Here is a 995,852-nt window from a genome sequence, read left to right on the forward strand (position 1 = left end):
GCTCTCCGCACTTTCCCGGCTCTGAAGCCTCGAGAACACGGCTAGGCAGCAGTAGTTTAATGGGGAGTTTGCCTGCTGGGGTCTCAGTTCTTAGCTGGCCCTGGAACATGAGGTTGCCAGGCGTGTGACGGCAGCAGGTAGGAGTGAGCCGCTGGTGCAGCGATGAGCAGGGAAGGAAGGACACTGGCTGTTGGCCTGTGAACCTAGGCAAGAACGACCAGCCAATACAATCCAGACCCGGTTCCGTGGGCCCAGCTCGGTCCTGGGCGGCTGGTCAGTGGAATAGACCTGCAGGTGTGGCTCTTGTCACTCTAGGACTGGCTTCGGGACAGATCCGCAGATGAGCCCAGGGCACCGTCCTCAGTTCTCCAGGAGAGCGCCCCGGAGTGGAGCCGGGGTGGGGGGTGGGGGGTGTGCCCGACTCAGCACAGCGCCGCGCAAGTCCAGTCTGCTGTCAAGGGCAGTGGGGAGCTCGGGAAAGTCGTGGCCTTGGGAATGTCCTCTGATGAAAAAGAACCTGAAGGCTTATAAAATAACTTTTGTGTGGAACGTTGGTGTGTTGAAAAGCAGTTCTGTATGCTTTTCCCCTTTGGTGTGGATCAGCGGTGCTGAGGCAGCAGGCGCAATACAGAAGCGTAAGCAGAGACCGTTTGGGATCCCCAAACTCCAGGGAAACTAAAGGTGACAGTCAGCCTAGTGAAGAGGACAGGAGGCGGTGTGGGGAGGGGGGCGGTGGCAGCAGCCCAGCAGGCGCCCCTTGTCTCAGGGCCCTAATCCTAGCTCCAGCCGGGTGGTCAGGGAAGCTGCAAGGTCTTCTGGGCGAGCAGAGCCCACAGTCCTGAGCTGTTCTTCGCTGTGTTTGGGTCATCTCCCCCCATCCAAGGGGAGAAATCTAGATGAGGTTTAAGAATCAGTGCTTCAAGAATGTGGATCTCATAGCTGAAACCTCAGAACACGTGTTTTCAGCACAAGGTGTTAAAGTGAACAGAAGGATTCAACGCTTTTTCAAGGAGGTGTCTCCATGTGGGCAGAACTAGAGAATAAATGGGTCTTGAATTTAAAAAAAAAAAGTTTATATAGTAGTATGTATTGTTCTAAGTGCTTTACATGTATTTTTACTCTTGTAAAATATCATTTTTAAAGATATAAGTAGGATTTTAATATATAACTACAGAGGGAAGAGCATAAGTCAAAGCCCAAAAGGCTTATTCATAAGTTCTTTCTTAGCTGTAAAAAAGAAAGGTTGGACTAATATTATCTCATTCTCAAACTGACTATTAAATGATCTAGATTAGACTGATTGGAGTAGAATATGTGGCTGAAGAGAAGTACCCAGAAATAAGATCTTTTACTAGGTTTATCCCCTGTGCTACAAAAAGCTAGATTATGGAGCTACTTTACCTACTATAATGTCAACCTATACTTATTTTTCTTTTTACAAATCTCAGTAAGTAGTAAAAAAAAATTTTCCCATTCAAAGAAGATAAGTATTTTGAGGGTGTGTTGCTACAGACAATTTAAAACAAGGAGAAGTACAAGAGAAAAGAAGGGCTACCTTCCCAAGCTGTGAACACAGGAAGAAGCCTTAACCTATTGGGTGGTGGCAACAAAAGCAGGAGCTTAGTATTTCATCACAGAATGCAAGAGTGTAATCTCCATTTATATGTGTAGAGAAGACAAGACGTTTAAACAATTTGTCTATTGCTACACAAGGGACTGCTCTTGAACAATGGATTAAATCTAGCTCAGCTAGTATACGTAATCAGATGCAGTTACAATAACCTTTCAGGTAGCTAAACAAGCAGGAGGTAGAATATATAGCTCTTAATTTTGGTTAACGTCAAACTACGGTATTCTGCCTGTAACCAAGCAGGCTGTCATCTTAAGACCAGGGCCAGCCCCTCTATATACAGTGCTGTGAATCCCAAGGTATATAAGTTAAAGCTGGCCACTTATGGAGATCTCTTTGAGACTATGTACATGAAATCAATTATAGGGTTAAAATTTTAAAAATTAAATCCAGAGAGGTTTCCCAGAAGTTATGTATAAACCTTCATTAGGTAAAATTTCCATTTTGAATTCTGATGAGTGGGAGCCAATAGTTGGTGAAGCCAGCACCACATACTTCAGTATACTCAATACTTAAATGCTCAGTATTTTCGGCTGAGTATAAAGCAGCATCTTTCAAGCCAAGTGAGAATAATGAATGAGAAAGTTTTCATAGGTAAAAACACCGATTTTAATAAGAAACTAGAATCCCATGATGCTTTGACATTTATCCCCAATTTTTAAGTGCATGGGAAGAAAATGTATTTATCTTTGATGGCTTTGGAGAAGACTCCTTTGAGAATCCAAATAAAATAAATATATATATTTATTTTTATTTTTAAATCTTCAGACTTAAGCAGTGAGTATATATATACACATATATATTTATACATACACAAGTATATATAAAACAAATAAAACAAACATATAATTATTTATCTTTTTTTGTTGTTGTTGTTTATTTTTTTAAAAATTTTTTTATTTTTTGCAGTATGTGGGCCTCTCACTGTTGTGGCTTCTCCCGTTGCGGAGCACAGGCTCCGAACGCGCAGGCTCAGCGGCCGTGGCTCATGGGCCCAGCCGCTCCGCGGCATGTGGGATCTTCCCGGACTGGGGCACGAACCCGTGTCCCCTGCATTGGCAGGCGGACTCTCAACCACTGCGCCACCAGGGAAGCCTCCTTGTTTACATTCTTCCTCACTGGTTACATTAAAGGGAAAAACTTGATACAATTGGAAAACAAAATCTTCAAGACCTTCATAAATTCAGACTTTATAAACTGAGGAGGAGATTTCAGAGCAATGACAGGAGTTTTAACAAAGAAAATCAGAATTCCAAACGAGGAATATCGAGCAAATTCTCAGAGTTGATGAAATGTATGGATATGGAAATTTAAGGAACAAAAGGAACTGATTTCCCATGAGAGTCTGAGAGCCTCCTGGAAGCATTTTTTCCCTGGCCTCCATGTTGAATACAATTCCTTTTTCGTTTTATTCTGTTCTTGAAATTCCTGGCACAGTGTCTCATTTGGCAGTTGAGACTAATTTAAATTCTCTTGCTCATTGAAATTAGAAAATTTTGTCTCATTTTGAAGCACAAAATTAATGTTTGTCCAGAATTATTATATTCCCACTATGAACCAATTTGCTGTCATTAGGTTTAAATCAAAGTATATCTGTGAGTCATGTAATTTTAAATCAAATAGAAATTCCATGACTAAAATTTAATTTCTCAAAAGATGATGATGTCGGGCTTCCCTGGTGGCGCAGTGGTTGAGAGTCCGCCTGCCGATGCAGGGGACACGGGTTCGTGCCCCGGTCTGGGAAGATCCCACATGCCACGGAGCGGCTGGGCCTGTGAGCCATGGCCGCTGAGCCTGCGCATCCGGAGCCTGTGCTCCGCAACGGGAGAGGCCACAACAGTGAGAGGCCCGCGTACCGCAAAAAAAAAAAAAAAAAAAAAAAAAGATGATGATGTCAATCAGTTCTCAGGTCCTAGAATACAAGAAATAGAAAATTCACTAGATCTGGCTATGGCTCAATGGAAAATGCTTGGGGATTTAGATTCATTTTGTTTTCCTTACTTTTGCATTTGCCTAGGTCAAATTGGGCAATATGTTGTAGGAAGAAGAAGAGAAAACAAAGGAGTCAAAGAAACCTGGGTTCTCATTCAGAGTGCCACTTATTAGCCAAGTGATATTGGACAAATTATTTAACCTTACTGAGACTCAGCTTTAAAATCCATATAATGGGGATAATAACGCCTATCCTGCATTCCTCATAGGCTAGTTAGTTGTGAGAATCAAAAGAAATAATGTGATTAAAAGTTCTGTGTAAAGAGTTAAGAAGTGTCCAAATATACTATGCATTGCCATATACAAAGGGGTATATAACTATTAAGTAATTACTGCCAGAATTATAAAATGTAAATCTGATTGTGCTATTTTCCCTCTAATTAAGTGCTAGTGGTTCCCTGTTGACTGTAAGATAAGTTCAGAATACTTTGTCGTGGCATAAAAAAACCTTCAGCAAATTTTATAGCTTTATCTTTCACCTCTTTCACCATCCTCCACACAGACATTCATCAGCCACACCAGCCTTCTCAGTGTTCTGCAAGCAACCACACTCTTTCACATTGCCAGTTCTTTGCTCATGCCATTCCCTCTGCTTGCCAGGAATATTCTCTACTTGTCAAGACTCAGATGGAAGATCGTAGAGAGCAATGGTTAAGAGTGGTTGGACTAAATCAGATGTGTGTTCAAATTCCTGCTCTGTTTCTTGTTAGCTAATGCGGCACTGGGCAAGTTAATTTACTTCTCTTTACCTCAGTTTCTTTATCTGCAAAATGGGAAGTATAATATCTCCCTCATAGGATTGTTGTGAAAATTATATGAAATGATATAATTAAAGAGCATATTATAATGTCTGACACATTGTAAATGGTCAATGAATGGTAGCTAATTATTTTTATTACTATTTTTAAATGCTTCCTTTTCTGCAAAACCATTCCTGACACTGTCAGGCAGCGTTGTTCCTTTAGCTTCATAGCACTTTTATATATACTCTGATAGCACTATGGGAACATATCATACATAGCATTTGAAATGACACTCTTGTTCTTTTATTGCTTGATTGACTACTTGATGGTCTTTTCATTGTGAATTATAATACCTTCAGAAAGGTGTTTAGCCATAAATGTATATTATAACAGATAATTATAAAGTGAAACTCATGTAGCCACCTGGGCTGGACCATTTTATTTTCAGATTGTTAATCTGGGAACTGTATTTCCCAGAATCCCCTTCCCTGAATGGCTCTGGTATAGAGTTGGGCAAAAGAGCATCTTGTGTGAGATTTGGGAGATGGAGGTGAAGCAGCATCTATTACTCTCTGAAGGCCTTTGGTTCTAACCTGTCCTTGCTCTTCTCTGCTCTGCATGCAGCTCTTCTTCCCAACAGTGGTCCCAGGTTGATTACCAGATGTTTTGCTGCAGACCCTCAGAGGCAATAGCTTCTCATAGACTTCTCCACTAGTTATTTCTTTGCAGTCACATTTCAGCAGCTGGATGAGCTGGGCTTCATAGATAGATTGGTTGGTAACGCTTCCATCCTCCAACACCCTCTTAAAGAACTTCACTTCCCCAGCTCCTCTTACAATTACCTATGGTCCAATTTCTGTAATAAATTCCTCTCTCTAACCCAAAGTGGTTCTGCTTCCCTGATTAAACTATGACTAAATACACCATTATCCAGGTCAAGAAACAGAATATCACTGGCACCCCAGAAGCGCCCCATATGTCGCTTCCTGATCACACTTGTTTCCTTTCTCCCAGAAGTAACCATGACCTGACCTTTACGGTAATCACTCCCTTGCTTTTCCTCATATTTTATCACATATATGTGTATGCACTCTTAAAACATATAATTTAGTTTTATCTGTTTTTGAACTTTATAGAAATGTAATTTTACTATATGTCCTTTTTGTGCCATGCCTCTTGCACTCAACATTAAGTTTTTAAGATTTGTTCACAGTACTGTGTGTAGCCCTAGTTTTCACAATATGCCAAAATTTATACATTCTGTTCTTTAAAACAGCAGTCCCCAACCTTTTTGGCACCAGGGACCTGTTTCTGGAAGACAATTTTTCCACGGACGGTACGGGGGGTGGGGAGGGGGTGGCGGAAGTGGGGGGTGGTTCAGGCGGTAATGGGAGCAATGGGGAGCGGCAGGTAAAGCTTTGCTCACTCACCTGCCACTCACCTCCTGCTGTGTGGCCTGGTTCCTAACAGGCCGCGGGCTGGTAGCGGCCCGCGGTCTGGGGGTTGGGGATCCCTGCTTTAAAAGTTATTTGTTTATATGTCCCTATTCCATTTGATTAACAGGAACTATGTCTTATCTATTTTTGCATCCTCCTTCCATTACAACTCTATTCAACCCAACATATAACACAGTGCTTATCTATCTCAACTGGGACCTCAACATTGAGTCACAATCCTACTGTGTTTCTTTAGGGATCATTTCCTCCCTCCTATGCAACAACTATTTCAAATATTTTACATGGTCCATAAACCTTTAACTGTCTTGCCTTCCCCTCACTTTCAGCAGATGGTTCCTCTAACTTTGCAGAAAAAGATACATGTTATCAGATATGAACTCCTTTGACTTTATGCCTCCAAACCTAAAACCTACCTGCACCTATATCCATCTTTTCCTCCTTCTCTCTTATTACAATGAAGAAAATGCCTTTCCTATTATTCAAGATTGATTATTTTATGTGTTCACTGGATTCCATTCCGGCCTAATTCTCAGAGCCTTTGTTGATCATCGTCTCCCTTTTCTTTATATTTAGCTACCCCTTCTAATATTTAAACTTGCTGAAGTCTCTTCTATCTTAAGAATAATATGTATTTATCTATCCACCAACTATAGTTATGTGTCAGTTACTGCACTCTTCTCCCTCACAAATTTCTCAAAAGAGTTGTCTAATTCAATTTTTCCATTCCGTCAACACCTATTTCCTCTTTAGCCCACTGCAATCTAACTTCCTCCTGATCATCTCCTGGCTCTAAAATAGAAACTCTTGTAACTAACTTCCATTTAACCAACATAATACAAATTAACTGGTACTCTCCATTACCTTTATAAAACATACCAACTGATGCCTACAGCACACTGAACGCATATGGGTAATATTCTGCTGGTTAGTATACTTAAGGATTTTTGTTCTCACTAGATAGTGGTAGGCTTACCAAGAATCAGTTGTGTTTATTCAATCTGTTTATGCTAGGTAATTATGGAAGTTGATTATTATGTAAACCATTACTTATTGTTATATGAAATATAAATAGGAAAAAGAAAATGGTTATTTCTATGAAAATTGAATTAAATGTTTTGGAAAAATTCATAAAAGGAAAATGGCTTTAAAATTTTTCATTGGATTGAGGTGGGCAAAAAATGATCGGGGAAAATCATATCTAGGGTTCTTCACTCAGATTGCTTTACAATCACTTTTTTCCCATTGTTTTGTTTACTGTGGTGAACTACACATAACATAAAATATACCATCTTAACCATTTTTTTTTCTTAACCATTTTTAAGTGTACAGTTTAGTGGTATTAAATGCATTCAAAATGTTGTGCTATCGTCACTACCGCTCATCTCCAGAACTCTTTTCATCTTGTAAAATTGAAACTCTATACCCATTAAACACTAAATCCCCAGTCCCTCCTCTCCTGCAGTCCCTAGTAACCACCACTCTGCATTCTAACTATAAATTTGACTCTTCTAGGTACCTCATGTAAGTGGAATCATAGAGCACTTTTCTTTTTGTGACTGGCTTTTTTCGCTTAACATAATGTCCTCAAGCCTCGTCCATGTTGTAGCATGTCAAAATTGCATTCCTTTTTAAGTCTGAATAATATTCCATTGTATGTATATAACACATTTACGTATCCATTCATCTGTCAATAGACATTTGGGTTGTTTCTATGTTTTAGCTATTGTGAATAATCTGCTATGAACATGGGTATAAAAAATCTCTTTGAGACACTGCTTTTAGTTCTTTGGGGTATACCCAGAAGTGGAATTGCTGCATCACGTGGTAATTTTATTTTTAATTTTTTGAGGAACTGTCAAACTGTCTTCCACAGTGGCTGTACCATTTTACTTTCCCACCAACAGTTTACAAGAGTTCCAATTTCTCTACATCCTCATCAACACAACCATCCTAATGGTGGTGTCTCACTGCAGTTTTGATTTGCATTTCCCTAATGATTAATGATGTTGGGGCTTCCCAGGTGGTGCAGAGGTTAAGAATTCGCCTGCCAGTGCAGGGACACGGGTTCGAGCCCTGGTCTGGGAAGATCCCACATGCCGCGGAGCAACTAAGCCCGTGCACCACAACTACTGAGCCTGTGCTCTAGAGCCCGCAAGCCACAACTACTGAGCCCACATACCACAACAACTGAAGCCTGCGTGCCTAGAGCCTGTGCTTTGCAACAAGAGAAGCCACCGCAGTGAGAAGCCCGAGCACCACAACGAAGAGCGGCCCCCACTTGATGCAACTAGAGAGAGCCCGCGTGCAGCGATGAAGACCCAACACAGCCATAAATAAATAAATAAATAAGTTTATTTAAAAAAAAGAGAGTTTACAAAAATGATGTTGTGCATCTTTTCATGTGCTTAATAGTCATTTGTATATCTTCTTTGGAGAAATGTCTGTTCAAGTTCTTTGCCAATTTTTTTATTTTTATTTTTTATTTTTTTGCGGTAAGTGGGCCTCTCACTGTTGTGGCCTCTCCCGCTGCGGAGCACAGGCTCCGGACGCGCAGGCTCAGCGGCCATGGCTCACGGGCCCAGCCGCTCCACGGCATGTGGGATCTTCCCGGACCGGGGCACGAACCTGTGTCCCCTGCATCGGCAGGCGGACTCTCAACCACTGCGCCACCAGGGAAGCCCTGTTAATAGTATCTTTTGATGCACAAGATTTAAAAATTTTATGGAGTCTAATTTGTCCATTTTTCTTTTTGTTGTCAGTGCCTTTGGTGTCATATCTAAGAAATCACTGCCAAATCCAATGTCATGAAGATTTTGCCCTGTTTTCTTCTAAGAGTTTTATAATTTTAGCTCTTATATATAGGTCTATGATTCATTTTGAATTAATTCTTGTGTATGGTATTAGGTCAAGTCCAACTTCATTCTTTTGCACTTAGATGTTCAGTTTTCCCCAGCATGATTTGTTGAAGACTGTCCTTTCCCCCACTGAATGATCTTGGCACTCTTGTCAAAAATCATTTGACCTTATATGCGAGGGTTTGTTTCTGGCCTTTCTATTCTATTCCATTGGTCTATATGTCTGTTTTTATGCCAGTACTACACTGTTTTGACTATTGTAGCTTTGTAGAAAGTTTTGAAATCAGTAAGTGTGATTCCTCTAGCTTTGTTTTGTTTTCAAGATTGTTTTGGCAACTTGGGGTTCTTGAGATTCCAAATGAATTTTAGGATGGATTTTTCTATTTCTGTAAAAAACATTGTTGGGATTTTGGTGGGATTGCATTGAATCTGTAGATTATTTTGAGCAATATCAACATCTTAACAATACTAAGATGAACAATCCATGAACATAGGATGTGTTTCCATTTATTTGTGTCTTTTTAATTTCTTTTATCAGTGTTTTGTAATTTTCATTGTACATGTCTTTCATCTCCTTAGTTAATTCCTGAGTATTTTATTCTTTTTAATACTATTGTAAGAGGAATTGTTTTCTTTTAAAAAAATTTTTAATGACATTATTTTTTTTCTACTTTTACAAGCAATATATGTTCATTTCAGACAACTAGAAATGCATAGAAGCATAAAGTAAAAATTAACGCTCACCCACAATCCCCACCCCCAGAGATAACCATCATTAGCCTTTTGATGCATTGGAATTGTTTTCTTTTTGGTTGCTCGTTGTTAATGTAAAAAATGCAACTGATTTTTGTGTGTTGACTTTGTGTCCTGCTACTTTGCTGAATTCAATTATTAGTTCTAATAATTATTTTGTGTGTGAGATCTTTAGAGGTTTTTACATATAAGATCATATCATCTGTGAACAGAGATCATTTTACTTCTTCCTTTCCAATTTGAATGGTTTTAAAATTTATTTTTCTTGAGTAATTGCTCTGGCTAGAACTTCTAGTACTATGTTAAATAGAAATGGCAAAAGTGGGCATCCTTGCCTTATTCCTGATCTTAGAAGAAAAGATTTCAGTCTTTCACCATTGAATATTATGTTCACTGTGGGTTCAATGTGGGTTTTTTATATATGGCTTTTATTATGTTGAGGTAGTTTCCTTCTATTCCTAGTTTCTTGAGTGTTTTTATCATGAAAGGGTGCTGAATTTTATCAAATGCTTTTTCTGCATCAATTGAGATGACCCTGTGGATTTTTCCTTCATTCAGTTAATGTGGTGTATTACACTGATAGATTTTCATATATTGAAACATCCTTGCATTCCAGGAATAAATCCCACTTGGTCAGTGTATAATCCTTTTAATATGTGGCTGAATTTGGCTTGCTAGTATCTTGTTGAGAATTTTTGCATTGATAAGTGTTGTTGAACCATAGTTTTCTTTTCTTTTAATGTCTTTGTCTGACTTTGATATCAAAGAATAACTTAGGGTGTTTTCTTTCTTCAGTTTTTCAAGAAAAGTTTGAGAAGGATTGATGTTACTTCTTATTTAAATATTTGATAGAATTCACTAGTGAAGACATCAGTTTCATTGATTTTCTTTGTCAGACTTTTTATTACTGATTCAATATCTTTACTAGTTATAGGTCTATTCAGATTTTCTATTTCTTCATGATTTTGTGTTTCTAGGTTTTGTGTTTCTAGGAATTTGTCCATTTCAACTAGGTTATCCAATTTGTTGGTGTACAATTGTTCATAGTACTCTCTTATAATCCTTTTTATTTCTGTAGAATCAGTAGTAACATCCCCGCTTTCATTTTTTTAGTCTTCTCCCTGTTTTTCTTAGTCCATCCAGCTAAAAATTTGTCAATTTTGTTCATCTTTTCAAAGAACCAACTTGGTTTATTGATTTTCTCTATTGTTTTCCTATTCTTATTTTGTTTATCTCTGCTTTCATCTTCATTGTTTTCTTCCTTCTGCTAGATTTGTTTGTTTGGATTTCATTTGTTCTTCTTTTTCTAGTTCCAAGTTGTAAAGTTAGGTTGTTGATTTGAGCTTTTTGGTTTTTTTCCTTTTAGCCCTTTAAATATATCAGCCAACTACCTTCCAGCTTCCAAAGTATCTAATGAGAAATCTGCTGATAATCGCATTGAAAAGCTCTTGTATGTGACAAGTTGCTTCCCTCTTTTTGCTTTCAAGATTCTCTCTTAGTGTTTATCTATCAAAAGTTTAATTATAATGTGTCTTGGTGTGGTTCTCTTTGAATCCATCTCTTTGGAGTTCCTTGAGCTTCTTGGATATTTATTTTTATGTCTTTTTTCAACTTGGGGAAGTTTTCAGCCATCATTTCTTCAAATATTCTCTCTACACCTTTCTATCTCTCTCCTCTTGCAGAGAACCACACAATGGGTGTGTTGGTCCACTTGATTGTGTCTCACAGGTCCCTTATACTCTGTTCACCTTTCTTCAATCTTTTTTCTTTCTGTTCCTCAAACTCAATCATTTACATTGTCCTATCTTCAAGTTTACTGATTCTTTCTTTTGCTGGCTCAAATCTGCCTTTGAATCGTTCTAATGAATTTTTAATTTCATTCATTGTGCTTTTCAGTTCCAGAATTTCTTTTTGGTTTCTTTTTAGGTTTTCTGTCTCTTAATTGGTATTTCCATTTTATTGATACATTGTTTTCTTGACTTTCTCCACATCTTCCTTTAGTTCTTTGAGCATCTTTAAGGGAATTGGTTGTTTGTTTTTGTTTTGTTTTTTTGGCTGCACTGCAGAGCATGTGGGATCTTAGTTCCCTGACCAGGGATAGAACCCCACCCCCTGCTGTGGAAGCATTGAGCCTTAACCACTGGGCCTCCAGGGAAGTCCCTTAAAGTCTTTGTCTAGTAGATCCACTATCAGGTCTTCTTCAAGGACAGTTTCTGTCATTTTATTTTTTCAATTGAATGGGTCATACTTTCATGTTTCTTTGTATCTTGTGGGTTTTTCTTCAATACTGGACATTGAATAATGTGGTAACTCCGGAAATCAGATTCTCCTCCTTCCCAAGAATTGGCTGAGTTTTGTTTTTGTTTATTATTATTATCATTATTATTATTATTAGTGTTTCTCTGCCAAGGATTAGTCTGAGGTGTTTAGTTCTTCTCAGGTCTTTTCTGAGCCTGTGCCTTTCCCTGCCCATACACAATGACTTTATGTTTTCCCTCATATCTGCAGTTCCTTTTGAATGTCCTAGTTTTTAATGTCTGGCTACCAAAAGGGAAAGAAAAATGAAGGGGAGATAGAAAGGTTCCAGTCTTTTAAATCCTCTGGAAGTCACTTCAGCTAAAGGGATGGAGGTTGCAACAATTGGGGGAGGTGCAACAACAATGGCCACAGATCCCTGATATTTTGTGGACAGAGTTCTGTTTGCTACCTTGGCTCTTGCAAACTGCATTGCAAGCTGCTCCTGGAATATGTGCACAGCTGCCTGCCAGGGGGCTGAGAGGTGGGGAGATGGGTAAGTGCTACTGTGCTAAGAGCTGAAATTGATCAAGATTAACCACAATTTACCATCCAAACCTTCCCTTGGAAGTTGCAAGTCTCCTGTAGACTCTTGAGTTCCAAAATAGTTACATCAAACAGATTCTGTCAGTGTAATTTTGTCTAGATGGGAGAGAGATTCCTTGTGCTTCCTACTTCACCATCTTCTCAGAATCCTCTCCATGAGTATCTTTAATTTCTTGATTTACTTTAAATAATTCCCCCAAACAGGGAATCATAGACAATGCATTTATGGATATTATTTATGCGAGAAAACTGAGACTGATTTCAATACACATATACCAACAACAGATCATAAAGAAAGGTTTAGGCCCTGTATCAAAGATTGGCAAAAAAATGTACAGTTATATGTTTCAGATTAAAATAACGTGAAAGAATGTGATTTTGTTTATGATTATCCAATTTAATCACTTTTTCAATGAATTATTGACCAATTTCCAGGTCCCACTCAGAAAACATTAATTTAAAGTGTTTCTACTGTACTCTGGATAATCTATACCTTATATCCTGTAAATCCAGTAGATACTTTTCATTGCCAACCTTACCTGACCTCTTGGCAATATTTGACACTATTGACATCTGTATTTTTTAATGCTCTCTTTCTTTAGTCTCCATGCTACCACATTCTTCTGGTCTTCTTTCTGTCTGACTTACTCCTCAGTTTCCTTTGTGGGCATCTCCTCTTCTGCCCAGCTCTTAAACATTGGTATATCTCAGGTGTTTTTCCTAGCTTTGTGTTCTTTTCAGTCTGTACACTTACCTTAAATGATCTGATTCATTCCTGTTGCTGATGACTCACATATCTGTAATTCCAAGTCCAATCTTCATCCTGAGGCACACACTTATATATCCACTGCCTACTTAACACCTTCACTTGGATAATTCTCTGGTACCTTAAACATAGCATATTCAAAAATGAACTAACCACTTCTCCCCCACTGAATGATTAGAGCTACTTCTTCAGTGTCCCGAGCACAGTGAGTGGCACCATCACACCCTCATTTTCAAACCAACAACCTAATAATTGTTCTTAACTCTTCTCTGTCCTTTTCTGTGACATCCAATGAATCATCAAGTCCTGTTGTGTTTTTTTTTTACCTTCTGAGTATTTCTCAAACCCATGTACTTCTCTCCATCTCTACTACCATCATTCTCTCCTAATTTTTGTAATAATAACCTACTAAATGTTCTCCCTACCTCCAGTCTCTCTTCTTACCAATTTATTCTGCAACTGAAGTTGCATACTCAAGCTTCAGTGTGTGTACAACTGAATTAGTAAAATGGCTTATTAAGCTCTGCATGGTCTGGCCTCTGTCAGTCTACTCTTGCTATTCCACCAAACACTCTAACTCTACTGAATTTTTTCCAGTTCCTAGAACATCATCCTTCCTTTCCCTCAAGCATTCCCATGCTTGTCCTCAAGCATTCCCCCTACCTGGAACACTCCTACTCATCTTTCAAATCTCAGCTTTAAAGTCATTTTCTCAGGAGAGTTAACCCTATCCCTAGACAGATCTCCCTGAATCATGTTCCCATTACACCTCTCTTTACTCTAATTACTTATTTAATATTTGTCCTCCTGACTAGATGAAGTTTCTATAAGAGTAGTGGCTATGTTTGTCCTACTCACTGCTGGATCCATAACCCAATGCCTATCACATAGTAGGTACTCAACAAATACTTGGTGAGCAAATGAATGGTTAGCACTCAACAAATGTTTGTTGAATGAAACAGTTAAAAAAATACACTACAACTTTCTATTTGGAGCAGAATTGTCCTCAGCGAGCTCACTGACGTGGAAGATGTTATTCAAGTATTTGTAATTCTGGAATTGTTTTTGGAATTACCTTCAGAAATGCAATATGTTCTCTTAAATACCCTAGACAGTGGCAAATATTTACCCTTTGAGGTTGGATTTTATTTTGGAAGTAGAAAATCACTCAGAGCCGAGATGGGTAATTAATCTGGGTAATACTATCAGAGGTGAAAAATTATGTGTGACTGTAAATTAATGAGTCTGACTTTTTTGTATGACTCATAAACTGGGTCTTAAGGCAATTCCAGAAGAGAAATTTCAAAAATGTTTTGAGCAATGGCAAGATTGTTAGAATGTTTGTATAGCTTCCCAAGGGAACTACTTTGCAGGGGGCACTGCTCATTTAGATATATACAGTCAGGAATGCTTTGTTTTCTTTAATAATTCTTGTTTCCTTTAGACACAGTTTCTACCAATGTATGAGCTTTACTCAAAGCTTCAGAAAGAGCATGATATGGTAGTATACAGAGCCCGAAAATGTTACTTATCATCACCATTATTGAGAACATTTAATAATGAGCAAAGCACTTACAAATTAATCATCACTGTAATTTGGCCCATATCACCACAAAGAAAAGCTACTTTAGCCCACATACTTAACTACCTCCCCCAGCAAAAATGTTATGAAATATAGAGTAATCCTTTGCCAAATAAGATAGCTCTCAAGGGTACCAACCACTGTGAGATTTGGTTGGCTCAGTTTACTGAAGTTAATGAGTGAGACCAACTGCCACAGATGGTGCCTTCAGATTCTGGTCAGACATCTCAAAAATATGTATTATTGGTCACAAGGGAAATCATGGGCAAGACCAGAACTACAGAAATAAATCTATCTTCCCTATTAAAAGGAAAAATAATAAATCTCATTTAGATCCCCCTCTATGTGCCAGAAATTATGCTAAATTAAGCACTTAATATACAAGTATTATTTTTTCATTTCAGAAACCAAAGCCAAGAGAGGTTAATTAATTTGTTCATTATCATACATCCAGCAGTTGGAAGAGTTAGACTGGGAACTCATGATCTACATAATTCCAAAGCCCCAGTTTTTTCCACTTTACTCAAAGTACCTAATGAACTAAGGCCACATCATATGCAAAGACAGTACATTTTGAATCCCACCACTATCACTCTAATTCTTTTTGTGGCCCATCTTCTTACCAGTGTCTCAGTCTTCTGGTGCCTCTACTTTCTTCAAAATGAGCATCAAGAGTTTTCTATTAAGTATATTTTTCTCAACTTTTTACTGTAAAATTGAGTGTTTTCTGACTGCATTCTCAGTAACTGTCTTTGAAGAATTATGCCTAACTTCTAACTTCATTGCCCCAAAAGTTGTTACTAAGGCTCAGATCCTGCTTCTATGACCTGCCCTATGGAAACTAACTTTCCATGATCTCTGCTTCCTATAGAATGGTAATGCACCAATCCTTTATGGGGAATTTTTCTTGTCTCCTGATATTGAGTCTTCTATGGGAAATGGGGGTGGTGGTTGATGGGACATTTCCAGTTACTAATCTGATGTCTATACCTTGTCCAAGCAAAGACTCCAACTTGGATGTTTACCTTGCTACAGACTGTCAGTTTCCCACAGAATACATTGACAGTCATAACATTTTTGTCATATCTCCATCTCGATTGTGCCATTATGTAGATGGAACCAAATTCATTTACCCCCTTTTTTTTTAACATCTTTATTGGAGTATAATTACTTTACAATGGTGTGTTAGTTTCTGCTTTATAACAAAGTGAATCAGCTATACATATACTTATATCCCCATATCTCCTCCCTCTTGCATCTCCTTCCCACCATCCCTATCCCACCCCTCTAGGTGGTCACAGAGCACCAAGCTGATCTCCCTTTTAACTTGATGCCCTTGGAGGAAAGTATTTGTCTTGGATAGGTAGCTTGACACATTATCTCTGTCTTCTAGCTTAAAACTAGCAAAAAGACTATGATGCAAGAGCCTTTAGTGCCCAATGACAAGGAAACACCCAACTAAAGGAAATTAGAAAAGAGTAGTAAAGCTTTGTGTCATAAAAATCAGCAGTACATTCAAATATATACCAAACTATAATTTTTTTTTTTTTTACAAGCTAGCATACTTTAACCCCACCTTTTTGTGTTTCTCCTCTTGTCTCTATTGCTGACTGATTTCATGGCATTTATTTTAAGGTCAGTAGAGTCTGTTTCCAGCACCTCATAAATTTTAACTCTTCATCTGTCCTTCATCATGATTTAATTATTTATTATAAGCATCTCTTAAGTCACATCTGTTCATAGTGCTCTTTTCTGGCCCTTAAAATGATATTGAACCTTCTAAATCATGCTCTATATTCTCAAAAAACTTCTTGGATTGTAATAGGAAGATTACACACATAAAAAAACAAACTTGGGCTTCCCTGGTGGCGCAGTGGTTGAGAGTCCGCCTGCCGATGCAGGGGACGCAGGTTCGTGCCCCGGTCCGGGAAGGTCCCACGTGCCGCGGAGCAGCTGGGCCTGTGAGCCGTGACCGCTGAGCCTGCACGTCCGGAGCCCATGCTCTGCAACGGGAGAGGCCACAACAGTGAGAGGCCCGCGTACCGCAAAAAAAAAAAAAACTTACCTAAGACAAATATTTTTAAGGATTGTTTTTAAGGAACAGTCAAAAAGAGAATATGCAATGAAGAAAATCAATAAGGGCCTTAAAATTGCTGTTTTAGCAGTTCTCTCCATCCATATATTTATCCTACTCTCGCTCAGAGCAGCCTACAGTATTATTAGTCTGCTAATATTAATTTTCCAAGGGTTCTGGAAAGTAATTTAGTAGTAGGAATTATTCTTACCAAATATACTAGGGAACTAAATCACAGCAGGACTTGTACAAGGTCTCCTGACAATCATAGAAATAATATTTAGATGTCCTGACTTCTAGTTAATTATTTACTAAAAATAAGATGATTTCTAAGGAGGTTTAACTACACATTCCTTTGTTATCTGTTAGTATACAGTATTATTATACGTTAGAATACTAATATATATGTTAGTATATGTTATCTGTTAGTACACCTATTTCTTCCTTCTGCAAAGCTTTAAGTGTGAAAAATAAATTCTAGCATATGATAATTAGTGATAAAAGAGTCAAGGGTTACTAAGAAGAAAACCAAAGAAGAGAAACATGTACAAAATATTAAAACTAGTAATGATTTTCATAATTATTTTACTCTAGCTCAGTGCCTTTCAAACTTTTAAAACCATGATTCACATTAATAGATACATTTTATCTTAAGACTCAAAGTAGTTACCCTCACTATGTATAATGCACCTTTGATGCTATTTCTATTTCATTTTTAAAAATTCTGATCAGGACCTAATAAATGGGTGAAAATTCATAGTTTGAAAATCACTGCTTTAAATTGTCCATATCTACCAAGGGGGAGATGAAGAAGGAGGAGGAGGAAAAAAAAGGAATATGTTAATGATGACATAGGCTAGTCGAAGTCAAGTTTAGTACGAGATATTTAATATGATCATTTTTTCCCTCACTGACAAATATTTACATTTTCTTCCAAAGAAACCTAGTGTACTTGAATTCATATTTTACTATGACATTCATCTGGGAATGTAGAACACTGTGTTTACCAGCTATAAATCATACAAGAAACATTTTTTTCTGAATTTTATACCCAATTTTTGAAACAAAAGACATGATACAAAAGATATTCTAACTCCATTAAAAAAAATCTTTTCCAAAGAAGGAAGTTATGTTCCATATTTTTAAGATGCCGAAGAATCTTTACTTAGGTTTCTTGTTCATATTTCAAGTGATAGCCCAAAAGCAAAGATGTATTTGCTTTTTAAAAAAATCAACTAGTGTGAATTTTGAATATCAGATTTCTGCTTTCACAAATAAATCATTTGTGTCAAATTCATCTGTTCCTCTTCATATGGCATATCACAAGTGTATTGCAGCTGGCTGCTTTACAAACTGGAATTTGGATTCTATTAACAGCTCTGGTGAAAGTTTCCTCTCCAGTGTCTGGGCTTCTTCATTGCTGCACACACTGAACATGACTTTAGCACAATTACTTAAAGCTCCTTCAATTAGAAATTACAAGACAATTGTCATCAAACTTATGTAACACGGGTCAACCAAGCATCTGGGAGAATTCGTATGTGCAACAGATCCAAACCCTGCAATGCATTCTCATCTTGAAGGATATACATTGATTTTATAGCTAATGGAAAAATCAGAAGTGTCTCTGTTTCCCTGGTTTTAAAAATACACATACAACAAACCAAATCTCAAAGTAAAATGCATGTTTTGTAAAAATTGCAGTTAGGAGGTACATAAAATAGCTTTATTTTCATCAGAGTGAAATTTTAGCGTTACTTTTAAGACATGAAATATAAAAATCACAAGAAATTGATAATTTTTGAATAAGTAACATCATTGCTAAGCATTTTGAATTTTGCCATCTGGAGAACCCATTTAAAAATTCACTCTAGGGGCTTCCCTGGTGGCGCAGTGGTTGAGAATCTGCCTGCTAATGCAGGGGACACGGGTTCGAGCCCTGGTCTGGGAGGATCCCACATGCCGCAGAGCAACTGGGCCCGTGAGCCACAATTACTGAGCCTGCGCGTCTGGAGCCTGTGCTCAGCAACAAGAGAGGCCGTGATAGTGAGAGGCCCACGCACTGCGATGAAGAGTGGCCCCCGCTTGCCACAATTAGAGAAAGCCCTCGCACAGAAACGAAGACCCAACACAGCAAAAAATAAATTAATCAATTAATAAACTCCTACCCCCAACATCTTAAAAAAAAAAAAATTCACTCTACTTCTAAGCAATATTGTGTCATATAGTAGAACAGACAGTATAAAAGGCCTGGGATTTGGGCTTAGCTCATCCATTAACTGCTAATGTAAATTTGGGTGATTTGCTTAACCTTTCTAGGCCTTGGTTTCCTAATTTTAAAAATGAAGGTATTAAACCACATGGTTTCTAAATTCCATAATATCTTGGGAATAGTGAGGTGTGAGATAATTTAATCTACAAACGTTAACAGACAGAAATTATCCACTTTTTTCTTTCTGCATTAATTAGTGGGTACCCCTCATCATGTAGATAGGAAGTAAAGCAGTATCTTTGCTTGAATGTAAGAGGATTTAATAAACCTTTTAAAAAAAATCTCTGACCCCACTTAGGAGCTAAAAGAAAAGAGGTTTCCGAAAGTCTGTTCTGTTTATCTAGGCAAAGCTTGTGATCACTACAGTAAAAGAATAAATCCTGCAGAAAACACATTAGCAAAGACTGAAGTGAATAATAAGATAAAACAGTGTGCTCATCCACCCATGTCAGTGAGAAAAGGCAATGTGTTTTTATACAATTGAATTGAACAGAAATTATACTAACATATGAATCCTAGGGCTGCCAGAGACAGAGAATGGCGACCATCTGGAGGTAAGAAGTTTCTTCTTCATGGAATCACAGTGATGACATCATTCACAAGGGGCAGAACATAGTAAAGTATTTATCTTTCATTCCACAAGGTGGTGTGTTTTATGTATAAAATATTTGAGGTAGTGTTTTTATTCTGAATCTAATGATGTGCTTTTTAAATGGTTTTCTTATTTTTGCCTTGTTAGTACATCACTTAATATCCTGCCTCTGGATCTAACAAATTGCCTGATGCCAATGTAGATACAAGTACTTGTTCCCAAATTGATAACATATGCCAAGATTTTCTGTATTGCCCTCCATAAACACACTTCTGGGGGCATTCTTGACCCTGATCTCAATGAGAACTTCAAATGTGTTCCCTCTCTGCAAGATCACTTTCTGTGTGCTTTTCCCCCCGTGGTTATGGCTTTAAAAATTAAATATACTTTAGAGAAATCATATGATCCTTTACTTAGAAATATTATTTGCATATAGTATAGGACTGAATGAGATTTGTGAAATAATATTAGAAGTTATTTAAAACAAAAGTTGAAGAATTGTTGGCAATAAAGTTCACCAACTTTAACCTAAGAATCTACTTAGAGCTTTCCAAACACCTAGGATTCTGCCTTTCTTCTCTTCCATAATGACTTCTTCAACCAAACCCCCTCCCAAATACTCTCAAAAGAGTCTAAGATTAGTTTCAAAGAGTCTGGGTTAAAGGTGTTTGATTTCTGGTTCTTTATGTTTGCCTCCTAGATCTTTGTTTCAGATACCTCTGTAAACTGAACATCAGTGGGTAAGGTAAGGTACAGACATTTACAAACTGCAGTGTATATTTAGAGTACATTTGCCATTCATTCATTCATTCATTCATTCTCTCACTCATTTTTCAAATATTTATTAAACGCCTTCATTGTTCCAGGCATTGTATGTTAAGACTGAGGGTACACAAATGTAAAATAGATAGCTAGTGGGAAGCAGCCACATAGCACAGGGAGATCAGCTCGGTGCTTTGTGTCCACCTAGAGGGGTGGGATAGGGAGGGTGGGAGGGAGAGTCAAGAGGGAAGAGATATGGAGATATATGTATATGTATAGCTGATTCACTTTGTTATAAAGCAGAAACTAACACATCATTGTAAAGCAATTGTACTCCAATAAAGATATTAAAAAAAAAAAGACTGAGGGTGCAAAACAGAATGAACTCTCTCTTAAGAGTAATATTATAGTAATGATAGCATCAAACTTAATATCCAGCAAGGTAAATGAGAAAATAACTTTATTTTAATAAAATCTTAAAGATTTTCTCTATTTTTTCATTATGGATTTGAAATCATTTTTTCATTTATTTCCTGCTTTCCTGTCTTCAATGTAGTTTAAGCTAAGAATTATTTATGGTTTAAACACCACAACCTGCCAGGAAAAAAAAATGACCAGTAAATGCATATGAGTTTTTAGTAACTCCTAATTGTTATTCCACTCTAATGTTTGCTTTAAAATAATTTTAGAATCTCATGGTATACTTGGGTCTTAAGATACTAGAAAAATGGAGGGAAATGTTCTCTGCCAGCAGGTCTATGGGGATTGGAACTTGGATATTATTTATTTAGAGAGGATTATAATAGATATGAGCTCAGAGATCAGGAGATGGTACACACTACAAAAACAAATGTAGTTACTAATAGGATACATAATAGAAGGTTTAGCTGTGTATAAAACAGAAATGAATAGTCACTTTCCACCCTGGGAGGGAGTGGTTGTCTTCTTAAACAGTGTCCTGGTTCAAAAAGTAAAACAAAGCTGGTGATCAAATGCTTTCCTAACTAGAGATTAGCTAGGTGTTTACCTTTGACAGTCGTCCTACTCAGGGCATAAAAAATGGCATGTTAAAATGAAAAAACATTCTGTACACTGAGAGAAAACGATGCTGTTTAATGGTAAGATCATTCTTATTCAAACCAAAAATGTCCTTTTTTCTTTCACTCAAATTGAATCATCAGAATGTTCAGTATTATGCTTAAGCCAATAAAAGGAAGAAAGACTAAAATATTCAGAAGTTAAACATGTCCATACTTACACAGTTTCGTGTTAGAAATGGTTGGTTAATTATCTTATTAAGTTGCTATCCACTACAATAGTTAGTGCTTTATATTTCTGAAGTGCTGCACAAATACTAACAAACTGATTCCGTAACACTCTGTAAAGTTTGTTAGTGTTGTCCCTGAGATTTCTAAAGCAAAGAGAAAAGAGATCATTTCAATGAGTGTACTTTGGGTTGAGGGGACTATAGCACGTTCAAGACACCCTTAAAATTAACCCTGTTTTGGAAGTAAGATATGCCCTTCTGGAACATTTAGGGAATCTTCAAGATTGAACATGATTATGTACCAAAATAGACAATAAATGCTATAGATCAGAGTAGAGAAAACCAGATCTACAGTTTATCTTAGAGCAAAGAGCATTTTGCTTCTTAGAAACAGGAGGAAATAATATACCATGCTTTTGTCTTCCACCCTAACTACTTCAGTAGTTACTTTGAGACCAGGGAAGGTAATTGCCCTCCTTCAGCTAACTCTGCACACATATGGAACATACTAGCCTTGTACTCAAAGTCAGTTACTTTAGCATCTAAGATGGGTGCAGCACTGCTTGTCAAATTTTTCTAAAACAAGAGACAGTAAAAACTAGCCTTTCCCCAGGAGCAGAACTTCAAAATTAGAAGCGTGATCGGAAACTTGGAGGAAAAAAAAAGAGTTGAGGCAACACTGTACCGTTTTCTACATGAGCTCCCCGCACCCCCGGCCTTTTTAAAAAATAAATTAACTCATCATGAGATTTTCAAATGCATTCTTTTAACATATGGTAAGAGTGTAAACATACTGGATTTATTTCAGGGGAAAAAGTAACCTGATTGATTCAAACAGTACCTCAGAATTTATTCAGTAATGTCAAAAGTCACAACTTCTTTTTATCACTTTGGATTCACAAAATTGCATCAGGGGAAGATATATGCTTGAGTGTGATTGCTCCCAGACATGCATTTTTTCCTCCATCAAGGATCTGAAATAATACCAAAAAGCCAACTTGTATTTGTGTGGGTTTTGGCGGCACTCATCCAGAATGATTTCCCATTGAATGTTATGCCAAACCTGTAAAACAATAAGGATATATCCTGACAACAGTAATTTTCTCTCTGGCATCCAAAATTCAGATCCTTCTGTTGATAGAACTGTTCTCCGAATAAAACTATCCTGTATTGCCTCTGCTAGGTGAGGGGAGGAGTGCTGAGCAGGCAAGTATGGGAGTGAACATGTGAGAAATTAAAAGAACGTGAGCAATTGCTTAATAATAGACGAGCTCTAATAGCAGAGATAATGGTATTCTTACACTTAGAAATGAGCAATGTGAAATTCAAAGCACAGTTTAGTTGAATGTAGAGAAAGTATACATTGGAATGAAGTCAAGTACTGCCAAGGATTAAGTCTTCATTCCTTTTCACTAGGACGAGTCCCTCCGGTGCACACGTGTCGCCACACTAATAGGCAGCAGGAGACACTGTTGCACTGTTTTCTCCCCAACGTGAGAGGCCTGAGGATGAAATCAGAGATCATCTGCTTGTGAATGTGGGGAAAAGAACCCATTTTTACTGCAAGGATTTAATGTGATGTTGATGGTAAGTGACATGATCACTGAAAACAGATGCCATCTGGAGTCTCGTTGATTGATGTGCAAACCTCTGACAGCAGAAACCCATGTTGCCATTTTGCCTTCATGATTGTCTTATTGAGATCTAGTCAGGAAAGGATCCTCTTCATTTCAAATGTTGGGACATGAATCACGCTGACAGAAAAATAAAACGTCCTTCTATCTGGCCTTATTATTCCAAAGTGTAAGCAACAGAGGGAATTTTTCTAAAGGTGAGACTCAGAAATTTTGAAATCCCCTTTAACAAATTCTCCTCTTTAAATGAAGAACATTTTCACTAGAACCTGTTTTCTTGTTTAAAACAATGTTTTATTGTCCTTTCAGATGGTTGCTATAACTTTTATAGTGTTCGCTATTTTTCCAGTTCTATATGTGACAACTTTGATTAACTTGCGAAATGAGGAATTATGGCCCCTCATGCTTTTGTGTGAGTTTGGATGCTGCCATAGTACAAAGAGAAAACATGACTTCACCATGTGCAGTAAAAGAGGGACTGACTTGAATTAGGAAACCTCTCAGGAAGCAGCCGGAGAGCCTCTCCACCTGAACTAAGTTTGGGAGACGTGCAGTTTGGTTTTAATTGGTGCGGTCTGACCAAGCAAATCACAAGAATGAAGTATTTATAAGATCTAGAGTGAATGGTATTCTTTAGAATCTCAAAGAACGACATATTATGATAGATACTAATCGTACGTGATTCTGTAAAGAAAAGCACTTGGCAACAACATGAGAAAAGATGGCATTGGATAATATGTTGTAGTGAGTGGAAAGGCATCTGAACCCAAACCTATAAATACTTCATTCCAAAGGTAGATCCTAATTATATTTTCTGAATTCGTTTTTGATTGGTTGGCCCATTTTATGTTTGTTTTAATAATAACATCTATTAAAGATTTTCTACGATAAAAGCAATACATTTTTCTCTTTTAAAAATTGGATAATTATAAGCAAAACCACCCATATTTTTACTACCCAAAGGCAACCAATATACTTTTCTATGCAGAAGTTTTTATATTTTTAAATATACACCACATATAATATTTTGTATTCTGCTTTTAAAACTTACTATATCACATAATATTTTTGTATTAAATTCTAAATTTTCTTTTATTAGCTACCATGATAATCATCAAATGAAAGTACTATCATGTCCTTAATCTTTCGATCATTGACGTTTACCACTTCTTCTCATGATAACGAACGATTCTCTGCAAAGCTGTGTCTCTGGATCTTGGTTTATATTTATTTAACTGGCTTCCAGATATAGAATTATTAGTTTAAACTATAAAAAAATTTTAAAGGCTTTTGAGAGACACTGTGGTTGTTTCAATTTACACTCTCTCTAGCAGAGTGTGATATTATTCATTTTCATGGTTCGTTCGAATGACTGATTTTTTTAACTCTTTTGGGATTCTGTGAGGCACAGTGGAATTTGGAAAGAGATGTGATTGCAGTTTGGCCCCTTGCTGAACCCCCTTAATCTCTCCATGTACAATTTTCTTCATCATGAGATGAATTACAAAATGTCTCACAAAATTATTGTATGAAAAGACAGTAAAAATCAATGGAAAATAACTCATAATTTAAAAATATCCCTTAAGCACCTGCTGTGCATGAGATTATTCTACATACAAGTATTTCTTTTACAAGTATTTTTTTTAACAGGGAACACCTAACAAATTTTTATTTTCTCCAGATGATAGTAGTTTAGGGAAAGAGGGGATGAAAATTTTTGGTTAGAGAATCAGGAGACCCACTTTCTATTTTACTCGTGCACTAACTTACTGTGTGACCTTTTGCACAAATTACTTAACTTCTTTGGGTCTTTATTTCTTCATCAAGGAGGGCAGTGGATTTAACCAGATTATCTCTAAAGTGCTTTCTGACTCTAAGATTCTTTGATGCTATCAAAACCATTTTTCCAGAAAAGAATGACCTTTCTAACTACTCCTCCTTCCGAAATCCAAATGGAGAGTGTCTGCAATATTTATTTCCAAAACCTTTCAGTGAGTTCAAATCTATATGTCTATACTGGCGTAACTTTCATGTTCCTATCCAAATTTACTTTAAAGAAATATCATGATGAGAGCATAACCTTTGTGTGATCCTTTTGTCAGTTAAACAAAAACAGAAGAAAGTTACAACAAAGAATCCTTTAAAAAATGTAAGTATACTGCAGAATATGCCAAATTATTTCCTAAGTTTTGTAGCATAATGGTCACTGGTTTCAGTGGGAATTTCATACAGACCTCTCAGATTAGAATTTGGGGGTCATGACTACAGCACAGTAGATATCCTATCTCAAAAGATAGTAACACCTTATCTGGGCTGCAGGAAACATTTATCTTGTTGATTTCACTTTTGTATACACTCTTAAATATGATGCTGACAAAGAAAAAAATCATATATCTTTTTCCTAGCAGGATTTTGTTACAGAACACTTAGCTAGATTATTTTAAAAATAACAGCTTTATTGAGATATAATTCACATATCATAAAATTCACCCTTTAAAGCGTATAATTCAGTAGTTTTTAGTATGTTCACTGAGCTGTAAAACCATCACCATCGATGTGTTTTTAAAACAAAATGAAAGTGTGTAGACAGTACACCAACTACTACTTGTTTATTGGATTTGGTATTACTTGTAGATTTTTTTTTTCACTCAAGACATGGCTCAGTTGTAAGAATTTAAACTCTTCAGAGTTAATGAAATAATTGCTGTGTTGTGGGCACATTTTCAATTTAATTCAAAATCCACCATCTATCAAATCATACTTTGAAATCTTTTATTTACATAATATAGAAAAATTGAAAGTGTGTGTGTCTGATGGTTTTGCAATAAGATGAAGGTGAATAAGAGGCTGAGGAGGATTCATGTGTTTTTCAATTTATTTAAAATATTTAGAGTCATTTAAAAATTTTGCCTCCCTCTGTTGACTTAGAATTCTAATGGATGATTAAATATCAAGGCCAGAGGTGGTGGGGACGGGGAGGGGAGGAACATCTGAAGGTGATGGAGGGATAATAATTGTCTTTTCAAGCCATGAAAAAAACCCAGAACAGGGCTTCCCTGGTGGCGCAGTGATTGAGAGTCCGCCTGCCGATGCAGGGGACACGGGTTCGTGCCCTGGTCCAGGAGGATCCCACATGCCGCGGAGCGGCTGGGCCTGTGAGCCATGGCCGCTGAGCCTGCGCGTCCGGAGCCTGTGCTCCGCAACGGGAGAGGCCACAACAGTGAGAGGCCCGCATACCGCAAAAACAAAAAAACAAAAAAACCCCCAGAACAACGAAACCCTTCTTATATTTTGAGAAAGCATAGGTATGATTCAAAGTGATAAATAATAATAACTGAGACATTTATATTTTTATCCTAAACATTTCATAAGATCAATTATGAAAGAGTTAACTAGATTTTTCTTTTACTTAAGCCTTTGCAATAAGCTTGCTAGTAATCTTTTCTTAACTATTTTGTAAACAAGCTGAATAACTTACTACTGCATCGAATGACTTTTTAGTAACTTGTACTACTGATGCTATAAAAAACACAACACTGCCTTTGTAAATGTAGATAAAACCTTTTCTCTTTAACACTCCACTATAAACTTTTCAGTGTAGCATCTCATTTTTCTTTTCCAGCCCATCTCTTCAGAAATGAATGGGTTGTCATAAATTATTCTCTCACTGTTAAATTCTCTCACCCATGGAAAATTTGAAGTAAATCTCTCACTAGAGAGGTGAAAAAGAAGAGGCCTAACATTCTTGCTAGGACCTCAGGACAGACTGTAATGATAAGAGCCTCTTCTCTAAATGTTTATGCAAATTACTTGAAATGACCTTGAATAAGTCATTTAACATTCACATGCCTTATTTTCCTCATCCACCAAATGAGTTAGGTGGTTGCTTATGATGATCAAAATATAACATCAACTAATTGTATATCTTTTGTCCCTCAGAAAGACATTAAAAACTAATATTTTCAATATGACTAAATTTTCTATGATACCTTTATCTGTATTTGGGGAACTAGTTGAACTCAATCTAAAATACACTGAAATATTGGAAGGGTATAAATAAACTAACTCATATTACGGTATTGTAGAGACATTATAAACCTTGATTTTTGTTCTTGAGTTTTTAGGTGAGCATTGAGATATATAAGACGCAAAGTTAGCTTGAGGAAAATAAAATGACTCATAATGAGACATAAATATTCAGCAAAAGTGTGGGACAGTTAGCAGAGATTAAATACTTAGCTGAGAAAAAACAAACTTGGATACAATAGACACTGGTAATATTGGGCATGATTTTCATTTTTGTAAAATTGGTTGGTTATTTCTGGGAATGTTCTGTATTTTATAAATATGATTTATATCTTAGTTGGATGCTGCTTACTGAGGCAGCATTGTTCTCTAGAAAAAAGACTGATGCCCTCTACTGTCATCTTATTTCCTCTGCTTGCTGTCAGAACAGGAGGGAAAGGGCAAAACCCAAGAAAAGTGGTCATGGAGCAGTACTGTTAGTAGCACGCCATGGGCTGAATCATCTGCCTATGTCTGACTGTTTTATAACTTCACTCTGAAGTGAGTTTCACATCATCATTAGAGGAACAAACATAATTGTTTTTAAAAGATGTTTTTAGTAATACCATCTGATAGAAATATATGCTGTGGAAATTCAGGAAAACTCATATGACGTGGAAATATCTTTTGTATGAGATTTCTCTTGAAGTGAAACTAAAATGGATTCCTTTGGTAATCAGAAGAAACCTTAGCCAAAAATTCTTTTGGAACTAATGAGTTTTGGAACTTACTCCACGAAGTGACCAAAAATATTTAAAGTGTATGCTGACCGGACAGGCCTAGAATTGTTATTTTTTATTATTTTATCAAGGCCCATGGAAAATTCTGGCTGTAGATGGCAGCATCACACTAACACATCCATTCTAAAGCCTCCTAGGGTGAATTTGCGAGAAAGATGCTAAAAGCTCTGGTGCCTGGAGAACTATGGTTCGTTCACTAGAAACCAGCCACAATTTTTCTTTGTCAAGGATGAAAACTTTCCTTGACTCTGCAAGCATCCACCTCTGAATTCACTACATTTAGATTTATCCTCAAGGTTGTGAGTGTGTTCCTTTAGTTGTGGGGTTTGGCAGACACAAAGGATATTAATTTTATTAGAGCTTCTGAAAATACCAGTTGTAGGGCCTTTGAAAACCCAGAGTTGTCAGCATTTCACATTAATGGGTCTTTTATTTGTTTGTTTTTCTTCCTGATTTATAGACAGCACCCCATTATAGAGGTAATATATCTTCATTTAAATAACTTTCAAGTTATTTATGACTGGCAATGACTTTGAGGCTGGGGTGTTTTACTTTGTTTTATTTTTGTTAACAGGTTCATTCCGGTGCTAGTGATAATAGTATAGCCTAAAATAAAGGCAGTTTTACAGAGTTCTCTGGATGATTGGAATAATCTAGTTAATTGCATTAAAGACCCAAATTTTTCGTGAAAAGTCCTTTTCATTTCCAACTATGTTCGAACTTAAGTTTTTAACCAAAGCAAATAAGTAATCAACAAATGATGAAAACTCACTATGTGGCACATACTAAGTATGGCTCTTTTATATCTTATTTTCATTTAATCCTTGTTACAAACCTATAGTTATTCTTATTTTGCGCATAGGGAAGCAAGCGCAAAGAGCTCAGTGACTTGCCCAAGATTTCACATCTAATCGTGGTGGAGCCGAGCTGCAATACAGGTTTTTTATTCTCGGGTCAGTTTCTTCAGAGCCATTATAGCTGCTTCTCTGAGGAGACTGGTAAGACATGAGAGATTTAAAACAGGAAATTGGATATAATTTGTAAGCACTTGGAATGGGTAGGTGGGTGATTTTTAAAATTTGCTTCTTCATTCAATAGATATTTATTAAATGTCTGGTATGTTTTAGGCCCAGGATAAGAACTGAGGAAACACTGACATAGTCTAACATACATAGTTCTTGCCTTTTTGTAGTCTGTAGGGAGAAACTAACACACACATAGATTATAACATAACACAGTGTAGTCTATCATTGCATTTAGTACATTGTAATATGTGGTAATGTGGTAACACAGAGAAGGCAAATCTTACCTGGGATAGAGGGGAAGAGAGTTTTCTTGAAAGAAATATTTCAGTTGTGTCTTATAGGCTGGACTAGACAATTGGAAGGGATAGAGGAGGGGCATTCCAAACAGCGGAGAAGCATAAACCAAAGACAGCATGGTATGCACATTAAATAACAATCTAGCTCTAATACTAAAGTGCAAAATTTAGAAAATAATTTTATTGAGTTCAAAGGGAAGAATCAGGGTCACTATTTTCTTGTCAACACTTACTATAACCTAAAACCTATTATAATAATGCTAAATCTCAAGGACACTTACATTACAACCTTAACCATCAAAAATATATTTAAGTACCTGGGAGAGGAAAGAAAATAAGAACATTGACAGTTCTTGAATAGCATTCATGCTGTCTCAACACTTCACATTAACTCTGTGATATTAATATTAATGTACCTGTTTTATGATAAGACTTAAAAACATTAAGGAACTTGCCCTTGGCAAGCTAGGAGAAGGTAGAGCCAGAGTTGGTGGTGCAGTGACTCTAAAGCCCATGCTTTTTTTATGCTTTTGTAGGAAAGGAAAAATATCTTTTCCCCCCTACCCTTCCAAGATCTTGACTGGGATCCCTGGAACAAAAGACAGATGAACAAGAGAAAAGCATACAGATTTATTTAATATGAGTTTTATGTGACACAGGAAGCTTTTTAAGGAAATGAAGACCCTAAGAATGATTTTATGCAAGTGTAATGAAGAGTGGAAAGTCGTGGGAGAATGTGATAGGACAAAAAGAATATAAGGCAAATGTAGTAAACTGGGGGAGACTTAGTAGGGCCTATTTGGTCAGAGTCCTCTCAGTGTCCCTCTGTCTTCAGAGATAAGGATGCTCCTTTCCTCCAGGCACTGGAGGGGAGAACCTCTCATGTGAGGGTCTTATGACCTGCTTCAGGGAGAGGTCAGAAAGTTCTTCCTGTACTTGCTGCGTCTCAAATTCCTTTAGCTTAAGATATTCACTATGCCAACAGGTAGCAGGTCCTGAACCCCATCACTTTCTTTCCTCATAGGAGCCAAGAGTTAAGCATTGCTAAGTCTAAACACTATGACTTCCTACACACTTCACCCGTAAGACAAGTTCCTTGAACTCTGACTCTGGTGGTTTACTTTCATAAATCACAAATCCAGTTTCATGCCTACTGCTCAACATCTCAGACACAGATTAAAAATTAACTTCCTCTCTCTGCCTCAGTCTTACCATCAACACTACACTGCATACAACTTAAGTCATTTTCCTAAAACAGAACTAGTCACATCAATTACCCAAACAAAAACCTTTACTGCCTTCCAGTTTTCTTCATCATAAAGTTCAAACTCCTTAGCATAGTATTCAAGGCTATTCACTTAGACCCGGCTTTGTCTAGCTGTCTTTTTCTCTCCTTCCCTCCCTCTCTCCCCTTCTCCCTCTCCTTTTCCCTCTCTTTCTCTTTCTCCCTCTCCTTCTCCCTCTGTCTCTCCCACTTCTTCTGTCTTTCCCTCTCCATTTGTCTCTTCTTCTTCCTCTGTTTCCCCCCCGCCATCTCTGTGTCTCTCTCTATCTCATCCCCTTCCCTTTTACCATGACTCTTGTCACACCAGAGTATTTATTGTTCCCTGAACATAGTATGTTCTCTTCCCCTAAAGTGTACTTTTCTATCTGATATGATTTGACAAAATCCAATTCATCTTTCAAGGCATATTTGAATGTCAGCAACCCTGTGACGTCTTCCCCTCTCCCTGTTTAAATTAATAGTTCTTCTTCATACTACCACAATACTATTGTCACCTTTATTAGTGCACTTAGTGTTTAGTTTTACAATTAGCTGTGTACATATATGCCTGTTAAATTGTGAGTGTGTTCATGCTCACCTTAGGGTATGAAAGTCATTAGCAGTACCTCAGAAACTAAATTGCTGGACACTCAGAATGTTTATTGAATGAATGAAGCTCAGTTATCTGAATTCACAGCGGCATTAAATATAATGAATTAGGGTAGGAGTCAAGATGGTGGAGTAGGAAGACACGGAGTTCTCGTCTCCTCACAAGTAGGGCATCTGCCAGGTGCTGGTGGGGGACCTCAGACACCTAAAGTGATGGGAGGAATCCCCAAGCGACTGGTGAGGAATCCCCGAGGATGTGGGGGCCAAGGAGGAGGGGAGGAAAAGTGGAGGCTGGATGGGACAGGCACCCCTGAGGGGCAGCTGGGGGAAGGGAGGGGTTCCCACACTCAGAGGGGCCCACCCATGGAGTGGGGATTAACAGGAAAGGGGAGAGACCTTTGGGGTGTCAGGGGATCAGAGGGGAACGAGGCTTGGGTCTCCCCCACCCGCTCGAGCCCCAGCGAGACTGTTGGGGTCTCAGGCCTAAATCTCAGCCCTCCAGGGCCCTCTGTGTCCAGGCTGAGCCTAGGCCCTGCCCCCTGCCTAAGCCCCGGCCCCCAACCAAGGCCTTTTCTGGCTTTTTTTTTTTTTTTTTTGCTCTTGTGGTTCTGTTTTGCCTTGTTGTTGTTTCATTTGTACTTTTATTTTTTCTAACATATTTTTTATTTTTCTAATTTTTATTTTTTTATTCTTTGTTATTGTTTGGCTCTTTTTCTTTTTCCTGCCACACAGTGCCACTTGTGGGATCTTGATTCCCACTCTGGGTGTCAGGCCTGAGCTCCCGTGGTGGGAGCACCAAGTCCAAACCTCTGGACTAACAGAGAACCTCAGACCCCAGGAAATATTAATCAGTGTGAGGTCCCCCAGAGGTCCTCATCTCTGCACCAAGACCCAGCTCTACCCAACTGCCTGCAAACTCCAGTACTTGACGCCTCAGGCCAAACAACCAGGAAGACAGGAATGCAGCCCCACCCATCAAAAAAAAAAAAAAATGAGAAGACAAAAAAATAAGTTACAGTTGGAGGAGCAAGGTAAAAACCTACAAAACCAAATAAATGAAGAGGAAATAGTCAACCTACCTGAAAAAGAATTCAGAGTGATGATAGTAAAGATGATCCAAAATCTCAGAAATAGAATGGAGGCAGAGATCAAAAAAATACAAGAAATGTTTAACAAAGACCTAGAAGAACTAAAGAACAAACAAAGAGTGATGAACAACACAGTAACTGAAATGAAAAATACACTAGAAAGAATCAATAGCAGGATAACTGAAGCAGAAGAACAAATAAGTGAGCTGGAAGAAGAATGGTGGAAATAACTGCCGAGGAGCATAATAAAGAAAAAAGAATGAAAAGAATAGAGGACAGTCTCAGAGACCTCTGGGAGAACATTAAACTCACAAACATATGAATTATAGGGGTCCCAGAAGAAAAAGAGAAAGAGACAGGGCCTGAGAAAATATTTGAAGAGATGATAGTCAAAAAATTCCCTAACATGGGAAAGGAAATAGCCACCCAAGTTCAGGAAGCTCTGAGAGTCCCATAAAGGATAAACCCAAGGAGAAACACACCAAGACGCATATTAATCAAACTAACAAAAATTAAATTCAAAGAAAACATATTAAAAGCAGCAAGGGAAAAGCAACAAATAACATACAAGGGAATCCCCATAAGGTTATCAGCTGATTTTTTAGCAGAAACTCTGCAAGCCAGAAGGGAGTGGCAGGACATACTTAAAGTGATGAAAGGGAAAAGCCTACAACCAAGATTACTCTACCAAACGAGGATCTCATTCAGATTTGACAGAGGGATCAAAATCTTTACAGACAAGCAAAATCTAAGAGAATTCATCTCCACCAAACCAGCTTTACAGCAAATGCTAAAGGAACTTCTCTAGGAAGGAAACACAAGAGAAGAAAAAGACACACAAAAACAAACCCAAAACAATTAAGAAAATGGTAATAGGAACATACATATCGATAACTACCTTGAATGTAAATGAATTAAATGCTCCAACCAAAAGACACAGACTGGTTGAATGGATACAAAAACAAAACCCATATATATGCTGCCTACAAGAGACCCACTTCAGACCTAGGCACACATACAGACTGAAAGTGAGGGGATGGAAAAAGATACACCATGCAAATGGAAATCAAAAGAAAGCTGGAGTAGCAATACTCATATCAGATAAAATAGACTTTAAAATAAAGACTGCTACAAGAGATAAGGAAGGACACTATATAATGATCAAGGGAACAATCCAAGAGGAAGATATAACAATTATAAATATTTATGCACCCAACATCGGAGCACCTCAATGTATAAGGCAAATGCTAACAGCCATAAAAAGGGAAATAGACAGTAACACAATAATAGTGGGGGACTTTAACACCCCACTTACACCAATGGACAGATCATCCAGACAGAAAATACATAAAGAAATGCAAGCGCTAAATGACACAATAGATCAGATAGATCTAATTGATATTTATAGGACATTCCCCCTGAAAGCGGCAGAATACACTTTCTTCTCAAGTGCACACAGAAGATTATCCAGAACAGATCACATCTTGGGCCACAAATCAAGCCTCAGAAAATTGAAATCATATCAAGCATATTTTCTGACCACAATGCTATGAGATTAGAAATCAATTGCAGGAAAAAACCTGTCAAAAACACAAACATATGGAAGCTAAATAGTGTACTGCTAAATAACCAAGAGATCACTGAAGAAATGAAAGAGGAAATTAAAAAATACCTAGAAACAAATGACAATGAAAACATGACAACCCCAAACCTATGGGATGCAGCAAAAGCAGTTCTAAGAGGGAAGTTTATAGCAATTCAATCTCACCTCAGGAAATAAGAAAAATCTCAAGTAAACAATGTAACCTTACACATAAAGCAGCTGGAGAAAGAAGAACAACAACAACAAAAAAAAATTAATAGAAGGAAGGAAATTATAAAGATCAGAGCAGAAATAAATGAAATAGAAACAAAGAAAACAGTAGCAAAGATCAATAAAGCTAAAAGTTGGTTCTTTGAGAAGCTAAACCAAATTGATAAACCTTTTGCCAGATGCATCAAGAAAAATAAGGAGGGCTTCCCTGGTGGCGCAGTGGTTGAGAGTCCGCCTGCCGATGCAGGGGACACAGGTTCATGGCCTGGTTTGGGAGGATCCCACATGCCGTGGAGCGGCTGAGCCCATGAGCCATGGCCGCTGAGGCTGCACGTCCGGAGCCTGTGCTCCGCAACGGGAGAGGCCACAACAGTGAGAGGCCCGTGTACCGCAAAAAAGAAAAAAAAAAAAGGGAGAAGACTCAAATCAATAGAATTGGAAATGAAAAAGGAGAAATTACAACTGACACTGCAGACGTACAAAGGATCATAAGAGACTACTACAAGCAACTATATGCCAATAAAATGGACAACTGGAAGAAATGGGCAAATTCTTGGAAAGGTACAATTTTCCAAGACTGAACCAGGAAGAATTAGAAAATATAAACAGACCAATCACAAGTAATGAAATTGAAACTAATTTAAAATCTTCCAGCAAATAAAAGTCCAGGACCAGATGGCTTCACAGGTGAATTCTATCAAACATTTAGGGAAGACCTAACACCTATCCTTCTCAAACTCTTCCAAAAAATTGCAGAGGGAGGAACACTCCCTAACTCATTCTACAAGCCACCATCACTCTGATACTGAAACCAGACAAAGATATCACAAAAAAAGAAAATTACAGACCAATACCACTGATGAACATAGATGCAGACATCTTCAACAAAATTCTAGCAAACAGAATCCAACAACACATTAAAAGGATCATACACTATGATCAAGTGGGATTTATCCCAGGGATACAAAGATTCTTCAATATATGCAAATCAATCAATGTGTTACACCATATTAACAAACTGAAGGATAAAAACCATATGATCAACTCAATAGAGGCAGAAAAAGCTTTTGACCAAGGTCAATACCCACTTATGATAAAAACTCTCCAGAAAGTGGGCACAGAGGGAACCTACCTCAACATAATAAAGGCCATATATGACAAACCCACAGAAAACATCATTCTCAATGGTGAAAAACTGAAAGCATTTCCTCTAAGATCAGGAACAAGACAAAGATGTCCACTCTCACCACTATTATTCAACATAGTTTTGGAAGTTCTAGTCATGGCAATCAGAGATGAAAAAGAAATAAAAGGAATCAAAACTGGAAAAGAAGAAGTAAAACTGTCACTCTTTGCAGCTGACATGATACTATACATAGAGAATCCTAAAGATGCCACCAGAAAACTACTAGAGCTAATCAATGAATTTGGTAAAGTTTCAGGATACAAAATTTATGCACAGAAATCTCTTGCATTCCTATACACTAACAATGAAAGATCAGAAAGAGAAATTAAGGATACAATCCCATTTACCAGCTCAACAAAAATAATAAAATACCTAGGAATAAACCTCCCTAAGGAGGCAAAGGACCTGTACTCAGAAAACTCTAAAACACTGATGAAAGAAATCAATACAAACAGATGGAGAGAAATATGATACAAACAGATGGAGAGATATACCATGTTCTTGGATTGGAAGAATCAATATTGTGAAAATGACTATACTACCCAAAGCAATCTACAGATTCAGTGTAATCTCTATCAAATTACCAAAGGCATTTTTCACAGATTTAGAACAAAAATTTTTACAATTTTTATGGAAACAAAAAAGACCCCAAATAGCCAAAGTAATCTTGAAAAAGAAAAAGGGAGCTGAAGGAATCAGGCTTCCTGACTTCAGACTGTACTACAAAGCTACAGTAATCAAGACAGTATGGAGACTTCCCTGGTAGCACAGTGGTTAAGAATCTGCCTGCCAGGGGACGTGGGTTCAATCCCTGGTCCAGGAAGATCCACACGCTGTGGAGAAATAAAGCCCACAAGCCACAACTACTGAGCCCACGTGCTGCAATTACTGAAGCCTGTGCACCTAGAGGTCATGCTGCACAACAAGAGAAGCCACCACAGTGAGAAGCCTGTGCATTGCAAGGAAGATAGCTCCCGCTTGCCACAACTAGAGAAAGCCCGCACACAGCAACGAAGACACAATGCAGCCAAAAAAAAAAAAAAAAAGAAAAAGACAGTATGGTATTGGCTCAAAAACAGAAATATAGATCAAAGGTACAGGATACAAAGCCCAGAGATAAACGCATGCACCTATGGTCACCTAATCTATGACAAAGGAAGCAGGTATATACAAGGGAGAAAAGACAATCTCTTCAATAATTGATGCTGGGAAAACTGGATAGCTACATGTAAAAGAATGAAATTAGAACACTCCCTAACACCATACACAAAAATATACTCAAAATTGATTAAAGACTTAAATGTAAGATGGGGCACTATAAAACTCTTAGAGGAAAACATAAGAAAAACACTCTTTGACATAAATCACAGCAACATCCTTTTTGACCCACCTCCTAGAGAAATGGAAATAACAACAAAAATAAACAAGTGGGACCTAATTAAACTTAAAAGCTTCTTGCACAGCAAAGGAAACCATGAACAAGATGAAAAGACAACCCTCAAAATGGGAGAAAATATTTGCAAACGAAGCAACTGACAAAGGACTAATCTCCAAAATACACAAACAGCTCATGCAACTCAATATCAAAAAAACAAACAACCCAATCCTAAAATGGGCGGAAGACCTGAATAGACATTTCTCCAAAGAAGACATACAGATGGCCAAGAGGCACATGAAAAGATGCTCAACATCACTAATCATTAGAGAAATGCAAATCAAAACTACAATGAGGTATCACCTCACACAAGTCAGAATGGCCATCATCAAAAATCTACAAACAATAAATGCTGGAGAGGGTGTGGAGAAAAGGGAACCCTCCATCACTGTTGGTGGGAATGTAAATTGATACAGCCACTATGGAGAACAGTATGGACGATCATTAAAAAACTACAAATAGAACTACCATATGACCCAGCAATCCCACTACTGGGCATATACCCTGAGAAAACCATAATTCAAAAATACACACGTACCCCAATGTCCGCTGTACTATTTACAATAGCCAAGATATGGAAACAACCTAAATGTCCATTGACAGGTGAATGGTTAAAGAAGATGTGGTACAAAATATACAATAGAATATTACTCAGCCATAACAAGGAACGAAATTGGGTCATTTGTAGAGATGTGGATGAACCTAGAGTTTATCATACAGAGTGAAGTAAGTCAGAAAGAGAAAGACAAATATCGTATTTTAACGCACATAGGTGGAATCTAGAAAAATGGTACAGGTGAACCTATTTGCAGGGCAGGAGTAGAGATGCAAATGTAGGGAATGGGCATGTGGACACAAGTTTGGGGAAGGGGCGGGTGGGACAAACTGGGAGATTAGGATTGACATTTATACACTACCATGTTTAAAACAGATAGCTAGTGGGAACCTGCTGTATAACAGCTCAGCTCGGTGCTCTGTGTTGACCCAGATGGGTGGGATGTGTTGGGGGGCGTGGGAGGGAGGTCCAAGAGGGAGGGGATATGTGTATACATACAGCTGATTCTCTTCATTGTACAGCAGAAACTAACACAACATTGTAAAGCAACTATACTGCAGTTAAAAAATAATAAAATAAAATAAAACCAGGCCACTTTCTCACTACATTAAAATATATATATATAATGAATTAGGAAGGGAAAAATGAGATTACAAATTATGATAGGAATCCTGATTTTAGCAAAAATGACAGCTCTCAGCAAGGGGAAGATAGAAAACCATATAAAACACAAATAACTAAGAATACCAGTCTGAGACCGTTTCCTGTGGAGCCAAACATCCAATTTATTTCAGTGTACCTTGAGTGGCACTATTACTACATAATACAATATAATTGTTACTAAGAGTAATGATCCTGTATCATTGTGAAAGCATTTACAGTTTGTTCTCTGTAGTGTGTTTAAGAAAGCATGGTAGAATAAAGATAGGTGTATAGATATTAGTTCTAATGGAATAGAACTAAGAGTCCAGAAATAAACCCATGTGTCCATGGTCAACTTATTTTTGACAAGAGTGCCAAGACCATTCAATGAGGTAAGAATAATATCTTCAACAAATGGTGCTGGGACAACTGGAAAATAATTAAGTTGTGCTCCTATCTTACACCATATACAGAAATTAACTCAAAGTGGATCAAAGACCTAAATGTAAGCACTAGAGCAGTACAGTTTTAGAAGAAAACTTAGGTGTCATTCTTTATGACCTTGGATTTGGGAATGGATTCTTAGATATGACACGAAAAGTACGGGCAACAAAAGAGAGAATAGATAAATTGGGCTTCATCAAAGTTTAAAACTTTGTATATCAAAGGACACTGTCAAGAAAATGAAAAGACAACCTAACGCATGGGAGACATTATTTGCATATCATGTATCTGATAAGCGTCTAGTATCTAGAATATAAAAAGAACTCTTACAGGACTTCCCTGGTTGCACAGTGGTTAAGAATCCACCTGCCAATGCAGGGGACACGGGTTCGACCCCAGGCCAGGGAAGATCCCACATGCAGTGGAGCAACTAAGCCCGTGCGTCACAACTACTGAGCCTGTGGTCTAGAGCCCGCGAGGCACAACTACTGAGCCCGCGAGCCACAACTACTGAAGACCGTGCACCTAGAGCCCGTGCCCCACAACAAGAAAAGCCACCACAGTGAAAAGCCCACACACCGCAATGAAGCGTAACCCCCACTCGCCGCAACTAGAGAAAGCCCGTGCACTGCAGTGAAGACCCAACGCAGACAAAATAAATAAATAAAATAAAAGTAAAAGGTATCAAAAAAAAAGAACTCTTACAACTCAACAGCAAAGGACACACAGTTCAATTTCAAAATGGGCAAAGGACTTGAATAGACAATGGTCAATAAGTACATGAGACGATGCTCAAAAAAATTTGTCATTAGGACAATGCAAAGCAAAACCGCAATGAAATACAACTTTACATTCATTAGGATAGCTATAATTTTTTAAAAAAGGAAAAAGAAAATAATAAGTGTTGGTAAGGATGTACAGAAATTGGAACACTGTACTTTGCCTGTGTGAATATAAACGGATGCAGCTGCACCATTTTATATTAAAGCAGTTTGGTGGTTCCTCAGAAAGGTATAGAATTACCATATGATCCACAAATTTTAGTCCTAGAATAAAGAATTGAAAACATGTGTTCATAAACAAATCTTCAAAGCAACAAAACGTAAACAAATCTTCAAAGCAACACTACTCATAATAACTAAAATGTGAAAATAATTCAAATATCCATCAACTAATGAATGGATTCAACAAATGTTAACATTTTGCTGTGTTGGCTTTAGTTTTGTTTTTCAAGAAATAAAATATTACAGGCAAAGTCCCTTTTGTATCCCTCCTTCATCCCATTTCCCTCCCTCTTGCTCCCAGAGACAGCCACTGTCCTGAACTTTGTATATGTGACTCAATCCCATTTATTTTAAAATATTTTTTTACATGTTGAATCCATAAACAATATATAGTATTATTTGATGTGATTTTTAAACTTTATATGAAAAGTATCACACCTATCCAGCTGCATTTTGCTTTTATCACTCAACTTTTAAAATATATTATAAAATTTATGTAATTTTAATACATTAAAAGACTGTCGCAAATGTCTCCTAATTTTGTCTCCCTCCCTTTAGTGTTCCACTATCTCCAGTGCAAACCTGTTTAACTATTTCATCAGTTGAAAATTCTGATGAATCAAGGTAATATATGACATAAAAACCAATTCTGTAGTCCAAAAATACAGTCTTACTATGTTATACATATTTTTCTGTTATAACTAAAATTATAGAATTTAAGCTATAAGACATAAACCATTCAAAGAAAATCATAGTTAAAAGGTTCAACAAGTACCCAAGAATCTTTGTTTAATTATATTTCAATTTCTGGAGAACATTGGCCATATATGTAATCCAAGTATTTATTAAAAAAATTAACACTATTGAGAAATGTAAGTATATTCAAAATGTTCAAATGATTTGGCAATAAAACCATACAAAGTCAAAAGTATGGGCTAGATCATAACTATATTTAATGTCAAACACACACGGTTCTGTGTGTTTGTATCTTTAAATCAGAACTTGCAAAGTTGTATTCTCAGACCAATACTTCAGCTTCAACCATATTTGTTTTGAGAAACTAATTTTATCAAGGGGTGAACTTTGGTGTTTGATGGTTTTATACATCCTTCAGGTACCCCTACACCCCACTGGAGTCTGGCTATTTTTCATTACTGAGTATGTGACAAAGGCAACCTCTCTTTTGACTCAGGAAATACATTTATTCTGACCTGGAGTGTGATGTAAGTCCCTGATCTTCTCTTCCCTCTCCCATCTCATATTGTGCTCTTACTGTCAGCTACAAGAACTCAAAGATGGACCAGAGGTTTAGCTCCAATTAATATCCTCTGGTACCTGAGCATTAGGTTGGCAATTCATTTATGCATCTTTCTGCCTAATGCATGATCCGCCTCAGTAACAGTATTTTCCTGGGTGGTATTTTTTTTTGTTGATCATTATGCTTAAATATGGGTTCGTATTTTTCCCTGTGAATCATTATATCAACATAGGTGTGGTTAGGTAAACACAAAGGAGATAAATGAGCTAAATCTGAACCTGTAGAAACACTTTATTTTCAGTGCTTATAGTAATGACTTGCACATTTGTAATATTTCTTTCTGGCTTCTTTTCATGGGGCGGGGGAGGGCGGTATTGAGTGTGCAAGCAAAAAAAAAAGAAAAAAGAAGAAGATAGGTGGAGGTTGGTGGGGAATGCTTCCCACCAAGAGCTCAAGACATCTAAGGTGAAAATTGGCTTTTGAGTAACAAATATGCACATGAAACACTTAAAAGAAAACAAAGATACCTAATAGTTCTCAGGTAGAATTAGTCACCATAACTTTGTAATACCTTCCAAAGTGTGCTTCTTTGAACTTTCAGTTGAAATGAAACCCGTGTCAATTAGCATGCAGCTTCTTGTCTTGGATATCAACACGTTTTAAAACCGGGTAGAGAAGTCAACTTCAGTGTTAATCTAGGAACACCCTAGATTAACCTTGAAACTTCTTTTAGCTTTAAAACATACAACCTCCCAACTCTACAGAAAAGTAGGTGTTCGTTGAGGAACTTTTCAGCTTGTTTGTGCTTCATCTTCATTGTTGGTTTTCATAGAGATAATAGTTCCTAATAATAATTGTTTCCAGTGAAAGGAAGTTCAAGGCAAGTTGAAAATACTTTTGAATGAGCTCAAACAATTTACAATTTCTATAGAATGCAGCACTCTCCTACTCCTAGGTAATATTGTTTGATCATTGTTAACATGTTAGGTACAAGATCAGTGATTTCTGCTTGATAATACCTTTCACTTTAAAGTGTATTTAGTGTTTACTTATCATCTGGTTTTAATGTGGTAGAGTCATAATACATAAAAGAGTATTTTCACTAGGGACATCTTTTGGGTTACACCCATTAACACAAAAGTTGTAATGTTTTCCAAAATGCCTTCCTTTAATTACCAGTTATGCTGAACTTCTCACAAGTTGCATCAATGATGAATCACTTAAACTAAAATCCACGAATGTGTACAATAGAACAAAAGAGAGGCGCAAAAGAAGTTTCAGCCTCTAGACAAAAGTAGAATTTTTCAAAAGGTACAAAGAAATAACCTTTTGTCAACTTCCCATCCTATAGAAGAGCTGTAAAAGACTAAAGAGCCTAGCACCATGTAAGCATTAATAGAAAACTAATATTTCAGCAGGTGTGCATGTTGCTTTTTAAACTGAATACAGTTATCCTTTGATCATATCTCTGAAAAGATTTTCTTTCCCAGATACGTTGCAGCAACTTTTCTTAAAGGTATAGCTTTCCTTTCTGGAAATTTCTTGATATCATTATTAGTTTTTGTTAAAAAAAAAACTCAATAAAAGTAATTTGGAAAGAAATTATTGGCCATTCTCTTTTAGAATTTCTCCTCTTTAGAAAAATTTACTAACTTCTGCTATTAGTCATGTCATTAACTGATATTAAGTTTTAATATAGTCAGAATTATACTTTTCTTCATAAGCTCACATTATATTAATATAATAGTTAAGCACACTAATCAAGTATTTATAGTATTCCTATTACATATTTAGGATTGGACTATGTACTGTGTTAGGTAAATATAAGAAATGGTTACTGCCTTCAAGGAGCTTACAATCTGAGGGAATGACATTAACATATATTAATATAGTATGTGCGGGATTAAAAATATACATGACACCAAAATAATAGCCAGCCAAACTTTCTACAATTAGAAAAGTCATTTAAAAAAAATATAAAAACTTCTTTAAGCTATAAAATATATTAACATGTTTTGAAGGTACCACCACTGCAAAATGCTTTCACCAAGTTTTGTCAAGGCCCTATAGACATAGCCTAAGGACAAACCTCTCCATCTCTGCTACAAATACTTTAATTCAAACCTGCATCATATCTTGCCTACAAGCTAGACTTCCTGCCTCTCTATAACCTTATCTTCTCTTAAATCTGTCATCCATATTGCACCCAGAACAATCTGCCTACAACTGCTTGCTTAAAACCTCAGCAATTTCTCATTGCCAACTGAATAAAGCCCAAGTTCTTTAATGTGCATGTAAGACCTCCGGCCCCTCATTGCCCAATCCTTTCTTCTGCATCGCTCCATCTAGACTTTTATGTTCTAGTTATACTGGATTTTCTTTATTGTTGCAAATACACACATACTATTTCATACCTTTGGTGCCTTTTTTTCTTATGTTCCCTCTACCTGGATTGCCCTTCCCATGAATCTTTGTTTGTCTAATTCTTACTCATCTTTTAAGACTGCAATTCAGGCATCACTTTCTCCTGAGGTCCTAGGTTGAACTTAAAAGTCCCTTTCTCTGTGATCCCATAATGATCTCTGAAAATCTCTATCAGCATATAATGTGTGTTGAAAGCATTCATATACGTATATAGAGAGGAAATGTCTTCTCTTTTATGTCATCAGTGCCTAACACTGAACTTAATGCATACATTTGTATGTTTTCTGGAGTAAACATATAATAGTTTAGTAGGTGTTTTCTTTCTTGTATATCGCTCTACTATTTTTTAGCTAATTGCCTAGGGCAAATCACTTGCCTCTTTGAAACAGTTTTTTCATCTTTAAAATGAAGATAATAACTTCTAATATTTATTGAACACCTGCTATGTTACAGGTATTCTTCTAAGTACTTTGCATGTGTGCACATCAATGCTGTGAGGTAGATACTATTATCATCCCTATTTGACAGATAAGCAAACTGAAGCATAAGGAAAGAAATTTAACCATTTTGCATAGTTAGTAAGTGGGGAAGCTGGCCTTTCAGCCTAAGCAGTCGGATTCCAGAATTCAGACTTTTAACAGCTGTGCTACACTGCAACACAGGAGCAAGGTTATCAGAAGGACCGAGTGAGATGCCAGTAAGGACACTTGGTAAAGCACATAGTATTATGCAAATAATAATAACTATTGTTTTTGAAGCACTAGTATGTGTTGTGCATAGTGCAAAGAAACTTACACATAGTATTAATTAATTTAATCCCGGGTACTGTTGCAATCTCCTCTAAAGATAGACAATCAGGGCAAAGAAAGACTGTACAGCAGTAGGTGATGCAGCCTGCATTCAAGCACAGCAGTCTGAGTCTACAGCCAAGCGTGCTTAACAGCGATGCTGCGCTGCCTCTCACATATTAGTTATTTTAAATGAGTTGCTCTGTGCTCCCTACAGGGGAATTTTGTCACATAAATCTTCCCATTTACATTGCATGTATCTGAAATTATATATGCTTTAATCAAAGTGGGTTTATTCCATTTGGAACCAAAAGGAAGTGTTACAAAGCAGAATATACCTGTCATGCAAGTGAGGACTTTCAGGATTGGCACCTTTAAAGAACTTGCTTACCTTCTTAAAAGGCATGTATTTAAAGATGGAATAACGTATATACTAAATGTACTTATGCATATGGTTTTTTTTTGCTTTGTTTTTTTTGTTTTTAGCGGTGCGTGGGCCTCTCACTGTTGAGGCCTCTCCCGCTGCAGAGCACAGGCTCCGGACGCGCAGGCTCAGCGGCCATGGCTCACGGGCCCAGCCGCTCCGCGGCATGTGGGATCTTCCCAGACCGCGGCACGAACCCGCGTCCCCTGCATCAGCAGGCGGACTCTCAACCACTGCGCCACCAGGGAAACCCCTTTATGCATATGTTTTAATCAGTAGAGGAAATCAACAAAAAATTCAATTGTGATTTAGAAATCAAAGTCTCCAGTTCATTATTATCTAATTCGTTACTTCTTAAATAAATACCAGCATTATATCCTCTTCTGAAGAATTATAGCATATGAAATACCCAGACACATTTTTTTTAAATCCTAAATTGGGATCCACTACTTAGTGGAAATAGATATGAGTTCCAAACACCCTGACTTTAGTGGGGTTAGGTGACAAAATAGAGTGATTTCATTTTAATGCTGGTTTTTAACATTTAATTTCCTTTTATAAGAGTAGTTTGACCTTTGCGGAACATGGGAAATCTAAAAGGACTGAAAGAAAGCCCCAGGGTTCTCTCCAGAACCAACTTCTCCAAAGGATCTCTCAAGCAGGCCACCTGCTTTAGTATTACTCAGATGGATAGGCTTATATCTTTTAACAGCAAAACTGCGAACTGAATCTCCTACATGAGAGACCTGCTGGTTAATGTCCCTAGCAGCTATATACCCGGTATAATATGGCATGTTTACCTAACGGCTTGCTACGTGCTTAACATGTGAAGTCCCTTCTCATGGCTGTTTGTTTCTGTTGGACTGTATGTGTTAAAAATAATATAAGGTCAAATTCCATAGGAAAGCATGGTTCTGATTGAATTTCCAGTCCCAAACTCTGGACCTAAGCCAGTAGGATCTGGGAATGTGTCAGGGAGAGTATGCCTTACATGGCAGTGCTCAAAAGTGACTAATAACGTTGATTAACTAGTGGTGAAGATAGGTTTGGAAAGATATTTCAACCAGACTAATTAGCAAGCAGTCAGATGTGACAGAAAAGTGAGTAAAATATATGCCACCTCTCTGGAAGGGAACTAAAGAAATTGAACTGGGAAAAGATGGAAATAAGTAAGATGTGTGCTGGAGCCATGGTGAGAAAAGTTAGCTCCATTGCCTGCCTCATGCTGTTTAAAAATAGAAGTGAGAGCTCCAAAACGTGATTTGAGTTAGACTAAGAGTCCAAGCCCTAAGTATATGTATTTAGCTATATAATTTTTGGTGTAATTTATTATAGACAATGTTGCCTTTAAGTCCATTTTAGAGTTTGAAATAGGACATAAAATCTCAAAAAAAAAAAAAGAAGACTTTATGATGTCCCTCCAAACTGCATTAGTCTAAATTTAAGCTCGGAAAGGATCAGTTTATTATCTTTTTAATTTCCTTTGTAAAATGCCCAGCAAAACACATGTATTCATGCTGACACTTTTTGGAGTTAACAATACTTTTATATGAAACCATCTGCCCAAGAAAACCGCCCTTTAAAAAATGGATTATGATTGTGAAAATGATGACTTCTCTCACATGGCTCAAACAACTAAAACTTTAACCATTGCTTGGTCACCCTCACACTCAATTTTTGTTTCTTGGATTTTGATTCTCATTTATATTTCCACTCTGGGACACTTTCAGCTGTCTGCCTGGAATGCCTTTCTCAACTTTTTTTTTTTTTTTGTGGTACGCAGGCCTCTCACTGTTGTGGCCTCTCCCACTGCGGAGCACAGGCTCCGGACGCGCAGGTTCAGCGGCCATGGCTTACGGGCCCAGCTGCTCCGCAGCATGTGGGATCCTCCCGGACCAGGGCATGTCCCCTGCATCGGCAGGCGGACTCTCAACCACTGCGCCACCAGGGAAGCCCTTTTTTCAACCTTTTTAGCTTAATAAAATCCTGTTCATCTTTTGAGGAATATTAAATATTATCTCTTACAGAAACTTTTCTCTGTTTCCCACCCGCCATTCTTCCCCCACAGAATTATTTCCCGTACTCTGTGGTTCTATAGGATCTAGTACTGCTTCTATTACAGCACTTGTCGTATTATATTACAGGTAGTATGTATTTGTCATTCTCCCAAATTAATTGTAAGCTCTTTGATGGCAGGAACTGCTTTCTTTATGGTGGAACACTTATTCTCCATGTTCAAGAAATTAACAGAAAGTCTTTCACATGGTTGACAATATATTTTGAAACCAAAGGATCTTCAAAGTAGAAATTCTGGTGAGAGGCAAGCATCTTTCCAAACATTCTCCTGCTCTGTTATTGAACTAGGCTTCCTATTTGTCCACATTCTCCACAATGTAGAGATGAGCTTTCCTTCTTACACCGGCAGATCTGTTTATCAATTGTTTTCACTGTGAGATTGGACATGTTACTTTGGATCCGTTTATTTATTCAGAAAGCATGTTTTGACTACCTACTATGGCATTGCTGAAATTTCCACCAACATTAACGCCTCGATTTTCTAAAATGCTGATAAATAATAATATCCACTACCACCACTGTTTGTACAGCATTTTGCTGCTTCCAAAACTCTCTCATTTCATTAAAATTTCCAAAATGGATGGAGTGGATATTATTATTATCTCAACTTTTAAGGCCTTTCTTAGATAACTGGCTAACTTCATTGAAGAATGCTTTTGTTTAATCTAATTACAAAATTGAAGATCTGTAAGGGACCTTGAAGGGTTCTTCCCCTTCCTCTTACAGATAAGTAAAATGATATCTGGACAGATGAATTGGCTTCTCTGTCACATATTCTTAATAAATGGCAGAGTCTAAACTGCAATAAAACCTGTCTTCTGAGTCCTACTTCTAGCCACTACCCTTACTGCCTCTAAGACAAAAAAGTTTGAGTACATCGCCCTCATTTTTGAGAAATTCTCTTTCTTCATTTTTGGGGAGTGTCATTTCTGACACAGTTATGTAAATCTCGGTGTTCGTGTCATAGTCTTCTGCCTGGACTTGTACTCTCTTTTTCTTTTCTTTGTCTACTTTCACTCTCTGAAGTGTAACTCACACGCACACCTGCACCAGGTATTGTTACAATAACCTTTTCTATGCAATTTTCTCTCTCTAGTGGGTTCTATATAACCATCGTGTTTTTCAAATCTCCTAGTTTCTTGGCCTTTAGTTCCTAATTTCAATATTCAGATAGCTAGTTGGGTCATTTTATAACATTTACCCAAAGGTCTACTGACAAAGCTGGGTGATGTGATATGTGGGCACCATTGTCTGGTACTCCTCCTTTGCTGAGAATTCAGAGAGTTTTAAACTGGAATGAATTATTAGAGATACTTGGTCTAATTCTGTTGTTTTCCGGATTAGGAGAATGAGCTCCGGTGGGGGAAAAAAAAACTTGCCTAAAGTTATATAGCCTGGATCCAAATCTAGGATTCTAACAATGGTCCTTCTACTATTTACATTGCTTGTGGAATGAAAATAAGATCTCTGAACAAGGGCAAGGGCATTAGTTGAGTACAGAGAAGGGAAAGCGAAAAGTTTGTGCTGACAAGGCTCCCAAACTCGATAATCAGCAACTGTTTAAAAATTTTAAAAATTGACCTTAATTTGCAACTAAACCTGGAGAAGTCTTCTGAAGAGCCTGACAAATCTTATTTTCCTATTCCAATTAATCAAATTATTAGAAATGTGATCATTTTTTTCCTAAGGAAAATGATCGTCGTGTGACAATTTTCTAGCACTTTATGTCATCTTACCTCTAAAAGCAAGCCCTATTATTCTCTTCATGGCACATTATAGGGAAACACTGATAGTGTCTCAGCTGAGACTAGTTGAACTTAAACATAGTACATGAACCCTTTATAACTTATTAACAAGATTTGAGCATAGAGGCTGATTTTTGTAAAATTTGGTTCTGTGAGACAGAGTATTTTGCATTGATTTGGGATACTGACATTCAGACTGACACTTTCCAGGCTTGAGTGTGTTCACATCTTTCATAGCTTAATTGTAAATCATCTTTCATTTAGAAGATTTAAAAACAGGCTAAAGACCTAAATCTTTTCAGTCACCCTCCTAACTGGGAAAAGCCTCTAGATGAGCCTTATTATGTTTTTTTCTAATGGATTAGAACAAATGGTTTGATACTGTTCAAATAGAACAAATACCATCGCCAGAAAAACAACTCTTTCCTCCAAGAGTTAAATGTAAAATGAGGTGTCATTATAGGGCACTTGGAAGATGTTTGAACGCCGTCTAGCCCAAGCAGGCCAAACCGCTCTACTGTAATGGGCAGCAAATCAAAACCAGAGTGGGAGGCTTGTTTTCCCCTATTTGTTTTGCTTCATTCTGCTTGATTATCTTGGCAAAGTTAAACTGAAATGGCAATGCTCTGAAGTTCTGTAAAGTTAAGCTTTTAATTAGGTAAAAGACTCTTTTGCAGCTCTTGTTGAGTGCTCATTTTGTGCTTGGAATGCTTTATTCCATACTTTGGTATGTTTTGAAAAGAGTTGTGGTACTCTGTGCCGACTCCCTCCAGTAGCCGTGAAAACCCTCCGTGGATCTTTTCCAAGTTTTATCTGCTTGGAGGTTGCTCTGTAGGTTCCTCGTGCATTTGAACATCTCTGGGATTTTCTGCACATTTGCACTGTTAAAAGAAAACTGATTTCTGCTTAAAGTTAACTCTTTAAAGATCTTCTGTTTTAAATCATTTTTACATTTTAAAAAGTTTTAATTAACCCTGCCTGTAAATGGTAGATTTTTCTCAGAAGCTTTTCTACTTTAAGCTTTCACTAATACTCTCTTAAGGGTTTAGCTGATATGCACATGTTTTTATACCTGTGGTTTTAACAAATAAATGGAACGTAGGAGAAAAACAGTTATCAAATGATGGTACAAGGGCTTCCCTGGTGGCGTAGTGGTTGAGAGTCCGCCTGCCGATGCAGGGGACACGGGTACGTGCCCCAGTCCGGGAGGATCCCACATGCTGTGGAGAAGCTGGGCCCGTGAGCCATGGCCGCTGAGCCTGCGCGTCCGGAGCCTGTGCCCCGCAACAGGAGAGGCCACGGCAGTGAGAGGCCCGCGTACCACAAAAAAAAAAAAAAATGATGGTACAAGACTGTGGCTGTGTGTGTGTGTGTGTGTGTTAAGAAGAAAATATGGTCTTTACATTAATATTTTTCATCTGGGTAAAAATATCTTTAAATAATACTCTCATGTACTAGGACTTTAAAAGGTTCAAGTCTCCCGTATGAAGAATTCATTTAAGCAATGTAAGGATCATGAGGAAAATCTTGATCAGAATCAAATAAGTGTGTGTGTAGAAACATTAAGTCACTTTTAGAGTTTTTTAGAGGAAATCTTGAAATTGGCTTCGTTCTGAAATAGGAAATATACTGTTTCTGAATTAGTAACCACAGTTAGAGGTTACTCTATTTTTGATTAGAATCTGGTCTGCTTTTTTCCTGGAATTTAACACTTGTCTACATTATAGAAAAAGCAGCCACCATTGTGAAAATAAATCCTAAATTATGTGTGTCAATATTCAAATGTTAAGACTGTCTACAGAAAAGAAATTGCTACCAACAGACAATCTTATCACACTTACTCTTGGGAAACAGGTGTCTGAACTGATTTGGGAGCTTTGGTTTTATTTTTGTCAGTGTTTAATTTCCTGCCATGCAGATTGCGCTTCATGTTAAGGGATTTATGTGATTAAGTGGCAAAATGACAAACAAGGTTTGTCTGGTTTGGTGCTCATCTTCTCTCTTTAGTTGACTAATCACCTTTGGATTCTGGGCTCTGTCAGTGAGTACCTTATGCAAGCAAGCCACATGTATCAATCTAGACATTTGATCTGTCCGTGACCACATTGTTAGAGGCGAAGTCCAAGATAAAAGTTACAGTTTGGATTTAGGAAGACATTTTATAATCCTGGGTTGGAAATGGTTTTCTTGGTTAGTGTAAGTATCTTTCCTCCTGGTTATGTTGACAGCAGTATCCTGCACATGTACTTCAGCTTAAGTGGGAGTCACAACACTGTTGCCAAGATTTAAAGCCTCAAGAGAGGTAAAGTAGTCAAGATCATATCTTCTCATAGCAATTCAGAATCATTTTCTTAGAAGCGAAATGTTCACAGTGAAGGCTTGAGGCCTATACAAAATCATTCTGACACCAACACTATAGTTTGCATGTCTCTCGCTTGCCCTTAACTTGACACACAATTTGAGGGATTTAAGGTGATTAACAGCTCTCCCCCTCTCTTTCTCCAAGGTGATGATTACCTCCCTGCAGCTACTATCATCCTAGTGTATTAGTGGTAGTAATGACCGGGATTTATGTAACACTGTCTTAAGGAAGACTGCAAAGTATTTTATGCTTCTTGCATCCTCCCTTTGAGGTATAAGCCAGAATTGCTATTTAGAGCATTCTGACGGGGAAACTGAAGCACTGTATTTACAGGACTTGTCTTAGGTCCCACTGACAGGCAGTGGCATAAGCAAGGCTTAGATTTTTGATCTCCTGATTGCTAACCCACTATTTCTCTAACAAGATTGCTGCTCCCTCTTCATTTTTCAAAGTGAATAGGAGCCATCAGCTTTCACATTTCACCCCAAGCACTGAAAACAACAAAAATATATCTATGCACTACCTTGAATTTGTATTGTAGCACACCATTCTCTGCATATGGCTTGACATACCTTGTAACAAAAAAGTTTGTGACAGAATGACCTGACTTTGAGCCGTCAAAGGTGAGGCATGGCGCTGCTGAACTTTCTTTGTATAGGCTGCTCAAATACACGTGTTGCATGTTGTGAATGTGGTTGGATGATGCTAGAGGTGGTTTGAGCCTCTTTTATGTTTGGGGCTTCAGTTTCTCTTGTTTTGAACTTTCATTGGATTCTTTCCCTCATCAGCCCCTGTACCAAACCACATATTCACACATGACTGTAGGAGGTGACTAAGCTCTTTTGCAATTCTATCGAATTCCTTATAAAAAATTTGGATTATGCCTTTGGTACTTATATGTACAACCAAACCCTCTAAAACCCAGTTCCTTTGGTCAGCATCAACATTTAACTGCCTTTCTAGTGATAAAAACACAATCTGATGAAGAGAAGAATTTGGTTTGATTCACATTTGGCTTGAAAATATGTTGTTGATAAAGGATCCCACCTAGGCATAGTTTTAAACACAGATAACTCTAACTTTAAAAAAATTTTTATTTTATATTGGAATATCATTGACTTACAATGTTGTATTAGTTTCAGGTGTACAGCAAAGGAAATCAGTTATACATGTATCTATTCTTTTAAAAATTCATTTTCCATTTAGGTTATTACAGAATATTGAGCAGAGTTCCCTGTGCTATACAGTAGGTCCTTGTTGGTTATCTATTTTAAATATAGCAGTGTGTACAAATCAATCCCAAATTCCCAACCCTTTCCCCCCATAACCATAAATTTGTTCTCTAAGTCTGTGAGTCTATTTCTGTTTGTTTGTTTTTTTTAAATATTTATTTGGCTGAGCCTAGTTCTTATTTGGGCACACAGGATCTTTTTTTAGTTGTGGCATGCAGGCCCTTAGTTGTGACATGCAGGATCTAGTTCCCTGACCAGGGATCGAACCCAGGCCCCCTACATTGGGAGTGCGGAGTCTTAACCGCTGGACCAGCAGGGAACTCCCCTGTTTTGTAAATAAGTTCCTTTGTGTCAGTTTTTTTTAGATTCCACATATGAGCAATATCATATATTTGTCTTTCTCTGTCTGATTTACTTCACTTAGTATGATAATCTCCAGGTCCATCCATGTTGCTGCAAATGGCATTATTTCATTCTTTTTCATGGCTAAGTAATATTCCAGATAGCTCTTATTTTGAAGTGATTATTATGTGTTCTTTGTAAAGGAAGGGAAGGGAAGAGAAGGGAGCCTTAGATACATTGAGCACTGATTTTGTGCCAGTCTCTGTCATGTATGTTTTCATAAATGCTGTCTTATTCAAACCTCCTAAAACCTGCAAGGTAAACACTATTTTCTCCCATTTTAACAGAGGAGAAAATGTAGAGTCAGAGAGGTTAAGTGACTTGGACAAGTTAGTTAGTAATGAACTAATAAAAAGCAGAGCTCAAATTCAAGCCCTAGTGTGTCTGATAGTTATTAGCTAATCTATACTGGAGAGGCCCTTGGGTTAGTTTAAATGCTATAGATGAATAGCGTGGAAATAACGGAACTAAGGAGTTCTTAAAAAGAAAGGCCACTATATAGAGAACTGTACCTATGCATATATTAAATATAAACACAAAAGAAATCTTTCCCAATCCTATAGGTTGTGGCAGTTGAGAAATCTTCTCACAAAACACCGCTTTTAAAAATAACTGTACTGGGCTTCCCTGGTGGCACAGTGGTTGAGAGTCCGCCTGCCGGTGCAGGGGACATGGGTTCGTGCCCTGGTCCGGGAGGGTCCCACATGCTGTGGAGCGGCTGGGCCCGTGAGCCATGGCCGCTGAGCCTGCGCGTCCAGAGCCTGTGCTCCGCAACGGGAGAGGCCACAACAGTGAGAGGCCCACGTACCGCAAAAAAAACCAAAAAAAACTGTACTGTTTTAAAATCTTCTGAGATAACTATGAAAAATCAGGGAAAATGAGTGTCAGAGGCTCAATGACTTGAAAGAATCAAACATTTTTTGTATTCAGACTTTGTGGGGGAATAAATAGTAAGAGAATTTGGTGTTTTCAGTCAATATTTCAGCGTCTGGGTAGAGTAAAGGAAAAATTATCTGAAAAGGGGACTATTTCTATTCACCATCTTGCATTTCTAAGCACTAACCATTTTAGATGGAGCACTTTTCTCTAGAGGCAGGAATGGATGTAAGAAAAAAAAAAAAACACCCTCTCCCCTTTCTAAAGGGATCTAAGCATAGACTGGGAGACATAAGATAATAGATTACTTCCAACTCTTCGCATCAATGGATTTAAGTTGTGTAAACATTAAATTTGCTTGTAATTTTGCCTTGATAAAAGCCTCAGAAAAGATGTAAGCCTCAAAAAAAGAAAAAGAAAAAAAATAGTAATCGGACCCAATACAGACTCGGCCAGAAGATAGCAGTAGGACAGGCACCTGGAGATGAAGAAGTAGTTCCAGGAACTGGGAGGAGACCGAGATTCTGCCTTATAAGCATATCTGCAGAGACTCCAGTGACACAACTATCCGTGTGCCTCTGAAAATTATTTCCAAACTTTGGCAGGCTGTAGACTGCACATGCTTGGTTGATGTTTTTCCGAATGTTTAATCCTAGAGTTGAAGCCATTCATATTCTTAACAGTAGAGGTCCTCAGTGCCACAGTTCTTCAACTAAGATGCTGAAAAATTCTCCCACCCTTGAATTATTTGGCATTTGTAGGTGCTTGTGGAATTTAAGTCATTTTGTGGATACCGGTGTCTATTTTTTTGTCATTAATCAGTGAAAAAATTTTAGCTTGCATTGTCTGATCTTGGCTTAAATTTTCACAATCTTTTGTAATAGCTGAAATGATGTGTCAAAATGAGTTGAGCCAATAGTGGGATATTTGAAAAAATACATAAATTTATTATATATATAATATATAAAAATTTATTTATATATAAATATATAAATCTTTTTCTTGAAATTTTGGAAGGACCATGAGAAACTATTTAGAGAAAACTTTAAAGTTTCTTGAGATGAAGGACAACAATGATTGGGGGGGTGTGCCGGTTTAGGGGTTACCAGTTTGGTTTTCTAAAAACTGCCGAATTTTTTATTGTCCTTTGTGTTAAGAACTATATATCTACAAGATCCTTGAGGAGGGAGGGGGTAGGTTTTTTGGTTTTTGTTTTTGTTCCAGGGGTTTTTACTTGAATTTACTGCCCATGAACACAATTCATTGAGGACATCCCCACTTATCCTCTCTTTTCACCAAAATCTGACATTATCCTTAATTCCTCCCAATTCCTTACTCTCCATAGCTAAACAATCAGTACATCTTTCAATGCTATCTCCTGAATATTGCTTGCACCATTTCTTGCTTGCACCTTTAACTTAGCTATTGAAACTAACTTCAAGCTAATCTATTTCCATTCTCACCTCCTTCTAAACCATTCCCTGCATATTTACAAAACCACCTTTCTGAAATGCCATTTCCCTGCTTAACATTTTCAGTGGTTTGCCATCACTACTCAATAAAGCCCAAATTTTCTTAGCATAGCCTGCAAGTTCTTTTATAACCTTGTCCCTAACAACTCTCCAGCTTTATTGCTTCCTTCTCCCTTCACCACAGCACTCAAACCTATGTTCCAGCCATGTACTGAATTACTTAGGGTTCTTCAAATGCATCAAATTATTTCAACCTTTCTGTCTTTACATGTTGTAGTTCTAATACTACTATTCTTTCTTCTCTCACTCCTTGTTTGCCTAACAAACACCTAGCTCTTCCTTTAAGATCCAGGCCAAGTATCTTCTGCTTTGAAAAGCCTTTCCTGAACCCCAGGCAGGGTTAGCCCTTACCCTCTTTGTGCCAATACTCTACTGTATATATTTTTCCACTAACACACTCCCCATATTATATAGTTACTTCTCCTGCAAGACAAGTGGTTCTGGAGGGAAGCAGGGGCATTTGGCAATATGTGGAAACATTTTTTTTATTGTCACACAGCGGAGAGGGAGTGTTACTGGCATCTAGTGGGGTAGGAGACAGAGACTCAGCTAAACATCCTATAATGGCCAAAACAATCTCCCACAACAAAGAATTACCCAATCAAAAATGTCGGGCTTCCCTGGTGGCGCAGTGGTTGAGAGTCCGCCTGCTGATGCAGGAGATACGGGTTCGTGCCCCGGTCCAGGAAGATCCCACATGCCTTGGAGCAACTAGGCCCGTGAGCCATGGCTGCTGAGCCTGCGTGTCCAGAGCCTGTGCTCCGCAACGGGAGAGGCCACAACAGTGAGAGGCCCACGTACCGCAAAAAATAAAAAAATTAAAAAAAAAAAATGTCAATAATGCCAAGGCTGAGAAACTCTGCCAGACTATAAACTTGTGTCTTTTTTCAACTTTAGATCCTCAGGATGTAGAACAATGTCAACCAGAACTATACACTAAATAAATATGGTTCAGTGAGTAAAATATTTCATAGGATTCTCTGAAGGGAATTCATCCAAAGGTGGAAAAATAAGATTCTTTGAGAAAATTGCCAGAGCCCAAATTCAATCACATTCAAAGATGTAATTTGAAATTCATTAAAAAATTCTCTTTGTAAGGCATAGAGGCTAGATTAGAATTGTGCTCTGATTATGTGCCTACTTCCTCTCTTAAAAAGTCATGTAAAATGTAAGAAAACATGTTAAAGGAAGAAAAATTCATCAGATTAGATATTTTGAAGAATACCTACAAGAGAACACAGAGGATAAAAGGAAGAAAATAATTAAAGAAATAATAGAAGAAAGTTTCCTAGATCTAAATGAAAATAGAAGCCTTCAGACAGAAAGGGCTTACATCAGAATACCAAGGATGAAGAGAAATCTCAGAATACCAAGGATAAGGAGAGGAAAAACAATTTATCTACAAAGGAATAGATATCAGTTGGGCATTATATGTTTCATTACTAAGGCTGGATGCTAAAAGACAATGAAACAATATCTCAATGTAAAGATGTAAAAGCATTTTAAAGCTAAACTCTTATTCCCACCCAAGTTAACATTTAAATGGGGGTGGGGTGGAGGTGCAAAATTAAACATTTTCAGACATATTAAGACTTGAAAGTTAATCACCCACAAACTTCCTCTTTAGAGAATTACTAAACAATGTAACTCAACCCCTCCTCCCCAAAAAGGAATTCATAGGAATATGAGATATAAGGAACAAATGATCAGCAAAGAAACAAAACCTAAGTAAGTCTAATGATGCTCATGAATAATAAGAAATAATTAACAACAACCTGGAATAAAACACCAGATAATTTCAGTATGGGCAATAGGAGGGAAAAGATGAGAGCAGAGGGAAGTGAATGTATGCTTGCTAAGACTGTTCTGTTGTTGGGGGTAAGAGATGTATTGATATATAGACTAATCATTAGGAAAAATGGTAGAAAAATAAAAATGTTTAAATCAATATTTAAAATGTAAGAGTAATCGTTAGAAAAATAAAATATAGCTTTAAATCAATCCAACAAAAGGCAATAAATAAGAAAAAAGAAGAAATCACAGTAAATAAAAAACATAAAGTAGGAAGATTAAGTCCAAATATACCAGTAATCACAATTAATGTAAATAGGTTAACTTCTCCAATCAAAGGATAAAAATCTAATTGGGCTTCTCAAATCTTGCTGTATGCTATTAAATATATATATATATTATATATATATATTATATATATATACATATATAAAATATAAAATGATAAACACAAAGAAAATAAAATAAAGAAATGGAAAAATATATCTTATGTAAATGCTAACAGAAAGAAAGCAGTATAGGAATATTAATTTCAGACAAAATATTAGTTTCAGCCTAAAAAAAGTGAAAAGCAACAAAAGGGGCAAAGAGGGACTTTTCATATTGATAGAAAGTACAGTCCACCAAGAAGAAATAAAATTTTTGAACTTTCATCAACTAAGAACATAGCTTTGAAATATATAATATTAAGTGAAATTTGATAGAAATACAAGGAGAAATTGACAAATTCACAATTAAACTGGGAGATTCTAACAACCCTTTCTCAGAAATCAGATAATCAAGTACACACACAAAAAGTAAAGATAGAGAGGATTTAAAGTACACAATCAAACAACTCTGTTTTAATGATACACATAGAATATTATACCCAACAAAGACGGAATACAGCTATTTTTAAACATGCATGAAAGAAAGATTCTTAGAATTTAGCAATGTATTAAACTACAAAAGAAATTTTAACAGATACTAGAATAGAAAAATCTCTCTATGTTCTACAAATCTCTGACCACAATGCAAAAAAATAATGATTTGGAATTAATAATTAAAGGAAACCTCCCCGAACCTCTCTGCATGGAAAAAATTTAAATGTCCTAAATGCTATTGTATCAAATCACAGACTATTTAGAAATGGAAACCAATAAAAGCACAACATATCAAAATCTGGTGGATTAGGCAAAGAGATATTTGGAGGAAATTTTCGAGCCTTAACTGCATTTATTAAAAAATAATAAAGATTTAAAATAAATTAATTTAGCATTCAACTCAGAAAACTAAGGGAAAAAACATAAAATAAACCCTAAAAGGAAGAAATAATTAATGAAGATGAAAGCAGATATTAATAGGAAGATCAAACTAGAAATCAATAAAACCAAAAATTGGAGGTGTTTTTTTTTTTTTAAAGACCAATAAATAATACAAAACTTTGGCAAATCTGATCCAGAAAAAAGAAAGCACAAATAAACTCATTGGAAAAGATTTAAAGTTGTACTTACATACCCCAAATTTGAAAATCTAAATGAAATGAAAGACTTTCTAGAAAAGTATAACTTAGCAAAATCTACTCTACAAGATAAACAATTTAATATATCAAAAATAAAAAAAATTATAAAAGTGGGAAGAAGTCTTCCTCTAAGAAAGCATCAAACCCAGTTTTTTATAGATGAATTCTACAAAGCCTTAAGGAATAACTGTTTCTTTTGATGGATAAAATGCTCTAAAACACAGAGAATGAGCTCAGGCTTTCTAACTCAGCCTCCTAGGCTGAACCCAAATCTAGACAAGGGACAGTATACACTTAGATATACACTAATGTCATTTATGAAAGACTCAAAACTTTAAGTAATATATTCAAAAATCAAATCTAATGATTATTAAAAGGTAAATGCATTGTGTCCAATTAATATTTGTCTCAGAAATGCAAAAATAATTTAATATTCTATAAATTATCAGATTAACAGAGGAAAAAAAGATGTTCTTCAAAGTCCCCACCTCAGAAAAGAACATTTAATATAACTGAGCACCATTCCTCATTAAACAAATAAAAACCAATAATTTTCAGTAAATTTGAAATAGAAGTAGACTTCCTTAACTTGATCAAGTTTATCAGAAATATACAGCAAAATGGTTCTGAAGAACCTAGTGGTAGGACAGGAATAAAGGCACAGACGTAGAGAATGGACGTGAGGACACGGGGAGGGGGAAGGATAAGCTGAGATGAAGTGAGGGAGTGGCATGGACATCTATACACTACCAAAGGTAAAATAGCTAGCTAGGGGGAAGCAGCCGCATAGCACAGGGAGATCAGCTCGGGGCTTTGTGACCACCTAGAGGGGTGGGATAGGGAGGGTGGGAGGGAGGGAGACGCAAGAGGGAGGAGATATGGGGAGATATGTGTATGTATAGCTGATTCACTTTGTTATACAGCAGAAACTAAAACACCATTGTAAAGCAATTATACTCCAATAAAGATGTTAAAAAAAAAGAAATTAAAACTAAAAAAAGAAATATACAGCAAACATATAAGCATTCCCTTCAAAATCTGGAACAAGGTAGGATGCCCACTACAACTACTGTTTAATGTTATAACCGAAAGCCAATGCAATATGAAAAGGAAAAGAAATGAGAATAATAAATATTGGAAACAGAGACAAAAGTGTCATTGTTTGCAGACCACATGAGAATCTCCTTAGAAAAATCAACAGCTCTAAAAACTAAGAGAATATAGCAAAGTAGTTAACTAAAGATCATTATAGAAAGATCAATAGATTTCTTATATTCCAGAAATTACATGTAATGGATAAATTCCTAGGAATAAACCTAACAAGAAATGTGTATGACCTATATAAACTGCTGAACTTCAATGAAAGCCATAAGAGAAGAATCAGTGGAGACAAGTACCATGTTCTTGTATTGGCAGACCCTAAATTGTAAAGATGTCAGTTCTCCTCACATTGCCTATAAGTTTAATGCAATCCCAATCAAAATCCCAGTATTTTTCATGGAACTTGACAAGCTGATTCTCATTTAGTGAGGGGAAACTGACTGAGACCATAAGAGGACGGTTTGATACAGAACAATGAGGGGGGAATTGCCTTACCAGATATGAAAAAATACTGTAAACCTATGATAATTAAAACATTCTGACACTGGTGCAAGAATAGGCAATTAGGTTAATGGAACAAATGCAGAGCTCAGAAAAACACACTCATATACAGAAACTTAGTTTATGATAAAAATGGTATTTTAAATGAGTGAGAAAATACTGCTGAGGTAATTAACTGTCAATTAGAGAAATAAAACAAAATCATATCACAATCTCACACCAAATATAAAACTAAATTCTAAATAAATTAGAAAGCTAAAATAATAAAAATATCAGGAGAAATAGAAATGAATATTCTAAATTTGGTCTGCAGAAGTCCTTCCTAAGCATAATGAAAAATCTAGAAGCCATAAAATAGATTGACAGTAAATGAAAACTACTGAAACTGAAAACACATAAAGTTTTAAAAAAATGACACAAGTGTAAACACGTATAAAAACTTTTGAACTCTATACCTACCATATGTAAATTATACCTCAAGTTTTGTTAAAAGGTAAGAAAAATGACAGGGAGAAAATAATTGCAGCATATGTAATAAATTTATTGAATGTACGTTCAAAATATAGAGTAATAAAAAGCAATCAGAGAAATTAGAAAACAAGAGTAAAAATGGCAATTGACAGAAGAAATAAAAATGACCAATTATCATCTGAAAAGATGTTCAAATGTGCTGGTAATCAGGAAAAGGCCAACATAAGCAACAACGAAATGCCACTTTCTGCCCATCTGATTGACCAAAATTTTTAAAAAGATAGGTAATATCCACTGTTGATGAGTATAAACAGTAGGCACTCGTATGAATCACTGAGAACTAGTGGAGTTTGAAAGGTGTTTTTAAGTTCTCATCAACCATTTCATCAACCTGTCTCTGCAGTTTCTTGGTTTTTAACCTAGATAAATCCTTGCACCTATAAATATTGAAATATATATGAGGATGTTTATTGAAGCTTTGTTTATAATAGCAAAAAACGAAAGAGAAATAACATAAATATTCCCAGAGCTAAGTAGACTAGGGCTCTATGGATTCATGGAATATGATCCCACTTATAAACAAAACCAAATATAAAAATATATAAACACACGTATATAAGACATAAATATGTAGAAAAATAGTCAAGAAGGATATACCAAACTGTTAAGAGTAGTTACATCTTAGGGAGGGAGTAGAATTGGAGATAGGGATGGGAGGAAAGAACTTTCTGATATTTATGCTATCTACTTGTGTATTTTTTTAAATTTCATGAGACTATATTTCTCACATAAATAATTTTAAATTTACATAAATGTTTGAAATGACACCATTATTATAAAAGCAATACCTTTTTATTATAGAAAATTCGGAGAAGGAAAATAGGAAAATAAAAATTAGCCTGTAATCCAGAAATATCCACTATTAACATTTTGATGTATAGCCCGCCAAATTATTTTATTCATATACATGCATTTTAAAATAGAAATGGCATTGTATATTGTGACCATCTTCCCTAATATAAAACTACTTGTGTTCAGTATCCTTTTTAAAAGGATATATTTTCCTTCATTTGTTCGGTAAGTACTAGGAATACAATTGTGAGTTAAAGTATAATGTATTTAATTAATCGTCTATTGTACTTTTAGATTTCTCCCAATTTTTTGCAGTGTTGAAATACCTCTTTAACTAAATCATTATTGTGATTTTATTTCCTCAGACTAATTCTTAAATTGCTGGAAGTGTTGTTGCTGGATCAGATGCAATGTGCCTTTTCTAGGCCTTGGTTGTGTATTTCTACAAGACTTTTGGTAAATTACTGTTTAATACTCACCAGCAGTGCATGAGAGTAGCAGTTTCCCAGTTCCCTGACCAACACTGGATATTGCAATTTTTAAAAATATGAATTTAATAAGTAAAGTCTGGCATTTGTTTTTATTCATGCTAATCAATTCTTTGATTATGAATAAAGTTTAATACTAAGGACATTAACCCTTTGACAGTATATTGCAAACACACAAACTTTTTAGCCCCCAGCTGTAAACTAAGGTTACATTTGATTGCCTTTAGAAGTCTCAGTAATATTAATTGCTTAAACATGCTATTAAGCAACTATTATGTATTTGTGTGTGTGTGTGTGTGTGTGAAATACATCACTCTACATACAAAAAAATAACATTACCATCTTGGCTTGTGATTGACTCATATTCCCTTATAGAAAAATTAATTTATTTTCAATCAGTTAACAATGTTTTAAAAATTAAAATGTTTTCTGGAAAACTACATTCTTTGGTAAAGCTTTCTTCATGAGAGATTGAAATCTGCCTTAGACTTTTACATGGATTAAGTTTTAAATTAGCATAGAAGAATAACAATATGAATCAATTTGATCAAAGAAAAAGTGTCACTAATTATTTAAACAAGACACTTACAGCAGGGATTTAAAGGCAAAGCAGCGGATTTCCCTTGCATGTGGATCAAATCAGAAGTATCCCATAATTGACTCTTTACAAGACCCTGCTTCAGTATAATGGACTAGATATTAAAGCTCTAAGTATTTAAAGCTAGTTTCCGTCTTTCTCTAAATGGAGGCCCGCCACTAAGAGCTATTTTACAAGTCTGACACATTAGCTGCATCGCGGGGAAATACACTGGCTCTGCTTCTAGGGCGTGGAATTTCAAGTGCTTTCAATAGTTAAATGGTGTGAAATGGGTAACGTTGAACCTGTGAGAAGCAATGAGCGCCTAAAAAATAAATTCCAGATGGGAAGTTTGATGGAAAGGGATATAGATACTGTAATGGTTCTTTCAATGAATTAATTCCAAAAAGAGCTCATATGTTTTGTGGGGGGTTTTTTGTATTTTTAGCCAACTTATCTGTGCATGACTTTGAGGGGGAAGAAACTGTAATTTTCCCCTTCTATTATTTAACATTGTTTGGAAACAAAGCAGGTTTTGTAAACTATTACTGTCAGATCAAACACAGGAATAGAATAAGACGAGTCATATAAGGAGTATTTTATAACTTTCTTAGACCAGTAAAGTCAAAGGGTCAAGTCCAGACCACAGCTCTTCCTTACAGGGTAACATTAGACTAAATAACTAACCGCTTTGTATGTTAGGATTCCCACTACAGAATAGAGGTTGTGGTATCTACCACTGCGGTACATTATTCATCAGAACAGGATGTGTTTTAATGTTTTGATCTCATAGCATCTTTAGTAGTTCACATAAAGAACAACTCTGAAGAAGAATTATAGTGTAGTGAAAAGAGTTTTAATGTTTGACTAGATGTGGGTTCAAATCCCCACTTAGTAAATGATCTGGGTCATTTTACTTAATCTCTCAGGGCCTCAGTTTCCTCATTTATAAAATAGTCATATCACTAGGAATGTTGAGGGGATTATACAACGCAATGTCTGAAAAGCACTAAGCACTAACTTGTAAGTCCTCAAATATCATAGCTCTTATTATTCACAGTAAATGTTTATTGAATTAATTTTCTTGTAATTTTTCTTACCAATAATCAAAATAATTACTAATTGGTATTCAAAAGACGGCCCATTTTGACCCTCAGATATTGGCCATTCTTTCTCCTGTACAGTATGCAGAATGTTGGAAAATATATTTGTGCTTCTACCACCCAATATAATGAATAGAATGGAGCCAATGCAACACGCTCAGAATGGGTTTTTGAAGTTCTAGCTTCACAACTTACCAACACAACTGCAAAAACCAATAGCTCCAAGTTACTGCAGTGTTCCATTAGTGTGAGAGTCACATCGGCCAGTGAAGGGGGGTTCACTCTGCAACCCCTCCTCTCCATTTGGCAGTAACTACTCGTAAGTGAAAGGTGCTGGAGGAGTCAGGATAGGGATCTGGCTCTGACTCTAGTTAAAGTTTTCCATGTTTTCATTACCAACTCCATTTTTATGGTTTAGATCTTGGCTGTAGTAAACTCCAGACTGAATAGACGCCTCACATATACATCTGAGACCAACATCCAGTCTTAAATAGCAGCCAAGTTGCCTGCAGATGCATTTTTTGAAATGGGGCATAGAAAGGGGGTTTTTTTGTTTTTTTTGTTTTATGTCAGGCATCAAGCAGCCTCACAAATCATTTTTACGTGGCTTCCTGGACCTTTGTTTTTAGCAAATCCTTTAACGGGGGATTGACTCATTTGTGTATTTCTTCAAAGGAAGGATTTTGCAGGTAGCTCTTCATGAGGTCTGTCACCTTCTAGGATTTGGGAGAAAGAGAGTTTTAAAAGAGTTGAGATGTTTACTTCTGAGAAGTCATTGTTTGGTACCTGCAGCCATTAGCTCAGGAACTAAACCACTGGCAATCTCGGGAGTAAAAGTAGGTGTCTACGCCACAGGTCTGAGGTCCCAGGACTGAGCTGGAGACAAAGCAGTGATGTTTCAGAAACTCATTAGCATTTTTCAATATTACCGTTTCTTTTTTTCTCCAGCTTTATTGAAATCGCATTAGCGTTGCTAATAAATGGACATGGTTCCATGTTAACCTAAGAGCAGATTGTGGCCTATTCATTTTATAAACATGAATTCTGTTGTATGATGCCTGCTTTGAAAGCAAAATCATTTAAACATTATGAAATTATTTTTCGTCCCTTCATGTTGGGTTTTTGAAATAAAAATATATATATAATTTAGGTGGCTTGTGCCTCTAAGTTAAAACATAAGCAATTCTACTTAGCCAAAAAGCCAAATTTATTGTCATTTTATTAGGCAGGTGGTATACATATTAGATGATTTCCCTCTCGGGTTTTACATTTATTTCATGTGTTTCTCTCCAAAGAACAGGAATTATTCTGTCAAAAGTGGGGAGGTGAAACCTCGGTTAAGGGGATGCTGCAAATTCTACCCTTTCAGCAGAAGTAATTTATAGTTTCATAATATTCCAGAGTTTCTCTTTGTCTTTTACATGACAATTTATGACCAAGGTATTTTCATGTTTCCCTTACTCCTTGCTACAAGCCTGAACAAATAAACTGTGTGAATACAGCATCTTTTTCCCTGTGCTATTTTCCAGGTATCATTATGTTTTCTTCCCCTGACCTCATATGACATAAGCTGGATTCTGCATTGCATTATTTTAATCCAGAAAGCACATAATGTGAAACTAAACTAGTGAGAATGAGGTTTTTGTGTTATTTTGTCTAAAAGTATTCTTTAAATCAATCCAATTGTTAAAATCCATATCCTGAATACTAAAAAAAAAAGTTCTTGGCTGCCTGGATATATATATTTGGTATACCTAAAGAACGACTTTCTTCAGGCATCTGCCCTAAGGTGTTTTTTTTTTTTTAATTGTTGTTACAGGTACAAAACTGGGAGAGGAAATAATACAACAAATACCTTTCTACTCACTGCCTAACTTAAGGGATGAAACATTAGCAATAAATAGAGGTTCTCTGTGTGCCCCCTCTCCTTAGTTGCATCCTCCTTCCAATCCTCTAGATGAGGGAATCTGGAGTTTATCATTTCGAGGCATTTCTGTATATTTTTACTGCATATGTATGTATCTCTAAATGATATTTAGTATTAATATCCATTTTTAAAACTTTATATACACGTTATCCTACTCGCTTACGAAACTTGCTTTTTTCTTTCAACATTTTGTGTCTGAGATTGGTCCACATTGATATATGTGGCTCTGACTCATTAAGTTTCACTGACGTAAAGTATTACTCTGCATGGTTATACCACAATCTATTTAGACATTTCCTGTCAATGGACATTCAGCCTATTATTGTTTGCTGTTATTAACATTGCTGCTATGAATATTCTTGTGCATATATTTTATGCACACATGTAAGGATTTTTCTAGAATATATCCCCAAAATAAATTCATATTCACTTTTTCTACTTATTGCCAATTTTTTCACCAAAGTTGTTGAACCAAATTCAACCCCCACCAGCAGGTTCTGCTTCACTATTTCACCGACACTTAGTATTATAAGACTTTAATTTTGTTAATCTGATGGATGTGAAACAGCTCATTTCCCTGATCACTTAGTGAGGTTTAATATCTATTTGTTTATTGGCCACCCATGTTTTATCTTCTGTGAAATATAAGTTTATGTCTTTTGTCCTTGTGGGGGGGCAAGGGGATTATTTGTCTTTTTCATACAGATTTGTAATATATCCTGAGCACTTATCTTTTGTTGGTTTTATGTATTACAAGTACGTTTTTCTAGTTTGTGTCTTCTCTTTTCACCTTTTCTGTGGTGTGTCCTTTGATAAGCTGAAGTTTTAATAGTTAAAATAGTCAAATATATCAATCTTTTCTTTATAGTTTATGCTTTTTATGTCTTGATTACTATAGCTTTATAATAAATCTTGATTTGGGGTGGGACAATTTTCTCCACCTTGTTTTTGGAGATGTCCTTGGACAAAATGATGTCCTTGGATTTTTAAAGTGTGATTATTCCTGCTTTTCTAATAGTAGGACTTTATTTGAATATCCTTTTCTAGGCTTCTGATCATTTCCACAAATGCACTGATTATATCTTTCCTGCCTCTGCTCCTCCCTTACTCCATCTCCGTCCCAGTCTTTCTTCTGCCCGCTCTGATTTCCAGAAAAATGTAAAAAATAGGGTTATCTCTATGCAGATTGCCAAATAAATGATCAGTTGCTCTATAAAAAGCCAAGATTCATACACTTTTAATGCTATTTAAAAATTTTAATACTAAAAGGAATCAGAGATTATTGATTTAAACCTCTTCATAAATGATATGAAGATGAGAAAATTTTTAACGAAATCAAATTTCTCTGAGTGATGGAAAACTAATGATCAAATACAAAGAACACGTGCTTTGGATTCAGCTGTTCTTCCTCTTACTAGCTATGTTATTCAGCCTCTCTAAACTTTGTTTCTTCATCTACAGAATTATCTCACAAGGTTTTTGTAAGCATTAAATGTTAAATATCCTGCACGATACCTGAAGTATGGGAGGTACGTAATAATGTTGTTCTCTCCCTGCCCCCATGCTAACCTTTTCTCGTGGTGGTGAGCACAATACTAGGGGAATACAGTTTTAGGGGATTCAAGAAAGCTTCCCAAAGAGGTGATGCTCAGCTGAAATTTGAAGAATGTGTAGTAGTTAGAGGGGTAGGGAAGGGCCAAGGACACTCCAGGTCCAAGGAACAACATGTGTTTGGGAACAGTTCACAGTCTAAGTTTCTCTATGTAGACCACAGCTATCTTTTTGTTTGTTTGTTTGTTTGTTTTGCGGTACGCGGGCCTCTCACTGTTGTGGTCTCTCCCGTTGCGGAGCACAGGCTCCGGACGCGCAGGCTCAGCGGCCATGGCTCACGGGCCAGCCGCTCCGCGGCATGTGGGATCTTCCCGGACCGGGGCACGAACCTGTGTCCCCTGCATCGGCAGGCGAACTCTCAACCACTGCGCCACCAGGGAAGACCTATCTTTTGATAATTAATAGAGAAAAGGACTTCCAGAGGCTTCCCTGCAGGTTATGTACTATGGTGATGTGTTGGAACAAAGGGTTTAACTTTCTTTAATGAGTTTTGGATTTATGTTTCTTGCTAAGCATTTCGATTGGTTGTGGGTGTGTCAGCACAAAGGCCGTATAAAGCAGTGTACTTCAACTTGAACGCACCTCTGGGAGTTCCCAAGATCCCTTCATGGGGTCCACAAGGGCAAAACTATTTTCTTAACAATACTAAACATCATTTACCTTTTCCACTATGTAGGTATTTGCACTGATGTTTCAAAACAACGGTAGATAAAACTGCTGACACCAAATTGCAGTAGTAATCATTGCATTCTTCACCACCACATGCACACACACACACACACACAAACAGCAACAAATAAAAACAGCCAGTTTTGTTTAAGAAATCCTTGATGAAGCAGTAAAAATCATTAATTTTTATTAAATCTCAACTCAAGTACAGGACTTTTTGAATAGTCTGTGTAACAAAAAAACGCATAAAGCTCTTCTGCTGCATGCTAAAGTGTAATGGCTAGCTCCAGGAAAATTACTGTGCACTGGTTTGAGTTTCAAGTTGAACTAGCTGCTTTTTTCACAGAACCTTATTTTTACTTGAAAAAATGACTGAGAGACAAGTTGTGGTTACTCAGATTTGGCAGATATTTTCTTTTCTTTTTTTTTTAAATTTTATTTATTTTTGGCTGTGATGGGTCTTCATCATTGTGCGTGGGCTTTCTCTAGTTGTGGTGAGCGGGGGCTATCTGCGTTGCAGTGCATGGACTTCTCATTACGGTGGCTTCTCTTGTTATGGAGCATGGGCTCTAGGTGCGTGGGCTTCAGTAGTTGTGGCGCACGGACTTAGTTGTTCCAGAGCATGTGGGATCTCCCTGGACCAGGGCTCGAACCTGTGTCCCCTGCCTTGGCAGGCGGAATCTTAACCACTGTGCCACCAGGGAAGTCCCAGATTATTTTCTTTTTTTTTCTTTTTTTTTTTTTTTTTGCGGTACGCGGGCCCCTCACTGTTGTGGCCTCTCCCGTTGCAGAGCACAGGCTCTGGATGCACAGGCTCAGAGGCCATGGCCCATGGGCCTAGCCGCTCCGCGGTATGTGGGATCCTCCCGGACCGGGGCACGAACCCACATCCCCTGTATCGGCAGGCGGACTCTCAACCACTGCGCCACCAGGGAAGCCTGATATTTTCTTAATGATGAAAAAAGGGAGCCAGTCATTTCAACAACTAATATAGTATTTGTTGCCAATGATAAAAGCCCAGCTTCCAAGCAAGAAGAAAATTTTGTAAAATTTTAGATATTTTTAATCACATCAGTGGTGATATTAACGTGTGATTTTTTTATATTATATAATGAAATGTGTCAACATTTGGAAGATCTGAATAACTCAGTGAACCAATATTTTCCAAATTACCAACGAATGATGTTAAAAAAATGGGTAAATGATCCATTCTAGGTGCATGAGAGACCAATGATTTTAATGTAACGGAGTACAAAAAGTTCATTGATAAGGTTGCAGATTCCACCTGGCAACTAAACTTTAAGAAATTACCACTTGTCAATTTTTCGTGTAGCATCAAAGAAAAATAGCCACAACTATCTCCAAATCCTACTTAAAACACTTTTTCAACTACAGGTCTGTATGAGGCTGCTTTTCTTTGTATACTTCAATCAAAACATTTCACAACAGATCAAATGCAGGAGCGGATATCAGAATCCCCTGTCTTCTATTAAATCAGACATTAAAGAGATTTGCAAAAATATAAAACATTACGACTCTTCCTGCTATCTTTTTGTTTTGAAAATATAGTTTTTTAAAATAAATGTTACTTATATTAACATATAATGACATTAGTTTTTAATGAATTAATAAATACCTATATATAATTTTCCTCAATTTTAGTTTCTAGTACAGTAAATACTGATAGATATAACTTACATACATAAGAAGTCTTTGGGGTCCTCAATAATTTTTAAGAGTAAAGGGTCCTGAGACCAAAAAAGTTTGGTCCGCTCATATAGACAGAGAAGAAACTTTGAGATTTAAAGAAAAAAGTAACCAGTATGTTAGTATGGTTGATGCACTGTGTTGAATTAGGGCAAAACTATGATGTATTACAAGATAGCACAATGTATTAAAAAAAAAAAATCACTGGAGTCAAAACTGATTTCTCCTAATTCTACCGTTAAGCAACAGTTACTTCAAGTCAAGTAACTAGAAGTCACTTCCTTTTAGGGTTGCTAGATTTAGCAAATAAAAATACAGGCGCTCTGTTAAATTTGAATTTCAGATAAACAATGAATAATTAGTTAGTATAAGAATGTCCCAAATACTGCATGGGATTCATATTTAACCGAGTGTCCTGCATTTTTTCCGGCAGCCCTACTTCCTTTTCCAGGTCTTAATTTTCTCGTCAGTAAACTGAAGACGCCGGTGAAACTCCTATATGTCTACTCTTGTATTGATGCTGGTCTTTGATGGTAAAACAAGAAAATTTAGGAATATATATTGCACCTGTATGCATGTATTAATATAAAGTTGTAAACAGTCCTTTATTGAAAGGATTATCACTTATTTTGAGGTTATTCTTCTACGATATTAATTCATAACTTGAGTGCCTACCATCTTCAAACCCACTTCTAATTCTAATTCCATTATTCCAAATTCTACTACTTTCTGCTCTAAAGTCCAAAATTTCTTCTCCCTCTATATCAGCAGTTATCAAAATTTTTGGCCTCAGGGTGTTATAATATCCCTTTTTTCATGAGATGACTGGTATTGTTTTTCTAATGTCCTTTTGAGGCAAGTATTATAGTTAATCCTTAAAATTGTTTTTGAAATTTTACTTGTATAAAATCCAAAAGATTGGAAACCACTGGACTAGATGGGATCTAAGTTTTCTCCTAGCTTTTACATCCTATAGACTTTGCTTTGGGGAGTCAGGGGAACACGAGAGGCACGCAGACTTTTCCGCCTATACACCTAAGCGACTCTAGCATAATTTCTTTTCTAAGCCGCATTTCCTCACAATGTAATATAAAGAGAACAGCTCTCACTCCCTTCTCCTGCACTGTTCCCTACTGGGAGAGTGAATGAAGTCATGTCTGGAAAGTGCTCTGAGCTCTTCAGAGAAGTACCTAGAAAGGGAGGGAGGTGTCGTTACCCTCTACTGGGAGCAAGAGTTGAGTTTTTAGGATAAACTGAAAAGCTGAGAGTATGTTTAAAGTATTGTTTTTGATTTGCACATCTTCGGTTTGATCCCTAACAACATGTTTTCTATGATTCCAGGAATTTTGTGATCTTAGTTCAGTGTTGACATTTTACATCCTCCCTAGGACTCTAAGTACTCTTTAAGGAATGCGTGGTTAATGCAGTAGAAAGAAAAATCCAAAATCGCACTGTATCTGAGAGCCAAAAAGTCCAGCCTTTTTATTGGCTTCCAATACTGGCCTTAAACAAACATGACTCGTTTTTCTGGAAACACCTGTCAACTTAAAACAATCAAAAAGGACAAAGCCAGAATCCTCAAGATTCACTGAATAGCTGTCAGCCATGATTTCTAATCTTCCAAAGGTTGTGATTGTTTATTTTTCCATACCATTTCTTAGACTAACTTTTCCCCCTAAATATGATGCATCATGGGCAGAGAATCCTTGATCCAAAGCCCCAGAGATAACCTGACTCGATTATTCCACACGCTCTGTATTCTCTACCAAAATAGACTTCTTTTTAACAAGAATCCAATTTCCAATGGGTTTAACCTAGAAAAACAGCAAAAAGCTAATAAAAGCTCAGAGGCTGGTCCAAGGAAAGCATCGTGGCTGCTACACGTTTGGAGGCCTGGTCCAGTGGAGAGGTTTACAATAGCTGCCAATTCCTCCAGTGAATTTGCTGCTCTCTGGGATGTGGCATGGGGTACCTGGTAGACTCCTGTTAAGTTCTCATCCAGGAATAAATTATACTTGACTTCTTTCCTGTATTGCCAAAACCTATAATAATTGTGATACTAGAGTTGCTAACAGACTTGATCTTTGAAAAGAAAGAGGGAGTGTGCAGATAACTTCTTCTACAGTTTCTTTCTACTCACTCTTCACCCAGATTAGGATTGTGACAGATTCATCTTTTGTGGCACATCTGAGAACCATATTTCATCAGAAAAACATATTTTAAACACCTGGAGTAATACCTACCACTCTCCTATTCATTCTCTACCATAGTATCCCACACTGGGGGGTTTCAGGAATTTTACTCAAGAGGTATAACTTACAGTCACTCACTATTCAAACTTGAGTCGATTTCTCTGTTATCTGTAGCTAGGTAATCTCAGCCAGCATCAGATGGGTAATGACCTTTCTTCCCCCGCTTCCCACGCCCTCCCCGCCTCCCTGTATTTATAAGATCTCTGAGTTTGGTGCTCTAAGTCCTATTGTCAGGTTTAACCTCTTGTATCTACATGTATTGTATAGTACTGAATGGTAGATTTTACATCTGCATATAGTGTAGGGTCTGATCAGGAATTTCTTCTTTCTTTCCTGCCGAGTTTCAAAGTCTACTTGTTTTCCTCATTCTCAGCGATTGACTAAAGACAAATAGGTCGTACAAGTTTGGCTGTCAAAACTATTAAAATGAGAGGGTTTTTTTGTTTTTGTTTTTTGCTGGATTAAGGACCTAGTATGTCTTAACATTTCTCTGAGTTCCAGGTTTCTTTGGCAGCTTCTTCTCCGTATTTTAGAAAAATTGATCGTACACCCTCTAGATGACAGAACTTCTACCCAGTAAGTAAAACAAACAATTATGAAACATCATGATTGTCAAGGAGGAAAGTAGACATCAAATACAAAATAGTAAATATCATTATGTAAAAAAGTCTCCTTGAGGCTCAGATTGATGTTACCATAAGAGGTCTCATTTCTAGTATACTATACATGTGGGATCCTAATATCAGTTAGTGGCTTGGGAGGGCAAAGGCCAAACAGAGATGAACTCAGCCTGCTGGGTTATGATGGGCCTGAACCACTGAGAAAGTCAAGTGATTCCAAACCAACTCCTAAAACAGCTTCAGAGAATCTGACTCTCTGCTGCCAGGGTGAGTTTACTAGATCTCTCTGCTGGACTGTAGGAAAAATTGATAACTATCATCATTGAAAAACAAAACTCGGGCTTCCCTGGTGGCGCAGTGGTTGAGAGTCTGCCTGCCGATGCAGGGGACACGGGTTCGTGCCCCGGTCCGGGAAGATCCCACATGGCGCGAAGCGTCTGGGCCCGTGAGGCATGGCCACGGAGCCTGCGCGTCTGGAGCCTGTGCTCCGCAACGGGAGAGGCCACAACAGTGAGAGGCCCGCGTACCGCAAAAAAAAACACCCCAAAACAAAACTCATTTATTGAGAGCTTAACATGTGCTGTGACTATGCATATGTTATTCTATTCTTAAGACAATTCTGCAAATTAAGATGTTATTGTCCCCATTTTAGAAATAAGGAAACTTGCTTCAGAGAGATTAAAGGATTTACTAAAGTTAATGAGAGAACTGGAATTTAAATTCAATCCTCTAGCCTTAGAAGTCCTTTGGTCTAAATTGGTCCTCTTTATACAAATAGGGAAACTGAATCCCAGAGAAAGAAAATGGACTTTCCAAGTCCATATTGTTGGTAAGTAGAGAAGCCGGAGTTAGAACCCAGTTGGATTGTATGATTGCATTTATAGGAAGGTCCAGAAGAGGCAAATCTATAGAGACAGGAAGCGATTAGTGGTTGCCTAAGGTGGAGTGTGTGAGGTATAAGGGATACAGGGCTTTTTTTGAGGTGATGAAAATGTCCTAGGGTTTATTATGGTAATGGTTGACAGCTCTGTGAATATCCTAAAAATCAGTGAGTTGTATGCTTTAAATAGGTGAATTATATGGTGCATGAATTATATCTCAAAAAAGCTTTTAAAAAATGCATTAGTGGCAGCGAGTATTATAATTAGAGCACCTACTCCTGTTAGTACTAGGTCAAACAAAGAAGGAACAAATAAAAGTTTTCCAAGTGTTTAAAAAGACGAAGCTTAGGGACTTCCCTGGCAGTTCAGCAGTTAAGACTCTGCACTCCCAATGCAGGGGGCGCAGGTTTGATTCCTGGTCGGGGAACTAAGATCCCACATGCTGTGTGGCACAGCCAAAAAAAAAAAAAAAAAAAAACAACGAAGCTTAAATCTGAAAGAAAGAAAAAAGAAAAGTTAAGTAAGGTGCAACTCTGAAAGGTCACAAAATCAAGGCTGGCTAAAATCAAATCACCTAATGTAGGTTCTCACCCCATGTGTTGAGATCTTTCTGTATATCACAAGGGCTTCCATTGTCAGTTTCAGGTCCTGTGTTTCTTCACACTTCTTTTAAAATTTTTGACCAAGAAGTAAAGGGTTTAGTTAGTGATAACAAAGAGAGAAGAGGGAGAATGCCTTCTCGGGTCATGGAGTGGGTGGTTAAAATCCACAGAGGCGTATCGAGAGCCTTACTCTATGTTTTGTTCTAGGCTTCGTAGGAAACACAAAGATGAAAAAAATATGATATCCTTGTCCATCAGGAGCTTGCAGACTCTCGGACAGATTCGACAGAGTAAGTGACCAAGCTCTTTGAGCTGGAGAACTGGAGGGAGGAGAGAATAGCTACCCTGACGTTTCCTGGCAAGTTTCATGTTTCACAAGGTTAAAAAATTGAAAAAATACTAACCCGACTGGTTATGTTCATGACAGTGTGTGATGCATGATTCTTTTTCACTTGTCTGGTCAGGTCAGTCTAAACTTTAGAGTTCAGATCCTCCAACAAATGCAACAATCTGTCTGTCTGCATTATGTGGTTTCTCATTTCCTCCACCCTTTTTCCTTCATCATCTCGTGTTGAACTCCCCACATCTAAGCGGAGGGCTCAGAGCAGAGTTCTTCCTGACCTTAATGATAGCAATCTCTATCTCCTGCAACAATCACAGTTTACCTGTTGGAGCCCCAAACTGGCCACTTGTTTCACACAAGGTTTCTGTTTTTTTTTTTTTTTTTTTTTTAAATAGAGCCGGTAATGTTCTGGATGACTCTGCAGTTAACTCTGGTCTGACCCTGCACCTCAGTGGTTTTATTAGCTGTGTGTTTGGCTCTGGGATCCTCTCTCTAGCTATTGTCGTTATTGAGACTATTTGTGTCTCCAGTGAATCTCTCCTAAATCCCTGGCTGTTATCTGGCCTGGGTATGTGTGTCTAAGAAGTGAGTGCATTCTTGTCTGAAGTATGTCCTGACTGTCTCTGATAGCAGCCATTTCTGACCTAACTTTACTGGGTACTCAGATTGATATGATTAAGATTAACGAGGCTTACTCTCAGTCATGAACCTATTCAAGGATAAACTTGTAAATCCAGTGAGTTCTGAAGATGACTTGTTACTACTTACCTTTCAACCTTTAGGGGATTTGAGGGATGATTTATAACTACTCCTTCCCCCTCCAACAATATCATTAGAAAGATGTCGTGAAAGATACTCTGCTCCTGCAGCCCACAGATTATTTTTCATGAAAAATATGCTTTTATTAATAATAATCCATAAATTATATTTATGTGTTTGTAATTAATAGTGGTTCAATGAAGTCATTGCCACAAAGACAGGACAACACATACACCAGCTGAAAAGTATACAGTTCTCATGATTTCTATGACAAAATCCTTCCTGGGTTGGATTTTCTTCAAAATGTCCACTGAGAGGACCATATAAGATCATCTACTAGAAAGACAGACATGAAAATTACAAAACTGCACTAACACAAAGTTGGGAAAAGTGTAAGGAGCCTGGTTATATGGTAGGTCCTGTGGCACTATGTATGTGGTCATTCCAGAGAGCTAAGTTTTCCAGGTAGCTGGGTGCTTGCCATTTAAGTACACTTTTCCATTAGTTTAACCAATGCAATTTCCCTGGCTTTTTTTTTTTTTTGCGGTATGCTGGCCTCTCACTGCTGTGGCCTCTCCCACTGCGGAGCACAGGCTCCGGACGCGCAGGCTCAGCGGCCATGCCTCATGGGCCCAGCTGCTCCACGGCACGTGGGATCTTCCCGGACCGAGGCACGAACCCGTGTCCCCTGCATCAGCAGGCGGACTCTCAACCACTGCGCCACCAGGGAAGCCCCTTCCCTGGCTTTTTAAACAGTTATAAGTTAATCTTCTTTTAGTGACTCAGAGCCAGGCCTATGGATGTTGAGGCAGCATGACAGTGGGAAAAGCACAGGCTCTGGTCTGCAGACCTGCATTTGAATACTGGCTCCTGCTCTTCATAGCTATGTGATCTTGGGCAAATTTCTTGAAGTTTTTGCGCTCCAATTTCTCATTTATAAAATGACAATGGTAGAATGAAACTTAACAGTGATGATTTGAGGATTAAGTGATATAATGCAGTGGTTTTTAAGTATTTCTCATCCTAAAACTCTTTTTACAAATGAAATCTTACGCAGAGCCCCATTGTGAACAAATAAAAGTGGAAATGCTCTGAGTTTTAAAAGTCACTGCATCTGGTACAGAGCCTGACATGTAGTAGATACTATTGATATTTAAATGATAGCAGTTTAGTATTGTCATCACTTCATGTGAAGATTTTATTCATATTTGTGCTTTTATTCTCATATCTGGTTTTTTAAAATTGAAGTATAGTTGATTTACAATATTTTGTTAGCTTCTGGTGTACAGCAAAATGATTCAGTTATATATATATGTATGTATGTATGTGTATATATACATAGATATATATACACTTTTTCAGATTCTTTTCCACTCTAGGTTATTACAAGATATTGAGTATAGTTCCCTGTGATATACAGTAGATCCTTGTAGATCTATTTTATATATAGTAGTGTGTAGCTGTTAATCCCAAACTCCTAATTTATCCCTTCCCTCCCCTTTCCCCTTCGGTAACCATAAGTTTGTTTTCTACGTCTGCGGTTTTGTAAGTTCATTTATATCATTTTTTTAGATTCCACGTGTAAGTGATATCATATGACATTTGTCTTTCTCTGTCTGACTTACTTCACTTAGTATGTTGATCTCTAGGTCCATCCATGTTGCTGCAAATGCCATTATTTCATTCTTTTTTATGGCTGAGTAATATTCCATTATACATATATACCACATCTTTTTTATCATCTATATCATTCTTTATTCATCTGTCAATGGACACAGGTTGCTTCCATATCTAGGCTATTGTAAATAGTGTTGCAATGAACATGGGGGTCTCTTTTCAAATTAGAGTTTTCATCTTTTCCAGATATATGGCCAGGAGTGGGATTGCTAGATCTTATGGCAATTCTATTTTTAGTTTTTTAAGGAATCTCCATACTGGTCTCCATAGTGGTTGCACCAATCTTATATCTGCTTCTTAATGTGGTCTTACCGTCAAGCTGTCATTGGTCTCTTCTCACTGTAATCATTGTACTTGCTCACGCAAACCCTTCTCCCATCTTTTAATTCACCACTTCTTTCTAATCAGCTCTGGACTTAGACACCAGACAACCATGACTTAGAATTACGTGTAAAGTAGAGCAACCAAGTTCTGCATGAGGGTTTCAGAATCCTAATATGAGTAAAATATATGATCACATTTTTTTTTTCCTTTTTGTGGTACGCGGGCCCCTCACTGCTGCGGCCTCTCCTGCCACGGAGCACAGGCTCCGGACGCGCAGGCTCAGCGGCCATGGCTCACGGGCCCAGCCGCCCCGCGGCATGTGGGATCTTCCCGGACCGGGGCACGAACCCGCGTCCCCTGCATCGGCAGGCGGACTCCGAACCGCTGCGCCACCAGGGAAGCCCTGATCACCTACTTTGAGCTCATATTTTGTAACACAAGTCTTGGCTATTCAGAGACCTTTTCAGAAAATAGTGTGTACAGTGGAAAGAATCTGAGTTTGGGAGTAAGACCTAAATCTGAATTTTAACTCCTCTACTTGTTAGTTATATGACCTTGGGCAAGTTACTTGACCTCACTGAACCTCAGATTTATCAGCTTTAAAATAGAGAAAATAGGGCTTCCCTGGTGGCGCAGCGGTTGAGAGTCCGCCTGCCGATGCAGGGGACGCGGGTTCGTGTCCCGGTCCGGAAAGATCCCACATGCCGCGGAGCGGCTGGACCCGTGAGCCATGGCCGCTGAGCCTGCGCGTCCGGAGCCTGTGCTCCGCAACGGGAGAGGCCACAACAGTGAGAGGCCCGCGTACTGCAAAAAAAAGAAAAAAGAGAAAATAAAACCTGTATCATAGAATTACAATGATTAAATGAAGATATATACATATATATATACATATACATACACACACGATGTAGGGGAGTCCTAGACACATAGTAGGTGATATGCAAAATTTCATTCTCTTTCTTTACTTCACCCTTCATTTTTCCTTTTTTCCTGGTTTTTCACTGTGTTTCTGGATAGATTAAGTTGCTGACTGGCTCAGGTGAGATATAATGGTATAAATTTTGGAATATGTTAGGGAAGGGGTAGCAGTGAGACCAGAGAAGAGTGAAGACCATAAGAAGCTGAGAGATGGAGTGTGGCTATCATTTCTCACCCATAAAAGTAAAAAGGAAGAAAAATGGCAAGATGGTAAGGCAGTTTTTCAAAGATCATAGCATAAAACGTCAGTAGCACGAACATCAGTACAATATATTCAGTTACAGGATGCTGCATCCTTAAGCAGGCACTATTCTGAACTATCCTCTCTGCTCATTTTTGACATAAAATCTTGCCTGGAATCCTGTTGGTTTGAGTAGCATCAATAGTTAAAGGGTTTTGTCTGTTTGAACTCAAGTCTTCATAAAAACTTTTAGAAGGATCTTTTGAGAATAACTATGTGTTACAGAATGAACTATATTTTATCAAATAGTTAATTTAAACATAAATCTATAAACACAACTATAGTAATAAATAATACATTTCCGACATTAAGCACTGGCGGAATGGCTCTCTCTTGGTCCTATTCAGACCCTCTTCTTCCATTGCCTGGCAGTACACTCTCTGCACATCTTCTGCGTCCCATGCTGTCTCGTAGCCCTCACTTTTCGACCTTGTCCAAATGCTTTTAGCTAATCGCAGAGAATTTTAGGCTTCTCTGTCTGCAATGGCTCAAAGTTTAGTCTTTAATTACAATCCTTTTGAACTGTATTTCCATAGCACTAGCAAAACTGTTTTGCATCTGCTCCTGAGCAGAACCATTTAAAGCTCTTACATAGGAAGGTTCGTTTTCTTTCACGGTGCTCCTTGCAAAATGCGTGCCACCACTGTCCACTCTTTATCTTGCACAGCTTTGATATCTCTTGCTCTTCCTCGCTTGCTTGCATTCTCTCTCTTTCTGTGTCTCTCTGTTTCTTCTTTTAAGGATGAGACTAGTTTTCAGGTTGAAACAACTTGAAAAGTCTCCACTGTGCAGAAGAAATGATAGTCTGGCTGTAACAAACCAGAGTTTTGTTGTCTAATTATTTCAGGCCCATCTCTATGGGAGCATCAAATATCTAAGCACATTTTACTGAGTTATGCAAAATTTCCTAGTTGTTTCCTTTGTTTTATTGTTGTTTTACCTTACTGTTTTCCAATTAAATTCTGATCATGGAACAAGAGGTTTTATAAAACAATCTCTGAGGAAAAGAAAATTACTAAAACTAAAATTGGAGAAAGTGTAAAAGAAAAAGGAATTGTTAGACAACTTGTTTTAATTCCTTTTAAAAACTTATACGCTCATTTGAGCCTTGATTGCACCAATTCCAAGGTACTTTCTGAGATTCTCAGTAATAAAGAAATGATACATGCTTTCTTTAGATAGTGAGTCTTTTTAAAAGTATAAAATCAGTCTTTTATACTGAGAACCCATAAGGTGATGAGGATTCTACCATCTCCACCAGTCCCTCTTTCTTGTTCCACAAAATTCATGGAATAGTGAAATGAGCACCAAACTTAGAATCAGGACATGGTTCAAGCCCCAGCTTTTCACTTACTAGCTATATGACCTTGGCCAAGTCACTTAACCTCTCTGAGTCTCAGTCTGTAAAATGGAGATAACCTACCTTATAGGGATGCTCTGACTAAATTATGACACCATACACTATAAAGCACCATGCAAATAAGTCATCAGTTTTGAAGTCATCAATTTCCATTCTTCTCTCCCTTGGGTTCAGTCATGGGCAGTCCTCCCAGAGCCAGTCCTCATAGGTCCTGATCCCCTCTCTTGGTTCAGGAAGAAAGAGCAATGCCCTCACTCAATACTCACCTAGTGAGTGTCAAGCACTTTGCATATATTACTTCATTTAATCTTCAAAACAATCCTGTGAGGTAGGTGCTGCAAGTATTTGAATCCAGGCAGCCTGACAGTGTCTGCATGCTTAAAGCCATGCTGATTTGAGGTACGTTTCAGGCAGGCATCATTACCTGTCACTCTTGCTGCCATGAAGGAAAAAGCTTCTGATAGAGGTTTTCTTTCAGGAGGATGTAAACTCAGCACCAGCCAAAGCCATCGGTAAATCAGGGGGAGCCCTGGATACTTCAGGAATGGTGCCCTTCTGCATCATGGGAAGGATTCACAGGAAGGTGGTAGCTGGACCTAGGATGATAGCTTGATGCAGTACCACTCAGGGCCACTTGGGAGATCTGAGGCTAGGAGGGCCTGGTAGAGAGCAGTCCAGGGCGGCACCAGAGAGCTTTGAAACCAGTAAGGCTTCCACAGGCTGGGCTCTGCAGCCAGCCAGGCTTCACACTGAACATCTCCAGATGGGCCTGCATCTGAGCTGCTTTCTTAGCTGGGCCAGAGGGAGGCTTGGGAGATCTGAGAGGAGAACAAGAGGCCCCAAAGAAAGCTGGACAGGAAGTTTCCTAGCACAGCAGAGGCCAGCAGCAGCAAGAGAATAGCACTACCCCCACCAGCACGCAACGTTCTACGAAGTGCAAAGATTGTGTCAGCGTTTCCATTTTAAACCCTTAATTTCATAGGCTTACAGCTCAAGTCATAAAAATTCACTCTGGGCTGAAGTTTGGCATCCAGTCTCTTAGTTGTTCTTGTGTGCTCAAAAACAGAGACGTTTCCAGTTTCATACATTTGGGGGACTTCTATAAACACCCCCAAAACTTCATTTGATAAAAATGGGTTTCTAAGCTGTCGGCCTATATGCAGCGAAAGTCTGACTCTGTAAATATGCAGAAAATCTGTTTTGAAATAGTAATATTGTCCCAGTAGAAATATCGATTCCCTACACACTGAACTAGGGCAGTGGAAGTAAGTGGAATCTAATGTTATTGCATATTTAGAGTAAGATGTCATCTGACACTGCCACTCACCACCAGGGGCTGAAGCTGTCCTCTCCCTAAAAGACATTTGGATTTCCAACTGGAGACAGTTTGGTAGAGGGTTGAAGTCAGCGATGGATTCCAGTTTTTGCAAGTTATTGGGTCTTGACATATTTACACCTCAATTAGACTTTCCTTGCAGGTTTAGGTACAGACAGAAAAGATAATATATGTCAACACAGCCTGACATATAATAGACTGACCTTTATCGGTAGCAACTTATTGGTAACTCAGGGACATGAGTATATGGTAGTCATGAGTGAAAAGTCCTCTAACCTCTTCATTTTAAGATTTCCACCCATTCTGCTCTTCCCCTAATACCTCTCACTGGCCCCTGAAGCTATAAAGACATTCAAAATATTAGGTAAATTGAAAAATAAATTCCCAAGAGAAAGCTCCCAAGAGTGACGTTATAAACCTCGATCTTTGAAAAATCAGACAAGTGACTAGGAGATAAATAAGTCTACAGGTATGGCAGGGGTCTCCAAGACTTGTGAGAGCTCGAATCAGATAACTTAGCTCTGTAAGTAATGCTTGGGCACTTTGGCTCCTTGTAACAGTCAGCCTGATTGGAGGGAAGTTAGAAGAGGCTGGTCTTCTCAAGCGCTGGGACTTTGGCAGCTAAGAATAGGAGCAATGACAGTCACTGAGGCAGATGCCTCAGCTGGAGAGAGGGCAGGGCAGGAGCAGGGCAGCCACCATATGGACCACCCATTCCTGGGCAGGACGTTGCCCTGCTTCCCAAACACGCTGAGAGACTTGGGGAGTCAGTGCTAACCTCAGGGGAGAGAGAGGGAATGTCTGGCTGTGGGGCCTGGTTTGGGAGCCAGGAGAGGAATCCCTGGCTCTGAGCCCCAATCCCAAGCTGCCAACGTGATTTCCATCTCTGGAAACAAGTTTTCTATCAACAAAGGGATTTTTCAGAAACATCTTCTTCATTAACGGAGGCACTACTGAAATGTCCATGGAACATTTAGGGGTCAGTCAAACCTGAAGTTTAACTTTTACTTTTTAAATGTCAAAAGCAAACTGCAGATCTATGAACAGTTAACAATTTTACCTACTGCTGTCTAATCCTTTTATCCACTGCAAATTCCATTCCGAAGGGAGTCATCAAGGCAAAGTAAAAGTGTTTGGTGAATACTAACTGATTAGGGAGGGGAAGTTAGTGAAGTTTCTATTAAAACTAATGTGTTTCTAAGCCCTTCATACTCTTTCTTTCTTTATATTTTTAAATTATGCATTCAAAAGAATGCATATAAAGTATACATTAGGCAGAAGAATAAGATAAATGCTGGTATACCCAAAACACAGGCTATGAAACGAACGCCATCCATATCCCCAAATACTCCTGTGAGCTCCTCCTCCATTTCAAATTCTGCTCCCTCTTCCCTGGAGGTTACCCTATCCTGGTTGTCATGTTTATTACTCCTTGACTTTTCTCTAGCATGTAGCTCAGCTATGTGAGTACATATCTCTAAACTATACTGCTCAGCTTTTTCTTTTGAGCTTCATAAAAATGGTGTCATACTGTATTCTTCCACAATTTACTTCATTCATTCAACGTGCTTGCAATATTCACCCATGTTGATCTACATGGCTAAATTCATTTTCACTGCTGTGTAATATTCCATTGTTTGACCATACTAAAATGTATCCAACCATTGTCCTCTTAGATGTCTGGGTTGATTCCAATGTTTTGCTATCACAAACAGTTCTGCTTTGAAGCTCACTGTACCTATCCCTTGGGGAACATGACGAGAGTTTCTCTAGAAATTTATTTCTGCCAGGTCATAGAGTTTGCGCATCTTCAACATGCCAAAAAATGCCAAATTATTTTCCAAATGTTTACACACAACCACCAGCACTGTGTATTTGTTCCACTTGCTCCATATCCTTTTAAATTCTTGGTTTTGTTTGACATTTTAAGTATTGGCAATCTAATGTATGTGAAATGTTATCCCTTTGCGATTTTAATTTGCATTTCACTGATTTCCAGTGAGGTTAAGCATCTTTTCATATATTTATCAGTCAACTGTATTTGTTCTTTTGTGATCCAGGTTTTCTATGGGATTGTTTGTCTTTTAGTAATTGCTAGAAATTCTTTCTATGTGCTTTATCCTTGTCACTTGATGTGTTGCAAATATATTTTCACTTATTTATGCTGACATTTGATAGGCAGAAGTTTTAACACAGTTTGTTTTTACTATCTTTGTTCCTTTCTTACATGGTTGCTTCTCACAGGAGGAAATATAAGCTGGAATTTAGTTCACCCTTAGTGAATGGCTCGCCTAGTCCCTCTTGGGTAGTATTGGTTGGGATGGATCTGGAGTTGATTCGGTTTATTTTACACAGTTTTTTTTCCAAAGCAGGAGCATGTCTCTAGAGGCTCTCAGAAAGTACAGGCTTTTGTTGATAACTTTCACCTGTTTGGGGGGAATTCTGCTTAGTGTCAAACAGCCATCAGAGTCTCAGAAAGATTCTTCTGTTCCTAAGAATCAGTAAGAAATTGGAAAAAGGAATCCTTATCCTTACTTAGGGTTCGTGGTGGTGTGGCGATATGGAGCCACCAAACCTGGCATCTAAACCCTGTTCCAATCCTTATCCACTATGTAAGCTCTCAGAGCCTCAGTCTTGTCTGTACATGAAGACAATTACACTTGCCTTCCTCCCCTGTGAGACCCAATGAGATGATACACATCAAGTGCCTACATGACACACAGCTCTCAAAAATGTATGTCCCCTTCACCTTAGGAAGCATAGTCCTTTGACAGCAGTCCACCTGTTCAGCGCGTCTGTGATCTTTGGCCAAAAACCTTTCCTCCACTAATCTCGCCAAACCTGCACCTCACATTTGGTTTACGTGAAGACTAGAGTAGACAAATAATTGTTGTCTGGGGCTTCTGATATTTTTCTCTTATTTTTATTTATCTATTTTTAAAAACTTAATTTCTTTCTTTTCTTTTTGGCTGCGTTGGGCCTTTGTTGCTGCGGGCGGGCTTATCTCTAGCTGCGGCAAGTGGAGGCTACTCTTCATTGCGGTGCCCGGGCTTCTCGTTGAGGTGCCTTCTGTTTGTTGCAGAGCACGGGCTCTAGGTGTGTGGCCTTCAGTAGTTGTGGCACGGGGGCTCAGTAGTTGTGGTGCACGGGCTTAGTTGCTCTGCAGCATGTGGGATCTTCCCGGACCAGGGCTCAAACCCATGTCCCCTGCATTGGCAGGCGGATTCTTAACCACTGCGCCATCAGGGAAGTCCACTTCTCTTTTTTTTTTTCTGTGCTTTACGCGGGCCTCTCACTGTTGTGGCCTCTCCCGTTGCGGAGCACAGGTTCCAGACGCGCAGGCTCAGCGGCCATGGCTCACAGGCCCAGCCGCTCTGCAGCATGTGGGATCTTCCCGGACCGGGGCACGAACCCGTGTCCCCTGCATCGGCAGGCGGACTCTCAACCACTGCGCCACCAGGGAAGCCCAGTCCCCTTCTCTTATGTTTTTAAATACTCAGAAATATCAGCACCATGGGCTTAATCATTCCAACTCATCTCTGTCACCATGTTCCATATATTTGTCAAATGAAAAGCCAGTTTTATTTTTATAAGCACATAATCTTAGGGAGGAACACTTACAACAAAGTACAATTGGACATTCTGATTTTCATTTTGTCAGCACAAAGTCCACTCACAAATGCCACATAGACTTTCATTCATATTCTCTCTGCCTGTCTGTCTCTCTCTGTCTCCAGCTATGATCAGAATGACTCAGGAGCAGTTGCAGTGGTGTTCTGGTTAAAAGCTTCCAATTCCATCTTTACTACCTTTTATCACAGAATTTAAGAAGCTTTGTAAGGCCTTTCTCCTTGATCAATCTTTTCGTCAACTGACCCTGCCCTGGCTAGTACCAGCAATTTTGATCTTGGTAACGAGATGACCTAGCATATATGCGGCTCAGTCTTTCTTTAGTCAAATTTAATTTTTAGTAAATGTACCAGTTCAGGATCAGATACCTTTTGTAAGCCATTCATTCTTTTATTTTATAATCTTTCCTGCTTGATCAGTTGCACTGGTTCATTTATCACTTTCCCATTTTGAATTACTTTAACAAATTCTACATTCATTCATTCTTCATTTAATCAACATGTGTTGGGTGTTATGTTTTACTTTAAGAAACGTGCTCTTAAATTTACTATTGCAGAAATCATTGCTACAGTTTAAAGTAACTCATAGCACATTTATCTGTTGTTGATATGCACAGTGCTTTTATTACATATACATTCAGATAATTCTATCTCATTCTACTTTCATTAATATCAAAGCCCTCCCTTGATATGGTGATTTTCAGTGTTTCTGTTTTCCTATTCTGTTCTTTGTATATACCACTCTTACAGGGTGTATTTTACAATGCTTTGTATCATAGTTATGATTTTACTTGTGTTATCTCCCCTTCTAGATTGTAAGTGCAACTTAAATGTCTGCCTGGTGCCCCCCCCATTCTTTTTTTTTTTTTTGGCCACACCATGCGGCTTGTGGGATCTTAGTTCTCCGACCAGGGATTGAACCTGGGCTCTCAGCAGTGAAGCGCGGAGTCCTAACCACTGGACCACCAGGGAATTCCCTGGCTGCCCCCTTTTAAAGATCACTTTCTTCTGATATCCTGAGGAAAGAGGGTTTCGTTTCAAGGGCACAATCTTGAATTGTCTTCCACACACTGCTGCTACCAGTCACGCTGCCTCAAGGGGGGTGATGTGGAGTAGACTTCATTTCTTTTATTGCCCTCACCCTTGGTTCCCTGCAACATCACTTATGCCAGGCTGTTATGGATAGCATATCTTTATGGGGGACACAGATAGGTTAACAACGCAGTACAGCAAACAACTTAGAAGTGAACATCCCTGTCCCAAAGTCCCCAGGCCATCCCCATTACAGAGAATTTTTCCCAGAGAGAAAGGAACTTTCTTTCCTTCGGTTCCTGCTTCTTGTCATCTTCTTAGACCCTCTTTTCTCCCTAGTCCCTCCTCATCTCTCCAGACATCTCTACCTTGTGGTCCCACCCCATCTCTTTCACAATGATGCTTTACAGAATTTCAGACCTTCTCTCTTTCTTCCACAAAGAACTTCAGTTCCCCCTGTGTCTAGCACATCTAGGCTGATCCTTTCTCAGCCAAAAAGTTCAGCCAAAGAGTTTTCCTAAACAATAATGTTATGTACCCTGAAAATCAGTTTGGCAACTTCCCTATAGTAGAAGTGGCTGCAGTCAGGTGTTTTTTTTTTTTTTAATAGCGTCATTTCGCATCACTACAAACATGAGGACCATATCTTTCACACATCATACCATCATGCATATGAGAGGCTCTGATCTTGCTGTTTCACTCTTTTGGCCTTATTTAACAAAACCAGCTGCATTTCAACTGTATGCGAAAAGGAGAGGTAAGATAAGAAAGGAGATGACTTTCACTCCAAGTTTTCCAGCTTAGGTGACCAAGTGATTGGTAAATCATCAGCCTTTGCTTAGGACACACAGGAGGAGGAACTTTTTTTGTGGGGAAAAGAGTTCAGTTTTAAGCATGTCAAGCTTCAGGTATCCATACGATCAGATATCAGATAACAATGCAGATAAATATTCAGGTATCAGATAATATTGCCAAACAGCAATAGGAATGCAGATGTTGGTCCTCAAGAGAGAAGTAATTTGTCTCTCTCTTTTTAAAAAATTTATTTATTTTATTTTTGGCTGTGTTGGGTCTTCGCTGCTGTGCGCGGGCTTTCTCTAGTTGCAGCGAGCAGGGGCTACTCTTTGTTGTGGTGTGCAGGCTTCTCATCGCGGTGGCTTCTCTTGTTGTGGAACGCAGGCTCTAGCTGCACGGGCTTCAGTAGTTGTGGCGCACAGGCTTAGTTGCTCCACAGCATGTGAGATCTTCCTGGGCCAGGGTTCAAACCCGTGTCCCCTGCATTGGCAGGCAGATTCTTAACCACTGCGCCACCAGGGAAGCCCATTTTCTCTTGACTTGGGAATCATCGGTGTACGGGACACTGGTTAAGCTATAAGAGAAGTCATGCAGAATGACAAGAAAAAGAGAAAAACTACATTGAGAGAGACCATGACAGATATAAAACTCAGTGGATAAATGTTGCTCCTGGAAAGAATAGAACAAATGGGAACAGATGCAATAATCAAATATATAATAAAAAACATAAGGATAAAACACTAGGAGGATTTCTGTAGAAGTCAGGGTCAGGACAAGAAGGGCCGCTATCCCTACGCTTATTTATCATTGTTGTTAAAGTTAATTCTATCCAACAAAAAAATAGAAAAGAAGGAAGGGTTGTGGGGGGAGAGGTGGGAAGATGATCAACATTTGCAAACGATAAGATTATCTAACTAGAAAATCCAAGAGAACCAAATAATTACTGCTAGAACCAAGGGAGTAATAGTATCTATTTACGAAATAAAAACTGTTTTCCTACTCTTTTTCAGAAACAACCACTTAGAAAATCTAATGGAAAAGTAATAAATACCATGTACAATGAAAATGAAAATAAAGAAAGAGCTACATTTGGAGATGCAGAAGAAGAAAGTTAAAGGAACTCCTTTCTTATGGTCCCTGTTACAGGTGGAGATTACGCTTCACTTTTTTGCTGTTGCTGCACGTGTGCTAGCTCTGAGTCCCCAGTTAAACCACAAGCTTTTGGACCACAGGACCTGTCCTTCCTTCTGTTTCTCATCTGAAATCTACTAGAAAGCTAAGCACAGAGGAAAAGGGCTGAAACTACCTTATTCATCCTGTTTTTGTGCATTTTTCTCAGTTTGACATAAACTTCAAGTAGAGACTTAACAGAAGGAAATAACCACTTTGTGAACTAATGAAAAAATACCACTATATCAAAATCATTCATCTAACTCCTTTCCTCCAACTTGAAAACTAACAGTTCCACACGACAAGATTTAGTGGCCACATTCCTGTTCACTTTCTTTGCTTCAACTAAGTACGTTTTATAAAAAGACCTTTTAAAAATGAATCTGCTGGAATAGCCATAAGACAGCCTTCTCAAGCAGACTAGGGTCAAGGGAAAGAGAAAGCAAACTCTTTCAAACCAGAGTCTCCTCTCTCCTGTCACTTCTCTCTCCTCACCTTCTTGCTGGCAGATAGATTACCTGGAGCAACAAGGAAGGTAATTAGTACATGTAAATCAGACATAGAAAGACAAATACTGTCTGATCTCACTTATACGTGGAATCTAAAAAACAACAACTTCCCCAAAAAACAAACTAATAGAAAAAGAGACCACCAGACTTGTGGTTATCAGAGGCATATGTGGGGGGAGGGAGAACTAGATGAAAGTGGTCAAAAGTTACAAATTTCCAGTTATAAGTACGAGGATGTACTGTAGAACATGTTGACTAAAGCTAACACTGCTGCACAGTTGCTAAGAGTTCTCATCACAGGGAGGAAAGTTTTTCCTTTCTTCTTTTTTTCTTTCTTTTCTTTTTAATTGCATCCATATGAGAAGATGAATGTTAGCTGAACCTATTGTGGTAATTACTTCACAATGTATGTAAATCAAACCATCATGCTGTACACCTTCAACTTACACAGTGATGTGTGTCAATTCTCGCTCAATAAAACTGGGGTGGGGGGTGGGATCCAGGTGAATCCAGGGTGATATATGAAGAATCATTTAAGACTATTCTAAATCACTGGTCTTTAACCTCATGGTTGACTGAGCCTAGATCCCTGCTTCGTTAGAACAGGGTCACTTGAGAAGTAAAAATGCTTAAGGAATTCAAACAAATGGGGTATCATAGTATTGTATTGTGGTTATAATCTGCATTTCCCTGATGACTATTGAAGTTGAGCACCTTTTCATAGAAGACTTTTGATGTTGACAATATTGTGACTTAGATAAACTGAAAATGCTTCAGCCCAAAAACCTCTCGAAAGATGGATAAAACGTAGCAACTTTCTGCTAAGAGAGTGGATCTTAAAAGTTCTCATCAAGGAAAAAAAAAATGTGTAACTACATGTGTGTTGGACGTTAACTAAACTTTATTGTGATGATCATTTTGCAATCATGCATATATCAAATAATTAATTTGTACACCTAAAACTAATACAATGTCAATTATATCTCAATAGAAAAATACATAGCAATTTTCACTTAAATATATAGCTGAGCTTTTAAAAAAGTAAGAAAACCCCTCAAAAATGAAAAATGTAAGAGGAACTAGAAACAGTCAGTTGTAAATTTAAGCTGATGCTGGGACTACCTGGGGTTAAAGAACCTATCTTACTAACCCAGGGGCTTGAGTCTTTCTCTTTTTAATTGGTTAAGGATTGTGTTTTTTAATAAACTTTTTCAGTAAACTTTTTTGAAGTGTAACATGCATAACAGAAATTTGCACAAATCATAATTGTACAGTTTGGTGCATTGTAACGAGTGAACACACCCATGTAAACTAGTACCCACACCAAGAAACACATTTTTTTCCTGGCACTTCAGAAGCCTCCCTTGTACCCCAGCCAATCACTACCCACCTCTCCAAGGGAAACCTCTATTCTAACTTCTAACAGCATCAAATTAGTTTTGCCTGTCTGGACTTTGTGTAATGAAAACACATGGTATGTACTCATTTAAGTCTGGCTATTTTGTTTAACGTTATCTTTGTAAGATATATCTACAATTTTGCATTAAGTTGCCATTCATTCATTCTCATTGCTGTGTAATAGTCCAGTGTATGAATATACCACAATTTGTTTATTCTTCCTATTGCAGATGAGATGGTGTTGTTCTCACTTTTGAGTTTAATGAATAGTGCGACTGTTAAGATTCTGTACAGACCTTTTTGTCAGCACACACATGCATTTCTTTTCTGTATGTACCTAAAAGGGGAATTGCTTAGCCATCTGGTATGTTCCCATGTTCCTACTAAACATAATTGTAGGATACTGACAAACAGTTTAGTAGATACTGCCAAATATTTTTCCAAAGCAGTTATGCCAATTTATATTCTCACCAGCTGTATTTGAAAGTTCCACCAACGCTCTGTATTTTTTTTTTTCTTTTTTTTTTTTGACCCCGCCTCGAGGCTTGCAGGATCTCAGTTCCTCCACCAGGGATTGAACTCAGGTCACCGCAGTGAAAGTGCCCAGTCCTAACCACTGGACTGCCAGGGAATTCCCTTGTCTTTTTCATTTTAGCCATTCTGATGGGAGTACAGTAGTATTGCATTATGGTCATAATCTGCATTTTCCTGATCACTATTGAAGTTGAGCACCTTTTCATACATTTCCTGGAAATTTGGATATCGTTTTTTGCAAAGAGCCTGTACAAGTCTTTTGCCCATTTATCTATTGGTATGTCTGCCTTTCTCTTATTGATTTATGGGAGTTCTTTATTCTGGAGTTGAGTCCATAAATATATACAAAAAATATCTTTAGGGCTTCCCTGGTGGCACAGTGGTTGAGAGTCCACCTGCTGATGCAGGGGACACTGGTTCGTGCCCCAGTCCAGGAAGATCCCACATGCCACGGAGCGGCTGGGCCCATGAGCCATGGCTGCTGAGCCTGCGCGTCCGGAGCCTGTGCTCCACAACGGGAGAGGCCACAACAGTGAGAGGCCTGCGTACCACAAAAAACAAAAACAAAAACAAAAAATATCTTTAATATCTTCTATTCTGTACTTAGATTTTCATTTTCTTAGTGAAGTCTTTTGATAAAGATAAGTTTAGGGACTTCCCTGGCAGTCCAGTGGTGAAGACTCTGTGCTTCTGATGCACGGGGCTCAGGTTCCATCCCTGGTCAGGGAACTAGGATCCCATAACAAAAAAAACTGTTATCATGGAAACTGACACTTATTAAAATTGACACTTATTACAGCTTTTTTAAAAAAAGATAAGTTTACAGTTCAATATAGACCAGTCTATCAGTTTCTTCCATTATGGTTAGTGATTTTTGTGTTCTTTTTAAGAAATCTTTGCTTAGCTCAAAGTCATGGAGATATTCTTCTATGTTTTCTTTTAAACATTTTATTGTTTCATATTTCATATTTCGATCACAATCCATCTGGAATTTACTTTTCTGTATGGTGTGAGTCAGGGGTCAAATACCATTTCGTTCCACATGGATAACCAATCAACACAGCGCCATCATTTTCCACTGCAATGCCATGTTTTTCATAATTCAGGTATTATATATGTGTGGGTCTGTTTCTGGACTCTCTGTTCTGTTCCACTGGTCTATGAAATCTGTCTTTGCACCAGTATCATACTGCTTTAATTGTTCTAGTTTTATGACAGTTCTCCTTACCTTATAGTAGAAGTCCTCCAGTTTTATTCTTCTTCAATGTAAGGGACTTGAGCTTTTAACTGACATATAATGATAGGAAAGTAGAGAAGTTGATACTGAGACTCAGGAATAGCTAAAACCCTAAAAACTTCCAGCCAGCACAAGACAAATTTTTTCCTCCTTTGGGTTTCAGTGTCTGAATTTATTCTTCCTGCATAGTCTAAGAACCCAAGCTGAAAAGTCAACATAAAAGGTAATCTTCAGGGCTTCCCTGGTGGCGCAATGGTTGAGAGTCCGCCTGCCAATGCAAGGGACGCGGGTTCGTGCCCCGGTCCGGGAAGATCCCACATGCTGCGGAGCGGCTAGGCCCGTGAGCCATGGCCGCTGAGACTGCACATCCGGAGCCTGTGCTCCGCAACGGGAGAGGCCACAACAGTGAGAGGCCCGTGTACCGCAAAAAAAAAAAAAAAAAAAAAAGGTAATCTTCAAATGCAAAACCAAAACTGTTCTTGTTGTGAAACATCAGTAGACCCAATAAATAGCAGAATTAGCTCCTCCTCCTCAAGGACCTCAGATAGCAGAATTATCATCTAGAGATGATTTTAAAGCATGTTTAAGATAATTAAATACATAAAAAGAAGAGAGCACAAACAGAAAAGGCAATATTGTTTTTAAAAAAAAGACTAAACTGACTTGGAGAAGAATCAAATAGAATTTCAAGGAATGAAACATATACTCCTTAAAATTGAGAGTATTCATTGCTTCCATGAAAGTGGAAAGTCTTAGTTAAATAAATGACAGGTTTTAATCATAGAAGCATTAACATGACCCCTGATTATTGTCCTTTCCAACTGCAGGCATCAAGCAACCTTTCATCTTTGGTTGTGACATGATTAATACCAGAAGACATGGAATAAGCAGGAAATGTTCGGAATGGGCTGGGCATCCCAATTCATCTTCAGGGTATTTGTCTTAAATGTTAAAAGTGGCATTTGTAGTGAAACACCACCAAGAAGGTCATGCTCAAAAATGACCCAGAGAAATAGAAATTCAGAGGACGATTTCCTGGTGACTAAGTAGTTAGCGTTGGAGGGGGTTTTTAATGCCACATAAGCAAAATAAGTCCCATCTGGCTGATTCAGGCTTGGATTGTGTTGCAGGCAGCTGACATAATTCTCCATATTTAATTTCCCCAAGCTGGACAGTGGAACCAGGCTTTGGAGTCAGATCTGGATTTAAATTCTGGTTTTTGGTCCAGAGTTGGGCATCCAATCCCTAAGGCCTCCTTTCCCCTCCCACTTCCAGAACCCTTAACAAAAGCCTGAGTACTGTACGCACGATGATGGTGCTTTTGCCTCTCTGAGTCCTAAGGACCCTCACAAGGTAGTACTGATGGCTATTTACAAACATTCGAGTCTGCCGTGGCCCTCGATGTTTTATATACATCCTTTCATTTCAGTCCTCACAATAACCCTGGGATAGTAACAGAGATAGAGATATAGAAAACAGAAAATCGATAGAGATATAGAAAATTTCCCCCATATGCTAAATTGGGCCGGCGATGAGATTTGAACCCATGTCTGTTCTAGGTTCTTTCCATAACACTAAGTTGCCTAACTCGTGGCTTATTTCAATACTTTCTACATTCAACTTCCTTCTGAACAACGCATTTTCATGAAATCTCCAGCACTGACAAGGAAACAAAAGGGCTGCGCTGATTTTCTCCCAGGCGGCTCCGTGGTCTTCACAACAGCCATGTTCTGTTGCAGGGCTGGCTGTCCCCCTCAGCTGTGCGCTGCTGCCTGCTCTTATGTAAACCCCTCGTCCAGGACAGGCTTTACTGATGCCGCCTTCAAAGGCAAGGCGGCCATCTGAGAGGACGAAAGAAACCAGTAAAAGATGGTATTCTGGGGAGCCATCCCAGGTAGAGTTGTGTTTTTATGCACCAGCACACTTGGGAAGCAAATTTGGTGCACTCATAAGGGCAGTTAATGAAGTTCAGTTAATGAAGTTCATTAAGTTCAGTTAATGAAGTTCAGTTCTTTGTGTAAACAAGGGAGAGAGCATGTGTCTGAACGTAATTCCGACTGCATCAAGGTCATTTTAGAGCTCGTGGAGCTCTATTTGTCTTAGGAAATCTCGAAAACTTTTATAGGGAATTCGGAAAATATTTTCTGCCAGCAGGAAAGATAAAATCCCTGCACACAAAGTACAGGCATGGGCCCAGAGACTGAACAGACAGACTGCTGTAAAACCCCCATTTAATAAGGCATTAAAATGCCATCGACCTGGATACATTTTAAAAAAAAAGAGAGAGAGAGAGAGAGAAAGCTATGAAAACAAATACCATTCAAATAATTAGGATCTTATGCCTGAGGCCCGCCTTGATGCCAAGCAGAAACTTCCCTGCAGGAATTGGAGCTAAGCCTGATCCCCAAAAGGACGAACTGGCCAAGACAAAGGCAGCTCTGCACCCAGGTTTTTCCCAGTCCCCCTCTACCGCCTGCCCCTTGATGCTGCAGGCAGTGCGTTTGAAATTGTTTCCCTCGCCGACATCTTGGGTGACTTTGCAGTCCAGTGACTCGAGTGGGGAGTCCGGGCCCTGGTAGACTGCTGGCCTGTCTTCAGGAAGGGCCAACAGCGTATTCCCTAAAGAGGCCGCGAAGCTGGGAGCATGGGCGCTTGTGCCACCTGCTCTGTAAAGTCAAGGAGGCGTTTTAAGGCCACTCTCTTGGATAAATATGCTCCAACTGGGGTAGGGGTTGGAGAGTGAACATTTGTTTGTGAACGTAGCTGTGAGGGGAAAAAAGGTATCTTTTCACCAGCTCCTGCAAATACGGAAGCTGCCACAGACCTATTTCCTGCCACCCAAGCTTCTGAATAGTTGAAGGCCAGGTGCATAGCTGCATGTTTCATTACCCACCTCCCTCAAGGTAGTCCCCAAGGGCTCAGCCCCAGAAATTTGAAATAAAGGATTTGTCATTATTTCTGGAGTGATTGTTTATTGGGGGGCACCCAGTGTTGTGTACAGAACTGCCTGTTATGAAATGATGCTTAGCAGGTCTAATTGAAGGAGCTTTCCTAAAATTGAATTTTAAATCAGATTATGTCTGTGATACAAGTTGAGGGGACCTTGTATTTACTCTCACATGCATTTGTGTCACTGATCAGTAACTTTCCTTAAAGAATCCTGTAGAGAAACTCGTGACTATCTGAATGTTTCTCATATTTTATTTCTTCTTCCTGTTGTACGTTCCTTTTCTTCCAATAGATTGTAATCACCAGCAAAATTTGAAAATGAGAGCGTGGAGAAAGGGAGAGAAAAAGAAAGAGAGAAAGGAAAAAGAATGAAAGAAACAAAGTCTATGCATTCGCTGGGGTTGATTTGAATGGACCAGTTGGTTTCATTTTGCAATACAAAAGAAAAATTCAGGGCTTAGGGCCTAACACTTTCATTAAATTAAGCTTTGGTGAGTTCTAATAATATAGCGGTTTATTAAAAGTGTGAAAAATGTCACTGCAGAGGCCTTCCCTAGGCAGCAGCCTCACCTCATGACTCATGCTTCCTCCATGGCTGCCTGAGCTGTAAAGTTGTGGGCAGGATATTTAAGGTCCAGTGAACCAGCTTCTTGAGTCTTTCTTGCCGTTTGGCTGGGATCGTGTCCCGGTTAGCAATCTTGCCATCCAGAGGGGTAGCTGGACAGCAAACGTGAGAGAGAGGCTGGCTGCCTAGGGCTGTTGTAAAGGATGAGCCCAAAAGAGTAGTGAAAAGCTCAGAACTTAGTCCCCAGCAGGGGTCGGCTGGAGGAAATGAAAGGATCAACAACACAAGAGGAGCGAGGAGCGCTGTGGCCGATTGTTCCTGATCACAGCCGCAGGCTTTCCCGCATCAGCCGGCAATCGACCTCGTCAAAAGCTGAGGATGCAGGCGAGGCAAGGATCGTGATAAGGCAGGTGATGATGCGAAATCATCCACGTCTCAGAGCTGATGAGATTGCGCAATACCTCACCAACCATTCTTCTTCCTTATTCTATAAAAAAAGCAATGTTTGGTTTTTTAATGAAAATGGAAAAATGAGCATGGATCGGTACTCAACTAGACCAACAGGAAGCTTAATAATTGCAATCCCATCCATTTCTTACTAAGTATTTCTATGCAGAGCATCTCATTTGGCCCATGAACCGAACCTAGGAGGTTGGTGGCACAGGTATTACCCATATCTTTTTGTAAATGGGGACCTTGAAGCCAAGAGAGACTGAGAGACTTGTCCAAGGCCTCCAAAAATATAGTGGCAGAGTTGGGACTTTCTTTTAGGAATAGATTAGTTCCCAGTGTCACTGAGTTTGGCTATGGGTTCTGAATGAAGGGGCAGAAAACGCAACCCGTCCCTTCCTGGAGGCACTGGTAAAGATGGCCGGCTTCTCCTTTGCAGGGACACCCTTTCCTAACTGTTCTTGAATGTCGTCCTTACTGCTGGATGAGCCCCAAACCCTTGGGGTTGTGAGGTGCTCAGAGGGCTGGGAAGACCGAGCAGGATTCTTCCCGGCATCACCCTCCCACCCCCCCTAGCATTGTATACCTAACTGCACATAGATCTAGGCTTTGGCATCTGTTAAAGGAGGCTTAACTGTGAGACAGGAGAAGCAATAAAGTCCTGAAAAGCAATAAAAGGAATTTCCTAGAAAAAAAAAAGTCTCACATCTTTTTTTTTTTTCTTCTTTTTGCGGTACGCGGGCCTCTCACTGTTGTGGCCTCTCCCGTTGCGGAGCACAGGTTCCGGACACGCAGGCTCAGCGGCCATGGCTCACGGGCCCAGCCGCTCCGCGCCATGTGGGATCCTCCCGGACCGGGGCACAAACCTGCGTCCCCTGAATCGGCAGACGGACTCTCAACCACTACGCCACCAGGGAAGCCCTAGTCTCACATCTTTTAAGCATCAAAAATAAAATCTGCGTAAACTGGCATTCCATGTGGGGGGAGGGGATCACACTTTTATCTCTATTATCTTATTTAATCTTTTCTATAACCTTGGAAGATAGGTAGCACTTCATTTCTCCTAATTAACACATGGGGAGATGTGGCAAACATCTAATAAGTGGCGGAGCTCCAGGCTCACTCTCTCTCCACTACCTCCCTGTGCCTCTCCATCCAAAGCTCTGGTAAACCATCTCTGGAAGGTCATGCAGATCAGAGCCTTATGGCAATTCCTCTATCATCCTGTAGTCGCCATACTTTTTCTTTTTTCTTTTTGGCTGTGTTGTGTCTTTTTTGCTGCGCACGGCTTTCTCTAGCTGTGGTGAGTGGGGGCTCCTCCTCGTTGCAGTGCGCAGGCTTCTAATTGCGGTGGGTTCTCTTGTTGCGGAGCACGGGCTCTAGGCACGCGGGCTTCAGTAGTTGTGGCTCATGGGCTCAGTATTTGTGGCTCGCAGGCTCTAGAGGGCAGGCTCAGTAGTTGTGGCGCACGGGTTAGTTGCTCCGCCACATGTGGGATCTTCCCGGACCAGGGCTTGAACCTGTATCCCCTGCATTGGCAGGTGGATTCTTAACCGCTGCGCCACCAGGGAAGCCCTCCATACCTTTTTGATCTCACCTCCGTTTAGCAAAAAGTCTTAAAGCACATACTCCCAATATATTTATATTATTTATTATTTATAACCTTATTTATTATATATATAGATGTACGACTTACTAACATAGACATTAGATACTTGGAAAAGGATGAGATTAAAATAAATAGAAAAAGAAGTTCTAGTATTTCCTTCTGTTACTCTCCTTTGGAGAGTCCTGCTATAGATTTAGACAGATTGTGGAATATAAGTAGGGAATTCACGATTGCAGACGTTATTCACGGAATTCAGTGCTGCAAAGGATATGAGGAGACTCAGAGAGAGGGCAAGTCACACAGCCAGCATGTGACAGAACTGGCGGTAGGGTCCACATCTCCTCACACCCAATCCCAAGCCCTTTTCACTTCTCTACACTGATGTAGATAGAAGCCGAAAGTTCATTTTCTTGGGCTAGAAAATGCACCGGGGTCTCCAGCACGACAGGCCAGAGCCTAAACACAATGCCTAACCCTTCAGCGCTGTGTCTGCAGTAAATTCAGGTCCATCGACTGCCCTAAAAAGGCAGCCCCGGGCTTTTCAGTCCGGGCCGCAGAGCACATGCGCCAGGTCATCAGCGCATGCGCTCTAAGGAGAAGGAAGATTGTGCTATGCTGTATTTGATGCTATTAAAAGCAGCTCACAGGGCTTCCCTGGTGGCACAGTGGTTGAGAGTCCGCCTGCTGATGCAGGGGACACGGGTTCGTGCCCCGGTCCGGGAAGATCCCACATGCCGTGGAGCGGCTGGGCCCGTGAGCCATGGCCGCTGAGCCTGAGCGTCCGGAGCCTGTGCTCCGCAACGGGAGGGGCCACAGCAGTGAGAGGCCCGCGTACCGCAAAAAAAAAAAAAAACAAAAAAATCAGCTCACATAGTTTCTATCATTCCTAATGCCACAAGTTATTCACTGAATTATGTTTAGAGGGGCCTCCGAATTCCTTAGAGCCAAGCCTGAAGAAGTGTCACATTAGAGCACACGGAGGAGCCCATCTAGCACCACAGCTTGAGCTCAGGTAAGATGGTGAGCGTCTCAACGGCTGCTGTCCCACAGTTCATACAGGCACCTGCTCAGGAGAGAGGTCGAGGTGTGAGGGGACGCAGGACTGAGGAGCACCGTCATTTCCCAAGCGTGCACTCTTCCCAGAGGCTTACACAGGGAGCCATGTTTGGGGGCTTCTTGCCTTGGTTTGGTTTGGTCCTCTCTTCTTAAGAGAGAGACAAGGCCAGTCCTTTCTTGGAATAGGCTGAGTGGTCTCACAGAAGGGGGTGGGGGAGGGGATAGTTTGGAATCCCCAGAGGAGAAAGAGATGTAGGGACATCGAAGGCAGTTGCTGGAAACAGCCCCAATCTAGTACCGCTGGGGCTTATTTGCCCCTAGGAAGCAACTGGATAAGACGACAGAGAGCTGTCAGTGAGAGCATCACACTCTGGGTGCAGGCCTATCAGGGCAGGAGGTACTCAGATAGCTCAGGACCCCGGGAGCTGGTCTGTGACCCTGAAGCTGAGCTGCAGGAGTGCAGTGCTTCCTCATCACACCCATGACAGCAGCCAGAGCAGAGGACGCAGGCCACACCAAGCTGCAAACTGAGTCCCTGGTGGAGGCAGCATTCCTATCCTGTCTCCTGCTTGGGCAGTTCCCTGACTCATGTGTCCGAACAGCCGTCACCCCATGATGGACACTTCACAACAGCCCAAAACTCTGCAGCCTCACGCGGCTGGCGCTAGAGGGCGGGCAGCCCAGACCCAAGGCTTTGCTGCTAGGCAGATATGCCGGGCCTGATGGAAGAGAGGAAAGTTGCGCAGATGTGAGCGCTCTTTACGAAGTAGAATCTGCATAATTCAGCAAGCATTTGGGGTGGGCAGGTGGGCAGTCAGCACTGAAGCCCAGGTTTCTGAGTCGAGCAACGGGACGTTGGCTGGTGGCTCCATTTACCCAAAAGTAGAAGGCAAGGGGAGGTTTGGAGGGGGAGGACGGGTTCAAGTTTGAACAGGGGGAGTTGGAGATCCTGACATTTCTTAAGTAGAACGGTCCAGGAGACAGACTCAGGAGAGGGAAGTGAAATTAGACTTGAGATGCATTGGCATTTGTCGGTGAAAGAAGCTGTCGGGAACAGACGGCATCACCAAGGGAGAGAAGCTAGTTAAAATCGATAAACAGTAAGGATTTACTTGCTGTACAGCACAGGGAACTGCACTCAGTATCTTGTACTAAACTATAATGGAAAAGAATCTGAAAAAGAATAGATATAGATATATGTGTATATATATACAGATAGATACACATACCTATAACTGAATCATTTTGCTGTACACCTGAAACTAACACACTGTAAATCAACTGTACTTCAATAAAAAATAAATAAATAATGAAGAAGGCTAAAGCCCCAGACCTTGAACAAGACCAACATTAAAGGCCTAGGCAGAAGAAGGGGTGTCTAAGAGGGAGACCCCAGAGTCAGGAGGCAAACAAGCAGAGAGAGGGGGCCCAGACATCAGTCTCGGGCCACCTCACTAGCAGCCATATCCACCTCCCAGAGTTACCTCTACAGCGTTTGGGCCCAGTTTCTTTCACTCTTTCTTCTTTTATTTCAGGCACTTCTATAATCTTACCTTATTTATCTTTTTCCTTTAATTAAAACTTTTCATTTCAGAAGTAATACATGCTCATTGTAACAAGTCAAACAAAACAGAGATGTATGAGGGAACTATTAGAAACAGTTCCTCCTAAATCCTCTGTGCCCCTACTGCGCGTGAACGCACGTGCACACACACACAGAGATACACGTCACAGGCTCACACATCACACACCTTCATACATACTCACACATCATGCATATATACTGCACACCCATATGTGCAAACACACACAGAGGTGTTTTTTGTTTTATATTTCACACAATTGGGAAACCATACATATTACTCAGAAACTATTTTTCACATAATATATCATAGAAATATATATTTATATATTTCATTCTCTTGTTGATTGCTATTTAATGATCTATAGTTTGGCTATGCCAATTCTTTTTTTCATTTTCCAATATTCTTGAGATCATACTCTATATTACGATCCTCTTTTTTCACTTAGCTTTAAATCAATTCCCCATGTCATTAAACACACTTTGTAAACACAGTGTCAGTGACTACATCATATTCCAGAATATGGGCATATCATAAGTTACTTTCTGCCAATTTGGGGCTATTAAAAATAATACCACAATGAACATTATGGAGCATTAAGCTATGTCCACATTTCTGGATATTTTCTTTAGGATATGAACATTTTTAGAGTTTTTGTCCACACTACCAAATTGCTTTTTCCAGAAATAACAATCTGTGCTCCCACCAGCAAAGACTACAAGAAGCTGCCCACATCTTTTCTTAAATGTTGATTAATTTGTTAGACACAAGTGGTATTTTGGGCTTCCCTGATGGCGCAGTGGTTGAGAGTCCGACTGCCGATGCAGGGGACACGGGTTCGTGCCCCGGTTCGGGAAGATCCCACATGCCGCGGAGCGGCTGGGCCCGTGAGCCATGGCCACTGAGCCTGCGCGTCCGGAGCCTGTGCTCCAAAGCGGGAGAGGCCACAACAGTGAGAGGCTCGTGTACCGCAAAAAAAAAAAAAAGTGGTATTTTATCACTTTCCTTTGCATTTTCGGTTATTAGTGATGTTAGTCTTGTTCAGGTTAATTATCCATTTGCCATCCTTCTCTTAAGAATGATCTGCTCACCATGGCTCTCATTTTCCACGTCAGTCCTTCCTCCTTCCTCACCCCCCTGCCCCGGATGTTTACTCCTCGCCCTGGGCTCCAAGAGCACCCTGCCCCTCCTGGTTCTGCATCGCTTCCCATCTGCTCACAAGTCTCTCCTGTCCCCTCCACAGTCCGCTAGCTGGTCTCTCCCGGCTTCTATGCCTGTGGGTACCCCTTCTCTATCTTCCCCAAACCCCAGCTCCCGAGAACCAAGCACGAGCCTAGAATTCTCGAGCAGGCTGCCAGGGTTCACCATCGGCCTGGGGTCCACGCGGACCGCGGACACGCGTGGCAGGGTCCTTCCTGCCCTGCGCTGGGTCCAGGTAACTGGAGGGCCCCGGCCGGGCATAACCAGCTGGGACTTTGCATGACCCTGTCTCATCTTTCCCTTTCCCATTTTCCTCCTCTCCCCATGATTCCAACTCAGGCTTTAATTTTCACAAACGATACAATTTGGCGGTTTGGGGTTTCTGCAGGAGAATTTCTGTGCTCCTGAGAGCACTGGGGCCTGTTTGCTCTTGTTAGAGAAGAGGGACTCAGGACGCTCTGCAGACCCCGTCAGGCTGTGGTAATAAGCAGGGGCTGTTTGAGCGGCAAAGTGTAAACCTGGTCCTTCTTAGTGAGACTTCGCAGAAATCCCACTGGAGATTTTTCTGCCCCTGCCCTGTCTACTTTCCTTCATAATGATAAATGGCTGAAAAGAAAACTATCTAATCTCCAAACTGCTGGCTTTTTTTCGACTCTTCAAGGAGAGAAGGAAGAACACCGTCACATAAAACAGAGTCCTTCATCGCCTGCTCCTCAGGATGACGGTTCTTTCCCTTTTCATCCGGGCCTGTTTCTGATCTGTGATGGGCTCGCACTGAAAGCTCCAGCAGGGCCCTCTCTAATCAGCTGTGACAGACGCGGCAGTTGCTTGGGTTGCCCATCGAAATTGAATTGATTACCCGGCCCCTTTGCCATTTTGTTCTGCACACAATTGCTTAATAGCTGTCACCTTGGTTTTCAGTCGCAGCGGGCTTCAGGCTGACTGGTTCCCATTACTCAGGATGGCCAGTGCAAGTTCATCACCTTTACAGGATGTCCCTGATTGATTCCGTATGCCTTGGAGACCTGTAATATATTTGCATAGGAGGGAGGAGGGCGTCGTTGGGGGACCGAATAGAAATCTCTTGGCCTCGGGAACTGCCAGGTTTTGCTGTGGGGCTCACCGCATTTGAATCATTACCAGGCCTTCTTGTCAGGAGTCTGGCCTCTGCTGACATAGCTGCTAATGAATTTGCAGATTTTTAAAAAATACAAAACAATCCAGCCTGTCCTAACCTTTGCCGTCGCCACCTGCCGCCTGTAGGGTGCGGGCGGCCAACAGGACCCACGCTTTTCCCGCCTAAGTTCCTGCTGGTTTTTGAAATGATGCCCTGTCTCTTCCCACCCCCTTCCCCGGGCCGCCAAGCAGGAGAACCCGGGCTTGGAGGGAGACATCTTTCAAGTGAAATCCTTTGCGCTGGGAACTACTTCAATTAGACAGCAGGGGGAATGTTAACATGCCCTCCGGCCTTTTAAGTGGGTTTTAATTTTATGTTGTAAGATAAGACACTGCAGGGCTGGGACTGCTACTCCTCCAGCAGGCTCCATTAGTGGGGAGAGGCGAGGCCTCTTGACCCCCTGAGGCCCAGTGGAGGCTGGAAGTTGGTTTGGTTTTTTAACAATTTGTCAGTCTGACCCAGCTTCTCTTTTCATTCTCCCTTTGGTTATTCCAGGCTCTTCTGTCACTGGAGGGGCAGCTGGGTGGCTGAGCTGTGGCTGGGAGCCTAGGCCAGCTTACTCCAGGGGCCTGGCCCTGGGCTGAGGGCAGAGCCCTGGGGGCGGCCTGCCTATGGCTCACAGTTGAACGTTCATCGTTTCTTATTTCCCTTCCCAGGCAGGGCACAGCAGCAGCAGACACTTTTCATGTGGCAGGTTTCTGGCCCCATGATGTATGACCTGTTGGTGCTACTGAATGGTGCCCTTTGTTCCAGGGTATCCCATGTGCCCCCTTTTTATTGACTTGTTGATTCAGAGGGGCAGGAAAGTTCCACAAATCCCACTGTAGGCCCTGTTCTAGCCATGTCCAGCTGGGGAAGCCCACGGACCTCATGCTTCCCAGAAAGTTGGTAGGAAGCAGCGGGCTGCCTAAAGACAACATCTCTCTTAAGAAGCGGCTTTCTTTACCTCCAAGTCAGGCAACTGTGTGTCTGGAGAGAGCCTGGGAACATACATCTAGCTCCCAGCCCCCTACACGTGGTTGTAGAAGGTATAGAGTATCCCAGAATGCTGTCTTCACCCAGAAAGAAAAGAGCAGTACAGGTGTGGGTTAGGAAGAACCCCCCTCTTCCCTATCTCCTGAGCCAAGTTAAGTTTTTCTCTGTGACCAACAAGCCCAAGGTGGGAGCCGACAGCAAAGGGAAAAAAGGAGCTTGGCCTCCTTCTGCAGGGAGGAGTCCAGCCAGAGAGCAACCCAGGGCCACAAGGGCAGGACCCTGGGGAAACAGGAGACAAGGTTAACTTTTTACCCAGCAGGAAATCCCATCTTAATCCTGGTGAGGACCAGATTGAAAGGGCATCCCTTACCCTTGCCTTCTCTTCTCATGGCTCGCTCCTGGAGATGGTGGGTGACAGGGAGCAGCTTTGGAAAAGGAGCCATGAGGGGAGGGGGCAAGAGGCAAGGGGTTGTGAGGAGGGAGACCCAACATGCCTTCTGACACCAGCTTCTCTTCTCATCTAGGAGGGTGAACCTGGACTGGACTTTGTCTCCTTTTATCCCACCCCCATCTTGAGGCCAGCGTCAGGGATCTGGCAGAGGGGTAGACAGGCGGAGGTCTCTGCCAGGCCTGGATTCCTCCCCTGGGGGTGCAGGTGGTTGATGGGCTCACATAGCTGACTGCTTGCTCCAGGAAGCCCTGGGCTCTGACTCCAACCTGCTCTTCAGTTCCTTCTCTGAGGCAGCTGCACAAATCCCACCAAGAACTCCCCACCTGGGAGCCCATCTCCCCCAAACCACCAGGTTGCATGTCCACTACTAAAAGCTGACAGATTCTTGAGTACTGTCTGCCCTGCCCGTCTGGGGTCTTTGTGGGCCCTGGAATCCAGGTCCATCGTCTGGGGAGTAGCATGAGATCAAAGGTACAGTTGCTCCGTTGGTCCTAAATGACTTCACTCTGAGCTCAGAGGCTCCATGGAACAAATGCGCAGAGGCACTAAGGGCTCCACCTGGCCCTTGAGAAAATATATGAGCAAAGGGAAAGCAGAGACCATTGCTGAGCCAGGAAATGACAAGTCAGGAGTAAAGAGCATCCACACACTTCACAGTTGTAAAATGGCTTTATGTTCTGATATGTAAAATAAAATGTCCATGCTATATAACAAAACACTTGAAGTTCCATATCCCGTTAGCTAATGTGTCTTCTAATAAAGTGTAATCTGTAGTGTGTGTGTGTTTATATATAATTATTTGTATGTTTTATCTAAACCATTCTTTGTTTTTAACATCAAATGTGTAATAAAGATTTAAATAGATGTCTTTCCAAACACCCTCTCCAACGTTCATTTTATTAAGTTTATTCATTTGTAAAAAAGCAAAGCTGAATTGGACATGTGGCCTGCATTTGTGAGATATATATATTTATATATTTTATTTTATTTATTTATTTATATAATATATAAATAGCTATTCAGCATGCAAAGAGTTTAGTGATTTCCCAAATTTGATTACAGAGTTCACACCAGCCACAGGGACGGTCTGGTGACTTTCAATGCTAAAGAGCTGAGCTGAGGACGAGATCCACCTCCCTGGAGAAGAATTATCCTTGCTCCTCTGAGCTCACTGGCTGAATTCACTGGAAGAAATGAATGTCTTCTGAATTCTCATTTTTATTTCTGTTGGGCTTTCTTGCTCCAGAGGCGAGGATTTTCTGGGAGCAGAACGGGCTCTAGAGCTGCTGGGCAGCAGCTCCAGTGTGGTCTCCTGGGGACACTGCCAGGTCAAGTGTGCTTCCTACTGGCCAGTCGTAGGACGCAGATGGGGCCTGAGAGGTGAGTCTTGTGCACCAGAGAGGGTGAGGGGCTGTATACTGGGGACGGAGGGGGAAGGGCTTTGTACGTTATAAGAAAACCTGAATGATGCCAGAGATGCTACTGGTTGTGTTTTCCCTCTTGAAGGAAAAAGCAATGTTTTAATACCCATCAGGTGGCACTTAGCCCATGACTCTCTAAAAATTGTCCCTCAGACCTCAGAGCTCCGGGGATCAATTTCCGGGCCACTAACTGAGCAGTCAGCGCTCCTCTCCCAGAAGGGCTTCGTGGCTTAGCTGAGCCCACCTGTCACGTGGTCTCACAGAATCTCCGGAAGCCAAAGGAATGGGCCTCCTGCTCCCAAAACAAGATTCTCAGCTCCCTTGCAAGGCCAGGGCTCTTAAGATGTGCAGAGACCCCTCCCACCCCGACTTCCCCTGCGGGAGAGACCTCACCACCTGAACTCTCCACTCCCATCCCACCCATGGGCATGTCAAGAGATATCAGATAACAGTGGATCCAGGTCCTGCAGCCAAAATCACTTCCGAGATAGTGTGTTTTTTCCTTTGTCATGGCCTCAGTCTTATGTCAGAAGATAGATGCCCTCCAAAGAAACGCTCACGCGCACTCACACCCCACCCTTTATGATACCTTCCTGTGTTTCTTGGTAGTGCACGCCACCCTCAGAGGTTAATGCTGGGTCAACCCGGTACTGGGGCTGTGGGCGGGCCCTGAGAGTCATCCGTCAGTCCAGTTCTCGACAGTCCCCATTCCTGAATGATACTGTAAGGAGGCTTCCCGGGATAAGGAGAAGCTCTGCGAGTAGAGAAACTCGTTGGCAGCATTCAGGTGCGGCGAGGGCGGCTTCCGCTCGCACGCGGTGCCGGTGCCAGGGAAGCCGCGCTCCCTCGGGAAGGAGGCGCCGGGCCCCCGCTCTCGCTCTCGGACCTGAGACTGTGAGAGCTGATTGTAGACGCTGAAGTGGGCACTTCCGGGTGGCTGGGAGCTCGGAGCCGAGATGGCGGGCAGCCGGGGCATCATAGTGGTGGCGGTGAAGTGCGTGGGGAAGGACTGGTAAGGCACAGTCTCCACGGTCTGAACGCTGTAGCTCGTGTACGGCGACACTGACGTCCACATGTTACAGCTCAGTGGGGGCGGGGGCAAGTCGTCCACCCCGGACACACCGGCGATCTCGGTCCCTGAACCTGAGTACATGCAGGCTTCTCGTGGGGTCACCTCACTGCAGTAGGAGGGGCTCAGCATCTGTTGGTCGTAGGGAGGGGGAGACCGGAAATAATGATCCTCCCCCACTGCAGTGGGAGCTTCCAGATAAGATCTTTTGCAGGGTAAGTCCAGGTGGCGGGCGCTGTCTGCCGGAAGACAAAGAAACCTCAGGAAGAGCCATTTCCGCCAGCCCAGGGCCCCGAATACCCCCGCTGGACGCTAGGACAGCCCATCCTTGTCATTCAGGGCCCCCACTGCCCCACGCTACCACGGCACTCCCAGAACCATTTTAATCAGCTACAGCTTTTCAAAGGCGGCCGCAGCCAAGAAGTGGTCCGATCATGGACCATGCTCAAAGGCCACGGGGCACACTGCATCACTGGACACTAAGTGATGTGTTTAGCCAGGCAGTGTATAGCTTTGATCCTTTGCCACCCTGACTCTTGGGGATGGTAAGAGGCCTCAATGTGCACTGGCGCTCTTAGGCTAGGCCCACCCTGGCCAAGGAAAGTGCAAGCCACTGCCAGCCCAAACCGGGCCCGGAGGCTACATCTGCCTGAATTAGCCAGAAAAGTAAAGCCTCGATGCTTCGGCCTCAATCCTCCACTCCCAGGAAGGCTTTAGCAAGACAAAGCTACTCACAGGCACGCTCCTATTGCTTTTAGAGGAGGAAGTAAACCCTACATGTGTTCAAAGAAGTCCCATCAGATTGTAATTACACAGATTCCAACATAACAGCGTTTACACAATTAAGAAATGGAGCTGTTAATAAGTAAAAGGTGACTAGTACTTTTAAGGCTAAGCTAATACTGTGTCTCAGGAAACGTGACATTAACTGCTCCAAACCACGGATGTGTGTCTTTCAACATCCTTGAGCATGAGGGCTTGAGTCTCTGGACGAGCACGGGCTCCCCTGGGATACAGGGATGACCCAGGCCTGAGGACTTGGGCGACAGCCCACTCAACGAATTCAAGAACACTTGTCGGGTCGCTTGTCTTGGTCTCCCTCCTTCTGTTTTCTCTAGGGATTCTCAGCAGGAAAGAGGCCACAGACAGTAGGTAAATAAATGTGTTTGGCTGTGTTCCAATAAGACTTTATTTATGGATACCAAACTTTGAATTTCATATAATGTTCATGTATCATGAAAGAGTCTTGACTTTTTTCAACTATTTAAAATGTAAAAACCATTTTGTATGACTCACAGGCTGAACGAAAACAGACAGCAGGCCAGATTTGGTCCAGAGGCCGCAGTTTGCCAGCCCCTGCTCTAGGTCACTCGTTCTACTAGACCTGGTGTGGTGGGTACTCAGGGGCCTGCCTGGCTGGTCCCTAGGAGCTGGGCTGAGAGAACATTCTGGATTGCAAGCAAAAGTCCCCAAACTCATTCCCAAGACAATTCAGTGGCCCTGTGAGGACTTCTGGTGTAATAACACTGATCATTCATATTTTATAGAGGGAAAAATCGAGACCTGGCACCAGAGCACATCTGGTTCTCGGCTCAGGGCTCCTCTTCCTCACAAAGAAGCCAGCACGGACAAGTCTGTTGCCTGTCTTCCTGGTCCCCGGTCTGCATCCACAACAGCTCCCTGCCACTTTCAAGAAGCCTTTGCAGATCTGGTGTGATGCGGTGGGGAGCCTGTGCTGGGGACTCCCTGTGTTAGGATGGAGGTCGCCTCCCTAAGTGGAAACCTCGGGATTGTGACGCTTCCACCTCCTCCCACACCTAGAGACAGAGCCTGGCTGACTCGTGTCCTCTGCCCACCCCGCTGAAAGCAGCACCTGGGGCCAGGGAGGGGTACCGGTGTCTGGGGACACCAAGGCCGCAAGCTGCCTGTGAGGGTTCGGAGGGCTGCGTGGAAAGCAAGAAGCGTATCCCTGTACTGAGCCTGGCCACGGTCCCCAACGCTTCAGGCTCGCTCTCCCAGGCCACACAATAACCAGGTGTGTGTGTGTGTGTGTGTGTGTGTGTGTGTGTGTGTGTGCACCCATGCATGATCACATGTGCAGTGGGGAGTGTCTGTGGGGAGAGTGTCACCCCCCGACCCTCCAGGGCTTCTAGACCAGGAGAGAGGTACCTCGTCTTTTCAGGCAGTGATAGAAGAGGCTGGAGTCCCTCTGGGCTGGGAAGGTGTTGAGGGGAAGGTCCTGGGGCTCAGCCGCAGCGAACTGCATGTGAGCCCCGTTCTCGTACTGGTAGTGCTGGAGCGCCTGGTGAGCCCCATGCAGGGGGCTGACGTCAGGCTTGGATGCCAGCTGGGTGGAGACGAGCCTCTGCCTCATGATGCTTTTGGAGATCACGGGATATTCTTTGCTGGAGGAGAGGGGAGGACAGTCAGCGGGACACGGGAAGGGAGTGGAGATACCTTGAGGGTTACGGAGTCCCTGTGCTTGAACCCGGGCCACCCGGTCCACCCGCCCCACCCCCAGGCCGGAGCAGCCCCACCTCTGCAGCCGGGCCACGCGCAGGTCACTGTCGTCACTGCCCCGGAACCCCTTGGCAAAAGGGTTGTTCTCAATTTTCAGCTGTGTGATCTGTCAGGACAGGATACACGGTAGAGTCACTGCGGGGAGAGGACTGGGCTGGCCTCTGGCCCTCCTCCCCGACCCCAGGCACATTCGGAACCCCCGGCAGTGTCTGGGGAAGTTGCGTCTTGCTGAGGCCTCCTTGGCCTTGCCCTTCACGTGGCCGGCTCCTATCCCTTCCACTTGCAGCAGAACCTCTGGTTCTGTCTCCCGCTCTCCCGCCCGCTGTGCTACCTCAATTCAGCCCCTCATCATCCTCTCCCGGCGGCCTGTAGCAGCTTCGCCTGCACATCATCCCCCTCCAGTGCAAATGCCACATCAGGTTCTGCGTGACTCTTCTAAATGCAAACCTGACTCTGTCACTTTTCTGCCTAAGATCCTTCCCCTGATCTGGCCAGTCCCACTGTGCAGATGTGAAAGCCTTCTGAGAAGGATGGCGTGGGCAAAGGCGGGGGCAGGGGAGAGTGGCCCGGGAGGGGATCGGGAGGCAGTTTGGGGTGGTCGGCCTGGGGTGGAAGGTGGGCCAGGACATGCCAGGACCCTGTGACCGCTGCCTGGGAAGGGCCTCCAGATGGCTCAGTCACCTGCTCCCACACAGCTGGCTGTGCCCCAGGGCTCCTCTCCCTGTTCCATCCCCTTCTCTCTGCAGGTGCAGAATCCCACCCGGGAGAAGAAGACTGTAGAACGAAAGGGCCCAGCACTGAGCCACAGGGCAAGCTCCACGCTCCCGGTCTTTACAGTTGCCAACTCTGTCCATCCCCAGCACAGAGACCACAGTTACTTTGTGCTGGGGGTTCAGGAATCTGGTCTCCTTTCCTGCACATCACTCCATTTCTCACTGCTCTGCAGGGCTTAGCAGGTTCCTGAGGCGCCTGCCCTGCCTGCCTCAGCCCTGCTGCATCGGGGCTTCACTTCCTGCCTCTGTGGTGGTGCTGTACCTTGTGATTCTGGTAGGAGGTCACAGAGATGAAGGAAGTTTCTGGGAACACGTGGGTGCAGAAAGCTGTGTTTTTGGAGCCAAAAGCATTGTTCTCGTCAGCCTTCACGATGTGTAGCCGCGGCTGGTACTTGTGCATGGAGTTGAGGATGATCTGGAAGAGAAGGGTCTCTTCTGAGCTCCGGGTCCCCACCCTCTTGTCTTCGGTCTCATTCAGCTGGCCTGGGGCTGGCTTTCCTTGTCCTAAACACCCGGGTTCCAGGGCCTGACCACAGGGGCTGAGCCCAGAAAGGTCCAAACCTCCCTTGAAGGTTGAAGAACCAGGCCCCTGGCCCCACTTGGACTCTCTGCTCCAGCACCAACTCCTGGTCCCAGGACCTCCCAGATGCTACAGACCCTTCAGTGTGGAAATGGGGACATAACCATTTAAAAGCCCCCAATGAACTCAGCACAGTGCAGTTGGTGGAATTCTGAGTTGTAGGCGAAAGTCCAGGTGCCACTGACTCACTGTGTGACCTCAGGCAAGTCCCTCGACTTCTCTGAGCCTCAGGTTGCAGCCCGGCAGGCTGACTCTTCCCCGGGCCTCCCCCTGTCCTATCCAGCTCTTCTTCCCCTGCTCACCCCTCCCCACTTATTAGGGACCTGCCTTTCTGGAGAGTTGTCAGCGGTGGGCGCTCAGCCCCTCCTCTCACATTTGTCAGCAACAAAAGCAGCTTCACAGCCCAGGGTTTGCAAGATGGGGGAGGGGGGATGCTGAGGAAAATGGTGCCCTCCGACCTGTTCCCTCGGGGCACTCCTTTCTTCATTCACAGAGGCCTGCTGAGGGGACACTGGGGACACCCAGAGGCACTGTGCCTTCAGACTTGTCCCAGGCAGCTCTCAGCCAGGAGGGGAGTGCCATCAGGGACTAGAGTTCAAGGTACCAAGGTAGGAGGAAGCCCAGAGGCCCCAGGCACCCCCAGCCCTTGAGGATGCCTGGGGCAAAAGGCGAAGAGCCCAGGAGACTTGGCCCAGAGCCCTGGGAGAAACACACGGTAGTTGTGGCCCCAAACCCACTCCATTTGGCTGTGCCCCACGGTAGCGCAGCATCACGTGCCATTAAAATGTATTTTTTATCGTTGACATTTACCAGACGCCCTTCCCACTGGAGGTAGGACCAGGCGTTTGGGGCATTTTATCAGCACCGCTACTTTTGTTAACCCTTTGGCTCCTGTCCTGGCTGGGTGAGGCTGGTCCCCTCTGAGCTCCTTTCTCTCCGCAGGGAGTGCCCCTCCCTTGGGCTGTCTCTGCTGACTCCTACCCTTCCAGGTTCCCAGGGGCCACGCCTGGGGCTGAGGCTTGGTGAAACATTTAACCCCTGAGTGACCAGAGTGCCAAGCAAGGGGCCCAAGCCAGGCCCTTCCGTGGCAAGTCTGGGCTGAAGCCTTCGCCTGGCGAGGTTCTGCTCTCCTCACACCCTGGGGACAGAGGCAGCCCAGGGAGAGGCTCAGCCAAGGGCGTGGGTAGCCCAGGAGCTGGGCTGTAGGCTCTGACGTTCCCTGGGCTCCTCGGTTTGGCTGGGCAGCTCTGTCCAGCAGAAACTAGCTCTTCTGCACAGGCCACTCCTCACTCAGACCTCAGTGACAAACCTCTGGACCCTCTTGGGGCAAGTACAGAGCTCCCCAAATCCCAAATCCCATCCTGCAGCTGGGGACCCACTGCCCAGCTGGGAGCCTACCAAGCAAACCTCAGGGCACAAGTCCTGCCCGGGGAGGCCTCAACGGACTTCGTATTCCAGGAGCCTGGGAAGGGGCCCCTCGGGAGAGGGGCTGGGGGTTGGGAAACACCTCCCAGACCCTTTAGGTTACTCTGTCACCCTGCACTGTACCCACGCTGCAGGAGCCCACAAAGGACCCCAGTGCCCAGAAGACCCAGCACCTGACTACCCGGGAGGTAGCCTAGATGCCAGATTCCCACCTCTGCACCTTTGCGCAGGCAGTTCCCTCTGCTGCCTTGATCTCCCTTTCCCATTCTCCCTCACCTTCTAGGCCTATCGTCTCAAGGCCCAACTCTTCCAGGAAGCCTTCCCACACTACTAAAGCCTGCTCTGAACTCCCAGTTCATGAAACTTCCTTTCCATGCATTGTCTACTTGGCTGTTGTGCTGCTTCCTAGCGGCTTCCCATTTCTTCTTGGCCCTTCAATTAAATTATAACTCCTCAAGAGAAAGGGCCATATCTTTTATACCTTTTGTACCTCCAGGCTCCTTTACTTCAAAACAGGAACAAGTAAGTGCGAGACCAGGATATGGGAGGAGAAAGACCTGGGCCATGACCACGAACTCTCTGTCCCCTCCTCCCTTGTCTTTCTTTGCTCACTAGAGACAGGATAACCTCTAAGGCACTTTTCAGGTCAAAAATAGTGATCAAACATGTGCACAGACAATCCTTCCATGATCACTCACACGCTCCAGCCCCCTGACATGCAGGGCTAACCCTGCATCAGTCCAGCTCTCCTGGCAGGGGGTGGGGGGCGCCCAAGGGGAGAACACAGACAACGGGAGGACAGAACCCAAAGGAGAGGTTGCAGTCACCATGCAGTAAGGCTGTGCCGTCCCTTAAGGACACCTTGGGACAAACAGCAGCACCCACCCTGTTCCTCTGCCAGCTGGGCAGTCACAGGCTGTGACAGTCCAGCCAGAGCCCTGGGCATCATCAGTCCCCTCCCCCTCACTGTCACCCACCTCCAGGTCCAATCAGTGACCAAGGCCTGTGACTCCACCTGTAAAACAAAGGCTCCTCCATTCCCCCTGCGCAGCCCTGGCTCAGGCCCCGCCGCCTCTCACTGGGCTCTGTGGCAGCCCCCTCCCTGCCTCCAACTACTTCCTCTCCATTTCACCTGCTACACATCAGATCAGGTCACTCCCTTGCTTAGAACCTTCTGGCTCATCCAGGAAGACTGTACATTGCTTGAGAGCAGGGCCCTTTGTATTTCTTCCTCTTGCCTCCCTTGTCCGCTGGTCGCCAAACTCCTGCCAGTATTTAGGGCTCCGTAAATATCTTAAGTTCATGATGCCACCTTTGACACCTGTGATGGCTCCCTCTTGCCCCCTGGGATAAAGGCCGAATCCTTAGCCTATCAGACAAGGCCCTGGATGACAAGGGTGGAGAGATTGCCAAACACACCTTCTAGGAGAGGGAACCAGACAGGCTGGCAGGGAAATCTGGGAAGAGAGTAACTGCCAGACTTGCAAGGGCAGGTAGGGGCCACTGGGGAGTCCAGTCCCAGCCACAGAGAAGCCAAGCGAGGCCCGGAAGCGTCTATGGATCTCTGCCCACCAGCTGCAAGTCCTGAGCAAGCTCTCCCCCTCCAGTCATCGGGGTCCCCCATCTGTAAAGTGAGGCCTTCGACTAAGTGGTCCCAGACACCCCTCCCGCCTCTGACAGTCTGGAACTTGGACAGGTGTGTGGAAGAAAGTCCCACCCATTGAACCAATGCAGACACAAAGTACAGCGTCGGTCCCGACGGCCTGGGAGAATGGGAAGCTACCTCAGTGACTCGCGCCTGGCTTTACTCGGAAGTTCCTCAGGCGCCGCGTTAAACTGTTTAGCCAGAATCTCACATCCATATTTCTAGCAGAGGATGTTGGGTCAGATAGGCCAGCCACGCCAGAAAAACCCCACTACATGGCTGGTCCCGTCGTCATCACTGTTCTACAGAAATGGGATTCATTATGTTCTGGCTACAAGTCAGAGGCCTGTTCTATTTTCACAATTGTGATAGCGCCAAACATCCATCTCCTCAAGAGATCGCCATAGCGTGCTTGGCTAATGAGGCCCAGATTTATCTGTGTTGGAATCCCAGCACATCAGGGCATGGAGGGACAGACCGTCGAGATCATTCTAGTTCACCTCCTAATCGTAAAGACGGGGAGCAGGAGGCGGGTAGTGGGAACGTGACTTGCCCAAGGACACACAGCTGGCTGGAGATTGAATCCGGGAAGATTCCAGATGGCCCTTGAGACAGCACACACTGCTCTCAACAACAAGCTTGGTAATTAAGGATAAGGTTTCAACCAAACACCTCGGGGGATGAGGATGCACCAGGCCCTGTCGCCCATGGTAGGGCACAGCGTATCTGGATGCTAGCCACACGACAAGTGGGGCTAATGTCCGTTTGTCAAATATTAAAACCAAATTTTCTCCTGCATCACATTTTTACTTTCTAAGACGACCTTCTCCATCATCCTTCTTACCCCCTCCAGCCCTGTAAAGAGGTTTAGGGAAGAGATAGGATCTGCAATTTAGAGAAAAAAGAAAAAAACGCAACAAAACTAAGACCGGAGAGACCCAAAGATTGGCCCGAAGAATATCTAGACTAGAACTGAGTCGGACAACCCATCAGCCGATTCAAGAGGCCTGGGCCAGACAGGCCTGAGGCCTCACGCCCAGGGCAGCAGCCTTCCCACCTTCTCTCCCAGTCGCAGCAATGACAGCCAGCGTTGACTGAACACAGCCTCTGTGCCAGGGCCTGCGATGAGTATTCTACACACATCACACAACTGACCTTTACAACATCCCTGTAAAGGAGGTATCCTTATTAGCCCCATTTTAACAGGCAAGGAACTGAGGCTCAAGCGGGCGAAGGCATCTGCCCCACCTCAGACAGCGATGGGAAGCAGAGCCGGCATCACTGCTCTCTGAGCCTTCGCTCGTACCTGCACCTGCACCCATGTGGCTGGGGGGGTGAAGCCCAGTCTGGAGCCGGACGGGTGGTCTATGTCCCAGAGCGCCCGGCAAGGCGTGGCGCATTGTCAGGGCTCAGCAAACGTGGGAGGAAAAGAGGGAGACCAATGGTTCTGGGTCCCTGCTGGCTGGCATATGCTTTGGGGGGACATCAGCCTCCAGCGGAGGAAGTGCCTTCTCTGTCTAAATAATCCCCCCGTCAGCAGGCTCACTCACTCACTGCTCACCACCACTCGCACTGCCAGGCACCAGGACACAGTGGTGATGGAAAACCTCACGGTTTACCGTCCAGCGGGGAAGTCACACGGCAGTCCAAAAATCAAGCAAAAATCAGTGGTGAGAAAAAGTGGTGGACCCCAAACTGCATTGACAATAGTAACAAACAAGATGAAACAGCTCGCAGCAAATGTGTAGGACCTCGGGAAGAAAACCTGAATACGCCTTTGAAGGACAAAAATCAGACTTCAACAAAGACAAAGGCATCCCTATCAATCCTCCCTAAGTAAATTTATAATTTAAAGTGATTCTAATAAAAATACAAGCAAGTTTCTTTCTCAACACTACAAGCTGATTCTAAAGCTCATATAAAAAAATAGACAAGACCAGCCAAGAAAACTCTGAAAAAAAAGAGCAATGCAGGGGGACCAAGCCTGCCAGACACTAAAACCTATTATGAAGTCTCAACAGTTAAGGCACTGGCACACGAACAGACACAGATTCAGAAGGGGATTTAGTGTACAGAAATAAGGCATCCTAAACCAGAGAGGGAAGGGGACTAGTCAGTTATTGGTGTTGGGAACCACTGGATAGCTCTCTAGAAAAAAAAAAAAAAAGTTGGATTCACACCTCATATAGAATGCCAGAATAAATTCCAAAAGGATCAATGGTTAAAGTGTAATAATAATTCTGTAAAATACTAGAAGAAAACACAAGCAAACTCCCTTATAAGTAAAGAGTGGAGAGGGGCTTTCAATTACTCAAAATCCAGAACCCACAGAGAAAAGACCAACACATTCAATCAAAAACTTCTGTGTAGGAATACCGCTATAGGCCAAACCAAAAGACAAGTGACAAACGGGGAAAACATATAAGCAATTCGACATCCCAGAGTAGGAGCGAAATCTTCCTAATTTATAAAAGCTCCTAGAATGGATAGGTGATTGAAAAAAAAAATCTAAGAGAAAAACGAGCAAAGGATAAGGACCGAAGAGGAGATACATATAAAAAAGATGCTTAGGAGCTTCCCTGGTGGCGCAGTGGTTGGGAGTCCGCCTGCCGATGCAGGGGACGCGGGTTCGTGCCCCAGTCCGGGAGGATCCCACATGCCGCGGAGCGGCTGGGCCCGTGAGCCATGGCCGCTGAGCCTGCGCGTCCGGAGCCTGTGCTCCGCAATGGGAGAGGCCACAGCAGTGAGAGGCCCACTTACCACACACACACACACACACACAAAAATGCTTAATCTCACTCATAATAAAGGAAATATAAATTGAAACTAAAACTGACATCTATATTTCACCCATCAAACTGGCAAAGATCCAAACCTTTCTCTCCCACCATGTTCGTGAGGCTACAGTGATGGTGGGAATACACATCACTGGGACTCCAGTGGAGGGCAGAATTACAAATTGCAAATCCAAGCACCCCTTGAACGGGCAATTTATCAGAAACAATACTTGCCATAGGTATAAAATGACATATGTACAAGTTTAATCAAAAGAGCAAATATAGGAAAACATCTAATTCCTTCAATAAGGACTGGCTACATAATTAATGGAACGATCACGTGATGAAATTCTATACAGCTGTAAGAAAAGGAATGAGGCAGCTCTACGTGACTGGAATGATCTCCATGATACACTAAGTTTACAAAGCAAGGTGCAAAGTGTTTACAGCATGTTACCTTTTGTGTGGAAAAGAAGGGATTTGAGACTCTGTATTCTGTCTGCATGTGCAAAAAAGAAACACTGAGAAGAAATTAGTAACAATGGTTACCTGTGGCCAGAGCTGGAAAAAACTAGGTGGATGGGGAACCAGGGGACGGAAATGTCTCATTGCAGACGTGTTTTATTTATTCATTGATTGATTTTTAAACCATGTGAATGTATTTCCTATTCAAAAACAAATTTGACAAATAAGTATAAAATTATAACTGTGGTAAGTACTTGGACAGAAAGGTGCATGGTGCTCTGAGAGCATATAATGGGGACCCTGAACTGTCTCCCTGAAGATGTGGCATTTGAGCTTGGATTCCAAGGCTCAGCAGTAACGAACTAGGCTAAGAGGCCTGTGGCTGGAGAAGGAAACACACTGAGGGGATGGTGCATATGCCACTTTGTGGCCTGGGAGCCCACACCCCCAGTCCGGGGCTAATTTTGCCTCTGGAACAGTGAGACCTACTATGCCCAAAATCAAAAGCTAATCTTCAGGCTTCCCTGGTGGCGCAGTGGTTGGGGGTCCGCCTGCCGATGCAGGGGACACGGGTTCATGCCCCGGTCCGGGAAGATCCCACATGCCGCGGAGCGGCTGGGCCTGTGAGCCATGGCCGCTGAGCCTGTGCGTCCGGAGCCTGGGCTCTGCAAGGGGAGAGGTCGCAACAGTGAGAGGCCCGCGTACCGCAAAAAAAAAAAAAAAAAAAGCTAACCTTCTACCTCGGCAATCTGGGAGTCCTGAGACACAAGAGGTGGTGAAGACGGCCATTCCCCTTCACACACACACACACACACACACACACACACACACACCCCTCACTGCAGCCATCCCCTCCCTGCCTCCAGGTCAGGAGAAAAGTAAGACCCACGTGCCAGCCACCTCCATGTCCCGCTGCAGGACCCAGGCCCCACCCCAGTGAGGCCCTCTTCAATTTCCCGAAGCAGCTTCTCTTCCCATCACGTGGTCACCTGGCACAGGACCCTGCTAGGGGTAGGAGGGGTTGGCAAGTAGGAGGGGAGGATGGCAGGCGTCCTCTGTAGCCAGTGGAGCCACAGCAGTGGAGCTGAACTGGAGCAGCCCAGCCCGGCCCCAGCCCCCTGATCCTTTCTGCCCCTTCCGCCTGCCCGTCCTCTGCCCCTAGGCTTACACCCAGAACCCAGGGGTCACACCCTGAACCCACCCCTCAAGAACAGAGGGCTTTCCTGGACTCACAGCAAAAACCCACAGGAGTTTTCTAGTCAGAAGCCAACCCTGTCTTTTCAGAGCATGTGGCCCTGTGGCCAGAGGGGTTCCTGGACTCTGGGCCCTTCTCCTGGGGGAAGTCTGTAAATGGGAGACAGCTGCTAAAATCTCTGAGATACTGTGAGACCCAAGGGGAAAGTCCACAGTCCATTTGGCTGGAGAAAGTTCCCTGAGGTCTGGAAGCTTTTAAGAAAAATTGCAAGTGTGGAGGTGAGCTGTGCAGAAGGACTTGTCTGGGGCAAGTTCTCAGTAGAAGATGGCTCTTTCCCAGGCTCCTGCACCAAGAAGGGCGACTGGGAGAGCTCACCACTCCAGGTGGCACAGACCAAGGAGCAGAAAGCCAAGGTTCAAATGGGCCACTTTGCCTTGACATGTCGAGGAAGTTAGCTCATTCTCCACAGCCCTTGCCTGCATGGTCAAAGGCTGCTCCCTCTCCAGTGATGCTCCAAATTGCTGAAGACCTGACAGCTCAAGCCCTGGGTACGGGAAGACAGGTGGAGAAGCCAAAGGAGCGCGGGACTAGGCATCAGAAGGCGGGGGTCCACACTCTGCTTCTTTACTCCCAGCTCCTGAGACAAGCACCTCATCTCCCTGAGCCCTGCCACCCCACAAAGGGTGTTGTAACCAATAGACTGCAAATGCTGGATAAATTCGGGGATGGGGAGAAGGAAGATGCTCTGCACCCAAACCCTCCAGGCAGGAAGCTGAGTTAGTATGGGGAACGTCCCTCCTGCCGAGGAGAGGAGAGCCCCAGGCAGGCACGGCGAGTGTAGCCAGGGGCACCTCCAATGTCACGAGCCCAACAAGCAGCCCCACTGGCCCAGACTCAAGACTACATGCAGGGTTATTGCAAACCTCTTATGGACTCCAGTAGAGCCACCAGACACAAGGCAGGCTGGGAAACCTACTGCTGGGCTATGAAGGCCAGGTCTCCTGATTCCTAAAAATCCCAGCTTTTCAACCACCTGACTCTCTCCCCTGCCACATTCTGCAGGGGCCCAGGGAGGTGGAGGAGTCTTCAGAGGCATCCCTGCAGCTGGGAACCATGATAGCAAGCTGTGCATCCAAAATTCTCCAGAGCTTCGATTCCCTGGGTACTTCTGGTCACTTACCCAAAGATCCAGCTTCCGCCAAGCTCTGTGTTCACCCCAGTGGTCTGTCCCCTGGGGTCTGCGTGTGTGTGCAATCATGGGCAGAGATGTGGCTTCCCACTTCCCACCATCGAGGCCCTCGCTAACCTTTTGAGGTTGATCCCACAGCCTGGCCAAGCAGAGGAGGCCAGGTAGGAGCTGACCAGGAGCAAAGTCTTGGCCAGAATGGGAGGCCCCTCTGGCCCTCGGTTAAAAGACCCTGTGCTCTGAGAGGTGGGGGCTTGGCTGACCCTTCCCATTGGATGGTGGCTTGTCTCTGCCCCCTGGGAGAGGCTGGGGCTACATGAGTACACGTCACCATGCACACCTGCAGGTCTCTGTCACACACCCAACGGCATCTGCCTGCCCTGCACGGGGAAGCCCATGCCGCTCGCAAAACAGATAAGTCAGGAGTTTATTATGTTAATGAAGCATTCTCCTAATTGCTGGTTTATAGATCACCAGTGACCCAGAAGAGAACTGAACAGACTCTGAGAAAATGAGAACTGAGAGCTGCTTGCCAGTTACACACCAATCAATCAGAAATGAAGCATCACTGGCACTTTCCATAAGGAACTATGATTCACAGAATTCTGATTTGCACACAGCTCCCCAGAAATAGAACTGAGGCACAAAAGAGGCACACGCCTGCACAGCGCCCACCCCTGCTTCCCCCACCACCATCCACATGGACAGTATGAGTGTTATGGGTGCAGCCGGGGCAACTGCATCTAGGAGCCTCGACAGCACCCGCTCCACCACACCACGCCCTGCATTTCCAGGGTAACCATGGGTAGCCTAGAGGGGCGAGGCCTGCTCCCTGGCAGATGACACCAGGTCCCTAGGCTTCTGTTTGCCACACACTTGAGCTAAAAATTTCCACATAAAAAGCTTTTGTGGGCCTGCCAGGGACAGACGGGGGAAAGAATGAGCTTCAGCAGCCTGGATGGGGCATCAGCGGCAGGATCCCTGGGGCTCCAGAACCTCTCTTGTGACAGCCAGGTCCCGGGCAAGGCCAGGAAGGCGCTGACACAGGAGCCAGAGCGAGGCCTTCCCTTCCAGGGCAGGTGGCTGCCGGGCCAGGCAGACGGTACACGCCAGAGACAGGCTTCGGAACCCATCAGTGACTCTTTCTCAAGAAGGTTTACTTGTCTTAGGCTCCAGCAAGGCCAGATTTGGGGAAACTGAAGCTGAGATTTGGTCCATCATCGTCGTTGTTGCCATTTATTTGGAGCCTCTTAGGTACAAAGTACCTCATGCGTAATCTCTCATTTAATTCTCACATGGTCATCTCCGTGCTCTAGACAAGGAAACCAAGGCGCAAAAAGGCTAAGAGACTTGCCCAAAGTTACCCAGCCAGTAAGTGCTAGGGGAAGGATGTTCTGCTGTGGGACTCAGACCCTGTGCTCCTTCCACAAACCGGCCTGGAGCTGGATCCCGAGAATGGCTTCTCCAGAGCCCAGAGCCCAGATCCCCGGACCGGCCCATCCCCAACACTGCCCCAGGACTCGCCCTCAAGGCCAGGCAGTCCCATGCTTACATGGCCGAAGGGGTCCAGGTGGTTGTTTGTCAGCTTCAGCTTCTGGAAGGAGACCAGCTGCCGCATCCAGTGGGCCCCAGTGGCAGGAGAATCCGGGTGAACGTAGAGCCTTCCGGGCATGGCCGGCTCAGCCTTCCCTGCCACCATCCTGCCAACAGAGCACGGAGAAGCCAGAGCAGTTGATTGCCCTGCAGCCTGGGGGAGCCCAGATTCTCTGTCCCCTCTGAGAGCAAATCCCCAGAGACCTGAGAGACAAATCACCGATGGTCCTATCAGACTGTCAATTTAGGGCTTTGGGGGTAAGAGGGAGGGACAGAGGAAAGAGTGCTGGGGAGGGAGAGCGTTTCTGAACCTCCTGTATTTCACTGCAATAAGAAAGAGAAAGTGAGATTACAGAGACATGTGATGATTTACTTGAAGGAATGGGGCTAATCACAAGTATGCTGTGGGGAGATTTAGGCACTTTCATGTATGTGTTATATTTACAATTTTTAAATGTTATAAGTTTGGAGGTAGCTTCTCAGAAGATGTAGACAATTTTCAAATTGCTTGCCCCCAAAACAAACATAAGAAACGAACTGGTAGCTGTCCCCTGAGCCAGAAGCTGCTCTGAGTGCTGTTCCAGCCCAGAGACAGAACAGAGACAAGCCCTTGGCAGGACCTGACCACCGAATCTGGCCTCCCGGCTCCAGGCTCTGCAGCCCTATTACTCATCCACCGCTGAGCCCACGTCCCGGACTGTGGATTCATTCATCCCTCTCTCTCCCTGGGCGCTGTCCTGGGCTCTGGGGGCAGACAGGGTACTAACGGGATGGCCTCAGGAAAAGCAGCCCAGCGTTTTTTCACCCAGTCCCAGCTTGGTTTCGTCCTTCAACCTGACTGCTCTCTCTGGATGGGGGGCACAGCATAAGAGGGAAGGCTCTGCGGCCAAAGAGCAAATGAGTGGAGGAACAGGAGAGAGATGCCACAGCCCAGGTAACTGGGCCCCAACTATGGAATACCAAAGGCCCCAAGGAAAGTGGCTTCCATCTTCTGCCCCCCTCCCTGAGCACAGCACTGCTAGAGCCTAAACCTGCCCAGTGCTGGGGCTCATCTGTCATCCCAAAGCACAGGCACCCACCCTGTTCGTCCACAGCTGTGGGGAGAGCACAGACCCTTGAAATCCACCAAAAGCCCAAACACTGCAGCTCATTTTCAGCCGCAGCCCCTGCCCCACCAGCAGCAGGTGTGCGAACATTTGATGACCCTGTAGCCTCAGCAGGCCCGGCGCCCAAGGCTGCGGATCTGGCCAATCACTGGGACTAACTGGTAAGTCCCTGGGCCAAACGTCAGATGGGGATGGGTGTGCGAGTGGGAAGGCGGGTGATGTGAGGGTCCCGGGTTCTTACCATTTGTTGTCACAGAACTTGTAGCGGTGGTCATCCGCAGGGACGATGTCGATCAGCAGGATGTACTTGGTCTTGGGGTTCATGCCTGTGACTTTTACCTTGTAGCTGGGGAACATCCTCCTGGGGGAAGCCGAGAGATGACGCAGAGGCGTGGACAGAGCACCAGGAGAGGTGGCACAGAGTGGGCGAGGGGACAGAAGGCCTTAAGAGGCACTGCCCCTTTAGCAAGAGGTCTCGGCACTGGTCAGAGCTTTGTGACCTTGGGTAAGTTGCTTCCCTCCGTGGTCAGCCTTCCCCTCTACGAGGAAAGGGCTGCACAAGCTGCTCCCTCTGAGCCCCTGCAGTTGTCAGTCTGTGGCTGTGAGCAGCTAAAGCACAGAGACTCTGGTCAGGATGTGAGAGAGGATCTCAACACCAACCAGGCTGCCTTAATTTCCCTCCTGTCTGTCATCCATACACAACGAAAGTTCTGGGGTGGGGGTGAGGGGGCATTACAGGGGCCCAGAGCAGAAGACCTGGAAGTCCCTGTCAGCTGCTTCCATGATCAATGAGATGCCTACTCTGGGTCATGTCTCTATGGAAACCCCCAGGCCTCAAACCAACTCGTAGCAGAGCAGGAGTGCTGCTCGCTCTCTGGATGCCTCCTGTGTGTTTAGCAGAGGTGTTTATCCCTGTGAATGCCTTGCCTGGGCCTGTGCGCACTAACTGGGTGTCGGGGAAAGTCAGTCTAGGAGCCCTGAGGAGTAGAGCACGGATTCTAGAACCTCCCTGCCATGGTCCACAGCCTGGCCCCATCACTGACACAGCATGCTGCCTTGGCCAGCTTGCTTGGATCTCTCTATGCCTTGGTTTCCTCATCTCTAAAATGGGACTACCAATCTCATAGGTTGCTGTGTGGATTAAATGAGTCCACTTACAGCTCTTACCACTGACCCCCACTGCACTCCTTCCTCCGCAGACCAGTGGTATGACCTACCTCTATGAAAATGGAGTCAGCAAAAAAGCAGAAAGTTTTCCAGGTCCTGCAGCCCATGATGAAACTGTCCAGGACCCTGAGGCTCAGGAAACATTCTAGAGAAGAGCTTCCTCAGACCTCAGCACACCAAGCATACAACAGCATGTACCCATACCCGTGGGGTACCCTCCCCTGGTCACCAGGTCCCTGACACCGGACTTCCTCAGAGGGGAACTTCCTCAGTCGTCCTCAGATGCTCCCACCCCCTCCTAGCTGATCTCCCCCAAAGATGTCCCCAAGAGAGAGGCAGAAGCCAAACCTAACTGAAGACACTAAGGCCACTGGGAGCCAAATCCCCCGAGCTGGTAGAAGCCCAAGCAGCTCTGGGAAAGCCATCAGGGGGTCCTCCGGCTCTCATGAAGCTGAGAGACAGCACGGGAACCCTCAGGAGAAGCTGTCCTAAACACCTCAAACAGGTGATTGGAGTCCCCCATTTTGTCGACAGGGAACCAGCTTACCTTGACAGAGCAGGGCTTCCAGAGGGATCCAGGCCCCCACAAGGTGGCAGACCCTACAGCAAGCCCAGGCCAGGACCCTGAGGTGGAGGGTGCCCCAGCCCGTGCACCCTCTCTCGCTGGAGGGCAGGCCCATGAGTGCTGCGGCGGGCCAGGGGTGCGGGAGCTGTGTGACCATGCGTGTGCACGAGCACATGTGCTTGCGTACACGGTGGAGTGCGCGCGTGTGCGCCTGGAGAGAGGAGGGCAGTTCTAGCGGCAAGTCTAGGGACTCATAAACCGTGTGGAAGAATTTGTCTCAGATGTCAATTGAAAGCGTTTTCAAATGTCCACCCAACCCCCTCCCCAGGAACCCAATGCTGCCTCCTGCTTACCAGCCCCCTGCCCAGCCGGCCCTGGGGCACAGCTGGAGCCTGCACCACCCCCTTCCTGGCCCAGCCTCTCTCCAGGTGGCCTCGGGCTGAAGGAGAGGGAGGCAGCAGTTAGCTCAGCTCCCGCCTCCCCGGGGGAAGGCCAAGAACCCCGTCCCCTGCAGGCTATCATTTTGTAACTGCCACAGAAACAGCCACAGAGTGGGGCAGCCCTGGCTGGGCTTAGGGTTGGCCTGGTACCAGTGCCCTGCACTCAGCCTGCTTCTCCTATAATCACTCCAGGTGGCGACAGCAGAGGGCAGGCACAGCTTCCCCCCGCTCCCCTCAGCCAGCGTCCACAAAGGGGGCCAGGAGAAAACTGCTCGCTGCCACTTCAACGGTCTTCATAACCTAGGCTGAGAGCGGGGTACGGGGTCCTGCCCTTGCCCTTCTACCCCCTACCGTACTTCACCTCAGCAGCTCAGGAGGCCAGGCGGACATGACTAGTGCTTTTGAGAAGGCTGGCAAGGAGCCTGTCCTCGGCCTCCCAAGGCATGGGGCTGGTGTCCCGTGATTTGGCCTCTCCTGGAAGCTGACCGTGGACCAGATTCCTGACGGATAACAGCCTCCAGGAGGTTTTAAGGAAGTTGGGGCAGGGAAGGAAGGTGTCTCCTAGCCACTGCCCTGCCTTTCCCTCTTCCTAGGGCAACTGCCCTCAGAAATCAGGAGGGACGATGAGATCTGTGGTTTGAATGGGGAGCTCAAAAGTCCTCTGTTCCAGACTGAGCTGGCCTGAGCTGGCCAGGTGAGCACCGCTGCCTTCATGGAGACAGGTATCTCCGTCTCTGTTAGCATCCAGTTTGGTGGCTCCTTCTGGGCCATGGAGAACACACCCAGTGGGGACCCTGGGCACTATCATTTCCCCACCTAGCGGGCTCCAGAGGATGAAGGTCCTGCCTGGTGTGCGGGAAAGGCTATGTGTGCAGCTGAAGCACACACTCCTCCAGCCTTGCAGGCCTCCTGCCCAAGCTGAGGGCATCTGCCCTTGGTTCCAGAGGGTCCAAGGTTGGAGCCGAGAGGCCTGGCATGGGAGTGTTCACCAGGAGGGCAGGCCTCAGGAAGCTGAACTGGGAGCTGTGGCTTCCTCTGGGCTCACCCCGCCCTGTAAAGGTCTTCTCTATTGAAACAGATGAAACCATAGAGTGAGTTGTAAATTGCTTCTGTGATTTAGGACCAAAAGAAAATGTACCTGAAAACCATCACCTATGGGGGGGGCGGAAGTGAACACCTCAGTGGGACAGGGAGGGAGGGCCAAGCAGGGAAGTAGTGACTGCGCAGCCCGTATCCCACTCAGCCGGGCCACCGGCCAGCGCTGGTGGCCGTGAAGCCCTGGCTCCCTGTCCTCAACACCCGGCAGCCACCCAGACCCCTGCTCGGCGCGCCCCTCCGCACCCCTTCCCCGTGCCCTGCGTGCCTTCTCTCTGCGGCCCTGGCGCCCTCTCCCGGCTCTGGTTCCCCGCCCGCCTCGGACTCCTGGTCCGCAGGCATCTGGGGCGCTCCCGGCCCCCGCGGAAACTGCTCCGCCAGGGAATAAACAAGCCGCCGGCCCCGCCGGCCCTGGGAGGAGATGAAAGCCGGGGGGGGGTCTCTCCTCTGATCATGAAACAGGCTCTGAAAGGGTGCGGGCGTGGGGCCTTATCTACTTCATACTCGGAAATGGTTTTAGAATGAACTGCTAAGATAAGCTTCCTTGGACGTTTCTCGGTGTTGGAGGCTTGCGGGGCGCCGGGCAAGGGTTTGGGGCATTTTGATTTTGGCAACAAACCCGTAAAGACGCACTGAGAGAGAGGCCAAGTAAGTTTCAACTGGGCTCAGAGAGCCGCGGGGCGCCCGGTCCCGGGCCAAAGCGGTGGCCAAATTCAAGGTGCTGACCTATTCACTCCCCACCAATCCATGGGGGTGGGGGGCAGGAAAGAACGAACCGAGGGGACCCACCAGATTCTCTCCAGTTAGCAGAGCCCCCCAACCCCAAATCCACCACACCCCCGGCTTCCTCAGGGGGATCCGGAACCCCAGGAGCGGCTATATGTGCCTTCCCTGAAATGTAGGTGCAAAACCAAATCGAAGGGGTGAGAAGTCTGGAGAGGGGATTCGAGGTGGGGAGAGGCGGTGACTGGGAGGGCAGACAAGAGGGATTCTGGGGGCCGGTAACGTGCTGTTTCTTTATCTGGGTGGTGCTAACACCAGTGTGTTCATTTTGTGAAAGTCTGTAGAGCTGTACAATCAAGATTTGTTCACTTTTCTGCAGAAATGTTCCACTTCAATAACATTGATATTAAAAAATTATATGTGTGTGTATATATCATAAATATGTGTACATAAACACATACAGAGGCCCGTGGAGGCCAGAGTTTGAAAGGAAAGGGATGCAGGAAAGGGTAGGGGTCCACAGAAAACCCCATCCATTTTCTATCCCTAGTGTCTTGGGGTCTTAAAGAAGAATTCTGGGTGTGTTGGAAAGAGGCCAGGGCCTAGCAACTAAGGCTAAGTTTGGGGGTGGGAGGTAGGGGTGCCGTCTATACTGAGACCAAAGCTTTTGTGGCCAAATGGTTTCTGAGAGCAATGACAGAGCTATGTAATTTATTTCCACTTTACACACACACAGAATTTTCTACTTCACTCAAAGCATTTTTAAGAAATACTTTCCCTGAGGTGGGGGGCAGGATAGAGGGTGTGTGGAATGGATGCTGTTTTGGAAGGCCAGTTGCTTCTCTCAGATTTTTTTGAAGACACTTCCTTCTGATAGACTTTTGCTTTCAGAAAATACTTTAGAAAGAGATCAAAGCACTCTCTCCCCAACCCACTTTCCCAGTGTCTTCAACCCTTACTTCTCTTATCACCCACGCCCCTGGGCTCTGACGCTCTGTATACAGAGCAAGGGCAACTGGCTTTGAAGCCCCGGATTAAGCCGGGCCAAATCCTTGCCTCAGAATAACAAACAATACAGGTTCAACAGGAGTTCTCATCAGTAGTTCATTTTTCAAACACAAATTCACTGTCACTAACACAAGCAACATTGAACTCAACAGGCTATGAAGGCTGATAGCACTGAGATTTATCTGGTGGCAAAACCATGACCTAGGAGTAGAGCAGTCAGACGGTTAGGAAATTTTCATATTGGGGAGGTTTATATTTAAATTTTGTAGAGCTCACTTTTATCTGTGTTTGGGAGAAAATGCAGTTTCTCACATGTATCAAGCTTGGCAGGGATGTGAGGAAGCAGAGAGGGCTCTGTTCTCTGCAGTTAAGGGCATAAACTCTCTGGGTGCAGGGGCCTAAGAGAGACAGAGACTGGCTAGGGAAGGCTGTGGCCCCATTATATACCGGACATCGGGGGACCCCGAGCATTCAGAAATTGATGGCTTGAACTGCGGCTGGCATGTTATTCACCAGCTCAAGTTGTTTGAGAATTCAAAATCGCTATCCAATGAAGGGGACCCTTCTTTCCTTTGGCCTTCAGCTCTTCAAGGGCTTAAGGCCGAGGCTTGTGACTAAGGACTCATACTGGCTTGAGAACATTCGGGCTCCTTTTCTCCAGCCCCCGCCCCCCCCACCCCACCCCCACCATGCCTCCACGGGCCAACCAGAGAGCAATCATGCCCCTAACCAGCCAGGGTCTCTAGGGCAGAGCAACAACTCCACCTTGCGCAGGCCCCCATAAACAAGCAATCAAGGGAATTTCTCAAAGTTAGGGGTTTGTTCTGGGGGGAGGGGCATCATTGCTCGGCTTGTGTAGACCTGGCAGCTGCCTAACCCTGCTTCTATGGGCAAGGGCCAAACGCCTTCCCTTCTCAGGGGCTGGGTTTATGTTCTCTTGGTTCTCCTCCAGCTCAAGCGGTCTAGGAATCTGTGATTCAAGGTTCAGGAGAAATGTCCAGGCCATCTGCTGAGAAATAGAAGTGTCCCAGGAAGTTGATGGTAGAGACACAAAGAAGAGGACAGGGAGAGGCATTGGACAGGACGCTGAAGGGCCACAAGCCCGAGCAAAGCACAGTGCATTCCAAGGCTGCCATGGGAAGGAGGCAGCGGGGAGGAGGGGGACACGGGGTCAGAGGGGTGAAAGTTGTCTCTGAAGCCAGTGGGCAGCTATGCAGGAGGAAAAAGGGTCTGTGAGAACCGTGCAGGCAGGGGATAAGGCTAGTGATTTTCCTAAGGACTAGACCTGGTGCAAGGATAACTTTCTGCCAGGGAAGGACTGCGATGAATCCCTAATGGGCCAACATCGTCATGGTCATTTAAAAATTATTATCATCATTCCCTGAGGCCTGCCTCTAAGCCTCTAGGGATGTGCCTCTTCTGTCACTAGGATCAGGCACAAATACCTGCTTGAAGCCCGTCACCTCTGGAAGTGTGTGTGTGTGCGCGCATGTGTGCGCTCGCGTATGTGTGTTGGGGAAGGGAGGGAGGAGGACCCATGCAGGTGCAGGAAACCCCACTGAGGAGAATCACAAATGCCTTGTTTAAAATGGCAGGGGCCACACATGCCCAAAGAACATGCTGGTTCATTTTCAAGAGACAAGGTTATTTCTGCTGCCTCAAGATGGAAGTTCTGGATCCTTCTCTTCTTTTCTTCTCTACATCCCAGCAGTAACAAGAAATAAATCCCCTCTTCACATCTATAATCCACTCAACAATTTACCAAGCACTGCTCATAAGGTCCCTGGTTTGAGTCTCAGAGTAACTGAAAAAGGAAGGATGGCAGGTAGGTCGACAGTCACCATCCTGTTTTACCTGACACCTCTGAGCCACAGGAAGCTTGGGGACTAGCCCAAGTGCACACAACTGGGAAGAGGCAGGCCTTGTGACACCTGATCCCCACTGTCCTCAACGACTGTTCCCCCACCAGGTTCCCCAGTGCATCCTGGGTTCCCCATCCCCAAAATGCAGCAAACTCCAGTCCTGACATTTCCTTGTTCCTTCCCCCGATAGAGGCCCTGGGTGGCCCTGCCACCTCCCTGACTTAGGCAAGAGGGCAGCCGAGTGCCCAGACCCCCTCCCCCAACAAAACAAAGGAAAATTTGCAAGGCCTCTCAGTAAGCAGACTGGAAGGACCCAGCAAACTGCCGGCTTTTTGTTTCCTCTGACCCATCATTCCCTAAGCAGCTCAGCAGAGCTCTCTAAAAAGTAGAACAAAACGCTGAGTAAATGCCAGACATTTCTCTAATTATGATGAACAGTATTCGCTAGCATTTATTGTGTGCTTACATGTGCCAGGAGCTGTGCTAAGGGCTTTACATGCAACTGTATAAAGAAAAACCTATTATTTTACAGATGGAGATGAGGAAAGGGCATAGACTCTAAAGTACCTGGCCTGAGGGTTGCACAGATGGAAGTAGGTGAGCGGAACGGGTAGCCTGCCCCCCCACCAGGTCTGACTCCCCATCCCCGGCCCTTGAAGCGTCACCATCTTATTCCTCAGAAAACCCAACTATGGGTCCACTGTCAGATAAAGGGACATTTTCACACCTAAACTGTACCCCGGGAACCAAAATCCAGTGTGAGTTTGTGGAGGAGGCAGAGTAGGGGGGAGAACGTTTCTGAACCTGAACCTGAACCTTCCAGCTTCTCCATCTGCAGCCATCTCCCTTCACCTGGTAACCGCTCTCCTTGCGATTCCAACCCCACCCGGGGTGCACCGCCCCAGCGAATCTCTCCATCATGCCCCGTTCTGCATCTTCCTCCTCTTTACCTCTCCTCCAGGCTCTCTCCCACAGACACCAGCACATTTTAAAGATGGTTCCACTTTATAAATCATCCCTCTCTGGCAGCCACCCGAGGGCTACTCCCCGAACAACACACACACAGGGCCCAACGGTGCCTTCCCCTTGGCCGAGGAGGGTGCTGGCAACTGGCGGAGCGGCGCCCGTGGGATGAGAGGCTTGGAGTTCGAGCTGCCCCGGGAAAAGCAATGGAAATAGGAAAACATGGTCCCATTACCCTTTCCTCAGTCTGTTGAGGGGCATCTCCGGGTCCCCAGTCAATACAATCCTGAGAAACCCAGCAGCTCCCCAAAAGGAGGAGGACAAAGCAGCCCCCCAGGGGCCAAAAGTGCTGGAGTGGGGACCTCCAGCAACGCGACCCTGTTTGCGTTTCATTTGCATATCACTGCCCCGCCCCTCCCTCCATCCCGTGCCTCTCGATTGTGATGTAGCCCCCTGCGGGCTTCCGAGGTCAGTTCTGATGCTGTGGCGGGACTTGGAGCTAAGGCCAGAATGGCGAAGGGGACTCCAGTCGCCCCCTGGGCTGAAGACCGAGAGGACTGCTGAGGGAGCCCCTGGGGCTCCCCACTGCCCCCATCCGTCATCCCCACCCCCGAAGTAAAACCAGCGCTGACCTGCCCGCCTTGGTGATGATCATCTCGGTGCCCGCCTCGTGAAACTTCTTCCAGAGCTCCTTCTCATGCAGGCCCACCTTGATGTTCTCGATAGTCTAGGGATGGGAGAGAGGGGACTTGTGTCGCCCTGCCCACGGCTCCATGCGGAGCCATCAGAAAGGGGAACACAGACCCAAGGGACCATGCAGGACACTGCCAGCCCCAGGTGCCCACGCCTCGAGATGTCGTTTCAAAAAATTATTCTGTACCATTGGTGAATTTTTAAAAATTTAATCAGTGGCTGAAATCCCCTTCTTCGGAGCTGCATCTACAGACGGGCCCGCAGAGGACACACTAACCGACCGTGCCAGGGTAGATGACACACTCTTACACAAACATAAACACTGCACGTGGCCCGACATAGCCACAGTCTTGCGGGCGGACACACCAACACAGGATGGGCACACACACCCTCGGCCAGAGGCGCGCACCCGCAAACACCTCCTGCAGATCCACACAGGCAGAGGGCGTGCACATGGTCACGGTGGTGTCCCCTCGGCCTCGGAGCTCGGTGGCGGCTCCCGCAAGCACCCGGCCAGGGGCTATTCACCCCGCCTGGTCCCAGGCTTTTGTCCCCGCCCTCTCAGGGTCGTCGGAGCTGGACTGTTTTCCTGGGCTCGCTCCGCCGCGGGCTCCCCTCCCCGGCCTGTCTCAGAGCAGCCTCAAGGGCTCGAGGTGGAGGAAGGACGAAGGGCAGAAGGCGAGCCCTGCCCAGGGGAGCGCGAACAGGCAGACAGTCCTGCCCGCAGCGGGGCGGTTGACAGACACTGGCGGCCCTGCAGACAAACCGACGCCCGACCTCCACCCGACGGCCTGCCCGGCCCGGCCCTACCTGCTCGGCGGCGGCAGCGGTGGCGATGTCGGCGCCGGGGCCCGGGGGGCTGCCAAGCGCGGCTCCGCTGAGGCCCGGCGCGGCCAGCGCGGGCTCGGGGGCGTTGGCGGCGTTGGCGGCGCTGGCCTCGCCGAGCACCGAGCCCGGGGCCCGGAAGGCCTCCTCGCTCTCCGACAGGCCCTTATCCTGCAGCATCTCCTGTGGGCACAGCACACGCGAGTCATATGCCCATGTCCACACGCGCCTGAGACCCGGCAGCCCTGGAGCTGAGCCGCGGGTGGCGGTGGAGGGTGCTTCGGGCACTGCTGGGAGGCCGCCCTGGTGCACGTGGACCCCGCCCCCTCCTGAGCTGGAGGAGGGAGAATAGCGCGGGCAGGACCCTCGCCTCCTCCCTCTGGGTCTGGACCTGGGAGGGTTCGTGTGCGGTTCCAGGTCCTCCTGCCCTGGGTGTGGGGCTGTGTGACGAGTAGGTCTGGGGGAAGGACCGCCCTCTCAGCATTGCCCCAGCTGCACCCCCAGTGCCTCCTCCTGCTGGGCTCCAGTGGACCCTGGAGCCTGAAGCCTAGGTCTTTTTCGTCTCTTCCTAATAACTGGGGTCCAGGCTCACTCTTGGCCCAGGGCAGCCAGGACACCTTCTGGGTAGGGAGGAGAGGAGAGTCAGCCCAGGAGGGCAGGGCCTGGGTTCCCAGGGCTCCACAGTGGCAGAGAGGGCCTTCGGCTGAGCAGCCTCTCAGGCCCCTGGTCACTCATCTGCCCAAACCCATTCCCTCAGACAGCAGTCAGGTAGAGGCTTCCTGAACCAAAGGTTTTCCTTCCTGTACGTTCCCACTCCCTCAGATACCTGTGTGGCACCCACGCAGGCACCCACGTCCTCACACACAGACACAGCACCTTCTCATAGCCTACAAGTCACCCAAGTAGCCACATTTTCCTAGGGCCACTCTGATTCAGGCCCCGAACTCAGCCAGGGGCCACCCCAGCCTTGCCCTCACATGCACACTGGCTGGCTCACTCACTCACATTTTAGATTTTAGCTTCAAAGGGCTCTGCTTTGAGGCAAAGGACTCAGACCCTTCCCAGCTAAGGACCAGGCCAGTTGAGTCCAGTTGACAGGCACAGCCTAGTCCTGCCCCAGGGCACAGCTACCCTTCCCCAAGCGACTAGGACTATTCACACGCCTGCTCATGTGCCTGCTTCCTTCTGGAAGCTGGTCCTGGGATATCAGGATGAGAGTCCCGCCTGCAAGGACCTGCCTGTCCTGCCTCATCGTGGGTGCAACCCTGCATTATCCCTGCTTCTCCTTTCCACCTCCTAGCTCTTCTCCCTTCATTTGGATCTGGGCAAGTTCTGGGGAGGCTTTCTAAATGTCTGGCTGCCTTTCTTGCAGCTGAATGTTCCCTCTTTCTCCCCCTATCTTCTTTCTGTCCTCTCCTGGCTCTCCCTGGGCATTCCAAGGCCCAGGCCCCTCACCATTGGCCTCCCATCCCAGGCCTAGACATGGGCTCCCAGGGCCTCACAAAGTAAACAAGCCAAGTGCAACCGAGGAGATAAAAAGGGGCCGGGGCCAGTTGGGGCTGGGAAAAGCCCATAAAGATAAGGCTGACAGGCGGGTCGGTCCTCCAGCCACAGGCACTGAGGAGGAAGACTCGCCGGGCATGGCCAATGCCAGCACCGGCCTTGGGCCACACGCGGGTTCCGGGGCCGAGCCTGGAAACCCAGGAGACCCCAGGCAAGGGGACATTGTGCAACGGGGGTAGTTGTGCGCTCTGGCCCAACGCGCTGGTTCCGAGTATATCTGGGGTCAGCCGGGATGGGCACCCGCGATCCGCTGGTCCGGATGCTGCGGCCCGCGGGGCCAGGAGGGGCCGCCTGGCCCGATGCTGTCTTGGCCACTAGGTCCTCTGCGGGCACTTGTCACACCCGGAGCTGTGCAGCGGCTCCCCGCGACTTGCGCCGCGCGCTCTCAGTCCTGCCCGGTGCTGAGCACATCCGCGGCCGGCGTCCACTGACGCCAGTCCCGCCGCTCCCACGCGGGACAAGGGCTGCGTTGTGCTTTCACTCCCCAACTCGAGGTTCGCCTCTTCCTTTTCTCTCCGACACGCAGCCACATCCCGACATCGCGAAGATTCGCCTTCGCTGGAGCTCCCCGCTCGTTCCTTTTTCTTCCCGCCCGGCACGGCCATCCCCGCTGTCCGGTCCCGTCGGACCCCGAGCCCCGGCGCGCTGGGACGCCAGTAGAGCGGGTCCCGCACCAGTCGGGGTGCGCGGCCCGCGCTCGCCCTTCTTCTGGAGCCCTCGGCGGACGCGGCCGGCCGGCTCCGCGCCCTGTGCGCTCGGGTCCGTCACTTTCAGTTGACTCGTTTTTTTAAGAAGAACAGCATTTTTCTTTTCATTTCTAGATTACTGGTGATACTTTTCTAGCACTGGGGGAATTGTTAATCTTTTATACTATTTTAATTATCTCTATTATCAGAGTAGTATTCTGGTCAATTCAATAACATTAAGACTACTTATTCTATCACACAAGCTATTAGTACATGTTATTTTTAATACTGTATGGTTAAAGGACTGGTTTGATTTGTTAATTCATCATTATCAAATATGTTGTTATTGCTTTCCTGTCACTGCTCCATCATTCTAGGGCCTCCTGGCACATTCGTAATACTATTACTAATACCTAGGCAATTATTAAATATAGTCTTCCAATAGGTCACGTTAATCTCTCATTATTTTTATTTTTACTCTGTATCCCTGAAATGTTTCCGTGCTGCCTCCTCAGTCTGTTTGTACTTTGTCACAGTTTCAGTAATTTATTTACCATAACTTGTAGTATTATTGTTCTCAATATTCACGTGCATTTCCTTCACATCCTTATAATACTTCTCGTTATTTTACCATTATTTGTTTTGTTAGGATTGTTCATAATACTCCGGGTATTCTTCATCACATCGTTACAATATCTTGTTACTTTGTCATTATTTGTAATGTTATGGATCTTAATTCGCTACTTATTTTTCAATGCATCATTACTTCTTGTTACTTTGTCATAATTTGTAATATTGTTTTAGCTCTTAATACTCTGTTTTCTCATCACATTGGTACAATACTTATTACTCTACCATTATTTATAATGTTGTTGGGACTATTAAAACCTTGGTCATAAATTGTCATATTACTCCAGTAATTCTTGTTGCTGTCTTTATTTATATTACTATTGCTCTTAAGATTTTGGTTAACATTTATTTTAATAATTCACTATAGTATCAATAATAAGTTATATGATAGTATTCTGTCAATACTACTAATATTAGTATTTCCCTTACTAGTATTTTCATTGTTCACCTTTTCCCTACAGTTTTATCATTTTTACACTATTACTATTTCTTATTCTATTGATTTTAATACAATAGTTCTTATCACATTGTTCCATCACTGTCTATGATTCTCTCAAATTTGTGATTACAATTTTCACTTGGTTTTGAGAGTGACTATTATTTTATTGTTGTTTTAAAGTCCGAGTACTGTATTAGTTATGCCGCTTAGCCCTGCTTTTTGGGTAATTGCTCATATTTTGATAATTCTTGATCATGGATCATTATTTATATAGTATGCTCCTTGCTTTAATTTTGACGACCCTGTTGCATCAAAGGCACTGTAGTCTAGTGTTCTGATCACGAACATTTCCACATCGATATTCGCCAAGTACCTGGGCCCTCCTCCTTGGCCTTTCTTATTCTTCAAACACCAATTTCAAGGCCACCGCTCCACTTGTCTCGTCCTAACCTTGTTCCTTTGGCGTTGGCGCGGTCGTTTCTATGTTCTTGGGCCCTTAGACCCAATTCGTCCGGTTACTAGGAGGAGAGAAGGGCTCGAGCTCCGACCGATTGGAGTCGGGCGAGGCGGCAGCCGGATTAGAAACTCTTCTCGCCGCCCTCTTGCCGCCTTGACTGTCCCCGAGGTTCTTACCCAGGTCCTGTTACTCTCCCCCTTTCCAGCTCATCCTCCCTGGTTTCGGGGTTGCCCCTCTCCCGCACTCCCGACTCACCCCCACCCACGCCGGGACCCTCACTCACCCTAACTGCGCTGCCGCATGCGTTGGCGCCTGCGGCCCGAGGTCCGCTGCAGGCTCGGGTCCGAGGAGCCCGGGTCAGCCGGGACTCCGACTCGGGGCAGCTGGGTCAGGGTTCCGCTGCCCGCCGCGCCCTCGTGGCCGGACACATCCCGGTTCTGGAGCGGGCCCTTGATCTCCGAGGCTGCACTTTGGGGCCTCAGCTCCCTCCTCTCCTTCCCTCCCTCCCTCCGGGGCCGCACCCCCCTCCCCGCGCTGACGTCGCTGCTGTCAATCAGTCCGCGCCCGCCGCCCCCCGGGGAGGGTGCTCGAGGGTCCCCTGGCTCCATGGTCCGGGGACCCCGAGCTCGGAGTGGGCTGCCGCTCCACCAGCGCGCGGCCCGGTGCCCTCTCCGCGGCCCTCGGGCCCCGCCGGCCGGCTCGGGGTGGGAGCCCGCATGGTTTAGATTAGAGGGGGGGGGAGAGAGGGCGAGCGGCCTGGCGGCGCCGCGCGGCTCCCACCCGAGGCTCGACAACCGGAACGGCCGGCCAGGGGCGGCGGCGCGGCCCGCAAGCTGGGTCGCCGCACGCCGGGCCCGCGGGGCCGGGGCCCACTTCCAGACGGCCGCCCTCCGCCGAGCCGCAGGCCGCGGGGCCCGCCTGCCCGCACGCACCGCGGTCCGAGCCCGCTCCCGGCCGTGCCCGCTTTATTCGTGAGCCCGCTCGGCGGCCACAGCGCACACGCGCCCCACCAACCCGCACGGTGGCTCCCGACCTTGCCCGCCTCACATTCTCACACCTCCGCGCGCCGGCCCGCGCTCGCTCCTGCTGTCGGGTTCCGGGCCCTCTCGCGACAGCCGGGCCGGGCCTCGTCTGGGACCGACTCCGCTGCTCACCGGCCCGCGCTCGTCCGGGCCCAGCGGGCAGCGGGCGCTGGAGTCGACCGCGGGGGTCACGGGTTAGGGCAGGCCCTGCGTGCGCTAGGGCGGGGAGGAGGCCGGCGGTCCGGCCTGGAGCGGCGGCGGCGGCGGCGGCGGCGGCGGCGGCGGCGGCGGCGGCGGCGGCGGCGGCAGCAGCGGCGGGGAGGTGCGGCGCCGGCCTGAATCCGAGCCCAGGCCCAGGCTCCGAGGTGCCAAGGCTTGGCAGAGCCTCTTGGGGAAACTGCGGACCAGGGCCAGGACTCTGCCAGCAGCTCCCCGAGATCTCGGAGGGCTGAAGAGGAAGCCCAGTGCCTGCTCGAGTCTAGGAAGCCCAGGCGGCTTCGCACTGAGCCAGACAGCCAAGGTGCCTCTGAAAGTGAGTGCCCCTCAGCCACCTGGACCTCCCGGTCCGGCCTCTGATTCCCTCTGTCTCACTTATCTCTATTTCTCTGTGTCTGACTGTACCTCCCCACAGGCTCCTGCAGCTGCACAGGCACACAGACCCATGTGGACCTCAGCCCATGCCCAAGCCTCACAGCCTGTAACATGCCCAGAACACTGGGGCCAGGATAGGTCTGCCTGCCCACCCATCTGCAAAGGCCCCAGAGTCCTCTGTCAATAGGATTCCCAGATTAGCCCCTCACTTCTCAGCATGGGCTGCATCCCTCCCTCCATGGTGTCCCAATCTCTCCAATCAGCCTCTGTTCCTTTCCAGATTCTGACCTCAAAATCAGATTGACGGGAACAGGACAGGGAAAATCCTGGATGGCTCTGTCCCTTTTATAATGCTAGGAAATGGAAAGCCAGAATCAGTGCTTTCTCCAGAACCCTGCACACAAAGGGGGAAGCAGAACACCACCTCAGAAAAGCCAGCTGCTGCTGTCAGGAGCCTGTAACCCAGCTCCACAAGGGCCCACTGCTCAAGAATCTTCATCTCCCCCAGCAGTACCAGATCCCACTGCCTCATCTTCCCTTCATGACTTGTCTCATGGAGTCCCAAACCAGGAAGGGGAAGTAAGGTCTAAGAGGGGTGGAGAAGCTGAATCCTCCCCCAATCCTGCCTCCTCCTGGTGTGGAGAAAGGGAAGGCCCTGGTGTTTCAGGAGACGCCTGGGGAGTCATGTTTCCTGTGTTAGGGAGAACTGGATGACATGCCCACTTCTGCACCCAAGCCCCCTCCCATGCCCTCTCCAACAGCCTGGAGGGAAATCCCTTGCAAGTAAATAGTGTACAGACCAACCAACTACTGTGTGGAATGGTGAACAGGGAGGGCAGTGAATCACCAGTTACCATGGGAAAACTAGACTTAGGCCAGACTCTGGAAAGAGTTTGATGACAGCCACTGGAGGAAGTTCATAATAAGATCATCTAAGGTAGCTCTTTAAAAAAACTAGAGTGGAAACCTCCTATGAGTGCAAGGCTTTCTGGAGACTCACGCGAGATAATCCAAATCAAAACTGACAGTTCATGATGATGTGGAGAAATGCGATATTGAAGAGACAGGCAAGGTTTGGGTGATGAAAAGGAAGGGGTGGGGGGGTTTCCCTGGTGGTGCAGTAGTTGAGAATCCGCCTGCCAATGCAGGGGACACAGGTTCGATCCCTAGTCCAGGAAGATCCTACATGCCGCGGAGCAACTAAGCCTGTGCGCCACAACTACTGAGCCTGCATGTCGCAACTACTGAAGCCCGTGCACCTAGAGGCTGTGCTCCACAACGAGAGAAGTCACCGCGATGAGAAACCCGCGCACTGCAACAGAGAGTAGCCCCTGCTCGCCGCAACTAAAGAAAGCCCGCGCGCAGCAACGAAGACCCAACACAGCCAAAAATAAGTAAATAAAATAAATAAATAAATAAGAAAAGGAAGGGGCAAACCAGTGAGCAATTGAGCAAGAAAAGAGGGGAGGTTATGTACACAAATTCTCCATTAGTAGAATGGAATACATTATTTTGTTGATTCTAAGACACACATTTTTCACATTTTGACATCTCTGAAATTAGGATGCATCTTAACATCAATGGTGTATCATAGTTTAAGTAGCAGGGTTTTTTTTTTCTTAGTGGTACATAAAATAATAGAATAGCATACAATTGATGAAGTATAGTATTTGTTGATAAATGGCCTGTGGCGAAAGGAAAAAGACCAATTTTTCCCCCAAGACTTATTTGAGGAGTTCAAAGTACAAAAACTCTCCTCAACTAGCTAAGTAAATAGTTGACCATAACCAAGCATCTATCACACCAACTTGGGTTGCTTAGGGGAAAGGTCTCAGATTTGGTGTCAGACTGGCCTTGGTTTTGAAATCTGGTTCTGAAATCTTAGCAGCTGTATGACCTTGAGCAAGTCCCTTGACACCTACATAAAATGGGGATAATCGCACCAACCTACTAGCTATTTGTGAGATTTGGCTAAGTCAATACATGGAAATGCCTGGCATGTGGTAGGTAGATAATAAAGGTTAGTTCCCAAGTATTTTAAAAATTAATTTTACCCCACCTCTTTCCCAAAAAGGCTTGAGGTGGTTTATAACCAAAATAATCTAATAAAAATACAAGTAGAAAGACAAAGTAGGGTCAAGGAAAAAGGAGAAAGAATATATGCTATCGCTAAGTGTTGACAAAGTTGCTATAATTGAGAGAGAAATCTGCTTACTAGCAACAGGGCAAAATGGTAGTTCTCCATTTCAGAAATGTGGAAACACTATTTCCTTGGTGAAGGATGGGGGGAAAAACTTTACTCTGGCCCTAAATTTTAAAGTAGCTTCTCATGTAAATGTTTATTCTTATATCTTTACAGTGTTCTATCATTTACAAAGTTCATAGCTACTATCTCATTTGATGCGGTATTAACTCCGTTTTATCTCCATTTTATGGATTCATTCACCCAAAGAAATATTTATCAAGTACTTACTATGTGCCAGACACATAAACAAGAGGAAAGGCCAACTAACCATTCTATTAGTTAGCCAGCTGATTAGCTAACCGGTTACTAACTGCAAATTCACTAACAAATGACCTACAAATGTACTAATTAATCACCTATATAATCAGTTCCAAAGGGAGCAGGGGCTACAGGATAAGCTAGAGAATCCCAGTCAGTACAATAAGGTGGCTTGTCCAGAACCTAGGGTGGGTTTGGTTGAAGATGATTACTTGAGTTGGCGCCATACTGTAGTAAAAAGCAATTACAGTTTTTTTTTAAATCCTAGGTTTTTGGAGAATTTAATAAATACCAATGTCAAGCCCCAACCCTGACCAACAGAGTCAGAATCTCTGAGAAGAGAGCCGAGGTTGAGAACCACCGTTCTGTGCCAATCATGGAAATCCTGTTCCATGCTCTCATGGACTCCCTTCCTTGTAGCTAGGAGCGGTCATGTGACCCAATGTTGGCCAATGAGGCCTAAGCAAAAGACTGGAGAGGAGAGAGGATGTGGAGAATTTTTTGCTTTCTTGAAAAAGGGGAAGACATAGTCTTCTTTTCCCCTGTGGATGAGATCCTTGGAGTTCTCACTCTCTAGAGACCTTGAGGCAAGAAAGATAAAGGCTAATATGCTAAGGATATCGGAGCAAAAAGAAAGAGTCTGGGTTCCTGATGGCATCACTGAGCAGGTAAACCTGCTCTTGTAATGTGAGAAAAAATAAACCCTATTTCTTTACATCATTGTTAGTTTGAGTCTCTGTTACTTACAGTCTTACTCCTGAGGCATATGCAAAGGTCCCAGCTCAGTGCTGAGTGAGTCCTTGGGCATTTCATAATGAAAGATACATATCTTAGTGTCCATATGTGTTCTTATGCACGTGCACATACCTTCTCATTCAAATCCAGGAAAGAAAATCCCTCCACACTCCCTTCCCAGCCATGTTATTCTATGTGTGCTATAACCTAAGGCCTGGGATCCTTAGTAAGTCCCCCAAAGAGGAAAGATGGGTGAGGCAGCAGGGAATTTACCTGTCCCCTGTGGCTTTATTGTTACCCAGTAACCCCAAATCTTGGTTCCAGATTCCCCAGCCCACATCCCGTTGAGATTATCAAACTCAGGACAGCTGGAGTTGGGGCAGGAGCTTGAGCTCACTCTGGAAATTGGAGGATTGAATAAGGAGAATGGGTAGTGGGTGGCAGCTACTGGTGCAGGTGCTTCTCCTCTTACCACACGTGCAGCTCTGCACACCTGACCTCTCACCCTGGCCTCCCAGGCCTTCTCCCACAAAGAGAATTAGGAAACTTCCAGTTAGAAGGAACTGAGGACTGGGCTGGCCTGATCCTGGACCTGGGTGAGGTAAGCTGGTCTGAGCCCCTCCTCAGGACTGAGGACGGGGGCAGTGATTCACCAATAACACAGGTGGATCCCTACTATAACTCTCACTTGAGGAACTACAGAGATAAGGAATGAATAATCACATCTGGGTTTTGCACAGTCACAGGTAGCGATATAGACCTTCTGTTCCAGAGTCCTTATCAGTAGGTGGATTCACTGTAGACGATCACACTTTCTTCCCCATTACACTATATGCTCCTGAATTGCCACTTCCTTCCATTTCCTCCAGTAAGACTTCTCTGAAATACACATTTATTTTACAATCTGTCCGAGGAAGGTATATCCGCTAGGGTTGTGTTAGGTTAAAAACAAAATCCTAAGTCAGAGAAATTATTTAATGTTTCAATCCCCCCTGCCCCTTCTTTCCTCCTCTTTCTCCCTTCCATTCTTCCTAAGCATAGATTATCCAAAACTGGCTTTTAATTTGGGCCCTCAAGGATTTCTTTGAACCAGGGGCTGAAACAAATTAGAATTCAAGAATGAAAATATGTGGACTATTAGAAAGCCCTTGGAATTTGAAGTTTAAAAGCCTGAATTCTGGTCCTAAACAGGCTGTTTATAGAGGGACCTAGAGCAAAAATCTGCTTTAAACCTCTGTTTCCTCATCTGTAAAATGAATTTAATAATAACAGCCACCTTACAGGGTAGAAGAAAGCATGAAGTGATATCACATAGATAAAAGTGCTTCCTGAGAAAGAGAAAAAAAAAGTGCTTCCTGGCTTCCACCCGTCTTGCTGCAGTTGGTCCATTTTCTGCTTCTAAGCAATCAGAGGCGTACCCCCGCTGTTAACTGGTCAGACCTCCACACTAAGTTGCCATTCCCTCACCCAAAGCTGGGCGGATGGAGCTGCCCAAGGAGCCCTGTGCTCAGGTGCCATGCCAACACTGGCACTGAACAGGGCACAGACCCCAGCCTGTGCGTTCCTGGGAGGTAGTGCCCCTGACTGTGGCTCTTCTAGAATTCAACAAGACCTAGAAGGGGAAGGCTGGAAGAAGTCCAGAGGCCCGACCCCCACGTCCCTGCATTTTCTGAAGTTTCTCCTTTGAACACATTCCTTTATTTATTGGGACTCATTTAACCTCAGCCATATCATTTATTTGGTAACTGTCACTCAGCCTGCTCTGGCATTAACCTCATAATCCTATTGATTTTCTCCAAGCTAGTTGGGGGCCTTCTCGACTTCTCCTTGGGCCAGCTGGGGCTGATTCCCAGTTCCGGTCATTACCGAGAAAGAGGCCCCAGACGGGTAAGGACCTGCCTGGAGGACCATCTGGGGGTTCCTCGTTCCCACCTTGGCCCTTCGAGGCTGCGAGGGACAAGATTGATGAGGCCCTGGTTGCTTAAGCGTGAGGTAAGGCGGCCGAGCGCTCACCTACACCACAAGGAGTTCCCTGACTGGCTACTGAGGCCGTCTTTCAGCACAAAAGACCTGCGCTTCACCAGTCGCAGTTTCGCTTGGCCAGGAACCCCGCCTCTGTCCGCCATCTTGGATTCCGGAGGGCCCAATCACTGCGGGGGAAGCGGGGAGGGTGGGGCCGAATCTGCAGCTGGCACCCAAGTGGCCACAGGCTTGTGCCTTCTCGCCATCTGCAGCCCGAGTGTGGCCCATCACAAGTTGCGGCTGCAGCTCCCAGACACCACCCCTGCACGTCGCCAAGGGATTAGTGTCCGTCTGTCGTTTGGGACAGCCTTAGTGGGGGTTGTCCCAGACCAGGGCCTCCCCTTCGCCACTCCCCAGGACCACTCTCTCAAGAGTCCAGCTTGGGCAGAAGGGATTGTGTTGGGGGGTCCAACAGCCTGGGGTGCTGTCTCTCCCAGAGCTGAGTGGGGTGACGGGAGTCCCCTTCCCCACCAGGCCTGAGCCACATGTGCTGGGAAGTTCATTTCCCCTTGTTTTGCAGAACGGGCTCAGGGATTGACCCCAGGAGTGACCCCAGTGTCAGGAGGTATTAATGATCTCCATACGGGCAATAAACAGGCAGACCGGCTGGCTTGGTGTGGAGGTGCCCTTGAATGGGGCCGCCTTATTAGCCTCACATTCGCTGCAGGGTAGAGGCTTGATTAGCGAGGGCTCCCTCATCTGTCTCTCCTCCCCCAAACATCCTTGAGCTCCATGGGTACGTGGTTGGAGACACTGGAGACCTCTGGCTGGTTTCTCTGCTCCTTGTAGGCCTCCTCAAGAGGCAGCCTCTTCAGGTGTCTGCTCAGCCATTTGTCCACTTCTAACAGGACTTCCAGCTTGCTCCTGATAAAGTCTCTCTTGTTTTAAAAAGCCTCCAAAGGCCAAATCCATGCATTCTGAGTCACCTCACTCTTTTGTCTACAAGAACCCAGGAACAAGAAGACCTTCCTCTTCTATAACTTAAATCTCTCCAAGCCCTGTTTTCCCAAAGAGCAAAGGGAATAAGTAGGTGGTTACCTGCCTTTGGTGCGGGTGGGCAGTCTTTAGCCACTGCCTAGACTATGAAAAACACAATCTGATTTATCACATCTCCCTCCAAATTCATTTCCCTCAGGTTTGTTACTTGTTCTAGGTGTGTGACTTAACCTCCCAGTCTCATGGGATAGACAGACTTGTAAACAAATGCAGTAATAAAACAGGCCCAGGGCTATAATCTATTTCCATATTGGGTGTAATGAGACTACAAAAGAGGGAATAACCAATTCATCCTACCTTGTTCCACAGGGTTCCATGAGGAGATGACATCTGAGTCCATCTTTGAAAGATGACTATGTATGGGATCCTGAGAGACAGAGGATGTGAAAAGGGACTCCCAGGAGAGGGGAAGCACAAGTACAAAGGCACAAAGGGCATATCTGAGGAGCAGCGGGGCTGCAGTGGTGGAAATGAAGCTTTGTAGAAAGGTAAAGTTTGGAAAGGGTCCTGTAAACCCTGTTAATAACTTTATCTAGACAGCCATTGCAGGACACCGAGCTCCACAGAGACAGCACCAGGGCAAGTGAGAGCCAAACAGGTACTAGGTAACTCTGAGCCTCGCTGAGGAAAAATAATTAAACACGGGCAAGGAGAGCCTAAGAAACTGAGAGGCAAAATGTCGTCATATGCATCCTTTGTGCAAACTTGCTGGGAGAAGCACAAGAAGAAGCACCCAAATGCTTCAGTCAGCTTCTTGGAGTTTTCTATGGACCATGTCTACAAGGAGAAAGGAAAATTTGAAGACATGGCGAAGGTGGACAAGGCCCATTGTAAGAGACATGAAAACCTGTATCTCTTATAAAGGGGAAACAAAAAAGAAGTTTCAGGATCCCAATGTACCCAAGAGGCTTCCTTTGGCCTTTTTCTTATTTTGTTCTGAGTTTCACTCAAAAAATCAAAGGAGAACACCTGGGTCTATCCATTGGTGGTGTTGCAAAGATCCTGGGAGACATGTGGAATAACACTGCAGCAGATGCCAAGCGAGCAGCCTTATAAAAGAAGGCTGAAGGGAAAATATAGAAAGGATATTGCTGTCTACTGAGCTAAAGGAAAGCTGACGTAGCGAAAAAGAGAGTCATCAAGGCTGAAAAAGCAAGAAAAAGAAGGAAGATGAGGAAGATGAAAAGGGGGAGGAGGAGAAAGATGACGATGATGAATAAGTCGGTTCTTTCTGAATTTTTTTTCTTGTCTTGTCTATAAACCATTTAACACCCCTGTACACAACTCACTCCTTTTTAAGAAAAAAATTGAAATGTAAGGCTGTGTAACATTTGTTTTAAAACCATACAGTGTCTTCTTCTGTATAGTTACGCTGCTGAATGTGTCTCTAGATAACCCCGTCCTGGTGGTATTTTCAATGGCTACTAACCTTGCGTGATACAGCGTGGGGATGTAAATTGGCACGGAAATTTTTTTTTTTTTTTTTCGGTACGCGGGCCTCGCACTGTTGTGGCCTCTCCCGTTGCGGAGCACAGGCTCCGGACGCGCAGGCTCAGCGGCCATGGCTCACGGGCCCAGCCGCTCCGCGGCATGCGGAATCCTCCCGGACCGGGGCACGAACCCGTGTCCCCTGCATCGGCAAGCGGACTCTCAACCACTGCGCCACCAGGGAAGCCCATGGCATGGAAATTTAAAGCAGGTTCTTGCTGGTACACAATACAAATGAGTTATGTATAGGGATAGTTTCTTCATCTTCAGTTGTCTCTGATGCAGCTTATATACGAAGTAATTGTGGTTCTGTTAACCGAATACCACTCTGTAATTGCAAAAAAAAAAAAAAAGTTGCAGCAATTTTGTTGACAATCTGAATGCCTCTAAGTAAATACAGTTTTTTAAAATCAGTATTGTCCTTTTCCTAGGTCTGAAACTTTTCTTATTGAGAGGAAGCTTGTATTTTGCCTTTGCCCATTTTGGATCACATGAACTATTACAGTGTTTATGTTTTCAACATAGTTAGCTGATAAAAAGCTTTTGTCTACACACCCTGCATATGATGAGGGTAATAGAAGTTGAAATGAGACCCAAAAAACTCCACAGACCCCCCCCAAAACCAAACCAAAACAAAAACAACAGCAAAAACTTTATCTAAGGGCAATGGGAAGCCATAAATGGTTTTTAGCAGGAAATGGTTCTGGACTGATCAGATTTGTGTTTTAGACAATGATTGCTGGTAGGGTGGGAAGATTTGGGAGTGAGGGAGAGTAGCAAGGAGACCAGTTGTGAAGGCAGGGAAATTATTCAAAGGATATTTGGGAGAAGTGGAGTAGGAAAGAGGCTGGAGTTTAGGATGTCTCTGGGCAGGAATATGGTAGACATTTGTGATTTTGCACGTCCTGGGTCCACTCCTCGTTTTCAGGTTCAGAACCCCAATTTAGTTTTAGGGGAAAGAATCATTGCCATTGGTAAAGTTTGGTGGGAAGAGTTTCAGTGAAGGCGCTCTGCCCATCCCCAGCCAAGAACATGTTAGATGCTTTCTCCCTAGAATTCTGATCTTGAGCGTAAGGGCGGAAAGAATGGAGGCAGAGGAGTTGAATCATCCTTTTTGGGTCTCAGCTTCCTTACGCATACAGTTGATTTAAGCTTCAACCAACACTGCGTGGTAAGCAACATTCCTTTTTTAAAAAAATTATTTTATTGAAGTACAGTTGTTTTACAATGTTGTGTTAGTTTCCACTGTGCAGCAAAGTGATTCAGTTACACATATATATATTCTTTTTCAAATTCTTTTCCGTTATGGGTTATCACAGGATATTGAATATAGTTCCCTGTGCTATACAGTAGGACCTTGTTGTTTATCCATTCTATATGTAATAGTTTGTATCTGTTCATCCCAAACTCCCAGTCCATCCCTCACCCATACCCCTTCACCCTTGGCAATATGGTAGGTAACATCCTTATTCTAGATTCTCCAGTCTTCATGCCCTGAAGGAGCCATTCACCTGCACCCACCACTCAGCTCCCCAGAGCTGCTCCGGCCTCCGTCATTTCTGAGCCTGGATTTTGAGGCTTCGCTTCAAGTTGGTGAGTTGCTTCATCCTTCCAGTAAACCCCTCTCTGCTTAAGCCAGCCAGGTGCATTTCAACAGCTTTGACAACAGAACCCTATCTGGTCCTGAGGACATTAAGTGAGAGAAGAGGCAGTGGGTGTGGGCAGAAATAAGTTTAGTTTTAGTCGTGACAGGACTTTAGTTGGAAATGCAGGGGCTGAAGATTTGGGACACATCAGTACACAGTGGGGTTCACACTGTCGCTCATGAGGCCACTAAGGGAGAAGTTATTTAAAAAAAAAGAAAAGAAGGAGTCCAAGAAGAGAATCTGGAGGGTGTGGAAAAGAAGATAGGAAACCAGCAAAGTGACCCAAGAAGAATCAGTTAAAGGGCTGGCCAAGAAGGGGTGCAGTCCTGGCAGAAAAAGAACTTTTTCAGAGCAAGGGAGAGGTCAGTATAGTGTAAAATACCGGCAAGAGTGTCAAGGAGGAGAATGTAAATGATTGGCAAGGGGAGCACTAGGGACGTTAGAAAGAGCAGACTGAGGACGGGGGAGAGAAGAGACTACCTCCCTCCCAGACTGTTGGAGGCTCAGATGAGCTGGCTTTGGTGAACTGGGAGGGGGCCACCAAATAAGAAGCTTGCACTCTGATTTCCCGGGGCTTCTGGAAAGAGCAGTAGTGCTTGCCTCCTGTACCATCCTCCCCTCTCACGGGCATTGACAAAAATATGCTGGCAAATCCCTACACCCCACTGGAGCCCTCACCCACCCAGAGGGCCTGTCCCGGGGAGCTCTGTCTCAGTCACCTAGGAGCCCAGGGCCCAGCTGAGAGGCTGGAGACAACCCTGCCGTGGCCCTGGGTTCCTGCAGTGGACTCTCCTTCACAGCCCACCCTTCCACCCCGCTGTCACTAGCGTCCAAACTCATGCAACTCATCGTCTGACATTAAAGCCCTCCAAGACCAACTCCAAACCCCCTTCCACCCCCGTCCCGCTTCTCAGAAACCAAAGTTCCCTGAACACAGCTCTCTCGAAATGGCCTACACAGTCCTGTTTCTGCACCTTTGTTCACACGACACCCCTTCTCTCCTTTGATCTCCTGCCTACACGCACACTTCACAGTTTCCGAAGCATCTTCACGTACCTGTGTTCACAACAGCGCTGAGGAGTAGGAAAGGAGGAAGTGGTATAGTTACGCCCCTTTTACAAATAAGGAAACTGAGGCTGGGGGAAGTAAAGGGACTTTCCCGAGGTCACACAACTAGGAAGTGGCCTGTGCAGACTTCTGGAGTCCAGTGGCTTCTAGAAGCCAGGCCCTGGAATCGTGAAGGTTAGTGCAATTGTCGCCTCCTTGCCAGCACCGGGCAGGCTGTTGGCTCCATGCAATTTGGCTAGAGGTGTTTGGGGAGCATCATGGGTGCAGTGGTCAAGAGCTGGCCTCTGGGTCCATAAGGCTTGGGTAACTTAGCCTCTCTGGGCCTCAGTTTCCTCATCTATAAAATGAACAAAACCCATTTACATCATCAGGTCATTAACTATTTGGGAAGCATTTAGAACACTACATAGTAAATAGATTTACTTGAAAGAAATCAGTGAACCCAGTGATTTAGGCAAGATGGCAGCTGGTTGCAAAGGACTAGACCCAATCACTTGTTGTCCACAGCTTTACAGTAATGTCCTCCTGGTAGGGAATCTGGCAGTCACAGCAGGCTGCAGAGGAAGCAAAACAGATAACCGCTGTCAGCATCTTGCCGTATTCCCTTCTCTTCTCTTTTTCTTAACTTAAAAAAATTTTTTTAATCTATTAAATTTTAATAAAACAGACCTAGAAAAGTCAGTCATTAACTTTTCAGATGAGAGTCATTCTGATGAGCCATTGAGCACCTTTTGTGCATATTTAAGCGCTGTTGCCCAGTTTTTATAATTTTTCAGGGTTTTATTCCCTTCCCAACTAATATTTAGTCCATTACTTGTGCTCTTGACTACTTGTAAGAGCAAAGAGGTGGAACAACAGAAATGTTACTTACTTAAATGATGGCCACTTACCAAACTGTATGTGTGGTGTGATCCAAGTTTTATAAAAAATTAGACTAGAGAAGTTAAACACTTTTTTCGTATGTTTAATTGCCGTTCGGTTATCCTCTTTGGTGAGATTTATTACCTTTTTATCCATTTTCTTCTGTCCATTTCTCTATTTATTTCTCCGCTCTTTTCTTGCTGATCTGTAAGAGTTTTCTGTATATTATTTATACCAGTCTGTTGTATTGTATATACCAGATATCTGTGTTGCAAGTAGCTTCTTTCAACCTGGGGGTTGTTTTTTCCCTCTATGAATGGATCTTCCGATGATCACATGTTCTAAATTTTAACATAAATTACTACAGCAGATATTTTTCTCTCAAAAAACAATTAGTTATATCTCTGCAAGGGTCCATGGCAAGGTGTGACCAGTAGTTGTCTCAGGGAGGGTAGGGTTGTGGGTGTTCTGTTTTGCTCTTCTGTGGCTTATGTCTTCCTTTGGCTCATCTGTAAATTTTTCTGTAATGGGTATGTATTGCTGTTTTCATAAGAAAACTAGAAATAAGAGCAATAATGATAAACAATAGCTAACCTTAAACCCTTACCGTATGCCAGTGCATTAAATGCTTGATATGAATTCCCTTCATGGGTGCAACAACATAATGTAGACACTATTATCCACTTTCTAAAGTAAACTTTTTATTTCAGAATAGATTTATAGGAAAGTTGCAAAGATGTGCATAAACTCCCCAGATAGCTCACACCCAGTCTCGCCTACTGTTAACATCTCACGTCACGTGAATATCGTGTAGTTGTCACAACTAATGAACGAATATTGATCGATAATATTAACTAAATAAAGTCCGTCCATACTTTATTCAGATTTCCTTAGTTTTTACCTAATGTCCTTTTTCTGCTCCAGAATCCCATCCAGGATATTACATTACATTTAGTCATCATCTCTCCCTAGGCTCCTCTTGGCTGTGACGGTTTCTCCAACTTTCCTTGTTTTTGAAGACTTTGACGGCTTTAAGGAGTGCTGGTCAGGTATTTGTAGACTGTCCCTTGATCAGGGTTTGTCTCATGTGTTTCTCAGGATTGAAGGAATCTCAGGATTCCTTCCTTTGGGGGAGGAAAGCCGCAGCTGTGAAGCGCCCTTCTCATCACATCCTATCAAAGGGACGTGTTATCAAGATGACTTATCACTAATGATATTGACCTTGATCACTTAGCCGAGACAGTGTTTGCCAGGTTTCGACTAGACTAAACGTTCTCCACTCTCTTTTCACACTGCAGTTGTCGGGAAGAAGTCGCTGAGCGCGGCCCTCACTTCAGGAATGGGGAGTTCTGCTCTCCTCCTGGAGGGAGGAGTATTTACGTAAATTATTTGACGTTCTTCACAGTAGATTTATCTATTCTCCTCAAATTTATTGATTTTTTCAATCATTTATTTATATCAGTATAACCTCATGGATATTCATTTTGTACTCTGGGTTATAATCCAATACTGTGTTATTTATTTTGTCACATTGTTGCAGTTTTGGCCATTGAGAGCTCTTTCAGCTGGCTCCTGTGTCCCTTTGATATCCTATCATTAACATCCACCTTTCACAGATGAAAAAAATAAAATTGAGAGAAGATGAATTACAGCGTTGAGTCACACCACGTATGACCATTAGACACCATTGTCTCCTCTACACACACACACACACACACGCACACACACACACGCACACACGTTTTAAGAAATTTTGGAGTTTGGACCAATTTTGCCCTGCTTGCAAAACTTTTCTAATTTCTCTCAATCCATAATCTTTGCTATGGTTTCCTTATCATGCCTCTGTGTGTGTGTGTGTGTGTGTGTGTGTGAACATCTAGTTTGTTCCCACAGATACTTGTGGTTATATATTAATTCTGTTTCAATAAATAAATACTTTATTGTTGGGCATTTCAGTTATTCCAAATTTTTGCTAATATATACAACACAGAGAAGAAATACTTAGCTATAAAAAATTAGAAATTAAAAAGTAGATTTAAAACGCCTTCAAAAGATGGGCAGAAATGCTTAAAGACATCTAAAGGTTGCAAAACCACTTTGCAAGCAACTGAAAATTCAACGACTTTCGAAACACTGGCTTTGGATGTGTGTTCGTTTCCAAGGCCATCCTGCTGATCGGCCTGTTTTGGGCCAACTGCAAGGAGCCCATCTACCAGCCCCTCTTTCCCGGATAACCTCCTACAGCACATGTGGCCTGGACGCACTTCCAGACTCCTGTACGGTTCCTGCCCCCTCAGTCTGAGAGCTGCAGGGAAGGGCTTCCTCGGAGGAAGGCGCCACTGGCCCAGCACCGTGATGCCAGCCACTCCCCCTCCTTCCTCCCGGAGGCCCTGTGATCTCGGCCAGGTGGGTGGTTTGCACCCTCGTAGGTTACACCCTCCATCCTCTCCGCCCAGAGTTACCCTCCCTGCACCTGCTGCCACCTGGGTCACCCCTATATCTGCACACACCCTCCCATAACAACCCTGTGAAGGAGACAAGCACAGGAACCTGTGCCCAGAGGAGGGCCTGAGGAAACCGAGGCACAGAGGTTAAGTGAGCCAGTCAGAAGCAGAGTCAGGCAGAGCTAGAACCCAAGCGTCTCCCTCAAAATCCAGGGCTCCTTCCTACTCCCTTGCTGCAGGGGGTCTCTGCTCTGGAAACTCTTCTGTGATGGGAGATACTGGCCCGAGACCCTGCCTGTCTCTCCCTGTGCTTGGCGTGGTGTCTTCAAGGGCAGTTGTCTCCTTGCTTCTGCCAACAGAAGAGGATGCAATGGAGAGCGGAGGGGTCCCCAGCCTCTCCCCTCTGACAACAGCATCAAGGCCAGGACCAAAGTAGGTAGGAGGAAACACAAGTGGCAGGGCTGACATCCTGGGGTGCACCCAGGTGCAGCCCCGGAGAACCTAGACCAGGGTTTCTCAGCCTTGGCACTATTGACATTTGGGGCTGAATAATTGTTTGTTTCAGGGGCTGCCCTGTGATTGTGGGACATTCAGCAGCATCCTGGCCTCTACCCACATCCCTACTCCACGTTATGAAGACCCAAAACGTCTCCAAACATTGCCAGATATCCCTGGGGGGGGGGGGTCAAAAATCACCCCCGTTTAGAAACACTGGCCTAAACAGACAACCACTGGGTTTTCAGGACAGTGTCGGCCTTGATTGCATTTTTTCCAGAAGTATAATTTATTCAATATGTAACCAACTGTGACTTGATTTGTATACATTTAAAGAACTTTTTGCATCGTTAAATAACAAATTTTTATCAAGCATGGTGTTCTGATTTGGGGGGTTTAAAATATGGTCTCCGTAGCATGTTCTCAAAGAGAGGACAGACCTGAACTCTGGTCCTTGGCCAAAGGTCCAGATCCTGGGGAGGAACCCGGCCAGATTTGGGAGGGGGTGGAGCTGCTGACCCAAGGTCCTGGGTCGTCTCTGGCTGTGACACAAACCCTTTCTGAATGTTGTGTCCGCACTGCCACCACACAGCCTCCTGGTGAGCGGGCTTTGCCCATGAAAGCAGGATGGCTGTCTGCAGAATAGTCAGAGCTCACAGCAATGGTGACCTCATCTCCCTGTGGCCTGAGTGAGCACAGGACGGAATTTACCCCACCCTCACATCCATCTTCCTACCACCAGCAGCGTGGGTAATGTGCTCCCTAGGTTAGCACTGAGTTCTCAGGCCACAGGAGAAGAAACACTGTCTCATCAAAGGACCAATATGTTTGGCCCACGTTGCAGACCCTTTCAATAAAACCTTTGACCTTCTGAAAGATGGTGGGATTGAGGGAGGGCGGGGGCGTCTGTTTTTTGTTTTTCCCAGGATGGACTGAGTCAACTAGAGAGGGTCACTTCTGGCAGACGGGCCGAGGTCTGGGACTGGAGGGAGAGGAGGCGCCGGTGAACTTGGACTCATTGGCCAGAGGCAGGGTGGGCAGGTGACCCTCCCTTCCAGTTCAAAGTCATCTCATTTAGCTTTGTAAGGTATTCCCACCTATGCCTGAAATGGAGATCCAGTCAAGCACTTTCTCTAAACTTACCTGATCTGAAGATTTACCTGGGGCCCTTGTTAAAAATAAAGATTCCTAGGCCCTTTCAGCAATTCTGACTCAGTAGGTCAGGGACTGAGCCCAGATGTTTTTAGTGCCTATAACAAACACCTCAGGCAAGCTGGGCAACACAGAGGAGGCAAATTCCTATACTTCGCCCTTGGCGTGTTATTTTCATCTAGCTCCTTTCTCTTTCAGAACTTGGCAAGTTCTCTTACAGCCCTGGGTCTCCTGAGGGTGGAACTTACCTTATCCACCTCTAGGGTCAACCAGATGCCTGCAGTGATGGATGTTCAGTACACGTTTGTGGACTAAGTAAGTTCTCAAATAGGCCTCTCCACATGCAGGTCACATGTACTATTTTTCTTGGAGTAGAGGATGCCGTATTTAGGATCCAAAGCTTTATAGAATTTTCTTTTAAATCTACTTTATTGAGATATAGTTTACATACAATAAAGTGTACCCATTTAAAGTATCAGTTGGATGAGTTCTGACAAGTGTGTGCTACATCGGTATAACCACAACCACAAGATACAGAATATTTCCATCAACCCCGAGTCCCCTCCTGTCCCTTTGCAGTCAGTCCCCGCTGGGCCCCGGCTCCAGACAGCTTCTCTTCTTCCTGTCACTATAGGTTAGTTTGCATCCTCTAGAATTACACGTAAACAGAATCGTACTGTATGTATTCTTTCGCATCTGGCTTCTTTCGTTCAGCGTAATGATTTGAGATTCATCCATACTGGTGGGTAAATCAGTCCTTCATATTGCTGACTCGTAGTCCATTATATGGATATGACCCCAGTTTGTTTATTCAGTCACCTGTTGATGGGCGTTTAGATTGTTTCCAGATTTGGCTGTTGTAAAGAAAACCTCTATAAACATTCAGGTACAAGTCTTTGTGTGGACATATGTTTTCATTTCTCATGGAATTTTTCTAGGACTGGGGTAGAGGTAGCCAGGAGTAGGGACCATCAGAAAAAGCCCTCCCTCATCTATTAAGTCAATAAACATTTACTAGGATGATGATGTGCCAAGCCTGATCTACAGGCTAAGGAAGCCAGGTCAAAGAGAGCTCTCATGACCTTTCAGTGTGGTCAGCATCGTGGCAGAAATGCCCTCTGTGGAAGGGGCCAGCCCAGCCAAGGAGACCCAAGAGGGCCTCAAAAATCTTCAGACCACGTTCCGCTAAGAAGGCTTAATTTCGAATGCAGGTGTGTGAGGGAACATTTTTAATGGCTCAGAGGGAAAGACTCCTTAACTAAATTATCACATTTTTTTCCTCTTAACGCCAAGGTAAATTTCCCTAAATGGGAGTTTCCACTGGGAAGAGAAAGAAATGTGGACAGACTCTTCTGGGAAAAGTGAGCCTGGGTAAGTTTTCTGGACAATCAGAAAGAAAAGTATATTAGTATATCACAAACTGGGTGGCTTAAACAAAAGACATGGATTCTCTCACGGTCCTGCAGACCAGAGTTTGGAATCACGGTGCCTGTGGAGCCGCACTCCCTCTGGAGGTTCTAAGGGAGAATCCTTCCTTCCTCCTTCCAGCTTCTAGTGGCTCCAGGAATTCTTTGGCTGTGGCAGCATCTAATCCCTGCCTCAGTTTTCACATGACCTTCTTCCTTGTGTCCTTTTTATTGTAAGGACACGAGTCCAGTAGATTAGTGTCCACCCTAAATCCAGGATGATATCACCTTGAGGTCCTGATTACATCTGCAGAGATCCTATCCAAGTAAGGTCACATTCACAGGTACTGGGGGATAAGGATTAGCTATATCTCTCTCAGGGTGGGCAGGGGAGGGGACACAATTCAACCCACCGCAGAAGAAAAACTACCAAGAGTTTAAAAGACTCTGGGCCAGAAACTAAATAAAATAAATAGAATAAAAGTCAATATTATTTAGAGTTTCCTATGTGCTAAGAACTGTCCTAAACACTAGACATAAATTATCCTATTTAAACTCCTTGGCAGTTCTGAGGCAGGCGAGATCACTTGCTGCAATATGAGGACGGAGGAAACCACAGGTGGTACCAGGTGCTTCATTAACATGTTCACGGTTGGTCGCACAGCCTACAGATAAGCGGCCCAGGCCAGAGCCACTGCATCACTTTACCTGCAGCAGGTGTTGAGGAGAAGTGCGTCGCAGTGCAGACTCTGCCCTTAAAGTTCTTGGAGGTCTTGGACATCTTTCTCCTTTCAGGGCTTGGGGGAGTTCTGTGTAAGCGGTGGGAGTGACCTCTCAGAGCCTAGACCTTGGGAAGCGAGCAGAGGTGGTGGGTGAATCTACTGCCGGCTGGCTCTGTCCACGACTTCTTTTAACCCTTGAGCCTGGGGGCCACCATTGAGGCAGAAGAGCCAGACAGAAACCAACACAGAATCTTGGGAATAGAAGTTGAGGCAACATGTCAGTTTTGAAACATGCGTTTTAAGAGTAGAGCAGCAGGTCCAGCATCCAAGAGGCAGCAAGAATGAGGGTGCGCAGGGTGAGTCTGGCTTGCAGCTGGGGGCTGCCTTGGGAGTCCCAGCCACCTGGGGAAGAGGTTTTCCCTGCCTCGGAGCCAGGATGGGCCAGGCACCACCTTCTTAGCCTGGTATCTAGGAATGGGCTGAGGAAAGTAAAATTCTGAAAGCACCGCAAATGACCAGCTAAGAGGAAAAGAGGAAGCAGTGGATAGAGGGGTCCTCTCCCAGTTCAGCCAGTCCTCCTTCCTCCCACTTGAAGGATTTATTCTCTTCTCCCCGTTCTTCCTTAATCAATCTACTTTCTTCAGGTAATCAATGATCTACCCATTACCCAGATCAACCTAGGAAAAGCTGAGGCCGGTAACTGACCAATCCCAACTCCAGTGTGGAGTTGAGCAGTTTAGAAAAGCAGTCAGCACACATTCATTCATTCATTCATAGCCCAGCCGTCACCCTCCAGGTGATTCTGATGCAAGTTTGAAAACAACTGCCCTGCATCATCCTACCCCCTCAAAGATTCAGGCAGGCCAAAGTCATCTCATTTTCTTTTATAATAGGGTGCCCAGGCTGGCAGATGAAGGAAACAGCCTCTCTCTGGAGTTTAGTAAAGGCTTTGAAAACTTTGAGGACAATGTGGGAAAATGTGGAGAAGACCAGTGAGGAAGGAGGCTGGATACAGCACGACAGTGTGCTGTCATTCCAGAGGCACAGTTAGGACCAATGGCAGTTGGACGGTCACACCCAAAGAGTGTTAGTTAACAGGTTAGTTACAAATCTGGCAGGAGGTCTCTACTGAGGAGCCACAGGATTCTGCCCAGTTTGACCTTTTTAATCAACGCTGTGGAATATGGCATAGCATCCGCTCGGTAGGTGGCACAAACTAGGGGAGATGGCAAATACACTGGATAACAGAATGAGGACCAAACATGATGTTGACCAATCAGAAAGAGATATAAATATAAAATCCAGCACAAAGTCGCCATGTATGGCTGCGTAGGCTGTTGACTACCCAAGTGCATCTTCCGAGTTGAGGAACTAAATGGGGGCTGAAATTCAGCCAGCTCTCCACTCAATTCCACCCAAAAGAAGAGGACCCTTTTAAAATTTCACATTGAAGGTATTTTATGAATTTGCAGCAATGCTGGCTTATCATTTTTTCTACTGGGGTAAATATATATATATATAACATAAAATTTGCCATTTTAATCATTTAAAAATGTTAAATTGTGGTACAATATACATAAGAGTTACCATTTTAATTTTTTTTAAGTGTACAGTTCAGTGGCATTAAGTATATTCACATTGTTTTGCAACCATCAGCAATATCTATTTCCAAAATATTTTCATCACCTCAAACAGAAACTGTACCCATTGAGAAACAACTCCTCATTTGCCCCTCCCCCCAGGCCCTGGTAATATCTGATCTACTTTGTCTCTATGAATTTGCCTGTTTTAGATATTCCATGCAAGTGGAATCACACAATATTTGTCTTTTTGTATCTAGCTTATTTCACTTAGTGTGATGCCTTCAAGTTTTATCCATGTTGTAGCATGTATTGGAGCTTCATTCCTTTTATGGCTGTATAATATTCTATTGTATGTATATACAGGCATACCTTGGAGATATTTTGGGTTTGGTTTCAGAGCACCACAATAAAGAAAATATCTCAATAAAGCAAGTCACACGAATTTTTTGGTTTCCCAGTGCATAGAAAAGCTATGTTTACACTATAGTGTAGTCTATTAAGTATGCCATAGCATTATATCTGAAAAAACAATGTACATAACTGAATTAAAAAATACTTCATTGCCCAGAAATTCTAACCATTATCTAAGCCTTCAGCGAGTAATAATCTCTTTGCAAGAGTAACATCAAAAATCACTGATGACACATCACCATACAAGTATAATAATAATGAAGTTTGGGCTTCCCTGGTGGCACAGTGGTTAAGAATCCGCCTGCTGATGCAGGGGACACGGGTTCGACCCCTGGTCTGGGAAGATCCCACATGCTGCAGAGCAACAAAGCTCGGGCGCCACAACTACTGAGCCTGGGCTCTAGAGGCTGTGCACCACAACTACTGAGCCCGTGCACCTAGATCCTGTGCTCTGCAACAAGAGAAGCCACAGCAATGAGAAGCCCGCGCACAGCAATGAGAAGCCCGCGCACCGCAACGAAGAGTAGCCCCCACTCGCCGCAACCAGAGAAAAGCCCATGCACAGCAACAAAGACCCAATGCAGCCAAAAATAATAATAATAAATTTATTTTTAAAAATAAATGATGAAGTTTGAATTACTGTGAGAATTACCAAAGTATGAGACAGAGACAGGAAGTGAGCAAATGCTGTTGGAAAAATGTCACCGATAGACTTCCTTGTTGCAAGGTTTCCACAAACCTTCAGTTTGTAAAAAAATGCAACATCTGCAAAGTGAATGAAGTGAAGCACAATAAAACAAAGTATGCCTATACCATACTTGATCCACTCATCTGTTGATGGACACGTGGGTTGTATCTGCCTTTGAACTGTTGTGAATAATGCTGTAATAAACACTGGTGTACAAGTGTTGGTTTGTGTCCCTGTTTTCAGTTCTTAAGGGTATATACATAGGAGGGGAATTGCTTGATCATATGGTAATTCTATGTTTAGATTTTTGAGGCACTGCCAAACTTGTCCACAGTGGCTGCACCATGTTAGATTCCCAACAGGATGGACAAAAGTTCCAATTTCTCCACATCCTTGCCAACACTTGTTTTTTATTTTAATTAAAAAAAAAATTCTAGCCAGCCTTGCAGGTGTGAAGTGGTATCTAATGGTGATTTTGATTTGCCTTTCCTTAATGACTAGTAATGTTGAATATCTTTTTAATGTGCTTATTGATTATTTGTATATCTTCTTTGGAGAAATGTCTATTCAAGGTCTTTTGACCATGTTTTAATTGGGGTGTTTGTCTCTTTCTTGTTGAGTTGTAGGAGTTCTTTATATATTCTGGATATTAAATCCTCATCAGATAAGTGATTTGCAAATATTTTTTCCATTCTGTTTGTTGTTTTTTCACCCTCTTGATAGTGTCTTTTGTTGTACAAAAGTATTTAATCTTGTGAAGTCCAACTTATTTATTTTTTTCTTTTGTCACTTGTGCATTTGGTATCATATTTAAGAGACCATTGTCAAACCTAACATCGTAAATATTTTCCCTTATGATTTCTTTTACAAGTTTTATAGTTTTAGCTCTTAAACGTAGGTCTTTTTTTTTTTTTTTAAATAAATTTATTTATTTATTTATTTTTGGCTGTGTTGGGTCTTCGTTTCTGTGCGAGGGCTTTCTCTAGTTGTGGCGAGCGGCAGCCACTCTTCATCGCGGTGCGTGGGCCTCTCACTATCGCGACCTCTCTTGTTGCGGAGCACAGGCTCCAGACGCGCAGGCTCAGTAGTTGTGGCTCACGGGCCCAGTTGCTCTGCGGCATGTGGGATCCTCCCAGACCAGGGCTCGAACCCGTGTCCCCTGCATTGGCAGGCAGATTCCCAACCACTGTGCCACCAGGGAAGCCCAAACGTAGGTCTTTTTGATTCATTTTTTAGTTTATGTATGATATAAAGTAGGAGTCTAATTTCATTCTTTTGCATGTGGATATCCACTTTTCCCAGCACCATTTTTTGAAAAGATTCTTTTTCCCACTGAATGGTCTTGGCACCTTTGTGGAAAGTCAGTTGACCATGAATTTGAGGGTTTATTTCTTGGCTCTCAGTTCTGTTCCTTTAGTCTATATATCTATCCTGATGTCAATACCACACAGTTTTGATTACTGTAGATTTGTACTATGCTTTGAAATTGGGAAATGTGAGCCCCCCAACTTTCTTCTTCTTTTTAAGTTTTTTTTGGCTATTTAGGATTCCTTGATATAGAATTCCTTGATATTCTATATGAATTTTAGGATGGGTTTTTCCAAACACGGTTGACCCATCGTTTTTGATTAAAAAAAAAAAAATCGGTGTCATCTGTCCACAGTGGGGAGGGGATCTGGCATAGAACCAACTTGAGCCAATACTGCTCTGTGGTTGCCAAAGAGCAAGTGATGTTGGGCTGTGTTTAAACCCGTGCAGGAGGAGAGAGGGCCCTGTCTCCTGTGCTCTACCCACTGAGGCCCACATTTTTCCAGAGGATTCTTGAGACCATAGATGATGTTTCCAGAGACAGGATAATATATATAGTGAATAAATTCAATTGAGGAAACTTGGGATATGACTGGGTGGAGTTAGAGGAAGAGGGTGCATGGTAACTTTCAAATATTTGGACGGCTCCACCTTCTACCCAAACTTTCTCTCTCCTCTTCCACCTATAAAACAAAAGCTCCCCCTACAGATGAATGAAGACAAACAAATGATCAGAAGCCAGCCAAAGCTGCCCTGTTTCTAACCATTGGTGTGGTTTTTAACTACTAGACCAGTTCAAATCTCTAACAGGCTGCCTACCTTGGGAGCGGGTGAGTTCCCTGGGATGAGCAGTGTCCAAACAGAGCCCAGGTGATGGGTTACTGAATCAGTACGGCAACAGGAGTCCATAACCCCAGAGACTCTTTCAATCATGGAGCAGGGCTTGTAAAAGGTCTTGTCTGAGCGTGTGGCCCCCTCTCCTCCCAGGGCGTCCTCTCTGTGACAGCTGTTACAAAGTGTGCTGGGAATGATGTGGCTGCCAACAGGAATCTACCTCTTCAAGTGATGTTTCAATATCACTTTAAAGGAGGCAGGGTGATGTTCTGGGAAGAGCAGAGAGACGTAGGTTTGAATCCCAGCTGGGTCTCTAGCTATATAGCCCTGACAAGTTACCTAATCTCTGCAAGCCTCAGTTTCCTAATCTGTACACTGGGAAAATTATACCAACTATAGCTGACCATATGCAATCTGTCAGCCCCCAGCCAGTTCTGGGGACACCAACCCCCACAGCTCTGTCTCACCCTCTTGCTGCAGGCAGGGGTGGGCATGTGGCCTGGCCTGGCCAATTATGGTTGCCTTCCCCCTGTCCACTGAGTAGATATGGAACCCTCATAGGAGCCAGTCAGAGTCTCCCCAAGTGGTCTGCTCTACACACAGAGAGCAGGCCTCTCTCTTCCTCTGGGATTGAGTGATCTAAAGGCCATCTGGGCCTCAGCTGCCTTGGGCATCTTTCCTGCTTTGCAGGGAGAATGTGCCTGAGAGCAGAGCCAATATAGAGGGGAGTCAGGTTAAGAGCTGGAGCTAATGAGAGACAGCCCAGACTAATCTGACTCCCTGGACCCAGCTATGCCTAAAGTCCACTCCTATTTTTATCAATTATGTGAGCAATAAATTCCGGTTTGGGCTTAAGCTAATTTGAGTTGGGCTTCTGTCAGTAGGAACCCAAAAAGTCCTAACCAGTATATCTTTCTGCAGGGCAGTTGTGTGGATTCAAAGAAATACTGTCAAGCACCTGGCACTTAGGCAGGCATTTTGTGAGAGCCCAGCAAGCCTGGTTTTCTGGTGTAACCATGATGGACAACAGTGGAACAGGGTGTTTGTTTGGGTGTTTGAGACAAGCGAGAATATGATCCCCATTGCGCCAATCAGCGTTTCCCTGGGTTGTTCTGAGGGGGGCAGTGGGGCAATTTCTTCTCCCCTTGAGCCACGAAGCTGGATTTCTGTAACCACAGCTGTCCGCAGCCAAGCTCCCTGTCCCCTGAAGAAGCCCACATGCGGTGGGAGAGAATGACACCAACCCCCAAAGGGAAGAAATAAGAGAGCAGGTCAAGAGTGAGAAAGGGCTTCCCTGGTGGCACAGTGGTTGAGAGTCCACCTGCTGATGCAGGGGACACGGGTTCGTGCCCCGGTCCGGGAAGATCCCACATGCCGCGGAGCGGCTGGGCCCGTGAGCCATGGCCGCTAAGCCTGCGCGTCCGGAGCCTGTGCTCCGCAACGGGAGAGGTCACAACAGTGAGAGGCCAGTGTACCGAAAAAAAAAAAAAAAAAAAAAAAAAAGAGTGAGAGAGTTGGGGACACGTGTGCCCAGCCGTGTGCCCAGCCACCAGAGTTCTGAAGGCGGGCTGCCCCCTCCCCTGCCCTTCCAGGTACCACATAAGCCAACAAACTGCTTTTTTCCTTCAGCCTGAGCTGTATTTCCATCCCTTGCCAATGAAGGATTCCTGACTAACGTGCCCAGAGGCCAGCTGAGGTGAGTCCATAAAAGACCCACTGGGTCAGCTCTGCCGCTGGGACAGTCCGTCCCTGGCTCCCGGCGTGGGAAAGGCCAGCATCCTTTCCTGTCAAGCAGCTCTCACATCTCACGTCCCTCCTGGAGGGGACAGATAGGGCCGATGCAGGACGCTGATGTCAGTTGAACGCCCTCCCCAACTGCCACCATTTAAACCCTTTGACTAAACTGTTGCCTTGTCTGTAAACTGTGTCCTATCCAGTAGGCAGGCCTGTTGTAATGACTGCACAGTGTCCCGCCTAGTTTAGGGAGTAGGTTGGGTTCCCCTTTGCCCCTGGTGGGCGACGGTGAGAGCATGAGTGGTCTGGGTTGAGCCCCCATGACAAGTTTGACAGGCGGGGGCCTCGGTGATCCTCGGAGCGCCCTCACCCCAGGCCTCACCATGTTCTGCCCTGTGTGCCCAGCACAGTGCCCTCCACCTCTTCATTCATGTGACCCCAAAGTGGTGAGAACCAGGGACAGCAGATCCCTCTGGGCCTGGCTAGTTCAGGTTTCTGAACAGGTGAGGATTCTCACTCAAATCCCTCCTACTTCAGGGGACAGATGGATGAGCTCTGGGGAGGAGGGGGCACCTGATCCAAGGAGTAGGCCCGTGACATAAAAGGAAGGATCCCAAGCTCCACGTTCTGCTTCTCTGGGCTGGTCCTTCACTTTTTCCCACTTGTGGAACCTGCGCTGGGTTCTCTGGACCTCAGTTTTCCTGCCCATCATTGGGGGAGAAGGGAAGTTAGCGCTCAGCCCTGGCAGGGGGCCTGATGGAGGCACAGGAGGAAGTGCCTTCGTGTAACGGGGGAGGGGACTTCTGAGCCTCTGAAATAATGCCCTGGGACTCAGACCAGAGTCTGATCCCCAGGTGTTGATGGAAGCTGCCAGCATGGCACCTGGAAGATGGAGCACTAACTCTAACCCTAACCCTCACCCTCACCCAGCCTGGCCCCGGGGGAGGGAGTCCTGGGGAGGGTAAGTTTCCACCAGTGAGCTAGGAAAGTGGGGAGGACCTGGAAAACAGGGTGCTGTCCAGAAACATGGGGGACTGGGCAGCCCTGGGCATTTAGGAGGTCACCGTGCAGGGCCAGGGAGGCATCCTGAGGACAAGCCACACTAATGCCACACACCAGCCTGAGGCTCAGGCTCAGCCAGGGGCAGGGCCCAGCCTCGATGTGAGGAAAGGCAAGTTCTGCGTGCAGCTCAGCTGCTCTCGTGAAGATGCCCTGTGGCAGCAGAGTGGGGGGAAATAGGGACCACCGTGGGAGGCGTTGAGGGGAGCACTGTCGGGGGCAGAGATGCATCAAACATAGTCTACTCTTTGGGCTTCCCTGGTGGCGCAGTGGTTGAGAATCCGCCTGCCAATGCAGGGGACACGGGTTCGAGCCCTGGTCTGGGAATCTCCCACATGGCGCGGAGCAACTGGGCCCATGAGCCACAACTACCGAGCCTGTGCGTCTGGAGCCTGTGCTCCGCAACAGGAGAGGCCGCGATAGTGAGAGGCCCGCGCACCGCGATGAAGAGCGGCCCCCGCTCACCACAACTAGAGAAAGCCCTCGCACAGCAATGAAGAGCCAACACAGCAAAAATTAATTAATTAATTAATAAACTCCTACCCCCAACATCTAAAAAAAAAAAAAAACATAGTCTACTCCCAGGCCCTCAAGGGAGGAGAGTTGCTGATGGTAAAACACATTGTCTCCTTAAACGTCAGGAGAGGTTGGGTGAGGAGTGGGGGAGGGGGACAACTTACTCCCATTTCCCAGGTGAGGAAACCAGAGATATGGAGCCATTTGCCTAAGGTGACCCAGCTGAGAGGTAGCAGAGCCAGGCGGAAGTCAGGTCCATCTGCCAGTCCAAGCTCTTCCTACGGTGGCCCTGCTGGAAAGCCGAACTGGGGGAAGAATGGAAAACCGCCCCCAGCAGGGCACCCAGCCCCATGGCGGGTTCTGGCTCCACTGGATACGTCCGAGGTGGTGATGGAGAAGGGGATGGGGTGTGGTGGGGTGGGAAGGGCATGACCCTCAGAGAGGCTAGACTGGGCCCGGGCCCTGCTCCACCACTGTGGCCAGACAAGCTGCAGGTTTTGGATTTGGGGCTCCAAGTAGGCCCTCTCAGGGCCTCTCTCTCCAGGTCCTCTCCCCAGGACCTCTCTGCCCAGGTCTCCCAGCCACCTCCACCCTCCGGGACCTGCCTTCCTCTCAGAGGCTCCTAAGCAGAGGCCCCTCCCCCCTCCCCCTTTGAAATGCCTTCCCATCTTTCAGGTCGCCTCTCTATGACGTCCTCCTCTTCTGGCAATGTTCCCGTATGTTCACTAAGCATTTGCCCTGTGCCAGAAGCCTGAACCCAGCCAAAATTCTGGGTTTGGGGAAAGGGACGTACCAGGATTGAGGGAGCCCAGACTGGAGGGAGGAGCCAGATGAGGCACCCGGAAGGAAAGGACTTTTGACCTGAGACTTGGAAAATACTGGTGCATTTAGAGAAACAGGAGAGGAGGGACAGAGGGCCATTCCACGCAGACAGGAAGTGGGGTTTCCCTGTCGTGGAAGATGAACCGCCCCAAGCTCTTCCTTCCTACCTCCCTGTGGACCTGCCATCTTGTCTGTTGGCAGCCTGAGAAAGGGGACCAGGCCATGCTTCCTGGGGACCCCTCAGAGCCCTGAGAGCAAGAAGCTCCGGAGGGAGTATTGGATAGGACAAACGGAGATCACTTTCGCCCCCTCCTCCTGGGTCCGCTGGTCCCACATCCTACGCGAGCATGAGGCAGAGGCTTCAGCACACTTGCTGGTTCCCCCAACTCTGTGTGACCATCAGGGTGGCCCCATTTCCTCTCGCCCTTTGCAGGATAAATAGACGAGTCTATTTCAGAGATGAAGACCCTTGAGGCTCAAGGGGTCAAAGCCACAGAGCTAGAGGTACAGCTGGGATTTGCACTCAGGTCTCTCTGGCTGCATGAGGTCTTTGCTCTTACTTCCCTCAGTGTCATTGCCTGGCAGCGGGACTAGCCAGAAATTAGGATGGAGGCACAGAGAGGAGGCCTGGATCCCCCCAGAGGCAGCAGCCAGCAGGCTGGGAACCCCTGACCTGAAACAGGCCTGCAGCAGTGGGTGCGGGGGCTCCGGGCCCCAGACTCCAGGCCTGGATGACTCCAGATCCCCACCTAGTGGTAGCAGGGAGCTACTGCCACACCACCCAGGCAGCTCAATGAGACACAGATCTAGCCAGGTCACCAGTAACCCATCCTCCAGCAACAAACACCCTCTCCCTGGGCGTAGGTTCTTAGGAGAGAGAGGAGGTCCCATCAGCTGGCACTGGGGTTCATTGCCCTCATGATTTCTCTGTAGCGACCCAGTCGCATGCCGGAGCTCTGTGCTCAGCCGCAGACACTCTATCACACAGGCCCCTCTGGCTACATCTAGCCTAAACATCCAGGTCTAGGCCAGATTCCCCAGGCTCAGGGACTTGGCAGCCTGTCACCCCAGACAGCAGGGTCTCACTGGCCTGCACTGGCCTCCAGGGTAGAAGGGGTCACCCAGCTCTGGTGGGCTCAACCCTGGCTGCTGCCCAGACCAGAAGAGAATTTGCCCTGTCCCCAGATGGCCCCCAGGCCCCCATCCTCAGGCTCCTCCAAAGGGGCAAGGCCTCCTCAGGAGGGGCAGGGAAGCAGAGTTCACTGTGCCAGGCACTGTTCTAAACAGCACCTCAGTTAATCCTCAAACAACCCCACGGGCTAGGTACTATTATCTCTGGTTTGAAGAAGTGATGGGGGAGGGGTAAACTAATTTGCCCAAGTCACACATTCATTAAATACTAACTATAAAACAATGTGCGTGGGCACCACACTCAGAAGGGAGAAGGCCAATGGGAAGCTTCCTGGAGAAGGAAGTGATTCCAGGCAGAGGGCAGAACCATGGGTGTGAGAAGTCCCTGAGGCAAGGTCAGAAAGGTTAACCTAGACCTGGGCAGGTGGACAGCAGAGCGGGCGGGGGTGGGGGGGGGTGGGGGGTGGGGGGGCAGGGGGGAGTAGGCAGGACTCATACAAGCCCCACTGCCAGGCTAAGGAGTCTGGACTTGACCCCAAGAACACAGGAAGCCTTTGGAGGGCATTAAACAGGGCAGCGACCCCATCTCACCTGTGTTTTGGGAAGGTCCTGCTGGCAGGAGAGATCAGTGGGGAGACACACTGGGAGGCTCCCTACCCGTCGCAGGTGGAGGGGCTTGCCCTGGAGTGGGGGGTTGGAGGGGCGCCTGTTGCTCAAGGCAGGGACTCAGTGGCAGCAAATGCCCAGAGGCCAGAGAGCCCCAGAGCCCCTAGGGAACAGAGAATCACCCAGCACAGCTGGAGAGCAGGGTTTGAGGGCTGGGAGGGCCCTCAGTCCATTCGGGCTGCTGTAACAAAATTCCACAGACTGGGTACCTTCTAAACAACAGACATTTATCTCTCCCAGTCATGGAGGCAGGAAGTGTGACATCAGGGTGCCAGCATGGTCCAGTGAGGACCTTCATCCGTGTCAGAGGTGTCCCATTGTATCCTCACATGGTGAAAAGGGGAAGGAGTCTCTTTTATAACAGCACTAATCCCATTCAAGAGGACTCCATCCTTAGGATCTAGGCTCCTCCCGAAGATTCCACCTCCTAACACCATCACCTTGGGAGTTAGGTTTCAACATGAATTTGGGGGGGACACAAATATTCAGACCACTGCAGCTTTGACCCTTCTCCTGCAGAGGCAAGTCCTCAGGCAAGATATACGTCCTCCTCCCTGGGCCTCAGTTCCTCAGGAGAGAGAGGAGGCCCCATTGGCCGGGACTGAGGCCCTTGGCCCTCAGGGGCTCTCTGTGCCGACTCCAAGTGAACGTGGAACTTTTGGTCCAGGGCCTGGCAAACATATCCTGGCGGGGCCAGGTGTGGGCCCTGCTTCTGGAGGGTACATTTCACTTATTCATTCATTTATTCAGCGAATGCTTTTTGTACCCCTTCCGTGTGTTGAGCAGTTTCAGGTCTGGAGACCCAGAAATAAGCAAAGCAGACGCCAGCCCTTCCTTGAGGGAGCCAATGATCTCATAGGAAACAGAGACCTTAAGCAAATATATCCCTTCCCAGAGGAGATGTGGCAACACAGAGGGGTGGGGTGGGAAAGGGCTTGGCCCCAGCAAACTGAGGGCAGAGGGAGAGCCTCAGAGCCTCAGAGAGGCTGGGGAACTGGTTTCTCCATGGAAAATCATCCCCACCAAGTGTCTCCATGTAGGCTTGTCTCTGTGTGTTTGCATGCACCTGTGTCTATGTGGTAGGTACAGGTATATGTCTGTGTCCATTTGTGAGTCTGAGTGTGTTTCTCTTTATGTCTCTGTGTGTTTGTATGTGGTTGTTAAGGAAGTGCCTCTGTGTGTTTGGGGGGGGTGTCCATATATGACTACATTTGTGTGTCTGTGTGTGTGGGTGTTAGCATGCTATGTATGGGTCTCCAAATACATGCATGTGTGTGGGTGTCTTTGTGTGAGTGACAGGGTGACCTCCTGGGTGATTTGCTAAGATCTAAGGGGTTTCTCAGAACTTGATCTAGCGATACTAAAGTCAGAACTGCTATGGACACACCATGACAGTTGCGGGAGACCAAAGCTGGGAGAGTGGACAGCCCCTCCGAGAAGGAAATGAGACCCAAAGTGGGGCAGGGCTAAGTAAGGACCAGTCCCACAAGAGTCCGCCATGGGGGGCTGGGCTGAATGCCCAGTGGCACTTGGAGGTCCTGGGGCTGTCACCCCAGACAGCAGGGTCTCACTGGCCTGCACTGGCCTCCAGGGTAGAAGGAGTCACCCCTTCTACCCTGTAGGAAAGAGGGCTCCAGGAAAGAGATTAGGCTTAGGGTTGGCCAGACCTTGCCATGACCCGTGACCTGCTTCTTAGCAGCTCTATAACCTTGGGCAGGCCTAAGCCTTGGTTTTCTCTTCTATAAAATGGGGATGAGCATACCCACTAACCAGCTGAGAATGCAATAAGAAAAAGCACGCCCAGCGTTGAGCACATGGTTGGTGTTCCACAGCTCCTCCCCTCCAGCGGAGGAGAAGTTGTGGTGGGGCCAGAGGATACCTTGTTCTCTTGGGGACTGAAATCAACAATAAGGAGACCAAACATCCCTGAGCTTAGCACTTGCCACGTGACGTCCCCCATGCTATGGTTTACACAGAGGAAGCCCCTGCCCCCACCAGGGGGTCCTGCCCCCTGCTGGGCTGACATGAAGTGGGGAGGCCACCCTTCCCCTGGTGTCCTGGTCTTGGGCTCCGAGTCAGGCTGCTTCTCCCATGGACACGCGGCCTGGCGGGCCACAGAGGGCACCCGGCCCCTTTGCCCTTTCCCAGCCATGAGGCTGACTCTCACCCATCGTCACTTCATCAGCTAACATTTCCAAGGACCAGGCCCGTGGGATTGTGAAAGAGCTCTTCCTTTATTCACTGGATGGCCTGGGGCACTTCCCTTCACCTCCCTAAACCTCCTGTCATCAGCTATGAAGCGGGGATTCGCAGTCAACAGCCTGCCAATGAGGGTTCAGTGAAAGCCCATACGCAGAAGCGCTTTGAATGCCCCCAAAGCCTTCCACCAGCTAAGGAATTAGCCTGCTGGCTATCCCAGGGCTGGGGGGCACCTGAATGCCCTCCATCAGTATCCCCTTCTCTCTTTGGGAAGAAGCCACAGGCAGTGGGCAAACTGTGGTGCTGGGTGCCAAACCCACCCTCCACCAAGCTGTGCCTCTCCTCCAGTTTGTGCCAAGGTGGAAGGGGGTTGCAGGGCTGGGGTGGGGGGGAGGGAACCACATCCCGCAAGGAGTGGAGGCAGCTGGAGCCAGCCGGTTCCCTGAGGGTTTCAGGACCTGGAATGTGATTTCCTAATTGTGAATTCATTCTGGCCACCAGCCTTACCCCCAACCCCAGGAATCTCAGCAGCAACAGCCTGGGTCTGTGGATAACCCCGCCTACCCTCCAGGCTTGGGTTCCTCAAACATTAAATGGAAGCAGAGTCCCAGCCTCTTATCTGAAGACGTTGAGACTGGGGGTCACTGGGAATTGGAGAGCGAGGTCACCTGGTCACTCACAGACCAATGTGATTTTACTCCAAACCACTTATCTTCAGGAGGAGGATTTGGCCCAGAGAAGAATGTCACATTGTCCAAGGTCACACAGCAAGACTCACAGCTTGACTTTATACCTGTCTCCCCAGCTTCAGCGGTAGATGGACATGCAGATAACTACTAAATTACCATAGGTTTGACTCTATCCTGTGTTATACATTGAAGGGGAAAGAGCTGGAGGCCTAGGGCAGGAAGGACACTCGGCTGGGGTCACACAACAAGCTGGTAACTGTGTCGCAGCTCTCTAGCTGTGTACCCTTAGTTAATAATAAGGGAGGTAATCTCAGAGAGTGCCAGAGCTCACCTGGGGACTTTAAGCGTCAGCTGGAATCAGCCTTCCAAACCTCGGCCCCGAATCAAACTGGCAATAGGACATTGGGCCTCACACTCGCCCGTCCCCATTCAAACCTGACCCAGAACCTTGGTGGATTTTAAACCCGAGGGAGAGATTCTCAGGCTGACCCCTGTGCCCTCTCCAGTCCCCACCACTTCCCACTGGAACAACGCAGACCCGAAGCCTCCCCAGGGCTTCTGGCACCGGGGCCCACGGAGGCAGGACCCTGGGGAAGCAGCTCCGCAAGTCTCGCCCCGGGGTGGCAGTGGGGGACCGGGGGCCCATCCTGCCCTTGAAGACGGGTGGGGGAGGAAGGTGCCTCGGTGCACCCCCCGGCGGGAGGCCCACTGGATCAAGCCCAGCACCCAGGAGCCGCCTCAACCTGCTATCCCCCAACCCCGCACCCTCGTGGGGGCCCCGCCGGGCAAAGCAGTTCGTCCGGCGCGCGACGGGTCCAAGCCCACAGCCCCGCTTCTGAGACGTCCGGAAGGCGGGAGTCAGGCGGCCTCCTGCCCCGAGAGGGATCGCAAGGGCCCTAGCCCGCCCGGCACACAGAAGGCGGCCGGTGGGTGTTTGCAGCTGGGGCTTCGCAGGTCGGAGAGCTGGCCCGGCAGGGGCCCCGAGGAGAAGGGAAGCCCCCATCCTGAGCCTAGGGCAATCCCATCCTTGTGTCTGCAGCCGCTGTCCAGAGCTTCCTTCGGGCTCCGCGGAGCGCCTCTGTCTCTTGGCTGGCTGCCTGTGCCCGTCTCTGGGCCTGGATCGACGGTAGTCTGTGGCTCTGCCTCCGTGCTGCTCTTGCTGCGGCTCTCGGTCCACCCCAGCTCTAGCCCGGGGTGGGCTGTCCGGCTGCAGCCCGGCCCCTGGCCTAGAGCGCCATCTGGTGGGCATGTGGAGAGTTGCCACGGTCCCCGGACAGGGCTCGCTCCAGGTCCGTTCCTGGCCGGGAGCTGAGGAAGGTACCAAAAGGAGGGGCCTGGAGAAGAGAGGCGGCCGCCGGCTCTGGGAACCTGGTGCTTCAGGAATGAGTGAGAGGTGGGGTGAGCGGGTCCGCGCCTCCAGAGAACCCAAAAGGAGCTCCAAGGGCAAATCAAAGTCCCCGGCGCGTTCAGACGGAGACAGGAACGTATTCAGTGAGGGTGACCAGGCTGCACTGCCAAGGGCCCTCCTGGGGGAGTGCCCAGAGAGGACCCGGAGCTCAGGGTCCTCAACCTTTGCCCCCTACCCCGGGCGCTCACAGCTCTCCCCTCTGCTGCCCAGGCCCTAGAGCACGGAGCCCTTGGCCCCTCGACGGACCTTGTATGCCGGGCTGGTGCTACAGACTTTGGGGTCCAGAACGGCGAAGGAGAGGACAGAGTGGGATTGGATTTGGGGTACTTCCTAGAGCAGTGAGGAAGGCAGGCTCAGAGTTTAAACCTCGGTTTCATCGAGACTCTGTCCCTTGAACCGTCCTATACCCGGGAAACGGGGGTGGGGGTGGGGCGGGCGGGGAGGGGCCTGCAGCTGGGGCTTTCACCTGTGGGTGTCATGTGGAGCACCAAGCTGAACGCGCCCCTCTGTCTGCAAGGTGTGGCCTGCGTGGGCATTCGCGGTAAGCTGCGGAGGCGGGTCCCAGTTCTGGGCCCTTGGGGAGGACAGGGCGGGGCCCCTGATGCTCAAGAGTTTCCACGGCAGCCTTTTTGGGGGTTGGGTTGGCGGGGGTGGGGGTAGGGGTAGGGGGATGACTTGAGGGCTCGGGAGACTGGGATTGGCAGAACAGGAAACGAGTCCCCTAGGTCTCGCACTCCTCGCTGCCCATCCGCTAGGGGTCTCACGGAGCCCCCGACATCCACACCCCTAGCCTCCAAGCTCCCCTGTGAATCACACTCACAATCCCACGCCGACACGTACAATTCCCTCTCACACCCCGCAGTCCCAACGCACAGGGCCTCGCGGCGACACACCAGGTCAGCAAGCCCTCCACACTCGTCCGCTGGGGATTCTGCCGTCTAGGGCGCCTGGTGCCAGGCCCTGAAGGGTTAAGGAGGCCTTGGGACACCGGAGCGGCGGGACGCGGGGCGCCTGGGCTAATTGGCGACCCCGGGAACAATGAAAGCTGGGAGGCGGGTGGCTTAATTGGGCCAGGGAGCGGCCTGGCCTTTGTCTGGGACTCGACCGCGTGGTTCCCGCAGCCGAACTTAGGCTCGCAGCTGGGACCCAGCGCAGAGGCGCGAGGGAGACTCAGGGAGGGGACTGTGCGGTTGGGGGTCAGGGGGGAAGGGGGGACGACTCTCCAAGCTGCGCTCGGGGCCCAGGGCCTCTGGAGGCCCTGGAGTATCACTCCACCCCACCCGGGGCGCTGCAGCCACCACGCGGTGAGAACGCGGCCGCAAACTGGCCGCTCTGCCCGGCTTTGACAGCGACCCTCCTCCGGTTTCCCATCTGCCCGCGGGCCTGCCCGCGGGCCCGCCCGCGGCTCCGGGTTGGTGCTGCCCCCTGGTGTCAGCAGCTCGCTCTGCAGCCTCTTCCCAATTCTTCCTAGACGGGCTGACAGTGAGAAACCGGAAGAAACCAACGCGCCCCTCTTCGAATTTTAGAGGCGTTTTTAGCCCAGAGCGACCTCGAATAAACACACTGTCCACAGAGGATTTTATTTGAGCTGAGAAAAGGGCCTTTCTGCCCCACCTTGTTCCTGAAGTGCCCGCCTCGCTGTCCTGCACGCCCGAAGGTCAGAGGCACGGAAGCCGGAGCCCACCATCCGAGAGTGGGACAGTGTTCTGGCCCTCCCACCGGTTCACTGGCTGAGCCCCTCGCCGAATTCAGCGTGACCTGTGGCCAGCTCCCTACCTGGAAGAGGCAAACATGATTCTCTTCCTTGCAAATGTGTCGGCCCAAGAAGGTGTCCTGGGAGCTTGGAGGCCAATTCCACCTCCGCCTTCACCCTTCCTCCATCTCACCATCCTTGATGGCCCCGGTGAACAGGAAGCCAGAGTCTCTCGTCCCCCGAAGTACCCAAGTTGAGCGTCCTGCTGGGCCAGGGTGTTATGGATCTCCAAGGCTTAATGAGGAAGGAACCGGGTTTGAAAGAGTGACCGCCCGTCTCCCATCCCTTCCACTGCTAGGATTTGGGGCTGGTGACACCTGTTGGCTCGGTGAAGAAGAGAGAAGATTCCGCCCTCATGGGATAGGGACAGGAGGCAGCTGTCCTCGCAGACGTGGGCCACGGGGAAGGAGGCCTAATGGAGACTGACGCAGTGGGGCTCCCTGAGAGACCACCATCTGAACCCATTACTATACAAGGGGAAAGTGAGGCAGGAAAAGAAAGAGCCTAGTGACCCTCACTCCCCACACCCCCAAGAGGGATTTAGATGATTTCCACGGGAGAACTTTCAGGCTAGACTTTGCCACTCTAGTCAACAACCCTGATACGGAGAGAACGTTTCTTTTTGAGTTTCAGGAGACAGAGCGATGGAAAAGGATTCTAGGGTCCGCGGTATATGGGGGACCATGGCCAAACCCCTCCTCCGAAGGGAAAGAGGGAGCAGGCAGCACCTATCTTATCAGCCCCACCTACCCACAGGCTCTGAAAGGGGGTGCAATTCCACTGTGGTGCCCCGGACTGGGAGCGGGAGGCCAGGCGCGGAGTGGCGGGAGAGGCGGACAGAGGCTAGCGGCCAGCAGAGGGAGCCCGGCCCCCGGCCTGGGACGCGGACGCGCTGGGAGCGCGGGGGCTCGCGGTGGCTCGGCGCCGCCCGGCCCAGCCCGCAGCCCGCGCCGGCGCCGCCCGGCCTCGCAGCTCAGCTCGCTGCCCCAGCCTTGCAGCCGCCCCCGGGGAGCAGCTGCCGCCGAGCCCGGGGCGCCCAACCTTCGGTCCCCGCCTCCAGTCCCGCCTGACGCGCTTGCGGCGCCCCTGCCCCACGCGACCCACAGAGCGCACTGCGCCGTTCACTTTGCATTGTAGCGTTTTATTGTTTTCTCGAGTTTTTGTCGTTTCGTCTCGCTCCAGAGCGAAAAGTGAAAACCTGAGGTGGAGCCCGCGGGCCGGAAGAGCAAAGCCCGGGCGCAGGGGCCGAGGGGCTGGCGGGGTGGGAGCTCCTCCAGGGATCGGGGCCCTCTCCCGCAGCCAAGGACCCCCCCCAAGCCCTGTACAATATAGATGCTCATGTAAAATGAAAAAAAAATTAAATGCTATGAGTTAATCTCTAAATATTATGTACACAGCAATGTACACCTTTGAATAAATTAATACCAATTTGCATATTCTGGGAACCTTAAAGCTTATTTACACAAATTACCATTTATTTCATAAATATCTTTTTTTTTTCCCCCTGGGGACTCAAGGCAGAAGTGCCACTCCCTCTGCTGACCCAGGGGTGGGAGGGGCGCCTGTCTGGGTGAAGAGGTGGAAGGACTAAAAGAACAGGTTCCTCTCAGCTCAAGTCTACACTGACTTGAATCTTCACTGACCCCAGCACCCCTCACCCCAGATTCTCAAGCGGTCCCAGCCCGAGGCTAGGGGTTCTGGGGCTCCCCCGCCTGACGCCTGCACCTTCTGGCTCCCGAAGAGCCAGCCTCTGGCTGGGCCAGGGACGAGGACTCCCCACAGCGCTGGAGGACCCGGAGAGGGCCCCGCCGATGACACCTTGACACGGGAGCAGGCTTGGACCAAATCCAGTGGCTCCAAAGCGACTGCGTTCCTGGCAGCTGGATTCCTTCTGAAGCCCAGGGAAGTGTCCCAGGCCCTGGCTGGCTGATCGGGGCTTCATTCCAGCCTCTGCAGCCCGCTTTTTCTCCTTTATTTAAATAAATACCCATTCTGTGCTGTACATGTCCCAAGCAGCAGGGGCAGGCAGCTCAGGAGGCCTGCGCGGCAGCGGAGCAGCTGAGCAGCCCCCTCACTTGGGCGACTCCCTGCCGGGGGAGAGGGCTCGCTGGCTCTCCAGCCCACTCACCAGCCTCTGGATGCTCTGCAGTTCACTGGCTGCCTCTTTGGCTGAGCCGCTGGGCGACAGGGCCCCGCGGGGCGGGGCCGCCGCTTTGCGGAGAGCCAGCTCGGGCGGCGGGCTGGGCTCCCGGCTGTTGCCGCCTGCAGCCTTGGAGCCCTCGGCCGCCAGCCCAGTAGTGCGGAGGCTAGTGCTAGGTGGGATGGTGACGGGGATCTGGTAGGGGCTGAAGCGCAGGCGCGGCCGGGCACTGCCCAGAAAGGGACTCCGGGATAGGGAGCCTGCGGCAGCAGCGGCAGCCGCCGCAGCACTGGTGGCTGGCAAAGCGGAGGCCGCCGCGGCAGCAGCAGCCATGTAAGTGTAGGGGTAGGGGAAGAGGCCTCCGAAAGTGGGCATTGGGATTCCCTGGAAGAAACAGAACAAGACAAGGGTTAGGCATCCTGCCTGAGGTGTTTCTGCAGGTGATCTGGGCTCTAGGGGTGGTGCTACAACTGGAAATCCTTGCCCTACAGTTTTTAGGAATATGAGACCAGAGCCCACATGACTGTAATCCCAAAAAAGCACAGGTAGGCATGAGCCGGTATGCCTATGGCCAAACCCAGTCAGAAGGGGAGCTCACTTCAGGTTATGACGCACAGACCTGGTGCCATCAAGCTCTGTGCCAGGTATTACAATCGGAGTATGGGAAGGCCATTACAGGCAGCTGAACCAGCATGGGCCTTGAGGGAGGAAACAGGGCTGGCACAGGGCCAGGTGGCCAGTAGGCATCTTTGGCTGTGTTGGGAGGGAGGTTCTGCTCACTTAGAACAGTGTCCTCCCCAGCCTTTCTATCCGCAGGTGCCCCGCGGGGCAGGGGAAGCACAGGCGAGGGGCGGGGCGGGGGCCGGGGGTCTTTGTAAATTCTCCCTTTGCCTGCCCACCTGCTCAGGGGTCTCCTGCCTGGACCAGGAGAAGGATCCAGATGCCAATCAGTTTATAAACTGGCCTGAATACAAAGAACTCCTGGCGGCACCTAAGTGGCAGCTGAGGAAGGAATGCAAGGCCTTTGCCTGTGGAAAGCACAGTAGCTGGGAAACCCTGGACAAACACTGCCTGAGTCCCTGAGGCCCGACTTTTGGATTATCTGACCTTTGAGATAATGTTCACTCCACAGAGTATGTGGGTATGGGGAGGAGGGCAGGAGCTGACTGGGCTGGGCTTCCGGGGGGCCTCAGGCCTGGCTCAGGCAGGGAGAACGAAGAGAAGTAGCTTAGTCAGGAATGAGAAAATATCCTTCCTGAGAAGGTCAAGCCCTACTGAGCATTCAGACATGGTGTCTCAGAGGAAGGAGGGAGGCTTCAGATCTCCCAGGTTTGGGCTCTTCCTGATGGCCAGAGGTGAGCTATCCTGGCTTGAGAACTTAACCATTAGCCGTCCACCAAGTGATGCGTCCTGAGTGCTGAGTACTTCTGCCCTGGCCTTACACCTGTGACCAGGCTGTGTCTGGAAGCCCTGACTTCCCTGTGGCCTCTCTGATGCCCACGCTTATCACTAGAATTTGTCTGAGGAGGAGGCATCACATACACACCGACTCAAGGGTGCAGATTAAGCCTCCAGGCCCTGAACTCCATTTTCTGGAGGCTTCCTTGCCAGCTCAGATCCCCAGATAGGTGATGTTAGTGCCTCAGACACTCACTCCACACACCCCTGACGCGGAGCTCTATTTAAAACTCATTTCAGAATCCCCTCCCCCACTTTAAAAATATTTGCTTCTGAACCAAAGGAGCCTTCTCAGATCTGAACTCCTATTTTCCTTCCCTTAAGATAAGATCTCACGGGTTCAATTTGCCAGAAACCTCAGAGGGAGGAAAATGAATGTAGAGATTCCAAATCTTTCCACAGGGAATATTCCACCCAAGCAACCAAAGAGGCCGCTCTCCCCATCAGATCTTCTTATTTTGCTGCTGGCCACAGTTTCATAAACTTTCCCCTGGGAGCTCAGAATTTCAACTTGGGCCTGGGGAACCGAGCCCCTCGTCTCTGAGACCATGTGGCTGGGAGAGTTGGGAAACCCGGTGTGGGGGAAGGGAGAACCCAATCCTTTGTCAGGGCAGAGGACTTCCTGGAGGGTCTGAAAGGGGCCAGAGACATCTGGGAGGTGGGTCATTTGGGTGGTCAATTATCCAGAACATATTTCAAATTTTCCTACTCCTTTTGTCCAGCCACCTTAGCCTTTCAGGGACTGACAGTGAGGCAGGGATCTTTGTTCCCAAGAAAAATGTCCTGAGGCAGGCCAGGCAAGGGGACTTACAAAAGCCCGTGGCAGCCCCAGTCTGCCATAGCAGAAAGAGTCTAACGGGTACCACTCTATGCTAGGGTTATAGGGAAGGAAATAGGCCCAGAGAGGGTTAGGGACACAGGAGTCAGAAGCAGTGCCCTTGCAGACCCTGGACCTACAGTCCTAGTCTCCCTGAACCTAGGTGTGTTCCAGAGGGTCCATTGGGTCTCCCCAGGAGGGAGTCCTTGCCGGCTGGAAGCACTGGAGCGCCTATGGCATCCTCAGGCCCTATGCCTGCCTCCTCTGCCCACCTCAGTCCTCCTCCCTCCATCGTGCTGCCACCAGCTCACAGGCCTTACCTGAGATGCCAGCATGTGCTGGGAGAGGTGGAACGGGAAGGGCCCGGCGGTGCTTGCCGCGCTGGCTGCGGGACCCAGCCCGCCTGCGTCCAGCCCGGTGGCTGTCCCTGGTCCGCCACCTCCTCCACTGCCGCCGCCTGCCACCGAGGCCAGTAGGTGGCCCATGCCCATGGCGGAGAAGGCGCCGGGGCCCATGGCGAACTGTCCCGGGTGCAGAAAGAGCGGCTGGCCGGCCCCCAGAGGCCCGAAGAACTGCTGCCCGTGCAGGTGGCCGGAGAAAGCCAGGCCCGGCAGGTGTCCGGCGCCCAGGGGGGACGCACTGTCTGTCTGCACCACCAGTGGCGCCAGGCCGGGATCCTTGCCCTCGCCGGCCTCCTTGCGCCCCTCGTCCTTCCGCCGGGCTTCGGCGCGCTCCTTCTCTAGGCTCCGCAGGCCAAACAGGCCGTCCCCGCCGCTCTCGGCCGGCTCCTTGGCCCTCTCGGGGCTGCGCCGCTCCCGGGCGCGCTCGGGTTCGGTCAAGCGAGGGGGGCTGCCGCCGTCCAGGGCCGGGCTGCGGCCTAGCGCCTGCCCCGCGCGCTCCTCGCTCAGCCTCTCGGGCTCTGGGTCACTGTCCGCGGCGCACGACTTCTCCTCGGCTGCGGGGAGAGAGGGCGCGCGGGGTTACGGCCTGGGAGAGACAGGCGCGAAGCCTCTCCCGGTGTCGGCGCCGGGCCGGAGAGACGTGCGAAAGCCTGCTCTCGGGGAGGCCAAGTCGGAGGAGCTTCTAGGGGCTCGTCGGGCTAGGGGCAGTTGTAGGTCACCTCATCCAAGACCCCTTATGTGCAGTGGGAGAAAGTGAACCCGGTAGAGAAAACCTTACTGCGCCAGAGTCACCCAGCGCCAGGGCCCTACCTCGGAGCCCAGCAGGATCTGCGGGCCACCTGGGACCGCCCTCACAGGAGAGTCCTGGGTTAGAGGCCTCCCAGGCTCACTGCTGACGCTTCTCCCACGCCTTAAGTTAGCCGGATGTGGAGCACCGAGCCACCTGGCGCCCGGTGGACACCCGCCCCTTCTCTTCCCCGCCAGATCCGCACCTCTAGTCCGGTGCAGGCGCAGGGGACTAGGCGCTGTCCCCGGGGAGGGTGGCGGTTCCCGCGCGGGGGGAGGGTCGCAGGACGAGGCGTCCGATTCGGCACCGTCGCGCTCTGGCTTGCAGTGCTCCTCGTACAAGCGCAACGACGGCAGCGTTAGCTGCTTCCTGGGGATAAGCGGACGGAGCGGGTCAGAGCGCAGCGCAGCACCCCCACCGCCCCCTTCCACGTCCTGTTCCCCCAGGCACCGCCATAGGCCGGTCCCGTACACCCTCACCTTTTCTCCCGCCGGCCATTCCCGGTGTCCCGGAAGCCTTTGGCAAACGGGTTGTTGTCGATCTTAAGCTGCGTGATCTGCGGGGACCGAGGGGGTGGCGCCAGGTCAGGATGCGGCTCTTCCAGCCTGGCCTGGGGCACCCGGAGGTCAGCGGCTGCCCACCCAGAGGAGAGCCCGGGAAGTGCACACTTGGTACCCGCCCACCTGGGATAGGACGCTCCAAGCCACAAGGCAAGGTGAGGCCGGCGGGCGGGCCTCGAGGAAAGCGACCTCCAAAAACCTTATTCGAGGCATAATCCCTCAACTTGCACACACAAGCCCAAAGCTCTGCGTCCAGAGTCGAAATCCGTCCAAGCGTGCACACAGGCCCACGAGGCCACTCAAGTTAAACTAACCCGGAACCTGAGCAGGGCGCAGACAGCAGAGCACACGCAGGTCAGCAGACACACACAAAGTCAACCACACTCACGGGCCGCGCACATGCAAGTACACACGGGCAAAACAAGTGCCCAGGAAACCAAACGAATTCACACGCCTCCACACGAATCTAAGGCACTCCAAATGGTGCACGCATATCCGCGTGGGACAGACACATCGGTTCACAAGGACGGAAAAAACGACCCGGCAGGACACTCAGACACTGTCGTTCACCCGAGAGTCGTGCACACGGGCACAGGCCTAGTGGGGTGGTGATTTGCCTCTCTAGAGAGAGGGTGTAGAAGGGCAGCAAGCAGAAAAGGCCCTTTCACTTGAAGGAAAAGTCTCTAAGCACCTCCCAAGGGGTCCCGGGCCTGGACTGACCCAGAGAGGGACGGCGGGGTGGGGGCTGTCACCTGTCCCGCCCTCTGGCTCCCCCAGGAGAGTGAAAACTGGGCCCCCTGTTCCTAGCGTTGGGTTCCTAGCAGCAGGAATGCCTGGGCAGATTGCCTCCAGCGCCCTCTTTTCATTTCAATTCCCATCCCTGAGCCAAGAAATAAACGAATAAAATGTAAAAATGTCAGCACGGCCCCGGAGTCTCTGCTAATTGCTAAGTAAATATCCCCACCCCAACGAGCGCCCAGCTGCTCGCGCGCCCGGGGGAGCTCGTGGGTATGTGTCGCGGGCTTGCGAGAGAGCCTGGGGGATTTCGGTGGCTGCTGCGCTTACAGACGTCAGGCTTGGTGCTCGGGAGTGGGCCGTGAGGGAGCCGGGGGCTGCGGGCAGGTGTGAGTGGAGGGCTGGAACCTGCACGTGGGGAGGGCGTCGGTGGAGGGGCTGGGCCCGCCACCGGTCCCGCGCACCTTGTCGTTCTGGTAGGCAGTGACCGCGATGAAGTCGGTCTCGGGGAACACGTAGGTACGAAAGGTGCTGTAGGGCAGCTTCAGGATGTCGTTGGCTCGCACGATGTGGAAGCGTGGTTGGTACTTGTGCATGGAGTTCAGGATGGTCTGCGGGGAGGGCGCGGGTCAGCCGACAGCACCCCCCCCCGCCAGCCTGTGACCCGAGCATTTCTGTTCTCTGGGGACCCGACCTCTTTCCATCTCTCTCTATCTCTCTCAGGGTTTTGCCTTCCCCATTCCAACCCCCACCCTTCCCCGTTTTCTCCTGTCTTCTCCGCTTCTTTTCGCTCCTATATTACTTTTTCTTTTTTCTCTCAATTTTCTTCATCACAGTTTCTCTCCATTAAAAAAAAATTTACCCCAGTTGAAAACAGAAATAAAACAAAATAAAAATCCCTACAATGCCACTCCTAACCTCTCTTCCTGGGCTCACTGCTAAGACCCTAGTAACGCCACGGAGAGAAGACTGGGACCTTCGAGGGCTCACCGACTGCCCTACGTCCGGACAAGGAGTCCCTTCTGCCCCATGAACTTCCCCCCTCCCATTCGCTGGGGCCCTCGCTCAGGCAGAAACGATGAGAACCCCAAACTCCCTCCTCCTGGTCGGGCAATCTGCCTGTGGGAGGAGGGAAAGGAGTCTCAGAAAAGGTATGGAGGGGGCTGTTTTAACTTTTAAATCTCCTCGTTTGGGGAGAGGGATGGGAACCCAGGTCTTGTTCACGGGGAAGGGTGAGGACAAGCTGAGGTCCTGGGCAGGGCTTCCAAGCTCAGAAGACCAGCGGCTGCACGACACAGTTCTGGCCACACCTGCCTCCCGCTGGACCCTAGGAGGGGCTTTGGAAGGCCTGAAGAGAGCTGAGGCTGTGAGCAGCCTGGAGCTTAGCGGTCCCCAACCCCCCCATTCTCCAGGCTTGCAGAGCAGAGCCCTCTGGGCCCAGGCCCAGCCGGCATGGGCCACAGGGCAGTGACCTGGGCAGGGGCACCCTGCAGGTTCGGCAAGCGTTCCCCTCTGGGGAATCCTGCGGTCTCCTCTCCTCCCCCCACCCCCTGCAGTGCCCGGTGCTCAGTGTCCGACCCCCATCTGCACATCCGCCCTGCACTCACGAAGCCGTGCTTGTCGGAGATGTTGTTGGTCAGCTTCAGCTTATGGAAGGCCACCGGCTTGGCCATCCACTGCTCTCCCGTGGCTGGGCTGTCCGGGTGGATGTACATCCGTTTGGGCATCTCTGGGTCGGCCTTGCCCGCCACCATCCAGCGCGAGTTATGGAATTTATACCGGCAGTCGTCAGCGGCCACGATGTCCATCAGCAGGATATATTTGGCCTTCTTGTCCAGGCCGCTGACTCGCACCTTGAAGGGAGGAAACATCCTCCTGCAAGAAAGGGAAAGATGGAGACGTCATGGGACCCGGCTCTCTGTTGGAGGACCCCCCCACACACACCATTGCCTGGAGCTTCCCCACCTGTGTTCCGCTGTTGTCCCTGCTCTCCCCCTTAATACTGCCTGGGAGACACCACCTGCGGTTGTTATTCCTGGGAGGCCCCATTTCTGCCTGTCAAGACCCTCTCCTATTATAAGGCTTCCCATCGGCCCTATGCTCAGATCTAGTGACCCTCTTTCTCCCTCATCTGAGATGAAAGCTGAGGTTTCAAGAAAGAAATCCAGGGCCTTTATAAATACACCCGCTTCTCTTGACTCTCCCTGAAATCCGTGCAGGGGATATATCCACTTGGGACCGAAGCTCTCAGAAATAAATTCGGATGTTGTTTGTTTGGGGGAAGGAACTGGGTTACAGCGCCGAACAAGGACCCTGACCCTGAAGTTCGGGGGAAGAGGGTGAGCCTGAGGCCTGGATTCTCCGTATCTGAATCAAAGGCTTGAGTGGCTGGGGATTGTAGTTTTCTTCCGGCCTTAAGGCCTAGGGCGACGTGAGCATCTGGAGGTCCTCGCTCCTCGGCGCGGACAAGGCTCCAGGCCGGGTCAGGCTGCAGCTGGGCCGGTTCGGGGCTCGCTGCCGAGAACGCAGCGACCGGCGGGAACCAGTGGGCCAGCCTGGGCCTAGCAGGGTGCGAGTCTCATTCTGGGCTCCAGGGTCGGAGAAGAGTGCGGGAGACGCTGCATCTGCCCGGAGCACCGAGCCAAACTCGCAGGCAGGAGAGCGAGGCCGCGGGGCTGAGTTGCAGCCGAGACCGCTGGAGAGCAGCCAGGGCCGAGCCGCGGGGCCTCCTCGGCTTTGAGACTCATAACGATTGGGGCTATTTTGCAGGAGCATATTTTCGTTTTCATTTGGGAGATTTCGATGCTTTGGTTTAAAAAAATTCGTTCGCTGCCAAATAAGAAAAGTCAACTTGGTTGTCTAAGCGTGGTGCGGGGGCCCGAGCGAGCAGGGAGCCGCGAGCGGCGGGCTCGGCGCTGGTGTGTGCCGTCGGGTGCCCCTCTCGCCCACCCGCGCGCCCTCCGGCCAGCCGGCTGCCCTACCTCCCGGACTTGGTGATGACCATCTCGGTGCCCAGCTTGTGGAACTGGTCCCACAGCTCCTTGGCCTCCAGCGTCACCTTGGGGTCGTCCTCCACCTCGTCCTCGGGCTCCAGGCTCTTAAGCGAGCGCAGATGCGCAGCGGGCGGATGCGGGCCGAGTGCCGAGACGTGCAGCCCCGCCTCGGCCGCCGCCGCCGCCGCCGCAGCCGCCGCCGCCGCCGCCCCCGCCAAGCCGGGGTCGGGCAGAGGCTTGGCCAGCGCGCCGGGCGGCAGTGCGAGCGCCGGGAAGAAGGAGGGCTGCGCCGCCGCCAGAAAGGCGGACATGGGGAAGTCGGCCGGCCGTGGCGCGTGAAACGGGTGGTAAGCCATGGCGCTGGCCGCCAGCGCCGGCTCTCTCATCGGGACATCCGGCCCAGGCGCCCGGGGGCCGGGGCCGGGGGCGCGCGGCTCGGACCCCCGGCCCGGGCGGCGGCGCGCGCGGAGGAAGGGCGACCCGGGTGGCAAGCGCGGTGGCAGCTCCTCCCGGTTCCCCGTCCGGCGCACGGCGAGGGACGCGGGGCTCTGGGCGCGGGGGCGGCGGGGGCTCTGCGCGGGGCTGGGCTGGGCTGGCCCGCTCCGGCGCCGGGGACCACGCGCGACTGGTTAGATCTTGTCGTGATCTCTGGAAAACTGTGACTATCTCACATGTCCTGCCCTGCTCGGATCCCCTGCGCTAACGAGCCAGGCCCCCCTTGATTGCTGATTTTACGCTTTTTGGACCAATTGTGGGTCTCCGGGGGCGGGGTTTTGACAGCTCAGGCCAAGCTCCGGCCGGGAGGGGGGGCCGGGGAGAAGGTGTCGGAAGCCTCAGCAGTAAGAAAACATGTCAACAGAATAAAATATTAACCAATGACGGGCCAGCGAGCCCCGAGACCCCTCCCCCTGCCCCGGCCCCCACCCCGCCGCCCGCGCCCGCGGTTGCCTGCGCCCGGACAGGAAAGCGCGGCGGGCCGACCCGACTTGCCGAAAGGGCCTGAGGCGGGGGGCGCCCGGGTCCCAGGGCCCTGGGGAAGGACCCCCAGCCGCAGGCCGCCCCAAGTGCAAAGCATTGACACGGCCCAGAGAGGAGAGGGGGCGCCCTTCTTCTCCCGCGCCCGGCGGCCCGGCAGCTCTGGCCCGCGCCCCAGCTTGGCCTCCGACCCCGCTCCCGGCCGTGGCGCCGCCCGGGCCCCTGCACTCCGGAGGGAGGCTGCGGGTGCTGGAAAGAGAGGCCGGTGGGCGGGCGAGTCGGGAGGCGCTGGCTGCCGAGGTCCCGGAGCGGAACCCAGGTGGCGGGAGCCGGTGAGTGGAGCCGTGGCAGAGCCCTGGAGGGGCCGGCGTGGGCGGGAGCGGGACGCGGCCTTTCACTCGGGAAACGCGGGGACCCCTTAGCCTGCGCCTCCCCTCACAGGAAGACTCAGGAGGAACCGGGAGTTCCGGGAAAGCCCTGGACTCAGCCCCGTATCCCCCTGCGTCCCCGACCTAAGCAGAGCTCTCCCACTGCCGGGAGAGCGGGTCCTCGGGGCTGGGAAGGTGTGAGTGCACCTTCCGCCGAGCACAGGGCGGCAAGGCGCGGGCGGATCCAGCCCCCAGGTTCTTGACCCGCGACCCAACGAATTTTCGCCGCATCCGGTACCAAAGACACAAGTATCCCTCATTCCAAACACCGGCATCCTCTCTCCTCCACTTTCCTAGAATTTGTTTCCAGCTCTCGAAAGCTCACGACTCCCAGGTTCAGTAATGCCGAGTAACGAGTGTGGGGGTCTGAGCGTCTGTGCGCACCTGCGGTTGAGCCTCCACCCCCCACCCCCTCCTACCCCCGCCTGCCGCAGTCGTTCTCAGGCACCACCAGTATTGCCTCCCGCCCTTGGGGTGTGTATGTGTTTGTGTGTGTGTGTGTGTTTCGCGCCCACTGTGGTGGTGCCGTCTGTGCGCAGCGGGAGCCGAACTTAAGGCGTGCGCCCAGTGAAGCGGCTACACACCTGCCTCGAATCAGTCTCAGGCCTGACACTGATTCCTGGAGGTCGCGTTCTGAAGGCAAGACGGACCACGCACTAGACACGGGTGACACTCCTGCCCGCACAACCAATGCAAAGGCGGGTGAGTTCTGCCGGAGCGGGTTTGCGCCGGCGTTGTGGGCGCGTACAGCCCACATCAAACAGTGTCCCATCCGCTGCGCACACCAGTCGCGGGGAATCCTGTCGCTGCACACGCAGACCTGCCGTGTAAAATCTGATCACCCCGGCAGTGCGGGTTGGGGACCGGCCGGAACGGTTTGGCCTCCCCGAACCTTTTTTCTACTTTTCTGAGCCGACCCCGGAGAGCTCGCTACCCCCCTACCCAGCGTGCAACAGGGCGCCGCCCCCAAAGGGTTTTTCTTCACGACCTCACTCTCTACTGGGTCGCTCCTCTCTTAGTGCCTCCTCTCTGTCCAGAACGAATCTTCGACTCCGCGCTGCGCAGTCTATGCAGCCGGGGCAGGATCCGTTGCAGCTTTGCACAGGCGAAGTCCTGCCGGCTCCGTCTTAGGCGAGATGTTGCCCCTGGGGATGGATGTGTGTGGACAGGTTTGAGCAGTTGGTGAGGTGACCAGATAATAGCCAGGGCAGCGTTCCGGAGCCAGGAATCCGGGCACAGGCCTGGGAATCCGTGCATGCACTCGCAAAGTCGTGTGTGTACACGTACTTTCGAACTTGCAAGAATGGCGTGTAGTACACCTAAGTGTGTGCAATTTGGACATTTTCCTGGAGAAGGTCTGTAGCTGGTCCGGGGTCCAAGGCCCAGGCAGTCTGAAACACGCTGGTACGGGTTGTTCGCCCAAGAAACCCCGCGGAGACGATGCAGCGGCTGCATTTGGGGACCACAATCCCACCTGGCCACAAGCACTGGGCCACGGACCTGCCCTCCGGCGGCCACAGGCTCTTTCCCGGCCCGGACCCCATCATCTGCCCTGCCCCGTCGTCCCGCAACCAACCCGAGGTCGCTACAGCCGCTCTTAATATTCCGAATTTCCATCCCCCTATCCCCCTACCCCCAACACCTCCAGCCAAACTCTCCAGCGAGGAATATCCTTGGCTCAACGAAAACCCGCGAAGGGGAGGCCCAGGAGGCCCTGGTGCTGCGCCGTGCGGCGCCCATGTCCCGCTCGGCCCCTCCCCCACCACCCCCCGGGTCTGACCCTCCTCTTCCCGGGGACAGGCGCCTCTGGGGGGTCCCCGGGGGCTGAGAGTGCGTGTCTCTTTAAGAGGCCCTGGGGGGCGCCTCGCGAGCCGCCCGGGGCTGGAGGGGGAGGGCACGAGCGGGGGCGGCTGGCGCCAGGCGGCCGAGGCTCCACAGCAAAGCTCCGGCCCCTGTCACTTCGCATCGGCCGGGCCCCGCAGACAGGCGGGGGACGCGCGCTCAGCCGCCCCTCCCTCTCCCAGGCCGTCCAGGGCCCGGGCGTCGGGCGGGCGTGGGCCTCGGGCCTCCGGCCCGTTGCACGCGCTCAATAAGCGCTGTGCTTCCCGCAACCCGGAAATCGGGCGGGGGCGGCCTGGGCCGGGTGTGGCCGTGGTCCCGAGCCTGGCCGGGCCGCTGTCCGTCCTTGGCCCCCCGTAACCTTTCGCGAGGTCAAGGGCCACTGCTGGGACCTTCCCGGAATTGGTCCCCGCCCGGTGTCTTGGTCTGTGTGACTGGGCGTGGATCTGCGTGCTCCTACGTGGAGTGATGGCTTGGTGTGTATGGTCCTGTGGCAGAGGGGACGTGCGTCCGGGTAGCGGGGCGCTGCCGTGAGACTGGTACTGAGTGCGCGGTGGTTTATGAGTGTGCCCGGGCTAAGCTCGGGTGCCGTGTGTGGCCCTATGCCGGTGACCAGTAGTGGAGGTGCCACTGCGCGCGTCCATCCTCGTCTTGGCCTGTGTGTGTAGGAAGAAGGGGAGGGAGAATAGACAGAGTTGCTCCCCATCCCCGGCTTCCCGGCCGGACCCGCGCCTCCCGGAGCCTTGGCGCCAGCCAGCCCCGTTTAGTGGCCGGCCCGGCTCCCCCGCGGTCCCGGGTCTGGCTGGGGTGGGGGCCGCGGCCTCGATGACCCCGGCCCGCAGCGGCCCGGCCTGTCCCGTCCACTTAGACAAATTGCGGCTGACAGGCTCGCAGTCTCTCTGGAGTCGCCGCCCGTCCGTCGCCTCCCTCCCGACCCAATTACCCCGCGCAGGGTCGGGCCAAGTGGCTGGGATGGGGCGGGGGGGGGGGGGGGGGCTCGGGGAGAGCGGGAGGCGCGACCTCTTCCCGGCTGCGTTGTGGCCCAGGCCTTGCGCCGGGACAGGCGGCGGGGCCACTTCTTCGGATCATGTCCCTGGAAGTGCCTGGGCAGCACGGCCTCTGCGGCCCAGTCCCCAGTCTTCCAGGCTGACGCGAAAGCAAGGCCCAGGCTGGCAGCTCTGGCGCGGGACAGCCCTGGCCCTTGAGGGTCGTCGTTGTGCACCTGAGGGCAAGCAAGGTCACAGGGCCCGGCAACCCAAGACTCATTCCCGCCGGATTTGGGACGACTTCCCCAGAGTTCTGGGGATCCCATAACCCTGAGAGCTCCGGACTACTCTATGCTCTGGGGTCAAGGTCCTCGGTTCGCAGCAGTCTGCTTGGGACGCAGGGGTCGGTAAAAGTGAGGTGCACATCTGTGAACCTGCCAGTGCATGGACGAGCACGGGTGTGAGGTCATGGGTGTGGGTACCTGGGATTGTGGCAGAGTGAACAGGCCACGCTGCTGTGTGGCTTGAGAGAGGGGGCAAAGCACAAGGACCCCCCCCTAGGACCAGCCCACCTGCGAGAGAGGGGCGGGGCTGGCCTGCGCACGCTCACCAGGCTCTTGATTAGCTTTTGCAGAAATGCTTTCGCCTGGAGCAGGGCCATGATTCCCTGGAGCAGCTTCGGGGGTAGTTCTTGACGATCCGGGCGGGCTCCAGCGTCGCCTCACCTGCCCTCCCTCTCCCCGCCAAAGAGCTACCTGGCCTCCGGTCAGCCTCTGGGCCTCTAACCAATCTTTCGCTTTTTTGACCTGCAGCTTCCTCTTTGCCTCCTTGGACCTTGTTGCTTTTCTCTGCTGGGTGTGCTCCCCTCCCCCCACTTTACAGATGAGCCCAGAGGTGCAGTAATTTACCCGAGGCCACACAGCTACCGGTGGCAGAGCTGGGATGGGACCCAAGGATCTTAAGAAACAGCAAGGCCACTCCTTAGAAGCTGGTGATGTCATTGCTGTCCCACTAGCTACACCTGCTCCTGCAGCAGTGCAGTACTGAGACTCCAGGGCCCCACCCTCAGGCTGGGCTCTGGCTTTGAATACAAGACGGTACAAGATGCTCTTCCCTTTTGCCCCTAGAGTTCCCAGCTCTAGGTCTGCAGGAGGGTGCTGCCTTCTCAGTTACACGGGGACAAAGGAGCAGCTATGAAGCTAGCCAGGGGCCAGGGCTGGATGCTCTTAGGAGTAGGGAATGGGGGTGAGTGGCCTCAGAGTCTTGGACTGTGTGCGGGCCCAGGACAGGGAGGTCAGTGCAGAATGCAGTTCCTCTGAGGGAACTGGCCTGGGCATGTGAGGCAGCATGGAGCAGACAGGGGTCAGCAGATTAGCTGTGTGACTTCTTAACCTTGGGCGAGGCTTCTTTCAGGCTCAGGTTTCTCATCTGCAAAACGAGGACCAAATAGCGCTCTTTTGGGTGCCGTCTAGTTTAGAGATTCCCTGATCGGTGAAAATCAGAAAACTCAGCAGTGAGAAACCATTTCCAGTCTTAGACCGGCAGCTGCCTGCTCTGGCCTCTGCTTGCTTCCAGAGGAGCCGACACTAGTGTTTGACAGAGCGCCGTGCACCTGAATTTACCTTGGGACCACTGGGCCATTTCTCCAGTCAGTCCCAGACAGTGCCCTCCCTCCCTGAGCTGCCACCCCAGCTCCCATCAGCCTCCTCGCAAACCGTGAAGGTATTTTTTCCTCCATCAAGTTGAGAGAAAGTCCATAGTGATTGCCTGTTGAGCAGGTAGGGCTGTAAGAATCAGGGAGGTCACATGGCTTCCTCAAGGTCACCTGGTCAGGCCACAGTTAGATGCATGTTCCGACGGCCTCCTAGGGTGATGCCATCATGGGGGTCTGCTGGGGCTGCTCGGGGTGAGGTGGACCTTGCCCTGGGTGTTATCTCTAGAGGACAGGAGGCTGGCTGCTCCCGGGCCAGTGGGCAGTAAAGCCCCCCACCCTGGGGCCCAGTCTCACTTCCAGCTGATTACAGGCTGTGGCAGGGTCTATAACCTCTCCAATTAGCCGGGGGCCAGACCCAAGGCCTCTCTGATAACCCCAGCTCCAGTGGCAGCCGCCATGGGGCCAGCTTATCTGGCCTCTCTTATCCTCCCCTTCCCCCACATACTCAAAGAGTTGCCCTAGCTGTGAGCCGATGAATAACCAGATTGTCCTGCAAGCTCAGCCCTACACCCACCACTTTCCCTGACTCAAGGAGGCCACAGCTGTTTTGCACCCCCTGGAGGGAAAGGGCTGAGCCAGGGAGGACTCCTGGCTCTAAGCTGACAGCCGGTCCCCTGTGCGGTTGGAGAGCGCTCCTGGCTGTCCATCTTTGCCCCATCCACGTGCCTTAGGGTGGGTTCAGAGGGCCTGACCCTTCCTTGAGCTCCTTCCGTGGCCAGTGTGCATAGGCAATCTCTGCTCTGGCTGGGGTGGGGGTATGCCAGGCACATCAGTGTCTCCAGTTGGGCTGGAACGGGAAAGGCTGCTGTTCCTCCCGCAGCCCCAACTGGGCCCAGGCCTCCTTCCGTTCCCAGCATGCCTCACTCTGGCATGTGATTCCTCACCCCGCAGGCTCCCAGGCAGGAGGGACTGGCTTCAGCCACCCTATGCAGGGCCATCTACTCAGCCTTCAGAGCCGAGTGTGATTCAGGTCCCCCTTCTGCTAGCATGCCCAACTGGTCGGGTGGAGGGCACTGAAGATTTAATCTCTCCTCAGGCGCCAGGGTTGGATGGGGTGCGTGCAAAGAGGGCGGGAGCCCTGGAGCTCCCCCGCTCTGGCTGGATGGCTGGATGGGAAGGCCTGCTTGTTTGTGAACTCAACTCTTCTGTGGCTGTTACATTAAACTTCACCCCAAACCACACCTGGATCAGTGGGTTTCCTTCAATCCTCCCAGGCCTCTCTGGGGTCTCAGGGAAGGCAGGACTGGGGCTACCCCTTTTCACTCCCCCGGCTCCTGTCTCCTTCCTGCCATTCACTTCAGGTCCAGAATTGGGAGGTGGGAGGGGAACCACATCAGGAACTTGTCATCCAAGGTTCCAGCCAGGTTTCCTGGGAGACCCACCTTCACCTGACCACCCGTCACCTTCTGAGTCTGAGGAGAGGTAATGACGGGGAGCCTGTCCCAAAGATGAGGCCAGAGTCTTCATCAGGCTCTCCTTCCCACAGCAGCCTAGAAGCACATGCCAAGGACCTGACCAGCCCTGACTGCCACAGCCAGGGAGGGTCCGGGCCTGGGGTGCCCCCAGAACTCTATGGCTCTGGTAACAGGCAAGAAGGTCAGAGAATGGATTTAAGTCAGACCCTACCCCAGTTCAAGAGTAAACACCCTCATTCTCCTTCCTCCCCCCTCCCTGACTCCCCCTCAGCTGCACGTGTGGAGCAGGGACACACGGTCGGGCCCACAGGACTCTGCTCAGCGCCTGGAGAGGACCCTGACCCCAGCAACTCAGGGATGGACACCAACTGCGTGATTTATTGAACAAGACGTGCACTTTTTGACAGGGCCTCAGTAACCAGGGTTTCCTTCACTGAGCAGTACAGGACCAGGGTAAAAGGGCTTACAGACAAGAAAGACAAATCCTTTCCATGAGCCAAAGGGGAAAGAAAAGAGGAAGGGGGGTTTCTTCCTCCCTCCTCCTTCCCTAATACGCTGGGCCTCAGTTCAACGCCAGAAGGACGTTGGCCAAGGGAAGCTGGGCAGCGCGTGCCAAAGCCAGGAGTGAGCTGGGGCTGTCGCTCAGGGCCGAAGTGCCCGCCGGACCACCCACCCTCGCCCCACCCAGGCCCCCGAAGGGTTTGGTTAGAAAATACAAAAGTGGGTCCAGTGCAGGACATCACGTGCAAACGGAGGAGGGGACGGAGCTTCTGCAGAGTCTCTCTCAGCCACGGCCCCGTTGATGGGGGGCAGAGGTCATGGTGAGCCGAGGTGCTTTGGAGAAGGGTCTCTTCTCAATCCAGGGAGGGTGGGCGGCTGTTGTCACGAAGCTTGGGGATGGTGGTTGGTAAAAGACGAGCAGAGTCCGAAGGGCAGGACCAGAGGGGGGACTTCTCCCCTCCCTCTAGCAGGTGAGTGGGCCAGCCAGTCAGAAGCAGGTTGCTGGTACCTACGGGAAGCTGGTAGGGAAGAGGCTGAGGGGCTGACTCTCATTGGTGGGCAGTGGAGATCGGTAGCCATCGAAGTTTCTCGGGATGCTGCCGCTGGTGGAACCTGAGCTGTTACTCAGAGTCTCGATGCTTCCCTCTCGCTGTAGTTCTGCAAGACAGAAGAGCGGGCCAGGCCCAGTCAGAGTGCAGTCTTGGGGAGGCGGGGGTAGCCCCTGGGCCGGGCTGCCTGCCTTGAGGCACCAATCTGGGTCCATATACATCCTTCTGCAGGGGGAAGGACGGGCCGGGTGGCAGCTCGGGTCACAGGGAGGCTCACCCTGAGGAGGGCGAAGCCCCCTTGGCTGGCGGGCTCCAGTTACTCCCTCATTGTGGGAGCCCCTTTAGCCAGAAGTATGGCCGCCCTGATGATTTGTCTGGACCACACTGCCATACATGGGGCATGTGCTCAGCCAGCATACTCCCCCAACTCCATGAGAGGCTCCTGTCCTGGAGCTACAAGTCTGGCAGGAGGGGAGAAGCCAGGACATGGGAAGGACCGATGCTTCCCTACCTGATCTGTCTCCCTCCCCTCCCCTGCCGGGGAGCGTCAACCCTGGCTTAGCCACTCGCTCACTCGTTCTCACCCACACAGTCTGCCTGCTGGCCAGGCCCCGGTCCATCTGTGGCACCTCCTGGAAAGTGACCTGTTTCCCTTCAGGAGGGAATGCCAGGTTTGAGAGGGGCCTACGTGCCTGGAGTGCCTCCTTTCTCCCTTCCTCTGGGCTCCCAAGTGTCCTGGAGGCCTCCCAGAATTTCTATGCTCAGAGTCAACCTGGCAGGGAGGCTCCCATCTCCTCCTCTGCCCCTTCCCTGGCATCAACACAGCCACGCTACCATCTTGGATATGGCAACTGGCTCCATCTCATTCAACTCTGGGCAGCTTACCCAACTGCCCCACCACCTCTTGATCCAAGACAAGTACTGGGGTAGGTGGGCTGGGAATAGACTTCCTGGCGTGCCGAATGCAAGGAAGAGAGAATTACTTCTTGGCTTTTTGAAAGTGGCCAGTTCCTATACCCTCTCCCTCACAGTGGGCTCTGAAATGTGGGCACACACATCCCTGGGCAAACTCTGGGCCCCAAGCCAAGATGTGGTACCTGCAACCTCTCCTTCCCCAAGGTACACCTGCCCGGGACTGAGGGGGTCTTGCGTGTCCACCCCAGGAGCCCAGGACCTCAAAGCAGTCATCTGAAACGGCAAGGTGTGCTCGAATGTTACACTTGTCTGGTCTCTTTTATCTCCAGCCTGCACCTGCTCCCTGGCTCCCTGCCACCGTACACACGCAGCACAGCTGGCTTTGGTTAGGGAATGGGTCATGGCCTTTACTCCTGGGCCGGCCATCACCAGTCGGCCAGGAAATAACCACCGACCCCCCCCTCCCTGCGGGCGACCCCCAAAGCATCGTGGTGACCCAGAAGAGGCAGCCACAGAACGGGCTGGGTCTGTGCTGCCCTCCTTCAGAGCAGGCTCCTGGTCCTGTGTGAGGCGTGAGGGGCCCTCAGGCTGCACCAGGCACCACTCCGGGGCCCGGGCCCAGGCTGGAAGGGTGTGTGTGCCTGGACACCAGAACCCCTCAGCAGATGGGGGCTGTGGACACAGGCTACAGGCTTGGTGATGGCCCCTGATCTCCAAGAGACACTGGCTGCCCCGTTGGGCCCAACCCTGAGATAAGTCGAGAGTTATCTAGATGTGGATCGCCCTCTAGCCTCACCCTCATTTGGGAGTCCAGGCCATTGTGCCGAGAGAGGGACAGGACAGGAAAGCAAAGAACAGGCCCCGGAATTTCTGTATGGAAGCGTCAGGCCGAGGAGTCTGTGGGAGATCTCTGATTCCAGAGGCCCTGGCCCTGGTGCAGGCTGTCCCAGCACTAGGGGGCGCTGGCAGCAGGGCCAGGAGGGCAGGAGACAGGAGCAGTGGCCGCAGCAAGAGGAGCAGGGGCTTCCTGAGCCTCTGGACACCAGGTCCAAGGAAGAAAGCCCCACATGAAGGAGCAGAAAAGGCCACCAGCATGGGGAAGGTTGGCACCTCTCCGGAGCTGGAAGACATGCCTGACGTTCTGGAGGCCCAGCGCCGGCACATCCCCACTAACGAGGAAGCCGAGGGGCCGGGAGCCCAGGACCGAGCGTGGCACCCCCTCTGCCCCTCAGCACAGGCCCGCAGGGACCCCACCCCACGAGTCTGGGCGGACGCCCATCATCCCATCCTGTGACAGTGCAGGGACAGTTGCCAAAGGGACTTACAAGATGAGTTTGCTGCTCTTGGGGGCCAGGTAGAGCCTGAGCTGTCCTGCTCATGTTTTCTCTTTACCAGTGAGGCCTGGGACGTGAAGGAAGTGGCCCCATCTCCCAGGGCGACCGAGCTCTGGTGAATTTATGTCCCGTATGTCTCCCCGGGCCTCCTCTCTCCTCTCCATGCCCACGGCCACTGCCGGGTTAGGCCTGTGCTTCCTGCCTGGATAAGTTCCAAAGTTCCCTACTGGTCTCCTGCCCTCCAGACCCCCCTCTCCAAGCCACCGCATCCCAAAGCCGGGGTGTCCTGTCTGTAGCACGAACCTCATCTTGCTTTTCCTCTGCTTAAAAATCTTCATCAACTCCTAAGCGTCCTCAGGATAAGGTCTAAACCCCTCAGCTCTATTGAACTGCCTTCCATGACTGACCCGTCCCCCGCAAGACCTCACTAACCTCTCCTGTTATTGGATTTGAGGAACCAGTAATGAGCTTGGGCAGTCTGGGGGCCTCTCCAGGCTGCCTTAGGCCTCTGGGCCGGTGCTCATCCAACTTCCTCTGACGGAAAAGCTCTTCCCAGGCTCCCTAGGCCCCTAGGGCGCCTGCTCGTCTTCGAAGCTAAGGGCAAGCACGAGCCTGTCTGTTGCCCTGGCAGAGCCGGCCAGGCCCCACTGCGCTGTGTACCCACTCCTGCCCCGGGCCCTCTAGCGCACTGTGCACCGCCTGCTCACACGCGTGTCTCCATCCAGGTGGAGGGTCTCTCGGGGGCCAGTTCTGTGCTTTCTCTCTGTATTCCCTAGTGCCAACCGCAGGGCCTAGAAAACAGCTGGTGCTCAAAAAACATTTCTCGAATGAATGAGTGAATGATGTGGTGAGATGTGGCGCTTCTTCTGCGCATGACTACCAGTACAAGAAGCAGGGGACCGGCTGGGCCTGGGCACTTTCCTACATGCCTCTGTCAAGTCCCTCTCTCTTCTTCTCGCTGAGACAGGATGAGCGTGTGCAGAAGTGGATGTGTACGTGTTCGAGGGGTGCACACACGGTTGCCCCTCAGGTCACCCAGCCGCCCAGCCCTCAGAGCAAGCGGCAAACGGAAGTGTGTGGCCTTACCTTCCTCCATCCTGAACACATGCTTTGTTACTGTTGGGTTGCTCATGGACGCTGGGCTGTTGGCATTTTTTTTTTTTTTTTCCCTTGTGAAAAGAACAGCATTGAGGAACCTTTTGGGAAAAGACCCGGACAATGATGGAGAAGTACACTGATCTCTGCAAGCAGGGGGAGAGGGTATCGGGAGGTGTGGGGAAGTCACACTGGGAGGAGGGTAAGCTTGCAGCAGGATTCTGCAGTGACATGCATGTGTAGGGGCCTGGGGACCAGTCTTGGGGGTCCCAGAGATGGAAGTGTCGTGACACAGCCGAGACCCCCTTTGGTGAGGGTGACGGGTGCGGGGGGAGAGGGAAGGAGCCTCTGGCTCATGCAGTGCCGGCTGCGCCCCATGCACGTGGGATGCCAGGAGAGGAAGAGGAGACAGACAAAGGCTGAGTTTTCGGGGATGCCTCCGGATGTTCTGACTCAGTGGCCCAGTTTCTGGCTGCCACCCTCCTCCCCCAATCCCTAGACCCCTGGGTCTGAACAGCTCTCCTGCAGCTGAGGTGGACCTGTGGGGAAAGCCCACCAGAAACCTGCCAGGGCTGCAGGAGAGAGAGCTGGGGGCTCTGTGGTGGGGGACTAAGCAAGCATCCCGGGCAGCCTCCCTACTCAGCAGAAGTAGGTGGATTCTGGCCGGTGGGAAAAAGCTAGCTCTAAAGGAGGCTGCTCTCTAGGCCTCAAAGCGAGGTAGGGGATGAAGAGTAGCTCCTAGACAATGGACTGGACTCGGACAGAAAATCTTATTATGACCTCACATTCTCCAGCGCCTTTGTGCACCTGGGAGGTGGGTGCTGGTCTCCCCATCTTGCAGGCAGCAAAACCAAGGAAGAGCAGGAAGCCATTGGCTCTGGGTACACAACCCCCCACGAGAGAGAACTGGGCCACTGCAGGCCCCAGGACGGTGATGTGACAACTCCAGAAACCGCTAAGACTGGCTCCAGTGCCCCCCACTGGCTGTGTCCACCCATTCCCTGCTGGCTCTTTTTGGAAAATGGGCCTGCTGCCCCTCTATGCCCTGGGCCAGGACGGGTAAGCCACAGCACGTAGGGGGGCAGTGGAATGAGCAGTAAGCAAAAAGGAGGCGCCTTGGCTCTCATGAAGTAAGCAAAGGACCGAGAAAGCTCAGCCCTCGTGCTGCCCTCACTATGGAGCCTGGCAAATTTCGAAGGTGTCAGAGGTGGGCAAAGAGGTGGCTGGCCTTGTTAGGGAGAAGCAAGCCTCGTTCCCTAGGCGTGTATGCCAACGGAGACCCAGGGAGCATGTGAGGAGGCAGGAGCTTGGCTGCCCCATCTTGGGCTGGGCCACGCAGGATGAGGGAGACTGTCTTCCGTCCTTCACTCCACCATCACCCCAGCCCCTCATCTCCCAGCAGGATCCTGAGGCCCCTTTGCAAAGGCAGGAGCAGCAGGCTGGCTCCTGCGAGCTGTGGGTGGGTGCCGATGGGCAGGGCAGGGCTCCACCCAGGCAGAGGATGAGGCAGGAAGGGGACCTTACATGGCACAGGAGATGGCACGGGGCGCAGGGCACGAGGAAGCCCCTCTCTCTGGTCCTCCCCGCTGGACTGCTGGTCCCCAAGGCTGCTTCACCCTGGAGGTTCTTCTCCCTGGGACCGTCCTCTCCCCTGGGTACAGACCCTTCACTCCCTTGAGGCCGTGCAATGCCTGGTAAGGCAGGGACTTTTGGGGACAGACTGGGCGCAGGTCTCTCTTCACAGGAATGGTCACTTTACTAAGCGCTATGGTCTTGGTTCCCTGATCCCTGGGGAGGGGGTGAAACGCTGAGGACACAGGGTCTATGTGAGCTTTGGGAGGAGCTGGGGGAGCCCAGGAGGGCAGGAGACCCCAGGGGGAAGGTCAGGAGTGAAGTCCTACTTTGGGCTTGACCTTCTCCAGGCCTCCTCCAGGCCGGATGCCAGAGACCCCGAGGGAAGCCCCTTTGGCTTCTGGTGGGTGAGGGCACTGTGAGAGCCCGTCTCAGGACTTGGCTGAGGAAGGTCTGTTTCCGGGACCTAATGGGGTCAGTGAGGGCAGTTCTGTGTGTGTGTTTGGGCGGAGGGTCCCTGGGACCCCTGGGGTTCAGTCCCCAGGCCTCCCTGGCACTTCCCTTGCCACAAAAGGAGTAGCATTTACTGCCGGGCCCCTCTGGTGTGCTCAGAGGCTCCAGCCGGCCCAGCTCTGCACACTCAGCCTCGATGCTGCTCATTAAAGGGATTAGCAGAGCACTTCTACTGGGCCCTGGCTGCAGCCACACACACACACACACACACACCCCCCCCCCCCGTCCCAAGCTAACCACCCAGGCGGCCTGCGGGGAGTAGGATTAGGCCTTGGGGTGGAGTCTTAGGTGGCACCCACCGCCCACTTCCAGCAGACAGGAGGGAGAATGCCCCCCACCCTTACCCCTCAGCCTCAAGGGCCTGAGGAGTGGGGGCGGGGGGGGGCAATGTCGGCCCAGGCTGGGGAGGCAGATGAGGGCAGTGGTTAAGAGCACAGGCTCTGGGCCCTGCGACCTGGGAGATCTGGGGCAAGTTACTCAACCTCTGTGCCTCAGTCTCCTGCGCAGGAGGGTAACAGTGTCTCTTTCACAGTGCGGTCGTAGAATTAAATTAAACAATGCACGTAGAGCGCGTCATGAAGTGCTTAAAGCTTCCCGTCAGCAAACGTGAGTTACTCTCATTGCTGCAATTGTATTAGCACTTGTGATTATCCACAGGACCTCGGGGTCCCTCTCCATCTTCCCTCCCCAGCAGGTGTCTCTGCCATCCAGGCCCCACCGGTTCGCGCTCCCCCTTCTCCACTGGATCTTGGGAAAGAGTCTTTCTTTTTAATCAAGAAATGGCCTGAAGAGGAAGATGGCAGATACGTGTTTACAGCTTTTCATTTCCCTCCTTGCCTCTTTGAAAATACCTTCTTCCGAGCTGGAAAATAAATTTCCAACCCTGTTGACGTGCATTGATTTTTCCCTCCTGCGTCCACCTCCCAGTTCTTCCCCGTCAGCAGGGCCTGTGGTTAAGCCCCGTGTCTGGGTTGGGCTCAGTGGTACCCCAGGGGAGTGGGTGGCCCCAGAGCACGGAACTGTCAGCCAAACTGCCCCATCTTGCCCAGTGCCTGGCTCAGAGGTCTGCAAACAGAAATGGCTTCCACCCCCTTCTGCCGTGAGGGTTCTTGGCTTGGGGGTTGACGTCAGGGAGTGGGGTGGGGGGAAGGAGGTCCTCTGAGCAGATTAGCGATTTTTAGCATCTTCCCTGAAGGGGATATACAGAGAGGAGACCAGGGGACCACAGGACTGCTTCAAGCTCAGCAAGTGGATCTCAACGGGGTCTGCCCCAAGCAATTGACTTTGTCAGCAAGGGGCCTGCCAACAAGGGCCTGGGACCAGCTATGCAAGCTGGGGCTTGGAGAGAGAGGCGCTAAGGAGGTGGGGGGCTTGGCTGCATCCTGTGGGTTCAGGAGGTTTGTCAGCTTCCTGGTGCTGGAACCCGAAGAGGTGATCTGGAGGCCAACTAGGGGGTGGACACGGCGAGGGGCTGCTTGTCTTACACCAGCCCTGGGCCTGGAAACTACTGCTCTCTCTTCCAGAGAACAGGAGTGGCTCACGGAGGTGGGGGTCTCTTCAGGGAGACAGAGATGGAGTTGCCTGAGATGGCTTCTGGAAACCCTGACAGCTCTGTCACAGACCACACTCTGGGGTGGAGCCAGCCTCAGCCCCAGGGCACTTTTTAGGAGGTTAAAAGGGCAGCAGTTAAAGGAGGCAGCCTGTAGGGAGGCCTTGATCTTCCTCCCACCCTGACACACCGAACTGAGGCTGCACGGCCCCCCTGCACCTTCCCTTTTCCTGTCCTCTCAGCCCTGCCGTATCCCACCCTCAGGCACCCTCCTCAGGCTCCAGAGCCCGCAGAGAGGCCAACAGACCAGGGATCCTCTTCTTCCACCAACACCAGGTCTTGGAAGGATGGGGGCTGGGGGGTAGGGCTGAGAAGGTATCACCTTTCTCCTCCAGCAGGGGTTTTTATTCCCCTCCCAGGCACACTTGTGGAAGGAAGGAGGGCAGTTTCTCGAAGCTGAGGGGCTGAGGATGAAAAGGGCCTTCGGAGTTCAGATAATGGGAATCCTGGTCTGGGTGATGGAATGAGGGAGTGGAGAAGATAGCTAACAATGGCCTGGGTATCTCCAGGGCTTCACACCTGTGTCTGAGCACAGAGCCCTGGCCCACTGATTCCACCCGACTTCTGGTCATCTCACTGCACACTCAGACTGGGGTCCCTGAGAGCTTGTGCCAACGGCCCGAGTCCTGCAGCCCGTGGGCAGGTACACGCCTTCCCTCCTGGCAGGAGTCTCTTCCAACCCACAGGGCTGCCACAAACACGCTTTCTTACCTCCTTGCCCAGCTCTTGTTCCTGACCCAGAACGTCACAGGATGAGGCCAAGGCCACGTGGCCTGCCTTGCCCCTCGCTAACCCCTCCCCTGCTGCCAGCTCCAAACATGAAGGGCAAGTATCTGCTGCTCGTGGCTCAGGCACCTGGACGTGTGTCCCTTGGCCACTGGGGCCACGCACCGCTGCCTAATAACCTCAGGGTTTTGGGGGGAGACCTGAGGCCTCAAGGAGACCTCAGACCCTTCTGGGCATCCACTGGCCCCTCCCTGGAAGGTGAAAGTCACGATCAATACCTGGAAAGGATGGTTGAGGAAACTGGCAAGTGGAGAGCCCTCTCTGTGCCTTAGGCTCCACCCAGAAAAACTGGGGAAAAGGCACATCACCTTTCTTCCCTCCAACAGGAAAGGTCCTCAGGCCTCTGGAAACCCTATTCGTGACAGCAGGCCAGTCTGGCATTAATACATGAGACAGGGGCACAGAGGTAGGCTAGGTCCAGGATGCGTGTGTGTGTGTGTGTGTGTGTGTGTGTGTGTGTGTTGGGGGTGGAGAAGGGAGCAGAGCATCTGAGTTCCAGGCAGAGCAGCTCACAACACAGCCCCGGATCCCTTCCCAGACTTAGGTGGTATTGGCCAGAGGGTAGGCTGGCCTGTCTGGGGGCTGGAGCCTTCCCCCGGGTCCCTCCTACAACAGCCATGATAGGGCACCAACCCCAGCCAGGGAAAGACCAGGAAGGCTGCCACAACCCGCTCCCAGGCAACCCATGTGACCCAAGCCCTCTCAAGTCTTGGCTTAAGGAGAAGAGAGCAGGATCACCCACCCAGGTCACCTTGACCAGCACCCCATGTGTGGGGACCCTCTCGGTGTCACTACATCTGTCTAACTTTAAATCCTGACCCAGGCAGATTATGTCCTGTCACAGCATATTATACTTGGGGATGGCAAAGGCTGAGCTGACCTGGCTCACGGGTCCCTGGTTTTGAGTTATGTGATAAATCTGGCTGAAACCATGCTTGAGATCAGCCAGATGTAGAAGCAGCCTTGAGCTGAACCTCCCTGTGGGTGTCGAGGAGGACTCGCACTAGCCCCAGTGCTGCCGCCGACGTGCTGAATGACCTGGGCAGGTTGCTTCACTTCTCATCGGCATCACCATCTGTCAGGCAGGAGGGGAGGGGCTGCTCTGCAGACCTCACAGGGCGTGTGAGGCTCTAAACAGAAGAGGATGTGAAGGTGCTTCAAGAAGCAGGATACGCCCGGAGCGCATGGGAGAGGCCACTCTCACTGCAGTGGGGTCCTGGGTAGAAAGCTGGGGCTGCCACCTCTGATGCTTCAGCAGGCTGAGGCCCTTGGAGAAGCGGTCCTCACCCAGGAGGGCCCAAAATGCCCCCTCTAGCTCCAGGCCAGCAGCACAACACGGGGGGCAGAGCTGCAGCAGATGCCATCTGAGGTAGATGCAGGGGGGCAGCGTGGCGGTAGAGGACGCCCAGCCAGGTGCTGGATGGGCCTCCTTTGTGTGCGTCTGCATATGGGGCCCCGCGAACATGCCCACTCAGCATGGCTCTGGGAAGGACACAGAGCTTGGAAACTGTCCCAGCGAACCAGGTGTTCGGCAGCCAGCCTCGACTTTCCTGCCTCCTGAAGTCCAGCCTTGAAGCTCGGAAGACCCCACCGAGCTCCCGGGCGGGGTCTTCCCGAGCCGCCCTCCGGGGCTGTGAGACAGCACAGGGGCCCATGGACCACAGGAGAGATGCTGCTCCTTGAACACGGCTGGCCTGATGGGCTCGAGCCACATCCGGTTCTCATTCAAACGTCCAAATGTAATTAAATTCTCTCCGATGCAGCGGAAGAGTTTGGTAAGATGTGGCTTTCCGCCTTCCATCAAGGTTAAGAAATCACCATCATCTCTCATTCCATGGGCTGACCCAATCTGCTCCCTGCCACTGATCTGTCCCGTTCTGTACAGTTAAGGCCTGTGCTCTGATCTGTTTTCTAGAGCTGATGGGGCTGGGGCCCATGCCGCGCCCTCTCCCCCACCATCCCACTTACCCACCTGAGAGGACGGCCAGCTGAGGCCAAAGCAGCAGGCTCGCTTTGACTGAACAAGTCAGTGCACCGTGGGCTGGGCAGGGGCGGGGAGGTGAGCGGCCCTGGGGACACGGCTGCTGAACCCAGGCTCGCCTCGGGGACACACCAGTGTCCTCCTTCCACTGCCTAGATGTGTCTCGTCACACCCTGCTGAGGGATCCCCTCTCTGTAGTTTCTCACAACAGGATGCACTCGAGAGCCTCTGGCCTGGCCCTAGAGCCCTCTATGGGAAATGGAGCCTCTCACAGTCAGGGCAGGGCGAGGCAGCCTGCCTGCCCCTACGCACGGAGAAGAGGAGGGAGGCGTGAAGGAAGCAGAGGAATGGAGAAGGCCTGGGAGCCGTCTCCGGGAATCCCTGGGACCTCCACGTCTCACAGGATTGCTGGTCATTTCTGGCCTGTCAGGGCTCCGAACGGGTTAACGGGCAGCACGGTCCAAGGTGCCGGCCTCGGTGAGACGGAGGGTGGCCCACTCAATAGAAAGGAGGCGCACTCACCCGAGGCTTCGGTGCCTCTCCCCAGCCTCCTGTTCAGGACTTCCCTGAATTCAAGCAGAACATCCCCTAGACAGGCTGCCTTTTCCAGCTTCCCTTCCCAACTGAGTATCTCTAGTTTACGGCTTATTTTTACTTAGGGATTTATGACTTTCATGGTAATGGGTTCCATTCTACTTCCTCTATGTCTATTTTTCTGATCTTTGTGGTATAGGCTTTACGAGAGTTTCTTAATAAGTCGGGGTAGTATTCTTTTTGAAACAAGCTGTCCTGCGAGTTAATGACTTACAGTGGGGGTGGATGCTCCCCAGAGACAAATGGGGGCTGGGGAGGGGATAACCAGGGTGGGGGTAGATAAGACTCTTCTAGATTAAATACACGTCCCTTTAAGACTCTTGGTCAGCTCCTGGACCAGAATCCCCCAGGCTGCTCACCAACATCCCTATCTGAGATCTAGGACCACTTTTAGGCACACGTGGCACTTCCACACCAAAGAGTGCTCACCCTGGAGATGGGCACAGCACACAGCAATCCCAACATTGCTGACCTGACTCTAAATAGGAAACATTTTGTATATTTGTTTCCAAATGGTAAACTTTAGTTTGGTAATGGATTTAATTTAATTGCTTGGTGGCATTACTGCCAAGGCCATAGGGCTGGTGCCTTCGTATCAGTGAAGGTTTTAAGGAAATGAGCCTAGTTCTTAGTTCAGTTGTTCTAGGCCAAGCTTAGCTAGGACAGTGGTGATGGGGTCAAGGTCTCTGTTGCCTCTGTTAGGGTCCCCAGCCTATGATCTTGACCCCGTAGTCACGAGTCTCGATTAATTGCCGCGGTGCCGCCCGTCCAGATGAAAAAGCTGGGCGGATACACAAAGCCGGATGCTGCCTTTGTGCTCTGTCCACAGACTGGCTGCTGGTGCCGGGCCTCTATTCATTATTCAATTCAGCTCGCTCAGACGAGCCTTTCCATTTGCTCCTCCAGGAGAAGTAACAAATCTAGAAATGCAATTCCACTTTGCTGTATTACAATATTGATTTGCCCGTCGAGTGGGAGTGCATTTGTTCTGTCAGCCCCCCTGTGGGCAGGAAGGGGTTAACCAAATGTTTATCACAAGGCTGGCTTCAGAGTTGAAAGTAATGTGATCAGTAATGAATTTTGTGTTACATTAGGTTGTATAAATGGACAGACAAGCGCAGACAACAAGTGGCCAGGAGTCGGGGCTAATCTAATGATGTAAAAATAGAGACAGCACCAATTATACTAGGGGCCAGCTCCAGGCTCCTGCAGGGACTGCAAATGAATAGGTACAAATCAAATTACTCACTAATAGACGCACTACAAGAGGGGCAGTCAATGGTAAATGCATTAGAGCCTAGTGACCTCTCTGCTCTGCACAGCAGAATCCGAAAATTTGACTTCCATCTTAAAAGTGGGGGGCAGGGAGTGAGGTTCTCAAAGAAACTCTTGTTGGGGGAAGCACGGCAGCTACTCCCCACCCCAAACCAGTCCGTCGCCAGAAGGTACCTCCTGTCTGAGCCGACCTCTTGCCCTCACTCCAATGCCTCCTGAAGCCTGAGCACCGGGGCAGGGGCGGGGGGCCTCTTGAGGGACCAAAAGAGCAGTGGATGAAGCCCTGCACGTAGGCAAAGACAGGAAGTTACATACCAACACACTTCACAGCCATGTGCCTCTCAGGGGTGATGGTTTTTGCTGCTATGTCAAGGGCTGTGTCCGTATTGAAAGTAAAATATTTCTTTAAAGAGGATCACAACATGGACCCTTCAGAGAGCAGCGGTGCCAAGATCAAAGGGAGTAGATACGAAAATCTGGTTTGACCACTGAGCGCTTTGCGGGGAGTGCTAGTGGTCTGTTCCGAGGCACAGCACAGGCAGGGTTTTGTTGTTTTTTTTACATCTTTATTGGAGTATAATTGCTCCACAGTGGTGTGCTAGTTTCTCTTTTATAACAAAGTGAATCAGCTATACATATACATACGCCCCCACATCTCTTCCCTCTTGCGTCTCCCTCCCTCCCACCCTCCCTATCCCACCCCTCTAGGTGGTCACAAAGCACTGAGCTGATCTCCCTGTGCTATGCGGCTGCTTCCCACTAGCTATCTGTTTTAGGTTTGGTAGTGGATATGTGTCCGTGCCAGTCAGGCAGGGTTTTATCTATTTCTCGCCAGCCTGAACTGGTCTGTCCTTCCCTCTGTTCCTTCTCCCAGTCCTGCCTTCGCCCTTACAAGGGAATGGGAGCAGGGAAGGATGTGGAGTTACCAGTGGCACCGCAGCCCCTCAGGTTTTCTTCCTCCCTCTCGGGTTCTATGAATGTGGAAACCAGGCCTTAAGTTCCAAGCTGCTTGGCAGTGCTGCTGGGCTGCTCAGAGAAGGCTCATGGAGACGTGCTTAAACGCATGAACCGTATGCTTAGATTCAGCTCCCAGTGGCTTGGGGAGGAATAAAGTATGAAACCAAAGGACCCAGGCCCATGCCTGGATGGAAGCGGGGGCGGGGGGTGGGTCTGGTAGGCTTGGCCCACCTGCTCCTCCCCACAACCCACCCCTAAGGCCAACACCAGTCACATACATCAAAGTGGAGATGGCAAGCTGGTCCTGGCCAACTGGAGATGATGGGAACCGGCCAGAAAAATGAGCCCCCTGGCCCCAACCTGGCGGGGGGTGGGGGGGCAGGCAGGCACAGAAGGGAAAAAATCATCCTGAACAAATGAAGCAACTGGATGTCAATTCTCCCCAAACTCAATTAAGCACACAGAGGGGTGCGACTGCAAGCTATCGGGCTACACTAAATAAAACATATGTGGGGGGAATCGGGGTAGGTCTGGGAAGCCTGGTGCCGGGAGATTCTACCAGGACATTTAAAAATGCTTTCTGTGGTGGGCCTGCAGGTCCCTGGGGGCAGGGGTGGGGTTCAAAGAGAAGTGGGCAGGAAGCAATCACCAAATGTCAGAGGTTAGACAGCTGACTCTGGGGTGGGTACTCGGAAACGCCTCCCTCTGTAAATTCAATCTGATGGGCACGGCTTGGCTTCCTTTGTCCAGGACTCTTTTGCTTCAAGAGCCCAGGCTCTGGACTCCTAAAGGGTCAGAGGGCCATTTCCAACTTTCATTTTCTGTGTGTCTGTTTGTCTTTCCTCTGTCACCAGCCATCCCGCCTGGGGTGGGGGCAGATGGTGGTCGAAATACCTCAGGCCACCTTCTGAGGCAGTAGAGGGGCAGAGGCAGGGGCAGAAGGGAAAGATGGGTATTTAACCATCCATGACTGTGTTCAACTTTGTTCAGATCTCACACCTCGCAGAAAGGTCAATGGTTAAAGGTGAACTCTCTGGCAGAAGAGGAGGAACAGAGAGAAATCCTCCCGTTTGTTAACCATTTACCCATGTTCATGTCTTCAGAGAAGGCCCCTTATCTGGGGGTCCAACGGCCCTTCTCCACCCCTTGTCCAAGCCTGTCCGTTTTCCACAGGAATCCCTGCCCATGTGGGGCAACACCTGGAAAGGGGACTCTGAAGATTCACTGATGAGGTCACATGGGCACTTCCTCCTTGTCGACAGGAATCAGTGTGCTTTGGTTAAAGAATTCAAAGAAGACTTTGGGCAACTGAGAAATGTGCAGAGGAGCTTCTCAGCCCTAAACTTCCATTACAGCTCTGCCTTTGCCTGGGGCTTCCAGCGGCCTTAGGGGAAAAGGAGAGAGGGATGGAGGAGGCAGAAACTAACTATCTAGAACTGGCCAGAAACTGACAAGTGTGCCTTTTAAACACAATCCTTCTTTCCATTGCTCTGACTGGCTTTCATTTACCTCTCAGGAGCCACGAAAACCCATCCAGTCATTCAGCAAACATTAACTGGGGCTCAGCTTGGCTCTTGTCCCAGTGCTAGATGCTGGGTAGGGAAAGGCTGGTGGTTAGAGGTAACAAGGAGGAAGCGGACTCAGTCCGAGGGACCAGAGTTGGGCTAAGACACACAGTATGGCTGACGGAGGGGCTGAAGAGATCACCAGAGCTGAGCCTTGCCCCAGCGGGATGGAGAAGGGAATCCGCCATCGCTAGTTAGTGGAAACGGCAACACGTACTACCTGCCCAGGGCCAAGTGTCAAGTGAGTAGGCGATGCAGAAATTCAGAGGAAGCTTCAGACAACGTGAGATTTGAGCTTGGTCTAAAAAGGTGACCGGGCAGTGGGTGAGGGCAGCAGGCCCCTGAACAGAGCCAGGTCAGCAGTGCCATGTGCTGGGGGTGATGGGTGAGGGTGTCTGCATGGAACATGAATAAGGGGCGACTGTGGAAGGGAAGTGGGGGAGCAGGCTGGAAAGGAAGGTGAGAAAGGCCTGTAAGAGACTTGAAATATCACAGCAAGGAGCCCAGGCTGTCATGTGTGGGCCCTGGGCTCTTGTGAAGAGGGAAACAGGACAGGCAGAGGAGGCCCCGACAGTAAGGATGCCTTCCTTTTCTGGGTCTCCCTTCTCGGGAATAATATGTAGGAGTGATTGATAAACCCCTCGGACCAGGTGACAGGATCTTAAGAACTGGGAATTCTTCCTGGAAATCTCCTTTTTTTGTTTTTTTTATAAATTTATCTTATTTTTGGCTGTGTTGGGTCTTCGTTGCTGCACGCAGGCTTTCTTTAGTTGCGGCGAGTGGGGGGCTACTCTTCGTTGCGGTGCGCAGGCTTCTCATTGTGGTGGCTTCTCTTGTTGCGGAGCACGGGCTCTAGGCATGCGGGCTCAGTAGTTGTGGCTCACGGGCTCAGTAGTTGTGGCTCGCGGGCTCTAGAGCGCAGGCTCAGTAGTTGTGGCGCACGGGCTTAGTTGCTCCGCGGCACGTGGGATCTTCCTGGACCAGGGCTTGAACCCGTGTCCCCTACACTGGCAGGAGGATTCTTAACCACTGCGCTACCAGGGAGGCCCTGGATATCTCCTTTTAATCCCACATGTTTTAGTTATGATTTCACTTCAAAGCTTTAATTTTTCCTCCTTTGTACATGGCAGAGAAGAACGTCTACCCGGCGGTGCTGTGACAACTGTAGGATGCTCACACGGTTAGCATGGCATCGGAGGCGTAGAAGCCGTTTGGGAGGTGACGGCCGTGAGGACAAAGGAGAGGAGGAAACAAGGCAACCAAAGCGCTCGGCACAGGGAACAGCGGCCAGGACATCACGGGAACAGGAGGCCGACATTTCCTGCACCTCCTGTCTTCCCTCTCCCTTGGACTTAGAGAGGAAGAAAGTGAGCTGAGAGAGGGAAAGTTTTATTCCCTGGAGGGCCAGCACCGTGCCCAGGGGTTCCTCCAGAGAGCCCGCCTGCCTGCAGCGGCCCCGGAGAGAAGGTGAGGGCCTACTGAGGAGGTGGCTGACAGGAGCCCCTGAAAGCATTTTGTAGAGGCACTGAAGAAGGCGAGAAAATCCAGGGCCCGACTAGGTGAAGCAGAGGAAAGTACCTAAGGGACTGGCTAAGTTGCTTCCATGATAGTGCTTGCCTGAGAGTAGGGACGTCTAAAAGGTAAGAGAATTAATTCACTGCCCCATGCCTGCAATTACTGTCACGTGATCATGTGGCACCCTGAGATGGAAGGGGGCGGACACGGCTCCTACTGGAAATGCAGCCTTAGCACGAAAATGTTCCCAGCCCTCAGCAATGAGGCAAGCAGGAGTTCCAAGGCCCATTGGAAGAGCTAATCCTAGAGGTAGGATAGAGGGCCCAACATGGTCCAACATACTGGGCTATTTGTTTTGGGGTGCCCATCTGGTCAACTCCAGGAACAATAGCTAACATTTATTGAGATCTTAATTCTCACAGTCCTGAAATGAAAGATATTAGCACGCACACACAAAAATAGTGCTTTTAGTTCATCTTTTTGCAAAACGTAGGTAGTCAATGGACTTTGTTAATGGATATTTGTTAATTCACTTATTGAACCCTTCCTATGACCATTTAAAAGCTGTGTATACTGTTCAAAATGTGCTTTCCATATTAAGGAGGAAAAAAGGTACAGCCCTTTCAAAAAGTAAAAGTAGTTTCTGACAGAAATCTTTGGAAGACCTTTAGCTGAAAAGAATCTCACAGCCTTTTCTGCTGAGTAATTACCATACACACAGGAAAACTCAGAGGATTTAGCAGAGTAAACTAGAGCACTGCTTTCCAAACTGTAGATCACAATTCACTGATGTATTGTAAAGTCAGTTTAGTGAGTCATGACTGCATTAAAAAAAAACGTATACAGCTGATTCACATCATTGTACAGCAGAAACTAACACAGCAATGCACAGCAACTATACCCCAATTAAAAAAAAAATGAAATAAAATAGTACTAGAGTGTACTGCCTATACTATTGTTTTCTGAAAGTTTTATATATTTGAGCAAGGAAGTAAATGTATTTCTCATGGAAGGTAAGAGGTAAAGATTGAGCCCCCAGTGTGATCCCCAAGAGTAGCTGCTTCTGGACTAGGACAGAATCTGTTAAAGAGACTCTAGACAGAAAAGGATGAGCATCTTTCCTACCCTTAGTGCTGTGATCATAAAGGAGAATGAAACAGCATTCCCAGGACTGAAGGAAGCCACAGTCATGGGGAAGAGTCAGTCCCCCTTGACCTTGACTGCTGACTTAGTGAGCTCTTAAGAGTCAACAGCAGCAAAGGGAGGCTGCCTGCAACAGAGATGTGTCAATACTTTAAACAGCTGGTCAGGACCTGTGAATTAGGCCTAGGGCTTTTGCTATTGGATGTGGGAGAAAGCCAAAAAAAGAAAGACAAGGTTTAGCTAAATAGTGATTGAAAGAGTTAAAGTGAAAATAAACTTAATATGTGTCCAGGTGTTTATGAAAATTTTTTTGGTATTAGGTTATACCTTTACTTAGACACAAAACAACTGGAATAAGTGAATGTTTTGCTTATCGAAAAAAATCCTATTTTTCTAGAAAAGGCAATATTGAAAGGCATGTCTACTAAGCAGGAATTAGTCATGTTATTTTGAGGGGCTGAGAGAGGAGGGGCTGTAGGAGACAGCATTCCCGGCAGAAGGAGAAGTTTGTGCAGAGGCCCGGCAGGCAGAGGGAACACGTGTGCTTAGGGACCTTCCGGGGACTTCAGCTTGGCTGGAGCTCGCCCAGAGCAGTGAGAGAGGAGTCCGCAGACAGGGCAGCGGCTGGTCATGAAGGGCTTTGTATGTGATGAGATGGGGTGAATCCAGGAGAAGGACAGAGCTGGCGGGAGAGAAGTTCAGTTTTTGGACATGTGGAAACATCGACAGGTGACTGGAGAGATGGTCTGGAGATCAGGAGAGGAAGCCAACTTGGAGAATCTTTGGAAATCATCGGTTTATGGGTAGTAATTGAGGCCGCGGAAGCAGAGGGGATGGCCCTGTTCGAACTGAGGGAGAGGAAAGAGGGCTAAGAAAGGGCCTGGAGAAATACATTGAAGGCCGACAGAGAAAGCAAGCCCAGGGAAAGGACGGAGAAGTAGCAGAGGCAGAAGAAAAACCATGAGAGTGTGGTGAAACAGGAACTACAGGGAAATCACTCCGAGATCACAGGGCCTGGCTCACCGGGCCAGCGCTGGGGCAAAATGGACATTCGGTGGTGACTCTGGGTATCGTGGCCGGGCAGGCTGGGGGTAGGAACTGCTCCTCCTCTGGACAGCAGGGGAGGGGACGTTGCTGCAGGGATGTTTAGGGTCTGGGTGCAGGAGGCCAAGGGATTGCTCAAATGGTGACCAGCATTTTCTGAGGGTGAGAGACAAGCTGATGGGGTAAGAGATTTGAGGGGAACGGGAAGTTTGACAGAGCGTCCATGAAGAAGGAAAGAGACTGATTTCAAGATGCCGGGTGGACAGAGCACAGGTCCCATACCGAATAAAGCGCAGACTAATTCATACCAAATAAACAGCAATAATATGGAAAAAAATAATAAAATACAAACTCTTAGAGGACCAGAGATCTGGGGAATCTCTAAGAGAATGAAAACGGGCCAGAAGCCACAGCAGTAAAGCAGGGGCTGCAGCAGAGCTGCTAACACCTAGGTTAAATGTACAATCCATTCACCCAGTAGTTACTGCACACCCCCTATGTGTCAGACACTGTTCTAGGCATTGGGATCTGCTGCAAAAGATGAGTGCAAACTGAGAATCGGAAAAGGGGGCACTGGGAAAATGCAGAAGGACTGCCAGGGCTCACTGGACAGTAGAGGCCGTACGTTTGTAGAGGTACCGATCTGAACAACTTATGATTTTTCTTCAGCAACCTAAGTGTACGAGCAGAGTTGACTTGACCTGGATTTTGTTTTCTTGACTGGGGACAGTGGAAAGGTAACAGGGGCAAGAGGTGTGAGGATATTAGAAAGAAAGCAATTCAGTCAGTTATTTTTGAGCTGGACTTTCAAATTTAATTTTGATCCAATTAGAGTAACTGGTCACAGCCATCCTGGAGGACAGAGCTAATGTCCGCCTCACAGGTCAACTACGTTTTACAACGGACCTTCTCAAACTTTAATGTGAATAGAGATCTTGTCAAAACGCAGGTGCTGATTCAGTACGGCTGGGTGGGGCCTGAGATTCTGCATTTTTAATCAGCTCCTGGATATAGACAGTGTTGCTGGTTCACAGACCACTCTGCGAATAGTAAGGTTTTGAAAGGTTTTGCTTTACTTTGGGGGAGAGTTGTTTTGCACTATGGCACAGCTTACCAGTGGGGTGCTGGGGCTGGCTGACTGTTACATTTTCAGGAATTCTGCTAGGTGACTGACATCATGTTGATAGCTTGAAATTGGCTGTAATGGGAGGTTCTGTCCTATGGCAATGCCCAACTGCTATAAAGCAGGGCTTTCCTGCTTCCCTTTGGAGAGCTGGTTGTTAAACATTTACCGGCATATCACTAGGTAAACCTGTATAATAGTGAAGCATGGATACAATGGGCTTTGGTGTCAGGGGTCATGGAGCACCCGTCCCGGGTACTACACTAAACAAAGAGCCTGCTGCAGGCATTACAGAAACTGATCATCTCTGGTGCCTCGGAGGAACCAACAGAGGCACATGCTTGGGTCACCCTATCCCATGAGCACCTAGAGGAGCAGGTTGTGGAAAGCGAGAGCGGGACTGAGAGGCTGCTCTGAGCAAAGGGTGACTTGCTGGAAATTCTCACCCACGTTGCCTGGCTATCTCTGGGCAGCAGGCTGACTCTGGTGTGGGTGTGTCAGGCTGCCCTTTCAAGGCCCTGGGCTGCACGACCAGGCTGATACTTTATCTGGATGGAGCTGCAAAATGCGAAAACTGATTCTCAACAAAGGCAGGGGGGAACAGGTTAACTTCCATGATATCTGCTTAACTTATTGGCCTTTAAAATCGAGGCAGAGTTTAAAAATAACAACAAAAACATATATATGTGTGCACACATATAGACCGATAGATTTAATTTGGTCAAAGAAAACCAAATGAATCCCATTTGGTGACAGTTTGGGGAGGAAAATGAAATCCCTCTGCTCAAAAAGGGCATCTCCTATTTTCTGACCTATGGGTCACGCAGTTTTAATTTCCTCTCTCTCTCTCTCTTTTTTTTTTTAATTTCATGAACCTGCTTAAGGCCACAAAGACTCTCCCGAAGCCTTCAGCTGTCTGGCAGATGAACGGCTGCCAGATTCGCTCAGGTTACTAATGGTCTGTGCCAGACTGAAGTTCCCCAACTCTGCCCGAATGCGCCTTCCAAGACTTCCAGTCTGTTGCTGGACGACACGGAGGTGCTCTAAGCGGCTTCTGAGGAAGGCGGCTGGGGAGGAGAGCTGACCCAGAGCTGCTCTGGTCCCTAGAAGGGTGGCTCCTTGGGAGTGTGTCTGGTGCCACCGGCTCTGGTTTGTGTGAGCTGGGGCTGGCCAGGGCCCAGAGATGTAAGGGAAAGCTGTGCTACGAGCAAGGTTCAGAAAGGGAAAAGATTTTCTCCCTTTGGCCAGCTTCCAAGCAAAATGGGGTTAGAGCCCCTGTAAATGGCAGAGCTGCTTCTCATCTCCGGATCCAGGTGGGAGAACAATGGCATGATGACCTGCCATTCACTAGTTGGATGGCTTTACAATGGGGGTGGAGAGGTGGCGTGCCCATGTCTGTGCTTGTGGGAGTCGAGGGGGTGGGACATGGCTTGTTGCAGCTTCCATGGTGCACGTCTTCCTTTCCAGGGAAGAAGGGGGCACGGAGGGGGCCTGGTCCTCAGAGACGGCTGTCTCCTGTGGCCAGATAAAGCACCTCTCCATCTCTAGCCAACTCCCTCTCTTGCATCTATTCTGTTCATTTGCCAATTATCACACGAGAGCTATGGGCAGGCATGAAGCTAGTGCTGTGGAGAAAGAGATGAGGACAATGTATCTCTATCCTGTTAGTGTAGGAACAGAGGAACTGAATGGGATGGGAAAGAAGAGAGGGAAAAGGTTAACTGCTAAACCCAAATATCTAAAAGACCTGGAGGATCTGCAGGAAATTGGGACTGTGTAATAATGTCAGGCATTTTGAGCCCTGCCAAAAATGCTTTTTTTTTTTGCAGAACGCGGGCCTCTCCCGTTGCGGAGCACAGGCTCCGGATGCGCAGGCCCAGCGGCCATGGCTCACGGGCCCAGCCGCTCTGCAGCATGTGGGATCTTCCCAGACCGGGGCACGAACCCGTGTCCCCTGCATCGGCAGGCGGACTCTCAACCACGGCGCCACCAGGGAAGCCCCTTTTTTTTTTTTTTTTTCCAAAAATGCTTTGACTCTCGATCTTGCTTGTCCTGATTCCTGCCCCAGGGTTGTAAGTTTCTCCTCCCTGGAATCCCCTCTTCAGGTAGGCACGTGGATGGAGCAGTTCATGGTAAGGAATAACAGGCTTGAGGGGACTCAGGCAAGCAAGAGTGAGAAGGCCTGCGGCCAGGATTTGCTCCATCCCCAAACAAAGTTCCTGTTGACCTCAGAACACTGGCAAGAGGCCTGTGGGGCGGTCTTCCTCAGGGATAAAAGCCGGGCTAGAGCTGGCACTAACAGCACAGATGTCTAGAAGGAAGGGGTACTTTAGAAAAAAGGAGAGGCAGAAAAAAAAAAAAAAGAAAAAAGGAGAGGCAGGCTGTACTGTAATTCTGCAAAGATGGAAGGGTTGTGGGCTTTCCTAAGTGCACACGTGTGTGTGTGTGTGTGTACACCTGCTTGCCTGGGGCAGGGCTTACCCATCATCTAAGGATGTCCCTGCTCTGTGGATGTGAGAAGCTACCCCAGGCCCCAGTTGCTGCACCGTCTCAGAGACAAGAGTACAGAGGCAAAAGGCAGTGTGAGAAAAAGCTGTCTGGGGGATCACACCAGCCTTGCCTGCTGCATCCTTGCTCCCTCCCCGGCTGGCAGGGACCACTGATACTCTCCAATCTATAAAGCCTGCAGCAGGGCAGAAGAAGGTGTGCTGCCTCAGTGTTCAGTGCTCAAGGGCTGCTGAAACCTTAGGGACACCAAGGCTGTCCCTTCCCCTGGAGAAGGTGTCCTTCTGGGAGCCACCTAGACAGTACAATTGTGTAACCACAGCATGTTCGTATGCAACAGTCCATGTAGGAGGGGTCGTTTCCCTGGGAACCCCCCTCTGCACTGGGTTTCCCAATATCAGAAACTTCCAAAATGGATGGCAGAGTACTAACTAAAGAAACAAACGGTGAAAACACACCCTCTCCCACCAGAGGAGCTCCATACCCACAGGAGCTATTCACGACCAAGCCAGGCTAGGAGTGTGAGGCCACCCTTACCTGTTCCGGATCCCACCACGTCCCGGCTCGGTGACTCGGCCATGGCATCGGCCAGCCGCTCCCGCAGGCCCTCCTCCGTGTGCTCCATGGAGGCCATGTGCCGTAGCCCGAAGCCCTCCGGCCAGCTCCCACACACCTCCAGCAGGGTCACGCTCCGGTCGAAGGTACCTGCAGCGCACAAGGGACATCTGACGCTGAGTCACCTTGCAGAGAGCGGGCCGTTCTCTATGTCTGCTCACCGCCAACTCCCCGCCCTGCCCAGGGTCCATTTTAGCCCTTCCACAGGACGGATGAAGGAGGGAATGCCATGAAACATGGATGTGCAGGGCAGAACGAGACCACTCATGCCACCAGATCAGAGCATGTAGACCTCCGCGGCGTTGGGCTAGTGGTTTTTGAACTGTTTTCTTTTTCTGTTATTGTTGCATGGCTTGTAGGATCCTTGTTCCCCCACCAGGGATTGAAACCGGGCCCTCAGCAGTGAAAGCACAGAGTCCTAACCACTGGGCCGCCAGGGAACTCCCCCGAACTGTTTTCTGAGGACCTACAGGGTTCTCTGAAGTCTTCAGGGACTGCTTCAAGATCTAGGTCAAGGGTAGGAAACTTCTTTCCCAGGTTCAAGCAAACTGCCCTTCCCACTTGTCTCTGTTTGAGGCAATAGGGCTTCGCCTAAAGATTCTTTTTTTTTTTTTTTTTTTTTGCGGTACGCGGGCCTCTCACTGTTGTGGCCTCTCCTGTTGCGCGGAGCACAGGCTCCGGACGCGCAGGCTCAGCGGCCATGGCTCACGGGCCCAGCTGCTCCGCGGCATGTGGGATCTTCCCGGACCGGGGCACGAACCTGTGTCCCCTGCATCGGCAGGTGGACCCTCAACAACTGCGCCACCAGGGAAGCCCTAAAGATTCATTTTTAAAAGGGGTTACATAGCTTAAATTTTTTTTAAAAAAAGCATTCTAAGTCACTATATCCTATCACCTATACCAAATGTCCTCAGAAAGGTTATGTTCCAAGATCCAACGGCAAGTTTGTGGCAGGCTTGGTTCAAGAACTCAGATCTTCCGATGGCTCAGTCTAGAACTCATTCTACTCCACCGCATACAGTCCCCCAGCTGCCCCAGGACATGTGCACCACTGGGGCACCATTTTCAGGACGGCAGCATGAGACTTGGGTGATAGCACCTTCAGCAAAGACCTTTCCTCGATCTGAAGCTGCTTCCCAATTCCAAAAAGTACACGGTGCTCTGCTGAATGCCAAGATTAGATTTTACATGCAAGATCACTTCAAAGGCTAAATTTAAATTATTCTCCTTTATTATACAGCAAGTCTCCTGTGAAAGCTTATTTCATCCACTCTCTCTTGGAAGGAGATTATAGTCATGCTCTGTTGCTTTAAGCACATACCATTTCCCCAGCGATTAGGTAACTGAATCCACTGCATTTATTGGGCTTGGTTCCTGCCAGCACCAGGAAGATGGGGAAAAAATGCAAATGCCAATGTTTCCCAAAGTTAAAAGTACACCACCACACACTCTTTTTATCAGGTCTTGCTTCTCCTCTTTGATCAGCCGTCAGAAACTATCTTCCCTCGGCAGTCAGGACTGAGCAGCGTCAGGGCACACTCTCTGCCAATGACAGGTGGTAATAGAGAGGGTGCGAGCCCCAGCCCCGGCAGGCGGCCCTGCCTCTGATAATGGCCAAAGCACTGAGGTGATAACCGTTCGTAAACACTCCGACAGTCGGTGACTCCATACATCAGCAAAGAGGGCCAGATAATCCTGAGCTCTCCTGACCAGACAAAGGCCCCTGGCCAGCCCGCTGGGATTTCTATGTGTGGCAAGGGTCACTCCTGGTTCCTGGATGTCATCAGCCAAGTTTGGCTTTGATTTATCTCTTGCCTAACTGGAGGGTAGATTCCTGGTGCCGGGGTAATGGGCAGCGTCTATAAATGCATCTCCCCAAGAAGAGGCCCACCTTGGGAGTGGGTTGCTGGGGATCAGCCTGTCAGGTGGGACTCAGGGACGGGGAGCTGCCCTATACCACCTTCTCTCTCCATCAGGTAGGGTCAGGCGGTGGGTCTGGGGAGCCAGGTGCTGGGCAGTGGGGGAGAGGTGCTCTGAGTGTCAGCCCTCTAAGGGCCTGGGCTGTGCTAGTGTTGCCCTAGAGCCCACACTCAACCGGCATCAGCCACGACTCAAAGGTGCCCAGTCCCCAAGGACACACAAGGAATGAAGACACACAGTGGACTGTTGATTCCAGTGCCCACTCACTAAGTGATGTGAGGCAAGTCCCTCCATCTCCTTTTTCCATCTCTGAAGTACAGCTAGTAACTCTTTGCCCTGTCTCAAAGGAGGGAAGAGATTAAGTGAGGTTCCTGCCGGGAGTCTGAGTTCTCCTCTAGCGCCACCCTACTCTTAGTTGACAAGATCAAGAGCTACAGCACCAGCGTTCCTGGTCTGCCTGGGGTCTGCCTGGGAAGTCTATGCTTAGTAATTTCCAGAACAGGAGATCAACAATAAAATGTGGGCACTCCTCCACCCTGTGCGCTCAGGGCTGGGGCGGCAACTTTTTTTTTTTCTTCTTATGGACAGAGATGTCCCAGAGCCTGGGGAAGGGAAGAGAATGATCTCAATTCACAGGAGCAGGGTGCCTGCCTCTAGAAAGGCGCTCAGTCAAGGGTTGTACGTACTGTGTTTAGAGGTCAGGGCAGGTAAGCTGACAGCAGGGCCAAGAGATGTATCAGAAGCCAAAGCAGGAAGAAAACGAAACAATCCAGCAAGATGTTATGGCAAGAAGTGTGCAGGTAAGAGGCCCGGTCCATGAGAGAGGGTAAAGGCCAGAGGAGTACGTAATATTGTAAGGGACAGAGTGACAGTATACAGGAGAAAAGGATCATGAGCTAGTGTTTTAGTGGAGAATGGAAACAGAAACACAGGCTCTAACACATATTACTTGTATGCGTATAGCTCTGGGCAATCCCTTTACCTTTCTGAGCCTCTGATTCCTCATCCATAAAAACGGAAAAACAATGCAATCTTATAGGGGTGTTATGGGGTTTGCATTAGATAAATAGCATATAGTGAGTGCTCTGCACATAAGGGGTAATGCTCGTGTATATGTTAATAATAACAAATATGTACAACTTTATACCACTTGAAGCGTCATCATAAATGTTGACTATCACAGTGATCCTGAAAGGCAAGATGGGTACCACTCCAATTTATGGGAGAGGAGCTGGAAGCTCAGAGAGATTCAGTGGCTTGCTCAAAGTCTCTAAGTGACAGATCTGGAACACAAGCTCCTAACTCTCACCTTGGAGATCATTCTATCAGCTGCATCTGGAGCTGCATCTGGAGAACTGGAGAACTGTTATAGGGAGAAATCACCTCTATCTTTCCTAACTTGTTCTGAGAACTCCTGTCACCTTCAACCACGGCCTTTTAAAAATCTTTCCCACACCCAACCGGCCCAAGTTTCTTGGAGTATCCTGGTAACGTCGATGAGTCATCCTGTCTGTTAGATGGCACACAGGAGAAAAGAAAAATTGATAGAAGATCTAATCTGTTCTCTCTTAGCACGGGTACTGCGAGGAAGCTGTGAGTAGGAGGCTGGGGATACAAAAAGTGCTCAGCAAAGGAGCATTTGATCATTTCGACAGTCCTGAGAGGTCACAGAGAGCACGCAATCAGTGGTCCTGCTTGCAGTGCTAGAGGGAGTCCCAGCAGAGGCCCAGTGATGCCCCCCTTCCTGTCCATCCTTCCACCCCTGCCAGTGCAGATGAGGGCAGCAAAGGAGCTCACGGGGTCTCCTCGTCTTGGAGGGAGAAAAGGGCTGCAGGTGTGTGCGTGTGCCAGCAGGGGCTGGGGTTAGAGGCTAAGCCCTTGGAGAGTGAGGTCACCTCTGGGCTCTTAGGCAACTGCGCATCTTGTCAGCGTGATCGGCACCACTATCATTCATCTGGCCAGCCTAGAGACACTCCATCAGATGGGCTGGCCCTTTGAGCCCCATTACGGGGGAAAGGGTCAGTTTCAAGAGGGAGAAGACACTTAGTGCAGGCTGCTTGCAAAGCACAAAGTATATGTACTTAGCAACAAAGATCTTTAGCTGAAGCAATGCTCTGCTGTTTACCAAGCCCTCTCACGTTTATGATTTCGGTTAACTCACACATTCATCAAATATGGATTAGTGTCCACTGTGATATGAGTCAAGCCCCGTGCGGAGGGATGGGAATACAAAGTGAGAAAGAAAAAAAAAAAAAGCTCAAGGTCCACAAAACTCTGGGAAGCAGCAATGGTCACCATTTTACAGATCTGCATTTTTCTGAGACTGAGGGACGTGAGACAACTTAAGGTCACCGGTCCTAAGTGCGACAGTCTTCCCATGATGCTCCCTGGGGACCCCTTCCTTCAGGGCTGCCTGCCACCCCGCTATTCTCTGAATATATTTTCTAAGATTCAGTTCAGGTCTCATTGGCTCAACAAAACCTTGTTATAATGATAATCTAAGTTATCATGAGCACTCTTCTACAAAGTCTGACTGTATGCGAAGTTCTTCACCTCTTGGGATGAAGCTGGTGAAAGCTATAAACTTACCCCCAAAATGTGTATTGGCAAACATGAAATGATACGAACAGTTTCAGGGTGTTGAGGGATGCCTCCGAAGCCCATCCTCAGATCCCAGGTTAGTGAGGTCAGTGTCCTGGTGTTCTCCCCACACTGCCTTCTATGATTCTCATGATCTGCTCTTCAACCTAGTTTAGAAGCTGCTTTAGGGCATGGATTCCTCCACAAGCCATAAGTCTGTAATAAGCACCGGACTTTGCGCATTGTGCTTGCTCCAAACATGTTTATTGACTGATTATGAACATCTGAGAAATCTGACAGTCACTCTGGAGTCAGTACCCTTTGGGTGCATTGTCCCAGAGACTAAACATCTAGGGCCAGGGCTGGGAGGCGGAGATGGAGGAAAGCAGGAAACAGAGCTAAAATTAAATAAGAGGAAGGAGACAAATTGTAAGTGAGCAGAAAACAATGTTGCAATATCATTCTACTACCCCCTGGAGACTTATTTTACGGTGAGATTCTGGGAATTGGAAGAACCCAAACAATCTGCCTTGGATGACACAGAGAGCCAGGTTCATACAGGTGAGCTTCCCGAATCCTGCTTCCCAGCTTGGCATCCTGCATTACACTCTCTCCCCAGAGGAGAAATGGGTCAGGTTCTCGGGTTTCACAAACGCATTAAAGGCATGCCATGACAGCTGGTGAGCCAGCAAGCTCCAGGGGGAGGTGAGTGGCACACGTGCTCTGTCTTTTGTGCACCACTGTCAAGGGGCAGGGAAGCCCAGCGGTGGAGGCAGCATGGGGGAGGTGGGATGTTCCTCTGAGCTGATAGTGTCTAATCACACCCTCGCTGTTTAGGAGATTGTGGCTCAGCCTCTGCTTTGCATCCATTAGATTCAGCCCAGGGTTTGGATGCTGATGAGAGCCTGTTGATCAGATTTCCAGCCACCAGGGAGGCCAGGTACCAAGAGCAAAACTTGTCATTAAACAACGCTCTTCAAGACAGAAGCCTTCCTGGGTGAGAGTTTGTGATGATAATGATGTCCAAGATAACTAAGAAATGATCCCAGGCATGATGAGCGCGGCCACTGGAGAGTGTCCCCACCTGATCTGCAAACTAGGTCACCAAACTGAGCTTGAGACTGGTGCTTTCTCTGTGCTTATATGAACAGGTTGCTTCATATAAGCACAGGCTGAGGACATTAGCTTTGTGGTTATTAGATGTGGCCACAGGCATGTTTCACTGTCTCAACATGTGCTATGTCATGGCTAACAGACATGGGAGAAGGAGGCCGAGAGCATATGAGGACCCCATCTGTCCCTCTCAATCCTTTACGTTGGTTCCCAAGATAACCGTAACCCACATCCACAAACGTAGTACAGAGCAAAGAGGCCTAGACCCCAGCAATCTTTTATGACTCCGACTATCTAATGCTCACCAAGCTTGTGACCATGTACCATGTTTGTCCCATAGTCATCCATTTGGCTGCGGGGTTTAGATTTGGTGGTTAGGTAATTAAAGGATCTACTATTCCAGTTCAGAAGTAAACTTAGCAATAGAAAGGAAAGGTACCAGCAAAGTACAGAAACACCCTTAGCTAATGGTGGCAAGCGAGGAGATGCTGGCGAGCCAGATGTGGTGATGCCACATCTGTCCTCACAGGCCCTCGGGGCCACTAGTGGGAAGGAATTAGTCATTGTTCATCAGAGGTCCATGAACAGACTACCATGTGGGGCATGTCAAAGGCACCTGAGACAGGGAAGAGAAATTCAACAGTAACTGAGACACTAAGAGTTTATGTGCTATTTAAAATAGTCATTTTGACAACGATTTTAACTGCAATATATGATCACAACTCATACTTTAAAGCTTAGGATATAGATTACAAATCCAGACATCCAGGCTATAATTGGAATTCTCCCATTAACTTTTCTGGTTACTCTAGGTCTTAATTTCCCCACTTACCACATGGAGAATAAATGAGCAACTCTCATTAAGGGGTTTGCTAATATTTTCAATGTAATGAACAGTAATACACTAGCAGAGCAACGGTGACATGATGTTTGAGGTTCCTAGGGTATCCAAGGGTACCAAATTTCATTTTCTATGAACCAGTTCCATAATCAAGCAGCCACCCTGTAAAGGAGTCTTGGCTGGAAGAAGCAAGGAAGGATTCTCTCGTGGAGACTTTGGTGGAAGCGTGATGCTGCTGACACCTTGATTTTGAACTTCTGGCCCCCAGAAATATGAGAGAATAAATTTCTGTTGTTCTAAGTTACCAAGTTTGTAGTAATTTGTTACGGCAGCCCTAGGAAAATGATACACCTATAAAACAGGGAAATGAATGTTTGCCTTCCAGGGCTGTCACGAGCATCTGATCAGATAGGACATGAAAGAGTGCTTTGTAAAACTGCACGGGGCCACTCCAACATAGAGGACTACCCCAGGGCTCTGTGAGCAGCTCTTCTTAGGGGCAGTGGGATTCTGTGACAGGCTTAGAAAGTGAGTAGGGACACCTCTAGGCCAGAAGACAAGCAGCTTGAGGAGGATACTGGGTGGGAAAAAGTCACATCAGCTCCCAATCTGGGCAACTCCATCGTGAAAGCTGAGTGGTTCTGTGTCATTACATAGCCAGAGCCTTTGATAGGGAGTTACAGCATCTACGTTGGGTATGTATCCTCCACTTCTCTGAGGATGACTGCAGAGGGTCCAGGAGAGCAGGGGAGGTGGTGTCTTAGCTCTGAGGTCAGGTCCCTCACATCCCCTGATCTCCCCACATCAGAGGGTGGGGATAGGACATTTCTGTTCCCTAAATTCTTTAATGAATAAACAGAATCGTACTCAACACAGGTAAGGATGAAATGAAATAGACTGTTGCTAATGGGAATATTATTGTTATAAACTATCTAAAGGGCAATTTGGCAATATGTATAAAGAGCCTTTTAAAAACATGAAAGGCCACTTCTAGGAACCTAACCCAACCTAACCCTAAGCTAAGATGCCAACAACCTTCATGCATAAAGATGCTTGTCGCTACTTGAATGCAGCCTTACAATAGGGTATTTGTTAAGTAAATTATGCTTCATAATGGCAGTAGAATATTAGGTAGTCTTGAAAAATGATACTTATAGCAGGAGAAATTCTATAAGAGATGATGTCAAATTATTTGGGATTAACAGGCATACACTATTATATATAAAACAGATAAACAACAAGGACCTACTGTATAGCACAGGGAACTCTGCTCAGTATCTTGTAATAATCTACAATGGAAAAGAATCTGAAAAAGAATACATGTGTATATATAAAAATATGTAAATTTATATATACCTAAATATAAATATATATATATATATATATAACTGAATCACTTTGCTGTACACCTGAAACATTGTAAATGAGCTATACTTCAATTTTTAAAAAAATAAAACACAATTGTACAGTTAGTATTACCGAACAATGTAAAGAAAGCATTAAAAAAAAAACATTTTAGGGCTTCCCTGGTGGCGCAGTGGTTGAGGGTCCGCCTGCTGATGCAGGGGATGCGGGTTCGTGCCCCGGTCCGGGAAGATCCCACATGCCGCGGGGCGGCTGGGCCCGTGAGCCATGGCCGCTGAGCCTGTGTGTCCGGAGCCGGTGCTCCGCAACGGGAGGGGCCACAACAGTGAGAGGCCCGCGTACCGCAACAAACAAACAAACAAACAAAAACATTTTAAAAGAGTCATGACAAAATGTTATTAACCATGGTTGCCTCTGGGCAGTTGGGTTATATGGAACTCTCCTGTTACTTTAAACCTTTCTATTTGTTTCTTGTAACTTCCATAATCAGCATAAAGCAAACCAACAAATACTAAGAAAAAATTGGAGAGAAAAAATGCCTATGGCAGAAACAGTCATGCTTGGACCTGGATCACAGGTGAGCCTGTGAAAAGCATTGGAGGGGAAGCCCTGACTCTGCTGAGTTGACTCCTTTGCCAAGCTCTGTGCTTGACTCAGCCAGGGCAGGTGAGCCTGTGGCTCCAGGGCCCATATCTGACTTTTCTCCCAGTGGCCGTGGTTGGCTGCATGCGATGTTGACCCATCCCTGTGTACATTTGGCATATTTCTTATTAATTCATATCAGGAATGTGCACCAACTTGTGTGTGAAAAATGGCAGAAACAATTCCACCTCTGTACAAATTTCATACATCAGATCAGAAAGGGCAGGTAGAGCAACTCTGGAAGGAGCCGATTTTTACATCAAGTCCTTTTACCTGTCACCTTTGTCCCCACCCTGCCCTGCCTCCCACACTCCCACTATCCTTTGGATAAACAGGACACAGCTTCCTAGGAGATACCCTTCCATGACTGTCAAGGAAGGTCTGAGCCCCTCGCACATCATTAGGAGGTCACTGAGCAGGGCCCTGCCTCTTGCCTGGGAGCCCAAGAAATCAGTCATCACTGCAGGTCCCAGGGGAGTTACCACTGGCTTCACACTCAGACCAGACCCGAAGGTGCCTCAAACAGGAGAGCTTTCTGAGTCAGGTGGACATGGGCATTTCCCAGACAGGATCCCAGAGACCCTTTCCTCCTCTGCTTGAAATGTGGCACCATCAAGATTTCTCGCCGTCTAGGTGAGAAGAGAAGAATCATTTTGCAGCTAGGCTAACCCTCAGCATGCTTGGCCTGCTTCTGAGGGTGGAGAGGAAGTTTACACACAGCCCTCTGTCATAGGATTTCTATGGTAAGGCTCAGAATACACCGCAAGACAAACGGTATCCTCAGAAACCTAGCAACTCCTTGAATGGAAAAACTTCACGGAACTGTTATCTCTCCAGACAGGTAAGCGCACAAACTAGGTTTTCCAGGACAGTCCCGATTCCACATAATTAGTCCTGTGATCAGATCAGGTACCAGGAAAGGCAAGAGAACGGACATTTGTCAAGTGTCTATTTTGAGCCAGGCATAGCCACTTCACGTGCATTACCCCATAGGAATCACCCCAACAAGTCTGATGTTGGTATCAATATTCCCATTTTACAGATCAAGAAACTGAGGCAGAGAGGCCTAACAGTTTTGCTCAAGATGACAATATCAAAGGTATGGTCAGGATTCTGGTTCTAGGTTCATCTGCCTCCAAAGCCTGTACTTTCCCCATGAAAATCCAGGCTGAATTTTGATTTTGAAAATATGGCTGCAGGACCAGGAAGGGGGTTTTCAGCTCAGTCTTCCCAGTCGCGAATTATAAAGTGGTTCTTGCCATTCAGCTGTGGTGGGGTGGGGGCAGCAACCCAACTAAAACCCTGTGTTTGTCTTGAAAGAGATCACAGTGCTCCACAAATAAGCCAAATTTGAGGCTCTCAACTGAGGAGAACCTTGAAGTCTGAAACCTGGGGCTAAGATGTCCTCTGTTTTTATTAATTAAAGAAGATGTTTCAAAACCATCAGATTCATCACAACCGGATTTCAGATGTGAAACCCAGTATACACATAGACGAGCATGGCTTGCCCTTTTGGGTTATTTTCGCTCCTCCCTGAGGATCTGCATTTCCTCAGATGACAGTGCTCTGCTTCCCGGTCTGGCTGAGGTGAATGGAGGCCCAACTTTGCAGGCCTGGGCCCTGCTGGCCTCAGGAGTTTTCAAAGGCCAGAGAGGGATGAGTGGGCAAAGTGGGTCCTGCTGCCATTTGCTCCTCTAAGCCCCCGGGGGCAGTGGCTGTGGGGAAAGGGAGGGACCCACCCTGTGCCGAAGGAGGGTCCTGGATGTGCGTACGGGCCCCAGAGCTGACTGGTTTGATACCCTGCCCATTTCTGGTTTTATTATTCTGGTAGACCCCTAACTCTGTGGCCTTGAAAATGGCGCCCCCAGCTTGGGCAATAGGCGTTTCCATTTGTAATGTGTGGTCAGCCTTCTACCAATCTCTGCCATCAAAACCCATCAGTACTGACTCCACGGGGTAAACCTGAACCAGATTTTCTGCCGCAGGCATCTTGGGATGAAGATCTGGGCCTGGCCTGCCATTCTGACATGGGGTCTATTATATAACAGGATCTCTACTTTCCAGGCCCTTCCAAAGAAGTTGTTTGGCAGAGACTTGGCCTCAGGGCCTGCAAGGAGGAAGATGAAAACCAGCACTGTTTGGACAGTGCGGGACCCCCAGTGCAGCTGGGGTCCCTGGGGATGCTTTCCATCGGGCGTGGAGGTTGAGGTTGGTGGAGGACAACCCACACTAGGGAAGGCGGCGGGCGGGGAGGTCTGAGCACAAAAATGAAAGCAAGGATGTCCCTCATGTGGGGCTGTGAGTCAACTCCACTGGAGCAGGAAGTCTCTCATGAAGAATAACAGCTCACATAATTTCACAGAATCACTGCATATTTTCACACAGTTATTTCACTTTGATTCTAGGATCACAGCAATTTGTACCGTAGGCAGGACAGACACTGTCGATTCCATTTTACAGATGAGGATACTGAGGGTCAGGGAGGGTCTATGACTTGCCTCAGTCACCTTAGTTTCTTGCCTCACAGGGTAGCTGTGGAACCATCTGTGAAGGTCCTCAGTGGACAGACCAACACACTTCAGAAATATCATCGTGGCTGCCTGCGGTGCACAGAAGTGGGATCACAGCGTGGACTGGTGACCCATCTTGCTGAAAGCCTGGCTAGTGCTTTGCTTGGGTCCCTTGTCCTACAGGGACCTCCTTGACTTCTGGCCTCATTTCCTGGCCTGGCAGCCATGGGGGAGGGGGTGGGGCTCAGCCTGGTATCACTTGAATTTATCACACAAGGTGTGTTTGGGGCTTGTTCTGCACCTGAAACAGTGGGGTGCCCGGGAACTGTCATTTCCTGCCTTGACATGTCCAAGTATTTGTTTAGCCCTGGCTGGTGACACTGACTAGCCGCCCAGGCATGGAAACAAAGGAGGATGTAGGGAAAAGTTGAGCCGCTGCAGGAACACACAGGGGGGAGCACTGAGGCATAGAAATTTCACAATGAAAATAATCCCTTACACTCACACTGCCTTACCCTTCACAAGGTGCTTTCACAGGCCTTTCTCTCCTTAATCCTCACAACACCCCTAGGGAGGAAGGCAAGGCAACTATTACTAGTCCCTGTTTCACAGCTGACGAAATAAGTGCAGGGAGTTAAGTGGGGGGCAGAGCGTAGACTGGGGAACCCCATCCTGTGCTCCACACCTGTGCTACTCAAAGTGCGGGCCCCCAACCAGCAGCAGCAGGAAGCCCATTAGAAATGGAGCCTCTCAGGCCCCACCTGAGAGGTGAATGAATCAGGATCTGCGTTTAAGTCGGATCCCCAGGGGATCTGTGTGCGCAATAAAGCTGGAGACTGTTGCTGACACCGCCCTCCCCTCCCCTTGTCCTGTCCCACCAAACATTCTTAGAGTATGCTTAGAGAAGCATCTTAGAGATGCTTCTATCTACTCATTTCAAGACAAGGAAATTGGTCCAGGGAGGGGACGGGTCCTGGCCCCCGACGGCAGCAGGAATAGACAGAACCTTGATCTTGCTGATCAGTCCTGGGTCCCTTACATCCAGCTGACATTCAACTGGTATCTCCTTTGCCTTTCCATCCCCCTCCACACGCCACAGGTCAACCCTCAGACCACCCTCATCTGCCAGTCACTCAGCCTCTCCCCTTGGTTCCAGCCTTGTGCTAAGTGTTGACACAAGTTCTAAGGCCCGGGGTTAACCCTCTATGAAAGCAAACAGAGAAGTTCATACCTCGTGCTAAGTCTAGGAGCCGAGTAGAGAAGTGTGTGTGTGTGTGTGTGTGTGTGTGAGCTGGGGAGGGCCAATGCTTGGGTTGTCTCTGCCCTTTCCCCTCCAGCCTTCTTGCCTACAGGAGAAGGCTGGGGAACTCTTGCTTGCCTGTGAAGGAGATTCTGCTTAGGCTTTGTAAGATGCCCACTTCATTAGTTAAGTGTGAAAATGTCCAAAAAACTGTGTTAATCTGCTTATGATTTCCCCTCCACTCACTGTCTGGCACCTGGGTAAAGTGATTCGTATGCCGTGGCTGGAGCTCGGGGCCAGGATTTCCCCTCCTTTTCCTCCGCTTCTGCTCCACTGGGGCCAATCAGGATGTTATTCATTTCCCTAGTTGAGAAGCAAGTTCAAAAAGTTCAAAAAGTTCAAAAAGTTCAAAAAGCCTCCTCTACCCCTTCCCTGTGTAAGCAATGCCAATCCCTCCCACGAGGAGGAAGCGACATATTTTGTTTCTGCTACACTCACGCAAAGAGCAGGTTTACAGAGTTAGCCCAGAACGAGTGTGTTCGTGTGTTTGCTGAAACCTATCTTTTTATCTTTGGACCTAGGGTACACAGTGAACTAGAGGAAGAGCAGAGTCATCCATAAGGAGGGAGAGAGAGAGAGAGAGAGAGAGAGAGAGAGAAAGCCAAGGCGCCAAGAGGCCCTTAGGAGGGGCCTGGACACCTCCTGTTACCATGTCAGACAGACACGGCGGCCCTGTCATCTAACCGTGAGTTAGAGCTAACAGCTGAACGGAAGAATTAATTTCTCATTGTGCTTCATCTGAGTTTTAGAAATGCCTTCAGGGTAGAAAAGTTACTAGAATAGCTTTCTCATATGTCTCAGACTGTTAAAAAAAAAAAAAAAGGTAAATAAAAACCAAGTCATCTTTCTTATATAAATACCTACCAAACAACTCAATGAACTTGCAAACTCACCAAAACCCTCCCAGGCAAGTCATTAATGAAGAGGCCTGGATATGAGCTCTATCATCATCTTCTAATGTAGGAGGTGTCTCTCCTGCTCTCAAGAGTCAAGATGGGTGGTGGTACATCCCAGACTGGGTGAACCACCCCTCCTTCTCCTACCCCTGCCCGTGGTGTCTATCTTCAAGGCCCGAGTTGCTTGTACCCTTTGAATCTAGCAGCAATCTCTTCTCTTCACCTTATATCTTATTTTTTAAAGCATTGTGAGATGGGGCTGGGGGTCAGATCCTTTAGACAGACAAGGTTCTTATAAGGTCGATGAATTCTGCTGGTAGAAAGAGTACGTGGGTAAGAGTGGGAAAGTAAATACTAGCTTTGACTCTGGTCTGTTGTGTGTGACCTTGTGCAGGTCACTCAGCCTCCAGGCACGTCAGTTTTCTCTACTGGAAAAGAGCAATAATAATGCTAGCTATTCTGGCTAGTTATTCGTAATTCTCAAAGTTATGTGAAGATTCAAATGACAGGGTACGGGATAGAAGCTTCAAGATTACGATGTGTAATCTGCATGCAAAGTACTGATTTTGCCCTGAGAAGCCAGATGGCCCTAGGCTGGTGCTTTCACCACTTCCCTCCAGCTCCTTTGAGACATAAGGAGGATGTCTAAATGGTGTGGCTTCCTGTGGCATGGGAACATCCACATAGCTTAGCTCACTGCTCATTTCTAAACCGGGAATGTGAAAGTCACCAGTAACGTCTTTACTGTAGCTTTCGTGTTGCACAAGATCCTCCACTGCTGCCCTCCAGGATCAAACAGGCTCCCCCCGAAGTTGTTCTGATGTCCCAGAGATACCTGAGAGCCAAGAGCCTGCAGCACAGATCTTGCCACATAATAGGTGCCCAGTAAATATTTATTGAATGAATGGATGAAAGAACAAGACTTCGTTATCTTTCAGTCTGAAGTATGTACGTGTCATGGGTATGAAGGGAGCTCCTAAGGGCATTTCTCAGCCACCCTCCTACCTCCAGGCAGCATCAGTCTTTCATTTTAAAATAACTACAAAAAGAAGAGGTCCCCACGCTCCTTAGAGGGACACTCCCGAGTTCTCTACCTCAGCAGGTACCTTCTGCCTGCAATATTAGCATAAGTCTAATTAATATCTCTATTTATCCTGGAAAGATAATGTCCCAAAGCCAATTGCTTAGGAAAGATGATCTATCTTGACTATTCATTAAAGACAATGTTTGAATTTTATAGATTTGCAATTTCACACAAGGGGTGCAGGCCCTCTGAACAACTTCTATGCCTAATAAATACCTATGGTAGAGTCAAAGGCCTTATTTACAAAGACACTCCTGAGAATAGATGTTTTAAACATACTTCATGAATTTCACCGCTGGGACAGTGAGTGGTCTTAGCTCCTAAACATACAAATGAGTAGAGTCAGCTCCTGCCATGGCAGTAACTTTAAAATGTCTTCTTTGTCTACACGTGGTGTCTCTTCCAAACTACTTTAATAGTCAGCTTTTTAACATATGGTGGGTTTTTTTGTTTTTTGTTTTTTTCATGCTGGATTACATTTAGTTCCATTATTCCACAAAGTGGAATAGGCAATGAGACTGTCTACACCAGAGGGCAGTGAGGGTGTTCCAGTCTAAACGCTTTCAGAGAAGTAGCGCTAGATCAATTATCTGTCTAAACGCAGGATTTCCATTGGATTCCCGAATACTCAGACAGTTGTTCAAAAACTCTCCATTAGATCAGTGGGTTAGCATTTCCATTTCCACACATTTGAGGAGTTCTACCAGTCACAGTGGCTCATAACTAACTCCAGGGGTTCTCCAGAGCCTTAGGTCAGAATTTGTGTGTAGGGTGGGAGGGTGGAGGTATGGCTGGTGGAGTCACAAAGAGCCCCCAGGTTATGATGGAAGAACCTTCGGTCTGGAGCATCATTCTCAGACTTCCCTAATGAGAAGAATCACCAGGGTGCTTATTGAAGAACAGATTCTCAGGCCCGTCTCCAAGGTGTCCTAATAATAGAGTGGTTCTGGGATAGCGTCTGATTCTGACCTGGGAATTTTGGGAACCACGGCTCTAGAGCAGCCGGTGCTCAAATCTAGTCTTAAGAATCTCTCAAGATTGAAAAAGCATGTGACTGTCCCCCCATGACCGTGGTAGCTCAGTTACAACCATGTGGCAACTCAGATGCTATAAAGGAAAGCTGAGTGCATCGGGAAGTTGCAGACTGCTCCCACTCTTTCCCAGTTTCCTCTGATTCTCCTCCTCCCTCTCTGACCGCCCCAAAGCCTCTCCCAAGGCCTTGCTTGGCCCCTTCTGCTTCTCAAATGTTGGTGCTTCTAAGGGTTTCACCCTTAACCCTCCTCCTTCTCTGCACACTGCGCCTGGGTGAGCTTATCTGCTCTTAGTCACAACTATCATGGACATGCGACTTGACTTCCAAACTGCACTTCTAACTCGGTTCTCTCTTGGCCGCCAGGGCCATTTGTGTCAGACTAAACACGTTCCCCAGGCACCTCCAAGTCATGTCCAAAACCAATCCATTACCTTACAGCTCCAAAGTGTGTTCCTCCTTCTCTAGTCCCTAAACCAATGGCCACACTGTCTTCTTGGTACCCTCTGCCAGACCCCTGCTTTGCCTCATCCCATTCCCAGAGCCAGCTGGTCAGGAAGTCCGGTGGATCTGACGTCTCAAACTCTTTTTTTAAAAATAAATAAATAATTTTTGGGGGCTGCACCGCGAGGCTTGCGGGATCTTGGTTCCCTGACCAGGGATTGAACCTGGGCCCCAACAGCGGAAGCACCAAGTCCTAACCACTGGATCGCCAGGGAATTCCCTTCTTAAACCCTCTTGAGTCTGTCTCCTACTCCACAGCCACTGAGTTCAGTTCTCACAGGGTCATTCCAACAACTTGACACTGGTCTTCCCGCTGCTCAGTAGACCTTCCCCCTTCTTTTCATTCTTCTTAGTGCCACCAGACTGATCCTCTCTACAATGCAAATCTGAATGTCTGCCTCATGTAGCCTCAGTATAAAGCCCAATCTCCTTAGCACCACCGTCATCACCTGGCCCTGGCCGGCTCTCCACGCTCTACACACCATACTCGCCCTGGCGCTTTGCCCACTGTGCCATTGAATCTGCGGCTCCCTCTGCCTGGGATGTTCTTCCCTGGCTAAGTCCTATTTATCCTTGAAGACTCAGATCAGCTGGGGAGTCTAGCACTCTCCTTCTGGGTCTGATTCAGGTTTTCCAGCAGGCGCCACAGCACCCTGGGCTTCCCTTCCCGAGAGCCCACATGTAGTCAATTCCACAACAGACCCTTACTGGGGGTCTATTATGGTCCAGCTACTGTGCTGAGTGCTGGGAGTTTTGGTAAAGGTGACAGGCTACAGGAAAGAACAATAAAGTATTTTCTGGTCTATCTTCTCACTAGACTGTACGTTCCTGGAGGGCAGCATCTGCTGCTTCTTTTTTTTTTTTGGCTGCGTTGGGTCTTCGTGGCTGCACGTGGGCTTTCTCCAGTTGTGGCATGCGGGCTTCTTATTGCAGTGGCTTCTCTTGTTGCGGAGCACGGGCTCTAGGCGCACGGGCTTCAGTAGTTGTGGCTCGTGGGTTCTAGAGCGCAGGTTCAGTAGTTGTGGCGCATGGGCTTAGTTGCTCCGCGGCATGTGGGATCTTCCTGGACCAGGGCTCAAACCCGTGTCCCCCGTGTTGGCAAGCGGATTCTTAACCATTGCGCCACCAGGGAAGCCATTCTTTTTAAAAAAGATCTCTGTATCCTAAACGCACAGCACGGTGCCTCAGTTCCTGGCACCCAGCAGGAAGGAAAGAGGGAGGGAAGAAACTGAGGCTGTTTAACCTGGAGAAGAGGTTCAGAGAGCTGAGATTCTAGAACTCAAACATTTGAAGAGCAGTTTTACAGAAAAGGGAATAGACGTGTGTGTGTGTGTGTGTGTGCGTGTGTGTGTGTGTGTGTGTCTGTCTGTCTGTCTCACCAGGGGGCAAAACAGGACACAGAGGGAGAAGACAACACGCTGCCGTGTCTCAGACCAGCACGAGGAGAGGTGCCGCCTGCAGCTGACACGACACGAGGCTCGGCCCCAGCCTGAGCTCCTCCGGGAAGCCCTCCTGGAGTCACCTGCAGGGAACGGTCCTCCCGCTGCATCCCCACAGCACACGCACACCCTCCGTGGTGGGACTGTGGCCAAGTGAGCTGTTTCCATGCCTTTCAACAGCACTGTGAGTGTTTTGTCTTATTTTTGTATTCAGAGCCCAACAGAGGTAGAATGGGAAATGGTGAAAGGCTCAGACTTTTAGGGCCCTTCTTCTGTCATTTATAATAGTTGTATAAGTTGGGGAACTTAGTTACCTCTCCTGGTTCAACTTATACATCTATAAAATGGGAATAATTAAAATAGTAAGGCTTAAACAAATGTGCCTTATACACAATAAATGCTTAAAGGGACCACTATCCCACCGATTGTCACAACGACCCTGCATTATTCCGTTCTTCTGAGAAGTTCTTCTGTTTCAGAAAGAAGCTGAGGTATAAAGACACTCTGTACTAGGCCACAGAGCTAGACCTCGGGGCCAGGATTTGAGACATCTCATACAGTATTCCTTTCAGGCATTACAAAAACACTTTCTCCCTGATTTTTCAATCATACTAAAATGATCTGACAATAAAAGGAAGTACAGTCTTCTCCAAGGGAATGCAAATATTCTTTGTGAATGACATCACCTCTTCCAAAGGAATTGTCTTACCCAGCGGGGGAGAAGCTCAGAGCTCACACAGTCTCTAGAATAGGGCTCCACATCCTCGTCACTGGACTCTACAGACCAAAGCAACAATCCCTCTACTTCAAAGAGGACTGTGGTGTTACACCCCCGTCACCTTCTCAACAATTCCTGCCAAATGCTGAGAAAGTGTGGCGCTCAGGTGCCCGATCAAACCAACCTCCTTGGCCTCGCGATTCACCAACCTCCACACACCAGTGACCTTCCCCTTCATTCCAGCCATTCGCTCACCTGGATCTTGCAATTGGCCCTTCTAGTATTTGAAGCAAGAAACCCCACATTTTGATCGTGAAACTTCCTATTTGTCTCTCCCTCACACGTCCTCATTTCTACCAATGATGATTTTCAACTTCACTGAGACTGCCAGCCTCTGGAGCCCTCCACAATATCCCAAGCCACCAGCTCCCTCCTGGTGGCACTTCTTCACCATCCATCCCAGCTCACAGGTCCAAGAACACTCTCGCCGAGCCCCCGTCACCCCCCACTCCTGGTCTATCCGCCCCTCCCGCTTTGCCAGACGCATCAGGGATGGTCCAGGCAACCATCGAACTCCTCTGCTCCTGGGCTGCTGAGCTGTGCTGGAGAAAAACCATACACTTGGGTCAACTGGCGCCATGACAAATTTATCAGCCAGGCCCTCCCTGTTCCTCAATCTTTTTTTTTTTTTTTTTTTCCCATTTGTTCCTGGTCAGTTCCCTCCTGTATTTTCCCCCTCTTCTCAAGCTCCCCAAACCTGTCACAACTCTCTCCCTCGTTCTCAGCAGATGACCTGCCAACTCACTGCCTTTGGGATTTCCTTTTTAGTTCTTTCTTTTAAAGATTCAAAAGTCCATGCATCTTAAAAGCAACCTGGTATAGGAGCGACAAGCCCAAAACACAGCCCCTGAAGAATCGTCCAGCCAGCCAGTCAGGCAGAGTAGAAGCGGAGTCTCCTCCGGAACGAGAAAGCGGGAGCGGGGGGTGTCGGCTGGGAACAAGAGAACCGCTCTTCCCGCCTTTCCTTTCCCACTGAATACGTTCTGGAGAGTTTTTCACTTTGCCCTTGTCACTTCTATTCTTCCTCAGCAGGCTGGTGCTGTGTGAGGCTGAGTGCCATCCTAAGGTGGAAGGAAATATGATGACAGCAGGCGGGTGAGCCCCTGCCCCAGGCGGACGGTTTATAATCCAGATTACCCTGTGGTGCCTCCAAATGAGAAGGGACATAGCAGTAATCATTCCTGAGAGATTTGTGTGCACGTGTGCGCGCGTGCGTGTGTGTGTATCCATTTCAGAGTCATCCCAGGAGTCAGAAAATACCTGTCCACAGTGGCAGACAAGGGGCTAGAATGTTGCCTCAACTGCTTGCCACGGTGGCCAAGTTCCTTGATGACCTGGCCCTGCTCACTCCTCCAGACTCATCGTTCCCCCCGCTCCCTTGTCCCTTGTGTTAAGCATAATGAAATTCTTCTTCTTCCTCCAGTGGACGGCTCCCTCTCCTCTGGGCCTTCACATCTTCCCCCTGATGACAGCTTAAACAGAGCTTCTTCTGAGCCTTCCCTGACCCTCTATAGGTTAGCTCCAATGCCCCTCCTGTGTGCTCCCACAGCAGAGACCCCTGAACCTACCTTATCACACACACTCCATGGGCACTGCTGGTTTGTCTGTTTTCCCTCCTACAGTATAAGCCCACGAGGGTGGAGAGATCATCCGTCTTGCTCTTTACCGTATCCTCAAAACTTAGGGTCCACATTCCTAACGTCTTGATACCGATCCCTGAGAATCAAGGGTTTTAGAGGATAACAGAACACTAATATCAGTGCACAGAGGGAAGAAAGTCCCAGTGGAAATAACGCTGGGCCTAAAGGGGGAACCAGTCTCAACCAGAAGACCCAGAGTCGACCGTTGCTCGTTTCATGGTGCAGTGGCTCCAACTTTCAGCTCAGGGTCTTGGATGAACAGGCCCATGTCTCTGACAAAGCAGAATAAACTGGTAAGAGGTTGGCCCTTTAAGACCCAGGGGATTTGATGTCAAAGGATGACGTAGGCAGGTGAACTCAGGTTCCTCTGTGTAAAGAGGGTTCATGTGTTCCAGCTCCTTGTGGGTTATCGATGAGCCTCTCTCAGACTTGATCGCGGGGCTCTTTGGGATCAGAGTTGGGTGCTGGTCTGGTCTGCACCCTCAGCCTGCTCTCCAGGCCCCTGGCCCCCGTCTCCTGGTCTCTGACTTGTCTTAGCCCACCCAGGAACCTTCTTGCCAACCAGATTTCACCAGGCCATCTATACCCGAGTCTGTATCCAGCCAGGTGCCCCGTCCTGCTAGAACGACCTGACTTCACCAACCAGGCACCAAACGAAGCACGGGACTTTGTGGCAGGAAGAGAAAGCGGGGAGGGGTACGAACAGAGAGGGTGCCCCATGGCGGCTGCAGAGCTGAATCGAGCGAAGAACACTGCCACAGATTTGCTTCTCTCGTTCCAGGCAAAATGCCCAACTGGCACTGTTTTCAGAGAAATTAAGCTGCTTTTGACTTAGACTGAGGAAAATCACAAGTTCCTGGAGGGTCACGCTGAGGAGGGAACTGTCAGAAGAGACACGTGATCACGCTGAGACCTGGCAGAGGAACGGCAGTGGGATGTCTGTTGTCCTGCCGTCCAGCTGTCTGGCACAAACCCCTGCATACGCTTCCTCCAACAGTGCTTCTCACCTGGGGCAACACATCAGAGTCCACTGGGGAGCTTTTCAAATATACGGAGGTGCGAGCCCCGTCCCAGATCCTAATCTGAATCTCTGGGGCATAAGACTGGGGCCTGGGCATCTTTATCTTTGAAAAGCTCCCCTAACCCTGACACTCACCTTCACCCTAACCCTAACCCAGGTGACTCTGAGGTACTCCCTGTTGCCATAAAACACGGCCAGGTCTCTACTGCTGTCTAAGTCAGTGCGTCTGCCTGAGGCCATTACTACGTAGAGAGCAGGGCACACACCTGCATAATTCTCTCTACTCAGAGGCCACCCTGGTGCCGTTTCCAACATGAAGCTCCACGGAAGGGTTTGTGCTTCTGCTCCAGATGACATTTGTAGAAACACTACCGTCCCCACCCTGCATGGCAACAGCCTTGGCCAATGTGCCCGTGAAGGCACACATGGACTGACGGAGGGATCTGGTGCCAACCCTCCACAAAACAACCCTCCTCCGTGGCCCAGCAAGCTGGGAAACTAGGGAGGGGTGGCTCAGAAGAGGTCACTTACTAGAGTATGAAGGAACATTCTCCTTTTCCTTCAGAAGAAAAATTTCTTCATACCGTGCATGGGTGAGAACCTCTAGCCCTCCACGGCATTCATTTCTGTAGTGTGCTGTTGACTGCTGTATGCCCAGAACTGCAATAGAGGTGATCAACACACGCTTGCTAAGTGAATGAGCAACAGAGACCCCTTCATCTTGGGCTCTCTGGCCCAGTGAGGGAGGAGGGACGGGGTAACTCGGCAGTTGTGAGATTCCTCAGCGGCGATACTGCCCCACTCACTCTGCCTGAGAATCGAGAACGAAACATTTTTAAGAACCAAGCTCTGAACCACCATCCTAGGTTCATGATTTCCATCACGGCCAACTGCCTGTCTACACGTCATAATAACTTTTCTGTCCATTGTTGCTAAAAAGGCACTTTCTAGGACACCTAAATTCCTTAACACTAAAATATTGTGTTATTTCTATTTGGAAATTGTTTTCCAAATCATCCCTGAAAGGGAATGTCCACTTGTGTCTCACTGCTGGCTGCTAAGTTTAAGATATTTGGGGTACTACGGAGAATGGTCCTTAATATCTAGGTGGATCTGAGAGGGCAGAGTATAGGCCAAATGATCACCACTTCCCGGAACCTGTCTCTGGGTGCTGAATCTCAGGCTACGGGGGCAGCACGGGAAGAACAGTCATGGCTTTGGATCAAGTGTGATTTCCTGGGTTCAGTGATAGGACTGCTGGCCTCCTGAAGGAAGGCAGAACCGTGTGGTAAAAAGAGCACTGGACTTGGAGTCAGGAGGCCTTGGATCCATCACCAACTAGCTGAGTGACACTGCACAAACCTTTCACCTCTGTAAGCTTCAGTGTCCTCCGGTGTGAAATACCTGCCCTCCCTACTTGAAGCGTTGTTGAAAGGATCAAATAAAATAGGAAGTGTATATACACTCGTTCTCTCTGTAAATTCTAAAGTGGTATATTTTGAGAAATGCCAGGCTCTCGTCTGAGGACCCTGCCCGCCCAGCAATCCTCTCCTGATTCTCTCCCACATCCCTTAGCCCCTGGGGTGGAGCTGGCGTCCTTCCGGCTCCTCACAGAGGCAGACGTCTCTTCTTTGTTTCATAAAAGCTCCAGCTTTGACTCTGGTGCCATGAGACTAAACGGCCCCTCACCCCTCCTTCTCCAATTCCTGTCCCTCCATCACACCCCCCACTCCCCAGAGATTTTAGCTCCTGGTTGGTTCACTGCCACCCTCTCCATCACGAATCCTGTCATAAGTCACACAGATGGTCCTTCCGGCAACTTGGCCTCTCAGTTCCTGAACTTCACTTGTAGTTTACCTCCGTCACTCAGTCTCAGCCGTTTCTTTGATGTGATTAACAGCATCTGCAAACACTGTCACACGCTCAAAATCAAATACCCACCCTGACCATCACCTCCTGTCTTTCTGGGTCTCTCCCTCTAGCACCCCAGCTCCAACAATCCCTCAGCACCCCTCCAAGGTCTCTAATCTGCTGGTTCCACTTGCTTTTCATCGCCCCTTGGTCCCCTCTGTCCTTTCCTCCCACACGTGCGCTGTTATACTCACCCCCGTGGATGAGTATAAGAGTGCCCCTCTCTCCCTCTGCTATACTTGCCTGGTGAAACCACGATCTTGTTAAACCCACTCTCCACTTACTCCCTGGCCCCATGCAATTACTCATAGCTGGAAAAAAAAGCTCACTGTGCTAACCGGTCTTACTTTTAACTTGATGATCACTAACTTCAAATGGGCCTTTAACGCTGCCCTCTAATCATATTTCCTCAGTCCATCTGCCCTCCACTCTCTTGGCTGATGACTTCATATTTGCTCCTCTAGCCTCAAACCTCCAATACCTTCTCCATCCTTCTCACCTTCAGCCGAGGACGTATTATGACTTTGCCAAGAAAACGGAAGCAGTGAGAAGGGAACTGAAAGTCCCTCTGCTGTATCTATCCACCTACCTCCAACTGAGTGTATGTACTCACTCATCAAGGCCAATCCCTCCACCTGTGTGCTAGACCCCGTATCCTCTTGCCATCATTCTGCTAGTTTTTCTTCCATTAAGAGAAAGGAAGACCTGGGCTTCCCTGGTGGTGCAGTGGTTAAGAATCCACCTGCCGGTGCAGGGGACATGGGTTCGAGCCCTGGTCTGGGAAGATCCCACATGCCACGGAGCAACTAAGCCCGTGCACCACGACTATTGAGCCTGTGCTCTAGAGCCCGTGAGCCACAACTACTGAGCCCGCGTGCTACAACTACTGAAGCCCGTGCGCCTAGAGCCCATGCTCCGCGACAAGAGAAACCGGAGACAAGAGAAACCGCAATGAGAAGCCCGCGCACCGCAACGAAGTGCAGGCCCCACTCGCCGCAACTAGAGAAAAGCCCGCGTGCAGCAACAAAGACCCAATGCATTCAAAAATAAATAAAATGAATAAATTAATTAATTAAATTTAAAAAAAAGGAAGACCCTGTTGACCCTCCTCCCTCCTCTAGCTGCCTCCCCATTTCTGTCCTTCCCTTAAAACTCCTTGAAAGAGAGGTCTGGACTTGCTGTCTACAAGATCCTTCCTCCCGTTCGCTCTTCGAACCCACTCCAATCAGGGTGTTGCCCCCACCTCTCCACTGAAAAGGCTCTTCCACAGGCGGCAACCTTCACGTTAGCATCCCATGGCTGCCTCTCAGTTATCATCCGACCTGACTGCTCAGCAGGTCAGGTGTGCATTTGACGCGGCTGATCCTTCTCTCCCCTTGGCTTTGACAGCACACTCACCTAGTTTTCCTCCCATCTTTCTAGCAGCTACTTTCAGTCTCTTTTGCTGACTCTTTTACTCTCCCCCTCAACCTCTAAATGTTGAAATGCCCAAGTTTACATGCAAAGCCACGGTCTGGTCAAGGAAGGATTACAGGGCAAGGGAAGCCCTCGTTTGAGCTCCTTCCCGTCCTCCCACTGTATCCTTATCACCGGGGGCTGAAGGGTGCCAGTGCCTGAGCACTCTCCCTCACTGCACCAAAACCTCTTCTTCGTTAGCGGTGCAGGTGTGACCTGGGGATGAAGGGGAGGCGGACACTGGAGGTGAGGCAGTAAAACAGACCGAGGGCAAGGGCAGCGGCCACTGTTGAATCAGTATTCAGGCTGAGAGCTGCGGCACACGACGGTTGCCAGCCATCAGTTTCTGCAACCTCCACCGAACAACCTTCCCAGGAGGTCACGTGTTGCTTCTTGAATAGGCTGATTGAGTAACAGAGTCCAAGAGAACATGAGAAAATGGGAGAATCAGACAGGTTTTTGCAACCTTTCTTTTTTAAACCAAGATGTTAAGCTGTGGCTCACTGAGAAACTGAATACGAAGAGGGACGTGACTGCCACGAAGGAGAGAAACAAGGGTTCATTTTATTTGTTATTTTTCCTTTTTTGGGGTGTGTGTGTGTGTGTGTGTGTGTGTGTGGGTAAGGGCACCAGACAGGCTTCCCATTTGAGGACTGGTAAGGATTTGCTTTGGGACACTGAAAAAAAAATAACTTTTCTCATGTCACAGGGGAAAAGGCATTCTTCCTGGGAAATGGAAAAGGCATTAGTCAGGGTGAGGGCAGAAGGATCTACTCCCACACGGGCCTGATTTGCCAGAGCCAATGGTGTCGGGCTGCCTCCTACCCCTGGGAGGAGCCTTCTCCTTTCAGGCTGGGCTTAGCTTGACTCACAGCTCAAAAGCCCCTACCTCCACTCAACAACAATGCCAGAAAAACATCTGCTACCCCTAACTCTCCACTTCCCAAAAGAAATGATTAAAAAGTTAGAGAAACACTTCCATATGGAAGAATCCACTCCCAACAGGTCACCACAAAGATACTTCAAACACAATAAGACAGGAAGGGCTAAAAAAAGCAGAGAAGTTCACAGAACCCACACAATCTTTTATACAGGAAAAAAAAAAAAAAGCCACCCTGGTAACTTTACACAGTTCAGAACACCATTTGGCAGTTAAGTATGTCCTTAATCTGCTCAATTTGCTTATTACAGTGAAGGGTTAGAAGAAGTTGAGAGTGGTGGCCAAAAATACTGCCATAATCTCTATTCCTAAAGTAAACTCGCGAAGTGAATTAACTTCTTCAACTGAAATATTTCAAAGGTGAAAGTCTCTCCCCTCCCCCGCCCCACCTTCCGACATAGAGACGGGCCACAGGGAAGACACGGTCACTTAAAATCAGAAGCACGTTCTTCATTCAACAAACACTCACTGGGCATCTAAATCAAACAAGGTCCAGGACTAGTCACCGGGATACAAAATGAAGCACGACATTCAACCTACCTTGAGATGCTTAGTAACCACAGAAGGGATGCTGCAGTTTCCGAATCAGAACTCAGACCTTCCATAGGAGAAGGGGTCGAATGCAAGCAGTAGGGGGAGGAGACAGACAGCCCTGGCTCTGGAGTCACACCGATCTAGCTGCTTAAACCTTAGCCCCGCCGTGGCTGTGTGATACTGGACGGGCCCTCACTGAGCCTCGGCTTCCTTCACTATAAAACAGGGTTAGAACTAGCTTCCTTGCAGGGATGATATACTGATTAACAGAAATATACACAGGCACACCACTGACTGTTGATACGAGGGAGACTTTTTCCGTCTCTAAAGCCCCGTGGCGCGCCAAAAGGCTTCGGCTAAGGACCTTGTGGATCTATAAGGCCAGAGGAGAAGGAGTGGACAAAGAAATGACTTTTAACGAGTGAAAGCAAAAAAGAAAAATGAAAAAAAATAACACCACAACCACCAAACAAAAAAGAAATTCCACCGATACTCAGTTTAGGTGGACTAGAGATGGTCATTTTCTTTGGAGAGAAACAAAACCGGAGGCAGCTCACGCGGAGCTTGGCAGGACGACGAGGGGGCACTCTGCTGCTCTGAAGGGAAGACGGGTACGGGAGGCGCCGGGCAGAGCCGGGCCCCCTTTCCAGGAGGCTGCGAGCTGACTTCTTTGGCCACCTCCCCTGGGCCTTAAATTGCTTCCTGAGGCGAGGACCTGGCTAATGGTTTATTTACAATGGGAAGAAGCGATTACCTTGGAGAACACGGAGTCATATACTCCCCATCAGCCAGGAACACGGGCACTCTCCACCAATAACCCCAAAGATATACGGAGCAGCGACTGCCCCCATTTAAAGACACGGCCACCGCTCTCCTCCCCACGCCACCCCGGTGAGGTGACTGAGAATCAAGTATGAGAAGGGGAGCCCGGGGAAGCAGGACCAGGCATTGGGTTGGGAAAGTATAAAGTCATTTTTGGTTCTGCCGCTGCCTTTTTGTGTGATGTTGGGCCTTTTTGGTGAGACCCTTGCCCTCTCTGGGCAAAAAGACATGACACATTCATGCCCCAAATCTAGCTTCCCCCAAAGAATGCCATCGGTAACGTTAAAACAAACAAAAAATCCTTGTGGGTGAGTGGAACGAAGCACTAGGACGAAGTCCTCAGGCCTGGGAGCGTGGGCAAGCCAGGCTTGGAATGAACGCATTGCACCTTGAAACTAGAAGGCGAGATGACCTGCTAGGGAAAAGCTGGCAAGGCTGCCGCCAGGGTAGCTTACCTGCGGGGTGGGCATAGGTGGGTAAGGTTTCTAGCAAGCCCCAGAGAGAACAGGAGGAAAGCTGGAAGCTCTCTGTGGGAGGAGGCTGACAAAGACAATGAGAAAGAAGCCTAAGGGAATGCAGGTTGTCTGTTCTGATACTTAATAACCAAGAACGAAAAAGGCAGAAGAGGTGCAAAAAGCTTAATAGTATTTGTAGTTCAAATTAAAGTGTTCAAAGCCCCATTATAGCGCAGGGTAACGTATGCAATGACATCTGGGACTGTAAGCAGCAAAGTGCTTTCAAGAGCTGCCAAAGCAAACAGCCAAATAACAAATCCACTTTACAGATCATCAATCTGGTCCTGGACTTGCCAAGGTAAATAGTACAAGGCTGAAGTTTGCTTTGCAAACCAGGGAGCTGGGAGTTTAGCGAGGCCTTGATCCAGAGCAGCACCGTTGGGGCAGGGCCTCTGGAGCTTCCCTCCCTCGCATCAGGGAAGTTCTACAAGCCCTGCATCTGAGCAGAAGGCAGTCAGGAGGCCGGCAGAGCCCTCTGGGCCGGATGTGAACACCTCCTTGGTCTGCAGGCAGCTACAGCTGCCAGGCTGGGCTGTGCTCTCTCAGGTGCCCACTCTCCAGCCCAGACTCTGACCAGGCTGAAGTTTGTAGATTTCTGAGAGAAAATCCAGCCTAGAGATGCTTTTGCTCCTGTTTCCCCTGTCACTGTGAACGGCCCTGAATTCCCAACATGGGAAAGGCATCTCTCAGGAGTCAGTTAGCGTTCAGAGGAGATGTAGCCCTGGGTCGGGGATCAGGGGAGACGCTCTCCAGCTCAGTCATCTGGACTCCTTGCTGCTTCCGAGTCTGGAGCAGCCCTGAAGGACGGCACAGGGGTCCCCTGCGGGCACCGCTCAGAGTGTTAGAACTGGAGAAAAGGGGCCAGACCTTCTGGTCAGACCCAGCAGACGCCAACCTCTCCTTCATTTCTGTGCCCAGCTAACCTCAGCAGCCTAGAAATACAGCCGTTTCTCTCCTCTCTCCTCCACCCAAAGGAGGAGAAAAGCCGTTGAGGGAAGCCCACGTTCTCCTTCCCTCAACGGCTTTTTGTCTTGATGCAATCTGCCCTCGTCCCTGAAGGGCAAGAGAAGGGAAATTTGTAATTAGATATTTATTTATGTGATTCTTTGTTTAATGTCTCTTTCCCCTGCTAGACTGGGCTAATGACTTCCTGGTTGCCTGGGTCTTCACCAGGATGGTATCTCCAGGGCCCCCTGCAGAGTCTAGTCCACAGGAGGCCCTCAATAAATATTTGGGAGCTCTAAGGGCAGATGAACGAGAGCTACCATGTACTGAGCACCTCATCTGGGCAACTCATCTAGGGACACTGTTTAATTCTTAGCAAGAGCTATACGAGGTATTATCACTATGGCCATTTTCCAGATGAGAAAACTGAGGCCCACAAAGCAAAATAATCATTTAATTAAACTTCACTCAATGTGCCAACATTAATTACTTGGCAATAAGAACTCCTTTGGGAGGGAGACAGCCGCTTAGATGGTCCCTACACCTTGCATCTTTGCATTTCTCATAGTGTGAGGTTCAGAGAAGCAAGGAAAGGAGTATCTGTTGAATGACCGGCAAAGAATAGCAGAGTCCACTCGCTTACATCTTACAATGCTAAGGATGTAGGGCAAAGACAGCTGTTTTGAGTGAAAGGGGATGAAGAGGTAGTCCTGAAAAATCAGGTGCCTTGACTGAGGGCACATTGTAAGTCAGCCCTGGAAAGTAGGACTCAGCGGCTAGGTCAGAGGGGAACGTCCCCGTTCCACCCGAGAGGAATCTGCTGCTCTGAATTTACATGGTTTTCATGGAAGCAGACTTGACTAAAATGGGGCCTCCTAAAGGGAGGTCTGCCTATGTCTACTTGATGAGAAGAAGCAACGGGCTGACAATGTTACAAGGCCATGCGGGTTGGGCAGTGATGTGCCTGAGGAAGAGCTCCTCGGCCTGGTCTAGGACCTTCAGAGGTAACGAGAGTGCTGGGGCCATCAGAGCTTTACTTTTGAGTGACTGAGGCCCTGCACGGGATGCAGGCTCAGGCTCTTTCTATCCAGATGCCAACGTCTGCTCAGGAACCCCAGATCACAGCAGACGTCTCAGCCTCAGGTACAGGCCAAGGTCCACAATGGGTCAGGCATCTACTGGGCACTAATGAATACTAGTTGCTGTTATAATGAGTCATCTCTGTGACCCTTATTTTTCCAAAAATTACAATTCAGTAATCTCTGTGGCTCTTTTGCTTTCTATGACCTATTATGTGTAGGTATTGGCTCGATCCTTGAATACATTCTGTACTATCCTTACATTAAAACTCTGTAACATGGGCTTTATGATTCTGCTTCATAGATAAGGAAATTGAGCCTCAGAGAAGTTACAGAACTTGTCCGAGGTCATCCAGCTCACCTTGTCTCCCACATGCTTTTCCGTGACTTCTAAGGAATGAAGCCCACGTTCTCCTTCCCTCAACGGCTTTCGGTGGACACAGCTTTGACATGAGCTGGGAAACACTTTGTTGATGTCCCTACTGTATCATGCTCATCTGTTTACACATCTGTCTGCCTTGCTAGACTATGAACGTCTGGAGGGCAGTGAGATTGTGTCTGATCACTTTCTGAACCTCTAGGGCTTGGGGCCCTAGAATCTGAATCTTGGGGACTCATCAAATTAGAAGTTGAGTTAATATAAATGAATGAATTGATGCATGTGTGCTGACCTCATCTCTCAACCAGGGAAACAACGACCAGAAAGGTTCAGGAACTTGATAAAGCTGTATAGCTAGTCTAGCGGGCACAAAAGGGGCTCTTGGGCTTGGAGAGGAAGTAAGAGCTGGCATGACTGCATGGTATGCACGGGGTTGGTGAGGGCTGGGGGCAGCAGAGTGCGGGCCGAAAGGAAGGTACGCTATTGGTGATGGTGAAGCAGAGGCCCACCTGGCTCACAAAATGCCTTCATTCTGACCAGGGTCTGGCTTGAGGTCATGGCCAACTATGGCCTCATGAGAACTGGTACCCTCTGAAGATTACAGGTGGAGATTAGCAGTCGGGCACAAACCCCTTTGCAGATGGAGCTTTCCTAAGATCAACAACCATAGCAGCAGTGGCTGACACAGTCTGAGGCCCTGGGCAGTAACTGTACTTGTTCTTTTCACAGGGATTTCATCTTTCTGCCCACACGGGCTTCTCTCCTGGCCCACATGCCAACGAAGGTCCAGAGATAGGCCTGAGGTGGCACCAGGGAGACAGGAAGAGCCTTGAAAGAGCACCTTGATGGGGTCTATGCGGAAGGGGTAAGGAGCCACTAGGCTGCAGCCTGTAGGTCTGGGGAGGGCAGAATTCTAGAAGAGAACTCTGAACCTGGAGTTAGGAGGCCGGGATTTGGTCCTGGCTCTGCCTCTTACCGGCAGCAAGACTTCTCTGAACCTGCGGGAGGTTAATTCCCACTTCAGAGGGTGGCTGTAGGGATTAATAAAGGTAATGACTTTGAAAGAACTTTGTAGAATTGCAACATTACCCTTCACATGAGGTTTCTTTTTCTGCTGTCAAACTGCTTCCCTCCTTTCAACCTGCAGCCATAAATCCTATGGATCTATTTGCCCTTCAGAAACATGGTGAGCAGGGGCTCCATCCAGCTGGGGAGGGAAGCTGATTTCTAGGATGGTGAAGGGAGGCGAGAAGAGGACGTTGGTAGTCAGTGCAGGGAGTTCAAGGCCTAGAGGACTCCTCACCTGAGAGCCACACAAGGTCTGGCCAACAGCCGGGCACACCTTAGGCCCACTGTCCTGGCGACACTCTGCTCTGGCTGGGTCACCAGGCAGTAGCTGTTCAAAGGATGCCTTCTTCTCATGCCCCACTCAACCCAAAAGAGAAGCCCATCTGGGTGCCTCTCCACAGAGCCTTTCCAGAGAGAAGAGGCCTAAGGGGGGCTGCCCTCTTCAGAGAGCCAGACAGTGGCCCAGCTCCAGAGCCTGGCGGGCTGGGCAGCAACTCTCCGCGTTTGTCTGAGGCAGCCTCGCCATCTCATGGGAGGTCGAGATGCACATGCCAAACCAGACACACATATGGAGAAGATTAGCCCAACGTGCAAAAGAGACAGACCAGCACAGGATGATCCATGGAAAAGGCTGGTTTGGTGCAAACCCAAAAAAGTACACCACCCAAGCTCATCGTAGGCTCGGGTACGGACAAAGCTCTTGTCAGCCCCGGTGATGGGCTGAGGGTTCAGAACGGTAGTCGTTTCGGGCTAATAAGCACAAGCCGTACACCTGCCGTGTGCTGAGTACACGCTGACAAGCCCACACGGGAAAAAAGTGACAGACATGGCACTGAAATGTGTTCCTTGTTCATGGTTTTCTTGACAGGAATTCCCCTTTCATTTTCCCTTAGGACTAAGAAGGGTTATATTAACTGGACCTTTTCTTTCTGCCAAGGTGGGCAGGCAGGGCATTCTAGAACAAAGGGAGAGGGGCGTCTCACTGCTTTCCAACCCTCCTTCACCCCTAAGGAAATTTCAAAAGCTCCAGCGTGCGTTCCCTGTCACAAAGTGATTCAGAGTAGGATGTTCTGGAATGAAACAAGACAATGGGATTGCCACATACCTTAAAAAGGGGCTATTTCTCTGGAGATCAGTAGGAACCTTTGAAAACTGACCAAAGAACCCACCCCTCACTCCCAGCCTCCACCATTTCCACCCCTCCACCCCTTTGTCCTGAGGGTTCTAGGGGTTGCTACTGTTCCACGGATACTTCTCTTGCCTTTCAGAAAGACTGGAAGCTCCTAGAAGGCAGGATAAAGTCTTATAGGCTTCTCTCACCTCTACCACACCCAGCACCCGTAGTAGGCTGGCAACAACAAACACGTGTGGAATACCTACTGTGTGCCTGACACTGTGGCTTCATGTGACCCATCGGGGAGATGGCAGAATTGTTTCACCATGATTGCAGGATGTCAAAGTTAGCAGGGACCACTCAGCACCAGCTGCTGATCTTGCAAATGAGGAAACTGAGGCCCAGAGAGGGAACGTCATCTGTCCCCGGTCACGCAATCAGCAGAGTGCGAGTGCCGGCCTTGCACTGTGCGTCCCCGAGGGTCCCTGTGCACATTAGGTGTCCCCTGGGTGCTCACCAGCATGTGTTGCTGATGGACGAGCAGGCAGGCTGGGGGACTCTCCTTGGGCCTGAGGTCTGAGAGGCTGTCAGGTCATCCACTCAGCCAACTGGCCACTGACTCGTGCGTCTGCCTCCCACACAAGGCCTTGTGCTGAGGGCAAGAGCCTGCTGCCCAGTGAATGAAGGCCCGCATCTGGGGGCCCAGGACAATTCAGGGATGAACACTGCTCACAGCACATTCCTCCCAGCCTGTGAAAAGAAGCCAGAAATTTTGGGGACTTTCTTCATTGAATTGCAGGCTTTTCAACTTGGAAGAGACCCCAGGGCCTCTGGACTCAATTCTGTACTGCAGTCGTTCGTTTCCTTGGTGATCTCTGCCCCTCCAGAGAAAGTTTCTTAAAGGCAGAGACTATCTTATTCACTCTTCTCCATTAGGCATCTCCAGTGCCTCATGAGGGCTGATAAAAGGAAATTCTCAATAAATGCTCATTAAACTGACACCCTGAATTTGATTAGCAGGAACAGAATCCTGGAAGAGTTGGCATTTGAGCATGGTCTTGCAGGATCCATAAGCAAGTGCAGCTGAGTCACACAGGTAAGCCTCGAGAAGGAGAAAGTAAAGGGCCCTTCCCCCACCTCATCACCATCGTCCAGAAGAGCCTGTTCCCAGCCAGTAGCTATTCTTGCCCCCTTACTTGTGTTCTCTTGGTAAAAGTCTTTACTGTTATTTCTGATTAGAAAAGTAACATATGTTAATTGCAGAATATATTAACTATAAAAAACCATGTAAGAGTGAGAATTCCCTTTTTTTTAACTTCCCCAGATAGCTACTATTCACTGAGTTTTGTTTTTATGCTAGCAATAGAATTATATTATACACATTGCTTTTCAACTGCTTTTTTTTAATCTAAAAATGTTCTTTTTTTTTTTTTTCGCGGTACGCGGGCCTCTCACTGTTGTGGCCTCTCCCGTTGCGGAGCACAGGCTCCGGACGCGCAGGTTCAGCAGCCATTGCTCACGGGCCCAGCCCCTCCGCGGCATGCGGGATCTTCCCGGACCGGGGCGCAAACCCGTGTCCCTTGCATCGGCAGGCGGACTCTCAACCACTGCGCCACCAGGGAAGCCCTAAAAATGTTCTTTTTAATACCTACATGCTATTGCTATGATACGGACATACCAAAATTTACTGTTACCCGTGCCTCTATTGATTGACAGCGGTGTTACTTATTATTAGTTTTTCTTTGCTATTACAACAGTGCTTTTCCCTATACCTTAGAAATTTTACCTATATTTTTATAGAATAAAGTCCTAGAAGATAAATTACTGGATCAAAAAGAATGAATTATTAATATATAATGGTTACTACCAAACTGCCTTCTAGAGAGGGTTACCCAGTTTACACTCCACTGCCAGTGTCTGAACAAGCACTACAGGCATTCAATAAAGTCAATGCCTACCGCTGACCTGCCGTGAACTGAACCTCATCTGCACAAGTCCTTGGTCAGTTCCCTCATTTTCTATGGGTTCCACCTCTTCATTGCTACACACTACACACTTGGCTGTCATCTAACTCTCAACACAGTCTCATCACACTTCTACAAAATCATGAACATTTACACTTATTATATTAATTTGTAAATGTCTCCTTGCCTCTCCAAATAGATCTGAGGATGTCTCAAGGGAGAGGGGTATCTATTCTACCTTTCTGTCATCTCCCTTCCCTCTTTCCCCATCCCTCTCTGAGGAAACACCTAACCCAAACATCTCTTCTGTGCCGAAGACCCATAGATTCAACCCCACAGATGTGGAGTTTGCATCCTGACATCTCAATGGAAACTCAACGTGTCCAAGCCGCCTTCTCCATAACTGGCAACTCTCCGTGAATGAAGTGAATAGAGAAAAATAGGTCAGAAACCTGGGGACCACCCTCAACATCTCCTCCTCTCTCGCACCCATATTGATTCTATCACAAAATCCTTTGATTGTACCTCCTAAACATCATTGGCATCTGTCCGCTTCTGTTGGTTATTGATACCAACCTAATCCATTCCATCACCTCCTACTGGACTTCTGTAAAAGTCTGTCTTCCAGAGTGATCTTTTCAAATCTCAAATATGATCCTATCATTCTCTGCTGGAAATAGATTCCCCACTGCTTTTAGGATGAGACTAAAATCCTTCACAGGAGCAGCAAGTCCCCACAGCCTCACCCATGCTATTCACCGCCCCTTCCTCCCCTTGGGCACTGAGCTGCAGCCACGCAGGCCCTCTTTCACCTTGACCACTCCCCTGACCTCTTGCACCCCTGCCCCCCTGGCTGACTTAACTCACCCCCTAGGGCTTAGCTTCAATGTGACTTCTCAGGAAAACTCTCCCCAAAGAGCCCTTTCAGATGCTCTCATACCACGTGGAATTATTCCTTCATAAGACTTCACACAATTTGTAATCATGTTTATTTGTGAGACTATTTGATTAATGTCTTTCCCCCTCCCTAGACCATAGACTCACAAGCCCCACTGTGTTCAAGCATAGTGCATGTAACAGTACCCACAGCAGCACTGAATAGCTATTTGATGGATGCTGAACTAACGAATGGCGGGTGCTCAGGAACGTATGACAACACGATTTCTCAATTATTTTCTGTCAAGGTTTCCTTGCTGGATATTTTAGCCAGATTCAATCACACATAGTGAGTCTTTTGGTGGGAGAAGTCTTCAGCATGACTGGTTCCCAGCTGACAGTCCCTAGGGACCACCCTATACTGTTTATCCTGCCACAGAGACCAGCAGAAATGGAGACACTCTTTTCAAAAACACCTCCTTGAAAGAGCCCCAGCTTTGGAGAGCTGGCCCATCTCTCTCTCTCTTGCCAGTCAAGCCTGTTACTCCTGGAATCCAGCCAGTCATTTTTTGAAAAAGAACCCCTGTCACTTTAAGATTTGAGTCCCTTGCTTGGGCCATATATCAATGTTCCTCGCTGCAGTGGCTCTGCGGCCTGCTGTTCAAATTTGTCCAATTAGACACAGCCCCATGGGGTGGAATTCAGTGTGAAATCTGCCTGCCACTGACCAACAATGAATTGGTGTGTAGCTCCTCTGCTTTGCAAAGCCTTCGGGGAGCGCCAGCACAGGTCTTCCCGGAGACGGCTCACCACCCCCCAGGCAGTGCCCAGTGCCTTGAGGCTGAGGGTCACCCTTCCCACCCCAGCGGGGCCTGAGGACTGCACAGAGCAGGGCAGGGCGGCACGAGGCTGCCCAAGCAGGTTTGGGATGGGGTGGAGGTTGGGAGTCAGTTCCCACAGACGTGAAAGGGTCAGGGCACCGCTGGTTCTGCTCAGAGTTCCTTGTCATGGTCGCTATTCAAACAGCACAGAAACCAGGATTCTCTCACTCCCTAAATGCAACTAAGCTACAGTCTGTGTCCTGTGCTGTGGGCCGCGGAGACACAGTCAAACACTCAAGCTCTCCGACCAGTAACTCAGCTGGCGACGGGAAGAGGGCCGGGCGTGTCTAAAGCACAGGCGAAGTGCTCATGATGGGACCCTTGTGGAAATGGGTTTTAAGGAAAGAATTTTTAACCAAAACCCTCCTTTGTAGTAACTCTCTGATTTTTAAAAATGTTTTAAAATTTGTCCTCAAGAAGCTAAAACTTTTAGAAACTCATGAAATTCTTAGAGCATTAGACTTCTGAACATGGAGAGACTCAGGAGGTCATCTAGTCTACATCCTTATTTGATAAACTAGGCAACTGATATGAGGGAGAGGAAGTGACGTCATACAACGTCCAAGGTCATACAACCAGTCACTGGCAGGGCGGTAAGCCAGGCTGGTGACTCCAAGCATGGTTCTTGCCTTCCTATTCGGTGCTGCCTTCCTTTCTGGGCTATTTCAGTTTGCTTTTTAAACACATGGCCAACTCTGAGTCAGGACATACATAGATATACTAGAGTCAGGCTATGGTAGAACTGAGATTACTTACGGGTATCATACACAATATATAAATATATGTATTTGTTATAAATACATATTTAATCCCAGTTCTAGTTTTCTCTGCATGATCAATTCACATAGGAGCCGTGGGCTTTGGTTCCAACAGTGTGTACAGGGAAGGAAGCTGGGGGCTGTAAGTACTCCAAGGTCTCCCATTCATTCATTCATTCATTCATTCATTTACTGAAACATTTACTGAGTGCTTAGCACGTGTTGGGCACTGGGAACACAGAGGTAGAGAAAGGAGTCCTGACAGGAAGAGAGAGCCACAAAAGTGCTCTAGCAGACGCTTGTGAGGAGTGCCCTGGGAACACAGAGGAAGGAGGCCTGAGCTGAAGCAGTGTGAGGATTCCAGCTGGAAGCTAGGGTGAGCATGATGAAGGGACCCCAAACATCACACAGACACTAGCAGCTCGAATCCTGTCTCCCACCCAAGCTCTGACAGTGAGTTATCATTCTCCTCCAGGAAGAATGTACAAATGGGAAGGGAACAGGTAGTCTAGGAAAGAGGGGAAACAAAGAGGCAGCTAACCCTCACGGGGACCAGGGGGCCCAAGGAAAAGTAGGGCTGCCTTCTTCTGCCAGATAGCTTACGAGCAGTGGAGCACAGCAGATGGGCCGCCTGCTTCCTGGGGATTCTGCACCGTGGTGATGAATGGTCTCTGGGTCCTCGGAGGAAGTCGGGGCTACTAAGGAAACAGAGACCCAACTTTTGACTGAGATGCCATATGGAGGAAGGAACTGGGAAGCGTGGTCACCATTCTCTCCCCAAGTTCGCCCCCACCACACACCTTCAAGTGTGTAATTTTAAGATTTTTTTTTTGCCACGCCACGTCGCTTGTGGGATTTTAGTTCCCCAACCAGGGATTGAACCCAGGCCCACGGAAGTGAAAGCACAGAGTCTTAACCACTGGACTGCCAGGGAATTACCTAAGATATATCTTTTTTCTTTTTCCCTAAGATATTTCTGAAAGCACTTTATATTATCAACTAATTTTCTCCTTCAAACCAATCCTCAAGGTAGGAAGGATTTGTTTTATTGCTTCATTTTACAGAACAGAAAACCCAAGGCAGCTCAGGGCCATTCCTATGGCTACACAGCTTTCTAGGGAGTGTCAGAGCTGAGACTGGGGCCCAGGGCTAGAACTCCCTGAGGCCAAATTCTCACTGCATTACTTATTTTCATGTTGTAGCAGAGTGCTCCACATATATTCATATTTAACCAGTGAGATTTCATAGGAAAAAATAATCAGAATGGGTTATAAATGAGTCCTTCCCCCTGGGGAAGTTTGGGCTCTAGACAAAAGTCTTCTCATCTTTAAAAGACTCCCTTTTGTGAAATGAACAATCTGGCCCGTGGTCATCAGCTGTCTAAAAGACCGCTGGGTTACAGCGAATTTCCCCATGTGATGCTAAATCCATGTGACCATTATCCTTTTTCTTTTTCTTTCTTAATTCTTCTCTTTCTTTCCTTCCTTCCTTCTTTCTCTTTGTTTCTTTCTTTGTTTCTTTCTTTCCCTCTCTCTCTCTTTTTCCTTCCTTCCTTCTTTCTTTTTTAAACCAACTGCTTAGCAGCTCAATCAAATTAACTGTGGTGCTTTCAAAAGGCATCAAAATAGCCACGACTCTCCCTGAGAAAAAAAGGAAGGCGCCTTGTTTTCAGGAAAAGATGTAAAGTCCTCACTCTAGAGTACTCAAACAGATATTCATTCCATGACAAATCCTCCCTTTCTCCCAGAGCCTTTTTTAAAATTTTTTATTTTAAAGAGAGACTTAAAAATATCAACACCAATAATGAGACTATATTCTCAGCTTACTTCTGGCCAAATTTTATTTTCAGCTTTGAGTAACTGGGAGTTCTTTATGGTCAAGGACAAAAAAACAAGAGGCTGGAAAAACCTCATTAAAGAGCTGAGCAACACAACTCACTTGTTCGAAATGAAGTGGAGGCCGGAGAGGGGGAGGAGGAAGGGAAGAAGAGGGGGAGGCACGGGGAGGCCATGCACTTGGCCAAGCCTCGGGCCTGAAGAAACGTCCCAGCTGAATCGTGGCTGAGTTACAACCTCACTCCTAAGAGGCTGGCGGAAGGCTTGCAGGGATGGGTACAACCCCAGGAGGCAGTCCTGGCCCTCACCAAGAATGAGGAGAGGAAAGAATTCTTTCTGTTCCTATGAACTGCTCAGTTCGGCAGCTCCCCTAAAACAGAACTTCCAGAGACTAGCACCTTCCCTCAGAGTGAGACCCTTTCATTTGAGTGGGCTTTACAATGAGCAAGCTGCCTTTACACGTGAGCTCATTCATTTTTTTACGTATTGGAGTATCGTTGATGAACAGCGTTGTGTTAGTTTCAGCAAAGTGAATCAGTCATACATATGCACGTATCTATTCTTTTTCCAATTCTTTTCCCTTTAGGTTATTACAGAATATTGAGCAGTTTCCTGTGCTATACAGTAGGTCCTTGTTGGTTATCTATTTTAAATATAGCAGTGTGTCAATCCCAAACTCCCAGTCTATCTCTTCCCCCACCCCTTCCCCCCGAATAACCATAAGTTTGTTCTCTAACTCTACACATGAGCTCATTTTTTCTCATCACTGTAACCTGAGGAAATAAGCGGGAATTCATGTTATCATCCATGTTTTACTGATGAAGAAACAAAGCTGAAACGTAGAGAGGTCAAATAACGTGCCTAAGGTCACACAGGCTGCAAAGCCTAAAATCCAGCTGTCTGGGGCTCTTCATGCTACTCTCCCTTGTCTCCCAACCAAATCATACACCAGAGTGGAGAACACCAGGCCAGGTGGGATCTCATAGTCTAGAGTGGCCACAAGGTAAACTCGCTGGTCGTTCTTCCTAGGGCTTGCTCCAGCATGAAGAATTTCTGATGACAAAGGCCCAAAAGCCAACCTAAGTGACAGCAGCGTGAGGTTCCCCAAAAGCACAGGGAGCCTAGTGGTCCACAGGGCTACCCGGATGCCCGTCAGGAGTAGAGGGCTTCCTGGCCAGAGCCTCACACCGCCCTAGGCCAAATGGCCTCTTCTTGGGGGTCATCAGCCATGCACCATCACTGCGTTTGCTCATGTGTTTCCTCCTGGCCTAGGACCGCCACAAAGCCCTTTGAAAATGGAGGTCATGAGCTGCCCAAGAAGCTAAAGGATGGATGGGTACCCGGAGAGGGGGTGGGAGAGGAGGGGTGTGAGTCCATCTCTTAGTCAATTATTTGTTTTTTTTTTTTTGCGGTACGCGAGCCTCTCACTGCCGCGGCCTCTCCTGTTGTGGAGCACAGGCTCCGGATGCGCAGGCTCAGCGGCCATGGCTCATGGGCCCAGCCGCTCCGCGGCATGTGGGATCTTCCCGGACCGGGGCACGAACCCGGGTCCCCTGCATTGGCAGGCGGACTCTCAACCACTGCGCCACCAGGGAAGCCCTCTCAGTCAATTATAACCAGCATCTTGCTTCTTCTGCTACTGCTCTGTCCTTCCTTGGGTTAGTAAAGGGTGACCATTTAATTTCATGCCACATCTTTCCAAAGCACTGGGTGCTGCAAGGAACTGAGAGCCTACTTTAAACAAATAAGCAAAAAAGGGAAATCGGAGATTTTTAGTTATGTTTGTAAAGCTCATAAGAAAACAAAGCTAGATTAAGGATTCAGAAGACTTGAATTCTAGTCTCTACGACTTACTAATTATATGATATGGGAAAATCTTAAATTCTTGAGGCCTCTTTTTTTAAAATCTGTAGTATGAACTGATAGCAATAATCCCTGCCTATATCACCGCATACTTAAAGGTTCATCGGGGATAAGGTATACGACAGCTATTTGTAAATGTTATAGTATTATACACCTGTGATGTATTATTATTTTTATTATGACTGAAGAGCTTATTACACATGTTTCAGGCAGATTGAAGAAGGCCTCTTTGCCTGTTAAGAAAACATATGGAACATCCAAAGCAAATATTAGAGAAAGTCTAATTATATCCTCTGGGTCCTGTCACTAAAGCAGGTGAGTGTTTTGTGACTTAAGAAAAGTAAAAGAACTGCACTGAAAAAAGAGCTTGCAGTCAAATACCTTCTTTCACCTGTGTCGCCTGGCTGAGAGTCCAGGGACAAGTGAGGAACCCAAGTCTTTTTGGCTTGAAGTGTAGCTCTCTAGGAAGAAATTGCTTGGTGCAGAAGAAAAAACTGGGTTTTAGAGTCAAAGCGACCTGAGTTCAAATTCTAGCTCTGCCAAAGTCTAGCCATGCACCTGGAGCAATTTATTTAACCTCTTTGGGCTTCAGCTCCTGACCTGAAAAATGGGGATGAGAATCTCTATTCGTGCAGAGTCGCCATAAGGATTTGGAATTATGTATGTAAAGTGACTGGCCTGTAGCAGATGTTCACTGGTAAGTGATCTTATACCTTATCTCCTAAAATGTCATAAAATTCTAGTGACTCGCTGAAGTAGGTAGATATGAGAGAAACAATGTAAAGACAATAGCATGGTAGCATGGAAAACCCAGGCTTTGAAGACCTGGGTTACTAGCTGTGAGACCACGGGCAGGGAACAGCCCAGATGTCCTCATCTGTAACACGGGAAAAATACTGTACTGTCAATGTAAAGACTACAAGACACAAACTAGGAAAAACTCTAAAATGTCAAGCATATAATAAGAGATCAATAAATATCAATTATAGGGCACAATTCATTTTCTCAATTTACCCCTTTTCAGTTCACTATGTCTGAACTTTCCCTGGGCAGGTATCATCATAACATATTACATGGACTTCTAAATTTCATTTGCTAATTGTTTCTCTAGACCTATACGGACAAGCATATATGTACAAAAGTGGCCAATTTTTTTTCCTGGCCCACCACCTAGAAGATGTCTTGGTTTTTCCTTCTTTTGGCAAACATCTGGGGTCTTGGACTTAAAATAATGGATAGCTTTATAGGACAACAAGAGTGTAACAAACATTTGAGGATGATCCTAGAGAGTAAACATCAGAGATATAGGTGTATCTTGTGTACCTCAGATGTTTTCCCGTCTCTCATTTCCTATTCCTCCTGTTGCCATCCTTGGCCTCTTGTGCTCTTGGACAGCATTACATACACCTTTGCTGCCATATCTGTTCTCATAAATCTAATCCAGAAATGCCTCTTGTCTCTCAATTCCCATCTTGCCTACTTATCATCTTATTAGAATCCATCTCCTTAGCTGGACCAGGTCTCATTTCTAGTATTCTTAGAAATATAGTAGTTGACGAATAAACGTATGTTTATTTGCTATTTCTGTATTGGAAGAATGGAACTAAAGTCTAGAGAACCAGTAAAAATACACTTTTTCCTATGGAAAATTTCTCATAATAAATGCATAGAAAAAACAGACTTCTTTTCTGAAAACTATGAGTTCACACTGAAAAAGACATTTGAAATCCACCTTCAAAGATACACACTACTCTTCATTTTAATGGAATTATAGCTATTAATCTGATTAACGGCTAACAGAGATAACAATACTGCACAAGAGAGGAAAAAGAAATTACTTTAGTCAATGTCAAAATGACAAGCCATCAAAAATTTGTGGTTTATTAAGAAAAAAAGAGAAGATCTCTTAAACAGACCTAGATGGCCTGGCAAACTTTTTAATTTAATCTTGTGATATACTGTAACAACAAAAGGCCTCTATAGCATATCAGGCAAATTTATAAGAATATGATCAATACATCTGACATATTATTTAATTATAATCTCTAGTGACAGAGACAATATGAAAACCTAGCATCAATATTCTGACAGTGGAATAAATAAATAGATATAATTATTCCTCATACCAATCCCAGCAGAATTGTAAATTATCAGGCCAGACTGTAGATCTGAGTTCTAAGGTTTCCTTAATATGATAGAGTTTGATGTAGGGGGTGTCATATCACCAATATCATGCCTTTTTATTAGAATGTAAGGGTCTCTGAGGATTTCAAATTCAAACGGTCAGAACGACCCCAGGTTCTCTACATATTACTAGTATTCCCAGATCATGGCTTCCTACTGGGATAGGCAGATGGGGGAGAATTCTGGGGAGGGAAGAAGGCCACAGGCAGGGGCAGAAGCAGGAGTCGAGAATCACTGTGCACCCTCTGAATCTTGGAATCTAGACTCAGAGGCAGGAGCCCTTACCCATCATTTCACGGAGCATGACAGTGAGAACCAGAGAAGAGAATGGACTTGCTCAAGGTCACAGGGCCTCCTGGCAGGACCAGGTCCAAACCCAAGTTTCACGATGCACAGTACAAAGCTCTTTCTATGTCACCATGGGAGAGAAAGCAATTGCTGAGGTGGTCAGCTAGAACACGGCCAATATAGCCATGGCTATTATCATACCGACAGAAGGAATGCACTCTTCAGCGAGAGCCAAGAGAAATTATAGTTAACATTTAACATTATGGGACCAACTTCAAAGGTACTCCAGCTGGACTCTAATAATGGGAGATGAAACTGCTAACACTAGCAGAAAGTTGCAGGTGGACAACTTGGGCTGGAAATAGCGCACGTCCTTGGAACAGGAGTGCTCTGCAGAAACCCCACACGAGGCTGTCGCCTCACCGCAGGGCGGGGAGAAATACGGGAATAATCTTTTGTCTGTTTGCGGTTCAAAATGTTATTAAGCTGTTCATTCCTTGTTAATGCTACAGGACACTTAGAAATGGCCACACTTGCCGTTTGGGGGAGCAGGGCATGGCTGCTGATGGCAACGGGAAAGGGAGATGGTGCTGCCTGGTGGGCGTCAAGAAAGACTACATTTTGCTACAACTAGAGGAGAGGAGGAGAGGAGACAGCTGCTGCTTGGATGCCCCCAAGGAGTAGAGATTGGACACTGCAAATCCTGGAGCCTGAGAAGGGAGGTTCCAATGTAGAAAAGTCAGTTAATTCTGGCACCTCTACTCCTGCCTCAAAAAAAGGGCAGAGTTCACCTGCGGAACCCTTACTAACTTTTGGCCACAGACAGTCTCTTAAATGAAGGGTTGATCCCACCTGGCAGGGAAACTGTCCATTCTTTTTCCAGCAGGTTCTAGTCCCTTCTAGCCAGGGGTTTGGTCCCCAGTGTGATGATGGAAGGGGAGGATGGGAAGGGTGGGACAGAGCTCTGGCAGCAGAGGAGGTCTCTGCCCCAGCGTCCTGTACATCCTGGGACGCCCAAAGCACAAACACTGCCCTTGTTGCCCCTCCACCACTTGGTTTGACTTGTCAGGCCTGCAGAGCCGTGTCGGTCAGGGCAACCTGGCACGTTCTACCTGGTTCCTCCCACCCTCAGATCTCACCCAGGTTCTTGGTCCAAGTCTGCCCTCAGGTGGGTGGAGGGGAAGAGATCAGCAACTGGCCCCCCATGGCAGGCTGTGCCTCTGCTCTAATAACTACGCTTCTGTTCCCTCCCTGAGGATGAGTCCCAGGGGTATCTGTGCACTGGATCCCTGCCCCGAGCAGCGTCAGCTGTCTAGGAACAAGACCGTGCCTTACCCTGCCAGCCACCATTCTCCCGCCTCACCTAGGAGAGTCTTGCTGGAGTCTCAACCTGCTACAGGGCTCCACTGCCAGCTGTCCCTGCTGCTGCTACCAGCCCACCAGGTCAGGCCTAACTCTCAGCACAGGCCCACAAACAAGCAGGTGTTTGAGAAAGGCTGTTTGCTGATAAGGAAAATAACATCATCCATAGATGAATGAATGAAAGCATAAAAGCATCTGACCTGGGCTTCCGCGGTGGCGCAGTGGTTGAGAGTCCGCCTGCCGATGCAGGGGACACGGGTTCGTGCCCCGGTCCGGGAAGATCCCACGTGCCACGGAGCGGCTGGGCCCGTGAGCCATGGCCGCTGAGCCTGCGCGTCCGGAGCCTGTGCTCCGCAACGGGAGAGGCCACAACAGTGAGAGGCCCGCGTACCGCAAAAAAAAAAAAAAAAAAAGCCTGGCAATGGAATGCGCATATCAATCGAATACCTGGGAGGAAACAGCTAAATATAATATAATGGATATAATACATACATATATTAAGTTTAGAGAGAAGAGACTACTCTTTGGAAACCTGAACTTTTTAGGAAAATAAAGCAGCGAAAGCAACTTTTATACCTGCTGTACCCAGCTCAGACTTGCATAGGGAGTCTCCCTAAGTCTGATGGCATCTTCAGTGTCTGCTGTGAGGAAGGAATTTTGGTTCCCCCAGTAGCAGCTCCACGGAAGGACTGGCAATGGCCGGGGTTTGCTTCTTATACCAGCCGATCGAATGCATGAGGAATTCCTTAGGGGAAAACAGCTAAACGTAATTTAAGTTGAAACTGTTAATTCAATAAACCCAAATGGCAGGAATTGGTGGCTATTACCCTGAGGAATCGAGCACAGCATACAGAGTCTTGGTGAGCGTGAGTAGGTGTCGGGCTTGAGAAGAGGGCCACGCCATTCAGAGGGCCTGGGTTTCTTTTCTGAAGAATCTGCCTCTTCTTTCTATTTATTTCCTCTCCCTCCCTCCCTCCCTCTCTCCTTCCTTTATTTCTTGGATCAAACACTAAGTATATACACAGCTCCATGACCCTATCTTTGTTGCTCTAAGAATGACATCTTAGGCTCCCCTCCCAAACAGCCCCCATTCAGTACACATTTGCTGAGTTCCTGCTGTAGATCAGACATGATTCTAAGCACCAGAGAATCCCAGATGGAAAGATCAAGTCCCATCCCTGAAGAAGTACAGTAACAGATGAGGGGGGGACGATGAAACAGATGGGGGGATGATGGAGGTAGAGTTGAGATACTGGCCATGGGAACCACTGAGCTTACTGAGGGGTGAAGGACAAGGTTGTGCAAAGGTGCTGCCACTTGAGGGGGCTCCTGAAGGAGGAGCAGGTGGCATCTGGCAGATGGGAGGGAAGAGGAGGTGAGGCGAGGGGACATCCCAGGGACCGGCAGGAGCAAAGGCAAAGGGGCATGAGACGGGGGTCAGGGAACGACAAGCCATCTGGCCTGTTCAGAATCCAGGTCCCACGTGGGGGAGGAGTTAGGGGTGTGGGTGGAGAGGCTCGAGGTCAGAGAGGATCGCTGGAGCTCACTGGCCTGTAATCCTGGGGCTGTTATTAACCAGGGACACTGTGCTACCCCTCCCATGGGCTTCTCTGCTCTGAGGTGAGAGCACAGGCACCAAGGCTGAGGGTCAGGTTCGCAGTTGTTCTTCAGGCTCTCCTGGGCCTCGCTACAGGGAGTGCAGGCTGAGATGGGCAGGGGTGCAGAAGGGCACGCCACTGGAATGTTTGGGAGAGGATTAAAGGCATTTTCTAAGCAAACAGTTGCTCAGATGGGTGAAGGGGAGCTCCAACATCAGACAAATGCGGTGCTTACTAAGAGCATTCAAATCTGGAATTCCCTCTGGTGGCTGAAATCAACATCTCTAACAAAGGCAACCTGGACAAGCCGGATCTGTAAAGAGCATTATCCACTCCCTGGGTACGATTTATTGGCCCAGAATATCAGGTTAGCGAGCTCAAATAATTAAACATCAGGCCAGCTGTTTTAGGCAATTAGGTAACATTTTTCATTTAGGAGACCACACAACAGAGAGGAGAGAATCGAGAGATAAGACCTGCGTTTTGATTTACGGAGTCTCTGCTGCAGATAGAGCCCAGCTTTTTGGAATCCTTCAGGCAATTACTATTTCAGGCTTGGCAAGAAATGGAGGCTGAAAGTAACTATTGGGCTTGTCTTGGCAAGACTCAAAGTCACTGTAGTTGTACGGTTGTCCCGGGCAGCAGCAGAGGGGAAAGTCAGTGGCAAGAAGAAGCCAGGAACCGTAGGGCCATTAGGAGGGCTGTTGCAGGCTGGGAGCTCAGGGGAGGCCAAATCTAGCCTCCCACAACACGTTCTTAGAGAGGGAATGTGGTCAGATGGAGAAGGCCCAGCCCTGCTAGTCGGGACCCTGTGGTTCCCTTTCTGGCATCTGCTCTTGTCAGTTCTGTGGGTACTGCTGACACTCCCTGCCTTAGCATCCTCTCCTGTAAAAGAAGAGGAGGGCTGAGCGCACTTGTGTTTCGGGGGGGAGAAGGAAAGAAGTGCGACTGGCAGGTTGCCCAATGGTGCTGGCTTGGGACACTTGGAGGGGGAGGGGCGGGGGTGGATGCAGACATCAGAAGACCTAGACTTTAATCTCCTCTCTACCCCTCACCTCGCTGGCAAAGAGACTTTGCTCAAGTCACTTCCCCTGTCTGGACCTCAGTTTCCACAGCATTAAGCCCAGCAGCTGGATTCGACGACACTCCTTGTTCTCACAGCCTACTCTTCTCAGACGCCAAAGAAGATAAATGGCTGGGCTGAAGGCATGCAAGATTTTCTCTGAATGGAAAAGAGAAAAGGCCTGTGTGCTCCAGCTGACGTTCCCCACAAAATCCTGGAGCCAACGCTAAGTATGGGGCGGGGAGCGCGGGGCCGTCTGAGGAGACAGTGGGCCCGCATGTGGTCACTGGCGACACTGGACTGAAACGTCTCTTGCGCGAGCTCTTCCACTTAATTGGGAGCTTGCCTTTCCAGTTGTATATTTTTATCCTGCACCCTGGAACCCAAACCATGAGGTCTGCTGCCAAGGGCTGCTTCTTGTTTAATCGTTAACTGCCTCGGCCCCGCCGAGCTCTACCCCATCCGGAAAGGCCGCCTCCGGAGGCCGCACCTCCTCGGCAAGCGGGACTCGAGGGAGGATGCAGCGCTGGACCAGAATCCCAGCTCTGTCCTGCAGCTCTGGAAGTAAACCCCCTACACTGTCTGGCCCACACAAATCCCAGTTCAGCCGGGCCTCTCCGGTGGGGTTATTCTGGTAACAAAATGCTGGAGATCAGCAATTCTTTTCTACTCTTACCCACCCTCAGCAAGGAGCCAACTGGGCTATTCCTTAGGCTCCACTTTCCGTGTCTGAAATGTGGTTGAAAACTAATATTCCAGATGTTTCCTCATATTTTAAGTGGAACCACAGATTACGCTTCCTGCAGGAAGGCAGTGTGGCACGGTGGAAGGAGGACAGGCTTTGGAGTCAGACAGGCATCTGAATTGGGGCTCTGGCCTTTAGAGCTGTACGGCCCTGAGAACCTCTCGATTCTTTGAACCTCAGTTTCCTCTTAATATGGAAATAACAGGATTCCTGTCGACTCGGTGGCAACCTCCATGAGCACAAAGGCTTGTCTGATTTGTTCATCATTACGTAGTCTATGCCTCACACAGAGTAGGTTTCTCGATTAGTACATAGCAAGTCTGTGATTAAAAACCTCACAGGATTTGGAGGAACCCAACAGGATTAAAGATGTGAAGTGCCTAACCTAGTACCTGGGCTTGGAAAGTGCTTATTCACTAGTCTGCAGTGCCTGGAGACATATTCCTTCTACTGAGTGAAGTGGATGCTCAAAGAAGAAGACAAGTCCTTGGTTATGCTCATCGAAGTAATAATGAAGAGGCCACCTTCCCTTGTGGGAGAAAAGACAGGCACTTAGAAGCCCATAGATTTGGGGATCTTTTGCTAAAAGCTCACTCTCTGGCCATGGAAAAAGGAGCCAATCTGATGCAAAGCCACTGATGTCACGGATGGCGGTAGGAAGGCATCGGTAATACCAATGGCTTCCTGGCCTTAGGGTCTTCCAAGGAGATTCACACAGGCATGGAAACCAGATTTTCAAGGGCCCTGGGTACACTAGACTATTGTTCCAGGACAGAAACGACTCAGAACAAAATGATGAGTGGGATTTTCCTTGCATTGGCCACAATACATATGTTTGTTCAAGAAAAAAAAGTTGGAGTGAGAAGACATGAATGTCTGCTGCTAAAGAAAAGCCTGTTTGTGCCAGCCACAGTGGTGAGATTGTTCAGGGAGTTCATCTTGAAAGTCCAATTACCCCAACAGCATGGCCAAGGTCAGTGCCATTTTGGGGTGTGGCAACACTCCAGCCTCTTCAGTATCAGATGTCAATTACACAGGCTATCTGCCTTGTGGGAGAATTGGCATCCGCTAGATGGTCCAGCCCATCTGGCTGATACCACGGTTCTCCTTGCTCCATTCCGTTTCCTTGGACAGACCTGTCTAATGGATATGCCACAGGTTCTGTAACATGTAGGATCCTGGACTGGGATTTGGAGCTACTGTTCCTAGGGGGTAAATCAGGGAGAACTCTCCCAAGGGCCAGCACCTCTTAATGACGACCCAGGGCTCACATTTAAGGAGCAAGAGATCAAAAGATCCTCCAGGGCTTCCCTGGCGGCGCAGTGGTTGAGAGTCCGCCTGCTGATGCAGGGGACACGGGTTCGTGCCCCGGTCCGGGAAGATCCCGCATGCCGCGGAGCGGCTGGGCCTGTGAGCCATGGCCGCTGAGCCTGCGCGTCCGGAGCCTGTGCTCCGCAACGGGAGGGGCCACAACAGTGAGAGGCCCGCGTATCGCAAAAAAAAAAAAACCGAAAAAGATCCTCCGGCTTCATTTCTAACTGCCAGAAACCACGTCAGTTTGGAGAAGTACAAGTCTCAGGAGGCTGAGATGTGAAATGACCTATGTGCCCTAACAGCTGACTTAAAAATCTATCTTTTCAATACAGGATGCCAAGGTCCCTTCTGCCCTATATTTCAGGGGGATTTAAAAGCAACAATTTACCTACAAATTCTTCAAGCAGCCTAGGAATTAGCATACGGTGACTCCTTCAAATAGCGGATAATGTGTCCTGATGTGGATTTAAAAAACAAATATCTAAAATGTTCACAGACCAAACAGTTTGAATAGAGATCTCAAATTTGATCACTGAAGAATGTAATTCCATTAACCAGAGGAAGATCCGTTCTCAGAGAGGTGCCACCACATAGAATCTCCAGTCTCTGAGGGGTTAGTTATAAAATTTCCCCAAAGAAAGTTAATTTTAAATCAATGTCATAAGATAAATCTGTATGTGCTGATATGGAAAGCAAGTTAGGCTCTCTGTAGAGTAGGAGCTTAAAGAAGAAAAAAAGGATAGGTATACATATATCACATTTATATACATTCACACAAAATATGTGAAAATAGTAATAACAGCTAATAATTACATACAGCATTTACTGTCAGGCAGTATTTTCTGTGTGGTGGGCAGGCAGTATTTTAAGTGTTCTACACGTATTAACTCACTGAATCCTCACAACAACCCTCGGATGTAGGTATACTATTTTATGGATGAAGAAATGAGGCCCAGAGAGGTTAAGTAACTTGCCCAAGGTGACACAGCTAGTAAGAGGCAGAGCTGGGAACTGAAGTCAGAGCAGACTGCTCCAGAACCCATGTTCTAATCCACTGAACTGCCATGCCACTAACATCCTGGAAGATCCTCAGAAGCCATCTGGAACACAGCCTTCCCTCTTCTGCATTCTACCTTCCTGCCAGCTGCCTCCCCAAACACACACAGGTCAACAGAATTGGGAGTCCTTTTTCTCTCACAGTATTTGCCACTAGAATGATCTGTTTATACAGAACAAGACGGGGTGCTCTCGGAGGGCAGGGCGTGGAGGCAGGATCCTCATTATGTCTCTCACACCTCTAACTTTTTGTTCATAGCTTGGTTCGGTACCTGGGCTCAGGGGAAATACTGGTTTCTGAGAGATGGTTCACATGCGGGTCAGCGAGAGAGATTTGGGAGTTCTTTCAATGGTCTCATTTCTGATTATTCAAAAGACCCATCAAAACAGAGATGGATGAGTGGGTCAAAGAGATGGGAGCCCAATACATATATGCATAACAGGGAAGAAGGGCTGGAAATCTGGAAGCTGGGAGAAAGAAGAAATGTGATCTCTTTTGGTCCATCCACCCGGCAAACCTCTGGCAATCCCCACTGATAACTGAGAGCCAGGACCATGTTCATTAACCCCCGAATTCTTATATTTATTACTATGAACCATATGGACGGCAATAACTAATTCCCACCACATGGCTGGGATTCGGCTTCCTTACTAAGGAAACAAAAGGTGGTAGCCTAAATGCTGTAGGTTTTTATAAGGAAAACTGCATTAAGCATAAGCCTTTCCTTTAACTTTATACCTTCGTCTTGAACCACCAACGTTCTCATTTGCCAGTGTTCACGGCTTCCTTTTACAAATTGCCATTTGACCTCATGAGCTGCTTCTTACAAGGGCGTGTAGGTACATGGGAGCCTCCTGGTCTCCCTCTTGTCATCCCGTCCTTCCTCCTTAACCCATGAACCCATAAACAGGCCACTGCTTTCCCACAGAAGCTACTTCACAATCCAAAAGCGCCTGGGTCACCTCTCCAGCTCCAGACGTTGCTCAGTGTGCCTCACATATGGGTTTTCCTTGGGAAGAAGGATGCAGCTCAGGGGGAGGAGGCGAAGCCTATCTGAGATGGGACTCGTTTTTTCTCAGGGAGAACAAACACACGAAAATGTTCTTTCATGCTATGATGAAGCTGGGATGCAGAGGGGTAACTGAGGCAGGGAAGGGTCGGGGCCACACTGGCCACGCCACGGCCCATCTGACACCCACTTCAGGTCCACTGATGCCCCTGTAAGTGGCTCCCTGCTATGTCTCCTACAAAAGGGCAATTTGGGGAGCAATGCTCTAGAGTGTAGTACCCCCGAGTTCTCCCCACACCAGTTCCCTCAAAAAATTTCTATTACCTCTACCTAATCCCTCATTATCAGAGAATGAATGGGAAGGAAAAAGGAGGCTCTAGATATCTCTTCCATCTTGAAAAATTTGAGATGTTTGCAGATCGGTGGAGAATTATCTAATTCCCCTATAAACATTCTCACACAGGCTAAAGTTCTTTCTTTCCCCCCATTACTAAACCCAGGGCTGAAAGGAACATTACTCCTTGTGGGGGAAAAATATTAACCCTTGTTTGGGGCAAGCATCATGGAATCCAAAAGGAAACAGGATTACGTGCTTAAAACACTCAGAGGATGGGACAGATAGGTCCTCAGCATCTCTGCCGGAGGAGTCCATGTAGCCGGATGGAGGGGACACATATAATACTCCCCCAACCTACTCATACTTTGGTACGTAAACTTTATAAGTACAATGCTGCCAGATTCCGGTGCATAAAAAAGTAGCTGAAAAAACTCAAACCATAAATAATGCCAAGTAATAAAGGAGGTGAATGTTTCTGTTATTAGATTCTTTCATTGTATAAATCTGTTTAATAAGCTGGCTAGGAATCACTGATAGAAAACAGACTCAGTATGGTGTTACAGACCAACCCGTTCCAAAAGGCCAGCACGGGAACTCGTGCCAAGTTATATTTTTCTGTTCTTAACCAATGCAACTTAAAATGTAATTGCTGTTTCCTTGTTCAAAAATGGAAAATGTCTTATGAGGCTGTGTTTGGAGGGAGCAGATGGCACGCGTGCGTCGTGTCACACACACAGTGCTGGCTCCCCCCCCCCCCAAGAATACTCAGCATTTGAAGGCACTTTACCGTATTTATAGATCGTGCTGCCTTTTGTCTTACTCACTGAGAGGGACTGGGGTCTGTGTATAACTCCTACTTTTTAGAGTCCTATTTCTCAACATTTATATGTGTGTGTTTAGAAAAAATCCCTCCAAATATCCTCCTTTTGACCCAAGAACCATGGCAACCACTCTGGCTAAAGAAATTCACTGAACACTGAAGGGGGTGGGATGGGATGCGGGTGGTGGATAGAATGGAGGTCTCTGAGGTCACATTCATCTTCCAACACGATGGTTTCTAACGGCTTGATGTTTTTCTGGGGTTGGTTACTATCATCGTGATGGGCTGTAAAATGAAATGTTATAAACTAGCTGAGGGCTTGAGGGGAAATATTTGCCAAATGGCATAGACGACAACACCGGGAGTCCCCATGCACTCAGCCATGTTCACAGGGCTTGGCCACTTGTACCCCCTCCACCGCTGGCCTGTCTACTTTCTGACCCTCATTCCCAGGTCCCTTTTCAGGAGGCCCACATACAGCTAACTAGATAAAACAGAAGGTAATTGGATGAAATAGGTATTTATCTGTCCCACTTAATTAGTGTTTGGAAAATTTAAGTCTCAACAGTACAAAGGTACATCATTTGAAGATGCTCATAAAACTGTGTTACATTTGTAACTCTGTATCGGATGTTTTGCTGTTAATTTTACACAGGTCATATGGAAGTGCCTAAAGAAGGTGTTCCCAGCAGTTAAAGTTAGAGTTAAACACTTTTAATTTGGTTATTTCCCAATGAGTTGGCCATTACGTTCTTAGTCAGGAATGTAACTCCTTCTAGAACACTGTTTACGTGGGAAACAGTAATTCAATGTAGAGCACTCGGACTGGAAATTAGCTAGAGCCTTCTCTGTAGTTTCTGGGATTTATATAGTTCTTTTTGTTCTGAACACTATTTGGTGGGGGGTGGCAAATCCCATTGAGAAAGATTGGGATTATTGCTGTTTTACACAGGTAGATGCCAAACACAGAAAATAAAGTTTAAAGGGGCCACTTAGTAATGTACAACATGACAACTATAGTTAACAACGCTGTATTGTGTATTTGAAAGTTGATGGAAGAGTAGACCTTAAGAGTTCTCATACAAGAAAAAAAAAATTGTAACTATGTGAGGTGATGGATGTTAACGTGTATCAAATCTTTATGTTGTACACCTTAAACTTATACAATGTTATGTGTCAATTATATTGCAATAAAACTGGAAAAAAAAAACGAAAGGGGATGCTCGCATGTTGGCTAGAGGCTAAAGAAAGATAATTCCATGCTTATTATGCTTACATGTGGGAAATGCAATGGGAAAAAGAAAGGGTGGGTACGATGCTACTCTGAGATTACTCTCAAAGAACCTGAGTCAAACTCTAGTAAATGCTAGTGACAGTAAGGGAAAAATGGGGAAAATGACAGGTAGTATTCACTGTTCTCCAAAGAGCAAACTAAAAACTGACAGAAAAATTTCTTTCCGGGAATAGTCCCAGAGGAATGGCGTGGCTGAGGAAGACTGGAATGTACTCTTCAGACAGAAGGGAACCAACATTAGGTGCCAACCCAAGCCCAACAGTAGGCTGGGCTCTTAGCTTCATCTCTCCTTTTCTAATTCTGTGGCTCATGGGGAAGAAAAACCACAAGGACTCAGCAGAAATGACTCTCTGACGAACACTGTCAGACCTTTGAGAAAATCACAGAAGCTGAGGAAACTGGCCCAGAAGCTCTGATGCCAAATTGGCCAAGAGATCCAGAGCTGTTCCTAGAAAGATCTGACGCCAGGAAATAGCAGACTTAGAAATAACCATTCTCCTTAAGCCTGGGGAAAAATCCAAAGTTCCGTTACAGAACGATTAATAAAAGTGAAGATCTACGGGCTTATTTTCCAAGAAATGTTTTAAAGAAAAGAGCTTCTTGAATTATCTTTGAAAATTAATACTTGGTGATACTGATTATGTTCTACTTCTCAAGGTGAGTTTTGTTTTCATTTGAAGACAAAGCAAAGCCTGCTCATCTCTAATAGCTAAATATAAGGCTGAAGTCTGGCTCCTATATAGTTATAACCAAACCACTATTACAGTGCCAAAGTACTTTGACTGTGAGCAAAGTGTCCACAAGGACGTTAAAAAAGCACATCCAACAAACAGAAAGTTCCATGTACACTTTAACCTCATGGGATCTTTACAGCTCAGGGGCAGAGACTCTAAGGGTTCTGTCCAAGATCACACAGCTCCCAAGAAGAGAAACCAGGGCCAGGACCTGAGTGTACCTCCTTTTTTATACCACACTGCTTTCCCACATATAGGATTTGGGGCTTTATAATGCTCTCACCAACTGTTTGAAAACTGGAAACACATACTAGGGTGTTTGAATCAAAAGCCACCCAATGACGTGGAATTGGAAGTTAAGCCTCAGGGCCAAGTTAAGAGAAACAAGAGAAAACACACATAGAGCTCAGAGATTATGGCGTTCTCAGTACACAACAACCTCCGTCTGGCGGGAGTGAGACAGGGAAAGTAACAACAAAGGCAGCCATCATTATTGATCACCTGCTACGTGCTAGTGACTCTTCAAAGCATATAACATATATTTACTCACTTAATCCTTATCGCAATTCAGTGTGTACGCATGTTCAACAGAGGAGGAGGGGGTTTAAGGAACTTGCTCAATTTTCCACTGTTACGTGGCAAACAATGGATTTGAACCCAGGCTTGTCAATCTTTCAGAGACCATGCCGTTTCTACAATGCCAGGCTTTTTTCTGGTTGGGCTCAGCACTGCTTTTGGCTCACGGCCCCCCTTCACGGTATGTGACTGGCGCTCCACTGCATTCTCCATTCCTCACTCTATAGTGAGTGCAAAGGCAAGTGTTAACCCAACTGAGCAGCCGAGTCAGAGTTCAACGGATTCGTCATTTTCCTGGGATCATCTGGCAACCCCAAGAGATGCCTCCTCATTCACTAAGGCCAGTATCCCACCTGTAGAGGAGTAGGGCTCTATAAAAATGGCAATCCTCCTAAGAAAGGTCACACATACCTGTCACTTTGATCCTAACGTGAATAAAAACTTTAGAAAAGGATTGGGAAGGAAAATGGAGAGAATTTGAGGGTATTAAGCAATTGGAAGAGGCATGTTGGAAGTTCAATACCCTATGGAAGTGACTTCCCGTGCCTGGGACATTGAGGTGTATGTACAGAGTTCTGTAAAAGCCCCAGAGGAGATGCCCACTCTCTCCCTCTCCCTCACTCCCTTCCTTCCACGGGGAGACAGGATCAGACGGGGAAGTGACATATGTCCTGAGTTTCACAGTATGACTGAGAATGGAAAAAGCAAAAGTGAGAGAGGCATCCTAGGCAGCAAACAGTATGACTCATATGGGGAACCGTAAGAATTCAGGTGCCGCTGAAACATAAAATTCAAGGCAGGAAGTGGTCGGAGCCGTGGATGTAGAGGCAGGCAGAAGCCAGAGCAAGGAAAGGCTCTGCAGACGATGCCAAGAGCCGCTGTGGGCAAACAGGGAGCCTCAGACAGACCTCAGGCAGGACAGTGACAAGGTCAGAGCAGCAGTGTCACAGGACAGATAAATGGAAGCCAAAGTGAAGGTAGGAAGAGCAGACAATGACAATACCGAGGAAATAACCAGGCGGTGGTAATAGGAACGAAAAGGAGAAAGGACAAATTAGAGAAATTTTAGGGAAAAAGAAAATCAGCAGGAATTGGTGATTTATTTGTGTGGAGAAGGAGGCAGCAGTGAGGATGACCCCATATATTTCTAGTTCTGTTGACATGATGGGTGGTGGGGCTACCAGCCCCGACTGGAAAATAATGACAATGGTACTGTTGGAAGTGGAGCAGGGGTAGGATGGGTTACGCTAGGAGAACGATGCCCACCCTTCATCCAGCCAGCCAACAAGTATTACGGAATACCTCTTTAGTGCCGGGCACAGAACTCGGGGCTGGGATCACAGAGATGACTTTTCAACCTCGACTGTTCAGGAGCTTACAATCCAGAAGGGAGTCAGAAATGTTAGCCGAAAACTACAGCACGTTGTGATACATGCTCAATACAGACGGAACAAAAGAGGACAGGGAAACACGGATTCCACCTCAATCCACGCAGAGCCAGAGACGGGCGGCGGAAAAAGGGAAGCACCGTCCCGTACCTGGGCCCTCTTCCTGCGGGCTGGTCACTCCCCATTGCCCCCATACCCCTAAAACGAAGTCAAGGACAGAAATGAGAAATGACAGCAGGAGGAGAAAGCACCAAAGTCCAATTAACAACAGGTGGTAAGGCTGTCAGTTCAAATCACTGTCCTGGAAGCCAAGCAGAGTTGGGGCTGAATCAGACCAGGGCTAGATCAGAATTCAAACTCTATAGAAACCTACGGCACCGATCACTCAGTGAAGCCCATGTGTTCCTTCTCACACACTGTACGTTTCTCTGGCAGCTCAGAAGCTCCGGGCGGCTGCTGTGTGCCCACACACAGGCGCTTGTTTACATTTTTTCCCCCACTCTCATACATGAGGGACTGTTTTTTTTCCTTTTTTATTTTTAGGCCTCCTGCAGCAGTGTGTGGCTCTGCGTCCCCATACATTCTTTTCATTTTGTCTCAATAAGATGATATTCAAATACTATTTGAAAAATCAATAATATCCCCTGCTTTGCTGTATCAGTAGAGCTGTTCACCACACAGGACGGTGGCTACGGTGCTTACGAATCCATCTCTGAGGTCCCACTGCTGGACTAGCCTTTGCCTTTAATGACCCACCTGAAAGGCAGGCTGGGAACTCATCACAAGCTGGGCTTCCTCAACATCCTTTCCACTGAATATCCTAGAACACAGATGGTTAGATGACACTGGAAGGGGCCTTAAAGATGGTCTCCCTCAAAGCCCTGAGTGCACAGATGAGAAAACTGGGAAATGATCTACAGCCTAGACCCCGAGTCTACAGTCAGAACTATTCCATTTCACTGTCTTTCTCTACAGTGTTTGAACTACTACAGGATTCTCTTAGATAAAAACACACCCAGGGGCCATAGCTGATCCTGAAAGTGAAGGGTCATATAAAGTAACGTCTTTTCTCTCCAAGTTGGAAAAAGAAATACAAGAATTCTGGAATTCTGTCACTTACCAGTGTAACCTAAACTCTCTCTATATTAGTTTTCTTCACAGTAAAATGGGAGTAACAATGACATGGACTTTCTGGGTCTGTTTATGTGTGGAACCTAATTTATGGCACAAATGAACCTATCTACAAAACAGAAACAGACACAGAGAACAGACTTGTGGTTGCCAAGGCGGCGGGGGTGGGTGGAGGGAGAGGAATGGACTGGGAGCTTGGGGTTAGTAGATGGAAACTATTACATGTAGAATGGGTAAACAAGAAGGTCCTACTGTACAGCACAGGGAACTACATCCAATCTCCCAGGATAAACCATAATGGAAAAGAATATAAAAAAAGAATGTGTACATGTGTATAACTGAGTCACTTTGCTGTACAGCAGAAATTAGCACATTGTAATATTAAATTAAATGAAGTGTAAGAAACTCTGTACCTTTATTTCTAGTTTTCAATTCATAATAAAGAGGATATTCCATTCCTCAAGAGTCTAAAAATGACCATACTAAAAAAAAAAAAAAAAAAGAAACAACCCAGAAAAATTTGCATTTCATTATTGGAATGGTGTGGTTAGCATGTTGAAGATTCTATTAGATGGTACCAATTTTCACATTAAGTGGACATGAGTTATTGCTGAATACTTGAAGCTATCTCTGGAGAATAAGACATCATAGCCACATAAATGGTAAAGTCGGATCCCATGGCGTGTCTTGATGTGACATTAAAAGACAAGATGAGAAAAGTCAAGGTATGCACCAGAGAGGACGGAAGAAGCATAGGAGTGGGGGAGGGGAAGCTTCTGGCTCTTTCTCCTGTCAGGGTGGGATGGGGCAGGGGTAATGAGCTGATTGCGCAGAGGATCTCAAATTTTTCTTAGCATGAGCTGACAGAAATAACCTTTCCTCAGCAAGACACTGGGTCTTTACAGAATGGTAATAAGAGTCCAAGGTGGCGCTGGAGTCCAAGGAGTCACCTAATTCTAGGGATGATCTAGCTTCTTTTTCATTTATCCCTTAAAAACCCCTTATATGAAAATATGAAATTACAATACACAAATTTGTGCGAGGGGGTAGAAAGGGAGCAGATTTTTCACACTGCAAAAGACTGATTTCTTTCTGACGAAAGGTCTTTTAAATTTTAATCCCATCCAGAGGTTACCAACGTGGGGTCCACAGGTCCCCAAGGGATCCATGGTTAACATTCAGGTGGTCTGTGGAGTTGGAAGGAAAAAAAGTTCCACCTATATTTTCAGTAACCTCTAACTGAAATTTAGCACTTACATCAATTATGAATGTAGGCAGCAAACATTAGTAGCGCCTACGACTGTCGTCAACAGAAATCACATTTTTATTGCACATTACTATTATTGCAATTTACACAAGGGATTGGGAAACTTTTTCTGTAAAGAACCAGATGCCCGATATTTTAGACTTTGAGGGCTATATGATCTCTCTCCAGCTGTTTGACTCTGCTATTGCAGCATGAAAGCAGGCAGAGATGACATGTAAATGAATGAGCATAGCTGTGTTGCAATAAAACTTTATTTACAAAAACAGTCTGTGGGCTGTAGTTTGCTAATCCCTGGTGTACACACATTATGACTTTATAGTAGCGATTAGTTCTGGTTATTTAGTATGCTAAAATATAAGTATTACTATATCATAAATGTGTAGGCATATAAAATATGTTAATAATTATGTTGCTATACATTTTATGCATTGAAAAATATCCTGTGAAGGGGTCCACAGGCTTTACTAAATTACCAATAGTCCATGGCAGAAAGATTTAGATGCCTTGTCGTAGATATATGTGCTTGCTGACAAATGACTGCTGGGCAGACTAGAGGTACTGGGGAAGAGGAATGCTGGAGGAACAAAGTCAGCGTGGTAGAAGACACTGTCAACTTGAAGCTAATCAGATATGAACTAAATACCTCCCTGGTCTTTCCATGGTAGGTGATGAGAAAAAAAGGAATGATTTTCAGTGACTACATAAAGTGAGTTCCACTTTCTGTACATTTCTTCTCTCTCAGTTTAAGAAGCACTCACGGACTTCCCTGGTGGCGCAGTGGTTAAGAATCCACCTGCCAATGCAGGGGACACGGGTTCGAGCCCTGGTCCGGGAAGATCCTACATACCGCAGAGCAACTAAGCCCGTGCGCCACAACTACTGAGCCTGTGCTCTAAAGCCCACGAGCCACAACTACTGAGGCCACGTGCCACAACTACTGAAGCCCGCGTGCCTAGAGCCTGTGCTCCACAACAAGAGAAGCCACCGCAATGAGAAGCCCGTGCAGCGCAACAAAGAGCAGCCCCCGCTCGCCACAACTAGAGAAAGCCCGCACAAAGCAACGAAGACCCAACGCAACCAAAAATAAAATAAATAAATTTATAAGAAAAAAAAAAAAGAAGCACTCACTATTCCCATCTTGCCTCCCCACGCCATCACTTCTTGCTGCCATGAATTTTTCTGAAGAGTTTACAGTGAAAATCTGTTCCTTAAGCACAATGGGTTTATACACCTCCAGCTGAAACTCGCTTTCTGATGATTTCTTCCCTCAAATGTCACCAGAACAATACCTTGTGGATATTAGGGAGCAAGTGCTCTCTTAAGCTTTTTTTTGGCCATGCAGCGTGGCTCGTGGAATTCCCGGGCCAGGGAGCCGACCCCAGCTCTGGCGGTGAGAGCGCCGACTCCTAACCACTGGACCGCTAGGGAATTCCCTAGAATTTTTGATTTAGAAACTTGAGGTTGAAGGGACAGGGAAGCTGAAGGGAAAAAGGGGACAAGAGGACAAGGCCTCCCTGTGCCTGATCAAGGTCAAAGCTCTAGCAAAATATCCTTCCAGTCTCAGAACAGTGAAACCGACTGGGAATACACATGGCAAGTTACATACTTCTCATAAAAGACAGGCTGTTTTGTCCTTCAAGTATAAGCCGTATTTACTTCTAATGATGCAACAGCAAAATAGAATGTGAGTAGAAGCGCCTTCTGCTTAGTGCTGTACTAAACAGCTCTGGGTTACATTTACGGTTTAATAAACTGATTTGTCAAAACTGTCAGAATCAAGGGAGATCATCTGGACACCAGATGAACAAAAATATCTGTAATTATAAGCTGTCCATTTTTCTCTTTCATCTTCTATATACGTATCTGTGAGCAGCTACATATTTTCATGCACATACATACACATAAATTTTAAAGCATTTTTAAAAACCTGTCATAATAGAATTCAGGAGAGTAGAAAATACAGTTCTCCTGGGAGAGCAATGGGACTTGAAGGCTGAGCTACACTCCCCATTTTAGGACTAACATCCTTTTGCTGAACTATTCTGTCAGAGCCCAAACATTTCAGTTTCATTACCACCTGGATTGTTCCTCATCCTTCCTGAGCACTCACTGTGTGACCACACGCAAGTAACTAAACCTCTCTGGCTCTCTGATATCTGAATGTGAAATAAACATTTTGATAGATGTTAACTGCCCTACAAAAGTGGCATGAGTACTAATGAGATTCTTCTGGTAAAGAAGCCCAAACCCTCTGAAGAATGCTACGAAATTGCCATGAATTTGTTATGACATAATTAATTCATACAGATACTTAACCCAAGTTAAATCAGAATCCCATCTTTTGCCATGTGAGTGTTAAATTATATGTGACTACTGGGCTTCCCTGGTGGCGCAATGGTTAAGAATCCACCTGCCAATGCAGGGGACACGGGTGCGAGCCGTAGTCCGGGAAGATCCCACATGCCGTGGAGCAACTAAGCCCGTGCACCACAACTACTGAGCCTGCGCTCTAGAGTCCAGGAGCCACAACTACTGAGCCCACGTGACACAACTACTGAAGCCCGCATACCTAGAACCCATGCTCCGCAACGGGAGAAGCCACCACAATGAGAAGCCCACGCACCGCAACGAAGAGTAGCCCCTACTCGCCGCAACTAGAGAAAGCCTGCGCACAGCAACGAAGACCCAACGCACCCAAAAAAAATTAAAAATAAATAAATAAAATTATATGTGACTACTCTCAACTGGAAGGTAGCCCGTATTTGAGGGCACTGAAATCTCTATTCCCATAGGAGGGGTGAGATGGATGAGTGGAAAGATGGAGGGATGCAGCCTGAGACACAAAAATTGAAGGAGCCTGAGTGCCATCCCCTGTGGGGGCTTGGATCTGACTCCCTTTTGGAAGTAGTTTGGAAAGACAGTGGGATAGTCATCAATGATCTTTTTCATCAATATTCTCGGGGCAGAGGATTTGAGCTGGAGAGTCAACTCACATGGAGAACGAAGTTGCTGAAAAGAGCCAGTGTTAACAGGGACAGAAAGATCAGGACATTTGGAAGAGCTTCCACATATTACAGCTCAACTTCCTTTTCATTTTAGTTTGCTTTTATTTGAAGATCAATAAGGAATGCAGCCTCTAGATGAGGCCAGCTAGGAAGCTGACTTTTTTAGGGAGAGGGACGCATGGATAGTGGATTTTTAAACGTGACATTCTAAATCACCCCTGCTGGGTTAAGGACTACAGTGAGTGTCTCTGTGGCAATTTTCCAGCCTTGCTACACACCAGGCACAGAATGTGCTGGGAAGTACCATTTACTGAAGTATTTTGCTGATGTCCATGCCTGTGTCTTTGGTGAGTGAGAAGAATGTGCCATTCTAAGCAAGACGTGTGGGCTTTCCAAATCAGAAATGGACACAGATATAGAATGCTAATGCTGGAAGGGACCCTAGAAACAAGCTGGGATACGATACTTAACTTTCTGAAGGCAAAGGCTAAGGTCCAGAGAGGGTGAGTGATGGGCTCGATGCTCTGCAGTGGGCTGCTGACGAAGCTGGAGACGGGGACCCGAGTCAGTCTCCAGCTGCTGGTCCAGCGCACAGGCAATGGCAAAACGTGAACCAATGGTCCTTCTCTGAAACTATTCTCTCTGGATTATTTAGAAACAGTCATTTTGAGGGCTGAAACACTTGACTATAGAGAAAAGTGGAATGTATTACCAACAATGGATAGAATAAAACATTTTTGAAAGCCTAGCCATTGGGCAGAAGTTTCTCAGAATGAACGCAAACATCTGTACTTTTTCTAGACCGCCTATTTTACCCTCTCCATCAGACTCAGGTCGCCTTGTTTTCTCTCTGTCCACCAACCCCTGGGGACCCACATCACACCGATCTTTCTGGCAAGAACACCTGGGCTTGGCTTTCTCTGTAGCCTTTGCTCCCTTGCCTATCCCTACAGGGGTCTAGGTCTCTGCCGACTGCTGCTTTAATCATTTGTTTGTTCATTTGCTTAAACATCTGGTCAAATTTTGGAAATAATCTCAACAGGAGGGTTTATGCTAACTTCTCTTGGATGTTGAGAGCTTCTACATGCCCCCCTCTCCCCTTCCTCCAGCCCCAAGCAATCACCAAGGGCAGTGAGACAGTCTGAGCCAAGAAAGAGAAAGTCAAGGAGTATGACTTGCCCCTATTTCTCTTGGCTGTTTCTTAGGTTCCTTAAACTCAGTGTTACAAAGTAGATGTATCTCCTCTCCTCCCTCCCCACCCTCAATCCCTATGAATGGTATTGCTTTCTACTCAGTTGCCCAACCAGCCCTTGAGTATCACCCTGGACACTTCCCTCTTTATTACATCCTGGGCACAATATGGCATTTAACCCTCATAAAGCCCTCTAACTGTCTCTCATGTTTTGCATCTCCTCTCTACTCCCACTACCACTACCTTACTTCAGGCATTCCTCTCTTATCATTTAGATTAATACAGTTATACTTGATGGTCTTCCTGGATCCAGCCTCACCCCACTTGAATCCATTTTCCACACTGTAGTCAAAGTGGTTTCTCGGAAACACATATCTGATCATACTGCCTTGCTTAAGCTGCCACGGGAGCTCCCCAAAGCCTTCAGCCTCTCTACCGTGACACACCTCAACTCCTCATGTTCAGCATTCTATTTCTCCCACCTCATCTCTCATTTATGCCCTACAGCCTGGCCTTCCTGAACTAAATGAAGCTTATGCTCTGGCCTCTCTTGTCAATGGAACTTTGCCCCTCTTCACTGCTGCATGGCTAATTCCAACTTGCTCTTCAAGACCTGGTTCAAGCAATCATTCCTCCAGAAAGCTTCCCCTGGCACCTGGTGGGTGCTTAATAAATTTGTTGAATAAATGAATAAACTGAACAGATGGTAGGAAGATGTTCTGGTAAACACACCTCTCTCCTACAGAAGCACAGTAATAACTGCAAAGGGAAAGGAAGGAATGTAGGCTGGGGAATAAGAACTTTGGCTAAATGTGATGTCATTATCATGGCTGGGGCAGAAGCATCCTGTTTCAGGTACCTTTGTCAGAATTGCCTTTTCAAAAGTGAGATGGAATCCTAAGGAACAGTCTCTCCTCAGAAGACCTGGAACTTAGAACAGTAACATAACTGCCTGCCTTGGAAGCATTAGGAACCATCGAATCAGAGTGATCATGTTATTTGCCTTCACTGACTTTGCCAGCAATTGTCCTATTAAACTGTCATTAAGTCTAACTCAAGGTAACCACGAAGAACTTGGAGTATCCAAATGACCTCTGGGTCGAGGCTATATAATCTGATTGGGGGGATGAGGGAGTGGTGGAGGCAGATACGGTGATGATACACATCTAGATTCTGTTTCCCTAGGAAATATTTTTGGGAATATTTTACTAAATAACATCAGCAAGACAAAACTCATGTTCAAAGAAGAAAGGGAAACTTTTCAGGACCCCCCTTGGGCCAGTGCAGGAGCTGTCTGAGCAACTGTTAGTGTTTAAAATTGTAATGATCTTTGGAAATTTCCAATGCAACAGACATCTCAGTAAGACTGGTCTTGACCTGAGTGGTAGCAGAAACAGGCTTTACCGTAAGCACGGAAAGAACTGGACAAAAGAACCTTCACCTGGGAGCCACTGCCTTGGCTCCTGGAGGAAACTCACAGAAAAGCAGCTCCCCCATGGCCTCAGAGACAGAGAGGCAGCTACTCTTCTAAAAGACACTCTCAGTCTGCCCTTGTGCCTTGGGGATAATGCTGGGCACGGTTTGTCTCGGAGATAGAGGTTCTCTAGCCCTTTGTTCCCCCCAGGAGCCAGACTGCTCTCTGGTAGAAGTCTCCATCACCAACACCTCCTTGCCGCCATCACCTGCTTGTTGTAAACCACTTCACTTGAGAATTCAGTTTTGGGAAAGGAGAAAGGGGTTGCTGGCTAGGCTGCCTAGTAATCCGGCACGACCATTCCAGATGTTGTGACTCATTGAAAGGGAGTTCCTTGTCTGCATTGCCCATCTCAGGCAGCTTATTAGGGAGCGTGCCCTCCAAAGGTTTAGAGATAAGTCTCAGGGGGAGCACATTCCCCGATCAAGACTTCATCACCCAGCAGGGGCTATTTAGAAGCTGGGCTTCTCAGCTTGTCTCCTCCATAAAGTGACACCAAGACCTTCCTGTCAGCCACAGTCTTGAGTAGTGATGTCATCAAAGGCTTTGGTCATGTGGGTGGAGGCGGTCTTGGTTTTCTAAATTAGTGAGGGGGCTAAATGCTTAACTGACCTGCCCTACTCATAGCACCACAGAAGCAGAGAGAACTGTCTTAGGGGCAAAGACCTCAAGGGTAAGAAACGAACCAGAAGTCTCAAGAGAAACTGTTTGTGAAAGACTGAGCTTATCCCCAAGCCCAGCTGTATCAAATGCAGGCTAGATCCCAGTGACGGCAGCTGGATGGAGCCTGGCAGAAAGGAAAGGAGCTGCCCAACTGCGTTTAAGTAACAACACTGTCTTGAAAAATCTGACAAATATAGGGACAGGAGAGATGTAGCAGAAGAATTCCCAACGGGATCAGGCATCTCTGCCACTGAGCCTAGGCCTGAAATCTCTTCTATACATTTATTTCATCACTTTGGATTTCTCTATTACTTTGCATCTCTGGGTATCCTTCAGTCTCCATTCTAAAACTCTGGAGGGGCTTCCCCAGTGGCACAGTGGTTAAGAATCCGCCTGTCAATGCAGGGGACACGGGTGTGAGCTCTGGTCCGGGAAGATCCTACGTGCCGCAGAGCAACTAAGCCCGTGTGCCACAACTACTGAGCCCGAGCTCTAGAGCCCGCGAGACACAACTACTGAAGCCCGCGCGCCTAGAGCCCGTGCTCCACAACAAGGGAAGCCACCGCAATAAGAGGCCCGCACACCGCAACGAAGAGTAGTCCCCGCTCGCCACAACTAAAGAAAGCCCGTGCGCAGCAAGGAAGACCCAATGCAGCCAAAAATAAATAAATAAAATAAAATAAAATTCTGGAAGAGGATTTCTCAGACTCAGGCATTTCTGCCCACAAGTACCTGAAGGAGTACATTAAAACAGCCCTAGACAAAAGCTCTCTATTTCTTATCCCTCCTCAGGCTTCCTGAACTCATACTACCAGTGTGGAATTTTTTAGTAACAAAAGGAATTCCAAATACCATGCTGTAGGTAGCATAACTCCGCTTGTTCCTTGTATGGCTTAATCAGATACTTAAAGATACTCAGGATGGGTGATTCCTCCTGGGCTGGTGAGAAGTTCTGTGCCCCTCAAATACAGAAGCAAAGGACCAGTGAGCATGGGGACATGACAGCGCTACTATCCAGCTGGGGGCCTGGAATAAAAACATAGGCTATTCCATTCCAGTCTCTTTTCAAACGTAATAAGTAACTCTTTTATGAGTTTAACTATAGTAGCTGGGCATCTCTTCTATACATTTATTTTCTTTTTTAATAACCACTTATGTTGGTGACTGCAAGATATAAGAATGAAATGCTGTAATCTATCACTCAACTCGGTGGACTGCAAACACAATGTACTTTCTAGCAAAATGGGTTGCTACTTCCAGTAGCTCTCTTGAATCCTGCTGCACATAATGGAATTTGAGCTTATGACCATATGTAGCTCCTCACCAGCATCTCACCAGCAACATGGTCTTTTCCTCACAGCATCTCACCAGCAACATGGTCTTTTCTCTTTCCTACTTGACCATTGTGGATCCCCGGTTACCTGGTAACTGCATGAGGGTTGTGACGATGTCTTAGAAATGCCCGATTTGAGTTATGACAGAATACGAAGACCTTGTTCTGTTTTTTTCTATAGGAGTTTTCTGAGTCCTAGTTTTCTGATCTTAAAAATGAGTCAGTCTGGGACTTCCCTGGTGGCACAGTGCTTATGAATCCACCTGCCAATGCAAGGGGCACAGGTTTGAGCCCTGGTCCGGGAGGATCCCACATGCCGCAGAGCAACTAAGCCCGTGCGCCACAACTACTGAGTCTGTGCTCTAGAGCCCGCGAGCCACAACTACTGAGGCCACGTGCCGCAACTACTGAGCCCGCGTGCTACAGCTACTACAGCCCGTGCGCCTAGAGCCTGTGCTCCGCGACAAGAGAAGCCACTGCAGTGAGAAGCCCGCGCACCGCAACGAAGACCCAACGCAGCCAAAAATAAATAAATAAATAAAATTAAAACAAAATATGAGTCAGTCACAGACATAGAAAACAAACTTACAGTTAACAGATACACACTATATAAAACAGATAAACAACAAGGTCCTACTGTATAGCACAGGGAACTATATTCAATATCTAATAATAACCTATAATGGAAAAGAATCTGAAAAAGAATATATATAGGTATATAACTGAATCACGTTGCTGTACACCGGAAACTAACACAACATTGTAAATCAATTATACTTCAGTAAAAAAAAAAGAAGTCATGAAGCTTCAATTAGTGGTTCTTAATTTGTTTGTCTCCATCTCAACATATCTGAGAGACATGCATATCTCAGAGGAAGAGAGGGAATGATTTTTAAATTGGGGTGAGGAAGGTAAGAAAGAAAAGTTACCAGGTTGGAGGGGCAGGGGGATTTTCTCAAACTGTAAGTGAGATTTTCAGCTTAAAGGATTTCTAATATCCCTTCTCATTTTAAAACTTTGACTACCTCCACATCCCCTAATTTTCTCTCCACTGGGTCCCCAATGAGGTGAGGGTCACATCTCTTTCAAAATTGCATCAGTAATATTTTTTGCTAACATACTAGTGATCCCTGAACTTGCCCACAAAACACGAGTTCAAAGAAACTCTTCTGGTTGCCAAATTTTAGCCATAATTGACATTTACACTTTGAGAAATCTTTATCAAAAATCTTATTAAAAAATCTTATACATATATCAAAAAATGCATTTGTCAAAAATAACTCCCCATAAATGATTTTTTTCCTGGCATATACACTCATAGGTTATTGCTAAAGTTTATATGATTTAATTGGAGATTTTTAATCACCAACGGTTCAACTTTGCAAATATTCTGTATGTACTGATGAAAAACAGACATCCCGAGGCTGATTTTTAGAAATGAAATCCACATACTTTGTTACTTGCATGACATCATGTAAGTGATAGTTTGCAAGGCTATGGTAACTCATTCATCAAGGACAAATACTGGGCGCGTGACTAAGAGACCCTCTGTCTTCTCCCACCCTGGCCTCACCTACCCAGTCCCCAAGCATGCGGGACCAGCCCCACCCCCGCCCATCTCTTTTCAAACTAGGGAACTGTCTTTTTCTTTTAATTCTCTGCAAACCTACCTGAAAAAAAAAAACACAGGGAAATACAAGAACTGCTGTGAGAAGGTTCAGTGGCAAAGAAGGCAAGTGGGGGTAGGTGGGATTGGAACTCATCTAAAGAAAACATTGGGGTGATCCTCGAATCCTTTCTCCCAGAGGGGTCAGTGGGTGCCAAGTTCTGCATTTCTCCTAAATGATCCCAGCAGCTGCAGCACATTATATGTGGCAACTCTTTCAGGATCTGAAAGGGTTTTCAAAGTCATGCGGGCAGCTGCCTCCTGTCGCCCCACTCTGTAATCATTGGACCTCTTGTTCCTTTTATAGAGTTGTTCTCTCCTAATAAAACACTAAATGCTGGTCTGAGCAACTGTTCCCGGATCACTAGCTGCACTCCTCCCTCCCTCTTCCTCCTCGCCCTACGTGCCTTTTCTTCTCTGGCCACAGTGGAGCCCTATGTAAATTGCTCCAGCGCGGACCTGTGGCGGCACTGGCACTCGCATGGCTCACACAAGCACCACCAAGCCCAACTCCACCGGGCCTGAACTCACATCCATTTCCAGCTATTTTCTGAGCTGCTACTTTGAAACTGGGCAACCATCCTAAATATATGAAGGCATACGAGAAGCACAAACTGCTGTAAGCGAAGAGCCACAATTCATCGTGTCAGGAGCCCGGGGAGGTGACAACTCCAAGCTGTTCGTCAGAACCCAAAGCTGCGACTTGTCAGCTTTTGGATGACAAGCACTACAAAATAAACTGTTTTTGTTGTTGTTGTTTTGTTGTTGTTGTTGTTGTTTCCTGGCCAATATGAACCATATTTTAAAGGTGTGAACTCCTTCCAGACTTCAAAATGCGGATGGTAAGAACACCGTCCCAATCTAGGAATCAGCTCAAAGAGGGTTCTCTGCTCATCTCAAACCTCACAGTCCTCCCAGCCGTGACCTGGGAGCCACAGAAAGCAAGCACGACTCCCTTTCCCACATCAAGTACAGCGACATTTAAAAGTGGCCTTGGTTTTCAAGGTTTCATGCCTACTTTAGTTTGATCTGTGTTTTTACATTCCCGTTTAACGTCGTAAGCTTCTCAAGAGTGGGAACCCAGGTTATTCAGCTTTTTAGCACTGCCTGGGATGTAGCAGTTGTTCAGGAAATGTTTGCTGAATAAACAAGTGAAACCCTGAAAACAAAATTGACTCGGCTTGTGGGTGCTTGGTTAAAATAGGCAAACTGAAAAAGTCCCTTGATCACATTTGTTCCCAAGATTCTGAAGGCTTTTGGCTGAGCTTTTAAGTGAGGAAATCCCACCTTCTTGAAATAATTCTATTTAAGTAAGGGCCATTTGACTATAAATGAATATAACAGAATGAATCTTCAAGCCCTAAGGGGTAGTAAACAAATTAGAGGCGCCCAAATTCTCTGTGCAGCTTTTCTTTATCTTAAGATCTCTCTGAAAGTATAAATAAAAATGCTGTAATTGGTGATTTAATGCTTTAGCTCATACTGGTTAGCACTTTTTTATTCTTTACATTGAGTGCTAAGCATTTTATTTAAACTGATTTATTTGTTTTCTATTATGAAAATTTTTTTTAATATATAAGCAGAGAAAATGGTGTAATGAACCCTACCTACTCATCACCAACTTTAATGACTATCAATTCATGGCCTCTTGTTTCACATATATAAATTAGTTTTTGACATAAGTTTTTTGACAATCAGACTTTTGCCTAGAGCTCCCCAATTAGTTTATAATTACTACCAACTTTTTAGTTTTGAGAAACCTCCCACTCAGAAGGTGGAAGTTTTGAGCCAAAATATGACATTTGACTTGGGTGCAGCTGCTTAAAATATGTCTTCATTAAAGTCAGATGAAGGAGATAAGCTTAGTCTTGGCCTCCAGTGGAACATAGTCAAAGTTTGCATTTTTTCTTTTAAGTATAAAAGTAGAACTGTTTCCACCACCACACTCCCTCCCATGCTCCCTTCACACACACACACACACACACACACACACACACACACAACTAATACCCTACGTTCTGAACAGTTCCATGAAGAGCGTGTTCCCAGACCTTTGGGTCATGAGCACACATGTCTCCAGTTCCCAGGTTCTGTGCTCACACTTTGAAAGAACCTGAAGGCAAGGACACAGGGCAAAATAAATGCTCAAACAAATTGATTTTAAGGAACAGACCTTTATACATCTTTTCATTTTTATGGCTTAAGATGGTGCAAAAATGTTACTTACTCCCTAAACAGTTATTAGTCTCTGTAATGTAACATAGCAGATACTTTCTAAATCCTTTTAGCCTTCTCCCCCTTACTGGAAAGATCATCATTTTTTTTTTTTATTTCAAAGTGGATTTAATAAAGAAAAGGAGTGTGCTGTTAAAGTAATACGTGAGGCTTTGACATTAAGCAGTGCAACCCCAGAGAGTCGGCAAGAACAGGGTCTCTAATCTCCAGTGATTTATAGAGGCTCTTCCTTCATCTCTGTACTTGGGGAGGGCCAAAAAGTTTAGAGACAGCCTGGCGTCCCTCTTACTCCACACCACTAACTCCTGCTGGCCAGTTGGCCTGCTAAAACTTTTAACCCTTTAGCTGCCAGCTGCCAGCGCATGCATTAAAGCCAGTTTATTTGCTTTCAGAGGATGGAGGGGTTTCATATTGCAGTAATGCACACGGAGGTAAACACTGATGTCTGATACTGCGACATTATAAGCCAAGAGCAGGAAAAGAAGCTAAAAACCAAATTTGGTTCATCTGAAGATGTTTGGAAAAGGTCCGAAGAGGAGCCCCTTTTCGTGGGTGAATGAGAATTTACTGGGTCACATCCACACCCCAATCCCACCACTCTGAGTGAGCCCACAGAGTCATGGCGGCTGCATCCTCTCCTATGTAATGCTTAGTACTTGGAAACATAACTCAAGGTCAAAGTTCTAGAACACGATTATAAGGAGACAACATGAAGAGTCTGAAACAAGTTGTTCCAACAAGTGGACTAAGGGGTGGGAAGGAAGGGAGACTCCTTGGTCCTTTCGGAGGTCATATTCTGTGGCTGCCTCAGGCTTGGTTCCTAGTCTCTGTCACTCAGACAAGGAAGCAATCATCCTAACCCACCAGAAGTATAGGAGAAGTCAAGGTCTTGGGCTGAACTGCATCTTTTAAAAGATCAGAGCACACCATTTGCCAACAAGGCCTGACAGGGATCTGTGGTAGAAAGCACATGCCGATCTAAAGCCAGGACAGTCTGCAGCAGAGATGGCCCTGGGACAAAGCCTTTGCACTCCCTAACCTTGGGACCCTGCCGCCTGGGCCACTCCTGACAAAGGAAAAGAGACAGAGCCCTACTTTAAGGGGCTTTCTGGAATCAAGTACCCAGGTCAAGGAGACTAACAGAGATCAATATCACTTACTCGAGGGCTGGCAGATGGCAAGTCGAGGCCACAAAATTCACAACTGACGGCAGTAACAGCAAGCAGCAAAAGACCTTCCTCTCTCCCTAGCCACAGCCCACGTGTTTTCTGTGACTCAAGAAGCTGGCTGAGCATCTCCCTTGATGGTGAGGCTCGGGAGGGAACTGAGGCAGAGACAGGAAGCAACTTGCTCACGAGCTGGCAGCCAGAGGGGGAGAGTCAGGACCGGAGCCCAGAGTTCCCGACTCTGATGAAGAGGAACAGGGGTCAGTGGGCTGCAGAGACGTCACACCCGAGTTCAAGTCCTGCTTCCTATCTTTGGCATCATGTCAAGCTTCGGTTTACTCCTCTTAAAATAGGAATAATAACTGTATCTATCCAATGCTGTGAAGGTCCCACTGAGAGCATGAACTAAAAGCCCTGAAATGGCACCTGGCATGTGGTGCACACTGAAAACGTGTTCTTAATTACTGGAGTTGTTGTTATTACTGTTTTTTTCCTTCAGAAATTCATGTGCTGGTCCCACTCAAGTGAAAAGGATAAGAAATGCATTTCTGTGGGACAGCACGTGGCCCAAGTTGCTCTGAACCAATGCAGTATGGCCGACAATTTCCCCCATGACAGCCGTCACCATATGCTTCCTTACTTCTGCCATGGCACACACCACATTTGGTTGTAATTTAGCTCTGTGCGGATCTGCTCCCCAACTAGATAGAGTCCTCCTGGGGTAGAGTCCATAGCTTATTCCTAGTCACATCTCTAGGGTCTGGCTCCGTAGGTGGCCCACAAATGTTTATCGAATGAATAAATGAATGAATGTAGTTTAAAGGGCGTAGAAACCCTTCTGTCTTTCTTCGCTCTGGCCAGAGTGTAGCCTGTCTAAATAGTCTGCCTTCTCACTCAAGTGGGCCCAGGGTAGAGCTCAGATACCACATGTCTTTGCAGTCCAACCTTCTCTGAAGGTGACACGCTCAAGGAGTCCCTCTGTGACTCTTTCATCAGGCCGGGAAGTGAGCGTTGAACACATCACGCCTCTTAACAGCATCCCTTGGATCCTAGCCCACTGTTAGAGGTTAGTGTGGAAGTCCCTATTTTGCCATATTAGTTTCTGGTCCCACACCAAGTAGGAGCATGCTAATGTGAGAAAATCTGGAGAAACCCCTTCTAGGTTGAACTGTCGATGGCCTACAGGGTCATATACACCACATCACGGTCCTTTTCTGTACTCGCCAGACACTTCACCAGCCCAGGAGTAGGCGCCGACATCAAGACAAACCCAGCCACTGTTGCTCCATCTCATATGATGACTTTCAAATGCAGATTCAGAGGATTTATGAGCAAGAAGGAATTTGTCACACTCCCCATCCAGGCTCACCAAGGGCCAATGGCAAAGGCCTTCCCTTCAAATATTGCAAAGCAATCCAGGAGGAAGATGTGTGTAGAGTTAAGCTGCTCTGTAAGCAGTCTTTTGACTCACACCCACACACTGGGAACTCTTTGGAGACAACTTCCCACCAGGTGTTTCCTTTCATGAAACATTTCTGGTCAACGAGTAGCCAAGGTGTCACAATATTCTGACAGCCACAGCCTGGCGCTGGTTTTAGGTCTAAGATTCCACAAGGCAAATTCCAATAGTCACTTGCCTTTTTATTTTTTAGACAAGCTTCCCAAGTTTTGAAAATCAAAAAGTTAAGTGGTGGAGCTCTAGAATTCGGAGGACTAAGCTGATTCGCCCAAAGTAGGGCCCAGAAACGGGGAAGTAGGTGGCAGAACTCGGCATGGGGGTGGGGGGAGTCTCGGCCGCAGGCTCTTTACCTCTGGAAAACTGCAGATCCCCAGCTCCGAGCACTCTGGCACCCTGAATAAACAGCCTGCTTTATCGGCCACCCACACTCCTTCAGTGAGTAAAAGGGCTTAGGAATGTAAATCACACTGGAGTGAAGTGTGATCCTAATTTGCACTTAATCAAAGCCAATTAGAGGGACATTATTTACACAAAGCCCATGCATCTCAATTATGCCTAGCACAGCCCAAGACAGTTTTGAGTCCAGACCTTAATTTTGCTTAATTAGAGACGTAAACATTTTCACTGAGTCAATCCCCCAGTCTCGTCTACAGCCTATGGGTAAACCGAACCAAACACGCGGAGCTCCGCGCTTTAGGGCCAAGAAAATATAACTGACACCTGTTGGAAATCAGCAGAAAACAAAGACAAGTATTCAGACCTGGGGGCTCCTCTGGGCCAGACAATGGCACTGGGTTCTCTCTTTAACATACACGTTTTAGCACCTACTCGGCCAGGCACCAAGTAGCATAATTGTGTCCCTTCGTTTCTGCATTTTAGCAAGATAAACCACAACCCAGGAGGATGGGAAAGCAAAGGACCCCAGTTCAACTCTCAGCTGATACTTTTTTTCTTTTCTCTGGTTCTTGTGGTCCCTGGTCTACTGTGGTGGAGGCAGATTCAGGGTAGTTGGTTTGAGTCACCAGGGGGCAGAAGAGGCCCCAAGGTCAGAGCCAGGCAGTAGGTCAGGAGAGAGCAGCTTCGTCTGAGTAGAGACTGAAGAGAGGAATTTAGGACAACAAGGCTTCCAGAAGCCTACAGACCAGATGGCCCGGAGAGGGCCTTGGTGACAACTGCTTGGGAACATCACTCACCCATCCATTCTACAAATAGGTGCTGGGGAATCTTCTACTGCTCTTTCTGAGGAGGCCTCTCTGTGGTCACTGTGCTAGGCCCTGTCCTATCTGGGCAAATCCCCCTCACTTTTTGGTGAGCGGGGCATGGGGACTCTCCCAGCAGAGGCCCTGGCAGCTAGCTCATCTGAGGGTCCCTTCTCTCTGTGTTTACAGCCATCAGCACGGCCTTAAGGGAACAAATCAATGCCCAGGCAGGTTGAAAAGCCGGTAGAGCTGAAGTCTAAACGGCATCCTCCAAAGCTCAGTTGGAGAAAGCAAAAAAGAAATGCAGCGAGAAAAGAAATGCAGCTGCATACTGCACTGCTGCTTCCAAGGAGCCCAGAGGCGGCAGGGGTCAACAGATCATAATAGCAAAGGTATGATTAAAGCTGCCCAGGTGAGGGAGTTCAAGTTCCAACTTGAACTACAGTTCTCAAGTTCTAACCGCTGAAAGTCAACTTACTTTTTTGAACCTCATTTTGGTACAAATCCCCTCTAAATTCACCTGGCCATCCCTTTGCCACCTCTGCCTCCTTCCAAATACGGACAGAGAAGGAGTGAAATAAATATAAAGTACCTGGCATGAAGTGGGTGCTTAATAAAGATCTGGTGGATCAACTGTAGGAGACCAAGACTAATTAGATTCATGGGTACTTTTCCAACACTAATGGTCCTATTAGTCCTAAAAAAAATAAAATAAAACAGTAAAATCTCTAAAGGGACTGGGCAGCATCACTGAACATCCCAGCAGCCCAACTGTTTCCACCACATAAAAGAACAAAGTGAAATAGCCATCACAACTTCTAGTGTTATAACATCACAACATTATAGTATTATGTAGATATAAGATGTCATGAGTTGCTTTATTTTAAATTTTAAAGAGGGAAAAATCATAGTCAAATCTACATACATAAAATTTACCTCAATAAAAATGTTTTTAAAATTCACATTTTAGGTAGATAAAGGGATAACATAATTTGTCCAATTCGTTAAACCAGGATAGAACCAAAAATAATAGTGTTTGATTCTTCTCAAACTGAAGTATAGCAACTTTGGGAAGAGTTTGGTCCACAGCCCTCTGTGTTCACAGGCTTCCTTCTTTTTCATTCAACCCAACTCTTCTATTTTATTAACAGGGACCAATCTAAACACAACTTTCTATAACTTAGGCACTTAACATGTCCTTGGAGCCTTCATAGGTCAAGCAAGGGAATTTTCCCTTGCTGACACAGGAAGTCACATCTAAGAGTAAACCAACTTTAGTTCTCCAAAGACTTTGCCTTTGAACTCTTTGAGCACGATCCCAGTGACCTGCATTCTCTGTCCTTGCATATTAACCAAATGCCCCACCCACTTTTTCTAACCATCCAACTCTTAGAAGTTACCAGTTTGGACACTTGGGGAGAACATCTTACCAAGGGCTCAGTCCTCCCCCTCCTTTGTCAGCTCCCAACCAGGAGGCTCAGGAAAGACTTCAGTTTGGTAAAATATTCCCAAAGAAGCACTAAAGGAAATTTCAGATTTATGAGGTTTGCTTTCTCCTAGAGACAAATTTTATTTCAAACCTGAGACCAATTAGGGAGAAAAATAGCAAAAGCATGTATGGACGTGTTCACTGAAATTAACCCAAATGATTCCTTTACAGTTTAAAAAGTCTCACATATGATTTCATTTGATCTTATTAGATATTTACAAAAATCTGAGAGGCAGGTACACAGTAGATAACTGGTATGTATATGTTACAGTGAGTCAATGAGGTATTCTGAATCCAAATTCAGTGTTTCTTCCACTAGATGCAACAGCCTGAATGGAAATAGTTGTTTAGGAAAAATGTTCCTGAGCATCTATTATGTGTACAACCTTCTTGCAGAAAGGGAGTGACAGAAAGAAGAATGTGAAGATTTATCATGAAAACATAAGAGAATTTTGTAATCGATAGAGAAGGGGAGAAAGTTATTCTAAGTATAATGCAAACTCCCAAAACTGTTAAAAATTACTGATAAATTCAAACACATAAAAACTTAAAATATTGTATGGCAAAAAGTATCAAAAACATGTTAAAAGATATTGACAAAATAAGCAAAATATTTACAATACACCCACAAAATGCTAATTTGCTTAATATGTAGAAAGCTTCAGCAAATCAATATGTATAAAACTAATCCCAATAACCAAAGAAAAATGAGCAAAGAACATGAACAGAGAATGCACAAAATATAGAATGTAAATATGTGAAAAGATACTCAATGCCAATCTAAGAGAAGTTCAAATTAAAATTACAATGAGGGCTTCCCTGGTGGCGCAGTGGTTGAGAGTCCACCTGCTGATGCAGGGGACACGGGTTCGTGCCCCGGTCTGGGAAGATCCCACATGCCGCGGAGCAGCTGGGCCCGTGAGCCATGGCCGCTGAGCCTGCGCGTCCGGAGCCTGTGCTCCGCAACGGGAGAGGCCACAACAGTGAGAGGCCCGCGTACCGCAAAAAAAAAAAAAAAAATTACAATGAAATATCACACTGAATCTATCTGATTAGCAAAACTCAAAAAATTTAATAACATGCTGTTTTGAAAAGGTATAGAGAAGCAAGCACTCTCATATATTGTTAGTGGGAGTATAAGTTAGTATAGCAACTATGATGGAAAATTAGGCATTAGGAAATAAAATTGCTCACAACACTGAAACTAACACAATATTGTAAATCAACTATACTTCAATAGATATTTTAAAAAGAAGAAAAACAAACAAAATAACCCAAATGCACATACGCTCTGATTTGGGAATTTTATTTCTAGGAGCTAACTGTATAGCTACAATTATACAAATGCTCAAAGATGTAAAAGGATATTTACTTTAGCTTTAGTTTATAATGAAAAAAGACTGAAAACCATCTATATGTCCAACAATAGCGGTTCTAGGTAAATTATGGTACATCATTACAATGGAAAACTATGTAGTCTAAAAATAATAAGGAAATTCCATAAATACTAAAAAGAAAAAGGAAAAATATCTGAGATATATTGACATATAAAACTAATGTACAAAAGAGTATGCATACTAGGGTGTCCTTTTGATGTAAAGAAAAAAGGTTATTTGTATGTGCACAGAATATCCTTGGAATGACACACAGGAAACTGGTAACAGTGATTACCTCTGGGGAAACACTAGAAGATAGGGGTGGAAGACTTTTCACTACATACCATTTAGTGCCTAATATCACATGGTACGTAATACTGTTCAAAGAGCTGTGATTGGGCTTCCCTGGTGGCGCAGTGTTTAAGAATCTGCCTGCCAATGCAGGGGGCACGGGTCCGAGCCCTGGTCCGGGAAGATCCCACATGCTGCGGAGCAGCTAAGCCCGTGCACCACAACTACTGAGCCTGCGCTCTAGAGCCCGTGAGCCACAACTACTGAGCCTGTGGGCCACAACTACTGAAGCCTGAGCGTCTAGAGCCCATGCTCCACAACAAGAGAAGCCACCACGATGAGAAGCCTGCGCACCACAACGAAGAGTAGCCCCTGCTCGCCGCAACTAGAGAAAGCCCACGGCAGCAACCAAGACCCAACACAGCCAAAAATAAAATAAATAAATAAATTTATTAAAAAAAAAAAAAAAAGCTGAGGTTCCACGTGAATAAAGTAGGCCAATGAGTTGAGACTTGCTGGAAAAAGGCTTTGACCTGTTAAAAGTCCAAAGATACACATATGGCTCCATCTTTGCTGCCCAAATGAGCAGGCATGTGTGAGAATAGCTGGCAGAGTCCTCTGCACTGGTGCTGCCCAAGTAAACACTACTCTGTCATAAGAACGTACTTGGAGGGGCCGCGTCTTAACTGGGCACAGACACACAGACACACAGACCGCCTACCCCCACCCCCCACCCTCGAATGATATCAGTCTTTTCATGTGAATATACCTTTCCTTTCAAGTTACAAGAAGCTTGTATACCCATCATTTCATCAAATCTTTACAAACACATTCGAAGGAAGGGACACTTTTTTTTTATACAGCAGGTTCTTATTAGTTATCCATTTTATACATTTTAGTGCCCTCCTGATATACAGATCTGTACACTGAAGCTCAAAAAATTTAAGTCACTCACCCAAGTTGCAAAATCTAAGTGGCAGACCTGTGACTCAAACCTAGATCCCCTGATCCAAATTAGATGTTCTTTCTACCTGGTCAACTACTTCACATTCCCTTCTGAAAAGAAATCAGTGACGACCCCTCCATGCTGAAGCTGTGGCAATTAAAAGCTATGAAGTAATTATTTTGCCTGTACAACTCCCTGTATCCTGAGGCACCCAATAGCCTCCTGGACTTTAACAAACTATAATTGCCTTTCTCTGGACATCCACGGTGCTCCAGGGTAAAGTAAGGAGATTGGGCTATAAGAATTCTGAGATCCCTTACAACTCTACTCTTCAGTGAAATGGAGGATTTCCTGGGTTCTGCTGACAGTGGGGAGAGAATTACCCCAGGGGTGAGCGTTTAACTAAAAAAAAAGTACTCAGAGCTCTGGAGCTAAGCTAAACAAAGAGTTAACATAGAGAGAGACTGGGGGAGGGAGAAAGAGGGAGCCATATAGGTGCTTTAGCAAAACTCACACCGTCTCAGACACCCAGCCGGTCTGAAGAAGCCAAGTCCAATGTGGCTTGTGGTTACCTGGCCGGCTTTTTTTACTCAAGCAGAGGAATCAGGGCCACCTCACCATGGAAGCCCAATGGCTTGGCCCACTATTTTAAACATGGTTTGTGGTCTATACCAGGATAGACTGAACAAGTCTGTGTCCTCCAAGGGATTAAGACTGAATGTAACATGTGCTTGTCCCAATGGCAGTGATGGGGACAAGTGAAGAGACACTGGGCAACGTCAACATTAGACACAAATTTTTGCTAAAAATATCATCTGCAAGGCCTCAGGGAGAAGTCTGCGCCCTACAGACACTGCCTAGTGAACCGTTAGCCGCCACAGGCTAGGCAGAAGCTGCCATTCAAGAAGAAGCCAAATGATAAGGAACAGAATGGAATTCCCCATCTGCTCACACACCTGCCCACAAAGGGAATCACTGAGAAGGAGAGAAGAAATAAGCAAGAGCTTCTATTCTGTTAAGAGTGTCAGTCCTAGGCTGCACACATTTTAAAAATGACACAGCTTTACTGAGATATAATTCACCTACCATACATTCCATCCATTTAAAGGGTACAATTCAACAGCTGGTAGTATATTCATAGAACATGTAACCATCTATTTCAGAACAGTTTAATTACTTCAAAAACAAACCCTGTACCTCTTAGCCATTACCTCCCAAACTCCCCATCCCCCAGCCCCAGGCAACAAGGAATCTACTTTCTGTCTCTCTAGATTGGCCTATTCTGGACATTTCATATAAATGGAACGATACAATTGGTGGTCCTTTGTGACTGGCTTCTTTCAGTCACAAATGTTTTCAAGGTTCATTTATGTTGTAGCATAGATAAGAACTTCATTCCTTTTTATGGCTGAATAATAACCCATTGTATGGACATACTACATTATGTTTATCCATTAATCTGTTCATGACACTTGGGTTGTTTCCTCTTTTAGCTATTGTGAATAGTGTACAAGCATCTGTCTGAGTTCCTGTTTTCAAGTACTTTGGGTATATCCATTAATCAGTTGGTAGACAGTTGTTTCTACTTCTTGGCTATTAATGGTTATTAATTACTACTTGAGATTAATGTTGCCACGAACATTTGTGTACAAATTTCCATTTCTGTTGGTTTCATTCTCTTTCATTTCATTCTCTTTTACCTAGGTGTGATATTGCTGGATCATATGGCAACTCTATGTTTAAAAATCTGAGGAACTGGCAGACAGTTTGCCAAAGAAGCTGCACCATTTTACATTCCCAAGGGCAGTTCCAATTTCTCTACATCCTCAGCATCGCTTATTATCTTTTTGATTACAGCCATGCTAGTGGGTGCAGAGTGGTATCTCATTGTGGGTTTTTTAAAAATTATTTATTTATTTATTTATGACTGTGTTGGGTCTTCGCTGCTGCGTGCGGACTTTCTCTACAAGCAGCGAGTGGGGGCTACTCTTCGTTGTGGCGCACGGGCTTCTCATTGTGGTGGCTTCTCTTCTTGTGGAGCACGGGCTCTGGGCGCACAGGCTTCAGTAGTTGTGGCATGCGGGCTCAGTAGTTGTGGCATGCGGGCTCAGTAGTTGTGGCTCATGGGCTTAGTTGCTCCGAGGCACGTGGGCTCTTCCCACACTAGGGATCAAGCCTAGGTCCCCTGCATTGGCAGGTGGATTCTCAACCACTGCACCACCAGGGAAGTCCTCATTGTGGTTTTGAGTTGTGTTTCCCTGATGGTTAATAATGTTGAGCATCTTTTCACATGATTATTGGCCATTTGTATATCTTCTTTGGAGACCTGTCTATTCAGATCCTTTGCCCATTGTTATTGGGTTATCTGTCATTTTATTGCCGAGTTGTAATAGCTATTTACGTTGTAGAAATAAAAGTTCCTTTTTGGATATATGATTTGCAAAAATTTTCTCGTATTCTGTAGGTTGTCTTTTCACTTTGTGATATTATCCTTCAAAGCACAAAAGTTTTTAATTCTGATGAGGTCCAGCTTATCTATTTTTTATTATGGTTCTGCTTTTGGTATCATATCTAAGAAACCATTGCCTAATCCAAGGTCACAAAGATTTACACCAATGTCTTCTAAGAGTTTTATGGCTTCAGCTCTTGTATTTAAGACTTTGATCCATTTTGAGTTAAGTTTTGTATATGACATAAGGTAGGGGTACAACTTCATTCTTTTGCATGTGAACCTGTAACAGTCCCATCACCATTTGTTAAAAAGACTATTCTTTTCCCAAAGAATTGTCTTGGCACCCTTGTTGAAAATCAATTGACCATAAATGAGGGTTTATTTCTAGGGTCTCAATTCTATTCCATTGATTTATGTGTCTGTCTTTATGCCAGTACTACACTGCTTTGATTACTGTAACTTAGCAGTAAATTCTGAAATTGGGAAGTTGATGCCTATAACTTTGTTCTTCTTTTCCAAAATTGTTTTGACTATTCTGCATCCTTTAAATTTATATATGAATTTTAGGACCAGCTTGTTGATTTCTGCAAAATCAGTTGGGATTTTTAAAGGGACTTAGTCGAATACAAAGATCAATTTGGGGAATACTGTCATCTTAACAATATTGTCTTCCAATCAGTAACATAAGATGTCTTTCCATTTATTTAGGCCTTCTGTAATTTCTTTCAACACTGTGTAGTTTTCAGAGTATAAAGTTTATACTTCCTTTGTTAAATTTATTCCTAAATATTTTAATCTTTTTGGTGCTATTATAAGTAGACTTGTTTTCTTAGTTTCATTTTCGATTTGCTCATTACTACTGTATAGACATACAAGGTCTGGTCCCTACAATGAGACCCTTATTCTATAAAACTGGTTCTGCTTCTATGATCAAAACCTATTTATGTTATTATAAACAATGCCACTCTGTGTGGGATCTTGAACGTTTGTCGGGACTGGGGTGTACGGGAACTCTCTGTACTGTCCACTCAATTTTTCTGTGAACCTAAAATGGCTCTAAAAAATTGTCTATTAAAAAACAAATTAAAAAAAATTTTAAAGGATAAATACTGCATGATTTTACTTACATGAGGTAGGTAAAGTAGTCAAACTCGGAAACAGAAAGTAGAATGTGGTTACCAGGGGCCGGGGATAAGGGGAAAATGGAGAGTTGTTCAACGGGTAAAGAGTTACAGTTTTGCAAGATGAAAATTTCTAGACATCCGTTGTACAACAATATGCATAAAGTCCATACTACTGTACTAGACACTTAAAAACAGTTAAATTGGGGGGAAATTGGATGAAGGTGGTCAAAAGGTACAAACTTCCAGTTATAAGATAAGTAAGTACTGGGGATGTAATATATAACGTGATTAGTATAATGAACACTGCTGTATGTTATATGTGAAAGTTAAGAGAGTAAATTCTGAGTTTTCATCACAAGGAAAAAAGATTTTTTTGTTTTTCTATTATTTTGTATCCATATGAGATGATGGATATTTACTAAACTTATTGTGGTAATAATTTCATGAGGTATGTAAATCAAATCATTAGGCTGTATATCTTATGCTTATCCATTGCTGTATGTCAATGATATCTCAGTAAAATGAAGAAAAAAGGGGAAAAAATTTTAATGGTTAAAATGGCAAATTATATATATATATATATATATATTTTTTTTTTTTTTTAACCATGCACACAAAAATAATTTGAATCTGGTAAAGGGAAAGCAAAAGAAAACTTTAAAATGTGGTGGAGTGAGAGAGTTGGTGGTGGAGATACTATCATTTACTACATAATTCTGTCTTTCCATCTAGAATGAGGATATACCTTGAAGATAGAGTTCATGGCTTATTCATTTTCATGTCTGAGTAGTCAAGATTTCCTTTAGTTAGGAAAAGTACTTGAATGAATGAATGAATAAATAAATGCAGAACAGGCAGGGATGGAACAAGTAAAGGTGTAAACAGTGCTCAAGGTCATAAATGACTGGGGAGACTGACTCTTTAGTGAGTGACAGAAGATCTGCGGCCTGAGGGACATCTACAAGTGAGTAACGGTTTCTCTCCAGGCACAAAATGTAGGACATGATATTAAATATTCAAGAGATACATGACCTAGTTTTTTGGGGGGCTGGGGGTATTGGGTTTTCAGTGAGCTCTGAGCATACACAGACCTATGTAGGACAGGTCCGTGGACACAGAGGAGAACAAAGCAAAGGAGAGCAGCCTTTTACCCCGTGGTCATGTTTCAGGTCAAGCAGTCCTCTCTTACATAACACTTCCTGGCTATGCTCTGGAAAATTCCATGTTTCATTCACCTCCTTGCCACCTCCCTCTTTGAACTCAGAATCAAACTGTAAGCCTGTGGGCATCTCATGCTTCTTGACAAGGATAATACATTTTGGCAGCATGGCATTCATTCATTTATTCACTCACTCACTCACCCACCCACCAACCACGGCTAAGATAATTCCTACCACTGTAGCTGTTGGTCAGGCCCCTGAATATTTTTGAGGGACTGGTCAATCTCTTGTTTAAGTTTCCAAAGAAATAAAAGCCTTGACATCACTACTTATTATCTCTGAAGGTACCAACCACCGTGGAAATTTAAAAACTAACTTTGCTATCCTAGTAGAGATGAGACAAGAAGAAAAGAACCTTACTCTTGGAATTCTGGCTTTATAAAGAAAATATGGAATGTCCCCATTTGAATGCATCCCTGGTGGGAGATAGTTAATCTCTGGCAATGGACGATATGCGTGTGTGAGGACACTGTTTATTCTAGACTTTCTGCAATTTACAAACTGAAACAAATAATGGTGGAGACATTTGCAACTATGGGAAAAAGGGTGTTTACAAAGTGGGAGAAAATAGACTAAATAGGCTTCAATTACAGAAAATTTCTAACACGGCAAGGGATGGACTCCATAACAGCAGAAGGTGCAAAGGGTTATGAGTCATACTTGTTGCAGCAAGTATGTCAGTTTCAGAAATGAGCGTCTACATGCAAGGTCATGTTGGTAAACCCTGGGGACACCAGACAGGAAAATTTTCCTAGGCCTCTTGTTTTATCTCTCCAGCCTTAGATAGAGCTTCTCAAATACCAGGTCTTAGTTTAGTGTTAAATCATTCAAGCTCAAGGGGCTTCTCACACTTTCCTTTGGAAACTAATTCTCCTTTCCTAAATCTTTCCTTAAATGGCATTGCTCACAGCAAGTTTCCTTGTGAGAAGCCTGCAACAAAGAAGATCTCCTTTCAAAATCCCCACACAGGTCATTTTCTTTGTCCACTTAGGCTTAGGTCTCTCTGTCTCCCTCTTTTTAAAGCCATCTGTCTCCTTTGCCTATTGCACTGCTTCTATTTTTAGCACTGAATGTCATATCTAACTCCCCAAACACTAGAGTAAAAATGAGGTCCAACTCCAAAGCACAATCCCTAATTTGCTATCTTGGTTGTTACAGAAGTGTTCATATGAAAAACATCAAATTGTTTGTGAATGGTCAAAAGGGATCTGCCTAGAATAGAGAAATTTTAATGAAAGTGAGGACAAGTTTCCCCCATGTAGAAACTGATGTTGACTACACGGGCTTTCAAATGGATTTCATGTCTTTATAAAAACAATAATCAAACAGCAATTCATTAGAGATGAGGAAGGGAAACAGTTTAGTATCCATACTGGTTTTCACGAGAAAAAGGCACTTATCTGTTATGGGGGGAAAGAATAACTATTCTCCAGCTCAGTTAGCAAGAGAAGGTGTAAGTTCACAAGTGCATAATAGTCGAAGATTTTTTTAGGATAAAGGGAAGGACCATGGTCATTTGCTCTTTTTTATATAAAGCTCAAGACAGCAGTGCACACCCAAACACTGGGAAATATACCACTTGATGGAAAAAAAAAAAGAATGATGATTTTATGCAGTGAGATTCTGCAGTTCATTTCTTTATCAAATGAGCTTGTTTCACTAAGTTTGGTTATGACTTGGCAATCCTTACTTAAAGTCAACATGAATTTGAGCCAAGAAAAGATTGTAGAAACCAGGCCCACGGAAGCAGAAATTTGGTCTAGAATATTTTCCAAGGAAAATACTGATTGGACATTTTTCTTCCTTGTACAAAAGGAAAAATAATGGAACAATTATTGAATATTATGTATCAGGTCCTATGCTATATTATATACAGTATCTCATTTAATGCTCAAAATAGCCCAGTGAGATAACTAATGTTAAGTTGCTCTACGAAGTTACACAGCTAATTTAAAAAAAAAAAAAAAAAAAGTGGAATGGAACCCAGGGCTCTCTGCCACCAAAAACTAGATCCCTCTACAAGGTGGTTTCTTTCTATCATATTTCTAATAGCCCTTTTATATTTTTAAAACCTGACCATAACTCACCACATAGCTCTCTCTCCCTCTTGTTGATTCAGATTTTTAAAAGTGTTTTAAAAGATATAAAATATTACAGATACAGCTGAAATCTCTGTGTACCTTAACCCAGTCCCATTTCTCCTTCTATACCAAGTGTCATACTATTCTTATTCCTCTGCAGTGTTTTTTTCCCCCACATGTTTTTAAGATTTATCTATGTTGCTACATACAGCTTTACTCTATATAAGGAACATATCACGATTTTTTAAAAGATCCATTCTTTTGCTCATCTGCAATGAACATTATTGTAGGAGTCTTCTTTTACATGAGTCAGAACTTTCCCTGGATTACATACCTAGGGATGGAACTGTAGGATCCTAGAAATTATAATGATAATAACTGACACTTAGTGCTTATTTTGTGCCAAACATTGTTCTAAATGGCTTATATATATTAAGTCATTTAATTTTCACAATAACCTTATGAGGATTCTGTTATTATCTCTATTTTACAGACAGGAAGTAGTTTGACTCTAGAATCTATGCAACTTTGCTAGACATTGCCTAATCTAATCATTACCTCCTAAAATGATTCCATCAATTCATATTTCCACCATCAGTGTATGAGTTTCAACATCCTTGCCAACACTTTTGGTCAAAGTTTTTAATTTCTGCTACCCAAATGTGAAGTACTAAGCTTTTCCTACATGGACAACCATTTGTCCTGGCACAATTTATTGACTAGTCCATCTTACAGCACTGATTCGTAGTGGTATCTCTATCATATTTCAAGTTTCCACACACATGTGGATTCTGTTCTACTGGTTGCCTCTGTAACGATACCATTCTGCCTTAATTATTATAGTTTATAATACATTCTAATATCTGGTAGGACAGAAATTAATTGAGATTCGAATGAAAATCATAATAGTCTGTTGTTCTCCAAAATTGCTCTTTGATGATTTCAACCCTTTGGTCTTCCACGTGAAGTTCAACACCACCTTGAAAATTTTTATGGAAAGAAATCTGTGCTGGATGTTCTGATTTCTCCTTCAGACCCCCTTTCTACTCTTCACCTTGCTCCACCCCCATGAGGCTGTCCTCCAGATGGACAGCATCAACTGGGTCCCTTCATCCTGGATTCAGCCACTGAGAGTCAATGACAGGAGAATGAAGAACAAGAAGGAAAACAGGCATTTTCCCCCACTGGCTTTCTTGCCACAGGGCCCAATCAGCAGTGGCTGTTCCTCTACCCAATGCCTGGCAGATTTCTCCTAGATCTACAGCTACAGCACACTCTGGGGTCTGACAACTGCTCCACCTCTTGCTGTTTCAGGCCGGGGGATGCTAAAGACTTCTTGCCTTTGATAGCTTAGGATGCTTCGCCTTCCTTTGTTGGTTTCTTGGTTGTCCAGACCTTTGTAAATAAGCCCTTCATTGCCTCTCTTCAGTAAACACTTTGGTGTGTGCCATTGGTGTCCTGCCAGGCCTTTGACTAATTTAAAATCTATTACGACTTTGATTAAAATTTCATTTAATTTCTCAATTAATTTGAGGATAATGGACAACTTTTATATACTGAGTCTTCTTATCCATGAACATGCTATATCCATTTATTTAGGTCTTCTTTCATCCCTTCAATTTCCTTTTTTTTTTTTTGCGGTACGCAGGCCTCTCACTGTTGTGGCCTCTCCCGTTGCGGAGCACAGGCTCCGGACGCGCAGGCTCAGCGGCCATGGCTCACGGGCTTAGTTGCTCCGCGGCATGTGGGATCTTCCCCAACCAGGGCACGAACCCGTGTCCCCTGCATCGGCAGGTGGACTCTCAACCACTGCGCCACCAGCGAAGCCCCCTTCAATTTCCTTTTATAAATTTTCTGTAAACATTCTGCATATCTTTTCTAAGGATTATTCCTAGCTTCTTTGTGCTTCACTGCTTTGGCAAAAAGGGTTGTTTCTTTAATTGGTTATTGCTGGCCTGTAGCAACACCATCAATTTCTGTATCCAGCAACAATTCTAATAGTTTGTTGATTCTCCTGGATTTTCTATGCAGCAAATCCTATCATCTACAAATAAGGTCAGCTATGTCTCTTTCTTTCCAAATCTTACATTTCTTATTGCTTGTTCTTACTTCATTGCATTGGCTAGTACTTCCATACAATGCTGAATAGAAACGGTGTTAATGGGCATCCTTGTCTCATCTCTCTTAGCTCTCTCTTCACTGAGTAAAACCACCATAAATCCTAAAGCTATGCCTCCCAGCTTCCATTTGCCTTTAAATAATTATATTCAAATTAAATAAGTCATATTAGCCAAAAAGTCATGTGACTACCATATGCCCTGGAGCATACGATGTAACATTCTAATATAGAAATGACAGTCGCAGTCTACACTGAAATAGCCTTATGTGAGTTGTGAGCCTTGGCTTGGGTATAGCTAATTTAAACAATAGGATTCAACCAATTCCTGTATAAGCCACCATCAATTCATATACTAGAAATTGCAGAGGTGATCACACCAAACATCACATGATTTACCATGTTAGCTTTTGAAACTGGGGGGAAAACATGCAGAAAAGAAATAAAGAGCTCTCTTTCTCTTTTTTAATGGATGTAATAACAGAAGAGTAATGAGGTTGGAAAACAGATGTGGACAAAAGAAAAGCCCATGCTACAGTGTGGCCCACACAATCTGGAAAGGAATGATAAAAAAAAAAAAAACAAAACTTTACAAGCTGTTTTGAGTCTTGAATTAAAAGGAGTAATCAAGCAAGGCTGACTTATAAAGGGTCAGAGGGTAGCATCCTGCAGCAGAGAATAAGCAGAACCCCTCTTCCTGAGCCGTCCCCTGCCCAGCTGAGCCCAGGAAGGAGGATTTTCCCGTGTAGCAGCCTCTCTGAACACATTCTAGATTCCGGGTTTAATAGCTGCCATCTAACCTCTTTCCCCTGCCCACCCGCTCCCCAGGGAGGTACTTCCCTAATGGGTTGGCCCTTTTCAGTCTGGTTTTAGTCTCTGGCTCTTTATATTCTGAATGGGGACACCTCAGTCTCTTTCTATGACTTCCAGGCAAATTGTGTCAAATTAGATAAGTGTGTTTGATGCTGCTTTGGGAGCTCTCATTCTCTGATTTCTTCCCACACCCTGTTCACCACGTTTGCCTCCTAAATTAGAATGTGTATAATCAAAGAATTCCAACTCAAATAGAGGGTTTTTAAAAAAAGAAAACAGAACTTTACCAGTATACATATAGTAAAGCAATATCAAGAGGCAGATGCAGCATATTGATAAAAGGAAGATAAAGCCTTATCCTGTTTCCAAGGAGATTAACCACACGAAGATAATTTTTTTTTCTGCTCCTGTGGACACTGTTATTAATGGTGTTTTATGGAAGAATTGTCAGACGCTCATCAGTTTACCAAACTATGTTAGTCTGTACAAAGCGTCTCTCAAAATGGTCCTGTGAGAAAGCAGTCTGCTGCAGTTGTCTGACTGGGCCTCTGAAAGCTTTCAAACTCAGCTACTGAAGTCCAGCCAGCATCTAATTTTACCCGTGAGTTCCAGGAGAGAGGAAAGCTGGTGGGAAGATTACAGAGTTCCTTGAAGCTCTGACCTACAACAGGAAGAGAGTTGTCAGCCTTCATGTCTCTCACCCTAAATCCCAAGGCAAACAACAGTGGCGGGGCGTTTTATAACACGTTCCCATTGTAAAATTGCATATTTCAGAAACACGATGCTGGCTCCCTCATTTTCCATAGACCTCGTGTCAGTATAAATAGATGACCTTCAAATGAATATTTTTACTTAAGCTTTTCAATTTGAGTTTTTCTAATGTACTTGGGCTTCTCTGGGTTTTCTTATAAAACGGTAGACATCTACTGCTTTTGAACTGGCTAATGCCCCTACACATTCAAGTCTGATCACTACATTAACGTCCCGGGAATTTCTGGTAATGTTAGTGTGAAATGCCACAGTGATTTCAGAGTTTCAGGGGCATTTTGAGCTTTTTGTAAACAGAGTGGAAAAATGGGGCTTTGAAGTTAAGTCTCGGCTTCTGCAGTTAGTAATCTGACCGAGTTACCTAATTTCCCCAATACATATCTGCAAAATGGGTGTAATAATAATACCTTCCTTAAAAGGTTGTATGGGGGACTCGTGACCATCAAGGTTAAGCAACCTGCCCAGTGCTTAAGGCACACAGTTCAATGAACGGTAGCTACTGCCAACCTGAAGTGATAGACGGCAAATCCACAGTTATCTTCAGTAAAGACGGCACACAGTGACACCTCCTAAGGAAAGAGATGACCTCAGGCGCCCCTCAGAGCACGTGGAGGATCAGCCAACGGGAGAGCAGAAGCGATAGCCAGTGTCTGGTGTCAGGGAGATCTCCAATATGATTGTCCCAGGCCAGTAATGGACAGCTGCCTGCTCCAGGACTGGTGCCCTGGGAAAGAACATGAGCCTCTTCTTGCTGGTAGGCTGATGAAAGGGAAATAAACAAGAGAACCAGCTCCCGTGGGTAGAAAACTTAAATGGCTTCATTAAAATTCTTATGCTGATAACTTGTCTTCTGGAGCAGCAGTTCACACAGTAGCCAGTAACCTAAGGATGGACCATGACTTAGGCCACCCTCAGCTTCTCCAGAGTTAAACAGATGATCTGATGTTCTCAGCTTCTGTGGATAGGAACTGACAATTGCTATGCTATTAAAGTCAGAGCTGGACTCTAATCAGAACAAAGCACAAACCATACCGGAATGCTGACCATAACTCTGGGTCGTTATCTGGCTGAATTTCAGTGTTCTCAAATTCTACGTGCCCTTGAGAAGAAGAGATATCAACACAGATTAGTTCTGTGAGTTCTGCTTACTGCCCCCAGCCTCTTCCGATGTAAATAAAAAGCAAAGATCGTACTACTGTTAACTAAGCAACTACAAAGTACCAGGAACTACTGCTAATCTACCCCCATACCACTCTTCTGTCTGCTAGAAAGAAACGTTTTAGAAGGGGCTCAGCTACCAGAAATCTTCTTCAGTATCCGATAGACAATAACAAGGTTACTCCTGACATTCAAATAAGCTGTTTAGGAGAGAAGGGAAGTGTATACTTAGACCCTTGGGTTTAAGAAGGAAACATCTTTTAATCAGAAATGAAATAAGAATCCCCAAGAGCTCAAGGCTTGCTGCAACATCTGTCAGTTTAGAATGGATTAATAAAATTAAGAGGGACGGTAAAATCTTATCTAGAGGGAATTACAAATACAAATCCATATGCTGGAAGGGGATGGAAGAGTCAGTTAATATTTAGCTAGCATTCTGTGATTCTTCCACAGAGTAACACTTGGCTTCCCAAATAAACTATAGAGAGTGTATACCAATCTTCATTACATTAGATGAGCCAACTAAAATTATTATCAATAAATCCCCTGTTTAGAAAATCATGGCAGAAAGGGTGAGCAGCAGAAAAGGCTACGAGGAGGAATGGTATTTGATCTAAAATTGGAAAGATGAGTAGCACTTCTATAGGCGTGTACAAAGGGATACTGATGACAGAAGGGCTTTTCAGAGGAAGGAGACAATGTGCACAAAAATATGAAGGTGGCAAGGTGGAAGGCATGCTCAAGAGATGATAAATATTGGGTTGGCCAGAAAGTTCACATGAACTTTTTGGCCAACCCATTAATTAAATTCAGCACAAGCAAAGGGTTCATCTAAGCAAGGAGCAGGAGGTCAGATAGAAAAGATCGGTTTGAACCAAAGTGAAAATGGGAAGGGAGCCTCCAGTTTATCATTGTGAATATGAGGCACTGTGCTGTCATTTCATCTAGATTCATAGACTCCTTTGAGGTGGTTTGCTATTCACATTTGTATAGAAGAAGAAACAGGCTAAGTGAAAGTCCCACATTTACGGCAGAACAGTCATATTTTCGAATTATTTGATTGCTCCCCAATTCCATGTTCCCCCCACTACACTGTGTTACCTGCAACAAGAAATTAATGAATCTGGATTTCTATTATTTGAAGGTGACAACACTCAGTAAAGTTTTTGAGGGGAAAAATATTTTGACATGATCTAACTATTTGCTATTTGGGGATACGTAAAGACTCTCCTGGGGCCACTGAAGTCTTCCATTCAAAGGAAGGTAACTTGGTAAAAAGTTTTCTTGAAGGAATGACTGAGAATATGGGTTGAAGGCCAGGGTTCTGGCCTTTTTTAGCAATGTGATTTTAGGTGAGTTTCTTTCTCTAAGCCTTATCGGCAAAATGGGGATGAAAACATCCATCTCACAGGTTTAGATTTAAAAGGGGGAAATGCTCTATAACTAGAGCATAACGTAAAATTTTTAAAAATCCAAAATTCTTAATTTGGTAGAGAAAATACCTAAATAGAATTTGAGTTCACCCCCAGAAACAGTTCAGAGGCACACATAAGTGCAGTAGTAAGGCCTACCCCTTACTTGTAGGCTGTTCAAAGACCATCTGCAGGGGTTTCCCTGGTGGCGCAGTGGTTAAGAATCCACCTGCCAATGCAGGGGACATGCGTTCGAGCCCTGGTCCGGGAAGATCCCACATGCCACGGAGCAACTAAGCCCGTGCGCCACAACTACTGAGCCCACGTGCCACAGCTGCTGAAGCCCACGCACCTAGACCCTGTGCTCTGCAACAAAAGAAGCCACTGCAACGAGAAGCCCGTGCACCACAACAAAGAGTAGCCCCCACTCGCCGCAACTAGAGAAAGCCCGCACGCAGCAACGAAGACCCAACACAGTCAAAAATAAATAAATAAAATAAATAAATTTATTAAAACAAAAACAAAGACCATCTGTAGCGTTTGGGGGTTGGGTTTAAGGCTAAGGAAATTACTTTGGGTTCCTGTGCCACAGGATACAAACAACCCTAAAAACCCTTAGGTCCCTTTTTTTTTCTTTAACACTTCTTTTTCTTTTTTTTAATTGGAGTATAGTTGATTTATAATGTTGTGTTAGCTTCTACTGTACAGCAAAGTGAATCAGTTACACATATACTGTTGTTTTAGGTTCTTTTCCAATATAGGTCATTACAGAGTATTGAGAAGAGTCCCTTTTGTAATGGTTATTTTTGTGTGGCTCTGTCTCTTGTTCACCTTTGTATCCTACTCATCTCTCTCCGGGCCCCAGACTCAATGGTTTTAAAGGCAAGAAGTGGGCATCAACCTCAAATGCATAGCACTCCACGGACAAAGACATTCTGTTTAAAGAAATCATGAAAAAAGAAACTACCTCTTGGCTTGAAGAAGGAAGGCTTAATGACCCCATGTCGTCTGGTCCAGCTCAGGGTCACTTTGAAGGCACTTTGAAACACAGCACTTCCATGTTAAAAAAGAAGCCTCAATTATGAGTCATTAGCCCGTTTAGCCTATGACTATGAGTAGAGGTTGACAATGGGCGGGAAACATTTTATTAAGTGTAAAAAGTAAAGATTAAAGTCAGAAAATAGATATGATATACTTGTGACTTGGAGTTTCAGAAAATAAGCTTCTGGTTTGATCAGACTCAATTTTCAGGGGAAAATGGATAATGTGGCAACTCCCAGTCCTCAAGTCTAGGAGCAAAGTTGCATGTAAGTAGCTTGGCAAGGAAACTAGCAAGGCCCCCAAATTCCTGAGAGCCAAACGCCATCCACTTATTATTTTATTAGTTGTTTTTCACTGAACATATAAACAAATTGCCAGGACTTTACTATAAATAGCTCAGGGAAAGAAAGCTGTGGCAAGGTTCTCCACATGAGCAGCTCAATCAGGAAATCTTTAGTCCCAAAACTCTACACACGGTGTGGTCAAGCAAACACGTGTTTAGAAAAGTCTTCCCAAAAAAACGATCATTCTGATGGAAAAGCTTCACTCAATACATGCAGTTGGCACTTAAGCCAACTACCAAGAAGCACAAAGTCAAGTCTACCCTGATTGCAGGGCCCTCACTCACACCACAGGGTGCAATGATGTGCCCACTGGGGTTCTAGAGAAGGGTGGGAAGGCTTATGGGTGCTGATGATATTCAAAATCTCTGACCACTGGAAGTCACCACCAGTTTCCCACGACGATTTCCAGACACTGTCAAACTAAGAAGAAATGTAGGGAAGTGGGATGTGGAAACTAAAGAAAGTGTATCATGGATGTCTTTTGGAGGCTATAAGGGAAAGGAACTTGGGCGCACTCATCCAAACTCTTCTTACCTTGTCAGATGACCTTGAGATGAAGAGTTACCTCTTGAGATTTGCTTTTGCTCTTTGGAAAATTAGGAACGTGATTAGCTGCTGGGAAGGGTATGTTCGACAAGCATCAGAGAAGGGAAAGCTTTGCTATTTTCATCCAACTCTGGGGCAGAGATGAGGATGGAGAATCGGTTCCAATCTATGGTAGCTCCAAACAGAGCAAAATCTGAAACTTCAATAAGTCTTTGTGCTCTTTCTGTGACAATTACAGCTCTTAGAAAAGCTGCTTCAGTGCCGTCAGAACAAATTTAGATTAATGAAACTAAAAAGAGTCCCAAAGAGGAAGGTACCAGGTGTTTCAATGTAGCCAGGCAATCCCAGAGCTTAAAACCTTAAAAGCGAAAAGCTAAAATATTCTTACTGAGAGCTGGGATGAATTTATGGTTGATTTTTCTAGGTAAATAATAATCAGTGTTGTTGTAGTACTGTTGTTGCTAAGTATGCAAGACCTTTCCAGCAATCAAATACTATACTTACCTGCTATTTAAGCAGTGTAGTTAAATTTTCTAATCTTACCAACTACTTGGTCAATCATTTTAGAAAAACAGGAAAACTGATTTGACACAAGGGCGAAGGAGAGATAAAAGCTCAAGGAGGGCTTCCCTGGTGGTGCAGTGTTTAAGAATCCGCCTGCCAATGCAGGGGACAGGGTTCAAGCCCTGGTCCGGGAAGATCCCACATGCCGCGGAGAAACTAAGTCCATGTGCCACAACTACTGAGCCTGCGCTCTAGAGCCCATGAGCCACAACTACTGAGCCCGCATGCCACAGCTACTGAGCCTGCGCTCTAGAGCCTGTGCTCTGCAACAACAGAAGCCACCACAATGAGAAGCCTGCGCACCACAAGGAAGAGTAGCCCCCACTCGCGGCAACTAGAGAAAGCCCGCGCACAGCAACAAAGACCCAATGCTGCCAAAAATAAATACATTTATATTTTAACAAAAGCTCAAGGAAAAGACAATTGATGCATAAACTAAGAAAGTAATTTTACTTTTTAAACAGAAATGTGCTTCTCACAGTTTTTAAAGCAACTGGGAAAGTAAGTCTTCTTTCAGGTAGTACCATATGAGGCCTCAAAAGACAATGCTTGGGGTGAGGCAGTAGCAGCCCAACAGGGTTAAGTCTCTTCAAGGTTTTAAATAAAAAGCAAACATCCAAAAAATAAAAGCATGAAGCACAAAAAACAAAGCAAAACACCTCCCCCCCAAAAAAATCCACTTAATTTTTATAGGGATTGTTGTCTAATACCTAAGGAAGGGGTTGGTTCTCTTGAATTTTTCTTTAGGGTTGTCTCTGTGCTAAGGAATAAGGTCACAACTGGGGTTTTAATAGGGTCTCTGTGGGCCTAAGGTAGAAGAAAAGCTAAAGGATTGAGGTCTTGTGGGTATTATCCTCAGGCTCTTTCTCCTCCAGTCTTCTTTTATATATAAATAAGACAAGAGTTCCAGGCAATTGTGAAGTTAGGGCAGCAAAACATAAGGCAAATTTTATCTCTCTGAGCCTCAGTTTTCCCACATGTAAATTGAGGAGACTGAACTGTAATATATAATCACTCAATCATCCCCAAAGTCCCTTTCAACTGAAAGTACATAACAAAGATAAAAATGCAAAACAAAAACAAACATCAACAACAATCAAAGAAAAAAAAAACAACCCACTTCTAAATCTCTATTCCTCAGCTGGAACCTGATGGTAGGACTTCATGAAACACCAGCCCAGAGGTATTCATGACCCCTCAATCCTGGGTCTGACAGCCTCCTAGTGATAGAGCTCATGTTCCATCCCCCCAGGCCCAAATTCCTGAGGGTGACTGTTGATTTAGCAACTGTCGAAACAATAGTGGTAACAATGACATCACAATGATAGTATTGATAATAAGGCCAATAAATGCTATTATTAATGATAATAACAGCTAACATTATTGAGTTCTTATTAAGGGCCAGGCACTAGAAACGTCACATCTATTTACTCAGTCAATCCTCGTAACAACTCTATGAGGAATTAACCCTGATATTATCTCCATTTTGCAGATGAAGAAACTGAGGCTGAGGCACAGAGCAGTTAGGCAAGTAGCAGGAGCAAATGATGCAGCAACAAATCACTGAATAGCCAAGATCCAAGGGGGAGGGGGTCCACAGGGCTCCTACACAGCACCGCAGGACGCTAAGGACAGGACAGAGCTCCCAAGAGAGAAGACTTAGCCCACCGAGGTGGAGCCAGTGGGGTTAGCCGACTGAGAACTGAGAGCTACGGGTTGCATGTTGACTCTGCCACTGCAGTTAAGCCAAGTCAATTTCCTTGTCTGCAAGACAAGGGCAGAAGATGAGATAACCTTTAAGGCCCTTTTCAGCTCTGACATTCTCCATGAGGGACCATGTTCCATAAGGACTCAGCAACTGTTTGATTCCCAGGCTTTTTTTTTTTTTTTTTAAGTTCTTCATTTCTATTTTAAAAAATTGCATGTTCCCGTGGCCCTGGAATGCCTGCCTCTGGCCCCTCTGGAGCCCTGGGTTATGTGAAAGCAGCCGTGCCAAGCTGGCCCATGGGCGGGGCCGAGTCTTCCTGGCTGGCCTGTGACATGTTCCTGACGTACTGTGTGGTCAAGGAGCTGGAACTGGGGGGGCTGAACAAGGGCCAAGCCTTGCACTTCAGCTTCCTGACCTGGCAGCCATTCAGAGAGACCCTGCTAAGTGCTATTTCCTAAATACACTCTCTTTTCATAACAATCTTACCACATTGCTTTCCTTTACAAGCGCTCTTAAAAAAGGGAACTGGACTCCTTCTGCTTAATCTACACAGACTACATTTGGAAACCATCAGAAACTGAACTCTAAACAAAACGTTATTAATGTGTTGTAATCTGCCCTCTATGCTGCAGATGAAAAGAAAATGTTTTATAGTTTCAGAGCATACGTTTTAATTGCCTTTTAAGAGTGCATATACTTTTAGTACTTAGTGTTATAAAACTGTAGTATCTGTTTCTTGATAACTGTTGAGTGATCTCAGCTATTTTTATTAGTTTTTTTTCCTTATCCTTTTCTCCCTTTTTCTCCTAAACTGCCACCCATCAAAGTTCCTTTAGATCAAGCTTGATAGAGGGCTCACATATTTGAGATCTTCCATTATAAATAGCTTCTTAACAACATCCACCTCACTATAAAACACTTGTTCCTGAAAATGAGTTCTATAAACAAAGATGGAGTGGGTGGCTTTGTCTAATAAGCCAGTATAGCTGGGAACTGTGCAGTCTAGCCTTTTCCCAGTTTGCTATTGCTTTTTTATGGGGGCCAGATGACCCACGGAGATCTGATGCTCTTGCTACTTTTCTCAACTGTACAGCCCTGTCTCAAGAGACTAACATATCAGTCATCAGCCCAGAGGTTTCAAGGGCAGAGTCTTGGACATACCAAGATCCAGTTTGCTTTTCAGCAAGGAATCCCAAATTCATTAGAATTAGGCCTGAAGTTAACAGAGGATTGGGCTCTCCACCAGCTTGTCACCAGGCTGACAACTCCCCGGAAGGCTGGGTCACTGGACAGAGTCTGAGGGGCTGAGGTCTCCATTGTCCCACCCTCCAGATGGACAAATGATGCCCAGCTCTTGGACCAGTGATATAAACCTGAATCACAGGCTCACAGGAAATGAAATGACCTTTCTGAGCGAAGGGTTTCTTGGGGCAGGGCCGGGGGATGGGAGCATTTGGCCATCTGGATTCCTGGCCAGGAGGAAACTGTCTCTTGAGTGGTCCAAGTATTAAGTACTCCCAGTGACACAAAGCACCACAATGGCAGCCACAAATGATAAAACCTTTCCAGGAACATCTAATATAACACAATGTTCAAAAACCAGATTTACAGAGACTCCTTCTACCAGAAGGATCCATGGAGATGATGTAGTCCATCACTCATTTTCAGGTGAGGAACTGAAGCCAACATGGGCAAGTTACTTACGGGAGCTTAGAAACCTGGTTTCTAGTTCTCCACCTGGCTCTTCACCACCTACAGGATGACCATCGGTGAGTAAAGGAAGCGTCACTGGAAGGAATTCCCTTTAGTCATCTGAAAATGGGACCATGTGCCCTTTAATTTCAGTTTCTTTTCAGAGATAGCCATCTTCCTTAACTCAAACATTAACTCAAATGTTTCTTATGATGTCTCCAGTGTTTCCCTAATGTCTTCATGACTCACTGGATATTACGGCTTGATACAGTACAGAGCAGTGCTCAGTTACAACCTTAGTTTCTAAAGCAATTTTTTTTTTATGAAAAACAAGCCTTCCTCTCAGTTCCCTTGCCATCAAAACTTGCACAATATATTGAGAATTCTTGCAATGGCTCAGCAGGGCCGATTTTCATAATGTGTCAGAATCCACAATGTGAAGGAGCAGTTGTTTATAAATCTATCAAAACTGATTTTTTTTTTTTTTTTTGTCTGCATTGGGTCTTTGTTGCCGTGTGTGGGTTTTCTCTAGTTGCAGTGAGTGGGGGCTACTCTTCATTGCAGTGCTCAGGCTTCTCATTGCGGTGGCTTCTCTTGTTGCGGAGCACGGGCTCTAGGCGCGCAGGCTTCAGTAGCTGTGGCATGCGGGCTCAGTAGTTGTGGCTCGCAGGCTCTGGAGCGCAGGCTCAGTAGTTGTGGCACACAGGCTTCATTGTCCCGCGGCATGTGGGATCTTCCTGGACCAGGGCTCGAACCCGTGTCCCCTGCATTGGCAGGCGGATTCTTAACCACTGTGCCACCAAGGAAGTCCCCAATTTCTGATTCTTAATCTCTGGGGCAGGTGACATTTTAATAACCTAAAAAAATCAGCTCAAAAGAAAGCTTTGAAAAATTGGGTCATCCTATTTTCATACTCTAGGGGTCTACCAGCTAGATATGGCAAGTCTTTCTCTCTTTTGACAGATCATAGGTCAAGTGGTTATAATTATAAAAAGACTGGACAGAGAACAGCTACTTAAACATCCTGGAAATAACTTCTTCTACCACCATTTTATAACCACTTCTAAAGAATTCTCTTCTGGGATGAAACAATGTGAAACCAAGAGTTTCCCTTAGACAGGTTAAGGGAAAGCCCTTCCATTCAGTCATTTTTGCATTAATTGGTGCTCCTAAAACAAACTGGGCTTTTTTGTTTGTTTCTTTTCCGCCGTGCCATGAGGCATGCGGGATCTTAGTTCCCCGACCAGGGATCAAACCCGTGCCCCCCGCAATGGAAGTGCTGAGTCTTAACCACTGGACCGACAGGGAAGTCTAAAACAAACTGTTTCTCCACCCAGGGAAATAATTCTATGTTGGGATACTGGAGTCCATCTCTGCTGCCGAGATCTCTCTCCTTAAGATCTCAGCAATATAGTTTTTGGGTGTGTTTCATGACCTTTTGTGCTAGCAAATAAGCCTTTGGAGGATTAAAATTAACTTTCTCATCCTAGTTTAAAGAGTGCTCTGCTCTGGGAACATGAAAAAAAAAAAAAAAAAAAAAAAAAAGCCCGAGTCCTGTGCCAAACACCCAGTCTAGCAGTGCTGATATTGGTTTCAAGGCTCTTACTTTAAAAATAAATTTTTACAGGAGTAGCAGAGAAAGTAGCAAAAGAATATACAAAAGCTCCTCTTTTTAAGATCAAAGAAGAATCAAGTTTTGTGTTACAAGTATTTGAGAATATACTACTACTTTAAACTACTCCAAGTGGTTTAAAGCATGAAATGTGCCTCAAACTTCCTGACCTATAGATCTAAAAGTAATCACTCACCTTGACCTATGTATCCTAATATGGACTAAATAGAATATTCAATGAAGTCCTGGTATCATATGTGTCAGGAGCCTTAAAATCAGGCTATCAGAACTGGTCATCTGCCCACAGAGCTGGCTAGATAAATTTCCACAATGACACACTCCTGGAATGAACATTGAGGGACTCAGGTCAGGGCCACTTCCTGTTACGAAAGCACAAGGCAGACAAATTCTCACCATATGGCCTTTACCCTCTGATCTTATATCTTACCTGTCCTCCCTAGGCCCAAGGCTCTGTGGGAATTCATGCCAAGCTGGGGCTTAGAACCTCAACTGCCATTATCTTTATGAGTTGATTTCTTTAAAAGGTCCTGGGAAATAGGCTGGAATCATTACAGGGAGTGATCCTTTAGATTTCCATTAAAAAAAAAAAAAAGTAGTATCAGCTTCAACTCAAAAATCTATTCCTTTACCTCTGGACAAGCAACACAGGGAAACTGTATTAAATCATCCAAAGCAAAATACAGGCCTTTAAAGTGCTTCAACTTTCAGACTCAAACAGGGTGCCACCCTTGATACGTACAATCAGGAGAAGTTCCCTTGGCTGCCTTCGTGGGGCAAGGATTCAAGAAGTGTTCGGGAAGGCAGAAAGCTCTCCAAAAGAAGCTAATTCAAAAGAGATTTCCAAGTCAACATCCAAACCGAAGAGATGTGGAAAAATTCAGAAAAGCATCCTAACAAAACATCCCAACAAAGTACCCTAACTCCTTTTTGCAAACCCACAGCTGGTAGGAGCAAAGTTCTAATGTGACAGCCTTTTAAAGCAGCAAGTTGCAACCACAAGTGTGGTTGCTCTTCCAACATTATTTTCTTTGGGAAAATTACATGGGTGGGTAGGGAAGCAAACCCAAGAGGACTGCAGTTTACAAGTCCCGAGGCCTGGGAAGTAGGATGCACAGAACCTGGGAGTGGGGACCTCATGGTAGAGAGGGGAAATCTAACCTTCTTGTACAAGGTGGCTAAGATCTCTGGCCGCTCTTCAGGCAGAGTATACTGCTCTCTATGTGCAAAACTGCTCAATAAAATTTTACTGGCAAGGCAAAAGGAGAAACATCTGCTCTAGTCAAGAGCAGCTGTGGTCAGCAATAAGGCAGCTGGCACAGGGTCAAGGCTGTTCTTGCTGGTAGGTGGTATTGTGGTCACCAGTAATTACTTTGGAGAATTTCACGGAGTCAAGGATAACTAAACAGACAAAGAACATTTTATTTTACTTTCTATCTTTAGCCCAGGAGCAAAAATCGTGACATGTTGTATAGAATTCAGAAGCCCGATGCAGTCCATATTTTTCATGGCAGAACTTTTTACCTCGAAGACTGGAAACCCTTAAATGTAAGTATTTCAAAAAATATGTTCTTGACAAGTGACCTCTCCACTCATTATTTCTGATTGAACAGTTCCTGTAGACTGCATTACTCTTTAAGTGTTTCCTTCTGAAAGATATATTATAGAATACTTTAAAGAAAATGTGAAAATTATATTTAGCAAATCAATAAATGGTACAAGTTTTTAAAAACCTCATCTTTATCAAATTTGCATGATATCTTCAAAGTTAAATAAACCCTACAGTGAATGGGAATTTGGAATGTAAATAAAAATCTGTTCAATGCATGCAGTTGATAATTTTTCATGGAATGATGAATGTCAGAAAGTAGCAGTTACATTAATATACACTGTACTTAAAAAATTAAACACTTGGGAAATAACCTCTTCAGCCGCTGGAAAATGACAAAGTCTAAGACATTTCAATCAAGTTAATTTCAGTAGGAAAGCAATGCATTTTTCCCACCAGAAACTATATGAAAAAACAAATTAACCAAAATGGGTCTCTGAATGATGGGATAACATCAGCCTCAAGGAGAACTTCATGACTGCTTGTCAATTAAGTTATTCTACACACATATTCATAGGCAAAACTAGCCACATTCATTTTAAATCATGTCAAGGCTGAATGGTCGATATTATATTAAAACGAAAGCATGATTTGCATTAAAAAAGAAAAGGAAATTCTCTTGCCAACCAAGAGAGCTCACCTGCAGCAGCTGGTATAATTCAGGTATTCAATCTCCAATCAGGCCATGCCAGGTAGGTCATGTCCAAAATATTACTGGATATACAATACTACCCCTAGTGTACCCTCTGACGGCTGGGGCTCCTCGAAATCCTTAGACAGTTTTGGAAGTGGAGGGAGAGACCCAGGGACCAATTTCAACCTACTTTAGACCTATTCCTAACTCAACCATCTCTAGAATGCCACCTTAGGCCAGGTCTGGGGTCATGATAGGTCCAGGGTTCTCCCAGGACAGAAAACAATCCTTGATCAGTATGTAAGGAAGGCCAAATCCAGGTGCTAGAAGGCCGGGATTGTAAGTGTCAGCCCTGTCAATCGCTGTACATAGATCACTTGAACCCTCAGAGTGTCAGGTTTTTCACATGTCAGAGGAGGAAGCCTTCCAGCTTTGACATTACATTGAGTCCACAAAGAACAGGTCTCTAGACCTAAAGAGGTGCCCCATCAGCTCCATATCCCTCAGGACTAGGCAGTAAGAGGTCCCCTAACAATCTCCTGTTGTTTTTTCTTTCAATGAGACTTTCACTACCATTAAAAAGGAGTACTAAATTTAGGTGTTCCCGGAGGAACTGGTTTTTATGATAGCCCAACATCTCACAGTTGTTACGTTAAAGCCTACCATCTGAAACCACTGAATAGTAGGCAGAGGACTTCTATGACTTTGAGTTTTACATATAAAATTTCAACCAGAGAGAAAAACTGATTGACATCAGATAATATGGGAACAACTTTTACATCTTCTAAAATAAGCAACTTTAGGACTTCCCTGGTGGTGCAGTGGTTAAGAATCCACCTGCCAATGCAGGGGACACGGGTTCAATCCCTGGTCCAGGAAGATCCCACATGTTGCGGAGCAATTAAGCCCATGCACTGCAACTACTGAGCCTGCACTCTAGAGCCCACGAGCCACAACTACGGAAGCCCGTGAGCCTAGAGTCCGTGCTCCGCAACAAGAGAAGCCACTGTAATGAGAAGCCCGCGCATCGCAACGAAGAGTAAGCCCCCGCTAGCCACAACTAGAGAAAGTCCACAGCAGTGACGAAGACCCAATGCAGCCTAAATAAATAAAACAAGCAACTTTATTAATTTATCAGTAATATTTGCTTAAATACTGCCTAAAATTATAGTCTATTACACTGCGTTTAGGAGGATGAATAATGAAATCACAAATCCTATGGAGTTTCAGTTAAGTCTTAAAAAGCATTGCTCCTTCCCTGTATATCCCGTTTTGTAAAATGTAGAATAAATGAAGTCTGTGAGCATCAGGCAATTTTAATAATAAAGTAAAAATCTTCTGAATTTTACCTATTGTTTTTCTTTTATGACACGTTTTTGCTAACTTCTAGTCACACTGTTTTCAAACTGATGCCTTTGCCGATGCTATTTCCACAGACTGAATGGACTTTCCTTAGTTTTTTTTTTTGCTTTTTTTAGTGTGTTGAAAACCTACTTATTTGTCTTCTAAAGACACTATCTTCTAAAGAACTGGCAAAATAAATCCTGATATATCCAATAATGAGATAGTATGCACCCCATTATATGACATTATAAAGTTCTCAATCTGTTTGGAAGAAACTGGGATTAGGGATTAGTTCATAAAGGCAGCGCGGGACATGACAATCTTTGGAAAACTGATCAACACTATTCCTCCTCCTAAACGTCGGCTCAGAAGTGGGATAAACCTCTGTAAAAAAGCAGGCTGACTGGCAGAAGTGAGGCTCTGAAGGTGAATTTTTCCTTTAGCTTCCTGAATTCCAGGTTCTTTTCATCTCAGGAGATTGTTAACTGCAGGTTCTGTACAGCAGCTCTGTTAACTGCAGGTTCTGTACAGCAGCTCTTTGCTATAGCTTGCAGTCAGTGATGTCCTTCTAATCGGAGGAAGGGTCTAAGCGTCACAGGCTAGTCAGTGAAGAAGTTCTCATCATGTCTAAAGCATCAGATATAAAGGGAGGATAGCTAGAGTCTGGGTCTGGCAACATTAACCAAATATGGACTGAGTCCAAAATAGACATGAAAGTTATTAAAACACCACTCTAAATGTCTTTATGTGTTTTAGGTATAGTGACTTAGGGCTCATCGGGACATATCTAAGAGTCTCTTTTGGTTTCTGATATTTATACTGTCTTCTTCATGTTCTTGGCTTCTTCATCTTGAATAACAAGAGCCATTCTGGTCCTAGATATACTTATCCCCGAGAAACCATTCCTCTTTAATTAAAACATACACACACACACACACACACACACACACACACACGCTGAATCTTATTCTATTATCCTGAAGGCTCTTAGCCTTCTTAGAAAACTTAAGCATTTACTCAACAACCCCTATGTGTTTCAACCCCTATGTGTCACATGCTATGAGTAGGGGAGGAAGTACAATTTTAAACTGGTTTTATCTCAAAATTATTATTTTATTAGGCTTATTTACTTTCTCTTCTCTTCTGTTATTAGCATAAGGAGATGGCTAAGTCATTTGGGGTGTGTGTGTGTGTGTGTGTATTAAATCCTGGCACAAGACAACAAGTAGAGAACAGCAGAGCCAAAGGGAGATACAGGCGCTGGGTGGTCAAACAGGCTGGTTCACTGGCTTTGCCACTCTCTCCTGTATACCAACCTACAAATCGGTAGAAACAGCAAACTCCTTATTGATATCCGGAATCACCTTCAAATAGTCAAACCTCTAATGTCAAATCCACCTAATTCAGTGTGTCTTTCGTATTGAGGCCCCCCAAAGAAAGCCTAATTGGATTGTAATTTCAGGTTGGCCTCTTCTGAAGGGTGAGAGACAGGGAGTGAGAGTTGTCAGGGAGGGAGCGGACAGTTTCTCATGGCAAGAGTCCTCTCCTGTCCAAACAGAGGAAAGTTCCCAAGTAAGGGCGGCATACTGAAATCTAATCAAATGGCTAGACTATTTTTACCCTTGAATTCATCAAAATCCTCTCAAGAACAACCACCCTTGGTACTTTTTAAGAATGCTTCTTTTGGGGGAAGGTTTTAGTTAAGACTTACTTCAGTGTTTTTGAATTTAATTTAAAAGAAATGAGCCCTTTACAGTCAGTCACAGGGCTGAAAGACACAGGTAAATGAATCCAGTCTACTGAATAAGATAAGATCGGTCTTGAACTTCTCAGAGTATGTGTGCTAAAATGGATAAGTTTTAAACGAGCATCAACTACAACTCATTCCACTGTAATATCATGGTGCAGTGGAAAGAATATGGACTTTGGGGTCAGATAATCCTGGGTTCAAAGCCTGTCCCTATCACTTATCTTGGGCTCAGTTCTCTTAAAAATATAAATACTATTCTACCTGGCAGGACAGTTGTGAGGATAAGAAAATATGCACATAAAGTGTTTATCACACACACGCAAAAAAAGTGTCTATCACAGGGTAGGCATTCGATAAATGGTAGTTACTGCTATTATTATTATTATATGAGGTGACATGCTTACAGTTCCCAAACATCCAAATACCCACACCAAAATGCAGGTCACAAGGAGAATGTAACTGTTCTCACAGAAAATCCCAATCAAAATATTTTTATCTTATACATATTTAAAACTCAAGTATAAGACTTTTAGGCCTGCGAACTTCCAATACAACAGTATGGCTTCACACACCTGAGTGTTCTTTTAAAAAAATATATTCACATTTAAAAGGTCAAGTTGTAAAGCCATTTGATTAAAATAGTAATAAAAGAGTAAACATTAACTCACAATTTCTCCTTTGGTCTTTACTATTCCAAGCGGTATCACCTGCCGAATAAGTTGCACCTTAAGACATTGTAAGATTATCTTGATTAAAATCTTTAAGTTCTTAATTTTAAGTAGGGAAAACCTAATCTCCAAAAGCTAAGTTTAATACTTTTAGCATGATCTAGATCTTAACAGTAGCATGTTATCCTCTGCTACTCCTGAAACATGACTGCCCAAAGTAAATGAAGTTCCCTTTTTATATTAATTTTAGAGCCACTGATAAAAATACAAATGATTAACATCAGAAAGGAAGAATTGCTCATCGTTAGGCCACCCAAATTTCCAAAGGCATCATAAGTCATAGAAAGCTTGTCTCTGGAATTTCAACAGTTTTCTCAAAGGTGTCAGAGCTATCTACTAGAGGCCTTGCAAATTGAATTAAATAACAAAATAAAGCAAACAAATACCCACCCCCCTAATCTGTCAGTATTTCAAACCTAGGCTTTCCTCTTGGGTATGTAACTATCCTTGATGATAATTCTGTTCAAGCTAGTATTTCCTCTCCAAATTCACTTTTAACCCAAGCTATATAAGGATGTTGGTGCCAATCAACTCCCACTATCTACAATATGGTAACCCATTTTATTCACTCTTGCTTTTGCTTCTCAAAAATAAACTCACTAAATCAGCACCTGATCTTCCCCTAAGAACTGTAAACCCATCCTATACGTAGGAAAAATTGACACAAAGATAGGTTATATTGCTTCTGTTGTTATTAAAAATCTGAAGTACTCAAGCATTTCGATTTCTTATTTGCTTGTCTGGGCTATCTGCAATACCCATTTCGATTTTTGCTATTTCTAGCCACAAAGCCATCACAGGAGTTGGCCTCAGGGCCCGGAGAGGAAATCTGGCTTCCACCTCTGGGACACACGTTTCAGCGCTTATGTCTGACTGACCCTGCCAATCACCCCTGCCAGAAGCCACAAGCCTGGCTTACAATAACAGAGTATATCAAAGAGGACAGGAAAGAAAACAAGACAGTGGCAGGGTCAGCAGAGGATAAGAACACGGTGAAGATGCCCTGTGGAAGCAGGGAACGGGGAGCCATATATTCATCGTATCGAGTGTGTTTCTCAGAAAAGGCAAAGTCATAAATGCTTTGGACCTTGACTGCCAAAGTCGGCCCTGTACTACCATAAAATTACTGCCAGACGTAACTAGGAGAGCAGATTGTCTCGTTATGATGGGATGGGTCAAGAAGAAACACTCTTGTTCACACGAACTTGTAATTACAACCCATATGCTTAAACCAACTCAGAGTGGTGATCGTGGTAACTGTATATTGACCTCTGATATAAAGATCATCCATGTAAAGTGACTCTTTTCACTAGAACCATCCAGTTCAAGAACAGTGATAATCCATGCTTGCCTCCATATAAGAATATGCCTAATCCATCGTGCACTGTGATCATAAACTCAGCAAATTTAAAAGGCATAGAGAGGAGAATAGAAAAGTAGTTAAGAGCTGGGGAGAGGGTTTATAGTCAGTCTGGGTTTGACCTTGACTCTGCTACTTATGAGCTGTGTGATCTTGGGGAAGTTACTAGTTTCCCTGAATCACAGTTTTCTCAGAGAATTATTATGAGCACTCAATGTCCAAAAAAAAAAGGTAAACTTTCAATATATGTTAACTTATTATTAAAGACAGCTATGTATTATAAAAACAAAAGATAACTTTTAAAGGCCGCTCTCTTAGGCCTGACATTCCCAATCTACTTTTAGTCTCAATCAACTTTTTCAGCCTTCACTTCTACTACTTCCCTTCACATCCACTATCCAACTTTCCTGCCTCTACTCCTTTATTTGTGTCGTGCCCTCTGCATAAAATCACCATTAGAGTCACCTTTGAAGATTCAAGCCTACTGTTCAAATAACACCTTCTTCAAAAAGCCTTTTTTTTTATCTTCCCCATCTCTCTTCACTAAATTACTCATAACATCTTGTAACCTTCTGACAACTGACTATTTTATGCTGTCTGTTATAGGCATTCGTATATAAACAGAGTACCTAGCACAGGGCTTTGTCCACAGTAGCACTTAGTAAAGGTTAATTAGAGGAATAAACAAATAACAACAATTCTCTCTCTAATAAGAAAATGAGCAACTTGCCTTCACACTCCCACTTCCCTACAGAACCCCACGAAAACGCCGATGCCTCATTAACTCCGGCGGGACGGGAGAGACAGAGGTTGCCAGGAGCCCAAGCTGTGAGAGTTGGCACTTCTCTCTTTGCATCCAAGGAGTTAAACTGAGTCCCGGGGAGATAAAAATCTCCGGTTTTATTGTTTAGTGAGGCTGCCTGACAAACGAAGATCCAGCTGCAATTGTAACATTCCAAGCTCAGAAGGCGCCAAGTTTTACTAACTATAATTTAACTGGTCCGACTGCTGCAGTCCAAATTCTTGTTTGGATAATCAGTCTTTGTTTGAATATGTTCAAAAACAGCACAGACTAGCATTAGCCTCTGGGTATGTCATGTGAGCTGATTACCCTGTGGCTCCCAGTAGCAGAAACTCATACACAAGAGGAGGATTATTTTCCTACTATTACTGTTACGCTAACATATAATCAGTCCTTTTCTCCCAGTCTCCACATCTCATCCACAGCCTCCCCCAACCTTTTTTTTTCCTCCGTTCTTTTTTCTTCTCTTTTTTCTCCCTCTCTCTCTCTCTTTTTTTTTATAATTCAAAAGTCTTCTTTCCAAGTTCAACCAAAGTTTAAAGGTGAAAAGGTCAAGAAAGTTTCATGGCTGTGGCTGTTTAGAAAAGGGTAGGACTAACTGTGGTCTCTAGCTCAGCCTCTACTAAAGGCTCAAGAAGCTCATATTTCACTGTACTTCTGCAGCGCCCAGTTGCCTTGACACAATCTGTTTGGAATGAAATTAAGCCCTTGTTAATCATTTTTAACATAATAGAATAATAATAACTTCACCTGCCAAACAATCATTTCATACTTAAGCAACTCAAGTGGCTCATTTGTTTGTTAAAAAAAAAAAAAATCCAAATTCTCCAAGTTGTACGTTTTAACTGGAGGACACTCGTTTGGGATCTACCCACCCTGCCCGTCTGCAAGTCATTCGGCTCTCTCTAACAAGCCAAGAAGGATTCTGGAAACTCTGCACCTATCCTGTCACTTGGGCCTTGCTCTGCCCATTCTCAAAGAGCCCAAATGAGTTGACAGTGCCTGGCTGACAGAAAATGCTAGACAGTATTTGCCATTAGTATTTTGGAGGGGAAATCCTGACTCAGAGGTACAGTTCTAGCAATCAGTGGAAAAACTGCTGGTGGGGAAATACCATGGCTCGGAAAAGGCTGGAATGATTAGCTATTGGTACATGGGTTGGCGAAATGCTGCAAACTGGGAAATTGAAGTGGGAGCTCTCAACTGGTCTGGAATTGTAGGTGTAAATCTGGTCCCAGCAGCTCCTGCATTGCTAGAGGGAAGGCCACCAAAGGAGAAGGAAACTCTGCTCCCTGGGAGGGATACCTGTTTATTTTACAATTAACAACAGCAAAGGAACGCTTTCTGAAATTCTTCCTGGAAGGCACAGAATTTAATCCTATACAACAGTTTGAATCTGCAAGGTCTTAGCTGAGATGACAGGTAGAAATCAGAGTACTTCAGAGCTGGCTCCAGTTACAGAGAGAGACACAAGGAACCAAGAAAAGCCCCTTCTGGGGCCAAAATTCTAAACTGTGCAGTGATCTAGGATTTGAGAGAGGAGGAGAAGAAAAAAGACAGCGCTGTGCATTAGGGCGCAGTGGGAAATGGATAGGAAATGAGGTCTAATGGTTGAAGGTTTATCATTTATCTACTCCTCTGCATCCTTGCTCCATGCATTCTGGAGCAAAGGAAGAAGGTTTCTATTGTGAATTTCCACAACTTCTAATAGTCGTATGTTAGACATATACTCATCTTTAATATCAATGAATTACACCTTCTACTAACTTAAATCATGCTGAAATTTAAGACCATGTTTTTCCTCCCTTCTGTGGGTACTGAGTGAAAAAAAAACCCAGGCCCACTGATATTAATAGTGCTCAATTCACATTAATTAGAATTATAGAATGCCACAGCCGGAAGAGCTCTTAAAGAAAGGTTAACGTAGAAGTGTCTCAGGGGCCAGAACTGAGGCCACACAGGGATTTTCCCTGTACCCTCCATTAACAAAACATCTCCACCTGTATCTGTTTTATATATTGGGGTCCTGCAAAAATTTCACTAGAAGAAAAGGCTCTGCTGTTGGGGAGGAACGGGTAAGAGGGAGGTTTGAAAACCAAAGAGCTGGTCCAATCTTTCATTTTAAAGTTAACGAAACACGGGACTGTGAGGCTGTGACTTGGCCAAGGTCCCTCAGTGAGTAGAGAACAGGGTTAAGACAAGAATTCCTCTGCAGCCCCCAGTTCAGTATGTGCTCCATCTCCAAACCATGTCTGTCTGCTCCACCTTTCAGGGAAGCCCTGCCTCCATTTACTGTGTTTGCATCACAAGACTGCAACCTAAAAAGAAACACTTTTTAGAAATATTTAACTGGCACAAGAAGTCAAATTAACAATCATTTTTTAGATCTGGACAATGAACTACGGCAAGCCTGGTTGATGGCCATCTTTAGTTGTAAAATCACTTCTGCTAAAGCCATTAGCCACGAAGTGTTCTGGGCAGCTCGGATTTTACAACAAAACCTGTAAAAGCTAGGGGTCAAAACTTTTCCCTGGGGCTCAAAGGTGTGAAGCTTCTGAAATGAAGCTTGGGTACTCAGAACCTTCCCAATCAGCTCTAATCTTCACCACCTCCTTTTGATTATCCCTTGAAGAGTGTTGCTAGATAATATGGAGGGGGGAAAAAAAAAGCCCAATAAAAAAAGGAAGTATTTTTAGCCTCTTTTTAAGCGGTGACAAAGTTTATCACACTCCTACTCAAATTAGTCACACAGGTTAGTCCCAAGGGAGAGCAGTCTGGCTACAGATCATTGCAAAGGAATGACTTCTTGGAGGCCTAAAACAAACACTTAGGCACATGGTTCCATCTGGAAATATAGTCAAATAGAAGCAAATTCCACAAAATTCCCAACTGATGCAAGCAACATAATTTTGTATCTTACAATACTAGCTTGGACTAGCTGCTGTGGTCTGCTAAATAGATACATGACTCTAAAATGAGGATAAAGACAATAGTTATTTTAATAATGATAATAATAATAATTATTTCCAATATGCTTATTCACAAGGGTTGAAGATGCCAGTACAGCAGCAATGGAGAAGAGAGAGAACAACTGAGGAAAAAACAAGACTTGCAAAGAATTTCCCACCATTTTGGTTCTTTCTCCTTTTAAGAAAGAGAAAATTGGTCCTGAATCCTCACGATGAAACTCAGGGACTTGAGGTTTTTTAAAGTTTTTCTTCACAAGCAAGAGGGTTTTCAGGGAAGGACTAGCACGTGGGCCATGCAATTGGTTATCTTCAAGGGTCTGTCAAAGTGCCATAAATGCAACAAAGATTCCCACATGAGTCTCTGTTTCTCTGTTCAAATATGAAAACCACCCCTTCTTACCCTGCCAGATATAGCCCCCTATTCTTTTTTGCCAAAATGCATTAGTTATGAAGCATTACTGCCAGTAGGTACAGTTACATGAAACATGCATGCTTACCCAAAATTAATTGTTTCCAAGCTATGTGGGAAACTAAGCACCCGGTACATGAATAACTCATAGTCACTAACTTCGTGGAATATTTTAAAACTTACCTTCTTATTTCTTTTGAAGACAGGGTTGCCTTAATACCCAGCATGGTTTTGTATTATAGATTTGTACAAGAAATTTCTAACTCGGGTTAGAAATGGCTTTGCCACTCATGAACTTCATGAGTTTATGACCTTGAACAAGTAGCTGAACTTTAAAAAACCTGTTTCTTATCTGTAAAATGGGAACAGAAGACAGCAATAAAAAAATATAACCTTTATCAATATTTGTGTTATTGTAGAATTTCTGGGGTTATCTCGTGGTGGGCCAGGGAGAGCTGCATTGCTTAAAATTTTTAGGGGAAAAAGTTAAGTAATTTGACAGACAAATAATTCATATGTTAAAACAAACATATACATTGTGGAAGAGAATACAATATCAACACTAATTTTAAGATAAAACCCTAGCTTCAAGAAAAATTTTAAGCCAGTAGCAGTCAAGGTTGTGGGTCCAGAGTTGGGGAATGAGCAAAGGGGACACATAAGCATACCTCTTCTGCTATTCAAGGTACTTCAATGGAAAAGTTTTAGAAGCACAAGAAGGTGGTTCCCCAACTCAGACTGGGGCTGCTGAGGAGAAGAATTATTAAATTTAGACAGGAAATTGACGTGTGACTTAAAAGGTGACAGCTTTCATTCTTTAGGATAACATGCAATGATTTGGGAAAATACTGTAATTATTGGACCTATTACTTTAGTGCTTTTAAATCCTTTAAAAATACACTATAGGGGGGACTTCCCTGGCAGTCCAGTGGTTAAGACTGCCTTCCAAAGCATGGGGGGCAGATTCGATCCCTCGTCAGGGAGCTAAGATCCCACATGCCTCGCGGCCAAAAAAACAAAACATAAAACAGAAGCAATATCGTAGCAAATTCAATAAAGACTTAAAAAAAAGTACATTATAGGGCTTCCCTGGTGGTGCAGTGGTTAAGAATCTGCCTGCCAATGCAGGGGACATGGGTTTGAGTCCTGGTCCGGGAAGATCCTACATGCCATGGAGCAACTAAGCCCGCAGGCCACAACTCCTGAGCCCGTGTGCCACAACTACTGAAGCTTGAGTATCTAGAGCCCGTGCTCTGCAACAAGAGAAGCCACCGCAATGAGAAGCCCGCGCACCACAACGAAGGGTAGCCCCCGCTGGCCGCAACTAAAGAAAGCCCATGCAGCAACGAAGACCCAACACAGCCAAAAATAAAATAAATAAGATAAATAAATTTTAAAAAAACACTATAAATTATGCTTTCTTGTTAAAGGCAGCTTCTCTGGTTAAAGAGTTCAACGTGTCTAGTCTCCTTCACAATTTCTCAACACTATCGGGGCTTAAAGGAATCTCAAAGCAAGATAATAAAGTGCTCCTGAAGCCGTTCAAGGCTTCTTTAGTGAAGAGCCAGGTGACTGGTCCCACACACATGAGTCTCACTTGCCAAAATGAGGAATTTCCTACTGCTGGATTCTACTGGGCCTGGGGGGATGATGTAAGAATTTGTGGGAATGAGCGTAAAAGAACAGGTAGAACAAGATGCAAAAATCTTTAGGGCTAAAAATCTAAAAGGAGAGTCTCCAGGTGGGAAGGGAGTCTGTGTCTACACCTGTGGCTGAGCCTTTGCACTTTATCTCCCTGGGGTTCACTCTCAAGGAAGAGGAAAAGTACTGCTAACGCCACTGCACGAGCTGTTATTCCCTTTATAAAGGCTCAAGGATTTATTTGCAAAACTCCCTTTCTATATTGACCACAGTGCAAATTTTACATAAAGCCAGGGAGAGAGAGAAAAAAATCATTACAGAAAAAATGAGCAGCATAAAAAGCTATGTTTCCCAAGGTTTCTTTTTTTTCTTTTTCTTTTTTTTAACATCTTTATTGAAGTATAATTGCTTCACAATGGTGTGTTAGTTTCTGCTTTATAACAAAGTGAATCAGTTATACATATACATATGTTCCCATATCTCTTCCCTCTTGCGTCTCCCTCCCTCCCACCCTCCCTATCCCACCCCTCTAGGTGGTCACAAAGCACCCAGCTGATCTCCCTGTGCTATGCGGCTGCTTCCCACTAGCTATCTGTTTTACGTTTCCCAAGGTTTCTGATCCTGAAAATCTCTCCTCAGAGCAGCAAGGGCTTTCCTGACATGGCGCCAGGTGCTCCGCCCTGCTGGACCCGTATATCCCTACAGGACCTTTGCCTGGTTTCTTCTCTTCTGGATGCTGGCCCTTCTCTCAGCCAGGTGACCTCAGGCACACAAGGTCTCCCCAGCATCCAGGACTGGCTCTACTGTCCACCTGCTCATCTCACCTTGTAATATTCAAGGGCAAACACAAATTCTCCCCTTTTCTGTTTCAAATCTCCCACAGTCCCAAGGGTTCCTCTGCCATCGTATCGTTTCTGGTCTGAGGGACATGTTCAGGTTATAACAGCATCAGTGACAACCACCCACCTGCAGAGGCCAAATCAATTATCTTAATCTGGGGTCCAGGGATGGATGTCAGAGGATCCCCAAATCCCTGAAAACATACAACACTGTGTGTCTGAGAGTGTCTGCACATTTCTTCTGGACCAGACTCACAAATTTCACTAGCTTCTCAGTGCTATGACCCCAAAATATTAGGAACCACTGACTTAGCTTTTCCATATTTAGGTGGTGGAACTTGTGCCCCTCTGGAACAGTCTGTGAGGACTCATTCATGTCATTCCACTACCCCTAGACAAAAGACAGTCTAGTCAAAATGTATCCATCCTGGCTAACAGTGTAACATTAGCTTAACATAGAGCAACCATAACCTATATGAAAGGGGCATTAGCACCCACATAAAACATCTCATAAATAGCCAACCTGGAACCCCTCTCCCAGTCTTCATCATTCTTTCCCTGAAGGAAAGCATATTCTATTTTATGCATAATCTAGTTACCTGGATTTCTGGTCCTCAGAAGTAGAAGCAACACATTTAAAAAGGAAAGGGATGATATAAGTAGATGCACGGAGAGCAACAAGAAAAAACTTGGTCTCTCTAAGACTCAGTTCCCTCACCTGTAAAATGGATACAGTGAGAGCTCTCTCAGAGGGTCACTGTGAAGATTAAATGAAGTATCCAGTGGAACACTATGTGCACCTGGCATGTATTAATTACATAGTCAGTAAAAGATTTCTGTCTTTCTCCTAAGGTTGTCAGTCTTGATGGCAGAAAAATAAAAGTTACAGTTAATACACATCAGTGCTGGAGCTATTTTGCATCTGAGCAAAGAATATGACATAAAAACCCCTCAACCTTTAATATGTAAGACCCAGTACAACATTGTACGCTTATAACAATGAGTCATTCAATAACATACACGCAAATGTAGAAAAGGTATGAAATCATGAATAAATAGGATGATACATACCAAATTGAGGCTAATGATTACCTCTCGTAGCAGTAATGAGTTAGGAGGCTCTAGTTGTTTATTTCTTTTGGGAAAAATATAAGAACAAATATTAAATTGTTATTAAGTTTTAAAATTTGCACAATGGGTCCATGGGATGGTGAATACACTGCTGTTGTTACCATTATGTTCTGTACTTTTCTGTATGTTTGGAGTATTTCATAATTAAAAATTAAAAATAGATAAAAAGAAAAAATATGAGTCATTCAACAACTAAGAACTGCATGTCTAGGCCCTGTACTAGATCAAAGGGTACTCAAGAAGTAAGCAAGCATGAATCCACTTGAGAAAGAGCTCCATACAAAGGGTTAAAACATTAAAATAATTATCTGAACACTTTCTTCTCCAACTATGCACAAAAAGACAGTGTTAATATAAATGCTTCAGATATTGCCCTTTTTTTCTGACATGCTGGAGTCACCCGAAAAGTTGATATCACAGGACAAATTTTCCCAAATTCTCTATAAAAAGGATTATGGACGTAACAGCAAGAATGTTAAAACGCGTATGATTGACACTCTCGTGGTCAGCAGGCGTTTTAGAAATCACTCTGTATTTCTGAATGTATAAATATTAAATCAGAACGAGCATGTGAGAGAGAAAAAGGTGAACCTTAATTTGCAAAAGGACAATCGTATGTTCTGTAGCTGAAAATATGAGTAGTCTCCGTAATGCCATATGTAAAGAAGACAGACCCTCTGAACAATCACGAATAATTAAGCTCTCACCCTCCCTTCCTTGGCTGTGCCCACTGGAAACAGGGATAAATAGCCCCTTCAGCACTACGCTAGACCACGCTAAGGTCTTGGGTGGAAAGGAAGCGGGGAGAGTAAACTGGTTACACTGCATCAAGTACAAGCACATGTAAGTGTTTCTGGATTGCGGGGATAAGATGCTCTGGGCTTATTACTGCTCCTTGATCCAGAGAGACTTAAGGATCTGGTTTCAATTAGATGCTTTAAGCCAGTAAAACTCTATCCATAAAGACACACTTATAGAAGAACTTTAAGATAATTAGGATGCTGAGGAAACTGACGAATTCCATTCCTTTTCCTTCTCCTCCTTTATTTGCCATCCAGTTGAAAGAAGAAAAAAAATAGCCGTATGATTTTATGAATTAACCAATGGTGGCAAAATTAAATAAACGAATCCAGAGGGATCTTAACAAACTGAGCACTGATACAGCGAATCTTTGGGGAGGAAGTGTACAAGTTCATGACCTTTGACACAGTGTCCACTGGCTAAAACCAGCACAAGTGTAAAAGGTAAACTTCAGGAGCAATTGGAATTAGATCAGTGCTGGGAATTCAGACGGCCACTTATTAAGTGAAAAAGGGTAACTATTATATTTAGCAAATAATCTGTGTTCTTCTAAGGTCGTTAGACCTGAATACAAAGGCAGGCTGAGTCAAGAAAGAATAAAAGGAGAGATGAGTCTTATTTCTTTAAACAAATGCCTGAGCGAAACTCACATGTCGGGACTTCCCTGGTGGCTCAGTGGCTAAGAATCCGCCTGCCAATGCAAGGACACGGTTCAATCCCTGGTCCAGGAGGATCCCACATGCCGCGGAGCAACCAAGCCCATGTGCCACAACTACTGAGCCTGCGCTCTAGTGCTCGCGACCCACAACTACTGAGCCCGCGGGCCACAACTACTGAAGCCCGCACGCCTACAGCCCGTGGTCTGCAACAAGAGAAGCCCCCACTCGCCACAACTAGAGAAAGCCCACGTGCAGCAACAAAGACCCAACGCAGCCAAAAATAAATAAATTAATTAATTTTAAAAAATAAACAAACAAAAAACCTCACATGTCCACCAGGATGGACTTGCTACCAGTGATTACTTTCATTCTAATCATCATTGACAAATCTCTTGTGGCCAGCTAAGAACAAAATTTATTTGGATTAACTTCAGTCATGTCAAAAACATCTGTGAGTGGTAGCTATGGATATCAGCATGGCATGACTTTTGAGTTCAATTCAAATGTTTCACTCTTTGTGTTCATAAAACCCAAGGTGGTGGAGTAGCAGAAGGGGTTCTACATGTTGCAGATCTGTGCTGACAAGGTGTGACTGTCGAGCACAGGAAAGACGGCTAGTCCGAATCAAAATGTGCTGTAAGGATGAAATATACAGCAGATTTCCAAGACTAAGCATGGGAAAAAAGAATGTCAAATACTCCGTTAATCATTTTTATACTGATTAAACCTTGAAATGGTATTTTAGATATACTGGGTTAAATAAAGCATATTATTAAAATTCATTTCAGCTGTTAGTTTTTACACACCAGGAAACCAAAGTGCAGAGAGGATAAGGAATTGCTCAGGGTCACAGAGGTTAAGAAGTGGTGGAAGCAAGATTCAAATCCGACTGGCCAACTGACTCCAGAGGTAACATTCAAAACCCTATACTCTCTAGTCTAATTCACTTTTCAAACATTCTCTCCTTCTCCTCTCCTTGTCACACCCTGTCCTACAGGCAAACCAAACCATCTACTTTCCCTGTATGCACATCATGTTTTCTGGGCATTGTTCTCCCTACCGGGAACGACTTCCCTTTCCTATTTCCATATAACGAAACTCACCTCAAATGATACCTCTTCCAGGAAGCCTTCCCTGAACTTCCAGTAGAAACTTACTTCCCTTTCTTCTGAATGTCCCCCCCTATTTCACCTGTACTTCTGGTATTACTTGATAGTTACAGGTGTACTTATAGTTTATCTTCCTGCTAAGAAGAACTTGGCATTGTGCATCTTTGAATTGCCTATGGTTCCTAGCACAGAGATGCACATGATAGGTGCTCAAAAATTCCTTTTATAAATGAATGAGTAAATAATAAATATATAGGATGAAAATTAAAACCGCTTTCTATCCTCAATAGGTTTATGATTGAGTACAGAAGGAAAGATGGACTGCCCAAGTGATATAAAGCAAATGCCTTTTTTTGCCCCCAATTAGAGGTGGCTGAAGGGAATTGAAGAACGGCAACTTCACTGTCACCTACGTCCTTCTATTCAAATCCTAGCATGTGATGACGCTTGGCAGATATCCATCAGACATGATCAGGCTACAACTGAGTTCTAGCTATAATGCCTGGTTGACATCTGTAGAAACAACTTTACACACCACAAAGAACCCAGGCTTAGGAAATCAGATGTTCTGAAAATACCTGCGTTAACTCTTTCATCATCACGTGGCCACCTCACCAAAGGCTCTCAGAGATGCAAATATAAATTACTCCATATCGTGTTCTAAGAAACCAAGATATTCCTCCTTTCAAGTGTATCCTAATTGCTAGGTTTTAAAAAATTTTATTTAATTAATTAATTTATTTTTGGCTGCGTTGGGTCTTCGTTGCTGCGCGCGGGCTTTCTCTAGTTGTGGCGAGTGGGGGCTACTCTTCGTTGGGGTGCTCAGGCTTCTCACTGAGGTGGCTTCTCTTGTGGAGCACGGGCTCTAGGTGTGCGGGCTTCAGTAGTTGCAGCACGCGGGCTCAGTAATTGTGGCTCACGGGCTCTAGAGCTCAGGTTCAGTAGTTGTGGAGCATGGGCTTAGCTGCTCCGTGGCATGTGGGATCTTCCTGGACCAGGGATTGAACCCGTGTCCCCTGCACTGGCAGGCGGATTCTTAACCACTGTGCCACCAGGGAAGTCCCTAACTGCTAGTTTTAAATTTTTTAAAACTTGACATCATGAAAAGACACTATGCAGCCCTTCATAATGACTCACGGTTAAAGACATCTTTTAGCTAGATGTTGGCAGGTGGTATATAAAATAAGGAAATGCATGAGCATGTAGAGAGACAGTACCCAAGGCAGAGAGGAGAATGACTAGATCAGGCAGCTTGCAAGCCATCCAGGACCTTATTAGAGGTGTCTCTACTAAGTGACATTTTAAATATCTATAAAAAACAGCTCTGAATACTGTCACATATGGAAAGCAAAATAAATATTTCTAAGAAATCTATTCCACAATTACCATCTGCAGTTATGATTAAGGAAAGGGAGATATTGCATTGGTGTTCTTCAAATGTGGAGGATTAAACTACTGAATTTGGGACCAACCAAACTGGGAAATGAGAAAAGCCCAAGGTGGAGTAATACTATCACTGGGGGAAACCTAAAGGGCTAGCTTTAGGTTATGCAGCCCACAAGTTACATTCCCATCTTTCAGAGAGGGCACAAAGATGAAAGTAGAGGAAGCACAGGGAGCAGCAAATGATTTTACTCAAGGCAGCCGAGTGAGGCAAAAGGGAGCTTCAAAGCAAACCTCAAAGCCAACAGGCATAGGAATCAACCTGGACTTGTGGACCGGCCAATGGCCCACCTTGACCAAGACCACTCATCGCATGATGTAACTTACAAAATCAGCCATAAAACAATAAGTTAACCACGTTGCCTACTGGTAAGCTATAGACATAAGGCAGGAGTCTGAAATTTCACAGAAAGATCTATCAGGGCAGATCCACAAAACATCTTTACCTCAGGGAAAATACAGTTGAGCAATTGTGAAAAGAGGAATGCCACTACTCTTTCTTTTTCAACAAACCTATAAAATTTTAGACCAGAAAATTCTCTGGAGACCATCTATTCCAATCTCCAACTTTAGAGAAAACTGAGGCCTTAAAGAAAGGAAAAACCATCCTAAGACCACAGTAGGTAGTCAAGCCTAATCTTGATTTTAGACTATAAAAGAGAATATAGAGTCTCAAAATCGAAATCTGTAGTTTGACAAGTTGAGGGGTGCTCTTTCTTTCAAAGGTTTGTGCTGAGTCTTTATCATTTATTTACAGCTCCCCACCATTCTTTCATATCTTGGTTAACTGATTTCATTCTGCCATTCTATGTCCTCTACCCCTGAATCTATATCTGATTGTATCTATGACTGCTAATAAATTCCCTAAATTAGGCACTTTGAACATATGCAGAGATTATTTATTGAGTACATTTATTGAGTACCAGGCATGTGTATTCTTAATAGAAATAGTAATATCAACGCCTGTTAACCAAGCACTTACCTATGTGCCAGGCACCGTGCATTTTCATATTTAATCCCTAACAGTCTTATAAGTAGGTTACAATTCTCATTATAATTTTTATTTTATAAATGAGGAGGCTGAGGCAGAGGGAGGTAAATCCACCAGTTAGTTAGTGATGTGGTTAGCTTTCTCCCCGACTCTAGAACTTATACTCTTCATAATTACACTCTCCCACAGGCCATATTCTTGTGGTTTTCCCCTTTATATTATGTAGCCTCCTGCAGTTTTCTTTATTCAGGGCCTCGCAGAAGACCCCAAACACAGGCACATCGAATAAAGCCTTTTTTATGATCTAGTTGGAGGAGCAGTCCCAATAGCAACATATCTGACAGCAGCTTTAGGAAAGGTAGCCAGTGGTAAGAAAGCAAATGGTAGACAGGCTTGGGCCTTCCCAAGAATCCATTTCTGAACGTGTCCCAGAGGTGTACTTTTTTTTCCTCTTACAACCTTGATAATCAAATTTATCCCTTGATAGCTAAAATCATGCCTCTGCTGGTGACAAGAAGAATCTTAAATCTCTGAAGGACAGATGATAACCTAGTACTATCAATTTGATTTGGGAAGAGAAGGCTGTGAAATGGCCTTAAGTGTCTGATAGGAGATTTTTCTCAGGCAGCCTGAAAAAAATCTGTGGAGGGTGATAATGATAAAAACCAATTCTAAGCAGGTAGAGCCTGAAGTGAAGGCGGTCTCTCTGTGACATTAGAAGGAAGTATTCTTAGATCTCCTTTAAAAAGAGCCAGGCAAACTACTGTTTCTATGTCCCTGAGAAGGGAAATGATGGAGAGAAACAATCACAGCTGCTGATGTCTGTACTGATACTTCCAGACCCCGGGATTCTACCAGAAACCACACTTTTAAAATGAAACACAGACATATTTTCCCCAGGGTTGGGGACTGGGGGTGGAGGGAGGAGTAGGACACGTGCCCTCCTGATTAGACTGAGTTCTTGTACCCCACTAAAAACTTTATTATTTCGGCCACTCTATTTTTTCTTCCATTTTTATCACCAGTTCCCTTTTGGGTACCCTGTTGACCTTGGGCACAGATATCAAGAACTTTCTTTGGTACCACAGCTGGGAGGTCTATGTCATATCATGTTTTCACCTCACTGTCTCTGTAAAGAGAATTCTTGGAAGGGTCGTTTTCCATCCCCTTTCGCCCTAAGATTTGAGGTTTTAAGTTACTAGTTAGGAATTCAGTCACTTTGTTGCATCTAAAGGTCAAGTATAGAACCCAAGCTGAAACGTCATTAATTCACTGTGCTTTAACTCTGGAGATGTATTTCATAAAAGCCCAGAGTATCATGAAATAATCAAAAATTGTCTTCATGTGTGGAAAGGTGTTTTCCTCTTTCGTGTGCCTGTCAGCCATTAAATAAAACTCTAAAATGTGGGAAAGCTAAGAAACAGGGGCTCTGGGCATGGCATTCTCCAAATAGATTCTTGTGACTCCATCAAATGAGGACACTTTTGTTTTAACGATGCACCAGGAATTTTCTCTGAAAGGTTCTGGGAATGGCAGACTCATTCCTGGTTAGACCCCCTCTCTCCCTAACTCCCACAACCCGCCCTGCTCCCAACAGGATGGGAAGAAAACGTCCTTAGGAGACCTTTCCTTTTTTATATTACACAATCTCATCTCTGGAATTCAAGTCCTAGTACTGCTCAGACCAAATAAGAAGTGCTTGTCACCAGGAAGGCGGCCATCTAAACAAGCAGCAGCTAGATGAGAAAAGAGGGCATGTCAGCCCAGAGCAGCAGAGAGGGTTTCTCACAGCAGCTATTTGCAACCCTCCAAGGAGCTTCAGAGGCTGCCCATTAAAACCCTGTTAAAACACTTCTGATGTTGTCAGCAGCAGAGAGCTGAAATAGCACAGCGATCACTGAGATGCTATCTGCCTTGAGCAATTCAATGGTGCTGTCAATACTATGAGCAAGGAGGTACAACATAAAGCAACAACCTAATTTCTACATCAAAATTTCATAAGCTCCCTCAGCTGGCAGCACCCGTCATGGGGGCACATAGAGACCAAGCCAGTGGACCACCCTAGGGAGAGAAAGACCTTTATGTTCAGATCTGGCCCCAAAGTCCTGAACCTGCACACGACTACTGAACCTGCAATACTCCTAGGAACTTTGCCCAGAAAGGAATTACTGGAATGAATGTCCCTCTCCAGGGCACCACTGGGCACCAGTTAAGGCATGGGATTTCTGGATCAGGTTCCTTTCTTGGAGGTTGTATGTTCAGAAGACAGTTTGTTCCACCGACATCTACCCATGTTTGTTCCTCACGAGAAGAGTCCAATTGTATTGAAAAGGCTACAGAATTTGCCTGATTTCATACTTCACTGCTCTGTTTCTGATTTCCGATGACAATATTAGTTACAGAGACCAGAATCCTAATTCTAGAGCACCTTCCCTTGTCAGCAAACATAAAGAAGAAGGTATCTTACGACTGTTTTGGATGCAAGTTGAAAACAGGAGGTAATACAGGAGAATTCCCACGCTTTAGAAGCACACAGCCTGGTATCGTTCCATTTGATGGCTCTTTCTTTTGGCTAACATAGGGTGATAAATAGGGAGGCTGTCACCCACATCAGTGCACTTTTAAGGGTGAAATGAGCACCGCTAATTAAACTGACACGTGCAAGCAGGAGCTGGGTAGACTGGGACCTATGATTAGCCGAGCTAAGTCCTCGCAGTAAATTGAGACTTGAAAAGTTATGTGATGGGATAGGAAATGAATAAGTGGCTATTTCCTCACAGAACGAACAGCAGGATGGAATGAAGATGCTCAGCCCACCAGCTGGATGTCTTACTTGCCTAATAACAAACGTCAGCCTGTTTGATCCACGGTGTCCATGCAGACAACTGTGCCGACTCAGCCCTGACCCCCCCTCCCCGCCCCCCCCACCCCACCCCACTCCCAGGTGAGAGGAAGGAGGCATTACCATGTGACTACAACGCAGTTACAATTATCCACTGCAACTTCACACGCAGGGTGCTGGGACAGCTAGCGAGCTGTCTCCAGGAAATTTACCTGAAGCCAAGAGCATGCTGGTCTCAGGGTCCTTTTCTCTGGCCCCAAGGACAGACCCAAGAGGACAGGCAGAATGGGGTTTGGGCATTTTCCACTGTGGTAGAATTTAAGGTAATCCCAACACACTAAGGAGAATTCAGACTGTAGTCTTTCGGGTAGAGTCTTTGAGGGAAAGGAGTATTACCTAACCTTCTGGATGCTTCTAACCACTGTGATAATGGGCTCACAGGGTAATGGGGTAGGAGGGGGAGACTTCAGACGGAGAAAGCCAGTGCAGCAAGCTCCACAAGGAACAAGAGATGGGTGCTCGATTCAATTTCCCATGACGCAACACTTCGCATTTCTTCTTTTAACCATCTCAGTGGGTGTTCTGCCTGAAGACCATGATAGCATAACCAGACTATAAGCAAAGCAATATTAAGTGAAGAACTACTTGGAAAAGATCAGATAATCCCAAGAATTCTGGCAGTAACTAGTCGACTTAAATTATCAGTGGCCAATTATAATTGTTCATTCAAAACACGAAGGCCTCTCAGAGCAATAAACTCAGTAACCAAGACTTTTCAGAGGAAGTCTGACAGTTTTCTTGTATAGTTTATTTTGTGCCTGGCATTAACGCTTTTTTTTAAAAAAAGCATTAGGCTTTTTTTAAAAGGCATTTTGAGGAAGGGAGAAAAAAAGGCTTCAAGGAGTTTAAGCAAAGCAATATGGGTTGCTACACGATGAAGAAAAATATTTCTCAAGCAAATTGACAAGTCAGAGGAATCTACCTAATGATATCAGATGTGCAAAAGTGAACTTGGGATAAAAGGGGGGTAATTTTGGAGGGTGCCTAGGTCCTGGGAATATGCCCTTCATTTATTTGTCCATTCTTTCAATAGCTCCAAATAACCACGACAGGAGGAAAAGCACTTCTGCTCTCAGTTCCTGTTTATCTTTTTCAGGAAAGATTTCCTATAATTTACATTACTAAGGCAAGCCAAACTAAGCCACAATGATTCCTGGGTCACAATATCCTCACCAAACACTTCCAAACCATTTTAAGGACTGGAAATCATCCAGGTGGGAAAAGAATCTATTCTTTTCAGGAATCCAGATTTTTTACTATCACAAAAGGCAGAGGACACTTTAAAACTAGCGCTAACTTTAAACTCTACAAGGTAGGCAAACAACTTTGCAGACTGAGGACTTGATATTTAGATAAAGGAAAACCTGCACAAGACTGTACAGACTAGGGACTTCCCTGGTGGCACAGTGGTTAAGAATCTGCCTGCCAATGCAGGGAACACGAGTTCCAGCCCTGGTCCAGGAAGATCCCACATGCCGTGGAGCAACTAAGCCCGTGAGCCACAACTACTGAGCCTGAGTTCTAGAGCCTGCAAGCCACAACTACTGAGCTCACGTGCCACAACTACTGAAGCCCGCATGCCTAGAGCCTGTGCTCCACAACAAGAGAAGCCACCACAATGAGAAGCCTGTGCACCGCAACAAAGAGTAGCCCCTGCTCGCTGCAACTAGCAAAAGCCTGCGCACAGCAACAAAGACCCAATGCAGCCAAAAATAAATAAAATAAATTTTTTAAAAAAGAGTGTACAGACTCACTGTTAACAAATGCACATTTTAAATTCTGTATCTTAGAAGAGTGTGTTTGAAAATTATCTTTTTAAAAAAAATTTTTATTGAAGTATAATGGATTTACAATGTTGTGTTAATTTCTGTACAGCAGAAATTAACTTTGCTATACAGCAAAGTGCCTCAGTTATACATATATATATATTCTTTTTCATATTCTTTTCCACTATGTGAGAATTATCTTACTTCATACAAAACCAACAAGTATTTATTGAACTGCCTAGTTCATAGATACGATGACACAGGCTAGAATCCTACATGTGTTTCAATTTGGTATCTCCTTTCTGAACTGTTTTGTTTTGTTTTGCTTTGTACTTTAAACTTCCGTTAAGCGTAGGGTCAATTCTGGAAGAAAAAAGCTTCTCCCTCAATACTTTGTAAACCTGAGTTAAGGCAAATCTGACGAAACAGTGACATAAATCCCAATAGTGGTATCTTCTGTAGTACATAAACACATATCGACACCACTCTAAATCCACTCATATGTCCCAGACTATGCTCAATTTCTTGACATCCCATGATACACTAAGGAATCTCCCTCCTCACTTACTTAGAGCTTATTCCTAGGAAATGGGAATAGACAATTCATGTCATGCTGCCTAATCTGAAACGATGCTATACCTCCAAAGCAAGGGAAATGGCTATCAGAGAGATTAGTATGGAATAAAATATACAGTAAGATATTCAGCAAAATGTTCTGGAATATAAAAAGACCTACTACTGGGGAAACCAACATAAATATATATTTTAATAAATTAGAAAAGTGAACCTATATATTACACTCTGAAAAGCAAAAGAGATCCAACTAAGACAGAGGTTTTCAAGTTCGGCCGTACACTGGAATCATCCAGAGAGTTTGAAAAATACTGATGTCTGTGCTTCAATCTCAACTGATCTGAGCGTGGTCTGGAGATAGGGATTTTTTGAAAGGTCCCCAAGGAATTCTAATGTGCAGCCAAGGTTGAGAACCACTGCACAAGAGCTGTTGGTGTCCACATCTAATGGAGCCTGGATATGGTGAGCTGGGGGGGTTAGCAAATTAAGGAGGTGAATTGGAAAGAGATGGAAATTGGGAGAGGCTAATGTTAAACTTTCACTCTTCTTGTAAAAGATTACAGTTTACTTTGCAATTAAGTAGCTTTAAAAAATATGTCAGGGGCTTCCCTGGTGGCGCAGTGGTTGGGACTCCGCCTGCCGATGCAGGAGTCGCGGGTTTGTGCCCGAATCCGGGAGGATCCCGCATGCCGCGGAGCGGCTGGGCCTGTGAGCCGTGGCCGCTGGGCCTGCGCGTCCGGAGCCTGTGCTCTGCAACGGGAGAAGCCACAACAGTGAGAGGCCTGTGTACCACACACACACAAAAAATATGTCAAAAGATATTCCTCTGTATTCTAGAGTCTGCAGTGTAATGGACATTGGTTCCCACTTTATGCAGGGGGAGCAATGCATACACGTTTGGAGACATATTCAAGTGTCTGCATGTCTCAAGTGATGAAGCAACAGAATCACTACAAATCTGGGGGGAGGTCAGGAGTCATCTAGTTTAGATGTTTCACAAAATACCAAACTGAAGTATAGAAAGGTAAAGTATCAGAAGAGATAACTAAAAACCAAAGACATCCAGATTCCCCATCCAGAGAAAGAATCAGCCAAGCAAGTTCTTTTCTCTTGTACTATGATGCCTGAAATATTTTCTCTAACCAATGGGTTTCAAGAGACTTTTGTTTCCCTCTCAAAAGAGTTAAAAGCATTAGACATCAGTGAAATATATCCTTGTCCATTCTTTTTTTTAGTGGTACGCGGGCCTCTTACTGTTGTGGCCTCTCCCGTTGCGGCACACAGGCTCTGGACATGCAGGCTCAGCGGCCATGGCTCACGGGCCCAGCCGCTCCGTGGCATGTGGGATCTTCCCGGACCGGGGCACGAACCTGTGTCCCCTGCATCGGCAGGTGGACTCTCAACCACTGCGCCACCAGGGAAGCCCCTTGTCCATTCTTAAGAAGCTAGCTCCCTGAACTGAAAAATATTAGACCAAGCCAAGAAGTAGACTAAGAAAAATCATAATAATAGACAATATGTGAAATTAATCCTGGTTAGTTATATTTCCTGCTTATCTGCTCCAGCTATCGAAAGAGAGAGCCTGATTGGTTCCTTAAATTTTATCAGGTGGATGTAAGAGAAATGTAGGTTGTACTTACAGGGTAATCCTGTGCATTAAGTATATGCAAGTGGTTAATTTTCTGAGACGAAACCCCCAACAAACTTGTTATCACTAAATACTGCTCAGCATCTGTATGGTACATTCATAGCCAGAGAATACCCTTTTGAATAGTTATCTTTCAGTATTTTCCAGGAAAGCCACAGTTAATTCCAAGGAGTAGTTCCATTAGTATATTCCTTTACTTGGAATGAGCTTTGAAACCGGCCCTACAAGGAGTCCTGTGAGGTTAGTTAGCATCTCCAGCCCACTTTAAATCAAGCAACAGCTCTCAACAATCATTCTCTTGCCTTTCACTTTAGGATGCATTCGGCTGCCAGAATTCCTCACTCACCCCTTTGCACTACATTACCATAGACCTTTCTCTGCCATCCTGGGACAATTGCAAAAGGGCAGAAGGCAGAGTTTAACATCTCATTCAGTTCTTCCTTGCCTGCCTCACACGCTGGGAGCTGCCATGGTTTGGAATTCATGATGGACTAAACCACATCCAGAAGACTCAAAACCTGTGAGTTCTAAACAGCTACCTAGGGACTTCCCTGGTGGTCCAGTGGTTAAGACTCCACGCTCTCAGTGCAGGGGGTCCAGGTTTGATCCCTGGTCAGGGAACTAGATCCCACATGCATGCCACAGCTAAGAGTTCTCATGCCACAACTAAGGAGCTGGAGAGCTGCAACTAAGGAGCCTGCCTGCTGCAACTAAGACCCGGTACAACCAAATAAATAAATAAATTAATAATAATAATAAAATAAACAGCTGCCTAGCACAAATGTCTGTCTGTCCATCTGTCTATCTATTCATCCTCCATCTTTCTTTCACAATTTTCAAAACAACTGTATTTTTCAAAAAGGAAAACATGTAAATATAAGACAGTTAAAGGTCAGGAAGAGAGATGAGCTACAATGCAGAGGTGGCAAAAGAAGATCATCCTTCTTGGAGCTTGAGGTAAGATGGTTATTGTACTACTTTTGCTTTAAATTCTCATCATGCCTTACTTTTCTCATATGAAAAATTTATGGATAAGAATTAAACAAGGGAAGGAAACTCACACTTACTGAGGCACTGAACAGTTGGCTAGGTTCTGAGGAACACAGAAAAAGTATTAACGTAGGTACTGCCTCAAAGAAGTTAACTACCTTGTTGGAATTCAATTCTAAAACATAAAAGCACTTGCACACAGTATAATAAAAAAAAAAAAGGTATTAACTAAATAAAGGAGGAACTCTCAAGAGAGACTTTTAGAAGGAAGGACCAGAAGGACATATAGATATAGGCAAATTTTGCCAACGGAGCCCATAGATACAATGCTAATCAAATGCCATTGCCCAAAAATGGGACCTCCACAAAGGCCCCTTCATTTTCTAGCGTGGTTTCTAAGAGAGGCTGAAAAACGGAAACTGGAAACTAACACCAGTGCGCCTAATAATCACCCTGGTTATAATTAAGGCTGGCATAGTCTCTGCCTAAAGCAAAGCAAATATGAAGGCATCTTGGCTAAATCCACTGACTTGCATAGACACACATACTTATATTTTATATACTTATATTTATTTATACATATATTATTATATATAATTTTTATATATTCAAGTGTACATATAAAAATAAAGTGGTAATGTGTGTGTATGTATATATAAAACTTTTATTCCATGCCTTGTCTTTTGCTAATATAGCAGACTTCGGATACCTCTTTGAAGGTATAGACAAATTCTTTGCTATAAACAAAGAATTTAGGGGGTTAGTACACATATCCTCTTATTTTTAAACTTGTTGATCTTCAAAATAGGATATCCTTCCAATGGAACAGATCTTTTCGCAGGTAGGCTTTTTGTAAACAGGATATGTATACTCTTTAAGGAGCAACAAGTTGAGGATATAAATCTGTCAAGTCTAGAATATTCCTACTGAGTTTTACAAATGGCAGAAAACAATAGTGTACCAGTTCTTTCTAACATTAGCTGCTTTGTTCCTCTCACAGCCTTACAGAAAAGTTGTTTGCAACTCTTCACATCCTTACAAAGTATTCAGATTCTTCAATGAAATGAGGTTCCCACATTGTGGATACACCCACACAGCAAACTGCTACAGTGAATGAAACGGATTATAGTCAGATCTTTGACGATACTAACTTTACGCTAAGGCCGTACTCTGGTGGGCAGCTTTCCCTCCAAATCTATGCCTGAAAAATGTTACCCAAGAAACGACCCTAGACCTTCAGAAGAGCTGTTGAGTGGTTATTTGAGTTGAAACATTTCCTGTGTGGGAATAGACTGGTATAAGTACAATGATGGTTCCCTGGCTGAAATGTCAGACGCATTTTTTTTTTTGGATGGAGAAACGACCTGGATACAAAGAAAAGATCCTGAGTCTAATGATGCATAATTCCTACTAGACCAATGCACATCTGCAAAACCAACCTCAGGAGAGCCTGCCTGCCTTATGCAGCCACCTCTGCTGCTCTAGATAGCACTCTTTTCAGCCAACAGCTCTTCCACGGAGCAACACTCACTTTAAATCAGCTTCCAAACAGCTATTCAACCAAGGGAGGACAATTCAAAGGGATCAAATTGGGCAGCTCAGAAATCTGTGGCTAGAGACATGACAAAAGAGGTCAGAAGGGACCCAGAGGGAGGGTGGCTCTCAAAAAGGGAGGAGAGTCTCTGGATGTTTACATTCTTGTTTGAAAAGTCTTCCAGGGCACAAGTACAGTCAGTAAGGAAGCACAACCACCTGGTGGCCAACTGGGCTGTCGTATGAACTAACCAGGCAATGATTACTGATGACAGAGGGGAAAAGTGAAGGGGGGCTGGTTCCAGCAATTTTGAGGGGAGTGGGGAGAATGTTAATGTCATTCCATTTCTTCTGAAGAAGTGAGAATACTCTCCAGGACAGTTCCTCCCACCCCCACCCCAGGCTTTTTCTCCTTTCCTCCACCCAGGGCAGAGATCCTGGCTCAGAGAAGGCTGTGGGCAGCTAAGACTCTGGCTCACTTCCACCATCTCTGGGGGTGTGGGTCAAGCTTGGCCTGGGATAGACTGGAGAGAGAATCCTTTCAGTTCTGCTGAAGGAGGCTTACACACGCCTTCATCTCCCCATGATAACCTACACCTACCTGTGGAGAGTAGATTCCCTGCTTCTTCTGCACGATTCCTGACTCCCTGAGATGGGAGAGTGAGTTAGCAGCTGGAAGAGTCCCTTCCCTTTCGCTCTCTGTTCATGTCTGTTATAACTCAGAGTTAGGCAACCACTTTGTGATCCTATTTAAAAGCTATCCCTGAAATTGCCTCTGCTAAGTAGTTTACTACTACTATCACCACACAGGGAGGATTCTATGCTTAGCATCTGGTCACAGAGCAATTTCAGCAATAGGTCCTAGATTAGAACTTGGTGAACCTGAGGCTTTCACTGGTATTATTCCTAGCCACCAGGTATGAATCAGGGAAGAAATTCAGAACCTGGCCCTATCTTTCAAGACTTAACTTCAACATTCACTCCCTTAGGATTTCTGGATATCATCTAACAGACCATAAAGGTAAATCTCTAAACGGCTCCAAAGGGATCTTTCAGAGTTAAAAAGCCACTCCATCACAAAAGCTACACATGTCCTTATTATACAACAGGAACAAATCCACTGGGTTACTTCACCTGCCAAGGGGTAAATTCGCCCTCTGCCTGATGGGAATGACATTAACTTCCACGGCAGTGATGTTGTAGTCACCTATCAAGTCAGTAGGTGCCAATATTCCTGATGAGAGCTGGCTCAAGTTTTAACCTTCCTCACATTCTATCCTTTTATGAACCCTGACACTTCCTCTCTGCAACTGATGGAATCAACTTCCAAACCTGGTGGATTTCGTGTCTAATCAGAGCATTCTCCTGACCTTTTTTCTGTATGGGGTGAAGGCTGGACCACTGTTCAAGTGGCTTTCTGTTCAGCCTCTTTAAGAAGCAGTGGCAGCAGCTCTCCTACAAAATGGTCTAGGGCAGCCACCTAAAAGGGTGGGTGATCTTCATAAATGGACAGGAAACAGAAAAGACGAATATTTGGGTGGATGACAGATGCCTTAACTGGCCTTCAAGATACGAGCTGTTCTATTAAACATAGGGCCATTATGCTGGCCGGCCATCCACTTTAAACCCCAGAGTGATTAAAATGCTGGCAGGAAATGAAAGCTCTCTATTGAAGGTCCTTCCCTGAGGTCCTAATTTCAAACCAAATTTTACAGCACCGCACAGGAACAAAGGAAGCCCAGTCTTCCAAGTCTTCTTTTTGTCACTTTGGACAAAGACACCCCCTCATACTCTTCAAAGAACAATGGCCTCTGCAGAGCCACAGCCATGCCAAGAATGGGCACAAACCATACAGAAACACATTTTAAAAATACATTTTACACTGCCCTTGACATTTCGGATAAATAGAAACCACTGCACTGAAATTCCAAATATTTCATCCTTTCCCTCCTCCCTTTGCCTCTATAATGAGAATTTTCCTATTCTCCCAATCTACTTGATCTTTGACATTTTGGCCTCTGTGAATGGAGGACACAGTCGAGTAGCCAAATAAATTAATTATTCAGATAATTGCGTTTTATTAAAATAATCACTGTCACTGAGGCAATCGCATGATTTTCACCGTCAGAAGACAACATGGATGGCTACAAATCTTTTTTAATTGAAACATCGCCAGAGCCTTTCCTGTTCCACAGTCCACTACAAGCAAGCCAGGGAAAATATGTTATCAGGACAGGATTTCTTATTTCTTTACTAGCTGTTGTTTCGGGGTGGCCTTTTTTTTTATTTTTTTATTTTTCCTTCTTCTTCTTCTTCAGCAAAAATAGCTTTTATGTTTTTACTGAACCACTTCAGATTCACTCTTCCACACAGTGGATGTTTACTTGGATTTGGCAGGCTGAGAACAGCTGGTTGTTTCCTAACGAATGGAACACGAGACCATATGTTTCAACATTTAAGCAATTTTGAACCAGAGGTATAATTCTGAGTGCCCTTTGTTGAAACTGTACATTAAATACCCAAAGGATCCAAGCTATACAAGAGATATGGCACCTCCCCTCCCCTTCCTTTTTTAGCACATTTCCCTTAGCAACAAAACCACTCCACACCACTTATATCACACACTCGCACCACAAGTTTGCAGGAGCGCTGGTGAGCTGACGACGGCTCTGCTTCAGGGGCAGCTGTATTTTAAACAGGGAAAGACAGCTAAGCAGACTTTTTCCTTCTAATTCTGTTTGGGAACGAAATGTGTCTGAGCCCCTCTGAGGGCACATCAACAATATGGATACCTATTTTTCTTCACAGAAGCATGGACCTAACAGATGTATAAAAGAGGAGGCTCTGATATTCGCATTTAGGATGACCAGACGCTTTGTCTCTCCCCTTTCCGTTTTAGAACATCCTCACGTGAAGCTAGGCTAGTGAGATTCAAGTTAAACTCACACCGAGGATGAGAAATGTCCTAAACAGAAGAACTTCTCATGAAACTTACTATCTCAGCTCTCTAATGAAACTTACTATATTTTTTAAAAAATTTGGTGCTTCAATATTAATCAATAAGAATGTTAGAAAACGAAACTATGGCTCTAAAGTCAGGCTGAGTCAGAGCATTAGCAAGGCATTAGCGGTGCACCAAAAACAAGATTCTCTTGTTCCTGGAAGATGAGAGCTCAGCTTCAGAAAAAAATGAAATACTGTGAGAAGTCAAATATATGTAAATAGGCAACACAATAAGTAAAATACCAAGTGCAGGGGAGTGGAACAGGAAGCCACCAGCCTCTAGAAAGTCTGAGAGTTCATGAAACCTCCCTATTTTGAGTTTAGATTTTGAAATAATAAATTGAAGTCAACACATTTTTAGACACCATTTTCTAAAATACTAAATGAGTTATTTATTAAGGTATAATAGGTAAGAGGTAAAACTGTAAGTGAAAACAGGTTATTTCTACCCTAGCTTCAGAGAGGCATTTCTTTAACTTCTTTCTGAGTTCCTAAATGTCCCAGTCTCTGTAAGTTTCTGCACATGTGGTTGGATATATTTTTCGAAGGGGATTTTTAAAATAGCCCTACTTACTATCATTACTATACACTTTAAAGATAACTTAAAGAGGTGATCAATATTACCTCCTAAGATTTTTCTTCTCCATCCAGGTTCTTATATGAAAGGAAGATTAGTAATACTAACAATACTTTTCTTCCTCTGATTCCACTTAAGTGCAAGAATCCTACTGAGAGTTTTACAAAGCCATGTTACTAATAAAATCTCAGCAAAACCAAAAACATTATCCCGCCCCACCACTTTCACCAAACAAGACACAAATACGTATATGCATTGTTTCTACCTTAGTTTAAATCTCACAGCTCCAAGAAAACTTGGGAAAATGGACCCTTTGACAGTTGAATTTCCTTGAGCCTTGTGACAGGGCAGATTTTCTCCTCTCCTGGGTTTTGAAGCAACACAGGGATTGCTTGGGGTAGGAGTGGTTGGAGAGGGCAGTTATATCCATGCTTTTAAGATGCTACTCAGTACACAAGGAAATAGGTACAAAGATGTTCACTGCAGCTTTGTTCATAGAAGCAAACATTTTTAAACCACTGCCACAGGGAGGCAGTTAAATCGATTATAATACCGCCATACAGCAGAATGCTATTGGAAAGAGCTCAGTGAACAGGAACACAGGCCAATGAGTCAGAATATCTTGGTTTGAATCCAGCCTTGGCTTTTACTGTCTCTGTAACCTTGGGCACATCTATAACCTTTTTTAAACTCAATTTCCTCATCTATCAATACTTATATCCTAAAGTTATAGTGAAGATTAAATGAATTAATACACAGCTGCCTCTAGAAATATTACCCATTATTATTAATATACAGACAGTAAAAAGAATAAGGTAGATCTATAAGTACAATATATACTGACAGGGAGACGGTATCTACCACATAAATTGGTGAGAGGAAAAACACAGGTTGGAGAGCAGTAGATATAGTAGTATGAGAACAGGGAAGAAAATGGAATTTCTATGCTTTTACGCATGTACAGATAAAAGTTTAAGAAACATCCCTGCTCCATTGACAGATGAATAGATAAGGAAGATGTGGTAAACATATACAACGGAATACTATTCAGCCATAAAAAAGAATGAAATAATGCCATTTGCACCAACATGGATGGACTCAGAGATTATCATACTAAGTGTAGAAAGCCAGACAGACAAATATCACATGATATCATATGTGGAATGTTAAAAAATGAACTTATTTACAAAACAGAAACAGACTCACAGACATAGAAAACAAACTTATGGTTATAAAGGGGAAAGTGGGGTGGGAAGGGATAAATTAGGAGTTTGGGATTAACAGATACATACTACTATGTATAAAATACATAAACAACAAGGACCTACTGTATAGCACAGGGAACTATACTCAATATCTTTTAATAACCTATAATGGAAGAGAATCTGTAAAAGAATACACACACACACACATTACTGAATCACTCTGCTGTACATCTGAAACTAAAACAACATTGTAAATGGACTACTCTTCCATGAAAATTTTTTTAATAAAACAAAATAATTAAAAAATAAGAAGAAGCATCTCTGCTATCTTTGGCATACTGCAAGAGTTTATATGCAGAAAACTTGAAAAAGGTCTAAGAACAAATATTAATATTGTGTCTTCATATAAAAAGATACTTGAAAAACATACTCCTTTGTAGCTTTCATGTCAGTTGTTCCCCTAATACTCCTGTTCTTTCAAAACAAAATTATTTTGGGTCTACATTGAATTCTTCAAGTTAAAAAAAGAACTAGATAGGGACTTCCCTGGTGGTCCAGTGGCTAAGACTCCACGCTCCCAATGCAGCAGGCCCGGGTTCCATCCCTGGTCAGGGAACTAGATCCCGCCCGGCGCAACTAAAACCCGGCGCAGCCAAATAAATAAATATTAAAAAAAAAAAAGAAAAGAACTAGATAGAGCCAAAGTAAAACCTGCTACGTTCATAGGGAAAAACCACCTCATGGCTTTCTAACATTAAAAAGTAGTTTTAGTTAATATTATAGTTATTCGTAGTGCCACAAAAGAACTAGCATAATGTATAGATCTATATACACAGATATACATACACACACAAAGCAAGATAAAATATGCCTACTTGTTGTAAAAATAAGTTGTTCCCAGAGCTCAAGAATCATCCAGACAGCTCTGATTCAGAACATGGGGAAGGCTGTGCATGCGATGCCCAAAAAATGCCCCAGGGTGCCACGAGCATCCCAGCTATTCCGACAGACAGTCACTCCAGTGTATGTGTCAAGGCATACGGCACTGCAAAAGCTAATGGATCGGTCTTAAGCTAAAAATCAAAGGTGTGATTTGATTTTAAGTTCCTGTTTCAAAGGTGATGATTTGATGGTACTAGGTAAGGCTTTTGCCTAGATTATGACTTACCCGACACATCCTGAATTGTGCAAGACTCACTCATTCAGCAACATTTATCAAGTGCCTATAACTAGAGTGCTAGAAACAGTCCTCTAAAACTTAGGCTAAAACCTATGTTACCCAGATACGTGAAAAACCTACAGAAGTAAAAGAGAAGTATAATTCAGGAATATGCACATCTCGCCCTTTAGGTGGGAAAAGAGATATCATTGTTTTTCCTTTAAAAGCTCAGATTCTACTGATCTGATGGACACAGATAGCATAAAGGCCTTTGGGGCAAAAATTATCTTCCTAATTGATAAAAAAAGCTGTCCTTCTGATTGTGTCTGCCTGAAACTCTGCCCCTGATACAGTTCACACCCTAAGAATACCAAGACTACTCGTCTGTTAAGTACTTGGGTAAAACTAGGTACACTCCACAGGTCCTAGAAAGCTTAGGCCACTTTATTTATTAATTAATTAATTTATTTATTAATAAATGTATTTATTATTTATTTTTGGCTGCATTGGGTCTTCGTTGCTATGCACAGGCTTTCTCGCAGCGAGAGGGGGCTACACTTCGTTGCGGTGCGCAGGCTTCTCATTGCAGTGGCTTCTCTTGTTGTGGAGCACGGGCTCTAGGCGCACGGGCTTCAGTAGTTGCGGCACGTGGGTTCAGTAGTTGTGGCTCACAGGCTCTAGAGTGCAGGCTCAGTAGTTGTGGCACATGGGCTTAGTTGCTCTGTAGCATGTGGAATCTTCACGGGCCAGGGCTCGAACCCGTGTCCCCTGCATTGGCAGGTGTATTCTTAACCACTGCGCCACCAGGGAAGTTGCTTAGGCCACTTTAAATTAGCCATTTTCAGACTAACCAGAGTGGGAAAAGCAGCTGAACAAGGGTCTAGAGAACATAAAAGAAGCACATTCTCTGATGAGCAGCTCTCTTTCCTGCCCACTTCCCTTTAGACCAATGGTGGTGTAAGAAAGCACGACAGCATGTGGTAGCAATCACAAAGCCCAATTTGTTCTGAGCATGTCAAGGTCAATGACATTATGGCTGAGGAGACTGTCTTGAGCATTGGAAGTCTGCAACAGTTCCTGAATGTCACACAGGATCACCTACGGTGTTTGTTTGCCATTTCCTCCATACTAGCTCTCTTAACAGCTATCTTTCCTGTAGACTTAGAAATACGCAGAAATGGAAATACCTCATTCTGGCGGTCCTCTGTTGGTCAACAGATAAATGCTATTGATGTTGACAAGGTGGGAGGCCCACCAGGAAGTCCAGCTGGATTTGTTGAAATAAAACAAATTTTCCTTCCTAAAACACATTTTATCAGGAAACTGGTCTCTGCCTGTATCCCTCTTAGGATATACTGTCTGTTCTGGCTCTAGAAGACAGAAAAGGAGGAAAGAAATGATAGATGTTTGGGTTTTTTTCTTTCACTTTCAACCTTTTTTTTTTGACAGGTAGAAAAGAGAAAAATAATACTTCTTGTATTTCCCAGACAGGTAAGTTCCAAAGAAAGTCACTTTTTAATAACAAGAGAGTCTGAAAATTCTCTCCATTTTAACAGTGGACTGGAAAAATGAGCAGAGTAGGAGTAACCCATTGCATATTTGTCAGAAATTGCTACTTACTTAATTTCTTCTTAGTGTGAATCAGAAGTTAGCCTTTGATTTCAGATGGAATGGGACTTCCTAATTTTTTATCCTATTACTCTTTAATTTTTCTTCAAATTATTCTTGATGTTTAATAAGTTCCAAGACATTTTTTCATTCTCAGCCAACGCAAAGATTGAATAATACAATGGGAATCAGATTTAAAGAAAAAAGCCCTGGTACTGTGTTTTCAAAGGTAATCGTATTCCAGAAATACTTAATGTAAGGGCTATAAACTCTGTTTTAAAGAAAGTTACAGTGACGAAGCAACAACAATTTTTGTTATTTTTAACATGGGTATTTTAGTTTAAAAAAGATTCCACTCAATGTTTCCCAAATTCAGTGTTTCGCATAATGGTCAGTCCGATATGAATGTGGGAAAAAAAGACAAATCCAAACATGGAATATTATTTTCAAAAAATAGTTATAACTAAATGTAAAGGTCCAGTAAAATGTGATATTTAGATTTTTCTGAACTCGTTCACATGACCTTCATTCTATTTATAGAAATGCAGCAATTCCCATTTGAATATAGAGCAATACCTTGTAGGAGAACTTGGTTTAGCCAAATAAACTTGGGGAAAGTGTTGACTTAAAAATAAAACACTGGAAGAGGAGGGAGGGGCTTCCCCCACCCCCCACCCCCGCCCCTGTGAAAATTTCCGGAAAAGTTGTAAACAAAGGCAGGTTTGGCTCAGACCCTGAGTGACTCTGGTGAGCTGAGGAGGATGAAGAGTATATCAAACCTCCCAGAGTGAGGAAATGTTTGTAAAACAGTTAGTAAATCACAGGCAGCCAGGGTCACCATGCTGAACAAGCCAAGGGACATGCAGCCAAAACCCCAGCTGTGAAAGAAGGGGGCCGGCATCCTTCACAACTTGAACCCCATTTTAAATGATCTCTTGGTTCCATTCTCTGCCCTTTCCCCTCTGTCACTTCGGAGCTTGGAGGGCTCTGCGATTAATTAGCTCAGGGCCAAGGGCAGGGCTGACTATCCCTTACTGACTGCCAAGGTGAGGATACTAGTACATTGAAAACGGAGTGATACTGATGGAGCCTTTGGTCCTAGGGACAAAGCTGAAAGTTCCAGCTGGAAAAAAAGAATCACACTCAACCTGGGAAAAAAAAAGTTTACAAAGATGAACAGAAAGCAAAATATGTAGCTGGAAGTTTCCATGTATTTCGAAATATCTTTTCAAGCCCTTTTGATCACTATTCTCCCTAACTACTCTGTGGTACATCTGTTAATTATTCTTTGCCTGATTTTACACAGATGACAATGTGGAAATTGTTAAGTTCTTCATAAACTGTCTTTTTTGTGCCCCATTGTCCCCCAGAAGTCAGGAAGACAAAAATAAAATAAAAATAGTAATGAAGGGAGAGAGAGAAAGGAAAATACACTCTGCAGGACTCTTCTCAACTACTCAGGGCAGAAGGTTCTTCCTGGCTGGACTGACGTTTAGTTCTCTTCATTAATCTTTACTCTCTAAAAATGACTTTTTAAAGACTGCCTATTCTTTCTCTACACCAAACTCAATCTGCCCACGCAGAAACTGTTACTATGCACTTAAACTATGGAATGATTGAAGGATAGTTGTTAATGGTTTTTAAAAATTCTTAAAGTGAAAAGTGTGATGATAGATGAAAATGTTTATTTTTCGAATACTGAATGAAAAGAAGGTGGGACAGACAAAAGCATGTACCCCTGATCACAACCAGCAGAGACCAAAGATGGACAGAGCAAGGTGCTTACATTTTAAAAATAACTCAAAAAAAAAAGAAGTCTTGAAATTGTAAGAAAACTGTTCCCTTTTAGATTTAGCAGGCACCAAAAAATTTTTTTTTGAAACGAGAGGTAATAAGCACAGGCATTAGCAAACTTCTCCAGCAATTATACATAATTTAATATAAGCCCTAATTTACAACAGAGGGCTAAGACCACCTTCGTCATGATGCTGATACTATAAATATAAACCTGCTCAGAGAAAATTCAGTATCTTGATTACCTAAATTGAAACAAGACAGATACAAAAGAGTCAGCTTTACTGTTGAAAAGCTACCGACTTGGTATAAGTTATTCAGGCTGTTTATTTCTACTTCTGATGCATTACTTTTACTCCTCTTTTTTTTTTTTTTTTTGCGGTACGCGGGCCTCTCACTGTTGTGGCCTCTCCCGATGCGGAGCACAGGCTCTGGACGCGCAGGCTCAGCGGCCATGGCTCATGGGCCCAGCCGCTCAACGGCATGTGGGATCATCGTGGACCGGGGCACGAACCCGCATCCCCTGCATCGGCAGGTAGACTCTCAACCACTTGCACCACCAGGGAAGCCCTCTTTTACTCCTTTTAAATAGTCAGACCCTGTGAGAGCAACAGGACATGTGCTTTTGAGTTGCTTTTCTGGGTTGCCATTGAGTCAGACACACTCTCAGCTCATCTCTCACACTTTTGTCACAACAGCAGCCCAATGGTGATGCTATGAAATCCTCAGCTTTGCTTTATAAAAAATTCATTTGGCCCATCCAGAGATCAAACAAGATTTGGGGCCCAATGTATTCTTATTCTAACTAATGGAGTGATTAGCCCAGATAGCCTAGGGCAGAAAAACAAGGAAAATCAGAAGGAAAGTAAACTCGCTGTTGAGAGTTCTAGTGAATGCTTTGAATAATATTTCAAGGCAATTGAGAAAAGTATGGGTTTTGGAGCCAGATCTGGGATCAAATCCTGACCCCCAACCTTGATAGCTCTGTTGGACTGGGCAAGTCATTTCACGTATCATGTTTCCTCCTCTGCAAAATGGTGGTAAAAATCACTACCTACTAAAAGTGTTAATAGAACTAAATGTGACACTTCTGGAATGGCATCCAACACATAAAAAGTACTCAAAAATGTGAGCTTCCTTTCCCCTACCGCTCTCCTTCCTCTCCCCTACCTTCCCCCTCATTTCTTCGGAGTATACAGAAAAGCCTTTAAAAGTCCCTGGCTTTTTTGGATTGCACATGGACTGTATGTCATGTACATGGAGCTGCACCATTCTCTCTCACCATCAACCACAACCTGGGCAAACTCTTTAGGCTTCCAGTCTCTCACCTCCACCAGCACCACATCTGTTATACTCTAAGTCAAAGGGACTCCTTTAAGTCTCAAAAAAGAGAGTGTACCCCCCAAAATAAATGGACCTGACTCAAACTTTGGATATTTAGCGATTTAAACATGTTGCTCACAGCTCATGTTCTCAGCTTGAGGAATTCCTCTTGGATCCGTTCACAGTGGCAATGGATAGTTTCCACATTACATTCTTTGCCCCCTTATTCAGCTGGCAAGCCAGATAAAACAAAAATAAATTCAGAATACACACACACACTTCAGGGCTATTGTGAGACAGACAAGTAGGTGATTAACACAGTTTGGAGGTATGAGTATTATTCACAGGCCTCCTGGTTCTGATTTTGCTACTAGTAGATATTTGCCAATGTCAGGTAGTCTGCATTTGAGAAAAAATACTGCTGTCATTGTTTGATTTTAGGTTTGAGTTACAATATATCTTAATGTTTTTTAAAAGCAAGACCTCATTTTTTTTTTTTTTTTGCGGTACGCGGGCCTCTCACTGTTGTGGCCTCTCCCGTTGCAGAGCACAGGCTCTGGACGCGCAGGCTCAGCGGCCATGACTCACGGGCCCAGCCGCACCGGGGCACGTGGGATCTTCCCAGACCAGGGCACAAACCCGTGTCCTCTGCATCGGCAGGCGGACTCTCAACCACTGCACCACCAGGGAAGCCCTCCTTTCCTTTCTAATGGGGATATTACTGGGCTCAGGCAGGGGTGGAGGGAGGTATTCCATCAAAAAAGTGCATTTTCCAATTCTATTTGTAGTTTCAGTACTTGATTATTAGGCTCAAAGAAGTTTCTTCATTTGGAGAATTAAAAATTCAGTCTAATCGTACCTGGCACCATGGGTGTGGCAAAGAAACAAAACCCAAATATTGGTTGGAACAAAAGCAAGATAATATAATAGTAAATAAACAATAAAAACATATTAACAAAATGAGAGAGCCAGCCAGGCAGCCAAACAACTGAAGATATCTTACCACCACCCTAGTTGAGAATCAAAAGAAATTTGCTCCACTCCTAAAGCCTCTCCAGTAGGAACGTTTGGTTGGCTGCAAAGGATCAGGATCCAGGAGGCTAACATTCCACACCAGCTTTGCCATTTATTTTCTATCTGGCTTTGGGCAGGTCAAGGACCTTTTCTGAAGCTCAAGTTCCTTTACTGTGAAATGAAGATAATCTCTCTCTCTCACTAAATTGATATGGCTATAAAATAATAAATGTGATAATGCTTTGTCAACAGTAAGTACCATATTGATGTTAGTTATTACTATTATCAAACAGCATACTGACCAGTAGGGCAAGAATATTAAGTTAACCAACCAATTTTATTAATCTACTTCTTAGTCACTCAAACCTTTCTGAATCTCTCTGATGTCTCAAGCAAGCTGTGTTGTGACCTAAATAAAAATTTTACCTACTAAATCAACAGTAAATTCTAAGTTGTTGTTGCTGGTTTTTTGTTGTTGTTTTGGAGGACAAGAAATGAAGGGGCCAATTCAAACTGGCTTAGACAGGATGCTGTAGTTAGTTTTGTTAAGTTTTTTCCCAAGCATGTTTCTATTTAAAATCATCTTTTTGCATTATTCTGGAAGAGAGGGTAACTCTTATCTCATCCAAAATTGGTGTTTCCAATTTCCTTATATAACAAGGCTTGAATGTTGTGGAGGAAGTAGGCAAAAACTAAGGAACCAAGAAAGATCAAAAAGCAAGAGACCTCTAACCTGTAAGGTTAAGAGGTTATGACCCTAGGGCCCTGAAGTAAGGTGGAAGTCTAGAAAGATGTTTTCAGGTCCTTTTGGGCAACTAACTTTATGGGGCTTTTTGAAAAGTGATAGAGATAGAATCTAATGCTTAGGACAAGATTACAGGCATGAATACACTTTACAAAGATCATAGGGATCCATTCAAAATCAACCAGTCACTGTTTGAGAAAGGAGCTTCACCTTCTGTGTATGCTGTTTAAAAATCAACATTTGTCCACCCTGAAAGTCCTTCTTTTGACTTGTTCATCATTGTCCTAAACCTTTGATAAGGCACAGTCAGACCACAAATTACAAGGAAAAGTATATATGATTAGATAACCACACTGAATCACATACACACCTAAACAATGGTATTAATCGCACCCTAAATTTGGTTGTGACAGCTAGTATTCACCTCTAAACTAAGAGAGGAAAGTTCAGTCAATATATTGTCATTCATGTAACACCACACGCTGGTTTCCTCCCTCTGTTTTTCTAATGTTTGGTAGAGAAGGGCTGGTAGCTTCTCCACAGGCAGCTTGGAGAGGAAAGAGTAAGGTCGGCAGGTTACACATATATTCTATACAATAGAATAGATATAAACACATGTATTATGTGGTTGTACATGGTATACAAATGGCTAAAAGAGGGAAAGAAAATGGAAGGAAGAAATACCTTTCTTATATATCCCAGCAAGGCTGCAATGTATTATAGATTGGGAAAGTTTTAAGAAACATAAAAATAAGATGCAGAGCTGCATTAACTAAATTCAGGAAGGACAGCCTCCACCAAATACTTTTATTCACTAAGAATTACAAGATATAGAAAATGTTTGTTTCAGTTGTATATTACTAGTAATCAGAGTATGGTAAAATATATTAAAAGTCTTTGGAGCTTGTAAACATCTATTAAAGACATTAGTCATCAGGGAAGAATCAGTGATTTCTAAGTATCATTATCTTAAAAGCTTTAGAAACATGCACCTTTCAAACCTCCAATTAGGTTAAACTAATCTGCATCAATCTAAGGAAACATTTAGACTCTCAGACTCAGGAAATTAAGCCACTAGTTCTTGAATTCTGAGCAACCTCTAAGCCTGTCTTGCTTTTGTACTTAATGTTTGTAGGTAAATGCTAAGAAAACGTTCGAGACAAATTGAACAGTATATTAAAATCAAATAGAAGATTAACCAAAAGTAAGTGCACAGGAACTAAAAAAGGGCCAGGTTAATGGAACTGAAGGTGGCAGGAACAGCAATGATAACTTGTCAAAAACAACTTTTCCATACTCCCTCTCTCTCCTGCAAAACATAACTAACTGATCTACTATATAAGTTAAGGTAATAAATAGTGCCTATCCTCCCCCCCCCCCAAATTTAGCATAAAATGGATGCAGATATTATAGGAGAAAACATTTAAATGACTGAATGATTCAGAAATCAGCATTTCCTACACTTTAATTTCACAGCAGCAAACATCTACTGGGTACTTTCATACGTGCAAGACTCAGTGGATACAAACGTGAATAAGACCTAGTTTTCTTGCCCTCAAAATGCTTAAAAGCTAGAACTACCCAGACAGAGAAGACAGACTCCTAACACACGCCTAACACACCTAACTCACTCACCTTATTAGTTCTCCAAGGAAATATGACTAAAACAATCTAGAAACCGTCAAAATATCTAATAAAATGTTGATGCTTCAGTGACACTTGCTTTGACAGTCTAAGGCTGTAGTAAAGTAGGAAGTAAGTACAATTACACAGCAGATGTGGGTAAATCTTGGATCAACAGATAGAGCTGATAATTCAGGTCTTCTGCAGGCCTTTGTCCAGCTTGGCTTAGCACTATTCTTCCTCAGAACAGGGTCCTCTGTATAACTGCAGCTGGGAAATGCATAGCTGATGAGGGGTCCACATCATCCTCCAGTCGTACATTCTACCTTTGAGATCTCTACTACTCTGGCAGTAAGATGAGAGGAGGTATCTGAGATGATCACTGAAGTTCCTTCTAGTTATGACATTCTATGAGTAAAGCTAAAATGTTTATTTTAGGCCGATCATTACAAGAAGAAAAATACATTATTTAACTTCTGTGTCGGACCAGCACATTCTCTAAGACAATGCCTCAATTTTGGCAAAAGACCCTAATTTATGTCTCTTTATGGATTCCAATATCATGAGTTCATCCTACACCTAAAAAATGTATTCATTATGTAAGCTTTCTCTTAAGCAAACATAAGGCTGGAGAGGAGGAAAGTGCTGCTTGCCATTCAATTTGGCTTCAGCAGAACTTTCCATTATCAGGAGGAAGCTGCCCATTTCTAGATAATGAGGACAAATTTCTCATCATCACTGTGGTGTCTTTTATTTCACTATGTCCCTCTGGAAGAGTTCGAAAGTCATATACTCTCCACCTTTGCCTCTTGTAGCATCAACAGGTTATAAGAATAATACTTTGTCTCATGGTATGCAACCTTAAGATGAACTCAGGAAAATGGTATTCGTTATTGTGTAGGATATATTAGATGTGCAATAACGATGTATTATAAAGTAAATCAAATTACAAAAATGAACCCCATCCCTTGGATAAAGTTCTGGGAGTGAGCCAACACCACAATTATTATCTTCTCTAGCACTGAATGTTCTACATAAGTGTTTGGAAGATGTAAACAGGACATAAATCTGAGATCGGTTCTTCAATCTGTCTACAAATAACCATGACATTATATATAAACTATGCTTTAGAGCATATATGCTTTCTGTTTAAGCAGTTAAGAAGTGTATTAGACACTATGATAAACAGAAAAAACGGAGCGTGAATACCGATAAATGCAAGCCTTCCGTCTCGGAAAGTCTTCACTTATTTGATTAAGTTAGGTGAAAAACAGAGCAGTCATGCTTGTAGCCTTTCTTCCTTTTCCCTTTCCTCTCCTCTTTTCATTTCTAATGCGAATCGGAAGTCTATGTGGAGCAGTCTGGCTAGCCCCAGTCTAACCTCCCCATCTGGAAGGGGACTAACCAGCCTTGGGGCTACTTCCAACCCTTCCCAGCTGTTGGGTTGGGGTTTTTTGTTTTTGTGGGCTTGAGAAAGCATATTTATATAAATGATTGCCATATCCTTTGCCAGCTGTTGACCCTGCTCTTGTCCCGGCTGGGGCATGGTTTTCATTTTTAGCGGCCACAGACTGGAACTGACCCTGATAGAGTTAGCACGCTACACAAACAGCTTTACGTGCTATTGCTGTGACAGTTCAGACAATGGATGCACAGTGTAATCCAAGGGACCGGTGTTTCCCTTTGGGCAAATGTCACAGAGTCCAGAGCTGGAAGTATCAGTTGAAAAAATAAATTCTGAGATTCACTGTGTTATGGAATAGCTTCTCTTTAGTTATTCAGACTGCAGTGATTTCAGCTATAGTCACAGCAAGGATGTATCATCAGCAACAAACGAGTTTTCTCATTTACATGTATGAATCTGAAAAGTGCCCTAGATGGATCTGCAGAGGTAATTGTCCCTACAGTTATGTGAGAGGTTAAAAAAAAAAGCTATATTTTCAGTTTCAAAACTATGTATAAATACTTCTGATGGTAATGTCCATAAATTTTAAAAAATGAGATCCTTGTACCTCAATAGGACAAAAAGATAAAAATCAGTTTGGGCTTTTGATCATTATTACAGCCTGCAAATAAAATCATTCCTAAAGATCCAATCAGATCATTTCTTATGCACATTACCAACCAGAAAAAAAAAATCTATGTTTAATCTGTGGATAACTGTAGTCACAGCAAACTAGAAAGTTTAGAAATATTATTAGGGAGAGTACAATTGGGAGAGGGGCCCCACAGGGATGGGAGGGAAGAATATTCCATTAAGGATAATTCATCCTGAACAACCAGTTTTCATCTGTAGTTAAATGGGAATAAGAGCATAAACAGCAACTTTTTACAACTTTCATAAATTTTAAGTCCTTCTGTCCATAAGCACAAACGCATATGTGAAGAATAAAGAAATTTAATTGAAAAGAAATAGATTGCTAATGCTTAAAGTCATACACTTCCAAAAAATGAAGATTTCTAATATTTGATAATTTATAGGGTCAGTCACTGCAACAGATTATTATTTAGAGAGTCTAATTGTAAAGGGAAAACAGCAAGATATCTAGCTTGTCAGAAAGAAGTCCTGTATTACATTCTCTCTTTCCCTCTCTGCAAGCCTGCATGCTGACTGGCTATGGCAGATGGAGACTGCCATACACATAACTGTAATTAAAATGTGAACCCCATCTTAGAGGTCAGAATAGAAGAGTTGACAAACAGGGAAGCCGGGAGATGGAAAGAGAAAATATTTCCTGACATAAGCATTTTCAGTCTTTGAAAAGTAATCCAAAAGGAAATTTAGCCTATGAATTTAAGCGTCACATACTTAGTATAACTTTAAAAAAATCCTCAGAAGCTTGAGGTCTGGAATTGCTGTAAAGGCAGCTCAGAATTTCAATCAGCTTTAGCACAATGAAAATTTCAAGTGCTGGGGGAATTAACTGATGGGATATTTGAAGCTTCTGTGAACTCTGTTGATGACAAAATTTGTGAAATTACAAGGCGATTTTTTTTTTCTCTCATGCAAATATATTTGTAATAATGAGGAAAAGAAAATAAAGCCATTTGTTGCTAACAGTAGATTCTGACTGAAAATTTCACACCATTGGTACAAGCTAACAGCACAATCTCCAGATGTACTTTTTTTTGGTAAGCAGAATATGATTAGATTTTTAAGTTTAATATTATATCCCCTTTTATATTTATTTTGATCATTGATGTATTGGGGCTTATTTCTACCATCTTTATTTTGTAAGATCTGTTCTCCCTTGCCTTCTATGGCACTGATAGTTTTCTATAATCATTTTTCTCTATATGTTTGGAAGCTATAGATTATGTTTCTGTTAATGGTTTACCCTTAATTTTTATCATAATGTATACAACTATAAAAATCCCTAAGTTACACAATATCACAATATTTGTCCTAAATATGCTTTAATTGCCACCGAACATCCTCACAGCTTCTTTGTCATTATTGTCTGGGATTTAAGTTCCATGAAACGTATTGTTATTATAACATTCAAAGTTAATTGCCAAAATAATTCTGTATCTTGCATATCACTCTTTCCCTCTGCACTCACATTTTCATGGTGAAGTACATCTTTAAAAGATTTTTTTTCCAGCAAGAAAAAGTTGGTAGTAAACGCTTACTACCCCATGAAAGTACTGAATGATAATATTAGCTGGGTATAGAATGGTAATTTAAGAGTTATTTTTGCTCAGCACTTTGGTGTATTACTCCATTGTCTTCTAGCATCTAATGTAACCAAACAGAAGTCTGCTAGCTATCTAATTTTCATATCTATGTAGGTAATATAGCTTTTCTCTCTGCTAACTTTTAAAAATCAGGGATCTTCAATTTTACAATAAAATATGCAGATACGAATTTATTTATATATTCAGCTCAATACTCAAGTTATACTTTCAATCTGAGGACTAAATCTCTTCAATTCTAGAAAACTCTTAGTTATTATGTGAGCATCACTTCTTGGTCATTTTCTCTATTTTATTTTGGAACTCTTACTAGATATATATTGAAGTTTCTGAACTCCTTATTTCTTAACTATTTATTTCTCTTTTTTATATCTCTGTACTGTTTTCTGAGAACTACTACCAAAAATACAGTCTAAAATTGTTACTGAGTTTTAAGTTTTCAATGTCTTTATTATTTTGTTACTACTATTGTTCTTTAGCTTTGCCATGTCTCCTAAATTTTCTTTTCTTTTTTTTTTCCTTTTATTTTTCCAGTAGTTTGTGATCAAAGTATAGACTTACAACATCATCTTTACTGAAAGAATTCCCCCAACCAACTTGTTAGTAATCTCTAAGTCATTCACCTTTTGATTTTCCTTGAAGCCAAACCGGCCTTATTATTGCTATGTCACAGATACTTACATACGCAGGCCATGCTGAAAATTTCTTATACTCAAACAATTTCTTATAATTCATAATAATAATTGTAATTAATTTCTTATACGCTTAATTATTCAAGTAATGAGTGAAAGTACTCAAAAATATTCACTTAAATGATCAAAACAAATGAAAAATAATCAGCATCAAAGAAATGCAAACCTAAAGCGAAAGATACCTAACTTTTGCATATTGTATTATCAAACTCTCTCTTTAAAAGTTGCGAGTAAGAAGAAATCATTCTCTTATATGGCAGTGCAAACCTGACAATCTGAAATGTGATTAGGCAAATATACATCAAAGCCCAAAGAGAACCCCTACTCAATAGACAGCATTTCTACTTCTAGAAATTTATTGTGAGGAAATGAACAAAAATATATGAAAATGTACAAGGAATTCATTGTTTATAAAAGCAAAAAAACAAACTAACAATATCATAACAAACAAAAGCAAAGGAATAAACAAAATATTCATTAACATGAGACTGGTTAAATAAATTATGGAATACTACACAGTCACTGTAAAAACGCACCCATATACACAAAAGAAAGGTGAAACTTTATACCAAAATGTTACCTCTGGAAGTATGTTAATGGGTAACCTATATTTTCTTTTCTTTCCTTTTTTTTTTTTTTTTTTTTGGTATTTATGGTATTATTGCCACAGGACTATGTATGTATCTCTCTGTAAAAAGTAAAAATTAAGTAGAGATGGGGGGAATAATTACTCTTAAATGCATAGAAGGCAAGAAAAGAGTCATAATATGAGCTTGAGACCAAGGAACTTAATCCCTCAGCTGATTGTCTATAAATGCAAATATATCCCCACATGCCTAGAGCTATTTCTTCTTATTACACAAATCTGAGCTCTCCTTCCTTCTTTTCAAGGCCTCCAAACCAATCTTCTCTTCCTTGTTTGGGATCTTGCTCTGTCAGGCATCCAATCTCTCTTCCATTTCTAACTCATTCCTTATTTCTGCATTTTCCCCTTCAGACCATGAGTATGCTCAAGTCTTTTTAAAGGAAAATAAAAAATCCGCTCTTTAAAATGACATCAAAACAGAGACACCCCATGTCCTGTTTTCTCACCTCCTACTAATTCCTATTCACTCCATAATTTGTGGTAGTGTGGCTCTCACGTTTACTGCTATGTTCAAATTGCTCTTGCTAACACCTCTCGTGATTTGCCAATTGCTCAATTCAATATATACTTCTATCCTTGTCATCCAGGATGATTGCACGATCCTATATTTAAAGACACTGCTGATCGAAACCCCCATGCCCACACCGCCACGACTTCTGGTGGCACTGCACTTTGCGGGTTCTAGTCTTGATTCTTTCTCAGTTCTTTCTGAACAAATCATCCTTTGTAGGCCTATGGTATTTTGCTGATTTTCGGGGTCTGCCCTTGACCCACCATTTTTCTCACTCCATACACTTTCTCTTTCGTCTGCACTGATAACTCCCAAATTTTTACTCAGGTCCAGGTGGTCTGCCTTGGTTGTCTCAAAAGTACATCAATTTCAACATTCCTAAAACTACAAGTATTAAGTTCCCCATTAAACTGCTTTTTTCCATTCAGTTAGCACAGGTAGAAACCTGGGATTCATATTAAACTCCTCCCTCTTCCTCATGCCTAATATCCAATCACTATGCCCGACAATTTTTACTCTTAAACACTTCTCAACTTTCTATCCTACGTCTCTCCATTCTTCTCCTTTCATTTGCATTTACCACTGCCCTAGGTCAGGTCAACACTCTAAGTAGTCTCCCTGACTCCGGTCTTAACCTTTCTTCAAATCTGCTTTCTCTGCAGCTACCAAATTGCATTTGAAATGCAAGCCTCTTCTGCTTAAAATCTGTGTCCATACCTTATAAGATAAACTCCAAAATCCTCAACTAACACACACACTGCTCTGGATTCATCTCTTACAACTCCCTGCCTAGGAATTTATATTACGGCAGCCTCTGTATGAGCCCATGGAACATACCATGGGTTTTCTTGCCTCTATACCTTCACTTAGGCCATACTGTCTACCTGGATTGCTACCGACGCAACTCATCCTCATCCTGGGTGTCATATCTTTAGAAAGCTTTCCTTAAATATTCTTTCCCTTCCTCAACTCCAAGCACAGAAAGGAACTTAGCAACAAAGACCATGCCCTTTGAAGTTTGCTGTTCTTTAGAGTATAATATTATTAGAAATCCAGTTGATTTTCATCTCTCCCTTATCAAAGGTTTCAAATGTTTGAAATTTTATGTATATACTTTACTTTCCTCTCCTTCTTTTACCCACTAAGCTCAATACTGCACTCTGAGAAGTCTGCACTAAGGACTTTTCCCTGATTGTTTTACCTTGTACCCATAGGGTATTCATTATATACTTATTCACAGGCTAAGGCCGACTGATAAGGTTAGAGACAAAAAGAAAGCGAATCACCGACAGCAATTGTTTGTTTGTTTGTTTTGGCTGTGTTGGGTCTTCGTTGCTGAATGCAGGCTTTCGTTGAGGTGTGCGGGCTTCTCATTGCAGTGGCTTCTCTTGCTGTGGAGCACGGGCTCTAGGGCACATGGGCTTCAGTAGCTGTGGCACGTGGGCTCAGCGGCTGGGGTGCATGGGCTTAGTTGCTCCGCGGCATGTGGAATCTTCCTGGACCAGGGCTCAAACCCGTGTCCCCTGAATTGGCGGGTGGATTCTTAACACTGCGCCATCAGGGAAGTCCCAGCAATAGTTTTTTAAAGTTAAGTAAAATCTCCTTCTAGTAATCGAATGAGAAACAATTTTGGTATAAAAGACCTAACATCGACTTAGCTTCTAGAGAGGGCTTGTGGTTCATACCAGAATAAAAACTAGGAATTGTGTGGAAATTCTCATGGAGACATTCCACAGGGAACACTTGCTACTGATACATGATGACTAATGAAACTACATTATAACAGGTGATTCTTTTTGCTGAAGGGTGGAGAGAAAAAGAATGTTTCAGATATCATGGCACCAACTAAATAGATACCTAAAGTTAAACAGCAACAAGAAAACTTGCTAGTTTAGGAGTTGGGTGTTGTTTATTAGCAAGAATAGCAAAAGAAAATCAACCAACCAACCAAACAAACAAAAAAGACGGTTTAGGGAAGAATCCATCCCTGAAATCCTAAAATTCTGCTGTGTATTGGTTTGTATATTTTGGGTTTTTTGGTATGTATATATGTGGGGGGAAAAAACCTTAAGACTTCAAAAATAGAAGAAATAGCTGTTATTTGTACATTGGGAAATGGATCTTAAATATCTGAAAATTTTTAAATCTTAGAAAAAGTTCACATTGCTTCATGCACAAGGAAAAGGGACTAGAAAGAGATCTGAATAGAGAAAAATATCTTTAATAAAATTTAAGAAAAAATTCAGATCAGAAAGGAGAAATTCTAAAAATGGGCAAGATTAATTTGGCATGTTATACAAATAGGAGGAAATCTGCTAAAAAGAAAAAAAAAAGAAAAAAAACTTCGCTGCTAATCTTAGGTTAATAGTAAATGACCCCATCCACTCTTAACCTCAAAGACTGACCTCTTGACCCACAGCCAGTGGCCCTGTTCAGAAACATGTTGCCGCCAGAATAAATAAAAAGAGAACATAATGTGCTGAAATTGTTACTGCTAATGACAAGTGACACATACTTTATACTGCCAATGAGCAAGCCACCAATAAATAACCCTAAACATGTTTACAAATATTCTTCTAGGTTTTAGTTTCCTGTCCTGAATTTTTACATATTTATTTATTTATTATGGAAGAAGGATGGTAAAATTATTATTCTTTTATTATTATAAAAGTAAGGGAAGGGCTTCCCTGGTGGCGCAGTGGTTGAGAGTCCGCCTGCCGATGTAGGGGACACGGGTTCGTGCCCCGGTCCGGGAAGATCCCACATGCCGCGGAGCGGCTGAGCCCGTGAGCCATGGCGGCTGAGCCTGTGCGTCCGGAGCCTGTGCTCCGCAACGGGAGAGGCCACAACAGTGAGAGGCCCGCGTACAGCAAAAAAAAAAAAAAAAAAAAAAAAAAGTAAGGGAAATACCACATGGGTAGATGTGCCGTTGATCAGCGTTACACAATAACTCATATCCATGCTCTTTCTAACTGGCATGGTCCATGCTAAAAGACAAGTGGTAAAAGACGTATTTCAGACATTCCAGAATTCTAGCCTAGAACACAGGTCATAGACATAAAGTCTAGAGATAAAGTCTAGAGATAGGAAACTCTAAAAGCCTGATATTCAGAATATTTTGAATAAGTTCTTAAAATCTCTTAGTGAAAGGTCTGTCATGATGTCCCTGATAACATTTAAGTCCCTGAGAGTTGGGACTTCCCTGGTGGCACAGTGGTTAAGAATCTGCCTGCCCATGCAGGGGACACGGGTTTGAGCCCTGATCCGGGAAGATCCCACATGCCACGGAGCAACTAAGCCCGTGCACCACAACTACTGAGCCTGTGCTCTAGAGCCCACACGGCACAACTACTGAGCCCGTGTGCCACAACTACTGAAGCCCACGTGCCTAGAGCCCACTGCAACAAAGAGTAGCCCCCACTCGCCACAACTAGAGAAAGCCCGCGCACAGCAATGAAGACCCAACGCAGCCAAAAAATAAAATTAAAAAAAGAAAAAGAAAAATCTGAGAGTTGATTGATGTTGGCAAGTTGATTGTATAAAAACCAACATGTGGAAAGTGATAGCACTTCAATAGCTTTGAAACTTTGAACCCCCCAATTTATAAATAAATTTTGCTTCAGTTTTTTTTTTTCCTCCACCCAAATAGATATTGTGTAAAACACTTCTGGAAGGATAAAGAAACTGATAATATTGTTGGCCTCCAAAGAAAGGAATTAGGTGACTGAGGGACAGGGGTAGAAGAAAGATTTTTCAATTTTGTATCTTTTGAATTTTGAACCTATTAAAAATTTAGAAATATTAAAAGTAAAACAAAAATTCAAATGGACAAATAACACAAATTATGAGCATAACTATGGCCAAATTCAGAAAGCAGGAAAAAACATATTCAAGTGTAAAAAGATATGAATTACGAATGGGAAGTAGGCTCTAAGTTAAGCAGTATAAATTTGCATGTGTATACTAGTGAAAATAGAGGTAAGTGTAGGGACAGATAACTAATTTTAATAAAATAAACCTTAATACACAGGTTAAAAATGATTGTATAGAATGTGTATGAATCCACACATAAGATACAGTACAAATAAATAATAACTTAAGGGAGTAGAAAGAGCCGGAAAACTACATTTTTCAAAGTAGTTGGATATTAGCTGGAAAAATAAAAATTATACTTCATCCTACATCCCACTCCCACACCTCTCCCCAAGAAATACTATTTAGTAAGTGTACAGACAAAACCAAATTGTGTACACACAACTGTGAATTGTATATTTTCTTACATTTTGTACTTTCTTGTTATTAGGAATTTTCAATTTGAAGATGAAATGAAAAATTAAGGCTTTTAGCACAAAGTTATAATCTGTAGCCAAACAAGAGCATATAAAATAATATAATCCACAATTCTCATAAATAAAATTAAATTGTATTTAACTGTAAAAGGTAACCAGTTTCTCTCAATTTCTCACTCAAATTTTTTATTTCTATAAAATGTTTTCTGCTTTAAAGTTGTTCAAGAGTAAAAGATGCTTTGACATGCTTTTAATTGATTCGTTTTACACTCAGAGGGAGGATAACAGTGATTTGTGAAAGGATTTTTTTCTGTCTTGCACACATCTCTCATTTGTCCATCTTAATTCAATTAAAGGAAATAAGGACAGTTTGACCGATGAATGAACCATATTTTAACCGAGGACACTTCTATTTAAACTGGAGTGTATCAACCACTGTAACTGTCAGTTAGTTACATCCGATCTCTAACTTTTGTTTTGAGAGGTCACAGCATGGTCATGAAAGAAGAACGTATTAGAATATGGATAAGCATTTAAACCATTAGTCCATTAGCCATTTTAAGAAAGAGCATTTTTAATTCTTACTGGCTTATATGGTGATAACTCAACCCCACTAGTAGCTTTTGTTGTGCTGAAGGTCTACGAATACAAATACAATAAACTTTTATACTTGTAAGTTGAAAAATTAGGCACAAGTTTTATTATGCTAGGCCTTATAGGTTTTGGTAAGGAGTTTTGTTGTTGTTTTAATTAGCTTTACAGGGGCATTAATTTACCTTTAATTAAGCCTACCCATTTTAAGTGTTGCCTTTGAGGAGATTTTTGTTTGTTTGTTTCTGTCTTTAATGTATATAGTATGTAATCATCACCACAATCAAGATATAGAACATTTCCATCACTCCAAAAGGTCCATTCACACCCCTTGGAAATCAATCTCTTTCTTCCAACTCCTGGTCCCCAGCAATCACTGATCTGCATTATAGCTCTATAGTTTTGCCTTTCCTAGAATTTCATGTAAATAGAATCATGCAGTATGTGGTGTTTTATGTCTGTCCTTTTTCACTAAGCACAATGCTTTTGTAATTCATCCATGTTGCTATGTGTATCAATCAGTAGCCCCTTTCTTTTTATTGCTAAGTAGTGATACAACGCAATTTTTTTTTTCTCTCTTCACAAACAGATGAACATTTGGTTTGTTTAAAGATTTTGGCTATTATGAATGAAGCTGCAATAAACATTTGAGTACAAGTCTTTGTATAAACATATGTTTCCATTTCTCTTGGGTAAATACGTATGAGTAGAATGATGGAACCATATGGTAGGTATATGTTTAACTTTATAAGAAACTACCAAACTATATTATAAAGTGGTTATGCCATTCTGCATTTCCAACAATAATGTTTAAGGGTTCCACAGTTTTTCCACATCCTCATCAACACCTGGTATTATTAGTCTTTTAAATTTTAGCCATTCTAGTAGTTCTAGTATCATTTCCCTAAGGACAAATGTCAGAGCATCTTTTCACATACTTGTCACTTTTTTATCTTCTTTGGTGAAGTCTCTGTTCAAATGCCCATTGTTTAATTGAGGTGTTTTTCTCTTTACTGAGTTATAAGAGTTCTTCACATATTTTGCACATGATTCCTTTACTAAATAGAGTCAATTCTTGTTATCTGTGGTACTTATGTTCTATAAAGTCACCATGAATACTGAATTAATGAATACTGAAATTTCCTATGGGAGAAACAGAGTGAGGGACCTGTGAGCCTCTGGTTACATCATTTCCAACAAATAAATGAGAAGAGGCCTGTAGTGACCCTTCCCCATCTCAAACAGGCAAGGGAACTGAGACTTTTGGAACTGAGTTCCTTTTGGAGCTATGCCACTGTGGAGAGTGTCTCCTGGCCCCATATGACCAGAAGGGATAGGAGAACACCTGGAAGTTGCATAAGTCCAGCAACGCTGGAGCTGAGAAATGGCCAGGCAGAGCTGATAGTCTGCAGAGCTAACCCAGTGGCCCTGTTCAGACAGGAAACTTGGGGTGCAGGTCAGCTTGAGGTAAGACAACAAATAAACAGATTTACCGGCTTTGGAGCTGCTTCTCCCACCACACCTGGGCAGGGAAACTAATTCATAGCCCTGCTCGTTGCTGAAGGTAGTCTTCAGCCCGCCCAACCAAGGAACCTAACCAGAGTACACGGGAAACTGCGTAGCCCATCGAAAAGCCCCACTTAACAGTGGCACTTGAAAAGAGAACATAACCCATGGCTTTCCCCATCTGCAGGGCAAAACTGGTGGCCTCACCTGACCAGGGAATTCAGTGCACACTCTTGCCTGATTCCAGTCCCCAAACAATGAGCCATATAGGCCCTGGGTCCCATCCTGTTGTCCTGCCGGAGCAGGGAAGCTCATTCATAGCCCCATCTACTACTGAATATAGTACCCAGTCCTGACCATCTAGTAAGCCTGACCAGAGAATCCAGGCAAACATTGAGCCTCTTACAGCCTCACTTGAATAGGAAACCAAGCCAGCAGTCCTATCCAACAGTTCTCAGACAGCGGAACACCTGCCCCCCCATCCCTGACCTCAGCGCTCAAACGGCCGCTGCCCCCAAAACAGACCATAATAGCAGGCCCCACCTGCCCAAGAACATTACCAGCAGACACACCCAGAAACCCAAACTGAGCTGACTAGTAAAGATCTGTCTCTGCCGAAGTTAACCTGTAAAGTCTAGAAGAGGAGACTGATCACTCAAATGTGCAGATATCAACATAAGGAATGAAGGACAACAAAAAACCAAGTAAATATGAGACTGCCAAAGGAAACTAATAAAGTTCTGATAATTGAGCCTATACAAACAGAAATCTACGAACTGTTAGACAAAGAATTCAGAATAATACTCTTAAGGAAGTTTAGTGAGCTTCAAGAACACACAGACAACTAAAGGAAATTAGGAAAACAGAGGATGAACAAAATGAGAAGTGTGACAAAGAAACAGAAACCACCAAAAACAAACAACCCAAATAAACAAATCAGAAATCTTAGAGTTGAAAAATACAATAACTGAACTGAAGAATTCAGTTCTTGAAACTCTCTGGAGTTTCAAAAGTGGACTCAACCACACAAAAGACAGAATCAGCAACCTGGAGGATAAGACATTAGAAATTATCCAGTCAGAGAAGCAAAAAGAAAAGAGAATGAAAAAGAGTGAAGAAAGTCTGTGGGACTTACGGGACACAATGAAAAGAAGCGATTATGGGAATTTTAGAAGGAAAAGAGAAAGAGAAGAGACAGAAAGTATATTTAAAGCAATAATGGCTGAAGACTTCCCAAACCTAGAAAGAGAAATGGACATCCAGAGCCATAAGGCCCAAAGGACCCCATGTAGGTTGAACCCAAATAGGGCTACACTGAGACATATGATAATTAAGTCCTTAAAAGTCAAAGGCAAAAAATAAATTTTAAAAGCATCAAGAGAAAACAGAGAAGTTATATACAAGGGAACCCCACAAGACCATCAGTAGATTTCTCAACAAAAACTTTTCAGGCCAGGAGAGAATGGGATAAACATCCTCAAAATATTGGGGGAGAGAACTGCCAACCAAGAATTCTATACCTGGCAAAGCTGTCCTTCAGAGCTGAAGGAGGAATAAAGACTTTCTCAAACAAACATGGCAAATCCATACTTTGTCCTGATCTTCTTAGAATCCTTCATTTGACCACAACCAATGGGCCTGCAATGTTTCAGGTCTTACCATAGAAGCATGGGCTCAGGTCAGGATCAAATCATCTCTTGTCCCTCACCAGTCATGCCAATTAATTAATTAAAATTTTATATCAAACTGCCATTTTCTGCCAGGCACTGTTCCAACTTCTGGAAATTCAATGACAGAAGATAAGGCCTGGCCTCATGGAGCTTAAATTCTACCCTTGGGCTCTACATGGCTATGTTATTTCCCCCTCATTTCAAGGGCTGCATGGCTAGGATGATTTTATCCTGTGCCTAAAGCACAAAGTCTCCTGCAGGCAATGCTGTCTGTGAGGTTGAACTGCTGCTTTCTGTTCCACTGCGGAGACACACAGAATGGGGCCAACGCCCCCTGGTAAAGGTAGCAAGTATGAGCCCCCATTTGCTATCAAGGCCCATCACTTGCTACAACAGCCCCTCTGAGTTGTTTCCTCACAGGTGTAAGGCACACCAGTTCTCCAAGTGACCTGACAATCAACTCCTGAATACCCTGGAGGCAAGTGACAACTTTCACTAATTCTTTCACATCCTCTGACAACACGGGGTCAAACTTTAAGCCAAATTATTTCTACCCAGTGGCTCCCAGTTTAATAGTATATGGGCTCAGTACTTATCACAGGCTTATTGGCTGAATAGCTTAATCGCTTATCCGTGGCCATGATCATTTTCTGTCTTGGCTTATCTGCCAAGATATTTTTAATGAAATGATATATCATCTTCTCAAACCACTCATTATAAAGAGAAAAGGGAATATGGTAAAGCTCTTGGGATTAATATAAAAACGTACAAGGGCTTCTCTGAGCTTTTAATCAGTCCTTCACAACAAGTCCCCAAAGCTAATGACTTAATGACGTTTGGCAAAACGAGGAGCTCTGAATCTGGTCTCAGACACTAGAATATCTTTAATACTGAAAATTAATTACATAGCAACTCTTTGCTAGTATCTATCTTTAAAAAAATCCCCGAGAGCAAGAGCTTGCAAACATATTTTTACAAAATATCATAGCAAACACAAAGGGCTCTCCGTGATATACGACTGAATATCCTGCTGAAAGTATCTAAAGGGAGTTTTTCTAGAAGATAGATGCTGCCAGGCCTTGAACAAGTTGGGCTACATGAAAAGGACAGTATCATTTCACCTGCAAATTTCTAGTAAGTACAGACATTCCCGGCTGCCCTCTGGAGCTCATAAGGTTGTTCTTGTGTTAATGACCTCACACAGCAGACAGATCCAGTCTTTCTGCTTTTCTTTCTTGTAGAATGATTTCCCTAAAGCCAGTGTTGGGCAAAATGCCACTAATACTGCCATAAAGCTCCCACAGTGCTTGAAGGGGGAGGCAAGAGATAGAGGGGTTAGGAGGTAATCAAGCTTACAGATTAAAGCTTACTAAAGCTACAAGATGAGCACAGCTCTTGGTGTTTATTAACTCTTCTAGTACTGAGGACTCCTCCCCCACCCTCATGGCACAAAACACAAAGGACTTTTCATCAATGGACCTCAAAGGCAGGTCTGCTTTAACTTTCAGCTTCCAAGTACAGCATCTCTACTGAAGTGTTCTTTGGTATCCATCAGTCAGGCAACAGTTCCTGCTTTTCCATGTAACATTGGAGTTATTCACACCTGAAGATGGTGAGGTTTTTCTATACATACACTGACATCTGTGAGGGCTGAGTATTATAAGCAGTATATTCTAGACTTCTTTTGAAAAAGGCCTTTTTCTAGACACACAGACACACAAAAAGCCTTTTTCTGTGACAACAGGAGGCTGCAATAGGAAGAAGTTAAATAACAAAAAACAAAAATAGTTCAGAGCAAAAAAAAGGACTAAATTTGATTATAATTCAATGGTCAGGACCTGCTCTACTAATCCACTCAGGTGGAGGTGTTCTCAAGATTAATTCTTTTTTTTCATAAAACATGCTGACGTTAGGCAGATCAACCCACTTTATCAGTGTCGCATCTCAGTCTCTGAGTGCATTAAAACAAAAGACAACAACTCCTTTCTCCCTCCAATTCCACAACCTGAGCCCAAGAAAAACAGTTACATAATTTTTAGAATTTAATCAACTATGGGATTTCTGTAATAAGCTAATGCTTCTTATTTTGCAAACCTCCAGCATCTTCATGTAGGGTATATAAACTTCATTTATTATTTCCACTTGTGACATCTTGAGGGCTATACCCAGGTTGTTGAATTTGGGGGTACTAATTCCTGAGGGATATTTATTTGATTTGAAGCCATGAAAAATCTCCCACCTCTATTTGATAAATTATATGCCTTCATCCTCCCAACTAACTTAAAAGTTATGTAAATTATCCAGACGAACAAAAACAATTTACGATTATAACATTGTTAAATGAATTAGATAACAATGACTACAGCTTCCCAATTATAGTTTGAGACAGATAAATTTATACTTTATTGATAGCAGGAGCAGAAAGCCCTAATCACTAAACACCAGCACAGTCTGGTTTCTGTAGGGTAATGACCCATCTCTATATTCATAACAAGAATCTCATTCATCATAATTCACATTAAAAAAAAAAAGAAAGAAAAAGAACTCTAGTCAAGCTAATGGAGGAAACGTGTGAAAAGTGATTGGCTGGGAAAAACTCTGTATGCAGCTGGAGGGTCCTAATTGATTATATTGTGCTGCAACTAAGCCTTCTGCTAGTACAACAGATCTTTATCTAACCGCATTTCAATTGATTTTCACTGATAGCCTTCTTTCTTATGTCTAAGGCTTAAAGTACTAAACTAATAAAAGGATAAAAGACTTTGTAATACAGATTTCAAAATATAATGTCCAAGCAGGACTTCCATGGAATAAGATGGCAGACCGGGTGTGTATAACCCACCAAACATCTAAGAGCCAGACTTGTGAATTTGGGAGGTAATTAAAAAAAGAATGTTTAGGATTTTAGTCTGTATTTCAGAGTCCAAAAGCAAAACACTACCCTAAACATTCAAAGATACAGCAAGTGTCTAATGTTCACTTTATTTTAGGATGTAGACATGTACGACATTTAGTAGCTGTTATACGTGTTCTCATGTAATATATCCTTTCTGTTGGTTTAGTACAGTATCAAGAGTTGGTTTCCTCATTAAACAGTGGTCAGTTTGGAAACAAGTCAGGTACAATGACTAGACAATGTTCATCTTTCAGATGAAAGACCTACTGGATTAACTGGAACGCTAAACCAAAAATCTCAAAATAGCATTGCTGTACAGAATTTAGAATGAGAGTGTAAACTGTCATCCTTGAGAATTTAACAGTTTAACTGACATGCAATAAACTGTGTATGTTAAAGTGTACAGTTAGATGTTCTGACATACGTATAAACCTATGAAACCATCACCACAATTATCAAGATAATGATCACGTCCTTCCCTGCCAAAGGTTTCCTCCTGCGGTAATCCATCTCTCACTTTGCCCGATCTCTAAATCCAGGAAGCCGTTCATTGAATTTCTATTACACAGATCTGTTAGCATTTTCTAGCATCTTATGTAAATGAAACTATATAGTATGTATTTGTTTGGTCTGGTTCCATTGACTTATTTTGAGATCCACCCATGTTACTGCATTTATCAAAACTTCCTTCATTTTTGGGGACTTCCCTGGCAGTCCAGTGGTTAAGACTCTGCACTTCCAATGCATGGGGCGTGGGTTCGGTCCCTGGTCAGCTGGTCAGGGAACGAAAATCCCACATGCAGCACAGCCCACCAAAAAAAAAAAATTTAATTCATTTTAACTGCTGAGTAGTATTCAATTTTACAGATAAATACCAATTTGTCCACTCATTTGCAGATGGACATTTGAGTTGTTTCCAGGTCTTGGCTACTACAAATATGGCTTTTATTGAATTCTGATACATGAAAAAATTAAGGAACTGCCAGATTGTTTTTCAAAGTGTTTTGTAAGATTCTATATTTCCAACAGTAGTGTATGAGAGTTCCAGTTGCTCTATGTCCTTGCCAAGACTTGGTATGGTCAGTATTTTTAATATGAGACAATCTAATAAGTATGTAGTAGTATCTCATTATGGTTTTATTGCAATTCCCTAACGACTAATGATGTTGAACATCTTTGCATGTCCTTATTTGCCATCTGTGTTTCTTCTTCAGTGAAATCTGTTCAAATCGCCCCAATTTTTATTTGGTTGTCTTATTACTGAGTTTGAGTTTTTATATATTCACATATTCTGGATACAAGTCTTTTATCAGTTATGTAAATTGAAAATATTTTCTCTCAATGTGTGGCATTCCAGTATCAGCATCAGTAAAAGAACACATGTTCCTGATTTTGATGAAGTCAAATTTTAATTTGTTAATTTTTTCTTTTACGGAAAACACTTCTGTTACCAAAACTAAGAAATTATAGTTTCATTGATTTTCTCTATTGTTTTCTGTTTTTATTTGCTTTCTACTTTGATCCTTACTCTAGTCTAGGATGGGAGCTGAAGTCATGGATCTGAGACCTTCCTTCATTTCCAGTTAGGCATTTAGTACTATAAATTTCCTTCTAAGTACCACTTTAGTGCATCCTACAAATTTGTATATTCTGTGTCTTAATTTTTATTCGGTTCAAAATAATTTCCAAAAACAAAAAATTCTTCTTAGAACCATGAGTTTTTTTTAAATGTTAGTTTCCAAATATTTGGGGATTTTCCAAATATCTTGTGGTAATTGATTTCTAATTTAATTGCATTGTGGTCAGAGAACAAAGCTGTGTATGATTCAACTCTTTTAAATTTATTGAGGCTTGCTTTATGGTGCAGAATATGGATCATCATAATAAATGTTTTCTGTGCACTTAAAAAGAATGTGGTTCTGGGGACTTCCCTCATGGCGCAGTGGTTAAGAATCTGCCAGCCAATGCAGGGGACACGGGTTTGAGCCCTAGTCCAGGAAGATCCTACATGTCACGGAGCAACTAAGCCCATGCACCACAACTACTGAGCCTGTGTGCCACAACTACTGAAGCCTGCGTGCCTAGAGCCCGTGCTCCACAACAAGAAAAGCCACCACAATGAGAAACCCACGCATAGCAAGGAAGAGTAGCCCCTGCTCACCACAACTAGAGAAAGCCCACGCCCAGCAATGAAGACCCAAAGTAGCCAAAAATAAATAAAAATTAATTAATTAATTAATTTTTAAAAAGTGAGGGTGGTTCTGGACTTCTCTGGTGGCTCACTGGTTAAGAATCCGCCTGCCAATGCAGGGAACACGAGCCACAACTACTGAGTCCATGTGCCACAACTACTGAAGCCCGCGCACCTAGAGCCCATGCTCTGCTACAAGAGAAGCCACCACAATGAGAAGCCTGTGCACCACGATGAAGAGTAGCCCCCGCTCACTGCAACTAGAGAAAGCCTGCGTGCAGCAACGAAGACCCAATGCAGTCAAAAATAAATAAATAAATTTATTAAAAAAAAAAAGAAGGTGGTTCTGCTGTTGGTGGTGTTTTTTTTTTTTTAAAATAAACGTATATTAGGTTAAGTTGGTTATTAGTGTTATTCAAGTCTTCAATATCCTTGCTGATTCTCTGTCTATTGGTTTATCAATTATTGAGAAAGGAATGTGGAAATCTCCAACTATGTGTTTGCCTAATTCTGCTTGTAGTCAGTTTTGTCTCATGTGGCTTGAAACTCCATAATCAGGAATATAAACCTTTAGAATTGATATGTACTCTTTATGAATTAACACCCTTAACATTATGAATGTCTTCTTATTCTGTAATATTTTTTCTGATGTCTATTTTGTCTATTAATATAAGAGTTACTGCTTTCTTTAATCTTATACAGTATATTATTTTCATCCCTTAACTCTTTTTAAAATTTAATTTAATTAATTTATTTTTTATACAGCAGGTTCTTATTAGTTATCTATTTTATACATATTAGCATATATATGTCAATCCCAATCCATCCCTTTACTTATATTCTATTTGTATGCTTATATTTAATTGGATTTCTTGTAGACATCCTATGGTTGAATCTTCCCTTTTTATCCAATTAGACAACTTCTGTCTAATTTTAATTGAGTCTTTTGGCCATTTACATTTAATATGATTTTTGTTATGTTGGGTTTAAATGCACCATTTTGCTATATGTTTACTATCTGCCTATATATATATTTTTTGGGGGGGCAGGGCTCCTTTTTTTTCTCCCTGACTTCTTTGTCATTGAATATTTTTAGGATTCCATTTCATCTCATTTGTTGGCTTATTAGCTATATAATTTGTTATTTTAGTAGTGGCTTTAGGGTTAATAGCATATATTTGTTACTCATCAAAGCCTACCTTTTAGGAATATTATACCACTTCATGGGTAGTATAAAAACCTTATAACTTTTAAACACTGGCTTAAAGCAATTTAATTATGATGTGGGTCATGCTTTTAAGTTATGTTAGGCAGAACTGGAACAGTATAGTGTAAGAGAAATTTTGCCCCACTGTGGAGGAAAAACTTTCTGCATATTATCCTCATTTGCCTGTAAATTATGAGATTTTCCACTCTTGCTACTGGGAACAGAAACTATTCCCAGCCCTGTGTGAGTTCTAGTGAATGTCTGCTCTAACCCTTGTTGGTGGTTCTTTCCTGGGCCCTGGGTAGTTTCTCATGTGCTGATCAGTACTCAGATGAAGGCTTACAGGATATCCTCTGCAGATCTCTAGAGCTATTTATCTGGACAGCTCTCTCCTCTCTGGTACTGTGCCCTGTGACTACGAGACACCTTGGCCTCCCCAAACTCCCAGCTTCGTCTTTTCCACTCAGTGAGAGTGCTGTGCTCTATGTGGATTCCCCTTCCCTACAATATGTCCTGGTAATGAGCCAGGACAATTGTAGGACTCACTTCATTTGTTTCCCATCTCTCAGGGATCACTGTCCTTGCTGCCTGATACCCAATACCTTGAAAATCACTGTATCATACAATTGTCTTGCTTATTTTTTTCAGGTGGAAGGGTAAGTCTGATGCCTGTATTTACTGAAGGCCTTGTAAAACTCAATGGATGGAGTATCCAATTAATGTTTATAAAATGAATGTTAATTATTTCACCTTTATGAAAATCAACTTACAGAAATTGCAAGGAACAAAATCTATTTTAAGTTAAGTTAGTGAAGGGACTTCCCTGGTGGTCCAGTGGCTAAGACTCCACGCTCCCAATGCAGGGGGCCTGGGTTCGATCCCTGGTCAGGGAACTAGGTCCCACATGCTGCAACTAAGAGTTCGCATGCAGCAACTAAAGATCCTGTATGCCGCAACTAAAGATTCTGCATGCCACAAATGAAAGATCCTACATGCCACAACTAAGAGCCGGTGCAGCCATATAAATAAATAAATATTACAAAAAATTAAAGGAGTAAACAATGATCCAACGTCCACAAATATCCTTAGCTTAAACTCTAATTCATTATCTTATCACTAACACCAATTTCTGCTTCTCAAATGGTCTTTAACGTCTATATAACAAATGAAAAAGTAGATTGATTTTTCTGATTTTGTGTCTATTTTTGAAGATTGGTGTTGAGAGTTTCTAACGTATACTGAGGAATTCTTAAACAAAAGAATCCTCTTATAGCAGTTAGGTTATCCATGTGCAAAACCCCAAACCAAGTTATTTCACTTCTGTGCAAAGGACTGGGTACACAAGATGTTATCTTCATTCTAGACTTCACAAAAAAATCTGCTAAGCTTAAAATGATTTGCTATTCTGCTTCAAGTAAAATACTTTAAAAGTCACTTAAAAGGAGGCTTGGGCTTCCCTGGTGGCACAGTGGTTAAGAATCCGCCTGCCAATGCAGGGGACACGGGTTCGAGTCCTGGTCCAGGAATACCCCACATGCTGTGGGGCAGCTAAGCCCATGCTCCACAACTACTGAGCCTGCACTCTAGAGCCCGCGAGCCACAACTACTGAAGCCCACGTGCCTAGAGCTTGTGCTCCGCAACAGGAGAAGCCACCGCAATGAGAAGCCCGCGCACCGCAATGAAGAGTAGCCCCCGCTCGCTGCAACTAGAGAAAGCCCGCGTGCAGCAACGAAGACCCAAAGCAGCCAAAAATAAATAAATTTACAAAAAAAAAAAAGTAGGCTTATTAGCAATTTATGGTCAAAACAATATATGGTACTGTCTAAACACAGAAATGAAATTGGGTATTAGAATTGTTGAAAAGACACATATCTTGATTGTGAGGTCTTAAAAATTATCATGAAATACATTCCAGGGACTTGCCTGGCGGTCCAGTGGTTAAGAATCCACTCTTCCACTGCAGGGGACACAGGTTTGATCCCTTGTCGGGAAACTAAGATCTCACATGCCCCGAGGCGCGGCCAAAAAAAAAAAAAAGAAAAGAAAATACATTCCAATTTTCAATGATGTGTTAGCTGAAAGCACAATAAGAATCCCTTATATTGCTCTTTAATATAGATGATGGTTTTAGATGATTAGGTTAAGAACAGGCTCCTGCCTATTGTGCTCAAGGATGGGAGCATATTTATCCACACTAATATCTTAAGAGGTGAGATTTTCTGTTGTGGGCACTAAGAAACTAGGCAAAATGACCAGAAATCAGCTTACACTACTCTGGATCTTTCAACATTCTATATTACTCTAGGACATTACTGAAGTGAACATAAGTCATTGCAAAACCATACAATATTGTAATTAGAATATAAGGTATAGGCAGTTATATGTATAATGACTATAAGCCCTCAAAAGAAGTTAATGAACTGAGGCTGACCTTGATCACTGACTCAGATCTTGCAGCACAGGGCATTACCTGCTCCCTCTCCCACATTGGCCAACCTTTGCTACAGCAGTAATCAATTTGCTGTCTTGATCTCTCAAGCATATCATACATTTTTTGATCCATCATTAAGCCTCAAACTTGTGGCCTAATTAAATTACTGAGGAAAGACACTTTGGAATTCTAGACTTCGGCAGGAGAAAAAGTAGAGATAAAATATTTGAATATGGTGAGAAAATTACGACCTAATCTCCATGCAGTTATTAATATTCAAAGTTGCTGTTCAAAATAAGCTTTTATTCGGCTGCAGTTTTTAAACACAAAATGATGTCAAACCATTTGTAGCATGGTAATTAAATGCCAAATATAAAACGTAGGAGAAGGAAGAAATAGAAAAGGCTCAAGGGACAAGGCAGCTCCACATGATAGGTGTGAACAGATATGGAGGGACTGTCTGAGAGTCATCAAGGTGATTTCCAGAGTGTAGAAGTTACATGGGAGAAACTGTGGAAGGACAGAAAAAAGCCTAGAGATAGAGAAATGAAAGACAGAAAGACAGAGACAGATCGGAAGAAAGAAAAGTCAAGCTTGACCCAGCAAATAAAATAAGCTAATGATGAATTTTGTCAATAGGCATTAATTTCAATTGTTTCCAATGAATGATAAAAGCCAATGGGGAAGTCAAATTACTTCTAGAATCAAAAGACAGGCAGTGCCATATTATGCCAGAGAGGAGAGAAAACAAACCTATAGTTACTGCAAATATCAAAAAGTAGGTTTTAGCAGCAAGGTAAAATCCCACGTAGACGTGGCTAAGATGGTGAAAAACAGGTATGGGGAACAGAGATGAAATTAGAAAGAGTAAAGGGGGGATTCCCTGGCAGTCTGATGGTTAGGGCTCTGCACTTTCACTGCAGGGGGCACCGGTTCCATCCCTAGTCGGGGAACTAAGATCCTGCATGCCCCAAAAATAAATAAACAAAAGAAAGAGTAAAGGAAAATAGGAACTAATTGTGAAAGCACTAAAAAACAGAAAATAAACCCTAGCATTTCCCTTTGCACCTAATGCCCTTCCAAACACTGCCGCACGTTCAAATATATCCCCTACAAGAAGTCCTAGTCCCCATTAACCCGATTTCTGCCCCCACCGCTGGGCACCCACAACATTATATTCATGTAAGGCTCTTCTGTAGCACTTAAGTTTATCTTGTAGTCCAGTTAACTGTATATATTCCTGCCCCAGTAGACTGTAAACTACTTGAGTCAAGGACCATTTTTTATAGGACCAGTACCTCCATGCCCAGGACACAGCAGGGTGCTGGATAAATATCCACTATATCATGTTGGAAACTTAAAAAAATACTGAGGGTGAGGTTTCACTTCTATCTCAAAAAATCTAAGTGATTACAGGTCAGGGAGGGAGTATACTTCCGGCAAGAGACTGGCAATGAAAAGATATGAATTTGAATTCCAGATATGACAATATCCTGCTGTATAAATTTATGCCTGTATATTAATCTTGCTGAGTTCTACCTTCTCTTAAGGTGGTAGGATTACACGTTCTAAGACTATGATTCTCTCTTCCCTGAATGCAAAGCATTTACTATCTGTACTATTAATTTTGCAATTGATCATAGAATGTATTTCTTCATCTTTTAAGTAATTCAAGTGCTATGTCTCATCTTTCCCAACTACAGCTCCGTGAATTGAGAAAGGAACAAAGTTTTCTCATCTCCCACACTGCTAAGAACAGAAAGACAGAGAGAGACAGAGAGCATTCAATAAATACCAACCTATTTCACAAAATGAATCGATTCTTTAAGAAAATGCTCAGAGTGCTGTCACCTAGCATTTGGAGGCTCTATTGCAAGTTGCCTTTTAACTGGAAGGAGTTGGGAGGCAAGGCTAATGAAGCCATCAGTTACAGAAGCTTCTTTATAGGACAAAAATATGCTAGGAAGGAATTCAAGGCTTTTTGCTTGTTGATAACCTGCCAAAAGGAGCTCCTGGGAAAGGTGTTTTGTTTTGCAAGGATGAAAAGGAACTGAGCAGGGACATCTCCTGAACCAGTGATAATAGGGGAAAACTTATCATGAGACTTAGTTTCCTTTGTTCATTGATAAGCCCAAGTAGCAATTACCTACTTTAGCAATGATCATTACCATCACAAAGAATTAGGCAGTGTCACATGGTGGCAGTATTTGGATTTACAGGACCTCAGTTTGACTCTCAGCTCTAACACTTGGTCACTATGCTGAAATTACTTAAATCTCTAAGTCTCAGTTTGCTCATTTATAAAATATAAAATAATAATTCCTGCCTGAGTCCATTCAAGAATCGAGGATGCAGCAACATGGATGGACCTAGAGATTATCATACTAAGTAAAGTAAGTCAAACAGAGAAAGGCAAATACCATACGATATTGCTTACATGGGGAATCTGAAAAAATGATACAAATGAATTTATTTACAAAACAGAAACAGACTCACAGACATAGAAAACAAACTTATGGTTATCAAAGGGGAAAGGTGGGGAAGGATCAGTTAGGAATTTGGGATTAACAGACACACCACTATATATAAAATAAACAACAAGGACCTACTGTATAGCACAGGGAACTACTGTAATAACCTATAATAGAAAATAATCTGAAAAAGAATATAGATATATCTATAGATATATATGTATCTGTATAACTGAATCACTTTGCTGTACACCTGAAACATTGCAAATCAACTATACTTCAATTTATAAAAAATGAAGGAAATGTAAGTGATGTAAGTGAAGAGTTCTCTATAAATTAGAATGTTTTTTTAAAAATCACACAAATGCCCTCAGAGTGCCTGACACTCTTGAAGTAGGTGTGGCCAAGCTAAAGAATGGTGGGCAGTAGGCTGCTACTTTCTAGAGAGCATCTGGGTGCTTAGGTGGGTTTGTTCTAATTCCTTCGTATCCCGGGGCTCCCTTTGAGACAAAAGTCTCTAAGTACTCAGGGCCCTAACAAGGCTTCCTTTGCAACAAAACAGATAACTAAAGAAACTCTAAGAGACAAGGGCAATGAAAGTGAACAGGTAGAAACTGTCACTGCAGACACTCTCCTGGGAGTTCTGCTCTGCACTCTGCTTCCTGGATGACACCTAAATGGAGAACCAACTAGGGTTCAATACCTTTCAATCTGAACGCCGCTGGCTGTGGGGTCTCTTTGGTTCAGCTTTCTTATAACCGACAAAGAGAGTGGTCTAACCAGGAAATTCCACGTTGGGGTTAACAGAACATTCTTCTTAATGAAGAGGTATCATAGCTATCATATACTATCAGTAAGATACTAACTTGTAAGGAACTAGAAAATTATGAAGCATGTTTAATACAAAACTATACTGAGCATAATTTTTCTTTGATGATTTAGAAGACAGTTCAATATCTTGCCACTGTTTCCGAATCACTATATACACATGATTCCATGGTACTTTGTTTATTTATTTATTTTTAATTTTATTGATTGATTGATTTTTTGGCTGCATTGGGTCTTTGTTTCTGTGTGCAGGCTTTCTCTAGTTGCAGCCAGCGGGGGCTACACTTCATTGCGGTGCGTGGGCTTCTTATTGCTGTGGCTTCTCTTGTTGCGGAGCACGGGCTCTAGGTGCGGGGGCTTCAGCAGTTGCAGCACGTGGGCTCAGTAGTTGTGGCTCACGGGCTCTAGAGCGCAGGCTCAGTAGTTGTGGAGCACGGGCTTAGTTGCTCCGCGGCATGTGGGATCTTTCTGGACCAGGGATCGAACCCGTGACCCCTGCATTGGCAGGCAGATTCTTAACCACTGCGCCACCAGGGAAGTCCCGACTTTTATTGCTTTCTCTTAAGGGTTTTATAAATTTTCCAATATCAACATCTCCCCCACCCCCCTCCCCAAAAAGTCACGTCTTTATCACTGATTTCTGTGACTAACTGAAATATGATCACTTCAATTAAGTCTTTGGTTTATTTGAGTTTTGTTTGTTTATTTTGTTGACTCCTGGACAAATGGAATATGACCACTCCTTAAGCTATATTCCAGGAAGATTATGGAATGAAAACTTTAAACTGCTGAAGAATCTGAGCAATTCTGCATTGGAAGAACATACTATAGTTATTCCTTCAAACATAAAATACCTTGGCGTCAAGTGTTAAAAGAAACTATCCCATTTCTTGAGAGTTTAGAAATGTTGACCCCCTACATTTTAGTAAGAAATGTCTTAGTCAGCAATATTTATCATGTGTGCTGCAGTGCTTTGCTCTTACAATAGAAACAACACCACCTACTCTGGCAGTAAACACATTCTAAGTATTCACTATTGTATTGCCCAATAGGTGTTCAACCAAAATTTGTTGAATGTGAATAAAATGTTGCCCTGATCTTTCACAAAGTAAGACTAAACTTACAGACCTATGACTACAACTTGAACAAGACATGTATGTATATAATTTTTTATACCATGTTGATCCTCTTGAATGTCTCAAATAATAAGACCTTAAGAATGTAAGTAATACCGTCTTTTCTCTCACATTCCAACATGAGTGGCTCCTTAGGCTCCAGCCTTGGCTAGAGAGACAGCTCCTCCCCAAGGAGGGCACTATGACAGGGAATCAGTTTCAGAAAGAGAAATATATCCCTAAACTGGTTTACTTATTATTTTTGTTTTCAACAACAAAAAGCTGAAAACTGCAAAAAGCTATTGGAGAAGTCTACTAAAATAAATGCAGAGTCCAAAAAAATCAGTGAACCATACCCATAAGGTTTATTACTGGGATCATCTTGGTCTTGCTGCTGTATAACAGACTGTAACATGGAAAAAGGCAGGGAGGAATTCTGTCAGGACATCTCCAAATAAAATATGGTGTGTGTATCTGTCTAGAAAAATGGTACAGATGAACCAGTTTGCAAGGCAGAAATAGAGACACAGATGTAGAGAACAAACGTATGGACACCAAGGGGGGAAGCGGGGGATGGGGGGTAGGGATGGGGTGAAGTGGGAGATCGGGATTGACGTATATACACTAATATGTATAAAATAGGTAAGTAATTGAAAAAAAATGAAGTTGCTAAGAGAGCAGATCTTAGAAGCTCTCAACATAAGAACAAAAATTTGTTAACTGTGTGGTAATGGATGTTAGCTAGACTTACTCTGGTGATCATTTTGCAACATATACAAATATCAAATCATTTTATTGAACACCTGAATCTAATATAATGTGGTATGTCAATTATATCTCAATAAAAAATGGTAAATTAAAAAAAATTAAAAAAGAATATGGTGTGTGTATCTGTCCTTTCTCTATAACCATATAATAGGAGAAAATTCTCTTTCTGTGGAGGCAAATGCATTTGAAACATCTCCTTCTTGGGAATTAAAAAAAAAAAACAACAGGTGTCAGGAACACTTCCACAATTCCATTGCAAGCCCTCCCTCACAAAATGATTCTCACCTATCCCTATCCCACAGAGAAATCAAAATCTTCCTGAACCAGCCTCTTCAATAAGTGGTGCTGGGAAAACTGGACAGGTACATGTAAAAGTATGAAATCAGAACACTCCCTAACACCATACACAAAAATACACTCAAAATGGATTAAAGACCTAAACGTAAGGCCAGACACTATCAAACTCTTAGAGGAAAACATAGGCAGAACACTCTATGACATAAATCACAGCAAGATCCTTTTTGACCCACCTCCTAGAGAAATGGAAATAAAAACAAAAATAAACAAATGGGACTTAATGAAACTTAAAAGCTTTTGCACAGCAAAGGAAACCATAAACAAGACCAAAAGACAACCCTCAGAATGGGAGAAAATATTTGCAAATGAAGCAACTGACAAAGGATTAATCTCCAAAATTTACAAGCAGCTCATGCAGCTCAATATCAAAAAAACAAACAACCCAATCCAAAAATGGGCAGAAGACCTAAATAGACATTTCTCCAGAGAAGATATACAGATGGCCAACAAGCACATGAAAGAATGCTCAACATCATTAGAGAAAAGCAAATCAAAACTACAATGAGATATCATCTCACACTGGTCAGAATGGCCATCATCAAAAAATCTAGAAACAATAAATGCTGGAGAGGGCGTGGACAAAAGGGAACACTCTTGCACTGTTGGTGGGAATGTAAATTGATACAGCCACTATGGAGAACAATATGGAGGTTCCCTAAAAAACTAAAAACAGAACTACCATACGACCCAGCAATCCCACTACTGGGCATATACCCTGAGAAAACCATAATTCAGAAGAGTCACGTACCACAATGTTCCTTGCAGCACTATTTACAATAGCCAGGACATGGAAGCAACCTAAGTGTCCATCGACAGATGAATGGATAAAGAAGATGTGGCACATATATACAATGGAATATTACTCAGCCATAGAAAGAAACGAAATTGAGTTATTTGTAGTGAGGTGGATGGACCCAGAGTCTGTCATACAGAGTAAAGTAAGTCAGAAAGAGAAAAACAAATACCGTATGCTAACACATATATATGGAATCTAAGAAAAAAAACAAAAAAGGTCATGAAGATCCTAGGGGTAAGACGGGAATAAAGACACAGACCTACTAGAGAATGGACTTGAGGATATGGGGAGGGGGAAGGGTAAGCTGTGACAAAACGAGAGAGTGGCATGGACATATATACACTACCAAACGTAAAACAGATAGCTAGTGCGAAGCAGCCGCATAGCACAGGTACATCAGTTAGGTGGTTTGTGACCACCTAGAGGGGTGGGATAGGGAGGGTGGGAGGGAGGGAGACGCAAGAGGGAAGAGATATGGGAATATATGTATATGTATAACTGATTCACTTTGTTATAAAGCAGAAACTAACACACTACTGTAAAGCAATTATACTCCAATAAAGATGTTAAAAAAAAAACAAAAAAAAAAGGTGTCAGGAACACTTCCACAATTCCATTGCAAGCCCTCCCTCACAAAATGATTCTCACCTACCCCCATCCCACAGAGAAATCAAAATCTTCCTGAACCATACATACTCCTATAAGAATGGCAGCTCCATACACATTGCAGTCACTGTCAGTTTACTTACCCAAGATATTTTCCAATGAGAGGTCTTTAATTTTTACTTAAGAAAAAAATACTGCACGACCAGGATACATATGTATCATTTGGGGGAGTAAAACCATCTACATACTGACCAAATTTTATATTCTGTGAACCAAATCTACAATCAGCCTGTAAATGTAAATCAGCTCTACATTTATCTGGCTATTAAGCACAAATTTAGGATTTCTTACTAGAAGGAATCCAATTTGGTTATGGCATTAAATGTGTGCTTTTTTCCTCTCTGAGAGACAGTAATATAATTGAATTCTGTCCATCACAGCAGATCAGGACTGCTCATCTTTGTGCAGCGATCATGTCTGTAAAGGCCAGAGAAGGCAGTACTGATACTTTTCCAGCACAAACTACTAGTTAAATATCAGCTGAGGAGAATGAGTTCAACCAACCAAACAGCAAGTCAGGCACCATGAAACTGGATTTGCGGAGGCTGGTGTGTGTGTTGTAGGCGAAGGAGCAGATGACTACCCTCAACCAGCAAACACCCTTGCCCTCAGCTGACATCACCTTTCCAGATGGCTGGCTCAACCAGTGCTAGATTGTTTAAAATAAAGACATCGTCTGTGTTTTCACTTAGAAATGAGTACACTGAGGTGCAGAAGGAAAGAAAAAAAAAAAAGTCACGGATATAATCACGTGATCGATCAAATACTGCTTAAACCTATAGCCACATTTGGTAGCACTGTGTCTTTTAAAGAATTGAAAAGCACTGTGCTCTGGGATAATGATATAAGAACAACTGCTTTAAATTAAATGCAACAAGTAGACCTTGTAACATGACCAAAATCCATCCCAGGCTTTTTCTAAATTCCAAAGGCACCAAATTCCTCTTTAACAGTATTTGATAAGAAATGCTTAACACTTTTCTTTTCATATATTTCCTGTAATTACACATTTATAACAAAATGTGGATTTACTTGGCAGCCAAACCAAAGTGTTTCATATTGCTCTTAGATTGCAACCCTTGCTGCTGAAATACAGTATACTAAAAATGAAATAACTTTTCCATTTTATTGTGGTTATAAGCTTCCTGCTAGGCAGCAACCTAATTGATACTTTTGATGTTAGCTTTTTTTAAGACACGCTATCCTTCATCATCTACAGAGTATTTTAACTATAGATCTCTTGCAGTCTTCCCAAAGTTGACAGAGAGAAGGGGGAAGGGGTGGGAGGAGGAAGGCCACTTTATCAAAGTCATTGGAAATACAAGGTATTAATTATGTTAAATGAAGAAATATGGGCATTTGGTTACTTTTGTGGGTCAGAAATATTTTAATCTGACACTGCCAGCCAGCTGCCTCTCCCTGAACAGCCCCCCCTGCATTTATATCAGTTGCAGGGACACATCAAAGCTCCAAAAAGTGAGGAAAGCCACCACCAGTGGGGCCTTTCCCCCTCCCCCCACCAAGGTCTAGTTTTAACTAGAGCGACCGCAGTGTTATCCACTACAATGAGTAATAAGGCCATGACCTTTTTTTACATTTTGTAAGTATGTATAGATGTTAGAAAAACTGGTAAACCCTTAGCCCAAAGGGTGGGGGGGAAGCCCCAGTGGATGGAAAATAAAACTTTTGTGATATTTAGAAAAGAAAACAAATGGTGTTCTCAATTGCTCCCAGTCAAAGCAGAGTTGGCTCACACAGATGCAGCTGACTTCTAAGCTTTGCTAAATCGGCCAAGCACACGGTCCAGGAGCAGAGTTACAAGGAGGGGAAACATAGCCCCGGTGCCCGAACGCGCTTTATTAAAGCGACGCATGGAAACTTTGGATATGAACAATCAAAGAAGCCAATAGCAATTACGTAAATGCAACGTATCTCTTGTATGACCAGGGCAGGGACTTCTACAAGGTCACCTAGTAACATTTTAAAAATCCATTCTGACCATTTCATAAAAGTTTTCTGATCAAGGGATCAGATAATGTGTTAAGAAGTCAGGTCACTACAACGTGTAATAATTGTGCAAAACAAAACAAAAAACAACAACCCTGCTTTAGACGATAAAAAACCACCTTTTCGTGAACTGTCCTTTATTTCTATTTTTGATTCCAGTAGCATATAAACATTTTGGGCAAATGTATTCATAGATGATTCTACTTTCAATAAATTTTTTATTTGAATCATAGATAAGTACCACATTTTTTCTTCTTTGACTTCAACTGCAGAAAATTCTCAAAGGAATTAATTGAACTACGGGTACTAATTTTAAGAAACTAACCCTTTGCATGTAATATTCAGGCAAACAGAACTTATCTATTCTAGGATTGGGTTTTGAGAGTCCTTATGGTAGAATTTTTTAAAAATAGGAATTAATCAGCATAAAACAAGAATACACCATGCTTGTCTTGAACCTTATACATCACAGGTAGAGAGTGCGGCATCTTTTAGGTAAAAACACAACAAACAAAACACAATAACTAAACCCCACAAGAGACAAGTGAAAAGACAAAGGCCCTCCCTTTCCCTGCCTCTGAAAAGGAACAGATGAAGCCAAGGGCCTTTTCACTCTTGTTGACTCATTTCAACCTTACCCACACGTTTGTGTTTCACTATAGCTCTCCCACCTCCTCAAGGATGTTAAAAGTGCACAAGATCTCTGTATAAAGATATTCATTACGGAGCTGCCTGTACTTTTTCTAATCTTAATTCGATAGAAATCCACATATCATGAGTCAGGCTTACAAACTAATTTTAGGTCAGGAATAAAAGGATTTAGAAATACATTTGCCTGCAATCACTTTACAGTTTTCTTCCTTATTTCAGATACTACTTCTTGGAATAAAAATGGAGTGATAAGAAATTTCACTTCTTTTGATAGTTCATTGCTGTTAGAGGTGACAGCTACCAGCACAAGGAATTTAAAACTAAACCGAACAGAACCCCTCTCAGCTGACGCTGGGTATACCTTCTCTGAAATTAGTACAGAGCAACGTTCAATTTTGAAAATAAGCAGAAGTAAACATATTGATTTTCTGTTCCCATGTTTAATTCTTATTAAGTAATCAAAGGCAGCAAAAAAAAAAAAAAAATCCTAGCTGAGACAGTGAGGACTGTAACGCTATTCTCAGGCTTTTAAAGGAGAAAATGTATTAATACGTATGGATTCATAAGTTTGTGCTTTAAATGAGAAAAATTATGTACATATATTTGATTTGTTGATGTCACATTGTGTCAAGAAAAAATGCAAGCTGATATAGAAATAATTTTCCCTTGTATACATACAAGAAAATACATTTCTGACAGTGAAACCTGTGAACTTCGTATCAATTTTCTGAGCTTTTAGCATTTTCATTATTTGCTAACTTCTACATTTTCTAAATACGTAAGACCTTTATTTTAAACAAGTGTAGTCAGACTAGTCTGGTTTTTCCACTGATGTCTAAATAAAATTCCTTTACTAGAGTTTCCTTACTGCCTCATGTACTATGCCTCTCTCTCTTTAAGCAAATATCAGAATCAGGCTGTTAGTGCAACTTGAATTTCATTGTTAAGACATGAATGTGGAAATTATTCAAAAGTCTGGATGAAGATAGCCTGATATCTGATGCAGTATTAATGCAATCTGTCTAATCTCAGCTAAAGATTCACTACCAAAATTACCAACAATTATAATAGCTACATGAATTCAGTAAAATACTTTTGAAAAAGTTACCAGCCTTGTCGGTCTAATCTGATTTTTCAAAATGACTCAGAGATTTAGCTTAATTACATGAAAGCAGTCGATGTTGGATTAAAACAAATACCAACCACAAAAAGTCATGTACATATTCTAGCACGCTTTCTAAAAAATGACCGAAACGCTTCAAAAACTTGGCATAAAGGTGCAGGTACTAACGTTACAAGAGATTTGATGGGTCACGTAACGAATAAGAAATCATCTCCCAGAAGTTTGAAGGACAAGAAAATAAAGCTTTCTGTGAATGTAGAAAAAAATATCTGACTATAAGCAAAATATCCATGATTAAATAAATTGTAGGTGATTGAAATTGACTAGCATTTTACAATATTAATGCTAATGGTTCTTCATAGTCTTGTTTGCACGTTTAACAGCTCCCATTAAAAAGAAAAAAAAAGACTTGTACACAGGAAGGAGAAGCGAAGGGAAAACTAAAGCCATACATGGTAAGGATGGAGATAGAAGAAATATCGAATCAGCTAGAAATATACAATAGCAGTTTCCAATGTTGAGTCAGGAAATAAGGTAGTTAGAGAAAAGTTGCAATCCAAAGAGAAAACACTTTTAGGAAATGGCAAAATTAAAACAGAAGTAGATATGTAAAATAGATGAATGAAGACAAGGTCTTCCTGCACCAAGGGAGTTGTTTAGGAGAAACAGTGTCCGTTTGTGGCCAGCGATAATACTTTCCATTCAATAGAGTTTGCAGCTTGCTGATTCATATGATTGCAGGCTGGCGCCCTGCTGGCGAGCCTCTCCACTGAAATTAAATCCACTCTCTTCAGTTATAAATTATAATGCTCTATAAACAACACTCCCATTGGGAATGGGGAGAGAGAGAAAGAGAAGAAGAGAAGGAGAGGGAAGAGTGGAAAAAAAAGAGGAAGAGAGGAAGGCAGAGAGAAAAAAAAAAGAGCCGGAGAGGGAGAGCGTTTCTGCACAGTCCACTCACTGTTTAATGTTCTGCTCTTCTGCAACAAACAAGGGGAGTAGCTCTTCCCCAGATATCACTCCTGCTGTAATTCCTACACTGTTTGATGTAGAGCCCAGAGAGGAACGTGGGACAGTAATGTGAGTCTATAAGGAAAAGCACTTAGGAATCAATGAGTATGCAAGAAGATAAAACCATAAAATAGATTTTATACATGGATTTTTCAAATCCATTATTGAATATATCTTTGGAGTCCCAGGGGAGAACCAAAATAAAATAAAGTTCTTGATTCTATTTAGATAAATTAGATCTACACATGGCACATCTTTTGATATCCAAATCAATCAGAGATATTCCCTCAAAATGCCCGGGCAGGCAAAGGAAACATAGGAAAGCAAAGATAAAAAGAATCATGCCCAAACGGCCACAGACAAGGAGTCCAGGACGAAAAGAAAGTTCAATGATTTGATCACCCACAGCACGTAGAGATTAAACACATTTTTTAAAATGAATATCTATCTCAGAATTCAATGTTAAACTTATAGGAAAGTGAAACCTCAATTGTTTAATGCTGAAGAGTTTCTTGGTTGTTTGTTTTTTTTATAAAGGTGGTTTCAGAAGGAAAAAATTAGAAAATATTCAGTTTTGTCAATTTCCTAAATAACTCTTGGAAGAGTCCATCGTAGAGTTGGTTTGTATGCATCAGTTTCAGGGCATTAAATTGTATCTATATTCCACATTTCTTTTGTGTGTCAGTCTTTCTTAGGACTGATTTATGCCCCAAAGTGGGGTAGAAACAATTACTGTCATATGCCAATTAGTATTCCAAAGGATCACGTCCACAGGTTACTCATCAACTACAAAAGGACACAGTTCCGTATGAAAAAACACCTTTGAAATTTCTTACTAAACGATGAACCTGCACATAAAAAATGTCAGGGGAGGCAGGGGTTGGAGAGGATGAGAGAGAGAGGGATGGAAGAGGCGGGGAGAGAAGCAAACCCGGTCAAACCTAGGTTTGAATGTGATTTAGGAAAGCAGCAAACCTGCAAACCCAAGATGCGTTTCCAGTGAGGAAACTCAAGGCAAACAGAATCCTCCACAAATCCCCGATTCCCATTTCTCTTTTATTTACGCAGACCCAGTATTACTCCCATTTTCCTTCCAAAGTAACAAGATGAAAGACAACTCCAGTTTCCTACTTTAGTCACAGAGAGAAGAAAGAAAGGAAAGGGGACTGAGATTTCAGTTTTAGACCTGAAGGAACTGTACCAAGCTAAATTCCAAACTGTGAAAAAACCCAAAACCCAAAAACTTTAAAACGGAAACATTGACCCAAACCTTAACCAGAGAATTAGGTTTAGGAACAACTCTGATTTTGCTCGCGCTCTCTCTCCTTTTTTTTTTTTTTCAAACGTGTCTGGCTGACTGTCTCTCTCTGTCTCTCTGCTTTTGGTTGTGGTGCATACCAAGTAAATTATTTGCTGATAGGTGAATCTCAGCAAATGCTTTTCTTCCTTTGAATGCCTGGTGAGCTTGTTGGGAAAAGTCATTTAAGTCACTTAAAACAATCCCATGAAAAGTAAAACTCAATTCTGAAATAAGAGTATAACTTAGAGCTTAAAAATAAATTAAATAAAGGAAACATTAAAAGATAAATGGAGCAGGATGCTCTGTGGCTGAGGTAATCTGAGTGGAAAGGGAAGAAGGAGGGTTACGTTAATAAATGATTAAAAGGCCTTAACAAGGGCCTATCAGGTTGACCAGGAAAGCATTCTTCTCTTGGGCTCCTCCTCGAGACCACCTTTTTTACATTTGTTCTCAATGGTGATCAATATGGTTTTCATTTGCTGATTTCCATAATGCCATATGTGATCTGCCAGCCTGACATAATGAAGCTAGAAAGAGCTGAAGTCATTTGAGCATTCTCGCTTGCATGACTGTCGCCAGTTCACCAAATGCCTGTTATCTGAAAGTCAGTATTTTTCTTTTGCTTATTGACAAATACCAGCAGTGTTTGCCCATAGACAGATGTAAAACCTCAGCATTGGGTGACAAATTTAAGTTAAGATTCAAGTTAAATAATACACTTTTTCTGGAGGTTTTTTTTTTCTTTTTTTTGTCACCACTCAACCTGTAATTTAAGTTGGATTAAACACAGAAAAACAAGATTTAAGTGTGAATTATCCATTTCTGAACACAAATGCTCACTTCTGTTGATAAACCAATAAATCACGAAGAATAAAGCACACATACTTGATGATGCCACCAAAGCCTCAGGACATATTTATTGCCCCAATTCAAGCTTTCCTATAAAGATATCAATTTAGTTGGCCCACTACTACTTGTCTCTGATAACGTTCACAGAAATTCATATCGAACGATGTTTATTAAATTTTTACTCCCTGTTAAAGTTTCTTTAATCTATGCTCTAGGATGGAGAAACTTTTTTTTTTTTTTTTTTTTTTTTTTTTTGCGGTACGCGGGCCTCTCACTGTTGTGGCCTCTCCCGTTGTGGAGCACAGGCTCTGGATGCGCAAGCTCAGCGGCCATGGCTCACGGGCTCAGCCGCTCCGCGGCATGTGGGATCTTCCTGGACCGGGGCACGAACCCGTGTCCCCTGCATCGGCAGGCGGACTCTCAACCACTGTGCCACCTGGGAAGCCCCCTGGAGAAACATTTTTATCACATGTAAGCCTCTCACGCCTTTTTTTTTCATTGTACAGCAAAATGAGTTTGTTGAGGTCATCTCACATGAGGGAGCTATGCAAGAACCTTCCATGATGCCTGAAATGTCTCATTACAAATTCTCTGTATTGTGCATTGGTCACTTTCCCATATTCAAAAGACAATTTCAAGGAAAAGTGCCGACAGGAACACATTTCTGAAATGATTTCTTTTGTCTTTTGCAAGCCAAAAAACCCCCCCACAAAAAACAGTTGCATTCAATCAAAAGAACACTTCAAGTTTACATTTTAAAAACAAAACTATATTTAGTGACAGTAACTTCATTCACAATAGATTTTATTCCTTTTTACATTAAACACATTAAATAATGAATAATCTGGTGATTAACTGATAAAGTCATGTTTTAGTTCTCAAGAATGTGAAAGTCTGTGGTGGTAGTTTTGTCCGGGAACTATGAAAACAAAGTTACGGAGTTTTGCCAAAAAAATCTCCCTGAGTTTTCCCAAAAAGGTGAATGTGTCATGGCTGAGTCAGCGCCCAAAGTTTTATAAATAGTTCTATCTCCAAATATTGCATTTGCTCCAACACGCAGTTCAAAATCTCTGCTTTATTACATGGGTTTTCTTTTTCCTTCGTTCCTTCCTTCCTTCCTTCGTTCCTTCCTTCCTTCCTTCCTCCCTCTCTTCTGTCTGTCCTTCCTCCCTTTCCTTCCTTCGTTTCTTCCCTCCATCCTTCCTCCCTCCCTCCCTCCCTCCATCTCTTTTCTTTCTTCCTTCCTTCCTTCCTTCCTTCCTCCCTCCCTTTCTTCCTTCCACCCTCCCTCCCTTCCCTTTTTATACATGCTTATCCAGCAAAGGACATAACTGGCTCAAAACAAAACAAAACAAAACTGAAGGAAGGCAGTGTGACATATATCTACAGGAAAAATCCTTCAAGAGAACCAAGCAGTCCCAGGGGATGAACACCAAGCTTACTCAGCCCTTGCTTCCTTTCTTTAAAATGGATTGCTGTCTGTTTATTCTCCTTTCTCATAATTCCTTTATCACCAGTAAAGGGATACTTAAACGATGAGATCTTTAAACTGGCTAGTTGCAGAACATGGACTGTTCTGAAATGTTTGTTGTTGGTGGTGGTTGTTTGTTAATTCCTTTGGAAAACACTAGCAGATTCTACCCACAAATGGGAAGATAGGAGTTCAGATATCACCATGTTACTAAAGAATCTTATAAATGCCGTTGCGTTCTGATACTAAAGTTGATAATGAAGTTAAATAGTGAAGTTTAGCAAAAAAATCAGAAAACAACAAGCTAATACAAGGATTCTAAAGGCATACAAAGGTGGAAAGAATGCATTTCAGGGACCTTTCCCTGGGACTCTGAGATTTGGGGCTAATGAAAAAAGCAAAGGCTAAAGAACACGTGGTCTGTCTAAAAGTACCAAGCTACCTTCTCTTGTGAATTCCAAATTAAGTAAATAGGAGCTGTCACATTACAATGGGGGGGTTGGTGAGGTCAGATCTTTTAAGTACATTGAGTCATCTCTTTCCTTACGATAGTCATAGTAAAAACCGTAAGCAATAGAAAACCAAGAGAAAAGGTAATTTTGCCTAGATGTGAACCAGGGTGAAAGGCAGGAGTGATATTCTTAAAGTCTAGTGGAACTGGTGGCAGACTACCCTATGGGGTATTTGGCCACTAACCTTTACGCTTTCCTTGAACATGGCCTCAGTTGCCTTAACTCTAAAATATCAGCCACCAAATCCAATTATTAGAAGTTATACAAGTAACTGCCACACTGAGAGGTCAGATTAACACTCCTACCTCATAACACGATGATGACAACAAGTTAGTCAGAATAGTTGAAAAGACTCACAAAAGACGGAATCATAATCAGAAGAGACTTCTAAAGTGAGGTAATGAGGTGGAGGGCATGGCAGGAAAGGGCCACTCTTATTTGCAGAAGCAACAAGAAGACAAAGAAAGTTCTATGGACAATGGACAGACGAGAAAACTATCAAGGTTCTTCCGAGCTCTAGTGAACTCAGGAGGATTAGGAGAAAAACTGTTAGAGCAAGATGATGGAAGAAAAAAAAATTTTTTATAACTGTATATTGGTTTTTAATTAATTAATTATATTTTTGGCTGCATTGGGTCTTAGATGCTGTGCGTGGGCTTTCTCTAGTTGCGGCGAGCGGGAGCTACTCTTTGTTGTGGTGTGCGGGCTTCTCACTGCGGTGGCTTCTCTTGCTGCGGAGCACGGGCTCTAGGTGTGCGGGCTTCAGTAGTTGAAGCACGCAGGCTCAGTAGCTGTGGCTCACGGGCTCTAGAGTGCAGGCTCAGTAGTTGTGGCGCACGGGCTTAGTTGCTCCACGGCATGTGGGATCTTCCTGGACCAGGGCTCGAACCCGTGTCCCCTGCATTGGCAGGCGGATTCTTAACCACTGCACCACCAGGGATGTCCAGGAAGAAAATTTTTAAAAGAAGGACCAAGGAAAGGCATTATCTCCTGCAATGTCAAGACAGCATAAATAAGAAAGTTCAATAATAAGTGGTTCACATATAGAAAAAAATCTCTGTGAGGCTGTTGGTAGTTCCTCTGCCATGTGGGGCAATCCTATCTTTCACCGCTTTGTAGAGGGAGGTGTACCCACCAAACTCAAGGGCACCTTTCTCTCCAAAAGGAAAATGACCAGGAATCTGCAGTACTGGGATAGTTTTGGTTTTTTTTTTTTTTAATGTAACCTCAAGATTTTACACTCTTCATAATAAAATGAAACATGAAGTTTAGAACTGGACCACTTGATTCTCTTACGTCCTTCCAGTTCAAGGAAAGGATAACCTAGTCTGCCTACTATAGCCTCTGCTTCTTGTCATAATGCTGCTCTCTGTGGGCAGAGGATCCTTGTCCTTCTTGTACTGGGTCACATAGTGGGGTTGGTGCTTGCCACACTTTTTACAGGAAGTTCGCTGGGTTTTAGCAACGTTCGCCACACTCGGGGTAGCATGATCAGCTCGGAAAGCTGTGGTCTACTGTCATCGCCACTGTATCCACAGTACTTGCAAGAGCCCCCGAAATGGGGCAGTCATTCAAAACGTGGATGCTGAATGATGGAGATCTTTAGAAGCAACGAGAGGATCTGCAGAAGTCCTTAACGTGTTTTGTATTTTTTTAATAGCAGTAGCAAAATTAAAGAAGCAGGAGAAACAGGAGGCGGTAGCAGCAGCAGCAGCGGTAGCTGTGGTTGTCACGGCCTGAAGTGACAAGCTGGCAGTGCAGGTGAAATCTGGTCGTCTAGATGTGGCTCCCCAGAAATCTGTGGCTCAGGACCTTATCATCAGTAGAGATTTACACCCCTTCAATCGGGCTCCCAGGAAACTCTGAACTACAAAAGAAGGTTTGAGCAAGGGTGGAAAACCAAGATCTTGAGTAACGGAAGGATTTATAGTCAAGTTTGGCAAGTGAGAAATGAAATGATGAGGTTAAGTACCTTATTAGTAATGCTCGGGTCAGGACCAGGTCAGGATGGGTTAAGACAGAAGAGCCACGTCACAAGCTCCAGAAGCAGTCTGGATGGTGCAAGTCATTTTTAAACATGGCCTCAGTTTCCCGAACTCTAAAACAGCAGCCACCAGATCCAATTATTAAAAGGTCTACAAGAGCAAATCCAAGTGTAATCAAGGAAGGCAAAGGAACGGGGAGAGTTGAGAAACCTGTCTGTGGAAGGCAGATAAAAGAGAGGACTGCATTATTTTATCTCGTGATCAATGGGGAACTCTATGCCAGGAGCAGAATTTCTATTTCTAGAGCAGGTAGGGCTCTATCACACAGCTTGTCCAATGGTTCCCACTTTTCAGTCCACGCGGGTGGTGGTGATTATTTTTAATGTATTCCTCCTTCAATAAGTCATAAATAAGCTTACCTATTCAAATGACCACAATAAATGATGAGAAATAGCACACTGACCCATAAGCAGCAAAGACCCAGAAGGCAACACTTAAAACATAAACTGCCAAGAGCAACTTGATCGGGTTTCATAAATCAGAGCGACCATGGCCCTAAAACGTGGGACTGAGAGCTCCAGTAATTGCAGCCTTCTGTCTGGAAGCATACAGTAAAAATAGCCACAGTAAGCACTCCTCCTGACCAATCAATAGACTCCTATTAACCTCCCGGCCAATTACAGGATGATTGGCTAAGCAAACAAAGAATTATTGGCTGTTTAGCTGGGACTTTATTCAGGCCTCCCTCTTCCCCTGTTTCTCATTCTGTTCCTCTCCTCCCCACCCCCTTTCCTGTGAGGAAAAAAACTTCTGCAAACACCTGATATTCATCTAAGTCTCTGCAGTTGTACAGTCTTGTTAAATTGTTACCACCTTTTCCACAAGCAGTTTTGGCAATTAACCTCATGGCCAGGGACTTCAAAGAAAACAACTGTTGAGTTTAACCTCTCTGAGCTACCATAGATTCTTTTATGATTTTTCCTGAAACACTTTCATCCAGAGAGGAAAAAATGCAGACTGATAAAATGAATGTTTATTTTAATATTTGGTTAATTAAGGAGACGAACGCCTCAGACATGCGCCATAAAGTGGTGTGCTCGCTTCTCAAAGTCTCCACAAAGCGAGGTTTTATTTTAATTTACATTCCCAACACATGTGTGCTTCTCTGCTTGTCCACAAATCCTACATTTGCTGGAATCCAAGGATTTGATACATTTGACCCTCTCTTGCCCCTGTTCACAAATCTCTCATATGTTTCTCTAAACTGTTTATAAGTTCAGAATGAAAAAGGCATGTAAAATTAATGCTAAGGACCAAAGTTGCCATTAAAAATCTATTTTCATTTTATATTTTTACCCTCATAGATACACTTTTTACATTAAAAGCAAGGCTAATCCCCAACTCTCAGGAGAATAAACTACTAGCAATAAAGATCAAAATATATGACTGAACAAGCAATACAATTCTTCTTGAGTAATCTTGTGGCCTAAGTGTTTCAATGCAATTTATGCTATGTAACCAGCTTTTTACAGCTGTATATAATAATAATCATGGGCCTGATCTTACCAGCTGAAGGCAGGTTTGTGAAGGTGTGTTAACTCCTTCAGGCCACAAAGTTCATATTAGAATTTTAACAAAAGTGATTGAATATTTAGTAGATCCTGAGAACTACAGATTTCTCCTCTGTCTCTGTCAAGGTCAGGCCTTGTAAAATTGCCACTAACACTTTTGCCACTCTGTGAAATGAAGAACTCTACAAACGGTTTAGAGTATTTGTGTAGCTCTTCTAGAAGTACAATGAGGTTGAAATAATAAATCTGCAGCCAAGGCAACAGAGCTTTTGTTTGATATTTATAGTCACCAATACCTTCTTGTTATAATTAACTCCCCTCAAGCCATACATAACTGTTCTCTGGAAGATGACCCTCTACGGTACAGTACTACAAGATGTGATAATTTTGTTAAGGGCCTGGCTTTAACCAAACAGCACTTTTCTGCCAAAACTATCCCCAGCTCCATCCCCACAAATCTAGGGGAGAAAGGAGAGAGCCCAGTAACACCTTAGTTTTTGGAGATAGGCCTGGGGGTAAAGCTCTACTTTTGCTACTTATTGGCTATACTGAAAGTGGCCAAATACAAATAACTATCCCTATCTTGTAGGGATGTCGTGAGGATACAATGGGGTTGAGTATATAATGCAAAAGTCACAAACTTTTATTTGGCCTGTACCGGTTTAAAAATCAGGAAATATCCATAAAAATGTGAATTTCCTGTCTCTCTTGACTAAATGGAAGGTCTGGCAACAGCAACATGGAACGGAGTAGCGACAGAACCTTAACTGCAGGTAATTTGCTATATATAGTTCCCCGGCTTAAACCAGGCCATCGGAACATCTGAGTTTTTGAACCCTCCATGGATAGCTTAAAACAGAGTTTGGAACTGTGTTTGGCGCACAGTGTTTGGTACATAGTAAGTACTCAGTAAAAGAACTACTACACCAAATAAAATCCGTTGACTCCAAAATGGAGAGAGGTTTCACAGGTATCAGCTAAACATTTTATGTGGCACAGAATACATCAAGTTCTGGAAATAATTTTTTAAAACGTCCATGTATTTTGTTTTTATATATATATTTGGAAAGTTTTTTGAAAACAGCATATATATGTATATGTGCTGTCTTCAGACCTTCCAAATATCTCTACGATCTAAAGCTCCTATAGCACTTACTTTTTATCAAGCTTCTTCTGGAATTTAGCACATACGATTTTGTATTGGTATTTGCATCCCTAACCAACTTGTAAGCTCAAGTGTGTATTCCCAAAGCATTGTTGAGACATAAAAATACCTCTAAGTCAGGCAACTCAGGAAACCGCTAGTCTCAAACAAGGAAACAGGTGAGTGCTACTTCAGAAGAATACTCGCTGAGAGGTAGAAGTCTGTTAGATCTACGTTGATAAAAGAAACACCTGTAATTAGGAATGCTGTACACAGCTAACTGTATCAGCAGAAGTGTTTGAAAAGTTTTCGTTTCTTCAGTAAACTAATATTTAAGATACCAATTTGTATAACAAAATTTACTTCCAGATAGTTCAATTCCACATCAGCGTACATTTTGAATTAGCGGGATCCAAATTAGGGACTTGATGGTGTTATCACCCTTTCACTGGGATCATGAGGATTACAAGGAAAAAAATTGAAGAACATAGTGGAAGAGCGAAGGCTAGAATTCAAATCTGCCTCTCTAGCGACAGGATTCTCTCATTTTTACTTTAATTACAGTCCCATACTCAAAGCCAGGCAAACAACCTACCATTTTGATTAGGTTGTCTCAGACAGCTGGGGAGGGAGTGGGTAGAAATAGGCCTATGAGGTCAGTCATTATAAACAATCTGTGTTCAAAAGCAATTTTCAGACCGACCCAAACTGGTTCACAAGTACATAAGTGATCTTGTGCTACAAACAGTAACGCACCAGCTGCCTGTCTGGGGTAGACTGTGCAGAGAGGGATGAGTCCTCTGTAGAAGAGCTGAGGGGCTGCAGGGAAAAAGACAAAAATATGTCTCTACCAAGAAGAAGATAAAAGGCAACCTCAAATTTCAGGAGCATCTTAGCAGCAGCCAGGGAAGGTTTGGCAGTTTCTGCAAACAAGTGGCCTGGGTTGAAATTTGTGAAGGAAGAAAAAAAATGAAATCTGTCATGAACATGAAGTTCAGATCAAACCTAAAACTTCCTCTGTCCACTCTTGTTAAGAGGACTTTCCTATTCAGCAGAACTCTCCAGAGAGCCAAGTGATTTCTGGTCATTCTCACGGCGATAGTTCGCCTTTTCTTCCTTTTTAATTTTTATATTCTTTGTCAACTTGAGTCAAAGGGGGAGGGATATTTTTGCTGAGCATTTAAGAACGGTTTTAAGAAGGAACATTAAATGACACGAGGCTCTGGTGCTATGCTGTACAGTTCAATGAACTCCCGCGCAGATCAGCAAGATGGTTGGAAATGCCTCTCTCCGTCTGTTTTTCATCTCCAAAGTCTGTGTACGCAGTAGAGTGTGAAGAGAGCCTCTCTTTTCTTCAGAACATTCTCCCAACGGTCCTGCCCCCACCCCCACTCCCTCTCCGAAGCCCCTGCAGCAGGGAACAGGAACTAGAGCAAATGCTTTTGTGAATTAAGAGATCTTGTGAGCGTAAATTTGGTCAGGCTGCTCCTTTCTGCAGGCCAGACCCCGCTGCTGCCCCAGGATGTGAACTGTCAGTTTGCATAGCTGGTGATGAGTTGCAGAACCATCAGCAAAGGTGAAGACGGCAGAAACAAGAAAGATTCAAGACTGGTGGAAATCATTTCACAAGGAAAATTTCAGCCATCAGTGGGAGGAAGCTTTGAAAAATGCTGCCATTTCCGAGTCAGAATGAAGGAAAAATTAAATTACTGCCGGTGAGGCGAGCCAAAGTTGCATCTCCCTCCAGGGAGAGTTCTGATAATGGTAAACATTTGACAGCTGGCCTGGAGTTGTTATCTTGTTCTAACAGTTGTTATGGTCTAAATGAATATTTCTGATAAGGAAAGAGAAAGAAAAATTTAAACACTTTTATATTTTTTCTGTTTTAAACCTTAGGGGGTAAGCCAAACAAGTTTAGAGCCACCGAGAACGTACTCCAAATGCTGGAATGATCCTGGCCTGGAAATCTCACCAGTATCATTATTTCCATTAATCTAGATGATGTAATTCTTTGATGTAAATCAACTTACTAAGAAATTATCTTTAACCTTTAGCTTCCTCCGCCACTCAAAAACCATTCCAATTGTTGACTTGAAGTCAAGAAAATAAAGCGTTAATAAAAGCAAATGTAAAAGTCCAAGAACGGAAGCTCAAGACCATGCAGAGAAATGCTGTATTGTTACAGAATCGACTTTTTAGCTACTGAGGATCAACCATCAGAAAATTTTAATCTCTCACTGATTTTATTATTTTATGAAAGCTATTGGGCCAAATATTTCAGAAAGGTAACAGAAATAAAGCAGCCAAAAGAAAGAATTTTAAACTTAAAAAGGACTGTTTACTGGGTGTCTGAGGGTTTTGCATCACCAGGAGATGCAGAGTGCCTGGAGGGATATTTCATTATAAAACACTTGCTCAATTCCTATATATAGCATAAGAAAACAAGTCTGAGTTATTGTCTGAAATGTTCCAGGTCTTCACAGGCACTGGATCTATCACGGTATCTAGACAAGAGCGCAGAGGGCTCGGAGGAGATGGGAAGCAGTCCGGCTACCTTATATGGATCTGCTGATAGTTGTGTCCTCAGAGAAAGCACTGAAGTCCTGAGAATACTATAACCCTCTCCATCTACGTTAAAAAAGAATATCTACACTCCTGAATTTATTCTGCCTCTGACATGCTACCAGATGGGAGTTTACCCCGGGTCAAGAAAAGAGGGACCATGGCAAAAAGCAAAGAGAAGGAAGGAATCAGAACACTGTCCTCCTCTGGAATGAACAGAAACGTAGAAGTTATTTTCAGCAAATTTTATAAAATTTGTACTTTATTTGCCTGAAGTATAACTGGCGTGAAGTCTGGGAAATTTAGTATAATATTTAGCATTCAGAAACAAATTCTTTGAGCATCTGCTTGGCGCTACAAATTGAGCATTTGGTCTCCCATCTTCACACGCCAAGGGAATCAGCCCACCTAATCTGTAGGTAGCCTATATTTCTGTCGCTTGTATACTCAGAATGCATTTTTGCAAACATCATGCCCTAACCAAAGGAAACCTTTACCCAAAGTCTTTCCCTATTTTTCTTTAAAAAACAAAACCAGAAAAATCTACCTTGATTCTTGTATTTGTGGGAAGTAAGAGTTTCATTATTTTTTTCCCCAGGGACCCTGCCCTGCCTTAGTAGGAAAGTATATAAATCGATATTAAAGTATGGTATTTTGAGAATGTTTCAAAGTAAGGTCAAACTGGTGTTAAAAACCTTACTAGTGAAGGCTAAAATAACAGTCTGGCTGAACAGTCTTAAGTGCAGCTGACTCCAATTACTAAGTACATCCTAGCGATTTTTTTTTTTTACTAACAAGAACAATGCAAGCAAGTCTTTGAGTTCAAAAATAATGTCAAAGAGAAGTTACTCATAAGAGAAATTAGATGAATTATCCCAACACTGCAGCCATATAGGCAGCTGACAGTTAGCTTCAGCACTGGAAAAGTTGAGTCCTTTCTTTAACAAATATTCAGAAAAAAGAGAGGAAGGAGATTCTAAGAGGGAATAAACGCGAGGAAAAAATGCTTCTCTTGACTAAAACATCCAAGAGACTTTTGGATAAGAAAACATATACATAATCTAACCACTACAAAATCATGAAAACAGGGCTTTCAAATTAAATTTCTAAAACATTTTATTATGAAGGATTTTGAACATACACCAAAATAGACAGAAAAATATAATAAAACCCAAGCATCCTTCACACAACCCAACAACCATCAAGCCATGGCCAATCCTGCCCCATCCACATCCACCTCTCTCCTCCTGTATTATTTTGAGGCAAATTCCAGATGTCATCAAATCAGACACAGTACATGGAAAAGCAGAGACCCTTCAAGTACACTATTCCACAGTGACGCCTCTTTCGGCCTTCACGTCCACCCAAAAATCATTTTTTTCTGATGATAAACTTCTCCCCTTCCCCATAGGTCGTTGTTACTAGTACTAACTACCCAGGGCACTACCTGAATCTAGTTTGATTTTTGTTTTAGCCATGTGGCATGCGGGATCTTAGTCCCCTGACCAGGGATTGAACCCCTGCCCCCTTCAATGTAAGCACAGAGTCCTAACCACTGGACCGCCAGGGATTTCCCTACATGAATCTAGATAAACCTAGCATGTCTCAGATACACAGGACTTTTGTTTGACATGAGGGCTGATGACCTCCATATACCCTTCCATTCTTAAAAGTCTATGACTCCTCTATGCAAACAGACGTTTTGGACCAGTGTTCCTCCATTACCAAAACTGGGGTCACATCATCTGGCACCAAGGAAGACACTCTACAGTGGTCAAGGAAGTACAGTGGTGAAGACATCAGCTTCAGTCATACAGACCTGGTTTTAAATTTGGCTCTGCCAATTACTAACTTTGTATCCTTGGGCAAGTTCCCTGTCTCCTCATCTCTAAAACTGGAATAATAATTCCCTCATAGAATTGTTGAGAAGATTAAATGAAATAATACGTGTAGAGTGCTTAGCCAAGAATAATAAATAATAAATGGTAGCTTACTTTTAAGAATTAAGCAAGAGAATCTTACATGTGATAAATACCAATAAAGAGAGGAGGTTATGTATAAGGTGGAAAGGAGGAAGTGAAGGAAGAAATGGGGGTAAAAATATTCCATTTTTGTAAATCATAACCCTCAACAAACTTCTTTTAAGATCTTAAGTATTTCAGTATAATTGTTTAATGGGAATTTTCAATAAGCTCATAATCTAAAACAAAGGTGCTTCAACCTGTTTATAACTGTCGATCCTTAAAAAATCGAATGTCACATACACAAATGTAAGGAGCCTTGGTTGAAGAATGTAATATTAGGGCTTCCCTGGTGGCGCAGTGGTTGAGAGTCCGCCTGCTGATGCAGGGGACACGGGTTCGTGCCCCGGTCCGGGAAGATCCCACATGCCGCGGAGCGGCTGGGCCCGTGAGCCATGGCCGCTGAGCCTGCGCGTCCGGAGCCTGTGCTCCGCAACGGGAGAGGCCACAACAGTGAGAGGCCCGCATACCACAAAAAAAAAAAAAAAAAAAAAAAGATGTAATATTAATATATTACATTATATTACATATAATTATATAATTAATTATATTAGTATTAATATATCGGGGTAAGGACTCAGGATAGAGGATGAATGCTTGCTGCCTTATCTAAATGAACCAGCCCAGTGCATCTGTACAGGTGAGCCACAGCAAAGCCAAGAAGTGACAGTACTGATAATGCAAAGTAGCAGTGGTGGCAATGGTCTCTCACTTGGCTTCAGCCTGCACCATTTCAGTATTATACTTTTGAAAAAAATCACTCAGATGAACAAAGGGCATGGAGAGGCATGCTTTTCGTTCACTTAACATTTGCCAGGACACTTGCAGATTGGGACAAAATGTATCTTAAATCATGCACTACCAAATTACTACATTACAATCTGTAATGTGCCCAATGTCATACAGTCATTTAATAAGGAAAAGAATGGACATCCACATTTTATGTAAGAACAGTCTACCTAATTATTAATTAAAAAATCACAAACTAGAAGCTTTTTGCTGACTTTATAATGAGAGTATTCTTTTCTTTCTCTCTCTCTCTCTATTTTGCATTCCAAAGTTGTACAAAAGTTATCCTAAGATGGCCAAATGCCAGAGCACTATTTCTTGGGGTCGAGGGGCGGGGGTGGAGAGGAAAGATTAGCCACCTTTTTCTCCGAATTTTATTTTATTTATTTTTATACAGCAGGTTCTTATTATTTATCTATTTTTAAATTTTTTATTTATTTACTTTTGGCTGCGTGGGGTCTTTGTTGCTGTGCGCGGGCTTTCTCTAGTTGCGGCGAGCAGGGGCTACTCTTTGTTGTGGTGCTCGGGCTTCTCATTGCAGTGGCTTCTCCTGTTGCGGAGCACAGGCTCTAGGCGTGCGGGCTTCAGTAGTTGTGGCACGTGGGCTCAGTAGTTGTGTCTCGAGGGCTCTAGAGCGCAGGCTCAGTAGTTGTGGTGCACGGGCTTAGTTGCTCTGAGGCATGTGGGATCTTCCTGGACCAGGGCTCGAACCCATGTCCCCTACATTGGCAGGTGGATTCTTAACCACTGTGCCACCAGGGAAGTCCTAGTTACCTATTTTATACATATTAGTGTATATATGTCAATCCCTATCTCCCAATTCATCCCACCACCACCACTACCACCCCCTACTGCCCCACTTTCCCTCCTTGGTGTCCATACATTTGTTCTCTACATGTGTGTCTCTATTTCTGCCTTTCAAACCAGTTCGTGTGTACCATTTTTCTAGATTCCACATATATGTGTTATGTGGCTTTACAAATCAAGCCTCTCTTGGTGTGATTACCAGGTAAATGGCTGACTGTGATAACCACTTAACAAGGTTACTTTTCTTTAGCCTTTACCACACCTATTCAATCCTGCTGCTAGGACAGTCTTCCTAAACAGATCACTCATCACCTCAAACACTTTTCATTCCTTGTCCTCTATTCCAACTCTTCAACCAGCACTTTCCTTTCACTGTCTGGTCATAACCTCCCTAGACAGCTGAAGCTCCCAAACTTCCCTGCACATATCCCCTCCTATATATTCAAAGCAGACTCCAGGTTGTCCTCAAATTATTCAGTATGTGTCTGATTTGGTGCCTTTGCTTCTTGCCAATAGGAGTCCATTTCTTGAATCTTTACCTGTCAAAATTCTACCTATTTCTCAAATTTTAGCTCAAATGGCTTTTTTTTTTTTTTTCCACACAACTGTCTCTCATCGCCCCAGTTAGAACTCATCTTTCCCTTATTTGTACTCTAAGAGGACTTGATTGGTCTTGTACTATGGTCACTAGAGTTTGATTTTTATCCCCTGAATTCCAAGTTTCTAAGGGTCAGGGAGCATACCCTTTTCATTTTTTGTACCCCTTAGAGCATGGAGCACAGTGACTTTTAATCACACTGAGCTATGCTGCATATCTGATATCTAGGAAACCATCAGTAATAACATTTACATCTTTTCTGATAAGCAGTCCACACAAGGAATTCTTTGAGGGAAATTTCTTAACTGGCTCACCAACTCCTGGACTTTATGGTTTCTGCTACAAAGCCCCCACTGAGCCCATCTGATATACGCACAGTACACAGAAAGAGCAGCCAATTCTCTCCTGACAGAGTGAGTAAGAAACTGAAGAAGGAAGACACATGTGTAGGAGGAAATACCAAAACCACAAATATGGAAACAGTGTTTGTGAACCTCTTTCAGCCAGATCACAGACATCTTTAATTTCATCACACTTCCTTAAAAGGAGCAAGTCGGGAAATGGGGAAGGGAAAAAAATATCTTTATGCTTTTTTTTTCTTTTAAAGTCTTCCAAATTTTTAGATTAGGTCATCTGTAACTCTAAGGAGAATAATGTATAATCTTTGAGAATGCACCTTACGTTTCTTGGCCTTTTGGCTAAGATCAAGTGAAGAATGCACCTAGACTTCAGAATTTCAACCACTAGCAATTAATACAAGGTACATGCTAGGGCAAAATAAACATAAATAAAAAATTAACAGGAACTCTTGTTGGTTATCCATTTTAAATGCAGCATGAAATGCACATACTATTACTTTTAAAATATAACCACGGGACTTCCCTGGTGGCGCAGTGGTTAAGAATCCACCTGCCAATGCAGGGGACATGGGTTTGAGTCTGGGAAGATCCCACATGCTGCGGAGCAATTAAGCCCGTGTGCCACAACTACTGAGCCTGTGTGCCACAACTACCAAGCCTGTGTGCCACAACTACTGAGCCTGCACACCACAACTACTGAAGCCCTCATGCCTAGAGCCTGTGCTCCGCAACACAAGAAGCCACTGCAACGAGAAGCCCGTGCACTGCAACGAAGAGTAGCCCCCACTCGCCGCAACGAGAGAGAGCCCACGCACAGCAACGAAGGCCCAACGCAGCCAAAAATAAATAAATAAATAAATAAAATAAAATATAACTACCCTCGGGGGAAATCTAAGAGTTAGTACTACAAACACACATATGCCAAAGCACACGTGCAGGCCCCAGTCCTTCCAACACCACGGACCCCTTTCTGTCCCCACGTCCCAGTTATATTTCTAAAATGGCACTTGGGATTGACATATACACAGTGCTATATTTAAAATAGACAACTATGGGACTTCCCTGGCAGTCCAGTGGTTAAGACTTCACCTTCCAATGCAGGGGGTGCAGGTTTGATCCGTGGTTGGGGAGCTAAGATCCCACATGCCTTGTGGCCAAAAAACCAAAACAAAACAGAAGCAATATTGTAACAAATAAAGACTGAAAAAATGGTCCACATCAAAAAAGAAATAGTAATACAAATAAAAAAAATAACATAGATAACCATCAGGACTTACTGTATAGCACAGGGCACTCTGCTCAATATTAACAATAGTAACAATCTAAATGGGAAAAGAATTTGAAAAAGAATAGATACAAGTATATGTATAACTGAATCACTTTGCTGTACACCTGAAACTAACACAACATTGCTAATTAGCTATACTCCAATATAAAATAAAAAGTCAAAAAGAAAATAATAACTCTTGAAAATCCAAAAATAAAACTCATCTCTGTCTCCTTATAATTGAGTTGCTTTTTTCCTAGATCTAATAGATGCAATGAACACACAAGCAAAGGCAAAAAATGAGTTTAAATATAACTTGTCAAAGATAACAGCTAATTTAGGGTGGCATTTGAAATAAAGTGTTTCTCTCCTTTTTGTGAATGTGTTGCTGATGAAAATTTTACAACTTAATATTTTTATACTCATCATCATAATTAAAATATTATGAATATGAAAAGTATTCCAAAACACTACCTCTTCTTTTCTTTTTTTTTTTAATTTTTACTGCATTGGGTCTGTTGCTGCGCGTGGGCTTTCTCTAGTTGTGGCGAGCAGGGGCTACTCTTTGTTGCGGTGCACAGGCTTCTCATTGTGGTGGCTTCTCCCGTTGCAGAGCACGGGCTCTAGGTGTGCGGGCTTCAGTAGCTGTGGCACGTGGGCTCAGTAGTTTTGGCACACGGGCTTAGTTGCTCCGTGGCATGTGGGATCTTCCTAGATCAGGGCTCGAACCTGTGTCCCCTGCATTGGCAGGCGGATTCTTAACCACTGTGCCACCAGGGAAATCCCCCAAAACACTACATCTTCTGAAAGCAATATCCCCAAAGAAGAAAAATTTTGTTAGTTTTCTGCTGAATTCCTAAATATAGTTGTCATTTGGACCAAGAGCCAAAAATCAAATGTTATGATAAAAATTCCTAGCATTTCAACAAAGCAAGACTCTTACTCCAACAAGAATTCTTAAACACCTAAAACAATCAAATACACTACATTCTCCATTTTATTTCTCAATGTCTCAACATTGCCCCTGGATGGATAATTTATTTTATCACTATAATAATCAAGTCAACAGAAAAATGCAAAATTGCTTACTAGAAAATGTTTGTAATTGTTGAAGTATATCCCCTACAGAGTAAGCTTGTCCTTCTACAAGTCACATAGCTGTAGTATAACAATAACTTATTCAATTGTACTGTGAAAGTAGATATCCCTACACTCTCCATATGTATTCAACACTGGTCATTTATTCAATCTAAGACTGGGCTCCCTTTACTCAATCTGAAACTGGGGCCTCTGACCCCTAAGATATTTTCTGGGGTTAAGCTTAGATTTGTGGTTTTATCAAAGTGAAGACTTCTAAAGCTGTGCTGTCCAATCTGATTGTCAGTAGACACAAATGGCTATTTAAATTTCAATGAATCATAATTAAATTTGAAATACAGTTCCTTAGTTACATTCATCACCCCTCCAGTGCTCAAAGGCTACATGTGGCTCTCATACTAGACAGCAAAGATCTAGCACTTTTCCATCACCACTGAAAGTTCTATTGCACAGTGCCATTCTAAGGATGACCGGTCTTATAGGTCATATTTGCTTTAGTGCCATGGCTTCAAGACAAAGCGAAAGATAGAACTGATAATGCCACCTATCAAGTTTGTTCTTTTATTTCTAGGCTGAGAATCAAATCGTTATGATGTTTCGGACTAGAGTCCCCACCACCTCAGGATCTAAAAACATGAAAGAAAAAACGTGGTCCCTTGGCAGACTCAAAGAAAACCAACCAACCAAAACAACTACAACTACAACAAAACAAAAACTCCACCATGGTCCATAGAGCATATGGGCTGTTCTACTGATGAGAAACTCAGTGCTAAGCATTTTGGACAAAAATAGTGTTCCCCTTATTTAAAAAATCCTCACATCTGCTATATACACATATTGTCCTCAGTAGGTACATGCATTTTCGCCTAACCAAGAAGACAGGCTTCCTCTGGCTAATAACTGGCTTGCGGAAGCAACATGGTCAAATGATACAAGCAAAGGTTTTGAAACCAGATAGGAGCTAAGTCCTGTATCCCTTCATACATGCTCACTAGTTACATGACTTTTGAGCAAGTTACTGAATCTCTCTACATCTGAATTTGCCAAAAAAGAAAGAAGCAAAAATCAGGTCAACTTCCCAGGCTTGTTCAGTATTAAGAAGATAATGTACGTTTGGCATCAACTAGCACAGTATGTGACACAAGGAGTTGCATCAGCAACTATTCTAGAAGACAAAAAACAAAACAAAACACTCATTCACAGTACACAATAACAGTGCCACTGGTAACAGCTATTAGTAAACCAAATCTTTTTATTTAAAAACAGCTTTATTGAGCAATATCTGACTCATCATACAAATCACCCTTTTGAAGTGGAAAACTTCCCTAACATGGGAAAGGAAATAGTCACCCAAGTCCAGGAAGCACAGAGAGTGCCATACAGGATAAACCCTAGGAAAAACACACCAAGACACATGTTAATCAAACTAACAAAAATTAAATTCAAAGAAAAATTATTAAAAGCAGCAAGAGAAAAACAAAAAATAACATACAAGGAATCCCCGTAAGGTTATCAGCTGATTTTTCAGTGGAAACTCTGCAGGACAAAAGGGAGTGGCAGGATACACTTAAAGTGATGAAAGAGAAAAACCTACAACCAAGATTACTCTACCCAGCAAGGATCATATTCAAATTCGAGGGAGAAGTCAAAAGCTTTTCAGACAAACAAAAGCTAAGAGAATTCAGAACCACCAAACCAGCTTTACAACACATGCTAAAGAAACTTCTCTAAGCAGAAAACACAACAGAAGAAAAAGACACACACAAAAAAACCCCAAAACAATTAAGAAAATGGTCATAGGAACATAGATATCAATAACAACCTTGAATGTAAATGGATTAAATGCCCCAACCAAAAGACACAGACTGGCTGAATGGATACAAAAACAAGACCCATATATATGCTGTCTACAAGAGACCCACTTCAGAACTAGGGACACATACAGACTGAAAGTGAAGGGATGAAAAAAGATATTCCATGCAAATGGAAATCAAAAGAAAGCTGGAGCAGCAATACTTGTATCAGGTAAAACAGACTTTAAAATAAAGACTGTTACAAGAGATAAGGAGGGACACTACATAATGACCAAAGGATCAATCTAAGAAGAAGATATAACAATTATAAATGTTTATGCACCCACCACAGGAGCACCTTAACACATAAGGCAAATGCTAACAACCATGAAAGGAGAAATCGACAGTAACACAATAATACTAGGGGACTTTAACACACCACTTGCACCAACGGACAGATCATCCAAACAGAAAATAAATAAGGAAACACAAGCTTTAAATGACACAATAGACCAGATAGAGATCTAATTGGTATTTATAGAACATTCCACCCAAAAGTGGCAGAATACACTTTCTTCTCAAGTGCACATGGAACATTCTCCTGGATAGATCACATCTTGGGTCACAAATCAAGCCTCGGAAAATTTAAGAAAACTGAAATCGTATCAAGCATCCTTTCTGACCACAACGCTATGAGATTGGAAATCAATTACAGGAAAAAATCTGTAAAAAAAAACAAACACACACATGGAGGCTAAACAGTATGCTACTAAATAACCAAGAGATCACTGAAGAGCTCAAAGAAGAAATAAAAAAAATACATAGAAACAAATGACAACAAAAACATGATGACCCAAAACCTATGGGATGCAGCAAAAGCAGTTCTAAGAGGGAAGTTTATAGCAATTCAATCGCATCTCAAGAAACAAGAAAAATCTCAAGTAAACAATCTAACCCCACACTTAAAACAACTAGAGAAAGAAGAACAAAGGAAACCCAAAGTCAGTGGAAGGAAAGAAATCATAAAGATCAGAGCAGAAATAAATGAAATAGAAACAAAGAAAATAATAGCAAAGGTCAATAAAACTAAAAGCTGGCTCTTTGAGAAGATAAACAAAATTGATAAACCCTTAGACAGACTCCTCAAGAAAAGACGGAGAGGATGCAAATCAATAAAATTAGAAATGAAAAAGGAGAAATCACAACCAACACTGCAGAAATACAAAGGATTATAAGAGACTACTACAAACAACTATATGCCAATAAAATGGACAACCATGAAGAAATGGACAAATTCTTGGAAAGGTGCAATTTTCCAAGACTGAACCAGGAAGAATTAGAAAATATAAACAGACCTATCACAAGTAATGAAATTGAAACCGTAAGTAAAAATCTTCCAACAAACAAAAGTCCAGGACCGGATGGCTTCACAGGCGAGTTCTATCAAACATTTAGAGATGAGCTAACATGGATCCTTCTCAAACTCTTCCAAACAATGGCAGAGGGAGAAACACTCCCAAATTCATTCTACAAATGCACCATCACCCTGATACCAAAACCAGAAAAAGATATCACAAAAAAGAAAATTATAAACCAATATCACAATATCACTGATGCAAAAATCCTGAACAAAAAACTAGCAAACAGAATCCAACAGCACATTAAAAGAATCATACACCACGATCAAGTGGGATTTATCCCAGGGATGCAAGGATTCTTCAATATATGCAAATCAATCAATATGATACACCACATTAACAAATTAAGAAATAAAAACCATATGATCATCTCAGTAGATGCAGAAAAAGCTTTTGACAGAATTCAACACCATTTATGATAAAAACTCTCCACAAAATGGGCATAGAGGGAACCTACCTCAACATAATAAAGGCCATATATGACAAACCCACAGCAAGCATCATACTCAATGCTGAAAAACTGAAAGCACTTCCACTAGGATCAGGAACAAGACAAAGGATGTCCGTTCTCGCCACTCTTATTCACCATAGTTTTGGAAGTCCTAGCCACAGCAATCACAGAAGAAAAAAAGGAATACAAATTGGAAAAGAAGAAGTAAAACTGTCACTATTTGCCAATGACATGATGTTATACATAGAAAATCCTAAATATGCCACCAGATAACTACTAGAACTAATCAGTGAATTTGGTAAGGTTGCAGAATACAACATTAATGCACACAAATCTCTGGCATTCCCATACACCAACAATGAAAAATCAGAAAGAGAAATTAAGGAAACACTCCCATTTACCCCTGCAACAAAAAGAATAAAATACCTAGGAATAAACCTGCCTAAGGAGGCAAAAGATTTGTACTCAGAAAAGTGTAAAACACTGATGATAGAAATTAAAGATGACATAAACAGATGGAGAAATATACCATGTTCTTGGATTGGAAGAATCAATATTGTGAAAATGACTATACTGCCCAAAGCAATCTACAGATTCAATGCAATCCCTATCAAACTACCAATGGCATTCTTCACAGAATTAGAAGAAAAAATCTTACTCTTTGTATGGAAACACAAAAGACCCCGAATAGCCAAAGCAATCTTGAGAAAGAAAAATGGAGTTGGAGGAATCAGGCTCCCCAACTTCAAACTATACCACAAAGCTACAGTAATCAAGACAGTATGGTACTGGCACAAAAACATAAATATAGATCAATGGTACAGGATAGAATGCCCAGAGATAAACCCACGCAAATATGGGCACCTAATTTATGACAAAGGAGGCAAGAACATACAATGGTGAAAAGACAGCCTCTTCAGTAAGTGGTGTGGGGAAAACTGGACAGCTACATGTAAAAGAATGAAATTAGAACACTACTTAACACCATACACACAAATAAGCTCCAAATGGATTAAAGACTTAAATGTAAGACCAGACACTATAAAACTTTTAGAGGAAAACATAGGAAAAACACTCTTTGACATAAACCACAGCAAGATCTTTTTTGACCCACTTCCTAGAGTAACAGAAATAAAAACAAAAATAAACAAATGGGACTTAATTAAACTTAAAAGTTTTGCACAGCAAAGGAAACCATAAACAGGACCAAAAGACAACTCTCAGAAGGGCAGAAAATATTTGCAAGTGAAACAACAGACAAAGGATTAATCTACAAAATATACAAACAGTTCATGGGGCTCAATATCAAAAAAACAAACAATCCAGCTAAAAAATGGGCGGAAGATCTAAATAGACATTTCACCAGGGAAGACATACAGATGGCCAAGAGGCACATGAAAAGATGCTCAACATCACTAATTATTAGAGAAATGCAAAGCAAAACTACAATGAGGGGCTTCCCTGGTGGCGCCGTGTTTGAGAGTCCGCCGGCCGATGCAGGGGACACGGGTTCGTGCCCTGGTCTGGGAAGATCCCACATGCCGCAGAGCGGCTGGGCCCGTGAGCCATGGCTGCTGAGCCTGCGCGTCCAGTGCCTGTTCTCCGCAACGGGAGAGGTCACAACAGTGAGAGGCCCGCGTACCCAAAAAAAAAAAAAAAAAAAAAAAACTACAATGAGGTGTCACTTCACACTGGTCAGAATAGCCATTATCAAAAAACCTAGAAACAAAAAATGCTGGAAAGGGTGTGGTGAAAAGGCAACCCTCCTACACTGTTGTTGGGAATGTAAGTTGATACAACCAGTATTGAAAACAGTATGGAGGTTCCTTAAAAAACTAAAAATAGAACTACCATATGGGGAGTTCCCTGGTGGCGCAGTGGTTAAGAATCCACCTGCCAATGCAGGGGACACAGGTTTGAGCCCTGGTCCGGGAAAACCTCACATGCCGCAGAGTAACTAAGCCCATGTGCCACAACTACTGAGCCTGTGCTCTAGAGCCCGTGAGCCACAACTACTGAGCCTGAATGCCACAAATACTGAAGCCCATGTGCCACAACTACTGAAGCCCGCACGCCTAGAGCCCGTGCTCCATAACAAAGAGCAGCCTCCGCTGACCACAACCAGAGGAAGCTGGTGCGTGGCAACGAAGACCGAACACAGCCAAAAATTAATTAATTAAGAATTATATTAAAAAAAAAGAACTATCATATGACCCAGTAATCCCACTACTGGGCATATACCCTGAGAAAACCATAATTCAAAAAGAGACATGCACCGCAATGTTCACTGCAGCACTATCTACCATAGCCAGGACATGGAACCAACCTAAATGTCCATCAACAGATGAATGGATAAAGAAAATGTGGCACATATATACAATGGAATATTACTCAGCCATAAAAAGAAACAAAATTGAGTTATTTGTAGTGAGGTGGATGGACCTAGAGTCTGTCATATGGAGTGAACTAGGTCAGAAAGAGAAAAACAAATACCGTATGCTAATGTGTTCATATGGAATCTAAAAATACATACGTATATATATGTAGGTTATATTCTGTTGGACAATATATCCTTATAGCTTTTTTTTTTTGAATTTTAGAATTTTATTTATTTTTTTATACAGCAGGTTCTTATTAGTTATCCATTTTATACCTATTAGTGTATATATGTCAATATAGCCAATATTTTATAAAAACTATAAATGGAGCATAACCTTTAAAAATTGTGAATCACTATATTGTATACCTGTAACTTATATAATATTGCACAGCAACTATACTAATAAAAATTTTTATTCCAGAAAAAGAAATGGTACTGATGAACCTACTTACAGGGCAGTAATAAAGAGGTAGATGTGGAGAATGGACTTGATGACATGGGGTGGGAGGGCGAAGCTGGGGCGAAGTGAGAGTAGCATCGACATATATACACTACTGGATGTAAAATAGTTGGCTGGTTAGAAGCAGCCACATAGCACAGGGAGATCGGCTCGGTGCTTTGCGACGACCTAGAGGGGTGGGATTGGGAGGTTGGGAGGCAGACTCAAGAAGAAGGGGATATGGGGACACGTGTATGCAGATGGGCAATTCGTTTTGTTGTGCAACAGAAAGTAACACGGTATTGTGAAGCAATTATACTCCAATAAAGATCTATTTTTTTAAAAAAACAGCTTTATTGAGCAATATCTGACACATCATACAAATCATCCTTTTGAAGTGTACAATTAATTCAATGTGAATCAAGCCTTTTTTAAAAATTGAAAATTTTTGGCTGTGTTGGGTCTTCGTTGCTGCACGTGGGCTTTCTCTAGTTGAGGTGAGCGGGGACTCCTGTTCGTTGCAGTGTGCGGGCTTCTTATTGTGGTGGCTTCTCTTGTTGTGGAGCACAGGCTCTAGGCATGCGGGCTTCAGTAGTTGTGTCACGTGGGCTCAGTAGTTGTGGCTCCTGGGCTCTAGAGTGCAGGCTCAGTAGTTGTGGCGCGTGGGCTTATTTGCTCCGCGGCACATGGGATCTTCCCGGACCACGGCTCGAACCCGTGTCCCCTGCATTGGCAGGTGGTTTCTTAACCACTGAGCCACACAGAGAAGCCCCTGAATCAAGTCTTTTAACACATAATTCAACATTACCCAGTACCCAGTATGGGCTACTGACTATGTAAGGCTCTAGAGCAGTGGCTCTCAAATGGGGACAATTTTGCCCACCAGGGCACATTTGGCAATGTTTGGAGACATTTTTGATTTTCATGATGGGTGGAAGCTATTAGTATTTAATGGATAGAGGCCGGGGATACTGCTAAACATCCTACAATGCACAGGACAGCCCCACAACAAAGAATTATCCAGTCCAAAATGCCAGTAGTGCTTAGGTTAAGAAACTTGTTCTTGGCATACAAAGATGAACAAGAGACAATATCTGTCTGCCCAAAGCTTACTGTCTGGTGAAAGAGTGCAAGGTGGAGATAGCACAGGATGCTAGGGTTGCAGAGAGAAGAGGACGCTTAAGCCAAAAAATATTGGAAGACAAACAGGAATTTGCCAGGGGTGCTCAGGATGGAAAGGAGTGATTTCATGCAGAGGGACTAACGTGGAAAAATACTGATATGCAGAAAGCATGTTGGAGTCTAAGAAGTTCCAGGAGTTCAGAATAGTTACAGCTCAGGAGAGAACAAGAAAATAGAAGATTACACAGGAGCCCGATCATCATGGTTTTGTATGTCATGCTAGGAAAGAACTTGGACTTGATCTTACAATCAGTGGTCAACAAACATTTTCTGTAATGAACCAGATAGGAATATCTTTAGGCCATATGGTCTCTGTTACAACTACTCAACTCTGGGATCATAGTGAGGAGAAAGCAGCCATCGACAATCCCTAAGTGCATAATGAATGTGGCTATGTTCCATTAAAACTTTACTTATGGGCCCTGAAATTTGAATTGCATGGAATTTTCAGGGTTAATAAAATATTCTTGTCCTTTTGATTTTTTCCTACCGTATAAAACTGTGAAAACCATTCTGTACCTGTGGGCTGCAGCTGTACATAAGCAGATGGTGACAGTAGTTTGCCAAGCCCTGCTATAGTGAATACACAGGACTTCAAGGTGACAAGTCAGCTGATCAGATAAAAAATGAAGCGGGGCATTTTTCTTGAGATCTCTGGAAGGACTGACCATCTTCTAGCCATTCCTGCTAAAGAACAAATGGACTTGGGCCTAAATTTTGTCAATAGCTTGCCTGTAATACTTACAATGAGGTGGTATGCTAACTAAAGGAAAGGAAAGCTCATTTTAGGCTACTGTGGTGAAATGACATTTACCTAATGCAGATATAAATTTCTTCATAATTAGTGGGCACTTGACACTAATGTAATCTGATTACTGCAGCAAAGTCATCTTTAAACTAACTCCCCAGTACTGACAAGAGTATGTCCTTGAATTAAGCAAATTAGGGCTAAGTGACAGAAAGTACCAGCTATTAAGAAACAACTCCATATTTATAATCATGTGTTGTAATGAAGAGAAGACCAAATACCTCATAGTATCAATATGAGAAGTATGACACAGACCGCTTGACACATAGGTAAGGTGTCCTCACTGTCTTAGTCCTGATATTATCCCAATTCAAATTCTAGAAACTTCAAGCTACTGGAAACCTCTTACTTTTAATTTGGAGCTATTTTCAAGAGAGAGGTCTGATAACATGGATTCAAATTGTGAAGACAGTATGTCACTTTTACTCAATTTAAAAATGTTTTATTAAAAAATAAACTGTGTAAGAGAAAAGTACAAGAATACTGATCTAGAGAAACATTTCTTTAAAAAACTTGTTTCTTTCTGATTCCAATTTTGTATGATTTATAATAGCCACAATGGTGTACTATTATAACTAAAGCCATTTCAAATCTAAACAACTGTCTTTTACATCTTTGATGTGGCTGACTCTTTATGAATAATTACGATCTTTCTTAGGGACAATAAACATACGTCAAAAGGATTGTTTTGAGGATTAATTGATCTGTTTGTAATTTAATTACATAGTGTCTGGTATAGAGTATATGCTCCATCGAGGTTAGGTATCATTAAACACGAAATGTATTACAATCACTACTTCAACTTCTCTCTAAATGTTTCACCACGACAGAGTTCTCACGACTTTAAAATACTTTTCAAAGAATTCAAGAATCGAAAGAACCTAGAAATTGCACGGTCCAGCTCTCATATTATATAAATGGATTGACGGACCGAAGTCACACAGGGAGATGATATATCTTGGTATAAAGAGCAAGGGCTCTGTAGTTGAACATGCCTGATTTTGAGTCCTGGCTCCACCAGCTGAGTTAATTCAGCCAAAACCTCAATTTCCTAATTTATAAAAATGTGGATTAAATGAGATGATGCTCACAAAGTACTGAAGACAGTGACTAATGTATTTTTTTAAATCAATAAATGTTCACTATTATTATTGATCTTAATTTTCCTACCATGAAATTATATTTCCTCTGTCCATCTTTTGAAGAAATGTGTGTAAATTGCTCCTGTATTTGTTCTGAACTTGACTCCTAGCTAACTATACTGACAGGCCACACCAGACTAAGGCAAACTATTTAAAATATTTATTTTCCAAATCCAGCAAACGCTACCTCTCCCTTTCTTTGTACAATTCCTTCGTTAGTATATACCTCAACTTCAAATTATTTTAGTAAGTCTTCCAATGCTTCGATTTCTCCAACTCTGCTCCATGGGTCCTGGGAACACATATGTAAAAACTGTGCTAAATATATCTGTGAAATGCCTTGTTAAAGATTACACAATAAGGAACAAAAGATGGTGTTTCTGGAGATTCCAAGCAGTTGTGGGCCAATGAACATCACAGAAAGCATCCTTCCAATTCATTTGCTTAAAAGGCTAAGGAAATAATCTATTTCCTTTTCTCTGTTTTCTATCTGGTTTCTCTGATGTGTTCCCAGATACTCAAAGAAAGATTCAGATATCCATGAAATCTTAATATGCCTGTTTGAAGCCAGGAAAAATAAAGAACAGTACGCCAATATTGAAGACCAGAAAAAGTCCATCAGTACTTGAGGGGGAATTTTGTTCAGTCTTGGAAATTACTGAAAGAGTCTACTTCCATGGTAACTGGGGAAGAAAATGCCAAACGGCTTAAATTTACACGGCATTCCACGACCCTGAAGCATGCTCCTGAAGTGATCCTACAAACTTGGCAATTACTCTAGCAGCCTAAGTCTTCATCTGTTGCCAGATGAGCTGCAGCAATTTTTGGCCTTGCCTTACAGCCCTTGCACTTGACATCATTTAGCCTAGACTCAGCCCTTGACCTTGCCTTTATAGTTGGGGAAGAGTTCAGAGGGACCAAACCTCGATAGAAATAACCTAAGTGTGAAAGGTTTTACCCCAAGGCTTCTCTCAATGAGTGCTCTTTAATATTTAACGTTGATCTTTAATCTCATATGTTCATCAGAATGGGATAACTGCAAGCTCTCCCTTCTATCTAAGAAATATTAAGCTCCTAATTTGTTGTTCTTATTTGTTTCTTTGTTTTTGTTTTGCCTTAAGGCAGAAGTAGAAGGCCATAATGGTAACCTGAAAGGCTCCTCTCACACTAAGGATTGTATCTTTTTTTTTTTTTTTTTTTTTTTTTTTGCGGTACGCGGGCCCCTCACTGTTGTGGCCTCTCCCGTTGCGGAGCATAGGCTCTGGACGCGCAGGCTCGGCGGCCACGGCTCACCGGCCCACATGCTCCGCGGCATGTGGGATCTTCCCGGACCGGGGCACGAACCCGTGTCCCCTGCATCGGCAGGTGGACTCTCAACCACTGCGCCACCAGGGAAGCCCAGATTGTATCTTTTTATCAGCTTTGTTCATCTGATTGGATTCTATTTAAATTTTCCTTTAACCTTGGATGTTTGACAGGTTCTTGAGCACACTGAGACTTTCTCCACAAAAAGGAAACCCCTTGATTGGATTAGAAACCACTACCTGCCTCTGGAAATCAAACCTTTCAGTAGGGTCAGATCAATCTGAACTTAAATTCTTTGATGTTTTCCTGTTAACCCAAGTAGATCTGCTCAGGAGCTTCTTATTAAGAAGGGCTGGGCTGGGGCTATATCTCCTACTTTTTGTCTTTCCTTCTCTCCATCTTGCCTTCTCAACATTGAACAAAGTATTGTGGACGCCATGAAGTATTCTGGTGAACGAGAGCAGACTGTTACGCATGTACCTGGTTAATGTGCTGCATACTTTCTTCAATGCTGAGAAGGCAAGATGGAGAGAAGGAAAGACAAAAAGTAGGAGATATAGCCCCAGCCCTGCCCTTCTTAATAACACTAGATTTGGAACTTTCGACCTAGTTGTGATTAAAATTACCAAGGGAGTAGGAATTTGCTCTTTCTACTGGCATTCTGTCTTGTAAAAAGAAGAAGGGAAGGTGATTATAGGTACCTAACATCAAATTTAGTAAAAATCACTGAATAGAAAACCAGAAGTGTGATTTAATGACCTAAGAAATTAGGCAAAAGTGTCAAGTCTGAAGAATTTTAAAATGGTTATAGGTCAAAGCATTAAAAACTTCTTTGGGGATGGAGTGGCTATAAGGCGAACCCGGTTAGGAATCTGCCAGGGGTTAATTGCAACCCTGCATGAAAAGCAGTTAACAAGTGAGAATTAGAACACCCAGGAGGAAAAGAAAAATGTTTCCAGTGCCATAAGAAATAAACAACAAAGGAGAAATATTTCCTTTGGCTACCACTGCCTCCTTTTCAAAAGCTCAGAGGAGCTACGGGGAATGCCAAGGACTGGTTTTCTCTCAACTCCCTCTGAAACATTTGTCTTCATTACCACTCTTTTTAATCAGGGCTCCTTCATGAGTGTTTCTGCTCAGCCCCTAAGGGGCAGCTCTGGTCTGCGATAAATCAGAGTCCACGCCGCAAGTCACTAATCAGCACTCCCAGGGAAAGAAAAACAGAGAAGTGCAGAGACCGCTACACTGAAAAGGACTGGCGGCTCACAGGCCTCAAGGAAGAAAGGCCTTTATGGAGAAATAATAAATTAGTGGAGGTGGAATAGCACTCCAATGTCTAGGACTTATTTTAAAATCTCAAACGCAAATTGTTCACACTTAATCATAAGAGTTTAGAAGATAATTTCGTTTTAGCAATGTAAGGCAGATTATGAGTTTGCTTAATGAATCGAATTTGTACCCCCAGCTCAATGATTTTCATACCTAACTCAAAACTTAGTAAGACTCAGAGATGTCACTGAGAAATAAAACAAAAAATTCCAGGTGAGAACTCTAATGTCTATAATATGACTGTTACTTTGCTTAAATGGAACTAGGATCATAAAATTATGAACATATTGTATTTTTTCTCTGGAAAGGATCTTAGAAATAATCTAAGAAAAAGACTAAATGGAGTGGCTAGAAGTCAGCAGAGTTTGTTAGTAGCAGAGTTTACTCTAGAAACTAGGATTCCAAACATCTTACACAACTATAGATCTCATGCATGAGTCAATACTGAAAAATCACCACTTAACAGAGAAAAGTGAAGAGTAGAATATGAATCAGGAAATGTGGGCTACAGTCCTATGTCTACCACTTACTCGCTTACCTTGGCTAAATCACTGAACACTCTGAGTTTCAATTTCTTCACCTGTAAGACGGGGTTTACATATTTCCTGCATATATTATAGGGCTGCTGCAATATATATACAAGGTATTATTAAATTATTATAAACGACTTTTCTGAGAGCTGGAATGGGCAGAAGAGCTAACGGGATTCAGGTAAAGTAGAGAAAATTCACTTTTCAGAGGAAGACAGATACAGATTGTAGCAAATACTACTAGAATCCTAGAATACAAGCTTAGATATGAAATCACCCCTGAGACACAAAATCAGACCATAGTGTGGCACGCAAATTAGCAAGCCAAGAGTTGAGTCCATGGCTTCCAAAATAGATGCTAACTTTTCTAATGGCAAACCTAAGACCTACTTTATATCTATCTGCCTATGACAAAGTGAGGATGGCATGGACTCCAGAAAGAAATCATAGGAGACACTTAGCCAAATACATGATGCTGTGTGGCAGTAAAGGCAACACGCCTGCCTAGGAGCCAAGACCTACTGCTGTTCCAGCTTTGTTGGTATGTTATTGCTTGTTGTCTGTGAAAGCTGAAGCATGATAATGTCATCTCACCATGGACTGACAGATATGGATATTGTCCTTACACAGAGCACAGAGGAGCACCCCTCTGAGGCAGAGTCATAGGTATGCAAAAATGCTAGTTTTCCTACACTCCAATATTATTAAAATATAACTAAGGAACTAGCATCCGTCAAAGTGATGAACACTTCCTGAATCTAACTGCATAAAACAGCCTCCTGTTTTTCCTAATGTAACCAGAACCTTTGTCTGTCATTGACTTTATGAAGAAAAACTCTCATAAGACCTCAGGAGAAACACTGTTTGATACTGATCTTAGGAGCCAGGATCTGAACTGCTTGGAGCCCAACTGAACTAAAAAGAAGGACAATTTGATTAGACCGCAGGTGTTTATAGAAGGGATATACAAGAAGCATGGCTAGAATTTTGAATCTTCATTCAAAATACTAGACTTCATATTGTAAAACGGGAGCAATGAAATGATAAAAGCAGTATTTGAGGAAGAAGTTTCTATCAGCATTATGTAGGATAAACTGGGGGAAGTGGCAGCTTCAGAGAGACTGACATTTGGGGGACCAAGGTTGACACTGCTGCAGTGCTCCAGGCAAGAGGTAATTAAGAATCAGTTTTGTGGTTATTCTGATGAATGGGGGGCAAGGGGTTTCCTTGGCTTGTATTGACTATTCTCTTGGATATAAGAGAATTAATCACACTGTAATAGGGAAGAACAAATCTCACTCCACATTAGATCTGTTTCTTTTACTTTAACCTCTGTATTCTATTGCTTTAAGAATGTTGCCTATAGCCTGAAATATACAGAATAGCCCATTCTCAAGGCTCTGGTCTTTAAGGGTATAACACTTTTTCATTCACATAGAGATAAAAAGTTGCAGAACAGAGAGTAACATTTGTCTTGTTGGAGTTTTACAGGAACATTGAGACCTGACCTACCTAGACAGCTGCAAGAACAAAGGATTCCAACACCAAGAAGTGTGCAATAACCAACCATGCCCCTTCCCTCATCTTGCCTTTAAAAATACTTTGCTGAAACCCTTTAGCGAGTTCAGGGATTTTTAGGGCATAAGCCACCCATTCTCCTTGCATGGCCCTGAAATAAACCTTTTTCTGCTCCAAATGCTGACATTGTTTCGGTATTGTTTTGTACAGACTAATTGCTCATAGTTAACTGGGAAGATATTTTATATTTGTTGGTTTTTAAGAAGCTCTGAAAGTTAGAACTAAGAGGAATACTTATGCAATTATTATTAAATACTATTAAGAATTTGAAAGAGCTTTAGATTAAAAAGTATTGACAGTAAATTTAGAGTTAGTCATATAAGCTCAGTAAAGTTGAATGTGGGTCTTTCAGCTATCTACCAAATATGTGATTAGAACAGCTGGGCAGATGCTATTAGGGAATCATCCATATGCTCTCGGGGACCTGCCAACTTTCTGAGCCACAGAAGCAGAGTGTGGGTGATAATGCTGAGAATCCAACATGGCCTTTACAAACAACAACAGACCAAGAATCACTCATGGCCTAAAGAAAAGCACCAGCAGATTTGTCAAGTACAGATACGGATTTTATTTTGCTTTTAAATGTTGGAATTAAACCAGATACAATTTCATGATGTGCTATGAGAAATGAATAAGTCTACCTTATACACAAAAATGGCTTCCGTAGGCCCTGAAGAACAGCTCAGCAGAAGAAATAAATCAAGGTATAGTTCCTAAATATGGGCAGAGAAGAACATAAAGAAGTTCATGGGACAATGAAAGGTGTCCAACAAAGGCGCTAAAACTGAGGATCTGCACCTCCCTGTACAGGACCTCGGGGTCTCCTCAACCTCACACATGAGAGCAAAGCTCCTCCTCTCTGTTTTCCTGAGTACTGTAAGGAAATGAGGCTCAAAGTCTTGGAGGTTGAAAATCAAGTCTGGCTGCTATAAAGCAACCCCTCTCAGATATATTCTCATTCCCGACAAATACCCACACACCGGCAGGCCTGGGAGACACATGGCGACCAGAGCAAGTTGTCAAAACTTATCATTATAAAACGTCCATCTTCCCAAAGTACAACCTTTGCTCAACGCAGTGTTTTCCTTGGAAGACAGCTCTTCTGAGAGCTATAAAAAGGTGGTTAGAATTGATGAGGTAAGCTCTTGTAGTCAAGCTAACCATCATGTTAAAAATGTAAAGGTGAATAATGATGGTGGAATGCTTAACCAAAACCAAAAACTAATAACAACAACAAAATTCATTAATTATGTCCCTCTACTTCAAAGAATTTCATAATTCTCAGCATTCCTCTTTTGAGAAAAGAAAACTGCATGCAAATTTTATGGCCCTCCTACTTCAATTTCCTTTCTTACGCCATACCCTCAGATGGCTAGCCCGGTGCTACGTGGCCTAGGCTACATACAAAGTTCACAGCTCTTTGCCTGATCTCATGATCCTCTATCAAAAAACAGCACTTTCAAAAGTGTTTCCTGTCTAGTTCTGCCATTGCGTGAGTATTGCCTTGGCTGGATCCGCTGCCAAATTAAGTCCCTTTGGTAAAAAAAACTGCAGGGAACTCAATACAGCCCTGTCCCCCCTCTACCTTAGGTTTGACATCCGGAAGTGACTTAGGAAGTACTCTAATGGTTACCAAATTTTTGGAAACTGATTTAACTTTCCTGAGCTAAACATGTGTTTAGGAGAGACTACATCACTAATCATCACTTGACCCTGTGAGAGACCAAAAGTTGCTGATTTTTTTTCCCTTAAAAAAAAAAGAAAGAAAGAAAAAAACAACTTTTATCAGCTAGCACAATGATGTAAATGAAAAATCATGTTGTGAGATGACTGCAAACATGCTGATTTCCAGATGTTGGACAAGATAGTGCAGAAACACCGAAAAGGACGGTTAACAGTTTCTGTCACAAACTCTGCTGGGTTACTTGCTTTCTGGGGACTTTACACAGCTGTCAGACCATTTAGGATACAGAAGAACTGAAGATTTCTTGTCAGTTGGCAAATTCTAATCCATCGACTCTGGGTAAAAAGAACTTTGTCTCTGAAAACACAGACAATTTTCCAAATCTATTATTATTACTGTGATCAGAAATAACTACAGTGTGTAATTTACTCAAATATATATTTATTGTTGCCATACGTTTTATTTAAATAAGCTTGTACACCAATCACAGAAGGTACAAATCTAGAGCAAAGCTCTGCACATTCCACTAAATATCCCCTCCATATATCAGCCATAGATAAAATCATGTCAAAACAGAATATTGCTCAGGCTGTTCCTGCTGCATGGGCTTCTTTTTTATGGACTCATCCTTGACTCACACTATTCCTGGTGGGAGTCTTCCCCAAAAAATCCAGATTTAGTTGTCAGATTTACACTATCAAAAAATCTCTAAAATGAGTGGGTTCCTTAAAAGAAAAGCCAAACTCTGGGTAATTACATTCAAATTCCTTAATCACATTTTCTGAGCTCAATGGGAATTGTGGTGTTTCTTTCCTGAATATCTTCTCCAAAGCCACATAAATGCAATACAGATTCTTCCTCCAAAGGGATATGGAACATAAGGAGTCCCCCTTGGCAAAATGTTAGTTTCAAGTGTATGCTTCTTGTCTTTTTCATGCAGCTAGAAACAGTATATGTGTATGTATATATTCATGTAGGTGTGCATTTTTATCACCCTCCTCACATTTCACCCCCCCCGAAAAGAAACAAGGGGGAAAAAAAGGATACAGAGCATCTCAGGAATATTTGCAAGCATATAGTTTACCAACAGTGTTAGACATTATTGCAAGTCAGTAATATTTGCTTCTTTCCCACCTCTGGGCTAATAAGAGGATTGTACTTCCCCATCCCCTTAAAGCTCTAGTCCATTAGTCTCAAACACAACTTTCTGTGATAATGGAAATGTTCTGTATTTTGTGTTGTCCAGGATGGTAGATTTATAATGCAGCTAGTGCCACTGAGGAACTGAAGGACAAATTTTGTTTAATTTTCATTAGTTTGAATTTAGATAAGCAAATGCAGCTAGTGGCTATTGCACTGGACAGCACAGTTCTAACCCATGAATTGTGAGCAGAAGTGACCAGTGTGAGACCTCCAGTGTCCCCTTCCCCTTGCCATGGTCACCTGCAATAATTTGATGATGACGCTTTAGTTAATCGAGGTCCAAGAGTGGAGACAGCATGGAGCAGAGACTCCTGCAACCTCTGATGGACAATAATTTAGCCAGAAAAGTCACAAAATATACAAGAAAAAGAGTAGAGCAAGTACTGATCTTTGTTAAAACCCTATGGGTCAAATATTACCCACGAAAAGGTCAAGAAGCTCCTACTTCGCATGTGCAGGTGGTGGTGGAATGAGGAGGAAATGTAGCTGCTCAAGCAAACTAAAACTATTCCTTAAGATGTAACATAATATAAAACCTGTGATATAAAGGTACAGATGATCTTTTGTACCTTACTATATTTTCATAATATAATGCCTGTGATAAAGGGTGGATGATTTACGACATCGTACTAACTGCTCAGAAAAACAACCCAAGAAGAAATCTTAACACATTTTATGTTATTGTTGCCATGGAAGACATTTTTGTATTCCAAGTAGTAAAAATATGTTTGTGAGTAATATTTTTCCCACAAAGAGAAAAATCCCCTAGTCATGGAAGAGTTAAAAGAGACCAAAATTAGACACAGTTCATGTTAAAGGTTAGAAGAATAATCAGTCATTTGAAAAACACTACATAAACATTTTTCCGGATGCAATTTTCAGTCCAAGGATACATTTCCCAGTAGAAATCAGCAGCTAAAAAGGAAATCATTTCGTCTCCATAAGTGCCAAATTGTATCCTGATTTTTCCTGGTCTGGCTCAACTTTCAAAACTAGTGGTTCAACTTCTGCAATCTTTCACCCAATGACTATGTAAACACATCTTTATAAGACAGACATAATCCTTGGGTGGGCCAATTTATGTTGGATTATGAAAATACTTAAAATACAAAATCATATAATGACTGTTGTCCTTTGGTTTTTCACGAAAAGGAAAGGAAAATCCAGTTAACATAGGCAGTGCTTACTGTGAAGATAATATGACACATATACGTTGCTTTCTCTTTTTCCAATATCTTTGAAAATAAATATTACTGACAAATCAGTAAAGGACTGCATCATATTTTGGGAAGGTGGTATGTAAATTAAGAATCTGCAAATATACCTCTGATGTGCTCCATCACATGCCACACTGTACCACACAATTGGAATGAATTAAACTACTCACACGAGGCCAGGAAAAATTCTCACCCTTGGAAGTACTTTGGATCTTCTGTATTCGGTCAGAGGTTATAGAAACATTAGTTTTAAGGATAAAGTAATCTTAAGTAAAAACCAAAGATTCATTCAGAATTTATTACTGCCTCTGATTCATATATATCTCGGATTATTCAGAACTCTCCATAACACAATTCAAGCAGAATATCAAGCCTATAGCTAGGAAAAATCATAAATTTAAAATCTGCATAGAAAGATAAACTCTGCTTTTTCACTCCTCCCTTGAAATTCTAGAGCTCTTATAGTCAACTACAAAATGCATCATGAAAAGCCTATCTTCAGTATTTAGCATGTGGTGGGGAAGAATTTTAACTTTTCCTCCAATGAATAAAGTTATGTAAAAGAAGACATTTGGGGAGTCTTCGGAGAGTGCAGAATAAATTATTGCTGTAAGATCTGGAAAAGTTTGGTAGAATGTTAAGAGATTTCCACATCTGTGTCTATACATTCATGTCTTGGGAATAATGTATCTTCAAAACCATTCACAGAAAAATGTTGTAAAGTACTCCTCCCTTCAGTAAGCAAAGCTTATGAGTTGCAATCACAAAGATTTCATTTCACCATACGTCATTGAGAATTAATCAAATATCCATGATTATATTCACAAAAATGATTTCTGTAAATATTGTTAAAAGTTATAACAAAGCAAAGAATTTTAAGTAGCTTAATTCTACAAATTTTTGACAATTTATAGTATAACTCTATGAATAATCTTCTAATGGCTATATTAGCCCTTCATCTTTGCTCCTGAGAAAACAAATAAATATGTCACTGAAGCAGCATGAACAGACTATAGAAATGAACACAGCACAATGCACATTTTCTTTCCTGTGCTAGGAGAGGCTGATGAATGATATAATTTTTTAATTCACAAAATTTTAACTGAATGTAAGAACATATTAGAGTTGCATTTTCCTGTTCAAATGACTCATTCTGTCCAAACCAGCATGAAGCATTTAATTAAATATTTTCATTTAACTCTAATTTGAAAGACACAAAAATTTTAACTTGTTTGCCAAAATTAGAAAATCCTTAGTTCTTCTGAAAAGAATATACATATATAAACGTTCAAAACTAAGAATTAAAGGTTGATTATTTAAATCTTGCTTTTAAATTAAAATATTTTGCATTCCTTTCTGATTTAAAACACTCTCCAATGAAAGCCACCATTATTTATAAGTGAAGAAAGAAAAGGGAATTTGTCTTACTTCTCCCCACTCCTCACTTTGCCATTGTCACCTGTATCTATTTCCAGGAAGCCAATATTCATTAGGGTTAATCTGCCTACTAAATGAATAAACAAAGGATTTCTCTGTCACTAAGAGGCCAGGTGAGCCGATAGCATCTTCTAACACAGAAAATCATCTGTACCATACAGCTCAGGAAATTACCTGCTGCAATCCCACACCTGGGATCATTTGGCAGGTAGATCTCTAATGTTGAGTAATACATGGAAAATTGACTGTAACGATTTTTTCAAAGGACTGAAAATCTTACATATTTTAGAACAGAAGAACATTTTTATGAAATTAACTTTATAAGTCACCAAGGAAAACTAGTAAAAAAAAAAAAAGAAAAGTTTTCCATGATTTTCCCCTAAATACTAACAGTGGATGTAAGAACTAATGCCAAAGTGCCAACATGCAATGAAATAAGAACCGATACAACACCAATATTTTCATGAATCACATGACCTTAAAAAAATATATACATAACAATTCCAGAATAGAATGCAGTCAACAAACTAAATTTAAAAAATACATTATCATAATCCCTACCTGTACAGACTGATAAATTCAGACCAAATAAAGCTACATGAACGCAGTGGTTCATCAAGATGCCAGGAAAAGAACCCAAGGCCAATTATTTGTAATACATTAAATTGATAACATTGCCTCTCCATGTTTCCCTTTATGGAGTAGAATCCCAGGTCTTACTTCTATAAAGAAATCATTTTTCCAGCTAAATAATCCAACAGGAAACCATTGGTAACAAATAAGCAAAACAAAGGTAAAAGAAATGAGGTAAAAAGGTAAAAAGATATGTGACCTCTCTCCAAATGTTGGGGGTGGGAGAAGAAATATATCCTAGATATTACTTTTAAATAATATTTGATAGCTTAAAAACCATGTGGTATAAGCAGATAGAAGAACCAGAGGACTCATTTGATTAGGTACAAGACACTGCAGCAACAAAACTCATTTACAAAACATGAAAACAAATAGTGGTTAGGGATTATTACCTTCTCACATAGGTTCAATCCTACAAGTGGGCCTAGCTGTGATATAGAATGAAGTAAGACTAAATCTATCAGCTTTTGTGCCAGTGAGAATCAACCAATGTGCGACCCTTGGCACAAGAGGCCATTACGTAGCTGAAACTGGTGCTATATTTATTCAAGTCTTAATAATACACTCGCTGAGAAAAGGAGCCAAACTACTAGGCAGATAATATATCATTCTCTAGAGGGAGTAGAGACTGAAGAATGAAAAGACTTAGGAAAAGGGTTAGTCAACATTTAATGAGTACTTACTGTTTGTCAAACCCCATAGGAAACAGGAGTGGGTTTGCTCAAGGGTGATAAAAAACAGATACAGTCTTTGTACACAGTATGTGTTATCAATATTATTATCAATGCATTTGAATTTCTTAGCTTCACAAGCGTTCCCTGGTTGTTTTTTATACTGTATATGTCGGGAGAGGTGTCCATATAGGGTAGCAGTGCTATCAGTGGGAAACAGTGACAATGAGGACTGAGCCCCATGCACACTGCACCTAAGGAAGTGCAGAGTAGAAAAAAAGAAAAAGGACTTACTCAAAATGTGGGATCTTTCATAGTTTTTTATCTGTTGGGCCAGGTTTTCTGAAATCAGCCATTTAAACATAAGTCAAAGTAAATGCAAACTGTCTGCGACTCCCAATAGCCATCAGCTTATATTGTTGTATTGACAACAGCTGCGAAATATATGAATGTCATATATACATATTCCTGAATTTATTTTAGCTGAGAGGGTTTTTTGGTGTATGTGGGAAAATTCAGCATGTCAGTTTAAGGAAATGTATATGATTTCCCTTTCAAGATCCTACAAAAACATATGGGAGCAAGATAATGTTTGTCCTGACCTGCCAAAATCCTGGGGAGATCATCTCAAATCCACATCACATTCCTGAGTACTAATGCTCACACTGGGGCTTTTGCATTAGCAGATGTGTGAAAATGCATGTACTCAGAGAACTCCCTCATGGCTTCACATCTAAAGAAGCTCTTCTACAACAGCTATTCCAGCCAAAAGCTGAAATGATATTTCCAAGTTAAGTATACCTTCATTTAAGCCAGTGTCTGGACAGAAAAATTCAACTGAAGGGTTTGTTATTTGGCTCAGAACCAAGAGGAGCCTGAGCGAATGTTAGACAGATTTTCAGGAGGCCCCCCCCCCCGCTCCATTCCCAGTCCTTGAGTTGCATCAAAGACTCTGGGAATTTTCCTTCACTCATGTAACAATTTCCCATTTCAAACCCATGCCTGAAAAAGGCATGCACTAGATTTTCGTTGTGATTAAAATAGGGGGCAGGGTCTGTTCGATACTGTCACTAGTTCATTATTTAGGCTGTGGCCAAAAACATACTAAGAACATTAACAAAACAAAACTACCTTTGCATACTTTCTTTAAAATTTTCCCTTGTAAAAAAATAACAGATTTTTAAGCCTTATATAAGTAACACAAGCTCACTGTAGAAAACTTTGGAAAAACTTTAAAGAAGAAAGTTAAAAATGCCCCATATCCCACCACTCAGAGGTTAAATACTATTTATATTTTGCTCTGTTTCCTTCTAGTTTCTCAAATGTATAAAATACAGTTCTGTTATCCTTCTACACATTTATAATGGCAAAATGAAAAGCAGTGGTCACAATCTGAGTTAGAGAAAAAGCATTAAACAACAAAAAAAGCATTAAATCTAGAAATGTTAAAAAGGACACATAGTACATTACATTCTACAATGAAGCCTTAGCAGTTATGCATATTTGTATATCACATAACATGGACATTATATGGCAAAACTACAGAAGTATAAGGAGAAATAAAGAGAAAAGTATTAGTAGCATGAGAGTTTAATTCACCTTTCTAAGTCCAGGATAGGATACATATGGCATCAGAAGACATAATTAATGAGGTAAATCTAACTGATATAAACACAACTTTATATCTTGAAAACAGAGAATATATCCCTTTTCAAGTGCGCATAATAATATAAATTCACAGAAAGTATTTTCGCCACAAAATAAAATCTGATCTAAACAATCTTCCAGATCTAATTAACAATTTATAGGAAATTTCAGGGACAAAAGAACACCATGGGGATACAGTCAGCAAAATCCTATTTGTGGGAAGGGAAACACTACAGGATACATGTTTCTTTAAAAACTGATGGAAGAGAACCCTATATTTTAAGATAGTCTTATGAGAGATATCAACCAATTGGAATGTATGGGTCTTATTTGGAACATGATTTTTAAAAATGAAACAATCAGGGAATTTAATATGAATTGGAAATTTGATATTAAAGCATTATTATTTTTTTCAGGAGTGACAGTATTTTGCTTAAAAGAAGTTTATTTTTTGGAGATGTGTGTGGATACATTTACAGATGAAATAATGTCTGAAATTTGCTTCAAAATAATCTGGTGGGGTAGTGGGGTAAGATATGAAACTAGTCTGGCCATGAGTTCCTACTTGCTGAAGCTACCTGATTGTTAGGGGATTCGTAATGTTATTCCTTCTATGTTTGCATATATTTGAAATTTTGTATAATAAGGTGTTAAAGGAAGAGAGAGCGTGTATGTGCGCATGAACGCACGCATGCACACACACATGCGCAGACCCACAGAAACTGATGATAGCAAGTGTAGATAATTCTTTTGAGGAGTTATACTTTAAACGAAAGAAATGGGTCTGTAGTTGATATTGCTTTTAAAATGGACCTCATGGTTCATTCATTTTTATTTAAAGTTCTACTTTGTGTAGAGAGATATCAAAAATATTATCACTTGTTGAAATCTAGTGACAGTGTTTAGATATTTGCTATATTATATATTTATTTAAATTATTTCTATAAGTTAGAAAATTTTCACAATAAAAAGTTACGAATTAAACTTCCTACTCATTGCCAAGACAAAAAATTATCTTAGCAATTCTTGCCTGTTGATACTTTCAAATGCAGTGTTAAGAGTCAAATAAAATCCACTGCTAGGGCTTCCCTGGTGGCGCAGTGGTTGAGAGTCTGCCTGCCGATGCAGGGGAGATGGGTTCGTGCCCCGGTCCGGGAAGATCCCACATGCCATGGAGCGGCTGGGCCCATGAGCCACGGCCGCTGAGCCTGTGTGTCCGGAGCCTGTGCTCCGCAATGGCAGAGGCCACAACAGTGAGAGGCCCGCGTACTGGGAAGAAAAAAAAAAAAAAATCCACTGCTATTTTGACTGGGATTGTAAAAAAGTTCAGAACTAATTTTGGAATAACTGCAATTTTTGCAATACTCAGTTTCCTTCTTCAGAAACCTGATATATTGTTAGTTTATGCAAATTATATTACTCTGAAGAGTTTCACCCTTTTTTTTTTTCTTTTGGTACACTTTCTATATTTCTTCTTAGGGTTATTCCTAAGTACTTTATGTTTTCTGGTATTATTATGAGTACATTTTTTAAAGAATTAGATTACCTAATTAGTTTTCACTGTTTTACAGAAAGAGTATAGATGTTTTACATATGAACTAAGTATCTGATCAGTGTAATAAGTTCATTAAAACTTGATGCTCTTGAATTCTCTGTCAAAAAAAATTATATTGTCTGAAAAAATAATTCAAAATCAATCTGTAAATGATTTTGTAACTATATCTGTTCCTTATGTTTTATATATTATTACTGCATTGTCTGGAATTTTCAGAGTAATTATATAAAAATGGTCACTGCATGATTGCCTTTTTCATAATTTTAGAAGGAATGCCGATAATATTCCACATTAAATATGATGCTGCTGTTTGGTTTAAGATTTGGTTTAAGATTCCTTATTATTTACAGAATTTACCTCTCTATTCCTAGTTATCTCAAGAGTAAATCTCATAAATAACTGCTGAATTTTATCAAATGCTCTTTCAGCAACTAGTGAGATTATCATGTTCTCTTATTGGACCAATTAATATTATATATTACAACAACAGATTTTTTAATATGGGAATAAATCATATTTGGTCATTGTAGATGATTCTTTTATCGTAGTGTTCAATTTTTTTTTTTTTTTTTGCGGTACGCGGGCCTCTCACTGTTGTGGCCTCTCCTGTTGCGGAGCACAGGCTCCGGGCGCGCAGGCTCAGCGGCCGTGGCTCACGGGCCCAGCCGCTCCATGGCATGTGGGATCTTCCCGGACCGGGGCACAAACCCGTGTCCCCTGCATCGGCAGGCGGACTGTCAACCACTGCGCCACCAGGGAAGCCCCGTAAATGTTCAATTTGGTTGGTTGGTATTTTACTTGATATTTATGAATCTGAATTCAAATGTAAGAATGATGCTTAGTTCTCTTTATTTTAATGCTATGTTTGTTAGGTTTTACTCATTCATTTTTAAAATGCTCTCTTATAGGGGATTAGAAAACTCCTGTCCTCAATAGGTGTTAAAAAGTTCCTGAATGCTAATGCTACTTATTATGAAATAGGAAAAGGCAAGAGGCCACAGTCTACAAGCACAAAGATGAGATAATGGCTTCCACATCACTTAACTGTCAGCCTTCCTTAGTGTGAAGTGTTGTACCTAGAGACTCCCAACCAAGCAACTGTTTAAAAATATTAAAGTAATTGACAAACAAAAGAGCTGTCAACTTTTTGGAAGATAACTTAAAAACTTTTTTTTTGGCAAGGTCACTATGGAATAAGAAACGAGAAAGCCAGATTAGAAACAAACAATATTCATTTCAAATTGTAGCACCAAAATCTTGAGAAGTTAGTGCTGATTTTGATAAATGTTACTGAACATTTCTATAACTCACTGGAGTCCTTAGTACTAGTTTGCTACAGTTTATGATAGAATCTACATAGTGACCTGGAGAAAGGATAGTTTCTTTATTTTATAAGGTGCATTACATCCCTGAGGAATGACATTTCAATTGCAAGATATTCAGAACACAAAGGAACTAAATGGAGGCAGTAACTCAAGCCACCTACCATATGAGAGACAACAGTAGCTTATTGAGCTATGTGCTCATCTCTGCCTCTTTCTGTAGAGAAGCCTAAGTTTGAGGTCTCTGCAGATTTACTAGTAAGGTCTTTAGCAGAGAAGAGATTGGTCTACAAATTCTATTTGTAAATGAATGAAGCCAGGTAAAAGAGATGGAGGGGAAGCAAAGCTGTGCTCCTACTTAGCAAGACTCAAGATTCCAAAGCCCATTTCATATTCAGTCAAGGCATATTCTGTGTCCATCAATGTTTCAGTGTTTTTCCCTCCCAGATTTTTGCAACATGTTTCAAAAAGAGAAACAATGTTGACAAATTTTAGTTTAATGTACATGAAATGTCTAGCTTGGCTTTAAACTTGTGTCATATTGAACATGATGCTCTAAAAATACTGGTAAAGTAAAAGCAAGCAAGGAAGAAATGAAAAATTCAAATGTACCTACCATTACAGTATGGTTTTCAAAGCCTAAAATATTTACTGTGGAGGAAAAGCTTATTGACTCCTGATACTGACCAAATCGGGGACAAATTGTTCACGTAAGATATATTTTCATACACATACAGACAGAAAAATGCATATATATTTTTGCTGAAAGATTTGAGTAAATTGCACAAACTGATTCCACTTAGTGGAAAATAGAGTAGATGTACGTTTCTCTACCTAAGTACAACTAAAAACCCTGGACATTAATTACAGCTGACCCTTGAATAACAGGAGTTTGAACTGGGTGGGTCCACTTACAGAGGAATTTTTTTTTCAACAATAAATACTATAATACTACGCAATCTGCTACGCAAAACCATGGGCATTAATTGCAGCTGACCCTTGAATAACATGGGCTTCAATGAGGTGGGTCCACTTATACGGGGATTTTTTTTTTCAACAGTAACTACTACAATACTATGCAACTTGCAGATGCAGAACCGGAACCGGGGGTATGGAGGGCCAATTATACGTCATACATGGATTTCCGACTCCGCAGAGAGGAAGCACCCCTAATGCCCATGCTGTTCAAGGGTCAGTTGTACGTACAAAATAAGCATAAGACTCTGGAGGGTGAAGAAGAGGCGGCAGGACAGCTAGGACCTTCAGGACACAAATAATAACACAAGGAACGTGAGGTCCTTGGGGTTTGTTTTTGCCTCAATATCCCAGCTTTGGAGGTGAAGAGGCCAGCAACCTGAAAATGCCAATGGAAAAGGACAAAAAGAAGTCTGAACAAAAGCCTGATCTCTCTAGCCAAAGGAATAGGAAAGGGGCAGCCTTGCAAGGCAGAGACTTTTAGAAAATAGCTGCTTTACTCTAGACAAACACCAAAGGAAAAAACTGTGGCTCCACCACCACCCATGCCAGCAAAAGCCAAGTGGGGAGGCTGGACTTCCGCCCTCCTGAGACCATAACGAGATGCCCAACACCCAGCTGAGGCGGTGCCAGAAAAGGCTAAGTAGGTTGTCAGGACTTGAATTCCTTCCAGCCATTAATAAGAACTAGCCCCCAATCCACGCAGTGGTGGTACAGAACAAACAGGGAACTTGGACTGCCCTCACTCGCTGCTCCCAGCAGTAGAGAGGCGCCCCTGCTCCTTCCCACTCGTGAGCTGTGAGTACAGGCCTAGAAGAGGGTCAGGGGGACTTCTGTCATCATTCAGCAGTAATGAAGCCACATGGTGAGCTGAACTACCATTTCTGCCCAATAGTCCCCTGACCTTGAAGAGTAACGTTGGCCAAGCAAGACTTCTACCTCCACTTGGCAGAGCGAGGCACAGTGCTCAACTTCCCCTGCCACGGTGGTGTCAAGAAAGCCAGTTAAAACAAAAGCTTTAAATAAGATCCAAATCTTAGGAAAATGCCTAGGTTCAAACTGAAAATCACCGGACATACCAAGAACCTGCAAGATGTCAAACTGAATGAAAAAAGGACAATCAATAGACACTAACACCAAGACGACCAAGATGTTTAAATTATCTGTGAAAGATTTTTCAAATGCCATGATAAAAATGTTTCAAAGAGCACCTATGAACATGCTAGAAACAAATGTAAAAATAGAAAGCTTCAGCAAAGAAAAAGAAACTCTCAGCAAAGAATTACAAGATGTAAAGAAAAATCAAATGGAAATTCTGTAACTTCAACATACAATAAAATCAAAAGTTCAGTGGATAGATTCAATAGCAGAATGGAGGGACAGTAAAAAAGAATCAGTAAACTGTAAAAGAACAGTAGAAATTACCCAATCTGACAAAGACAGGAAAAACAGACTGAAAAATTAACAGAATCCCAAGGATTTCTGGGATTATTTTAAAAGGTCTAACATGTGGGTCATAATGGGCCCAGAAGGGAAAGGGAAAGGAGATGGGGCTGGAAAAGTATTTGAAAAAACAATGGCTGAAAACTAACTAAATTTTGCAAGAGACATAAATCTACAAAATAAAGAAGCTGGGTGAACCCATAACAGAACACTCCCAAAGACACCCATGAAAAGACATATCATAATGCAACTTCTGAAAACTAAAGACAGAAAAATACCTGAAGGCAGCCAGAGAAAAGTGACAGTTTACCTATAGGGGAAACACACCTCAAATGATAGCAGATTCCTCATCAAAAACACACAGAGGCTGGAAGAAACTGACACGGTATTTTTTTGAGTATTGAAAGAAAAGAACTGTCAACCCTGAATCCTGTACCCAGAGAAAATATATTTCATGAATGAAGGGGAAATCCAGACTTTCTCAGATGAACAAAAACAAAGAGAATTTGTTGTCAGCAGACTTACTCTAAAAGAATGGCTAAAGGAAGTTCTCCTAACAGAAAGAAAACAATAAAAGAAGGAACTTTAGAACATTGGACAGAAGAAAAAACATAGTAAACAAAAATATGAGCAAATATAATAGGTTGCGCTTCTCCTCTTGAGTTCTCTATATTATGTTTAAGAGTTGAAGAAAAAAGTAACACTCATGGATGTGGCTCTAAATATATAAGATAATTATATTACAAATAGGGAGTGTAAAGGGACATAAAGGGAGGAAAGGCTTCACTCAATCTGGTAAAATGACACCAGTAGACTGTGATAAGTTATGCATAGTTAAGGTAATACACCTACAGCAACCACTAATAAAGCTATATAAAGTGGTATAATAAAAACAGGAAGGCAAGGGAAAGAAAACAAACAAAAACAGAATAGAGAATAAAAAATAAAAGAGCAGACTTATGCCCTAACATATAAATAATTACATTCAATATAAACTGTCCACAAACATGAAATAAAAGACAGAGGTTGGCAGAGAGAATTAAAAACATAAACTGTATGCTGTCTATAAGAAACTCATTGTAAGACATAATGATATACACAGACAAAGTAAAATTTGGAAAAAGGTATATGATCTTAAAATCAATGAGAATAGGAAAACTCCAGAAGGTAACAATGAATGGCTAATTAACATTTTCTCAAAGTCCAACATCAAAAGTAATCAAATGAGTATAAGTTAAACTTACTTTCCCCCCCAAAAATAAAATGTGTTTATTTTTGATCTTTTAAGCATTACATCATTTTTAAAAACTGAGGTGGTCAAAAGGTACAAACCTCCAGTTATAAGATAAATACGTACTACAGATATAATGCACAACATAATTAATATAAGTAACACTGCTGTATGTTATGTATGAAAGTTGTTAAGAGAGTAAATCCTAAGACTTCTCATCGCAAGGAAAAACATTTTTTTTTCATTTTCTTCTATTTTGTATCTATATGAGATGATGGATGTTCACTAAACATATTATGATAATCATTTCATGTAAGTCAATTATGCTGTACACCTTAAGCCTATACAGTTCTGCATGTCAATGATATCTCAATAAAATGAGAAGAAAAAATATTTTAATTGAAATATAATTGACATATAACATTACTTTCAGATGTACAACATAATGTTTTGATATATGTATATATTGGGAAATGATCACAATAGTCTAGTTAACATCCAACACCAACTTATAGTTACAATTTTTTTCTTATGATGAGAACTTGTAAGATCTACTCTCTCAGCAACTTTCAAATACACAATGTAGTATTTTAACTATAGCCACCATGTTTTAACATTCCCAAGCCTCACTTATTTTTAAATTAGGATTTTGTACCTTTTGACCACCTTCACCCATTTCATCCATTTCCCTCCATCTATCAATACATCCCCCCACCAGCAACTACCAGCCTGTTACCTGCATGTATGAGTTTTTGTTATTGTTTTTGTTTTTACTTAGATTCCACTTATAAAGTAAGGTCATATGGTATTTGTCTTTCTCTGTCTGACTGGCATAATACCCTCAAGGTCTATCCATGTTGTCACAAGGGGCAGGATTTTCTTCTTTTTATGTCTGAATATTACAGTGTGTGTGTGTGTGTGTGTGTGTATCACATTTTCTTTATCCATTTATCCATCGACGGACACTTAGGTTGTATACATGTCTTGCCTACTGTAAATAATTCTGCAATGAACATGGGGATGCAGATACCTTTGTGAATTAATGTGTTCCCCAGAGTGGACATTGCTGGATCATATGGCAGTTCTATTTTTAATTTTTTGAGGAACCTCCATACTGTTTTCCTTAGTAGCTGCACCAGCTTACACTCCGTAATCCTAGTTTACAGTACACAAGGATTCCCTTTTCTCCACATTCTTGCCAACACTTGTTATCTCTTGTCTTTTTCATGACAGCCCTTCTAACAGGCGTGAGATATCTCATTGTGCTTTTGATGTGTATTTCCCTGATAATTAGTGTGCTGAGCATATTTTCATGTACCTATTGGCCATTTGTATGTATTCTATGGGATTTCTCTTCAGATCCTCTGCCCATTTTTTAATCAGACATTTTTTTCTATTGAGTTGTATGAGATCTTTATATATTTTGGATATTATTCCTTATCAGATACATGATTTGCAAATACTTTCTCTCATTCTGCAGGATACCTGTCTTTTGCGGGGGGGTGGGGGGGAGGGTTCTTTTGCTGTATAGAAACTTTTTAGTTTGATGTAGTCCCACTTGTTTGTTTTGCTTTTGTTGCCTTTGCTTTTGGTATCAAATAAAAAACCCAGTGTCAAGGAGCTTACCACCTATGCATTCATGAGTTCAGGTCTCATTCTGAGGTCTTTAAACCATTCTCAGTTGATTTTTGTGCATAGGATAAGATAGTGGTCCATATTCTTGGCTTCTTTGTTGTAAATTAATTGACCAGATATGCGAGGGTTTATTTCTAGGCTATCTATTCTGTTCCATTGATCTATTTTTTTATGTCAATACTGTATTTTTTTGATTACTATAGCTCTGTAATATAGTTTGCAATCAGGAAGCATGATGCCTCCAACTTTGTTCTCCTTTCTCAAGATTGCTTTTGCTATTTGGGGCTTCTTGCAGCTCCATACAGATTTTAAGATTGTTCTCTTCCTGTGAAAAATGCCATTGGAATTTTGATAGGGGTTGCATTAAATCTGTAGATTGCTTTTGGTAGTATGGACATTTTAACAATATTAAATCTTCCAATCCATGATCATGGTATATCTTTCCATTTATAGGCACACCTCGTTTTATTGTACTTCACTTTATCGCGCTTTGAAGATACTTTATTGCACTTTGAAGATACTGTATTTTTTACAAATTGAAGGTTTCTGGCAAACCTGTGTCAAGCAAGTTTACCAGCACCATTTTTCCAATAGCATTTGCTCCCTTCATATCTCTGTGTCACATTTTAATAATTCTCACATTATTTTAAACTCTTCACCAGCAAAAAGATTACTATTCCTTGAAGGCTCAGGTGAGGGTTAGCATTTTTTAGCAATATTTAAAAATTAAGGTACATACATTGTTTTTTTGGACATAATGTTAGTGCACACTTAACAGACTACAGTATATTGTAAACATAACTTTTATATGTACTGGGAAACCAAAAAGTTCATGTGAAACACTTTATTTTGATATTCACTTTATTGCAGTGGTCTGGAACTGAAGAAGGTATGCCAGTATTTATGTCTTCTTCAGTTTCTTTCATCAATGTCTTAAGGTTTTCAGCGTACAGGTCTTTCACCTCCCTGACTAAACTTATACTTAGGTATTTCATTCTTTTTCATTTAATTTTAAGTGGGATTGTTTTATTAATTTCTCTTCTGATAGTTCAGTATAGTGTATGTAGTATATAGAAATGCAACTGATTTTTGTATGCTGCAACTTTACTGAATTTGTTTATTAATTCTCACAGTGTTTTGGTGGAGTTTTTAGAGTTTTCTATATATAATGTCATGTCATCTGTAAATAGTGACAGTTTTGCTTATTCATTTCCAATTTGGATGCTTTTTATTTCTTTGCCTTGCCTGATAAATGGCAAGAGTGGGCATCCTTGTCTTAATCCTGACCTTGGAAGAAAATCTTTCAGCTTTTCACCATGTTGTTAGCTGTCGGCTTGTCATATATGGGCTTTATTAGGTTGAGGTATGTTCCCTGTATACCTCCTTTGTTGAGAGTTTTTATCATAAATGAATGCTGAATTTTGTCAAATGCTTTTTCTGCATCTATTGAGATGATCATATGATTTTTATCCTTCATTCTGTTAATGTGGTGTACCATACTGATTAATTTGTAATGTTGACTCATCCTAGCATCCCTGGAATAAATCCCACTTAATCACGGTGGGTGCTCCTTTTTGTGTATTATTGAATTTGGTTTGCTAAATTTTGTTAAGGATCTCTACCTCTTGTTCATTAGGGATACTGGCCTGATTTTCTTTTCCTGTTGTGTCCTTGACTGGTTTTGGTATCAGGATAATGCTGACATCATGAAATGAGTTTAGAAGGGTTCTCTCTGCTTCTGTTTTTTGGAATGGTTGATAAGTATTGGTATTAATTCTTCTTTAAGTGTTTGGAAACATATAAACCAAAGATCTCTATATAGGAATTTTATTTATTCTTAATTAGTAGGGCAAAAAAAAATTAGAAATCGAAAAGTTTAAGGATAGAAGACTAGACAAATAAATGATTCAGAGAATATAACCATTAAAATATCTATGCCTTGAAAAATATTTAATGATTTGAAGGAAATATGCTGATGATAATAAATGAGGTAAGTTACAAAATATCATTTAATATTTTGTCAATTTAAAAAATATTATAGTTTTTAAATTTTATTCTTAATACTTTTCTGTATTTTCAAAAATTTCTAAGTCTAGGACAAAATAAAACACCAAATAAGTGACAAATGAACTCAACCAAGTTTCCCTAATCTCCTTTCTTTCCCAAAGTGGACCACTGCTAAAGCTCTTCCATCTTCCTTGTTTTTTCTTTTCTCCCCAACACTGAAAGCAGGAAGTATAAGAATTCTGTAAGTTTTTCCTCTAGTGTCAGCATAAGCATGGCTTTTCATGGGTCTGGTTTTCTAGCCACACTCAACTTTTACTGAAAACCTCACAAACGAAACTAGGTTCATCCTAAGTTTTTGTGTGATCATTTGGTTTAAAGAAATTAAAGGTCTGAGGAAAGGAAAGTCCAGGTTTTTGGGTAAACCACGTCGGTGGAAAACTGGGCTGGTGCAAGGCAGTTTTCAAAGTGCCATGCCCTGTGGCAGCATAGTTTTCAATAAACATAAGTAGGAAATATTTAAATAGCACCCAATTTACATTTTAGTCTCATAAAGAGAGAGGGTTGAAAGAGTAGAGGTGCAGGTATGGCTCCAGTAAAAGCCCTAGCTGAGCCAACAGCAGGGAGGAAACCCATGGAGGCTGCCTGAAGTTTGTGTTATTCAACTTGTGATGATAAATGATTCACAACTTTTCATCTTCTCAGCTACGTCTAGGTTTATGATAATCTGGTACCCTACTGAAGGACACTGCTTGCTTTGGACAGGAAATCCTTAAGTTTCTTCAATGGTTCCTTGTAGAACCATCAGAAGCTAAGATTCACTGGCTCACATTTAAGAATGCTCAGGTCCAGGTCTGGGCAAAGCTACTCGGATAAGCAAAACTTAAGATAAAAGTTTTAAGTATTGGGCTTCCCTGGTGGCGCAGCGGTTAAGAACCCGCCTGCCAATGCAGGGGACATGGGTTTCAGCCCGGGTCCGGGAAGATCCCACATGCTGCGGAGCAACTAAGCCCATGCACCACAACTACTGAGCCTGCACTCTAGAGCCTGTGAGCCACAGCTACTGAGCCTGCGTGCCACAACTACTGAAGCCCGCGTGCCTAGAGCCTGTGCTCCTCGACAAGACAAGCCACTGCAATGAGAAGCCCGTGCACAGCAATGAAGAGTAGCCCCCGCTCGCTGCACCTAGAGAAAGCCCGTATGCAGCAACAAAGACCCAACACAGGGACTTCCCTGGTGGCACAGTGGTTAAGAATCCGCCTGCCAATGCAGGGGACACAGGTTCGAGCCCTGGCCCAGGAAGATCCCACATGCCACAGAGCAACTAAGCCCGTGCACCACAACTACTGAGGCTGCACTCTAGAGCCCGCGAGCCACAACTACTGAAGCTCGCGTGTCGCAACTACTGAAGCCCGCATGCCTAGAGCCCGTGCTCCGCAACAAGAGAAGCCACAGCAATGAGAAGCCCGCACACTGCAATGAAGAGTAGCCCCCCCTCACCACAACTAGAGAAAGCCCGCGTGCAGCAACGAAGACCCCATGCAGCTAAAAAATTTAAAAATTAATACATTTATAGAATAAAAAAAAGACCCAACACAGCCAAATATAAGTAAATAAATTTATTTTAAAAAAAAAGTTGCAAGCCTCAGAAGAGGCACACACTTAAAAAAAAAAGTTTTAAGTATTATTTTTATGAAGAGGGCAAACATTTTTCATTACACTGAAACCCTCAGATACCCAGCAAAAATGAAGATGCTTAAATAAAGTCCTATAAGGAGGGAGGGCTGGAGAGGGGCAATGCAGAGAATCTCTTACAAGGTGACATATAACAGATAATTTGGATTTCAAGGTGCTGACACGGATCCTAAGTAAATGAGACTGTTATTTGATCCAATAAATGATGAAATACAAGATTAAAATAACAGCAGGAAAGTGTGTCTTGCTTGCTCCTTGGTAAATGATTTGTCTCCTAGAAGACTGGGATTATGCTTCAAGCTCTTGGCATCTCTACCAACATGAGTGTGTGGGTGGGGAGGTGGAGTGGGAGAGAGGACATCAAGCCCACCCAACTCCTGGAAATTTTAAAGAAAAGACAAAACTTTCCAAGAGTAATAGTCATTTTGGTAAGTGAAACCATTTGTAACTTTAGAGGAGTTTTTTCTTTCCCTCCAACATATCATAAAAAAAAAAATCCACACTGTGCTGTAATAGGCTATAAAGCTTTGGTTTAAAGAAGGGTCAACAAGAGCTAAAACCACTAATGTCATACTTGAAGAAGGAAGAGTGGAGGGCAGTGATGCCTCAACACTTTCATGATCCCAATGAAAAGTCTCACCGAGGTTAAAAACTATCTGCCAAATTTATGCCAAGGACAAATTTTACAGCCAAGCTAAATTCTTCTGTGCATATAAGGAGTGTTATAAAAAGAATGAACTATTCAGCATCCCTGGGAGAGACTTTCATTTAGAGAAAAAAAAGGGGGGTGGGATTATCAAAACAAGAAGATAGAACCTAGGAGGGAGAAACTGAAACACAAGACAAACTGAAACAGAGACATAGGGAAAAAAGAGTGAAAGGGAAACAATGACAGATCAGGACAGAGCCAAAAACGTTTAGGAGAATGACTCCTCCTCTGGCAAACAGAACGGCTCCGTGTCTTCATCTTCTGTAGGCAGAACAAAATGTATTCACATGCAAAAACTAATATGACCAAAGTCAAATCCAACTGGGCAGAATTATTTTAAGGAGATGAAGAGGCTTGAGGAGGTAACTTGCATTCTGTTGTTCCCACCAAAAACCCCATGAAATGGTTAATTTCAGTTCACTACTGAAGTCAACATCTTCCCTATTTGGCCACGGTGATGAATACCTTTCCCTTAAAGGACTGTCAGAGCTGCCTCAGAATACTGCAAATGTATCCAAACAGCATAGCATCACAGATTTTAGAATCAGACGGGTCTTTGTGAACATCTAATCGAACAAACTTATGGTAGGAATCAACTGAGGATCAGGAAAAGAATTGTCACACTGTCACATCTAAACCTGGAAGAAGTGGATGAGGGAGAAGGATGGGGTGGGAGAATAATTTCTAAGATTAAGACCTAAAATATCAGAATCTCATCTGTTGTTATTGGAACATATCCTCCAAGAAACTTATATATTAGTTAAGAAGGCAAGCTCTTTTATAAATCAACTATACTTCAATTTAAAAAAAAACAGCGGAGGAGTCGAGATGGCAGTGTGGGAAGACACAGAGTTAGCATCTCCCCACAACTAGGGTACCTGCAGGCTACTGGTGGGGGACTCTGACCCCAAAGGAGATGGTAGGAACCCTAGAGTGAACCGGTAGGACGCAGGGGGACCGAGGGGGGAGGAGAAGTGGAGGTCAGACAAGACTGGCACCCTGCTGAGCTCCCAGGCCTGTCCCCTGCCCTCCAAGGCACCCCATTCCCCACCATCAGCTGCATTGGTCCTGGGGGCATAGGAGGGAGGCCCGGGAGATCAGGAGAGGCAGGCGGGAGGGGCCCTCCCAGACCGCAGACCGGAGGAGCAGGAGAGGAGAAGAGGGCATTTGCCGTGCCCACTCGATCCCAGGAAGCCTGCTGGGCTCCCAGGTGAGGTCCTATGCCCTCTGAGACCAGGGATGGGGGGCATGCCTGGGGCCCTTCTGTTCCTTGAGCCTAAGCCCCACCCCCCACAGACCCTAGGGCCTTTTCCAGTCCTGTGGGTCCTGAGCATTGGCCCCACCCACTGCCCAAACTTCACACTTGCTTAGGCCCCGCCCTCCACAGCCAAGGCCTTCTTCCCCCCCGCCCCGCTTTTTTTTCCCTCCTCCCCTTTTTCACTACTGTGGTACTGATGCACCTTCTGGTTGTTGATTCATATATATATATATATATATATATATATATATATATATATATATATTTTTTATTAATTAATTTATTTTTGGCTGTGTTGGGTCTTCGTTTCTGTGCGAGGGCTTTCTCTAGTTGTGGCGAGTGGGGCCCACTCTTCATCGCGGTGTGCAGGCCTCTCACTGTTGCGGCCTCTCTTGTTGCAGAGCACAGGCTCCAGATGTGCAGGCTCAGTAGCTGTGGCTCACGGGCCTAGTTGCTCCGCGGCATGTGGTATCTTCCCAGACCAGGGCTCAGACCCATGTCCCCTGTACTGGCAGGCAGATTCTCAACCACTGCACCACCAGGGAAGCCCCCCATCTATACTTTTATTTTTTACATTCTTTCTAAAATATCTGTTAGTTTCCAAGTCTAATTTTATTTTTTACTTTGTTATTGTTCTCCCTTTTTTTTTTTGCTGCCCCACGCAGCTTGTGGGATCTTGATTCGCGAGCCTGGGTCGGGGGAAGCTCCTGCAGTGGGAGCTCCAAGTCCAAACCACTGGAGTAACAGAGAGGCTCAGACCCCAGGGAACATTCATCAGAGTGAGGTCTCACAGAGTTCCTCATCTCAGCACCAAGACCCAGCTCCACCCAACAGCCTACAGACTCCAGTGTTGGAAGCCTCAGGCCAAACAACCAGTAACACCGGAACACAATGCCACTCATAAAAAAACAAAAATGAGACACCAAAAAAATATATCACAGATGAAGGAGCAAGGTAAAAACCTACAAGACCAAATAAACGAAGAGGAAACAGGCAATCTACCTGAAAAAGAATTCAGAGTAATGATACTAAAGATGACCCAGAATCTCGGAAATAGAATGGAAGCACAGATTGAGAAAATACAAGAAATGTTTAACAAAGATCTAGAAGAACTAAAGAACAAACAAACAAAGATGAACAACGCAACTGAAATGAAAAATACAATAGAAGGAAACAATAACAGAATAACGGAGGCAGAAGAACGAATAAGCAAGCTGGAAGACAAAATGGTGGAAATAACTGCCAAGGAGCAGAATAAAGAAAGAAGAATGAAAAGAATTGAAGACAATCTCAGAGACCTCTGGGACAACACTAAACGCACTAACATTCGAATTATAGGGGTCCCAGAAGAAGAAGAGAAAAAGAAAGGATCTGAGAAAATATCCGAAGAGATTATAGTGGAAAACGTCCCTAACATGGGAAAAGAAATAGTCACCCAAGTCCAGGAAGCACAGAGAGTTCCATACAGGATAAACCCTAGGAAAAACACAACAAGGCTCATGTTAATCAAACTAACAAAAATTAAATTCAAAGAAAAATTATTAAAAGCAGCAAGGGAAAAACAAAAAATAACATACAAGGAATCCCCGTAAGGTTATCAGCTGATTTTTCAGTGGAAACTCTGCAGGACAAAAGGGAGTGGCAGGATACACTTAAAGTGATGAAAGAGAAAAGCCTACAATCAAGATTACTCTACCCAGCAAGGATCGCATTCAAATTCAATGGAGAATTCAAAAGCTTTTCAGACAAACAAAAGCTAAGAGAATTCAGAACCACCAAACCAGCTTTACAACACATGCTAAAGAAACTTCTCTAAGCAGAAAACACAACAGAAGAAAAAGACACACAAAAACAAACCCAAAACAATTAAGAAAATGGTAATAGGAACATATATATCAAGAATAACCTTGAATGTAAATGGATTAAATGACCCAACCAAAAGACACAGACTGGCTGAATGGATACAAAAACAAGACCCATATATATGCTGTCTACAAGAGGCCCACTTCAGAACTAGGGACACGTACAGACTGAAAGTGAACGGATGAAAAAAGATATTCCATGCAAATGGAAATCAAAAGAAAGCTGGAGCAGCAATACTTGTATCAGGTAAAACAGACTTTAAAATAAAGACTGTTACAAGAGATAAGGAGGGACACTACATAATGACCAAAGGATCAATCTAAGAAGAAGATATAACAATTATAAATGTTTATGCACCCACCACAGGAGCACTTTAACACATAAGGCAAATGCTAACAACCATGAAAGGAGAAATCGACAGTAACACAATAATACTAGGGGACTTTAACACACCACTTGCACCAATGGACAGATCATCCAAACAGAAAATAAATAAGGAAACACAAGCTTTAAATGACACAATAGACCAGATAGAGATCTAATTGGTATTTATAGAACATTCCACCCAAAAGTGGCAGAATACACTTTCTTCTCAAGTGCACATGGAACATTCTCCTGGATAGATCACATCTTGGGTCACAAATCAAGCCTCGGAAAATTTAAGAAAATTGAAATCGTATCAAGCATCCTTTCTGACCACAATGCTATGATTGGAAATTAATTACAGGAAAAAAACTGTAAAAAAAAAAAAAAAAACCCAAATACATGGAGGCTAAACAGTGTGCTACTAAATAACGAAGAGATCACTGAAGAAATCAAAGAGGAAATAAAACAATACATAGAAACAAATGACAACAAAAACATGATGACCCAAAACCTATGGGATGCAGCAAAAGCAGTTCTAAGAGGGAAGTTTATAGCAATTCAATCGCATCTCAAGAAACAAGAAAAATCTCAAGTAAACAATCTAACACTACACTTAAAACAACTAGAGAAAGAAGAACAAAGAAAACCCAAAGTCAGTGGAAGGAAAGAAATCATAAAGATCAGAGCAGAAATAAATGAAATAGAAACAAAGAAAATAATAGCAAAGCTCAATAAAACTAAAAGCTGGCTCTTTGAGAACTAAAAGCTGGCTTTTTATCAAACAAAATTGATAAACCCTTAGCCAGACTCCTCAAGAAAAGACGGAGAGGATGCAAATCAATAAAATTAGAAATAAAAAAGGAGAAATCACAACCAACACTGCAGAAATACAAAGGATTATAAGAGACTACTACAAACAACTATATGCCAATAAAATGGACGACCATGAAGAAATGGACAAATTCTTGGAAAGGTGCAATTTTCCAAGACTGAACCAGGAAGAATTAGAAAATATAAACAGACCTATCACAAGTAATGAAATTGAAACCGTAAGTAAAAATCTTCCAACAAACAAAAGTCCAGGACCGGATGGCTTCACAGGCGAGTTCTATCAAACATTTAGAGAAGAGCTAACACGGATCCTTTTCAAACTCTTCCAAACAATGGCAGAGGGAGAAACACTCCCAAATTCATTCTACGAAGGCACCATCACCCTGATACCAAAACCAGAAAAGATATCACAAAAAAAGAAAATTATAAACCAATATCACTGATGAACATAGATGCAAAAATCCTGAACAAAACACTAGCAAACAGAATCCAACAGCACATTAAAAGAATCATACACCATGATCAAGTGGGATGTATCCCAGGGATGCAAGGATTCTTCAATATATGCAAATCAATCAATATGATACACCACATTAACAAATTAAGAAATAAAAACTATATGATTATCTCAGTAGATGCAGAAAAAGCTTTTGACAAAATTCAACACCATTTATGATAAAAACTCTCCATAAAATGGGCATAGAGAGAACCTACCCCAACATAATAAAGGCCATATATGACAACCCACAGCAAGCATCATACTCAATGCTGAAAAACTGTGCATTTCCACTAGGATCAGGAACAAGACAAGGACGTCCACTCTCACCACTCTTATTCACCATAGTTTTGGAAGTCCTAGCCACAGCAATCACAGAAGAAAAAGAAATAAAAGGAATACAAATTGGAAAAGAAGAAGTAAAGCTGTCACTATTTGCCAATGACATGATGTTATACATAGAAAATCCTAAATATGCCCCCAGAAAACTGTTAGAACTAATCAGTGAATTTGGTAAGGTTGCAGGATACAACATTAATGCACACAAATCTCTGGCATTCCTATATACCAACAATGAAAAATCAGAAACAGAAATTAAGGAAACACTCCCATTTACCCCTGCAACAAAAAGAATAAAATACCTAGGAATAAACCTGCTTAAGGAGGCAAAAGGCTTGTATTCAGAAAACTATAAAACACTGATGAAAGGAATCAAAGATGACATAAACAGATGGAGAAATATACCATGTTCTTGGATTGGAAGAATCAATATTGTGAAAATGACTATACTACCCAAAGCAATCTACAGAAATCTACAGATTCAATGTAATCCCTATCAAACTACCAATGGCATCCTTCACAGATTTAGAAGAAAAAAATTTACAATTCGTATGGAAACACAAAAGAGCCCGAACGGCCAAAGCAAGCTTGAGAAAGAAAAATGGAGCTGGAGGAATCAGGCTCCCCAACTTCAAACTATACCACAAAGCTACAGTAATCAAGACAATATGGTACTGGCACAAAAACATAAATATAGATCAATGGTACAGGATAGAATGCCCAGAGGTAAACCCACACACATATGGGCACCTAATTTATGACAAAGGAGGCAAGAACATACAATGGAGAAAAGACAGCCTTTTCAATAAGTGGTGTGGGGAAAACTGGACAGCTACCTGTAAAAGAATGAAATTAGAACACTACTTAACACCATACACAAAAATAAACTCCAAATGGATTAAAGACTTAAATGTAAGACCAGATACTATAAAACTTTTAGAGGAAAACATAGGAAAAACACTCTTTGACATAAACCACAGCAAGATCTTTTTTGACCTACTTCCTAGAGTAACAGAAATAAAAGCAAAAGTAAACAAATGGGACTTAATTAAATTTAAAAGCTTTTGCACAGCAAAGGAAACCATAAACAAGACAAAAAGACAACCCTCAGAATGGGAGAAAATATTTGCAAATGAAACAACAGAGGATTCACCTCCAAAATATACAAACAGCTCATTGGGCTCAATATCAAAAAAACAAACAGTCCAGTTAAAAAGTGGGCGACCTAAATAGACATTTCACCAAGGAAGACACACAGTTGGCCAAGAGGCACATGAAAAGATGCTCAACATCACTAATTATTAGAGAAATGCAAATCAAAACCACAATGAGGCATCACCTCACATGGGTCAGAATGGCCATTATCAAAAAACCTAGAAACAATAAATGCTGGAAAGGTTGTGGTGAAAAGGCAACCCTCCTACACTGTTGGTGGGAACGTAAATTGATATAACCACTACGGAAAACAGTATGGAGGTTCCTTAAAAAACTAAAAATAGAACAACCATATGACCAAGCAATCCCACTACTTGCATATACCCAGAGAAAATCATAATTCAAAATGAGGCATGCACCACAATGTTCACTGCAGCACTATTTACAATAGCCAGGACGTGGAACCAACCTAAATGTTCATCGACAGATGAACAGATAAAGAAAGTGTGGCACATATATACAATGGAATATACTCAGCCATAAAAAGAAACAAAATTGAGTTATTTGTAGTGAGGTGGATGGACCTAGAGTCTGTCATACAGAGTGAAGTAAGTCAGAAAGAGAAAAACAAATGCCGTATGCTAACGCATATATATGGAATAATTTTAAAAAAAATAGTGGGCTTCCCTGGTGGCGCAGTGGTTGCGAGTCTGCCTGCCGATGCAGGGGGACGCGGGTTCGTGCCCCGGTCCGGGAAGATCCCACTTGCTGCGGAGCGGCTGGGCCCATGAGCCATGGCCGCTGAGCCTGCGCGTCCGGAGCCTGTGCTCCGCAACGGGAGAGGCCACGACAGTGAGAGGCCCGCGTACCGCAAAAAAAAAAAAAGGTACCGATGAACCTAGTTGCAGGGCAGTAATAAAGAGGTGGGCGTAGAGAATCAACTTGATGACATGGGGTGGGAGGGCAAAGCTGGGGCGAAGTGAGAGTAGCATCGACATATATACACTACCGAATGTAAAATAGTTGGCTGGTGGGAAGCCGCATAGCACAGGGAGATCAGCTGGGTGCTTTGTGATGACCTAGAGGGGTGGGATAGGGAGGTTGGGAGGGAGAGTCAAGAGGGAGGGGATACGGGGACACGTGTATGCAGATGGCCGATTCGCTTTGCTGTGCAACAGAAACTAACACAGTATTGTGAAGCAATTATAGTTCAATGTATTAAAAAAGAAAAAAAAAGAAAATAACTAAGCTCCGGAATTAGACTACCAGGCCTCCAACCTGGCATCTACCAGTTCTCTTCTTCCTCAGTTATAAAATAAGGACAATAGTATAATCATTCTCCATAGGGAGACTGAGGAATAAACATAATATACTAAAGGGCAAAACAAAAACATTGGGACGTAGTAAAAATTACCCCTCCTCCCCCTCCTGCTCCTCCTCTTACTGAAATAAAGTAACAAGGAGAGAACTAACATTTAATGAGTCTTTGTTATGTATCCAAACAGTGGCCAGAAGATATACAAATGTTACGCCTATTAATTCTCACAACACAGTAGACAGGTATTTTCATACTATTCTTAAGGACAAAGAGACTGGAGGTAATAGAGCTGGCTGGCTACAGAAATGGAAAGCAAACCTACATTTGATCACAAAGTTCATACACTACACACCTGTCTATCCCAAAAATGCATTTATCAAAAATATATTTTAATAAATATCTGTGTAAAACATGTTCACGATAAAGAAATTCAGATGGCACTGTCAAAATGGGAAGTAGTATAGTGTCCACAATTTCTCTTGAGCCATAGCTCCTTATTCTGAAAAAAGGAAATTATAACAATATGTTTATCTCACAGGATTTCTGTGAAGAATAAAGAAGGTAATGCATGTGAAACTCTTAGCACAGCATATTAAGCAACGAACTGTTACCAAAAACCACTATTATTCATTATATATGGAATTTAATATGCAGCACAGAAACTATATGGGCTGCATGTAACTCAAGATTTAAGTAGAGATGTTAAATATCCTATTTATTTCCCCTTACTTCTATAACTTTCCTAGAATAGTGTAGTTTGGTTTTCTTCAGAAGTAAGGAAGTGCATAATTCAAAATTATATTAATTTACATTGATTTTGATGATCACAACCTCAAAATAACTTTGTCTCAGCTAAGTACATCTACTAATTTACATAGAGCTATTTTTGTGAATGTAAATGGTACTGTATTCATTGAGATTTTTTAGTAATTTTTTTTCTTAAAACCATATTATTAAAATTAAACCATAATGAACCACTGTTTATTCTTGACACCACAGTATTAAAGCAAACTACAGTGAAAATTCCACCATCAATAGCAGGAACTGATAGAAGTACCATCTTAGTACCTTTCAATTTATCAGTATTTCGATCATATTAATGAAACAGAAGGCAAAATTTAGTTACCATTTTGCACATGAAAATACAGAGGGATAAAATCGGTCAGTTTAAGACCCTGTAGTCCCTAAACATTAATGGACAAGAAAAGCAAAGCAAAAACATTTTTCTCTCAGGTATACTTTCATATCTGAGCTCTACTTTTTAAGTTTATTGAAAAGCCTAATATTATTATTCAGAATTTGACCAGTGTGGTACTTCTGAATGAACTATACTAAACAAACCAGAATAACTGTAACATGTAAAAACACAAGTCCAGTGGATGGGATCTGAACAGCTCTTTGCAAGTTTCAAAGCGACTAAAAACTCTTAAATCTTTATAGGAATAAATATTGTAGTGTGGAAAGGTCCATTGGGAACCTCCACTCATATGTTATGCCATGATAGAAGATCAAGGTGTCAGGTCCATTTAGAATCAGAGGGTTCTTTTTTTTGGCTTCTCTTATGCTTTTACCCATATTTTGAAAATGTAATTCACAATATTTCCAAGAGAAATATAATCACTCTGCCTCTCCCACCCCTCCCCCGCAAATACAGAATAAATTGTGAGTTTCAAACACTAGTATTCCTTTAGTTTGTGTTTTCCCACAAGTAGATGGGTAAAGAAATGTGACCTTGGGCAATCACCATTCTTCAGTGAAAGCCTTTTTCAGCTTGAGAAAACATTACCTGATTGATGGTGGCTTTCCTAGCTGAAAATAAATGTTTACTGCTTAAAGGGTAAGAGTCTGTGAGCTGCAGGGATACCTAGGTGAGTCATGAGCACAACAGTCTTCAATCATCAAAACCTCATCAAAGAGGTTGGGCCAATGGCCTCTTAAAATAAAGGTGCCACTCAAAGAGTGGAGGTGCTGTATTTTGTGGTTTCTGTGATGTACACAGTACATGTATAAGAAGTAAGTAAGGACAGTTCCTAGGTCAGACACCTACCCTGCTCCCTGCTGATTGTATGAACAAAATCAAGGTAGGCTATTGTGGCCGAGAATGGTATTCAATATCCTGGAGAAAGTAAAGGTCGTACTGTTTCATACTTTGCTCTATCACCTACTAACTAGGTAACAATACACAAGCTATTGAACACCCTTTAATCTCAGTTTCTTTATTTGTATAAATAAATAAACAATAATGTCTTGTTGTTGACAGTAACCTGTCAAATTCTGGAAAATATGTCAGGTGTTAAGAAGAGCTTCATTTATGTTTTGCAAGGATACTGCACCTTCATGTTCTAAAAGGCTACAATGAAAAGAAAGTCTTCTTTTCACTTCTGTTCCCTAGCCATTCAGTTCCCCTCCTAGGAGGCAACTACTGTGCCCACTCAAATTCAAAAGTTTGGTTTCAATATTCCATGCTAAAGCGCTGAATTCGTTAAAATTTATTGAGTGCCTATTATGTGTCTGAACCATTCAGCGTGCTGCGGGGAGTTCAAAGATGAGCTCACAGTTTTGAAAGGGAAATGGTTCCCAACGAACTTTAATATGAGGTGATAAACACAATAGTAAAAGTTTAAGAACAGAGGAGAAAGTAGTTAATTTAATCAACGAGGTGGACTGGAAGAAAAAGTAAAATTAAGAACATGTTTCAAGGCAAATGAAAAGTTTCAGACACCACACCAACATTTTTCTAAAGTCTCTCTGGTGTAGGCCCTCTGATTCAGGAACTGGGAACCTACCACGGGGATAAAAACTCTGATTAGAGGTATTCACTTATGGCTCAAAATCTCTGACATAGGAAAAGTCAGCCTGACAGGAGAATTTCAAAGGGATTATTGTGGATGTTCTAAGTGTCCTCTTTAGGTAGAGAGAAGCAGAAGGGTGAAGGAGTCTTTTCTCTTCCCAATCATACAAACATTCTTTACTTGAAAACTATATAAACTCATCTAAAAAATGGATGACTATGTGGAGAGTTCAAGTTTCAAGTGCATCTTTTGGTATTCTCTACAATCATAACACTGAGCATTTATAGCATAAATACCATCTCTCCACTATTCTTAGAAAGCAAAGTAAAACAGGTTTAAGACTCAAGATGGCGTGTTGCATAGGACTGCCTAGAGCATAAGTACAAGCCACTGGACTGTAATGGCATTACCAAAATGGTAGCAATTCAAAACAAAACTTTTTCATTTAATGGAATTTAGGTCAGATCCCTATATGCCAATATCCTGGGCCCATGTATAAGATGGGCTAGACTTAAAAGATAGTCCCAAATGTCCACAACACCATTTCTGGAAGCTAGCCTAGTATGACCAGAAGACAAAAGCAAGTCCATTCCTTTCAGTGGATGTTTGTCAGGCTTGACAACAGATCCCAGGAAGCAGGAATTTGCCAATTATTGCTTTATGAAGATAACCTTCAAACACAAATTTCCATGCCAGCCTAATAAGACTAAAGCATGACTAAGTTGAGGGCCATAATTTCTTTCTTTTTATTGTCCAGTTATGTAAAAGTATCAAAGGTGAGAAACATACCACTCAAACATAATGCTGCTTTTAAAAAAAAATGACACGAAAGATCATTTGAAATGCTCTACAAAATATTTCAGTGGATTACACAGTTTACCAAGGACCCAAGCAAAGGAATAGTGACCATAAACATAATAGCAACCTAATAACCACCTTAATAATGGACTCTAGGTCAAGGTTACATTTTCTAGGTTTAAGTGAGGTAATGTATACACAAAGATGTAACATTATTAAATTTAAAACATTTTGTGGTATATTTAAAGACTTAGGGACTTCCCTAGTGGTGCAGTGGTTAAGAATCTGCCTGCCAATGCAGGGGACACGGGTTCAATCCCTGGTCTGGGAAGATCCCACATGCCAAAGAGCAACTAAGCTCGTGCACCATGACTACTGAGCCTGCACTCTAGAGCCTGCGAGCCACAGCTACTGAGCCCGTGTGCCACAACTACTGAAGCCCGTGTGCCTAGAGCCCGTGCTCTGCAACAAGAGAAGCCACCACAATGAGAAGCCCCCGCTCGCTGCAACTAGAGAAAGCCCGCACACAGCAACGAAGACCCAATGCAGCCAAAAATAAATAAATCAATTTACAAAAAAGACGTTTTATCAGAAATCAACAATGTGACAAATACTGATTATCTGCTCTGTGGCAGACACCAATACCAGGCATGTGGAAATACAAAGACAGCCCTTGTTTTCAAATAGCCTCTATTACAAGGCATTACTTTTCCCCTCTTTTTCAAGGCATCCTACGCATAAGGTAATCTAATAATAACGCCAGCCAGAGATTATCTTAAGCCAAGCAGTGACAGAGCAATCAGGATCCACATTGACTGTTAAATGCTTTTATAACTCCACTTCTACTATTTTCTCATGGCAAGTTAATCTCGATCACAATATACTTAAACACATTGGAACGTAAAGTAACTTAAGATTTGCTACCAGTGTCACAGCCTTCTACTCACTCCCACCCATGGATCATGGATGCCATAACATCTGCTTACCCAATTTCTTTTCTCAGCATACACTTAGCTTCAGGAAAAGATCAAACTCAAATGTGTTATTATTTAAGCTGCACTTCAAATCCAAGTATTTGTTTTGTTTTTTAATAAATTTATTAATTTACTTTTTTGGGGGCTGTGTTGGGTCTTCGTTGCTGCGCGCGGGCTTTCTTTAGTTGCGGCGAGCAGGGGCTACTCTTCATTGCGGTGCGCAGGCTTCTCATTGTGGTGGCTTCTCTTGTTGCAGAGCGCGGGCTCTAGCTGCGCAGGCTTCAGTAGTTGTGGCACACAGCTCAGGAGTTGTGGCACACGGGCTTAGTTGCTCCACAGCATGTGGGATCCTCCCGGACCAGGGCTCAAACCGGTGTCCCCTGCATTAGCAGGAGGATTCTCAACCACTGCGCCACCAGGGAAGTCTCTCAAATCCAAGTATTTAAATCAATGAAAAGAAATTCTACTTTGGAATTTGAAAAATCACAATCACAAGCTGCAAACACTGAAGACACGACTTTCGCATCAGAGGTAAAATTTAAACTTCAGCACCCAAAATCCTAAAGATACAATGTTCTAATCCTTTAAGAATACCCTGATCTGTGATTATTATGATAGCCTCTTAAATACTAGGAAGTAGAAAGAGAGGGACAAAGCCTCTATTTTTCTTCACTTCATTCACAACTTAGTCCCAAAGTTCTGAATATAAGCATTTTCTTTAACAATAAGCCACCTTTACAACATACAGATAATTACAGGTTCAGGTCAAGAACTCTAGACCATATTGATTACATCTCTATGCAATAAGGACCCTCCAGCACTGTCTGTATGCACTCTAACAGGGACAGCTTTTAAGTATCTGTGACACTAAGAATTTTCAGTCCTATCAATGCCAGAAATGGAAAGCCAATGACCAGTCAGGCCTGTCAGTCGTTGCCTGAAGCAATAAGGACAAGCTGGGAATTCATCACGCTGGAACTTCATCTGCCAGCTGCATTCACACATTTTCACCACCTGAATGGTTGATTCTCTTCAACTCCCACGTGGCTCATTTCAGCATACAGTGTTTTGAAATGAATATTTGATCAGGCAGGGTAAAAAGAGGTCTGGACTTATCTGAGGTGTCACCATAATGCACTTTAAGTATTTCTAAGTATCAGGAACTAGGTGTCTCGAAGCCCACTCTTTGCATATTTCTGAAATGGACCTGTGATCCTGATTAAATGAGATAAGCCATGCGAAAACACCTACCACAATGTTGGGCACATAGCTGTTTATAAGTAAACACTGGTTCCCCATTTCTTTTACTTCTGTCTAATGGCAAATATCCTGAAGATTCCTCACAGAGCACTGGGAGACAGGGATCTCATACTGTCAAAGAAACTTAAAATCACCCTAATTTTGTCAAAACTTTAGATCCTCACCCAAATATGAACCTAAGAAATAAAGAAACATGGTAGGCTTGTTAAAATTGCTTCATGATTTTTGGACTTCAAGATTTTGGCTCTGATATGCTCAGGTACGGTTTTCTTTATATTTATCCTACTTGGGGCATGCTAAGCTTCTTGAAATTTGAGTTGATGTCTTTAATTTTAGAAAATTCTCAGCCCTTCGTTTATTTCTTTTGCCTTATCCTCTCCTTCTTTCCATCCATGTGTAACAACTGCACATATGATAGACAGTTAAACATGACCCCACACACTTCTCACACTGAGTTCTGTTGCATTTCATTATTTTCTTCTTTCTCTACTTCAGTTTTGATAAGTTCTGACTTGTTTTTGAGTTTCTAATTCTTTCTTCCTATGCATCCAGTCAGCTGTTAAGCCCATTCAATAAATTATTTAATCAATTATATTTTTCAGTTTTAGAATGTCAGATTGGTTCTTTTATGGATTTTGTCCATCTTTTTGCCATTCCAATGAAGGAATGATATAAGAATGTAGGAGTTCCAATATAGGAATAATACAATAGAGGAATGTAGGTTTTCATTTGTAAAAAAACACCCAAAACAACTACATCTAACATTATATTTAATAGTGAAATATTAAACACTTCTCTCTAGGATTAAGAAGACAAGAATGTTCAATATCATCATTTCTACTCAGCATTGTACTAGAGATCTAAGCAAGTACAATAAGGGAGGAAAAGAAATAAAAGGTATAAAGATTGGAAAGAAATAAAACCATCTTTATTTGTAGATGACATGACTGCATAGCAGAAAATCCAAATGAATCTATTAGAAGTAATACATGAACTTATAAAGGATTCTGGATACAATTTAAACATACCAAAAAAAACCCATTGTATTCTATATACTATGGAAAAATCCTGAAAAATAAAACATGCTATTTATAATAGCATCAAAACATCAAATATTTGAAATAAATTTTACAAAATATGTATGACTTTTACATTAAAAGTTAACAAATATTAGGAGAAATTAAAGAAGGCCTAAATAAATGGATAGCTAAAGAAGATTCATGTATTGAAAGATTCAATATGGTTACAATGTCAAATCTCCCAAATTTGATCCACAGATTCAATGAAATGTGAATCAAATCTCATCTAAATTTCTGTAGAGATGAATATACATTTAATATGCGTGTGTGGGGCATATATATATATACACACACATATAATCTGTCTCTCTCTCAATAGTTTTCAATAGTTTTCACTTTTGGGAATCAAGACCCCTTTGTGCTCTTAAAGATTGAGGACGCTGGGCTTCTCTGGTGGCGCAGTGGTTGAGACTCCGCCTGTCAATGCAGGCGACATGGGTTCGTGCCCCAGTCCGGGAAGATCCCACATGCCGCGGAGCAGCTGGGCCCGTGAGCCGTGGCCGCTGAGCCTGCGCGTCCGGAGCCTGTGCTCCGCAACGGGAGAGGCCACAACAGTGAGAGGCCCGCGTACCACAAAAAAAAAAAGATTGAGGACTCCAAAGAACTTTGGTTTATGTGATTATATCTATCAATATTGAAAATATTTATGTATTAACTCATTAAAAAACAACAAGAATCACTTTATGTATTAAACTAAGTGACATTTTAATTTTAAGCCATTACAAATAATGACATTCTTTCTTTCTTTCTTTGATGGTATATTACGTAAAATTTTATCAAAGTATAGCTGATTTACAATATTATACTAGTTTCGGGTATACAACATAGTGATTCAGTTTTTTTATACTCCATTTAAATTTATTACAAAATAATGACTATATACTTGTTGCTTATTTTATACACAGTAGTTTGTGCCTCTTAATCCCCTACCTACCTCTATCTTGCCCCTTCCTCTTTCCCTCTTCCCACTGGTAACCGGTAGTTTGATCTCTATATCTGTTAGTCTGTTTTTGTTTTGTTATATATTCATTTGCCTTATTTTTTTGATTCCACATATAAGTGATAACATGGAGTATTTGTCTTTCTCTGTCTGACTTACTTCACTAAGCATAATACTCTCCAAGTTCATCTACATTGTTGCAAATGGCAGAATATCATTCTTTATTATGGCTGAGTCATATTCCATTGTACATATATACCACATCTTCTTTATCCATTCATCTGTTGATGGGCACTTAGGTTGCTTCTATATCTTGACTATTGTGCACAATGCTACTATGAACATTGGGGTTCATATATCTTTTTGAATTAGTGCTTTTATTTCTTCAGATATATACCCAGGAGTGAAATTGCTGGATCATATGGAAGTTCTATTTTTAGTTTTCTGAGGAATATCAATACTGTTTCCCATAGTAGCTGCACCAAATTACAATCCCACCAACAGTGTACTAGGGTGCCCTTTTCTCCAACATTTGTTATTTGTAGACTTTTCGATGATAGCCTTTCTGACAGGTGTGAGGTGATATCTCATTGTGGTTTTGATTTGCATTTCTCCTTTGATTAGCAATGCTGAGCTTCTTTTCATGTGGTTTTTGGCCATCTGTATGTCTTCTTTGGGAAAATGTCTATTCAGGTCTTCTGCCCATTTTTTAATTGGTTTTTTTTTTTTTTTGGATGAGCTATGTATATATTTTGGATATTAACTCCTATGGTCATATCATTGGTTAAGTTTATTTTATTCTTTTTAATCCAATTCTAAATTAACTGTTTCCTTAATTTCTCTTTCTGATAGTTCATTATTAGTGTATAGCTAAGCAACATATTTCTGTATATTAATCTTGTATCCTGCAACCTTGCTGAACTCATTTATTAGCTCTAATAGATTTTTGGTGGAAACTTTAGTATTTTCCATACATAATATCATGTAATCTGCAAATAGTGACAGTTTTATTTCTTCCCTTCCAATTTGAATGCACTTATTTCTTTTTCTTGTCTAATTTCTGTAGCTAGGACTTCCAATACTATGTTAAATAGAAGTGATGAGAGTGGGGATCCTTGTCTTGTTCCTGATGTTAGAGGGAAAGCTTTCAGCTTTTCACAGTTGAGTATAATGTTAGCTGTGGGTCTGTCATAAGTGGTCTTTATTATGTTGAGATATGCTCTGCTGTACCCACTTTGATGAGAGTTTTTATCGTGAATGGACATTGGATTTTGTCATGTGCTTTTTCTGCATCTATGGAGGTGATCACATGGTTTTCATCCTTCCTTTGTTAATATGGTGTATCACATTGATTGATTTGCAGATACTGAGCCATTCTTGCATCCCTGGAATAAATATCAGTTGATCATGGTGTATGATCCTTTTTATATACTGCTGAATTTAATTTGCTAATAGTTTTTTGCATCTATATTCATCAGAGATATTGGCTTATATTTTTCTTTTTTTGTAGTGTCATGGTCTGGTTTTGGTATCACGGTAATGATGGCCCTATAGAATGGGTTTGGGGGGTGTTCCATCCTCTTCAGTTTTTTTAGACTAGCTTGAGGATAGCCCTTATATGTTTGGGAGAATTTCCCTGGGAAGCTGTCCATTCCTGGACTTTTGTTTGCTAGGATTTTTTAAAAAATACAAATTCAATTTCACTACTACTGATTGGTCTGGTTCAGTTTATTTCTTTCTGATTCAGTTTTGGAAGGTTATATGTTTCTAGAAAATTTTCCATTTCTCCTAGGTTGTCCAATTCGCTGGAATAGAACTGTTCATAGTATTCTCTTACGATTTTTTGTATCTCTGTGGCACTGGCTGTTTAAATAGTATTTTTATTAAAAATAATTTCCAAACTAATAGTGAGAAGAGTGACATTTTTACTTTTTTGGAGAGAAATCTTTATAATAGATAACAGGTAGACTCTCCTATCAGCTTATGTATTTGATCTGTTGTGATACGTTGTTTTGGTTGAAGTATGTGAAGACAAGTTGGCCTCACTGAGAAATGTGATTGGAAAAGGATGTAGCATATTCATATTCTGAGCCTTTGCAGATTCTGGGGATATTCGTCTTTGATATTACACTTAACAAATTAGTTACAATGATATTTGAAACCATACCAATTAACTTTTGTACTCTGTCATATTAAAATCCTTTGTCCTATCTTGCACTTGGAATGAATCCATTACCCAGACATAATTTTATCATATCATAAGATTGGTCATTTGGAATATACATCAGATCTTCCAAATGTTGATTTATTTTTGATATAAAATATCACACTAGTCAATATCACCACCTATCTCATCAGAAATGTGTTTAAGTACTGGGAACATGTTAAGTAGACTGGCTGGTACGTGGTTTCCAAATTTCCAATCTTCAGTTGAAGACTAGAATTTCTATCATTGGTAGTAAATACTGTAAGTTGTCTTCTTTGAAATGACAGGCTTACTTTATTTTTGAGAAAATTTCTGCCAAATACCAATGTCTGAATAAACATAGTTTGTCAGCTGTTCTTTCAAGTAAAATTGCATTCCATGAAAACAGTTGCTAGTTCAGTGCACAACAAACACACAAGTGCATTTCCTCAAGACAACATTGTGCATTAATTCGACTGTGATATATAGAACATTAAAAAGAAGTACACAAGCATGAAAATTTAATAAAATGTATTAGATTTTAAAATTTAGTAAAATTAATAATGTTTACTATATCAAAGACAGCCTTAAGTAATTATATCTTTTTTTTTTTTTAAACTGTGAGTGAGTTGCATTGGCTACAAGCATAGTTTGGTGCCACTGCTTTTAACTATGCTAAGATGCCATCAGTTTTATCTACCATTGCTTCAGCACAATCTATACTAAATGTCAAGACAGTATAAAAAAGACAAATAATGACTTCATATTTATAAAAATAGTTTTCACGCACTGACCCCTTGGAAGTGTACTGGGGACTTCCAGATGTCCGTGGACCATACCATCCACCAGTATGTATGTACATATGCATGTGTGTGGAAATGCAAAGATAAATTGATACATGAATTTATATTCTATATTCTAGAATAGCCAAGATATACTTGAAAAAAAAAGTAGAGGGCTTCCCTGGTGGTGCAGTGGTTGAGAGCCTGCCTGCCAACGCAGGGGACACGGGTTTGTGCCCCGGTCCGGGAAGATCCCACATGCCGCGGAGCGGCTGGGCCTGTGAGCCATGGCCGCTGAGCCTGCGCATCTGGAGCCTGTGCTCTGCAACGGGAGAGGCCAAAACAGTGAGAGGCCCGCGTACCGCAAAAAAAAAAAAAAAAAAAAAAAGTAGAGACATTAATCTGCTACATTTCAAAACTTACTAAACAGCTCCATTTTTTAAGATAGTACGATAGTGGTATAAAGACATATATATATATACATATATATGTGTGTGTGTATATATATATATATATATACACACACACACACACACGCACATATGTGGAAGAAAATAGAGAGCCCAGGAAAAATATGATTCTTTTAAAAGGAATCATCGGGACTTCCCTGGTGGTGTAATGGTTAAGAATCCGCTTGCCAATTAAGGGGACACGGGTTCGAGCCCTGGTCCAGGAAGATCCCACATGCCGCTGAGCAACTAAGCCCGTGCGCCACAACTACTAAGCCTATGCTCTAGACCCCGTGAACCACTACTGAAGCCCACACGCCCTAGAGCCCATGCTCTGCAACAGGAGAGGTCACTGCAATGAGAAGCCCACGCACCACAGCGAAGAGTAGCACCCGCTCGCCGCAACTTGAGAAAGCCGACGCAGCAACGAAGACCCAACACAGCCAAAAATAAATTAAAAAAAAAAAAGAAAAGGTAGGCTTCCCTGGTGGCACAGTGGTTGAGAGTCCACCTGCCGATGCAGGGGACGCGGGTTTCTGCCCGGGTCCGGGAAGATCCCACATGCCGCGGAGTGGCTGGGCCCGTGAGCCATGGCCGCTGAGCCTGTGCGTCCGGAGCCTGTGCTCCGCAACGGGAGAGGCCACGATAGTGAGAGGCCCGCGTACCGCAAAAAAAAAAAAAAAAAAAAAAAAGAAAAAATCAAAGGCATCATCAAAAGGCATATATTTTCAATGAACAGTGCAGGAACAACGAGACATTTGTACGGAAGAAACTGAACCTTGATCCTTGCCTCATATCATAATAAAAAATAATTTGAAAAGGATAATAGACCTAAATGCAAAGGCCAAAACCATACAATTACTAGAGAAAAGCATCAGAAAACATAAAAGGGAAAACAATGGAAAGTTTGGGTTTCTGCTTTGTCAAAAAACACCAATAAGAAAGTGAAAAGGCAATGAACTGAAAGAACATACTGGCAAAATATCCAATGAAAGACCTTACCCAGAATAGTTAAAGAACCCTTGAAATTCAATAAAGACAGTAGACCCAACAAAAACTGGCGAAAGACTTCACAAATACATTGCAAAAGAAGATATCCAAATCGCCAGTAAGTATATTCAAGGTGCACAACATCAGTATTCATCAGAGAAAAGCAAATTAAAACCACAGTTTACATTCACTAGAACGGCTCCTACATTGCTGTTCAGAATGAAAAAATGGTATAGTCATTTAGGGATACTTTCTTGGCAGATCCTAATAAAGCTAAACACATGCCTACCTTGTGAGCCAGCACTTCCAATCCTAGGTATAGGCCCCAAAGATATGAACGTATATGCACCCCCCCAAAAAAAACAGACTTATACAGAAAAGTTTATAGAAGCTTTATTAATAATATGCCAAAAGCTAAAAACAACAGGGTAATGGATATATAAACTGTGCTACATTCAAACCACACTGCAATGTAGAAAAAAATGAACTAGTGACACATGTAATACCTGGATGAATCTCGAAAACATTAAGTTGAGTAAAAGAAGCCAGACACAAAAGAGTATGTACAGAATGATTCCATTTACGCGAAGTTCAATATAGACAAAGCTAACTTATGATGATAAAAGTCATAGTCTAGGCCAAAGGTAGTCTTGACTGGAAGAGAAATAAAGGAACTTTCTGGCGTGATGGAAATATTCTAACTTGATCTGCCTGGTGATTACACGGGCATAAAAACTGATCAAGCTGTATGCTTAAGATATGTGCGTTTTTGCTATATGTAAACTGTACCCTAATTTTAAAAAATTCTTCAAAGGTGATCTGAAGTACGGATGTATCAATTTTTCAAGCTGGAAGGGACTTTGCAAATAACCTACTTCAATTCTTTTCTTCATTTTATAGAAGCAAGCCTTGGGTTTTGAAGCAAATTCTTAAAGAGGTAGTTCCAAGCAGAGCTGAGACTAGAACCAAAGATTCGTAAGTGACTAGCCACTATTCCTTCCACTGCACCAAGCTTTGAAAACAAAACTGTTCCCGGGAACAATTATTTCCACTTTGATTATTTGCTTTAGTTTTTCTCTGACAGTTTTCAACAATATCCAGGGGAATATCAAGAGCTCTGGTTCCGACTAGTTGTCCGGGTGAGGTCCCAGGCTGCTTTTTAATTGCTCACTGGGCTTTCATATTCAATGGAGAGAGGCTCTTTTGTTTGTTTCTAAGTTTATAGATGGCACCTATAAGCATAAGCCTCAGGCTCTTGGACACAATTTAAAATAGTGTGGCACTAACAGTTTGACACTAATGTCACTAAGACAGATGGAATTCCCGGTTCAGACTTAAACAAATTCTAATACTGCCCCCAATATTGTCCCTCTGCCACCACAGTCTCAGGCAACAGACTACATAAACAGTCCAGCCTTGTATTAAAGATGTAGTAATAAAGGTACAAAAAAGAAGTGTTGGGTTTTTTGGCCCAAAAGTCCCATGTAAATATGTGGTAACCTGGTATATCAACAGTAGGGAGAATTCCATCAATTCCTTCTCAAAATGCTTAGGAAAGACTTAAAGTCATGTCAAGGGCTTGGTGCTTGAAACAGAGAAAGCAAAGGCGAGGTTTCAGTTGACACAAAGATTTATTCAAAGAAGTAATGTGTCATCAGAAAAGACTTTCCCGGCAGCTTCTTCTACTTCTGTTTACAGTTTCTTCATTTTCAAGTGGGGCAATGAGTTTTTCCTTAATTATGCTGAGCTAAAATTTTCCACATTGTTAACTTGAATTTCATCTTCTAACATCCTATAAATATTAGAAAGAAGAATGAGAGGAATATTTAAATCAGAAGGAGAGAGATGTGACTGAGCACTTTTCTGATGAGAAATCTAGGTCTTTTCCCTATATTCTTAATCTCTAAAATTTATTTTTGATTCTCTACAGGCAGTAGGTGTTCATTAGATTAGAGCTGAAATAATGCACAGACTTCCTCATTTCTAATTAAAAAGCCAATCTTAATATCTTAGTTTGAATATTTACTGTTTAAAGTATAAATAGTGTCAAAGTAAAAGTACTGACCTCTTTCTTCCCCTCTGAGGGACTCTGTTCACAGGTCAGGACTAAGCCTTCTTTTAATTTCACCCTCATCCATAATCCTCTTACTGATCCCACATAGGCTTTGAATACCCAAGGTACAAGTATGCCTGGAGTTTTCGTCACCTTATAATCACAAAGAATATCTGGAACTCTATTAAATGAAAACCATATTGTTTATTCAAAGAAATATCTCAACATTTCAAAAGAACTTTATATCTGGGAATTATTTTAGGAAATAATTTGAACACATTCCTGCCAAAAGAGGTGAAATAAATTTTTACATAGGGAAACTTAAAATTCTTTTTACAGATGCAGAGAAGAATGGATAGGTAGGAAACATGACTTGTTGAAGGTTTCAGCAAAAGTTCAAGACCATGATTATAACATCATGGCTTCTGTCACTCAGTTCTAGTTTTAAAATCATGGAGCTGGATTAATCTCCCAAATATATAAGCAGCTCATGCAGCTTAATATCAAAAAACCCAAACAACCCAATCCAAAAATGGTCAAAAGACCTAAACAGACATTTCTCCAAAGAAGATATAGATTACCAACAAATACATGAAAGGATGCTCAACATCACTAATCATTAGAGAAATTCAAATCAAAACTACAATGAGGGGCTTCCCTGGTGGCGCAGTGGTTGAGAGTCCGCCTGCCAATGCAGGGGACATGGGTTCGTGCCCTGGTCCGGGAAGATCCCACATGCCGCGGAGCGGCTGGGCCCGTGAGCCATGGCCGCTAAGCCTGCGCGTCCGGAGCCTGTGCTCCCCAACGGGAGAGGCCATAACAGTGAGAGGCCCGCGTACCACAAAAAAAAAAACAAAACAAAACTACAATGAGGTATCACCTCACACTGGTCAGAATGGCCATCATCAAAAAGTCTACAAACAATAAATGCTGGAGAGGGTGTGGAGACAAGGGAACCCTCTTGCACTGTTGGTGGGAATGTAAATTGGTACAGCCACTATGGAGAACAGTATGGAGGTTCCTTAAAAAACTAAAAATAGAATTACCATATGACCCAGCAATCCCACTACTGGGCATACACCCAGAGAAAACCATAATTCAAAAAGAGTCGTGTACCACAATGTTCACTGCAGCGCTATTTACGATAGCCAGGACATGGAAGCAACCTAAGTGTCCATCGACAGATGAATGGATAAAGATGTGGCACATATATACAATGGAGTATTACTCAGCCATAAAAAGAAATGATATTGAGTTACTTGTAGTGAGGTGGATGGACCTAGAGTCTGTCATACAGAGTGAAGTAAGTCAGAAAGAGAAAAACAAATACCGTATGCTAATGCATATATATGGAATCTAAAAAAAAAAAAAAATCGTTCTGAAGAACCTAGGGGCAGAACAGGAATAAAGACGCAGACATAGAGAATGGACTTGAGGACATGGGGAGGGGGAAGGGTAAGCTGGGACGAAGTGAGAGAGTGGCGTGGACATATATACACTACCAAATGTGAAACAGATAGCTAGTGGGAAGCAGCCGCATAGCACAGGGCAATCAGCTCGGAGCTTTGTGACCACCTAGAGGGATGGGATAGGGAGGGTGGGAGGGAAATGCAAGAGAGAGGGGATGTGGGGATATATGTATACATAGAGCTGATTCACTTTGTTACACAGCAGAAACTAACACACCACTGTAAAGCAGTTATACTCCAATAATGATGTTAAAAAAAAAAAAAAGTCACGGAGCTAAGTGGCCTCACCATGGTAGACCAAATGGCGTTTCTTATAAATCTCTTGCTTCTTACCACCAGCAGCTCTTGTGCCTCTGATGGCTTTAAGATGCAATAACTAAGTTTGTCTGCCTCAGATTGAAACGGCAACTGTAGATACAGTGAAATACAGTCCTTAGGAATATGCTTCCCCCAGCGCATCAGAAAAATCTCTGTAAGATAAAAGCATGCCTCTATCAGAATGTCCCTCCAGCAGAAATGTGACTCCTCAAATAATATCCTTGTTGCCTACCCAACCATACTCTTCTAATGAGTATTATTTGTTCTTTTAAGGGTCTGATGCACCAAATGCCAAATACACAAAGTAGGCACAGTTGATCATTATAAAATCAATCAAATCAAACCAGTTTCCATTTTCTTCAAGCAAACATATTATTTCGCTTTCCAGAAGAATTGGTGCTGGAAGCCTGAATTAATTAATTCCTTAGAAATCATTTAGATGACTGCAATTGTACAACAAAAATAACATTTCTCTTGAGTCAAGAACAACAACAAATACCAGGTCTGCAACTCTGTCCCTATTTAGTGGAATGCTTGAAGTAGCACCAATACCTTATGTACCAAAAAGCCTGCTCTAAAGAATAAGAACTCACTTTACTTTATCTGTCACAATTTTCCCTCTCCTACTGTCATCTGCCTCAGGAATGTACATCAATGCTGCTCTTACCACTTCTAATAACATTTTCTCTATAAAATGTTTACTTTAGTGGAGTTTGACAAAGATGTCTGCTCTTCATACAAGTCAGGCATAAGTTTGTCTTTAAATCTCAGTTGCTTTGAGTTCTTCCTTGGTAAACACCAATTTCCATAGTAAAACTACAAACGAGGACAAACAAACTTAGGATGAACCAGATCTTTCTAGGCTCTTTGTGTGGATGACTCAAAAGCAATTAGAGTTGTTATTAAGTTATCCAACAAGTACAGCCTGCAAGGCCTGGAACAAGTACTTCAGTCACCAATGTGGGAGACAAGTTTGAACAGGACATTGACAGTATTTTTTTTTTTCTCTTCAGGTCCTACACTTTTATCAAAAGAAGGACACATGTTATAAAGGACAAAGGGAAGAAATTCTTAGTTACCTAACCAGGAATGTTAGGAAAAAAAGGAATGTACAGAGGGGGAAAAAAAAAAAAGTAAGTAATCCATGCATTGTTTTGTCTAGACATGCTAAGATTCCGACACTGATGTCAATCAGTTGGACCGGAAAGATGGAGCAGTTCATTCAAATCCCATTTGTTCTGGGTAGCTCGTGTGTATGGATAAATCCTATAAAGTCCGTTTCCAGAATGGTCTTCTCCTCAGTCAAGAAGGGAACCTCATACAATTATCTAAACTCAAAACCTGAGGTAGGACAGTATCTTTTGAAACTCCAAAGATCAGATGAAACATGTCATGGGAAGCAACATCTACATATAAAGCAGTATAGATCTGCTGAGTCTAAAATACACATATACAGAGAGAGAGACAGCAAGAAGCTGGTTCATAGGTATCTAAAGGCATGGAATTTACACTGTGCCTAAATTATCAAAGTTAATAAGTGAAAAACCTGTAGTTTAGGTAATATATTTCCATGTGAAGGAGTGAAGCACAAACATATTAGATGATCAAGAAAAAAAAAAATTTGCTAGCAAGAGTGGCACAATGCCCTGCTGATCTCTTTTAGTTTCAGTAGAATAACACTGCAATATACACATATACCTAAAACAGAACATACAGACCCAAGGTTTAAGTAATATTTTCACTTTGAAAATTGTCACGGCCATCAAAAGATGTGATAGTGTCACATTAAACTTTTAAATACTATGCCTCTGAAAAGTAATTAGATTAAAAATAATTATACTACCACTGGTTTAGACAGACAGAGCAAGAGCTGCCACTAAAATAAAGGTAACCAGAATAAGGGTTACCTTTCACAATTGAAAGGGATTATAAACACATGAAAGTCTTTTCCCAGAAAGGTGATGTTGTTAAAAGAGAGATTCAAGAATATTTCAGATAACTTAATTAATGGCGGATGCATGTCAGGCTGTCAAAGGAAGATCTTCGGTGTTAACGTTTTGAGACAACACTTACTGGAATGCTTAAATGATTGAGCTGCTCCAGGGTGACATTTTTCTCATACTTTTTACACTTTTACTGGTAATGGAGAAAAAAAATATGCCATAGGAACAATTAAAAAGACAATACGTTTAGTCGTATAAATTGCTTGACGGTAAGACAAAGCAATGAACCCTGATAAGAGGAGATGCCACACTGGTCATATCCCTCTAAGCAAAGGCAATCAAAACTCCAGATTAGCATTTTCGTAATATGCAGCTGCCTCCAATGCATGGGTCATAATCAGAGACGCACTTCCTGGCTTAGGAGCAATTATAAAAATATGTTATACTCTTTTTAGTAGAAGAATCTAAAATGGAATTTCCCCATAAACTTCCTTTCATAAAGAACCCAAATCAGAGTTTGAGATTAGCAGATGCAAACTATTATATACAGAATGGATAAACAATAAAGTCCTACTGTATACCACAGGGAACTACATTCAATATCCTGTGATAAACCACAATGGAAAAGAATATGAAAAAGAATGTATATATGTATAACTGAGTCACCTTGCTGTACAGCAGAAATTAACACAACATTGTAAATCAACTATACTTCAATAAAATAAATTTCAAAAAAAGAACCCAAATCATCTAACCTCTATCTTGTTATCTCTATCTTTTCTCAATAGAAAGTAAGACTGTTAAATAAGTGGTCCTACTAGATAGAAGTAGATGAAGTTTCCCCAACAAAACATCATTCACCCACTTAAAAAACATGTTCAACAAAAGGGATGCAAACCATTTGAGAGGCAGAGGGTAATTCATAGAAGTCTAATCCCTCATTTATGGGGTTTCTTTAGCTCAGCTAGAGAACGTAGCACACACATTTCATTTCTCTGGCTGTCATTCTGAAAGGAGCTATAGTTTTCTGGAATGAAAAGAGGCCGAGAAAAATAATACAGCTTGGTCACCAAGAAGTCCTTCTCTACTCCAAAGATTAGTACTGTCAGGCAGAGGCTCAGAGTTGGAGAACAATATCCTAGAAACTCCTACATGTTTTTCTGATGGAAATCTGAGTAAATCAAAGGCAAAGACTGAATCCCCTGCTCAAACATCAACTTAAAAACTCTCCTTGCAACAGAGTAAAACAAAACTATGGTTGCAATAGTTCACTGAAGTTCCTTTCTGTGGCATGAGAGAACTTTACAAAGAGCTAAAATTGAGATAATGATATGTGATAAATACAAGTCTTAACCCAGAATTGTGCACTGAATATGGCACATTTAATAACACACATGGGAACTGCTTTAGTGACATGTGTTTCACTTGACCCATAGCTAGTTACCTGATGCTAAAACATTAATAATATGGCAGTTTAATAACGTAAAAAAACAAAAAACCAATACCCCCAAACCAACAAAGCCTACTACTGAAATCTTGAATAAAATACTTCAGGTTAAAATACATCATTTCCAGGATTCACAATTGTAAATGATAATTTCATATGAGCAGGATCTGTTAGCATTGACAGACTGAAACTATCAAAAAGATTTATTGTTTAAGTCACCTATCTCAATATCTCATTCAGTGCAAGGCTAGAGACCTTAGATTCTGTGCTTGTTTCCAGGGGACTACCCTGGTTGCCAAGTTAAAGCAGAGGAACAAGTATGAGTTCTCCAAAGTAAGAGTTTACATTAAGAATGAAAGCACAGCCCTGGAAGTGGATAGCTCAATCAGACACAAGGTACAATCCACTGACAAATAGTTCAGAAAGCCAAGAAAACGTACGAAACCCATGAGCTTTCGAACTTCGAAACACATCCAGAGACAGAATCAGAAACAGAAGCTTTGGTCTTTTAAAAGAGACCTTCACAAATCAGGTTTGTGTTTGTTTCCTTTTTCTTTCACATTTTAAGCCTCAATCAAGTCAGCTGTCTCTAGGGATTTTGAAATTGCTATAGATTAAAATCTTCTCTGACTCAACTGTTTGACTAATGCCGAGGGTTTAATAATTCTACTTATAAGAGACTTTTTTGATGAAACCCTGCCGTATGCTGTCTTCAGATGCGCCACAGATGCACCATATATAAAGCATCACTGTCCTTATTTTCTTTATGACTGCATTTAGAGATGAGAAAATGTATTATTACGAGCAGTTCTATTATTTGGCAGACCTGGCAGAAAACAGTTTTACAATACTAATGTAGCAACTATCACCTATAGAGACAAAGACCTACTTCCAGGTACTGATGACACATATTCATGGCTTGCTTCCAAGGACAGGAAGTTAATCATTGTGATAGATAGAGTTAAGTTAATGAATTTCTAAACTTTATGCTTTCAATAATAAAACCATTTAAGCTATAGCATTTGGACTCTCTACTTCCACAGATCAGGCACTTTGATACTCAACAGGTTGAGTAAATTGAATCCATATATTGTATTTACGTTCTCTGTCAAGGTTGCTTCTCCACATTTGAGAGATCAAAGGCAAAACAGTCATCAAGCTGTAGCCTTCAATACTGTGTTCATGACATTTAATCAAGTGCCAACTCCACCTCATCATTCACCAACCTTAACAATATTTAAATGCATGGCGTCGTTTAGCAGCAAATGTAGGCACAGTACTGTTTTAATACACACACACACACCCCTCACACACACACGTGCACACACAACTGCATGTGCACACGCAGCCAGCCCTCCCCACCACCCCCGAAAAAGGAAGAGGAAGATGGCAAACAATATATACTCGCTACATTGTGCAAGAAAAGAAATTAAAAATGCACAGAAATACCCAGTAAACACTTTGGAGGTAGTTTTCTACCTGAGGCAGCATCAATCACGGTGGAAATTCCCCTTCGATCAGACACTGGACGGGATGACCCTGGCATGCTGACTGGGTCAGAGCGGACTGGCTGGATCCTGCAATGCAATTTAATTTAATTCACGTATGTTACTGGCATCAAAACTGTCGCTGGCTACAACAGATCTTAAATCAGGAACGCTGGAATAGCCCAATCCATTAAAGAACCATTCATTCTAAAACAAGGCAAACAGGGGAGCTGCAGTCCCTTATTCTCATAGAAGGCTAAAGCACAGCATTCTCTACACTCTAGACCTCTTCTTCTCTTTGTATGTTTTTAATAGGTTTTAAGCAAGGGACTGAAAAACTGAAATTAATTTAAAGGGATAAATGAAGCAGCATGGGAGAGGACACAAAACACATTATGCTGAAAACTCTGGCATTTGCAAAGGAGATGAAAAGTTTTGAGAATCTTCAAATTCATGAATAGAACCATGCCTTCCTTAAAAGATAGCATTAATAGATACTAATTTTGAGTCACTCCCTTAAAATCCTTAATGAAAGTTACTTTATATATGACAACAAGCATAGGATAACAAAGCTGTGCTGGGACCTGGCTGCCAGGGGGTTAGCTAGGATTACTACTATCTAACTGAGTTACCTCCATAAAATCATCAATTAGCATTGAAGAATCAATTAGAGTCTCAGCAAAATTGCAATTTACTACATACAATTTCAAGTTGCTTGGGAATGGCAAATCTATAAATGCCAAGAGTCTATTTCCAGTTGTATTAGATTAATACTATTCACACAAAAATTTCTGTATGGCTAAAAGACTTGAGAGGCCCAGGCAACTTAAAGGACTAAAGACTTGTTATAACAACATAAGCATGCATTTTTGGCGATTCGTTCATTCAGTAAGTATTTGCTGAATATTAATCATGTGTCAGTATTATTCTAGGAACAAGCAGAAACAAAACACGAAATACAAAGTCTGTGTGCAGATATATATTATAGCATATGGACACTCAGGACTGATGCAAAAGAAAACTGGAGTGTGAAAATGAATGAAATAGGTAGTGAAAGCTCAGAATGAAGAAATGGGGGGAGGAAAGTACAGCCCACAGCAGATCGAGATGATCTTATGGCGCTATAACAGAAATTGGCCTGGAGGGGTGGGATGGGGAGGGTGGGAGGGAGGGAGATGCAAGGGGGAAGGGATATGGGAACATATGTATATGTATAACTGATTCACTTTGTTATAAAGCAGAAACTAACACACCATTGTAAAACAATTATACTCCAATAAAGATGTAAAAAAAAAAAAAAAGAAATTGGACCTGTATACAGTCTTAGGATGTGTATATATGCCAAGGGGCAAGAAGTGCCCTTTAAACATAGAACTAGAACAAGTGAACCCTTGGAATTGTGACCAAGCATGATAAATGGAGGGCATCTTGAGGAGCATGATTTGGCTTAAGCATAGGGTTTATAGTGGATACTGGTGGAAGATAAGAATCGATAAGCACCATGGGACAGATTATAGAAGCCTGACATACCAATTATGGACTACAGAAAAAGAGTCCTTTTTTTTTTTTAATTTTGCTTTTTACATTTAGATCCGTGATCCATTGAGTTAATCTTTGTGAAGAGGTATTTTTGTATGTTTTTTTAATAAATTTATTTATTTTTGGCTGCACTGGGTCTTCGCTGCTGTGCGGGGGCTTTTTCTAGTTGCAGAGAGTGGGGGCTCCTCTTCGTTGCGGTGCGCGGGCTTCTCATCGTGGTGGCTTCTCTTGTTGCGGAGCACGGGCTCTAGGTGCACAGGCTTCAGTAGTTGTGGCACACGGGCTCAGTAGTTGTGGCTCACGGGCTCAGTAGTTGTGGCTCACGGGCTCAGTAGTTGTGGCACATGGGCTTGGTTGCTCCGTGGCATGTGGGAATTGACAGGCGGATTCTTAACCACTGCGCCACCAGGGAAGTCCCAAAAGAGTCCTTACTGAAAGCACAGCTCGAATGTATATGCATTTGTTGTATGAAAGAAAGAAATGGGGCGGGGGGATGAAAAATGATGCATTTGATCTAGTACTGGAAGTTGGAAATGTTGATGATCACTGCTGTAGTGGACGATAATGGTGCCCTAACCAGTATGCCTTCTGCACCAGGTCATTTTCCCAAGCCAGTCATGGTAATCCCATCATCTCATGGTGAGATTAATTAGCTCAGGGATGGGCAGGCCGAAGCAAATGAGGGCCAGTGAGAAGAGAGGAAGAGTTTATTTGAAGTTTCTAGAAGAGATGTTTTCTGGGTCTTATAAGAAACAGGAAGCTAGCCTGTTAGACATGCCCAGTGCATGCAAATCAAAGCCCCTTCCCGATCTAAATAATTTATGTGGCCTAATAATTTTCCTATTATTAATTCACTTTATAGCATTGGAGTTTCTGAATCATCCAGAGTTGTGGGTGGGGTATGGACTGGGCTATAGATGAAAGAAGATTGGCCAAGAATTGATGTGTTGAAGCTGGGCAACGGATACACAGGGGTTAATTCTATTATTCTCTTTAACTTTACATATTTTTATATATGCTTGAAATTTTTCCATAATAATAATTTTAAAAAGACCAAAAAAAAACTGGTGGGGGTGATGGAAATGTCCTAGAATTACACTGGGGGATGTAGCACAACATAGTGAATGTAATAAAGCCACTGAATTGTACAGTGAATTTTATGTTATGTGAATTATATATCAATTAAAATAATATGATTAAGGTGTGAAGATCTAATGTATCACACGGTGACTATGGTTAATAAAACTATATTATATAACTGAAGTTTGCTAAAAGAGTAGAAGTTAAATGTTCTCACACACAGAAAATTCACAACATACATATATAAAATACATCAGTTGATGGATGTATTAATTAACTAGATGAAAAAATAAAATGATAAAATGAAACTGATTTCTTAGAAGCTAATCTTGAATGAAAAACTAGGTTCTATATTTCACTTTCTTTTACATTATCTATTTCTCAGGTCTATTAATAAATATTTCATTGACCTTTTTAATGAGTTAAATCCCTATTCCAAATAAGGAGCTGGTAATGAGGTTAGCCATGCCTAACAGCCATGCCTGTTATAGATATGACAGCCACCTGACTGCTGCCATTTTGGTTAGGATACAGGGAGGCAGAATACCACAGCATCCAGTAATCCTTAGCAATATGAGGTATAGGACAAGGTACCAGGTGTAAAGGGTCAGTTGAGCCAAAAAATCTAAACAAGTCTTCACAATTTAAAGGAGAAGGTACGGGGCCGCTTCCCTGGTGGCGCAGTGGTTAAGAATCCGCCTGCCAGTGCAGGGGACACGGGTTCGAGCCCTGGCCCGGGAAGATCCCACATGCCACAGAGCAACTAAGCCCATGCGCCACAACTACTGAGCCTGCGCTCTAGAGCCCACGAGCCACAACTACTGAGCCCACGTGCCACAACTACTGAAGCCCGCGTGCCTAAAGCCCACGCTCGGCAACAAGAGAAGCCACCACAACGAAGTGCAGCCCCCGCTCACCACAACTAGGGAAAGCCCGTGCGCAGCAAGGAAGACCCAACGCAGCCAAAAATAAATTAAATAAATAGAAAGAAGAAGGTAAAGTCAACAGACATACTGCCATTGTGCATAAGCCTAAAGAAATGTAGAACCAGAGGTGAGGAGCTGGGATAAAGTGATAGTGGACAGGAGTGAGGAGAATATAAAGAGTGGGATTTCTAACTGGATGCTGGGCAGGAAATGGTACTAAACAGGACACATAATTGAAATGATGTGAGGTAAATCTGAATTTTCCACCAAAACTGTGTTCTAATGGGGTTAAGGTCATAACCAAGGGCCTATATGCTTAAATGTTTAAATATAAACTACAAGTGAAATAAAAAAAAATTATAAACCTGGGACTAACATAAAGGTTTCTAATATTTATTTATTTATTATTATTATTTTTTTTTTGCTGTACGTGGGCCTCTCACTGTTGTGGCCTCTCCCGTTGTGGAGCACAGGCTCCGGAAGCGCAGGCTCAGCGGCCATGGCTCACGGGCCCAGCCGCTCCGCGGCATGTGGGATCTTTCCAGACCGGGGCACGAACCCGTGTCCCCTGCATTGGCAGGCGGACTCTCAACCACTGCGCCACCAGGGAAGCCCGGTTTCTAATATTTATATGTTCCCAACAAATAGGACAGAAACAATTTAAATACCGGGAGCTCTTTAGTATAAGAAAAAGAAAAGTCCCTGAGGAAATTTCTGGAAGGATTTCAGGAATAAAGCTCTGTCTGAAGAAGCAAGTTAGAGAATGAAGAACTGTATCTGAAATAAAGGGTAAGAAAGCTAGGGGAGGTCAAAAACAAAGGAACAGGGGTAAGAACAGGGATAAGAAAGCTAGGGGAGGTCAAAAACAAAGGAACAGGGGACTTCCCTGGCAGTCCAGTGGTTAGGACTTCACCTTCCAGTGCAGGGGGTGCGTGTTCGACTCCTGGTCGGGGAGCTAAGATCCCACATGCCTTGTGGCCAAAAAACCAAAACAGAAAACAGAAGCAATATTGTAATAAATTCAATAAAGACTTTAAAAATGGTCCACATCAAAAAAAAAAAAACTTTAAAGACAAAAAAAGAAACAAACAAAAAACCCAAAGGAACAGAGCTGTGTATACAGGAGCTGAGGATGTCCTCCAAAGAAAAGGGACAGGGTCTTATCAGAGTAGCGGGTGACAATCAACAGAAAGAAAAAAAGGTGGGGGGAGAATCTTGCGAATACTTTAGTAAAGAGAATAAACATAGTTTTATGGGTCTATTTTATTAACATTTAAGTAACAAAATAACCTATAAAAACATTTGAATATGCACTTATTCACTAAGCTGAGGACTGACTCTACTTGATTTTCTGAAACTGGATCATATTTTATAATTAGTACCTATGAAAAATGGTCTAGCACCCACTGTATTGTCACTATTGCCTCACATCTTAGGGAGAAGTGCCACTTCTAGAAAGCTGAAGAAAATATACTGAACCAAAAAAAACAAAAATGTATGGAAGAAATAAAATACAAAGAAAACTAAAATAAAAAACTAAAATACTGGGCTTCCCTGGTGGCGCAGTGGTTGAGAGTCCACCTGCCGATGCAGGGGACGCGGGTTCGTGCCCCAGTCCGGGAAGATCCCACATGCCGCGGAGCGGCTGGGCCCGTGAGCCATGGCTGCTGCGCCTGCGCGTCCGGAGCCTGTGCTCCTCAACGAGAGAGGCCACAACAGTGAGAGGCCCGCGTACCACAATAAAAAAAAAAAACAACACAAAACTAAAATACTTAGAAAGGTATTGCAGGAGACATGTTTCATTATATGAGTTATTCTTAAAGAAGAAATATCTAGGCCTAATCCACCTCTGCAACAGCTTTTGCATTGTTATAAAGATTTGTTGTTAATGTTGACAAAGAAGTAGAATAAAAACATACTTCCAACATAGGATTGGGACACATATTTCCACAATTTTTAAAAAAGAGATGCAAGGAAAAGGTCAGAGGGCTATTTTAGATTCAAATAAAAATACACTGTAGAATTTTTTTTTAAAAGAACACAAGGAAAGGGAGATTATATTGCATTAGACTGAGCCCTTCACTGTCTGTTGTATCCTAATGTGTCAAGTCTTGGTGTAACAAATTAAACTGCTAAGCAAACAGAAGAGCACAAAAGTCAAAAAGTTCTTAATTACATTTAAAAAAATGCTAATAATAAAAAGCATACTCTGTAAACTACTGTGATTCTTACAAGTAAGAATCGAGAATATATATGATGAAAATATAGCAAGACAGATAAAGAGATAGATATTAGAAATATGAGAGAGGCATCATAAAATAAGACGGCTTTAAAAAGTACACTGAATATTAGATTTAGGGAAGTACAATCCAGAACACAAATATTTATTGGATGTGATAAGATCTCACATAAGATCCCCAGTGATAATGATGAACCACATGTTACACTGCATGTATTCTGCAATGTGATACAGCGTCAAAAGGGGAAATGCAAATATTATCTAAGATGTTAACGACAAATGAACATATTAATGTGTTCAAATCACTCTCTAGTTCTTATTTCTTACCTGAGACTGTTGAGATCAAGATCATCTGTATCAAAATCCGAAAGGGGCTGTGGAGTATCACTTGGACCATGAGACTGCAACACAGATGAACTGGATGATATGACTGTGGTTTGGCCTGAGGGATGGATGGTTTTGAACTGGAACTGTGGACCCATCCACAGACGTCTGTGGGGTCCGGTGTGCGTTACAATTTCTACCTGGAACAGATTAGGAATCATGATTGAAATGTATTAGGCTCTCCCTTTGAGAGCCTTTCATGATCCACCCCCTCACCCCAGTCTCAGCTCTGAACACTCACATTCTCCAAGAAGCCCATCTTAACCAAGTGGAAGAGGGACAGGGCATCTACAATCAAAAGGTGATGACAGGGACTTCCCTGATGGTCCAGTGGTTAAGAATCTGTCTTGCAACGCAGGGGACACTGGTTCAATCCCTGGTCGGGGAACTAAGATCCCACATGCCGCAGGGCAACTAAGCCCGCATGCTGCAACTGGAGAGCCTGTGTGCTGCGACTACAGAGCCCATGTGCTCTGGAGCCTGCACACCGTAACAAAAGGTCCCGTGTGCTGCAACTAAGACTAGGCACAGTCAAAAAATAATAATAATAAATAAATATATATATATTTTTTAAAAAGGTGATGACAGTAGCAACCTATAGAGACATTCACTACATCCCTCTACAGGTTCTCACCAAAATATATCAATACCAGAAACTCGTTTTGTGTATGTGTAAATATATGTGTGTATATGTAAACACAAATACACACACACACACACACACACATGCACCCCACGTATATAACACAAAAATCACATGAGAATAAAAGGATCAGTTGCCTGCCTCATATACTGAGCACTGGCTCCCTAGGGACTACGTTTTTCGCTCATTCTAGACAGTACTTACCACTTTGTGGGCATGCAGTGAATACTACACCTATCAATCCACAGATTAAAAGTAATTCCTTCATTGAGGACCAAGCTCATGACAAATGTGAAGTTGCTCTTGAACTATCCAAGGAAAAGAAAAGGTCTGAAATAATTTAATACCCAAAGCCAGTTTCTTTCCACAATTAAACACTATAATATTTACTGCCCTCAAAATCCTCCAAATTTCATTTTTAACGTAAGAGAGGGCTATATATTTTCCCTCAAACTAGATTTGTCTTCAAAATACCATTTCTTAATTAGATTGTTTTCTCAACTACCATGAACATTCACATAGGTATTTTAAATGCTGCAAAACAGTAATAACAGAATGCTTTATGAACTTCATGCTCTAAGGAGGGGGTATGGAATGTTGCCAATATTAGACAATGCAGAGAGTAAGACACAGGGTAAAACCTAAAAATAAACATGTGATTTTACAAATGAGCGACTTGAATAAGAGACTAAATATGCAAACCTTTGGTAAAACACTATTTCTCAATGTCTTGTAATTGCTACATCCACGTCCGTATACATACTTTATGGAACTGACTTGCCATGTGCCTTAGTTTTGCCCTGAGTTCTTTTATATTTAATCACATTTCTCTGATTGCAGTGATTAATTCTTAACAAAATGTAACTGAAAAGGTTCACGGAGTGCAGCTCTGTGTTTGTAAGTCCTAAGGGGCAAAAGCATCACGGTCTTGGAACAATATTCACATTCCCACTAATCACAGGGAGAAAACTACTCAGATTTAGGACAGTGATTTCTCATTCAAGAAGTTGTATTCAGCAATGTAAATGAGGCCACAGATAAAGCATTCTGTGTATTTTAAGCTCAAAACCATCAGTGTCACAGAGCCGAGAGGTAAACAGATGCCTGTGCAATTTCACTGAGGCAATGGCCAGATGTTCCTGCTCACTCTCCTGTTGTATGCAGTACAAACATGTTGTAGATACTTTCACACTGACAGCACACATTACCCCTTTTTCTAATTGAAAAGTGGAAGTGAAGGACAGTGGTTTCTTTGCCAGCATTCTTTTTTCTTTTTTAAATTTATCGTGGTATCCTCAAGAAATGATGTATCTCCATATGCATCAAGCTCCTTCAAGGATCTTCCTGGGAGTATTTTTGATGTGATGAAATGTATGTCACCTAGAAACAATTTGATTCTCCAGTTCCCAGATTCCCTTTAGTTTTTCGGGCTCCCTTCCCTGAGAAAGCAATGAAACTGCACCCGGCCTCCACTGAGGCACCTGTCTGATGAAAAGCCGCTGGATTGGTAATCTGAGACCAGTCATTAACTTCACCAAATGATGTCAGACTTGAGACAGACATAACAGCATTTGTAATGAAGTCACTTGTAATCTCATCATTTTGAAATCTGCCTGAGTATCTTTTATTTCAAAGCCCTTGAGACGAAGACAGCTTCACCTAGCACGGAGAGGAAGGGTCAGTCGAAGCTGTTACAGGACTGGTTTTGAGACCGCTAGAAGCGGCATTACAGGAGCTTAGGAAAGGAAAGCCAGGCGGGCACTTGTGTAGATTAGAATGCCTAACTTTCCTAATCAAAGTATGGGCCCAATCTTCAGAAATTGTTGCCTCCACAAAAAAAAAGCCCAAAGACTGTTGAAAGGCTTCACTGTTTTAACAAGGCTAATTCTTATTTTAATCCAAACAGTCCATCTGAAATCCAAGGTCCTGGGGGATATGAATGGATTGTTTGAAAGATAGCATATTTTATGCTCTCTGTGTGAACGCTAATGTACACACATATATACATATGTATATGTGTGTGTATAAAATATATGTATCCCTGCAGCAATATTTATGAGAAATTCTTAATATGGAAAGACAATTGATTATTTCTTGGGGAACCTAAAAAAATCCCAATTCTGCCCATTTTCCTCTAAGGAAAATAATTTTTAAAATTCAAGAAAAAAAGAGCTAATGGATCTCTGTTTTCTGTCACTTTAATAGACCCAGTGTTTCAGAGTCTTACCTGAGACAGCCACTCTTCATCTTCCTGTCCACTATGGTCAGAAGCTAAACTGTCATAGGACCCATGCCGAGTAATGGGCCCAGGACTTCCAGGGGGAACCACTGCAGGAGAAAGAAAATGTATTTAAACAACTTTAATCCATGCAGTGAAAAAAATGAATGCGGGCATAACCATCCTGAATACTGTGGTAATTTATAAGCTAAAATAAGACATTCAATGCACAATTCAAATAATTAACGAACAAGAAAGACTGAGTTTCTGAGGAATAAGAAAAATCTCCAAATAAGAGTACACTTTAAAAAACATCTGCAGGAATTTAGTCATTACATATATCACTGTTAAAGAAATACACAACTAATTTCATCTGAACGGCACAAGTACATTAAGGAATAGTGACAATTCGATTGCCCATGCACCAATATAATTCCTAGCCTTTAGGACACTTCAGTCCTCTCCATCTAACAATGAAATTAATTTAATGCAGTTCCTATAATTCAGGAAGGGGTTTTTAAAACAAATATCAAATAAGATTCTTTAAGAGTCTATTTAATAGTTCATATAAAGGGAAGGCATTAAAATATTTTTAATTTTAAAACACTTTTAGTTCCTAAAACATTTCATTTATCCAAAGAAATGTTTCATTTTTTCTGGATACTTCAGTAGTTTCCCTGATTCTCAGGTGGTAGGATATAGGCTTTAAAACACAAAGAGGCTGCTTTCTCATAAAAAGAACAACCTTTGCTTAGTCAAAGCAATAAAATGATTCAGCAAACATTTATTGAGTTCCTAATGAACCAAATACCATCCCAAAAGAAACTTATTTAAAGTCCCATACTATTTGTTTTAATTTAATTTAATTTATTTATTTTTGGCTGCATTGGGGTCTTTGTTGCTGAGTGCAGGCTCTCTCTAGCTGTGGCTTTCAGGGACCACTCCTCGCCACGGTGTGCGGGCTTCTTATTGCGGTGGCCTCTCTTGTTGCGGAGCACGGGCTCTAGGGCGCGCAGGCTTCAGGAGCTGCAGCACTAGGGCTCAGTAGTTGTGGCTCCTGGGCTCCAGAGCGCAGGTTCAGTACCTGTGGCACACTGGCCCCGCAGCTCCGCGGCATGTGGGATCTTCCCAGACCAGGGCTCAAACCCATGTCCCCTGCACTGGCAGGCGGACTCCCAACCACTGTGCCACCCAGGGAAGTCCCTAAAATCCCATACTATTTATTTGCTTATTTTTATTATAAAATAGACTTCATTTTTAAGGACAATTTTAGGTTCAAAACAAAATGGATGAGAAGATACAGATTCCCCATATATTCTCTCCCTCTGTATACATTTTAATACTAAGAGAAATAAAGCAATAAAGTACTGAGGGGAAATAGAGAAAAGAAAAGGAAGAGAACAGAAGAGGATGGAAAGTTGGTGAGTATTAAAGAAACCTAGAAGAAACAGAAAAGAATGAGAAAAAGAAAATAATCTCAGAATTTCTACCACCCAGAGATAGGTATATATACTTCAGTATGTGCATTTTCCTTAGGCTACATTCCTAAAAATGAAATCAAAGGATATGAACATGTCTAAATTTCTTAATGCATATTCTCAGAAAGAGTTACACTTCCATGAGCAGTGACTGAGAATGCTAATCTCACAGCTCTCTTGCCAGAACAAGGTATTTTGAAGAACTAAATCTCAGTGAAACAGATATTAGTGAAGTAGACAGAGCAGAACATAGGACAAGATTTTAAAGAAGACGTACTCACAAAAACCTTATCTTAACTATCTGGGAGAGGAGAAATGATACCAGTCAATTACTCATCAGAAGGAGATAAATAGTATTAAAATACAAGATTTGCAGTGGTTAAAACTATTAGCTATCAGTTCTTCAGATTCATAGTTCTACAGCTGAGAGGCATGCTGGCATCTGGCACAAAACACAAGTTATCACCAAAGCATAACACCTAATTTCTTAGGATTCTGAATATCATGAAGAAAAGAATACCATAATAATCAATTAATATTTAAGCATCCTTTTAAATAATTTTGGTGTATATTGCAAAGATGATCAGTAAATTTATGTTTGCAAAGGCTGAGTTGTTCCCCAACCATTTGTATTCTTTTTAATAAATAAATTTGATATTAAATTCTTAATAAAGAACAGAGCAAGAGTATGCCTCAAAACCCCACTCCCTAAATACTAGTCAAGAAGGCAACTATGGACAAATGTCTAGAGGTCAGGACACACTTTGGAACGCAGTTGAGGTGAGAGAAGATTTTAAAGAGGTGAGGTATGAATAGGCCATGCAGATATCTGAGGGGAAAGTGTTACAGAGAGAATATCAATTACAAACATTTTGAAGTGGGAACATAAAGGAAATGTTTCAGTAATGTCAGGAGGCCAGTGTGGTTGGGTGTGATGAGGCAAGTTGGGAGTGGAAGAAGAATCAGGAAGGCAAACGGGGCAGGGATCAGCAGATGGTTTACGGCCTTCTTTTTTTAAAAAAAATAAAGCTAGGGTAGACAGAAAGATATTGGAAAAACTTAAGAAGAAGTGAGAAATTATACCCTTGTGTTACCAACTAGTACCTAATGTGAATTTTTTCCAGGAGTTTACAATGTACTTTACATATGCTGAGCCTAGGCTACTACCTGTTGCAGAATAAGCATTCCATAAGTATTACGTGAATAAATGGAGTTTTGCATTCTGGAATAAGTAATGATACCAGAATGGTAGAACACTTATTCATCCATCATCAAAATGGGATAAACTTGGGAATTCCCTGGAGGTCCAGTGGTTAGGACTCCATGCTTTCACTGCCGAGGGAGGGCCTGGGTTCAATCCCTGGTGGGGTAGCTAAGACCCTGAAAGGTGCAAGGCACAGCCAAAAAAAAGAAAAAGGCAAGGGGTGGGGTGGGAGGGGGGATAAACTTAAAAATAATCCAGGGCTTCCCTGGTGTCGCAGTGGTTGAGAGTCCACCTGCCGATGCACGGGACACGGGTTCGTGCCCCGGTCTGGAAAGATCCCACATGCCGCGGAGCGGCTGGGCCCGTGAGCCATGGCCGCTGAGCCTGCGCGTCCGGAGCCTGTGCTCCGCAACGGGAGAGGCCACAACAGTGAGAGGCCCGCGTACCGCAAAAAAAAAAAAAAATAATAATAATAATCCAATGGGACTTCCCTGGTGGCGCAGTGGTTAAGAATCCACCTGCCAATGCAGGGGACACGGGTTCAAGCCCTGGCCCAGGAAGATCTCACATGCTGCAGAGCAACTAAGCCCGTGCGCCACACTGCTGAGCCTGGGCTCTAGAGCCCGCGAGCCACAGCTACTGAAGCCCGTGCGCCTAGAGCCCGTGCTCTGCAATAACAGAAGCCACCGCAATGAGAAGCCCACGCACCACAACAAAGAGTAGCCCCCGCTCGCCACAGCTAGAGAAAGCCCGTGAGCAGCAACGAAGACCCAGCACAGCCAAAAATAAATAAATAAATAAATAAATTTTTAAAAAATCCAACGGCAGAGAATGGTGAGGAGTAGGATTATAGGAGAAAAAAGGTTAGTTATGAGTTGATTATTGTTGAAGGTGAAGAACAGGTACATGAAGAGTCATTATACTATTGTTTTTTGATTGTGTGTATGTTTCAAATTTCCCACAGTGAAAAGTTTCTTAAGAAAAAGAAAAAGAAGAAATCTCTTCCTCCTCCTCCTCCTCTTCCCAGCCATTCCCTGTTTCCCAAAGGAAGTGGTAAAAATACCAAATGTATATCTATGAAAAATTAAGTCTGAATCCTGAATTTCTAAATTGAGATTGTAAGAAGAGTTTCCATACCTTATGTTCACTAAAAAACAGTATTCTTATTAAGAAAGCTTTGAAGCATTCAGAAGATTCACACTATAAAAATACAAGTGTGGTGGAATAATATTTTTCAACATAAAATAAATGTCCTTCCCTCTCTCTCGTATTTCTTTACATTTAAAAAATTTCTCCAATCCAGGTAGGAAGAACATTCCATGTTTACTATCTCAGGGAAGCAATGATATACCTGCTCACAGAGAAAAAAAGAATTCAAAAATTTGACCCTGGGATAAGAAAAAGAGAGTGAAAGTATGATAGTTAAGAAGAAAGTTTCCGTGCTCTCCAAGCAGCTAATTATTAGGAAAGATATTTTGAGATTGGAGTGAGAGTCCCATAAGCAGAAAGGGGGGAAAAGAGGGTTCCCAAGGAAGGGTATGAAATGACAGAATTCAGAAGGAGTTTTTGGCATGAACAGCTGTGAAAAATCCTATCTTCATTCTTTTTTATTTTGCGGTATGCGGGCCTCTCACTGCTGCGGCCTCTCCCGTTGCGGCCTCTCCCGCTGCGGAGCACCGGCTCCGGACACGCAGGCTCAGCGGCCATGGCTCACGGGCCCAGCCGCTCCACGGCATGTGGGATCCTCCCGGACCGGGGCACGAACCCGTGTCCCCTGCATTGGCAGGCGGACCCTCAACCACTGCGCCCCCAGGGAAGCCCTTTATCTTCATTCTTGGGTAGAGTTCAAGGAAGTAGCAGGAGATTCCACATGTGCAACAGTAGAGAAGCTGTGCACATAGTGGGTCTGCACAGCTGAGCCTGTGACAACCTCTCTAAGTCCCCTATGGATGGGATGATGACTATTTACTATGTGTCCAAGAGTAATATGGACAAGGTCCAGGGAACTGTCAGACTTTGAAAAGGCTTTGAAACAAGGACGGATGTTGCAGAGATCTATATGAACCAATAGCCAATGATCGGGCAGGGAACTGGGACATCTCAGTGGTGAAAATAAAGATAAAATGATCCCTGGTCAGGGAACTAAGATCCCACATGTCACGTGGCCAAATAAATAAATAAATACCAGCTATTATTTAAAAAAAGGCTATAGCTGATGAGATTAATTTTTCTGTACTTGTTAGGATGGAGGCACAAAAGAGGACTTAAGAGAGTTTATTTATAAAAAAAAAGTTACATATATTGCAAGCCTGAGTTTAATGGACCAATATACCTACCTTCTATCTAAAGAAAAATGGTTAGTATCTTTTACTTTTACCAACTGTTTTAGATAGTTAATAATCTTGGGTTAGGAAAAGGATATGGAATTTTGAAATAAAAATCTCTGCCATGTTCTATCCCTACCTTTAGTACAGTAATTTAAAACAAGCCTATCCATCTAACTAAAAAGGATACACTGTCAATTTTCTTTAGAGAATACAGCTTCAAAAGTACTGCCTGTACACACAGGCATTTGATAAGTATAGATCAACAACCAAGGGCAGGATGAGCAGATCGTTATGACGTAACTATGAGCTAGACTTTGTTTATATTGTGTTCTCAGGAAAGCAGATCATGCTTCTAGTGAGTAAATAAAAGCTAAGAAAAAAATCACTAAGTGTATTTTGCTGGCTTACAGTGATATATGAGTGTGTGTGTAGGTATGTGTGTATTCCTATGAATATATTTATATATTTTATATGTGTTTATGTGCAAAGCAAACAAAAACAAATCTGCTTCAGCACTGACCTTTGCAAATTAGTCCTGTTAATCAAAACTCCCAAAAAACTTCCAAGTCAGTAGAACAACCTAAGTAAAATTATGAACAGAAAGATTAAATGGCCCTCTGATAATACCCCTACGTCTGAATCCCACGTAACAAAATTCTCAATTTGAAAATGGAAAATGTCAATTCATAATATAACATCTCAAATCCATAAGTAGTCAGGAAGCGGATCAATGAGTATAGAATTTTTACAAATTACCCACATAAAATATAGTAATTAAATAGAGTTATAAACATTGTATTAACAGATACCTAAAGTGACACGCTGAAATCTCCTTTTTTTTTAAAATTTTATCTGTGGTATGTGGGCCTCTCACTGTTGTGGCCTCTCCCATTGCGGAGCACAGGCTCTGGACGCTCAGGTTCAACGACCATGGCTAACAGGCCCAGCCACTCCGCGGCATGTGGGATCCTCCCGGACCGGGGCACGAACCCATGTCCCCTGCATCGGCAGGCAGACTCTCAACCACTGCGCCACCAGGGAATCCCTGAAATCTCCTTTTTAACACTAGTTAATGGAATATTTGAAGGTTAGGATATGTAGGTTTGAATCAAGGTTCCAAGAATGAGTTATTACTAGTCCTGGAGAAATGTAAAGCTCTCGACATTTCAGGGTGTTTTACCCGAAGTAGTAACAGTGTACCCTCAATTCCAGGGAATCAAATTCTTTCGAAAATCCCCAGAAAGTAACAGCTAGATCTCAATAGCCTAAGTTCATCCACAACAAATCTAGCCTTCTAGTTGAAAGAGAGAGATACATTTTTACCATTAATATATTGAATACACTTTATATTAGAGCAGGTAATTACTTTTCTCAGTGTTTTGGTTATGGTTTAGATACTCCAGAAAAAATCAGATCTCCTAACTACGGAGTTTATAACAGGGCACACAGGATCTAGATATTCCATTAAGATGAAAGAATAAAAGGAATAATTATTTGCTCCCAGCATCATCTGTCCTTAAAACAATGAAAGAAAAGAGTTGACAACGCATATGAAAGTTAAAAGACTAACCACATACATGTTATAAGCATCCTTTTTATATAAACTGACACAAAGCATAATGCTGAACAATGAGCAGTGCTTATTTATGAATCCAATGAAGGGAAAATCTATTTGGTTCTGTTATGTTCTTGTTCTAGTCTTCCCTGCATCTCTTGAACTCCCAGTAATAAATTCTCTTAGCTTCAGAGGACACAGCTGCTAGTCAAGCACAGGCTCTCCTGGAGTGAACTCCACGCTCCCAACTTTAGGAGATGCTAAAAAGCTGCTCTACTCCCTGAAATGAATCTTGGTAGTACTGGAATCAGGGAAATCTACTTCTCAAATAAGGGGGTAAATGTTGATCCAAACGGTATCTCACTTTTTATGTGAGATGTAGCTCTCTGCTTTAGCTTCTATTGCAAAACCTAAAATATGTTCATATGCTGAATAAACAGCTCTAGAAAGAAACGTAGAGAGTCTTTTAATATGAAGAAGCAAAAATGGATCCAAAGGTTTTTATTTGGAGAAGTGAGTGAGAGCTGGGTCATACCGACAGCAGAGTGGGCGGTAGAATAAAATATTCTTCAGATTCAGGACCAGACACAGCTTTTGTTTTCTCCTACTCCATACCATATCCCCACCAATCCTCTGTGAACAATAAAACCCTTACCATGCTGAAGTCTTTAGTGGAGACCTGAGAGGTGAATAATGTTGTGCCAGCATTATTCAGTCCTTTAAGTTATTTAGGGGAACAACATTCCTTTTTCTAGCAACAGAGAAATTTGTGAGTTAAGTGACATCATGCTGCCTTGAATGAAACAGCTCAGGCTCAAAGTTCACCCAAAGGCCAACAGTGATAAACTCTCATCCAAGGACAAACTTCAATATATTTTTGGTACTTATTAAAAACAGCATTTATATAGCAGCCATACAGTAAGAGAGGGTTCTTTACCAAACTCTGTTTCTGATCAGAAAGCACTCAGGATCTCAGGAAGAAATTCTGCTTGGGAATGTAGTTTCTTAGTACAGAAAATAAAATTTGCCTTTCAAGAAGAAAGGCTCAAATAGAAATAATCCGAAAGCAAAATAGTCTAAGGCATTTCCTAACGAACAAGCAATTCACAAAAGAGGAAATACAACAGCCGACAAACACACATAAACGGTAGTAATCAGAGATTTGCAAAATTTAAGAAGTTATGCTTTCATACTATCAAACTGACAAAAATTAAACCCTGGTCTTTTTAAAAATAATTTTTTAAAAAGGGAGAAGGCTCTCAGGTCAAAAATACCACACCTAACTACCTTAAGATAAAGGTACCTACTTATATTTATTGAGGGAGTGACTCTTACCTCTACTGAGCTCTGTAAGTTTTCTCTGTAATTTATAAATGTTTCCATTTAAATGTAAAGGAATTCATTGGATTTCACACACAGAGTAATCAAGCAATAGCACGATATATTACTGGCTAATCTGTTTATTAGGAGCCATCTCCTGTATCCGTGCAACAACTGAAGTGTTACAATACATAAAAGGGAACAGGCTTTACCTATGTTATATATTAAACGGATCAATGATCTTCCTTGCACCCTGACCCTGCGGTACCATAGATGTTCTCTAATTAATTATTAAAGTTTTCTAACAGTCAGTCATTGTACATCTCTGGTTTCACTTTCCTTTTATTCCACATTCCCAGAAGAACAGTCACAAGCAATATATAATTAGAAAAATGACATACCCTCATTGTTTATGAGATAATAGATTTCACTGGATAACTGACAACCCTAGGTGCATCTCCTCCCTACCGTGCTCTGTCTCCCTTGCCCTACCCCTAAAGCATCATATAATATTCCCACAGAAGACATAAACTAAGGAGCTTTCATTTGTTATTCTTCCTACCATAACGGTCATTTGCCATTTCGTATCTGGACAAGTTGTACCTGGGGATAGACTGGAAGGGGTCACAATTTAGTTTTGCTCCTCAGTGTAACTCTAAATATCATAAAATGAACAGAAAGAATAAAACACAATGGCTTCAGGCTGTCAGCAAGATCAGCTACTCCCCTGAAAATTTCGAACTGTCCCAACTTAATAGGCTGCGACAGTCCCTTCAAAACATCTGCAATTAAAGTCACCTGGAAAGATGTACACAATTTAATGTGTATTATGGCAACTCAATTCATAGTACAACTATATTATATATACATTAAACCAGTAGTAGGATAACTAGAAAAGTGAGTCCACCCTGACTATTTTAAAGGATCATACTATGTCTGTATAATACCTTGCTTGCAGCTTAGAGATAACAACTTTGTATTACCAAGGGTTAGATAATCTATCCAGAAAAATAAGTCTAAATAACAACAAAACCATTCTTATCAAAGCTCACCTTTACATAACTGTTACCTCACGGGAGGAAATGAACGTGGTTGGGGACAGGGGTGACTCAGTTTCCACTAAATATTTCTTGGTACCTTTTAAATTGTGTATACCATGTACCTATTTAAAAATTTATAATTATAAAGTTGTGGAATAAGCACACTACAGTTAATATGGTTAGCGAAGTCAATCCAAGAAGTTAAGAAAGGAAAACAAAGAAATAAAATGTGTAACAATAAATGATGGAAACCAATGCATGAAACAAAAGTTGAGCTTATAGCATATCGAGTCATACATTTCCCCCGTTTTCTTAGGTTTTGTGGCGTTTTCTCTAAAAAGGGAAATAGAAGTGCTTATATACACTCTTTCTCACACTCACTCTACATGTATCTGTTTATCATTATCTCTGTATTTACACACACATATCAAATATAGGACCAGCTTTTAGCAACTGCTCAAGTACACATGGTAGTGTATGTTTCTGCTGAGGGAAATGACTATTTGCTGGAAGCTAGAAGCTCTTTGGTGCTAGTTCTCTGTAGAATTATGAGCTGTAATCTTTCGATAGTGGCAACTGTATTCTCACAGCTAACCCTGTATGTTAGAGGCAGCTCTTTCAGGAATAATCAATTCTCTAAATTCAAGGAACACTCTAAAATATAATATCCTCTATGAGATTGAGATGAGTAGAGGTTAGGCAGAAAGTATTGCAAATTGATGTCTTGAAGGTAAAAAATCACTGTTTTGGATCATTAAACCACATTCAGTCATCAATGTACCAATCTGTACAAGTAGGCAATAGGCCAGTTATTGGAAACGTATTGTTCCCGATCTAACCTACAATGGCACAGTTGAAGGGCAAAGAGTCTAATGTACTCAGTCCAGCCTCCACAACAAGGTCTTATAAAACGAATATAAAGGGGAGGGAGTCGTTCGGAAATGTAAAAACGGCAAAGATCATTTTTTGCAAAGAGTTAATGCAGCTTCTTCCATGCTTCCCTTATTTATTATCTAGTTGCATACCAGATAAGGCCAGATTATTATACAGCAGGAAGAATTAAGTACAGATTTTCTCTTGCCTAAGCAAAAGAGGCAAAGTTCTCTTGGCATGGAGAGTTAAAAGCTTTTAGTTGTGGAAGACATCAACATTTTCAACCTATACTTAAGAACATAATTTAAAATCTTTCCAAACAATCATTAAGGATCCTTGATATGTTCCATAAAATAGAGAAATTAAATGTTTAAGATTTCTACCTCTAAATAAATCAGAAAAATCATAGAGCCAAGAGGACTGGGGAAAGAATGAGATGGAGAATACTGCCTTACAACCACCGTATGTTTTTCTCTCTTTCCAAATGCAGGAGAACATTTTCCAAGGCTTGCTCTTCCCTCTACTGCTGCACAATGTACAACTACTAGAAAGAGGTATCTCCTTATTATTAAGTCCTTGTCATTAGACACATACTAAAGTATTAATAGGTAAAAAGATACAAGAGTGGGTGGCTTTCTCACAATACTTTTATCCACCATACATTAAAAAAAAAAAGATTTTAAGAGAACGTAAGAAACAAGAGTGGCAGAATGTTGTTAATTCTTCAAGCTGAGTAATAGGCAGACTCATTATACTATTCACTGTACTTCTGTGAATGTTTCAACATTTCCATAATAAAAAAAAATTTTAAGTCTGTTGCATGAATGAAAAAAACAGCAAACATTTCTTGACCCGCAGTTGGACACAGAGCCATCTTGATTCTTTTCTTGGCAAGACTAGGAGATCTATGAAGTATTCAGGACTATGTTGTTTTCCCACAGCACCATACGTGTGAGGATCATCCATATTAATACCTTTAGCCTTAGTATAACATTTAATTTCTATGCTCTATAACAAATTGCAATAGTCTGTCCTTCCGTCTCCCCTTCTTTCCCTCTTTCTTTTTTTTTAAAGATTTTTTTTTTTGGTTGCGTTGGGTCTTTTTTGCTGTGCGCGGGCTTTCCCTAGTTGCGGCGAGTGGGGGCTACTCTTCGTTGTGGTGCGCGGGCTTCTCATTGCAGTGGCTTCTCTTGTTGTGGAGCATGGGCTCTAGGCATGCAGGCTTCAGTAGTTGTGGCACGCGGGCTCAGGAGCTGTGGCTCGCAGGCTCAGCAGTCGTAGTTTGCAGGCTCTAGAGCGCAGGCTTAGTAGTTGTGGCGCACAGGCTTATTTGCTCCACTGCATGTGGGATCTTCCCGGACCAGGGCTCGAACCCGTGTCCCCTGCATTGGCAAGCAGATTCTTAACCACTGCGCCACCAGGGAAGTCCCCTCTCCTTTCATTCTTTTTCTTTCTTCCTTTTCCCCTCCCTCCCTCTCTTCCTCTCTCATTGCCTTTAAAAAAAAAAAAAATCACCTAAATAATATTATATGAACACATGTTCACTATAAACTTCAAAAAATATGGAGTAAAAAACAAAGGCTCACTGGAATAGTGAACAATGATTCTAATGACAAACTCAGAAAATCAAATGCCCTTCTGGCATTTCAGAAGTCTGGGGGTTGAGAATCTTACCTTTTATGTAAGTTTCAGAGTTTTAAGGCAATCATCCAGAGTAAAGCCTTTCAGAATGCAGTGGACAGCAAGAAAAATCCCAATTCCTATAAATTACTAAGGTATTGAAGATGCTCAAAACAAATAGGTCTAAGAGAAATTTTCATTTGCATCAATAAATTAAAATTGCTAAGAAAAATTTCTTTCTATAGGTTTGAAAATGCTCAGGTTAGAGCCATACTTGTCCAGATGACCACTTAAAAACAGAAGAGATAGGATTTACCACAAATGTTTTCTCTTCACTGTTGTTTGTTAACAACAAAGCTGTGCCGACTAATAGTATCTCAGTCATAAAGCTCTTGGAATGGATAGAGGCAAGAAAGACCTCAAAGGAGAACAAGAATACTATTTCTGTTAACACCACCTACAAACAAAAGTTAATCTCTGCTAAGTTTTTATTCTATCCAAGATAATGTGTAAAGCTTTTTGGATGAATTACCTCATTTAATCTAACACAATCTTGTAAGGTAAGTATTACTCCCATTTTAATGGCAGGTAAACTAAAGCCCAGAGAGGTTAAGTTATCTGCCCAATGTCACCCAGCCAGCAAACAGCAGAAATGGAATTTAGAACTGCAAACTCCAAAGACCATGTTCTTAACCTGAAGTATAAACTGTTTCAATTCATGATGTCTCTACCTGGTAAGTTCATTATTTTAAATTAAAATTTTCATGTGAAACATCTGAGAGTTATTTATCCCCAAATATAAACTATATCACCGATTTAGTCTCCATGATTCCTTTATTTCATGTCTTAATATAATCATTTTTCTCATCTTAATAAACATCTATGTATACTGATCAGAGATACCATATAAAGCTATGGAATAATGGGAAAAAATGACTGTGAACAGAAGTCCCAACACAAGGAAGTTACAGGCATTCAAGGAAGCCTTACATGTAGTAACAGAAAAGAAAGTACTTTGGACCACACTTTACATTCTCTATAATACCCCTGAGGAATTAGAAGATTTCATTTTAGAAAATACTGGTTTGGTTTTATACTTAAAGTATAAGTGACATAACCATGGGAGGACCACTGGTACCTAGGAACAGCCTTGGAAGGCAGCAGAGTGCCCAAGAGAAGAAAAAAACAGTAAACGCAAAATATTCTTAGAAATCTCAGCTCTGGAGCTTCCCTGGTGGCGCAGTGGTTGAGAGTCCGCCTGCCGATGCAGGGGACAAGGGTTCGTGCCCCGGTCCGGGAAGATCCCACATGCCACGGAGCGGCTAGGCCCGTGAGCCACGGCCGCTGAGCCTGAGCGTCCAGAGCCTGTGCTCTGCAACGGGAGAGGCCACAGCAGTGAGAGGCCCGCGTACGGCAAAAAAAAAAAAAAAAAAAAAATCTCAGCTCTGACCCAGACTTGACACCATGTAAGGGAGGTTCTGATGCTCTTCATGTGGTCATAAAATACAAAGAAAGCATAGTAGAAAAGGCAAGAAACTAATGGTATAAAAGCACTCCAGTGTTTCTCGTCTCTCCACCAACTTCCACAAAATCACATGGCAGAAAGCCTCCTGTCATATGTCAACAATAAGGAGAACAGACTCAAACTGGAGAGAGACAATCCATGGCATTCACCCACCTCCCTTCTGCCTTGGTCATTCGGGTGGTTACCTTCAGAAAGAAAGACCATGAGAAAAAGAAGAAATTGAGTGATGATAAAAGCTTATACACCATCAAAGCAAAAAGTAAAGCTTTTGACTTAAATGAGACTCCAAGGGCAAGATGGACAGACAGGGGTACAGCTGAGAACCAAGCAGAAAGGCTGAGTTTCCCTGGTATTTTCTACTTTTCTGGAATAAGAACTAAAAACTATTATGCAGTCAGGAGGGCCTGAAACATATAACAGAGCAGAAATTATTATTTTTTTATGATTATGTAAAGGGCAGTGGCCAAGAGCAGCCCTTCTGTTAACAACAAAGAGGTGTAGGTAAACACATAAGCAATGCTACCATAAAGTGGAGATTTTTGTTTTAACAAAATCTATATTTATATGATTATATTTCCCATGGTTGAGAGCGGCTATAATTAATGGATTTCCCTCGTTCTCCTAATGCAGCCATTTGTCAATTCAAATACAGAATGTCCAATCAATTTTGATGTATTTAGTAAGCAATTTGTCAAATGGTGCTATAATCCAGTTAATATATTAATTCTTGTCATGGAGAGAGTTCTGACAACTACATGGTTTTCCATAACTGGTCTGGAGAGAAAAATCTGAGCTGGAACTCAACGGTCATTCTTTGGAGGTGACACCTCTGTGTCCCGGGATCTGAGAGCATGCCACAGTACGTCATTTAATAGGAAAACTGCTTTGCTGAACTAGACACCTGGGGTCTACTGGACGGTGTGGCTGCCAGTTCATTGTAATACTGGTTTTCTTTGAATGCCTGTGTGTTTCATATATTTTAAATAAATTGATCAAGCCAATATATGTGACACGAAAAATGCAAAGTATGTAACCTTCCAAGAGAGGAACAAGGCTTTACCAATGAAATGTATGCATCTTAAACTTAAAAAGTACTCTTATAAACACTTTCCCCTATTCTTAATGTTTCTTCATATGAACTGCTAAAGAAGTGTCTCTCAATCTTTTATTTTCCTACCCCAACATCCTTCAGGTAAATGACTGGCTCCTAGCAGTACTTAACAGGGCACTGTACTGTTAGGGCCACATAGTTAGTCACCATTAGACAAGACTCTTAGAAGGCCACCTTCAGCTTACACAGTGCGAAGCTCCGGACATGACAGTTTTCTTACTTTATATTTCATCCAATAATCACTATGTTATCTCCATCTTTTCCCCAAGTCTATCTATGCACTGGGGGCTGGAGAGAGAACCACGGAGATTTCGAGTAGGTGGCCCAAATTTATATCACAGAAGAAATCTGGACTATAGTGATCAAGGAAGTATCAAGTTCTTTCTCAAACTTTTCAGTGGGATATTTAATCACTACCAGTTTGGGCATGGCAGGAAACAGAAGATAGGTTTTTAGTGTACCACAGATAACCTCCATGGGTGTATTTCGCAAATACTTTCCAAAGATGATGGCTCTATCCATTCACTATGTCCAAATCTTTCCATATTTCTCTATCAGGAAATGCAAAAGCAGACATGAAGGCAAATCCTTTCTAGAAAACAATACTGAAAAACATGGCAAAAAAAATTTGTTTTAAACAGAAGGAAAAGAAAGAAAGAAAAGAGGAAAGGAACATTACATTCATCTTCCAGACATTAGGCTCCCCTTAGCACATTTATGAACCATGCAAGAGCAAATTGTCAGAGTGATTTGGCACAAGGCTGTGTATTTAAAAACCTGCCATGTGCACTAGTCCTCCAGACTACCAGACGTCCCATTGTTTGATGTGTCTGCTGAGAAAGGTGCCCTATGTGTCAGAAGAGCACACTGAATATTTTTCAATGACCCAGGGGGCAGAGGTCGCTTATTATAAATGGATAATGAGACCTAATGCAGTGCTCTGAGTATGGACAATGAAAGGGTCTATCCATAGCCCCTGGTGGATTGGTCATTCAGGCTTTTATTTCCTCTGCACACTTAATGGAGTCAAACAATTGACAGAAATTCTATAGAGAAGGCTGAAACTGAGAGAAACAACTGTATTCTAACTCTGATAGACAGATACAAATAGTGACCCTGAAATGGCGCCAGAACTCCCATCACCACTAACGTAGCAGACAGCTGTAGCATTCCCCCTAAATTCCCATTTAGTCATTTGTTAGCAATTAACCTTACTGATGGAAGTGATGGCACATCAAACCACAAGCTCCTGCCAATATCAACCCATTACATTATTGCAGGTAAGCAGACACAGACCATTCTTTTAGTTCCTTATTTTTGGAGAAAAAGGCAAACAGATATCCCTGTACCCTCCATCTTATATCCCCACTACTCAACTAACAAAATGAATATTCAGGGGTATCAGTATCTGAATATAAGAACCTTAAACTCTGGTGGGTTAGAGTAAATGACAGCAGAAGCAGAGGTACTCATGGACTAGAGGCTTTATGACCAATAGATTATTTTTCTTTAATCTATCAGAATCAATGTTCTATCCCAGCCAAATCTGCCAATCTGATGGCAATGAATATTAATAGCATAAATGGAAAAGAATATACTGTCAACTGTACCTGAAAAAAAAGCAGGTCATAAAGCAACCTACAGGGCTTCCCGGTGGCACAATGGTTAAGAATCCGCCTGCCGATGCAGGGGACATGGTCCCGGAAGATCCCACATGCCACGGAGCAACTAAGCCCGTGTGCCACAACTACTGAGCCTGCACTCTAGTGCTTGCGACCCACAACTACTGAGACTGCGAGCCACAACTACTAAAGCCCACATGCCTAGAGCCCGTGCTCCGCAACAAGAGAAGCCACTGCAATGAGAAGCCCGCTCACCACAATGAAGAGCGGCCCCCACTCACCACAACTAGAGAAAGCCTGCTCGCAGCAACGGAGACCCAACACAGCCAAAAATAAATAAATAAAATTTAAAAATTTATTAAAAATAAAGCAACCAACAGGAACAGTAAGTTGTGATGTCACACAGTTGTGTAAAATAAAGTAAGCAAGATATTTAAAAGTACCAAAAAACCCTCTATAAAAACGTTTTTGTTTCATTTCAATTTTAAGAACAATTATGACAGGAAGGTGGTTTGACATGTAATTATGACAGGAAGGTGGTTTGACATCATTTCTCCAAATGATAAATACTAAAGCAAATGACAGAAATGCCAAGACTTACTTCAGAATGGAGTATAGGTCACTATGTTGTAAAAGAGAGGACTTTTGATGGTGAAACATCTCAACAATAAATCAACGATGACAGAGAAACCCAATGAACTATTCCATAGGTGTGAAGATCTATGTAAAGATATGGGTATCAATAAAAAGCATGTATCCCATTAAACACAAAGGGAAAGAAGAAGGAAAAGAGGGTACTCTAATCTAAACTTTTTGATTAACTATATGATATTTTTTCATTGAGGAAGACAATGTATTCAATTTCATAATGTTCCCCAAATTATACAACATATATATGGCTAAATTCAGGGTCAGTATGTCTCAAACTTCTAGTCTCCTGAAGAAAAACACCATTCATTTCACTAAAATCATTTCTCTATGGAAGGACATGTCAGTGGATAAAATTAACTATAAATAAGAGAATCCATCAAATATAACTCAATATGAAGTGGTTTCTTAAGTACCTCAGATATTCAGACCTAGATAGAGCAGTATGACACACCCAATGACCAACAATGGACTATAAATACTCTATAAATAAGTCCTACATTACAAGTTTCCTCTACAGGAGAAAAACATTTCTTTCTTTCCCCTTCCACCCTACCCAATCTTGGGCAAATATTTATTATGGACAATGCAAGGAAATAGTGTTGAGTACCTCCACCATACTTGGTACATACCACAACAACGATGCAATCCAGGATGTTAGGTTAAATCTAATGTGACACTCCAAAGAGAGCAGCTCAGAAAACTGCTGCACATTTAACTGCTTTGCCAGGGTACTGATAATGACCCTGGTAGAGGAGAGCAATACTTTTTTCTTCCTTTTTGTATCAGTATGTTCAAAATAGATCACCACTGTATTGTAAAACCAATGAAACAAGACAGTAAAATAGGCTAAAAATGTCTTCAACTCTAAACCCAAAAGTGTGACTTTATATTACAAGGAAAAATATTTCCTATTTTTACTCTCACAGTTGTAGCCAGTAGGCCAGCAGCACAAAATTTAGTTGAGAATTAAGATCTCTAGAATCTAACCTTAAATATGCTGCCTACTTGTGTTTTTCATACTTCTATGGGTAAGACAAATTTCAATACTAGCTTTAGGTATTATCTACTTCATTATATATACAGATTTAAACAAAAGTGCTAGTAAAGTCCAAGTGATCAGTAAAGCAAAAACATTTTTAAAAAGCTGATATATCAATAGATAGCCCAGCTATTGAAAAGTAAGGTTTCAGGTGGAGCTTTTAGAATGATTAACACTGTCTTCTTACATGTTATGCTGTCTGTACCATAATGGAACCTCATCTCTCCTCTCTAAATTCTCTCTAGGATAAAATTATTTCAGAGAAAGCTTACATCAATTACTAATTATATATCCAAACAATCTCAGAAAGGAGCTCAAATCTATAAATACACACATGGAAGGTTCTGAGTTATTTCCAAGAACCTACTGAATATTACCACCAGGATACATACTGCATGCACCAAAACAGATGCAACACTGCAATCAGCAACTCTCTCTCCTACTCTAGGCAACATATTTTCTTTAATGTTTCAATGAGTGGCATAACCTAGTGTTAAGCTAGTTATCCATTCCTCCTCACTTTTCTTCAGTAGCCTCATATAGTCCCAAATCCTACAGAGGCAACTTGCTAAATTTCTCTGAAATTCAGCCACTTCTCTCCATCCCACTAACAATTAACTTCTTCCTTCTTTGAATTTCTTTTTTTTAAACTTTTTATTTTATATTGGAATATAGCCGATTAAAAATGTTGTGATAGTTTCAGGTGCACAGCAAAGCGACTCAGCCATACATATACATGTATCCAGTCTCCCCAAGACTCCCCTCCCATCCAGGCTGCCAGATAACACTGTGTGTACATGTCAATCCCAAACTCCCTAACTATCCCTTCCCTCTACTCTCCCACCCCTGGTAACCATAAGTTCATTCTCTAAGTCTGTGAGTCCATTTCTGCTTTATAAATACATTCATCTGTATCACTTCTTTTTAGATTCCACATATAAGCGATACACGATATTTCTCTTTCTCTGTGTGACTTACTTCACTCAGTATGACAATCTCTAGATCCATCCATGTTGCTGCAAATGGCATTATTTCATTCTTTTTTATGGTTGAATAATATTCCATTGTATATATTACCACATCTTCTTTATCCATTCCTCTTTCGATGGACATTTAGGTTGCTTCCATGCCTTGGCTATTGTAAATAGTGCTTCAATGAACACTGGGGTGCGTGTATCTTTTCAAATTATGGTTTCCTAAGTCATTTCTGTCCCAGCAGCTATGGCTTGAATTCTCTGTACCTCCTTCATCCTTCACCATCCTTTCTATACCAATTAATTCATGCTATTAACAAGCACTTATCACAATGTGTTATAGATACTCATATACATGTTTTTTATTTCTATTTATGTTAGGGAAGGTAATGAGTCAAAAGTAAAGGCAGCAGAACTGGTATAATGTAATATCAAGATAATACATAGGATTTAAGGACAAGAAATGTAAAAAACAATTAGGGTCACCCATATCTACTACTGGCCACATAAAAGAGACTAGATTTACATTTCTCCTAAAATAATTAAATTAGTCCTAAGCAAAAGGTTATTTTGAACCCTCCATAACAAAGCTTAAAAATAAACAAAGAAAGAATCAAATTTTTTCCAAGTAATTTGACTACATCCTAGGAAAACAGAATAATCCACCACTCAACAACATGAAACCAAAAATGCCCAGCATCCTATCAAAAATCATTAGGCACATAAAGAAGCAGGAAAGCACACCAAGAAGAAAAATCAATCAATAGAAAAAAACCCCAAGCAATACCAGGGTGAAAAGAATTAGCACACAAGGACTCTAAAACAACAATTACAAAATATATGTCTCATATGTTCAAACAGGTACGCGATGTGGAAAGAAATGAAAGATATAAAAGAACATCCAGATGGAACTTATAGATGAAAAATATGGTATCTGGAATGAAGAATGTGTTGAATAAAACAGCAGATTAGACAGCAGAAGACAATATACATAAATACATAGAAATACAAACTATACAAAATCAAACAGAGTGAAGGAAAGAGAATTTTTTAACTGAACAAAGAATCAGTGAGCTGGGAAAATATCAAGTTGTCAACAGACATATAATTGGAGTCACAAAAGGAGAGAAGCAGAGTGACAGAAAAAAATGTGAAGATGTAACTGTATTAAAATTTTCAAATCTGATGAAAATTAAAACTTCATAGATTGAAGAATCTCACAGACTCCAAGCAGAAGAAAACCACACCACAACGTTATGGTTTAAATACTTTTTCCTATTTTTCTATATTATTTCTATTGTTTTTATGTTTTCTATTTCCTTGATTTCACTCATCTTTATTATTTCCTTTTTTGTGCTTTAATTCACTCTACTAGTTTCTGAATGTGAAAGCTGAGTCACTGATTTCATTTTATAACATGGGCATTTAGTCCTATAAATTTCACCTTGAGTAGTAATTTAATGCCATCCCACAAATGTTTCATTTTTCTATGAAGTTTTTATTTTGAAAGAATTACAGATTCATAAGAATTTGCTAAAATAGTAATCAAGATACAGAACGGTTCCATCACCATAAAGATCTACCGAACCCTTTATGGTCATATTCAAAACTCTCTGTCGTACTCTGTTTCTCCGCATGATGTTCTTAAGAATCATCCAACTTGTTGCATGTATTTATACTTCAATCTACTATTTTTTTCCCTGAATAGTAGTCTAAGATAGGGATGTGTTCTGTTTTCATTTTCATTCAGCTAAAAATAATCCTAATTTCCCTTTTGACTTTTCCTGTGAACCATGTATCATGTAGAAGTGTATTGTTTAGTTTCCAAATATTTGTAGATTTCCCAGAGACCTGTTAATCATTTCTTATTTAATTCCACTGTGGTCAGAGAATATACATACTTTGTATAACTTGAAAGCTTTTAAACTTATTGAGACTTGTTTTATGGCCCAGAAGAAGGTCTCTATTTGTCAATGTTCCCTGTGCACTTGAAAAGAATGTACGTTCTACTGTTGTTGGGTGGAGTGTTCTACTTAGTCTTATATTAATGTAGCAAGCGAGGGTTTAAAGTGGGTTTCTCCAGACTGGTGGTTGCCAAGGGGGAGGAGGTTGGGGTTAGCAGATATAAGCTTTTAGATATAGAACGGATAAACAACAAGGTCCTACTGTAGAGCACAGAGAACTATATTCCATATCCTATGATAAACCATAATGGAAAAGAATATATAACTTAATCACTTTGCTGTACAGCAGAAATTAACACAACATTTTAAGTCAACTATACTTCAATTAAAAAATGCTGATTAAAAAAAAGTGGGGGCTTCCCTGGTGGCGCAGTGGTTGAGAGTCCGCCTGCCGATGCAGGGGACACAGGTTCGTACCCCGGTCCAGGAAGATCCCACATGCTGCGGAGCGGCTGGGCCCATGAGCCATGGCCGCTGAGCCTGTGCGTCTGGAGCCTGTGCTCCTCAACGGGAGAGGCCACAACAGTGAGAGGCCCGCGTACCGCAAAAAAAAAAAAAAAAAAAAAAGGGTTTCTCCTAAGCAGCATATAGCTGGGGTTTATTTTTTGATCCATGACTTGTTTAGATGTTTAGACCATTTATAACTAATGTGAGCACTGACATGCTTAGGGTTACATCAACTTGCTTATTTGTTAACATTTTATTTCCTTTTTGAGCACTTAGGTTTTTTAAAATTTCATTATATACATCTTTAACAACCTTCAAATGATGCTGAAGTCACATATACTATAAAAACTTACAATAGTATAGTTCCATTTCCCACACTCCTGGCCTTTATGCTACTGTTGTCTCACACAGACACACACACACACGTATGTATGTGTTTTAAAGACCACAATACATTGATACTATTTTTGTGTTAACAGTGAATTATATTTGAAAGAGAGTTAAATAATTAACAAAAACCCACATATATGCTTTAAGCATTTTCAGTGTTCTTCATTCCCTTCCATCTAGTGTCAAAGGCTTTCCCCACCTTTCCTATAATGCCTTTATAAGTAGAGAAAAACAATTATATCCCCAATAAAACACTGGGAGGGGGTTCTATGGATCCCAGTCACCTTTCTATTGTGTATCAAAGCTATATTTCTGTTGAGTGATCCTTTGTTACCATTTAACAAAGAAAATTCAGTAAGCTTAGGGAGGAACTTCTCACAAACCCATGGATTATCTTGGAAGTTCAAAGTCTGACCTACCCCCAACAAAGCTAGTTAATGTCAGCAACTTAAAAAATACTGCTGCTGCCAAATTACCTGAAAGAAAAGGAGGAAACATTATTTTTGCCCTAAATAAAACGTTCCCAAGTAAGCCCTGTTTCTAATTTACAATTTGGGAAGCTCTGAAGCAGACTAAAGAAAAAGCATTGTCTACTCCGGATCACATTCAAAGCTGGCTGATATTTGTTAGTCTCGTCTAATGTTTATCTTTGTTTTTGGCAAAGAAATACACTGAAATAAAAAGCCTATTTTAGAAAAGGTAACTATAGCATGCATTTTTTTTTTCAGAAGGAAGAAAATATACCGTTAGCACAAAAATCACTAATCACCACTACTATAATCTTTTTATAAACGATTCCCAAGATTTCGACCCAGGCAAAACTTTTTTTTTATATTAGATTCTTGACTTTTACCTTTACTGAGCTATATAGCAAGATTAGATTACCATCTGCATATCCACTTTGCACACATAAACTAGTCAATCTACTCAAACCATATGACGTTTTTTGCTTATTCTAAACAGCAGTTTCTTATGGCTTATCCTCCTAATGACAAAGGAGTGATTTCTACCTCCATAGTGAGGAGCTCTTGTAAGGAGCAGGCTACTATGAGTCAATTTATGATACACCCAAATTGCTCAATTTTGTATCATTCCATTCATTTAATATGGGTAGAAAGTGTGACTACAGTTAATACAAAATTTGGAGTTTTAACTTACTTCACTAAATTTAGGTAAGAAGTCTTTAGCGTTCAGGCAGGTTTCCCTTTCCCTTACCACCAGTCACCCTTTTGCCACATATGCAGAACTTTGTTTACAACTAGTGGTGTATTTATTATGATTACAGGGCTGAAAGGGGAGTGGGGATTCCTTGCTAAACATCCTGCTCTCCTACTCTCCTCTCCCTGAGACAAAGTCTCTTTCGCATTTCCATTTACATTATTCTTTGTCCACTATTATTATAATTTCCGGAGTTTGTACAAGTCTGCTTCACTTGATCCACAGATCCAGATACAACCAAAGAAAATACTGACAACGTTTGTGAAGTTTGCATTACACTTTTACTACAAATGGTTATATTTGAAAATACCTTCAGTAATATATTTATCAACAGTTTGCAGGTTGGGAAGTAAGAAGTGATTTTCAATATGGTTGAATAAAACAAAAACTTCCTGCCACCAGGTACAGTATACACGTCATCTTTTCAAATGGCTTCAGTAAGGGAAACCGGAGAGAAAGTCAAGCAAGAAGGTAATAAGAAAGTTTTCTTAACGAGGCTCTAACTTACAGAGAGGGCTCAACAGATGGGTAGGCAAAGGCATTCTCTCTAAACTGGCCCCAGCATTGCTTTTACCAATTATATTTCAGCTCTTACTCCTCTGATGCAGATGTCCATGTTTTGCATATTTAATTGCTTCAGTCATGAAATATACTATCTTGTTGAGGACTCTCAATCAAATAGCCTTTCTTTTTTTCTTTTTTTTTTTGCGGTACACGGGGCTCTCACTGCTGTGGCCTCTCCCATTGCGGAGCACAGGCTCTGGACGCGCAGGCTCAGTGGCCATGGCTCACGGGCCTAGCTGCTCTGCGGCATGTGGGATCTCCCCGGACCGGGGCACAAACCTGGGTCCCCTGCATCGGCAGGCGGACTCTCAACCACTGTGCCACCAGGGAAGCCCCATATAGCCTTTCTTTATGTTGAAAACATGACTTTAAAAATCCAGGCTAAATCTGTGTCTCTACTGTCAATGTAAAGAAGCAATATAATAATTATTACAGAATTACCTGCCTCTTAGGTATTTTTTAACTTATTAAATTATATCTATACTAACATTTCACTAGATAAGAGGAAACATAATAATTATGTCAGTTAGATATATGACAGACATATTAAGTCTATCACTTAGATGACAGATCTGGCAACATCGTCAAAATCACATATTCAGAATAGGGATTCCATTGTTAAGTCCCTGAAGTCTATTACTTGAAAATATGCACTTCTGAGATAAGAAACAAAGGTTCAGAATGATGCTTAAATGTATAGATTATTTTAAAGTTTTTAAAGGACTTTAGCATCACTTCACTGACCATAGTAACACCTTCGTAAGAGCAAGTATCATTACTGATACTTTATATTTTCCAAGTTATTGAGAGGTGGTCTAGAACTGGAAACTAGGCCTTTTCATCCTTATCCCAATGCTAGTCCATCGGGAATTCAAAAGGTCTCACATAAAATGCATTATATTATGTATTTTATTTAGAAACCATAGAATCATCAGTGACTACCTTTCTTTCAAATTGTCTAATTCTGTTCTAGTCCAACTGTGCAACATCTCACAGGTTTGTCCTGTCTTCTCTGTAAACAGCCTTAACTAAAGCCCTCTCATCTTGCTCCAGGATCACTGTGACTCCACTCCCCCCACCACCCCCACCAAACCTCTTATTACAACACTGCCAGGGTGATCTTTCTAAGATGCAGTTCTGATGGTGCCGTTCCAATGCTTGAAAACAACTGATGGCTTGCTACTGCCTACAGTGGCGGTTCTTCAACCGTGCAAGTAGAGCTGCTAAAATAAAGTCATATCCATCAGCTTAATTCACTGGAACAAAAAAATTAAGGAATAGAGACAGTTGCTTTTTTATTATTTTCCCCCCATATTTTTTTCTCACATATCTGGGACTTGCTACTGTTTGTCTACTGAGCAGACCTATCAAAATAACTAAACAAAGAAAACCAGTATTAATTCTGAAAAAGTTACCTACACTTAATCCAACAATTAGTTATTTTCACCCCTATTGAGAAGTAGGGGGAAATGTTCTCGTGAACATTGATATTACATAAATGTCATGTATTTTCCAAGTCATATGATAGAGTTAAATATATGCTTAGATGACCTAGACCCTAACAACTTTTATGTACTCTGCTTCTTGGAACCAGAAAACCACTTACCTATTATCCCTCTGTGAAGGCTTTGGCAACTTAAGTCACTGCCCTCATAATTCAATGTATAACCCTTCACTGATGCACCTGCCTCATTTCCTTTTATCTTTTAACTCCTGTCTCCTGAATTAGATACTGAATTCATTGAGGACAGAAGCAACATACTATTCTCATTTAAACCACAAGTTCCTGACACATAGAAGTCACTCAATAAATACATGAAGAAGAAGAATCAGTGAGTTCTATTATACAAGAGAATGAGACTGTCAACTATTTGTTACAATTACAGAGTTTCGTAACTTTAGAGCAAAGTCAATACACTTTCTGTCTCCAGTATAACATATAACACACTATAAACATAAAATAAAATTGTTTCACAAATATTTTACTTCATGCTGCATAATACAGCTAGGCAAGAAATGAAGTCTGATTCAACAAAACTCCATTAAAAACATGTCTGTTGATTTTTAGAAAGTTTCTTAAAAACATGCAGTACTCAGAGCCATCAAGTAAAATTAAGGATCCAGTGAATTCTACAAAACTGAATTATAATTGTAAAGAATTTTTAATTCTATGACCATAAACTGGATAATAAATATTAAATTATCTTTTCAGGCCTCACCTACAAAGAAGGCTGTTTCTAGTTCAATCTACATTTTTTCTCCTTAAGTAAAAAAAGAATCGAGATCAATCTCTACAAATGTTAGGGCTTAGGTATAAAAGTAAACAAACAAAATCCTGATGGAGCTGGAATCACTACTTCGTTATTGCAAGTAAAATTCTACAAAGCGAAAAGCCTGCTGATACAATTTTCACAATGAAAAGTGCTTAACTTTTTTCATGTCAGAAATAAATTCCAATTTCATGAAACTTTATTATATCCTAGTATCCTCATTTTTTAAAAGAAATTTTGAGCCCACCAGATATCTCACGGCCAGGGAATGTGAACAGCTAGAGGCATACTTAATGTGTGCTAAAGCTTATGGTATACATTTGTATTAAATATCTTACTTGCCTCAGTCTGGTTACTTATGGCCTCTGGCCTATGGACCAGTGGTAATATGCATGGTCGCATTAAAGGTCAGCATATTAAAATGAAAGCTCAAAATACTCTATGGAAGGAAAAAAAATGAGAACTACTCACGGCCAGCAAGCAGAAACTGATAATACTGTACTGCATCTGCAGCGAGGAGCAGAGGGTGGTTTGCGTTAAATGGTGGTTGCAATTCATTCCATTGAGGAGTTCTAAGGAAACAGCAGAAGAATATTAATATTCAGGCTTAATAGATGGGATGTAAATCACCATCACTGTCACCACTTACAGACATTGATATAAACTCACACTATCTTTGTAATCATTAAAATGAACTTGTTGGAGTGCTGAAACCTGAAACACAAGGCCATCTGCTTAGAAAGAATAAAAGGTGGCAGTGAGTCATACAAATTACATACAGCCAATATTAGTTTAAAGCAGACGACCCTTCAATACAATAGACAAGACATTCAAAACACTGAACAGAGAGGAAGTGTGGAATTCAAATGTCACAACTAATTTTTACCTAATTTCTGACACTTGTTAGAGCTCTCTATTCTTAGAATATGTATACATTTTAAAATAAAATAAAAGCAGATAAAAATGGCTTAAAAAAACGCAGTTAATGGTTGGCTTATTAAAGACCTAATTAGCATCTGAATGCCAAAATAAGCCACTTATTTCAATGATGGTGCAGTAATTTTAATTAGATCTGCCCATTCCTAAAAGCTTGATAAATAAGATATTGATCAGATCAATTCAGTGCAGTAAAGTACTAGTAAAGAATGGTAGAGCCTCCAAAAATCAATATAAGAATATTTTAAAATGTCATAAGGAGAGAGATCATTTTCATACCCATTTTTGTCTGTTTCCTTCCATACATGTCAGGACCAATTTTTTGGTCCTATAGGTCCTCCTATACTATTGTACACTATATTGAACGGATTTTATCCTAGATCTTATTTCTCCATCTTTATACTAGATTACAAAGGTTCTAATGATTATGTTCTTTTGAGAAGGACTCTAATTGTTAATAAACATTTTTATAGTGATAAGCCATTATATCTTGGGGAATCACTTTAAAGGAAACCTTCCAATCTATTTATATTAGTTTCCATTCCCCATAATGGCTATCTCAATGTACTTTCTACTTGCAGTGAGCATGAGACTGGAAATAGGGGAAGCACTAAAGCTCTTTATGTGGGATAGGAAAAAAAAAACAAGTCCTAGAAAAGGTAACTCAAAGATGCGAGGAGAAAGAAGTTCAAAGGGAGGTCTTCTCCAAGGCATACACCAAAGACAACTGAATACATAGGACCACACAAAAATTTGTACATGAATATTCTCAGGAGCATAATTCATGACAACTAAACTGTGGAAATGCCCATCAACTGATGAATGGATAAACAAAATGTGGTATATCCATGCAATGGAATATTATTTGGCCATAAAAAAGGAATGAAGTTCTGCTACATGCTGCAACATGGATGGACCTTAAAAACATTATACTAAGTAAAGGAAATCAGATGCAACAGGTCACATTTTGCATGATTCCAATTATATGAGATGTCCAGAGTAGGCAAATCCAGAGACAGGAGATAAACTGGTGGTTGCCTAGGGCTGAAGGGTTGAAGGAAAATGGGGGCGGGGAGGGGATGACTGCTAATGGGTACGGGATTTCTTTGGGGGGTGATGAAAATTGATTGTGGTGATGGATGCACGACCTAGTGAAAATTCACTTTAAGTGGGTGAATTGTATTATATGTATTACATGTAAATTATATCTCAATTAGAAAAGGAATGAATTATAAAAAAACACAACAGGGATAAATCAAAATAATTTTGCTGGGAGAAAAAAGACAAAAAGACTATGCACTCTGATTCCATTTATATAAAATTCTAGAAATTATAAACTGATCTATAGTGACAGAGAACAGACCAGTGCTTGCCTGGGGCTCAGTGGGTGAAGTAGGGATAAAGGGGGGCAGGTGAGAGATTAGAAAGAGGCATAAGAAAACATTTGAGGTGATGGATATATATATAATGTTACTTATGGGGATGATTTCACAGCTGTATACATACGTCGTCAAACCTTACCAAATTGTACACTTTTAATATTTTATATCTCAACAAAGCTGTTAAAAAAACCCCAAAAAACAAAAAAACAAAAAGAGATACTACCTAACCAGAGTCCAGCTGGCTCGGGGAGATGTCATCATTTCCAGTGGGGTGTCATCGCTGATCTTGGGTGCAGTGCTAAGCGGTCGTGGCTCCATCATGTGCTCCACTAAGTTCCCGTAGCAGCTAATAATGTAGAGGGATTCAACTACAACTTGTTTGGACTGATCTACAAAACAGGAAAACAGATCCTGGATATGTGATATTGGCATAAAAGGAGCACAGCATCATTTTTACAAGTTATTGACCCTTCAGTCCGTTCCTGAGGTTGCTGAGAGAAAATAAGAAGGCAGGAACTTTTTCACATGGTGCCTGCTCCTTGCCTAAAAATTGTCTCTTATAAGTAGATGCTAACGAATATGAAAAGTTCTATGCTATCAAAATGTTTTTAAATTTAAGCATTTCAAGAATGACATAAATATACTCAATATTCTAGTATGCTCAAACAATATTATACAGTCTTTTGTATTTGCCTGCAGTGTAGTAATTTGTCCCACATTACGAAAAATGAACGGTATCAGGTGGGACAGGGAAGGACTGACAGAAAAGGAACCCTGTATGGACTAAGATTTAGTTACACTGGATGCACCAACTCAACTGCAGGAGAGACCCTTTGCCTAAATCAGCCTAACTTCTCATCTACTCTCTCTCAGAAAACTTCCTCCTTTAAATTTCTGGATTAAAACAAACAGACAAATGAAAAACACACACACGTCCTCCTCCCCCAAATCCTTGTCCTTCTTTCCTCTCAATCCTCTTCCTTCTTTCCTCCCACGGCAAATGAAGACCAGTCATAGTTTGAGGTCAGGTGCTGAATATGGATCTAATCAAATGACTTTATAAGGAGTACACATGTCCTCACTACCAAACCAGGTTTAGTCCTCTATCTTGGGTTTTACAGTAAACCTAGGAGCATATAAAATCCCTCATGAATGCTGGGTGGGTTACCTTATCTCTATGCCAGAGGACTGGATTACAGCTGCTTTGAGAAAATGGCTAATGACCAGTAGTGGGACATAAAGGGGTAGCAAGTTAAAAGGGTAATTAGAACAGAAGCGAGAAGCATTTGAAATCGAGCTTCACAGAGGGTTTTAACTAGTAACAAAAAGTCATTTCGATAGCATCATTAAAGCTGAGGAGGTAACAAAAAAATAAAGATGGGATAAGAAAATGGAAGGCTTGCATACTTTACTGTATCCTCTCCCACTTAGGTAAAGAGCCTGCTGTGCCTGGGATCCTATTTCCAAGGAAAGGGCCACTGAAAGGCGATAACAAGGGAAAGGGCTGACGTCTGACTGCCAGTATTAAGCGTAAGGGAGAGCCATTTTGCCAAGAACAATACAGCCTGTGGAACCTGTCAGAAAACTGCCTCGCTAACAACTCGGTTTCTGACCTACTTTAATAGTATCACAATAATAAGAGGAAATTTTTAACACTCAAAGTTAAACACTTGGTCCACGAATGCAGGCACTCTTTTCTAAACAGAAACAATGAGGAATCACATACTAAAAGAGTAATTATATAAGTTGACTCTGGTGGTCAAAGGAGAGATTTAAAAAAAAACAACAACACTATATAAGTTCAAAGGGACAACGGTCACCATAAAAGATGATTCTTATTTCTGAGTGGGAGCCTGTTTTTATCTTTTAATTTATAACATGGCAGAGCTGTTGTAGATTATTTTTTAAGGACAGATTTAGCATTAGAAAACCTGGGTTCAAACTCTGATACCATAACCTACTAACTAGTGATCTTAGCTAAATTATTTAAACTTACTGATCTCAAATTCTTCATCTCTAAAATAGGGATAACAACGTTTTTCCTCTCCACACTTTATAGACAATGGCATGAAATTAGTTTGAGAAAAATGTAAAAGCTACATATAATGGTATGGAATTGACAGCACTGAGAACACCTGTATATTGTCACCAGCAAAACAAAATAAAAACACTCAGTGGGCAATTTATTCCACATTTACAGTGAGAGGATAGCCTGTCTTCTTGAGACTTGAATAGTTGAGGAGAGACATGCTAACTGAGTGGGAAAATTTTTTTCTATTGTTGGGCTCAAGATTATTCAAAGAGAACTGCTCCGAATTTTCCTCAAGAAACAAAAATTACAAATGGCAAGTTTAACTTCAATAAAAATACGTACCTTTTTCTCTTTTCAGACCTGCATTATTTGCAAACCACGATCGGGATGTCCCAAACGTCGCAGCCACGCAAAATTCTCCGCCCATTGATTTGCTGGGTGAAATTTGTGGAGGTGGTTTAACTTTGCTTAAAAAATAAAATGATAGTAAAAAAAGAAAAATTACCATGATAAAATCATGGTCCTTGATAAAATGACATATTTCCCTTAAAATTTGCCCCTAAGTATTCAAACGCTCCCATGTGGACATGCATTTTGCCGTAAGTATAACTGGTGGTTGTGAGACTGTGATCTGCAGTAAAAGTAAAACTAGTTCAAAGCTCCATAGTATTATCGGAATAGCAACTTAGACCAAGAAAAATTAGCTTCTTTTTGAAGAATGTGCTGGCAAAATCCAAGTCAACCCATTTGAGATAGATAACATTTCCCTGGATATTTCAAAGTGGAACAGTAGAACCAGCAAAAACATGTCATAATAATAGAATAGTTTATCAGTTCACTTCAATATGTAAAATATGGGACTGACAATACAGTTGAATGGAGACAGCATGTATGAAAACACGAGATGGTACAGAATGGAATCCTGACAATGCTCTCAGACATGTATGTATGGTTAGACAACGTCTGGTAAGTAGACCTAAAGATCTAGGGCGATTACAGTCACTGATCTTCCTATTTCTTGTTTATTTTTTCTTTGTGGATTTGTGAAGATGATAGGTCAATTTTTATTCTGCTTCTCCTATGTTTGAAGACACATTAAGTAACTCCTGCTACTTCACATAACTACCATAAAAAAGTACTTGCTGTCCTCTTTGTTTTCCCCAAATCAGCTTTCAGCTTCTAATACCATTGACTTCTGATATCAACCTTTCATATTCTTGCAAATCCTGCATCTCTCTTCTCTCCCAATTTGTCAAAGACTGCCCCAAAGTTCCTTAGCAACTTTGTCAGGCACCTTAGAGAAATGGTGTATTGTCTCTGACTCGTAGACCAGGAAATAACCCCGCTGTACACTGGTCAAGATCACAGCCCAGTCGGAGCACAAGAATAATGTTTCGCCGCTGCTAGTCAGTCTCCAATGTCAAATAACATTATTTCTACCTTCGTTTGCTCACTATCCTTTATCTCTTTATCTTTTAATGAAGTACGGTTAGACAGAGAAAGACTGGGTTTTGGAGCCAGGTGGAAAAATCCGAATCCCAGTGCTGCCACTTTTTTACCTGTGTGAATTTTGATTAGGTTATTTAACCTCTCAGTGCTCAGACAACTAATATATAAAATATATAAAACAGAAAGGCAGCAATGCCTACCTCTTAGGGTTATTTTAAGGTTTACAGCATTTTATTTGTTCTCAAAGTGTGGTCCCTGGCTAGTAGCACTGAGAACCTCTTAGACATGCAAATATTCATCAGGCCACACCCCGCTCTGGAGGTGGGGCATGACAATCTGTGTTTTTAATAGCCCTCCAGGAGATTCTGGCACACGTTCAGGTTTAAGAACCACTGTATTAGGTAACGTGTAGAAAGCGCTGTGAATTTCCATATCACAGAACTCAACGCTATCTCCTGTATAGCACACAGGCTTCAACTAATTTTCAAAAAATCAGACTTCACTTTGGCAATCTCATTTTCCAGGTGTTATGACACCTGAAATAGTCTCTCACATATTTTATTTCCTGAGCCTTCTGTTTTGATGCCTTCCTTGTAGGGAAAGCAAAAAGTCTGGATCAGAAACCACTCTGCTTGGTCTCTCTGCCTTTGACCAAATTCATGTAATGCACATTGCCATGTACGCAAAGGCCTCTTCTTTCCATCATTAACATTTCTTAAACACAAGTTATTACCCACAAAAATCACATCCATGCCTAAATCACGAACACTAGTCACAGTCAGACTTCCACTGATAGGGAATAAAATGACAGTTTTTTTATTAAAAGTTTCTGTAAGAAAATGCATCTGTTTCTACCAACAATTTCACGTTTTCCTTGCTGCATTTGCCACAGCTGCAATAACCTTTGCAAAACCAACAGAAGAGAAGACTCCCCTCCACCTACACCTGAACAAACAAGCACCTTCCCTTGGTTTCTGGGTAACCGGCACCAGAATTGTTCTTTCTGGTTATGATGCTCTCTGTTGTACTACCTTAGAATGTAAATTTTCCTTCAAAGCCTTTATTTCCATCACTGAAATGCTGTAAGTTCCTGTAACTAGCATCTTTTGACTTCCATTGGTCAGTTTTTGGAGGCTGGAAGGCAGAGGAGAGAGGAAAAAAACATTCCAAAATTTTTTGAAAGGTGTTTCAACTGTGTGACTATGTTTTTACTAGAATCATCATCAAGCAACAATGATCCCACAAAATGCACAAGTTCAAAGTTCTTTGCAAATTAATGAATGCTATTTTTGTTTTTGTTTTTAAATCATGTGGTAAGCAACAAGGCAGAAAACAAGTAGCATGCCACTTCTTAAGAGAGTCTATGGTGCATCTACGGAATGCATCCTAAATAGATTTTAAAAGTTGCTACTGGGCCACTTAGCTACCTTTGTAATATAATAATCAATTTAGTCTTTAGCCAAGCAAATATATATATTTTGTATGTTTATTAGCTTACAGTCTAATCAGTTAATGTCAAAAGCTAAAGTCTTTTAGGCTTCTTTAATGTTATACATAACTCAGCTTCTGAACACACAACTAAAAAGCACCAACACAGTATCAATTTACATAAACTCATTATCTCCTGCAGAGAATAAGTATCTTAGGTTAAAAGTATTCTTAAAATTATGAAAAAATGTTCACTTTTATTCTTATACTTCATTATTTCTTCTTGTTCTTCTGATAGGGCCTTCATAAATCACATTAGTACAAGTTTGTGTTTAATAAGTAATTAAAAGGTTTTTATCCCTGAAAATAACTTGCTACCTCCTGCAAGACACAGTGCTGTGTATTGGGTATTTAGCATATTTGGTGAACATATTCATAACAAGTTATTTCTATCATCAACCTACCTTTGGAATGACTGTGGTATTTAAGCAAAATAGAAATTTAAAATATGTGCTTATGTGTACAAGATTTTCAGAAAAATAAAAAGGAGAAATAATCTAAAGAAAAGATTATTATTATTAAAGTATTTTCTATACAAAATACCCAAAGGGAGAAAATTTAACATTGATTCAATTTGCCCTTTATCCTAAAATTTTAAAAGACCAAGACCAGGAATGTTGGGTGGAAGCAGAATTGAACTTTTTCCACAATGACCCAGAATATTTCTATTGCAAAATCACCTTTTGTCGGCAGAAAGATAAAACATTGAAAAATGATACATACGTGAAAGGAACAAAAGAGAAAAGTGCTAGCCTTGCAAATCATGCTCACTTATAGACTGGTGACCCAACCATTTTAGGAAAGCATTCCAGTACTAGCCTTTTTTTCTTTCTTCCTCTCAATATCTCCCTTTATCCTCTGAAAGAGACAATAAATCCTATTACAAGACATTTGCAAGTATAAACGAATACCTCTGGGTGTTTATTAATTTATTAAATTAATAATTGATATAAAAAATAAAAATTTTCAATGTATATGGGGGTCCAGAAATTCAACTGTGTTGTGGTTATAAATGAGTACAAAACATACTGATAGTGCTGGTGGACTCCTTTCCACTGAGAACTCCTGCTCTTTACCCTCCTGAGCCATAAATAACCCCATGTTCAAAAATTAAAAGAAAAATTTGCCTTAACTTGTGAGCAAAACATAAAGAACTATGGAATGAATTCAACCTTCGCCACATCAGAAAACATCACATTTACTAAACTTGATACAAGAGACAACATAATCAAAAGTAAAATTAATGTACGATGAAAAAAACAACAACAAATAAGGTGCTGAATTAAAACTCAGGAGTTTAACATTTTGTCATTTCTTCTGGGAGACCTAACCATCTAACCATAGAATGAGAATCATTTTTAATGCCATCAGATGTTCTACGGACATTAACATGATGACATCTTTAAAAATATTTACGAAGACTATTGAAGTTACCCATCGGCTTTTTCTGTATTATATAATTCAGTCAGAGAAACATATTGAATTTCTCTTGCCTGTTTTTTTTTCCTCCACACTCTACTGCGAACAGAAAAAAAAAAAAAAAAAAAAAGCAAAACTCTAACGATATCGGCTTTAAAATTATAGAAAAATTATGTCTATCTGGATAATTTTACTATGTTCTATAAAATAGGATACAAGTGGTGAATCTGTGGATGGCATGAAAAGCAACGATGAGGTCCAGTGCCTTGTTTAGGACACAAGCATGGAAAAGAGCTAAACTGAGATAGAAGCACCGTTTTCTTTCCTTCTCTAAAACATAAGGGTACAGTCAATATTTCAGTTTAAATCTTAGACACAATATTGATGTAAGAATTACAAGTGGTATTACGTCTTTGTGTTAAGGAAGAAAAACTTTTCTTTATGCTCCTCACTATGACTGGGCTTTCAAAAGGAATTCAGCAGTTTTCTCTCATTCTCAACTGTGTATTCTAAAATAAAAACTAAGAGGGAAAATGAAAGTATTTATTTTTAAAAAAGATATTGATAATATATCTAAAATTATTCTATCACAAATTATTCTTAAAGATATGAGATTTCTGTAAACCTGCCAGGTAAGATTCTCCTCTCCACATAAGTCTTTGCTTCTAAAAAGGAAATTATATTATATTATTTTTTTCAATATTCTCAGAATAACAAGATTAATTTAAATTAGCTATTTATAAGCAGATTGAAGACTCGGTGTTAATTAAAACTTTAAACATAATTTGACATGTAAGTTTTAACTCTTCTTTAAAATTAACCTTATACACTACAAAGATATAGTCAAATGGACTACTGGACTACCTCTTGTCTACACTGTTGTGCATATATTTTTTCTTTTGCTAAGAAAATCAAAAATAGCAATAGTTTAAACATGATACTACATGTCGACTAGGAGCTCGATAAAAACTTGTTACTTATTTGTAATATTGAAAGCAAAATTCACTTTTAAAATTTCACAATGGCTATTTCTCTTAAAATTTCTGCATTAAAAACTGTATCATGTGTGTGATTCTTACATCATTTTATGCCATTATTTAAATTCATAAATCCTAGAGAATACATAATCTCCAGAATGTAGAAAATGGCTAAAGTGTCGAAGATGGTCTGCATAGTTAACTTTCCAACAAGCTTATTTGGTTGTCAAAGGAAAAGATATTATTAGAAACTGACTCATCTGAAACTGCCTGAATTTGCATAATTAAAACAGTTTATCAAAGAATGAAGAATTAGTAGAAACTGTGATCAAACAAAAGCAAAATCTTAGCTAAATATAAATGTTTCAAATGAAAATTTATAAAAAAAATTTGTATGAAATTTACATAACATTTTAAGAGGAACTATAAAATGTTCATATTCTTCCAAAATACAAATATTATCCTATACTGGAAGTCCTATAACCCTGATGAAATAAATAACTTTATTTAGCATAATGTTTTATTTCAAACAGTAAATAAAAACATTCTCAGGTTGAATGATAAATAGCATGAAAAAATAGTAAAAACTCTTAAAACAAAGAAGCTCTTATAAACAACATGGAAGAAGTTGTCAAATTTATATTCATTTTGCTGCCTTAATTTGAGGTTTCATTAAGATCTTAATGGGAAAAACATGCACCACCAGTAAAGGAACGTATTTTAAAGGAGGCTCTTTTAGGCTAGTATAAGTGACTAAAAACGAGTTTCTTGTGAGCTAACGATGGCATCAAACAAACCACAAAGCAGTCTTCTAAAAGACAAGCAATGATTTAAAAGTCTACTATATTTCATATATCCCTTTCTTTAATCTGGCTCTTTTAATCTTGTTTCAACCTCAAATCATTTCTGGTTGACAAGTACTTTTGCTTAAATTTGAGGAGCACATAAGCTGTTGAAGGCATGGGCTTTTCTTATTTCAAATACAATGTTTGTCATTCTATCTTTACTTCTACGCTAAAACTTCAATCTTTATTAACATACTAAAACTTTTTTCTTTGTACTTAGAATGAGAAATTTATCCGAAGATGGAATTTAATTCTAAATTGCGTCTACAAAGAAATGTTGGCATATGTTGAATCTGGCATTTAAAAATCAACTGTTCACTACAAGCTCCTGAGTAAGATCCATGTATTTTATTTGTTTTGGAAGAAATCCGGTTAACACAAAGAATGAAGGTTGACTTTCAGGGAATTTTTATTCCTGTATACCCTGATTTTGTTTACAATAGTTTCACAATCTATATCCTAATTTTGATGCTGCATTTCAAAGAGGAAATTTTTATGATGATTTATCACCCTATTCTAATACGACAATGACATTTTCAGATGTTCCTGTGGCAATATGAACACTGAAATTAGCTTGTGTCAAATTTTTAAGTTTCTTTTTGTCCAAGAGAAAAATGATTGGAAGGTTTTCTCCTAGTATAATGGGACAGTATGAGCAAGTCCCAGGAGCAGTTATGAGAACTGCACATACATGTATTCTGACTAAATTTATAAAATTGATATAACTTACATTAACCAAAACTTCTTTTTGGACTCACTCACTCTTAAAAGCAAAACAGACAAAAACAAAAACGAAAAACAAAACCATGATCTAACTTAAAGAAACTACTTTTCAAAAATGGAATTTTCCCCTTAAAGCAGAAAAGAAATCATAGCAGTAGCAGCAAGCATTTACTGAGCTCTTATTATGTGCCAGGCACTGTTCTAAGCAATTTATATTGTTGGTTCATTAACTCCTCATAATAAACCTATGAGGTAGGTGCTACTTGGTAACTCCATTTAATGGAGATAAGGAAACTAAGATAAAGAGGTTTTAGAAAATTGCCCGAGATCATATAGGCAGTAAGTAAGTTGGGATTTAAGACCTAGGCAGTCTGATTCTGGAACCCTCTTTTTTTTTTTTTTAAGTTTTTTTTGATGTGGACCATTTTTAAAGTCTTTATTGAATTTGTTACAATATTCTGTTTTATGTTTTGGTATTTTGGCCATGAGGCATGTGGGATCTTAGCTTCCCGACCAGGGATCGAACCTGCACCCCCTGCACTGGAAGGTGAAGCCTTAACCACTGGACCACCAGGGAAGTCCCCTGACTCTTAAATATTGTGCTAAACATATTATACCAGGTTCTAAATATATTCTATTTCATACCTTTACATAAAAGTATTAAACATACTGTTCTTTTCTATGATCACCATGTCTAAGACTGACAAAAGCTGTATTTTATGCAGTCTTCCATAAGAGTTTACTAAATAAGTTATGGTGGGGAGGTGCTAATAACTCGAAATAATAAGTTACTTAGGAGGTTTTATATGAAATACAAATTTCCTCATGTAGCTCCATAACTACCTAAACTATTCAAAACAGAACTGACTCTTGTTCCTTTGGCACCAAATAAAATGCAGTAAAATTTATAGGGTATTTTTAGTATACCTTAAATATATTTACATTTCAAAATAAATCTTGTCTGCAAATGTTCAGCATGTCATGTAGGGAATTTCTATCACTAAAATACTCAAAGCTTTAAACTTGGGTGTTAGCCTTTGTCTTTGATATATACTAGCATTATTATGAGAATTCTTCTAATTTCTATTTTTTTAAATATTAATCTATGATTTTTTATGTGACTTTTCAAGAAATGAAGTGAAGCCAAGAAAACTAATCTTTTAAAGCTTAAACACCAACATTCACGTCCCATCTACAAATTACTCAGTAATTCGGTGCATCTATCTGTGATCAGGCCATGCAACTGAAAACAAAGTACAAAACAGAGTTACTTTCTGAGAGTACAGCAAATGAATTAGGCATGCTGGACTGAACTGGGACTCACCATGGAGCTTTTATGGAAAAACACCCCGCTCCAAACAGATAAGGCCTTCATGGAAAAGGGGGGAAAATGCACAAAAAATTAGAGGAAAACTCATGTAACATTAACAAATACATGTTTATTATACTGTTAAAGAGTATGGATAAAATAAATTAAAAAATTAGTAATCGTTTGCAATCCTGCCATAGATACTAACAAGTCTGATATAACCAATAAATAGAATGATGTGCAGTAACAAGGCCCTTAATTTTCATAGGGTTAGAGATTTCAAAATGCTCTATTTCTCCCCCTTTTCTGGAGCACCCCTGTAGGGTTCCTAAGGTAAAATAAAATAAAATCCACTTCAGAGGCCCTTTAAAACAAAGTACAAGTTAAATGGAATAATTGGATGGAGAAAAGAGTGGGACCAGTAGCGATAGATGTGTGGTTGTGTGACACGAAATGTTTAAAACTAGCGAAAGGGGACTCAATAAAAATTTGATAAGCATTGTTTGCTGTTCACCAGTTGTAGTCTCAGAGCCACAGAAAGAAAGTACATATTTTCTAAGCTGCTTAATTACAGTAAGTTGAACTGCATATTGCTGGTCAAAGGAACTAACACTAAAACCAAGTCTGTGGTATGATTTACTTCCATTTTAGGGTCACATTCCAGGAAATTAGCATTACTCTTAATAATGATAGAAGAGGTTAGCTTCCTCTATCTGGCCTACACTGAGCTAGGTTGGAATACAGGAAACTAAAGCCACAACTGCTTGCTTTAAATACAGCTGGGGATACAAAGGCAGACTTCAATGTTACACATACTTCTTAATATTCTGTTCACAGCATTTAAGACATGCTATGCATATTTGCACACAGAACAAAATATCGCTGTTGCATCTGACATTTGGAAGGAAGACATAATAAACTGAGAAGGAAAGAGCACTGCATAACTTGGTAATTTTCTTCTTCAACTTTGGTGCTAGGAACATTAAAAAAGAAAAATCATGCTTATTAGCACCAATCTCCCAGTGAACTGAGCATATTCACAAAACTGAGTACAATTCTGAGGACTAAAGAACAGAAGATATGAAAAAGGGAACAGAAAAGCAAGATACTATTAGAAGAAAGAGTGAGTTGGAAGACAGAAATATTGGAAAAGAAAACTTTAGAGATGATGTCAATACAAAGCAAGGAAATCTCTCCCACAGTTAATGATAAGACCACAATCAGAGAAATGTCATCATTCAGATGTCATCATCCACATCTAAAACAATGTATTTCAAAAAGTTTTTGACTATGACCCACAGAAATATACAGTTGGCCCTCCATATCCATAGGGCCCACATCCACAAACAAATATAGATCAAAAAAAAAAAGAAAGTTCCAAAACACAAAACTTGCTGTGCACCAGCAACTATTTATAATTTAGAAATGATTTAAAATATATGGGTAGATGTGTGTAGGTTATATGCAAATACTAGGCCATTTCATATAAGGAACTTGAGCATCCACGATTTTGGCACAGGGTGGGAACCAACCCCCTTTGGATACTAAGAGACAAATGTATTAACGTGTAAGCTGGTATGTACATGAACACACACAAATTGAAACAATTTAATGAATGTGGGTTTTTTTGGTGTGTAATCAACTTTATTATTCTCTATTTCAACGTTTTGTAAACATTAATGTTGGGATTTAGTTACAGTGAAGATTGTTGCATATAATGACAGGGTAGATAGGTCTGAGTGGGGCCTTGGATTCTATATTTCTAACAAGCTCCTAGATAATGCCAAGGCTGTTAGTTTGCAGAACCAGTAGCGAAATTACATTCTATTATATTCTATTTCATTAATGAAAAAAAAGTTAGCCATGATCCCCTTGTCTTGATTTCATGATTCACTAATTACATCAGAAACAAAATGTTACTGGAGCTCACCCGGAACTTTGAGAAACACCATTTTAAATAAGTGTGACCACGTGAAGACTCCAATGTCTCAACAGCACCGTGACGCCATAAAAAAAGGATCAGAAAATGGAAAGTTCAACACATTTCCGTATGCCCACAAAAAACCACCAAAATGAAGAAGTTATTGTTGGCACATACTACCCAACTCCCTTTCATTTTCTTCCTTAGGCAGACACCTGAATTAATCAAATAGTTCAAACGATTCTGACAGAAGCACTTGTCTGGAACATCTGGGCATGAGTCGCTCTTTAGCATATATTGCATAGAAGCTAGACAGTCTCCCACCTCATTCCAAATATCAGAATACAACTGATTCACTGTAAAGAATTTGAAAGTTTTATCTTAATCCTTTATGACTTAAAAGGCTTCTGATTGACCCCCAAAATCAAACAAAAATGAAACAAAATTAAGTTTCTACATTTCGAAAGACCAGCTGATGTTCCCACCTACAGAGCTAGTAAATACCTTTTTCCAAGTTTAAATTTCCTTATATATAAAAAAGAAACATATTAGCCAACACAAGTTTTTGGTGTTTTTTTTTTTTTTTTTTTTTTTCAAATATCGTAGATTTTCCTTCCCGGACAGTAGCAGCATGTTACCAACAAGATTTCCACAACCCCACAATCTCAAAATGCACTGTTAACCCTCCAGACACTGTAGCAAACAGGCCTGCACTAAACAGCAGTGTGGTCAAGTTTAAAGACAACACAGTCCTCACTGTTCACAACATAACTCGGTTGTGTGAGTTACAAGCCATCCTTCTTTAGCCAAATAAGGATCTACGGGCTGACGCAGCTCAAGGAGAAAACAGGGGTTGGGGAAACAGGGTAAGGACCCGCTTCAGCACGTACATTTGGCACGGTCCCAATCTGTACTCACCCACTTCTTACTCGTTCCGACAAACTGGACCTCTGCCACATACATGTAAAAGAAAAGCCACAAACTCCAACGAATTAGAGCGACTGACGTAACTACTGACTTTGCATGGGTGGTGTCAGCTGTTCTTTTGAAATGTGCCCGCTTCATCTTTCCTCAGTAGGGAAAGAATGAAAATATAAAGTCACAAAGGCCAAGTCCATGATCCAGCTGTCTTCACCTATGACTTTCCGCTCCTCTCCAAAATCCCGCAGCTGTAGTTTTAAAGGGCGTGACTCGAAGGAGGAAGAGAGCGTGTGAGTAAGAGTGTATAGGGAATTTAAATGGTCTGAATTAACAAATGCAACTCAAATTATCATATTCAGGTATTAAGAATTTGTGTGTTTTCCACACACTATTAAGTTTCAGCAGGTTGAACAATCCATATAAAACCTATCCACTTAAGTCATGATTATGTCCTTTTTAAGCTGAATTCTGATTGAAAAACATCAGGGCTGGCCAAGAGACTAAAAATACAGAAATGCTAGTCCAGCATAGAGTGACTTTGCCTTTGGCTCTCAAACGGTTTCTTCTGGAGACTGTCAGAAGACAGGAATTGTGCTTTATATCAAATCATTAATGCTATGTAACTCATTAAACTCTGATTCATTTTTTTCAAAGGCCACACAGTACCACAAAAGCTTTGGTCTTATTAGCTGAAAACAAGACAAATGTGAAGACTTTTTTTTTTTATATGTAAGGAAAAAGTAAATCTAGATTTGATTTGAACATGGTAAAATCTTTTATAACTTGACTCTAGTGCTGAAAGGCATTAATAATGATTAGATTTCATCATCTTCAGAGTTATAGAAACTAAAAAAATCTCTGAAAGTCCTATTTTCCAATTGATCATGTCCTATGAGAATTCAAGCACTATCACTTAACAGACATCAGAAAGAGCCCATATAAATATTAAACATACTGAACAGAGAAAGGGCTATACAACATTATGTGTAAATTGTAAAGTAAAGCCGTATACTCTAACAAAATATTCCAGGAACCCTAATGGCTCTGCTACACTCTCTATGCCCCCTGTTAAGCAGCATCTTTGATGGACACACATTTCCTACGTGCATGCAAGCAGATCAGTCCTCACATCATTTTCAAGTATTACTTTAAATTTTTCATTAATTTAATTTTAACCACTCACTACTACAGAGACCTATGGCATTATTGGCTCTCAAATTATTGATCTGAAGGCAAATTCAAGCTGAAATATACAGATAAATTGTCTAATCTGAGGTACGTTCAACATGCAAATTTAAATTACAAGGTCAAGATTTTCATTAGAAAAACACTAATGTTCAAATTCTGCCAGATGTGGCAGAAGAGAGACTAGAATAGTACACACAGATTGTCAAATTTCTATAGAAAGTAATGCTTACTGACTTGTAATACAGTATATAGGAGACTTAATCCCCTCACCACTCCCATCCCCCCCAAATCCACAGATTTATGGTAAAAGGGAACAAACTATGGAGTGGTTTAAGGATTCTACTGATTTAGTACAAAAACTGAAAACTCAAACTATATATGTATATTGCACATGTAGACATATCCACCCTAATGAAAATACATTATCAATTACTTTATATCTGGAACCAAACATACACAGCTTAGCTATCAAGAAATAACACATAGATAAGACAGGGCTGGGAGGTGGAGAATTACCATTTGCTACTGTATCTGGGGAATCTTTCTCCAAATCTTACCCATTTAACTCTTAGAACTTCACCTATAACATTTGGGGCTCAGGTCAAAGCGTCTAAATAAGCCAAGGCAGACCTAACTGAATTAGGAGGAATAGACCTTCCTCAAGGACTATATGCCAATGTCATTTATTCACTTAGCAAGCTCTGACGGCAGATTTAGTCTACAAATTTCAATTACAGATAATCAAATAAATGCTATTAAATGCTTCCATTTCTAAATAAGAATAATCATCTATGTCTTCTAAATGGAGCTCTTGCGAAGCACTGGCCTAGGGCACAGCAATGAATGAGGCTTAGAAAGTAGGTAACAGGATCAAACACCTGGTGGGAATTCATACACTGTAAGTATGACAGATAATAATCCATACATACAAACTTTCATTTTTCAGATGAAGAAATTTACCTAGGACAACCAAGATGTGAAACCAGAGCTTCAGACTCCTAAGTCAGTATTCTTTTACTACATTATATACTTCTACAGGATCAGGCCAAAAGTTCCTAATACCTAGCTCGAATTGCTCACACAGAAATGAATAAATACAAAAATGGGGGGGAGGGAAGAAGGAGCAAAAAGCTGCTCAATTTAAGAAAAAGGAAACCTATGAAAGACAAGAAGTCATACCAGGTTTACTTCACCAAAAACCTCAGCTAGTTAAGGGCAAGGAAGTAACTTCATTCCCAATTTCTATATTTTTATTCCCATGAAATTACTCTGACTACTCTTTTTTTGCACAATTCCACATATGCTGTTCTTTTTATTAATTAATTAATTATTTATTTATATTTATGTATGTATGTATGGCTGTGTTGGCTCTCGAACCCATGTCCCCTGCATTGGCAGGCGGATTCTTAACCACTGCACCACCAGGGAAGTCCCCTGACCACTTTTTGAAATGTACTGTTCCCTGCTTGTGCCCACAAAATGATGTGTATATGTTAATAATTTTAGACTTGATGTACAAAAAATTAAGCATATTGATGAAAAATTATCTATTTAGTAAGTTTTTACATAGGAAGCATTAAAAATAAATGCAACCAAACATCTATGGACTATTGCTTAGTAAATCCCTACTACAAAAACTTTATACTCCAAAACAATGAGCAATCCCTTAGCACCCAGTTTCACTTTTAGTAGCTGAAAACTACACTTATTCACACATGATAAAAACATGATGGAGGTCCTTCCAATCCTCCAGTCTCAGACTGGAAGAAATGGGTTTTGTTTGAATGAGTGACTGTTAAACCAAAAGATTCTTAGCACGTCTTTTGCCTTCACCAGTGTGTACTACAATCGGGTTAAGCAACAGCTGTTGCCAAAACAGGCCTTATTTCCTCCCAGTGCTGCTTCAAGGTACAGAATGTGAAGGTGCAAATACATCTGTCTTTTGCCATTTGTAGTTCTACTGGCCTTGCAAATGTCTTCGAATAAGACAGATGGTCCCTGACACTGCACAGGCTTTCAGGGATCTATATTTCCAAAAATAAGAGGGCAGACATGAAACACGGTAAGTACACGTCTATCCCCTGAAGGTCTGAGTTAAGGCTTCCATCTAAATTTGGTTATTTAAATATAGGATCCTAAGCAATCCTTGGAAATCTCTATGCTAGAAATATGATTTTTAATGTTTATTTCATGCCATTATGCCAAATATCTAGGACATGGAACAAATAATATATATTTTACTAGATATATTATCAGGTATATTTGAACTTACATGTCTATAAATGAGTCAGCTCTGTGTTCTCTTTCTACATAATTCATGTCAAATACTTCTGTTAATTTTATCTTTAAAATGTTAGGAAAGGCATTTCACTGAAGCGCAGAGTAAATCAGGATTTCCACAATGACCTGGAAAATTAAAAGCCTGTTTGCTCCTCACTCTAGTGACCTTAATGTGGCAAGCAAAATTCTCAGTGAATATATAAAATTTGATGGAAATAACGCAAGTGAGCTAAGGGCAGCTTGCGAACTGGTCACAGTAAAAAAAAATTTTTTTTCTTAATAAAAATGACATAAATATAACCTTACTACCTAATGGGAGAAATCTAATGATATAAAAATGTCTGGGATGTGCTTCAAATCTCAGCATATGTCAAAAATGGAAATTTAGGGAATATATCTTACTCTCGCCCCCAAAATATTACTTTTGGTTAGGCAAAATACATGTATTTCAATGAAAATGCTAAATGTTAAGATAATAAAACCACAAACTATATTCTAAAAATTCTATGACCAAATGTTTGGGTGACTTACAGTAGTACTATAAGAATTATAAGTAAAGTCACAATAGCAATTTCTAAATATAATCAAAAACCCTTCAGAAAATGGCTTAAGGGTATTAAGTCTTGTAACCTAGCCATAGGCAAGCATAAGTTATGAATACTATCATCAAGGTGTTTTTGGTCACTGTAATCTTTGTTAATAGGAAGGGGAAAAAAGAATAGTAGGAGGGGTGGGAAAAAAAGAAGAGTGGGTGGGGTAATTTATGGAGCACTAAAGCTCTGCCATAGTAGAGAATTCATTACAGAAAACAACCATGTAGAAGAAAAAAATACTAATAAAATGAGCTTTTGGTGGATGTGTGTGTGCATGTGTGTATGTGTGTGCCGAGTGAGAAAAGATAAATGATAAGGCAAATATGTTAAACTGCTAACATTTGGGAAATGTGGGTATACAGGAATTCCTTTTACTGGTCTTGTAACTTTTTTTGGTAAGTTTGAATGAATCTCTATCAAAATGTTTAAAATTTAAAAGCCAAGGACTCACTGTGGGACAAGCAGTAATTATTCCTTCTGAACACTCCAAGATAGGGGACATGCCAAAAAGAATTCAAAAATTTGGAAAAAATAAAATGGTTTGAGATCTGAGATTAAAAGCCCAGTAAAGAGGGAGGAGATATGGGGATACATGTATATGTATAGCTGATTCACTTTGTTATAAAGCTGAAACTAACACACCATTGTAAAGCAATTATACTCTAATAAAGATGTTAAAAAAAAAAAGCCCAGTAACTAATAAGATACATGTATCTTGAACTAATATTAATTTCAAAGCACACAATTCAAATTCCTATCACTTAATTCATTAATAAATAATTATTAAACTGTCTAGAATATAAGGGAACATAATACACGTGCTCTGAAAATCTAGGAATTGTGACCAAGTTTTTTTTTTTTTTTTTTTGCCTCTCCTGCTGCGGAGCACAGGCTCCGGACGCGCAGGCTCTGCAGCCATGGCTCACTGGCCCAGCCACTCCGCGGCATGTGGGATCCTCCCAGACCGGGGCACGAACCCGCGTCCCCTGCATCGGCAGGCAGACTCTCAACCACTGCGCCACCAGGGAAGCCCTGTGACCAAGTTTTTAACAAGAAAAGGAAACAGAGAAGTTATCTAAGTTCATAAAGTATGGTAGCACAGGAAGACACCAGATGATTAATAGTTTCTACCCAACTAAAGACAGAGAGAAAGAGTAGCAAGAGAGACAGTGAAAGAGTGTGTGATACAGTTTATCTTTTTATTATGGAAAGTTTCAAATATATACAGAAGTAAACTCACTTTTCAACCTCCCCACAAATATTTCGAATTAAACTCTTAAGATCACGTGATTTCAGGCATAGAACTTCATTTAGGATCTTAGTGGTAAAATTAAAATCAAGAGGAACAATTTTGAGATTAGATTCTTAGATTCAGGAAAGACTGACAAACACTTTGTAGAATTCTACAATGCTGGGTTGGATCAAGAAGGTATATTTATGTACTGACTGACTTCTGTGAGTGAAAAAATAACTTTTAAGATTATGATTCAAGATTTAGTCTCATTTTTATTTGATTCTACATCCCAGAAATGTATCATTACACAAAGAAAAAAATGAGCCACCTGTAAATATAAGTTCATAACCCCTTTACTATCCATAGCCACTCTTATTTAACTTATTTTAAAATAAAGAAACGAAATAAGAGGAAAGGGAGGTAAAAATTCTATTTAAATTACACTACTAATGAAGAGTTAAAAAGCTGATATCAATTTTTAAAAATACAGGCAAATGATTTGTATCATAAGATGTCTGATTTGGGAGCTCGGTTTGCTGTATTTTTCCCTTAATACACCACAACCTCAATTTCTGCATTCAGAAACAGGAATTTATAGGCAAACACAACTCCACTAGGTAGAGGGTCAATTTCAGTGTAATGGTGAAATCTGGAGCTAAAAGGCCTCATCCTGGAGAATGAGTATTTCTTCTTACAAAAGCAGCTTCTGTCAACACTTCACCACCTAGCACAACAATATTAAAACATAATGATACAGCAGCCACATAATTAAGTCTATTCCTCTTATTGGAAAGACCTTGAAGACTATTTGAAGCCAAGAAGGAGTTTTCTCTTGACTACCAAATACAGAATTTTAAGACAGTTGTTCCATTTCAAATTAGGCTAAACCTCAGGATTGCTTATTGATGAAAATAGGTAATTTGGCTACAGACATATATTTTGGGGAACATAATGGAGTTTCACAGTTGTTATACAATTGAATATCTAATAATCTTATATCTTAGACACAGCACTTTATTTTCAGGAACCCAAAGAAGTGATAATTTTATATTCCTAACAGGTAGGAATTTGAAAATTTTTTAAATAGCTAAAATAAGCACAAAGATATCAAGTGAGTCATCAAGAGTCTCTGAGGATGTTAAGGACCAATCTGAGTAAAGCCTAAACCCTAGGACTCTGGATTTTGAAAACTATCCATAATATCACATTGTCCTGATACTAACAATAGATTATTATATGTAAATTGTACCTCAATGTAGATGATTTTTTTTTAAAGTATTAGAAACATGGTTGTCATATTAAGTTCTCTCCCTAGTATTGGTGTCAGTCAAAATTTGGGGGTCATTATAAATCCAGATCATGTCCACAAAAGCAAGAAAATGCAACTGCACTACTTTCAGACAAAGCCACAAGGCAGCAACTACAAGCCTGAGTAAATGGATCTGGTTTTTATTAGCCAATACTAGTTTTCACAACTTGTCACTGCTTTGTTTTTTCTGTGAATGTGTGTGTACATGGCTATGTATGAATGTGTTTGTGTATGTTCTATACTTTGTATTTAATGTGCTGCCATTAAGTCTCATGTGGGCTGTAAATGAAGAACATAATCAAAACCACCCAAAGAAAAAGTATGTTTTATTTTTGTGTATTTAATCCTCTAAAACAGCTACTAAAAAAGCATCAAGCCTGAGGCCTTACCCTGTTCGTTTGGTGATGGTCCCCAATGTCATTGGCTGCTTGATTTGTGCAAGAGGCATCAATACCATCAGGCTGGGGAGAGGAGAAAGCCGGGGGTTGCCAGGATTGTTGTTGGCAAAATTATTGTAGGAGTCTTGGCTGTTGAGTTTCCCTACAAAGAGAAAAAAGAAAAGAAAAGCATCACCAAGCGAAGTTTCCTTCTCTGATAGGATTTGCACTGACTCCACTAATCTTTTAAGAAAGTTATTAAAGGCAGAAGGGATTCTAAAAGAATCATGGCTATATGGATGGAAGAAAAACAAAGGACTCTGGTAATACCAAATGTGCATTGATTATAAACAGAGACTGTAGTGTTTGAGGATGGAGGATTGGAGGATACAGAATTGGATAGATGTTACATGGTTATACAAATAATTGGTATAAAACTTAATTATAATTTTATGGTGCTATAAAGAAATATAGGATAGTAAAAGAAAATAAAATGGCAAGATCTAAATTAGTCTAGAGGAAGCATGGAACATTTCCCTAAACAAGCTTGAGAGTAAGTGGGGAGAATATTCCAGCCATGGCGACCTGCAAAGGCTCAGAGAGCAGAAGAAACATGAGTCATAAGGATGTGTATCCACAGAATGCACCACAGTAGACATAGGGTGAGACTGACAAAAGTCAATAGGCAAAAACATTGCCTTACTCCCAAAATGTACCACTCCCCATCATAAAATTAAAAAACATAAATCAACCCTTTATTTTATGATGGTATTAATACCAAAAAAAAAAAAAAAAGAATAGGCATTATGGCTCATTAACAACCAGGAAAAACAAGCTCTGTGAAATAAAATCCGATCTGCAGTGAGAGTAATTACTCTGCTCTCACCAATAAGCCAAATTCCTCTCATGCACTTATCTTTTCTCCCTCTCCATGGCTTTGCATTTTCCGGAACATCCTATAAATGAAATCACAAAGTATGTACAGTATTGTCTTGCTTCTTTCACTTGCCAATAAGCATCTGAGATTCATCCACTCTACATTTTCCTACATGTATCAATTCTTTCCTTTTTATTCCTGAGTATGATCACATTGTATGGAAGTACTTCAGTTTGTTTACCCAGTCATTGGCGAAAGGACATTTGACTTGTTTCCAACTTTTGGTTATTACAAATAAAGCTGCTATAAACATTTTTGAACAGGTTTTTGTATGAATGTAAGTTTTTAAAAAACATATAAATAATCTAGGAATGGAGTTGCTGATCATGGTAAATGAATGTTTGCATGGACATAATAATTGTATGTTTAAGGTTATGAGAAAATGCCAAACAGTTTGACAAAGTAGCTGATCTTCATACTCCCACCAGCAAAGTATGACAGTTCCAGTTCTTCTGCATCCACACCAGAATTTGGTATTGGTACTCTTTGATTTTAGCTATTCTGGCTTTTATCTGGATTTCTCTAATGGTCAAAAACGTTTAGCTTGTTGTTGTTATTGTTCATGTACTTATTTGTCATCCATATATTTTCTTTGGTAAAGTACCTATGTAAAGCTTTTGCCAATTTTAAAAACTGGGTTAATATTTTTGCCGAGATGTAATTCCTATACCATAAAATTCACCCTTTTAAAATGTACAATTCCATGGTGTTTAATATATTCTACAGAGTAGAATCATATACTATGATCACTATCTAATTTCAGAACATTTTCATCACCCAAAAAGAAAGCCCATACCCATTAGTAGTCACTCTTCCTTTGCCCCACCCATCGGCTTTTGATACAGGAATCTTTTCTGTTTCTGTAGATTTGCCTATTCTGGATATTACATATAAATGAAATCATACAATGTAGCCTTTTGTGAGTGTTTCTTTCACTTATTATGTTTTCAAGGTTCATCCATGTTACCAAGTATCAATAGTTCAGTCCTTTAACTGGTTGAATAATATTCCAGTGTATGGATATACCACATTTATACCAGTTGATGAATATTTGGGTTGTTTTAACAGGCTACTATGAATAATGATTCTATGAACATTAGTGCACAGGTTTTTATGTGGACTTGTGCTTTCAATTTTCTTGGGTATATACACCTAGGAATGGAACTGTTGGGTCTATATTTAACCTTTTGAGGAACTGCTAAACTGTGGCTGCACCAGTGTATGAACGCTCCAAATTCTCCACATCCTCAACAATATTTGTTATGGTCTATCTTTTTTATTTTATCTATCCTAGTGGGTGTGAAGTGGTATCTCACTGTATTTTTGATTTGCATTTTACTAATGACTAATGATGTTAAACATCTTTTTCATGTGCATTTTGGTAATTTGTATACCTTCTTTGGAGAAATGTCTATCCAAAATGTTTACCCAAAATTGAGTTATCTTTTTATTGTTCAGTTGTAACAACTAATTATATTCTCAGAACATAAGTCCCTTATCAAATACATGATTTATAAATATTTTCTCCCATTCCATGTGTCATCTTTCACTTTCTTCATGGTATGCTTTGAAACATAAAAGTTTTTAATTTTGATGAACTCTTTATATTTTCTTTAGTTGCTTATTCTTTTGTTGTCATATCTAAGAAACCACTCCCAGTCCAAGGACACAAAGATTTAGAGCTATGTTTTCTTCTAAGAGTTTTATATATTTTTAGCTCTAACATTGAGGTCTCTGACCAATTTTTTTTTGCGGTACGTGGGCCTCTCACTGTTGTGGCCTCTCCCCCATTGTGGAGCACAGGCTCTGGACATGCAGGCCCAGCAGCCACAGCTCACGGGCCCAGCCGCTCCATGGCATGTGAGATCCTCCCGGACCGGGGCACAAACCCGCGTCCCCTGCATCAGCAGGTGGACTCTCAACCACTGCGTCACCAGGGAAGCCCTCTCTGACCAATTTTGAATTAATTTTTATAAATGGTGTGAGGTAGGGGTTCAACTTCATTCTTTTGAATGTTGAATATCCACTTGTTCCAGCATCATCTGTTGAAAAGATATTCTTTCCCACACCAATGGACTGTCCTGGTACCCTTGCTGAAAATCAAACGACTATAAATGTAAGAAATCATTTATGGATCTTACTCCCATATTTCAAAAGTTCTTTATATATTCTGGATATAAACCTTTTATAAGATACATGATTCTTAAATATTTTCTACCCTGCTGCGACTTGTCTTTTTCTTCTCTTACAGATCTTTTAACAAGCAAAATATTTTTTCATAAATTCCACTTTATGAATTTGTTTCTTTTGTACATTTTTTGCTTCAAAAATTCAATTTAGGGGCTTCCCTGGTGGCGCAGTGGTTGGGAATCTGCCTGCCAATGCAGGGGACATGGGTTCGAGCCCTGGTCTGGGAAGATCCCACATGCTGCGGAGCAACTGGGCCCATGAGCCACAACTACTGAGCCTGCGCGTCTGGAGCCTGTGCCCCACAACAAGAGAGGCCACGATAGTGAAAGGCCCATGCACTGCAATAAAGAGTGGCCCCCGCTTGCTGCAACTGGAGAAAGCCCTCGCACAGAAACGAAGACCCAACACAGCCATAAATAAATAAATAAATAAATAAATTTAATCTAAAAACTTTTTAACTTTTATATTTTACACTTATTTACCACAACCTTACAAATATGCATTTCAAATTTTTTTGTTTTTTAACCAGTGTCCTCAAAATAGTACCTATAATGTCTATTACTTCAATACTCTGACACTTGAAATCTGAGGCAAGTCAGGATCCATGATCTCTTTTGCTTTTTCCATTTAATGATATCCTGGCCTAATGACAAACTTAAAGCTAAATTTTGTTAAGCAGACATGTTATGTCAATTTGTACTGCTATCTGAAAATAAATAGAAAACACATATAGTCACTGAAAAGAAAGAAAGGAGAATAGCAGAAGGGAACATACTATACTGTAGAGCAGAAGCACCCATTTGGACATTTACTATTTCTATATTATTTGATGTCACCACCTTGTAAGCCTACCACTACAAAATTCAAATAAGTTACACATCTCCCAGAGAGAAGGTTATGAAATATAAAGACAGAAGTTGAGATGACATTATCAATGTCCTCTTCAGATACAAGCCACATGGAATTAAAAAATTTAGATCAGTGTGTTTGTTGTTTTTCATTTCCAAATTGTTTTGAAATTCTGCCATATCGGGATGACTTCTAAAATAGCCATTACATAAACCCTTACCCAAATACACACATACAGAACTCACTGAAGACAATACTTTCAAAACTCCTGTAACACTTATTCACTTTTTTCCAGGAAGAATAAGGACTGTGAAGCATCTCTGTCACTGCAAATAATGGTTTTTCAGAGGAACTTAAGATAGAAAAAAAACAGAAAAATCATGCTGAATTCCTTTTCTTTCTAAGACAGTCAGTGGTCTGTTATGCTTCTTTGATGGATCATTATATCCAACAAAACTTGCTGCTTCCACCTATATTTTGTCATTATCTGCAAAAATGCCAGTGGGGATTTTGACAGGGATTGCACTGAATCTGTTGATCAGTATAGGGAGCACTGACATCTTAAGAATATTAATTCTTCCAAGCCAAGAACATTGGATGTCTTTCCACTTATGTAGGTATCCTTTAATTTCATTGAATACTGTTTGGATCTGAATCTAATTTGGATCTGAAATCAGACCACAACCAAGCCAAGAACATGGGATGTCTTTCCACTTATGTAGGTATCCTTTAATTTCTTTGAATATTGTTTGGATCTGAATCTAATTTGGATCTGAAATCAGACCGCAACACGAAATATGTCACAAGCTAATGAAATTCAAGGACTATGTTTAACACACACATTTCACAACGAGCAGTCAAATATTTGTTGAGTGCCTTAGCCTAAGATCACACACTGTGAGGACTGCATTCTTCGCTGTCACAAAGCTTACAGTCTAATATGCATGTAACAGGAATAATTAAGTGCTAATTGCCTAGCACTAAAGATAAGTACACACGGGATCAATTATTTGGAGAAGAGATCATAGAGCAGATGAGACATAACCTAGGCTTTGAAAGATGGGTATAATATGGATAAGAGCAGAAGAGTAGAAATATTCTGAGGATAAGGATAACATGAAGAGGAGAGCATGTAAAGTGATGCCACAGATGTGAGCAATAGTAAGAAATCTCTAACTAGGAGAGAATTATAATGGAAAGCAATGGGAAGATAATATATTTCAGTTTTAGAAGAATATTTCAATTGAGGCAGAGGAGTAGGAACTTAGGTACCTAAATTATTCAGCAAGGGAACAGAACAGATTTTGAGATCACTGAACTTTACAGATAGGATCCGTAGTCTAGAAAAAGGAAGTGATTTCACTGAGAAGCTCCAAAGCTTGTGGTTTAGTTAGCCATAACTTAAAACCCTTCGCTGGCTCACCAAGATAAAACCACCTAAAGGGAGCATACAAGGTACATCACATCTATCCCTCGCAGTCTTCTATCTTATTGTCAAATAACACTCAAGTATTTATGAGCTTTTATTCTTGGTGTCTGTGTTCATGATGTAGCCTGTGAAACCCAGTGCATCTGAAAGAGTAAAATAAGTTGGGTATATTTCATAAGAATTCATAAGTGTCTGACATATTTTACTATGTGGTAAGCAATTTATAAAAATAGCTTTAATTAAAGAATAAATAAAATGGTCAACAATGACAAGGTTCAGAAAGGCAAACATAGAGAGAAAACTAGTAACTCTGGTAATCTTCAATAGGGTAGCTTCACTAAAGAGGTGACAAATCATATGGAAAGGGATAAGTAAAGGGAGCGTTGATAGGAAATGATTCCGGTAATGGATACAGAACACAAATTTAAGGACTTTGGAGCTGAAAAGAAGCCGTTAACAAGATGAGATACTGTACCAGGCAAAGGTTTCATTCAACATTCATTCTTTCAACTCACACTTTTTGAGCCTTATTGGTCTGTTCTAGTCCTGGATAAATAAGTCCAACGGACTCCTAAAGAGGTCATAACATAATGAGACAGAAAGACTACAGGTTTTTAAAGAATTTAATGGGAGAAAAAGTGCTAATAAAGATATCTGCAAAATGTCTCAGGAACAAAAAGGAAGGAGACGTTTTTCATTGTTGTTTTAAAGGGACGATATGCAAATTTTGAGTATAGAGGAAGGAACTTGGATCTTCTCATCTTCACTTTTCTAGTAGAAAATAAAGGATGAGAGCTGTGTGAACAATTAATTCAGGAATTAGCAAAATGAGGGAAGTAGCTTAGACAAGAAATCTCATTAACTCACATGTAATGATCTATGTATAAAAATATATGTTAAAAGCACAAAATTTAAAAATGAAAGTTCATACTGAATCAATCAAATACACAAAAATAGTATAATGATCCTTTCTTCCCTTTTCAATTGTTCAAAGTCTTTGTTTAAAGACAATTTTCACTATCTCTTTCTTGTGTCATGGATTTTCTTTGAAAATGAAGCTAGAATCTAACAAACCCCCAGATTTACCCTCCACAAAAACTGTTAAGACTCCTCCAGAGTAGGAGTAGTATCTTACTAGTTGTTGACGGCTCAGTAAATGCTGAATGAAGGGAGGAAATATATTTTTTCTCATATCCAGGAAGTACAGGAAAATACAGCCCTATGATCTATAGAAAAAAAAATTAATTTTGGAGGGGACACCCAAAGTCCTTCAGAAGATAGCCAGGTGCTGGAACCCATGGCTTTCACTAGTCTCCTTAGTCTTAGGTTGACTCGGCCAGGAGCCTAGACTTGGTAACTTTAAGAATAGATCTTCAGGGCTTCCCTGGTGGCACAGTGGTTGGGAGTCCGCCTGCCGATGCAGGGGACACGGGTTCGTGCCCTGGTCCGGGAAGATCCCACATGCCGCGGAGCGGCTGGGGCCGTGAGCCATGGCCGCTGAGCCTGCGAATCTGGAGCCTGTGCTCCGCAACGGGAGAGGCCACAGCGGTGGGAAGCCCGCGTACCGCAAAAAAAAAAAAAAAAAAAAAAAAAAGAATAGATCTTCAGACACTTCCTTATGGATATATCAAACCTAAATTTCTGGGCCAGGATTATTTTTGAAGCCTGAAGCTTCTTAATACAATGAGGCTCAGCAGAAGGAACTCGTAGTATCCTAAGTCTTGGACGTGGATTAAGTCTGTCCCTCCATTTTACACTTCAATTTCCCTTTGGACAGACAGGGAGAGCAGCACTTTCTTTGCTCCACCTTCTAGGCATATATATGATTGTAACAGTAAAATTAAAAATTTCTGAGATCAGTGGACAGTCACTACATCAATTCTAAATGTCACCTTCAGCAACCATTCTTTACTATGCTTTTCTCTTTATTGTATGAGTACAGTGAAAACAGTGGAGGCTGTTTAATTGCAATTTTAGTAGTGGGCTTCATAAAACCTTAAAATACATATAATATTTCACACAGCATTATACTTACAAATTCCAGCTGGGAAAAGACCTGTAAGTGACAAATGCCATGAGAATGGATATTCTCACAGTATTTCTGGCACATCCAAACAGAGGAAGTCTCAAAAATCTCATGAGAAAATAAGCTCTTCTAAAACTCTCATCCCAGTTTTTTGGACTTACTCTATATAGATAAACTTCCATAAGCCTTCAGGCTTTTGGGTCTTTAACCAAATCCACCAGAGCTTTGATCCTTTAGAGGTTTACCAGTCCCCAAGATAGACAAGAGCTCTCTTGGGGTGGGGGAAAAATCCCAAGTTCCAATAAAATGCTTTCTCAATAAATTAAAGCAGGAATTCTATTTGAGAATAGAAAATCATTTAAAAATCAGAATTTTCAAAACATCCTTTGATGTTTAAAGCGATATTTTGTTTTCAGTTGTTCATTTGTTTACGGTTATTATTGTTTTTAATGTCACAATACAAAGCCCGAAGCCAGAACAGTTCACATCGGGGTTTAACCACTGACTTTTTGTATTTACTTGTACAAGTTTGCATTTTTGAAAAAGGAATTATGAAAACAACCTCATGTGGTCCTTTTTTCTCCCCCGTTCTGCCTTTTGGATGAAGAATACCTGCAGGTACGTTGGGGAAAGAAACTTTCAATCTCCACATTAACGCACAGCACCTCTGTCTGTGTGTGAGGCTGATGTGGTGTAATCTCTGCTTACTAAAAATGTTTCTAACTTCAAAATGCCACCTTATCATGTATGCACTGTCCCAAAGTATGTTTTCCCAGACTTTCTATACTATAAACACACAGGGGGAAAATGGATGAAGTTGAGGATAAAAGAGAGAAAATAACAATGGGCTTTGTTGCTGTGCTGGAGGAACAGCCTGTCAGGTCAGCTTTGCAGAGGCATATTCCCAAACCAGTCATCATTAACGGACTCACTTCCACAGGAAAAAAAAAAAAAAGACAGAGTCTGAAAACTCCGGACAAAAGAAATCCCTGCAGACAAAGTAAAAACAAATTAAAAGACCCATTATAAAACACAGATGCTACAAGGAAAATAAACTTTGCAAGATTTACTGGGCTTTGACAAACTTGAACATTTGTGGAAAAGACATCAGCAACAACTCCCAGGTAATGTGGCTGCAAAGCTAGGCTCCTTTCTGTTTTATTTTTACCCTCCCTGCAGAAGCTGCCAGGTTGGTATTCTTAGCTTCTGAATGCATGATGTGAGAACATGTGAATGCGGCAAAGTGCCAGCCACAAGAAATCTCTAAAACCCAGCAAGGTCCTGAGATTATTGCCCATTTCAGATTATGCTAAATATTAAAGCTAATACCAGTGTATCTGTGTGTACACCTTCATTTCTTCTTAAATGCAAACCAGAAGAGGAAAAATAAGACGTAAATGCAATTATAGGCCTCCTCCCTCCCCTTTAAAAAATTTTCCTATCTTACCATACTGTGAAGTAAGATGAATGAGATCAGTTAAAATAACATTAAGCAATCAAGGGATCAGAGTTGTAGGTGAGAAAGTACCTTAAAACGGTATTACTTCAGTGAAAAAGAGAAAACTTTTTGTTATAGGATTCTAGAGGCACAAGCTACAAATTACTGCTAATGAGGGTCTGAGGAAGATTCTAGGAACAGAGGTGTAAGAAAATAAGAACTACAATGGAATCAAGGGGACCAAATGAAGAGTGTGGAGGATAAAGAAGCATTGTCTTTTGTTGTCATTAGGGATGCAGGGATAAACATAAAAATGGCAAAGATTCATGTGGAAAAAAGCAAAATGACACTAGGCAGTGTTGATGGTGTCCTAAGGGAGAGCACAGCTTTTAGGAGGTCTGCATTATCTTCTCACTTTTTTTTTTTTTTTGTGGTACGCGGGCCTCTCACTGCTGTGGCCTCTCCCGCCGCAGAGCACAGGCTCCGGACATGCAGGCTCAGTGGCCATGGCTCACGGGCCCAACCGCTCCGTGGCATAAGGGATCCCCCGGACCGGGGCATGAACCCGCGTCCCCTGCATCGGCAGGCGGACTCTCAGCCACTGCACACGAGGGAAGCCCATCTTCTCACTTTTTGACCCTTAACATGGACACGGACTTCATTCCTTTAGGCACTCCATTTTTTCTGAAGGTTTACTAAAGAAACATATAGAAATGAGACTCCTACAATAGTTTCAAATTCTGTTCTCATCACCCTTCCACACACCTGTCCACAAGATCCACTCTTGTTCTAGGATATAAACCTCTCAGTCAGTGTCCTTGGTCTGCTAATATTTTGAACCCTTACGTTTTGAAACTGGAGTAACGAGGCACACTAAGAGGCAATGTGGATGTGACAACCTGGCACCCCTGAGAAGATAAATATATAGAAAGAACCCTATTCCCAAATATCCCATTATTATCCTACTTCAACCAACTTCTTTACTCTAAGACCTCATGTAGATGGTCTACTCCCAACATCATGTCTTTCCAAAATAAAAATCGGGTAACAAGTTCATATGGGGCTTTTTTGGTGCTTTTTGCTTTCCACAGAAGACCAAAATGTTCGGTCTGCTTTTAGTATCCTGCTGTGGAATTGACAGGGATAAAAATCCAAAATATACCAATGAGTTTAACTAAGTTAACTCTGTAGTTGAACAGCTCCCGACTTCTTGACTCTGTCAAAAAGGGTACAATGGTAGCTTGTTTTGTAACAATCCCTGGAAATGTAGGCTCTGAAAACCTAAAAACACTGCTTAGCACTTGCTTGCCATCTAATTTAACATTAAAGCTTTCTCAGCCAAACACTCAATAATTATTTAATCAAAACCAAATAGAGTCCTTTTGGAATATATAAAAAGTATCCTGTGCAAACTGGAATTTCTTGAATGTGGGTTGTTTGGGGTTGACACTGGAGTCTCTGTTTCTCTTTTTCTTTCTTTCTCTTTTTTCCCCTTTCCTAGATGAGAATGACAAGCTTCCCAGCTGCAGTTCCAGGACTTTCACCCTCCTTTTTGACCTTTTCTCAGGCGTATTCCAGTATAATCTGTAATCTACTCAAGTAGGAAGAGGAAACAGCAGCGCCCTGGTGAGAAGCAGTGCCTTCTGACCCACATACCAAACTGGGCGGAAGCAATGCTTGTTCACAGAAGCCAAGGAGAGCAGAACACACACAATTAAAAGAAAATGAATAATACATCCCTATTTTTTTAAAGACTGTTAACAGAACAACCAAACAGTTTTGGTGACAAAGTGCAAGATAGGAAGCGTTCAAGGACAATTCTGACTAGGCACTGACTTGTTTCTCCCTATAAAATTTTTGGAGAGTAATAATAGGTGGTGAAGCAAAGATACTGCAAAAACATATATGCATTTCAAGCGAAACACTTGTTGCTTTTTCAAGTAAACAGTTCACAACACAACAGACAGGTACTTTGGGGGAGGGATGGGAAGGTAGAAAGATAAGAAATATCCCCCACAAAATTAACTTGAAAACAAGAATCCAACTTTTTTTTTTTCTTTGCAAGATGGGGTTGAGGTTTTTAATGATACTGTCATTACTCTTCCCACTACATACAAAGTAGATGCACGGAACTTTGCACTAGTACTAACTAAATGTCAGTAGAATTAAAACTTCACATTCTGGAGACTTGAAACTGCACTATTTTTCAAACATTAATCAATATATAAATTTATAGGGGCTCCCTGGTGGCACAGTGGTTAAGAATCCGCCTGCCAATGCAGGGGACACGGGTTCGAGCCCTGGTCCGGGAAGATCCCACATGCCACAGAGCAAGTAAGCCCGTGCGCCACAACTACTGAGCCTGCACTCTAGAGCCCACAAGCCACAACTACTGAGCCTGCGTGCCACAACTACTGAAGCCCGCGTGCCTAGATCCCGTGTTCTGCAACAAGAGAAGCCATAGCAATGAGAAGCCCGCGAACCGCAACAAAGAGTAGCCCCCACTCGCTGCAACTAGAGAAAGCCTGTGCGCAGCAACGAAGACCCAACGCAGCCATAACTTAATTAATTAATTAATTTAAAGTATATATATAAATTTATAAATATTCAAATACACAATGTGCTAGGTAGTTTCCTTTTCTAGTCTGAATACTTTTTTACCAGTTTATTATCTTAATGTGTTCACGACTGTTACACGTAAATGTGTTTTTCTTTCCTTAATCCAAAACTAAATAAATTTAGAAAATTTACACATAAAAATAAAAAGTCAAAAGGAACTAACTAACTGTTGCTAAAACTATATGTAGAACAAGATCAGTCTACACTACTCCAAAAAGATACTAAAGCTGTCTGAGAACAAGGATCCTTGGGATGCAAAAATAAGCCTAGAAAGGGAGATAAGTCAGAAACAACTTTCAAAAAAATACAAATAAGAGGAAATAGGAAATATTTCCAAAAAGTTTCAGAGATAAAAAGTGTATGGGGACAAGCACTGAAATAAACTGCATGAAAATCTTCTGTCTGCATCTCCTCTCCACTATACTTTTCGCACAATTTGTTCACACAGCTAACCCAAATTTACAAGATGAAATTTTAAAATCTCCTCCCGTAAGTGGGAAGTTCATTACCTTAGTTTATTATTCTTGCAGCATTCCAAGATTTGGGATGAAGACAATTTGTAAGAGCTGGTGCTCTTAATATTTAAGAAGTTTCAGCAATTTTTAATTCATTTTAAACATTAGGATTGTAGTTTACCACTCTTTCCACAATGAAAAATCAAGGAAGACAGTCAATGGACTATATTTAACAGTAGAGGGAACAATGCAAACTGTTTGTATAAAGAAGGAGAATAAATGAAAAAGATCTTGGGATTTTACTTTAAGAATCAAGTTATTAAAAAAAAAAAAAGAATCAAGTTATTCCTAAAGACGTAAGCAACCTCAAAATTCCCCACTCTTCTGAATCGAAGAGTAGAGTTTTGGGACTAAGTGCTCAGAAGTGAAGACATTTAATAACCCTAGTGCAAAATCCCCAGAATTAAAAATCTCATAATCTAGCAGCACTTAGACCAAATCTGTGATTAAATGAGTTCCCCAAAGTATAAATAAATCCTCATTAAAATTCTTTTTTGAAAATATTCCACATCCATATCTCCCATGCTTATCTCGCAATGAATTCTGTATCATGTCAACAGATCAAACAGAAGCACTTCACTGTTCAAGGAAAAAAAAAAGGAAACTTATCTGCATCATTCAATAAACATAATGCTATTACTTAAACTGTTGAACCTATAAGATATGGAAAAATGGGAGCTGGTACTGAAATAAAAAGAAACACTGTAACAAGATTAAATACTGAATAAGTTGCAAGATTTAAGGTGTAATGTTTTTAGACTTGGAGGACTCAAAATAATTTAACATTTGCAGAACTGGTCTTTTTCCAGTACATTAAACACTGTATACTAAGGAAAAATTAAATATTAAAATCAAAGTATTTCCTGCTGAATAACAACGATTGTAGTAAAATGTAAGCAACTTTCATAATAATCAAAAAGATATAATTCAAAATAGCAAAGATGCTCCCCACAACCTCCTTCCCGCTCCCTTACCCCCACTCCACGGAAGCCTTCCTTCTTTTTACTTATGACTGTTAAGGATATTTTCTGGCTCTATTTCAGCATCATGACTCAGGTCATGAGAAGTGTCAAAGATGCATTTCCTTCAGATGGGAAAGAGCAACAGATTTTAACAACCATACAAAGATGGGAGTACTGTGCAAAAGAGCCAAATCAGCATTTTTGACAGCAGGGAAGATAAAACCTTTTATACTCACATATATTTTATTTCCAGCTTAAAAACATTTAAATATCATTCTATCAAAATATGCTCACATGTTCTGCTCAAGAAGAAAACAGGAAACCCATTCTCAATATAGCTGCCTAAATTATCAACAATTTGTGAGAGAGTATTGTTCACCGACAAAAAAAGAAAAAGAAAGAAATCAAAGTACACATATGAACATTAATAAATAGTTCGAGTCCTTGTCTTCCAAACTTATTTTTCCAAAAGCAAAACCATGAATTTACCTGTATGCATAAAAACTCCTTTGACAGAAAGTCCTTGAGAATGAAAATCACAAAGAGGAGTGATACCATGACCATTATCTGGGCACCTGAGAATGACGACTCTACTTCTTTCCCTGTAATTCTTCTGCCTTAGCAGAAACACTTATTCTTAATCAGCTGGATTATTGCCAGAAAACCATAATCATTTATCAGTACTGTTGTTTTATATTTTCTTTCATCCATGATTTTATCAAAAGCGTACACATTTCAATCCATTCCAAATTGGACAGGAGTGAAATATTATTGAACATTTGTTAAGAATTCCCTACTCATGATGATTCTCAACACTGAAAAGGGAATGGCCTGTCTCTTCTGAAGCTGCCAACAACAACAATGCCCACACTAAATCCACTCTATCCATTTTGAAATAGTTTCACTCTTGTGCCTCATTCTAGCTTCAATATTCTCACCTGCAAAAACATATCATCCAATGTTAATACCTCTTTCAATGAACCTTAAATCCCTTTCCTTTTCTCATCCTCTTCCAAATTCTAAATGTCATTTTATGCTAAGAACCTATGATGCTAAGAACCATAACGGTTTCTATTTCTCAGTATGTGTAACGCTGGCACAGCAGCGACTTCACTCTCCGTACCCTTTTGTAGTTTACAAACTATAAGCCAGCAGTCATATTTTTACTTCCTGCTCAGATTTTTAAGTTCAAGACTGCTCATGGCTGCTACTCCCAAGTCTCATAATTTCTAAATCTGTTTATTTGGGTCACTCATGAAGACACTGGTCATTGTGTATCCTAAGAAGCCCAATTCCTTCTCTCTTCTCCCCCTCCAATTTTTCTAAAACCAAATTTTGAAAAAATATTTCAATGGAACCTGACCAGAATTTTCTTACTTAATCGTCTTCCTCACTGGAAAAGTAAGGCTAACTTAACATGCAAACAGATAAGCCAAATCCTCTTGTAGTTAGTTATTCTAATCACCAGACTAAAACAATGTTGAAGGATCAACTCCCTGAAAACTAACTTGTAATTCTATTGCCAGAACGTTTCTAGAGAATTCCTTCATGGGGAAACTGACCAGTCAAAGTGAAAAGATCTACAAATACTATTGATTGGGGGGTACCCTAATAAAACTGATAGACCAGTTGGACCTATAAACTGGTATGAGCTACTTGTGCTCAAAGAGCTTCCAATCAGTTCTTTAGTATGGATGTGAATAAATATGAAATAACAAAATAAATCAAATAATAATAATTTTTTTAATAAAATAAAAAGTAAGAATGATCAGCCAAGGATTCCTACACATTCCGGCCAGTATTTTAGTTTAATCAGTCTGAGATTGGGCCTAGGCATCAGTACTTTTTTAATCTATCCAGGTAAATTATAATGTACAATCAGGGTTGAGAGTCCAAGATGAAAGATAATGATGACCACAAAAAAAAATGAAAAAGGAACTCAGAGGAAATAGAGATACTACCAGGAGCAAATAAGTGCATCAAAAATTATAACTATCTTTTAAAGAGATAAACAATTTTACATCTGTGAAATAAGAAAAGGATGTGAAAATAAGAGAAACATTTATAGAAAAGGTTATTAAAGACATATTGCACAAATAAAAATCTAATAAGAAGGTTAGGAGATAAAGTTGGGGATATTCTCTTAAAGTAAAACAAAAAGACAAAGAGACAGGAAATAGAAAAGAAAGTTAGGGGTTCAGTGTAGGTGATCCATTATCCAACCAAAATGATTTCCAGAAAGGGGCAAAAAAAGAAAACAGCAAGAAATAAATTATGAAGAAGTGAAAGAAGCAGACTCTGAGTGGGAGAAGTGGGTGCAAGAGAGTGCAATTTTTCTTTATAAAATTGTGGCATTATTTGACTTTTATAATAAATGTATGTATTGCTTTGATACAAAAATTATATTGAATAGGTAAACAAAAACAATAAAACTACAATGAATGTTAACAGAAAAGAGAAGCAGAGATTAAGTATAAGGCCTAATGATGCCTCAGTAGTAGAGTGTAATCACTCTGGTCCCATAAAATACAGAGACAGGTCCTTGAATAGCAATGTACAGAGAAACAAAGAAAGGATCTTTTAGAACATACAGAAACCACTTACTCAGATGATTAACTAAAAGAGTTCCCTCCATTCATTCATAGGAGCTAGGTACCTGGACGGGGTACTAAAGCTAGACAATAATTGATAGTAATATATTTCAAAAGTCCAATTCTCTAATAAGACTTTGAGGAATAAATCATAGAAAACATCATGAAAAGGAAGCTAGGTTATTATAAAATCTTAGACAACATCAACATCCATAGTACACCAGGTTCATGCCAGGGCTGCCATGATTACCATAACAGGAAAGTTTAGAAAAGATCGCCCTCTAGAGGCATGTCTCATTAACCATTTAAAAACAAAACAAGAAACCTGGAGTCTATGATGTGCCAGTGTTAAAAATACAGAGAAAACACAAAATATTTCACGAACAGTAAAGAGGAAAACAAAGAATGACAGTTTAGCTCCAACTGCTAACTACCTGAGCCAGCACTTATTTTAAGGAATAAAAAAAAGAGAAAAAAGTGTAGCATATTCCAAATAATAGACAAGAGATAAAGTATTCAAATAGACTTTAATCAGTTTTTATAGTATTAAATTTAACATAAAGTATAATTTAGAGACAATATAAGAGTGTTAGAAGATACTCCACAGGTAATTTTATTGTCCTCAAAAACTATGTTATCTGAAACTTCCTCTCAATTTTGCTGTGAACCTATAACTGCTCTATAAAACCATCTATTAAAAAAAGATGCTATCTTTACTTAGTAGATGGTTTCTCCAATTAGGGCTTCTGAAATAAAAGAACTTTTCAGGATGGTATTAATTATAAGGCCTCTCTTTTCAATCCACTTTCCCTAAAGAACTCATCTGTTCTGAGAAACAATAGGAAGTGACATGAAAATATTTTAAATATGCATGATTTTGGTGTATAGATGTAAAGACACAAATTCACTAGGAAAACTTTAACAGACTTCAAAACAATAGATTAAAAACTTCATCTGAACTACAAGAAAGTACATGCAACCAGTAAAAAACCCAGGTACTAAACTAAGATAGCCTAAAAAGATTTTTATCCATTTACATGTATATACTGTATATATATATACTCTGTGTCATATGAGGCATAAAATTTAAAGCAGAGCTACAGTGCACATGATTGATTTTTCTTGGCAAAAATTAAAACATACAAATGGAAACTTCAATCCACAAGTAAACAGTGATGTGGAAAGAGAAGTCAAAAAACATCACATTATTATTGACTGTCTTAAGTAGGTGAAACTATATAAGGCTGAAATGGGTGGTTGCTTTGTATTTACAGTTGTGATGTGGTCTGTATCAAGAAAACTACTGATCAACAAAAGTAATTACAAAAAACCAGCAAATGAAAGCTATAAACACAGTTTCTGAGTGGTAAAAAGAATGCCTCATACAGATGCTAGGAAGAAAAGTGATGCTACCAGTTACTTAGAAGCAGTTTATTAAAATAGTGAGGCTTCAAGCCCAAGAAATCAGAGGCCCCCTCTACAGGGCCCAGAGTCTCATCCATTCCTTCCATTTAGAAGAAGTAGAATCTGGAATTCAGATGCCTAAAGCTGTGACTCAACGATGGCTCCTCCCTTCAGGACCAATGAGTTAATGGGAAGGCAACACTTCCGAGAACTTTAGAAGTAAATCCAGAACCCCTCTGTTAACGCAATGGAAATAGGAAAAAAACAAATTCCTTAAAAGCCCTATCACATAGTGACTGTCATATTCTTGAACCTAAACTGGAAAACCAATTTGCAAAATAAAGAAATGCAAAGGCTAGAGAATAGGTAGATTAATTTATCCAACTATATTTCCTCATGTATGGTATTACAATGAGTAAAAACAGATGAAAATGAAAAAATAATACTACCTTCACTTTCAATTTTGCGTTGGGTGTACCTTCATTTCAGAAACAATGTCAGAAGTCAACTCATCAATATTGAGTCTAATAATGCTACAAAAGCCTATGCACAATAAGGTCACGATTATATTTCAGTCACCTATTATTTGGTGAATTCTTCATTTATTCTCTTTTCTGCATAAGAGCCACTATACAAAAATATGAATAATGAATCAGTCCTACATACCTCCTTAGTAATAAACAGTATCAATAATGAAATTAATCATAGCAGCTAATCTTTTCCTGAGTTATTTCATGTGTGCCAGACACTATTCAAAATGCTTTGATCCTCACAGTAACTCTCTAAGGTAGGTAATTTTATTATCCCCATTTTACTGACAGAAAATTAAGGCACAGGTAGATTAAGTAATTTGTCTAAATTTACACAGCCAGAGAGTCACAGAGGTTCTACCACAGGAAGTCAGACTCCAGGTCCTCCAACTGCCTCCCCAAGGAAGTTACAGTTAAAAATGGAGATCATCGAAAATAATAGGTAGAAGGCAGTAACCGATAAGTATGGATAAATAGCTTACAGAAGAAACAAATACCAAAGTTAGACACTTTATGTTAAGAGGGAGAAAAGCACACTGTGAGCTGAGCTGAGCTGAGCTGAGCTTCAAAGATTCATTCCACGTTTACCTGAAGAAATAAGCGGAAAACAATTCAGACGCAGGAACAAGGTGTTGATTGAAGCTGAAAAGCAGAAGCAAGTAATTAAATTTGCTTGGAGCATAAACAATAGTGGCAGAAATGGTTTCTTCATTCAGCAAAAATTTACTAACTGGTAAAGGGAATGCCTCATCTCCTAGAGGACTATTCGCCTGCAAACATGTTCACCTCCTATTTCTATGAGAAACAGAGGCAATCTCCTCTTTGCCCTCTAACTTTTCCCCATTTTCCTGTTCCTCTTTACATCAATGCTCATTGAAAGGCCTGTCAATACTGGCCTCCAATTTCTCTCTTCCCGTCCTTAATAAAATCCTCTCTTATCAGGCCCCTACCGCTTCAACAAAACTTGCTCTTATCAAAGTTACATGTCCTCTACATGACTAAATTTGATGGTATTCTATCTTTTTCTCAGTCCTTATCTTAACTGACCTATCAGCAGAATTTAACACATTAATCATTCCCTTTTCTCAGGAAAAAAAAAAACAATGTCTTCATTTGGCTTATAGGATTTCTCATGTGTGGTTTTCCTTCTATGTCACAGGCTCAGTCCTGGGACATCTTCATCTTCTTTTCATACTCATTCACTTGCTAGGTGATCTCATCCTGCTTTGGCTTTTTTTATCTATGCCTCCCCAACATTTATTCTCAGCCTATTCCTTCCCACTGAACTCCAGATTCATAAAACCAACTACCTACCTAACATCACTAGGAGGTCAAGACACATCTTAAACTAAACATGTCCAAAAGTCCTGATCTGTCTCTATCCCCAGAGCTGCTTTATGCTCGCAGTCCTCATTTCATGTGATGGCAGTCGCACCCTTCCAGCTGTTCGGGCCGAAAGCCTTACTGGTCACCCTGACTCCTCTCTTTTCTCTCCTGGATTTCTGCAATGCTCTCCTAACTGGTCTCACTAGACTTCTACTCTTGTCAGACTGCAGACGGTGCGTTCTCAATACAGATCACCATTCTGCTCCTGTCAAACCACAATCTGACCCCATCACCCAAAACCCTCCACAGCTTTTCCACTTTACTCTGAGTAAAAGTCAAAGGCTGACATGATCTGGCCGTATTCCCTCTCCGACCTCATCTTCTACTCTGCACCTTGCACACTGTTCCTTGGCCACATGGGCCTCCTTGCCTCTCCATGAACACTCCAGACACATTCCCAGCTCAGGGATTTTACACTGACTGTTTCTTCTGCCTGGAACACGTTCCGCAGACATCTGCATGACTTTCTCCCACACTTCCATCAGATCTTTATTCAAATGTCATCAACTCAGTAAGGCCTGCCAGGAGCATCCTAATTTCAAACTGCAATCTTCTCTAGGCATGCCCTATTCCCCTTCCTTTACTTTACTCCATAGCATATAAAACTACCTGTTTATCCATCCATTTGTCCATCCATCCATCCATGAATCCATCCATCCATCCATCCATCCACCTATCATCTATTCTATGCATCATACATATCCCTCCACTGGAAAGTCAGCTCCATGGGAACAGGGATGTTTTCCTCTTTTATTCACTGCTGTATCCTAGAGCTCAGGAACAGTGCCTGGACATAGTAACACTAATTAATTGTTCTTGAATAAAATGAAAGAATCTTACAGATGTTAAAATGAAAAGCAATGTTACCATGAATGAAAATCTCTTCATTCTGACAAGTAATAAATTGTTTTTATTAGAACTTCTAAGTTCTAATAACTTTGAAAACTTTGGTTTGAAGCCTTAGAATCTACATTTTACCAAATACTATATGAGGTGCCAAGATACAAATATAAACAAGAAAAAGACCCTCTCTTCATGGAGGTAAATCTACTGGGAGACACAGGCATGTCAATGAACATATTAACATATGTTAATATGAACAACTAACATTAAAATATAATAAAATCACATTCATAGTGCCAATACCAAGACTGATACAGAACATACAACATAAAGAGGTGTTTAAAAGAGGCTGAAGAGGGACTTCCCTGGTAGCACAATTAAGAATCCACCTGCCAATGCAGAGGACACAGGTTCGATCCCTGGTCTGGAAAGACCCCACATGCTGCAGAGCAACTGAGCCCACGTGCCACAACTACTGAGCCCGCGCTCTAGAGCCCACGAGCCACAAATACTGAGCTCGCACACCATAACTACTGAAGCCCACGCACCTAGAGCCCATGCTCTGCAACAAGAGAAGCCACCGCAATGAGAAGCCTGCGCACCGCAACGAAGAGTAGCCTCTGCTCACCGCAACTAGAGAAAGCCCACGTGCAGCAACGAAGACCCAACGTGGCCAAAAATAAATAAATAAAAAACAAACAAAAAAAAGAGGCTGAAGAGATAAAGTGATACTTTTAGCTAGATCATAATGAAGTAGGGTTTCAGCAGGCATCCAAGGGAATAAAAATTATTTTGAGAAGAGTATGCAAACTTAAAAGGTGTCAAGAAATGAATACATGTGGCATTTTCAGGGAAGGGTACAGAAATGTAGGTGTGGTGGAACAAGAAGCTGAGAGTGAGATGGAACCTTCCCTAACATCCTAAAAGCATGGTGAGACACTGAAAGACTGAAAGCAGAAAAGTGGAATATTATCCTACTTACGGTTAACAAAGAAAATGCTTGCGATAGTTAAAAGAAAAAAAGAAGGCTGGAGGCTACAGAAACAGATGAGGTAAGAAATGATGATAAGAGGTTCTTAATCACTTTTGTCATGGACTACTTGGACAATCTGGAAAAGCCTGTGGACTCTTTCTCAGAATAATACTTTAAATGCATGGGATACAATACACAGAATTACAAAGAAAACCGTATTATTATACTGAAGTATAGCTATCAGTTTATTTTAAAAATTAAGTTCTGCTATAGTAATATATGTAATATTAAAATCAGTAATATTATTACATTTTATATATATATATATAATTTCCAAGCAATGGTGAGCATAAACAATATTTCAAAATACATCTCGACAAAACACTTCAAGATTTCTTTGTATATAATGTGATACAAAAACATCTGTGTTTTTATTGGTGACAATGTCACAAGTACTGCTGCTATAACTGTCATGTGTTGTCTATATTCATAATGAAAGAAAACATTTACTTTTGGGTAGAGGATAGTAATCCTAAAGATGAAATATTTTCCTATCCATGTTCACGGATCTTAAGAACCCCTTAAGACTAAGGTCCAGGCAACAAGACCAGAAATGAAAGGGATATTTAGAGAAAGTATATTTCAAATAAATAAACATCCTCTGTTAAGTAAAAATGGCGAATAGATAAAATAATCCTAACCTAAACTGGACTGCATCCAGAAAGTAAAAAGGAAATATCCTTATATCAACTGTTATTTAACAGTTTCCTTTACTTTGCTAAAAAGAGCACAGACAAACAACAGCAACAACCGCCAAACCATGATTCATTTTCAAGATGAATCCCTCCCTGTTCAAACATTTACATTGTTTTTGACTAGCATCAGATTGTTTATCCACACAAACTGTAAATACATCATTTTTAGAACTAACCAACAACAATGCCCATTTTGTTTTGACATGTAAGGTACAAAAAGAACATAAAGAAAAATGACCATCACTCTAATGTCTGCACTTTAAAAATGAAAAAACTACAGAAAAAGGGGGTGAAATCCCAACATAATAAAAATTTAGCATGTGTTATCAGGAGGAAAACGTCTCCTGAAATTCCTTGCTTTCAAAAGGGAATTTAAGAACTGCAGTACTGCTAAACTGTCTATAATCTCCTCTCTGAGATGCCTTCTCTTAGCTTTATGGGAAAATATGAAGAAAGCTGTGAAAACAATAATGCTGAGAGAAAATAATATATTTTGACAATATTACTCTTCAACTGTTTGATCTTTTACAAATGACAAATCCTTAACTGACTGGCACTTTGCACCCTTCAGCAAAAATATATTGAAAGGTATTCATTCAGTCAACAAAACATCCGTTTTGTTCCCTTAGACAAGGGCAGAGATGACCTTAATTTCTGTGCACAGTATGCCCAAAGCCTAGCACAGAACCTGGTATGTGGTATGCTTATTAGAGAAGGAAGAAGAGGAAGAAAAAAGGAACTCAAAAGAATGCTCTCTGAAGGTGTATAAAGACTATAAATTCTTCCAAATTTTTCTAATACAGCTGGTTCTCTGGCCAACCTAGCTGCCCAATGTGCACACTAAATCTCGCTCCATAAACTGTATGGTGAAATTCAAGTTAAGAAAAATATTTAACACAAAAAGCAAGGCCCTCAAAGAACCTATACTACCATTTAGTTATATGACAAAATAGTCACACCTAAGAAGGTAAGTAATTATTTCTGAAGTAAAATTTCTTGCAAATGGCTGAAAACATGAATATCTCATAGCTTTCTAAACTTTTTTTTAAATTTTAAATACTTTTTTATGATTTTTATTTTTAAAAATATTTATTTATTTATTATTTATTTCTTTTGTCTGCACCGGGTCTTAGTTGCGGCACATGGCATCTATGTTACGGCCATGGTATCTTTGTCGCAGCATGCAGACTCTTAGTTGCGTCATGCAAACTCTTAGTTACAGCGTGCATGTGGGATCTAGTTCCCCAATCAGGGATCGAACCCAGGCCCCCTGCAATGGCAGCGTGGAGTCTTACCCGCTGGACCACCAGGGAAGTCCCAATACTTCTTTAAATGACAGTTTTCACCCAGGACTTATTTCAAACTCAAAGATCATGGATCACTAGTTAAATATACATGAATAATAACTGTTCTTATAAAAATAATAGGGCCAGGGACTTCCCTGGTGGCGCAGTGGTTAAGAATCCGCCTACCGGGCTTCCCTGGTGGCGCAGTGGTTGAGAGTCTGCCTGCCGATGCAGGGGACACGGGTTCGTGCCCCGGTCTGGGAAGATACCACATGCCGCGGAGTGGCTAGGCCCGTGAGCCGTGGCCGCTGGGCCTGCACGTCCGGAGCCTGTGCTCCACAACGGGAGAGGCCCGCGTACTGCAAAAAAAAAAAAAAAAGAAAGAAAAAAAAGAATCCACCTACCAATGCAGGGGACACGGGTTTGATCCCTGGTCTTGGAAGATCCCACATGCCACAGAGCAACTAAGCCCATGCACCACAACTACTAAGCCTGCACTCTAGAGCCCGCGAGCCACAACTACTGAGCCCGTGTACCACAACTACTGAAGCCTGTACACCTAGAACCCATGCTCCGCAACAAGAGAAGCCACCGCAATGAGAAGCCTGTGCACTGCAACAAGGAGTAGCCTCCGCTCGCCGTAACTAGAGAAAGCCCACAAGCAGCAACGAAGATCCAACGCAGCCAAAAACAAATAAATAAATTAATTAAAAAAAATACTTCTAAATAAATAATAGGGCCAGGGACTTCCCTGGTGGTCCAATAGTTAAGAATCTGTCTTCCAATGCAGGGGATGCGGGTTTGATCCCTGGTTGGGGAACTAAGATCCCACATGCTGGGGGGCAACTAAGCCCATGTGACACAACTAGAGAGCCCCTGCGCCACAACTAGACAGCCTGCGTGCCGCAACTAGAAAGCCTGCACACAGCAACTACAGAGCCAACGCGCTCTGGAGCCTGTGCACCACAATGAAAGATCCTGCATGCTGCAACTAAGAGTCAATGCAGCCAAACACAAATAAAAATAAATATTAAAAAAATTATAATAGGGCTAAAGCACAAAATATCATCTAAGCAGAAAACAAAGGTCCCAAACTGTTTTGAGTTGCAGAATTTCTCCCCAGGATTCTATTTACCAATATATTTTTTCAGTCTATCTTAAAACTTCCTCCAGAAAAAATACATATGTTGAATTGATTAGGTATTACAAAAGGATGTGTGTTCAAGCAGAAGCATTTTAGCTTCTTTAACTTCTTAGGGATATAGCCAGAAGAACTGCAAAGATGCACTCAAACAAGTACTTGTACACACATGTTCATAACAGCACTATCCACAAAACCAAAAGGTGGAAACAACTCAAATATCCATCAATGGATGAACGGATAAAAAACTGTGGTACATACATATAATGGAATATTATTCAACCATAGAAAGTAATGAAGTACTGACACATACTACAATGTGGCTATACTTTTAAAACATTATGCTATGCAAAAGAAGCCAGAAACAAAAGGTCACATATTTTATGACTGCAGTTATATGAAATACCCATAACAGGTATAGATTGAGATGGAAAGCAGACTGGTGGTTGCTAGGGGCTTGGGGACAGAGGGGTGGGGAGGAACTGCTTAAAGAATATGCAGTTTGGGGGATTTCCCTGGCGGTCCAGCAATTAAGACTCCGCCCTTCCAATGCAGGGGACACGGACTAGATCCCTGGTTGGGGAACTAAGAGCCCACAGGCCATGCTGTGCAGCCCCAAAAAAAGAAAAAGAACATGCAGTTTTCATCTGGGGTGAAGACAATACATTTGGAACTAGACAGAAGCGGTAGTTGCATAATATTGTGATGTAATAAATCCCACTGAATTGTTAACATCTATGTGGTTAATTTTATGTCATATGAATGTCAAATCAATTAAATAAGGGTTGTTTTCTGTAGGAACCATAATCTCGCTCTATAAAATTCCCTATACTTAAAAATCTAAATTGGTCATCTGTCAAGGAGAAACTGCAATGCTCCAAAAAACAAAGTGTCATCTAATGTCAACGAATATCTTCTCTGATTCTGGTGGGTACAACCATTCTGATATTATCAAGGCCAAGATTCACATACGTTGTTATCCAGCACTTCAATTCAAAAATAAAACAAAGTGAGAGAGTGGCATGGACATATATACACTACCAAATATAAAACCAATAGCTAGTGGGAAGCAGCCACGTAGCACAGGGAGATCAGCTCGGGGCTTTGTGACCACCTAGAGGGGTGGGATAGGGAGGGTGGGAGGGAGACGCAAGAAGGGGGAGATATGGGGATATATGTAGATGTATAGCTGATTCACTTTGTTATACAGCAGAAACTAACACACCACTGTAAAGCAATTATACTCCAATAAAGATGTTAAAAAACAAAAACAAAAAAAGACAAAAATAAGCACACATCTGCACTAAGAAACAAGGACAAAACTTTTCATCTCTTCATTATACATAATAGCTCCACATCAGAAACCACCCAAATATACATCAACAGTAGGAGAAAGGATAAATAAGTAAAAATATATTTGTACAATGGAATATGTAAGAGCAATGGAAATAAATGAATTAAACCTACATAAAAATACATGAATTAATCTCACAAACATGTTAAAGAAGTTGAATATATGAATATCTACACACTCTGTTTTTTTAAAAAAGTGAACAGTTCACTTTTTTAAAAAGTAAGGAAGTGATTACCCTAAAAGTCAGAATCACAGCTTGCTTTTATGGAAAAGGGGCACAAAAGAGTTGTAGTAATGTAGTAATGTTTCCTTTATTGGTTGGAGTGATGGTTACACAACTATTTGCTCTAGATAAAATGCTGACTAATACGTGGGTTTTTTAGAAATCCCCCAAAGATGTATTGGGTTGGCCAAAAAGTTCGTTCGGGTTTTTCCATAACATCTTACGAAAACCCAAATAAACTTTTTGGCCAACCCAATATTTTAAAATAAAATGCAAATGCTGCTCTAAAATACATACGACTCAAGATTATTCCTCTCCAACAATAAATATTTCTTAATGAACTACAGCACTGATTCTGGTTAAAGCCAGAGTTTTCTGGAAAAGATCTATAGATATGAGATCCGATCTCCAAATTTATGAAAATAGTCTTGAACATCATATTCCATATGACATCATATGACATCAAGTAATTCTTATATACTGAAAAAGTTAGGGAGTTAGCTGAGCGTGGCAAGTGAGCTGAAGAGATCTGGTTCTTCCCCTGGGGCCAAGGAGAGTGGTGTGGCCTCTGCTAGGGTGGGGGAAGGGGGCAGTCATTGGGGAAGAAGGAGAGAACTTATCAAAAAATAGAAGGCAGAATTCTCAGCACAACGGGAATGTTGAAGCCTGGGGACTGCTGTTTCCATATTCGCTTACTCACACACTCCTCCATCCATCCATCCATCCATCCATCCATCCATCCATCCGTTCATTCATTCAACAGATCTCCATTTACTCTGTGCCTGGCAGGCACTGTAATAAGTTCTGTTCATACAGAATGGGCATTTAATAGAACTAATAGCCTGGTGGCAGAGACATATTTAAAACATAATCACACAAATAAATATTTAATTTAAAGTTGAAAAAAAAAGTTAGGGAGTTAATGTAGCATGGTAATGGTCACCATTACTATATTAACTTCAATTTATTAAATGATTTAATAAATTAAGAATGTTCCCGGGCTTCCCTGGTGGCGCAGTGGTTAATGACAATGCACGAGACATGGGTTCGATCCCTGGTCCGGGAAGATCCCACATGCCGCGGAGCAACTATGCCCGTGCACCAGAACTACTGAGCCTGTGATCTAGAGCCCGTGAGCCACAACTACTGAGCCCGCACAACACAACTACTGAAGCTCGCGCACCTAGAGCCTGTGCTCTGCAACAAGAGAGGCCACCGCGATGAGAAGCCTGTGCACCACAACGAAGAGAAGCCCCCACTCGCCGCAACTAGAGAAAGCCCAGGCGCAGCAACGAAGACCCAACGCAGCCAAAAATAAATAAACAAAATAAATAAATTTTAAAAAAAAAGAAGGTCCCCAAATGAGCCCAAGATCTATCTTCATATGAATGAATTAGAAAAATGGGTTAATTTTATTCCAGATCTCGAAAATGAAAGATAAAGGGAAGAAGAACTGTTGGGAATAGTGGAGAGAGAGAAAACTGGGTTTACCGTGCAGAGGAGATCCAGAAGGGCTGCTGGATAGACCTGGAACAGGGCTACAGCGACCTCCTTGCTTAGACGTCAGTTCCTGTTCAATCTCTTCCAGCCCAGCACTCTTCTGGAAACGGCTCATACGATTTACCACTCGTGGTGACATATGTGTTCGAACACAAGGCTGGCCACCATAAGGGTTGATTGGGAAAACGTGGGAAGTCCCCCGGAGTGTACTGACCACAACCCAGCGACAGTCATGGCTGAAGCATATGTCTTGTACCTAGAAATGAAACAAGGAAAAACAAAAAAAAAGATTGAAACTATTTGGATTTACCTAAGAATATCACAAACATATTACTAAATATGAACAGAAATGCCTGCCTGCGGACTTCCCTGGTGGCGCAGTGGTTAAGAATCTGCCAAAAAAGACCCAAAGCAGCCAAAACTAACTAACTGAATAATAATAATAAATAATATAATTAATTAATTAATGATTTTAAAAAAGGAAATGCCTGCCTGGTTACCAAATTTACCTAACACCAGATTATATTTTCAAAATGTTTCTTCTAAAGATTAGATTCATGGTGAATACTGATCAAAACTCCACATAAGGGATTTGATAAGATTTACAAGAGGGAATTCTGTCCCTTGCTGTATACAGTGCCAAGTCAGAAAATAGGACCTAGGTGGTTTCACCCTATAGAGCTATATTTAAAAAAAAAAAAAAAAAAGATATATGGATAATGTTCATTTATTTAAAGAAATTTACCTTCCAAAAAAGCATAGAAGAGTAAAAATTAAAACATACGTTATACAAAGCAGGTGAAGTTATTAATCCAATCATTCACTCAATGAATACTCACTGGGTACCCTGCTAATAAACACTAGGAACAAAGAGGTGGATAAGAAATCATCCTTGGGCTCACAGCCTACCAGGAAGAAAAGACATAAGAAATTTGCAAAAATATAACATATAAAAATGAAATAACTATTTTACATTTGAGGCACAGTGGTAACAAAAAGGAAGGAAAATATGAACTCTGCTTCTGAGAGGTGAAAAGGAGATGTTCAAGAAGGTAGAAGGTTAGGAGTGGCACCAAAAACACATGATCTGAATAGCTCTGGGTTCTGGAACTGAGTTTTGAAGTAGGATATATTTATAAAGAAAGGAGCGATGGACATTCTAATTTAGATATATGCAGATATTCTACTTTTGATATAGATGCATAGACATAAGATGGAAATGATGAGCAAGTAGTTCAGTATGTCAGAAACAACATGAGAGTGAGCAAAAGCCAGCGCAAGAGGTGTCTGGATTTTATTTAAGAAATAAAATAAGGAGTCAAGATTTCAATTCTGGAAGGGTGATTGTGGGAGTGAATGCAGGGGAATGGATTTGCAGTGGAGATGAGGGTAACTGAAGGAAAGTTAAGTAGAAGTTTCTTCAACAGACACAGATATAGGACCCTAAAGAGAGGTGGGAAGAGAAAATGTCTCAAAACACCCAAATGACAATCCAAATGTCCATCAACAGATGAATGGAGAAAAAAGATGTGGCATGTATATATATACAACAGAATATTTCAGCCATGAGAAAAATGGATATCCTCCTAACTGTGACAGCACGGATGGACCTTGAACACATAATGCTAAACGTGGTAAGTCAGACAGAGAAATAACTTTACAGTATCACTTATATGTGAAATCTAAGAAAAGCAAACCTGTAAAAAACAGAGTAAAATGGTGGTTACCAGGGGATGTGAGGCGGGGATAAGACTGACAGTGTTTAAGAGTACAAACTTATAACGAGTAGTAAATAAGCCATAGAGATCTAATGCACAGTATACTGATATAGACAATAATATTGTACAGTTATATAATGTGATAAATATGGGTACAATGGCAATCACATTGCAATGTATAAATGTATCAAAGTAACAAGCTGTACATCTTAAATTTACACAATGTTACATGTCAAACTTATTCAATTAAAAAAAACCACTCTGATAACAATGAAAAATAAAAGAAAAAACTTACGTATTTGCAGTGGTTGGCAAACACTACAGGCCATACGGTCTCGCTCAGCTATTTCCCTGCCCTTCCAGTGACAAAGTAGCCATAGAAAATATATGTAAATCAATGAATGCAGCTATGTTTGTAGAAAAAATTTTTACAGAAAAACTGACTGGCCACAAACTTGATCTAGGTAAAGTTAGTCACTAAATTGTATGACATTTATCAGGTACTGAAATACAGAAGTCCCAGTATTTTCAAATTAGCAAACTGAATTTATTACTTTCACCTTGATTATCAATCTAATGATGACAACTTGAACAAAAATGTCTCTGTAGGGCTTCCCTGGTGGCGCAGTGGTTGAGAGTCCGTCTGCCGATGCAGAGGACACGGGTTCGTGTCCCGGTCTGGGAAGATCCCACATGCCGCGAAGCGACTAGGCCCGTGAGCCATGGCCGCTGAGCCTGCACGTCCAGAGCCTGTGCTCCACAACGTGAGAGGCCACAGCAGTGAGAGGCCCGCGTACCGCAAAGAAAAAAAACAAAAAGTCTCTGTTTACTTTTATACTCAAAAAAGACAGCTAAGGGCTTCCCTGGTGGCGCAGTGGTTGGGAGTCCACCTGCCGATGCAGGGGGTGCAGGTTCGTGCCGCTGTCCGGGAAGATCCCACATGCCGTGAAGCGGCTAGGCCCGTGAGCCATGGCCGCTGAGCCTGCGCGTCCGGAGCCTGTGCTCTGCAACGGGAGAGGCCACAGCAGTGAGAGGCCCGCGTACCGCAAAAAAAAAAAAAAAAAAAAAAAAAAAAAAAGACAGCTAAGAAAAATTCCATATTGTTCTAACCAAGCCTTTTAAAAAAAAGGCAAATCACAGATACTTAAGAAAGATTTCTATGTCGACTAAATGATAAACTAAAATAATTTTTCATCACGTAAAACAAATGTCAAACCGTGCTTTAAAAAAAATAACCCAGGGCTTCCCTCGTGGCGCAGCGGTTGAGAGTCTGATGCAGGGGACACGGGTTCGTGCCCCGGTCCGGGAAGATCCCACATGCCACGGAGCGGCTGGGCCCGTGAGCCATGGCCACTGAGCCTGCGTGTCCGGAGCCTGTGCTCCGCAACGGGAGAGGCCACAACAGTGAGAGGCCAGCGTACCGCAAAAAAATAAATAAATAAAAATAAATAAATAACCCAGACAAAAAAGTATAGTAAAATAAAGATATTTGTGAGTAGGATTTAAAACTTGTGAGTAAAACTCCTCAAGCAGTCAAAGAAGCCGATTTTCAGTGTATTAAATCTTCAAATAAGCCTAAATTCTGCTTAAAATCTTGACTAATACTTCAGAAATATTCTACAAGCAAAAGCTATAAGTATTCATCAAAGTACAAGAGCCTGGAATCTTTGAAATAAAAAAGAAATTTTAGTCTTACATCAAAACAGGATATTTCATTGCTAGACAACTGACAGACCAAAATTATCAATACATGGATAAACCCCAAACTGAGCCCCATGCCTGCCCATTTCAATTACTGTGACACATCCAAATGACACATTAATGTTATAATTAAAGAATCTCCTGATTCTTTACACTGAGAAATTTAACTCCCAGCAATTCTAGAATTACGAACAAAAAGTCATTCCTCAAGTGCTTTACCTCTCTACTTCACTTACACTAACTTTCAGCTAAACGACTTACAGAAAAGCAGGAGAAAAGGAAGGGGTAGGACAAAGAAAAGTGTAAACAGCAGAAGCAAGTTTTAAGAAACACAGTACCAGACAAATTTAATATTATAGTATCAAATGCATTAACATAAGCCAGAATCAAACATCTAAAGAAAACTATTTTTAGGCTTACTGAGTAACTTATGTTCCATCCACAGCGGAACTAAACCATGTTATCTAAAACCTTTTTCCAAAACACTTATAATCAAGATGACTTCCTGGTCTGTCAATGAAAAGAAGTTTCCTAATTTCATTTTAAGAATACTTCTGATATGAGGTGGTACTAACAAACAGTATCAAGGCAAGAAGACAGAATTCCACCTAAAAGCTTACTTAGAAAACTGCTATTAGAGAAGTGATTCTGCTCTGTGACCTTAAAGACACATCAGGATACATAAATAAGCAGAGAAGAGTTGCTAAAGACATCAGCTGTCAAGAAACTAGAGAAAGTTTAATCCTTTAAATAACATTACAAAGGATAACAAGTTGCCTATCCACAAAATGCAAAATGATACAACTGTTCCTGTTATCAAACAAGTTGGGTGGTTTTTCATACATTATTAAAAATAAGAAAGACTGGGAACCCTCATTAGGACACTCATTATTATCAATTTGGAGCTTTTAAATAAGCAAATGTCAGAATTCTTAACTAATGAGATATAAATAAGAAATACAGAGTGCTTAATTAAATGTTTTGCAAATTTGTATTCGGTTATATAATTTATTGCTCTTTAAATGTATTATTTGGCATATTTATAACATCTCACACTTGCTTCTTATTGTAATGATGTAAAATTTGGTTATGAGAACCAGTTAGGCCTGTAGAAAGCTGAAGCATTTGTTCCTTAAAACATACTGCAGCTATATGCCAGTAATTCTAGTTTATACAAGTATTTTTTTCAGCAATCTAAATCAATTTCATTGATTTACTCATCCAAACAATATTTGGGGCAACCAAAATCTAATATAGCAGACATATATGGAATAATTACGTCCAACATTTTATCAAAACAAACAACCAAAAAAAAAAAAAAAACTCGAGTGTATATTTCATTCACAGAACAGGCAGAATTCAAATTACATATAAAACAAGAGTAATTGAGCACTAGAATTAAGTGTTACTACATTTAAGCATCTAAGATACAGAAATGAGCATCACACAAGGCTCCAAATTTATGCCGCAAATTTACCCCCCAATCCCAATTAACTAATAATAGCAATTTTAAAATTCATTGTTATTTTAACATCCTAAAATCTAAAGCAGAGATTCTCTAACTTTTAGTAGACTAAGAAGCACCTGGATTATTTGTAGGAAATACAGATCCTTTGGTCCCACCTTCAGAATTACAATTCAGGAGGTGTTGGGAGGTCTTGGGGGAGACGTGACCAAGAAATCCGCAGTTTTAGAACTCAGATAATGACTCTGATACTGGCCTGAAGTCTGTAATATGGAGCTAGAAAAAAAAAATAAACTTAACCAGAAATAGCAGTCCCCCAGCCCCACACCAAACCTCAGAAATTACATAAAAGATACTCTTTTTTACAAATGAAGTAATGGCAATGATTTCCTAGGGTGTGAGTGGGGCAGAAGACTGACTGAAAAGGGCAGGAGGAAACTTTCTGAGATAATGAAAATGTTCTGTACCTTGATTTATGGTTGTATAGATGTAACTAGTGGATGGCAAATAGAACACCCAACCTCCAACCTTCACTCCCTCACCTGCCACCACTACAGATACTTCCTATGTGCTTCCCAAAGCCTCTCTTACAGCAGGTGTTGAAAAGTATCCACTTTCTTGACAAAAGGAATTAACATCACTGAAGCTGTCCTTACTCCTTGAATTCACCTTACTGCTTTGAATTCACCTTACTGCTTTGAATTCAGAAATGATGCCCACTGGAGCGGCAATTATAAAGCGATCACAAGAAAAAGAACAAAAAAAGTCACTGAGACACTGTGCCAAAACTGGCAGCAGCCTTCTTGTAAAGTGAGAAAAATAAACCCTGGGTTGTTTTTTTTTTAAACCATTGTTTTTGGTTCTGTAGGCAAATACATGCCTAATGATTCAATTACTAATTCCCTTTCCAACTCTCTTTTAAAAAGAAAGAAAACCCGAAAGCAGAGAGTACTTGGATAAAAAGTCTCAAATCCCAGAGTACTATTCTTTCACAAGCCTGTAAGAATGGCAATCAAAACCATAAAGACAAGTCCCATATCACAAAAACTAACTAGCCAAGGTCCTAGCCTTCAGATGAGGTTATGTTAATGGCAATAAGTTTCCTTGAGAATAAGATGCTTAGAATGGAGATGTGATAAAGACAGATAATCCACACACACCCTCTATCTCATCTGTCTACTCCCTCCCCATATCAATTCTTCAGATTCATTTATTTATCCAATAATGTATTCATGGGAACCCTATTACATGTTTTGCACTCTTCTAGGTGCTAGAAATTTGAAAATGAGCTATCAAATAAACAGCATGCTGAACTCTTGGGCATCTATGCCAGAGAAATGAAAACTATGCTCACGTAACATGCTCATAATATCCCCAAACTAAATAGTCTGGGTGGATGTTTAAACAAACTGTAAAAGTTAGGTTACTTATAAAAGGGTAACATGAGGGAACTGTCCAGTATCTTGACAGCAGTGGTGGATACACAAACTGACACGTGATTAAATTATATACACCTAAACACACACACATACACAAACACACACACACAAACACATCTGGTAAAATCTGAAAAAATCGGTGCATTGCGCCCATGTCAATATGCTGGTTGTCATATACTCTAGTTTTTCAAAATGTTACCATTGGGATAAACTGGGTAAAGTGTACATGGGATCTCTTAGTACAATTTCTTACAAGTGCCTATGAACCTATGATTATTTCAATAAAAATCTAAAAGTACAATTTCTTACAAGTGCCTATGAACCTATGATTATTTCAATAAAAATCTAAACAAAACAAAAAAAAGCAAATGTGACACTTTGTAAACACCACAGAGCCAGCAGTGCTAGTGCAGCCGGCTCCTGCTGCAGCCTGAACTTGAGTGGAGACAAGGATGAGGGATGGCCCAAAATGCCAAGGAGTGCAGTGTGAACCGTGGCAGTGGGGGCAGAAAGGGGCTGTGATGCCTGGACACTCGCTGGAAGCCGGTGAGCAGCACCACTGCTCATCAGGAAATAACTGGCACCAACACTTGGCCAAGTGAGGAAAAACGGCTAACGCTCCTGGCTGCCCCCATAGTATCTACAGACTAGCCTCCCCTGCCACCAGGACAAGGGATAATGAGATCCCCTGGCAGCCGTCACTGGAAAAACTGGCATGTGCACCTTAAACACATTTGTCCATGTTCTTGTGTAGGGGGAAACAGCCCATGCCCTCGTAGGAGGAAAAATACCCTGGAACGAAGCGTAAGCACAGTGCACAGTAGGGAAGAGGAGCTAAGATGACCTTGCGGGTGTACTATTGTTGTCGTTTATGTTGATAAATGTATAACTAGTATTAATGGCTTAATTGATTGTACTTACATGCTTTTAAGTCAGGGGGTATCCTCTGCAGATCGAGGTGACAGTGCGACAAGCCCACAACAGCTCACCTACTAGGCTTCCAGTTCCTTCCCATGTTATGTAATAGAAACAACAGAATCCCAGTAGGAAAAAGTTGAGGTAGAGACTTAATGGCTGCTGAAGTACACAGCGGTGTTATCCCAGTACAACATCGCCACCTGCCTGATCCAGCAACCAAGTACGCTCCCTTTTTTTAGTTGGCAGCTACTAACCTGCTACCAGGTTCTTGTAACTGAACTGACCCATGGAGGCTTTGTGATTTTCCAGGCCCACACTGGGATGAGTCAACTCAAATCTGATGATGAGCACGGTGGGAAGGGCCCGACAGGGCTTGCTAGTCAAGTGGGAATGGTATATTCCAGAATATGTTCCAGAATGGCCCTAGGAGCACCTTGTTTTTACCACTACTTTATCACCCACTCTGCTGCCTGAAGCAATGCCACTGGTTCTATAAGCCCCTGAATCGCAGAGTTTCCTTTAAATGCCTGATTGATGGTTTGGCTAAAATAAAAAGTGATGGTGTCCGCTGGCCCAGGGCAGCTGCACAGCACCAACAAAAACTGTGGATGGACAAATCTAAGGACCAGTCAACACAGCAGGATAATGGAAAGCTGTCACCTCTACTTTGAGGGGTCACTATAACTGTGGACCAATCATGCCCATTCATTTATGTATTATCTATGGATGTTTCTGCACTACAATGACAGAGGTAATACATGTAGAATGCAGAGTTATCTTACAATCTGGCCTTTTAAAGAAAACTCCTGCTTTAGACAAATACTCCAAAGGACTAGAACTGTTAATATTTATACCGAAACTTGTCATCTGCCGATGGCCTTGCCAATGGTCTGTTTGCCATGAAGTAGACTATATACTGGCAGATTGCAGATGTCCCTGTTTTAGGGCCATGAGCTGTGCAAGCAAATCATGGCTGGTAACTGAAGAATCTGGGTCACTAATGCCCAAGGTAAGAATCCACCCACTGATGAGAATGACTGGAATCAAGCCACTGATCAGGCCTGCTTTTTGCCCTGCCTTGTACAGTGATTTCCATCTAAATCCATCAATTATAAATCTTTGCCCCATCTATTATCCATTGTTTCATATCACTCAAAGTATACACGATGTCATAATTTAAAAGCATAAATATACTACAGGTGCTGGGGTTAGTTGCTGAACTATCTATTAGGACAATATAGTTGACAGGATTGCTCAGATATTTGCCCTTTTTTCCTTATTTGTCCTATCAAATGTTGAGAAAGTGTTATTAAACTCAGTTTTAGGTGCATAGACATTTAAATCCTTCTGATAATTTGACTCGAACATTATGAAATATCTCTGGTAACAGTCTTTGTCTTAACCTCTATTTTACTTGATATTAATATAGTCAAATTTTTAATATTCTTATGTTTATTATTTGCATGACATACCTTTTAACATGCTTTCACTACCATCATATTAAAGATTCAAAGAAAATCTTTAATAGATAACTTGTTCCTTTAGTTTGAAGTTCTTTAGATTGGAATATATTAAAATTTAATATAATTATTTATATGATTCAACTTTGATGTACCATTTAATGTTGTTTTCTGTTTATCCCCTCTGTTTCTTGTGCCTCTGCTCCTCCCTTTCTGCCTACTTTTGAATTAATTGAACATTTTTTAGAATTCCATTTTATATGAAGTTTTGTCTTTTTAGGTGTAGCCCATTGAACCTTGAAATAGTTCCTTGCTCCCACCAAAGCACCAATGGTCCATTATGCTATAGCTATATGCATTACATGTATACAATATAAACCTGAGAAAATGTTAAAATTTCTTACATATAAAAATTATTTTAACATTAAATTTTAACATTCCTACATATTTTAAATGAATTAAAAGAAAGAGAAAAAAGGCTCTCTAATAAGAAATTGATCATTTCTCACATACTTCATTACTTCCAAGATATCTAAGTTTGCTCTGGTATCATTTCCCTGTGCATGATTTCTAGTGTGGATGTGCAAGGTTTATTGCTCACTCCTTCATTCTTAAATGATACTTTTGCTGGATGGAGAATTTTTGATTACCAGTACTTTTTTCTCTCAGTCCTGTATACATGTTATTCCACTGCCTTCTGACTTCCATAGTTTCTGATGAGAAGTCAACAGTTTGTTCAAATGTTATTTCTCTGTATGTAATGTGTTATTTTCCTCTGGCTACTTTCAAGATTTGCTTTGGTTTTCAGAAAGTTTACTATGACATTTTTGTTAAACTTGTGTTTTGTCATATTCAATATTTTTTTTCAATAAATTTGGAAAGTTTTCCATCTTTATTTCTTCTTCTTTTTTTCTGCCTCATTCTCTCTGTATCCTCTCCTTCTACACAGATTGAGAGGAATTTTGCTCCAGGGTGGATCATATGCAGAGTCTCAACCATAGCTGATTTGTATGATTTTGATGAGGAGATCTGAACTTTGGAGCTGATATTTTAAAGAAATTTTAGAGTTAGAGGAGATGTTGTAATGTGTTGAGATCTTCAGGGATGTTTGTATGGAGTAAATACATTTTACACATGAAGTAATCCTGAATTTGAAGGGTCAGAGGGTAGACTGTAGTGAGGTAAAGAGTGGCTCTAAAAAAGACACATCCAGACAGATCCTAATCCCTGGAACCTACATACAGTACATTATAGACCCCAAGAGTGACTATTACCTTATATGACAAAATATGTGATTAATTTCTAGATCTGGAGAAGTTATCCTGGATTATCAGTGTTGACATTAAAAGGAATCACAGGTACCCTTATAAGATACAAGGAGGAAAAGACACAGAGAAGAGGAGGAGGAAATGAGACCATAGAGGCAGATACTGGAGTGACGTAGCCAAGGCAAGAAATGCTGAGGGTCACCAGAAGCTGGAAAAGGCAAAGAACAGATTCTTTGTTAGAACTCTAGAGGGAGTGCAGCCTCACCAGCACCTTGATTTTGGACCTTTGCCTTCCAGGACTGTGAAAAAATAAATTTCTGTTATTTTAAGGCAATTTGGTTTTGTTCTGTTATTTTAAGGTAATTTGTTATGACAACCACAGGAAAGAAATGTGGAGTAAATCTGTATATCGTCCAGAACAATGTGAATTTAATGTTGTGGACTGCCTGTAACTGAGGTTGCTGGATGGAATGGCAAGCTTATGTTAAGATTTTCATAAACTGCCAAACTATCTTCCAGAGTGGCAGCACCATTGTACATTCCCAACAGCACTGTACGGAAGATCGAGTTCCTCCACTCACTGACTTTTTGAGAGTTCCTTAAAATGTGTTGTAGATACCAGACAACTTGTATCTAATCCAAAGGGTTCCTCCTATGTTTTCTTCTAAAAGCTTTATAATTGTAGATTTTATATTTAAATGTGATCCAATTTCAGTTTATTTTTATATATGGGATGAGATATGGATTAACTTTTTTTTTTTTTTGGCACATCAATACCCAGACAGTCTATTACTACCATTGTTGACTAACTTGTCTCCACTTTGCACCTTTGTCAAAAATCAATTGTACATATGTATGGAAATGTTCCTGAATGTTATTTAGCTTTAATAAGTCTTATTATCAGGTAGTGGTAACCCTCCAACTTTGTTTTTATTTTTCACTATTATTTTGCCCAGTATAAGTCCTATGTACTTCCATATGAATTTGAGAATTAGCTTGTCAATTTCTATCCAAAAAAATTTTTTTTAAATCCTGCTGGGATTTTGATGGAGATTGCAATGAATATATAAATCAGTTTGGACAGAAATGATATTCTAACAATATTAAGTATTCCAGCCCAAGAATATGGTTTAACTCTTTTATTTATTCAGGTCCTTACTCTCAGCAATGTTTTATAGTTTTAGAATATAGTCTTGCACATGGAATAGTCACTATTTTAAAATTTTAACTAATTTTTTTTAAATCACCAATTATTTTTTCCTAATATGTAGTACCCTGAAGCCTTGTTAAAATCACATATTAGTTCTAACTTTTTTTGTGGTATCCATTAGATTTTCTACATGTCATCTTTAAATAAACATAATTTTACTTCTTCCTTACTAGTATGATGTCGTCCTTCCTGTGGCTGCAGATTTCTCTGCAGATCTCAGGGGTTCTTTCTTTGCAGCTTTCATCTCTCTGGTGCTCTGTCCTGAGAACTCGATGATCTTTGTCTCCCTGGACTCTCATCAACAAAGGGAGTCTACTAGGCTCCATCTGGGTTCCCCCTTCCTGCATCATGGACTCTTTTTTCCTGAACTGATCATCAGCTACTATCAATTAATAATATTAAATAGCTAGATACTTTCCCCCTTGAGTATTAAACATACTAATCATACCATTTTGCAGGACTGCTCTGATAAAGTAAAAGTAACACGTATGCAGAGGTTTCAAAAGCAAGTTTACCATTTATCAAAATTAACATGTTAAGTACAAAAACTACTTGTGTCTGCTTCAGTAAGACTTTACAGAAGTATATTTTTAAAATATTGTAAGGTCTTACTATATACAACTTCATTGATGAAAACTAAGAATATTTTTCTAACTGCATATGTACTTTATGAGGAAAATTACTGTCAGATGCAGAGGATATCCCAAGTCACAGATCACAAAACAAGTTAATTCAACATAATTAGATCCACATATTTGATTTTTTTTCTTGCCTGATGAAAGTGCCCTCAGAATCCTTGGAAGATTCCAGAAGGACATGATTTTAAAATACTCAAAGACAGATAGATCACTTGCCATACAGATTTCAACATCGGTGTTAAATTTTATATATCATTTCAAAATTACTTTCAGTAGAAGTTTATAAAAATTAATTTTATGGTCATTAATTGAGTTTCCTTAGATCTTGATGTTTGATGTTTAAAATTTCCAGTCTCCTAAATTACAGGGTGTGAAATAGAAAAACATAATTTTAATAATGTCTATTTGGTTTTCCTACCTGTTAAACAGGAATAGCATTGTCACTAGCAAACATGATTACCTACAAACATTTGTCCATGTGCAGGGCACTGTTCTACAGATGAGAGACACCAAGAAGCTTAAGCAAGATCTCTATTTCCGGTTGGATATAAAGGTAAATTAAGTGACAAATAATTCTAATGCAAAAGAGGTATCAAAAATAGGTGTAAAATTTTTTTAAAAGGTGTGGGTGCTTAAAATAATTCTAGTAGATTGTAGCTGAGGTACAGCATATCAGTAAGTAGGGAGGGCAGGACAGGGATTAAAAAACCAGAGTTAAGAAATAAAATGTGCCCTGTATTGTACAACACAGGGAATATACCCAGTATTTTTAGTAACTATAAATGGAACATAACCTTCAAAAATTGTGAATCACTGTGTTGTAACATATAATATTGTACATCAACCATATTTCAACGAAAAAGAATTTTTTAAAAAGAAATAAAATGTGCCCAGCAGCATGTAGAAATAGTAAATCTTTACCTAAAATGCTCACCTAATTAAAAACTTCCATGCAAAAGAAACAGAAACAAATGGTTACTAAATAAGAGTAAGCAAGTTCATTGTACCAGAAAGTTAAGGACAATGTCAAAGAATAATGGAGATAGGTCAAAAGTACATAGATGTCAAGCTAATAGGCTCCAACTGGTCAAATCTGGGATATTTTGAGTATTAAAATAATTATTGAATGACTATAACTCATTTAATAAAGAATCTATTCAATCAAATGATATATGTAAATAAAAGAAGTAATACAAAGCTTGATGAGGAATGGGATATTTACATAGTTTTAACTGACTTCCCTTAACCCACTATCCGCCCAGGGCACAGCATAGAGGCAGCAGACTAAAATGTCCTTCTCCCAATCTTCCCCTGAAAGAAGTACATTTGCATACTTTAAAGACCACTGCCAGCTTCCCATCAGTCTGCATCTAGGTGCTGAGACACACCACACTAACAAAATGAAATATGATCATCCCAATAGATGCAGAAAAAACATTTGACACAATTCAACATCCATTCATAATAAAAACTCAATAACGTGGGTATAGAGAGAATGTACCTCAACATAATAAAGGCCATATATGACAAGCCCACATCTAACATCATACTCAATGGTGAAAAGCTGAAAGCTTTTGCTTTAAGATGTGGAGCAAGACAAGGGTGTCCATTTGTGATTCTTTTATTAAACACAGTACTGGAAGTACTAGCCAGAGCGCTTAGGCAAGAAAAAAATAAACAAATAAAAGGCATTCAAACTGGAATGGAAGAAATAAAACTGTCTCTATTTGAAGATGACATGATCTTATATATACAAAAACCCTAAACAATACACCAAAAAACTGATAAAACTAATAAACAAATTCAGTAAAACTACGGGATACAAAATCAGTTCTGTTTCTTCACACTAATAACGAACTATCAGAAAGAGAAATTAAGAAAGTAATCCCATTTACAATTGCATCAAAAAGAATAAAATACGTAGGAAAATTTAACCAATGAGGTGAAAGACCTGCACACTACAAACTATAAGACATTGATGAAACAAACTGAAGACACAAAAAAATGAAAAAATAATCCATGCTCATGAATTAGAAGAATACTGTTAAAATGTCCATACTACCCAAAGCAATCTACAGATCCAATGCAATCTCTATCAAAATTCAAATGTCATTTTTCACAGAACTAGAACAAAAAATCCTAGAATTTGTAGGAACTACCAAAGACCCCAAATAACAAAAGTGATCATGACAAAGAAGAACAAAGTTGGAAGCATCAAGTTTCTGGATTTCAAACTATATTATAAAGCTAAAGTAATAAAAACATCATGGTATTGGGGTAAAAACAGAAGCTAGCAGTACAGCAAAATAAGAAAGTAAAAAAAAGGAGGTATTATTAACAAAGAAAAGACTACAACTATCACTTGTATAGGTATACATTGTTTTAGAGTTCCGACCTAATGTAACAAGAAAAATAAAATTGAAAACAGTCAAAAGTTATCATAATTGTCAGAAAGTATGTTCTACTTATAAAATCCAAGAAAATGTTACAGAAGAAGTATTGGATCTTACAGTAGAGTCTAACAAAGCAGGAAGATACAAATTACAAATCTAATACAAAACAATCTATAGTTTATGATACCTCAGCAATAAATAACATTGGATGCAAAAATTCTATATTTAATGATGTGAATTCTAACTGTATTAAAATGTAATTTCAATGCAATCCAAATAAAAAACTTCAAAATATTCTTTATATAACTCAATAGGGTTACTCTAAAATGCATTTCAATGAGAAAATGCCAAAGAATAGCTGGGAAAGTTTTTGAAAATGAACAATAAATCTGCTAAAGTAAGTAAAACAGCATAATGTTGGTAAAAGGTACTGATTTATTTTTACTTTCTATTAGAGGAATTTTTTTTGTTTTTTGGCCACGCTGCACAACTTATGGGATCTTAGTTCCCCAACCAGGGATCGAACCCAATCCCCCCGTGGTGAAAGTGCTGAGTCCTAACTACTGGACCGCCAGGGAATTCCCTAGAAGAATTTCCTGATATACACTAAGTGCAGAGATGGCTTTAATGAACCACTAATATCAGCATCACCCAGCTTTGCATATTGTGTTCAATCTATCTCTTAGTTTGTTTTGTTTTACCAGAATATTCAAAGGCAAACTAGAGATATCATATCATATTGTTTCACCAATAACTACTTCAGCATGACTTCAGGTTATATGCCTAATAGATGAGGGCTTTAAAAAAAAAAGTAACACAATTACAGACCCAGCAAAATAAACTGGTTAAAATCATGTAACTCCCAGTTCAAGGTCAATTTTCTGTGTCTCAAAAATGTCTTTTTTATACCTTGTTTAAATCAGGCTCTAAACAAAGTTCACATATTGAATTTAGTTGGTAAATTGATATGTCTTTTAAGACTCTTGTAATCAATATAACCATATCCCTACTTGTCATGTATTTGTTCTTTTATCTAACCAACACTCCCTTATGTCTAGATTATTTTAAAGCAAATTCCACACTCTTGTATGAATCACAAAAAAATAAGGATATTAAATTCCTTAATGGTATCTACTAAGCCAAATGTTCAAATCTCACCATTTGTATGAAAAATGTATTTTCATACTTGATTTGTATGAAACAGGATTCAAACAAGGTCCACACCTTCTACTTAGATATTATTCTCTAAAATTACTTCTAAGCCCTGCCACACAGCCTGGTTTTTGTAATGAACTTCCCACATTTTAGATTTCACTAGTTGCACTCTCATGGTATTTAACTTGTCCCTCTATCTATGTATTTTGTTTAATGTGCTAATTAACAAAATTAATTAGCCGGTTTGCAAGGCAGAAATAGAGACACAGATGTAGAGAATGAACGTATGGACACCAAGGGGAGAAAGTGGGATGGGGTGGTGGTGGGATGAATTGGGAGATTGGGATTGACATATATACACTAATATATATCAAATAGATAACTAATAAGAACCTGCTGTATAAATAAATAAATAAATTTTTTTAAAGAAGTGCTCATTGTATCTAGTGGCTGAATTAAATTCAGGTTGAATTTCATAGATGATGTTGTATACATCCTAATTACATCATATTGGGAAGCACATGATATAGGTAAGACTGTTCCACATTGCTAACATTAAGACTCATTAGCCAAAACCACAGAGATGTTTCTTGCCTAGGTACATTGTTTCATTAGAAATAGCAACACAGTGATTCTTATATTTCTACCTTTTTTAAAAACTGAGGTACAACTGACAGTGACATTAGTTTCAGGTGCATACCATAATGACCAACAAAATAAGTCTAATTTCCAACATCTTTTATTCTGACATGCTTCAATAAGGAAAAACCTTCCCTCATCAACTACTTGGTCATCTTATTAAATTGATACAAGAAAGGCAGGGTACTTTCTCTTTAATTATCAATTTTTAGAATAATGAGTTTGCAAACAAGCAACATACAGTAATGTCCAATACCTTGTTTTTAAGTATCATTATAAATCATGGGTTTATATATATTAAAGATGTTTCATTCTATTATAGAAAATTTAATGCAAAGTCATGAAAAACAACATTTTAGACTACTGGGAAAGAATGGACTAGTCAATAAATGTTGCTGGGTCAATGAGCTATCTTTCAGAATAAACTATATACAGAAGTGTACTGGTATATGCATACCCACAGGCTCTGTGAAAGAGTATTTGGGATTTAAGGCTATTAAAAAACATCTCAGTATCTACCAAGTGATACTAAGAGTATTAAATACATGTAATACACTCGGCATGGTACTTAATTCAAATGCTCATTAAATTATATATATGGATGTGTGTGTATGCATGTGTGTGCGCATGCACGTGCATGCATATGTGAGCAGTGATGTGCTGGTAAATGTTAAAAACTGGCTCCCTAAAGAAAAAATAGCCCTGATTTTTAGTGTTGCTAATTTCCATTGCGTAACCACTCCTAACGTGGATGATTTCAATCTACCAATATAATGTCACTACATCCAGAATTGGGGCTAGATGTGCATAACTGATTCTCACTAGCAACTGTGAGCTGGCTCCAGCATACCACTGAATATTATGCATATAAGTTATATACATTATAAAACTCGATTATTTTCTGGTATATGTGAATATGTATGTATTTACATGTATGTGTGTGTGTATGTATGCATGTATAGAATCAAAATGCCTAGGAGAAGGTCTGGAGAGATGGCTATCATATGGATGACAGCGTTTCCTCTGAGGCTAGAAATGGTATTACGGTAGGGGGAGAAGGAAAAATGGAACTTCTGTCTTATCAACATTCATTGAATTGTTTACCTACTGCCTATATATTTACTGGATCAAAAAAGGATAAAAACTCTTAATTATCTGACCCAGTCCAAAGAACAATATGACCTCACTAACATTAACGTTAACCTCCAATATGATACAAATAACCAGCTGGATTAGATGTCATATTACACAAAGAAAACATCTTCTGAAAAATATACAACTTACTTTGGCTTCAGTTTCTCCCCTGTGAAGAGTATACAGATGATGGACAGCACTTTGTGATGAGGACCAAGGATGAGTCAAAATTTGGAAGACATGGAAGTCATGGCCAAGGGTATCTGTCGTGACTAGAAGCATTCCTAAAGGACACACCAAGAAAGGGTAAAAATATAAACCATTATGTATGTGGATGAAATATTTTCACAAAGCATTAATCATGATTTAAAATATTACCAAAGGGAAAAAAATGACCAAATATATAAGAAACTTCCCAAAATAAAAAAATTAAAACGCAGGATCTTTTTCCTACGGGAATACAAAACCTAACACCACATCAGTATACAAGCATAGTGACATACTACATATCCAGGTTTTGTGATGTTCTCATACAACTGGTAGAGAAAAGTTTAAATGCCTGAATTTACAGAATTCACAAGCATTTTCAGATAGCAAATCTGATAACAAAGAATGCAAAAGACTTTCCTCCATGGAATTAAACCCACTTCCACTTTTTCCATTTCTCAAAACCTGAATTATAAGTTCCAATTTATCTACTACTACAACTAGTAATATCCTACTCAATTCACCAGTTTAAAACTTGTTTCTACTCTAGCATAATATTTACCTAAATCCCCAACAGTGTCTTTCACAAAGCAAATTTTGATGAGATGTCATAGCTAAGAATTCTGTGCCCAACACAAGGTCACAAAAATTTTGTTTTCCTGTCCAATTTCTCAGTTTTGTATTTAACCTTTAGGTCTATCATCCATTTTGCGTTAATTTTTGTATAAAGTGTGAGGTATAAGACAAATTAAATTTTTTTGCAAATAATGTCCAATTGTTTCAGCAGGATTACTTGAAGAGACTATTCTTTATCCATTAAATGTTTAATCTACTCTAAATCCACTGTCAACATGCCAAAGGTCAACTGGCTATATTTGTGTAGTTCTTTTTCCGGAAGTTCTATTCTGTTCCATTGATTTCTATGTCTATACTTTCATTAACACCACACTTTCTTATTTTACGGTAACTTTGAGGGAAACTTTGAAATCAAGTAAAGCAAGTCCTCGTTTTCTGACCTTTTTCAAGATTGTTTTAGCTATTTCAATTCCTTTGCCTTTCCAAACACCGATTTAGCTTTTTGATATCTACAATGGTGATAATGGACATCTTAACAATATTGATTCTTCTGATCTATGAACACCTCATATTTCTTTAATTTTTTAAAAATTTATTTTATTTATTTATTTTTGGCTGTGTTGGGTCTTCGTTGCTGTGCATGGGCTTTCTCTAGTTGTGGCAAGCAGGAGCCACTCTTCTTTGAGGTATGCAGGCTTCTCATTGCAGTGGCTTCTCTTGTTACAGAGCACGGGCTTTAGGCATGTAAGCTTCAGTAGTTGTGGCATGTGGGTTCAGTAGTTGTGGCTCGCAGGCTCTAGAATGCAGGCTCAGTAGTTGTGGTGCACGGGCTTCTTTGCTCCATGGCATGTGGGATCTTCCCAGACCAGGACTCGAACCCATGTCCCCTGCACTGGCAGGCGGATTCTTAACCACTGCACCACCAGGGAAGCCCCAACACCTCATTTTCTTGATATGTGTGTTCTCTGACTTCTTTTTTCTTGTTCAGCACATTGATTATACATATATTTTCTTAGAGTTACTATAAATGGTACTCTATTTCAATTATCAATTTTTCCTTGTTAGTATATAGAGATATAATTGACATTTATATATACATGTGTGCATACCTATATAGTCTGCCAATTCTAGGAGTTTTTATGTAGATTACATGGAATTTTCTTTCCAAACATATAATATGTGAATAGACATAGTTTGATTTTTTTCCTTTCCAAACCGCACGCCTTTTTTTTCTTTTCCTTGACTTACTACATTTGCTGAGGTAAACAGGAATGGTGAGAAGCAATATTCATGCCTTGTTTCATATTTTAGGAGAAAGTATTCAATCTTTAAGTATGATGCCAGCTGTAGATTTTTTGTAAATGCCCTGTATCAAGTTAAGGACATTCTTTTCTACTTGTAATTTGTTGAGAGTTTTAAATAATGAACAGATGTCAAATTTTTCTAGTGCTTTTCTGCACCTATGAGATGATTACCTCGTTTTTCTTCTTTGGTCAATTAATATGGTAAATTTTAATAATGAAAAGTTATCAAGTGTGGAACAATCTTGCATTCCTGGGATAAACTCCACTTGGTCAAAATCCTTTATTATATGCTGCTGCACTGAATTAGCTAAAATTTTGTTGATTTTCGTGACTGTGTTCCTGAGGGATATTGATTTGTAGTTTTCTTTTCTAATAATGTGTTCGTCTATTTCTGGTATCAGGGTAAAGCTGGTCTTGTTGCAGAATGTTCCTTTTATTTTCTAGAAGAAATACTTAAATAAATTTCCAGTAGAATTTGCCAGTAAAACTATTTGGGCCTTTGTGTGTGTGTGTGTGAGGATTTTTAGATATTTATAATAATTTAATTTCTCTTTAATTTAAATTTTGTTAATTTAAAATGTAAAATGTAATTTTTCTTCTTGGAGTAATTACTCTCTATAACTCAAGGATACCGTCTGTAGGGTCTTTAGCACACTTTTTCATTCACGATACCGAAAATTTGTGTCCTTTCTCTTCTTTTCTTGGCAGTCTAGCTAGATCTTTTCAAGGAAACCATTTTGGTGTCATTGGTTTTCTCTTTTCCATTTCACTGATTTCTCTTATCTTCCTCCTTTTGCTATAATGACCTTCTACTACTATATCCTTCATTTTACTTGCTTGAGTTATATTTCCTCTTTCTTTTTTCAAGTTTCTTAAGGTTGAAGCTTAGATTACTGTGTCAGGAAGATATGTTTTTTAGTTTCCAAATGTTTGGGTATCTTCCAGGTATCATTCATATATTGATTTCTAGTTTAATTCCATTACGACAAGAAATTAGTTTTATGTCTCAGAATGATATATCTTGGTAACTGTTCAATGTACACTTGAACACCTGGTGTGTCTTATCAGTGTCAATTTAATTTAATTGATAGTGTTATTTGGATCTTCAACATCCTTACTTATTGATTGCCGGCTTTCGTGTTCTATTACTGCGTAGAAGTCAACATCTCCAAGCATAATCATAAATACGCTTTTTTTTCCCAGTTATATAAGCTCCCTAAATATCAGACCTTTTTTTTTTAATATAAATTTACTTATTTATTTATTTATGGCTGTGTTGGGTCTTTGTTGCTGAGCGCAGGCTTTCTCTAGTTGCAGTGAGCGGGGGCTACTCTTGGTTGTGGTGCACGGGCTTCTCATTGTGGTGGCTTCTCTTGTGGCGGAGCACTAGGCTCTAGGCATGCAGGCTTCAGTAGTTGTGGCACGTGGGCTCAGTAGTTGTGGCTCGTGGGCTCTAGAGCACAGGCTCAGTAGTTGTGGCGCACGGGCTTAGTTGCTCCGCGGCACGTGGGATCTTCCAGGACCAGGGCTCAAACCTGTGTCCCCTGCATTGGCAGGCAGATTCTTAACCACTGTGCCACCAGGGAAGCCCCAGACCTACTTTTTTTTAAGTCCATACACACTTAGGATTATTATGAGTTCTTGGTGAATTACCTCTTTTATCATAATGTCCCATTTTAACCCTAATGTTTCCCTTGTTCTGAAGTAAACTTTTTCTGATATTGATATCACCACTTCTGTTTTGCTTTGATTGGTATATGCATGGTATACACTTTTTAATTATTTTGCTTTCACAATCAATATATTATAAAATGACTGTGTTTTGGACAATCATCGGGATCTAGTTCTGGGTTTTTTTATTCCAATCTCAGACTTTTAATTACTGTTTGCACATCATTCACATTTAGTGTGAATTATGGTTAGGGTTGAATTTACATCTACCATTTTGTTATTTTTTTATTGTACCCTTTTTTCTGATTATACCCTTGGTTTTTTTTCCTTTTTTAAAAATTTTTGTTTTATATTGGAGTATTGTTGATTCACAATGTTGTGTTAGTTTCAGGTGTACAGCAAAGTCATTCAGTTATACCTATATATGTATCTATTCTTTTTCAAGTTATTTTCCCATTTAAGTTATTACTGAATATCGAGCAGAGTTCCCTGTGCAATATATAGGTCCTTGTTGGTTATATATTTTAAGTTGTACCCTTGTTTTTGATTTTTGTTTATTTATCTGCTCTTGCTTCCTTCCCATTTTTGGATAATTTCACTGTTTTTAATATCCAATTTTAATTTGTCTATTGGTTTTTACTAGTTGTTCCAGAGATTATAATACACATATTTAAATTTGTGTGTGTTTGTTAATATTTTGTCCAGAATTTTTATTTGTTTTCTGTGGGAAACAGAAGCAGAATCATATTTTTTAATTCCTAAAACTTTTCTTTGCTGAAAGAAAAGATTATGAAAGAATATTAAGCACCTGTGGAAAGATAAAATAGGCATTTATATGGGAAGATGAAGTATATTTGAGTTTGCTATTTATTGGCTAATATAAGGTATAGCTCTAGTCACTACATTAGATGAAAACATAGCAATATTAGATGACAGTGTCTTGGCTATTTCCAAGAGAATACATTTTAGATGATGAAAGTGTCATTTATTGAGATCTACTTCAAATCTCTTTAACATTTTATATAACACTGCCACCCACTCTATGCCTAGCTATCATCATGAGGTCACTGACATACTTAATATTCTTTCCATATTGTTGTTGTTATTCAAACAATAAATTTCTAAGATGGGACATGTTCTTTTTTGTGGACAGTATTTGACTCCTACTTTTTGCTTAGTTACGGTAAGTTTGTATTATCACAATTCTACTGCTATGTTCCAATTCCATATTCCCACAAATTATTTTCTGCATATGACAAACAATTCAGTGGAAACATTCTAACAGCAAATGTGATGAACTTATATTTATATATTACTCATCTACTGAACATAAACTTCACTTGGTTTCTTTTATTAGCATATCAATATTTTACTCATAATTAGCATTCAAATAGTAGTCCCTATTAAGCAAATCAAAACTATTATTGTCTTGCATATGAAAAATAATCACAGATGGAAACTTTTCAACGTGCTCCTAGTTTTTCAAACTGACATCAATATCTGTTTGGTTTCTAATATGCAAAACAAATTGAAATTTTTAGAGAATTAGTCCTTTGAAAATTTATCCTTATTATCGCCTGTGTATCCTGTCTCAAAAGTTTTCTTTTTCCACTTCTCCATGCAAATGTGGCTTCTATAATCCAACAATGAGCTCACTTTTTTGACAAAACTTTAAAACAATTTTTTTTTAATTTTTAAAAAGTAGAGAGAAAAGGAAGAAATAGCTAGTATAGTACTATAACAATAACATGCTTTCTTTTAATTTATAATTTCCTCTTTTGCACATCTGCTGGGAGAAATGACAAGCTTCTTTTTTCTAGAAAACAAGTTAAAAAGCAGATATACATAAAAGGAAAGACTTGTACAGAGTAGACTGTGGCTTGAGAACTATTTATGCAGCATCAGAAGACTAAACCAGACTCTAGCCTGGCCATAAACTAAACCCACGCCCCAGATGAGGTGCCAAGCCACAAAAAGCATTTGCGTCATCTGGGAATACAAGGAAAAGAAGGACTTCTAATTATAGGGCCTGGAAGCGGAAGCCTAGAGTGATTAGCTGTTTAGGCGCTGCTGTATGTTTATCTGGAAGCTTCCTCTCCTTCACTCTCAGCCTTAAGTTTGACAGATGAGCGTTAGCATTAGAGGGTGGGGACTAAAGCTGCTGATGGTACATGGTGTTCTCCAAAATCTGAGGTAGCTGGAGACTGAACATTAAGGCTTTTGCGGCCTCATAAGAACATAAGTCTTTTCAACTGGGCGTCAGCTGGTTAACCCGAAAGGCAAAATTAAAGAGTAGCAAACCTTGACTGGGCATATGCTATAAAATCTTGGAAACATGAGTAGGGAAGCCTTTTTTGCTGTATACTATTTATAACACCTACCTAATTGTACGGTTCTTTATCAAATACACACATATGAACTGGAAGACAAATTACGAGCTATTCACACTCTCTCCAAAAAGAGACATATGCTGGGTCATATAGAAATCTTTACAGGAATTCAGATTAATCACTCATAAAATAATTGTATGTTTTAGTATTAACTCTTGTGAATTTAATACTTCCCCATCAATACTTATACAGATGGAAACTTAAAAATTATTAAAGTTTGTAATCTTTAAATGTCCTAACATCTTCATTTAAATAATTATTTTCTTCCTTTCATTTTGCATCATGAAATTGTTAAGCTTCTAAAGACATCTTTGGCCATATCCAATAGGTAAATATTCTAGTATTCATTACTTTCAACAGTTTATTCATCCAACAGACATAGAGGAAAAGTGGTAAATGTCTATGTATATCCTTATTGTTCCAAGTGGCTGGATATATTTCTTGTCACAAGCCAGAATAATTTTTAAACTGTATTAACCTTTATTAATGTGTAATTTATATAAAACACACTCATTTAAAGTGTACAGTTTGATGACTATGACAAGTATGTATACCTCTGCAGCTACTACCATAATCAAGATAGAGAACATGTGAAAAAATTCCCTTGTGTCCACTTGCAGTCCATCCCCTCCCCATTGCCTGGCCCCAGGCTACCACTGATTGGCTTTCTGTCATTATGAATTAATATTGCCTACTTGAGCATTTCATGTAATGGAATCATGTAATATTTTGCTAAACCTATTCACTACAAGTAAGAGTAGTCCGTGCACTTATTTATATTATTGAGTAGTGTTCCATTATATGGATATATGACAATTATATATCCATTAAGCAGTTGATTCTTGTTTTTGGCTGTTGTGGAGATTCAAGTACAAGTCACTCTGTGGACATATATTTTCATTTCTATTAGATGAATATTTAGGAGGGGAATTGCTGGGTCATATGTACACTTAACTGTATAAGAAACTGGGAAAACGTTTTTCCAAAGCGGCTGTATCATCTTACCTCCCCATGAACTCCATAATTTTGCAACATTTGGTATTGCCACTCTTTTTAAATTTAATCACTTCAGTGAGCACTTGGTGGTTTCTTGTGGTTTACATATGCTATGTTCCTTGGTGATCAGTGATGTTGGGGTGCTAAGTGGCTATTTACATATTTTCTTTTGTGACATGATTGGTCAAATCTTTTGCCCATTTTAAATTGTTTGGTCTTTATTTTATATACATTTAAAGTATATTTATATTACATTATAAAATACATATAAACTTATATATGTGTATATTTATCTCAAATATTTTCTCCCAGTTTGTGGCACCCCACTTCATTTGCTTAACCGTATGTATCCCAAAAGGTTTAATGAAGACCAATCTGACGGTTTGTTTTTTTGGTGTCCTATCTAAGAAACCTTCCCCTATCCCTCCTGGCACAATAGTATAATCCTTCTGTTTTCTTTTTGAAGGTTTATAGTTTCAGGTTTTAAATTAAGTCTATGATTGATTTTGAGTTAAATTTTTGTGTATGGTGTTAAAGAAAAGTTTATTTTTTCCCAAATGGATATGCCAGGTGCTCTAGCACCATTTGTTGAGAAAACTATGCTATCCCTAACAAATTACGTGACACTTTGGTCTAAAATCAAGTGACCATAAGTGTTTGATCAATTCCTGGATTCTATTCCATCCATCTATGACTATATTTACCCAAAACCATCTTTTCTACATTACTGTAGATTTATCAAGTAAGTGAGAAATTTAGGTAGTTTCAGTTTTTAAAATTTACTCATCTTTTTCAAGATTGATTTGACTATTTTAGATCCTCTGAATCTCCATATTATTTTAGAATAAGCTTCCATTGATTATTTTTGGTTTAAACATTCGCTTTTAATAAAGCTAACTATTAGTGAACAATATCAACACAAAACACTCACAGGATATCAAAGCACAACAGTGATAAAACATTTTTATGAAAACATGGTTTTCTACCATAATTGAATTAATGAGTTTTCTCACCATATAATTAATTGTAACATCACAACATAGAAGGTCACTAGGATGGCAAAAATGTAAAATCTTTAGATAAAGCAGTTACCTTGGGAACATTCTTATGTACCAACACAATGCTACCATCCTCAAAGAAAAATTATATACACAGATACAGATAAACACACACGCGCACACACACACACAGCAATACTAAATTAATGTCACAGACAATCATTGCTACAAGTTCATAATAAAATACATTGCGAATTGAGGCTAATAGGATTTTGGTAGACAGATCAGTCTGCTTAGAAGACATATTTTATGTATTAAGCCTGTAAGATATAAATTGAAAGGTAAATTTGGAAATTTAGGAATTTCCAAAGGAATGCCATTTGATGTACTTCACAGATGTATGAAACAGAACTTTAAAATTTTCTGGTTGGAGTTTATGTGTGTGTGTGTGTGTGTAGATATATATATAGTTAGAAAATCACCAAGCTATACACTTAAGATTTGTACAACCTGTACCATATAACTACAGTTCAATAAAAATGAAGATGAACCAAAACAATAACAAGAGTGAGGAAACAAGATAACATTGGTGGTTTTATCTACAGTGAAAGAAGAGAGGGAAAAGATAAAGATGCTAAAGGGAGAAGTTAGAGAGTTAAAACACTAGCCCTATGGGGGAAAAAAAAACACCAAAAAATAAAGAAAGAACATAGCAGTCATAGAGAGATGTATAAGAAATACAGATACATAGTGAGGAGTCAAGAAAGAGGTCTACAAGTCTCAGATGTTCAGCGTGGCCAAATGAGTGGTCAAAGCACCATTATTCATGAATTCCACTGTGTATATATGAAAATATAACAGATTTCATTCAGGGTTCTAACGGGAGATCAGAAACGATGTAACACATAATGATTAGATGGAAGATAAAATTTGGTCATCACTTAACACTTTTATTTTGGGTATATTTGCAAACGTAGCAAATATTAGAAAATAGGTCTATATCTATATAGACAAATACAATGGCTTCTTAGCCCATCAAAAAGATATGACTTAAAAAAAAAAAAGATATGACTTGAAAAAAAGAGAGACCAATAACAAGAACAATAAAAAACCTCCCATGAAATAATGGAGGTATGGGATTGGGGGGAGTGAACTTAGTTCATTTTTAATTAAATAATAATTTTATTTTTTCTATGCTATTGGTAAGACTTTGTTAAGATTATATTTATTAATTTTGAATAGACTGCTGCTTTCACATTTTCCTTCTCTTCCTCCATTCCTGCACCCACTCCCATCCTTTCCCACAATAGGCACCCACCATACTGAATTTAATATATGTCCTTTGAAATATGCTTATCCTTGAAAAATACTTAAACTGTTTTCAGAGTACTGTTCAAAATGTTGAATAAAAAAATATTTAATATATGGCAAGAATATTGACCAATCTGAAAGAGGAAACTGGAACAAGCCTGAAGCTAGGGGAGGGCCAGAGCATTCTAGAAGAGTGGAAAGGAGAAGGGACAACAATATTCAAGTACTTTACTGTTTTAAAGTTGTCCTTTAAAAAGTTTAATTCAACCTTGGCTACTTTGCCTGTATGTACTTGGTTATAGATATCCTTCTTTACCTTCTTCAAAATTTAATACTGGGTCTATATTGTTGTTGTAGCTACAGTGTTACAGGCATATATATTTACTTCATGTTTTTACACAGTATGCCACTGTATGCATTCACATCTTTCATTAGTTCATTCAGTATTAATTGAGCATCTTTGCTGTGGCAGTGGTGGCAGTGAAGGAGCAGGGCCCCTCCTTACTAATGGACATGCAGGATTCCAAAGCTGGATTAGCACTTTCGTGGGCTCTGGACAATTTTGCCTTCGTGGACCCCCCCAACCTCTCCAGGAAAAAAATATTTTATGACTACTGTTGTTGGTTTTAAACGTGTATTAAGGCATTCTATCAACCTAAAAGTTTATATATATATACATTTTTTTTTTGCATTTAAAAGGAATGAAACGTTTTGGTGGGACCCTAAAATTATTGTGGGCCCTAGGCATGGTGCCTACTGTACTTTATGGCACATCAAACCTGAAAAGTTTGACTCTCATACAAGCCTAGCACCACAATGAACAGAGCGAAGACAACAAATTCTCCAAGGAGCAATCCATTACATGAGTAAAAGACATCACTTCACAAGATGAAAAAACAGGAGAGTAACTACAGACCTCTAATGGAAACATCCCCTTGTTGGTGGGGGGGAGGGGTTGGCAATAAACTCTTCAAGCTGCTTTTGCATTGTTAATGATATAGTATGACTGACTAACAGTAATAAACCAAAGCTGTCACATGAGAGGAAAAATCTAAAGCCACATAATTCTATAAATCTACAAGGCATAGACGTTAACAAAAAATCAAGACAAGGTATTTTTCTGACAACTTGCTATGATCAATGGGGAAAACTGTGCAAAAAAGAAAAATCCAACTTTTTAAATGATTAACCCAAGACCACCATCACCTTTCGATATATACCATTTAAGTAACCAGAAAAATTTCAAGTATGTTAAAGATGCAGTCAAGCATCCAAAGGGGTACATGTTTAATCTACTTTACTAGAGACCCAATGTTCATTTTCCTCTTATTAATGGATGGAAAAGCAATTTCCCTGCCAAGGAAGGGTAATTATTTTAAATGTAGATGTGGGGGCTTCCCTGGTGGCGCAGTGGTTGAGAGTCCGCCTGCCGATGCAGGGGACACAGGTTTGTGCCCCGGTCTGGGAAGATCCCACATGCCGCGGAGCGGCTGGGCCCGTGAGCCATGGCCGCTGAGCCTGCGCGTCCGGAGCCTGTGCTCTGCAACGGGAGAGGCCGCAACAGTGAGAGGCCCACGTACCACAAAGAAAAAATAAAGTAAATAAAATAAAATAAAATAAAATGTAGATGTGTTGCCCTTCACAGCTCTAGGCTACTCAGTTGGCAGAAGTAACGCCTCTGGAAGGCAGATCAATTATTTGCCGAATTAAAGACAACAGGTCTGTTTGAGAAACGTCAGGCTGATTGCAAGGAGTTGACAATTTCTTCCTTACATCTCTAGTTTCCAATTTAACTAATAAAGAAATACATATCTTCTTTGGTGTCAAATGCCATAAAATTAATAATATGCCAATCTAGCGTACCAAGTCACACAAATATGATGTAGTTTCCGCAAGATATTTTAAATTTAATTTCAATATTAATTACATGTGATATGCATCTGCATTTAATATAACTGGCATCATGGAATAATCCCACAATTGAGGGAGGGAGACAATTCTTGATCAAATCACAAATTGGAAGTAAGTTGGTTTTATTCAACAAATGACTAATTACATTAAATTAATGCCTTATCTCTGCCCTGCCAGAGTTTTCCCATAATTACTATGATAGAAAAAGACAATTAATTAATGTAATTATTCAATGTGTACTTACTCACTATCAACTATGTGAAAATCACCAGGCTAATAATACCTGGGGACGAAATAAAAGTTTACCTCAAACAGAAAACATGTTGAAAGGATACTCTTGATGGATATAAATAAAAACTAGGATGAGGGAGGTTAATAATAATGAAAACAACAACAACTGAGACTTCAATAAATGTCTCAGTATATTTTAAGTATTGTTTAAGATGCCAGTATAGCCTTCATTCTACTGATGAGGAAATGGAAGTACTGTGAGTGATCCAAGCAGATTAAGTAGCTTGCCTTATTAAGTAGCAGGATGAAGGGGTGACATGGTATTTTACATAGGGTCAGGTAAGTCTTCCCAAAGTGATACTTAAGATGGGGTTCAACAGATAAATAAGAGCCAGGGAAAAGAAGCTTCCAGGCAGAGGTAAAATGATGTAACATGTTTAAGGAGCTGAAAAATAACTAGAATGGCCAAATATGGGAAGAAAAATGTTGATCAGGTTGAAGCAGTAAACTTGTACCAGGCTGTAATACTTTTCGACAATACACTCAATAATAAGGAAGTTGCTGAAAGACGGAAGTATCATTAACATTTAACATTTCTTATAAAATATGTGAATATCTTAAAATGGAAGTAAACATGGAGTATGATACAACAATCACAGTTGAACAGAATAACCTAGAACTGGGCTGTGATCAAACAAGACTTTCTAAAAACAAGAATAACTGAACGATTCTCATACATACTGTTATAGACTAAATGTCTGTACAGCCCCCAAATTCCTATATTGAAATGCTAAAAGCCCAGTGTGGCTATATGTGGAATAGGGGGTGTGGGGGGGTGGTCTCTGTGGAAGTAACTAAGTTTAAATGAGGTCATGAGGGTGAGGCCCTGATCTGATAGTATTAGTATCCTGGTAAGAAGAGACACCACAGAGATCGCTCTCTCTCTCTCTCTCTCTCTCTCTCTCTCCCTGCTCCCTTGTACCAAGGTAAGGCCATGTGATGACACATCGAGAAGGTGACTATTTCTTAGCCAGGAAGAAACACCTCAGTAGAAACCATCAGCTGGAAACTTGATCTTGGACTTCCTGCCTCAATCACTGTGGGAAAAGAAATTTCTGTTGTTTAAGCCACCGAGCCTATGGTATTGCATTCTGGCAGCCTGAGATGACTAATACATGTACACAGGTTATTGTCTAAACCTAGTATCATAGAGAACATTTTACATGTCAAATGACCAGTGAGCAGGATTTTGGGATGGATTTATAAAATCAAAAGAGGCTATTGTTCTTGCTCTATAACAAACCGATGAAGAACATAATAAAGTTGTAAAAAATACTATTTGAAAGTTCAATAAGTAAAACTAGCTGCCCTCACCTTGAGCAGAACAGCAGGAGGAAGAGGGGTCCAAGATAGGTGAGGATAAGGAGAACTCAGCAACCTTTTGAAAAATTTTCAAGGGCTCAATTTGAGCTGACGCGACAGATTAGAATACCACCCCCACAAAAGTACAACTCTGTACCCAACTAATCAAGAGGATTAAGATTAATAATGTCAAAAGCTGTGAATAAAGAAAGAGAGCTGACAGTTGCTGAAAGAAAAAATAACCACTGAACTAAACTATCATATCTAGTTGACATATTCCTCAAAATTATGAGCAAAATACAGATACTTTCAATCAAAAAAATGCTTTAAAAAAGTAATCTTTATCAGAGAAAGCAGAAATAGCCAACAGAAGTATGTTATTGAGGAAAGTACAAAAGCAATTCAATGGGCTTCCCTGGTGGCGCAGTGGTTGAGAGTCTGCTTGCCGATGTGGGGGACACGAGTTCGTGCCCTGGTCTGGGAAGATCCCACATGCCGTGGAGCGGCTGGGCCCGTGAGCCATGGCCGCTGAGCCTGCGCATTCAGAGCCTGTGCTCCGCAACAGGAGAGGCCACAACAGTGAGAGGCCCGCGTACCGCAAAAAAAAAAAAAAAAAAGGGAAAAAAGAAAAAAGCAATTCAATGGAGGAAGGATAGTATCTTGAAAAAATTATGAAGTAGCAAAGAATAGGGGAAAATCATGACCTAAACCTGGTCATAAACCTAAAATAACACAAAGGGGATCATAAATTTAAATATAAATACAGAGACTTCCCTGGTGGTCCAGTGGTTAAGAATCCGCCTTCCAATGCAGGAGACACAGGTTCGATCCCTGGTCAGGGAACTAAGATCCCACATGCCACAGGGCAACTAAGCCCATGTGCCACAACTACTGAGCCCATGCGCCACAACTAGAGAGGCTGCATGCCCCAACTACTGAGCACGCACACTCTGGAGCCCACACACCACAATTAGAGAGAGCCCTCACCACAACAAAGCCCTCATCCCACATGCTGCAACAAAGATCTTGAGTGCTGCAACTAAGACCCGACACAGCCAGGTAAATAAAATTAAAAATAAAAAAAAAAAGAATGGGCTTCCCTGGTGGCACAGTGGTTGAGTCCGCCTGCCGATGCAGGGGACACGGGTTTGTGCCCCGGTCCGGGAAGATCCCACATGCTGCGGAGCGGCTGGGCCCGTGAGCCATGGCTGCTGAGCCTGCGCGTCCGAAGCCTGTGCTCTGCAACGGGAGAGGCCACAGCAGTGACAGCCCCGCGTACCGAAAAAAAAATAATAAATAAATAATAATAATAATAAAAGTTCACAAATGTATAGCACAATCCCAAATTTACGAATAAAAAATTATTTTAAAAATTGGGCTTCCCTGATGGTTCAATGGTTAAGAATCCGCCTGCCAATGCAAAGGACACGGGATCAAGCCCTGGTCTGGGAAGATCCCACATGCCGCGGAGCAACTAAGCCGTGCACCACAACTACTGAGCCTACGCTCTAGAGCCCGCGAGACACAACTACTGAGCCCGTGTGCCACAACTACGGAAGCCCACGTGCCCTAGAGCCCATGCTCCACAACAATAGAAGCCATCGCAATGAGAGGCCCACACACCACATTGAAGAGTAGCCCCCACTCGCCACAACTAGAGAAAGCCCGTGCTCAGCAATGAAGACCCAACACAGTCATAAATAAATAAATAAATAGATAAATAAATAGGAAAAAATGGATTTCACAAAAAGTAAAGAATTTTGCTCTGCAAAGGACCCTATTAAAAATACAAAAGGAAAAACTTGTTACTGGGAAAAAAGATTTCCATATCACATATCTTACAGAGGGCCTATGTCTAGTGTATATATATATATATATATACAAAATAGAAAATGATGAGACTACCAAATGCTAGCAAGGATACAGAGAAACCATGTCTAGAGGATTAAAGGGGAGTATGAGAATGTCTCACCAAGTAGGGAAAATCAGTAAAGAGATAACATTATAAAAAGAAACAAATAGAAATCTGGAGTAGAAAAGTATTTACAATAACTGAAATGAAAAATTCAATAGAGGGGCTGGCTCGAAAAAGAGATTTAAACAGCAGAAGAAATCAATTGAGAGTATCCAGCTTGACAAAAAAAGAACGAGGAAAAATTAAGAGCCTCTGAGATCTGTGGGATACTATGGAGGAGGTGAATCTACAGGAGTCCAAGAAGGAAAGAAGAGGGGAAAAGAGGCAGAAATAATGACTGAGAAGTCTCAAATTTCATGAAAAACATTAAGGACAGTGAAACTACTTTGTATGATACTATAATGGTGAGTACATGTTCATATTAATTTGTTAAAACCCATAGAAATTACACCACCAAGAGTGAACCCTAATGTAAACTGTGGACTTTGGCTGATAATAATGTGTCAACATGGGTTCATCAACTGTAAGAAAATGATCAATGTGGTGTGGAATGCTGTTAGCGTGGGAAGTTCTTGGTGTGGGCCTGAGGGGTGGGGGGGGATGGGAGAAAGGTGGAATACGAGAGCTCTCTGCACTTTCCATTCACTTTTGCTGTGAACCTAAAACTGCTCTAAAAAATAGTTTATTAATTTTAAAAGAAGTTCCCTAGAAAAGGTTGAAAATACAATAGAAAATATACTCATCGCGTATCTAAATAATTGAAAGCAACAAACTTACACCACCCATACTGAATCTGCCTAGATCTAAGCATGATGTCTCCCCGGTTCTTCTAACCAAATCATAAATGTTGCCATTAAAATATTTATTTTAATTCAGGACTCACTCATAGCTAATAAACAAGAATGGGAAGGAGAAATTGAAAAACAAACTGAATGCAGCTGCTGAACTGAAAGTTTCACAGCTCTATTTAATGGTACCCCTTAATTTCTTTTCTGAATAGGTCCCATACAAGGCTGAACTGCGTGCCACCCAGTCAAACAACCTACATTTTCTCCTTAATTCACTTTGCAGTGTTATTCCATCATGTACATTGTTTTTAAAATTTCTCAGGAGATGGACAGCATTCCTGGTTTGTTCTTGAATTTTGATATACAGGACATGGTAATAATTCTGGCAGTTAAAAATAGGCCTCTCTAAATAAAAGTATAACAGTGACACATATATACAGGGAAACCAGTTAGAGAAAATCAGGTTTAAAAACAAAAATAGGCAATCAACTTTTCTTACATGTTTTGTTAAACTTATTTTTTTAAGTGAACTTCCCTATGCCCATTAAGAGTACTTCAATAAGCACTATTGTTATTATTGGCCACATTACATACCAAATGAAAATGCCTTTAACCAAATAGAGAATTATTAGAGGGTTAGTTAAAACTTGAATATAAATAAATTTTGAAATATATATTGGATACATGTAAGGAAAAACTGGGGTATTACTAGAGGATTTACAAAGTTACATTTTGAAAAGGTACTATTTAAACAACAACAAAACAAGTGTTATGGCAAGGGCCTTTTAAATTAGATGCCTTTGTACAAAATAGCAATTAATGAAAGTTCAGAAGCTAACAGAAATAACTTAGCCAGAGAACAGAAAAGTGCCTCATCTTATAAGTAAATTCACAGAGAACTTAAATTTTGATAGAAAATACATTTGATCTCTCCAAAATATTTTTAAGTATTACATAAAAAATTACAAGGAAAAAAAATAACTACTACGGTATTCATGCATTTACAAATGGCAAAGAAGCCTCTTGCCTCAAATATTTCATATGTCTGTGTGTATGTCTGAATCCGAGAATGTTAGGATAAAACGAGAAACGTGATACAGAAACTAGACAAGCAAAATAAAATGTCACCTAGTGATAGGAGCTGGATAATAGTTAGCAGCCATAGCTGAGCGCAATACCTTTCTCTAAGACGTTGTGCAGCTACTGAATAGCTAAAATTAAATCAAGGTTTTCAAATCATTGAGAATTGAATATTTTATGTACATACTTGTTCATACTCAAACAATAAAAGTCATATTCTGAATGGCAAAAATACTCAGAGATGAACAGTAAATAACTAAGATGAATTGTAAGCAACTGCACTAAATCTGTGTCTACCAGCTTCTATAAAAGATTTTGCAAACCAATTTTGTGAGTGCTTGCTGAATTATGAACCCTCCATTTAATTCAAATTTTTACAGAGATACAAAGCATTTTATAAAATTTTGCAGAAATGTTGACACATTGAAAAATAAATCTGCCACATAACAAACTGATGAGTCCACTGTATAGCCTCTGCTTCAAAATCTATGTCAAATGTGCCATATTTTTTTTGCCTCATTCATTCAACTAATATTAATTTATATACCAGGCACTGAATCATTATTTCCTAATCATCTTTTGGTTCCAATTTAGAACTGACTTCCTTTTTAAGAACTTTCTCCAAAAGCAGAAGACCAAGTTAACATTCACCTCCTAGCACTCTGTCCTTACTCCCCAAAGGATTTATCTTCCTTTTTTAAAAAAAGTCCCTATGCCACCAGCAGACTCCATGGGTACGGACTGAGCCAGGCACTGTGAATGAAGTCTAGCTTCCAATGTGTTTAGTTTAAACAGGTGAAATCACACCAAGCATGAATGGGCTCATAAACATTTTAGTGCCATGAACCTTTTCGGCAACATGGTGAAGCCTAGGAACCTCTTTCTCAGAATAATATTTTTTTAAAGACAAAGTAAAATACTTAGGGTTATAAAAATTGACATGTGGTAGAATATATTTTTATTTATATATTAAAATATAGGCTCTACCATGATTTTGAACCATAAGCATTATTTAGAGAATTATATAAATAACATCAAAATGATATGAAAATATCCATTATTTCTATTACTCACAAACTCACCAGCAAGCTAGTATTTCAGTGGTTTATTGTACATATTCATAAATGAAAGAAATTTTCACTACAGGTTAAAGAAAATAAAGATGAATTTTTTTCTTTCTAGGTTCACATACTGTCTAAATATTACCCATGGACCTCTCAGACCCAGGTTAAGAAGCTCTATTTTTAGATTCAAGAAGAACTGTAAGAGATCCTAAAACTCATAAAATAGTTCTCATAAAATTCTCTTCCCTCCAAGAAATTATAAGATTTGGTGTGAGACCAAATTAAGAATACAACAGTACAAGAATGTCAATTTATATGTATTGAACTGTTACATAACACACCAAAGGAAAGATCCATCAAAGAAATAATTGATAAGTTGGATTTCATTAAAATTAAATACTTTGATTTTCAGAAATTTTCAAGAGAATGAGAAGACAAATCACAGACTGGGAGAAAATATGTACAAAACACATATTTGATACAGGAGTGTTATCCAAAATATACAAAGAACTCTTAAAACTCAACAATCAAAAAATGAACAAACCAATTAAAAAGTGGATGAAAGATACTGACAGCTCAATAAATAATATATACAGATGGTAAATAATGTATGATACATCCATACAATAGAATATTATTCAGTGCTAAAAAGAAATGAGCAATCAAGGCATGAAAAGACACAGAGGAGATTTAAATACCTGCATATTAGTAAGTGAAAGAAGCCAATCTGAAATGGCTACATACTGTAATATTCCAACTATATGACATTCTGAAACTATGAAAACTGGGACACAATGATAGAAGTAACTAAAACATTCTTTAAGTTATATAAGATGTTCTGGTAACAATGGAAATTCATAGACAGGAGAAAATACAGCTTCAGACTTCTGCAGCACCCTAACTATGGCAATATGAAATATACATTAATACAAAGGAGATCTGACATAACAGATGGACTATCAAAATGAGTCATGCTGGTTACTCCAAGTAGAGTGCTATAAGTGACATAACTTCCGGACTGTTTCTTCAAATTTAACTAAATTCCCACAACATTCAGATCATTTCAATAAATCTTTGTCTTCATTAATTAAATCAATCCTAATGATCAACAATTACTACAAAATCTTCCTCTCTATTGAAAATACCTAAGATAATCAGAGGAAAATTATTCAAAATACTTTATATTATCCTCTTACCATCATTCTTTATCTGAAAAGATGAAAAGAAGGGGGAAAAGATGGGCCTTTCCATCAATTTTACCTAATATTCTGCAGAATAAGATAAAAATGGCAGTCTCTTCAGACCCACCAAGCAAGGAAAAGATTGCAAACTTACGTAGATTGTTTCAGCTCTGAAAGCATAAGAGCAATTTTATCTTCTATTCATAATCAAAGTATTTTAAAAATAAGTCCCCTGAAGTGGAATTCCACCACTGGACGTATTAAACCAATTCCTAACTATGAAAATTGGTAAAGAGAAAGTATTACATTTTTGCCCTGTTTTTTGCATACAGGAGAACTATGGTTCATTTATGGTTGATGAGAGAAAAATCTTTTTTAAAATACAGCAGTTAATCAATACAGAAAATATGATAGAATTAGAAAAACCACCATTCTATAGCCTTCAATGTAACAAAACTATTTAGTAAAAAGTTGTTTCAGAAATGAGGCCAAAATAACACTCTGCACTTGCTAATCTCCACAAGACAACCTATTTGCAAAATGTAGATGTCTGATGGGTCACTAACTTATTCTTGTGATCAAACATAGTATCATAAATTGCAAGAGAGCCTGATATAATGTGTCTCCTGCTGGGATGAAATGATGTAGACAGCAATACTTAGGAAGTTTAAAAAAAAATCTTTAGGCCTGAATGTATCTAAAAGCCTTTTAGGGAATAAGGAAAACATTATTATAATGAAAAAAATATGTGACAAATGCAGAGTTTGGATAAGATAACTGCTCTGGACACTGAAATTTAGGGGGAAAAAAGGTGAAAGTAATAAATTGGATTAAAAGGAGCTAAAGAGACATAAAATGTAAGGAGTAAACTTTAATTAGACCTTGATTTGAAGCAGTTAGAGAACCCATTTTTGAGACAATTGGGAAATTTTAAATTATGACTTGGATATTAGATAACATAATGTGTTACTTTTCTGAATATAATATAATATTTGCCTATAAAGTACAAGAAGGGCCTTACTCTTAGAAAATGCATGCTTAATTCATAATGGGTGAAATGTCATCACGTATGTAACTTACATTCAAACAGTTCAGCAAAATACAAACACACACACATACACTATATTAAAATGTGAAGACCTGTTTAATCAGGGTGACAGTACATCTGTCACTGTATTGTTAAAAAGAAACTTGAAGTTACAGAGAAAATGCCATTGACATACATATGTAGTTTCGAATATTGAAGTCCTTGCCTTACTAATAATACAGAAATTAATGCAGTTCAACAGCACTGTTTATCTACTATTATTTATCTACTGCTACTACTTAATCACAACTTTGCTCAGAGTAAAACTAATCTTTAGGGAGTTTCTAAATTTTTATTATAAATTCATTCATTCAATAATCACTTACTGAAAACTATTTACTTATCTCACATACACTAACACATATATTTCATATTTTCCATTTCCAAAAAATTGGTTGGAAAACCCATAACATAAATGGGGGGTGAAGGGGAGGGAAGGACATACCGCTTGTATTAAAAGCCATACAGCACACTGGTTTTTCATGAGCAGGGAAATGGGCCACGATGCCATCACTGTCAGAATCCTCACTCACAAGCACCTTTACAAAAAGGAAGAAGGCAAATGGAGGTTAACCAACTACTGAGCCTGAAGATACACAGATACACCACTGCATCCCTGACCAAATAACATGTTTCCACTACATTTGAAGATTATTCTTGGCAAAGAAGGTGAGAATGTCACTTCAGAAATAGGAAAAGATGTAACATGTCCCCAGCAGATCAATCATGTAACCTCTAAAAACAGTTGGTTGACTTGACTGTACATGAAAGAGACAATAATTTCTTGACACGTAGATTCAGAAAAAAATGAAAAGCATAAAATCAGCTATGCAGAGCTTCATCTAAGAACAGGAGCAAGAGTTCTTATTGTGTTATGGCCTGCTGAAAAACTCTTGGCCATGACTGGAACAGAACAGTGGAAAACAACATAAGTTAAATACAAACAAACAGCCATATATTAGAGGAATTATCGAAATATTTTTTACTTAAAGTACAAAAGTTATGGTCTTTTGTACTTTAATCTAACTCCTAGATTTTAGATGGACACATCACTTCTTTGAAAATATTACCAAGCAAAAGTATATTGGAACAGGCAGTTTTGTATCTCAAATTTATTCCCCTTAATTTTCTTACTAAGCATATTGAAATACAATTTACATTCCATACAATTTGCCCATTGTGAGTACACTGTTCAATGATCTCTAAGGAAAAAAGTTTTAAAATAACATGTATTCGTTTTACAAAGCAAGTAATTAACTCAAGAAACAAAAAAGTTTCACATATCTAATGTTGCAAAGGAAAAACCTACTGTACCAATATTGGATCATGATCGACATAAAGAATTTAATCTGAAGTAATCCAGGAAGTAGTCCTACACTGGCAAAGTTAATTTTTCTTTTAGAGTAAAAAGCTTTACAGAGGTGTAATTTACATTCCATAAAAGTCACTTATTTTATGTTTACAATTCAATGATTTTATACAGTACTACAACCATTACAACAATCCATTATATAGAAACATCTGATTTGTCACCCTTTCCTATCTTAATGCTTTAATCTTCTTGCCTTATTGTTCTGGCTAGAACCTGCAATTCAGTTAAGCTGCAGGCTGATCATTTTTCTGTCTGTAGATTTTTTTCATTACCACTTAAACCATTTTTAAGTATTCACTTCAGTTCTGTTAAGTATACTCATATTGTTATCTAACAGATTTCTAGAACTTTTTCATCTTGCAAAACTTAAATTCTATACACACTAAACACTAATTCTTCCTCTTCCCTCCTCCCACCCTTAGTAACCACCTTTTAATTTTGTTTCCATGATTTTGACTACTCTAGATATTCAAAATAAAAGGACGAATTTAGTATTTGTACTTTTGTGACTGGCTATTTCCCTTAGCACAATGTCCTCAAGGTTCATCCACATTGTAACATGTAAAAAGATTTCCTTCTTTCCTAAGGTTGTGTAATATTATTACATTGTATGTATATACCACATTTCTCTTTATCCATTTATCTGGCAATGGACATTTGGATTGCTTCCACCTCCCGGGTACCGTGAATAACACTGCAAAGAACAGGAGTGTGTAAATATCTCTTCAAGATCCTGATTTGAATTATTCTGCATATAAATGCCGAAGTGGGATTACTGGATCACATGGTAATTCTATTTTTAATATTTTGAGAAACTTTCATACTGATTTCCATAATGGCTGCATCATTTTACATTCCCACCAAAAGTTCACAAGGGTTCCAACTTCTCCCCATCTTCTGTCAACACTGTTAAATTCTGTTCTGTTGATAGTGGTCATCCTGATAGGTAGGAGGTGGTATTTCACTGTGGTTTTGATTTGCTAATGATTAGTGATGTTGAGCATCTTTTCATATGCTTATTGGACATCCCTACATCTTCTTTGGAGAAGTTTCTATTCAAGTCCTATGCCCATTTGTTAATCGGGTTATTTTTTTTATTATTATTATTGTTGAGTTGTAGAAACTCCTTATTCATACTATATATTAATTCCTTATGAGCCATATGATTTACAATGATCTTCTCCCACTCCATAGGGTGCCTTTTCACTTGGTTGATTTATTCCATTTAGACACAGAAGTTTTAAAGTTTGATGTAGCTCCATTTGTCTATTTTTTATTTTGTTACCTGTGCTTTTGGTTTAATATCTAAGAAATCATTGCCTGATCCAATGTCCTAAAGATTTTCTCCTATGTTTTCTTGTAGGAGTTTAATAGTTTCCAGTCTAATGGCTGGGTCTATAATCTATAATCATTTTTGTATATGGAATAAGGTAAGGGTCCAACTTCATTCTTTTGCATGTAGCTATCCAGTTTTCCAAACCTCATTTGTTGAAGAGACTGCCGTTTCCCCACTGTGAGCTTTTTCCAACCTTGTCAAAAATCTTTTGGATGCATATGCATGGTGTTATTTCTGCACTCTCTATTCTGTTCCATTGGTCTACATATCTATCTTTACACCACTAGCACATCATCTTAATTACCATTGCTTTGCAATATGATTTGAAATGAGGCAGAGTTGTGTTGTTTTTCTTTTTCCAAGATTATTTCGGCTTTTCAGGGTCCCTTCAGATTCCATAAGAATATTAGGATGGTTTTTTCTATTACTGCCACAAAATGTCATAGAGATTTTCATAGATATTGTATTTAATATCACATTAGGTGCTATGGATATTTTAACAACATTGTCTTCAAATCCACAAACACGAGATGTTTTTCCCATTTTTTGTATCTTCTTTCACTTCTTTTAACAATGTATTATAGTTTTCAGTGTACAAGTCTTTCACCTCCTTGTTTTCGTTTATCCCTAAGAGTTTGTTTTTTTAAAAAATAATCAACAAAACTGACAGCCCTTAATTAGACTAACAAAAAAAGAGAGAAAATTCAAATAGCTAAAATTAGAAATGATTATTTAGTAACGTATTGTTTAGCTTCCATGTGTTTGCGTTTTTTACATTTTTTTCCCCTGTAACTGATTTCTAATCTCATAGCGTTGTGGTCAGAAAAGATGCTTGATATGACTTCAATTTTCTTAAATTTACTGAGGCTTGATTTGTGAACTAAGAAGTGATCTATCCTGGAGAATGTTCCATGCACACTTGAGAAGAAAGTGTAATCTGCTGTTTTTTGGATGGAATGTCCTATAAATATCAATTAAGTCTATCTGGTCTACTGTGTCATTTAAAGCTTGTGTATCCTTATTAATTTTCTGTTCGGATGATCTGTCCATTGGTGTAAGTGAGGTTTTAAAGTCCCCCACTATTATTGTGTTACTGTAGATTTCCTCTTTTAGAGCTGTTAGCGGTTGCCTTATGTATTGAGGCGCTCCTATGTTGGGTGCATATATATTTATAATTGTTATATCTTCTTCTTGGATTGATCCCTTGATCATTATGTAGTGTCCTTCCTTGTCTCTTGTAACATTCTTTATTTTAAAGTCTATTTTACCTGATATGAGTATTGCTACTCCAGCTTTCTTTTGCTTTCCATTTGCATGGAATATCTTTTTCCATCCCCTCCCCTTCAGAATGGCCATCATCAAAAAATCTACAAACAATAAATGCTGGAGAGAGTGTGGAGAAAAGGGAACCCTCCTGACCTGTTGGTAGGAATGTAAATTGATTCAGCTATGGAGAACAGTATGGAGGTTCCTTAAAAAACTAAAAATAGAATTACCATATGACCCAGCAATCCCACTACTGGGCATATACCCAGAGAAAACCATAATTCAAAAAAGACACATGCACCCCAATGTTCACTGCAGCGTTATTTACAATAGCCAGGTCATGGAAGCAACCTAAATGCCCATCGACAGACGAATGGATAAAGATGTGGTACATATATACAATGGAATATTACTCAGCCATAAAAAGGAACGAAATTGGGTCATTTGTAGAGACGTGGATGGATCTAGAGACTGTCATACAGAGTGAAGTAAGTCAGAAAGAGAAAAACAAATATCATATATTAATGCATATATGTGGAACCTAAAAAATGGTACAGATGAACCGGTTTGCAGGACAGAAATAGAGACACAGATGTAGAGAACTTATGGACACCAAGGGGGGAAAGTGGTGGGGGTGTGTGCATGTGTGTGATGAATTGGGAGATTGGGATTGACATATATACACTAATATATATAAAATGGATAACTAATAAGAACCTGCTGTATAAAAAATAAATAAAATTCAAAAATTCAAATAAAATAAAAATAAAAATAGAAATGAAACAAGAGCCATTAAAACTGACGTCACAGAAATAAAAAGGATTATAAGATATATCTATGAGGCCCTCATTGTCCTGAGACCAAAACAAGAGAAAGACAAAAAGAAAACTACAAATCAATATCCCTGATGAATAATGATGCAAAAATCTAAAAGAAAACAGGATCAAACAAAATTCAACACATTAAAAGGATCATACACCAAGAAAAGTGAGACTTACTCTTGGAATGTAAGGATGGTTTAACATACAAAAATCAATTAATATAATATACCACATTAACAAACTGAAGAACAAAGGATGATTGATTGATCATCTCAATCAATGCAGAAAAATAATTTGACAAAATTCAACCACTTTCATGATAAAAACACTCAACAAACTAGGAATACATGGAAACTACCTCAATACAATAAAAGTTACATATGCAGAGTCCAAAGCTAATATTACACACAATGGGCAAGACTGAAAGATTTTCCTCTAAGATCAGTAAAAAGGCAAGGATGCCAACTCTCAGTACTACTATTCAACATAGTACTATAAGGTCTAGCCATAGCAACCAGACCAAAAGGGGGGGAAAAAGAAAAAGAAAGAAATACAAGGCATACAAATTGGAAAAGAAAGAAAATTACCTCTGTAATAGATTTTACAGATTACACACACACATACACACACACACACATACACACAAAATTCAACAAAGTTGCAGGATATAAAATTAGCACTCACAATCAGTTTCATTTCTATACACTAACAAAGACCAAATTAAAAAGGAAATTAAGAAAACAATCCCATTTGCTATATCATCAGATTTATCAACTTTGTTAATCTTTTCAAAGAACCAGTTTTGGATTTTCCCCATCATTTCACTGTTTGTTATTTTGTTGACTGCTGGTCATATTTCTATTATTTACTTCATTTGTCTTGCTTTGGTTATAATTTGCTGTTTTTGAAATCTCTTAATGGAGAGCTAAGATTATTAATTTAGGACCACTTTTCTACTATAACCATTTAAAGTAATTTTCCCATTATTCAATAATATAGCTGCAATTATAATTTCTGATATGTTCTATGTTCATTGCATTCAAAATATTTTCTAATTTACTTGAGACTTTCATTTCATAATTTCATTCTATTATTGATTTCCATTCTTTAGATTTGTTTTATGGCCAATCATATGGTCTATCTTGGAAAATGTTCCAGATGTTCTTGAAAACAATCTTACGTTTGTAGGTTTTGGGAGAAGATTTAGGTCATGTTGGTTGACAGTCTTAATCAAGTCTTCTGAATCTTTAAAAATTTTCTGTATAATTTTTCCATCAATTATTGAAAGCACAGTATTTAAATCTCAAACTGTAAATGTTAGCTAGAATTTCTTCTTTCAATCTGTCAGATTTTGTTTAATGCTTGCTGCACTATGTTGTTAGGTGTTTACACATTATTAATTGTTTTATCTAGCTATTACATTGACTCTCTTATCATTATGAAACGTCCCTCTTTTCCTCTGGCAATATTTCTTGACTTAAAGTCTTTTATCAGATATTAATATAGCCATTCTAATTCTATTATGGTTATTGTTTGCACGGTACATTTCTTCCATCCTTTTACTTGAAACAATTATGTCTTTGAATCTAAAGTGATTCTGGTCTGACAATCACTGTCTTTTAACTTGAGTCCATTTATAGTTAATAAAATTACACATATAATTGGATTTAGGTCTGCCATTTTCCATTTATTTTTATGTCTCAGGTGTTTGTTGTTGCTCTGATCCTCTTCCTTTGTGTTAAACAATTATTTTTAATGTTTACTATTTTTATCTTCTGTTAATTCTTTGGATTAATTTCTTAAGTGGTTACTGTACAGGCTATATAAGGTGCTGTATAGACAACAAGATTACATGTTAATTCCACACTTAATTGCAATAAATTATAGCTCCTTGCTCCAGTGTAGCTCCATTTCCTCCCCATTCCTTTGTGCTATTATTATCATGGGAATTATCAACTGAGAAACCTCATTATTCCCTAAAACAATCTTCCAATTACATATATGTTGACATGTTTAATGTTGCCCCAAAGGCCTCTGAGACTCTATTTTTTTTTTAACTTTTTATTTTCTATTGGATATAACAGATTAACAATGTTGTATTAGTTTCAGGTGTACAGCAAAATGATTTGGTTATACATATACATGTATCTATTATTTTTCAAATTCTTCTCCCATTTAGGTTGTTACATAATATTAAACAGAGCTCCCTGTGCTATACAGTAGGTCCTGTTGGTTGTCCATATTAAATATAGCAGTGTGTACAGGTCAATCCCAAACTCCCTAACTATCCCTCCCCCCGACACTTCCCCCGTGGTAACCATAAGTTCACCATAAGTTCGTTCTCTAAGTCTGCGAGTCTGTGTCTGTTTTGTAAATAAGTTCATCTGTATCATTTTTTTTTAGCTTCCACATATAAGCTATATCATACGATGTTTCTCCTTCTCTGACTTACTTCACTCAGTATGACAATTCTGTCCAGTAATGTACTTATTTTCTGGGGAAAAGATTTGCTTATCTCTTCACTTCATCATAGCTGGGAGTCATTCCCCAATGACCACAAAATTCATACATACAAATCACCCCATATAAGTAGATAATGCTTAGTAAATTTATACAGTTGTATAACCATTACCACATTCTAGATTTAGAATACTTCCAACACCCCCCAAATTTCTTCATGATGACTTTACAACACCAACCACAAGCCCCAGACAATCCCTAGTGTATATTTCATCTCATCTGCCTTTTCTAAAATTTTTCAAAATATTTCAAATAAATAGAATCATGTGATTTATCTTCCATTTCTTTCTAAATATATAAATTTTTTGTTCAATCATATTGCTTCAGGTATCATTCATTTCTTTGTATTGCTTACGTGTATTCCACTGTATGGAGGGACCACAACATGTGGGTTCACCAAACAATTCTTGGCAATTTGGATTATTTCCAATTGATTGTTATTATGCATAACGCTGTTATGAGTATCTGCACACACATCTTTTTTGTGAAACATGTTTTTATTTCTCTTGGGGAGATACCTAGAAGTGGATTTGCTCAGTCATATGGTAAATATATACTGAACTTTTTAAGAAATAGGAAAAACTGTTTTCCAAAGTATAGATACTTTCATATGTCCACCAGTAGAGTATAAGGTTTCATCTCTCCACATCCTTTTCAACAGTTTATACTGTATGTCTTTTTAATGAAGGGCAATCTATTGGAGACAGAAATTAGAATGGTGGTCAATAGGGAGTGTGAGAACAGGGGGATGGGGAGTTACTGTTTAATGGGTACAGATGATGAAAAGTTCTGGACATGGATAATGGCAATGGCTGTACAACATTGTGAATGTACTTAATATCACTGAATTGTAAACTTAAAAATGGCTGAATGGCAAATTTTATGTTATATATATTTTACCACAAGTGGGGGGAAACATGGGTTATAAATTATTTCTCTCATCTCTCTTTTCCATTCTTCCATTTGACTTTCAAAAATGTTAGGTAAGGAAAACAAGAAAAAGAGAAGAAGCTTATAGGAGCAGTCTCCAGGAAAGTGTGTTAAACTAAGTCTGCTAAATAACTGATAGATTGCTTTAGGAAATATGGTATATATACAGAGCTGTGCAACCATTGTGACAGTCAAATTTCGAACACTTTCATCACCCCAAAGAAACTTCATAACCATTAACAGTCACTCCCCACCTGATTCCCTCCAAACTCCAAGCCCTAGGCAACCAATCTATTTCCTCTCTATGTAGATTTCCCTATTCTGGACATTTCATATAAATAGATTCATACAATATGTATTCTTTTGCGACTGGCTTCTTCCACTAAGCGTAAGATTTTCAAGGTTCATTCATTTTGTAGCATGAATCACTACTTCACTTCTTCTTATTGCTAAATAATATTACACTGTATGTATATACCACATTTTATTTAACCATCCATCAATCAGTTGATGTACATTTGGGCTGCTCCTATTTTTTGGCTATTACAAATCATGCTGCTACGAACATTCATGTACAAGTTTTTACATGAAAATATATTTTCATTTCTTTTGGTAATATATCTCCTAAGAGCAAATCTCTTCAGAGACAAATTGCTGAGTCAAATGGTAATAACTCCTTTCCGAAGCGGCTGTACAATTTTACGTTCCCACCAGCAGTGTACCAGGGCTCTCATTTCTGCTTACTGGCCACTGGCATATCATATTTGGAAAGATGGCTATTCAAATCCTTTGCTCATTTCAAAATAAGCCTATTTATCTTTTTATTATTCAGTTATAGGAGTTCTTTCAATATTCTGGATACACACACTAATGAATGCAAGTAAAACAAATGGTGAGAGCTGAATATGGTCTGTAGCCTAGTTAACAGTAAAGCGTCACTGTCAATATCCTGGTTTTGATATTTTACGACAGTTATATAAGATGTCACAGTTTGGGGAAACTATCTTCAACTTACTGTGAGTCTACAATTATTTCAAAATGAAAAGTTAAAAATGTAGAGCAGGGACTTCCCCGGTGATGCAATGGCTAAGACTCCACGTTCCCAATCCAGGGGGGCCTGGGTTTGATCCCTGGTCAGGGAACTAGATCCTACATGCTGCAACTAAAGATCCCGTGTGCCACAACTAAAACAAGATCCTGCATGCCGCAACTAATAAAAGATCCCACATGCCACAACTAAAAAGATCCCGCATGCCAGGCACAGCCAAATAAATAATAAGTAAATATATTCTTTTAAAAGAGTATTAAAAAATGTAGAGTATACTGCAAGCTTTTTGATTTCTTTCATGCTGATAGGTGACAAGTGGTATCTTAGGGTAGTTTTGTCTTTCTCTTATAACAAGTCAAGTCTAAAGATTTTACACCATTTGTAAGTATTTTATTTTTTCACTGAAATATTTTGTCCTTTGCCCACTTTTCTATTTTAACTCAATCTTATGATTCCCTTTCCTTTCATATATTATAACCCTATGCCTCTCCTTCCAATACAATTAGCACTGAGTACTCTACTTGATGGTACTAATACAGAAGCCATCCAGCAAAAAGGCTCATTAATCTTGGTGAATACCAAAACTTCATGCCACTATATAGGATTCTTTGAATGTTCTCTTCATGAACTTCACAAATATAACAACCAGATACTTTTGTACAGATTCTCTCCACTGCATCATCATCTTGCCTAAAATATCAAATCAATACGAGCGATATCCCAATACAGTTGTCCTGAGACATTTAATTTTTACTCACTACTTAACTAAACAGGCTAAACCCCCAAGTATACGTAGCAACAACTTGCGTTTGTTAAAACAAAGCAAAGCAAGGTGGATACAAGGTGGATAAGGCTTTATCATATGAACAAAAAGATAGACAAACACCACAGGAACCATCAAATTACTATGAATAACACTTTTATTTGCAACCAGGGCAAGAAATAGCTCTAGTTTATGTTATCATTCTGGAGCATTTTTCTTTGATTAGAGACTTTGCCACCTTTTTAACTAAAATTATATAAATTTATAAAGGCAAATTATATCGCTTAACTTATCCTAGCCACGAAATGCTTTTAAATAAAACATGAAAGTAACACAGATAGAAATGGACAAAGTCAAGCAAATACATTCCCCTTTAATGCAGGTACCATACAGTGATCCTGTCACCATCAAATCAAACTAATCAATTCAGCATCAGAAAGATGGTGAATCAAATTTTATACACTATCCCTGTAAACATGAAAATATATTTATTAAAGGCTCAATGGCTTTAAACAGCAAAAGTGCACATAATGTCAGCTTTAGTTCCTGATATGTATAGGGACAAGAAGAAACACTACAGCTAAGGTCAAACATCAGTGGGAAAGGGCTAAAAGTGATAAATCCATGACATTAACCACTGCAGTCTTTCTAATACAATCCAGCATAACCTAAAAACAGCTTTGTACTTCAACTGAACTATTTATTAGAGACAAAAATGTCTTCCTGACAAAAAACAGATTCACATTAATAAAAGAAGACAGTATTATATTGAGGAAATCTTATTGCTTAAAAAATATTTATAATTCCTTAAAAATGCACATAGCAACTTATTATTTATTTCCTGTCTTTTAATAGAATTTTTAAATCAATCAAAATTGCAGAATATGTTATAAGTAGGAATGAAAAGAGATTATGCTCCCAACAAATAATAGAAAAGATAAAACTTTTCAGGTTGAGCAACACTTTCACTTTTTTAACTTTTAAAAGCTAACATTTTATGATTCTTATTTCCTAATGAACAACTTTACTTGTTTCCAGGGTTAACAATGCACTTATACAGAAAAATGAACTTTTGTACAATCTACTGTTCACTTCCATATTCCAAATGTGAGAATTCCAATTTAAAGTTATAAAAAGTTAACAAAGAACTAGGGGGAAAAAAAACCCAAAGAAACCACATGTGAAAACACAAGACCAAATGCTATGCTTTTCGTATAAATTAAATTTTTCTTTTTACTCATTACATAAATTAATGAGTTATAGCTCTATTTCATCAAAAATAATAAGAGATAACATTTTCAACTTTTAAATTACCACAAATCAGTCTGTCAACAAATGCTAGATGCTTAACAGATTTAAATCCACTCACCAAACTAGACAGTGTTGAGGAGGGTTGTTACTACTTAGTAAATGTGGGTGGCCTTGGAGGTGAATTAATTAAGAATCGAAGGACAAAAGAAAATATTTTTTACTTTAACACTCATAAAACACTAAGGGTTTATATATTTAATTCCAATTTAAAAAGAGAACATCTGTATGTGTCTATCAACTTGAGCTAATTAACACAACTTAAAAAAAAAAGTCATTACAGTCAACTGAAAAGTTTGCTAGCACTTCATTAAAATGAGTTTTAAACAGGAATACAAGTCTGTAACATATCTGATTAACCACAAAGTTAAGATGGGAAAGGCAGAGAATTATATTATTCAGATTTTAAATAAAATATAATAGCCAGATTCAATAACCCAGAAATTCAAAGATTTTTGGGGGTGTTTTAATTGCAGCACAGTCCATATTTTTTTGAAATGCCACTTGATCTTACTATAGGAATTAGTATATGAGTACCAGCCAAATGTAATCTTTCATCAAGATGCAGAACCACATATACTGGAAGCAGATTTTCTCAAAAGAACATGCAATATTTAGGGTTAATATTTTAATGGCTCACATAATTATGTTCTGAAAATGGAATTAAATATAAATTCTATATAAAATTAAAATAATTTCTATTTCCAAATCTTGCTCTACTCCTATCTCATTCTAGTAATCAGGTTTACATTGTGTATTTATAGCAAGGATCACAAACCATGAAAATTACCTTCCTTTCAGAAATGTATTTTAAAATTCATGACTATGATTCAAAAGAAAATACTGTCTATGAATGTATGAGGGAGAAAAACAAAACCCAACTGGTTTCTTTCTAGCAAGACTTACATAAGCATAACGTATTTCTCCATGTTTATAATCACTCCTAAATGTTTCTGAACATAGGCTGTAAAAATCTATTTTATGTGAAGATATAAGATCTTATAATAAGTTATTACCATTTATATATTCTAATACACTCTTTGAGATTTTTTTGTATTTTTTCATATTTATAAGGAGGTATCTGTAATAAAATTTGTAATAAAATGTATTAATATTATTGTAATTTATTACCACCATAATTAGTCATAATTAGTCTAAGTTATAACAAGTGTCATTAAAAAAAAGAAACAGTACTAAACAGTATAAATGAGATATATAATTATTTATTTATGGAACAAATGTCCTGATGACGAGATAGCAAGAGAATTCTATAGAACCTCAATTTTACCTTCAGGTTTGATACATTAACAATGTCTGAAATAATAGGTTTTAACATGTTACTCATCATTTTTTAAAAGGGTCTACACCATTTATAGTTTTTATAAAATACTGGCTATATTCCCTGTGTTGTACAATAATTACTCATCATTTTTTGAAAAAAACAAAATTCTAACCTGAGATAACCTTAATTTTCTACAATTCCAAATTAACACATCTCCAAATACATTTTGTATGATCTTGATCCCAAATGATATTGTTAGTTACTCCATCCTCTGCACAAAATGAACATTACATGCACCACATGTTCTTACCTGGCCCTCTCCAACTGTCTCAGTGTCAATTACTGTGATGATGCCTGGGACCAGAGGACTCCGCCTTGAATTACTATGGATGGCAACATCATCTTCTGTCACACCTGAAGGCAGCGTGCCTGTTAGCTGAGTCACCACCTTCCCAACCATTGTCAGGCCAGTTTTCAATGTCTATACAATGAAAGGTAAAATGTATGACTTCACATCAGTATTTGGATTCTAAATAGTAATACATGTTTTGTTAATTCACATTAAATTCTTTATTCTCTAACAAGCTTATATATAGCAGTGCACTGTCACAGAAATTCAGTCTGATTTTTATACGATCTTAAATTTTAGTTAGAAAATTGGTATTAGATTGAGTGAATCAGTAGATTCCCCAAAGCCAGCATGGTGAGAATAAAGCTATAGGTAAATAATTAAAGAGTTTGTTTCACATGAGGATACAATTATACTTTTACTAACAATATTTATTTTTCCCCTCTCCTCAATGCATATAACTTAAAATATGTGAAATATTAAGAAGTAGCAACTATGTGATGTTCTATTTTTTAAACAGTATAAATCTAATACTGAGTCAACTTTTTAGCAGGAAAAAGACTGAGATACTGGTAGAATTCATATGTGAAAACAACTTTGATTCCAAAGTAAATCTATAATATGATGTTATATAATATTGTACATCAAGATTTGGCATGTAGAAAATACAGTCTCCATCTAAGATACTTTTTACTAGATGAATGAAATGTCATATAAAATTAACCAAGAAGGTTCTTTTCTCTCTGCTAACAGAAAACAATTTAATGTAATGATCCTAATATATTATTTCAATTAAAGACAACTTAAGACGTTTCAGAATTACATTTTAGTTCCATTTCATTGAAAACAAAGAGATGAAACTAACTCATGTGCATGTTTTCTTTTATGTGAATCTCATCTGATTATTCTCATAACCATTAACAAACAATCATGTTAAGTAACGGGGTTTTCTCTTTTTGTCCGAAAGGGAAGAAAGTGAAAACAAAGAGAAAATTATGTGATTCATAAACACATTAACATATCTAATCATTAGAGCCAAAATAAGTTGTTTAGATTACATGGACATATCAGAAATTATGTATGATACAACAGACACATATCCTCATACTGTGAGGAAAAGTTTTTATTAAAATACTTCAAATTAATCTTCAATACCGTGACTTGCTCTTTTTAAAATAATTATGGACCTATATTCTGGCATATGCTACAGCTAAATTTTAAAATGTATATTATATATACAGCATTTCAAATATTAATTTATAAATGCTACTAGGCAAAAAAAGGTTGTTTATAAAGGCCTAAATGTAATTTAAACAACAACCAGATGGAACTAAAAAAAAAAACAAAACAGGGCTTCCCTGGTGGCACAGTGGTTGAGAGTCCGCCTGCCGATGCAGGGGACACGGGTTCGTGCCCCGGTCCGGGAAGATCCCACATGCCGTGGAGCGGCTGGGCCCGTGAGCCATGGCCGCTGAGCCTGCGCGTCCGGAGCCTGTGCTCCGCAACGGGAGAAGCCACAACAGTGAGAGGCCCACGTACCGCAAAAAAAAAAAAAAGAAACACACATAATATATGTATTATTTTACTGTAGCTACGTTCCATGGAAACTTGATTATGAACTCAGAAATGGTTAAGGCTCTTTAACAAAAATGATCTGGATAGATATCCTCAAACACCTCTACTCTTTAAAGAAGAGAAAATTGAGGCTACAGAAGTTAAAGAAAATGGCAGCTCAAACAGCCAGCCAGCGACAAAGCCAGAACTCAAAACTAGGACTATCTCTCCAAACCACTATCCAGTATTGCCTTGTAATCTATTCCTGTTACTACCTGTGATCTCACACACTTCATGAATTCAGTACACAAATGCATACTGGGAAGGAGAAATGAAAACCGTAATAGTGCATCCTAATAAATACTTAAATAAAATAACCAGCAAAGCCATTTGCTGAATTCAAGCAAAATGATATAACTTACAGCTGACTGAAACCAAGAAAAAGCCACAAATCAATTGTAACTGTTTTGTTTAGTGCTAAAAACTCAAACTGCAGTGATTATAAAACACATTAGTGCTCCTCAATTAGCAGCCAAACATTTGTTTCAATAATTCACAAGAAATGACTTACACAAAGTCTGTTAGAGTGTTGTCAAGAAAGCCTTTGAAGGACCAACAAAACCAGGCGCCACAGTATATTGATGTCAAAAGCGGGCCAGGAAGCCTGATTAACCTCTGAGATGCTTCAGCTGATGTACTTACTCCATTAATGCTAATGGAGATGCTCCCACTTAAACGGAGCTATCCCTTTATTAAAGGAATGCCTTTCAGGTTTAAAGTCTTTAATTGTTTATCCTCCCTGTTTGCCCTTGAGCTTATTATTTCATGCTCTTATACCAATGAAAAGGAATAAAACTAAAATAACTGGAGCACACAGAAAGTGGAAGTAATGTACCAAAGCAAACCACAAGATTAAGGGAAAAGTTAATAGAAGAGAACTAGGAAAAAAACTCCAGAAAGAGGGGGAAAAGAGTAGTATATTTCAGCGTTAAAGACTAATATTACAGAAAGAGTTAATGATGCTTCTAAAAAAAAAACAACTTAGGACTATTGGTTGGGTCTTCTTAACAGTGGACAAAAAATTAAACCCAAAATTTAACAGTCATCAAATCTTTACTTTGTATAGTAAGTAACATGACAGTACTATCTACCATAGCTCATTAACTTTCAAAATAAGGTCTAATGCAGGGTGTGAGAGAGGGGTGCTGGAAGCTTTCTACATTAGTAAAGACCTTTGCCTCTAGGAGAAATTTGTTTCCATGTTAGAGTCATATCAGCGAGCACTAGTGTCCTCACAATCTGAAGAATATTCACATAACTAATCTGTACTGTAAAGTGCTGAACAGAAGACTATAACGAATGTGTCAGGTAATCTACTGTGACCAAAAATTCAAATGAACGTGGTTCTTATTCTGTTCTGTTGCAGACAGATTTGCCAAAGGGTCACTAGTCATCTTTAACCTTTCTCAGGCCATATCAGTTGTCCTCCCTATCCATTAGGACTAATGGTGCTGCTTTCACAAAAGCTGTTAGTTGTCATTAAGAAGTTATCAGATAACAGGAGAAAACAGAGGCATTTTTATTAAATCAATTTACAACGCTGGGGTTAAAACACATTAAAAGGAAAAATCAAATAAAACAGTTATAAGGTAACTAGAATATATGGACCAATATTTAATAAATATTTCAAAATAATCCAATTTGAACAATTTCAATATTAAACTTCTTCCTTCAATACGACCTCAGAGAATTTTTCACTATTATATTCTTTATAAGGAAAGCCAAATTATTTGGAAAGATGAATTTTAAGTGCTATTTGAAAATCCAGGAAATAAAAAAGATTATTTCCTCTAAAGAGATCCAAACACATATACAATTAATATAATTTATACTTACAATTGTAATGTAAGACATAAAAGAGAATTAAAAATTTAATAATTATTCCTTCTATATAACAATGTGGTTAACCTATATGAAGCCACATGAGAAGTTATCAGAAAGAGAACAATATTAATGATTACTCTGTCAAAGGAAGTGTAGCATTCTTTTTTTTTTCCAAATTCATTATTACATTTATTCCATTATTGAATTCATTTATCCATTATTGAATTCATTTATTGACTGCTACATATTGGGTTTACAGAAATGAACAAAATATAGTCCCCGACCTCAAGGAATTCACCATCTAGTGGGAGAGACTAATAAACTGACAATCATAAACAATTATACACACACACATATGTTACCAAACCAGGTTCATCTTGCCCAACACACAGCAAGCCAAAAAGCTGAGGCATCGAGGTTTGTAGCAAAGAGAAGTTTTCTTCACAATATAGCCAAGCAAGAAGACAGGAGAACAAATCTCAAATGCACCTCCCTGAAGGCAAGGGGCTCAGGGTATTTATGTGATAAAGAATAAAGAAGCAGGGCGCTCTGAGGTGTGGGGAGTGTGGGAAGCGTGGGGGAAAATGATTGGGAAAAAATGTACAGGCATAACAAAGCTACAGGTCTCTGCACATTCAAAAGGTCATGGAGCAGACCCTTGCACAGGCCCAGGTGAAGGGTAAGTGGCCCCATCCAGTCTTTTGTTCTTTTTCAATAAAAAGGTTTCCTTCATTTTTTTTAACTTTACTTTTTTTATACAGCTGGTTCTTATTAGTTATCTATTTTATACATATTAGTGTATACATGTCAATCCCAATCTCCCAATTCACACCACCACCTCCCCACCCCACTATCCCCGTGTGGTGTCCATCCGTTTTTTCTCTACATCTGTGTCTCTAATTCTGCCTTGCAAACTGGTTCATTTGTACCATTTTTCTAGATTCCACATATATGTATTAATATATTTGTTTTCCTCTTTCTGACTTCACTCTGTATGACAGTCTCTAGATCCATTCACGTCTCTACAAATGACCCAATTTCGTTCCTTTCTATGGCTGAGTAATATTCCATTGTATATATGTACCACATCTTCTTTATCTATTCATCTGTTGATGGACACTTACATTGCTTCCATGACCTGGGTATTGTAAATAGTGCTGCAATGTACATTGGGGTGCATATGTCTTTTTGAATTATGGTTTTCTCTGGGTATATGCCCAGCAGTGGGATTTCTGGGGCATATGGTAATTCTATTTTTAGTTTTTTAAGGAACCTCCATACTGTTCTCCATAGTGGCTGTATCAATTTACATTCCCACCAACAGTGCAAGAGGGTTCCCTTTTCTCCACACCCTCTCCAGTATTTGTTGTTTGTAAATTTTCTGATGATGCCCATTCTAACCGGTGTGAGGTGATACCTCATTGTAGTTTTGATTTGCATTTCTCTAATAATTAGTGATGTTGAGCAGCTTTTCATGTGCTTCTTGGCCATCTGTATGTCTTCTTTGGAGAAATGTCTATTTAGATCTTCTGCCCATTTTTTGATTGGGTTGTTTGTTTTTTTAACATTGAGCTGCATAAGCTGTTTATATATTTTAGAGATTAATCCTTTGTCCACTGATTCATTTGCAAATATTTTCTCACATTCTGAGGGTTGTTTTTTCATATTGTTTATAGTTTCCTTTGCTGTGCAAAAACTTTTAAGTTTCATTAGGTCTGTTTGTCCATTTCCATTGTTTATTTTTGTTTTTATTTCCATTACTCAAGGAGGTGGATCAAAAAAGATCTTGCTGTGATTTATGTCAAAGAGTGTTCTTCCTATGCTTTCCTCTAAGAGTTTTATAGTGTCTGGTCTTACATTTAGGTCTTTAATCCATTTGGAGTTTATTTTTGTGTATGGTGTTAGGAAGTGTTCTAATTTCATTCTTTTACATGTAGCTGTCCAGATTTCCCAGCACCACTTATTGAAGAGGCTGTCTTTTCTCTATTGTATATCCTTGCCTCCTTTACTGAATATAAGGTGACCATACGTGTGTAGGTTTATCTCTGGGCTTTCTATCCTGTTCCATTGATCTGTATTTATGTTTTTATGCCAGTACCATATTGTCTTGCTTACTGTGGCTTTGTAGTATAGTCTGAAGTCAGGGAGTCTGATTCCTCCAGCTCCGTTTTTTTCCCTCAAAATTACTTTGGCTATTCAGGGTCTTTTGAGTCTCCATACAAATTTTAAGATTTTTTGTTCTAGTTCTGTAAAAAATGCCATTGGTAATTTGATAGGGATTGCACTGACTCCATAGATTGCTTTGGGTAGAACAGTCATTTTCACAATATTGATTCTTCCAATCCAAGAACATGGTATATCTCTCCACCTGTTTGTATCATCTTTGATTTCTTTCACCAGTGTCTTATAGTTTTCTGAGTACAGGTCTTTTACCTCCTTAGGTAGGTTTATTCCTAGGTATTTTATTCTTTTTGTTGCAATGGTGAATGGGACTGTCTCCTTAATTTCTCTTTCTGATCTTTCGTTGTCAGTGTATAGGAATGCAAGAGATCTCTGTGCATTAATTCTGTATCCTGCAACTTTACCAAATTCATTGATTAGCTCTAGCAGCTTTCTGGTGGCATCTTTAGGATTCTCTATGTATAGTATCATGTCATCTGCAAACAGTGACAGTTTTACTTCTTCTTTTCCAATTTGTAGTCCTTTTATTTCTCTTTCTTCTCTAATTGCCATGACTAGGACTTCTAAAACTATGTTGAATAACAGTGGCAAGAGTGGACATCTTTGTCTTGTTCCTGATCTTAGAGGAAATGCTTTCAGTTTTTCACCACTGAGAATGATGTTTGCTGTGGGTTTGTCGTATATGGGCCTTTATTATGTTGAGGTAGGTTCCCTCTGTGCCCCCTTTCTGGAGAGTTTTTATCATAAATAGGTGTTGAACTTTGTCAAAAGCTTTTTCTGCATCTATTGAGATGATCATATGGCTCTTATTCTTCAATTTATTAATATGGTATAACACGCTGATTGATTTGCATATATTTAAGAATCCTTGCATCCCTGGGATAAATCCCACTTGACCATGGTGTATGATCCTTTTAATGTGTTGTTGGATTCTGTTTGCTAGTATTTTGTTGAGGATTTTTGCACCTATATTCATCCGTGATATTGGTCTGTAATTTTTTTTGTTGTACCTTTTTCTGGTTTTGGTATCAGGGTGATGGTGGCCTAGTAGAATGAGTTTGGGAGTGTTTTAATAAATGTTACAAAATAATCCAATATGAACAATTTCAATATTAAACTTCTTCCTTCAATACGACCTCAGAGAATTTTTCACTATTATATTCTTTATAAGGAAAGCCAAATTATTTGGAAAGATGAATTTTAAGTGCTATTTGGAAATCCAGGGTGGGCAAAAAAGATTATTTCCTTGAAGGAGATCCAAGCACATATATAATTAATATAATTTATACTTACAATTGTAATGTGAGACATAAAAAAGAATTAAAAATTTAATAATTAATCCTTCTGTATAACAAAGTGGTCAACCTATATGAAGCCCCATGAGAAGCAGTCGTCAGAGAGAGAAAAATATTAATGATTACTCTGTCAAAGAAAGTGTAGTATTCTCTTAAGGAGCACATACTACATGGCTTTTTAAATATTCTCCATGTTATATATCTCATGGTAATATATCATATTACCTAGAAATTATTAAAATGGTAAGAAATAAGAAGAAGAAATTTTATTTTCTATTTTCAATAATGACAGGCTAGGTAAATCAGATCAATCCTACCAATGAAAACAAGTAGGAAAACCGGGGAGTTTATTTTTCTTTAATTCTGCTTGAAGTTACTGAATATTGAACAAAATAGTGATGAGTTACTAGGTCAAAATCCAAGAGAACAAGGAAATCCAGACATGTGAGCTGGTATTTAGGCCTAAATGCACAGGATGATTCTAGAGGGGGCTTCTAAGAGACTGAGTAGTGCTTTTGATAGACTTGTGGAACTAGGTAGTCATGTTCAAGGGGGTCTACTTTCCCTGCATGCTTTGGGTTGAAACATAAAGGGACATACAATAGAAATAAGAGTGAACCTGTAGTAATCAGGATCTTACAGCTATTTCAGGTGACCTTTATTTAAATAATTTAAGTAATCTCAATCTGTGAAATTGGATTAAGATGATCCAAGCCTAGATCTCAAACTCACATCTGTTTCTACAAATCTTTTTTAAAAATTCTAGCAAACAAGGAGTCAAGACATCATAAATGAGAACTAACAGTAAACAACAAAAACAAAACTAAAAGGGAGCCAGATAGTGAAATGATCAGAAACAGACCATGTCTACTATGTTTAAATAGTTTGGCAATTTGAGAAAAACTGAATTCTAGAGAACCAGAAACTATCACTATTTACTAAAATGTTTTATCAATGCATATATGTTCGATTTTATCAAACGCTTTTGGTGCATGTATTGAGATAATTTGTATCATTTTCTCCTTTATTCTGCTAATGTGGCAAATTACATTCACTGATTTTGAGTAGTAAACCAGCCTTAATTGTAGAATTATCCCAAATGGATTATGACACATTATCCCTCTGTGTATTTTTTTTTTCTGCTAGTATTTTGTTTAGGATTTTTCCTATCTATGTTAATGAGCAAGACAGGACTATAGCTTTCCTTTTTCATAATGCTCTTGTTAAGTTTCAATATCAAGGTGATCTTAAATCATGAAACAAGATGAGGCATAACCTGACCTTTTTATTCTATAGAAGAGTTTTTGTAATATTGCCATTGTTTATTCTTTTTTTTTAACTGAATTATAGTTGATTTACAAGATTGTGTTAGTTTCAGGTGTATGGCAAAGTGATTCCACTACATATTTTTTTTCAGATTATTTTCCATTATAGGTTATTACAAGATATTGAATATAGTTCCCTGTGCTATACAGTAAATCCTTATTGTTTATCTATGCCATTGTTTATTCATAAACATTAGATAGAATTCTCTGGAGAAGGTATCTAAATATGACAGTATCTTTGTGAGATTTTTCTTTCCTTAGCAAAGTTTTATATCCACTTAGACAACAAAGTACAGGAATTATAAGTGTACACCATGATAAATTTTCACAAGTGAACATACTAATATAACAGGAGTGTAATCTATAATATAACAGTAAAAATTATAAAGTAATATATTTATAACTACACTACTTAATTATAGAAGTCATTTTTATGTTCTTATCATGGAAAACTGGAACTAAGTCGGCTAAATAACACTGATGCTGCCTAATTACTCTGTTTCAGATTTCTCTTCACTGAAATAACCATAATTTTTTCATACAGAGGAGAAAAGTAAACCATTCTTATAAAGATTCTGAAATCTAAAATATATGGGGCTGTAAGCAAAAAGCCATTCAATAATTCCCTTTGAATGAAAAATATGTAATCCTTCTCTCATCAAACCACATCATGTAAGCATTTGTGATCAGTCTTGAAGTATTTTTGTATTTGTTTTACATAAAACAGTGTGACCTTTGATTCCCTCCCTGTGGTTTGTTTTAAACTGTTGTTCTTTTCTGAATAGTTGTGCTTTCTATTACATGCTGTCATTTAGATTCACTATGTCATCCCTATTATTAGAATTGTTTTGTTGTATACTTCACAATTCAAAAGGATGGTGATTATAAGGATACCTTATAATCAGCATAAAGTTTACGAGCCATCATCATAATTAACCCTCGCACATACACAAAAAGAACTCACTTGACAAACACGCAGGGGGCAGCTCTGTGACATGAAAGAATCTTTGAATGTGCCAGGGATTTCCCTCAAGTTTTGTTAAGGAATAATATTTTTTTTATGTCAAGAAGATTCATAAATGTTCAAAAATGCAAAGGGATGTCAGTATAGGTAGAATGATGCAAATCACACACACACACACACACACACACACACACACACACAAATCCAGAAGTTACTACTTAAAACATGTAAAGCTTCTTTCCAAAGTAATTAGATTACAGACTTTGACCTAGCTAACAGACTTAAATATTTTAAACTGGATAAATACAAACCTTATAATCATTACGATAGAATATAAAGTATGATTTAGGAAACTTAAGAGATTAAATACCTAATCATTTTAAGTCACCAGTTCTCTTGAGTGACAAAATAATTCTGACTTACTTAAGTTTGTTTGACCTTTGCAAATGAAAAGGGAACGTGATAATTACTCCACAAAATCGTACCTCCTAGAGACTACTGGATACTTACTTTAGCAGCACTAATGACTGTGGCAGTATAAGACTGAATGTTGTCTCCACAGGCTCCACCACGGGACTGATGACATCGAATCAACTGGAAAGAGAGAGAATGACCAGAAAGTTATTTCTATTAAACTGTTTAACTCTACAGGCTCTTAAGATAGAGCTTATTTACCATGCAGAATGATGGTGGTGGGTGGGAATGTTTGCATGAGTGTTTTCCAGACAAACAGCTAAAAGCCCTGCTGAGACACTTTTACCCCTTTTTATAATCTACTGGTGCCACTCAAGCAGTTTCATGCTCAAATACGATTTTTAATTACAAGATGAATAGTCTTTAAGAATTCATAAACTCTGAAATGGTAGGATTTGAGATCTGGCAGGCTTTCCACAAATAAATTTTAGAAACATAATCAAAGGACTTAGCCATGACTTCCTAACATTAAATATTTAACATGCTAACAAATTGGAGGTTTTGTCCTCTTAATTCCTACATAAAGATTGTAAAAGGAAACTTTAAAAAATAGACAAAAGAATGTGCCGTATTTCCATTTTCAATTGTGTTTGTGGGGAAGTGGCACAAATTATGCATAAATCAACTATGACACATAATAGCTGTCCACTTCAGAGGGCTCACCAGTTTTAACATTAGAATGAAAAAGACATGCCCTTATTCATAAATAAGTAAATCAAACTGTCAATTTCCAAAGTGAATCAGTAGTTTGACATGCATGATTCTCTCATGTGCTGAGCAATTAACCAAGACTAAATTCTCCACTGCTCCTACACTTCTAAATTTAAAGAAAAAATAGAAAGAAAAAGAAAGAAAAGAAGAAAGAGAAAGAACGAAAGGGAAATTAAAAAATCATTAGCTAGATTTTTACACTTAAAATTTTCAAGAAAATGGCAATAGTAGACTATTAGAACAGCTCCACATTGTGATATGAATTATTAAAAGCCTTCAGAATTCAGAACAAATCTTCCTCTCCCAAAATATAAAAACAAAAAAAATGTTCTATATAATTTAAAACCAGGTCACTTGATAAAGATTAATATGTGAAACTTTTATTCTTTTATTATAAAATCAAACTTTTCCTCATCACTGATTTGTATTTTTTTAAAAAATCCCTTAAGACAATAGTGCTGTGGAATTTTCCAAATCGCAGGTGACTGGCAAATGTAGTTTCACACGGGAAAAGAGGGAGCTTGAAAAGTGATCATTTTAGCTAATAAAAAGAATCTCTCTCACTTACTCACCCAGTCACTCATTCGTTCATTCACAAATACACATTTGAAGAATTATGAAAATTATCCCCTCTGCTGCCTTCTGAAGCATGTGCAAGGAAAGACATATCCTAGAAACACTATCTTTTCCCTGCTTCAGGTAATTAAAATAACCAAGGAAAACAAGCAATACTATCACCTTTTCAATTCATCTAAATCTGAGTCAGCATTTCTACATAAACATAACTAAGCCAGAAATTTCTTTAAAACTTAGACTCATTACAAAAGTTATATTTGCATCTCAGTACATCAAAATAAAAGATAAAGCAGGAATTTCCGTAGTGCAAAAATCTATCATGCCCAAATCCCAGGAAATATTGGTAAGTGAAAAAAGCGACGTATAAAAGACCATGTATATAATGTTATCTTTGGGGAAATAAAGGGAAATATAAATATATCTATATAACATATGAGAAAATATATACGCATATAAATATAAAGACAAATGTATACAATTATGTATCAAATGAAAACTGTAACAATGAAGGAAGGCAGAAAAAGGGGGATAAAGGACAAACTAACTAAAATAACCTATGAACACAGTATTTGATTGCATACCTTCCATTTTAGGCAGTAATGAAAGCAGAGAAAATTGCAAGAAAATCCTGAACTCTTTGTAGTTGGTTTGATTTTTGCAGTGGTATGAGCAAGCAACTCTGTAATTACTTTTTGGCATTATAGGATTGAAGAAATGAAGAAAACGTGCTGATGTCATGGTCTCCTATCCAAAACAAAGGACATACAAATAGGAAACGGGGGACAAAAAGAGAGAATCCTGTGGAAATACCAATGTGACCTCTTGATTTCCAAAATGTACATGTGTATATGGGTATACATGGGTGCACAAATATGCATATATGTATATTTGCCTCTTTATGTGTATAATAAGAAGTGTGTGTGGATATATAACATGCATATTTCTAAACTTTGTCCACTGAAAGAGTCTAGAAGCAAAAATACGCCAGTAACAATGAACACATCTACTGGACAAAAGCTTAGTATCTAATACCATTGCCCATTAAAAAGAAACAGTAAAATCAGAAGAAGATGATTCCAGGGCTGAGACAAGGCAAGTACAAGATGGACCTGGACTTATTCTTATGATAGCAAGTGAGGAAATTATTTTTTTTTAATTTTGATGAAGCCACAACACAATGTCACAAGAAGCAGACTAAAGGGGCTCTCATTGGTCAACTCTGGCATAATTTGAAAACCAAAATAATTAAAGACAGAAAAAAGTTAAAAACTACTTAAAAAATAGGAATCATTAACCCCTATCAAAAATATAGATACAGGAAGATTTAAAAAGAAGGGAAAGTTCTTGATTATGATAGAAAGCCAAATGCCTACAGGTAAATGTGTAGTGGGAAGTGGAAAACCATTAATTTGCAATCCTCATAGTAAAGACTGGTTCAGGCAGGAATCATCAATGGATGCTAAAATTAGGTAGGCTAAGATTTCGATAAAACGCAGGATATAAGCATGCTCTTTCCAAATTATTAGTTACAAGAGGAAAAAATAGTACTTATTCAGTAGAGAAACTGGACAAGACCTTGACAAAATTAGCATCACCAATAAAGGACAGACATATACCATGTGCCTCCAGATGTGACGCTGTGGGAAGTCCAGAACAGCACTCATACAATACTACAGTATTCCAGACAGAAATACATAACCCGAATATAATCAAGAGAAAACATCAAAACACTGAAAATAAAAAGCATTCTACTAAAAAGAATAAGGGGTAGATGTAGGGGGCTGTAGTCTTCAAAATTACCAATCCTGTAAAAGATAAAAAAAGAAAGGGACACTCCTACAAGATATAATACCTGATCCTAGACTGGATCTGCACTATAGGAAAAAATTTTCTACAAATGATATGATAGGGTTAATTGACAAAATTGGAACATGGATGCTATAATAGATAAAAGTAGCTTATCAATATTAAATTGGCAGACTTCCCTGGTGGCACAGTGGTTAAGAATCCGCCTGCCAATGCAGGGGACACAAGTTCAAGCCCTGGTCCGGGAAGACCCCACATGCTGCGGAGCAACTACGCCCATGCGCCACAACTACTGAGCCTGCACTTTAGAGCCCGCGAGCCACAACTACTGAGCCCACATGCCACAACTACTGAAGTCCACGTGCCTAGAGCCTGTGCTCTGCAACAAGAGAAGCCACTGCAATGAGAAGCCCACGCACCACAACGAAGAGCAGTCCCTGCTCACAACTAGAGAAAGCCCGCGCGCAGCAACGAAGACCCAACGCAGCCAAAAATAAAATAAATAAATTTTTTAAAAATTAAATTGGCTGATAACTTAAGTATTCTGGGGTAATGTGATATATGCAACTTACTCTGAGATTGTTCAGAGGTCAACCTAAGTAAAGAGTACATGGGTGTACTTTATAACATTTGTACTCTATTAATTCTTGCAGGTTTTCTGCAAGTCTTCCAAGTTAAAAGTACACTTAAAAATAGGCACTGAAAAACAAACCCAATCAAGATAATATGGCCTCTTGGTTAAAACTGTAGTCAAAGAGCATTTTCACTGAAAGAAACTGTTGCTCCAAAATTTAATTTCTGCAGGTCCACACTCAGCCCAAATGCTACTACAATCAGAAACTGTTAACAAATACTAGCTCTTATGTAAATACCATGGAAACACATTTATCTGGAAATATTTCTTCCAAAGGATGGTACAACCATCTAATTAGTAAACTCCTTGTGAATGCCACTACACGTCCTGGTCTCCGTATATAACACTAGATATTACTGACACGTATCTCTACAAAGGCAAAGGCAAGACAAAGGCAAGACAACTGGCACACTTTGATGCTATGCATCTATGATGGAAGTTTTATCCATAAGAAAATAATATGTAACTATTTGCATAATACCTACAATCCTAAATGAGTAGTTTTCCACACATCACAATAAATCTGCAAGAGCCAAGGGACAATGTATATATCTTCCTCTTGGAAGTCTTGGATGTCTCCGGCACTCAAAGAAATTTCCTACAGACGTAATCATTAGAAGATACCATGATGTCAGCACACTGAATTGTATGCCTCTTGTCTTATTTGAAAAGAATGAATGTGAAAAGTGATATACTGGATAATCCAGAGAAAGAAGAGGGTAGAGTATAAATACAGCATTCACTAAAATGCAAAATACCTATATGTAGCGGACAGAATTCTGGAAAAAGCATCAAGGGATTCATCCAGAAAAATAAATTCCTCCAGTAGTTTCTTGATTTTATGAATTCCAGAGGCTAGAGATATACTGTAGTTTCACCAAATAATTGTTGTACTTACCATATCCAGACTTGTGTCAAGAACTCTTCAATACATATTATTTCATATTATTCTCAATATACAGTAACCATACAAACAAGCAAAAATGGAACAAAAAACAATCTTCTTTGAAGTCTGTAATTTTTTTTAGGTTTCGTTCTATATTCATATGCAGGGCACTAAATGGCATAAAAAGGGATTTGCCCTTTGCTTTGAACTAGACATAAAAAAAGTTTCAATGTATAAATATAATATCTTCATTTACTATGATGACCTTAAGAGATAAGTGAGATTGATAAATAACAACAAATGGCAGAACTCTTGTTTAGATTTAAATGTACACATACAGTTAAAGTCCATTAAATTATTCTATGCCTCAGGTTCCCAACCTACTACTAAAGACAGAAGTCATTCCTGCCTCCTGATTTCTAGCTCCACAGAAACTCCTGTGATGATATCAATGCTGTGATTTAAAATTAATGGAGTAAAGTTCTCTATATAAAACTGAGCCTGGAAAAGTAAGGCTGAGTCCAAATATTGATCCTGAGCAATAAGATCAGACAACTGGGTGCCCAATTAAAACAAAAACCAAACCAGAGAAAACAAACTAGTAAGTTAAACATTCATTATTGGTTGTTAATTACCTTTGGAAAACTCTTCAACACTTGCTCCATTACAAACATTCCAACACGGCCCCGCTTACCTTGTTTTCTGCATAAGCAAGCCAGCGGCTCCCAAGAGCAATAGGATTCATGTTGGGCCCAGGACAAGGGTAGCAGCCTGAAAATTTTCAAATGGCAATGTAAGAAATTTAATAATTTCCGTTGGTGCATCATATTTTGATGCCATAAAAACAGAATAATCAAATGCTTTTATTTTTTCAAGTCTCACATAAAATTCCCATAACCTAGTCATTATTTTAATAGCTAAAAGAGGTTCATTTTTTTCTCCTCTACAGTTTCCTTTGGGTTTTGACTCTGTTCCAATAAGAAATAAATCTGGGAAGAACTGGTATTCACTTTTCGCAAAAATTGGGCATTTTATACAGTTATTCCTGGAACAAGAGAGAGAAGCCAAGAAGAATCATTTAAAGATCATAAGCCTACAATTTCATAAGTCTAGCAAAACTGTTTAGAGAAGAAAGAGAAAGGATACAATTGGCTCAGGAATTTAAGGGCAAAGATAAGAAAGACATAACCCTAAAAAAAAATGACAATAACAGGGGCAGGGTAGAACAAGTAATTTAGGTGTGGAGCTAATGGGGAGAAGTAATCCACAAAGGGTGCATCAGGAGATGTTGGGGGACTAATTTACATAATCCTATGCATTTACATTAAGCATTCAATTTCATTCTTCTTACTTTCAGCCCAGCCAAAAACAATCTAGTAGGTAGGATTATTTTGTGGTTCTCCAATTTCAAAAAAAATATCACACATTCCTGACAGTGGTCACCAACACCATGGAAACACCAATGCCATCTTCCCGAACTCCACTAAACAAGACACAACACAATTCAGTCAAGTAAGTGATATCTGTCATCCGTGAGGGTCTCATCTCCCCTTCTGACTATACCAATAAGGTCTCTGAGTATAATGTCCTCATCTGTCAGCTACACAAAATGATATTACACGGTTTCACGAAACTGCTTTTAAGGGACTACTCAAAGGAGACTGCAGAATCAAAGAACACAAAAAGCCTAACCTAAAGAATTCCTTGTTTATCATTCCACAAGTATCTGGTTAATATTTTCACAAATGTTTTTCCCCAAAATGTACACTAGTGGATCAAACTGAGGTTATCTATTTCATAGCTTAGGTCTCAATTTGGAATCTAAACTTATACGAGACAGGTTTTTATAAAAATAACCTTTTCTTCCCATGACAAAAAACAAAACAATACAAACAAAGAAAAACAGCCAAATTGCATGAAACACATAAGCGTACCAGGAAAAAATAGCATAATCTGAATAGCATGAACAGCACACCTGAAAATACCTTACCCAGCAGAAAGTCTCAGTCTAGTGCTGATCCTAATAGGAATAGAGTTATCAATGAATGAATAATTAACTACTTTGACAAGTACTGTCAAAAATAAAAATAGGCTTCCCTGGTGGCGCAGTGGTTGAGTGTCCGCCTGCTGATGCAGGGGACACAGGTTCGAGCCCTGGTCCGGGAAGATCCCACATGCCGCGGAGTGGCTAGGCCCGTGAGCCATGGTCGCTGAGCCTGCACGTCCGGAGCCTGTGCTCCACAACGGGAGAGGCCACAACAGTGAGAGGCCTGCGTACCGCAAAAATAAATAAATAAATAAAATAAATAAAAAATAAAAATAATTTTATATGTTCTGTAATATATTTATTTATCTTTTTGCTTCTTTATTTTCTGTCTTCCTCCCACTTGATTAAGGTCGTGTTTGTGTCTTTTGTTCACAGCTAAATCTATACTTAGAATAATACCTGAAAAATAGCTTAATAAATGTTTGAATAAATTAAACAATGCACCTAAATTAATCAAAGCATATGTATAAGACACACTTGCAAAATAAAAAGTTATCTACAGAAGAAAAATTTTCAAATATTTTTCAAATATTGTGCTTGCCTATTCTTTAGGTTAGGCTTTTTGTGTTCATTTTAAAGCCATTTTTTAATAGAAATCTTCCTTAATTGTACATACATGCTTGCCTGAATTCAGAAAGCCTTTGACTAGCAATCGTGGTGATTCTGAAATGGTAATGCCGTTGTGTTCACAGCCACTAGAGAAGTGCAAGTCGCTGTTGCTTTTGTTACTGCTAGTTTTCATTTCAGCTCCTTCAACTCCATCTACTTTGAGTTTTCTTTTTTCTTTGTTTTTTCGCCACACCGAGCAACCTGTGGGATCTTGGTTCCCTGACCAGGGACTGAACCTGGGCCCTCGGCACGGAGTCCTAACCACTAGACCGCCAGGGAATTCCCTGAGTGTTCATTTTTAAAGAAGATGAAGATAATAATCCTAAGAGAAAATCCATATGTCATACAAAATATAAGATATAAGTTTTCTAATGTTTCACTCATTGTTTAAAAACTTTTTTTGTATTTCAGGGTTTAAAGTGGTGTGTTTGGAATGTTTGGATTTCTGGAAAATCAGCTTCTGGGTAACTGTGATGTTACTGTAATCACTGAAGGCATATTATGGACACATATTATGGACATATACGTAGAAAAAAAGGTCCACTAATATAATACAAAGACAACACACCCTAATATATATATCACACAATATTTACATAATAGATTTCATTATGACATCCACACCTAAATGTACTTTTTTCACACCAAAATGTACTTTTATGTAAGTGTATATACATAGACCATATATACTTTCAGAACTGGAGAAATGAGCATAAACACTGTCTATAAGAAAATTTCCCCTTTTAAAATGTCATGAAAAAAAATAACCAAAAAAAAACCAGAAATAAATACCTGTGAATTGTGGCATTACATTAGAGGCAGCTAATCTCCTGAACTTTAAAGTCAACATAATCTAACTCAACCAACTCCGATAACTATTTTGCCTCAACAGATCCTAATAAGTATACCTACCTTCCAAATACTAAAGAATACTAAGAAAAGATGTAGTTTACAATTCTTCATTTCACTTTTTGAGTCAATGTTTTTAGAAAGCTAGTGGATCTCAAGAATTATAATGTATTGGAATGAAAGCAAATTGTTTTTCTGCTCTCCAAAGAACATTTTACAGCTGGAATCAGCAGACCATCAGCCTCTCAGCACTATCCCAACTTTATAAGCATGACTCCTTTAAAGATTAACCATTGCCTCCAGCTAAACTCTGAAAACAAGTGAAGAAAAAAGAAACAAAAAACAACAAAAAAAACACAACCCAAACCTCTATAATACTGGGACTAATTCTAACAAGGTTACAGTGTTTGTGAACAAAGTAAAAGAGAACTGGATATTTAAAAATATCAGGTTTCCAAATTTAAATAAAGGTAAAATCCACAAAAAGCATGCTACATGAAGATGATTCCATAACTAAAAGATTCATGAGACTGATGCAATTTTACATGGCATCCTCCCAGAATGTTGGTCCTAGTGGGGAGAAGACCTGAACTCATTTTGAAAAACAAAGGATTTAACTACTCTCTGTAACACCCTGCCTTATTTTTCTTGGAAAAGACAACTCAAAAGATTTCAGACCTTTTTCGAAAAAACAGATGTCTGCATTTATGGTCAACTGGCTTTCAACAACGCTACCAAGACAAGTCAATGGGGAAAGAATAATCCTTTCAACGAATGATGATAGGTCAACTGATATCCTCATGCAAACGAATGAAACTGAACCCTGGCCTCACACTACATACAAAGTCGAAATGAATCAAAGACTAAAGCTAATGTATTAACCTCTTGGAACAAACCATGGTAAACCTTCATAACCATAGGCAATGCTTTCTTAGATATGACACCAAAAGTACAAATGATAAAAGAAAAAAATAGATAAACTTCATCAAAACTAAAATCTTTGTGCTTCAAAGGACACCACCAAGAAAGAGAAAAGACAACTCAGAGAATGGGAGTTGGGCAAAACATATATCTGATAACTGACTTGTATCTAAAATATAAACAGAACTAGTATAACTCAATAAAGACAAATAAATCAATGTAAAATTTGACAAAGAAGATAGAAGATGAGCATATGAAAAGATACTCAGCATCATTAGCCATAAGGAAATGCAAATTAAAAAAAAATGGTACTGATGAACCTAGTTGCAGGGCAGGAATAAAGAGGTAGATGTAGAGAATGGACTTGAGGACATGGGGTGGGAGGGCTAAGCTGGGGTGAAGTGAGAGTAGCACCGACATATATACACTACCGAATGTAGAACAGTTGGCTGGTGGGAAGCAGCAGCATAGCACAGGAAAATCGGCTAGGTGCTGTGCAATGACCTAGAGGGGTGGGATAGGGAGGATGAGAGGGAGGCTCAAGAGGGAGGGGATATGGGGACACGTGTATGCAGATGGCCGATTCGCTTTGTTGTGCAACAGAAGCTAACACAGTATTGTGAAGCAATTATACTCCAATAAAGATCTATCAAAAAAAAGTATAAGGGACACTCTTGCACTGCTGGTGGGAATGTAAATTGATATAGCCACTATGGAGAACAGTATGGAGGTTCCTTAAAAAACTACAAACAGAACTACCATACGACCCAGCAATCCCACTACTGGGCATATACCCTGAGAAAACCATAATTCAAAAAGAGTCATGTACCAAAATGTTCATTGCAGCTCTATTTACAATAGCCAAGACACGGAAGGAACCTAAGTGTCCATCAACAGATGAATGGATAAAGAAGATGTGGCACATATATACAATGGAATATTACTCAGCCATAAAAAGAAACGAAACTGAGTTATTTGTAGTGAGGTGGATGGACCTAGAGTCTGTCATACAGAGTGAAGTCAAAAAGAGAAAAACAAATATTGTATGCTAACACATATATATGGAATCTAAGAAAAAAAAAAAGGGCATGAAGAACCTAGGGGTACGACGGGAATAAAGACACAGATCTACTAGAGAATGGACTTGAGGATATGGGGAGGGGGAAGGGTAAGCTGTGACAAAGTGAGAGAGTAGCATGGACATATATACACTATCAAACGTAAAATAGCTAGCTAGTGGGAAGCAGCCGCATAGCACAGGGAGGTCAGCTCGGTGCTTTGTGACCCACCTAGAGGGGTGGGATAGGGAGGGTGGGAGGGAGGGAGACGCAAGAGGGAAGAGATATGGCAACATATGTATATGTATAACTGATTCACTTTGTTATAAAGCAGAAACTAACATACCATTGTAAAGCAATTATACTCCAATAAAGATAAAAAAAAAGTATAATCAGATACTACTTTGTGAGATACCAACAGGATGGCTATATAATCTTATTAACAATCATTGGTGAGAAACTGGAACCCTCATACACTGCTGGTAGGAATGTAAAATGTGCAGTCACTGTGCCCAACAGCTCTTCAAATAGTTAAGGATAGAATTACCATATGAGGCAGTAATTCGACTCCTGGGTACATACCCAAGAGAAACGAAAACATATCCACACAAATACTTATATCCAAGAGAATCAAAAATAGATGTCCCCATAAAAACCTTTCATTTATGAAAGCATTATTCATAAAACCCCCAAAATGGAAACAAACTAAATGGCCAGCAATAAAAAGAAATGACGTATAATATTCCACTGTCAGGATACACCACAGTTTATCCATTCACACACTGAAGGACACTTTGGTTGCTTCCACTTTTGGCAATGTGAATAAAGCTGCTATAAATATCTGTGTGAAGGCTGTGTGAACATAGTTTTCAACTCCTTTGGTTAAATCACAAGAAGTGAGATTGCTGGATTGTATACTAAGAGTGGGTCTAGTTTTGTAAGAAACTGTCAAATTGTATTCCAAAAGTGGCTGCACCATTTTGCCTGCCCACCAGCAATGAGAGTTCCTGTTGTTCCACAACTCTGACAGCACTGGTGTTCTCAGTGTTTTGGATTTTAGACGTGTGATGGTTATCTCATTGTTTTAATTTGCATTTCTCTGATGACATATAATGTGGAGTATCATATCATATGCTTATTATTCTTTGGTGAGGTGCCTGTCAGAGTCACTGGCCCATTTTTTAATCAGGTTATTTTGTTCTTGCTGAATTTTAAGAGTTCTTTGTATATTTTGGATAACAGCCCATTATTAGGTTTGTCCTCTTTTTTTTTTTTTTTTTTTTTTGGAGTATAGTTGATTTACAATGTTGTGTTAGTTTCAGGTGTACAGCAAAGTGAATCAGTTATACATACATATAACCACTCTTTTTTTAGATTCTTTTCCCATATAGGCCATTACAGAGTATTGAGTAGAGTTCCCTGTTCTACTGTGTTGTACAGTAGGTTCTTATTAGTTACCTATTTTATTTTATTTTTGGCTGCGTTGGGTCTTGGTTGCTGTGCATGGGCTTCCTCTAGTTGAGGTGAGCAGGGGCTACTCTTCGTTGCAGTGTGTGGGCTTCTCATTGCGGTGGCTTCTCTTGTTGCGGAACACGGGCTCTAGATGTGCGGGCTTCAGTAGTTGTGGCTCGCGGACTCTAGAGCACAAGCTCAGTAGTTGTGGCACATGGGCCCAGTTGCTCCGTGACATGTGGGATCTTCCCGGACCAGGGCTCGAACCCGTGTCCCCTACATTGGCAGGAGGATTCTTAACCACTGCACCACTAGGGAAGTCCTAGTTATCTATTTTATATATAGTAGTGTATATATGTCAATCCCTATCTCCCAATTTATCCCTGCCCACCTTATCCCGTTAACCATAAGTCTGTCTTCTACATCTGTGACTCTACTTCTGTTTTGTAGAGAAGGTAAGTTCATCTGTACCCCTTTTTTCAGATTCCACATATAAGCAATATCATGATATTTGTCTGTGTCTGACTTAACTTCACTCAGTATGATAATCTCCAGGTCCATCCATGTTGCTGCAAATGGTATTATTTTGTTCTTTTTTTATGGCTGAGTGATACTCCATTGTATATATGTACCACATCTTCTTTATTCCTCTGTTGATGGACATTTAGGTTGCTTCCATGTCCTGCCTATTGTAAATACTGCTACAGTGAACACTGAGGTGCATGTATCTTTTCGAATTATGGTTTTCTCCAGGTATATGCTAGGAGTGGGATTCCTGGGTCATATGGTAGTTCTATTTTTAGTTTTTTAAGGAACCTCCATAGTGGCTGTACCAGTTTACATTCCCACCAAGAGTGTAGGAGGGTTCCCTTTTCTCCACACCCTCTCCAGCATTTATTGTTTGTAGATTTTTTTGATGATGGCCATCGTGACTGGTGTGAGGTGACACCTCATTGTAGTTTTGATTTGCATTTCTCTAATAATTAGCAATGTTGAGCATCTTTTCATGTGCTTTTTGGCATTCTGTATGTCTTCTTTGGAGAAATGTCTATTTAGATCTTCCACCCATTTTTTGATTGGTTTGTTTGTTTTTTTGATATTGAGCTGCATGAGCTGTTTGTATATTTTGGAGATTAATCCCTTGTCAGTTGCTTCGTTGGCAAATATTAATTTGTCTATTACAAATATTTTCTCTCAGTCTGTGGCCTTTCTTCTCATTTTCTTGACATTGTCTTTTGCAGAGCATAAGTTTTGAATTTTAGTGAAGCCCACTTTATCAGTTATTTCTTTTGTGCCTTTGGTGTTGTATCTAAAAAGTCATCACCATACCCAAGGTCATCTAGGTTTACACCTATGTTATCTTCTATAAATCTTATACTTTATGTATTACATTTAGGCCTGTGATATTTTTTGAGTTAATTTTTGTGAAGGATGTATAGTCTGTGTCTAAATTCAGTTTTATGCCCGTGAATGTCCAGTTTCAGTACCATTTGTTAAAGAGACTATCTCTGCTCCATCGTGCTACCTCTGCTTCTTCATCAAAGATTTATTTCTGGGCTCTCTATTCTGTTTGTCTATTCTTTTGCCAATGTCACACTGTCTTGATTACTGTAGCTTTATAGTAAATCTTGAAGTTGGGTAACAACATGGAGGAAACATGATATTATTCATTGAAAGAAGCCAATCAGAGAAGGCTACATACTATGATTCCAACTATATGACATTCTAGGAAATGCCATGGTTGCTGGGGGAAACGGGAGGGCAGAGATGAACAGGCAAAGCACAGAAGATTTTTAGGGCAGTGAAAATACTCTGTATGATATTACAATGATGGATATATGTCATTATACATTTACCCAAGCCCACTGATGTACAACACCAAGAGGGAATCCTAAGATAAACAATGGACTCTGAGCGATAATTATGTGTCAGTGTAGGTTCATCAAGTGTAACAAATGTACTACTCTGGTGAGGGATGCTGATAATGGGGGAGAGGGAGACCATGTATGTGTGGGGCTGGGGTGATATGGGAAATTTCTGTGCCTTCTGATTAATTTTGCTGTGAACCTAAAACTGCTCTAAAAAGTATAATCTTCTACTATGTTCAGTGAAAGACACAAGTCACAAAAGACCACACACTGAATGAAGTTCAGAAAGGACTATGAAACCCTCTCCAGAAAGAATAAGCACATAAAATATTAAATATCATTTCAGAGATTTATTTGACCATCTTACTCCTGATTAATGACCCTCTTAAGGTTCCATGAGCTTTGAATTTAAAACTTGATTTCATTTTTGCTTTATTTTTTATGTATATGAAACAGAGTAATGCCATTCAAAGGCTCAAGGGGTTCAATGGGTGGGAATTATGTGCAGAAAATATGAAAATCACGTTAGTTCATGGCATACATGTTATTTAGAGTCCACTTTATACTGAACACCTGCCTGGGCTATGAAAACACCACGGCAGCCTAGTCTGTTGTATATAGATGGGAAACCAAAAGAACAGGGTTTTAACTTGAACTGGTCTTAGATGCCACATTAACCTGCCAATCTCTTCTTATCAATGTTACAAGCTTGCTTAGAAACATAAAAAGAAAGGTTCCTCTTCCCAAAATTAAAAATAATTTTGCATTTTAAAGATCCTTAAAATACATTCCTTATTTGTAATTCACCATTAACATAAATGAAAAATACACATTCTAACCCTAAGACATAACATTAGGATTGTAAGGAATAAATTTTCCTCCTCAAAGTAAAAACAGAAGCCAGTGGAAAGAGTTACTTCCTATGCAATCCTTTGGTCTCTCTGGAGACTTCATATCTGCATTTAAGCTTAAGCACACTGGAAATGACTGCTAATGACATCTATCAGTCTTGGTCTTTTGTTTTCTTAATCATACGTGGGTTTTGGATTTCCACATCAGACAGCTGCTCAAGGCCACCTTTTCTGTACAGCCACATACGAAGGTGTCTCCTTTCTCATCATATTGGCTGTGTTCCCTTTCCAGTTCTCTATCAGCTCTCTTTACCTGACCCTTCCACCCTTTGGCACAAATTCCCATGGTGCTTTCTCTGATGGACACAGCTGTCTCTACTTATTTTACAGTCTCATCATTGTATTCATACACAACTTAGGCAATCATGATTGTATTACACAAGAGCTTTTCAAACTCTTTTAGAAATTAAATGCTTGCATGAACAAAACAATATCCTCATTAAGAATCTGTCATTCTACATGGGCTTTAGTACTAATTCTTTAATAACTAGAAACCAATCAATGGGGGAAAAAAACTAAATGGGCTACCACGAATGCTATTCTCAGTATGCCTATCAGCTCCCCTGTCCTCCAATCCCTATATCCTGTACTTCTCACTGTCCCAAGCAAAACTGGCTTACAAGCATGGAATAACCCAAATTCAGAGAAACACACATAACCTATACCATGCTTCTTTCCACCTGCCAAAAGTTTCAGTCTGTTTAAAGGAAGGGGGGTGGGGGATGGGGGTGGGGGTTGCAAAAATTAGGGAAAAATAAGCTTATTTAAAGTTAGGAAATGGCTCCATGTGTTCCTTGATTTTAAATATTAAGTCTTGCTCAATTTTGTTTAAAATGTTGATAAAAATCCCTTAAGGTGAAGTTGTATTTCAAAGAAAAGAAGTTAAATTTCTTCATACAAACATGTGTTAAATATCATCAATATCACAAACCTAATAACCCTTGAATAAATCTGGTCTATAGGGTTTTCAAGTAAAGTAAAATAATACGTAACTAAGAATGGTGAGAAAATGGAAGTATGAAATGAGATATATAACTACTATTGGCCAGAGTATTATAGATGAAGGGTTTGGGGAGATCTGCTGTGAAATGCTACAATGAATGGCATTCAGAGTGTGAGGAGAGAAATCACAACTTTTGTTGTTCTTGATGCTTTCTGGACTCTTTTTTTAATGTAAACTATGTATTTAAATATAATATAGATAAAGAAGTACCCAAGTCAACAAAGTAAACATATGCGTGCATAAAAGCAGCACCCAAAACAAAAAACAGGACATTATAGAATCCCAAAAGCCCCTTCTCATACCCCCTTCCAGGTTACGCAGGTGTGTTCTGACAACGATACTAGACATCTATCTTCAAAAGATATTGCTGGATTCTAACACATAGTTTATTACACTTATTTCCATCATTTATCACCAAGAAATGACAGTTGTACTTTTATACTACCCCATTTTTCAACATTTAACATACATTTCAGACTTAAAGAAATCCATACTAAACAGACTTCATGGCATCCTCAAGCCACGAGACCCATTTTACAAGCAGTACAGTCACAGAATAAGTGATAATCCTAATGAATCAGAAATTACTGAAAATTCACTACTGTGGGCTCCACTCCACTTGACCAGGACTTGCTGCATGCCACTTATAAAGCACCTGACTGCAACACTAGACACACTAGTGATCCTTCCAGATCTCTTCTTCCTATCATGAACAATTCACACAATATGAAACTAATATTTTAATAATACTTGTTTCAACTGTTCAGTAGTCCAGCAATACAGAGGGAAGCATTTGGGACTATATGGCAAAGATCCTAAAACAATATTAACGTAAAAAAAAAAAAAAGCGCACTCATTTTTATCAAACTCAACTGATATTTTGTGCTTCCTAAAGGCTTATAAAACAGAAGCTCCTGCTCCTGAAAGGGGAAACAATACTCCAGATACTGGAGAGATACTCAAGAGCTGATCACTACAAAGGTGTAATTTTCAAATAAACTCATACTTCAGAAAATCTGTGTACTTAACTCCAACATGAGAAAGAAACTTTGTTCATATATGCATTCATACAGTCATTCCTTTAAATACCCACCAAATTTATAATTCCCAGTTTAAACCTATATCACTTTCTCTAGAGATGACTACTGATCCTGTATGAATAACTTTCTTCCTTATCTGATAACTTTTGATAGAGTTGTACTACATTCTCAACGCTTTTGGCTAGCTAAACATCTTGGAAAAGAACCACTGATGCTTTGAAAGTAGAAATAGTTGTGATAAATGTTTTCATCTTTAGCAAATTGAGTTTTATTATTGTAAGAACCAAAAATAAGCATCAGAAATATTTTTAAGTTAGCTAGAACAAATGGATATATTATACCTTGCATGACGGACCTACTTCCTTAATCCAAGTCAAGATGAATAACTTCGCTCTCAAGGAAATTACTATATAGCAGCAAAGATAGAACAAGTAGACAGAAGACACATACAATAACATAGAAATTAAGTGTCTTAACAGAGGGAAAAATTACACTATAAAAGCATTCCCAAAGGGTATTGGGTAAAAAAAGAGGTCTGTAATCTAATAAATCTAGGAAATATTGAAATATAGTAAATAAATTTAAACAGATTAAAATGCTAATCACCACTGGCATCCTCCAATAGAAGGCAGCATTTCCTAAGTTTATTTGACCAGGGCATCCTGATTTACACAGCATGTTGAAGGTCTACTGTTCTGTGGATAGATTTTGGGAATTGCTATCTTTGGGGATTTAGAAGAAGGAGAGGCTTCCTTAAACTAAGGGGATCAGGAAATACATCACATAAGAACTAACATCTACACTGGGGCTAGAAAGACATGTTGGATTAAGTCACTCTGGAAAGAGAGACTGCTAGTGAAAAGGCCATTTCAGGCAGGAAAACAGAGCCCTTGTAAAGAACTGAGATTTATGAGTGGCTCAAAGAAAATGTAGCATAAGCAGCATGAAAATGGGTTGTAGAAATAAAGATTTAGCAAGGACACTGGATTTTGATAAAGAAGGTTTTGTATGCCAAAAACCTTGAGAGTTCAGTTGGAAGGAATGTACAAGTTTACATTTGTTGACCACAGTTACATCAAGTAAGGCCTTTGTTCCAATCAAAAGACCTCAGAGTTTAGACGATAAATTATTTGATCAATTGGTAATACAGAAATAATGATTTTGTAAGTTCTTATCATTTAAATATAGATAATAGATTAAATTATATGTCAGGGATATGCTTCAAAATAATTTGGGAAGGGTATAAATGAAAAAGATTGTCCACGAGTTGGTATTTATTGAAACTAGATGATAAATACATGGTGGTTCATTATACTACCGTCTTTAAATAATTGTATATATTTCCCCAAATAAATTTTTTTTAAAAAATAACATTTAGGGACTGTCCTGGTGGCACAGTGGTTAAGAATCCGCCTGTCAATGCGGGAGACACGGGTTCGAGCCCTGGTCCAGGAAGATCCCACATGCCATGGAGCAACTAAGCCCGCGAGCCAAAGCTACTGAGCCCACGTGCCACAACTACTGAAGCCCGCGCGCCTAGAACCCATGCTCCACAACAAGGGTAGACCCCGCCTGCCGCAAACAGAGAAAGCCCGTGTGCAGAAACGAAGACCCAACGCAGCCAATAAATAAATAAATTTTTTTTAAAAAAGAAAAAAGGCATCACAAAAATAACACTCATAGGAAATAAAATGGTATATCTATGGCTTTAGTAATTTAATAAAATGCAATATTTTTGCCATATCACTAAATGACTAATGTTTATCAAATAAGCAAAATGATTGAAAATCAAAGGTTCATTTCACCATTTTAACGTGACTAAAAATTCACCTTTCTACAAGAACTTCATGATTTCAAGTAAGACTGAAAAGTAAGAAGAATACATACTATAGTCTCTCTTCTTCTGCTTAAAGGTATTTTCACTCTTATTTCCACTATAAATGGTTTAATTGAGAAAGTACAGTAAAATCCCATGAAAATATGAAATTTCTGTAATGTGCCAGTTTCTATATTGATCCTGCCAATTGACTCAAGGGCTTTAGGTACTTTCTGTAAGTTAACCCAAGTCAGGACATTCCAAAAACAAATTCTTCTATTGCAAAATCTCAGACTGCAAAATACTCTCCCAGAAAAGCTGCAAAATCATCAATGTGCAAAAACAAAACTCTCTTAAAAAATAAATTGTAATTATAGCCTACAGTGCATAGGGTTTTGTTTAAATCTTATTTGTAGGTCCTTATTTGAAACAAATATATTTCTATCACCCATTAGTTAAATAACAGACATGCTGGTTGAGACAAATTTCACTCATACATAGATATAAACAATTAAAGATACAGGTTATATCTACATGATTTTATGCAAAATTTAATTAGATCATCTAAGCTTAAAAATTACTATTATAATATAAATATAATATTTACTATTATAATATAAATAATACATTGCCCATTTTCTCCAACCAGAGTATTGTGAAAAGCCTATTTTGATTCCAATGTATCAAAATTATTACAAAGCCTATGTCCTTTGACTCTAACTATGAAATACACAAACCTAATTATTTTAATTCTTTCTTTATAATAAAGTTTAATTTTTTCTTTTAAAATTCTATAGTGGGTATTAATCAATGAAAAATCTATAAGGTTTATTTATCCACTAAAAAAAAACTAGCATTATTATTTATGCTAGTTTTTTTTTAGTGGATAAAGAATAATAATAGTATTATTAACTCTCCATTAGTAACTTACTTACATATATTAACTTCTCTTTAGTAGCTGTGACAACTGACTTTATACCCTACCATTTATTACAGAGAAGAAAACTGAAATCTATTGGCAAGTGTAATATTACTTTCAACATGCACAGCGCAGTAGAGCCCAGTGTTTAAATAAGGTTTAAATTTCAAAACATATATTGTCATTTAAATAAACTATCTTAACAAATAATGATTTGAGAGTTCTCCCCAATTTAACACTCAGCTGAGGCAGCAAGAGCTATCTGTGAGTATAAAATTAAAATGGACCTGCAACAGAGATGTCTAACTTTGCAGAAGCCAACACACACATATCTTTGATTAACGATAAACAACAGAAGACTACTGATAAGATGTAAAGACAAATACTCAGGAAAAACTGGCATCTAAATCTGGCTGAAATATTCATACTCTGTTCTAATTCACTCCTCTGTAGCTCACACACCTGGAAGAAATGGAAAGACTCATACATGATTCCTCTATTTCTCTACTTGTTTCAATTTTAATAGTGAGTGATATAATTATAAGGTAATATATTAATGCATAAGATCTGTAAGAATTAATATGCTAAAACAGGCCATGTAATTTTCAAAGCTTACTATATTATATATATACTACATTTTTGAATGAAGATGTTATTAACAAATGTATGCTCCCCCAAAACTTTTAATTTATAGATAAAACAATAAAAGATCCTTCCTGGTAATCTATATTTAATCATTATTAAAACATCAGTAAATTTCTGATCAGTATGAAATAACTGACTGATAAGTGGGTTAACGTACTCAGTCATTCAAGAAATAGTTAATGAGAGCCTACATTGTGCCAGCCAATGTCCTAGGTGCTAGAGATACTAATGTAAATTTGTAAACGGTGTAAACTTGTGATAAAACAAAAATATATCAATGAACATGATCTCCATTATTATCTCTGTACATCTCTGAGAGAAAAGATTACAAGATCAAGGAGGTGAGTTGTATTCTTCTTCATAGGCTACAAAATGATAAACTATATATTACAATGAATTATTCATGTGTTATATATAGTATAGTATATATTATATAATGTATGCAATAATATATAGACTGCAAGATATTAACAAGAACATGAGCTCTAACCAGAAAGGAATAATGTCTCCTACTCAGAGCTTAATACATGGATTAACATCTGATGAGTAAGTGTGTAAATAGTTCTGATATTTCAGGAGATGCAACAGTATGATTGGGATTCCCTACACATAACAAAAATGAGCTCTGTTCCAACAGAACTATTTCTGCAGCATACACATAACAGATTCTCTGAAAAAACAGCAATAGCTTTGATGGTGAGTGTTAAGAGTTAAAATACGAAAGAGTGAAAACTATTGTTGTACTAGGCTGTAGTAAAAAAAAAAAAATCTAACTCCAGACAAGGCCCCTGTTGGAATTTCCAGCTTGCTGGACTGCCTTGCAAATCTTGGACTTGCCAGCTCCCACAACTGCATGGGCCAATTTTTTAAAAAATAGATCAACTGATCAAACACTCACTCTCTCTGTATGACTGTGTCTGTGTCTCTGTGTGTGTGTGTGTGTGTGTGTGTGTGTGTTTGGATCCAGAATCTAGGCTTATTTCTGCAAATCCAGGCAGAGTTGTGACAGGTGGGGGAAAGAAGGAGTGAAAGACTGACACATTTCCCTCATGAATAATAATCCAGTTATGTCCACAAGTATGTTATGTTAATTAAGTAATTTAACAACATAGCTACACAAATCTAAATTAATCACAACGACTCAAGGAAAATATATAAGGAAAAGCTGAGGTATACAACAAGGCTTCCACAGTAATATGAAGAAAATGCACTGTGGGTTGAACACATATACCATAAAATTATATTACTAAATAAGACATCACAGAAACATAAAAATACAGTAACTGAATAAGCATGAAATACTGATGTTATGATTCCAATTAGTCTGCTGATTCTATCAAGTAAGTAGTATAAACTCAATGCATATGATAGGAAATAAATCAAGTTGATACGTACTTGTGACAAAAAATTTTTTTGTGAAAGTACAGCTATCAAAGGCAGCAATTTTCTCCTGCAATACTACGACAAGGATCCTAAAATTAGAGGGAAAAAACCACAAAAGAAAATGTTAATGTGTAATTCTGTAAACTGAACTATAAATAAGTTAAATCATCTAGATTTAAGTAAGTATGTACCAAAGGAATTTTTAAAAATCAAATGCTTCTTAAAGCATATAGGCTAGAAACATCTGCTTCTTAAATGTCAAAATACAGTCACAAAATCCTTAATATGATCAAGATAGACAAGATGAAAGGAAGAAAAGTCACAGGAGAACTACACCTCAAAATAAAATTTCATTTTCATTCATTATAAATCAAATGAACCTACCTTCATTAAGAATGTATGAGATCAATAAACTGCTGGCTATTTACTAAAAGTGTTTTTCCAGTGCTGGCTCAAAGTCATGGAATTAAACATAAAATGGATTTATACAACCTGGCACTTAAAATGATTGCTGAATTTCCCAACACAAGAGCCAAAATGAGAGAGGGAGGGAGGGAGAAAGGGAGAAAGGGAGGAAGGGAGGGAGGGAGGGAGGGAGGGAGGGAGAAAGGAAGCTCAGATAACTATTATTCAATGTAAATGAGACATTTCTGATTATTGAAATATTAAAATTAATCAGAATCTGTATTTCTCCCAAAGTTCAAGATTTATAAATAATTAGGGAAAAGTTATAAATTTTCAAAATTAAAATGTATCTGAAATGAAGTTATTTTATAAACTACATTTTAGAGTATTGCTCCTTACAACTGTTGTTAAATATTTAACTACTAGATCCACCCATTTAAAAATGTTGATTTTTAAAATGTATTTAATTAATTAATGTATTTATTTTTGGCTGCATTGAGTCTTCGTTGCTACACATGGCTTTCTCTAGTTGCGGCGAGCCGGGGCTACTCTTCATTGCGGTGCTCGGGCTTCTCACTGCAGTGGCTTCTATTCTTGCAGAGCAAGGGCTCCAGGCACACGGGCTTAAGTAGTTGTGGCTCGTGGGCTCTAGAGCACAGGCTCAGTAGTTGTGGCGCATGGGCTTAGTTGCTCCGCTGCATGTGGATCTTCCTGGACCAGGGCTCAAACCCATGTCTGCTGCACTGGCAGGCGGATTCTTAACCACTGTGCCACCAGGGAAGCCCAAAAATGTTAACTTTTAATAATTTAATATATCACTGGATAATTACATTATCCCAGAAATAACATGAGTATACCTCCTATGTCATATATAATTTTGTTTGATGTTAAGTTTAAATATACATAATAACTAGATCTTCATTATGAATTACACACTATCACTGAACTTTTCTTTGTCCTATTTCATATTTTTGTACTGAATTCAAATATTTTTATCATTAATATCAAAGTCTTGGTCTTTTAGTTTGTATTTGTCAGGTAGTATTTACCCTGCCTTTTACATTCAAACTTTGAGTCACTTTTGAAATATCTCTTTAAAATCTAACCTGAGAGTCTTTTATTATAAAATTTATTTTTTGTTTTCCATGTTCCATGTGTTTGCTCTTTAATGAGATTAATAATTTGCAGCCATGACCTTGATAAGACATTTAGCATCATGGGGCTAGGAAAAATCTAGCTGGTCCCTCTTTTAGCTCCATTGTGAAGTGCAAAAAAATAAGAATATTTAAAAGCCTTTTTTACATTTCAGAAATAAGCTTTGTTTTGATGAATGCTAACAGGAAAATTACATTTCCCATCATAAACCAGTAAACATATAGAAGTACATATATTAAACAAAAAGTTATATATAAAATGTTATGTTATACATATAAAAAGGTTCCTCAAAGCAATATTTAACCTTCATATGTTTGCTCAGGCACTTTTATTCTTTTCCATTTCATTATTTCACTAATGGGTCAAGACAAAAAGTTTGAAAACATTAAGAAATCTTAAGAGCTACTTATATTTGGCAGAATTCCAAAGACATATTTGTGACTTTTTTATTATTATTATATCAAAGTCAATGATAATGGAAATGCACTACGTGCACAGGAGGTATGTTATCTTGCACAAGAAACACCTGAAAAATTGCTTACCTTTTGTTGCAATGGAGATCATAGATAGGTGTTTTAAACTGAATGGACTTGACCATCTCCCCAGTACGAAGTGAATATAAATCCACACAACAGTAAGGTGGACTTGTGCTAAAAAAAACAAAAAACAAAAAACATACATACATACATAAATAAACAAATAAATAAAGACAAAAGCCATTATGTTTTAACAGGTGGGAGGGGCAATAAATTTTCTTACTAACATAATACAAGCAAATTGATTTGGACTTTAATCAACAAAATTAGCAATTGCATAATGATGAAATACTGAAAGCTTTCACCCTAAAATCAGGGATTAGAGAAGAACACTTGAAGAATATGGCCACTCTACTCAACACAGTATAGAAGGTATGTGCATAAGAAATTACTACAAGAAAGAAATAAAGCTACAGTTATTTGTGAGAATTTGATTGTATAAGTATAAAACCTAGTAACACAAATTGCAATATATACACAGACAAACCCATAATAAAAGACAAACCATTAATATAAGGGTTAATATGTAGATTGATACAGTTCAACCCTAATCAAGAATCTATCAGAAACGAGACCTCGTTCTAAAATGTACATAAATACACATTCTAAATGATAAGATTTAAATTATAAAGACATGTGTTCCTTCATACTAGAACAGATGAAGAGATCAATGTTTTCACCTTAAGAAAGTAGGAAAAGAGCAAGTTAAATCAAATGAAAGTGGAATGAGGGAATGAATAAAATACAACAAATCAATGAAACAAAACTTGAGTAAGCAAAAGAAAAAAATAAAAGTAAACCCAATTCCTTGAAATAGATAATTTGAATATTCCAGTATCTATAAAAGAAACCAAACTCATAATTTAAAACTTCTTACAAAGAAATCCTTAAAAATGGCTTCATTTGTAAATTCTACTAATCATTTAAACAAAAAAGTTTAGATATTCTACACAAACTCTTTTATAAGATAGGAGTCACCAACTTATTTTATGAGGCCAGTAACACATGATCCCAAAAATAAATACCTCACAAGAAACTACCGATATATTTATATGTCTCATGAATATACATAAAAAATCCTCAACAAAAACATTAACAAGTTGGGACTGCCCTGGTGGCGCAGTGGTTAAGAATACACCTGCCGATGCAAGGGACACAGGTTTGAGCCCTGGACCAGGAAGATCCCACGTGCCACAGAGCAACTAAGCCCGTGCACCACAGCTACTGAGCCTGCGCTCTAGAGCCTGCAAGCCACAACTACTGAAGCCTGCGCACCTAGAGCCTGAGCTCCGCCACAAGAGAAGACACCACAATGAGAAGCCCGTGCACCGCAAAGAAGAATATAGCCCTCGCTCGCTGCAACTAGAGAAGAAAGCCCGCGCGCAGCAATGAAGACCCAACGCAGCCAAAAAAAATAAATAGGAAGCAGATCAGGGACCAGGGACCAGAAAAGGAGAGAAGCTACAGAGTACAAAGTGGCATGATGGGTGCCACTTTTAGGGCGATAGAAATGTTGCTGTGTCTTGATTGTGCTAGGGACTTAACACAAGTGCATACAATTGGTGAAAGTGGAGATGGGAGAGAATCTAGTAAAACTTGAACTTCAACCTCTAAAATTGACACAAGGCAAAAATTCTTTTCTTAATGTTCCCAACTAATTAATCCAGTCCTCTGCTGAGAAGCAATGAGTTAATAATGAACGAAATCTAACATTTTGCCAGACCAACTGGGAAGGAAAAAACAGCTTGTCACCTTCAATTAGCAGCTCATTATAGCCACGGTACACTAGAAACTTGAATTCTGATCATTTCACTGGCATCCATACAATGTCACAACTGAGATTCTTCCTGCAGAGAGCCTTCAATAGAAGTAGACAAAACAAATGCTGTGAAGGCTCAGTTTAGAATTGAATGAACAAGATTTGGTAGATCTAAAAATTCTATTTATATATGGAAAAAACCTCTTATTCAATGCCTAATAGAAAAAGATAATTCTTTTAAAATCAGAATTTTCAGAAAGTCACACATTCATAAAGGAGTCATGCTATCTGCCAATAACACAGTTGTGTACACGCCTGACATATCCTTTTGTTCTCTATTTTCTCTCTTTTTAAAAGCCTTGACTATTTCCCTGGGACACAGCAAGACAATCTTAATTTTCCTCATGGGTAGGCTGATGAGAAAGCTTTCTATAACATCAGCAGAATGCATGCCCCATAACAGAAAGGACGTGTGTTATTCTAAAATATAGAAACAAGCTTTTACTTTGTACTCTAGTATACACCAAGCAGTGTCAAAAGCTGTATACAGAAGTCTTCATTAGATTTCTAGAGCTCAAATGGATTAACATTTTTACAGGTTTGCGCCTGACATTTAAACCTAAAATTGTGACTTCACTTTAAGATAAAACCTAATTAATACTTTAAGGAAAAAAAGTTCACATAGAAATGTAGAGAATCTAATTTAGAATGTAACTGAATCTACTGCAAGCAAAACCAGAGTTGGAAAGAAAAGCAGAAATGACGTAATTTGTATTATTAAATCGTTGGTTAAAGGACTCTAAACTGTGCCCAGGCACCACTGCCTTTCCAACACATAAATATCAACAGGGGTAATATAAAGTTATTTAGTACTTTTAACGATAAATATATAATAGAAATGAATGCAAATTCTCCTTAACTGACTTTCCCTTTACCTATGTAACTTGTTTTATAGTGAGGAACCAGGGCATATATTGAAAATTTTTGCATTGCAGCAATCTGTTACCTGCTGTATACATAACCTATACACATAAAGGAAGTTATAAAGCTTTTATTAGCAAAGGACTAGTCCTCCCAGATCCAAAGGTATGGAATTTACAGTTCATTTCCGTGAAGAGAGTTGACTACAATTATTTAAAGAGTAAAAAATTTTAAAACTTCCATTACTGAAAGTGAAAAGGTTAAATTAAATATAAAACAAAATAGTTAAACTGGATTTCCTAAAAGCAAATCCTGAAACTATAGTATAGAAGATAAACCCAAGAAGAAAACACTAAATGTTTTCATCTAAGTACGTTGCCTATTTCATTATTTCTTACTTTCTCTGTAATCCTTCCCATCACATTTTAAAAAAAGTTTTAATATGCTTTATTTTTTAGAGCAGTTTTTGGTTCACAACAAAATTGAGAGGAAGGTACAAAGGTTTTCCATATAGCCTCTGCCCCCATTCATGCACAGTCTACCCCATTATCAACGTCCCCTACCAAAGTGGAACATTTGCTACAACCTATAATGACACAATATAATCACCCAAACTCCATAGTTTTCATTATGGTTCACTCTTGGTGTTGTACATCGTATGGGTTTTGGACAAATTTATAACGACATATATCCAACATTACAGTAGCATACAGAATAGTCTCACTGCCCTAAAAATCCTTTGTTCTCTGCCTGTGCATCCCTCCTGGCGAACTCTGATCTTCTTACTGTATTGCCTTTTCCAGAATGTTGTTTGGTTGGAATCATACAGTATGTATACTTTTCAGATTGGCTTCTTTCACTTAGTAATACACGGGGGTTTTTTTTGTTTTTTTTGTTTTTTTTTTGCGGTACGCGGGCCTCTCACTGTTGTGGCCTCTCCCATCGCGGAGCACAGGCTCCGGACGCGCAGGCTCAGAGGCCATGGCTCACGGGCCCAGCCGCTCCGCGGCATGCGGGATCCTCCCAGACCGGGGCACAAACCCGTGTCCCCTGCACCGGCGGGTGGACTCCCAACCACTGCGCCACCAGGGAAGCCCAGTAATACACTTTTAAAGTTTCCCCCCTTTCTTTTCATGGCTTGATAGCTTTTAGTCCGGAATAGTATTCCATTATCTGGATGTACCACATTTTATTTATCCATTCACCTACTGAAGGACATCTTGGTTACTTCCAAATTCTGGCAATTATGGATAAAGCTGATATAAACACCTGTGTGCAGTTTTTTGGGCAGACATAACCCCTTCGGGTAAATACTATGCAGGACAATTGTTTGACTATGGTAAAAGTATGTTTAGTTTTGAACAAAACTGCCAAACTGTCTTCCAAAGTGGTTTTACCATTTTGCATTCCTACCAGAAATTAATGAGAGCTCCTGTTGCTCCACTTTACCAGCATTTGATGTATTCAGTGAACTGAATTTTGGCCAGGGGTGTAGTAGTATGTCCTTGTTGTTTCCCTGATGACATATGATATGGAGCACCTTTTCATATGTTTACTTGACATCTGTATATTGTCTTTGAGGTGAGGTCTTTTGCCCAATTTTTAATCAGGTTGTTCATTTTCTTATTTTTGATTTTTAAGAGCTTTGTGTATTTTGGATAACAGTCCTTTATCAGATATGTGTTTTGCAAGTGTTTTCTCCCATCCCAGTCTGTGTTTTTGAAGAGTGGGAGTATGTAATTTTAATGAAGTCCAAGTTTTATTCAGAAAATTGAATCTGTATAGGACAAACCTCAGAAAAATTTCCAGAATGAAGAAGAAATATGAGATGAAATGAAAGATAGCAGATTAAAAAACTGAATATAGAGATTCAATTTATAAAAATTCATAATCCTGAAGAAATTCTACCTCAAGACTGCAGTATCAGTCTCTACCTGACAGTTTCCAGCCTGCTAGCCTACTCTACTTCTTACCTGCCAGCCCAGTCACATAAGCCAATTCCTTGAAATGAAAATCACATGTGTGTTTCTGTATATGCGTGTGTGTACACTGAGTGATATACCAGGGAATCTAGAATACAGCACACATGCCCAGAGCCAATGCCGGCTCAACAAAGAACTGTGAAGACATTACTCTTGCATCTCTGGCTGAGCTTTTGACTGCACAAGCCAGAGGTAAAGGCTACAGCAGAGCTGTAGATGGTATCACTACACACTCAAAGGAGTGTCCCAAACATAGTCTTTACAAAAAGAGTTTGAAAAAGTCAATAAACAGTGTGTGGCTGCAGACCTCAACAAGCAAAACAGCAAGCCCTGGGGAGGGGAGGACAATATGACGTTCAGAGTTGCCACATTATGATATTCAAAATGTCCACCAGGGCTTCCCTGGTGGCGCAGTGGTTGGGGGTCCGCCTGCCGATGCAGGGGACACGGGTTCGTGCCCCGGTCTGGGAAGATCCCATATGCCGTGGAGCGGCTGGGCCCGTGAGCCATGTCTGCTGAGCCTGCGCGTCCGGAGCCTGTGCTCCGCAACGGGAGAGGCACAACAGTGAGAGACCCGCGTACTGCAAAAAAAAAAAAAAAATGTCCACCATTCAACAAAAAATCGCAAGGCACACAAAGAAACAGGAAGGTATAGCCCATACAAAGAACAAAAATAAACTGAGAGAAACTGACACTGAAGAACCTATACAAAGAATTTAAATCAACTTGTCTTATATATGCTCAGAAAGCTAAAAGAAATTATAGACAAAGAAATAAGGGAGAAAGATGAATTCACAAATTGAAAATATCAATAAAGATACTGGTTCCTTATGAAAAAGGAACCACATAGAAATAACAGAACAGAACAGTACAATAACTAAAATGAAAAAGGCACTAAAGGTTTCAAAAGCCTATCTGAATATCAGAAAAGACCAAAGAAAGAATTCACAAACTTGAAAATAAGATGAGTGAAATTACATATCAGAGTAGCAGAATGAAAAAAATGAAAGAAAAAAAAATGAACACAGCTTAAGATTAACAATATAAATCAACTAAACTCAACAAGCCTATAGAAGACTCTACCCAATAATGGCAGAATACACATTCTTCTTCTACGTTAGCCACAAAACAAGTCTCACTAAATTTAAAAACAATGAAGACAATCTCTCTAACCAAGCTGGAATGACATTACAAATCAAAAGCAGAAGGAAAACTGTAAATTCATGAATATGTGATATTAAACATAGCATATCAAATAATCACCATGTCACAAATATGTGGAATTAAATAATAAACTCTTAACAGTCAACATCACATTAACAGAATGAAAGGGGGAAAAAACAACATGATCATCTCAACCAATACAGAAAAAGCATCTGCCAAAATTCAACACCCTTTCATAATTAACAACAACAAAAAAAAAACCCACAGCAACAACAAAAAAATACAGGAAACTAGGAACAGAAGGGAACTTCCAAATATGATAAAGGGCATTTGCAAAACACTATACTAAGTGACAAAAGACTGAATGTTTTTCCGCTAATATCTGAAACAAGACAAGGATGCCTACAGTCAACACTGTGTTGAAAGATCTAACCAAAGCAATTAGGCAAGAAAAAGAAACTGAAAACTTCTAAATTGGAAAAGAAATAAAACTATCTCTATTCACAGACAACATGATGCTATATATAGAAAATTCCAAAGAATTCATAAAATAGTACTAGAACTGATAAATTCAGGAAAATTTCAGGGTACAAGATCAACATACATAAACCAGCAATTATCAATCCAAAATAAAAAGTTAAGAAAGCAGTTCTAGTTACAATAGCAATGCAATCTCTATCAACATTCCAATGGCTTTTGCAGAAGTGAAAAGCCAACCTAAAAACAAATGAAGTTGTAAGAGGTCCCAAATAAAAAAGAATTGGAGGACTCACATTACCTGATTTCAAAAATTACAACAAAGCTACATTAATCAAAATACTGTGTTACTGACATCAGACATATAAACCAATGGAATAAAATTCAGAGTCCAGAAATAAACCCATACATCTATGATCAATTAATTTTTGAAAAAGGTACCAAGTATCTTCAACAAATGGTACTGGGAAAACTGAAGTCCACATGCAAAAAAGTTGGACTACTATCTTAAATCATATATAAAAATTAACTCAAAATGTATTAAAGACCTAAATATAAGAGCTAAAACTATACAAGACGAACATATAGGGGTAAATCTTCATGATCTTAGATTTGACAATATTTTCAGATGTGACACCAAAAGCACAAGCAACAGAAGAAAAAAAATTATATTACATCAATATTTAAAACTGTTGTGTGTCAAAGGGCATTATTTTAAAAAGCTAAAAGACAATCAAAAAATAGAAAATATTTGTAAATCATATATCAGATAAGGGTCTAGTATCCAAAGTATATTGAGAACTCTTACTATTCAACATCTAGAAGATAAACAACCCAATTACAAAATGAGCACAGGATGTGAATAGACATTTCTCCAAAGAAGATATACAGATGGCCAACAAGTATATGAAAAGATTATCAAAATCACTGATCAGTGTTGAAATGCAAATCAAAACCACAGTGAGATACTACTTCACACCCACTAGGTTTGTTATAACAAAACAATTGAAAAGGAGTATGTATTTGCAAGGATACAGAAAAAGTAAAACCCTGATCCATTACTGGCGGGAATGTAAAATGGTGCAGCTACTGTGAAAAACAGTCTGGCAGTTCCTCAAAAAGCTAAAGATAGAATTACCATATGATCCAGCAATTCCACTCCTAGATGTATACCAAGAAATGAAAGCATGGGGCTTCCCTGGTGGCACAGTGGTTGAGGCTCCGTCTGCCGATGCAGGGGACACGGGTTCGTGCCCCAGTCCGGGAAGATCCCACATGCCACCGAGCGGTTAGGCCCATGAGCCGTGGCCGCTGAGCCTGTGCATCTGGAGCCTGTGCTCCGTAACGGGAGAGGCTACAACGGTGAGAGGCCCATGTACCGCCAAAAAAAAAAAAAAAACGAAATGAAAGCATATGTCGACAGAAAAACATGTACATGAATATTCATATCAGCATTATTCATAATAACCACAAAGTGGAAACAACCCTATGTCCTTTTTTTTTTTATTTTTTTTTTTTATTTTTTTGCGGCACGCGGGCCCCTCACCGCTGCGGCCCCTCCCGCCGCGGAGCACAGGCTCCGGACACACAGGCCCAGCAGCCATGGCCCACGGGCCCAGCCGCTCCGCGGCACGCGGGACCCTCCCGGACCGGGGTACGAACCCGCGTCCCCCGCATCGGCAGGCGGACCCCCAACCACTGCGCCACCAGGGAAGCCCCATATGTCCTTTTAAATGATGAATGCATAAACAAACTGTCGTATACACATACAATGTAATATTATTTTGCCTTAAAAAGAAATAAGTTCCAACAATATGGTGTTCTGGAAAAGCAAATCTATAGAGACAGTAAAAAGATCTACTACTACTTCAATAGCATTCAGTTGCCTTTTCACTTACTTATTTGAATATTAAATTTCAGCAGTGTATCTAGAGTCATGATTTACTGCTTACTCTCTCAATCTATCAAACTAATTTCTTTCCTTTAAGTACTATATAGACAATTATGTTAAACTAATACACTTTTAAATAAATTTTTACTATTATAAACTATTCTGAAACAAATCTGAGTGGGCTTCCATTTCTCAGGTTCTTCTGTAACACACTAAAACTGTTGATAACCTTTTATTAAGCCAACATACTTTTATTAGGACAACAGAGAGTCTCCAAATAATAAAACTTTTAAAATGCTAAGCATTAAGTACTTTTAATCAAAAGTTATTTTAATTTTCATTATTTATACCAGTAATTTTTTCTTAATCGGGGTTACACAGTGAGAAGATTTGACCAAAAATACATAACCACATAATTTGGTTGAGTGACTGTCAGAACTCTCAATCCATGACTTCAGCTAGTTTTATATACAGATAATACTATACATGTTGTAAACATTGGGAAATATTCTGACAGTGTGTTTCAGATCCAACAATTACTATTTAAGGGAAGAGTCAGCAATACAGTGAGACCTAATCAAATGAACCACTAAATGGAGCAAGGAGCATGAAATGGTCAAAGAATAGAAATTAAATAAGATCTTTAGGTATGTGCAGTTAAGTATTCCTATTGAAGTACATCTTTCCATAGAAGATTCAATAATCCCTTTTCTAATGTCAAACGCTAGGTTATTAGCATGTAGAAAATGAGGAATGACCTAGGTATCCTGGGCTTTTTGTGAAGACTTAGAATAATGGAAGAATGATGATGGTGACCTTACACTTTATCTTTGAAATTTAAACACTGATTGAAAATTTTGTATTAGATAGGTGCAAACTATCTTTTATGCCTGATAGAAAACAAGAATCACAAATAATATATATTAATCCCCTAAACTTATAACTTTCTATCACAGAGTCACAGAGTCTACTTTTAATTTTTATACTAATTTTTTTCTTAATATTCATATATTTTATTAGAATCATAGCCATTTCTTACCCTAGACAATGTTTTCAAAATAGTTTTTGGGGGGACTTTCCTGGTGGCACAGTGGTTAAGAATCCACCTGCCAATGCAGGGGACACAGGTTCGATCCCTGGTCCGGAAGATCCCATACGCCATGGAGCAACTAAGCTCGTGCGCCACAACTACTGAGCCTGTGCTCTAAAGCCCGCGTGCCACAACTACTGAGCCTGTGCACCACAGCTACTGAAGCCCACAAGCCTAGAGTCCGTGCTCCGCAACATGAGAAGCCACCGCAGTGAGAAGCCCGTGCACCACAGCGAAGAGTAGCCCCCGATCACCACAACTAGAAAGCCTGCACGCAGCAACGAAGACCCAACACAGCCATAAATAAATAAATAAATTGGAAAAAAAAAGTTTTTTTGTAATGCAATACAATAAGCATCACGTTAAAGCAATGTGAGATATGGCTTTTATGACTTGAAAATTCTAAACATTAATAACATTTTCCTTTACAAAGACTTTTATTATTTTTATTCATATTTAACAGATTGAACCAAAATTAGGAAAAGCGGAACAAAGTATTTGAGAAAGTGACATTTTCCAAGAATATGCATGTATAAGTGAAACACAAAATAGCAAAGACATCTTAAATCTACCACAAATTGCAAGAAGCATGGAAACACTTATTTTTAAATGGGAAAAAGCTGCACAACCTTCAACATGTGTTACTGAAGCTAATCCTTTAAATATAAGAGGAAACTTTTTGATAATATTACATTATTTGTATTCTTATCCAGCTGCTAAAGAACAAAAGCCAGTTGGTGGCGTTTTTTTATTAAGTAATTAAAAAGAAAAAGCCAAGAAAATGGAAACTTAACCATATTAAAGACTAAATTTGTGATTAGCCCAGTTAATAATAACATTTTTCTTTTGCAAAGTTCAGAATAAACGCTGGGTATTTAAACCTTCCAACACCACTACAAGTTGAGAGAGTGGTACTAACAATGCTTTTACATGGGGAGGTAACCAGGCAAGAAGTAAAGTCTCCACATGAAAACAGGAGGTAATGTAAAATTGAGGGTGGAATCAGGTGTTCTTCAATAGGGTCATATACTACATAAGAAGTAAAGAGGTAATACACTGTATTTTTTTTATGTAAGATTCTATTATTTGCAATCAAATATGAAGATGAGTTAGAAATATTCTACCTTCATGGAGATTTCAAAAAATATTAGTTTTTTTTTTTTTTAAGGATAGAGAATAAAGTTATAATACAAGTATGTTTAATATACCACAGTGAAGGGCTTCCCTAGTGGCGCAGTGGTTCAGAGTCTGCCTGCCGATGCAGGGGACACGGGTTCGTGCCCCGGTCCGGGAAGCTCCCATATGCCGCGGAGCGGCTAGACCCGTGAGCCATGGCCGCTGAGCCTGCGTGTCCGGAGCCTGTGCTCTGCAATGGGAGAGGCCACAACAGTGAGAGGCCCGTGTACAGCAAAAAAAAAAAAAAAAAAAAAAAAATACCACAGCGAAAAACAAATGCAATGTAAATTCAAATTATGGAAGAGATGTTACAGGGAACAAAAAACGTCTGCAGGTTAGTTCATATATCCATATATAAACAATATAAACATTACACAGTTTATACATTTATGATACTGTTTTTCATTTATGCCTAAATAATCTTTGTCCACTAAAAACTATTCCTAAATACAATAGTTAAAATTTTAAGGGGCTTCCCTGGTGGCGCGGTGGTTAAGAATCCGCCTGCCAATGCAGGGGACACGGGTTCGAGCCCTGATCCGGGAAGATCCCACATGCCACGGAGCAACTAAGCCCGTGCACCACAACTACTGAGCCTGCACTCTAGAGCCTGCCAGCCACAACCACTGAAGCCCGCACACCTAGAGCCTATGCTCCCAACAAGAGAAGCCACCACAATGAGAAGCCTGCCCACCACTACAAAGAGTAGCCCCCGCTCACCGCAACCAGAGAAAAGCCCACGGTGCAGCAACGAAGACCCAACGCAGCCAAAAATAAAATAAAATAAAATAAATAAACTTATTAAAAAAAAATTTAAGAAAAATTTTCAAAAACTTTAGGGTATGGTAGAGATCAGCAAACTATGTCCCAAATCCAACACCAACTGCCAGTTTCACTGGAATATAGCCACACCCACTTATTTATTTTCTATGGTTGAGTTGAGTAGTTGCCACAGAGACCATATAGTCCGCTGAGCATTTCATACATGGCAAAACCAAACCAAACCAAACCAAAACAAAACACCTTTGGGGCTTCCCTGGTGGCGCAGTGGTTGAGAGTCCGCCTGCCGATGCAGGGGACACGGGTTCGTGCCCCGGTCCGGGAAGATCCCACGTGCCGCGAAGCGGCTGGGCCCGTGAGCCATGGCCGCTGAGCCTGCGCGTCCGGAGCCTGTGCTCCGCAACGGGGGGAGAGGCCACAACAGTGAGGGGCCCGCGTACCGGAAAAAAAAAACACCTTTACGTGTTGAGGAAAGTACAAAAGTAATTCAACAGATTAAGGCTAATATCTTGAAAAAATGATGAAGTAGCAAAGAATAGGGAACAACCATGACCTAAACCTGATACATTATACGAAAAATAACACAAAGGGGATCATAAATTTAAATATAAATGTACGGACGTCCCTGCTGGTTCAGTGGTTAAGAATCCGCCTTCCAACGCAGGGGACATGGGTACGATTCCTGGTCGGGGAACTAAGATCCCACATGCCGTGGGGCAACTAAGCCCACGCGTCACAACTAGAGAGCCCACATGCCGCAACTACTGAGCCAACGTGCCACAGCTAGAGAGAAGCCTGCATGCTGCAACGAAGAGTCCACGTGCCACAACTAAGACCCGACACAGCCAAATTAATTAATTTAAAAGGGGGCGGGGGGAGACACCTTTACTGACCCCTGAAGTATAGTTCTCCATTTCTAGTGTAACTGGGTTGCTTTACACTGTCTTTCTCAGGGGTCTTTTAGGTATGTGCTTCAGTTGAGGCGGATATGAAGTGAGCCTGAGTTCCTGAAATATAGGAACTCTACAACAATATATCTTGGGATTAAACATTCTTATGTTTGACATTTCCTCCACTGCATTACTTTGCTTCTCTTATTTGGGAAATATACAAATGTTCTAATTTTCTTCCCATTTTGCTCAAGCTCTCATTTTATTCAGTTTTCTGTCTAGTCTTCCTTCTCCACCTTCTAACTTCTTTGTCAGTTCTACGATGAATTTGTGGAGCTATGTCCTTCTGGTTCTTCCCATAGGTCATGTCTCTCATATTATCTCACCCTGTCTTCCCTAAGTTCTTGTATGTCTGTTTTGTACTCTTTCTTTATAGAAATAATTGTGAAATATCTATTTACAATTATGAACTACTCCATGGCAATATTATTCTACTGACTGGTCTTTACTTACCAATAACTTTTCACTAAGTTATTTTCCATCTGTCCATTTCATGTAAGCTTTCAAAGATAAAGGTGATCCTGATATTGCTTACTATCTTTAATGACCATAAGATCTGTAGTAATGCCCACTCTTAATATTGGTGATTTGTGTGGTTTTCAACCAGTCCTACTAATGATGTTTTCAAAGAACTAGTTTTTGACGTAACTGATTTTCTCCGTTGTTTGTCCATTTCCTTTCATTAATTTCCATTTATTATTTTCTTCCTTTTACTTATTTTAGGTAAACTTGCTCCTCTTTTTTAGATGCTTAAGGTGAAAGGTTTTAGACCTTCCTTCTTCCAAACATGAGCATTTAGCGCTATAAACATCCCCTGTCTCTGCTTTAGTTACATTCCATTTTTCATATGCTGTGTTTTTTCAGTCTTTCAATTCAAAATCTGCTCTATTTTCTCTTGATCTCTGCTTTACCCATTGTTTAATTTCCAAACACTGTACAGGTTTTACAGAGAGATGTTTATTACTGAATTCTAACTTAACTGCACTGTGGTTATAAAACATACTCTGTTTTTGAGACTTGCTTTATCACCCAGCATATGGTCAGTCTTGGTCAATGCTGTATGTACAGTATGTAGATATAGTATTCTATAAATATCAGGTGAGTCAAAATGATGTTGTAGTTGATATCTTCTATATCCTGACTGATTTCCTATCTCCTAGTTGCATCATTTACTAAAAGAGGATTCCTCATCTCTAACTTTAATTGTTGATTTCTCTATTTTCCTTTCAGCTGTAATAGTGCTTCATGTATTTTTAAAATTCATATTTTTTCAACATATTCGAATAGTCATTTTTTAAAAGATTGAACATATTCAAGGAAGAACAAATGTCTGCCAGTCATCTCCCCTAAAGAAATAAATATTAAATAATAAAATACTCATTACACATGAGTAGGTATTTTTATAATATATAAGTATGGTTATCTAAGGCAATTCCAAATAAATTGGATTAAAGTTCCAGTGAAGTAGGAGGTATGGTACTCTGCTGCAAATAAAAGAGCTTTAAACAAAGTTATGAATGTTTGGAACAGCTAATCTGTCATCTTCTACTCCATCTGTTTATTAAATATATACGCCTTCTAATACGGGTTTACCATCCAAATCTAAATAGTTCAACTATTCTGACTTCTGCTAAGAAAAGTAAAATTTTCAGTAGATAAAAGGTCAAAGTGCAATCATTCAAGAATAGAGCAAAATCCTCTGAATCTCCAAGAGATGAGATGATCAAGCCTCATTTCCCAATAACACAAAGGACAAGTTTGTCAACCTGTCAAATATCTCTTCAAAATTCAAAATCTAAGGATCTACCTCCCCCAAAAATAAATATCAATAAGAATTAGAACATTTTAAAACCTCTCAACTGGTTTTAACTAGACTAATGAGGTACAAGTGAAATATATTCTAATTACCATTCTACATAACATGATCTAACACGAAGTAGCATATAACTATGCTGAGGTTACAAAAACCTAAAACCCTAACATATAGGCAACATTTTATTTCAAACTCCAAAAATAATACAACACAATTCATAATTATATACATGTGAGATATTTATAAGTAACCATGAACCATATTAATAAATTCCAACTAGTCCAAGGACAATGACAATAACATTAAAAAACATATAATGAGTTTATTCTAACGAATAAGGAAAAGAACTGCCCACTAATCCTGCCAGAATATTTCCCGTGATTTTTAAAAATCATTTGGAGATACTAAACCATTCTTAATGAAGGAATGCAAAAAAGGTACTAAACAAATCTAGTAATGTCATCTACACATTTCACAAACTTACACGCCCTTTCAATCAAAAGAACTAGAAGCTTCCAGAAGGCAGAGACTACACTGTGTTTACTGTTGTAATACGTTGAACATAACATTATTTGTTAAAAGAATCTATTAAAAATTGAGAAAAGAATTGATGTTAACTACTTGTTATCAATTAACAACTCTCTACGATATGATAATGGTGTATACATGTTTGTCTAAAACCACAGAATGTATGTTTGTCCAAATATATATACATATATAAATAAATACATGTTTGTCCCACACCATAGAATGTACAAGACTGAATGAACTGAAGAGGGAGATACTTGGCAAAATTCCATTTATGAAGTAAAGATATGAAAATGTTTGACATTCTACCTTTTGAATCTCACTTATCTAATAATAAGTCCCACGACTGTGGCTGCTCTATAATTTTGATTATTGTGCATTTGATAAATACCAGCCATTGTTATAAAGACACTATATGTATTATTTCATTTAACCCTTATGTGATCTATTTACAGAGGAAAGCTTTTCATTAAGCATTTTCAGCAATGGAATATCATAGGAAAATGTTTCTATCAACAGCAAGGGCTTCAAATATTGAATATTTAATATTTTAAATTGCTGATATTCATTTACTAATTGATTAGGAAAATGATTTATAGACATAGAAGACAAAGACAGAAAACACAGAAAACGAAGATTGAAAGCTGTAAACTCGCCTTCACTAGCATCATGTTTCCAAATAATCAAAAAGAAAACAAATAAATCTGCCTCTGCTATTCACAAAGTAAATATTATAATTAGCCATAATTACAGTACAACTGTTATACTGTATTCTTTGAAATTAATACTTCAGGATACTAAAATGTTACTTTGGGATTGGGGGAGGGAAAGATTGGGAGTTTAGGATTAGCAGATGGAAACTGTTATATTTGGACGGATAAACAAGGTCCTGCTATACAGCACAGGGAACTAGATTCAATATCCTGTGATAAATCATGATGAAAAAGAAATATGTATAACTGAATAACTTTGCTGTACAGCAGAAATTAACACAACATTGTAAATCACTACACTTCAATAAAATTTTTAAAAAATAAATAAAATCTTACTTTGTAATTCCCAATGTAAAAGAAGATCAGTTTTTCTTAATAGCAGAAAATTAATAAATTGTTCACTATTTTATAATTTTTGAAGATATATGAATTTAGGGAGTCTAAATTCTACTACAACCTGTTGTTTCCTTTTCGTGGACAACATACTCCTCTTGGGAAACCACTGGCAGAGGGATACCGAAAAACAGAGGCAAAAAAGTTAAGTTAAAAATTAAAATTTTACTTAATGGTTAAGAAATGGATCATAAATACAGTTCCCTAAAAATAAAAAGTTAATTTTGAGTCATGATATTATAAAGAAACTTTGAAAACTAAAATAATATAGTAAGAAAAATTTGTTTATTCTTTAAGGCAGAAGCAATAACACTCCAAACAAAAACAAAGCAAAATCTTGCTTGAATTTATTTCCCTAGAAAGCAAGCTAATTTGTGAAATGCTTATCTGTCATGATAAACAAAGTATATACAGAATCATTTGCATATTAACAGATAAATATAACCATAGTTTAACTGAAAAACATGGGACACTGGAAATGAGAGCACTAAGTCTGGTTCAATTCACGAAAAAGATGTTAATTATACCAACTTCTGCCAAGCAAGCACAGACATCAAATATGCTCTACTGCGTAAAAGCATACCTGGTTTTATTATTCCAGTGTTACCCTAAAACTTTACCAATGTGCATGAAGTTTGCATATGAAATCAATACAAACCAACATATTAAACATGTCAAAGAAGCCAACAGATCATTACAGCATTTGAGACACAGTGAGAAATTTCAACAAGCTAAAGCTAATAGATTATATGCAATCTATTTCTCAAAATCAAGGAATACCAAAACTTACCAAAAGACATTTTAGAAAAGGATATGTGTAAAAACTTATTACTTCTGATATTTCCCTTCTTCATACTTAAAATGACAACAGAAAATCTGAGCCCTTGCATTTATATATTTTTTAGAAGGTGCCTATATTGTTCTAAATCAATTTTTCTAATTTGACTTACTAAAGCACAAGAAAATCATTATTTGTACACTGTAGAGTATGTCTGTTTGAAACTTGTGAGGAATATTTACATTCCATAATACCTGATACAGCCACATGATTGTCCTTTCTTTTTCCTGTGATATCAGGTTTAGAAAAAAAAGCAGATGACCCTTTAAATACTTATAATAATATGCAAGGTTATTTTATAGTGAGGTATAAACTGAACTGCAACAACTCCAAATGCCATATAGATATGGTTAAAACTTAAAAGTCATCTTCCAGTTTGAACAGTATCATTACTATGAAAGATTACTTTTCTTAGTAGTTAAAACAAAAACGTTTTTCTAATTTGACTGCTCTTATAAAGGTAGGTGGAATGGGGCAGGGGGTGGGGGGATGAGAGGAATCAAACAACAAACAAAAGTTGTGAAATACACATATTACATCCAAAGTGGCTAATTATAATTTTGAAACAATATGTTAGAAGTTTTTATAAAAATATATAGGGGAAGAAAGTGAAAATAAATTATTTGTAACATAATTTTGAAACGTTGGTAATTCAAAGAAATAATCCTCATTCACAATTCGCAAATAAAACTACTATATGAATGGTCACAGAGGCAGATATACAAAATGCAAAATACTAAGGTTATACTGGAGCAATTTGTAACCACAGCTTAACCACAGCAAGATGTGAATTTTTGATCCAACCCTGTAAGAAATTTTGTATTTCATTATAAGGAATAAAAATTCTCTTTCTTGCCCAGGATCAAGAAAACTAACAACATACTAATTAAAGCTATCTATTCAATACCTAAATAAAAGACTGCCTAAATAAATTTCTTCCCAAGTGAAACCATGAGTATATTTGCCTTACAAAACAATAGTGCATAATTGTGTTTTTCAAGAATTATATAAAAGGTTTTAAGAAGATTAGTAAAGGGCTGGAACTGGAGATACAAGTTAGTACAGACGTTCATATGACATAAGGGCAGACTAATTGAAATTCAGATTGTTTTAGAATACATAAAATGCAAGGTCAAAGTATTTATCCTATATATAGTATAGAAACACTAACTTTAAAAGAAAAGGATGAAAAGCAGGTGGTGACACATGAATGGAAAGAAGTTTCAGAGAAATTAAAGGGAAATGTCTCTAAGGTTCTGGTCCCTGTGGGATGGACAGTTAAAAATGGAAACTGGAAATTCCCATTTCAACTTCCAGGATTAAGCAGTTTAATAGTTATCAGTCTGATGCTCCTAAAGTGGTTAGGCTTTATTTTGAAAAGCATACTTTAAGATCTAAATTCTCCTCAGAAATGGGCAGAATGTTTCTTCTCCCTCACCAAAAATAACTTCTTTACATTTTGAGCCTAGATTTTTAAATAAAGGAGAGACTTAAAAAAAAAAAAAAAAGCATATCTCAGGCAAGGCTCAGTTCACTGGATCTATGTCACATTGATTTATAACAGTTATTTCTTAGGGGGAAAAAAGCACACACAGATGCAAACAATTACTCTATTTTTGTAGGCAACAAGTGAGGTGGGTGGTAACTGAGAAATTTTTTTAAAATCCTGTCACAACATTCTGCTTTTTCTTAAGAAACCCTCCTCACACAACAAACGTTTGCCACATCAGAGAATTTCCAGAGCCCGAAGCACCACTTTGATTCCAGACCGCTGCAGGCATTAGCAGGAGGTAATTAGGGTAAAAAGTTCAGCCACAGTTCCATGTCTAGAGTCCTGCCAGAAATAAATTTCCTCTCTGTTCACTGGTTTCTACTGTACCCTCCCTAAGAATCATATTGAAAACACATTTATCTTTGTGGAGTTTGTTCCTCTTCTAATTAACGTTATGGCGTTTACAGTGTTTAATAATTTAAAACGTCCCCCATCGCAGCAGTTTTGTCTTTAACAGTGGAGGAGTGCATTATCATTTTTCCTATACTGCTGCTTCATTTGACAAGTGACTCAACAGAAGTATGCAGTGCAGCTGTTCTCATCAAGCTCTCTGGTCATCATAAACTTTACTTTTATTTCCTTGTTTGAAAAAGGTGCATGGACGAAACTGACAAACAGATGCATTCAGTATGTGCTCGCTGAAATTTTTTAGGGAAATGAAGACTAACAAGTAAACAGAGTTAGAATAAAATAGGAAATGTTACTTTAACACATACAAATTTATTATATTTCATTATTTCCACAGAGCTAAATACAAACTGTGTATTTAAATAAGTGATAAAACCTAAATATACCACATGTTTAAGCACTTAAAAGTTTTTTTAAAAAACTCCAAAGGGGCACTCAAAATACTGTCTCTTGTTCATTCCTCTCCACAAGCACATTTACCCAACCCACATCAGGAGGCTCTAATTAATATGCCAGTTATTGTATAATAACTGTTTTAACCTTCCTTGGATATTGTGTTTGAAAAACAAGATGTTAGTAAAATTACTTGAATGCCAAGAAAAAAGACTCGTTATACCAAAAGTTACTGACAAAGAGCAAGATCAGGTAACATTAAGATATAACACACTCAAAAGACTAAAAAACAAAAACAAAAACAAAATCTTGCTTCTAGGATATTACATTGGTTGTGACAACCACCTTGAGGCCAGGAAATTTAGTTTTAAAATAACAATCTGTTTCTAAACATAAAACAATAATTCAAGTCATTTGTAATTTTTTTGAAGTTTTTCAGCGCAGTATAAGTCCAAAGGAGTTTTTGTGTATTGTGCCTCTGTATCCTAAGGTATATTCATCTTTACAAACTGAAATAAACAAGAAAATTGTGGCCCTCTGTAACATCCTGCACAGAATAAAAAACCAGGATCTTATCGCCTTAAAAAAAACAACCAATCTCCTCTACCATTGCACTTTCCCACCAAGTAATTATTCAGGACTTCCTATTTGTCGTTTTTCCCCCCTCATGATCTGGATGGCTTCAAGAATTTCTGCCATCTTTGAGGGGAATTTTCCAATTAGACTTATAGAGCAATATCATGTTTTGTACCATTATAGTTGGATTTACATTTCTCGAACATTAAAAAAAAAAAGAAGCTATTTAAAGGTATTCTAGGGCTTCCCTGGTGGCGCAGTGGTTGAGAGTCCGCCTGCCGATGCAGGGGACACGGGTTCGTGCCCCGGTCCGGGAAGATCCCACATGCCGAGGAGCGGCTGGGCCCGTGAGCCATGGCCGCTGAGCCTGCGCGTCCGGAGCCTGTGCTCCGCAACGGGAGAGGCCACAACAGTGAGAGGCCCGCGTACCGCAAAAAAAAAAAAAAAAAAAAAAAAAAGGTATTCTATCATTGGAATTAAACTAGGAAGAGAGACTGGGATTGACATATATACACTAATATGTATAAAATGGATAACTAATAAGAACCTGCTGTATAGAAAAATAAATAAAATAAAATTCAAAAAAAACTAGGAAAAGAAATTAAGAAACGAAATAATATTTAAATGACTACAAAAGGAGAAAAAGCAAACCTAAGATTTCAAATCCTAATTTTTTAAGGCAGCCTTTATAGAACCCATGGTATCATCAACAAAGGAAATGATACACAGTTACTGTATTGTTCCAATTATATGATAATTCCATATACTGACATTAAAGGTTCACAAAATAGTAAAATCCTGGTTTTCATTACATGTACATAACAGAATATCATTTATAAGTCATACACCACCAAATCAAGCAATTTTCTACATAATATTGAAGCCAAAAGAATACAAATGTTTTTCTTTACAGTGAGTACATATTATGTTTTGTTTAGGGAATACCTGTCTACCTTAAAGTCATGAGGGGGACCCCCCTGGTGGTCCAGTGGTTAAGAATCTGCCTTCCAATGCAGGGAATGCGGGTTTGATCCCTGGCCAGAGAAGTAAGATCCCACATGTCACGGGGCAACTAAGCCCGCAAGCTGCAACTACTGAGCCCGCACGCCACAACTAGAGAGAAGCCTGCATGCCACAATGAAAGATCCCTGGCTCCACAACTAAGACCCGATGCAGCCAAATAAATAAATAAATAAATATTTTTTAAGCCATGACATATTTTCTTCATCTTCAAAGTATTTTGTTTTTTCTCTCACCTTTAGGTCTACATCTTAAGTTGATTTTTGCATGATATGTAACAGGAAACAAGTTTCTTCATTTTCCATATGAATACTCAAATGACCCAGAACCATACATGAATTGCCTTTGTACTGCAGTGCCATTTTTATCATAAAAATATGTGAATCTGTTTCTGGATGCCCTACATATTCCACTAATCTAATGGTCTCTCCTTATGCCAATGCAACTTTGACTATTGCTTTATAAATACCAAGTAGTATAACCCTACCAACTTTGTTCTTCAAAACTGTCTTGGCTATTCTTGGGCCTCTGTATTGATAACCATATACATTTTGGAGTCAGCTTCATGACCTTGAGGTAAACAGGATATAAAAAGCACTAATCAGGGACTTCCCTGGTGGTACAGTGGTTAAGAATCTGCCTGCCAATGCAAGGGACACGGGTATGATCCCTGGTCCAGGAAGATCCCATATGCCATGGGAACTTCAACGAAGCCTGAGCACCACAACTACTGAGTCTGTGCTCTAGAGCCCGTGTGCCACAACTACTGAGCCCACATGCCACAACTACTGAAGCCCATGCACCTAGAGCCCGTGCTCTGCAACAAGAGAAGCCATCACAATGAGAAGCCCGTGCATCACAACGAAGAGTAGCCCCCGCTCGCCGCAACTAGAGAAAGCCCGCATGCAGCAACGGAGACCCAACACAGCCATAAATAAAAATAAATAAATAAATAAATATTAAAAAAAAAAAAACAAGCACTAATCATAAAAGCAGTGATGGGGGCTCATATTAAAACTACTCCAACAAATGAATAAGAAAAGGACATTTAAAACAAAAGAAAGGGCTTCCCTGGTGGCGCAGTGGTTGAGAGTCCACCTGCCAATGCAGGGGACATGGGTCCGTGCTCCGGTCCGGGAAGATCTCACATGCCACGGAGCGGCTGGGCCCGTGAGCCATGGCCGCTGAGCCTGCGCGTCCGGAGCCTGTGCTCCACAACGGGAGAGGCCACAACAGTGAGAGGCCCACGTACCGCAAAATAAATAAATAAATAAATAAAACAAAAGAAAAATGGGCTTAAGACTTGGTCATGCACTTCAGAGGATGTTGAAATAGATTAAAATATATATAAAAGTATTTAAATTCATTAGCTGTCAGTAAAATGAAAACAAAAACCACATGAGATACCAATGCATATTCACCAGAATGGCTAAAATGAAGACTATCAATGCCAAATTTTCACACAAAGTACTGCAACTGGAAGCCTTATGAACTGCCGGTAGGAAGGCAACTGGTAGAACCACTTTAGAAAACTGCTTGGTAATATCAAGCAAAGCATAACTTATGGACTTGCAATTCCACTACTAGGTACATATACCAAACAGAAATGCACACCAAAAAATGTACTCCCATGTATACAAATGTTCATATCAGCACTGTTCACTATAGTCCAAAACAGCCAATTATCCAAATGTCCACCAACACCACATAGCATTGCCTTGTCCAACATTCTCTAACCATCTTCCCTAGTATTTTTTACACATCACTTGTTAACATACTATATATTTTACTTATTTGTTTCTCTCTCCCTGCTAGAAAGTCAGTTCAATCAATGCATAGATTCTTTGTCTCCTTAGATCCGAGTGTCTCAACCTTGGCCCTATGGGCATTTTAGGCTGGAAAATTCTTTGTTATCAGGAGCTGATCTGCACATTATAGGATGTTTAGCATCATCCTTGACTCTGCCACAACACTAGCACCTCCCAGTCCCCAGATGTGACATCCAAAAATGTCGCCAGGCACTGCCAAGTGTCTCCTGGGGGTCAAAACCACCTCTCTCATCTCCCTCTCAGCTAAAAGCCACTGCCTTGGATTACTACTGAATTCCCACATACTATGAGAGCAGCTGAAATACAGCAGGTACCCATAAATAATACTGGTAGCTATAAACATTTCTTGAAAGAATATAAAATTCTTTCTTACAACAAAAGGGAGAAAAACATTAAAATAAAGCATTTTTTGAGACAGTAGCATAGGTAACCTATAGCAAACATTTTAAAATCATACACACAGGTATGATTTACCCAGTAGCAAACGAGGATTCCTTACATCTCACAGAGGTGTATAGTAATTAATTTCCTATCAATTAATTAACATACTCTTTGACTATAACATATTTAAGTCTTAGCTAAAGCAAATTACCTTTCTCAATTCCCAATACCTTTTTTTTTTTTTTCTCTATGCGGGCCTCTCACTGCTGCGGCCTCTCCTGTTGCAGAGCACAAGCTCCGGACACGCAGGCCCAGCGGCCATGGCTCACGGGCCCAGCCGCTTCGCGGCATGTGGGATCTTCCCTGACTGGGGCACGAATCCGCGTCCCCTGCATCGGCAGGAGGACTCTCAACCACTGCGCCACCAGGGAAGCCCTCCCAATACTTTAGATTCAAGAAAATCATCAAGTAACACAACTAGTGAGATTTAGCAAGATTTTTATTCTGGCTAAATACCCTACAGCTACATCATGAAAATATTTCCCCCCAAAAATTGTGGAATAATACATGATTTAGAAACTGATGTGGTTCTTCATAATGAATTCCCTAATTTTCATCATCAATTTTGTCTTTGGGATAGGAAGAACATAACAGTGATCTCTTCTCAAGGCTTATTCACTGTGTACATGCCCTGTTGCACCAGCAGTAGAATAAGCATGCCTGTACGGAATTCCACAAAGTCAGAATCTATACAGATGTTCTTGCCCTTTTGGTTTTCTTTAATTTGCAAATCTTGTAATCTAAGCCTGAAGTTGACTGAACCAACATTTAAACCAGTATAGCAGTATCAGCCAAAAACTCAATCTGTTTTCTATTTATATGTCAAGACTGCATCCTTTTGGTGGCTGAAAAAAATTGTTGTTTTGAAATGATTACACAGAAAACTGCAACCCCTTTAGCTGTTTTCTGAACTGGTTCTAGAGGGAAAATGTTTCTTTTAAAGGGCCTTTAGTTTAAGATACAGAGCAGAAGAAAAAACAACTTTGAATTAAAGACTGCCACCTTTTGTTTCTGTTTTTTAAATTTATTTACTTATTTATTTACTGGCTGTGTTGGGTCTTTGTTGCTGTGCGCGGGCTTTCTCTACTTGGGGCAAGTGGGGAATACTCTTCGTTGCAGTGCGCGGGCTTCTCATTGCGGTGGCTTCTCTTATTGCAGAGCACGGGCTCTAGGTGGGCGGGCTTCAGTAGCTGTGGCTCGCAGACTCTATAGAGCATAGGCTCAGTAGTTGTGGCGCACGGGCTTAGGTGCTCCGCGGCACGTGGGATCTTCCCGGACCAGGGCTCGAACCTGTGTCCCCTGAATTGGCAGGCGGATTCTTAACCATTGCGCCACCAGGGAAGCCCCCACCTTTTGTTTTTAGCTATATAATATAAAGTCATATTAAACTACATGACAGCAAAGTATCTCCCCTCAAAAAAGATCTCAATGATACTGAGAGAGACTTATTACGTAGAAATGTGCTTTTATGGAGCGCTGGGAGGGGCAGCAAGGATGTATTATAAAGGGGCATGAGAAAACTATTGTGCGTGGTGGACATGCTCATTATCTTGACTGGAACGATGGTCTCATGGGTGTGCACATACGTCAAAATTTATCATACTGTACACTTGAAATATGTGCCATTTGTCATGTTTCAATTATACCTCAATAAAGATATAAATAAATATAACATGGACTTTCTTGGGGAATATAAACAAATTACCATTTTCCAATGAAAGTAAAGGGCTCCAATTCATCAGAGACACTATAAATACAGCACTAGGCTAGGGCATGAAGTCAGACAAACCTGTAGCGCGGATACTGGATAAACTGGGCATAGCCACACTCTTCCAAGAGTCATACAGGCAACACTTCAATTTACCTATACATTTACAGATAAATATATATTATATATATATAGTTCTTCATATATATATACACGAAAAGAAATTCCTAGTAAAGAGTGTTCCCTGGATACCCTTCGTATCTTTCTGACCAAATAATATGAGGTGCACCTAATATGGGCTTGACATTGTACTAAATATCTGAAAATATTGTCACATTCAATCCTCACTAGGACCTAGCACGAAGCTGTGTATGAGCACCACATTACACATAAGGAAACTGAGCCTGAGAACTGTTGAATAATTTCACTCTAGTAATTCATATCTAGGTCTGTGTGACCCCAAATCTCTGTTCCTTCCAGGGTTCTATACTTCTATCCATGGATTCAGGAGTGTCAATGAACACCACAGAGTACCTACCTTAGGCTAAATGCATACAGAAAGGAAATGAGAGAACCCAAAATGAAAACCAGATCCATTAAATGTAAATATCGCTATAGGTAGAGTTTCTTTTAGATTAACACAACAGGCCTCTTGCCTTCCAAGATGGCCCACACTCTGTCTATGGAGCGTGTATCTCCCTGAATAAACCTTCTTTCACTTTACTACGTCTTGCTCTTGAATTCTTGCCTGCACAAAGCCAAGAACCCACACTTGGCGGCCATCCCAGGGACTCGGACATGACTTGGGATGTGACCATCCTCTTGCGCCCCCTCTCTCTTTCCTGCAACATCTTTTCTGGCACCCAATGCGGGGCCTCAAAGGCCATAATCTCGATCCGCCTATTGGGCTATGGCTCCCCTCTGAAGGGTGGCTGGGACTTATCCTGAGCCATGTAGATTCAAGTAGCCCGTTAAGTGGCAGCTGACGTCGCCTGCAGGATCTGGCAGAGACAAGTTCTCTGGCCGCGAAGAAGCGCACTGAGGCCAAGGCTTTTCCCCCTCAGTCTTTCTCATTCTCCTATTGTTCTATCTCTTTGGACTTGAAAAGATCCACCCATTCTCCTATTGTTCTATCTCTTTGGACTTGAAAAGATCCACCCAGACGACCACCGAACATCCAAATTAAGACTGCGCGGCAAGTAATTGACAACTTGGTTGGGTCTAAAGAACCCCTGCCAGGGGGCTTATCTGGTGGTGCAGTGGTTGAGAATCTGCTTGCCAATGCAGGGGACAGGGGTTCGAGCCCTGGTCTGGGAGGATCCCACATGCCGCGGAGCAACTAGGCCCGTGAGCCACAACTACTGAGCCTGCGCGTCTGGAACCTGTGCTCCGCAACGAGAGGCCGCGATAGTGAGAGGCCCGCGCGCCGCGATGAAGAGTGGCCCCTGCTTGCCACAACTAGAGAAAGCCCTCTCAGAGAAACGAAGACCCAGCACAGCCAAAAATAAAAATAATAAAATAAATTAGATTAACACAACAAAAGCTGCCACTGAAGGCCCACCATCATCCAGAATATCATAATGTCAAAATTTCTTTTTAATAAAGGCCTCCTTCTTCAACTATACATTACAGACTACTATTCTCTGGCAATCTTTGCTTTGTCAGATTTTTAGGAATTCCTGTAAAATTTCCTGGCTAATAGCAAAGGATTGATGAATCTATAGATCTGTACATGTAATAACAAATCATGATAGTTTTCCACAAAGAGGTAATCAGAAAGAGTCCAAATGTATACCCCTAGCCAAAAGCAAGGTGAGAGCAACATAGTCCAAAAGAAAGACAAAATGAGCTACACGTGTAATTTTTAATTTTCTAGTAGCCACGTTAGTAGCCATGTTAAAATATATTAATTTTAATATATTTAACTTAATATATCCACAATATCAGCATTCCATTGGCACCAACCATGTTTCAAGTGTTTAATAGCCAAATCTGCTTAAACAGTACATGAAGAGAATTTCTAGCCAGCTAATAACTTAGGTGTACAGATCCTAAGGAAAAGTGATAACACATATAACACATCCCAAGAAAAGAGACATCATCATTCTCCCAGGTCATTGTAATGATGGGATTTCAATACTTACTTTCTGAATAAAGGTTCAAAAATTGATGTGGATTCATTCCCTAAGAACCTCTATTAAAATCAGGTAGAACCATACAACAAGAATTAGATGTACCTCTTGGAAAACACACCTCTTTGCAACGTGGCCACAGGAAACACATGCAGTAATTAAATGGCGGGAGAGATGGTCCCGTTTTAATAAAATCTGTGGCTAATTTCTGTTCTCAACAAGTTTTGAATCAGACAGTATAGGAAACAAACCTTTCAGAAGTGCTTTTTTCTTCTTTGCTTACCAGCATTCTCTGACACAAAATCTTAAAAAGCTGAACAAGAAATTCTTAGATATGGTGGCAGCACATGATGGCCTATTTTAAGCTTTAAGTTCTTTCCATTTATAACTAACATTTTAAAATATGTATATTAACGGAATATGTATTAAATGGGATAGTATACATAATAAGGTAGCACCAATATTCACCATTAAATTAAAATATGCCATAATATATTAGTAAGAGGTAAAAACAAGCAAGGTGCAGATAAGAACAATGCAACTCAAATATCTTTACAAATGTGTTTGTGCATGTATATAAGGCCACCTAACTCTGAATCTCCAAATGTCTTTGAAAAACACCACCTATCAACAAGAAAAGCAAATGAAATCACCCTGAAATCACACTACATCTTAACTATGAGAGGGATGAGAGAGAAAAGCCAAGAACTTTAAATAACATTTACGGGGCGGGGCGGGGGCGCCACGGGGGCCGCAGGGATCATGATTCAAAACTGGCAAAGCCTTCTCTGCTGGCTGGCAGCAAAGCGGAGATTACTTGGAAAACAAGGAGAGAATGCAATAGTCCTACTAGTGGTGGGGCATAGATAAAATCACCTAAGATTTACACCCAGAAGCAAGTGGGTCTCACCCTGAGTAGGGAAATGCTACAAACAGGTCTAAGATCAGTTGGCTCAAAGCCTTGGCTACTAATGAATCAAAAGTAGGAGGATGAGGGTGTGTGCAGGACCAGAGATGCTTGTCAGAGGGAAAGCATCTGAGAGGAATCACATCAGACATGGGATGTATCTGTGGGAACTTACCAGTGAAGGAAAAATAGAAGAAATGAGCTGAAAGTAAGGGTATTACAAGAAAACCACAGGAAGGACTGAAGCCATTGCACCAAGATACCACTTATTAAAGAAACCCTGTACTTCCCTATACCTACAGAAAAAGACACACTCCCACTAGGAAACCAGGTAAAGACCCAAATCCCTCCAACCACAACCCTTAACCTCTATAAAAATGATTATTAATACTGCCCCAGAAAAGTCATACTGAGTATATCATGAAGGAAAAAAAAAGTAATAGCAACATTCACACAAAACTACCAGAAGAAAAACCAGAATTTCATCTTAATGAAAATATTCCCCCAAGCCCCACAAAATAGAAAACTATAACCCAAATATGCAAGCCTCACTTAGTGACTTTAATTTGTTCCTGAAAGCTCTGCCACTAAATGAAAAGGCATTAAGTGGAAAATCATTTCCATTACTTTTAATGGGAAAAACTGGAATGAGTTCTATCTCAATCCGTATCTTTACAGAGAGAGAAAAATATATTAGTTGAATATGAAAGTGTGTTTACATGAGAAACACTAATTTGAAAATATAGATTTTCAAATCTATATTTAATTAAAATTTATATTTTAATTTTAAAATAATGGAAGTTTATCACACTAGTCAAAGTAGAAAGACTTTATTATAAGTGGCTGTTGATAAAGAAGGGTGCCAGAGGGTCTTTGCTTTCTTTCTTTATTTTTTAACATCTTTATTGGAGTATAACTGCTTTACAATGGTGTGTTAGTTTCTGCGGTATAACGAAGTGAATCAGCTATACGTGTACATATATCTCCATATCCCCTCCCTCTTGCGTCCCCCTCCCACCCTCCCTACCCCACCCCTCTAGGTGGTCACAAAGCACCAAGCTGATCTCCCTGTGCCATGCAGCTGCTTCCCACTAGCTATCTATTTTATATTTGGTAGTGTACATATGTCCATGCTACTCTCTCACTTCGTCCCAGCTTACCCTTCCCCCTCCCCGTGTCCTCAAGCCCATTCGTTACATCTGTGTCTTTATTCCTGTCCTGCCCCTAGGTTCTTCAGAACCTTTTTTTGGGGGATTCCATATATATGTGTTAGCATACGGTATTTGTTTTTCTCTTTCTGACTAACTTCACTCTGTATGACAGACTCTAGGTCCATCCACCTCACAACAAATCACTCAATTTCCTTTCTTTTTATGGCTGAGTAATATTCCATTGTGTATATATGCCACATCTTCTTTATCCATTCATCTGTCAATGGGCACTTAGGTTGCTTCCATGTCCTGGCTATTGTAAATAGTGCTGCAATGAACATTCTGGTACATGACCCTTTTTGAATTATGGCTTTCTCAGCATATATGCCCAGTAGTGGGATTGCTGGGTCGTACTGTAGTTCTATTTTTAGTTATTTAACGAACCTCCATACTGTTCTCCATACTGAGAAGGTCTTTTCTTGAAAGGCGAATCTACTTTCAGGTGATCTACTTTCAGATGGATATTCAATATCAGAATCTGACATGTTTGACAGGAAGTATCTTTTCCTTTACACTATAACTCTAAAGTTTTTAACAGACAATCTGATCTAGCCATAAAAGAAGGATCTTTTAAAGGAGGCAAGAATATACAAGGGAGAAAAGACAGCCTCTTCAATAAGTGGTGCTGGGAAAACTGGACAGCTACATGTAAAAGAATGAAATTAGAACACTCCCTAACACCATACACAAAAATAAACTCAAAATGGATTAAAGACCTAAATGTAACGCCAGACACTATAAAATTCTTAAAGGAAAACATAGGCAAAACACCCTATGACATAAATTACATCAAGATCCTTTTTGACCCACCTCCTAGAGAAATGGAAATAAAAACAAAAATAAACAAATGGGACCTAATGAAACCTAGAAGCTTTTGCACAGCAAAGGAAACCACAAACAAGATGAAAAGACAACCCTCAGAATGGGAGAAAATATTTGCCAACAAAGCAACTGACAAAGGATTAATCTCCAAAATTTGAAGTAGCTCATGCAGTTCAATATCAAAAAAACAAACAACCCAGAAGCAAGAGGGAAGAGATATGGGAACATATGTATATGTATAACTGATTCACTTTGTTATAAAGCAGAAACTAACACACCATTGTAAAGCAATTATACTCCAATAAAGATAGACATTTCTCCAAAGAAGATAGACAGATTGCCAACAAACACATGAAAAGATGCTCAACATCACTAATCATTAGAGAAATGCAGATCAAAACCACAATGAGATATCACCTCACACCAGTTAGAATGGCCATCATCAAAAAATCCACAAACAATAAATGCTGGAGACAGTGTGGAGAAAAGGGTACCCTCTTGCACTGCTGGTGGGAATGTAAATTGTTACAGCCACTATGGAGAACAGTATGGAGGTTCCTTAAAAAACTAAAAATAGAACTACCATATGACCCAGCAATCCCACTACGGGGCATATACCCTGAGAAAACCATAATTCAAAAAGAGTCATGTACCACAATGTTCCTTGCAGCACTATTTACAATAGCAGGACATGGAAGCAACCTAAGCGTCCATCGAGAGATGAATGGATAAAGAAGATGTGGCACATATATACAATGGAATATTACTCAGCCATAAAAAGAAATGAAACTGAGTTATTTGTAGTGAGGTGGATGGACCTAGAGTTTGTCATGTCATACAGAGCGTAGTGAGTCAGAAAGAGAAAAACAAATACCGTATGCTAACACGTATATATGGAAGCTAAAAAAAAAAAAATGGTTCTGATGAACCTAGGGGCAGGACAGGAATAAAGACACAGACGTAGAGAATGGACTTGAGGACATGGGGATAGGGAAGGGTAAGCTGGGACGAAGTGAGAGAGTAGCATGGACATATATACACTACCAAAAGTAAAACAGATAGCTAGTGGGACGCAGCTGCATAGCACAGGGAGATGAGGTCCGTGCTTTGCGGCCACCTAGAGGGCTGGGATAGGGAGGATGGGAGGGAGGGAGACACAAGAGGGAGGGGATATGGGGATATATGTATACGTTTGGCTGATTCACTTTGTTTACAACAGAAACTAACACACCATTGCAAAGCAATTATACTCCAATAAAGATGTTAAAAAAAATGCTTTGTGGCTTCGTACACAAAATCTGTATATGCAAAAATAAATGGAGCACCTTGTCCACAAACAAAAGAAAAAAAAAAAAAGAAGAAGAAGGATCTTTGAAAAAAAGTCCAAGGTGGAAGACTGGCAGCTGCCTCATAGTTTGATAATGTTAATCCACCACTGGTTTCATTCTCCATTTAATGTATTATATACATTTATTTTTAAGTTTCTCAAAAAACATGACTCCTTCTCACAACACAATGCAATTTTCTAGAACATACAACCAGTTCAGTGGAGTGAGCTAATTCTAAAGAAAATATACTTTTTAAATTCTATGTCCATTTTCAATCCTCTTTATAAGACCATCTTTTGCTTAATTATTAAAGCTTTTTTCCTTTGCTTCCCTTGTACCTGCACCATCTCCTCACCAATTTTTCAACCTTTTGGGGACTCATAAAGCTCTTGCTCTCAAAACACACATTAAAAGTTGTAGCAGAAGGCTTCCCTGGTGGCACAGTGGTTAAGAATCCGCCTGCCTATGCAAGGGACACAGGTTCAAGACCCGGTCCGGGAAGATCCCACATGCCACGGAGCAAGTAAGCCCATGCTCCACTGCTACTGAGCCTGTGCTCTAGAGCCCGCGAGCCGCAACTACTGAGCCCATGTGCCACAACTACTGAAGCCCACACGCCTAGAGCCCATGCTCCACAACAAGGGAAGCCACAGCAATGAGAAGCCCATGCACTGCAATGAAGAGTAGCCCCCGCTCGCCGCAACCAGAGAAAGCCCGCATGCAGCAACAAAGACCCAATGCAGCCAAAAAAAATTTTTTAAGTTGCAGAGAAAAACTGATTGGGACAAAATAAAAGCTAAAATCAAGAATTCTCCAAAAGGGACTTCCCTGGCAGTCCAGTGGTTAAGACTCCACGCTTCCGCTGCAGGGGGCATGGGTTCGATCCCAGGTCGGGGAACTAGGATCCTGAATGCTGCGCAGCGTGGTACGGCCAAAAATAAATAAATAAAATAAAAAAGAATGCTCCAAAACACATGGAAGTAGTGACCATAAACAACAGACTACAGTCATTAGGTGCTACTACATCATCCTTCTCACTAGGTACACAAAGGAAGAGATAATATGGTTCATGCATCTAATGCTGTATGCCAAACCACTAGAAATCATACTGGCTTAGGACAATAACCTATTTCTCATGAAAGAAGAGTTAATTGAATTGAGGGTTGAGAATAACAAAAAATGGGGGACGTACAAATAGAAACCATAATGAGAATCCATTACATATTTATTAGAATGGTTAAAATTTAAAAGGCTGATATAGTCAAGGGCTGGTGAGGAAGTAGAGGAATTAGAAACCTCCTATATTGATGGTAGGAATGTAAAATGGGACAACCACTTTGAAAAACATACATCTAACATGTGATTCAGTCATTCTACTTGTATATATTTGACCAAGAGAAAAGAAAGCATATGTCTATACAAAGACTTGAACATTAGGTTCAAAGCAGCGTTACCTGTAAAAGCCAAAACCTAGAAACAACCAAAATACCCATCAACAGGTGAATAGATAACCAAATTATGGTACACTCATATAGTACGATACTACTCAGCCATAAAGGTGAATGAGCTAATGAGAAATGCAACAACATGAATGAATCTCAAAATAAATATGCGTCGTAAGAGAAGCCAGACCAAAAAAAGTACATACTATATGATTCCACTTACATAAAACTCCGGAAAATGCAAATTAATCTACAATGACCGAAACCAGATCAGTAGTTATTTGAAGAAAAGGAGTTGGGAGGGAAAAATTATAAGGAGACATGAGGAACCTTTGGGGGTGATAGTTATATTCATTATCTTGTTTGTGGCAATGGCTTCATAGGCGTATACATATGCCAAACATATAAAACTGTACACTTTTAGGGGCTTCCCTGGTGGCGCAGTGGTTAAGAATCCACCTGCCAATGCAGGTGACACAGGTTTGAGCCCTGGTCTGGGAAGATGCCACATGCTGCAGAGCAACTAAGCCCATGGGCCACAACTACTGAGCCTGAGCTCTAGAGCCTACGAGCCACAACTACTGAAGCGTGCATGCCTAGAGCCCGTGCTCCGCAGCGAGAGAAGCCACCGCAATGAGAAGCCCACGCACAGCAACAAAGCGTAGTCCCTGCTCGCCGCAACTAAAGAAAGCCTGCACACAGCAACGAAGACCCAACGCAGCCAAAAATAAATAAATTTATTTTTTAAAAAAGAATATAGTTTATTGCATATCAATTACACCTCGTAAAGCTGTTAAAAGTGTATACAAACACATCAGAGTCTGCTAAAATTTATGATTCTGAATGAGGAGTGACATCAGTAGTATTAATACAGGAAGTGGTATTAATAAAATTGACAGCACTTAGTCGTTCGTGTTACAATACAACATACAAAGTATATTTTGAACACAGAGTTCACTAGCTCAGTTGAATACAGAAAACCAGGAGGGACCAGGTTTGTCATGGCTCAGTTTGACCATGTGCTTAGGCAACAAGAAATGTTATAGCTTATTTCCACCTGGTCTTTGTCCATTTTGTTCTTACCGCTCTCACTTAACAGTCTCAACTCCTTCTTATACCCCCATTCCATCAAGGCTCCTTGGCCTTCTTTTTAAGGTAAAATTCCATATTTACTAGTAATTTTAAAATTAATATTAACATTCCTTTTTAAATTTTAATCAGGACTACTGCTGTGATTACACCATTGTATAAACTTTCTCCATATCTGTTTTCCCCATAACCTCAGTTTTAGGGTGCAATTTTGCAGAATATAATAAGCATGCTGCCCCTGTAAATACTCTGCTTTCAAGGCACCCAGCTCCCTGCCTTGGGAGGCTGGCACATATCAAACGGATTGCATCCATGGGCTCCCTGAACCTTCAGAACCTCCAGCTTCTGGCTGGGCTCAGCCTGAGAGAGTCATCTGGAGAAATGACAGTAAGGCGGGGACACCCCTGGCTGCTCCACTGTCAGGTTATTGAAGATGGACCGAATCTCTCCACCAGAGGCCACAGCTCCTGTCAGGTAAACATCTTGATAGGGCTCTCATTGGAGGTTCTGCTAATGGCTCTCACCCCTTGCTTAGAAATGGTAAAGGGTCTCAGCTCCTATTCACTTTATTTAAACTCTCCTCAAATTACCCAGTTTGAGTATATCTTCTATTTCTAGCTAGGACCCTAACAGGACAGGTTTTCAGGAATACAAATATCACGTTAATAGCAAGAAAAAAAATAGTAGTTCTTCAAAAAATTAAAGCAGGATTCCTTTGGCTTAGTCACCTACATATAACCATTTTGGTGGGCCATTTGAAATTTGTACCAATTTCAGGCTCACAAGGAAATATACAACAATGTCTATAAAAACAATCTTAGAACACACCACTAACTGGTGTCCATAGTTTAGATACTATATTTTTAAATAAATACATTAAAAAATAACTTTTACCTGTTACAGTAATGTCATCTTATTTCCTTAAGGTTTTATTACATCCATAATCAGATAAACAGGGTGTGCTCTGTCATGCTCTGAGGGCTCTGGTGGTTCCAAGACAATACTAAAGTCAAGAGGTCCATGAACAATCCACGATATTGGACACCCCACTATCCTGACCCATCTCATTAAAAACCTCTGTGCCCGGGTGGCAGCTTCCAGCATAAATGGTATATCAAAGATGTAAAAGTCCAGTCTTTGAAAGCAGTAAAGAGAGTCACAAGGCCATGCAGAGAGCTAGAAGAAAACGCAGAACACCCACAGAAATGTAAAAGGCCAGTGAGATGAACAAGTGAAAGACTGGGTACTTGAAGGAAGGCCAAGGAATTACTCAAAAAGCTCATGTGTTAGAGCACCAAAGACTGGAAGAATGGCATAAACCTCTTTTTTGTATCTGCACAAGTAATGCCAGCCCAAACTGTGATTCCATCAGACCTCACAACACAACAGGATGAAAATCCGTTAAAACAAGGGCATCGTATGTAACAGCTCTGTGACATTTCATGACAAGAAGAAATGTCAGATACTTAGTATCCCAAGCAACCTCCCTTCTAGTTCTATTTAACATAACCCTTATTTATTTTAGACACAAGTTGAAATAAACTCTCTTCAGCAACACTTCAGGACAGTGAAACTGTGCTTAACCTCCACCTAAATAACTGCTGCTTTAGATCAGTGTCTAACAAACACCAGCCCTAAGAATGTCTCTATGTGTATAACTGAGTCACTGTGCTGTACAGCGGAGAATGGCACAACACTGTACATCAACTAGACTTCAAGAAAATTAAATAAATAAATAAATGAAAACCAGTCCCACAGAATTCTGTCAATCCAAAATGACCTTTTTTAGCAATTGGTAACAAACTGCAAAACTATTAATACTGTGAACTAACTGTATCATATTTAATGAACAGTCCTTAATTTTGAAATTAAGTCTTCATTCCTATGCAGCTATTAAAATTAATTAGCTTTTTTCAAGGTAAATTTAAGATGTCTTTGGTTGCCAAAATCTTAATCTCTCTGATTATTAAAATTCAATCTTGGAAATATGGCCATAGAGCGCTTATTTAATAAGAGATAAGGGATTCCTAACAAATTGAAATAAAGAAATTTTCTCACACTTTCATTTTATTTTATTTTAATATTTATTTATTTATTTGGCTGCGTCAGGTCGTAGTTGTGGCATGCGGGATCTTCGTTGCCACGTGTGGGATCTTCGTTGCCATGTGTGGGATCTTCGTTGCAGCATGCAGGATCTTTTCCGTTGCAGTATGCAGAATCTTTAGTTGAGGCTAGCAAACTCTTAGTTGCGGCATGTGGGATCTAGTTCCCTGACCAGGAATTGAACCTGGGCCCCCTGCATTGGGAGTCTTAGCCACTGGACCACCAGGGAAGTCCCTCTCACTCTTTTAATTGAAGCATAGTTGGCTTTCAATATTCGTTTCAGGTGTACAACACAGTGGTTCAATACTTTTATAGATTATACACCATACAAAGTTATTATAAAATCTGAACTTTATTCTGTGTTGTATATTACATCCCTGTATCTTAATTATTTTACAACTGGTAGTTTGTACCTCTTAATCCCCTTCACCTATTTCACCACTTCTCCCACCCTGCTCCCCTCTGGTAATCACTGGTTTGTTCTCTGTAAGTCTGTTTCTGAGGGAAATTTTCTCACTCTCACGAGAATTTCCCACCACCAAATGGATATATGATGTGAGTCTCTGGATAAGACTTCCTTTATCTGTAGCATATATCTTACGTGGTTTCAAGGTTCTTTCCACTGCCAGTATTGTATGATTCTCTCTATGTAAAGATCACATCTTCACTCCAATAACGTGATGATATTATATTGGATTAAACATTCTTCAAGGTCTGCAGTCAGCTGTTGAATAACGTTACTCTTTTGCAATTATTCATAATACCCAACAAAATCCTAACCACAAAAAACTGCATTACTGGAACAGTTTAGCATGTAATACACAATGAGCTTTCATTTCCTAAGAAAGTGTATATTCCTTAGTACACTGTCCATACTTCTCCTCCCTCCCTCAAATTATTACACAAGGCACTGACTTAATCCCTGGATCAGTAGCACAATAAACATTATGTCCCACCAAGCACTTAAATGGCTTATCTGGAATGATTATGAAACAGTGTATCTGTCTCTCTCCCCTTCTCCCTCTCCCTCTCTCTTTCTCTCTACATAGACACATACACACAAAAAAAGACAACAATACTAGAATATAAAAATAAATGGCATTTTAATGACTGTCATGAATGCAGTAACAGCCAGTATTAAAAACTGTGGGCTAAGTGTAATGTGTGTAGGATAAAAATATGAGGAAGGACTAAAGGATAAAAAATGAGGAAGGACTGCGATTATTTCCATAGTAATTCCCCCCCTTTCTTTGAAAAGTTATTATAAACTTAATATAAATATGAAAATTTATACATCAAAAGGAAATTTTACTGAACTTTCCTAAGAAGAACTAAGTGGCATTAATTGTGAGTATAAGCAACTGACAGTGTCCAAAGCACCTTGTGCTCAATAAAGCATTTGCCACGGAAATGAACAGCAACAGACATGTCTTGTACGTCTCCAAAGGGTGAAGGGGGTCCTAAAATTTTGTTCACCACAGGCTCTGAAGAAGACATCAACACCCAGGTTCAGGAGATGTGGTTCCTCAGATTAAGACATTTTCTCAACCATAAAAAAGTGTTACTAAGCAAGCTTACTAAAATTCATTTAGCAAAAAATAAATATTTTTGAGAGCCTGCTAGTTAGAAGGCACTGTGCTTAAAACCAAGGAGGACTTCCCTGGTGGCACAGTGGTTAAGAATTAGCCTGCCAATGCAGGGGACACAGCTTCGAACCCAGGAAGATCCCACATGCTGCGAAGCAACCAAGCCGTGTGCCACAACTACTGAGCCTGCGCTCTAGAGCCCATGAGCCACAACTACTGAGCCTGCACACCACAACTGAAGCCCACGCGACCTAGAGCCGTGGAGCCACAACTACTCAAGCCCACACACCATGGGGCCCACGTGCCGCAACTACTGAAGCTTGCGCTCCTAGAGCCTGTGTTCCACAACAAGAGAGGCCACTGCAATGAGAAGTCTGCCCACCACAACGAAGAGTAGCCCCTGCTCACCACAGCTAGAGAAAGCCCATGCAGCAACAAAGACCCAACGCAGCCAAAAGAAAAAAGCAAACAAACAAAAACAACAAAACAAAAACAACAAGAAGAAAATATCTTTGCATTTATCAATAACCATTCTTTTTTTTTTATAAGGCTTTTTTTTTAAGATGTTGGTAGGAGTTTATTAATTAATTAATTTATTTTTGCTGTGTTGGGTCTTCGTTTCTGTGCGAGGGCATTCTCTAGTTGTGGCAAGTGGGGGCCACTCTTCATCGCGGTGCGCGGGCCTCTTACTATCGAGGCCTCTTGTTGTGTAGCACAGGCTCCAGACGCGCAGGCTCAGAAGTTGTGGCTCACAGGCCTAGTTGCTCCGCGGCATGTGGGATCCTCCCAGACCAGGGCTCGAACCCGTGTCCCCTGCATTAGCAGGCAGATTCTCAACCATTGCGCCACCAGGGAAGCCCAATAACCATTCTTAAAACAACCCAGCAAATGATACAGACATATAGCAGTCTCTTTCCAGAATGATTCTCCTACTAGAAATAAATTAATGAGCAGAAATGGGACAGGGGAAATGAGTGCCTACAATAGACTTTTTTGAAATAGGTAAATGCTATTTTTTTTAATAAATTTATTTTTGGCTGTGTTGGGTCTTCGTTGCTGTTCACGGGCTTTCTTTAATTGCGGAGAGCTGGGGCCACTCTTCGTTGCAGTGCATGGGCTTCAGTAGTTGTGGCACATGGGCCCAGAAGTTGTGGCTTGTGGGCTCTAGAGCACAGGCTCAGCAGTTGTGGTGCACGGGCTTAGTTGCTCCACAGCATGTGGCATCTTCCCAGACCAGGGCTCGAACCCGTGTCCCCTGCCTTGGCAGGCGGATTCCCAACCACTACGCCACCAGGGAAGCCCAGCAAATGCTATTTTTTTGGGGGCGGGGGGGTTGCTGCATTGGGCCTTCATTGCTGCCCATGGGCTTTCTCTAGTTGTGGCGAGCGGGGGCTACTCTTCGTTGTGGTGTGCAGGCTTCTCATTGCAGTGGCTTCTCTTGTTGTGGAGCACGGGCTCTAGGCATGCGGGCTCAGCAGTTGTGGCTCGCAGGCTCTAGAGTGCAGGTTCAGTAGTTTCAGCACAGGGGCCTAGCTGCTCCGTGGCATGAGGGAATCTTCCCAGACCAGGGCTCAAACCCGTGCCCCCTGCATTGGCAGGCGGATTCTTAACCACTGCGCCACCAGGGAAGTTCCACAAATGCTATTTTAATCAGAACTATATTCATCGCCCCTGTGGTCATTAATGTGTCAACTTGGCTAGGCCACAATAACCAGATTTGGTCAAATATTATTCTAGATGTTTCTCTGAAGGTATTTTTTTATGTAAGACTAACATTTCAATCAGCAGTTTGAGTAAAGCAGATTATGCTTCATAATGTGAGTGGGACTCATCCAATCAGTTCAAAGTTCTAATAAAATTTTAAAACATTGACTTCCTTGGAGGAAGAGGGAATTCTGTCTTTGGATTGAAATTATAACTCTTCCCCTCAGTCTCCAGATTTTGGATCTGCAGCCCTCACAATCATGTGAGACAATTTCTTAAAATCAATCCCCCACTCCCTCCCTCCCCACACACATACATCCCACATCCCACTGGTTCTGATTCTCCGGAGAACCCTGACTAATATAACCTGCATACCATCATGGTCATCCCTCAATAAATCATCTCATCACCTACTATATACAACCCTTCCTTTTGTGTCTTATTTTTTGATAAAGTGATACCTCAATAAATGAATCCTGTAAAAATAAAAACAATCTCCTTAATCATACAGTTAAGCAGGGTTGCTAAGGAATGGAAAATCTTTCAAAACCTGCAAACCAAACTCAGTAGGTAGCTGAGCACCTTCCGTAAACACATCTTTTTGTGGGGCTTCAACAGGACTGGGTGCGCCTGAATTACAGGGACCTAAACACCAGGAAGAGTGAAATCAACAAGGTTTTCTTTCACCACAGGTGTTTCCCCTCTTCTGCTTGGTTCCCATTCCCTTTCAGCTCACTTGTCAACACACCAGTTCCCTGATACTTGTGCTGACTTGAATATGGTGTTGCGTTCTTCCAGAGAGTTTATTTCACCTTTTTTCTCTTCAACTCCAGAATTTCCATTTGGTTTTTCTACAATTTCTAATTTCTTATTGAGATTCTCTATTTGTTCAGTCACTGTTATCATACTTTCCTATCATTCCAGAAACGGTTCATTTAGTTCTTAGAACATATGTAGAATAACGGCTTTAAAGGCCCTGTCTACAAATTTTAACATTGGAAACAATCAGGAACACTTTCTATCACCTACTTTTCTCAGTATATCACACTTTCCTATTTCTCGGTATGTATCATAATTTTATGTTGAAAACTAGACATGTTATATAAAATAGTATAAGAATTCTGGAAATCTCTCTTCCTCCACAATGTGCAGTTACTAATGCCTCTGCTGAGTTTTACTTTTCTTTAATTCTTGTTTTTATTTTAAAGCCTGCTTGCCTGGGGGTTGCCCCTGTGTCTAAGTAGCTTAGTGATTTAGCCAAAGATTCGACAGAGAATTTGCTCAAATACCCTAAGTCAATAAAGGTTGTCATCCTTTCCAAAAGGGTCTATGTGTGGGTAGAGGAACACGTTCAACAGGCAGACATTTTCAAGTCTTCCAGCTTTTAGCTTTCCCTGGATGCTTTCATGGCTCCTCTGCCCCTACATGAAGCCTCAGCTAACCATGACTTTAGGCTAAAAGAGCCATGGGCCTGCACAACTCTCATGACCCCAAGACCATAACTTCCAGGGACAATGCTTCTGGGCATCATCATGACATTGCACACCCTGGAAAATCAAGCAAGTTGGAAGGGGAAAGGGTGGAGTGTGATGGGAGCAGCTTCCGGGCATGAATGTGACAGATTGCCACTGTTATGGCTTAATATTTACCGGTTTCTCAAACATAAACACTTTCCACATTGTTGGAAGCCTTTGGTTGAGTTCTAGAGCACTGAAATGGTTGTTATTACCTGTTTTGCAGATGGACTTCATTCTAAGTCACAAACCTCCATCTTTCCTAAGTATATTTATACCAGTGTCTGTTCCCCTTTTATAGCTTTATAACGTACTTTGGAAGTCCTTAGTCTTCTTCATGTACTGCCAAACTTTCTTATTCCTTTAGATCCAGCATAAGCTGTGCCTTCCTCATGAGGCCATCTCCCATTAATCCATGCACACTGATCTCTACCTTCTTTGAATTCCTATTACACATCATTATATCAGAATCATTTTCTGTGTGCTATGTTTTTGTTTTCAGCAACATCCTTAAGTCTTTGGGACACGGAATTTGGTTTTCATGCTTTGTATCCTCATCCCATACCTGGCAGAGTGATGAGCACAAAGTAAATTTTTGCCCACTTCAACCCAAAAATTTACACCGGAAGGAAACTGCCTTGTAATGCATGTATGTAGCCCAACCATTTCCCCAGAAAGCAACGATTAAGATTCCAAGACCTAATCATGTAACACCACTAGCACATTCTTCCCTTCTGCACTGCATCCATGACCTAGAGTGTACACTATCAGCTGAAAGTACAAAGCAGGGACTACTGGTTGCCAAGCCTAATATTCATCTTGATCCTCTACCTTACTAACAAAACCATAATCATATCCCTGCTTACCTTGTAGCTAGGAGTTCAAGTGGAGGAGAGGCACTAACTGAAAAGACAGTAGCCTTCTTGAGATCATTAGGGGAAGGGGTCAGATCCTAAAAGATGTCAAAACTAGAAATGGAAAGAACCTAGGTCATTAATGACATATCACAGAAACACTTCACTAGCCCTGGACTGCCTACCCAGTAACTTTCAATTACATGGTTTGTATAGGCCATTGCAATTTTACCAGCGGTTGAATTGGAATTACATAGTGAAAAGGTCACGACAAACCTGGTAACTAAATCACCGTAAGCCATTAAGAAGCACATATTCTCATTTACTATATAGAGAAAGCAGGGGAAAATCTGACTTCCTGAGTAATAACCATTAATCATCTTTGTCCATAGTCCTCTCATGGTCACAAATGTAATCAGCATGGAATTAAGAGAATGCCTGCTTGGGTTTGAATCCACAGCTCCACTGTGTGAATTCAGCGCCTGAGTGTTTCTAAACTGCAAAATGGGACTAAGAACAGTATCTATTTCATAGTATTGCTGAAAGAAATGAAAGAGAAAATTCATGGAATGCCTTTAGAACAGTGTCAGGCACATGCTAGCTACAACAACAGTAAATGTTAATGGTGGTGGTGGTGACGATGACGACGATGATGATGACGACGACGACGACGACGACCTAATAGTAAGTTCTAATCCACTGTAGAAGGCCACTATAAATACTAAATAAACACATAAACTGAAACACATTTTTCTTAACGATGCTAATCTTTTATTTCAAGACTGAAGTCTGAGGTACTGCTGGCTTGCTTTCATGTTTTGCTATCACCCTACATTTGAGAAAACAGTGAGCAGAAAAATCCCAAGGACTGAGTGACAAAAACCCTAAATATGTTTTTATTTCCTTTCCCATCTGTCTTGTAAGAGCATACTCTTATGGTAAACAAAGATTTGAAGACATCAAAGTTCCCCCTCTGAAATAATACAAAATTTTAATAGTGGTTCAAAGAAATTTTTTTTAATTCCTTACCCAGAAGATCCAGTGCTCTTACAAACACCAAGGAGGGGCCTTTTTTCAGCAAAGTTGTCACACTTTTGAGCACCTGATAAGGAACATGAAATAAAATGTAAAATAAAACTTTGAGAAGTATTCTTGTATATTTCCCATTATTTTCATTATCTCAAAACATTTACAGCTAAAGAGATAGCAAAACATTCATTTAAATTGATATATTTATACAGTTGACTGAACAAAAACTAGAAGAGCTATAAATAAACTTATAACTATTTTCAAAATTGAACCAACATTTAAAAACCTTTTTTAAAAATTAGCAACGTCAATCTTATACACATTCACCATGAAATCAGAAAACCACCCCCAATTCCACCAACTAATTATCTAAGAGTTGTATAACTTGATTTCAAAACTAAATAAAGGTCACAACAGAAACTTTAAAAACTTCAAAATTTCAGGCCATTCTCAACACACAACAATGCAAAATCCTGAGAAAAGACTAGTAAAATGAATAGCAATGTATTAGAAAAAAAATTAAATCAGTCAGTCTGTGAAGAAAGACTGAAAGACATTGTCAACCAGAGAGCTCCAAGAAACAGCACAACCAAAGCACCCTCAATAAGGTTAGAGGTTGGCAAACACATACACATTGCTTGCAATCAGCTTTTTAGTTTGCTGCTTACAAACAGGTACAAGCACCTCGAAAAGTGGTTAACTCTGTACAGGAAGAAAGTATCAAAAATTTTGAAACTATCATTAATAATTTTAAAAATATGAGAAGATATTTCAGGCATGAAGCAATATAAGAATGCAATGAAAAACTGACGTTTAGAAAATAAAAGAGCTCTGGGAAGTTAAAAACAAGGTAGATATTATTTAAAAACTCAACACAAGCATCAGAGAAAGTTTCCTAGAGAACACAGCAAAAACACCGAAAAAAAAAAAAAAAGAAAAACAGCATTAATTTATACACACACACAAACACATACACAAGAGAAATGTTAAAGGACAGCCTCAAAGTTCCAGTACGTAGGTAGGAATTCTAAAAAGAGAGAAAAGAGAAAAACAGAGGAGGAAAGAATCCATGAAATGTTTCAAAATTTTTCACAGAACAAACAAGGACAAACAAGAATCTTGCAAGAACGAGGTAAGGATTCTACTCTCACCACTGCTATTCAGCATAGTACTGGAAGTTCTAGACAAGGCAACGAAGCAGAAGAGAAAGGGGGAAAAAGTCATACAGATAAGAAAGGAAGAAATAAAACTCCCTATTTTCAGATAACATGATTGATACATTGAAAATCCCAAGGAATCAACAACAGCAAAAACTTTTAGAGCTAGTGAGTTAGCTCAGCAAGGTCACCAGAGTCAAGATCAACATACAAAATATCAACCGTATTTCTATATACTAGCAACAAGCACACAGAATTCCAGATTAAAAATACAATACCATTAATAACTTCTCAAAAGAACATTAAATACTCAGGTATAAATCTAAAATATATATACAGGACTTAGAGACTGAAAACTACAAAATGCTGATGCAGGAAATGAAAGACAATCTAAGTAAACGGATATATAAAGCTGACAGAAGATGCACAGATTAATGGAACAGAAGACAATCCAGAAACAGACCCAAACAAATATGGTCAACTGATTTTTGAAAGAGGTGTAAAGGCAATTAAGTGGAATACGGCCGTTTAACCATTTCAACAAATGGTCCTGAGGCAGCTGCATACCCATAGGAAAAGAATAAAACTGGAAATAAAACACCTTACCTAAAATTAACTCAACATGGATCAGAGATTAAAATGTAAGACTATATAACTTTTAGAAGAAAACAAAAGAAAATTGTAGGACCTAGGGTTTGGTGAAGAGGTCTCAGACATGACACAGAAAATATGATCCATGAGACCGAAAAAAGCAATAAGTTGGCTATAATTAAAATTAAAAACAAGCTACACATTGGAAAAAATACTTGTAAAACACATATTTGACAAAGGACCCATCTAGAATATATGAAATAATCTCAACATACTCAAAACTAAAAAACAAAAATCCAACTTTAAATGGGCAAAAGACATGAGATATTTCACTGAAAATAAGATATGGAAAGCAGATATGCAAATGAAAAGATTTTCAACAACATTAGCTACCAGGGAAATGTAAAAAGCAAATGCTGACAAAAATGCAGAGAACTTAGATCTTTCACACATTCCTGGTGGAAATATAAAATAGTACAGCCCCTTTAGAAAAGAGTGTGGCAGTTTCTTTAAAAGAGCAGAAACAAAAAACCTAAACATACACTTACCATATATCCCAGCAATCATACTACTGGGCATTTATCCCAGAAAAATAAAAACTACACCCACACAAACTTGTACACAAATTTCATAGTAGATTTATTTTAAACAGCAAAATAAGTGAAATCATCCCTGATGTCCTTCAGCAGATGAATTTTACCTCTACACCATGAAATATTAATCAGTAGTAAGAAGGAACTAACTATTGATACACTAAACAACTTGGATACACCTCAACAAACTTGTGCTAAGTGAAAAAGCAATACTGTGTAAATCCACTTATGTAATACTCTTGAAATGACAAAATTAGTACAGAGATGGAAAACAGACTGATAAATTCCCAAAGGTTAGGGATGGTGGACGGAGATGGTGTCAGGGAGATTACTGTAGTGATGAAACAGATCTGTATCTTGATTATGGTAGTGGTTACATGAATGTACACATGTGATAAAATGACATGGAACTATGTGCACACATCCCACCAATGTCATCAGTTTCCTGGTTTTTATATTGTATATAAGATGTAACCAGCTGGGCAGAGGGTGCATAAGACCTGTCTGTAGTATTTTTGCAACTTTCTGGTAAATATGTAATATCTCAGAAGGCAGGTTATTTTTAAATGGAAGGTAGAATAAAGAGGATAAATATTTTCTTTTAATATTATGTAATTTATGCTCTTTAAAAAGGTACATATGTCAAGAGTGAGACGAAAAGCCACAGACTTGGAGAAATACTTGCAAAAGACACATCTGATAAAGGAGTGTTATCCCAAATATAACAAAGTACTTTTAAAACTAAACAGTAAGAATACAAACAGCCCAATTTAAAACTGAGAAAAAGATCTGAACAGACACTTAACCAAAGTAAATATACAGATGGCCAATAAGCATATGAAAAGATGCTCCACATCACGGGTCATCAGGGAAATTCAAATCAAAACAACAATAAGATACCACTCCACACATACTAGACCAGCCAAAATGTAAAAACAACAACACCGGATGCTGACAAGGATGCAGACCAACAAGAACTCTCAATCATTGCTAGAGGGAATGCAAAACGGTACAGCCACATCCTAAGACAGTGTGGCAGTTTCTTACTAAACTAAACATGCTCTTACTACAAGATCCAGCAATCATGCTCTTTGGTATTTACCCAAAGGAGTTGAAAACTTTGTTTACACAAAAACCTGCACATGGACATTTATATCAGCTTTGTTCCCAGTTGCCAAAACTTGGAAGCAATCAAGATGCACTTCAGTAGATGAGTGGATAAATAAACTGTGGTACCTCCAGACAACGGAATATGACTCAGGACTAAAATGAAATGAGCTATCAAGCCATGAAAAAACATGGCAGAAACTTAAATACATACTGAATGGCTCTGGAAAAGGCAAAAGACAGTAAAAATACTGAGACAGTAAAAAGATGAATGGTGGGCTTCCCTGGTGGTGCAGTGGTTGAGAGTCCGCCTGCCGATGCAGGGGACATGGGTTCATGCCCCAGTCCGGGAAGATCCCACATGCCGCAGAGCGGCTGGGCCCGTGAGCCATGGCCGCTGAGCCTGCGCGTCCGGAGCCTGTGCTCCGCAACGGAAGAGACCACAACAGTGAGAGGCCCGCGTACTGCAAAAAAAAAAAGATGAGTGGTCTTCAGAGGTTAAGAAGGAGGGAGGCATGAGTAAGTAGAGCGCAGAGGATGCTTAGGGCAGGAAAACTATTCTGTTCAGACACTACAATGGTGGATACATGTCCTTATGCATTTGTCAAAACCTACTGAATGTACAACACCAATAGGGAACCCTAATGAGAATTATGGACTTGGGGTGATAATGATGTCAGTGTGGGTACCTCTGTGGTGCAGGGTATGAATAGTGGGGGAAGTTGTGAGATGTGAGGGGTCAGGAGATATACAGCAACTCTGTACTTTCTGCTCAATTCTGGTATCTAAAAAATGCTCTTAGGGCTTCCCTGGTGGCACAGTGGTTGAGAGTCCGCCTGTCAATGCAGGGGACATGGGTTCGTGCCCCAGTCCAGGAAGATCCCACATGCCGCGGAGCGGCTGGGCCCGTGGGCCATGGCCGCTGAGCCTGCGCTCCGCAACGGGAGAGGCCACAACAGTGAGAGGCCCGCGTACCGCAAAAAAAAAAAAAAAATGCTCTTAAAATATTAATTTTAAAAAGATGTAGCAAGCTCTTGAACACCCATGTTCACTAAAGAATCATTCACAATAGCAAAAGGTGGCAGCAACACAAATGTCCATCAAATGATGACTGGATAAAGAAAATGTATATATTAAAAAGGAAATTCTGTCACATGCTACACACAGATGAATCTTGAGGACATTATGCTAAATGAAATACACTATTCATGAAAAGACAAATACTCTATTATTCCACTTGTATGGGGAATCTAAAGTAGTCCAATTCCTAGAAACAGAAAGAAAAATGTGATTACCAGGGACTAGTGATGGAGAGAGAAATGGAGAGCTGGTGTTCAATGGGTACAGAGTTCTTTGAATGCACTTAACACTGCCAAGCGGTACAATTAAAAGTTTGCCGGGAATTCCCTGGCCGTCCAATGGTTAGGGCTCTGTGCTTCCACTTCATGGGACCACGGGACACGGGTTCAATCCCTGGTCAGGGAACTAAGATCTCGCATGCTGCGCGGCACGGCTGGGCAGGAAAAAAAAAGTTTGTAAAGATTTAAAGATGGTAATTTTTTTTTTCTTTATGTTTGGCTGCCTTGGGTCTTTGCTGCTGCATGCAGGCTTTCTTTAGTTGCGGTGTGCGGGCTTCTTACTGTGGTGGCTTCTCCTGTTGCAGAGCACAGGCTCCAAGCACACAGGCTTCACTAATTGTGGCTCACGGGCTCTAGAGCGCAGGCTCAGTAGTTGTGGCGCACGGGCTTAGCTGCTCCACAGCACGTGGAATCTTCCCAGACCAGAGCTCGAACCCATGTCCCCTGCATTGGCAAGCGGACTCTTAACCACTGCGTCACCAGGGAAGCCCTAACGATGGCTTATGTTATGTGATTTTTACCACAATTTTGAAAAAGGTACAAGTTGTGTGCTTGAACAAGTGTGTGCCCACATGAGTGTGTGTAGTTAGATGTATAGACAGATATTTAGTTATCTTAAGTGCTAAACACATAAACACCAATTTCAGGATAGGAATAGTCCTCTTAGGGGTTTAGGATGAAGACCATATTTGGGAGAGGTAGCCAGGGGACTTCAGCTCTCTTTTAATAATGTATCATTTCTTTGCTAGATGGTAAACAGCAACTGTAATGTTAATGTTAATAATCCTCGTTAATGGATCCCTCCAAAAATAATGAAGTTTAATCCAGAGGAGGACAAGTTAATGGTTACACATTTAGATTGTGATCTGACATAATATACTTTTAAATTGTGATAATAATTATACTAAATAGGTTAAGACAAGTTCTATGATCCAATAACAGACTGTATTATCACACCTTAAAAAGATCAAAACTATTAAAAAAAAAAAAGGATCCAAAACTATAAACAGTGTTGATGAATAAAGTTCTCCATAACTAATTTAAATTTTGAGAAGCTTATAAAGATCAGTGACTACATCTTCACGAAACATTAATTTACTACGGATTGTGTGCTCTTACCCCTGCTAAACAAATAAATCAGATTTCACAATTAACAATATGACTTTCGAGCGAAGCACAAGTTAAAAATTAACTGGTCCAAAGCCCATAACATTTATTTTCCAAATTAATTATAATTGAACTTCAGCTATACAAGGCCAATTCTTCACTCCTCCATATTTCACCTTCACCTTTAACAATACCTATTTTCCCTCTGCATCCTGGTGTTCTGACAAGGTCTTTATGGTTTGTACCTGTATTATACATACCAATTTGATATTCTGATGAATGATACATCATGTCTTTAAAATGCAAATAATACTGGCAAGAATGGTTTGATTGTTTTTGTGTTTCTCAAACCTGAATTGAAGAATTCCATTGGTTTCCGCTGACCTACTGGGTTACAACAGTCCTACTGAATCTGTTCTCTAGGTCAGTCACCTGACGCTTACTAAAGATAAGCGTCATGGATATTCAGAAAAGGCAGCCAAGCAAAAAATTTAAACTACAAAATAATGCCCTCACTTAAGAACAACATAAAGCCAAAAGCCCCCACTGTACTACCAAAACCTTGTAAATAGAAAAGACGAATCTTCAGTAAGCAAACAAACCATAACAAATCCTTCAAATATCTTTGAGGCACACTCTATATTAAACTTTTTCAAAGTTGGAAAACCATGTAACAAAACCTTAACTCTGCCTTAAATAATTTCTTTGTGGATGGTTTGAATAAATACAATTTTTTAAAGTGTTGGTATAAAAATTCTATAATCTCATGAACACCGTAGCTATTAACCTGATTTTTCTTGCAATACAAATAGCATGTACTCTCCAAGATGCCTAACGGAGTCATCACCCTCCCATAATGTAATCCTCCAAATTGTAGAGGATTAACTTTTTATACATAAAATTGTGTTTATTTGCATGTACAATAGAGAGAATGACGTTACACACACCTGTTCTACAGCATTTAACAGAATGTAGCATGATGATTGAAATGAAAAGCCGTTAGCTAAATCCATCAAATATAAAAACTATTGCAATCCTGTTGCAAAGTCCTTTTGTTAAACTCCTTTTATTCTAAATCCTTTTAATTCTGTCCTGTAACACTAAAACATTTATAAAAAGCTTAAAATCCTAATAAATCGCACAATTAAAGTAATGAAAATGTGCTTGCCCACCAAGTCACCAACTCCTCTCCCCCTCAACAAAATTCAAGACAGTTTGCATGTCAGAAAATGTTGAATAACACCCCCCATCATACACACTATTGTAAACTCATTAACTAAAGAGTTTAAGTTCATGGATCAGCCTTAAGGATTTCAAGATATCAAATAGAAACCACTCCTGTATGGATCCAAAATCATATCCAGAGGCAAATAAACATCCAACTGATAATAAGATATTCCAGCTCTACTCTTTTGATGTTGAGGATGACTGGAAAACAGAGATTTTACACAAAAGTGTATTAAGTAGGTACTAATTTTAACTGAGAGTGCCTTCTGCAGAAAGATTCCATTGAACAATTTAATTCATTTTATCAGTTAAACTGTTTCCAAGTCTTCCATTCCATTTGTTATTTTATTGAAATAATTCTTTTAGAAAATATTTAATTCAATAAGGTTGTCCAAACCCATTTTCATCATAGATTCTCTCAATGTGAGCTTCAAGTTATAGTCATATTTGCAGATCTAAATTTTAGCTAGAAAGTATGATTCCACCATTAGTTTGTAGTCAATACATTTTATTGTGTGTAATTTTAGATTCTGTGTGGATATTTTCCCACTAAAAAGTTCTATTTTATTACGCAATGTTCTATTTTGTGCTACAAAACAATCACCATTATGAACTGAATACTCTTCAGGTTTATTTCTCACCTAAACAGAGAAAAATGTGAGGCATTTTTTTTAGGACAAAGAAGACAGAGATAAAGTGGAAGATGAGATGAAGAGAGAGAAATGGGAAAACAGACACATAGGCTGCGGGTGCCATCAACCAACCGCAAGAAAAACAGGACAGAAATCTTATTGCCTTGAACAGTTTTATCAAGACATGATCACCAGGTGGCGCACTGGTTAAGAACCCGCCTGCCAATGCAAGGAACACGGGTTCGAGCCCTGCTCTGGGAAAATCCCACACGCCACGGAGCAACTAAGCCTGTGCGCCACAACTACTGAGTCTGTACTCTAGAGCCCGTGAGCCAGAACTACTGAGCCCGCGTGCCACAACTACTGAAGCCCGCACACCTAGAGCCCATGCTCTGCAACAAGAGAAGCCACTGCAATGAGAAGCCCGAGCACCACAACGAAGAGTAGCCCCAGCTCGCCGCAACCACAGAAAAGCCTGCACGCAGCAACAAAGACCCAACGCAGCAAAAAAAAAAACCATGAACATCAAGTAAATCTTTGCATCTGCCTCAAGTATCCAAAACATGAGTATACATTTTAGACTCCACCGTGACTTCAGAAAGTTTAAAATGTCAAACACACCATTTTTAAGTTATTGCTTGCTTTACTATCTTCCTCCATAAGTTAAAATGTTCAGCATGTGAGGTATCCCTTAATATTTAGTGGCATCACATTATTTCTCTTCAAGGATCAGGCCTCTTGTGCTCTTTCACAGATTTGACTCACCAGACCTTAACAAACACAAAGTACAAATCATACATTTGACAAAGGAGTAAAATGAGACTTTGAGAGGCTAAATAATTCTCCCAAGTTATTGTGGTACTAAACCACGTGCGAACCAGAAAGACAGCCCAGAATCTGTTCCTCTGTTACCCTGGCTCACTGAAAAATCTACTGTCAGAAAGTTATGACCAAGAAGAACTCTGGTGGAAAATAAATAAATGTACTGATAAAGGCTAATGTGTCTAATTCCTTAGTGCTTTAATTCTCTCATCTGTAAAGTGGAGATAAGTACCAATACCTCACATAGTATTGTTGTGAAGTTTAAAAAATATAAGATATGGATTGGACTAAACAAGGTGCTGCAACATGTAAGAACTCAATAAACTTTATGCAGTTATTATTGTTGCTGGCAACCGTCGTATTGTGAATCCATTCATTTACTTTCCTCGTAAGAAAAAAACACTGTTCATGTCCTTAACTCCTTTCTTGCTCTTCTACCATGGTATCAATATCTCTCTGACCTAGCCCTCTACCCTGCTCACCCACATTGGAATATGCCAAGCACACTCCTGCCTCAGAAACACTCCATTTTCTGCTATCTCCTTGGAATTATCAAGTTATACCCTAGTTATCTCCATAGTTCTCTTACATACTTTTTTTAGGTCATTGCTAAAATATTTTCCAATCAGAAAGATCACCCTCTATCATGCTTCCGCTCCTTTGTTTTTCTTTAAATCACTTAACAGAGCCTCATATTATACACATTCGATTGACTATCTGTCTCAGCTCACCCAAATGGTGACTCAAACTCCATGACACATAACTTGTATTACAAAGTTCACAACAGCTTTATTCATAATAGCTCAAAAATATATATTCAACCCAACAGGAAAATGGATAATTAAATATATTCATAAAATGGAACACTACTCAGCAATAAAAGGGAAAGATACACTGATACACGTAACATCGTCAAGAACAGGGAAGCCTACTCCTCTGAAGTGAAAGAAGTTGGAACAGTATATGCTTCCGAGGGGGTAAGGATGACTGGGAAAGGGCATGTGAGAACGTTCTGGGGTAACAGAAATAATCTTTAAGGAGGTATGGGTTACATAAGTGTATGTATTTGTCAAAACCCAAAACTGTAACAGGTAAATCTCTGCATTTCTCCACTGCAAATTACACCTGCATTAAAAAAATTGAAGCAAATAAGAAAGTTGTTCAGTGGCAAAGGAAATAAACTGTGTGCATGACATTAATAGTGGTTGATTAGAGTGATAAGAATAGAAGTGGGCTAAAATGTGACCTAAATATTAGTAATTAGTCTAGGGCAAAGGTATACAGGAGTTTATTGTCCTACTCATTTCACCATTCTGGGGTTTTATGTTTTTGGCAAAAACAAGTTGGAATATGCATTCTAATATGCATTAGAATAAAAAGGATAATGGGATAAACATGAAGATGTAAAATATGATATCAAAAACACAAAGTGTGGGGGAGAGGAGTTAAAATACAGATCTTTTAGAATGTGTTAGAACTTAAACGATTACCAGTTTAAAACAGGAGATACAATTAAAGATCAACATATATGAACCCAATAGTAATAACAAATCAAAAACGTACAATAAATACACAAAAAAGTAGAGAGAGGGCTTCCCTGGTGGCGCAGTGGTTCAGAGTCCACCTGCCGATGCAGGGGACGCGGGTTCGTGCCCCGGTTCAGGAGGATCCCGCATGCCACGGAGCGGCTGAGCCCGTGAGCCATGGCTGCTGAGCCTGCGCATCCGGGGCCTGTGCTCCACAACAGGAAAGGCCACAGCAGTGAGAGGCCCGCATACCGCAAAAAAAAAAAAAAAGTAGAGAGAAAGGAACACAAGCATACCACTAAAAAAAAAAAAAAAAATCATCAAACCATAGGGAAGAAACTAAAAGAAGAGGAAAAGTACAGAGAAGAACTACAGAAACAACCAGAATACAGGGAACAAAATGGCAATAAGTACATACAAATCAAAAAATCACTGGGTCTTCCCTGGTGGCACAATGGTTAAGAATCCACCTGCCAATGCAGGGGATATGAGTTTGAGTCCTGGTCCAGGAAGATCCAACATGCTGTGGAGCAACTAAGCCTGTGTGCCATAACTACTGAGCCTGTGCTCTAGAGCCTGCAAGCCACAACTACTGAGCCCACGTGCCACAACTACTGAAGCCCGAGCACCTAGAGCCCATGGTCTGCAACAAGAGAAGCCACCACAATGAGAAGCCCGCGCACTGCAATGAAGAGTAGCCCCCACTCGCTGCAGCTAGAGAAAGCCCGTGCGCAGCAACTAAGACCCAATGCAGCCAAAAATAAAATAAATAAATTTTTTTAAACATCACTTTAAATGTCAATGGAATAAATGCTTCAATCAAAAGACACAAGGAGGATGACCGGATTAAAAAAAACCAAGACCCATCTATATTCTGCTTAAAAGAGCTAAAGACACACACACAAACTGAAAGCAAAGAGACGTAAATAGAAATTTCTTGCAAATGTGGGGGGGAGCAATACTCATATCAGACAAAATAGACTTAATAACAAAGTCTATAACAAATGACAAAGAGGACGTTATTTAATGATAAAGTGATTGATACAAGAAGAGGATATAATACTCATCAACATATATGCACCTAATACAGAAGCACCTAAATATATAAAGCAAATATTAACAGACATAAAGGGAGAAACTGGCAATAATACATTAATAGTAGGGGACTTTAATGCCTCACTTACATCAATGGACAAAGCATCCATACAGAAAATCAAGAAGGAAACAATGGTCTTAAATGACGCATTAGACCGGTTAATCTTAATAGATATCTACAGGACATTCCATCCCAAAAGATCAGAATACACATTCTTATCAAGTACACATGGTATGTTCTCCAGAATAGATCATATGTTAGGCCAAAAATAACTCTCAACAAATTTCAGAGAATAGGAGTTGTATCAAGCATTTCTTCCAACCACAATGGTATAAAACTAGAAAGCAATTACAGGAAGAAAAATGGGAAAAATGAAACAATATGCTACTAAAAAACCAATGGGTCAATGAAGAAATTGAAAAGGAGATCAGAAAATACTTCAAGGCAAATGAACATGGAAACATAGCTTTCTAATACCTATGGGATGCAGCATTTGACAAAATTCAACATTCGTTCATGACAAAAACTTTCATCAAAGTGGGTATAGAGGGAACATATCTGAACATAATAAAGCCCATTTATGACAAACCCACAGCTAACATCATGCTCAATGGTGACAAGCTGAAAGTTTTTCCTCTAACATCAGGAACAAGACAATGATGCCCATTCTTGCCGCTTTGGTTTAATATAGTATTGGAAGTCCTAGCCACGGCCAACAGACAAAGAAAAAAAATTAAAGGCATCCAAATTTGGAAGGGAAGGAGTAAAACTGCCACTATTTGAAATGACATGATACCATATATAGAAAACCCTAAAGTCTCCACTATTAGAACTAATAAATGACTTAGGTAAAGTGGCAGGATACAAGATTAATACATTTAAAAAATCTATTGGGACTTCTCTGGTGGTCCAGTGGGTAAGACTCTTCGCTCCCAATGCAGGGGGCCCAAGTTCCATCCCTGGTTGGGGAACTAAATCCTGAATGCATGCCACAACTAAGAGTCTGCATGCCGCAACTAAGAGGTCCGCATGCCACAACTAAGAAGTCCGCATGCCGCAACAAAGATCCAGCATGTCGCAACTAAGACCCAGCACAGCCAAAATAAATAAGTAAATAAATAATTTTCTTTAGATCTATTGCTTTTCATACACTAACAATAAACTATCAAAAAGAGAAAGCAAGAAGACAATCCCATTTAAAATCGCATCAAGGGCTTCCCTGGTGGTGCAGTGGTTAAGAATCCTCCTGCCAATTCAGGGAACATGGGTTCGAGCCCTGGTCTGGGAAGATCCCACATGCCGCAGAGCAACTAAGCTCGTGCACCACAACTACTGAGCCTGCGCTCTAGAACCCACGAGCCACACTGCTGAGCCCGTGCACCACAACTACTGAGCCTATGTACCACAACTACTGAAGTCCGCATGCCTAGAGCCCCTGCTCCGCAACAAGAGAAGCCACTGCAACGAGAAGCCTGCACACCATAACGAAGAGTAGCCCCTGCTCGCCAAAACTAGAGAAAGCCCGCGTGCAGCAACAATAAATAAAATATAAATTAAAAATAAGTAAAAATAAAAGCAAGTGCTGGAGGGGCAGGGCACAGCAGAATCTCCCCTTGGAGAGAAAGGCACTGGTGGATGCCATTACTGCACTCGCCTGGTACCCTGCTAGCACAGCTGGGCTAGATCAGAGGCAGCACCCTCCCTCCAATCTTGCTAAGACAATCAGGAGAAAGTGGTGGCAACCACTGCCTTGATGAAGCCGGAAAGCTCAGGGGGTTGCAGCACTTCCTCACTACTGGTTGGAGTGGATAAGCAGGAACAGACATTCTATTGCTGACATTCTATTGCTCCCTAGCTAAATTCCGGGGCCACATTCAGCCACTCCCTGGCTGAGGCTGACAAGCATAAGCAGTGTGGCATTCTCCCACTCCGAGACCAAAGCTGGTAGGGGTACAAAGGCAAGGCACTGTCCTGCTGCACTGCTGAAACCATGGGCATGTGTGGTCAAGACATTTTCCCACTGTGTTTGGAAAGCCGGGGGGCCAGCCTCACCGCTTACACTCTCCAGCTGACCTGCTAAAGCCAGCAGGCATGTGCAATACACACAAGGGCCACCCCCTGATTGCCCTCTCTGTTGGACAAGGAGGCTGACATTACTGAGCTCTAGGGTACTGTAACAATTGAAAAGACAGTTCTTGGCAGGCCACCATCCCCAGGGCATTGCACAGAAAACCAGAAGAAATTCAACCCCAGTCTTCCTGTGAAAGGGGCCTATTTACTTAGCCTGGAGCTTCAGCCTGAGGGACAGGTCTCAGGTTTCCCACACACCCAGGAGCTAAGGAGGTGCTCCCAGGTAGACACCCATCCCTGTTTTTCTTTGACCTTGCTACAGCTCTAAAAGACCTTCCAGAAAGGAGCTTGTACAAGTGTCTAGGGCCCCAATTTTTGTAACTGTCACCCAGGGAACACCTACAGATCTCCTGGACTGGAGGCCAGTAGGAATTACAAATGTGACCCACAGGACTGTATATATTTCTATACAGATCCTGCCTGGGGGTCTAGCTTCCAATCAGCCGGAAACTAGGTGCTAAATGAGATTCCTCCTATTAACACACTGATAGGTCTTGGCACACCCTCAGCAAGCCTACAAGAATAAATCAAGAATAAATCAAGCAGTTTAGGGACTTCCCTGGTGGTCCAGTGGTTAAGAGTCCGCCTTCCAATGCAGGGGATGCGGGTTCAATCTCTGGTCAAGGAACTAAGATCCCACATGCCGCGGGGCAACTAAGCCCACACGCCACAACTACTGAGCCTGTGCACCACAACTACAGAGACCACACACCACAACTAGAGAGAAGCCCACGCACCGTAAAGAGCCCGCACACCACAATGAAAGATCCCGTGTGCCTCAACTAAGACCCGATGCAGCCAAAAATAAATAAATAAATATTTTTTTTTAAAAAAGGAAGCATTAAGACATTAAAAACACTAATAATGTATTAACCAAAAGGTATACTACAAAAATTATATTTAGATGTTTTTTCAATATCTGCCTAGAAAAAACTACTTTGGACACAAGGCAGTTTTACAATAAGTAAGTGTTAACATGTACATAACCTATAGTTTATCTGCTCACACAACCGTATGCTACTTACAGCACACACTCAACAGGCATGCATAAACCACTCAATTCTATCCAAAAGAATCCTACTGCCTGGTAAAATGCTAGGGTTAGTGTTTTTACATGATAGGTAATTATATCCTCTTATAAAGAGATGTAAAACCTTTGTGCCACCCAGGGATCAACTATATCAACTAGTAAACTTCGGGGATTTGTCCAGTTCCTCAAAAGATTTACAGACCGCAGGGAAATAAATCTTGCTGAAGAACACAAAGTTCTTGCTCAGTAAGCACCAACTTCCCCACATAACAATATCCGAAAAATGAGAACCCAAAACACAAGAGTATGAAAATTAATAATGTGTAGATGGATCTCTATTAATTTGTGGCAAAATATTCATGAGGAAATAATCCTTTCATTTGAAAATAAAGTGATTAATTGGAATTCATTTAAATTAAGGTGATGAAGAGATAAGCCATGGACAGAAAAAAAATTTTTCAAAACATATATCCTACAAATGACTCAAAGCCAAAATATGTAAAAAACTCTCCAAATTCAACAGTAATTGGCAAAAGACATGAATAGACATATCACCAAAGAGGATATAGGGAAAAGAAAAGAACATTCCAAAAGAGATTGAGGATATAGGAAATTTTGCAGATGACAGTGACTTCCAGAGGGCCCAGTCAAAAGGCTTCAGGAGTTGGGGTGAGTAGTGGAGGGAGAAGGGGAATCCACAGAGAGATTTCAAAAGTTTGACAACTGAATGCTATTTGGAGGAGTGTGAGGATGAGAGATGGTCTTTGGCTTCCTATGGTGACTGAGGTCAACAAGTATAAAAGTCCCCATGGTCTTAGACGGTGATGGCAACACTGTGAGTGTACCATGAGAGGGGGAAAGGCAGGTGGTGATGGGGTAGACACCCAGAATTCTAGAGCCACTTACTCCCTCCTGCCAGTGGTGGAGTGGAGGCCATGGGGCGCCCTCTTGACATCTTCTCATTTTAGTCACTTTTGCAGGGAAATTTTCCAAAAAAAAATTATAGTTTACTTCATTTGTCTTCATGATAGCTCTGTGAAGTAGGATATAGAGGGATATTATTGCACACCTCCAATCAATTAATCTTTGACAAAGGAGGCAAGAATATACGATGGAGAAAAAACAGTCTCTTAAGCAAGTGGTACTGGGCAAGTTGGACAGCCATGGGTAAACCAATGAAGTTAGAACACTCCCTCACACCATACACCAGATTTGGCATGTACACTATGGAAAACAGTATGGAGGTTCCTCAAAAAACTAAAAATAGAGTTGCTGTATGATCCAGCAATCCCACTCCTGGGCATATATCGAGACAAAATTAAAATTCAGAAAGAAAGATGCACCCCATGCTCATAGCAGCACTATTTTACAATAGCCAAGACATGGAAGCAACCTAAGTGTCCATCAACAGATGAATAGACAAAGAAGATGTGGCATATGTGTGTGTGTGTGTGTGTGTGTGTGTGTGTGTGTACAATGGAATGTTACTCGGCCATAAAAAAGAATGAAATAATGCCATTTGCAGCAATATGGATGGACCTAGAGATTATCATACTAAGTCAGACGGAGAAAGACAAATATCATATGATATCATCTATATGTGGAATCTCAAAAAGTGATACGAATGAACTTATATACAAAACAGAAACAGACTCACAGACATAGAAAACAAACTTTGGTTACCAAAGAAGAAAGGGTGGGGGTACAATTAGGAGTTTCGGATTAGCAGGTACAAATTACTATATATAAAATAGATAAACAACAAGATCCTACTGTACAGCACAGGGAACTATATTCAATATCTTGTAATAAACTATAATGGAAAAGAATCTTAAAAGAAGAATATGTATATATACAAATATATATAACTGAATCACTTTGCTGTATACCAGAAACTAACACAACATTGTAAATCAACTATGCCTCAATTTTAAAAAAATTTTAGGGGACTTCCCTGGCGGCGCAGGGGTTAAGAATCCGCCTGCCAATGCAGGAGACACGAGTTCGAGCCCTGGTCCGGGAAGATCCCACATGCCATGGAGCAACTAAACCCGTGCGCCACAACTACTAAGCCTGCGCTCTAGAGCCCACAGGCCACAACTACTGAGCCTGTGTGCCACAACGACTGAAGCCTGCACGCCTAGAGCCCATGCTCTGCAACAAGAGAAGCTACTACAATGAGAAGCCTGCGCACCACAACGAAGAGTAGCCCCCGATCGTCGCAACTAGCCCGCACCCAGCAACGAAAACCCAATGCAGCCAAAAAATAAAGAAATTTAATAAATAAATAAATAATAATAAAAATTTTAAAAGAAGGATATTATTTACATTTGCAAGAGTATAAAACTATAGTATAAAAACTATAGTAGGTTAGATGATTAACTTGAGATCATACTACAGTAGCCCGTTCAATATATGAATAAAAATACCAAGAGCACATGTTAGCTGCAGTCATGTTCTGGTTAGAGAAAATATATAAGTACAGTACTTTGAAAATGCAGAACTGATTTAATACTGTTAAATTTAAAATATTAGCATCTTTAAGTAACACATCTTTATATAAGAAAATCTCCCAAGGCAAAATACATACAAAGAGAAATATCCCTCTCTTTTATTTCTTCACTATAAACTTTTAATTCTCATTTCTGATTTCCACTTCTGACCCAGTAAAGACTGCTGAATATGGTTTCTCTTGCTTGCGTCTTTCTCCTCCCACCTAAGGTCCCAAATACAAAGAACTAGACCATTAATAATTCTTGGCTCACTTCAACGTTGAATGCTTGGACCTCTTCTTTATATTTTAATAATATAATAAATACCTATGAACCCATCATCCAAGATGAGAAGTGTAACATTACCAGTAATTTCCATTTACTAACATAGACTCATACATCCTAAACCCTGTCAGCCACCCACTGCTGGGTAGCCATTCTCCTAAATTTTGTGCTTCTCACTCCTTTGCAGACACACACACACAGAGTGGTAGTTTTTATTTTTGTATTATACAATTTGAGAGTTTTGATTAGTTCATGTGTCTGGCTGTTGCTGTAAACTATGAAGCTATATAAATTCACCTGGCCTCAGATTCTTTCCATGTTCCACAGGTGAAATAATGGAAATTCCAAAATACTTCCAAAGTGAACACATATATACATAAAAACTGGAAGACACAATAAAAGCAACAAGAGGTAAAATTTCAGTGAAAACTAGGTTAAACAGTAGGTACCAAGAAGATATTCAAATGATAACAACTGAGGCCCAGTCCTCTTGTTTTTTAAGATTAAAAGCATCACAGGCAAAGAAAAAAGAAAGAAAGAAAAGCCATTCTCTATAAGGCAAGAATCATAGTAGTCCCTTGATAATAGTAAGAGGAGAGAGAAAGTTCAAGCCTCCTTTAACTATTCACAAAATCAAAAGAAAAAAAGAATCCCTTGGTGTTTTTATCATTTTCTTTTTCTACTACATCTAGCACCAGAGAGAAGAAAGCACAATTAAAACGACAATAACTCTAAAAATGCTTGCACCTTTTAAAGGATCTAAGATTCAGCTTCTCCAAAGACTCATTAAAATTTAAACTATCTTGCAAACAAAATCCAAACCCAATTTATTTTTCTTTATCTACAAATAAAAACCCCACAAGCCTAAAATATTTCCTAGCTGACCCTTTAAGAAAATGTTAGCACACTCCTGCCCTAGGCTAAAGACTGTCCCAGACATACAAAACAAAAACTGAGTAATTTGACTATATCCCAGAACCAAGTCCAAAAATATTTAAAGGAATACAAAATACCAGCCCTGAGCAACATAAAATTCACAGTGTGTCATCCAAAGAAATGTTTCAAAGCATGCAAATAAGCAAGAAATTCTGACCCACAATTAGAAGATCAATCAATTGATAAAACAGATAGACTTTTTTTTTATTGAGGTAATCTTGATTTACAACATTATATAAGTTTCAGGGGTACAACACAGCAATTCATAATATAGTGATTCACAATATAATTATAAAATATTGGCTATATTCCCCATGCTGTACAATATATCCTTGTAGCTTAATTTTTTTAAATTGAAGTATAGTTGATTTACTATGTTGTGTTAGTTTCTAGTGTGCAGCAAAATGATTCAGTTATATATACATATATATACATATTCTTTTTCAGATTCTTTTCCATTATAGTTTATTACAAGATATTGAATATAGTTCCCTGTGCTATACAGTAGAACCTTGTTGTTTATCTATTTTATATACAGTAGTTTGTATCTCCTTGCAGCTTATTTTATACCTACTAGCTTGTAACTCTTAATACCCTAACCCTATCTTGCCCCTCCCCACCGGTAACCACTAGTTTGTTCTCTATATTTGTAAGTCCGCTTTTGTTTGTTATATTCACTATTGTATTTTTTACATTCCAGATAGAAGTGGTATTGTATAGCATTTGTCTTTCTCTGTCTGACTTATTTCACTAAGCATAATACCCTCTAAGTCCAATCATGTTGCTGCAAATGGCAAAATTTCATTGTGTCTGTGTGTGTGTGTGTGTGTGCGTGTGTGTGTGTACATGTATATCCACATCTTCCTTATCCATTCATCTGTTGATGGACACTTAGGCTGCTTCTATATCTTGGCTACTATAAATAGTGCTGCTGTGAACACTGCAATGGGGTGCATGAATCTTTTTGAATTAGTGTTTTTGTTTTATTTTGTTTTTCTGGATATATACCTAGGAGTGGAATTGCTGGATCATATGGTAGTTTTATTTTTAGTTTTTTGAAGAACCTCCATACTGTTCTCCATAGCGGCTGCACCAACTTACATTCCCACCAACAGTGTACAAGGATTCCCTTTTCTCACCAACATTTGTTATTTGGCATTTTTTATGGCAGCCATTCTGAGAGGCATGAGGTTTTGTGGTTTTGATTTGCATTTCTCTGATGACTGATGATGTTGAGCAACTTTTCATGTGCCTGTTGGCCATCTGTACATCTTCTCTGAGAAAATGTCTATTCAGGTCTTCTGTCCATTTTTTAATGGGGTTGTTTGCTTTTTTTATGTTGAGTTGTATGAGCTGTTTATATATTTTAGATATTAACCCCTTATCCGTCATATCATTGCATATCATTTCTCCCATTCAGTAGGTTTTCTTTCATTCCGTCAATGGTTTCCTTTGCTGTGCAAAAGCCTTTAAGTTTAATTAGGTCCCATTTGTTTATTTTTGCTTCTATTTCCTTTACTTTAGGAGACAGATACAAAAAAATATTGCTACAATTTATGTCAATGAGTGTTTACGGTTTTGAGTCTTACATTTAGGTCTTTAATCCATTTTGAGCTTACTTTTGCATATGATGTGAGAAAATGTTCTAATTTCATTCTGTTACATGTAGCTGTCCAGTTTTCCCAGTGCCACTTATTGAAGAGACTATCTTTACTCCACTGTATATACTTGCCTCCTCTGTCACTGATCAATTGACCAAAAACGCATGGGTTTATTTCTTGGCCTTTATTCTGTTCCACTGATCTATGTCTGTTTTTGTGCCAGTACCATACTGTTTGGATTACTTAAGTTTTGTAGTATAGTCTGAAGTCAGCAAGTGTGATACCTCCAGCTCTGTTCTTCTTTCTCAAGACTGTTTTGGCTGTTCAAGGTCGTTTGTGTTTCTATACATATTTTAAAATTATTTGTCCTAGTTCTGTGAAAAATGTCATTGGTATTGTGACAGGTATTGCACTGAATCTATAGATTGCTTTGGGTAGCATGGTCATTTTACCAATTTTAATTCTTCCAATCCACAAACACAGTATATCTTTCCATAGAACAGGCTGACATTTAAACTCTCTGATAAGCATACTCCATTTACTCAAGAAGGTAGAAGAGAATGTGAACATGTTAAAAAGACATGGGAGGGACTTCCCTGGTGGTCCAGTGGCTAAGACTCTATGCTCCCAATGCAGGGAGCCTGGGTTCGATCCCTCGTCAGGGAACTAGATCCTGCACGCATGCTGCAACTAAGAGTCTGCATGCTGCAACTAAAGATCCCGCATGCCACAACTAAGGCCTGGCACAGCCTAAATAAATAAATATTTTTTTAAATAATACATGGGAGATCTCTCCATACAGAAACACACACACACACAACTTCTAAAAATGAAAAATGCAGTGTCTGAAATGAAAAATACACTGGATAGGTTAATGATATATTAGATAATGCAAAAAAAAAAAAAGATCAGGAAATATGCAGAGACAGCAATAGAAACTACTGGAAACACAAAAGGAAAAAAAGATGGAAAAAAAAGATTAGGAAACAGGCAGAGGCAGCAATAGAAACTACTGGAAACACAAAAGGGGAAAAAAAGACAGGAAAATAATGAACACAGCATCAGTGAGTTGTGAGACAGCATCAAGTAAGCTACAATACATGTAGGGAAGAGGAAAACAACATTTTAATATGTTCTACAAGAGACACTGTGAGGAGAATAAGACAAGCCATGGACTGGGAAAAAATATTATACACATGCACAGTTATCTCAAATATACAAAGAGCTCTTAGAACTCAACAACAAGAAAAGAAACAACCTGGGCTAAAGATCTGACAGATACCTCACCAAAGAAGACATATAGATGGCAAATAAGCATATGAAAAGATGTGTCCCATTAACCTCCAAAATATATAAATAGCTCATGCAGCTCAATATAAAAAAAACAAACAATCCAATCCAAAAATGGGCAGAAGACCTAAACAGACATTTCTCCAAAGAAGATATACAGATGGCCAAGAAGCACATGAAAAGCTGCTCAACATCACTAATTATTAGAGAAATGCAAATCAAAACTACAATGAGATATCACCTCACACCAGTTAGAATGGGCATCATCAGAAAATCTACAAACAACAAATGCTGGAGAGGGTGTGGAGAAAAGGGAACCCTCTTGCACTGTTGGTGGGAATGTAAATTGATATAGCCACTATGGAGAACAGTATGGAGGTTCCTTAAAAAACTAAAAATAGAATTACCATATGATCCAGCAATCCCACTACTGGGCATATACCCAGAGAAAACCACAATTCAAAAAGACACATGCACCCCAATGTTCACTGCAGCACTATTTACAATAGCCAGGTCATGGAAGCAACCTAAATGCCCATCAACAGACGAATGGATAAAGAAGATGTGGTACATATATACAATGGAATATTACTCAGCCATGAAAAGGAATGAAACTGGGTCATTTGTAGAGACGTGGATGGATCTAGAGACTGTCATACAGAGCATAGTAAGTCAGAAAGAGAAAAACAAATATCGTATATTAATGCATATACGTGGAACCTAGAAAAATGGTACAGATGAACCGGTTTGCAGGGCAGAAATTGAGACACAGATGTAGAGAACAAATGTATGGAGACCAAGGGGGGAAAGCCGTGGGGGGGTGGTGTGATGGATTGGGCGATTGGGATTGACATGTATATACTGATGTGTATAAAATTGATGACTAATAAGAACCTGCTGTATAAAAAAATTAAATTAAAAAAATTTTTAAAAAAGAGAACAGATGAAAAGCCAAAACTGATTATTTTATTCCTAGTGACATTTTATATGTTAACTGAAAAAAAAAAAGATGTGTCCCATCATATGTTATCATAGAAAACAAATTCAAACAATGAAATACCATAACACAGGTAGTAGAACACTGATTGATATGATCAATGCTCATGAGGATGTGGAGCAACAGGAACTCTCATTTCAGGGAATATATGGGAACTCTATATTTTCTGCTCAATATTTCTGTGAGCTTAAAACTATTCTAAAAAATAAAATCTATTAAAAGATATATCTATATATCCTATTTTAGAATATCTATATATTCTAAATAAATAACCAATTTTTTTCACAAATCCACATTTTTGAGAAACCACCATTCCACTTTTCACAGTGGCTACACTACCAAAGCACATGGATTCCAATTTTTCCACATCCTCACCAACATTTCATTTTCTGTGCAGTTCTTTTCTTTTCTTTTCTTTTATTCTAGCCATTCTAATGGATGTGAAGTGGTATCTCTTTGTGGTTTTGATTTGCATTTCCCTAATGATGATGTTGAGCATCTTTTCACGTGCTTATAGGCCATTTGCATATCTTCTTTGGAGAAATGTCTACTCAAGTTCTTTGCCCATTTTTCAATCACATTTTTTATTGTTGTTATGTATTTCAGATTTTTATACAATATATGAAATGGTATAATACTACTTGAAGGTAGGTTGTGATGAATTATAGATATATATTTTAAATCCTAAATTACCACTAAAAACAAAACGAGACAATTAATAGAATACAGGAGATAAAGCAGAATCATTTTATAATTTAAATCCTGTAATACAAACGTTACACGTAAATGGTCTAAAACACAATTATAATCAGAGTGCAATGTTGGATAAAAAAGCAAGACACAATTATATGCTGCCTACAAGAAATGCATTTCACATATAAAGAAAATCAAAGGTTAAAAGTAAAAAAGATCACAAGAGATATATCATACCATCACTAGTAAAAAGAAAGCAACAGTGTCTACATTAATAACAGGAAAAGTGGGTTTCAGAGCAAGGAATATTACCAGGGATTTCACTAAAAACAAACAGATCAACACATAAAGAAGACTTCACCATCCTAAATGTTTTTGCTCCCAGTAACAGAGTGGTAAAACACATAAAAGCAAAAACTGATAAAATTAAAAGAATTCACTAACTATTATTATGGAAGATCTCAACAACCATCTCCTATAACTGACAGAAGAAGCAGAAAGACAACCAGTAAGGATACAGAAGAAGGGAACAAGATAGACCATATTCAGGGACATAAAACAAATCGCAAAACACTTAACAGGACTGGAATCATATAAACTATGCCTTCTGATAAAAATGGGATTAAATTAGAAATTAATAATAGAAAGATATAGAAAATGGTACAGATGAATCAGTTTGCAGGGCAGAAATAGAGACACAGATATAGAGAACAAACATATGGACACCAAGGGGGGAAAGTGGTGGGGGTGAGAGTGGTGGTGGGACGAATTGGGAGATCGGCCATCTACTATTTTTTTGTTGTTTGCTTTTCGTTTTGGGGTTTTCCAGGTTTTTTTATTATTATTGGAGTATAATTGCTTTACAATGTTGTGTTAGTTTCTACTGTACAGCAAAGTGAACCAGCTAAACATATAAATACATGCCCTCTTTTTTTGGATTTCCTTCCCATTTAGGTCACCACAGAGCATTGAGTAGAGTTCCTTGTGCTGTACAGTAGGTTCTCATTAGTTATCTATTTTATACATAGTATCAGTAGTGTATATATATCAATCTCAATCTCCCAATTCATCTCACCCCCGCTTTCCCCCTTGGTATCCATACATTTGTTCTCTACATCTGTGTTTCTATTTCTGCTTTGTAAATAAAATTGTCTATACCAATTTTTTTCAGATTCTGTAGTATGATATCTTAGTCAAATCACTATAAAATGTTATCCCATCTTAACCTGTTCAATCCACATCCCATACATGGACCAGTGAACATGGGGTACCGAGCATCAGCCCCAAGCCTCCCTCCTCAGCCTGGCCACCTAATCAACCTGGGGGAGGAAAAGCATGGATGTTGATAATGGGAGGTAAGGAGGGTATAGAGAAATCTATGTACCTTCTGCTCTAGTTTGCTATGAACCTAAGGCTGCTCGAAAAGTCTTTTTTTTTTCCAAAGCCCATTAAGGTGAGCCACATGAAGGAACACATCTTTGTACATATTTTACATTTATCTAAAATATATATAGAACTTCTACCTAAAATATATACCTAAAATATATATAGAACTCTTACAACTCAGTAATAAAAAAAAACATTAAAATGGGCAATATTTTAAGAGCAATTTTATAAAAAAATAATAAAATGGTAAATAAGCAGAAGAAAACATGATCAGTATCATTTATCATTAGGAAAAATGGAACACTGCTGGTGGGAATGCAAATCAGTATAGCTACTTTAGAATTGCAATTTGGTATTTGCTTATAAAATTAAGCCTAACTTACTATAGGACCCAGTAATCTCACTCCTAAATACTGACCCAAGAGACATGAAAACATATATACACAAGCAACTATTCAGAGGAGCTTTATGCATAAGAGACAAAACTGGAAATAATCCAAATAACCATTCACTGATGAAAGGAAAAACAAGTTAGAGTATATCCAGACAATGGAATACTACTCACAAATTTTAAAAAGGAATGAACAACTAAACTGAAACACACAACAACAGCTATGATTCTCAAAAGCATTATGTGAAATGAAAGAAACCAACCACATATAAATGTTATATATCCCATTTTTTTCAAATTCCAAAAAGGCAGAAACAATAGAGACATAAATCATATTAGTGGTTTTGGGACCCCAAGTTGGGGCCAGTTACAAGGATACAAGGGGACTTTTACATTAAGCAGATTACAATATGTACAGTTCAATGGTTCCTAGCATATTTACAGAGTTGTGCAGCTATTACCATAATTAATTTTAGAACATTTTTATCAGCCCAAAAAATTAAAAACCTTTATACATTACCAGTCATTCCCCAACCTCTCAATCTCCCAACCCCAGGAAACCACTAATCTGCTTTCATTCTCTATGAATCTGCCTATTCTGGATATTTCATATAAAATGAAATCAATAACTTGTGGCCTTTTATAGCTGAGTTTTTTTAATTAGCATAATGTTTTCAAGATTCATCATGTTAGAGCATTTATCAGAACTTCAATCCTATATGGTCAAGTAATATTCCATTGTACGGTTATACCACATTCTCTTTATCAGTTAACAGACATCTGGATTGTTTCTACCTTTTGACTAATATGAATAATGCTGCTATAAATATTCATGCACAAGTTTTTGTATAGGTGTTTGTTTTCATTTTTATTGGCTATACACCTAGGAGTGGAATTACTGGGTCATATGGTAACTCTGTATTTAACATTTTAAGGAATTGTCAAGCTATTTTCCAGTGGCTGTACTATCTTACATTTGCATAAGCCATATATGAAAGTCCCAATTAGTCCACATCTCACCAACACTTGTTATTATTTCTCTTTTGGATATAGCCATTTTACTGGATGTAAAGTAGAAAAGGGGACTTCTTACAGTGATAAATGGCTTTGTGTTTTGATTGTGGTAGTAGTTACATAACGGTATCCATCTGGCAAACCTCATCAAATTTTATACTTATAATTGATGAGCTTCATTGCAGGTAAATTATTTCTAATAAAGACAAATCCTTTAAAAGACTTTCATACGGACCTGGAGGAATCAGGCTCCCTGACTTCAGACTATACTACAAAGTTACATTAATCAAGACAGTATGGTACTGGCACAAAAACAGAAATATGTATCAATGGAACAGGATAGAAAGCCCAGAGATAAACCCATGCACATATGGTCACCTTATCTTTGATAAAGGAGGCAAGAATATACAGTGGAGAAAAGACAGCCTCTTCAATAAGTGGTGCTGGGAAAACTGGACAGGTACATGTAAAAGTATGAAATTAGAACACTCCCTAACACCATACACAAAAATACACTCAAAATGGGTTAAAGACCTAAATGTAAGGCCAGACACTATCAAACTCTTAGAGGAAAATATAGGCAGAACACTCTATGACATAAATCACAGCAAGATCCTTTTTGACCCACCTCCTAGAGAGATGGAAATAAAAACAAAAATAAACAAATGGGACCTAATGAAACTTAAAAGCTTTTCCACAGCAAAGGAAACCATAAACAAGACGAAAAGACAACCCTCAGAATGGGAGAAAATATTTGCAAATGAAGCAACTGACAAAGGATTAATCTCCAAAATTTATAAGCAGCTTTATGCAGCTCAATATCAAAAAAACAAACAACCCAATCCAAATATGGGCAGAAGACCTAAATAGACATTTCTCCAAAGAAGATACACAGATTGCCAACAAATACATGAAAGAATGCTCAACATCATTAATCATTAGAGAAATGCAAATCAAAACTACAATGAGGGCTTCCCTGGTGGCGCAGTGGTTGAGAGTCCGCCTGCCGATGCAGGGGACACAGGTTCGTGCCCCCGTCTGGGAAGATCCCACATGCCACGGAGTGGCTGGGCCCGTGAGCCATGGCCGCTGAGCCTGCACGTCCGGAGCCTGTGCTCCGCAACGGGAGAGGACACAACAGTGAGAGGCCTGCGTACCGGAAAAAAAAAAAAAACTACAATGAGATATCATCTCACACCGGTCAGAATGGCCATCATCAAAAAATTTACAAACAATAAATGCTGGAGAGAGTGTGGAGAAAAGGGAACCCTCTTGCACAGTTGGTGGGAACGTAAATTGGTACAGCCACTATGGAGAACAGTATGGAGGTTCCTTAAAAAACTAAACATAGAACTACCATATGACCCAGCAATCCCACTACTGGGCATATACCCTGAGAAAACCATGATTCAAAAAGAGTCATGCACCACAATGTTCATTGCAGCTCTATTTACAATAGCCAGGACATGGAAGCAACCTAAGTGTCCATCAACAGATGAATGGATAAAGAACATGTGGCACATATATACAATGGAATATTACTCAGCCATAAAAAGAAAGGAAATTGAGTTATTTGTAGTGAGGTGGATGGACCCAGAGTCTGTCATACAGCGTGAAGTAAGTCAGAAAGAGAAAAACAAATACCGTATGCTAACACATATACATGGAATCTAAGAAAAAAAAAAAGGGCATGAAGAACCTAGGGGCAAGACGGGAATAAAGACAGAGACCTACTGGAGAATGGACTTGAGGATATGGGAAGGGGAAAGGGTAAGCTGTGACTAAGTGAGAGAGTGGCATGGACATATATACACTACCAAAGGTAAAACAGATAGCTAGTGGGAAGCAGCCGCATAGCACAGGGAGCTTGGTGCTTTGTGACCACCTAGAGGGGTGGGATAGGGAGGGGTGGGAGGGAGGGAGACGCAAGAGGGAAGAGATATGGGAACATATGTATATGTATAACTGGTTCACTTTGTTATAAAGCAGAAATTAACACACAACTGTAAAGCAATTATACTCCAATAAAGATATTAAAAAAAAAAGACTTTCATATATATTATTTATTTAACCATGTCGGGTTTTAATTGCAGCACGCAGGATGTTTAGCTGCGGCATACAAATTCTTAGTTGCAGCATGTGGGATCTAGTTCCCTAACCAAGGATGGAACCCAGGCCCCCTGCATTGGGAACATGGAGTCTTAGTCACTGGACCACCAGGGAAGTCACTAAAAGACTTACTTTAAAATAACTATTATTTAGAAAATTATGAGTTTTCACTTTCACACCTAGGAATGTGTTGTGATAAATAAACACAGATTTCCAAGACCATAATTTGTCCAATTCACTAAGACTCCTACAATCTTCTTTACAGTTCTAAAGTAAAAAAGCATTTAAGCTGTACTGATAATAATCAGCATCTCCATTACAAGTCTGTTTATTTGGGTCAGAATCATTAAGCTCACATGTAATTTAGTTGCTTCATGTTACACCTTTGTTTTTATCTGATTCGAGATATCCGTCACTAATCCTTTTGATGTACTTTTAATAGTTTATACTAAGTCCTGTAAAGGGAACCAACGTTTCTTTTAAAGGGCTGATTTAATTTAGGGTGAATGTAACTTAAATACATTACAGCTGTCTCTGTGACATACTTTATCCCAACAGCTTAAAATTTTAAATACACTAATGTAGGATAATAGCTTTCCTATGTATTGGTCCCGATATTGACTATTTTCAATGCTCTTCACCACTAGACTAGACAACCAAGGGCTCCAAATATAATGAAGACACAACTGAAGACATTTTAGACCTTCAAAAGTGGATGAAAACACAGAGAAAACAGAGCTACTTTTTACACATTTCAACTGATACACAACTGTTTGATTCCTGCTGTCAGAGACACAGCCTAGAAACACCTGAATTTGGTAAAAGTGCTTCCCTGTAATAATGGAAAAATCATATAATGGGACACAGTGAGGCCTAAATTATTAAGGAGCGAGCTTTAAAGTTCAATTTCCAGCTGGATCACTTATCAACTACGTGTCATGGCATTCACCTTGCAGAACAGCGGTAAAGTGGTGATAATGCTTATTATCAACCTAGAATTTTATCTGAAAAATACTAAGCAATATTATACACTTGATTTATCAATTTACTTCCTCTCTTTTCTGTTCAGTATACTTCCCACGCACTACAGCCCTCATATGAAAAGTCCCTAACTACAGGGATCAAATATTTAGGTATAAACTGAGAATACTCTTAAATCAATTTCTCTAATACCATGACATCACCAAAAACTAAAAAAAAATTTTAAACTAAAAAAGCAGCACTTCTAAAGCAAACATTCTCTATCAGAAACACTGTTCTCTGACCAAAAATATTAAATAAATTGATAGTGAACAGAACAAATGTTCCCAAGTTATAATTTATCTGAATAATGGGCTTAGCAAAATTTTGTAAAAATCTAAATGATCCCAAGTGATAAAGGCTCCACTGATAAGGACCAGGTGTTATGAAAAACATACACAAAGCAAACTGAGAAGTAATTAGAGCAGAAAACATTAGGGAAGCCCTAAATCTCATAGTTTGGCCATTTAAAATGTCGATAAGCCTGATTCCTCTTTGCAAAATACTGGTGATGACTGTAAGCAAATGTCAGTTGGCCTACTTTTGGAAGGTTGCTAGTGTTTTGGATGAACAGACTGTGAGTATGTGTAAAGATTTACTTGTTTAACCATAGTTATTACATTTTTACAGTAAAGAAAAACTTATGGCAAACCGTTCTGGAAAAGTTAAGCAGAATTTCTGAATTGATATGACTGAACAAATCAAAGAGCTCTTCCTTGAATGTGACAAAAGCCACATTTAACTTGCTTGAAGAGGATGAAAGAGGTAACTTGTACATTGAGAAAAGTAATGAAAATTCAACACACAAAAAGTGCACCCTATATGAAAATATATCCCCCCCAAAAAACGAAAATGAGAAAAAGTTTAACAATTCTAAAGGTGTTCTACTCATATTTGCTTCTAAAAAATAACTTAAGCCATTCATATCATAAAAAGTCAGCAACAATTAGTATTATTGACTGCATGGGTGGGCTGTTTACAATATTACAAGCTTCAGAAAATACATGGCATTTACACTCCACTAAGGGAAAAATGGGTTGGATCTTGGGGTTATTTTAAAACCTTTTAATATTTTAAGATGTGAAACTGTGAATTCCGTGCGCAGCAGAACAAAAAACAATAGTACCTTTCCAGTAGTAAGTAATAACAAAATAAGCTAGAAGGAATAAGCCAAGTTGGCTACCCAGTGTTTTGGATGAGTATTAAGATTTTGGTTCACAGGCACTTGAGGAAACTGTATCTCCACAGAGTCTGTCTATTCCCAGAGTAAAGGCGCTAGTTTATAAGAATTTGCTCTAAAACAAGGAAGTTCAGATACTCAGTATATTGGACTCCTAACGATAACGAGTAAGGTTCAATCTGCATTTGTAAGAAATCTGGTTCAGGTGAGAGGCCAAAATGATCGTCTACTCCATAATCAATAAGCAAACAGCATAAGCACAAGGCTAAGATAATTCCTAATAGAGTTATAAACTCAGAGTCAAAAGCGGCGCTATCCATTTGGTCACTGATAAATGACTAAAAGAAAAAAGAGAAAAAAACTTTATACAAAAGTGGAGTTCTAGTTTCTCTTTTATAAAATACTGGATAAATTCATTTCGGGGGCACCACCCATATATATTCCACATATTATGCAAGGCACTGCAGAGAATGCAATGATTAATAAATCACTGTTCCTGTGATTCCAAAGGAACATATTATAGTAAGGGAAAGACCATAATAAAGGAGAGATTTCCCCCAAAAGCTATGAAAATCAGAGGTTGGCAAGAAACAATCAAGAAGATATAAAAGAAAAAGAAAACATTAAAAAAAGAAAAAAAATACAACATTCAAAGAGAGTCATGATTTGAAATGACATGGTAAAATATGCAGTTTTTCTTTTTGTGAAACTAAAGATATATAACATAAAAAACTGATAGATTTCACCAAATAACAAGATAGGTTGCAAACTACACAGGAAGTCTACAGGACACATATCCATGATAATATTTCACTAAGAATCATCTAGTAGAGAGCTGAAATCAGTAAGAGAAGAGCAAAGAGTACAAACAAGCATGGTATTATGAGAATAAACAGCAAAAATATGAAGATTTTTCCAATCTTCCTAGCACTCAAAGACAGAAAAATTGCAAGAATAGGATTTTCCTCCATGACACAGGCCAAGACTGAAAAGATTCATAATAGCCAGTAGAGGACAGAATTGGGGGAAAAAAAGGAATTCTCATATATAAATGACAACATATTCTCTCTGAGAAGCAATTTTACAACATGTATCAAAATTTTACATGTATACATTCTTTTACCCAGTAATTCCCCTTCTAGGAATTATCCTGAAAATATTTATAATTCCTTGTGTATTTTTTAAATGTACATATACAGAAGCATATAACTACATAACCTGTTATAGGGAAAAGGTTAAAATTAATATAAATGTTTATACAATGGAATGACATAATTTTTAGCAATGTTGAAAGTTTTGAAATGGAAAGACATTCATAATATAAACTGTTTATGAAAAAACCTACATATACACATCAATAGCAAATATATATAATACATGTAAAGAACTTGAATCAGGTCCTGTTCATACTACTACAAGTTACTTTCGTGCATGTATGAATAGCTTAGGGGGAAAAAAACAGGAAATACATACTCTAAGCTGTCAATACATGCTCAGTATCTGAGTAAAGAGAGAAAAGAAGGAAAGTAAAGAGGTAACCTGGGTTTATCCCTAATAACAGAATCACGTGAATTTTCACTTTCTACATTTCAGTATTCCTTGAATTTTTATAATGAATACTTTAGCTGGTTAGAATTAATTGTATGGTCTTTATATTAAGGAATTTAAAACATACTAAAATGTATATGTCCTCTGATCCCATTCCTCGGAAATAAGCATTATTAGCACAAAATCTATAGTCATATAAAATTTTTAACTTATATTAAATTTAACTTATATATTAAATCACACATATTGCTATATTCTATTTCACAAGTGAGGTACTGAGTTACTAAAAACCACTATGGCTCCTAAGAGTAACAAGGAAGAAGAATTTACTTGGAATTAAGTTCTAAAAAGACAGATTTGAAAGATAATAACAGCTTTTATCTGACATGAGAATACCAATTGATTGGTCATAGCTCCCTGGAAGACTGCACTGAAAAAAATTCTAAAGCAAGTGTAGGTTCATTAAAAACGTAATCGATGATTGTTAGTGACCATGAAAATATAGGGAAGAACAAACTGTGTCGTTGGGAGTAAATGCCCATTAAATACAATAATGACCTTCTACAGTGTAAAAGAACATCCAAATCCTTCAGTTTTTCTGCTCTTAGTTAAGAGACAGACTTTGCACAGAATCACCTACAGAAAGAAAAATTGCTTTTCTTCTAGATCATAACCTTCAAAACATTATACCATGCAGCAACATTCAAATATTTATTAACACCTTGTACCAAGTACTCTGTTAGGTACTGAAAATATGAAAACAGTCTATAAACCTAGCAATTAAGAGGCAACTGAGTAACTAAAATAAAAAACCAGTAAATCCCATGGGAGCACATACTACTGACATCAGAAAACAAGAAAGAAGGGTTAGGACATGAGTATTCTAGAAGAGGAAATAGCAAATGAAAAGGTCTGAAAGAAAGAAGATGGATCACTTGAGGAAACTAAAGTTCAAAAAAACTATCACACACACACAAAAAAAAAACTATCACAAAGGAGTGAGCGTTGTTGGGGAGAGGAAGGCTTAGATAGGGGATGCTGGTGACGGCTGAAAATAATGCTGGAAAAATACACTGTAAGGGAATCAGTTCACCAAAGATCTAATGACTCTGGTATGCAACAGCTCTATTTTTTTAAAAACATCTTTATTGGAGTATAATTGCTTCACAGTGGTGTGTTAGCTTCTGCTGTATAACAAAGTGAATTAGCTATATGCATAAGTATATCCCTATACACCCTCCCTCTTGCGTCTCCCTCCCACCCTCCCTATCCCACCCCTCTAGGTGGTCACCAAGCACCAAGCTGATCTCCCTGTGCCATGCAGCTGCTTCCCACTAGCTGTTTTACATTTGGTAGTGTATATATGTCCATGCCACTCTCTCACTTTGTCACAGCTTACCCTTCCCCCTCCCCATATCCTCAAGTCCATTCTCTAGTAGGTCTGTGTCTTTATTCCCGTCTTGCCCCTAGGTTCTTCATGCCTTTATTTTTTCTTAGATTCCATATATATGTTAGCATACGGTATTTGTTTTTCTCTTTCTGACTTACTTCACGCTGTATGACAGACTCTAGGTCCATCCACCTCACTACAAATAACTCAATTTCCTTTCTTTTTATGGCTGAGTAATACTCCATTGTATATATGTGCCACATCTTCTGTATCCATTCTTCTGTCAGTGGGCACTTAGATTGCTTCCATGTCCTGGCTATTGTAAATAGTGCTGCAATGAACATTGTGGTGCATGACTCTTTTTGAATTATGGTTTTCTCAGGGTATATGCCCAGTAGTGGGATTGCTGGGTCATATGGTAGTTCTATGTTTAGTTTTTTAAGGAACCTCCATACTGTTCTCCATAGTGGCTGTACCAATTTACATTCCCACCAACAGTGCAAGAGGTTACCCTTTTCTCCACACTCTCTCCAGCATTTATTGTTTGTAAATTTTTTGATGATGGCCATTCTGACCGGTGTGAGGTGATACCTCATTGTAGTTTTGATCTGCATTTCTCTAATGATTAGTGATGTTGAACATCTTTTCATGTGTTTGTTGGCAATCTGTCTATCTTCTTTGGAGAAATGTCTATTTAGGTCTTCTGCCTATTTTTGGATTGGGTTGTTTGTTTTTTTCATATTGAGCTGCATGAGCTGCTTGTAAATTTTGGAGATTAATCCTTTGTCAGTTGTTTCATTTGCAAATATTTTCTCCCATTCTGAGGGTTGTCTTTTCGTCTTGTTTGTGGTTGCCTTTGCTGTGCAAAAGCTTCTAGGTTTCATTAGGTCCCATTTGTTTATTTTTGTTTTTATTTCCATTTCTCTAGGAGGTGGGTCAAAAAGGATCTTGCTGTGATTTATGTCATACGGTGTTCTGCCTGTTTTCCTCTAAGAGTTTTACAGTGTCTGGCCTTACATTTAGGTCTTTAATCCATTTTTAGTTTATTTTTATGTATGGTGTTAGGGAGTGTTCTAATTTCATCTTTTACATGTAGCTGTCCACTTTTCCTAGCACCACTTATTGAAGAGGCTGTCTTTTCTCCACTGTATATTCTTGCCTCCTTTATCAAAGATAACATGACCATATGTGCATGGGTTTATCTCTGGGCTTTCTATCCTGTTCCATTGATCTATATTTCTGTTTTTGTGCCAGTGCCATACTCTCTTGATTACTGTAGCTTTGTAGTACACTCTGAAGTCTGGGAGCCTGATTCCTCCAGCTCCTTTTTTCTTTCTCAAGATTGCTTTGGCTATTCGGGGTCTTTTCTGTTTCCATACAAATTGTGCAATTTTTTGTTCTAGGTCTGTGAAAAATGCCATTGGTAGTTTCATAGGGATTGCAATGAATCTGTATATTGCTTTGGGTGGTATAGTCATTTTCACAATGTTGATTCTTCCAATCCAAGTACATGGTATATCTCTCCATCTGTTTGTATCACCTTTAATTTCTTTCATTGGTGTCTTATACTTTTCTGCATACAGATCTTTTGTCTCCTTAAGTAGGTTTATTCCTAGGTATTTTATTCTTTTTGTTGCAGTGGTAAATGGTAGTGTTTCCTTAATTTCCTGTTCAGATTTTTCATCATTAGTGTATAAGAATGCAAGAGATTTCCGTGCAGTAATTTTGTATCCTGCTACTCTACCAAATTCATTGAGTAGCTCTAGTAGTTTTCTAGTAGCATCTTTAGGATTTTCTATGTATAGTATCATGTCATCTGCAAACAGTTGACAGTTTTACTTCTTCTTTTCCAATTTGGATTCCTTTTATTTCTTTTTCTTCTCTGATTGCTGTGGCTAACACTTCCGAAACTATGTTGAATAACAGTGGTGAGAATGCGCAACCTTGTTTTGTTCCTGATCTTAGAGGAAATGGTCTCAGTTTTTCACCATTGAGAACAATGTTGGCTGTGTGTTTGTCATATATGGCCTTTATTATGTTGAGGTAGGTTCCCTCTATGCCTACTTTCTTGAGAGTTCTTATCATAAATGGATGTTGAATTTTGTCAAAAGCTTTTCCTGCAACTACTGAGATTATCATATGGTTTTTATCCTCCAATTTGTTAGTATGGTGTATCACATTGACTGATTTGTGTATATTGAAGAATCCTTGCATTCCTGGGATAAATCCCACTTGATCATGGTGTATGATCCTTTTAATGTGCTATTGGATTCTGTTTGCTAGTATTTTCCTGAGGACTTTTGCAACAGCTCTTATTAATGACTTATTAATTGGGGCTTCCCTGGTGGGGCAGTGGTTAAGAATCCGCCTGCCAATGCAGGGGACACGGGTTCAAGCCCTGGTCCGCGAAGATCCCACATGCTGCGGAGCAACTAAGCCCGTGAGCCACAGCTACTCAGCCTGCACTCTAGAGCCCACAAGCCACAACTACTGAAGCCCGCGTACCTAGAGTCTGTGCTCCACAACAAGAGAAGCCACTGCAATGAGAAGTCCGCACACCACAACAAAGAGCAGCCCCCACTCACCGCAACTAGAGAAAGGCCGCACACAGCAACGAAGACCGAACACAGCCAAAAATAAATTAATTTTTTAAAAAAATCACTTCTTAATTCTAACAGTTTGTAGATTGTTTTGTATTTTCTACATATACAATCAAATTATCTATGAATAAGATGATTTTATACCTTTCCTTCTAATATTTACATCTCTTATTCATTTTTCTTGCCTTATTGTAATGGCTAGGACTTGAATTCAATGGTGAATAGAAGTAGTGATAGGATCCATCCCAAACTCAGTAGGAAAGTACAATATTTAATATATCATTATTGATTATAATGTTGGCTATAGATTTTTTTATGGATTATCTTTAGCATACTGAGGATGTTTCTTTCTACTTCTAATTTGCTAAAAGCTTTTTTTAAATCCTAAATGGCTATTCAATTTTGCCAAAGTTTTTTTCCACTTCTATTGAGATGATCAACTGTGTTTTCTTCTTCATTCTACTAATATGGTGAATTACACTGATTTATTTTCAAAATGTTAACCGACCTTGTATTCCTGGAATATCTTTTACTTGGTCCTGATGTATAAATTTTTTATGGATCACTGGATTCTATTTGGTAATATTTACATGTAAATTACACCAAGAAAGAAAAACAGGAAGGGAGGGAAGGAGGGAGGAAGGAAAGTAGGGGGGGAGGGAAGGAAGTAGGGAGGAAGAAAGGAAAGGAAGGAAGGAAGAAGGGAGGGAGAGAGAAGGGGAGGGAAAGAGGGAGAGGGAAGGAGGAAGGGAGGGAGGGAAAGAGAGAGGAAGGGAGGGAGGGAGGTGCTGGGCATGAGGAGAGGTTAAGAAAAAAAGACAGCAGAAAAGAATCATTTTGTGGGGCGGGTGGGGCACACCACAAGGCATGTGGGATCTTAGTTCCCCGACCAGGGATTGAACCCGTACCCCCTGCATTGAAAGCAGAGTTTTAACCACTGGACCACCAGGGACATCCCAGCAAAGAATTATTCAAGAAGAGTTAGTAATCCATATTGAGACAATCTCCCAAAAAGAACAGGGATGAAATTATTTTTTAATTAATCATTCTAGGGGATATAACAGCCAAATAATACAAGTACCAGAAAGAGAGAACATGGAAAACTTAAGAGAAGAAACTATCAAAAAAGTAGTTTAAAGAATTTTCTTGCTTGACGCTTTGTGACAACCTAGAGGGGTGGGATAGGGAGGGTGGGAGGGAGGCTCAAGAGGGAGGGCATATGGGGATCTAGGTATACATATAGCTGATTCACTTTGTTGTACAGCAGAAACTAACCCAACACTGTAAAGCAATTATACTTCAATAAAGATATTAAAAAAAAAGAAAAAGAATTTTCTCATAACTATACTACTTGCATTTCTACATCAAAGAGGCCCAGAAAAACATATGAACCAAGAAACAACAGTGCAAAATTTTGGAACACTGGGAACAAAGCCAACATTCTATTAGCTCCTGAGGAAAAAACAAGCCATATACAAAGAAAAAGGTGTCAAAATGTCTTAAGATTCTTCAACCATAACACTAGATCAATACCTTCAAATTTCTGAAGTAACATTACTTACAAACAAGTATTTCTTACCCAGACAAATTAACAATCAAGAATTAAAGAAAAATAAAGACATCTTCAGATGAACAAGATCTACCACACATCCTTTTCCAGGAAGCTACCAAAGGACTTATTCCATCAAAGTGAGCGCAAAAGCAAAACGGGCAGAAGAGAGGAAAGGGGTATTCTATTTTCCATTACAAATTTTATCTGATCAGTTGCATGTTTGATGAAAACAAATCTAAAAAATTAAATACAATAAAAGCAACACGTAATTTCTGCAAGTCATACAACATTAAGTTTTGTGAAATTACATCTTAAATCTAAAAAATAGTGTATTTAAAGTATCTTATAGTGCATGTAAAAGTATATTATAGTTGGATTTCCCTGGTGGCACAGTGGTTAAGAATATGCCCGCCAACGCAGGGGACATGGGTTCGATCCCTGGTCCGGGAAGATCCCACATGCCGCAGAGCAACTAAGCCCGTGAGCCACAACTACTGAGCCTACGCTCTAGAGCCCACAAGCCACAACTACAGAGCCCGTGTGCCACAAGTGCTTGAGCCCACGTGCTGCAACTACTGAAGCCCACACGCCTAGAGCCCGTGCTCCGCAACAAGAGAAGCCACCACAATGAAGAGTAGCGCCTGCTCGCCGCGACTAGAGAAAGCCCGCATGCAGCAATGAAGACCCAATACAACCAAAAAATTTTTTTAAATAAATAAATAAATAAATGTATATTATAGTGGATGGAGAAATCTTTCTTTTAATTAGACAAAGTAAATTAAACAAATTCAAATTCTACTAGCAATATTAGCTTTTAAAGCTTTATACTCTCTCATATAGTTCTGCCCAAGGTAAAAAATTTGAGAAAAGTTGAACATTAATAATTGGCATAAAGAGGGGAATTCCTTGGCGGTCCAGTGGGTAGGACTCCGTGCTTCCACCGCAGGGGGCCAAGGTCCGATCTCTGGTTGGGGAACTATGATCTCACAAGCCATGCAGTGCGGAAAAAAAAAAATTAAAATACAAAAAATAAATAGGGTTTCCCTGGTGGCGCAGTCATTAAGAATCTGCCTGCCAATGCAGGAACACGGGTTTGAGCCCTGGTCCGGGAAGATCCCACATATCGCGGAGCAACTAACTCCGTGAGCCACAGCTACTGAGCCTGAGCTCTAGAGCCCACGATCCACAACTACTGAAGCCCACGTGCCTAAACCCTGTGCTCCGCAACAACAGAAGCCACCGCAATGAGAAGCCCGCGCACCTCAACGAAGAGTAGCCCCCGCCCACTACTAGAGAAAGCCCTCTTGCAGCAACGAAGATCCAACACAGCCAAAAATAAATAAATTAATTAAATAAATTTTAAAAAAATAAATAATTGACATAAAGAAAAGAACTTCATAAATGAAATGAAAGGAGAAAAATCTGCCTCTGTGAATTACATACAAAAGAAACAAAGACATGGCAGAGTCCTTTAGTAATAAAGCTCTTTTTTTTTTTTTTTGTGGTACACGGGCCTCTCACTGTTGTGGCCTCTCCCGCTGCGGAGCACAGGCTCCGGACGTGCAGGCTCAGCAGCCATGGCCCACAGGCCTAACTTCTCCGCGGCATGTGGGATCCTCCCCGACCGGGGCACGAACTCACGTCCCCTGCATCGGCAGGCGGACTCTCAACCACTGCGCCCCCCGGGAAGCCCTAAAGTTCTTCTTGATTCCAACCATCCAGTGAGGCTGGTTATTCCAAAACAATCTTCTTTGTCAAAAAGTTCACCGAAACACAAACGCAACAGAAAACAGAAAGAGAGTGTAAAGCAGAGACAAAGTTGATAACTGTAGATGCCATACAGTTCAATAACAAGGAAAAATCTCCACGTGACTGCAGGATATTGTTGCCTTATTACCTCCACCCTTACCATTTCAATTAAGTAGATTTAATAATTAAATTAATCCCTAACATTAGTTATGCAAATAGTAGTACATTTTAATAAACATCATTCTCACCAATGTAGAGAAATAACTGCATAAAGAAGTATTATCAGGAAGATTTCCCAACTTCTGTACAAACTTTAAAAATATAATAGCATTAAAATATTTTAATATCCTCTTTTTAAGTATGCAAATGATATTAATATGATTGTTTTTAGTGCACATACAAAAACATTACTGAGTGAACATAGGCAAATTAAAGAGAAAATACAACCCTTAGAAAGCTCAGATCATTAAAGAGTTGGGAATTACTTACGCTTCCAAATAACAGATGTAATTTAACCATATATCTGATTTTTTAATTTTAAAAATACATAATATTTAAATACAACATTACGAAGTTTTCCTTATTAAAGCAGAGATCCAAGGTCAAAAGCCCGAAACTGTACTTCTGCCATAGCTGTAAATACAGACAACAGACTCATCTACAATCGAGATAATGGTGAAAACCAAGCTCTTCAAGGCAGTAAGTATAACTAAGAGGAGCAAAGACACTGAGAACAACAGAGACTTGGGGAATACCCACAGAAGTAAGCTAAACCAGAAACATAACAAAAGCGGCACAGTCAGCAAGGAAGGGATATGGGAAGAGCACTGCCATGAAAACCAAGAGAGAAGAGGGCTTCAAGAAAGAGCCAGCAATGTCAGAAACTAAATGGAGATCAAAGAGGAGGAAGATAAATCAAAACCGCAGCAGAAAGTGAATGGCCATACTGAATTGGTTAAAATTACCTATTTCCATCTCAACTGACAGAACTAAGAGTTTATCTTGGAGGGAGGAGGGGAAGGAGTACGGACACGTGGAGGAAAACAGACTTTAGTTATCATTCTTGCTGTCTGTTGTCCAAGACCAATAAAAGAGAAACCTCTTTCTGAATGATCTGTTTCTTCTTAACGGCTACACTCACCAAACTGTGGAGCAGGCAAGATTCTAGCTGCTCGAATTGGGCCATGTCGAACAGAAAAAAGCTCCTGTGCTTCCCCACTGATCTGCAGAAGACAGAAAAAAAAATTCAGTAAATGAAAATGCAGGTCAGAACATTATTATACAAAAACAAGATCTCCTGAATTTTTATCACGATTTTTGGTCTGAAATGTAGTATATGTACATTCACACACCTATTTATGGCTGACCATACACATTAAGTATATTAATACCTTACATTATCATAAATATTTTTAGAAAATTATAAGAGCATGCACTTAATATGAATAGGAAAATAAAAGGTCTGTTCTGAAAACCTGTAATTTTTATCTTTAATAAACTACCAGTTTGTTAAAGTCTGCTCGGTTCCTATGTGACTGCCTTCCATTTCAGAGCAAAGCAACTCTGATTTTTTTTATTAGTATTCAGTTTTCTATGTAAGAAAAACATAAATATTCTTAGCATTCTGAAAAGCAGAACTTAAATGTTGTAGTAACTTTCGCAAATTGTTATAAATGAAAAACAGCAAAACATGTTGCAAAGAACACTGAGGTGGAGGGTAAATGACCTAGTTGCTAGTTACGGTTCTGCAACCCTACCTGCTAACTACGTTGAGTAAATCATTTAACCTCTATAAACCTTTATTACTTATTTTCTTTTCTAAATATATTTTAGTAAATATTGTATACATTTAGGTATACAACATGAAGATTTGATATACATATATATGGTGAAATGATTACCACAGTCACTTCCTCAGACTTACCTTCTGTGTGGGATAAGAGTATCTGAAATCTATTTTTCCAGTCTTCAATACAGTATTATTAACTGCAGTCATCATGCCTGAACATTACGTCCCCTGACTCGTACATCTTACAAAACTGCAACTTTGCACCGTCTGACCAACATCTCCACATTTCCCCTACCTCCTCTAAGCCTATATTCCTTTGCATTTATAAGCTGAGACTATAAAGGTGCTAAAGGACCTCAAGATGCTTTAAATTTCAGTATTCTATGCATAAAAAAATATGTACGCATCTTTAAATGTCATTATTCTTCTTACACACATAGATCAAACACGTATGAATGTCCTTTCATTTTCAGTAATATCAGATCTGTTCCTCAGATGTACAGCAGCCTATTAATCCCAAAGTAAAAGAGGTATTCTAATATTTGTGTCAAGTGTGAAAACAACTGCTTTTCAGAATTAGTGGTTCCAAAGAACAATTTGCTAAATGAAATACTGAACATATTAAATCATAATGTTAAGAAAGGCTTTCCAGATTACTATAAGTGGTAATGTAGTTCCCAATACATTTTCTTAATTCTCAAGTGTTTGATGGAATATGTAATATCAGATAGGGAAAATGGCAAATATTATAAAACTCATTCTAAATACCTGAAAACTTACAACAGATATAGAAATAACTCGTTCTAAATACCTAAGAACTTAAAACAGATATAAAAATGATAAACATTCCATAAACACGCTGATGGTATTTTTTAAAAATAGGCCTGCCAAACAAGGAGTTTAAAATATCAACATTGTATACATTATAAAAGGCTTATCGATCTTCCAATATTAAACTATAAATCTGCAGAGCTGTCTTTTAGATTAACTACTTTTTTAGATCTTCAGCTTCTCTTCTACCCAAATTTAAGAGCTGCAAACTGTAAATATTTTTGTCTCTTAAAGAGCCATCATATTCATTTAGCTTATAAAAATTATTACAATGTATTTATTGGCCACAATGGCAAATCCCTCTATAGCACTTGGGAAGCAGAAGATACGAGGAATGCTAGGCTCTTCCCACTAACTATGCAACAATAGCACCACCTATCACCAATTAAACACGCAAAAGCTACGAACTCAGTATAGCAAACTTAAATTTACTTCTTAAATTTACCTCTCTACAAATTCCTCTGTAAACATTAATTTTCTAAATAAAATACCATTGCCATTATATACTGCAGCTCTTAAGTCCACATTTTATTCTTATAGAACAGAATTTTCAGTTTAGAAAAATCCTTAAAGGGTCACTTTGTTCAATCTCCCACCCAATGCAGTAATCACACATTCTCTGAAATCCAAAAATTACCATCACCTCTTTGATTTTAAGAACACTTTCACCAAAAGGTAAATCACTAATACAGTCCAATTACCTTACAGATGCATTATTGGCTACCTCCAAAGCTGCCAAGTCATTTACTTTTTGAAAACAGATTGTTTGTTGGGCAATGGATAAACAGTATTCTTCAATATACATACTATTTCTACTAAGAATGCAATGAAAAATAAATTATAAAACAATACTGTAGGGCTTCCGTGGTGGTGCAGTGGTTGAGAATCTGCCTGCCAATGCAGGGGACACGGGTTCGAGCCCTGGTCTGGGAATATCCCACATGCCGCGGAGCAACTAGGCCCATGAGCCACAACTACTGAGCCTGCGCGTCTGGAGCCTGTGCTCCGCAACAAGAGAGGCCGCGACAGTGAGAGGCCCGCGCGCTGCGATGAAAAGACGCCCCCGCTTGCCGCAACTAGAGAAAGCCCTTGCACAGAAACGAAGACCCAACACAGCCAAAAATTAAAAAATAAATATAAAAATAAATTAAATTTAAAAAAAACAATACTGTAGAAATTGCACTGAAATTATAATTCAGAGTAATGAAAACCACCTCTCACAAATAAGGTTTATACCTATAACAAATCATAGTATTCTAACACAAAATTCACTGCTCTGTACTATTATTTCCATATGCCACAAGTCTAGCATTTAGCTTTTGGTCCTATCAAATAAAGCCTTAAAGCTAAAAAGTCTAATCACATTTAACTGAGCTGCTATACTAAATTATACTAAACAATAAAGAATAAAACAAGCCTGTCTTGGCATATTCACAATATGATAAACGTTTGTTATCACTGGATTTAATACCCAAGAGCTTACTTTGATATACAAAAACATTCTGAAATCTGAACACACCATGCTTTTGAGCATAACGGCTTTTAAAACAAACCTAAATGCCCTATTCTATTCTAAGCTTCTACTCTAAATCCCTCTTTAAATGTACAGCAACAGGTAAGACAAAAAACATTAGGAGTGATTACAAAATGCATCTCCACATTCATTACCGATCCTTCATTCCCTCTAAGTTAAGGTCCTAGAATCTTTAATTATCACATCAGGTAAGGGAGGTGGGGGGAAGCACTATTACTATGTATAGAAGTTTGTGAATATGTTAAAATCAAAATTGTTAGAAGCATAATTCTAAAGTATCCTAAGTGAGTCACAAACGTCAAACTTCCCAGAGGAGAGAACTCTCCCAATAATATAGGCAAACTCTATACTGGAATACAATTTCAGAACAGAGACAGTGCTAATAACGTGTATATAGGTAAGACGTGCACATTTTAGGTAGGACACAGAGAGAATGGCTATGTCCTTATAGGCTCCGCTTTAGCTGCCGTTTTCAATTGCCTCTAATCATTTTATACAGTATGTTCACTGGCAATTTTGCTCTCAAATAAATGTCAAAACTGATGAAGTTTTTTTAAGGCTTTCAAAGTGATTTTTAGATTTCTTAGAAAGAGCTCATTGAAAACAGCAAAGAATCTCTGAGATGAGGATTTTACTGATCCTGAGAAGAATTACCAGGAGCTCTAAGTTCACTTTTAAACCAACAATAATAAATACAAGGGTAGAACTACAAGGAAGGCGTGTATCAAGCAATGTTCCAACTTCCTGGCAACTGCAGTAACTTGGGGAGAGGAGCAAACAGGGAGGAAACCTCTCCAATAGTTCCTCATGGGTCTCTGCCTTTGTTCTTACTGGCATTTTAATTTCTGATGACAGGCTTTTGTTGTTTGGAGCATAAACCGGACGTACCAGTTTGGAGGCACAATAAGGAGAACAAAGAATGATTTGTTCACACTGTTGGAAAAAAATCTTTTCCAACCATAGAAAATAGCTTTCACATGGTGAAAATATGCAAATTACATACCAAACCAAAAAGGGGTGGGGGGGAGTACAAGTTTAGAATCTCACAGCTCAACCTAAGGCAAAAGGAAATTATAACAGCCGAGACAATCATACACATAGAGAAAAGGCTATAAAAGCTGGGGGGGGGGCTTTATAAGTGCTTTTAGAGAATTCTGAAAGCACATGAAGGTCATCTAGCCCTCAGAACCAAACTTGTTTCTAAAATCCTGATGACTTTTCAAAGGCATCTGACTACAAAATAGAAAATTCAATCAAACACAAAGGACAATAATAATAATGCTCTACAACGACACAGAATTAGGACAATAGTACATATTTACACCCCCAACTTCCCTTTTAGACACTGGTCAAATGGAGAATTGTGTTCTCCAATTGATTCTTTTTAGCAAACTTTACTGAAAGATAACAGACTTAGCAGTAATACATAAATCTTAGGTATATGTACAGCTTAATGAATTTTCAATGTTAATACACCTCTGTTACCAGCAGAGACATCAAGAAACAGAACATTACAGATACTCAGAAGGTCCCTCCACACCCCTTCGCACTCACAAACCCAAGGCAAGAATAACCATAACCACTATCTTGACTTCTAACACTTCTCACACATAAGTTTTACTTCTTCAAATTTATTTAAATGGAATCACGTAGTATGTACTCTCTTGTGAATGGCTTCTTTCACACATTACATGCCTGTGAAATTCATTTGTATTGTTGCATATGATCGTAGTTTTTTATTTCTGTTGCTATATAGATTCCCATTGCATGAAAAGACCACAATTTATCCATTCTACTGTTGGTTGCTGGACTTCTAGGTTGTTTCTAGTTTGGGGCTCATAAGATGTCAGGAAAAATTGCAACAAACTTTCAAATGGGAAAAAGATTACTGTGTGTTCTTCCAGTGGATTACTAAGAGTTATATAGTGGATCCTTTGGGATTATTTGATTCTATAAGAATCTGCACCTTTGTCTTGACTGGGCTATTTTACAATACTGTAAGTTGTAGAAAACTAATAGTAAGGCAATTGACTCTTGCCCACAGAAATGCAAATGAAACTTGTTTAGTAGATATACAATTGAATTCCACTCATAAAAAAGATTCCAAGCAGTATACACTTTCCCAACAGGCTATTAGCTAGGTTTGCATCTCAGGGTCATTTCAGCATTCCTAATTCCCTATATCTGTTTGTCAGATTCTCCTTTGAACCGGCGTTAATTTGTCCAACACCTCATTAATAAGTTAAATAAAATCTATGACACATGTCCATTTTACAGTTGTATGAGTGTCATGATTTTACCATTTTTTAACTGGTAACATCATAAGGAAGATTACTATGAATATTCTTGCACATGGCATTTAGTGACCATATTTAAGTATTTCTTTTGGGTATATACTACTGAAGTCGCTTCTGTATTAGAAATATGTGCATATTTTGTAGATTTTAACAACAGTAACTGAACAATTTACCAGTGTAAAAGAGTTCTCTACCTGCTCCACATCCAACAGTTGGTGTCATTCTGGTGGATGTTCAGTGGGATTCTCACCGTCATTTTAATTTGCATTTTCTTCAAAGGAGGTTTCACCCTTTCATATTATTATTGGAATTTAGTTATACTCTCTCATGAGCAGTCTGATAAAGTCTCTTGCCCAATATATTTGCCTGATTCTAATAAATTTTGGATTTAGATTATGCACAGTGAGTAAAATGCATAAATTAGCCTCCTTTGGAAAAGCAATGCTGCCTCAAACTAAATAAACAAACAGGCTTTATTATAGTGGCCCTCCATCAGGGCTCATGATGTAAGAGTTTTATCCTGGAGGACCCTTGATTTCCAGCATTATGACTGAATTCAAGAACTCATTTCAGCAGCTCTGGAAAAACTAGAGCTTTTTATACCTAACTGAATTCATATCTTAATTCCAAATCCAGTAATAAGCAATCTCTCCACCCATATAAGGTACAATGATTGGGTTATTAAAAAATGATAGCCCTTGAAGTGGAAAAATGTTGATTTGTAAAAATTCACACAAACATTCAAAGCAAATTCAGTCCCTATTAAAGATAGGAAACAAACAAAAATTACTATATCTTTCCCCTATAACTCAAGCAGTTCGAATACAAAAGGTAATGATTAGCAGGTTTTTTCCTTGATAAATACTTCAGCAAGGTTTAATCTCTAAAAAACTTAAAAAGAGGTATTAATTTACCTATTTTTCAAAATGGCTACATCACATACAGTAGGGATTTTTGCATTGGAAATATAAATTAAAAGACCAAGGGCTTCCCTGGTGGCGCAGTGGTTGAGAATCTGCCTGCTAATGCAGGGGACACGGGTTCGAGCCCTCGTCTGAGACAATCCCACATGGCGCGGAGCAACTGGGCCCGTGAGCCACAACTACTGAGCCTGCGCGTCTAGAGCCTGTGCTCCGCAACAAGAGAGGCCGCCATAGTGAGAGGCTCGCGCACCGCGATGAAGAGTGGCCCCCGCTTGCCACAACTAGAGAAAGACCTCGCACAGAAATGAAGACGCAACACAGCAAATATAAATTAATTAATTAATAAACTCCTACCCGCAACATCTTCTTAAAAAAAAAAAAAAAAAAAAGACCAAGCCATCAGACATAAAAGACATCAGAAAAAGAATTCTTTGTGTTTAACTAAAGCACATCCTGACTTTCAGTCAAAAATATCTTTCACACCTGAGCTTTCCAAAAAGTAATGCCTCTGATTCCACTTGGAAAATCAAAGAGAGTAAAAGCAGCCCACAGGTAAGACCCTGGAAGTTTTATTCTTTTCCCAAAATCATGGCCTATGGCAACAATGCCAAGTGCATACAGTATGACAGATAATCAGTTACAAATATCACATCAGCAGCATCAACGATTCCAACAGTTTATTACAATAGAAAATAAACTGGACTTCTGTTTATAAACTATACAAATTTGCTAAATCTGAGTTTGGCTTTAAAATAAGGGTAATGACATATCTATCTCACAAAGCAAAGGTGCTAAACTGTGTATTTAAAATATGAAACAAGAGAGTTAAATCAAGAAGATGCTTGTTAAATGAATGAACTGATAAACGACTAAGTCTATGTTGGCATCATTATTCAATCTTAATGGTACTTAATTTGCCTTTGCCTCCCTGTTTTCAAAACATGTTGTTAACATTTAATACCTGGAAATTTGTTATAACACCACATCATAAAACACATTTTGGTACAACTCATTACTGAACCCACTGGTATATTACTTCCTACGCTTTTCAGCTCTCAAGAAAAGGACTACTATCAGAGTGGCAAGCAGCACCTCATCTGGGCAGCAGGTTTTATCACACTGGTCTTCACACTCCCACTCAAGATCAAGGCAGTCGCCACTCTCACCGGCAAATATCCCACGCTCAATCCAACCTTTCTGGGTTAATGTAATGTTTTTACCTGCAACAGGTTTTCTTACCAAGAGTGATGTAAAAACTGTCCATTTAAATAAACAAGTGTAGAATTATCAAGCTATTCTAATTGTCTCACATGTACCAGCCACATAGACAGAGTTTAAATGAAGTCCTTAATAAGAACAGTGCTTCATTAGTTTTAAAGTTAAAAAGTAATAACAAATAAAACTTTTTCGTTAAGGAGAAAAATGTAAACTATGGACTTTAGTTAATAATGTGTCAATACTGGTTCACCAATTTTAACAAATGTACCTCGGGAATTCCCTGGTGGTCCAGTGGTTAGGACTCAGCACTTTCACTGCCATGGGCTCAGGTTCGACCCCTAGTCCAGGAACTAAGATCTTGTAAGCCACGCGGCGCATCACTAATGCAAGCTGTTAATAGGGGAAAATGCGGGGGATGAGGGATACATGGGAATTCTCTGTACTTTCTGCTCAACTTTTATGTAAACCTAAAACTGCTTTAAAAATAGTATATTAGTGTTTATTTTCATATATATGAAAAATGTGAAAATTCCATAAATAAATTTTAACCTTCCTTGATACCCACCCCACCCAAAATAGGGATAAAAGGTAAAAATATAGAGAGATGGGAGGAATGAAGAGCCGATAACATTTTACACTAATTAATTCAGTTCCCAAAGTAACAAAAGGACCTTACTTGGTCTATTTAAATAAACAAGTATATAAGTTATCACTTTGCTAATTGTTTCACATGTAGTAATCATACATACAACACAACTGAACTGATGAAGTTCTTTAAAACGAAGATTGGTTCATGACAGTTTTTGGTGTTCTTTTTTTAAAATAAATTTACTTATTCTATTTATCTTATTTTTGGCTGTGCTGGGTATTCATTGCTGTGTGTGGGCTTTCTCTAGCTGAGGCAAGCTGGGGCTACTCTTCGTTGCAGTGCGCAGGCTTCTCATTGCAGTGGCTTCTCTTCTTGCGGAGCATGGGCTCTAGGCGCATGGGCTTCAGTAGTTGTGGCACACAGGCTCAGTAGTTGTGGCTTGCGGGTTCTACAGTGCAGGCTCAGTAGTTGTGGCGCACAAGCTTAGTTGCTCCGTGGCATGTGGGATCTTCCTGGACCAGGGCTTGAACCCGTGTCCCCTGCATTGGCAGGCGGATTCTTAACCACTGCACCACCAGGAAAGCCCTGGCCTTTTCTCTTTCTTTTTTTTTCTGGGCACACTGTGCTAACCAGGGATAGAACCCGGGCCCCCTGCAGTGGAAGCCTGCGGAGTGCTAATCGCTGGACTGCCAGGGAATTCCTGCCAGTTTTTTTAACTTACAAAGTAACAACAATAATTTTTTTAAATAAGGAGAAAAGGTAAATACACATATATATATATATACACACACACATATATATATATATACGTATATATTTTTTAGTTAGAGAAAAAGGGTAAAAATTAAAAAACATAAAACAAGAGATAGGGGAAGGAGAGGGAAGTATCATCTTATACTAAGGTATTTGGTTCCTAAGCAACAGAAGGACAGCACGTAGCTACATGAGTAATGATCACACTACAAAGCAAGCTCTCTCTCTAGCTCTCTCTCACCCTGTGAGCCAATCTGATGATATATTTTCATTTTAGACATAAGGAAACAGAGAAAAATATTCCCCCTAAATGACCAGATGAAAGAGGCATCAGAATCTCCATTAATACTGTATTCAAAAACAGTTTTTAAACTCGGGGTTTTTTTCTTGAACAAGTCACTGCCAGGCGGTCATTTTATGTGTTACAGTTCTGCTCCAACAGTATCAAAAACTTAAGATAGCACACATTGAGGAAAGTATTCCTAATGGTAAAAATGTAATTCTTTTGAAAGCTCCTGAAAGTAGGAGGAAGGAGGGGACAAGCTTTTTGTTTTATTTCTGCCTAGCTAACCACAAATGATTCAGTTAATGTCAGAGTGTCAGTATCTCCATAACCTACTCTGTATGCCATCAAGAAAAAAATGCAAACCACAAAAACCACCTAAAATGCATATTTGTGAGGACTAACAACTTATAGAACAGATATTTGCTAACCACATAAAGCAGACAGCAACCGAGTCTGTATTTTGGTCTTGACACTAAATTCAAAATACAAAACTTGAGGCAAGAAGGAAGTAAGTTTCAAAAACAATATGAAAACCGCAGAACATAAATAATGAATGGAATTTGTAATCATATTTTCATACTTCCAAATTTTTACACACATAGAGAGGAATATTTTAAGGCAGCTTTAACCTTTCTCCTTCAGCCTGATTTTTGAAAGGAAGATCAAAGAAAAGCAGTTTAAACTCACACGTTCCTCTGGTTATGCAACGCAGATTTAGACATTACACTTCAAAACCCGAGCCATTACTTCAGCATCACCAATCCAAATACCATTCCAGAGCTTTGAAGCAGCCCTAATGGTATCTTCCATTTGCAAGTAACACTTCTGTAGTCAAAAGATCTTACTCAGGGTGGATGTTAATGTAAAACCACTCAGACTACACAGACACACACGCCTGGAGGCAGACTGGAAGGTGTTCAGAAGCCAATGTAACACCATTACAGAGAGTGTCAGCCTAGCAGCTGTCATAAACACTTCATAATCACTCAGACACACAAACTGGATTCCCTTTAACTCATTATTTTATTTCATGCTGAATACATGTCCAATTGAAAAGGGAAAGAGAGAAAACAGTGCTGCAGATAAGCCATTTTGGCTTATAGACTTTTTCCACTTTTAAAAGAGTTTGTCATATTATACTCGTATTGTAAACCTACCCTGATATAATCTGTTGATTGAAGATAGCTTTGCAGTAGATATCTAACCAAAGAGAAACGGATTATATCAAAAAGAAGCCTAAGGTTTTTTTCTTCTGTAAAACAGATATCACACAAACGTGTAATACTGACAAGAGGATTAAAAAAATGACTGACAGGGGCTTCCCTGGTGGCACAGTGGTTAAGAATCCGCCTGCCAATGGAGGGGACACGGGTTCGAGCCCTGGTCCGGGAAGATCCCACATGCTGTGGAGCAACTAAGCCCGTGCACCACAACTACTGAGGTTGCGCTCTAGAGCCCGCGAGCCACAACTACTGAGGCTGCGAGCCACAACTGCTGAAGCCCGTGCACCTAGAGCCCGTGCTCATCAAAAGAAGAGCTAAACAAACTGTGGTACATTCGATCCATGGAATAAAACCCAGTAATGAAAAAAAATTAAAAATACAAACTACTGGTGGTAGTTTCCCTGGTGGTCCAGTGGTAAAGAATCTGCCTTCCAATGCAGGGGACGCAGGTTCGATCCCTGGTCCAGGAACTAAGATCCCACATGCCGCGGGGCAACTAAGCCCGCGTGCCACAACTATTGGGTGCACCTGCGTGCCACAAACTACAGCGCCTACACGTCCTAGAGCCCGCGTGCCACAACTAGAGAGAGAAAACACGCACGCCACAACAAGAGAGAAGCGCACCCACCACAACAAAGAGACTGCGCACCACAACGAAAGCTCTCGCATGCCTCAACGAAGATCCCATGTGCCACAACTAAGACCTGACACAGCCAAAGAAAAAAGGAAAATAAATAAAACTTAAAAAACAACTACTGCAACATGCAACAACATGGGTGAATTTTTAAAAGACATAGTGCAAAGGACAGACACAAAGTAGCACATACTGTGTACCTCTACTTATGTGAAGTTCAATGAGGCAAAGCTACTAATATATGGTCAGAATAGTGATTGCCTTGAGGCTAATAGTGACTGGGGAACTTTCTGAGTAAGAAAAATGTTCTACATTTTGTTCTCAATAGTAATTTGACTTATTTGCGTATAAACATATATAAAACACACACACAGGCATCAAACTACAGACTTGAGATTTGTACATTTTATAGTATGTATATCTTAATTTTTTAAAAGTGTCTGTCATAAATAAACAGTGGTACCTCCAGACAGTGGAATATTACCCAGCACTAGAAACAAGTGCGCTATCAAGCCATGAAAAGACATGGGGAAAACTTAAATGCATATTACTAGGTGAAATAAGCCAATCTGAAATGGCTACATACTGTATGATTCCAGCTATATGACATTCTGGAAAAGGCAAAACTACATGGACAGTAAAAAGACCAGTGGTTGCCAGAGAAGGGTGCCCACAAGACTTTTAGAGCAGTGAATACATAGGCAGAACACAGAGGATATTTAGGGCAGTGAGACTATTCTGTATAACCCTATAATGGTGGGTACACGTCATTATACATCTGTCAAAACCCATAGCATGTACAACACTGGAAGTAAACCCTAATGTAAACCATGGACTCTTAGTGATAATGATGTGTCAGTGTAGGTTCATCGATTCTAACAATGCACCACTCCTGATGTGGAATGCTGATAGCAGGGAGGCTGTGTGTTTGGGGGGGGCAGGAGGTATACGGGAACTCTTCGTACTTTCAGCTCAATTTTACTATGAACCTAAAACTGATCTAAAAAATAGTCTTTTTGGGGACTTCCCTGGTGGTGCAGTGGTTAAGAATCTACCTGCCAATGCAGGGAACACGGGTTCGAGCCCTGGTCCAGGAATATCCCACATGCACAGAGCAACTAAGCCCATGCGCCACAACTACTGAGACTGCACTCTACAACCTGCGAGCCACAACTACTGAAGGCCGCGCACCTAGAGCCCGTGCTCCACAACAAGAGAAGCCACCACAATGAGAAGCCCACGCACCACAACAAAGAGTAGCCCCAGCTCGCCACAACTAGAAAAAGCCCACACACAGCAACGAAGACCCAACACAGCCACAAATAAATAAATAAATTTATTTTTTAAAATAAATAAAAAATAGTCTCTTTTTTAAGGCACCTACTAAAGAAGCTGAGCGGGTTAAATATGAGCTTCAATTTTTTTCATCTGTAAAACAGGAATAACACTAACTAGTTAAATTGACAGGATAATGAGACAATAATGGGCAATGTGCCTAAAATAATGTGTGTGGTACACTCCGGTTATTTTTTTAAATAGTTGCCATTATTTATATTAATATTATGAAACTTTACTATGCAACACAAGTGTCAAAATTCCCCAAAGCATCCCAACACTGCTCAGTGCTCTACAGCACTCTATTCAACCCTCCAACGTAAACACAAATCTCATAGACCAGGGCTTCTCAGCACTACTGACATTTTGGACTGAACAATTTTTGTTGTGGGAGGTTGTCCTGTACATTGTAGGATGTTTAACAGCATCTCTGGCTTTTATCCACTAGATGCCAGTAGCAGCTCCTAATAGTGACAATAAAAAATGTCTGCAAACATAGACAAATGTTTCCTTGAGGGCAAAATCACTCCCATTTGGGAAGCACTGACATAGACTGCAATTATGTAGTGACATCGCGCACAAGTAAAATATGATCTCCTCAAGGCAGGGCTCAGCCCTTAGTTACATTTACACCTCCTAATACGTGACATAGACCCTAAAGTTTCAGTATGGCTGAATGGAAAAATGAGACTTCTGTTAATTAATTTAAACAAGAAGATTTTAGGGAGAAGGGATGGATTGGGAATGGAATGGAATGAGAGCAAACAGCAAAAGATTATGAAATTTAGTTTGGATCTTTCTGATATTGAGTCTCTAGAACACTTCAATGAAAATATCCAGCAAAAAGGTGAAATCTTGAAACACATTAAACATATATACATGTGCATATATACATATACACATACATATGTAAATATATATGTAAATATATATGTAAATAGACACACACACACAAACACACACACCCTACTAACTGTTAGACAATGTACTTGGCACCAGAGATACAAAGACCATTAGACATGATCACAGTTCTAGAGAGTCTTATGAAGAATTCTCCCAACTGCTAATGTAAAATCAAGATTCCCAGAAAATACTGAAACTAACAGGTAAATTGAATCAAAAATTAGGAAATCAGAAATTCTCCATTTCATTCCTTTGGTCCTATGTCCAAAATTCAAACATTAAATTGAATATGAACAAAATTTAGAAAATAGAAATCCTAGTTCCATTTCTTTTTAAGGTCCCCAGAAAACTAATACTTTCTATTATCTCACTCTTCCCATCTGAAAAAAATGAGACAACTGATTATTGACAATCAACTTGAATGAATATTAAGGGAAAGAACAGGTTTATAATGGATAGTTTATAATATAGTTTATAATGGATAGTTTATAATGGATTTTAATATTTAAAAATACAGATATTTCAGTTCCATTTTTAAACAATTCTTACTAAAGTGGGTGTGTGGTGTGTGTGTGTACATATATATGCACAGTAACTCTTTGGTATTCTTAACTACACGCAACAACTTTTCCCATCAAATTATATGTACCTAAGCCAGTAGTTTCAACCAAAATTTTCTCTGGAGTTGTGGTTCTTAACCAGAGGATGTTTGGCAATGTCTGGAGACCTTCTTAATAGTCACAATTCAGAGAGTTGCTTTGGGCATCTAGTAGATGGAGGCCACAGATGTGGCAACTACAATGTACAGAACAGCCCCCCATAACAAAGAATCATCTGGTCCAAAACGCCAATAATGGCAAGAATGAGTCACAAACATATATAATTTGTATCTGCATACCTTCATGCATTATAATTTTAGTTAATTTCTTATTTAAAAGAGTATTAGCCTTGGGCTTCCCTGGTGGCGCAGTGGTTGAGAGTCCGCCTGCCGATGCAGGGGACACAGGTTCGTGCCCCGGTCCGGGAAGATCCCACATGCCGCAGAGCGGCTGGGCCCGTGAGCCATGGCCGCTGAGCCTGCGCGTCCGGAGCCTGTGCTCCGCAACGGGAGAGGCCACAACAGTGAGAGGCCCGCGTACCGTAAAAATAAATAAGTAAATAAATAAAATAGTATTAGCCTTTTAAAACAATTATTTATTAATTTTGTTATCACTTCTGATAGTTCACATCAAGCTGACCAATACTCTTTAAGCCAGAAACGTACACATAAGGAAATAAGATAAAAAGCAAAGGCATAAATGAGAACCGTGTGATCAATGCACACTCCGTCTAGCTGCAAATAACCCCTAGGCCAGGGTTGAAGAATACTCATATGTGGTCAATCGAAAAAAAAAATGGGACTTAAGTCTCAAGATTAATCACTGTGTCTGCAGATGAAAATCTGAGTTCATATCCTATGAATCCATCTAGATAAAGTTCAAAATGGGCAAAACGACCATAATTTATGGTGTTAAAAATCAATGTGGGGGCACGGGATGAATTGGGAGATTGGGATTGACATGTACACACTAATATGTATAAAATAGATAACTAATGAGAAACTGCTGTATAAAAAATAAATAAATAAAATTTAAAAAAAGAATCAACATAGCGACTTCCCTGATGGTCCAGTGGTTAAGACTCTGTGCTTCCGACGCAGGGGACACCGGTTCGATCCCTGGTCAGGGAACTAAGATCCCACATGCTGCTCAGCACAGCGAAAAAAAAAGAAAAACAATATAGTAGGTCAATTATATCTAAATAAAACTGGAAAAGACAAACTACAAAATTTTTTGAAAAATCAATGTAAATGTCTATTTCCTGGTTTTGATATTGTACTACAGGTCACATAAGATGTCACCTCTGGGGGACACTGGGGAAAGTGTACCCTGAACTCTAATATTCTGCAACTTCCCATGACTCTATAATTATTTCAAAGTTAAAAGGTTTTAAAAATCAATTTGAAAAGAGACCAAAAAAGAAAGAGCAAAAACACAGAGCTGGCAAGAATTACATGCTCATATTTGGTGGGGAAAGAACGGTCCTTTCAGGAAATGGTGCTGAATGAGTTAGTTGGGTTTTTTTTTCTTTTTTTAATTCAAAAAAGCCTTGACCCCTATGTCATACCGTACACCAAAAATTTCAAAAGGATTACAAACCTAAAGATAATAACAACAACCTTCTAACAGAAAACACAGGAGAATATCTTCATGGCCTTAGAGTAAACAAGGATACAAAAAGCATTAAGAATAGAGTAAACCAGGCTTCCATGGTGGTGCAGCGGTTAAGAATCCGCCTGCCAATGCAGGGTACACGGGTTTGAGCCCTGGCTGGGGAAGATCCCACATGCCGCAGAGCAAATAAGCCCGTGCGCCACAACTACTGAGCCTGCGCTCTAGAGCCCGTGAGTCACAACTACTGAGCCCGCACACCACAACTACTGAAGCCTGCGCGTCTAGAGCCCATGCTCCACAACAAGAGAAGCCGCTGCAACGAGAAGCCCACGCACCACAACGAAGAGTATCCCCTGCTCGCCGCAACCAGAGAAAGCCCGTGCACAGCAACAAAGACCCAACGCAGCCAAAAATAAAAAAATAAAAAAATAGAGTAAACCACTTAAAATCTGATCTGGATTTCTTTCATCAAAAGACAATATTAAGAAAGTGAAAATGTAAGAAAACCTATAAAGAAGACTATTAGGACAAATGATGAAACCGGAAAATGGACTGTGGATTACAAAATAGTATTGTATCAAATTTAAATGTCCTGGTTTTGATAATAGTGCTGTGGTTGTAAAAGATAATGTACTTACTCCCAGGAAATATATACTGAATTATTTATGGAAAAGGGGGGGCATAAATTCTCCTACTTATAAATGGTTCTGAAAAAAATCTTCACAGGAAAAAAAAAAAATGAGAGAATGATAAAGCAAAAGGGGCAAAATGTCCTTTATTGGTAAATCTGGGTAATGAGTAACAGGAGTTCCTTGTAACAGTTATAAAATTTTCTGAAAGTTTAAAATTATTGCAAAATAAAAGCATCTTTAAAACCCCACAATGAGATACCAACACATACACAAAAAAATTATTAAAATTAGTCAGATTGACAATACTAAGAGCTAATGAAAATGTGGAGCAAATGAAACTTTCATACATTGCTGGTAGGAGTACATATCAGTAAAAACACTTTGGAAGACTGGTTGGCAATATCTACTAAAGTTAAACATACACCTACACTATGACACAGCAAATCCATTCCTAGGTCTATATCCAAGAGAAATGGGTGCAGCATATATCCACCAAGGAACACTTACAAGAACGTCAGAGCAGCTTTATCCATAATGCTCAAAAAGTAGAACCAACAAAAATGTCTATCAGGTGTATAACGAACTTTTAAAAATGCACCGTGGGACTTTCCTGGTGGTCCAGTGGTTGGGAGTCCGCCCTCCAATGAAGTGGACACGGGTTCAATCCCTGGTCAAAGAACTAGGATCCTACATATCGGGGACAGCTGGGCCTGCGCACCTCAACTACTGAGCCCACGTGCTCTGGAGCCCGAGCGCCACAACTCGAGAGAAGCCTGAGTGCCACAACGAAGAGCCTGCGTGCCACAACCAAGACCCAACACAGCCAAATAAATAAATAAATAAATTTTTAAAAAATAAATAAAATAAAATGCATTGTATTCATGATAAGATAATATATAGCAAAAATGAGAACAAATTTCTTCTACGTACGATAACATGAAAGAATCTCATAGTCACACTGTTGAGAGAAAGAAGCCAGACACAAAAGAATAGATTGGGTTATCTATGTCCCCCCATCCCCCCCTTTTTTTAAGTTCAAGAATAGAAAAAGCTAATCTCTGGTGATAGAAGTCAGAATAGTGGTTACGTGGAGGTATGAGGACAGTATTGACAGGAAAGTGGCATGAGAGACTCCTGAGTTGCTCCAAATGTTCTGTCTTAATCTGAGTGGTGCCCAGAAGGTTACATACACATATAAAAATTCAGTCTGCACACTTACGACCTGTGCACTTTATGATATTTAACATACACAGTAACATTTATAAGAAAAGAAAAGGCTGTCTTCCACACACTCGTAAGTCAGCTTGTGTCCAAAGAATATCTTCCATTTTAGAGTGGAAAAACATCAAAAATACTTCAAACAAGGAAAATACCAATTTATAATAAAATTTCAAACTCACTTTTCAGATCAACAAAAGTCACATAAAGCCACTATTTAAACATTGGAAAGACTAAACTTCAGATACAAGACTTCTCTAAAGTGACACCTTAAGAAACATACACTACAAAAAAAAATTGCCTCTACTAATATGAATGGATTCCACAAGTTACTTCAATATTATTCTTCATTTCTGCTTCTATTCACTCCATGACACCCAAAGATCTTTCATTGCCAGGTGACTAAAGAGCCATCCATTACTTCTCTTTCCAGTAATAAGACAGTGGACCAAAAAAAATAAGATACTCTCAACAAAGGCAATTTTTTGATTTGGGTCCATATTCAAACCTTCTCTGCTTGCCAGTTACCCAAATCACTGACTTTATATTGTTCCCAAATGAAACCCATAAAAATTGTTTCCTGGCTAGCAAACTGCCTTGACATGGCAAGGTCTGTTGGCACCCAACTTCTAACAAATAATAAACTAATTGGAATTCACCTCAAATATGTCCTTGCATGTTTCCTCTAAAGTTTTTTGTGTAAAGGCAACACAAAAAGTGTAAAAGCTACACTAAAAGCTTTAGGGCAAATCTTTCAAGGGAACAGCTATACTTTTCTTAGCTCAATGTGTTAGCGACACCTAGTGTTATTTCTTTGCAGTATATTCAAAAGCTCCAAGAAAACACTTCAAATCTTAACTTACTGAACCTAAAAATATACTGTTTCATACAATGCAACTCTCATCTTCTAGGTGCTGTAATGAATACATTTTCAAGATTTGTTTAAGATATTAAGCATTTCAAAAGAGGATGAGAAAGCTAAGTAGCCATTTAACAGCAAAAGAGTATGGAAAAATTTCAGGACTTTTTACAAAGGTACTATCTTGAACATTTTTAATGGCAACACTTTATTATTTAAACTATACAGTGCAATTTTGCCTTATAAAATTTTCAACATAATGTAAGTCTAATTCTAATAATCAAATTCTATTTCTTCTAAAACTATGCCATCTTACATACCAGGCAGCACCAGCCCCAAATCAAGATCTTGGAAACATCTTTGATTCTTCTCTTCTAAATGTTTTATCAGTTACCAATACAACTAACTCAGTTCAGGCTCTCAATGTCTCCCAAGTAGACAGTGTGAAACTGACGGGCCTCAGCCGACAAGAGGAGCTCAGACAGCTGGGACTTGTGAGGCTCGGGCTCCGTGCCCGCATCCAACAACAGGAACAGTGACAACCATCAATGGCCTTAGTTGCTCCACGACATGTGGGATCTTCCTGGACCAGGGCTCAAACCCGTATGCCCTGCATTGGCAGGCAAATTAACCACTGTGCCACCAGGGAAGTGAAATTGACTCCTAACTGGCCTCATATCCTTTTCTTTTCTGCTTTACTCTCTATTCATTCCAAAGCCACTGCAAAACCAACCTTTATTAAATATGGATTTTGGAATGTATCTCTGTTACTCAAAGATTCTTAATGAATTCATACTGGCTGAAATATTAATAAATCCAAATCCTCATCCTGCAATTCAAATCTCCTTCCTGAAACTTCTATAGCTCACTGCATGTCCACGGAGAGCTTACAACCACTAAAATGAATATTAATGATCATAGAGATGTTACTTGTGCTAAATGAAATAATGTATGACGGCACAATGTCTAAAACACACTCATTGTCATGAACAACTCCTCCTCCAACTGGTTGCCTGCCGATACTGCTTGTCAAACCATGTTATGAAGGCTCAATTACTTTTTTTTTTTTTAATTTCCATTCTGGCACAAACAGATACGTCTGTAAATGACAAACACAGGTTTGGATGACGCGCAACTGGCAAACAGCTATAGGTTTCCAAAAGCTTACTCTCAACTTCTGTACTTATCTTGTTGCAAACAGTAACAAACATTTCACTGACTGTCAACAGTTCATAGACCAGCAACAGTCCATAGTCCACAAACTCACCGTCTTTCCACCCAAATCTGTTCCTTATCACTCCCTATTTTTTAAAATAAATTTATTTATATTATTTATTTATTTTTGGCTGTGTTGGGTCTTTGTTGCTTCCTCTAGCTGCAGCGAGTGGGGCCTACTCTTTGTTGTGGTACGCAGTCTGCTCACTGCGGTGGCTTTTCTTGTTGCAGAGCACGGGTTCTAGGCGCGCGGGCTTCAGTAGTTGTGGCGCGTGGGCTCAGTAGCTGTCACACCCTATTTTTATAAGAGGCATCACTGCCTACCCCTGTTCAAAGTTCTCCATTGGCTTCTACAACTCAATTTTTTTAACAGGCAAAAAAACTGTACAGATAATCCCTAAAAGATATTCAAATGGCCAACAAATATATGAAAAAGCATTCAACATTATTAGTCATCAGGGAAATGCTAACTAAAACCGCAAGGTATCACCCACCAGAATGGCTAAAATTAAAAAGATGGGACTTCCCTGGTGGTCCAGTGGCTAAGACTCCACGCTCCCAATGCAGGGGGCTCGGGTTCAATCCTTGGTCAGGGAACTAGATCCCACATGCCACAACTAAGAGTTCGCATGCCGCAACTAAAAAAAAAAAAATTAAAATGATGGACACAACACCAAATGTTGGCAAGGATATAGTACAACTCATACATTGTTGGGGGAAATGTAAAACGATACAACTACTTTGGAAAAAAGGTTTGGAAGTCTGTTATAAAACTAACTATATTCCTACCCTATGAAGCAACAATTCCACTTGTAGATATTTATCTAAGAGAAATAAACGCGTATGTTTACAAAAAGACTTACAGAAGAATCTTCACAGCAGCTTCATTCATAACAGGCAAAAGCTATTAATAGGCCAGTTATCCCTCATTAAGAGAAAGGATAAACTATGGTATATTCATATATTGGAATACTATTCAGCAATTAAAAGGGACAATCAACAAGAGTGAATCTCACAAACATTATGCTGAGTGAAAGGAGCCTTACACAAAAAAAGTCCATGCTGTATAATAGTACAGAAAGTTCTAAAACAGGCAAAACTAATCTACGATGGAAAAAAAAATAACAGTGGTTGTTTCATGGATGGGATGGAGGAAAAATTGAGAATAGGCATGAAGGAAATGTCTTGAGTGATAATCAAGATCTACTGTATATCTTGACAGAGATTTGGGTTGCCATGCACTTGTCAAAGTTCAGGAAATTTACATATTAAGATTTGTATATTTAATTGTGTGTAACTTTTACAATAAAAGACTAATCAATGGGGCTTCCCTGGTGGCGCAGTAGTTTAGAGTCCGCCTGCCGATGCAGGGGACACAGGTTCGTGCCCTGGTCCGGGAAGATCCCACATGCCACAGAGCAGCTGGGCCTGTGAGCCATGGCCGCTGAGCCTGCGCGTCTGGAGCCTGTGCTCCGCAACGGGAGAGGCCACAACCGTGTACCCCAAAAATAAATAAATAAAAATTTTTTTAAAAAAACTCATCAAATATTGAACTTTAGTTAATGCAAAAGTAGTTAGGGGAAAGTATGCTGATGTTTGCAATTCACTTTGAAATGCATCCAATAAGATCTACAGGTGGAGACAAAGTAAGTATAGTAAAAATTTTTATGGTATAATCTAGGTGGCGGGCATAGGTGTTTTCCCTGCGAAACTTCTGAAGTTCTTCCAATGGTACAAAGCTCATTTTGTAAGCTTTTACCTTAAAAAACTCTAGCCCACCACCACCTCTGAGACACCGTTAGCATTCTTCACCTAGTTCCACCAAATTGCCTCCTTGCTGTCCTTTAATATAGGAAACATAATCCGGACTTCCCTGGTGGCTCAGTGGTTAAGAATCCGCCTGCCAATGCAGGGGAGACGGGTTCAAGCCCTGGTCCGGGAAGATCCCACAGGCCATGCAGCAACTAAGCCCGTGTGCCACAACTACTGAGCCTGAGCTCTAGAGCCCGTGAGCCACAACTACTGAAGCCCGTGTGCCACAACTACTGAGCCCGCGCACCCTAGAGCCCGTGCTCTGCAACAAAAGAAGCCACCGCAATGAGAAGCCCACACACCGCAATGAAGAGTAGCCCCCGCTCGCCGCAACTAGAGAAAGCCTGCGCACAGCAACGAAGACCCAAAAATAAACAAAATTTTTAAAATAACAACATAATCCTATGAGAGAGCACTGCCTTTGAATGCCCCTCCCTCAAATACCCATAAGTATCACTCCTCCACACTTCTGCTCAGGGGGTCTTTGAGAGAGGCTTTCCAAGACCACCTCATATAATATAGCAACCCACAACAATATCAACCACCACACCTTAACACTTGGTAACTTGTTTATTACCCAAGCATGGTACATGTTTATTATCATCTTCCCCACCCTCCAACCCACCTACCTAGAATGGAAATTCCATAAGAATAATGGTTTTGTTTTGCTCATTGTTGTTTTCCCAGCACCTTGAACAGGGTCTGACGTATAAAAGGCAATCAATAAATCTTTTCTGAGTGAATGAATTAATAAATGAATGAGGTGAGAATAAATGGCATGGCTTTACAAGAATGCAATTTGGTAAATCTATCAAGAGTTTTGGTATATTTACTTTTATTGATCTCTCCAAATTACATGATCATAAAGATATTTATCTCAATATTCTTTAAGAAGAAAAAAACTTAAGAAATCTAAATCAATGTCCCAGTACAGAGAAAAGAACATTTCCACCTCAGAGCCTCTGACTTCACTACTTGCTGTTCCAATCTTACTGTGGCTAAATCTTAATTAACTTTTATGCCACTTCCTTATTATAATCTCTTATTATTTTCTTCATATTACAATTTGTCTATTAATTTTTTTTTTTCCCATACGCAGGCCTCTCACTGTTGTGGCCTCTCCCGTTGCGGAGCACAGGCTCCGGACGTGCAGGCTCAGCGGCCATGGCTCACGGGCCCAGCCGATCCGCGGCATGTGGGATCTTCCCGGACCGGGGCATGAACCTGTGTCCCCTGCATCGGCAGGCGGACTCTCAACCACTGCGCCACCAGGGAAGCCCTATTAATTTATTTTTATTTAAATCCATTTCTCCTACTAGCTCCATTCGAGCAAAGGCCATGTCTATTTTGCTCAAAATACATACTTTATCCAAGAATTGTAATGAATAAATGAACAATTTTTACGTTCTCACAGTTCATGGCACCAAGTCAATCTATGTGTAAAACTGGCCGAAAAAAAAAATCAAGAGTGTAAGCAAGAGAGGGTGGGAGGAAGACGCAAGAGGGAGGAGATATGGGGATATATGTTTATGTATAGCTGATTCACTCTGTTATACAGCAGAAACTAACACAGCATTGTAAAGGAATTATACTCCAATAAAGATGTTAAAAAAAAAAAAAAAGAGAATGTAAGCAAGATATTTTAAAATAACTGAAGTCCCCACCAGGGACTTCCCTGGTAGTCCAGTGGTTAAAATTCCTCACTCCCAATGCAGGGGGCCCAGGTTCGATCCCTGGTCTGGGAACTAGATCCCACATGCCGCAACTAAAGATCCTGCATGTGGCAGCAAAGATCCCGTGCGCTGCAACTAAGACCTGGCACAGCCAAATAAATAAATAAATATTTTTTTAAATAAATAAAATAAAATAACTGAAATAAATGCAAAGATAACAAGAGCTGAAAGAACTATGGGAGTTAAGAAAGGATGAATATACAACTACTGTTTTCTTCATATGACTCCCATAAAATTATTCGGTCTTTAGTCCATGCACATGTATAACTTTGACTTTTTTTTTTTAACTAAGAATTTTAAGCAAGAGAGCCTATATTTACATTACCAAAAAGAGGCAATGTCACTGTTAGGCACAGGTGGGAAAAGGGCCTATGTATCCAGAATATCAACATCACAAATAATCATTCTTTCTTATGTTGCATCAGATGTGTTGAAAGAAGGGGCCTGACAGCTTGGGAAAGCTATGAAAGCTGGTGTTTTCCTGCAGCCATCTCATATACAAAGTGGTAGTGATTGGGCAGTAGAGAAATTACTTCTGCACAGTTCTGCTTCTGAGCTAACTCCACTTAACTATATTCCTAGATATCATCTAAGCTTTGTTCATATTTGTGCACTTACATAAATAGACAATTTTTTTCCATGTTTAGCCAGGATGTTTATTTTCTTAATCTGAGACTCACAGGTGGGACAGTTACATAAAATCAACAGAAGGGAACCCTGTGCACAAACTTGAAGAAAAAACTGAGCTGTAGTTTGGACAGGGTTTGATTTCTGGCCACCCGCACTTACTGAAAAGCAAATACAATTTATGGTCTGCGAAGATCCCTAAGAGCCAGGATTATTTCTAGGTTGACCAACATAAGCTCCCCAGTGTCTAGCACATGGTAACACTTAAATGATTACTGAATAACTGACTAATAAACAAGTTTCAGAAGGGTTTAGTTAGAGTAATGGGTAACAGTCACACTAGTCTATAAAAGATGAATATATGAAGGTACTTTGTAACCTATTACAATGAAAACTAAAACTAAGGTGCCATACTACTTGCATGGCATATCTTCTGCTATCACATAGGGGAAATAGAGCTCTTAGATCATGGGCTTTGAATCTGAAGTCAGAACTGGGTTTGAATTCCAATTCCACCTCTTATAAGTAGTGTGACCTTACCACCTGTAAAATAGGATAACTTCTCCCTCACAGTATACAACAGATGAGATAATGTGTATATAAAGTTCTATGAACATAGTAAGAGCTCAATCAGTGCAACAGAAGGAGCTTATTTTTCCAAACTGCCTTCTAATTCTTGAACCAGTCCTCACGGGGCTATACCACTACAACAGTAAACAACTGTCAGGGACTTCCCTAGGGGTCCACTGGTTAAGAATCCACCTTCCAATGCAGGGGACTCAGGTTCGATCCTTAGTCAGGGAACTAAGATCCCACATGTCGTGGGACAACTAAGCCTGCATGCTCTGGAGCCCACGCACCACAACTAGAGAGAAGACCGCGAGCCGCAATGAAAGATCCCACATGCCACAATGAAGGTCCCGCATGCCACAACTAAGACCCAATGCAGCCAAATAAATAAACAAATAAATAAAAACGACTGTTAGTCAATGAAAATTCCATGAAGAAAAGATTATTTAAATCTCTCAAAATACAATCTGGGCATAAGAATTACTGTAAAGAAGTAATTTCCTCATAAGACCTTTAAGTTACTCAGAACCAGACACAAATTAACTATTAAAAGTGATACCTCTAATTATAACCAAAGCAAGTGGGTAGCCTGAGTACCACCAAAGAAATGTGCTCAATCCAGTCAACATCCCTAATCCCACAAGGCCCAACCTTGTTAAAGCTCTAGCTTCCTCTTTGCCTTCAAGTCTGTCAACAGTGTAAAGAATCAAAATGTAATCTCCATTAATAAGAAAAAGTTAAATTCACAAAATCCTCTCCTCTTGAACACAACCTAGAAATATTTCTCTTGGTAGGAAAAAGCAAGCAAGCAAAGACTGCCATGCTTTTAAGTCCTTTGTCTATGCCTTTGGCGTGATACTTAAATTACAAACAACATTGCAGGGCCTTGAAAAAACGTCAACTACACATCCCCAAAGGCAAAAACACGAGGACACTCATTCCATGACATACCAACAGGATTCTTCTATCTCTGCAAAATAATGCCAATCTTTAAAAGAAAGAAATATAAAACCTAAAATCCTAAATACCTAATAATATGATATATAATTATTATAAGATTAGATGGAAGACCAAAGTTCATTATAAGTGATTTATCAAAGAATAAACAATAATTTTACTTAGAATATTAAAGAATTATGCAGTTCAATGTATTCATTACTTAATAATCTTTTAGCCAAATTCTGCATTCAGGAACATCCTGAATTTCATTAAATTTGAGGTAATATATGTTTGCTTATAAATCCTTTAAGAAGTAACCATAATATGCAAAAAAATCAAAAAGGGAAAAAAATTCTAGCTGAACCACCCACTAACAAGAGGCTTCAAACAATGTGGTAAATGCATCTATTAATGGCACAAATTAAAATTCTATTGGCTCCAGGCCTCTAACTGCAAAAAAAAACACACAATAAAGGGTCCACCCGCCAACCCCCCACACACCCCAAAATCTGGAGGAGAGACATGATATCTAGGCCATGCCAAAGAGCAGAATATAACTAAGTACACGCCAAAGTATGCAGTCCCTACTACACTTCACTGAGCTGTGATCCTACCAAGCCTCTTCCTCTTTTAGTACATTTTATTTTTTGTCATTCCAAAGAGGAACATGTAGGATTGAAGAGGGAAACTGGGAATAGAATTTGGCAATTTAAAACATCTATTAAAATTATGACTTATCCTATATAGATACACAGACACAAAATAACCTTTGTTCAAATTCATGTATTACATCACTGTTTCTAATAGCAGAAAGGGGGTGGGGGTGGGGGTGAATTTTAAGTTTTTCCAATAAAAGGAAACAAATTATGTAAATTAAGGAAAATCCAAAAAACAGAATTACAAGCAGTTATAAATTCCATAGAGAAGCTCTCTGAATACTGATTTATAAGTAAAAAACAGCAATGTACAGACTGAGTTGTATAATATGTTCCCTTCTGTTAAGGAAGGGCAGGATGGGAGAATTATATGTATATATGTTCTTATTAGCATAAAATATAGCTATAAGGAAAAGAAACATAACTAGAAATCCTAGAAAACTAGAAACTGCTCAAGATAAGGGAAATTGGGGAGAGTAGTGGTAGGGAGTTTTGTTACCCACTTATACCTCCTGAATTTTGAACCATGTGAATGTTTTAACTGATTCAAAACTTTTTTTTAAATGATCACTATTTTTTTTAAAAGCCTTCTGTAAGCCTCTTTACTCTTCTGTAAAAATGCAGGAAAAGATAATAATAACACCAACTAGGTAGAGTTACTATGATAAGAAATTAGACATTCCATGTAAAGTGATTCCCACAATTGCTGGCCCACTTTACAAATCATTTACAACATCTTTAATTTCCCATTTTCCCCTTAGCCCTTGGGCCTAGTATGGGGTTCCACACACAGCGGTCTCTTAGCAATTGCTTGCAAAATAAATGGATGAGACCTTAGAGAAAATATCGCCAGGTTTCACACCAGCTAGCATGCTGAAAAGTATTATATTTCAGGGATTCAACCATCTTCATACTTACAGGGATGCTCCAGACCTGCATTCCATCACTGTAGCCAATCATAATCAGCAAAGGTGGTTCATTCCCTGTGCTATGTATTTCATGAAATTCCAGATTTCTTGATGTATCTACATTAGAATTAAGTAACAAAGGAGCAAATTAAAAAGACAACCCTCAGAATGGGAGAAAATATTTGCAAATGCAACAACAGACAAAGGATTAATCTCCAAAATATACAAACAGCTCATGGAGCTCAATATCAAAAAACAAAAAATCCAAGTAAAAAATGAGCAGAAGACCTAAATAGACATTTCACCAAGGAAGACATACAGATGGCCAAGAGGCACATGAAAAGATGCTCAACATCACTAATTATTAGAGAAATGCAAATCAAAACTACAATGAGGTATCACCTAGTGCCGGTCAGAATGGCTATTATCAAAAAATCTAGAAACAATAAATGCTGGAAAGGGTGTGGTGAAAAGGGAAGTCTCCTGCACTGCTGGTGGGAATGTAAACTGATACAACCACTATGGAAAACAGTATGGAGGTTCCTTAAAAAACTAAAAATTGAACTACCATATGGCCCAGCAATCCCACTATTGGGCATATACCCTGAGAAAACCATAATTCAAAAAGAGACATGTACCACAATGTTCACTGCAGCACTATTTACAATAGCTGGGACATGGAACCAACCTAAATGTCCATTGACAGATGAATGGATACAGAAGATGTGGCACATATATACAATGGAATATTACTCAGCCATAAAAAGAAACAAAACTGAGTTATTTGTAGTGAGCTGGATGGACCTAGAGTCTGTCATACAGAGTGAAGTAAGTCAGAGAGAGAAAAACAAATACCGTATGCTAACACATATATATGGAATCTTAAAAAAAAATGGTACTGATGAACCTAGTTGCAGGGCAGAATAAAGATGCAGACATAGAGAATAGACTTGAGGACATGGGGTGGGAGGGTTAAGCTGAGGCAAAGTAGGAGTAGCACTGACATATATACACCACCAAATGTAAAATAGTTAGCTAGTGGGAAACAGCAGCATAGCACAGGGAGATCAGCTCGGTGCTTTGCGATGACCTAGAGGGGTGGGATAGGGAGGGTGGGAGGGAGGTTCAAGAGGGAGGGGATATGGGGACAGATGTATGCATATGGCTGATTCACTTTGGTGTACAACAGAAACTAACACAGTACCGTGAAGCAATTATACTCCAATAAAGATCTATTAAAAAAAAAAAGACAATGCCAATCAACAAAAACAAGTACACTTCTTTAATGTTACTGGCGGTAACAATTGTTTAAATTGTTTTTCAATAAGAAGTTCTGAAGTATTTGGAAGACATTTAAAGGAAAGCAAACAGGAAGCTGAAATCACAAAACTAGTATTTTTTTTAACAGTACCTATAATTATCAGCACAAGTAAGGTTTTAAAACTCAAACTCTCTCAGTAGAGTACAAATACCAAGTACCACCCCACTACACACAAAAAGTAGACTACAGAACCTAACACAGTGACAGCAGTACCCAGTAGGAAACCCGTGCCAGGTAAAAGCACAGAAGGAGAAGTGCCCAGCGGAAGCACACAACATAAACTGTGTGGGTTCACAAGTTGCATCTGGACACTCTGAGAAATAATAGGCAGAGGACAGGGAAGAGCAAGATGCGGAGAGGGTTTTGCAAACAGCTAGAGGTCTTGTGTAAGTAGGTAGACACAAGAGTCTGTGAAATTTAGTACTGTTAATGTTCCTCAGTTTCCTCACCTGTAAAATGAAGGTAATCATACTCATATCTCAAAGGATTGTTGTAAGAGTTAAATGGGATAATATAAAAAGCATTTAGAATAGTATCAGGCATAGGAAGCCCTATGTTGATGTTATTACTGTTGTTATAAAATCATGCTGCAGTAAAAAATAAATAAATAAAAATCAAACTCTCACTCGATATCTAGGAAATACTAATATCAGGAATAAAACCACCTGTAAATGATAAATGAAAATAATATATTTTACCAAAGTTAACTAAATATAAATATGACATATAACCATCTAGAATTTCTAATATATGCAAATTTAGCAATAGAAGAAAAATTATATTCCTTTACATATAAGAATTAAATCCTGCTATATCTGAACACACTGGGCATATAGTTCACTATAAAAGAATTGTGCGGTTTTTGTTTTTTTAATTTATTTTTGGCTGCGTTGGGTCTTCCTTGCTGCACGTGGGCTTTCTCTAGTTGCGGTGAGTGGGCCTATTCTTCATTGAGGTGCGCAGGCTTCTCATTGCAGTGGCTTCTCTTGTTGCAGAGCATGGGCTCTAGGCACACAGGCTCAGTAATTGTGGCTTGCAGACTCTAGAGCACAGGCTCAGTAGTTGTGGCACATGGGCTTAGTTGCCCCGCGGCATGTGGGGTCTTCCCAGACCAGGGATCGAACCCGTGTCCCCTGCATTGGCAGGCGGATTCTCAACCACTGAGCCACGAGGAAAGTCCGGATTATGTTTCCTATATTTAAGAATAGCAAGGAGGCAATTTGGTGGCGCTCTGTCAGGTTCTATAGTCTACTCTTTGTGTGTAGTGGGGTGGTACTTGGTACTTGTACTCTACCGAGAGAGTTTGATCTTTAAAACCTTACTTGTGCTGATAATTATAAGTACTGTTAAAAAAAAAATACTAGTTTTGTGATTTCAGCTTCCTGTTTGCTTTCCTTTAAATGTCTTCCAAATACTTCAGAACTTCTTATTGAAAAACAATTTTTAAAATTTCAAATAAATCAATACCAGGGAATTTTACATGTAAATGACAAAGGTAAAGTTAATAAAATACTAGAGGAACACCATAGAAATGTATTTTCATGATCACGGTACAGGGAACAACTTTACAACTGAACACAAAAAAACTCTTAGCATAAAAGATCGCCAAATTCTACACTAAATTTATTACATTAAAATGAAGAACTTCTGTTACTCATGAGCCACCCTTACCAGAAGAGTGAAAAGCCAAGCCACAGCATGGGAGAAGAGACAACTATAACCACACAAGGATTCATCTAATACATATAACAAACATCAATATGAAAAAGATAAGTCGGTAGAAAAATAGGCAGGAGACATGGAAAAACACTTCAAAAATAGGATAGTCAAATCATCGGTGAACATGAAAAGTGGCTCAACCTCATCTGTAATCAAGGAAGTGCTAATTAAAACCACAATGACAAAACCAAGTGGTGGCAGGATATGGAGTGAAGAGGCTGCTTATTTATTGCTAGTAACTGTAAATCAGTACAATCACTTTGGAAAACAGTTTGACAATATATACTCAAGTTGAAGATACCATGCCCTTGACCAAGTAGTGCCACTCTAGGTATATACTCATTAGAAGCCTCAGCACATACACATCAAGAGATAAGAATACTCACAGCAGCATTACTATAAAGACCCAAAAGCTGGAATCTATCCAAATGTCCATCAGGAGGAGAATGGACAAGCACAGTGGTACACGGATACAATGGAAGACTATTCAGCACAGAAAAAAATGACCCACTACCATATACTGTAACATGGATGAACGTCACAGACATAATATGCAAAAAGCGTAATATGCTAGACACAAAAGCCTCTATACCGAACAATTCTATTTACATGAAATTCAAAATTACTAGGCAATTAGGTAGCAACATTCCATTTCTTACCCTAGGTGATGTCTACACAGGTGTTGGATTTGTAAAAATTCATTCATTGATCCATATTTTTGTGTTATTTACCATGATATATTTGCATAATAAATAAGTTTTTAAAAAAATCATAAAGCAGTAATATTCCCTCCCCCTTTATTTGACTTCATTTCCTCTCCTTCTAGAAGCTAAATTCCTTATCTATTTATAACTGTCATCTGTTTTTCATCTCTCATTCACCCCAAATCCATTGCAGAATGTGTTTCTGCCCCTAACACTCCTCCCAAGTGACTTTTGCTACGGTCACCAATAACCTCCAAGTTGTTGAATCCAATATATGTTTTTCAAGCACATCTTGTTAAGATTATTCAGCAGCTATAACCGATGCTCACCATTTTCTCTGCTGGCTCATCCTTTTCTAACTACTCTTTAAATATTGGAGTTACTCAAAGCAAATTCCTAAACTCTGTTTTCTTCTCACAGTATACGCTCCCCAAGTGATCTCATTCCAACCATTGCTTCAGTCAGTATCTGCTAGTGACTTCCTCAGTGTGGGTTTTTGCATGTCTCAGTAGAAGATCAAATTCCACTCAAAGATCAGGATTTCCTCCCCAAACCTGATCTTCCAGAGCTCCCTATTTTGGTGAATAGCATGTTTATCTATGCAGATAGCAAGATCAGGAACCACCTTCTTCCTTCCCTCTAGCAATAAATGTATGACCAAGCTCCTAAACAGCTCTCTTACATCACCACCACCCCTGTCTACAACATCTACTGCAAAAGCCTGAGTGGCTTCCTGCCTCCACCACTGCCTACCAAGCTCCATATTTCAGTCAGAGTGCTCTTTTTAAAATACAAATAACGGGGAATTCCCTGGTGGCCCAGTGGTTAGGACTCTGTGCTCTCACTGCCAAGGGCCTGGGGTTCGATCCCTGGTCGGGGAACTAAAATCCCAAAACAAACAAACAGAAAAACAAAAAAAGGGACTTCCCTGGTGGCACAGTGGTTAAGAATTCGCCTGCCAATGCAGGGGACATGGGTTCAAGCCCTTGTCTGGGAAGATCCCACATGCCGTGGAGCAACTAAGCCCGTGCATCACAACTACTGAGCCTGAGCTCTACAGCCCGTGAGCCACAACTACTGAGCCCGCATGCCACAACTGCTGAAGCCTGTGTGCCTAGAGCCCGCGCTCCGCAACAAGAGAAGCCAGCGCAATGAGAAGCCAGCGCACCGCAACAAAGAGGAGCCCCCGCTCGTGGGAACTAGAGAAAGACTGTGTGCAGCAACGAAGACCCAACGCAGCCAAAACTTAATTAATTAATTAAAAATAAATAAATAAATACATAAATAACCTGCTTTGGCTACTTCTTATACCTTTTTCAGTACAGTGCCTTAAGAAAAACAATCTTAGGTATAAATCAGGCTGCCTGAAAGCAAAAACAGAACAATGACCATGATACAAAGGGCCTTAATCTCACTTTCTAATAAACTCCAAAAGTAGTAGTCTCTACCTAACACCAAACCAAAGTTAGTACATTGATTAGGAATGCAGATACCTAGAAGGATCCAGGACTGGAGAATCTCAATAAGCCAGGTTCCTTAGAAGTATCCCCTGTAAAAGTTGTTACCTACTCCACCCCCAAGCACAACAAGCCCATAATCAAATGGGCTGCAGCCTGGAGGTAAGGGGCCAACTGGCACCACTTTATAATTTCAAGCAGAAAAGCAGAGCTCTCAGGCCTGCTGGAATAAACAGAAAGCAATCACCAGAGCAGAGTTCAATTCGAACACTGCAAGTTTTAAATTAATAGCAACAGAGTTTCATTAATATGATAAAATAACTTAAATCTATAGACAGGTAGAAGACTTCTAAATTGTTTTGCCAGAAAAACTCCCAGTCTAGCAAAGAGAAGCCTAAATACCTAATACAATCTCTGGGTACCCATAACTGCTCTACAAAGAAGCAGCCTGCTAAGCTAATATGGCTGCAATCAGAAGAATCCCCTCCACTGTCTCCCTTAGGATATCATGAAAGACAAAGGCAATGAACAAGGAATTGCATCCCAGCTGCAGCAGGCACAACCAGGAAAGGGCAGACTGGCTGATCAAGAATCTCTAATGCAATGGAAAAGTTAGTCCTTGTGAGCTTTCTTCAAGGAGATGTTGGACTTGCAGCCAATGAACCCTACTTTTTCTTTCCCACAGCCAAATTTTCTTTCAATTATAAATATCTCCGAAGGTCTGCCACACAAACACCTAAATAAAACATTCCTGAAGAAAGAACACAAATAAGAGACATATTCAAGAAATGTTCTAAGAGGGACTTCCCTGGAGGTCCAATGGTTAAGACTCGATGCTCCCAACGCAGGGGGCACAGGTTCGATCCCTGGTCGGGGAACTAAGATCCCACATGCCACACCGCATGACCAAAAAAAAAGGAAATGTTATGAGAGATTGGAGCAGTTAAGGAGGATCAAATATCTTGGTAATATTTACTATTGCCTTAAAACAAACACAACCATACACATACATGTGCACACATGCACACACACCTCCTAGGGCTAGAGATAATAAAAAGTATATCCTTGAAAAACCAGGACAAAATTTCATACACTATCAATATGATATAGAAAGGAGAGACCAAAGGACACGTGAGTGTGCTAAAGTATTTAACAGGAAGATGTATAAACTTAAAAGTTTAATAAGTCAACGGGGATATGGGATACTAAATTAAGGACAACCATTATAAGTTCAACAGAACACAAAGTACCAAATAAGCAGTTTCCATCTACATTTCCAGATGCAGATGCATTTTACTTCAATAAAGCAAATGCTTTATAGAGCATTATTACACCAGCAATTCTTATTTGTTGTTTAAAAACAAAACAAAACAAAAAAACCCTGCCTAAAGATTATTTTGATGACATTTTTTTAAAGATAACTTTGTGGTTTTTTTTTTTTGGCCACGCTGCATGGCTTATGGGATTTTAGTTCCCTAACCAGGGATTGAACCCAGGCCCTCAGCAGTGAGAGCGTGAAGTCCTAACCACTGGACTGCCAGGAAATTCCCCAATTTTGTGATTTTTAAATTATTTTTAACATTTTGCATACGCTGTACAAGTTTTTGCTATTATCTGGCTAATATTTTCAAGACCATGACCACATTTTCTTTGTTATTAAATCAAGAAAGTCCTCTAATACATTCTAACATCCACAAAGCAAATATACTTCCAGGAGGGAAAAGAGTATGAATTCATGAGGAAATGGTGATAGAAAACAAAAGATGACCGACACTTAAATAGTTATTAATAAAGAAGGAAAAGGAAGAAAGAAAAGAATATACTAGTAAACAAGGAAATCTGACAGTCATAAAAAGAAAGGAAATTTTAAATAGAATAAGCTTTCAAAGAGAAATAGTGTAGGAAAAGTTTATATATCATAAATAATCACCTATACAAATGAATGTGTTATTCTCCACAGAGGGCACAAGTTGTCATTTGAACAAACCAGCTGACAGAGAATCCAAAATTCAAAAGAAGCCTATTTGCAGAAGTGACACAGCCTCCCGCATCCTGGACCGTAGCTTTTAAAGGAAAATATGGTATTTTAAAAGTCTCAGAGGAGACTAAGACTCAAGAGTATGGTATCCATCAAGGTCCAAGTGAAAACAACTCAGTGTATTCATAATTGGGAATTTAATACAGACAACTCGTTACACAGATTACAGAATTGCTAAGAAGCCAAAAAAGGAACTGTGAGGCAACCTACTGGATTAGCAATGGCAGGCAGCCATTACCACCCCTACACTAGGCAGACAGGGAGGAGGGCAGGGCGCTAGAGTCACCTGGCAGAAACTGGAACCCCAGTGGAGCTGCCGAGGTGAAGTGAAAACCACAGAGGAAATGCAGCTGCTGACAGAGAGGGAGAGGGAATAATACTCTTCCCTTTCTCCCATCCTCCCTTTCAATTACCCACCAGTGCCTCCCAAACCCTGCCAGAGGAAAACAGACATGGCAGCCTGGGAAACAGACAAGAAGCAGCCCCCTTGCAAGAGGGAGCAGGAAGGAGCAATGAAATGGAAGGTATCTGAGAACAAACAGGCCTTGAACTGGCACACATTCTGCTCAGGAAAATAATTTTAAAGTCTAAAAAGTTCAACACTAATGATTATTTTGCAGTTATAAATCCTATACAAGTAACCAAACTGGAATTACAAAAACTTCTTTTCTAAGAAATTGTTATCTCACTTGGACTTGAAGTTTAAGGCTAGGCACTACATGTTACAGTGACTCTAAGACTTGTACAATACAATATTAGTTCTAATCAAGTTTCTGTAGTTGAATATGTTACTTTTTAAATTAAAAATAAATTTATTTTGAAAACTTAAAAAGTCACTTAAAGAAAAAGTAATCTGACGAAAAGTAAGGGTTCTTTTTTTGGAATCAGGTAAACCTCAAACAAACATTTAATTCATATGCCCCCCAAAAGTTAAAACCATACCATTTAAATCTGCATTTTCAAATCTGACCCAGACTATTTTCTCCTTTTCTTCTGTTAGAGGTGTTCCACTGTAAGCCTGCATAGTAAACAGAAACACTTGAATGAAAATGTCTTACAGCTCAAATATTAACTGATGTTCAAAACAAAAAGTAACTTAAATAAGGCCAACACTATACCCCTCCAACCTCACCAATCCTACATCTTGAGAACTAGCACATTTTGTAATATTTTTATTTTTAAAGAAACTTACCCAGGAGTCTGATAAGCTTGGTCAGAAAAGGGTTTTTAGCCTAAGAATTACAGAAACCTAAAATACAATAATCATAGTCTACTAGGAAGCATCACTCTAATTCAAAGGTACTCAAAAAACTAATCTCCTATACTGGTCAACAAATAAAGCTGAAGAAATACACCAAATTACCACACGTATCAATTTAGTTCCCAGGTGTTTATGATCAGGCAATTACACTCTACCTAGAATTGTCAAGAGCATTACTTTTTGCTAACCACCAGTTCCAGGTGGAGGGCATGGCCAGGGTTGGGGGGTAGAAAAAAACGTATTACTTTTCAGTCTCTTATCTGGCCTCTGGACCCAAACTATTAGCTTTCTTGCAAGCCTGCAAGGGTCACAAAGATAAGCATGAACTGCTGTGAAGTCACAGGAAAAGTATCAACGGTACCCATCAATATTCAAAGGGAGTCATCTCTCCTCAAATCAAATGTTTTTATTTAAAATTGTCTAGATTTTCTAGACTGTATATACTTGCAAGCACTTAGAATGTCAACAAAAAGCTGCAACGTTTTCAGTTATAAAGTGGTCTTCAGTTCACAGAACAATTATTTAATATAAGCTGGATCAAAAGCATTCAAAAACCACTATCCCATATATAATCTGTGTTATACACAACTTGCTTTAAATTTCCATGCAGTTTTACAGCCCTTTTCCTCTACCGCACAAGGTTAACGGCCACTGAAAATATTACTAAAAGACAGGGTTACTCTAATAGTAGGTTTACTATGCAAAAAGGAAAAAAAAGTTATCTTACACATCCTTATGATTTCAATTGTTTAAGAAAACAAGTTGTGTATAGGGCAGTTAATTCCTTTGGAGAAAAGGAAAACCTGCACTAGAACCAACTAATTCATCTACTTTATCTTCAACCATCTCATCCTCAACTTCTTCCTCTTCTCCCTTGGTCTTGCTCTCTTCATTCTTGAAAATTCTCCTTTTTAATATAAACTTATTTGGGAATAATTTTAGATTACTAAACAGTACAGAATTCTCATATACTCCTCAGCCAGTTTCCCCTACTGTTAACAATCTAACCTAACCAAATCTTACCCTACCATGGTACATTTGCCAAAGCTATGAGACTAACGCCAGTGCATTACCGCTAATTAAAGCCCCAGACTTTATTTGGATTTCAGCAGTTTTTCCACTAATGTCCTTTCTCTGCTACAGGACCCAATCCAGGATACCACATTCATTTAGGACCACCTCTTTTTTCCTATGTCAGGCTCTCCCTTAACCTGGTAAAGCTATAATATATACAATATCTTCTTCCATTTAGCAGATTTATTACAAGGCTGCTAATCACCTGCATTACTCGACATTCTCCCAATTCCTCTGCAACATTTGCACGGTGCTCTCCTTTGATTTCTGGCCGATATGCAGCACGAAACAAGGTTAAAAGAGGCCTTTCGGTGAATTGAGATTCTTAAACTTTTTTCTTTCCCCTTCAGGGGGAAACAAAACTTTCATAATGAGGCCTGCATACTTTTGCTATGTCTTCAAGTTTTCCTCTCTCCTTAGCAGACACAGTGCTCTTTACTAAGCATTTTTTTAAAAATTCTGTGAAGTTGACTGAAGAGGGTTGCTTCTTGTGTGCCTTCCTGCAGACTGGCATCAAGAAGGCATATGACAGCATGTCATTTTGCCTCTCAGCTTTCTATGATATCCTTTGCTCATGTTTAGGTATTTTACTGTCAGCGAAGCACAGACTCACCCACTGCCCATCCAGGTTTATTTGCTATCTTACTGGAGGGCAGTGTGCTGCCACACACAAGTTTGTTATTTTTCCCCCCAGCACTGATTTTTAGCCCTCCTTCTCCAACCAAGATCCAACTGCTCTAGCTCTCTTATTTACAGTTGAAACTTTCACCCCATTACTGAGTACAGGATTTATTTCTCCTTTTAATTCTTATCTGGTTTCTAACACATATACACGTTCGTAAGCACAAAGTTATTGTTCAATTTTTAAAAACACAGCAACAATCACTATAGATATGTTGTGTTTTATTTTTTCACTGGAGAGAAAGTAACTTCCATTGTGTGCTATTTGTCAAAAGTATAATTTTTAATCACAGCAAATTATTCTATAGGGGTAACATAACACAATTTGCTTGACTGCTACTGACATTTGGGCAGGCTACAATTTTTCACACTGAAAAATGTCAAAATTTCTCACTGAAATGAAAAGTTCTGAGTTTTAATTTTTTTATTTGCTGAATTTTTTTAAAATAAATTTTCAGAAGTACAACTATTATATCAAACGGCACAGTTAGGGCTTCTACCAGCTGTCAATGACATCTGCATCAATGACACAGTAGGAACTCACTCTATTTATGACAGCTGAAGAAGCTGATACCAGTCTAACAACACATTTTCTCCCTTTTAGGCATATCTGGAGACCCAGAGAATAATTTCTAAGCTCCACGAATTTGATAATTCCCAGAATAGGGCAGGAGTTGGAACATAACATCAGCAAAAATATATCATTTTCCAAATGTATCACCACAAATTGCCAATGGGGGATTACAGATTAAATGTGGAAAAAAGGAGACCATGGGTCACCAAATCTGGCCACGACCTGTGTTCATAAATAAAGTTTTATTTTAACACAGCCACACCCTTTCTTTTACATAAAAAGCAGTGCTGCGTAGTTACAACAAACATTGTACGAGGGACTTCCCTGGTGGCGCCGTGGTTAAGAATCCGCCTGCCAATGCAGGGGACACAGGTTCAAGCCCTGGTCCAGGAAGATTCCACATGCCACGGAACAACTAAGCCCGTGAGCCACAACTACTGAGCCTGCACTCCGGAGCCCACGAGCCACAACTACTGAGCCCGCGTGCCACAACTACTGAAGCCCGCGTGCCTAGAGCCCATGCTCCGCAACAAGAGAAGTCACTGCAATAAGAAGCCCGCGCACTGCAACGAACAGTAGCCCCTGCTTGCTGCAAATAAAGCCCGCGCACAGCAACAAAGACCCCATGCAGCCAAAAATAAAAATTAAAAATTAAAAAGCAGGGCTTCCTTGGTGGCACAGTGGTTGAGAGTCCGCCTGCCAGTGCAGGGGACACGGGTTCGTGACCCGGTCCGGGAAGATCCCACATGCTGCGAAGCGGCTAGGCCCGTGAGCCATGGCCGCTCAGCCTGCACATCCGGAGCCTGTGTTCCGCAACGGTAGAGGCCACAACAGTGAGAGGCCTGCATTCCGAAAAAAAAAAAAATTAAAAAGCAAAAAATAACATTGTATGAATTGCAAAGCTTCTCTGGCCCTTTACAGAAAGAGTCTGCCTGACGGCTACACTAGACCATGAAGCCTTAAGGACAGGCACTGAGTATTCCCCAACTTAAGACAGCACCTGACCAGTAGTGCCTGAATTTTTGCTTTCTTTCCACAGTCACTAGAATGACTTACCTAACATAAATTTCTTAAATGAATATTCTAATTCTTAGATCCGGGACTACAACTTTACTTCTGAAGTGACTTAACTCTGATCCCAGTCTTCACAGTCAACTGCATAGATTATCCCCTTTCTAATGTATAATCCTCATAAAAACTAAGTTAACCTTCCACCTTCTGGCATTTTTACCCTATCAGTTTTAGCAGCCCCCTATTTTCAATCTATTGCTCAACCCAGTATTCCTGTTTCTCTAGCAAGCTCTCCAACTATTCCCTCAAAGCCTCTGACCGCAGCCTCTCTCCTCCAGCCAACAAAAACTGCTTGCTACACAGGGTTTCCACTAGCACAAAAGGTGCCTTTGTAAAAATCTGATAAAGGGGCACTCTATAGCAGGCAAATTACCAATATTTTTAAATGCCCCTTCCTTGGAACTAGCCTCACGTCAGGGCTCAGGGCTTAAGAGAAAGGTGCAGTTTGTAGAAGACCAAGTTGGATTTCGGCCCCTGATTGTTCTCTAAGTCTGTACTGTACAGCGTACAAGATTCTCCACAGCCACAGCAACGCTGCTGCCTACCATATCCAGTTGGGCAGTTTCCTTTACCATCAGATTCCCAACCTTGCCATTCATTTCAACTAACGCTACTTCCAATGTCCTTTGGAACTTGACTCCTTCACGCTTTCTTTGCTATGCATTCCCTTAGCAATTACATATTCAGTCTGTACTATCATGTGCAACACTTAGTGATATGTTGCTATTACCTCTGACTGCTTCAAGCCATTTGACTTCCCTTCTTAACCAAGTTCCTCAAGAAAAGAAAGCATTTATTTTTCCTTACATGCCCCACAGACCTTGTCATTGTGGCCTATTTTCATTAAAGTTGACCGAACATAATAAAGGAATACCAAACATGCCTTGATACTTTCCCTTATTTGATGAATACAATTTATTAATACAACTGAAATCTGGATTTTAGACTTTTCTAGGTAGGACCTTCTCATAAAGCTGTGACACTGGACCTATGAATGTTCTTTTTTTTTTTTTTTTTTTTTTTTTTGCGGTACGTGGGCCTCTCACTGTTGTGACCTCTCCCGTTGCGGAGCACGGGCTCCGGATGCGCAGGATCAGCGGCCATGGCTCACGGGCCCAGCCGCTCTGTGGCATGTGGGATCTTCCCGGACTGGGGCACAAACCCGTGTCCCCTGCACCGGCAGGCAGACTCTCAACCACTGCGCCACCAGGGAAGCCCTGAATGTTCTTTTTGAACAGTGCAATTACAGATACCACAGCAGTCTGAACACTGACATCATCACAGGAGAAAACACAGAAACCTTTCCCTTCAGTAGTTCCACTAAACAGTGTTTCCCAAAGACACTGTTTCACAAGAATCACCTGAGATTCTTCCTAGAGACAAAAGTTATTGGATGCCACCTTAATTCCCCTGAGTCAAACTCACTGGGAGATGTGCCTGGAAATTATTATTTTTAACAAGTGTGCCAAGCGACACCTATGTTAATTTAAGTCTGAGAGACGGTGCACTAGAGGTGATCCCAGGAGGGTTCCTCTCATTCTTTATTCTCACATTTACATAGAGGGAACAGTAAAGGGCTTACTCTCTTATAAGTTAGAGTAACAAGGCAAGCTATAATTGGCATAAAACTACTGCTCAATGGGAAAGTGATATAGATTTGACCTCAGTGTAGTATTTAGTTAATATAGTATCTAGTTAACCAGATGCAAAGCATATATTGCTTATTTCACTTCCAACAGGCAACATTTAACTAGGACAAGAGAAAGATTTTGGAAAGAGAACCCAAATAGACAGTTCCAAGCCCCATCTCTCAGCTAATATCGCACCTTGATTACTCTTAGTAAAGCAAGGGCTAAGGAATAATAATTATGCCACCATCAGCACAAAACTAAGGCACATCTAATAATAACAGCAAGTATGGTTCTACCCTACCAACGCTTGGGATGCTAAAACATCAAAAGTCTTTCTAAAGTTGGCGATACTGGTGTCAAGTTTAGGGAACAGAATATTTCAGAGCTTCCCTGGCCAAGAGTAAAGCCTACTATTTCTGAAACCACACAGACACTTACCTGGGGCACAACATCCTGCAGAAAAGTCACGACACTTTCCATGTAGGACTGCTCCCTGAAAAAGGGTGAAATGGATAAAATTTATCATGACAGCTTAATATGAAACATGGAAAAGCTCTTTCTACAAGCCCTAATAAAGTTATTCATAATACTAAAAAAAAGAAACAACTTTCATCGTCTGATAATTCTGCTAACCTGCTTTCTTAATTTCTTTGTATATGTTATTAAATGCAAATGAGATTTTAAAATTTTTTAACTTTATCTTTTCTTTTCTGTTTTTTTTTTTTTTTTTGGCCGCACCACGGGGCTTGTGGGATCTTAGTTCCCCAACCAGGGACTGAACCCCCGCCCCCTGCAGTGGAAGCGTGGAGTCCTAACCACTGGACCGCCAAGGAATTCCCAAACATTATCTCTTCTTAAAAGTCATGCTCCATTTTTTTTTTTAGGGACTTCCCTGGTGGCACAGTAGTTAAGAATCCGCCTGCCAATGCAGGGGACACGGGTTTGAGCCCTGGTCTGGGAAGATCCCACATGCCGCGGAGCAACTAAGCCCGTGCGCCAAAACTACTGAGCCTGCGCTCTACAGCCCACGAGCCACAACTACTGAAGCCTGCACGCCTAGAGCCCGTGCTCCAAAACCAGAGAAGCCACTGCAATGAGAAGCACGCGCACCGCAACGAAGAGTATTCTCCACTCGTTGCAACTAGAGAAAAGCCCGCGCGCAGCAATGAAGACCCAACGCAGCCAAAAATAAATTTAAATTTTTAAAAGTAAAATAAAAATAAATAAAAAGTCATGCTCCATTTTTTTAAATTGAAGTACAGTTGATTTCCATTATTGTGTTATTTTCAGGTGTACAGCAAAGTAATTCAGTTATACATTTTTTCGATTCTTTTCCATTATAGGTTATTACCAGATATTAAATATAGTCCCCTGTGCTATACAGTAAATCCATGTTGTTTATGTATTTTATATATAGTAGTATGTATCTGTTAATACCATACTCCTAATTTATCCCTCTCTCTCTCTCTCCTCTTTGGTAACCATAAGTTTGTTTTCCATGTCTGTGACTCTGTTTCTGTTTTGAAATATAAAAGTTCATTTGTATTATTCTTTAGATTCCACGTATAAGTGATATCATATGACATTTGTCTTTCTCTGCTTGGCTTACTTCACTCAGTATGATAATCTCTAGGTCCATCCATGTTGCTGCAAATAGCAATAATTGATTCTTTTTTATGGCCGCACGCTCTCTTACTTTGATACAGATAGAACTTTTAACTCATATTTGAAGGAGTGCTGACAGAAGACTTGGCTAAAGCAAGACCGTCCTCTTGAGTCAGAGCAGAAGAATGCCCTAGTTAGAGCAAGAAAAACTGTTGCTGATGACTCAGTATTTAGTGACCTTCTCTTTAGGCTGGTTAAGAACCTAGTCCCTTACCTGTATCTAGCAAAGTGAATCTATATTTTGCTGCAGATGCAGGCATTAGAAGGAGTTATTAAACAGTCCTCACAGAACTTTTGGTGTGGATAAGGTATGGGAAAATATCAAAATGCATAAAGGTGAAGAACTATTAAGGACACTAAGATATTTTAAATGGGAAATACATGGAGATCAGCAAATGGAGGAAAAAAATTTTTCTTCAAAATATATACCAAATCAAATTCATTTCAGAGAAATGTGAAAAATTACATTTGAAGAAAATAATGTGAGTTACCCTAAATCCTATTTTTTAAAAAGGCAATATGCCTTAGATACCTACAAAAACTGAGTAGGCCTTAAAAAAAATTTTTGATTAGGCCTACCTCTCCAACCTCACTTTTCTCCCACTCTTGTAACTTACTCTGCTTCAGTCACATGCAACTTCAATTCTTAGACTACACCAAGCTCTTCTTTGAATCAAGACCTTTACACCAGCTTTTTTTCTGCATGGATCCCTTCGCAAATTCTTCCCTGCCTTTTAGATCTCCAGCCTAAGTGTTACCTCCTCAGAGAGGCCTTCCCTGACGGCCTTAAATCATACTCCCTAATGCTGTTCTCTAACATAGCACACCGGGCACTGATCAGAACCTGTAATTACTTACTGTGTCCTCCACTAGAATGCAAACTCTATTACAGAAAGGAATCCATCTCTCATATTTACCTTATATCTCCAGAATCTATAAGCCAGTACTTAGCCACAGAGTAGATGCTCAAGCATTACTGTTAAAAGAATACTGAATAAATTAAAGAACTTCAAAAAACACTAAAATTATGTATTGCGTAACAAAAAGCAATATATGTGGAATACCATATGGTGAGGCAGCATAGAATAGGGCATAAGCACACAGACTCTGGAGACAAACTGCCTGGGTTTGATCCAGGTTTCCCTTCTTGGATGTTACCAAGGAAAACTTTTCTCTCTCTGCTTTGGTTTCCTCATCTGTAAAATGAAGATTGCAACAGTACCTAACTCATAGCTAATAATATGCTTAGCCTGTTGCCATGGTCCACAGTTAGCAAAGAAATATATAGCCCTGGGAAATGCAGGAGGGAAAAAAAAGCAAGTATAATGGTGAAATATCATACTATACATATATTTTTTGTTAGTCTGAGAAGGCAATTTTATGTAACATGCTAAACTGCTCAAGAGAAATAATTCAAAATGCTACAGTTCCCTTATTAACACTTTGAAAGACAGAAAGCAAACTTTATCTCCTTAGCCAGGTATTCAAGGGTCTTAATTGTCCACCCCAACCTCCTTTAAATAGGTCAACTTCCCTAGATTCCATTTATGAAAATAGCTTGCCTTTCCCACCTCTGCTTACTCCATTGCCTTTGCCAAAAATGTGCCCTTGATTCTAATTGCCCAAATTGTATTCAGCCGTTAAATTACACGATAAATGTCAGCTTTTTCAAAATTTATTTATTTATTTTTGGCTTCATTGGGTCTTTGTTGCTGTGTGCAGGCTTTCTCTAGTTGCGGCGAGCGGGGGCTACTCTTCGCCGTGGTGCGTGGGCTTCTCGTTGTGGCGGCTTCTCTTGTTGCGGAGCACGGGCTCTAGGCACGCAGACTTCAATATATGTGGCTCACAGGCTCTGGAGCGCAGGCTCAGTAGCTGTGGCCAACGGGCTTAGTTACTCCACAGCATGTGGGACCTTCCCAGACCAGGGTTCGAACCCATGTCCCCTGCGTTGGCAGGCGGATTCTTAACCAATGCGCCACCAGGGAAGTCCAAATGTTAGCTTCTTAATGAAACCTTTTCAGATCTAAAATACTCCCACTAAAATATTCCCTCCAATCAAAATTTTAAAAAAATAATAAGGACTTCCCTGGTGGCACAGTGGTTAAGAATCCGCCTGCCAATGCAGGGGACATGGGTTCGAGCCCTGGTCCAGAAAGATCCCACATGCCACGGAGCAACTAAGCGCGTGAACCACAACTACCGAGCCCACGTGCCACAACTACTGAAGCCTGCGCGCCTAGAGCCCATGCTCTGCAACAGAGAAGCCACACAATGAGAAGCCCGCGCACCCCAACGAAGAGTAGCTCCCGCTCACCACAACTAGAGAAAGCCTGCACATAGCAAAGACGACCCAATGCAGCCATAAAAAAATAAAATTTTTAAATAAATAATTAGAAAACACAAAATATTCCCTCTAAATTCCCATGCTGTTTTGCTGGCATCTTTTTTATTCATTAGAGTGCTTGCAAGTATACGCAGCTTAAAACTACATTAGGGACTTCCCTGGTGGTCCAGTGGTTAAGAATCCGCCTTCCAATGCAGGAGACGCCAGTTCGATTCCTGGTCAGGGAACTGAGATCCCACATGCCATGGGACAACTAAGCCTGTGTGCACTCTAGAGCCCGCACGCCACAACTAGAGAGAAGCCCCCACACCACAACAAAGATCCCATGTGCCGCAATTAAGACCCGACACAGCCAAAGAAAAAAAGAAAAAAAAACTACATTAGATTATAAGCTACTGCAAAGTATAGCCATGCTTTGTCAAAAAAATGCTTAAAATATAGAAATGTACTCTTTATGACATTCACTTTGAAACTTTCTGACTGAGACCTAGAGTGATACATCACAATCTAGAAAACATATACATACATATGAATGCATATTATCTATGTGCGTGTCAGAACACAATACTAACTCCCAACCATATTTTCTACTATATTCTATTTCATTTTTTGAATAATGGTCTTGATTCACTAAACTGATTTAATGACACTAATTGTTAAACCTGAGGTTTGAAAAAGCAGTGCTCAAGGACAAAATACAGTGCTTTTCAAGTACTCTATAAATGCGCTAAATACATCAAACTGACCCTCCAATTATTGCTTTTATTTGGCCTTGGCAATGATGTTTATCATCCTGTAAAGCCAAAATTAAACAGATTTTACAAAAGTAAGTACTGCTTAGAAAGGAAACCTAAATGTTAGTTACTATTCTGAGTAATCTTTCCTTTACCTATCAGGCTTATCTGAAATTTGCTTACGTGACAGCCTGAGGGCGAACCACGACTCCACCAGTACAACGACTGGGTCTTCTGGGGGAATCTGTAGCCATTGCTTCATTCACAAAACCTGTTTCCAGAACAAAAAGACAGAAAATAATGGATCATTATTGTTGGGGGTCGGGAGAAAGATACATGGTTGCTCACTAGAGATCCCTTGTCAAAAATACCTAAATGTTAGGTCCTAAAATGTAGGAAAATTTCCCAGCAATTCCTATTACACCTAAAAGAGGGGAGTGCAGAAGAGGAAGAAGTAGATAAAAGATTTTTCAAACTACTATGAGGTTTTCTTATTTGGACCAAGGCTCAGAACCACAAAACTAGTTAAGACCCTTTCAGGACCCTCTGACCTACTGCTTTTTTATTGTTTTTGTTTGTTTGTTTTATTTATTTTTGGCTGTGTTGGGTCTTCGTTGCTGCACTCGGGCTTTCTCTAGTTGTGGCGAGCAGGGGCTACTCTTTACTACGGTGCACAGGCCTCTCATTGCGGTGGCTTCTCTTCTCCGTGTCGCAGAGCACAGGCTCTAGGTGCGTGGGCTTCCGTAGTTGTGGCACACGGGCTCAGTAGTTGTGGCTTGCGGGATCTAGAACATAGGCTCAGTAGTTGTGCAGCACGGGCTTAGTTGCTCCGCGGCATGTGGGATCTTCCCGGACCAGGGCTCGAACCTGTGTCCCCTGCATTGGCAGGTGGATTCTTAACCACTGCACCACCAAGGAAGTCCCTGATCTACTATTAACATAAACTAGGAAGGGATGGAAAGTCTAGCACAGGATCACTTTATAAAAACAAATATGCTAACTTTGTGAGCTAAAATTAAAGAATTTACTGAAATCTTATATTGAGATAATAAAAATATACATGGTATAATATTTTAAGACCAAATGGAACAGTGAGGTACTACCTTCCAACTAAGAGTGTTGGGAAAATAGGAGTAAAATGGCCTACGTATCCTGATGGATGTTAACTAGTCTTACTGTGGTGATATTTTGCAGTATATACAAATATCGAATCATTATGTTGTACACCTGAAACTCATGTAATTTATATGTCAAATATATATATATATTTTAAAAAGGCTGCAGTCACAATTTAACAAGACTATCAAAATCATATTTGTAACCTAATTTGTAATCATATTTGTAACCTCTGCTATTGTAACCTAATCACCAGAGTCTAAATAAGTAATAAAAACATATATGACATTAGAAGCCCTTCCAGTCTCATCACAGAATCCTGATCCTTGAATGTCTAATAAGCATCTGAATCACTGGGGAGGTTTTAAAAGCATGGACCGTATGTGGTTAAGGTTAAAAGAGACAGCAATATTAAAGATTTCTTACACGGCTCAGGAAAGCCCACAGCCTGGAACTAATCTTGAAAGCCCTTAAAACCATCTCTTCTAAGCAGGGAGCATTCTATCACCTTATTTGAAAACTCGCAAACTGATGAGTCCCATCTGCTACAACCAAAACACCCTGTGCCCCAACTAGCCCAGGTACCCCTTCCTCAGTGGGTATCTTCACCTCCAGCCCCTGAGCCCTCTCATTTCCATTCCACCCTTTATTTCTCGAAACACAGGCTCCCAAGAACTGTCTTTAAGGGCCCTGTCTCCTGAGGACGACCCTCGCCAGCCCCTCAGGCCCCACTCTCCTGAAAGACATCAGCACGGCGTTACCCATTTCACCTCCAACGCTGAGCCACCGCTGTCCCCGGCCGCCCTCTGGCCCCTTGCCCTCCCTCCCGTCCCCCTCCGATTTCCACAGCTCTACCTCGTCGAATTCCTACCAGCCAAGCCCTCTCCCCTCACGCTGCTCGTCCCACGTCCTCGCCAAGCCTCCTCAAAGCCGCAGCACCGCCAGCCCTCTCACCGGCCGCGCCGCCGGTAAACGCTGCTCTCCAGCTCAAGACTCACTGTTTGGAGTCTCCCCTCGTGATTGACGGTTACCACTTCCTACCACGCCTCAGCGGAACTACCTTTCTAGCCAATCCCAGAAGCAAACTGGCCGCGGCTGGGCACCGCCCTTAGAGGTCAGGTTCGCCAACCAGCAAGTAGCAAAGAGGCGGACCCGCCTCCTGAAGTGATCCAATCCGCTGGGGCTCGAGGGAAAACACAACAGTATGTGAGTTCGGGTGAAGCCGGGGTGTAAGGTTCGGTTGCGAACGCAGGCAGGTAGGGAGGAGTTACAAACATGTCTGTTTTCCTTTGGACACAGCACCTTCGTGGCCTTGTCAAAAAGCATCATGCCGCAGAAGCCTGTGCACGTCACTTGGGTGTCTCAGGCTGGGAGTCGTACCTCACGGGGACCGGTCTGTTTACATCGAATTCTCGCGACAGCTGGTTCGAAGCTCAACGCACGTGGACGTGGCAGCTGCCAATCACTTTTAGCTGGCCAGTCAACCATCCCGAACGCGCCTTCTGCCCCGCCCTTTTCAATGTGTTTACCTTCCGGGAGCCTAGGCTGGCTGACGCTGATGGGCTGCCCTGCAGCCAGGGTGGTGATCTGAATGACCGGTACGGCTTGTATTGTTTTCAATTTGACCTGGGTTTGTGGACCACACCTGACTCCTTCCTAACTGTTTACACTTCCCGTAAGGAACATATTGAGATCGCCCTGGTGTCATTCCGTCGGTTACATTTCTTATATAATAATATTTATTGTTCTATCGAAGGAACGCTCAACATAGACTTAAGCACTTCATAAGTACTATCAAATTTAATACTCTTGACAATCCCATGAAAATATGGCTTATTAATAGGCATGGGGTTTGTAACAAAGTGGCTGATACAGCAGTAAAAACTTTTAAAAGGTTTTAGCACTGTGAAGGAGGGAAAAGTTTAGTAGAGAAAATACCTCACCAGAAATATGCAGTTAATCAGGTGCTGGACAGATGGATGATAATATGGATATAGCCAAAAAACCACCCATTTGCTTGTGATGCTCAATTAGTGCCAATAAAAAGGACACCCAAAGTAATATTTATCAGGCTAATGTTTGGACTTTCATGTTCTTTCACTACACAAATTCCCAGCACTGTCGTCCTTTTAAGATTTGCTTCCTACATTAAACCCAGTAATGAAAGAATCTTTCCAGCATTTTTAATTCCCTTTGTTCTTATTGCTATCACTGGCTTACTTCCTTGTTGTCTTTGAAATGTTTTTTGGTTATTTCTCTAATACATGTCTCATTTTCTCCCACTATAAAGTTAAACTCCTCCTAGGCATTAATAGACTAAGGCTTTCATGTTGTTGAATCCCCCTTTATACCTAACTACCCTGAACACAACACATATTTCAAAATTCAGACTTACTTGAATTAAATAATTATTACTCTCATGTTGTCCCTGACCCAGAGCAGGAATAAAGAGAAAATCCAGAGGAGACCAATAGGTAATACTCACAAGTGGGATAACCAGCATTTGTATAAGGTTTTTCAGTTTAAATAGCTGTTTTACATGCATTGTTAAATTCCATAACTCTTTCACTATTCCTCTACAAAGTTGTGGAAGAACCAAGGAAACAAAAATCATAAACACAAATTCATTCATTCAATAAATATTTGAATGCCTACTAAGTGTCAGGCATGTTCTAGGCTCTGGAGATACAGCAATAAACAAATCAACCAATGTACTTGTCCTCAGCCAGAGAATTTGCATTCTGGTGGGAAGACAGAAATAAACACACAAACAGAGAAATTCAAGGAGTGTAAAATGGTATGGGAAAAAAATAAGCCAAATAAACAGAGGTCAGAGCTGGCTTATTTTAGGTAATGTGGTCAGGGATGGCCTCTCAGGAGATGGCACTTGAGCAAAGACTTCAATGAAGTAGTAAGAAAGCTGCTCTGAGGGAAAAGCAGTCAGGATAAAAGAAACAACAGGTACAAAGGCCTTAAGAAAGGAATGAATTTTGAAGATGAATGAGAAAAACATTGTTGTTAAAGTGAATTAAATAGAAAATGATAGCAAACTAGTTAGGAGAGGTAAGCAGTGGCCAAATGGAGTATAGTGTATAGAATTATAAGGAGTTTTAGTTTTATTCTAGGGTGGGACTCTATTGGAGGACTTTCAGCTACGAAGTGTCATGATCATACTTATATTTCTAAAAGATCGTTCTATCTACTAAACAGAGAATAAACTGTCATTAGGGAGGGGACAAGAGTGGAAACAGTGGGTCAAGTAGGGAGGCTATTTCACTAGACCAGATGGGAGAGCTGTCTAGAACTAGGCCTAGAAGTGAAGCAGCAGAGGTGAAAAGTAATCACTTTCAGAATATTTTGGAAGACAGAACTAAAAGAACTTGATAATGGGTTGGATGTGGGATAGAAGGAAATGAGAGAATCAGGGACGATGCCTGTGCTTTGGGCTTGAATAACTGAGTGATGATGTTTACAGATAGGATGAACCCTGTTGAAGTTATACATTTTTTTAGTGGGGATGAATTTCTGTGCCCTGGTTTCATCCTTTGTAAATTGTAAAAAAAAAAAAAATTATTAGCCTGATAGGATTTTTTTATTAATGTGATGTTTTGATAGGAGGTTGTGTTTTATTTTATGTTTATTTAATTTATTTATTTGGCCACATCATAGCATACAGGATCTTAGTTCCAGACCAGCCATCGAACCTGTGCCCCCTGCAGTGGAAGCACAGAGTCCCAACAACTGGACCCACCAGGGAATTCCCAGGATTTTAAAAAATTAATTTATTTACTTATTTATGGCTGCATTGTGTCTCCGTGGCTGTGCAAGGGCTTTCTCTAGTTGTGGTGAGTGGGGGCTGCTCTTCGTTGCGGTGCACAGGCTTCTCGTTGCTGTGGCTTCTCTTGTTGCAGAGCACGGGCTCTAGGCGCGTGGGCTTCAGTAGTTGCGGCATGTGGGCTCAGTAGTTGTGGCTCACGGGCTCTAGAGCACAGGCTCAGGAGCTGTGTCACACAGGTTTAGTTGCTCTACAGCATGTGGGATCTTTCCAGACCAGGGCTCGAACCCATGTCCCCTGCATTGGCAGGCGGACTCTTAACCACTGCACCACCAGGGAAGTCCCAGCAGGATTTTTTTTTTTAAGTTTTAAAATTTTGCAAAGTTTAATGTTGGTACTGTTTCTTTCCATATCAGTTGGTACAATTTACATCATATTTTATACTATTTAATCTTTGCAAAGACATCATATACACAAAGATACAAATTCGATAACTGAAAAATATGGAATGTTTCATGAATTTGCATGTAATCCTGTGCAAGGGCCATGCTAATCTTCTCTGTGTCATTCCAATTTTAGTATATGTGCTGCCAAAGTGAGCACAAGCCTCACAATTCAACAAGTGGGATTCTTATGAAGTGTAAATAAATTTAAACTTCTCAGAACCAGTTAGAAATTTATACAAATTAACTCGTTGTAATTACTAACTTGCCAGTCTTACCAGGTTGAGAAGTTCCGAACCTTAGGACCTGCTTTCCTTTCTTATTGAAGTTTTCCTGCCAGAACACCATATGTCATTACTTGCCTTGAGTTGGAAAACAGTTTGCATTCACATCTGTAAATGTATTCATCCTCTTAACTTATGTAAGGTTTTTGCACACAATTCTCAATTCTTGAAGAGATAACAACAGATTTTGGTTTTCTACTGTCATGTGAGAATATTAGGCCCCAGCAGTGTGCCATTGTGAGGAAGTAAAAGTGCTGCAGTAAACCGAGAAACAAAACAAAACAAAACAAAAAAACCCCAGCTATACTCCGTTTTTTCTCCACAAAGATGGTGTTCGATTCTCTCATCAGCCTTCAAATAGAGAGAAAATAGAATTTGTGGTGATCATGTTTTGAACGGACGTGAATTGTGGGTGCTTTGTCCATATTGCCAGCTGATGAGTCACTTCAGATTATTGGGACGTGGGGAAATGTTTCACAATCTGTTCTTGGGATTGAGCAATCCCAGCTAGGAAACTCATTTTCAGTATATAAGAAAGTAAACTTCAAGCTAGAGTCCTTGTTCTTCCAGTTGCTATAATGGCCCATTGTAATAAATCACTGATTACTAAAACTGCCTCTCCGGTGGCCATGCAAATCAAAAACAAAAGTTCCCAGTTCCCAGAGATTTGTCAGAGAACTATCCAAATGTCAAGGTCAGTTTATACTTTCTCCCCTCTTTTTGTTTGGTAGGATTAGGATTCTTTTTTCAGCCTCAGACAAGCCATTGCCTCACTTGTTTTGGCCACCAAAAACACTTGGACAAGAATCACATAATTTAAGCAGTGGTGAAATAATCTGATTTCACATAGAGCTATGGTGAACATTAATATTTTAATTGTCAGTCAAGCATAAGGAAAAACAAAGAGGGAATTCCCTGGTGGTCCAGTGGTTAGGACTCTACACTTTCACTGCTGAGGGCAGGGGTTCAATCACTGGTGGGGGAACTAAGATCCTGCAGGCCGCGCCAAAAAAAAAAAAAAGAAAAAAGGAAAACAAAGAGGTAAAAAAATCATCATCGGGCTTCCCTGGTGGCACAGTGGTTGAGAGTCCACCTGCCGATGCAGGGGACACGGGTTCGTGCCCCGGTCCGGGAAGATCCCACATGCCGTGGAGCGGCTGGGCCCGTGAGCCATGGCCACTGAGGCTGTGCGTCCAGAGCCTGTGCTCCGCAATGGGAGAGGCCACAACAGTGAGAGGCCCGCGTACCACAAAAAAAAAAAAAAAAAAAAAATCATCATCAAGTGTAAGTTCATCAGTTGTTCAGTGGTATCACTCTGGTTGGGGATGTTGTAGCAAAGGTGATTGTACGTGTGTTAAGGCAGGCCATATATGGGAAATCTGTACCTTCTGCTCTAATTTTGCTGTGAACCTGAAACTGCTCTAGAAAATGTCTATTAAAAATTACATTTCTCTAAAATGTAATGTAATGTGAGGTAAAATACATTAATTACTCACTCCATAGACATTCTCTCGTGCATTCATCAGGCTGAAACTTTTGAACACTACCATTTGTGGTAATCGCCTAAAAATTATAATTCTAAACTTCAGAATTGCAAAACCAACAAAATCCAAGGTTATATCACCTCACATCTCTTTAATTACAACGCCTGCCATTTGTCTGCCCTGCATATTACTAGATAACTGTGGTTTCTGAAACACCATTTCCCACATTTCTATTTGAAATTCTAAGTATTTGTTTACTATCTTGGGTCCCTTCACCCTAACCCACAGATCTCTTTAGCCCACTCTGCTCATTCTCAGGCCCAGCAAACTTTCTGAAAATACAGTGAAAATTTTTTTTTGCTTTGTCATTCTCTTGAAACTATTATTTATAAAGTGGCCATGTAATTTGTCATCCTGCCTAGGAAACCTTCATGAAATGAGGCTCTATTAATAATTAAACCAAAAAAATAAGGTAAAGTAGGACTGTCCCCCGCAAACCATGAAGTATGGTTACCCTTTATCTTTGACACATTAGTACTACTTTGTAACTGTTTTGTGCATGATTATATATTTCTGCATGATTATAATTCTATTGTCTATTTAGCTAAAATGTAAACTCTTTGACAGAAGTGATTATTTGTTTCATTTCTATTTTCCATAAGACTCTGCTCACTAACAGGAAAAATTTCATGTCAGAACCCCAGTAATTTATCCTACAATTTGGAGCTGGTATTTATAATTAAAGATACCAGAAAGTAAAACTATTAACAAAGACCAAAAATTAGTTTCATCAACTGTTTTAATGATGGCCATGGCATAATTTATCTTCCCCTCATATATGTAAACCTGGATAAAGATTGCTTTAAATCAGTGAAAACTGAATATGTAGTAACAGTTTTGAGAAGCTAAAATTTTAATATTAGGAAACATTTATAAACATTTATTTAGCACTATATACCTGCCATTGTAGTAGTATTATCTGCATTTTACAGGTGGGGACCAAAACTCAAAGATGTTAAGCCATTTAGTCCCAAGTTCAGGCAAAGTGACAAAAGTGCATGGTTCCTGAAGCCTCAGCTTTCTGCCTGAAAAAGAAGAACCCCAAAGAAAGGGAAGGTACCATGGAAACTGTAGAGAGGGAGGAGCTCAGGAAAGCGGACCCCACTGAGTACATTAGGCATGAATCTGATTCTAATCAGCATATTAAAGACTTTGAGAACTTAACTGGCAGATAGATCACTGCCCAGGTCCCCAACTAGCTACTGGGTGATGAACACATGGGACAGATCAAATAACACAATGGCAAAGGATTTGGAAAATGAACTGATATTGAAGCCACAGACCACAGAAGGTGTGTTGGAATATGTGGCATTGAGACAGGAAGGGGGCAGGGCACAACCTTTTAAAGAATGACAGCCATTGAGAATGTGACATAAACTGGTTAGCACAAACTAGGTCCAAGATGGCAGATGACTGGCTTCCGCTAAACCTTGAGCCTCAGTATATGCTCAATGTGATACGTCAGCAAGCTAAATGACACACCCACAGGTGCCATGACAGTTCCAAGGCCCACCATAAAAGGCCAAAAAATGGGCGGTGGCCCAATTCCTGGAAATTCCCGCCCCTTCCCCAAAATAGTTGGAATAATCCAACTATTACCCACCACTATAAAACCTGACAACCCCATACCCTTAAGCCTCTGGCCTTCTGAGATGACCCACATTCAGTGTGTATCTCCCTGCGTAAGCCATCTTTCACTTTATTATGGCTCGCTCTTGAATTATTTCCTGCATGAAGCCAAGAACCCACACTCAGCAGCCGTCCCAGGGACTTGCCTGAGACCTGGGACGGGACGTGACCATCCTCTTGTGCCCCACTTTCTTTCCTGCAACAGCGTGAATTAACCAGATTGACTACCTATTAAAACAATGATCTCCATAAGAGCTAAATAAGATTGTCATAATACTCAAATGTCTAGGATAGAATCCAAAATTACATGGTATACAAAGAACCAGGAAAACCTCAATTTGCATGACAAAAACAATTAACAGATGCCAATACCTGAATGACAAAGAATAATATCTGACACTTTAAACCAATATTATACAAATGCTCTTGCAAGCAACTGTGAACACTCGACATGAATGGAAAAACAGAAAATCTCAAAAAAGAGAAGATATAAAGAACTGTAAGCAGATAGGGTAGTGGGTCCTTGGAGAAAGAGAACCAGGCCTGGCTTTCTTGACATAAGAGAAACTATTTTGGCGTAAGCCATTTTGTGACCTAAGCCTGGTCACGAAGCTTGCCCTTGAACAGGTCTCAGTAATTAATGATATTAAGGGAAGTGAGGGAATTCAGGAACAATGGAAAAGCAGTCAAGAAACAATAGTTCAGTGATAAAAGTCCTAGTTCCTCCCCAAGGGGTGTACATAACAATCTGATACATATCCTCTGATCATATCCTCTGATACATATCTGGTACAAATCCTTTCCGTGTCCCCCATTTCTTGTTTGTAGGAAATAGGCTTCATTCAGCCTCCTGACCTTCCCTGAGTTCCAAAGAGCAGTTTCAAACTGCTGCTTATCAGGGAAGGGGAGGGAAAGCAGAAACAAAGGGGGAGCAGTCAAGAAACGATAGTGCAGCTGTGGGGCAGGGTCCTGGTTTCTCCTCAAGGAATATAACAATATCTTTGAGTTCTGTAGGAACTATGGCCCCCACTCGGGTGGAGAATGGTAACTTAAGGCTGAGCACAAGATTCCTTGAACACGGCTGTTATCTCACCATAGACCAATCCGAAGAAAGTCTGCACGTGGGAAGTCTGATCCCTCTTCCCAAAATGATTCTCCCTTTAAAAACTTTCATGGTCAAGCAGAATCTTCAAAGTTGATTTTTGGACACCAGTCCGTCTTCTCCCCAGATTGCTGACTTCCTGAATAAAGCAACTCTTCCTTTCCAACCAACACTCTCATCTCTTGAATATTGGTTTTCCAGCGGCGAGCAGCAGAACCTGAGTTCGGTAACACCACCACCTTCCTCCTGGGAGAAGAAGCTGGAGATTAAGTTAATAATTGATCATGCCTATATAATGAAGCCTCCATGAAAATCCCTGAACTGTGGGCTTTGGAGAGCTGCCAGACTGGTGAACAGACTCATGTGCTGGCAGGGTGGTACAACCCAAATCCGTGGGGACAGAACCTCCTACACTTGGAACCCTTCTGGACTTTCCTGATGTCTCTTCATCTAGCTGTTCATCTATATCTTTATTATATGATAAACCAGTAAACACATTTCCCTGAGTTCTGTGAGCTGTTCTAGCAAAGTATCAAACCTGAGGTGGTGATTGTGGGAATGCTGAATTATAGTCAGCCAGTCAGAAGAGTAGGTGACAACCTGGGACTTGCAATTGGCATCTGAAGTGGGGGCAGCACCATGAGACTGAGCCCTTAACTTGTGGGATCAGATGGATAGTGTCAGACTGAACTGAACTGTAGGACACCCAGTTGGTATCTGCAGAATATTGCAGCATTGCTTGGTGTAGGAAAACCCACACATCTGGCATCTTAAGTATTTTGAGTGTGAGTAAAGGAAGAAGTAGTGTTTGTTTTCCTTTCAGTGGACACGGTTAAGTAGTGGCATAGGTAAATAACATATCCAGAGTAGAATACGAAAGAATGAGGAGGTGCTGTGATGTACTGATGTGGAAAAATCTTTAAGATATAAGATTAAGAGAGAAACAGATGTATAGTTGCATGTCTATGTACAGATTGGTTGGCTAACCTGGGGACTAAGGTGAGGGTAGTTTCATTATGTACCCTTTTATAAATCATGAATTTTGCATCATGCATTATACTACTGATGTATACATTAGAGGCAAATAAAATTTAATAAAAATAATATAAACATTAAAACATTGTTAATTGCATAACATCTTTAACTCGTTAAAGAAAAGGCCTAAAAACAGCCCTAGGTACACATACAAAAGAGAGCTAATTTTACCTTTTAGTTATGTATCTCAAACCAAAAATGTTTCCAGTATTAGACAGCTATTAGTATGGTATGGAACTGGACTGTATGGCACTATAAATGTGACCTAGGAAAGAATGCTATGACATTTACATTAAAAAATTAATCTGAAAAATAAAGATGGAAAAATTCTTCACAAAAAATTGACTCCAAAAGTGTATGCTACTTGCTATATGTCATTACCTTGGAAAGATCTGAAAAACAAACTCATTAGTTTTGAAAAACTAGCCAAAATTAATGTTTCACCTGAACCACTGGTTCTCAATCTTTTTTTTTTGAAGGAAATTTTTATTTATTTATTTGGCTGCATTGGGTCTTCATTGCTGCACGCGGGCTTTCTCTAGTTGCGGTGAGCAGGGGCTACTACTCTTTTTTTTTTTTTTTTTTTTTTTTTTTGCGGTATGCGGGCCTCTCACTGTTGTGGCCTCTCCCATTGCGGAGCACAGGCTCCGGACGTGCAAGCTCAGCGGCCATGGCTCATGGGCCCAGCCGCTCCGCGGCATGTGGGATCTTCCCGGACCAGGGCACGAACCCGTGTCCCCTGCATCGGCAGGAGGACTCTCAACCACTACGCCACCAGGGAAGCCCCGGGGCTACTCTTCATTGCGGTGTGTGGGCTTCTCATTGCAGTGGCTTCTCTTGTTGTGGAGCACGGGCTCTAGGCACGCAGGCTTCAGTAGTTGTGGCACACGGGCTCAGTAGTTGTGCTCGCAGGCTCTAGAGCACAGGCTCAGTAGTTGTGGTGCACGGGCTTAGCTGTTCTGTGGCATGTGGGATCTTGCCAGACCAGGGCTCGAACCCATGTCCCCTGCACTGGCAGGCAGATTCTTAACCACTGTGCCACCAGGGAAGCCCTCAATTAATCCTCTTATGGAAAACTGGTGTGCTTCCAATTGCACAGTTCCTAGGATACTGTAGGTGCATGGTCAATGTTGAATGCAAGGATTAACTCTTCAATGTCTCATTTAGAGTCCTATTCTAAATTAATAAATTGAAAAAATTTCTCTTTGTAGAACAATTTATCACACCAAAAGAACATACTCTTAGTATTTTGGTATTAGTTCCTTTTAGTTTTTTCTTATATTACCAAATAATCATTTTATTCATTTTTAATTGCTATGTAATATTTCATCAAACTCTTATAAGCCATAACTGATCTAACCATATACTTATTATTGTATATTTAGCCTGATTTGATGTACTCTAAGTTAAAACTAAAAAGTCAAGATTGCAAAAATGAACATTACATGTATTTTAAGTTGTTACTCTAAAGCTTGATCATGGCCTAACAAAAAGTTAATATACACCATTTAAACAAACCACTAACAAAAATCCAGCAACATCAGTAACAGTTCACTGATTTTATTAGATGAACAAACATGTCCATATAATCAATGAAAACCATAGGATATATAAAATAATTTAAGAAATGTTGGGAATTAGCAGCACCATCCGTTATTGACATAGCAAGAAAAACTTCACATATTTTATGCAAACACTAGAAGAGGATATAGCTACTTTTAAGACCTACTAATGCCACTGAATGTCTGCGATGATTGAGAAGGGCATCTTTTTAGGCAAACCTACCTCCTCCTACTTCAAAGATTTGGTGAGCAAATCTGATGATTAATGTTTAGAAAAAATGCTACTGAATGAAATAAGAGATACTGCATAGTATTTTAATTAGGACAAGGAGACTAAAACCCAGCTGCTTTTGCATGGCTCAACACTTCTGCTTCTATGAAAAATTTAGTTCTGAATTATGAAATCAGAAATAAAGAATAATTTTTAAAAGACACTAGTTGTCTCTAAGAAACATTAAGTGGAACACAGGTCACTATGAAAATACATCACTTTTCCAGTTTGCTTCATAATTTACTTTTAAAAGTTCTGTAGTTTTCATCACAAGTGACTTATACAAATTTCTTAATAAGCATTTTTAAAAGTTTAAATGTATTTCTAAAATCGAATAGATTCTTGTGATTTTTTTTTAAACCTTTAGCCCTGTTGTTACATTTACTGTGTATCAGAGTAAGAGACTGAGTTTGTGTGAAGGATACAAATTTACACACATTTTATAGCAACTTATACCCTAACATCTACAAAATTCACATCTATAATACAAGGAAGTACAAGGCCAGGATAAAACTGTTGAATTCCAAAAAGTCAAACTGTATACTATTTTTATTTTGTCCCCTTAAAAAAAGTTCAACTTCGGCACCAAATTCAAAGAGCCCTCTTAGAAGTTTGGAAAAAAAAAAATTCCAGATATATTTCAGCAAACACAAACAGTTTTTCTGTGCTGATGAAGTAAAGGATTTCCAATTTTCTTCTGGCCCCTAAGTCTGCGTCGCATGGTAAGTTTAACAGAGTTCTTTCGCTGTGAGTTTGTGGGGAGGCTTGCAGGCTGAGCACCGCTACTTCGACTTAAACCATTTCGTCTATGCTTCTTCACAAGAGGGCCAGAGTTGGATTCTTCTAATGTCCTTTTGAAGTTTGTTGGAGGGGTTCTTTCAACTTCTTGAGCTTTCATTTGACCTGGGATCGACATCTTTAAATTTTTTTGGTCCATGATGGTGTTTGTTGAATTGGTAGGCACAAGGCCAACTGACAGGCTGTTATTCAAAGAATCATGTATCCTTAAAGTCAGGGCTTTAGTGCAATTTTCTTCAAGTGGCTCTGGATCTTTTGAGGATATGACTGCAGCCTGGACATTCCCTCGAGCTATCTCAGCTGGGACTTCTAAATAATTCTCTGAGAAGGCATTACTACGAATAAGGGCAGGTATGTGGTCCTTAGAGTTCAGCCTTGGCCATGGGTCCTCCTCCAGTGACTGAAAAACAAGAAGGTAAACCAAGTAAGAAATAATTTATCCTAGAATTCAGCGTAACCATTGGGGAAATGAAAAGATTTCATTAGAATAAGTGACAAATTTGTTTACTTGGGGGGTTTATTTCCTACTTTCTATATTTTAATTTCTGAATATTCAGTAGTGTGGAAAATGTGAAGTGCAACATTAAAGCAACTCTGTCATAATGGAAATTCAGACTGTTGCTTTGCACCCATCTCCCAAACACTAGATACTGTTTTGTTATTTGAGAAAACAGGACATATGGGAATGTACTGAGTATGGCTGGGGCAACTTTCAAAGATATAAGTGAGGGCTTCCCTGGTGGCACAGTGGTTAAGAATCCGCCTGCCAATGCAGGGGACACAGGTTCAAGCCCTGGTCCGGGAAGATCCCACATGCCACGGAGCAACTAAGCCCATAAGCCACAACTACTAAGCCTGCGCTCTAGAGCCCGCAAGCCACAACCACTGAGCCCACGTGCCACACCTACTGAAGCCCGCACACCTAGAGCCTGTGCTCCGCAACAAGAGAAGCCACCACAATGAGAAGCCTGCGCACCACAACAAAGAGTAGCCCCCGCTCACTGCAAAGAGAGAAAGCCTGCGCACAGCAACAAAGACCCAACACAGCCAAACGTAAATAAATAAAATAAATTTATTTTTTTAAAAAAGATATAAGTGAAAATCATATGGAAACTTTCAGGTATTGTTTTTTAAAAAGCTTCACAGGAGGTTCAGATATGCACCACTCCTTTAGGTGTAGTGCCTCAGATCTATATGTATTCAGAATATCCTCCCATCTCCAGACAGATAAGAACATTCTTCCTATCAAATACAAATCTTCCACTATAATATTTTAGAAAAACATTGCTTTAATACTTTCTTAAGTACAAATTTTAAGCATAAATACTATCTCTTGCCCAAGTGTGTAACATTTCCCTCAATCATTTCCTCTCTCAATCAAATCAAATTTATTAAAATAGTAATATATTCTGAAGAGCCCAAGTAAACCATTTTGTAGAATGGTAAACAAAGACATATTATCTGGTCGCCCTCTGATATAAAATCCCCTAGGAATAAACGCCTTTCGAGAAAGTGCTCTATAAAAAAGCATATTTATAAAACGAATGTTCCCTTTAACGTTTCTAGATTTAAAAAGAAAAAGGCAAATTGAAGCAATCAAACGCATTTCAATTTAACCATGTAACACGAACATGCTTTACTGAAAAAAAATGAACTTTAGGTCCAGTGGAGGCTAGAGATGAGAAACCCTAAAGTTCCTATTTTGGTACTGCCCCAAATAGAATGCTGCTACCTTTTTTAAAAAAAAACTAAGAATATATTCTTCCTTTCTGGGGTCATTGGCTCATTTATTTATTTTATACTACATGGTTTACTGAAAGCCCAATTCTTATCTGTTTTAACACTGACTAGATGTTGGGCAGCAACCTTATTTCAAAATACCAGTGTTGAGAACGGATAACAGGACAGTCTCTGTTCTAGAATATTTACATCTGGCTTTCAACGATATCAACAACAACTTGTCTGTGAATTTATCCCCACTGCATTAGGTTGATTCCAATGCCTACTACCCTGATCACAAGCATGTTCTGACTGACCACAGAAAACTAGTCATTAGTAATTTTTGACTAAAAGTTCATCTTGGTTTAATATAGAAAAAGGATTTGCAACAAGACCAGGCAGCAGATAAATTCTGTAGACAGAAGGCTTCCTACTACCAAACAAGCACATCACTAATTTAGGCACAAGAAGAAAGGTACTAATCAAGCCACTTACAGAAATAGAACATATTGCTCTAGTTTATGCAACAATGTTAGACATTAGATGGAATTCCTTTACAAAAGAAAAACAATGGGATGATGTCAGAGTTAACACAATTTATTGTAATTTCTGTTGTGCTGTGTCTTTTTAAATTCACAAATTATTCTGATACTACAGGTGCACTGGCTTTTCTTCCCCCACTTTTTCCTTGAACTTTCCTTCTCTTTTTATCGGCATTCTGTGGAAATACATTGCATCTGTTAGCTCAGGCAACTGCCTAGACTTCCTAGACTGATCCCAGATTAATGACTACTGTATTGCTAAGCCTTCTTACAGGCTCATAAAACACTTGTGATATTGAGAAGTTATGTCCTAAAAACTCACACTTTAAAAGTTTCACTACTTCAGAGATCAGCTTTCTTGAGAGCTCCATATATTTTACAATCCAACAGTAAACAACTAATTACAAATTGTGCCTAGAACACAATTGAAACTAAGTGTTAATCCTCTGGAAGAACTCTTTTCCTCATTCCTCCTTCCTATAGCTCTTGGCTTATTTAAAAAACAGCTAAATTTAGTTTTGCCCTAAAGAAAGGATAAAGAAATCTGTGCCATAGTAATATATCACAAACAGAAGTATTTCTACTATTATCTGTCCGAAAACAAGGATTTGACTACCGATTTAGCTTACGATTCAAACAGAAGTTCACATGTCTATAGGTAGATAACCTAGTCTCAAGTGCCTAGTCTAAATGTGGGTAGGTCTTAAAAACCATTCAAAATCAACCAAAATGTCATTTATATCTAGATGTTACTAAACATAGGATTACTGTAACAATGAAATACATCAGAGATACTTGTGAGTAGCCATGGTTAAGATAAACAAACAAAACACAATCTTTGGGGCAGAGATTTGTCTTTATTTACTTGTTAGGCCAGAGCCAACAATACTGATTGTTCTGAACGGCTCTAAATATTCTTTCATATTTAGGTGGGGCCAGATGGTTAACAAACAACCACGCCTACATATAAGTCAGTGCATACATAAATCTCCTAAGCTTTACTTTAGTAAAATTGTTAGATCATTACTTTTCAGAATTTTAAAATATGTTTTAAAAATTATTTCTAGGTGCAATTTATGTTCAATTTTACTAATGCCAATCCACAGACGGCAATAAGTTTTGAGATCAATATTAAGAGTATTTATTCCTATCACAATATCTTCTATCCCCTCATCCTTACCTCCATCTTAACGCCTCCTTCTCTGTACTGGCTAAAGTTCAGTTATTCAAATACAAACACATTAGGAAACACGAAAGTAATGAATACATTCAAATACAGAAACCAGCGAATTCTCAAATGAACATAAGCTCCTTCATAACACTCAAAGAGAATGAAGAGACTTCAAAAGATTTCAATCTGCATTATTATTCAAGAGTTTTCAAAGCAAAGAAAGCTTTGACAAGAAATTCTTTTAAGAAAATAAGCATAAAATATTAATTTGTCAATTTCTAAATGAAGAGTCTATGTAAGGAAAATTAAGTTGCCATATATATAGTGAAGTAAAAGATAGGAAAGTGGTAATAGTAAACTTCCAAGTACTCCATATAGGATCACAATATCCAAAATTAAATAAATTCTTTGTGCTGTGTAGCTTTGAACATCTTAAAAAACTGCCTGAATACATGACATAAAATTCCACTGTGTTCCCCATTTTATTGGTCATTCTTCTGAAAGCACGTTCTCAGAAGGCCAGGTATATCAAAACAGTTATCCATATTACTAATTATTAGCAGGAAAAAATTGGGATGAAATCAGAAAAAGGGAAATACAGTAGCATTTAAACTTGTTTATTTCACAGCACATCTTAAATTCATTCAATATTAACATGGATAAGAAATAGGAATGACAACCAGTTCTGAAGTCTGATATCCTAAGGTCCAGTTCAGTCTTGATTCTGTATGATCTTATTCAAACTGCTCAATATCTCAGTTATATTATCTATAAAATGGAATAACATCTGCACTATTTAGCTTTCAGGGTTATGAGGTTCAAATGAAATACCACATATGGAAGTGCATCATAAAAAATGCTTACAAACTTTCATACTATCAGAAGGGAATCAATAAGTTCCAAATATTAATATTGTTAATATTCTTCAGGGGCCATATCTAATCACTTTTCTATTAGGTGCTCTACATACAGCTGGCATTCAGTATAGTACCTATGTGTAGATGGCCTACTGACAATAAGTTACACGGCAAAGATCTATCACTTTCTTGACGGTAGCTCAAATCTGAAATTCTATTATATAAAGAATCTGAAAACTGTTTTCAGGTAATACTAACAGAGAAATTCTATTACAACTTAAATTCTAGAGAACTGTGTACCTTGACTGGTGGTGTAGAACATGGAGAAGAAGTCATCACGCAGGTTTCTTGACTATTATAGGAAGGGCTATCAGTCAGGTTCAGATAGAGCTCGTCTTCATTGGTGAAATCTCCCTGAGTGCCCGCTCCTGGAGAGATGCAGATTACTATGGCACTAGTATTATCCGCTCGAAGCATACGCTGCCTCCAGCGGCCTAGAGCTCGATTCACAAGCATTTTGGCACAAGACTGTCCATGCTCACCCTGTATTTAAAAGAATAAGAAGGAAGATAACAACTCAGACCTTGTTGCCACTACACCTGTATCAAGTGAAAAATCACGTGCTCAACATGGCCTACATAAACAATTAAAATTTCAAACTTTATCCACAAACCCCATAACTATGCTAAAACAGTATTGCTCTGAATTAAAAAAATAATAAGACAAGGTCTTATCCTGTGGTTAAATTTCACCTGTATTTTTATCTTTTTGGTAGCAAACTTGGACTTCATTGTAAACTTACTTAGGAAAAGTTATACAGAAGTTATCTAAAAAGGGGAAGTAAATATCAAGTTATAATAGATAAACAATTCACAAATGAAATAATCACACATGGCAAAAATACTCATTGCAAAGGGCCAATTTTCTCCTAAAATAAGAGCCTCTGCAAATCAAAGACAATCCCAACATAAAAACTGTCAAAGGATATGAACAAAACTCAGAGACAAGGAAATAAAAGTGGTCATTAAATATATGTATACATATTGACATATATATATATACATACATAGATATATGTATGTATATTGACATATATATACATACATAGATACATACACACATAGCCATTTATAGATATATAAATGGCTAATGTCACTCCTATGAAGAAAAAAGCAATACAATAAGTGGTTATAGTATAGAGATCAAATACATACAAACAGAGTAAAAAAACAAAAAAAAAATTAAATGAACTTGTGTTATACAAATAAATGTGGCTTGGAATAAAACTTACAGCATCATACATGGATTTAATAACTGCTAAATTTCAAAGAACAGAAAAGAAAATGATGTGCTCCAGAAAAGAATTACTTATCTTAAAAAATACCTCTAGAAATAACTGAATAATGAAAATGAGTGGAAATGTTTGAAAAAGATATGTGTCATGAACTATAAGGGGAAAAATTTTTAATTAATATGTTATTTTATGTAATGTAATAAAATATATTAATGTCACAGGGAGCTCAGCTCGGTGCTCTGTAGTGACCTAGATGGACAGGATTGGGGGGTGGGAGGGAGGTCCAAGAGGGAGGGGATATATGTATACATATAGCTGACTCACTTCATTGTACAGCAGAAACTAACACAACATTGTAAAGCAACTATACCCTAATTTAAAAAATGCATATATTAATGTATTATAAGTACAAAATATTAATGTACTATAATGTATACCATGTAATAATATATAATGTACTACCGTACTATAAGCACTTTATTAAAAAATATATAACGTATATGTCATTTAACTGTCAGCTATATGCCTCAAGTTTATATATTGAAACCGGATAAAGAACTGGGCTTTTTTCATTCTTTCCTTGGGAAACAGGGAATCATTTTTATTTGGGATTGTCTGATCTTGGTCATATTACAGTATTCCAACACATTAATGATGGCAAACTGCAAAAAACTCCTCTCAGCTCCTTTAAAATCTTAATGTTAAGCCATCCTTGCATTCGCAAGAAAAGTACCACTTTGTAAAGATGTTTTTAAACATTGCTTTGTTCCCCCCTTTCTAATATGAAAAAATATGCACTTCACAATTGATGAAAGGCAGCATTAATCTGTAATTCATGAATCTATTACATTCCCCAGTGTACGTGTTGCACCACTCTCCAAATACTAGCTCACTGAGAACTCACTGAAGGACTCCTTTACCTTTCCCTTTTTCAGTGTGCCTGTTTCCCTCCCAGCAAAGCTCCATAAAAAAGAAATCTACATAAGCCATTTCTACTACCTTACTTGCATTCTCCCTCAGCCCACGGATTCTGTTGATTTGGGCCGCCCTTAATACTGTGTCCTTTTCTTCCACCCTACTGTCTCACTAGGTGATGTCATAAATTGTCACAACTTTAACTCCCATTAACACTGAAATTAGCATTTCCAGGCATTGCCTTTCAGTAACTGCCTACTGAAAATATCTATCTAGATGAACCAAAGGCACGTCCTATTCAACATGCCTATATGAATTATCCCTCCCTCCCCACAAAATAATGTGTTTCTTCTTGATAACAGCTTCCAGCCACCACTAAGAAATTGGGGTGTCATAATATTCTTCCTCCTTAAAACCCAAGTTCTGTCAGTTCTACCACTTATGTATTTTTTTTAACATCTACATTTCTCTTTACTTACTTACTTATTTATTTATGGCTGTGTTGGGTCTTCATTGCTGCGTGCGGGCATCCTCTAGTTGCAGCGAGCGGGAGCTACTCTTCGTTGCGGTGGCTTCTTTTGTTGTGGAGCACCGGTTATAGGTGCGCGGGCTTCAGTAGTTGTGCCACAGGGGTTAATAATTGTGGCTCACAGGCTCTAGAGCTCAGGCTCAGTAGTTGTGGTGCACGGGCTTAGTTGCTCCACGGCATGTGGGATCTTCCGGGACCAGGGCTCTAACCCGTGTCCCCTGCATTGACAGACGGACTTTTAACCACTGCCCCACCAGGGGAGTCCCATATTTCTTTTTGGCTTGTATGTGCATGTGTTTTTTTTTCTTTTTTTCTTTTTTTTTAATCCATTGCTGCTTTAGCTCAAGCTTGCAAAAATTTTCATTTGGAACATAACAGCAGCTTCCAAAGTGGAAGCTTAATAGATCCATTAATAAAAATCAAGTCAGGGACTTCCCTGGTGGTCCAGTGGTTAAGACTCTGCACTCCCAATGCAGGGGTCCAGGGTTCTATCCCTGGTCAGGGAACTAGATCCCACAAGCCACAACTAGACCGGGTGCAGCCAAATAAATAAATATTTTTTTAAAAATTAAAATCAGGGCGCTTCCCTAGTGGCCAAGTGGTTGAGAATCTGCCTGCCAATGCAGGGGACACGGGTTCGAGCCCTGGTCTGGGAAGATCCCACATGCCACGGAGCAACTAAGCCCGTGAGCCACAACTACCGAGCCTGCGCGTCTGGAGCCTGCGCTCCGCAACAAGAGAGGCCGCGATAGTGAGAGGCCCGCGCACCGCGATGAAGAGTGGCCCCCGCTTGCTGCAACTGGAGAAAGCCCTTGCACAGAAATGAAGACCCAACACAGCCATAAACAAACAAATAAATAAATAAATAAATAAAATTAAAATCAGGACTTCCCTGGTGGTGCAGTGGTTAAGAATCCTCCTGTCAATGCAGGGGACGTGGGTTTGAGCCCTGGTCTGGGAAGATCCCACATGCCGTGGAGCAACTAAGCCCGTGCGCCACAACTCCTGAGCCTGAGCTCTAGAGCCCACGAGACACAACTACTGAGCCCACATGCCACAACTACTGAAACCCTCATGCCTAGAGCCCATGCTCTGCAACAAGAGAAGCCACCGCAATGAGAAGCCCATGCACCACAATGAAGAGTAGCCCCCGCTCACTGCAACTAGAGAAAGCCCGCGTGCAGCAACAAAGACCCAAGGAGCCATTAATTAATTAATTAATAAAACTAAAATCAAATCAGATACTGTCAATAGGAACCAACACGTGAAGAGACGCAGAGACAGACCTTATAAATATGATTCCATTCATCAGAATTCACCTTCTCTCAGGGATTCTTCACTAATCACTCACTGCTGACGCCCATTCTCTTTCATTGCCAACTTTGCATCAGTTTAATTTAGTAAGGGGCAAGATGTTTTCCTACACCTCCTAATAAACAGAATTCTCACACCCATTATCATCTGCCCTCTATTCCACCCTGCCAGGAGTATGCTTTCTAAAGTGCGTATCTAAAATGCAGCTTTTCAATACTCTCCACTACCTGACTATTAAGACTTAACTTCATAACAGACCATTCAAAACCTTTTTGCCTCCTGTCTTCAAATCACATCAAGTTACTTGTGAAATCTGAATGTGCTGTACTTGTCTCTTCCCTCTGACTTTACACATTCTATTCCTTTGCCTGGAAAGCTTCACTCTCCTCGCTTCATCTCTTTACCTGGTAAATTCAACTCCACCTTTAAGACCTGCTCAAATACCACTCTCATCCATGAAACTTCCTTAGGCAGTCCTCATAAGTTTCCTATCTTCTCCCTCTCAGTTCTCAACACTTGTTCTAAATATTGTTAGATGAATGCTTCCTTCAATACTCATTCTAAAAACACTTAGGTGTTTATGACACTTAGGTTCTCCCAACCCAATAAAACTGGCTTTTGGCCTCATCATGCCACTGAAATGTTTCTCTCTTCCTCTCTCATCATTAAAGAATTCTAAATCCAATAGACATGGGAATTCCCTGGCAGTACAGTAGTTAGGACTCCGCGCTTTCACTGCCAAGGGCCCAGGTTTGATCCCTGGTAGGGGAGCTAAGATCCCGCAAGCCAGCGTAGCAAACAAACAAACAAACAAACTCCAACAGACAAAATAGTCTTTATTTTATTTAATCTTTCTTTTATATCTGACATCACTGACCAAATGCATCATGCTAGCCCCAAGTTTGTAAAACTGAATAGATACATGACTCTTATCTTTAAACAACTCACAATCAAATGGTACTGATAGCTAGCTATATATCCTATTTGTAATAATAATGGTAAATGCTAAGCAAGGACCATATTCTATTTACCTTTGCTTCCTTTGTACCTAGTGCCTAACATGTTAGTTGAGAGAATGAATGGAAGCAATTTAATACAAGTTCTTTCATGTTGCCTCCTTATCACCCCAAAATATAGCTTTACCATTCCTCCCATCTTAGAAAAAGATAATCTTTTCCAAGGAGCCATTGATTCCAGTTACTTCGATGTGCTCTGGACCTTCATTCCATCAACATCCCTTATTTCTCTTGTTCTGTCAATCTTTCTTGTAAGACTATAAAACTGCTTTCAAGACCCTCACTATCTTTTCAAGCTAACAATGGCGCATTCCCTTGTCTTCCTGAACACTCACTACATCTATTTCCTAGGCTCACAAAGTACTGTTTCATCATCACTCCAGTCTGCTAGCTAATGCCCTCATCACTTCAACCGAAACTCTTCATCCTTGAAGGTCACTAATAATAAAAGGTCCTAAATGTAAAACCCAATACCCTGTTTTCATCCATCTGCCTCTACTTCTTTGTAGAATTTGACATTGCTGGCTACTACTCCAAAACACTCTCTTTCCTTGCCTTCAATAACACTGCACTTTCCAAATCTCCTTACTTTGTCATTGCTCAGAATGAAGATCAACTTTTAAGCAAGCCAGGAAGGAAAGAAAAGAATTTTCTCATTGATGGTTGTTTCTAGGTTTGCAATTGACTAAAACAATATAGGTGACATAGAGTTACCACATGACCCAGGAATTCCACTCCTAGGTAGATACCTGAGAGATCTGAAAACATGTCCACACAAAAACTTATACATGAATGTTAACAGCAGCATCATTCAAAATAGCCAAAAAGTGGAAACAACTAAAGTACCCACTGACTGATGAATGGATGGATAAATAAAATGTTATACATCCATCAATGGAAAATTATTCAGTCATAAAAAGGAATAAAGTACTGATACAAGCAACATGAATGAACCATGAAAACATTATGCTTAAGTGAAAGAAGTCAGACACGAAATGCCACATATTGTATGATCTCATTTATATGCAGTATGCAAAACAGGCAAATACATAGAGACAAAAAAAATTAGTGGTTGCCAGGGAACAGGGGTGATAGTGAATGACTGCTAATGGTTATGGGGTTTGTTGGGGGCAGTGATGAAATGTTCTGGAATTAGTGGTGAGAGTTACATAACTTTGAGAATATCCTAAGAAACACTGACCTGAATACTTTAAAAAGGTAAATTTTATGGAATGTGAATTATATCTCAATTTATAAAAAGAAGGATCGGTGAGGGTTCCATAGGCCAGGAAGTCAAGGGCTGCTCATAATGAAGTCAGTGGCTGTATGTTTTCTTATTTAGTTTCATTCATCTGTTTCCTGTCTTGTTCTCCTAATAAGCTTCAGAAATCTATATTTTACTTTCTTCTACAGTCAGGGCAAATACAAAAATCTACTCAAGGTGAACATCCTTAGTTCATATTCAAGACCCCTGACCAAAGTACCAGAACAATGTGTAGATAATATCGAATTGAGTTACTTCTCACCATCAAGTATTTTTTCTCCTCTTGGTCCTGGCACATTGAGATGGCATCTTGAGGTGGAATCATATTCCAAAGACCATCACTCCCCAAGATAATATACTTGTGCTTCTGGGGATCAAGAGTGTGGACACTTGTGTCTGGTTCAGGTGACACCACAAACTCACCACTGAAGAAATCATAGCTCCACAAATCACCTGGGGAGCAGGAGGCAGAAAAAGCAAGAAGTATTATTTGCAAGCGAGTAGTATCATATCAACAGATTAAAGAAGAAATTCTACATGTTCATCTCAACAGATGCAGAAAAGCATTTGATAACATTCAAAATCCATTCATGATTTAAAAAAAAAAAAGACTTCTTAGCAAACTAGAAATTTGAAAAGGTAACTCCCTTATGAACCTGATACAAGTATGCCTTCTATCACCACGTCTCTTCTAATTCTATATGAGGGATCCTTCTCAACACAGTAAGATAAAAATAAATGATATATGTGAATTGGAAAGGAGAAAATAAAACTATCATTACTTGAAGATAATTTTATTTCTACATGGGAAACCAAAAAGAAGTTAGATAAATTATCAGAACAGGAACACTTAGCAAGGTTGTTAAATACAAACCCAATATATAAAAGTCAGCTGTATCTCTATATAATAGCAAGAAATGGAAAATGTAAAATTTTAAACAATTCCATTTATAACAGTGAACCAAATATCAGGTACTGCGAAATTTAATAAAAGGTGTGCAAATCTTTTATCGACAAGATTATACAATTAGATTCCAAAGACTATCTAAATAAATGGGGAAATAAACTATAATCAAAGATAGGAAGAGTTAACATTATGAAGATGTTAATTCTTCCAAAAATAACCTATAATGTCAATGTAATTCCATCCAAAATCCCAAAAGGACTTTTGTAGAATCTGACAAGCTGATTCTAAAACGTATAGGAAGGACCTACTCTATGTATAGCACAGGGAACTCTACTCAATACTCTGTAATGACCTACGTGAGAAAAGAATCTAAAAAAGAGTGGATATATGTATAACATTCATTTCGCTGTACAGCAGAAACAACATTGTAAATCAACTATACTCCAATAAAAATTTTTAAAAATATATTTAAAAGTAGAAAAAAATAAAATGTATGGGGAAGAGCGAAGGGCCAAGATTAACTAAGATAACTGTAAAAAAAGATAAAATGTGGAGACCTTGCTCTACAAATAAGAGTCCTAGTGGCTAACTGAAAACCTCCTGTTAACCCCCTAGGTCAAGAAAATACCTACATCAAAACTGAAAGGATGGGTGCCAGTCACTTGGAAGAAAATTCCAGAGATAAAAATGAGCATTTTTATGCTTTCAACCTACCTAGCCTTTGGAGATCAATGACTAGCCTTTGGAGATCAATAGTTCACCCTTTCAGTGAGCCAGTAAAAGAAGATTCTTAAATAATTATCTTCCTTCTTGATTAGCTCCACATAAAACAATGCCTAACACTTCTGCTTTTTAGACGCATTAGATGTACACCTCAAAATGTTCAACATAAAAGAAGCTTTAGTTGACTCAGGTCATCTAAAAGATCAATAAAACTGAAATAGAAAAAAAATTTTATAGAAACCATCTACTCTTTTGTGATACATAAGATAAATAAGTAGGACAATATAAACTCTTCTGCGTCCAAAAACAGGAAGGAGGAGACAAGAAGGAGAAAACATTAATTTCTGCCTCTTTTGTTTGTTGTGAAATACTTTGGGGAAAGACCTAATTAAGAGCAAAAGGTTTTCAGACAAGAGGATAAATTGTTTTTGCCGCTGTTAAGCAGGTCTGACTTTTGCTAAACAAGAGGAAGCTCTTTGTCCTCTCCTTTCCTTATTTAAACGTCGCCATACCTCTCATCAGAAGTACTGGCCAATCCAAATATGCTCAGAGTCCAAGGAAAGAATAATTCAAATCAATTACTCTACTCTGAAATAGCAAAATTCACTGCTAAACCAGCCTCTTGAAAGGGGCAATTCATCCTTCAGAGTAACAAAAGAGAACACATATGACCACTAAAAGCTAATTATAATCCAGGTCACCTCACAAAGACACATTTATTTCTTTATACCAGTAAAACAAAACTCCCTGGTTGATGAAACTATAAAAATGAACATGGATGGAAACAGTTAAGATAAATTTTAAGATAGCAATTACAGGGTTCATATGTGATGCTAAAAGCTTTCAAAAGCAATTTCCCCCCCAATATTTGAAATTAATATTGCCACTCCAAGTAAAAACATAAATTCATATAAAGCAGAATCCCTAATATGTCTAAACTTAAAATCTAGGTTAAAAAAAGAAATTCCAATTTTGAATCTAATGCAAACTATATGACCTCAAAGAAGGGTCACAATTTCTCATATATAAACTAACATTAATATTGTTATAAATTTGAAAATATTTTAAAATAAGTTACTTGTTTATTTCACATGGCACGAAAACCAAAAGATACAAAAATCTCCTTTCCCATTCATGTCCTTTCTGGTTCTCCACTTAGGGAACAACTATTGTCCTTATGTATCCTTCTAGAGATGTCTACGGATATATACCCAATATATATGTATACTCCTTCCACAAAATTGTCCTCTCAAGCTCGCAACTCCGAAATCACTAGCCCCCAATATGTTGCCAATCTCTTTTTTCTTTCTCACTAAACCTCAATACATTCCCAGAAGAAAGGCGCATTTCTCCTAACTTAAATTTCTGAAACTGTTTTTTAAATTAATTATTTATTTGTTTATTTTTAGTTTTTGGCTGGGCCACGTGGCATGGGGGATCTTAATTCCCTGTGAACCTGTGCCCCCTGCAGTGGAAGCATGGAGTCCTAACCCCTGGACGGCCAGGGAATTCCCAAACTCTATTTTTTTTTTTTTCATAATATTTACTGGAACTTCCCTGGTGTTCCAGTGTTAAGAATCGCCTTCCAATGCAGGGGACACGGGTTTGATCCCTGGTCAGGGGACTAACATCCCACATGCTGTGGGGCAACTAAGCCCATGCACCACAACTACTGAGCACGTGAGCCACAACTAGAGAGAAGCCCGTGCGCCACAACAAGGAGCCTGTGTGCCGCAACGAAAGATCCCACATGCTGCAACAAAAATCCCATGACTAAGACCTGACGCAGCCAAAAATTAAAAAAATATATTTAAAAAAAAAATATATATATATATATTTTAAAAAATAATAATATTATTATTACCTTATTTATTTAGGCTGCACTGGGTCTTAGTTGCAACATGAGGGATCTTCAGTTGTGGCGGCACGTGGACTCTTAGTTGCGGCATGCAAATGCTTAGTTGCAGCATGCATGCAGCATCTAGTTCCCAGACCAGGGATCAAACCTCAGCCCCCTCTTTGGGAGCGTGGAGTCTTACCCACTGGACCAGGAGGGAAGTCCCCCCAGATTCTGGGTTTTGAATGCGATTGCACTGAACCTATAGATCACTTCAGGGAGAAATGCCATCTTAACAATATTATATCTCCCAACCCAATAACATGGTGTATCTCCTATTTAATCTCCTGAGCATAAGGATATTCTCCTATGTAGCCACGGTCAGAAAATTTCATGTTGATCCAGTATTGTGTAATATAAAATCTATGTTCAAATTTCCCCAGTTATCCCAATAATGCCTTTTCTATTTTGGCCGCACCACGTGGCTTTCAGGATCTTAATTCCCCCAACAGGGACCGAACCCAGGCGCCCCTCAGTGAAAGTGCCAAGTCCTAACCCCTGGATCACCAGGGAATTCCTGCAATAATGCTTTTTTAATATCCAGGATCCACTCAGGGATCATTCATTACATTCAGTTGTCATATTTTTTAGTTGTTTTTAACCCAGAACAATTCTCTAGGTTTTGTGATTTGTTTTTGTCATTCATGACACTGACAGACAATTGTCAAAAGAGTCCAGGCCAGTTGTCTGCAGAGTGACCCTCAATTTGGATTTGTCTGACTGCTTCCTCGTGTCCGCAGGCTAGATATAAGGGTTTGTCTTCAGGTTAAACTTTTTTTTTGGCCAGAATACTACAATGCTGAAGTCATAGCCTTCTTAGTATGTCACATTAGGAGGCACAAAATGTCAGTCTGTCCTATTATTGGCAATGCCAAGCCTGATCATTCAGTTAAAGTGCTGCCTACCAGCACTGTAAAGATGCCCTAAGTAATCTGTACGGTGATAGTTTGAGATTGTGTGAAATATCCTATTCCTCACCCAAATATGCCACATTTCAGCATTCATTAATGATTCTTGCACGAATCAAGTGCTACTGTGACGGTTGTAAACTGATGATAGAATTAGGACACTAACTACATTTATTAGTTGTCTTTTCTAAAGAAGAACTTTCCATTGTTCTCTCTACCTCTTTATAATCTTTTTGTACCAGTATGGACTTAGGGATTCTTTTTTTCCTCATTATACTATAACTTATTCCTGTTATTGTTTTGATGCTCAAGTTGCTTTATATTTGCCGGTAAAAGTCCCTAGAGTTTGAATTTTTAATGAACTCACCATATGATCTGTATTCATAGCTAGATTTAGGAACAGAAGATAGAGCCAGTTCCCTTATTTTGCCAGTTCAGGTAACCTACATGGCTTTACCTGAGATCAAATGAGTAAGAATCAGAATTGAACTAAGTATTTTATTATTGGCCTAGTGTTTGTGCACCATTATAGGATCACAGGAATGTCATTCCTCTATATATTAAAGGGAGGGGCCTTGAACATTGTGGCAGAGGTTGGTTGCCTGCTCAATGGCCATTTCCCTTTTGTTTTCAGTAGGGGCACTGGAGTGATACCAGATGAGAAAGAGGCCTTTCTTCTGGTTTCAGTATGTTCTCTGCTTGCTGCTGGGGCATACTGCAGCCAGCAATGTGCAGGACACCTAGTGGTCCTTATCCTAGGGAATTTCAACATTCCTCCCCCACCCCCCTCCAGCTCTGTGAGTGGCTTCCCGGGGAGAGCTTCCCAGCAACTTCTGCCTCACCTAATCCATCCTCAAAACTGCAACCAAAATCATCTCTTTAAAACACAAATTTAAGATTGACGGTGGTTGCACAACAATGTAAATGTACTTACTATCACTGAACTGTATACTTAAAATGGTTAAGATGGTAAATTTTGTTATATGTATTTTGCCATAATTAAAACACACACACACCCCTACCTAGTTATATGTTTCCCACCCCAACTCTGCAATAGTTTACTCTTGCATAACTCTTAACCACAGCCTATAAAAATGCAGTATTTTCTGACTTTATCTATGCCTCTTGTTCCCATATCTTTGTTCCACCTACCCTTCATCAGAGTCCCTTATAATTCACCATGCCTCCTCCTATCACAGAGCTGTTCACAAATGCAGTTCCTATGCCTAAAACACATTTTCTTCTTCTATTAACTTTTAGTAATTCTTAAGACCTCAGCTCAAACATCACTTCTCTGGCCTCTACGGTTAGGTAAAATACTCCCATTTTAAGTTCCCATTAACAGATATACAAATAGTTAAGAGTTGTAATGTTTCAGTTCTTTTTGTGATCATTTGATGAATGCCTCTCCCCTCTCTAAACTGTAAGCTTCCATGAGGGCAAAGACCCTGTGCTTGGCACATACTGCACTCAAATATCTGTTCAATGAATAAATGAATTGCAAGACTCACATGCAATTCCACCGGACAGCCACTAGGAGACATCTTTGCTACATTTGCACTCAGGTAATTTTGATCATCATCAGTACAAATTTTGATAAGCAAACTTCTCTCTTTCCCAAAAAACTGGAAGAAAAAGGACTATTAACCATAAGAGTGGTGCTAAATTCTATAATTTAATTTACTATGGGCCAATAAGAATTACCATGCAACAAGTTAAACTTAAAAAGAAAGCTAGAACTTAAATAATTAACTTTTTTTCCCCCAAGTGCCAAAATAAAGACAGGAAAAGTAATATGACAAAGCATTTCTTTCAGCTTAAATGTTCATATCTAAAGGATATTCTCTTTCAAATGCTGTACGCCTTAAACTTATATACAGTGCTGTATGTCAGTTATATCTCAATAAAGTTTAAAAAAATAAAAAAGATATCTGAGAAAATATGTGATAGAAAAATAAAATCAAGAGAAAAAGCAGAAGCAATTTTTTTCCATTACTAAAACAAAACCATCTCTCCCACGTCTTTTTATATGAAAATATTCATTTATTTCCATACATTTGTTTACAAAATTATGTTACAATAATGTAATTGTCATAGGAAATTACTATAGCAATTGTATTTTATCTCCTACATGGAGCTTTCCCTGGTCTAGACGATCTTTCCCATCAACTGTTATTATTTCTTCCCTTTTAAAAATAACAGTAGCAAACCCTCTCTTGACGCTATTCTTTCTACTCCAGCTAAAGCCCCATCTCTTCCTTCCCAACCTAGGAAGAGTGTCTAAAACTTGTTATATCAAAATTTCTCCATCTCACTCTTTCTTGAACCAGCTCCAGTCACGATTATGGTCTCAATATCCACCAAAAGCTACTTTGTCAAGGTCACCAATGACTTTCACATTGTTAAACCCAAAGGTCACTTCTCAGTCTTTCCTTTACCTGAACTATCAACAGTATTTGAAAATTTTTTTTAATTGAGGTATAACTGACATATAACGAAATACCTTCTTGAAACAGTTTCTTCTCTTAGCTTTCAGGACACTCTCCTGAACTTTCTTGTATTTTACCTGTGGCTCTTTCTCAGTCTTGTTTTACCTGTTCTTCCATTCATGCCCCCACCTCTTAACAGTGACAGTATCTCAGGGCTCAGTCACTGGACCCTTCCCTTTTCTTTTTTCCCCCCTTTTTTACCTACACTCAATCCCTTGATTCAGCCACAGACTGATATCTCTAGCCTGGCCCTCACCTAGTCAATTTTTATAACCAGAATCCCAAGGGATATCACCACTTTAATGTCTGATTAGCACCTTGAAGGTAAGTTGTCCAAAACTGAACTGACCTCCCCCTGCTACATATACTCTGGTCTTTGCTACATCAGTTAATGGCAACTCCAACCTTTCAAGCTGCTCAGTTAAAAAAAAAAAATCATAAAAAGGACACTTTGTATTTGTTGTTCCTTCTGCCTAATATCTTGCCCCAAACACCCACAGACCTTGATGCCTCATCTCTTCACTCAAATGTCATCTTTTCAGACCTCCTCTGACCATCCCATTTATTTATTTGTTTGTTTTATTTTTGGCTGTGTTGGGTCTTCATTGCTTCTTGTGGGCTTTCTCTAATTGCAGAGAGAGGGGTCTACTCTTCGTTGCAGTGCACAGGCTTCTCATTGTGGTGGCTTCTCTTGTTGCGGAGCATGGGCTCTAGGCCAATGGGCTTCAGTAGTTGTGGCTCGTGGGCTCTAGAGCGCAGGCTCAGTAGTTGTGGCGCACGGGCTTAGTTGCTCCATGGCATGTGGGATCTTCTCGGACCAGGGCTCGAACCCGTGTCCCCTGCATTGGCAGGTGGATTCTTAACCACTGTGCCACTACGGAAGCCCCCTGACAATCCCATTTAAAATTACACTCCCACCCCCACAACATTTCCTGCTTTATTTTTCACATTAGCACTTTTTACTATATACCACAATATATATTCTACTTATTTATTTTAGTTTATCATCTGTTTCCCCTCACTAGAAAGTAAGTTCCATGGGTCCAGGAATTTTCACCTGTCTTGTTCATTGCAGAATCCTCAGAACCTAGAGCAATACCTGGCACACAGCAGGCATTTAATAAATATTTGGTGAATGAATAAACAATCACAAAGAAGTGGGGACTCTGTATGTGGTTTTATCCATTTTTTTTAAAGTTTATTTCTTTTTTGGCTGCATTGGATCTTTGTTGCTGCGCACGGGCTTTCTCTAGTTGTGGCAAGTGGGGGCTACTCTTTGTTCTGGTGCGCAGGCTTCTCTTTGTGGTGGCTTCTTTTGTTGCTGAGCACGGGCTCTAGGCATGTGGGCTTCAGTAGTTGTGGCATGCGGGCTCAGTAGTTGTGGCTCATGGGCTTAGTTGCTCCGCGGCATGTGGGATCTTCCCAGACCAGGGATCGAACCCCTGTCCCCTGCATTCGCAGGCGGATTCTTAACCACTGTGCCACCAGGGAAGTCCCTGCCAGCCTATTTTAAAAAACATTTCATCTGGAGATCATTTCAAATGTATAAAGCTATAAAAATAAAACTATGACAAAGAACACCGATCTTTACTCAGATTCATCTATTGTTGACATTTTGCCCCATTCACTTGTTTTCAATCTACATATATATAAAGATTCTGGGGCTTCCCTGGTGGCGCAGTGGTTGAGAGTCCACCTGCCGATGCAGGGGACACGGGTTCATGCCCCGGTCTGGGAAGATCCCACATGCCACGGAGCGGCTGGGCCCATGAGCCGTGGCCGCTGATCCTGTGCATCCGGAGCCTGTGCTCCACAACGGGAGAGGCCACAACAGTGAGAGGCCCACGTACCGAAAAAAAAAAGATTCTGTGTGCATATATAAAAAATATTTTAAATAATAGTCCTTTATCCCTAAATACTTCAAAGTGTATTTTCTAAGAATAAGGACACTGCAGTTATCAGCTTCATAAATTTATATTAATATAATATTTACCTAATATACCGTCTACCATCCATATTCTGAATTATTAGATGGCCTAATAATATCCTTTATAGGATCCAGCCTAGGATCAGGAATAGCATATACTTGTAACATTTCTTTTCTTCTTCTTTTTTTCTTTACTTGTAACACTTCTTTAACCTCCTTTATTCTAGATTGAGGCTATGCATTTTTGACCAGGGTACTACATAGGGGATATGTGTACCACACATCTGGAGGCATACAATGTCCAACTATTCCTCATTAGTGATGGTAACTGTCATCACCCAGTCAAAGTGTCTGATTTCTCTACTCTCTAATTACTATTTTTTCTCTCTGGCAACTAAAAGTAGTTAAACAATGCTAATATCTTGCTGCCTAAGTATTTTTGAATATTTGTATAATATACAAAATTGAGGACCATGCACATTATTTCTTTCTCTAGGTAGTTAAAAAATGTTGAAACTAAGCTAAGAAGAAAAACAGCATCACATCAATCAAGATCTCTGTCTCTAAATACACACCAATCTATTAATCAATACCTTTTGTATTGATAAATACATTTCACCAAAAACTCATCTAATGCTATTATTCAGTCTCCATTTCCCCACCCTTACACCATCCCAATAAAAACCAACAGGGTACATAAAAGAGAAACTTGACCTGGTAGCAGTTCATAAGAGAAATATCTAGAGATCTGAGCTTAATAAGCCAACTAATGTGTTAAGATTACAAAAAGCTAATGAAAGGATTCTTGGACTCCATTATTAGAAGTACAATGTTCAGGTAGCAGGAACTAAATATTTCCATTGTACTTCAAACTGGTCAGACCACATCTTGCAGTGTCCTCAATTCCCAAATCACGTTTATTGAAGGAAACATCTAGAGGAATGCGACAAGAATAATGAAGGGTCTGAAATTAGCCTAGAGAAACATGCTAGCCAATTCTGAATAGGTAAATGACTGTCATTATGCAAAAAGAAAAGGAAGTACACTGCCCTGTCTGAAAGCTTCATGGAAGCAGATTTTAACTCACAGAATTGTCTAATAATACAAGAATTTCTACTTTAAAACATTAAGGAAAGATTACTGAAGATATTCAAGCAGGTTGGATTACTTCTTGTCTGAATTACTCCAGAGCTATATCTGAACTAAGTAGGAATGTCTGAAACGGGAAAACCAGTTGGTTTTTCTGCTCTTTTTGCCACTCCATCACCTGTTCCTTCTCTTCCTCTCCACAATCACTTAAGGGTTTCAAGGCTTACTTGAAATGCTTGGCGCACACACACTTAACATATACAAAATAAATTGGCATCTACTTTCTAAACTGAAGGTTCACCTTACTTTTGAACCTGGAGTAAGACCTTGTCCTCAGTCCGTGTTGAGTTCCCCACAAAAGTTCCCTCTATTTCTTTAGTAATATTAATTCCTTGCCTCCCATGCCTTCCTCCTAAGCTCACTAATGTTACAAATGGCAACAGTTAACTGGAAATTTACCATCTACCTGAAGTGTCAATAGCAGCTGACTATCTGTCATCCACCTTGCCCCCTTTTTCTCCTTGCTAACAATTGGAGGATCAATTATATCACATGTATACTATGAATGAATGGCTTGGGAAACTCAGACAAAAATCTGTAAAATATGTAAAGTGCTTAGAATACTGCTACAGGTCCCTAAATGGGACCCTGGCCTCCAATTTTATTACCCTATAATTTTAGCCATTATGATCTTTTAAAAACAAACTGGATCAGTGAAAATGATCCTATTAAAAACATACTGGATCATGTCACTGCCCTACTTCAGTACACAACAGTAATAAAAACAACTAACATTTACAGAGCACTTACTATGTGCCAGGCACTATTTTAAGCACTTTACATGTGCTAAGTTACCCAATACTCACGACAGTATGAAGCAGGCCCCACTTTACAGCTGAAGAAACCGTGCCACAATATATTAAGTAATTTGCCCAAGTTTGTACAGTAAATAACAGCACTGGGATTGGAAACTAGGAATTTTGGCTCCAAAGGCTACCTCTTAACCACTATGGTTTACTTCCTCTCTTATTCTTCAATCCCTTCCCAAAAGCATTTAAAATAAAATTCCTTATCATGGTCTAGAAAGCCTTGCAGGATTTAGTTCTTGCCTACCACCGGTAATGTCTTCACCAAACTCCTTACCTTAGCCTGCGCCACCCTCTTAATCAGGCAAGTGTCCTCATCCCCGCCTTCATCTTACATCTCTACCTCCTCTCCCTCACACTGGCTTCATTCTTGGTCCTTAAAGACAGCAAGTCCTTTCCTTTCTGCATTAGGATTCATTGCTAACAAACAACAATTTCCAGTTCAGGTTAACCTAGGCCAAAAAGGCAACTCAGAAGAAAATCAAGTAGCTCACACGGTAGACAAGAAGCTGGAGAACCAGGCAAGGAGACAGGGCAATTCCAAACAACTAGGCAGGAAAACCCAACCACATCAATGAGCACTGCCAAAGGAGGTCATTATCACTAGGATGAATTCATTCCAACACGTTTTTGGTTTTTAATATTTATCCTTTCTAGATTCACAACTCAAAATCATGGAACAGGGAATCTAACTGATCTAGCTGGGGCCATATGCCTGACCTTTTATGTTTTATAAAAGGACCCTGAATAGGAATGTCTAAACTAAAACTGCACATAGTAGGGGAGATACAGTTTCCCAAAAGGAAGTCAGGGCATTATTCAGTAGGAAAAAAGAATATATGCTACACAACCCACACCACCATCCCTCCCAAATCAAATGTCCACTAATTGCCTAACAGCCTTTGCAAGTGCTATGGCTTTGCTTTGACTTGGCACCTTCTCCTCCTTTTAGGTCTTACTCACTCAAAATATCACTTTTTAAAACAATGTTCCTTGGGCTTCCCTGATGGCACAGTGGTTAAGAATCTGCCTGCCAATGCTGGGACACGGGTTCAAGCCCTGGTCTGGGAAGATCCCGCATGCCGCGGAGCAACTAAGCCTGTGCGCCACAACTACTGAGCCTGAGTGCCACAACTACTGAGGCCCGCGCGCCTAGAGCCCGTGCTCCGCAACAAGAGGAGCCACCGCAATAAGAAGCCCGCGCACTGCAACGAAGAGTAGCCCCCGCTCACCGCAACTAGAGAAAGCCCACGCACAGCAATGAAGACCCAACGGAGTCAAAAATAAATTTATTGAAAAATAAATAAATAAAAGAATGTTCCTTAATCATCCTCTCCAAAGTAGCCCTCCTCTGCTACCCACTATCCCTCCCACCAATCAGTGGCATATCATACTGTTTAATTCCTTTATAGTGCTTTTTAAAATAATTTTCTCATTTGTTTATTATCTATTCTCCCCATTAGATTATAGGCTCCATGAATATTGGGACTATACGTATATGATCACCAAAGATGAACAAAGATAGTAACATGATAGGTAGCATGATCTTTTAAAAATGCAAATCAGATAATGTTACTCCTTAGCTTAATATCCTTCAATGTTTCCCAGTGCCCTTAGACTAGAATGAAAACATCTGTGGCTCATGTTTGCCTCCTTAACTCCTGCCTTTTGATAATTCCTACAATAGGCCACGCTGTTTCCCAATTCAGGAACGATGCCTAGAATATTCAACAGGCTCTTCACAAGAATAACTCCTTCTCAGCCATCAAATCTCAGATAAAATAACACTTCTTAAAAGGATCATTTCCATCACAATATTTAAAATAGTTTTTCCCTTCTAAATTATTCTTTACATAGGACTTTCATATTTCCTAACCTGTAATTATTTCATTTACAAGCTTACTTTTTAAAAAACTAAAGTATAATTGACTTGCAATATTATATCACTTTCAGGACAAGTTTCCTTCTTTATTGCCCATCTCCCCCACTACTTAGTCTTGCTCCCTGAGGGCAGAGTCTATCTGCATAATCTCTCCAAAGCCTAAGGCAGTGCCTGGCACCAAGTCAGTTCTCAAGTTATCTATTAGAGGAAGAAGGAGAGAAGGGAAAAAGTGGTGTTTTCTAAAAGAACTTTTCTTTAGAAGAAAATTTCATTAGTACATCCAAGGTAAGATATTTCTATAGCTATAATCCTCTAGCCTTCCTTTCAAAACCAGGTAGAACAGAAAATAAGTATGTTTATTTTGTCATGTACAATTTACTTTGCTAGCTAATGAAAAAAAAGAGCTTTGAAGGCTCTTAAGAGAAATATGAAGGGCTGAAGTAGGGAAGGACATTTAGAAATAGTTTTAAGGCTAACATCAAGCCTAGGCATACATTTACTTCCCTAGAAATAAATGGGAACTAGCAAAACATTGAACATAATTCATGATCAAAGAGCAATTGGCACTGAAACCCATACTTTAATTAGGTTTTCAATCATTTACTATAATTAGGTTTTCAATCATTTACTATAATATCATATTTATACCTTCATTACGTGCCAAATGAGGGTTTAATTCTCAGTCTTCTCTTTTATTTTACCACCATATATTATAGAAAATCCAAGATGATTTCACCAAATATAAGTCCTACTTACCAAGTGCTCTTGCTACTGCCAGAAATGGAATCTGGTCAATGACTGTGCTCCTTCTCACAGGTCCACTGTGAGTGAGCCGAGGTCGTTTCCAAACTACACGATTCACCCCAGACTTGTTCATCACGCTAAAAAATAGAGTTCACATAAATACTCTAAATGATTAAAATATAACAACTAAAGTAGTTTAACGTGTTAAATAGCTAATAAAATCAGATTATTGCAAAATAATGACTTATCTGTTTCAGATACAAAGATGCATAAACCAAAGCTCCTGTTCAGAAGGCAAAGACAAAATAGGGTAGATTAATATAAGAATTTGGAGATTATTGAGGTAGGCTAGACAGAATGGAATGGAAGCAATGGGAATAGAAATGAGTAGATATCATGTAAATTAAAAAGCAAGATAATTTTTTTTTAAGATCCAATGACAGGCACGCACACACACACACACACACACACAAATGGAAATACACAGAAATAGACTACTGCAATAGGACATAATACATTTTTCCCTTTTCAAATCCATTTCAGTGGGATTCAGTGGTCTTAGTAATTTCTGCCATGATATTCATTTTGTGTTTCTTTTGGATTTTTTAAAAACATCTTTATTGGAGTATAATTGCTTTACAATGTTGTGTTAGTTTCTACTGTATAACAAAGTGAATCAGCTATGTTTACATATACCCCCATATCCTCTCCCTCTTGCGTCTCCCTCCCACCCCTCTAGGTGGTCACAAAGCACCGAGCTGATCTCCCTGTGCTATGCAGCTACTTCCCACTAGCTATCTATTTTACATTTGGTAGTATATATATATCCATGCTACTCTCTCACTTCGTTCCAGGTTACCCTTCCCCCTCCCCGTGTCCTCAAGTCCATTCGCTATGTCTGCGTCTTTTCTCTTTTTTTTAAATAAATAAATTTATTTATGTATTTATTTATTTTTGGCTGTGTTGGGTTTTTGTTGCTGTGCACGGGCTTTCTCTAGTTGCAGCGAGAGGGGGGCACCCTTCGTTGTGGTGAGCGGGCTTCTCATTGCGGTGGCCTCTCCTGTTGCGGAGCACGGGCTCTAGGCATGCAGGGTTCAGTAGTTGTGGCTCGCGGGCTCTACAGCACAACCTCAGTAGTTGTGGCACATGGGCTTAGCTGCACCACAGCATGTGGGATCTTCCCAGACCAGGGATCGAACCCATGTCTCCTGCATTGGCAGGCGGATTCTTAACCACTGTGCCATCAGGGAAGTCCTATGTCTGCGTCTTTATTACTGTCCTGCCCCTAGGTTCTTCAGAACCTTTTTTTTTTTTTTAGATTCCATATATATGTGTTAGCATACAGTATTTGTTTTTCTCTTTCTGACTTACTTCACTCTGTATGACAGACTCTGGTTCATCCACCTCACTACAAATAACTCAATTTCATTTCTTTTTATGGCTCAGTAATATTCCATTGTATATATGTGCCACATCTTCTTTATTCATTCATCTGTTGATGGACACTTAGGTTGCTTCCATGTCCTGGCTATTGTAAATGGTGCTGCAATCAACATTATGGTACATGACTCTAAAAAAGCAAGAAAATTTGATAACTAAAAAAACTGAGGGGAGGAAGAAGTGGTTAAAATTGAAGAGGGATTACATAATGATAAAAGAAATTGAAAAGGTTGTATACTTTTTGAAGGATTTAGGGGTATTGAAAATAGAACTTCAATTTTAATATTTTTGATCTGAGGAATTAATAATAAATTTCTCAATAGAAGTACCTATGTATTTAGATATTTTTGTATTTAGAAGTGAGACTAGACTTTGGAAACAGATCAGCTGTAGAAATATAGATTTGGGGGTTACACAACAAGAAAACCCGCCTAGAAATTTGGTGTTGGAGCAACAGAAATCTGTAATTAATACACAAGAAGTCAGTACACTCCAGGGTGCCTATAACATTGAGATATAGTCAAATATTGGAGCAAAAAAGTAATAAAACTCAACAGAGATGGTCTCTCAACCTACGCCTGAATGACTGAAATGGGAAACTGGCCCTTAAATCAATTTAATAATAATCTGCCTGGAATTTAAAAAAATAAATAAACAGAAGAAAAATGTTCCCCTGGAAGGCTTTAAAAAGGTGAAGGGAAGAGTGGCAAAGAGCATTCCCAAGAAACAGTATTAGCCTGCCTGATATTAGGTTCACCTGACAGATACATGCATCGGACACAAGTGGATTCTGAACTCTCAAAGATAGATGACATTAAGATAACTGAATTAAGTCTTCACACTAAGGTCCCATGTGCACACTGAAACCCTCTGATTATAATCTGAAATTTCATTTCATCTACGGCAGGCCAGCTGACAATAATATGTGGTCTTCTTGTCAGTTACTGTTCTCATTATTAATGAGTACTATGACATCCTGATGTATACATGAGTCTCTTAATAGCTTACTATGTTGACTGTGAGTAGTATGACTCTGTCCCCGTAAACCTGATGAACACTGAAACTAAACTGGCTTCAAGATATGGAGAGCTGAAGACAGGACAGATAGTGGTGACCATCTCCACAGGAATGTCAGTATGAAATGCTATAGACCTCAGCAGCAGCCTCCAAGTTAACCTCCATCTATGGCTTTTCTATTTCTGCTCTAACTTCAAAGGAATGAAGATACTAGGGAGAAGAGATAACAAATGGAATACAAGTTCTAAGAGAACCAAAATAAAGGCATAAACCTTCATAAATGAGAAAAAAAATCTTCCTCTGAGCCCAGAAAAACATGAATATGACAGAAGGAGAACAGCCTCAATCATCTTTCTTAAGTAGAAAACAAGCTCACGAGACAAGGGCAGGCCAGGAGATTTGAGCAGCTCTGTCTCATGAAACTTCCTGCAGTGATGGAAATGTTCACTAGGCACAGTCTGATACAGCAGGCACTAGCCATGTCCGCCAACTGAGCACTGTCAATGTGACTAGTGCAAATGAGGAACTGAATTTTTAACTTAATTAATTTATATTTAAATCCAGACAGTTATATGTGGTTAGTGGCTACTATACTGGACAGAACAGGGGGGAATGCAGCAAGTACAGGATGAGCAGAAAACTTTGTCAACATTAACCTAGAAGAGAAATTCAAGAGAGGTGTTCATTTACTAGCCCTTTTGAGAATTAGTTTAATTTGTAATACTGAAAGCAACATTGTTCTTGGTCATAGTAAGAGTATCGAAGGCCATCACTCTGTTATTTTATGCTTTCTTCAATGCTGATCCTCAAAAAGCAAACAGGAGAGTAAAGACTGAATCTACAATTGACAAGAATCTGTGAAACATAAGAGTTCCAGGAGAAGAGATACCAACATTCTGCCTTCCTAACACCTTATGCCCTATTGTTCTTCCCTAAACCAGCTCCCTAAAAAGTAAGGCTTAATACTTAAGTAATTACAGTACCTACGCAAATTGCTTCCAACATAACTCTCCTAGGAGCTCTCTAGATACTTAATATTCAAAGTTATTATGGTCTCTGTGTTTCTCAGAAACAAATGACAAAATAAGGGCACTGGCTAAAACAAAGTTTTAAATCCAGTATCAAAAAACCAAAGAAATGTTGCAAAAGATGCTGCTTTTATTGCACTTCCTGCTGTTGTCCTGCATGACTAATGGCATACACAAAGGATCAGCCTGATATGCAAAGGGCTGACTGAGCAGCAATAGAAGGCTGGAAAAACAGAGTACTGGCCAGTTGCCCAGGGTGAGGACAGAGGGAAAAGAGTAAATAACTTACAATAAAACAGTTGAGGGACTTCCCTGGTGGCACAGTGGTTAAGAATCCGCCTGCCAATGCAGGGGACATGGGTTTAAGCCCTGGTCCAGGAAGATCCCACATGCCGTGAAGCAACTAAGCCCGTGTGCCACAGCTACTGAGCCTGTGCTCTAGAGCCCACGAGCCACAACTAATGAGGCCACATGCCACAACTACTGAAGCCTGCGTGCCCGGAGCCCGTGCTCCACAACAAGAGAAGCCACCAAAATGAGAAGTCTGCGCTCGGCAACGAAGCGTAGTCCCCGCTCACCGCAACTAGAGAAAGCCCGCACACAGCAACGAAGACCCAACACAGCCAACAATAAATAAATAAATAAATATTTATTTATTTTAAAAATAAAAAAAAATAAAACAGTTCAATTTGTGCAAAAAGACACCTGCTTTCAAATGGCAAACAGCATCTGTCCAACTAGCCAGATGCTATTTTAAGTAACAGGACAAAAAAATAAACTCTAAAAGAAGTTATTAAAATAAAAATAATTTTAATATTCATAGTGAAAAATAAATAACAGTCAAGAAAAATAATTTTTAAAGACTAATGAGAGGAGTCAGGCCTACCAATATTAAAAATTAAAATAAAGCCTCAATTTAAAATAATAAGGGCTTCCCTGGTGGTGCAGTGGTTAAGAATCCGCCTGCCAATGCAGTGGACACAGGTTCGAGCAGCAATGAAGACCCAACGCAGCCAAAAATAAATAAATAAATTTATTAAAATAAAAATAAATAAAATAAGTATGGTACTGGTGCACGAATATACAGTGTTAAAAAAAGAAAGCCCAGGGGCTTCCCTGGTGGCACAGTGGTTGAGAGTCCGCCTGCCGATGCAGGGGACGCGGGTTCGTGCCCCGGTCTGGGAGGATCCCGCATGCCATGGAGCGGCTGGGCCCGTGGGCCATGGCTGCTGGGCCTGCGCGTCCAGAGCCTGTGCTCCGCAGTGGGAGGTGCCGCAAGCAGTGAGAGGCCCGCATACCGCAAAAAAAATAAAAATAAAAATAAAAAAATAAAGCCCAGAAAAAGACCCAAATATATATAATTGCAAAGCTCATTTTGCATAACTACCAGTATTGGTCTCAGATACATACTGACCTTCACACTCATAGGATCAAATAAACTATAGCATGAAACCAGGCTCATTTAACTTTGTAGCATACAGGACAGGAAACAAGAGTATGCCAGCACTGCAGCTTGAGTCGTGCTGTCTTCAGAAGTGATCCTTACAGAAACCCAGGAGCCAATTTCTAGGCACCACAAGTGAGCTTCGTATGCCATAAGAATCAGTATCTTAACAGCCCATGACTTGCTCGTCCCTGCACAAGTCAAACTGCATGTACACAGGGCAGCTAAGGTCTCTGCTTCCCAAGAGAAATTTGTGGTCCATTCAAAATCTTTCCTATCCAGATGCAGTTCCATTCAAGGGTCATTCTACAATAAGCAATGTTGCCTTATAACAGAGCTGACATTCCATATTTATCTTAACCAGAGAAAGAGTGCTAGAAGAGGATAAACTCAAGATCATCTTCCCATTGAAGAAGGGTTTTATGCCTGGTAAGCCTTCTAATCAGTAAGGAATGGTTGTTAAGTGGCTACCAATGGCCAATGAGAAAAAAATATTAACTCATATCCCTACTACTCAGTTTTAATTTTAAAATTCCAGAGCTATAAGATTAAAATGTAAATGATGGGACTTCCCTGGTGGCACAGTGGTTAAGAATCCACCCACCAATGCAGGGGACATGGGTTCAATCCCTGGTCCGGGAAGATCCCATGCGCCACGGAGCAACTAAGCCCGTGCACCACAACTACTGAGCCTGCGCTCTAGAGCCCACGTGCCACAACTAATGAGCCCACGTGCCACAACTACTGAAGCCTGCGTGCCTAGAGCCCATGCTCCACAACAAGAGAAGCCATTGCAATGAAAAGCCCATGCACCCCAACGAAGAGTAGTCCTCGATTGCTGCAAGTAGAGAAAGCCCACGCCCAGCAACAAAGATCCAACACGGACCCCCCCATATTTAATTAATTAATTAAAGAAAAATTTAAAAGAGGGACTGCTTAAAATGTAAATGATAAAACCACACAAGTAATAGAAAAGTGGTTCTCAAAATATGGTTCAGGGACGCCAGGAGTCCCCCAGACCATTTCAGGGGGTCTGCAAGATCAAAATTATTTTCTTTTTCTTTTTTAAAATTTTATTTATTTATTTATTTATTTATTTATTGGCTGTGCTGGGTCTTTGTTGCTGTGCTCGAGCGGGGGCTACTCTTCGTTCTGGTGTGCAGATTTCTCACTGCGGTGGCTTCTCTTGCTGCAGAGCCCAGGCTCTAGGCACGAGGGCTTCAGTAGTTGTGGCACATGGGCTCTAGAGCGCAGGCTCAGTAGTTGTGGTGCACAGGCTTATTTGCTCCACGGCATGTGGGATCTTCCCGGATCAGGGCTTGAACCCGTGTCCCCTGCATTGGCAGGAGGATTCTTAACCACTGCGCCACCAGGAAAGCCCTCAAAATTATTTTCATAATAATACTATGACCATGTGTATACAGTGGACTTTTTGAGCAGTTACAGGATTTGCTATATTGTATAATAAAATGTGTCAATATTTGGATGATCTGCATAACTCAGCTAACCAATACTTTATAAATGACCAATACCTAGGTTTCAAAATCATGCATGGGGGCTATATACTATATGATTCCAACTATATGACACTCTGGAAAAGGCAAAACTATGGAGACAATAAAAAGACCAGTGGTTGCCAGGAGTAAGAAGGGAGGAAGGGGGCTTCCCTGGTGGCACAGTGGTTGAAAGTCCGCCTGCCGATGCAGGGAATACGGGTTCGTGCCCCGGTCCAGGAAGATCCCAAATGCCACGGAGCGGCTGGGCCCATGAGCCATGGCCACTGAGCCTGCGCGTCCAGAGCCTGTGCCCCGCAACGGGAGAGGCCACAACAGTGAGAGGCCCGCGTACCGCAAAAAAAAAAAAAAAAAAAAATGGAGGGAGGAAGGGATAAATAGGCAGAGCACAGAAGATTTTTAGGGCAGTGAAAGTATTCTGTATGAAACTATAATGGTAAATACATGTCATTACACATTTGTCAAACCCTAGAATGCACAACACCAAAAGCAACCCTAACATAAACTATGGACTTTGAGTGATAATGATGTGTCAATGTAGGGTCGTCAATTGTAACAAATGTACCACTGGGGAAGGATGCTGATAGTGGAAGAGACTATGCGAGTAGAAGGAGGCAGGGAGTATACAGGAACTCTCTATACTTTCTGCTCAATTTTGCTATGAATCTAAAACTGCTTTAAACAACAAAAATCTACTAATTAAAAAAACCATGCATGGATAAAGATATTATTTAACCAATGGCTCTTAACTGATACACCTATGGCTCTCAGTGAAAGAGTATGAAAAAAGTCATTGATATGATTTCAGATACCACACTATTATTAACCTTTAAGAAACTCCCTCTTCGTGAATTTTAGAATAATATCAAAGAAGAATACCCCCAAAACATGGAAAAGCTTTTAAAATAGTCTCCATTTTCCACCTATAAATCTGTGTAAAACCAGACTTTATTTCAGATACTACAACCAAAATACCTTATCACAACAGATTGAATGTAGAAGCAAATACACGAATCTAGCAGTCACCTATTAAGCGAGACAATAAAAAGACTTAAAAAATGTAAAACAATGCCAATCCTCTCAAATGTTTGTTTTGGGGAAACAGCTATTTTTTCATAAAAAATTTTCTTTATATTAACAAAGAATGAGCCTAACATTGTTATTTTTCAATAAATTAACAAATATTTGAAAATGTCTCCATTTTAATTCCTAATATGGTAGAATCAATACATATAACCCAAATAAACAAAAAGCTCTTTGAGGGCCTCAATTTTTAAGAGTGTAAAGGGTTCCTAAGACCAAAGTATTCATAACTGCTGTACAAGAAGAAAATATAGAAGACTTTTTAATAACCTCAGAGTGAAGGAACTGTACGTATGCCACAAAACCCAAAAGTCATAATGGTAGAGATTGATCAATTTAACTACATTAAAATAAACTGCCACATGGAAAAATATTCCAGGAGCAGAATCAAAACACAAACTGTGAAAACAACATCTGAAACTCATCGATTATATTAGTCTAATTTCTCTAATGTCTAAGTGGCTCCTACACATTAATACAAAAAAGGCTAACTACTCTCCCCCAAAATGAACAAAGAATATAAACAAAAAAACACAGAAAAGGAAGTATAAATGGCTCTTAAATAAAAAGATATTCAACCATTCTCAAGATAAATGCAAATGAAAACATCACCAAGATGCCTTTTTTTAACGTACAACTGGATATGATCAACTGTTGTCAGGGTCATCCACGTATCCTGATGATATAAGTATAAATTTGTACAATCTCCATGGAGACAAAGAGTTAGCAATGTAATTTTATATCCTGCTTATTGTGACCAATAAGCATTCTCCTATATTATTAAAAATTCCTGGTAGGGGAAAGGGGGAATTGGAGGAATGTGGTCAAAAGGTACAAATTTCCAGTTATAAGATAAATAAGTACTATGGATGTAATGTACAACATGATGACTATAGTTAATATTGCTATATTATATACAGGAAAGTTTTAAAGACAATAAATCCTAAGTGTTCTCATCACAAGGAGAACTTTTTTTTCCTTTATTCTCTCTTTTCTATTTATTGTATCTATATGAGAAGATGGATGTTAGCTGAACCTATTGTGGTAATCATTTCACAATATAAGTAAACGAAACCATCATGTAGCACGTCTTAAATTTATACAGTGATATATGTCAATTATTTCTCAGTGAAACAGGGAAAAAAATCATATATTAAAGAAAAATTCCCCATATGTATGGGAGTTCATTACACTATTCCACCTTTACTTTTTTTTTTTTTTGACTGCGCCATGCGGCTTGCAGGATCTTAGTTCCCCAACCAGGGATTGAACCCAGTCCCTCAGCAGTGAAAGTGCAGAGTCCTAACCACTGGACTGCCAGGGAATTCCCCTACCTTTACTTTTATGTTTGAAATTCTTCATAACACCATGATTTTTTAAAATTTACATATAAAAATTAATGTTCATATCATATCCAATGTTATGAATATATATTAAATGTACTTAACCATTTTCCAGCTGTTGGGCTTTCAAGTTATTTTCAGCTAAATTAACAGTCAATAAACACAGCTGCAACCAATAGCTCCATTCAGATATTTTGGTCCACATTTCATATTTCTTCTTTAGAGTAGATTCCTTAAATTACTGAGTCTATATACATTTAAAGTTAGTGGTATGTGTTATATTTTGTATAGGTCATACCAATATATAATCCTATCAACAGGATACCCATTACAACAAAAATATTGCTAACCCAACAGCAAAAAATATAATTTCATTTCAATAATGTTAAACATTTTTTCAAATGTTTATACTATTCTTTTGAGAATCTGTTTTTGTTCAAACTTCCTCTCCATTATCCATCTATCTGAAGGCAGCAGAGTTTTAGTGTTTTTCTTACTTATCTTTTGAACTCCTGGTACTTTAAGGATGTTAATTCTTTCCTTCAGTTTATTATTTCTCTGGAAAAGACCATTTTGATTTAACGAAAGCAAGAAAGAGGGCTTCCCTGGTGGTGCAGTGGTTGAGAGTCCGCCTGCCGATGCAGGGGACACGGGTTCGTGCCCCGGTCTGGGAAGATCCCACATGCCACGGAGCGGCTGGGCCCGTGAGCCATGGCCGCTGAGCCTGCGCATCCGGAGCCTGTGCTCCACAACAGGAGAGGCCACAACAGTGAGAGGCCCCAGTACTGCAAAAAAAAAAAAAAAAAAAAAAAAGCAAGAAAGAGAGGAGGGACTTCCCTGGTGATCCAGTGGTAAAGAATCTGCCTTCCAATGCAGGGGACACAGGTTCAATCCCTGGTCAGGGAACTAAGATCCCACACGCTGTGGGGCAACTAAGCCTGCACGCCATAACTACTGAGCTCGCGCATCTCAACGAGAGAGGCCACGTGCCACAAACTAAAGAACCCACCCACTGCTCTGGAGCCCGCGCCATAACTAGAGAGAAGCCTGTATACCATAATGAAAGATCCTGCATGCCGCAACTAAGACCCGATGCAGCCAAAAAGAAAAAAAACAACAACAAAAACCTGGGGCTTCTTAAAAAAAAAAAAAAAAGGCAAGAAAGAGGAGGCAAGTAATAATATCATTGTAAGACTTGAGTTAGAATGATTATTTAGAAAACACCAGACTCTGTTTAACTTGCCTTAATCCTTGATTTTTAAAAATTAGTATTGGAATAATTTTTAAATTTTCTTATGTTACTCATTCCTCTGATTTTTAGAATAATCTTACATTTTAGTTTGTAGCATAAAAATATTATGCTGAAGTCAAATTCAGTTCATAGTTTACAAACTATCTCGATACATATTGAGACAATAAGTTGAAACAGAGGTTTGCAGCATATATGACTCAGAAATAAAAGGGAAAAACTGAAAGCTAATTCTAACAAAATTCTATTCCCAAAGACAGATTCAAATTGTTCTACTCTGGGGGACTTCCCCAGAGTAGGTGGTCCAGTGGGTAGGACTCGAAGCTCCCAGTGCAAGGGGCCCAGGTTCGATCCCTGATCAGGGAACTAGATCCTGCATGCATGCCGCAACAAAGACGACCTAAGACCCAGAGCAGCCTAAAGAAATAAATATCAAATTGTTCTACTCTGGAACTATAAGGGCTGCTCTGTCCAGATTCTGAAGGGCTTGCTGATCAGTATTTATGTAAAAGGTTTTAAATAAATCCTTGTATGCTTTGTTACTTGAGTAACAAAATTATTATTATTATTAGTTATATTATTATTATTATTTAATAATAATAATATTAAAATATTATTTCCCTTTGGAGCCATTATCAGAAATAAAACAGTCAATTCAAAATAATAAGATAAATATGAACATACATAGGTACTTCATCAGGCAAACTGAAAATCTGTAACTTCATTAAAAGGGAGGAGTAGGTCAATCTGGTAAATAAAGCAGAAAAGGACTAAATAGAACCAAGAGAAGAAAGACAAAATAGGACAATAATTACCTCCCACCAAGTCCTTCAATTCGTTCTCTTTCCTTGGGAAGTTCTGGCTTATGGTCCTGGGTCACCTCCACAGCTCTGATAAAATCATCCTTTGGGTCATCCTGAATTCCAAGAACCACCCCTGAGTCACCCACATGAGCTACATACATCTTCAGGCCCCGTATGATGACCACACTGGCAGTTGTCCCTGACGTGCTGGGAAGACCTGTCATAGTCTTTGGCCATTCTGCTGTAATAAAAAATAAAACATTTTACTCTTTCAGGTGTATACATTAATCCTGTGGCAGAATAAAAATGCCAACATATGCTGAATTAGCATGTTAAATTTTGAATTAGCATAGGAAAATATTTAAGAAAAATATTTTGAAAGCTATTAAAGAAGGACTTGTATTAATCCCTTCATTCACATATTAATAAATTAATTTTATAAATAATGCAATTATATTATGACCATCAAGCCGATCCTAGGAGAAAAATGTTACAGCACAGATTTACTAATTCCACATAAGTCTTAGTCTTAATTACATTTAGTGGCAAGGATATGTTAAAAGTTTTGATATCATACTGCTAGCAGCTTATCATCTGTTTATTAATTTTACTTCAAGAAGATTTTCAGAAAAAGCTACTGGATTTGTTTTTAAAACAACTGTTGAATATTCATAATCTAATAAATAACATTTATTGAGCACTTACTGGATACCACTTTCTGTGCTAAGAGCTTTACATGTATTGTATTATCTCATATAATACTAATAAACCTAAGTGATAGGTAAGATTAGTTCCATTATTTTCATTTTGCAGATGAGGAAACCAAAACTTTGAATGGTTAAGAAATTTGCTCAAAATAACTCAAGTATTTTAAGTGGCAAAGATCCCATATACCTAATTCCAAAACCTATACTGACTGACTATATTCACTATCATTTAAAATTCTGAAATATTCTGTAATATTAAACTACAAGTTACAGTTCAAGACAGCAAACTAAGTCCAAACACTGACATATTCTCCCCACCAAAATCCTACTGAAAGGACAGAATATAAATATTAGAAAAAGTCCAGAGCAGTCATGAAACACAGAGAAGGGTCATAAGAAAATCTGAGGAATTCCTGGAATTTTAAACAAATGGAATTATACTGAGGGAAAAATCAGAATGCAAAATTTGTAATCCAACATAAGGAAAAAGCACAGTAAAGGAGGCAGTACATCAGTATTCCCCATTAACAGAGTTCCAGAAAAGTTCAAACTCAGAGGCAGTGGCAAAGGCTGAAGCCAGGAATGGATGGTAGAAGCCTGGCAGATTCATTTAAAACTGCAGGAGCTAGGTCAGTGCCTAAACTCCCTGCATGGTAAAAGGTGAAACATTTAAGTTCCTAAGATGCCAGTAACTATAATACCTCTCTTTTAAGAAAAGTGGTGCATCAGCTGATAGGGACAAAAGGGTCTCAAAGGGGATGTGGTAGAAGAAATAAGCCCCCTCCCCAAATGGACGGGTGCCACACAACTTTTATAGCCACAAGCCTTCTCTAATATATTTGGGCTAACTAGTTCTTTTCTTTTCCAATATTATATATGCTGAAAAGCCATCTCTTGAACGCTACAGTGCATCTCCCCATCCCATCCCATCCCATCCCATCCCACAGATGGAACCCATCCTCCAGAGTGACCTGTCACTCACAACAGAGGGTTGCTTGCAGTATACGAAATAATGACCTTCACAAATGCTAAGGGAAACCAGAACAGCTACCAATATTGATGAAGCTAGAAATTCACACACACAGGCATATACACATGTAAAACTATCAGCAACAGCACCAGACACATAGTTAGTGTTCAATAAACATTAGTTTTTGTTGTTATCACCATTATGTATTTAAGAAAAGCAACCAGCCTGAGAGGCACCAAGTGGAGTTGCCAAAAAAAAAAAAAAAAAAAAAAAGGCCCTAAAGAAAACATTTGTGGATAGATTACTGGCATTGATAAAGTTCAATAAGGCTACTGGATATAAGTAGTTATATAAAATATGAATTCTATTTTTGTAAAACAGCAACAAAAAATTACAAAATGTAACTTAAAGAAAAAAGATCCCATTCACAATAACAGCGAAAGGTGTGATACATCTGCCAACAATGCTAACAAATCTCTAATAAGACCTGTATGGAAAAGTTGTAAGCCAGTGAACAAATACAACAGTGAGCACAGAGACAGATCCATGCATATTCAGACACTTGATATATGAACAGTGGAGAAAGGACAGTCAATAAATGGAACTGGGATAAAATTATAAAAAAACAACAACAACAACTTTGGGTCCCTGATGCCAAACACACACACACGCACACACAAAATCAATTCCAGGTACATCAAAGACCTAACGTGAAAAGCAAAGCTAAAATGCTTAGATAATGCACAAGAAAGTACAATTACGATCTCAAGGTGGGGAAGGATTTCCGAAAAACAAAGAATGGACTAGCCGTATAAGAAAATGATTGTGAAGTTGTACTACCATCAAAATTAAGAATTTCTGTTCATCAAAAGATATGATTACTAGAGTGAAAAGACAACTCACAGAATGGAGGATGATATATTTGTAATATATACACACCAAAAGAATGGTATCCAAAATGCTAAAACAAATCACATCAAGAAGACTACTCAATAGAAAAACGGATAAAGGACCTGAACAGGCTTTTACAAATGAGGACATCCAAAGAGCCAAAAAGCACGCAGAGGTGTTTGGCTTCTTTAATCATCACGGAAATACAAATTAAAAGCCATAATGAGGACTTCCCTGGTGGCACAGTGGTTAAGAATCTGCCTGTCAATGGAGGGGACACGGGTTCGAGCCCTGGTCCAGGAAGATCCCACATGCCGCGGAGCAACTAAACCCGTGTGCCACAACTACTGAGCCTGCGCTCTAAATCCCGTGAGCCACAACTACTGAAGCCCGCGCGCCTAGAGCCTGTGCTCTGCAACAAGGGAAGCCACCGCAATGAGAAGCCTGCGCACCACAATGAAGAGTAGCCCCTGCTCGCCGCAACTAGAGAAAAGCCCGTGCTCAGCAATGAAGACCCAACGCAGCCATAAATAAATAAATAAATAACTCAATAAATAAATAAATAAAAGCCCTAATGAGATACCACAACATAATTATCAGATTGCTGCATAAATTAAAGTTTGACAAGAGTTAAGAATGTGGAGTAACATGTTCTATCATCAACTACTGGTAGGAGTATAAACTGGTACAACTACTTTAGAAAACATCTAGGCATTATATGGTAAAGGTGAAGATATGTATACTCTTGACTACTCACTACCCGTTGGTATACAGCATAAATTCATGACACACAATACATATGAATGTTCATACCAGCACTGTTCATATGGACTAAAAACGGGCAACAGCTCAAATGTCCTTCAACATAACAACAGACTATACTACATATAATGGGTGAGAATCTTACAAGAAGGATGAGATAAAAGAATACATTCAGCATGATTTTCTTCAGAAAAAAAAAAACCTATCATGTTTACAGACAAGAGGTAAAACTATTAAGAAAAATAAGTAAATCACTACAGACCTATAATCACAAAAGTCAAGCTTGTGGTTGCCTCTTGGGGGAAGACAGAAATATGAGATCAGAAAGGGCATACAGGGGCTTCTGGTGTACAGGCAATGTTCTCTTTTGTAACTGGATGGTATTCATTTTATGATTATTTATTAAAGTGTACATTTATGTTTTATGGCCTTTTATGTATGCATGCTATGTTATATTTCACACCTTTTTTAAGTTAAAAGAAAAACAAGCAGCAGGAAGAAGGCTTCAATTTTACAAACATAGATCACAGCAGACAGCTCCCTAGCCCATGCAGTTTTGCAGTCTGGTTACAGACGTCATTTCCAGAAGCCCAGCATAGAATATGGTGTATGTTTCTTTAGCCCTTTCAATTATTTTATGGGTTAACTGTAGCTCTTGCTAAAACATTTTCTTTTTTCCTTTTTAAAAAAAAAAAAACTAGAAAACATGGTTTTCTGCAGCTAAGAACCTGAAAAAAAAATCTATTATCATAATAAATGCAAACGAAGTGAACTCCCAGAAACAAGGGTTCTTAACCACATTCAGAAAATAAAATTTACCTACAGCATACAAGTAATTTAGCTGTTTGCAAAAAGCACCTAAAACGAGATGAAAAAGGAGAAAAAGAGCTAAAAATAAAAAGGATATTCAAAGCAATGTTAATATGTAAATGACATTTTTTGTCAAAAGCACTAACATATTATGAAAGAAATTCCACAATGATCTAAAAATACTGAATAATCCATGCTTTCCCTATTCATTTGAAATGTCACCTTTCATCATATGTTACATTTTGCCTCAGATCTATTTCTGGACACATCCTACTAATCTATTTATGGTGCTTTTTAATAATAGCGAGTTTAAGTATCCGCCAATTATTCTTCTTTTTCAATATTCTCTTAAGTATTTTTCCATACGAACTTCAGAAGCAACTTGTAAAATTAAAAAACAAACCCTGTGGAGGTTCTGATTGAAACTGCAATCAATTTATATATTAAGGAACCTACCTCTTTAATTTGTCTTCCTTAGTTAGCCTTTCTTGTTTTCTACTTTACATTTTAATCTTTTAATTAAAAAAAATGACTTAAAACTAGGAGCATATTAAAAAGACAGTATCAGATAGTATATGAACTCTGACATAAGTATCCTTTAGGAAATGTGCATAAGTCATTAAAACAAAGACTAGGGGACTTCCCTGGTGGCGCAGTGGTTAAGGATCTGCCTGCCAATGCATGGGACACAGGTTCGTGCCCTGGTCCAGGAAGATCCCACATGCCTCGGAGCTACTAAGCCCGTGCACCACAACTACTGAGACTGTACTCTAGAGCGCACGAACCACAACTACTGAATCCTGCACACCTAGATCCCGTGCTCCGCAACAAGAGAAGCCACTGCAATGAGAAGCCTGCACAACACAACAAAGAGTAGTCCCCTCTCGCCACAACTAGAATAATCCTGTGTGCAGCAATGAAGACCCAGTGCAGCCAAAAGTAAATAAATAAAATAAATTGAAATAAAATCATTGTTATAAAAAAAAGTGATTTGGTTATATATATATATATATATATATATATATATTTTTTTTTTTTTTTCCCCCCGCTTTGGCCATGCCACACGGCATGTGGCATCTTAGTTCCCCCATCAGGGATTGAACCGGTGCCCCCTGCAGTGGAAGCACGGAGTCCTTTTTTTTCCTTAATTTTTTATTATTATTATTTTTTTGCAGGGTGGGGGGGGCTGCATTGGGTCTTCGCTGCTGTGTGCGGGCTTTCTCTATTTGTGGCGAGAGGGGGCTACTCTAAGTTGCGGTGCACAGCCTCCTCATTGCGGTGGCTTCTCTTGTCGCGGAGCACAGGCTCTAGGTGCACGGGCTTCAGTAGTTGTGGCTCGCAGGCTCTAGAGCGCAGGCTCAGTAGTTGTGGCGCACGGGCTTAGTTGCTCCGTGGCATGTGAGATCTTCCTGGACCAGGGCTTGAACCCATGTCTCCAGCATTGGCAGGCAGATTCTTTTTTTTTTCCTAAATAGATTTTATTTATTTATTTATTTGTTTGTTTATTGCTTGCTTGCTTGCTTGCTTGATTGGCTGTGTTGGGCCTTCGTTGCTGTGTGCGGGCTTTCTTTAGTGGCGGCGAGCCGGGGCTTCTCATTGCGAGGGCTTCTCTTGTTGCAGAGCACAGGTCTAGGCGCACAGGCTTCAGTAGTTATGGCATGTGGGCTTCAGTAGTTGTGGCTCGCGGGCTCTAGAGCGCAGGCTCAGTAGTTGTGACGCACCGGCTTAGTTGCTCCGCAGCATGTGGGATCTCCCCAGACCAGGTCTCAAACCCGTGTCCCATGCGTTGGCAGGTGGATTCTTAACCACTGCGCCACCAAGGAAGCCTGGAAGCGTGGAGCCTTAACCACTGGACCACCAGGGAAGTCCCTATATGTTCTTTTTTTTAATTATTTTTATTTTCCATTATAGGTTATTACAAGATATTGAATATATTCCCTGTGCTATACAGTAAATCCTTATTGTTTGTCTATTTTATATATGGTACACTAAAATCTTTTAAACCCATTTTACTGACTCTTTTCTCTAGGCAAGAAATACTAAGGGAAGAGGCTGCAATGAAAATGGGCTCCCTGATCTCTGTGGATGGGAGAACCTGAGGTGACAGAGATCAGATAGGAGCAGTTAATTACCCAAAGAAAATCTGGTACAGTTACCTCACTGACAACAGGGCAGAAGAAAAATTGGATCTGCAGAATGGTCTTTCACAGAAAACAGAAAACAAAACAAAAAGAAAATCTTCCACGTTTAAAGAATTGTTAACCTTCCTCAAAGTGATATGTGGCCATTTTCACATGTAGCTATACACCAAGGAAAAAGAAATACCCACAACATTGAGAAACTACTGAACGATGGCTCTAAGATAATAATTCTGGGGCTACAAAACACAGCCACAGTCCACTGATAAGACATAAGGTTCATGGAGGTCAGGTACTAAATAGGACTTTCAATCCAGTCCACCTCAGAACCAATGGAATCCCAAACCTATGCCACAGCTAGTTTGGTCCCCAAATAACCTCAGCAACTAATAGCTTCCCGACATAGCTCTTCATTGATTGGTCGAAAGCCTATTAGGGTAGAAAAGGCCAAGTGCAAGACCACCAATGATACTCTCTTCCAAAATAGAAAATTAAAAGCGTTATCACATCTCTCAAAGCATAACAAAGATTGGTGTCACCATTAAAACATGAGCTGAGGTGTTGATCCGATATATTCCAGTCTATAATTTGACCACTGCAAAAGTCTGATAGCTCTTGGAAAATGACAGGGAATTATAATCAAATGGTGATTCCAAATGCTGCTGCCAAGTTTCTGATTTATTCTCTGTACTGAAACAAATAAATATAGCCTAGTATGCATCCAGCAGCAGGGCTCTGGTGAAACTGCTACCTAGATTGCTGGAGGTATCCAAGGTTTCTGATCTGAGGCCTGCTTCTTCAGGTTTACTTTTTTCCCTAGGAATAATCCAAAGAATTTTTTTCTTGAACCAATAGAAAGCAAACTGCCAACAAAATATACCGTCACTCCCAAATACTATTATAGTATCTAACTCCTACAATACACCATGAAAATCAGGAAATTAACATTAATACCATACAACCAACTAATCCATATATCTCATGCAAATTACATCAACTATCCTAACAATATTCTTTATAGTAAAAGAATAAAATTCAGGATCCCTTGTTATATTTACTTATCATGTATCTTTATTTATCTTTATTCTCTTCCAATCTGGAACAATTCCTCAGTGTTTCCTTGATGCTTTTTAGTACTTGGCCAGTCATTTCAAGAATGTCTCACAGTTTGGGTTTGTTTCATGCTTCCTCCTGTTTGTAATCAGATTACACATTTTTGGCAGGAATATCACAGAAGTATTAAATATGATCTTCTCCCTGCAGGCAGTATACAATTTCAATTTGTCCCGTTAAAAGTGATGATACTCTTGATCACTCGATTAAGGTGCTGTCTACCAGGTTTCCCCCTATATAATCCTTTTCCTTTTGTAATTAATAAGTGTGCATAAGGAGATTATCTGAGACGACATAAATATCCTTGGAGTGGGTTGAGTGGTGCCCCCCCCAAATTCAATAAAAGATATGCTCACCCACAACCTCTGAATGTGACCTTATTTGGGAAAAGGATCTTTGCAGATGTAATTAGGTTAAAGATCTTAAGACGAGATCACCCTGGATTAGAGTGGGCCCTAAGTCCAAAGACAAGTGTCCTTAAAAGAGAAGAGCAAGGGGGCTTCCCTGGTGGCGCAGTGGTTGGGAGTCCGCCTGCCGATGCGGGGGATGCGGGTTCGTGCCCCGGTCCGGGAGGATCCCACGTGCCACGGAGCGGCTGGGCCCGTGGGCCGTGGCCGCTGGGCCTGTGCGTCCGGAGCCTGTGCTCCGTGGAGGCAGAGGCCGCAGCAGTGAGAGGCCCGTGTACCATAAAAAAAAAAAAAAAAAAAAGGAGAAGAGCAGGGGAGAAGACACAGAGGAGGCAATATAAAGACAGTGGAGACTGGGTGATGCATCTACAAGCCAAGAAATGACAAGGATTGCTGCCAGCCACCTAGGGGAGAGCATGGAACAGATTCTCCCTCAGAACCTCCAAAAAGGAATCAACGCTGCTGACACCTGGATTTCAGACTTCTGGCCTCCAGAACCATGAGAGAATAAATTCCTGTGGTTTTAAGCCACCCAATTTGTGCTAATTTGCTACAGCACCTCTAGGAAAGTAATATAGCTGTTCCTCAAAGTTTTACCTACTAGTTGTAACATTTACTGATGTTTCTTGGCTGAATCAACTATTATGATGGTTACCAAATGAGATTTTCGAGTTCTATCATTCCTTCTACATTTAAAAAAATATATGTGTTTATTTGGCTGCACTGGGTCTTAGTTGTGGCATGCAGGATCTTTTAGTTGCAGCATGCATGTGGGATCTAGTTCCCTGACCAGGGATCAAACCCAGGCCCCCATGCGTTGGGAGCGTGGAGTCTCAACCACTGTACCACCAGGGAAGTTCCCATTCCTTCTACATTTATTAGTGGACTTCTGTAAAGAAAAGCTTTACATCACAGCTTTATTTGTAATAGCCGAAAGCTGTAGACAATCCAAATGCCCATCAATAGGTGAATGGAGGGCTTCCCTGGTGGCGCAATGGTTGAGACTCCACGCTCCCAACGCATGGGGGCCTGGGTTCGAGCCCTGGTCCAGGAAGATCCCACATGCCACGGAGCAGCTAAGCCCGTGCACCACAGCTACTAAGCCTGTGCTCTAGAGACCGCGAGCCACAAATACTGAGCCCGTGGGCCACAACTACTGAAGCCCACACACCTAGAGCCTGTGCTCCACAAGAGAAGCCACCACAGTGAGAAGCCCGCACACAGCAACGAAGAGTAGGCCCCGCTCACTGCAACTAGAGAAAGCCCGTGTGGAGCAACGAAGACCCAACGCAGCCTAAATGTATATATATATATATATCTATATATATATATATGTATGTATATATGTGTGTGTGCGTGTGTGTGTGTGTGTGTATATAAAATAGGTGAATGGATAAACAAATTGTGGTACATCTAGACAACCGCATACTACTCGGTAATAAAAAAAGGAATGAACTATCGATATATGCAACAACATGTAGCAGAGATTATCTAATACTGATTGAAAGTAATGACTGATTAACAAAAATGGAAAAAACTGGTACTTGATAAATATGGCAAACTCATTCGGAACATGTGATGTGTGAGAGGGTGAAGGTCCTTGACAGTAAAAACTGAGAAATATCAAACTATAATAAAGATACAGGTTTAAAATTCTATGATTTAATAAAGGTTTTCTTCCAGTTTAGTTCTATCTGGCTTTCCCTGTCTTTCCCTTTACCCCTTCCACCCCTCTTCTGCATTTGTCTGTCTCCGTCTCTGTCTTTAAACTTAAGATAATGAAAACTATGTGCCAAAACCAGAACCAACAATTTAGGTTAGGACCAGCTTCTTCATAATTCATTCATTTGGCCATATTCTTTTAAGTAGATGCTCTGATTTTCATTTGAACAAATTAAAAAAACAAAACGTCCCATATTTCATCTTCCTTTACAAATACTGTGGCAAATTTCCTGTAATCACATCAGAGATCACACTACATTTATTTCAAGAGTATGTCGTTATCCTTCTAATGGCTCTCTTGATAACATAAGTCAATGAACTTTGGCTCAGTGGAAAAAAAGCTGCATGTTGTTCACTATCTTCTCTGAACTATCAAAAGAAAAGGATAATAAGAACATTATTTCAAATGAATAAACCTAAAGAAGCACAAACTCTGAAACATTATTGCTTAGAAGGCAAGCATAACACAAGAACAGTAAATCCAGACATAAGAAAATACATAAATCACGCACATACTATAACTTAAGATCAAGAAGTAATAAAAATATGAAAAAAATTACTTTTAAAAAAGGATATGTTGGGAATTCCCTGGCGGTCCAGTGGTTAGGACTCCCCGCTTCCACTGCTAGGGGTCCAGGTTCTATCCCTGGTCAGGGAGCTAAGATCCCACAAGCCGCATGGCACGGCCAAAAAAAACCCAAAAGGATATACTCACATACTCTCTCACTCCATGCTATATTTATCAAATCCCCTGGCCTCAAGACAAAAATAAGTCATATAAAAATTTTTGGATAAATTAAGTTTTCCTTTTTTATTTGGCAAGAGTACACAAGCACTAGAACAAAGCTAGAGAGGTCAAGCTCAATGTTAATTAAATAAATCAAGAAGAGCTTAGGGGACTTCCCTGGTGGTCCAGTGGTTAAGACTCTGTGCTCCCCACCTCAATGCATAAGGCAAATACTAACAGCCATAAAAGGGGAAATTGACAGTAACACAATCATAGTAGGCGACTTTAACACCCCACTTTCACCAATGGACAGATCATCCCAAATGAAAATAAATAAGGAAACACAAGCATTAAATGATACATTAAACAAGATGGACTTAATTGATATTTATAGGACATTCCATCCAAAAACAACAGAATACACATTTTTCTCAAATGCTCATGGAAAATTCTCCAGGAGAGATCATATCTTGGGTCACAAATCTAGCCTTGGTAAATTTAAGAAAATTGAAATCGTATCAAGGATCTTTTGCGACCACAACGCTATGAGACTAGATATCAATTACAGGAAAAGACCTGTAAAAAATACAAACACATGGAGGCTAAACAATACACTACTTAATAACAAAGTGATCACTGAGGAAATCAAAAAATACCTAGAAACAAATGACAATGGAGATATGACGATCCAAAACCTATAGGATGCAGCAAAAGCAGTTCTAAGAGGGAAGTTTATAGCAATACAATCCTACCTTAAGAAACAGGAAACAGCTCAAATAAACAACCTAACCTTGCATCTAAAGCAATTAGAGAAAGAAGAACAAAAAAAACCCAAAGTTAGCAGAAGGAAAGAAATCATAAAGATCAGATCAGAAATAAATGAAAAAGATATGAAGGAAACAATAGCAAAGATCAATAAAACTAAAAGCTAGTTCTTTAAGAAGATAAACAAAATTGATAAACCATTAGCCAGACTCATCAAGAAAAAAAGGGAGAACACTCAAATCAATAGAATTAGAAATGAAAAAGAAGTAACAACTGACACTGCAGAAATACAAAAGATCATGAGAGATTACTACAAGCAACTCTATGCCAATAAAATGGACAACCTGGAAGAAATGGACAAATTCTTAGAAAAGCACAACCTGCCGAGACTGAACCAGGAAGAAATAGAAAATATGGACAGACAAATCACAAGCACTGAAATTGAAACTGTGATTAAAAATCTTCCAACAAAAGCCCAGGACCAGATGGCTTCACAGGGGAATTCTATCAAACATTTAGAGAAGAGCTAACACCTATCCTTCTCAAACTCTTCCAAAATAGAGCAGAGGGAGGAACCCCCTAAACTCATTCTACGAGGCCACCATCACTCTGATACCAAAACCAGACAAAGATGTCACAAAGAAAGAAAACTACAGGCCAATATCACTGATGAACACAGATGCAAAAATCCTCAACAAAATACTAGCCAACAGAATCCAACCTCACATTAAAAGGATCATACACCGTGATCAAGTAGGTTTATCCCAGGAATGCAAGGATTCTTCAATATACACAAATCAATCAATGTGATACACCATATTTTGAAGGAGAAAAACCATATGATCATCTCAATAGATGTAGAGAAAGCTTTCGACAAAATTCAACACCCATTTATGATAAAAACCCTGCAGAAAGTAGGCAGAGAGGGAACTTTCCTCAACATAATAAAGGCCATATATGACAAACCCGCAGCCAACATCGCCCTCAATGGTAAAAAACTGAAACCATTTTCACTAAGATCAGGAACAAGACAAGGTTGCCCACTCTCACCACTCTTATTCAACATAGTTTTGGACGTTCTAGCCACAGCAATCAGAGAAGAAAAAGAAATAAAAGGAATCCAATTCGGAAAAGAAGAAGTAAAGCTGTCACTGTTTGCAGATGACATGATACTATACATACAGAATCCTAAAGATGCCACCAGAAAACTACTAGAGCTAATCAATGAATTTGGTAAAGTAGCAGGATAAAAAATTAATGCACAGAAATCTCTGGCATTTTTATACACTGATGATGAAAAATCTGATAGTGAAATTAAGAAAACACTCCCATTTACCACTGCAACAAAAAGAATAAAATACCTAGGAATAAACCTACCTAAGGAGACAAAAGACCTGTATGCAGACAATTATAAGACACTGATGAAAGAAATTAAAGATGATACAAATAGATGGAGGGATATACCATGTTCTTGGATTGGAAGAATCAACATTGTGAAAATGACTCTACTACCCAAAGTAATCTACAGATTCAGTGCAATCCCTATCAAACTACCACTGGCATTTTTCACAAAACTAGAACAAAAACTTTCACAATTTGTATGGCAACACAAAAGACCCCGAATAGCCAAAGCAATCTTGAGAAAGAAAAACGGAGCTGGAGGAATCAGGCTCCCTGATTTCAGACTATACTACAAAGCTACAGTAATCAAGGCAGTATGGTACTGGCAAAGAAACAGAAATAAATAAATAAAAATAAATAAATAAATAAATAAATTTAAAAAATAATATCCTTGATGATGCAATAAAAATTAATTTTATTAAACTTCCACCCATGAATACACGTCTTTTTAACATTCTGTAAGACAAGAAGAGAAGCATGAATAATAGACTTCTGTTACACACTAGGGCTGTATAGAGGAAAAGCACTTGTGATTGTGTGAGTTATGAAATGAAGTGAAGTAGCCACAATTTTCACAGACCATCATTTTTACTTGAAAGACTGATAAAATGGGTTAATAAGACTTGGGCAGGGAGTTCCCTGATGGCCTAGTGGTTAGGATTCTGGCCTTTCACTGCCGTGTCCCTTGGTCGGGAAACTGAGATCTTGCAAGCAACATGGTGTGGCCAAAAAAAAAAAAAGAATAATAAGAAGATGACTTGGCCATTTAGTGTACATTTTCTTCAAAATGAACAAAGTGAGTTCTTCATTTCAAGAGAAACAACTGACAGTATTTGTTGCCAGTGATAAATTTCTAACTGCTGCTTAAGACCTCTTATTTATTTATTTATTTATTTATTTATTTATTTATTTATTTATTTAGGCCGTAGTAACATGTGGCATATGGGATCTTAGTTCCCCCACCAGGGATCAAACTCTCATGCCCTGCATTGGACTGCCAGTGAAATCCCAAAACCTCGTATTTTAGAATATGTGTGTCCACTACAATGAACTTGATAACTTCCCAATCTTAAGACTTTTCTGAAGAGATTAGTGATATTAACAAATGTGGATACTTTAATATTGTATAATGAAATGCATCAATACTCGGAAGAACCGCGTAATTCAGTGAACCATTATTTTCCAAATGACTAATGCACCATGTCACAAAATCACACATGGGTAAAAAATTGATTCAAAGTGCAAGAGAGACCAATGGCTCTTAATGTAAAAATAGAAAAGTTCATTGATGAGGTTTCAGATTCTATTTTGACTAGTCTTAAGAAACTATCACTTCCGTATAGAATATCCACAACTATCTGAAAAGACAAACTATTCCTCCCTTTTCCTACTATGTATGTGTGTGAGACTGCCTTTCCTTTACATACTTCACCAGAAAACACAGCATAACAGACTGAATGCAGAGGCAGAGATGAGAATATTTCTTATTTCAATATTTCTTATTTCAATATTTCTTATTTGGGGGAAAAACTGATTTTTCACTTAAAAATGTCAACATACAATAAGTTTATTTTTAATAGATTAATAAATATTTTTTAAGTTTCTCAGTTCTAACTTCTCAAACAGTAAATATGATAGATGTAGCCCACATAAACAAAAGCTGTTTAGGACCCTAAATCATTTTTGAGTACAAAGGGTTCTGAGAGCAAAAAGTTTGAGAACCACTACAATAACCAAATGAGAACTACAAAAGTGAAAACTTGACACAGGGAGTTTCCTGTGTCAAGACTTCCATATACTCAGCATACTCTTTTTTTTTTTTTTAATTCAAGTTTTGATGATGGAGTACGAGGTTAACTGTGCAACAAAGCAAACTTTAACATTTGGTGTATAAATCTTGATTCAAAAAGTACATATATGTCAAAAAGCATATACATTCATATTTAACAGCATGGTTTCTGCTTTATTAAAAATATGTTCAATGGGCTTCCCTGGTGGTGCAGTGGTTAAGAATCCGCCTGCCAACGCAGAAGACATGGGCTCGAGCCCTGGTCTGGGAGGATCCCACATGCCACGGAGCAACTAAGCCCGTGAGCCACAACTACCAAGCCTGCGCTCTAGAGCCCGCGAGCCACAACTACAGAGCCCACGAGCCACAACTGCTGAGCCCACGTGCCACAACTACTGAAGCCCACGCGCCTAGAGCCCGTGCTCAGCAACAAGAGATGCCACAGCTGTGAGAAGCCTGCGCACCACGACGAAGAGAAGCCCCCGCTCAGCGAAACTAGAGAAAGCCTGCGTGCAGCAACAAAGACCCAACGCAGCCAAAAATAAAAATAAATAAATTTATTTTAAAAAAATATATGTTCAAGTAACAGGGTTTATACTTTATCCTTTTAGTGAAAACATATGGCAAATTCACCTTGCCCCAAGTGTGCTGCAAAATAAACAGGACTCTAAATCGTTCTTTGTGTCTAATCTTCCTCTATCTTGTCTTGCTGTCCACTCCTACTTGCCCTGCAAGCAATGAAATGACAAATTTCTGGAATATACTGCTGGTGCTTTCAGCTGTGCTCTGCCTACACAAAAACAAAACAAATCCATAATAGGGACCTCTGGGATTGGATGGAAAACGCCTCCCACCGGTGGACTGGTTGTTCTATGAGTCAATCAAATAATTCCTGGCAGAAAGCCAGGCAAATAGAAAACAGACTTTGAAAGAAGCTACTCTACAACTCTATGACAATACCTTTTTAAAATGTTCTGTATTTGACCAACCTTTACACTCTTCTCTACGTCTCTGTCCCTCTGCTGAAAATAAAGCAACACTATTCTTCCATAAACCACAGGACTTTTAAAACGACAGAAGTAGTATTACCTTTTCTCTAAAAAAAAGATTCAGACCATTCATTCACAGCAATGGGTAAGCGATTATAACTCTGTATGATAACATATGTTGGGTACAGGAACATAGTCTGCTTTAGAGAACACTTAAAGCTTAGATGAAACTACAACTACACCAAATTTTTAGAAATGAAGGTCTCTCCTTTTGGCACATCAGTAATTCCTTACCTCTTGCTACTTTGACGGGCAGCTACAATTTGCAAGTACTTTTAACTAGGAACTGTGGAGAACGACCTGACAGCAATTAGCTAAGGCAACTACCAAAGGGCGGGGGGGGGCGGGGGGGGCGGGGGGGGCGGGGGGGGTGGGGAAGCGCACTCTTAAAAAGCCCTAGCTGAATTTAACACGTCGCCTTAACCCGGCCAGTTTAAGCGGTAGGAACGCATTCTGCGCTTTTGTTTTTCATAAGCCGTACAAGCATAAAGATCTTAGAAACATTTCATGACCACCACAGCGAATTCCTTCCAAGACTTTAAGTCGCTAGATGATAACTTTTTAGCCTTTCTGAGTTATCCAACAGTTTACTCCAACTACCAGCCACCCAGGATCAATTCAGGAGGACTGACACCGCCAGTAGGAGGCAACCGACAGGGACAAGTCCTTCAAGAGCAAAATTATGACAGATCGAAAGGAAACACTCTAATTTTTGCCGTCTTGTCTACAGCCATACCACCCTGAACGCACCCGATCTCGTCTAATTTTTGCCACCTCCCGCTTCCTTCGCCTGTCCCAGATAGCAACGTGTCTTCAGTGCATCTTTTGGCCAAAATCTGGCTCCAGGTTTCAAACACGTTTCCGCTGGCGGCCGCCAAAGTGAAGTCTCGAAGGGAGAGGACTGCTCCCCATTGATCCTTGGGGCGGGAGGGAAGTAAAGCGAGGAGCGTTTGAAGGGAGACAACAATCCTATCCTTCCCAAAGCCACTTTGTTTGCCCGCACCTACACCGTGGAAAGAGCGCTGAGACCCAGAAAAGGCTTCCCTCCCATCGATTGACACTGAGAGCGCTCTCCGTGCTGGGGGACCACAGGACTGGCGCTATAAAAGGCCCCAAACTGCCTGAAAAAGAGGCGGGCGCCAAACAAGCCGAGGAACTTACCCAGTTTCTTCCACATGGCGAGATGACAAGCGAGGAAGCCTTTGCGGATGGCAGCGCACACCTTCGCCGGCTCGGAAGAGGTGAATCCCTTCTGCTTCTTGATGAAACCCCACAAGTGCTCCCGGGCAAACTGTGCCGCCTCCCGCCCGCCGTGCCCGTCGCACACGGCGAAAAAGGCCACCGAGGAACGGCGGCGGCAGCAGCAGCCGGGAGCCGGCGAGGCCCCGGCGCCCGGCGGCGCGTCGCGAGCCTCTCGGGCTGCCACCGCCGGGCCTTTCCCCGAGATTTCGCCGCCAGGAAGAGCCAGCGGTGACCGCTGCGGAGGTAACGGCTGAGAGAGAGACAGCCGCGGCGAGGGCTCTTCTTCAGCCGTGGGCTCGGGCTCCACCACGATCTGAGTAACGTCCTCCATGTACTTCCTCCCGCCCTGGTCTGAGAAGACGCTCACTCCCAGAGAGTACAGCCCCGCCATGGCAGGCTGGCCGAGATCCCGCCGGTCCCACGCAGCCCGCCGAATGCGGCGGCGGGATACACACTCGGCGCTCGCCGGCTAACTATTGTTTATCTTCGACTACGCCGAGAAGGGGGAGGGAGCGGTCCCGGAGGTGGGGGGGGCGCACGATGTCGAGACTTGTCTGCCAGAGCTGGGCAGAAGCGCCAGGGGGAAAGGAGCAGACCAGCTGCGTCTGCGCAATGCACCTCCGCCGGCTGCCCGCGCCCACCACACAAATCAGACGTTCTTCCCGGCTGACGTCACTCGGCTCTCTGGGCCCGACCAATCCGGAGTCGAGTTGGAGCGAACCCGCCCTCCGCCCTCAACCCTCGCTCCTCCCCGCAACGGCCGCTCTCCCTCCTCCCACCGTGGGCGCGGGGTCCGCGCGCGACCTAGCTGGCTTTCGCTTTGCAGTGGGTGTTTTCGCCCTCCCAATTTTCGGCGGGTGCTAAACGCTTATCTACCAATTTGATGTCACCTTTTTGCTCAATCCCGGGGATCATGATGCAGTCTGCTGCCCTGGGCGTTCCGCTGCTCGCCTCGTGTGGGCTTGGGCCTCCCACGAGTGTAGAGAATCTGGGAGGAAAGACCTTTATTTCTTGAAGTTAAATGGCGGGAAACCTCACTTCGGAAGGTGGTTTGCGAAGAGGCTGGAAAAGGCATGCCACAGCTGAACTGGATTTCGGTGGGATGGATCCGACCGGGAGTCGAGAGAGCAAATCCAGTTTGTGTTAAGAAAACTTGGGAAATTTCCACTATCGGCTGCACAGTCTCGTTTCATATACCTGGGTATGTCGGAGACTTAAAAGGCTTAACTCTTTTCAGCTTTTGTTAAAAGTAGTACTTTTTCCGACGAGCCCTGGGTGCAGCATTTTCCTTCTTAGGCGGGATCAGAAAATAGCTTACAAAAACTACCCAGCGCTCCAGTGCTCCAACAGTTCGGTTATCTTCTCCTGTCTTCCTCCAGTAGGTTACAGTCTAAGCGCTAAAACCTTTGCACGGACTTCAACGGCATTAAAATAAGCCTCAGAGTGGGCAGATTGGTATGTTCTCAACAGCACACGTTCTTGTCGTGAATCAAAGTTCACTCTTCCAGTTTTGGGCCACATCAGCATCAGCTCTCCTGGGTGCCCTTTCCTCTACAGCCTTGGAGTTATTTCAAATGGAATGATACTAGTTCTGAACTGGGTATGGGGAAAATGTTCATTTTTTCACATGTGACAAGAAATACAAATAGAAAAAAATCCTTATGCCAATAAACATATAAATAAAATCACTTGGAACTTCCCTGGTGGTGCAGTGGTTAAGAATCTGCCTGCCAATGCAGGGGACACGGGTTCGAGCCCTGATCCAGGAAGATCCCACATGCCGCGGAGCAAATAAGCCTGTGCACCACAGCTACTGAGCCTGTGCTCTAGAGCCCGCGAGCCACAACTCCGGAGCCCGCGTGCCAAAACTACTGAAGCCCGTGCGCCTAGAGCCCGCACTCTGCAACAAGAGACGCCACCGCAATGAGTAGCCCACACACCGCAACGAAGAGTAGCCCCCACTCGCCGCAACTAAAGAAAGCCCGCGCACAGCAACAAAGACCCAACGCAGCCAAAAATAAATAAAATTACAGTAGGTACGGCTTCCCTAGTGGCGCAATGGTTAAGAATCCGCCTGCCAATGCAGGACACGGGTTCAAGCCCTGCTTCGGGAAGATCCCACATCCCGCGGAGCAACTAAGCCTGTGTGCCACAATTATTGAGCCTGCGCCCTAGGGCCCGCGAGCCACAGCTACTGAGCCTGCGCACCACAACAACTGTAGCCCCCGAGCCTAGAGCCCATGCTCCACAACAAGAGAAGCCACCGCAATGAGAAGCCCGCACACCAAAACGAGTGGGCCCTGCTCGCAGCAACTAGAGAAAGCCCACGCACAGCAACAAAGACCCAAACGCAGCCTAAAGTAAATAAATAAATTTTTAAAAATAAATTAAATCACCTCAAAATGTAGCAAGTCTGACTAGATCAATTAAATTGAAAATGTAATCAAAGATATACCCTACGTCAAAATGCACTACTACACCACATGGTTCCAGAGTGTAAAAACACTTAGAAAAAAATCCCAGCTTGTTTTGAAAGATAATCATAACCCTGTTATTAAACCCTAATAATTGTAACGCTGGAAGGATATCTGTAGACCATATTTTATAACTAAATGCAAAAAACCTAAGTGAAATATTAGCAATTCTAGTTCAGTACCCTCCATAACACAAGACCTGCAAGAGACAACAGTTTGTGTAGCTCTCTATATTACTCATCTTAAACAGCTTACTCACCTTCCCTTCCACTCCTAGAGATTACAAAAAGTTAATTCCATCATGCTCTATAATCCTTTTCACTCAGTCACAACCGGTAGCCTCCAGGTCATCCACCATTACCCTGATTAGCATCTCCATGGTACTCTCTACTTCTATTAATCTGATTCAGTACTCTGCTCTTTACCAATCATCCTAACCATTTCACTCCACCCTTCAGATTTCAACATCTTTATCAGCCATTTCCTCTTTATTCTTAACCTCTTCTCTAAATGTTCCATCCACTTCCTCTTCCAACTGAAAACTGGTTTGTCGCCTAGCAAAACTACCTCCCTTACAACTTTTCAAGTACAGGAGATTATTTTTCCTCTCACAGGTATTCTTATCTTCAAACCAACTGCTCTTGTTGCCCCCAAATCATTTCTCTTCCTTTCTCCTTCAAAAACCCAAGCTTGGGACTTCTGTGGTGGTCCAGTGGTTAAGACTCCACGCTCCCAATGCAGGGGGCCTGGGTTCGATTCCGGATTAGGGAACTGGATCCCACATGCTGCAGCTAAGACCCAGCGCAGCCAAATAAACAAATAAATATTAAAAAAAAAAAACACAAAACCCAAGTTCTTTTAACGTTAATGCCAGCTGCCACCACACCAACATGCTGTCACCTACTGATCCCTGTTAACTCCCCCTTCATTTGTTCATGGCTCACTGAAATCCTTTCTTCCACTATTTATTCTTCAAAATGTTATCTACATTTTCCATCCAATATCCTGGCTTCTCAGTTCCTCATCCTCCTCTTCATGATGCCAAGTCCTTGCTACCGTTAAAGGCAACCCTTCCATTTGTATTCTAGATCCCGTCTCCTCACTCCTTCTCAAGAACTTTGCTCCACCAGTTATCCTTTCTTGCTCCTACCTCATCAATTTCTCTTTTTCTACGGGGTCATTTCCATCTTTGTACAAATATGTTCTGGTTTCTATTTTAACAAACCAAAAAAAACTACCTTGACTCCTGATTCTACCCAATTTCTCTGCTCCCTGTCCCCCAAAAAATTTTTAAGGAGTTGTCTCAGGGACTTCTCTGGTGGAGCAGTGGTTAAGAAGCCTCCTGCCAGTGCAGTGGACACGGGTTCGAGCCCTGGTCCACAAAGATCCCACATGCCGCGGAGCAACGAAGCCCGTGCGCCACAACTACTGAGCCTGCGCTCTAGAGCCTGCGAGCCACAATTACTGAGCCCGCGTGTCACAACAACTGAAGCCTGCGCGCCTAGAGCCCGTGCTCCACAACAGGAGAAACCACCGCAATGAGAAGCCCGCACACTGCAACGAAGAGTAGCCCCCGCTCGCTGCAACTAGAGAAAGCCGCGAGCAGCAGCGAAGACCCAACGCAGCCAAAAATAAATTAATTAATTTAAAAAAAAAGTTTTCTCTATCTAGAGCCTACTTCCAATTCAACTGCATAATTTCTCCCTAACCCATTCCAGTCAAGCAACCATCCCCGTAATGCTGCTAAGACTGTTTTTAATGACATAACCAGACCTCTCTGTTTCCAAAGCTAAATGATGACTTTTCTGATCTTACTGACTCTGTTCCAACTGAAGCAGCAAGGGAACCACTGTTTCCTTCTTGAAACTTAGTAGCAATTCAAACCATTGCTTCTTTCTGGAAACTTTGTTCTCTTGGCTTGTAAGAGACCACACTATTCTTGGTTTCTTCCATACCACATAGACTGACCACCCCTTTTCATTTTCCTTTGCTTATTTATCCCCAGCTAGACCTCAGGTTGTTGGGAGTATTCAAGGCTTTGTCATGGGATCTTTTCTTTTCCTATACACTCTTCCCGGGTAACACCATCCAGGACTATAGCTCTAAAAACTATTCACTGATGACTCCCCAAAATTTTTTTTAAATGCATAGTTTTTGTTTTGTTTTGTTTTTTGTTTTTTGCGGTACGTGGGCCTCTCACTCTTGTGGCCTCTCCCGTTGCGGAGCACAGGCTCCGGACGTGCAGGCTCAGCGGCCATGGCTCACGGGCCCAGCCGCTCCGCGGCATGTGGGATCTTCCCGGACCGGGGCACGAACCCGCGTCCCCTGCATCGGCAGGCGGACTCTCAACCACTGCGCCACCAGGGAAGCCCTGAAATGCATAGTTTAAAATTTTCTTTTATTACTGATATTTTTAAGTAACTTTATTTATTTGTTTATTTATTTATTGACTGCGTTGGGTCTTTGTTACTGCACACAGGTTTTCTCTCTAGTTGCGGTGAGCGGGGGCTACTCTTAGTTACCATGCGGGGGCTTCTCATTGCAGTGGCTTCTCTTGTTGTGGACACGGGCTCTAGGCATGCGGGCTTCAGTAGTTGTGGCACGCGGGCTTAGTTGCTCCACGGCATGTGGGATCTTCCCGGACCAGGGCTCGAACCCGTGTCTCCTACCTTGGCAGGCGGATTCTTAAACACTGCGCCACCAGGGAAGTCTGATGACTACCAAATTTATGTCTGCAGTCTGAACTTTACCCTGCATCCCAGACTCTGTATGCAACTGCACCCTTGATTGTTCCACACAGGTGTCTAATGTTAACATGGTCATAACGAATTCTTAATTTTTTCTCCATATCGCTTCCTCCCTTTCTTATCAATATCAATAAGCATCATTATCCACCAGGCTGTTCAAGCCAAAAAGCATCAGAGTTTTTTTATTCCTCTCTTTCCTCCATTCTCTTTCCCCCTAGGTCCCCCATCAATTTTCAATCCTTCTACTTCATCATCAAATCCTTTCAACTAAATCTTCGAAATCAATACTGAACCCACCACTTTTCACTACCTCCACCGCTACCATTCCATTCTAAGCCACTATTACATCTCAATTGGACCATTATGCTAGTCTCCTCACAAGTCTCCTTTCTTTCACTCTTGGACCTCTGCAGTCTTTTTTCCACTAACTACTATCATGATCTTTCAAATCCATGAATCAGATCAAGTCATTCCCCTATTCAATGGACTCCATGACTTCACATCACATTTGAAATAATATACAAACTCCTTATGAAGGCCTACATGATTTATTTGGTCCCTAAATGTTTGAGACATTTTTAAAAATTAATTTATTTATTTACTTATTTATTTATTATTTTTGGCTGCGTTGGGTCTTTGTTGCTGCGCGCAGGCTTTCTCTAGTTGTGGCGAGTGGGAGCTACTCTTCGTTGAGGTGCATGGGCTTCTAGGGCCTGTGCTTCGCAACAAAAGAAGCCACCGCAATGAGAAGCACGCACACCGCAGTGAAGAGTGGCCCTCGCTCGCCACAACTAGAGAAAGCCCGCATGCAGCAACAAAGACCCAATGCAGCCAAAAATAAATAAATAAAATTAATAAATTTCTTTAAAAAAATAAAACGTATCCAGAAGAGAAAATGGATGAGAATAGCCAAGATGTTATTGAAAATGAAGAATATTAAGAAGACTAGTTGTCCCACCGATATCAGAATATTTTATAAAGCTGGGAGTAGCAGAGAAATGGCAAATGGACCAGTAGATAATAGAATAGAACAGAGAGAGTGCAGAAAAGGGTCAATATATACATGTGAAAAGAGAATATGATGGATGTAGCGTTTCAAACAGTTGAGGAAATGTCTGATTTTTTGTTTGTTTGTTTTGGTTTGGTTTTGGGGTTTGTTTTGTTTTGCTTTGTTTGGCCGCACCAGTGCCATGCAGCTCGCGGGATCTTAGTTCCCCGGGATGGAACCCGGGCCCTGGCAGTGAAAGCTCTGAGTCCTAACCATTGGATGGCCAGAGAATTCCCAGGGCTGATTATTTATTAACTGACATTAGGACTCATGGCCATCCCTTTGTTGGGACAACTTGCCATCCCTGAAGGGGAAAAAAGGTGAAGTCCTTAACTCGGACCAGCTGTAAAATAAAATGGCAGGTAGATTAAAGAGCTAAATTAAGAAAAATATGTGAAAGTGCAAGAAGAAACAATGAGATATTTTTTACCTGTCAGACTGGAAAAAGCCTTTTAAATTTGATAATATGTAGGGCTGGGAAAGGTGTGCAGACATGCACTTTCATAAGCCATTAGCTTATTTCTAGTTTCAGTCCATATCAACTGAAATTTAAACTATGTATATCCTCTGACCTAGAAGTTCCGTTGCTAGTAATTCATTATATGGGGATCTTTGCAAAAGGTACACATATAAGGATTTTCCCAGCAGCATTTTTCATGATAGTAAATGAATACCTATTTTTTAAATGCTAGAAGAAAATACGGGGTAGAATATACTAAAATACCTCTTGGACTTTTCTTCCTTATATTTCCAATGGTTTTATGTTTAAAATGTCCTTTTCATTTCTGAGATCAGTTAAATGGGACTAAAATTTCATGTTTTCTTCTAGTGTTTTTGTGGTTAAAGTGTTAAAATACCATTCACGTTTATTTGAAATTATTTTGACATGAAGTGGATTTGAATCTTTCAAGCAGATATGTTTCCCAATGTCTTTTGTGAAATGACCCATTTTTTTATCTATTGGTTAGTGACACTCCCATTATTAAGTTTTAATATACCCTTGGATCTATTTCAGTGTTAACTATTCTTTTTCACTAATTTGTTGATTTGGGAGTCATATATCTAGCTTTTAATTATTGAGTTCAAAATCTTCAAACATATACTGTAAGAATAAATCTTATGGGGACTTCCCTGGTAGCACAGTGGTTAAGAATCACCTGCCAATTCAGGGGACATGGGTTCGATCCCTGGTCCGGGAAGATCCCACATGCCACGGAGCAACTAAGCCCATGAGCCACAACTGAGCCGTGTGCTGCAACTACTGAAGCCCACGCGCCTAGAGCCCGTGCTCCGCAACAAGAGAAGCCACCATAATGAGAAACCTGAGCACTGCAACGAAGAGTAACCCCTGCTCACCACAACTAGAAAAAGCCTGCACACAGCAACGAAGACTCAACGCAGCCAAAAATAAGTAAAAATTAAAATTAAAAAAACAAATTAATCTTAGAAGAAATAAAAAACACTAATTAATTTGGTATTTTTTCTTCCTATGGCTAGTAAATATCAGTAATATCTATTAAGTAATAGTCCATTCCTCATCTATTAGAGCCACCCTGTGTATTTGGAATTATGAGATAGTGTCTCAAGAGGTTAAATTCTATAATCTTGCCTTTACTCTGATACTGTTGTTTTTGCAACTCAATATTTAACAAAATAGTCAGTCTAATCTGGCTACCACTGTCACATTCAACGTGTGCAAAGGCAAATTGGTAGGAGACACAAAATTAGAATCACTGCTGCCAGAGTCCCAGAGGTGTCAAACCTGTATGTGTTCTTAATTAGCCATGGAAATTCAGTCTGTCGTGGTTTCTGCAGATAAGCAGTTTTGCAGTCATTAGTGTGGACAGAGCATTCATACCTTTTCTCTTTATTTTTATTTATTTATTTATGTATTTATTTCTGCGGTACGCGGGCCTCTCACTGTTGTGGCCTCTCCCCGTGCGGAACACAGGCTCCGGACACGCAGGCTCAGCGGCCACGGCTCACGGGCCCAGCTGCTCCGTGGCATGTGGGATCTTCCCGGACCGGAGCACGAACCTGTGTCCGCTGCATAGGCAGGCGGACTCTCAACCACTGCGCCACCAGGGAAGCCCACCTTTTCTCTTTAGATAGCTCTACTTACACATTTGGCCGTTTTTTTCTAAAGAGATCTAACCTACTCTTGAATTTATTATTGCTTTTCCTTGATGAAAAGTACCATTTTTCTCATTTTTTGAAAAGTTTAACAAAAGTTATTTCTTTAAATAATTTGGAAAAGGCAGGATTTTTTTTCCCTTGAAGTACTGTGTACTATCAGTTTTACTCAGCAGTACTGCTTACTATGCTTCTGGGGAGGTTTCAAGCTCCAAATTGTGCACCCTTCAGAATTAGAGACAAAATCAGAGAAGACCACCTTTAAGACAGAAACTAGTAAAATTTAAGCACTGCATTTATTTTTGGGAGCTAATATCATGATTTTGGTTTCTAAGCTAGGGTAGGAGCAAATTATTTTATTTTATTTTATTTTTATTTATTTATTTTTGGCTGCATTGGGTCTTCTGCGGGTTTTCCCTGGTTGTGTCGAGTGGGGGCTACTCTTGGTTGCAGTGTGCGGGCTTCTCATTGCGGTGGCTTCTCTTGTTGTGGAGCACAGGCTCTAGGCTCGTGAGCTCAGTAGCTGTGGCTCGCAGGCTCAGTAGTTGTGGTGCACGGGCTTAGTTGCCCTGCGGCGGGTGGGATCTTCCCAGACCAGGGATCAAACCCTGTCCCCTGCATTGGCAGGCGGATTCTTAACCACTGCGCCACCAGGGAAGTCCCAGGAGCAAACTATTTTAGAATACTCTCTGCCTCCTCTGTGCTGAGCAGAACTGTAAGGCATAGCATTTTTTTTTTCACATTTTCTTCTTCCATCCAGTCTGTGGGACTTGAGTGAACTTAGAAGGGACTTCAGAACTGATTTTTAAAGGTAAACTATTTTTTAAAATTTATTTTATTGAAAATTTATTTTATTGAAATTAATACAGTGTTGTATTAATTTCTACTGTACAGCAAAGTGATTCAGTTATGCATATATATACATTCTTTCTCATATTCTTTTCCATTATGGTTTATCATGGGATATTGAATATAGTTCTCTGGGCTATACAGTAGAATGTTTATCCATTCTATATATAACAGTTAACATCTGCTAATCCCCAACTCCCAATCCATCCCTCCTCTACTTCCCCTCCCCTTTGGCAACCACAAGTCTGTTCTCTATGCCTGTGAGTCTGTTTCTGTTTTGTAGATAAGTTCATCTGTGTCATTTTTAAAAATATTTATTTATTTATTTGGCTGAGTTGGGTCTTAGTTGTGACACGCAGGATATTCGTTGTAGTGCGTGGGCTTAGTTGCCTGCAGCATGTGGGGTCTTAGTTCCCTGACCAGGGATTGAACTCGTGTCCCCTGCATTGCAAGGGAGGCACCAGGGAAGTCCCTCGTGGCATGTTTTAGATTCCACATGTAAGTGATATCATATGGTATTTGTCTTTCTCTGTCTGGCTTACTTCACTTAGTATAATAATCTCTAGGTCCATCCATGTTGCTACAAATGGCATTATTTCATTATTTTTATGGCTGAGTAGTATTCCATTGTATGTATGTACCACATCTTCTTTATCCATTCATCTGTCAGTGGACATTTAGGTTGCTTCCATATCTTGGTTACTGTAAATAATGCTGCAATGAACATGGGGGTGCATGTATCTTTTCAAATTATAGTTTTCTCCAGATATGTGCTCAGAAGTGGGATTGCACGAGAATATGGCAACTCTATTTTTAGTTTTTTTAGGAACCTCCATAGTGGCTGCACCAATTTACATTCCCACCGAAAGTGTAGGAGGATTCCCTTTTTTCCACACCCTCTCCAGCATTTGTTATTTGTAGACTTTTTAATGACGGCCATTCTGACCTGTGAGAGGTGGTATAAAGGTAAACTATTAAATTACCTATTTTTGAGAAAGGAAGCTTGTATTTTTAAACGAATGTTAGCCAAGTAGCAAGAACACAGTAAATCCCTTACATACAAACATTCAAGTTGCAAACTTTCAAATATGTGAACATGCATTGTCATGTCCAGTCACGTAAGTTAGTTCACGTGTCTGGCATACATTGTCACGTGCATGTATCCTCTACAGGAGGTTGTGCTTTTGTGTACTTTACTGTACAGTACTGAATAGAGTACAGTAGCACAGTGTCTTTATTTCAAGCTAGATTTACAAGAGGATGACTTCATTGAACTCCTTGCTGTGCAACACAAGGAGCTTACTAACGAAGACCTGATGGAATTGGAGGCCTAGAGAAAGGATGAAGAGAGACAAGAAGAAGTAACTGAAGAACCGAAGAGATTCACGATGCAGGAAATGGCAAGGGATTTTCTTTATTTGAGGAAGCACTGTTAGTTTTTGAAGCACAGGACCCGAACATAGAATGGTACATGAAGGTTGCAGCAGCCGTTCAGAATGCAATCCAGTGGTGCTGTGTCCTATGACGAGAATAAAAAAGCTACTACCCAGATATCACTGGATGGTTTTTTCAAGAGGGTAGATAGAATTGAATCCAACAAGGAACCAGAACCTGTGCCATCACCGTCAGGTGTGAGTGAAACTGCAGCTTGCCCTCCATCTCCTATTGCTGACCACCCTTCAGCTCGACCATCTCCCACCTCCTCTCCCTCCTCCAGTAACTCTTCTTGCCTGTTCACTTGATGCCAGCCCCTGTAGGCCAGCTGTTGTGCTGTACTACTGTACTTTTCAAGGTACTGGACTATAAGGTTTAAAATGTTTTCTTTATTTTTTGTGTTTGTTTGTTTTTTATGTATTATTTGTGTGAAAAGTATTATATACCTATTATAGTACAGTACTATATAACTAGTTGTGTTAGTTGGGTACCTAGGCTAACTTTGTTGGAATTACAAACAAATCGGATTTACGAACATGTTCTCAGAACAGAATTTGTTCGTATGCAGGGGACTTTACTTATAATTTGCTTTTGATTTAATCCTTTTATTTTTTTTCCTGGGATATCCTCTCATCAGAAAAATCCTGAGTTTTTTCTCTTCAGCGTGTGCTTTACCAGAAAAATTGATTTCACTTTTTCGCTGTTTAAGTGGGCGCAAGTTACTTACTACTATCGCCTAAACTGTTGTAAAAAAAATTGATAGTGCATGGGAAATGTCTAGGATAGTACCTGCATACAATAAGCACTCAATAAATGTTAGCTCTTATCATTGTTATTAATGATTTATTTCTATTAAGCTTCTTGATTAAAATTTCTCAGTAGTTTTATTTTTCACCTTAATCTCCTATAATCTGCCCTCCATCCTACTTATCTTCGTGAACCATCTACTTCTTACCTACTGATTACCAAATTCAATTCCAATTATATTGCTCATTGACCTCTCTGCTTAATTTACAGCTTTCACCACACATATACATACGTACTTTAAACATTTTAACTTACATTCATGTATATTCATTTGCCAATCTTTTGATGTAAGGCCAAGACCTTTACTTTGAGTCCACTGTTCGGAGTTCAGCATCCCTTCTTCTCCCATAAACCACATGAATAGTGTATCACCTATGACTTTCAATTTTGATTTCTTATAAGTGGAACAAAAACTTAAAAAACTGATCAGAGTGCTCTCAGTACAGAATCCTGCTGGGTTTTATGACTTACCCAACTCACCATCCACCGTTTACAGTAGTCTCTCTCACCCATACCTGATTCACAGCAGTTTTTTTTAATTGATTTGCCTTTATTAAATCTTTCTAAAGAATTCCATTTAATTTTCATAGAGAGAACTTTATTTTTCTTCCACTCATATTTCATCATGTTATGTAACATTTAATTAAATATGTAATTAAACAAGAACAACTGGAACAAACAGGTTTGTGAACCAATATTGACTCAACATGTGAGAGCAATAGTGTCTGGATGTATCAGCGAATCAAAGTCGAGCCCCAAAGTTTCAGCGTGCAGTGGGCATCTGGACACGCACCTTTTTTAGAGGCAAAAGAGAGTGCTGATTAATCAGGTAAATCATTTAAGTGGTGACTGGTGGAAAGAGCTTCTATTGTGTAATTATTCTTGGAAGGGCTTTCATGAAAAGTGAGGTGAAAAGGTCAAAGAATTCATAGAAAATGACTGAGACTAGCTTTGTAATGAGAATAATATAGTTTACTCTGCTTACTTACATGTAGTAAACTAAAAATGAAATAAAATATGTTCTAATACTCTTATAGTAGATATTTTGTTTTTTCCCGTTCAGCACCCATCCGCCTCTCCTTTGGTAAAATGATGCAGTGATTTTCTTCTCCCTCCCCCACTCTCAAGCTATGTCATTAGGTAGCACTGGTCCCAAACCCAGCTCTAAGAGAGAGCCCAGATTGGGTTAGGCCAGTCAACATCTCTATGGCCTTAGTGATGGGTTCATTAATGAACTCAGAGCCTGATCAGAAGCCAGTGAGATATGAGGAGACATTTGCTGGGGCTTCTGGTAGAGAAAAGCTTCTCCTTAATAATGGAGCCACTAGAAGAGGCTCTCACCTTAGGATCTAGTGTGAAGTTGGAACTGCTGCAGCCATTCTGCTACGAGGTTGGGAACCAGTCTGAAAATGAAGTTTAACACTCACAGGAAGAAGATTTGGGAGCTAGGTCTGGTGACATTATTTGAACTTTGAATAATGTCATGACTACACCTGGATCTATCAACGGTCTCTTTAGTTTCCCTTTTAATGAAACCAGTTTGCCTTGAATTTTTCTTCACTGCGACATAAAGAATTTTCATTAACAAAAACAGAAATCTTCTTTTCCTCCTCGATAGGGAAGTGGGGATGGCCCGTAACTAGTATGGTTGGTCTTGTTTGTTTGGGCTCTGAACCGTCCCACATTCTTCTGTATTTCAGTGCTGCTTTCATCCCATGTAGTTTGTTCTGAGATTTCTGCTTCTTTGTGTTTCTTTCTGATATGTCCTAGTTTTTGCTTATGTACTAACTCAAATTATAGTTTTCATACACTGACACTTTATTTATTGATTTATGTGTAGCAGAAAATTGTTCTTATGTTTACTGGTTTTCTACTCCCAGAAATTCCTATTGCCTCAAGACCCTTCCTTCATTCACAAACTCATGAACTCACTTTGAGTTTACATCTCAGGAAAGTGATATTAGAGGAAAAAAAAAAGTTAAATATTCAACTTTCTTGTTTCAAAATCCTTGGTATGCAAAAATATATAATTCAATAGAGCCAGTTTTTGTGTGTAATGAAGGTGATAAAGATTTTACAAACTTACAAGAAGACATATGCAAGGATGTTCATTGCACCATTTTTTGCAATAGCGAAAATCAAAAACGTCCATCAAAAATGGAATAGGGACTTCCCTGGTGGTGTAGTGGTTAAGGCTCTGCACTCCCAATGCAGGGGGTCTGGGTTCCATCCCTGGTCAGGGAAGTAGATCCCACATGCGTGCGGCAGCTAAGGGTTTGCATGCCACAATGAAGGAGCCAGAGAGCTGCAACTAAGGGGCCCGCATGCTGCAACTAAGACCCAGTGCAACCAAATAAATAAAATATTTTTTAAAAAATGGAATAGAGGGACTTCCATGGTAGTCCAGTGGTTAAGAGTCTGTGCTTCCACTACAAGGGGCATGGGTTCGACCCCTAGTCAGGGAAGTAAGATCCAACATGCCCAGTGTCATGGCAAAAAAAAAAAAAAAAAAGGAATAGATAAGAATATGTGGTGTATTCATGTGACTGTGATAGCAGTTGGAAGGAATGTTCTTTTAGGAATAGTTTGTCAGACATTATTTGACTGACCTACCAACCATTCATAACTCCTTTCTCCATTTGCTGTCTCCTCTGTTGAGGATTTAAAGGTTCAACACTCCCTTTCCTAAACTCTACTGCACCTGGGTCTTGAGATAATAAAGATCAATGAAATATAAATGGAAGTTTGTTGGGGGATTCTGAAGACAAATGTAGCTGGCACTGGCTTTTCCCTCAGCATACAATCATGAAGGAAATGCCAAGAGAAATATAGAGATTCTGGTCCTTACATTACTGAGCCATGGAAAAAATACCAACAGCTGTTTACCTCTAGAGTATTTGTTATGTGAGGGAAAAAATCCTTCTTTAAGTCACCCTTGGTTGGATTTTATACTATTCTCATCCAGAAGCATCACTAACTGTTATGCTCTGTCAATATGGATACATCTCAAAAATAATGTTACAAGATATAAGATGAATAATGTTGGGGACTTCCCTGGTGGCACAGTGGTTAAGAATCTGCCTGCCAATGCAGGGGACACGGGTTCGAGCCCTGTTCCGGGTAGATCCCACATGCCACGGAGCAACGAAGCCCGTGCGCCACAACTACTGAGCCTGCGCTCTAGAGCCCATGAGCCACAACTACTGAGCCCGTGTGCCACAACTACTGAGCCCGTGTGCCACAACGACTGAAGGCCGTGCACCTAGGGCCCGTGCTCCACAACAAGAGAAGCCACCACAATGAGAAGCCCCCACACCGCAACGAAGAGTAGCCCCCGCTCGCTGCAAGTAGAGACAGCCAGCACGGAGCAACGAAGACTAAACGCAGCCAAAAACAAAAATAAATAAATTTATTTTTTTAAAAAAAGCCAAAGGAGAAGAATGTTAAGAAGGCAAACATGGTCAGTAGTGTCAAATGCTATAGAGAGGTCAAGTAAGTTTATGACTAAAAACCATTCACTAGATTTATCCCTAAAGGGGTTACTTGTTACTTTTGCCCCAAAAGTTCCAGTAGGGTGGAAAAGGCCGAAGTTTGGCTGATATGGATTGAGTGAGTGAGAGGTGATGACCAAGAGACCCTGATTATAGTGTAGGCAAGTCATTCAAGAAGCTTGTCTGTGAATGGAAGGGGAAAGAGAAGGAGCTGAAGGGTCAAGGGAATAATTTGTTAGTTTTTTTCTGCCAAGCCACTCAGCTTCCAGGATCTCAGTTCCCCTACCAGGGATTGAACCTGGGCCACGGCAGTGAAAGCTGGGAATCCTAACTACTAGGCCACCAGGGAACTCCCCAATAATTTGTTTTTAAATAATGAAGAGACAGGGAACTTCCCTGGCAGTCCAGTGGTGAGGACTACGTGCTTTCACTGTGGTGGACCCAGGTTCGATCCCTGGTCAGGGATCTAAAATCCCATAAGTCACATGGTATGGCCCGGAAAAAAAAAGAAGAGAAAGGTAATTTTAAAATGCCGACAGGAAAGATCCAAAAGAGAGTAAAAAGTGAAAGGGAGATGGGGAATGTGGATGGTCCCTGAGAAGAGAATGCTATCTAGAGCAGTTTCTCAAACTTTAATATCCTGGGGATATTGGAGTCACCTGTGGGATTAAGCCTACATTTCTAACAAGTTCCCAGGTGATGCCAATGCTGCCAGTCATGGGCTCCACTTTGAATAGTAAGAATTTAGAGCAGTGGTTCTCAAACTTCAGTGTGCATCAGAATTTCCTTGTGGGCTTGTTAAAACAGGTTCCTGGGAACTACTCCCAGAGTTTCTGCTTCAGTACTTCCGGAATGGGGCAAAAGAATTTACATTTCTATAAGTTTCCAGGTACTGCTGATGCTTCCAGTCCTGGGATCACATCTGAGAACCATTGATTTAGTAAATAAATGGAGAAAATCACCTTAGAACAGAGATAGCTTCACCACTGAGGAGATAAGGAAAAGGCAGAGATTGACAGGGTTGCAGATAAGTTTGTAGATTTGTGAGGAGGTAGGATGCTGAGGAATTTACTGCCCATTGGCCTATATCTTCTCAGCGAAGTAGGAGTGAAATCAGCTGGGAGCAAGGGAGAGACTGATGGGTTCAGGAACTATAAATATTAGGTGAAGGCTATTGCTCTATAATTAGCTATTCTCATAACACTGCACAAAAGGTCAATTTGTTTTGTTACTTATTAAAGGAATGTTTTTCAATTAATTCATCCAGACAAGTTGACAAGGAAGTTATGCGGTGCAGTGGAAGAATTATTAAGATTTTCCTGTGGCAGGTAACTGGAAACACCTGCTTTGGGAATTGCCAAGCCCGAATCTTGTTGCTATGTGCTTTGATGAAGAAATTTAGGAATACAATTTGTTTTATTTATTTATTTTAAAATATTTATTTATTTATTTTTAGTTTTGGCTGCATTGGGTCTTCGTTGCTGTGTGTGGGCTTTCCCTAGTTTGAGTTATACTCAAAAAAACAGCCATTTTTTTTGTGTGCTAGGCATTATTTTAAGCACTTTACACATATGAGTTCAGTTGATTCTCACAATAGCTCCATAAGATGGGTTCTATTATTCTCCCCATTTTGCAAATGAGGAAACTGGCACTTGAAGAAAATAATTTGCTTAAGGTCACACAAAAAATAAGTGGTAGAGTTTGATCCCACGCAGTCTAACTCCAGGACTATATACTCAAACCAACTCAGAATATAGCCTCTTTGGGGCTCTGTAATGTGAATTCACTTCAGCTTATGTGTCAAATAAGTGGATCAGATGAGGTAGCTGTCATTTGGTATTAAAGAACTTAGGATTTCAGAATCTAGGATATGGTTTCAGGAACAAGCTCTTTCTTTTTTAAAATAATTAAATTAATTAATTAATTTTTGTCTGCTTTGGGTCTTCACTGCTGAGCGCGGGATTTCTCTAGCTGCCGTGAGCGGAGGGCTACTCTTCATTGCCATGCACAGCCTTCTCTTTGTTGCAGTGGCTTCTCTTGATGCGGAGCACGGGCTCTAGGCACGTGGGCTTCAGTAGTTGTGGCACTTGGGCTCAGTAGCTGTGGCTCAAAACTCTAGAGCGCAGGCTCAGTAGTTGTGGTGCACGGGCTCAGTTGCTCTGCAGCATGTGGGGTCTTCCCGGACCAGGGCTCGAACACGTGTCCCCTGCGTTGGCAGGTGGATTCTTAACCACTGCGCCACCAGGGAAGTCCAGGAACAAGCTCTTTCTGTTTTTGCTCAGATCCCAAGAAGATGACCTTGGAGTGACCACTAGGGCGTGGTACCAATTAACCAGTTATTAGCTTTAAGCATATTATTTTACACAAAATCTCGATAGTCTACTATTGAGGTAGCCAAATAATTATCCTTATTTAACTGGACTGTTACGATACTTAAATAATATAGTTTATGTGGATTGAAAATTATAATAATGATTACTATTTGTTGAATGCCTATTTCATGCTAGATCCCTAATATACCATAGGCTTAATACAATTGTTCTGCAAAGGTAAATACTAATACATCATTTAACAGATAAAAATCTGAAGTTAAGAATTTGTTTGAGGTCGGGAATCCCCTAGTGGTCCAGTGGTTAGGACTCGGTGCTTTCACTGCCGGGGCCCGGTTCGATCCGTGGTTGGGGAGCTAAGATCCCGCAAGGTGCGTTGAGTGACTTTTTTAGACATGTTCCAGGGGACAGAGTACAATGAATTCTTCCTCCTCCACCGCCCTTTCAACAAACACACCTTCCTATCCAAGATTAAGTTCATCTGGTCAATACCCTTGCCTTTGGGCAGGACAGTCTCTCAGCCACTCTAGTTCTCTGAGGCGGCCAACTCTCAGCCCCACCCCATTCCTCAGTTTTATGACTGTCGAAATGGGAAAGGAAGGAAAAGTAGCTGAGATCTTCTAGGCTTTTCAGTCCTTTGGAGACTTCACCTATTTTCTTTGGTTACACCCAGTCCCTCTTTCATTGGACAAATAATGAATATATATTGAACACGTACTGTACACAATGGCTTGGAAATTTTTGAATGATAGAGCCAAACTAGACCTGCTCCAACATGCTCACCCCAGCTCCCTAGCCTGCATATCATGATACAGAATCCACTGAGACTTTATCTGAATATAGCTATATCAGAATATCAGACGTACCTGAACAGGTCACCAGAGTTTTGTATAGAGGCCAGCTGAACTCACCTATCATTCTTGGATTTTACCCGAAATATGGGCAGCTCATCACTTAGCTTCTGTATCTCCCACTCTTTTCCTCTCCCAGACTTCCAGACCAATGCCACTTTATTCCCTTCCCCGACTCATCTTCCCATTGCTCTCTTCCCTAAAATATTTTTCCACTGTGCCTCCTCGATATTTACTTCCATTATAAACAAACTCCTCCACATTTTCTTCTCCTCTATAATCTTCCCTCACTCCCTTCTTGTTTTATCTCGAAAATCCTGCTCCTGGGACTACTCTTTTCAAGTTAGGGGGCTCATGGTCTCCCATAATCCACACATTATAGGGGCTGGAGGGAACTTTGCATTTTTTTCATTCCCATTATTACTAAGCCAGTACTCCTCTCAGATGGGTAAAAATTCTTCCACCACTTTTCTTTCTCATCTACCAGTTTATGCTTCTATTCTACATTTATAAGAGCTTGTAGCACCTGGCTCCTATCTACTGCTAACCCCCCCAGTGTGCCAGCACCCAGATAACTTCATTTTCCCTTGAAAGAACCATTAAACAAACCTCATAGCCTCACACTTCAGTGGCTTATGCAACTCAAGTGACATATAGTTTCACTCCAGGTCAATCAGACTCATACATGACCATGCTAAAAACTATTCCATATTAGAAATCTTTGGGGAATTCCCTGGTGGTCCAGTGGTTAGGACTCTGTGCTTCCAGGGACCTGGGTTCGACCCCTGGTCAGGGAACTAAGATCCCTCAAGCCGCGCAGCACAGCCAAAAATAAATATAATAATAATAGAATAAAATTAAAAAATAAAATAGAAACCTTTGACTTCAGTGTACCTACCATTCTCTATTTCCACCTCTTCCAAGCCCTAATTGTTATTACTACTGTTCTTAGGTCATACAGAGTCCTATAGATTCTTTTTTTCCCCAGCTTTATTGAGGTTTGACTGACACATAAAAAAGAGACATATAGGTTTTCTTTTTTTATTGAAGTATAGTTAATTTACAATGTTGTGTAAATTTCTGGAGACATATAGGTTCTTGATCTTTCTTTTCTCAACCTATCACTGCCTCACTTCCTTCACTCTTTAGTCTGACCTCCCTGGTTTATCACCTCAACTACTCTTTCAGGAGCACTTTCACCTCCCTCACATCACTTCCTTCTTCTGTCAACCTGGATATCAAACACCTTCTCGAAAACAAATCCTATGCCGGCTTCTCTGCCCCTATAGCAAGAATGATGAGGAATGCTACAAGGATAAATGTTGCCTCAAATTCCTGGATCTGTACGCCCAGAGCATTACTCAAGAACCTCATTCCTTGCCCTTGATCGATTCTCTTCCTCTTCCATTCTACTCTCCCACCTTTCCGAGGCTTCCCCCACTCCTCTCAAGCCCCCTTAAATCCAAAGCTACTCACTCTGCAGCTTACTCTTTTGTTTTTCACCCTTTTTTTTTGGCTGTGTTGGGTCTTCGTTATTGTCCGCGGGCTTTCTCTCCTTGCGGTGAGCGGGGGCTACTCTTCATTGCGGTGCACGGGCTTCACATTGCGGTGGCTTCTCTTGTGGAGCACGGGCTCTAGGCGTGAAAGCTTCAGTAGTTGTGGCACGCGGGCTTAGTTGCTCCACGGCATGTGGGATGTTCCCCGACCAGGGATTGAACCAGTGTGCCCTGCATTGGCAGGCAGATTCTTTTTTTTTTTTTGCGGTACGCGGGCCTCTCACTGTTGTGGCCTCTCCCGTTGCGGAGCACAGGCTCCGGACGCGCAGGCTCAGCGGCCATGGCTCACGGGCCTAGCCGCTCCGCGGCATGTGGGATCTTCCCGGACCGGGGCACGAACCCGTGTCCCCTGCATAGGCAGGCGGACTCTCAACCACTGCGCCACCAGGGAAGCCCTGGCAGGCAGATTCTTAACCACTGCGCCACCAGGGAAGTCCTGCAGCTTACTCTTTAACTAGTTTTTTTAAACTAGCTTTTAACTAGTTGTTTGTTTTTTTTTTTTTGGCTGCGCCTGCGGCTTACAAGATCTTAGTTCCCCAACCAGGGATTGAACTTGGACCCCCGGCAGTGTAAGTGCCAAGTCCTAACCACTGGACCGCCAGGGAATTCCCTCTCAACTAGTTTTTAGATCACTTTCATTTTATGCATTTGTACAGATCTTCTTTATTGGTCAGTTTTACTTTATTTTTCCCAAACCTTTTGCTTAATCCAGCTTTCCAATATAATACATTTCTTTTAATTTGCATCTGTGGATTGAAAGTGACTGAATCATAGAGAAGAGCTGAGAAAAGAGATGGAAGAAAAAGATCACATTGCTTCCCCTTTTGATTCACCAGTCCTCCGTTATTTGAGCTAATGATCCTTTTCCACTTAAGATAGTTTAGATTGGATTTCTGTCACGACTGAAAGTATCTTAGCTAATATAGCTATCTCTGTGTATGCCATGTTTATCTTTTTCTCCTGTGTTTCATAACAGTCATAGATCCAGTGTTCTTCCTCATTATTCATATATATATTTATAAATTGAAGTATAATTGATTACAATGTTGTGTTTCTCCTTACTCATATTTGAGTGAGGATAAGTCTAGATCAGCAAACTACAGCCCGTGACCCGTATCTGACCAGCCACCTGTTTTGTTTTTACAGCCCACAAGCTAAAAATGGTTTTTACTTTTTCTTTTTTTTTTTGGCTGCGTTGCGTCTTCGTTGCTGCGCACGGGCTTTCTCTACTTGTGGCAAGTGGTGGCTACTCTTCTTTGCGGTGCACGGGCTTCTCATTGCGGTGGCTTCTCTTGTCGCGGAGCACAGGCTCTAGGTGTGCGGGCTTCAGTAGTTGAAGCACGCGGGCTCAGTAGTTGTGGCACACGGGCTTAGTTGCTCCGCGGCATGTGGGATCTTCCCGGACCAGGGCTCGAACCTGTGTCCCCTGTATTAGCAGGCGGATTCTTAACCACTGCGCCAATAGGGAAGTCCCTGGTTTTTACATTTTAAAAAAATTATTACAGTTTAAAATAGTTATATAAGTACCTGCATAATAGCCTTGATTGTGTCTCTTGGCCCACAAAGCCTAAAATGTTTACTTATCTGGCCCTATAAGAAAAACCTTGCCAACCTCTGATTTGGAAAGACTTCATAATTGACTAAAAATATTATGCATTTATTTTCCTTGGGTCTCTCTATTTACCCGGCTGCTCTTGGAGTCCTTCATTATGTGGGTTTAAATAATAAGTTCAGAGTGTCAGCTTCCTGCACAGGGTTGAGAGAAAGTTAGAGTCATGGTCATCTAATCTAGAAGTTTGTCTTGGTGGATCTTTACCTATTGTTTGTTCAAATTGCTGTTCCTGGTAATAGTTTTTTGGTATCTGATTTTTTGGCCTGGCTTCTGCTTTAGGTACAGGTGTATGGCTGTCTCCCTGGCTGTGTTGTAAGTTGAGTTGCCTCATGGGGTCAGTTGCCCCTAAAAATAAGAAAACTTCTCCCAGCATTGAGATGAGCTACCTGCTTTAATGAGATGTACAGTCAGGGAAAGACCTCTCCACAGGTTCTTCTGTTTTCATGGCCTCCTTTTGTTCTCTAAACTATGGGCAACTGCCTTCAGGTGCTATTGATCTGTAGTGTCAAAAGCAATTCCAAGTATTCAATAGAAATGGCCCCATCCTTCCAAAAAACAGCTTTTTCTAGGAGATCTTATTTCTCTGATTAGTGGGGATCTGCTAGGATTTCCTCTACTCAGTTTTCATGATACTGCACTTGTCTCTTGGAAATGATACATATGGGTTTTAGTCTTACCTTGAGTCCCAGGTGACCATTATCCAGCAGAAATGATTGTGGTGTGTATCTATGTCTCCCCTCCATTGTTTCAACAATGATGTATATTTTCATCATGGATATTAATTTTCCTTTGATTATTTAAATCAATTGCATGGAGATAGAGGAGTTGGTATCTATTTCTTTCACTCACATTCAATCACTGGAGGATAACAAAAACTCACTAAAGACAGAAAGCTTTGGCAGATTACCAGCTGGGACCCCAAAAAGGCACAGTTCATGTCCCAGCAGTAAAGTCATGAATGACATGGAAACAATATGAACTGATTCTTAGGAGAATGAATGAGAAATCTGGAGAAAAGGCATTATTGATTGGCTCCACTAATGCCAGGTGAGGGGTCCAGAGCTAAGTAGGAAGGATTAGCACCTCATCCTAAATAGCCCATGATGTTTTCCCTTCCCCACAGGTAGCAATGATGGATCAAGGACACATCCTGGATGACAAGACAGATGAAAAACAGAAGTAAAAGAATCTACTGGCATTTGTTCCAGCCAGGGCACTTGTACAGAGAACTTGACAGTACTCGAGTTATCACCTTCTGTCCACGGTGCTGCTGTACAGTAACTTGTACTGCACAGCAGGCTAGGGGGATGCTCCTGATGAAATATGTTCCAATGACCTCTGGGAGTTTCATTTAAGAGAACCATACACCTTAAGGATAACTGGGATATTCCACATCAGAATAAGCTTATATCACACTGACCTTGAAGCAGGACAAACTTTAAATAAAGACTCTGCTGAGAGACATAGGATACGTGAGAAGAGCCACGGTTAGGAATGAGCTTGCCTGGAAGTCAACTTCCAGAATAGCAGACTGAGGAGCTCAGTGAACTCACTTTCCCACAAAAACAATAAAAATGCGGGCAAAACAATGAAAATCAACCATTTTAGAACTTTGGAAACCAATCAAAGCCACAGAAAAACTGAAAATCATCTATCCAAGAGAAACAACTGAACTTTGGTTACAAAATGGGATCTGTGATATTTTAACTTATGAATGGAATACTATTCCCATTCACCCTCCCTCCCCAGCTCAGTTTCACGGTAGCCACAAAAAGCCAGCAGTCTCACAGCCAATGGAGAGGACTGACCTCTTGCGGAGCTCAGTTAAAAGCAACATCCCCAGAGCACAGTCAATATTTTGTCTGAACTTGCAGCTCCCTGGAAAATCTCTATTCTTAGGTAGTTTTGACTATTTGATTTGACTCAGAGTTCAGCTCAACAGAAAAAAAATACCCTGCTCCCAGGGCATTATCAAAACAATAGCCATCTGCTGGCAACGTAGGAGTTGCCTAAGGCTATGCTTTCGGTTGGGGTTAGCGAGAGACAGGCTGGGAATCTGAGCACACCTTGGAGAACTAGATAACCAGAGGGAGCTTTGAAAATCTCTAGCATATTCCAGCAGTTCTAAGAGGCTGTTTGAATGCACAACGCTTTGCACATGCACAGGAGAGACAAGGGAATGGAGAAGGTCCTAGTTACTCATTTCTGGCTGACTTTAAGGCTCTTTGCAAACAGAAAGTGAAAGCTAAGCCTGTCTGGTAAACTGCCTAAAGTTTGAAGGCACACCTTCTCACACAGATTCCCTTGGCAAAGGTGGAAGCCATAAAGATATCCACAGTGGGACTTCCCTGGTGGCACAGTGGTTAAGAACCCGCCTGCCAATGCAGGGGACTCGGGTTCGAACCCTGGTCCAGGAAGATCCCACATGCCACAGAGCAACTAAGCCCATGTGCCACAAGTACTGAGCCCACGTGCCACAACTATTGAAGCCTGGGCACCCTAGAGACTTAGAGCCTGTGCTGTGTAGCAAGAGAAGCCACCGCAATGAGAAGCCCGTGCACCACAACTAGAGAAAGCCCACGCGCAGCAACGAACATCAATGCAGCCAAAAATAAATAAATAAATAAATTTATTTTAAAAAAAAGAAAAAGATATCCACAGTAAAGGATACCCCCTGCTCCTAATGAACTTTACTTTTTCTTCATAAGTTTAAGGAATGGGTAACAGGATCTAGAACTCCATTCCCAAGAAGTGTGAGAAGAGGGAACTTATTCCTCTGGACAAATTAGAGAGAGAAATGGGGAAAGTGATATAATAGTGTGATCCTGTGAGGGTTACCAAGTGACCCTGGCACTGAGGCTGGGCCACAACTCCTGAACCTGAGAATCAAATATACAGGAGGAAAGTGAAGATCTCATTGGCCTTTGCCATCCTCTAATCTACCATGAAAATCTACCCTATAGTCAGCTGGGGGTATCAAGAAAAGCAGGGAGACAAGGGGCTAAGGAAGGGTAGGAATGAACTAAGGATCTTTGGGGATAGGGCCTGGACCATGCACTCCCTTCTCTCCTTAGAATTTTCTTATTTGTCATATACCATCTCTGGAATGGAGACAATAGCCGTGACTGCATGCTCCTGCTTATGTTAGGGCTCACAGAATCATTGGAGCTATAAGAATAAGAATTAGGAGGGGGCTTCCCTGGTGGCGCAGTGGTTGAGAGTCCGCCTGCCGATGCAGGGGACGCGGGTTTGTGCTGCGGTCCGGGAAGATCCCACATGCCGTGGAGTGGCCCGCGTGCCGCAAAAAAAAAAAAAAGAATTAGGAGGACAATAGGAAGGTGGGTAATATGTCAACATAGCCTCAGCACAGTCTTGAGCTAGCCTCCTCCCTGGAGTGAAGGTCGATATTCCCTTTTGTATGGTCCAGGATCCCCATTCACCCTCTTCCCCATTCTATCAAGGCCTTTCCTCTTCTGCCTTTTCTAGTTCTGGATTCTTTTCTCTCCTCCTTTATCTGTTCTCTGCAGAATTCTCCCCTACTCACAGCCATCAGTTTGTTCCCACACGTCCCCAGCCATAGTTCCTTAGGGGGAACAGGTGCCAAGATATCTAAGTCCCTGTACAGAGAATACCAGTGATGACTACTGAGTTCACCTGAAAGCAGAGCCTAAGACAAAGAACTGAGTGAAGGTAGTTTATTTGGAAGATGATCACAGGAGGGACTGAGGAGAATGAAATAGAGAAGGAAAAGATCATATAAGGGTCATTATCTAGATTGTTGCTGTGGGCAACAGGGACTCCAGTTAGCCAGAGCCTCCTGAGAAACTAGAGAATGCCTCCCAGAATGGTCCATCTGAATGACGGGAGGCTGGATCATCATCCACTCCCATTCCCCTTTGGAGGAATTTGCCCTGGCCTATACTTGTCTATGGGTCTAACTGATTCCTGTGGCACTGGAGAATGTCCTGGGGCAGAATATGCAAGGTGCACCGTGGATAGTCATGGGCTATCTGGTTAGTTAGTGCTAGGTGCATCTGAGCTCACATGGAACTATCCACCACAACTGTTTCTGAAAGCAGAGATGGGTCAAGGGGACCTCACGTGAGAGCCCAGCACGTCTGCCGTAGGCCCTCCTCTGATTTTTAAAACTTTCTCATCAGAAACCACTATTGATGACATAACTTGTAATGGGTGTTATTTGTGCCACTTCCTCTAGCTGAAATTCAAATATGAAGTTCCTGGTTGGCAGAGAGGGAGAAAATATACTCCTCCACTAAACCTAGCATAGAGCAACAGGAGGGAAGAAACAGAAAAGAGCTGTAATGGGCTGCCATGTGACTCATGAAGGTCAAGTCATAAGTAATTTGGAGTTTCGAGTACTTTCATAAGTTTCAGATAATTTTTCTGCCTAAACCCAGAAATTGGATTTCAGTTTTACTCTGATATTTCTCAAGATAAGATTTCAAGGATCTTATCTATAAATGTTCTATGTCTGAGGTCATGGAATGCTTCCTACATTTGTTTAAAAGATTTCCAGAGCTCTTCGTTGCTACTATTATGGATGGGGAGAAGAAGCCCGGATTTCTACTTTTTTGCGAACAATAAGGCACCTATTGAATTCTCACACGATATATGGACTTTTTGGTTTAGAGATTTTCCTGTTGGGCATGAGTATTCTATGCTTTTGGAGAGTGAATATATTAATTACTAACTTCCCATCATTGCCTAGCACCTGAGCCTTTACTCCATATACTTTCCCCAAATATCTTGCTTACCACAATAGCCAACAACTTGGACAGCATGATAACATGAATTGCAACAACAAATATTTTCCTTTTAATGATTATGTCATGATTAATTTGGAGGGAAGCAGAAAAGACAAGAGAAAAGGGGGTGGAGTCATCTGAGACCCTTTAAGGCTGATCTGTGTTGTGAGTAGACCCAAGTGGAGGGTTTGTTCACCCCCTGGACCCACTCTATTATCCCCAGTGACATTTTGTAGCTGGTTGTTATACTAGTTCTGTCTACCAGGGTGGCATTTGCAAAATAGAATATATATCGTAAAATTATGTTGCAAGATTCACTCTTGCCTAATTGGGGAATGATCCAAAGTTATAAAGTTGACATCTAGTTTCAGAGAGGGTGTGCCCCTTTTGAAGAAACCGAGCCCTTTGTCGATACTTGTGGGTAGACAAGAAACATATTACATATGGTCAGGATATAAGAGAGATTCCTGTTGTCCACTGTGAACTACAGAGACACAGGTGTCATCTGAGTTTCAGGTCTCAGTACGGGAAGGACTTGATGACCCTGATTTTTCTTAGGATCGTAAGTATGTTCTGTTTGGTTAGGAGTACCTGAGCTCCCCCTTCTCTCTTGGACATTACGTATAATACTTTGATCCCAAACAGAAAATTTGCTTATTGCCTTACAGAAATCCTCATCCACGCTGAGTGGACAGGAAAGTACCAGCATTGAACTTTTTACTTAGCTCCAGCAAATCAGTAAGGGAACAGACACCTAGATCAACCTTTGCAGACCAGATTGGTGGTTTGTTTGTATGTACTGCTTTTATCCTCTTGGCATTTCTGCCATCGCTTTCTTCTGGTAGCCGACTTACTCTCTAGGCAGAGAGAAGGTCTATGGCCCAAGCTAGGCTAATCTTACAACACCTCACCCACAAGGATTAGGCCACCAGAAGCCATGGGCATATGCAGATTCTGCCTCCCAGGAATTGCAGACTTGAATGGAGACACATAGAAATAGTTTAGAATGGAGATATCTTATGACAACATCCTAAAGAGAAGTTCTGTGAGGTGATTGGGCTGCTCTAATTCCAATTCTTTCCAATCTGGAGAGAGCAAACAGGCAAGAGAAAGAAATAAAAGGTATCCAAATTGGAAACGAAGAAGTAAAACTATCTCTGTTTGCAAATGATATGATCTTATATGTAGAACACCCTAAAGAATCCACACACACACAAAAAACTGTTAGAGCTAATAAATAATTTTAGTAAAATAACAGGATACAAAATAAAGACACAAAAATCAGTTGTATTTCTATACACCAGTTACAAAAAATATAAAAAGGAAATTAAGAAAACAATTCCAAATAAGTCATGGAGATGTAATGTAGAGCATGGTAACTATAGTTAGTAATACTGTATTGCATATTGGCAAGTTGCTGAGAGAATTAATCTTAAAAGTCCAAATCACAATAGCATCAAAACGGATAAAATACTTCAAAATAAATTTAACCAAGGAGGTGTAAGACTTGTATACTGAAACTGTAAGACATGGCTCTATGAAATTAAAGACCTAAATAAGTGGAAAGATATGCTGTGTAATGGACTGGAAGACAATACTGTTAAGATGTCAGTCCTACTCAGAATGATCTACAGATTCAATGCAATTTCTAGCAAATTCTCTGTTGTTGTTTTTTTTGCAGAAATAGAAAAAGGCAAGATTATTTTATCTATTCTAAGTTTCCTGATATGATCACACTTAAGAACTACTTTCTAAATCACATAAAGAATCAGTAAAAAACAAATGTTACTTAAAAATGAATTTATGGGAAACAGTATGGTGGTTTCTCAAAAAATTAAACACAGAATTAGCATATGATCAGCAAGTCCTGGGTATATACCACAAGAACTGAAAACAGGGACTCAAACAGATATATGTACACCCATGTTCACAGCAGCATTATTCACCACAGCCAAAAATTGAAGCAGCCCAAGTGTCCACCCAAAGATAAATGGATAAACAAATGTGGCGTATATAAACAGTGGAATATTACTCAGCTAAAAAGGAATGAAGTTCTGATACATACTACAACATGGATGAACCTTGAAAGCTATGTGAAATAAGCCAGACACAAAAAGAAAAATATTGTATGATTCCACTTATATGAGTGACCTAGAGTAGTTAAATTCCTAGAAACAGAAAGTAGAATAGAGTTTACTAGGGGCTGGGAGAATGGGAGAATGCGGAGCTATTGCTTAATGAGTGCAAAGTTTCTGTGTGGGGTGACGAAAAAGTTTTGGAAATAAATAGTGCTAACAGTTGCACAATATTGCGGTTGTAATTAGTGCCACTGAGTGGTACACTTAAAAATGGTCAAACAGCAACAACAAAAATAGACTACTATTTTTTCCAAGATTTGTGAGCTACTTCAAGATCAAATTCCATTTCTTGTTTTTTTTTTTTCTCCCGTTAACATGTAGCAGTCATTTTCTGTATTTAAATTCAAAGGAATTTAATTGATACACGGCCACCACTTTCCCATTCTTTGCTGATTAGGGATCCTGAGTGGTCATTATGTCAGTTCAACCACAGTGGATGGGAAGAATCCATGGGAACTGTGTGTGGCTTCTTGAAAAAAGGTGGGAGGAAAATGAGTGACACTTTTGGCCTTTAGGTTTATGAAATTTCATTTAAAAAGAATCTGCATTTGGCATTGTCAGCTTTATGAATTAGGTTGAAAGAGATGCAAGAAGGACCTCTGGCAGAAAGAAGAGCACCTTGCAGGAAACTTTAAACAAAGACACAAACAGCACTTTTTTTTTCAGTACGCGGGCTTCTCACTGTTGTGGCCTCTCCCATTGCGGAGCGCAGGCTCTGAACGCGCAGGCTCAGCGGCCATGGCTCAAACAGCACTTTTTGTACAGAGTTGGCAGAGGGTAGACTAGAGGTTATCAGTATGTGAGGGAGGAGAGGGGCCTATCAGAGACAAAGGCTGTGCTCTTTCAGTGAAAGGGAAATATGAAAAAACTTTTACTCAGATATAGCAGTCTTGGAAAACAGGCGTTCTATCACATGTTACTATTTCAGGGACACCAGGGATGTTTGGGACCCCAACAGATTTAACTAACGAGTGGTCAAGTAGTAATCCCAGAAGTAGCTGAGTCTTCCCCAGAAAAACCCAAAGTTCAGGAAATCATTGAAAAGTATCCTCTGAAAGCAACAAACAAAGAACAGGGTTGGTACTCGGGTAAGGTGAGTGAGATACTTAGCATGCACAATTAAAAAGGTGCTCGCTCTTAGGGTCCTACAAGTGTAGGGTGTGTATAAAATAGAACTATTTTCTATGATTCAATCGTAATTTCTGACCTCAAGTCCCCATCCTTGCCAATTTAAGGCAAACAATTCAATTCAATTATACCTCAACTCATGTTTAAAATACAGTGTGTTTAGGTTTGTTCCTACTTGGTCCTTTCTTCCCTTTGGAGTTTAAACTCCTGTGAGAGGGAGTGGGAGGGAGGAGAGATTGTCAGTTTCTCAATCTCTACCTGTCTAGTCCTCTGCCAGCTGTTTTTATCTACTTTCTTAATATTTTTTGCTTTATGATATAGAAATAGATTTTGAGCTTACAAAGAAAAATTTATTGGAATTTCTTGATCGTCCAGTGGTTAGGGCTCTGCACTTCCACTGTGGGGGCACGGGTTTGATCCCTGGTCGGGGAACTAAGATCCTGCATGCTGGGCCATGCAGCCAAAAACAAAACAAAACAAAAAAAACCAAACAAAAATTTATTGACTTTTGTTCCTGACATTGCACAGTGATGTCTCCACCCTCCACCCCCGTTTTCCCAAAGCTGTGGGAAATTCAGAACTAATTGTAGGTTGTGGAAAAATCTCTTCTGGAAGAAGAAGAAAAAAAAAAAAAAGATCTGGAGGATAAGGAAATATACAGTAACATCTGAAATTTTATAGCCCATCACTCACACAATGACATATGTTACAAGTAGCATGCTTAGATGTGTACGAAGCTGCGCTTAGGATGTATATGAAGCTAAGGGAAACCACAAGTGTTGAGATCCATGAAACAAGAGCCAGACAGCACCACAGCACCACAAACGGTCATGTGTGAGACTGGGTTGGATGCTGGGCTGACAGTGGAAGGCTAGTTCCTTGACTACTCTACCAAGGGAGTGCTGGGTTAAGAGGAATTTTTCAGACCTCAAACTCAAGGAATCATATCTCCCTCTTAGAAGATCCCCACAAGGCAGGAGTTAGAATAATATATTATGAAAATAATTCTATGTTCCTGTAATAGTTTCCTAGGTCTACTGTAGCAAATTACCACAAACTGAATATCTTTAAATGAGAGAAATTTATGTTCTCAAAGTTCTGGAGGCAAGAAGTCCAACGTCAGGGTGTCGACAGGGCCATGATCTCTGAAGGCTCTAAGAGGATTCTTCCCTGCCTCTTCCTAGCTTATGGTGGTGGCTGGCAATCCTTGGTTTGTAGATGCACAACTTCAATCTCAACCTCCGTTGTTATACGGTGTTCTCCTGTCTGTGTCTCTGTCCAACTTTCCTCTTCTTCTTATGATAACAGTCATGGATTAGAGCCCACTCTAATCCAGTATGATCTCATTTTGACTTGATTACATCTACAAAGAACTTGGTTCCAAATAAGGTCACATTCTGAAGTACTGGGGGATAGAACTTCAACATATCTTTTGGAGGGACACAATTCAACCTTAATAGTGCCTGAAAGCAGAGAAAAAATATAGGTGGTTCAGTGCTAACATTTTTTAAAAACTAGCTTTATTAAGGTATAATTTATATACTATAAAATGCACCCATTTTAAATACACAGTTCTGTGTGTTTAAACAAATGTATACACCCATGTAACCACTACCACAACCACCACAAAAAAGTTCCCTTATCTTTTCGTGCAGTAAATCCCCCTATCCACAGCTCCAGGAACCCACTGATCTGTTTTCTGTCACTACACCTTTTTTTTTTTTTTTTTTTTTTTGGCTGCATCAGGTCTTAGTTCTGGAGTGAGGGATCTTTTGTTGTGGTGCATGGGGTTCTCACTATTTGTGGCATGCGGGTTTTCTTTTCTCTAGTTGTGGCACGCGGGCTCTGTAGTTTGCAGCACCCAGGCTCTCTAGTTGAGACGCAGGTTCTCTAGTTGAGGCGCGTGAGCTCAGTAGTTGTGGCACACGGGCTTAGTTGCCCTGTGGCATGTGGGATCTTAGTTCCCTGACCAGGGATCGAACCCCCATCCCCTGCATTGGAAGGTGGATTCTTTACCACTGGATCACCAGGGAAGTCCCTGTCACTATATTTTATATTTGCCTTTCCTATAGTTACATATACATGCAAACATACAGTATGTAGCTTTTTGTAAGTGCTTTTTTTTTTTCTGGCTGTGTTGAGTATTCGTTGCTGTGCGTGGGCTTTCTCTAGTTGCAGCCAGTGGGGGCTACTCTTCCTTGCGGTGCACGGGCTTCTCATAGCGGTGGCTTCTCTTGTTGCGGATCATGGGCTCTAGGTGCGCGGGCTTCAGTAGTTGTGGCTCACAGGCTCTAGAGTTCAGGCTCAGTAGTTGTGGCGCACGGGCTTAGTTGTTCCGCGGCATGTGGAATCTTCCCGGACCAGGGCTTGAACCCGTGTCCCCTGCACTGGCAGGCGGATTCTTAACCACTGTGCCACCCGGGAAGCCCTGTAACTGTCTTGTAATAATAACATAATAATCTTGAGATTCATTCATGTGGTCGCTTGTATCAATAGTTTGTCGCATTTAATTTCTGAATTTAATTTCATTGTAGGCATATACCACAATTTGTTTACTCATTTGGACATCTGGGTTATTTCCAGCCAGTCCAGGAATGCACACAATGGAACCACAGAGCCAGGAACCACAGCTGTAAGGAACTGTGGAGCTGAAGCAGCATCAGCATCCACTGCAGCATACACAATAGCAAACGGCGGCAGAGGCCGTGGATGAAATGTGGGGAATACAAAACCGTAAACTTTGGGACTTCTCTGGTGGCCCAGTGGTTAAGACTCCGAGCTCCCAATGCAGAGGGCCCAGGTTTGATCCCTGGTCAGGGAACTAGATCCCGCATGCCAACAACTAAGACCTGGCGCAGCCAAATAAATAAATAAATATTAAACAAAACAAAACAAAACTGTAAACTTTGCTTGGAGATATGTCTTTTATAAATACATGGAATCATATCCCTAAAGGAAAATGAAGGCCACACCCTAAGACTCTCTTTGGCATGGTGCCAGGAATACAGGAACCAAAGATGAAATGGAAATTCATAGGTTTTAAATATGAGATAAACACAAAGGAAGCAGAAAGAAGATGTCGTAAACCGTCTGTTGCTATTTTTGGTTAACGTTAATCCTCCTTTTTTAGGGGTATCCCTCACTTTGTATAGTCTTGTGATTGGCTCACAGAATCAAAGCTATACTGGAGAATCAGGCTCAGAAAACCAACAGAGGCCAAGACCACTCAGGCCTAAGAAGCAGGAGTCACCACAGCTGTCTTTTATCAAGAAGTGTTTACTGACCCTGACATGGCAAGACACTGCCACTGTAGCCCCTCTTGTGAGTGAATTCTGACCATCGTTTTTTCATCACTCACTCAAGACTCAAATTCCTGGGTAGGAACATTTGTTTGGTCTTGTGTTCTGACTGCTGGGAAGGGGAAGAGGGTAGGAAGAATTTGCCTCTTTGGTTTCTGTAGTGGGAGGTGAGCTACTTTCTTTCACTATGGAAGATGTTGGATGATGGATAGAAAAAAAAAAAAGCCCACTAGTCTGGGTCTTTGGAATAACCATTACAAGTTTTCTTCTTTTTTTTGCAGGGAGACAAGTAATTCAGATGCTGTTGTCTAGGAAGTGGAAGTTTATATGCGAGGGCTATATATATATATATATATATATATGTGTGTGTGTGTGTATACACACACACACACCTATATATGTGTTTTGGTCGCACCACGTGGCATGCGGGATCTTAGTTCCCAGACCAGGGATAAACCCTCGGCCCCTGCAGTGGAAGCATGTAGTGTTAAGGACACTGGACTGCCAGCGAAGTCCCAGTGTCATGACTCCTTACTGTGGATCTTCTGCCAAGAAGAGAAGATATATTATGTTGAAATATTCTCATGTGTTCTTCTAGAACTCAGGAAAAGTACAGAATTGGGTTGGGACATTCTGCGAGGGGCTGGAAGAACTGCAGTGGGTCTAGTGAAAGATGGATAGAGTTGCAGTTGTCAAAGAAAGAACTCTGACAATAAGCTGGCACCTGAATGAGACTTCTCCAGCTAGAGCCTTGAATAAGGAGAAGTGGTAAAGGGGAAATTTGGGGATTTTAATGCTTCTTTGGGTGTAGAAAAGGAGAGATTCATTGGGGGAACATGAATTTCTCTTAAATATAAGGGCAAAACATCATTCTGTTACAGTCCAAATGTTACCGTTTTAAAAAATAGCTGGCCTGGTATTATTTGGGTGGTGTCATCCAATAAACTAAATTTGAAAATATAACTGAGCAGGAAATAAGGTGTGACATCTCACGTAGTATATAATGTGGCTTTTGGACTAAAAAGTGAATGTTCTGCCTTAATCCATTTCAAAGTCTTCAGAGGCCAGGATCAAAGAAGCATTCATAAAGGCCTTGAGGAGTTAGACTGCTTGTCTTATTTGCTCCAGACCAGTGTCTGGGAGGCTGGCCCAGGATGTGTGGGCAGAATTTGTCTAATACCTTGATCTCCTCCCCTAGAACATCCCAAGGGGTACACTGTGTTCCAGGAAAAGCTAGTACAAAATAGTCAACACAAGACAAATTCTGAAAAACTTGCCTACTGGACTTCAAGTCTGACAAGATACTAGAAAACATTAAAAACAAAACAGAACACATGAAAATTTAAACTGCTTCTTCTAAGGCCAAAAATCTCCATAAATGAAAACAAACTCCAAATGACAAACCAGGAAAAATATTTTCCACCACTTGATAAAAGGTTAGTATTCTTAACACATATATTAGTAAGTAAACCATTCTCTACGGGAAAAAGGAGGAGAAAAACATAAAAAAGCTGCTCATAAAAAATAATAAACAGGGACTTCCCTAGCAGTCCAGTGGTTAGGACTCCAGCTTCCACTGCAGGGGGCACAGATTCCATCCCTGGTCCGGGAACTAAGATCCCGCATGCTGCGCAGTGTGGCCAAAAAAAAAAAACCACCAAACAACAACAACAACAAAAATTGTTAATAACGTGAAAAAGTTTTCAACTTCACCAATAATTTTAAAAGAGTAAAAGTGGCTTTTCAGCGACCGTGAAGCTGGGGAGACCCCGGCCTGGAGGAGGATGTCGGATCTCATTGTCCTCCCAGCCCTTCGACCCTCCCTGGAAGCCCCTCAATAAAATGGCTTGGTCTCTCCCCGCCCCCCACATAAATAAATAAACAAAGAAATAAGCAAGTAAGTAAATAAATAAATAAGTGTACAAATGAATGCAGCAATGAAGAAATGTTTTTACCTACTAGAGAGGCAGCAATTAAAAGACCAATACTACCCAGTGAATTTCCAGGTTATGGAAATTAAGCAATCATGTCCTGTCGGTGCAAATGCAAACTGGTACAGCTTTTTTGCAGGGTTATAAAACAATGCCCATCAACCTTTACAAAGTCTATTCCTTTCTTTTTGGCTGTGCCTTGGAGCTCCCCGAGCTGGGAAAGCGTGGAGTCCTAACCACTGGACCACCAGGGAATTCCCGTGCATTCCTTTTAAAGCATCACTCTTCTACTAGGAATGTATCTTACAGATATATTTATACAAATGGAAAAAGATATATTACAAGGTTGTTCATTACAACATTATAATAGGAATAAAACCTAAGTTCAATGTGAATGTCCAATTAATAGAAAAAAAACAGTGAATTAGTAAACATTTATCCAGTGGAAGACGCTGGAGCCATTCAAAACAATAAGATCAATATATTTTTACTGCATCGGTGTTCAGCTCAATAAATTATTACAAAGCAATTACACCCATTAACAGCTCAGATGCTCCCTCATGTACCCTCCTAGTCACAAGCAACCCCTCTTGAGGTGACTACATTCCTGATTTCTACCACTATACACTAGTTTTGCCAGTTTTGAACTTTATATGAACGTAATTATAGAGTATATTTTCTTTTGTGTCTGGCTTCTTTGGTTATTATTGTGAGATAGATTCATATTGAATGCTGCTATAGTTTGTTAACTTCTGTTGCTATCTGGTATTTTTATTAAATATACCAAAATTTATCTGTTCTACAACTTAGTTGTCTCTAGTTTTGAGTTATTATGAATAATGTTCTATGAAAGTTTCTTTTATATATTTTCTACATATGCCTACATTTCTGTTGGATATACACCTAGGAGCAAAACTACTGTGTGTCTTTGTGTATATTATTTTAGTAGTTGCTGCCAAATAGTTTTCCAAAATGGTTGTGCCACTTTATGTTCCCACCATCAATGTATGAGACTTTCAGTTGCTTATATAAAAAATTCGGAAGTATATTTATTAAGCTTAACAACAGCTACATCTGGGGAGTGGGATTAGGGAAGAATGGAGGGTTGTATAGTTTATACATTTAAGTACTTGTGGGTTTTTTTAATAACAGCGTTATTTCTTTTTAAAAAACTAATAATATTTTTCTTCTTTTCCATATTCCATTGATTTTGTAATTTAAAAAAGTAAAGTAAAATATAAGGACAGAGATCTGGTCCAAAGAAATGGAAAAGACAATTAGGCTAGTAAGAGTTCAGTGAGTAGCCATCAAATTTACCTTTGAGCTACCTGACAGTCCAGGCAGGATATATTCTGAGTAATTCAAGGTAAATAGGTGTTCTCAATACTGCTAAGATGTGACAAGAGCATGGGGAGCATGATCCATCATGTGTTGCCCGATTAGGCAGTGGCCAGTTTTTTGGCATAGCTGAAGACCAAATTTCAAGAAATAGGGGAGTGGGGTAGTAGGTAGGATAGGAATAGTGAAAGGTGGAAATGTAGGTTTGGGTTAGATTGTGAAGGGCTTTAAAAGCCAAATCAGGAAGTGTAGACTTTATGATTTGGGCAATGATGAATCATCAGAGGTCTTTAATCAGGGAAGTAAAACCACATATATACATTTTAAAAAAATATTTATTTATTTACTGTTGGCTGCATCGGGTCTTAGTTGCAGCATGCGGAATCTTTCGTTGTGGCCCATGGGCTCTCTAGTTGTGGTACGTGGGCTTAGTTGCCCCACAGCATGTGGGATCTTAGTTCTCCAACCAGGGATCGAACCCGCATCCCCTGCACTGCAAGGCAGATTCTTAACCGCTGGACCACCAGGGAAGTACCATAAAACCATGTATTTATACTTTAGAAATATACCCTGGTATCAGTAACCACGTTAACAGTTAGTCAACACCTCACCTTTCTAGTTACTTTCCTGAAGAAATACAGCTTAATACAACCAATGGCACAGGGATCAGGTCTCTGTGGATGGGGAACATCCATACAGTGGACCAACAGACCAACAGGAAAGCAGAGATGAGCCCTTCCAATCTTCAGTCAAGTATTTTTCAAACCAAGAGAAAAAGACTTAGGTTCTCTTCCTCAACAAAAGAATCCTTCAGGACTGCCTCTCAGTAAGCCCTTCTTCATAATGAATCAAATAGAATATCTCCTTCATCTGTTACAGGGAGGAGTAATTCTACTTTGGAGGGATTTCAAAGGGGCTTCACTTTTTGGGTGGGTTAGGGATTTGAGTTTTAGCTCCTGCTGTTGGAAACCAGACTCATCATGACCAGTGGAAATTGGGGAGGATAGATTTTTGGAACTTTCATTTATAAGAGGAAGGGAATTTCATTTTTCAACTTTTATTTCTCTGCAAGAAAGCCTGAGTGTGTGGGTCACAAGGTCTGGATTCAGGCTGGGAATAAAAGTCTTTATTTCAGTCTCAGACCTAAGCTAAATTACAGCTTAGCATTGGAGCACTGGGCTGTTGTCCATATTCATGGAATTGTACCTCAATTCTAATCTGACCAATTTTTGGGGGGAGGTGTATGTTCTTCATTAATCAGAATTGGAGTTGTAGCTGGGGAAAGGAGCATTCAAAGTCTCCAACAACACTATTTAGTGTACATTGAAGGTGTACATTGGCATGAGGTTTATTGAAGGAAATTTGGCAGTATTTATCAAGCTTTTATATGCACATACCCTTTGACTCAGCAATTTCGTTTCTAGGAATTTATCTTAAAGATAACACACAGGTAGGCAGAGATGTAAGGAATGTTTGTTGTAATATTATTAATAATATTAAAAACTGGAAATAATTTAAATGTCCAAGGAAAAGACAGGTTAAATTATGGTATATCCATTTTACACTATTACAATTCTTCTGATTGCAAGCAAAAGAAAAAGGTTCTGGGTGGTTTTGGGGGGAAATGAGAATATACTAAAAATATACTATATTTCATGAAAAAGAAGGAAAAGTTGAAGCATAAATACTCAGGAATGAATGTAATCAGGGCAGTTTCAGAAATGGGGGAGTTGTCCTATTTACCTCATATAATTCTGAAGTGTCTGTGTGTGCATATGTGTAATGAGAAGGACTCATAATGTTTATAATTTTAAAATCTTTAAGAAAGACTTGGTTTTAGGTTTTGTTTACACAAAAGCTAGCATAAATAATGTATTCTTAGGGCGGTAGTTTAGATTCATTAGGCTTAGTTTTACTGTTTGTGCAGACCTCAAGTAACTCTTTCAAAATTCTTCTAGACATAGTAGATTGTTATTATTATTTTTTAATTATTTATTATTTATTTTTGGTTGCATTGGGTCTTTGTTGCTGTGCGTGGGCTTTCTCTAGTTGTGGCGAGCAGGGGCTACTCTTTGCTGCGGTGCATGGGCCTCTCATTGCAGTGGCTTCTCTTGTTGTGGAGCACGGGCTCTAGGTGCATGGGCTTCAGTAGTTGTGGCACATGGGCTCAGCAGTTGTGGCTCGTAGACTCTAGAGCGCAGGCTCAGTAGTTGTGGTGCACGGACCTAGTTGCTCTGTGGCATGTGGGATCTTCCTGGGCCAGGGCTTGAACCTGTGTCCGCTGCATTGGCAGGCGGGTTCTTAACCACTGCGCCACCAGGGAAGCCCCCATAGTAGATTAGTTATTTACTACTGCATAGCAAATTATTCCAAAATTTGATGGTTTAAAATAGCAAATATTTATTATTTCACAGTTTGTGTTGGTCAAGCATTCAGAAGGCGCCTTGCTAGGTGGTTCTGACTTAGGGTCTGTCTTGAGATTGCAATTCAGATGTCAACTGGGGCTGCAGTCATTTTAAGATTTGCTGGGGCTGGAGAATCCACTGCCAAGATGGTTCACTCACATGGCTGTTAGCAGGAGGCTTCAGTCTCTTGCTGGCTGTTGGCTGAGGGCCTCAGTTCCTCACTACATGGACCTCTCTATAGGGCTGCTTGAGTGTCTTCACAACATAGTAGCTGCCCTCCCACGAACCTTCCAGGGAGTGATGCAAGAGAGAGCAGGGCAAAAGCCATAATGTCTTATTATACCCTAGTCTCAGAATGAACATACCATTACTACTACAGTAGTCTACTGGTCACACAGGCCAACCCTGATCCAGTGTGAGAGGGGATTATACAAGGGAGTTGTTTAGGAAGACGTACTGTTTTCCTTTACTCTCACAGTCTAATTCTGGTCACCAAATATGTGGGGATTTTCCCACACTGACCAGTATTCCAACACCAGCTGGTTGTCCTTTAATTCAATTCAGTTCTGACACTATCTATCTAGAGCTGGTGTCAGATGCCATAAGTTAGGGGCTTGGTCCCATACGACTGTCCTCACTTCAGATGTCAGTCACAAGTACCAGGTTGTCACCTGTATTTCTGATGACTGACAAGTTATAAATTAGGGTTCCCACAACCCCATCCTCAGGTTTGATAATTTGCTAGAATAGCTCACAGAACTCAGGGAAACACTTATGTTTGCCATTTTATTATGTAATAAAGGATATGATAAATGATACAGACGAACAGCTAGATGAAGAGATACATAGGGGGAGGTCTGGAAGCGTCCTAGACACTTCTGTCCCTGTGGAGTTGGGATGTGCCACCCTCCCAGCATGTGGATGTGTTCACCAACCCAGAAGCTCCTTGAACCCTATATATACTTCAGGGATTTTTACAGAGGCTTCATCATATAGGCATGATTGATTATTAACTCAGTCTCCAGCCCATCTCCTCTCCTCAGGTAGGAGGTGAGGCTGAAAGCTCCAAGCTTCTAATCATAGCTTAGTCTGTATGGTGACCAGCCCCTATCTGAAGCTATCCAGGAGCTGACCAAGAGTCACGTCATTAGAGCAAAAGATGTTCCTATCATCCAAGAAATTCCAAAGGATTGGGGAACTCTGTGTCAAGAATCAGGGTCAAAGGCCAAATGCCAAAACCAAAATGGGTAATTCCCTGGCGGTCCAGTGGTTAGGACTCAGTTCTTTCACTGCCCAGGGCCCAGATTCAATCGCTGGTCAGAGAGCTAAGATCCTGCAAGCCGCGCGGCCAAAAAAAAAAAAAAAAAAAAAAGTTCCTAGCTCCTCTATCACTTAGAAAATTACAAAGGTTTTCATTGCACTGGTCAAAGGTCTAGGGATGAAAACCAAAATATATACTTAGATTTTATCACAATATCAGAGGAGTCACTACCAGGAGTCAGGGGTCACTGAAGGCCAGCTTGGAGGCTTCTGGGGAGCAGAAATACATGGTTTGGGGCCAGTGCAGGAAAGGAAGCTTCTCTCTGTATATGCTTTATTTATGTATGTATATATGTATTTATTTATTTTTGGCTGCGCTGGGTCTTCGTTGTGGCACACGGGCTTCTCTAGTTGAGGCGTGAAGGATCTAGAGCGGGCAGGGCTCAGTAGTTGTGGTGCACGTGCTTAGTTGCGATATGTGGGATCTTAGTTCCCTGACCACGGATCGAATGCAGGCCCCCTGCATTGGGAGTGCAGAGTCTTAACCTCTGGACCACCAGGAAAGTCCCCATATGCTTTTGTATTTTAAAAATTTTGACCCATGTTGAATGTAATACCTATTTAATAGAGTAAAGGAAAAAAATTCTCCCACCAGTTCCCTGTTATTTAGACTGGTCGTTCTCAAATTTAGCATGTATCAGAATCACCTGAAAGGCTTGTTAAAACACAGATTGCAGGACTGCACCATCAGAGTTTCTGATTCAGTAGGTCTGGGGCAGGTATTGAGAATTTTTATTTCTAACAGGTTTTAGGGTGATGGTGATGTTGCTGGTCCAGGGACCACACTTTGAAAACCATAGATTTAGATCCTCTTGGTCCAATATGATAGCCACTAGCCACATATGATTATTAAGCACTTCAAATGTGTCTAGTCCAAATTGAGATGTGCTGTGTAACATACACAATGGATTTTAAAGACTTAGTAAAATAGAGAATGTAAAATATCTCCTTTGTAATTTTTAAAATTATTCTATGTTGAAATGATTTTATATATATATATATATATATATATATATATATATGGGGTTAAAGAAAATATATTAAAAATAATTTCACCTGTTTCTTTTTACTTTTAAAAATTTTTATTGAAATATAATATAGTTGATTTACAATGTGTTAGTTCCAGGTGTACAGCAAAGTGATATATCTATATCTATACACACATATACATATATGAATATATTCTTTTATATATATATTCTTTTTTAGATTCTTTTCCATTATAAATTATTACAGGATATTGAGTATAGTTCCCTGTGCTATAGAGTAGGCCCTTCCTTGTTGGTTTGTTTCTTTTTACTTGTTGGTTTGTTCCTTTTTACTTGTTGGTTTGTTCCTCTTTACTTGTTGGTTACTGGCAAATTTCACATTAACGTATATGGCTGGTACTATGTTTCTATTGTACATTGCTGATTAGATCATTCTTCTCTCCTGTTCAGTGCTTACTATTTCTGTGTCCTTCAATACCAGGAGTATGCTAAGAGATAAACTGGTAAACTAAATTGTTAATAAGTGATGATGACTTAGTAAATTCACTCCCAGTTAAACTATTTTTATTTTAACAGGAGACTCTAATTGTCACATAAAAAAGAGTAACTAATAGGAGGATTTTTCTGACATCTTGACAGCCAGGTGAAAAAGGTACCTTTGGTCAGGCAGACCTTTTCAACCCTTCCCAGCTTCCACTAAACTCCAAGCACTTATATATGGCCTCAGTATATTGCAGGAGAGGGTCTGAAGGGCAAAGAAGAATTCACAACTTTTTCTCAGGCTTGAAAGAAGTTTTTTCTTGTAATGCAGGCATATTAAAAATGAAAAGCTAAATTAATGTGAACTACACAACAGTTCTTTTAAAGGCTCTTCGGTTATTACTTCATGAATGTCATGTTCTTTTCTTTAAGTGGGTCAAAAGAATTCACTGAATTCATTCAGTAGTAAACATTTTCACATTTTAACTTAATCATTTTTTAGTTACTGTATCAAGAAGAAAAATTAGCTTTTAATTTCCATATAAGAATTCCAACAAATTTAGTCATATGAGTTAATTATTAATATAGTACCCTTAATAGAATTATGTAAAATATTTTGTAATTAGTTTTCTCAAAGTTATACATTCATTTAATTTGAGTCAAGCTGTTCTATTATGGTTTTATTATGTCAGACAGCAGTCCTCCTTTCTATTTTCTGTTCTCAGATTGTTGTAGATTGGAAATAGATTTTTCCCTCAAGGTCATTCTCCAAGTCTATACACTAATTAAAAGGTTTCCAACAACAGTGCTCCTATTGGGAAGTCTTATGCCTTTGTTATCTGTCCACCCTTTAATGAAATATTTTCCCAAGTGGCAACCAAATTTCACTTCTCAAGTGATTTTTTGGGAATTTACCTCCCTATCTCTAAAATAACATGCATTGCTGCTTCTTATTTTTCAAATTCAGGCATCACCTATTGTCTTCCTTTCATGAAAGATGAGGATTTAACTCTTTTGCCATCCCCTACCACGTCACATATGCACCCTTCCCATTTCCTTATCCTTCTTGTACATTTAATTTATAATTTCAATAGATCAACGTATAGCATTTATTTTATTATGGCTATGTAAATACTAGTCTTATCAAATTTAGTATTATACTATGAGTCCTTTTCGTTTCTTTCACATTTTGTCTTTTGTAGGGTTATCTTGTTTTTTAGATTATTTAGCCTTCTACTTATTTATTATTAATTTAACCCCAAACTTCCTCTGGCTATATAAATCTCCCGAAACATTTAAAAACTGTAGTATTCTAGCAGTAATATTCTTTCGATTTAATCTTATTTTAGACATCTTTTCCAGAGTCTTCTTATCGGCTCTAGTCTATACTGGTTCCTCTTCAGGCCTGTGCCATTGTCCTGTTGGAGCTGCCTTTGCTATCATCCTAGAGTTTTACTTTTTAGCTCTGTTTTGGTTGGACCCTCAATATTGTGTCATATTTTTTCCTCCTTCTTGGTTTCTTCCTTCGTTTTGGTGGAGTCCATTCCTTAGTTGTTTTTGAGAGTAGGTAAATGAGGAGCAGTTGTTTTTTGAGATGTTCTATGTCTGAAAATATTTTTACCTTACTTTCACACTTAATTCATAATTTGGCTGAATAGGGAATTCTAGGTTGGAAATAATTTTCTCTCAAAGGAATTTCCTGAGACCATACATTAATAAATATTTTTACAGTAGTCTTGCTATTGACAAGTTTGATGTCACTTTGATTTTTTTTGTTGTTGTTGTTGGTTTTGGTTTTGGGTTTTTTTAACATCTTTATTGGAGTATAATTGCTTCTTTGATTGTTTTTTAAAATCTTGCTGGAAGGATTTATTCTTTGTCCTTGGTGTTCTGAAATTTCATAGTGATGAACCTTGGTAGATGTTCATTTTTTATCCATTTTGCCAGGCACTTGGTAGGCCCTTTCTGTCTGGAAACTCATATCCTGTGGTTTGGGAAAATAATTCTAAATTATGTCTGGATTATTTTCTCCCCTCTATTTTTCTCTATTCTTTTTTCTTTCCTTCTTTTTCACCTCCTAATATTTGAAAATGTCATCCATTTCAGCCTGATCCCCTATATTTTTCTCTTCTATTCCCTATCAGTTTTTTTTTTTCAACTTTCTGGGAGCTTTCCTCAAATTTAACTTCCAAAACTGCTATTGAGATTTTAACTTCTGTGATCATGTGTTTAATTTCCAAGAGCTATTATTGCTCTCTAAAATTTAGAATTTAAGTCCCTTTTAAAATTGTACCTTATTCTTGTTTAACAGATAAAATATCTCTGAAGATATGAGACATAGTTTTTGTGTTTTCTTCTCGCTCAACATACAGGTTTCCTCCACGTGGCTTTTTCTGTTTGCTTTGGTTACTGTGTTTTATATTAGATGCATGGCTGTGTGCTCATATTTAATTGAGCTGCCACTAGGCTCTGTCTGCAAGTGGGACTTATTCACTGTGGGCCTTTACTATTGGGTTGGCCAAAAACTTCCTTCAGTTTTTAAGTAAAAATAAAAGACACATTCTTCATTTTCACCAAGAGCTTTATTGAACAACATATTCACCATTTTGTGGACTTCCCCAGTGGTCCAGTGGTTAAGACTCCGCCCTTCCACTTCAGGGGGCACGGGTTCGATCCCTGGTCCGGGAAGTTCCACATGCATGCTGCGTGGTGTTGTCAAAAAAACCAAAACAAACAAAAACATATTCACCGTTTTGTGCTACTACCTTCTGCCATTGTTCAGGCAACTTCATAATTCCATCTACTCAAGACATTTTATCTTTTTGGGCAAAGAACTGTTCCAGGTGCATTTTACAGCCTTCCAGGGAATTGAAATTTTTTCCATTCAGAGAATTTTGCAAATACCAAAATAAATGGAAATCCAAAGGTGCAATGTCTGGTGAATAAGGCGGATGAATCTCAGCCAAGCTGTAACAATTTTTTCCTGGTCATCAAAGAAACATGCGGTGTTGCATTATCCTGATGGAAGATTATGCGTTTTCTGTTGACTAGTTCTGGACGCTTTTCATTGAGTGCTGCTTTCAGTTGGTCTAACTGGGAGCAGTACTTGTTGGAATTAATTGTTTAGTTTTCCAGAAGGAGCTCATAGTAGAGGACTCGCTTCCAATCCCACCATATACACAACATCACCTTCTTTGGATGAAGACCGGACTTTGATATGGTTGGTGGTGGTTCATTTCGCTCGCCCCACGATCTCTTCTGTTCCACGTTATTGTACAGTATCCACTTTTCATCACCCGTCACAATTTGTTTTAAAAGCGGAACATTTTCATTACGTTTAAATAGAGAATTGCGTGCAGAAATGTGGTCAAGAACCTTTTTTTTGCTTAACGTATGTGAAACCCAAACATCAAAGCGATTAACATAACCAATCGGTGCAAATGATTTTCAGCGCTTGATTTGGATATTTTGAGTATGTTGGCTATCTCCTAAGTGGTATATGTTGATTGTTCTCAATTAATGTCCCAATGTGATCGCTTTCAACTTCAACTGGTCTACCTGACCATGGAGCACCATCCAGCGAGACTTCACAAACCACTTTTGACATGTTTGATCAGTCACAGCACCTTCTTCATACACTGCACAAATCATTTTTTGTGTTTCAGTTGCATTTTTACCTTTCTTGAAATAATAAAGCATAATATGCCAAAAATGTTGTTTTTTCTTCCATCTTCGATATTAAAATGGCTACACAAAAATTCACCAGTTTTGATTTTTTTTTTTAATGCATGCTGATATGACAGCTGTCACAATACAATCTAACAGAATTGTTTCGAATGAAGTTAAACACAACTCATCGTTATAGACCCGGCCATCAGCATTCTGGAAACTGAGGCAGGAAGAAAGCTAGGAAGTAGGGGAAGCATCTTAACATTTATTATAAAAATTTTTTACTTACTAAACCTGTTTTTAGCATGAAACTCCTACCTTCAACTGAACGTGGTATCCCCCAGACCAGAGACCCTATGTTTTACCCTCTCGGAAGATTAAGCTTCCATTCTCCTGCCAGGATGGAAGAAGCAGAGTGGTTTGTCAGCATGTGTGAAGGTTAGCATCTAGGAGCCTAACATTTCCTAATCATATTTTCAGTCAGTCTTCCTGTTTTTAGCCACTCCTTTCTCCCCAATTCCAGAGGTACCTGGTGCCAACAATTCCTGAGTCTTTTATGAGTTCTCTGACATAAATCAGATTGATGCTCTACTTTCTCCATTGCTGGTTGAAGACTGTGCTTTCTTAGGTCTTACTAAGTCAGTTAATACCCATCCATTCCATCTACATTCCAGCAGCCAAAGTATTGTTGTTGTTGCCTCCCTTCTTGTTTTCTGTATTCCTGCTGGTTTATGCCTCTTTAAAAAAAAAAAAAAAGGGCTTCCCTGGTGGCGCAGTGGTTAAGAGTCCGCCTGCCGATGCAGGGGACACGGGTTCGTGCCCCGGTCCGAGAAGATCCCACATGCCGTGGAGCGGCTAGGCCCGTGAGCCATGGCCGCTGAGCCTGCACGTCCGGAGCCTGTGCTCCGCAACGGGAGAGGCCACAACAGTGAGAGGCCCACGTACCACAAAAAAAAAGAAAAAGAAAAAGAAAAAAAAAAGAAAGAAAGAATCCACCTTCTAATGCGGGGGACATGGGTTCGATCCCTGGTGGGGGAAATGAGATCCCACATGCCACAGGGCAACTAAGCCCGCGCACCACAACTACTGAGCTCGCGTACCTCAACTAGACAGCCAGCTTGCCGAAGACTACAGCGCCCACGTGCTCTGGAGCCCGTGCACACAACTAAAGAAGAGAAAACCCTCATGCCACAACTAGGGAGAAACCTGTGTGCCGCAACGAAAAATCCTGCATGCCTCAGCAAAGATCCTGCGTGCTGCAACTAAGACCCGAAGCAGCAAAAAAACCAGATAAATAATAAATAAATAAAACATTTAAAAAACAGAGGGCATGCGCACATTAAAAAAAACAAACAAACAGATGTTGAATTGTCCAAGGTGGTGAACAAATTACACACATTCTACCTCCTATCTCTCCAATTTCCTGATGAAATGATTCAAGAGTTGTAAAAAGGAAAAATTTTATCGTGCTTCCAGAAACTAAAGAGGAACCCCTTTCACACCTTAGCCTTCAAGTAATTCTTATGGAGCTGAGTCACATGAAAGGTTTGGAGGAGAGTAGCACCTATACAGGCAATTTTTAAAAGTCTGGGATTAACTCATTTAAGGATGAAAAAGAGGGCTTTCCCACAGATTACCTTTCTTTGGGAAAAAATATCAGCTGTCATCATCTTTATTTTTGGTTACTGAAAGATAAGCCACATCTAAATATATCCTACTCAACAACATTGCAAAATGTTGATCACAGTTGTAGCTGGATGATGTGTACATAGCAATTTATTATGCTTTTTATTTTCTACTTCTTTTCGAAAATCACATGGTAAGAATTTTTTAATCTAAGAAAATATATATCCTACTCATTATATGCAACAGATATTCATTGAGCACCTATTATGTGTTGAGTACTGTTCTAGACACTGGAGATAGAATAGTGAACACAACAGACAAAATCGCTACCCTTGTAGAAGTTATGTTCCAGCAGGAGGAGAGGTAATAAACGGTCAACATAATAATTACTGGTTTATGTGGTATGTTGGAAGATGGTAAGTGCTATGGGAAAAAATAAAGCAGAGGACGGAGAAGATCAGGAGCGAATTGGTTGGAGGACTAGTTACAACATTATTTAGGGTGATCAGGGAGGGCCTCATTTGAAAGGCATCATTTGAGTGAAGACTTGGAGACGTGAGAGAGTTAATAGTGAAGTTATTTGTGGGAAGAGTGTTCCAGACAGAGAGAACATTAGAGCAAGGTGACCACTGTGTCTGGAATAGAGTGAGGAGGAAAGCAGTAGGAGATTAAGTCAGGGAGGTGAGGTGGGGTGGAGGGAACTTCAAATCATATGGAGTCTTGTTGGCCATCGTAAGGACTTTTGTTTTTACTTGGAGTGAATGAAGTGAGATCATTTTAGGAGACTATCTCAGTCATCCAGATGACAACTGATAATGGCTTAGACTGGGGTGGTCACAATAGACATGGTGAAAGGTATTTCACATCAGTGAAATTCCTTAAGCCTCCACCACCTCCCTTGTTTTCTTGCTCTGGGAGGCTCTTCACTTGCAGGCCTCTTCCATGCCCATGGCTTTACCCTGGGGGTAAAGCCAGCAGAATGCTGTAGGCTTGGAGTGAGAGGCCTTCCTCAGGGGAAACTCAGGTCAGTGACTGATACAAGTTCTGAGGAAGTGCAAACCATCTGTCAACAGAGATTTTTTTCCTTAAGGAAGTACTGCAGCAAAATAAAAAATGAATCACAATAAAGAGGACAAAAAGGGGAAGCATGATTTATTAGAAACTGTGATAAGCAAAGAAATCAACAAAGCTTACAGCTAAGTATAAATAGTTTTTGATAAAGTGATTTTGAAGTTTAATGCAATTCTTCAGAAGAGATCTTAAAATAAAAGAGAACAAATAAGAAAAATTAATAACAATCTTGAACTGAATCACGATAAAAGTGGAAGTGAGGTATAAAGTAGAGGAGAATGAAATCTTGTTAAAAGTATCCTGTGTAGGGTAGCAAAATTATAGATAAACTATCTTGATGCTCATAAACATATTGGCTCATATCATAATTCTTAACAAATTATGGGCAACCACAAGTAAAAAAAGATTTAAACAGAAATTGCAAACCCAAATGTCCACAGGGGCCAGAGAGGTAATGTACATTTTTTTTCTTGAAAAAATAGTATATTATAGTTATCTTGGGCTACCATAACAAAGTACCATAAGCTGGTTGGCTTAAACAGCAGAAATTAATTTTCTCACAGTACTAGAAGCTGGAAGTCTGAGATCGGGGCGGCATGGTGGGATCTTAGTTCCCCGACCAGGGATCCAACCCATGTCCCCTGCATTGGAAGGCAGATTCTTAACCATTGGACCACCAGGAAAGTCTCCATATTCCAGACTTTTAAATGTTGACTCAAAATTTTTAAATACCCTATAAGACGAACACCCCAACCATATCTGTGGGTTGAATAAAAAGCTATCAATTTGCAACCTCTGAGGTAAGACTTCAAACTTACTAAAGAATAAAGCAAAATACATAGACTGCATGAGCCAAAATAGTGAGAATAAAAACAAATATATGATTAATCACTATAAGAGCAAATATAGTAAATTCTTCCTATCAGAGGCATAGGTATGTTGAGAAAATAAAAAACAACAACAAAACCCCAGCTAAAGAGGCAGCTAAAATGACATGACTAAGAAAGTTTGAAAATAACGGGAGATGTTCATTTCAGAGCATACGCTAACAAAAGGAAGGCTTTTGCGGCTAAGATGATAAGGAAATGCATTGGCCCATATAACTGGAAGGCTAAAGTTAAGGTGGGGTTTATGGTTATTTGTTTCTGTAGCTCAATAATTTTATCAAGGACCCAATTTATTTGGTCTATCTGATTTGCCACCTGCCAGATTATATTCATCCTAAAGTTGGCCTCTTTTATGACAACAGGATGGCTGCCAATTACAATATGAATATAGATTTTCATGTTTATGGGTAGTGGAAGACAGTTGCTTACCCAACTGTTTTTTTAAAAAAAGAGGAAGCCCATCCCTTTTGTCCAGTTGGGACAGTTTAGTAAATTGCCTATTCCTAAATGGATAAAGTTTACCTGGAATGCCACATTCTGATTGGCTTAGGTCTAGATTCCTAAACCAACCTGTTTTAGTTATCTATTACCATATAACAAATTACCCTAAAACTTCATGGCTTAAAGGAACAATAAACATTTAGTATCTCTCAAGGTTTCCATGGGTCAGGAGAAGCTTAGCTGAGCTGTGCTGGCTCAGGATCTCACATGAAGATTCAGCCAAGAAGTCAGGTAGAGCTGCAGTCCTCTGAAAGCTCAACTGAGGCTGGAGGATTTCTTTTCAAGGTGGCTCACTCACATGGCTGATGCCTCAGTTCCTCTCTTCAGGGTCCTTTCCATGAGGCTGCTTGAGTATCCTCACAACACGGTGGCTGGCTTCCCGATTCATTCTATGAATGACTCAAGAAGGAAAGCACAGAGTAGAAGTTATGTCCTTGGAAGTCACATAGCACCATTTTCATCATATTCTATTTTTTAGATGTGGGTCATAGTAGAAATGAACTTCTTTTTCCCAATATGTAATTTCAACCAAAGTTGCAGAATTGTTTCCTGTTAGCCTTTCCTGGGCCATCATTACTCTGACCAAAGCTAAGTCTTGTGCTAGCCCTTAGAGCTGAGGCATTGGATCAGTCTCATCTGAAACACATGGACTGAAAGTGGGGGAGAGATAGTTCCCCAAAGCAAAATCAGGGTATCATTTCCAGAAGAAGAAGGACTAGAAACTGGACAAGCAAAAATAAAAGATGCCCACTATAGTGTCTTTGTATTATTTGAAATTGTTACAGGAAGCATGCTTTACTTTTAGTAAAAAAAAATTAATTTCAATACACAAAAAGTTTAAAGATATTAATGGTGGTTATCTCTGCATAGTGGGATTACAGCAAAATTTTTCCTAGTTTTCTGTTTATTCCAAATATTCTTTCATGGGCATGTCTTACTTTTATAATCAGAATATAGTAATAACTACTATTTTATAAAAGATAAAATTCACCACTATAAGAATGGAAATAGAATGCAGTACTGCAAAAATAGAATGCAATACTATATTTTTAAAAAATAAATTTATTTATTTTTGGCTGCGTTGGGTCTTTGTTGCTGTGCGTGGACTTTCTCTAGTTGTGGCAAATAGGGGGTACTCTTCGTTGCGGTGCATGGACTTCTCATTGCGGTGTCTTCTCTTGTTCTGGAGCACGGGTTCTAGGTGCACGGGCTTCAGTTGTTGTGGCATGCGGGCCTCAGTAGTTGTGGCTCGCAGGCTCTAGAGTGCAGGCTCAGTACTTGTGGTGCATGGGCTTAGCTGCTCCGTGGCAAGTGGTATCTTCCCAGACAAGGGTTTGAACCCGTGTCCCCTGCATTGGCAGGCAGATTCTTAACCACTGCACCACCAGGGAAGCCCAGTACCACATTTTTTAAAAAAACCTATATAGCCAAAGTCACAGACAGAGAAAAGAAAGAAGGCAAGACTATACAATGGGTGGAAAATGTAAACCATGATTGCTGGAGCAAAATCAGATATACCAGTAGTTAATATATGAATTTTTTTAAAGGTAAATTCCAGCTATATGTTATATTGACCACAAAAATGATGCGGAATTGTTGAGAATTAAGTAGAAATTAAGTATAATTAAGTAGAAATCACATAATTACAAAATTGTCTTTCTGGGAACAAAGCACGTCCCTCCTTTCATTAAAAGCCTCTTTTGTATCCCTTTATTGTTTTGTGGCTGTTCTCACATAGGTCTTTCACATTTCTTATTGACTTTATCCCTTATTCTTATTCTTTATTCTATATTCTTAATCTTTTTCAGTTTTCATTGCTTTTGTAATCTTTCTTTCCATTATGTTTCCTAACTTGCTATGATTTGTATATAGGAAAATCACTGCCACTACTGTCAGGAATGTAAATTAATAGAGTACTAAATACTTTCCAAATAGTCAAATCTACAGGAAGGAAGGTAAGAGCATCAGGAGTTGTAAATAAGCAGGAAAACATAAAAGACTGCTTTCTTTCTTGTAATTCACTTGAAAGACAGTAACTGTTAAAACAAATGTAAGGAGGGGCTTATAATGGAGAAGGAAAGGATATGAACATATTCATATAAAGTATAAGAGGGTAGGTGAATTTATTTGTAAATTTTTATTTGTTTTAAAATTATTTCATTGTGAGGCAGGAAGTGTCAGGTAAGTAGGATAAGTCTTAAGTAGAAAGTGGGAAATGGGAAGAGATATATTTAGTATTGACTCTAAATAGACTCTGATAAATTAAGAATACATATTATGAGCCTTAGAGGAAACACTGAAAAAGTAATAAAAAGAGCTATAGCTAAGCAGCTAAATAGGAAATAAAATGAAATATTTAGAATATTAGATTATTATTCCATTTATAAGAAATTCTAAAACAGAATTAATCAATAGTACTAGAAAATCACATTGGTGGTTGCCTGGAGTGGGGCAGCTGGGGAGATTGACTGCAAATGGGGCACCAGGGAACTTCTGGGGAGATGGAAATATATACCTTGATTGGGGTGGTGGTTACATACATGTGTACATTTGTCAAAAGTCATCAACCTGTTCACTTAAGACACATAACTTTTATTATATATAAATTATGCCTTAATGAAGTTGCTTTTTTCCAAAAATTGTTATAACTTTGAAGAGTAAATCCACTTGGTGACTTCAGCTGTGGTATACATCTGTAGTTTTCGCTTGCCGGCTATCTCTGACCTCATCTTTTGGTAGTATCATCTGATGTTATTTTCTTAGGTAGCTACCACTTTTCTACTTGAGATAGTCTTTTTTTTTTAACTGTTTTATTTATTTCTGGATCTCCACATCCAGAATGTGGTCTGGAATACAATGTATGTTCATTAAACACATTTTTTAAAAATAAATTTATTTGTTTTCTTTGTTTGTTTTTGGCTGTGTTGGGTCTTCGTTGCTGTGCGCGGGCCTTCCCTAGTTGCAGCGAGAGGGGGCTACTCTTCGTTGTGGTGTGCGGGCTTCTCGTTGTTGTGGCTTCTCCTGTTGCAGAGCACGGGCTCTGGGCACACGGGATTCGGTAGCTGTGGCACACGGGCTCAGCTGTTGTGACTCACGGTCTCTAGAGCGCAGGCTCAGTAGTTGTGGCGCACGGGCTTAGCTGCTCCGCGGCATGTGGGATCTTCCTGGAGCAGGGATCGAACCCGTGTCCCCTGCATCGCAGGCAGATTCTTAACCACTGTGCCACCAGGGAAACCCCACATTTTTTTTTTAAATTGGGGTATAGTTGCTTTACAATGTTGTGTTAGTTTCTGCTGTACAGCAAAGTGAATCAGCTATATGTATACATATATCCCCTCCTTTTTGGATTTCCTTCCCATTTAAGTCACCATCTACTTGATATAATCTTGGTGAATAGTCATATATATTGCCTTGTCCTCCTCTGGCCGAAGTTGGCCATGTGACCCAAGTTGGCCAGTATGACCTTCTGTCCTTGGAATTTGAATCTTGAGTCATGTGATCCAAGGACCAGAAATGGTTGGAGCTGTTTTATCCTGCTAGTGATCAGCTTTTCCGAGATGGTCCATGCCCATCACTGCTTTTGGATCTCAGAGCTTCTTGAGAGACAGATTTCTCTCTCTCCTCCGTGAAGGGCCCTCTCTGTTACATGGGAATTGTCAGCCCCTGTGACAGGCTGCCAGTGGCCAGCTCTGGGAGGCTGTCTCAGGATCTTGGGTATACAGAAATCATTCTGCTGTTCTGAGCAACTCTTGGGTTGCTCAAAGCCCTTCACAAATGCCGGTTATCCCCAGGTAGTCATTATACCACTCCCATATCATGCTGGGGTGCCCTGTGATGTTGTCTAAGGCCCATCTGCCTGGGCCTATTAAGCCGCATTTCCTACTACGTGTTCTTACTCCCTTTATGGATTCTAATTCTTATGAAAGTAGACCTTCTGCTTTCAACAACCCCTCGCCCCAAATCTGTTTTTCGTTCCTACTCTAGGACCCATGCAGGACTGTGGGGGTGAGGGGTGGAGGCGGTGAAGGCACAGGGTACAGGGCACTTCCACATAATCAGTTTCCTATACTTTCCACTTTGGGCTTTCCCACTTCTTCCTTTCTCCTTTCCAGTAAAAACAGGCGTGTGTAAGGGATGGGGAAACTGTTTTCATCAAATCTACTGTGTTGTCTATGTATATAAGTTCTTTCTATTCCCCAGCAGAGCCTAGACTTTTGAAATGCACAAGCAAAGAAAAGGATCCTTGTTTCCCTCTTCTGTGTCCTGTCATTTAAAACAAATGAGCATAGAACGATTCTATCTACTGCCTCAGTGGGGGGAAGGGTTGTTGTTCATATTTTAAAATGAATATCTTACCACATAAACAAACCGTATGAACAGCTTTATACATGTCAGTTTAAACATGTGAGGAAACATCTATAAATTAAGTTGGAATTTGCCCGTTTTTTAAGGCTCTTGATATGTATTGCCTAAATGTTTTTTCCAACATAACTTTACTGTCTTCAGCTATGTTTTTAATACACTTTGTCTTCTTATTGGGCTAGCTGATCACTCTAATGTGAATTTTTGTGAAATACAAAGATATTTTAATACCACTTCGTGTTCATTACGATGGCTAATTATCCAAAAAAATGGAAAATAACAAGTGTGAGGATGTGGAGAAATTGGAACGTGTATGCATTGCTGGTGGGAATATAAAATGGTACAGCTGTTGTGGAAAACAGTTTGGCAGTTCCTCAAGAAGTTAGAAGTAGAATTACCATATGAGCCAGCAATTCTACTTCAAGGTATACACCCAAAAGAATTGAAAACGACTCAACAGATGTTTGTATACTTTGTTCATAGCGCTATTCACAATTGCCAAAATGTGGAAACAACCCAAATGTCTATGAACAGATGAATGGATAAACAAATGTGGTATATACATACACTTGAGTATTATTTAGCCTTGAAAAGGAATGAAATTCTGATATAAGCTACAACATGGATGAACCTTGAAAACATGCTAAATGAAATAAGCCAGACACAAAAGGACAAATATTGTATGATTCTACGTAGTTGAGGCACCTAGAATAGGTGAACTCACAGAGACAGAAAGCGGATTAGAAATTACCAGGGGCTGGGAAGAGGTGGGATATGTGGAATTACTGTTTATTTATTTATTTTATTTATTTATTTTTGGCTGCTTTGGGTCTTTCATTGCTGCGCATGGGCTTTCTCTAGTTGCAGCGAGCAGGGGCTACTCTTCATTGCGGTGCACGAACTTCTCATTGCGGTGGCTTCTCTTGTTGTGGAGAACGGGCTCTAGACACGCGGGCTCAGTAGTTGTGGCATGTGGGCTCAGTAGTTGTGGCTCGTGGGCTCTAGAGCACAGGCTCAGTAGTTGTGGCGCACGGTCTTAGTTGTCCCGCGGCATGTGGGATCTTCGCGGACCAGGGCTCAAACCTGTGTCCCCTGCATTGGCAGGTGGATTCTTAACCACTACGCCACCAGGGAAGTCCCCACAACATTTATTGTCTTGTCCTCAAGATGCTTAGAGGTCTGTTGGGGAGATAAGGTAACCACACATGATGTAATTAAATTATAAGATATCATTATAAGAGATGTTACATGGAAGATTATAATGTGATCTTCTAACTTTTTCTTTTCTCTTGAATTATACTTTCTCCCTCTCTTTTGATATACTCTTTTTACTCTCTTATCTTTAACTATCCTCAAAAATTATCAAGTTTTCCACCCCCGCCCCCAGTCTTGAAACCTTTCCCAAGTCTGCCTGGGTATCTCATAGAAACCTCATCCTTAAAAAATCCAAAACTGGACCCAAACTCCTCACTATGTTGTTAAGTTCAGTAAATGACCTCACCACATATTTTGTCTTCTAGGTTAAAAATCTGTATCATTTGTATATTTTGACTAAAAAGTTTGGTGGGGAGTTGGATGTGACTGGAATGCCCTTAGGTAGGATAATATTTATATAAGATGGCTCAAGAGTTATATGACTATATCACTTTGTGTATAGTTTACTTTGTTCCCAGTTTCTATCTCATTGAAAAGTTACAACTTTTCACTGTCACACATAAAGAACCACAACTTTGTTTCACAATTTTGCATGTATGTTTTTACATTCTGAAAATTAGAAAATTTCCTAGAACTTGGAGGTATAGTGTCAAGGTGAAATGAACTCACTTATACTGTAATTGCTCAAGTAAATCTATTCATGTTATTTTCCTATGAACTTTTTTTTTTTAAGAATTTTATTTATTTATTTTTTTGGCTGCGTTGGGTCTTTGTTGCTGCACGTGGGCTTCCTCTAGTTGCGGCGAGCAGGGACTACACTTCGTTGCGGAGCACGGGCTTCTCATTGTGGTGGCTTCTCTTGTTATGGAGCATGGGCTGTAGGTGCATGGGCTTCTGTAGTTGTGGCACGTGGGCTCAGTAGTTGTGGCTTGCATGCTCTAGAGCACAGACTCAGTAGTTGTGGCTCACAGGTTTATTTGCCCTGCGGCATGTGGGATCTTCCCCGACCAGGGCTCAAACTCATGTCCCCTGTATTGGCCGGCGGATCCCCAACCACTGTACCACCAGGGAAGTCCTGAACTTTTTTTTAACTCTTATTGCCTTTATTTTTAAAAAAATTTTATTGGAGTATAGTTGATTTACAATGTTGTGTTAGTTTCAGGTGTATATTTTCCTATGAACTTCATTGCAATTGAAAATACTTTGAGAATTGACCTATTTTGGAACTTTTCTATGACTATTACATCCAAAACCAACTCATTATCTCCTCACTACTCTCATGATATCCCGTGCAAAGTCTATCACAGTATTTCTCACATTATATTGTGATTATTGATTACATGTTTGTCTTTCCAAGAATGACCCTTAAGCCTTTATTCCATGCACTGGACCAGCACTAGCAGCACAAATACAAAACCACTCAGACCTTCTTTGCTAATTTTCTACTTCTAATTGTCAGGGTTAGTAGACAGACTGCATACAGGGCAGGTTCCAAGTGGATTTCCTCAAAATAAGGACTGGCAAATGATAGGTTTTATTTTCCATTGCTCTTAGGGCCAAATGGGGGTGTTATGTATGTTAATGAAGACAGTAGAGATCAAGAATTGGGGGAGCATCCTAGTAGGTAGCTGTTTGGATTAACTTTGGAGACAGGAAGCCACATGTGGCAAGCAGGGTGAATTTAAAGGGGTCAAGACAAGATGGACAGTAACTATGAACATGTCCAAAAAACTCCTGAGTTTTCTGCAGATATGGGTGATGGTACTGAGGGATGAGAATTGGGCAGGATTTCCCATCTTCATTGTTTCCCTAAGTGACAAGAACTGGTTGGCAAAGCCTTGCTCTGTTCTTTGATGGTTGCAAGTATCAGGACCCAGTCATTTTGCCTATGTGATGTGTGCTGCCACAGGTGTGCCTTGATGATTCTATTTATGAGGTCCATGTGATTGTTGGCCTGTGGTTGATGGGTGTTGATTATGTGGATTTAGACTTGGAGGGCTCTGAAAAAGGCTCTTCAAATTTAGGACAAGAATCATTGTTTCCATTCTGATTCTCTTTGGTTAGGCAGTTCACTCTTGTAAGTAGTATAGCAGAGCCATTGTCAGAAAGTTAAGAAAACTGTCCAACACAGGTTATCAATTGTCTCATTCTCATGAATGAATTCATATGTTTAGTAATGTATAACCCTGAGAGGGAATATGTTGACTATGGAGTCTAAAGCGATGGATTCCTGGGAACTTTAGGGGATTGAAATGGGGTGTTCTAGTGACCTGCTGTGGCATAACCACTATAACCTTAGTGATATAAATGAAGAACCATTTTATTATGCTCCTGTGGGTCAGGAATTCAGACCAGAGCAGGGATACTTGTCTCAATCAGTTCCCTGATGCTTGGATCCTCATCTGGAAAGACTGGTGTGGCTGAAGGTAACTCAAATGTCTTAGAGATGAGGAATCATCTGGAGGTTTCTTCACTGAAACAACTGATACCTGAGCTGGGATGACTCAAAGGCTGCATTCAGCTGGGATTGCTGACTGGGAGTGCTTACACGTAGCCTCTCCATGTGGCTTGGGCTTAGTCAGAGCACGGTGGCCTCAGTGTAGTTCATCTTTTTACATGGTGGCTCAGGAATCCAAGAGTGAGTATTCCAGAGAACAAGGTAGACTCCATATGGCCTTTTCTGGCCTAGCATCACCTCTGTACTCCATTTGTTGAGACAGACACAATCCAACCAGAGTCAAGAGTAAGGTATTGCTCAATACTTAGACCCCCACATCTCAATGAAGGGAGAACCTGCAATTTAAAAATGGTCAAAATGTGTATTGCCTCTTAGGATTTTCAGGATTCCTTCTGGACCAAGTTCACATCTCATATAGCTCTGTATAGTGCAAGGCTCTCTGCCAAATTTGAGGCCACCAGTAGTCAAGGGTTAAAGGAGATCTGGTGGACTGTAGGGATAACATTGTGATACAAAGGACCTCTGTCCGCCAAAATGTATAGATGGCCATGACAGTTTAGCAGTCCTCTTCTGTAGTCTATCCTTCTGTAGCTGGGAGTGCATGATTCGAGATCTTCCTCTGGCTCTGCTGGTCATGGATGATTACTGTCTTCTTGCTGACACACAAATCTGATCCTTTTGCTTCTTTACAATCCTTTAAGGACTCCCTATCATCTCCAAGATGAAGTCCAAGGTCATTAGCATCACATTAGGCCCTTCATGATCTGACCCTGACCACTGAAAACTCAGATCTTATGCTATCATCCAGAATATGAAAGGCAGTATTTATATAATTATTGAGTTCAAATACCAGCTCTGCTGGGACTCGTTAATTTTCTAGAGTACAAGGGAGAAGCTTTCTTCCCTCAATTGAGGACAGTCCACAACAAAAATGGCCTAGTTTCCACTAGTTTCTCTGTTCATCCGGTTCACAAGGGCCTGGCCTGCCGATGGATTCACATTCTGGATTTAGTGCCTTAAGGTAGGGATTCGTTGTTCATGTGAAATTAAAATGTAACTGGGCATTTGTATTTTTTTACTTGCCAATTCTGGCAACCCTACCTTAAGGCCAACCACAGCTTTCCCAGGTTCATGGACTACAGAGTAAGAACTGGTACAGACTGAGAAGAGGACTAAGTGTGTTTCCTTCTTACCAAACTATTTAACCATTTAACATTGAAATAGCAGGGTGAACTGGAAGAGCCACTTCCAATTCCTTTAGCTCTAAATGTCAGCACATTATCATCATTGTTTTCAGGTTTTACATTGCTACAGCGTGACTACGAGATTGACAGTGTCACCAATTACGGCCAGTAATTTCCTTGTTAAATTCCTAGAGTAGAAAGATGTTGCATAAAGTTCTTGAAATCACAGACTTGGAAAATTAAGTTACATAATAGCAGATATTCAGGCTGAGGACGGAAGGAAACAGATATCTTCATTTCTGTTTTACCACAGTCATATCACAGTTACCATTTAGCCCTTTTTCTCTCACCACTATTTGTAAATCCATAATAAGGCTAACCTTCCCACCAAATTCTTCTAAAACAGTTCTTTTCCCTTTTTTTTGTGTAAGTTTCATTTAGAAAAAGAAACATAGTAAAGTTCAAACAGGGCAAATGGTTACACAATGCAAGTCTCCCTTCCATCCTGATCCCTAGTTCCTGGGCCGAAGGTTCCTAACTTGGCTTAGGGACCGGAGTCTAAGGGAGGGTTTCCAGAGTAATGTGAATCCTCTGAATGCATGATTTTTAATGGACTGATAACTCTGCACCCAAACTTCTACCTGAGCCTGGAAAGGGTCCGTGCCTAAGAACCCCCCAAGCAGGATTGGCAGAAAGGGCTGATGCGGCCGGTGACTCGGAAGGAGCTGCTTAAAAACCTGTCATAACTTGTCGCAGTGAAAAAAGCTCACCCCCATCCACGGAACTCCAGCGCCCTCGGAAAGTATGTTCCCCGAGGGCGGGATCACGGATCTTTTCTTCCCAAGTTTTTTGCCTGCCGCATTTCTTCCCTCCAGCGCGTCGGCGTATGCTGACGCCATGACGCCGCACACGTAGTCCCGCCCCTGCAGAGAGAGGCACTGGGACGGATCCCAGGGTGCTTGCAAACACGGAATGTGAGGCCTCGGCCCGGTAGCTCCCGGATCCCCGGCCCGCTCTCTACACGGGCCTACGCCCGCTGCCGCCGCCCCCAGCTCGCCCGGAGGAGCCAGGGCAGCCGCGCCCTTCTGCTGTGTGCCCGCGTGGCCGCCGCCGCCCCTCGGAATCCTCCGGGGCCGCCGAGGAGTTCGCTACGGAGGGAGGCGGGGGCCTTCGGGAGGAGGAGGCGGAGGAGGCGGAGGAGGAGGGAAGGAAGATGGCGGCCGTGGAACTAGAGTGGATCCCAGAGACCCTCTATAACACCGCCATCTCCGCTGTCGTGGACAACTACATCCGCTCACGCCGAGACATCCGCTCCTTACCCGAGAACATTCAGTTCGATGTTTACTATAAGGTACGGACCGTGGGCCAGCATTCTGCTCTCCTGCAGCAACCCCTGGGGCCGCACCCCCTTTCACGTCCGCGAACCCCCGCGTTTAACCCCTTACCCCTTGTAGCAGGGTCGTCTTCCGAGACATATGGGGCGGTGTCGGGGTGACCAGTATAGAAACACCCCATCTGATAGCCTCTGTCTTGCAAGATATTGGGCCTTGATGGATACGTCTTCCTAATGAGTCTTTTCCCCCTTTTGGTGTTCCCTCCTACATTGGGGCCCCTTTGGGGAGGCCTTTTGCGTGGACTTCCTCTATTGCGCCCTTGTCCCACTCAGTCCTTCCCTTCTAGCCTGTGTCTTCGGGATGTTTTCTGCCCTTCCTTCCCAATTAAGTGTCACCATCAGCTGGACTTTTCTTTGCTCTTTTCCCCTCCTTTCTAGTTTCTTTTCTCGCCGTCCTCCTTCCCAAGTTTTTTTCTTTTTTCTTCTGCTTCTTGTTCCTTAGCTTTACCTATTTCTGCCTAATTGGGAGGGAGTTGAGGAATTATTGGAAGTAGTCATCTGTCTTATTCGCATCTCCTTTAAAGCTTTGGTTTTTGTATATACTAGGGGTTGAATAGGGGTTTTTATTAACATGGGAGTGGTGATAAACTACTTGAAAGGGGGAAAATCCTTAAAAAAAAAAACTTTAGAATTTAAAGTATGTTCATATATTTGCAAGTTGTAATCTTGCAGCATTCCTAAATCGCTCCCCCTCAGAAATCTGAACAAAAAGTTTCCAAGTCAGTCTCCAAGTAGTTTCAGGGGTAAGTGTCTTTAGACGTGGACAGTTTTGCAGTGTTTAGAGAGGGAGGAGAACTTTATGGACTGGGAGCCTCCCTTTTCCTCTCCCCCCACATTTGAATGTGAACAGTGGACTTATTATTCAGTCCTCTTTGCCTTGAATCGGCGTGGATGACGCCTCTTCTCCTGTAGCCACCCACGCAAAATTTGACTAGAAGTAAAGTGTGATTTATTTTTTAGATCTAACACTTCCTCTTGATTTGTGAGTTGGCTGGAACATTGTAAACTGATATTTAACAGATGTGTACGTTCTTATATATGTATGATGTTTTATGGCAGTTGTTTCATTGGGAAGGTTGCCCACTTTCTCCACCCCGAATATTTTTTCAGAAAGCAGCTGACTTGCTGCATTTTACTAAATCCAGCTGCTTTACACCAATTCTAACAATTAAATTTTTTTCCCCCTAGATATTTGGGGAATATTCATTTTGGTCATTTATGTTATTATTTGGGGAGAGGGGAAGTTAGAGAAAAATCTCCCTTTATTCCAGATCCCTTTGATACATTGATTTACTTTTGTGCATATCTAAGGAAGTGTTGTATATTTAAGATTCATTCCTCCCAAGAAGGATGAGTTGGATTTCTTTCTCAACCTGGGAAACTGCAGCTTTTCATGTATGCTAACTCTATCTATTTTAATAAATCGCGTGTAATCTTTTACACTTTTTAGAGAAAATCATTGGAAATTTGATCAAAGTATATTTAGTGGTTGAATTCCCTCAAAGTACTTGGATATCTTCTAGTAACTTTTATTTCTAATTGAAGCTTTTCATTTGTGGATTATTAATAGTGAGTATGAACAGATGGTGCTTTTGCCACATTTTCTGTTTCACATAGTCCACAAAGATTTAATATGGTGTCTTTTTTGGTACACTTGTACTCCTTAATAGCTGTGTGCCTGTAGGGAATATGGCACTGTGCTAAGGTGAAGGAAGGTGTTTAACATGTGCCTGGAACTGTAAGTGCTTTTACACAGTTATTTTGTTTAAGCCTCACAATTAAACTGTAAAGTGGGGTATAACCCTGTTTTATAGGTGAGAAAGTTAAGTAATTTAGTCTAGGTCTCATACCTAGTATTTAGTTCCTGTGTACCTTGCTTTCTTGCTTAATGTTTACAGTTTCCACTTTTCTCCAATTTAGAGCCAAGGAGAAACTCACAGTCAGATCCCTCCCTCCAGCTGTCCCAACTTCCATCAATAGGCATAGTCATAGACAAAATAATAGTATTTGTGCAATCAAAAATTTCCCCATCCTGATTCACCATAGTCTAGTGTCACTATGTTAGTTTTTGTCAGTAGCTTCAGGTGAAGGCACACTCATAAAGCTTTAGGAAATGGGGTTATGGAATGAATGGGAGTTGAAGAAGTAGACAGGCTGACTGCGCCCTAAAAAGGGAAGGGAGAGAGGTATTGATATGTAGAAAGGGTAAAATGTGAAAGTTGTTGTTTTTTAAGAATGGAAGATGTTAGAATATATTTATTGGCTGAATGGCAGAAACCAAAACGGAATGAGAGGTTGAATATACAAGTAAGGCAGGAAATAAATTATGGAGCAGAGTCGTTGAGTAGGAGTGTTAAATTAATGAGCCTTGCCCCTTCCTTCACCCTGCATAAGTTAAGGTATTAGTCTTTTTTTAAAATTTTTATTTATTTTAATTTATTTATTTTTGGCTGCATTGGGTCTTGGTTGCTGCGCACGGGCTTTCTCTAGTTGCGGCGAGCGGGGGCTACTCTTCGTTGCGATGGCTTCTCTTGTTGCGGAGCACGGGCTGTAGGTGCGCGGGCTTCAGTAGTTGTGGCTCGCAGGCTCTAGAGCACAGGCTTAGTAGTTGTGGTGCGTGGGCTTAGTTGCTCCGCGGCATGTGGGACCTTCCCGGACCAGGGCTTGAACCCATGTCCCTGCATTGGCAGGCAGATTCTTAACCACTGCACTACCAGGGAAGTCGAAGGTATTAGTCTTACATTGGAGTTGAGGAAGGAATACTTCTTTCTCTAAGATCAGATGCAAAGAGTTAAAGACATAAAGTGTCTACATAACTAAGTTTGCAAAGAATGGTAGTTATGAATTAGGAGGTAAGATCATCTGCTGAGAATCAGGGATAGAAGTGGTGGCTTTTATGTAGAAAGGCTAAACAGAAGTTGGAAATGGCTACTAAGTTATATAGAAAGGGAGGCTCAGTAAAAATATGTTTTAAAAAAAATGATAGGAGATATAGATGGTTCCATAAAAGAGTATCCTACAGGATAATGTCTTTGAATCAGAATGGGTTTTCTCTAAGGGTACTCAACAATTTGGGTGTAGAAGTAGATAAAGTGAATAGAAAGCATTGTAAAATTGTAGACAAACTGAAGGCAAATAGAGTGAAGGGCTGGGTTCTTCAAAGAGTGAAGTTTATTAACTTTTCTTTTTATTGTAACTGCTGAATGGCCTATTTTATCCTGTTCCAATTACAGAATTTTCCATAGAGTTTTAAGTTTTGACCCAGTGAAGTGTTTCCATAATGTGTTCTATTGTTTTCAGTCTTAAACTTAATAATTTGGGATTTTAAAAAATTATTATTGTAAGTCTCATGCTGAAAACCATACGAATTAATGCCTGATTTAGTATTAGAGTTGAATTAATTTTTCTTTTTCTGTGTTTATTTCTATTCTTAGTTATATACAGCCTCAACTAATATTTTTTTTAATTGGCTGGTGACAAATTGAAAATAAATTCTTGCAACGTATTTGACAGCCAAAGAGTTAATATTCTTTTCACATAAAAAACTCTTAGGCTTGGGCTTCCCTGGTGGCGCAGTGGTTGAGAGTCCACCTGCCGATGCAGGGGACACGGGTTCGTGCCCCAGTCCGGGGGGATCCTACATGCCGCGGAGCGGCTGGGCCCGTGAGCCATGGCCGCTGAGCCTGCGCGTCCGGAGCCTGTGCTCCGCAAACGGGAGAGGCCACAACAGTGAGAGGCCCACATACCGAAAAAAAAAAAAAAAAAACTCTTAGGCTTAATAAATTGAGAGCAAAAACTTTAAGGGAGGCAGGGCATAAAAAAACATAAATAGCCAGCCATACCATGTATCTGGATGAGAAGGTAATATGTTATAAGTATGTCCACTCATGTCAGTTTAAGCTGTGAATTTATTACAACTTGAATCAGAATCTCAGAATTTTATTGGGTATAGGAAACTGATTAAATATATTTATATGGAGGAATTAATTACATGAGAATAAATGAGCCAAGGAAATTTTTAAGATGTACAGTATTTAGGATAGTCAAGTGTATTAGAAGGCTATATATTTTATTTATTTATTTATTTATTTTTGTGGTACGCGGGCCTCTCACTGCTGCGGCTTCTCCCGTTGCGGAGCACAGGCTCCGGACGCGCAGGCTCAGCGGCCATGGCTCACGGGACCAGCCGCTCCGCGGCATGTGGGTTCCTCCCGGACCGGGGCACGAACCCACGTCCCCTGCATCTGCAGGCGGACTCTCAACCACTGCGCCACCAGGGAAGCCCAGAAGGCTATATATTTTAAAACAACATGGTATTGGCACAAGAACAGCAAAGAGGGAAAATGATTTATAGAACACAGTAGACAGAACATTACTAAAACATAGTAGACAGACTAGATAGAAACCAAAGCATATTTAAGAATATATTACATAATAAAGTTATAGGACAGTGCTGTATTTTAAATAAATGGGGAAAAATTGGTTATTTGGGGGGAATGTTACACTTCTACTTCACACCTTATACCAAAATGAATTCCAGGTGAATTAAAGATTTAAATATGGCAAATGAAATCATGAAAATATCAGAATAAAGTATTGGGTATCTTAGAGTGGGAAATGACTGAAATTCTTTTTTAAAGAAATTATTGAGGTAATTTACAAATTTTAAAAATGTCAAACTTTATAAAAATGAGTAATGTAAAACGTGAAGTCCTGTTACTCATCTTGCCAACACTAATGCTGTCTTGGCATAGAGAAGGCTTTTCTAAGCCTGAAACCAAAACCCAGGAGGAAAAAAAGAAATTGATGCTTTTGAGTACATTAAAAAATAGGGGGAAAATTGTAAGCACATTTTTTAAAAAGACTATGCAAATGGCAATATTTGTCACATGAAGAGTGAATTTCCTAATACAGAAAGATCTAATACTAATTAGTATGTAAAGGACAACCAACTTGTTTTCAGAAGACCTGAACAGCTAGCTCATACAAGAAGAAAACATCTAATACTAATCATAATAAATATCAAAAGATACTCAGATGAAATGCAAATTAAAATGCAGTGTCAAGCCAAGTCAACCATGAAGAAGAAAGAAAATCTGGAGGGCTTACACCATCAAATATCAGGCTGTAACAAGATAAGATGGTTTGGGCACATGGGTAGACAAATAGACCAATGGAGCAATACAGTCCAGAAACAGACTGACACGTGTATACTGTCACCTGGTTTATAATAAAAGTGACACAGCAGTACAATGGAGAAAGGAAAATCAAATAATGGTGTTGGTCAGTTAGATATCCATGTAGGGGGAGAAGGATCACGATCTTACCTTATATCATACACAGTTACCATTTTTGGGTGGATTGCTGATCTAAATGTGAAAAAACAGTTTTTTAGGAAAAAAAGTTTTCACTGTGTCAGCAAAGATTTATTAAATAGGATACAAATGAGCTAAATATAAAGATAACTTGAAAAATTGGACTACATTAAGATCAAGAACATCTATTCATAAAAAATACCATTAAAAGGGAAAAGCTGGGGCTTTCCTGGTGACGCAGTGGTTAAGAATCTGCCTGCTAGTGCAGGGTACACAGTTCGAGCCCTGGTTCAGGAAGATTCCACATGCTGCGGAGCAGCTAAGCCCATGTGCCACATCTACTGAGCCTGCGAACCACACTGCTGAAGCCCGCGCACCTAGTGCCCATGCTCTGCAACAAGAGAAGCCACCACAATGAGAAGCCCACGCACTGCAATGAAGAGTAGCCCCCGCTCACTGCAACTAGAGAAAGCCCACGCGCAGCAACAGAGACCCAACTCAGCCATAAATAGATAGATAGATAGATACCATTAAAAGGGAAAAACCGGGGCTTCCCTGGTTGCGCAGTGGTTAAGAATCTGCCTGCCAATGCAGGGGACATGGGTTCGAGCCTTGGTCCAGGAAGATCCCACATGCTGCGGAGCAACTAATCCCGTGCGCCACATCTACTGAGCCTGCGCGCCACAACTACTGAAGCCTGCGCACCTAGAGCCTGCACTCCACAACAAGAGAAACCTCCGCAGTGAGAAGGCCGCGCACAGCAACAAAGAGTAGCCCCCGCTCACCGCAACTAAAGAAAGCCCGTACGCAGCAATGAAGACCCAACACAGCCAAAGATAAAAATAAATAAATAAATTTATTTTTAAAAAAGGGAAAAGCCATGCCACAGAGTAGAAGATATTTGCAGCAGATATATCTGACAAAGGAATCATCCTGCATGTAAAGAACTAGAAATTAAGAAAATAAGAACCCATTTTTTTTAATGGAGAAATAACTTCAATAGACATCCAAAAGGGGACATTCCAAGGACCTGTCAAACATTTGGAAAAATGCTCAACCTCATTTTGTCTTCAGGGAAATCGCTGTCCTCCTGTACTTTCCTCAGAATGAGTAAATGAAAAAGAAAAAAGTGTTGGTAAGGATATGGAGCAATCAGAACTCTCATATACTGTTAGTGGGAATGTAAATTGATACACCATTTTGGAAAACTAGCATCATCTACGAAAACTGAACATATATATACCCTATAATTCCATCTCAAGATATATACACTTAAGAACGTTCAGGGAGTCCCCTGGTGGTCTAGTGATTAGGATTTGGTGCTTTCACTGCCATGGCCCAGGTTCAATCCTTGGTTGGGGAACTGAGATTCCACAAGCTGTGCAGTGTGACCAAAAAAAAAAAAAAAAAAAAAAGGTCATAGCAATACTATTCATGACAACCAAAAAGTGGAGACTATCCCAATGTCTATCAGTAGGAGAATTAATAAATAAATTGTGGAGTAGTCGTATAGTAGAATATTTTGCAATGAAAATGAATGAATTGCAACTGTTAGAAACCATATGGGTGAATCTCACAAATGGTATTGAGTGAAAGAAATCAGTCATAGGAGTATGTATCAGAGGCTCCCAAACTCTCCCCTCATAGCACCCTTAGGCCAAAAGAAATACCTAACAGTTCTGTTCATTAAGTAGATATAAACAATTAATAATACTTAACGTCCTAACAACTTAAGAGCCATTAAAAGAATAGTGCACAAAAATTGAAAGAACAAAGAGTAGTGTACTTCATTCTTAAATAACCACAATTATTACTGGGTTGTGTGTGTTTGTCGGGCACTGTACAACTTCTCACATCTTGGAATCGGATTGGTCACTACCATTCCATTTTCTGTTCCATAATGATTTTTGCACATTACTTTTATTATAGCAACCACTGAAAATGCTGCTTCACAAAGATAAGATGTTGTTGAAAGGAATATAGCAATCTAGTATTTGGCATGGTTTAATACAGATGTGGAATATTGTTTCTTTCAAACTTAAAATATCTTGCAATGCCCCAGGGAACCTTGGTGCGGTTTGGAAAATGTGGATATGTAGTGTGATTCCATTTGTTTAAAGTTCAAAAACAGGCAAAATTAATCACAAGTATTGTAAGTCAGGAGCAGTTATCCTTGGAGGATAGTGACTATGCAGGGGCACAAAGGGAGGTGTCTGGGATTCTGATAATACTCTATTTTATGATCTGTATGTTGGTTATGGGTGTGTTCACTTTGTGAAAATTTATTGAGCTTTACATTTTATTCTTTCATTTTCCTTTTTAAATTTTATATATATATATATATATATATATATATATATATATATATATGGCTTTTTCTTTCGGTACGCAGGCCTCTCACTGTTGTGGCCTCCCCCGTTGCGGAGCACAGGCTCCGGACGCGCAGGCTCAGCGGCCATGGCTCACGGGCCCAGCCGCTCCGCGGCACATGGGATCCTCCCGGACCGGGGCATGAACCCGTATCCCCTGCATCGGCAGGCGGACTCTCAACCACTGCGCCACCAGGAAGCCCCATATATTTTTTAATTAATTATTTTTAGCTGCATTGGGTCTTCGTTGCTGCACGTGGGCTTTCTCTAGTTGCCGCGAGCGGGGGCTACTCTTTGTTGCACTATGTGGGCTTCTCGTTGCGGTGGTTTCTCTTGTTGTGGAACATGGGCTTTAGGTGCGTGGGCTTCATTAGTTGTGGCACGTGGGCTCAGTAGTTGTGGCTCACGGCCTCTAGAGCACAGGCTCTGTAGTTGTGGTGCACGGGCTTAGTTGCTCCGTGCCATGTGGGATCTTCCCGGACCAGGGCTCGAACCTGTGTCCCCTGCATTGGCAGGCGGATTCTAAACCACTGCTCCACCAGGGAAATCCTAAATTATATATATATTTTATTGAAGTATAGTTGCTGTACAATATTATACAAGTTACAGGTGTACAATATAGTGATTCACAATTTTTAAAGGTTATACTCCATTTATAGTTCATATAAAATATTGGTGATATTCCCTGTGTTGTACAATATATCCTTGTAGCTTATTTTGTACATAATAGTTTGTACCTCTTAGAGCTTTATATTTTAAATATGAATTGTGCACTCATCTGTGTGTATGTTATACTTCAATAAAAAGGTTTGAAAATTAACATTCATCTTCACTTACTAGATTGTCATGGTTTAATCATTCAAATAACTCATACCCTTTAATCCACAATACCATTAAATTTTTTTTTTTCCTACAGGAATGCTTGTTGACTGTGCAGAAAATTCTATTTGGGAATATTAAGTACAGTATTGTTTATGATGGCAAAAATTGGAAACAACTATATGCTAATCAGTCAGGAATGGAATATCATACTGCAGTTAGAAAGAATGAGGATGCTGGGACTTCCCTGGTGGTCCAGTGGTTAAGACTCCATGCTTCCACTGCAGGGGGCACGGGTTTGATTCCTGGTTGGGGAACTAAGATCCCACATGCCGTGTAGCGTGGCCAGAAAAAAAAAAAAAAAAAGAAAGAATGAGGATGCTGTGTATACTGAATTAGAGAGCACATGGGGAGAATAAAAAGCTTGTTACAAAGTAGTGTGAATAATAGAATCCTGTTGTTTTTAAATGGAGGAATATATGTGTACATTTGTATATGTATTGAAAAAAATTAGAGGAACACAAAATTTCATAGTGTTTATTCAAGGGATAGGATTATAGTCATTTTTAACTTTGTACATATATTCTCTCTTAAATAAATTATATCCATTTATTGATGTTACTATTGGCTTATTGTAATATTCTAAGTAGAATAAATTCCTCAAATTATCAATTTTATCATGCTCACTATATTACCTTTAAAAAGTTTTAAAATTAAAATAATTTAAAATGTTTCCTTAGCTTCCAAGACATTTGAGAGTAGGAAAAGAGAATCCACTCAAACATCCTTTGACAGAGTTTTTTAAGGAAACTTGGATCAACAAAATTATTTCCTAAAGTATCTTCCAAATATTCGAAAATCCAGGAACATTATTAATATTTTAATTTAGTAGGCTGTGTTTTACACTTAACATTAATAAAGATCTCTAATTATTTTAAAAAAAGATAACAAGCAAAGTACTTATTATGTTATGTTTTTGTTTATTATCCTCTTTTTTTTTATACTGCTTGGATTTTTATGACTGTATTATTTTGATATATAAAAGAAGTAAAATTGAATTTTTAAGAATAAAATATCTGGGACATGAAGTTGTACTAAGAGGGGAATAGCCTAAAAATTGATATTCTAAAATATTAGTGTGACCAAGAAATAAGTTGAGGGACTTCCCTGGTGGCTCAGTGGTTAAGAATCCTCCTGCCAATGCAGGGGACACGGGTTTGAACCCTGGTCTAGGAAGATTCCCCATGCCATGGAGCAACTAAGCCCTTGCGCCACAACTACTGAGCCTGCGCTCTAGAGCCCGCGAGCCACAACTACTGAAGCCCGTGCTCCTAGAGCCTGTGCTCCGCAACAAGAGAAGCCACCGCAGCGAGAAGCCTGCACATCGCAATGAAGAGTAGCCCCTGCTTGCCGCAACTAGAGAAAGCCTACGTGCAGCAATGAAGACCCAACGCAGCCAAAAATAAATAAAATTAATAAATTTATTTTTTTTAAAGTCTTAAAAAAAATAAGTTGAGGTGATTGGTTTAAAAGAAAAGTAAATAATTCAACTAAGTAGTTAATTCACTAGCTAGCCAGATCAACAAGTGTGAGAGAAAGCTCACATTCTCAAAATTAGGAATGAGAAAGTAAAAACAACCATAGATACAGTGGAAAGGGGAAAAATAGCTTTTTAAGTTATAGAACAGCTTCTTTAGATGTACAGTAGCTTATGTAATTCTGTGCTAATCAGTCTGAAAACCTTACTGAAATTTTGTTTCTAGGAAGATACAAATGATCCAAGAGAGAAGTTGATAGACTAAAAACTGTAAAAGAATTGAGAAATTATACGTTTCTCTTTGTTCTCCTCCCTCAGCAGACAAAACTCGCGCCGATTTTAGATACTTTCTTGGGTATATTCAAATAACATTTGATATTACTGGTATTTAAGTGATTTTCAGACTTATTTCTGGAGCTGTATGCTACATATTCAACATTCTTGAAGGGCTAACCAATGCAGTTAGAATAAGAAAAATCCAGCAAAATCAAGTGAAAAACTACAATAAGATAATTCAGTGGAGGATGATTACACATTTATAATTAAAAATTTGATAATTTTTCTATATGCAATATAGGAAAGAATATGTTTTACTCGTTAAAAGAAAACATGCCATGGAGTAAATCCAAAAAGAGGGGTACAGAAATCTGAAAGTCTTCAATAAGTGTAGAAGAAGCATATTTTCTTCTTAGATTGGAAGATTCAGAGTTTTAAAGATATGATTTCTCTCTAACTCTTGTGTCTTGGAACCAAGTTTAATAACTTAAAAATGTGTAATGAAAAAAAAAGTTTTTAACATCCATAATGGAGAATTAAAATTTATGAAACATACTGAAAACTCCTGCAAATCACTAAGAAAAAGAGGACCAAAAAGAAACGTGTTGTCATGTTGACAGTGATTTTCTCTAGATGGTAAAATTGAATGAATGTTATTCTTTTTTATAAATTCTTTTCTATATTTTCTAATTTAAAAATGTATATGCAGTTCTGGGATCAAAGGGAAAAATGTTTTAAAGTTGGCTATCTAGAATACAGAATGAGTTTTTTTGGTTTGTTTTTTACAATTAAAAAAATTTGCAGTATAGTTGATTTACAGTGTTTCAGTTGTAGAGCATGAGTTTTCTTATAGAGGCAGAATGTTTTGTTATAACCATGCTATCTTCTTTCTAGTGCTTCATGGATACACTCCTAATTTTCACCAAGATTGGTAGTGAAGGTTTAAGAAGAGAAGTTGAGAAACCTCTTACCCAAATGTAGAGATCACTGATACATATTGAGTTTTATGTGGCTGGTTATCATTGTTGGTTAGATTTTACATCCAACTAGTTTTTTGTTTTGACCTTCCACTTGTACCACGGTAGCATCTTCCACCATTAACACAATCATGGTATCTTGAAAATTATGCCATTGACCCATCACGCGAGAGACAGAGTTAGAGAATCTGTGTATTAGACATAAGTTCATTCTTGTAATGATTGAGGAAAAAACTCAATTTCTCTTTTAATGGATGGCAAATCTAGTATCTTTATATGTGGACAGTGTATTTAAACATTAGGAAAGGGTTACCTTCCCGTTTGAGAGTTAACTGTTTCTTGTGCTTTAAATAATGTGAACATTTCCACTTAACCTTTTCCTTACTTAACCAATAAGCAAAGCACCTTGCCCTGGAAGATACAAAAATCATGTTGGTCAGTTGTATTTTTTTTTAAAGTATGACATAGAACCAATGAGTGGAACAGCTGAGCAATTAAAATGTTATAAGAAGCAAGAAATTAAAATATTTGGTTTACCTCCAGAAGAAAGCATTTATTGGGTTGGCCTAAAGGTTCCTTTGGTTTTTAGGTAAAAATAAAAGACACATTTTTCATTTTCATCAAAAAATTCATTAAACAACATATTCACCATTTTGTTCCACTACCTTCTGCCATTTTTCAGGCAGCTTCATAATTCCTTCTTCCCAAAACATTTTATCTTTTTGTGTAAAGAACTGTTCCAGGTGCTTTTTACAGTCTTCCAGGGAATTGAAATTTTTTCCATTAAGAGAATTTTGTAAAGACTGAAATAAATGGAAATCTGGAGGTGCAATGTCTGGTGAATACAGTGGAAGAATCAGAACTTCCCAGCCAAGCTGTAACAGTTTTTACTTGGTCATCAGAGACATGCAGTCTTGCGTTATCCTGATGGAAGATTACGTGGTTTTTGTTGACTAATTCTGCACGCTTTTCATTGAGTGCTGCTTTCAGTTGGTCTAATTGGGAGCAGTACTTGTTGGAATTAATTGTTTGGTTTTCCGGAAGGAGCTCATAATAGAGAACTCGCTTCCAATCCCACCATATACACAACATCACCTTCTTTGGATGAAGACCGGGCTTTAGTGTGGTTGGTGGTGGTTCATTTCGCTTGCCCGACGATCTCTTCCGTTCCACGTTATTGTACAGTATCCACATTTCATCACCCGTCATAATTTGTTTTAAAAACTGAACATTTTCGTTACATCTAAATAGAGAATTGCATGTGGAAATATGGTCAAGAAGCTTTTTTCGCTTAACTTAACGTGAAACCCAAACATCAAAGCGATTAACATAACCAAGCTGGTGCAAATGATTTTCAACGCTTGATTTGGATATTTTGAGTATGTCGGCTATCTCCCGCATGGTATAATGTTGATTGTTCTCAATTAATATCTCGATTTGATTGCTTTCAACTTCAACTGGTCTCCCCGACCATTGAACATCATCCAGCGAGAAATCTCCAGTACAGAACCTCGCGAACCACTTTTGACACGTTCCATCAGTCACAGCACCTTCTTCATACACTGCATAAATCTTATTTTGTGTTTCAGTTGCGTTTTTACCTTTCTTGAAATGATAAAGCATAATATGCTGAAAATGTTGCTTTTTTCTTCCATCTTCAATATTAAAATGGCTACACAAAAATTCCCCAATTTTGATAAGTTATTTTTTAATGCTCGCTGATATGGCAGCTGTCACAATACTATCTAACAAAATTGTTTCGAATGAAGTTAAAGAAAACTAAGTGCTATTAGAGCCATCTTACAGGAAAAAACGAATGAACTTTTTTGCCAACCCAATGCTTTTTAATTAAGTGTGCGTTATATTAAAATACTTCTGTGGTACTTTAATCCAAGAATGTGTAATCTGACAACACGTTAAGATTGTAATCAAACAACAGATAAAGAACATTACATGTAATATACAATGTAATATGAGAGCAAAGTAAAGGAATATCAAGTTATATGCCAAAGTTAATTTTTTCGGAGCTACATTTCAAGTGAATTTTGAGATTAGAGAGCAATAATAAATGTATCTTACGTGTGTTAAACAAAACAAAATATTACTTCATTTTATTTATTTTCTTTTGGCTGCGTTGGGTCTTCATTGCTGGGCACGAGCTTTCTCTCGTTGCAGCAGGCAGGGGCTACTCTTTGTTGCGGTGCGTGCTCTCGTTACAGTGGCTTCTTTTGTTGCGGAGCACGGGCTCTAGAGCACAGGCTTAGTAGTTGTGGCACATGGCTTTAATTGCTCTGTGGCATGTGGGATCTTCCCAGACCAGGGCTCGAACCCGTGTCCCCTGCATTGGCAAGCAGATTCTTAACCACTGCGCCACCAGGGAAGTCCCTAGACCATAGTTTTGAACTTGATTTCTTTTATATCTTTTTCTAAACCTTTCTGAGTTGTTTTTTTGTTTTGTTTTTTTGCGGTACGCGGGCCTGTCACTGTTGTGGCCTCTCCCGCTGCGGAGCACAGGCTCCAGACGCGCAGGCTCAGCGGCCATGGCTCACGGGACCAGCCGCTCCACGGCACGTGGGATCCTCCCGGACTGGGGCACAAACCAGCGTCCCCCGCATTGGCAGGCGGACTCTCAACCACTGCGCCACCAGGGAAGCCCCTGAGTTTTTGTTTTTGGGAATAAGCCTAGATTATTTTGGGTTGGTTTTGTTTTTTGTTTTTTTTCTTTTCCATTATTATTTATCATGGGATATTGAATATAGTTCTCTGTGCTATACAGTAGGACGTTGTTGTTTGTCCATCCTATTATATATATAATAGTTTACATCTGCTAATCCCAAACTCCCAGTCCTTCCCTCTGCCCTCCCCCTCCCCCTCGGCAACCACAAATCTGTTCTCTATGTCTGAGAGTCTGTTTCTGTTTTGTAGATAGGTTCATTTGTGCCATATTTTATATTCAACATGTAAGTGATATCATATGGTATTTGTTTTTGTCTTTCTGACTGACGTCACTTAGTATGATAATCTCTAGTTCCATCCATGTTGCTGCAGATGGCATTATTTCATTCTTTTTTATGGCTGAGTAGTATTCCATTGTGTATATATACCTCATCTTCTTTATCCATTCATCTTTTGATGCACATTTAGGTTGTTTCCATGTTTCTAGCCTAAATTATTTTGTATGCTAATTTGATATTAACACTAAACTGTTCACTCAGCCTGGTAATTTTGGATTGGCTGCAGAAGCAGCCACGTCAATTCAAAATCCCTTGGGGTAAGGCAGGCTTTCATCCCTATCTTTATCTCCCAAAGAGTTCTCCGGTTTTGGGGATGTCTTGTATTGCCATTGCAATAGCTGCCTTCAGTTTTCTGTAAAAATTTTACTTTAGGGGACTTCCCTGGTGGTGCAGTGGTTAAGAATCCGCCTGCCAATGCAGGGGACATGGGTTCGAGCCATGGTCCGGGAAGATCCCATGTACCGCGGAGCAACTGACCCTGTGCACCACAACTACTGAGCCTGCACTCTAGAGCCCGCGAGCCACAACTACTGAAGCCTGCACGCCTAGAGCCCGTGCTCTGCAACAAAGAGAAGCCACCGTAATGAGAAGCCTGCACACTGTGATGACGAGTGGCCCCCACTCGCCGCAACTAGAGAAAGCCCGCGCGCAGCAACGAAGACCCAACGCGGCCAACAGCAAATAAATAAATACGCTGTTGGCTGCGTTGGGTCTTCGTTGCTGCGCGCGGGCTTTCTCTAGTTGCGGCGAGTGGGGGCCACTGTTCGTCGCGGTGTGCAGGCCTCTCACTGTCGCGGCCTCTCTTGTTGCGGAGCACAGGCTCCAGACGCGCAGGCTCAGTAGTTGTGGCTCACGGGCCTAGTTGCTCTGCGGCATGTGGGATCTTCCCAGACCAGGGCTCGAACCTGTGTCCCCTGCATTGGCAGGCGGATTCTCAACCACTGCGCCACCAGGGAAGCCCCAAATAAATATTTTTTAAAGAAAGAAAATTTTTCTTTAGTCTCTGAAAGCCATTGCTTCTAAAATATCACCAGGAGTTTCACCCATTTATGTATTAAAGATATTAAAACTTGCACAAGTGTGTTACTAATATTTTACTTACTTTTATTGTATGTTTAATTTTTATTTACAGTATTTTATTTTATTATTTATTTATTTTAAAAATTTATTTATTTGTTTATTTTTGGTTGTGTTGGGTCTTCATTGCTGCGCGCAGTCTTTCTCTAGTTGTGGTGAGCAGGGGTTACTCTTTGTTGCGGTGCATGGGCTTCTCATTGCAGTGGCTTCTCTTGTTGCAGAGCACAGGCTCTAGGCACACAGGCTTCAGTAGTTGTGGCACGTGGGCTCAGTAGTTGTGGCTTGCAGGCTCCGAGTGCAGGCTCAGTAGTTGTGGCACACGGGCTTACTTGCTCTGTGGCATGTGGGATCTTCCCAGGCCAGGGCTCGAACCCGTGTCCCTTGCATTGGCAGGCAGATTGTTAACCACTGCACCACTAGGGAAGCCCTATTTACAGTATTTTATATTCATGGACATTTTTGGTGTTTATCAAGTCACATATCTCTTCCTTTATGATTTTTGCCTGTGGTATATAATGCTTAGAAAGGCAGTGTTACCAGGTAGCTTTTAACACTGCTATGATTTAATTGTTTAATATTTAAAACTTTGATAAATCTGGAATTTATTTTTGTTCTATTTTATCAGGAGGTACCTTACTTTGTCTTCCCATTTTTATGCACTCTTTATTAACTAATTTTTTGTTTCTTTCAGTGATTTTTAAAATGCTTCCTTTATCATATGTTAATTTTTTTATGTATACTAAAATCTGCTTTTGAACTTTGCGTTTTGTTCCACTGATTAGTCTACATACCTGTACAGTATTGTTTATGTTTTTACATAATATTTTTATTGTCTGTTTCATATCTTTTGGGAGATAATTTACCTACTTATAAAATAAACTTGTTTTTTCTTATTTTCCTTAAAGTACCAGTAGCTAAAAGAAGTTGCTAGTCCTTTAATAGCCTCATTACCCAGTGGGTGCAAAATTTATTTATTAAAAAAATTTTTTGTATTGGAGCATAATTGCTTTACAATGTTGTTAGTTTTTGCTGTACAACAATGTGGATCAGCTATATGTATACATATATCCCCTCCCTCTTGAACCTTCCTCCCACCCCAATGCCCCCCACCCTGTCCCACCCCTCTAGGTCATCACAGAGCACCGAGCTGAGCTCCCTGTGCTGTACAGTAGCTTCCCACTGGCTATCTATTTTATAGATTGTAGTGAATATATGTTGGTGCTACTCTCTGTTTGTCCCACCCTCCCCTTCCCCACCCCCCAACCCGGGTCCACAAGCCTGTTCTCTACATCTGAATCTCTTTTCCCGCTCAGAATTTAATATTAAAACACATGTAATAATGAAATAAAATAAGTCAGATTTTTAAAAATTTGGTATAAGAATCATTACCAAAGAACCTAGAGCCTCAGTTTTGTTTCTTCTAAGCTCTACTTCATAAGATGTGTGACTCTATGAAGGGATTAATCTTCTATTATTTCTTCTTTTTTTTTTTTTTTTTTTTTGCCTGTGCTGTGTGGCATGAGGGATCTTAGTTCCCTGACCAGGGATCCAACCTATGCCCCCTGCATTGGGAGCATGGAGCCTTAACCACTGGGCTGCCAGGGAAGTCCCTCTTCTATTATTTCTATAAAAATGTTTTAAATTGCCCATTTTATACTCTTTCTTACTTCCTGATATAAAACCGTCTAAAAGCATTGTACTGTAAGTTATTAGGAACATGGATGTAAGGATAGACTGCTTGGAGCCAGATTGTTGCCTTGCCACTTTTTTTTTTTTTTTGAGGGTACGTGGGCCTCTCACTCTTGTGGCCTCTCCTGTTGCGGAGCACAGGCTCCGGACACGCAGGCTCAGCGGCCATGGCTCACAGGCCTAGCTGCTCTGCGGCATGTGGGATCCTCCCGGACCAGGGCACGAACCCGTGTCCCCTGCATTGGCAGGCGGACTCTCAACCACTGCGCCACCAGGGAAGCCCTTTTTTTTTTAATTGAAGTATAGTTGATGTACAATGTTGTGCCAATCTCTGCTGTGCAGTAAAGTGACTCAGTTATACACATAGAGACATTCTTTTCTAATATTCTTTTCCATTATGATTTATTACAGGATATTGAATATTATTCCTTGTGCTATACAGTAGGACCTTGTTGTTTATCCATTCTCTATGTAATAGTTTGCCTCTACCAAACACAAACTCCCAGTCCATCCCTCTCCTTCCTCCTGTCCTCCTTGGCAACCACAAGTCTGTTCTCTATATCTATGAATCTGTTTCTGTTTTGTAGATAGGTTCATTTGTGCCATATTTTAGATTCCACCTATAAGTGATACCATATGGTATTTGTCTTTCTCTTTCTGACTTCCTTCACTTAGTATGATAATCTCTAGTTGCATCCATGTTGCTGCAAATGCCTTGCCACTTCTTAATTGTGTGATTTAGACCAGGTTATTTAACTTTATATGCCTCAGTTTCCTCATCTGTGGAAGGATAGAGTGAGTTGCTTATGAAAAGCACTTAGAACAGTGCCTGGCACATACATATAAGATCTCTGTAAGGATTAAATGCTCTTTTTCTTCTGGATTGGTATTCAAAAATCCCATTCATAAAATGTAGAAATTTTCATTTTGGGGATAAGCCTAGTAAGGATTTCCTTTTTTTGAATTATAGTTGTTGTATAGGAAAGGATGATTTGAAACAGTTAAGTCACTACTCTCTCCCCAGAATTTAAATGCGGACCCCTTTTTAGCTAGAAAAATTAAACAGCTGAGAGGAAAAAAAAAAAGCTGTGTTTGTTAATAGGCATACTTAATATTTAAAATTGTAACTAAGGTTACTACTTTCCTAAATTTTAGTTTCAAATCCATTTGTTAGGAAATTTTCAGTATTAAAGGGATACTATGAGTTGTAGAACATATAAAGTTTAGTTTAATTGTCTTTATTTGACTAGTAAGTGTAGTCAAAAAAAGTTGTACAACTTTCCATTTCTTCTATCTTACAAAAGAAATTCTAAGCCTTAAGTTTGCTAATGATGAGTTACTTTGGTAAGAAACTAAGGTTTTTTGGTCCTGTATTGTTTTTGGAGTATGTGTATGTATATATTTTGATAAGTGCATTTGTTTTTCTCCCCCAAATCAGAAATGTATCACATTGTTAAGCCTCCAAATAGGATGTGATTATAAATTCTCAGCTTTATTTTCCCTGAGTTATTCTTCATTGGTTAACTGTGAAGGTATATGTGATGGAAGGGAATTTTATCATATACATTCCCAGAAGCTTTTTTTTTTTTTTTTTTGGCCACACTGTGTGGCTTGCGGGATCCTAGTTCCCTGACCAGGGATTGAACCTGTGCCCCCTGCAGTGGGAGCGTGGAGTCCCAGCTACTGGACTGCCAGGGAAGTCCCTGTTTTTCTAACCTCAGAAAACATAATCATCTCCAAAAATAGCAAATCTTTCCTTGTGAAAGTTTATGGTTAAGATGAATATCCAATCACTGTTTGAAGATAACATTTCTGCCTCCCCTTCCTGAGCACGTGGCACTCCCTGTCGCCTCTCCCTTCCAGCAGTCATTATTGATTTGTATTCCTGTATCTACCTAATCTGACCTGGCCTCCATTATGAATAGTGATTTATGCCCAAGAGTTTGCTAAATGAGTTTGTAGTATGTTTTCCCTGTGCAAAGTTAACTGGCCCATTTGGCAGATGAATTCAGGATCATGTCCTCTTTCTGAAACCCATGTTTTTGTCAAATGAGCTAAGTGTTAAGTGCTTACTAATGTAAAATGAGTTGATATAATAAAATTCCTGCCTTCTAAGGCACTGTATTTATATAGCTATATAAATTCAGTAACATTTGGTGAAGTTGAGGCAGGGGAAAGAGGGGCAGTAGTATTTTTTTTTTAACTGTGTACATGTATTATTTGGGATAAACATTTAACACATTTATTAAAATACTATTTTAAATGGAAGTTTTAAAAAATCAGGCAGATCTTGAGTTGCAGTGTCAGGGACAGTGCTTCCGCACACAGCCCGGCCCGCTGAGCTGAGGTGTCAGCGCAGCCATTTCTCACTAGGCACTCTGATCCAAAGTGCCGGGTGTGAGGCCTCTGCATGAAGCACCCTGTGAACAAGTGAAACTAGACAAAGCACAAAGGAAAAGAAAAAAAAAAAAGCAAGCTCTGCAAATCCTCTGAAAAAAATGCCTCTACACCTCTAGCTCTTGCGGAGGTTGGTGTCTTCAGTGGATATCTTCAAGATGGCAGAGGAGTGGGATGTAGAGATCACCTTCCTCCCCACAGATACATCAGAAATACATCTACATGTGGACCAACTACAGAACACATACTGAACACTGGCAGAAGACCTCAGACGTCCCCAAAGGCAAGAAAATCCCTACGTACCTTGCAGTGTGGCTGACAGGGTCTTGGTGCTCCGGCCTGGTGTCAGGCCTGCGCCTCCAAGGTGGGAGAGCCGAGTTCAGAACATTGGACCACCAGAGACCTCCCCACCCCACGTAATAGCAATCGGCGAGAGCTCTCCCAGAGATCTCCATCTCAACACTAAGACCCAGGTCCACCCAACAGCCAGCAAGCTCCAGTGCTGGACATCCCATGCCAAACAAACAGGAACACAACCCCACCCATTAGCAGAGAGGCTGCCTAAAATCATACTAAGTTCACAGACACCCCAAAACACACAGCCAGACGCGGCCCTGCCCACCAGAACACAGGCACCAGCCCCCTCCACCAGAAAGCCTACACAAGCCACTGAACCAATCTCACCCACTGGGGGCAGACATCAAAAACAACAGGAACTACAAACCTGCAGCCCATGAAAAGGAGACCCCAAACAAAGTAAGTTAAACAAAATGAGAACACAGAGAAATATGCAGCAGATGAAGGAGCAAGGTAAAAACCCCCCAGAACAAATGAAGAAGAAATAGGCAGTCTACCTGAAAAAGAATTCAGAGTAATGAGAGTAAAGATGATCTAAAATCTTGGAAATAGAATAGAGAAAATACAAGAAATGTTTAACAAGGACTTAGAAGAACTAAAGAACAAACAAACAGTGATGAACAGCACAATAAATAAATTAAAAATACTCTAGAAGGAGTCAATAGCAGAATAACTGAGGCAGAAGAAAGAGAAGTGACCTGGAAGATAAAATAGTGGAACTAACTACCGCAGAGCAGAATAAAGAAAAAAGAATGAAAAGAATTGAGGACAGTCTCAGAGACCTCTGGGACAACATTAAATGCACCAACATTCGAATTATAGGTGTCTCAGAAGAAGAAGAGAAAAAGAAAGGGTCTGAGAAAATATTTGAAGAGATTATAGTCGAAAACTTCCCTGACAAGGGAAAGGAAATAATCAAGTACAGGAAGTGCAGAGAGTCCCATACAGGATAAATCCAAGGAGAAACATGCCAAGACACATATTAATCAAACTATCAAAAATTAAATACAAAGAAAAAAATATTAAAAGCAGCAAGGAAAAGCAACAAATAACATAGAAGGGAGTCCCCATAAGGTTAACAGCTGATCTTTCAGCGGAAACTCTGCAAGCCAGAAGGGAGTGGCAGGACATATTTAAAGTGATGAAAGGGGGCTTCCCTGGTGGCACAGTGGTAACGAATCTGCCTACCAGTGCAGTGGACACAGATTCAATCCCTGGTCCCGGAAGATCCCACATGCCACAGAGCAGGTAAGCCTTGCGCCAAAACTACTCATCCTGTGCTCTGGTGCCTGCGAGCCACAACTACTGAGCCTGCATGCCACAACTACTGAAGCCCACATGCCTAGAGCCCGTGCTCTGCAACAAGAGAAGCCACTGCAATGAGAAGCCTATGCACCGCAACGAAGAATAGCCCCTGCTCGCCACAACTTAAGAAAGCCTGTGCACAACAATGAAGACCCAGGGGCTTCCCTGGTGGTGCAGTGGTTGAGAATCCGCCTGCCAATGCAGGGGACACGGGTTTGAGCCCTGGTCCAGGAAGATCCCACATGCCATGGAGCAACTAAGCCTGTGAACCACAACTACTGAGCCTGTGCTCTAGAGCCTGTGAGCCACAACTACTGAGCCCACGTGCGACAACTGCTGTAGCCCGTGCGCCTAGAGCCTGTGCTCTGCAACAAGAGAAGCCACTGCAATGAAAAGCCTGTGCCCTGCAAAGAAGAGTAGCCCCCTTGCGCAGCAACGAAGACCCAGCACAGCCAAAAATAAATAGGCAAATATATAAATTTATTTAAAACATAAAAAAACAGTGAAGACCCAAACATGGCCAAAAATAAATAAGGAAATATCAAAAAAAAAAAAAGGGAAAAACCTACAACCAAGATTACTCTACCCAGCAAGGACCTCATTCAGATTTGACGGAGAAATTAAAACCTTTACAGGCAAGCAAAAGTTAGAATTCAACACCACCAAACAAGCTTAACAATAAATGCTAAAGGAACTTCTCTAGGCAGGAAACACAAGAGAAGGAAAAGACCTACAATAACAAACCTAAAACAATTAATAAAATGGTGATAGGAACATACATATTGATAATTACCTTAAATGTAAATGGATTAAATGCTCCAACCGAAGGACATAGACTAGCTGAATGGATACAAAAACAAGACCCGTACATATGCTGTCTACAAGAGACCCACTTCAGACCTTGGGACACATACAGACTGAAAGTGAGGGGATGGAAAAAGATATTCCATGCAAATAGAAATCAGAAGAAAGCTGGAGTAGCAATTCTAATATCAGACAAGTAGACTTTAACATAAAGACTATTACAAGAGACAAAGAAGGAATCTACATTAATGATCAAGGGATCAATCCAAGAAGAAGATATAACAATTGTAAATATTACACACCTAACATAGGAAGACCTCAGTACATAAGGCAAACGCTAACAGCCATAAAAAGGGAAATCGACAGTAACACAATAATAATAGGGGACTTTAACACTCCACTCGCACCAATGGACAGATCATCCACAATGAAAATAAATAAGGAGACACAAGCTTTAAATGACACATTAGACAAGATGGACTTAATTGATATTTAGAGGACATATCATCCAAAAACAACAGAATACACTTTCTTCTCAAGTGCTCATGGAACATTCTCCACGATAGATCATATCATGGGTCACAAATCAAGCCTTGGTAAATTTAAGAAAATTGAAATCATATCAAGTATCTTTTCTGACCACAACGCTGTGAGACTAGATATCAATTACAGGGAAAAAAAGCTGTAGAAAATACAAACACATGGAGGCTAAACAATACACTACTAAATAACCAAGAGATCACTGAGGAAATTAAAAAATACCTAGAAACAGATGACAATAAACACATGACGACCCAAAACCTATGGGATGCAGCAAAAGCAGTTCTAAGAGGGAAGTGTATAGCAATACAGTCCTACCTCAAGAAACAAGAAACATCCCGAATAAACAACCTAACCTTGCACCTAAAGCAACTAGAGAAAGAAGAACAAAAAAACCCCAAAGTTAGCAGAAGGAAAGAAATCATAAAGATCAGATCAGAAGTAAGTGAAAAAGAAATGAAGGAAACAGTAGCAAAGATCAATAAAACTAAAAGCTGGTTCTTTGAGAAGATAAACAAAATTGATAAACTATTAGCCAGACTCATTAAGAAAAAAAGGGAGAAGACTCAAATCAATAGAATTAGAAATGAAAAAGAAGTAACAACTGACACTGCAGAAATACAAAGGATCATGAGAGATTACTACAAGCAACTATATGCGAATAAAATGGACAACCTGGAAGAAATGGACAAATTCTTAGAAAACCACAATCTTCCGAGACTGAACCAGGAACAAACAGAAAATAAAAACAGACCAATCACAAGCACTGAAATTGAGACTGTGCTTAAAAATCTTCCAACAAACAAAAGCCCAGGACCAGATGGCTTCACAGGTGAATGCTATCAAACACTTAGAGAAGAGCTAACACCTATCCTTTTCAAACACTTCCAAAATATAGCAGAGGGGGGAACACTCCCAAACTCATTCTATGAGGCCACCATCACCCTGATACCAAAACCAGACAAAGATGTCACAAAAAAAGAAAACTACAGGCCAATATCACTGATGAACATAGATGCAAAAATCCTCAACAAAATACTAGCCAACAGAATCCAACCGCACATTAAAAGGATCATACACCATGATCAAGTGGGGTTTATCCCAGGAATGCAAGGATTCTTCAATATACCAAATCAGTCAATGTGATACACCATATTAACAAACTGAAGGATAGAAATCATATGATAATCTCAATAGAAGCAGAAAAAGCTTTTGACAGAATTCAGCACCCATTTATGATAAAAACTCTCCAGAAAGTGGGCATAGAGGGAACCTACCTCAACATAATAAAGGCCATATATGACAAACCCGCAGCCAACATCATTCTCAGTGGTGATAAACTGAAACCATTTCCTCTAAGATCAGGAGCAAGACAAGGATGTCCACTCTCACCACTGTTATTCAACATGGTTTTGGAAGTTTTAGCCACGGCAATCAGAGAAGAAAAAGAAATAAAAGGAATCCAAATTGGAAAAGAAGAAGTAAAACTGTCACTGTTTGCAGATGACATGATACTATACATAGAGAATCCTAAAGATGCTACCAGAACACTACTAGAGCTAATCAACGAATTTGGTAAAGTAGCAGGATACAAAATTATTGCACACATCTCTTGCATTCCTATACACTAACGACGAAAAATCTGCAAGAAATTAGGGAAACACTCCCATTTACCATTGCAACAAAAAGAATAAAATATCTAGGAATAAACGTACCTAAGGAGACAAAAGACCTGTATGCAGCAAACTACAAGACACTGATAAAAGAAATTAAAGACGATACAAACAGAGAGATATACCATGTTCTTGGATTGGAAGAATCAGCATTGTAAAAATGACTGTACTACCTAAAGTGATCTACAGATTCAGTGCAATCCCTATCAAACTACCAATGTCATTTTTCACAGAACTAGAACAAAAAACATCACAATTTGTATGGAAACACAAAACACCCCGAATAGCCAAAGCAATCTTGAGGGAAAAAAAACGGAGCTGGAGGAATCAGGCTCCCGGACTTCAGACTATACTACAAAGCTACAGTAATCAAGACAGTATGGTACTGCAACAAAACAGAAATACAGATCAATGAACAGGATAGAAAGCCCAGAGATAAATCCATGCACATATGGGTCTTATCGTTGATAAAGGAGGCAAGAACATACAATGGAGAAAAGACAGCCTCTTCAATAAGTGATGCTGGGAAAACTGGACAGTTACATGTAAAAGAATGAAATTAGAACACTTCCTAACACCATACACAGAAATAAACTCAAAATGGATTAAAGACCTAAATGTAAGGCCAGACACTATAAAACTCTTAGAGGAAAACATAGGCAGAACACTCTATGACATAAATCACAGCAAGATCCTTTTTGACCCACCTCCTAGAGTAATAGAAATAAAAACAAACAAATGGGACCTAATGAAACTTAAAAGCTTTTGCACAGCAAAGGAAACCATAAGCAAGACAAAAAAACAACCCTCACAATGGGAGAAAATATTTGCAAACAAAGCAACTGACAACGGATTAATCTCTAAAATGTACAAGCAGCTCAATATCAAAAAAAACAAACAACCCAATCCAGAAATGGGCAGAAGACCTAAACAGACATTTCTGCATAGAAGATATACAGATTGCCAACAAACACATGAAAAGATGCTCAACATCACTAATCATTAGAGAAATGCAAATCAAAACTACAGTGAGGTATCACCTCACAGGGGTCAGAATGGCCATCATGAAAAGATCTACAAACAATAAGTGCTGGCGAGGGTGTGGAGAAAAGGGAGCCCTCTTGCACTGTTGGTAGGAATGTAAATTGATACAGTCACGGAGAACAGTATGAAGGTTCTTTAAAAAACTAAAAGTAGAACTACCATATGACCCAGCAATCCCACTACTGGGCATGTACCCTGAGAAAACCATAATTCAAAAAGAGACATGTACCACAGTGTTCATTGCAGCACTATTTACAATAGCCGGGACATGGAAGCAACCTAAGTGTCCATCAACAGATGAATGGATAAAGAAGATGTGGCACATGTATACAATGAAATATTACTCAACCATAAAAAGAAACGAAATTGAACTAGTTGTAGTGAGTTGGAAGGACTTAGAGTCTGTCATACGGAGTGAAGTAATTCAAAAAGAGAAAAACAAATACCGTATGCGAACATGTATATATGGAATCTAAAAAAAAAAAGGTTCTGATGAACCTAGGGGCAGGACAGGAATAAAGATGCAGACATAGCCAATGGAGTTGAGGACACAGGGAGGGGGGCGGGTAACCTGGGACGAAGTGAGAGAGTAGCATTGACATATATACACTACCAAATGTGAAATAGGTAGCTAGTGGGAAGCAGCTGCATCGCACAGGGAGATCAGCTCGGTGCTTTGTGACCACCTAGAGGGGTGAGACAGGGAGCGTGGGAAGGAGATGCAAGAGGGAGGGGATATGGTGATATATGTATGCATACAGCTGATTCACTTTTGTTACACAGCAGAAACTAACAGGACATTGTAAAGCAATTACACTCCAATAAAGATGTTAAAGAAAAAAAGTCAGGCAAAAGGAGTAAATGATTGTGACATGATCAGAAATCCTGCCATGCTGGATTACTTTAGATATAATTTACTGTTAGTCTGCTTGTGAAGTTTTCATGCCTGGAACTGAACTGAGGTTTTTGTGGTCTGAAGAGCCGTTAGTGGGGCATAGTGACCAGTTCTGGCTTCTGGATATTATCTTTGCTATCATTTTGATAATTTTACTTTACCAAGTTTTGTTTAAGAAAAAAAGAAGTTTAATAAAAAAAAGTTTCAGACTTCCCTGGTGGTGCACTGGTTGAGAGTCTGCCTGCCAATGCAGGGAACACAGGTTCGAGCCCTGGTCTGGGAGGATCCCACATGCTGCGGAGCAACTAGGCCCACGAGTCACAGCTACTGAGCCTGCGCGTCTGGAGCCTGTGCTCTGCAACAAGAGAGGCCGTGACAGTGAGAGGCCCACGCACTGCGATGAAGAGTGGCCCCCGCTTGCCACAACTAGAGAAAGCCGTCGCACAGAAACGAAGACCCAGCACAGCCAAAAATAAATAAATAATTTTTTTAAAAAAAAGTTTAGTTTTTTGAATATTATTGTTCTTCTTTAATCAATTTATTTGTTTATTTTTTGGTTGCACTGGGTCTTCGTTGCTGTGCATGGGCTTTTTCTAGTTGCGGCGAGCGGCGGCTATTCTTCGTTGCGGTGCATGGGCTTCTCATTGCGGTGGCTTCTCTTTGTCGTGGAGCATGGGCTCTAGGCACTCTTACTTTAGTAGTTGTGGCGCACGGGCTTAGTTGCTCCGCAGCATGTGAGATATTCCCAGACCAGGGATCGAACAGTGTCCTCTGCATTGGCAGGAGGATTCTTAACCCCTGTTCCACCAGGGAAGTCCTGAGTATAACTGTTTTTAGTGTTTAATAAATAAAGTAATTATATAGCACTTTTTAGTACTTAGCATGTACCGTATACTGTTATACAAATATTAATTTCTAAATATTATGTACAACTATTAAAGTGTTCTCTATGAATTATAGAGACTTGTTAAGTTAGCGTTACATTTCTTTTAGCATAAGCATCTTCCTTGATATTACTGTGTAATCTTAACTTTGAGTAATAGTCATAAATTCATCAAATATTAACTCCATCAAATTATATTCATAAGTAAAGTAGAAATTGAAATTAAATTAAAAATTTTAAATGTTATCTTTTTTTGTTTGTTTTTAATTTCAGCTGTACCAACAGGGACGCCTATGTCAACTGGGCAGTGAATTTTGTGAATTGGAAGTTTTTGCTAAAGTATTGAGAGCTTTGGATAAAAGGTAAACTCATTTTGTAACAATTGTGGTAAACTATACATATCTGAATTTTACCATTGTGACCATATTTTAAGCGTACAGTTCAGTAGCAGTAAGTACATTCGTACTGTTTTGAAACCATCAGTACCACCCTTGCTTTTTGTGTTCAAGAAAGACTGAATTCATCTACCCCGTTCTGGCTATTATGTAGTAGGAGTTATATGTGGATGTAGGTGACATGGCCTTTGATTGTCCTTCCTGTTCTCTTTAGCATTCTTCCCTAAATTTGCTTGAAATGCCATTTCTTTTTCCTAACCTACATTTCTGGGAAAATAAGAATATAGTTTTACAAAATATTGTTAATCTCTAATATGAATGTTGCCAAGTTAAGTAAATACTTGTTAGAATGCGTAGTATATGTCAAGTACTATTCTAGATGCTGGGGTTACAGCAGTGAGTAAGTTTTACAAGGTCTCTTCCTCATGGAGTTTGTATTTTAGAAAGAGAAGATAAAATAATCAACAAGTAACATGTTAACAAATTAACATGATTTCATTGTTTAGGGATACCTTTGGATGTGACCTGTGTACTAAGCCTGAGAGAAATTTCTTGGTTAGTTGACTAATTAAAAATTAATCTGTTAAAAAATAATAGATGAGAGTTTCATTTTGGGACAAGAAGGCCATAGAAAAACTTTTAAAAAAATTATTTACTCTTGGAAAAGGTTAGCTTTCTAGGATTTGAATTTCTCTGTGCAGTTCTAAAGATGGCCATTATAAAGATTTAGTGGACTACCTCTCTTTCATCTCTCAGGTTATCTTTTTACCAAGTCCAGATCCCTTGGTAAGTGTTTAATATATTTGTGAAACTAAACGCATGTAGTTTGACTTTTCTTCCCCCTTTATGCAAAGCAGTGACTTGGTTATTTACAATTTTGTTTAAAGCAGTTTTTTTATTGAGATAATTCACATACCATAAATTCATCATTTTAAACTGTACAATTCATTAGTTTTTAGTATATTCACAAATGTTTGCAACTATCACCACTATCTAATTCTAGAATACTTTCATCATCCCCAAAAGAAACCCTGTACCCATTAACAGTCACTCCCTATTTCCCCTTACCCCTGGTCTCTAGCCTACCATTAATCTACTCTCTGTTTCTGAGTTTATCTGCTCTAAACATTTCATATAAATGGAACTATACAGTATGTGGTCTTTCGTGACTGGATTTTACCTATAATGTTTTCAAGGTTCATTCATGGCTGTTGTTTGTATCATTTTTCCATTGTGTGGATGTACTATGTTTTGGTTATCTAGTCATCTGTTGATGAATATTTGGGTTGTTTCTACCTTTTGGCCATTATGAATAATGCTGCTATGAATGCTCATGGACAAGATTCTGTGTGGATGTATGTTTTCAGTTCTCTTGTATGTATATATAACGAGGGTAAACTTACGTTTAACTTTTTGAGTAACTCCTAAATTGTTTCCCACAGCAGCTGCACCATTTTATTGGGTTGACCAAAAAAGTGCCTTTGGTTTTTAAGTAAAGGTAAAAGACACATTTTTCATTTTCACCAAAAACTTTATTAAACACAACATATTCACCTTTTGTTCCACTATCTTCTGCCATTTTTCAGGCAACTTCATAATTCCATATTCTCAAAACTTTTTATCTTTTTGAGCAAAGAACTGTTCCAGGTGCCTTTTACTGTCTCCCAGGGAATTGAAAGTTTTTCCATTAAGAGAATTTTGTAAAGACTGAAATAAATGGAAATCCGAAGGTGCAATGTCTGGTGAATACAGCGGATGAATCAGAACTTCCCAGCCAAGCTGTAACAGTTTTTGCCTGGTCATCAAAGAGACATGCGGTCTTGCATTATCCTGATGGAAGATTACGTGTTTTCTGTTGACTAGTTCTGGACGCTTTTCATTGAGTGCTGCTTTCCGTTGTTCTAACTGGGAGCAGTACTTGTTGGAATTAATTGTTTGGTTTTCCGGAAGGAGATCATAATAGAGGACTCACTTCCAATCCCACCATATACACAATATCACCTTCTTTGGGTGAAGACCGGGCTTTGGTTTGGTTGGTGGTGGTTCATTTCGCTTGCCCCACGATCTGTTCCTTTCCTTGTTATTGTACAGTATCCACATTTCATCACCCATCACAATTTGTTTTAAAAACAGAACGTTTTCATTACATTTAAGTAGAGAATCCATGCAGAAATACAGTCAAGGTTTTTTTTTCTTAACTTATGTGGAACCCAAACATCAAAGCAATTAATATAACCAAGCTGGTGCAAATGATTTTCAATGCTTGATTTGGATGTTTTGAGTATGTCGGCTATCTCCCGCACCATATAACGTTGATTGTTCTCAGTCAATGTCTCGATTTGATTGCTTTCAGCTTCAACTGTTCTACCTAACTGTGGAACATCGTCCAGTGAGAAATCTCCAGCACGAAACTTCGCAAACCACTTTTGACATGTTCAATCAGTCACAGCACCTTTTCCATATACTGCACAAATATTTTTTTGTGTTTCAGTTGCATTTTTACTTTTCTTGAAATAATAAAGCATAATATGCTGAAAATGTTGCTTTTTCTCTTCCATCTTCAGTATTAAAATGGCTACACAAAAATTCACCAATTTTGATAAGTATTTTTTTAAATGCACGCTGATATGACAGCTGTCACATACAATCTAACAAAATTGTTTTGAATGAAGCTAAAGACAACTAAGTGCTGCTAGAGCCATCTTACGGAAAAAACCAAATGAACCTTTTGGCCAACCCAATATGTCCCTATTAACGTATGAGGGTTCCAGTTTTTCCATATCCTTGCCATCAACTGTTTTTTTAAAAAGTATTATAGCCGTCCTAGATAGTGTGAAGTCGTATCTCATTGTGAGTTTGATTTGCATTTCCCTAATCACTAATGATATTGAGCATCTTTTCTTGTGCTTATTGGCCTTTGTATTTTTTCTTTGGAGGAATCTCTGTTCAAATCTATTGCCCATTTTTTAATTGGGTCATTGTTGAATTACAAGACAATTTGGTTTTTAAGATTGATGTTAGAAGTTGTTTTCATCCTTCACTGTCATCAATTTACATACACAGAATCACTCAGTGATCCACTGAGTAAAAGATACTAGGCCAAATTGTGAATTATTATGACCTCATAATTCATAAGGCAAACAGTTGATTTTTATCTTATTCCATCTTTGAAAATAATGGTACTGTTATTTCAGAAGAGCAAGTTAGCACTTTCTTTTTTTTTCTTTTTAGATTGCAAGTTTTATTTTTGAATCCCCATTGAAATAAATATGTTAATCTTTGAAAAATATTTGGTTATATGCCACTAAAATTGTGCCTAGAGCCCCCAGTGATGGTCATGCCCCATTCTGGAAAACACTACCACAGGGAATTACTGGAGGTACCCTGGGGAGGTAGGATGAGGCCACTGTTTGTTGAGCAAGGGTCACCTGTGTCCCAGGTAAGCTGCTTGCTGCTGTTCATAATTCTCTGAGCCTCAGACCTACCAGCATATTTGATCTTATCTTTCCTGACTGGTAACACTTTGGCGGCTCCCTATTCTCTTCTAGATAGAAGAGTAAATGCCTTAACATAACCTACAAGGTCCTTGGGGATCCTGGGATAGGCCTACCATGGCCCCATCAGGCTGATGAAGAGAGGGAGACAGGAGACAGGGAGGATCTACTGGCGGAAGTGACATTTGAGCTGAAGTCTAACCGATTTATGGGAGAGAACTAGGTGATGGTGAAAAGCTTTTTTAGGTAGAAGGAACAGCATGTGCAAATTTCCTGAGGCAGGAAGGAACAATGTGCATGAAAGTTAGCACTTTCTAAAAGGACAAAATATGTTACCTTTATAAAAACAAAAATGACCTTTTCCTTCTCTTTCAGACATTTGCTTCATCATTGTTTCCAGGCTTTGATGGATCATGGTGTGAAAGTTGCTTCAGTCTTAGCCTACTCATTCAGTAGGCGGTGCTCTTACATAGCGGAATCAGATGCTGCAGTAAAGGAAAAAGCCATTCAGGTTGGCTTTGTTTTAGGTAAGTAATGGTAAAACAGAGGGGTGTTTTGTCCTGTGACATGACTCAGAACTAAGCCTGCTGGCATTAAAGGATTCTCACAGGACATTCCCAAAGTCAACGTGGGAGGTTGTGAGAAGAACTAGATGTGATATATTGAACATTAACTTTGTGCTAAGTACTATACTATGTATCTAAATGCTGTCTTTCGAGAAAATCCTCATGACATTCCAGTGATGTGAAGGTATTAATAGAGTTTTAGAAATGAGGTAACAGACTCAGAAAAGTTGAGTAACTTGCTCAAGTCACATAGTAATGGAGCTAAGTTTAGAATCCTGTGGCGCTGTGATTCCAAACCACTTACCTTTCTACCATGTCAAGCTGCTACCAACCTCTTTCACCAGCTTACTGTGTGCTGTGACGTGGGACTTAATCCTTTTGGGACCTCAGTTTTCCCATCTCTAAAATGAGGGTAAATCTCCATTTCCTCATGGGTATGAGAATACTAAAAACATAAATGGAAAAGGATTCTGAAAAGGCTTTGTATGCTACACACATAGAAAGATATCGTTTAATGTTGCATAACATTTTAGTATGGCTTTTACAAATCTACATAGATAAGTATGTCTCAGGCAATTATTTATTCAAGTTATTGCTACCTTTTTACTTTGTTTGTGGAAAAATTTTTATTTTGAAATGATTGTAGATTTACAGACAATATCAAAACCAGGAAATTGATACTGGTTTAATACTGTTACCTAGACTATAGACCTTATTTAACTTTCATTGGTTTTTACATATACTCATTTGTGTGTGTGTGTTTTATTTAAATGTAGTTGACATACAGTATTATGTTGGTTTCAGGTGTACTGCATAGTGATTTGGAATTTGCATACTTTATGAAATGATTACCACGACAAGTATAGTCCCTGTACAAAGTTATTACAGTATTATTGACCATGTTCCTTAGGCTGTATATTACATTCCCATGGCTTATTTATTTTCTAACTGGAGGCTCAGACCTCTTAATCCCCTTCACCTATTTCACCCCACACCCCACCTCCTTTCTCTGGCAACCAACTGTTTGGTCTCTGTATCTACGAGTCTATTTTCATTTTGTTTTGTTTGTTTGTTTTGATTTTTAGAGTCTACATATAAGTGAGATCATATGGTATTTGTCTTTCTCTGTCTGACTTATTTCACTTAGCATGATACCCTCTAGATCCATCTGTGTTGTCACAAGATTTCTTTTCTTTTTTTTTTTTATGTTTAATTTTTGTGGTTGGGTAATATTCCACTGTTGTGTGTGTAAATATACCTCACACCTTCTTTATCCGTTCATTCATCTGTTGATGGACATTTAGGTTGCTTACATATCTTGGCTATTATAAATAATGCTTCACTGAACACTGAGGTGCATATATCTTTTTTGAGTTAGTGTTTTTGCCGTTTTTGGATAAATACCCAGAAGTGAAATTGCTAGATCATGTGGCAGTTCTATATTAAATGTTTTGAGCAACCTCCACACGGTTCTCCATAGTGGCTGTGCCAATTTACAGCCCCACCAGCAGTGCAGAAGGGTTCCCTTGTCTCCACACCCTCGCGAACACTCGTTATTTGTTGTTTTCTGGTGATGACAGCCATCCTGACAGGTGTGAGGTGGTATCTCATTGTGGTTTTGATTTGCATTTCCCTGATGATTAGTGATGTGGAGCATCTTTTCATGTATCTGTTGGCCATCTGTATGTCTTTTTTGGAAAAATGTCTATTCAGATCCTCTGCCCATTTTTTATTTTATAAATTTGTTTATTTTATTTATTTATTTTTGGCTGCGTTGGGTCTTTGTTGCTGCACGCAGGCTTTCTCTAGTTGCGGGGAGTGGGGGGCTACTCTTTGTTGCGGTGCGCAGGCTTCTCATTGTGGTGGCTCCTCTTGTTGCAGAGCACGGGCTCTAGGCGCGAGGGTTTCAGTAGTTGCAGCGCACGGGCTTAGTCGCTCCGCAGCATGTAGGATCTTCCCGGACCAGGGCTCGAACCCGTGTCCCGTGCATTGGCAGGTGGATTCTTAACCACTGCGCCACCAGGGAAGCTCTACCTTTCATTTTTAACTTCTCACATTAATGTGTGTGTGTGCATGTTTTCTCTCTCTCTCTCTCTCTCTTTGGCATGTGCACATTTACTTTCTTTGCCAAGTTTTCATGATCATTTCCTTCAGTATTAGGAAAAAAATTTTTTTTTGTAGTGGTCATAGACAGTTTGCTTGGAGGAACTTAACATTCTTTTCCAAAAACAACCCTCAGCATTTATCCTTTGATAGTCCTGTGGAATATAAATTGCAACAAAGAATTGTGACTAAAGAATGTCTCTTAATAGAGTGTTCGTGACCTAGATGAATGTTAATATTGACATCCATTTAGTCCTAGGTAGTCATGTAAAAATCTATGTGGGAGATATTTAGTATCAAGGAAGGTGAAAGGCAGGAAGGCTAATGTTCACTGAGGTCCTCTGTTGTCTCTTCACTTGTACCAGTCTGGCCACTGTAAGGAGCCAGATTGAACAAGTATCTTGGAGTTAGAACCAAGTCCTAACAGATTCAGTTATATTATCAGTCTTGATCCTAAAATTACCAAAACAGTGAAAACACTTCATACCAGAAGTATACATGATGGAAACTTTTAAAAAATGACAGCTTTATTGAGATATAATTCACATACCGTACAGTGCACCCATTTAAAGTATATAATTTAAAGGTCTTTAGTATTTTCACAGCGTTCAGTCCCTGGTCAGGGAACTAAGATCCCACAGGCTGCATGGCGTGGCCAAAAGAAAAAAAAAAAAAAAAAAGAAGCTTGAGGAGGTACCTCGCAGAGCTGGGATGCTGCTTGGCTGGTACAGGTGCCTCAGAGTTCTGAGAAGGGAGCTCGTGGGTCTAGAATCTCGACCTCTAGGAGGGACACCTGACTGGCTGGTACTAGTGTCTCTCTGATGGGGTGCTGTGAATCAGGTTCTGTAAGTGTTGGAAAACTGCAGCTGGAATTGGCTTACTGAGATGAATTGCCACTGCCAGAGTAAAGAAACATTACCCTGGGACACTGCTGTTAGCAGGGGCGTTGCTGGCAGAAACTGGAAGCTATCAGGGAGTGTCTCTTACTTCTCCAGTCTTACAGTCTTTCTCTCTAGTGCCTTCTTTGGTAGAGACTACTAGGGAGCCAGCTGGCAGAAGAGAAATGTGGTTATAGAGTCCTAGCCCAGTGTCATAGAACAGTCTAGAAGGGTTGGTTTGAAGCTGAGAGATAATAGCCTAATAACCCAGCACAGTGCACAATATGTTGAGGTAATGAGTAGGAGGTTGCTTCATATGAATATTATAATCTCATTATTCCAGTCATTCAGTGAGGACCCTAAAATGTCATATTTGGGGGGATAAAAAAGTGTTCTAAAGCACACTTCTCTCCAGTTAAAATATTTGTTTCATTTCATATAGCTTTAATTAAACATGAAACACCAGTCTGAGCAAAATATATTTTTTCTTGACCCAGATACTGTTGACGCTATTAAGATTAGTTGACACTATCAAAAAATGTATTAAACTATTAGGAGCGGGTCAGGAGCCTCTAAAAAGATGGACAGTATCCTAAGGAAATGATGCCCACATGCCCCATGCATAAAAAATTAAACTGCCCCATGCAGTTTAATTTTTTGCTAAAAAAAATTAAGATGAGCAAGCACTACTGTCTCTTTTATCTGTCTATCCTCTATGATGTGCTGTTATGCTAAGAAGATTAAGTTTATTCAGATGTCTTTATCCTCTTTGGGATTGGGTATGGAGAGATTGGAAAGTTATGTTTACCCTGCATGATTAAAATGTTAGACAAATCACTAAATATAGTGGCTAATTAGCTGGAAAATGTCAACTCTTAGGTGATGAAGTACATTTGGAGGGCTAAAACTTTTTTTTTTTAATTAATTTATTTTATTTATTTTTGGCTGCATTGGGTCTTCATTGATGTGCTGGCTTTCTCTAGTTGGGGCGAGCGGGGGCTACCCTTCGTTGCTGTGCACAGGCTTCTCATTGCGGTGGCTTCTCTTGCTTCAGAGCACCGGCTCTAGGTGCGCGGGCTTAGTAGCTGTGGCGAGTGGGCTCAGTAGTTGTGGCTTGCGGGCTCTAGAGTGCAGGCTCAGTAGTTGTGGCACACGGGCTTAGTTGCTCCGAGGCATGTGGGATCTTCCCGGACCAGGGATCGAACCCATGTCCCCTGCATTGGCAGGCGGATTCTTAACCACTGCGCCACCAGGAAAGCCCAAGGCTAAAACTCTTGACTCCTGGGACTTCCCTGGTGGCACAGCAGTTAAGAATCCGCCTGCCAGTGCAGGGGACATGGGTTTGATCCCTGGTTGGGGAAGATCCTACATGCCGCCGAGCAACTAAGTCTGTGCGCCACAGCTACTGAGCCTGTGTGCCACAACTGATGAAGCCCGCGCACCTAGAGCCTGTGCTCCACAGCAAGAGAAGCCATCGCAACAAGAAGCCCGCGCACCGCAACGAAGAGTAGCCCCTGCTCGCCGCAACTAGAGAAAGCCCGCGCGCAGCAATGAAGACCCAATACAGCCGAAAGTAAAAAACAAAACAAAACAAAAACTCTTTACTCCTTATTCAGGGTCTCAACTTTGATCTAATTTCCCTGGTTTGAGTTCCTTTTTTTTTTAATTTCACAATTAGTATCTTTGTTTCAGACTAAACAGAGGTTTTTTCATTTTAGGTAATAATCATTGTAAGCATGTCATTTTAGCTTTCAAGTGATTTATTAAATTATCTAAAGTTTTTGGTTTTTCTTGTCCCTTAGGTGGCTTTCTTTCAGATGCAGGCTGGTACAGTGATGCTGAGAAAGTTTTCCTGTCTTGCCTTCAGTTGTGTACTCTACATGATGAGATGCTTCACTGGTTTCGTGCAGTAGAATGTTGTGTGAGGTAAGTTGGAACAGTCCTTTAATTACATGCTGTAATGGTATTAGTGGCTTTTTTTAAAAAAATTATTTATTTATTTTAGGCTGTGTTGGGTCTTTGTTGCTGCATGCAGGCTTTCTCTAGTGCAGTGAGCAGGGGCTACTCTTCGTTGTGGTGTGTGGGCTTCTCCTTGCGGCAGCTTCTCTTGTTATGGAGCACAGGCTTCAGTAGTTGTGGCGTGCGAGCTCAGTTGTGGCACACGGATTTAGCTGCTCCGCGGCATGTGGGATCTTCCTGGACCAGGGATCAAACCATTGTCCCCTGCATTGCCAGGCAGATTCTTGACCACTGTGCCATGAGGGAAGTCCCTTGGGTTGTGTGTGTGTGTGTGTGTTTTGTTTTGTTTTGTTTTTACTGTGCTCCGTTTACATTTCTGGAATTGTACATAACCTGATTAATATTTTACTTCTAAATAACCTTTTTTAAAAAAAATCTTCATTTATTATTTATTTGGCTGCACGGGGTCTTAGTTGCGGCACGCGGGAATCTTCGTTGCTGCTTGCGGGATCTTCGCTGAGGTGTGTGGGATCTTTAGTTGTGGCATGTGGGATCTTTTATTTTTAGTTGCGGTATGTGGGATCTAGTTCCCTGACCAGGGATCGAACCTGGGCCCCCTGCATTGGGAGCGTAGAGTCCCTAACCTTGCTTTTTTTTTGATGTGGACCATTATTTTTAAAGTCTTTATTGAATTTGTTACAGTATTGCTTCTGTTTTATGTTTTGGATTTTTGGCTGCGAGGCACCTGGGGTCTTAGCTCCCTGACCAGGGATTGAACCCACACCCTTGCATTGGAAGGTGAAGTCGTTAACCACTGGACAGCCAGGGAAGTTCCCCTAACCTTTCTTTAAAATACATTTTTTGACAGATGTACTTAAATGAAAGGCAAGCAAATCCAGAAGCAACTCTTTGATTTTACTGTCTTTATTATTTTTGTATATGTAACATTTAGTTTTAGCTATTTTCATGTAGGTTTTCTCTCTGTCCCCCCCATTTGATTTGACATTTCTTAAAAAGAATTTTTATATGAAACTAAAGGGAAATCAAAATAAAGTTTAAAAAATAACAAAATAATTCTTTGTCCTAAGTTAGCTAGAGTCTGGTCAGTTTACTGAATTGATATTTTTTTGAATAAGGGGTCATATTTTTTTTGTACCTTAGAGATGAGTTAATTAAATCTGCACCCCTTCAGAGCTAGAATACAGGTTCTTCTATATAAAACCATTGTTGATTTATGCTACCATTGACTAAAGCTCTCCCTGCTCAATCTTTTGAGGCTATTACCCCGTTTTATACAGGGCTTACCTGTGTTAGACAAACATTCAAATCCTGAAGTTAATTTTATAATGTGCAAACTTAATTATAAATAATATTTTAGGAGTTTAGGATAATTTCCCACAGATATTTATGATAAATTATAGTAATACTTGTGTGCAGAAACTATAAAAGGATTGGTATTGGGCCTGTAATTTGTAGTACTGATAATCTGTGTCATCTTTCCTCCCCACTTCTACCTATCCTAGGAATAGAAGACTAGACTATCTCATAGGGATTTTAGGGGCTAGCTAAATGTTTCTTTGTGTATGAACTGTTAATTTAGAACAGAAAACCCATTTTGTATGATTTCATTGTAGATTGCTCTTTCACTGCAAGCAGTCTTTTGACCAAAAGGTGAAACATTTTCTTCTTGTAAGTGCTTGCTTTTTATGCACAAAGTCAGAAGATTTATTCCATCCAGATAACTAACATTTCTCCTATCTGTCTGATTTTAAGGCTCTTATATAAATTTTGTATTAATATAACCAAAAGATTTAGTTTTCTCAAAGGACCAGGGCTCCTCTTCTTTTTCCTATCTTGTCATCTTTAGCATGTAGCTCATGTCATTATGTTTGCAAATGCTACGGGCAAGGAGAAGGGCAAAGGGCTCATGCCCGCTGAGTCTGCTTCCTTTTCCTTTTTTTTTTTTTCAGTCAGAAAAAATAGCTTTCCCAGAGGCCTAGCCTTATCTTCTTTACTTATTACCTCTCTTTGAAACTGGGAAACTGGGACACATTCTGCACATCCTCCAACCAGTATAAGGTGGTCTGGAGAGCAAAACATTTTTAACTGTGCATTTTGCTGCCCCAAATGAACTCATGGGTCTACGTTAAGGAAGGAGGAGGGGAATGTTGGATAGGTAACTATAAATACTGTGAGTGCTCGGGCTGTTTTCAGAACAAGCACATGTGAATAGGAAAATACCTGTGCCAAGAAACAAAGCTATTTATACCAGCTTACTGCCTGTATACCTAGACATCTTGTTCTTAAGAATTTTAAATTTCAAAATAAAATTTGCTTCTACACAGCTTTGCTTGCTAAATTCTTGGCCATTACAGCCGTTAAGATAATTTTTATTATTATAGTAGTATTTTTTGAAAAAAAATTAAATTATTCTTACTTAGCTTTTAACTGATTTGGGAGAGGATTATTTTGGAGAACAGATACTAGTGAAATCCTTTAGCCAATCCCAGGAGCTCTGAGCCTAATGTAACAGTGTGTTTTTAACTTTAATAGCACAAAACCATTTTCTAATCTGGGGCTGGCATGGAAGCAGTATAGAGCAAATGTCAGAGACTCTTCTTGTTAAACCTGGTACCATTTCTCAGTTTTGTTTTATTCCTTGAAGACTCTGCCTAGTTTCGTTTACTTTACTTGCTTTCTATTTAATAGCTTTGTTTGTTCTGCTCATGTGCGTGTCTATTGCCAAACAAATTGAAAACATACAGAAAACTATGAAGAAGAAAATAAATATTATCTGTAACCCTGCTGCCTAGAAATAACCACAATTATTATTTTGGTGTATTTGGGGGATTTTAAGTGAAAAATGGAACTTCTTGAACTGGAGGGAAAAGACTTGAATCTAGATTGAAAAAGAACCTTGAGCCCGAAACAGGTGAATTTCTTGAAATCCAAGGATAAATAGGAGTTAGAAGCTAAGAGAGAAGAGCAGTATCTCAATTACTGAGAAAATACTACACTTCACAAACTTTTAGGATAAAATTCAAATTTTTCAAATTTGTAGATACCAAATATACCTCCAGGTACTTTATCTGAGGAAAATAGTCAAGGAATATCTCTGACCAAATAAAAGTTCAATAGTAACAAATCTCACGACAGGGGAAGATGGTGTAGAAACAGTGGTAAGCAGTGAATATTGTAATATATAGTTAGACATTATGGAGTGGAAAGAATGAAGAACAAATGGTGAATTTGTAATATGTCTTATGTAAGGATTTTTTTTCAAACTGGAAATGAAAGGGAAATTTTAGAAATAACAAGACAGAAATTCTCAGTTACCACATACTATTAAATGTAAGATAAGTTTGTTTGTGTTTTTTCCACCTGAAAATTGAAAAAAGAGTTGCCTTACAAAATCCCTCATGTTATGTGATGTTCTTTCAAGTCTCTTGTTTTGAACAACAAAGTACTGTTTGGGAAAGAAATGTTAGCCTGAAACTCAGCCAGTGCCAATACCAGGAAGCTCATAGAGGTCACCTGGCAGAATTTTCTTTTTACAGAAGTAATGGAATTTAACATAATTTAACACAAAATTTAGAATTATTCTAGGGGTCATAACCTTATAGTTGTGTTAGATATCTTTATTAACTGGCTTCTTGAATATTACTTTGAAATATGATGCATTAAGTGGTTTGGTTGTGGAGATTATGGGTGTCTACTTATCTTAGGTGGAATGGGAAAGCCCAACTGTCTTAATGCTTTGCAAATGGTTGCTGGTACCTTTGGATAACATTTCTAGGGACATGATACCAGACTCAAAAGTGCTGATTTTCAAGCAAGTGAAAATGTTTTACTCTGAAAAACTGTTAGATGACTCAGAAGTAGTTTGGTGATGATGAAGATAAATGTTTTAAGATGCATGTGAATAGTTTGGGTAACATTTCATAAATTACAAGAAGGAGAATTTTTGAAAATTTAGTTTAGATTTTAAATATATATTTATAACAACATAAAGATGATTTAAATATTATAAATTTCAAAATGTTATCATATATATCCCTAAAACTTGATGTATTCAAGTTAGCAAAAAACCTTTTTGGATGGAAAATTGAGGCTCATGTTATTATGTTCAGGTTGCTTGCTCTTGGGCATATATTATATAATAGTCTATTTTAAAAATAAACATTTGGGAAAATGTAGTAGTATGAGAAAGTATTATAAAGGTCTCATCTTGGTAAGGGGAATATGAATGCCTATCATTTAATGTTCAAACATTGTCAGTGCTAGGGAGGGGTATATAATAAATTGACTAATGGAAAAATACGATAGACATTCCAAATTAGAATAGTGGGAATAGTGGTAAGAATGATTGGAAACTTGTCCAAGGTAGATAGATAAGCAAAGAGAATAGAGGAAATAACTAAGTATGATAACTGAAAAATGTGAAACAATTAAAGCCAAATACAGCTATGACCACGTAAATGGGCTCAATTCCCCTGTCTAGAAACAGCGACTGCCAAGAAGGTTAAAAAATGAAACCCGGGGACTTCCCTGGTGGTCCAGTGGTTAAGAATCTGCCTTCCAATGCAGGGGACGTGGGTTCTATCCCTGGTCGGGGAACTAAGATCCCACATGCCACGGGGCAGCTAAGCCCGCATTCCTCAACTAGAGAGCCCGTGTGCTGCAAACTACAGAGCCCACATGCTCTGGAGCCCATGCACTGCAAACGAAAGATCCCACATGCTGCAAGGCAGATCCCACAACTAAGACCTGATGTAGCCAAAAATTAAAACAATTCTTAAAAAAAAAAATAATAAAATAAATAAAAAATGAAACCCAGCTATATATTGTTAAAAGAAAATACCCCTAGACAATAATATTAACAATAAAAGCAGAATTCAGGATAAAAACCATTAGTTGATAAAAAAAAGGATATTGATAATGTATGATCCACAAAAAGGTCATAAACCCATGTATAGCAAATAAGATAGTAGCCCTCTACATAAACACAGCACCCTAAAAATACAAAGAATTTGATTAAAAAGATAATCAATACAAAGTCGAGTACCTCCAGGATGGGTTAATTCAGAATTCATAGAGGTTATCAGGGAACTAGGTTTTTTTTCCATCTTCTGGCTCCTCTGTCCCCAGTGATTGTAAGACTGCTGCTGTGGTTTGAGGTATCACATGCAGATTCCACATTGTCCAGCAGAAGAAAGACCATATTTTATCTCTAGTGACAAAGGAGCCTTTCTCAGAAACCACCTAGCTGACGTACCCTTGAGTCTCATTAACCAGAGCTAGGTCATTTGTTGACCTCTGAATCAATCAGTGGCAATCTGAATGGGATCACCATGTTAGTATTGGCTTAAACTAATCATGATTTACTTATGAATCCTATGAGAAAGGGGTCAGCGTCTAACAAAATCAGGGTTCTGCCAACAAGCATGAGATGGGAAAGATGACTTGGTTAGGGAGCCAGCAGTATCTGCTACATCTCACAGTGCTTTGCTTCCCCACTTAAAATTAAAACCACACCAGACAGGTATTTCTTAGAAATACACAAGTTACCTAAACTGACCCAAGAAAAAAATTAAAATTCTGAACAAGCCTATAACAAAGAGATTGAATCAGTAATCAAAAACCTTCCAAAAAAGAAAAGTCCAAGACCAGAAGACTTCAGTAGTGAATTGTACCAAACATTAAAAGAAGATAGGGACTTCCCTGGTGGTCCATGGGTTAAGAATCTGCCTTCCAATGCAGGGGACGCGGGTTCGATCCCTGGTCAAGGAACTAAGATCCCACGTGCCGTGGGGCAACTAAGCCTGAGCACAGCTAGAGAGAAGCCAGTGCGCTGCAACGAAGAGCCCTTTTGTCGCGATGAAAGATCCGCCGTCACAATGAAGATTGTGCGTGCTGCAACGAAGACCCGATGCAGCCAAATAAATAAATAAATATTTAAAAAAAATAAAAGAATTAACACCAGTTCTTCTCAAAGTCTTAAAAAAAATCAAGAGGAAGGAACACTTCCTAACTTACTCTATGAGGCCAGCATTAACCTATATCAAAACCAGAAAAAAGACATGAGAAGAAAAAAGAAAAGAAAATTACAGACCAATATCTCCTATCAATATAAATGCAGAAAGTCTCAACAAAATACTAGCAAATCGGATGCAACAGAATATAGAAGGATTATGCACCATCGCTAAGTGGGATTTATCCCAGGAACGCAGAGGTGATTCAACCTAAGAAAATTAATGCAGTGTACACCACATTAGTAGAATGAAGGGTGAAAACCATGATTATCTCAATTGACACAAAAGACATTTGACAAAATCCAGCACTTTTTCATGATAGAAACATTCAGAAAACTAGGAATAGAGGAACCTTCCTTAATATGATAAAAGGCATTTATGAAAAACCCACAGCTAACATTATATTCAAATCTTCCTCCCTGAGATCAAGAACATGACAAGGATGCCTGCTTTCACTACTACTATTCATCTTTGTCCTGAAAGTTCTAGCCAAAACAATTAGACAAAAATAAAATAAAATGCATCCGTGTTGGAAGGAAAGAAGTAAAACTCTCTCTGTTCACAGGTGAATTGGAATTTGCCAATATTAAAAACTTTTGTACATCAGAGGACATTATCAAGAAAGTGAAAAGACAGCCTATGGAATAGGAGAAATATTTATAAATCATATATCAAATAAGGGTCTAGTATTCAGAATATTTCAAGTACTACAGTTCAACAACAATCAACCCAATTAAAAAATGGGTAAGGGATTTGAATAGACATTTCTCCAAAGAAGATATGTAAATGGCCAATAAGCATCATTTGTCATTAGGGAAATGCAAATCAAAAACAATGAAATACCACTTCACATCTGCCAATTTGGCTGTAATGTAAGAAAGAAAAGAAAAGAAAACGAAAGGGGGGGAGGGAAGGAAGGAAGGAGGGACAAGAGAGAGGGAGGGAGGGAGAGCAAAGAAGGAAGGGAGGGAAGGAAGAAACAAAATAAGTATTAATAAGAATGGAGAAATTGGAATCCTCATGCATTGCTAATGGGAATGTAAAATGGAGCAGCTGCTATGGAATAGTTTGGTGGTTCCTTAAAAAGCTGAGCAAAAAAAATTACCATATGACCCAGCCGTTTCAGTCCTAAGTATATATATCGCAAAGAATTGAAAACTGGGACACAAACAGATACCTGTGTGTTAGGGTTCATTGCAGAATATTTCACATTAGCCAAAAGGTGGAAATGACCCAAGTATCCATCAACAAAAGAACCCTTAAACAACGTGGGTTTGAACAGCAAGTGTCCACTTAATACACGGATTTTTTTTATCCAGTACATACATACTACAGTACTACACGGTCTACTCTTGGTTGAATCCACAGATACAAAGGGCTGACTGTAAAGTTATATGTGGATTTTTTTTTATTGCCCTGGAGGGTCAGTGTCCCTTACCTCCCCCCGCCACGTTGTTCAAGGGTCAACCGTATATACAGTGGAATATTATTCCGCCAGTTTTGATGGCTGCTACAACATAGGTGAATTTTGAAAGTAATATTCTAAGTGAAATAAGACACTTATATAAAGACAAATACTGTATGATTTTACTTAAATACCTAGAATAGACAAATTGATAGAAACGAGAAATAGATTAAAGGTTACCAGGAGCTGGGGGGTGTAAGGAGAGAATGGGAAGCTATTGTATGTTATAGTGTGTGTTTGGGGTGATGAAAAGTTATGGAAATGCATGGTGGTGATGGTTGTAAACGTGGTAAATATAATTAATACCACAAAGCTGTACATTTAAAAATGGTTAATATGACAAATTTCATGTTATATATTTCACTACAATTTTTTTAAAAGCCCACCAGTCTTTTTTTTTAATTACCCAACCCTCCCCTTTCAGTTTATCATTTATTTCTAAAATTCTTAAGTAGTTCATAGAAAAATATGCTTGCATAAGCAGGAGAGAAATTTTTTCCTTTGGGTTTACTTTTAAGATTTTATTTTTGTCATGTCTATCTAATGAGAATCTAACTAGTCATCTTGCTCAATCTTATAGTAAATATATTTATAAACTAGTGACCTCTAGATTTGTATATTTTCCACTTCAAACAATGAATAACTTAACTAATTAAATAGTAATTGCTTTCTTAAATTTATTTTTAAAATTTACTTATTTATTTATTTTTGGCTGCATTGGGTCTTTATTCCTGTGCACGGGCTTTCTCTAGTTGTGGTGAGCATGGGCTACTCTTTGTTGCAGTGCACAGGCACCTCATTCAGGTGGCTTCTGTTGCGGAGCACGGGCTCTAGGCGACGGGCTTCAATAGTTGTAGCTCGTGGACTCTAGATCGCAGGCTCAGTAGCTTTGGCACATGGGCTTAGTTGCTCCACGGCATGTGGGATCTTCCCGGACCAGGGATCGAACCCATGTCCCCTGCATTGGCAGGTGGATTCTTAACCACTGCACCACCAGGGAGGTCCCATAGTAATTGCTTTTGATAATAGCTATTGATCAAGTAGCTATGATTTTACATTGTCATAAAGATAAAATACTATGGGGCTAGAGGCATATGGGAAATCTCTGTATCTTCTCAGTTTTGCTGTGAATCTAAAACTGCTCTAGAAAATAAAATCTATCTTTAAAAACTATTAAAATAAAATACTGTGCTTACATGGTAGTGCCACATTTGGAGAGCCTTGAGAACCTGCCTTTTTATTAGGCTGAACGTTGAGGCAAAATTAGATCCTCAGTTGGACCAAAAGTTTTTTGGATCCTGCATCCTGCTCATTGTCAGCCCAGATGGACACACAGACCCTGAAGAGTCTCCATATGTTGAATTTGCCCTTTTGTTTCAATAGATCATCAGTGGAGACTGGAGAAAATATCAAGCTGTGCTTTTCTGGCATAAAATATGTAGTCTGCTACCCCCACCAATTACTAAATAATTTCCAGAAACTAATTTTTAGGCAGAATACCTATAGTGAAGTTTGCTGGAAATGCAGTTCTTAGTATTGTAGAAATGATTGGTGAGCACTGTTCTTTTCATTTTCTAAATTTAACTTTTTTCTCATTCAGCCATTTGGACAACTATCAAATCTGTATTTCTTATACCAATCCTTTTTTTCTCAAGCGTTTTTTTTCTGGGCTGTTGTAATATCTTCTGTCCTGGTTGCCTTGCTTCCGCTCTTGGCTTTACTATAATCCATTCTCCACACTGCAACCAGAGCAATCTTTGTAGAGTTGCACTGTTCAGTATGGTAGCCATTAACCATATGTGATTATTTAAATTAACATTATGGGACTTCCCTGGTGGCGCAGTGGTTAACAATATGCTGCCAATGCAGGGGACACCGGTTCGAGCCCTGGTCTGGGAAGATCCCACATGCCACGGAGAAACTAAGCCCATGTGCCACAACTACTGAGCCCATGTGCCACAGCTACTGAAGCCCACGCACCTAGAGCCCGTGCTCCACAAGAGAAGCCACTGCAATGAGAAGCCCGTGCACCGCAACAAAGAGTAGACCCCGCTTGCCACAATTGAAGAAAGCCCGCACACAGCAACGAAGACACAATGCAACCAAAAATAAATAAATTTTAAAAATTAAAAAAAAAATTAACGTTAAAAATTTAAAGTCAGTCCTCAGTCACACTAGGCAGATTTCAGATACTCAGTAGCCGCTTGTGGCTACCAAATTGAGCAGAGCAGGTATAGAACATTTCAGAAGTTCTATTAGATAGCGTTGTTCTACAGCATAAATCAAGTAATCTCACTTTTGCAACCAAAATGACTTACCGTGGCCAGTAAGACCCTATAAAAATCTTTCTTTTCTCTACTTTCTCATCTCTCTTTATATAATCTGTTATTCAAAATACTCCAGACACATTGGCCTTCTTACTGTTCTTTGATTATGCCAGAACTTTTTTCCCTTTCTCAGGGCCTTTGCACTCGTTATTACTTCTTTTTGGAACATGCTTCCCCCATGATTGCCTCTTCATCATTAAGTGTCAACTCAAATGTTACCTCTGCAAGAGAATTCTTCCCTATCTTCCCTAAGCCCTTCCTTTAAGAAGGCTTTGATCATATCACCCCGTTTTTATCATCTTCGTAGCATTTATCTTTGTCTTACTTAATTGGTGTGTGTCTGCCTAATATACTTTTCCCCACTAGAATGAAGCTTTTTTTTCTTCCAGCTTTATTGAGATATAATTGACATATAGCACTGTGTAAGTTTAAGGTGTACAACAAAATGATTTGACTTAGATACATTGTGAAATGATTATCACAAGTTTAGTGAGCGTCTATCATCTCATATAGATACAAAATTAAAGAAATAGAAAAAATTTTTTTCCTTGTGAGGAAAATTCTTAAGAGTTACTCTTAACAACTTTCATATATAACATACAGTAGTGTTAATTTATCATGTTATAAATTATATCCCTAGTACTTATTTATCTTATAACTGGAAGTTTGTACTTTTTGTCTGCCTTCGTCCGATTCCCCCTCCCCCCACCTCTTACCTTTGTTAATCACAAATCTCTTTTTCAATGAGTTTGTTTTTGATGTATAATTGACCTACAACACTGTGTTGGTTCCTGTTACACAACATAGTGATTCGATATTTCTATACAACTCAAATGATCACCAGATAAGTCTAGTTACAATGTGTCACCATACAAAGATATTACAGTTACTGACTGTATTTCCCGTGCTGCACATTTCATACCTGTGACTCATTTATTTTGCAGCTGGAAGTTTGTACCTCTTAATCTCCCTCACCTATTTCTTTCCCTACCCACTTCCCCTCTGGTAACCACCTGTTCATTCTCTTTGTCTGTAACTCTGTTTCTGTTTTGTTATGTTCATTTGTTTTGTTTTTTAGATTCCACCTATAAGTGAAGTCATACAGTATTTGTCTTTCTCTGTCTGACTTGTTTCACTTGGCATAATACCCTCTGGTTCCATCCATGTTGTCATAGATGGCAAGGTTTCATTCTTTTTTATGGCTAATATTCCATCGTGTATATATATCACATCTTCTTTATCCATTATCTGTTGATGGGCACTTAGGTAGCTTCCATAATTTGGCTGTTGTAAATAATGCTGCAATGAGCATAGGGGTGCATATATCTTTTCTAATTAGTGTTTTTGTTTTCTTTGGGTAAATACCCAGGATCTTTGCCCATTTTTTAATCGGGTTGTTTGTTTTGTTGATGTTGAGTTTTATGGGTTCTTTGTATATTTTGGATATTAACCCCTTACCAGATATATTGTTTGCAAGTATCCTCTCCCATTCAGTAGGTGGCCTTTTTGGGTTTTTGATAGTTTTCCTTGCTGTGCAAAAGCTTTGTAGTTTGATGTGGTCCCATTTGTTTACTTTTGATTTTGTTTCCCTTGCCTGAGGAGATATATTCAAAAAAAAAATTACTAAGACTGATGTCAGAGAGCTTACTACCTATGTTTTCTTCTAGAAGTTTTATGGTTTCAAGACTTAACACTTAAGCCTTTAATCCATTTTGAACTTATTTTTTATGGTATAAGCAAGTAGTCCAGTTTGATTCTTTTGCATGTAGCTGTCCAGTTTTCTCAACACCATTTATTGAAGAGGCTGTCTTTCCCCCATTGTATAGTGCCTCCGTTATTAGAATGAAGCTTCTTATGGTCATGGATTCTTTCTCTCCTGTTTACCACTATATCCCTTGCACCTAGAGAAATAGAAATGACTGGCACATATAGGTGTTCAGTCAATACTTGACTATGAGAGTCTCTGAAAACTTTATCATCTGAAGTATATATTTCTTTTTACTATAATATTTTACTAAATTTCACTTTTTTTTCATAGTGACAGGGATCATTGCAGACTGCTTGGTCATTAGATCAGCAATTTGACTGTCAAGTGATATTGTCTCTTTATTCTGTATACTTACTTTAGCATGAAAAGTTGCCTGTATACAAAACATATTTTTTCTACTTTTATATTTCTGCTTTAAAATATAAATCTAATCAACTCACCATTCTAGAGTTGCCTGATAATTATATTTATTTCTTCTTTAAGTTGAAATTTTGTAATATGAAAGATACTCCATTCAGATTGTTTTTGGCTGCACTGGGTCTTCGTTGTGGTGTGCAGATTCTTCTTCATTGCGGTGTGCGGGCTTCTCTGGTTGTGACGTGTGGGCTCAGTAGTTGTGGTGTGCAGGCTCTCTGGTTGTGGTACTCGGGCTCCAGAGTGCTCAGGCTCAGTAGTTGTGGCGTGCGGGCTTAGTTACCCTGCGGCATGTGGGGCCTTAGTTCCCCGACCACGGATCGAGCCCACGTCCCCTGCATTGGAAGTCTGATTCTTAATCACTGGGCCACCAGGGAAGTCCCCAGAACTTTTTATTAACTTCAATACTGTATTATTTTATTTGAGGGCTTTAGTCTTTTCTAAAAGCAGGTAACTGTATTGTGAGTGTTGGGAGGATACACAGTGGCGTTGTGTAATATTTGCCACCTTATTGAATAGTACTGATAATTTAAAATTACTCTCTTTTAGAATAGACTGGTGGCTGCCAAGGGGGGAGGGGAGCGGGAGAGGGATGGATTGGGAGTTTGTGATTAGCAGATGCAAACTGGTATATATAGAATGGATAAACAACAGGTCTTACTGTATAGCACAGGGAACTATATTCAGTATCCTGTGATTAAACCATAATGGAAAAGAAAATGAAAAAGAATGTGTATATATATATATATATATATATATATATATATGTATATATGTATAACAGAGTCACTTTGCTGTATAGCAGTAATTAACACAACATTGTAAATCAGCTGGACTTCAATTTTTTAAAAAGTAAATTAAAAGTACTCTCTTTTTTCTCACTGTACAACGGAATGATAGACATCAGAAGATTGTTAAGAATGTTTCTCATCTTGGGTCATTGATCTGTTAATATTTTTGGAATAGATATAAAAATTAGATTTTAAGTGTCTGGGTTTTATTTAATACTCCTGAAGAATGCTTCCTAACCTCTTCATACTTGGTTTTCTTTTTTTAATACTTGGTTTTCTTTTAAATTACGTTTATATTTTGTTCCATCTCAGGGCTGAGCATTTTCAGAAAATTGTCATGATATATGGACATAATGTTTTAGCCAACATTATAATAGATACATAAATATATGTCCAGTCCTCACTCTGTTCTCCTGTCTTGTATGGTCTGTACAGATGTATAGTCTGTTGCTATCTTGACCTCATTCTGACCTAAAGCATTTTACTACTCTTACATATCACTAGGTAGCATGGTTTTGGGACTTCCCTGGTGGTCCAGTGGGTAACATTCTGCACTTCCAGTTCGGGGTGTCCGGGTTCGATCCCTGGTTGAGGAACTAGATCCCACATGCATGCTGTAACTATGAGTTCACATGACGCAACTAAGAGTCCACATGCCGCAACTAAAGATCCCACGTGCCACAACTAAGACCCAGTGCAGCCTAAATAAATAAATATTTTAAAAAGACCAACAACAACTAGATAGCATGGTTTTACAGATACTTTGTGTAAAGAATTCTGTATTTTTCCACCATAGAGGATAAAGGTTATAAAAGAAAGAACTGGCAGCACCACTATTTTCAGTGAACTTATCTTACTGGAAAGATAAGTAAAAACAACTTTTATGAAGCAACATAAAATGAGTGGTAACTGATCAAGGGTTGCACGAATATACTAAAAAAAAGAATGGAAAGTAATGGTAGGTAATAGAATTTCATGTTGATTTTTATTGTCTTCATTGTTTTCCAAATTTTTTATAATGAAACTGCATTACTTTGGGATTTGGAACAAAAAGAATTAAGTGATAGATGTAGCACATGGTAAGTCACAAATACACAAAATATTTAGAGAAGATAAGGAATCAAAGTTGGATGAGATAACCATAGGTAGCTTTCTGGAACGAGCATATACTTTTTTCTGTGCATTAGTTGGTCCCAGCTTCAGCCGGATGGTTGTTTTCCAGTGCTGCCTCATTTCTTCTGTCTCGCGACCTTAACTCATTTGGGTGCTACATAGTGATCAGTAAGAGGTTATCAGTTCTCCCATGCTGGAAATAGCTATCAGAAATAGAGTAATGTTATTTGTGCTTCTGCAGATTGCTTCATGTGCGAAATGGAAATTGCAAATATCATTTGGGTGAAGAAACATTTAAGTTAGCTCAGACATACATGGATAAACTCTCAAAACATGGCCAGCAAGCAAACAGAGCTGCACTCTATGGAGAACTGTGTGCACTCCTATTTGCAAAAAGTCACTATGATGAGGTGAGTGTTTTGAAGAACATTTCACTGTGACCAGTAAGTATCTATAAAACAAAAGATACATCATATAATGTCATATTTGTTTTAATAGATCTCATTTTGACATATTAGGTTTACTTAAAGCAATATACATTTGTAATGGAATATTTTAAATTAGGCAAAAGGATTATTCTGTGAGATGGATTTTAAACATACATATACAGTTTAGAGCCTGTTTTTGTTTTTAATTTGACCAAATGTATCTCTGCATAAATTATTTTGAGGGCATGCTCTGTTAAATGAACCTTTAATAGGTGCTTTTTTATTGGATGTGTAGCTCTGGGTGAATTCTCATAACTTGAAGGCATTCATTTCAGTGGGAACCTAGATTTTATTTATACTTTATTGCATTGTTTTGCTTCTGTCTCTTCATTATGAGAAAGATAGCCTCATTCTTGGCTTTATACTGTTAAATTAAGGCTTTGGAGCTAATGAATACATAGTTGAGAAGTGGGCTGTGTAAGCTTAACTCCTTTATTTATGGAAGAATATCATAATTACTTTATGCTGTCAGATAGCTGTCATTTAGCTTTCATATTTTAAAATTATCCCTATCTCAATTTTTACCCTGTAATATAAATACGTGTATGTTCCATATTTAAAAGAAAGTCACCATTAGAAGTGAAACTGGAGAATTCTAGAATAATTGTGAAGTGATGTTTACAATCCCAGTACTAGGATCATCCTGCTTTTAATATCTAAGAGGTATCATCAGGGAATGCATTTGTTGAATCGTATGGTGAGAGTATAAGTTTTTTAAGGAGCTGCCAAACTGTCTGTACCAGTGTACATCCCACCAGTGATGAATGAGAGCTCCTGTTGCTCCATATCCTTGCTAGCATTTGGTGTTGTCAGTGTTTTAGATTTTTGCCATTCTAACAGGCATGCCTCATTGTTCACATTAACTATTTTTGAAAGCTTAACAATTCATTATAAGATGAGTAAGTTCTGAGGATCTAACGTACAGTGTGGTGACTATAGTTAATACTGTATTGTGTATTTGAAATTTGCTAAGAGTAGATCTTAAGTGTGCTCATCACACACAAAAAAGGTAACAGTGTGAGGTGGTGGATGTGTTAATTAGATTGTGATAATCATTTCACAGTGTATATGTATATCAAGTCATCATGAACACCTTAAATATATACAATTTTTATTTGTCAGTTATATGTCAGTAAAGTTGGGGGGAAATTTTTTTAAGTCATTAAGTGTATGTGTTAAAATCTAAAATCCTTATCAGCATGCCTTCATTTTCTCAGGAGGTTTATGTAAGTTCTTCGGTTATTTTTGATGCTGAATTCCTGTGTCTGCTGAACTCGTTCTGTCGATGGATTATTTTGCCGCCCCTTTTATGCAGACTATTCCATAGCTTATTGACCCAGATATAGAATTTGGCCCCTTTCTATGATTTCCACACACCAAAAACAAAGAACCCCATTCACAGAGGGCCTTTGTGTGGATAGCCTTTACTAGAAATGAGAATGAAGTAAACAGCAACAGTTCAAGTATTAGAAATGCCTACCTTAAAAGTTCTTCTAGGAATTGCCTGGCGGTCCAGTGGTTAGGACTCAGTGCTTTCATTGCCGGGGCCCCGGGTTCAGTCCCTGATTGAGGAGCTAAGATCCCGCAAGCCGCATGGTACACCCAAAAGAAAAAAAAAATTCTTCAGGTGCCCCACCATCTTTTTATCTCTCTACATATGTCCTCCTCATCTTGGCCATCTCTGTTTCCTCTTTCATTGTTTCTTTTCATCCTCGTTTTTCATACTGCCCTGCATCCTTCTTTCTGTTCTATAAAGTGAGTCATGTCTTGCCATTTTTTACTCATGTACTCAGCTCCAGACCCACCTTAATATGTCCAGACTCACCGATGTATTCAGTGGAAGAAAAGTACCTTTTATTCACCAGTTTCCACTTTCTTTCTTTCTTTTTTTAATATTTATTTTTATTTATTTACTTATTTTGGCTGCACTGGGTCTTCATTGCGGCACTCAGGATCCTCGCTGCGGTGTGTTTAGTTGCGGCATGCGGGCTCATAGTTGCCTCATGTGGGATCTAGTTCCCCATCCAGGGATCGAACCCAGGGCTCCTGCATTGGGAGGGCAGAGTCTTACCCACTGGACCACCAGGGAAGTCCCACCAGTTTCCACTTCCTTTACTAGGCAGTTACTATTTAATTGACGGTTATTTTCTTTCTGAACATTTGAATTGGGGTGTCGTACTGTGTCTTATTCATGATCTTGGCAACTCGCACATTCATGAGGAATATTTAAGTCTATAGATGTTTCTTGGATAATCTTGATAGTTTATAAATTTGTCGTATCTACAGAAAGAAAAGTACACAAATCTTGAGGATATATCAATAGTTTGATGAATTATCACCATATTCTGTTATTAGTCCATGTAGGCTAGGTTATGCTAAGGTAGTATCAACCTCCAAACAGCACTGACTTGGAATAATAAAAGTTTATATCTTGCTCATGCTACATCCCATCTTGGGATCTCTGTGGCTCTGCTTAACATCCCATCTATACTTTGATCAAAACCCTGCGTTGTGGAACAGCCTGTATCTAGAACATTACCAGCCTTGAGCAGAGGCAGAAGCATTATGGGGAAGGGATTACTGGTTCTTAGAGCTTTCTCCCAGAAATGCCATGTTTCACCTCTGCTTATATTTTAATTAATATTTTGGCTAAAGGAACTCACATAACCATTCTCGTCTTTAATGTGGAAGGGAACTTCATCTTTCCCCGAAGAGGGGCAGTAAATATTTTAAAAGCAGTATTACTTACAACTTACCACAGAATTTACCTTCTTATTCTGGAACAAAATCAGCTTATTTAGTATCTTACAAACAAATCAGATTTTTTGGCCTAAATCTCATATATTTCCTTTTTGTATCAAAATTGCTTCTGAATAGCTACATCTTTTAGGTGGAGTGGAAGAGATGGAAGCTTACAGAGGAAAACAAATGTTTACTTTCTAATATTTTCAATTTGTTTTGCCCACATTTTTTGTGATCCCTTCATAATATTATTTTGTTTCTTTGAAGCAGTTCTTACTATCTATAAAGTAATTTATTTTGCTTTTTTTCCCCACTAAGCACTAGGAGACGAAGGACATTTTCTGTTGTGCTCCCCAGTAGAAACCTATGTGCCAGCACATTGCCTAGTACTTAACCTCTCTGCACCTCATTTTCCTATAATAATAGTACATATCTCAAAGGGGTGTTGTGTCAATTAAATGTGTGTGTTAGTGCACATAAAGTGCTTAGAACAATTATTGGCACAAAGTAAGCACTCAACTAAACAAGCAATTAAGATACAAAATAATAAGTGTTACAGTAGGGGAAGGAAAGTACAGGAAACCTAGCCTAGGGCTGAAACCTGAAGGACAACTTAAGTGGTTTAAGGGGTCGGAGGGCGGAGGGGAATGTATTTTAAGGCAGAGGGAATGGTATGTGCAAAGGCTTCTGGGCCACAAAGAACATGCCTCTGATTTCCTGAATATGTGTCACATATCCAAAGAAAAATGTAACAAACTTACACTTTCAAGAAGACTCAGCCTCTGAGAGAAAATTTTAAGTGTAAATATTTTATATGTGTTCTTATTCAAGTACTCGTAAGCTGCAGGAAAAATTCATAATCACTTCATTAAATATTGTCTATTTGATATATCACAGGTTTTGCTCTTCTGTAATTATTTTTTAGGCATACAAATGGTGCATTGAGGCAATGAAAGAAATCACAACAGGCTTACCAGTCAAAGTCGTGGTGGATGTCTTAAGACAAGCTTCTAAGGTGAATATAAAGTTGAAATTATTAAATGGATTATAGGATTAGTAAGCTTTAAATTTGTGTAAATTAACCTACTGTTTAACAAATCAGGTATTGCATACTCATGGATAACAAAGTCTATTTTCTAAGTTTCTCTGCTCAGTTTTAGAGGTCCGGCTTCTTTCTTAAACCTTTACAGCAACCTGAATTCCTTATGTCATGGTTGTATGGGCTTTCGTCACTTTTCTCCTAAAAAAATAGCCTGGTATTAAATCTTTTAGTCACAGTATTGGCAGTGTCACAGTGTGATAGCTTTTTTTTCTTGACTTGGTAGGCAATACTTATTTGATTTTTACTCTAGTTTCTTCTTACTCTGTAAAAAAAAATGCATTAAGTCTTTGAAGCCATTTAGTAATATTTAAAAATTGCTGCTTTGGTACACTGAGGCTTTGAAGCATTGATGTACTTTTCAGATATACTCTTTCTACCCAGAGGTTTTTCAGTTTTGAATATTCCATTTTGGTTGGTTTTACTTATGGAAATTTCAATTAGAAGAATTATTCTAAAATTATAGATTTAGAAGAGTTTTAAGATTTCTGCGAAATTTATGAAATAAGTCATTTTAGAGCAAGTAAACAGCATAAATATTCAGGTTATTATTAGAGCTAGAAGAGACATTAATATGTTTTTAATTAATTTAAAACATTGAATATACATTTAATATAAAGACAGCTTAATATATGTGCAAGATTTACATTTCTGTATGTAAATAATATTTACAGTTAAAGACTACTGGCTGTCTCATGAATCAAAATATTTTAAGAAGTAATAGGAATACTTGGAATTCTGTGCATTTAAAAGTTATTAGATGGAAAACTACAAAATAGTTGTAAGCCACTGTAGAACGGGGATATAAATAAGTACCTTAGAAAATAATACGGTGACCCCTCCCCGCCTCTGTTTTAATAATATGTAAGGATGGGAATATACCAGCTTTTTAAGGTAACTTTGTTATAACAGGTTTGTTCTGGGCATGACTATCAAAATTTTAAGTTTTGTAATTTCCCAGGATATGTACAGATCTGTTTATAATGGAATTTTCAAATACTTGGAAGGAAAGAAATTACAGATAGAACCATTCTATTTATGTTTGAAGATGCTTTTTTCAACCATTATAGTTTGACTATATCAACATAAGCCATACTTGTTTCAACACACTAATTAACTGTTTCAGAGTTATTTAACAATTTTTCACTTTATCTTTAGGCTTGTGTTGTAAAACGTGAATTTAAGAAGGCAGAACAGTTAATTAAGCATGCAGTGTATTTGGCACGGTAGGTGATTGTTATTAAAAATACCATTTCAAATTGTTTCTTTCTACTTTATATCCTAATAGTTTTGTATCTTTTTATAGGGATCATTTTGGATCCAAACACCCAAAATATTCTGATACACTGCTAGATTATGGGTTCTACTTACTCAATGTAGATAATATCTGTCAGTCTGTTGCAATTTATCAGGTATGTTAATAGTTACACTTTTTTTCTTTCAACCTAAATTGACTTGCTGACCTGTAATTTGTGATGTACAAACCACTGTCTAAAAATAACTCTTTCTGAGCCCTTCCTCATATATGGTACTCCATTATTTTACTAAATAGTACCTAGAAGGCTTAAAACTTAATGTTTTAGGAATTAAAGAGTATCATCCAGGAAAAAAGTTCGGGGGTTGTGGGTCAGTATTTAAGAGTAGTTTTCCATTTTTCATTTACCGAGATGATGGCTTGTCTTTGTTGTTGATTTAGCTCATATCATTATAGCTGCCTTTGTAGTAGCAAGGAGGCTTGATAGCAATTATTTTAGGCCTTATCTCTGTCAGTCTCAGGAAAATGATGTGTTATGCCATCACTCTGGACAAGGTATCCTTGATTTTATAGTTTACTTCCGAAGAGGACATAGAGAAAAACACTAATGTAATTCCTAAGACATGTGAATGATTTTATTATTAAGCCATTGCCTTTTAAGTCAAACTTACTCTTTAGAAAATCAGGCTGTAGGTGAAGTTTATGTTCTGTTGTGATTTAAATACAGCAGGACTTTTTTCAAAACTGATGGGATTGAGTATATAGAATCTATATTTAAATTACTAGGATGCTTAATTTAACTGGGTAGTGTCTTTTAAGGATTCACAGTATTACCAGTTATTCTCATGACTCTTTCAGGCAGCCCTTGACATTCGGCAGTCAGTGTTTGGTGGCAAAAATATCCACGTAGCAACAGCTCATGAAGACTTGGCTTATTCTTCTTATGTTCACCAGTATAGCTCTGGGAAATTTGACAATGCACTGTAAGTTCCACTTTCCTTTTCAGTGAGGGATTAAATACTGTTGCTATATTTTGTTTTGTTTTTTCCTAATGCAATACTTTTCAGTGTATCTTACGGATTAAATTTGTCCTCCTGGAACTTGAACAAGATACCTAAAATGTTCTTGAAGTCATTTAAAATCATATCAATTTATAAGCCATTTGTTTAGATCTTATGTGGTTTAATGTTGAGACATAGATCTCCATATAGAATATGACTTATTTTTTAAGTGTCTCCTTCAGTAATTTTTCTTTGACTAATACAGTAGTGTCTGGTTAAATGACAGACTTAACCTAAAAACTTGCTCATAACATGCAGAAGTACTGAATAATGTAACAATCATCTTTTTAAATACATAACGGAGCTTGTAAGATAGAGAAGAAATCCCCAAGGGCCAGTAATGGACTAAAATCCAAAAAGGGTAGGCATGAACTACAGTATGAGTGTTCTGGGGTGGAAAGGCTTAGAAGGCTTAGAAGTTTCTGTAACCTTGGTTGAACAGCAATCCTGGGTTTAAGAGACAAGGCATTTAGCCCATAGGAAGCTGTGGCTTAGAAGTGAAACCCTCACATGAAGCCAAGATCAAGGCTACACCCTCGGAGAAAGAGTAGACTAGGGGAAAAAACTGCCCACTGGCAAGAGAGGTGACATGGAAATTTGTCCAACTTAAGTTGGGCCCTCAGTTGGAAAAAAAAGGAACCTCACAGGGGAATTTATAATTTATAGATGTCTACGTTGTGTTTGGGCATCATGCATGCAGGAACCCCCAAACTGAGGAAAACATTAAGAAGCACTTTGGGACTGCTAGTTCTCCTGGGATGCTTTTCAGGAGAAAATGCAAAACTCTTGGAAATAATTAACCTTCCGTCCAAGCCATACAGACTTCCCATAGATCTAGCTGTACCTGAGATGAACTCATCATAAAAAATATTTAAATAAGGGAACATTTCCCCCATGGGTGAGTCAGCAGACATAATGATCAAGATTAGAACCCTAAAAATATCAGTTAACAGAACTTTATGGCTGATACTATAAAGTAAGGTTTCTTAAATGTTTAAAGATATAAAACGGGTTGGCAAACTATGGCCTGAAGGCAAAATAAAGGCTTATTGGAACATAGCAGTGCTCATGCACTCATGTATTGTCTCTGGTTGCTTTTATGCTGTAACAGCAGAGTTGAGTAGTTGGGACAGAGTGTAGCCGCATAATCTGAGATATTTACTATATGGCCCTTTACAGAAAAAAATGTGCTGGCGCTGATATAAAAGAAGGAATCAGCAATATTTTGGAGGGAAAATGAAGGAAAAAAGGCAGATTTAAAAATAAAACAACTGAGGGAACTATACTCAGTATTTTGTAATAACCTATAAGGGAAAAGGAATCTGAAAAAAAAATAGATATATATGTACGTATAACTGAATCACTTGGCCATACACCTGAAACTAACACAACATTGTAAATCAACTATACTTCAATAAAAAAAATAAAACAACTGATACATCCTACAGCATGAATGAACCTTTAAAACATTGTGCTAAGTGAAAGCAGCCAGTTACAAAGGACCACATATTGTATAATTTCATTTATATGAACTATCTAGATACAGGCAAACAAGTAGAAACAGAAAGTAAGTTGGTGGTTGCCTAGGGCTGGTGGAGTTGGAGGAAAACGAAATGACTCCTGAAGGGCACAAGGTTTCTTTCTGAGGTGATGAAAATATTCTGAAATTAATTGTGATGGGTACATAACTCTGTAATATACTAAAAACCTTCAATTGTACACTTTAAATGGGTGAATTGTGTTGGTATGAATTGTCCTAATAAGCACTTTTATTATAAAAAACATTATAATAGCTGGAATTGGAAAATAGTCATTGACATTAAAACTCAGTAGACAAGTTAAACAGCAGATTAGACACAACTGAAGAGACAGTGAACTGGAAGACAGATCTGAGAAAACTAATGATTACCTGGAAGCTGGGAATAGAAGGTGTGGAGTTGTTTGAGATTATCTGGCAGATAAAATAGACAAACAGCTTGCTTTCTGTTTGACGAGATGGGCCATGAACAAATAACCAAACATGTCAGGTGAGAATACATGCTATGAAGGAGAATAAAGTAAGCTAAGAGTTTAAAGAGTGATGGTAGATTTTTTAGGGTCTTTTGTATGGGCTGGTCTGGAAAAACTTCAGTGTGGGTAAGCCATGTGGATATTCAGGGGAAAGCCATTACAGAGAGACAGTAAAGCGAGTGCAAGAGTCATAGGTGAGCACGTGCTTTAAGTGTTCAGAAAACTGCAGTTCCTGTGTGCCTGGAAGGAAAAGAGGGGATTGTTTCTGAGAATGGTAGGAGATGAGGTCAGAGAGGTAGCCCAGTGAAAGATCATATTATATTGAGCCTTATAGGCTGTGATAGCAACTTCACAGTTGATTCTGAGGGAGATGGGAATCCACTGGATGTTTAAAAGTTCAGTCTACAAAAGATTGGAACTTTAAAAAAAAAAAAAAAAACTGGCCCTTTTCCACAGATAGTTTTAGAAATTCAGTATTATAAATTGTGATTTTTTTAAATGCTTAAATTATTTGTAACTTAAAAGAAATGCCAGAGTATATCTATCTGTATTGCAGATTTCATGCAGAAAGAGCTATTGGTATCATTACCCACATCCTACCTGAAGATCATCTTCTTTTGGCTTCTTCAAAGAGGGTGAAAGGTACCCTTTGTAATCTAGTCTCATATAGATATATATATATACACACATGTATGTATGTTTTTTTTTAAGATTTCTTTCGCTGTCAATTATAATAGATGTCTACTCTCTGATAACTTTAAAATCGATGGTATATGGTATAAAATAGGGGTATTTGTTTATTTCCTCAGGATTAGACTGCATATTACTAAAATAGCCAATTCACTGATTTAAAGTATTTGCCTACAACTCTAAGAATTTACAGTGGTTCATAATGAAAGGTTGTTCACATCTCTCATATAACATTGTTAATAGGCCAGAATACATTTCTTTTGCCTCTTTCTTTACCTTTTCCTACCTTCCTTCCTCTCTTTCCTTTCACTCATTCATTCATTCAGTCAGTCCTTTCTTTTGAGGAGAGGATGGAAGAATCACAAATTATTACTGTGCAGTGACAAGGGTAGGGAACTGAAGATGGGTTTTTCTCATACCCTCAGTTTTATCATGCAAGCTTCTGAAACTCAGTTTCATATCAGGTTACCCTTAATGTTGTAAGGCTCTTACCACATACCACTTTCTTCTTTTCTTATTAACTCTTCCGCAAATCACTACCAAGGCTTTCATTTTGCCAACATGATTGGGTCACCCATGTGGTAATTCCATGCATGTTGGATAACTTTTACCTTAATTCTGGAACTGGGTTTTACCTCCCCTCTAGGTTTGCATTTTTAAAGTCATGCAAGTAATACACGATTAATGTCAAAAATTAAAAGTTAGAAAAGAGAAAAAATTAAGTTACCTGAAATATCATCGATCCAGAATCAACATTTTGGTGAATATTCTTTTAAACTTTTCTTTCTTCAAATGCTGAAATGAGTGAATAATTTTTTTTAGTTCTATAATCTGCTTTGTTCAATTAATATATTATCAACATTTTCCCATTTCAGTACCTGTAGGTGTATATCTTTTTTTCTAATGTTCTTAACCTCACCTGTCTTATTGGACCTTTAAATTGTTTTTTAACCTTTTGTTCTTTAAAAATGCTACAGTGAACTAAATCTCTTTTTACTTTTGTGCACACGGACAGTTTTCCTAGAAATAAAATTGCCTGGTAAAAGAATATGTGTTTTTAAGACTTTAAATGGAATTTGAGGGTCTTGAATGGGACTTTGAAGTTAAATTATCTTCTTGACTGGTTTGATTGGTCAAGTGAGTTAGGAGGAAACCAGTTCTTTTAGTTGTATTTGGTTAAAGGTTATATAATTTACGAAGTGTGGTTTCAAAATTTTCAGCAGTGCTTAGGTACTCCTTGACAGCTTTTTCACAACTTAAAAAAATTTGCCTCTTTATTCTTGTCTTCCTTGTATTTGCTTAAACAACAAATTCACATCAGCAAAGCATAACAGGTCTGGTAAAATAGAGAGTAATTCTACAAAATAATTTGTTGTATACCATTGTTTTTCTTAAATTTGAAATTCATTATACTGTGCAAAATAGAATGACCAAAAGTGTATTTTTTCATTAAAATGGAATACTTTCATCTTTACCAGTTCTGTGGCATGGGATATGGTTTATGGTTCTAAACCATAAGCATATATAAGTATATACAACTAACATCTGTAAAATTTAGTTTTAAATTTTATGTTCTGATTAGCTTTGATACATGGTTTGGAAATGCACTAATTTTATTGCCTTCTTATTCAGCACTTATTTTAGAGGAGATTGCAATTGACTGTCATAATAAAGAAACCGAACAGAGGTTGCTTCAAGAAGCTCATGATTTGCACCTGTCTTCACTCCAGCTAGCTAAAAAAGCTTTTGGGGAATTTAATGTACAGACTGCAAAACACTATGGAAACCTTGGAAGACTTTATCAGTCAATGAGAAAATTTAAGGTTAGAAGCACATTTTACTATATTTTTCTCTCTCTAAATAATCTTAGGTAATAAAGTATAATCTTAAATAATAAGTAAATCTTAAATAATGCTTCTTTAGTAATCTTAAATAATAAGGTATACATTTATTATACTCCTACATTATTTCACATAAGAATTGAGAAAATGGCTAGTATAAAACGACAGGGGCTTCCCTGGTGGTGCAGTGGTTAAGAATCCACCTGCCAATGCAGGGGACGCGGGTTCGAGCCCTGGTCTGGGAAAATCCCACATGCCGCGGAGCAGCTAAGCCCGTGAGCCACAACTACTGAAGCCTGCGCGCCTAGAGCCCATGCTCCGCAACAGGAGCGGCCACTGCAATGAGAAGCCCGCACACTGCAACGAAGAGTAGCCCCCTCTCGCCTCAACTAGAGAAAGCCCGCGCGCAGCAACAAAGGCCCACCGCAGCCAAAATTCATAAATAAATAAAAATAAATTTTTTAAAAAAGACAGTCAAAATATAAATAAAATTCAAAAATACAGACCCTAGAAAAATAAATATATCAAACCATAAAGGCTAAAACAGTTATTATAGTTAGACTTAAAACATAGCTCTTAGCTAGTAGTTTAAGTACAGCACTTAGCAGAATGCCTGCCACATAATAGGTATGCAAGAGATATAAGATATTGCAAGTGTTATTAATTGTAGTGATAAAAATTTACTGAATTTAGTTCCTTTTAGAAATTTGGGTCATAGATTCTTACTGTCCATTACAGGGTCACAATAAGGAAGGGATGAGAGTTGCTGCTTAAGACATTCATTTTTATCTAAAAATCAGTTTACACATTCCTCAATTAACCTGAATTTGGTTTGTTGGAATAAAAATTGTCAAGACTCCAAAAAATAAAATAAAGTGTACTTCTATGTAAAATAACATACTATAGTGTAGAGTTTCTTAACAAGGTTCAGTTAAATTTTAGAGTGTATTAACTGAAAGAAGAAATTTTCATTTTAGAATATTTTGAGGTTAATTTCTTCTAAAAATTTTTTATTACAAGGACAGGTTTTCTTTTGTCATTTTGGTATAGGACACTATTACTTTCGTCAGCTTATGTGCGCAGCTTCCCCAAACCAGTAAGGCTTCCCGTAGGCAACTTTTGGAAGAATATAGTGTGTTCTCTGATCAGATTACCTTATGCCATCCATAAGACGTCTTTGGCATTTAGAAGAATCTTACTCGTGGGGTAAGAATTGTTGACATAAGAAAAAGTATAATCTAATAGTTAATACACCTTAATTGTTTTTCAGGAAGCGGAAGAAATGCACATCAAAGCAATTCAGATTAAAGAGCAACTTCTTGGTCAAGAAGATTATGAAGTAGCCCTTTCAGTGGGACATCTGGCTTCTTTATATAATTATGACATGAATCAGTATGAAAATGCTGAGAAACTTTATTTGCGATCTATAGCAATTGGTATGTTACTTTAAAATTTTCTTAGTCAATTGATTAGAGATCAACATGTCTTATATGTTGTATAGGGAAGTGTTATTATTAAGACTTAAATGAGTTTAGAGCTGCTAAGGATATCCAGGAACCACTCAAAAATCATCTGAAACATTTTGCTAAAGATTATTTATTGATGTTGAAGCCACTAGTAAGAAATATGACAGTAGAGTGTCAAGTAAAGGCAAAAGTAGTTATTTTTAAATATTTGTGTAAACACTACCCCCAGCCCATCCTCTCCCTTCTTCTGATTTTAACATAGACTCAGTTTACCTGTTTTTTAACTTGATATAAATGAAATCATACAATGTATATTTTTATATGCCTGGTTTCTTTTGGTGAACATCAATTGTGAGATACATCTGTGTTGTTCATATCACTGTTGCTTGTTAATTTCCAGTGCTGTGTAATATTGTATTGGATTAGTATATCATTATTTAATCCATTCTACTGTTAATGGATATTTGGAACATTTGAATTGTTTTCAGTTCAGCCCAATTACAAAATAAGATACTGTGGTCATCATCTGAATGTTGTGCCTATTAAAACTCTTCCCCATTTTTATATTGACTTGTCTGTCATTTTCTTATTGGTTTATAGAAGTTCTTTATATACTTTGGATGTATCTGTTGGTTAAATGTGTTGCAGATAACTCTCACTCTACTGCTTCTTCCTTCCTTCCTCCCTCCCTCCCTCCCTCCCTCCCTCCCTTTCTTTCTTTTTTGATTGGTTGTACCGGGACTTAGTTGCGGCAGGCGGGCTCCTTAGTTGTGATGTGCGAACTCTGTCTTTTTTTAATTTTTTTAAATTTTTATTTATTTATTTATTTTGGGCTGCATTGGGTCTTTGTTGCTGCGTGCAGGCTTTCTCTAGTTGCGGCGAGTGGGGGCTACTCTTCGTTGCGGTGCACGGGCTTCTCATCGAGGTGGCTTCTCTTGTTGCAGAGCATGGGCTGTAGGCACATGGGCTTCCGTAGTTGTGGCTCGCGGGCTCTAGAGCGCAGGCTCAGTAGTTGTGCATGGGCTAAGTTGCTCTGCGGCATGTGGGATCTTCCCGGACCAGGGCTTGAACCCATGTCCCCTACATTGGCAGGCGGATTCTTAACCAAAGCACCACCAGGGAAGTCCACGTGCGAACTCTTGGTTGCAGCATGCATGTGGGATATAGTTCCCTAACCAGGGTTCAAACCCGGGCCCCCTGCATTGGGAGCATGGAGTCTTAACCCACTGCGCCACCAGGAAAGTCCCTACTTCTTATTTCTTAATGGTGCCTTTCAAAGACCAGAAGTTCTTAGATTTTAATGTAATCAAATATTGCTCTTTTCTTTTATGGTTAACACTTTTTATATTCTGTTTAGGAAATCTTTTCCTACCCCAAAGTCATGGAGATACTCTTTTGGAAGATTATCTTCTGGAAACTTTATTTTACCATTCACATTTAGATCCACAGTCCTGAAATTGATTTTTGTTTATGGTGTAAGGTAGCGATCAAATCCCCCCCCCTCTTTTTTTTCCTCCGTATGGATATACAGTTGACCAGGACCATTTTTTCAAAGGACTGTCCTTTCCCCTCTGCTGTGCTACCTTTGCCAATAAATCATATATCCATGTATGTGAGATTGCTCATTATCCATAATATATTACCTTGCTCAATCCTGGAAGTCCCATATTTTCTGTGTATCTTTTTGCACAAATGTTCAGATACATATTTTATTTTCCCTTTTATACATGAAAGGTGGCAAACTCTTGGCACTTTTTTGTACTTTGCTTTTTTTTTTAACTCAACAGTATACCCTATAAATGACTCCATGTCAGTTCATAAAGAGCTGGGAGCTCCCTCCTCTGTTTATAGCTGCATAGTATGCCTTGAATGGATGTTCCATAGTTGAGTGGATGTTCCATAGTAGATTGAAACAAATCTTCATTTGTTTCTAATATTTCGCACTTATAAACAATGCTGTAATAAATAGCCTTGTGCATATGTATTTTTCTACTGTTGAAGGTGCTGCCATTCTTTAGATCTCTTTTAAGTCCTAGAGGTAGATTATGGTTAGGACTGTGTTGGTGAATGCTGATAAAAGAATTGAATCTATTCCTTTTAAGGGAATAAAACGAAGCCACCTTATTTTAAAGAACTGAGCTTGTGTTGTGGAAACTACTTGTTATTTCATTATTTATTTGAGTTTTCTTTCTTTTTCTGTTTACTTTCAGGGAAGAAACTTTTTGGTGAAGGCTACAGTGGACTAGAATATGATTACCGAGGTCTCATTAAACTTTACAACTCCGTTGGAAATTACGAGAAAGTGTTTGAATATCACAATGTTCTGTCTAACTGGAACCGGCTGCGAGATCGGCAGTATTCAGTGACCGATGCTCTTGAAGATGTCAACACCAGCCCCCAGTCCACTGAAGAAGTGGTGCAGTCCTTCCTGATTTCTCAGAATGTTGAGGGACCGAGCTGCTGAGGGAGGACCTCAGTTAACTAATTTACCTTTTCCCAGATTCCAGGGAATTCATACTGTGAAATCAAAATCATGTTGTTTTTTCGGGGCTGGAATTTGCATTGAAACACTGGTCCAGTCCATTGACCCTATTTGGGTGATCCCTATCTTGCAGAGTGTCCATAGGAATAAGCATATATTCAGTTATATTCAGCATGTACCGCATGTGTAAGTAATCTGGCCCATATTTTCAACCTAGTAGAACAAACAACAGGAATTTTTTTTTTCTTTTTAAAAAATAATTCATTTTGCAGAAAGCCTGAAAGAAAAAAAGAACCCCTAAATAAAACTATTTAAGAGTTTAAAAGAGTTGCATTCTTATTATGTAAGGATGATTTTAACAACTTTTTAACATATAATTCTTCCTTGAGGAGGTATTCAATACTGTAATGTAAAGAAATTTTATGGGGAAAATCTTTATATGCAGTATAGAAAAGTTAACACAAGTACTAATAGAAGAGGGACATCCAGACTTAGGTTTGGCTGCCTTACCCAGAGAAGTGGATACAACCACTCCAGAGCTCTATTACAAGGGAAGGACTGTCAGATTCATCTGAACTGGACCAGTGTTGATCTGTAAGTAACAGGAAAGCTGATAAACCAGCAGTTCTAACTCTTTGGTTGTTTTGGTTTTGTTGTGTTTTTTTGGGGTACAAAAATGCAAGATGCTCTGATAGCGTTTGCTAACAGGACCAGGAGGATCTGAAAAGGACCAGCCTAATGTAGAAAGGGGTTATTTGGACCAGAAGCTTTAGATTCTATTTTAGCCCCTGCCTATACTTTTATCAGGAGAATGATTTCATTTAGATGTATAATGAAAAGTGATCATGCAAAAGTTATATTCATGTAATAGACACCAAACTAGGGAAATTTGGCAACTTCAGTGGCATATTTTAGTCAAGGTACACAGATGGCAATGCCAGAAGCAAGTCTATAAGTATCTGCTGCAGCCATCTCCCTCGTTTTAAATGTTACCCTAATAAGCAACACAGTTAGCAAGTATATTGGCTCCGAGTCATGAAATAGTTCATGTCCAGATGGGAATTATAGGTTGCTGTGTGGTTTATGGGGATTAATGGAAAAATGAATTCCGAAAAACAGCAAGTCTTCTTAGAAATCCTTCGTGTTTATGGTAAATAATAGTGCAACTAGGTCATTTTATTTGCAATTCAAGAATCAAGTGGAAAGATTCCCCTAATGATTTATCTATTTCACTAACTTGTCTTTCTGTTTATTGGGTTTTGATTTTTTTTTTTTAAGCCAGTCAGGTTATTTAATGTTGAGGTAATCTTCAAATTTGCGAAGTTGTGACATGTAGCAATCCAAGAAACAAAAAAGGTCTTTTGCTGTTACCTCAGTTCTTATTATAGTGGCCTATTTGGTGCCTCTATAGTTAAGAATCAGGGTTTTTCCCCCCTATTTTCAGGGGTTCATGACTTGGCTGTTAGAGATGTTGCTCCTGGCTAATGCTGGGAGTGGTCTGTGGGTGAGTGGATGTGTGCTGAATTTTGGTTTTCTTTTAACAGGCATGTTGGGGTGGGAGGGGGAAAAAATCTAAACTGTCCACCACATTGACTACAGAAAAAGTAATTGGAGATTTCAGATAAATTTGATTTTAAACACTTTTTTGGACTTCCTAAATACAACCTTGTTTAAAACTGTAATTTGCCGTCTTGTTAGTTATGAGCCGGTGTTTTTAAGTCCCCAAGTGGGCATTGACTAGGGGAGGTACCTAAAGAGATGAAGCAAGCCCAGACCCTAAGATTATAGCTATGTGATTTTGAAACCTGGGTTTAATCCTCAAATTGAATTATTTTTAATTTTGAAAAGAGTACATTGGCACACCTGCACCTCCCCCTTCCAGTTTATTACAATCTAATGCCAAGAGGCACCTCTTTATTAATTACCAAATAGTCTGTGTGACCAAGGACTAACATTTTTAAGTTACTCAGCTCTATCCTCATGGGCCTATATATTTAATACCTCCAAAGATACTTTAAGGATAGGCTTTGTATACTTTTGTTGGTTATTTAGAGTCCTGTGGTATGTTTGTGGTATAGGAATGTCATGGTAAATTGTTTTTCAATAAATATTTTGAAACTTATGTTTTCATATGAAGTTTTTTTTTTAATCTATATTTTTGGTTTTGTGCACATATAGCATTTCCTAGGATAAAATCAAGCAAATGACTTAAGGCCTCATCTTCTCTAATTCAGTCTGAACTCAGCTTAGCTCACTCAGTGATAAAGCAACACGATATTTAGAAGCCTAGGATCACAGGGTGATAATATTAAACGGCTGCCAGTTTTTCTTAAAAAAAAAAAAAGTCATTATTGGTAGTTCCCCCTTATTGCCACTGCTTTAATGTAGTTTTCTGTAAATCCATATACTTTGACTTAATGCAGACACTCTAGGTTGAGAAGAGAGATTGCCAGTTTCTGTTAGTGATATAATTTAATGTGCTATTATTTCTGGTTTTAATGAAGAATAATACCCTAATAATTTTTAAGTGTGGAATTTATCCTTTCAGTAGGGATGTTTAGGATAAGTTAGGGAGGTAAATATCATCATGATTTTGGGGGTTAGAAAAAATCTCAAAGCAAAGAATAAAATTACCTCACAATAGCCAGTTGCTTGAACAAACTTTTTATATATGGTGGGGTTGTGTGTCAGAAATCCTAGACCAACTTAAAAGATTTTTCTGGAAGTTCAGCAAAGTAATATTAAATAAGGGGCCTTTGGTCTCATCCTTTCCTGGCTTTCATTTTTTCTCTCTTACCCAGTCTTTTTGCTAAAGTTTGGTGCTACTCAAGTTGGGTGCATCAGGGAGCCCTGTAACATTCGTGAGCCACACAGGTGGTCGGTCATTCCTACGTTCAGTTTAGGAGAGCCAGTTGGGTTTTTTAGACCATAATTTTTATGGGTCTCCAAAGCTGACTTTGCCCGAAGCATTAAGACCCTTATTATCATCACATTTTGTCTCTGTTCAGCAAAAAATGAACTCATTATTGCTTTGGGGTAATCCCCACACGGGTGTGCTTTCACTTGTGAAAATGAAAGATTTGACAAAGACCTTTGTTCTTAGCCTGTTAGAGAAGGGTTCATAATATTGTGAAAACCAGGTCCAGCGGCTGCAGTCATAAATAATGAGAGTGCCATCTGGCTCTGCCTTATAGTGCAGACAGAGTGCTGAACAGTAAACACATGCCTACAGCATGACTGAAGCTTTTGGCCATACTTTACAGATTGAAAGAATGGTTTGCTGAGTACAGGTAGAGGCTTTCACTGCTATCCAAAAGTAGAGCGTTCCCATGAAACCTCTTGAAGCCAAAACAGGTGAACAGCAGAGAGGCAGTTACCTTAGGACATGTCTTGCTAATGGATGCACAAAATAAATTGAGATAATGCACAGAAACTCGCACAGTTGTGGCTTGAAGCTGAGATACTGAGCGTAGTTCTAGGGGAGGAGCTTGGCAGTGCCACTCTCGCTCAGGGTGCCACTGCCTCTATAACAGCTGTCTGCGAAACAAACGCTGCATGCTAATTTTGCTTTTCACCTTTTTTCGTAAGAGTGAAGATCCTTTTGGATTTTTTTCGGTTAGCAAAAACAGGTGCTAATGTAGGTCTTTCATAAAAGCAAAGTAGCATAAAGTGAACTTTCAGAAAGCAGAGGATACCTGTATTAACTGCTACTCAGTTTTGTTGGTTTTTTTCCCCTGAATTTGTAGCCTTGCTGCTTCCAAACTGTTCTTTTTCTGGATGGCAAAGTTACTACTGGAAAAATACTTATTTATAAGTAAAAACGTTTTTAAGGGTTTTATTTTTGCTTTAAGAATTAACATGTATATTTCACCTCTTGGCTTTGGAGGACCTCAGTTCTTGCTAGAAAATTCCTTTTTTTATCTGACATTTGAATTAATCTCCAGCTTGAACACTAGTAGTTGTATTGTCCACAGATCTCAGGAATGTTTTAGGCAGAAAACTGGTTTTACCCTGTTGGTGATCTGAAGGAGTGTGCTTCGGCATTTTTTAAAATAATGCTATTCTTTAATTACAGTCCTAGGCATCTATAGCATGAGTGGCCTTAGTGAGTTTTTTGAAGTGCACATTTTTTTTTCAAAAGTAAAATTTAAGATTAAAAATATATGCTATATATAGGTATCTAGAAAACTTGGTTTGTGGTGCACAAGTGTTGGATCACTAAATAACTTTGCAGGTACCATTTGTGTAACATTACTCATTTCTGTAGATTTCTTTTATGGGAAGATATGTTGCCATGGTAACTAAAACTTTTCAATTTAGTTCCACTTTTATGATGTGAATGAATGCTATGTTTTATTAAATATTACCAGGTCAGTACTATTTTTATACTTTACTAAGCAACAGGGGATTTTAGTTTAATAGACTCAAAAATCTCTTAATGAAACAAAAGCAAATCACTGTCAATTCTTTACATGAAGATCCCCACTAATAGTGCCACAGTAATTTCTATAGAAATACCTAAGGTCATTGATAGATTTTTTAAAGGCAATTAATTCTTCATTGTGTCAGAATGACCTTTCATGTCATCCTTATCACAAACTTGTAGTGCCCACCATTATTTGTAACCATTAAACCATACTAAGTATGTTTGTAATCAGCATTGTGATATATTCTGTACTTGTATTGCTAAAAATGAATTATTGACTTAATAAATATAGTGTTCCTGCATTCATAGTGTATCTGTTTCCAATTTAGTTGTGCTCACTTTTGGGACTTGGGATTGTTGAAACATCACAGACTTTTTATTAGAGAACAGTGTGAGAGAAACTGTTGGAACTAGAACAACAGTGTTCTTGCTCAACAAAAGTGAGCTGTGTGGCAGAGAAGACACATGGTAACAGCATCTGGAGATGGTGCTCGTGAAAGTACTTTGGAAATGATAAGCACTGCATTAATGCAGGGGACTTTCTGATCTTTACAGAATTAATCACACCACTCTTTTCCCTAGTCTTCTAACTCTAAAAGGCTGAGAATGGATGATGAGACCTGGTGAAGTTCTGCTGGTGACAATGGAGAAAACCCTGGGTGTGGGTTAGGGTTCAAGCCCTGCCTCTCAACAGTAGGAATTTGAGATATGTCATTATAAGCCTCTTTGTGTTTTATTTCCTCCTGTGAATGGCGGGGTCACATTAGGTCTTTTTAAAAATCCACCATGAAACAGCATGAATCTAAAGCACTCAGGAAATGAAACGAGATTTTAAAAGATTACAAAGAAAATTGATCAAGATTTAGACAAAAATCCCACCTGCACTTGGAATAGTCAGCACTGACTTCGTCACCTGCCACCTTTGGTGATAATGAACTTTTTTTTTTTGTCTGCGCTGTGCGGCTTGCAGGACCTTAGTTCCCCGACCAGGGATTGAACCCAGCCCTCCACAGTGAAAGCATGGAGTCCTAACCGCTGGACCACCAGGGAATTCCCTGGTGATACTGAATTTAAATTTTTTTCCTTTTACATCTCCATGACTTTGAACATGCTATTTCCTCTGTTGTATGGAATGCCATTTCTTGCATAAAATCTCCTTCATCGAGCTGAAAGGAGACAGGAAGCTTTCCCTTAAAGCTTGAGTTGCCACTTCTTGGTACTTATGCAGCATTTTATTTAAAGCTTTGTTAAAGCCATTGTCATGATCATATGTACACCCACGTTCATAGCAGCATTATTCACAATAGCCAAAAGGTGGAAGTAACCCAAATGTCCATCAATGGATGAACGCATAAAAAATGGATAAAAATGTGGTACATACATACAATGGAATATTCTTCAGCCTTAAACAGGAAGGAAATTCTGATGCATGCTACAACATGGATGAACTTTGAGGGCATTATGCCAACTGATATAAGCCAGTCACAAAAGGGAGAGGAGAGCGAGAAAATACTGGATGGTTCCACTTACATGAGCTATCTAGAGGAGCAGAAAGTAGAAGAGTGGTTGTCAAGGCTGGAGGGGAGGAAAATGGGGAGAGGCTGCTTAATGGGTGTAGTAGAGTTTCAGTTTTGCAAGATGAGAGTTCTGGAGATCAGTTGCACAACAATGAATATAATTAACAGTACTGTGCACTTAAAAATAGTTAAGATGGTTAAGTTTTATGAGTTCCCACAATTTTAAAAAATTTCTGGACAACTGCATAAAATAGTTAAGCCAGACAGGACATATAAAGTTTGAAAAGAATGTGATCACTTCCAGACAGTACCTTATTTTTTTCTAAAGGAGGGTTTTTTAAATATATAAATTTATTTATGGCTGCATTGGGTCTTCGTTGTGGTGCGCGGGCTTCTCATCGCGGTGGCTTCTCTTGTTCAGAGCAGGGGCTCTAGGCGCACGAGCTTCAGTAGCTGTGGCTCGCAGGCTGTAGAGCGCAGGGTCAGTAGTTGTGGTGCACGGGCTTAGTTGCTCCACGGCATGTGGGATCTTCCTGGACCAGGGCTCCAACTCGTGTCCCCTGCATTGGCAGGCAGATTCTTAACCACTGCACCACAGGGAAGTCCTGGATTATTTTAAATCAAATCCAAGAATCATTGTTTTGTCTAGAAATATTTTACTGTTTATCTTTAAAATATAAAGACTTTAAAAATATGTAGGGCTTCCCTGTTGGCGCAGTGGTTGAGAGTCCTCCTGCCGATGCAGGGGACACGGGTTCGTGACCCGGTTCGAGAAGATCCCACATGCCGCGGAGCGGCTGGGCCTGTGAGCCATGGCCGCTGAGCCTGCGCGTCCGGAGCCTGTGCTCCGCAACGGGAGAGGCCACAGCAGTGAGAGGCCTGCGTACCGAAAAAAAAAAAAAAAAAAAAAAAAAAATATATATATATATATATATATATATATATATATATATATAACTCCAGGGACTTCCCTGGTGGTCCAGTGGTTAAGACTCCATGCTTCCACTGTAGCGGGCAGGGGTTCAAACTCTGGTCGGGGAACTAAGATCCAAGATCCCTCATGCCATGCAGCATGGCCAAAAAAAATTAAAAACCTTATATATATATATCTCCAAAATACTATTACCGCACTTAAGAAATATTAACTTATCCTTTTATATCATCAAATTTGTCAGCCCATGTTCAATTTCCCTGAATGTTTCAGAAATGTTTTTGTAGAACTGGTTTGTTCCAATCAGGGTGCAAACATGGTCCTCTTATGTCCTTTGGTCATAGTTCTTCAATCTCTTTTAATTTTTAGATTTTCTCTTCCTCTTTTTTTCCCCCCTTTGAAGTTTATATATTAAAGTAACTGGTTTGTTTGCTCTGTGAATTTTCACATCTTCAAGAGTTTGCTGATTCTGTCCCCATGGTATCATTTAATGTGCTCCTCAGTCCCTTGTATTTCCTATGAGCTGGTAATAGAGCTAGAAATCTGATCAGAATCAGTTTCAAATTTTTTGCAAACATACTGCTTAGCTGGAGGCCCATAATGTCTGGTTACAGTATTTAGCTTTATGATGTCAAGATTAATCTGTGAATTCAGACGTTGTCTTCTGTTTAACTTGACTATTAAGTTTTTAATATCAATAATTATTTTTCATTTTTAAATTTTCATTTGGTTCTTTTTAGAATCTGTATACTCTTTTCCTATCATATCCGGTTTTGTTATTGTATATCTTTTTCTCCTTTTTCATTAAAACCCAACTTTACATGAACAGACAGATCAATAGACCAGAACAGAAAGTTCAGAAATAGACCCAAATAAGTCAGGAACTTAATATATAAGGGTGACATTTCAAAACAGTGTAGAAAAGGTGGATTTTCCCCTTATATGTTATATCCTATAAATACATTCCCACATGCGCAAGGATAACCATTTAGCCACCTGAAATATATATATATTGGAATCCTATTATACAACTTAAATCCAAATAAATTTCAGATAGACCAAAGATTTAAATGTAAAAACTGAAATCCTAGTGCTAGAAGAAGGAAAGATAGAATTTTAAATATTCTCTGAGTGAGGAAGACCTTTCGAAGTCATAAAGAAGCCTTAAAAGAAAAGACTGATAATTTAACTATATAAAAATAGGAAATGTCTGCCTGCACAAAGGAAAAAAATTGTAAAGTCAAAACCCAGGAGTACTGGATGTGGAGTCAGGAGACCTGGAAAGTCCATCTCTCAATTCAGCTGTGGTAGCCCCTAAGCCCCTCCTTTCTTCTCTGTGATGGGGTAGAATCTCCCTCACAAGTTTGACATGAAGGTCCGAGGAGAATGGATGCAAAGCACTTTGCCATCTCTCCTGAGTCATAGCATTTGCCTCAGTGTTATTACGAAGAGAAGACGGCCAGGAGACTCTGGTAGCCTTGGGTGGGCGTGGGTCAGGTAGCAGTTAATCATTACCTCTGTGGTCAGGAGACTCTTCTGTTTGAGACTTTAGGGAAAGTATCCATTATTCACTAGGAGAGGAGCCATCAGTGAGGCATGTTCCTCAGGGTGAGCCTATCCACAGGCAGCTTAGGTCAAGGTGTGGTTTGGGGTTTCCACCAAGGCTCCCCACCCCCAAATAACCTCCCCCACCCACTATTTCTGGTGTCCCCAAGTCCACCTTAGAGATATTGTTACTAAGAAAACACAGCCGATCCTAGGAGAAGTCATACATTGGGTCTTGTGTGTTACTGACATTTTGTGGGAAGTGAGCGTGTTGGCTGAGAGCAGGTGGAACATGTGTCCTTGGTGTGAGGTATGTGTACTGGCCTGGGGTCATCAGGTCTGAATTCTCGTCCCCCTTCTGGCATTGACTTCCTTCTCAACCTTGGAGAAGTAACCTTTCCTCTTGGGCCTCTTTTATCCCCTCTGAACCAGGTGGTGTTTGGGTGAAAGGTCTATTTTGGTTCATTTATTCATTAAATCATTCATTCATCAAATGTGTGTTAAGTGCCTGCTACATGCTGGGTACTATTGTAATTGCTTGGGAAGAACATTCCAGACAGAGGAAACAGCCAGTGAAAAAGCCCTCAGGCCGGAGTATGCTTGACAGGTATGAGAAAAGCAAGGATGAGGGCAGAGAGGCAACAGAATGGACAGGGATAGATCATCGAGAGCCTTGCAGGCCCTCGCAAAGACTGGCTTTTAACATGCATGAGGGAAAAAGCTTTTGGAAGGTTTTGCTTGTTTGTTTGTTTTAATACATTATTTTCAGAGAAGTTTTAGGTTCACAGAAAAATTGAGCAGGAGGTACACAGATTTCCTGTATACTGCCATCCCCACACATGCACAGCCTTTCCCATTACCCACATCCCCCATCAGGGGGTAGATTGATTACAACTGATGAACCTGCATGGCTACAACATAATCACCCAGCGTCCATAATTTACATTAGGGCTCACTCTTGGTTTTGCACATTCTATGGGTCTGGACAAATGTATAATGACATGTATCCACTATTCTAGAATCATATAGGGTATTTTCACTGCCCTAAAAAGCCTCTGTGCTGTTGGAGGGTTTTGAGCAGAGCAATGTCATGTGATCTGCCTTTTTAGAATTCTGAGATCCTACTGAATTTGAGGAAGGAGTTAAGGAGGCTCCAAAACGAAGCCTCACCTGTTGCCCATTTTGCTTTCAGGCCTCCTGATTGTCCTCAAGGCTGGTAGGAAGCTCCCCCATTTCCTCCTGGTCTCCATCTCTTTCCACGGGAAGAAGAAGGCTGTAGAGTTCCATAGTTCCTCTAGGTGGCGGTGCTGCCTCGCACACAGGGTTCACCTTCTTATTCTGTTCCGTTCCCCAGACAGCCAGCCCTTTCCCTGGGACTTGTCAGTGAAATCTCTCAGAGGAGTGGAGAAAATTGGAGAGCCCCCAGTCGTCAGGGTTACCCTCCAGCCTGCTTGCCCTTCTCTCACAAATCCTCCCTGCTTTTTTTTTTTAACTTAATTCTTATTTTATGTTGGAGTATAGTTGATTTACAGTGTTGTGTTTGTTTCAGGTGTACAGCAAAGTGATTCAGTTATACATATGCATATACCCATTCTTTTTCAGATTCTTTTCCCATATAAAATCCTCCCTGCTTTGTCAGGACTGTCAGGAACACCCAGTAAGGCTGATCCCAGGCCGCTGCCTTAGCCTCTCATTTTGCTTCTGGGAGGCAATGGGTACCAGGAACAAAGAAGCAGCTGGGGCTGCCACCTCCTTCCCTATTTATGCTTCCCTGTACTTGGTCTTCAAGTCTAGACTGATATTCATTTTAACATTTTAAATCTTTGATGATATTCACTCCTGAGTACAAATTGAGAGAGGAAAGGAAAAAGGGTCACACACATTTGTTCTGGTCCCATCCACTCCAGCCCATACTGGGCACTGTATGTTGCTGCCGCTAGCAGAGCCCTGATTCTTCTGTGTTCTTGGAATACAATTGGACCGGCTTCTCCTGGAATTGACCTCCATCCACATGGCCTTTCTAGCTAGAAACAATGTACCACCTTCACTTCCTCCCCTTCCCTTCCTTTCTCATCTCCCACTTCTGTCCCCAAAAACTGTCAACTTTACCTTAGTCTCACAAATTCACTCCTCCCCCATTCATGCACAGCTTCATTGCATTTGTATATACCCTAAGGGTAACAAATACTAAAGGCTAAAAGGATCAAAAGGTGATAGAAAGGAAGTGAAGAAGGCCAGTGTGTAAGGCAACCGGGAGGGTGGGGACTGTGGTGAACTGGAAAGAGTATCAGTGAAACCTGAGCCCCATGTGTGTCTCAGCCCCAGCCAGGTGTGGTCATTTGAGAAGACAGGTCCAAGTGTGGCCGGTTTTTTAAACTGCTGTTGTTTCTAATGTGAAATGTACCAAGTTAATATTGGCAACTGACTTTTTTAATAAAAATGTTTTAAACAAGTAGACCACCACAGGGGGCAAACAAAACACATCAGTGGTCTGAATTCAGCACATGGGCTGCCAATTTTGGACCACAGGTTTGAACCAACATCCTAGCTAAGACTTTTTTTTTTAATTTTTAAAAATTGAAATATAGTTGATTTACAATATCGTGTTAGTTTCAGGTGTACAGCACAGTGGTTCAGTTATACATATGTATGCTATTCTTCTTCAGATTCTCTTCCCTTATAGCTTATTACATAATACTGAGTATAGTTCCTAGCTAAGACTATTAATATGGTTACTTCTTTGGTCTCCTGCCTCTACTCTCTCTCACTTCCGTGTACTTTGCCTGATAACCGAGTCACACCAGCTCATTCCTGGCATCTCCCTTCTCACTGTCCCCCTGCTAACTTTCCCACGAGATCAAGGGCAGACGATTTAGGCAGGCGCCAGAGTTATCACTCTCGGACTTACCCCAGGCCCATTCCACCCCCACCTGTGCTCTTCCCTGGCAAACACATCAGTACCTGTGTTACCTCCCCTGAGGTCTTTCCCAGGCACCTGTGTCACCCCGTTGTAATGTCTATTTACATGTATCTCCACCCAGACTGATGGTCCTTGACACAGTGACCACCTTAGCCAAGTCAAACTGTATTAAGGATGTTTATTTCCTTGCCCCATTCATACATAATTAAGACCTGAGCATCCTTTTGACAGAGACAATTTCTTCTTTCCCCTCATTGGTCCCCCATGCCCTCAGGTACAAGTGCTCTGGGATCCAGGGCGAGCTGGCCCTCTGCCCCAGCTGGGTATTCTTGTGGGCAGGTCTCTGGAGTTTCTGGGGCTTCCTTAATCCTCTTTCTCTTGAGTTTTGGTTGTTGAGGAAGTTTCCTTAAAGAACCTGAAAAAGGGAAAGTCAGAGACAGTGCTGATGACATCACAAATAGAGAATCTCAGTCTGTAACATGTGGGGGGCATGGTAAGGACTCAAAGGAAGAACAACAAAATCTTATCTTGCTTCCAACCTATGTCCCTTACTCTTTTCTCACAGAAACCCTGTGGGGTAGGGAGATGGTATCCCTCCAATTTACAGTTGAGGGATCTCACACAGGCACAGAGTAAGGAAAAGGGCTGCTGTTCAAAGCCTTAAGCCAAGCTAGGGGTACAGTCGGGACTAGACCTCTGGCTTCCGACTCTGATTCCTCCCCACTCCTCGCTCTAGTTTCACAGCCCAATTCCCAGTACTTTGTTGCTGGGTTGTTTGCAAACACCGTTGCCACCTTTTTCCTTAAGAACTGACTCATGAACATGGTGCCCAAGAAACACCATGCAGGTCACTTTTAACTGCACGATAGACTTGGTGATTCACTCCGTCATGGTGGCTCTACCAGGTAATATGTGTTATCTCATGTAACACAATGTGAAAAACACAGCCTCGTCTGTAACATATCCCAGCCAAAAACATGTTTAACATGAATTCATCGAGACTCATGACCTACAATCCTGCTCCTGGATAGAAGAACAAGCTTCAAAGATACCAAAAGGAAGTAATAAGAAAAAAGCAGAAATTGGAACATTCTGCAAAATAGCCTGATCTCTTCGACAGGCCAGGGTGTAAAAAAGGGAACTCGGTTAGGTTAAAAGAGGCTTAAGAGACATAACCAGGTGAAACACAGGGTTTGGGAAACCAGTGCAAAAGATGTCTTTGCTGGGAAAATTTGAAAGTGGAGTATTTAATTCAACAATTAGATGAAATGAAGATGTTAACATGGAAGGTTTCTATAACTGAAAAAAGTAAGTTCAAATCAAAATCCTATATACGGCATGGTCTCATTTTTGTTTAATACAGGTATTTATATACATAAAAAACATCTGGAAAGTGCTAACTGGATGACAATGTTTATATTTTCTTATTTTTTGCTGATCTGAATTATCTAATTTTCTAGGATATGCTTATGCTTGTAATAAAATGTTATTTTAAGAATTACAATTTCAAGCCCAATTTCTTATCCCACCATCCAAGCCTTTTTCCTGTTACACGCCAGCCTGCACCTCTGCAATGTGCTCGGCCATTCACCCCTGAGCCCAGCCTGTCTACTCACTGCCCCCTCACCTCCATGCACACGTCCCTCCCACCTCTTTCCCCTTCCCCCTCCCTCTCCTTATTCCTTTCTTTAAATCCTGTCCCAAACCTACCTCCTCCAGACCTGCCCTTTACCCTGTATTCTGAGATTGTGCATTTGTAGGAGGGGGATAATAATGCCCATCTCATCAGGATGCTGCAGGGTTTGGGTGAAATTAAGAGATACAAAGCTCTTGGTACAGGGAGACGCTGGCCCAAAAGCCTGCACCTCACTATCGTCATCTGATTCATGGACAGCTTGGCCTAGATCATTTTTTAAAATCAAGTAATTAATTTTATTTATTTGGTTGTATCAGGTCTTAGTTGTGGCAGGCAGGCTCCTTAGTTGCGGCTCTCCGGCTCCTTAGTTGTGGCACGTGAACTCTTAGTTGTGGCATGCATGTGGGATCTAGTTCCCTGACCAGGGATCGAACCTGGGCCCCCTGCATTGGGAGCACGGAGTCTTAACCACTGTGCCACCAGGGAAGTCCCTGACCTACATCATATTAATGATGGACTGGCCTTCATTCCACTGTATGTTTTACTTCCTCAATTTAAACAATAGGCACTGGGGCCACGGGCCCCCGCAGAGCCCAGGCAGAGTTCTGGGTCTCGGTAGCTGCCTGACCTGGGCCCTCTGTACCTGACCCATCCTCATTCCTGCCCTCCCACTTGGTCCAAGTGACCGGTGGACTGTGACTGGTGAAGGTGCCCTGAGGGCTGCCCCAGCCAGCCTGGCCTTCAGAGGAACATCTGGGTCCAGTTTAGGACCATGCTCTGCGGTCCTAGGCTACCATTTGCCTTCATCTTCTCCCCCAGGAGCTAAGCAAAAAGCCAGTTCCAGAAGGGTATGAGGTAGGTGGCCCAACACCTCTCTGCACCTCAGTGCACAGGAGGGGCCTTCATAGGTTCCAACGTTGGCTGGGGTCCCTCTCACTGAAGAGTCTCTGTCCCCTAATCCCACACCCTCTGTCCAGAGAGCCAGGCCACGCAGTCACTGCAGAGGCCAAGGCTGCCGGGAAGTCGGTTCCCAGGCCAGCTGGCTGGACGGCCTCCTCCCTGGTGGAATGAACCCCTCCTCTGCCCATACCCTGCCCAAAGCTGAGGGGGCATTCTGCTGCTGCTTGGACACTTCCCGGGAGTCCCTGCTCTTAGCCTCTAGGAACATCTCTGCTCTGCTTCTGGTTGTACGGGAAAGTGCTTTGTTTACATGTTAACTGAAAAAGGCATGTTTCCTGAGACCTCCAGGTTGGGGGGTTGGGATGAAACAGAACAGTGAAGGGAACACACCTAAATGTTAATATTCATACCCGTGGGTGATGGGTAATTTTCCTCTCTTCTATTTTATACTATCTGTACATTTCAAACTTTCTATAATGAGCATACCTGTGGGGAAAGGGGGAAAAAGAGAAAAGAAAGAGTGGAGAGGGGGAAGGAAAATGGACAGAAAGAGAAATGCAGGGATGGGACTTCCCTGGTGGCACAGTGGTTAAGAATCCGCCTGCCAGTGCAGGAGACATGGGTTCGAGCCCTGGACCAGGAAGATCCCACATGCCACGGAGCAGCTAAGCCCGTGTGCCACAACTACTGAGCCTGCACCCTAAAGCCCATGAGCCACAACTACTGAGCCCACGTGCCACAACTACTGAAGCCCACGCGCACCTAGAGCCCATGCTCCACAGCAAGAGAAGCCATCGCAATGAGAAGTCCGTGCGCGGCAACGAAGACCCAACACAGCCAACAATAAATAAATAAATAAATGTAAATAAATAAATTTATAAAAAAAAAGAAAACAGAAATGCAGGGATGGGGACTCCCCTGGTGGTCTAGTGGTTAAGACTCCGCGCTGTGAATGCCGGGGGCGCGGTTCGACCCCTGGTCTGGGAACTAGATCCCACATGTCACGTGGTGCGGCCAATAAATAAGTAAATGAATAAGTAAAAGAAATGAAGGGATGAAGAGAAGATGGGGAGGAGGGATGAAGACTATGTCAGGTGTTCCACGGGACACACAGGCCCCTCCTCCAGGCATTACCTCTCCTGCTGTGGCCCTCAGCTCTCAGCTCCCCGAGCAGGGAGACCTGGCGGCCCGGGGCATGCATCTTGGACAGCCTCTCCTTCATGGCACTGAGGTGACTGTGCAGCCCCCAGGCAGTGCAGAGCTTGGGCAGACTGTCCTCCTTGTTGGCAGGCAAGGAGCTCTCCGGGATGTCCAAAGGGTAGAAGGCTACCTGCAAGGGGGCCACAGTGTTGAGCAGAAGAGAGGGGCCCATGTGCCAGAGCCCCAGCCCTGCCCTTGTTAGGCAACTGCTTCGGCCGGACTGCACCTCACACCTGCGTAGCCAGAAGGATGGAGGGCCACAGATGGGGACCATGGGGACATTGAGACCAGGCTGCCAACTGTCCCTTCTTGGGTGTCTCTTTCCGTTGGGATATGTCCTTCATCTCTTTTTTGAGTATAGTGTCTTATGTGTTTGTAATGAAACAGTGGTACTTGTTTTAAAGTCCTTTGCAAAATTAAAGTTGAGAGCCTGAAAACATCTTTTGAAATTTTCCTGCTGCTGAAATCCAAGAATCACCAAAATGGCAGCTCCTTATATTCAGAAGGGGAATCACTGAATCCACTCATTCATGTTCAGAGGTAGAAATAAAGACCCAGAGAAAGAGAGGATTTGGTTAAGGATGCACAGCTGGAGCAGTGGGTGGGGTGAGGTCAGGGCGGGGCTTTCCTTTGAACTAGATTATGTTTGAATCCAGTTCCTCCCTCCCACTTGCTATGTGGCTTGGGTCAAGTTACTTTACCTCACCACCTTCATTTACACACTGTGGACAATAATTCTAATTACCACTCACTGTTGTGGCCTCTCCCGCTGCGGAGCAACAGGCTCCGGACGCACAGGCCCAGCGGCCACGACTCACGGGCGCAGCCGCCCCGCGGCATGTGGGATCCTCCCCGACCGGGGCACGAACCCGCGTCCCCTGCATCGGCAGGCGGACTCCCAACCATTGCGCCACCGGGGAAGCCCTAGTGTTACTTTTGAAGATGACATGAGGGAACATAATGTGCCTGGTACATAAAAACTGTTATCTGTGATTATTCTTTTGGATCAGTGGTTCTCAAAGTGTGCTCTGTGAAATACTCTAACCTCACAGACCCCCTGAAAAGTGGGGTCCACTCAAAGTGCAAGAGAGAAACCAATGGATTCTAATGTAACCTAGTGTGAAAAGTTCATTGATACAAATCTGAAAAGGCTACATACTGTATGATGCCAACTACATGGATATTCCAGAAAAGGAAAAACTGGAGACAATAAAAAGATGAGTGATTGCCAGGCGTCTGGGGGAAGGAGGGAGGAATGAATAGATGGAGCACAGGGGATTTTTAGGGCAATGAAACTATTCTGTTTGCTACTGTAATGGTGGATACATGTTATTGTACATTTGTCAAAACCTATAGAATGTGCAAAACAAAGAGTGCACCCTAATGTAAACTATGGACATTATTTTTTTAGTTAATAGTGTATCAATATTGGCTCATCAAAGATACAAATGTACCCCTCTAATGCAAGGTGCTAATAATAAGGAAGACAGAAAAGGGTGGGATATGGGAACTCTGTATTGGGTTGGCCAAAATGTTGGTTCGGGTTTTTCTGTAACATTATATGGAAAAAACTGAACTAACTTTTTGGCTAACCCTATACCTTATACTCAATTTTTCTGTAAACCTAAAACTGGTTTTAAAAAAAATGTCTGGGACTTCCCTGGTGGCACAGTGGTTAAGAATCCGCCTACCAATGCAGGGGACACAGGTTCGAGCCCTGGTCCGGGAAGATCCCACATGCCGCGGAGCAACTAAGCCTGTGCACCACAACTACTGAGCACACGTGCCACAAGTACTGAAGCCCGTGCGCCTAGAGCCTGAGCTCTGAAACAAGAGAAGCCACTGCAGTGAGAAGCCCTCGTACCACAACAAAGAGTAGCCCCCGCTCACAGCAACTGGAGAAAGCCCAAGCACAGCAGCTAACACCCAACAATGACGACCCGACGCAGCCAAAAATAAAAAAATAATTAATTAAAAAAATTTTTTTTATTTCTATTTTAAAACATTCATCAATATGGTTTCAGATTCCACACTGCAATTAAGTAACTGCCACTTTCTGAGTTTTGGTGTGGTATCAAAGAAAACTATCCACGATTATCTGAAAACACTAATAAAATACTCCTCTCTTTTAACTATATATCTGTATGAGGCTGGGTTTTCTTCATGCACTTTAACCAAATCACTATATCATAAGAGATTGAGCAGAAGCAGATATGAGAATCCAACTGTCTTCTATTAAGCCAGACACTAAAGAGATTTGCAAAAATGTCAAACAATGCCACTCTTCTCTCTAAATTTTTTTGTTTTGGAAAATACAGTTAATGCTCATAAAAATTATGTTAATATATAACGGACTCCTTGTTTTTATTTTTAAATGAATCAGTAAATACATATTTTGAATTATTTCTTTAGCTTTAATTTCTAGTAGGGCAAATAAATATCAATAGATGTAACCTACAGGAATACAGGTTTTGGGGGGTCCCCAATGATTTTTAAGAGGGTAGAAGTGACCCAAGACCAAAATGTTTGAGAAACACTGTTTTTGGACAAAACCTGCCCAGGATCTTTTTTTTTTTTTTTAATTTTTTGGCCATGCCTCATGGCACGTGAGATCTTAGTTCCCCGACCAAGGATCGAACCACACCCCCTGCATTGGAAGCTCGGAGTCTTAACAACTGGACCACCAGGGAAGTCCCTGCCCAGGAATTTGTCCTCTGTCCTCTGTCCTCTGCAACAATCTCCAGAGTCTCCCCCAAGCTGGCTGTGCCTTTCTGCCTGGCCTCAATCATCCCTGCCCATGGCTCTCCAAGGACTGTGAACAGTCCTTGCCCCTGTTCACATCAGGGTGTGGGTGTGGAGGATGAATAAATATCTAGAACTTGAAGCTGAGTCTCTGCCCTCTTCAGCCCCACTCTGTGCCCACCGCAGGGGCAGTGGCGTCTTCCTCAGGCAGTGAGTGTGGAAGGGACTGAGGGGTGCTGGCTGTATCAGAGGGCCCTTCAGGGAATTCCCTGGTGGTCCAGTGGTCAGGATTCCCGGCTTTCACTGCAGGGGGCTCCGGTTTGACCCCTGGTTGGGGAATTAAGATCCCAAATGCCGCCCTTCAGTTGCAGGCCTCCCCTCACAATTTAAGAACACACCAACCAACCCTCAGCTGGGCCCTGGAGGAACCTCACCGGGAACTTGGCCGTCTGGCTGTTCTTGGTATACTTGTAGAGCCTGTAAAGCTGCTTCGCCTCCAGTTCCGAGAAGAGGGAGACAAATCTCCAGAGCCTCCTGCAGGGGAGAAGTCCAAGCCCAAGGCTGAGGGGAGCGGAGCACAGCCCCTCTCCCTCCAGCGTTTGTCCTGTGGCCAGGACCACCTGGGGGGAAATGCTGCCTCCTTAGTGTTTGGTTGGGGACATGGAGTAATGGGGATTTGCCAGACCTTGGATACCCTGTATCGGTGAGGAGCCCCCCACACCACACAGCAGTTATTCGATCAGAGGCCATTCCCTCCGGGCTCAGGAGAGTCCTCTGTCCACTCAGTGCTGCCCAGAGTCGCAAGCGGACCCTGTTCTCCCCATCCCCCTTCACCATGCTCACTCCAGGATCCTGACTCTTTCACACTAAGATAAAGAACTAGGAGATTTTCATTAAGGTGTGACCTTGATTCTAGAGGGGTCGGCCCAGGAGTGAGTGTAGTGGTAAGGGTAGGGAAGCTGCCCTACTTCCTCCAGTGCTTGATTTCCCAGGCTTGGCAGTAGTGCTGCAGAAAGGTGTTGATGTGGTCCCCTAGGACCACCAGGCTCTGCTTCATGTACTTCAGCTTCTTCTCCTGGGGAAGGTCCCTCGGCGGGTGCAACTTTCGCAGGAACTTCTTCAGCGGCCTTAGACATTCTTTACACTTAGGAGGCAACAGGTGAAGTGAGGGGCCACAGGAAAAACAAGAGGCAGCTGGGCAGCCCCACAGAGCCAGCAGGTTGGCCCAGCTGCAACCCTTATGGCCCAGGAAGTGTTGAGGAGGCTCCCGTCAACCTCTTACCCCACTTCCTTCCCAAGAGTGTGTCAAGTGGGGCTGTGAACTATGAGTCTGAGGCCTGCCAACTTCTGACCCAGGTCTCCTGACCTGTGGGGAACGGGGACAGGGTCCTGGGCTGGCCCCTTACTCACAATTTTGAAGGTGTCTTTGTCCAGGCCCTTGGCCTGGCACACAAGTGAGTCTCTGGCAGGGATGGTGCTGGAGCTCCCCTCTAAGCAGGGTCCATCCGTCCCCTGGGAGGAGGCAGGGGCAGGAGTCAGCTGGGGGGCTTGGGCTACTGCTCCTGAGGGGAAGTGCTGGGCAACCACTGGTCCAGACGCCAGCCAAAGCCCTTCTCCATTTTCCCAGTGACCTCGTCCTTGAGCCAGCACTCAGGTGAGTGAGCCCCGGGCAAAGAAAACCGTCTCTGAGAATTGCTGCTTAGAAAAGCTAGAACGCCCGACCCATTTCTTTTATAATAATTGTAGCACAGTATACCAGCTAACTTTGCAAAGCACTTGATAAACATTAACTCATTTTATTCTCCCACAGATTCTGTGAGGCTAGAAATCATTATTCCTGGTTACAGGCGAGAACACTAATGGCACCAAGAAGTTTAAGTAACTCCTTGGGGGGAATGATTAGGGATTCATTTACTCATTCATTCAGCACTTACTGAGTGCCTAAAAATCCCAAGCCCATGGGCTAATGGGCACTCAGAGAGTGTATGACGGTGATGGTGATGATGAGAAGGAACTTTCTGACAGCAAGCTGGGGCAAAAAAAGCCGAAAATTAATAACGACGAAGTGACTGTGGAATTGATACTTGAAGCCAGAGTACAGGATTAGACTGACACGAGATTCACACCTGACCTTTCAAAAGCCTCTCAGAAAAGTGAGCATTAATTCCTGCCTGTGTTCAGGGGGCACAAGGAAGATCCAGGCCCAGACCACTCTGAAGGGATAGACCAGGGAAAGGGAGGGAGAAAGATGGAGAGGGAACGGGACACAGGCTCCTCCAGACCCGAGAGAGAGGGGACTCTGGCTGATCAATTCCATAAACACACCACACAAATCAGACAGACCTCACAGACCATAACGCATGTGCACACACACATACACACACACACCCGAGCCTCTGTATCTTCATAAACAACAATCATCTTGCCGAGAACCTTCCCATCATCTTGCCAGATATATATGTCCTTGATAAACATCTGTCTGAATGAATTAACCTTCTCTTGTTCTTTCAGTCTCTTGCCAACTCGTGTACCTCACCCTTTTTCTTTCTTCTCTCCTTCCTTGAGTTTCATACTCTCTGCCTTCCCAAACCAGCCCCTCCAGGGCCCTCCTTTCCTCTCTCCCTCACATCCCCAGCCCCACTGCACCTTCTCTAGTGGCTGGTCCCCTTCACCCCCCTGTCCATCTAAGGCTTCCATCTCAACAGGTGTGCCGATGGGCTCCAGAGGTAGCACTCCTCAGCCCCCTTGGGCTTCTGACCTACTGCTTCTGGGACCTGAGTGTCTCAGGGAGTGGGCAGGTTGACACTCAGAACTCGGAGCAAAACCATGGCAACTGCCAACACAGAGTGCCATGCCCCTCCCCCTCCCCGGCCCTCCCCCACCCCTTCCCCGGGTGACCAGCCTCTCCTTCAACAGGGACTGGCCTAGGGAAGTGAGCAGGTTGTGCCAGGTAGATCCCAGACTTTGTCAGATCGCACAGCTGGACAGGAGGGGCTGGCACCCCTTCTCCCAAGAGAACTGTCAGATGCTGTCCATTTTGAACCCGGTTAAGGCTTTTGAAGTCATTTTCCTGCGTGTGTACCATTCATGCCCCTTCAGTTACAGCGTAGGCTTCCCGAGAGTGAGGACCAGGTTTTGTAACATCCCTTTCCCGACTGGGGACGATGGACTAGAGGGTATAGGGAGAAGGGAACACTGTAAATCTGTCCTGGGATAGATCTTCTCTTCCATCCACCGTAATCTCCAGGAAGGGAAGGAGCCCGTTGTGTCGGGTGGTGGTGGTGTTTCTAGAGAGGTGTACAGAAATACTAGCCACCATGTATTATCTCAATTAACGCTCACAACAGTCTTCCCCGGGGTAGGTCCCAGCAGTGATCCGCATTCATAGAAGACTAGCTGAGACGCACAGAGGTCCCGTAAATTGCCTTGGGTCCGCTGCCAGTAGTAGGTGGGGCGCGAGGGTTTGGGTCAGATTCCGACCGCCCTGGCTTTTCCCTCCTGCGTCGCCCTCGGGAGGATCAAAGGTCGCGGGGAGGTCCTCGGAGGCTCTCGGGGGCGCGGGTCCAAGCCGCCCCCTCATCCCTACCGCGGCCCCGGTGGCCGCTCAGGGCGCACAGCGGGTCGGGGCGCTGGTAAGACCGTGCGGCCTCAGTTCCCTCACCTGACCCGCACCTTCTTCCTTGGATCGCGGAACTTCCTCTTCTGGCCCTTGCCTTTCTGTCCTCTGGGTCCGGGTCCTGTTTTCCCCACTCCGTTTGGCCCTCTACCTCCCCTGCCTTCGCGGGCACTGGGTCGGACGGCCGTCGGCCAACCCAGCCCGGGCTGAGGCTGCGGCACGGTCCTCCCACGTCTCCCTCTCGCCATCTGGCAGCAGTAGCCGCGTTTGACAGGGGCATTTAGCTCCTGACGTTCCTAGGGGACAAGGTGGCTTTGCCTCCAAACTGGAGCACCAATTCAAGATTATTTTGCGGCTGTTAAGAAGGATAATTACACTGGCAAGAGTGAGAGGAAAGGAGCTCTTTTACAAACTTCTATAGGGAGTAATAATTAGTAAAAAAAAAAAATTAATTTAAAATGTTAAATATGCATTCCCTTTTATTTTTTTTGGCGGTACGCGGGCCTCTCACTGTCGTGGCCTCTCCCGTTGCGGAGAAACAGGCTCCGGACGCGTAGGCTCAGCGGCCATGGCTCAAGGGCCCAGCCGCTCCGCGGCATGTGGGATCTTCCCGGACGAGGGCACGAACCCATGTCCCCTGCATCTGCAGGCGGACTCTCAACCACTGCGCCACCAGGGAAGCCCTGCATTCCCTTTGACTCACAAATTCTACTTCTAGGAATTAGCCCTACGGAGAGATATATGTATGAGGACTGTTACAGTGGTGACAATTTGTAAACAACTGAAGTGTAATCCATAGGAAAGGGTAAATACAATGTGGCACACACATACTTAAAAATACTACTCTAGGACTTCCCTGGTGGCGCAGTGGTTGAGAGTCCGCCTGCCGATGCAGGGGACACGGGTTCGTGCCCCGGTCCGGGAAGATCCTACATGCCGCGGAGCGGCTGGGCCCGTGAGCCATGGCCGCTGAGCCTGCGCGTCCGGAGCCTGTGCTCCGCAACGGGAGAGGCCACGACAGTGAGAGGCCCGCGTACCACACACACAAAAAAATACTACTCTAATATTAAGGTTAAGATTAATTTAAAAAATACTTTACTGGGCTTCCCTGGTGGCACAGTGGTTAAGAATCCACCTGCCAATGCAGGGGACATGGGAAGATCCCACATGTCGCGGAGCGACTAAGCCCATGCGCCACAATTACTGAGCCTGTGCTCTAGAGCCCGAGAACCACAACTATGGAGCCTGCAAGCCACAACTACTGAAGCCCGCGCGCGCGTAGAGCCCTTGCGCCATAAGGAGAGAAGCCACCGCAATGAGAAGACTGTGCACCTCAATGAAGAGTAGCCCTGGCTCACAGCAACTAGAGAAAGCCTGCGCGCAGCAACAAAGACCCAACACAGCCAAAAAAAAAAAAAAAACTTTACTACTAAAATGCTACTAATTTTTAAAATACTACCCTACCAAATTAAATTTATAAGAATAAATTTAAATTAAATATGAATTGAAATTTAAAAATTTTAAATTGCTTATCTATATCTGTATTTAATGACATGGAAAACAGGAACTGGAACAGCATGTATGGTATGATCCCATTTATTTTAAAATTTATTGAAGTATAGTTGATTTACAATGTTTTGTTAATTTCTGCTGTACAGCAAAGTGATTCAGTTATACATATATTTACATTCTTTTTCATATTCTTTTCCATTATGGTTTATCATGGGATATTGAATATTGTATTGGGCACCTTGTTGTTTATCCATTCTCTATGTAATAGTTTGCATCTACTAATCCCATACCCCCAATCCATCCCTCTCCCACACCCCTTCCCCCTTGGCAACCACAAGTCTGTTCTCTATGTCTGTGAGTCTGCTTCTGTTTCATAGATAAGTTCATTTGTGTCATACTTTATTTATTTATTTTAAATTTATTTATTATTTATTTTTGGCTGCATTGGGTCTTCACCGCTGCACGTGGGCTTTCTCTAGTTGTGGCGAGCAAGGGCTACTCTTCGTTGCAATGCGTGGGCTTCTCATTGCAGTGGCTTCTCTTGTTGCGGAGCATGGGCTCTGGGCGCGCAGGCTTCAGTAGTTGTGGCTCATGGGCTCTAGAGTGCAGGCTCAGTAGTTGTGGCGCAGGGGCTTAGTTGCTCCAAGGCATGTGGGATCTTCCTGAACTAGGGCTCAAACCCATGTCTCCTGCATTGGCAGGCAGATTCTTAACCACTCCACCACCAGGGAAGTCCCTGTGTCATATTTTAGATTCCACATATAAGTGATATCATATGGTATTTGCCTTTCTCTTTCTGACTTACTTCACTTAGTATGATAATCTCTAGGTCCATCTGTGTTGCTGCAAATAGCATTATTATTATTTTTTATGGCTGAGTAATATTCCATCGTATATCCATTGTATACCACATCTTCTTTATCCATTCAACTGTTGATGGACATTTAGGTTGTTTCCATGTTTTGGCTATTGTGAGTAGTGCTGCTATGAACATAGGGGTGCATGTATCTTTTTGGATTATAGTTTTATCCAGATATATGCCCAGGAGTGGGATTGCTGGATCATATGGCAACTCTATTTTTAGTTTTTTGAGGAACATCCATACCATTTTCCATTTATACCAATTTACATTCCCACCAACAGTGTAGGAGTGTTCCCTTTTCTCCACACCATGTCCAGCATTTGTTATTTGTAGATTTTTTTGTAATGGCCATTTTGACTGGTGTGAAGTGGTACCTCATTGTGGTTTTGATTTGCATTTCTCTATTGATTAGTGATGTTGAGCATCTTTTCATGTGCCTGTTGGCCATCTGTATGTCTTCTTTGGAGAAATGTCTATTTAGACCTTCTGCCCATTTTTTGATTGGGTTGTTTGTTATTTTGTTGTTGAGTTGTACGAGCTGTTTGTATATTTTGGAAATTAAGCCCTTGTTGGTCGTCTCATTTGCAAATGTTTTCTCCCAGTCCATAGGTTGTCTTTTTGTTTTGTTTACAGTTTCCTTTGCTGTGCAAAATTTGTAAGTTTGATTAGTTCCCATTTGTTTATTTTTGCTTTTATTTCTATTGCCTTGGGAGACTGACATAAGAAAATATTAGTACGATTTATGTCAGAGAATGGTTTGCCTGTGTTCTCTTCTAGGAGTTTTATGGTGTCATGTCTCATATTTAAGTCTTTAAGCCATTTTGAGTTTATTTTTGTGTATGGTGTGAGGGTGTGTTCTAACTTCATTGATTTACATGCAGTTGTCCAACTTTCCTAACACCACTTGCTGAAGAGACTGTCTTTTTTCCATTGTATGTTCTTGCCTCCTTTGTCGAAGGTTAATTGACCATAGGTGTGTGGGTCTATTTCTGAGTTCTCCATTCTGTTCCATTGATCTGTATGTCTCTTTTTGTGCCAATACCATGCTTTTTTGATTACTGTAGCTTTGTAGTATTGTCTGAAGTCAAAGCAGGAGGGTTATGCCTCCTGCTTTGTTCTTTTTACTCAGGATTGCTTTGGCAATTCTGGGTCTTTTATGGTTCTGTATACATTTTAGGATTATTTGTTCTAGTTCTGTGAAAACCTTCATGGGTAATTTGATAGGGTGGTATGATCCCTTTTTTTTTTTTTTTTTTTTTTGCGGTACGCGGGCCTCTCACTGTTGTGGCCTCTCCCGTTGCGGAGCACAGGCTCCAGACGCGCAGGCTCAGTGGCCATGGGAAGTCCTGATCCCATTTTTGTAGGTATTTATATGCACATGGAAAAAAGTTTTGAAGGCTACACTTCAAAATATTGAGGGTGATTTTTCACTTTCTTTGCATATTATCAGCATTAAAAAAATAATGAATATGGGGTTTCCCTGGTGGCACAGTGGTTAAGAATCCGCCTGCCAATGCAGGGGACATGGGTTCAAGCCCTGGTCCAGGAAGATCCCACATGCTGCCGAGCAACAATGCCCGTGTGCCACAGATACCGAGCCTGCCCTCTAGAGCCCACGAACCACAACTACTGAAATCCACACGCCTAGAGCCTGTGCTCTGCAAAAAGAGAAGCCACCTCAATGAGAAGCCTGCGCACTGCAATGAAGAGTAGCCCCCGCTCGCCGCAACTAGAGAAAGACCGCGTGCAGCAGTGAAGACCCAACACAGCCAAAAATAAAATAAATAAATAAAAATAAATTATTTTAAAAAAAACATAGTGCTAAAAATAATGAATATGCTTTAGATTTACAGTCAGAAAGAAAGGAGAGCTCTGTTTTTAAAAGCTGTTTAAGGAATAAATAACATCATTAAAGATGTAATATAATGCTAAGTTTAAGAACATAATGCAAAAGAGTATTAGGGCTTCCCTGGTGGCGCAGTGGTTGAGAGTCCACCTGCCGATTCAGGGCACACGGGTCATGACCCGATCCGGGAAGATCCCATGTGCCGCGGGAGTGGCTGGGCCCGTGAGCCATGGCCACTGAGCCTGCGCATGTCCGGAGCCTGTGCTCTGCAACGGGAGAGGCCACAACAGTGAGAGGCCCGCGTACCGCAAAAAAAAAAAAAGAGTATTACATTATAACTCATACTTAGGTAAGTGGATGTGAATATGGACCAAGACTGGATGAAAACAGAAAAAAAAAAAGAGAAGAAACAAAGAATATATGTACATTTATTCCTCCACCAGCCCCAAACAATATCTAAAATTCAGAAGGGGGAATTAAGTATCAGAACCCCAAAGCTTATCTGTCTCTGCCTGCTCTCTCACCGCACTCCGCCCCTCCTTTTCTCTCCCAGAGCCTCCGGCAAATCCTAGACTCTGGATGTCTGCCCTATTCCCATAATGGTTGTATTATAAACCATAGGAAGTAGCCTGAAGAGACAATTAAATCTAACAGCAGTCACGAATAATGGCTCAAAGCTCAACGTTAACTAAGACAAAATGAAAATCCATTGCCTTTGGGAAACACTCTTCAAAGTCCAATTGGTCAGGGTTCCCTGGTGGTGCAGTGGTTAAGAATCCGCCTGCCAATGCAGGGGACACGGGCTCGAGCCCTGGCAGGAAGATTGCACATGCCATGAAGCAATTAAGCCCGTGCACTACAACTACTGAGCCTGCACTCTAGAGCCCGTGCTCCGCAACAAGGGAAGCCACCGCAATGAGAAGCCCGCACACCGCAACGAAGAGTAGCCCCTGCTCACTGCAACTAGAGAAAGCCCATACGCAGCAATGAAGACCCAACAGACCCCAAAATAAATAAATTAATTAATTTTAAAAAATCCAGTTGGTCAGCATAAAATGACTCTATAGGGCAAGACAACTCTTTCAACAGTCATTCCTCCAATATTTAATTAAAAAAATAATCCTGTGTGCCACATACTTTAGGGAGGAGGAGATGGGGGTAGAAAGGTGTGTGAATTTGTCCACCCTCCACTTTCTGCAGGCTGGCATGTTCCTTGATAGTATGGACCAATTTCATAATCATCACATCTCACCCCCACTGTAACCTGAAAACTGGGTTCACCTCTTGGTGGGTGTCAAGCCAAAAGACACAACCAAGCCAAAGATTGGGAGAAGGAAGGATTTATTACTTGCAGCAAGGAAGGAGAACACTGGGGATCTTTCCCAAAACAGTGTCTCCCAACGGCATAAGTGGGGAAGTTTTAAGCTAAGGGTACATGCATCTTCGTGAAGGGGCTTGGGCAAAGAATTCAGCATAAAATTGGGGCAAAGATTGAGAGTCCAAGCTTCAGTTGATTGACATCATAGGGTCAGAAAAGTTCAACATCATCATTCCAACCCCTTAGATCCTGCAGAACTCAAAGATAAGAATCAGATTTTTATGTGTATCCCTTGAGGAGGAACTAGGACTCTGTTTTATCACTGAACTATTGTTTCCTTTTCTTTCTTTTTTTTTATACTTTCTTCTTTTTTAAAAAATAATTTTTACAGATTTATTTATTTTTATTTATTTATTTTTGGCTGCATTGGGTCTTTGTTGCTCCTCGCAGGCTTTCTCTAGTTGTGGTGAATGGGGGCTACTCTTCCTTCCGGTGCGCCGGCTTTTTATTGCAGTGGATTCTCTTGTTGCGGAGCACGGACTCTAGGCGCACGGGCTTCAGTAGTTGTGGCTCGCAGGCTTAAGCTGCTCTGCGGCATGTGGGGTCTTCCTGGACCAGGGCTCGAGCCCATGTACCCTGTATTAGCAGGCAGATTCTTAACCACTGCGCCACCAGGGAAGTCCCTGAACTATTGTTTCTTGACTGCTTTTCCTTTGTTCCTGCTTTCTCTCACTTTCCTTAAGATCATTAATTACTGAGACCTGTTCAAGGGCAAGCATTGCAGCCAGGCTCAGATGACAAAATGGCTTAGGCTAAGCTTCTCTTTTCTTTCCTTTTTTTTTTTTTTTCCGGTACGCGGGCTCTCACTGCTGCGGCCTCTCCCGCTGCGGAGCACAGGCTCCGGACGCGCAGGCCCAGCGGCCACGGCTCACGGGCCCAGCCACTCCACGGCACCCGGGACCCTCCCGGACCGGGGCACGAACCCGTGTCCCCCGCATCAGCAGGCGGATTCCCAACCACTGCGCCACCAGGGAAGCCCTAAACTGGCTTCTTTTATGTCAAGAAAGCCATGACTGGTTCTTTTTGTCCGGGGATCTCCTACTCTATCTGCTTATACCACCCCCCAGTGCACATGGTAGAGCTCACAAAATTCTATGCTCTGGATTCAGTGGACATGGAAAATGACTTGAGCATCTACTGCCTACGCTTCCTCTCATAGACTTGAAGATTTTCCCATCTCTCTTTCTCTCTGGGTTAAACAGTTACTCAGAGACTTTTTATTCCCCAAAAGAGCTCTGCTCTATTCCTCTTGATGATAAGAAACCCCAGGGTATTCTAGCATTGATCTTACTTTGAATTATCCAATTATCCAAATAGAATTATATCAAGACTTCAAGAAAAAGGGGTCATTCAATTTCCTGTCATAGCTGAAGTGCTGGATCTTCAGGGTTTGAGACAGTTCCCAGTGGAGGGCCAAGGCATCCCTACTCCAAAGCTACCAGGGTCTGAATCACTACCTAAGGCACAGTCTCTTTCTCTCTCTCTCTCTTTTTTTTTTTTAATTTTTATTGAAGTATAGTTGATTTACAATGTTGTGTTAGTTTCAGTTGTATGCAAAGTGATTCAGTTATGCATATGTATATAAATATATATCTATTCTTTTTTTACATTCTCTTCCATTATAGGTTATTACAAGATATTGAGTATAGTTCCCTGTGCTATATAGTAGGTCCTTGTTGGTTATCTAATTTATGTATAGTAGTGTGTATATTTTAGTCCCCCAAAGAGTCTCTTAATATGGATCCACTGACGGGCTTGAGGAAGTCAACAAGCCCTTTGAAACTCTAACTAGCAAATTGTATGTGGGGACCCACAGCCTTCATCAGGCAATCAGAGAAGTCTATAGCCCCCAGAAAGTTAGGAACCAGTGATCTAAGAGGTTGCACCTAAGAGTGTGAACCTTCTCAGCCGTAGTTTTCCAGATGGGTCTTTAAATCTGAGCTCGTGGAAGCAAATAGAGACACTGAGAAATGCCAGAAACACAGGTAGTCTGGAGAGAAACAGGATGGAGGAAGAAGGCAAGGGGTTTTAAGGCCTAACTAACCATATTCCAGACCCATACGAAGAAACCAGGGACTAAGCAGAAGGCCAGTGAGGTCCTTGACCATGTCCAGTAAAGCTAAAGCACTGTGTCCCCTGCCAGGGACCTACAGCCAGCCCTTACCAGTGGGAAGGAAGTATCTCTTGTACTAATACAAGGGTGAGAGCCTGTCAGGACAGGGCTGCCTGCGTGAGGCTTTTCCTTCCATCGCTGGCAGGACCCAGGCACATCTGTGCATGCTGATCAGCCACCACAATGGGAAGCCCGCACACCACAATGAAGAGTAGCCCCCGCTCGCCACAACTAGAGGAAGCCCACACAGCAACAAAGACACAATGCAGCCAAAACTAATTAATTTTAAAAAAGTCATCTCTAAAAAATAAATAAATAAAATAAAAATTTATGTATCAGAATTTAGGCATTAAAATGAGTACTGATATTCAAAGTATTCTCTGTTAAAAAAATAAAAAGTCCCAAAGGACTTATGCTCACCTCCCCTCTTCCAAGGCACCATATTTGTACCCCCTGCCTTCAGGCCTAGGTTTGTTGGCACTGGAGGCTCATATCAGGTTTTCCAGGCTGAGACAAATTCTGATGAGTCAAATCACTTCACCTCAAAGCTTCGGAATCAGAATCTCCCACGAGGGCCTGGGAATCACTATTTTAATAGATGTCCCAGGCAATTCTTATCATCAGGCACATTTGAAAGATGCTGGAGTTGCATCCGAAATTGGCCCTTGTTGGGTCTAATTTACTAAATAAGGCACTCTCCAGCGTTGTGCTAGAGCTAGCTCTGACAGGCTCTAACAGGCTCACCAGAGCTGATCGGTAAATTTTCAGGGATTTTGTCAGCTGTTTGTTAAACACAGACATTAAATGATATTGAAACTCCACATACTTGTACACTAATGTTCACAGCAACATTATTATCAATAGCTAAAAGGTGGAAATAACCCAAGTGTCCATCAACAGATGAATGGATAAACAAAATGTTGTATATACATACAATAGAATTTTATTCAGCCATAAAAAGGAATGAAAAAACAATTTTAATTTTGTTGAAGTATAGTTGATTTACAATGTTGTGTTAATTTCTGCTGTACAGCAAAGTGATTCAGTTATACACATATATATTTTATTTTTTATTGAAGTATAGTTGATTTACAATATCATGCCAACCTCTTCTGTACAGCAAAGTGACTCAGTTATACACATTCTTTTTTTATATTCTTTTCCATTTTGGTTTATCCCAGGAGATTGGATATAGTTCCCTGTGCTATACAGTAGGACCTTGTTGTTTATCCATCCTACATATAACAGTCTGCATCTGCTAATCCCAAACTCCAATCCTTTCTTCCCTCTTGGCAACCACAAGTCTGTTCTCCATATCTGTGAGTTTGCTTGTTTTGTAGCTATGTTCATTTGTGTCATATTTTAGATTCCACATATAAGTGGTATCATATGGTATTTGTCTTTCTGACTTTCCTTGCTTAGTACGATAATCTCTAGGTCCATCCATGTTGCTGCAAATGGCATTATTTTATAAGGAATGAAATTTTTATATATGGATTTTACAATATGGATGAACCTTGAAAACATTATGCTAAGTGAAATAAGCCAGATACAAAAGAACAAATATTGTATGATTCCACTTATGTTAAAAAGACCGAAAGGAAAATAAAAGTTACCAGCATCTGGGAGAAAGAAGGAATAGTTACAGTTTCTTCTGGGGATGATGGAAAAGTTTATTGTTGGAAATAGATAATGGTGATAGCTATACAACATTGTGAATATACTTAATGCCACTGAATTGTACACTTAAAAATGGTTAAGGGCTTCCCTGGTGGCGCAGTGGTTGAGAATCCGCCTGCCAATGCAAGGGACACGGGTTCGATCCCTGGCCCGCATACCCAGAGCCCATGCTTCGCAACAAGAGAAACCACCACAATGAGAAGCCCGCTCACTGCAACAAGGAGTGGCCCCCACTCGCCGCAGCTAGGGAGAGCCCACACACAGCAACGAAGACCCAGTGCAGGCAAAAAAATAAATTAATTAAAAAAATTTTTTTAAATGGTTAAAATGGTAAATTTTGTGTAATGTATATTTTACCACAATAAAGAAGTTAATTCTGGGACTTCCCTAGCGGTCCAGTGGTTAGGACTGCCCTTCCAATGCAGGGGACGTGGGTTCGATCCCTGGTTGGGGAACTAAGATCCCATATGCCACGCAGCGCAGCCAAAAAAAAAAAGGTTAATTCTGTAAAAATAAAATTATAAACTTAGTTAAATAAATTATATTGGAAAGAAAATAATATTCAAAACTCAGCACTTCTTGATTATTTTTGTACATTTTACAATGATCTTTGCCTGGGAGGTTTTTATGTCTATTGTATCTGTTTGGTGGAGATACTATATCACGGTATCCTGTTAAGCATCTCTTCCCATCTCCAAATTCAGTGATGTCATATTGGTAGCTGGATGTTGGCTGCAGTAGGAGTATTTACACAGCAGAAACCAAAAACACTACAAATCAGGGTCTTCCCACCAAACTGTTGGTTAAGCATTTAACCAGCACCCCACTGTCTCTAAGCCATAATTTCCTCAATGGTCAAAAGGCGATAACAAAACCTACCTTACAGAGTTTCTCTGAGGATTAAATAAAGATAATTCTTTATGTGAGGTGAGGGATGTTAATTAAACTTACTGTGGTGATCGTTTCTCAGTATATACATATGTCAAATCATTATGTTGTACACATTAATACAATGTTAGAGAGCAATAAAAAAATAGAACGAACAAATAAAGTTTGTTCAGGTAAAGGGGCCCATTCACATGCCTGCTGCACAGGAAGTGCTTGGTTGGCGTCCCTTTCTCTAGAGACCATGAGCTCCTCCAGCAAATTTATAACTCTGGGGGCAGAAGGTGATACCTGCAGGCAAGGAGCCTTATCACCAAAAAGAGATAGCTAAGATGATGTGAAAGAGAAAATGAGAAGAATTTGGCCTTTGTTTTTACTTTCAGTCTAGAATGCCAAGGGAATTCCCTGGCGGTCCAGAGGTTAAGACTCCGCACTTCCACTACCGTGGCCTGGGTTTGATCCCTGGTCGGGGAGCTAAGATCCCGCAAGCTGCGGTGCAGCAATCCATCAAGGCATGCCAGAAGGGAGAGGAAGAAAGAGGGGACACTGCAGAGCGAGAAGCCAGCAAAACAGATAATGATAAGCTGGCTCACTGTGGGGTGAGTTGGAAGTTGGGTCAGACAGAGACTACACTTCCAATAAGACATTCCTGGGAAAGGGTGGCCAAAAGGATTAATATGGATTGTATTCACTGGCTGTAAGGTACAAGATGCAACCCTTCACTAAAACCCTTCATGTCTACTCTACTCAACAGCCTCGGATTCGTGTTTCTTTGGGAATGAGATGAATCAAAAAGAATCTAAACTATCTTATTTTGGGCCCTGGTTGCCAGTGAGAGATAAAGGGACAGCTAAAATATAAGGTACAGAGGGAAAAATTCAATCAGAAGGTATCACCATGGTGACATAAATTCCTGGGAATTTGGAGAAACCTTGAAAAACACTTTGAACTTCTATCCTCTACAGATTGGAGATCTGCATAAATTTTCTCTATATTTTAAGAAGCTGCGAGATCTCAGCTGTCAATAGATTGCATTCAATTTTGTTAAAATTTTTAGAGCTATGTAATGTTGCATTGCTTGACAAGTGAGCATTAATACATTTTGGTTTATTTCTATAGTTCAGAAGGTCAGACTTCCAGAAGATTCTCTGTCTTTTTGGACTCCTTTTGGAATTAGGAATATTTTGAGTAAATCCATAAAACCTAAGGCCATTATAGTGTCAAATTGCCCTGCTCTCTTTACACAATGGTATTTGATGCCCATCAAGATCAGAGCTATCTAAAGAATAGAGTAGTAACAGGGAATGTTAGTAACTTTACAGTGGAGAAGACTGGTAACACTAAATCAACCTAATGATGAAGGTTAATATTACCAATGATGTCATGTGGTTTTCATGTATGCACTCCCAAATATGATGTGTGATGAGAAGGGCAGTTCAGCTTCACAGTATTTTTCAAAAAACCCATAACCCCAGTCTAATCATGAGAAAAACATCAGACAAAACAAGACTGGGAGACATTCTACAAGATATCTGACCAGTCTTCCTCAAGACTGTTAAGGCCATGAAAAACAAGGAAAGACCAATAAACTGTCATGGACTAGAGAGGACAAGGGAAACATGACAACTAAATGCAAAATGGTACTCTGTGTTGGATCCTGGAACAGAAAGTGAACATTAATGGAAAAACTGGTGAAATCCAAATAAAGCCTGGAGTTTAGATAATAATAATATACCAATGTCTTTGACAAATATATCATGATAATATAAGATGTTAACAATGGTGGAAGTTGAGTAAGGACTATATAGAAACTCTCTATAAAACCTTTGCAACTTTTCTGTAAATTAAAAAAATTTATTTTATTGAAGTATAGCTGATTTACAATGTTGTGTTAATTTCTGCTGTACAGCAAATTGATTCAGTTATACACATATATACATTCTTTTTCATATTCTTTTCCATTATGGTTTATCACAGGATATTGAATATAGTTCCCTGTGCTATACAGTAGGACCTTGTTGTTAAAAAGTTTATTTTTTAAAAATCTGGGACTTCCCTGGCAGTCCATTGGTTAAGACTCTGCGCTTGCAATGCAGGGGTGCGGGTTTGATCCCTGGTCGGGGAACTAAGATCCCACATGCTGTGTGGCGTGGCAAAAATAAATAAATAAATAAATAAAGTAGGGGTGGAAGTGACCAGCTCTCCATTTAAAAATTAAATAAATAAATAATCTGAATTACATGGCCTTTGGTCTAACCCAGGGAACCCACATATCCTTATGTTCTGGGCTTTTCTGTTTAAGGAAATATAATTATATGGTTTATTTGTGCCACCTGGCAGAGTATGTTTCAAGGAATCTTCATTCATCCCCACTGGCAAAAAAAATGGGAGTCTCCTAGCCCACAAAAAAGAGATGCATTTGGGAACCTGGTCTCACAAAAGACATTCTCCCTTAAGCTGTTTCAGTAGGATCAAACCTGGCTTCCTTTCCAGGCCTGCACTTGGGATGAATTACCCATTGATGTTTCACTTGTACAACTGTAATATATTGAGATTGAATGCCACTCTGTGCAGAATTCTGTCCTGAGTAGTTGCATGAGATACAGCTACAAGGGATCAACTTGTAGCTGATCAGCTACAACTACAACTACAAGATACAACAGATACAAGGGAAAGAAGCAAGCAGGTACCATTTGGAAGGAGTTCATAGTTAGTGGAAAGTACATAACTTCATACAAATCCATCATGATAATACATTTGGGTGACGTCTCCATAAGTGCAAAGTCCCCATGTTTCAGGTTGAATCCAAAGGGCTGGTGAGAAGCAGAGCATAGAGATTGAGAAATGTTAGGTAAGAATGAGTTCCTAAAATAAATAATTTATAGGCCAATTCTGATGGATTGGAAAGAAGGGATTAGGATTTCTCTGTGGAAGGAATAGCATAGGCAAAGTCACGGAGATAGTAATAAAGGAAGAATTGTGTGCAGGAAAGGGATCACATTAGCTTGACTGGAGTGGAGAAGCCAGATTCGAGTGAAGAGATGAGAATGTCAAGGAGGATAGCCACCCAAACCAAGGGCAGCATCTCTGATGTCAGCTACAGGTAGAGAAGTGAGCCAGTTAAAGAAGAGAGATGGGCTAGGGATGGGAAATGGGAAGAGAAGGGGAAGGGAGAGAGAACACTCATAAAGGGCATGGCCGAGTGAGGTATTTGAGGCCATAGTTTCTCCACCTGTTGGACAGAAGGGACTCAATTTCTTTCTTTCTTTTTTTTTTATTGGAGTATAGTTGATTTACAATGTTGTGTTAGTTTCTGTTGTACAGCAAAGTGAATCAGTTATACATATACATAGATCCACTTTTTTTTAGATTCTTTTCCCACATAGGTCATTACAGAGTTCCCTGTGTTATACAGTAGTGGGACTCAATTTCTTATCTGTGAAGGATTTTGTATTTATAGGACTAGCTTGTGTACGTTGAATGATGTAGAGAATTCATTTACCAGATATGTATATTTACACTGTGTCAACCACTATGCTAGACTCTGGGGATATAGAAGTGAGTGAAACAAGCCCAGTCTCTGCCCTTGGGGAGCTTTACTGTCTACTGGAAGAGAAAGATGTCAGTCAAGTACTCCCAGAAATTTGTAATTAGAGTGACAAGAATGACATCAGGTATCATGAGAGCTATAACAAAAGGACCTGCCGACCAAAAAAATCTTCAGATTATTAATTTAGTTTCCCAGGTTCCTTGATGCTGGAAGGGGGAAATTCTTTGTTTATTTATTTATTTTTGCCGTGCCGCGTGGCTCGTGGGATCTTAGTTCCCTGACTAGGGATTGAACCTAGGCCATCAGGAGTGAGAGCACGGAATCTTAACCACTGGACAGACAGGGAAGTCCTGGGAAATTCTTTTTTTGTTTTTTTTTAAATTTAATTAATTTTTTTGGCTGTGTTGGGTCTTCTGTTGCTGTGCGCGGGCTTTCCCTAGTTGTGGCAAGCGGGGGCTACTCTTCGTTGCGGTGCGCAGGCTTCTCATTGTGGTGGCTTCTCTTGTTGCGGAGCACAGGCTCTAGGCACCCGGGGTTTGGTAGCTGTGGCACGTGGGCTTAGTTGCTACACGGCATGTGGGATCTTCCCGGACCAGGGATTGATCCTGTGTCCCCTGCATTGGCAGGCGGATTCTTAACCACTGCACCACCAGGGAAGTCCCTGGGAAATTCTTAATAGAGACTAATATTATCATATATCCTGGAAGAAATTTCTCCTATATAAAAGGCACTAACCATTTAGGTATGTATATTTGTTTCATGGGATTTTTTTTTTCAGTTTAAAATTCAACTTTACTGAGGTAAAGTGAACCCATTTCAAGCACAGAGTTCAGTGAGTATTAACAAATACACCCTTATAACCTATAGAGCTACAATCAAGATATAGAACATTCCCATCACACCAAAATTTCCTTTCTCCTTTCCCATCCAGCCTTCACTCCTCCCTCCTCCTTCTGCCCTCACCCACAGGCCCAGGCAACTATTGGTCTGCTTTCCATCATCATCAATTGTCTCTTCTACAGTTTCATATGAATAAATCATACAGGATGTACTTTTCACACCTGATTTCTTTTGCTCAGCAGAATGTTTTTTGAGATTCTTTCATGTTGTCACATGGACATATAGTCTGTTCCTTTTTATTGCTGAGTTGTATTCTATTGTATGAATATATCAGTTTGGGAGGAGTTTTGTTTGTTTGTTTGTTTTCTAAATGGCTACCCAGTTGTTCCAGTACTATTTGTTGAAGAGGTTCTTGCATGAGTTATCTGCTGCTGCTGGAAAATACATTGTTTTAAATTTTCATGGCTTAAGACAATCAATACTTATTATCTGACACAATTTCTGTGGGTCAAGAATCTAGCAGTGGTTTAGTTTGGTGAGTCTGACAATGTTTCTCAGGAAGTTGCAGTCAAGATGTCAGCCAGGGCTGCGTCATCTGAAGACTTGACAGGGGCTGGAGCATCCACTTCCAAGGTGACTTGCTTGTGTGCCTGGCAACTTAGTGCTGGTTGTTGGCGGGAGGCCTCAGTTCCTCATTAGCTGGACCTCTCCATAAGGCTTTTCAAGTCTCCTCAAGATGACAGTCACGTCAGACTTCTAGCCTACAGAACTGTAAGAGAATAAATTTTGTGTTGTTTTAGGACACCAAGTTTGTGTTAAATTATTACTGCAATAGAAAAGGAATATACTAGGTCATAAAAGGCATGTGCCTTCTTCCTTGCAGCCTCTTTTTTTTTTCTCTCCGAACACTTGCTTTGGGGGAAGCTAGATGCCATGTTGAATTTTTCGTTTCAGGTATTATATTTTTCACCTTTAGAAGTTTTATTTGGTTCTTATATCTTCCATTTCTTTCCTCATTATGTCTTTGTTTTCCTTTAAATACCCCAGTGTAGTTATAATACCTGTTTTATCATTCTTGTCTGCTCATTCCATCATCTCTGTCATTTCTGGGTCTGTTTCTGTTGACTGGTTTTTCTCCTGGTTAGGCTATTCTTTTTCCTGCTTCTTGGCATATATGGTAATTTTTTATCAGATGCTAGGATATTAACATTGTCGAGTGCCTGAATTTTGTAGTCTTCCCTTAAACACCATAGGCCTTTGTTTTACCAGACATTTAGGTTACTTTCAGATTAATATGATGTTTTCGAGGCTTGTTTTAAAGTTTTGTTAAAGCAGGTCTAGAGTATAATTTACTCTAGAGGTAGTTTAGACCAACTGGTAATGTTTGACACTTCTGAGGTCTCTCTTGAACGTCTTGGGTAGTCAGTGAGGTCTTTCTACTCAGACAGGTCAGAATGTTTCTTAGCCCTGTATGAGCTCTGGGAATTGTTCAGTTATATCTCTTTGATTATTCCATGCTCACTCTCCTGGAATTTAACTCTACATATGGCCACATTAGTATCCAGCAAAGACTCAAGGCCCTCAGCAGATTTTTGGAGCTCTTATTATATAACTTCTTCCATTTTGCTATTTTGTCTAGCAACTTCCAGCTGCCACAGAGACCCTGAACTCCAATCTCTGTCTTCTCAACTCAGTGAGACTGCTGTGTTCTGCCGTGTTGTGAATTTATGATCCAGAATGTGCTTCTAGGCATAAAGCCAGGGCAATTGTAGAACTCAGCTCATTTGTTTTTCTTCTCTCAATGGTGTCAGTTCTGGACTCGCTACTGTCCAATGTCTAAAAAAAATTGTTTTATATATTTTGTTTAGTTTCCTAGCTGTTATGGCAGAGGGTTAGGTCCCTTTAACTGCATCATGGTCAGAAACAAAGGTCCTCTGTTTCATGGTCATTTTATTAGCATAATCCAGTCTGTGAGAAATGATCAATCTGATAAAATGGAGTTTGTAAACCTAAAAGTTCCTCAAGTGAGGTGACTGCACTAAGATTAGTGTCAACCTGGGAAGCCTTTTATGGGCAGCTAACAAATCTGTTCAGGTGGCATCTCACCCCAATTTCTTACCCCATATGGTTATTTGACAAATGTTTGTTGAATAAATGAATTACTAAATGAACATAATTACATTTAGGCGAGGTCATTTTAGGATCCAAAAGAACGGCCAGACTGATTTGCTCTATCCTAAGAATTTACTAACTCCTTGATCTATGAGTCTAATGGCAAAGAAGTTATCTAAGGATACTCATCATGAGAAACAATGCTAATTTATCAAAGAATGAATGTTCAGCATATGTGTGGCCAAACTCATCAATGTTCTCACAAAGGAAAAATAACTCACAAAGTAGCAACATGCTTAAGTTCATACTTTATTTTATTTTATAATCCATAGTGTAAGTATAGGTTATGAGCATGATTCTGGATCTAGATTGCCTGGGTTCAAATCCTAGTTCCATTAACTAGTTGTATGACTCTGGGCAAATTATTTAAACCTGATAAACTTCAATTTTCTTCATCTGTAAAATGGAGATAATGATAATATATACCTCATAGGGCTGTTGTGAAGATTAATGATTTGGGACTTCCCTGGTGGTTCAGTGGATAAGAATCTGCCTGCCAATGCAGGGGACACAGGTTCGATCCCTGGTCCAGGAAGATCCCACATGCTGCGGAGCAACTAAATCCGTGCGCCACAACTAATGAGCCTGTGCTCTAGAGCCTGCGTGCCCTAGAGCCCGTGCTCCATAACAAGAGAAACCACCGCAATTAGAAGCCCATGCACCAGCGTACCACAATAAAGAGTAGCCCCTGCTCGCTGCAACTAGAGAAAGCCCGCGTGTAGCAACAAAGACTCAACGCAACCAAAAAAAAAAGAAAAGATTAAATGACTTAACAATATATATAAAAGACCTTAATCCAGTGTCTGACACATATAAGAAGAGCTCAGTAAGTGCTAGCAATTATTATTAAATTGTTTAAGAGGACGATCCTTGATTACATATCTCGCAAATGAACTCTTTATACATCTTCGGTATAGCTAATACTAATTTTTAGGTGATAACACATCTGGTGTTGATGCAAGGATTTCAGAATAATCAGCTTTGAATGAATAAAATTGTATACATGACGGCCATGGATAAATTTATTAAATGGCCAGCATGTGCTTGTAGAGGTACTAACAGTTCCTAAACTGGGGCTTTTACTAGTGATCATTCTTTGCTTGTTTGGGGATTGTGACACTGACTAAAAAGACCCGCCTTCTCTTTAAGTGTCCTTTTCAAACTAGAAACATGAGAAAGTTGTTTCTGGGCAGCCACTATTTTTAGAGTTTGTGCTCTGGGAGCACAATGATGGTTCTTCAAGAGAGTTAATTCCAGTCTCTTTTTGTTACAGGGAGGCTGATGTGCAACTCTCTGTAATTTCTCCAAAAGCCGAGCCACACTTACAGATGCGTTTAGTGTGTAGGTAATGCAAAGACCAGGCAAAAGCTGAGTCTCAGCGAGGCCAAATATCCCCTCTCAGACAGGGATCTTTCTAAGACTAGCTCTTTAAGGAAATGGGATGTGGAGGAATGTAGGCTAAAGTATGGGAGGTGATGGTGTCTTCTTGAAGACATCTGGGAAAAGGGAGAATTAAAGGGTCTTAATGTCCAAAAGTTAATAGAAAGGTCAAGTCAGGACTTGCCCGTTGAATGAAATATATCAAAATATGAATGCTCAGAGCCTATTTCATTTTTTTTGAATTTTGACTGTTTCACTTTTTTATTTGGAATTAATTTCAAGCTTACAGGAAAGTTGCAAAAATAAGAATAGTACAAATAATACTTGTATGCCCTTTACTCAGATTCATGTATTGTTAATATTTTACTGAATTTGCTTTATCATTTGCATTCTCCCTCTCTCCCATTCTCTTTATATATTTATATATATAAATACATATGTACATATATATACACACACTACATATATATGTGCTTACAATACATATATATATATATATATATATATTCTATCCTCAGATGTAACACAGTGCCATTTCTGCTACATTCTATTCATTGAAGCAATCACGAATTTCTGCTCAGGCTCAAGGAGTGGGGAAATTGTTTCCAGAAATTGTGTGTGTATAAAAATAGTCTTTTCCTGAACTATTTAAAAGTAAGTTCCGAGCTTCCCTGGTGGCGCAGTGGTTGAGAGTCCGCCTGCCGATGCAGGGGACACGGGTTCGTGCCCCGGTCCAGGAAGATCCCACATGCCGCGGAGCGGCTGGGCCCGTGAGCCATGGCCGCTGAGCCTGCGCGTCCGGAGCCTGTGCTCCGCAACGGCAGAGGCCACAACAGCGAGAGGCCCGCGTACCGCAAAAAAAAAAAAAGATTGTTCCATACATCATGGTCCCTTTTCCCTGAATAACCTCAGTGTATATTTACAAAGAACAGGTGATCAAGTCAAGAGATACTGTATTCAAAACACAACCGAGGAGCCTCACTCACAACTGGACCTGATCTAGATGATGAGATCCCAGACTCCATGTCTGATCCTGATGTCATGACAGGAATTTTGGAGAAAAGGGTGAAGGTATATTGCATATGGGAAGAATGTAAATTCTTGTGACCAGAGGGCAGACTGTGGCACAGCACTGTTTCTGGAGACTATTTCCCCTCCCTTTGAACCTGGGCAGAACTCTGTGACTGTTTCAATGATTAGAATGCTGCAGAAGTGACACTGCATTATATATAAGGCTACATCATAAAAGGCGATATAGGTTAGGCTAATCCTCCCCCGCCCTGCTCATCTTTGGAAGCTAGCCACAACATTGTGAGGAAAGAAGAAACACATTACACGTGTAATCATTCCACTTGACAGTTCCAGCTATGGTCTCAGCCAAAACCAGGATCAACTGCCAGGCATGTGAGTGATCAAACCCTCAGAGGATTCCTACTTCCTAGCTTTCAAGCTGTTGCAGCTGACACTAAATGGACCAGAGGTTAGTTATCCCCACTGAACCTTGCCCAAATTGCAGCTTCACGAGCAAAATCAATGTTGTCATTGTTTTAAGCCACTAAGTTTTGGGGGGTAATTTCTTGTGCAGCAGTAATAACCAGAATCACATACAGTAGCATAGGCATACTGACTCATGCAAGCAAAGACATACGTACTAGAATGTAATTACAATGAGTGCTCCAGCACTTCAGAAGAGTGAAAAAGTTGAAGATCAATGAGGGATGGAGTATTGAGGATAGAGAAGATCCTTACACTAGTGTTTGTATAATGCTAAGTTGGGTGCCGTTAAATAAACGCACACAGGGGCCTATTAACTAGAATTTAACTCTGCTCATCTTTGTTTTTGTTCCATAGCCACAGAAACTAGAAGATCTAGGTTAATTCAACACCCTTTTTTCAGAAGGTTGCCCATGAGTCCAGGACGTGGTCTGAGCTACTAATTAAACGATAGTTTGACTGAGTGGAGGAAATTTGAACCATTTCCCTATGGATTTTCTGGGAACAGTCTTTGTATTTATTGGCTACTCTCTTAGATTTCTGTATGAATTAATTGGGATGTCAGTATTATTTACTAATGTACACAAAAGTATGGGCCTCAACAATCTCTTCTGAGTGACATCCAGGCTAAAGTTCATGCATTTGTAGAGATCTACTTTCAACCATTAATTTTTTTTTTTTTGGCTATGCTGCTCGCAGGATCTTAATTCCCCGACCAGGGATTGAACCCTCAGCAGTGAAAGCACAGAGTCCTAACCACTGGACCACAGGGGAATTCCCTCAACCATTAATTATTATACTTTAGCCTAATTCATTCTTTTAGATCAAATTTCAATGGTGCCTCTTGTCCCGAGAACCTCCTGTCCAGTATTGCCCATTGACAAGCTCAAAGACATCACAGCAAAATAGAAATCTCACAAAAACAAAGTTCTAAAAAAATCTACCTGAAAGCATTCCTCAAATGCTTATAATTCTTACCGAGTGGTAAAAGTGAGCACTGTTGCCTTGCTAGTTAATAATGGATTTTGATTTTTCAGTTGTTTTAGCAGCTAGCTTTGATTTTGTTGGTACAAAAGGCATTTCTTTTTTTTTTTAATTTATTTTTGCCTGTGTTGGGTCTTCATTGCTGCGTGCGGGCTTTCTCTAGTTGCAGTGAGCTGGGCTACTCTTCGTTGTGGTGCGGGGACTTCTCATTGCGGTGGCTTCTCTTACAGTGAATCACAGGCTCTAGGCGTGCAGACTTCAGTAGTTGCAGCACACGGGCTCAGTAGTTGTGTTGTATGGGCTTAGTTGCTTTGCGGTGTGTGGGATCTTCCCGACCCAGGGATAGAACCCGTGTCCTTTGCATTGGCAGGTGGATTCTCAACCACTGCGCCACCAGGGAAGCCCTGGTACAAAAGGCATTTCTGATGAAGCAGACCTTCTTTGGAGTTCTACTTTATATCTCTGTGCCTTTATGCACACTCTTCTTCTTTCTTGGCATGCCCCCTCCCCTTATTTGCTTTCCTACCTCCCTGGATTCACCTTCTCACTAAGTCTTCTTGCTTGTTCCCCATCTCTGAACTTCTAATGTTGGAAGCCCTTTGGGAGTGGAACATGTCCTTGGAGATCTTACCCAGTCTCGTGACTTTAAATGCCATCAATCTCTAATGACTCCTCAATTTATGTCTCCAGCCTGGACTCTTTCTAACGTCAGACAAGTATTTAACTCCATTCACTTGGGGGTCTAACAGGCATCTCAAACATAACAGGTCCAAAGCTGAGCTCCTGATCTTGCCCCACAAACCTGCTCTTCCAATTTCCTTTCTCATCTCGGTGAATTGCAATTCTATCCTTCTAGTTACCTGGGCCACCAACCTGGGAGTCACTCTTGAATATTCTCTCAGACGTCGCAATCCAATCTGTCAATAAGTCCTGTTGGCTGTTCCTTCAAATTATTATCTTGGACTCAGCCTCTCACCCCTCAACCTCACTGCTTGGATATCTGTAATTGCCTCTTAACTGGTCTCCCTGTGTTTACCCTGTGTTTATCTCTCCTCTCACCTGCCCATTTTCAACACAGCAATTAAGAAATCGTTTAAAAATAGGGAGTTCCCTAGTCGTCCAGTAGTTAGGACTTGGTGTTTTCACTGCTGTGGCCCAGGTTCAATCCCTGGTTGGGGAACTAAGATCTCACATGCCGTGCCAAAAAGTTAAAAAAAAAAAAAAAAAAAGAGTGAATGAATGGCTGATTTCTTATTCATCCTTCAAGACTCCCATTGCCCAAGACTTCCCTCCCTCCCTACTTCTTCAGTTTGGACTAACACCTCTCCCTACTTTCGGTTCCCATAACATACTGTGTTTATCCTGATCATAGTACTTCCCACAGGATTTAAAAAGTTCATCTTTGATTCAGCACAGTCCTTTGCACACAGAAAAATGCTTAATGTTAAAATGAACTATTTGCAACATCCATACCAAATGTAGGGGCAGTGGGAAGATGTTAAATAGGAAGGAGTGAGGAACTTGTCAACTTCCTGTTTTATTATGAGAATTTCCTTCCTCTTTCAAAGAAATCCAGATTTGATTCTAACCACCAACCCCTGGGGGGCCAGTAATTGAACATAACTGCCAGAAAACTTTTGACCAAATGCTATTGTATAGCTTTCCAATCCTTTTAGAAGAAAATACTGGGATTTTTAAAAAAATAAATTTATTTATTTATTTTTGGCTGCATTGGGTCTTCGTTGCTGCGCGTGGGCTTTCTCTAGTTGCGGCGAGCGGGGGCTACTCTTCGAGGCAGTGCGCGGGCTTCTCATCACCGTGGCTTGTCTTGTTGTGGAGCACGGGCTCTAGGTGCACAGGCTTCAGTAGTGTGGCTCGATTCTTAACCACTGCGCCACCAGGGAAGCCCAATACTGGGACTTTAAACGATGTTAGTTTTTGGATCAGTAACATCAAACAAACGTTTCACCTAAACCTACAATCACAACTTACACATACTGTATAGCTAGCTTCACCTCCTAACTCCTTTTAAGACTCCAATGATTTACTCCATCCTCACTTCCACTGTAAACCCCTGAGTTTTCAAAGTATAGCGCAATTACTATTAAAAACTGATATGTAGGCAGGCGCATCTCTGTATCAGAATTTTTGAGTATCAGACTTTATTTTTTTGAGCAGTTTTAGGTTCACAGCAGAATTAAGCAGAAGGTACAGAGATTTCCCACTTACCCCCTGCCACCACACATGCATAGACTCCTCCGTCAAAATAATAGTTATTGATCAAAAGGAAGCCTCAAGAGATGGAGGACAGTTAGACAAACAGCAAACTGGGAGTTCAGTAAAAGGTGGGAAACAGAATAGAAACATTGCATTAATTAGCCATGTGAGAAAAAAAACTCAGCCTGAACTAAAAATAAAAACAGATTTGAGGACTTCCCTGGTGGCGCACAGGTTGGAGCCCTGGTCCGGGAAGATCCCACATGAAGCAGAGCAACTAAGCCTGTGCACCACAACTACCGAGACTGTGAGCCACAACTACTGAAGCCCGCGTGCCTAGAGCCTGTGCTCCGCAACAAGAGAAGACACTGCAATGAGAAGCCCACGCACCGCAACGAAGAGTAGCCGCAACTAGAGAGAGCCCACACGCAGCAA

At 40.9% G+C, this 995,852-nt stretch overlaps 7 protein-coding genes, 1 non-coding gene and 2 pseudogenes across 21 annotated transcripts; 4 read left to right on the forward strand and 6 right to left on the reverse strand.

The window, feature by feature from the left end:
- Positions 1-104,594: 104,594 nt before the first annotated feature.
- Positions 104,595-129,866, reverse strand: TBX4 (T-box transcription factor 4). Its single transcript, XM_022552661.2, has 8 exons — positions 129,579-129,866; positions 128,708-128,802; positions 120,494-120,613; positions 119,106-119,253; positions 108,543-108,695; positions 107,525-107,613; positions 107,157-107,392; positions 104,595-105,226 (listed from the first exon to the last, which is right to left on the reverse strand). Exons 1-8 carry the CDS (start codon positions 129,771-129,773, stop codon positions 104,595-104,597), a joined length of 1,668 nt encoding a protein of 555 aa, XP_022408369.1. The 5' UTR covers positions 129,774-129,866.
- A 40,616-nt stretch (positions 129,867-170,482) lies between these two features.
- TBX2 (T-box transcription factor 2) lies at positions 170,483-180,131 on the reverse strand. Its single transcript, XM_022552669.3, has 7 exons — positions 179,200-180,131; positions 177,826-178,093; positions 176,683-176,829; positions 175,403-175,479; positions 175,129-175,292; positions 174,056-174,690; positions 170,483-171,844 (listed from the first exon to the last, which is right to left on the reverse strand). Exons 1-7 carry the CDS (start codon positions 179,595-179,597, stop codon positions 171,392-171,394), a joined length of 2,142 nt encoding a protein of 713 aa, XP_022408377.1. The 5' UTR covers positions 179,598-180,131; the 3' UTR covers positions 170,483-171,391.
- Positions 179,661-188,347, forward strand: LOC149746742 (uncharacterized). The gene is made up of 3 exons (XM_089900975.1): positions 179,661-180,518; positions 186,238-186,244; positions 186,648-188,347. The coding sequence occupies exons 1-3, from the start codon at positions 180,087-180,089 to the stop codon at positions 186,950-186,952; spliced, it is 744 nt and encodes a 247-aa protein (XP_089757101.1). The 5' UTR covers positions 179,661-180,086; the 3' UTR covers positions 186,953-188,347.
- BCAS3 (BCAS3 microtubule associated cell migration factor) lies at positions 186,927-763,343 on the reverse strand. Of its 11 annotated transcripts, none has more exons than XM_089900965.1 (25): positions 763,191-763,343; positions 761,387-761,474; positions 756,899-756,953; positions 751,111-751,186; positions 742,940-743,046; positions 716,374-716,455; positions 676,624-676,696; positions 634,507-634,614; positions 632,417-632,493; positions 616,578-616,654; positions 611,307-611,390; positions 601,555-601,725; positions 589,044-589,137; positions 568,677-568,810; positions 551,380-551,644; positions 524,450-524,600; positions 506,747-506,871; positions 504,596-504,761; positions 502,724-502,768; positions 502,526-502,626; positions 476,872-476,972; positions 473,945-474,141; positions 467,826-467,923; positions 209,681-209,848; positions 186,927-187,726 (listed from the first exon to the last, which is right to left on the reverse strand). In XM_089900965.1, exons 2-25 carry the CDS (start codon positions 761,455-761,457, stop codon positions 187,578-187,580), a joined length of 2,775 nt encoding a protein of 924 aa, XP_089757091.1. In that variant the 5' UTR covers positions 761,458-761,474; positions 763,191-763,343; the 3' UTR covers positions 186,927-187,577. The 11 variants fall into 11 exon arrangements, with proteins under 11 accessions (XP_089757091.1, XP_089757092.1, XP_022408492.1 ...); XM_089900966.1 differs by having other exon boundaries at positions 763,175-763,343; XM_089900968.1 differs by lacking the exon at positions 186,927-187,726 and adding an exon at positions 191,212-206,555.
- LOC149746743 (uncharacterized) lies at positions 191,983-198,757 on the forward strand (annotated as a pseudogene).
- Positions 763,344-766,591: 3,248 nt separating the features above from the next.
- On the reverse strand, positions 766,592-766,697 carry LOC115803552 (U6 spliceosomal RNA). Its single transcript, XR_004024289.1, has one exon. It is a non-coding gene; the product is annotated as a U6 spliceosomal RNA (small nuclear RNA).
- Positions 766,698-773,675: 6,978 nt separating this feature from the next.
- Positions 773,676-826,891, reverse strand: PPM1D (protein phosphatase, Mg2+/Mn2+ dependent 1D). 2 transcript variants are annotated; one of them, XM_022552580.3, is made up of 6 exons: positions 826,149-826,891; positions 809,749-809,974; positions 798,828-798,952; positions 785,646-785,836; positions 779,352-779,594; positions 773,676-775,162 (listed from the first exon to the last, which is right to left on the reverse strand). In XM_022552580.3, exons 1-6 carry the CDS (start codon positions 826,618-826,620, stop codon positions 774,605-774,607), a joined length of 1,815 nt encoding a protein of 604 aa, XP_022408288.2. In that variant the 5' UTR covers positions 826,621-826,891; the 3' UTR covers positions 773,676-774,604. The 2 variants fall into 2 exon arrangements, with proteins under 2 accessions (XP_022408288.2, XP_022408287.2); XM_022552579.2 differs by having other exon boundaries at positions 809,749-809,977; positions 826,149-826,890.
- Positions 826,668-829,372, forward strand: LOC149746744 (uncharacterized; annotated as a pseudogene).
- Positions 829,373-885,042: 55,670 nt separating this feature from the next.
- On the forward strand, positions 885,043-955,799 carry APPBP2 (amyloid beta precursor protein binding protein 2). 3 transcript variants are annotated; one of them, XM_022552528.3, is made up of 13 exons: positions 885,048-885,619; positions 912,906-912,994; positions 916,897-917,048; positions 921,871-921,994; positions 936,179-936,347; positions 940,093-940,182; positions 941,425-941,492; positions 941,573-941,678; positions 942,380-942,504; positions 945,149-945,234; positions 946,915-947,105; positions 948,394-948,559; positions 950,800-955,799. In XM_022552528.3, exons 1-13 carry the CDS (start codon positions 885,482-885,484, stop codon positions 951,051-951,053), a joined length of 1,758 nt encoding a protein of 585 aa, XP_022408236.1. In that variant the 5' UTR covers positions 885,048-885,481; the 3' UTR covers positions 951,054-955,799. The 3 variants fall into 3 exon arrangements, with proteins under 3 accessions (XP_089757104.1, XP_022408236.1, XP_089757103.1); XM_089900978.1 differs by lacking the exons at positions 948,394-948,559; positions 950,800-955,799 and adding an exon at positions 948,174-948,387 and having other exon boundaries at positions 885,043-885,619; XM_089900977.1 differs by lacking the exons at positions 941,573-941,678; positions 942,380-942,504.
- Positions 955,800-961,717: 5,918 nt separating this feature from the next.
- On the reverse strand, positions 961,718-971,600 carry CHCT1 (CHD1 helical C-terminal domain containing 1). Its single transcript, XM_022552714.2, has 6 exons — positions 971,535-971,600; positions 970,299-970,400; positions 969,857-970,032; positions 969,323-969,422; positions 966,081-966,276; positions 961,718-962,825 (listed from the first exon to the last, which is right to left on the reverse strand). The coding sequence occupies exons 1-6, from the start codon at positions 971,583-971,585 to the stop codon at positions 962,662-962,664; spliced, it is 789 nt and encodes a 262-aa protein (XP_022408422.1). The 5' UTR covers positions 971,586-971,600; the 3' UTR covers positions 961,718-962,661.
- Positions 971,601-995,852: the final 24,252 nt, after the last annotated feature.

Source organism: Delphinapterus leucas, chromosome 19 (assembly GCF_059928025.1).
Source record: "Delphinapterus leucas isolate spDelLeu-1000000601 "Yukka" chromosome 19, BTC_Dleu_Yukka2, whole genome shotgun sequence".
In the NCBI taxonomy this organism is placed as follows: domain Eukaryota; kingdom Metazoa; phylum Chordata; class Mammalia; order Artiodactyla; family Monodontidae; genus Delphinapterus; species Delphinapterus leucas.

Excerpts from the sequence above, each read along its gene's own strand:
- LOC149746742 (XM_089900975.1), top strand. The coding sequence starts at position 180,087 with ATGACGGGCCAGCGAGCCCCGAGACCCCTCCCCCTGCCCCGGCCCCCA.
- BCAS3 (XM_089900965.1), bottom strand. The coding sequence starts at position 761,457 with ATGGCTACAGATTCCCCCAGAAGACCCAGTCGTTGTACTGGTGGAGTC. Across the intron at positions 502,769-504,595 it reads GCCAGCTGGACTCTGGTTAG|GTTTCAGCACTCCAACAAGT; the intron begins GTAGTATCTCTT and ends CTTGTGTTTCAG. Across the intron at positions 502,627-502,723 it reads TTAATGATTACAAAGATAGT|AACTCCTCAATGGAATGAAT; the intron begins GTGAGTTTATAT and ends CTGTTTCCTTAG.
- TBX2 (XM_022552669.3), bottom strand. The coding sequence starts at position 179,597 with ATGAGAGAGCCGGCGCTGGCGGCCAGCGCCATGGCTTACCACCCGTTT. Across the intron at positions 174,691-175,128 it reads GCGCCTGCACCGGACTAGAG|CCGAGGAGAAGTCGTGCGCC; the intron begins GTGCGGATCTGG and ends CTCTCCCCGCAG. Across the intron at positions 171,845-174,055 it reads AGCACATGCTGGCATCTCAG|GGAATCCCAATGCCCACTTT; the intron begins GTAAGGCCTGTG and ends TGTTTCTTCCAG.
- CHCT1 (XM_022552714.2), bottom strand. The coding sequence starts at position 971,585 with ATGGAAGCCTTAGATGGACAGGGGGGTGAAGGGGACCAGCCACTAGAG. Across the intron at positions 970,401-971,534 it reads GGGACCAGCCACTAGAGAAG|GGGACGGATGGACCCTGCTT; the intron begins GTGCAGTGGGGC and ends GCCTCCTCCCAG. Across the intron at positions 969,423-969,856 it reads GAAATCAAGCACTGGAGGAA|GAGGCTCTGGAGATTTGTCT; the intron begins GTAGGGCAGCTT and ends TCTCCCCTGCAG.
- APPBP2 (XM_022552528.3), top strand. The coding sequence starts at position 885,482 with ATGGCGGCCGTGGAACTAGAGTGGATCCCAGAGACCCTCTATAACACC. Across the intron at positions 941,679-942,379 it reads AGTCTGTTGCAATTTATCAG|GCAGCCCTTGACATTCGGCA; the intron begins GTATGTTAATAG and ends TGACTCTTTCAG. Across the intron at positions 942,505-945,148 it reads GGGAAATTTGACAATGCACT|ATTTCATGCAGAAAGAGCTA; the intron begins GTAAGTTCCACT and ends TCTGTATTGCAG.
- PPM1D (XM_022552579.2), bottom strand. The coding sequence starts at position 826,620 with ATGGCGGGGCTGTACTCTCTGGGAGTGAGCGTCTTCTCAGACCAGGGC. Across the intron at positions 809,978-826,148 it reads CGCCATGTGGAAGAAACTGG|CAGAATGGCCAAAGACTATG; the intron begins GTAAGTTCCTCG and ends TTTTTATTACAG. Across the intron at positions 779,595-785,645 it reads AGGAGAAAAAATACTTGATG|GGTGAGCATGGACAGTCTTG; the intron begins GTGAGAAGTAAC and ends TTTTAAATACAG.
- TBX4 (XM_022552661.2), bottom strand. The coding sequence starts at position 129,773 with ATGCTGCAGGATAAGGGCCTGTCGGAGAGCGAGGAGGCCTTCCGGGCC. Across the intron at positions 120,614-128,707 it reads ATCATCACCAAGGCGGGCAG|GAGGATGTTCCCCAGCTACA; the intron begins GTCAGCGCTGGT and ends GGCTTCCCCCAG. Across the intron at positions 107,614-108,542 it reads CCTCCTACCAGAATCACAAG|ATCACACAGCTGAAAATTGA; the intron begins GTACAGCACCAC and ends CTGTCCTGACAG.